At 39.3% G+C, this 1,153,433-nt stretch overlaps 6 protein-coding genes and 2 long non-coding RNA genes across 35 annotated transcripts; 1 reads left to right on the plus strand and 7 right to left on the minus strand.

The window, feature by feature from the left end:
• Positions 1 to 2,271: 2,271 nt before the first annotated feature.
• On the minus strand, positions 2,272 to 567,601 carry NKAIN2 (sodium/potassium transporting ATPase interacting 2). The gene is made up of 7 exons (XM_054197204.1): positions 567,545 to 567,601; positions 307,192 to 307,329; positions 263,295 to 263,375; positions 83,436 to 83,636; positions 26,498 to 26,558; positions 8,514 to 8,595; positions 2,272 to 3,032 (listed from the first exon to the last, which is right to left on the minus strand). Exons 1-7 carry the CDS (start codon positions 567,596 to 567,598, stop codon positions 3,023 to 3,025), a joined length of 627 nt encoding a protein of 208 aa, XP_054053179.1. The 5' UTR covers positions 567,599 to 567,601; the 3' UTR covers positions 2,272 to 3,022.
• Positions 567,602 to 623,115: 55,514 nt separating this feature from the next.
• On the plus strand, positions 623,116 to 860,018 carry TRDN (triadin). Of its 19 annotated transcripts, XM_054194851.1 has the most exons (40): positions 630,311 to 630,797; positions 661,484 to 661,693; positions 668,718 to 668,759; positions 675,306 to 675,443; positions 677,318 to 677,344; positions 692,231 to 692,281; positions 700,232 to 700,291; positions 702,905 to 702,964; positions 704,382 to 704,441; positions 706,991 to 707,050; positions 708,402 to 708,596; positions 713,399 to 713,458; positions 729,823 to 729,898; positions 741,242 to 741,300; positions 742,147 to 742,209; positions 761,087 to 761,122; positions 764,032 to 764,085; positions 777,597 to 777,629; positions 777,733 to 777,765; positions 778,988 to 779,014; positions 785,610 to 785,657; positions 788,665 to 788,688; positions 791,479 to 791,529; positions 792,037 to 792,087; positions 797,927 to 797,977; positions 799,778 to 799,828; positions 800,410 to 800,460; positions 810,011 to 810,040; positions 822,880 to 822,906; positions 824,360 to 824,407; positions 829,676 to 829,720; positions 831,783 to 831,800; positions 833,512 to 833,559; positions 834,442 to 834,462; positions 838,161 to 838,187; positions 839,258 to 839,293; positions 839,501 to 839,545; positions 840,479 to 840,526; positions 848,981 to 849,040; positions 857,343 to 857,479. In XM_054194851.1, exons 1-39 carry the CDS (start codon positions 630,776 to 630,778, stop codon positions 849,037 to 849,039), a joined length of 2,145 nt encoding a protein of 714 aa, XP_054050826.1. In that variant the 5' UTR covers positions 630,311 to 630,775; the 3' UTR covers position 849,040; positions 857,343 to 857,479. The 19 variants fall into 19 exon arrangements, with proteins under 19 accessions (XP_054050812.1, XP_054050820.1, XP_054050825.1 ...); XM_054194837.1 differs by lacking the exons at positions 630,311 to 630,797; positions 848,981 to 849,040 and adding an exon at positions 623,116 to 623,241 and having other exon boundaries at positions 857,343 to 860,018; XM_054194833.1 differs by lacking the exon at positions 848,981 to 849,040 and having other exon boundaries at positions 857,343 to 860,018.
• LOC128906851 (uncharacterized) lies at positions 712,986 to 737,194 on the minus strand. 4 transcript variants are annotated; one of them, XR_008465339.1, is made up of 5 exons: positions 737,067 to 737,194; positions 728,766 to 732,615; positions 725,912 to 725,988; positions 719,149 to 721,175; positions 712,986 to 718,453 (listed from the first exon to the last, which is right to left on the minus strand). It is a non-coding gene; the product is annotated as an uncharacterized LOC128906851 (long non-coding RNA). The 4 variants fall into 4 exon arrangements; XR_008465341.1 differs by having other exon boundaries at positions 712,986 to 719,326; XR_008465337.1 differs by having other exon boundaries at positions 712,986 to 721,175.
• A 67,298-nt stretch (positions 860,019 to 927,316) lies between the features above and the next one.
• Positions 927,317 to 979,332, minus strand: CLVS2 (clavesin 2). The gene is made up of 5 exons (XM_054196426.1): positions 978,944 to 979,332; positions 968,530 to 968,704; positions 936,282 to 936,392; positions 933,229 to 933,449; positions 927,317 to 927,404 (listed from the first exon to the last, which is right to left on the minus strand). Exons 1-5 carry the CDS (start codon positions 979,330 to 979,332, stop codon positions 927,317 to 927,319), a joined length of 984 nt encoding a protein of 327 aa, XP_054052401.1.
• A 24,414-nt stretch (positions 979,333 to 1,003,746) lies between these two features.
• LOC128907924 (uncharacterized) lies at positions 1,003,747 to 1,040,234 on the minus strand. Of its 3 annotated transcripts, XR_008465797.1 has the most exons (5): positions 1,039,861 to 1,040,234; positions 1,039,665 to 1,039,699; positions 1,038,643 to 1,038,688; positions 1,033,435 to 1,035,419; positions 1,030,808 to 1,031,842 (listed from the first exon to the last, which is right to left on the minus strand). It is a non-coding gene; the product is annotated as an uncharacterized LOC128907924 (long non-coding RNA). The 3 variants fall into 3 exon arrangements; XR_008465796.1 differs by adding an exon at positions 1,003,747 to 1,004,034 and having other exon boundaries at positions 1,031,712 to 1,031,842; positions 1,038,643 to 1,040,234; XR_008465795.1 differs by having other exon boundaries at positions 1,038,643 to 1,040,234.
• Positions 1,040,235 to 1,041,122: 888 nt separating this feature from the next.
• Positions 1,041,123 to 1,056,364, minus strand: SMPDL3A (sphingomyelin phosphodiesterase acid like 3A). The gene is made up of 8 exons (XM_054196948.1): positions 1,056,112 to 1,056,364; positions 1,054,364 to 1,054,577; positions 1,052,682 to 1,052,826; positions 1,049,571 to 1,049,667; positions 1,048,114 to 1,048,292; positions 1,046,759 to 1,046,939; positions 1,044,698 to 1,044,822; positions 1,041,123 to 1,043,501 (listed from the first exon to the last, which is right to left on the minus strand). Exons 1-8 carry the CDS (start codon positions 1,056,215 to 1,056,217, stop codon positions 1,043,190 to 1,043,192), a joined length of 1,359 nt encoding a protein of 452 aa, XP_054052923.1. The 5' UTR covers positions 1,056,218 to 1,056,364; the 3' UTR covers positions 1,041,123 to 1,043,189.
• A 2,565-nt stretch (positions 1,056,365 to 1,058,929) lies between these two features.
• FABP7 (fatty acid binding protein 7) lies at positions 1,058,930 to 1,062,187 on the minus strand. Its single transcript, XM_054195406.1, has 4 exons — positions 1,062,011 to 1,062,187; positions 1,061,548 to 1,061,720; positions 1,060,798 to 1,060,899; positions 1,058,930 to 1,059,284 (listed from the first exon to the last, which is right to left on the minus strand). The coding sequence occupies exons 1-4, from the start codon at positions 1,062,153 to 1,062,155 to the stop codon at positions 1,059,234 to 1,059,236; spliced, it is 471 nt and encodes a 156-aa protein (XP_054051381.1). The 5' UTR covers positions 1,062,156 to 1,062,187; the 3' UTR covers positions 1,058,930 to 1,059,233.
• A 13,340-nt stretch (positions 1,062,188 to 1,075,527) lies between these two features.
• On the minus strand, positions 1,075,528 to 1,134,597 carry PKIB (cAMP-dependent protein kinase inhibitor beta). Of its 5 annotated transcripts, none has more exons than XM_054195720.1 (3): positions 1,134,493 to 1,134,597; positions 1,080,655 to 1,080,829; positions 1,075,528 to 1,076,391 (listed from the first exon to the last, which is right to left on the minus strand). In XM_054195720.1, the coding sequence occupies exons 2-3, from the start codon at positions 1,080,800 to 1,080,802 to the stop codon at positions 1,076,306 to 1,076,308; spliced, it is 234 nt and encodes a 77-aa protein (XP_054051695.1). In that variant the 5' UTR covers positions 1,080,803 to 1,080,829; positions 1,134,493 to 1,134,597; the 3' UTR covers positions 1,075,528 to 1,076,305. The 5 variants fall into 5 exon arrangements, with proteins under 5 accessions (XP_054051695.1, XP_054051698.1, XP_054051696.1 ...); XM_054195723.1 differs by lacking the exon at positions 1,134,493 to 1,134,597 and adding an exon at positions 1,134,309 to 1,134,362; XM_054195721.1 differs by lacking the exon at positions 1,134,493 to 1,134,597 and adding an exon at positions 1,133,906 to 1,134,013.
• Positions 1,134,598 to 1,153,433: the final 18,836 nt, after the last annotated feature.

Genomic DNA, 1,153,433 nt, shown 5'->3' on the forward strand with positions numbered 1-1,153,433 from the left:
AATACATTCAGAATTAACAAATGCCAAAAAGAAAAGAAAAAAAAGACACATTTGGATTGTATCTCTTGCCTTCTGAATATTTAAGTTTATAACAAAAGCCCAGCCTAGAAAAATAACATTCTTTACTGGATTTTGAGGAGGATACAGCTGTACAAATCAAAAATGTCATCCAGATATTCTCACATTACTGTGCTCTAAACTGCTTCCAGAAGAGATCTGTTCACTAATCATTTAGTTTAGTAGTCAACAGTCCTAATTTCTTTTTAATGGTGGTGCTTTAACTGCAACTTAAGCAGGGTTATGAATACCAACTTCATATAGGTATGTATGTGTATATATATATATGTATACTGTGTGTATGTGAGTGTGTGTATATCTGCTCTATATGTAATATATGAATACACATGTATACTGTAATACTTAATAGTTAGATGTGCTTCCTATTTCCTAAGCACTTTACAAACATTAACAATTCAGGCCTCACAAAAACCCCGTGAGGCCCACATTATTCCCGTTTTATAGATGGGAAGACTAAGACACAGAGAACTTAAGGCCACAATTTTCTAAATTAAAATCAGGCCTAAAAGCTACATGTAGACACTTCATTAAATTGTCTGACTTCTAAAATTGCTAACTACCAGCAGCTGCTGTTCTGTAGGAAATCACTGAAACGTACGGAAAATTATCTTCTGAAAACTGGGTCGCTGCTTAGGTGCCTAAACTGGTTTCTTTTCATGTTAAAAACCCCCATTTTTATAGAAATATAATTTTGATTAACTGTTATACAGGGAAAACTAAAATACCCTGTTACAACCATTTCGTTACAGTTAAGCCTCTACATTGTGTTTAATACTATACATCTGCTATACTTAATACTACCTAAAGAAGGAACTTTTGCAATTTTTTATGTTATGGGAAATTTCAGCCTGGCACTTGGAAGGTGCATGATTTCCCAGGGAGTGAAACGCGGCTTTACCCAGAACGAACTCAGAATTTCAGGTACCCAAGTCTGAAAATTTAAGTTTGAGATCCAAACCTGCAATGAATGCTTTATGGGATCAGGCCTAGGGCATGTGCCTAATTCCTGCAGGAAATCTAGTGGGGTCTGGGGCTGGAGCCCTTGGCCCCCTGCATCAGATGCTTCCTGGGTTATGCAGCCCCTGTCAATAGCTATTCCTGCGTATTTTATATACATAGACATATACACACACACACATTCTTACATATATATATATATATATATAAAAATCTCACTGAATAAATGCAAGTGAAGTTCCTGAACATGTCCCGTATCTTGTTTTCACTGGTGAATGCCTGTTCCTCTGTCATTGTCCAGAGTTGCTGCTTGTGACACTGTACATCCATGCAGAGACAGCAAAGGGCACTGGTTTGTACAGGGATGGATGAGTGGCGTGAGCGCACAGGCCGTGGGAGCTCGGGAGCCCTGCGTGCGTGAAGGTTCGGCCAGCAAGGACAAGCAAGAGGCTCAGGGGCAACTCAAGCCTTTCCCAAGCACCGACCTTCCCCCTTGCCCTCAAAAGCTACGTGGTCACCTCAGGTGTGGCAGGTGCGTGCGTTTGCCTATGCAAGGTCTGAGCAAAGAAACAATGACAATCCAAGTTTCTGAAAAGCCTGAGCAAAATATTGGGTTTTTTCCTAATGAAAGCCACCTAAGTGCTTGAAAATACAGATCAGATGTAGAACAAAACATATGTTCCTAGGAGTTCAGAGTATTTCATATACACATTGACCTACTAGCAAAATTCCCAAAGGCATCTTGTTGCCAACTACGTAACAGCACAGTTTTTTTTCAGCCACAATAATACAGGAAGATAAAATACACGTTCTAACACACAACAGATCCCCCAAATATACCACAAAAAGGTCTCCAATATTTCTTCAACTCAACTAGTCCCTCCCCGCCCACCCTAGCTGAAACCAAAAAATAAAATATATGGATCCCTTATGGCGCAATTAGAAAAAAAAAAGCTCACTTACAGAGAATTTTCAGTTGAAATTAGATATAAAAGAGTAAACGTAGCTAGTACATATTCAGTTGGCCTTTGTTGATAGAAATCTGCAGATGTCTCTGTAGTTAGTAAAAGACATTTAGAGATAGCTATAAAAGCACCTACAGTGCGATAAATAAAAACAGCGGGATTAAGAAGCACTGTTTCTGCTGCTTATTTCCAGTAGATTCAATTATTAGTTTATGTTACCCCTTTCCCCACCCCAACCCCCAAAAGGTCTTTTTTCTTTTTTTTTTTTCTTTTTTTTCTTAACCATTATAAACTGTGTCTTGACCACTGTGGAGCCTCAAAAGTAAAGCACTTCTCAGACAGCTGGCAGTTTTCTACTTGGTCGCTCTGGAGCCATGGAGCAACAGAGCCTTATTCCCTGACATAAAAACAAAACAAAACCAAACAGAAGAAAACCACTGACTTAGAAATCGTTCAGAATTAACAGCAGCAAGTTGAGCCTAAAGGACGTTACTTCAGAAAGCTTGCACGGAGTTTCTCTGATGTGCAACGCAGTTGGGTTAAGGCAAGTATGAACTGTACAGCCTTCAGGGCAAACAACGCGCTGTCTGTTGACTTCTGCTGCAAGGTCATCCTGGTATTTTTAGTGTTGTCTTGACTAAGGAGACTCGACGCGGCCAGGAGTGCAGAGTGGGCTCCGAAAGCACCGAATGGGCTGGGTTCATGTCCTAATCCAGACGGGCCACACTGGGGGTGGCCTGGGTAGGGAAGAGCCAGAAGATGGCACCAATGCCTCTGCTCTGTCCCTCTGGTGCTGGGAGGCAGGATGTCCAAGGTGGGGGCCTGGGGCATCTCCCTTTAGTACCTCTTAGAAAGAGGGGCTGAAGTTTCCGTTGTTTTTTGTCTCACTGTTCAATCAGCTTCTTTTTTTCTTTTTTTTTAGCACAAAAAATGGATTTTTTTTGCTCTTTGAAGAAGCAGGGGGCCATCCTGAAACAGTTTCTTTGACAGGTCCTCCAGCCCACGTTGAGTAGCCTCTTTGTTTACTTTGACCTAGAGGAAAGACAGAAAAAGAAAGATACTTATAATCCACCATATACCTATGCAATCCCAGCCCTGTTGATCTGGTGCCCTTTTGCAAGCAAGTGTAAGCCACCAACCAGTAATGGTTAAGGTACCCATGAGAGGAAGAAGACAGAAAGGCAAGGTGATTAATCAGGTGATCTCTCTCTGGAGAAGTCAGCACAGGTTTTCTAAACCTTTCTGGGCAGAAGCGATATTTAATTAGAAACTTAACTATATATCCACGTGTCAACTGGAAGATGACCTGAACTGTAATAATTCATCAGAAATATAGCTGTCTTTATAAAGGCAAGAAGTGAGGCAGTTATGCAGGACAGAAGGGCTGAATCTCAGGTGCCTGGGAAAGTCACCCGAGGCTCACTGGCAAAGCAGAGAGCATGTGTGAGTGCCACAGCCCTGTACACCTGAAGAGTCCTGTCCCAAACCCGTGTTTTGTAACTCCAGCTTTCAGCCTAAAACAGACAAGATGATGGTTGCTAGGCAAGGCTTAGCTGGCAGTTTGTTTAAATGGAATGTTGCCCATAATGTCTGAATCCCACAAACACGAATCTTAAGGAGACAATAGCACGGCAGGTTTATACTGCAGGAATTTGCTGAGTGTCGCGGTGGTTATAGTCTAGGTGCTGTTTCTTGTGTCTTGCTTATATTTCATTTATACTTCAAGTGAATGGTAGAGTAGGCAGTACCTTCAGCATAGAATCATAGAATCATAGAATGGTTTGGGTTAGAAGGGACCTTAAAGATCAGCTAGTTCCAACCCACATGTGCAATTTAGATGAACACCTACAGCCTTAGACTGTGAGACCATGATAGCAGGGCAAAGACATTAACCCCTCCTACACCTCTCTGTCCCTGAGTTATTGACTTGAAATCCCTCTCATGTTTGGTGAAAGGTAGGACCCCATCAGCCAGAAACTGTCGTTAAATGCCTTCTATTTGAAAGCAATGCCTACCAATTCTTGTCTTGAGTAGCAGAATGCACATAAGTGGACATATATATATACACACACACATATAAAGGGGTCTATGTGCATATAGGTGTGTGTGTTTCTATGCATATACAGTATATGTGTGTGTATATATTTCTTTAATGCAGATTCTCAGACTTCACAGAATATGAGGAAAGCAAGCTCCACTTCAGGGCTGAACTGCTTTTGAGCAATTTCTCCAGTGCATTAGGCATCAGCATCAGACACGCATGCGTTTTTTTTGCTTCACTTCTTCTTTTCTTGAGCAGCAAACAAGTTTACTGTGAAAAACATAAAGAAAAATCTCTCTCCCCTCCCTCCTTCCTTCTATTTTTAGAGCAGTGATCATGCAGTGCAGTCTTGTTCCACAGCTATAACTGTATTTTCTCATGTGCAGCAGAATCAGTGCCATGGAGTGTTTAGTCACCTTCCTCGGTCACCTCCCAAGAGCAGAATTTTCTCTTGACAATTGATTTCCACCATCTTATTGTGTTCTTGTCCCATGGTCTGGAAATGAGCACCGGCATCTCCCGCACAGAATGCCAGGAAGCTGCTTTTTGGTACATCAGCTGTGGCCACACTGCAAGGAGGTACATGAGCACCGGTTCTGTCCTGTTCTGTTTAAAAAGCGTATTCGTTTTGAAGGGACTGTCTAGGCTTCTTGGCTTGTACAGCATAGAGCACGCTGTTGGCACTTAAATAATAAAAAAAAGCCATTTATAACAGGTAGATAAACATCATGATAAGAATTCTCCCCCAAAACATCAGTGTTTTATATAAAACATAATTCCAAATGGAATGTATTTTTCTCTTTAAAAAGGAAGCTGATTTAAATTAAACATGAAATTGGGAGAGATGATAAGGAGAGTTATGATTGGAATTCAAAGCCTAAAACATAGAGAAAAGAAACAAAGTGAGACTGAATCTAATAATTCTAGACTATTTAAGGAAATGGTAACCAGAGATAGTCACCTCAATTTACTATCTACAGATAATGTTTTTCTTTTTAATAAATCTTTTTCTTCTTTTTAATAAATCAAGAGTTTTTTTTTACTTAAGTATCCTGTTCATTTATGGTAGTTTTGCATAACTGATGAAATTCCACACAAATATACTGTGTGTTTAAACTGAATTGGAATGTTTTCATAAGTAGAGCTTGATTGATATCACAAATAAAAAGTAATAATCCTGTAGATAAAAAAGTCCTGCCACAATAGAAATGTAAACATGAAGAGCCTGAATAAATCAATATTTAATTGCACGTGTGAGTTTGTGTAGGTTCGGTATAACCCCCAAATTAACAAAATGAAGTGCTAACTTTAGCACACAGGAGGAAACTGGTTACAAAACAGTGTGTCCTAACAGATTGCAATTACTAAACACAGCATTCCTTCAGGATAATAATTAAACTGTGCATGTATAAAACAGTTAAAATTGATTTAAATCGCTTGGATGTAAATCTGTCTGGCTTGAATTGAAATAGAAGTTTGTGTTGATGGAATTCTGTCATTGCAACCCACTAAATCAATTCACATCAGCAAGCAGCACGTGGGGGATGACTGAGACCCACCACACAACTCTATATGTCTTTGAGAGTTGTACTATTTCTGTATATGAATTGATTTGGTAAATATAGGGGGGTTTCTCTGTGCTTATTACTGAAATACATGTTGAAATTTGCATTTCGACAGAACCTGTACAACCATTAGAAGCTGATCGTTTTGACAAGCTCTTCAAAGCCGAGGCCATGTGTTCTTCTTCACTTTTGTAGCATGCCTAGGACACCTGTAGGTACCACCACACCACAGACAACACAAAGAGCTGTTATTGTGCCTTTGGATATAGTCAGTAACCAGATGATTTAAAGGCAACTATCTTCTATTTCTCCCGTAAACCCAGAGCTCCACATGAGTTGCACCCAGTGCAAACCTCAATAGTAGAGGACGTAGAGTTGGCAACAAGCTATCTTCAGGTTTTCTTGAACTTTTGCAGGAATTAGGCAGGCTTAATGTATCCCCCACTGCCTACGGATTCAAAGACATTTTGTAGCAATTGATAAAGTTGTGGAAATAGTGATATGAATACAGCTATATGGATATGTATGGGTATAGTTGTATCCTGGATGGATATGATTATACCTTGGGCAGTGGTGAGAGTATGGCACTCCATAAAGCAGAAGTCTATTCTATTCTAGTCTAGTCTAGTCTAGTCTAGTCTAGTCTAGTCTAGTCTAGTCTAGTCTACTCTAATTCTGCCCTATCCTATCCTATCCTCTGCCTTTCTATGTTTAATGATTCTTAGTGTTTACTCATCCCCTAGAGATGCTGAGCATTGTAGAGTGCAGGTGACATTGGCCAGAGACTAACGTAAAGTCCTGTATTATTTTTTTATTCCTCCTTGAATACTATGGAGGCTATCACTGATGTTCTTTGGGGAACAAGATCCCTGGGGAACCAAACCCTTCCTCCCAACAAATAAAGCTTTAAAACACCAAGTATGGCCTGCTGTTATCATATCAGTATGTTTTGATTTTCAGTATGTAATATTGTTGTAAATAGTGCTACAAGCAGATCAAACCACAGCTTGATTAATTTGACATTCGAATTTGTCACTCCACTAGCTAATGGTCTGCCTACATTTACAGAGCAACTGCAGTGTGAATACATATGCATGTGCTCCTGGTGCGCCTCAGCTGTAAATAACCAAAAGGTATTACTAAATGCCGTAAAAGCCTCTCAAAGACAGACTGTAGCAATTCTAGAGAACCTTGTCAAATACTATACACTCAGAGAGAAACATGAAGTGTCTTTGTTTGACTGTGGCTGGGACATGGCGGTACTTTTGTGGGTTGATTGGACAAAACGTCAGCTCACATACTGATTTCTGTCTCTCAGTTAAGACAGCGAAGTCACCTACGCTCAAGTGAGCGTGCAGCATTGAAATAAGGCAGAACACAGTTTACATGAGTTAATCATATATCTCTTCGTCTCAGCTACAAGCGCAAAAATATTGCCGCCTTTTTTTTTTTTTCCACAGGCCTAGATTTCTTTCCAGTCAGTATGAAGATGCTCACTAAATGCAATCTGTTGTTCTGGAAGAAACACTGAGAGTATAAAGAGAATGGGATAATATCTCAGCTAGAGGGCCCCATATGTTGATGACAAGGTATGGTATACTGAGAAAGAAATAGGATTAGAATTGTTCTAAGTACCTACGAGCCACACATAATACTAGGCAGGAAATAACATTTTCTAAATGCGCAGCACTGTGCCAAAAGTGCAGGTGAAAAATCTTTACTTGAGCACAGACAGATGGGAAGCTGAAGTTAAGATGGCACTGGAGATATGCACTATTGTAATTTGAGATTATTAAAAAGCTCCTAGCAAAGCTCCCAAAGGGCCCAATCCTAAGCACTACCGCAGAATTGATTGTACCACTGATAAAGGAGTAAACGCTAGTTCCAAGCAAAAATCCACTAATCCATTAGCAGACTTGCTTCCACTAATCAGAAGAAATGAATTTACATTCAAAGGTGAATGGAAGTGTATGTTGGGATGAATATCGTTTGCCTGTATTTAGTTCTTTTCCTCAAAAGATGTGTTCAGAAGAGAAACAAAGGAACAAAGTAAATGTTGCCCTTTTGTGAGCTGTTCTGTGCCGTGCTTTTACCGTGTAGGTGATGGCAAATAGTGATGGTGAATAACATTTCAAAAGGCTGCAGCAGCGAGGTAAGATTTATCTGGGCAGTCAGGACTGTTCTGAATTGCAGTTGGCATCAGTACAGGAAATATTTGGAGATGATTATTCCTGGACAGGTCTATGGCTGGGTGTTAGCTCTAGTGTGAATGTACTCCAGTTGTGTGTATCTGCTGAGATTTGATTACCCATTTAATCCCCAAATATATCAGGCTGCACTTCTAGGCAGTGGATGGAGTTGTCACTCACTGGTTAGGTAAAATACTGTGTTCTATTCAAACTGGTTTTAAAAGCCATATGCTGTTACATTTGTTTTGTGTTTTTCTTTTTTAATGTGGAGACTGGAAATGAGGTACAGAGGTGCCTCAGTGAACAGATGCGTGGGTGAGACAAACGCTAAATGCATCCACTAAATTAGCAAATTGCTGAACTTTTGATAAGTCTTAATAAAAACCACTTCTTTGCAACCAAGATTTGTCAGACCTGACTAGTTTTTACTACACCAAATTCTCATTGCCTCTGAGTGGAACCTGCTTGAATGAAAATGGGGGAAAATCAGATGAGAGCTGGGTGTTATTTAAACAACTGTGACATATTATATCCCTCCCTAAGAAATCATTATAATTCAGTAGAAGAGTAATGTTGGCACTTAAGTGTAGCTTGAATTCGGTCTATCAAAAAGGGCTTCTGCCTATTCTGAATTTCTGAGTCACGTCATGTTTCAGTTTAATGATCCTTTAATATCAGCCTGCCACTTTGCAGAATATCTCAGAAGTTAAGTACTTACATATACATGGGCTGTAGCTGTAAATGAGATGTCTTCTGTGGACCTTGATAGCCGTAAGAGTCAAATCCACCTATGAAATCAACTGAAAGGGGGAAAATTGCTTTCATTAGCAACATCTTTTCAGAAGTGATAGGCACTATCATTCAAGAACTACCCAGCACACAGATTATATTTGACGGGCCCCCAAATAATCTGTTAAAATTAGACCAGCCAATTGTGGAGATGCAGAAAAAGGGTAAAAAAAATTAAAGGCAGGCAAAGTCTCTTTTTTAATTTTAAAATCAAATTAATTTTAAAATCACAGAAAGACAATGAGGAATTTATAACAGCCATCTGTCTGTCAGAAATAGCCACACATCCCTCTTTTTCAAGTAGGCCACCTCACTGGAGCACAAAACAACACACTATTCTGATACTACGAATGCTGAAAACCATTTACTTATCGGCATGAATGCATTGCTTCTGACTATGATTACTGTGCCTGGCTTGCTGTCATACTGTGGTTCAGAGATGTAGAGGAGAGAGGACATTGATCCGACTCTGTCTGAGAGACAGGAGTTTCTCTGATTCCCTGCTTTGACATTTGGGTTGAAATGCACGAACAGAGAGCTGGAACAATTTATCTGAGCTTCAGAGATGAGGCTTCACAGATCTAAGGAAAGCAGCATTTCTCTCAAGGCGCTGGAGGTCTGCAGGAAGGTTGTAGGGTGGGAGTTATTTATTAATTCGCACCACTGCCAGTTCCCGATGGTCTTCTCATGTTTATTTTAAACAATTTCCAGGGCAATTCAATCTCATCTGAGCCCGAGACCCCTATTTCTCTGCTATAACGCTTTCTTTACACAGGTAAAAGCACACCCTTTGCTTCCTTTGCACCAGGAGACCCAACTATTGGCTTTTGGGGGTTATTTGTGGGCAGCTCTCATCCCTGAAATATTGTTTCTTACATAGCAGATGTGAATTTGGCTTTATTTTGATAGAAAAGGGCCAAAGAGTTCAGGTATGGAAGTGCATTTTTCACAGGTCTGGGCACTGCTACTGACAGACGGGCTCTGTGTACATTAAAAGCAAAAAAAAAAGAAAAGAGAAAAGGCTCTTCGATAGAAGATAGCCTCTTGCGGATCTAAAATGCAGTAACATTCACATAAAAATCACAAAATGTAAATTCATAACCCTTGGTTTGAGAACTTTCACAGTGGTTGGGGTACTAAAACTTGCATTTATGAGGTTATTTTACACTAAGGTACCCCTCAACGTATGCCACGCTTATCAGTGCAGTCACATGCATTCCAGACATGTTATAAAATCAAATTCTTGTACCCCTCTGTCCACCGTTTACTTTGCAAGAAAAAAGACACCTAAACAGTAGACTGGACTGGTACAGTATGCCTCCATTGCAATCACAGACATATTGAACCTGTCATCCACCTTCTTCCCTGGCAAGAATGGTCCCTGCAGAAATAATTTAGCTGATTCTGTGCTCTGTGGCAGCATTACGTATACTCCTATCCCAGAATCATGTTTTACTAAATTAATCCCTGACATCTTTAGTGAAGGAGGTTCTATAGTCTCTCTGTGTTGCCTTTGCCTGTGCCTAACTTCCTAATGTCTAATTTAAATGTAATTTCCTGCAAATTACCTACTTTTCTACATTTTGGCCTTTTCTCCCTATGGATATGAAGACAAATGAGCCTTTTTTTTTCATTCATAACGACTTTTAAGGATTTTCAAAAAGTATTTTCATGCTATCCATCATTTCCAGATTTAAGCATACCTAGCTCTTTCAAATTTTTCTCACAGCCCATGTTTTCCAAGCCTCTAAATCTCCAAGCCTGAAGATCCTTCTTCAGCCTGCTTATGTTTTTCTTACAGAGTGGGGCACAAATCAGGACTAACTGGAACAACTGCCATGTATGTCTTCTGTACATTACCTGGAATAATGTGGAGGGTGGTGGTGGATGGGTTTGGTGTTTTTTTCTTCTTTTTTCAACAACATCATACAAACGCTTAATAACCAGATCTTTATTTTTATGTTTTGTCACTAACTGTAGTCTAGCCAAGTAGTCCATATTTTATCTGAAGACACTTGATTGATTCTTCCCCACAGGAGTTTTTTTTACACTTGTCTGTATTGAATTTCATCTTCTTGATTTCAAGCCACTTCTCACGATCATTCTGACTTCTAATCCTGTCTTCACAAGTGCTCGTACCCCTCCCAGGCTGGTTTCCTCTGAAATTTTTACCATTGTTCTCTCCTCTATCATCTTTGCTGTTAACAAAAATAATGAAGAAAATGATTTCCCTAGCTAAGGTCCCAGTGGGATCCCATCTGAAATGTCATCCCAGCTGGTTGATAACTTAATTTCAAATAGAGTTTTAAACAATACTGCACACAACCTATGATGACTGCATCTGGACAGTGCTTTCCTGGACTGCTTACAAACCTTTCACAAGGTTAAAATCTTGCTAAAATCAAGATAAATGCCATTTGTTGCTTCCTACTTACTCACTGTCTGTAACCACCAGAATAACTTTATTACAATGTGATCATGTCTTTGGAGGCATACTAAGTTTATATGCACAGAATAAAGAATTTGCTATAGGAATATTGTTGAATGAATTGCTAAATTCAGAGGAAATAAAAACTCTCTTATTCAAACACAAAGATTGCAGTAAAAAGACTGGACATGTCCTTGCTGTAGCTATGAGTTGTCGATATTTTGCCCAGTTTGTTTTTTTTTTTTCTCACTCGTGACCTCTGACAACACAAGTCAGAAAATACCTGTGTTGGACTGAGGGTCTCACTGGTGTCAACGCACGTCACTTTACAGTTAGTGCTTATATGCATTTGTACGGCTTTACATTTCTTGTGTACTTCCCAAGACCCTTCAAGCAACTGGTAAACCATTATTAGAGGGCTGCAGGCATAGATACTCTGTTTTGCAGTTGTGGGGCAAAAGGTCTTAAGGGTGATTTTAGGGTTGTTTTCAGAAAGCTAAATCAACGTGTTAAGAAAAAACATTCTTTGAGTAAAATGAGTTTGTGTGGGCATGAGAGAAAGATGCCTGCTGAATATCTCCACATGTGTTGTGTCTTTGGCCTGTTGCACAGAGCATACACAGTGTTAACAAGCCAGATTGTCAAGTGACAAACAAGGCAAGCTTGTAGAGGCATTTCTGCGTTCAACTGACAGTGGAAGTTCCCATGTGTGTAAGTAAACGATGGTAGGGCAGATAGTACTACTGTGACCTTGTTGTAGGCTTACAATGGCTTCTTACACACAACAACAAACCTTGCAAGGCAGGTAAAGGTAGGTAATAGAAAGTGAACTCCAGCACAAGAGGATTTCAGCAATTTTTTTTGTAGCAAGTTTTCTTGATGGCGGCAGTTTCTCAGCGCTGCCAAGCCTGGGGTGTCCAGGCAGTGCTAAAAGCTCTCTGAGGACACTGAGCTAGTTTCTTAAAGCATGCAAAATGCTGCCCTTTCTGCAGGCATTTCCTGGCTGTGCCTGAAAGGTCACTAAAAATGTCCTACAACTGATACATTCCTGGCAGCAGTAACATGCGATGAATAAAACAAGGCTCATTAGCTGAATTGCTACAGAGGCTTCCATCCTTAACCTCATCCATCATACACATTTTTGACCATTCTATTTTACATTCATCTTACATGTCACTGTTATCACAAGTGTCTCTTTTTGTCATATTTTGATTTAATAAAAGCATATGTCCATATACAAACAATCACAGAACACCATTCCTTTGAAATAGTGGGTGCTGAGATGCTTATTTTCCTGGCTGGACTTGAATAGGATAATAACAGTACTATTTATTTGTAAAATGCGTTACAAAAAATTCAGCCAGCATGTTTTCTTCCTTTGTTGGTGTTAAGGGGCTTGTCAGACATATGACTGTGGTTACAACTGTAACACAAACAGGACATATGGCTCAAAGCAGGGATGTATTTTCTATCGCTAAATACCCACAGGGATGTGAAGTTTCAGCCTTTGCTCACAGTCACAGTCCCCTTCGTCTCTGTTGTATATCAGGACAGAACGAGAGGCATAAATTTTTCATTTCTGGAAGCTTGTGGTGTACAGAGGGACCATTAAACTGGGATGCAAAAAAACCAGACCCCATTAACATGGAAGTACCTACGGGAGAAGGGACTCTAGAAAACTACCTGTGAGAAACAATGAAACTGATGAAATCAACAGATGGACAAAGAGAAAGGAAACAGTGTGCAGTAAAAGCATTAACATCTTCCTGTAGAAAGCAAAAGGAAAGATATTGAACAGAAATTTACATTAGCTTAGGTTCTGACCCAAAAAGTCATTTAGGGCATATGTGTATGGAAATGTGACAGATGCTATGGCTTTCCTTGCATTTAAGTAGGCTTGCAAAAATCAATGCAGACTAGATATGAAAGGATATAGAGATTCAGAATGTGGAAGCAGCTTTATCTGCAAAGAAAAGGCAAGGGAAAGGTTGGGAAACAGCCATGTACCTGGCCAACATGTGACGTGCAGTATGGATGACTTCTTGACTGCTTTCAAACCCTCTCCTTACTGTGTTCCTTTGCCACTATTGTTTGTTTTGCTGATTATCTCACCCCTACCCTAGATGCATGAGGCCCTACCTCTCACAGCAGTGAGCGTACTGCCAGCACTCAACCCTGCCTTCACCACAGCATCCGCTTCCTGCCCATGCCTCTGTCTTTAAAAGTGAAACTGTCTTTGACAGTAATTCTCTAACGAGGGTGACTTCTGTACTTATTCCTCCTTTCCTCCTTCACTTTGTCCATCTCCCTGCTGAAGCAGCTTGGTTCCTCCAGCTTTATCAGTTCCACCCCAGACTCCCTCATCACCTTCCTGTTTGCATCCCTCCTCCCATCTCCACATGTTCTCTGCACACCATCTCTCCCATTTCTTGTATGAGCAAACTGATGAAGTAGTCCTCCATTCTTCAGTTTGACAGCCTTTTTCACTCCTCCTTTTACAGTTCATTTCCCCTTCTCTCTTACTACAGTCACAGGAATTTTGTCCTCTGAAACTTCTGCTTGCCCCAGTGACAGACTCTTTCTCTTGATCTCTTTTTTGTTTTTTGCACTTCCCTCACAGTACAAATACACGTAAATTCCTCTCATAAAAAAATCAACCCCACCCTTATCCCTGCTTGTCCTATTTTCTCTCCTGATGGTTTCAAACATTGTCGAATGCTTTCTTCCATTTTTGTAGAAGATTTTCTCCCATATTGTGTCCTGTCCTTTGCATGCAGCTGGAACCACAGTCAAATCACCTCTTCCTATCCAAATTTGGGTACTGGCAACCCAGTGCACACAGTTGTCTCCGTAGTCATCCAGCCACCTTTCGCACAGCTGTTGCTCACTTCTTCCAGAAACCTTTGCCTCACTGGCCTCTGCTCTCTCCTCTGGAGGTGCTCACCTCCTTCCTTTCATCATTCCCCTCTTCTCTTGGTGGTTCTCCCTCCAACATGCTGCTGGACTCCCATGAGCAGTAACCTCTGCCTTTTACTTTTCTCCACCTCCTGTAAATGGGGTAGTCGCGCTTGGAAACACAAATTCGGCTGTCGTCAGCTCTCTGAGGTGTCACAGGGTACCTGGCTTGTGCTCGCTCTGCTCCTTCTATACAAACTAAAATCTCGGCTTCACTCTGTGATATTTACCCATGGATAATTAAACATCAATTCCAGTTCAGCATGGCTAAAACCAGAACTCTTAGCTGCTCCTCCCTAACCTTCTCTGTTGCCTCTCATAGTGAAAGATGGCACTTGTATCCTCAAGTTTGCCTGTCACTTGAGGATATAAGTTAGATGTCAACTTTGGTTTGGGCTGTGCACGATTTAATTTCTGAAGATTATTTTTGCATATTGAAGAGGAAGACTCTTCTGTCTATTGAAACAGCTATAACATTTACTCAGGGCTCTCAGCGTCAAACACCACAATTGTTCCTTTTTTTTTGAACTCACCAAATGTGTATTTGAGACAAAGGCTGCAAGACTCATCTCTTTGGCTAGATTACTCCTCTCTGCATCCTGCTACTGATTTCATCTTCCATATCATCAAGTAGAAGCTAAACCTTTTTACATTTAAAGCCTTTTGTAGAAACTTCATATCAGTCTGTCCTCCTTCCAGTTCTATAAGCTAAACTCTAACCCCATGCTGCCAGCCTGGCCTGCACACCTGCAAAATTTCCAAACGCTTTTTCTTTTTGCAAGAATGTCTTCACAAACAGTTCTGTCATTATTTTACCTAAAACTCTTCTTTGCTCCATTGGCGATAATTTGGTTGCCAATGTCCTTGTACTCCTGTCTACCACAGTGAATAATATTTGCTCATAGTTTCTTTGTGCTCACTTTCTGCCTGTATCCACCAGTTGCCTGTTGTCTAGTACAGAGATTTCAAGCTCCAAGAAACATGACATTCATATTTGTACACTGCTTGGCATCATGGTAGTCCTTAAATATATTCAGGGTTCTAAAGCACTAAAATAGTATTAAAAATTTACAGTTACCCAGGATAAAGATGGTACCATTTAAAAAGTGCTAATGACCAGAGAAGCATATGTGCACGTGCCTGTGGATGCTTCGTGCACATGCATGTCATGACTGAACATATTTCCCGCGTGATATACCAGAGAGAGAATACGTGGTGTACAAGTGCTACAGCTGACATGTGAGGTCTTACACTTATGTACTTTGTCACCGCAGGACAAAGACTTGTCCCCCTGGACTCAGGCCTGAGAGGTGCAGTGACTAAGCTTCACTGCCAACAGCAAGCTACTCCACTACATGTGTAGCTGGGAGAGAGGAGAGATGGCAAAAAAACTACAGCTAATAACGTCACGGGAGGCACTGTTGGTGCAGAAGGCAGTATGTGAGGCAAGAGAGAGCTGTGCACAAATGCTGGTAGCTAAAAACTGGCCAAACTCGGAAAAAAATGGAGGGGAGTAAAATTAGGCTTAGTTTTAATAACTTTGGAAAGGACATACAGGAAAAAACATAAAAGAACATATGGCAACACCCTTGCTTCTGCAGCTTTGCCAGTTTCCTGCTACCCGCCTTGCTGTTTGGTGAAGACACTTCCAAGCACTTTAGTGCTGCTGCCTTTTTATGCTGTGAGCGTGGCCTGGTGGCCGATCCACATTATAGGCCACAGGAGGAGGTTTGCTTGAATACAATCTCAATAAAGTTTGCTTACAATGGTAATCAAACGTTATTGGTCTTTGTGCTGAGCGCACAGCGATTTAGACTCGCAAAAGGGGATAGAGCCAAGCCGCGGCAAAGCAGGGGGAAGGAGGGCATCTGCCAGGACGTGAGGCTGTGCCCTTCCTGATGGCGCGGGAGGGTTCAGAAACGGTGTCAGGACTTGGACACTCGGTCCGGTTCTTGTGGTGCAATGAACCGCGCCTCTGCCAAACAGCCAGTAACTGCCTGTGAGTGCTCCCAGCTCACCCATTTGCAAGGTGAAACTAAAACCTCAGATTTTTAAACTGTAACCTCATGGCATTTCTGTGCCCTACGACGTCCGCAGGAGCAGCAAAGGGAAACTCCTACACAAATTTCCGTGGAGTTTCTCAGCTGAGATTCTCCCCCACTGCCACTATTTCCATGCTGTTTACTTTTGTAATAGTCAAAATTATTTCATAATTTTTTGCTTCATGGGGGCTCTTCCTCCAGATTTGTCTCCTCTTACCATGTTTCTTGTTGGATAAGGGCTTGCAGCATCTTCTTCTGTCTGTTGCTGCTGATCCCCTGTCTAATTCTTTGATCAGCCCTTCTGAGATAAGATGTAGGACTGGGGAGGTAACGTAGGTTTGTGAAAGCTGATAAGCATCACCTGGTGTCACCACTCTTACAGAGGTACTGACAGGGATCTCAGCCTGATACTCCCTATAATTAGGACCAAGCAGGGATGCAGATATTGCATTCAAAGTTGTACCCAGCAGAAAACACCAGTATGAATGATGCCGAGCGTCTAGAAATTAGAGAAGGTAAAATGCATCTCTGACTCACAGGTGGAGAAGGGATCTGGTCAGCGGCAGAGCCTCAGGGCAGGAGGTGAGGAAGACTACGCTCTGGAGCAATGCCTCAGCGAGGCAGGGCTGGCCGTCAGCAGGAACCGTGTCAGGGAGGTGGGAACCAGGGTCACGGCTGAGCAGAAAGGAACCAAGATGAGAGCAGCCAGGCGTGACCAAGCAAGGGCTGGGAGGCACGAGCGAGGCTTCCGCAGCTGAAGGCAGAAACAGGGACGAGGCATAGGGCAGGCAAGAACAAGAACCGGGAGAAAATGGCTGGAGCATAGCTGCAGCCACGAGAAATCCTGGCCTGAAATGGTCAGCGCTGCCTTTTGTATCTGATAAATGCAGCAAGCCACCTGTCAAGCCTAAAGACCTGGAAATAGGGCTGCAGTCAGGTAGGCTGCCGCTTGACCCCGAGAGGATTTGCCAGGCTTGTCCAAGCTCTCAGTGGGGCTTGTCCAGTGCTCACTGAAGAGTCTGTAAAAGGCCTCCACTCAGCTACGAGAACATTAATATTCTGAAAATATATTAGTTTTCTAAACTGGACACTGCTGGATGATAGCCATTTGCTTTCAGTTTCATGCTTGAGTACTGAGCAAAAAAATAATAGCCCTGAAATAATTTTTGACTGACAAATCATTCTAAGAATTAAAGAAAATGTGGGGTAGTCAGAATTAACATAGAAGTTATCAAACGAATCGTTAGGAAAAAACGTTCTTAGACAGATCATTGCTAGGGGCAAGCAATAAAGAGAGGAAAAAAGAAAAAAGGAGGAAAAAGAAAATGCCTGGGGCAGTGTCCTCCAAGTGTGACCACCACACTAATAAATTAGAATAAGAATCATTAGTAGGTGCAACAAAGTGGAGAATTAAGGCCCAAATCCATGAAAGTTAACAGTCCAATGCTAATGAAGACCTATCTAGATATTTAAAAGGAAAAGTAATATGGAAAACTTTAACAGAAGGCATGCTGACAAAAATAATTTAGTACAAAGCTATGTTCCAGGCATGTAGGAAACCGCGAGGACCGTCTCAGTGGGGAAGACACTAAAGGGGCTGTGGGTAGGTGTCCTTTTCAGGGCCACTGGAACTGGTTAATGAGTCTAGTCTACTGGCAGCAGCCCATCACTGCTCCTCTCTGAGATGTTGCTGCCCTTCAGTCCAGATTGAGTTTGGCTGGCCGGGCCAAGCTGTTACACCCGCTCATTTTAGCTGAACGCCTGGGGAGGCAGCCAGCCCCCCGAGAGGCTGGGAAACTGGGGTGGGCAAGGCCACCTGCGGGCTGCTCCTCTGCCTGCACTCGCTCAGCGGGGCCCGAGCTGCCCTCCCTCCGTCAGGGGGAAGGAGGAGATGCTCCCCTGGGCATGGCACAGGAGCGTCTGCCTCCAAAGCTTGCTCTTCAGCGCAAAGAGCAGGAAATGACTCACATTGAAATGAAGTCTTACACCGGCATCAAAACAAAACGCGACAGTCTGCCTGAAAACATTTTCCATGCAACTTTCAGCTTGTGGAGAGTCTCAGATTTGGCTGATTTTTTCTGATTTTTCATATGAGTTTTGTTAATTTTTAAATGTCAAAACATTTCCATGGCCAGAAAGACCACATCCTATTCAGCTGCAGCAACAACCTGAGCATCTCTTCAAATCATTTGTGGCTTTTGTTGTCAGAGCCGTCACTAGTAACTACCTCGTTTCTGCTGCCAGTTTGACAGAACGTGTGGGGACATTGTTTCATCATCTGGACTTCTTTGTGTTCCTCTGCTGAAACAATTAACTCATGACAAGACAAGTAATATTTTCAAAATGTTTTGGTATGAAGTGTATCTTTCTTTGTAAAGGAGATGTTAACTCTTCATTCCCTTTTCACGCGTGCGCATCTTTTCCAATACTTCTGCAACTTGTCTCTCTTGAAAAGATAAAACATGGGTGGTGAATAGTTAAAAACAAATGATGCAAGGTAAGTATATCCCCCTGGCTGTTACAATGCATTGATTTTATTAAGCAGTATCCCATTGTGATGAGCTGCTGGAATGGAAATGTTGCTTCCTTCAAGCTCTCCATTATGTTATTTAGACATTTTTTAAACTTGAGGTTGACAATCCCCACAAGAGGCGGTGATGGATGCAAGGGGAGTGGCAGGGAAGACAGTGAGGGAGAAGAGAAATTATCACAGATGGAACCAGCAACACCACCATTTCCCCCCGTGTGATTTTATTTATATATTTGCCTCATACCACAGCCCTGTCTCCTAGGGATTCCTTGAACATCAACTTCATTAGTTACGAAGGCAGCAATCCATAACCAATTTTCTTTTCATGTCAAGCTTGTTCATGTATAAACCCAGCCCTTTTGTTGGAAACATTTGCAATTAATCCCACAAACAAAGAAAATGCAAATCGTACAGTCTACCCTAAGCAACCCTTCTGACTCAAGGCCCTGACCACCATCTATTATACACTAAAATGAATAGAAATTCCCACTTTGAGTCTAACCTAATTTTCTAGTGATAATAGGCATGGATTCCCAGAAGCATTCTATGCATCCAGATAGTAACATCCTAATTTCCTTTCCTGGTAAATGTTTTAAATAAGATTTTAGCACCAAAGGAAATTAACCTTTAAATTAATTGTAATTATAAAATGCCATCACTGATTTTGTCTTCAGACTAATTACTCGCTATTATTTAAACAAACTGCGCCTCCTCTGAGCTTTAAGTTTGTTTCTCTTTCTGCAGTGCGGTGCCAAATGATCACAGACCAGGCTGTGTAACATCTGCCAAGCCCTGTGACACCTTGGACCGCTCAGGTCCATTTGCATCTCAAATGCAGCCGGTTTCAGTTGTCATATCTTCCCGCCATAGGCTTTCCCCCCCGCCAACCCGCGCTTCAGCCTCGCGCTCTGCAGCTCAGACATTTTCAGCCTGCGCTTTCTCACCAGCGAGCACGCCTTGTGGGACGCAGAGTGCCTGTGCTCTGCGCCGGTGACAAGGAGATGCTCAACACCAGCCTTCTGCTCTGCGAAAGGTCCCCTCCAAGACAGGACATGACTGGAAATAATTACGCAGGAACCAGCTATTGATACGTGCGAAAGGTTGATGCTGTACAGGCATCTCAGGGAATTTCGTAAATGTTCCTGGCTCTCCAAGACAGCTCTCTTTAGGATGACAAGCATGAAGTAGTACCATGGGATTTCAAAAGCTTCCCTCACTCCATGCTTCCATCAGCATCCTGACAGCCGAAGGCATCCCATTTCCCTCCCTTTGGTTTACTTAGTTCACGTAGCAGTCACCACACTAAATGAAACAAGTAAATGGAAAAATCTTCTAATTTAGCCACAGGCTGTAAATTGGAGAGTGCAGCTGAGCAAAACCAAGCTGTAGCTTCAGCTTTTGTAGCCTGTTCATTGAGTTCTCGTTCATGAATGACCTGTTCAACAGCTGGAGAACAACTGTGTTTTAAATTTTGGCTTGTATTTGTTCCTACGCTTATTTGCTCCTATGTTGCCTCTGCAGACTGCCTAGGGTGTCCTTAGCATTAACCAAACAAGTCAGGCCAGTGATTCACCCTGTTGAGAGAGAGGTGTCTACCACAGACAGGGCAAATTGCTCTTTGGAGTTACATCTTGGAATTACATCCCTGCCTCCACTGACTGCAGTGAAAATCTTGATTGCAGGCCTAATTACATGTGGATGTAGTTATGTGATACGAATACCACCCTTGACTTCTTGTAGCATCAGTGAGGAACCAAAAACATGCAAATATGTTTCTCCTCATGATACCACTATTCCTTTGTCACAGATTCCGCTTCTATTATTTCAATGACAAAATGAAAAAACTATCCAAAGTACCAAAAATATAAAAGTTCTTTAATAATCCCACATAGGCTGAGGGAGGCCCTTGATGATGGTCTATAAAACCTGTGGCAGCATGGAAAAGGTGACATGGAATGACTCTTGTTTTCCAGAGAAAGACATGGGACACATTACACAAATGGTAGGTGCAAAACTAACAAAACGTATAGCTGAGGTGCTGAAACTCCTTTTCTCGGGTAGCTGTGTTTCATTAAAATGTTCTTAGTACAAACATGGGAGCACACTTTCAGGAACAAAAGATCATTGTGGGCAACAAAATACAACGAGACCACTCCTGCCTAAGGAAGTCCGTGAACTGCAAATTACTGTCAGGGTTTTTGGGGGACCACAAACTTGCTGGGTTCTTATATGCCTATATGGCAAATAGGCATGGAAGTAAGCATCAGATGTTCTTCATTGCTGGATGTCGGATATTGGGCTGGATAGACCTGGTACCTCCTATCTTGTGTCGTGTTACACAAGTGTACCAGATAACGCTGCGTCGGTAGGGCGGCAGCTTACACTGCTGCTGGGGTGTCACCCCTCAGCTAGGGGTGGGGGGAAGAGACCTGCCAAGGCTGCCCAGGACAACAACCTCCAGAGGTGGATTCAAGCCCAGCCTTGATGCAGAAAGATGGTTGCAGACATCTTCAGCCATCTCCCTCAGCCTTGGTTTCTGCTTCCTTCCTATCTTTCTCCTGTCCTGGCAGTCTCAGAATTTATAGCCATATTCATCAGAAAATGGGAAGGGAAATAAAGAAGCAGAATTAATACCAAAACGTTTGCTACCAGTTTCTCTTTGTTTTAGAGATTTTTAAGCAGGGATGGAAGCCGAGTTATTATTCCTCTGTAATGTCTCGCTAAGCAGATGGTGAAAAGCACTTGGCACAGAAATAAAGTGATACCTGAGCATATTCTGCACTTCAATAGTGCCTTTCATCCCAGAGGCTCAAAGTTATGAAGCAATACGCCTGTGAGTTTGTCCCTGTCATTATTTCCCATTTTAAATATAGGAAACAGAAGTATGTAGAGGTTAAATACCCTGCCCAGAGGTGGAAGGCAGCCTGTAAGAGGCTAAAAATAAAAGGTTTTTATACCTATACCATAGGTTTGTCAAAATTTCACATCTCTCACAACTAATGAATTTAATATTGTCTTTTAAAAGAAAATCTTTGCCATCACCTTTGTACTTCCCAGGTCAGGCCTAGGATTCCAGAGTGGATTGCTGTTTAGCACTGAGGTTATTGGCGCATGACTGCTATGCTGTATTGCTCACCAGTAGATATCCCCCTATCTGGGGTATTGTCTTCCTGAATGTTTTCAGTAATTCAAATAGAATCTTGAATTCAAGATTTTATGGGGGTTGTGAAATCATTTTAAAGGGTTATGTAGAGCTTTGCTGCTGCACCAGACATCCCCAAAAGCTGGGCTCAGGGGAAAATGCAGCAAAAAAATCTATTTAACCCAGTTGCAATTTCTTTTGCTTTGCGGTTTACCTAGAAACAATGCCAACAGAAAAGAAGATAGCATACGTACAAGTTGGATCCCTGCTAGTGGGAGATTGTGCAAAGGTTGTACCTCATGGGACTCAGGGAACAGTCAGACAGGCCATATTTATTCTCTCATTGCTTTGGCATTGTGTTGTGGTAGGTAAATGCTGTTTCTTCCCCTGTCTATGTCTGCAAGGGATCTTTCTGGATTAGGATTTCACTGTGGGACACAGACCGGATCGGTGGCTTTGTCTAGGCTGGGGTTCCTTCCTCTAATAACAAGCTGGTCCCCTTTCCCTCAACAGAACCTGCAAGGCGAGGGCAGAATTGCCACTTCAGTAACCCAGGTTTCTTTTATAATTGCTTACAGACAAAAAGGCCCTGGAGGATGCTGCTTTATTGCTTACATTCCAGGGTTTTCCACAAAGTATCTGTATATTTAATAGCATTTTTCAAAAATACATTGAATTTTCTTTTAGTAAGGCAGTAACAGCTTATAGCAGGGAGCCAAATTGCTAGCGTGGAAATGCACATTAAACGAACATTTCAATGTTATTAAAAATAATGTGCAGGCTTTGAAAAATGCAGGCCTAATACGATTTTGGAAAACAAATGAGGAGCTCCAATAAGTTTACAGCCATTGAATGCCTCCAAGTAATGATCGTTGCTGACATTTTCATGTTTTATTTTTAATTGCTGCAGCTAATAATGCTAATGATGTAAGAATGACAATGGCTTAGGCATACCAGTGGCAACAGTGTAGAGGAGAACGTCGATTCGGCAGCAGCCCTGCTGGGCACCATCCTGCCCCGTCTTTCCCAGATGGAGACCCCAGGTTCTCCAAGCCTCACAGTTCCTCCTCCCTGTGCAGCCCCAGGAAACGGGATGCAGAAGGGGCCTTTGGGAGTGACAGCCCACAGACAAGGGAAGCCACCCTTGTCTGAGCCTTGGGGATGGGTGCTGCGGTTTGGCTCTGGTGAGCCCAGCGTTGGAGTGCTGCTCGGGACTGTACCAGGAGGGAAAGCAGCTTCCTCTTTAATCTTTGATGCAGAATTAACCCAAAGCAGATTGTTCTCATGAAAGCTAGCGCGGACTTGTGCTTTGATTTAGGGGGCCTGCTGCTGGATTTACTTGGTGTGTAATTAAAACCTCTAGACTTGCTGATTCGGCCATAGTTATGACCCTGATTTGATCACTGTATTTTTCCATTCCTAATCCTTTAGTGAGGTCAGGGCAGGTTAATCTTAGTGAAATGTTTGCTTAATTCTACCCTCACTCATTTGTTCTCTTAATAAAATCTGCATAAAGAATGGAGAAATAGTAATTCTTTCAGCTTGTTCCAATTACTCTGAGAGCAAAGCTAATTCAGCTGAAGCAGCTTAAGAGCAACTTGACTGTGTTTCTACAGTTGAGGCTCTGTGCCAACAGATGATGAGGCACCTTCTCTGCTCCAGAGCAGTGTCGATATGTTCCTCTGCTTAAAACCTGGAACATACCAATGTCTGGCTTTTGGATGTTGCGTGACTTTTTCTCTAGTCTCATGCCTTGCTGCCCAGTCCTGCCAGGCTCAGTGTTTCTGCTTCTTTTGCTCCTCTTCTGGACTGCTGCTGCTCCCATAGCCTATGGCCCATTAGCAAAGACAGAAGAAACAGAACTGAGTGCATGGGTGTTCACCACATCCATCATGGGAAGAAAAAGGCTTTTCCGGTTGTCTCTGTCTCATCAGACAGGCGTTTTCTATTGACTCTGTCTCATCAGACAGGACTTGGGACTAAATGCCCCTTTGGTGTGACCCAATATGGTTATCCTTATGGTCCTTTGTGATTGGCAGTGAAGTATCCCATTTTTGCAGGCATGAGTTGTCCTGAAAACCAGAGATCTATATTTCTCCTGTCAATATAGATGTGAGTAAGAAGGTGGCAGTGTTCCTCTGTTGTTCTTCACAGACCACTTCAGAAGCTGGGAAAGCAGGGCAGTGGTGTGGGAGAGTTGATTTGTGGTGACTCTGGTTTTACCAGAGGATCTTTCACAGCTGACACATCTTTAGCACACAGAGGAAACACCAGCTGCCAAACTGCATGCCAGCACAAACCCAGCCTCACCCCTTGACAGGTATGGATGCTAGGTAGGGGTTGGCGGGCAGCAGAGTAAAGCTTTATTCTGCTGTGTTAGATGTCCAGTGAGTCTGGGGAAGGGAGTACACTGTGGGCAAAAGGGGTGTCTTCATCCCTCTGTGCCACAGAGATTGCTCCACAGTAGAATGCAGGGTTGAAGAATTGAAAAAGTGGAAAAGTCATCTTTTCCATCTATGGAAGAGAAACACAGCTAGTGGATCTGGAGTGACCTCAAGACCAAAGACTTGCATAGGCAGGAAGGTCTAGCAATGGCTCTGAGATATATTCCACTTTTTCTGAAAGCTTTTCTCCTTTGCACTCACTCGGTCTGCATGAGATGATTCCATCCATGAACGTACTGAGGAAGTTATGCTTAGGCATCTTCCTCTGGAGTATAAATACTAAATAACATAGCATCCATAAGGGATACATCACTTCTCAGAGGAGCACGACAGACGGATGTGTTGCCAAAATGGAGGGAAAAGGCAAAAAACCATATCTAAATGGAAATGAAAGAATCTAACATGAAACCTGAGCAGGGGGTATCTGTACATACTGCCGTCCCTGACTGTCACAGCAAGCACTTGACACACGTCAGAGTGGATGTCTGACCAGAGAGAGAAGTAGAAGCATTCTTACTCTCTGCTAGGCGCAGCCTCCTAGTAGAAATTAAAGCTGCTTTAATTTTATGATACCTTGAGGGACCAAATCTGATCTAAGCATTATTACAGTGTTGTGAAGACTCAGCCACAGAAGTACCCTTTTTCTCTTTTTTTCCAGCCACACTTCCAAACCCCACCAGAGGTGAGGCTGCGGCGCCTGAGCTTGTGCTGGCTTCGTTGCGCTGGGTGGGGATTTGCCCCAGTACCCCAGAGAGATGCTCACAGATGGATGTCTCCTTGGCTGGAAGAGGAAGCCTGGCAGAGGTGTACTAACAAAGTAATAAAAGCTTCAAAATAGGCAAGACGATGGCAAGAAAAGGTTCAAAGAAGCATGACAATCTGTGGCTTCTGAACAACAGGGAGCTCCCGCCACAGTGAGCAGAGAACAATACCATATTGGCCGCGGCGCTTTGCTGCCAGCAATGCCGCTTTACAGACCACAGGAGAAATCTTTCAGACATGCTCCAACTTCTGTACTGGTTTGGTGAGCCAAGTCACAAGGCCCTTCCTCGCTTCTTACTTATATCATGCCTTAAAGTATTACGGAAGGTTGAAAAAAAGATTTAAGCCCTGAGAAGAGAGGGCAGAATGATATTAAATGGGATTTCATTTGGGGGCCAAGGAATCATTCTTCTCCTGCTGGAGGGAGAATAGCAGGAATACTCTGCTATCTATTGGATAGAAAATGCACTTAATGTGAGAGTAGGAGAAAACACATATAACTGGGTCCTTCTTTAAAAAGACAAGACCTATTTGTGACATACCCCTGCTCTACACGCTGTCCCAAACTCTTTTTACTCTTATGACTTCCTCTCCTCCACAGAAACACAAAGACAACTGAAATGAGCATAGTTGGAAAGACCTCTGAAGTGTGGTTTGATTTTGGCACTAAATCTCCCCTTGATGGCTCACAGTGGCACTGTATTGCCAATAGATTATAGGGTTGCAGTTATTTTCTACGCAGGAGAACACACAAAGGAACCCCCACTAGCCCTAGCAGTGCTCTCAATCAAATAAAAACCCTTTAGCTTCCTGTTGCAGAGCTCTCTCTTGGTTTCATGTATATTTTATCAAAGTTACATGCAGTTCTGATACTTGTTTCTAAAGTGCTTTAGTATGAATCCCAAGATGTATTGAAATGTTACAGTGGCCCTTTTTAAAAAATCAAGCTTAGAGTAGAGAAAAAATGAAATGGCTTGACTCCATAGCATGTAATAAGAGCAAATTCTGCTCAACAGGCTTCTATTGATATAAATAAGGAGAAGAAACACAAACATACATCTATATGAAATCATTTCACTCCTTGTAATTGTACCCTGGGAGCAGCAGGAGCAAAGAGGAGCTCCACGGTTTCACCTCTCATAAATGAAGGTCCTGCAATGATCTAAAGCTATTTTTTTGCCAGAAGTGCTTTTACAAGCCAACACACAAGTCAACACAGAAGAGCTATACCCTCAGTGGTAACCAATTACTGCGAAGATAGTTAATAGCAATCTGAAATAAGGGGAAAAAAAAAAAAAGCTTGTATTTGCCAACTGGGTTTTTTGCCCTTTTTTTTTTTTTAATTTTATGTCTTAAGCTAAGCTGTGAGGGAAAAAAAATACAATGATCTTTTCAGAAGAAAGGAGCACGTATTTTTTTAGCTGTGTTTCACGACTCCTTTGTCTTTCAGGCATTTGCAAATTTTAGATCAAGAAGGATGGACAGAAAGCATGTTTGGGCTACAGTATAATAAGACTTTTAGGTTGAAGCCAGCAAGAGCCAGCATAGTGGAGGAGTGATTTAAAAAAAAAAAGAATTCATTTTGTACGTAATAAAGCTTTAGTACTTACAGCTGTCCTCTTCTTCAGTAATACATTTCACAACGTAACAGGCATAGATGAAGCCCGCCAGCTGAAACAGAATGTAATAGCATTAGATGTAAAGCAAATACAATAGAAAAACAAGAGTTGGTTTTAGAAATACAACAATAGAAACAGAAATAACAAAATTCACCAGACCATGTTTGATGAGGTAATGATAATTCTTCACAACAGTTTGTTAATTTTAACTGGAAATAGTCAGGGGAATTTTGCGTCTTTCTTGAAAAACACATCCTTCAATAAAAACTCCAAAAATTGATCAAAATTTTTCCAGTACCGAATTGGCTTCTTTTCAATTATTGAAAAACAGAAAACCAAATCGGTGGTTGGATGGTGGAGTTTTAGCCACTGAAAATGCAAATATTTCTGTCAAAATAAGATTTTTTTATCCAACAAAACCTGACATTCTAGCAGAACTCTCTTTTTAGCAGAACCTTGCCAGCTAAACCAAGGACAAATTCAGTGCACTTGTAAACTGGCTTTATGGTCGTATTTTATCACTTGAAATCAGGGCTGTGGATTAGTAGGACTTGTTTCTGTATCTGCAATAGCCTGCAAGCCTTCAAGACATGGATATCACTTTGGATAGGTCTGGATGTATTTACTTCAGCATCTCATGCTGCAGCTGAACACCCCTCTTATGAAGAAAGACTGAGGGACTCGCGTCTCTTCAGTCAGGAAAAAAGACGGCTGAGGGGGGATCTTATCAACACTTATAAATACTTAAAGGGTGGGTGTCAGGAGGATGGGGCCAGGCTCTTTTCAGTGGTGCCCAGCGACAGGCCAAGAGGTAACGGGCACAAACTTGAGCATAGGAAGTTCCATCTCAACGTGAGGAGGAAATTCTTTACCCTGAGGGTGGCAGAGCACTGGCACAGGCTGCCCAGAGAGGTGGTGGAGTCTCCGTCTCTGGAGACATTCAAAACCCACTTGGACGCGTTCCTGTGCAACCTAGACTAGACTAGATGATCTCCAAAGGTCCCTTCCAACCCCTACTATTCTGTGACTCTGTGTATCTTGTTCCCTTCATTCTTCTCCTTAGAGCATGCCCAGAAGTGAATTGTAAACAGAAGCAACAGGATTTAAAGATAATGAAAATCTGGAATGGTTCTCAAGTACCATGGCAGATTGCTTATCTGCCTTCACTAGCATCTGAAAAAATAAAAAAAAGGGAATAAACAGTCAATATCAGACATGCCATGGGCCAAGTAACATGTAAATTCTCTGCTAATCCCTTCACCAAGTTTTGTCATCACTGAGAAGTTACATCAGAAGCAACAGAACAAATACTGGAGCAGCAGCACGTGCCACGTGTTGCATGCTTTACACGGCTTCCCTTACATGGAAGTCTAGAGAATTTTCTCTACTGATTGCCAACAAACCGTTTTTCATCCTTCAGCTCATCACTGAAGTTTGCATGGTAGGATGTCAAAAGAATTCAGGTTGTTTGATGTCTTTGTAGTGAAAAGCAAGCCGTGCTGTTGAAATGTGTTATTCTGTACAGGTCACCTCACAGAGATCTTTTCATGAGCTATAAACCCAACTGTAGACTTTGGGAATTAGTTCTTTATACGGATAATAAAAATGCCTAAAGGCTTCAGCCAGGTCTGAGCTCCCTGTGTGCGTGGTGCAAAACGCATAATCTCCAGCTGAGGGAGATGATGATCTTAATTTCAGACAAGTTAATCACTGGGTCAGACAGTAAAAAGGGTAAAATCTCAAGGAAGACCATGTTTTATTATGAACACTGGTTAGTGCAAATGGATTATTTTTTTTTAATTAATCCAAGGCACACCTACAATCACTGAAATATCGTGAGTTCTCAGAGCCCTTAATATTACCCGTATACATAAAACGCAAGTAAATTCATTCTGTTTCCTAGCACCTTCATACCCGAGGCAGTGACCGTGCCTAATTTACTCCGGCTGTTACACAGATATTCCCTGTATTTCTCTCAGTTTTCTATGTAGAAAGCTCTCCATACGTGCAAATGCCAGCTTCTAACATCTATAAGGGTGAGAGATGGATACAGAAAGAAGAAAAAAGGCCAGCAGCCCCAAGACTTTTCTGAAGAGATCACGACTTGATTTGGAGATCACACTGCAGCCAGCATAGATGTTGTCTGCTAGCTGCTTAAGTCCCTGTTAGGAGCCCAGAAGCTGCATTACAACAGAACTAAATCATTAATTTTGTCATTTATTATAAATCTGCCTTATAGTGCTGCTGGGAAGATTTTACACCTGGGAAGGATGAAATATTCACCGCTGGACACAAAGAACACACTGTACCAAGAACAGTGGCATTCAGCTAATATCAGCATTTCATCTCTGTTTTATTGGATCACTCTTGCCTTTGGTTTCTTGGCTTCAAGACAAAGGGCTAATTTGCTCCACTCGCTTATGCCCCGTATAACCCCATTGACTTCAATGACATGGCATGAGGTTTAATTCAGCAACGAATTAGGCCCAGAAAGGTTGTTCATAAGTGATGCCATTCTTGGTTGCGAACCTTGGCTTAATAGTTTCTCTGTTCTCTTTTTACAGACCATCAGATCCAAGATAGCTGAATAGTTGCATCTCTAGTAGGAGACTGCAATGGTAAAGCTTTTCTTATAATACAGTTCAATACTTTCCTATCTGCTAAAACACCCCAAGTTCACGTGTTATTAACTAAACTTCTCTCACAAAGCACAGCAAACAAACTCTATCACAAAGTGTGCTTACAACTGATCTTTTAATTGTATTCAGTTGCATCCTTTAAATGTCTAGGGAACTTCTTTGATATATAAGTAAATCCTACAGCGTTTCATCAGATGAGCTTGCTGATTAAAAGAGTGCCTTAAAGCTAGAAATTGTTCTCTTCTAAAAACAAATGGAAGTTTGTTTCCCATGAGATAATCAGAGTTCATAAAATAAACCTCCCCTTCTCCCACATTTATCCAACCCTTTGCTTGCTACACATAATAATTTTGTTTTAATTTGAACATCACATTAGTTTTTTGGTTTTTCTCTTCTTTAATGAAGCAATTTATCAGTTCTGATCCAGTGATAGCTATTCAAGATTTATCTTCTAATTGCATCAGCAGCAGAGGGCACGCAGCAGCTGAGGTTGGGAACCGAAAGCGGCAGTTTTCACTTTGAGGACGCTCAATGGCCTGAGCCCATGGTGAATACAGAGAGCTCTGGGATGGAGATCAGGAACATTCTTCCTCCCCAGTGGACTCAGACTTCCTGTAGGAAGGGTGTAGCTCATCTACGCACACGGCAGAGGACCAGTCTTGGGGACCAGTCTGCTAATTAATGTTAGTTAATGAATGCCCACACGGATGAAGGGCTCTCACAAAATTTGCCACCTTTGTAATAGTGCAAGAGGCATTTCTTTGACCTTGTTTCTCTAAGAAAGAACACACTGCAATGTAGCTACGTACAGCACAAAATAAATACAATAAATTCCAAACAAAACACTCCATTGAACACACTCCTCTACCTGAAGAAGACGATGGGAGAAAAAAAAAGAAAAACAAACCCAAATGGTAGAGGTTAGTCATATCACTTGATATATGCCTGGGAAGCGCTCAAACACAGCAGTTCATGAGAATTACACAGGGCAGAGTCTTCCTGATTCAGTATCTCAGGAAGATTTTTGTCTCACGTGAGAAGGAAAGGAATGAGACCTCAGAGATAATGAAGAAAAGGAGCCAGACTGTCTCAGAAAACCAGTTTAAAACTAGGAAACCTGGCTTGAAAACTCTTGTTGTTTTGCATCTCTCCTTTTTTTTTTTTTTTCCTAAATTAATTGAGATTTCTTTTATAAACCATGCAGTGATAAAAATAAATAGGTGCAATGAACAGAAGATCAGTTCTGGATCCCAGACCCATCCAGATTAGGTGTCTACATCTGTCCCATTCACATTTTAATGCTGTAGTATGGGCCTCCAGAGGAGAAGGAACCATTAACAACACTCCTGCTCATTTATACATATAGTGATTAGTGAATGCATTTTTTTATGAACCTCATTTTCTGCAGCTTGAAAAAATCTGCTGTTTACAACTTTCCCTGATGTGTCCATATGACAGTATAAATGAACACTGCTCTTTCTAAAAGTGATACATTGCTTATCTCTGCACCAGCTCCCTGGGTATTACTTTGATGGCATCTGATGACTGTTTTTATACACAATGATCCAAACACTTTTTAAATTTTTTTAGGTTTTTTTTTTCCCAATAAACACCTTGATAAAACCATCACTCCTTCTGTCCAGGAAAAAATGAAGACAAGCAAAAGCCTAAAATAAATCAGCAATATAACAGCACTACTGAAAGTTGGGCGATGAGATTAATTACAGAATTAAGTTAATGCATCTGATTGCCTTATTATAGCCACATAAGGCAAACAAAAAAGTAGACAGAATAGTCCCTACCCAAGTCAGCGGTGTCCTGTTACACTGCTAGAGACTCTTAGCAGACCCTGAGTTTTCTGTGAGTGTACTTCCAGACTTGCTCAAAATGTCGAGTGCTGTGATCAAACTTAATCAGAATCAGTATTGATCAAAATCCTGTCTTGCTATTTTTTCTCACTTCTTTCACGGAGATGAATTTTTTCATACACTGCAAATAGCACCAGATTTGGGAAAAAGGCTATTATATGAAAACCCATCATTCCTGGTCAAGGCCCCCACCTTTCCCTCTTTTAAAGAAATATCTATATACATAATTATCAAGAGTTATCTTTATTAAGCCGGACACCTGAAATAAAAGAATGACAACAAGGAAGAAACAAAAATTAAAAGTGATTAGGATCTGAGTGGGAGAAGGTGATGAGGAGAAGGCTCAAGATGAAGATACATGAGTTAAGGGTTATGGAAATGCTACATGGTTTTGGCTTCACTAAATGGGCATGCTTTATTCTATATCTGGAATTTGTCAGGAGAAAAGGACTTTAGAGTTAAAAACCATAAACCCACTGTGTTTTCCTATGGAAAGATATTACCGTACCTTCTGAAACAGCTGAGGCTTATGTATTTACTTTTTATTACTAAGTTTTTGCAGGATTCTACAAATATTGTGGTTTTAAGACCTTAGCAAAAAATGGGCTAGTTCAAGCAATAATAATGAAGAATTATACGGAGGTTAATTTTGGCCCTGGGAACTTTATATTGCAAAGCTGTGATGTTACATGTCTACCCATGTGCAATTTAATCATATTTCTTAAGCTTACAGGAGGCTGCACATATAAAGCCTTTGCAATGTCTGCATTTAAGGAACAGTGTTTCTTTAAAATGGATTTTTGGAAGCTGGAGATATATGTATATAGATTATGAGCAACTGAAGAACTGGAGAATTACTATCTAGAAAGCGTCTCGTGTATTGATTCTCAGAAAAATCATACTCATTATTTAGCAGAAAAGGTGAGACAGAGACCTTTCTCTCACTATCTGTAGAATTAAGTCGGTGTCATGGGGCTTCTAAAGCTGCTCCCTGCAAAAACCCTTTCAAGTATTTCACTGCCTGCAGCACTGCCACATGGGTGAATGAATATCATTGCTAGAGTTTAATATAAAACTCAAGCTATGTTCCATGGGAACTACCCTGTTGAGGCAGGCTTTTATTTGTGCGTACATTTAATATTATGAGAACTCTGTCATTCCTCCAAGTTTAGCTATCTTTCATCGTAAAAGGAGCATTGGAAAACTATTGATATCAGGCCAGATTCCTGATGGGGAATGTAGACCGTGTGGTCTTGATCATTCTTCAACAGAATTAACTATCTATGCACTGTCTAGAAAGAACAATTCATTAGTATGGCCAAGTAGCTTTATTCAGTGCAATAAAATAATTATTAAAGAAAGACAATGTTAAATTGCCCTGCCCACAATAATATCTAGCGGGCAATCATAAAATTTAAAACCAAATCAAACCAAACCAAAACCATAATTTCTTAGTCTATGTAGTTGTCAAATTCTTTTTCTTTCCTTTCTCAAGCTGAAAGCTGCCCCAGAGGTTATGTGGTTTTTTTTTTTCATCAGGCACAGTAAAAACTTGAATCATAAATACAGATAAATCTAGACACATTGGAAAATAGAAGTGTGATAAAAATTGCATTTATTTCAACTAGTGCATCATAATCTTTTTTTATATCAGCTGTCTAGAAGGTGCTTAGCATAAAGTCTTTCTTTATTTCTCAGTGGACTATCCAATTTTCTGTAGATTTCCTTTTTGTATAAGTATTTGAAGATCACCATGAAGACCTGCTAGAATGCTTTTGTTTGAAATGCTGCTGGGCACTTGAGAGCATTTCTGTCTTGTTCAGGGCAGCCGTTCCCTTAGCGTCTTCCCTGGCAAGCTTTTTCACCTGATGAATTGAAGAGACCACAGGGGCACTGAAAATCACAGCACTGTGGCTTGTCAGATAAGAGCTGTGCAAACCTTTAACAACGGTAGAAAGCAAGAGATACTTACCTGTTTTGAAGCTGTATTACAGACACTCGGCTTGACCCAAATTTCCTGAAAGTTTAGTGAGACTTTTCTGCAAATCTGACCTAAAACTTTCTACGAAGCTTCCCTCTTCCTAGGTATTTCAGCGTGATTTATGCTTTTGATAACCACATGATATTTGGCGCTTTTCCATGATTTCATCTCACAGCTGAAGAGTAGGATGTCCTTTTTCCTGCTTCAGAGATCAAAGACAACCCAAAATACAGGGGCTACCAGCTTGCACGAGGTGGAACTAGAGATTGCTTGTTGCCGACCTCTGTGTTAACTGAACTGCAGAGCGTCTTGTAGAGTCAGTCTCGGTGCTGAGCTTTACAATCCTGGGGTGAAATGCTCCAGCGGGAACTCTGCTGGATCCCCTCAGGAAGCTGAAGCAGGCAGGTCTCAAGGGGCAGAGGGGAGGGCACAGCAGGCTGACCTGGGCTGGTCCCCAGCTCGCAGCTTAGAGCAATGATAGGGCTGGGAAGCCAGGGGGAAATTCACCATCAGCTGCATTCAGTAGGTACTGGGCACAGCTCAAGTGCGCATTGCTCAGTGCAGGCTGAAGGCATTCGTGCTGCAAAAAGAACCCTCTTAAAAACCAGAGAACTTTTAGTTTTCCCTTTTCTGCTTTTGTAGAATTGTCTCCGCTTTACATTTTCTCACTTGATTTGGGTTAAAGGATGTATTTGGTTACATATTTTTGTTAATTCCATACAAACTGAGTCTTTGGGAAGCCCTGAAAATGGAAAAGTCTGTGGCTCTGTTTACTCTCATGGCATAGCTCTGAAAACCAACTTGCCACTGTTAGAACAGAGCTCTGATTGCACAGGGGTCAACAGTGTGCAGTGACTGCTGTTCACATCAAAGGGATTTAGCCATTAGAGCTGTGTAGATTGGGAAAAATCATCCCATTTATTTTCAAAACAAGGGCAGCTGGCTCTATCCATTCAGCAACAGCAAAACAACAAAACACAGAATGAAGCTGAAATAAGAAAACTAAAGTAAAAGGCTTTAAAATACGCATCACCCTGCTCATTCTGTTAATAACAGGAATGGATTATTAAAGCAGAAGTGTATGTGTGTCTGTATGTGGGCTTTGCTGTGAAGGTTTTATAGCAAGAAAACTTTTATGGAAAAAAACTTTGGACCTTTTTCCCCTCTTGTCTTCTGGGAATGCTTTGGAATAGTTTAATCATCTGGCTTTGGTATCTGACTGCCTTTGGCAGCAGTAGCTTTTCTTATCACTATGTCTAACTGTGTGTCACCTTTTCCAGACAGCCATAGGATTAGGATAAGAAAAATTGGTTCTTTATGCTGCAGATCTAACAAAGCCACAGACTGCTCACAGCCCACCAAATGAATGCCTGGCATTTTAAATTGAACTACATTAGAAGAAACAGTTGATTATCAATGCTACTCACTCTTTTGAGGGGCAGTAGGAAAAAAAAATATGCATATTTGAAGTTCGTGCAGATTGTACAGGGGGAAATATTTTGATGGTACAACAGAACTCTGAATTCCCGATAAATAAACACATATGAGTGCTTCCATTCAGTGAAAAGCCATCCCTCTATGTTGAGGCACCCATATGGCAAGTGAACCTTGATGACGTGAGTGTGAACACCAGGCCCTTGGATCTGGGAAAGAGAAGCATTCAGAGGAGAGTGAACAGAGGATGAGAAAGAGAGTAATATGTTGTTGTGTCTGCCAGACTCTCAGGATTGTGGCCAACCATGAAAACTGTGCAGAATAAAAGTTCAGAAAGAAAGCACAGGTAATTTGCCCTTCTCCATCATTACATGTTAGATTAAGTTAGAGCAATGCTGTCATATAAATGGCAAGAGCCAGAACATTTCAACAGAGGTGAGAGAGGCTTTCCAGTAACAACTGACTTTTTCCCTGTGATGCTATTTATTTTCCCTGTGATGAATTGCTGTTTATTTGAAGGCTCTGATGGCGGTTGAAGGGTCAGGAAGCTTCATGGTACATGACAGCTTTGGCACTACGCTGGCTTCATGGTGGTGGTCATGGTGTAACGGCCTAATAATGCGCTGATCAAAGTGCTGCTACGACGACTGGTGATGGCGGTGTTGACCAGGCAGATTGATGTACGGTACGCAAAGTGCACAGCTCTGCTGAAGCAGCTCTTCAGCAACCTGAACAGTCGAGTTCATTACTTTAACTTACAAAAAAAAAACCAAATAAGGCACTCATGGGAAAAGTTCTAGATGCTGTAATCTAGAAGAATAGGGCTTGAAATGATAAACCTGAATATTGATTGATTATTAAAACACAGTAATAGTCATTCAGAAGCCCAGTGGCAGTTATGGACTAACAGCAGAGCAATAGACAGATCTCTTTGACAGTGACATGAGCAACGGAGCTGCCAGGAAGGTGACCAAGTCAAGGGGAGGCTTTGCCTGTGCTTTCTGGCTGTCTGTGCCCGTGCACAAGATGGGAAGGTGGGATATCCGACAAGATAGCCCCTCTCTCTGGCAATGCATGTAAGGAATATGAGGAAGAATGAACTTATCTTAATCAAATAGCTTCCTCAAGCCTCATGCTCAGGAGTAAGGAAAGAGAGATATCTCAGTGAAAATACAAAGCAGTCTGCATGGGGTGCTCCACATCATTACATCTCCCTAGGATCCATACATCTAGCAAATGCATTGCTTAGCACAAACATTTTGCTCTGGATGCACAATATAACAGCATCAAGTGTCAGGGGGGTTTCAAGGTCAATAAAACCTCTTCCTGTGGCATCTAATGTTAAAGTAACTGAACTCAGCTCATGTTTCAATGCTATTTTTCCTCTCAGCATTAGCCTACTGCAGGCTTTTTCCACCTTTGTAATCTATAATAAAAGATATGTTTCAGTGCTACCTTTTCCATTCAGCAAAAATCAGCTAAGCAGGTTTTGAAAAAGCAAATGCCAAAGCACTTTGTGAAACCTTTCCTGCAAAAGGAGAACAACTGGAGATTTTAAAGGAATATCACACCATGCAGCCTTGACTGGTACGAAGAGATTACCCTCTAGAGCCTCCGAGAGGAAGGACAGTATGGATTCCATGGCCAAAGGTACTTTTCTCCTTACGGCCCTTCTGCTGAAGGGCAGGGGACCACTCCCTTGTTATTCAGCATGAAAAATAGGGATCTCCTTGGCCTGAATGGAAATAGCTTGATGGCAGAGGTCCCAGTCACCACCTGCAGTGGCAGATGATGTATGAATAAAGTCTGCATATGTGTGACCAAAACCACTTGATCCTTTTAGCTGAAGATTCCAGTAACATCATATCACATGAGGCATTTGGGGGGAATGACGAATTACAAAGAGAGAACATTCTCGGAAAGGCCGTGTCCTCAGAGTCTATGCCTTGATGCAGGGAGTTAAGTGGATGAGTTATATCTGACAGTTTATGAACCTTGTTAATATAATGCAGTACCTGGGAGTGTGCCAGCCACGGTGATCAAGGAAGTCTAAATTAGACCTCTGCCATTGGCAGACATCAGATGCCCATTTAAAACTAAATGTTTCATCTGAACCGGGCACATCTCTCGTTATCCTCTAAAGCATTGATTGTCAGCTTGAAGCTCTGATGCTCTGTGTGTCTCCCAGTAGCCAGCACACATCTCTTCCCTAGGTCTCAGTAAAAGGCTATTTAACAAGCTGATGCAGAAGCTGCTCTGGTAGGAAGAGCACAAGTGACAGCAGTACTTTGACATGATAGTCTTCATGAAAAATGTGAGGTATGTGGGTTTTTTAACCCACATGTGGTAAAGGCTGGAGCTCTGTCACCTGTTCCAGGCACAGGTCACTCAGGGCAACCCATCCAGTGGCAGATTGGGATGCCTTGGCCCCTGCAGGAGAGGTAGGGGGAAGCTTCTGCACCAGCAGAGAAGGACAATCTCCATCCAGCCTCCATACTGGCAATGGACTGCATGAAGGGAGAGAAAAGGCCATAGCCCTTTTCCTTCTGTTTTGGCAGCAGCACACACAATGGCCACCATGCTGGTACAGCAGCTGTGTTCCTTCTTTGTCCCTGAAAATGCTCTGCCTTTCTTCTTACCTCCAGAAGCTCCCACTTCTGTGATGCAGAGCCACAGTGCTCCCTAACACGAGCTCCAAACAGCACAATCATGTTTTTTTGTTGTTTTTTTTTTTTCCTTACAAAATCTTTAAAATGGAGATAATAGTGCCTGTTTCACCAGGGCACCGTAAGGTTCCAGTCATCATTATGACTTTTGGTTTGAGATTTTGGATGGAGAGCATGAAAAGTGCTATAGCTATGTATTCTGTTCTACATTGTTTTTAATCCATTATATTGAAGTATTATGCGAAGAACACTGAAGAACAACAATGTGCTAATGCTTTATTTTTAATATTGTTTATATTATTTTTTTTATTCCAACTGTTTATAGTGTCTTATTTATTGTAATTCTCAGACGCAGCTCTGACAGAGAATCTTTGGTAGATAGAGATTTGGTGTTATTGACTTGAACAGATGCACCAAGTCTTTGAAAAATGAAAGACAATGTTATATCCTACTGAGGGTGACAGAAGAAATGATTCTTAGATGTTCGGTTCTCCTACATCACCATTTAGTGCCAAAATTGAGAAGTATGACCTTATTTCATCTGGTTCTATTGCCTTGGCAGAATACAGGACAGGGAGGATAATTTAATTGGCGAGACATAAGAGAATGCAATATGACGCTGTGCAATGAGGTCCAACTCGCACAGCCATTTTTGAAGGCAGCTGAGTTGTGCAGCTGCATAGCAACAAGAAACATAATGTAAAGCCAAAATACATCATATTTAATGCAAATGTTTCCCCTGGTTTCTTATATATCCACAGTAAGTGGACAAATTTCTATTGATATCTTTAAAAGTTTATGAAAGAGGTATAAGAGTTTTAGGGAAAGTGTGCATAGTGTTGAGTTAGACCTTTCAGAAGAAGGAACAAAAAATTCTGTTGTTACAGGTCAGTTCTAATCATGTTTATAATTCAAGATCTTTCATCTGGAACGTTTTCTATGATTTAGCCTATTTTCAAATATCCAGATACATAATGCTAGTCAGCAGCAAACAAAGTTATATCTACTAGGAAGCATCAGGAGAATGTTCCAAAAGAAGATGAAAAACATTAACTGCAGTATAAAGCACTGGAGAACTGCTTGGAGAAAAATGATACAGTACCTGAAGCCATGAAGTGTGTTGTCAAAGGGGAAGGAATAATTGCCAGCGCACATGGAAAAAGAGACCAGGTGCTTGGGTGCACACAGGCATGTCGATTTGCCCTTCATTTTTTCACTGGTGCCCTAAAACTAGAGTAAACTATCTAACGTGAATAAGAGAATACTGGGAATCAGGAGATATATCCATACTGTCTAACAGCTGTCGTTTACATCTCCTTTAATCATGGACACCTTAAATCATCTACTGACACACTACCATTTGGCCTCACCTCTAGGTATGTAAGCTGGTAGAGCATGAAGACCTTCAATTTCATCAAAACTCATGGGTTAGGAAATTAAGTTAGTTATTTGGAATGATTACGTGATTTTCAGGTCAATAGCTAGGGAATTACAACATTCTTGAGCTAGGATATTTATTTCTGAAGTTATCCTGCTTTATAGAATAGACAAAACTAGGTGTTTTCACCAACTGTTTACTCTCAGCATCCTCATCTTTCCTTGTGCCATCGTGCATGTTGCATCTGGAACACCATAGATCATGGCTTTTTGCATAATTTGTGAAGTTAATGAATAAATAGTAAAAAAACTCAACACAAGCATTACCTTAATCATCTGAAATATAACATGTTCAACAAATATCATTCTTAAATACCTTGGCATTGCCAGGTAAATATGGAAGTTGCTCTCTGTTAGGAGGAGTGAAGACAGAATCTGAGAAATAGTTGATGATGCTGCATGGAAAACTTTGCTTTGAGCTAGCGAACAGCCCTTACCAGCTACTTTGGACTTCTGCCTTCCACAGTGGCAAGGTGCCAGTGATGATAATTGAAGCAAAAATATGTATGTCCTGCTGTTACGAACCATTGTGAAAAGTGATTATTTCTATAGGCCATGTATTTGCAGGAAACTAGCAATTCATTTTACCAAATTCTGCTCTGTGATTTGGACAGGCAGTTAGCAAGTTCTTCCACACTTATGCTTACATAAGGGAAAAAAATCGGGCAGAGTGGACAAATGTTTTGTATAAAGTAAACCTGACATGGAAGCCCCATTTTTAAATTGACCAAGGTGGAGAAGTGTGTGAATGAGTTTTGAAAGTGGGATTTGAAAGCTTTTGATGAAATTTTATCTTTTATAAACATCATACCAATTTAGGCATCTATTTTATTCTATTTGATAGGAGCAAATGCAAAGGGATAGCTCTATTTCATCCACACAAACTCAAGAAAATTTCAATTAAATCATAAAATTTCTTGATAATCCTAGCTGATCAGGTGAATAGATCCTGGAACACTTCACTGTGGAGGAAAACAACTGTTTTTTAATAACTCCATCCCTATTACGCTTTATTACTTTGTTAAATGCTGGACACGTCACTGAAGATATGCATTAACATATTGCTTGATCTAAGATTTAAGATAAACCACCTTATCTTTGTGAAGGTTTTTCTTGTTACAGATGAGCTACACTTGCATAAACTCATAGATTTGTTTGGTTTTTCACTCTGTTTAGCACAGTAAAACACTAATGCTATCTTTTGAATGCTCGAGAATATACACAATTCTTGGAAAATGTATAACAGTATTAGCACGCAATAAATCATCAATCTGCAACGACATAAGTCTGCAGCATAAACATGGAAAGGTACAATGTATAACCTATTAGGTATGCAAGCCCAGTGGAAGGCCAGGCCAGAGACATCACAGAATAAATTTAGAGTTATAGAAGATGGGGGAAAAACACAGAGAGTCTGAAAACCCCCAATATTTTATGCCAAGACAAATGAAACAGCATCCAAACATTCAGTGAACAGGGACTGGAGCGGTAGCAGGCCTTATTAGAGATAAAAGGTACAATTTGTAAGGTTTGACATATGAATGTGCTACCCAAATAAAACAGATCTTTTGCTTAGATGTCTACAAACCAGAGCTGACACAAGTCCAATAAGCAGGTCTCCGTTTCCCAAAGAACTGAAGCAGATCAGATACGTTAAAAATACTGAAGAAATAGGTTAAAATTAAAGCTGAAAATGCCAACAGACTTCACACTCAAAATTTGTTAGGGCAGAAACATCCCATTTTCAAAAGATGCCCCAGATTGTGTCTAAATGACCAGTTTGGCTAAGCTGCTGTAATCTTGTGGTCTTCGTCCCTTCACTTGAATGACGGGGGACCTGGTTGGCAAAGCTACTGCTTAGAACTTGTGCCCAGATTTTTTTTCAGTGGAAACCAGGGCATCAGAAAGAAGACGACGAGTGTGTGCTCAGCTCTGAGATCAGTTTGGGCATGTGACAGTGATCTTTTCTCTTGCAGCCTTCACGGTCCTTTGTTCACATTTTCAGAGGCCTGCTGTTCCTCTGCAATGAAAGCAACAAATTTGCAGAGGCAGGTGGCTGTTTATGTGCCCAGAAAGCCTGGGTGCTTGCAAGTTCCTCATGAAAAGCCTGCAAAATTGCCACCAAAGGCATAATACCACAACAAGGTGCTAGACTTCATGCTTAATAGGTGCCTGATTAGCAGGTGCTTGCCTCTGAATTTCATTCTGATCTTCAGCATGCAACAATCCAGTCATGAAGGAAGGCTTTATACAACTGGGCAGCAAACAGATGGGAAGTCCTACTGGTATTCAGAGTGATGTTAATTGCATGATTCATGAAGCTATCTATTTTATCTGGAGGATGGCATCCAGCACAAAAGCCTGCTTTGGGATCGTTTTGTTCCTCATTTTGATTATTTGGTCAAGCTATCTCATTCAACTTCAACACACAATATGGATCATGATTTCCCCATCCATCTGATCTGACTCTCACAGAGTCATCCTAACACTCCGCTGTGTTCTTTTGGAGACATCCTTCCAAACTGCTTTTAGCCTTCTTTTTAGGTCATTACATTTATGTACCAAATATGAAGGTCCTGATGATGGCATATTTTATGTTATCGTGGGGACGTTCTATATTCTAATATAGTATCTTTTGTCTTCGCACAACAACTACTCTGTTTCCTGCTATCAAGCAGCAAAAATCTTGGTAATATATTTTCTATTAACCATCTATCTGTTGAATTCCTGTGCTATTTCCAACAATTTCATTTTCCCCCCAGTCAACCACTATATCACACCTGGAAATATGTGATCTAGTCACACATGTACCGTAATGTTGAAGTAGCAGCAGCGTTTACAGCTAACCTTAACATAATGTGTTGTTTGAATGTAATGACTGTGGTACATATACTAACTTTGAAATACTTTCCAGTTACACCATCTTTGTCATGAATTCTACACTTTTCCAAAAACAGCAAGGTAATATCAAAGCAGCTCTGTGCTTAGTGAGGGATTAATGGAATACCAATGCAATGAAGTTTCTTTTAACAGCCAAATATTCTTGCTTGTTTATTCATTCTTTGTGACGCAGGGGAATGGCCATGATAGATATGTCAGACCACAGTTTTTGCCCTCAGGTTTCACTTGCTCAGCATTGTTCTAGCAGCTTCTGAAATTTTCACCTTCCGAATCATGAACATAATTGATGACAATTATAACTATCTTCCTTTTTCCCCATAATGCTAAAATAAATGCTGTCTAGCTTTCCTTTGTAGTGCCTGAGAGACAGACACCTATAGAGCTAAAAAATCTTCCCACCTATTTCAGGCGTCTAAATTATCTAAATTAGGTTGGATGAACCTCTCTAGAAGTGTCTGGTTTTTTCCCATGGCTGGGAAAGAAGCCCCATTACTATCTAGCTTAGGCTAGATATTAACTTTTAGATGACCGAAGCCTGATGATTTGAGGTTAATGCTACTCTAGCAGAACAAAGTAGGAGATTTAGAGTTTATATATATTTACAACAGTGTTAAAAATTAACTGAATTTAGACTATGGAAAGGCTAGAAGACTGACACTCCTTCAGAGGAATCTGGACTTCTTGTTATTTCAAGTACAAGAAAATAAAGTGTTTGAACACAGAGAGGGAAGAAAGCCTGCCTCACAGATGGGGTGCCATTGGAGTAGTGATGCAGACCTGTGGTTCATAGTGCATAATTAGCTCAATGTGGATTCCCAGTTCAACACTGAGGTTAAACAGATAGTGTGCTTTGTGGTTATTTAAATGGGAACACTGAGGATAAATGACAATGTTACATTTTGTATTTGACAGTGGTGCCACTCATACTAGTTTTCAAAATATTTTTCTATGTATGTCCACACACCAAAAACAATTTGGAAAAAATGGAGAAGGTTCAGGGAATAATCGTGAGAACAATTAGAAAACTAGAAATATAGAGTAGCTTGCAAAGTAGGGAGGAGATTAAGCAGGTTACCTAAGTGAAGATTAAATTTTATCACAAATCATAAAAACGGGAAGCAAAATGTTGCTAATGACAGGATGCTGCAGGTATGTTTTTATCTGGGGAACTACAGGCCTGTCAGTCTGACCTCCACGGTGGGGAAGGTTATGGAGCAGATCATCGTGAGTGCCATCATGTGGCATGTACAGGACAACCAGGTGATCAGGCCCAGTCAGCATGGATTTATGAAAGGCAGGTCCGGCTTGACTAACCTGATCTCCTTCTATGACAAGGTGACCCCCTTAGCGGACAAGGGAAAGGCTGTGGATGTTGTCTACCTAGACTTCAGTAAAGCCTTTGACACCGTTTCCTACAGCACTCTCCTGGAGAAACTGGCTGCTCATGGCTTGGACTGGTGTACTCTTTGCTGGGTATAAAACTGTCTGTCTGGCTGGGCCCAAAGAGTTGTGGTGAATGGAGTTAAATCCAGTTGGTGGCCAGTCATGAGTGGTGTTACCCAGGGATTAATATTGGTGCCAGTTGTCTTTAATATCTTTACCAACAAACTGGACGAGAGGATCAACTGCATCCTCAGTAACTATGCAGACGACACCAAGTTGTGTGGGAGTATCAATCTGCTTGAGGGTAGGAAGGGTCTTACAGAGGGATCTGAACAGACTGGATCAATGGACTCAGGCCAATGGTACTAGGTTCAAGAAGGCCAAGTGCCGAGTCCTGCACTTGGGTCACAACAACCCCATGCAGCCCTACAGACTTGGGAAAGCTGCCTGGCAGAAAAGAATCTGCTGGTATTGGTTGACAGCCAGCTGAATATGAGCCGGCTGTGTGCCCAGATGGCCAAGGCGGCCAATAGCATCCTGGCTTGTATCAGAAATAGTGTGGCCCGCAGGACTGGGGAAGTGATTGTCCCCCTGTACTCGGCACTGGTGAGGCCCCACCTCCAATACTGTGTTCAGTTTTGAGCCCCTCACTACAAGAAAGACACTGAGGTGCTGGAGCATGTTCAGAGAAGGGCAACGAAGCTGGTGAAGGGTCTTGAGCACAAGTCCTATGAGGAGCGTCTGAGGGAGCTGGGGTTATTCAGCCTGGAGAAAAGGAGGCTGAGAGGAGACCTTATCACTCTCTACAACTACCTGAAAGGAGGTTGTAGCAAGGTGGGGGTCGGTGTCTTCTCCCAAGTAACAAGTGATAGGACAAAAGGAAATGTCCTCAAGCTGCACCAGGGGAGGTTTAGATTGGGTATCAGGAAAATTTTCTTCACTGAAAGGGTTGTCAAGCATTGGAACAGGCTGCCTAAGGAAGTGGAGGTAGATGTGGCACTTAGCGACACTGTTAATGGAGGACCTGGCAGTGTTACGTTAACAGTTAGAGTTGATGATCTTAAGGGTCTTTTCCAACCTAAACAATTCTATGATTCTATGATTCAGGTAATTGTATTGCAAGCTGGACCAAAAACTAGAAATTTAGACAAGGAAGAAAGTTGAAGGTAAAATCTAAGAACAATTGTGGTGAGCTTTCCATCATGGGACATTTTAAGATCAAGATTAAATGTATTTTTAACCGTAGTTCAGGCAGGAATTAATGCAGGGAATCTCTATGCCCTGTGGTATGTAGGAGGTCAAACTAGATAACAGTAGCATTTTCTTCTGGCTTCATGATTTGCTACTCTAACATGGTACATGCAATATTAGTATGCAACAATTTTAGTATATAGTACTATTTGTGAAAGAAATTAATTCTACAAATGGGGAAAAATGAGCACTTTGCTTTAGTGGAAGAATAGCAGAGAAACTTGTAGTGATAGTAAAGTATTTGCAATTAGTATCTAGCTCATTCAGGTACAGCAGAGTACAATTACCTTCAACTGTATTATGATTTCTTTTACTATTTTCTTCCTGAGTAAATTAACTTCAATTTGCACATTCAGTAATAAGTAGCACAGTGCATATTACACCATTATTACTACACCTAATTCACTAGATATGTAATTTGCATTGCTATTTATATAAGTGCTGAATTAAATCCAAAGAATCCCAGGAAAGGAGTAGCCAGTTTACTCCGGACCTTAGTTTAATATTAAATATGGAAATATGGGGAAAGAAGGCACATCTCAAAAGCTTCAACCCTTACGTCAGGAATTGCATTGAAATCTCGAAAAAAGGAAGAAAATAATATCTTAAAATATAGCCCTGCAACAAAACGCAGAGGCTTTAAAGAAGGTAAAGAACACTTGGGAGTAGGGCAAAGAGAAGAGAGCGAGGGAACGTGTCAGCTTGACTCCTCCTTTCACTTCTTCCTTTTCTTTTAATTTTTCATTTTTTATGGGGCATAATATTCTTGGCTTCTCTATTCTACAGAGGAATATGGATTAGTATGAAATGTGCAGAGAGGCAAAATTTTAAAATAAGCATTGTACCGCTGGCAGGAGGTTGCCTGAGGCAAACACAGGTCCTCTGCACCGATCACCATATAACCACAGGGCCAGACATCTGCTCTCATGAAAAGATCAGGTGCAGAGACTGAAGACTACGAGAACACTGGGGCAGCACACCGCTGGTGGAGCCCTCCATTGTCAGCAAGTAGCCTTCATGAAAGTTTATTAAAAGAGCCAGCAATGGCAGGAAGCTGTACAGTGACATAAATCAAGCGTCTCATGGAATAGGGCCACACTAATGAGGCGGAGGCACCGCGCTGCCTAGGGAACTGGAAATATTTTGTCTTCATAAAATAGGGTACATTCTTGGGAGCTGGGTAATTAACGATGCAGGGAAAGATACTCTGGCTATGGCTATGTTGCTAAATAGGAAAGGGCCAAGGGCCAATCTCTGGATTCAAGGCCAAATTGTGTAGACTGGCTGTTGTCTGCACCGCTTTGGTGCAGCTCCAGCTAGAGCACAGGGGCTGTGTGCAGGCTGCAAAGCACTTACTTAACTGAGACTCCTACGAGTCCTACATGGTGGGGACTTACAGCTCTGAGGCAATGCCATCTTCTCTGTTTTGTTCTTTTTCAGTTCAAAGTGTCTGAAACAATGAGAGCTGTGTCACAGCCCAACAGAGCGAGGTTTTGCCTTCCAGTATACTGTTGCTGGACCGTAAAATGCCTGTGCCTCATCATACCCATCCAAGTTTTTCTTTTAGGAAGGTGGCAAGGCAGAGGAGAGAGAGCAGAAAACGTTCTTCTTTGATATTGATGTCTGCATTGAGATGGTCCCTTGATTTTGTCTCGTCTTTAACTCTGCGAACTACTCCTGGATGTAAAACTGAGGATTGTGTCATGTCTTTTGTATGTAGCGGGAGGATATGAAGGGGTGCCTGAAGGTTTGAAACATCTGGGGATAACACTGGGGAACGTGTAAACTTGAGGGAGCTGAACATGGTGCTGTCTTAACCATCCTGCCTTTTGGGAGAGGTCTCTGAAAGGAGCTATCTCCAGAAATTGTGTGCATATACTGTCATAGAAAATGCTTGTGGGAGTACTCAAAACAGAGGCAGGGCATAAGATGAAAAATAACATAATTTATCAGGAGTCTAGTGCCTGAGCTCTCTCTCTGGCCCTGTCTTATTATGAACACAAATATACCCTTTGAGGACACTCACTTTTTAAGCCTTTTAACTGCTATGATCTAAAGGGTTGCCAACATACTCGAAACACATACTGTTAGTGTGATTATTATTTTTATTATCCTCCAAATCTCTGTACTTACACTAGTATTTACTTTCCCCAGACAGCCTCGCTGAGATTAATGGTCTCCTGATTATAAATACAAACTAGCGCAAGTACTTGCTGCACAACTGGGACCAGTCAGACCTTCCCTTCACATTTTTCCACTGACCACATTTAAGATCTCCCTTGCATCAATGAGGGGATGTACCCCTTCTCTGGGTTAGAAGTTAGGTCTCCACCATTCACGTTTACCTTCCTCTGTGAGGTGTTCACTCATGTGTACAGTACATAACATAGATGGTGCTCCTTATAAATAGCAGTGCTTCCTTCACTTCTTTTTTCCCGGGATGCTAAGAATTCCTTTCAGACATCCCTTCCCTTCCTCTCCCTGCCACCTTTCAATAGAGGATGGGAAGATGGCAAGAGTACTTCTAGATTTTTGCTGTTTTAAAATATTTCTTCATAAAGGGCATGTGCGTGTGTGTGCACATACATATGTACACATATGTAAGAGAGAGGGAGAGAGATTTTGGTGCAAAGAGATGGGCCATACTTGTTCCGTTCTCCCTGCTTATTACAGTTTATGAATTTCTACATACAGGCAATGTATTTTCCTCCTCAGACTAACTGTAGTGAAAAAGATGTTATGGGAAACACTGTCTGACAGCATCTAGTCAGCACTCTTTAGAGGCTCTCATGCCATGGCATACCAACACTGAGCATTAACGTCATCTAGGTTTTACGTCCAGCTTTAGTTTAGTAAGTAGTTAAGTAAACATTAAAACACAGGGTCAAGGAAACTCAGTGTAGATACTAGCATCAAAAAGAATGTTTCCTGCTGTGTCTGCTTAACCTTTCTGTCCTCACTATGAGAAAAATGTAAATGGATGCGACACAGACACTTTATGGCAGTGAAAAAGTGCACTAGCAGAAATCAGAACACACAAAATAATGTAGCAATTTCTTGAACCATTTTTGAGATCTAGATTAAATACATCAAACCCGTCCCGTAGAAGTTGGTCTGCACGTAGCACCACTTGTCCAGCTCTTCATCAGAATTGATGAATCTGAACTGTCTTTCCCACACATATGTTCAAGCCAACAAAAATAAGTAATTCCAACGAATTTCTTTTTTTTCCCCTCCACATAAGCCAAAGAATTTACACCAAGGTTATAGCAGAGTAGCAGGTAACTTATTACCTCCCTTTTTAAGCGGGGAATGGGAGATACAGTGAGATGAAGTTGTTTACCAGGAGGTCACTGTGTCCTCATACTCTGAGCAGAATTTAAGAACACAGGCTCTAATCCTGTCTCAGAGACTGAATTTCTGTGTAATTTCAGGTACAAATTAAACTTCTCTATCAGCAAAATTGGAACTCATTAGTACCTGGCTCTCAGCCAATATTTAATTCATCAGACCTGAAGGAAAAGAAGGTCTTCTTAGGGGAAATTTGGAATATTTTAGAAATACTTTGGCAGCTGAGCCCATTATTTGGCTCAGAGTTTTCCACCACACGCGCGCACACCTGAGTTTGCAGCAGCTCTTTCTCATTCAGGTTGGAGCTTCGTGCGCTCACCATTACCTGTGGTTTTACCAGTTAACACACAGTTCTGCTGATAGCACCATATTGCTAAGGCCTCTGTCATCGCACCCCCTACACACACTGTGTTCGCCGTGTTCTGTAATAGGCATTTCCAGAAGAAAAGAGAAACAAAAAAGCAAGTCACTCTTCTGGCCTGTTAACAACTGCCTTTTTACAGTCCCCATTCTTTCCACATTCTGATAGTATTGCCTGATAGATCTTTTATCTCACGGGCATCTCTTCCTCATTTCTACTCTTCCTTTTAAAGGCTGTATATTAGGTCTACGCACTAAAAGGAAAGCATTTTAAAAACACTTGACTTCTTATGTTTAAAACACCTACACAGCAGTCTGCTCACAGGAATTTTACTTTCACCTTGCCTCAAAGCATCACAAGTTTTTTTCCTAGCAGTCTTGCATGTTTTGGTTTCTTCCTTATTTTGTGCTAAGCTGTTCTTTGTTAAGGTTCAGCTGGGGAAATTCATTTCTCTCAGGACCCAATCAGGTTTTTACATCAATTAGGCTAATTGCCAGAAGGTTTAACACATTTCTTAATTATGACGGAAAATACGTTCTTGGAAGAAACCCCAAAGCACAGGAGGATTAAAAAAAAAAAAAAAAAAGACAAACCTCTTTTCTAGTAAAATAATTTTGGAAACATTTTAAAGGTAAAATACCAGGAAGTAAGTTTAGTAATGGACAGCTGTCTCACCATGGCTGAAAGTGCTCTCAGCCAGAAACTCCGTGCCACACCAAAACGATCACCCTATGCCTGATTGTGAAAATGTAAATAATCATAGAGTAGGGGAGAGTATAGACACATATAAAGGACATATGCAAAGACAGAAAGCACATAACTAGCCACCAAACTAGCAGAAAAACCCCAAGCAAAACAAAATTTCCAATTCTGGAAAGACCTACTGGATTTTTTCCAGATTTTCTAACAGGACATCTGAAATAATTTGTGCATATTTACATGAGCTGTCTTAATCTTTTTTTAACTTAGGCTAAACCTCATTAAGCTAAACCTCATAACTCAGTTAAGCATTGAGCTTGAGACAATGTACATTATAATACGATACTGTATATAAAGAATTATATACTGTACTTCTTTATTTTCTGTTTTGGGTTCTAGTATTTTATATTAATAGAAATGATAGGGTGCTTGTGAAATGTAAAGAACAGCCCTTTCTTGATCTTTCCGTTTCCGTGTTTGTCATTCTGCCTCTGCTTCCCTGTGCTCTGTGTGATGCCGCGGGAAGGCAACAGAAAAAGGCAGTTCAATACTCTTCAGAATAACCCACAGTCATAAAATATTTTCAGAAAAGGAACCCCTGAGGGAGATATTTAACCTCTGTCTTTTCTGGTGCTCCTGAACATCTGGCCACCCTACTTGATAAACATGCTAGCAGTGTTGGGGTTTTTTGAATGTCTGTGCTGCACAAAACCCAAACAAACAGTTTAGTGAATAGGAGCCCTTAGGGACGAAGTGTTTAAAGCAGTACAGAGGACTTATATACATGAATCCCTTGGACATATTTTCTGTGTAGTACATTTAAAACCAACACTCTATTCCTTAATATTGCTCCACTGGAGTTGGAATCAGTGTTAAACTGCAGCAGTGCTTTAAAATAAATGGGCCATGATGCAGTTTGTGTGTGTATGTGTGAATACCAAGGAAGAAGGCCATGACATCTTTAAGTGCATATGATACACATTGCCAAAATACCATTTCCTTTTCTAGCTACACTGCATCATCATCATCTCTTCCCTTTAGCATAGGATGCGTGTCCCACACCTGTACTCTTGAAAGCTTTTTCCTAGACCTCCCTCAAAGGCATCACGGAAAGCACTTTTTTCCTTTCAAACCCCTCATTTTGAATACTGAGGAAGATGAAATTTTTTTCCTTGAGAAATTAGCCCCAACACAGTAATGACTAATTTAAGGCAGAATATAACCTTACAGTTGTTCTCCATGTGTCCTCTACTCAGGTGGGAGTTTACTAGCCATGAGGAGGGAAAGGATTAGAAAGATGGCAAGGTGCCTTTCTCCCCATTAGCTGGTGGTGCTTTGGGGGTTGTCAGGACTGAGGCTGGTGGCTGTAGCGTGCACCAAGACCCTGGGACCCTAGGCATTGCACCACAGGCATGAGTTCATGCAGGATTTGCTCTAGATTCATTCAGTACAATTGCAGTTGTAGGGAGCTTCAGCCCTGCTCTGACTATACATGAGGGCTACCCCTTCCCTGTCATGATGGGCAGGCTTCTCTGGGTAGATCATGGTGACAACGTATTCCTTTGAAAAGTGAGAACTCCTCTTCCCTCCATTAATTTCAGCCCAGATGCTTGTCTCATTTTCCCTTAGCAGCTCTAAACATTTCTGCTCCATACTTCACATTGTCTTCATCAGAAAGGCAATATTTTCTTTTAGACCAGGTGTGTCAACTAGTGAGGTTTGACAACATGAAAGTATGGAGAGGTGGTAGTAGCAGGTCTGTCTGTCCCTTTTGTGACTGACAATGCTTGTCTTTACATTTTCTTTAATTCAAGGCAGCACTGCAGGTCAAAGGCGAGTACGGGAAGGAAGAGGCAGTGCTGCAAATTGGATTATGCTCCATTCATCTTCATCGCTTGCCCTGATCTTCCCTAGCCCTTCAGCGCTACTTCTGTCTCTTCAACTCAAGTAAGATTGTGTTCAAAGAATAAGTACAGCCATGGTGTACAATCTGTCTTGCAGGTGGCCTCTCCCCACATCCACCCTATGGATCCCCTCAGTTGTCTTTGTCCCTCTTGGTCTGTAATCCCCCACCCCAGCCCCCCATTAATGGTGAGTTAATGAGAGGCAGGAGCCAGGCACAGAAAGGCTCAGACTGATTACACTCCATGTGTCTTCACCTATCCATTGTCCAGGTCCCAATGGTGACTGTCCTGAAGGTAACACACTGTGTCCAAAAATGGTGTGGAAGGGGAAGGAACAGTAGAAGCCTGGAGAAAGCTCCTAGTGAAGCAATAGTAGGAACTTGGGCCAGTCTAAGAAAAACTCTGGCAACCACTGTACTAAACTCTGCTCTGTTCCCTCTCATAGGATGATGTAAGATTTTTTTTCTCTGATAATCACATACATTTTCTTCTTTTTCACATGTGTGTATACATGCAGAATTGCTTCCTGGATCCCACCTCTCAGGCTTATAATCCATTTTTAAAGAACACATGGAATTATATGAAGAAGAGTGGGAAGCACATCTACTGCCTCTTCCAACCTCAAGACAGAGTCAGCTCTATCTATATTGCTCCTGACAAAGGTTTTGCTGGAGGAGTGAAAAGTGCCTTAGAAACCTCCCCTGGTAGCAATTCTTTGATTAGCCTAGTTGATCCATGCCAATAAACTCCCTACTTCTATGTTCAACACAGAAGTAATATGCTGCTTCTGTATCTTCCTCATTGCAATTTAAATCCAAGATTTGCTGCCCTAGTAAAATTAGACATTGAAAAGTTTATTCTCATGTTCCTTCCTAGTGTTCACTTCTGAAACATGAATTTTCTAAGCAGGTGGGAGAGGGAAGAGTCCTGGGTTCTGGTCCTTGATCGGAAAGCAGCTGCTGTGCTCGGTGCAGGGTTCGGTCCTGGAATCCAGCTGGGTCTGGGCTCACACCTTGTGATTCTAGCATGGCTGCCATCAGCCTCGTTGCAGCCTTCTTGCTTCCACCTTTAGTAATTATGAAGTCAGAAACAAACACACCACCATTTTCCCTTTGCAGGGTCAGTTTTCAGCCCTTGTCTCCTTTCAGCAGTTCCTCAGCTGCACGGCTCTTGAGTGCCTGGGATGGGCAGTGTGGGGTCAGCAGATGATCAAAACCATGTTTCACAGCCACACATTACCTTCAGTTAACTGCAAAATGAGAGCAACTGTAAAATCAGAGGCCAGGGGGGCACAGACTAAATACAGTTACCTAATTGCCCAATGACAGCAAGACTGATTCTTATGAGCAAAACCAAAATATTAGATGTTAAGGGAAGTCTACTGGTGAAAGCTCAGGCAAATGCAGACTCCACGCACTCACAGGGTGAGACATCAGCAGAGCAAAGGCAGCAAATAGTTCATCATGCTGTCTGACAGCGGGCATCTGACTGATGCTCTGAATCACCTCTGAGCCTTCTCTACAGTGTCTGTAAAGGGATTTTACATTTTGTTTGACATAGTCTGAATCTCACTAATCAAACGTGAATAGCCCTCCTCTGCCAAAGCCCTCCTTTAGATGATTAATCTCTTTGTAGATGTAACTGCCGGCGCTAGTCCTATGAAAATTGCAGTAATAGTGAAAGCAGCAATAACAGAAATTGATGTTTCCTTTTTTTTTGTTTGTTTGTTGAATGCAGAAATCATATTTGTACTTCAAAATGGTTCCATGGAATAAATTGCATAATAATTCATTGAGTCACTGATTGTTGTAGTTTATTGGACGCGCTGATGGCAACTACAAGTCTACTCTGTGAGGCAAAAAGAAAACCAATTGTTTTAGAGGTTTTTATAGACTTATTGAAATGTTCCATCTCTAATGTATACTGTTCCCCAGCACAGCAACATATGGACAGCAATACGTTTACAGCACTGCACTGTCCAGGATTTGAGCCTGGTACAGATAGAATATCAGTATTTGAATCTGTTTACTGAAAAACAATATTCTGTGAAATGTGGCTAGAGAACATGCAATTCTTCCTTTTTTTGCTTGCCACCAGCGCTAGAGAACTGGTGCCAATTAAACTGTAGATGAGTGACCCTGCAATCACCCTGATACGCTTCAGCAGTTGTAAATTGGTTAAGGCTCAAATCAATGTTCTGGTCCTCAACATTTCTTGAAAGTGTTGAAAATCTAGTTTAATTGCGAGAGACAGTTGTCCTTTACTGGGAAGTAAGCAAAAGACTTCTTTTAGCCTTGAATAGTACTGGATCCAATTGAACTTTATATCTTTTGGATGGTTAATAGAAAATTCTTCAACTTCATGCTTTATGTTCTAAGATTAAACACACAGCACGAGCCTGACTGTTGTTTGAATGTTCTCCCATCCCCTTGACTGTGCTCCCACGTAACTTGTGCAAACCTAGGAGAGAACAGCGATGCTTCAGCTTTACGCTAGGTTTTTTATATCTGTGAAATGATTTCAGGTACTTCAGCACTAAAATGATCTTGTGACCTTCCATCAACAGATTGTGTAGTTGTTCTAGTAGCACGAGCAAAATTGGTTAGCTATGTTGGGATGAATGGTAGAGCTCAGCAGCATTTTCATTTTCAGGTTTTATTTGCTGAAGAATACAGATTCAAACTGGTTGAAACTATCGGCCAATTTGTGTGAAGCTCACTGAATTTGTTTCAGTTAATTATTTTCTAAAAAAAAATCATGCTATTTTCTAAAGACAGTATTTTGATTTTAGCAATAAATAGAACTATGAATGAAACAAAATATTTCCTTTCCTTTCCTTTCTCTTGGCTTTGAAGGGAATGTGAAAATCAAACATCTATGCAATTCTGAATGTGCTGCAGCAAACATAATCTTCACCTATCCCCTGATAAATGTCTTTTTGTACACTGAGTATCCTGGAGCAAATCTTTGTTTTATTGGAAGTTCTACAGCACCCTGCATTTACTTCCAAAACAAATACAATGAATACTAACAAAGAATACCAGTGATTACAAATGTATTTGAAAATAAAGCAATATTTTTATACTTACGCTGGATTTGGCAAAATAATTATTTAAGATGTGATAACACAGTTTATATGAAGTTGTTTTTCAGCACGGTGATAGTTTGAATTTTTATATGATATTTCTTATTCTGGCACAGGTAATTTGTCTGCAGACAGCAACACTGTTCTTCCCTAATTTATTTCCATATCAGAGAGAAATTCAAATCCTATTGCTTTTGCAAAAAACTCCAACAAAACATATTCTTCTGATTTCCACTCGTATATCTTTTTCTTACATTTTTTGCAAATAATCCTCCAATTTTTTTATTACATCAGCAGTTACACAGTGCTTATGCCCTTTTACTGTTTTCAGCTATACCCAATAAACAGATAAAAATGAAAATGTTAAACAACTGAGTATGATGGTACAAATTAAGTTCAGAGGGAAGAAACTGAAAGGGTATAGCAAAATGTAGCAGGTATTGATACCATCCTACAGTATTGTCTAAGATGATGAATTACATTTCAAGAGTACTTACTTAAGTACCCTTTTGAACGCATGATTTTATGAAGGCAATCTATGTCTTTCTGTCCCTGGTATTTGGAATGTCTTCTCCTGTTTTCCTCCATTATAAAACAGCTATTACTGGTTTAAGTGCTGATACGATTACATGATTTATTTCTTTATTCCACAGCTGTTCACAATCTGTTACCACAGATTATTTCCTCTCTAAACTTCTATTGAGAGGGAGTCTAGAGTACCTCAGACCTTTTTGCTTGGAATGATAAAAATAATAATTTATCAGCATGATTCATATTCATTTATCTCTGAGGCTGCACCATTCTAACACATTGAAAAAAGAGGAGTGAAATCTGACAGTGATTTTTCTGAGTGTTGTATTAGCAGGCTGTAAATGAAAAGTTGTGGTAGACACCACAACTGAAAGCCTATTTGAAAAAGTGAGAGAAGGAATATTTTTAGCTATGATAAACATACTGTAGTTAAAAGAACAAGAACTAGGGTATAATCAGCAATACCAGTCAAACTGCAATTATTTTTCAGTTTGTAGGTAAATTTCCTTATGAGTTAATGAAAATCAAATGCAAATTCCAGATGATAGAAGAACAATAAAGAATATCTCACAAAGCTGTTGGACTTCTATGCTAAACAATTTAACCATGTTAGAAAAGACTTCCTTAGAGGAAAACAAATGAAAAATCTAAACTGTGATGTCATGAGGCCAGATGTTGGACCAGATAAATATTCCTTGTGCTTTTCAGTCATCACAAGAAGTGACTACATGCACATTCAAGATAAAACTTGAGTAGAAAAAATTCTCTTACCTTTATGCCACTAACTCTGCTTCACTTTTTTTTTTTTGACTTATGCTAGAGGACACCTAACCTGGGAATAAGTGCGATTGATGTACATCCTGATTCTACTTGATAGTCTAGAAACAGAAAAATACAGCTATTCAAGGAGGATAGTTTGTTCAAAGATGAGAAGAACTACTTCTTTAACCTGAGCCCAGATATAGAAGTAGAGAGAAACACAACCTATGGGGTATATGTGCTCCTAAAAACCTTTTCTTATACCAGAAAATAAGATTTCAGTTTTCTACTTAGTAAACTAAGAGTAAATGAAAGAAAAAAAAATCTCTTTTTGAAGATGAGAAGGAATTACAAGACCTTCAACTGAAGGCTCTTAAAGAGTGTCTGGATGATTTAGTAGCTCATTGAGTTGGTGAGAAAGGTGAGAAACCCTCTGATGTGACATAGAAATTTCTCTTTCTTTTTTTTTTTTACATTGTGGGTGAAATGGAAGAAACTAACAACGCTTTACTAGCAACTGGAAAGTAGATATAACTGTATTTGTCTTTAAAATCACTGAAAGCTGGCATATTTACAGAGCTCATTAGCCACCAGTTGTTTTCTTGAAATGAGGGCAGGCATTGGCAATAGGGAAATTTCCCATATTACCTATCTGTGCTCCAAAAGACAGTCCTCCTAAAATAGTATAATTTTCTGAGACTCGATTTCCCATGGTTAGAAAGGTGTTTTCAAACCCGTGAGGGAAAAGCACAAACGGCAGTTTCTGCACCCTGCTCTGCCAATGGCCCTGGTTTATCAGCACATGAACAAAAGTGTCTGTAGCTTCTTTGATGATTCAAATATCCAGGTCATGTGACTGGATGTGCAGGTATCAACGACCCCCACCAGACATCAGGTGGATCACGCATCTCCATGCGTGGGCTGGACTAAGTCGTCAAAGAATGAACGACTTTAACTTGAAATAAATGAATAGGAACTTTCCACAAATTGCATAAACTCATATTAAAATTAGCTTGGGAACTGTTTCCTCCCACCAGATGTGTGCCTGGCGTCCTTTGGACTCATACTTACTTCATTATAATTTTTAGGACTCTCTCTCTTTTCCTTCCTAGCGTTCAGAAAAGCAACAACTCACAAGGATGGCAATTGTTTTCTGGTCTTGCAAGTGCCTTTCAGAATAGATGCAATCCAGGAAGAACCCCCTGTACTGCTGAATGTGACAAGTCCTAATATTCCAGTCATCCCCGTGGAGAATTAGCGAACAGTGGCAATACAAAAGCAAGGCGGGGAGAATCAAACTAGGATTATTTTTTTAAAAAAGCTGAATAAAACCTGAAAAACAAAGCCAGCTCACAGTTTACCACTGTGTGGTATATGTCTCATTAAATAGGAAACACAGAAATGAGACACATTAAAATACCTCTGGTAAATTGAAAATGGGCATCACACAGAAATCACACCAGTGTGAATTCAAATATTAAAAGAACAAAACAAATTGGCTTATTTGGAACTTGTAATTTCATGTATATCTCAGTACATGAAAGGACCTGTGAACGAGATCAAGAATGCAAGTAGATGCGATATTATTGGAGCATTGCATTTAGGGTTTATTATAGTGCTCCCAGCATCCCCTGATGCACTTCTGTTCTTGTAATTCAAATTATTTACCTATCATTTAAGACTCTCCATAATTTGTACTGTCATGTGTTGTTGCCTATTATGTCACTACGATACCACGGGGATTTGATCAGTGGCTGAGCTGCTTTAACTCAATTAAGTATACTTGACAAACTGTGTGATACTCTAAGTTTCACAGAATTATTTTTAACTGTGACAAGATGACACATCATTGTCTCTTGACTGCTAACCTAGATTGGATGATACCAGCTGATAGCAGAGGCTATCTCAGCTGATATGTGTACATAGCAGTAACTGAGAATGCATCATCCTATTAAGCTCCAACAATTGCTTTACTGCTGTTATAAATGTCAGCTCCAACCTACGATAAAAAAATTTTCACAGCAGGGCTCCTACTCACACTTCTTTGGACATTAAGACTCATTTTTCTAGCAGCCTGGATATTCTGAAACGTGTACAGAGCTGAGACAGTCTCAGTTCCTTCTCAGCAGCTCTTACCAAGCCAGCTATACAGACCATTTAGGCAGCAGCTGAGGTCCATCTCAGTCCTGAAAAGTGGGCATTTACAATGCTTCTATAGAAATTGCATTTAGCTGTTCCCTGTACAACTCAATGAACAGAAATACTCGGGTTTTTTTGAGATTAGTATGTAAGCATCTTGTAACTCAAGTTTCAGTTATGGCTCTTCAGTGGACGAGACCAGTTTTCTGGCTCTTCACCTCACACCCGTATTTGCGGTGATGCTTATGGTTTTTTGCATATGCAGGTGTTTATTTATTCAAAAAGCAAACCAGGTTGCATATTTTATAACTAGAAGGACTTGTAAATGGCATGGCTGAAAGAGCCCCACAGTCCCTCAGTATGGAGGCAAATCCTGTAAACAACGACACTCACTGAGGTGAGCCTAAAAATCTTTACCCTAAACTCAAGACGTGCAGCCATTGACTCTCAGGTGGTATCAATGAGGACAGCCAGTGTACGGTACTAAGAGGCAGCTTGTAACTCAGATGATTTAGGGTAAACAAATCTAAGGGAATATTTGATAGGAGAATAATCTACATCTTTGACAACTCTCCATAGTACTTGGGTTATTTTATTTTGATAAAGTTTAGATTTTCAGATATCTTTCCCACCACCAGAACTATGTTTGTTAACGGTAGAGAGGAATGGAAGATGAAACATCTTTGTTTGATTTTCAAGAATGTCTAATTTTCTTCACATATATTATCATATCAATACTATATTTTGATCTTGGTTTGGTTTTTGGCTTTTTTTTTCTCTCAGCTTTCTTCATTCTTCCCTTTCCTATCTTTTCATTCTTCAGAGGAAAATGGGATAAAAGGAGTCGTCCCCTGTCCCCCCCTCCAGCAGGCTGTGAAAAAGCCTGTGAAAAGTGGTTATCTCGGAAAAAAAAGTGTCTTGGGAATAAGCATAACTCTTTCTATCATCTTTCCATATTTCCAGTGTATTTAATTATAAAGCCTGTCTTTTCAACAGCAGGACGGTCTGGGAGAAAGGATGCTGCCTTTCAGCTACCTTTCTTTCAGACTGTGAGACTGTACAAGTAAAAGTAACGTCACGGCCTTAAGACCCGGAAGAACATTGGAAGGATGAGTATAAAACCAGAGAAAGGGGTAGGCACTGGAAAGTTTTTGCATAACAATTTTAACTGCATTGTTAATCAGATTTTCCTCTAATAATTGGATAATCTAGACTATGACTATTAGTATCGTTGTAACTGGACTAACAATAACTGCTGTGTTTTGATAAGACTGTTAAAACTTTAGTTCATCTCAATAAATTCTTAGCTGCGTATATCAAGCATGTAAGACGACTTTGCGTGTAACAACTGTGCAATTTAAAATGCACTGTGGCCATCAAACCCTGTCAGCCCATCCCAGAAGGCTGCTTCCTTTGTCTGTGGGATGGCCAGTTGTCCCTGTGCTCGGCTGCCACAGCAGCCCTGAGAGTTGTTGAGAGCTACATTGGTGGCCAAGCTCTCCAGCCTGCTCTCAGTTGTGGGATGGGATACTGTACTCTCAACTGCATTTAATCAGTCAGTTTTCCTTTCTGTATCTGATGAACTTTTTCTTCCCCAGAAGAAATTCTGAGAAGGAAACAAGTATGAAATGTGTCTCTACAGGATTTACTAATGGATTTATTAATACCAGCTCAAATCTATTGTTGATATCTGCTCCAGCCACAAAGACACCAGCTATTTCCAAGAGGAGTTGCAGCAGTAATGGCTTGTGGTGGAGACTGGTGGAAGTTTGGCCGGAGCTGATAGTTATAAAGTTTGTTTTTTTTGGGCACGTTTGCTCATCTGTGAGGGTATGGGAACAACCCGCGATATGCGACATGTCACTGTCCTTGCAAGAATACCATTCTGCACAATAAAAATAAATGAAACTCTAATCCCTGGAGTGGCCGTGTAATCTTCTTAGCCCTGGGACTTCCTCCACTTCCATCCTAACTCATGTAAAACTACGCATGTCGTTAGTCAGATGGCTGAAAGACCCATTTCCAACCCAGTTCTAACACTTGTCTCTCGAACTTCCTGCCTTGACATGGCACAAAGTGAGCATATCTAGACTAAAACAAAAGGGATGCAGTCGGCATAGCTGGCGCTGATGGTGCGAGCCCATGGCTCAGTAAGCAGTGCCGGTGCAATGTGAAAGTCTGTCACAAAGAGGCTTATGCTATTTCAAAGCTACAAATGAAAAGAAATTGAGTTCACACGCTGCAGTGAAGCAAATCAAACCCCATAACGTTTGTATTAATTGCCGAAAGCAGATAGTGCCTGGGAAGCAGAATAGAGGGTGGAAATGCAATAAATCTTCAAGTTTAAATTTGGAAATGAGCCCAGGTTTTGGGGAGTTAAGAGTCTGGTAGGACTTACTTTTAAAAGTATAATTCTATCAGGAAAAAAAATCAGTCTGAGAAGAATATTCCAGATCTTTGTTAATTTTTCTCTGGCCTTTAGCCAAATGTTGTTAATTGAAGCTCTAAGTACTATTTCACTTACTTTGATACCCACAGAGAATTAAATGGTCTTTTTTATAACAACCAGTGCTCTCGAACTTTTTTCATCTTGCTATTTAAAGATAAAATTAGTACAATATTTCTAGGATCTTTATTGAAAATCCTAAGTGAGGACTGAAAATAAGCTAGAAAAATGTAAAACTGGTTTGCCTCTTTCTGTTATGGGCTACACAGAAGCAATAGTGCCAGGAGCACTAGTTACTCTGAAAGACTTTAAAATAGCTACAAAATAAAAAAAAGGGGGATTTAAATGTAATTTTCCCCCATTTTAATTACTTAATGGAAAAAAGAGCAACAAGGAATCACAATACTCGTCTTTATATCTAATATAATTGTATATTCTACTTAGAATAAAAACATACAGAAACATTAAAATTAATAACACAGTGGTTTGGAACCATTCTGGGGGTTTTCCAAACTAATGAAATGTTGAAATGTGGTGAAACGTCACTGTGCAACGACGCTCTACTAATTTGCTTTTCCGCTGAAGAAGCAGCAGCAGAGCTCCTGAGTTCACAACAATGCTGAATGAGGTGAGGCAGCCAACGAACTTAGCTGCGTGCACGGAGGAGAGGATCTCGACCAGCAATTGTTTAGCAATACAATTACTGTTGCTGCATCCCAGTATCAAACGTACATCAAAGTCCCGAAAGAGGTTCATGCTCCGAGAGGTAGGGAGTCTTACAGCTCTGAAGCTGATGAAAGGTTGAACGTTTTCTCACATGAATGGGGTGAAGATTCGACTGCACAAGTGTTAGGCAGCTGTTGTGTCGTTGTTTTGTTCTGTTAAATTGGCAATAGGAGGAAAGGGAAGAGGAAGTGGCAGGAAAAGATTTGGGTGATGATAACAGCAAAGAAAAAAAAAAAAAAGAAAGAAAAGTAAGAGCAGTGGAAAGACACATCTCTCATTTCAATGCCAGCACTTGGCCACCCCTTTTCCAGTTTCTTTTTTCCTGCTCGCTGCCGGTTGTCACCAGTGAAGCCATGCTACCTACATGTTATTAGCTGGGGTGGCTTTACAGGCTGCCCAGAAAAGCTGTTAAGAAAGGAATTCGGGGAGTTAATGATAAATATGTTGTGAAGCCACAACGTGCCGTTTGCAAGGCTTTCTGGTGCTGCTAAAAGTTATATATTTTATGCTCTACAGATGATGTTTATTCTGTTGAGAGGAAGGGCAAAGGATTATGTTGATTGCATTGAATCATTTGCTCAACATTTTTGCCCACAAGCCAACAAAGGAAGGAAAAAGCAGAAGGATAATATTAAAACGAAAGCATATATCTGCATTGAGAATCAATACAGCCACATGAGCAAAGGTTACTAAAAGGGATGTAGAATATATTGACAGAATCAGTTTTCTGCTGCTATAGCTTAAGCCATTTTCATGAGCAGATTTCAGATTTCTTATTTTTAAATATAATGTCATGAACATCTATGCTTTTGCTGGCAAAGTTATACCAGCTGACAAAGTTATAGCCAGGGGCAGGAAAATGAACTGGTTCTAAAGACATTCATAACATTACATGAATTTTCAAATCCTTATTTTCCATTTATATTTCCAAGAAGATCCAACATTTTCTTTTCTCCTACTCCAGACACATGCACATCCTCAGAATCATGTAACATATATATATGTGTTATCTGTTTGCCAGACTTTTCAAATCACGTCTGACACAAATCCATGCAAATCTGACAGAAGCAACAGGTCAAACATATCAGGGCTTAAAACAAGCCAACTTTCTGATATATTGACTCATTCTGACAGAAGACGCATGTGGGTCCAGCCTAATTTACTTGAGTTACTTTCTGGTAGCTTAATTTGAGTGGCTTTTTTAGGCCTAGAGAGAGAGATAATGGGGAAAAAAAAGATTGCGTGACGGCACACGTAAACAGAGACGCTAACTTGTCAAATGCTAGACCAGGCAAGGTGTCCCTGGTGAGTCCACAGCACTGTGGTAAGAAAGTGAAGTAGTTGCTCTGGTGTTTTCACAGAGCTACTGTTGGGATTTTCCTTTCCTGCCTCTTCCTGTGAAGGCATTTGACATATGGTTCTAGTGCTGCCCAATTACACGTCTCTCTTCCACCTCACTTAGCATTTTTCATTTATTTGTTGTTTCCCATTTTTAACTAGAATTATACTTTAGTCATCCTTCCGCATAGCCTTATGTTATTAATTTTTATCAGGGAACGGAAAAAGTCTAGTCTATTATTTGTGAGGAGAGAAAGTTTAATCAGTACAAATCCTGGCTGAGAAAGAGATATAAGAGTTTCCCATTTTAAATGGGCTGATTGGACACCGACATAGTTTTTCCCGAGTGCTGAAAATGTGTTTAAAACTATGCCATTTGATTAACTTGTAAAGTCTGAGAGTAGCTAGCAAATTCAATTATGGATTCAAATTATGTTACTAAATTGGTCTAATTTTTAAAAGTGATGAATGAAGTGCATTAAAAGAAAGGGATAATAAAGGTCTAAAGAGGAATTGGCAAGCACTCTATTAATTAAAACTTGATGAACATAGGCACATCTCTGTTACATGAATGAGTGTGCAGCTACAAATACATTGGTGCGCTTCAAAACCCCAACTTTACATGTTTATGTTACACCAGATTTAGTTTCTGACATATTTGAAATTCATTGAAAAACATGTTTATGATGGCAAAAGATATTAGAAACCTGTTCCTAATATCGCAACAAGCAATTGCTCTATTAAACATGTTAGAATGTAGTGCTTTTCTTCGAAGACAGAAAGCTGCTTAAAAACTTATTGAATGCCTGTGCAAGATGTAATGATGTATGGCCATAATAATGGCGGCTTTTAGCTGAGTCAAAGACCAAGGTAAGGAAGGGATTCCCAGGAATAGTTCTGCAAGGTGCAGTGAAAAAGTAATTTTCTAAGAATGCCCTTGCTGTAAATGAGAGCATGGGGCAGAACTGCAAGTGCTGTACCCATAGACCAGCTCTCAGAGGCACCCATAGAATCAGCAGTGATTCAACAGGGGTCACATGAGACCCTGCCACAGCCCAGGGGCAGGAAGACAGAAGGTGACTTAAAGCTGTGGAGTCACTGCATGGACTCAGGACTCAATCTTCTGCTATAACTTTCACCACTTGGGTTCAGGCTGTATATAGATTCCTGCCTCCTGTGTCAGTGAGGTTTTATTGCCACCTCCCCTTTTTCCAATGGTGGGAAGCACCCGCTGCAAATCAAGTTTTTGAAATGAGCACTGTTTCTTATGTGGATTTTCACACACCCCTTGTATATGAGACCTTAGTCTCTGTTCACAGGTCCTTTCCTGCACTGAGAAAGAGCCCGTACACATTGCCTTGCACACAAACCATGGACCAAACCTATATCTGCATTTGCAGTACATCTCTGTTTCTAGAAAGAAGCATCTTTCTTCTCCTTTTAGAAGTAGAAAGAGCATCTAAGAGCTGAACACCCTTCTGGAGTATTTATCTTTCTATCTTTCTCCAGTAACTACAAACGTAGCACCTTTGTTTGGCAGACTAGATCAGGACCTATATATTGGCTCTTTTCATCCAGCCTTCTTTTTTCTGCAGAAGCTTATTCTCATCATTTGCTAAAAAGCTAGCACACCTTCTTGCAGTTGGTAAAGAAGGTACCTGCCTGCATGCATGTCAAACACAAAGCTACCTCCTTGGGGACGGCCCTTTTCCGACGAGACGTAGTCTGCAGCTTCTGCAAACACTCAATTACATTTCCAAGATGAAAGATTAGAATTTCAAAGGTTGTCATGAGCAGACCTCTAACTGTTTAAATTTCAAGTATTTTCAGAAAATAATTTCTTTTTAGTTTTAAAGGATTTATATGAAATAAGTAAAAGTGGGCTGCTTTGAGTCCCTTGTGGGTGAAACGGGGTGAAGAGATACGGTGTTATCTGTGAGATGGGTCTCTTACATGACGGAGGCTGGAGATTAAGGGAGGGGCACAAATTAATAAAGCAAAACAAATAGTCCTCATCAAAAACAAGTAGAGACAGCTTGTGTTGTACAGGTCAAACATTACTCTAGTCAAATATTTCACAATTCTTAATACAACCTTTGACTGATAAGACTGTCGCATAACAAACAGGACAGTTGGTAGCCTGTGAAAGGATGCTGCATTCTGTCAAGACAGTCCTTGATTCACCCAGTTTAAAAGCAGGAGCTCTCCCCATAGTCGTTCAGGCATCCCAGCTTCCTGCTTCAGAGACTCCATCTCCTGGAAATAGCCTGTCAGGTCCCATCTGTTTTTTCACAAAGCTGCCAGCCCCCTGAGAGAGGGTCCTCCATTCCCATCTCCTGTCTGATGCTGGAAAACCAAAGGGGAATAACCTCTGCAATCTGCCAGAAATTGGTTTTCTGAAAGCAAGGACTCTGCTTCAGGGAGCTGCAATCTACCATACTTAGAGGAAAATTAGTTTTCTAAGTACAGTGCTTTCTTCTGGCTGCTTCAGTCCTCCATCTTTGCCTGTGCTCCTTCTCCTCACAACACGGCTTGCGGGAGCTTAAGCTTAAATAACTCGCTAACCAGCAAAATCCAGAACATAAAATTCCTTACTATAGCAGGTGTTGTGAAGGGAAGGAAACAATAGCAAAGTAACTTTCAGAGACTCCTTGCCATTGCAATGATAGTAAAACTTTGCCTGAGCACTAAGCAGGCTACGGCTGGTATAATTAACAACTGTTATATTTGTCAGTACCTCAAAAACACTTAGCAGGAGTCCTAGTTGATATGACAGATTCATTAATCATTGGAAGCTTTCCTTCAAATTGATTTATCCATCAAATAATTGTGCCCTCACTATTGATTTACAGAGGGCAATAATTTTAGACTGTGTATTATAAACATAGATAAAGTGACATCCTGTGCCCCAAAGGTTTGTGTCTAAATAACACAAGACAAACATACACAGTAAGCACACCATGGGGTAAAAACTGAGAAGAAGAAGGGTTTGCAATGAGGACAAGGCAACAGAGAGTTTGGAACAGAGAAAAGTTGCTAATTGGGAAGGAGCTGTTAGAAAACAAAGTACAAGCTGCTTGAGTAAGTAAAGGGTTAGGGTGGTCGTAGTCAGAGTAATTTACATAAATTCAAATGTTTGAAAAGCTTTAAGGCAAAACAGAAGGCTTCAGGGTGATTCAGAAAACATAAAAAAAGTGGGTGCAAGAAAACCAGCACCATTTGGCAGGAAGAACAAGGAAGAGAAGAGAAAGGCTATAGAAATAAAGTTGTAAGTATAAACAAATTTCAGAAGTGCAAAACTGGGCTCTTGGGAAATGAGAAAAAGAGAAAGAGGCCATGCAATTTAATGAGCTAGACCATCCACAGTGAGCAGAGGAAGAAAGAAAAGTGACCTAGAGTGTTGCATGGAACAGTTTCAGACGTGAGAAGGAGGGAACGTTCAAGAGATTAAATGACACAGCATAGATGGGTTTTCTTGCGGTTTTTGTTTGGTTGTCTTTTGGTTTGGTTGGTTTTTGGGTTTTGTTTTTTGTTTTTTTGTTTAACTCCTGGAAAATTAAGCAATTTGGTATTTTCTTAAAGGATGACCCATCCTCAAGCAAAAATGATTTCTCTCATGTGTCATCATTCGGACCAGAGTACAGTATTATCCAGTTAATTCATTATGGGAACTGAATTACCTTATGGCTTCTTCTGAAACATTGTTCATTGTCAGCCTCAGAGATAGAGTTTTGATGTTGGTAGACTACTGAGGTATGATGATATCTATATAATGTCTACATAACAATGTCTTTGCTGAATTTCTACAACTTAGCATCCAGACAGCACAGGCTGGGTCTGAAGCTGGATACGGTCCAATGAATGACAAAAACCACAAATCTTAACCATTTCTTTACATGTCATATTTACGTTCTACAGCACATCATCGCATCCTGGGCTGCATCTAAAGAAGTGTGGCTAGCAGGTTGAGAGAGGTGATTCTGCCCCTCTACTCTGCTCTGGTGAGACCCCACCTGGAGTACTGCGTCCAGCTCTGGAGTCCTCAACACAAGAAGGACATGGACCTGTTGGAGCGAGTCCAGAGGAGGGCCACAAAGATGATCAGAGGGCTGAAGCACCTCTTCTATGAGGACAGGCTGAGAGAGTTTGGGTTGTTCAGCCTGGAGAAGAGAAGGCTCCAGGGAGACCTTATAGCAGCCTTCCAGTACCTAAAGGGGGCCAACAGGAAAGATGGGGAGGGACTCTTTTATCAGCAAGTGTAATGATAGGATGAGGGGTAACAGTTTTAAACTGGAAGAGGGTAGATTTATATTAGCTATTAAAATGAAATTTTTTACTCTGAGGGTGGTGAGGCACTGGAACAGGTTGCCCAGAGAAGCTGTGGATGCCCCATTCCTAGAGGTGTTCAAGGCCAGGCTGGATGGGGCTTTGAGCAGCCTGGTCTAGTGGGAGGTGTCCCAGCCCATGGCAGGGTGGTTGGAACTAGATGATCTTTAAGGTCCCTTCCAACCCAAACTGCTCTATGATTCTATGATCTGAAGATCTCTTCTATATAGATTGCACTGAGTTCTGCTTTATGCATTTCTAAGAAATACTGTCACTGTGAGGCAGTCAGCCAAATTAAACTTTATGAAATCATTATATACATATACGCACACACATATCCATGTAAGTATCTTGTATATACGTATACTCTTGCTTCCTTCTAAATTTGCTTTTCTCTGCACTATGTGTCTAGCCTGATACAAGAGAGGATCATTCTGTAGGGATATTGAATACTAGATCACAAGTAGGAACAGATGTCAGCATGAAGAATCTTAGCTGACCTCAAACCACTTCCAAGCAAAGCTAAAGGTTCTGTCATGTCCTCTTTCTGTCTAAGGAGTAGAGATGCAAGTGAAACTTGCTAGTAAATTTTAGAGCAGAAGTACCGAAGGACTGGTCTAAAACTATGTCAGCTTCTGTCAGAAATTCCTAGTGCTTAACGTCTATTTGTACTTTAAATCTTGAGTACTCTTGCAATATTGAAACTCTCTAATGTCTCCATGGAAACTTGATCGTTCTCAGAAATGGAGGGAAAATGTTAGTATTGCTGGCAGTATTTTTACTCAAGTTGTCTGGGCAGAAGAGGGGGTTTTTTGCCTATCCTGAGTGTCTTTTGAAAATCTCCATTACATCAAAATGATGCAAAATTTTGTCAAAAAATCTACACCCAAGACAGGCAATGTTACTAAAAAGCAAAACAAACTCTGAAACATTAGGATAATTAGTACACAGTTATTCAAAGGTATCAACAAGCAGACGCTGGAAAAGCAATTACTACAGGAAAAATGTGAGTCTGTTAATGTAGCACTTATCGCTTTCCTATGCTTTTTATGTAATCGGTATCATTATGCTACCTAATGACACCAATTATTTAAAAATTAAGCACACAATACTACATACTTCATATTTATTATATTCAGATGGAGTTGCTATCTGCAGCACTTCAGGGCCAGAGATCCTTTAATAAATTCCACATGTGCCTTCAGTATTTTCTCTAGGGTTGTATTTTTTTAATGCTTACTCTTTTAGTGGGGAATCTCAGACATAAAAAATTAAAAAGGTCAATTTTATGATGAAACACATGAGCCTGGATATTCTAAATGGCACCCTAGACTGCAGAAGCTAATTGCTTTTCGACAGAAGAACTCTCTTAAGTGCTCACTCTGGAAACAGGTTCATGTGAAAAGCAGGATGCATCTCTACTCTGCTTCCAAGGCTGCTGGGATTTGTCGAGATGAGTGACGCTGTGAAAAATAGAAATCACCTGGAGCCTGTTAATATTATAATCAAGTGAAAGCACAATTGCTACTGTCTTAATCCATCTGTCTGTATGCATCCGCTCCACTTCCAATCACCTGCTTTAGTCACAGGTGTATTATTATGGAGACGGCATTGAAAAAAACCCAGCCCCACGCATGTTCCAAATTGCTGTATGCTCTGCCACGGCAGTCTGTCTGTCTCTGTAGCTTCAGTGCGGTCATTTGTCAGGAAGGAGAGCAAACAAAGGCCCCATATTGCATGAAGTATAGCCAAAGTGCTTTTGTGTGTGGAGGCTGGCTGAACGATGCCCAAGTTTATGTTAACAGGTTGCAATTTTGACAAGTGCTGTAAAAAAACCCAAACATATGTATTGTATTTGGATAACTCGTGTAAAGCTCAGTAATGTTCAATAGATGCTATGTCACATATCTGGAACACTAAAGTAGCTTGGGTAAACCAACATAAATTTATAGTATAGGATGGCAGTTCTACAAAAATAATCTGGCAGCCTGTGATACTCAGTTTCTGATTTCACCCTGAATGACATTCGATATTCTAAGTGATCAAATCGAGAGACAATAATTATATACGATAAAATCAAATTACCACAACAACAGCATCAACGATGAAGCAATAACAACTGCAACAAACAACATGAGTAGTAACTTTTGGTTTAGAATAAGAAAATGCTAACTGAACTAAGGTAATGTTTTCATATTTCAGTAGGCAAGCCTTAGAGAGGAATGTTGAATGGTTTAACAATTCAGAAAACTTACCATTTCCACCTGATACGTCTTTTTCAGGGGAAACTTAAGTCTCTCAGACATTGTTTGATAAAACTTTGAATACAAATTTCACCATTCGAGGCTTTGTTTTGTTAACTGTTGTGTACGGCAAAATACTAGATTCTAGGATTTGTATAAATAATTCTGCATATGTAATTACAGAGAGTCTTAAAACCCGTTTTGAAAAGTATCTGAAGAATGGATTTTTGAAATGAATTGTAGATAGTGGAAAACAATGATAGGTTTCTTGTACACTTCCCTAAGATATTAAAAATAAAATTTAAAAAAGAGTTAGCTTTTCAGACATGATGATAAATTAACCCCTGTGTTCATGTGCACTAACCAGGAGTTAAGATTTTGTAATTTTACAGCACTTTGTCTTTTGAGCCAGTATTTAGAAAACACAAAACATTAAGCTAGTGTGTATTAGGTGCTAAAGGTTCTGACACGGAAACTACATCCTTCTAGATCCTCCCATATTTTTAGGGGCTTGAAACAATGCTTGTACTTTTCCAGCTGGCAGTCGGTTTGGGACAGAAAAAAAATTTAACAGTCTTTTGGAAAAGTGCTGCTTTTTACTTTCAGTGCAGTTTTGTTTAAACACCTGAAGTTAGAGGAAGAATTATAAAGCTCCTGAATGATCCGTGCAGCTGCATAAGCTAACTCAAAAATGCCACTGAATCACTCTATGAGGCGGCTAATGGTCTAATCGCTTTTAATACCCTCTTCGAAATTCCCCCGGAGACTTGTTCAAAGCTTCCTGCGCTGAGTCGAGCTCTCTAAGGAGCTGTGATCAAACGGAGCCTGTTGCTCGTAAGTGTGCTAGTGCTGAAGAAGGCGCCTTTACAAAGTTCAGCCCAAAGTTCAGAGGTGGTCTGAGATCAAACTCCCCAGATTAAACATCGCTCAAGTGCAGGGCACTAGTTCAGTCCCCTGATGGCAGCTGTCACCTGTGGCTGTCCCTTGTCTGGTAATAAGACGGATTAATTTTGTTATTCTGGAAGCACATCATCTCCTGTTAGTATCCAAATTGATATTATGCATCTCCCGCAATCCGAGGTGATTCCCAGTAAGTGTGCAAAAGGATAATATTTTTGTATGACTTTGTAAACAAATATGTTGATTTTTTTTTTTTTTTTAGTTTACGGACATTATACAACAAGGAAACAAAAACCTCATTCCTTCTTCTTGCTCATGTTCTTCTACATTGTTTTAATGAAAATGAATCTGAAAGTTTAAGGAAGCTGAGCAGCTACACAAAAGGAGCATTTCAGGATAGGGTATACAACATACTGTGGTGGGATTTTGTTCATCCCTGATATTTAAAAATCATAAATTAAATGACTGCTACTTCTGGTCTTTTTCAGGTGTTTATAATCACAGTGAACCTCCCATCGGCAGTACTATTTCCAGGATCAAAAAGAGACTGATCTTGTCCCTGCAAGGGCAAGTGTAGGGTGCTGCACCTGGGGAGGAACAACCCCATGCACCAGTACAGGTTGGGGGCTGACCTGCTGGAGAGCAGCTCGGTGGAAAGAGACCTGGGAGTCCTGGTGGACAACAGGATGACCACAGGCCAGCGATGTGCCCTTGTGGCCAAGAAGGCCAATGGCATCCTGGGGTGTATCAAGAAGAGTGTGGCCAGCAGGTCGAGGGAGGTCATCCTCCCCCTCTACTCTGCCTTGGTGAGGCCGCACCTGGAGTACTGTGTCCAGTTCTGGGCTCCCCGGTTCAAGAAGGACAGGGAACTGCTGGAGAGGGTGCAGCAAAGGGCTACCAAGATGATTAGGGGACTCAAACACCTCTCTCATGAAGAAAGGCTGAGGGACTTGGGGCTCTTCAGTCTGGAAAAAAGACGGTTGAGGGGGGACCTTATCAATGCTTATAAATACTTAAAGGGTGGGTGTCAGGAGGATGGGGCCAGGTTCTTTTCAGTGGTGCCTGGGGACAGGACAAGAGGTAATGGGCACAATCTTGAGCATAGGAAGTTCCACCTAAACATGAGGAGGAACTTCTTTACTTTGAGGGTGGCAGAGCACTGGCACAGGCTGCCCAGAGAGGTGGTGGAGTCTCCTTCTCTGGAGACATTCAAAACCCGCCTGGACACGTTCCTGTGCAACCTGCTCTGGATGACCCTGCTCTGGCAGGGGGGTTGGACTAGATGATCTCCAGAGGTCCCTTCCAACCCTATGATTCTACGATTCTATGAAAATGCAGGACATATTGCTTACCTATGTTTTACATATAACTAGTATCACCATTTTTAAAGACACTGACTTTCAGTCAGTCAGAGCTTCCCAACTCATAAAGGTGTAAATGTGCAGACGGCATTTGGAAAGGACCCGATACTTTAGAAAATGACAATTTGTTTAGTTCATACAGTTTACATTCCTGTAAAATTTGCTGCATCGTTATATTCTGATTGTTGCAGCAGGAAGCAATAATCACGGCAAGAAAGAGCTAACAGCCAGGGAAAAATCCTTTTCTTGTGACACACAGTGATTTTAGAAACATCTTTACAAAACACAAAGCCACTGAAACCTAAAATGCAGGTTCAGGCAGAGCACAAAACAATGATTTAGGAGATTAATGCGTTTGAAGACGAGATCAATTCATGCAGTTTGTAACAGAAAATGTTTGCAAGAGTCCACTGTAATCTTTGAAACGTATCTGGGTTATGCATTTTGTACAGTTGGTACCTAGCCACAGTGAAATTTCTGCCGACATTTCGAAGGGAGAATCAGGAGGCTGCCATCTGCAAATGAGACAAGCACCACCAGCTGACACAGCAAATGCCAAGTGGCTATTTAGCAGTGCCAGCTCATGCTAGACTCACACAGAAAAGATACCTCCCCCCGCTTCTCCCACTTGTATCTAAATCTTCAGGAAACTAAATCACTTCCTAAAAGCAGGGATGGAGAAAGCAGTCTATTATTCCCTGACAGGCCACAAAGTATTGTCCATATTGACAATCTGTTTTGTATAGGCAGGCTGCAGAAGCAGTAAATCCTATTAACCTGTTCAAAGTCAAATGAAGACATTTAGAAAACAGAACAGCTATTACATGCAGTGGTGAAAGAAGAACATATCAAAGAAAGGTTAAATGGATGCACCAGCTATTAGATTATGCACAGTTACAACTGGAAAATCCCCCCCAACCTTTCTATCACCTGCTCTTGCCCTTCAGGATATTAATTATATCCCCCCCAGTCTAACTAGCTGACCATTCAAATGCTATCCTCTGTTCTGTCAATGCTAATTTTCGAGATAAAAAATCAATTTCGTGCTAACAGGACTACTATGAAAAATGCTTATGTTATACTATGGTTTTACTAATGCACACTTCCTCTACTGAAAACATATGGCATTTTGTGTGTAAAGACCACTCTGGAGATTTACTGTAATTATGTCATGATGTGCTTATTGTTATGGATTCAGCAGCCTTTCTGCACCTCTACTAGCTTTGTTCAAGAGCAGCTGCTAGCTTCAAGCTGTTGCCTGCTTCCAGCAGCAGAAGCTGAATGAAGGAGTGCTTTCTAGGGAAGACATGTTTTGAGGCAGACATACTGACAATAAACCAATTCACTAGGGAGGCATAACATTGACTGGATAAAAGTCGAGTAATCATTCTGTGATAATTTACCGAAACTGGGTGCAATTTACTTTAAAATAAAAATTCCCTCTGCTGCTGATGTTGGACTTGGAGGCCTTTAGCTGATAAAAGTGTGGCATTTGCTTTTATGAAATAGCTGATCTTTGGAGATTCATTAGACCTCATTATTTCTTCTTACGCATAAGTGACTATTAATACGTACTCACTGAATGAGGGGAATGGGAAGAACGGGGCTGTCTGAAGCCAGGCTCAATAGTCCTTCTCTTCCACCTACCCTCCCTGCTTGTCATGACGGAATGCACTGGATTCAATCACTAAGGCAAGCCTTGGTAATCTCTTGGTAAAATGGTGAGTGCTTCAGATGACGCTGCCCAGCACAGTCTTGATTTCTGTGCCTGTTTTCATTGGGAATCAGCTGTGTGTGGTCAGCCCACGCTCCTCCCAGCTTCGGTGGGAGCCAGGAGGACCAGAGGATCCAGACCCTTGCCAGTAGCCGCTTCCCAACAGAGAGCTCACAGAAAACAGGGCTATTTGAACGGCAGTTTACCTACATTGGAGACAGGGAATTGTGTCTCAGTCCCAGATTTATTTTCCCTAATCTTTAGGAGAAGAGTGTGTGGAAGGGGAAAGGGTTAACTAATTAGGAAGAACAATAGCTGCAAAAATGTCAGAGATTCCTCTGCTGTGCTCCTGTTACACCCTCCTCGTTGGAAATGGCAGCTATTAATATTTTATTGACTTGAACCTCTGGGGTAGATTCCAGATGTCACTACTTGATCATTGTCTACATATAAGGAAAAATAAATTCTGTCGTGTCAACGTTGAATTCCCATCTATGGCAGCAATCATTACCAGCAGACAAATGCTCCTGTGGTTTTGCAGATATTTTTTTCCTCAGGTTGTGACTATGCACACATGACTGAACTGTTCTTAGAAAACCTGGACATCCAAAAATAAAATAAAGCAGAGGAAAAGTCCCAACTTTTCATTATTAATTTATATACATTAAGAAATAGCTGTTTACTTTGGTGTTCGGAAAGAACGGAGGTTAAATTGGCAGAGCTCAAGTTAAAAGAATGCTGCCTGCTAGGAAAAAAAATGTTTGAAAACATGAACCACTTTATGCCAATCAATCAGTTTTGAGCAGTCGGGTACTGAAAAACTGGTAACTCAATAACGCTGCAGTTTAGGTGAATGGTGCTACTAAGGAGCACATCTTGAAAGCCCCCCAAACACATGAGCAGTGCAAGAATGTGCTCTCTACCTGCCCAACCAGTGCTGAAGATAACATCTATTAAAGAAGTGGTGAGAATTGGCTGACGTCTACTGAGAATATGTGCAAAGAACTGATTACCCCTGATTTCAAGGGAGAGTAATTTTCTTCAGCTGGATGGAAGAATGACATTTTTCACTAATGAATATTACCTGCCATTTAAAAGGTGAAAGCTTCAGGAAATTGACAACTAAAAGTTGTCTCAGACCCTACTCCCCTTAGAATTGCAGCACTGCAGAAGTCAGAGAGCAAGAATGATGAGCACGGTGATACCGAGGTACATCTGTGCTGTGAATGTTTTTTTGTATTTATATTAAAAATATGAAATATATAAATAAACACATGAATATTTATATTCATGTGTTTGTTTGTACCTCCAGAATCATCTCCGGAATGGAGTTGGTGAACCTGTCACTTGACTATGAGTTTTCAATATGAAGAGGGATTCCTTTTTCTTTAATTACATGTTTTGATGGAATATTTATGATAATTATGATTATGATTTATGATTACAATAAATAGCTTGTGCTATTTATTGTTATTGCTATTCTTCTTAATATTATTCTTACATCTAAAGCATATGCAATTTGGTTTCTCTACCATATTGATTCACTTGTAGAGAAAGAAAATCGAACGGACTAGGCTCTTTGTCCAGAACCTCTTCAAACCATAAAAAACCCATAGAGGCTCACCAAAACTAGGTAAGAAGACCCCAAACAAAGGCTTTTGACCTGCATACAGCTGGAAAGTGTTCACATGCAGCTCTTATGCTATGACAGTGTCATAAAAATGGTAGCAGGACTGCCCTAGTACTGGAATTGAGGAATAATTTAAATTGCAGCTCTGGGAGGAAGCAAGTCAGCGAGTCAGCAAGCCAGCATCACCGGTCAGCACAGCACCACCAGCATCACATAGCCCCAGGACAGCCATGAGGCACTGAGCCTGGGGAGCCGTAACTTCTTTGCTGTATCGAATAACTATCTACCCTACAGGGTCAGCCAGAATCAGAGTCCCCTGCGTGAAGGAATACATATGAGATGGTCAAAACAAATTCTCAGGAAAACTTCCCTCAGGCCTCAAAGTAATGAGTCTAATGTTCAGCTCTTGGTTATCACAATTCCGATCTTCCCCCCCCAAAATCCCATTCACTATTTTCTTTGCTAGTGCAAAAGGATCTGTGAGAGGTAGAACTGCTTCTTCCAGCCTCAGCTCTTGCTGTTGCTGTGGCTTTTCATTCTGCCAGGGAAATAAACCTCTCAGAGGCAATCCTGTGTGCGTTGGTCAGGTAACTCTATTTAAAGCTGACTTCTCTCCACTGAGTCGGAGCAAACTTGTTTTCAGACAATTATCATATAACTTGGCTTTCTATGAGCCCAGTTCATTAAGATGTGAAGCTTTTAGGGAAATGAATGAGTACAATTCTACTGACAAAGCTCCCTGCTCATTAAAAAACCGTTTATGCTTTGATGTGTACGATTCAGTTTTCTGCAAGGAGTGGTGAAGAAATGCAGGTAAAATTTGATAGAAGCAACAACAGATAACACTTGTAGGCAAAAAGAAATCTCTTATAGTAATCCCTCAAAACACTAATGACACATGCTCTAACGCTATTGTCAAACAGAGAAACAGAAATATACTGTGCTCTGAGGCCATGTCAAAGATGCCTGAACCTGATGTTGCCCCTCTGCTAACGCGGCACGACAGTGTTATTAAATTAGCACTTTACAATGATTCATACCCTCTTCCCATTGTGCTGATTTTGCCCAGTCCTGCACCGAGAAAAACCAGTCTTTCTAAAGTACCGATCTATATCATTAAGAATCAATTTTCTTTCAATCTTTGTGTTGCCCTAGAAAGGAACTCCACCTTAATTAAATAATGTTATTTTTCCCCATTAGGTTCAAAGAGTCAAAACTTGATTACGGGAGCTCTTGTCTCCTTTCTCACGTATAAATATTCTCCCCACTCTACAAGCACAGGAGGAGGCAGCCGATCTGCCAGGTATGTGTGTGAGCACATGTGTGAGGAAGAGGTGGAGGCTGTTGTCCAAAGGGAGGTGGGGAAACAAAATTAGCAAGGGTAAATCTGAGCGAGGGCTTTTATGTGCAAGATGCGCCTCCTGCACAACTGAAGACCTTTGTGTGGGCTGGAAAGGAAAATGGCATCAGGCTTATTACTGTAAGGTCAGCACAAAGGAACTAAGAACTGGAAAATTAAGAATCCATTGTTAGTTTACTGCTGCGTTTGTGAGAGCTTTGGATTTTTGCATTAGCAGCAAGTAGACAAGTAGATCTGATCTTTAGCTTTTTTTTTTTTTTTTTTTTTTTAGCATATCACATTATACTTATTTTGAGTGCAGGAATGGGATATGGTGGGTTATTAGCAGAACCCAAAGCCTACATCAAACTGTGACACTTCCTAAAAGATGAGTATCTTCCATCTGAACTCAGTGAAGACCTTTAATACGGTACATTTTCTTAGAGTCCTGAGTCTTTGTAGCTCTGACAAAAGGACCTGCCTGTTAACTTTTCAGCAGTTCAGCCTGAACAATCCAGGGCCAACTTATGTTTTGTTTGATTCCACTCATGCGCATTTTGGGACCCACAGAAACAGCCTTTTGCTGTTTGCCTCCTTCCTAATGACATCCATAATCAGGCAGGTTTTATTTTTCATGCATTCCTATGACTCTCTCCCTCACCTCCCCTGCCTCTGCTCTGTTGCCCCTCCTCCTATCATGAAGTCTGTCGTGCCGATGCACCCACAAGCTTTACACCCACTGCTCTCTTCTTTTAGTCCTTCTGTGTCATTTGTTGGTGTCTCTGGAGGACCTGCTAGTCTTTTTCTCTGCTCAGGTCTTGTCACTGTCTTCCCACATTAAAAAAAAAAAAACAAAAACAAACTTAAAAGGAAAAAGAAAAAAGAGATAGAATGTACTTTTCCTTTACAGAAGGTTCATTTCCCTTTCCTGCTCTAAATGCAGAAGTTTTACAAGCTCTCTGTTTCTTTAACCTCTGCTGTCCTGCTGATGCCCTCCTGATCTCCCACTTGGTGAGTCACAGCTTCAGAGGAGCATCCTGCCTCTACATGTGCCATGTCCTCTCCTTGCTCCTGACCAACGCCTCCGTCTAGACTGAGCCCATCTGGAAGGCTACTGCAGAGATGATTTTCCACAGCTTGCTTTAACCTTCCATTTCTTCTGCTTAGTTTCTTCCAGTGAAATTCAACTACTCCATTCACCTGCAAGGCCCTCTGTGGCTTGTCCCACCTGGCTTGTCCCCTCCTGTTAGTATGAGAGTGCACAGCTGATGAGCCACCAAGTAGTTGTCAGCCGCTTAATACATTTCAAACTTTCACACACTTTCCTCTTTTGCTGCCTTTTAGGAGAATTTTCCAGCAGATAGTGCAAAGTTTGCTCATTATTCTGGTTTATAACCCTTTTTAGGGCTTTTCAATCATGCCTACAAAAAAGCTGACAATGGTCAAACAGGAGGTGCAAACTGAAACTGCAAACTAGTATTCCCTCTCTGTTTTCCTGCCTTTCCCCTCTTTTCTGTCTGTATGGGTTGGCTGGCTTGTTTTGTACTTTGCAGGTTAGCTCTTTTGGACACGAACTGCTGCTTTGCTTTGCAATCATACTGTCCTCAGCACTGTTGGGGCCTTTGAAGTGATACACTGTTAGAAACATATTTGAGTACGTGGGTCTAAAGCACAAACAGACATTCCAGTAAAGAAATTCTGATGAGAGTACGTGGTTACTCACTACCCCCATCTCTCCACAAGGGCACGAGGCTATTTGATGTCACCTGTGCTACGCCAACATTAAGGATTCTAAGAGTACCCTATTCTAATTATTATTAATCCTTAAGAGAAGCAGGGAACATTAATGCTATTCTACTGTTCTAAGTGCTTAAATACACACATGGACCACATTTCTGTAATATTTGATTACCTTGCAATGTTTAATGGAATTACCCTGGCAACATCTTTCTGAAATATTTAAGAACCGTTGTTTGTATAGTACAGACAATAACTGGCATGAATTAAGCATCCTGCCAAAGGTCATGCTGTAAGTCTGCAACAGAGCAGAGATTTTGATGCTGGCGTCCTAACTGCATAGCTGTATTATTGCATCTTAATAACACAGTTATGCTTCGTGATGTTTTAAATCAATCTGACAGCATCAGAGCTTGAAAGGTATTATGCATGACGCAGACTTTGCAGAATCCCAAATAGTATACATTTACTGTAACTGGTATGGATGGATAATTACATATTACAAATTTTAAAGCATGAAATAATAATTTTAATGATAGCATGAAGCATATACTCAAGTATAAATGCAGGAAGGAACAAAAAGGACTTGTGACTAATATACAGCACATAAAAGTCAGTGGACAGGATCACTATGAAAATGGTCAATACTTTTATGTAACAGTTTACTTATGGTTTTATTTATTTGGTATGTAAGTTACCATCAATAATGTAGATACAGTACATAAGAAATGCTTTCCCCCCACTCATTTTACTGGAATAATATTACACAGTTCATCTTTTCGAGGGCTTTATAACTAAAAACCAAATTGGCTAAGGTGATGCCTTCACATTAGTCTTATTCCCATAACGCAGGCACTTAGTTCCACTAAAATCAATAGACTTGTGAGTGTGTAAGTGAGGAGTAAAAGACAAGCATAATAAATACTTTTAATCCAGCGTTGGCAAATAGATATGTAATTCTGTCACACTTATCTCCAAGGCTGATCTTTTATTTGCATATTTTCAGAGTTTTGATCTACAAATGGATTTTAATTTGTCGACTTTTGCAAGAAGAGCCTTGTGGGAGTGGGGGCAGGTCATGCATAATCAAAGAGTAAAACACAGGCAGAAGGAAGATGTAGAGAATCTGAGCTCCATTTCTGTATGAAATGCAATTACCATTATTATAATTTCCTTGTACCACACAAAAGCCTTAATGTAGTGAGTGCCACACATGTTTAGGGCTTTTTGAGAGATGCGAGAGATCCCTATCTATGCAAATGGTACAGTGTCTTATCACGGAATCACGGAATCACGGAATCTTCAGAGTTGGAAGGGACCTCTAGAGATCATCTAGTCCAACTCCCCTGCTAGAGCAGGATTGCCTAGAGCACATCCCTCAGGGCTGCATCCAGGCGGGTCTTGAAAATCTCCAGAGAAGGGGACTCCACAACCTCCCTGGGCAGCCTGTTCCAGTGCTCTGTCACCCTCACCGTAAAGAAGTTTTTCCGTGTATTTGAACGGAACTTCCTATGTTCTAGCTTGTGCCCATTGCCCCTTGTCCTGTCACTGGGAACCATTGAAAAGAGCCTGGCTAAACCGAACATGAAAAATTTAGGCATGCTTTCCTCCCTGCAGCACTTGGGAAGAGGCACAGGGAGGTGAAATGACTTTCCCAAGGACACTGTGGTAGACCTGGAAGCAGAATCCACTGACCTGAACCACAGCTCAGGGCCTGAACTGAAAAGATTCCCACCTTCTGTTATAAGACAAGAGTTCCATTAGAAGTGCAAATGAAAAAAAATTGCACTTAGGATCTGTAGCTAGAATTAGACATTGATGGCTGTGGGTGCCTGTGAAACTGCGAGCTTGTGACGCTTTTTTATCTGTGTGACCAAAAGGCTGGGATGCATATACTACTTATACACAGAGCCAACGACCACCTTAAGCACTGATATTACATGCCAAGGTTAGCAGGGGTGTATACCCTGCACTGCCCTCCCAGGCACTGCCCTCCCCACGGTGAAGTGGCAGCTGTACCTCCTATCACTTAGGGGTGGGTGGGAGCTTTCATTCATCTTCCACTCTGTAAATATTATAGAGAATGCAACTCTAATTTTGCAAACCAGTAGCAAACCAAATCTCCATTAGCACCACTGACCTCATTCTTTACCTGGAAAAATTCTCTCCAGAGATCAGTAATTTAAGTATATCTATCCTTGATAACCCAGTAGTCCTGAAAATGAAATAGCTTCTCTGATGTAAGCAGCAAGAATCAATAACCATTAAGCACATGAGGACACTTTAATGTATGAAGCATACGGGTATCCAAGTCATGCCATCGGCAGCCCAGTTCATTTTGGTAATATGTAGGCACCAAGGACAGGAAGAGTTGTGGTTCTTGCAGAGCACATTGGATGGTCCAGGTGCTCAAGATGTCATAGCTCTGTAAATGGGACTTCCCAGGGAGAGAAGAGTCAAGTGGAGAATTTCACCCAGTATGTGAGCATAGGCTGCACTGAGGCTTAGCTTTGTGCAACAAAACAAATGAACTAGCTGTGGCTGAAACCATACATTTTTTTCTCCATGTATCAGCACAGCTTTAAATAAGTTACCGGCACTGCCAAAGTGCAATGAAGCTAAGATCTCACCTTTACAGATTCAGCTATGATATTCACCAAGAATCGGGGAGGGCAGGAAAGGAGGGAGTTGTTCCCTAGAAATACCTTCCCCACATGTTTTCCCGGACCCCAGGGTTTCACACAAAGCAGAACAAATCACACCCTTAGCCGTTCTGTTCAGTTCCATACAGCTGCATGCTGCAGGTGGTGCCCTAAAAATATGTTTGTTTAGTTTGCAGCACTGCAGGCTGCAAAGCTGCACTTATGAGTGAAATAGATTCCCCTCCCTCGCATTCTTCTTTCTTCACTCTGAACCCTCTCTCTTTTCAACCTGCTGGAAGAAGATGGTAAGATGTAGAGATAAGGTAGTGGCAATGTGGCTTAGTCTCAAAAGAACCAAACGGGAGGTATTGGTATGGAGCACAGAGTAAAAACTGACAAGCATGATGTGTGGCACTGAGATTTTGGTGGTGTACCACTTCAGAGAGGCAACTGCCACAATAATTGAGTGAAAAATCAGTGTAAGTGTTTAAAAATACATTTCCATAAACATGAAAAAAATCAGACAGCAGCTGAGCAAGAAGTAATGTGCTGACATGGGAATGGCTACAAGACAGGCATAAATGTGCATTATATGGTCATTTTTTATACCTGTGATACAAGGATCGGTTTACGGGTAGGCTCTGCAGAGGCTGTGTCTTCTACCAGCATCACGCAATACCGTAAGTGCTCTGTGTCATGGGAAAAGGAGCGGTTGTGGCTGCTTTGCAGCCCCTATTATCACTGTGGGTTATTCCAGACATGCTTTGCATACATAAGTACTAAATACCCAAATTGGGACAATCCATTTTTTATCAGAGCATTTTCTTGCACACATTAGTTCTCAATTCTTCCCCATTTTGAAGATTTTCTAAACCATGAGCATTCAGCTGGTCAAAGTATAGAGACCACCAAACTGATTTTTCTGTTATTTCTTCTGTGTGAGGTAAACTAGCAATTTTGCCCAGTTGTTTGTTTATCCTGAGCACAATTCCCTCCTCAGGAGAAGCTGGCAAAATACCTGTGCGTCATCACATCTGTCTCTCTTTAGTCTCTAAGGCTGGTATCACACAACGAACACCACCATTCTGCACACTGAGGCATCTCCTAACCTTTGGGATCATTTAACCTTCCAGTTGCTTTAATTACTACTTTGTTTAAGCAGTAGAAGAAATGAAAATTCTCCAAAATTTCACTCTTAAAAACCTAAAATCTGTGTTGACTCGCACAAAATTAGCAGCAGCATTCGTATGGTTCACAATCTGGTGCTGTTTGCTTCTAGGACATGTTGCTCTGGGGAGAGAAGGTGTCTTGGAGACTATGAGTATTCTGCACCTCCTCAGCAGAGTATCTGTCTGTAATCCTTGAAATATTCCACAGCCCACCTTCAGACTTGCTTTTTAGATAGTATAAACCATAGGAGGTTTTATAGCTTTTATCTTAGCTGTAATATTCTTTCCACTACATAATCCGCAGCAAATATCACATCTACGTGAAGCCTAACCTTCTATAGCTGGATTCCTTGTGAACTTACTGGCAAGCTGTACAAAATACACTCAGTGTAATGTTTCCAAAGACTGACATAAGTGGTCCTCAATGAAGCTGAATGTCTTTAACTTTTTATATGTAGGCAGTAGAGAACATCCTTAAAAACATGCTGCAGTGCCACCAGTCCATGAAAAACCCAAGACCAACATTAGCTTGATCATTGTCATGAACATACAGAAATACAAATAGAAAGCAAGTAACCAATTTGTAAGTTGCAATTTATAGTTTTACAGTTAAAGTGCAAGATCCACTTAAGTGCCCATAAAAGAAAATTGAAAGGAAAGATTAACTTCTTTCTACTAACTGGAGATAAATGTGATCTAAGGCTTGGGTTTGTTAAAAGCTAGTTTGCTGAAAATCAAGTTATCTGCTCTTCTAACTTGTATTATATGTCACTGAGCAGTGTCAGGCAATTCCTCTGTTTCTCACCACATTTAATATGATAGTGAATTTATGCTAGCATTTCTACTTGAAAAAGAACCCCATGCCCAGAACTGGAAACGCGAAAATGATGCAAACAGTAGAGTTGCAAGAATCAGGTTTGGAAAATTGACCCATACTTATACTGTGTAGCTCTTTACCTTTCATAATCACATTCACAGTAACATGAATGGAAATATAAACCCAGCTGTAGTCGGTTACAGCTAGCAGATTACCAGTGGTTTGTTATTCTGAACCACTTCCCTGGCTTGCAAAGAATGACCTTATCTAGAAACATGGCTCTGTTTAAGCACAGACACACAAAAAATCTTGTTGCATCATGAACAGAATTGAGCTTGAATTGTATATTCCTTAAGTTTCTTGTTCATCATTCATTACGTACAAAAAAATAAGTCAGAAAAAGAAGCCTGGATATCTCCTTTAGAGGGCTTTAGGGTATGAAAATTCTACAGAGGGATGTGGACAGGCTGGATCAATGGGCCAAGGCCAATGGTATGAGGTTCCACAAGGTCAAGTGCCGGGTCCTGCACCTGGGTCACAACAACCCCATGCAGCGCTACAGGCTTGGGGAAGAGTGGCTGGAGAGCTGCCCAGAGGAAAAGGACCTGGGTGTGTTGGGCAACTGCCGGGTGAAGATAAGCCAGCAGTGTGCCCAGGTGGCCAACAGCATCCTGGACTGTATCAGAAATAGTGTGGCCAACAGGACTAGGGAAGTGATCATCCCCCTGTATTTGGCACTAGTGAGGCTGCACCTCAAACACTGTCTTCAGTTTCCAGCCCCTCACTACAAGACATTGAGGTGCTGCAGCATGTCCAGAGAAGGGCAATGAAGGGTGAGGGGTCTGGAGAACAAGTCCTGTGAGGAGCAGCTGAGGTTGTTTAGCCTGGAGAAAAGGAGACTGAGGGGAGACTTTATCACTCTCTACAACTACCTGAAAGGAGGTTGTAGCAAGGCGGGTGTCACCTGAAAGGAGGCTGTAGCGAGGAGCATGGAGAAGATCTGGGATGGCTCCACTGAAGGGAGGTACCAGGGCTTTCAGGTGAATCAGTCACCAATCTTTTACACGCAGAGCCCACGCAGAGATGTACTGACAAAGAGATATATTGTTCCAAACTCACCTGATACTTGGCCATTTACACCCAGGCTAGGGAATGGACAGATGGAAAAACTGCTCACTTTTTGGGTAGCCGAGGGCCACGTTATATATTACGGACTGTCCAACTGCCTTACACTAACTCCTGGATCTGGCTAACCAGATTTCCTCTCACTTTTACCAGTATGGTCCCTCTTCAGGCAAAGCATTGGAATCTCTTGACCAAAAAATTTATACAGAGGGCACCCTGGCACTGGTCCAAATTTAGATCTATAGTAACGGTTTTATTTGCAGTCATATATATCTCCATCTGGGCATAAACATGTTTATATCACTAGAGCAATTAATAATAAATAGAAATGCAGATTGCCATTCAATGTGATTAATTCAGTGTTATGTCATCTTTTCACCTCGGTCAGAGACAACACAAGGCAAAATTATTAGTACAGGTAAATACATTGAAAAGCCTATCAATTTTCCCCAAAAGAAGACGTTTCCATTCCTTATAAATTTTCTGCAGTGCAACAGTAGATTCTTTTCCTCCTAAAAAGACTTAAGATTTCTGGTTTTGATTTTCATACAACAAACACATTTTTTTCTTTTGGGAAGAATCGTTCCCATTCACCTCAAATGCATATTGACTAATATGGTCAAAACCAAATTGATCAGTTTTGAGTCCTGTGAACTGACCAGTGAATCTATTTTTACTGTTGAAAATTTCTCCTTCATTTTGGCTTTGGCTTTCACAGCAACAGCTGTAACTTCTTATTATGTCACAACTTACATCCTATAGTGTAATTTGAATATAACCTGCTATAAAGGATTTGTGGCATGGTCAAAAGGGAGGTCAGGAAACCAGAGTGCGTCATGTCAAGCAATAAACATACATGTTGGAGCTTCTCGTGTACAGGTGCCTTGAACTAGCTGCAAGACAACACTAACACATAGAGCCAGGGTTTGTAAAGGAATGCCACAGTACTCCACTGTTCTGGTAATGACATTCTGCAAGAAGAAATCTAGAAATGGTGGTGGGAGTGAAGCTATCCGTAAACACTTACTGCAAGGAAGATCTGAAGAGAACTGTGAGCCACTTCTATGTACTGATATTCAAGCAAACACCCCGAGACAGTGATATAACGATGATCCTCTGGTGCCCAGTCTGGGGCTGGGGTTACTGAGGTCACGGTGCAGCCCGGCCCATTCTCCATCCACCAAGAACGATGCATGGAGATATTAAAGGTCAGAATGAGATCTGTTTCCTGCAAAAGAACAAGTGAAGAATTAATGCGCTGGGATGGTACTCTGGTATCAAATGCCTCAGCAAGAGATTTCACAAGATGCATAAAGAAGCAAAGAGCAGCGATAAAACTGCACTGTCACATGAAAGTTGGTGGAGCTTGCCTGCAGCAAGCACAAGTACCTGTATCTTGGCAGGCAGAACTGCTTTGGAGCAGAAGAATAATCCTGCAAGCCAGGATCTGTTCCTAGACATTATGGTATCCTAGACTGTAGCAGTCATTTCTGTTACATTGCCCATTCTCCTGTGGAAACCATAAGAACTGATGGACGTGCACATTTATACAGCAACAGCCCTCTGCTCAGTTCCTGGAAATACGGCCCATATTTTGGTGGTCTGATGTACCAAAATATACAAGAGTCCTTGGGAAGCAAGACTTCATAGACTTTAATATGCATGGGTCATCTGCAAGGAGTTTTGTCTCATGGACTCTGTGAAGCAGACCTGTGGTAGTTCTGCTGAAATATTGGAGAAGTTGTAAAAAAGGATTCTGTACATTTGCTTACAAGAATAGTCTCTTTGTAACACCTCTTTCAGATTTTTAACTTCCTAGGAGTCTGTACGGAAAAAGTTAGTGATGTTGCCTTCTCTAAACACTGCTTCGCTTGTTAAAAAAGAGGGGCAAAGAGGCCTGCAACCTTTAACTGCCATGCAACTAGTGCAATGGAGTAACCAGTCAGCCATGCCTTCCATTAAGATTGCATTTATAAATAGTTCATAAAGGATTAATAAATGATTAATATACATCATAAACAATACAACGGATATGACTTTCATAAATTATACTTGGTTGCACATTACTTGAGGGTGTTATACATAGTTATAACAAAACTATGGACTTGGTGGATTCTGTAAGAGCCTACAGTGTTTACCAACCCTTTATAAATTATTTATAGGTGTAACCTCATTGTAAATTGTGACTATCTAGTCTGTGTGCACATGTGCTCAGTCATGCAAAAAAAATTGCTTTTAAGTAATGTCTTTGCAGAGCCAAACTCTCCACACACCTGACCTACATTTTTTTCAGCCTGTTGATGACATTAATAATTAAGATTCTCATCAAGATTTTAAAATGTAACTATTTAATAAGGTTTACCATGCCAAAAGGAATAAATAGAATGCCATTCAGTAGCAGATATGTTGTGTCCACATTTCCCTCCCTTCAAAAATGGTCGTTTTTTTAATGCCACTTATTTTCCTTTTTTGCAGTAACTCATGTAAAGGTAACTCCATCCAGAGAGGTTTTGGATAATGTCATGACTGATGCATCAATCGATCCGTGATTACACTTAACACTGTAGTGTAGCCGAATGTTTTTTCTTTAAGTTTCAGTTCTTGTCTAAAAGGGCAGATATTTTGTACATTTAAAAAAAAAATCATTTATTACCCTGTACAAGCGGGAAGATTGCGGGAAGGACCATAATATTTTTGTGATGAATAATTACCCTACATTCTCACAACAGCCCAACCCAGTAAATAATAAGCTCTATGAGAAAATGAAAATGAATTTAGTCATGCAACTAACTTCAAGCATTTAAAGGTGATTAAAGGAACCTGTGTATAAACTACGCAAAATTCCCCAAAATAGATATATTTACCTATGGCTATAAGTCTTCACCCCCAACAAACCTCTTCTTTCTTTAGACCCCTCCCCACCAAAGCTGTAGGCACTGGAAAGTGTCTGACAGATGTTTCTTGGAAATGGGCATTTTTACCTTACATCCAAGTCAGAAAACTATTTTTCTTTCTGAAGTCAGGGTTGTTGCCCCTGAGTATAACACCGGCCTCCTCACCTGGTGAAGAATGGGTGTATTTGGAGTAACTCTGCATAAAGTAATAGATTTATTCCTGAATGACTAAAATTGGAATCCATTATGTTATTGTCAGAAGACCTTTAAGCCATTCTAGTTACCATGGAAAATTCTTAACCTCTAGTCTCTTATCAGAGATGCAGCATGAATGAATAGGACTCATTGTCTGGCCCTATTTTATCTATTTTATCATTTGCAATACCTACCTTCACAAGAATCATGATGGACTAAAAATATTTTACAAAGTGCAGACAAGGGATGAAAAATGTATTCCTTGAAAAAGAAAGGGATAAACTGGCTTGCAGGAACTGAGTATTTGTTATGCATCTGCCAGATGCAGTTAAAATGGATCAGGAGGAGCTAAACACAAAGATCAAAACTGGGCTCGCTGGTTGGAACATCATCGCTCTAGAGATGGTTATGTTTGCTCACAAAGGGTGCAGTAATCCAAAACTTCACAGGCTAAAAACACAAGTAAATTTCCAAGTTACACAGGAAATACCACACATTAAAATATTTATAATACATATGTAAATAAAACTTCACAAAGTCCAGCTTTCTTCCATCCCTGAATTTATCCCCAGATGATTTTCTGGAATAATTTTTTATATTTAGAAAATTCCCTTGCCCTCAAATCATCTTTTGGCAGATAAATTGAATGTTGTGATTAGGACAAAATAATCTTGGTTTGTTCGGGAATAGTCTTTCAGTGCTTACTAGTAAAAAATTACAGATCTTTATCAGATCTACAGCCTATTCCTATCTCCAGGTAACCAGTAAAATGCTGTTTTGTTTCCTCTTCTCATACAATAGTCCTGATACCTGTCACAGAAATGCTATATTCCTCTTCATATTAGTAAAAACAAATAAATCCTACTGAAAGCCCTGATTTCAAATCTTAAAGATCTTTGAATAATATGGTTGAGAAGGCTTTCAAGGAGTCTAGCTATTATGTATTGAATCAGTTAAGAAAGAAAGCAAAAGAATAAGTGGAGGTGAAATCTGGTTCTGGTAAGATGAGACATCATCCACGGCTCAGGTCAAACTTGGCTGGAATGAGAATGATAATGAAGCCAGATTGTCACGAGCAAACACCTAAGTTAAAACCTGTAAATTCCTATCTCCAAAATATATGGGATAAGAATAAACGCAGAAGGAGCCTAATCACTACAAAGTCAGCTGCTGCACAGTTAGCTCATCTCAGGTATAAATTGCTTTGAACTTGCCTATAACCTTCAAACCACGTCCCACTGTATGCGACCATATAAGCAGAGCAGTTCCTTAGTAGTGAAGGTCACCCAGCTTACGAAAAAGTTTTACTTCAAAGTGAGAAACTGATAAGGGCCTGAATCTCCTTGAAGAACTGTGTAAGCCAAGGGGGGGATGATGTATCTATCATTAACATCTCCCATACTGAAAACATTTAGAGCTATTTTTGGACAAACTCCACTTGCTATTTACTTTATTCTCTGTTTGAATACAGTTTTAGCGGACATAGACAAAGTCTACACTGGAAGCTGGGGATTTGTTGTACTCTCCAGTGTATTTGCGGTCTGTTTTCTTTCCAACATCTGTGGCTCAAACATTATTCTGGGAAATGCAGAGAAATGGTCTGATAAGCCTTGAAGCTATGAAACCTAACAAGAACTGTTGATACACATTGGGCATGCCGATATGGTGTTGTTCGCAGTCTGTATGTCAAGGAAGATTTCATTATTCTAAATTCAACAAACAGCTGCTTCCTTCATGGACAGAGAAATACATCTGTATGAGCTTTATTGATGATCACTGTGCCGCTTTTGTAAATCCTGCTGGTATTTGTAAAGCCTGTTAATGAAAATTGGTGCGTTAAACTAGATTTCGCTATTCATCAAGGAGGGAAAGAAAACAGAGAAAAATATTTAGTAGGACATCTTTGCTGACATTCTTAAGATGTGCTGGTATTTGTAGTAGTCAGGAGAAGTACGGCTGGATTAGGCAAAGGCTAGAGTTTGGAGGTCTCAGAGACTCAGATCTCAGAGATTAGAAGCTGCGACATCTTCAAATTAAGTTTGTAATTTTATTTCAGCTTAGTCTGTAAAAAATGTTGAGCTCTGATGGTTTTGTGCCTGTGTTTAATATGGTAGATAACAACTTTTGCTGGGGTTAAAAGCATAGTACATAACATTTTTTGGCTGAGGACAGCTGATGACAGAACGCAGCAGCAGCAAGCTTTGTAAGAGTTGCCAGAAATTAATACAACCTTCTTTGCATTAAGAAGCAGCTGGCAGACAGCAGTGCTCAAAATGAAGATAGCTCTGTGTGTATTGTATTTCTACTAGTACATATTAGTAAGTATACTATCTTTATGTGGTAATTACAATATATTACTGTTTCAATGATATTTGTTAGGTGCAGCTTAGAGAAGCTGGTCCCATACACAGTGCCAAGAGAAAAATGAGGCAGCAGTGATTCAGGCTGATTCTCTTTGAAAGTCCAGGAGATCTTGCAGACTCAGGGAAATTAAATTGTACTGACTTCAATGGTTGTGGCTTGCTGTGTCACGGGAAATAAGTTTCTCATATTCTTCTAATTAGGAATTGCTGAAATCTGTGTAACCTGCCAAGCTTCTGTACAAGTTTTGTCAAATACAACCACGTAACCACTTGTTTCATTTTTCAAACTCAAGCTAGCAAGAACAGGCTGCTTGGAGAATGAGCGATCACACAAGCTTTCAGTGATAAAAGATCAGGGTCTGAAAGCATTTGTAGTTCTGGATGCCTTGGATGCACAGAGGCCTCTACAGGCATTATTTTTCTTCTGTTATCGCACTTTTCCACTAAAACTAGCTCCCATCAGGCAGTACCATTTTCTCATGCAAGCAGATCTTTTCCCGTCTAAAGAAAAAACTGCCCTCAGTGAAGGGTCAAAATAGAGCTTAGCAGCTGGGTTTCTCTTTTTTTTTTTCTTTTTATTCTTTTGCTTTTTAATCTACAGTTGAGATACAAGAAATAATTATTGAATAATTGTGCAGGGATCATGGTTATTTAACGTTCCTGATCTTCCTTATCCTGTTGCATCTGAAGTGATTTTTAGCATCTCTGCTTTTTTGTATGTGTGACTCTCATTCATTTGAATATTTTTTTTTAGCAACCTAGAATCCTGGTCTTTAATTTCCTCATACAAAACAACTTTCTACTAGTATAATTCCAAATTTGATTTACAGATGTGTCATTAATCAGTTAAGATTTAACCAGTCTGAATCCACCCAACAGATTTACTTCTGATTTTCACCCATGAAAACCAGCAAAGTCTCACTGTTAGCTTTTCTTAGTGTTCTGTTAAAAATGTCGCAACTGTATCTTAAGTGATTTCCAATGTACTTCCAAAGATTTCAATGGTTTCCTCATAAAGATACTAGCATGAAAGAGATGACTCAGGTGTCCTGATTTTCTTTCCTAAAATGAAGCTAGGGTGTTATATTAATAAAATACTACAAAATAGTCCCCAAAAAGCATAGGTACTACTATACAGTGATTAACATTGTCACTTACTATTCTATGATACACTTTCTATCAATAATCTTATGAAATTGTTAGAGCTGCAATCAATATTATCTTAATTAAGATCTTCATATTTTTCTAGTATTGGAATATGTACATTGACATACCTAACATTTTTTTCTGCTCTGTTTCAACTCATTAAAAAAAAAGATACCTGCTAAACTCCAGAATATTAATTTCATCAGTTCAGCGACATTAACATTTTTCATTAATGTCTTTGTTTAAAAGTTTTCTATCTATACAGTTCTTCCGTTAAAAATATCACAAAAAAAAAATAGAAACTTTTGGTTTGCATGGCAAGGTTTAAATGATTATTGCTATCCCATGAATATTTTTCATATTTAAAAAGAATATTTTTAGACTAAGAATGCTCTGGGCTAAGACCCTTAGAATTTTTGGGGGGCGGAAGAAGAGAACTAAGCCCATCCCAGTAGCCCAACGTCACTTATCATGGGGACTGAGAAGTTGCTATCACAAAAATTTTAATCTGGCTCTTGTACATATTTAGTGAAGATCCTGAGCACTAGAATTTTTGTAATTTCTAGGATTTAACCTTGTGCAATGACAAAGTACACTGAAACAGGCAGCTGACCAGAGGCACTCACATCCCTGAGTAGTAGCTAGCTCTGTGGAATCTTATTTATTTCTCACTGTAGAATAATCAGGGATGCCATTCTGGATTTAAGAAAATTTGTTGAAGGAAATTGAGTTAAATGTAACACCTTGTTTTGAAAAGTTTCTGTTATGACAAATTGCCATTCTCTGAGGAAAACAGCTTGCCTCCAAACTCTGTTAATGTGGGTGCGCAGTGGGAAGTTTTCCAGTCTCAGGTGATCTACGTTGTTCTGTCTCTACCGATGGGCATGGGACGATTACCAGATCTTATTAAAGGCAATAAAAAGTAGCTTCTTTCATTCCAAAAGACAAAGCTATTCTGAAGTTTGGATTAAATCTGAAGGTACAAAGATGCAATTTAAATATTTACTGGTGTACCAGAAGATGATGATCCCACAGATATCTTAGAGGGTAAAGTGTCTGCTTTGGAGTGGAACTGTGCAGCCTGATTTAGGGCAGGGGTACAGAGCTGGAAACAGAGTGGTGGCACGTGGTCTCTTTTCAAACCACACCAAATCTGTGTTCCATGAAACAAACTAGCAAAGAGTACTGTGTCCAGTTCTGGGGTCCCCGGTTCGAGGACGACAGGGAGCTGCTGGAGAGGGTGCAGCAAAGGGCTACCAAGATGATTAGGGGACTCGAACACCTCTCTCATGAAGAAAGACTGAGGGATTTGGGTCTCTTCAGTCTGGAAAAAAGACAGCTGAGGGGGGACCTTATCAACACTTATAAATACATAAAGGGTGGGTGTCAGGAGGATGGGGCCAGGTTCTTTTCAGTGGTGCCTGGGGACAGGACAAGAGGTAATGGGCACAAACTTGAGCATAGGAAGTTCCATCTCAACATGAGGAGGAACTTCTTTACTTTGAGGGTGTCAGAGCTCTGGAACAGGCTGCCCAGAGAGGTGGTGGAGTCTCTGTCTCTGGAGACACTCAAAACCCGCCTGGACGTGTTCCTGTGCAACCTGCTCTAGATGACCCTGCTCTGGCAGGGGGGTAGGACTGGATGATCTCCAGAGGTCTCTTCCAACCCCTACCATCCTGTGATTCTGTTATGACTGTACTAAACTCAGTGTGGCACTGGATCTCTTTCCGAGGTGAAGAGAATGTTCTGAATGGTTCCCACGCCCTGGTTATTTGAGTTTAAAACACATGATCTCACTACTTTCACAATATATCAGTACTAGTTTTTTATGAGTAAGGCATAATGCTTTTAAAGAAGTTTAAGTTCTTTAGCCTCTCAGGACTAATTTATTTTCCCTTCGTTTTAAACAGTAAAGGAGGTATATCTCTTGTCTTGGTTTACTTAGACAAATACACAGATCAATAGAGCTTACAATTTGCAGACACAAATATATATAACCTCTTAATTCTACATAAAACCCTTCTAAGCACAAGGACATCTTATATTTGGATAACATCCAGAAGACTATGCAGAGCTTCCAGTGAGCTGGGAACACAGTTCTGCAGGCTGCAAACAGATAGGTCTAGGCCTTGGGTAAAATAACAGGATGAAATGAATATCCTTAAAATGCTTCCCTTTTCTAGAAGAAATGGTTTAGTGAGTTGCTGAACAACCTCAAGAATACTTTCCTTGATCATCTCTGTCCAAGGCAAAATTTTAGCATGGTCTAACATTTAGTAAGGAAGGATGCAGAAGCATATGGTGTAAACATAAACATCAGTAGGTTTATAGAGTGTATATAGGTGTATCAGTTGTGTATCAGTAGGTATATAGAGTGTTCTTTCAGAAAGAAATTCCAGCTGATGTGATTTGTTCAGTGTCCCTTGGTGTTGGTTACTACCTAGAGTTAGGTGCTGTAAAACAAAGTGCGTGTGTACAGTGACAAACCTTTGTTTTCTGTTTCCTATGACTTTTTATTCTCTTTTAAAAAGTAAATAATTATCTTGTCTATCTTTTTTTGCTTTAAATTACCAAATTCATTCACGACCCTAGGGGGGAGCTCATGTCTACAGTGAAGAAATTTTTTTCTGTTTGAATCAGCCTCTGCTGTCAAATCTAGGAAAATCTACTACCTGCAGCATGTGCAGGAAACAGTAAGTAGACTTGAACAGAGTTCTCAGACCACAGAAACAACGTTTTTATCCCAGAAGTGGTGTTAGGAAACATAACATCATTGTCATGCAGAAGGACTTCATGAAACACCAGGCTGAGGATAAATGCGTGTTGTACATAGTGCTCTATAGTCTAAGCACTTTTAGCCAGCAGTGATTTTATATGCATTAAGGTTACAAAATAATTAAAAAGAAGCCTGGATCAGTCAAGATATTACTAAAAAGCATGTGGAGTCATCTTACTTTGATTCAAATCTAGCCCAGGTGAATATTTTCCGAAGGGTTCACTTCTGTTGGGAGGTTGCAATGAGCTAAAGCATCGATTTAAAATGCATAGCTAGTCCTCACAACCCACTTGCATTCTCAGTGTGAAATAAAATAGCCACATTTAAATGGTTTGAATTCCTCTGCAAGTCAATAGAAAGGACCCAGCTGAAAGAGAGTGCTAAGTGCTCCTGAAGGTCTCTGAAAAGCTGCTTATAGAGCCTAGATAAGATGTTGAGCACGAAGCCAGCCACAGAGTGATGGTGGGGAAGCACAGAGGCAGAAGTGGAAGTGTGGCCCAGCTCCATATAGCCCTTATGCCTTGTTCAAGAAATGGTGCGGAATAACTATCTCTGCATCGACTATTTCAGGCTCTTTCAGTACAACTTACACCGCTATTGATCAGGCTGATAGATGTCATCATCCACAGAATTAGATTCAGATCTGAAGCTGTGCAGCATTCATGTAGCTTGTAAATTTGGGACAGTAAAACAAAAGTCACATCAGCGAAGCCGCACCAATACTCAGCATGATGTGCACAAAGCTCGCATGTAGCAGTCTCGATTGCAATACTGCTGAATGTTTATAGCAAGGGTGCTTCTCGCCATTAGTTTGATACATTTTACTCCTAAATGTGCCTTTTACCAGTTTCAAGGGATTGCATAGCTGCAACGCCACCAGATGACACAGGAAAAACTGTGTCACAGGTTTCAGTGTTCAAGTGTGGCAAGAGCTATACTTACCCCACGGTCTTTGAAAACCACCTTTAGTTCCTGTCTGAAAGGTTGTATGTATTTTTTTAAATGAAAAAGACATTTATCACAGGACCACGTTATATGACTGCACTAAACTTTAGTTCATAAAGAGTTCATTCATGTCCTTGCAGTTGATGACGGTTATTAGAATACCTAAGGCTATATTCAGATTTGATAAATCAAATTCTTTTCACTTTACATGCAGTAATTAATTTAACAGTAGGTGAAATTGCTCTCTCTTTTTGTGGTGTGATATTATGTCACTCAGCATGGACCACAGATTAGTTTTATTAAAACTAATTTGATTATGCATTACTGTCATCTAAGTACAGAAATAATACGATCTAACTTAGCTTGAACACAGAGTGAATTACAGATATTTTGTAAATTGGCTGCTTCCTGCTTTTGAGAATTATTTGAATTATTTGTAAGTACCAAGATGCACATTTTCTCCTGTTCTAGAGCTGATATTTCTTTTTTTCCCTACACTTTGCCTCAGAAATAATTTTGAATAATGAGACTACTCTGGAATTTCAGTTTTAGGTAATTTTAGATTTCAAAATGAAAGAAAAGAATGTGAACAATACTGTTAAAAATGTGTTTCAACATTTTCAGGAGAAAATATTACACTTTTCCAAACTTGACTTACTAGGGCATTTAGGCAGCATTTGCAAATTGGAATGGAAAATGTTAGCACCCCACATAACCACTGTAGGTGATACAGCTTCAAATCTCCTTGATTAAGAAATGCAAAAGCAGCTATTCGCAAATTTATATTCTGACAGTACAAGCCTCATGGAAACAGACTAAAAAGAAACTTTGTCCCCTGCATTAATAAAGAAACTACAATATCAAACAAGCTGATGTTAGCAAACGCTTCAAGCGCGTGTCCTTCCCTCTTGTGAGCTGTTGGAAGACGTGACAATGCCCACCACTTCAGTAAACTGCAGCCTCCTAAGAACAATTCAAAGCCATTTAAAAAGATTCAGTGCATAACTTTGGGTAAATGTATGGTTTTTATTAAGTTTTCAGAAGCACACCCTGAGGAATAATATTATGATGCCACGCTAGGTATTTTTAGCTAGTACGCAGGAAACTAAGTGCCTCATGTACAGCAAAGGAACTGTAGCAATTTAAACCAATTAAGATACTAATCCATAGATGAATAGCCTGTCACTCTTTTACATGTTGACTATGCAGCATGCAATGCTGCTAAAACATAGGGGACTACCTGCATATATAAGAATATATGTGTTCTTATACATAATACAAGAACACCTAATTTATGATGGCGAGATCACCTCAATAAAATGATCCGTTATTTTGCTAGTCTTACACTTAGCACCAGTTCGTACAACATATATATCAGCCTGTATAATATACATAAGAAGTACACAAAGTATTATGCAGAGTCAGTGTGCAGCTTTACAGTTTTGAACTGATGGTACTATTAAGTGGTAACAAGTAATTCTCCACATAGCACATTATTTCTTCCTAAAACTCTTTACATCAGCTTTTGTTTCCTGTGATTTAATTCTCTTCCCTCCTAGATACAAATATTTTCATCTGGTATTTTGTGGAAGATACAGTGGTTAACAAATAAACCATGTTATTTAATGATGTAACAAATGCTGTTTGGTATTGTATTTTCCACTGCAGTCTTGTAAAAGCTTTATTCTCTTTTTAACAGTTAAATAAAATTAATATAAGGAAAAATAATACAGACGGATTCGAATATTTCCTTTTTTAAACAGTCTTTGCCCCTGCTTTTTACTTCAGCTATTAAAGTGCAAATACAGAAGAGATGTTTCATAAAAGACAACACAGAAAACCCTATTAATTGAAGAGTAGGATCTAGTATCTGGCAGGCACTCTTAAAAATTAATTTCTAGATCAGTTATGTATTAATGATAGTTCAGTGACAGTTCACGTTAGGTGCCAACTCCACTGTCACTGAAGGCTTATGTTTGGATGCATTGCTCCATCTTGCAGGGTGCAAAAGGGAGGATTACCTTTCTGTTCAAATTTACAGTGGTTGGTCCCAAGACAGTTTGAATGTGTGGGCTTCCCTGGAGCTCTCCCTGGGACTGAGCACTGACTGGCAGGGGAGCAGCTCTGCAGGAAAGGACCTGGGGTCCTGGTGGCCAAAAACCTTCTGGTGTGCATTAGGAGGAGTGTCACCAGCAGGCCAAGGAAGGTGATCCTTCAGCTCTGCTCAGCACTGGCGAGAGCAACCCTGGAGTCCTGAGTCCAGTTCTGGGGTCCCCAGTACAAAAGAGACGTGGACATACTGGAGCCAGTCCAGCGAAGGCCACCAAGCTCGTTATGGACTGGAGCACAGGGTGTCTGAGGAGAGGCTGAGGGAGCAGGGCCAGTTCAGTGCTAATAGCAGAAGGCCTGAGGGGATCCTACTGCTGCCCGTAACTACCTAATGGGAGGGTCTAGGGAAGGCAGAGCCAGGCTGCTCTCAGAGGTCCACAGGAGAAGGACGAGAGGCAACAAACACAAGCTGGAATACAGTAAACTGACCAGATGTAAGGATTTTTTTTAATTATTTTTTTTTAGCCATGAGAATGGCCAAACACTAGAACAAGTGCCCAGAGGCAAGGTAAAAACTCCATTCCTGGAGATGTTCAAAATTTGACCAAAAAACCCCTTGAACAATGTAATTTAATTGGCCCTCCTTTGAGAAGGCAGTTGCTCAACGTCACCTTCCAACCTAAATCATTTTGTGATTCAATGTGTCTTTCCTTGAAGACTTAGAAAGATTGTTCAGTTGTTCAAAAAACAAAAAAAATCCCAGCCAACCAAGTAAACAAAAAATCCCAATTACAGAATAGATTGTCTTCCTGCAGCATGAATATCAAAATCCTACTATAACATACCGGGGACCACGACAGTAGTAAAAGCAGAGCAACTCAAATCTGACTTGTACAATACTCTGCAGGGAAAACGTGCTTCCAGGAACCAAGAGTAGATACCTAACTTAGGTGCTTTCTGCCTCGATACAACCCAGATGTGTCTCCTTCAGTGAGCTGGAGAAGGAAAAGGTTGCATTGGAGTGGCATAGATATTGGCCCCAAAGATTTTGTAGAGATTTTTAATGGTGCAACGACATTTAGGGTTCTTCTCTATCTTGCTAATGAAATACCACAAATAACCAGGAATAAAACAATGAAAGTGCTCAAAAATGTAGGAAATTTCTTTCAAATTGTTTTCTGTCCCTTGCATTCATTCCATCTGAGTCATATAATGACAGTACTTAGGTTTGCATATTTTATTTGCAAGCATTTCATGCTGGCTAGATAAAATTTCACTTAAGAAAATCTCTTCAGTATCCATCTCTGTATCCAAAGACTCTGCAGTTTCCAGCCAGGATTAAGATGAAACACTAGGAGCAATGATCTCTAATGAGCGTAGCTTGAGAGGAGTAACTAGAACAGAGCTCTATCTCTGTAGACTGAATCAGTGATTGAAAACTTTATTTAAGAAACTGACGGGGAGTAGATTTACCATTCTAACTGTAGTGTCTGTGTCAGTTTCTTAAATTAAGTTTTCAGGAGCTGATTTAGCCCAGGGAAATGCAGAAATCTGGTTGAAGGCTCTCTTGGGGCTGCTTATACTAAATTTTTTGTTTGTGTTTAGCGCTAATGCAGAATTAGAGGAACTCCACTGTCAAGATGTTAGAAGATCGATGCTCTTATTACTTTGAATTGGAAAGCTGGTATACACAATAGAACAGTCACAGGGGGAAGAATGATACAAAGAGCTCTTCTTTGATTTCTTGGTGCTTAAGAATATTACAAGACACTGTCAATTCAAAGAAGTAGAGGCTTGGGGTTTTTTTGGTCAAGGAATAAACATAGTATATCTGGCTTATTAAATATAGAATGGGTAAAAATATTTTCAAGGAAATGTATATCTGCCCAATGGAAAAATATATAAACTTCAATAAATAATCCATTTTTTCAGTATCTATATAAACATTTCACTATGAAGTGCCAGCAATATACCACATGTGCTCTATCTCTCTCTTTGGAGTAAAACTCTCATAAAATACTTGTTAGAGGGATCTTTTATTTACAAGACACATAGCTTTTACATCAAAATCACTGATTTTTTTTTTCTTTCTTGAACAAAAGCATTGGAATTATTAAAATTTCTCTGAATTCCTAGTACTAGAGCAGTTTTCTATAATGTGTGTTAGTGCAATTCTGACTTCAATGGGAGATGAAGTTGCCCAGAACAGGTAGCAGTGGAGCCCAATAAGCTTCCAACTGAAAATAAATGCTTTAATTTAATCTGAAAGAATGATCTATAAAGTATTATTAAATTAAGGCATACATCTCTCAAAAAAAAAAGTAATCAGTCTTAGAAACGAATGACAGAGTTAGGCCTGAAAATATAGATTGCGTAGTTTGGGACTCAAAAGTTAGGAAATGACAAACTTCTTGGTTTTGCCCCAGCGCACCTCAGCACTAAAATATAGTATTAATTACACACTATTTTATCACCTGAACCGAATGCACAGCATCCTGTAAAAGTTCATCATTGAGTTACCCTTACAGATTTTTCAGTCCTATAACATGTGGAGACTTACAGCTTAATCCTAGATAACTTCAGAATTTATTTCATTTTTTGCACTGCCAATAATTTCATTAAATTAATGGGAGTCTCACAGTATGTGATACTGTTTGTTATACTGAACCCAGACATTCAGATAAACACTTTCCAAGATGTACACTGAACCCATTAATCCATACTTCCATATTGATGGTGACATGGGTATCTTTTTCATTCTGAGTATGGTTTTCCTGCTGATATTGGTAAATATACTGTGATTCCTTAGCATATTGACATAAACTTGGTCATATGAGACAAAGTTTAATGTTGTCAAAACCAAGACGTTACATCTCTTTTCTGACCTACCCATAATGCATTCTGCAAAAGCGAAAACAATATCCAGAGAAAAATTTCAATAGTTCATGATCATAATGGGAAGAAGTATCACGTGATGCTATGCTGTGATGTGTTGTGGGTCCAATAGTACTGTATTTTGATTAATTACATGAATGATTGAATAGAGAAAAGACTTATTAAGTGTATACTGAGAGGTTGCAAGTATGTTTGAAGATAGGAGTAGCATTCAAAATAATCTTGAGAAACTTGAGATTTGTCCTGCAAAGTGCTATTCAGCAGGGACTAGGGGAAAGTACGACACTTATGTTGAAATAACTAAATGCACAGACACAGCACGGGTAACAACAGCCTGGGCATTGCTCTCTCACAAGGGACTGGAATGTTATCACAGTTCACAACATGAATAGAAGTCAACACTGTCGTGTGGCTGCAGAAAAACAGTGAACTTTCTGGGTTGTATAAACAGGAGGGCAGTCTGCAGCACTGATACAATTCATGTTGGCTGAGTATTGGCAAGGCTTCTGCTCAAAAGAGTTCAAGAAAAAGAGAGGACTGACTAGAGAGGAGCCAAATGGGAGCAATTAGAATGAGCAGATGTCTGAAAACAAGACCTGTGAAGAAAAATAGAAGCAACTGGGGTTCCTGGCTCAGAACAGAGAGGACAGAGAGTATAACTCGCTTTTCAAAAGAACTGAGTAACCTGTGTCCCTGTCTATAATGGAGAAACATCCTTCAGTGGCCCAGGAACTAGCCTACATTGCAAAGAGATCTTTTTGCAAATTAGATCTTGGGGAAAGAAGTTTCTGAAGCCAAGGGACAGAAAATCACTGGAGGGAATGCCTGGATAGTCTGTGGGATCTATTGTTGCTGGCATTTAAAAACAAGATAGAAAAACTTCTGTCACGTTTTCGTACATTTTTAGGCTGGGGACATGGACTAATTGACCTACTGAGTCATTCAGCAATGTGAATCTATGATTCTAACGACTCAAAGCACAGTTCTGGGAATACATATTTATAAATATGTAACACTTATCACTAGTTATTCCACTGAGATTTGATGTATTTAATATAATAATTGGAAGTATCCAACATGTAAAGCATAAACATAATTGAATTTAAATATAAGACTTTTCCCTGGAGTTTTCTAACAGATATGAGCAATTTTAATGCAAGAAAAGGGAGCTTTCATTTATAGAAGTAATTTTAGGTGAATGACCCTCTATAAAAATTTTCTTCTTTCTTAGGTTCCCAACTTTTGATAGGATGATTCCTAGAGGACTGCACAGTCCATTCTGAGGAACTCTTGAAACAGAGTATGACCTGTAATGGCTAGGATGCAGTTCGCTAGCTTTGGTTGTCTACTTCTGAGCTAGTCACTTATATATTTGGTAGAGCTGAAAAGGCACTTTCAGGATATGAGTCACCTCACCAGGTATAGAAGTCTTTTTCAGTATGATGTGAATCACACCTTAAAATGTCCTTTGTTTGCAAGTCCTTTGGCTTTAGAGCAGATCTAGATACTAATCCAAAGGTAGATATTGGCATTAAATTCAACTCCATATACTTAAGAAATAAAATCAGAAGTATAGATATCCTGGAATACACATAAATCAAATGGAAAATAAGTAATAGTATATATATACATAACTTGTGACCCAACATCATGGTTTCTGCAGTTAGATGTGCTAAGAAGGCACTTAGAATCATAGAATCATAGAATTGCCTATGGGACCTTTCAGATCATCTAGTCCAACCATCAACCTAACTGACAAAAACCATCAGTGATCTAAACTATATCTCTAAGCACTATGTCTACCTGCCTTTTAAATACCTCCAGGGATGGTGCCTCAACTGCCCTGGGCAGCCCGTTCCAATGCTTAATAACCCTTTCAGTGTAAAAATTTTTCCTAATATCCAGTCTAAACCTCCCCTGGCTCAACTTGAAGTCATTTCCTCTTGTCCTATCGCCTGTTACTTGGGAGAAGAGACTGACCCCCACCTCTCTACAACCTCCTTTCAGGTAGTTGTAGAGAGCAATAAGGTCTCCCCTCAGCCTCCTTTTCTCCAGGCTGAACAACCCCAGCTCCCTCCACTGCTCCTTATAGGACTTACTCTCCCGATCCCTCATCAGCTTCAACCAGAAATAGCTAGTATTAGGATAAGTATTGGATAAGTTTGAAATTCCCTCATGCATTAAAAAATTGTTTTAGTTAAATATATAATGTGGAATTTCCTTTGGAAGAATACTGAAATTCTGCTTGAAAATTAAGAAGATTATTTGCTTTGAAACATATGCTTGCAAACAAAGCGCCCCTTGATATCTTCTGTATTTTGCAAAGGTGAGCAAATGTGTAACCAATTTAGTCTATGGTTAGTGTGACAGGTAACCATGTGTGTAAGTTTTGCTTTCTTTGTGTGAACCTGAAAGTAATTTTCCTAGTTTCCATTTTAGGATGATGATTTTCATATCTGTTCAGTCCTAATTTCCTACTGAGTATTATTCCACTCCTTAGCTGCCGTCATACCTGTTGTGATCTTTATCTTCAATAATTCTGGTCTCTACTTAAGGTCCTTTGCTACCAGCTGTAATTATCAGCCAATACTCATGTAACATGCCTATGGATGGATTAGATCCAGTGGTTCTTGATTCTTGCACAGAGTTCATATGCTTTTGAAATATCAGCAGGTAAAGCTCCTTTTTCTAGCTTCAAACTAGATACTAATCATTGGGCTAAAATATAATATGTCCTTCTGATGAAGAGCAGATCAAAGTTTATGATTCCTGTTCTATGTGCAAGAGCCATGTTCTGTTCAATATTGCAACTCTCTAAATCAGTCATTAGTGGCAGTGTTTGCTCAGTAGTCATAAACACTTTTACTGGATCTCTGGATATAATTTTGTGAAATGGAGTTTCTGATATTACCACCGAATGATGAATCAGAGTGAACAATCATACTTGATATTTCCTATTAAAATCAAGTTATTAGAGTTATATTATTCCTCTGATACAGAGCAGACAGTTTTACTAAACATGGAAATAATCTATAACAAGATAGAACTAAATCTTTGATAAAACCCAAATGGAAGATTATAAACTCCTTGATCAGACGAGATGGAAAATCTTATCATTGAGGGGATACTTATTGGATTTATTTTACAGAGTTAGAGCCTCATTTATTTATCAAGCCCTGCACATTGTTTAACCATTCACCCCAAAACTACGGATTGCAGAAATAGGATATAAAAAGGCCTCTGCCTTTTTCTCTGCCCATTGGCAGAAAATGGCAACAAGTGCGTTAAATTGATCCCTTTAAATTGCATAATATAAATGAAAATACTCTTGGTTCTGTCTCAACACCGTTAAGAATAAACATCTTTAGAAGAAACTCTCAGAAATGAACAGATGCAAAGATACGTGCATATAGATATGCATCACTGCCTATATACATGTTTGTGAGTATGTATAGACACACTTACTTCCTCTCTATATGTAAGGAAGGGCAATAAGTGAAATCAGTGCCAAAGGTGCCAGGTGCCAAAGATACTTGTGATGAAGTGTTTTGTAAGGAAACAACTATTTTCCACTGGCCCAGATGACTACCATAATTTAAATGTCTGAATTTCAGATAATTTGTGTTATTTATGTTTTTCTTAGTATTCCTGAAGCTGGAAGAGAGCCTTATCCAAGGTCTACTGATATGAAGGGAAAGTTCGAATTAATGTCAATGTACTTGAATTAAGCTCCATGCATTGCAATATTAAAATCTCCTCCTTGTCCTCCTAAAGGCATACTTTTTGCTGATTTCTTGAAATGAAACCAAAATAAATGACATGTATCCTAACAGATATGTATATGATTATATGTGTCTGAGTACCTGGCTACATATACACCCTCTGTTAATTTAAGGATATTTTGTATATCTCTGTGTGTACGTTGTGTGCTCGTGCTCAATATTCATCTTATAATGCATCATTGATGCTATTCACCAGTGAACACCAACCCTAAAGTCTCTATGACTAGTCTTAATGTGCCCATAGAAGGAAAAGATGAGTACATATTCATTTGCCTTAAATAAAAAATGAACAAAATTTCCTTTGATCAAGAGGATATCTGAAACAATTTCATTCATTGTATCAAGGTTTTTAAAAAATGGATTGAAAAGGATGAACAGTATGTAATCTGTGAAAAGTTTAATCTCTTAATGTGTTACTTACTGTATTATTGTCAGCAAATCATAGTCAAAGCTATCTTTTTTTATCTGATGTCTGAGTTAGAAATCTATTTCAAATTAATCTATCAAGATAATGAATTTTTCCTTAGTTTAGTATGCAGAAAGAGTATAAAGCTTATTGAAAACACTTATTAGCAAACTCCCTGATGTTAATATGTTGTTCAAATCATCACAATTGGATTAGTAAAAAGAAATATGTCTAATTTAATGGGAAATCTCTTTAAAATAGGACTTCTGTTTCTGCTTCGTTCATTTTAGTAACATTTTGAGTATAGGAATACACATCGGCCTGGAAAACTACAGGTCTGGTAAAATAACATTGCAATCTGACCAAGAAGAGGAAGGTAACAGATCCTACTGATACATATCTTGTACATGCAATATGTACACTGAAAACAAAGAGTAGAAGGACGAGTCACCTCTATATAAAAGAACTACAGACAAGAAAATATAACATTGGTGTATAATGTTTGCTTCAACAAATCTGATAAATTCAGAGCAGAATCTTTACCATTCAACCCTCCTTTCAACACCCTTAGCACCATACTGCATAAGCAGTATATATTTTCAGAAGTCTTAGGTACATCTTGTAGATTTCTCTGTAATCAGGAAATTGTATATTAAAAAATAAGTGCATTCTAATTCTATTTGAACTGATCCAGACCCTGAGTTTTCTTGGATAATCATGCTGCAATTGGTCTAATGAATCTTTTAGTTTTATAATCTCTACTGGAATCCCATCTGTCTTCCAGTCATTACGATAATTATGTTACAAACTGACATATGAGTTATTTCAGTGCGGGCTTTGTATGAGGGCTCACACTAACTGAACCACCCAAGGAGTAAAAATTTGTCTTCTGACACTGAAATTCAGTGTGAGTTTGCAGCTTAGATATATGTGCCTTGGTTAGCTTTAATTTAACTAATTTTACATAACAATATTAATGAAGAAGGTGAACAAAATAATTCAGCCACTTGCTTAGAGGCCCTGGATGGGCTTGTGCAGTAAGATGCACATTGCTGGGACTATATGGCTATCAGTATTTAACCTAAATCAAATAAATCTCTCATGGTTCTGACTATATAAAATGCCCTCTCACATCTTCCTTGCACTTAAATTAATAATTCATTTTCTATTTCCTTTCCTCTGGCACGTAGTATAATACTACCCTTTTCCTGGGAGAAAGGATGGCTGAAACAACTTGAATACGTATTTAAGCCCATATGCTTGGTAAGGAGGAAACAAAAAGCCTAACGTCTTGCCATTTCTCTTTCACTCTCCTCCCTTTTTGATCACCGTCCACCAAGGCAGAAGTAGCGGATTTTGAATGGCATAAAATAACTACATCGCAAGACACCTAGTGAACAAAGAGGGGACAAAAAAAACCCAAACAGGTGAGATTTAAGTTAACACTCTGTAGCTTGTGTGAATAGAGGTCTGAGACATATCTTTGCAGGAAATAGTAGGATGCAAACACTACGTGGGAATCCATTATAATGCTTATGTACAATCAGGAATGAATTGCAGCTTCGTAACAAACTTAATTCTGCGGTTTCCAAAAATGAGACACTTCAACTTCCCAAGGATTTTTCCAATGGATGTAGGTTGTGAATAGTCTTACATGCTTACCATATAAATTTCTGCAAACATTTGCTGGACTTTCTTGGTTGTTCGTCAACTATAGGGATAGAAGCTAAACTACAGATATTGTTGCAGAAAAGTACTTGCACATTTTCACATAGGCCAGCTTTTTTTTTTTTTTTTATTTGTTTAAGGGTACTGATTCCAAACTTGCCTCCTCTGGTACATGAAGACCGTAAAGTGCATTGCTATTGTGGCTACTATTTTTAAACATTGTTTGATCCCTCCGGCAGGTTGTTTCTAGTGTTCTTTTATGGGATTTAAACTAGATGTTTCTGGCTTCGAGAGGCTGTGCTCATTTATTTTTTACTCACTAGAAAACGCTCCAAGCTTTTGAGACAGTTTTTTTCATTAGAAACTAATAAATTTGACTTGAATATACACAATGCTAAAAGGCTTCGTTTGCTGTGACTTGACCTAGCTTACGCTGTCATTTAAACCCCTAAGCTTTATTTGTAAAGGCTGTTAATGCCACATCAGTATTCAGTTCAGAACTTCATGTAATAGTTCTTTCTTCAGGCACAATTCTATGAAACACATGAAATTAATCTGAGATAATGTAACTCACAACAGAGATAGTGAAGAATATTCCCTTATTATTGAGCAGTATCCAGAAAACCAGGAGGTGACTAATAAATGGGACAAAATGAATTCTTTTATTTCTGCCCATCCTTTTGCATTTCACAGAGTGTGCACATTCTAGACAGGGTGACACAGCGCAAGAGGGCTGAGCTGGCACGGGTTACTATGACTTCTTTATGCTTTTAGTCAGTACATTTGATCATTCATTCATACAGCAGTAGCGTTTCTTGATGTCATTGTGCTTCTTGAAGCTGCAATGCACTTTGTCCTAATGCTCTTCAGGGGTTGCCTTTCAAGAGGGAAGCTTAATAAAGGATTTTATTTATACTTGCCTTAAAACTTTGATTTTTTTGTGGTTTTGGTTTGTTTTGGTTTTTTACAAATGAAAATTAAAAATGCTCATCTGCATGCACCTGAAAACCTTCAAAAATATCTTAGAACTCAGTCAATTGAATTCAGTCCATTATGTCAAGTCTAATAAAATAAACAGCAAGTAAGGTAGGCATCAGATACACTTGTTTTTTTCCCACTGGATCTGGGCTGGCTGAAGACCTCCTCACTTCCACAATATATCAGAGGTTACTAACTTCTTGGATCTGTCATGCAGTCAAAACCAATTCTGCCAATACCAGTCTTACCAAAGACTGACTAGTTACATTCTTCAAACTTATCTGTCTCTCTTAAACTGAAATAGGTGAAGTACTTCATCAGGATACAATAAACTTTGGCAGATGGTTGGATGATGGAGTATATTTGGGCAGCTAAGACCCATGTGGTATAGTCATGGCCAATGAAGGATGTTTAAGCAAAGCCAGTCAACCTCATACAGTCCTTAAGCTAAATAATAAAAGGATGTGGCCTTGACCAGTATGTGTCTTCTAATTTGTAAAGAAAATAAGTATTTATTGAGTGCTCTGACCAGTTATCAGACAAATACCAGCATCTGTCAATCAGCAGTGACAGCACTTGCCTAGGGGCCTGGCTTGGCTCCTAGGAGATAGCACAATCACCAAATTTATTGGTTGCCTTTTACAGGTAATTACAAGGGTTTTTTGGTGGCTTCTAATGGTCTTTCCTCTTCTAATAGCTCTCCTTTCACCTGTGCTACCTCACTCATGACTGTATGACTTCCCCAAGATATATCTCCGATTACAACTCTTCACCTGCCTGGCATCCTGCTCTGCAACCTGGATGCTAGACCAGCATTGTCACTCTTAGCCCTGCTCTGTTCTTACTTTTGGTTGTCTGCCTTGGATAGTGCATTGAGATTCCCCCCATCGCCTTGAGCTGTCTCTGCCTAATCACTTCACTGGTGTGCTCACTGGTTCTCACTACCCAGGCTGGGACCATCTGATGTCTACATGGTATGATTCAACACTCTAAAAACAAGCGAGGGAACTCACCTTTATGTCTCTTCCACTCCACTAGTCTCTAGAGTAACTGGCAAAACACTCAAAATTGAGACTTCGGATCACAGTTATTCATCTAAGAGTTCTTATTAAATCAGCTGCTTTTCTGATTAAAAAGTACTAATATTTCTTGTTTGTTTCTTGGGATTTATAGGTAATTGCTCATTTGTGCTAACACCTAAATATTCTGTAAATCTTTCCTGAGATTCCCTGGGTTGTTTAACTAAATGATCAAACGCACTTTCATTAGAGCATCTCAGAGAAAGTCTTTAGAGTATTTACATCACTTGTGAAAATGAGACTTTTGTCAGCAGGTCACACAAGTGTTTTTGTGAAATTACCCCATTTTTTTATGGGCCTTCACCTGGTTATACCTATGATGGGCAACTAAGATAGATTTTAATATTTTATTTTAAGAAATGACACCACGTGTTGTTCCGTACAGTATTTTTATCTTGTGTTGGGAATCAGGTCTATTCACCAAATAATTTCTTCCTTTTCAATATTTTTGAAGCTACCCTATCTGAAAATATGGTGTAGAGATGTTCTTGTTGCATTGCTTCCACTCACCACTGTACCCAAAGGAAGAAACCTTTTTTCTGTTGTTTGTCCTTACATGCTTAATGATGACACAACAATCTGGAAAAGCTTCTAAAAGAGAAAACGCATTGGGAATTGAATGCCTCCTCCACATTCCTAATTTTTGGTGAGAAGTCAGCAGACTGGTGCCTGTATAAAGCAGCTCATTTGAATTTCCTGCAGCCTGACTCTATATGCAAACTATGTCGTATTTGCATCTCTCTATTGACATCGCGGCTCCCTGACACGCCTGTTGTTCGGGACAGCACAGAACTATTGGTATTTTCACATTTGCTGTGGAGAAGAGCATGTGACTCTGCAACTTCACCGATTTTAGGTAGTGGTGCTGTGGCTGAATAAATCAAGATATTGTATTTACGTTCACAGTTTCCTGTCGCTGTAGAAGCATATTCTTGTCACATTTTTCTCTGTGGGGAAGTGAGAATTGCAAAGAGAATTGCCCAGGATTTTCATGGCATTTAAATGCCTACATCCGTTTTGATGGGCATTTAAATCCATTGAAAAATCTGGATCTAAGAGACTTTGACTGGTGAAGTTTGTGGCAAGTCATGGATCTGGACCAGAATCCCAGACCCCAGCTTGCTGATTTAAACATTTGATGGGTTTTACTCTCAAACTGGACTTCCTAGGATAATCGCTGATTCTGTAAATATATTTGTTATACTTTACTGCTACCTTCAATAGGATAATTCAAAGATGTCACCACATCCATGAAGAAAATCGCACCCATTGTTTATCAAAAGATAATTAGTCTTTTCGTTTTAAGGGAATAATAAGTGAGACAGTTGCTGGGCTTTCTTTCAGAGTTGCAGGTCATATCTTCTTTTTTTTTTTCCTGCTTCTGTCAATGAAACCATTGAAATGACATGTTGTTTAACAGTCTACCTGCCTACTTATAAACTGTAAAAGCACATATTTCTAAACTAAATGTCATATTCTGCCCAGAGATGCCAGATACAATTCCCAATGACTTCCATTGAGATCTGAACGCACGTAGCTAAAGGGAATATTTGGTTTTAAGAACACACAGATTAAGGATATGTTACAGATCTGGTACTACCAGTATATTCTAGCTAGCTATGACTGACACCGATGAAATTGCTGGAGGTTTCCCTTTCATTGATACTTTCAGGAAGGAGTTTCTGCTTGATCATGTAGAACTGAAGCTGAACAACAAAATTCATTTGTAAATAGAAGGGGAAATGATTTTCAGAGTCTTAAATCTGATCATTTAATATGTATTTAATAATGTATTTAGAAGTCATTTAGGTGCATTTTAATGAATTGAAACTTACATAAGTTTTCGCTGTTGCTTATTTCTTCTGTATTCAGATGGGTTCTGCATTCTCCTAGTTTTGCTCTCATCATCACACTGCACAGATAATAGCATCCTGTTTAATTGCTAATTATTCTTTGTAATTCTGTTTAGACAGTTTAATTATTTTGTTTAGTGATTTAATAACAACATTTGACTCCTTATATTTTCAAAGCACTTTAGAATTAATGAATAGCATGAGGTATATAGTGGTAGTAGCAAAATCATTACAGGTGGAGAAACTGAGACAGGAAAGTGTCTTGATTTTGCCAAATTAGGACCGAAGAGGTATTCTTTTCCAGCTTTGTTTTTGGACCATTAGACGAAATTGTCTCTCTTCCTTATTTTGCTTAATGAAGTTACAAGATTAGAATTTGATTTAGTTAACAGAAGTCTAGAAGTTCCCCTCAGAAGACAAAGACGAGAACAATTCATCTATTTCATATATTAACAATTAATACAAGTGAACAAGGAGTAGATCCAAAATGTATTTTAGGCAATTAGAAGCCTTTTTTTTTCATCAGCCTGATTGGGTTGGGAATTAAACTCCTAATGCAATTTCTATCACCTTTATGGTACTATAAATGAAATGCTTTTAGAAAAGCACATTCTGCACAGGAAATCTTGACTTATTTTTAAATCCTCACCTCTGAGAATGTTGGCGAATACATAAGTACTTAATATTGTACATTTCTAGATTATTGTCACTAATGGCTAGATAGCCATAAGAGTAATTAAATTGCCTTTTGCAGTATTTCTGCTAATGCTAGAGGAATAAACTTTGCTCCAAAGGGGAATATACTGTGAATTTATTCCAACATTTCCAACAAAATATTTTTCTAGGGAAAAGCCCTCCTTAAAAAAAAAAACCCCAAACCACAACCTACTGTACTATCTTTCGTATGTTTGTGAGTTACCCCATTTAAATCTGTCAGACAACATCGCTGCACTTTAAGCTGTCAAATGACTTGAAAAATATATACCATTGCAATATAGATAATTGTTGTAAACTCTTCTGTACTGTATACAGTAGGCTGTTTCTTCAATAGCACTTCACTTATAGTCCAGCAAAAGGAAACTTTGCTACATCAAGACTATTTTATACTCCATGTTGCTTATAAAGTAACAGATGACATCTCAATTTAATATATTATCAATCTGTGGCTACGAGTGTCAGTTGTCAGCCCACAGGCTTCTAGCCCCCAAATTCATCTTCCTCTGAGTAAACCACAGCAACGAATACTTCAAAGGGACACATACTCAGAGCTTATAAAAACTTCCTTCTCTGGTGGTAACATCACAACCATAAGCAACTCCCACCCCTCCTTCCTTCTCCATTGATGGTGCTGAATACCAAATGAGATGTATTTGTGCCTTGTTCTGAGTGTATGAAAACCCTCACTATGGAGGAAATGAGAACAATAATCAATGTTTTACCATTCCAGATCAATTACTAGCTATATTTACAAGACAAATTTAACAATCCTATCAAGATGTAAACTATTAATGTAACCTCCACGGGGCTCACAGTTTTCTCAATTGCATACCACCACAGCAGCCTAAAAATGATTTAGATAACACCAGTGAAAACTTCATGTGAAGCTGTGAAAAAACTCCATAAATAATGCTAAAAAGGAATTCCAAGTTTGAGGGTTTTTGGTTTTTAATCTATCTTGTGTTATTAGATCATTCCTTACAAAGACATGGAGTTTTTTTGATGGAAATACACCTCACAGTGCTTGTTTTGGCATGCATAGATATTGCCAGACATCTGCTGCTGAGTCTGCTAAAAAATCCTTCTGCATTTTTTCATAATTACATGAATTTTCGTGACAAATGTAAAGGAGATGATTAAAAAAAAAAAATCCAGGAAGCTGTTCCTCACCTAGGCACAGTGTTTGCTTACTTCATGCTACTAGCATGCATGCTGATCACCTTGCTGGTTCTAACTCAGCCTATAACGTCACTGTGGAGTCTAGATTTTTGCTGTATGGCAGCTAGGTGTGTCATCAGTTGTATTACACAGGTGAAGCATACGATCTCGGTGTTGCAAGCTTTAGAACTATATTTGCTAAGAGTTGATTGTTTAGCTCTTTTTCAATGTTTCTTTACATTGTATACCTTCCTACCTACCAAAGAAAAACATCTGGCAACCGTGCCCTAAGAATAAAAATTATGATTAGAAATGGAGTCATGCTCTTCACCTCTATATGAAAGGGAATATAAGATCCATTTTTCATAGGTCTTAGACCCTTTTGAGAAGTGATTGAAGCTCTTTAAGGGACAGATTTAAAGAAGTGTTTACAAGGGCTGCACGTAGCCAGGATATGGACAGGAACAAAGGCTTTTCAGTTGATTGATGGAAATATGCATGAGGTCAGCTGGAGCTAACGACATTCCCTCCTGTTTAGTAAAAGTGCCACTGCTTAGGCACCCACAAATGTCAACAGGCCCCTATAAAATAAGGTGAGTAAGGCCATTTGGAAAGCCCACAGTAAGACTGATATTTTAAAGGTTTATAATTGTGTGTTATAATTGCGTGTTGGTCAGTTTGGAACTTTTGATCTGTTGGGGCCAGAAGCCTTGTGCTGGAGTCACCCCACTAATGAGAAATTCTCCCTTTCTCAGACCAAACCTAAGATGAAAAGGCAGATCATCTTTGTGAGAGGAGGGTTTAGCACTAGCAGCAGGCAGAGACCAGATGCAGGTGCTCCGACTACTGTGATCATTTGGGGAACGTTAACGTGCTACTCCTAAGATTAATGCTGCTGCATTCTGTAAGGTGACAGCGTTAGCAAATTACTGACACAAAAGCACGCTTGCATGACAAAACCTGCTGGAATGGTACTTTCTGCACAAACCTCACAGGCAGAACTAGGATGCGAGGTGCAATAAAAAGCTTCATGGCACATTTGTAGACAGAGTGTGATGTAGCAATTATGTTTATGTGATCCAGTGTTCCCTTAGTTCTCATTTTTTTAAATTTTGCTCTTGCCTTGCTCATTTTTTTCCTCAATGCAGTTGAGTGCATTCAGAGAATAAAATGAGCCTTTCTGGTCTATTTGGTAAGAGGTTCAACTTCCCAAACTCTCCTTCTAAATTGAGGGTCCTCTGTACCCAGTTTCCACCAGGGATCATAGTAAAACCGACCTTATCCTCCTCGCTATGAGGTTGAAAGGTATATTGGCACAAGCACGCTAAAAACAGAGATAAATTATTGTGCTCATTAACATACTTTTTGGCTTATTCTTCATAGAACTGAAATTTATTGCTTTTCTATCATACCATTCCTCGAAAAACAAAACAACAGTTACTGAGTCATATTTTTAGCTTTTTTACTGGAGGAGTCTCTGTAATATTCCAGCTACATAACTCATTCAATGACAATACTTTAATAAGGAACAAAACTTTCCTATTATATCAAGCTTAATTATATGCCTATGATAGGGATAAAAGCAAAAAAGCCTGTAGTAATGAAATAATTTAAAAAACCCCATATCATCCATCTGTGAAAAAGGAAATCACACTACCATATAGATTAAGAAGCATCTCTCCTTACTTAGGAGAGATTTGCAGAGATTTAATAGTAGCAATAGAATAAGAACAAAGTTAAGACCATGAGTACTACATAAAATTTTCCAAAGCTTATCTATTGTTACTTAATACTAGGGAGAAAGTATACATGAATGTGTTCAGGGGAAGTTCCGTATTTTCTTGTATAGTTTTACAATCCGCAATGAAGAGACTTTTGCTAGAAGATGTTCATTGTTACTTGGTGAAAGAACACAAAGATGGGTCAAAGTTCATGTTTTCACGCCAAGGGTCCTCCCACAGGCCATTCTGATATACTGTATTTACTGCAGGCTCTGAGCAATTGGAACAAAATTTAAATTTCTGAGTCGTTTAAAGGACAAGCATTCAAACACTTGCTTCACCTTCTGCAGCTACTGCATGCTGTGGGACTGGGGAGTATCTACCCCTGCTTCAAATGGAAATTCCCTGTGAATGGCCCTGGGCTGGGTTGGACATGCTGTTCAACGGTCTCTGTGGCTCCAGACATTCGATGCTGCCATTGCTGTAGAGAACATGCAGTGGATGCCCACTAGTTTGGCAATGAGAAGTGCTTAAGAACATTGAGTGCAAGTTTTGTTGCATATCCAAGGGGCATGGGAAGGCAGGGTCAGTTGCCTGGGACATGTCCTGGGACATCCTCAGGTCAGCCCCATCTCCTGAACAGTCCCAGCCCCGCACAGACCTCCTGTTTGGAGTCGGTCACATGCTGAAAAGCTTTGAGGGTTCATAGCGAAAGTTATGTTAAGAGACAAGATAGGCTACAGACATTGCATAAAGTGAAAACAACTTCAGAAGTTCCTCAAATCATCATATTGGGCTTCTATGTGAAATGATCCCATCCTCAGAGACAACTCTTATGACGTTAATGAGAGTCACAAGAGTAAAAATTTATGAAAGATTTGGAAATAATGGGGAAAAGATCATGACCAGTGATTACTGTCTTTTATGTTTTTAAATGAATTAGCAAGACAACCATTGTTTAGCACAGAGCACGCCAATGTCAATTTACTTGTTCCTTTGTAGAACTCATACTGTACATACTTTCATATTTCCATGGGCAGCTATGTACTCTCTTATACCCTGAACATAAGAATTTAAATCTATGCAGAGAGAACAAAACTCTGCCAGCAAGGAAACAGTCAATGCTCTAATGTAGCGTGCTTTAAGTACGTGGAATTACATCATATGTTTTTCATCAGCCAAAATATACATGATTTTTGCTGCATTTTGGCTGTTGATCTGCCTCGTAGGGCCAAATAAACAAAAATTGTCCCGCAAGATTCGTAACTTGAAAACGTGTTGCACACTGTTGATTGCATCCAAGGAAATGGCTAGAGTTTGATCTTATTTACTTGGTAGACAAAGCATTTAGAAAACAATTATTTTCAAATCAATTTAATAAACTTTTTGAGTTAAGCAAAAAGTAACAAAGAATCCAAAATTTTTGTGGGTTTTTTTTTATATCTCAAAACGGAGTATTATTTTCTATATCCCAGATACCATGGATCTACATGAAGTACACCAACATATGAATAAGAGACACTAATAGAGAGCCTACACCAAAACGAGTGGCAGTTATTCATAACATCAGAACTGCCTGAAACAATGTTGCACCACAAAATTATAAAACACTTTTTACAGCTTCAGCTTTTCAAAATTATTTAGGCTGAATTTTGTGAATATAATCGGCTGCTAAATTAATCTGAATGCAATGTTAACATTTTTCATTATAGGGATAAAATTCCTTGAAATAACTAAAATATCATCTGATACTTAAAAATTTTCAGAATTAAAATTCATTCTGTATCTGTGTTTGTTTTTCTATTTCTGGGGCTCCTTTATTCCACCCAGGAACAAAAATAAACCACACCATTTTATCATTTGACCTCAGAGAAATCCAGAAGTGATGTTATTAGGTAGGCTTCAGTGACACTAAAAATAATGAATTGGACTTGATCTTCTCAGCAACTCATTAGAGCATTTGCTCCATATTTCATTTGTATGTTTCTTCAAATATAATAGTCATATTCTATACCCCAGATGACTTTGCCCCATGCAGAACTTAAAGAATGAACCACATAAATTTCAATGGCACCGCGTGCTCAGCTTAGTGAATAATATGGATTTTTCAGAAAGGTCTTAATACTACCCTGCACAGAATTGATTTGAAGCCCAGTAGGAATATATATTCTAGACACATGGTTTGGTATTGTCTTTTTATCATTTTGGAGGTGCTTGTTTCTGCATGAGTCTGGGAAATATGTGCCAATCTGCAAAGCCTAGATATCTGCAAAGGCAACTCTCTGATGCAAACGGTTTACCAAAGACCACTTTAATTTCTTAGAAAAGTAAAGGATTAGAGAATAATAACATGCTGCAAAGGGAATTCAAAGAGTTAACCATTATATGCAAATTCAGACATTCACTGTGAATGAAAATCTACAAAGCACTATAAAGGCAGCAAATCATTTCATACTAGCCCCAGAGACTTGGTGAGAATGTCCTGGTGTTTTAACAGCTTTTTTCTTCTCTCTGTAACATGTTCTATAACATTATGAAATCTGTGTCTTGCATTTCAGCACAAAGACTAAAAAGATGTTTTTATTTTCTAAAATTGGGAGCTTTGCTTTTCTGTGTTTCTGCTAAGTCCTCCGTTTACAGGTTTCATCCAGCTTCATGAAGTTTTTAAGACTCATGATATAGACAGACTCTGTGTTTGACCTAAAACAAAGCAAAACCACTTGCCTCTGATACCAGCTATGGAGCTGAAACACGGCTGTGGGTGCTTTTATGACCATTTTGTTCCACCTTTCTCTGTGCTCAGTATAAGTCTCTCGAATTGCTGTCACAAATTCAGCCTCTCCGCTGTCGCTAAGCAATACCATTTCATTCAACATAGAGCCTTATACTGATCTCATCACGGTAATCTCTGGCTGTTCTCCAGCAGTGACTGAAACAACATGACTCATATCTGTGATATGCAGTTTGTTTCCTTTCCTATTCTTTTGAGGGAAAAAGGCTGGCTGCAAAGTAAGTTTTTGTTCTCTATTTATGCATATAAATCATTTTAATTGCATATTCTGTGACGTGCTGTGTATTTACTGGTTTTAGGATGCCTGACTGCAGTGTAATACTGCTTTGAATCTGGCATTTACAATAAGCTGTGTGCCTTTTTCCAAGGGAAAACATTCATGCTTTTACACATTTTGAGATGATGTGCAATCTTTTTTCCTAGCTGCTGCTCTATGCATTGATGAAAATCCTGCTCCACTAATTACTTAGAGTAACTCTGTTAAAACCAGCCCTTAAAAAATGTTACGGCCAAATAGGACAAAGCAGAAGGCTTTGCCTAGTTTTATAGCAGATGCAGAAACCTGCCTCCCTGCTCTGACTCACTGTCAGCAGTTCCAAAATTGCAGGCGGATACTTTTTAAAGCACATTTGAACTTATACACGCTATCTATGATATTCTAGTGGTTTCCCTGGGACTGATGGTTTTGCTCAAAACTTGGGAAGTTTTGCAATAATTTAGGCCAGTACTGAACACATTCAAAATGGAGTATGTTACTGAGCTGTTTAGAAGAGTTCATTATGCTTTGTGAAGATGTTGTAATATTGCCTCTGCCCACATACAGTACGCTTTTCAAAGAAAAAACCTTTTGGAAAATTACAGGGAGATGGTGTGAACTTGTTTCAAGAAGCAAGTTCAAGTCTCTGCTTTGAGGACTGAGTCTCCTGGGGCCTTTTGCATCTCAAAATATGTGTTTATTGCAATGAAATAGAGGGAGAAACCTCAGAAATGGAGATGTCCCACTGCTTCCAAATATAAGTCTCTAGTCACTACATGTCTCTTCTGTTACCTGCGCAAAGACGGCCACAAACTCAATTGAGGGCTGATTTCATATTTCAAAAACACTTTTTTTTTTTTTTTTGGAGTATTGAATTGGTATGAGGAGTAGAGTGCCTCATTCTACCTTGGGTGTGAAGTTGGCCACAGATCAGAAATAACTCAACTAAAGCCAAGTATGTCTTTCCATATACTGCAATACTTTGTCAAGTCCCCAAAGGCAAGATCTTGAGGGATTTAAAGTGTGAAGGTGAGCAGGATTTTTAAGAGAGCTCTTTGCCTTCCTATTCTAGGACTGTAGCTGTTGTGCTTAAGCTGTGAACAAAACAATTGTATAATTTTAGTTCAATTTGCACAATCACTGTGCTCACTCATTTTAGTTATCATGGGGTCCTGAGACAAAGCTTATGCCAATGCTGTTCTGGCGTAGAGAGTTTTGGGCTTTTGAAAGTGATTCAGGGGTCAGCAACATTGCTGAGCATCTGAGTCAAGAGACAAATGATCTTGGGCTTGGGCTTTTTGTTTCTTATTTTGTTTTCCTAGTATCTTCTCCTCAGAGGACAACAGAACAAAGCCCAGGATTCAGCCATGAAGAACATTTTGGTCCCTTTTGTCATACGACTTTGTAAGTCTTCACAAAACTATATCAATTTCTTAAGTGTCACCAGAGTTGTTAGTATAACTGCATAGTCTGTGTGAAAAATAGCTCTATGCCTAATTTTTGTTGTTGGTATTTTTTGGTTAGAGAAAAGAAAGGCTAGGGTCAGAGGCACTGGAAAATGGCTGCAGGGCAACAAAAGAACATCCAGAACTGAATATCTCCTATTCCTCTCGATCTACGGAAAGAAACTTCAGCCGTTTGGTACTCTCTGCCCCTGAAGGAGCGCTGTGGGCACTCCCTCCAACATCCCAACCTGGAACCAACCCCAGCAGGGCACACATCTGGATGCTCTCAACTTTTTGTGACAGTCAAAAGAAACTTATATAAGGACTTTTTGTTAATCTTTACCTAGCCATTTGATCTTCAAAAAGAAACGCACTCTCAGTTAAGAATTAGCAGGTTTATTACTTGAAAGGACCTTCTTGAAAGGGCTCCCTTTTTCTTCCCTGGCTAAGTAGAGAAAATTTGCCAAGGGATAATGGAGTGACAGCCTCAGATCTTCCACAGGAGAGTTTGTACAATTTCTTGGTTTTTTTTTTTTTTCGTAAGACACAGAAGCAGTGTTCGCTGTCTGACTACAAAATAGTAGTCGACAGGAGCTCCTATAAAAACGTGAAGAGAGTTGGAGGTATAGATCTGTAATCTATTATTCCTGGAAAAGCTAGACTAGCATGCAAACAGGAATTCTGACTCGCAACTCTCTGTTGCCCCGGGCCACAAGGAAGGGATCTGCTGATCCTAAGCCTCTATGCTTCTGGGACATGTGCCCGGGAGGGCTGTGGTGGACTCAGTGCAGTTGGCACACTGTAAGACCAGAGCAGGAGCAAGGTGCCTGGATCACCCACAGGGGATCTGCGGCAAATCCTGGCAGCACCCACTGAACAAGTGGACCAGGAAATTTTAAGATTCCACTAATTTGGCCAAATCTGACTTTTCAATGGAGAAGAGATGCCTATCTTCAACACCAGTCCTCACTTCTCTTGCCAAAATGCTGTTCTAAAGTATGAATAGTCCACAATGCATCAGACAAATACCTGGGAATTCGTTTTGGTTAAACTACCATCTGCTCTCATTCTTTGAAGTACCTGAACCTCTGCTGAAATTTGACACTTATCTCCCCAAAAGAAAAAGAAAAGCCTAAAGCTGAGAGCAAATATGGAAAATTTCAGCATGAAAAGTTAACCTAAGGCAAAGTAATAAGCTGCTGAAAAATGGGATTTCTTAGTGGAATGTATTAGGCGGCTTCATATAGAAATTTCTAACACTATCCAGTGCCAGAGAAAGTCACTTTCATTTACTTTCAGTAGCTTATTAATGATACAGATTTTATGTTAGAATTTCCTGCTGAGGTGGCAGTATGGAAAGACAACACTTTAATTACACAACCTGTGCTACAACTAAAGAATACAACTTTTAATCAAATGTTGACAGTTTGATAACAAAATACCATAGCGCACTAATTCTTGACAGGTGGTAACCAATGGGCCAAAATATTAGCTGTTTCACACAGTTCCCCACTGAACTACTGTTTATAGAAGTTGCTGTGACCTCAGTGCAGAAATACCAGTTATCCGAGCTTCTCATCAGAAATGTGAATTGGAGCATGTTTCAGGATCTGTTTTTGAGTAAGGGTTTATAAAAAGGCTTTTAAATTAAAAAGTGGGATTTTTCTGCATATCTTTCTGAAACTTTTGTTTGGGAAGAAGGCTAGGAAGCTTGAAGTTAGGTGTTTTGCAACAGAGAAGGAATGACTGCTTGACAGGTTTAAAAAGTCACGCTTGACAGAGTAGTTATAGCTGTTTGATAGTAAGACTTAAATGTTCTGCTTTATTGGATGACAGGAAGAACTGAAAGACTATCAAAATAAAACTTTTTTATATATACTCTTTTTCTTTTTTTTTCCTACTTAATAATCCAAGGTCAAACATCCATTTTAATCAAAAAACCTCTGAACTTTTCTGCTGGGTCAGGGAAAACAGAACAAATTTGGTATGCTTTTCAATGCATTTGTCAGTCTACATACAGAAAGTACATTACACAGTTGTGCTAGCAAAGGCAAAGCTTTTCCTTGATTATCTAGGGAAATTGCCTTTGGACAGAAGCCATGCTTTTGAATGGGAATTTTAGACTGTAAAATAACCAGGGACATGTATTTCAATAATATCTCAAAGCTTGCTCTCACATTTGCATTTATTAAAGCATTTGGGGACAATATAAAGTTATCTCAAATTCTGGTTTTTTTTTTGGTTTGATATTTCTACACATTCAATAAACTCGTAAAGCAGATTTCCACCCACTTTTGTCAACGTGTCCAATTCTTTGTAGGAGCTCTTTTTTTTTCTTCATATGTTAATGGAGAGCTCAGTCTTGATCAGCCTGACAAATGGACAAAATGACTTTAATTTCTTTCAAAAGGAAGCATTGTTCAGGATGAAGTAAGGACATTAAACTCAGTTTATTGACAATTACATGTTACTCCTCAAGAAAGTTTTCATACTTTAAAGCTTTTGCTGCAGTCCTCCCATATCAATCAATAAATACGGCATGTTGGCATGTTTCTTGAATTGCAGTTTAAGGCTTCAAAAGAAGAGTTAATTTTAGCATATTTTAGTATCTTTCATATTGTATTGATATTACTTTTAGTATAGTTATTGTACCTATATATCTCAAATCTAATTTTTGTTTGTCCTTCAGTACCAATCACTAATTCACACTGAGGGGAAGAAAATTTACCATGAGGCTATATTTAGAAATATAAATTTCATCTCCACTTTTTGTCAGCTATATGGGGAGGTTTTTGTCAATGATAATATTTCTACCTTAGTGCTTATTCCTATATATTGATTATAAAGCTACATTTACATATTCAGGGACTATTGATTGTACATAAAAAGGTTGTTCATTTGATTTTAAAATTATCTTTAAAATGAACAGAGAAAATAGATTATTTTTTAAATTTGAAAAATAACTTTAAAAGCACAGTCTTTCAAGCCCACCCCCGATGTTGTTTCTGAGGTTTATTATCAAAACCTCTGTGGTTCCATTTTTTTCTCCTTTTATTTTCCCAGTCACTTTGCAGTAGGGGAGAAATATTCCCCTTTGCAGCTCCCATTATTCTTTATCTATGCGACAAATAAAGCCCTAATCCAGGAAATCCTTTTTTCCTATTGGGTTCAAAATATCAGCATGTCCTCCCTTGAATCTAGGGCAAATTTTGTATACCTTTATATACTGAAATGTACATAACCATTAGAATACATTTTATTGCAAAACTGCATCCTTAAGTGTCTGGTACAATTAAATAATTAAAATAAAATCTCTCATGAGGAGTAACTTGATCTATACAGAAAAAAAAATTAAGATTAAATCCTAGGTAACAGTATTAAGGATTTATTTCAATGGTTTAAGCACGGTGCCTGAAGTCCCAGCAGATTCTACTTTCACCATCCTTTTAGAATAAAACCAATGAATTCTAGGTGTAATTATGTACTGATTCCATAAGTCTTCCCTTCAGCAAGATTTATAAGTAGCTTGTTAGTCCTCCTACAGCTTAAGAGAAATGACCTTTTAAAAGTCAAGGTATCCTTTCTCATGACAGGATCAGATTCATCATAGAATCATAGAATCATAGGGTTGGAAGGGACCTCTGGAGATCATCTAGTCCAACCCCCCTGCCAGAGCAGGGTCACCTAGAGCAGGTTGCACAGGAAGGCATCCAGGCGGGTTTTGAACGTCTCCAGAGTTGGAGACTCCACCACCTCTCTGGGCAGCCCGTTCCAGCGCTCTGACACCCTCAAAGTAAAGAAGTTCCTCCTCATGTTTAGGTGGAACTTCCTATGCTCACGTTTGTGCCCATTACCTCTTGTCCTGTCCCCAGGCACCACTGAAAAGAGCCTGGCCCCATCCTCCTGACACCCACCCTTTAAGTATTTATAAGTGTTGATAAGGTCCCCCCTCAACCGTCTTTTTTCCAGACTGAAGAGACCCAAATCCCTCAGCCTTTCTTCATAAGAGAGGTGTTCCAGTCCCCTAATCATCTTGGTAGCCCTTTGCTGCACCCTCTTCAGCAGTTCCCTGTCCTTCTTGAGCCGGGGAGCCCAGAGCTGGACACAGCACTCCAGGTGCGGCCTCACCAAGGCAGAGGAGAGGGGATGACCTCCCTCGACCTGCTGGCCACTCTTTTTGATGCACCCCAGGATGCCATTGGCCTTCTTGGCCACAAGGGCACATTGCTGGCTCATGGTCATCCTGTTGTCCACCAGGACTCCCAGGTCTCTTTCCACCGAGCTGCTCTCCAGCAGGTCAGCCCCCAACCTGTACTGGTGCATGGGGTTATTCCTCCCCAGGTGCAGCACCCTACGCTTGCCCTTATTGAATTTCATAAGGTTCCTCTTTGCCCAACTCTCCAACCTGTCCAGGTCTCTCTGTATGGCGGCACAGCCTTCTGGTGTGTCAGCCACCCCTCCCAGCTTTGTGTCATCAGTGAACTTGCTGAGGCTGCACTCTATCCCTTCATCCAGGTCATTGATGAATATATTGGACAGGACTGGACCCAGTACTGACCTGTGGGGAACACCACTCATCACTGACCTCCAACTAGACTCTGTGCCCCTAATCACTACCCTCTGAGCTCTGTCTTTCAACCAGTTATCTACTGACCTTACTGTCCATTCATCAAGCCCACTCTTCCTAAGCTTCCCTATGAGGATGCTGTGGGAGACCATGTCGAATGACTTGCTTAAGTCAAGGTAGACCACATCTACCGCCCTCCCCTCATCTATCCATCTAGTCATGCCGTCATAGAAGGCTATCAGATTAGTCAGACATGATTTCCCCTTGGTGAATCCATGTTGAGTACTTCTGATAGCTTTCTTTTCCTCCACATGCCTTGAGATGACGCCCAGAACGAGCTGTTCCATCATCTTTCCAGGGATGGAGGTGAGGCTGACGGGCCTGTAGTTCCCCGGCTCCTCCTTCTTGCCCTTTTTGAAGACTGGAGTGACACTGGCTTCCTCCAGTCCTCAGGCACCTCGCCTGTTCTCCAGGACCTTTCAAAGATGATGGAGAGCGGCCCAGCAATGACTTCCACCAGCTCCCTCAGCACTCTCGGGTGCATCCCATCGGGGCCCATGGACTTGTGAATATCTAATTGATCCCTCGCTCGATCCTCCTCAACCCAAGGGAAGTCGTCTTCTTTCCCCGTTACTTCCCTCAATGCCTGGGACTCCTGAGGGCTGGGCAGAGCCGTAAAGACTGAAGAAAAGAAGGCATTCAGTGACTCCGCCTTCTCCGCATCCTCCGTCACCATGGCTCCTGTTTCATTCAACAGTGGGCCCACAACTTCTCTGGTCTTCCTTTTGCTTCCAATATACTTGTAGAAGCCCCTCCTGTTGAGCTTGACATCCCTGGCCAGGTTTAATTTCAGGGTGGCCTTGGCTTTCCTTGTTTCATCCCTGCACGCTCTGGCAGCATTCTTGCAATCCTCCCAAGGGGTCAGTCCCTTCTTCCACTTATTGTAGACTTCCTTCTTCCGCTTGTGCTTTTTCAGAAGCTCCCTGCTCAACCATGCAGGTCTCCTGCGTCCCTTGGCCGATTTCTTTCTCTTAGGGATGCACCGATCCTGGGCTTGGAAGAAGTGGTCTTTGACTATCAACCAGCTTTCTTGAGCTCCTTTGCCTTCCAGACATTTATGACAGTAAAAAAATTACTACATTACTTTGTTTATTGGTCTTGTGGTCAATTACAATTTTGCTTGTTAATATGATAGGATTACTTTTTAGAGTCAAATTATTAAAGAGTTTGAGAATATGTTTATGAGAATAATATAATCTATGAAAGAAAGTATAGTGCATATCACATCTGCTATCCCAAGCAGACATTCACGCCACTAGATTTTTGTTTACAAATGTGTAAATGTTTCACCTAAAGATCAAAAGGAACTGTATCGCAGGAGAAAAGAGGATTAGCTGCATCAGAAAAACAATACTAATTTGTTAGCGATTTTGCTAAAATGTCAAACTCAAGGAAACCTCTGGCAACGTTCTCCACCATCTTTAACTACTGCAGATGACCGGTGGTGACTCCCACAGAAATGGCGAAGATCAAGACCATAAATGAGGACCTGACATTCCTTAAGCTTGAATTCTGTTATAAAAACTATTATGTTATATAAAAAAGGTTCTATTCAGAGGCTCAGATAAGCAAGGTAGTTAGGACTCCAACAAACCTCAGCCTCAGCTGTACTCTAATGCTTTTCAACGGCAAAAGTTAGGAATAAGCCTAAACATCCTGCTGAATTAGTGTCCAAAAAATGAGAAGAATGACATTTCCCCATTTTTTTGGGTTTTGGTGCTTTTTTCCAAAACACATTGATATCTCCTTTCCCGTGTGATATTAATGTTTCTGAAATTGCAGAAAAAACCCAAAGCAACAAGTTGGAAGAAGAGGAAATAAAGGCTGCATGGGGACTACATAATTTTCACATTTTAAATTTTCCTTGTACTTACAGAGTTTGTTGATAAGGTTTTCTTAAAGGATTTACATATATCAGAAGTCAATCCATCTGAAATTCTCTCCTTTTCTTCTTTTTTTTCTAAACTTAAGTGATCAAACTCTGTTCAATATGCTTGAAATGAATCAGTTTTTTACAAATCCTCACATCATGTTGTATCCAATGTACAGAAAAAGTAGGTACAATTAATATGCTTTTGTAAGAAAAAAAATAGAAGCCAAGAGGCACACAGAACATTACTTAACATAATGGCAAAGTATTTAATAAGAATTCTATCTACTGGTGCAAAATAAAATATTTCTCTTAGCTTCACAAGACCTGTTGGATGGTGAACAGTGCTTTTGTCAAGAAAGGAAATGTTTTTCCAGTGGTTGCACAAACAGAATAAACCAGAAAAAGAACATTATTTTATATAAATGATCAATCTCTTCATGGTCCTTGAGGCTCATTTCAGAACAGATTCCTGCAGGGCTACACCAGGGAGTCTGTGATGCATGTAATAGAATCAAAGAGCTCCGATACAATTCCAGACTGGTAGGATCTCTGTTTATCTCCAAACTCACTTTTTCTAAAATCAGGTCTAGATTTAATGACCTCGGTAATTTACAAAAGACCATCAAGCTGATCTTTGAAAACAGATTTTACCAATAGCTCTATCTGGTAGATAATATAGGTGGTATTTTTCTTTAGGAAACTACTGGAAATGACAAAACTATATTACATATTAAGTTTCTTAACATATAAGCAGATTTGACTATTCCTACTCGAATATTTTTCCACAACTTTAAAGTGCAGGAGGCAGTTGCAAAACACTCTGAAAGAAAACACCCTGAATTGCATTAAATTACCTTGAGCTGTAATAAAAAAGCTTTTTCTGGATATCTCAGTGGAAGCTAAGTAGTGCTATGTAGCTCCACAGTTGAATGTAGAAACACCTAATAGGTTTCCCTAAGGAGACAGTTCAGCTCCACTCCACTGCTCGTTCTTATCCTTTCCCACACAGACACCTTCCGTATTCACAGAAACTTTGCAGTACATGAGTACACGCAGATGCTCACAACCATAAAAGACAAAATCCTTTATAAAGGGAGACCCATACTACCTTATCTCATTTTCTTCTAGCTGCTGCCCAATATCCCAACAAAAATTAATACTTTCTGGAAATTAATAACAATGCCTCTCTTTGTTCTAAAATTAACTCGTTTTAACCTTAGCCTTGGAGTGATAGCACAGCAAATATTGAAACATTTGAATTGTGCAAGCTATATGATACTGTAAAAAATAAAAGGCACTGTTCTTCTGACCCACGTACATGCAGACATGGCAGACTTTCAAGTATGTGGAGAAGAAATCACATGAACAGGTTCTTGGTGAAGAACAGACAGAAAAATATATCAACTACCAATAGAAAAAAGAACATCATCCCATGCTGCTAATAGCATACCTACCCCTTCATCTGTAATTTTCACCATCACCAATTCTTACCATTTGGCTGATTTATTAAAGCAGCAAGAAGTCAGTAATAATAATAAAAAAGGAATTTCATAATGAAAAATAACCTTTTTATCCTCAGTTATTTTTCATTTCATTCAAACATGCCATTTTTCTGCACTTGCTTAGAAACAAATTTGGACTTTCAGAGCAAATTACAGGAAGGATTGTATAATGTGCTTCATGTTCTCACTCCCTTTTTGCCCCTGGAAAGCAGGTGAGGAAAAGGAGTGCAATGAAGAAGACTGAAAACCTTTGGGGATTTGATTTCACATGTGCATCCAAAACCAACATTTTTTTTTCCCCAGACATCATTTGAGAAAAGTCTGTTTGAAATTTAAAACTATCCACTAACCTAGGATATTTATAGCAGTTCATGTATTCACCTGCACTTCCAAGACAAATGATACAAACAGAATTTAGTCTTATCAACACACTGTAATTAATGACAGAGCTTGACTTTTTCCTACAGATGTTGCCAGATGATGCAGGCTGTGCAGCAGGACAAACAGCAGGATAAAGGCTCACTTAATTATTCCGATAGTTGCCCAACAGGGTGTGGGACATGTCTGAGGGAAAATTCCAGAGCAATGCAGTAAGGCAGAGTTGGTGTCAGAGGTTGACAACAGATAAAAAAATAACCTAGCACATATCATTGTTATTATTTTGTTTCATTGCTGGGAGGAGATTATCTACAAAGTTGAGCAGAGAAATTACTATTATATATCCCCATTTTAAGATCATTGGTCAAAAGAAATAAAATATACACACTTAAAAAAATTTGTCTGGACTCCCTCTCTCAGTCTGCCCAAGGATTTCCCTCAAAACCAGGCAAAGAGAAGCAGCTTGTTAGAAAAGTTGTGGCTGAGAGACTAATTTATAAGTTTTTTAAGGATGATCACTGATCACCCCATTTAAAGACTGTAAAAATGATCAGCTAACAAGACCCTGAGCTTTTCTTGCTGGCCTTCAGCAGCAAAATTTCAAACCCACAGGAAATTCATGTCTGCAAATTAGAATAGAATAGAATAGAATAGAATAGAATAGAATAGAATAGAATAGTTCAGTTGGAAGGGACCTAAAATTATCATCTAGTCCAACTGCCTGTCCAATTCAGGGCTGACCAAAAGCTAAAGCATGCTATTAAGGGCATTTTGCAAATGCCTCTTAAACACTGACAAGCTTGGGGAATCGACCAGCTCTCTAGGAAGCCTGTTCCAATGTTTGACCACTCTCTCAGTAAAGAAATGCTTCCTAATGTCCAGTCTAAATGCGCCCCCCTCTTCCCCCCCGGGGGAACCACTCTTGCTTTGAAATATTCTTGCACCTACTGCAGTGAAATGTACCGGCTTGCATCTATCATCTTGAGGCACTCCGTGACTAAGGATAGCTTCATACTAGATACGAGTAATTTTATGTGCAGAGGTTAAGATTCATCTCACCTATCTCTGGCTGACTGATTGCTAAATTTCTAGACTAAGCTAGCTGTTTAGGCTCGTTTGGCAGGACTGAGGAGTGACTGCCACCTCCGGTGGATGAATCATCCCACCTACCCAGATGATTACCTCTAGCTGATTAGCTTAGACAACTCACTGTCAGACAGCTGCAGCTGGTGACTCCTACTCAAAGTAATGCCAGACTTTCATAGCATTAGACTGCAACAAAAGCGGAGATGATACGGATTTTAGGCAATATTTACCCGTTTTGAAAAGCCCAGAGGCGGATGTTACAAGGAAACAGGAGGTTTATCTCTTTGCCACCTGTATAAGCAGGCAAATCATTTCCATGTTCCTGTGCCACAAGTGATCAGGTTCAGTTTGGGGATCCCACCACCAGTGCTGCGGCCAGCTCTCCTGCCTCTGCTGCCTCATCCTCAGCTCTCCAGCATCCTCAGAAACCATAAACAGTGAAAAGGTGACTTAAGAGCAGCCTCTTGAGACTGTGAACAAAACACAGCTGGGAAGTGTAACAATACCAACTATCAAACGGTCAATGAAGCTTCCTCAGTACATGCTGCTGGTTCACCAGTTTCACTATCTAGATGCCTTACCTTACTCTCCAGGCGCCTAATGCCTTATTGTCTTGTTTAAATACAGTCCAAATATATTAAATGATTAGACCTTACTTGCTCCCAATAAAGTTTAGTTTTATTGGTAGCAAATATTTTGTTTCACTTCATAGTTTTAAATATGATGGATTCACTAAGGACTAAAACTCACACAATATTTGTTACTCTTACACATTTCACTCTCACATTAAATTATATGTCCTTCCTATTAAATATCTGAGTCTGTCCTGCAATTTCAGACAAAAAGGAAAGATTTTTCTTTAAATCGGTGCAGACGCATGGAATAAAGGGACATACTGAACCAGGTTACTTGACTATAAGTACACCAGGTAACCATCAGCAACTTTGAAACAGAGAAGAGTGACATTTTTGAGAGCAGCTCTTTTGATTCATAGAATTTGAAGTTTCCTTTAGAGGTTTCCTTCCTTCCCACAGCTTTCAGGCTCATCCTTCTGTGGAAGGGACCCCTGTACAGGTTATTCTCTGAGAGGATGGGCTTTGTATTCTCTGGGTCATAACTTCTAGGGCCAGCAGGTTTGCCCAGAAGCTTTTACTAAAAGAGAGAAAGATACAATGGAAATGAAGGCATTATGCCAAATGCAAAAGTAGTATTGACTTTTTCCTTTTTCACTCTCTGGATGCTTATTATCTATCAGACTGTAGACTATGTTAGTGAGGGATTGTGTGCTCCTCCCTGATTATATTGTATCCAGCACTATCTGTCTCTAAACATGCCTATATTGATAAAATGCATAGTGCTTTTGTGTTCATAAGACCTATCACACCCCTGAATAAACAACACTTGCTTTGTGACCAGGCAGGCATAAAGATGCCCGCTGATGGAGAACTAAACCAACTTTGTTCCCCAAGGTGAGAGCTAGACAACTCTTTCTTTTCCTTTCTTTGGCAGCAGCAGACCTTGATGACTAAATGCATCTTTCTACAATAACCAAGAAATGAACCATGCTGCAGGTTTCTTCAAGGAGATGAGTCATCATATCTTATATGAGGATCTGTCTTGGATGCTGGAATGACCTCAGTTGAAGCTGAATTGATGGTATTGACCTTTCCTTCATTTTCTGAGTACTACAGACATCAACACTAATTTTGATAAGATTCAGTGAGATGTGAGAGATTTACAGCTCAAAATGTCTGAAATAAAAGCCAGGTTACACAGATTCAGAAGCTGTCACAAGTTGAAGCTGTGCTCTGGATGAACAATCTCAGAGAAAGCTTAGTCTACAGTAAAATCTGAACCAGTAGCAGTTTCTATAATTTCCCCTGTCAGGTGTATGAAAGGAGGGGAGAAACAAGTTCCAAAACATAATTATTAAGCTTTCTTTGAAAGTAAAAAGGCAATGAAAGAAATTCTGAGTTATTTTTATGGCTAAAACTGACCACCAAAGGCTTATTAAAAGCTGTACAGTGTCTCACTCTTCCTAGCACAGGCCACAAGAAGAGAAATACAAAGTCAGAAAGTCAAATAGTGGATTCATTCTCCTCTTTGTTTAAACACTGTTAGAAAAGATCTCTGGACCTTTCCATCCCACAAAAGCAAATACGAAGGTGCAGACATGCCTATCCTTACTGTTAAATAACTGGAATTATCTCATCAATTAAATACCATATATTGCATTGAAACAAATTTGTAAAATTCACTTGTAACTTCCTATATGTTCTCTATGTTGAACAGCTTTGAATGGCATTAGTTGGTATTACATGACAGAAAATTATATGTTAAAATATAGGCTATGCCACAATAACAGCTATGATAATGACTCCGTTCTTTTCAGCATGAGAACTCTTCAGCCATTGCTTGTGGCTGGATTTCTCCTGTCTGTTTGGGGAATTGGACCACATCCAGCAGCAAAATAAAATTGTATGACAGAGGAGTCCCTACCAAAACTCTTGGTTTGGCAACACGAGAAGTAAGGATCCACTAAGATTTTAGAATATCTTTTAATAGTACATTAGGCTTGTACTGATCTATTTAAGGATAAAGATTTCTAAACCCATCATATTATTGATCTGTGCAACATGCTGTCACTGGCTCTCTTTTCCTCTGAAAATCCCTGCATATAGAATGCGGATGGAGCACTATAAACTCTAATCAATTCTTGCCCAGATGAGCTGAACTGCATGCAGAAATCTACACGGGTCTGGGAGGAACAAAAGTACAACTACGTGGTGCTTTAGGGCTGCCCATATTGCTCTCCTGCTGTCTCAAAATCAGAAGTCTGCTGTGCCTCTTTGAGGGTCTGGAAGGATGGAAAACAAACAGCCTCCCCTCCCCAGTATGCCCCCTCCCCCTCCTCCCAAATACAAGTCTTTAAAAAAAACCCCAAATACTTTGGATATGTGTGCAACAGCTAAAATTCATGTTTGTAACTACTGCACCAGTTCATTCCAATGCCCTGTGGTGAAGGGAATCAGGCAGCAATAGGCCTGGGAGGCTGGAACTAGATGATTTTTAGAGGTTCCTTCCAACTCTAACCATTCTATGATTCTATAGTGGTGGAGATTCTCATTGCCCAGCACTAGGGAATCTGGATAAAGTGTCTAATTTAGAAGTCTGGTCTCCCTGCACTTCTACAGTCACTGCAGCGTGGCTGAAACCTCCAAAGGGACACTCAGAGCAGGAGATTAACTCAGGTGATACAACTACGAAGCCTATGGAGATGTGTACAGGGCCGCCAAGCCAGCTGGTTTGAGTGCTTCAAGTCCTGGGCACCCTCAAGACCTGACAGCTTGTACCTACGTTGTTTGTGCACGCAGCCTTGGAGCAGCTTGTGTTTCAGCAACAAGCAGCACAGGGCTTCCCTAGGACAAATCCTAGCACCTTAAGACCATCTGACGTCAGTTGCATAAAAGCCCTAATAACAGCAGATGAGATGGATGAGGTCTAGAGCTTACCCACATGGCAGGTAAATACAGCCTGAGGTGTACTGGAAGGCATGTAGCATTACCTCAATTTTCCCCAGACCTGTCAAGGCATTTCCAGGATTGGTTCTGCAATTGCTGAATCTGGCCACGAACTTGGCTTTGGAGCTGTTTCTGTGCAGCAGAATAGCTTCAGCCTTTCTTTTCCATTTCTTAAGTCCATTGGATGCCTAAGTAAATACAGCTCCTAACTCTTCACACACTAATTTTGTTGCCTAAAGATACATGAGGTGACTGACCACCCACTATGATGCGTTTTAGCCTTTTATCAATGAATGATTTTCATTCATTGGTCTGACTTTATAGCTGCTGGCTGGTCATTTAAGTGAAATATCCACTCATACTACTGCACTGCTAATGGGAGCATTCATAGTCAGCACCATGTCTTGATGCATTAGCACAATAAATCCAGTTCATTGGGTCATTCTGGTTCTGGGAATCTGAGTCTGAACTGATCTGCTTTGGTGTTAGTCAGCCTAATGATTCATCTTCACTGAGATAATAAGAACAGGCTAGAGCCTTTCAAACCGAGCATTTACATTCTGCTCCCAGATGCTTTTCCTTTTCTTCAGGCATGAGTCATTGCGGAGTATCTCTTTGATGTGGCTTACCGTGCTTTTTCCTGACATCTCCCCTAAATGACACAAACCCATGAGAGGTCACTTGTCAAGATTTAAGAAAAACCCATAGAAATGCTTCTTTATTTACAGGTACATTTAGAGGTAATTCATCAGCTATGAGCACCATTATACCGACATGCCGGGCATAATACATTTTGGTAGAGAAACCTGCACTTTACAGGGATGTACCTGAATTTGAAACAAACAAACGAGCAAAATACACATACTGGTATAAAAACACTCTGGACCAGACTTTGGACATGTTAAAACACATTAGGAGGAATTCTAGTGACAGGTGCACCAAAGCCAGTGAGAATTGTTAATTAGAACTTTTCAGGGGAGACAAAAGAATAGGCAAGATATTACATGAAAATCATAAACCAAATATAAATTTAAAAGTAAAATATGTGGAAAAAAAAGACCAAAAGAGTCAATCTTTTCTTTTACTACATTATGTTAACTACTGCTTGCAATTGTTATAAATGTCACTTGCAGGCTTCCAGCTGCTCTGGAATGGGTTTGTTTTTAAAGCACTGACTGAATAGAATAATTGTTTTGTAATGTTGAACAGTATGGTATGTTGGGTTTGCTTCTGCTTTTTAATGTATTTAACTGAATAATCAAATTGTGTGCATGCCTCAGATACCTACAACATGGTAGGAAATACTCACTTTAGGTATCTAAAGGCTTCACGTTCACTTAAGTGATTTGTCTAAGCTGTATGTTTCCATAGCGCAGCATACATATGCCTATGCCTCTGATTAAGTTAAACCACTCATGATTCAAGACCCATGTGGGTTTCAGCTGTTGTTCAACAGTTGGATTTCTAGTAAAAGAAAAATTCGCTCTTTATGGTTTTGTACTGTGTGGATATCTACATTACAATCTCCAACTTCTGCAATCCACTTTCTTAATTAGTATAGCTATTTCAAGTTCTAAGTTTGGTTTTATGACCCTCTTTGCTGATATCATCCATAAATTTCCCTTCTCCCTTTTACTGTTGTATAAACTGAGTGGCCTGAGGCCCTGACTCTCTTCTCATGTTGGTTTTATTCTGTGAAATAAATCTAATGTCTTCAGGGATGTTACTTGTGATTTAAACCCACAGCAGAGGAAAGCCAAATCTTCAGGTTATAGCAGTACGATCAAACACAATTGAATTGTGGTGACTTAACAAGCTGCCTCCTGTCAGCTGAGCAGCTACAAGGGTCTGTGAGCATGCTTTTAGCCCAATTAATTATGAGACAGTATAACTTAGCTTAAATGAATCAGTGAGGGTGAAGACAACAGAAGACATCAGAATAAATAACTTTGCTCACTTATTTAATGCTTGGCCATAGGGTGTAGCTTTGGTCCATAACCAAAAGCTGTGGACTGTATTCTGGGAACCAGGTATTTACAAGCCTGGTGCTCTCACCTTGATGCTAGGCTCCTCATTCACTGCTACGTTATAGACTCCCATTTTACAGCCCATAGAGGCAAACATTCACTCATAAGCTGTAATTTATATGACCTGTATTAGATGATTACTCATAGATGAGGTGAATTGTATCCTAGAGCCCATTAACTCTATTAAATATAATTCCAGTAACTGTCAATGGAGAGAAACCTGACTGACCTAAACATAGAGTTATGCATTGACACCAGCTGAATCCCACCTGCGTGTCATACAGGCGGGCTTTATTTACTCAACGCAGTTACTGGGACTCAAGGCGCAGGTTTGCTTTGATCTAACTCTTTTCTAGGCACTCAGGGTGGGATTTTTCTCGCCTATTTTTATATGTCTAAAGTGTAATAATTTTTGGACTCTCAAAGGCAAACTAAGCAAGATGTCTGGAATCCCTTTACAATCAAAGCAATCAGTCCCTTGTAGAGGTAAATACATTTTGTTCCTTTATATACGTATAGGTATCTACCCTATATAACACAGGGTAGAGAAATCATACTCCAAAGGTACCTTGACTTAAAATGGTAATCTGGATAATCAGGTCAGTTGGAGACACTGGGGAAGATGAATCTCTCAGCGTGCAGTAACTGAGAAGCAACATGCTCTGCTTTCTCTTTATTTGCCCTTTCTCTGCCTTTCCTCCTCTCATGCAGATTTTTCTCTCTCTACAGGTGGAGTGGAGGTACATAAGTTTTTCTCATACAATGCAAAAATGAGAAAATACATGCAGCTGGAAAAGATTTTTTTCAGGTCAGGAAAATGGTAATTGTAGTGATCAGAATATGGCACATAACAACTACCTGGGATGCCTTGCTAAATCCTGTGACCTACTAGCCCTGGTTAACAAACCTTTGTCCTACATCCAGCTAGAACTTAGAGCAAAAGTAATAGCAAACTGTCAACAGGCAAACTCAACTGAATACCTGACTAGGCAGGGGTAAAAGACATTGCAAGCAGCAAAAGTCCAAAATCAACAGAAAAAAATAGTGCACAACGCTGCATCCTTTACATCAGCAGTTTGCAAAGAAATCCAAGACCAACATTTGATTTCAAATTAATGACAAGTCTTTAAATTTAAGCTTTATAGACTCATTAAATCAGTAAACACGGACTGTGTATTGTGAACAAGGAATTTGAACTGTTACTTGAATTTTTAGTTTGCTCCATCACAAATAGCTTTAGATACAGCAGTAAAACATATCATAATTTAATCTTTCTCCATCTTAGTTGTCTGCTTTCAGTAATCTAGAAAAATTGTTTTTGTAGACTAATACAGGGTAAAAACACAAATTTCCATTCCCCAGTCTTACTTTGTGCTCAGATTCAGGAGGAAATACAGACTATGGAACAAAACCTTAACTAAAATACACTGTTCAGCTGTTTACCTGCCAGTGCAGAAATGATATTCAAGGGTTTTGTCCTGTTATGACTTGACTTTATGACTTGAAAACATTTGAATAAAGTCTAAAGAAAAGCATGGGAAGCTCATAGTGACAAAAACTACAATTGAAAATAAAACAATTGTTTCAGTGTTTGTTTTGTTTTAAACAAAGAGATAAAGTCATGTTGTATTTGTGTGTACTTGCATTTTTTATGGGTTTGTAAAGCACATAAGAAAAAATCAGCCTTCATGTTGATAGAGATTGATAGGTTATTACTACACCACTCGGGATATGAATAGTAGTAAAGGATTATCAGCAAACAACAGCCTAGCAGAAGTGGTCTTGAATTAAATGGCATGCAAAGCTCTGATGGAGCTATGAATATAGACTATGAATATAGAAGGCAATCATTAACGATGAGAAACTCTTTAATGGAGATGCTCATAGGAGAAGTTTCCTCATATATTTTCTAACTTTCTGGTTTTAAATGTTCATCTGTGGTAAATAAAGCTTTCTCTCTCCTTCATAAAATGTCATTGTTGCATTGTTCTCTTATTGGTAATAGTTAAGAAAGAAAACACTGTGAAAGAGATCATAAACACTTGTGAAGAACTATGGTTCCCGCAGCATAACTGACTGCGCATAATTCATTTTAGAAACACCTTTCAGAGTTTAAACTTCTTCTTATGCAATTATAATTTCACTTGAATTTTATATTTGCAATGACTTTTACATTTTTAGGATGCTTCCTTCAGATAATAGCCACTCTGTGCCTTGACTCAGGGATTTCACAGTCGCACACACCAACGTCCTGCACCTTCAGGTTTGTAGCTTAGCTCAGATACGCATTTCTTTCTGCCTTGCTGAATATTGCACTGGGTTATAGGCTTGAAATGCAGTTGCCTAGAGTTAGACTAGGTCAAAGAGTTTTTTTGGGACTGCTAGGACTGAATATGTTTCTTAAGCAGCTCTTTAGCCATGCGGGAGTGCCTATTCTGGCAGATGTTATGATGCTCTTCAACTCCAGGAACATCCCAGGAAAGAGATTATACTAATATTCTCCTCTTTCTCTGCAGAAAGCTAGCAACTTACTGCTGGCCTACATTCACAGAAGTTTACTGTTCCCACTGTTCCTGTCACCTAGTTAACAGGTGTAGGCAAAACTCCAAAAATAGCTATTCCATTCCTCCTTCTACATGATGGCTAGACAGAGAGAAAATTCTGCCTAGAGAAGATGTAAGGTATGAATAACCTGCACAAAATATCTTACTTGAAACACAGTCTGCCTTTGCATTTTTTTTACTAGACTTTTTTCTTATTTAAGAGTAGTAAAGGAAAATCTTGTGTGCTCTAAATTATTGCTACTGCTTGGGTTCATTTATTGCAGTGTACGAGTCTTATAAGTATATGTTGTCATGGTTAATTTCCAGCTATGTTGGCAGAAGCTAGACACCTTGCCCACAAAGAGGTAAAATATTCCAAAGTGCCCATGAAATCTGGAAAGTTATGGTGAACTTTTTGTGGTGTTTTGCACCCTAACCTTTCTGCTCAATGGTGTGCAATGGTAGATATGCCAAGTTATTCCTCTCTGCTTTCCTTCGTACTCACATAAATAATACATGTGAGGAGAGGGAAAAGGCTCAACTCTGTCAAGAACTACAGAGGAGAAGGTGTGCCTGTTTCAGAGAAGGATTCGGGAGTGCGGTATTTGAAAAGTAATTACAGGCTCCTCAAAAGAAAAAATAAATAATAAAAAGGACCCTGATATTACTTTTGACTAAGGCTATAGGACTTCGAAGAACTCCTAAACAGATGAAGGTAGAGGAAAGAGAAGCAGGCATTTCTGTTTATTTTGCTGCTGTAACCCTGACAGCATCTTTTCCATTTCATATGATAAAGGCCCAAATTCTCTGGAAACCTTGCTCTGCTATCTTCAGTAAAAGTACAAAGGTAGAATCTCCCAATTAATTTCTCTTAGGTAAAGCTTTTCTCATAAAGGAGAAAACATGACGCTAAATGGAAACAAATATGTTCAAGAAATAATAATTTTAAACTCAAATTTTAATTTTCACTAAAAGAAAAATTCAAGACTAAAGTAGTAGGTAACAGCACTAACCAGAGACAAGCATTGCAGGTTAAGATATCTTACTGTAAGACGCACTCCCTCCCTTGTAGTTTTCAGTTTCTTATTTAAAACACACACTCACCCCCACACGCAGAGACACAACCACACAGCTACACCCAGCTGCAGCCGACTGAGTCTAACATCTTCAAGGAAAGTATGTCAAGCCCATGAGCCCAATTCACATCCAGAAAACAGCTGACAGTTTTAACTTTGGAACTGAAATCACAATTTAAACCCCACCAGATTCAAAGCAGGTTCAAAATCCAGATTTTTTCCCCTGGTCATGGAAAGTGTTTGAAAGACTTGAACAGAGATTTAATATTTTACTGAGTAGAAACAATCTGCCTCCCAAAGATCAGAATTTTCTAAGGCCTATGATTTTCATTTACGCTAATTTCTAGTTGCAGGTCATCCGAGGCCTTTAAATTTTTGGCTGAGAATTTCCCTCCACTTTTCTTCAGAGTTTTTAATCACTGGATTCCTGAATCCTACAGCTTTTCTCACTTTCAGGTCTCATGTGCTTTTTATCTTTTATATACCAATAAAAAGACACTCTGCTGGTGAATCTCACTGCTCAGCAACTCTCTTTCATGTCTTCTTTCTTACTTTATGTTGAAATCTTTTGCCACAAATTGCCCAAAAGGTAGTTTTTAATTTCTTCTTGCCTACATTTAATGAACAAACAGAAAAGAGATGAAAGAGTAAGTCATATAATCCTCTTCATGTTAAGAAAATACTATGAAGGTTTTGAATCATAACTGTATGTTCTGGTCAGAGCTTTGCCAATGTATGCCAGCCAGTGAAGCAATGCTTGATTTTCACCAGAATCCACAGCAGAATACCTCAAAAGTGGTCTTAGGGAGCATAATTGGGATATTATTCACTGCACTGCCTAAGGTACTACTCAAACCTGCACACCAATTATGCTTGATTTATTTCTTGTGGTGGGAAGGTTGCAACTTTACCCCTCTTTGCAGAAGTATATTTGAGACTGTTTAGGCTGCATATTAAACCCTAGGTTTGTTTTCTTAAGCATGTGTTACCCTTAGGGGTAGCACAAGTTGATGAGTTGGAGTTTACCAATTTACTTAATTTGAATATGTTAGGCCCTGAGTTTAACGGGTACTCTTCATTGAACAATTCTCACTTTTCTTTAAACTATCCAACTTAAACAAACGCTGGGAAATCCCTCCGGATGTCAAACTACACATACAAAAAATTTGCTAAAAAAAATAAATCAGAGTTCAAAACCAATTAGGATATTATTCCACAAATATTATGTAAGCAGGTAAACCAAAACAATAGATTGTATTAGGCTCACAATGAAGAAAAATTTCAGCCTATTACCATGAAGTGGTAGGAATACTGAATACAGTTAGTAGCAATCCTCCCCAAAAGTTCCCATCTGACAAAGTAGCACCCAGTTGCAAGTTAAACAGCTAAGCCTTCACCTTGAACTTCTCTTTTTCTTTTGAAACACAAAGCTCCCTTCTCGCAACAGCTGTGCCTGCACTCTGGAAAATCCTTGTGAGCGACTGAACCCAATCACTGCCCCTTAATAGCAACCGGTTGCTGAGTGGAATTGGGCCTGAATTGCGCTGCTTGAACAGAGAGACCAAGCTGGGAATGAAGCCACAGACATAAATTGGCCATGACAGCTGACTTGGCAGGTGAGAGCCTGGGGCTCTGACCCTGGGTCGCATATGCAATGTTAACATAGCTTTAGCAATCTTGAGAAGAGAAAGGCAAGGTTTTCATATTTTGCAGTGGGTGCTTATTATTAGATGTTTCAAATCTAGATAAAACACATAGTTTGCTCGTTGTTTTCAGAAACATAGATTTCAGCTAAGTCTAATCACTGGCATGTTTGAATCCTCTGAAAAAGTCTCCAAACTGTCCCCTGTGAGACTATATTTTGTAAAGACATCCTTCTCCCAGAGTTCTAGGTACCCATAGTTCACCCCAAAATCCAGCATTAGGAAGTAAAGAAATTCAAATCCCTTCAAATATGGACCTTTGCAATGCACTAAATGACTGAGAACAACCCAAGCAATGCTTTGTTTCATCTATTGTCTGATATGCAGTTCTTATAGACAGGCTCAGAAAAAGCAAAATAAAACAGAAAAAGAAAGGAGAGATTACAAAGGTTTCTATGTCAACAGAGGTATTTTAATACTATTCCATGTAGCTGCTTACAAGATCAAGTATTTGTCGTTAAAGAACAGGATTCAATTTTAGTGCACTGAGAAATATATTCTTCTTTAAGGCATGGTAATGCTGAATATGATTAGCAAAAACACAAAATTGAATTTCAGTCCTGATTTTATGTAACTTTTACTGACATTGCTGTCCGTTATTGCTTTGGCAGTATCTCTTTATACACTGTTGTCATTTGGAACTTCTTCCACAAGCAGTAGTATTTGTGTCACCTAGCTGAATTGTTTAAAAGGCACGCAAGTGCTTGAGCAAACCCCAAACATAACTTAGATGGAGACTCCCTTTTGTGATGACCACATAGTTATGTTTTGAGCAAATTCATCAAAAGAGAGAATTTATTTTTTTAATTAAATACTGAAGACAGTGGGAAACTCATAAGGTCTTTTGAATCTTAGGTAAACGTTGTGTCAAGATGGAGATTCAGCAATACAAAAATCAAAATGTTTCAACACAAGGTTTTATAGCCTTCACCTAATTTTAAAATATAAATTTGTCTTTAAGGCATTGGACACTGAATGGAATTTACCAAGTTCTGTTCATGGGTACGGGCAATGAAATAATAAGAAATCAAGTTTCTTTATTGTAACCTCAATCTTTATATGAGTACAAAGTTGAAAGCAGGTGATGTCAAAAAAAGTAATTTTGTTATTTGGCTTGAAGCCATGAAGATCATCTGAGTAGCAAGGATAGGAAATTCATTACCAGATATGACCCCCTTGTCTTGTAGCTTTGCACTGGACACTTTGCCTTGAAATATTTGCTGAAAAAAGCTAGTTAAAGTTTCAGACATAAACTGTTGTAACACAAACTGTAATTCAGCTGCAGAACTCATTGCTGTGGGATATTGACCTCTGGGACAAGTTTATGGAGGCTTAAAAGGCAAATGTAGAAATTAATGGAAAAATGCAAAGGCATGGAAAGTACCTGAGGACTTCCGTAAGCAGCAGGCAGTGAGGGACTAGGAGGGACTTCTGAAGAAAGTCAAAAGACATGTGCCTTATCCCTATTGCAAATTCGGGGTATTTAGTACTGGCTGTTGTCACTATTGCTTGCCTCCATTAAAATTATCCTGTCATTACCAAAAACCCCAGAGCCTTCTTCAAGGTCTTTCTAAAGGGAAAAAAGAAGAAAAGAACATAAATGACCCAAATGGTTACAGAAGACCATCTAATCATTTACAGGTGTTACCAGAAGGCCCTCAGATGTGGAGGGTCTGTTTTAAAAAGGTGAAGGGAGAAGTGCAGAAGAGATTGACGTGAAGCTGGATGAGAGGCTGTAACCTTGCACACTGAATACATGGGCTCGCTCTCAACCCAAAAATGGTACAAGCCAGATGATGATGAACTACACCATGGACATGCACCTTGTTTTATGAAGGAGCGATGTCCTCAGGGCTAACTCAGCAGGTGGTCTGGCCCATGGGGCACTCGGTCTCCCTCTGGCTGGCAAGAGGTCTCCTTGTGCAAGGGAACATGTTCTTTCATAGATGGTTGAGGTTGGAAGGGACCGTTGGAGGTCATCTGCTACAAAGGGAGCCAGATGAGTGTCTGAAATGGCATGATCCATGTTCACTAAAGTGGATACGCTCTATCTCCTTTCTCGTTTTCAAATTTCAGTGTTTCTGCATGAAAGATTTCAATTTTCTAAAAGCAAAGACAGCTATTGCTTCTCTTCCCCTCTTCTTGTATGCTTCCTAGGTACATTTTTTGTATGCTTTTCCTCTTAAATCAAATGCAAGCATCATTTTTTGACTTATAAATCTTTTGTGAAATAAAATCACTAAACCTTGATCCTAAATTTTTTACTTGTAGTGGCTTAGTTTAGTACATGACTAAATAATTCCCTTGAACATTTACACAAGAGAGGGGAGTTTATAGATGTCTATGAAGCTCTTATCATCCAGGCAACCATGGTGTTGCTCTCGACTTGTTTACAAGTTTCTCATGACTTGTAAGATCATTGGCCAGTGAGAGATTTTCCCTCTTTCACATATTTGTGACCCATTCAATTACCCTCAGCTATAAGTAGACAGGGGAAAAAAAACAATCTTAATTTTAGTCTGATAGGAGGCCATGGGGGCGATGTTTCCTCAGGAGCAAGAAGTGCACCAGTCATACTCTATCTCTGGAAAGCAGGTGTTGCTGAGCTGTTGCAAAGATGCAGTCTGGCTCCTACCAAAAGCTCAGAATTCCTGTCAGCATCCACTGCTTTAGACATGAATTACTATTTTTTTTTTTTAATATAAGAATACAGACAACTCCACCAAGTGTTATGCATTTAATAAATATTTCAAAAGTTAACTATGTGGAGGTTGTGACAAACATTCAGGGATTTCAATGTTTTATTAATACAGATGTTGGCTTGCTTATTGGCATAGTGTATTCGGTGTTGCAGTTTAAGTATTTCTCGGTAGGGACCTGTCAAACAGGAGGATTGGGATAGTTCAAGACAGTCACCTGTCAGTGAAAACTTGCAATTCCTTTATGCACAGGACAGGACACAACTAGTAACTCTGATCTGATCACTTTGGTCTGATCACTGCTGAGATCAGGAGAGTACTTTGATGAGAAGGACTAAAGGTCTCCAGAGCTGTTAAGAAACACCCCTGCCAGATTTCCAAGGAACTTTTCAGGTGGAGAAGGCAGAAATTAGCCTCATTTGAGTCTTGGACACAAGATCCTTTCCCTTTGGACCTTTGGAGGCACTTAGATATGTTGAAACTGTCATCAGGTGGCAGTACTGCAAGTAGTATATCTGTCTCTCTTAAAAAAAGAAAAAAAAAAGAAAATAAAAAAAGAAAATATATATTTCCCTGTAAAAGTTTCCTTCACTGGCTGATTCAGGTGGTTGTGATCACTGTTTCCTTGGCTCTCAGCACCAGAAGGAGAGAAACTCAGGTAGCTGCTAAGGCCAAACAAGTTACAATAGTAAATTGTACAGGTTATACACATAAACTGGGGGATGAGAGGATGGAGAGCAGCCCAGTGGAAAGAGATCTGGGGGTTTGGGATGATGGCAAGCTGAATATGAGTCAACAATGCGTTGCATCAGCCAAAAGGGCCAACCGTGTCCTGGGGTGCACCAAGCACAGCACAGCTAGCCGGTCGAGGGAGGTGATTGTCCCACTCTACACTGCACTGGTGCGGCCCCACCTGGAGTACTGTGTGCAGTTTTGGGCACCTCAAGATAAGAAGGACATCAAACTATTAGAGTATATCCAGAGGAGGGCCACCAAGATGGTGAACGGCCTGGAGGGCAAGACTTAAGAGGAACGGCTGAGGTCACTTGGTTTGTTCAGCTTGGAGAAGAGAAGGCTGAGGGTCACCTTATTGCAGTCTACAACTTCCTCAAGGCCGGCTGTGGAGGGGGAGGTGCTGATCTCCTCTCTCTGGTGACCAGCAGTAGGACATGATGAAATGGAATGAAGCTGTGTTAGGGGAAGTTCAGACTGGACATTAGGAAAAGGTTCTTCACTGGGAGTGTGGTTGGTCCCTGGAACAGGCTCCCCAGGGAAGTAGTCATGGCCCCAAGCCTGTCAGAGTTCAAGAAGCATCTGGATGATGCTCTTAGTCATATGGTTTAGGTTTAGGTAGTCCTGTGAGGAGCAGGGAATTGGACTTGATGATCCTTATGAGTCCCTTCTGACTTGAGATACTTTATGATTCTATGGTTCTAGGTGAGTGCCAGGAGGCTTCAGGTAGGAAATGCAGACAGACACGAGGAAAGAGAGAAAGGGAGGTGCACTGGTGCACTCCCTTGTCAAAATACAGCAAAGGTGAAAAAGACAAATTTCAACCTGGGCGTTTAGTACTGATCTTGCTAAAAGCGTGTCAACCCTGAATTGCTAAGTAGTTAATGCTCCTATGAAATATTAGCTTATTTTGCTGTGGTAATAAAGTTACAATAATTCACTGGGGTAAAACTAGGGACTTAGTACTGAACTTTGGTTTAAGCCTCTGGTTTTAAATCAAACACTCACCTTCCCCTTAAGTCAGCTGTACCTGAGCTGACTGAAAACCAAATGTGTCCCCTGCAAAGCCAACCACGTTACACCGTGGTATGCTGATGTGTACAGGAATGGACTTGCCTTAAGAGTGGCAGCCCAACCAGCCATCTGACCTCAGGACAGACCATTGAGTATTTTCATTGTTATGTAATATTTATCTAAACTTTGGATTTGAAAGGATGCTTTTAACAGATACGGCATCTTGGCTAAAAAGTCTTAAGAATGTTTTAAATGGCCATATTTACTCAGATAATCAATAGAACAACTTATACTTCCCCTTGTAGAGCGTCTGGCATTGTAATGCCATGTACATAATTCCTCCAAGAATACCACATAAAGTTATTTTAAATAAAAATAAAACATAGTTTAAAAAGTAATTTTAATTATTTATCGATATAATTAAGCTGTATTAATGCCCTTTATTACCCGTATTAAAAATTCACTAGGATTTTCATCCCTTTCATCTTTATTAGATGTGTCATAACTTGTTATGTATTTTCATGAACTATTGATGAATATGAAATGCTCAAAAGCAATTTTTTCCTTTTAGTTATAATGACTATATGGGGAGTATATTAATATTTGAACATGCAGTTATATTTGCTAGTTAGTACCATTTCTACTACTTTTCCTTAGTATGCAATACAAAGGCAACATCCTTAACACATAAAACCCGCAACTTCTTGTAGATTTTACCATACTTTTAAGTAGTACATACCATAATTACCTATGCCTCCTTATCTCATAAAAGTAATAGTATTTTGATAACATAAAGCATGCAAAAGACATTGAACACATTGGTAAACATTATGGTGAAATAGACAGCAGGTTCAGTGTTAAAGACAAGTTCACAGAGAAGTTGAGTTTTTTATGAAAAAAATTAGAAGCCTTCTCTCTAAATTTCAATATTTACTCTTTTAACTTAAACTAATTTTTTGAGACTTAGTTACTTACTTTCAATAGAAAGATGACAGCATAAAAATACAGTAGAATACACCCATACTTAAGAAAGACTGGTGGGAGAAATTTTGAATATAGGCCAACCTGGGTAAAGTTAGTAATTTTAATTTCTATTATTTTATGGGTTTTTATTTCTAGTTCTTTATCTCTTCTTATTTTATAACCTGGATATTGACAAAGTGGTTTTAGGCCATAGAAATCTTCTGATATATTTGACTTCCAGTGTATCAAGAGCTCTAGAACATTTATGCCACCTTCTGCTGACCAAGGCTTTTCATTTAAAACAAGTGGACTTGTATTCCTAAATCACTTAACTGCTTTAGGAAAACCCATCCTTTAACTGCCTAAATGAAGAGTGTGAATGTAGACTATTCTTAAGAGTTAGTATTTCTACCTAGAAACTAAAAAAAATAATTAGTCAGCATTTAGAAAGTGGAAGTAATCATGCCTCATTAACACCAAGGCAATTTGGTTTTTAAGTTACACGGATGTTGAACAACTAAGAGAAAAGAATACAATAAAACTAGAATTGGAGGCCTCAGACAACAATATTCATCACTACTCAACCCAAATTTATTTGCAAATCAGTCGACTTGTTTAGGGGCAGATCCTGATTTGTGTTACGCATTTGCATAAATGAAACATAGGAGTAGTCACTGCTCATGTGCAGAAGAGCTAAGGAGTTACCTAACCACCTGCAGTACCAAACCTCTCTTTTAAGGGGCCATTTTATTTCTTTGCCTCTAGATGTGTTGCAAAATTCAAAAGCATTTATATCATTAAAATCTGCATTCATAATTTATTCATTAAATACGGTAATGAAAAGCAGCAATGCACAAGGTTATGAAGTTAGTTTTATAAAAGCTCATTCTGATTGGAATTTAAATAAATAATTTAAGCAATGAATTAAGTCTTGTTGGCCTGAACTATTCCATACTGGTGTAGGGAAAGCTAGGCAAAAATAAGGCAGGAAGAAACTGGAAAATTGCATCAGTGAGAAATTGGGAATGTATTCTATAATTGTTTAGCATTGATCTTGTACAATAAAGTAGTTCTGTAACTCAATTTAAAGGCCATCATGCTTTGTCTAGCTAGTACTCTTCCAACATAGCTTAAAGCAGTCAGAACTAGCTGCTGATTTTAATTATAGGATTACTAAAATAATAAAAAGATAAATTTGACCTTCCATCCCTTAAAGTTTTATGGTAGTATTCAGCGTGTTTTTCTCTTAGAAAAATATCTCAGTGCAAATGAAAAAGAATACGCTTACTAGGCACTAGAAAGTGGACAGTAGCACCACTCAGAAACTCAAGCAGTAAAGACAGGAGTAGAACCTAGTCCTCCAGGGCAGCAATATCTGTCTTAGCTTTTCCATCTCACAGGCTCCTGCCTTACTATTACAACTTCAGCAAAGGAGGTCCTACAGACAATAGTCTCTTTCATTGCTTAGATGTGATTTATCAGCAGATCCGTTCCACTGTGCAGTGAACAAGGCAGAGATCTTGAGGAAAAATACTAAATCATAAAATAATTAAAGATGGTATCATAAGCCACAGGCAGCAGAGCCAAATGAAGGCTGCACAGAAAACATTACTATTTAGATATTTTGGAAAAATGAGAACATTTACTTTACCAACTGACAGATTTCACTGCCTATTTAATCAGCTGTACATTATTAGTAACGGACTGAGAATTATTGGCTAACTCTCAGGTCAGAGAAAAACAGTAACTAAATATGCTCTTTAGTCTACAGACTATTCCACAATACAATAAGCATTGTTCAAAATAAAATTCACTCTTGGGAAAAATATGACACATTATAGTCTGCTCTTTGGATTCAAAAAGAAGAGATGCTGCTGTAAGTATTTTATTCAAAATATAAAACAGAGTGGGTACAGCTCCCAGAAGACAATATTTAGAAGCAGAAAATACTTAAAGTATCAAAATCAAAAGTACAGCAAAAAGCAAGCAGCAAACTATTTGTCGTGGCAGCCCATCAGTAACCTAATTGCATGACAGATTCATCCAGAGGAAACCTGAAGGATGCTAACAGAAATGTCTGATGGGAGTCTTTTGGGAGACAGATGCCACTTTTGGAAAAACAGATTTTATGGCTAGAAATTGGACTCACTGTGATTGTTGTCCAGAGATAAGATGGCTGAAAATATGGTTAAGTGTTGTACAAACAGAGCCCAATTTCTTCAGCAGTGGCAGCAATTTAACAATATGTTGACTGGGAGGATATGATGGCAATATAAAGCCTCCCAGACTCTTTTTGAGGAAGAATTATAAAAGAACTTTGCTGAGTCATCTAATTTTTAAAAGTACCATCTAGAACTTCTTTGTTTATTTTTATGAACACAGTGAAGATAATGCATGCAGTCTGTAAAGGGCTTTAGAATTCTCTAACCTAAAGACATAAATGCATTATTACTAAGAAATTATTCTTGTTCAATAAAGTTATCCTACCTTAGACATTTGGTTACCTTCAAAATTATTTTGTTTTGGTTTACATTACACATACAGCTATTTGAGATGCTTTTTAATTAAATGCTGGCAGTTCCTCTGTGGCCTCATCTTTATGATAAACATTTTTTCCCAACAGCATTCTCAGTTAGATGATGAATCAGTGTTTGGAATGTTCTTAGTGTATTTTTTTGAAGCACAGTAAATACCATAAAAATCTATATGTGAAGATATGTCCCAGGCTGTTCATTAGAGCACTGGAAAGGAGCAGAAAGTTGGTGTTTGAAAACTTCATTTGCATTGTAGTTTACTAATCACACCTTAAGACAAAAACTACAAGGCACTGGATAGGCAGGGTTTGCCCTACTCTTTTTCACAGCATAGGGATTCAGGAAAACCATACAATGAGGTAGACTGACTGGAATACATTAGTTTTGAAGATGCACATTCTGGTCCCTTATGCAGCCTTCAAAGGGCCAAAAAGCCATTTATGCTTGGCTGTGAACTGAAATGAGAAAGGAAACTAGGATAACATGGGGTCACTGACTGGGCTGGCTGCATTTGCACAGAAGAAAGCTAGGGATGAGCGCGTTGGTCTGCAAGCTACATACATTAATGTTAATTGAGCAATCCCTGATGTGTACGTGGCAAGATGCAGCCGGTTGCTGCCAAGTACTGGAGGCTGTCTCACTGCATTACATTTTTTGTGCCTTCTACGTAGGATCTCCCACTCCAACTCTTTCAACTCATGGTTGAAACTCTTTGCATGGAATGTAAAAGTATAGCCCTTAATCTGTGATCAGAAAAAGAGGAAATATTCCACGCCTACATGAGATAAGGTTAAGGAATCTAAGCTTGCCACTGAGAATTTATCTGAAATCCAATTCACCCAACTTTTAAGCACTAGCATAAATTGTTTAAATTGGTTTCCACAGAGCCCACTGTATCCTGCTACAGTGTGCTTTCTGACAGCAGGTTTAATTTGCTTGGAAATCGAAAGTACAATCCGCATCCTTTCTGCAATGGAAAACATTGTGCATATTTAATGAGCTGATGTTTTATACCTTTACTGCGTAAACAGCACCTTTAAGATTGATTGAAATATGATTTAAATGTAAATCTTCCCACCACTGCCACTGTTTTTATCTTTTAAAATAGCATTAAATACACTTCATAGCTCTTCAGCCTAGTACATTCCCTAGTAGAGGTGAGATAATTAAATATATTCTTCCTGTAAAATTTCATAAGACTACCTCATTTTGTGAGCAGATGCAGCAGTATATATTAAAATACATCACAATTTTTTCCCTTTGTTGCAACATATGATGAAACCCTGATGTGACGTTTGATAGCAAGACTTGGTTGGGGTTGGTTTCCATGTATCCCGCTCTATGTTTGGAGTGCAAAACAATTGAAAAGAAACAACAACCCCAAAGAAAAAACAACGCCAAAGTCAAGAGGCTTTGGCATGTGTTTGCTCAGCAATGGGTACAGTTCAGCACAGTTGTTATTCTGAAAGTGGTCTTCCTGGGAGGTAGGGTACCATGTTTGTTTTCTTCCTGTGAAGTTTGTGCCTCGTATATAACCTTTCCAAAAGACTTCCTTGGAGCTTTGGGAAGACAGACAATTACATATAAAAAAACCCAAAAAACTGACTGGCTGACCAAGCGGAAAGAGTTGTGGTGAACTCCATTCACCACAACTCTCCAGTTGGTGGCCACTCACGAGTGGTGTTCCCCAGAGCTCAGTATTGGGGACAGTTCTGTTTAATATCTTTATCAGTGATCTTGATGAGGGGATCGAATGTACTCTCAGTAAGTTTGCAGATGACACCAAGTTGGGTGGGAGTGTTGATCTGCTTGAGGGTAGGAAGGCTCTACAGAGGGATCTGGCCAGGGTGGATCCATGGGTTGAGGCCAATGGTAGGAGGTTCAACAAGGCCAAGTGCCAGGTCCTGCACATGGGTCACAATAACCCCATGCAGTGCTACAGGCTTGGGGAAGAGTGGCTGGAGAGCTGGCCAGAGGAAAAGGACCTGGGGGTATGAGTTGACAGCTGGCTGAAGATGAGCTGGCAGTGTGCCCAGGTGGCCAAGAAGGCCAGCAGCATCCTGGCTTGTATCAGAAACAGTGTGGCCAGCAGGACTGGGGAAGTGATTGTCCCCCTGTACTTGGCACAGGTGAGGCTGCACCTCGAACACTGTGTTCAGTTTTGAGCCCCTCACTACGAGAAAGACACCGAGGTGCTGGAGTGTGTCCAGAGAAGGGCAACGAAGCTGGTGAAGGGTCTTGAGCACAAGGCTTATGAGGCGTGGCTGAGGGAACTGGGATTGTTCATCCTGGAGAAAAGGAGGCTGAGGGCAGACCTTATCGCTCTCTACAACTACCTGAAAGGAGGTTGTAGCAAGGTGGGGTCTGTTCTCCCAAGTAACAAGTGATAGGACAACAGGAAATGGCGTCAAGTTGCACCAAGGGAGGTTTAGGATGGATATCAGGAAAAATTTCTTCACTGAAATGTTTATTAAACATTGGAACAAGCTGCCTAGGGAAGTGGTTGAATCGCCATCCCTGGAGGTATTTAAAAGATGGATAGACGTGGTGCTGAGGGACATGGTATAGTGGTGGACTCGGCAGTGTTAGGTTGATGATCGAACTCGATGATCTTAAAGGTCCCTTCCAACCTAGACAATCCAATGACTCTATTCTGTGATTAAATAAATGAAAAAAATTGCTCCCTGCATGTTATTTAGCATATCAGTAACAACCCATACTTGGGACCTTAAGGTAGACTTGAATGTAGTAAGTGACTTTTGTTTACAGACTGCCTAAAGCAGTGAATTTCATCCATTCCGAAACTAACAAATCAGCCCTGTCATGAGTGAACCCCTGGAAATCCAACATCTGAAACGCGGAACCTTATTTTTGTCCTGCTACACTTTTACAGATTGGTCTTACAGGAGAAGACACACCACTTCTTCAGAAGTAGTGGACAATCTTCCCATTGTGAAATAAAACAGAGACCTTACAGGTAGTCTTGAAAACCCTTTGCTACTTCATATATGGATATTTGCAGTTTCGGTATTTTTCTTCTGCTTAGATACTTCATGTTAGAGTTGGCCTTGAAAATTTCCTTAGAGAGAAATGAACATTGCAAAATAATTGATAGTATACTTTACTGCTATCAAAGCTTTTAATAAAATAGATTATAAAATAAATTGTGCCCTAAATCCTAGTGGAATAAACATAATTAATAATAGTATCAGTATTTTTTCTGATTCTGTCAGCTTCTGTGAAAATTTTCTTTTTGCAAGGTAAACAGAAGGTATGTGTGGCTATAAAGTAGTTTCTCATTATTTTTGGGTGTGGAGGAGCGTTAAATATCAGCCACAGACTTCACTAATGATTGCACACTGTATATAAGAATGAGGAGTACAGAAACAGATGCATTGCTGACTTTGGAACAGGTTGAAGCATTTAAGAGAACGAACAGATATCAAAACACACATCAGTGGCATGGACTTGCAATAAAATAATCATAAATAAATAACCCTCTTCAAAGAATATTTTTTAAAGATCCTTCCTGGTGGTTATAAGAGACAAACATAAAGAGCATCAACTGGCTTTCCCCTTCTGCTTGTTCCTTTTCAGCTCAGTCCTTTCAGGCTTCCCAGATGATGTTCAGTGTGCCTATAAGCCTTCCCAGAATATTTTGTGCTGAACATAGTGCCTACAGGCTTCTTTTGCTCACCTCTACCAGCAGTCAGCCAGAGGTTTTGGGTATCAGTACGTTTCCCCCCGCCCTCAGCAAAGAGTTATTTTCAACACTTGTTTGATTAATATCTCCAAGTTATCATACTTGGAGATTCCAGATATTAGACTTAGAGAGTGACAAAATTGTTCTGCTCATACTAAATTGAATAAATATCATTTGAAAACATAACACAAGATATTCAATTAACAAATGTAGCAGAAATAGGATTCAAAAGTCCCTTGAAATAATTCTGCAAATCTCTAGCTAAACATGTGCAAGAGTACTGGAGAGACCTTATCTAGGTGAGCGGAAAGTAACAGGTAGTTTTTCTCTAGGCAAAAAAAACTACACAGCAACATAGGTATTAATGCCCACCCGAGCAGGTACATCTGCACAGCAGGGAGCCCTGTGGCATGGTGCATTGCCTGCGACAGTGAGCTCCACCTCTCACCGAGATCTTTAGTCAGTGCTGAGCACCTCAATGGCAGGACCTGCTGCTCATGCTTCCTGCTCTGGTGCCCAGTATAGACCTGACATCGACCACTGAGAAACACAACGTGCTGAGGAGTGCATCTCTAGACCTCCCCATAGCAATTGACCATCAAACATAAGTTTTTTACTGTTTACAGTCTAAAAGGCAAAATGCAATCAGCGCAGGAGACAAGCATGAGACACTAAGACAAGGGTGAGCTGGGCATGAGTCTCTCTGCATGGAAATCAGCTGGAGATTTGCTACCGGATGCAGTGTTATTAGATGGACTTCTAGGCCCTCCGAGGGCATGTCGGAGGTGCAGCTGCAGTGCATGCACAGATTTGTGCCAGTCTCAGCTAGCTTGGTTAACCATTGAGTTGCAGCACCATAGCACTCAGTGTGGGTAACTTAGCCACACGCAGGCTGTGGGAGAGGCATACACCGTCCCAGTACAGCTACATTGCTATGGGTGCATTCATCTTTTTCTGTAAGCACAAACATTCGCTAAATTAAGTCATGATAAGGTTGATGAAGATCCAGGCGCTCCTTCCAATTTTGAGTTCAGGTCCACAACTTACAAATGGCAAACCAATTTTTTGTAGGATATTCAGACAAAATAATGAATGTTCTTCCCCCTCCCCTCCCATGTTCTGAAAACACATCCCTCCTCCAGGCTTAAGCAGGTAGGATTCTGATCTAATACAAAGGAAAACTTATACAGAAACTTAATCAAATGTTAGCATTTGATCATAAGAGCCACTCTACTGACTATTTGGGCAGAGCACTGTGAATACTCATAAGCAATTACAAAACCCCACACAGCTACTTAAGCTGTTGGGTGCAGAATTCATAGTTTTTTAAAGAAATATATCTACAAATTCTTCAGTACCTCTTCTGCATGAATTCATTCCTGTTTGATAAAAATGAATTAACTCATCTCAATAAATGTTACAGATGATTTGGGCAGAAAAAAAAAGAGACTTCAGATGCCAGATTTGCTCTAGCTTTCTGAAAGATAACCAAAAGTCTTATTTTTCACTCTATTAAAAATCCCTTAAAAAATCTTGCTGCATAATTTGAAAATGTATATGATAATTGCATGCAGAATACCATCCTCCTCTTACTTACTGAAAGGATGGACCATGGTAGTACATTATTTGATGTCCAGATGCTTTCTAAATGAAGAAACATTTTTTCCTGTTGAAAAAATGGGGATTTTTGCAGATAGATATCAATGCCGTTAATAGAATCACCTGCATAAATCCTTTTATTTGAACAGGACTCCACAATTTATATAGATTTAATGTAATTTTTGGTTTGGTATCCTATTTACCATATAAAGATTGTTTTTAAAAAAAATCTTTAGTCAGCTAGGAGAATTTACTACATTCTGTTTGCTACATAAATCTGATATATCTATTTAAATAACTTTTCTAGTCTCCTCTCCTATTCACGCTATTCCACAGTAGGCTCAGGAACCACGTTTGAGCAAAAAGGGGTATTTAAAGAGCTTGCTGTTGAGTAACTGCTAACACAATAGATCCCACCCCAGTGAGAAAGCCTGTGTTTCATCTTGGGTGCTGCTCAGCTCCCCACTGCAGGGCCAAAGCTCTTGGAGGTCTGATTTTTCAACATAGCTGGAAATCATGAATAGGATCTCACCATAGCAGCTTAAAAAGGTGCTACATAGATCGTGTCCTTCTAGTGTCACAGAAAGAAAAGGAAGATGCACTGCTTTCTTTTGGCTGAGGCCATTGATTCATGTCCTGGGGAAGCAAAAGGAGGTAGGCAGAGCGGAGGAGGGAGTCCTGTGTCCTGTGATCTATTTTTTTTCACCTGCTCCTTCTTTTAATACAAGTTAAAAAAAAAAAAAATAAGGAGGAAAAAAGGCTGCTGTCCATGCAATAGTAAGAGGCAGCTATCTTCAATAAAATGAACTTTCATCCAACACATACTTAAATGACAATTATTTCAAATTGCTGATGGTATCACTGGTTTTCCCTGTAGACAGACAAATGCAAGTGACAGGGGGATTGATTAAATTATCTGTCTTGTGTGCAGTAAGTGCAAAGACCATATACTTTTTTCTTTTCCCTGAGAAATCTATAAGTCCAAATAATACTGCAGTTTTTAATTAAATGAAAAACTTAAAAACACCAAAATCTGCTAAGTGCCAGTATCAGTCACAAATGAAAGATTTCTGCCTTTTTATATGAAATGCAGACTTGATCTAACAGCAGTGAGTCAATCCCTTCTTTTTATTTTCATTTTCTCTGTTCCTCTTGCTTTGTTCCTTCTGATAGTCAGGGCTATTCACACAAGACCTGAGCACTAAAACAGGTTTTTCATGGATCTTGAATCAAGACCAAAGAGACGTGTGTACGAATTTTCATGTGGACAGTCTGCAAACGGTTTTTACCATTGCTGTTTTCCAAAAGAAATCATTTTATAATACTGCCTAAAGCCTAGGCTCTGGCTTTGAAGTGTATCATGCAATGTCATGTCCATTGGACAGGGTTTTGATAGTTGGACAGCACACGACTGAATAAAAATCCAAAAAAACCTACTGAGTTTCCGTAATGTTCTAATGTAATTGTGCTTCTTGCTTTGGAAGATTTAGGGAGATCCAATTTAATATGGTCTTCTCACCCTGAACTATTATCAAAACACAGTTGTTCTTATACCTCATGTGTGAAAGGGATTTGATCTTTTATTGGCACCCAAAAGAAAAATAAAAATTAACACAAGATACCACTCCCATCATTCAATATTCAACTTCACAGAAAATGGGTTTTTAGCCTTAGTGTATAAAACATCTGCCCGATACGCTCAAATCCTGTCACTGGCATAGCTGCTCACAAAGGAAGCATGGCATCCACTCCCACTCTCTTGCACAGCATTCAACCGCATAAAGAGCTGCAGAATGCAGAGCAGGGAGCAAATGTATCATCAGAAAGTAAGGAACATGTAACTAAATAACATCTCTTTTGTGTCTCTGTATCTGGCACAACCACGACATCAATTTTATTTGTTGTTAGTACTGTGGTTTGTTTCCATTTTGTATTTTCTTTTACCAGAGTCATGGCTCTGCCTGTTTTAAACTATCTACACATGCCTGCAGAAAGCAAGGAAAAATATATTCCTGCATCACCTAATCCAGCTCTGGTCCTACTAGAAAGGCAAAAAATTGCTTCCCCATCACTGTTCACCTCCCACTTTTCCCTGGAGAGCAGGGAAAACCGCTTTGCAGAGCTGCTATTTTGCTCTTGTCTGTGCATCCACGACAAGAAGGGACATGAAGAGGCTGGGACGAGGAAGACTCTTATTTCTGCCTTCTCTTCCTTGTGTCTCTTTGCACCATGCTGCCCTGCAAAAGGAGTTGTGCTGCTTTGCAAAGGGCCCAAACCCAGCTCGCTTTTCCCAGAGGCCATGGGAATAAGGGAGGAGCATCCGGAGTGCCAGGGCACGACTACACCCTGCAACGGGACGGTCTGCAGGGGCTCCCGGGGCAAAGCCAAGTGAGGGGCAGGTGCATGGAGGACCTGGATGTCAGCAGCATGCTACCCCAGGACATGCCCTGCCCAGTGGAGAAGAGAGGGTGCTTTGCCCCTTGTGACTTCGGGGCTGACATCAACGTGGGACTTTGGCCACCTGAGCCAGGTGCCATTTGGTGTAAATACAACACGGAGCCAATGCAGGCATTGATGACAGTAAACAAGGAAACTGTGTGTAGCAGAGGCAGGAGTTTCAAAACAAGACCACCCTAAGCCAAACCCGAAAATGTGCTGTAGCCACACAAGGTGTGGCTAAACTAATTTGGGACTTGTATCAGACGATCACATCTCTTCTGAGTGGGGATGCTTTGAGCAGCACAGGTAAATGTGTGCATGCTCTATGCCACCAGCCCCCTCCAGGCTGTTCCACGGGGAGCGCACCAACGCTTCACTGTCCATCAGAAAGGAAGGGCACCCCGTCCAGCCCTCTATTAGACTTTTTCCCTTTGAAAGCGCTGATAAAGAAATATTTTCTTTCACTTGCCTAAGGCCCAATTAAAATAGCTACAGAATGGCAGTACCTTACTTTGTACAGATAAAGATTGAGTACGCTAGTCTACATATCATATTAAATCATCTTTCCTTCTATCATACAGTGCAAGATAAAATGCCTATTTCTGGCACAGGGCACCTCAAAATGCTAAATGTTATATTATAGTGGTGCAAAAATATACTGGAAACTATACAGAGAAGAAAGAAGAGAGTATTTGTCCCAAGGAACTTAAAAAGAAGTGCAATCATGATCATGGAATACATCCCTTTTTTTTTGACTGAATGAGTGCAATGTAAAAGCCCTTATACACAATTTATGCCCGAGATATTTTTTTTAAAAGATTCATCTGTCAAAACTTGTGAGATCATAAAACCTGAAACCTGTACTTCTGTCACTATCCACAGATAACTTTTTATCCAGTTTGAAATTCACATTCTAAAACCCCACATACAAAGTCACGCATGCAGAAAAAGCTACAATTTTTAATTGGTTAAAATTTTCTTCATCTATTCCTATCACATATAATTTGATTATTTTATTTCTATTACATGCATTCAACATTTCTACACTTTGGGGATATTTGTGAAAAAAATGCATCTGAATCATTCTGGAAAGAATTACAAAAAAAAGAGCACAAAACCCAGCAGCGGCAGCTGTATCGCCTTGTGAGTCAGGCCGAGGTATTGGACCCGCATCTATTTGCTGCTCCTCCCTCGCTCTAAGGAGGTGCAGCGGTGGGAGCCAAATGGATGGTGCAATGCTGTTCATTAGCGAAACTCCCACAGCCACATTTAGCAGTCGGAGAAGGTCAGGAGAGGTGCGTGGCAGCCCCGAGAGCGCAGCAAGAAGCACTTTAGCACGACTTGTCTCAGGGCCGCTTAACACTGAGCAGGGCTCGGAGTAAGGATGTACCTGATGTCTGCAAACTGGAGCGGCACAGAGAAAATAATGTTTTCCTGGCATTTCTCAAAGGTCATGTGGTGCTTTTTTGGCCGAAAACAACATGAAAGAAAGGAGTAATGATCAAAGAGAGAAAAGGAGGTGGGAGAAGCCTGCTTTGCACAGCTTGTCCTTATCCCTTACAGAAAAGTGCCGTATCGACTATCTATCGGGCTACTTTGTAAATACAAGAAGTAGGACTGATCTAGCTGTTTGTCCTAATCACAGTAAAATACAGAGAACATAACAAATGACATGGGGTGTAGCGCTTGTTTATAGACTGGGTTCTGCTGCTATAAATAAGTATTGCAGAGCTGTAACCCGTGTATTCAATTGACAAGATCTGCTTTTCAGGGAATTTTAAAGAAATTTTCACAGGGTTCTGAAGGATGCCATCTCATCAGACAAAAGAAGGCTTGCTTTAATTCTTCTGGCAGTGTATTCCATTTACTAAACTAGCTTTTTCCAATACAATTTTGGATGTGTCTTTATTTAGTGTCTTGTATAACATCCAAAATGTTGTTTGCATTGGCATACAGTCTCTCTCTTTGATGGGCTCTGTAGTATTCAGTCATTAGAAAAGAGTTTTCCCACTGTTTTATATTTTCTTAAAGTATATTCACCTTTAGTGGAGCACAAGGAGGTAAGAAGAGCTAAGCAATGTGATGCTACCTGGATTTTGGGTCCAGACATAGTTTATAGGAGCACCGGGCCAAGATGTAAAAGATCTGGGCAGATTTCTAAGATTTGGTAAAAATACATTAATAACTGGGGACAGAAACCCCCACTTCTATTTACTTCACTTGTCAGTTCCTAAACAGGAGATAGAACTTTCTTATCTCACAGCAACACAGGAAAGATAAAGTCTGTTTGTAAGGATGCAGTGTTCCAGAGAGGAGGCTGCAGGTAGATATCAGGAATCACTTCATGACCTCTCCTCCCCTGCAGGGAGTAGTGGGAAATGGATGAATAAGCACAGGGAATGGAGAAGACATTTATTTTGTGCTGATGTAGACTATCTGTAAATCTTCTTTCTAAAGGAAGCAGAATTCTCTAGGAGGTAGATGCTATCTTCTGGAAAGTTTGTGCTTGTTTTTGTTGTTTGTTTTTTTTTAAGGTAAGAATATTGGTCAGGGTGAGCTGGGAAGGTTGTGACTTGCCATATCTCATCATCAGCATCTGCCATTTATACCACTACACCTTAAAATAAAGATTTTCGAGGCCTCAGATTCACCTGTTTCACTTCTTAATCTGTGCATGAACATGATGTTTAGTTACAAATTTGGAACACCTCAAAGTACTATTTAAAAACAGGACACCATACACTTTTCTGCAGTAGAGAACAGCATTTCTCAAAGTGTCCTTATGTTTTCTTATTATGCTGCTGCACTCCTTACTTACATTTGTTACAACGCGTAAAAGAAGACAATTATTTTTTTCTTTAGCCCATGATGGATGTTTCCCACGAGTACCCAAAGACTTATTTTATGGAGTCTATGAGAGAAAAAAGGAAGGAAGAAATATTTTGTGAAAGTTACTTCTAACATTTAATGCAAGGCCAGGGACTGGATCAGTACAGAAAATGAATTACTTCCCTGTTCTCCAGAATCTCTACCTTCATAAAACCTGGAGGAAGAGATTTGTAGACTGGAGAGTAGATACTACCTGCATTATTCTGTAGATTAGAAACATGGAACATTTTCTGAGTGCTACACTCACTTAATTCAAAAAGAATGATATAATAAGCAAACCTAAAAAAAATTACAAAGTGGCATTGCTTCCACTAAAAGCTCCGAACATTCAATTATTTTCAAGCAAAATACTGTGTAACAAGGTCTTATCTTTTTAAGGCAAAAACTAGAGCTAATGTAGTGTTAAATTTCTGAAATTAAAGACCCAAAAATCATCTATCGGAAGGTAAGGCTTGGCAGTATTGTCAGCCATATTGCATATTTTACAGCATACTTAAGCGCCACAAACTAATACATTAAGATTAATGCTAATAAGGGGAGAAATCCTGCAGTTATGTAATGAAAACCACCTAAAGAAAGAGAAAACATTTTGTGGTGTATATACACTGTGATGATGTTTTTGTGAACGTGGTGTTATGAGCACTCTTGGGTGGTAACTTAACCACTGCAGTAGGCTTGCTTTTGCTCAGAATGAATGCTGTCCTTAGGCCCTCTGATAATGCAGCTCCCCTGGCTCGTCCTTGGATCATTACTGAGCCCAAAGGTTCTCCTAGTCCCTCAAGCTCATCTCTGTTACTTCAAAGGGTGTCTGCAAATGTCTGTTGAAGGCAACAATACATCTAGTGCTTCATAAACTCTCTCTGAGCGCTGGTACACGACAATTCTCTAACTGAAAGAAAAAAAAAAAAGTGTGTAACTGAACCTGCCTATCAGGTCACTGGGTTCTGAGAGAAAATAAGTGAATGCTTTTTTGGAAATGAGAAGAAAACTTCTCCCACGTCACCGAAAAGTGATTAGCATAACAGTAGCAACAAGCCATAAAGTGGGAGAGCATATATTAAAGGTGTGCTGGGGAACCTTTGCTGCTGGACGCAGAATAAGTCCTCTTTTCTTCCCAGTTTTTCTACCAGGAGTGCAGGAGCCAGCAGGATAGCTATGCACACATCCGGCTAGACATGAACAAGCTGAAAAGGGGAACTAAAAGTCTAGTGCATCTTTCAAGGCTAGAAGTTTGTCTTATTCACTCAAGAAGGTCAACAGCACGCTGGCTCTGACAAAGCTCTTCTACTCCCAGATGTGGAAAGGGTGGGAGAACAGGAGGAAGGCAAGGTTTCCAGATCAGATTTTTATCATGCTTTTTAATTGGTGGGACTTGTAATTTTAGGGGTCAGCTGCACGCACTGTGAAGGAATGGAAATAAAAGGGTCTTTCAGCACACTACAGCACTTGTGGTCCATCTGCTCCACTTACTGAAAGGACTGGTCAATGCTGGACACGCTGCCAGCACTGTACTCCTCTTCTTGACACAGGATAAAGGGGCTTGAGCCATGTGGGCTGACAGGATAGGCACTGTCCTTCCCTGTACCTCCTTTTTTACCTCAACTCCTTTCTGTACCACAGACACATAATTTTACTCTTAAAGCTGTATTATCATAAGATTTGGAATAGGTTAGCCAAATATTTTCAGCCCCTTTTTTCTTAAACTTTGTGGTCATTTATTAATTAATTCTCTGCCCTGGTATTTCCTTGTAACTATGCTAAGGCAGTTGATATGCCCTGTTCAGGTTGAGTATTCAGCTCATCATTCAGTGAGAATCTGAGACAGGCCTAAGCAGCAATGATTTGTATTGATTTGGCTTCTGAACTTTTACAATGTAGATATTGAATTTTTAGACAGTTTTGCATTAAAAATAACCTCTTGAAAATAACAGCATATGGATTATTTTGTCCTTAAAGCCTTTTTCCTAACATCTCTCTCCTTTGTACCACCCTGTCAGCTCCTGTACTTTCTCCACTTTCCAGAAACCCATCCTCACCCCTCTGTCTCTATCCACTTACTATTAATTCTGTCACCTGTTCACATGTGATTATCTGTGAGCTGGCATTTGCAGAGTACCGAGTAAGACAAACGCATGTACACAGGCAGCCAGATGCTTTTGATTATTGCTATTTACGAAGGAGACCAGAGTGGTGCATGTCACAGTTTGGAAACCTCTTTCTGTATACTGAATTCTATGTATTTCTCCATCATAACCTCTTTCTACTTTGTTTAAGGATGAGCAGCTGTATTTTCAGACCTTGTCATTCCTCAATCAACACAATGTGCGAGGTGTGCTTGGAAAGGGCAAATTCCCCTATAGGGAATCTGTGGCTACCTTGCTGTATTTTTATTGTTGCAGACCCAAAGGCTTGAATCTCTATCAGTGTCTGGTGCTTTGTGACAATTTTGCTCTGCACCAACTACTTTCTCTCTGTGGGATTTATGCTGCTTTTTTTCATTCTTTAACACAAAAGATCTTCACAGCAGATTGTGAGATCTTCCAGAGAAACAAAGCAAAGCAGAACAAAGCAAAGCAAAACAACAAACTACAGAGCAATACCAATACCAAAGTCTGCTTTCAACATGGAGTTAAGCTGTCACTTCTTCATTTCAAAATGCATATGATGTACAAATGCAAATGGCAGAACCGCCTGTAGCACAAACCACAATAGGAGACAGTATGTTTGCTATACCTGAACACAAGGACCAACTGGAGCAAGAGGAAAACAGATATTACTTTTTTTCTTAATAAGAAGGGCTTCCAAGTCAGTCACGTTGAAACAAAAGAAAGAGAAGTGACTTGCTTGTACACATACAGGCACATAATTTTTATGTTGGGTTGTATAATGTAAAATAGATTCTTAATTTAAAAGAGAGGGCTTAGACAAAGAGCTCTCCAAAAGAAACCACTTTATCATGATGTCTGATCAATAAATGATATTTATAACATCAGAAAAGGTCTCTCTGTGTTTGCAAATGAACAATATGCCATGACATGTATACAATTTTTTCTACCCATCACGTGAAATAACGGTTATTTGCAAGCAGGATAGTTCCTAATTTATTTTTCTAATAATCTAGTCACTGAGTAGCTATAATACTTATCGATTGTGATTCTTCCAGATCGATAGCGTATTGTCAAAACAATCCTTCAGTTGTTCCATAAAACAAAACAAAAATTGACAAAGTAGTATTGGCTGTACGGGAACAACACCAAATGCTTCTTAATATGCAATCATTACGTAATGCTACCAACAAAGACTGGGCTGTAGCCCACCTAATTTTAGTCATCCAAAGGACAGATTTCAGTCTATCATTTAAGCTCCCTTCTTAGCCAGCCAGCCTACAGAGGGTTATGGAAAGGCTTCCAAGGCAGATGGAATGAATAGCCTTCTGAAGATGCCAATCTCTCTTCAATGACTAGAGAAGTCTTAAGTGTTTTGATGGCTCCTAGCAGGTCATAGTAACCCAGAGAGCCCCAAAAGACCCTGACAGAACTATTAACCTGTGTATGACTAAGTAGTTTGGGGAGAAAGTTGGAAAGACTTATTAGGGAGCCAAGAAAAATTGTTTCCTGACAAGTTCCTGTAGCAGGATGATCATCTTTCTCAGCTTGCTCTTTCCTTCCACTGATGCACTCTAAATGTTCTCAGGAAGAAACGTGTATTGGCTTAAGAAAGACAGTAAAATTGTTAGAGAAAGAGTCCAACCCAATTTTTTCCCCATACATCTAGGTTGGCTTTCAACCCAGCTTTCAGAATTCTGAGATTAAGTTTCAAAACATCAGGACTTTTTAAAAATAAGAATTTTCCCATTTATTGATTTCTGAACCTTTTTGGGTACAGGTATGTCACATCTCCAAGCGTTTCTTAACAAATTTGAGGGGTTTAATTAAAAAATTTTAAATTAATATTTTTGAGATCCTTCATTAGGATATTCATATAATAGAAGCGTATCTGCATGGTGAATACTGACTCCAGAAACAAGAATTCAAGCAAAACACCAAATATTACAGAGGTAATTGCAAAACCAACAACATATTGCAGTTTTTAGGAATTTGAGCCACCCTACAGTGATAGCTGAAAGAGGCTGAAGCTGTTGCTATGAAGCAGCACAGTTTGCTTGTTTCGGTGGGTTCTGGGTGCTGAACTCCCTTACGCGCACCCAGGGAATCTTTCCACTCACTGCCCTAGGTTTTTGGCTAGGACTCTGACAGAAAAGCCAGTCCACCCAGACTAATGTCCTAAACTTCTCTCATCTTCTTATGCAGGCTAACAGAGAACAACTTTAAAAGGAATATACCTTCCTCACATTGAATTAACAACAGAAACACATTTTAATCAATAATAATATTTCATTCTGAGAAAGACAACAGTGTCTGTTCGCGATTCAGGAAAATCTTGTGTGCTGTCAGGAAAATATTCCAGGTAAGCAGGTTAGCAATAGGGTTTCTTGCACTATCTAAAATTTTCATTTTCTTAAGACTCAGAATAATTGCACACTTTTATTCTCTGAGGTTTTGTGAGCAATAGCAAATAAAGCAAACTCAAATGTTTTCTGTCACCTAGACAGGTGCTACTGCAAGCTAACAAAAGAAATACCAAAAAACCCATCCAGAGAATAAACGCAAGCCTTGCTCACTAAATAGTCATTTGACATCCCTTTTCACAGAGTTTGCCCCTTGGGCAAGGGTCTCTGTGATAAAGATAAGCTCACATTGTAAATGCTTACTTTACAGCCAACTACAGTGAACTGTGCTAAAGGCAATATTTGTAGTTAACATTACTGTGCAAATTTCTTGCCATTTTTGAGATAGCTAGAAAGACTACACTGCTGATGTTTCTATCAGAGTAACATTTCTCTCCAATGTGCTGCCCATATTTTTCAAAGCTACTAGAACTGGAAAAATTTGTTACTAATACCATAGGGAGAATAAAAAGGCAAAAACTGAAATAAGAACTTGAATGCAAAGCTAAAAGTATTTTTTCCTCTTTTCTAGAAAAATAATAACTCTTAGAGAGACCTGTGTTTTAATAGATTGTAAGTTTTATAATTAAATACATGTACAATGTATACTGTCAACAGGTTACATAACTTGATGTAAAAATAATCCTGATCTATATGTATAGTCCACTTACATCTTAGATCCATGTTTGTACCGGGTTTGGCTGGGATGGAGTTAATTTTTTTCATATTTTGCTTATTTTGCTTTGCTTGAGAGCTCAGCTTTACTTATTAAATTTTCTTTATCCCAACCCATGAGTTTTCTCACTTTTACTCTTCCAGTTCTCTCCCCCATCCGCCTGGGGGAAAGTGAGGAGGTAGTTGGGTAGGGGTGAGATGCCCACCAGGGTTAAACCACAGCATTACTTGTTTTAGGGTCAGCTAGGTTGTGGTATAATGCCTTAAAGTCATTCTAGCTTTGTATATGACTTAAAATGTAAATTTATACGTAGGAAGTGAAGTTCATTATCAGATTCAGCCTGTCCCCCGTTTTCTGACTTTAGAATGCATGAATGTGCACGAAGATAGAACAACATTAATTTGTGTTGTCATTTGCACAAACCAAGGATGTTCTTACAACTGGTCTTACTGAGATTGTCCAATAAAAAATCGTAAGTCACAGGCATGTTCAATCTTTATGATAACTACAGATAGAAAATATGAAGGAACCTTCACTTTTGTGGCTGGGATAGTCCAACTTGTAAAGAGAAAAAAAAAAAAGTCCAACTTTTCTTTCTGCAGAGCACTGACAGCTTTTCTGTGCCATCGTACAATTACTGACATGTGAAGAGGATGTTGTTTAAGTGATAGTAGGTCAAGGTTCAGTACAATTCTTGATCACTACCCTCCTTCCACCTTTGTAAATTGCATTTTAAGTTTCTGTTTAGCTTTTCTTGAGACATTTTTCTTCAAGAAATACTTATGCCAATATGGTCAAATTTGCAAGGGAGGAACGTAGAGCCTACTACCAGATCTGTGCTGTCCACATTTTCAGAGATGCTCCCATATTTATACTCACTTGTGAGCACAAACTGTTTAGGCATCTCATAATCCAATTTTGACTTACGAACGCACAGCTTGCTTTCAGAAATATGCTTGCATGTGTAATTAAAAGATATGGGGTAATGCTTACAGCTTCTGCCAAGGCATTCAGCAGAGAGCACCCTGGAGAAGGAGATGAAAGCAACCAGAGCAGGAGCCAGACAAATTGGAATATGGGGCAGCAACAGCAGGAGCCAGGAACAGATAAAAGGTTAATGCAATATTCGTGAGAGCAAGATGGGGACTGAAAACCAGGCAGGGCTTAAAACAGGTCCCGAGACTCACATGAAACAAACTGGTAAGTGTGAATTACCAAAATACTGTTCTATCTTGGGACTTGTGGCAACTTCATAAATCATGTTTGCTTTTCTCTTGTGGTTTATGATATCATTGGAAACCCTTGATGGAAATATAACCTTATAAGCAAGATACCCGCTATTTATTCTCTACCTTGTGTATATAACCAACAAATGTTTGTTTACAGCAAGCATGACTTACATCTAGTCACATTTGAACTCAAGGACCTCCAGAGATGAAAAGCGTAACGATAACCTACTGTGTGCCAAGCCCATCAGAATACTTCATCACAGGGATGGAGGGTGGGAGGAGGGAGGGAGGGAGTGAGTGCATTTCTGTTTGTGCGTGTATGCAAGGAAAGGAAGGTGGTCAGGTGCAGGGTCGGGTTAGGCATGTGGGAAGCAATGCAAATCCATTTTCAAAGACTTGCAGTCACACAACTCCTTAAAACCAGCGGGAGATGTTTGGCTAAATTCCATGCAATGCTGAAATTTGAGGGGAAAGTCTTTAGCCATTAACTGTGATATAATTTAGTTTGAAAGCTTAACGAGAGAGGGAAAATAGCATTTGGGGGGCAAGACATTTGCATAGCCCACTTCTTCTGCAGGTGTCTAATTGGTGGTGATACAGGTTTCATTAGAACACGCAGCAGGTTGTGCAGCTATCTAAAACGCCACTGAAGATAAATGCATTTTGTTATCAGCAAATGTAACTGCTTGCACTGGGAACCAACGCTGGAATATACATCCTTCCTTTCATCCAGCTCTCTGGAAAAATTGGAACATGCAAAGAATTATTACGACCTTGTACATTGGAAGAAAGTAGTTTAAAAGCCAAAAGTATGGAAATCTAAAACTGGGGTGGATAAAAACAATCTACCACCTTTATTAGTGCTGTGTTTACTGTAGTTCTTGCAGGAGCAAAGGAGGCAGGTGGTGTAACAGAAGTCACACTCTGAAGCTAATGGGCTTCTGTACTTTCAAGACACAGTGTGAGAAGGTAGAGGGTTTATACTAAATCCTGTTGCAGGAAATTAATTCCTAGATATCCTTTTTTTTTGCAAGTGTGCAGTGTTTTTACATGGAAGATATTAAGGATTGCTGCCTGAGGAGAAAATGGTCCTTGGCTAGGACTGGATAAGAATTACAAGGCACAAACCACAAGGTAATACTATTTTTGGACAGCCTCCATCTCCAACTCTTTGTTAAAATTGAGTATGATTGTAAATACATATCTGTAAAACAAATGGAAACAAATATGAGAATACTACAGTCTTAAACCCACAAATATCAGAGGAACTAGAGAAAAGCAACCAGCTAACCAAAGCCAAAGTGAAATATGGGAAAAACAGGAAAGCATGGAGTTGCAGAGTTAAATTATCCTAAATAAAGTTAACTCTACCTACCACTAATATTTATGTTATCTTACGTTCCTTAGCCTCTGGGGTTTTTTTGGTCTTTAAACAGTGAACACTTTTGCATGGGACTATCTTTTTGTCCTGTGTTTGTACAGTACTTGGCAGAGAAAGTCTTGGTTGATGGCTTATACACCTAGGTAATGTGCTTACACAAAGAAGAGGTGTCATTAACAAAAAAAGCAACTAGTGTGATTAATAAAAAAGCACTTGGATAACTTATTATTCATAAAGAGGTGGAATTCTTGGGTACTTTGGGGGGAACAGAAGAGGAGCTTATTCTTTTTTGTATTTTTATTCTTTTAACAGCAAGAAACTTGAAAAATATCACAGATGTAAAAACCTCTCTCTGTTCTCTGCATTCTATATGTGAACACTGGTAGGCATTTCCATCAGTCAGAAGGTGATTTATTATAAGAAGCATAAAAGTCTACTTACACTTCCCGTAATAGAATATATTGGGTGGTTTTTTTTTCTTTGGGTGGGTTTCTTTTCCTTAAGGAAATGCCCAGACATTTATAACGGAGAGACAAGCAGGCACCTCACTGACTGCGTCAAAGGATGCCTTAGCACGGAGATGGAGAACCTGACAGATCTATTGTGTCCACATTTGCCCTCAATAACCAGGGCTGCTCATGTCTCTCCTGGGTTTCCTGGCTGCCAAGCAGTGAAAAACCACCAAAGCTAAATGTGCCATCCACTTTGAGTTCCCACCAGTCCGAAGATTAAATGACAGTTTCCTAGTCGACTACTACTAACATTTCTGCAGGCTTTTCATACTTCATACTAACCACCTGCCTGCTGAGACCTGCCACCGATCCTACACAACAACATCTGTCTTTGAAAACTGTTATTTTCAATTACAGCTAGTGTTTCGCATAAACTGTGCGTGTGTCCCGAGTCCCATATCTTCTGTATTAATTAGCCAGTAAATAAATATGTCAAGCTCTGTACTTAAGCATGTATTAGAGGAACTTCTTTAGATTAGTTTTCTAAGGAAAAAAATAAAAAGCTTCCAGCATCCTACTGTCTGTCTGTTATTTTTCTCTCTTTCTGTATAACTCCTTTTTTCCTTCTCCTATGCAATTTTTGAGCCTGCTGGCTCAAATCTAAAAGAGACATCTAGATATTAAAACCGTATAAATTTCATGAAGAGAGGAAACAGGGAAGAGGAGAGACAACCTATTACTATATCCACCGAGGGCAAGCTTAAAATGTATCTACAGCTTTTTTCTGCAGGCTGACTTGGTGGCTCTGTGGGCAGCACGTGTACCTGGGCCAGGAAACCAGCAAAATCAGCATTTCTTGCCCAACCAGGTAGGTAGCAAACAGGGTGACAGGGTGCTATGCATTGTGTAGGTGCATTTGTTTGGGTTTTTTTTGGTAAACTGAGGTATCATCACAGATGAGAAGTGAGGGTAGGGATGATTTGGGGAAGACCTGAGGGTTATTTGTGGAGGCCATTGAAGGGGAAAAAGAGAGTATTGTGAAAAAATAAGTTGGGTGAGCAGAGGGCAGCCACAGCAATAACGACTGTAAAGGATGCAAAATCACAGGAAATCAGGTCTCATGAGTTCCTCTGCACATGCAACAACTTGTTTTGTATTTGGTTGTTCATAGTCCATCCTTTCTGGGTTCTGCACTTTGCACGGTTTTTTTTCCGATGTCTAAGATTATGTTCTAAATAGTGGAACTACCTAACCCCCTTTTTTAACTATGAATATAAAACAAAAATTTCCCAACTTCATGGAAGGCTGAGTATATCAACATATTTTGCTTGTCCAAGCACTGCAATAGAACATTAAAAAGTGAATATTTATTGCTTTAACTAACTATGGAGAACAACTTTTTTGATGAATACAGTCATTTTGCAAATGATCCCTGAGCAGGCTGTTAATTAAATCTTTGTATTTGTTTATTTGTAGTAGTTTGTATGCACAGTTTTTAACCTCCTGTAGAATTTATTCATAACTGGTCAGTATGATTATTTCCTATTTACTCTGTGCACTTTGATTAATCACCAAAATCAGATAGTATTATTTCTGCTCCAAGAAAGGATGACCTACACATTATGAACAGGAAAAATGCCTTGTTTGTTAATGAATTACACATGAATATTCACAGTTTTTGATGCCTTTTGTGATAACGGCAAAAAAGAGGCTTTAATAAAGGGCCATGAAGCCCTCTACTAGCTGTGCATACTCTATAAATCTATTCTGTCTACTATTCATGACTCATTCCCTTTCCTCGACTGTTCTGATGAATAAAGTCTTCCTTGTACAAATGTTTATGAATAAAACCACTGTGAGTGTGACTGAAATAAATCAGCGGATATACTCATAGAACACAGGCAAATATCTTGTTACTTTGTGCACCTCAAATTCAAATAGAGCGGGAGTTTAATTCTGGTGGCTATTTCAGACTAACTCAGGTTCCTAAAATTAGGAAGACAGAAGCCATATACAGTCCACAAAGAGAGAAAATCAGAATTTTTCACAGCCTAAGTTACACAGGAAACCCAGACCTGCATCGTTCATAACACACATCTTATAGTGGATATCTTATAGTATCTTATAGTGGATATCTTATAGTACACAGTGCATTTGAAAAATGTTCAGTATGTATGATACTAATTTTCACAGAATAACAGATATTTCTGTTCCTATTGTATAAATAGATAATAGATTAATAGATAAACAAGAGCTTGAGGGATATTTTTCCCCCCAAATTTACCTATATTAAATTCTGACAAATAACACTGGATGCAACAGAGTGTACACAAAGGAGTCGCTTCGAAAAATCTATTAATTATACTTGTCATGAAATATATGCTCTATGAGACTCAAGAGCAATACTCCTTGGAAGAAGAGCAATAAATTAGAGTAAAAATGCTTTAAAATGCATAATTATAATGCATTAAGCTGAAAAAACAAGGGATAGAAATATCTATGCTCTTCAAAATGTCAAGTTGAACACCTTGCTGTGAGCCAGACTGCTTAATGTATGGGTGGCTTTCAGTTCTGAAATTCTAATGCATAAAGGACAGCATGACAGGATGTTATAACTTTATAAAGATAACATGAAAACTGTAACATTTCATTAACATTAAATCATTTACTAACATTTCTGAAGAAATACATTTTTGAAGTCTGATTCTTTTATCAAATGAACACAAGATAAAATGTCACATGCCCGAGACCACTGCTGTGCTCAATGTCTTAGTTAAGGATGCAAAGTCAAGGGTCTCTGTGCTCAAGAATATCAAAGAAAGACTGATTATTTTTTTATTAATAAAAATAAATAAACAAATCTTGCTAATCTGCAAAGTATTTTAAAACCGAGTTTCTTTTGTTCTTTTTCTTGCTGCTCCTGAATTCATGATAAAATCTGGCAAAAACCCCAAAACTTTTATGATCCAAATTCTTGCTTCAAATTCATTTTTTTGTCAATAAGGTTATCTAAAAAATACAAAGTTTTATCCACGGTGGGCTTTGGGTAATTCTCCTTGCTGAGTCTGCTGTTGAAAGGTTTAATTGTGGCACTATTGCTTGTGATGAGTGATGCCTCACTTCATGGAAATCATCCCCAAAGACAGTAGAAGCAATTAGAATCAGACTCCACAACTAACCACGTAAAACACACTCAAACTTTGTGATCCCTGCTTCTAAATACAGCACTGATTGAAGGGTTAAGGAAGCCTGGATAAGTCTGCTCTCTTTCTCTTTTTTTTTTATTTTTTTTTCTCCTAAGGATAGTTTGATAAAAGTAATCAGTTTAATACAATGACCTTGCTTCCAAGACCTAGGTTACTGGAGATGATTTTGTTTGCATATGTAAATGTAATTATTTTCTGTCTGAATGCAGATAGCTGCAGACCAGACCTCAGTATGCAGAATGAACAATGATTCAGGGGTTTAGGTAAGATTTCAAAACAAGCTGTATATCCTAATCTGTCATACACATCTATACAAAAATCTCCCTATAAATGTACATGCAATCAAGACTTCTCCTGTGGAATTTGGTCACACTAGCCAAAAGAATCTAAGAGGAAGCAGGAGATGCTAAATGCCACCAGGATTTCGGGAAGTTCCAGTGTAGAGCTCCTTGGAGAAAAAGCTCATGATTACCAGAAATGTAGTTTTTAAAGTCAGAATGTAATGTTGCATTTTCTGTGGGACAGGGCAGAGAATTTCAGACAGTTTCACCAAGTTCAAAGATACTGTCCAGTGAGGTTTTGTACAGGATTCAAAATAGTATACAATCTTGGCTAAAATACTTCGAGGGCTCCTCCAGTTCTTTAGGGAAGGTTAATTACTACTTTTTTATAAAGAAACATTTTGAATTTATTTACCTAGATTTTTCAATCATTACGTTTTACTGCAACTTTGTTTTCTCCTAGATTAAAGAAAAATCTGCTAGAAATTCTCTGCTCATTACCCAGATTGCTTTTATTTTCTGTGAACAAATTGAATAGATTGAGATTCCTATATCTCTTGCTATGTTTTATTAATCACACTTTTCCCACTCCTCTCTTGTTCATTATTCTTTTAAAATTGTTGACAGAAAAACTGCATTCAGGAGACTAAAAAACCACAGTTTCCAAATGCAATACCCTATATCTATAGGTCATGTTTATCCTCAGAGCTACAGTGTCTAACAGAGACTTTCCCTAATCTCTTGTGCCTCCAAATTATTTCCAGCACCAATGCAATCCAAGATACTCTAACATCTCACAGGAATAACCTACATCTTTTTTTCCTAGACACATGACCTTGGATTTGGTGGTGTTTGCAGTTTTCAAACAAGCCTGATTCACCAAGCAATCCAGATTAATCCATAAAGCTGACTTGACCCTGTCGTTATTTATCAGTTGAGCTAGCCAAAACCAATTTTTTTCAGTTGCTGGGAATTTTATTTGTTTGCTTATAATTTAGTTTCAGTCCTAATCAGATCCCAACTCGTGTCCAAATTAGACATGGAACTGGCAAGTCTGCTCCAGGGCACTGACCCAAAAATGACCCCTTATGGCTTCTAAATAAAACTGACATTTTTGTCATACCACTGTTTGCAGTAAAACTGTCAGGAACATCATTTTCCTGAGCATCCACCTATTTTTATCCTTACAATTGTAAAAAAACCCACCACGTACCCGCTTTATTAATATCAGGGAGGGGCACACACAATTATCTTTCTGTGAAATCATGTCTAAATTCCAAAGTCAAAATTTGTACAACCTTTCAGCATCTAATATAGGAAGCATTGTCCAAACCCAAAGAGAAGAAAGCTTGCACAAATACTTGCCCTTGACTTTCTGTATTGCTTCTTCTCTGGAATAGGTGAATTTTCTTGCATGCAAATTCATGGGTAGCAATGGGCACTAACTCTGTCCAGACCCCACTGACAGAACTACACGATGGAGTTAAAAAATGAAAAGCTAATCTTGAGAGGTTCTTAGGAAACTGCCTTGGGGGATGAGGTGTTTGCAAGGGCTTGCAGGAGTGGTTGGGCACAGCCTGGGATGTCCAGACTCTGTGTTAGGGACGGAAGGGAGGGAAGGGTCCATGAATGCTGCCTGCTGCTGGACCAGAGCAGGACAGTGGTTTGCCCGGGGTCTGTCCAGAAAGGCAGTCTCCTCCCAACTGCCCACACAGAAAATTAAGTTTCCCAAACGATAAGATATATGTATATGCACCTCTCTGACAGACAGGCACACACCATAAGGGGGTTTGATTCACCCCGTGGCTTGGTAGCCTCCGCTGCTCATGTTTTCTAGGTCTTCTGTGTGAGAAACTGGCCTATGTGTGCTGAAATTTGCCAACAATATTAAGCAGTAGCAAGGTCTTATGGTCATGCATATAGATTTTTTTCTGTTTTCTAAATTAGTGATTTCAAATCAGTAATTTCAGATGTTATTGTCAGTGCAAAAATAATGATATGGCTGACTGGAATAAATACTGTATATTAACCTTTAATTTACTCCTGGCATAATAGCTTTATCTAAGACACATAAAAGCAATCCAGCCCTGACCGCTACTATGAGGAAAATGCTTTCTCCAATCTTACTAGCTCAAATGAATATTCAGAGAAACAAATGGGTGACTTTGGTTTCACCTTGACAATGACAAAATTATTTTCCTGTTGTCTTGGAAATGTTTTCTCTTTCCAGAGTTAGAGCTAAAGCAAAATCTTTCCAAGCATAGAGACTTAAGAATAGTATACATGTATTCTATATGCACTTATGTGCATATACTGGTCTGTATTTGGGATGTGGCACTGCACAGTATTTTAAATCATGTTGTGAATTACATGGTTTATAAGATTACCACAAAAATTATCTGAGGGGGGGTTGACTTTAAAGGTGTCTTTTATTTTTTTTTCTATCTAGCAGTTGAGAGAATCTTGTTAACTTAAAAGGAGATACTGCATCTCACTGAATCCAGCTTTATAAATATTTTAACAACATCATAGATGTTTTCCCTAGTGCTGCAGCACACGTCGGTTTCTGCTTCTAAGCACATAAGTATAATTCTTATTTCAGCTGGGAAGGGAGGTAAGAGAAAGTGAGGGAACACGTCTAGTGGCGAGGCTCAGTCAGACAAGAAAGCAAATGATTCTTTAACAAGTGACCAGCTTGGCACTTCAGCTGATTTTGTATTCCTTTGTTTAAGTCCTGCTGGGGAGCTTTTTGGGATTCAATGCTAAGGCACTTTAGTGGTCTAATAATAACTAGTTATTAGTAGTATCGGCAAGTATGCTTCATCCAGAGTCATTTGTACAATCAATGGTAATTCCTATTGGAAAGAATTTAGTCCAGAGAATCTTGCTTTCTAAGTAAGAAATTGCTGCTAGGTGGTATTAATTTCCAACAAGGTGTTTAATCCAGCCTTCACGTACAATACAGTGTGCTTTACAAACAAGAGAGAGAAAATTTCTTAAGATATTATCAACTTCTGTGTAAACTGTGGTAAGGAAGCATGCTGATCCCGCACACAGCATGAGAAAAATGCTTATTTTGAGACTGAATATTTTTATAGCCAAATGTAAAGGGTCACTTGCAGGGCTGCTATACAAGGAGACAAAAATAAATTTTTATGTGATAAATGTGGAGCTTTACAGAGGCAAATCCTTGCATCCATCTTTGTGCAATACACAGTTTCCCATTCACTTGTTCCAGGAATAGTAACCGTACCACCCCATGCCACAGTCCTTCCTTCTTCTGGGAAAGTCAGAGGCTTCCACTGACTCAACACAAGCTCCACAAACCCCCAAGAGGTCTCTTTGGCTGCGTTTTCTGCCTATACAAATGAATGTGTTTCTGAAGCAGAACCTCTCTGATTTTCACTTCACTAATCTGTACCAACCATAAAACTATGCAAAACTATAAAATCTGTGCCTTTTCACAGTTTTCAAAGGATTTAAGGTCACTTGGTTGTATTAAAATCTCATAGAACCAAACCCCATGGTTTTAACATTGCAAACTACAGAATGCATTGAGGACTCTTACCCTATATGACTGATATTGTTACGCTTTATCAATAGGAACCTGGTCTTACCAGTTACAGAAAAGTTCTTAAATATTAATAAAACACACTTTTCTCCTACTTTAGCCCTGGGAAAGCAAAGCTTTCACTGATGCACTATTGCAGCGTTCGTCTTTTAATACCATATGACTTGTGATAAATTATTGACTACATTTTTCTAAATAATGTATCCTCATCAGTTCAAAAAATTCAGTAAAGCATGGTAGGACCGTCTGCCACTAGTTGGTATCCTAAATGTGTGGTCTTGTACGTTTAGAAAACAGAGCAGTGCTAGCACTGCATTACATATTTCTGGAGTAATGAACACAGTCCCATTGCAAAATACCATAAGTTGCAAGAGACTGAATCCTCACCAGGAGCAGGACAGCCCACATCTAAGCCTTGGGCTTGCTGGATTATGAACTGGATAGCCTCATCACCAGCCCTAACTCTAGCCACGTCCGGCTGTTCACCTGGATGGACCCTGGACCGGCCCCTTTACCTCTTCTTGCCTAAGACTGTCAACAAGCCCTGTCACATCCATCATTGTGGAACCTGCTTGGATCTGTGGGACTGCGCCCAGGTCCTTGAGGGCACTGCCTGTGCTGTAGTCACCCTCAGTCCCTCAGCTCATCGCCCCATACCAGAGTAGCTCTGCTCTTGCTACTACCTCATCCAGCCTATACCAGATGACAGTTTGGACAGGTACAGCTTGTCTATGGGAAAACAAGGGGTTGACAGAACACCTGAACGCTCTCATGTTTTGAAGGTATTCAGCTTTGTCTTGCTGTCTGTTGCTTGCATTTTACAAGAATGTGTAAGACTGAAGTACAAGTTTCATACAACAAAACCTGTTTACGGGGACACTGCAATTACCTACCACTACGGCTGTTTACAAAATGTAGACTGTTCTCCAGGCATCTCCTTCAACCTTTTTTTCCAACTCTCTGCTTCTCTTCACTCCTGAAAATGTTTTCTGCTCTGAAATTTTTTGACTAACTTGCTTGGACCAGATATGCAAGTATACAGCTAATTTACCAAAATGGTCTTCACTCTCAAGTTTTGCCTTTAATAAACAAGATCTTTCTTCAGCTATGCTGATCAAAACAATATCCCTTTTCTTGTCTGCTGTGTTACTGCCACTGAAAAGGGACTGCTCCTAATCTAGGACAGTTTTTCCTATTTTCATCCTTTAATGTGTGGTGTTGTCGCATAAGCAGAAGCCCTTGAGGCTCAGTCTCATGCCTTTCACTTGTTTTATCTGAGGTGTGGCTGAACCAAACAGGATTCTTCAGTCTCAGATCAGCAGTTCCTTTGCTATTAAAGGGTGCCTGCTTAGCCTGACATTATTTTAATAGCTTCTTTGTACTGTCTGTAATTCCTCTGATGGACATCGCACAATACTCTTTGGCATGAGGAAACATTTTCCCTTTTGGTCATTCCTGATAGGCTTAATTGAGCTTTTCCACTCTCCCTTCTTTTGTGTTTATAGGGCATTCTCCTCCCTCTCGGAGCACCCTACCTACATGGCTAACCTTGTTTGTTCACATACAGAAAACACTTTTCCCTGGATGGACTCGCAGGTGTGAACACGATCACTGGACTCATGATGACACCTACACGTTCTGAGAAACTGTTTAGGTGCAGTGCAGAACCCCACTTTATGTGAGCTTCTCACTGTTTTCTAGAAAGTTGTGCAAGTTTCAGCATGGCCAGTGTTGCCTTTTCTTTACAGATTTACCATTTTCTTCCTTCTGAGCTTCAACAAAACCAAGAAAGTGCTGCATATTGTAGTCTCATGTGCTGCACTTCAGGATCTATTTCACATTTTTCTTACTGTCATAGTGGTTATTTCCTAGCACTATGCCTTTGCTATCTATTAGGAAGCTGTACAAGCCCCTTATAATTCTTTTAGTTCAGTTTGAGAATATTCTGATGCTGCATTGAACTGAAATATATGGATTTCTCTGTCCAGCACCCTAGCGTTCAGTGCCACTGATGTTTGCAAACATCTATAAACCTTCTTTTTCTCAGGAATTTCTTATCAAATTACTGCACTTGGCCACTGGCCTCAGAATGTTTTCTTTTTCTAAAACACTAGCACTTGGTCATACTCCTTCACTATAATACTTCTGCTTTTCAGAGTGGCAGGGGTTACGTTGCAGCTGCCTCCACAAATCATCTGGAATCAAATTTTTCACTGATCTAACAGCATAGTTGCAAAATGCAGCAGTGGAATGGATGTCACCTTTTCTGACAGTTGAGATGTTTTGGAATCATGTAATAATGAATATTCTATTGACATATAACAACAGATGCTATGGGTACATGAAATATTCAAAACCTATTGCATGGATGTGCTACAAGTGTTATACGTGTTTCTGTGCATATATGTGTGTTACAGTACCGGGGTGTTATCTGTTTCTATAATTTATCCATAACTCTGATAGAGATTAACATGATACATATTTGGTAGGATAGGGAGCACCAAACCAGAACAAAAAAATCCCAAACTAAAGACAATTAGTTCCTACAGATGCAATAGGCAGAGTTAGGAAAGCAAGGCGTGACTGTAAGCTGCTTATTGCTCTGTGATATATTTCCTCTAGTCTTTTATTCTCAACAAACTCTACTGTGGTCTAAAAGCCTGGCCATCCCTGGGCAACCTTGACACTGCCTGAGAAGGAGCACAGCTGTTGATGCTGGACTCACACAGGCCTGCTGGGATAATCAGAATACAAGACGCCTTGAAGGGATGGCTCGTATAATTCCTCACCCTCTTTTCACCACTGGATAGGGAGTGAATATTTTCCTTCTAATCACACTGATCTTAATGATATCGGTACTGGACCTTGCGTGCCTAAACACTTAGTGTTTCTGTCCTGCTGTTTGAGCTCTTGAAGCTTAGCCAGGCGCTCTGGTTCTCCAGCAGGGATTGTCACCTTTTAACTTTTACCCTTGGTAGCTCGGTCACTCTCATTTTGGAGTCACTTGTTGTGGTTAAATTTGTTTCTTTGAAATAATCCCTCCTGGAAATTGGTGTTACAGATCTCACAATTGATCTTGACTCTGGTACGTCTCGAAAGCTAACTTTGTATTCTTCCAAAGTGACTGGTGCTGTATGGCCTTACTAAGAAGAGAAAAGTAAGGAGCAACATTAGAAAGATGGAATGGCTGTAATGGGTCAGACCAAAAATGCATCCTGCTTTGTGACCTGTCTCTGTCAATGTCCAGAAGCAGGTGCCTAGGGAGGCAGATAAGAAGGGGCAAATATACTGCCTTAAATTCCTGAAATAATCTTGCAGCACAGTGGATTATATGAGTTCAATAATCCTTACAGAATTTCTTTTCCACGATAACAGTCTTTTCGTGTTAAAAGTAATGAAAATTGGAAGAAATTATCTAGGGCTGTGGTGGTGCTTGAGAAACTAACTAACAGATTTGACAAACCCTGAAAAACTCTCAACAGATTTGACAAACATGTTAGAAATTTCCTAGGTACAGTCTTGTGGCAGCTGTAGGGATAAATAATTTGTTGACATCCATTTGTGGTTCCAAAGTAAACAAAAAAAAAAATTGAAATCATATCACTCGAGCCTTTACTGATGAAATCTATTTCACCCAACCTTTTAGTTTCACAGTTAAATCAGAACTAACTGAAGATTTCTATAAGAAGTAGAGATAAATAATCTTTGACTTTTTTTTAGGATGAGATGAACTGCTCTGGAGAGAAGTTTTGTTTTTCTCTACTCACTACAGAGGGATCTGGAGTGATTTATGGTTAGACTGGGCACCTGATGTCAGATGCAGATCAATTTTCCCTAAAAGACAGGTCTTATCCAATCTATTGTCTCCTGTGTGGTAGTACTCAAGTTTTTGACAGCCATTTGATATTTAGAAAGTTATGTGTAGCCACATTGTCTCACTGACTTCCTAATCTGTCCTTTAAAAGGGGTAGTAATGAATTTTATCTTCATATTCTTATTTTTATACCCTCATCCCCCAAACACAGATTTAATTCTTGTTACCACCACTTTCCTGTTTATGCAAGGTTGCTCTGTTTTCCTGGAAATAAGAATTATAGGTGGTCTGAGTCTTTCCATGCTTCCTGCTGCTCTGTTCCAATATGTTGCTTTCTTTTCCTATTAATCTCCCCCTCTTCCTTGCTGTGAGTGCTAGTAGACAGATCCCTTCCACTTTGTTTCATGCATTGTGCACTACCTAATTACATTAGAGGACTTGTGCTTTATAAGTCTGAATTGTTTCTTTACTTACAAGAGCTAATAACAAAAGTGTAGAATTACCAGAAGAATCCTAGCCCTGCGCACACAGACTGGTGTCCTGCCTCTTCCTCCAAACCTCTTTCCTGCAATTGGTGTTTCTTCACCCAAATTTCAAGCATGCTGCTCATGTCCAACATTAACAAGATGCTTGTGCATACAGTTTGGATGCTGGCTTAGATGTTGGGTGTAACAAGATGCGGAATCTTACATCTGTTTTTGAAATATATTTATTGACGCTCATAAAACTAGACTGATGTCAAGATGAGGTTCATTAAGCCACCATAGCTGACTTGCACTAGAATATGAAATAGGGTGACAGTACTACTTAGGTACAAACTATTCAGCAGGGGCAGGGGAGCCTTTCTGCTTCAATGACTACTCTGCTTGTCATCATTACAAGAAATTGAGTTTGATCCTTGATTTTCACGGCTACAGACAAGTCAATTTATTTATTGCATTTGATAAAACAGACAGTTAAATCAAAAAAAGAAGCAGATATTCTCTGATTATGTGATTTCTAAATCAGTGAACAGGAGACACCCATAACACTATACTGTACTTGAAAAGCTCAAAACTTTTCAGTGGTTCTATTTTGAGACAACTGAGACCTGAATAAGAAAATAAACATCAGTTATTACTTTGCAGCATAGGTTTACTGCTACCTGAGGACTTGTTATGTTGGACACTTGGAAAGTTGAAATCACATAAGTTCTGTAATTTGAGTATAATCATATTTGGTTCATATGGTTAAGAAAAGGGGTGAACACAAATCCGATGAAGCTCAGCAAGGGGAAAGGAAATGTCCTGAATCTGGGAAGGAACAACTCCATCATTACCCTGACCTTTTCATGGTTCAACGAAGTCCTACACCTGGGGAAGGGTAACTCCAGGCACCAGTATATATGCTGGACACTGAGCATCTGGAAGGCATCTTTGCAGAAAAGGGCCTGGCATCCTGGCTTGAGCCAGCAATGTGCTCTTATGGCAAAGAAGGCCAATAGTATCCTGGGCTGCATTAGACAGAGTGCTACCAGCAGGCTGAGGCAGGTGATCCTTCCTCTCTGCTCTGCACTGGTGGGGCCACACCTGGAGTGCTGGGTCCAGTTCTCTGCTTCCCTGTACAACGCAAACATGGACCTAGTGGAGAGAGTCCAGCAAAGGACCACAAAGATGATTAAGGGACTGGAGCATCTCTCATACGAGAAGAGGCTGAGTGAGCTGTGACTGGTCAGCCTGAGGAAGAGACGGTTCAGAGGGATCTCATCAACGCATATAAATAAATACCTGAAGGGAGGATATAAAGAGGACAGAGCCAGGCTCTTCTCAGTGGTGCCCAGTGACAGCACCAGAGGTGATCCGCACAAACTGAAATGGAGGAGTTTCCCTCTGAACTCCAGGAAACACTTTTTCATTGTGAGGGTGATGAAGCACGGGCACGCGTTTCCCAGAGAGGTTGTGGAGTCTTCATTGCTAGAGACATTCAAAACAGACATCTAGACATAGTCCCAGGAAACCTGTTACTCTTGATCCTGCTTTGAGCAGGTGGGGTGGACTAGGTGACTTGCAGAGGTCCCTTCCAAACTGTGATCAATCAGTTCTGTGATTTGGTCATTCAAACTGTTTCCACTTATGTACCGTTTAGATAAACCCCAAAGTCTGCTTATCCAAAGGATAACTGTCTTTGAAATACAGTATGAGTGGATACCGATGCAACATCAACTTGGACGCCATGTCATCCTACAATACCAATCTAATGAACAGTCAAGTATTATCCCTTCCCTAAAAAAAAAATTAAAAAAATCACTGAAAATAAAGATTTTTTACTTCAAAGTAGCTTCTTTATCCTGCATTGATTTATGTACCTTATTTTTGTTTTTCATGCAATAATTCACTAGTGACTAATACATAAACCAGCCTGGGGACAAGGACTTGAACTGGCTCTTCCCCCCTCAAGAGGAGTAAGCTAACCTTTTGACTAAGGAGTTAGATGCTTTTGTGTTCTCTTTTTGGCCTCATAAATCTTGTATACTTCGCTGCACTGTGGCCCAGCTTTGGTTTTCCCAGTTTTTCCTAGCTGTTCTATGCCCGACTTACTAGAGAAATTTTCCATGGAAGCAGCAGATCAGGAAATCTGATGTAGAGACCTATAAGTCAGACTTTACATCAACTGGGAAAATGCTTTAATAATTACACTATTTGTAAAAGATAAGGACTATCATCATTACCCAAATATCCTTTTCCAGCAGCTGAATTTTTAAAATGAATGAGCATGGTCCATTGGGCATTTACTTAAATTCTGTACACTTCAGCTTGAATAAACTGTAATGTTTAACATTTAGCTCTGAATGAGAAACCTACATTCCCACAGAATTATTTTTTTTACTTGCTACTATGTTGTTTTTTAGAATATTTTTCGTGCCCAGGTTAGGAGAAACACATTACTTTGGATTATAAAAATAAATATCCAGGCTTTTTATGTTGTTTGTTTAATTTTTACTTTTAGAATTGAAGGGTATAATTTTACTTTTGAAAGTATAAAACTGGCCACTGTAAAATGTTCAGTTTTGTTCTTTTTAAACTGACACATTTTTGTAAGCAAAGTGATATATGAAACAGAGTAGTGTTGTAAATTTTGTCTTTTGCTCAAAAAGAAAAAAAGTGTTGGGATGAAAAGATTTACTCACTTTCAGTCATCTTTTCTTTTTTCTTTTATTCATTTCAGTAATAAAATATATCCCAAAATAAGAATTAAAAGGGGACAAAAAGTATAAGCAAAACTTTGGTCTTCCGAAGTACTGAGAAAGCGTCATTTAAAAAAATGCAGACACCAAAAATAGCAAGACTTCAGTGGAAAAATAAGGAAATTTAGGAAGCCCTACATGCTAAAATTTCTATCAAAATACCTTTCAATTGCTGCCCACAGTTTTTTTCTGATGTGCTGGTATTTGCCGCGTATGCAGCAATATTTCATCGGCAGTTGTGGAGTGAGGGACACGTAGTGAATAGGAGTCAGTCCCTCTCAAATATCTCCTCAGCAGAGGCTTTCCTAAATCACAGGAGTCTCTAATTGAAATATCTCTGTTGATCACAATTACATATGACAACAATGGACATCATCTCCTGGGGTCTAAAAGCACTCATTCTTAATTTTATGCACAGGATGGTCTCATGAAAGTGAATGGGTCTGCTCATGTTTGTTACATTAAGCACATAACTCCACAGAATGGGTCCCTAGTCAGCAGGTCTCTATACAGGGTTTTTTAGATCAAATAGAGCATTTTAAAGCAGAAAACAGTTGGTGAATGTAAAACCTGCTTCTTTCAATATGTGACTACCAGGTTTTCACCATTTCCAGTCCGTGACTTGGAAGAGCAGTTGCATTCAATCATTGTCGCTGCATACAAGGTGGTGGTAGTACAAAGATATCGCATGTTTCAGAATTTTCTTGGACTCCATGTGATACAGCTCCTGCCTCGCAGTAAAAGCGTGTTAGCACTTTTAGCCTTTAGGCAGATGAGAAGTTTCCTTCGAGCTGTCTTGAAAAATAGTGCAAAAAATCTTGAAAGGGCAAGTGCTGTTAGATCAGTTCCACCAACATTTCCACTGACCTTATATGCTTAGCACAGCCAAGTATTCTTTTAACTCTCCATCTCTACCTTTTTCCCTCTCAGTTATTGAATTCCAGAAAGAAGTGCAAGACATTAATATCTCAGCTGGAACAACCAAGACTGAATATTATTGAGTTTTCTTATTAAACGTGGCATTTTCATTAAAATCCCTTTCTTCTCCCTGAAAAACCATGATGCTGTATTATCTGTTCTGATACAAGAGTGTTGCAGCATGTGCCTAGGAGGTAATACAGTTTAGGAAAGCAATTAAATACGATGGCTGGCCAAAGGCAATTTATACATTTGTTTCCTTCTTGGCAGGTTATATTTTTAGCAATGAGTTCTGCACCTGAAGCATCAGTGCATTGCTTTTGTAGTGACATAAGAGAGAGAAAGGCTGTTTTGCGTAATCCCGTCTACAAGGACGGGTGAGTCTGTCAAGTATAACTGGAGTTAGTTTGTGTGCAATTCAATGGACTGTCAGGTGAAAGTATAAACCACTTCAGCAATAAGAACACGGAATAATCAAAGTAAAGTGAATGACAAACTGCAAATTTGGTTTATGCTTTAGTGCAGAATTACAGATACTATCTCTCTACAAATTCCTTGCCCATGTGAAAACTGTGTGCTCTGTGCAGACACAAGGGGTTTTTTTTAACCATAGATGCTTACCTTTAGCTTCCCTTCCTCTTTGGAATGTCTGTATATTGCAGAAAAAATAGATTTTCAATAAAATTAGTTTCATTTCCTTGTTTTCCCCTGGCCACCATCACTATTTCTCCTTTTCATGAGAAAGCCTTGTTTTCCCCTGGTCCCTGATGGGAGTAGTTTATGAGGAATCCCTTATCGGGGAAATCCTGTCCATTGTGAGAGCTGGGGAGCTGTTTCCAACGCCCTGCCTCCGACAGCTCTACTGTGAACTGTGCAATTGTGAATCATGCTTTTAGCCACTCTAATTTCTTCATAGACTGTGACTGAGATGTAGTCATATAATGTGGATGCATGGACAACTCTGTTGCCAGCGCCTCTTCTCCCCCTAAATCCCAGAACAGAACCCGTGATACGCATCACTGTTGTGCAATGGTGTACGATGGCCCGAAGTAGCAGACACAGCGGCTGCTCAAGAAATAATCTAACAATATCCTCCCAGACTTAACACAACAGTCACAGGACTTAAGCTAGTATGTATGCAGCCAGTTGCATTGTGGACAAGGCTAGCTTGCAGTTATCTGCAGTTAACTACACAGACAGACGTTAAGCTTCAGATTCTTCCAATATTCAGATGTGTGCTTAATTTTGACCTTTTATTTGTGTGAGCTGCCCTGCTGGAATCAATGAGATTACTCTTGTACCATGGGATGTTAATGCTGGCAGGGTTAGTGCCTAAGATTGGCCGTATTCAGCAAAGCACTCAAGCCTGTGTCTGCCTTTCCCCATTCAACAGGTCCCATTAATGGAACTCAAGTGTGCGCCTAAGTGCTTTCTTAAGCCTGAGCTTGTATAATTGGGGTCAATGAACAGAAACTGTGTTAGCGCCATGTAATGAATGACATTTTCTCTGTGTCAAGTACAGATGAAGTGTTTGAAAGCAAGGAATAGTATTAGTCATTCCTATTATATATGCAAAGTGCAAAAATGATACCTTGAAGTAATTGCACTCTGAAAAAGAAACATTTTTCTTTAGTGAAACCATTCTATTATTCGGTCACAGAAATAATAAAAATTAAGAGATGTATTTTATATATGGATTTCAGTTACAAAAATAAATTGAAAATTAATTCTTCAATCAGTGGCCAAACAATAACAACAACAAAGTGTGCAAATATGGTTCACATTGCACAAAAGTAATTTACTCAATTTTTCTTACCAAAAATCAAAGTAACAATCAAACCCTAATTATTACTATACTTTTTCATATGATTTATATCAAGAGCATATGTTTCATATTGAAAGATTGATTAAAACTTCTGAAAAGATACTCTAAAATTGCTTAAAGAAATAAACTCTAAAAATAAATAAACTCTAAATAAATAAAGTCAAAACAACTACCTAAACAATGGTACTACAAACTGACATTTTCCCATTTCTTGATGAAAACCATTTGCTAATTTTGACCCAACTCTTTGAATATGTCTGGACCATGAAACTGCAGTTTTTAATAAATTCATAAGAATTAATGAGAAAAACCAAATTGCTCGGCTATAATCTCAATACTAAAGTTATTTTAATTTAGTTCTGAAAATAATTTTAACATAAAGTTATCCAAAATAAATACTTCTAGTTCTTAATTTGTTAGAAATCAAAGTCTGGATCACTAGGAATAGAAAACAGCGAAGGCCCCTTCTCTCTAAATCCTGTGCAGTGATCTGCCGTAGGTTATGGTTTGCATAATATATAAAAAACAGCAGAGAAAAAAATAACGAGTGCACTTTTCAATAACAACACTACTCTTTGTGTTAAAAAGGAAAACACTCTGATGGGACTGAAATGAGTGCTTTACATTCTAGCAATACAGATTTTCCATAAAAATTATGAGTGATTTCTGAGTATCTGGCGACAGTACTATATCAAGGCTTGAGGGCAATCAAAGCTTTTGAAAGACATTCAGCCTTTCTTCAAGTGTAAAATGTATCCTTCATAGTTTATTATTTCCTGGTTTAGGGCTTTTAATTACTAAAAGCTTTTTATTTTTCAGTATAAAGGACAAACTTGGAGAAGAAAGAAAGGTTACTTTTAGCCATATAAAAAAATCTCAAATACAGGCACACACACACACACAAAACCACATTCTCTGCCTTCTCACCTCTCCCATGAGGGCCCACCCTTTATAAATGTTACTGCCAGGGAGTTACTGATGCATTTTTCTTGAAAAAAGATGTAAGGGTGTTGCAGATTTGATTTTCTCCTTTTCAGATACCAGCACCTATATTTTGGCTTGTCTACCTCCTTTCCAAAAAACTTTCACCATTTTTCCCTCTTTATCACTTTCACCTCCTCCAAAGCATTTCCTTTTTCTTTTTCTGAAACAGTTTTTCTTTTCAAATGCTACACTTCTGTATCAGCTACATTTTAAGAAACACCTTCATTCTGCAGTTTGCCTTCCAATAATATCACATTGAAGTTCGGTTCTCCCATAGTTAAACTTGTTCTTAAAACACAGACGTCCCTGATCACCAACTTCCAGCCTTTCCTCCCCTTTCCCATCTATAACTCTAAAATATTTTTTTTGCCTCTTACAGAGGGACTCTTGCCTCTGTAAAGCAGGGAGATCTTGTTCTCTGCTTCCCAGGATGAGTGATGTAGAAGGAGGAAGTAAAAGGAAGCAGAGAGAGTAAAACAAGAGCTGTAAAGCTAAAAGCAGTGATTTAAGTATAGCGACATGACCCCAGCCCCTCAGCTGTGAGGCACTGTCTGTGTCTGTTGCATGTGAAGAAGAACAATCCGTCCCTCACCACATGGAGAAATGAGTTACTGCTCTTCTGCAAGAGAGGAATGAATAACAGCAGCCAAACAGAGGGAGAATTTTTCATTGGCTGCAAGATTTCCCTGCAAATTTCTAAAAATTACTATCTTACTGAAATCCTGCAGAATTGAAAATCCTAAATTTACTCCATAATCATATTTATTCCAAAACCAAAAATAAATTCATGTTGTAAATTAAAAATTCACCACACTGCAAATAACACAGCACTAAATAATCTAGTTTCACTGTGAAGGGAGAGCAGCTTTTTGAGTCTATTTTGAGACACTGACATTCTCTTGTTGAAGTTATTTGCCCTTTCAAAATCTACTCCTTCATAAAGGCTCAACATTTATAAAGGTTCATATTGATCTGAATAATCCTAATGCGAACGATTTGAACAAGAATACTCGCTGATGCTTATAAAGATCTTTGGGAACTTCAACATGGCCAAGTCCTGATCTCAAGAAACAAATCCAGTGCAAGATTAAGACACCTAACTTCATGTCTCGCATAGGTGTCTGCTCCTGTGGTAAGTATCTACATTCCCGTTACATGGGCCTATAATGCTCTGCTGCAGTCAATGGAGATGCAGTCAATGTAGCCTAAGAAGTGATTCAGATGGCCAGATGACAGGTACCTACTTTCGGATGAAAAGATTTGCTCCAACTCCATTGTGTGCTCCACTGCATTGTGTGTCTGTTCACAATACTGACAACATAGTTGCATAGCATGGCACACAAGACACCCATGTATAAAAGATGCCTACATTCTGGTGCCTAAATATTGAACTAGAGGCCTTGCCAAGGAGATGGTAGGGTTTCCCTAACATAGGTGCTGGTCCAGCCTGCGTTGTGCTGCCTGGTGTGCAACTGCTGCTACAGAGATGGGGATGCTCCTCTCACAGGTCCATGTCAGAGCTGCCTGGCCTGCAGGGGTAACCAGAGACCCCAGAGCATTTCTAAGGCCCCATGGTCTCATGTAGCCAGCTCAAGATCCAAGAATTCTTTCAGACGTTCATTTGAAGTCCCTCAATTTTCCAGGTTTTTTACAACACAAGGGTGAGACTAATTTAGTGGTTCCATTTCAGACAGGACTGCAGATCATCTCACTTGCTGTGCCTCGGTTCACACTGCAGAGCAGTCCCAGAAATTCTGCACAGGAGCACTTTAGGGCAAAATAAACTAGACGTACTCTAAGAACCTCCCAATGAGTTACCATTGCTGCATGCATTACATCTATGGATCTGACTCTGAACGCCCCATCACGTGCAAGTTCTTAGCACCAACAGCTTTGCTCTGAAAATCTCTCCTACTGGGCTGCACTTGTAGCTAATGGAGTGGTAGTGCCAAATTAGCAGTGAACTTGTTTTGCAGTCCCTGGGCTTACAAACTGGATCCTTAGCAACCTGGACACAGAATTCTGCATGAGGTATTTTAATATTGAGAACATTTAACTGCATGGATGACAGTATGGATTTTTAGACCAGACATCATGCCTGATTAACCATCTGGCATTACTATAGTTGTTGACTTATGTAGTGATAGCTCTAATGAACAACTTAGGTGACTACAAGTCGGCTGTTGGAGCATTTAAATTTTAAGCATGTTGATCCACAAAGAATTTTGGGCTTTCTGGGCTAAGTATTTGACCAGTAACCTAAAAATCTCACACAGTGAACAAGCTAACAGGAAATGTTAGGCCCTATAAAAAAAGGCTTTAAATAAAAACCATCTCGTATCAATCTTACATTCACTTCTATGTTAAATAATTTCTTTCTGTTTGGTGTCCAACCCCCTCTGTCAGGTCTTGGATGTACAAGTGGGAGGGAGTCCAATCTAAATTTTGTGTTTCCAAAAAAAGCACCAGGTGTTATGCTATTCAGGCTAGAGATACTTTCATAGTATCTTTCTGAAGTTGTATTACTGCAGGGAAGAATTCAGATCTACAAGTCTTTAGGAAGTACAGATGCTCATCAGGAGAGAAGAGATCTGGGTTTGGATCTGTTCTCTAAGAGTTGTTATTCAATATTTTAGCCAGTGACTTTGAAACACAAAATGCACTAACAGAACAGAACTAATATATTTTTCTTCGCCCATTACAAGGCTCTAGACTCATGCTCCCTCTCTTGAGGTCTCCCTCCCTCTACACACTCCCTCTCTTGAGGTCTTCACTTCAGAGTCTCTGCTTCAAAATGGTGGAGAGATTTTTACTCTGAAGTATTTCTGCATAGCTTTTTGACTATAGCATCTTTCTAGGAGTTGGGAGACTTTTTCCTGGTTTTGAATGCTGTTATGGGAAGGAAAGAACTGAATCCAGATGACCTGCTTTCTATACAAGAAATCTAGCCACTAGAATGCCACAAAAATTCAGTCTATATTAGGTTAGAAATTAAGCTCTTTAGAGAATGCAGGCATACAAATCATAGATTTTTAGGTAGAAAACAGGATTCTCAAATGATCTCAGTTCTGGACATGTGCAGGGTCACCGGGCACTAAAGAATTTTTAAGTTGGTGATGTGTCTAATTATGCCTTCATGGTCAGATGAATCTGAATAGTTTTTACTTATTTTAAGTCACAGTTTGTACGTCTGTTCCTTAATACATTTTTTAGATGGTCACAACCATCACAAGACCTAAGCCTTAGTTCTTCCTTTATCACTAACTGTATTCTTTTTGCTTGCCAAATTCGTTAGCAAATCTGTGAATGTAAGCCTTCTATTCACTATTTTTAATGATGATTTTGTTCAATTGAAGGCAATTTTATTAATATAAAAGGAAACTTTAACTTTTCGATCAAGTTGAAGATTTTGCCTTTCAGTTGTTTTTATGTCATACAGCACAGATTGATCTCCGCAGTGTTTTGGATGCCGGAAATGAATAAAAGCTACTCCTGAATATAGCAGATGTTAAAATGTTGCTGAAAGCTCTGGAGAAGAAATATCAATTAACATTGTGACTATGTTTTGATGAAGACGATGAAATAAAAATGTCTTTTTTGCAGGATCATCAGACTCATCAATTTTCTGCCCATGACCAGACAAAACTTCAGTCAGTGACAGATTTGATTTTGAAGAATCCATGGAAACCAATTTTCTGGGCTTTTTGAGTTCAACAAATATTCTTTCAGTCTCATAAAGGACCAGCGTTTCTTAGTTCACACCTCTTCAAAAGAAGAATCCCTTGATTCTTTCTTCTGCTTTCAAACTCAGTCATGCAGAATTGGCCAAATTCAAAAATTCATTTTGATGATAATCAGTGACCAATAATTACATTTACAATATTGATTATTGCTTTTACATTTAGAACAGTTTCACTCCTACACAATAAAATTTGAATAATACCTTAGCCTACATCTTGTACAGACAGGTAAACTGCTTACCTTTCATAAGGACTTTACTGATTTTACCAGATTTAATCCCCCACTATTTCACAAGTCTCCCCTCTCATCTTGTCAGATTGTTCTCTTATAGTCAGGATATCTACATTAATTTTCTTAATAAAATCTCAGTTCTGCAATTGCTTTCATAACAATAAAAATGCTGATCTCATTACTTTCATAGTTTTAATTTCTGAGAGGTTTTTTATATAGATTAAAATCCCTCTATATCTTATATTCACCTGTTCTGGGATGCCTGATGACTGGGATACTTCTCCCCTACCACTCTGTTTCAGATTAATGTAGTTGGCTATATAAATAGTTTTTCTATAAGGAGCTATTCCTGACCAAAACATATGCTTAATGCCAGCACATACTAAAAGAAAACAAACAACAACAAAAAAAAACAAACAGAAAGAAGCTTGTGCTTTGAGTTCCACAGAGGCATTTCCAAAGTCCCTAGGAAAATCAGTTTGATAAGTGAGTGAATACTTTTGACTGAAGTTTAGAGAAATATTTTTTCCTCTGAAATGATAGTTAAAACTAAAAAATTATAATCACCAGCACGCTTGGAACCCATATTCAATATCCTGAATGTTTATGATTTCAGATACTGACTGTGAGGAATCTGGTAAATAGTCTGAAACCCATAAGGTATGTTTTCCTTTCTCTTTGACTTGTTATTTTAAACTTATATCATTATTATTTTTACAGCAGGAAACAGAAATAAATTGTTTTACTGAAGAGCATCAGACATCATTTTTTGATGCTATTTCTATGAACTCAACAATGCTAAAGTGGCCTGCACAGTGCAAGTGATAGCTGTCATACTCCCACTGCCAAAAGCAAATCTGCCTCAGTGATCATAAAACTAGGAGGGTATGAATGTCAGCAAAGCATCCTAATGTTATTTTAAAGCGGGGTTTTATTTTTATGTATACTTACAACCCCCTAGAAAAAATTCTGATAACAGGGGAAAGAAGGAAATAGCAGGTAAGATAATTATGCTGCCATGGTTACTCTGAGAAGAGAAAGCTCACAGAAAATTTTAATACAATTCAAAAAGGATAAAGCCAATAGCATTCAACAGAGACACAGAATGTTTCTATAGATTTTGTTACAAAAAAATTTACGAAGTCAGATTATCACCTTGACTGTGTCTGCCTAAAGTTGAGGGTAACAGGAATGAATCTGAGTAAAGCTGTGGCCGGGTGGGAAATGTCCCTAGAGTAAGAAGTGAGGTATATCAGTGTCTGCACTGCCTTCGTATAGTTCATCCTTGAATAGAAACCTTTTCTAAATTCTGTGTAAGGGTGGTGCTGACACAGGGCAGCATCTAAGATACCCCATCGTCTAGGTGAGGTTCCTGCCCCTGGGGTTGTCTAAATGATCTTGGTCATTACTGTATTTCAGAGTGGGGAAGGCATAAGAACATTTTTGAAGTTGCCTCTGTTTTAGCTGCAGGTGAAAGACTGCATAGGTGAAGTGACAGCACCAAACACCACACAAAGATAGCCTAGTCTTCAGGACTAAGTCAAAGAGAAACAGAATTAAGGTTCTCTTTCCTAAAGGACAAAGCCAAAGAATAACTCTGTCCCTCTCCCTCTTTCTGCTTACATGGTGTTAGATTTGCAGAATTATTTTATTAGAGACAGACTAAGGCAAGACAGGTTGGGTCCCTTAGTTCTTTCACTGATACTTATGGTTTGAACACGTGTGTGTTTCTGGTAATGAAATGATCCCATAAATTCTCAGGGAAATCTATATTATGGAGTTAAATTAAGGTACATTTATACACTCTAACAAAACGGAATACACTAAAATATTTCTAAGAGACAGGTGAACCTGTCCACCATTGTAAACCAAAAATAAAGGCATTTTAGGGTAAGTAGCTCCTTAAGTACCATAGCTTTTGACTCATGCATCATTTCCATAGATGAGATGCCTACATTACTCTTTGCTAAACTCAAGTAAGTTTCCTAGCAACCAAATTGTTATCTCTGTAGGGGATAAAAACACACCAGCATTATATAGAAATTGAGAGTCTTTTACAGCATCATGGTTTTTGACCACCTCAATTAATTACCAAACATGCTGGCATCACTTCGAAGTCCTCTTCTTCAATAAGATAAGTATCAACAAAGTACTTTGCTTAATGGTAATGCATTTCATTTTCTGCTACATGATAAAATCAGATTCTGTGCATCTAGTATACTGTGCAAAGTGCAGAGCATCCTAAACAAAAATCTTCAAATTAACCTCTTGGTTTTGTATGTTCAATGTCAAGGATAGAAAACACCATGGTACGAAGGTGACTTTTAAAGATTTATTTTAGGAGGTAATTAAAGGCTGAAATAGAAAACCTTTTTAGAAAAAACCTCTTCCTCCTTTTTCCTGTGGGTTGTTTGTTTTGCTTAGCTTGTTGTTTGTTTTTAAAGCAATTTGTCCAATTCTGCAGTGTTAGATAATATCCAACAATGTCTACTAACTCAGGATTAGCAGCTAGCTCCAGGATTGAAGCAGAAAGAATATAATTTGCAATTGAAGTATTAGGATAATTAATTTATGTTGCCCTGCCTGTATGGTTAAGCTATTAACCGATGAAACAGATCTCAGAAAAACAAAAAGTGAACAAACAGGGACAACTGAAAAAAGATTCCCCACCATTATTTCAAATCCTGTGCTGAATATCTCTATATTTCTATGGCAAGAGACTATCTCTTGAACAATCCTCCATGGTGCTCTGTAGCCTGACAGTCCTCGAGTTTATGGAATGTGTAAAAGAATGATGACATTAACATTTAGAGAGCCTTTTCTTTTATAGTGTATTATTTGTGGTTCGGCAAGCATGTTCTTGAATAAACCTAGATCTCCTCTCCATATAAAATTTCAGTAATAGTTCAACATAGCAGGATTTTGCAGTATTTGCTTTTCCTGCACATTAGAGAGAGGTACAAACCAACCTGAAAGAACATGTCACTGCAGCTTATAGTAAGAAACTACACTCATTTCTTGTCAGTCCACCACTTTTATTTTGTACCGTTTTGGAAAAGAAAAAAAAAAAAGAAAAAAAGAGAGGAGTTTTTTTCAGATATGTACAGGGGATATGAGAAGCAACTAATTAAAAACTCCCTTTCTTTGAAAGCTATACTACTCCAGAAGGAAAAGGAAAAAAAACCAACACCCTGAACACCCAAAAGACAAGAGTTATATTTGTAACCTGCTCTTTTGCTTAAGTTACTAGAACCTGTATTCCCTTTTCCAGGAGTAGCTCAGCAACTGGAGCAGACTGTCGTTTGAGAGGAATCCATGACAGTAGTTTGTGTGGTGTTTTACCCATCATTACTCCTCTTCCAAGCAGAAGGAAGAAGCAATGCACTTTTGCCGACCCCTAACCTTTTAAAAAGGTGACTCTCCTACCTGTTTGTATTTGAGTATCTGGGCTTCACCATCTTTGAAACAGTTTTATTTTTTTCTTAGGTTGCCTCTATCACCTACAGTGATACAGTAAGGATTACTCACCTATAAGGCAATCTATATTAGAGATGTTTATTCTCACCATAATGATTCCTATAATATGCAGGCAATGTGATTACAAAACAAAACAGCAGACACCTCATATTACCTTGTTAAGGCTATGGACTAATATTATGGTAATTTATAGCTCCATTGCACATGGTTGTTTAAAAGAATTTAAAAGAAAGAAAGAAAGAAAGAAAAAGAACCAAGCACATATAACAGTGGCCTGTAGCTTGACACAAACTGTGAATACACTGTTTAACTAAATGACCTCATTAAATTTTGGGAGTCTGTTATTTCTTGTCTGATTTTTATTCTAAATATAATGCTACAGCTTCTGTGACTCATGCATAGTACCTCGGGATAGTTTTCTTTTTGATGTACACTGCATTAGTCATACTTATCTATTAACACAGATGATATGTGGTGCAACCTCTACACTTACTGCTGTTTTCTAGAAAGTATTAGTATATTACTTGGTTCTGTAATTAACACTGGTACATAAACCAATGCAAGTCCAAAATAGCTTTTAGGATTCAGGATTGTATGACAAAACAAACATTCTTCTCCTCCAAGCTGTTTCATTGATACTATCTTTTCTGCAAGACATGAAATTAGCAGACATAGAGAAAGTTAACAGTCCTTACATGGTAAAAATCAAAAGACCTTCAGATATCAGCTTTCCCTGACAAAGCTAAAAATCAGACCGAACGTACTGATTCCTGACCAGCCCACAGATCTTGAGTGGTCTTGTCCAGTCCAAAATGGCAGGTTCAATGGAAACATTTGAATGATTATATGTAAGCAGGCCAATTGTGAAAAGAAAACTTCCTTGTTAACGGTGCAGGATCAAACAAAATGCAAATTGAGAAGAGGATGTCTGTAAAAAGGAATGATAGGAAAAAAGTATATCTTTTGTTTAAAAATGGAGTATTGTTAGCCTGACCTTTTCATGGTTCAAGAAAGTAAGTGTGAAGTCCTGCACCTGAGGAAGGATAACTCCAGGCACTAGTATAAATGCTGAAGGATGGCCATATGGAAGGCTTCTTTGCAGAGAAGGACCTGGGGATCATGGTGGACAGCAAGTTGAATATGAGCCAGGCGTATGCCCTTACAGCAAAGGCATCTAATGGTATTCTGGGCTGCATTAGAAAGACCACTGCCAGTAGGTTGAGGGAGGTGATCCTTCCCCTCTGCTCTGCACTGGTTGGGGCCACACCTGGAGTGCTGGGTCCATCTCTCTGCTTCCCTGTACAAGGCAAACATGGGCATACTGGAGAGAGTCCAGTGAAGGACTACAAAGATGATTAAGGGACTGAAGCATCTCTCATACGAGGAGACTCTGAGTGAGCTGTGACCAGTCAGCCTGAGGAAGAGAAGGCTCAGAGGGATCTCATCAATGCATATAAATAAATACCTGAAGGGAGGATATAAAGAGGACAGAGCCAGGCTCTTTTCAGTGGTGCCCAGTGACAGCACCAGAGGTGATCCGCACAAACTGAAATGTAGGAGTTTCCCTCTGAACACCAGGAAACACTTTTTCATTGTGAGGGTGATGAAGCACGGGCACGCGTTTCCCAGAGAGGTTGTGGAGTCTCCATAGTTGGAAATATTCTAAAGCTGTCTAGACATGGTCCTGGGCAACTGGCTGTAGGTGGACCTGCTTAAGCAGATGGCGTGGACCAGATGACCTTCAGAGATCCCTTTCAACCTAAGCCACTCTCTGATTCTTCAGTTGTGTTCCATGTCCTCTTACAGAAACATCCTATACCGTTTCCTCACCTCCTAAGAAGTGCATCTCATGAAAGGGCTGAAACGGATCTACGTTTTTTGAACATTACCAACCCATCAGGGTGTTCTAATAGGGAAATAAGGTTACAAAATGTCAGAGCAGGGGAAACAGTCACTGCTTGTCTTTCTAACTGCACACTGCAAAAGTAAGAGCATGCTGGATCTTCTAAAAAGAGGAGAGCAACTTCCCAGGATTCAAAGTTCCCCTCTCTTTCTTGTCTCACTGGTATTCTTGTGAGGCATTTGGCAGCAGGCTTTCACGAACCTTAGTGCTGTGAATGCTTTAGGTCATCCAGTTTTGTAGGTAGAAGGATGTTTGTGACTTAGAAGGGAATGGCAGCATTTTTGCCTACGACTGGCAGTTGGCAGTCATATTATTATTTTTTTGTTGTTTGGAAGCTGAACTGACAAAGTGAAAAAAAATATTTCTGATCAAATTGAAAAAAATAGTATGTGTAAAACAGAAAATAAGACAATGCTGGGGATGAATGAAACATTTTAGTTCTCTAGGCTCCTTTTACGCAATCTCAGAATATCCAGGTGATATGACCAGAATAACCAATATCAGAATACTCACCAGGTTTTGGAAGTTACCCTCCCTTGTCTGCTCAGGGAAACTTGACACATATTGTCTGACTTTGAGAAGACTGCCAGGGTTGTCATGCTACAGAGTCACTCTCAGTGCCTTTCTGCAGTTCATGCAGAAGAATTTTCTAGGAAGCGGGATAGCTTGACTAGCTGAAAATAGGAATAATACACCTCAAAATCTTCATAGTTTTTACTGTGTTTCTAAGTTTCTATGTCCTGTGCAAATAGGAATAATACACCTCAAAATCTTCATAGTTTTACTACGTTTACTATGTTTTACACAGTTTCATACATGGCTTTCCTCTAGGAGATAATAGACATAGTGTCAAATAGCTATAAATAAAGGAGAGGACGGAACCAGGGACTGAGATTTCTGAGTACTGTAACTAGGCTGCTAGACAAAGTATTTCCTTCTTCCCAGTTTTCTGATTCAAACTAAAGCACTGAAGATGAAAGTTGTGAACGATTTATGTCAAAATTTGTAAACATCTGTGTCTAGACTGATTTTGCTTACTAATACTCTTTCCTTACCTGACACAAAAGGTGTCATAAGGTGTTAAGTACTGGCTGCAGAGCGCTTTCAGATACGCATACAAAAGCAACTCGTAACTATTACTGATTCAAAGAAGAGTGGTTTCTTAAAGCATCTTGATCGTGTGTTTGTTTCAGTCAAGTTGCAGCACTGCTTTAAGCACCCCTAGGAAACTGTTCTTCTCGCACGCAGTTTTACTTTAAGAAAAATATGGCTATAAAGAAAAATATGCCTAAATCCTTCCCTTACTTTCTTCCATTCAGTCACTCCTGGTTACTTCTGTCTGAACCACCCTGCTCGATTCCTCTCTCATTTACCCTCTTAAAACACTTACAGATATTTAGCGCATCATTCATGAATCATTATTTAGACAGGCACTCCATATTTAGCTCTTCTCCTTTTCCTCATAAATCAGTCCCTTCCAGACCCTCAATCATTTTTATTGCTCTTTCATAACTGCTGATAGTACTCATAAATGAAATGTCTGTAATGGCACTAAGCAAGAAAAAGGGAACAAGAGACCAAGGCTGGAGTTAATAAAATAAAAATAAAACATAACCTAACTTGGGCATCCTCTTTATTTTGGCAATCAAGTAGACATAAATAACAGCACAACAAGGCAAATGAATTACCAGAAGCTAAAGTGAGGCCCAGGCATACTTGATGACATATTTATAAGCCTTGTAGAGGAGGAAGTAAAAAAACAGCTAATGTGAACATCTATTTCTGTTTTTCAAATCAGTATTCTAATATTCTGTGCACATGAGTGGTTGCTAGCATTCAAAACTTAAACATGTCAGAGCAGGACTCTCATAAGCACAACATGTAAGAACAATATCTGTTGCCATAGGACAATTTTCTGAGCCCATTTATCTTAACTCTGCTTAGAGATGGTTTCATGGGATCCTTTGCAGTATTTAAGATATATCAAGCTTCAGAAACAGCTATCATTTTTATCAAGATCAGTTAAAGGCTTAGGAGGGAAAGAATCACATTTTTGACAGTCTGATATTTACAATATTGCGTCCTAATAGTTTTAGTTTAAAAGAAGGGCACCTCCCATTCCCCTGTGAGGATAATGAATGCTGGGACCCTGGAATCTGAAGTTTAAAAGGCGAGATGTTAAGTTTTAGTTAAGTTTTTACTTTAAGCCTTTTTATGAAGAGGCAGCTTTTTAACAAAGAGCATTCTGAATGATTTGTCATGGAAGAGGCAGAAAACTTTATGGGCGTTCAAATAAACCGCCTTCAGCCAGTGAGGCCAATAGCTGCTCTGTCTCTCTGTGTGCAGTGTGTTTGACAATGCACATATGACAAATTTCTAAATGTATGGAAAACAGGAGGCATGAAGATGAATCCAGCAACATCTATTTTTAGATTCTATTTCTGTGCATTTGAAAAATAAAGAAAATTAGACAAGTAAAATTTATAAAAGCAATTGTTTTCTACAGGAAACTCAGGAAAAACATTGAAAATAGAAAATCTCAATATATATTAAGTTGTGGCAGCTAGCGCTCAAAGGTTCTATAGCCTTTCTTATGGATCCTTTATGAAGCTCATCTTAAAATCTATTTTTAATTGCTTATAATTTGACTGGTTTAGATTTGTTTTGCTCTTAAACAACCCTTAAGATTAATTTAAAATTTTAAAAAATATTTAATGTATTCAAATCTTCTGGTTTTGCACTGCAGGTATGTAAAAACATCAAACGCTTACAGTTCTAAATGCAATACTGATAATAAAAAACCCCAGATACAAATAAATCAACATGAAACAACGGGCATTCCTACCTTAAAGAAAAGGTATTTGCTAGAGCCTGGATATCAAACCAGATCACTGCTTGTCAGCAACTGAAGATTTAAACACATGTATTTTTTCAAGCAATGACATGTCACATGAAGAAAAGGAAGATTAAAGCACTGTATTTTTTTCACAATAACAAAATATCTACTCACTTATATTTGGAAGATATAGGAGAACATTAGTGCTCCTAGTTATTAGGATACCAATTCATAGATGAGTTGCTTATTTTACAAAGAACTCATTCCTCCTATATGCACACAGTCTCCCCTCTGCTTTACGTCAATGATTCAGTCGAAAGAAAATATCTAGAAGCCTTCCAGACTAAAATTTTATTTTTATTTAGCTGAAAAATAAAATAATAAAATATTACAATGCCCCAAATAAGGCATTGAGATGCAAAAGGAACATAAAACAGACCACAGCACTTCAACCAAACTTTTAGCTATCATCTGACCTAACAGAATACTTTGCCAGTTTGAACACTAAACTTGTCTGATGAAACATTTATGACTGTAGTGTTTAAAGTTAAAATAGTAAAAGAAATGAGTCCATAATCTAGAGCAAGTATTAAAAGCTGAGGTTTTAATCATTACCTCTGATTAAGAAACTCCATTCATCAATCATTCTCTTTCAAAGTCCATGAATAAAGAAGGCATACCTATACACTGTAATTAAATACAGGTATCTGATTAAGATATTCCAGATTGCTTAAAATAAATGGTAGTCTTGGCACCAAGAAATCTTGGAGATGATTGGTAGGAATCAGCTGTAGCGCAAACATAAGAAATACAGTGGATAAAAGTGTTTTGCCTCTGCACATCTTCTGAAGGGCTTTTGCAATGGAATATCCCTGAAGAAAAATGGTTTCAGGTTAGGAAAAGTACATCAATTTCCTAAGTACCATTGGTACAATCTCTTTTATATGGGGGAGGGGAGGGCTGGGTGGGCTTCCTGTCAGTCCTGTGCATTTACTTGACTTCATATAGGTTACATTTATTCTCTCTATATTATGTTTTACAGATGGCTATACCAAGATTAACAAGTGGGGACCTGAAAAACTGATGATTTAATTCACATCACAGGCTGCGTTTTCTGAGATTTTGGTCTATCCTTACTTGCTAGGAAAGAATAAGAAGAGAAGACACGCACGGTGAGGAGCAAGTGAAATGTGGAGATGAATACCTAATTGTGCAATGATGCTGACAAGAATACTTTGGCTGCTCTGATGCTGGGATGCAGTTCAATGAACTGGTAAGGAGGGAGAGAGGTCATGTCATGAAAAAGAGGAGGAATATAGTATCTTCACCTTGAGAATATCACACCACCTTGCAGCTTTTAATGAAAACCGGTAGTGGTGTCAGCAACAAAAGCCTACAGATAAGTATAAACACTGGCTCTTGTTCAGAAGGCTAAAGTCATGGTGGTGGTCGTTGGTGGTGGTGAGATTACGTTATACTTCACAGACTTGGATAGCGAGGAATTCACTGATGGATGCCTCTACGGTCAGGTCAGATGTAGAGGAAACATGCAAGTGAAATGGAATTCCTATTATATGGTCAAATAACTGAGAATCATCAGGACACTGACTGAAGCCAACAGTTATAGCTCACTCAGGAAGGACAGGTAGAGATAACTAGAAGAAGCATTGACTTGTGCGTTAATTATGTCTAGCATCTGTTTTGACATCCAGGATTTAGCAAGATGCTTCTCTTTAAAATGGATGGGCAGTTTAAAGGAAACAAAGAAAACAGATGTTACTTTTTCTGGAGGTCTCAGAACCACGAGGCCAATAGAAAGAAGGTTTTTTTCTCACACAGCTGTAGAAGTAGCAAAAGAGCATTATCTTCTGTAAGACAAGCGAGGCAATCTTTTTCTCATCTCAACACTGGCAATGACTCAACTGGAACATTTCAAGCAGCTCTTTCTGGACCCCAGCAAAGTTGTGAGCTGGCAGAGATGCCCATGGCAAAGCAGAGATGAAGAGCTGCAGGCATGACAATCTGAGGAAACAGTACAAGATTTTCTGCAACATAAAGGCAAATCTTAGGGTGAACATGGTAACAACTGCTGCTGGGCAACCGATCTATTACTTCTATAAGAGAATAGGACAAAAGTAGCACGTTTAAGTAGAAGATTTTCCTTCAATGTCATAAAAACTTTTTTAATTGTAAATCTAAGCTATGCAGCCATGATTTGGAAACTCCATTCAAATGACTGTAAAAACATTGGACATTTAAAACTAGGCTACACAAGTATCTGACAGGAGTTTCCTGAGTAAAATTCATATTGATCTTCTGGGTCTCGTCTAGTCCTGTTTGCTATGACAATGTGTATGGTAGTAAATATAAAAGATCAGGGCCTGCTCTCTGGCCCAGAGGACAGCTGAAATTGTGTAGCTTGTACAAACATTGCTAAATTTGCTTACTACATATTTCCTATCCTATAACTGCATTTAAAAAGCCTCTCGATAGCCCTCTTTTCCAAACAGTGCTTGACAATTGTCTAGGCAATGACTAGTTGGCACGGGACAAAAACTATATCAGGGTCCTGGCTAAAACAATGTAAGGATACGGACTTGAGCCAGCGATCCAGTCCCTGCCTGAATCCTTTTAGGTCTAGTAATATAGGTGTAGCTTGCATACCAGGACCAGGACTAGTTAACTCTCTGCATAAATAATATGTGAATGAAATTCAATGCCAACTACCACAAAGTAAAGCACACAAGGAAAAAAAAAATCTCTAATCCTACAAATTCATAGGTGGATTCTGAATTAGATATTACCAGTCAGAAAAGAGATTTTGGAATGATTACAGATCTGAAAACATTAATAACAATAAAAAGACAAATAGAAAATTTGAATTATTTTCTAATAAACCAAATAGGAAACTAAACAAAAGCAGACAAAATGGAAAACATAATTATGCCACAATACAAAATCATAATGCAGGGAAATCTCGAATACTGTGTACACACTTCTGGCCACATATCTCAGACACGAGGTTATGATACTATTCACAGTACACATTAAGTGGCAAAGATGGCTGGTAGTATGGAACAGCTTTCTGCGATTCAGTAAGTCTCTAATACACTAATTCACAAAGGAAGGAGGAGATATCAAGGAAAGACGACTCTCTTCTTGTCATCTTTCTTACTTTTTTCTTTAGTCAACTGAACAAGTTGAACTCTTTTAGTCAGTTCTTGCAAGCTCTCTAAACCTCTGACCATCCCAATAGCTTCTGTTTACATCTGTTACTTTTGAATACTTGCTTTTTTGATGAAAACACTGGGACTATACCCTCTATTTCGTACGAAGATTCAGCCATGCCTTCTGAAATAGCTTCATTACCTGCCTGTTTCTACTCAAAATACCTTACCTGACATATGGGGTCCACTTGTCAGAGAAGGGGAAGAGCATCTTTGGTCAGAGGCTTGCCAAGCTCTTGAAGAGGACTTTAAACAAGAGTTGCCAGGGGAGGGGAACCTCAATCCATTCCACTCTTACCAGTTTGATGACAATGCCAGTAATAGATGCCTAGAACCTGAAGAAGGGTCACAGGTCAACAGGAGAGCACCTGGAGTGAAGCACAAAGGAATACTAGCCACTCCAGCCCGTAAGTCAGCTTCATTAAGGGCCCAACTTAAATGCCTCTATGCAAATGCACATAGCATGGGGAATAAACCAGAGAAGTTAGAGATGTGCTCACACCTGCAGGGCTACAATCTTATTGGCATCACGGAGACATGGTGGGATGGGTCGTATGACTGGAGTGTTGGACTGGAAGGATACAGGCTTTTCAGGAAGGGCAGGCAGGGGAGACAAGGAAGGGGTGTCTCTCTCTATGTCAATGACCAGCTGGAGTGCATGGAGCTCTGGCTGGACTGGATGAGGAGCTGACCAAAAGCTTACGGGTCAGGGTTAAAGAGACAGCAGGGACAGGTGATGTTACAGTGGGGGTCTGCTACAGATCACCTGACCAGGAAGACCAAGTGGATGAGGCACTTTATAGACAGATAGAAGCAGCCTCACGTTCACAAGCCCTGGTCCTCATAGGGGACTTCAACCACCCTGATATCTGTTGGAGGGACAACACAGCAGGGCATAAGCAATCCAGGAGGTTCCTGGAATGCACTGATGATAACTGCCTTCTCCAAGTGATAGAGGAGCCAACAAGGAGAGGTGCCTTGCTGGACCTTGTTCTCACCAACAAGGAGGGGATGGTGTGAAATGTGAAGCTCAAGGGCAGCCTTGGCTGCAGTGACCACGAAATGGTGGAGTTAAGATCCTTGGGGCAGCAAGGAGGGCACAAAGCAAGCTCACTACCCTGGATTTCAGGAGAGCAGACTTTGGTCTCTTCAGAAACCTGCTTGGCAGAGGGCCCTGGAGGGAAAAGGGGCCCAAGAAATCTGGTTCATATTCAAGGATCACCTCCTCCAAGCTCAGGAGTGATGCAACCCAACAAAGAGGAAGTCAGGCAAAAACACCAGGAGGCCTGCATAGATGAACAAAGAGTTCCTGGAGAAACTCAAACTCAGAAAGGAAGCCTACAGAGAGTGGAAGCAAGGACAGGTAGCCTGGGAGGAATACAGAGAATTGTCTGAGCAGTCAGGGATCAAGTTAGGAAAGCTAAATCCCAGATACAGTTAAGTCTGGCCAGGGATGTCAAGGGCAACAAGAAAAGTTTCTATAGGTATGTTGCTGACAAAAAGACCAGAGAAAATGTGGGCCCTCTCCGGAAGGAAACAGGAGACCTGGTCACCCAGGACACGGGAAACGCTCAGGTACTCAACAACTCTTTTGCCTTGGTCTTCGCCAGCAAGGACTGTAGCCACACCACCCAAGTTGCAGAAGGCAAAGGCAGGGACTGGGAGAATGAGGAACCCCCCACTGTAGGAGAAGATGAGGTTCGAGACCATTTGAGGAATCTGAAGGTGCACAAGTCCATGGGACCTGATGAGTTGCATCTGCAGGTCCTAAGGGAACTGGCAGATGAAGTTGCCAAGCCACTATCCATCATATTTGAGACGTCATGGCAGTCTGATGAAGTTCCTGGTGACTGGAAAAGGGGAAACGTAACCCCCATTTTTAAAAAGGGAAAAAAGGAAGACCTGAGGAACTACAGGTGGGTCAGTCTCACCTCTGTGCCTGGCAAGATCATGGAGCAAATTCTGCTGGAAGCTATGCTAAGGCACATGGAAATTAAGGAGGTGATCAATGACAGCTTACATGGCTTCACTAAAGGCAAATTGTGTCTGACAAAATTGGTGGCCTTCTACGACAGCATTACAACATTGGTGGATAAGGGAAGAGCAACTGACGTCATCTACCTGGACTTGTGCAAAGCATTTGGCACTGTCCTACATGACATCCTTGTCTCTAGATATGAGAGGCGTGGATTTGACAGATGGACACTGAGTGGATAAGGAATTGGCTGAATGGTCGCACTCAAAGAACTGTGGTCAACAGCTGGATGTCCAAGTGGAAACCAGTGACGAGTGGCATTCCTCAGGGGTCGGTCCTGGGACAGGTGCTGTTTAACATCTTTGTTGCTGACATGGACAGCGGGATGGAGTGCACCCTCAGTAAGTTTGCAGATGACACCAAGCTGTGTGGTGTGGTTGACATGCTTGAGGGTAGGGATGCCATCCAGGGGGACCTGGACAGGCTTGAGAGGTGGACCTGTGAAAACCTCATGAAGTTCAACAAGGCCAAGCGCAAGGTCCTGCAGGTGGGTTGAGGCAATCCCAAGCACCAATACAGGCTGGGCAGAGAACGGACGGACAGCAGCCCTGAGGAGAAGGACTTGGGGGTGCTGGTGGATGAGAAGCTCAACAATAGCTGGTAATGTGCACTTGCAGCCCAGAAAGCCAACCTCATCCTGGGCTTCATCAAAAGCAGCAGGTCAAGAAGGCCAGCAGGTCAAGGAGGACAGCAGGTCAAGAGAGGTGTTTCTGCCTCTCTACTCTGCTCTGGTGAGACCCCACCTGGAGCACTGCATCCAGCTCTGGGGCTCCCAACGTAAGAAGGACATGGACCTGTTGGAGCAAGTCCAGAGGAGGGCCACAAAGATGATCAGAAGGCTGGAGAACTTCTTCTACAAGGACAGGCTGAGAGAGTTGGGGTTGTTCAGCCTGGAGAAGAGAAGGCTCCAGGGAGACCTTATAGCAGCCTTCCAGTACCTAAAGGGGGCCAACAGGAAAGATGGGGAGGGACTCTTTTATCAGCAAGTGTAATGATAGGATGAGGGGTAACAGTTTTAAACTGTAAGAGGGTAGATTTAGATTAGCTATTAGAATGAAATTTTTTACTCTGAGAGTGGTGAGACACTGGAAGAGGTTTCATAGAGAAGTTGTGGATATTCCATCCCTGGAGGTGTCCAAGGACAGGCTGGATGAGCCTTTGAGCACCCTGGTCTAGTGGAAGATGTCCCTGCCCATGGCAGGGGGGTTGGAACTAGATGATCTTTAAGGTCCTTTACAACTCTAACCATTTTATGATTCTATGATTATATCATTCTATGATAAGCCAAGTCTGCATCTGTCTTTTTTATGATTCCATTACATTCACCTTAGTAGCCATACCATGGTCAAATGATGAAAGCGACTGAATGAAGGAGAGCAGAAGATGCTTCATGACTTTGAAAATGAAGCTATGTTCATTTAGGTACATGTTAGAGTCTAACAGTCAGCCATCAATTAAACAAAAAAAACCCCAACAAACAAGCAAAACCAAGAACACTGAAAACAAAGCAGAACAAATACGAAATGTGAATAATTGGAAAAAGATGAAAACAACAATGGCCCAAAAGCTTGAAGTATATTTTCTCTTTGTGTTCTTTATTCCTCCCATGACTAGTGATTCCATCCATTCTATTTGTTTTTTAACATAAAATATCACTAACATACTGATACACTAGAGTCCACATTCTAATTTTAATTAAAATCAAATATATCTGGTGGTGTATTTTTTGCTTCAGAGGAATAATTGCACATTTATGCTGTTTTAAATGAGAACAGAATTTAGCTCACTACATTTTTTACACACTTCACTGGCTGGGTACTGAGAATGTCTTACTGGATTGGTTGGATTTTTTCCTCATAAGAAACAGACGTGATAATTTGTATTTGGCAGTTAAACACCTGGTCACTAAATATTTAAAATTCTGAAATGAAATGCCTCTCAATAAGCTATGGAGCAATAACATGCAAATACTTACTTATAGTCAATCGGCATATAACAAGGTATGAACAATGTGTGTGCATTGTAATGAAGTGATGCAAATGACCTCAGAAGCTGGAAGACACTGCCAGAAGTTTGAATTGTATCCAAAATAAGAATGTCTGTTTTCCCTACAATCTGCTGAATGCAGAATGCATTAGTATCTCAGCACTGCACAGCTGTGTTTTTCTATCGAAGGAGGATAATGCCTGCTTTCAGATTTGGAAAAAAAAAAATCCTTCCTAATTGAGTTGGGTACCTTTATCTGCATTCAAGCTGCTGCTTATTTATTTTTAAATAACTGAATTCTGGCAACGTTTTATCCTGAACGAAACACACAGTTTAAAAAGAGTTAGACATTCCATGTCAGCCTTCTGCTATGGCAACACAGTGCCTGCTTAAGAGGATCTTGACCTTTTTTCTTTTTCCTCATGACTAATCAACCAACATTTTTTTGTGATCCTACCTATGGCCTCAGACTTGTTCCTCCCTATTGTCTGATACAGTCTTATAGGACAATCAAAACATACAGCCACAGTTCTCCCTTTAATTGTCCTGGTGCAATATCCAGATCCATGCCTCTTCAAGGGCAATTTCCTCTCTTAAAGGGTGAGAAGGCATCCATCACTTTCTCCTCCATACTTTGCTTGTCCAGAAGATCTGGAGCTCAGCAAGACAATATCAAGGGAAGGGCTGCTCAAGTGGAGGATTCAAGATAAATCTAAGTCATGAATAAACCGTGCATGAACCACTCCATGGCTTCAGACATGAAGTGTTTGTGTTTTTTTGTTAAGAGTCTCTTGTTCCTTTTTCATTTTCTGCTGTCACAGTGAGGACATCCACCTTGCTACACTTAGCACATGTAAAAGTGCTGTTAAGCAGCCCAGCACAAATGTTGCTGCTCTTTGTTGGGGAAGAGTTCAGTGAAATCAGATCTAAAAGAAGTATCAAAATCTGATGAAAGCGATCTTGAATACAATTTCCCTATAGGTATGATCCATGGTATCCATACAAAGTAGAATGTGCTCTTCTTTTGCAGCAGAATTATACTACTCCAGACCCCTCTCGTCCACTGAGAGGCCTCAGGCTGCTATAATAAAAATATTTCCGAGGTACTCTGTTATTCTGAAGTCAAAAGCAATTTCTCTTCTCAGTTATACTCCACTGTAACACAGAGAACCTGTATTTACATAGCTAGAGGTAATAATGGTGCAGAGTTCCAGTTGGAAGAAGTCCATAAGTATATGTTTAAGTCTCTTTTCACTCATGAGTTCGACAGAACTGAAGCACATGCTTGAAGATTAATAACTGTTTGTCTTAAATGTTTTGGGTTTTTTCTTAAACTTTATTGGCCTGTATTCAGGCTTGTGTATGAAAGAAATCACATTTCAGTAGCATATTAGGAGAAGGCAAGTCATTAGATAATATAAATAAATCATTGCAGTTCCACTGTCTTCATTACAGTGACGAATCCAGCCCCTGAACCAAGATATTTTATTTATTTTGTTCTTACTACTCCTTAATGATACAAGCATTTGCTTTTCAGAAAGCTGTGATTCATCTATATTGTAACACACATTTTTTTAGTGTTTACACTTACTGTTGCATTCTAACCAAGCTAAATTTTTATTTCATACCTTTACTTTCTACCTGAGCATATTTCAGCAAAGTAGGGATGCCATCTGATTACCATGTGTCAAATACGACTCCTTTTACACTTTTCTATTAAGGCGAGGAAACCTTGTTTAACAGTCATTTATCAGTTTTGTACAGGAAGAAAAAAGTTCTGTTCACACAAGAGATTTGTGGTTTATTAACTTAAGCTTTTTTGTAAAGTGAATTAGTTAAACTCCATTGTGGATGTATAACTCAGTTTAAAAGCAGTTTATTTCAGTTTAGCTTAAAGAGATTCCAATTTATGCTAAATTGAAAAATGCCTCATTTAAACTGCAATAAAAGTAGCTGCACAACTTCATTTACTGGTTTAGTTAAATTAGTTAGATTTATTACATTTGGTTGAACCAATATAACAGTATCACAGATCCAAGGCTGAAATTTTAAGCTAAGATGTAGCCTGGCAAGTTTATAAATTTTAGCGGCAGATTATCTGCTGATATTGCTAATTATCTTGCTACTTTGGGCAGTAACTAACAAAGCCCATGTCTGAAAAGGGTTACTGTGCAGAGCAACTGCAATGCGCATGTGAGTGAGACTTAACAGCATGTTACAAGGATCTACCAAACACTTCATACGATGATCAATCCAATACTGGATTGGAACAATCCTCAAATGCACGAAGGTGTTTTAAAGGAAAACTAAGCCTTATGTAGACCCTCTTTATGACAGGCAATTGGTTTGGGAGAAATGTCTGTGTTTTCTGAATCATTTTCCAGTGGTCTCAGTGAGCTTACACTGAGAAGGACAGACATTACTATGACTCCTCTAAGGACTCTCTAAAGTCATGGCTATGTATAACCCTAGTCCAGGTGAAGAGAAGTCCCTACTGATGTGACCTATTCTTGCTTAAACTGCATTTTAAAACAGATTGTAAGCTTGCTGCAAGTATAGGTAAGGGTTCAACTGGGCAAAATAGTTAGGAAAGTCACTTGATGTACAAACAGAAGAAAGGAGGAGCACATAGCTGTAGCCTCAGCCTTGGGCTGCCAGGAATCTGCTACCAGCTCTCCCTCAGGACAGGAATAGTTCCCTGATGACAAAAATGAATTCAAACACATACTCAGGCAGCACCACATTATTCCTCTAATGTATTTGCAATGATATAAACTTTTGCAGAGGGACTGCAGATGTCAGAATCAAAGTATATCAAATTTTAGCCTCAGCAGGCAGGATAAACAAAAATCCCCAGAAGCTGTAATTATTCAGACCCAATGAGTGGTACATGCTTAATTTACACTGGTTTTTATACTCTTCTTTTTTTCTTTTTTTTAATACTCCCAAGCAAACCAAGTCTTTTGAAATGATCAAGTACCTGTAGCTACCATTTTTTTTTCAACTAGCACAGCCTGGTAACTCAGATGTCATTCAAAATAAATCTGTGGCTGGACTCAATGCATTTTTTTTGTTTTATTTGTATCTTCAGTTTCATATGTTTGAAAACAGACTTTGCTTTTCATAAAATGAAACTTTTCATCACAAACAGATGACAGAAAGTGCAAGTTCTCTATTTAACATTTCATTAATATGAATCTTCATTCAGCTGAATAGGGCTGTTATGGGTATTAACCCTTTCACAAGTCATTTCTTCCCCCACTTAAGTTATAAACTATAGCCTAAGCACTATTTTACTTTACTTTCCCACTACATCCAGTTAAACAACTATAGAAAGTTTGAACATATGCAGTCATTTGCACATATCTGCATACATTCATATGCATAAATACCCACAGCACAGAAGGTGAAACTCAAAGAATGTGAATTAAGAAACTGAACTTCTCTTCAAGGGCTGGGCTGGCTTTGAAGGTAACTCACTGAGCTGTGAGGTAAACCAAGTACCACATAAATGTATACACTTATTTCCTTCTTAAAAAGAAAAAACACTACCTTGCAATCAGTTTGCAATTAATACACTACCTTGTTAGCTTTCAAGGTCTAAAGTAAGCACAGAATTCTTTTTTGTTCTTCATCTAGTTTGTGATTCTTTTTTCAGAGGGGGGGAATCTGCTATTTGGAAATTCCACTTACAAGCATTTTCATATCAAAATAGGTATCTTCACATGAAAGTCAGAGGAATCTTTTTTTGAAATATGTCCTTTTTAAGTTTTTCAAAGAATTCTTTTCAGAAAAGGCAAGCACCTCATCATTTCTCACACACACAAATCTTCAAATGCTGTTTTTGAAGAACTGCATTTAAAAGTATGTTCAGTCATATACCAAGCATGAGAAGCTGGAAAAAAAGTCTTTGAATCTGAACGACAGCTCATCATAATCTGGTTAAAATTATCTCCAACACCACCTGTCATTATTAATGCAGGAAGAGAGGTGGAAAAATACCTTCAGCCCAGCTACATTATTGCAAATAAGGTCCATCTGCTTTTCACTGTTCTGTCATATAATAATAGCAGCTATATTTATGATGAATTTAGCATTCTGCCTGTAGTAGATGAATGTGTAAATGCTTTTACTAAAAATGCATTTCTTTGAGGGTGTTCTATTATTTTAGCAGACTTTATACCTAATTTTCAATGTGGAATCCTCAGTCTTTGATATATTCCATTGCTAGATAAATTATTTTTTCCAATTATTTATATTCGTATTTTATATATATATTAATATATATATATAAATTACTCCATTTAGCATTTTGTGTGAAATGGTACAGCTGCGCAGAGTCTGATTTAAGGCATAATGGCTATAAGAGCCATTTTATAACAGTCATAGTAAAATATTCATTACCTGTACCCTTTAAGGAAACATGTTTGAAAAATAAAATCCACAGAACAATACTTAATTTCTAAAAGAGTAAGCACGGATGTTTGTTAAAAACAAATGAAAAGGAAAAGCTTAAAAGATAAAATGCTTGCTGTTATCATGGGTAATGTTCAAAACACAGTGAGGAGATTCAGAATAAACAATGGCTGTGTCTACATTAGCTAGCAATCAGCCCAGGGGCTGTGGTGTGACTTATTCTTGGCTTGCTGTCTGTTGTCCAAGTCTACATAAATTCTAGTGTCTTTATGTGCCCAAAAAAGAATATGGTGGTCAGAACAACAAACATTCATCAGTTATTCATCAGCAATATTTTAAGCAGACCAAAAAAAGTAAAAGAAGCTATTAGCAATAAGAGATATCCTTCAGAAATTGTAATTTGTGTCCAGACTAGAAGAACAAAAAGAAGTTAAATGCAAAAGCATGACAACACAGGCGAAAAAGAGAGTGTGAGGAAGTACTTTGTAAATGCATTAAACTCAGAAAATAACCTTTTTCTTACAGACTCATTAGAAGAGTTCAATCAGTAAAAAAGTCTTCAGTGCCTATAGATGATCAGTGTGTTGTAAGAGCACTCAAAGAATCACAGAATCGTTTAGGTTGGAAAACACCTTTAAGAACATCCAAGTCCAACTGTTAACCCAGCACTGCCAAGTCCACCACTAAACTATGTCCGTAAGCACCACCTCTACACATCTTTTAAATACCTCCAGGGATGGTGACTCAACCACTTCCCTAGGCAGCCTGTTCTAATGCTTGACAATGCTTCTGGTAAAGACATTTTTCCTAATATCCAATCTAAACCTCCCCTGGCGCAAATCGAAGATGTTTCCCCTCATCCTATCACTTGTTACTTGGGAGAAGAGACCAACACCCACCTTGCTACAACCTCCTTTCAGGTAGCTCTAGAGAGGAACAAGGTCTCCCCTCAGCCTCCTTTTCTCCAGGCTAAACAACCGCAGTTCCCTAGACCCCTCACCAGCTTCATTGCACTTCTCTGGGCAATCTCCAGCACCTCAACGTCACTCTTCTAGTGAGGGGCCCAAAACTGAACACAGTGTTTGAGGTGCAGCCTCACCTGTGCCAAGTACAGGGGGACAATCACTTCCCCAGTCCTGCTGGCCACACTATTTCTGATACAAGCCAGGACGCTATCTGCCTTCTTGGCCACCTGGGCACACTGCCAGCTCATCTTCAATGGGCTGCCAACCTGTCAAAAGGACCCCCTGTCCTTTTCTGCCAGGCAGCTCTCCAGCCACTCTTCCGCAAGCCTATAGCGCTGCATGGGGTTGTTGTGACCCCAGTGCAGGACCTGGCACTTGGCCTTGTTGAACCTCCTTCCACTGGCCTCGGCCCACAGATCCAGCCTGCCCAGATCCCTCTGTAGAGCTTTCCTATTCTCAAACAGATCAACGCTCCCACCCAGCTTGGTGTCATCTGCAAAGTAACTGAGGGTGCATTCGATCCCCTCATCAAGATCACTGATAAAGATATTAAACAGAACTGTCCCCAATACTGAGCTCTGGGGAACACCACTCGTGACTGGCCACCAACTGGATTTAACTCCATTCACCATAACTCTTTGGGCGCAGAAGCCAGCCAGTTTTCTACCCAGCAAAGAACACGCCCGTCCAGGCCATGAGCAGCCAGTTTCTCCAGAAAAATCCTCATCCACTAAAGACAAGATCACAGCAGAAAAACTAAACTAATTCTTTCTTACTCATTGTGTTCACTACAAGGATTTTTTTCTTTTTCTTTTATTTTTTTTTCCTTTTGGGCGTGATTCTAATATGTCATAGGATGGAAAGCCAGTAGAATAGGTTTTAGAATAAATTGATAAAGTATATCAATACATGATAAAATGAACACAAACAAATCACCTGAACTGAATTGCATTCACTGAAGAACGAATACAGGCAGTATGTGCAAATGTCTGACACTTCAAAACTTTTCTTAATTTCTACAATAAAAAAAAAATCAAGATAGTCAGAACTGGAACAGAGATGTGTAACAGATTTGCAAGATATTGTAATGGTGAATAACCGAGCAACAAAATAACAGATGAAATTTAGTGCTGATAAAACCTGAAGGTAGCTTCTAATCTGGGTATTTATAGTCCTTCTAGTCTAGAAAGAACACTTGGGGGATAGTTTTGAAGATCTCATCTCAATACTCAGAGGTACCTAAAAGGCAAATACACCAGCAGAAAGTATTAAAAGGAAATAGAGAACAAACCAAAATTGCCCTATGCCACTTTAAAGCCATGGTGTAGCTTTACTATGGATAATTTGCACTGTTCTATTTACCTGATCTTCAAATATATGAAGCTGAAAGAAGAACTTGAAAAGCTGCAGAAAATGGGATAACACTGATCAAAAAGTGGAATGGCTTCCATAAGAAAAGAAGCTATAACTGCGGAGGGGAGAAGTTGACAGCCTATGACTCTACAGATTGGAGAAGACAGGGTTATAAACTTATATGTAATGACAGATATGATGAAAGAGTGAATAGGAAATTATTTTTTTCATTATTTCTCCTCCTGAGGATGCCAAATGAAATATAGAACTGAAAAAATGGAAGGACTTTCTTTATGCTGCACACATTTCAGTTGTGGAGTTCACTGCTATGAGGCTCTTTGAATGCCAGAATTTTAAATGGACTAGAAAATTTACCACAGAAGTATATGGAAGAAAGGATCATTATACGCTACTGAACAAAATCAACTGGATGCAAATTCTTATTCAGAAAGTCCTAAAAATACTGATTAACAGAAGATGGGAGGATACACATAAAGAAATAAGTCTACTTGTTCTGTTGTAACATTCATTGCCTAACCACAGAGTACCAGTGAAAACGAACATTTGCTGAGATTTTTGTTCATTTCTATATCTTGTACAAGGTAAACAAAAGTAAAGAAGTAAAAAATAATATTGTCACCAAATTAATTATAGGTGATAAGAAGCTCATATTTGGAAGACATAGAATGCTCTTGTCTCTCAATTCTCTCCCACGTGAGCTATTGCAAGGTATCACAAATACTAGTATGAGTATTATAACAGTGGTTGGGATGGGCTTACTAATAATAAACATTTCTTTCAAAGTCCGGTAATAACTGCTTCAGATCATATCAAATATTCACATTTCTGTGAAAGAAACTTCCATTTTTTACCACTACCTGTATAGTGACTGACTCATTCTTTCTCCTTGCTTAGCATGTACAGAGAATTTTCCTCCCAAACTTATACAGCAGCACAGATCCTAATGAAGTTTCATTGTAATTATTAAGATGCACATCTGTAAAACTCCCATTCCATGATTTGGGATCCTTTTAGGATTTAAACATGAACAAAATTACAAGGGACTTTTTTCTCTATGATAGGGAATAGTTCACTGTGTGATACCTTGCAGCAAGTGAACTAACTCCCTGGAAGGATCAAATAATTGCAAAAGAAAATGTCGGGAATCTAAATGGCAAGGGATGCAAAGTAGAAAACTTGAACATAATTCACAGCTTATGTCGTGTTCTAAAATAAATCACACTTACTCTTGTCCAGAAAGGATCAATTCCAGAAACACGAGCCCAGCACTACAAATAGCATGTGACTTCTAACCTCACTACCCATGGGATGGGTAACTAAATATAGGAAACATGGCTATGCAGAGACTGAAAAGTTGTCTTGCAGGAAATGGGATGTTAAACAGTTAGGGTTACATACCAACACCTTGAACTTCACCTTAAGGTTAATTGGTAGTTGTAGAAAAACACACAGCACCACCGAAATAGATGCTTGACATTCTAGCTGACTGAGAGGGCTAGCAATATAGTTTATGTTATCTGTTGCTACCATTGCAGTACTGAGTTTCTTAAATTGACAAAGCAAGGTCAGCTTATGCAGAAGAAATGAAGAGGACCTGAGTGCCTGATCAGGCTTTCCTTTTGGCCATTTTTCATCTTGAAGATCTTGCAAAAACCTGCAAAAATTAGTGACTAGGGAAACTACTTTGAAGGGATATTCTTTCACCAGTATTTTGTTTTAACTAACAATCTGCATTTAATTACATTCAGGTGCACCACATTTAAACTAGGAATATGCAACAGCCAGTTTTTGCTTTGGCTCTATGCCTGATATATGAATTTACCTTAGTAGGATTGACTTTTTTCTGCTACTTAAAAAGATTTATGCAAGGATGGAATGATACAAAAAATTTTAAATAGTAAAAGAGAAAAATTTCTCAACAACCTACAAAATCCTAGAGATCCTTTTTAAACTACAACTTAATAAATTCTAAATTATCATATTTAATTAAATAAACTTACATCAGAATGTTGAGTTGCTCACAATTTTATTCTATGAAGAGTGCGAGCTTACTGAAATCATGTGGTACTCTTAACTGATGTCATTTGAAACAAAAACTTGTTCCACCTGAACAATTATTGATTTTGTGACTTCACATTGCAAACTCAAAACACGGTCTTCATATTCTAACAGTTCAACAAATGTCTCCTGAAAGTTTCAGGTCTTTTCTGCAGTGATGCCAAAAAAAAATACTGAGATGATGAAGCATATAGAAAAAGCTGAGTTTTCAACTGCTAAAAGGAGGTTATCTTGTAAAATCACTAGGGAATTCTCCACTGATTTTTGAAAGCTTTTCAGTAGAAGCAAGACAGCAACATAGCAGATTATTTCGGTTTTGTCGATTTTTTCAGGCTGAGGATGCTTTGTCAAATACTACTATTGTAAGTCATATTTCAAAGCCGTTTCACAGAAATTAGAAGGTTTTTTGGTTGACTTTCATAGTTTTTTGAGGCATCAGGAACAAAATTTATATTCTGTTTTATAACTGACTGAGAGATGAAAAGAATTCTGAATTAATTTAACTTCATGGATTTAAAATAATGCCAACTTAATTTAAAAACTGTTGGAAGAAATAATTATTTTACCCTTAAACTCCAGGGAATGCTCTTTATCTGATTTCTGCTACTATGCATATATGAGTGACAGAGCAGAGGTTTGCTCTGCTGTGTTCCTGAAGGTATAGCCAAGTCATTCTTTGTGGTATGCTCTAAACTACAGAACTTATTCCATGTAAGGCAGTAGAAAGGTTTATTATAGCATTTTGCTGGATCTCAAACTGATGTCAACTCCTGACAAGCCTCCAGTATTGGATAACTCTTTTGGGCTTCTTGGGCATTTTCCACATGCCTCATGTTTACAGGTTCTGGCCTGTCATGAATAATATATCTGATAATGGTATTGAAACTAGATTCTTTATGGGAAGAAGACTATCTTCATAGAAATGAAGGCAGATCAGGTCAAATGTAACTTATAACTTCCCTGAATTATCTATTCAAAATGTAGCGGTTCCTACACAAGTTGCTGGGAAGACCTACTCATAGCACCAAGCAACTGTATATGTAGGAGGTGTGACTGAAATGTGGGAGACCTGGCTTAGGTACCCTGGCAGTCACCTGGGCCACAGGAGTATCATGGAGGTGATGTCTCTGACTTTGATCAGTTAACCTGTCCTCAAGCTGTGAAATGCTAAAAAGATGAAGGTTTAATAAAAATTGCCGTCTTCTCGCAAAAAAACACTCTTCAGTTTCAACTACTGAACAAATTTTGAAATCTTTTCTGTCAAGAAAAAAGTGTAACTGTTTTCTATCGCAATTGCCATGAAATATCAATATAAATTTGGATCAGGAGAGAGTAGAGCACGTTGAACCCTGTGGTGTCTGCAAGGTTCAGATTCATCTTCAAATGAGACCAAGTGTGATGCGTTGTTCTATGTAAACTGGATGAACTCTAAGCTATAACCTACAGCGATAAGGTAGCGCTATATTTGGAAAGTTTAGCATTGTAGATCTTACCTAATCTGATTGCTAACATGTACTATAAACCAAGGTATTTATGGCAAGAAACGTACGCAATGTATATTTCTTTCCATGAGCCATCTAATATAACTCAGTTGAAGCAAAAAAAGAAGAAATCAGTTCCTTATTTCAGAGTCCTACCGAGTTACAAATGACAAACAACTTTTCATTGTTCTCATCTCCACCATGGCTTCAGTGAAGGTTTCAATTCACCTGAACAGTAACAGTCTTTAATCAATGCAGTGAAGATAGTGGATTCAATGCTGCCGTCTGTGGATTCATATCACCACTCCACTAGCTGTTTTTCTTTTCTGACAGGCTTCAGTCACTTCATTTTCTCACATTTCTGGCTCAACAGTTCACAATGAAGCTGGGCTGATGTTGCCGTAGGAATTGTTCAAGGTTTTCTCTATAAATTTCTTTTGCTTATACTCTGCAGGCTTCATATTTATAAGCACCAATGGTTATTTTTCTCCCTGCTTTCTGAAGTCATAGTATTAATACACAGGATTTTGCTTTTGAAGCTTCAAGGCAAGCATATTAAAGTGACTGCTACACAGTAAATATAACATCAATTTACACTGGATTTTCAGGTGTTTACAATTTAAACTAGCAGGAAGGTCCCTCTCAGAAAACAGAAAATTCTATATTGTAATTCAAATTCCTACTGTTCCCCTTTAATAGGTCATTTTTCAATATCATATCAAAGTCCTGAAGGCCATATTTTATTTGCCATAGCAAGAACATACATAGATATCTCAAGAATTCCTCATTCTTTTAGGATTACACTGCAGATCTCTATCAAATGGCAAAATCAGAATGCTCTACCTGTCAGAAATCGGTGTTTGGCCTAGCTATGGAAATGAAGCATAAGATATTTAATTAGGGTGCTATAATGATTGCTACTATTAATAGGTTTTGTTGTCTTGTCATATTTTATTACAGGTTAAGTAATTATTGTACATTTCAACAGAATGAGCTATCCAAAATGAAGCACTGATGTGACAAATCTCTCATTGAGGAATAAACACGATATTCGGCAAAGATGCATTTTTTTCTGGCACTATGCAAGTTATCTCCAGCTAAAACCTCACAACATCCTGGACATATTTTACACTAAACACTTCTGGTTCTGTGTGCAGGAATTAACATGCATTTAGCATGTGTTTTTAGAAGGAAAATAAGATTAAATTATACAGATGTATCTATACATACTGGTGATATTCAGGTGACAAATAGCAGAGATATGTGATAAATTCCATCTGTCTTCAAGTCTATGTATTGATTTTTTTATAGCACCCACCACACTAACTGTGAATTATACATGCAGCTTTGAGCGCTCCACCTGCACTCTGCCCACTACTCCATTTCTTCCAAGATTACTTGTAACATATCACACCTCTACACAGTGTGAAATGTTTGCCGTTTTTATTTCTAAAACCTGTCTTCTAAGGATGTGTTTCTTTCTTCACCGAAAAGTTACAGTCGTTTATGAGGCAACACAGGCTACATAGAAAGCGAGAACAGGGAGGAGTTTTAGCTTTGACGCCTTGTGACACTATATCTAGAAAGAGAAGCTACACAAATTTCTGTAAGGAGAATGAACTTGCTTCCAGTAGACAACCACCATTTCTGTTTGAGGTGCCTAAGGATACTGTAATTTTGTTTTTCTCAAATAGCTGCCTCTGCAGTGACATTTGAATTGCCTAACAGCTAGTAGGCACTGTTTGGCATGTGTTGTCCAGTAATTCCCAGTAAATAGCACACTAGCTTCAAGGACTCCCATGGAAACTGTACCTACATTACAATATAACTTTCCGAATGTTATAATTTGCACTATTCATCCATGCAAAATAGGTTATTGATAATATAAAGACATACTACAATTTTTTAAGTACAATGACTTGAACAAGTCATGTGCTGCTTCACTGCCTGTATGTTGCAAGGAGCTCTCAGCCATTTAGATCAACCATCCTTGTACATTCCATATACTGACACCTGCAGAGCTCTGTTTTACCATCTGCTCAGTATGCCAAGCATTACAGTTCCATACACATTGCATGCTCAAATTTAGCATTGAGGAAACACAGCTTTCACTCTGTAGACGGTACTTACCAGGTCTACACTGTAATGTTTGAAAAAGCAGATCACTTCAGTGCATTTATGCTCACTACATATTAGGGCAGGGGATAGTCTGATATTATGATCTGTTTTACTTAGGCATAGGAAGATTTGGAAGTCTTACCCAAATCTGAATAGAATTCCTGCAGTCAACATGAAACGGAAATGCATTGCTTAACTTTCAGGACCAAAGACTGACCCATGCTGTCCTCTTAGCCTTGGAAAATACATGGTATTCTCATTAAATACAATGGCCAACTTACTGCTGAATATAATGCTATAACTTACATCACCACTATGCACCATGCATATCACAGGAGTTTATTTGTAAAGTGTGAACATTTATTTCAATGCCTTATTTATGCCCACTTAAATTGTTCATCAATAAACTCTGTTTTAATACTAACTAAGCTCATTCTTATGCAGAGATGAGAACTTGAATTTTGCTGTTTTAGGGACCCAAACTAGACTCTCCAGTTCTGTCTAAATGTCTCCATTCCAGAGAATGGCATTTGGCAGCTAGTCACTTATTCATATGTGATGCTACTGGGAAAGAATTGATGCCATAAGTATGCAGGGGATCATTGCATCTACCTCCTGTCAACATCTTTCCCAAATGGCAAGGACACTTTGCTTTTATAGTTCCTGGCTGCAAAGATGAGGCAGTTGGCAGAAATGCAGCCGTTATAAAAGGGAAGTAGTTCAGACAGGGCAGGGAAGCATAAAAGAAGATGCTGTCTCCATCTTTTACTGGAAGAGATTTAATTCCCCATTAATACTCTAGCTATTTGCAATGGCAATTTGGGATCTCACAGTGGCATCTGTGGCCAAATGTCAGTGCTTAAACCGTGTGTACTGTGAAGTTCTTCTAATAGTCTGTCCTTCAATATAACCTGACACAAGTTAAGTCATGCCAATATGACATGGAGGCTGTGCTACTGCAAAGCCTTCTACCTTAAAAAAGCCTTGAATAGCATTTTTGTGGCCGAATATGCAGTATTGCTTTGAGCTTTCAACTCCCAGAGAGTGAAAACAAACCCTCTCTATCCATACAACACTCAACCGTAAGAGAATCCGGCGTCTTTTTTTATGACGTAGACCAGTTTTGGAAGATTCAGAGGAGAACGTGTGCAGGCACGTACCCAGTCATTACTTGCTGGTGCATTCTTTCAGCTTTCAGCAGTTAGCAGCTTATAGACTGATCTGCTCTCATTGACTAGCCTCTGACACGCTGCTGTGAAACTTGGAAACTGTAGAAGAATGCCAGGTCAGGCAACGGCTCTCCCATGGGGTGGCGCCAACAAGAAAACTGTCAGTGACTTGACAGTCTCTCATCCTTTGTATTCCCCAATTCACTGGGCTAGATGCTCCTTTCATTTAGGCACTGATCCTGCATCCTGCTCTTCCCCACCCTTTCCCCATGCAAATGCAGTCCAACATCAGAGTGCAAGGAGAAAGTCCCACTGAAGTTACAAGGGTTTTCTTTTCTTCTTATCAGGGATTTATGGCACAGAGGCTTGAGATGTGATTTTATAAAAATCCTCCAAATACCATAGAATTACACTGCTATGAAAGCTGGTATGAGGGAAGAAAAGAGTCCATTTTTATACCTATGTTTTAAAGCATTCTCATCTAAAAAATTACTATTTACTGCTTTACTTGGCTTAAATCCTCTCTCTTATTCTGACTTAACCTTTTCATTTCTCATCTTAAAATGTACATACTTTCCAGTTAAAATGCCATAAAACAACTAATTTCAATTTATTTCCTATAGATAACTACACTGCAGTTAACATCGAGATGAAACAGCTGAAAGAACTTTCCAAACTATTTTCAGCAGCGAAACGGTTCCTGCAAACATTCCTTAACAGGAAAAAGCTACTTGGCCAATTTTGACAGCCAAACAGCTGCTCTAGAAAGATATATCAAGTCTTCTAATGAGAGGAAAAAGATACTTGTTAATTACAATTATCTAATTATTTTGCATCAGAATTGTCACAGACATGTAAATATGGCAAGTTTTTGCTTCTGAAATTAAATGAGAGAATACAGACTGGCAACCAAAAGAGGTCTGTTTTTCACTTAGACTACTTGCTGAAATGTCTAGCTGTGTCACATTTTAATTTACAAACCAGCACACCTACTTATATATTCACATATAGTATTTAAAATGAAAAATAACTTGGCAAGCCCATCTAATTTTATAAAGGCATAATTTAAATTTTATGGATCCTTGAATTAATATTTTTAAACTTCAGTGGTTGTGGCTATGACAAATTTTGAAAACAGTGAATGAATAAAGAAGCAAACTTAATTATTTTGCCTGCTAGAGAAAAGTAATATTAGTCTGGAGGCAAATTATCATAAAATGCTTTTCTTAATTCGTGGGACCTCAAACACTGATTTTCTTAGAAAATATTTTTTTCTTTTATGTTACTTTAGCATTATTTAATAGCCTCTGAATCTATTTCCACTGCCAAAATTCAACAATTCACATAGAAAGTATATTTCTTCAGGATAAAATGTCGTTGAAGAATTGTCGACTTTTTTTATCATTTAGAGTATTTTGGTTGATTTTTTCCCTCTTTCCACAAGGAGTAGTCCTGGAAAAAAAGGTTTAGCTAAATTTGGCTCAGCTAATTGGAATTTCACCTGAAATCTGATGCAGCTGAAAATCAGTTCATTCGGGTAGTTAATCTATGAGGTGTTGTTCAAATCAACACTTCAAAATAATGTTTATATATGATAACATATACGCTAGAAACCACATTGAGGTTGTTTCATAATTGTGGTTTTAAAGATGTCATCATCAGCATATAGGAAAGCACTGCGGATTTAATTACGTCTTTGTTACTTTCTGTGGAGAATATTCCCCTTTCCATAGCCTGTTACAAAAATTTCAGTCTAATTCATATTACTGTGGTACCTTGGTTGGCAATTGAGGATAGCAGACATCTATTGGGAAAGTTAAACTACGCATAAGGAGAAATATAGGTCTGAAAAGATGGAACATAATCTTTCGTTAAAAATAATATCTAAAGAGGAACAAAGAAATACATCACAAGTTTTTGTTTATAGAATGCATTTGCCCATTTGGAAAACAGCAATTACACCTAGCAAACATCACTGTTATGTTATAAGAAAGATCAATATACTAAAATTAATGGAATTAATTTTTCTATCAGGAAAATGGAGGAGACGTATCACTGTCTAGATATCTATAAAAATATATATTATTAGAGCTGAATAATACTGAAACCTGGATGAGTTTTATTTATCCATCTGAAGCAGCTCAGGCAAACAATGCCAGATGTTCTTGTTGTTTCACTCACAAATTGCATCCTAGATTTGAATCAAATATATACCTATTGCATAGTTTACTTTTGAAGCATAGACTGTTGTCTAGGAGACCTAAACAACATTCATTTTTCCTTTCACCATGCTAGAAATTAGTCAGAGCTAGTATGCTTGACATGCTGAAAGATCACAGATAGGCCCCTTGTGACTCCTTTAGGGAAGACGCTATATAAGTGTATTGTGTTGTTACTGCACTGAAGAGACTGTTTAAATTCTTCATTGCTCATAGGTCAAAACCAGCACATTTCAAGACTCGTCTTACATGTCAAGTGAAAGAGTAAAATATTGATTCTTCATTATATAAATTTCTTCAGATACTGTACTACTTGGCATTTATATGCTTTGAGACAGATTATTCCTTTCTCATTCCCCCAGTTTACAAAACAATAAATTTTGGCGTATAATATTTTATTCTTATCAAAATATGTGGCTATATTCCCCACATCTGCATCTATTTTTACTTTTCTTAAGGATCAAGAGTATGTTTCTGATGCTGAAAAAGTGTTCTTAGAGAGGTTGAAAGAGGTGATGCTGGTGTAATGGAAACGGATTATTAGGGAGAGCACTTCATCTGGAAGTGAATACTGTGCTTAAACCCTAAGAAAAAATTGTAACTTCTCAACGTTTCATTTAAGAACAAAATGTCCCACAACCACAAACACTTCAGTTCTGTTTTGGTCACTCATTGTATTTGAAAGAAAATAAAAAAATCTTATCATTTGAACACAAAACTTATCCTGAGACGTAAGACTGCTCTTGCTTAAGCATTCACTATTAGTAAAGTGTGGCAGATTTTATTGTTCCTCTTATCTTGTTATCACTATCCATAAGTACCTTTGATACCAAATTCAGTAAGAAAGTCCTGTGTACCATGAAGTCACTTCACGTTAATTTTCCCCAAAGACAGTAATTACTACATTTCAAATAATACAAAGGTAATTATTTGTCTATATCTATTGTCATACTCTCGGGAATATGACTGTCCTTTAGATTAGTCCAATCTGAACATATCATAGGTTAGGCCAGTAGTTTACTTTTTTTTTTTTAATTTCTGAAATAGAACCATGCTTTCATGCTTCACCCTAACACTGATCTAGAACAACAACATTTGGCAGGATTTTGAAACATGGGAATTACATACATAAAAGGAATAAAAACTAGATTTGTTCATTTTCCCACATTTTCCCTGGTTCCCATGAAGCAACTGCACGAATGACAGGCAGACGTGTGCCAGAGATTTTTACAGGGAAGTATTGTAAAGCAAATGTTTTCAATTTCTGTGTATCTAATGTTATATATTTTGAGATATTTCTGACTGAAGTGTCCTGTCTGCTAACTGAATTGCCTAGAATGCCTAACTTGGGGAAGAATGAAGTGTGTGATAGCTACTGACGAAGAATTCATAATTTTGATTTTTTAAAATGAGATCCTCATATTGTTTATCTCTGAGCTTGTATATGACCGGAGGAAAATCACCTTTGGGGATGCAAGGAATAAAGTGATTGTCTGTCTCAGTCTTGATATTCTGCTGAACACAGACTGAGAATTGCCAATTAAGCCTAATTGTGATAAATTCTGTTTTCTTTATTAAAGATAATGGGGGACTACTGTCTAACAGGTAATAACCCTAAAACACTCTTCTAATTGTGGTTAAAACCTCACGTTAGATTTAAATGACCGTAGATGTGACATGCCAGTGCTTCGTTTACTATACCATTATTACAGTATTCACATTTACATACACGATTAATTTCGGCACAGTGTAAAGCATTAGTTGCATAAGTATGGTTAACTAGACTTTCTACTGTATTGTTAGTTTTCATCAGATTATAGCTGTTCTGAATCTGTGTTAAGGAAGACAGAGAGGCAGGGAATGTTTTTGTATTTTTGCATTATGTGCACCTTTTCTTGCCTTCAACCAGCCCCTGTAGCAGACAGCATTCTGAAATATGCAAGAATTTTGAAATCATCCAAGTATGAAGTGCACAGCCATAATGGTGATACTATTTGTATACTCCCGTACACAGGAGAGAAAAACACAGTCGAGAGAGAGCAGTCATTACTGTTGGACTGATCAAAGCACAGGCATGGTAAAAAATCCCTGAAACCCTTCTAATTGGAAAAGTAATTTCCATTAGGCAAACATATTCATTAACTGTATCCATAAATGTATTCTTTGGAAAACTCACCAAATTTTAAACCAAAACCAGTGTTTCTAAAAGTCATATTTCCAGTCCTTCACTGGGAAGACAAAACACTCCTCTGTGAATTTTAGTAAACAGATTGTTTATGTCAAAATTTTCCATAGAGATAAAAACAATAACACAACAACCACCTGTACCCAATAGCTCCAAAAACATGTCACCAGCATTGAAATATGTAGGAGCCAAACTTTAGAGATCCTTTCTTAAAAAGTTTAATCCAAATATTAAATGACTTTCCCAAAGTAAAGCAGAAGCAATGTGGTAAAAAAAATAAAGAGCTTTGTTTCTCAACATCTTTAGATTGCATATGCATTAATGAAAAGGAAATATCAGTATAACGGAAGGTATACATCATAATTTGTGGAAAACTCTAAACATAAGGGTTCCACTTTTGAACATAACTGGATCTTATTTCAATGAATATACACACGTAGAGGGAACTTGCAAAATCCCAATAAAACTACTACACAGAGTAACTGAGGTTACATTACGAGATATCGTGATTTTAACTGAGTTTTTTATTTCCAGTTTTGCTGACATGTATTTCAGCTGTCTCCTATATTGCTTCACAGCTGGGCTACACCTATTTTTCATGCCTCACTACAAACTCATACATTGTGCTCCTAAGCAGCAGAGTTCCAATTCTTAAGCAACTTGAAAGATATACACCTTAAGTTCTCAAACACCATAAGGGCATTTAAGAAGCACTGTGATTTTGATAAAAAGTGCAGGTAGACTAAATTAATTTTTTTTTTCTGCAAATATGTTTATTTTACACTAAAAGCTGACCAAAGCTCTGGGAAAGAGCAAATCACCAAATAAATAGCATAAATATTCTATTTTCTCTAACAATCTGTCCTGTAAAAATAACTTTTAACATCTTTGAATGATTACGTCTTCATCCCTCTCTGCTTTCGCCATTGCCTTTTATTTCTGCTAACAAACCCCCAATGTTTTCTTCAAAGGATTTTACATCACAAAACCCATGTATCTATCAGTAATAATATTTCTCTCAGTTGATTTACCCACCTAGATGGATATTTTCAGGTAGTATGTTTTATCCTAAATATACACCAGAATATTCAGCATCTGAACTCTTGGACTCAATGACTTGAAATAAATTGATATATCTACGCAGCCTCTGGAATGCCTACTCCCTTGACATTTGTGCAGAAGTCCTAGAAGCCTATGTGTGCATTGAGCACAGAATGTGATAGGGATTGAGAGATGAGTTTACCAAAGATTCATATATTTGTGCTGACTGTCGTTTTCTGATTTACTCCAAATTCAAAGACATTTTCAGTTAACAAAAATTCAGCTTCACATTTCAGCTCTTAAAAGTTTGAAACAGTGCATAATAAGATTGTGATTTTCCTCTTCTGTTATGGATAGCATCATTTAATGATTCAGATCCCTTTTTCTGTCACCTAATTTTAAGAGAAATTCCTCTCTCTTAAGCTCAGGGCATGTTTTTGAGTTTGCAATTTGAAACCAAATTTAAAGAACAGGAACTTACTACAGGTGGTTTAGAATGAGTTAAGTACAAGCAGACACTATTGTGGATTCTTTAAATCTACTTTCTATTAATGTTTATCATTTCTGAGTTACAGAGCAATGACACACTAAGAATATTTACAACCTGCTCAAATTCAGATAAAAGCATTCATGTGTTACTTTTTTCCTTCCAGTATCCTTTTTTTTTGTTTCCCAAAAGGCACTGCCTACGTTATGAGACTGGTGCTTCTTAGTTACCCACAATGCACTAACCATTGCCTAAAGTCTGATTCACAGTGCCAGATGAGCTTAGGCATTTATGCAGACCCATCTTCCCCACTGCAGTCCCAAGAAATGACAGGGGAAGGAGAGACTCCCCATCAACCAAGCAAGGAAAGGAATTTACCTGACGGAAAGGAATGAAGATAAGAGAGCCAGGCTCTTTTTCTGTAGGGCCCAGTGAGAGAACAAGAGGCAATGGACACGAATTAAAATGCATAGAATTCCATCTGAACACAAGGAACGCTTTTTACTGTGAGGAGGGCAGTCAAATACTGCTTCAGGTTTCCCGGAGAGGCTTAAGAATCTCCATTCTTGGAGATACTCAAAACTCAACTGGATGTGGTCCTGGACATCCTACTATATGTGACCCTGCCTGAGCAGGGGGAGTGGACTAGATGATTTCCAGATGTCCCTTCCAATCTCAGTCATTCTGTGATTCTGTGATTCTATGAGTTGAGGTCCCCCATCTCTAAAAACCAGAATGGTCCAGATTCTGATTTCAAGGGCACTGAAGTAAATATTGGAAATTCGCTGCCTTTGCCTGAAGTCAGACCAAAATAGGGCAATTTGCAGCCCCATACAAGCTTAGGCATTCATGAAGGCTTAATTTACAATGAGGAAAACAAAACAATTTTCTCACTTAAAGAACTGAACAAAATGTTTCCATCCCACTTGGAAGAAAGTAACATGAATTATGGAAAGAAAAAAGGACAAGCTTTATTTGAGCTTCTGTTTGATTCCTTCATGGAAAAAATTACTCCCTGGGCTCCTCTGAGCAGACATGCCCATTTTATACCACTTCTGAAATAGTCTCATAGTACTGGGATAAAAATTCATATCATTTCATTCAATCAGCTGCTATGTGAGTCAGAGAATAGTATGTTGAGCAACTAGGCCAGCTACTATTATAGCTTAAATGACACGAAGAGGAAAAATCCCAAATGCTCAAGCTTTAACATAGTACAATAACATGCACTTCATTGTTTTTTTCCTTATATAAGAGACAGGGCAAGACACAGGTCATAAAAAAAGAAGTAAAATCTGACATTACACTGAAAATTTAAAACTCATTTTTTCCCGCTGCCAATGTAATCAGAAAAATAAAATTCCAACTAGTACAAGCCAAGAATATTAAACAAGCACAGTGTATCTCCCAAAAAGCACTGCATTAATTGCCCTGTCAAGTATTAGTAGTCAAGCTTTATCTTTTTATGAGGGAAGTGTCATGAATTAAGAAAAGTGAAATGCCTAGAATAATAATCATAAAGTAAAAAAAAAGGAATGAATGACTTAGAGTGAGAGATATGTACAATTTTTTGAATGTGTGATAATACAAGATAGAAAAGCAAAGCTAAAGAAGAAGAAAGCAGTAAAGGTAGCAAAGCACAGTAAAGCCAATATGAAAATGCAAATAGAAAAGCAAAAGACACATAATAAAGAAACTACATAGGTTTAGTATGAAGACCCTGATCATCAGCCGCAAAGACAGATGGAAAATATCAGTAGAAATTGCACAGAATTAACCCAGTGGAAATAAGAGTGTTATTCTACCTTACTCACTTCTTCATAGTGTAGGATAACAAAGTCTAAACGGAACGTGAAGGGATCATCAAAAGCTCAGAGTAAGTTGGAGGAATTTCACAAAATGTCATAACACAGCCAGAAATGCACAAAGGCATTTAAAAACATACCAAGATTGTTGAAACATTTTCTGTTGTGAAGTGCTCATTTACTACGATCAAAATGGTCCATGAGAACACTGGCAGGTTCAAGAAAGCTTGCTTTATACACAAATAAAAATATTGTAATTTTTATTTGTTTTGAAATGCAGTTGAAGATTTGTATTGTAAATCATTCACATAAAATTAAAAAGCTCAAACAGGAAGCAAAACGTTGAGCTGAAAGAGAAAGATTTTTAAATGTTCTTATTCTATTTCCAGTGAAACAAAATATTAATCATGAAGTATTTATGAAAGCACTGAAATTCCAGGTCCTTCACAGCTCTGGTAGTATACACTATGCATACCAAGCTTTCTAAGAAAGAACAGAAAAAACTTCTAAAGAACCCGTGACTCCATTGTCAAAGATCAAAACCTTTATTTAAATAGTTGAGCTACAAGCAAGAACAGTTATAAGTGTTTCAGGTAGACTTGATAATATATATTTATATGGCCAAGCATGTGAAGAGGCACTATACTATTGTTGAAATAAATTTGGTTAAGACAGCCTAAAAATGATTCTCAAAAGAATAGTTTGATTAGGGTTAAAGAATTATTTCTAGATGCAAGCAGGAAGGAAATAAGTAAAGCCAGCAAGCCATGAAGAACCAGAACATGTGGTGACTGTCATTTTGTGGAAAAAGAGAAACCTTCAATCACTATTTTTAAATGCATATTTTAGATGAAACAAAATAATGGAATTTGGCGTGCATCAATGCTTTCTGTATATATCAGTATGTTTATAGAGATGAAGTGTTCCATGTTAGTAATTTTTCCAGCTTGTTGGAACTGGATTATTGCAAATTCTATGTGACAATCAAACCATTAGTCCTCGTTGCCAACAGAACTGACAGATTTCCATTTACAACATAAATTTGACATGAATTTGGTCTCTTGTCAGATTTTTCTCAACATCTTGCAGAGAAGGAGACCTGGTTGCAAATTCACCAAATGAAATGTTTTCCACTGGCAAACATCAATTTGAAGAATTCAAGATATTTCATATAAACCTGGCAATTTCCACTGAGGCTTTTGAAGATAAGGAGGGAGACAATGCTCCTCAGATACCCTGATCTTCCTGTGGGCATCTGAGACTCTTGGCTCCCACATTCTGAATTACTGGGCCATACCTCCACTCTCTCAAATCTAAATAGTATTGAATTCCATGGTCTATAACAGGTTGTGCTTGAATGATCAAGAGTATTACTACCTCTAAAGAGAATATTGCTGCCAAATCACTTTCTAGTATGGTTGGAGGTTTAGGGTTGACTTTCACAGGATCGAAAGAAAACTTGAAATCTTCCCCATGGCAGGTGATTGCCATGTCACCCACGTGCTACTGTGCAAAAAGTCAATGTTTCTGTGGGCTGGCTCTCTCCCTGACCCTGTGAGAACGGCCCAGGGTAGCACACGCTTCACATCACCAGATGACAATAAGGCTGTAGTGACATATGGCCTCCCCTTTAGCCCATCACTGATATTACAGCAGTTACCCTCCTTGCTTCTCCCCTTGATGGTGTCTAAATCATGCTCTGAGGAGCCTACTGCCAGGCATTGTATAGAACTGCTGGACATTCCACATTTTTTATATGAGCTGTCTATCGATGTGCATTGAGTCAGCCCAAATGTCTGAATAAACAGAAGTTCTTGCAGACAGGACAGCAGGAGACATGATGGAGCCATGCAATGGGGAGGATGGGCCAGCTCCAGCAGCTACCTGGAAGGCATCAGCAGAGCTAACAGACATGAGAAATGTAGAAGGGAGTTAGCCCTGCGGCAGCTGCAATGTATGACCAACAAGCAACTTTATTAACACTTAAGTCTTTCATCACTATTGATTCTATCCTCATTCTTGAACAGGACCAGAAAATTCATAATATCAAGGCTCAAAGAAATAAAGCAACATCATGCCTAGTGTGGTTCTCATTTATCTGGACCATGGATTAGGTCCATCTTTGTTCTTTACACACTATCCATTACGATTTTACTTCAAGAAATGGAAAAGTTGATATGTCTTACACCTTGAATGGCTACAGAGAAACAGCATTCTATTACTGGAAAATGGAGAATATAATAAAGAAATCTGAGGGGTGATTCAACTATTAGAAAGTAAATTATTTGTTTCTTGAGCAAGATATATACTTTCTCATCCTGTAAAAAAACTAGCATCCATGTTAGCCTATGTGAGAAAAATAGAGTGATGCAATTAGGCGAATAGCCAGATTTGCCTATCACTAGCTATATAACTGCATACAGGTTGAAAATGGCTCAGCAGCTGCCTTCTTACAAGCCCGGTTTTACAGAGGAATTTATATAATTCATCCATGAATAACTGTGACAGCAATTAATACCTTCTAGTGAGTTCTTATCTTTTTTCCACAGGCTCTCTACATTTAACAGCTCTTATAGTTTTACTAGAAAATAAAATGGAGATAATGTCATGTAATCATGCACATATTCACCTGCAAAACTGTAAATGAGGGACTCACAAGACACTTTCTTCTTCCTGAAGATAACTTTAATGTGCAATATTTATATAGAAGGACTGCTGCAAGTACAGAAGACCAGGTATTGTTGCACTGACTCCAAATCCTTTGATTCTCCACAGACTTTGGTAAAAACCTCACATATTTGGTTGTTTTGTCCACGGGAGAGCAAACTCAGAGGGAGAGAATAAGACTCTCATGCAACAAGATGTTTGAAGAAATACAAATCCAGTGCCAGAAATTGTGGGAAGGCAGACAGGCAGGCAATGTGGCAACTGCCCATGTGATACCCTTCAGCTATACATTCATCATGCTTGATTATCACAGTTCTGTTTTTCTTCTGCCATTACTCTTGCCAGCTTTCATAGTCGTTCTGTGATGCAAATAGATTTCAAATGTGAACTATGGACTAAAACCGAAAATTAAATTCATTTGCTCTTGCATTGCAGGTCTTTGTTTGAAACCAGAAGCCCAGAAAGGAAATATGACAAATTGAAGGTGTACCAGGTGTCATCAGGGATTTTTGAAGAATTGTTTCAGCAAGGATAGGTATCTCTAACTTCTGATTTGTTCGACAGTCAGTTATAGTTAGGCAAGATGGGATGGGAAACTGAGAAAAATACTTTCCTGGCACTCTCAGGTGTGCACCTCTTTAGCGAAGTGGAAAACAGGATAAAATTAGAAAAGATCTTGACTCAAATGAGAAATTTAAGCCACCTCAAATTTTGGAAAACTTCATAAATTGATGATTTGTGGCTCATGCTTCCTAGCTGATGCTACAAGAAACAAAAGTCAAAGTAAAATTTGAGTGAAATTCAAAGAGAACTCACTCCTGACCAATAACCCCAACTCAAGTTAGAGTTAAAATTTCAGAAAATGCAAGATTTTTCCAAGTCTGTCTGCTAATCGAGAAACCTTCTGCCATGTATGGTTTTCCCTTTCCATTTCTGTTTCCATTTCCCCTTTTCCCCCTTTTCCCCTTCCCTCTTGCTTTATCCATTTTCCCCTTTCCTCATTCCGTTCTCTATTTTCTTTCCATTCTTTGCCTTGTCTTTCTGCCATAATACTCACAGAGATACAGGATGCTCCAGGTTGTGAAAAATCATCTAATATTCTGAAAAAATGCAGTTCTTCCAGTTCATACTCACGGCTTCAGTCACTGCAGAGCGTGGGGAACTGTTGCAGTGATAAGGATCATGGAGCCCTGGTATCCCAGTTTACTATCCCTTTTTGTGGTCAGTTATGTGAACATAAAGAAGACAAAAACTGAAGTGATGCAGGGATTCCTATGACTTCCTGCTCCCTACATAAAGAATTTTGAAGCTCTGATATAACATCACTATCTCCTGCATTTAGATAAATCAAGGAAAAAAGGACTGGAAAAGCTTGTGGCAATAGATGTTAAGATTTCTCAGACTAGATTAGTCTGTATTTTGCTATGTACTCTGAGAGTTTAACATGACAGATGACAAATACGACAACATGAGGACTCTGACTGCAGTCATCCTGCACCCCTTACTCTGTCTACACAGTCTGATCCATTTATGACACACTTTTGATTTTCATCAGTCTGCATCTCTAGCTCCGGGAAAGAGAAATACGAATCAGAAAATACTTCTTTGTATTTATTATTCCTAGATGAAAAATGGTCCACGAAATGACAAACCCGTTAATCTGATCTGACTTTGAATTTTTTTTTTCTATTTTAGAAAGTGTATTTACTGAGATTCTCAAAGCTTAGGAGAAAAAGATTAAAGATAGAGCTCGTACACAGCTTTCAATCATTAAAGCAAATGAAAGCAGAACAGTATGTGAAAAAAGAAATGGTACCTATTAGCAATAATGGGAAAGGCTCAAGCACGTAGGAAAAAACACACAAACAATATTTTGGAAACATATTTGGTTTCTTGGCAAAACAAAGCAAAACTGTTAGCACTAGTTTAAAATTTCAGGTAAGAAACCATCATTTTAACGTTAGCAATATATGTGTTAGCTATACTTTTCCATGATTGTGTAAAGGTTTAAGGTTATTCTAAATCTTCATTGCAAGACAAAAACCATCTGTGTCAAATCAAATCTGACATCATCCCCACTTTTGGGGCTAGGTTAGTCATAGCTGCAATGCCTGTATATCCTTGCCATGGCCTTCTCAGATTCTAAAATGAAAATAATAAATTAAGTTTCCTGTGGAAACTCAGGAACACAATCACAAATGAAGACAGTTCATGGTTGTTCTGGGGATATAATGCTTTTATTTATGTAGTTATTTATTTATTATCTAGGTAAAGAACTGCAGATCTGGGAGGAATGATTTACAGACCAGAATAGATAACATTCTCTTGAATAAATACCCTAGAGGATTTTGCAGAACCACATAAATGATATTTCATGTTGGGGATTTTTGTTTGGTTGGAGTTCTTTGTTTGGTTTTGGTTTTCCTTTTTTTAATGGAAGCCATATTTAATAATAATTTGAATTCTTTTTTTGTGAATTCTTCATCTCTTTTTTTCTGAGTGGGTGATGGAAGGTTTTTCTGTAACTCAACAGGTATTTTAAAAATATTTTGTTTAAGCTACAGACACAAGCAAAGGGTTGGAGAATATCTCATTTCTGTAGGTAATTATGGGATAGAGAGATAGTTCTGATGACTGATTCAGGTATAGTGGTGTTTGACTCACAACTTAGACTTGCACATAGAATTAGGTATATCAGTGTGAGTGAGAACATCACAGCCTTGTTTCTAACTGCCATATTAAATTCTCCTTTGGAAGTATGTATCTCTGTCTTCAAAAGCAAACAGGCAATAACACCTGCAGGTATTATCCCACCCTTGTAGCACAGCAATCCAGACTAAGAGAACGTTTAATCCTGACATCTAGGGACCAAATCCATTACTGATCATTAAGATTAAAAAAAGCTAAATGTTTTAGCATCTGAGTATCAGTGAGGCAAATCTGAATTTCTGTTAAGAAATCCTCCTGTGCAAACATCCTCAAACAATGCAGGTAGCATACATAGCAGCTCTTTGAACAGATGCCAACAATTGCCAGGAAAGTTTTGTGCAACAGAAAGCTGGGATAATATAGAAGTCATTTATGTTGATCTATTTTAACATGAATATACACAGAGTAAGTTTTCATCTTTGACCTGAATCTTCTTCTGCCTGGAAGTGGAACATACGTATCTCTAACGATTTGTAATTTTGGCAGATCAAAGGCCTTTTTCCTCTGGCCATGCACAGGTGGCTCTGAGGCTGTGTTTGTATTGCCATTTTGTGAGACAGAGACGGACAAATGCATTGTATATGAAACCCCAGCAGATTGAGCATTCTTTTGTTTCATTCTACGAGGGCTATAAATAAGCCATGTGGCACAAAACAGACTGCTGAATGAAAGAAATGCACACACACAAAATAAATCAGAGAAACCTTAGCGGTTTACAAACGGACATTTTCAACAGGATCCAAATAGAGAGACAGAGAGCTTTTTTTACACAAATGAAAGAACAGTTTTACTGCTTTCTACAGGCACTTCTGGGAAGAAGCTTCTATCAAATATTCATGGTAGCCTCTTGTCTACACAAGTCTGGTTGATGGAGTAATAGTGTCGACTCACCTGGCACCAAAACTCAGCCATTTTCCCTTTCCCCATCCAGTAAATCTGTGGTTGTCAGTGATAGGAGTTGATGGGAAATGATAGCCTTATTGAGCTGCCTCATGAACTGTAACTCATTTGTTCTGAAGACCCAGAGTGACAGCCTCTGCATTTCTCCCTTCCAGTGAAATTGAGTATAAATCACTTTATCATTTTTCCCCATGACAGTTTATCAGAATTCTGGAATTTTATATGAAGCCATAGAGCCTGGTGGTAGAAATAAGACTCACAGTCGATCTTGTTGTTGGAGAGCACTGCATCTTGCAAGGCTTAATATTCCCATAAAAAATAGCAATTTGACTTCCACTAACCAGACACGTGCATACACATATACAAACACACACATCTGACATGGTGACAGAGAGGGAAAGCCAATCAAGCTCACTTCTACTGGGCAAATAATCTAAGTTTATGACTCCTGTGAACTTACAATTTACATTTACCTTAAGTTGTTGGTAAGTTAATCTCTTATATTGACTTTTAAGACTCCTAATACATCCCCTGACCAAAAAGTAATAAAATCCTTCACTACACAATACTACTTCAGTGGAGAAGAAACCCTCTGCTCTCCTTTGTTTCCATTCTTAACAAAGTGCAAAATAGAAAAATAGGGTGGGTATACTAAAAGTATTTATGTAGATATCTGCTCTAATCTTGAAACTGTTTTATGAATTTGTTATTTAAAAAAATGAAAATCACCAACAATCAGATTTATATAATGTCGAAGCTATTTAGTGACTACAGGACAGCCAGTTAAGTTACTGATTCATCTTCTTTCAGAATCCTCTATGAGTTGATATGCACTATGTAAATACTACTCATTAATTCCAGCACTGAAGAACTTAGTTGTCCTTAAGCAAATAGCCATATCTATTAAAAATGTAAAAAATATCAAGCTAGGCCCACAAAGTCTCTACACGAAGGAACAAAGGACAGAGACACTTAGAAACATATGTAAGACTGTAAAATAAAATGACTTACACTTCTGACTTTACTCATTATAACTTCAAGGACACTTAGGGATTTGATGACCACTGTCTAGGAATACAAATCACAATTAGGAGTCAGGTTTTTTTGTTTGATTACATTGAACTGAAACGTCTCCTTGGGCCCCTGGAAGAGAAGCACAGAAGATGACCTAAGCTGAAATGATTGGATTTTAGTTTCTTTTGTGCTCTAGGATGAATGAATTTCTCCAACTTATTATTTTTAGGTTTTGAAGTTATTACATAAAATTTGATTTTCTTATCCCTGTGGGTAGGCAATCAAGCCTGTAAGCCCCTCTGTATAGGTGACAGGACAGGAGGCAATAAATTCTGCAGTTTGGTGACATTACAAAGCAGTGTGATCTAACATGTTCCCTGTTCCCTGCATTTATTTTGGCAAGGTGCAGCTGTATGGAGGTGGACCACACAGATCTCCTTAGTTACCAGCCACACTGACCATGGCAAAATTCACAGTAGAAAACATGCCATAACAAATAATAAACTAAAGCCAGCACAGTACATAACATGGCTCAAAACTGAAACCATGTAGTCGTTAACACAATATAATGCATACCTAAGTCTAATTTAAAAGTGGTTCTCCAAGAGAAAACACTTCATGTGACAAGCCACCAACCTGTTCCCCTTAGAAGGCATGTTAATACCAGTAAGTTGCAAGCGAAAAGGTGTTCAAATCTGATACTTGTAACACAGCAGGTAACGAGCGTGTCTTTCTTAATTATTTTAAATGTCTGAGTACTGACATCAGCTGCCCATTTTCTACTCCTTTAGCACTGACTACTGTCATTCTTAACACTGACCCGGGCAGCAGAAAACTCCCTCACCTTTCCTTAGTAAACTCTATTAAATGTTATTTCATCTGCTTTTGTATCAGGGTGCATGTATCATTAGACAATGGACACTTGCTTGCCCCATTAACTCTACTAATGACATAGAATTTCGCATAGCTGATGGATCAGTAAACTAGAAGAATGTGCACACAGTATGCAGAAAAAAAATCTGAGAAAAATATGAATTAAATGTAAACAAAAAATAAAATACAAAGAACCCTGGGAGATCAAGATTAGGGCCATAAGTATCACTTCATGAACTGTTTCAAAAATTTCTTATTAAATCCAACGCAAAAGGCATTAAGAAGGAGATCTACATCCATGACGTGAACCCAAATTAAAAGTGGATTAAATTTGAATGCATTTGGATCCTTAATGGTGGTATTTGTAGGAGAAGAAGAGAAGTATGTCTAAAAGGTGTCTGGGGTTTTTTCTGTTGTTGTTTATTGCTTGTTTGTTTGTTTGTTTTACATTGTAAAAGTTAAAACTTGTGGTCAAATGCTTTGATTTCAGATCTTATTGTTGAAACACAAATTGTTAAAATAATCCTTATGCAACTTCTCCTCTTAGATAAATTAATGTATAAAGTTCACAGCCTCATGCAGACTCAAGCACTGTAGGAAGAAACAAATTCAGAAAGGCAGCTGAACAAATATGTGTAAGAAATAACATTGTGAGGCACAAAAAAGGATGTGCATACTGAAATGGATTTTCTTTTCTGTTCATAAAAATCCAGGCTATCCACAGAAAATACTACATATATGCAAATTTAGTGCATCTACATAACTGTATTTTTTTAAAGTATTGTAAGACTCTTTCTTATGAAAAAATACTACAGTTTTGAAGTCTGTTTCTGTCTCTAACTTTTTGCAAATATGCTGACATCGCACATTACCCTTAGGTTAAAAAAAAGTCAAGTTAGCAAAAGTCCAGAAAACACACTGCCCTGCAACTGTCATAAGGTTATTGCTGTTTTCATGTGGAGAGTTTTAAGGGCTGTTGAGATGAAAAGAAATTAGAGCCAAGTCACTTAAGTGTCATGAATTTTCCACTGTGCTTCAGGCATGCTCTTTGGGAGATTGTGCGTGTCTTCCTAATAGCTTGACCTTCATGGATTATTAAGACAGAATTTTATACAATGAAAATGCTGATAAATTTGAGCTAAACAGCATACTTTGAAAGGACTATATTTAAAGATGCTAATTGCAGCAGTTTTGTAAAGCAAAATGGTATCATAATTGCAGAGAAGACTGAGATGATAGCTATCACACAATGGTATGTAGGCAAGTCTCTCTTAGCATTTTATGGGAGGGTTTTCTTCCTTTGGGTAGCTGATATTCTTCCCTGTATTTATTTATGGATTGGAGAACACACAAGAGAAACAAAAAGTGCCTTTCTTCAGGCGCTTGTCTGCTCCCACCCTAAAGTGAGTCAGAAGAATAACATTTCTTAGCATATTAATCAGACTGATTTTCCTTTCATCTACGTTCCAGATAGAAATATGTATATTAGAGGCACAGTTTCACTGCTGGTGAAGTGATAGCCCTGAAGGACAAGAAAGCTCCCAGAAACAGGAGACAGGTAAATGATATCAAGGCAGACTCATCTTTATTGCTGTAGATGAACTGTAGGTGCTCCATAAGGGTCACAAGTTGTGATCATTGAAAAGGACTGTAAAACTTCTGAGCCAAAGCACTGCAATTCAACTATATGAGAAAGGCAGTTTGATACAGAGGGAGAGAAGAATTGCAAAATGACTTCTGTGAAAGAAAAAATAGATCTTTTTAAAAAAGATCTAAGGAAAATCCAGAGAGATTTTGGAAAGATTAATAGGCTGCAAAGCAACAACTGTCAGAAAAGATGGGATTCAAAAATATCTGCAGTTCAAAACCAGATGCTGTGATGGTACAAATCCTTGACTTCATGTACACGTAAACTGGACTGTTACATTTCACTTGATGTGTATTTTATTTCTTCAGTCCTGTTAATTCCTTTCATTTGTTGCATTTTGTCTTTGCTCAGAATCCATCTTTGCAGACCACCAAATGAGAAGTTTAAATGTTTAAACAACTGATTCCAGCATTTCCTAACAAAATGTTCTCTTATGATACATCACCAGTAAAATTGAAGAGATTCTTTTTTTGCCTCTTCTTCTGTATTTGACAGTATAGTGATTAGACAATTTAAAATTAATGTGAGAGGTTTAAATCCCCTTGGCCTGATTTAGACTTTCCCATCACTCAGATAAATACCATCTTTTGTCAGCTAGAAAGTGTTTTGAAACAGAACTCGCTCAGCCTCACCTGCTGAAATTCTGGGTAGATCTAGTAGCAGTGCTTCCTTGAAAGTACACACTTGGAAGCTCTTCCAATTTGTAAAATTTTAAGGCGTTCACTGAGTCAGAAATGAAAGTAGGAATGACTTCAATGACCCTGTGATTAGACTTCCCACATTACCATACGGTGTCTCTGTTCTCATGTCTCCCCTGCCTTCTGAGTGGAACCACTCCTGTGGGCTCCACTGTTAACGTCAGCTATCTCAGAGGGGAGACGGGGAGATTTGGGTTAAAGTTTTTTTTTCCTGACAGTGATACCTGTATCTCTCCCATGACTCTTTCATGTCTGTAGCATTTGAATTCATACATATATATATATATAGAGAGAGAGAGAGAGAGACAAAGAAAAAGAAGGGAAAGAGAAAGAGGCCTCTTTCAAGGTTCTCTGAAAGGTACTGAATTTCTGCTGCCCCACCCCCACCCCCAGCACGCAAAGTCTTTTTTTTTTTTCCTTTGGTAGGACTGTTTAGTTTTGGTTTTTTTTATACATCCCTTTGCTGTATACACATAGTTTAGATATTAGGACTGTCATATATCCATAACTGAGATATATTGTCTATGCACTGCAAATATAATTCCATATCTAGTCCTGGATTCAGCCTCATTTAACATAATTATATCCATCAAATATTAGGTCTTCTTGGAAGCAGATCTGAACAGCAAATAATTCATTTGCCTGTGGATGCTGGTGATGATGGGAATACCTTACCATCTGTGTCTCTTCAGGTTGTGATCTTGTCAGATCTCATAAGGTAAGCAGATTCTGGCCCGCATAATAATTGGTTGGAAACATTCCGAAGAAAATCCCAGGTGCTAAGGAAAGTAGCACTGGTGATTCAGTATTTGGCACTCTTCCCTCTGTTCAGTAGCAGACCAATGTCTCAGCATAATATTGAGAAACCATTTGGTAACTCAGTGTGCCAGCTTCCAGGGGAGACACAATCAGGGCAGACAAGACTTGCAGTTATGAAATATCTGGGGAACTTCTTGCAATGTGAGAAGGCAAAACAGCATTTTGGGATATAAACTCAAGATTTTGCTTGTGCGGTAAACTGCTGAGCTGCCTGAGAGGATTTGGTACTATTTTAGACTATTTTAGGGCACTGAAGGGACGACACAAGCACACAAGCTTATGTGAAGTGTTTTGGGACAATTCTCGAAAACTGCTCTGGACTATTGTTAATACTATTGGCATTCTTCCTAGAAAGATAGGCTAGAGTTTTTAGATGCAGTGTAATTGGATTATTAGGCACCCTTAAAATATGTAATTTAGATAAAAGGAACAGCTCCCATCAGATTAAGGAACAGCCAGGGAGTTGAAATGCCTGATTTTTCTTCCTGTTCTGTTAATACTATGCCTGTGTCAAGCCACTTGCAAAGAAAACTGGACTGCAGTTATCAGGATGCAGTTTGCACAACTATTTCTAATCTATTCATGTGATGTTTCAGCAGAGTACCTTAGCATACATTAGTTTCTGATATATAATGAGTTTTAATTCATAATTGCTGTATTGGTTGCAATGAAAGTTCATCAGGGAACAAAAAATTGCCCTTATTAAGGCTAAGCAATATACATAAACTTTTTTTATCGAAGGGGTGACTGTTCTGAAGGAAAAGTTTTACTTATAAAGGCAGCCTTCAAGAGAACACTGCTCTTACTCTACACAGAGACTCGATAATGTGTACCAAATAAGTTTGTCACAAACAGAAATACTGTGCTGCTTTTGTAGACCATAACTAGCACTCTGTGCACTTAATGTGGCAGTGGTCCTGATGTAAAATTTGTGTATGACCATCTATTCACATTTTGTGTAATACTACCTTCCCAAAATAAAAAAAAAATAAAAAATTGGGACTTCCCTTTCCAAATGCCTGAATGCTAATCTTTAAAATTCACCAGCATCCCTTCAAATATGGTAGAGTTGGCCATGTTTGTTTCTGGAGATGTATGTAAATCTATATGGAACTGAAAATTTTTAATATGAACGTTGATTATAACGTAGCTTCTATTTAACATTTAGTAGACCATTTATTTGATACCAACACAGTGAGCACAAATCTTAAAGACAGACTGAAAGGGAAGCATAGAGAATACGTGTTTTTTCTATGGACATGTACTAGAAGAAGCTATCTGTATGAAAAGGTGACACAGATAAAGACAGGTATTTAAGACATGAACTATCATTAGCCTTATGAATCCATCATTTCTCTAGATTTCGTTTTCTGAAGAGAAAATTACATGTACATATTACAAAAATAATTCTTCAGGGAGGAGCAAATTAAACATAATTTTAACCTTTCGATACTTTTTGATTCTTATGTTGAGTATATTCTAAGCAACGTAACTAACAGCTACCCTATGTAACATTGAGGTCTACTACTAGGGATTCACAAGAGCCTCTGGCCACAAATAAGCACTACTAATTGCAGACTATTTCTCTATGGCAGGGAAACTTAACCTATAGACAGAGTAACTGGCAAGTAGGTCTCAGGTAAAAGTGTGAATTACTTAGAATCTCTCTAATGACTGACCGGTATGATACATTTATTTTAAAAAGTTGAAATTCAAGAACTTGTAGATATTTTATAATTTAGAAATTTAATTTCTCCACCACATGCATTATGGTGTTTTATAATGAATAAACTAAAGAAAAATTGTGTATCAGATTCAGAAAGCTGAAATGGGTTTTTATCTGATAATCACAAATTTCCATAGCCTGGGAGGGGAATCGTTATGCTTCAAACTTATCAAATTCAATTCAAGTTATTTCGACCCAGATCACAGATAATACATATGCTGTTCACAGATAATAATAAAATACACAGATAATACATATGCTGTTTACAGATCACAGATAAATAAATGCTGTTTGAGACCAGAAGACTACTCATACCAAAAAATATATCAGATAAATAGAAAAATTACTAAATTAGTATTTACTGGGTTCACTTAAAAAGAAAACACCTTAAACCTATTTCAAGGAATTTGCAAACCAATTACAACAACATTTTGGAAAGCACAACATTTTATCCTTTCCCAGGATGCGAAATCAAACATAAATATTGTCTCCAGAATAGATAGGAGTTTTTATAATTTTTTTCCTTCTTGATTTTATCAAACTTTCAGAAACAACTGACAAAGGTGACCCGTTAAATTCCTAATAGCAATAAGCATTAGAAATTTCCTAAGAAAACATCTCCTTAGGAGAATTCTGAACCAGAGACGACTATTCACAGATTCCTTGCAATGCAATGTAAACTATAAAAATACAGGCTATTCCATGTTATTTCATGTAATTATAACAAAGAAATTTAATTGGCACTATTTTTATCTTTAAAAATAACTTGATTAAGCTTTGTATGTGTACATGTGCATGAACATGGTCCAGCAGTTGCTCAAGGTGACATCTGCTACGAATCCTCAATTGTGGCATAATAGGCAGATCACTTTTTACCTTATCCCAAATTTATTATACCTCTTATACATTTCAATACACTTATTATAAATCTGGATAATCAAATAGATTTTGTTTACACTTTTCTTCTTCCACACAGAAACCAGGGTTATTGTACTTTACTTTCAATCCCTGCACATAAAGACTTTTGTTGATTTTCAGTGGATTGCAGTGCAACTTCAAAATAAAAGGACTTCCAATTTTTGCTGGCACATTTCAAGAACACTTTGTCCTCCAATTATTTTCTAAGCTCAAGATGGCAAGAAAATGTATATCTGATTAGCTGGGAAAATAACATTACAAATCAGAGTTACTCCCTTTGTATATGCCAACCTAATTTATTGCACAAGAGAAGGCTGTGTTTGTAAAGTCAAGAAATTAAGCTTTGTTTCCTAAAAGCGCACCACCAAAGGGGCGAGAGCAGGCATTAAAATATTAGATATTTTTTCTGAAGTGTTTTTTTCTGATTGTGCCACTTTCCTGTTCTTCTGTTCTCCAGTATGACTACAGGGGCTCTCGATGTATTAATCCAAAAAAAATTGTAAACGCTCCAAATACATAAGAAATACTTAAATTTAAAGACATCAGAAAAGTTTTTGGTAATGCCATGCAACTCTTGTAGCTGTTCTGCTGGAGTGGAAGAAAACACTGTGTTAATGCCATTTCAGAATGAAGATAACTGCTCAGCTGCTGCAGAAATCATTGTGGCATCACGGCATTCAACAGAGCATTGCCTGTTGACACTGCTTTACCCTGGTTGAGGATCTGGCCCTGAGATTATAACTGCATAAGGATCAGGAGATTGAGAATTAAAGATCCAGAATCCGTAAATATTCTATGGTGCCTATTCTAAATACATTTAAGTTCATCTGATCCTTCGTCATTAAGAGCCATGCATTCTATGTAGTGATTTTCATCCATCTTCATGATCTCTCTGGAGCATATACTCTGTGATGCGCTGCCATAACAGACAGGACCAGGATAACAATACTGAACTGTGACAGAGGCTTTAAAAACATACCAGTGAAAGAGATTATCTGAGATATGGGGTGACTTAATGGAGCAGAGAAGAATTTAAGGAGGCTGTAACCTTTCCAGCAGCAGCATCAATATGCACTCCATCATGTGAAAAGTAAGCAATATTCAGCCTCTCCGTGTGTATTGCAGGTACTCAGTCCTGTGTGGGACAGTCTGTTCTGTGGCCTGCAAATCTGAGTCCTTTTCAAGGACATATTACACAAAACTGTACTTTCCATTCTGCTTGGAGATCTAAGGCTACGTTTATAAAACACAATGTAAAGGAAAAAATCCTGTAATTATCTGTTGTAGCGTATTTTGTAAAGGGTAGACCTGATGACCTAAATAATTACAGTCTGGTTAGCTGAACTTCCGTTGTGGGCAAAGTCACAGAAAAGCTGATGCAACATAAAAGTACTAATGAATTAAAGGATAGTAGCATAATTAGTGCCAATCATCACAGTTTTATGGAAAACAGACCTTGTCAAAACTTCTGATAAGGTGACAAGTTCAGTTCACAGAGGAAAGTGTGTTGACATAATACAACTTTGTAAGGGCATTTGTCTGCACAACATTCATATTAAAAATTAGCACTATACAAAATTCCTTGTAGCACATACTAATCCTTTGAAAAACTAGTTCACTGGCAAATGTCAGAAAATAGCTGTTTATTGGGAACAATTGCATGAAGAGGAATTTTTAGTGGGCTAGTGCAAATTTTTTCAGCAATTACTATCCAATATTCATTTATCCAGAGGAAATTGTACATTCATGTCAGCAAAAACATGCAGTTGATCCAAAATGGTGTAATGATGAACAGTAAAAAGAGCAGACAGTGCTACATGTATACCAGATTACAGAGTAAGGCTTTTCGACTTTTAAAACAAATACATTTTAATAACTTACAATGAGGAAATAGGAACACAGCTCACAGATTTTCTGATGAATGCCTGTAATTTGGAAAATCATTCTCAGACAGGATTTTGAGATCTATAGCAGTTAATGAACTAGAATTCCCAGAGTAAAATGAGGGAGAAGAGAACAGATGCAATCCCTGAACATATACGTAGGAAGTGCGTGTTTGGACTAGACTTTTTATTTACTCTGTTCTTTACACTGTTGAGATCATTACTGGAAAACAGCTCTCATGTCTGACCTTCTGACTGAAAAAGTGAAAAGTGTTCCAGGAAGAGTTCAAATAATTATTCTGGATTTGGGAAGCCTGAATTACAGTGAGAGATTTAAAAGTCACAATCTTTTTAATTTATCCTAGCAGTCTAATAGTAGTAATCTTTATAGTGTAAACTTGGTAAAGACGATACAGTATGGGTGGTGTAAGAAGGAAGACAATATAAATATGAACATAAAATTTCTGATGATGGAAGACATTAAATTAACCAGACAAAGGTATAAGGAGATGTAGAGGCTGGAAGTAGAAGCTACATAAATTCAGATGAGATAGGAGCAATCTTTTAACACTAGAGATACCTACTTAGTAGAACAACATATCTAGAACAGTGGATTTTCCATCACTTTAAATCTTTTAGACTGGAATGAGTTTCTTTCTATAAGATAAGAAGAAACTCCATCAGAATTTGAAAAATTACTCAGTGAAATTCAAAGGACCGTGTTATTCAAAAGATCAAACTAGATGATCATAATGGGCTCTCACAGTCTTAAAACGGATTACTTACATCTCAGATCACAAGTATGTAATTTTCAACAGAAGAGTACATAGCAAGTATAAAGGAGAAATTGCAATAACATTTCAAGAAATACCTTTGACCTTTTTACTATCCCCCAACAAAACACGGGTCTATTGTCTCCCTCAGCAGGAGTTACCATTTTAATGACTTTTTGCAGGAGAGAACATATCTGATGATGCAAAATTGGACTGAACGAAAAGATTTTCCCATTAAAAAGCACCAGAAACTCAAGAATATCATAATTCTGGTAAAACAAGTCACATTATTTTTAAACTGGGTTACTTAAATATGTTATCTTTACAGAAACAATAAAAAACTACATCCTCCTCATTTAAAAATATATTCTAGCTCATATTGTACAGCATCCAACCCCTCTTCTAACACTTACAACTCCCTTTTTTCCTCACCTTCCTTCCTTTTCACATGCTAAAATTTTCAGTCAGGTGAATGCTCACAGTACTGTATTGTATTACACTTTTTAAATATAGTAAAAGACACTACAACGTCCCTTATTAGCATCATTGTATTATAATTGCTGTGACTATTCTCAATTTAAATTCACTCCTGCAAACTTTGAAACGTACTGGCAAAAAAAATGGTATTATTTAATGACCATATTTAATAATCATACTTCTCATGCCCAGAAGCAAAAACTGTACCTCACATCCTGGTGAAAAATACATTGCTTTCTATGATTCTTAAGGTAAGAGGAAGATGCTAAAGTATTTCAGCAAAATGGTTCGCTACAACAGATATGTACACATCTACCACAACCACAACTCTTAAGATGTGATCCTAGAATTACAAAAGACTTTAGATACATGGCTCCAATTTTATTTTTTTAAAATGGTTTCTCGATGAAAGAACAAAGACACACAAAATTAAGTATAGGATCTGAATGCAAACAGTGTCATCTTTTATCATGCCACTACATGGACAAAGATTTGGTGAGATAATTTATGTACTCTGTAGCTCCCAATTGCCAGTAAATATGTCTCAAGAATGATGCCAAATAACCTTGAGTGGGGTTTAAAAGTGTAACTCACTAAATAATGCCAATGATTAGATGAGGGAAAGACTTTAAAACCTGTCTACATGTTCATATATGTACCAACACTGTAATGAGGCAATAAAAAGGAACAAACTGATCTTGACAATATAACCGGAATGCCCCAAAATATCAGATCTGTCGAGGAAAAATATTTTTTATATGCATGCTTTTCTGCACAGAATCATTTTTAGACCATTCTTTACTATCTTGAGCCTGACGCCTACATAATGCTCGTGCTGGTGTGTGTACTGCACCAAAGTCACCCCATACACAAGCCCTCAGCATTTTCACACACGGATACAGTCCTTCTGCAACCTCCAGAGAATTTTATACAGTCAGCTCTGAAAAACAAAACAAAAAACCACCTCCAAAATCCTATATCCATTATTTGAACTACTTAGAAATGTGTCTTAAGCAAAAAGATGCAACACGTAAACCTCTTTATTAGATTTGTTTAAGAAAATTTTGACTAATTCCCCAGCTTTTGAGGTTGGTGATTAAGGTGTAACTTTGTCTATGAGATATCATCCCATGTTAAAAAAATTTATTGCACTTTTAGGAGCACAAATATGAAGATTAAAAGTCACATAATATTTCATCTACATGGAAATTTATTCAATGGACTTTCCAATACTGTGCATTTTTATTGTCACAAGTATTACTTTTGTTTAAAGTGATAAAAAATTATATTCCATGAAAAGGAAAAATTTTGGTGTTAACCATCAAATCAGTTCTCTGACAATATTTAGATATTTTTAGTGTTGCAGCATTAGCGTAGAAATATTTTATTCTTCTATTTTGCATGTGTTGAGAAGATTTCTAGCAGTCCAACAAATTACTAACAATTACCAGTAAGATGCAGACAGTTTTTCCAGATACTGCGGCATTTAAATGTTATAGCCTAAATCAGCAGAGGAGGCATCGTTTTATCTTCTGCCATCATAAGTGCATTTCATATTGGAAAGCCGGAACAAAGCCGTGAAATAACCTGTTCTAAGCCAAGCACTGTAAATGTAGTTTTTGATGGCTTTTTATATATGATGGCTTAAAAAAAATTACAATATTTAAGCATTAAACTCAAGGTCTAATTAGTCATAACTGGTACCTTTTCTCAAATAGAAAAAAATGCATTTTCTTCAGAAACATACAGTACTGTGGTATATTAGGATTTTCCTCTCCTAGCTTAATATTTATTTTAAATACATTGCCTACCATTTAAGCTGTGCAATTCATGTCAAGGCATTGAAGACAAGAAACACTCTTACATTCAGTGTTTTCTGAATTCTTCCTTCACTAGTTCTTTTTTTAACATTTCAATGAAATTATATATTGAAAAAAAAAAGAGAGAGATTTCTCCTAAAACAGCCTACGGTATGTATAGTCTGAGCACTCTGTAAGTCATTAGATAGAAAACCTGCAAAAGGGACTGGTGAAGGGAAGGTAACTCAATACTCAAGGGAAGGTATATCAATATTCCCATCAATCAATTCACATCCAGGCTGAATGCCCTCGATCCCTCTGGCCTATCATTTCTTCATCTTCTCCACTACATCACATATCAACACGTTCATGCAATGTGACTACGTTTCCTTAGTTTGTAATCCCATGTTGTTGAAGGAAGAGCTGCATAAACTGCACTTTAAAATGGAAATAAAATATAATTATGCAAATTCCCTCTCCCCCCAACACTTTCAATACTGAGATCAGGTATGGCAATAACCTGTATAATGACTACAAAGACAAATAATCTTCAAGGGGGAGCAAACACGCCTCTATCTGCTGGCATCAATTCAATGTACATTATCTTGCAATAGTGCTTCAATGTAAAGATAATTATGTTCAAAGCATGTTTTTTTTTAAAAATGATGCATTCAATCTCTATCAGGCAAATGGATGAAAAGCAGTATTTCCATCTTGGGTAGCTAGAAGTCTGTCACGGATGGAGCACGCAGCTCTAGCATAAAGCTCAAAATTTAAAATAATCTGGTAGTAGAAATATATAGTATTAGGTGGGCTAGTGGGTTCTTTTTCCTGGTGTTCCACTGCAGCCTTCTGCCTGGGCATTAGGACATGACTAGGCATAGCACATGACAGAATAGGAAAAATGAAGTAAAATATAAAACGTCCATAAATTAGCATTTTCCGTAAGACTTTTGATTACATTCTATGTTTAAGAATCATGAAATCAGAAAACAATTTCACTTTGCTCTTTCCATACGGTCCTTTAAATCTCATATCATTTGGATTCAATGTCAGGATAGGTTATTTGCCTTGTTATTCTATGTAGACTGAAGAAATTTCAAGCAATAACATTTTTAAAACCATAAATTTGACATATCTGGAAGAATGAAGTTAAAACAGCTTGTAATCGTCAAACTGATTTCTCATTTTAAGCATGCTGTACTTACTACATTATTTTCACTAAGGTAAGAAACAAATCTGAATGGTCTCAGAAGTATTTTTAAATGCTTATAGATCTGGGGAGGAAATGCAAAATGCTCTTTCAGTTGTCTTTCTTGAAAATTCAGCATGTCTTTTCAAGGACTGGTTTTAAAGAAATTGAAATGCTTAAAGAAATTATAGGAATCCACTAAAAGCAGAAATGTTTCACTTGCAATATTATACCCTTTGCATTTATTAGGATATATATTTATTAAGATTTTATGGTGGTTGTAGTGCTGATCATTACAAATGTTTCATTTGGGTGAGAACATTTAGTTGCCTACAATTTCCTTCCTTTGCCAAGAAGACACAATATATGTTACAAACTCAGTTCAGATTTAACTGAAGTTCACAAATTAGTGTAAAGTAGTGAAAAAAACCCACGCAACCCACAACAATTAAATGTGTTCACAGCACGGTAGCTGCAGTAGAATAATATAATTTATTCAAAAAATGCTTTCTCATTAACTTCATGTGACTGTTGCTCCTGCATTAGCTTTTCCCACAGAAAAAGTATGGAAATTACCATTGATCCAAGGAGGCTCTGAATTGTTTAGAGTGCATGCAGAAACTCTCACTCCTTTAGTGACGTTTCACTGTGCTAATCCCCTTGGAATGCAGCATTTATCACCTACCAAACAAGTGTAAAATATTTCAGTCCAAGAGGATTATCACCGCTGTCTTCCTCTCTGCTCTACTGGAGCAGAAGAGGAGAGGGAGGGAAGGTAGGTAGGGTGATTCACCAGCTACAAAAGCAAAACCAAGTAATTACAAGAAAATTCCTAAACAATTTTTGCCAGTTGTCTTTGTCCCTCAGTTTTTTATTGCGGATTTTTTTCTCCATTGCAACAAATCAAAATGTGTCATATTTCCTAAAAACAAAAAACCAGGGGAACCGTAGCCTAAGCTGGAAATACAGACCTTGACACGCTAAGTGTAAAACTGATACTGGAGGAAAATACTCTATATTCCAAGAAGCTGTGACAGTAATTCACCCCTCATACAACCACTCTGACATCCCTGATCCTTCTTCTTGAACAATTTTATTAATTATTTCTGATACAAATGAAGAGAATTTAACACAGTAGTTCACCATGTTTTTTCACAGTAGTGTGATATTCCTTGCCTGGTGATCTGCTCCTTTTCTAGCAGGTCTTAACATTGTTTTTTCAGTATTGAGCTGATGTTTTCAAAGAACTTGTCACATGGCAGATCTTTTTCCTAGGTGGTACAGCTAATTTAGAGCTTATTACTGAATATTTATCATCAGGGTCAAATTGTCCTATCAGCGCTACTTCGTAAAATACAAAGATTGCAAGATCAGTCTGCAATTCTACCCAGCCTCTTAACTTTCGAAGCACTCGCTATACTCAGCTATTTCTGTAATCTCACTTTATTGATCATTTTTGCTAGACCAGTGCTGAATATTCTGCTGGAGCAAATGTTCTAGCACAAATTCTTCTAGGATCCATCGGCCAGTTCTTCCCCTGTGAAAATTATCTGTTTGTTTTCTATCTTTGTTTCCTATATGCTTATTGATTATCAAGTAATATTTTAATATTAAAAAAAAAAGAAGAAGAAAAAAGGAAATTACCAGCATTTTACTGACAGAACATTATAGCTAAATCCCTGGCTTTCTATCTGATTACATTTGCACCACTGGAAATGACATTGCTCTTAGAATGTTGTTCTCTCCCACAGAAAGCCCTCAGGTCTCCTGGAGGGGTAGCCGTAGGTCAAGGCCACACTGGGCTGAAAAATAATAATTTTTCTTATAGACTTCCCTTTACTGATAGCTCTGATGAATAGTCTAATGCTTACGTGTTTGTGATTGCTAAAGGTCCCATCATATTTTTGTTAAAGTAGAGAGGTCACCTTTGTGTTAAGGTAGATGACCAGGAGGATTTAATCACATTCTGGTTAACTAAATTCTTCTTTTTTTGGGTAGGATATCCCTCTTCTCTTCTTCTCTGATCTAAAATCAGTTGCTCGTAGCTCTGCCTCAGTTACTGCTATGGTTCAGCTATGGATGATGTGATTCCTATACCTAGTGTTTACAATTTTATTTCAGATACTTCAAAATGTAAAGTGATGCCTAAACATAGATTAGACTTTTTTTTTCCTGTGAGATTAAAAAAAAAAGTCAGCTGTACTTAATGTCATGCCATAGGAATGACTGTTAAAATTTCTTTACTCATCCCATAGTTTTTCTCAGAGACAATCACCTTTTCTATAGCAAAATATGAAACCTTAAATTATGACAAACAGAAACTTTCAGTGCATCAGTATTCATTTAAATGCATTGTAGTTAATCTCCATGATTTAAGACAGAATATTTGTTTAGGGCACCTAGAATATTGTAGAAATGTTTAGCCTGCATAATCCCCAAAGTAAATATATTTTAAGAGATATATGAATAACCTTTAAGCAAAAGTCACTGAAATTCTAAAAGAAACTTGTTCAGTTTATCATCCTCCTTTTCCCCATTTCCTCCATGCCACAAAATATGATACATAGATGTAAGGATTCATCCAAAGTGGCAGACTGCATTGTGACCAGGTTTTATCTTTAATTAAGTGTGTGAGTATACTATTTCCAGAAAAATACTGTTCATATGGCTTCTATAACATCAAGGATAACTAGAAAAGGAAGGCACACTTACAACTACATTTAGCTAATGCAGAATAGATTGAATTGTTGATTTGTGCTCCGGGACTGTTTTCCAGATCTGTTCATCCAAAATCCAGACAAAATAATTCATTACAAGGATTCTGCAACACATTTCCTACCAATGTTTTTTCACTGACTGTTGTGAAGTAGTAAGCAAAACCCAAGAAAATATCATTTTAAAAAACATAGATATGCAACTTTCAGGAACCCTGAAATTCTGTATTTTTTTATCAGTGATTTTTCAGGATAGCACTTTTTTTTTTCAAATGATACAGAAAGAAGAAGTAAAAGTGCCTAATCTTGCTTTTGATTTTCTTTATCTTTTATATTACTTTCACCAGCTTCTTAAAGAAAGCAAATTCCCCATAGCTTGGAAACTTAATATGACAAATAGACCCCTCTAATCCAATTATACTCATCAAATCAGTAAAGACAATAATACCTTTGGACCAAACTGACTGTCATTCATCAGGTGGTGAAGTGAATAGTTTCTAATACGAGAATTGTTCTTTCCCATAAAATTCTACAATTAATTTGAATATAAAAATATATCGTATGACTATAGCCATAGCAAAAGTTAGCAGAAGAAAGGTTAAATGTATTGATGAATATTTGTCATGGTAGCAGTAGGCTGTAATTTCACTGAGGAAGGGAACTATTTCTATGAGCAAGGCTTCAAATAATTACCCAATGTGAACAGGACATGGTGAACCATCAGAGTTAGGTGTCTCCACTAGTACTGTGAATCACTTGAGGAACACTGAGTTTAACCTCACTGTGTTGCTGTTCTTTTCATAGAGGCAGCTGCAATCATCTTTGTTTTACACTGGCAAGAACTGGGAGCAGAAGTTGAGGCAGAAGCTTTGATTTACAGGAAATCTGTGCCAGAGCTGAAAAATGGACTCAAATCTCCCAAGGTTCAGTGAAGTGATTTGAACTACAGTCATGTTCCTGCAGTTAAATAACTGGCTCATTCAGCGAGCAGATGATATTTAATAGATTAATAAATGTTTACTTCTTCATGTACAGATTCAGATCCCCTAACATTCACACATCTTTTATATTCCAAGTTCACTGAAATATGAAAGCCAACAAACAAAACAGAACTCATACCATTACTCATATGTTTATCTGTGTTTTATGATGATAAATACCAGTACGTCTTTTTTACTAAATCTAATTTGACAACATTTTGGCAAGGATGGAAATTATCTATGCATGCCTTACACGGTGTTGGTTTAGACACTGAATGTTTGCACGATGCATACTCCATAACATGATTTCCATATCAATGAAACTAAAATCTTCTCTTCTATTATGAAATTGTTTTTGATGTGCAGAATTCGCAAGACATCGTCGTGCTTTTAAGGATAAGACTTGACACTTTGAGAAGCCCTTGAAGAGTCTATGTCAGCTTCTGGCCTCATTTTAGTCAATGGAGTAAAAAAAAAAAAACCAAACACACATGCATTGACTTCAACAGGGACACGATTTCAGCTGAGGTTTCTGCCTAAAAAAAAAGCAGAACTAATTAAAAAGCTGAAGGAGCAACCACACAGAATCAGAAAGACAGATTTTTTTTACAGTTTTAGAAGAGTGAGTCTGTATTCGACCCTGAGATTCTGTAACAAAATTGCTAATCCATCAATATCTGTGTTCTTATGAAATTGTAAGATGAAAAAGATACTTCTATGAGCTTTCCAGAGCAATTCATACTAAAATAACTTTCCTTCGTCAGCTATGACAGGTGAGTTGGCTGTGGCAGTTTTGGGGAGGCAGGGCAGTAGACAGGATGTACTTGACTTTATTCTGGCTTCTGACTCCGGGCTGCGTGGTGTCACTTACGTGCCACCTAAGAAAGTGCATAATGGATGGAAATCACCATGCACTAGTTGCACAGCTGGTTTAAAACCTGTTCACAAAAGTATTTATCTGTGTTTGGCTTTTAGGCTAAGAAAGGGTTTGAAGTGGAAGGTGGGCATCCACTCCAGATTCAACTCTATTAATATTTTCATGAATGATTTGGGTAATAGAATTGAAAACTTTATATCATGCAGAAGAAGGATAGCAAACACTGCAGAGGGCAGGACTGCAATTCAAATGATCTCCACAAATTGAAGAGATGACCCAAGAACAACGAGGTGAATTAAATAAAGAAAAGAGCAAAGCATTTCCTGTAGGCAGGAGAAATCAGACAGATTGAAAGTATGTAACACTTGGCAAGGTAGCAAAATATGGCAGAGAACTGCAGGAGATTGTAATAGTGACTCAGAAATAAGAATCAACACTGTAGCTCTGTGCAAAACCCAGAAAATCTGGTTCAGTAAAGCCTTAATGGCAGCTTTATAGATAAAATATTAAAGGTCCTATAGGTCTGCTGTACTTGGTGCTGGTGAGGTCTCAACTGGAATATCTTTTTTTTTTTTTTTTGATAATTCATGGGAAGAACCTAGAGAAGAACATAAGAATAAGGGACCTAGAAAAAATGAGCAATAAGGAAACATGAAAGAAATGTATTTACTTTGTCTAGAGAAGAGAAAAAAAATTAAGGATCAGCATGATAAATGTCTTTCAACATGCAGATGGTATAATAAAGAGAATGTTTGTCCTGCCTGTTCATAAAAGGTCAAAGGTATTCAGTAAAATCGTTTTGGTTTGATGCTAGGAGATCTAGTCCATCTTTATGTTTCCATAATTCTACTATAGGTAATTTAGCATCACCTAAGTAGAGGAGCAAAAGAGGCAAGATATTCTGGACATATGGGTATATCTTTCTCAATACATCAGTAACACATGAATATGTAATCTGCTTTTTTTTTTTTTTTTTCCTTTTTCATCCTAATGATAAAGCAAATCATCATCCCAAAGGGCTTTATACTTAACATAGTGACATGTGACTTTCTATGTATAAAATAGAGGAGTTCCATATTTTTAGTTTAATACTTAATTCTAAAAAAGTAAAATAAAATATTTGTTTGCACAAGGACTTAAATATTCAACGGTTTGCCTTTTTCCCCTTTTTACCTTATCTAACATGTACCATGAAGCCTATCACAAAGACAATACTACAGATAAGAAACACCCATTAATAAATATATACCCTTAAATTTTTAAGTAGGCTGAATATATATCCCTTGCTCAGTATTGGAAATCTTCAGATCAGATCTTTTGCTTTGAATTTTTCATGCAGTCTTTCCATTTTTCTTCTTAGGAGTGTCTTCTATAGTACCAATCAATATAGAGGCACAAAATCTTGACATTGCTCTTTTCTTTGAAGTGTACACTTACTTCACTTGCCTTTTAAGGATCTCAGTTTTTTAAATTCAACTATTCATGCTCTGAACTGAAAACCCAAATGCTTATTATTCATTTGCATGTTGATATGACTTTTTGCATAAGGTTTTCAAAACTGACTCCCGTTGTTTCATGGACATGGTAGGCAGGTTTTCAATTTATTTCATGTGCAGCATCGCTGGCTTACTCTGAAATAAAATGATAATCAATGAAGGAGAAGAATCAAATAAACTATACAACTCCAACTGAAAACATGAAGTAGTTTTTCAGTATGTTTATAAATGAAAACTCTACCATTGCTATTCTTTCTCCTTTTCTTGAATGCAAATCAATAAATGCAGGATTTTTAAAAAAGCATAAGGAATTTTTTGCTAGAACTCAAACCCCATTTTCAGAAATTACTAACAGACTAAACACTCAAATTCCAATTTAAATGCAATCTAGGCTCCATGGCACCAGATTTTTAAATATATTAGGAGCTTGATGGTAAAGGAAGGCATCCCGTTGTGCTTAACTACCATGAATTCAATGGCTGATAAGCACTTAGGGTTGGATTCAGCTCATTTAACTTTAGCTGCCTAGAAGTCAGGTATCTGCTCTGAGCTACGTTGGCAGTCTAGGCAGGGAAGCAGGGATCTCCAAAGAGTGTTTCAGCCTATCACCAGCCGCATCAGGCAGGTGTCTAGGAAAACAGGGGAACTGTGACAAGAAGATGTAAGAGAGACTGAAGAACTACACATGGGAAGGGGCATGTCATGTGGGCATGGGACGATGGTAGCACATAGTGGCATGTTCTGCTGAAAAGGAGCCAAAGACGCTGGAGTCACAACGGCTTACTGGTTGGTTTCCATGAGTCCATGTTTTCATGCCTATAAGCCACCATCTTAAAGAAAGAGCATATTACTTGAATATTATTTGAAAATAATTTTTTACAGTTTGGGTTATCGAAGACATAAGTTATATGTGAAAAAAACACTCTACTTATATGTAATTTGCCACTTGTGCTTGTAATATTTTGCACTGCCTCTGTATGAGACATGGAAGGGATGATACTTGATACTATCAGTGTAAAAAAAAAAATATTACTTTTTATACGTTCTTTTTAATGGACACATTTTTTGCTTGTGAAATACAACTGAAAACATTGCCTAAAGCTAAACAGAATGGGTACAGGAATCAAACAAACTTCCCATGTGAACTCTTTCAGTAAACTTTAGTCTTCAGTGACTTTTCATTTAGAGAAAACTCTCTTCTGCAGAATCATTAATGCTACATACTGTGACACAGACAAACATCTTTTAATGATAAGTTAAAGATTACTACACTCAATTTCTTTTTGAGACCTGAATCAGGATAAGTACTATTATCTCCTGGAGATGCTTTGCCAGAAATGTAACATCAAAATTAAGTCTCCATAGTTTGTTACAAGCTCCTGCTTTCACTACACGGAGAGAGACATTTCTTGAAAGAATCCCAATTACTTTGGATTTGTACTTTACACTATTTCCAAGTGTGAAAACCCAAGAGTCTGGCAATTATCATTATATTCTCATTCCTGTAGCAGGTTGTATATGCTAATGAAGAGAAAAAAACCTAATTACATAGTATCATAGTCTGTTGTTACTAAGCACTCCTGTAACCTCTTCTTCCAAACAGCTGTCTGAGTTCATAACTTTTTCCTTTATTAAAAATTAAAAGCACAGAATTCAGTAAGGCAAACACAACAGACAGAAGCTGTAGTTTTAGGAAACACCTCATGCTTTGAACCCCATCATTGTTTGTCAATCATGAGAAATGCACGGTTAGAAGCTCAAAAGTTTTCTGATTCTACAGAAATTATGCTATATTGTATATCCTTGTGCTAAGCTGAAACTACTTATGCGACTGAAATTCATTAAACCATTCACAAAGGCACTGACAGTATTTGGCAAGTAGGATAGGAACTATTCAAGACAGAATAACTAAAAGAAGATGGGATATTTTTGCAAAATGTAAACCCAAGCACACATAACACACAAACATCTGATGAAACCAAAAAAAGTAAAATAAACAAGAGCTAAGAACAGAATTCGATTTTTTTTTTGTAGAATTCATGCCTGTAGGAATAAAGAAATAAAAAAAATATTAAAGAAAAAGAATCAAGATACAGAATGGCATATATGTGCTGTCAAATGAAATGGAAAACACTGATCAAATAAGTGTGTGTGTATACATATCTCTCTCGATAGATAGATAGATAGATAGATAGATAGATAGATAGATAGATAGATAGATCGATCGATATGTGCATGTTTGTTTCTCAGTAAAAGCAAATGGTTAGTTCCCTAGGCTTAAATAAAAGCTTTTCCAATGGAGGAATCTCTTTCAGTATTGCCCTTAGCAGTATTTCTTACATGGCCACTTGAACACCTAGGATTAACTGCCGTTGGGTAGATGCTAATGATCACAGATAACCTTTGCATAACCCATGGTATCCATTTTTATATTATTCTTATGTGACTACTTATGCAAATAGTTTTTATACTGTATATTAACAAGATTATATCTGCAATATATTTAACAATGTTCCATTAAAATTTATATTATGCTGTCATATGCAACATATGAAGGAACGCACACCCCTACATAAACATGATATCGACTATTCTCATAAGGAAAAAATGTTTACAGAATTTCCTTAAGTTGAACTTCAAGATAAACATGTATATTCCAACTGCTTAACTTCTCCACATAAAGCAAATCAATCCCCATCATTGCTGCTGCAGGACAGTTGTCTTGTACTTGGGTTTTAGGAACATTTGTGGGTTGTGGGAACACTACAAATCAGGTGCATGTGGGCAGTGAAGTACAGAATTACAACATTTAGTGTATTCTGTAAGTGGCAGTTAAAGACAAATACTTAAATGAAACTACACTACAATGCAGTGTTTCCCCATATTTCCAAAGCAAAATAAAACTTTCCAGTTTAGCCAAAACAGCTAGAATACACTTGGATGTGCTAAGCCTCAGAGGAATGGGCCAGCGGTGAGCAAAGCCACAGTAACAAAATATTCAGCTTCAATAAGCTGAGGGAGGAAAAGAGAGGAGTAACAAATACAAAATTGCCAAGAAAAGAGAGAAAGAGGAAGACAGAGATTGCTTTGCACATCTCATTGGACGTCATAGGCAGGACCCTTACATAGATAGAGCAAGCCTTTCACTTTTAAGTCAAAAGCCTGACAAATCCAACATGGTTTTTTTTTTTCATCTGAGTAGTGAAGTATATCTCAATTATCTGTAGAGGAGGAAGTATTTTTTTTTTCACATAGTTTTTAGCACTCTGATCTTACTCTCCCTCTACATTGCAAACAGCAGTTTTTCTATAAAAGGGTTCATTGGCAGTTTAAAGATACCGGTGAGATACTCAGACACAGCATGTTACTGATCGCCTCATTATTGTTGAATTAGCCAACTATTGTAGGGTGGAAGAAAAATAGCCTGAGTTACACTGTGGCCTGCTGAAGAACAGGCTTTTAGAATGAAACCCACAATAAACCACACTTTTGTTCAATTCGTGAGGTTATTTCATCAATCAAATCCTACCCTCAAAACACAGAATCCAATTTCTACCCAAATAGGTGTTTGTGGTAGCCTGATTAAGTGGGACATAATGCCGTAGTACAGCAGTCTAGTCCTGAATAGATAGGATGCCCCTTAAAATGAATGTCATTGAAACAGCATCAGCAAGTTTTGAAAACATCAACACTAGAGTGAACTTATACTCTGGGGATAAATTCACAAAGGTAATCATCGAGTTTAGTGAGTTATTAGAAAAGGAGACCAAATATTTTTCATAGCTAGTCCTTCATTCTGAGCATACGGAATCAACATAACCAAACAAGCTGAGAGTGTGCTGTCAGCTGCAGTGTGACAGCACTGAAGTCAATGAGGTTTAGCCAGAGAATAATTTTTCTGGTTTGTTATGGACAATTAATAAAAATTCATCGTCAAATCCTACAGAGTTATCAAAGTTGACATTAGTTAATTCACTTATCCATATAGTACAGATTGCTGCCATTCAGTAGCAGTTTTGGGCAACTGCAAATCCGGAGCATTATAAGATGACGAACCGCTGTAAGAGATGATCAGCCACTGCAGCCATTTTCAGTGCATGACCTTATGAACGGTCCGTGAGCTTGCTGCTGCCACTGCAGTGGTGAGAAAGGAGTATGGTAAAAATGACACTGCACTGCTTGCTGGCAGCACTCACACTGTTCTATCACTCTTGGACAATATTAAAGAGGATCAAAAAAGAAGAGTGCTTCACAGATCATGTTGCTTTCCCAGGTCAATAAATGCTTATTCATATGTGAAAAGATGCTGAAGGCAAGACAGAATTTTTATTTCCTACTAGATTAACACTGGCATAATTTTCAGTGACATAAGGATCAGAATTCTTTCCTTCAGAAATTCCAGGTAATACTGAACTCCTCAGAAAATGTATCTTTTTAGTGTTGCCTTGAAACTTCTGGTAGACCCCTGGTTCAGAAGATGGAGCTTATCTGATAGATTATAATTAGGAGGTCAATTATTTATTTCTATTTCAAGGAAAAGCAGATGTGGAGAAAGTACATTCTAGCCATTGCATCTACATTTAGAACAACAAATTGTTAAGGACTATCTTAAAGTATTGCGTAAGTACTCAAAAAGAATAAATAATGAAACAAAAAGCTGACACCACGAGACAGTGAAATTTAACTCATTTTTAAAAAGCAGAACATATTTTTGTATGTTTTCATACTTTTACAAAAGATGAGTAAGTGCTCTGGCAGACTCCCCAGCTCTCAACTATGGTAAATAACACTTCAGCGCTTGTCCATAGCCCATTCCAGAGCCTGATATACATATATATATATATATATATATATATATATACACCCATGGGAAAGGTCCTGTCTATGAGGCACAGACAACTCCCAAGAAGAGCTATCACAGCAAACATGCCTTCTGTAGCTGTGATCTTCTGAGCATGTGCTTCACTGGAAAGAAATTTATCTTTTTTTTCATTTTAAGCAAAGCCAGAAGGTCTTCCCCCACTGCTTTACACAACTGGTGAAATGCTAACAATGCTGCACTACACCATTCAAAAGTGATTTCCTTACAGATTGCTGCCCAATCAAAAGTAGGGCTTTGTGTCACTTGCCTATCCCTCCTCACATTGATGAGAAACATGGGGAAAACTTGATGAGAAAGTTGAGAAAATCCAGACTTCATGAGGAATTTCAAAGATTTCAATCTCCCTCTAGTGTCTTATTTGTTGGTTCACACTTATTCTCTTTCATCACATGCTAAGACTATGCACCATTTAGGACAGGCTCTATTTATATTACATGTGTCTGGGGCTCACAGGATAATGGCACCCTGATATCAAATTGGGGCCACTAGATGGTACTGCAATATAATTAATAAATATTAAAAAGTAATCTCATAAATATATGTTTGGGTTTTTTCTGCAATGCTTTGGCTGTAGCATTTGAAAGACTTGCAGAAATATCCATGGTACTGCCTTTAGATATATACTAAAACCTCATGTAACTATAATATATGCAGTTGTGAGGCATAAAGTAACTAAAGTAACTGCTTACTGATCTTAACAGTACAACTAAGGTACTTAATACTTAGGTACACACATATATGATATTTATACAATATCTACGCACATATGTAAATTATCATATAGAATTACCACCTGATCAGTCACTACACTTACTCATTTTCATGTGTTCCTTTACTCAGTGCATAACTATTAGATTATGGGAAAAAGTGTGCATATATAAATCAACATGCAGATGTATGTTTATTCATGAACTCAACAAAAAATATGTCCTAGAATTATAAAAGATAAACTTTGCATAATAAATCTATACAACCATATTTCATATTTTTCTATACTTTGAATGATTGCCTATCAATTTACTTCACCATTAAAGAGATGAAAAATTCCACTTTTATCTAAATGTTTTCCACCATATGCTATGTCTACAGTAATAAACAGTTTAAATTTTATAATCAGTTATCTTCTAGCTGGTAAAGATCTTGAGATTTACAAAAAATTGCTGCAAAACTAAATTATCTGAAACCATAAGCATGCTTAATAGTATCTACCCATGAAACTACCCTCAGAATAACCTAACACTGCTGGTTGCCAGCACTATTTTCAATTTTCATCTGTTAGATATATGATCAAGCATGTCAAATCTGCCCTAAGTAATAGAAGTGAAAAAATAAAGTCATTGACTTAAAACATTCTGATAGCTATTTATCTGAAAACCCTGGTCAGATTTACCGCTCAAAGGCATTTACCTACAAAGTTAACCAGATGCTTTGAGTTGAAAACTAATTTAATTTCTCTGTTATCTTAACAGGACATCTGTTAAAACAACATCCAAGGAAGGTAATATGTTCAAAATTAAACATCCTGCAGGTTGTTTTATTAGAGCATGTGCAATATTGATATTTAACTGTTAAGAACCACCACCTTACAAAAATAATTAGTAGATGTATAACGTATAACGATTATAACGTGTAGCCGTATAACGATTATACTAATGGACAAGAAGTAATGTAGAATGAATGTGTAACTGGTGTAAAATCCGTCTTGTTGCCAAGTTCATTGCTTTGTTACTACTGAGTTACACTGAAGATGAATGAACCATTTCTTTTGTTTCCTTCTTTCATCAGCTTCATCTAGGCACCAAACTGTCCCTTTAAAATCAGAGTATATTAGCTGCATAACTTGTTCAGCACTCATAGCCAGCATGTTTTTTAAGCATCATGAGTGACAAGATATGCAAATCATATCCTAAAGTAATTTACATTATTGCAGCTAATTTGCATACGGATATAAACTGCACTTCAGAGCAACAAGGTACCAATCCAGGCAGTGGCATGTGAAAATCAGACACATAGGTGGATGTGTGCTTGCCAATATTGGGATATTCAAGAGGAAAAATACTAGGAGGTGCCTGTTTCTGGTTGTTCCTTACAACTTTGCTGGATAAGGTGGTGGGGACAAATGGAATGGTAGGAGGAAACATGGGCTCTGTATTTTCTCCCACCCCTTCCATTTATCCCAACCATCAATGCAGGGCTGACGTTAATTCTTCTGCTGGCAGGAAGTGCTACGACCATTGCTGTCTCTTACTCCTCCCATTAGCGTCATACAATGGAAAAGTAAAAGAGAAAGGATGGGCTGCATTACATATCTGTCTAATCCTGGACTAAGATCTCAGGTCACCAAGGTAGAATTGGATTTATCAGTGGTGAAAAGTTGCCAATGCATGAACATCAGCTGTGTGTGGATTTCTAAACTGCTTGTTTCCTCCTCAAGATCTTTTGTGTCTAATGGTCTCCCATAGTCCTGGTTGGTTCCTGAGCCTGGCTGGAGGCAGGAGAATGGACTACCCATATCTTGAAGTCCCTTCTGGCCTTACTTTACTATGAACCATGACTAGGAGTATGAAAATGCTGATTTTAATCACAGTGTACATTGTCAGTTGGGGAATTCCACCTAAATGATTTCTTACATTTGTCTTTATTACTCTGCTTTCATGATGTGGAAAACAGTCAAACTTGCAGTTCAGCTACAGAGTGGGTAATACTTGCAGATAACAAACCAGCAGCAAACTCTCTCCCTAAACCTTCATTTCTCCAGTAGTTTCTCTGGACTCCCAGAGCAGTCTCTCTCCCCAGGGGTATTCCCCAGCAATGCCATTCTATTGCCTTCCTCCTGCTCCCTATCAGATACTGGGGAGCCTTCACCAAGTTTTGGTTAACCTACCTGATTCATACACTACCTCACCAGGAAAGGGGAAGAGTTATACATTTTCAGCATTTTATTTGACCGCAAGGTTTATATGCAATGTTTTCAGTATTTCCTTAAATACAGTATCAAACAACTTAAACGTTGACATACACTGAATTGTCTTTGAACTAAAGGATTCTAATTCTTTTTGAATGTGTTGTTACTTCTTCCAGATAACAAGAACAACCTTCATCTTTCTGCATTTTACTTAAGACACTTTATAGCTTTAAACATATGTGAAGACCCTTCAATTATCTTCCATAGGAAAGCATGTAAAATTGTGAAAAGTGAACCGGTTATTTATTATATGACAATTAGCTTTTTTCTTGTGAGGTGCGACAAACTGCGTGTGGCTGGAAATAGGTATTCAACTACAGAAAGGACAAAAAGAAAGCTGAAGTACTCAACTTCAGTTAAAAGCCTAAAGAGGGTGTTAGAAAAGATGGAGCATGACTCTTCTCAGAGGTACACTATGAGACAACAAGAAGCAATGTCACAGATTTCAGCAACGGAAACTGCATATCAGGAGAAAAATTTTCACAGTGAGAATGGTTAAGAACTAGAGGTTGTGAAATTTCCATCCTTGGAGACTTTTAAAACTTGACTGGCTAAAACTCTGAGCAACCTGATCTAACTTTGAAGTTGGTGCTGCTCTGAGTAGGAGACTGGATTAAATGACCTTGAGACGTCTCTTCCAACATGAATTAGTCTATGATTTTGTGGGTATAAGTTATCTTATATTTGCAGATATTTGGGGCGGGTAGGAGACAATGTGTTCAGAAACATTTTATTTCCCTTAGAACTTCTGGCAGAAAACAACCTGATTATATATTTTTCTTTAGTTTACATTTTAACAACTACAAGACATTCAGTTCTTTGTCTCATATTTAACAACTTAAGTTTTAAATAAGTCTTTTTTTTGATCTTTCCTATTCTTTCATGTTCCCCCTGTTGCAGCTCAGGACAATATAGGAAAGGAATTAACCTCATTTGAATGAAAATAGCAACTTTTTTGTCTAGTGGGAACCAAAACTGAAGGCAGTATTCCAGGTGTGGCCTGACATGTGCTGAGTAGAGTGGGATAATGACTTCTTTATCTGTGCTGGTGACGCCCTTGTAGATGCAACCCAGCACCCTGTTGGCTTTCATTGCCGCAGCAGCACACTGTTCACTCATATTGAGCTTGTTGTCCACCAGGACCCCCAGGTCCCTTTCCACAGCCAGGTAGATCCCAACCTGTGCTGCATTACTGGGTTATGTTTTCCCAGGTGCAAGACCTTACACTTGTCCTTGTTGAACTTCATAAAGTTCTTGTTAGCCCACTTTTCCAGACTTACCCAGGTCTTCCTGCAGGGTGGCTCTCCCTTCCAAAGTGTCCACTTCTCCCCACAGTTTGGGGTCATCAGCAAACTTCCTCAGCACACACTTGATCCCACCATCCAAATCACTTATGAAGACATTAAACAGCATTGGGCTCAATATTGATCACTGGGGACCCCACCTGTGACAGGTTGCCAGTTTGAAAAGGAGCTATTTACCACCACCCTCTGGATGTGGCCTGTCAGCCAGTTCCCCACCCATCACACAGACCACTTGTCTGGACCGTAACACATCAGTTTCTGCAGCAGGAGGCTGTGGGGAACTGTTCAGACAATGTCCACTGGTCGCCCCACATAAACTGAGCGGGTTACTTTGTCATAGAAGGCGATCAGGTTTGTCAAGCACAATTTGCCATTGGTGAATCCATGCTGGCTTGTCCTAGTCACATGATTCATTTGACTTGTGAATGGTCCCCAGGAGGATTCGTTCCATAACTTTTCCACGGACTGACGTGAGACTGATGGGCCTGTAATTTCCTGGATCCTCCTTTAAGCCCTTCTTGTAGATGGGGGTGACATTAGCCTTCTTCCAGTCTTCTGGCATGTCCCCTGATCTCCCTGACTTCTGAAAGATTATGGAGAGCGGCCTTGCAACATCAGACAGCGCTCTTAACGCTCTCGGGTGGGTATTGTCAGGGCCCATCGATTTGTAGGGGTCAAGCTTCACATAGTTCACATACCAACTCTTCCGTCACTGACGGTGGGTCTGTGTTTGCATCAACCTGGATTGCTGTTCCCAAGGCCTGGGCCCCAGCAGGGCTGGTAAAGACAGAGGTGAAGAAAGTGTTGAGAACCTCTGCCCTTCCAGCATTGTTGGTGACTAATTCACTCTCCTGTTTAACAGTGGGCCACTATTTTCCTTCTGTTTCTGATTGGTTTTTATGTACCTGAAGAACCCTTTCTTGTAGTTTTTGACTTCTCTGGCCAGTTTCAATTTGAGCTGAGCTTTTGATTTCCTAACTGCATCTCTGCATGCCCTGGCAATGCCCCTGTAGTTCTCAATGGGTATTCAGCCACTTTTCCATCTCTGGTATGCTTCTCTCTTGGTTTTGAGCAGACTCAGACGCTTGCAGTTAAACCAAGTGTGGAATAATTACTAAACTGGCCAAGAATACAAAAATACAGCATTGTTCACACATTAAGGAAAGTCATAAAATCAAGAGGCTTCTGAGGTAGAATACAGCCGCAGCTAGCACGCGAAGAATGCCACATCTGTGATTCCCTGTACAAGGTTGTTTGCAAAACTATACGAGGGATGGAACAGAACGCGCTTGTTCCGTGGCCTTCTCTTGTGATGAATAGCAGATATGGGGACAAGATGGTACTACGGAACAGATAAGCGGCCTACACACCACCCAAGCCAGCATTTCGTCAAATGTTGATGAAATGCTGTCCTTTGTGCGAACTTTGCTCACCACAATGTACCAAAACACACCTCCATCCCGGAGGCTATCCGCCCCCAAGGTGTGAACACTGCTCCTTGAATACATTAATTATAATAAAAGTACATATGACTAAAGTCACTCAAACTCCACTTTGAAGATAAAAAATAGTATAAAATAGCCCAAGAGAGAGGGGATGTCAGGGAAGACACCATCACGAAGAATTCCATCGCTGATTTCCGGGATCAGTCGACGGGCTGAGCCTTTCTTTCCCCCCATAGGGACGCCTTTGGGTAAGACTTCGATTACACCGAGTGCTTTCTTGGGGACTTAGAAATTTCTCTAGAGAATCTCTACCCTACATTTATAGCCAGGCTGTATCATTTATAATTTTGTCGCGCATTTGTATACTTAACAATATCTTTATTTGCACGTGCTTTGCAGACAGTGTATTTATCACCGGCAATCCTAAAGAACCTGTATATCTGCTGTTTAAATAAACTGCACTGTTTAAGTAGCTAGTCTTTTCGCTTTCTCACTGAACGCGACCAAAGACTCGAGAGAGGCCGTGCTAGTTCAGGAGCATGACTAGACTGATGGTGCAGTCCACTATTAGTGTATCCAAATCGTGATAGTTTAATACATATTAAACGCGATTGGACTGATACTGCTGAATTGGGCATCACTCAGAATTTAAACCTAGCCACGCCTAGCCTCCCACCTCGGTGAGGAGTGTTAGAACGCAAGGGGGTTTATCTTCTGCCAAAACCGCTTGGCCCCTTTGCACGCAACACCAAGTTATTGCCACTGTGCTTAGGGTTCCTAGGTGCTACAATTCTGTACATAAGCTTTCATAGTACTATTCTACATGTTTTCAGAGCAGAGTTAAGTACAGGATTTACTTGTATGAAGTATGAAAATTAATTGCATAACGGCCAATGAGGAGAAAACAAAATATGTAATGGCCACACATGATAAGAAAAGCACATTTTTTTTTTCCTTGCCCCTTTATTAAGCCTTTTCTGACTGCTGCAATACACGGAGTAAGATCCAGTATGGCAGCCTCACTCAATTGACAAACCTGATTCATCTCTAAAATAGGCCATGCTGTACAGAGATTGAGGAAAGGATTGTGAAAAAGAAAAAATACAGTTGTGTGTGACTGCAGAATTAAAAGCTGTATAAAAATGAATGCGAAGAGGGAGCTAAATTATGCTTATACAAGCAACCTTAATTCTGGCATTTCTTGATACTGGAGTGTTTGACTTTCAAACACCTTATTTTTTGTGTCAAAAGACATATAAGTACAACCTTATGATTTAATATATTAAATGTAACCTTTGTATGTTATTAGGTATAAATAAGGAAGATATCAAGAATGCCATACAAATAGAAACTAAGTCAGTTTTCACAGATAAAATGAGTTTGCAAAAAGTGTATTCTCGGTCACATTCACATTGTACTGTAGGGACTAGAGCAAAGCAATACTGGAGCTCAGCTAGGCGGCAGTGAGAGGGGAGCTACTGTATCTGGTCACACAAGCAGGATTGCATACAAGGAGAACCAAAAGTACTAGCACAAGGCTGGGATCATGTGCAGCAAGGGCTGCTTTGAACCTGAACCCCAGCTGGTGCCCCTTGTTCAGCACCCCAAGTCCAGCCTCCGCCTGACTCCCAGTAACAGACAGCAACAGCATCTCTACACTCCCACACTTGTGATGGGAGCAGTGCAACCTCAGCCATGCAAATTTTGCAGTGAAAAAATGTCTACTCATTTTGAAACTAAAAATGGGAGTTTGATGGTTCTAATTCTGCTTCTATTCTGCTTGTGGGATCCTTAGACATCATTGGGGGAAGCCTTGAAGCAAGAGTGCTGTTTCTTCATTACGTGAACATTTGCAGCGCTCTTTCTACTGAGGGTCTTTATTCAGAGGTTGCAGCCGAATCCCGTAGAAGTAAATGGGAGTTTTGTCTGAAGAAGAAAGTAAAAAATGCTACACAGACTGTTTACTTTTTGTTGTGGTTTTGGGCTTTGTTGTTATTGTTGTTCCAAGATAGTTGAACCTAGTCCCTTGTGTCCTTTCTTGATATATTTAAACAAATCATTGAAATGCTACATATTCTCAGAGATGCTTTCTGTTATGTTTTCCTTTTTGTTTCACTAGCGTACTTCAGATGTGCCTCATTCAAGACAAGAGGTTATGCTTTTTGTATGCTACAGTTGCTTAGCCACAGGCCAAAATAAATATTACCACTCTTGAAACCTTGAAGTCCTACTTATACTGAGTATGGCACTCACCAGCAAGCAAACAACACACAGACTAATTAAATATTATTGAAGAGTAATACTGAAAAGTAAGTCCGAGAAGTGGGTTCTCTAGGCATTCATTCACAGATCCACATAACAATCAATGTTAACAAGTGATTGCCCTTCCTCTTTGTTACAAACCTTTATTACAAAACCATTAATATTCCAGCTTGCTATGGAAGAGTTTCAGCAAAGACTACCATGACTCAAGGACAGAAAATACTTAGTGTGATGCCATTTTCCCCAAGACACATATGATTGCAATGATGTATAACGCAAACAGATTTGCATGGCTGTTCCCCAATAATCCTTGAGCATCCTCAGTCTCTTCAGAGATGATTACCTCATTGTTCTAAAAACTTCTGAGTATTTGCAGGCCTGATCAAGTGTAATAAGGAGATGCTGTAAAAATGTTGTGACCTACCGCTCCACAACTAAAATAAAAAAGGATGAAGCTAGCAAGCCTTTTGTAATAAGGTACATAACAATTGAAATACATCCTGTCCATTGTATCAGCAGATGATGATGGAAAAATTGATGTACATACACATAGAATAAAAGCTGTTCTCAAAACTTTTTTAAAAAAGCCTTTCTTTTATTCTATTTTGTAGAAAGCTATAAATTATACATATAAAAATAAACTATACCCAGCTGAACTATTATTTGACTGTAATTTTAACTTATCAATTCCTAAAGCCATGCTGTGCAGGATCCTCTCTCATAGTTTACAACCTCAGAGGCATCCCTCTAGTACTTACCTAAAGGTTATTTTTTATTCTCTATTTAGAACCGATTCAGACGCAAAGATTTTTTCAAGGTTCTACGTGCCATTTCAAACACAAAAAAAATACACAGGAGTATCACTACAGATTTGAAGTTGCAATTATTCTCAGATGAAAATATAAATAATAAAGAAGATTCAGTGCAAGACGTATGAATGTGACTGAGAGACATAAAACTTAAAATGATCCATTTTGTAAGATTCCTACATCTGTAAAACAGTTGGAGCCTCTGAAGGATCTAGAACAGGAACATAAGTTTTATCCACCCAAATATATGGGTATCTTTCTATTAGACATATATTCCTGGGCCCTGGATCTTGCAGAAGATTTGATCAAGTTCTGATGTACCACGTGCAGTTAAACAGAAGAGGAGAGTGACGTCCCATGTGTGAATTATACGTTTTGTAGATAATGAGTTGATCTGCACATATTTCTTAAATTTATTTTCTAGGAACTTTTCTCCCTCTCTTTACAAATGCTGCTGCTCTGAAAACCAGCTGAAGTGGAAGGAATATACTATACTGAGTATTTCAAGGGAGATCATATCACTGGAACAAATAATACCTCTAAAGACCAAATAACAATTTTAACCGCATCCAAATATAAGCCTGAACCATACGGTTGGTTGGGAAACACTCTAGATGACGCAGACCTAGACTACAGAAAAAATCATTTCCAGATTTAGATACTGGTTTGGGCCCATCTTTATTACAAGTAGCACTTAACTAGTGCTCTTAAGCTGGTTTTGTACCCATTAAAACACAGTGCTCAAACAGCTGTTTCTCCTTTCTCCCTTCCTTCCCGCTCCCTTCACTTCCCCAGACACAAGAAGAATCCCAACATTTGCAAGTTTAGGAATACAGGTGGCTGAAAGAAGTAGGTGGAAGGAGGGTGGATTGGGTTGAGTATAATTGTACAACAGGTGCCGGGTTTGTTATATACATTAGTTCACTTAGCAATACGGAAAGCATTATAACCAAATAAAAGATAATATATGCAAGTTATTTTATTTACTATGTTTTTGCCAAGCTTTTAATGTGATTGGGCCTGTCTGAAGGTATAAAACCCAGAAATTGTATCATTTTACCTGCAGAAAATTACTTTATGCCCTCAGGAAATGAAATTCTGATCCTTTTGAAGTCTGCATCTTTTGAAAAAACACAATACATGGGGATGAAATATCCCAGTCTCTACTTTGGGGGTGATTTGAGAGAAAATACAGGTAAGGAAGTATTTTTGCCTCATTTATTCTTCCTATAATTGTGTTTAACTTTCTGCATCATAACATATCAGTAACTCACAAAGGATCAGAGAATTACATCTTTAATTTACAGTTGGACTAAGCTCCCTTTAATAAGGAACAGCAATTAAATATCTGAGTCAAAGAGAGAATGTGATCTTTTTCACACGTGGGATTTTCCTTGATGGTCAGTTCACACTACTGCAAACATAACTCAGCATGGACAGCAATATTTAGACTCAGTTGAAGCTTATTAGTTTAATAACATAATTTGTTACCACTGCTAATCTTTTATCCCACAGATTGCCAGCCTTCTGGGAATACCTTAGAAAGTAGGAGTTTTGGTTTGAGATGTTGATTTGAGCCCATTACCGACTGTCACTTTATGTGTTATCACTTACAATGTCAATAAAACCCTACAAGCATGGAATTCTTAGGTAAATATATTTTTCCTATGGATTTCAACAGTGTATAAGTGTTCATTCCTACCAGAAGAAACAAAGTTAAAAACTGCTGTAGCCAAATGGCAATCTATTCTGGTACCTCAGTCTACATTTCAATTTAACGAGACACCTTGTTTTATAATTATTATGCCGTAGTATAAGACCCCTGAAAGGAATCCAGCTAAGTAACAGCAAGCTAAATGGTACAAAAAATACTAGTTGAACGTTGAGATGGTAACTTTTTGTATTCATGAAATCACTAATTAATATCTCTCACAGAGTTGAAATTTGCATTGCAGAGTTACTGAGGGGGCAAAAAGAGGCAATTCTCTTTTAAAAAATATATACCATTGTTGTTGTGGGCATCAGAAGGTATATGCTCATTATTATTAGTCTAAATTAAAAGTTTCTAATGTTTCCAGAATACTCCAAATTTCCATCTTACTATCCTCATTCTAACAACACCTAGAGGATGAGTAAAACAAAACACAGCTTTTCAACTGGGGCATGTTAACACAGTGCTGATGGCTTAAATGTATCCAGTGGTAAATTACCTTTGAAAGGTCGCCAGCCTCCAAATAGAAGCAGATAACAAACACGTTCCAGGTAACCCAAAGGACCAGCCAGACAGCATACTGCAGGGAGGAAGAGAGAAACAGTGCATTAATAATTTCAGGATCAACTGAGTTAAACTTAGTTTATTAGACCATTAGTTCAATCCAAGACAAAAACAGACTATAAATCTGGTGCATATGAATAAAAATGTTACATAGAGAATCAAGAATAAATTTTTCCCTTTCACAGACAAAATCTAGAGTGACCTAGTGAGTACTCTGACACATCAGAAAATCTGTATCTGAGAAAACAGTTGAGCGATCTGACATTTGAATAGAGACTAATCCGATCTCTTATTATTGTTCAAATGGGGAATACTGCAATATCAAGAGGGGCATGTAATATCAATTTTATGCGAGAAGTGCAAAGCTGTTTATTCAAATGTTTATTCAAATATAACTTACTAAATAACAAAGTCTAATTGAAGTAGGCACTGGCTTCTGCCACACTTTGGATTTAGTCTCAAAAAACTAAACCTATATATAGGTTATTTTGCACTATTTCTACAAAATAGGGAGGGATTTGGTCATGACAGCTGCCTCTATCAATATATTCTGTGATATTCCAAAGCATCGTTCATAATTTTTCAACACCCTCAGGGGCAGACCGTACTTTAAATTGCCAGTTTCTCTGGGTTTTTTTGTTGTTTGTTTTTACTTTGTTTTATTTTACAGTGTATAGGACAAGTATTCATGCTTAAGCAATATCTGTTTATTGGTGGTTGCCAAACTTCTTATTCACACTTCTGATGTGAGTAATGGAGTATATGTTTTCTCTCTTTCTGTCTATTCCTTGACTTCTTTTTTGTATTCATAAGACCTTACGTGCTAGGACTGGAAACTACATTTCCCTGCCGTAATGCTGGAGGATCTTGTATAATAAAGTTTGACCTGCTGTTGCTACTGTTATCTAATATTTGTGCTTGAGAACTTCCCTTGGAAAATTATTCCATCATCTAATAAACCTTAGGATCTACAAGTGTTTTTCTAATGGCTGTTGTAGCTATCCTCTAGTTGTACACAATTCAGTTCTGCACATTTGCCAATTTCATTCCACAGACCTGTGGCACTGCATATGTGTGGCACTGTTCCCTACCTGTTATAGTTGAGGGCTTTTTCCTCCTTATATATCACCATCTCATTTCTCTCAAGTATTTACAGACTTACTTTTCTTGTGTTGTTGTCTTTTCTCCTAACTGTACTGATTAAATTTTGCTAAACTACTTTTTCAAATTGGGAAACACTGTTTTCTGCACACTTCTGTATTATATCACCTTCTGAATAAGCAGACAAAATTTTAGACTGTACATTATCCATCCCTTATAAAAAATATATGACAAACCATTTTTTCTCATGAATGACAATCTCATTCTCTAAATTCAGTAACTGTATGTAGGATTCTTGCATTTCTCTTGGAAGAGCGGCTTTGCATCAGATTGTTTATTATTCAATATGCCATTTTCTACTCAATCTTCTAGATACTGTGAAAATAATACAATTCTGTCCTTTCTCAGGAGATCTAAAATGAGACTATTACCAAACACGAGTAAAATTTAGGCCCGATCTCATGGCCACTCTAATGCACATCTACCTTTTCAACACAGGCTGTTCATAAAATTTTCGAACATAGGAACTTAATTCAGATGCATGGTCTTAATACATTCACAGTTTTTTTAAAACTGAACTCTGAGACATTAAGTATATTGAGCATTTCATTTTCCTGTAGCTTCCTCATGGTACACCTGGCTTTGCATGTAACATGGAGCATTTTAACTACCAGAACAAGAGAAGGAAAAATTAATTTAGATTCAATAACTTTAATTTTGCATTTTTTTCTAACTTTGCAGCATTTTAACTTGCTGCGTTTTGCCAATTATTTTAATACTTTAGTGTTATATACAAGTATACAAATAGTCTGATGGAGTTAATACAACTATTCCTTCTGACACACAAAGGTAATTGGATTTCTTATAGCGAAAATTCTAAATACTGCATTTAGCCTGGTTTCCCAAAGAAATGAGACTTAAGCAGTAACATCCATGTGCGATGTCTGTTCCCTTGAAATAACTCCTACGCTCCTGAACAATTTTAAGCAAACTGGAAAAAAGGCTAGAAGATTCAAAGATATTTTTTCACAAAAGTTTCAGGAAAACAAGCCTAAAAATGGGAAGAGAAACTCTATAATGTCCTCATACACAGGAAGATGTACAAGATTATCTTTTATCAGCCAACACAAATAGGAAAAATGTGGGACAGAGCCACCGGAAACTAGGTTTCCTTAGATCGGCTGTTCATGGTACAACTTGTCACATTGCCTGTAAGCAACAGCTGATTAAAAAGCTCCCTGTGCACAGCACATCCAGCAGAACACTCCAAGGCACTTTGGAGCTGCTTGTCCTGGCATCGAGCCTTACATGAAGAAGTGAAACTTTTCTTTTCCACTGTCTAGTCTATCACCAAAAAAAAAAAGAAAAAATTATCTGACTTTTAGATACACTCTTTTAACAAGCATCTGCTCTTATTGGACTACAGATAAGGCTTAAAAACGTCTCTTAAAAGTTTGTTTTAAACTGCTTCCTTTTGAAATGTTGCGTTAAGTGCTTGCTGCCTGAATTCTGCGGATAAACACCGAGTATAATTATCTTGAAATACAAGGATGCTTCTGCTTCCCACTGCTTCATATTTCAGATGCTTCAGATCTAGCACACCTCTTCTCACTGGATCACATGCAGTCATAAATACCTCTTGTTGTCTATGTGCTTCAGAAAATTGCTGCAGAGATTCAGCTCTGAAGGTCTGTGACAATGAACAAATCCCTCTGATACTCTCTATTATATGTATCTAATTAGAAACACATTTTATAAGAGTTCTTCAAAGAGATATAGCTGTATTTTTTTCTTATACGTGGGAGTTCAAGACAGCTGCATTATCTGACAGAAGCCACCACAATGTTACAGTAGTCACCTATCGACAAGACAAGAACCTTGATGAACACACACTTGACCAAGCAGGAGATACTGACAGGTGGCATAGCAGTGACAACACAGCTTATTATTTTTATGGAAATCCAAACTGGAAAGAGGTATAACTGGAAGGCTATGACTGAAGATTTAAATACTTACTATTTTTGCGAAGTTGTATCCAGTCACTAAAAGTTACCTCTTTTTTTGTAAAATATATAAATACAGCTCTTATGTGGTAGAATACATTTGTCATTCTTCAAGTAAACATGAATTTATAACCCTTTACAAAGAATTATGAGCATTACCTAGTTTATGATTTATTGATACTGTGTACTTACAGGTCTGAAAATTTGCTATCAACCATCAGAAATTACTATATGATGTCTTTTTTCATAGTGAAAGGGAAATTGAAATACTAAAATACTTGTAATACTAAGAATCCGTACACCCCTCTTCGCACTTCTCTCAAAGGTCACCAAGTCGCATTATCTCCATTTTACTATCAGGGAAACTGAAGATCAAAGAAATTAAATGACAGGACTTAATTCCACAGCCCAATAGAAAAATGATGACAGGACACAAGAACCAAAGGTCCAAGTAGCCCACTACTGCCTTTCATATAAACCTGGTCACAAGAACTCGCACATAATACTCTTGTCACTTTGCCTGAAGGAGAAAGACGTCACACAACTTTTGTGTATAAATGGTGAGCAACTCTGATAGCTATGAGCATTTTAAACGTAAGCATTTTTTTCACAGAACTTTACATGGCATTTCTCTCTTGCTCCAAAATTCTTTTTTGATATGTGAGTTGATAACAGTCACATTTGACTGAGGGATACAAGGGCTCCAGACCTACAAGATATTACCTTGTGCAACTCAAAGCAATTTAATTGTTGTTGTGATTTGGTGATTTGCTAATTATTTTCTTTTTAGAAAGGTACAAAATTTTTTTCAGGCTCTTCCAAATCTGAAAATATTATGCCCCAAGACCCTTCCGCGCTCCAGTCATGAAAAAGAAACTAAATGCATTTCTAAAATGATAACTACTACATTTACCATAGTAACTAAAAGTGTGATTTTTTTATGCTACCTGGGCAACAGTACTTGAGTTGTTCAAAGATAACCTTGAGCCCAGCATGTCTGGAATGGAGCACCTCTTTCCAATAACACAGTAACAACTGTCCACAATTATGATTAACTTTGCTTCTAAAGTTATTTTCTCCTAATCTCCTCTGTCTCTGAAGATACATTACTTAGAAATAAAATTTTCAAACTTATATTTTCCCCATCAAATCTCATAATAAGTCAAATTCTGAACGCTTGGCACCAACATACTATCATCTAAACTACTGATAACATTCAGCTAATCTTTGAGATGCCTACAGCTCCGCTTACCTTTGAAAAGCCCCTCTGAAATACAAACAATTATTTGGTGGAGTCAGCTGTTCCTGAACAGTGAAGTCCATGGTTTAGTTGCCATAACTTTGGTGGTCTTGCCTGTTCAAACCTCTTAAGCACCAAACAGCAGAAGTTCTGCCTCTTGTTTCCATCTTCCTGGAACTAGTAAAAGACCTCACCTGGACTCCCCTGGAAGAAGTCCACTTGAAGTGTCACCTACAGAAGTCTACGGGGTGACTTCATGTGGCCACTTAGTAGGCACCATTCTCTAATTTAATCTGCTCTGCACATTTTGCCATTTTCTTCCCATTCCCATTGCCTGAGGCTTTCCCCTGAGAGCTGATGAGGGTCTGGGCAGCACAGCGTGGTAGGGAGTCCAGCTCTAGAAGCCAGCAGAAGGCCAGCCCAAGTTCAGTGTGAAGCCACCGGTGCAGAGCAGGATCAGAAACCATAGCCTGACTCCAAAGTGGAATCAGGAGCCAAATTCACGCCCAGGAGAGATTCAGTTATTGAATGTATGAGGACCAGCTGTTTTAAGCAGAACTACTGCTCTCAGCAGTCTAACACAAATAGCAACCACACTCTGCTTTTAATGATCCAGATGAAAGTCTTCCCTGCCCAGCAGTCACCTACAGGCCTCAATGGGAGAGAGCTCAGGGCCAAAACCAGTAGCCTGGACAACAAATAATAATGTTCCTGGCAGCAGAGGGCTTTGTGCAACCAGTTCAACTTCAATAAACGTTCATTCACTTTCTTGAATGTACTGGGAAGCTCTTACAGAATGATATAATCCTCTGGATTTTTTTTATTGCATGTTGCTTGTCACAGCATGCAGCTTGCACTAGTTTTGTTTGTCCGAATTCTTCATATTGTTAGGACTTAGACCTTTTCTTGATGGTATTTTTTTATTTTTAATCAATCATGGCTATAGTGTCACAGCACTGTTCATCTTTGTGGGTTTCTGTTTCTAAGTGAACATGAATTGATTTTGTACAATCCATTGCTGAGTTGTTGGACTTTTCTGTCTCAAATTGCAATGACAGTCTAGTTTGTCTGCTTGCGTTTATCAGGAAATTTTTTAACCCTTTGGCGTTGTGAGACCTTGGCTCCTCAGCCTTTCATCAGTCACAAATGTGCATATATTTTCTCCTTCCCTTTGCTCCCTCAGGTACAAAAAGTCTCTGATATTTTACTTCCTTTACATTACATTTTAATAATTAGTGTTGTCTGCTAAAACTGACTGAAAGCAACTGAACTTTCTTTTTGAAGACATAGCTCCAACTCCTGCATAAGAGAAGCTGGATTTCTACAGAGCACATTACTGCCGAAGTAGTATCCATCTGTCCACATTTAGATGTCTGCAATGCAGACACTTTGAGCAGTGTCTAGATTCCCATTACAGTCAATTGAAAGAAAAAGACACTTCCAGGGCTCAGCTCATTTCTCAGTGTCTGACACAGATCACTCCATCGTTGCTGTTTGGAACGCTAAACTCCTCCAAGGCAAAATTCCCAATGTCACAGAGCCCATTAAAAATCTTGTACCAGTGACATCAAAAATGAGACAGTAACAGTACACTATGCAGATATGCACTCCCTTTTTTCCACATAAACAAAAAGAACAAAGCAATTTAAACACATCACCAGTGTAAAATATCCCCAAAGGACTGCTGAAGAGACATCTGAAAACTATTGTGTCTTGTTTCCCCCACACACTGACGGTCTATTAATGCTTAAGCTTGAATCATTCATTTGTTCATTTTCTGTTTCTTGGATTCACAGCTCTTTAGGTTTTAGTGGAAAAGATTGGGAGAAGTGATAACATAGAAGCTACTTTTGGGTACTGCATTACTTTTGTTTGTTTTTCAGTGTCTGTTTCAGTGTCCTGCTGTACCATCTTAAAATATTACCTTAAACACTAAATGAAAAACCTCCATTCCAAGAACCCATAAACAACTCAAGAGACATATCGGCCCATTCATACAGCCTTCATAAGAAAGATACACAACATTTTCTCAGTGTAGTCACTCTGTTCTTAATAAATAATGGTTTCTTTTCATATGATGCTATAAGGGTGAATGGCTAAAATGTAAAAGTAGGCACATATAAATAAATAACTTCCATTTTAGCATTGTACAGTCAATCTACTATGTATACTAGGGTCTTACAAATATTCTAGATCCCCACATGAAACTATTCTGTAACTAAAGAGTTACTTTAAACAGAGGGGTTTTTTAAAAAAGACTATACGTCTGCTATTCTTCTTACAAATGGGGAGCAGAGAAATTTTCTTCTTGTGATCTCAAATTCTTTTCTTCTTGTTTCTTTTTTTGTTTTGTTTTGTTCTGGATTTTTTTTAGGTTTCTTCTGCATCCATATGTTAATGCTTATGACATTTTTAACAAAAGTACATTTTATGTACTAAAGAAAGTAAGGTAAGGCAGAAATTTTAACAGGATATGCTTATTTTATCTTTTTGCCTTAGCAGTAGAGATTTTGTTGGTTTGGTTTCACTCATCATTCAATTCCTATATTTCTTTTGATCACATCTTTGTTGTGAAATATTTACCAGCAGGAAGCAACTTCAAATATCTGAATACTCAATTTACTGCAACACAGTACATATCCACTCAGCTGCAGACACATACATATACATGCATATATTTGCAGATGGATGGATATTTTTCCTCTTATGTTACTTTCCTAGTTTTTTCAGCATTCTTTCTTTTGTTTGTGGAAGAGATTATAAAGTCTCTCATAATAGAAATGACTAATTAAATGTAAGTAACATGATATACAGATATATTTCTCCTGTATCATGTAATTCTCACTTAAGTAGAGAGAATCACTCTAGATGACACTTCAGTAGAGAGAATCTCACTCAAAAATGCTTTAATTATATTGGAATTCTAGTAATATCTCTATTTTTCGAGACATAACTTGAGAACCTTAAATAGTGCTGTTTCAATCCTTTTCTACCCGTTTGCTTCCATTCCAATATGAATCTACCAGCATCTACCTCAAGAGCTAATGGCACTAGAAATCAATGTTGTACAAGATCTAAAAGTTTGAATAATGGCTTTGAAATGGCATTATTAAATTCATATTATAGTTGGCATTAAAAACAAAAAGAAAGAGAAATCAAAATGATGTGATTTTGGAGGTCATTTGGTTCTTCAATGCATGGGCTAGAAATATTTTGAAATAATTTTTCCAAACCCTGCCTTCTAGACCATTCTTAAGACACTAAGGGCATTTCAGGCCCTGGATTTCCTCAGAGTTCGTACATAGTGATCAGTGTAGAAATTGCATTCACAAGAACTCAAGCTGTCTTCTGTGGATATATTATTAAATTTTAGGGCAAAACTGCAGGAACTGTTGCTCTAAATTTCACTTTTACTTGTAGCACCACCAAACATTTTACCAGTGAATTACCAATGAAAAAGAAAAATGAATAAGATTACTGGCTACTATGATCTGCTACTGCTTTATCCAAGGCATCACCTGAGAGTGGCTCTTACTATGGAATAAACCTGCTGCAAAAAAATCCCACACATTTAGCACAAAAGCAATAGGTGGAAGAACATTTTTATATATACAAGTCTGCCTCGATTGTTAAGAAATATTTTGGAAAATGCTCAAGAATAGATTGTGCAATTGTTTTTCTGCAGAATATGTAATAGCGCCTTAGCAAGAAGTGGCGTTGCTCCCTCCCTGCCATTGCCCAGTCTATGGACCATCACCCTACTAAGAGGCTGCGCTGATGGTACTAGTTCTTGAGGGTAGTCCAACAAGCCTCACTGACTGCTCAAACCCTCTGCGGGGCAGCAGCGCTTCTCCACATAGACTCTGTGATGTGCTCACCCTGCCATATGCTTGCATTTCACCCAGAGTAAACCAGCCTCACCAGCTGAGGACCACTTCACATAATCACAGAATGGTAGGGGTTGGAATTGGAAGGGACCTTTGGAGACACCTGCCAAAGCAGGTTCACCTAGAGTAGGTTGGACAGGAACGCATCCAGGTAGGTTTTGAATATCTCCAGAGAAGGAGACTTCTCTAGGTCCTTTTCAATCTCAGGCAGCCATAGTAGCTGCCTATTCTGCCGAGTGACCAGACCTGCGTGGAAACATTGTCTCTCCCTCCTGCTTGAACTGGACAGTGTGCAGCCAGGAAGGCAAGATGGTTTTGTCCAGATAAAATAAACTTAAATATATTCTTGCTGTAATCTAATGAGAAGTGCTTCTCACTGGAAAGGTAGTAAGCCATAAATTTGCTTCAGACATCAGCATATTGGTGGAGCTAGACATGTATTGGCTGTTCCCTTGGTGTCTCTGGCCTTTTCAGAAACACCCAAAAAGAAAAATCTTGATTATAATTCAGTCATTGAACAGTTTATTTTAATGGAGTTTTTAGCAGCTGTACCCATTTAAATTCCCTATTAAAAATACAAATCAGGACACTCAGAATTCTTTCAGTGTTCACTTTTAACAGAATGCAAAAAACGAAATCAATAGATACTGTTGCTAGGAACAGAACTCTACTGACATTTATCTAGATTCTTTTATTGATGCCTCAGTATCTGGATGCCAACTGCAACTATTCATAAAGGGAATCCATCTCCCTCAGTGAATGCATCAAAATTCTTGCTAAAACTGAACAATTTACAATAACATCTTTTTGATAAATTGAGAGGTTTGTATTCGGCTTCCCAGGTATTGTTTTCTTCTTTTCACTTTCTCTGGCTTAACTCCTTAACAGTTGAAGCCATGAGGAAGCTGGCCATTGAGTTCACAGGGCTTTGAGTTCAGTCCTTCATATTCTAAAAGAGATTTAATTGAAGCTAAAAATACATTTGTCACAGGAAATATAAGTGAGGACCATCAGGTGCTTTCTTACATCTGTACGAACTGTTTTGTAAGGCACAAATTTCAAAAATTCCTAAAAACACTCCAAAATTTTGGAAGAAAATTGGGAGGTGGCTAAGCTACTAGGAGAGTTTGTGTTTCAGGGTTGGGGAACAGAGCACAGAGACTTTCAAAGTCACTGGCTGGCAACTCAGTTTTTGGGAGGCTAGTGGCTGTTTTGAAAGCACCGGTCAACTGCAAAGGTCACTCCCCATTCTTTGGAGATAACAAACATACATCAAATGGATTTGCAGAGTGTTCGTATTTAAAGGGACACCAACTAGCACAGCTGTCTAGAGCCAACCGTAGTATGGGGCCAGACTTAATTTTGTTTAGGAGGCTAAGACAGCTGGAGTGGATGGAGCCAGATTCTAGAGGCACAAAAACTAGCTTCATGAAACTGTATGGTGAGTACAGGGTTAGATACAACGTTCTAGTGTTGGGGGCGCATACCTATGAGATTGTCGCCATGCCCACATGAGTGTGACTGACTCACTGAGTGACGCTAATGAGCCACAGGGAGGGGAGAGAGGAAGACAACGAACACACTTCCCCTTCCCTTATTCCCTTATGGTACATCTGATTGGCAAGACTGCTTGATTTGGCAAGATCAGTATGTTTTAATACAACATGGCTTTTTTCAGTCTTTTTCAATCTTGAATATATTCAATGAGATAAAAAAGAAATTTGAAGCTATAACAATAAAATAAAAGTAGGTACTCAAACATCAGTCTTTCTAAAAGACCATAAAATGCAAAATGGACTTCATTTTCAAGTGACTTCATTTAAGACTATGTGTGTCTAAAAAACCATTCATTTCACAGTGAAACCAGACTGTATATATTCAAAGGAAGTCTGATTATAAAATTGTCTCCCTTATTTATCAATCAATCAATCAATCAATCAATCAATATCTGACTTTACTCAAATCACCAGAACACATCATACATTTTTTGTTTGTTGGATGAATTATGGCCTTCCTCGGGAAGGTTTATACCTGGCTCTGTGTGCATGTTTGGCTCTGTATTATCCAGAAAACAAAGAAAAAACCTTCTCTTAGCATATCTTTTCCTTCACTTTCAACTTGCATCAAAAAACATTAGCTAAAATTATTGCATGCAATAGGTTCTTTCAGTTCTGAGAATAAACTGGTGATGTAATCAGGTAGTTTTGTTGTCCAGCACTCTTAATGCACATAGACTGGCCAAATTCTATTTCCCTAAATGTGATACAATGGAAGAATAGCATAATGTTCCTTATTCACGCCTTTGAGTTTCTTTCATTCATGATGCAACCTCCAAATCCTTCTTTTTTGGTAAAATCATGGTAATTGCGTTTCTCTGATTGTACCTTTGATCCTTGAGGTCCCTTCCAACCTGGTATTCTATGATTCTATGATCTGTTTTTCTTTCTCTGAGTATACTTGTTGCTTCTCTCCACTGCTTCTCTCGAATACCCTAAATAATGTTTTTGCCATCCTTCCTCTGGAATTCCAGTTTGTGTCTCAGTTTTGGGTGAGGGCATGTGCCTATTTTGGACTCAGAAAGGTTATCATTACTATTTCCTTTACTGTTTTGTTGTTACTATTTCCTTTGCTGTTAATCTTCTTGTCTCAAGACCTTCTAGATCAAGCATTCTCAAAACGTTCTTTATAACATCTTAAAAATAAAACAGGAGAGACTTTCAAAGACCATCCAGGAGTAAGGCTGGCATCTCTGTAACTACAGATGCAAAAAACTCCGGACATTTAATCGTTAAGACATCATTGACTGGGAAGCCTGCCACCAACATCCACACTTGATGCACATACATTGTCTTTTGGCTCTCTACAGCTATGCCCATCTGCTTCAGTGGCATGGTGCCTGCTTATCAGCTAGTTGGACAGTTTCAGTGCGCAGAGGTGCCAAATAAAGGTTTTACATGGGTAGCCTGTATAACCCTGAAAGTGCCATTTCTTTCAGAGGAAGAAATGTTAGTGCTGAGATACTAATAGACTATGTCTTTGAGCACTTTTTTTTGCACTCACTGATGATGAGTTTTGCCAAAACCATTTTTACATCTCTTTTCCACAGAAAGATATGGTAATGGTAGTCAAAGGGAAAGCAAGCAGTATCTACAGATAAGATACTGATAAACAAAGCCATTATGAGATAAAATTCAGAGAGTATGGTAGGTTAGGGGTATAGTTTAAGTATTGTGCACTAAATGCTGCTAATTCAAAGGACAAAAAACCATGCAAAAATACCACCTCACCTCATTTTACACATTTTGAAACAAAGAGAGCTTTGCAAATGCAGGAACTGGATCACACTAAAAAGGAATTCAAATGGATTATTATATGGCAACATATACCTGAGATGTTCTAAATAGCCTTTAGTTTGTCCTACAGAGATGACACACCATTCCCACAGAAATGTAACGAACTTTTTTTTTTCAGTTTGTATCCATAGTTTAGTCAATCTTTTAATTAAGAAATATATTATTTTAAAAATGTTTTTCTCCTCATTGCATAAATCAAGGTCACAAAATTCCATGGAGAACATAACTGCATCAAAACTAACAACTACAATAGAATAAAGCTGGATCTACATATAAAAGTAAAAGAAGAAACTGCAGCTATTTGGATGTGAACCTTTAATCACAGAATAGTTCCTAGTAAAAACATCACATTATTTCTTTAGGCATAAAGAAGTCTGTCATTTTCACATTCTCAAGAGGAATTTAATGAAAAATAGTTCACGGAAACCTTACTTATTTCCTATGATGAAAAAAAAAAATAAATTGTACAAAGTACTGATTATGAGGTGAAAGCAGTTAGTTAAAATAGTTCTGTCAAGAAACGTTTACAACATCAAAAGATTATTTTCTACAACAAACTGGTGATTAATGAGATATCCAAAGGCTGGAGACTTGTTGGAAAATATTTATGAAAAAAAAAAACCACCTCTGGAGTACAGTGTTCTAGAGTTCTTGTAAATCCATCATTAATATATGGGGATAGTGTAGAAAATCAAATTAAAATACAGTTACAGTTCTCTTTGGATGTATCACCTGAAAACAAACATTGTTCAGCATAGATGTTATTTCAAGCCAAGGCTAGACTACATATTCTTTTTACAGCGGTCCTAACTCAGCAAATTGGAATCTAAGGAGATTATTTAACCTTTAAATTAAAAAAGTCTTTAAAAAAAATTCTTGAGGACTACACGATGAGGGAATTAAACTGACTTGCAAGGTACCAGTACGAATTTGTCATGTATCATTAATACCATCAATTACAGCATGATTTCTGATATAACAACTTTAGGAGATATAGCAAATACAATCAAGAAACCCAACGGTATGACTACAGGGTCCAAAAGCTGCCTTGAAACATAAGATTATACAACTTTGCTTTGCTTTGCGAGGGGTGTTGGGCAAGATGATTTTCAGGGGTTCCTCCTAACCCAGTTTTTCCTCCATTCTTTGATTCTTACAGATCTTTCTTTGTATTAGAACCTATGCACAGCTCAGATGGAAAAGCATATCCATTATTTTGATAAACACTCAGTGTTACACAGACCCTTTCCCAGCACTTTTCAGAAAAAAAAAAAGAAAAAAAAAGAGCAGGTTGTTGAAAGGATGATAGCTCAACAAATTATAAGGAGGTAAGAAAGGTCAACAGTGAGGAAATAAACAGCTGATACTTCAAATGGGGTGGGAATATATCCAGATGTCAAGGTGGTATTTGATGACATTAGTAATGAAAGGCATGGTAGCTCCCACATTGTGGCAGAAGAGCCATGTGACTTCCATTGCAGCAACCTAGTTTGCCATGCAAAATCTGAGCACCACCAAGCCAAGAAGCTTTGCCAGTGCCCCCAGCATTGCCACATCAGAGAGACTGTGATGACAGCTTTATGACAGGAGACAACAGCATGACAGACTGATAACTTTGCTTGGAAAAGCAATGGGTTTTTGAAGAGACCAGACTTAATTATTCCATATTCTGTAACGTATAATGAAAATTGAACAGGTTTCTCCCAGTCTCCAATTCCATTTCAGAGTGCCAGACCAAGTGCATACTCCTCCTGGTATGTGGAAATAAGTACTGAAACACCCAGTAGGAAAATACTGTCATTTTTTAATTGCTGTTGCCTTAAGATCAACAGGATAACTTTGTGACCATTGAAAAAACTTGCAACTATGCAAGCTAAAGTTCATGCTTATATTTCATGCTTGATTTAAATTAGAATATGCTGCTGGCCTCATTGCTTGTATGTTTCAAAAATAATTTCCCGTGCAAGCACAATAATGTATTTCATGCACAGAAAAAAAATATGCTTCCAAGCATTCAAAGAAAACGTAAGTAAAATACTGAAAAATTAAGAAAAGTAAGAATGAGAAGTTACCCATGTTAATTTACATCAACATCCAATTCTTTCTCATGTATCACAGCAAAGGTTCACTGGATGCTGCTGTTCAATATTTCTTTTTATCTTTGTCACCCAGTCCAGCCTTGTGCTTTATTTACTGACATTCATCCACACATCATCCACATTCAGTTGATTGTTGGATTTTCTTAGGCTAGCTGACTTACTGCAGCTTCTGAGTACATCTTAAGCATGGATTACCTTCCTAAGACCCTGGCTGGGCAGGGTAATAGTTATTAGTCCCATGTTAGACATGAGAAATTTCTGCCACGAATGAGTCTGGGACGCGGAAGGCAAGCACATTATTCATCACCCATGTTGTGCACTAATAAGGAGATGGTCACTTTGATCACGCAATTAAAGACTATAGCATAATTCAAAAACACAGGTGGCTAAATAAAGGTCACAGAGGCAGCTTCAATTCTGAAACTTTCTCAGTCTTGGGTGCTGCATTTGTAGCTTTATTAGACTCTTGTTCCAGTGCGTGTAAAAGCATGCATGTAGGTATTTTCACATCTGCACTTATATAGTGGGTGTTATGCAGTCAGGTAGCCACATGTGATGAGCAGTGTCCTCCACATGAACTGATGATAGCCAGAGGATAATGCTCTTTTAGCTCCAAGATAAGTTTTCTGTTAATACATAGGTATAAGTACTTCTATCTTATTTAAAGGAAACATTGAACACAAAAAGAAACCCTAAAACACTATTACAAGAAGATGTTGATCTACACATGAGACATTAGAGACCCTTAGCCTCTTAGAACAGTTCTGTGACAATCAAGGCAACAAAATCACAGGAGGCAACACCCCACCACCCACAATTATATGGGCTAGAGGGTTCTGTGCTCTGCCCTTCCCCCTCTCCCTGCAGTGAATGATGGCTTCCTTCCTCTCCTCCACATGGTCTAAAGAAAGGATGGTCTCTTTTGTTCTCCATCCCGCACAGGTGCCAGTTGCCCAAGCCAGGAGTGGCACAGGCAGAGTGAGGGCCTGCGCAGCCCCCAGGGTTTGTCCGTCTGTTCAGTACGAGCCGCGCCTGCTCCCTCAGCACCACGGCTCAGTTGTGAGACGGACGGCTGCACGCTGGCTCTCTTGCCTAGAATTTGCTGCCATCCCCTAATTTGAAATCACTGCCCATTCAAACAAAGCTAGATGAATTTGCAACGGGAACAAACGACAGCCTGAAACGATGCCCTGTGGCATCTCTTCCCTCTTTTTTTTCCATGTCAAATGTCACATTGACATTGCAAAAAAGAATTATTAGAACTCATTAGTGTAATGGCTATAAAAAAACATAATCCATTGATTTTTTTGTTAATTCCATTGATCTAGATGATCAGAAAGGCTGAGTTGCTTTAAATGTAAAATAATAAATTGACTTAGGCAAAAATTTAGTTTGAAGGGCTTAACCATAGCTCACTCATAAACGTGGTTTAATATCAAGGTCCTGTAATGGAAAATGCTAGACAACTTTATGTGTAAACACTTATTGCCAAACCTGACTATCATTATGCAGATCATTACATAGATCCAGTTATTTCTTTTTCCCTATCCCCCTTAAGAACTTCAGATGTTGAGTAAACGCACTGCTGGGACCTCAGTAACATTTAGCAGAGATGTCCCCATTCTTTGATGATACTTCAAAAGAAACAGAGTCCCACAGAAAGGCTCTGCTGTCCTTTCGTCTACAAGAAATTTCAGTGGATTATTCAAATCTTGCTGGTTTTTGCTGGTCAACTCTCCTCATTTTTAGAAATACTTTTGCCCTCATTTCTTCATTACAGACATCCCATAGCAAGAGTAATATAGAGAACAAACGGGTGAATTTCCAAAGCAAGAAGGGTAAGGGAAATAAGAATATTAATACTGCAAAGAGAGTTAGAGAAAAAGTCTCAAAAGAGAAAGGACTGAGTGAAAGTTTAAGTAAACAAGATAATGTCCAAATACATAAACACAAGAGATCATTGCAGAATATGGTCCCATCTTTAAGGCATAAAAAGAGTAATTTCACTGACAGAAGAAAAAGGTAATTCTAAAATGTAGACAGGATCTGTGCCTCACATAAGCACTTGGGAACAAAAGCCAGAAAGATAGCTATAAAACTCCAAGGAAAAAAAGAAAAAAAAGAAAAATGTCAGAGTATCATTATCAGGTCAGTAGTGGTCAGCAAGAAATTAGAGTTGGAGGATTAAGAAAATTTCCATGGCAGTTGGATTCTGTCCCAGAACACTAATGAAATGCCAAGAAAGATAAAAGAACAATTAGCTTATGTTTGCAATCTCTTAGCTGCAGGACCAAACTTCCATTGAAAAGCAATGGAAGTAACTGCAAAGCGGTTTGACATTAAAATGAGAAGACGGAAATCTGAAACACCCATAGACTTGTCACACAGACCTAGCTATAGAAGTAGAAAATGAACTCTCCCCCACCGGGCAGAATTGGTCTGAAGGAATCTGAAAGCATCGGCTTAGCAGTGTCAACATGGATTCATCTCAGGGTTTATGCAAATGCTCATTGTGTTAACTGGGCTGAGTAGCAGAAGGCAGACCTACTAAGAGGGGATCTTTAGAAATCTCTGTCCTTTCCCATTACTGAGCACTTGCTTGTATCACCCAACTTGAGTCCACATTTGCTTGGGGGTGAAAGGATGGGGAAAAAAGGATAGTGCACGCTGGTCCTCTGCCCAGCTCCAACATTTGCAGTGTATTTGGCTGACTTAATTCTGTGGCAACCTTGTCTGCTCCTGGTTTAAGTGAGAACCTATTGTCAAGATGAAATTCCCATGGCACTCATTTTGGAACAAAATGCTGCAGAAAGCAGATGAAGCATCATAAGAGGCTGCTGTGTGGCTGGGATATCTAACTCACATTCCCTATTTACCCCAGAGCTGTTCTTCTAAGTGTGCAGATGCTTTTGCCTGCTGAAGGTGTATTAGGAAGCAATGAAGTGGATCTTTTTTTAGTTATCCCATGGGATATTCGTGCAGAACATTCAAACTAATAAATGGCAAGTCTTATAGAAGGTCTCAAGTGCAGACTGCAGATGTGATCTCTCAACTCTCACTGGAAAGAAGCCAAAGGCTGGTCTGTACAATTGTTTTGAGTCACCAGGGATTTCTGTCTTAATACCTTATTTTGTTGTGGAAACTGAAAGATCACTATATACAAACCTACAGAAATTAAGCCTTAAAAAGCCTACAGTACAACATTTTTATTGATAAAAGAAAGATATGGGAACAACTACCCAGCTACAGGAAAGTCCTAAATCTTTGTCTTAAGAAACATGTTAGTCCTCTAAATTCTTGACTTTGGCATGAATTGCACTGTTCAGAATCCTTCCCCAAAATCATCTGTAGCCAGTATGTATAAATCACTGCTATGACAGATTGGGTGAGAATATCTGTTCGGTGTGGCAAGTCTACAGCTCCTTCCCATATGCCTTTTGATACCCAACCTACTCCAAACCTTGGGGATTTGGCATAGCAATAAAGAAATCACAGGAAGTCAGGGGAAAGAAATAATGCGCTGTCCAGCAAATTCATAACCTTTTGTATGATTAGTTTGCTTCCGTCACTCTCTATATGTTAGAAAGCAAGTAAGAAATGGACCCTACGCTGGACATGTAAAGCATAGCTTGTCTGGACACACAGATGTAATTAACAGAATGCCGTAAGAGTTGGTATTATGGCTAATTTTCCCATTTTATGTTAATTCTTAGGAATTAGAAAGCAGAAAAGAAGGCTTGGGTTCATTTATTTTCACAACTAGAAGATACCAAGACTATTATCCAGAGAGCTGTATTTTTTGAAGATATATCACAAGGGTTGTGGCGCTTCCACAGACAAACATTTCTTGAACATTTCTGTGAAAACCAGTCCTGATTTGGAAATAGCTATGACATCCATTGTACTTCTAAATGGTAGTTTATCAAGAAAAAGATTGTTCAGGGTAAAACTTTCCCAAACAATGCAGAGTACACCTGCTCTAACCCTTTCAGTAATGGATACCTAACAGGAACCTATTATGTGATATAAATAACACTTCTTTCTGATTCTTGAACTGAAGATCAGTTGTGAAAAATGTATGTAAAAGTTGTCTAACTGTTTAAAATGCACTTGTTTAAAGCTAACTACCTTCTAGCTGGATAAGATCATTTTTATTCCAGGTCAAATGCTAAGGAAGGCAATTTATAGATGGACAAGAGTCTTACGCAGTAGCCCCTGTAATTCTGAAGACTTTAAATCAGGGCTTAAAAATCTGAGGTAAAACAAAGAAAAAAATGTGTTGCAGATAGAAAAGTAATGAATAACACAAAAGAACATGTGGGAGACTTGATCCCAGTGTAAAAAAGTACATTTTTATTCCTGTTTGTTACATATTATCCTCAAGTGGGAGAGCTGCACAGCCAATTTAGATGCCTCTGGAGAAAAAGGGATGCTGTTTTACTCAAAGAACCCTCCTATGATGACATTTTAAGCTGTGTTCAGCATTTTCTAGCCAAAAGAACAAACTTCAAAATGTTAATAAATTCTAAATGTGCATACAGCACTGCAAGAATAAAAGGAGAAAAACAGAGTTATGTCTTTCTAATAATAACAAAGAAGGATTTTAGCTCCAGTGTTCAAATAAGAATTCATTTTTGTTCTTAATGGAAATGTTTGAGACCTGGAAGGGGAAAATATATCTAATTACATTTACATGATTGCTGTTAGATCATCAGTATAAATGCTATTTCATTACTATGTTATCCTCCTTTTCAGTTAATGTGATTAAAAAAAAAAAGAATTATAGATACCACTACAAAGTTCCTATTCCAATGTTATTTACAAGGATACTTTTGTTTTAGATCAGATTAATTTTGAATAACGCAATAAAAACTGTGCAAATATACCTAGCAAGTAATCCAAACATCACCTGAGCAGCCAGTAAAATTCAAATATCAGCCTAATGCCATTTCTGTCCAAGGTTGACTTTACAACTGAACTCATGTCTTTAATTTTTTCATTCTGTTGTCAGACATACTGTTGAAATATTTTTTTAGCTTGTTTGTAGCTTTGCTGTACTCCAAGAATAGCGTTACGCTTGTCAGTTGCTTCTGGCATATTTAGAGATTTCCCAGTAGTATGAGATTTCCTGCCTTGTGTTGCTGTCTTAGGAAAGATCAGGTAAGCAGTCTTCAATGTTTTGCCTGGCATAGTAACTACTTTTTTTTCTTTATTCCCCCCACCCCGCTTCCATAAATGATATCTCCTTATTTTCTTGTAATTTCCTTACTAAAAAATCTATAGTCTTATCTTTAAACTCCTATTGCTTTGTGGCCAAGTGTCTGAGAAGCTTTGATGGCTTTATTGATGCATTTGCAAGCACAAGAATCAGAAAAAACGTTACCATATTTTCCAACAAATTCAACAAATTACAAAAAAACTAACAACAACCTCATCATCATCTTATCATACTTCCTGGCAGAAATTTTTAAAACCTTTTCTAAAGCCAGCAGAGGTTATTAATCTGAAAGAATTTTTTAATACTATTAAAATGTTTGCAGTTATTTCAACTGCAACACTTGTTGCTCTACTGTTAACTCAGGACCCAAGAACTTCAGTTCATGGTGTCTATTCTGTTGCTAGAGTACACAGCTCTAACCAAAATCATGAGTTCATGAATTCTTGTCAATCAGAGATGCAATAATTCTGCTATATTTACGCTTGAGAGTAAAACTGGATAGCTGTAGACTGTGAACTTCACCATACTGGGGTTTTTTTCCCCCACATTTATCCTTTTCCTTTCACTTTTAGCAATATTATCAAATATTGGCTGACTTTCCACGGACATTTTAACTGGCTCCGGAATCATCTCCCTCTGTATCTATGACGACTGTTTCTACCTTCATAACAGAAACATTGCTGTTTCTTGCCACCCACAGAAGCAGTCACTTGTTTTGTTTAATTTCTTATCCCTCAGTATTTTCCCCTTTGCCACCCAAATGTGTTAATAATTAAAACTGACTCAGAGTTGACTGGTTTCAAGGGCTAAAAATTAGAGACACAATGGTACAATTTAGCATGACTTCCCTTCAAAGTTCTCATTTCTTAATGACCTGCACTAGAGTTGCTGCAGAACCTGTTTACTGATGTTTACGCTCTCTCTGTGTGCATGCCATACGCTACTCCCGCATGTCCATTTGTGTTTCCCCTTTAGCAAGCTCCACACAGTGCAAAATTTGACAGTACATTTGCTATGTGATAAGTAAAGTGGAAAAACATTAAGCTGGCGCTGAAAACATTTACCCAGCACACTCAGGAATTTCACACTGGATTCTAAAACCAGGTCCAAACCTATGAAGATTTCAGGAGGACAAATCAAACTTTTCTGAAGCTTTTCTCTTCTGTGACAGAACCAATCAACTAACAGCAATAAATGAAGGAATCCTGGGGTCATCATCAGGTAATAGCTATTGCACGGGCAGAAATCTTACATAGTTCTTAGAGATCTAATGCTCTAATCTAGCATGATTAATTTAATCCCTGTTCAAAAATATGTGTAAATATATATGATTAACTTTCAGCAAAGTCCATCGCAGTCACTAGAACTTAAGTACTCGCTAAGCATAAGAAACCTGGCTGAATAAAATGCAATGTTAAATATAATCCTATTGAAGAATGAAATTTGGGTTTTGGTTTTGTTAAATGTAGTGGGTATCTAACCGACAGTACACATCAGAACTGAATTCCCTTACCAATGACAATACAAAATCTCCTCTATAAAAACAATGGACTAAGAAGAAGAAAAAAGAAAAAAAAATGAAATAAAGAGGTTAAAAAACTTCCTAAAGCAACAGATTATGCTGGAAGAAGATGTTATCTTTGTATCTATATGTTTCTTCATAGAAATATGACTAATTTTCTCAGTTTTAAAATGCTAAAAATGTAAAATATTTGAAGGCACTCAGAAGCCACAGTAGTGAATGTTGTAAAAATACCTATTTTGATTAGATTATATGAGGCAGATAGGCCAAAGATTGCAATATTTGGTCATGGAAAATTTACATATATTAATATTGGAACTAAACTACTATTTCACCTATTGGCCTAGGATTAGGTGCATGGCAGGTTATAATGCAGATGCTAACAGAGATGTCGACTACAGTATGCTTGTGTCTGTTTGGTGGATAAAAAACATGGCTTAGTTTTCTAATGCTATCAAGTTGCCTCTTTCCATGAGAATTCCATGTAATAAAAACAAAAAGCAAGACCTCAACTAAGTTCTGCATCTGCAATATCATGACATTTTTGAAAGGGGGGAAGGTGTTGACAAAACAGGTATTGTTCTCAGGCTCTAATAAAATTACTCTTAAAGTTATGCTGCTGATTTGTTGTTGTGGTGGTGGTGGTGGTTATTTCTTTTCATTTACCACAGGGGAAAAAAGCATTCTGTCTACTATTCTAAAAAGCTACTTTCAGCCCTTAACATCAAATTCTTAGATGGTACATTCAGTAAAGTTCCACTGAAAGCAATAGCTTCCCACGTATTTACACCAGGGCTATAATCCAGACAAGGATTTTAAATCCTCACATCTGCTGGCCTGTGATAACTGTGTGATCTTTTTGTGACATCCTGTATCTGATAGCGGCTAGACATTTAATAACTTGTATGGCATCTAATGTGTCATCTTGTTAGAAAAGGAGACAAAGCTGAAAAGACACTTATCTGTAAGCTCCTATTTTAAGATAATCAATAAACTCTTCCATAATAATTGTATCCTGGCAGCATTCGAACAGCAGACACCAGGCTATGGACAAACAGAGCCACAGTGATCCTTCTCTGTTCCCCAGGCAAATGAGGTAAAACTTCAGAGGGACTCTCCTGCCTTAACAATCACAGAAAGAAGCCAGACGGAGCATCAGCCTCTGAGACCTTTCTGCAGTTATGACGGGACTTCCCTGTGCTGAGCCTCTGCAAGGCCATGCTTTTCTCTTCTGTCCCAGCAGCGTCTTTCAGCATGCTGAGGGTGTGCATGGGGTGATGCTCCCATTCCCAGCCCCTCCAAGGAGTTTGACACCCCCAGGAGACCATAACAGAAGTCCTGTCTGACTTAGTGTGTGGTCATTAGGTGCTAGGATCTAAAACGGGGGATCCCTTTCAAAATGGGAGCCTGGTGTATGCCCTTGCCATAAAACACAAGAAATGTCTCCTCAGTTCAGTGTTACTCTTGCCTTTGTCACTGTGATTGCTACATTTTCTTCTTGGAAAGAGAAGATGGTGGAAGTCATTGCTGGGCCGCTCTCCATCATCTTTGAAAGGTCCTGGAGAACAGGCGAGGTGCCTGAGGACTGGAGAAAAGCCAACGTCACTCCAGTCTTCAAAAAGGGCAAGAAGGAGGAGCCGGGGAACTACAGGCCGGTCAGCCTCACCTCCATCCCTCAAAGATGATGGAACACCTCGTTCTGGGCGTCATCTCAAGGCATGTGGAGGAAAAGAAAGCTATCAGAAGTACTCAACATGCATGGATTCACCAAGGGGAAATCATGTCTGACTAATCTGATAGCCTTCTATGATGGAATGGATAGACAGATGAGGGAAGGGTGGTAGATGTGGTCTACCTTGACTTAAGCAAGGCATTTGACACGGTCTCCCACAGCATCCTCATAGGGAAGCTTAGGATAAGCGGGCTAGATGAATGGACAGTAAGGTGTATAGATAACTGGTTGAAAGACAGAGCTCAGAGGGTCGTGATTAGGGGCACAGAGTCTAGTTGGAGGTCAGTGATGAGTGGTGTTCCCCAGGGGTCAGTACTGGGTCCAGTCCTGTTCAATATATTCATCAATGACCTGGATGAAGGGATAGAGTGCACCCTCAGCCGATGACACAAAGCTGGGAGGGGTGGCTGACACACCAGAAGGCTGTGCCGCCATACAGAGAGACCTGGACAGGTTGGAGATTAGGGCAGAGAGTAACCTTATGAAGTTCAACAAGGGCAAGTGTAGGGTGCTGCACCTGGGGAGGAATAACCCCATGCACCAGTACAGGTTGGGGGCTGACCTGCTGGAGAGCAGCTTGGTGGAAAGAGAGCTGGGAGTCCTGGTGGACAACAGGATGACCATGAGCCAGCAATGTGCCCTTGTGGCCAAGAAGGCCAATGGCATCCTGGGGTGCATCAAGAAGAGTGTGGCCAGCAGGTCGAGGGAGGTCATCCTCCCCCTCTCCTCTGCCTTGGTGAGGCCGCACCTGGAGTACTGTGTCCAGTTCTGGGGTCCCCGGTTCAAGAAGGACAGGGAACTGCTGGAGAGGGTGCAGCAAAGGGCTACCAAGATGATTAAGGGACTGGAACACCTCTCTTATGAAGAAAGGCTGAGGGATTTGGGTCTCTTCAGTCTGGAAAAAAGACAGCTGAGGGCGGACCTTATCAACACTTATAAATACTTAAAGGGTGGGTGTCAGGAGGATGGGGCCAGGCTCTTTTCAGTCATGCCCAGTGACAGGCCAAGAGGTAACGGGCACAAACTTGAGCATAGGAGGTTCCACCTAAACATGAGGAGGAACTTCTTTACTCTTTGTCAGAGCACCGGAACAGGCTGCCCAGAGAGGTGGTGGAGTCTCCGTCTCTGGAGACATTCAAAACCCACCCGAAGCATTCCTGTGCAACCTGCTCTAGGTGACCCTGCTCTGGCAGGGGGGTTGGACTGGATGATCTCCAGAGGTCCCTTCCAACCCTATGATTCTATGATTCTCCTTACTTTTCAACTTTTCTCTCCAAGTTACTATCTTATCCCACCATTACTGTATTTGTACATTGGTTAGCACAACAAAGCACATTCTTAGTTGGCTCTTAGAAATTACTGGAACAAAAGTGATTAATAATGATATTAACAGAGCAACCTTTCAGACCATGCATTTTACTGGGTGATAATTCAAATCCCAGCATTCTGCCAGGGAAGCTTAGTAAACTAAAAGGTGTGAAATTAGTCTGCAATTTTCCAGAGAACGTATAATTTATTACTTGCATGAGAAGGTGATAATGCTTATAAATGCATTTTCAAAACTGCAAATGCATAGAAATAAAATTTTATAAACTGGACCTTTTTACTTCACAGTTAATCAAAAGATATTAATATAAATACATTATCACTCAAAAGTTTGACTCAAACACCATACAAGACAACTTCTTGATGCATTGGCTACTAGATACCAAGCTTAAAATTAACACTTTGATCTTCTGTTTAATTTTATTAAAAATAGTACATATTTCTGTTGCTTAGACTGTTTCATAAATCATCTGAAATTATATGTATGCATTGCTGCTTTACTTACCTGAACAATCAATACAGTGAACTAAGAATATTATACATGAATGTAGGATTTGCTTTCAACTTCAACAAATATTCAAATGTACATGATTATAATCATGGGGCTTTTTTGTCTCTCAGCCTTGAAGTTTCATGCTTCTGAATGTCATTTATGAGAATACTGCCAGGAAGAGAAGACATGGGGAGCAATGTAAATTAATTTGATACATTGTATATGTATTTTCCAAAGTGTTTTTGCGAGGTTGATCAGATATATTTATTTGGTAAGATGTCTTCAAAATGCTTGTTGCAAATGCACATTCTCCATAGATCTGAAATGCAAAGTCATCATTCTGTTTATGATGGGTAGAAAGCTCAGTAGGCAAAAATCCTTTCACGTTGTAGATTTGCAGTTAAATTTGATTTAATTTAAAAAGAGAAGTTGTTTTTGCTGTCATGTTTTAGGTCTGTGTCAAATTCCAGTGGAAGTCCTCTTTTCAGTCAATCATACTGTGGATCAGAATTTGTAGCCACAATTCCCCAAATGTGTTAATACTTCTCTTTATGCCTAAGTAGTCCTGCTGAATTCAGTGTTCTACTGATATGTGAGAAGTTAAAACATGCATATAGGGGTATGTAGGACTGATTCCTTAGTTGTCTGAATACCTTTGTTCACTTCAGCAAGCTTCTCATGGCTCCACACAGCTGCCTATTCATAGAAAATCAAAGGATAGTTCAACTACCTTAATGAATGAGTGAAATGAAAAACTTCTAATTAGATCTTGTGTTAGCATCAACATTAACCTTTTTTTTACCCTTAACATTCTTATTACCTTTTCACAATATTTGCAATACTTTAACTAAAGAATGTACAAAGTAATGAAATCATGATACTCTGTACTCATTTTTGCTTTCGAAAGGATCTTTAAACTTCTGAAGAAAAAGCACTGAATATTCAGTTATACCTTGCATTATGTGGGCTGCAATTTTTATTAGAATCAAATTGAGGTCATATATAATTTAGTTATAGCAAAACTCTCCTCATTTGCTAAAAACCGAGGCAAATTTTTGGACAAGTGTTTATTGCGGAAGGACATATAGAATTACATAAATGGCAAAAGAAAACTTACAATTGGAGAAACATTTTAAAATAAGTAGCTAGCTAAAATGCAGCTATTTATTGTTTAAGATACAGTTTATTCCCTGGATTAGTGAAAGAAAAGAATTTCAACTACAACTGTTATCTGTTATGTATATTAAAAGCTTTCCATTTTCACTGGTGACAACCACAGCATGCACACAACTATTGACTAGAAGCCTTTCATGAGGAATGGATTAATAGCATTTCTCCCTCTGGTAGATATAAATATTTAATCTATAGCTCAGGAAAACTTCAAATAGTTAAACTGTTAACAATATCATTCTCCATTCTCCTACCATGCTACTCCTCACAGAAGTTTTATAGCAGGAAAGCCTTACAAGGGTGGAAATCAGTTTTCACTGCAGTATAGCACATTCATTATTTTAAATGAGATGGGAAGCATCAAATGTTATAGTTACCTAATCTAAGACCTCACTGAAAAAAAAACAAAACCCAAAAGAGCAAAAAATCCCCCACAGAATACTTAACAAAGTGCCCAGAAAAAACTTTCCCATTACGCAAAATGAGATTTGACATTTCAGATTTGTTTTCAAAGTGTATTGGAGAAAAAACCAAAACAAAACACTTAAAAAGTTAACAACTAAACAGAAGTTGTTGAGAACAGACAATGGCCTTATAATACGTCACCAGAACAGGATGGGTAGGAGCACTTCCGAGCCTACAGAATTTTAAAACTTATTCTCTCACATATCAGATAAGCAGTCACTAATGTATTGAGTTATTCTACTTTCACCTACCACCCTCGCTACATAGCAACACTTGAAAAATCTTGGTAGAAATAAATTAATTGTCAAAACAAATATATTTCCATGTCAAATTTAAATTGTAATAAAATTAGGCTTCTAGCAATAGCAATAAAACAGTTGAAAAATGCTAGTGTATATGAGCTACTTTGGTTTTATCATGAAGTAAACTCATGGTTGACTTCGTAAAGCCAACCACAGCTTGAAGCATTCGTATCTCTACTTGGATTTCACAAAGAGGCTAATATAAGCAAATGCTAATCACTGAAATTAATAAATGACAGTTTCTCTGAAAATTTACATTGCTGGTTGTGAAAGGAAATTGCCAAATTCATCAGGCTAAACCTGGATAGTTGCTAAATATGAAAGTTGATATAGGACACCTGAGTTAATGTTGTGCAAGCACAGAAACATACTGAAATATTTTGTCATTCAAATAATGGGAAAATACTTAGGTACTATTAGGCAACTCATTCAAAAACAGTGTCAGTCCAACATACTGTTCTTTAATGTTCTCTTAACTCCCTAGGAGTCTGTGACTGGAGCACTCCAGATCACTTGTCACTAAGCCAATATTTTGCAGCTCTTCTCATCAGCATAGTTTTAATGGTCTGAGGAATATGTATATGTGAGTCTAGTGGTTTTTCTGGAATATATATAAGACTATATTCAGATGTGGAACTGGAATCAGTCAAGTTCACCACCGTATCTAAACAAGGCTCAAAGCAAATTAGCAGGGAATAACCTAGCCTTAGGAAGCAGTAATTATTCCAAGGAGACAGCCAAGCTAAAACAAAAATAAATAAAAACAAAATTCGCTATCCTTTTTTTTTTTTTTTTGTAGTAATAGGAATAAAAATATGAATTTCAAAAATATAGAAGAAAATAGAGAAGATGGGGAAAGATGTTGAAAAACTGCTTTCCTTTATGCCAGGGACTTGTTTTGCGTCATAGATCCAGAAAGACAGACAGAGATATAAAGGCTGATAAGAGGATTAAAAAGAACTTAGAAAAACTGAAAAGACACAAAAAGCTCCCAGAGAGTTGGACCTTGGGGGGACAGTTTTTACAGACAGGTTAACTAGAGCATGAGACCACAGGCAGCAGAACTCTGCAGACTCCATTTTTGAGAAGGGCAGATGAGTAGACAATTTGCACCACAGATAAGCCCAGGAGCCCAGAGATGGCAGAATATCTAATTATCACCCAGACACAGCATATGTTAAGGAATACAAGTTCTAATATAGGGACCTAAGTTATATAAACGGCGAGGAAAGCGCATTCACCAAGGTTTGTAACTACTTAACAATAGTTAATGAAGGTTTTCTATAAAGAAGAAAGGCCAAGAATAATACAGTGTGATTAAGTCCATATTCTCTTTTGTTTGCTTTGAAGACAAGAAAATTTTACTCTAACATTTCAGTAAGTCTCCCTTTCTTTTAGGAACGGTACCTATTTTGAAATGATGAGGCACAAGTTTGGATAGACTTCCTACAGAGAAAGAAATAACTGCTGATAGCACTAAACAATTTCAGAAAATATTCATATACTTTACAGAAAATAATATATACAACTTGCTGAGCTTGTAATTGTTCATCTCTACCAAGATTCTTTTAATTTGCTCTTTATGATTTTATTCTTTTCTATCCTTCTTGATAAGGTACTGCTTAAATGTAAAATCTGTTGCAAAATCAATGTTAGCCCTTACCAATATTTTTACCATTTTTATTTGCCTACAGTGTAAGTATCTTACATGACTTTAGCTTCTTTTTCTGAAAGATCATTCGAATACTTTTTAAGAACTTATGAACTGTTCACTGATCCCACAACCATTTTTCAGTTGGTTAGTTTGTGATTTGCATTACTGCAACATTTTACCTATCCCTTTTTATAGATGATAAAATCAGGTATGGAATAGCCATCTCTTTCTATCCAGATGAAGAGGGAATAGTGGAAAAACCCATTCTACTGAGTATTTTAAACAATTGATCTCTTTGACAAGAGCCGTAGGCACTCAGTGTAAATAAATTAAGTAGGATAAGAATTACTTTTTAAAATACATAGGTAAATATTTTTCCAATGGGTAATTTTTGAAAACGAATAATTTTGAAGACCGCACATTTCTAGTGTTTCACACTACCCTTGTCAGGTTGGTCCACTTACCTATACAAGTTCATTCAACAGTTCAGAGAACTGAAATAATATCCTGTCCATATGACATTTTTACAATGCATACTAGTGCAACTGCAAATTTTCAGAAACATCCGGGTTCTCCTTGAGTAACTCCACAGCAAGTTTGTATTGTTTTTAAGCATGCTTCTTGCCTGAACGCCTATGTGCTTCACAAAAGGATTTTTCTTCTTTTGAAAGGTGAGATTCTGGGTACCCTTGTCTGAGTGTACAGAGCAGCAACTGGACTGCCAGGAGGCCTACACAGCCTCTGAGCAATGGCCAGGAGAACGTGGATACCTGGCACCAGCAGAGTATGGGTGTTAGTGCCAGCTGGAGCTCAGGATTACTCTGGTGACACACAGAGAGAAATCCAACTTCTCTGAAGACAATAAAAAAATTCTCATTGATTTCAATGTTGCCAGCTCGCACTTGGCACCTCTGTTTCCCAGATGGCAGAAAGAGATAAACACAACTGTCCCATCTTCTCTCCCACCAGTGGAATGAGGACTAGTCTTATGGGGATGGCAACATTGTATTTAAAATCTCTAGTCATTGTCATGCATGAACATACGCAATACTACCCTGATTTAGTCAGATCTCTGTAGTTCCTACAGACTCTCAGTGATATGGTTTGTACAGGAATCTCCTGCTATGCAGACACATCTTTTAAAGTGCAATGGAGCCCAAATAACAGCATGTAAGGATTAAGACTTCTTTAGCTCATTTCGTGACTATTTTGCTAGTTTTCATGTCATCTAACATACAGACTTTATGTTCAACTCCAAAAAAGATGTCAGCGGCTGTGCATTAGACATTGCAGTCATATTATTTAACTTACTATAACCTCCAGCTTACATTAATTATTACTTTTCACACCAGGCTTAAGACACAAAAAATAAAAATATGCATTTCATGTTCATATATTGACAATTTTTCTTAATCAGTAGAGTGCCTACTGCATTTTTATGGGTAAATTCTCTGGAGTGGAATTGTTTATATACAGTTGTATATACATATACATGCCTTTTCTTAGGTCAGTCCTTTTGAGGCTTTTTAGTCAACATGTGGATTCTTTTTTTTATCCTGTGACTTTCTGTAAGTTCAGAGTGGACTGGATTTTGTTTCCATTTTGCATTTTGTTTGTAATTATACATTTTTGCACTTTGATTAGGGATTGCACCTACTAAACTAAAATATTGATTCCTGAATTTCTGTGGTAAATGTAACTCCTGTGCAGTACCTTGAATAAACCTAAATATCAATTTTAGGGCTCTAAAAAATATATGCAGTTCTGTTTATTTGTGGTCTTATCTGTATCTGAGCTGAAATGTAAACTGTTGACCAATGCCCATTTTCAGACTTTTTGTGGCCATAAATTAAACTGTATATCTTTTAGAATCGGTTACGCTAAAATTCAGTTATTGAATGGTAAAAAGTCGGTGTCAATTTGAGTGTCATCTCAAAGAGACTTCTGACACAGAAAGAGCAACGTATCTTAGAAACAGACATGTATCACAAAAGGCTGCTTATTCACACTGTGTCTATACTTATGTGAATTTAACAATAACATCTTTATGAGGGCAAAGCACTGTCAATCAATTTAAGACATGCAGGCAAAACCACTAATATTGCTAGTAATTAAAATTACTACATTGGTAAGTCTCTCAAGACAGAAATCGAATCTAATTTTTTTACAGAATACAGCACATCAAGACAAAATCCAAAATTGGCTTAACTAGTACAGTAAGTGAAAGACTAGTACAGTAAGAACCCAGAAGCTTTGTACCCTTTATATCACAAAAAAAATGTCACCAACACCAGTGCGCTATCAAAAGTATTTCTCATTCCAAATCCAAAACATAGCACCACACAAGTTACTTGTAAAAAAGTTAACTCATTAAATTTCAAACAGGAGCTTGTTCTTCAGGCAGATGCATAATTAAGGTGAAATATGCAGAGTGCCCAGTGCCACAGGCTATGAGTAACTTTTTTGGTTTTATACATGATAGAAAAGTTTTGAAGAAGATTACTTTAGATCTAGACTAGAAATGCCAAACTGCTTAACAGCAAACCGTTAAAATAAATGATGCCACCTTAAAATGAATGATTTTATTTTCATATTTATCACTGATTCATAACATTTAATAAAGGAAACATGGCTGAAACAATTGTGCTTGTTTATGCATTAGTTACAGAATGCTGTCCTTTAAGAAAAAAATTTTATCCAAGGACCAATACCTAGGCTATTCCCAAAGCTGGTGATTTAACTCACTTGGAAACCTCTGTATCTATTTCTAATAAGTGCTGCATTTTTTCTGGTTGGACAGTCAACCCACCACAGCTAAATGTAATTTTTTTTTGACCCATAAAGAAAAGCAAACAAAACACCCATTGGTCTCAGAGCAGAAGCACCACAGAATCTTTAAGTGGTTTATTGGCTGAATAAAGCAGCATGAAAACCAAAATTGTTATGTCTGCACTCACCCAAAATTGATACTGAAATCAACGAAAACAGCTGTAGCGCTTCACAAAATAAATAAATAAATCTAAGGAACAGTATGATTGGAAACAGCAAGGAAACTGCAGATAGGAAACAAACCGAGCAGCAGCACCATTGGTAGCTCAGACCGGTATAGAGAGAATCATAGTGTTTACTTGTGAAACTACAATGTTGCTGTACTAGACTTGTTTAGAAGTAAAATTTATATTGATACACAAAATTCCGTCCTTACAGGCATTTATAATTCAAATCATATCTGCTGAGATCACAGCACATAAAACACTTATTAATTATGATCTTTATTATTTTAAATGTATTTATTATTTATACTTAAGTTTATCCAACATGAATGTATGGGGGATTAACATCTATGCCCAAATATACACAATGACCCATAAAAAAACCCCTGCAAATAAATAGTGCCTTTGACAGCTAAATTATAGAAACAGGGAGCAATGGAACTTTTAGAACATGTTTAATAGTGCATTTTATAGCTCTACTCATCGTTTATCTTGCCTTTCAGTGCCATTCAGAAAATGTATCTTCACTGGTAGTGGTACTTACAGCAACAGGTAAAGTTTGAAAAAAAGGAAGTGTGTCCTTTTTCATGCGGAGCTTCAGGAGTTGAAAATCATAACGAAAACATCAAAAATTGAAAAAGACAAGTACAGACGGAAAGTAAGAAACATCTCTGAAGGAGAACTCTAACAAGGAGATTTACAGAAAGATTTTTATGTACGTTCTTGTTTGGAAGGCAAAAAAAGTCACATTTGGAATATGACTAAAGAAAATCATCTCCATCTTCTCTCAAAATTGGAAATGGTGATTTGTAAATGCATGGGATAGTATAGCTCTGTGTGATTCTCAATGCACCTTTCCTGAAGCACAACATCAGGATGACAACGAAACTCACAAAAAAAGAGAACCAGTCACATTGCCTAGAAAACACTTCTGGAAGAAAAGATAAGGATGGACTTCAGGTACTGGCAGGTCATGCTGTGTAGAGATATAAAACAACTATGACTAAAGTCGTCTTCACCTGAATGCCCAAGACTGCCCAAATGTTAATCAGTTGTCCAAAGCAAGAACTGGATTTCAGTGCAACGTATTGGTAAGTACTGTTGTTCAGATTTCACTTCATTTAAAATGCTTCGTTTTAGCTACATGCTAAATGACATTTTAACTACACTTGTAGAGATAAGTGGCTGAATCAAAATGACGAGAATAGAGGAAGACATACACAGGAGTAGAGAAGGAGCTGGAAGAGAAAGAGGAGCGGCAGCACAGCTGTTGTTATGCGACTGTATTCCAGAACAAGCTCTGAACCTGCAGCCTGTTGCGAGGAGAGGCAGCAGAGCAGAGCAATGTGAGACTCGGATAGGTAGTTTGGACCAGAGGCGATGTTTCCTGTTCTCTTCTAATGCTTATCTCATTGTGGTATAATCTGTTAATTAAAACATATTAATCTCTTCCTGGAAGGAGTGGAACTACGGGTCCCAGCCGCCTTCGTAACAGCCGCTGACTCTGACAAAAGAGTTATCACAAAGACAGCTTGAGGCATCAGCAGACTTTTCCCTTGGTGAGAGAGATACTGTCCAAAGACTGTTCTATGATTCTTTTTTCTTGGAGAAGCATTCCATACTGTTAAGTACCTGCGGTCCCGGTCTTTATTCCTAGATTTCACAGAGAGTTGGTAGTTTGCAGGATGCAGTGGATAAAGCACTGGCTTGTAACTTGAGAAAAATGGATTCACATGTTCATCTGTCACAGCCTTTCCTCTGGTACTGAGAAAATGTCTCAGTCTTTTAGTGTTCCCACTTTGTAAAGCAGTGGGGGAAGTACTTCCCTACTTCAGTAGTGTGACACAAGGACAGAGACATTAAAAGCTCTGAGGTGGACAGATACTCCATGAATGTATGCCATAAACACGTACAAGATAAAAAGACGGAGCTATAACCTCTTAGATAAGCGAATGTCAGCAGTAATTAATATATGTTAGCCAGAAAAAATACTAAATAAACAATGTGGAAATCCATAGTAACATCTATAGAAGGAACTGTAGGAAATACAAAGAAATCTATTTACACTAGATAAAGAGAAATATTTGGCACTGAACTACAGAGGTCATCTCAAAGCAGTGGAAACATTACCTTAGCCTTGCTTGGTTTTTAATTATCTCTAGCTGGCCAGAGCTATTGGGTATTTGAGAGAATTTTAATGTTTTCAACTGCAGTTTAGGTAGCGGTAGCAAAATCCATGGATTTTCTCTCTAATCTCTTCCTTTGAGTATATGTTAAAGACATCATCAGCTAAGTCATTGATTCTCCATGCTTTTTAGAGTATTTCAAACTACAAAGTGCCAATTAGACATTATTTTAACAGAAAGGTTGCTTGTTCTTAAAAAAAAACACAAAACAAAACAAAAACCAAACAAAAAACACAAAAAAACCTGCAAAACAAAACCCACTCATCATTATAGTGACAAACCAGAGGATCTATTCTAAAGAAAGAGAAAACGAAATGTAGAGGAACTTCATGTTTTGGCATCTTTCCAGGGATTTTGTTAGGGAGTGCTCTAGTTTGAATGAAAATAAAATACCATACTCGTTATATGTTATTAGTAGTTCTACACATAAGTGTAACCCTCACTGGAGCCTCCCTGGAAAACCATCTTCTTTTTCTGTGGAATGGATGAGGGAGAGACATTTTGAATGGCTACTTTTTAAATGTGAATACGATTCATTGAAAGAGGATGAAAGCATTAGGGAAGAATGAATGTAGCTTAATTCTACACCAGTTAAACCTGCTATGAAACTAATAATTAAGGATTTAAATTAAAAATATCAGTCAGCTTCATGCACTGAACAGGTTCTGCATAAAATTTCCTGGAAATCCATGCTGTACTTCATTATATGATGCAAATTAAAATCTTTCATCTTCTAATACTCAACATATATATCACTTTAAAAAACAGTATTAGCTAAGTATCTTTAAAAGGATTTGTTATAATGGAAAACTTAAAAAACCTTCTGAAAATTAAAGAAAATCCATCTCAATCTAAAAGAAAACAAAACTTCAAGCAGAACTGCTGTTGAATAAACTCTGTCCTGGAGTCTTGCCCAGGGTGTCTTTCACCATATTTTCTGAAAACATCCCAAATTAATTTTCAAGATTCAGTGGCTCTAAGAACCTAATAGATTTCATGCTCAAATAAGTGAGAAGAGTTTATTGTGTTTTCAAAATGTTTACTATTTAAAAGGCCTCTTGGAGTCTGACAGCTTCTCATTCAACTATGTACAATGAAAATCCAGAGGGCTGGTACACTTTTTCTCTTTAGAACTCTGTTTTCAGGCAGTAGGGGACTTCTGAAAAAGTAATGTCCAATACAAAACTTAGAGGAATCAGATACTTAGAGTCTCTTAACTGAGATCATTTCCTTTTTATGTCTTGTCTACTTCTCTGACCAATAGGGTGGGTTTTTTTTTTCCATTGCCCTCCCCTAGAGCTGGCCGACTAACTGGGTACTGTATAAACTTGAAAGAATATTTTACACTTTCTTAAGAAGAAGTTGGGTCAGATTTTCTGAAAACAGAAAATTCCTTTTCATAATTTCCTTTAGATTAATCCTTTTGTACATCAATGCCTCACACCTAAGTATATTCCAGTGAAGAGCGCAGATGAAAGTAGTCAAACTTCACTTAGACAATTTCTATGAAAAAAACCAAACACTTTGTGTTGTCCTTTTTCTAAATATTATGAAAATTTTGAAGTCAAGAGCCAAAAAAGGCAGCAAATGCCACAGAAACTTACTGTAGGCAACCTTATTTCATCTTCTTCCATACAGTCAAGACAGATACACTCTATAATATTAAACTGGAAGTGATTCTCCGACGTTATTTGCTGAAGACTTAGCTGAATCTCAAGGGCTGGAGAATTTGGGATCTGTTGAGATCTCTTGCAAGTCATCAAAATATTTCTAAAAGGAGAAGTCAAAATCAAAAGTCCAGTGTAATCGAAGCCTAGACTAGCTTTCTGGACTTATTATCAGGTAAAAAAGCAGACCACCTCTTTTAAACTGATATTTAATACTCCATCGATAAACTAACCAATAAGCGTAAGGAAAGAACGACTTTTTGACCATTGGAATACTTAAGCTTTTTTTTGTTCAAGTTCTGTATGTGTGCAAGGCATCAGAATTAAATTTTAGATTAGTCAAACCCCTACAGCTATGACTCTGACCAGTTAGCTATTCACTAACTTCTACTCCCTTCACATTCCCACCCCTACCATGAAGTAGGCTAGATTCAGTTTCAAAAATAAACTGCTGAGCTTGTTCTCTTAAATATAAATGAAAGCACGTTTAAATCCACAACATACTAAAATCTAATCTTTTAGCACAACAGCAGCAAAAGGACTCTATTAAACAGCATACCTCCCCGTGAACTGAAATCCCTTTCAGCAAATGTTGTTTAAAATCCAAAGGGCAGTCTTCTACTTACATCCCTACTAATTTTTCACAGCATCTGCCAGAAGTGAGCAAAACTCTCCAATAAAATAGCAGTTGGCAAAGTTTACAAAGGTCATTCTTATGGAGGTAGCACCCAGTAGGGAAAGGACAGACTATAAAAAGAATCCCAAACACTACTCTTCTGTGACATCCAAACTGTCATCAGTAATCTTTTATAAGAATTTTTAAGACAAAAAGTTGAAATAACATGCTCTTGCTCCAGGTACTTCCGAACATGGAGATATTTCAGAAAACACTGATGAGATCTGACCGAGGATTACTGAAAGGGTGACCAGGACCGAGGATCTTTTTAGGAATGTGCGCTTTGACAAACAGCAAGCATCCCTCAACCAAACGATTTAGTATAAATTCTGTAATGAAGAGAATGTTAATGATATCAAATACTTATGGAAAGTTCTAAGGAGAATTCATGTTGCTATTCATGGCACAGAAAGCATTTCATGAAAGCGCCCCTATGCAGTAATTAGTATACCATAAAATACCAGTGCTTCATTTAGCATCGATTTATCTGGCATAATGAAAATGAAACCATGAATGAAACCTGGGGTTAATTCAGGGTCGAGGTAGATTGTCCAGCACTGTAATAGTCTTAATTCATGCTATGATTTGGAGTTTTACCGAAGTATCCCAAAAATGGTTCTGCAATACTCATTTTGAAGGTTTACTAGTACTCTTTACAGTTTTCTATTTTTATTCTATACTTTTTTGTTTGTCCTCATATTCTTGGTCATCCACTTTGCTCTTCAAAGGTTTTTCTTACTTCTATACAATCCTATGCTGTATTATAATTTTAGTAATTTTCTTTTTTAATTTACTTCATCAGACACAAACTCTCACAGAGAAGTTTATTTTAGTTAACTGTCTCTACTAAGTAGCCATATGAATGTGCTGTTTCTCTTTTGCTTCGTCTCCTTTTTAATTTGGGAGTCTCTGGGAATCCTAAACTATGATCAAGATTTTATTCCCCAATATTCACCAAGATGAGAATTAGTAATAAATGTTTGCTTCGTGATATTTCCTGAGGCACAGTCACCACTAATATTGTAGTCACTATTACTTGATGATCAAACTCATCTGATTTACTTTCAACTCAAGGCAAACTTTCTATGTGACTAATTTTTAATCAACAGCCCCAAGAATAAATGACTAAGCATAAAGGAACTATTTTGTTTGGCCTGACTGGGCATTCGTTCTATTTAAGTTTGGACAGAGATTTCCACAATAACCACTTTGTGGGATGCTATCATCTTCATTTTGTGTAGTTTGTATTTAATTTAATCTTTTTTATCTTTCTGATTGAAAATATAATGGTAGTGTCCTTATATTACTGTGACTTGAAACTACCGGACGAGTAATTCCACTTATTCTTATCCCAAGGGTAAGAAGTTCTTTATACACATGCACTTCCCAAATAAATTAGCTATTCTGTCCTCCCTGTTTAAGGCACACACTCATTATATAGTGCTTAATTTCTGGAATTCCACTATTTGGGGAAATTACTATTCTGACAACATTCTCTTTTATTGCTTGTCATTGAGACACCTCTCTTTTGTTCTGTTTTAACTTTGCCAGTGGGTATATATACATTTGGATTACCTCTGACTTTTTAGCCATTACTTAAGTTTTTACTGACAAAGATTTTTCTACTAACGTGGAAATACAACCTCTGCAGTCACACGCTTCCTGGTTTTGATCTGGCCTGTAAGCACTGAAATACAAATCAACTTACATCATGATATTTTCAACATGATTGAAACCAATAAATCCTGGAAATTTTCCACTGAGAACATCATGGATAGTGAAAAAATGTTTCATACAAGTACCATTTCCAATTTTAAGTGGATTTACTTCAGTCTTGCTCAGCCAGCTTTCTAGTTCACATTCAGCAAAGATTTTAGTAAATATAGTGACAGAATAACCTAAAAAAAATAATAATTCTAATAATTCTGTTCCTGGTATGAGTGATATTTGCAGAAAATAAATTCTGTCTTTTCAGAAACATTTGTGCCAGAAATGCAAGTTTAAGAGGCTAGCCTTCTTCAAAACATAAGTAGATATAGTATCTATTTATTTATATAGCTATTTTGTTCATTAATTTACAATTAAAATTACCAGTAATCTGTGTTGAGTATTAGCAATGTTGTATTCAGTAACTGAATACATTGAAAGAGCATAGATACAGACTACAGAATAAACATTCACATTCGTTATTATCCATGGCAAACTACTGAATCAAGGAACAAACTGAGGAATATCATTATGTGTGCTTGAACGACATGTTAGCAAACAAAACATCTTGCCAATGGCACATTTTGAAACAGAATCAGTATCCTGATTCACAGTCTCCTGTGATGGCCAACAGACAAAGCTGCTACTAATATGTTCAAGGTCTTTATTTACTTAATTGTACTTATAGCATTATTGGGCATTAGCTCAAAATGATTATGCAGAAGATTACTGCTTATGTCTTCAAATTATCATTTGCTCTGAGAAGTTGTGTAAGTAGTTTTTGTGACTACGTGCGTCCTTCTATAAATGTCTACATTTTAGTTGCAACACAGTAAATCATCACATAAATGTAATTAAGGTGAACAACTGAATGATTTGTTTCAGAATGGAGACAAAAGTACTTTTTGAGAAACCGCTTTATAGAGAGCAGTCTCAGGTTGGAGTCTGACTTCATAGACTTAAAGAAGTCTTGCAGGCTGACCTGAATGTACAATGATCATTCCATTTAATTTCATCCTCCTCTTCATTAAATGGGTTTATATACATTTTTTTTCCCAACAGTTATAAAGAAAGCAGAAGTAAAATACATTTTGTAATAACTCCTGTACTGAGCTTGAGTACACATATTTTCTTATTTTAAACAAAACAAGTATCTGGAAAATAAATCGGATTAGGTCAATAAGGTAAATTAATCTCAGAAGAACTCAGTTATTAAAAAATGTTAAGCATAAGAATTTTTTTTTTTTTACTATAAATAACTGTTTCATCAGGAAAAAGAACTGAAAACTGGTTCTCTTACAAGATTTAGTAAAACCGTCTCCTGAAATGTTTTTTCGTCAAAAATTCTGGCCAAATCATTAACTACATGGAGCCTGTCTTTAAAATTAAAAAAAAAAGTAGCTCAGCAAGCATGTCTCTAGAAATGCAGATACCCTGCTGTCCTTGGCTTTACAGTTTTCTATGGCATGGTTAATGATGTTTGATAGTATGTACATATGAGAGACGAACTGCTGTACATGGAAGATACTAAATTGCAATATACAACTGAAATATTCCAAAACAGATCCGGTAGACTTAGGGCCAGTTGTCATATAAGGCATTAAGTAGATCCCACTAGGGGTGTTGAAGCCATTGACAATGTCTAGTCTTTAAAAAGACATAGATTAACTCACTTATACTCTCTAGGGCCTAATGGTTTGGCAGACTGATGATGCTGCAAGAAGCTCAGACATAAGGTAATTGCCTCTTTCTCTTTTTTAATATATATCAGCAATTACGTGTTAAGTAATGTACCGGTAATAATCTATCCTTTCCTCCCAGACTTAATGTGACCAGGTATTACCCTGTACAAGATTCTTTTTGCTCTTAAAGGTTGCAAATTTGCTTTGTGTCAAACTGAGATCCTTGTTCTCTTCTGCTAGTCTATTGTGGTCTGTACAAGTCCCTGTTATGCTCACTATTATTAGGGGTGTTACTATAATGTTTAAGAGGAGGAAATTCTAGAACAGAATAAATTAATCCTTGGGAAAATGTTAATAACATTGTTGTCCACTGCATAATTTTTCTTCACACACAACCAAAGTCCACTTGAACTGTGCAATGAACAGGTCATTATGAAAAACCAATTTGTACAATCTCCTACTATCACAGGTCTGAAACAAGGTAATTCCTTCTGGATTAAAATTTTTCTCTCTTATTGGTATTCGATCTTCACTTTATGCTCAAGGCAGGAGAATTTATTCTTCAGTGCAAATGCCTTTATACTTTCTTATCACTCTTGCTTTGTCTATAAGACTGCTCAATAAAACCTACAAAATTGTACAAAAATTCTCTCTTTGTTGGAACTAATTCTAGAAGAAGTAAATATAACAGGTCTAGAAGATACAAATAAGCAGTGGATATTACAGTGGAGTCTACCTCCTAGACATGATTTTCCTCAAATTCTTACACTTCAGTATTCACTTCAAAGTTTTTCTCTATTTGTTCATGTCACTGTCAAGCACCAATAGACATTCCTTTATTTTCTTCCCATGGCAGTGAAGAAACAAATACTTAATTTTACAGTGCTACCTCTGTAGCACTGTAGCCATAAGGTGGGCTTCACCTGTCAGGTGGATTCCTCTGTCTGGAGAAGAGAATGACATTCAGTACAAATGGAACTTCTTGTCCTTCTTATATATTCTGAGAATGCTTTCTAGAAATGTTAAAAGAACAGTAGAATGACATTGACAAGATTTCCCATATGCAGGAACCGGAAAACATCAGTTCGTTCAATAGCATTTCCTTGCTCTTTTTCACCATAGAATCATAATATCACAGAACGGTTTGGCCAGAAGGGACTTTTAAAGATCATCTACTCCAGCCACCCTGTCATGGGCAGGGATATCTTTCACTAGATTAGGATTCTCAAAGACCTTTCCAACCTGACCTTGAACACTTCCAAGGATGCAGCATCCACAACTTCTCTGGCAACCTGTTCCACTGTCTCGCCATCCTCATTGTAAAAATTTTCTTCCTTGTGTTCAATCTAACCTACCCTCTTTCAATTTAAACCCATTGCCCCTTGTCCTGTCGCTACAGCCTTTAGTAAAAAGTTTTTCTCCACCTTTCTTACAAGTCCCCTTTAACTACTGGAAGGACACAATAAGCTCCTCCTGGAACCTTCACATCTCCAGGCTGAACAACCCCAACTCTCTCAGCCCATTTTCACAGGACAGGTGTTCCAGCGCTCCAATTGTTTTTGTGGCCCTCCTCTGGACCTTCTCTAAACAATCCATGTCTGTCTTGTGCTGTGGGCCCCAGAGCTGGACACAGTACTCCGAGTGGGGTCTCAGCAGAGTAGAGTAGGGGGGCAGAATCATCTCCCTCGACCTGCTGGCCACGCTTCTTTTGATGCAACCCAGGATATGGTTGGCCTTCTGGGATATGAGCTCACATTGCTGGCTTATGTCCAATTTTTCATCCACCAGTACCCCAAGTTCTTCTCAGCAGGGCTGGTCTCAATCCCTTCATCCCCCAGACTGTATTGACTTTGGGGATTGCCCCAACCGAGGTGCAGGACATTGGCTCTTTGAACTTCATGATGTTCACATGGGCTCAGTCCTCAAAGCTGTCAAGGTTCCACTGGATGGCATCCCTTCCCTCCAGCGAATCAACCGTGCCGCTCAGCTTGGCGTTGTCGGCAAACTTGCTGAGGTTGCACTCAATCCCATTGTCTATGTTCTTGATGAAGATATTAAATAATACTGGCCCCAGTATGTACCCTTGAGGGATACCACTTGTTATTGGTTGCCACTTGGACATTGAGCCACTGAGTATAGCTCTTTGTATGCAGCCATCCAGCTGCTTCTTATTCATCTAACAGTCCATCTGTCAAACTCATATCTCTCCAATTTAGGGGCCAGAATGCTGTGGGGGACCATACCAAAGGCCTTATGGAAGTCTAGACAGATTACATCCATAGCTCTTCTCTTGTCTACTGATGTAGTTACTCCATTGTAGAATGTCACTAGATTAGTCAGGTGGCTAATTATCCATAGTAGAGTGAGGAACATGCGCTGAGCATATCAGCACAGCTGGAATTCCTCCATAGACCGAACAGGGAGAAACCAAGCCTCCAGGCAGAGCCCTACCCAGGTGAAGAGCATTGCTTCTCTCCAGAACCCTTAGTAATTTGCATTGCTATTACCTCTCAGGCATTTGCATTGATGGAACCTATGATAGCACTGCTAAAAACCACATTTACATCTTAGTCATTATGCTGGCTAACCTTTGTTCCTACTGAAATCCTTATTCTCTGTTTCAACATTGTGCTGTTCAGCAGTCTTTTATCATTATTGTTTTCACAAAAAATGGCTTAATTATTATCTTTCGAAAAGATATCTTTGAACTGACACTCATTCCCACCCTGAGAACAGATGTTTCACCTCCTGCATCAATTGCTCATTTATTGGTTAATGGCTTAGGTTTACAAGCGAAAATGAATGTGTTCTTACTGAACTTGTATTACAATTAACCACTCTGGTGATATTAAACTTCAATTTCCTGTCCTCGTTGTCCACCACAACTCCTGCATCCCATGTAATCTGAACTATTTTCCAAGGCTTGAAACCATGCAGTCACCTATTCCCCTCACCCACTTCTAAACTTCCCTGTGATTCTTGCAAGTTCAAGGACACTCTCACCTGTGGTGTCCCATCTTTCTAAAACTTATTTCCTCTTCTCCCTAAGCCACTGAATCATTTCTTTAGATCTCACCTTAAAACCTCCCTGTTCTCTTTAACCTATGATTCAAAACCTCTGGAAAACATTTTTGTGATATCCTTTATGAAGCATGCACTGTAAAAAGAAAATTTATCATAGTCTTGTTGAAGCAAGCTATACTTGAGGCACTAAAGTGACTGTGGATTAAGGATCCTATAGGGTCCACTCAAGATAGATTGACCCTTGTAGAATCTTTTGAAATCTGAGTTTTTACATCCACTCACCTGAAAACCTCATAGCTACACACTTGCAAGTTTATAGGCTGTTGTCTTTCTTCTCGCCCTTGAACTCATAACTTTACTCCTGGTGTCAGACAACACCACTGAGATTTGCCTAGTTTCAACAAGGTGCCTACTCTGGGCTCAGCAGAACTGAAGAAAAGGATGCAGTTCCCTTATCTCTAGCTCCAGTGACGAGTACCATTTCCTCTGTCCTGACTTTAGCTACTCTCCAAAAAGAGCATCAGCAGAAATTAAAAAAATCACAGCGCTCCTCAGTTGGTCCAACTAAATGAAGGATGAAAGTTTCGTCATTGTTTCCTCACCTAAGCAGCCTGTGAGAGATGGCAGATTCAGGTGTCTATTATAAAATCTGAGCAAGACAAACAATTTGACCTTAGATTGGTTCTATCCAATTCACTGAGAGGATGCAGGGGGGCAAACTCACAAAGCCAGATGGGCTACACAGTGAGGGTGAGGGGGAGATCTAAGAAAAGATATGTGTGAAAATTAGTAGGATGGTGTGGCACAAACAGTATCATCCAGAAACTCAAGTGAATGGTACCTATTTATAAGGCTGGTATTCCTCCCCATTCACAATGCACTCATCGTTGTAGCAGGTAATTTTCTGTACTCCTATTGAAAAGCCTATTTAAATCTAGCTTTTTTTGTTTACCTCAGATAAGCATTTTATGCTTATGCTCGTTTTTCTTACTTGGAATAGTCTTGAGATGGAACTTTTTACTCTTTTTATTTAAATGACACTTGCTTGAATTTTATTTTATTTTTATTTGTTTTATTATTTTCAAGCCTTTTTCACTGTTCAAAGCACTAGAAATGGAAGAAGAAAATCCCAGTTCACAGTCACGTGAATCCCAGAGTTGTGACTTGAAGGAAATACTCTAAATATTTAAGGCTTGCATTATAGTTTTCCATGTCAATAGCATATGTTTTGGAATATATTCAATTGTGTGCATGCGTAAAGACATTATGCATGTGGACACACATTTTCTGCATATAGGAAATCACAGAGACAGAAACACAGACACAAATCTTAATATAATACCCTTAGCATCACGCTAGTGCAATATGACTGGCAGCACAGGGGTATAAGCAAAGTATTTCTATCTCCTAAGCGATCACTGGTATATGAAACAACAGTATAAGAAGAAAGAAACTTTGCAGAAGCAGGTACAGATTCAGTGAAGTTACTTTCATTTGACATGAAAATATGGTTGTGTACGGGCAAATCTTTTTGACTGCTCTCTGTCTTTGAAAAGTATACAAGCTTTAACTGAATTAGCAGTCAATTTTGATAGAAATATCGTTATGCAAATCTATTTCTAACAAAAGGTGTTCTGAACGATGGCTTTCCGATTTGTCATTCTGCTTTTATAGACCTACAAATGGGGAAAAAATGAACGTAGCATATGAAATGAGGATTTCATTAATACTGTATTGTAGCAGAGAGTACAGCAATATTGAGTCTGTGTATGAGACGCAGCTGAATAAGGAAAAGAAATGGATTAAAAATATAAAGATCCAAATCCTTACTTTTATTCTGGAGCCCTCAGTCAATAACTATCAAACCCGCATTTCTTACCGTATTCTCATTCTTCATTTTCAACTTGGACTGTAATTTCTAACAGCAATATATGTAACAGGCACTTCAGCAACAATGGTTAATAACAATAATAAGTAACTATAATAAATCATGGATCTGTTGGGGAGGTCCAGCGTATCTAGGAAAGTTATGGCTAGCGTTTATTCTAGCTCTAAATCCCTGTAATTCTGAGGATGCTGTAATTCTTTAAACTGACTTTACTTCTTGAAAGTTCATATTGTCATGTAGTTTGTCATCATACTGACTTTCAACTTTTGTAGGTTGTTGCCACTTAACTACTGCAGGTGTCTCAAAAGCATAATAAGTACATACACAATATTACAGAAGAAAGTTAAACCAAGATAAGATTTCGATTTAATTAATAGAGTTTGGAATACCTTTTTTTTTTTTTTACATGCACATCAGAATAAGTAAATAAAATTAAATACTTACTCCTGTTATGTAGCGAGGTCTATACTGGATGGTTCCAAATAAGCCAAGTATGACTATAATAATATGTATAAAATTAGCCAGGATGGGTGCCCACTGATAACCAAGGAAGTCAAATATCTGCCTCTCGAGCACAGAAACCTAAGATTAAAAAGCAAAAGCATAAATAGATTAGAACAGACCAGAAAACATCTCTTAGGGCATTTACCCTTCCCATACCCAAGATAATTGCCCTGAATTCAAGAAATACTTCAGTCAGCAGTAACATGAAATGAGTTTGAAATGTTTCACCTTCTTGTTTTAATGAAAGCTGCATTTCTCACTGACAATTTACTGAGTTACATTCAGCTAGCTAAAATATTCACGTGGGCAATTCTACCGAGATACTAAACTGTCCACTAGGATGGTATGTTTGCAGGAGGAGAAACACAAATCATTTTGTTACATATACTAGTAAATGGTATAATGCTCCAGGGTATTGGTGCTGAAAATAAGTGGCAGACTTATGACATCATCTCAGCTACTTTGCTTCCATTCCAAACCCCATTCTTCAGCCTAGTCCTGTATCTTTACTTCCACTGTTTCCCTGCCTGTTGATCTTTTCTCTTCCCTATGTCCCCAGCTATCCTGTCAGAGGGCTTTAACCTGTAACCAAACGCATGCAACTTTTTGACTTGGTTCTACTAATAATGACTTTAGTTTACCTCCTCCCACTGTCACAAACATCAGGTGAAGTATAAGCTGTTACTCAAGACTCTAGATACTTAATTTTAAAAAGTGAATTAAGGGACAATCTTGGGCTGTTGATGACTGTTTTCAGGCAACACCATTCCAAGCAGATAAATTAAAAAGTAGAATTTCTAACAGTATCAGTAGATCTCATTGCAGAATCCAAATAGTAGGTGTCCTTTAACTAGTGTTCAGACATTATATCAAAACACAGCACTGCAACCCAACCCATAAGCAGAATGGCATGTTTTGATAAAAATAATATTGATATGAATATTAGAAGGCAACATGATGGTGCATTAAATTTAGACAGAAAGGGTAAGGAGTTTCTTAGACACCATTCCAACGATTTCACTAACTGGAATGGTGAATAGATGATTTTCATGAAAATGTGAATAATTAAAATTAAAAAAAATAAAATAAAAATAAAAACAAAAATGACAACAACAACAATGCCAACACCACACACACAAAAGAAAGAAAGAAAAAGCAGACTGTTTCTTTATAAAGTTTCATTAAATTACAGCTGACTATTTACTCAGTTTATATTACGCTGTGGATTAATTGAATTAAGTGTATCTGCCACACGCTCCATTCATTTAAAGAATAACACCTTTTGAGATCAAATACTAAATGAATAATTAACTACTGTTCACTACTGTTCTTGCATGATATAGCTATGGGAGACTTTTTCAGCTTTCACATTGCAGTCCACTGCCACAACAATTTTGAAATTAAGTAGGAAAACTTGCCAGTAAAAAGACAGCCTACACTTACACCAGCATCGCAAATGCAAAAGAGTGTTAATTATATAGTACTTACTGACATATGTTGAACTTTAAGATAGGGTGCATTGGGTTTGTGTGGCAAGGTTTTGGTAGCAGGGGGAAGGGGAGGGCTACAGGGCTGGCTTCTGTAAGAAGCTGCTAGAAGCTTCCCCTGTGTCCAAAAAAGCCAATGCCACCTGGCTCCAAGACAGACCCACAACTGGCCAAGGACGAGCCCATCAGTCATGGTGGTAGCACCTCTGGGATAACATAGTTAAGAAGGGGAAAAAGTGCTGCACAACAGCAACTGCAGATAGAGAGAGAATACGTGAGAGGAACAACTCTGCAGACACCAAGAACAGTGAAGAAAGAGGAGGAGGTGCTCCAGGTGCCAAAGCAGAGATTCCCCTGCCTGCAGCCCATGGAGGTTAACGGTGGAGCAGATATCCACCTGCAGCCTGTAGAGGACCCCACTCAGGAGCAGATGTGTGCCCAAAGGAGGCTATGACCCCATGGGACGATTGTGCTGGAGCAGGCTCCTGGCAGGACCTGTGGCCCTGTGGAGAGAGGAGTCCATGCTGGAGCAGGTTTGCTGGCAGGACCTGTGACCCTGTGGGGGACCCACGCTGGAGCAGCCTGTTCCTGAAGGACTGCACCCCATGGAAGGGACCCACACTGGAGCAGTTGATGAAGAACTGCAGCCCATGGGAAGGAACTCACGTTGGAGAAGTTCGTGGAGGACTGTCTCCTGTGGAAGGGACACCATGTTGGAGCAGGGGAAGAGTGTGAGGAGTCCTCCCCTTAAGGGGGAAGGAGCAGCAGACACGTGTGATGAACTGACCCCATTCCCATCCCCCTGCACTGCTCATGGGGAGGAGGTAGAGAATTTGGGAGTAAAGTTAAGCCTGGGAAGAAGGGAGGTATGAGGGGAAGGTGTTTTTAAGATTTAGTTTTTATTTCTCATTACCCTACTCTGATTTGATTGGTAATAAACTAATTTCCCCAAGTCTCTTTTGCCTGTGACAGTAATTGCTGAATGATCTCTCCCTATCCTTATGCTGACCCATGAGCCTTTTTTTATATTTTCTCTCCTGTCCAGCTAAGGAGGAGGAGTGACAGAGCACCTTTGGTGAGCACCTGGCATCCAGCCATAGGGATTCTCAAAATAAACCTGGGCAAGTTTGTCTCCCATATCATTTTGAATGTGAAAGTTCAGGGTTTCATGACAACCCCTGAATTCCTCTCTACAACAAAGATTTCCTTTCACACAATGCATCCACCTTATAGCCAGTCAGAGTATTTTTGTCCTACATCATCCAAGATCTTAATGAACTGATTTGTGCTATCCTACAACTCTCCCTAGCAGCAACATCATAGAGGAGTTCCCAGAAGCCCAAGATGTAATATTCTAATGGTGACAACGTGATGAAGAAAGAAAAAGAAGGCCAAGCTGTATTAGGAACTTCATCAAATCTCAGACTCCCTGTACTTCTAAGTTTATCATTAAGAAATATTTCCTTTACTACTGACACAGTAATTTATATAAAAAAGACCAACACATGACATAAAGCAGTGTTATGTAGGTCTGTGTGAAGTCCATTAGGGGTATCAGCAAAAGATCTGCTACACCTTAAGTGCTGTTAAACAGGTAACAAAGGGAAAATGCTCACTCTGAGCACGCAGCCCTTATTTTCATCAGCTGAACATAGACTAAATGACAATAGCAAAGCAGTAGCAAAAAGAGTCTAGACTGTACAAGCTTCTAGTATAGTAACAGCAGGCATTCAGCAAGCAAAAAACACAAGGGATGATGCAAATCATTCAATCAGTAGGAAATCATACAGTTAAGTATGCCAATTATAGAGAAAAACTGCAACACAGTAGTTAATTATATAAGAAAGCAGAAAACCCAATACTCCTGCTGCAACTTTAGGTTAAAAGGAAACAGCACTATCATGCATCAAATATATTTTGTTTTATTTTTTTTCTTTTGGTGAAAGACGCCATAGTTCCACCAAAAGATTTTTATGGGGCTGTGTTGGATAAATGGCTCTTCTATGCGAATCGTCACTTCCCACGTGCCTATGTACCGCAATTTCTTCAGCACCAAGCATCCACGCCCTCAGATGTTGTGGCCATGTTGAAACTTCGGGGGGGGCACCTACCCCCAAACATGGCACACAAGGCAGTGAGTAAACATTGGCAGTGCGGAACAAGGAGACAGGTGCGCACCACCTCTGTCCCTATGTATCTACCTCATGTTTGCCATAGGCAGACTTGCTATTAGACTTTCTCCTGTCACTCCAAAGAATCAGTTGTGTGTGGGTACTGCTGGATGTGTGAAATAGGAGCGTTCTGGTCCACTGTGCAGATATAAAATGCTGCAGAAATGCAGCTGCTGTTCCTTAGAAGACCAGACTACCGCAGCAAGGTGCCTTGCAGATTTATCAAATGGAAAATATAGGATAGAACTAGACCTTTATTCCCACTTCCTGAAGGGATGAAGGTGGAGAGAAAATAGAAACAACCCACAAACAAACAGAAAAACAATATGGACTTACTACATGCAGTTACTAAAAAAAAATTAAAATCTCATTCGGTCTGTGTTTCTAAAAGGGGAAAAGTGAAAAGCAGGACAAAGTACTGACAAAATCTATTAAAAACAGTATTATGTAGCTTCCTCCTCTTCCACAGATGCCAGAATCATAAGGGATTTCCTTACATAGCAAGAGAAAATTTAGACCTGATTTTGAATGATTTTTTTCCCCTTTACTTTAAAAACTTAAATTTTTTGGTTAAGCAACTGCACTTCTTTCTCCAAATCAAATCCACCAGCTTCAAATGTTTAATGATGTTTCAAGGATATTACAGAGAACAAAGAAAAGGTGCGATAAAGAAATAATAATCTTTAAACTCTAGGAATAGATAAGGAATTGTCCATTTTCTTTCTTCTTCTGGAAAAAAACAGTTTAAAATGAGAACAGGCATGAGGAAATATGGATCCTTTGGGTGAAAATGTACACTATGGTAAGAAAAGAAAAATAAGTTCTAATTCAACTACATTTTAATAATTCAGTAAACCCAAAATGTAGGGTTATGGAGAGTCAGTTTGTAATGTTAGAAAATGAACATCCACCACGTTGTCTTCTAAGGCTTTCAAAGAAATAAAATATCATAGACAGATTATCTTATGTAATCACTGATAAAATTATAGAAGAGTTAAGTGTAATTACAGTGAACCATTTTTACTAATACATTATTTTTTTCCAGACTTCTGCTAACTGTTTTAAAAATAAATACAAAATAAAATCAGCCTGTATACTGTCAAGTTGGAATAGCTCAAGCTATTTCCAGATTCTTGTCAGAGGCTAGTTGTTAATAGGTTAACAGTGTTACTGACCTTGAGGGATCTAAGAATTGAATTTCCAGAGGATAAAGAAAACCATTTTGAGATGATTTTTAAAGTATATGATTGGACTAAAATTTCAGACAGGAACCACAAAGGAGAAACCAGTCAAAAGATGATTTATAACACAAACTCCAAAATGGAAAATGACAAAGTGCCTTTCCTCAGCAAGCTCCTTGAGAAGAAACTCAACCACGACTACTTCACAATAATACAGAATCAAAACTTTGCATTGCTATAAATTAAAGCGCACACAGGCACAAGCTGGTATGCACGGCCCCCGCCAGCCATGGCCCTTGGACAGCACACCCAGCACAGAGGAACCCAGTACGCTGGGGCCTGGGACAGTATCAGACTCAACGGATGGACTCATCAGCTGAGTCATGGTAACAGGCTCTCAGCTCACTCCAAAGGAAGAAGAGAGTATTAGCTTAAATCACAGTGAAGGAGAATTAAGCAGCCGTGGTTTATATCATGACTGGTGCAGGCTAAGAATGAGCTACAGAAATTAAGCTCTAATCAGTAACTCATTAAGTCCCTTCAGCTCAATTGTGTGGCATCAGATGCCCACAGCTTCTAATCATTTGCTTGTGTTTTTAAGTTAGACATACAGTTTTTTAACGACTTTCAGTTCTTGGTTCTATGGCATAGAAAGTTAAAAAGACCCCAATGAATGTAAGTATTTTGGACCTGTGGCTTATGAAAGAATTCTAATGCTAAATCCTACCTGCATCATGTACAACATCCTCAGCTAACCCTTCCCCAGAACTTCCATCATTTTGAGGCAGAATGCATACATTTGTCCCATTCCTTAGAGAGGTTCATTTAATTTTTCATTGAAATTTCAGATAGTATCCTGAGATAGAGGGCCCAGTTACCCAATGAATTCTCCACAGTTAGCCAGCAGAAAACCAGAATATTTTGAAAGTCAAATCCATACAAAATACACCTATACATCTGCAAGTGTATATGTGCATATGAGTCAAGTCCTTTACCGCAAGACAGCAGGGAAAGAAAAAAGATCTGAATTTTTCTGTAAGAAGAAAGAGAAAAATAAAATTAAGTTCTGTGAAGAGCTGTCGACACAATGGTGTTCTCAGCACATCTAATAAAAACCATCACAAGCACAGGTAATTCAAGTTAAAATCAAGGAATTAGTTTCCACTTGTCCATTGGTTCCTTAAAGGAATCACGTATATACTAAGCCCCTGTCCTTAATCCGCTTGATGCTGCTGAGAGAAGGAATAGGCCTTCACCACACTTGATAAGAAGGTAATCATAGTTTTTAAAAATCCTGTGTAAGACCACATCCCTGCATCGTATTGTCTACAAGTGGATTTCTGCTGTGACTTGCTGAGGACAACAGGGCTCTCCATGGGTACAGAGTGTATTCTAAGTCTCAGCTGCTGCCTTCTCTAACTGAACACAGTAATAATAAAAACCTGGTAAATACAAGCTTTCTACAGTAGGTTTTCTGTTATGTAATAATGAGAAGCAGAACCGTTATCTAAATAACACTTCAGTTATTATTACTTATGACATGAAAATAAGAAAGATTCTAGCTAAAGCTGAGCTGGTGAAGCTGACGGTTTAAATAAAAATGATTTACTGTGCACTGAACATATCTTCAGGGTATTATATTCACAATTTATAAATATTTAGACTTCACCATACTTAAATAGAGACCCAGCGACTCAAACAATAACAAAATCAAAACCCTGTCTTCCAAGTACTTCCCTGAAAGAATCGCCTCCTGTGTGGGCGGGCAGAAAAAAAAAAGAGGAAATTGATGGCAAAATGCTTGATCAACAAGTTCTATTCTTGCAAAATACTTTCTCTGCAAAAGTTATGAAATACCAATATCCATGCAAGAGATAAATGATGGGGGGGGGGGGAAGGGGAAGTCCCTAATTTTACACTCAATGATTTGGTATTTTTAATACTGCTTCCTCAAATTATTTTAAAAATAACCTTATAGGAACCAGATTCCTAGAATTACAATAAAAGCCTAATAAAATAAGTGTTGCACTTAAGGTATGTTAAATTTTGAAACCTGGAGCAAATACTTGAATTCATGGCAATATTTTATAGAGCTGCACAGAGCTATAGAGATAATTGTGTCTCAGATGTCTATAGTTTTGGTTTTGTTTTTTTACCATACAAGACCAAATTCACCTTTGTTAATAACTTAAAACAAAAATTCAGAATTTGTGAGGTATAGTAGATTCCAATACTGTTGAAACCAGAAGAGTATTCCAGTGTATCCATTTGTCTTCAGAGCAAAGTTTTAAATACAGCTGCACACTTGATCCCAATGACTAGCTTAAATGGGTTGGGGTCTTATGTTCATGCTGCAATTTAGATCACAAATCTTAACATCATGTTACAGCAAATTTTGTGTGTGTGTGCATGTGCGTATGTTTTAAGACTAGAGAGTTACTTATTTCTGGCTGGCCAACAGCAAAAAGATTTAGATTTGTATCAGAACCACATCCTGGTTCTGAAAGAAACTGAAAGAAAGAAAAAACTTTCTGAAAGAAAAAAAAGCCTGAAAGAAAATTTGAAAAATCTCTCATGTACACTGTTCTACCCATGAGGCTAAATATCATTGTTAGTATTTCAGCCCCAGGATTTTAGTGGCTTAGAGGTGCTAAGAGTTTTAATCCCTATAAAGTAATTTATTTCCTGTTCATGATCATTTGTAATAAGAATTTGTGCCTTATTTTAATAAGACGTATTTGCACTCCACCAAAACCAGGAAGATAAGGACTGAATGTGCACAAAAGTAGTTCAGACTCAAACTAATAAATTGTGTCAAGTTATGAGGTTCATGTTTACCTTAAAGCCAAGATAATGTTGTAACAGGCTAGCTGTGACTGTGGCCAAGGGAAGGACCACGATAGATGGCTTAGTGACCACTGGAAAGAACAGGTTTAAACACTGCCAACATGCTCAACCCCATCTTCTCCTGCTCTGCCACTGACAATGGGAAGACCAAGACTGATCTCTCAGGGGTTCCCTTCCACCTCTCTGCTCTAGCCCTATTCCTCTCTCTCCTTTGCTCCCTTCTTCTAGCAAGAGCATCAAAGCCCTGGCTCCCACACCTTATCTTTAAGGTGGCAAAATCCAATTTTACTGATGCTGCTGAGAAGCCTTGAGCCAGTTCTGAACATAAAAATTCTTTTGAATTAAGCTTTAATAATATTTTATAATTGCACAATCTGAGTTTGCCTGCAGTAAAGCCTGAAGGCAAAATCAAGCATTCAGAGAGCGTTCAGAAAGATTAGCTTTATCTGATACTTTCAAATTGTTTCTGTCTTTATGGAAATATTTGACAATAAAACAGGTCTCACTTTCATTCACAACAACACAACTAGTTTTTACACAGTGATCCAAATCACAGTATATTACACTTGTAAACTCAACAAAGATGTGATAATGCTGTTTTGGATTTGACAAGAGGATGTATCTAGGGTATATTAACTTGAGGTAGTGAAACTATCTTCTGTGTATGTTTTTTCAGCTAAAAATAGAAAAAAGTTCCCTTTTAAAAACAACAAAAAATTAGTTTCCTCTCCTTTTCAGCAGGAAAAGCACACCTGTAAGAAACGTCATTAGACAAATAATTTTGAGTGGTATTGGCAGGGACCACTCACTATCTCATCAGGGCTGAACGATGTGATAATAAGAACCGGGCATCTGGTATCAGAGGACTGTATCTGGTGAAAATAGCCAATCTAGAGTCACTATGGTGGTTTTACTTGTATTCGGGCATATAAGAGTGTCCACAAAGCAAGTGAGAGAATGACAACTAATCCATGTCAGACCCATAAGGCACTGAGTCTCTATGAAGCACTCCTTGCTTCATAGTCACTCATTCCACAACTAAACCTGGCTAAGCAGGATGCTGACTTTGTCTGACCTTACAGAAATCTCTCTTAAAATGCTCCTGTTGGAATATTCATTGTTCTTATATAGAACATATGAAGCACCTGCTACATTTTCATGCCTTGGCACAACCTGAAAACTGACATTTAAACTATACAGACCGCTTTATGGAAGTGAGATAATTGACATCAGTCACAGTCAGAAAAGTTTCTAGCTGCTGAACTTTGCCTATTACCTGTGTATAAAGCCATTAGTCCTTAGGGAACTCCAAGTAGCGCTGAAGGCAGCGATGCATCTTCTCCGCAACATGGCTACCTTAAGAGTCAGACTTGTTATCTGCTCTCTGCACCAGAGTCCCAGGGACAAGTACAAGGTTTCAGATCTCATCTTCCAGATGCACAGTGACCCAGGTCCAGCACCTTTAAATTCAACCACAGCTGGGGAACACCCCTTGTTCTCTACAACCCAGTTCCACAAACAGAATTTTCTATCGTAAGGGTGAAGCTTTTTTTTTTTTTTGGTAAAGAAAATGGAGGATTCTCATAGGCTTGTTCAAGATTGTTAAGTCAACTCAAGAATCATTGATTAGAGCCAGGCAATTTGCAGCAATTTTCAATATTTCACCCTTTGTATTCAATCTGCTTTGGAACATGATTATAAAAAAAAAAAAAAAATCAGCATATGTAACACCATATTCTGTCATAGCAATTACAGGAAAACCCTAGGTCATTTGGCAATTGGTGTTGGGGTCACCATTCCAAGCCCTGTGGACAGATAGAGTAAGTCAGTCAAGACACTGCCCTCAAAAAGATCACATTAAACATTTCAAGGAAAACAAGAAAATGTTTCTGTTGGTTTTATGAAACCATATGTTTAAATGAATTGGACCCTAAGCTTTCTGTTTTAAAGAAACACAAACCCCATGCCCTGCCCCTGGAAAGCACAGCCTCTGTAATGTAAGTACGCAGTACAGATTACAGTCTCATTCCCTTGCCTCTTCCAACATTAAAGCTATAATAAAATTAAAAGGCAGACTGGCAATTCCTTTTGCCTAGCCCTGATGACAAATGTAATGAATAAAAAGCTAGTCTGTAATGACTAATGTACTAATACGGTATGCTGACCTCTTTTTAGTATGCCAATTCACACATGCATACACATATATCCTTCTCTTAAGTACACTGTTTCTGAAATATTATCTGTTTGCAGCCAAGCCTTATCAATTTACAAGGTAGCAAATAGTGAAAAATGGAGTACGATAATAAAGTTTCAGCTTAAGAGATAGTGAAACACAAAGCTCTATTCCCAGTCTGTTAAGACTGAAAAGACAGCCCTGACAAAAGACTTTGTGCCAATGCATGAAACACATGATGAATAGCAATTCACGATGAATGCTCGCTATATTCCATAGTGAACTGCTAATAGGTGCCACTATACCCCAGTGATGAGAATGGTGTCAAAATATTACACTTCCATGTGAGTAGACTGTCCAGAAAATAAAAAGTAGTTGGATCAAAACTAAAATGTTTAAACAAAAGGGAGAAAGAGGAAAAAAAACAGAGATACTAAAAAGGGATATAATGGGTCTTCTTATTTGCATAAATGTTTATTGCAGTCAATAACACTTCTCTGATTTACACAGAGATAATTCACATCAACTAACTTGAGGCTAAACTCTGATTTTTACTGGGTGCTTATTTTGTGTAAAGGTTAGTGTCAAGTGTCCTGGATTAAACTCATTTGGTTATCCAAAATATGCACTCAAGCACAGTAGCAATCTCTCAGCAAGTATTTTTGATGATGACTATAAGATTATTTTTTTACTTTGCTTCTGTACTTCCTATGGTAAAATACTGATAAGTAGTAGTATACTTCTCTGTATTGGAACAAGAATGATATCAATTTGCTGACACCGGTTGGTACCTTAATTATGTGAGGAAGGCTAGAGAGGGCTGCCTAACAAACCTGCATAACTGACATTAGGGTGTTTGTGGAAGTTTTTTGCTTCATAAAAGAGCCAATCACATATTGTAAAACAAAAATTGCTCCATTGTCACAAATCATCATTTCCACTTCTACATTTGCCTTCAAAATCTTCATTTTCCTCACCTTCCAATTTACTTTCTTTAATTCAGTGCCCACAGCAATTCTCCTTGGAAGCAGCAAAAGCTATAATCTAGAACTGCTGCAAGCTCTCCTCCAGCCGAGCCCTACCCCTGCCAATAGCTGCTATCATTCAAGTGGCACTTGCTGGCATGATAGCACAAAGTCGCAGCAATTTCTTTCTACTTTTCCATACCTCATATCCCCAGCTGTTCCAAGGGGGTGATCACCTTGCTGGTTTGATGAGGTCTAGAAAACTCAGCAATAATTATTGTGCTGGCAGCGCTGAAGGCAGCCAGCATCGCTAAGGCAGGAATTGGAATGCAGCCCAACCAACATAGCAGAATCTACTAATTTGTTGCACTGAATTTTTTGCTGTAAGAAATAATCATGAGCCTTGTGATAGACTATGAAAGGCAAATTAAATTGCTTGAGCCAGACTCTTCTACAGTGCCTAGCAAAAAAAATAAAAAAATAAAAAAAGAGAAGAGCTGACAACGTTAGGTTAGCTGCTTAAATCTAGCCATTTTACATGCTCTGTGTTGGTAGTAAATGACCTCCTCAAATTATACAAGAAACAATCATTTACCCAATCATGACATCTCAAAAAAGAGGTACTTATAATTGTTTTTGACCGATTTAGTGTGGATTAGACTAGGAGAGGAAGGATAACACTGTTCAATTTAATTTCATAACGTATGCTATATTACACAAGATTGTAAAAAATCACACAGTAGAGCTTTTTTCCTACAATCATATTAGCCAGTGTTTTAAATGATGCACGCCTACTGACTTTCTAACCCTTGCTAGACAGTAGCTTTTAATACGATTATTTGAAGGTAACTACAATGTCTTTTTCAAAGTGGACTCCTATTATTAATGAAATAATAGGAAAAAATAACATCTACATAACACCAAATTTCTTCACATTTCTTAACGCTATAGGTGACCTCTAGAGAGGGTATTTTTAACTCAAGAAAAGATAATCTGATAATATTGTGTGTGTTGCTTCTGTGCTAAAGCAAGAGCATACCTTTGTGCAATGAACACTGCACCTGCCGCTTCCTGTTCTGCGTTGCATGGCACTGTTTTGACTGGGGTAATGGTTTATCCTGTGGTTTATCCCTAGCCTGATGACATACTGATTAGAACTCCATTTAAAATGAAGATGCAGGCAACTGACCTCCTCGGCAAGTAGTACAGTTAGGTGGAAAAGGAGCTTACGTTGCTGCCTTCTTTCTGAGCAGTAAAAAACAACCGATGCAGAGCCAACCTCATTCACCCCTGCTGCTCTGTTACTGCAGCCAAGGAAAGAAAGAACCAATGTCCATTCTAAATGCCCTGCTATTGACAGGTAGTTCAACATTGGAGAGAAGGAATAGATAACGCTTGTGCACATCTGGGAAAATATGAATTAAAAACAGGAGTCATGAAGTTTTCTTTTATCGCACTATACAAAGAAAATCATGCCAGAAAGTAAAACTCCAGGACAAAGACCTTTGTATTGTGGGCAACTAACCAAGGTGCCAGCAGATTTCTGCCCGAAGCTGACAAATTTGCCAATGCCAATGATATTTTTGAAGTGAAGTTCATCTTCACACTTTGCGATAAGCTCAGATAGGAAATACTGCTTCCTGCATAGCTGCCCTCCTCTAGGTGAAACTGCCTTCCCTGCTGGGCTGAATGTTGCTAAACTGCGATCAAGTCTCTTTCTGCATCCCCTGCCCAGAAGTAGGTTTCACCACATACGTGGATGTAAAACCCTTACAGCTGAGCAAATAAACCTTCCCCATGTAATGACACTACTTTCCTAGGAAAGAAGACACTTGCCCATCACAGTCATAACTTCTATTTAAAAAACAGAGGTGAGGTCCAATCTACCTAATTTAGAACCCTAACTTCTGTCTGTGTTTTAGGTATTGAACTTCCACCAAATTTCTGATATACTCAATGAAAGTATGTGTCTCTGAAGGCCTCCAGAGGGACATCTGGTCTGACTAAGTGCAGGCACCCAAGTGAGAAAAACTGAATCTGATCCATCCATTTAATCTGAAAAAGTTATAATTATTACTAAATTAATTGATACAACTGATAGTCCATGAATAAACTGTCATGCCGTCTGCTGTTACAAGGACTGCCACAGATTCCCCATGGGATTCAGACAAAATCTTTTAATCTCAGGGTAATACACCCAGGCAGTATTTAAATCCTGATTTCAAGACAAAGTCCCTTGGAACTGTAGACTTCATTGACTTTCTCTAATTATTAAGTTTCTATCTTATTTAAATGTTTCTGAATATTTTATTCTGTGTACCAGTTTAATCTGTAAGGTGAAAAGGTACATATTAGTTTTCAGCATTATTATACACTGGACTTTCTCTTCCACCCTCCTAAAAGGAGATCAGGAACCAGTGGTGACACCAGCTAATGTCCTATCAACAGTCAGTGTGATGGAGTATAACTTTGGTCAAATGCTATTCAACCAGCTTCTTCTCTTCCTGTATTGCAGACTACAATTACGTTAGATTGGGAAAACATTTTGATGAATATAATTTGTTGCGGCAGAATCAACACTACTTTTGCTGAAGGATGTTAAGAATCAGTGACTGAACCTTCTCAGCATACCTGTTCCTTCATAAAACTTTGGCAATACTGAACACTTGAAGAAAACATGTTGTAAGAAGAGGTTATGTATGGAAGTGCTGAATTCTTCTGACTATCCAAATTTGCAAGGTAGACAATATTAAAATCGACAGCAAATTGTTGCAAAGGATATCACAGCACTGAATGACTAGGCATCAAAATGACAGAACAAATAAACTCCTGATAAATGCAAAATTATGTACCTCCCTGGGAAAGAATATTTAACATACACAGTGAATGCTTCTAAATTAATTATTACTACTGAGGAAATTATAAAATTATTCCAGATAGTTAGCATAAAATGTCAGCTTGATGATAAACAAAACCGAAATTTTAGAAATCATTAGGAAAGAGTGGGCAATGAAACAGAACTGCACTATCGGAGAGAGCAGCATGCTTGCAGCAGTAGACACAGTAAAACTGCAAAAGTACAAAGAAACATAACAGGGATGATCACAATGGTGGAGGATTTCTACTGAAGACAGACTAAGCCAACTAGGACTCTTGAAGTCAGTAAAGAGAGAGCTGTAGGGGGATATGAAAAAGTCTTTAAAATCAGGGATGATACAAGGTAAATAAGTAGGGAACAAGTTTTATTATTTCTCCTAGTACTAGCAATAGAGATGGCCAACTGCAATGATGTGAGAGTAACTGAAAGCAATAAAAAAAAAAAAGGAAATATTGTTTCACAAGCTGAATAATGAAACCTGGAAAAATATTACCACAGACTTTTGCGCTTTAGACAGAAAAAAAAATAGAGAATTTCATGGAAAATTAGTCCATTGATAACAGTTAGAAACGATGGTCTGGTCACAGCATTTGGTTTAAGTCTCATAATTACTGATTGCTGAAACCTGAGAGGGTAAATTGATGGAATGGCTAGGCTCTGCAGGGTCCTGCACTGTTCTCTAGGCAACTGCTACTGGCTGCCACCCGAGGCAAGTTTCTGTGGTTAGGGGATCTTTTGTTCTCATCTAATATGTTTTTTTTTTATCTTCTATTTGAAGTAGCTTACAGCTTTTTTTTCTTTTCAATTTAAATTGCAATGAAATTACTGCAAAATCACAAATTGTATTAAAATTATGCCCACTGCCAGCATACAAGAATATGTATACTTATGCTTAAATCACAGAATATTATGCCTTCAGACTTTTGAAAGTGTTTACATTTAAATTGGGTCAGGAACCAAAGCAACATGATCTAAAATCATATTGCCTAAACTTATTTATAAAATGACTTTTAAACACGATCATTTCAGAGACAACCCCCCTTTAAATTTCAGTAACGCCACAGGACCATAATCTCTTCTCAGGTCCTGTAAAAAGCTGTTTTCTAGTGGCTAATGGGAAAGGCAAAAAATAGGAGAACACAAAACAAAATTACTTCCATTATTTACAACTCCTTATCCTCTTGTTTTCATTTTAATCTTATTGCACATATTACATAAGCTTAATGTTGAACAACACTAGTTCAAAAATTCAGAAAAATCCTGTAAAAGGCCCCACTTACTTACATGTAAAGATAAAGGGGGGAAAGAGGGTGTGCAAAACTAAGGCACAAGTCAAGTATTTGTGGATAAAATGAGACTACAGGAAAACTTGGGCCCAGTTTGGATTTATCCATCCTTTGGGATGGGTAACTTTTGTCTATCCTGGGATAAGTATTGATGTGATGAAAGAGGGGAGATTTAGATTAGATAGTAGAAAGAAATTCTTTACTGTGAGGGTGGTGAGGCACTGGAACAGGTTGCCCAGAGAAGTTGTGGATGCCCCATCCCTGGAAGTGTTCAAGGCCAGGCTGGATGGGGCTTTGAGCAACCTGGTCCAGTGGGAGGTGTCCCTGCCCATGGCAGGGGAACTACATGATCTTTAAGGTCCCTTCTAACCTGAACCATTCTATGATTCCTCTTGTTCTGCTTCTCTGTGGTGATTAGCAACCCTGCCTAAATAAATAAATAAATTTGGAAGTCTGTTACTGTGCCTTTTATACAAAAATTCTCACAAAAGGACATGAAATACCACTATCTCAATTTAAAAAAAAGGGCCTGAAGAATGAGAACGATTGAGACCTACCAAAATTCACCCAAACAACAGCTGAATACCCCAGCATGGAGAATAGCTGACACGTCCTCAGTCCTGCTGAGAGCCCTAACCAGTGAAGTATATAGCCTTTGCTTGCACTGAAGACAACTGTTAGGTGGCACTTTCCTTTCATTATCAAAAACCAGAAGAGAGCCATCTATCTGTTTCTAATAAGCATCTGTTACCTGTATTACAACCTGGCTCTAATAATGTATACTATGAAAAAATGTAAGACTGTGAGGTACGTTAATAATAAGGTGATGGTGTTCCTGACGCTTTAAAAGCATCCAAAATATGAAAACTTCCTTATTTTAATTGGCCCTTTATTGGATGAATACTAGCTGGCACGGCATCAAGAGGTGACACATCTGGTAACTGCTACAGGATACACCCCCACCCAAAACTTTCACTGCAACAAGAACAAATCACTTGTATCACGTGTATGTTCAAAAGAAAAAAATATCACATAGATATAGCAGGCTAGTGCAACACCATGCAAGCTGGAGCACAAGACAGAAAAAGTTCTTTGCAACCTTAAAGTGTAACGTTTGAAGAGAAAATACATGCCCTACGAAGCCTGGACAGGAAGAATGTAACCGCAGACTCCACTGAGTGCTTCATCAGCCACGTGCCAGCCACTGAATGGTGGCCAATAAAAAGCTACACCATATTAAGTTATAAAATGGAAGGTGAAGTTGGCACTAGTAGTAAAGTGCAGCAATTTCAGGTAACAATGTATAGCTTACGCTGAGCATGAGAAATTTGAGTTCTGCTTTGAAAAGAGCAGAGGTAACTGAAATCATGAGTGATGGGCAAGGCACACAAGACTTTGTTGCTAACTAGCCTTCTAACTCTTCCTATATGCCTAATCTCCGCTTTGAAACTTTCCATACCTAAACTAGTAATCTATTTGCTGTGGGCCACAGAATGCGAATGAGCCATTTATTTTTATGCCAATGATGATAGCAAACAGGTTGGATAAGGGAGTTTCCTCTCTTTATCATCTAGCTAGGACTTTGCAGCTTCCTTGAGATGAGGTAGCTATGAGTTCTAGGCTCCTTTATCTTCTACAATTACATTATGTTACACAAGACAGATCTTCTTAAAAAAAAATAAAACATAAAAATAAAAAAGATTCTTTTTAAGAGAACTCCAAACCACAATTACAGCACTTTCTTCTTCTTGTGAATCTACAAAGGGAAATGAATAGAGATAACAGAAGATGCAAGCAGTATGCAGCCAGTTGGTATCAGAATCCTATAGATAAACTGCATTTTTGTAGCTATGATACGACAACTTCATTGCCTTGGAAAGCAACAGGGATACCAATGGAAAACAGGCAATGATTAAAAAAGACAGAGATCTGGACACAGAAAGTAATAAGGTAGGGAATCACCTTTCTTTTCCTCTTATTTAAAGCCAGTAAATGTGGATGTTAGCAGAACTAGGTAGACACTTGGTATTTGCAAAAAAGGTTACTTAGAAATCTGAGCTTCTTATCTCTGTGTTTTTTAACCATTTTTGTCATTAACATAGGCAACATGAAAAATAATTCTACTTGTATGTAAATATCATGACCACTGCAGCAGGAAACCCAGTAATATTGTCTGAGCGATATCATCAGCTATCTCAACATAGTCAAAATAATACGAACCAATATACACATGCTGTAGAAAAATACTACATTCTTTGCACAAACATTTGTGATAGTGTTAAGAAATTGTTAAAAAGAGCGAGCTTTGGTGTTATCATGTCCGTTAGTGTGATATTGTTCATTGTCATTCCGTTTCTTAACTTGGATCATTTCTCCACATCACTGTGCTCCTCGCTCTGTCCTCCCTGGTGGCAGTATGTACAGCTGAGGAACCCCATGTTGTCCTTCCAGAGCCTGTTTTATGGGCTATTGCCCAACACAAGTTTGTGTGATTGTGCAATGCTTGCTACAGCAGCATTTGATTACTAAATTCAATTAAATTATTGTAATTCTGTACATGTATATAGCAGAGACTGTCTCAAATAATAGAGAGAAGTCATATCAACCTGTACTATTCACTTTCCTTGGCATTTTTCTCAGAAGGATTTTTATGAGAAATCACCTCAGATTTTTTGTGATTACCTTTTTATTTATTTAATTCAGCTCTATAAATTAAGAAATTTATCATTAGTGAACAAAAGTATAAAACTCCTCCTTATTAGAAATATGAAAGCCAGACATGAGCAAAGCTCGGATGAAAGAAAGCACCTCTTAAGTCATATCATTTCCATTCCAGTACTGTTAATTAACTCACATCTTATTTGTAAACCTGTGCTGCTGCCGGTGCCGAGGCGCTGGCAGCTGAGGGGCTGCAGGGCGGCCCCTGCGAGGAGTGGCCGGGGCTGCCCCGAGCCGGATACAGCCGGTTCCAGCTGGCTCCAACTGGCTCCAACCCACCCACTGCAGGGCGCGCCTCAGCAATGCCCATTCCAGTATTGTTAATTAACTCGTATTTTACTTGTAAACCTGTGCTGGTGCGGGTGCCCAGGCGCTGGCAGCTGAGGGGCTGCAGGGCGGACCCTGTGAGGAGCGGCCGGGGCTGCCCCAAGCCAGACACAGCCGGTTCCAGCCGGTTCCAACCCCCCCAACCACAGGGCCCGGCTCAGCCCCTCAGACAAGATGGTGGCGCTTCAGGGAAAGCCTGTGTGTGGAGGGGCAAAACACTGCCCGGGAGTGATGAGTGAGGGAGAAATGTGTGAAAAACAGCCCTTCGAGCCCCAGGGTGATACCAGAAGGAGGGGAGGAGGAGGAGGTCCGTGTGCCTGAGCAAAGATTCCCTTGCAGTCCCTGGAGAGGCCAGGATGGACCAGGGCAACAGCAGGAGGAGGAAGGAGTAGAGGAGAGGAGAGGAGCCGTCACGGACTGACCCTAAGCCCCCATTCCTCATCCCTCTGTGCCACTCAAGGTGGAGAGGCTGGCAATGAAGGAGTGAAGGAAAAAGGAGTGAAGGAGTGAGGGAAAAAGGCGGGCGGAGGGGGAATGCTTAGTTTTTGTGTCTCACCATCCAAATCCATTTTAATTGGCAATAAAGTAAGTTTATTTTTCCCCAAGCCGAGTCTTTTTTCTCCATGACAGTAATCGGTGAGTGATCTGCCTGCCTTTGTCGTGACCCCTGGGCTTTTCTAATCTTATTTTCTGCCCCTGTCCTGTTGATGAAGGCTAGTGAGAACAGCGGGGTGAGCGTCTGGCAGCCGGCCAAGGTCAACCCACCACAAAACCAAGAGAAACACAATCGCATTAGACCTGAGTTACTACTACAAAAGCTATTTATTGGACCAAAAATATTGCTCTTAATGATTCTGATTCTGATTAAAGATAACTTTCTTAGGATTTTTATAATTATTGATCACTTCTGCAGAAGTTCATAAAAATTGCAGGTGGTGGTTCACCACCTCTGAGGCCTTCAATTTTTAAATAACATTTGTTCAGAATTGGTTTATACGAGTTACATGTATACTTAGCACAACAGCCTGTATCAGTATAAAGTAATTTCATTGATTTAAATTTCTTTGAAAAAATGAAATATAAGGTCTCTGGCTTTTCAAAACTTGAGCTGTTTTACTAATCTACATGAAAGACACTTTGTTTTATCAGGAACTATACTGCTACTGGAGCTGTAGTGAATCTACTTTCCCCTGACTTACCTGACTTATTCTACGAAGCCTTCAATTATTTTGGTTGAGCTTGCCTTGTCTTGCTGGCCTTTATAGAAAGCAGAAGGCACAAAAGATAACTGATGTTTCCCCATCTGTTTCCTTAATAAATGCCCTCTGCTACAAAGGACTGGTGTGCGGACAAGAAAATAGGACTCACTTATCAAACCATACACCCAGTGCCGCCAGAGATCCAAGCTGTGTTTTGATAAGGATTTCCTGGATGATGTGACAAAATTCTGCCTGAGTCTCAGAGGTATCTTAGGCATCTGGCAAAAACACTTCATCCAGATCATGAAAACAAATCACTTTTAATTAGTCAAGTCCTAAGCCCATCTCTCCCTGTCCCAGAAAAAAAATCTCCAGCTAAAAAAAATACCTCTGGCTCTGACATTTGAAAACATGATGCCCTGTTATCTACTAAAGGCCCCAAATGACAAGATTAAATAACAGAAAAAAAGCCAAAATCAAAATCTGACTTGTATGTAAACATAAAACAACTTTCAGTTTGCAATCAGAAAAAAACTATTATGTGATTACTGTGTGCAATGCTCACGAATTATTAGTCTGGTTTTTGATATCTTTTTAAGTGCAGCTGTATGAAATAATGAAATGTTTTCAAATACAGACATGCTAACAGCTAACAGCATTTTTGTTCTGGTCAGATTTTTTAGTACAGATAAAGTCTTGTATCTTTAAACATATCCCAAAGAAAGAGGGATCTGGACGCACCCTTCCGTTAATCTCTCCTCCCTGTGATGAATTTCAACATGATACTAGGCACTGGTGATCTTTCCAATATAATTGGCAAAAAGCGCTTTTCATAACAATGCTGTGATCACAAAGGACTTTGACAAGGATGCTCCATTTCCTGTGCCTTGTATGGAGGATGGGCTCTGTTTGAATCTCACCCTGTATCTCATATCTGTCTTTCTCTGGAATACCCTATATCACCACATCTGGCCATCTCTTCATCTTTTCTATTTCAAAGGAACTCCAGCCAAGGGACTCTCAGGCATGCTGCAGTCATAGACACACTAGTTAAGAAAATAATTGAGAAAAATATTCACATTCAAGTTGAAAGAATCAATTCATCCTACTTCACTCAGAATAACCCAGTTGTTCAAGTGCCATATGTATGATCTCCTTTTTGGCATCGTGTGTAATAAGCCACTGCCAGAGGCAGAACATTGAATGAGATAAATCGATGATCATTCCCACATGCCAAAGCAAGAAACTGTCAATAGGGTGAAGCACATTCCAGTTTAAATGCCTGCAGCACCTTCCATATGTCTTACTAAGGTGTGGGGGTCCCTGACTGGATTACTCCTGATAGCCTGGGAAGGAAGCAATACATTTCCCAGAGAGCTATCACTCTGGAGAAAGTAGGAGGGAGAGAAAAGGGTTTATAGACTACAAAGCTCTTTGGCAAAAGGTCAAACTGTGGATGAGTATTACTCTTCAAGGAGAAAAGACTAGAAGAGATTGAAAATGGTACTGTTACAAAACAAACCAAGCAAACTCACAAACCGATGAAAGAGCTGAGATAAAAAGAAATCTGTGGCATAACAATTAGATAACTTTGTGGTGCTTTGCTTTAAAGACTGAAGTTTCTGGATTTGAAATAGCTCCTTTTAGAAAAAGATTTTCTGAATAGGTTTTATAGTTTATTTCTCTGGATACAGATCACTCTAACAACTTACAGAACTGCAAGAATGAGGATAAATTTAATTCTCATACTGTGCATGTTATTGTCTCTGCTCTTCCTGAAAATGGAGCAACAAAATTAACTTAACACCTGAAAAGGGAACAGAAGAAAGCCTGTTGGCTTTTAATTTTTTTTTTCCCTTCACTGATGAAGAAAATACCTCACAGTGAAAAAAAAGGATTAATGGTTTGGAATGACACACGATGAAAACATTTTTTAATTCTGAATTCTTTCTGTGATCAACAGATATAGGACTCAGGAAAAAAAAAAAAGGAAGACTTACTTTTTTTCCTCTGGTATACACTTTGCATAAAATAAAAATTTTAACTTTTTAATAATCTTTGTTGAAATAAGGTCATTGTGTAATCATACTTTGGTGTCAATGAACCATTTGTAAGCCCTCAGTCAAGCATTTCAAAAATAGTCTCCTAATCCATAAAATGTACTTTGTTTTACTGCATATTGCATAGGTTTGAAAAAGGGTAATCAAAACATCCCTATCTTGGAGTTTTCTAAAGCAGGCTTAACTCACTGCTTTAGCAAGCACAGAAGATGAATTGATACATCCTTGAGCCCATTGCTGCATTGACACTTACAGCCCGGGTTTCTTTGTGACACACTACTGCCCCGGTGAAACCCAGGCATTTCAATATGACTTCTCCGACCTGGAGCAAAAGGATTGATACATAGACATTAAATCTGACCAACTGTAGTGATGGGCAGGTCACCTAAAGCATCATCCTTAACCCACCACTGCCATAACAGCCTTGCTCCTTGTCCTGTCCTTTATGACCTTCTGATTGTCCAGCAATATGTCCAGATACTAATGAAATCATAACCCTCAATCTTCATATAGACTCTGTACGTCCCCTCTCCCAGGACTCCCACCAACGACCTAAGGAAAAGACAAGATTCAGCTGTGGCAGTTCTGATTCACATATGCACTAAGCAGTGCATGCATACTCTGGCTATTAAGGAGATAAGAAAAAAAATGATAGTTATTAAATTCCCTTGCAGTCTTGAAGACTTGCTCTCAATGATGCCATTAATTCAGTGTCTTTCCTCTTTGCCTAGCCATCATTTACAATGTATCACTTACAACAAAACTTACAATATTATTTTAGGGAAAACAGTGTGTTAGGAAAAATAATGTAAGCTGGACCTTGTTCTCACCAACAAGGAGGGGCTGGTGGGGAATGTGAAGCTCAAGGGCCGCTTTGTCTGCAGTGACCGTGTGTTGTGGTTTTGGCCAAATTGGCCAATGGCCGGCAACAGATGCTCCCCACCCAGCCTCTCGTGCATGGAAAGAAGGAGGAGAGATAAAGAGATTTACAAGTTTAGAAGAAACTAAACTACTTTAATGAACTATTAATAATAAAATAAAAAGGGAAATAATGAAATAGATACAGTATATACAAAACCATATTAAGCTCCCAGGATGATGTCACTGGCAGGCACTGGGGAAGTCCCAGGCTGGACTCAGTGACGGGTGGGAACTGGATTCCACAGATGGAGTCAGGAACACATGGAAAGGGATCAAAGGCAGATGAACAGACAGGGTCCTCCTCAGACGTCAGCCATTGAAGGAAGAGCGTTGACCCTTTGATCCCTCAGCTTTTATACTCAGCATGGGGCAGATGGGATGGAATATCCCTGTTGGTTAATTTTGGGTCACCTGCCCTGTCCGCTCCTCCCTGCAGGTGGGACTCCCTCTACGCTTTTCTGCTTCCGACCCTCTAACGGGGCAAATAACGAAATTAGCTGACCTTGGGTGTTATAGCAATAAGTATAAGCAAGAGCCTTTCTGTGTACCATTCCTTGGCACAAACTGTCTTATCACTCTGAACGAAGCGTTTTAGATGCAACATGCTGTTAATTTCAGAGAGTTAGAAGAGACCTAGCTAAGAAATAAAATTACTGAACAGAAAGTTGGTTCTGTTTTACCTCAAACCAGGACACCACGAAATGGTCAAGTTCAAGATCCTTAGGGCATCGAGGAGGGCACACAGCAAGCTCACTACCCTGGATTTCAGGAGAGCAGACTGGCCTCTTCAGGAACCTGCTTGGCAGAGGGCCATAGGATAAAGCCCTGGAGGGAAGAGGGGCCCAGCTTTCTTAGCTGGTTAATTCCTTTTACAAGCTCAGGAGCGATGCATCCCAACAAAGAGGAAGTCAGGCAAGAACACCAGGAGGCCTGCATAGATGAACAAGGAGCTGCTGGACAAGCTCAAACATAAAAAAGAAGCCAACAGAGATTGGAAGCAAAAAGCTTCCAATGGTAGCCTGGGAAGAATACAGAGAAATTGTCCGAGCAGCCAGGGATCAGGTTAGAAAAGCTAAAGCCCAGATAGAGTTAAATCTGGCCAGGGATGTCAAGGGCAACAAGAAAACCTTCCACAGGTACGTCAGGGATAAAAGGAAGACCAGGAAAAATGTGGGCCCACTCCAGAATAAAAATAAAGACCTGGTCACCCAGGACACGGGAAAGGCTCAGGTACTCAACAACTCTTTTGCCTCAATGTTCACCAGCAAGGGCTCTAGCCACAACACCTAAGTTGCAGAAGGCAAAGGCAGGGACTGGGAGAATGAGGAACCCCCCACTGTAGGCGAAGATGAGGTTTGAGTCCATTTGAGGAATCTGAAGGTGCACAAGTCCATGGGACCTGATGATTTGCATCTGTGGGTCCTGAGGGAACTGGCAGATGAAGTTTCCAAGCCACTATCCATCACATTTGAGAAGTCATGGCAGTCTGATGAAGTTCCTGGTGACTGGAAAAGGGGAAACGTAACCCCCATTTTTAAAAAGGGAAAAAAGGAAGACCTGAGGAACTACAGGTAGGTCAGTCTCACCTCTGTGCCCAGGAAGATCATGGAGCAAATCCTCCTGGAAGCTATGCTAAGGCACATGGAAAATAAGGAGGTGATCAATGACAGCTTACATGGCTTCACTAAAGGCAAATTGTGTCTGACAAAATTGGTGGCCTTCTACGATGGCGTTACAGTGTTGGTAGATTAGGGAAGAGCAACTGACGTCATCTACCTGGACTTGTGCAAAGCATTTGGCACTGTTCTACATGACATCCTTGTCTCTAAATATAAGACATGGATTTAACAGATGGACCACTCAGCGGATAAGGAATTGGCTGGATGGCCGCACTCAAAGAGTTGTGGTCAATGGCTCAATGTCCAAGTGGCGAGCAGTGACAAGTGGTGTTGTTCAGGAGTCTGTATTGGGTCCGATGCAGTTTAACATCTTTGTCAAAGACATGGATGTTGGGATGGAGCGCATGCTCAGCAAGCTTGCGGATGACACCAAGCTGTGTGGTGTCGTTGACATGCTTGAGGGTAGGGATGCCATCCAGGGGGACCTGGACAGGCTTGAGAGGTGGGCCTGTGTAAACTTCATGAAGTTCAACAAGGCCAAAGGCAAGGTCCTGCACATGGGTCAGGGCAATCGTAAGCACAAACAGAGGCTGGGTGGAGAATGGATTGAGAGCAGCCCTGAGTAGAAGGACTTGGGGGTGTTGGTGGATGAGAAGCTCTACACGAGTCGGCAGTGTGTACTTGCAGCCCAGAAAGCCATCCATATCCTGGGCTGCATCAAAAGAAGTGTGGCCAGCAGGTCGAGGGAGGTGATTCTACCACTCCAGGTGAAGCCACCTGGAGTGCTGCGTCCAGCATTGGAGCCCCCAACATAAGAAGGACATGGACCTGTTGGAGCAAGTCCAGAGGAGGGCCATGAAGATGATCAAGAAGGCTGGAGCCCCTCTCCTATGAAGGGGCCTACAGGAAAGATGGGGATGGACTCTTTATCAGTGAGTGGAACAACAGGACGAGGGGTAACAGTTTTAAACTGTTAAAATATCTAAATTAGATATTAGGAAGAAATTCTTTACTGTCAGGGTAGTGAGACATTGGAACAGGCTGCCCAGGGAAGCTGTGGATGCCCCATCCCTGGAAGTGTTCAAGGTCACATTAGAAGGGGCTTTGAATACCCTGGTTTAGTGGAAGGTGTCCCTAGCCGTGGCAGGGGGGTTAGAACTAAATGATCTTTAAGGTCCCTTCCAACCTAAACCATTCTATGATTCTATAAAGCAATTAAGAAATACAGGAAATGCATGTATGAAGTAAATGTGAGTTTTATGTAGCATTGACCAAATCAAATACATCATATTACATTGTATAAATATAAGCTATTGATAGAAGTTCCATCAGAGAACTGAAAGCACCTTATGTGCAAGTTTTCTTCTGTTTTTGAGACGGTAACTGTTGTGCAAGGGAGGATGATAATGCTTTAAAAAATATTATTGAGTGTCAGCAGGCTTTTTGAACCTGTCATCTAGAAGCAAATACCTCTTGTTCAGAGTCCTGGAGGGACAGGCTCTTGCCAAGCTATATCACTCCAATTTCATTCCTCCTCCCCTTGCCACTCTATATAAACTACCCCTATGCCAAACCAGTTTCTGTTCATCAGCCTTAGTTTCATTGATTAGTTCTTTGTTTTCTTTCTTCTTTTTTTTTTTTCCCCCCTGTACGTTCTGTTGTTAAGATGGTAAATTTTTCTGAGTGACTTTTCAAGGATGCTTTATGGAGACAGCTTTATGCTTCAGAAAGCTATAGTTAGTAGATCAAGACAATGTTTGCACCTCAGACAGAATTCAAAACTTTATATATGTTGTTAATTTATATCCCTTAAAAGATGCTCTGTCAATTGAATGAGCTTGTACTAAGCCATTGGGATTATTAAATCGGGTTTGGATTGCTTGTCTTGCAGTTTCCCTCTTCTTCCTCCACAACGATACATTCTGAATACAGTTCTGATTCTGTAAAAGTTCATTATTAAAGTTCATTTTTACATCTACCCCAACGTGAAACCTGAATCACACCAGGCTTTCCTGAGGAAAATGGCAGCGTATGCTGACTGGCTAATACTTAGTGGCGGACAGTTTTCGAATAAAATATTCAGTCAAACATAACCAAAACAGCAAAAAGTATACCAATTTTAAAAAGTCCTACTGGATGAAATTTATTCTAGAACAGATGGCTGGAATAATGCCAGTGCCCTTAGTGAAAAACACTTATGCCTATAGACCATTCTGACAGCCTGATCCCTGCTGCTTAAAAAAGTGTACAAGAATGTCACACACAAGGCAAAATTTCCATTTGCTGTACAAGATGTGTTGCAAATGACTTTTTAAAACAGAATAGATCAGAGCAGCCTTAACATCAGGCTGAGGATTTTGCCCAAATTTTCTAGATTTTTGAAACATTTGTCATAGTACAGCTTCACACAATTGTAAATAATTTTCTTTTTTCTGAATTAAGAAGACCTTGCTTTGTAGTCTAAGGATTTCGGAACAATAAAATTGTTACTCTTTCACTGTGTTTATAGTCAGTTGTCTGAAGACTGTAGGAGCCAATGGAGCTTTCTCAAAACTGTGGGATGGGCCCTTGCACTGTTCTTTTATTCTGTCAGTGTGTAGTGGGAGAAAGTAAAATCTGTGGATTCACAGATGTTTAAGGAATTTCCAGGAAAAATACTTAGGATGCTACTTTGCTGCCTTGGCAGCAAAGGTTGGAATTTTTTTTGCCTAAAACCAAATGTGGTCCCCAAACTGAGCTCCAACAAATCTGCTTTCCAGCAGAATAATTCTGAAGGTGGTTAAGATAACCAGGTTGTCTTACCCTGTTTACTCATCTGTGCATGCTCTAAATTCCCTCAAAAGGCAGGGGAGATGTCACTTCCTACCAAAGGCTCCATTGTGATCCAGAATCAGGCAGACAGATATGAAGTCTGTTTAAACTCCATTTAAAAAGTTGGATCTGGAGCTTATTACTTGTTTAACAGCTTAGTGGTTAAACACTGATTCGGAAAGCAGGCAACATTCATTCTAAGCTGCGTACAGGCTTTGGTGTTCTCTCCAGAAGCACACTATGTGGAGCAGGGACATTCGGTGGTATCCTGAACAGAAGAACTCTCTGTCTCCTGCTGAAACTGTATGGCAAAGAAAAGGTGGCAATGCAAGGAGGGTAGCCAGGAGGTGACTGGTATTTCTTACTGGCTTTGTAAACACCATTCATTAGAGGCAGACAATTAGCTTAAGGAACCAATGCTGCCTTCTGCAGTTGGCTAAGTCAGATGTATGACCAGAACAGAGAAAACACATTGGGCAGGCTAAAGCATCCATACCAACACTGCAGGTCTTCAGAGGCATCAGCCTGCTGCCGTCTACTTTGTAAGGAATTTAGTCATTCTGGCAGCTAGAGATACTACTCAACTTTTGACTATACTGACACCTGAGAAAGACACCTAAAGTTTTGATGTGTGGTGGAAGTTAATATTAAGCATCTAAAAGACTAGATTAGGTTTTGCCCTAAGTCTAAAAGCATAATACAAAAAAAGTGAGTCTGAAAGGCTGAAAGTGCCTACACCGTCTTGAATAAAATTACCAAGACAGCTGAATTTCTACTATGGTATGCATTAAGTGCCGTAATAATCTTTGCAGAGGTGAGCGAATCCATGCCTCTCTCTTGGCCCAGTCCATTTCAGACTTGCAAACTAGGACCCTAAATCTCATGAAGTGCCCGGTTCTGTGGCAGTGTTCAGGGCATAAACAACCAAGAGTTCAGCACAAACTACAGCAGTTCAGCCATTTCCAGTAAAAAACATGGCAGGAAGGATAAAGTAACCATGGATTTGGTGGCAGCCCTCACCTTATTATATAACAGCCTAATGATTATTAGTCACTAATCCAGGAAATGGGATACCTAAGGACAAGAAACAGAAAATGGGAGGAGAACTTGTCTCTATCCCAGGCATGCAGAGGATCTTGTTTCTGTTGCAGAGCAGGTACGTAATCATATCACTGCCATAAAAAGCATAAATATTTAGCTCCTCACTGACAGAGGGTGTGTCTTCATAACTATAACTCTGCATGTATTTTTCCTCGTTCACTCTTTTTTTCATAAATCTTGTATTCTTAGCTCTTCAGTGTAAGGAGGACATAGAAAAACATGAGAAAATATGAAGAGGAGCAGAAAAAAAAATGTTATTGAGTGAGAAGAATAAAAAAATGAGTCAATGGTGAAAACCTTAAATTTATAGTCCACAAAAAAAAATAAATCATGATTGCAGTCTATAAATACATTCAAGCCAACAGTACAAGAAAAAGAAAAAGGATGTAAGAACAGAGGAAGGAGGAGTAAAAACCTGTGGGTACAAAAGGGAAAATTTAAGCAGAATATTAAAGAATGTATTCCCAATAACAATACTACTTTGGAAAAGAAATGGATTCCTCAAGCAAAACAAGCATGAAAAAACACTGTACATGTTCAACAACTGTTAGTGAAACTATTCACTAGTGAACTATTAGCAAAAAGATCAAAGCAAATAAAAGTGGTCCTTGAAGACTGACCATAATTAATTATCTATTTCTGTGATAAAAGAACTAATAATCATATGGTGCTAAGGTTGAGAATTTAAGCACTCATTCGTCAAAATAATAACACCACTAAGGATTTCAGCACCTTAAATTTAGCCGTACTATATGTCCCAAAAATGCATGTGGAGAAAAAAAAAGATTATTAAGATATTCTAAAAGGGAATAGAGCAGTTTTAAATATAAAACAAAACATGAAATGTAAAAAAATAAATATATATCTCATAATAATTAAATTCATAACAAAATCCAATTTCTGAAGACCAACGTTAAACAATAAGGACCTAGTGAAATCAATAAATAATCCACAATTATTATTATCTATTTTTTCCAAAACTTGCATTATCACAATTAATGGCAGCAAATGAATCTTAAGTTAGTTATCTCTATAAAAATGAAAAACATGAACATAGATAGATAGACAGGCAGATAGACAAGACAGAGTTACAAATGCAGAAAAATTATTTATTATTTATTATTAGGTTATGCATTAGTAAAACAGAAAATCAGAAGCCATGATACACATATGATTATTCTGAACCTCAGTTATGGATATGTTTTCTGATAGTCTTAATTGTGCAAGTCTAAACTGGGAACCAAACTGAAGCACTCAGCAGCACGATTCTATTTTGATTTACAAATCACTCGTACTCTATTCCACTTGAAAAAAATAAATTTCAGAGGTAAAATGGTATTTCAGACATACTCTATGAGAACTAGTTCCATGTTCTGTACGATTTATCTTTTAAGCCCTAAAATGATAATTACATTTAAATTACTCTCCAATTCTATTGCATTAACATAATTGTGTGTCAACTAACAAGATGTACTTATTAAATGGAGTATTTCTAGGCCATTTACACATGTAATAATATGTTATTGTTAAATTTATAGTACACCTAACAGTACTTTGCCTAGCAACTCGGTCTTACTGCAAATGGTGCCATTAAATAACAGCAACTCTACTATTTCCCGTTGACCTCAATGAACTCTTCGGTGCTCTATAAAGAATGTAAAAAATAGCATTGTGATATTACATATCTCGAAAGAAAAACATAGACTTTAAAAACAAGACTAGAGCAAGTGCTTTCTTAAAATTATAACACTTCTTCAAGATAGGAAGGAATAAACCCTTCGTAACAGGTGCAGTAAAAACAAGAGATAAGTTTTGCTTTTGTTTTATGCCGGATTAGTAATTCACAGACATCTGGAGAATTAAACTGGGCAATTTCAGTGGTTCAGTGCTGGACCCAGAAGCCAAATTTTCTTCTTCCTCCCACCAGTGTTAACGAAAGTTCACAATTTTTATTTTGTCTTTCAAAATTGGACCTTCAAAGTGAGAATTCAATCATCCTAGTGTAAATTGTTAACTTGGTTAATCTATTCAAGCATAAAAAAGATGTATTGTAAAATCTTGAGCCAATGGGATAAAAGATGAATTTGGCAAAAGGGGCTGGTGATAAGAAATACTGTTAGATTACAGTTTGCTTCTCTTTCCATCCCAGTGCAGAATTGCTTCCCACAGTATAAATGTTTCTGAAAGCTAAAATGTACGTATGGATTGCTTGGCTTCCAGTGAAACACCGTTAAGTCTAAAAGACTCTGTGAATGTTGAATGGTCTGCTTGCGGGTTGTAACTTGTTTAGCTTTGCCTAAAAGACAATGACTCCAGAAGTCTACAGTCGTGGCGTATTTTGACGTTTAAACACTGTTTTCTCTGTGAGAGTAAAAGCAGATATTTCTGATGTGACAGTCCTGGGATTTTTCTGCTTTACTCCCAAAGCAACACTGATTAGATTCAGAAAAGTTTTAGGAAATGCTTTGCTTTTACTTGCAAGTGAAATTTCTCACAGAAAACTGAATGTACTTATTTTTCCTGGACAAGTTTGTCCATTTTTTGGTTTTATAGTAAAAAAAAAAAAAGAAAGAAAATATAAGACTTCCATAATTCTATATTTTTCTCAATAGTTCTTGGATATATGCTGTTAGTTTCCAGAAACTGCTATTTTCTTTGAGTCAAATATTCAATCAGAATGAATATTCAACAGAATATTCAACCAGAAAATTAAATCTCCCATTAACAATCAAAGGGTATGCACAATTTACGGGCGAGTGGTTGTTGTAATTAAAAGAAAAAAAAAGTGAAATAGAAAATTACTTAAATCTGAAAATAGCTCCTGAACATTTGCGCTAGCTACTTCGCTAATCTCTGCATTCAGAAGGGCAGCAGCGCTGTGCGCAGACCTGGAGATGCCACACCAGAGCAAAGAACAGCAGAAGGGCTGGCACTCCAGGATGCAGGGAGGGGAAAAGCTGCTTCTTAAGCCTCTGCATTTCACTGTCAGTTTGTTCTCTACTGTATTTTTCTTCAGTAGCTTGTTGAATCTGGTTTTAAGTGTCCCAGGAGATGAACCTACCATCGCTTTTCTTAAAGAGCTATTTCACAGCCAAAAGGAACAGAGGAATTTTATCCTTTTTGGTATTATATTCCAGTACTCTTACAGTAATGTTACCACTGTGCACTGCACCAAAAACAATAATGGGAAGGAAAAATGAAATATCTTTCAGATACTTGTATCATGTTTCCCTTTGGTTATGAAAGGAACATTGGGTTGAAAAAGAATTTATGGCTCACTGACTTTAACATAGTGCTACTCCGTGTGATTTATTTTGTGAAGTAAATATGTATCTTAAAAGCAGTTAGTTTCTTATTTTTCTACTTCTGATGGAAAGCTTTAAACACAAAGCTGTCATGGTTAAAATCTTCTACCTTCTAGCTTAAAATAATTAACTGACAGTTTATAATGAATTAATTCTCTTGGTATAAGTACTTTCTAACTTTGTAATTATCTTCCTTTCTGTATTTATCCTTCTGGTGGACTTACAGGAAACAATCATATCTGCTCTCAGCTTTAGTTTTTTTCAGCTTCTTGGTATCGTTTACTTACTTAAGTTTTTCCCCTGCTTGATCCTTTTGGAATGCTCTCATTCACCAGTTACATTGTGAATTCATTTTTTCTTAGACTTAGTAACCTCAATTTTACAAAGATTTTCAGAGGAGGCTTTAATACTTCCTTACACAACAACATTAGCATTTTTTCATTTTCAGAGCCAACCCCTCAACTGAGTTTGCTTTCTTCACGTCTGAATGATTTTGAAGATTCAGTCACCTAATATACCCAATTCTTTTTCCTGTTCCCCTACTGAATGTCTCCCAGTTTATTGTGCAAATTCATAGCAGTCCCTAAATCTATGACTATCTGCTGCACTAATGAATTTAATTCCATGTTCCCGTTCTTAGTCCTCATTTTTTTTTTTTTCTAATTTTTTCCTTTTCCTGTGGTAGTTCTTCTTTGAATTGACAAAATCCTTCTAAGTATGTATCATAGACAAATACCAATGACATCCTCCTACCTTTTGGACTAAGGTCATTACGGAAAATATTAAATGAGAACCCTTATAAACTAATGCTAAAAATCTCAGGCAATAACGCCTTTCCCCTGCAGCGTATCTTATCCGTTTCAATATCACACATGGTTTTCTCCCCTTTAGTCATTTCCTCGCAGCACATTAAAATTCTTGTAGTAATCCTACTTTTAATTTACTCTTTGGCACTGTATCAAATATTTAACTAAAGTCCAAATAGATGAGCTTTACTGCATGTAATTTGCCTAGAAAATTATTTATCAAAGAAAAATTAGAGTTAAAAACATGTTGTGTTTTGTCCCATTTCTAATTGCCTTCATACATTTCATTGTAATTTCAACTGAAATTTGTTCTAAAGCTTTACATGCTATTAAGGCCAGATCAACCCACTATCTCAAATCACTTAACATCTCCCTCTAAATTTTAAGTGCAGGCTTTACCATTGTTCTCTGGGTATACGGTATCAGCTGGGAAAGGCTGATGAGGGATAGATTGATCAAATAGACCTGTGCCTTTAAATATGTTTCTTTCAAAATTATGGAATGAAGAATATCTAATCTCCCCCATCTGGATCACACAGAAATTTTTAAGCTGGTTTTTTTTTTCCTGTGAAGCAGTAAATCACATTTTCATGTCCTCATTTTCATCATTTATTCCATATTCCATACCATTGGCTTTACTGAAAGTTTTGACAAGATTTTCATTTAGAATTGGGGGCAAATAAGCCATTTTTAACATCTGCCTGTTCCTAGAATAAAGAGCCCTTTTCTTCATTTTTTTATTCTTAATTTTGCATGGTTAAAGACCTCTTGTTTTGATTACTTTTTGTATGATGTAGCTTGGCTTAATATTTGGCAATTCTCACACTCCTAGTGCGTGCTGAATTCTAATATGTAGCTTTCATATTGACTAGTCAAAAAAAGAAAAAGTTATCTGCTGACACTCAATTCCTTTTAAAAAAAAAGACCAATTTATTTATCTGTTGTGAACTTGAGCTGCTCCTTATGAAATATCTTCCCTTAGCTCAAGTATCTTTTGCATTCGTGATTTTTAAATTCTGGAACTGTTCAGTCCACTTAGTTTCACTGGACAGTCTACATAATTATTTTATTCACATTTTCTTTTCTAAAATTAAGAACCTTATATAGATTTTATGTATTCTTTATGTAATCCATCACATTGATCCATTTTAGGAACACACACACGCAGGGTTGTTTTTAAACAACAGGTCGTATACAACGACTTGCCACTGTACAGTATCAAATACTCTTTTGTTGCTAGACTGATTAAGTGGTGTAAAAATATGTAAAACCTATTATAATTTACAGCAGTTGTTCTTTAATCAGGCAACTTCAAATGTCCCAAAGGACATTTATTCCTGTAATACTAACATTACACCAAACTTTGTATAACCTAACACTGGCAATCTATAACAAAGTCTCAAATAACACCTTTGAATCTTTTCCACACTTCTGTCACAGATCTTGACCTAAAGATATTAAGTTTTTAACGATCACAGGCTTTTTTTTTCTAATACCCCAACACTTTGTAAACAATCCTGCTTTACTGCATTTACATTTATTTATTTTCTCAAGTAACCAGTTCTTTCAGTCTTTGGATACCTTCTCTCTCCTAAATATGTTTGCATCTCCTGTCAACTTTCGTTATCTATGAATTTCATTAACATGTCATTTAGTTCTTTGAAATCATTAACTAAGATATTAAATCAGAGAATATCCTGCAAATACCCAAGTACTTACTTAGCTTTAACCTCTCAGATTCTGACTGCATAACATCCTAGGTATTTTTTGCCTTTTCACCTGCACATCTATATAAGAATTATAAAGGTTTCTGTCATCTGAAGTCTTAATGACACTGCCATTGTTTTTTCTGACCTGGATGCACGTGATCTTGCTCTCTTATCCCTGTTCATAACACTGTTCCAAGGATCTTTGTTTCCAGTGCGCTGCGCAGGGGCATCCATTTCACTCCAACCCACTTGTCGCCTTTCCTTCACCGTTGACTCAAATACCAGCCTCAAATAACAAGACTATTTCTCTCTCATCAGCCGCAAAAACCGACTCTGCCACTGATTAGCTCATGATCCAAGCCTCCATCCATTTACTACATTTGAAAACACCTGTTTCTTTTCTCCTATTTTGCTTTTCAGATTTTGGAAGATTTCCTTGTAAGCACATGCAGAAGTACTTTATTATTCTCCTTCATGTCCTTCCATAAAATTTTTCTTTGTTCTGAAGCCATGACAAAATTTGGTAACAGTTAGAATGTTAACATACTGCCTGTCATACTCATCAGTCCTGCCTCTTCTTTCATCTCTGATGGGGCAGTCTCCCGACACGCAGCCAGACTTTAGGGCAGGAACCATCATTTTGTTTGCTATTCACACAGAGAGTCCTAAGCCATGACTGAGTCTTCTACAAATATTAAAAACAATAAGTGTATAAAACCAGCAAAACTAGACAACAAAATAAAAATCCTAAGAGTTCCATTCATCCCAATTTAATATTAGGCACCTGCACAGTAATTCTCTATTGTACTACAGATAAAAGCACAGAGGAGCCTTTCCCAAATTAGTTTATTGCCATTATATTTTTTCAGTGATACAGCTAGTAGTTAATCAACTTAATTTTATTCCTATCCAAGCAATAAGAAGCATTGATATATATATTTTTCTAGGGAAGAGACACTGTGTCCAAGCTTTTGCTTTTATATAAATTTAAATCACAGAAAATTATCATATGACTTAGCATGCTAATCATAGACTGAAAATAGCAAATACTGGAGGCACTCCTCACAGGAGAAGACCTTGTAAGTGATCTGCAGGCTGATATTCTGTAGCACATAACAAGTGTCAGAATGATTGGCAGCAAAATATAACTCCAGAACAGACGAGTTGAATTTGGAATCCCTCACAAACTGATAAACAGTGAAATCTTCTGTAGATAATTTGCCAGCAAGAATAACTTTATCCTTGCCATGTGAACCTTCTCACTGACAATGTTTTTTCATGCATTTCTGTGAACAGCACTGTCTTCCTTTAGAGCGTACAAGTTTGAAGTGAAACAATGGAAAAACTCTGTGCCCTGCTGAAACATGATGAATTTTAAGTTTGATAGCATTGACTGCTATGATCCAAGATCTACAGGCCAAATCTCACTAGAAAATTGTTGTAAAAACTGATGATACAGCTACGACATTAAACATGAAGTAATTAAAAACTTAAGGTTGCCATGGCACATTTAGCTAACTCAATGTTTTATTAAAGTTGATGTTTCAAAATTCGGTATCTTGAAAACATACATACTTACGCAACTCCCAGAAGAATAACTGGCAAGACTGGGTCCAGAAGATGGGTACTTACCCCAGATAACCTGTTCAGATTACGCTTAGTTCAAATTCAAAGAAATTAATGGACTTAAACTAACACTGACCATTTTCAGGGACAGAGATAATGTTCTAGGACTAATGAAACAACGGGAAGATTTTCTGAGTCATTCAGTCAACTTATCTGCCTTTGGGTCATTTCTGCCCCTTCCATTATGGGGATGCTGCAGCTTAGTCAATAAGCTATTATAAGAAGACAGACTTTTTACCTGTTATTGGGTGTAGAGGGCTGATGAGAATAACATAAGCATCCCTGTCCGCATGGGTGTACAATGAACTCTAGTAATCTAACAACCACCGTTTCTGACATTTCTTCTTCTCTTGTTATCTTTACCTTCCTATTCACCCAATACAGAGTTTCAACGTAAAATCAGTTGCAAACTCTGGGAAAAGAAGAAAACAGTACCCCTAGTAACCTTTTTTGACCTGTCAAAAAAGGACTTAAAAACCCGCTACATATGAACAGTCTCCTAATCACTACTAATCTTTTTCATAGCTGATATATGTAGATACACCCCATTCAACTTTTTCTAGCTATAACTCTGAGTTTTTAGAAGAAATATAGAACTATATACAAAATGAGGGAATTTTAAAAAATCTAATAATAAAATGGGTAACCTTCTCGATTTTAAAACTTTTTCCTTCTAATTTCCTCATTTATATATTTTTCTTCAGTGCATAAAAATAAGAAATTGAAATAAAGAAACAAAAGATCAGTTATTGCTTTTCTGAATAAGTCACCTGATTCTTGAGTTACACTGCTACATAGCAATACATTGACGTGTGTCACCTGAAATACAGAGATACAGTTATAGGATTAAAGATTGAAAAGCTATTTACTCTATAGTGTTTGACTTTTTTGTTTCAAGCTGTCCTTTCACATCATTTTACCAAAGATTTTGGTATTTAAACAGGCATATTTTTTTCTCCCTCTATGCACACAGGGATTGTCGCTGATTCAGGTTGGATTATATCTTGTATTTTTGCAGTCGATAGAATTTTACAGCTGTCAAAATTGTTCTAGAAAGGTAGAAAAGCTGGTACTTCTGCATGCACTTCAAGACACGAAAAGACTTCGTAAGCCAAGAAACCTCCATAATACGTAGAAGGACATATGCTGCAGAGGCCGATTGATGGGTGAGTATGTGGTAGAGAGTTCTGATGAAAACACAAGGAGGTAGGAGGATTTTGACAGTTGGGAGAAAGGGAAAGGATGCCAGCTCCTCTCTCCTACTCCTGCTGCAGCCACACAGCACAGCTAGGAGCACCCAAGAAGCTGTTTGACAATAAATGCTGTTTCTCTCAACCCTGCAGTATCGGTGGAGCTTTTCTGAAGGACCCAAATACTTTTCCTTATGTGTGTCCTTGCACTCCCTGACTTTAAGACACCAGACTAGATGTGTCTAGGGGTTAAATATGAACAAAATTATTGCCCTTTGTGAAATCAAGAGACATACCTGTAGAGATTCAAATACTATGAAGGTCTTACAGTGACCTAGAGAGCATTCACCTCAGCCTCCTTATCTCATGCCTGGAATGCATTCTGAACCCCCAAAAAATAAGTATATAAAAAAAAGATGCTCCTGTAAGTGTATCTCCATTAAAATTGAATAAACATTGAGTATCCTTTTAGCCTGAAGAGATGGATTTAAAATTCCTCCCTCTCAGTACCCAGACAATTGATGCTGCCAATTATAGGACTATTTTTTTAACATCAAGTGATGGAAGTACATCCCTACTAGCAAAGCAGAATGAATCAGAGCTTACAGTAGCTACTAGAGAGCTGTCAGAACTACTGAGCCCCCAAACCTCTATCCTGGCCCACAGCCCTGCTATCACAAAACCCAGAGTCAAAACATAATTCCTCTCAAAGTTTGCTTTAATTAAGAGATGGCTAATCCATTTTTTCTGTATCCTCGAAGACATTATTTCAAACAATAGTGTTTGGAATGCACAGGAACATATTCACATTGTTTTGTTCTGTTTTCAAACAGGAGAAAATTGCTTTAAATACTTTAAAATATTCTGAGTGACAGAGATGCATGCAAATTTGAATAATCTTGTTGTTTGCTTGGCATATCTGAGGTGAGATTCTCTAAAGCTGATGCCTGCATGTTTTTCTCTTATATTCCTGTTCTATTCTTTATTAGCTGCTACTATCTTCCAAATCTCTTTGGTTTATATCTACTGTACAAATTTCCCTAGCATTGTTATCCTTCTTGCAAAGGACACATATTTGACCACAGAAGCAAGCAAGCTGACTACAGTTTAAATACCATCCTGAATAGATCTTACATATAGTGTGTTTTTTAGTAACATTTAATTGCTTTTATAAATTATTAAGATTTTTGTGTCACAGTGAGATTAATCCACATCTCAGAGACTCCCCAAACAAGGGCTGGCAGAATGGAATTGAGTACATGCAGGAAAGGGATCTGGCTGCAGCTGAGGACTGTAAGTCATACCAAGGTAATATATTTTAATTGAATATAAAACAGCATTCTTTATTTTTAAAAGAATATATACCATTCTTTATTTGGGGTTGCTGTGGGAAAAAAGGTATATATCAGCAGGCGTAAATCTCCCATGACCTTACTGAAATCAAGGCATTTAGCCTCATCTTCTTTTTAGTTATCTATTTTTCATGACACCTTTCACCTTTCTGAAGTGAAGAGCTGAACTACATGGATAGTCTATTTATTAGTGTATCTATTAAGGTACAAATTGAACAAGCACAAGCTATAAAATGGTCCATAAGACAATATGCGTCGTCGGAAGAGAACAGGCCCATTTGCTGGAGTTCTGCACAGACCATTTGCTGAGTTCAGCAGTGGAGAAGGAGCACATGGGTTGATCAGTCCTTGCCACGCAAGCAACTATAACAGCAAAGCATGGCAAGTGCTCTGGATGGAATGCAAGGTGCTTAATTCTTTCAGGTGGCATGCATAAGAACATTTTAAAACAAAGTAATTGTATTCAAGACAATATATTCCATGGCATTTCTTTATTATTTGGAAAGTAGTTTTGTCCAAATGATTTCAATAAATTGTCCATGCAGCTACAAGCAGTATGGAAAGGTCCTGGGTCAAGAAGAAAGTATTGTCGCTCTCAGATAAATAAGGCTGGGGTTTAAATGGTATCTGCTTGTGGTTTCTTGTGCCACTATTCAACCAATGTTTATTAGAGTAAATAGTCGCTCAGCTAAATAGCACTAAAAAGGAAAGTTTTACTGCAAATGTTTAGTATCAAAAAAGAGTTCTTTTAAGAATGCTAATTTTTTTTTGAAAGATGGGCATCACCTTATTCCACAAAGTTTTTGCAATATTTTTGAAGGACAGAGATTTTGAGAAACTTCTTGTGGTAACAACTTTCCCGTACTTGGCTTACATTGTAATTTTACTGGCTGTTTGTTTCTGGCAGCTTTTCCTTTAGCAAAAAAATAAAAAAAACCCAGTTGACCTCTTCTGTTGGTTTGGCAATTACATACATGCTTTGAAGCATAAAGACCATAAGCTGCCCTGACTAATCTGCAACAGCTCAGCTTCTTCCCCTGCCTTATCAACACCATGGCACCAAAATGGCATGTCCTATTAGGGACCTATTCGAGCTTGAAGTAAACAGGACCTTCCAGGACCTAATGGCTTTTGGATGATGTCCCAAAGCTCCTGTTCTCAAATACATAGGTGCTTAGGTGTTTTGGTAAAGAACCATCAGATCTAGCCAGTGACTGAAGAACTGATGCAGAAGTGATACAGTCAAATATTGCTTGACCTACTGTAATCCATACCATAAATCCAGGGGCACATTTTAAGTGCACATGCAAAGAGAAGGTTACAAAAGCTATGATCATTCAGGTTGTGACGGGATGTTATACGCTGCCTAGAGCTCAACTGGGTTAAAGGAATACAGGCCCCATTGGATCTGGGGAAGTACGCGCGTAAGTTGTCGTTCTTAAATAGGCCAGCATGGCCTAGTTCAAGGCAGCCTTAAGTGTTAATGCTGTCTCATTTTTTGATAGAAATCTATGTTGTTATGCTGGCAGATCTAAAAGCGTGCAAACCTCTGGGAAGCGTCAAGGAGAAGGGTCAAGAATTACGCTGCACCCAGTTATAGCCGCTAAAATCAGGAAAAACAGGACTGACTTTCTGACTTAACACCTTTCAATGAGGATGACACTATGACTTGTGATAGGGTGATAAAGAATTCCAGAGTAGTTTTGACCTTCCACAGATCTGGGAATTTAATGGATCCCATCTGTCATGACTTTAACAGCAGTTGTACAGAGATATGACAAACTCGGAAAGACAAGATAGAATCAAGTAGATAAAAATCCACCCTGTAATATTTGTTATATTTGTAAACTTTGAGATGCACTAGGGAAAGAACATTGAATAATTGAATACAATCAAATTAGAAAGGAAAAAAAGTAAACATTGCCACTGCCTAGGAAGACAAAAGAAATAGATGTGAGGTCCTCCCATTTGTGATCCTTATTTCCTGTCCAAAATGGAAATGTTTAGCAGGATACTACATCAAACACAGATGAAGACTAAAATCTCAAAGGCTTAATTGTGCTTAACGCAACATGGGTGCTTAATGATTAGGAAGAAAATCTGGGCCCCTCACTACAAGAAGGACACTGAGGTGTTGGAGTGTGTCCAGAGAAGGGCTACAAAGCCGGTGAGGGGTCTGGAGGACAAACCTTATGAGGAACGACTGAGGGAGCTGGGGTTGTTTAGCCTGGAGAAGAGGAGGCTGAGGGGAGACCTTATCACCCTCTACAGCTACCTGAAAGGAGGTTGTAGAGAGATGGGGGCTGACCTCTTCTCCCTGGTGACAAGTGATAGGACAAGAGGAAACGGGTTCAAGTTATGCCAGGGGAGGTTTAGGTTGAATATTAGGAAATATTTTTTCACTGAAAGGGTTATTAAACATTGGAATAGGCTGCTCAGGGAGGTGGTGGATTCACCATCCCTGGAGGTGTTTAAAAAAAGGGTAGATGTGGTACTTAGGGACATGGTTTAGAAGTGGTTTTTGTCAGGGTAGGTTAATGGTTGGACTTGATGATCTTAAAGGTCCCTTCCAAACTCAGCAATTCTATGATTCTATGATTCTATAAAAGGTACATCAAGACTTTCACAATTTGGAAGTATCAGGTCCTTCAATCAAATCCCACTGTCTGTTGTCTGGCTCGTGACGATAAAATTAGTGTCCTTCAGCTACATGTTTCCAAGAAATAAATTCCCTGTAGCCTAGGGGAAGCACACTGAGCTGTGAGCCAGAAGAATGCGTTCTCTTATCTTTCCTGGCAGCTGTTTATACTTCTGTGCAAAGGTTTATTGAGGATAAGCTGGGGTTAAAAGGATGATCACCATTGCCCCACATTAGTACCAGGTAGTTGTGTCGCATGAGCAAATGCCCAATCTGAACTGAGAATTTAAAGATCTGTTCTCCACTCTGCTGAATGTGAACTCAAACATCCAGTAGTCTCATGCAGTGCCTCATACAGCAAGTGTGTGAAGTGTATGGGGTTTCTAGTCGGACCATTTGGTTAACACTTCTTATGTAGCTAGGAGTTACACGATTATTACGAGACTACAGTAGCCCTTAGTTTGACTGACAGTCATTTGCAATTCTAGCATTTAAATTATGGATATAGAACTTTCTTCAGATTATACATAAAATAGTTCCTATTTATAGACTTTTTTTTTTTACAGCCTTCATTATTTTTCAAGCTAAGGAAATAGTCTAAATAAAATATAGTTAGAAACTGTAAAAAAAAATTATTTGTGGCCCTACACAAGCTATGACAGTAACTTTGGTCATTCTTACAAGAAACATTTCAATTTAGGGAGCAAGGGGGAAAGACTCACCTGGGGAGGGCAGCTAGTAATAGCTGAATGAGACTTTTGGGATTGTTGAATGTACCCAAAGCTTTACCCAAGGTAATTTTAAATAATTACTTAGGCATGGTAATGAGAAACAAGTGTAGATTTTCCCTGCTTTCTTCCATGTTGTGGCTTAAGGTACAGACTGACAGCAGAAACATCACCTGTTTGGGTGCCCAAACAGGGATTTAGTCTCAAGGTGTTTGAAAAGGGAAACATTCACTTCTAGAAAAGGGGGTGAAAAGGGAGCTACAGCACATGGGCGAAGTAGAAATGATGCCAAGTCCCACAGTATTTCCAGAATACCTTAGTTGCCATAAACATATCTTGGCTTAAAACTCCTAAATGCCCTCAGCCCTCTTTTTAAAATTAGTCTGATAAAATAACCAATATCCTGAAAAGATGTGGCAAACTTGATACAACTGGTATTAGACCCATGATACTCGTTTAGTATCATCTATTCATCTTCAGGTTTTGATACTGATGTGGCACATCTGTGACCCTTATTAGAGAAAATAGTTGAGGTTTATTATGCTTTTTTAATAAGGACATAGTCAATGTTATACTTCCTTCTAGGAAAAACTAGCAGGTACGTATTTTTCAAAAGACTGCCTAGAGTTTGTAAATACATATTACAATTGAAAAGTTACAGTATATATATGATATAATAGTTATGAGAGGCACTTCATGTAGCATGTCAATGTCACACAAGGTCTTCTATTATGGTTTCACATTTGTGCATCTTCTATCTTTATGAAAAATATTCCTTACTTGCTTAAGTGTTTTAGAGTGAAACAGAGTAATATGGGATTTTTGTGCACTCTGTAAGTCAAAAACCGAAATCTCTTTCTTTATTAAGACCTGCAATTTGAAAAAAACCCCACCACACTATGTCATCCAGCCACCTCCAACAAAAATTAATATCACGTGTGGGAGTATATTAAGGTGTATTATACAGAGTGCATACTACAATTTAGGCAGAATGAATAACATGGCTTAGATTATTTGTGAAACTTTTTAAACTCTAAACTTTTGAATACATCACGTAATAAACCTCTATGTTCACTTCAAAAAGAACAAATAGTGCATACTTAGGAAGTGCAATTTGGCATCTCTAAAAGTTCAGCAGTTTATTCATGGCAATGAAAGTTCTTTGGCATGATAATGATTCCTACTATTGAGGCTTAGTGAACAGGGTTTTGCTTTTTCGTCCCACAGTACAAAGTGCTGATTAACTTGAAATAAAAAGCACGGAGATTTAATCCACTGAAAGTAACAGCGTGAATGTTCTTAATCCATTCATTCTGTTCAGTAATTTTATGAGCAGCTCTTTGTACAGCAGTGCATCTTGCAGGAGCTGTAAGCCATTTTTACACTTCATTTACGTAACAGAGGAGATGCGATTTGAGGATATGACAATTAAGGGAATCTCTCTATATGCAAGTAGAATTCTAATGAGGGTATGCAGTTGCTGCATCATTTAATGTCTTAGAGTATATGGTATCAAAGCCACGCCATGGATCTCCTCAACCAGGAATAATAAAAACTTGATAGCTCCCATTTGAATGGCACCATTTTAGGAAAACAGACTGCTGAAGACTAGGGAAAACTTTTCAAGCACGTCAGGGCAGGAATGGAGCTTGGAGCAATAGATTCTCATCAGAAGAAAAACACACCACTAAGTTATTATTATACAGCATTCCTCTAGAAACTAATCTACAATACTACAAAAACTATTTTTTCCCTGGAAGAACCATATTCATTTCCCTTTGAATATATACTCCTAACCACTAATGACCTCCCCCAAATCAGATAATGGCTTGATTTAGTAAAGAGTATATAAATGATACGTACTAAGGATGTGAATGAGTCAGAAGTACTTGTACAGTTCTAAATGAATAGCAATTTAGCAGGTATTTTCAAAATAAAGTTTTGAACTAGTTTGCTTTCATTATAGTCATAATTTACAGCAGATTAGTCCACAGCGTGGACAGACGCACTGATGTCAGCTTGACTAGTTGCCAATGCCAATAATGGAGTATCCTGCTCCAACCTGACAATCAGCTGCCCATTTATACTTTACTTAGTAAAAGTTCATCTCCAGAAATACTTTTGTGTGGTCAGTTATAAAGGAGAGACATAAGGTAATACCTTTTAACGAAAATTTCCAATAGGTCAAAAATTTGAGACGTCCATGATACACCTCCCTGAAATGCAGTGTCAGCTCTGCAGCTGACACTGAGCAGTGTCAAAATACAAGATTGCCAACTACAGCCAAATATTAGGCCAGCAAAACATCTGTTATGTATAGTTACTATACCCTGGGCAGAGTATCATTAGCTTACAATAGCTAAACACTTCAGGCAAGGAGTACTAAAATGTACAGTCATAAAAATGCTGGGGTGTTTCAGCTTTTGTGAAGCAGGTTTTCCAACGACTGCTTTGTAGCATGTCAAAAATACAGAGGCACACAGACTAAAGTCTGCACCCCTGACTTGAATGATGTATGGAATTCTTTTATGTATGGAGTTGCAGCTTCCAATCACAATTGATAAACTTTAAAAAAACCCCAAACCTCTTTTTTCTTTTTTTTTTTTTTAGGTAGAAAGACAGAATCATAGAAACATAGGATAAAGTAATTTGTAAGGGATCTCTGAAGGCCATCTGGTCCAAATTCCTGCTAAAGGCAGGGCTAGCTTCAAAGTTAGATGAGGTTGCACAGAGGAGTTTCCAGCTGCGTTCTGAAAATCTCTGAGGGTGGAGATTCCACAGCTTCTCTGAACACTTGCTCCACTGTCAAACCACTCTCAGTAAGACCCATTTTTTCTTATAACTCATCCTAATTTCTATTGGTGCAATCTGCAACTGTTCATTTGCAGAGACAAAGAGTCTGTTCCTGTCTGTAATCTGCGTTTGGGAGTACAGATTGGAGTTATATTCCCCATCCCCATCTCTTCTCCTCTTCAGGCTAAACAAGCTCAGCTCCTTTAGCCTCTTCTGTCCTTCTCTGGAATCTCTCAAGTTTGTCAATGCTTTTATTGTACTGAGAGTCCCAAACCTACAGCCAGTACTCTAGATGGAATTGCATCATTCCTTTGTTGAAAAAGAAGAATAATCCCTTTCCTTGAGCTGTTGGCTCCACTCTAGCTAATGTAGACGATTGTTAGGCAGAGCTACTAATGTAGTATTACCTTTCATTACCACAAAGTCACACTGCTGAACCACAGTCAATTTGCTGTCTACCAGGAATCCCACCTCATTTTCTGCAGAGCTGCTCCTATCCAATCAGTCCTCAGACTGTGCTGCTCCAGTGAGTTATTCCACCTTGGAAGCAAGTCTTTCCATTTGTTTCTGTTGAACTTGAATGAGATTTGTCAATCTATTTCTCCAATTTGTTGAGGTCCCTCTGTATGGCAGCCCTTTCCTCCATCAGCCACTATTCTCCCCAACATAGCATTCATGCCATCCAGTCACTCCTGTTGTTGCTGATTATTTTTTTTACCTTATGCTTGATGCCTTCTTCTGTCTTCCTGATCTGTATTTGTAGCTTCTGACACCAGTCCTCTTCATGATGAGTTCATATTTCCCCACTCTATCTAATGTCTCCTTTCCTATATACCTTGTCCACAACTACAAAAAACAGTGCTGCCATAAAACCTACTATTCCCATTTATCTCACCTGAATTGGTTTCTGATAGTTACCTTACTGATAACACATCACAGCTTTTGAGTGGGTATTGGCACCTGAAAACTGGGAGGAAGTGAGGATGGTGGGTCAATCCAAACACATAGCAGCAAAGACAGCACCCTGAGGAGACACTAGTAGCTTTTCCCAACAGGAAGTACTCTTCCAGACTTTGAGAAAAAGTGATAATTGGTTATCATTCATGAAACTAATTCTGGTAAAACTTGGTATAGAAGATTATCCAAGTGCATTTTGTTTCAGGTGCAATATTGCCAGCACCAAGACATATTCCAGCTAAGAGCAGCACTAAAAATAAATTCTTTGAATATAATTTATAGAACATATGTTTTTCCTCTCTAGTTGTAGAAAAATCTATATTTTCAGTAGTTTATGAAGCTTCTGGTTGTTGTTGTTTCAAACGATGTGTTTGTATGAAACCAGACTCACTGTTGAAACACAGTAATGTAAAAGCTTTCTTCTAGAGAAAGGTTATACGAGACAGAGAGGCTTTATCATGATAGAGAAAAGGAGGTCAATTTGACTTTAAATTAGAAAAAAATCACTTTAAATTAACAATGCACCCAAAAAGGAAATAAGAATAGCATAAAAATAGACTAAGATGGTTTAAAAACAAAACAAGACAAAACCCCAAATCTGAAACTCCAGGTATTTTTGTGAAAAGGACAATGGAGATATATTTTTTCCTTTTTAAGTTGTTCCATGTAAGCTTCTACTTTCATGCAAAATTAATTTTCCCTCATCAAAAATCAGAGATTCAAAAGTTAAATTTGAACTTTTGAAGTCTTATCTCTTGTGCATATGAATTTTTTATGTACCTTTTAATTACATAATGATATACTACCCTTTGACTCAGGTCCCTCTTTATTAAGGGAGTGTTATTTTTAAACCAGTTCAATATTTTGAGCTGTCTCAAGATTATAATTACCATAGAAGAAAGCCTTTTCCCTAAAAGGAACATAATAAAACAGCAATTCAAAGAAGAATCCAAGAAGAGCTAGAACTTGGCAGAATGGCTGATGTGCACCTGCAGGAGAAATTCTGCTGATATTTTTCTCTCACAGTCATGCGATTTTAAAAGATATTTATTGACAAAATGTCATATACAAGACTGAACTACACTTCAAAGATCATTTGTAAGGAGATCCCAAATGAAACTGTGTTGGAGAAACTGCTAAATTTTGAACAGTAGAAATATGGGTAGAAGATATTCTTAGTTCTCCTAGCTTCAGGCTGATGGATTTGCACTAATTGCATCACTTTGTTTTCTTCCATTATGACTCTTTCATAAAATCTAGATGTATTTTATAGAAACCGATCTTCCTGAGTTTATATCATATATTCACTCTTGATAGAAAGAAAGATGCTTCAAAGCACATAAATTCTATAAAAAGACAGCTTGCCTTTTGGGTGATTCTTCAAATGGATAGACTTCAACATAGAAACTATTTAATCTATTGCTACATTGAAATTTTGATTGATATTGAAAACTCTCCATTTCATTTGTGATATTCTAAGTTAATGGCGGTTTCTGAAACTGCCATCAATTACTGATGTGGACGTGACAAATAGTGATATGAAGTTCACCCTTTTTTTAACTCAGCTCATTCAAAAGCTTTTTTCATTAAATTTGCAAATATTAGGATTAAGGGGTGTGTATATGCTGTCTGAACCCACCTGCGAACTTCAGATACTGAAACAGGCTGGTATTTCACAACAGTAGAAGAGAGATCTTGCAAAGAATGTCAGAGAAAGGAACAGCATAAGAAGAGACTGTAATTTGTCTTTCCCTCAAGAATTAACAGTAAATGTCATCCTTGCCTTGGAAGTATGAGGAATAAATAAAAACGTCTTCACTTGAACAAGGCAATTACTATAATTGAAAGGTATATGGAGAATATATGTTTTGTTCAGCAAGCACTGAGAGCCAAAACATTTGACAGAAGTAATTTTCTTTCAGTATCTGGGCCTTAATTCTTAGAAATCTGCACTTGGTCAATCTCTGCACAAAGACACCACAGGTTCTAATCGGCTCGTGCAGGAATCCCCTTGAGTTACAGTTTCCCACAAAACGGTCCTTTACTTCCAAATCAAAACCTTCGTAATCCTCAGAGGTCATGGAAACATAAAACAAAGCCAAAAGCTCAACTTCATGGGACTCCTGTTCTCTCCTAGGGGCTAATTAGCTATTTTATTTAAATCCCAAAGTAGGAAGGTTGCTAATCCTTGACTTCAAAGTTCTCCAGTTCTAAAATGTAATTAAAGAGAGCGACTCTTTCTTCCAATCTGGGAAGAGTTGACTCAACATTTCTGTTTCCTTTCTTTTCCTGTTTCCAAAAGAGTTTTGATTTGCAGGAATCCCTCCCTCCCATTCAGCTCCTTCAAGAGCGCTTGGGGAGGCAGGGCTACTCTGAATGCTAGCTTTTAGTTTTTACACTTTATATCAAAATATAAAAATGTCTTTACTTGAACAAGGCAACTGTTGTATGTAGATTTTAGGTACTTGTGCAAAACAACTGTTCAAAGTGGAACTACAACAAGAGCATGGAAGGATACGGCACTGTCAATGGTGGAAGGAGAACATGCAAGCACATACAGCTAGAATTTTCATTAGAGTGCTATTAGAAGTGCCCTATGCAACGATTTCCTAGATACTCACTAGGAGGGACCAAGACCTATATAGTCCAACTTAACTTCATAGGTAGTATCATCATGATAAAATCTCTTGACACAATTGAAAACAAAAATTTATTAAAATATTACCAAGAAAACACATTATTTTCCCAAAATACAGCTTTAGTGAATTTCAACACTAAGTAGAAGCACAATACTTTTTTGTATGGCTTCTTTATTAGAGATCCCATTATATTTTGTCAAGTAAGAAGTAAATCAGTATTAGATTTTTTAAATTACAACAAATTATAGCAAGTCGGCTTTCTAGTTACCATGGTTACAGGTCCCAACAGACCATTCTTTAAGAATTTTCTTCCCCGCCCAGGATAGCAACAGTCTTTTAAAAATGTTATCTAGACTACAGCAAAAGACGATTTATAGTACATTTATGATGATATGCAAATTAGCAGAGCTTTTGTTAATGAGACTGCCACTTAGGCACAAGCACTGGCATCCTTATACTGAGAACGACAGCTGCTGGAAATTATAGGTCTTAATTCTAAATAAACCATGAATACTCTAAAAATAAACTCCACAGCATTTTAGTTTGACAAATATGAAAAATATTTACTGTAACTATCTGACTAACCTGTGAATAAGAATCCAAGACAATGGCTTTTTTCTCATGCTGTCATTTCTGAGTACAGTGTTCATTCCTGTCAGGTGCCTCTGTTCTATTTTGCGCTAATCTCTATAGTTCTTCTGTAATCATTTTCACCTAATTAGTAAGCACCTTTACTCACAGCTGTGTACTAAGCAGTTTGACCTATGTGCGACATCAGGTTGCTCTGTACATTTTGCTTATCTTCTGGAGCTCTCATATTGGCTTAAAGTAAAGGAATTTAAGACAATTTGCAAACAACCACCCCACCTCAATTTAAAGGGAAGGTTGCTCATATGTATTTCTTTTCAAGATAACCACACGGGATAATGCAACAAATGGATCTCCAACCAATTTCATTCAACAGGCATGAAACTTCACCTACAATACACAAATATACTCATTGGGGGTCAGTTGTCAGTTCCCCCAAATTTTCTTTTCAGTTGTAATCATCAGACATACACTGAAGGGACACAATTTTCAGACTTCTAGAAACAATGGTTCGGAATGACTACAATAATAAAGATTAATACCTATGCAAAAACTGATGTTTGCTGCCCTTTTTCAATAAAATAATGGAAGTCTGCTGCCAATTTTATCACATGCAACTTTATTGATGCCAAAGAAACTGTGCTGGTTTAAGCTTCAGTGTGGGCTTTGTCTGGCCCACACTGAAAGCAAAGAGTATCTAAATACCCTTAAAAACCTGGTCCTTTGGGTTTTTTTTTTACTTCACTGGTATTACTAGTGGAGTCACATGTTTGATTTCCTAGTACGCTATTCTTGCCTCTGTGTAAGAAAATAAGAAACAAAAACTTTCCCAACAGTTATCTGGAATGCATTAATGTGGAGGAACATACATGAAAGTTTATGCGGGATTTACAAGATTTGCTGTGTGTGTTTCATTACATGAAGGCTGTTTCATATATACAGATAATTTAAAAATTATGTAAAATATTTCCCTGCATTAAAGTATCCCCTAACTATTGCGTTTTCTATTTTCCTTAATATCAACATTATTTTCTTTTTCCCTTAGTGTCCTACACTAAAACTGTTTATCATGTCATACAGCTACTATAAATTCCTGGTTATTTTTCTAAGCCAGTCCTTTCACTAATAATAGATTATACTAACCTAATCTTAACCTGCCAACATGTTTATTTTGTTGCTAATACAGGACATTATACAAAACTTTGGTGAAGTTAGAAAAGCAAATTAAATATTCAGTTAAATATTCAGCAATCCATCAAGGTATTACACCATCTGCTAAGAACTCAAGAGGTTCTTATCATTGACAAAGAAGGGAGAGAGTGTGGGCAGCAGCTGTAATCCCGTTCAGGTAGATGCATTTCCAGGTGTGGGAGAGAAGTCATCATTCCATGCTTATTTAATAAACCAGATCTGCCTATCTAAATTGCTGTTTAAATACCTGAGATTCACCTAGGTCCACACCAATACACTCTGCTTTCTAACTCAGGGTCAATGTGTTTTCCACCTTCCCCCTTTCAGCTAGACTGTGGGTAGCCAGTCACGAGCCAGAAGGCCACAAGGAGCATGAGGAAACATAGTTGTAGCAAAGTGTTTGGCACTGGGCTGGCTCCTGGCTGCTGCTGTGGTGCTATTTCTTTGTCTGAAGCAGTCCTAAGTAGAATATGTTTCTGTTCGTGGGACTGACCTGGAACCCCAGTAATGCCTGTTCTAAGTTCCCCAGACACAAAGAGAGCCTTGCCCCCCTCCAACGAGCTATCCATCATGACTTCCGTGCTTCTAACTCACAGTGGCCTAAGTCGAACGTGGAGGGAGGAGCATGTGCTCACTCAGAAGAGGGACTAGGACATGAGATGGTGAGTTTGATCTTTCCTGAAACGAATAGAGCCAAGAGCCCAGGTTGCCATTCCTTGCATGTGGAGCTTCTCTCTGCCAGACAGTGAAGGAGAAGTAGCAGCAGCAAAGTAGTAAGTGTGGGTACAACCCATGCTTAGGTACACATCCACAATAGAAAGTTATACAAACTAAAGGTCAAGGAGACATGCACCAAACACTGACTATTGTCTCTCTATACTTGTAGTGGTGAGCTAGATATCTGACATAAAAAGGACTGGACTGCCTCTTCTTGCTACCTGAACAGCGTGTCTTCAGGAGCGGCAGCCTTTCTTCATTCAACTCATAGGGCTCTTATGTGGTAATTTTTCTCCTTTCTTCTCTTGGCTGTTTCTCAGGAGTTAGACGATATTTATACGACATGTAACCTGCACCTGCAACACTCTGTGATTGCCATTTTATAGTTTAGCTATCTAGAAATCATGTAATATTTATAAACTTTAGTCAAAGATAATAGTGAAGTGATCATGCTTCCACTGTAAATATTGCTGGAGATTTTTGATTACTAATTACCATTAACTGTTATGACCATTCTATCACTCTTTTTTTTTTTTTTTTTTTTTTTTTTTGAGGAGAGCAAGTACTTTAAAAGGTAATGAATAATAAAAACAGCAGAGTTAAGCCAAAATTCTCCAAGGCTCTATCCAGACTAAGATGCAACTGTACGGTTTGGTCCTGGCCCCCTTGTTGTAGGAACTGTGGATCTACATAGATTACATTGAGGCTCGTTTATGGCTCATGAACCCAAGTCTTCTGTCTTTGGAAATCCATGATTTATACTCATGTTGATCCCACCTTGTTCAGAAGTCAAGATACAGGAAGGACACATATATAGACCCTTTGGCTGGGACACAGAGCTTTACTAACCTCTTATACCAGCTGTACAAAGCCAGGGAGGGTAAAACAGAGGAATAGCTCAGGCATAAATACCAATAAAAGAAGCACTAAAATCCATTGTAAACAATAATGAATGTGATATTTAATAGTGACAGCAGAGGGAGAGAGTCCTTAGGAAGACTGTATGCCTCTCCCTAATACTGCAGGCAGGGTTAGTGAGTAATTTTCCTACTGCCAAAAATTCTCCCCATACTGCTACACAAATAAAAATAACTAGCATCTTGGGCCAAAAGACATTTATCCTCTCCCTGTTAAGTCCACAATATTACACATTTACTAAAGACTCTTTTTAAGCATTCATTGAAAACCATGCACAAATTCTGTGGAATAAAACCCACCAGGCTGGAAAGAGTTTCCTGGCAATACATTTCTGTTGTCAGTGGATATCTTCCCTGACATGAGCAGAGCTTCATGTGGTATAACTGCTCTGTAAGGTGCTGTGAGCTTCTGAACGGGTGGCCCAGGCATTACACTGTCAATAACTGAATTACATTCATGGGCTAAAAAGACTTGGTTTGTCCCTCATGAAAAAAAAGAGAAATGAAAGTATATACACTTCTTTGCTTGATGGATCCATACTCCTTGGAAGAAAAAAACCCCACAGTTACTAGGAATTATCACTACAATCTGCATCTTCACAGGATTAAAATATTATCCTTTCTAATACTTTGTGATGTTCAAAACAGAATAATTATTTATATTTCCCACAAGTAGAAACGTATTGTATTATTTTGTTTTCAATTACTTAGTCTTATCAGCTGGCTGGGATAGAAGCAGTGGGAAATACAGTTATATGTACTGAGAGTCATAATACAGAGAACTGCAGCACTGCCAAATTACTGCCACCAACAATAGATAGCTAATTTCCTTTAACTGCTGTGATTCCTATTAAAAGTTATTATAATAGCTCACTTCTTAAAATCTAAAGCTTGCTTCACAGTACACTTCCCATATCAGTTATCTTAGTGCGACACTTGAAAAGCATGAGATCAGCAGCTTCAATTATTTATTAAAAACAGGTGTTCACACCCAAATGTGTTGTTAGACCCAGTAAGGAAAATGAGACTGGCTGGGAAAACTGTATTACATTCGTGTGATTTTCAGCTAAGGCTGTTGTAATAAAATAAAACAGAATTATCACAACTGATCATAAAACATTCATTTTCTAACAAATCCCTAACTTATTTTCATTGTTGCATATAAATGTATGCATTTTAAGAGAAGAGACAGGCAAAAGTTATTGCAAGTGTTGAAAACATTAAATAAGATGTTGGAAGAATAGCAGAAAATTGATTATATAGAATAAAACTAATGGACCTTGGCAGTACTGTCTGCTTAAGCTCTTCCTTTCTGCTTCACTTTTTCATTGTCCATTCAGTTTAGGGCTACTAGTAAAAAAACCTGTAAGTCTAGTAATGTTATAGGGCCCAAACTCTTGATAAACAATGAAAAAGTGTCTTTGGCACCTAATAGTCTTCCATGAGCTGCTTTCCTTTTGTTCCAGCGGCATCCACCCTGCTTCTGTATCCATCTTTTGGTCTGAGCAGCAAAATCATTTGCTTCCTAGTTGTATTGGAGGTGACTATTGTCTCATGACAAGGCTATCTGCAATGCTGGTTAATTAGTAAGCACATGGTAGCAGGGCCGTCCATCTTGCCCTTTACCACACAAACCAGGCATTTACATGCAGCACACGCTGCAGACTTAATATTAGGACAAGTCTTGCAGTGGTAATCAAGTTCTTACACTTGATTATATTTTTCTTTAATGGTAATAATTTATTTCTGAAGTTCCACCTATCTGTCCATTAAGTGATGAAGTGTCAGGGCACGGAGGGGAGTAATCTATTATGTTGTCTATGCATAATTTAACTCTTAATTCAGAAGGGGGGCGAATATATCTACTATTAAATAAAGCCAATTATTCTCATGTGCATTAGTGTTTTCTTTACGTCCTCTACAATCTATGCTTTTAGGTATGTGTAATAGAAAACTAGCAGCTTCCCAATTTATTCTCCTTACACAGCAAAATTTGTGACTGAGAAGTCTACAACATCAGCCTTTGCACAGAGGAGTCCTAGAACACAGAAAGTGTGAAAACACTGCAAGAAGCTATAAAAAAGCAGAGGTCTCAGTCTCTAGTCTAAAATGATTCTAGGACATGAGTCACCACACTTGCTATTGCTTTTACGTAAACTCTCTGCAAATCCTGGCATTGTATATGTCAATCAAAATCCTGTTTGTTGGTCAATAAACGGTAATAAAAACATCCAAGACACTGCTTAAAAAAATATTCAAATACTGTGCTATTCCTGCTGGGAAAGTGAGCTTCATAAATTTACTTACAGGATTAATATGGTGAAGACTGCAGACTAAATAGTATACAAGGGATCCTACACATGTTTGTGAATGTACTGAATACAGATTATTTTCCTTTTCTCCATTATAGAAATAAATATTACGACATTTTATCAAATAAGTTTCAGATATTTCAGATATATATTTAAAGGTAGACTTCTAAGAAATAGGTTTAATTTTAAAATGTCTCAAGACAGAAGGTTTACGCTATCTCCTTGTCTTTCCCTGACATCTCCCAAATAACTTGAGCCAGTGGGCCAATTTCAGGTAGATTGGGCAAAGGGGTAGAAGGCTCAAAGAAAATTTGATTTCCTAAAAGCTGTGATAAAACTGGGGACTAGGAAAAGGGGAGGTAAACAGATAACGGTGGGCACAGCTACATCCTGAGACACAATTTCCTGTGAGGGAAGCTAGGCAGAATAACAGCTACACACCCCATCTGAAGGCAGCTGGGCCAGGCACTCTGCACATGTCTAGCTGCAGACTAATGACAAAATGCTTTATCTGCAGGGGTGTCATAGACAGACCCAGGAAGGAACAGATGTTATTGCTATGGAAGACAGATCTGAGAGATTAAAGGACAAAAGTCTGTAGGAAACCAGGCACTCTCATTAGCTCTACAGCTGACAGAACAACTAGTACTATACTTACAAATACTCACTAGCCTGCTTAAGACATACTGCCTTCCTAGGTGGCTGAGTAGAAACCTTTCAATGGCCTGTTGCATAGGTGATGTGGATATATTGACGGATAACCTTGATTAACAAGACACCATTTCTTGTTGTGTGGCTAGCAGAGAAGAAGGGCAAATGGTATTCCCATGAACTGAGGGGTGCTCCTACAGTTCTCATTTAAACACCACACTGGGCAAAAGAAAGACTGAGGGAGGCACCAGGGGCTATGTTGTCCCTTGCAAGATTTACTGAACAAAAATACCCATATTCCTGTTACCTATAACTATAGGACTCCACCATGCAGATCTTACTAAAGGAATGTCCCACAGATGACTGGTCACTAAATTTCTTTTCTCTTCAAGGCACAGACATGAAGACCTCCAGCTCTTACAGTTTCATAAAATACTGAGGCCTGGCTTCATTGAAGACTGTCTGACAAGGATAAATCCTGCTTCCCATTTATATGTACTGAGAGTCACACTACAGAGAACTGCTCTGCTCGCAAATCACTGCAACCAACAACAGACAGCTAATTTCCTTTAGCATATCATAAGAATATGCCTGCCACAGGACAGGCAGGCAGCCCCTTTCAAGAAATTCTTCTTGCCCCTAAGAGAGAAAGAATACTTGCATAATGATAGGTAAATTAAACTTTTTATCTTTGAATTGAAGATACTTAGAATTGCTTTCTTGGTGACCACAAGCCCAATTACGTTTGCTTATGTTTATATTTGCAAGGCTTTCCTAGGCACCAAGATTTCCTTTTACAAAGGATAGCAAAGTTAATAGCATTACTAGGCAGACAGAAACTGAAATACCATAGCACCTAAGTGCTCAACAGCAATAGAATCAGTGAAAGTATGTGAACTATGGACATATGTTCCCTTTCCAGTATAATTCTGATATAAGTTGTTGAAAAAGACATGTATGTAATTGTGTGTGTGTATATATATATATATTTATATGGTACTTTTCAATACACCTGCTTTAGGAAATATTGAATTGATTGGTATACAATATTACTGTATTTAACAATGTCCTGACATCCTAACAGCTGATGTCCTCTCCTGTTCTTGGTGGGGAATTTTAGTTTTTCAATGTACAGCTGTACTACATTAGTATCATGAAAGACAATTCCCAGCTTGCAGAAAAGGTTCTAGATCTTCTGACAGATACCCTGCGCAAGAACTAAAGCATTTTTCACTCAAACCTTTCCATGACAAGATTGTAGTCCCTTGCAGACTCTGGACTGAATTGACTGCTGACATTGAAGAATAAGTTTTGTTGATTGTGATAAGAAAAGTGCCTTATTTTATATGAGGCCTTAATTTGTTTCTTCATCACTTGCTAAAAAATTTCCAGAAGTTTCCTAGCATTGGGGAAGATTGGCCAGATTTTATAATTAGAGTTGCATGAAAAAGACCGAGGCAAGCATTGGTTGGAATTTTCTTAATCTTACATTAATTATTGTCCACTTAAGAGACAAGCAGTAGTTGCCAGTTTAATCGTTTTATGAGACTCCATTTATCATTCATGCTAAAATGGCCCTGGGTAGGTTCTTTTTATCCATTATAAATCAAAATAAATAATGAATAATGATAAGTAATTGCAACTAATGAATCAGACATGGCATTCCTTATTCCCACTACATCAGCTCTACACATGTGCGCTGCTTAGAAGACGCACAACCATCTTCACAGATAGCAAAAAATAGCAAAGAGGGTGACGTTGCTATTCCAAAAAGCTTTTACAGCAATTCGGCACAAGAGAATCATTTGGAACTAATGTGGATGCTTTAACAACAAAGAAAGAGAGCGGTGCTTATTTTCTTGTTGCAGAGCCGGGAGGTGGACTTGCATCGTGAGTGAAACATTTTTTGCATCGTTATTAGTAGTGTGTGGGCTACACACGAGAAATAGTACTCAAGCCTACACTGCTTCAATTTTTCCATACCATTTACAAAATCCCTTAGTTCTATAAAAATAGATTTTTTGGATCCTTGCCAGATTTTCTTAAATACATTTCATGCTTACAAAAGTAGTCCTGTAATAAATTTACACTTTTTCGATTGACAGTTTTGGCTAATACATATGCCATATGGTGGTGAATTAAAGATTTAAAACTATGAAGCACTCCTATTGTTGAGGGCAGCATAAGAGTTCTCCTGACAGACAGACAAGAAGAAAAAAATAAATAGTTGGTATACAAGTGCTTTTCATTGCTTTATACAGCTTCTAGGTCACCCAAAATCCAGTATGTACATAAAGCTTAAGCTAAAGGAGCAAATGGAAATTTGAGAACTGTTACACTCATCTTCCCTAATGTGTACCATCCAAAGATATTTGATACAGCAGGAATCTAGACAATATACGTAGCAATTATGCATGCAATGTAAATTTGAGCCACCATCACACACAATGTTTGACAGATTAATACTCTATTTTATAATAAATTTGGAAAATAAGAAAAGACCTCACTGTTAGCCAAGCTAGGCCAAAAAATTGCTAGAATTAAAAAAAAAAAAAACCCACCAACATTCAGAAAAGGTGCTTCAGGTCAAGAAAATATTCCATTTGGTTTAATCTGAAACTCACTTTTTTGTTAAATGCTTGAGAAATTAAGACTAACTTCAGAAAAAAAGTATTTTTAGATGAGAAGTGGGTATACTTTGTTCTAGAGATCTGGAAAGGGGTTTTATTTTGATTTCACTTTTACAAATCCTTTTAGTCAAAACAATCAGATAAATTAAATACAAATTGTTTACCTCAATCAGAGAGTCGTGCCTCAATGGAAAGTGCTATGCCAGAAAACTACTTCTCCTATAATGTGGAAAATAGCTCTATGAAGGTATTCATGCTCATCTTGTAGGAATAGCTGAATGATAAGAAAGTCTCTGTTATAGCCTGAGTCATAATGGAGTAAAAATATGAGGGAAAAACCAAAATACACTAATTTGGTCTTTTTAAGTAACACAGAAAAATAAATGACATTTGATTTGAAAGAAAATAGAAATAACAAAAATTTGAACTGCACTTGAACAACAACAAAAAAAAAGGTATGCAGATTTTTTCCTACATTTCACACATGGTTTATCAGAGACTGTTTTCACGACAGAGAGGTCTCCAGCAAGGCACTAAAGTCTTGCTTTAACAAAGCCAATTGCCTCCATCAAATATCTACTGGCTTTGCAAGGACCACTTTCTCAGGGCACTGTGTTGACCATATCATCGCAATGCAGCCCATTGAAGCATAAACTTTAATTGACTTGTCTTCACACAAATTTCACAACATTATACAGACTATTAATTTCCTATATTTTTTTTCATTTGTCACAGTTTCTGTCCCTGACCAAATTATGACACTTGCATTGCTAGTAGCTGTATTTTGAAATATACAAAGTCTTCAAAGTTGCCTCGAATGCCTAATAGGAGTTCCCTGTAAGCATCCACAGAGACTCCTCTTTAACCTCCTTTAAATTCCTCCTTGAAGCTTTCCACTGCCTGACAGTGATTAAGTTGCTGGTACGCTGCTAACGCTGCCTCTTCAGCTGAGCAGCTCCGTCTCCTTGTTTCAACCCACTTCCCCATCTGTCTGTTGCAACCTGCCATCTCTTGTCTTACGACCTCTTTGAGCAAGGGCAATATTTTCATGCCATGTTTATAGACTACCTAGTACAATAGCATGCTCATGCATGACCGAGAACGTAAGTTTTGATCAAATACTGACAAAACATACATAAAACCATACATAAGTGAGAGTGTTTTGCTGTTTTGAGTTTAGCTTCTGTTCCTTAATTAGAGGAAAATGTTCAGCACCCCAAAGGAAATGAACGCAAGTCTGCCTGTAAAATATCACTGGCCTTGGGAGTGGGGGCTTGGCATAAACCTGTGGTTAAACTGTGTATAAACCTACGTAGAAGAATTTTTTTTTTCAGGTAGGGCTTACACTACTTACTATCAGTAGGCCCACAAAACCTGCAGAGGACTTAATCGTTATAGCTCCAGCCCTATTAACGCTCTTTCCTTTCCTTGCGCCATGCTAACCAGGACCTGCGAGAGTCCTCTAGCAGGGAACTGAATGTGTTTGAAGAACCTAATGAGGTTCAACAAAAGCAAGTGTAAGGTCCTGCACCTGGGAAGGAAGAATGCCAAACACCAGTATAGGTTAGGGGCGGACATGCTGGGAAGCAGCTCTGAGGAGAAGGACCTGGGGGTCCTGGTAGACAGCAAATTATCCATGAGCCAGCAGTGTGCCCTTGTCGCCAAGAAGGCCAATGGCATCCTGGGCTGCATAGGGAAGACTGTGGCCAGTAGGTCGAGGGAGGTCATTCTCCCCCTCTACTCTGCACTGGTGAGGCCACAACTGGAGTATTGTGTCCAGTTTTGGGCTCCCCAGTTCAAGAGGGACAGGGAACTACTGGAGCGAGTCCAGCGAAGGGCAACCAAGATGATTATGGGGCTGGAGCATCTCCCTTATGAGGAAAGGCTGAAAGAGCTGGGACTCTTTAGCCTGGAGAAGAGAAGGTTGAGGGGGGACCTGATTAATGTTTACAAGTATCTAAAGGGTGGGTTTAAGGAGGACGGAGCCAGGCTCTTTTCAATGGTTCCCAGTGACAGGACAAGGGGCAACGGGCACAAGTTAGAACATAGGAAGTTCCGTTCAAATACACGGAAAAACTTCTTTACGGTGAGGGTGACAGAGCACTGGAACAGGCTGCCCAGAGAGGTTGTGGAGTCCCCTTCTCTGGAGATTTTCAAGACCCGCCTGGATGCAGCCCTCAGGCAATCCTGCTCTAGCAGGGGAGTTGGACTAGATGATCTCTAGAGGTCCCTTCCAACTCTGAAGATTCCGTGATTCCGTGTTCTCTCCATTGCTCCTGTGGTGAGGATATTCCTTAGTATGGGGGGAAACAGTACCAGGCCATCCTGTATCTCACAAAGCCATTGAGTAACGCTGAATATGCATGAGGATCTGTCCTTTAATATCCAAAAAGAAACAAAATATTTGTCAATCCCGCTTTATCAAAAGAAGTGATTTAGAAGGGAACGTGTAAATCCCTTTGTCACAGGTGGCAAAGACAGGGAGGCTGCAAATGTCCCAGCCTTTACTCTCATAACTCAGCATTAATAAGCACAACTGACAGAATCAAAAGAAGATGCTCAAAATAGTTCATTTATACTGGATAGAAAACTAGACAGAAGCACCGAGTCTTTTTTGCTGTCCCAGGATGAAGAAATATTTTGCAACAGGAATGCAATCATTGAAGCATAACAAACAAAAGGCATGCATCTGAAAAGACATCTGTATTTGCAGGACTGAAGCCAGCATTTCCAACTCATGGATTATATATATGAATTACTAATCATTATATTTACAGAGATTTAGCTGAGCATATTTTCTTTTTCGGCCCGTAATGGGAAACAGCAGAGGTGCTTTCGTAAACCAGACGTGAACTATTAAACCAGGGAACTCCACACGCAACATTTTTTTGCAATGCAAACCAGAGGAGTCGAGAGGATTTTAACTAATTAAAAACCATCCTGACTATGTAAGAAAGCCTGAGGAGAAGCAGGACTAGGAAACTGATTTAAGGCAGGGAGCATATTTAGGGATGACTGAGAATGCTGAATACTAGAACAGGGTATATCCTTGTCTGTATGGAAGAAGGTGACCAGGGAATTCTAGGTCCATAACTAAACAGTAATAGAGACATTCCTACCTATACACAGGGCAAAGGATACATTTCAACTTCTGTAATCTCTAACTTAGTAATTATAGTCTAATAAGGGGCTAGGAGCTGAAGGATATTTGAAGAATCCACAAAAGCTAATGGAGATGATAGATATTTCAGGGAGGGATTTCAAGAATGTCTCCTGTTTAGAGGCACTCACCTGTAAAACTACTTTATGCCAAAGATTATGATGACCTCTGTAGAGCATTAAGAGGAGAAGGTGTCATTTTCTTATTCCCCAACGACCTTTCCGATAATTTCCCTGAGATTTTCTTCAGGCCCACATTAAATAAGGCATAACTAGACACAGTTATACTATACCCAGACCAAGGTCTGCCTGTCTTGTTATCCCTGTTTGGACAGTGGCCTGTGGCTGATGCTGAGAGAACAGTCTAAGAACAGGAGCAGTGTGAAGTGACCCTTCCTCTCATATACCTTTCCAGAACACTATAGGTCAGGTCCATTAGTGATTCTATTTTTTTTTTTTGTTGTTTTCAACATGATAAATTGCAATTGCTTTTTGAAACCAAAAATAAAAAAAATCCGCTAACAAAAAAAGCCCTGTTACGGTCTGCTCTGGATTATCACTTAACCAAAGGAAGACTTTATGTAACAAACAATTTTTTGGTGTACTATAAAAAAATATGTAAAAAGCGGTAATTTTCCACACCTAACAGATAAAGCAGTTATTGATCAGAACCTAATGAATGCCTTAAATGCCAGTGGCGTGTTATATGGAGGTACTTAAATAGGTACATTCACTGTTTCAGTTGTCACCAACTACAGCTATTAATTCTAGCCCAGTGGTTGCTTTTGGTTTGCAAAGTGACTTGTATTTATATGTAACACTTTAAAAAAAATATCTTGGGAACAACCTAAAGTAATTATTTAACCATTACAAAAAATCATCAATTACTGACATTTATTTTTCCCTTTCAGCACGCTGGTCCACCAAAAAAACACTTATTAGGACTACTGGCCATGCACTGAGTTGCAATGATTCAAAAAAAAAACCAACTATTTAAGTAAAAATCAAAACTTTCAGTAGCTATTGATTATTGATGAGTCTACATCATTGCTGTTGCTGACAACTTAGATATGTTTGTGACAGCTTAGGTATTCTTACTGAAATTACAAAGCTATTCAATAATCCTGCATTAATCCATCAAAACATGCACATACAAAACAGGTATATCTGCTTTCCCATCTTTTTTACTCGTAGTCTGGAAAGAAGAATCCAACAATTCGATAGCCTTAAATTATTTAAAGTAATAATAATATTTCTTCAGGAGGTCATTATCAGTCTTAATAAAGCCCTTACTATACGAATGAATCTTCTTTATGGAGCATCTGTGTACGTAAATAAATGTCACTGCTGTAATGATAAAACACCACCTATATACAAAAAACCAGCTATGCAAGATAGAGGCAGCTCAGTCCCTCTCTTTTAATGCTTAAATTGCCCCTTGTAGTAAAATTGCTGAAGAGGAAACAGCATATCAAGTGTCAAATTGACTTGGGACAGATAATATTACTAGATTGTAGCTATCAAATATTTCCTTTTTTCGTAATTGGCTATTAGTCTCTATGAAAACAAAATGCTCAGGAGAAAAAAGCTTTTATCTTTGTTTTGCTTTTGCAGATTTGGTCATGCAGAGTGTACAAAGCCGAGCAAACCCTCACACACCGTACATCAGGTTCTTTGTAGAGTACAAGACTTTGAGGATTTATTCTTCTTCTGAATACGAAGCATCAGAATACAAAGAAAGGCACGGCTAGCTAAAACAATTGCTTGTGCTACCCATGTGAGCTGTATATTTTCACTTCCAAGTCATTATCTTTTATAACTCACAGAGAGCACATGTGAAGAAGCTCAACCCAAATGATTGTTATAGTGTCTAATCTGATGCCCAAATGGTTAGTAAACAATATAAAACAGGACCTAACAATAAACATGTTAATTCCAAGCTTTTTGTAAGATAACCCTCAAAAATTGACACTACCATAGGTTAGTTACCTATGGAAAGTTAAAGTCAACAGAAATTTTTGCTTCAACCTGAATAAACGATGGATGAACCCGTCTTTACTCAGCATCTATTTCTTAGAAACTTATTTATGAGGAAGACTTGCATCACTGCTGTGTTCTTCAAGTTTTATCCTGCTGTCACTGTATAAAATTACACTGTTGTAAAACTAGAAACTATTAAGCTTCTAGCATTTGCATTTCTGTAACAAACACTATAACACTGTGCATTTTAGGGCAGCTTCAGAGCTGCTCTAATACAGGATCAGGTATGAGCACAACCCGAGCATGCAAATACACCAGGATGCCCTGACAGATAGAAAAAGAGATGGAATAGAAATTGTTGACTTCTGCTAGCTGAAGGCTTCCCAGCTGTGATGAAATGTCTAAAACCTCTGGCCAGTAAGAGCTGAACAGGGTTAAGAGAAAGACCTCTTGTCCCAACATTTAAAATCAACTAGTGTAAGTATTTCCAATTTAAAAAATTCTTTATGAAAACAAACAGAATAACAGAATCACCCTTACTGTCTTAAATTTAGTTGCTACTAGTTGGCTGATACCTTTAAATCTACGTAAGACCAGCAAAATCAAAAGAATAACCTTTAATTTTTAACAGTTATAAATTACTCTATCATATTAACTGGTACTTTTCATTTGAAGCCATAAAGAGCTCATTTCTTCCCTTTCATTTTTAAATAATAGTTTTGCATGTGAAAGAATGAATTACAACTGCAAATGTGCCTGTTTGAATAATTACAGATACTGTATTCCATTGTTTAGTTACAACAGAAACAAATTCAGGCAGCATAAAAACAGGCACTAAACAACACTCTATCCCCCCATGCTAAATTTTTACAAAGCATATCTTTTCTGACATTTCTTACAAATTAAAACCAACCTGACATAAAACATTTACCTTTTTGGGTTAGTAAGGACTGGGTTCTGTATCATTCCTAAGTGTTTTTGTTTTGAAGCATGCTTCCTTTTTGACCTTTGATGGCATATTTAATTCTGTCAAAATAATATTAACCATTTCACAATAAATTTGAGTACTAGAAGCCAGAGTTTTAAAGAAGATTTTCATGAATGGAAATGAAGAAATCAAATGCAGCATGTTTAGCAAAAAATTTAATGAAACTAAAGTCTGCTACTTTCATATTGCAATTTCCATTAGATTTTATGGTCTTCACATCTTAGTTAGTCCTAACAGACAGCCTATCATTCAATATAGTCTCAATTCACTGAGGTACTTAGACATACCAGGTCCCTCCGAAGTCAATTACTCATGTGCCTGAAAACTAGGCCTGTTCTTAGCCACGTTGCTGAAGAGCAGCCTCATTTAATTTGCATTAGAGTCAGTGGAAGGACTCCCATTGAATTTTGAGAGGTAATATTCAAGTCCTAAAACCCACGTCATCCTGTGAATTCGGCGTGGGTGGATATCTGTATCCAGTTCATATCGGTCTGCCATAATATTATGGCATGGCACCTTTAGCTATTTCTCACATATTGGAGAACTTGCACTGCAATTTTGTCTCAAGCCTGTTCTTTCCCTTCTCCAGTGTCCTGCCAGCCTCTCCCATGGTCCCACAGCTGATTATCTGCTTATGCTAATGCAAGGTATCAACTGAATACAACCACCTTGATATTAAAGGTGGTGATCTAAGGTGTTTCAAAACTTAAATTCATTCTCTTGGTCACCCACGTGAAATGTTACAGACAGCACTAACTGCCTTTCTGGCCTTTGTAAAACTTAAGGAAAATAAGGGGCCTCCAGGTAAGCAATCAGCAAGAACCGGTACGTTGACAGAGGAGCTACCACAGCAAACCAGTAACAAATGCCAAGGGTCTGGGTGCAGCAGAACTCCTGCCCATGCTGAATGCAATTCAATAAATGTACTTTCCATCTTATCATTCCTCCCTAAAGATAAGCTCTGCATTAGAATTAAAACAAGTCCTTTGGAGGCTTTAAGGCCTTTTCCTTTTTAATAAAAAGAATTTACAGGGTCCTGTGATATCACCAATAATAGGCAAAATTCTCTATTGCAGTGACAATTCAGCTTAAAACTCAGTGGGACGACTTGTATCTTTCCTTTTGGAACTACACGTTGGTCTGTCCCTATCAGGGAAAAGCAAGAGAGATGTTTAATTTGGTTTATGTTGTACTATAGTAGAAAGCGTTATGTCATTCCCCATCTTTTCAAATTCAAGAACTATGGGGTATCGAAATCTAGGAGGTAGGAAGCCAAGGGAGATGTTGATGCAATGTGTGGTTGAGCTGTGGAAATACTTCTTTAGGAGTATGAGGATGATAAAAATTTAGACGAAAATAAGGGGAGATTGGACAAGTTAAAGGAGTAGGGACTATCAGAGCTAGTAAATATGAAGTAAACACCTTAAACTAAGTGGCTGATAATATTCTGGAGAACTGTTATGACAGGCTTATTCTGACTTTATATCAGTTTACAGTTGGTTATCACTAGAGACAGGTTAGAGTACCTGCAACTTATTCCCACTGAAGTGACCAACAAAACTGTCGCTGATTTCAGGAAGGCAAGATTTCATTCCAAATTTTATTTGTTAAATCTAGTATTGAAGCATGAACAAGGTAGAGACCTCATTTTCCTGAGTACAGACACGTAACAGAGAGGGCCCTGGACCACAGCAGTTTATGCCCTCTTGTAGCAGTCCACATGAGCAACCGTAGAACTCAATGTGCAAATGTAACGAGCTTGTAAATCTTTGATGTCACACTCTGAAATGGCAACCAACACTGAAAAAACAAGGGATCATAAAACCTATTAATTAAGCACACTTCAAATATCTCTGACTGCTCCTCAAGTCTCTCATTAATAGATTGCCTAATTAATCATAAGTATCTTAAATGCTTCATGATGTTTTTGAATGTTTTGGTTGCCTTGACGTTTCAGATGAACAATACTTTTACTTTTCCAGCCAAATTTTAAAGAAAAAGAAGTGCTAAAACAACAAACCTTAAAAAAAGACCTTTTCATTTAGGAAACACTTAAGAGCCTTTGTTAGAGTTGAACTTAATATTGGGTTGGAGAAGATTTGTAAACGGGAAGGACTACAAAGTCAAGCCAGTCATCGTACTGTATATTGAGTTATATTTCCTTTGTCTGATAAACCTTTTTCTTGTTTTCTGTATTGCTTCTTGTCTGTATTCCCTGTTATCTGTATCACTGATATACAGAGAATGAGCTAGAGCAGAAAGTCATCTTTGATAGGAGGCATGGCAAGAATTTATAGTATGTTTCTTGAAGCTTAAGTCACAATGTCTGAAAAGTGCTTAAATATAGCCAGGCCTAATGTCATTAAAAATATTGCATTCAAAATGCCACACAGTGTACTTTTACGAACAAGTTGTAACACTGGTTTATTCCAGTAGCCTGTCGCAAACAGAGAGCATGACGAGATGCCTTGGGGAAAGTAATGAACAGTTATGGAATAATCTGCCTATTGGGGATGTCTCTTCTTAAGAGTTAAGCCTGAAAGGCATATTGCTTACAAAATCTTTATTTGATATAATACAAAGTCAAAAGAAGCATGCAAGTGTCTAATTCATTTACAAACTGTATTAAGATCTTGGCCTGAATTCTATCCGGCCTGTGAAAATGAGATTCACATGTAGTCTGTGCTTACAAAATTTGTATTTTACAAAAGTACATTTTTGTTCTTTATTTTCTATCCATTTTTTCTTATACAATAACAAAAGGTAAGTATGAGAACGTGCTTTATCTTCCCCATATATATCTACTTACACATTTCCATCATTTCTTCTCTTTAATTCTTTCTAAATTAAAATAATATGCGGAATCTTTATATGGAAGTCTTTCTACTCAGCCTCTCTTCATATGCCTACTCTATTTTCTGAATTATCTTTTTTGACCGGAACTGAATGTCACATTCCAGCTGAGTGGTTATAATTGACTTATGTGTCACATAGCGCTATTTTCTGTCTCTCTGCTTAAACACCCCAACACCCTGTTTGCTTTTCCAGTTCCTGCTGCAGTCATTGAACAATCCTTGACCACATCAGGTCTTTACTGCTCAGTTAGAACCTGGCAATGTGTATGGTTAGCTCAAATTATGCCTCCCAATGAACCCTAACTTTCACTTGTCAACTATGACGTCTGTCAGTCACTGAGCTAACTCCTCATCCAGCACTGCCAGGCCTCTGTCGGTCCTTTCCCGTCACCATTGGTTTTCAGTATTATGCATTCTGAAAATGGTCCTGTTTTTTCTAGTCAGCCACATCTGACAAAGACAAGGAGATAAAGTTGGAGCACTGAGACTTTTGGCTAGTTGTAGTTCTGCTGTAAAAAAAGGGCTTCAGCAGACAGCTCTGTCAAAACAGCTGTGCCACGGAAGAAAGATATCACTGGAGGTTCTATGATGTATGTTCTTCTGGAGGAGAATACTGGTTCACTGAAAGTGTTTCACGGATATTATTCAATTTCTGTCAATTTACAGGAGAACCCATGTTTTCCAAGTCTATCCGCCAGCTTCAAGTATTCATCTGAATATCTTGAGCTTCCAGGCCTTACACTGTAGTAGGCAGAAAAGAAGACAAGAGCTGAAATGCCAAGAGTCATCTCAAAAGCTCTCAATTATCCTATAGTCTAGCTAAAAAGCTAAGGAAGAGATTTGGGGAATGCAGAAGCCCCAGTGTACATGCTTTCAAAAAAACTCAAGACTTCAAGGCAGGGTGGACTCCACCACTCTCAGATTCTCCCTATCTTGTGAATCTGAAATGGGCAACGATGCTTCTGCTCTCAGGCATCCAGGATTTATATGTCTCTTTTTTTTTGTTTTCTTTGTAGCTTTCATTCCAAATCAGAATGAACTCTAACTTAAAAAAACCTCCTTTATGTATATTTCTACTTCATTATAGTCCATTCATTTTACAAGAAAATTGAACATTTGTCACTAAAACAGGACTTCACATATATTTTTATCTTATAATCTTGCCACACAATTTGATAGAACTGAGAAAGCTGTCTTCAAGTACATCAACATGCACAACTGCTAAACTCGCCTAACTTTTAATGAAAGCATTATAAGCTCAGAAAGAGACTTCCTATTCCTAGTTAGACATGAATTTCCATATCAAAGAAATACATTTATTCTTATGGCTTAGATAAAAGGGTGGTACAACTTGAACAGATTAGAAAATTTTTGACAGAACAATTTTCCATCGGAAAGTATCTTCAATTTCAGAAAAACTACACAGAAAGGCACGTTGTCAATATTGAAACTTATTACAGCAGTGTACGCTTTTTGATCAAATTTCATTTTGGGAATGGAACACATTTTTGATTTCAGAATAAGCTTCTTGTTCCAGAAGCATATTTCTATGTTACAGCAAAATGTCATTTTTTAAGGTTAATTATGTTTTTTAAATTTTAATTTCAATATTCTGACTTTGAAGCTTGCCAATTTAAACTTTGCAGAATACTCTGCAAAACAGAAATTTCACTTTGTTACAATTCTAGAGAGTAGCTTTCCAGGTTCTTCAGAATCTGTGTCAAGAGGAGATTGCAGTCACTGGAAAGGATTTTGTCAGTTTCTAAAAATCAAAACATTGTACTGCTATTATGCCTTTTTATAAGATGTATTGGTTGGGAGTCCTCTTACAATGGGAATAAAAATGTATGGAAATACCGATTGCTAATCCATCACTGACTTAGATGGAGAGCCTACATGCATTTCTGGCAGGCTGTGCAATAACTGGCGGTTATGACTAGTTGTTAAAAGATGGGATTGCGATGTTTTCAAAATAAGGACAGGATGCTCTTTTCTCTGGCTAAGTCCTCCTCCAGCAGCAGCAATGTAAAGATTTCTTTTTTCCAGTTCTAAATTACTTTCTGTAACAGCGGTGCCCACACTTTCCTCTGCATCACCTGCACAAATCAAGCTCTTCCTATCTCTACTGCACTTAGAAAAGTAAAAGACAGACTAACACCCCTGAGACGCACACACGGGAGAACGACTTTCCGTTTCCTTTGTTTGACGCTATTTCAAACTGAAGGCAGCTGCTGTTCTGCTGCAAGCCAATCTATATTCAAATCCTTTGTGAGCTTTTAGCGTGGCTTTTAGAATCATCCTGTACTTCACGGGAATCACTTTTTTTGGCAGAAACCACAGACAAATGTGGTAATAGTACTGAATATAGGGTTACCTTGACATCTCACAGCTCATTTTTTTAAAACATACAAGTTGAGGGCAGGCCGGGGATAATAATAACCTGTAGACTAGAGACTTCAAAATGTCCAGGAAAAGTCATCTGGTATAGACAATGTTACCTCCAGTTGCAGGACAAGACCTTAACAGTCAGAACACTAAGAAAACCGAATTATTTAATTAAGAAACTTAGCACAAAAGATATTAAGCGGTAACCCCAAATAATTTATAACAGTAATAACACTTGTGGTGGAAAGACTGTTATAATCATGCTTGAATAGTAAAATTCAATCCTGGATTAAGCCTCTAGGGTCTACTAAAACTAAAGCTTGAATAGGAAAAATCTAGTTTGTTACAGAAACAGAATGCAATCATCCAATTAGGAACTATGAAATAAACATTTGTGCAGAAATATACACAGATTTATGAGCACACAAGTTTTTATGAAACAAAATTCTAATCAAAGAACGTTAAAATGGTTGCAAGGTTGAGTACTCAAATGTAAGGCAATTCCAGAGGCTGACTGTGCAACTTTTACATAGCCCCTTTTGCGTATACATTAAGATTATGTCTTTGACTGCATGCTGGTTTTTTCTGCATAATATCCGCCTTATTCGGGGCTCCTGATGGACAGTACCCACTTAATTAGGGAATAATTCAATATTTTGTTTTCTCTTTGTTGTTCCACATGCAGCTCTATGCATTTCCTACAGCTTACTATTCACATCCTGCTCTAAAGACAGAGTAATTAATTTCTTCCCAGACTTATTAATTTTCTCAGAGCTACTTTGATGGTGCTTCTTTCCATGCTTCATATGATTTTGCAAAAAGTTCACTAATTTATTTCCACAACAGCCTTTACACTACTGGCTACTACAACTGTAGCACAGAGAGATGAAGGTCAAGGCATCCATTATTTCCTGAGGATCAGGATGAGACACTTAAGACCTGTTTTTCAAGGCTCTGAGCATATGCAGTAATTCACACTTTGAAGCCCATTTTCCAAGAAAGAGGACAAGCTTCACATCTGCAAGTCTGCATCTTAGGTTAGGAATCTTAAAAATGAAGAACATAAAATCACATCTAGGAAAAGCCAGCTTTAATCACCTGTCAGGCATAAAATAGGACCTTGATGTCAGTGGCAGGCTTAGAACACAACTTCTCAGAGCAAGCAGCAACTACTTCTATCCTGAAATGCTCCCTTTTCTCCTGCAGACCTTTGCCTACTTTAAGGGTATGCTTTCCAACTTTTGCAACAAGTGCGGCAGAAGTCAGATTAGAAAAAATACTTTCATTACTCAGTATTGATGAATTCCCAGAGTAGGCCCATCCTGCTCTTTGTTTGAAGTGTAAACAAGAAAACTCCTTGCAAGTATGTTAGAAGGGAAAGGAGCTGAAATTGCAGAAGAATGTCATTTCCAAATGTTAAGCTCTGCTTTCATCACTTCAGTTGTGCCCTTTTAAGCTATTTCTGCAAATTATTTCCTAGTTGTCTAGCTTGATTTTAAAAGCAGAGCAAAAAACCAAACCCCCTTATTTGATGTTTTACTCACATCAGTGTTCCAACATCCAGCAATTTGGGGAGCTTTTAAATCCACCACCTAATTTTTCTACTTGAGGAAGCAGAGTAAGTAGCAGCAGCAGCGGGCAAGCGACTGTTGAAGCACCACCAATGTAAACATCAGTCTAGAACCTGGTGGAGGGTTTTAGAAACATTTACAGCTAGCAGAAGAAGGAAGTGTTTGGGAAGCCTGGAGGCCATCCCAAGGCACTGACCGTGTGGGGAGCCGGTCTGCCTGATCTTCACAGGCCTGACCTTTCCTCTCTTCTTCTTCCAACCTGTTCCTCTCCCACTTTTATTTCTTTCTAATTTTTGCTCATTTTCTCAGTCCTATTTGACTAAACTGGACCTGTACTGAGCCTATCAACTCAGTTTCAAGTTTCTTTACTCAACCAACCTTAGCGTGCTCCTTGAGACATTGAGCTCTAGGCTGTCTATACCACAGAATGTACTGAGGAACAGAGTGAGTTGAAGCGTCCAACCTAACAGAGGAAGCATACTGAGTGCTCTGCAGAGGATATTTTTTCCTACCGAGAAGGCTTTTACCACAGAAATGTTACTTTTAATATCTAAACTAACTCGTTTAAGTTCGCCTTATTTTCTTTGACCCATGTTGAATATTTCCCACTTTACCCATCCTTGTTTTCTCCATTTTTCCCTCCTGATCCCAAATACCATTCAGTCACTGTCCTTACTAATTCATCATCCAAAACACTCAAACCCATCCCTTGCCAGAACTAGCCCTGCCCTGACAGCTCTGTGCTCCCCATTTCCTCTCTGTCTTCCTTCTAGAAATCTCTTAGTCCCCTTCTTCATTTCCATTTTTACCATTTGTCCCAGTTTCCTCCTTCCCATCTGCAGAGTCCCCTGTGTTCTCTCTCTCCATTCACTTGGTAGATACTGGGTTTTATACAATTAAATTCTGAAGATATTTTCTTTTAGGGAGGCCCTAATATGTAAAATTTAAACCTAAATAGGATATGTTTGCCAAATAACTAGTCATCAGATCTTCTAATGCTAAATGATAGGCATCTAATGGTAAATGATTACTGGTCATGCATATAATACAGTAAAAAACGATCGTGTAAAAATGGTTCAGAGTTGTACATTTGAATTTGAGCACACCTGGCAAGTATTACAATCTGGAAGCTCAAGCCAAATTTTGCAACTGAATCTAAAATTTAGTGATATGATGCATTGTATGGGCCTGATGCTGTTCAAGAACTTGTTACAATATTAAGGATATCCTCAGAAGAGCTGAAATATTTCTTGTCAATAGCAAAGATGCACAGGTAATTCTGTTGTGAAAATCATTCATAAATGGAGAGAAGCCATACACATATTTAGGGAATAAAGCACATCACAATAAATGTCTTTCTACAGTACATTTATTAATTTATACTGATGAGATCAAAACCCTTATGCTTCAGTTCCATTGTATTACACCTTACATCAATAAAATAATAAAACTCTACTTTAGCCACAAGACACTATACTGGAAAAAAAATTTCTGCTGCCTGCAAGGAGCATATCACCTCATCATTAGAAAAGAAATAGGACGTGAGCTTCTCATGACCTCTAACAAAACATGCCAGTAAGAGTCATTCCCCTAAACAAGGTTACAACTGAGTTTATCATAATTCTAAATTAATTCTTCTTAAAAGCGTTATTCTTTCAGTGGTAAATTATAACTATGACCAAAGTAAATTTTTCTACAAAATTGGAAGTGAGTTGAAAGAGAGGTTTCTGAAAAAGTATCACTTCAGAGTAGTAAGTAGGTAGAGAATAAGAGTAAATAAAGTAAGTCAAAAGGCAGGTTAACTGTATTTGTCTATACAAAATCTAATGCACAGAACAGACTATATCAGAGAGCATGAATTATTAAATTAAGTATACTAAAAAGGATTGCCACTTCTAGAATGTGTTAAACGCTAGAGATCTGAACGTGTATCTGGTAACAATTAGTCCTTTCATCTCCAAAGATAAAATATTAAGTTCACAAACTCAAACAGTCAATACGAGGTACAGGTCATCAAAGTGGTTAGATAGTACAGATCCATGACAGAATGTCCTGCTGGAACCAAATAAACCAAGAGGTTGCCATCTTATGTCATTCTCTCTGAGAAAGATGCACATTTTGTCAATGTTTCACAACTATTTGCTAGCATAAAGGGTCTGAGATAGCATGTACTTTGCCTAGCCATTCCTGATCTCCTTCTCCCTTTTAATCCCAGCATCCTTCTCTGGAACCTTCACTTCCAAATTTCGGTCAGGAAATTTCAAATTTCACTTGCAAATTTCACCACTGCCATTCCCTCTCCTGCAGGCGCAGATGCAGTCGTAGTCTCCTTAATCCAAATTCATTATTTCAAAGAAGTTCTTATAACCTCAACCTAGTATATCCATTAATACCTTACTAAAGCTGTTTCCTGAGGCACGCTGTCTGGAAGCTTGCAGAGAACGTTTTGGGATGTGAATCCCAGTGTTTCAGGTTCTGTGTCCCTAGCACTCCTACTAGTGGTGAGAGCTGCAATTGTAGGGAGTGCACAGCTGTTGCAGACCTTGGTGAAGGTGCTCTTAGCACCTATGAAAATGCTAAACAATTTACCATATACAAATTCAAATTTCTGAGGACTTGACTGCTTGTCTTCTTAGTCTTGGCCCATAAACTGAATACCTGCTTCTCAGTCTTCCTTCCTCCTCTCATGGCCTCTCTCTTCACACAGCCAGTTGGCATCAATCTCTTTCTCCCTGCCGCTTTTTCCCCTTGTCTCCAAACCTACTTCCATCAGATGATGGAGGAGTTATTCAGAGTAGATCACCATGGGAAGTAAGAAAACATAAAGTAGAGAGGGTTCCTGAGCTTTCCACCCTTGTCAGCCTGCCAGGCTTTGCTTAGTGTCTGCTTTCTAAATCTTTGAAGTTTGTGTCTACACTGTTAGTCCATTGTGATGAAGGTATTTTGGGAAGAAATACATTTTACATCTGTGTTTCTGAATGTACGTTACATATACATGGGTAGACACACTATATACTCCTACTCATACATTCATACATACGGAGAAATTTTTTCCATTTCTTACTCAGCATTTGAACTGATGGTTTTTTGTACTACCTCAACTTTTAGGGAGAGGGAAGTCAGAATCACAAGGCTGAAAAGTAATCCTAAACAAACCAGATTATTCATTATAAAATGCGTATCCTTATGTGGTCTGACCACTTGTTTATCTTAGATCAAAAATCTCCATGCGATATTGAACACTGATCCTCCACATATATACCAGGATGAGCAAAACCAGCAGCTTCAGCTGTTTTATTCTAATGTGAGAACTGGATCTCATTAATAAAATCCCTTGAAGCTTCTCAAGACATTCCTGCCTTGGCACTTCCAATGGCAAAGAGAGCAATAATTCCCAATCTACATTTCTTAAAAGCAGTTAAAGGTCATGAATAAATTACTGAGAACTTCAGTATGGAAAGAAAATGGACTGGTGCTATAATGAAAACATAAAGATTTATTATAATTAAAATCCTCCTCTCACAGAAACATTTCTTTACAATATTTAACATTTTGATACCAAGGAGGCCAAGGTTATAATGCCATTAGCAAAAGATGACCTTTACTTGTCTCTGTGAACAATAAATAAGCAGGCAAAATGCAAAACAACGCTTCCTGTGTTTATCTGTATTAGGCATTTCATTAGTGTAGCTTTTTCTTAGGTCTTCAAATTCTTTGTATTCCCACATATCTGTACAGAATGCACTTATTAAAGTTTCTGAAGCCAAGCTATCTTCATTAGGCAGGAAGTAAAAAGGCAAAAAGATAATATTTAGTAATTTTTTAAAAAAATCTCCCAAATGACTTTACGCTGATTCTCAAAGGTATTTAAAAGATGGCTTCAGGTAGTCATTTTTATTTGCATTACCATAATTTATTTCGTTCCAGAAATAGACTATAGCTTTCATCATGGAACCTCCCTGAAGTCCCCCGATTATCATTCAGGTTCTTTGTTTCTACTCTTTGCCTCTGCAAACATCAATCATAGGTAATTTCAGCAACAAAAAAGATCGAGCACGAAGGCTCCAGAATTTGTGAGGCTTTATCTCACAGCTTTGTGACAAGGTACATCTTAGAATCATAGAATAGTTTGAGTTGGAAGGGACCTTTAAAGGACATCTAGTTCAACCTTCCTGCAATGAACAGAGACATCTTCAACTAGAGCAGGTTACTCAGAGCCCTCTCCAACCTGACCTTGAATGTCTGCAGGGATGGGGCATCTACCACCTCTCTGGGCAACCTGTTCCAGTGTTTCATGACCCTCATTGCAAAAAATTTCTTTCTTAGATCTAGTCTAAATCTTCCCTCTTTTAGTTTAAAACAATTACCACAACAGGCCATGCTAAAAGTTTGTCCCCATCTTTCTTATAAGCCCCCTTTAAGTACTGAAACGCCACAATAAGGTCTCCCCAGAGCCTTCTCTTCTCCAGGCTGAACAACCTCAACTCTCTCAGCCTTTCTTCATAAAAGCGGTGTTCTGATAATTTTTGTGGCCTTCCTCTAGACCTTCTCCAACAGGTCCATGTCTTTCCTGTGCTGAGGACTCCAGAGATGGACACAGTACTCCAGGTGGGGTCCCATCAGAGCAGAGTAGAGGGGCAGAATCACCTCCCTCGACTTGCTGGCCACACTTCTTTTGATGCAGCCCAGGATACGGTTGCAGCCCTGGGCTGCGGGCACACATTGTTGGCTCATGTCCAGGTTTTCATCCACCAGTACCCCAAAGCCCTTCTCGGCAGGACTGCTCTCAACCCCTTCATCCACCAGCCTGTATTGATACTGGGGACTGCCCTGACCCAGTTGCAGGACCTTGCACTTGGCCTTGTTGAATGTCGTGAAGTTCACATGGGTCCACTTCTCGAGCTTGTCCAGGTCCCTCTGGATGGCATCCCGTCCTCGAGGCATGTCAGCTGCACCATTCAGCTTGGTGTTGTCTGTAAACTTGCTGAGGGTACGCTCAATCCCACTATGTCATCGATGAAGATATTAAAGAATACTGGTCTCGATACAAAACCCTGAGGGACACCACTTGTCGCCAGTCTCCATCTGGAAATCGAGCCATTGACCACTACTCTCTGAATGCAATCATCCAACCAGTTCCTCATCCACCAAACAGTCCACCCATCAAATCCATATATCTCCAATTTGTGGACATGGTGGAGGACTGTGTCAAAGGCCTTACAGAAGTCCAGACAGACAACATCCATAGCTCTTTCTTTGTCCACTGATGTAGTCACTCCATCGTAGAAGGTCACTAGGATGGTCAGGCAGGACTTGCCCTTGGTGAAGCCATGCTGGCTGTCTCGAATCACCTCCCTGTCCTCCATGTGCCCTAGCATAGCTTTTAGGAGGACTTCAAATATCATGGAGAATAGCTTGGCAACTACATCAGCCACTTCCCTTAGGACTCTGGAACGCATCTCATCTCACAGACTGTGAGGTGCATCTCACAGACTTATGTATGTTCACAAACCTGATCTTCTTTCACAGTGGAAAGGACTTAGCTCCCCCAGTCCCTGCCTCGTGGTCTATCCACTTGAGGGGTGTGTGAAAAAAGATTGCCAGTGAAGACTGAGGGAAAAAAATTGCTGACTACCAAGTATCTTCTTTATAAAACAAAAAAAATATATCTGGCGTAATAACACTACATCCTGTTTTGTGTTTCTAACACAATATTTGTAAAAATTTCTCTCTTGCAACTTAACTTAGGCCTGTGAAAATCTCAAACCATCTGGAGACTGACGTCTCCTAATTTCAGTCAGACATTACAATTCTAAAGGAAGACAAAAGCTATTTAGCTGCTATAATTATACAAAAGAAAAAAAAAGAAAAAAAAAGTATAATAGCAGAGGATGAACTGAGTAGAGGAAAGACGAGATTCTCACCAGAACAGGAAACCCAATCTGACTCCTTGGGTTTCAACACTGAACATCTCCTGGAAAAGACCCTGTGTAAGCTGTACAGGTGCTGTGACAGGCTGCCCTCACACCCAAATGTTTCCCGAGGCAGGTAATCAAAGCCATGATTAAGTCTGAGCTAATCAAACAAACCAGATTAAAATTACCCTAGTTCAGGCTTTTTTTCCTAACTCTGAAGTCGTCTTGGGTGTGTCTAAGAAAGCCAAGAATCTGACTCACTTTGCTGTGGAGAAGCAACTAATAAGACGCAGACGAGACAGTAGTTTTCTTCTTCATTCAAAGTGAGTGCTATGCAAAGTGTACACCTATCCTCAGGAACTGGTCTAAGATCCCACTGATGATAGACCCATTGCAGAATGCTGAAGCCAGGCTCCCTGATGCTCCTCTCTTCCTTACCGTCTGCTTCCTACAATCCTAGCAGCACCGTGCCTGATTCCAGCCACAGGTGGACCACGCTCACCCCCTGCCCACAACTGCACCGCCACAGGGAGACCTGGGGCAATTGGGTACACTACAGATTTAAGCCTATGAGAGCTGAAGAAAGACCAGAGCTGAGGTCTTTCATCTGAGACTCCATTTTCCACCGGATGTGTCTGTGGCTCCCATTCTTCTCTACCACTTCTTTGGGAGGCCATTGCCAAGCAAGAAAGTATTTCTTGACTATGACTTGTAGGTAGTTCTGAATTCATGCTAAATTCTCTCTAGAGCTTAGGTCTCAGGAGTTTAAATCTCACGCATACAGTCCTGAAAGGGGAATGGACCTTATTCTCAAAGTTTTTTAACATATAAAGTATATCTACAGGTCTAAAATGAGTAACAAGCACTAACACCCTGCCACGCTGTCAATAACAGTAAAAATCCAGTGAAGGTAGAATGTATTTTCATACTTGATATTTTCGTGTTCCCTTTTCTCAGTATTATATTGTTAATAGAAATGCTTTATATGTGAACAAATATTCTTTGAGAAGCATTTAAAAATGGCAAATAAGATTCTGTCTTAGGTCTTATTTCGAAATCTAAAGCAAATGTATTAACAAAGGCCAGCTCCAGACATGCCCAGGCACTATAAAGATACGTATTCAAGCAGCATCACATAATATCTGCTGCTTAACCAAAATCACAATATATAGAAGGTCAGCAGTGTTGACACCACCCAGCACCTACACTGCAGTAAACCACTGTGCTGTGCCACTGCTAAAAGCACTTTCTATTGATTGTTTCTTCTAAGAAAAGGACATGAGAGTAGTAAGACAAATTTAGGCAACGGAAAGCTGAAGGAAATAGTCTGACAAAAAAAAAAAGTAATTCACGATGGAACACCAACAAAGATAAAACACAAGGTGTGTAATACATCACTAGCCTAGAAACAAACAAGGAGGCTTTCTGCCATTTTTCCAAGTTTTCAGGCGACCACAACTAATTGCCAAAAAAGAAGTCATAAATCTTCTATGAAGCAAATATAGTAATAGACAGAAACGACGCGCTCTCCTATGCTGACTTTATCAGTAAGAAACTTGGGAGTCCTATTCTGCCCTTGCTTGTATGCTTACTGCTCATGCTGATTTCTGTGAGTGATGACTGTATGTACATGAGCATGTTTGGTCCATAGTGCTCATAAGAGAAGGCAGGGCGACAGAAGCACTGAACTGAGACCTAGTACGGCCTATTAATGTGATTCGAAATCTGGTGTGAATAAAGCACTTGAATTGCTGAAGCTTCACTTTCTTAGACACATCAACCTTTGGCCTTTCAACCAGCAAGGATGTGGACGTTGCTATACGTGTAATATTGGAGGGTCCTATAGCATTAAAAAGCTAATTTTGTGTTAGCAAGTGGTGCTGGATTTATGAATCTGGAGGATAAAATGCTTTAAAATGGGTAAATAACTTGACGTTTATACAGTGCCTTGCGTCCTGAAGATTTGCTACAACGTGCTTATCAAACTGTACACATTTGGCAGCACTGAAATACAGCCAATTTGGTGTGCAGCCCAGTGCAAGCAAGATGAGAAAGAAGGTATTTAACTAGGTACGCTGGGGAAAACTTACTCTTGAAACCTTTCTTGGGAAAGGTAGTGTCCATATTGACCAAAGGGAACTGTGCATTTCAAAGCTTCAACCCCAAGGCTGTCAAAAAGACTACCACTGCAAAAGAGGTTCACATCTTTCCTCTCTCATTCATACAGATATAACTGTGTGAATACAAAGATTCTGTTTTCTAAGTTTAGGTCTGGACCACTAAGCCCTCAATTTATAGTAAGATGGTTCTAAACTGCAGAACACCCTTTACACGCTCTGTTGCTGCCAGTCATCTCACATTTGTCCACTGATACAAAATATCTCTAATTCTAAATTAATATCTCCAGTGGGCACAGGTGATTCCCATTCTGTAGCCCACTCAATACCCAATTTCTCAGCTGAGACTACAAGCAAAAAAGACTAGGAAAAGAGAGCAAGCTTTGTGACTCTGGGCCTAAACTAGTAAAACTCCAAAGATCAAATACCTTAATATCATACTAATACAACAGATTTAACGTAGTTTGACTTAGTTTGAACCTGCTGTGATCCTTCCCAAGTTCCCAGTTTTCTGTATTTGCACTGAAATGTGAATGTACACGCATGCACATATATATACACATGCGCATATATTTAATATGCTTAGTTATATTTTCAAGAAAGTATGAGCATACATATAATCAGAAGTAGATATAAATCACAGACTGACATAAACACAATAAGAAAAATGCATAATCTAAACAGGAACAGACTGCAGTATGTCAGACTGATCGAAGATACAGAATATAGAAACTAGGAGTGAAATTAGTTAATTGGTTGTTTAAAATGTGTAGGACCTAAGATCGAATGATTCCTGCTCCTGGCCAGCTTTCACACTGGCTTTTTTTTGTCATTATTTTGGACAAATGAATCAACTTCTTGGAGTTAAACACATGCCTTCAAAATGGAAAACTATAACTACAGTTGATTGCGTTAACATTTACCTAGTTTTTTTGCTGGAAAACCAAACTATAGTCCTGATCTATTTTAAAGAAGAAGAAAAGAGTTTGTAGCTGACGTAGAGGGACCAATAGCAATTCTCAGCAACATTCAGTTGCAGAAAGAAGTCTCCCAGTCCGTGTACTTTTGATTCACTTTTGCATTGTCCCACCTTTTGTTGCATTCCCTATGAAATATCTGTGTATGTTGTATGAAAGATTTTCTGGTTTTGCTGTATGGACTGTGTGGAGCAGCACAAATGAGCTGAGCAAAGGCGCACACTTTTTTCCCTAAGCCTTCCTTCCGTGACCAATACCTGAGCGTGAACATGAATGCCAGTCTACACCAGTTTAAATAAGATGAGTTTTCATTGCCAAACGTACACAAAACAAAGATTTGGCATACTACACACTACTTACACCCTCTACTGAAAGATATTTGTTGTGGGGGGAGGATTTACATTCAGAACCATTTGGAATAGCTGACAGCAAACCTCTGCAGGTGTCAGTTCTTCAACATCTTGGATGATGATGAGAGAAATCATCTAGGGGTAGGGGTTTACACTATCAAAAGTTATTTTTAGCAATTTGATTAGCCAGTGAGGCTTCAGAGACATCACTTTACCTCCCTCCAATAAACCTCCCAGTCATTCATTAAAATTAATACACATTAAAATATCCATTTAAGATGTTAAGAATGAATCCAATCACATATTTTACATGTAAAAGATATTAATGCAGCTTTCAGGAGCTCAAGCAAGATAGTATTTATCTAATATTACCAACGAAATTCTGGGTTTACTTGCAAACTTATTTATGTGTTACAAGCTTGAGGAATGTCAGAAGTGTCATTACTTGGCAGCTGACTATTTGACATTCACATAGAATACACTCAGCTTGAAAATTCTCTTAGCTACTTGTGAACAGAGAGGTCCAGCCGTATTCCTCTCGAAGTATGTTGTTCTGATGGGAAAGCACACTCAAACAGGATATCAAGTCTACTCAGCACTAATGTAGCTGTTGATGAAACCGTCTGTGAACACAACACACTCTAGAAATCTTTCGACGCAGCCTAGTTATAAAGCTGTACAAGCAAAAATCCCTCAAACTGAATTCTGCTTGGAAGCTTCAGCGGCTGCGTACTGTGGGGAGTGCACCATCACCAGCATTTTCCAGCTCCCACAGTCAAGAGAGGATTTTCAAGGGAAAATCAGCATGTCAGCTGCTGACCTCTGAAAAATCTGGTCATCAGTGTCACCATGGGAAATGCTTTTGATAAACTGAAAAGAGGAGTTTAACTTTTTCAAGCTCTGTGACCCCAAATGCATACTGAGACCTTAGAAATCTGACCCTGAACTGGTTTGAATGCATCATTTCAGATGTCAATGAAAATATTTTTCTTTTGGCCAGAGCCGAGTCAAGAACAGAAAAAAATTTCCACAAATATTTTTTTGAATGTGGAAGTGCATTGAGCTTCACTGTGTCCTTTTGCTTCTCCCAAATACTTAACAGTACCAGCATGAGCAGGAATGATCCTCATAATCTGGGTTTTTTTTGTTTCAATCCATAGACTGTGTAATTGGCTAGTTGCATCAAACACTCCAGAAACTGTCAGTCAAACAAATATACAAAATAAAGAGCACACAATTTCAGCTCTCACAGTTATCTTGTCAACGTATAGATCATATGACTAGGGTGGTTTTGATCTCCAGATTTGAGGACAGGATGCAGTTTCAGCCTCAGTCATGTCAGGGACTGTCTCTTAGGTCCAACTTCCAATGGCACAGTGAGAAGAGTCCTCTTGCAGGCACACCTGGAGGCAGTTAGGACACTAGCAATGCCTTTGATCTCTTTGCTCTCTCTCTGGCACATTACTTTTATTTTTAATTTTGATGTTCAGTCCTTTAGCTGTTGGAATTGACATAAAATAGTAGAAAATGCTTTGTGGCCTGTTCTGTATGGGGCAGGTGTTTTGTGGACCACCATCAGTTGTGTAATTGCTTGATGTCTGTCTGCTGTTCTAGAGCACTGAACGTAAAGACCTCTTTAATGGTCTCCTACAGCCTTCTGTTCCTATCAGTTTTTATATTAATTTTATTATTACTGATGAAATGTATTCTTAAATGTGAACATTTCGTCCAACATCCTTAGCCTTTGAAATACTATTCTATTCTAGTGATATTGGTTTCATTAGTAGGCTTAAGAAGAGGAGGGATTTTTTTATTTTTTTTTTACATCAACTTGAAAAGGGTTGTGCTTGTTCAAGCAACCAATTCATATCAAACAAAACATGATTACTTAGAAATTGAACACTTCATTTAGTTTAGGCGTACATTTTTGTGAATGATGTCGACCATTTTTTAAAAGTGCATTTTGAAATTAAGTCTTTTGAGCTGAAAAGTTGAAATTTTTCCTTCATTAAATGTAAGCTATCCACTTTCTTAATGAATTGTTTTGAATGAAAAATTCATTACAAGTTTGTAAATAGTTTCAGTCAAGTTGTGTTCATTCTTCAATAGAAACAAAGTTTTCAATAGAAACAAAGTGCTCCAATATAGCACTCTTTTCATGTTTTCACATATGATAATTGCAACAACACTTTATTAATAGCTTTCATGAAACCTATTTCAAGTAATTAGCTCTCTAGCTATTCTGTCAGTCAGTCTGTCAGTGATGGAGTTTATGACACCAGCATAGATGGTAATAATAAGCAAAATTGACAAAGATGTACTTTGATCTTCTGCATTGTTATTAAAAAATGTAAATGTTCAATTTGCACAAAGAATATAAGCAGCAATAGATGATAATTAGATTTTGCCTCAAACTGTTCACCTTTTATTCAAATGTAATGACAACTAATTTGGCATCAAAGCAGCATAAGCACTTTCCTTTTTGGAGAGCACCATATGGATTTTGTATTCTCATAAGACAAGGGAATGGCTGGAAGTATATCTCCAAGGTCACATGTACTTCCATAAACATTACATTGTAGTGTTTCAGGGGAATGAGTACAAGAGCCCAGCTAATCAAATAAAACAAATGAATCCATAAATGAAGCATTAAGTGCATACAAGTGGATCGACTTTGCCAGATGCTGAATGATTTTCATCATCAACAACATGATCAGTTTCAAATATCATATCAGTTTGCAACTAAGATTTTAAAATTAGAATCCAGAACACTAAAACCAGAACTTTCTCTGCATTCTTAATTTGCTTTTGCCTTATGGCAATAAAAATATATTACTTTAAGAAACTACACCGTATTAGATTATGCACCATCAAAAGAGCTCCATGGATGGCAGAAGGTGGCTACCTTCTCTAGCACCCTTTTCACCAAAATATAGACAACAACTTGGAGAAGAAAGGACTGAGAATATCTGGAGTCGCTTATTTTCTTATTTTGTACTCCTCCTATTTAAGAATAGAAGATGATAAAAAAATTGATGGATTAGTAACGTATAGGTGACCAATGTAATGTGGGCATAAAAAATGGAAATTAAACCCTGCTCTAGCTGTAGTAAAGGAAGTATTGAAGACAGTCTACAGGGCAGCGTCAGGACTCAACCCTGAGCATAGTACACAGTTTTAGTCAATCATGTTCACAGAAGTCAAAATACAAAGTGACTCTTACTTTTGTTATGTATGTAATAAATCCCTCCAATGCTTTTGACAGACTTGTATATAGCTAAAATTTTGGGACATTATATTGTTTTTATTCCTCCCATGAATTGCCTCAGCCCATCGTAGTTTTATATATTTTCAGGAGCTGTATGATCCACTATACCAAAATAAAAGAGACTGCCCTATCCAGAAAATTTGTTCTAATGGAAATTGGTGGACAGAACAAGAAGATAGGACTTGTATACTTACACCAGACTAATTGGGTAAGTCCAAGCACAGCTGCACAGCAGTGTAAAAAAAGCTTCCTGAATTAGAGCCTCACTCAGCACTCATATACAGTTCAAGTGCTTTGTCACAGGTAGAATCAGATGCACAAGGAAGCATCCACCTGCACACCTGTAGATGAGCGCTTTCCAGTACTAGCTCAGAATATTAAATATAACTCCCACAATTTAAAAGTTTTCTTTAAGTTAGAAGAGGGATTTCTATTCTTTACAGCTTTAAAGGACTCACACTATGATAAAGAGAAGAACATTAAGAATATTTCCGCTAGGATATTTATTGTCTTGAGTCAAAGGAGCCCAGCTTGCCATATAAACTTATCTGGTGTTTAGAGGTTAAGGAAAGAAACCTAGGTTCTCCATGAGTTCTTTGCTGAATCAATTAAAAAAAAAAAAAAAAAAAAAAAAGAAAAAAAGGACAAAACCCCCAATGATTCCCAATCAGGGCATCTGTGAAACTCACAAAATCATCCCCTGCACATGTACAGCCTCTCAAGTAAAGATAAAGAATACCATGCCCATCGTTAAAGATTTATTTACAGAAACATTATACCCGCTTCTTGCAACTACAGCTATTTTCAACCTCTTATTCTACTTATTTGAAGAAAGACCACTAACATCTTCCAAACCCAGTAGAATTTGAAGATAATGGCTCTGGGAAGATGATCAACAGTATCAACCTGCATAGATGTCAGTGTAAGCATCTCTTCCTGTCAAAGACATCTCCTTGATGTGGATACTACTTAATTGTGACTAATCAAAGACACTGCCTTCATAGCCTTCATCAGTGACTGACTGGAATCCTTCAATGAAACGAATCATCTTTTGATGCTGCGTGCTGCCAAACATAGGAACCAGCAACAGGAAATATCCCGGGCAGCGTTATCCTGTACTCTTCAAGAAAAATATTGCGAAGGCCTACATACAAAAAAGAGAAGCTCCACTAAAAAAAAGGTGAAAGATTAGATCAAGAATAAATTCTAAACAATCCACACAGCAAAGCAAAGCAAAACCTCTGACAGGAAGGACACATGAATTAAACATAATCCATACAGAGTAATTGCAACCAGCATATACTATCTTTTGTCTTAAGGAAGGTTACTGTGTGTTGAGGACAAAGTCGTCAAACTTCTAATGTGTACGCAGGAGAAGCAGAACTCCCTTTAAAATTTACATTCAGGAAAAACACACATGACTGAAAAGAAGACTGAAAACCTTGGCCCAACTATCTTATTCAGAATTACACTGAGATTTCCAGTGGTAGCTAATGACATTAAAATATTTAAGAACTTTAATCCTGTGAGATTTGAAGCAATAGCTAAAATGCATTCATTAAACAAATCACTGATGGTGGATAGACACCCTGGGGAAAAATAAACCTGACAGAAATGAACTTGCTCCCCAGATTAAATATGTGTATGCCTACGAGATTCTCCCTCTGCCCAATGCTACTTTCAAAATGTGAATTATACCCTGGAAAAGGTATATGTGGAACAGACACCGTAAACACACATACTTTAAAAGACTTCATCCACAAAATGAATGAGTACAGTTACATACAAAGATATTTGGTAATGTGCTGGGGTTTTTTTAAACTCTGTCATGCCATAGATGGAAGCGATCACAGATACGACACTTAGATGCTCAAGTTGCCATTCATAGCTATACCAATCTAAATATTGTATATGCCAAAGAGAACCAACCCCTTATCCACATATCTCTGTGGATACCATCTGGTTTAGCATACCAAGAACAAATCTGTCCTTCATCTTGTGTTGACATTTCATTGAATAGACTTTTACGGTAAAACGTAGAAAAAACAGTATACAGCATATTACAGATAAACCATGTAAAATTTAGAATTGCCCTGCCAGAAGAATAAGAAAACTTCCATTCTGTAGGCAATCATAACATTTTCTTAGGCCAGAAATCAACTAGAGGGAGTCCAAATTATCTATCTGGCAAGACATCTACATAGGGCGCATCTACATAATCCACTTAGTGCACTGGAACCATCTTTTTCCCTTGTAAAGTGATAGAAATGCATTGCATTGCATCTGTATTTGAGTCATGCGGTATGAACTCAACTACACCTTGAAATACACTTGAAATGCTTTCTCCTCTGGTGGAACCAAGGCTGAAGTAATATGCCAGGGTAAAGTGCTCCTCACATATTCCTCAGGAGGAAAACACATCCTCTCGGAGATCACCCACCAGTGTACTCACCACATATGCATGAGTTTCTATTAGTAACAGCACATGCAATGGGGATGGTCATCTGGGATGACTGTACAGAAATATACTTTGTGTCATCTGTTGGATACAGATTCATGGTATGTAGACTAGCAACTAGCATCAAATTCATTGCCAGAAAACACAAAATACAGATATATACTCCTAGAATAGTAACAGAACATGACAAATCAACATGCTGTCCTTCTTTCTGCATGCTGCACCAGTCACTACTGTAGACACAACTTACAGACATTGGCATGGTGGGATAGAGGGTGTGCAGGGCTCCATCAGCTAGCAACAGAGATGGGAAATAATTTATGTCACTGATTTCCTGAAGGTAAACATTACTTCTGTTAACCATTATTTTCATCACTAACCATAACTGCTCTGAGATTTGGTGCTGTGATAAATCAGATCCTGCCACAGTGGTTTAATTATCACTAATCTTTCTGAGTGATGGGTGATCAATTTCATTCACTCCTCTTCATTTGCACTTGTACTCTTCTTTGTCCAGGCATCCTTGAATGATTGTCTCTCTCATCTCATCACAAATCCCAATTTGCTGACTCGATTACTAGTTGATAAGATTTTCTGTCACACAATTCTCCTTATGAAACTAACCCAACCATTAGACTTCTTCACTGGCCATACAACTCTAAACAATTCTCTGTGAGACGTAGGTTCAAGGGCCTTTTTAAAAAATAAAATAAAATTTAAAGAAATCTGGTGGTGTTGCAGTCTGCCTCCAAAAGATAGATTTTTATATTAAAGTTGAACTTCCCTTGATAAACTTGCCAGGGCTTTCTTTGCTGTCTTGGGTAATAACTGAGCCTATGTACCAGACATTCAACCTAAAGGGTTGGATGGAGAGGGAGAGCCTCCCCATCAGAACATTCTCGCTGCTTTTTGTTTTACCTCCTTTGTCTTGGATATTAACTGCAAATTTATAATATTTTTCCTATAATATCCATCCCTTTCATTAACTATAATCTTTCATCCATCGTCTTCTGAAATAATGAATTTTTTATCATCCATGTACCTCAAATTACTGGAAAATCTACCGTTCATCTTGAAAGTTTCTCTAAATCCTTCCACCACCTTTCTCATTCCTATCTCTGTGTTGAATAATGAGATGGTACTGTGCACCCTCACTTTACCCTTTCACTGACAACAACCCTTTGGATAACGTTGCTTCCACTTTTTAAATGACTTAAACTAAGGTTTATCTGATTCTTGAAGGATTCATTTTAAGCCCTAAGTACTTTTATTAATCTGTACGGAAAGAAATCTCCTGAATAAACCATGGCGCTTTTTTTAAGAAAAATGCTGCATTTTCCTCACAACTATGGATTTGTCTTAAAATTTTAAACACATTGTTATTTTTGCTGTAAAAAAAAAAAAAAGAAAATCACTTAGTCAAAGAAGGACTGAGTGGAAGGAGAATGAGTATTTAGAACACTAGAAAGAAAATGATTTGATTATTATGGATGAAGGACTCCAGACAAAAGGACATGTAGGTGATGTAGCAAAAAATGTTGACTGTGCAACTGGTTATAACTCTAAAGGATGCTGAGAGTTATAAACAATCAGAAAACCTTGTATGGTCACTCTGAAGGGCGTGATCCTACCATCATATATATGGGTGACCATCCCTGACTTTACAAAATCAACCAAAGATACTGAGCTTTCAAATGCCATCTTTTATTCAGGAGATCTCCTGCCCTGCAGACTGAATATCTGTGGATGATATTCAATTCATTCAGCTTTGTTAAAGATAATTATAATAATAATAGTAATATATTAAAAAAAAAAAAAAAAGTTGCTCCCTTTCTGAAGAGCGGGTGGAACTATCAATACTGGAAAAGGTTTTAAAATATCTTTAAAACTGTCAACATAGACAGATTCAGGTACCTTACAGATTGCACTTGCAACGGTGTAGGAGAAAAAGGATCTCGTTAGTTAAGTACGTGGAAAAGATTCTGAGGTCACTGAAGATGTTTATGAAAACAGACAGAAACAGCAATTCACATGAGTAAACCAATGCTGAACCCTTAGAGAGGAATTTTCCTCTACTCTGAAACCTCTGACATCTGATTACATTTACTTTCTATTTCCTGCTCAGCTGTAAATTTTAAATGGGCCTTCCTGTGCCATTCCACCCAACTCTGCACGATACCACCCCTTCCAAGAAAAACCTTTAAAAACAAACCCAACAACAGGGTTGGCATCACCATAAATCCAGTTTAAGGTAACTTTTTTCCTCCTATATTTGAACAGCATATTCCTCTCAGGACATTTTTCTTTTCCCAGTATTAAATGTAGAAAATATATAAGGGATTGAAGATACCAGCCACCCCCATGAGAAAGGCAACCTGTAGACAGCGGAATGTAACATTTGATCTGGGAGGTGACACCAGATGAAGTTAACTGTAGTCTGATTTGCTTGACTGCTTAGCGATTTCATCCTTGGAGGGAAAGCATGTGGTGGTTTTTGGCTGGGTTATACGCTGTCCTGCATGGAAGAGATATACCAAAACCAGAATTTATTCTTAGCTTTAGTTTCTGACTATGTAACGTAACGTGGCTCTGAGATAACCAGAGGAAACTATTGCCTTGCATCATAATGGGCCATCTCTGGTCAAACACCGATGTTTGCGTGCAAATAAAATAAGTTATATTAAAGATAAGAACCCTGTGAAGCTAATGTCATCACTTCTCTACTGGGAAGCTGACCTGAAAGATCACATACTTCAGCACCCTTTTGTCAGAGTACCTACACTGATGCAACCAGACAGCTGGTGTCAGGAAAGGGAAAAGATCATCATCAACACATTTAATTTTTCATAACCCTACTTAAGTCTCCCACAGGAATCAGTATATCTGAGGAGAAGGGGGCCTGCTTTTTTAAATGTTTTGCTCTGTCCAGTATTTTGTCCCCCTGCTTTTGCTTTGGGTCCTCTCTGAGTAGAATGCAAATAAAGCAACATTCAAGTTTAGGCATGGTAGCGCTTTTCAATACAGAGTAGCTGAGATGGTTTTAAACTAGACAAAATTCAGCAAGAATAAAAAGTGCTAACAGCATTTTCCCAGGGACTTTTCATGGCACAATTATTTTGGTCTTTTTATTTAAGTGTGAAATATCCTTTATTTTGCTAGCTACCTAACGCTCTACATCCTCTTTAGAAAGTTTAATTCCTGCCAAAACACATATACCATTTCCCAGCTTGAAGAGTCTCTGAATTGCTGCAGGAAGATACAGTTCCCAAAGGTGACAGAATGTCTTTGCTAGCAGAACTATAGCTCTCTTTCCTTTGTGGCATTATTCAGCTCTCTCAATGGTTTGCAGTTGGAGAGAGCCCAAGAGAACCGTATGACCCTGTGCATGTCTGCAGGTTTGGACCGGGACACGCTGCCGCTCTTAGAGCTCAGTGTGTGGGAGGTGAAGTTTTCTGTTTGCAAGTGAAATGTAGGGTTCTTTCCGGCTTTCCCTTCTGAAGCTCGCATTGAAGCTACATTTCCCCGGTTTTAACTCAATTGCCATTCAGCGAGTGCAACCTTACTAGTTTTGCAGCATGTGGGAGTCAGCATGTGTACCTTATCTTGTCTTTCTGTCGCATACAAGGAGAATATTTTTAGCCTTCAGCACCTAATTAAAAAAGGTGAGGCTGACATCTTCTTCCATGCCTGGGCTAGTGACACAGAGCATTGCAAATGACTCTCTGCTGGGCAGAGGGAAGGTGAGCTTTGTCTAGCTTTGTGCTTCAATTACAGTCCCATGCTGGCAGCCAATTTATTCCAGCCGCCAAAGCGCTTGTTTTCCTACATCCAGTCCCTGGTTACAGAAACCATAAGCTCTGCTGATCTGTGGCAATGAGCAGCATGAAGGAGAATCTTAGTCCTCGCTGGAAAGGAAGGGGAATTAATGGTCAGACCTTGGGGGAACGGAAGGGGACTTTAATTACCACCCCAATCCCCACGGAGTTTAAGAGATGGTTTGAACTCTAACACTGCTGCATAATTCTGACATTCGGCCACATCAAAGTTTTGAGATTAACCAACATTGCTTTTATTCCATACACATAGCTGAAGATTTTAAATAAGAAGCATGGGTTTACATGTATTTCCACTCCAAAATGCACAAGAAGATAGCTTTTGCTCAATAATTTCTAGAAGCTGCGCTCTGCAGCTTGACTTATCTTGGTCCCTATTTTTAATTAAGTCTATTTTTTATTTTGTTTTATCTCTCACTTTCTTAATATGCCCAAAGATGGATTTTAACTAATGAAAATAATAGATCATTAATAATCACGCTTATTACAATATTTTGGAAATTATTTGAAATGTTTTAGATCTAAATTTGGGTAGAGAAAATTGTACTACATTGACTTTAATGATGGGATTAGATTTGCATTGTTAACAGCAGCATATGAATACCATACTAAAAAATGTAGATATTATTAGTTCAGTATATTGTAATTTGAAAGTGCTTTCTACAGAACTCCTTTAAAGGAGTTGCTCATCAGCACCATGTTGCTACACAACCTGAAGTATATAATTTGCTGGCTTTAGAAAAAGTGCCCTTGTTCTTCTAGGTCAAGGAGATATAATACCAATTAAAGTACTAAGAGAAGGCAACATAGTCTATTCGACAGCTGCATTTAGCTTTAAAAAGCAAGAAGAAAATAATACCTTAAAAGAACCACAGAATCAAGTGGAAAAATAAGCTTAAACAAGAGAAGGAAGATATTCTATTTTTTTTTTTTTTTACTTTTCTGCGTAAGACCCTTTAATATTACTAAGAATTATAACTAAATGTACAAAAAAATCCCAACCAACCAAACCAAAACAACAAAAAAAAAACCACAAAGAAAAGAAGAAACACTGCGAAAATGTTTTAAAAGAGACAGAAGCAAACAGGAAATGGAAAAAGCAAATTGTGATGAGGAGAGCCTCTTTTCACAAATAAGAGAGATAAGTCATTAACAGCTAAATGTTAAAAAGAAACCTGAGTGATGCGATAGCAGTAGTGATACTTAGGGACCATGGCTAAAAGAACAATTAGATGTCTTCTATTAACAATAAAAATACAGGTAAGTGTGAAAGACACAGTCTGCGAGGGAGGATGGGGTGCTGGAGATCTCTCCCTGAAGTTCCTGCGGTCACTGAGCTGGTACTGACACCAGTCTGTGCCACCCTACGCAACTTTTCTAGCTTTGTCAAACAAGACATCTCTCTTATTAAGAGAGATCAAATACAGAAGAGGAGCCTGATTCCTAAAAACATCTCCATTAATAAAATAAACTGCCCTTACCCCTATGTCAGTCTTTTAAGTTAAAAGTCCGATTCATCGTTAAAGAGAGAAAACTGAAGAAAAACAGCGGATTGATCTCATATTCAGCTCTCCGACAGAGGCATCTGTTCTCACCTGGCCCTCTGGGCTCCCTCTGTGGCCAAGAGAAAACAATAGAGACCTCTACGGGGACATTCATTCAATCCGAAAACCTGACATCTAAAATATGTGAATTGAATTACCCTCCTCATTCGGAAGCTCCGGTCTTCTTGACTATAAGTTGCTGCCTAGAGGACTGGGTTGGAGTACTCAGTAAAAGTCAGACGGACAAATCCTGCCCGTAAGGTTCTCAGGCAAGACCTAAGGCAATGACTGTGGTTCAACATAGGCCTGTTTGCTGAATCACCTTGAAGTAACCAAGTTCCAAGACTCAAACATTACCAAAATAAAACCAGGTATAAAAGCTAAAAAGCAGTGTTTTTCATATTAGTTCCCAAATTTGTATTGTGTCTTCCTTCCCACATAAAACTAAGGTAGATTATATTAAAATTCAAAATTCTTGCATGAATATGAATGGCTGTATGGAAAAAAAAAATAAAAAAGGAGGTACTTCTTTTACAATCATCTAGAAAAGTGGACAGTGGAAAGAAGGCTGAATCAGTTGAGTCAGTTGATGTTTTATTATCAAATGAGAGACAATAGGGCAGGGATAGTGTGTAAAAGGCATTGCAAACTATCATAATCCCAGAGCTAACTTAACAGAAGAGACAAAAGAAATTGATAGGATGCAGAAAGCAGCAATATGGCAGAAAATACGAACTAAGAAACTGATCCTTTTATTGACATCAGAAGTTCAGTGATCACTTCTTTTGTTGCGTAACAATTTCTCATAAAACCTTCCTGAAACTTGTATAGAAAAATATTCTCTCTCAAAGGTGATTTCTCTCCGATATTAACAAACAAGTTCGTTTGCTACTTTGAGGATGAAAAAATTTCTGCTTCTAAAAATTACTGTACTAGTTCCTCATTTTCTGATTGTTGTATTTGGCAAAAGTGTTTAAGTTGATACTTAATTCCCTTAAGCTAACAGTAAAGAAGATTCAAGCAGATTTCATACTAGGCAATAGCACAAAAACATTTTGGACATATCTGGCTAGTAGTATTAACGATTTTCCAAAAACTAACTCATCAAATTTATTTTTATACTTATCTATGGCTTTTGCTCAGGCTGTCCGCTGAGCACTCTGAACTGGTAGTTGCCAATCACTGCAAAGCGATATCAAGGCTGGTATTTCAGGCTCCTGTAATTAGTATGCTGTTCACTCATTTTCCCCATCCTAATTATGTGTAATCCATGCTGAGTCTTACTGCACTGTCCCTGGTGTGTCTTATTCATCTATATGCACTCTAACCCATAGCATCACTTGGGCACATTTAAACTGTAGTGTTTCATTTGCAATGCCGTGGTCTGGAGCAACCCAGCTGTTAGCACATGTGCACAATAGGCTAGAGTGTGGCTTTGCCACACCAGGGATACTGGAGAGACTGCCTCGGAGATGGTGTCTGCTTGATCCCCACAGAGCGCTGGGTCAAACAAGACAGAGATGGGAGGACTCCTAGCCTAGAATGTCCTACAAGCACCCTAACATCCCAAGCTGAGAAGGGAGCACTCTGCTTCCCAGAGCAAAAGGGATATTGGAAGGGTGAAGGGGGCACCTCTGGGATTGCCCCACCGTCAGCACGTCCCTAAGAACAGCACAGCCAGGAGCTGTCAAGGTGGCTCTTCAGTGGGTACCTGCCCCCAGCCTGTCTAATTTCCTCTTTGCAGTTGGCAGCACCTTCAAGAGAAAGGTGCAATGGATTCCTAAGGAGTACTACAGCACAAACTCAGTACAAATAACAGTAAAGTTCCTCCTCCTCAATAAACCATTTTGGAGGGTGAGAATTCAGCCATGGGCATCCCTGATGTTAATCTCATTCACAAGATATAATGGACATGAAACAAAACAGACCCCCCTGCTCCCCAAACATCCCAAGCCCTCCACAGGTGGTGTAGCTGTGTCATTTTGCACTCATTACAGCAAAAAGGATCATAACTCTGTTTAATTCACTGGAAGCAAAAATTGAACCACAAGTTTTTCCAAACACCTCTCTTCAGGACCAAGAAGGAGAGAAATTTTATCTTTTAAGTGTGGTGTGCATGGTTATCACTGAAAGGATTATAAAAATAACTTGCAGTTCCCATTAGTTCAAGTTTGTTTGATCTGAAAGCATTTATAGGAACTATATCTAAGTTGAATTTGCAGTGCACTACCAGAACCCTAAGCAGTTAGAACACCCACAAGAACATAATTGCTTTCCTCAGCTTTTCCAGATCCATTTTTTTTTTAAGTTTTGAGAAATATTTTACAAACTGACTCTTTAAATTGTTCCTAAATGGCTTTCTATACTCCTTTAGAATGGGAGAACCATGCATTTAGTTTCTTTTAATTTTATTTGTGACTACACTTTGAAACATTCATCTGCTTTCAATTTATGCTTCCAGGGATCATGTCCCACTAGGTCTTGAATATTTGCATTTAGGGCATATTAAGGTAAGCAAAATTCATGCAACTCTTCTTTACGATATAAACTGTGATACATCTTGAAGTACAATACAGATCACAGTGACTACAGACTTTAAAAAAAACCCTGACATATTCAGTACTTTCTAGGGAATATCTGTGTTTTTTCTATTTATGTGATTCGAGACTACTTTTCTATATCAGCTTTTTAATTAGACAAGTCATATTCACCTCCATGTGATGTATTACTTTATTCCTTTTCTATTCAGAAAATAAGAGATATGTGGAAAAAATAAAGTTGCTTTATTCCGAGTTTTATCTTTTGCTAAAAGTGCCTGCTTCACTGCTCTTTGGATAACACTGATAGGCATTATAGTTCCACTGCAGTTCATTTGCTTGTTCGAATATTTATTTATGGGAACCGTACTACTTTCAGAATAATCAGATATAAGACATATTAAATGTCATGAATATTCATAAGTTTTCAACCCCACTATAAATAGCAATCCAGCAACCTGCCTTCATGAAGTAAAGGAGATCTTAAATAGAGATTATAAAGAAGAACGTATGCATGCTTCATTACTTATTTGGATTTACATATACACCCATTTAGCACAAGCCGTACAGATACTAACTTAAAACCCTAGTATCATCAAAACAGGAATCTGTCTACCTGAGCACTTAACCAGTGCAACAGGCCACATTACAAAAAGAAGATCTACAGAACTGGGATCCTGTATCATATACTAACCATAGTCCTATATGATACATTGAGCATAAAAATAATTTAATATATCCTGGTTAAATACAGTACCGGTGGGAAAAATTTCTTGCATTCCTTTGCTTAAATGAGTTCATTCTTTGTATTATTTACTAAACATTAGTAAAATTACAAAACAACGCTACACATCTTTGTCAGAGAGTACTACAAATAATACCAAAACACAATGAGCTTGAGGAGAGAGAAGTTTTATTCCAGTGAATTTCACCCTACCCATCCATGCTCAGACTCACCACTACAGCAATCTTGAGACTAATTTGCTCTACTGGTTTGTCTGTGACCTCTTTGTCCTCAGACTTTGTCATAAACAAGCAAAACAAATTAGGCATTACCAGTCCTCTGAAATACTTCAGCTATAAGAAAATTATTGCTTATTTCCCCACTTTTTTATTTTTCTGTAGAACGGCCTAGAAGTGGAAACAGCTCTACTAATGATATACCGTGAATTTGGTGACTTATCCTTGATTCCATTTAGTATGGATTTGAGCAGCATAGAAGCTCAGGGTCAGGGAAAATTTTAAATCTCATAATAAGAGAGTTATCTCAAATAATAGCGGTCTTGGCAACGTATTTTTCATTCTTTGCTATATAGGAAACCATGCTCTGCAGAACATCTATTTCGCTTGTCATCTTCTAAAACACAACATCTGTCTTAAAAATCAGGCAGAAAATATCCTTTGTATTAAAACAGAAATACCGTTGATATGGTATTGCTTAGAAACGCTTTAACTTTTTCTTCACGTGTTTTAAGCTGTCTTTGGTAAGGCCATGCAGAACACACCTTGGTATTAGCTCCACCTCTTTCCAAAAATTCTTCTATTGATTAGATGAAATCTCAGCAAGTTCCTCATCACATTCAGGGTCTGTGATGCAACATACTGATTTACACATTTCAATAATTCTAAGCCTGCAGAACCTGCTTTATGTTTAGAGGCTGATCTCCAAATAATTTAGATGTTTGCTCTATGTAATCCCATCAATATTAGTGAAAATGATCACACATTTTATGTAAACCCCAAAACACCAGGCAGGCTATTTCTGTGTTTCTATGAAAATGGTAACAGGAACGCTCTAGAACAGTGTCTAGGAATTCAGTGATTCTCCTAAGAGAATGCTGCAAATAGCTATAATGTTAGTTGCTATTTTTGCAAAACAGGAACAATGGTTTTGAAAATGCATACACAATTCAACATTTTGTACACTGTTCTTAACTGTGAAATATGCTCTAGTTACTTCTGCAAAACAACTTAATGCCCGCCCTTGAAATGTCATGGCAACAAAGCAGCAAAGAGCATTTTAGGACATGGTGGTCTTGGGAAACAAGCAGCAGAACCTGTTTAAAATCTGAATTAGATGAAGGGCAAATTCAGGATTCCACCAGAAGAAAAATTACAAACCTGCATTTAAGTTAATATTTGACTACACCAAAAATTGTAAATGCTTTTTAAAAGATGTAAATTGGAGAAAAATGGATACCGCTTGCTTTTTTAATTGATCTCTTGTGGTAGATTCATCATTCAAATTCTTCCCTCTCATTGCACAATCTACAGTGAATAAGTTACGAGGTTGTTACTGAACTGAAGTTCAAAGCTGTAACTGCACCAATTCACTAAGAATTCAGATTCAATTAAAAGTGAATGTGGAGCAGTTTTTTTGTAGGTGGCATGTGTACTGCAGAAGGCCATGATAATCTTTAGCTCAACTAGAAGAAGAAAACTTTTTTGGTGATGACAGGAGGCAAAAATAGATGCTTTGTTTTAATTTCATTTTCTTGTAAGTGTCTTTCTTTAATATTTAGTAATCATATGGTGAATGAACCAGTTTTTGAGTAAAATTTCTGAGTAGGGAGAAAAATAATTTTACAATTGATAAATTTCAGCAAGTATAGGTAATTCAGCTACCTCAGATAGTTCCATACCTCAAAGGCACTTCCATGCAAGTGACAATAAGCAATGGGCATAGCTGCAAAGAGATTTGTCCCCTTTCACTCACATGATCACTAACAAAACTGTGTGAGGAGATAACTAACTGGGAGCAATGTTTCTCTGGCCATACGCAGGCCTGAGTGGGATTATGGCACTGGACATAGATACAGAGAAAAGAAAATAGTTGAAAGAATTGAGGGCAATCACAAGGACCTGTGGAAAAAAAAGCGCACTTCTTATTGTTGCTCTTCGGTTGGGGCATCTGGACATGTCCCCTCATAATGGGTAGTGATGGAGGGAGTCTTATTCAAGGAATAAAAAAAGATTTAGTCTGGAAGGTAGACTCCACTGAAGTCTCTGAAATGTTCTTTCTAATAACCTATGAAAATGTAGTGGAGAAGGGGGGGGGGGGAGGGGAAGGAGAGTGTGGCCTGTATGAAGCACAAAGGGCTATATCCCAAGATGTTTGAATTCAGTGTTTGTTTGGTATTTTGTGCCCAGATGGATATAGTAAAAAGAGATGACCCAATCCTTGACAAAATAATTAGAATTTGTTGAAGACGTCATATTTATATTTGGCATTTGTACAAAAAAAGATTTCAAGTTTAGGTAGCAAGGATGTGCAAAAAACCAACAGCAAGTAGAGGTCCCATATGGAAACCACAGCGTAAGAATTTCCTGAACAGCAAGAGTTTTAATTCTGATATTCTTTTATTGTCTTCTCTATTATAGGAATCCCAGTAATAAATTGAGATGTAGATAGTCCTTGAGATGCCAAACATTCAGAACAGTTGGCATCAAAATCAAGACTGATTTAACTTCAACTTTCTTGAATGAAAATGTCAACAAAATCTCTGACATGTGAAATAGCTAAATCTTCTATTCATTGATTGTTTTTTACAGAATGAACGAGAACTAGCCCTAAATGAACATATATGTTCACAGTAAATTCTCTCTGTAAATGTTCTAGTGAACAGCAGCGCTAAATACTTCAATCATCTCATGCTTGGTTAATATCAATAATACTCTTTGTAGCGCTGAACAAACACAAACTAATTAAACTTGACAATACCCTAGATGCAGTAGTTAAGAATTTCCCCACTGCACAGGACAAAAAGACAAAAAAAAAAATACAGAATTCTAATTGCCCAATGTCTTTATTTATAATAACGGAAGTGTGAACGAACTAGGTACATTTATGTCACCTATCAGTTAGCCAATAATCTTTCACTATTTATTCTAATTTTGTACCTATCAAGCTACTTGGGAGTCACTAGGGTAGTGATTTCACTGGGACTAAGATGCTATCTGGAAAGGTCAGACTTATATCTGATTTACAGTGATGCAAACGAGACTGAAAACCAGGAGGTCTCCTAGTCCTGTTCTAGTGCATGTTGATCGTTATTACTGTTCAAACATACAAGAAGGTGCCAGCTAGAAGATCTCCAGAAAAACACTCAAGAAACACCACCACCACTGTAATAGGAGCTCCAGAATAATTAAACAAGTGGGGTTTTTTTTATTTTTTTTTTTTTTTAGCAGTATTAGTCATTTGGATAAGGCAAATTATAAAATAAATTCATGTAAGACTGAAAAGGTCTTTTATATACTTTGAACTTCTTCAAAACTTAAAATATGTTTGTATAACTTAGTGAAATTAATTTGGAAGACATAAACTATAAACACTTCGGCAAAGATGTATAGCATATTTTGTAGTTTCTGAGCTGCACTCCTGAATGACAGAACAAACATATGCAGGAAAAAGGGTTTCTGTGTCAGGAATCTTGTCTACATCCCTCTTCCAACCCTATCAGTTGCTCTAATGAAATGTATATTCCTTACAGACATTTCCCCACTTATATCCTTAAATAATTACAGCTATACAGTCGTTAATTACTCCACAAAAAATATACACACACACACAATTCACGTTTTCCTTTTAAATGTTTGTTAGATGTCTAATTATCACTTTCCTTATTAACAATAACATTGCTTAGAAAGAAAATACTTATTTTTTGACTTCTCAAGATAAAATATAAAAAAAAAAATAATCCCACAACAAGAAAATTTTTAGGGCTAGATCTAGAGTAAGCAGAGTTCATATAGCTTGGTTTTAACTAACTTCCTACATTTGAAAACCAGTCCTTCTTTTCTTTTTGGCTTCAGCTTTGACAAAATGACTGCTTTATATTTGTTAGCAGTTTCAGTATTTATGACTTATCATACTGCTGGATGCACAACCATAATGTACTAGCAATGCAACTTAAGGATTATGAAACTTCAGGAAGCATCTAGATTATCCACAAAAATATGTAATAAAAACTCCACACACAATTACACATAGTTGCCTCAAAGCAAAATACGTCCTGCTATGTTAGTACTGGTACAGAGATAGGAGTGGGAGCTCTGACTGTGCAAGGAAAGCAGTCTTGGGCACGCGCTAAGGAAATGCCCTTCCACTGCACCAGCAACTGAGAAATTAAATGATTACATCTGTATCAATCAAGCAGTGTCACAGAAATAAAATCATGGTAATGGGACTGTTATCACAGGATCGATGCCGCCTGTTTTGAAATGTCTTCTGCTTCACCTTGTGGCCTCAGCATTTATGTGGCAGCAAAAAGCCATTATCTGTTCTATTTCAGTGACATTTACTCTTTCTCCTCATCTGTTCCGATGTCCATTCTTTGATGGCTCTAGTATATCATGCTTTTCATACTCTGGCAGTTATGTACGCTACCATTTTAGGCCACTTGGATGCTTCGGGCGAGAGAGGCTTTTTCTCCCTTTTCTCAAAATATCATCACAACTGAAATGCTGTTGCTGTAATTACATGATGCCATTTATGGAGACTGGCTCCACGAAATCATATCAGTGCACTGCCGTCTCTGGATGAGGTGCAAAAGCTTTTTCAGTGCTAAAACACTGAAGTTCTCCAAAGTAAGCTATGAAACATAATTTAAATAGGTGACAAAAGCAGTAGTCTAGTTGTAAAAGTAGTTGCTGAAAGGTACAAAGGATCTCAGAATTGCCACTTGTTCACAGATTTCACTGCATCTCAGTTACTTCACTAGGATTGTAGGTTTGTGCTATGAAAAAAAAAACCAAAACCAAAGTGCAATTAGCACAGGCAGGGGGCAACTCTACATAGAAATCAGGGAGCGTACACGCAGTACTTCGGAAGGATGTAGGACATCTGAGAAAAATTGTGTAGGCCAGCTGAAAATTAGCCTCTTAGTGCAATCTTCAAGGATAACGTAAAGATTAAGTATAGGTTTGCCGTTCCTTAGATTGTTGTGGGTTTTTTTCCTTGTCAAAACAGAAGTAAAGAGCATGGATTTTTCATTGAAGCTTGTTAAAGTACAGTAATGCTTTCTTCCGACCTAACCTGTGAAGCCCCAGAGAAGCCAGATATAAATCTATAATTATCACTTATAGATACTGCTCCTCAAAGATAGATTAATATTATAGCATTAATATCTGCCCAAGAGTTAACTTGAAAGACAACACAACCCTCAAATATTCGGAATAGTAATTTAACTATAGTAAAATTACTGTTTTACTAGAGTAACTACTAGTGGTAATGCTCATTTTAATTTATGCAATCACAGGTGGTTTATAGTGGATGTAGATATTTTGTAGACTCTACAATTTTTTTCTGACACTGGCAAATTGGTTCTATGATTTTTATTATTTAAATTCAAAAGACTAAGCCTTTGGGGGAAAAAGAAAGGGGGGGGGGGGGGAAAGCATAGCGAGAAAAGGTTGCAATTTACTCAGTGGAAATCTAAAACACCAGGTGCAGAAGAGAGACAAACAGCTTTCAGAATTTTAGTGCTTTTCCTTTGCAAAAACAGGCCTTCAATCAGCGCAAAAACCTGCCCCCTCACAGGGGATGACAGCAGCAGCGCAGTTGCCGCTCCAGGGAAAGAAGTGAGCAAGGCAGGCCGTCGGGGGCTGTTAACAGCCTTCTCAACTGCCAGAAACACCTTAAAGACAACCCTGCTTCCAGCAAAGAAAGAGTCCCCTAAATGATACGGTGTTTATCATTTCAAGTTCAACTCGCTCATTATACTAATCAGACAGTTGCCACACCAATGAAACATGAGAGAGATGGAGATGCGCGGCACGGAATACGCACGCTCGAACTGGAGTTATCAGCAGAGACTTGGTTTACCCACCGCCCAAAGGCCTCGCGATACAGCCCTGGCTAGTGCAACCCCAGTATGATGCAAGATAGCGCCAAATCAGCACAAGGGAGGGGATGGATTATGAAATGATAACATGCCGCATCTGTGGCTTGTACAGGTTGCTGAAGACGAGAAGCCCCGTGTTTAATTTCTTTTTAAGAAATACGCTAATTTTCTTTTGCAGTCGTAGACATTTTGAATTATAACTAGAAAAAACGAGCATGAAAACCTCACATACTCTGAAGAATGAATCAACTACAGGTTAATCTTTCAGGTAATGATTACAATAAGATAATGACGTGTTCATAAAATATCCAAAGGTAAACCAGTTCAACTGCGGATGGAAAAACTAAAATGACAAATTAGGCGGCACATTAAATATTAAATGGTCATTAAACAGGAAATAAGGCCAAAACCACTGACTGTTTCCAGAAACCCTGCACCACATAATGATTGTGATGGTGTCTTCGAACACACTGGGCAATATATTTGAAGAAGATATGCATGACATAGAAAAAGGCAACAAGATCATGTTGCCACTGTAAAATATCCTGTGTGCTATCCTGGCACACCAGAGGCCAAGGAAGGCATCGTTAGTTTTTGAACGGCACCACCAAGAGCAGCAGATGCGTGATAAAGATGGCCAGATACAAAGTCTATAGCTCCAGGCTGGAAACAAGAACATGTTTGCTGCATCTAACAAAAATCTGGCATAATGTAGAGTTCAAGTAGATTTCTAGTTCACAATTCATAAGTGCTTGATAAGCTACATATTGTATTAAAAAATGCAGTAAGGCAGTGGCAGACATCTTTTTACTTTATTCCCATCTCTCTTGGTTAGGCAGGCATTCCTGATGGGTGAGAAAAACTACCTCTTTTCTGAGGGCAACTGAGCACGTCCAGCTGGGAGAAGCTTCTGGAGAGCAGATGGGGCTGTCAAGGAGAAGGGAAAACAGGCAGGTAACTTGCTGTGTCAGGGTGGCTGGGACACTGCTCCGAGGAGCAAGAGGTTCCCTGCAGCAGCGAGCCAGCCCTGAGAACGAGCAGAATGCGAGGGGGCCTGGATTAACTGGAAAATTAGATGGAAGCAGGAGGGATGTGGAAGGCTTTGTTTTCAACAGGTCTCAATCAGAAGATGGGAAGCTGCTGTTGAATGACTTATGGTCGAACTACAAGTTCGTTTCTCTGTTATGGAACAGTTTTGAAGTTTTTGGAGCCTTTTAGTACGTTTTGGCTTGCTCTCTGTAAAGCTAAGCCAAGTACTTCCATTCCCAGGCTGTGGCCAGCTCAAGACTCCTTTGCAAAATGCAAAAGAATTCTTTATACCTAGGCAAAGGTGTCTTGACACAACATGTGATAAAGTTGTCTAGGAACAGCTTTGTCTTTCTAAACATTCATACTTAGACACTCATCTTGCAGATGTAAATGGATTGATGCCCTTTCATTTTATACTAAACAAGTATAGAAATTCGTGTTTAGTTGTGATACAAGCCTTACAATACACTTTTACATAACTACAAAAAAATACATATGCAGTGGAAATTGGGAAGGAAAACTGTCCTTTGCCCAGGCCAATGGAGCTATGGTTTACACCTGTACTTTCTTCTCAATTATCTCCATTTTTCCAGGAAACATCTGAAGGTAAACGTTTAATCTCTGTCAATGCCAGAAAGTATCCACATATCCTGCTTAGGAAAAATGTTTGTGTGATCTTAAGTACAGGCCATTTTGGCTACAGTTTAAAGTCTCAGAAAAAACGCTGAGCAAAAAGTACCAGTGGTTGGACATTCTTCTTGATTCAGTGGTCCAATTATGAATGACAAACAAAACATACATGTAAATTCATAGAACAAGATACAACATGTTCTACAGTAAAACAGAAAACTGGTTTGGCCTCTGTTACACCATGACAGTGAGCATAAAAGAAGTTTTCACTAAAAAAAAAAATGGCTGTGAATGTAGGCTATCATGAGCTGTTTGCCTGGTCATCAGGATTTGTTTTAAAAGTGAATAAACACGCCAGTGGGGCTACACAGTTGTTTATCACTTTCTGTATGCTAATTTGTCTAATTAAGTCATGACAACAACTTGAGCAACTTTGCAAAGAGCGCAGAGTTTGCAAGGACTACACTACAAGCCATCATGATCCAATGCAAGGCAGAATGCTGCAAGACATCAGAGGCAGGGGGAAGGCTGCAACTGTAGCGTATCACTTTAATTTCCTCTGTCAATCAGTTTAACAAACAGACAGAGCAATGACTTATTCATGCAAACATCATTGTTTACTTCATTAGATAAATGCTTACTTGTTTCAGGTTGGGTTTGGGTGGTTTGTTGTTTGGGTTTTTTTCCTGGGGGTAGAGGGGGTGCGCATGCCTTCTTTTTCTTCAATGTTTTCCAAACTTAAGTCTTCACAGCTCACATGAATGACCTTGTCTGGTTCATAAATACCCACAAAAGTAGTATGATCAAAGAATGAACAGAGACTGGAAAAATATTCACACATGGGTACGGATGTGCACAAGCTCACACAAACAGGAACATTCATATTATTACATACACACTGTAGCTTCACCAACTGCTATTTCAAATAGTATAGCAGCCATTATGATAGTACATCTAATAGCACCCATGGGAACTACCGAATTTGATGTTTAATACAAAGCAGCTTGCTGAAAATATGATCACTTCCTACTCTTTTTTCCAAAAGGAAAAAATAAAATTGGAGTCCTTAGGAGCTGTTTCCTGTATATTGACAGACTGAATGCTTATTAATGCCCATACTACTCTTATAAAAGAGGGAATTTTCAGTAAAATATGTAGATATTCTCACATAATATAGTGCCAATTCACAAGAAAAGGTACTAACGAGGTAGTAGATGCTTGAGGATATGGGTACATTTAGAACAAATTAACCACATCTGTACCATTTTTGTCTTCTACCTGCCTGATCAAATCATCCGCTTATTCATCCATTCCCATGAGAGGTATTTTAACATTGCAAATCACTAAACAGCTTCATAGCACCTTTTGCATCCAGAGGAGTTTCCACACGTTAAACGTTTTCTTCAAGAGAATACATAAAATAAAAAACACATACCCTTTCTCCTGGGAACACAGCAAGGTTTTTTTTAATATTAATAAAACAAACAAAAAAAAAAACAGAACCCAAACACTATTTAAGTGGTGTGATCATACAGTCTTGTAGAATTAGATTACTTTGAATGAAGTATAAAAATCCAAAGGAACCAGAACTTTCTAGTTTGTAATCAATATAGAAATTATGTTTTTTAGCTCTGCAGAAGCACAAGTTCCCCGACTTTAAAGTAACTTTTCTTATTTTATTTGTTACGCAGTGATTAATCTTACTAACTATTGGAGAGTGATATGTATATTTTTGTGTTTCATACTGCTCAGATCAAAAACAACTAAGGCACATATTTTTTGAGTCATTAAGATATGAAATACAGTTCAAATTGGATTAAAAAAGCAGTAACCCTCATAGTAATCAACATTAAGCCCTAAAACTTTTGAAGTTGTGAAGAGCTTTTGATACTTTAAAAAAAAAAAAAAAAACAAAGTAGAAAACCAAACCCAACACAAACTGAGGATTAAGCATGTTTTGAAGTTCTAATACGACAAACTGATGATATTGGTACAAGGAAAAAGTTCATTATTTTATTTTTACTGGGAACTTTTACCCTGGGAACCACGACCAAACCAGTACTAGATCAAAGATTATCTCAGTCACCCTTAATTCTTAACAATCCTCATTCCTAAAATTTCTGAAGCTTTATCCCTTGCAAGAGCCTTTGTTTATGGTCATATTAGTGCATCTTTCTGTGTTTACAGGTATTTCATTATAAAAATATAGCAAACGTGAACGTTTTTTTCAGAGAAGGGGTGGTTACTACTGAGTTTTCATTGTTTTCTTATCCAAACTCAAGAATCCAAGGAAGCCCCACTGTAACTCATTTCCTAAAAAATTCCTTATTTTCTGGGAGTACACCTTGAGTCTCTTTCCATGTTCTCTGCAGACATGGGTGCACCTAATGTGTGAAGGTTAAATACAGTCCCAGCATGCTGCTATGTCACTGCCTCCCCTTCATGCATGATGCAATATTGTTCTAGAATTACTATTTACATTAACATTCATTATGAGATTTCCACAAGTTCCACTATCCTTTAAGAGATGACAGTTTGGATGTGCATCCTTCTCTTTTGGCTTTTATAAATTCTGCTAATGACCATACGAATGGGTGTGTATCTTTCTTCATTTCAGTCTATATTAAGCATGATGGCAGTTGTAATTCCACCTTTCAAAAGGATAATCTGTCCTGAACACTTCAATGTCCCCATATATTAATGATATAATCATACAGGAATATTTTCTAAAAGTTGATGGGCACAGAGAAAACTACATTTAAAAAAAAAAAATGGACCAAATCATTCTGATAAATTACTCAGAATTATCAGACCTTTGATTTAGAAAAAAAAACATTTATAACAAATCAGTATCGCATCATTTATCAGTAACAAATCAGTCTTGAACAAGATGCTTGGCAATACAAAGGAAGAACTACAAATGTCAAATATGTCAAAACACAAATACAATTCCATCATCTGCTATCCTCAAAAGCTCTAAAACGCTGATAGCTAGGTGTTCCTATATTCAAATGTCAGAAGTGTGGTGGTTCTTTATTCAGTAGTCAGAAGACCTCCGCTTGCCCTACAATAATTCCTGTTTTGCAAGCTTCTCCTGTGAGCTACCTCACAGGACATTGCTCTTTCATTTCACAGAGGCAGATGAAATACTTCTACCTTTCAACTCACAGTTCCTCTGCAACAATATTTTAGTTGCCAGAATGACTATCGCTGGAATCTCTTCTGTGTTCTGGATTGCTCTTGTTATTAATTTCCTCTGGTTTTGGGGTGCCTTTTTTTTTTTTTTCTAATTTCTTTTTGTCTTTGTCTATGGAAGATGGTTCTATTTCAAGGAGGAGAAAAAAAAAAAAAGACTGAAGCAAAGTATACTTCATATTTCAGAAAAGCAGGTTATTGGGGTTATTAAAATGGAAGTGAGAGAAACAAGAACTTTTTTTTTTCCACTTGAATACTGTATGAGTGTTATTTGTCCCTAAAAAGTATTCATCTATTCATACTTCCAAGTTTTTAAGAGTTCTTAATGAATAAGACAGAAACAGTTGTCAAGCAAATACATTGCAAACATATCCCTTCTAGTTGCTTTGTAAAGCTGACTGTTTCACTTTATGTGTCCAAACCTCTGGTCTCTTCTTTACGGCTGAGATATCACAACCAGGTCCATGATGATTATTTAATTAGGCACCCAACTTATTTTCAAGGACTTGATTCCATTTGCACCTTTTAGTCAGTTGATTTCATTACCTCATGTCACAGAAAAGTAGACAGTCTTCTCCCAAACACAGTTCTTCCCATTCCTGTGTCATGAGGAGTTTTTACCAGACTCATGTGTTATCTTGATTATCTAGAGAAGTATCTACAGTTACCTGTTGTGATCTGTGATTTACAGTGAAACGTTTTTACAACAGGTTGATTTTCTTTTTGGTATTATTCAGCTATCTTCTTGTGTAATAGGCTTGATGGCAGCTTTAATGTCCATGGAGAAGCTTTTTACTGCTGATGGTTGGTAGCAATAGCTATTAGCCAAGATATCTTGGCACTTTATGGTATGCCCAAGGATGTTACGCAACATTAAAAGATCCGTTATTCATTTCTCTGTCATATATAATTTCCCTCATATCAAGAGAAGAATAATGAATAAAGCACAGTATTAGATTTCCCTTTGCTCTCAAAGTTGCAGTCAGGTAATTCTCCTACCCACCAGTGTGCTGTAACATTCAGTGTGCTGTAACATTCAGCCTTGCAGAAGTGAAAACATAGGCTAGCAGGTTGTTATGGCTATAAAGCGTGAAGAATTGTGGAGGTAAGGGTGACATTTGTCACTTACAGCCTAACTCCAAGGCAGAAACTTCAGCCTTCCTAAATGAAGTTAATAATACTTTTTAGCTGTAGTTAGCATTCTGACACGTAGTCAGATATTCTGGGTTTACCTTCTTAAAGGTAACAGAAAGGAGGCACAGAAGACAAACCACAACAGGGGAAGACTGTAACAGTTACTAGTACCAAGTGAGCAGTTGGTTTTGCTCTTGTTCAGACGGCAGCAGGCTCTGTAGATGGCATAGAAAACAACACAATGGAGACGTGAATATGGGGAACACAAAGCAGATTTAGAAGACGAGTCTTCCCAGAGGTTCACTTCCAACTTCCCTGTCCTTAAGGCAACTTTGAATACCTGACCATCTACCTTTCTTTCATGCGTACGCTGCACCACAGAAATGGTCACACTGTCATTGTTTCTAAGTGAAAAAGGACTTCAGTCCATCGTTTATGAAGAATATGTGCTCTAACAAGAATTCTCAAAAAATCCTCAGGAAATCATCATTTTGCCAATCATTTGAGACCTTGATTATCTTTAATTTACTTCTTATTCAACAGCCAAGCACATATTACTCCTTGTAAGTTAAGTGCATTCTCAGGTTTGTCCCTCTACCTAGCAATTTTCCTTGCAAGGCACTGAACCTGACTTTCAGATCCTGAGGCACTGGCATTCCCCTTCAGAGCAGTTGTTTGGAGGTCCTCTTTCCACAGCACCTGATGACCGCATCTTTTTTCCCCCACTTTGAAAGGGTTTCATAAGCATCTCCATAAAATGTGTATACCATGATCCTTGGCCAGACTCTTCTTCCCAGATGCGCTCCTCTTACGTGTTTGGACTATTAACTTTGGTATGTTAATTTCTGCATTTATGGTCTAATTTCATCAGCCATGGCCATTAGTTCATTTACCTTGTTCAGAGAAGAAATTACATTTTGAGACACTTTTACCCTTGAGAAAGACTCCTGCTGCCTCAGTTACTGGTGTGACTTCAGCACACAGAGGTTTCAAAGGACACCACTTTCCTGCCTCCACTTTGTTCTCCGTCTTCTGCTATTATTCTGCTTTGTATCTTTCAAATGTGTTAACAGCAAGTTGTTAAAATTATTTTTCATCTATGAATTAATGCTATATTTTCGTAATCCCAACAGCATGAAACAAAACACAGTTGATGGAAATAGAGGAACACACATGAGGTGAGAATATACTTCCAAAACAAATTACACTTACTGTTCCCATTCAGGACTTTTAACTAATAAATCCTGAGGTGGCTCTTTTGGCTCTTCTTCTGTTCTTGATAGCTGCCTGTAAAGTTCATTATCAGGAAAAAGATGCAAATGAGACCTCAAGATATGCATTACTTTTGGCAGACAAAGCTCAGTTTTCTCTTCCAAGTTACTCCCAAGACTCAGTTCTGGGCAAAATGCTGTGATTGAAGCTTCCATGATCTCTTCCTCAGTGTACCTTTTTCAAATCCTGTATTTGATTTGATGAGCTGAACTGATAATGTTTGCTCTGTCCTCCTGATGTGTAATGCCAATCTGTGCAGCAGTTTGTTTATTTATTTATTTTTATAAATTAATCCCACTTTCCACATGATAATTACACGTTTTTAGAGGGGCTGGGCTGCCTCCTTTGTTTCAGAAGCTGCATTAAAAGCAGGTTTAAATGTTTTTGATTTACCATTTCTAAGTAGCTCCAACCTGTTATGATGATTCCTCCTGCCTACTCCCCTTCACACTAGTGAAACTAACACACAATTTGGTGTTTTAACCCCAGAAAGGCATGCAATTCCTGATCTTCCAACTTTTACCAGTGTTCATTATTTAAGTGGCTCACTTGCATATTTAATCAAAGCCAACTGTGTTTGCTACAATCTGTTCTCAAAACACGCAGACTCACTGGCATGTCTTGAGCACTCATTGCTTAGCCTGAGCAAAAGTCCTCCAGCTTCCACATGAAATACTTCTGGTCTGCCTCCCTTGCAGTAACTGTACTGGTACAACAGCCTTCCCTGGCTTGTCCAGGATGCAATAGCTGGTAGAGAGAGATACGATCTCCAAAACCTATTCTTTCCCCTGAGTAATTTCCAATTATTTTAACGCCAGGGTCAAAAGGGAATCAAAACACTGCACAGAGCTTGCATAGGCGCAGCACACACTAACCTTCTTACAAGGGGTACCACAAAGTTTCTGCTTAACAGTTGTCACCCTTTTCCTCTAGTGAAGGTCCTTAAAAATATGAAATAAAAAAAGTCAAAAGGATGCTCGTACACATTGCTTGAAAGGCATAGGGTGGGTGGAGGGAAAGCAGCACTAAGCATCGTAAGTTAGGATGCCTGCCTCACATGGAAGTGGAAAGATATTTTATGAGCTGCTGGAGTCATCTAAATTCTACCTTGAAGGATCTCCTGCTTCTTTCCTGTACACACAGGAGCAATTGCTTCTCATATTCCCTCCCATATGATCTTTATATTCTCGCCTCTGTGTGAAAAGATGGCTCTGGGCTTCCACTGATACTCCTTCAAGACAGGCAGAGGCTCCCACAATGGGAACAAGCTTCCACAGGGCAAGAGACCAGCCTTTGCCCCGTGAGAAGGCTCTGCGTGAAGCCTCAAGTCCTATCCTTTCAAGAAACAGGAGCTGTTGCCTTCAGAGACAAGACAACACTAATCAGATAATCAATAACACAACAAACAGTGACTCCTATCCCCTGCTGTGCACTGGTTCCTGTTAAGTTAAAGTTATCAGGAGGCAGGAGTCATTGATCACACAGGAGCAGAGTAACTTAAACAGCTGCCTGGCACACTCTTGCCTTCGTGCCAGATGATGGTTCTTGAGCCAGCCTGTCCCCCAGACACCATATGTCACTGCTCATAGAATAGAAAAAGCAGCAGCACAGCATCTTCCCCAGTCTGGACGCTGGGTAGGTACCGCCCAGTGCTCAATAACAAGTATTACGTACACAGTTTAGTCTCAGCAGTTTCTGGATGAAAAGCCAAACTCCACTGGAGCCCAGGAAATACTTGTGTTCCAGAAGAATAGCGGCTAAGAGAGAATTTGGATGAATATATTTGAAAGTGCCAAACCAGCCTTACAAACACAAAATGACAGCACAGACTTAAAGAAAATATTTTGCACCGGACAGGACGAAGCCACTCTCTGCTTTTAGCCTTAGCACCGTTTGGTGAGGAAACTAAGGGCACAGCAATGCAATTTGTGGTCTGAGGAAGACAGTGATACAGAAGAGAAGATGCATAAAGAGCTTAATTTTAAAAGTTTAAGATACAAAGTATACAAATATCCCTCCTCAAGAAAACTGTCTGCAATAATTGTATGTGGAACACATCCAGCCTTGAAACTCATCATTACAAAGTCTCTGGTATTTCAGACAGGGAAACAGAAAATCTATATTTTTTTTTTTTAATTATTTTTAGAAAATGATTACGGCTTCTGTGCATACAGTCAAAATTTTACCTCATTCCTTGCATTTCATATTGGTATTGGTTGATTTAGGTCTTCATAGAAGTGAAAGGAAATTCGCGGCTGTGTCGATATGGCAAAAGTATCCAGCCTTTTTCCTCAAGGAGAAAGTGGGAAAAATATGAAATAATTAACGGATTACCCATGTTAAAGAAAAACGCAGCAAAGAGTTAATTCTGAAGGAAGCAGGGACTGCATTGCTACCCCAGTGAGTTTACCTAAATCATGTTTGCTTATTACCAACGTGAGATGTGTCCCAGAGCCTCTAGCCTCTCCTTAGGTTGGCAGACATGCCAGTGCACAGACAGCAGCAGTGAATGGGGATAAATGGGAATACCATGCTTTTTCCTAAGCAAGGCAGCAATGGGGCACACAGGCAATTCTAACTCCACTAAAATATTAATGCCAACCCAGTTAAGAAGGTCACCATTACAATGCCATTGTTACCACTAAAATTGAAGGAAGATCTCAGTGGAAAAAAGAACTAACCGGATCTAGCACTGCTATATTTATAAACACAGAAACTCCTTTGTTCCTATTCCTATCTGTTAAGCTTTCTTTAAAGGTTTTCATTACAAAAAAAAAAAAAAAGTCCTTTAAAAGCTCAGAAGATAACGTCCCAGTGGGAAAATTAATACAGTACCCAAGAATTCAGTAGCAATTCTTTCTAGACCTCACCGAGATTAAGGTACACAAGGTGCAATAGACAATGGGAGTTTGTAAGACCTCTAAAGTCAAACACATAAAAGCGAAGCTTCTCCTAAAGTGGTTAAGGTACACTATTTACCATTATAGCAAGACAACTTTAACCGATAGTGTTAAAAATAACTGTGTTTTGAAAACAGCAAACATTCACAGCTAGTTCTGTATGGAAATAAATCTCTGTGGTCGTCTTTGAGTTAGGATAGCAGCACTTGGTCCATAATATACTGAAGCCATTAAAAAGCACCAGACAGATTATTTTTGCTGTTGTATGCATGTGTCACCATCAGCAGGATGTTGACAGCCCACTACAACATACAGGCATTTTCCATCGTTACCTTCTGCATGTCAGCTGAGATCTATCCAGTAACACCGACAGTCATTCACATACATTTCCACAGAAAATTCAAATTGTGAACCAACGCATCTGTATGTATTTTTTCAAAAAAATTTCTATACAATTTCTGTATGATGCAGAAATAATCACAACTGGGACATAACTAAATTTACACCTATTTAAAGCGCAGACAGAACAGTGTGTCCAACTGAGCACTTGCATGCATGTGCATTTCTTGTTGATGGACGTTTGTGAAGAGGTAGCTTTGTTACTTCTTGCAGTATTTTTACCCTGCCATTGTACACGGATCTTATTGTCTCAGTATATTGCTTTGCCTATTTAATCTGTGTACTTCAACCTTCTTAATTCATACATTTATAAAATTATTTCATGGTTGCTAAGATATCCATATCCAGAAGCCGTTTGTTTTACAAGAGATGTATTTCTTTTATAAAAACCCCGAAAAATTAATTCCCCAGCAATGCACAGCATTACAAATTTAAATCCAAGTCATCTACTGCAGTAGATATACTGTACAATTTGTCCTTCAGCATATTTTAAACATAAAAATTCTAGGTTTATTTCCTTTCAGCATTCCACAAATTATAGTTCTGAAACCAAAAAAAAAAAAAAGAAACGAGAAAGCAAGCTTCCTTAGAAGTGACTCATGGACACAAAACGTATAGATTTTCAATTCAAAGCCAGCATAAAAAAATTCCCCGTGGTAATGCGATTGCGAATGCTAATTGCATTCCAGTAAATTGCTTTACATTCATCAAACAACAATCAATGGGAGACACTGCTATCTTCTTTTATTGTAGTGATGCTGTTCTCAGCTATATAGATAAGGTAGTGTCAGACAGTTATAATCTTCCCCCTTGCTATTTTTGGGGGCTTATAACTTCAGAATAAAAATTTATACTGAAATTTAGCAACTCAGCCCAAGAGTCTCTCTTTTTAATTGAAAAATGTGCTGAAGTATATATCTTGAAGAGATAAAGGAAGACTAAGACAAATATTCTAATTCAAATACCTAAACTAATTCAATCTATCATTAGACAAGAACAAGTTATTCCAGTCTCTAAATTTCAGAGGTGCTGCTCATCCAGAGCTCCTGTGAAAACAGTTGCCTTCCATTCTAAATGTGCTTTTCTTTGTTTTAGTTGAAGAACAAGATAACAAAGTAAGGAATAGCGATCTGGAGGTTATGTTTAGAGCTGCTGACCATGTCAGGTTATTAAGGTGTGTTATAATTTAGCAGACGTGTAAATGTATGGCATTCATGTGTGTATTTTCAAAGATTTGTCTCTCTCTATATATGCACGCATACATGTGCGCATAAACATATATATGCACACATATAAATAAAATAAAATTGCAAACTCATTTTTGTTTCTGAACATCATCTCAATTTCAAGGGGCTCTGTTGCCAATATTTCAATCCCCGAATTTCAAAAGATCTTGTGTCACATTGTCTCGCAAGATGGAACAATAGACGTGATTCACCAGAATTGTCACTCTTTCAAGTAAGAAATAAAATAACAATGGGACAGCACAATCCATATAAAACTTGGCTGCATGAGTGAGCTTAAAACAATAGATAGTCATCATAATTTTTAAAAAGAGGAGAAAAAGAGTTAAAAGGGATGGAAAACGAGCACAAAAATAGTCCCAGTTTTTCCCGCACACTTTTACCAAAATAAGTCCTCATAGCCACTGCAATATTCAGAGAAGATAGTAGTCCAAGGGAATGCTTTTTTTACTGCTTGAGGTACAAGATCTACACAGATAGCATTATAAAGACGGGACAAGTGAGGCATGAACAAGGAGACTGGAGAGTCTGAGTATCTGCAGACACTGACAAAAAAAAATATTCTGAATGCCTCAGAGCAGTAAATATGCAGGGAAGATTTAACTTGCAGGATATATATTTTTTTTTGCTATTTATTGGATCTTCAAGCCTCTCCTTGCCTCCTGAATAGTGAGCACACTACCTAGCGAAGTGCTGCTTTGGAGATGCAAGAGCACTGGACCATCTCTTCAGCTGTAGCGTCTCCTGCAGTTGAGCTAATGGCTCTATACCACGAAAAGCCACTGTGCCTGATTCCCACCTGCCTTTTTGTCCCCACTCCCCTCCCTATACCCCAACAAGTTTTGTGGTTTACTGGGACTTTTTTTTTTTTTTTAAACACGATTTTTTAATAAAGTGCTTGAACTCTATGTATCCATCCATGCTCAAAATTTGCCACGCTTCCTTGGGTAAATATCTGCTGCTTTCCCTTTAGGACCAGCACAGGCCACGGGGTAGGCCAGCTCAGCCAGGAGCGGGAAGAAAGAATTCTTCCTTCTGGTGGCAGCCAGTCATTCAATCAGCTGAGCAACATGTAAGCTACTGCCAGATCAGTGTCTCATGAAACCCTTCCATGAGAAGGGGTATTACGCAGAGCTTATGTTCCTCAAGAATGAGTCTCAAAACTCAGAGATACTCTTCCAAATGCTATTTAGACTCAACAGATTAAAACACAGCAGCTCGAGGAACAAAACAGCAATAGTAGCTCAAAAAAGCCTATGGAGGGAATATAGGTTGGTACCTCAAATTCAAGGATGCTTCAGAACAGCAATGAGTTGTACTGCAGACAGCAACATTTACAGTTATACACTTATAAAGTAGTAGCAGAGAAAGGGTAGAAGAATAAAAAAAATGCTGGAGGGAAGAAAAAAGAAAAAAAAAAAACAACATAAAAACCCCAACCTCCCCCTCCCCAAAACCAGCTTCTAAAATTTCTGCATTTCATAGAATCGCAGAATGGTTTGGGTTGGAAGAGAACTTTAAAGATCATCTAAGTGCAATCCCCCTGCCATGGGCAGGGACACCTCCCACTAGGATCAGGTTGCTCAAAGTCCCATCCAACCGGACCTTGAACACTTCCAATGATGGGGCATCCACAGCCTCTCTGGGAAACCTGTTCCTGCATCTCATCAACCTTATTGTAAAAAATTTCTTCTTTATGTCCAATCTCAACCTATCCTCTTTCAGTTTAAAACCATTGTCCTGTCAATATCGACCTTGGTAAAACATCTCTCTCCATCATTCTTATGAGGCCTCTGTTAGATATTGAAATCCTATTTATATATTGGTTTACATATTCTTTAACTAGCTTCTAAAATGAAAAAGAAAACTGCAAATATCTAAAGACTATATCATGCAGTTTGAGCACTCATTCTGCTCAAGATGACATTACACATACTATTTTGAGCCACCAGGAGCTTCTGAAAGGAAGTGCTCCTGTTCATACCATTTTTAGACTTCCATTTCTCATCACTCTGTCCCACTTTGTGTTCCAGTCTGATTCATGCTGCTAAATTAAAAGCAATAATAGTGATCTGGAAAAATCAACTGCATGATTTTCTACAAAGTTAGTGAGCTAATTGGACCCACCAAAGGCAATGGTAAGTTCCAGAGCAAACAAGGGGGAAGGACCACCAGGTGTAGGATTGAGGCAGTGGGACAGAGAAGCATCACATACCCTTGAAGTAGTTTTGAATTGTCAGACTAAATCAAGTCTTAATGGGTAACATCCACTCTAGTGTAGATCCATTGGGTTTAACTGCTCACCTAAGCAAAATGATAAGTTAAAGTCCTGATTTAGCAAAACTTCTAAGAACATGCATTTAATTCACTTGCATATGTGATTAAAAATACAGCCTTTAAAAATGCAGTTTCTTCCTAATAATTTTTTTTAAAGCCTCAATAGTTTTGGACTGTGAAAATTTACTATTTGCACTTATTTATGGTTAGTTTGTATAAGTTGAATTTAAAACTGATAAGAAATTAGCATTCATGGGCAACACTTGTAAGGCACGCTCTCTGTATTACTCCCTATAGCAAGAAATTTGATTTCTGTATATACAATTATTTTCTTCAGAATTTATGGTCCAATATTTTAAAACTGAAGCTTCCACTGTTGGCTGTCAATTAGCTTTTTGCTCTGAATGTAATGACTTAAAATTTTATAATATGCATTTTATTAGCACAGACAATTAAGGATTCCCATCATTACACTTCTGGACAACTGACATTTTCAGTAAAATTAGTTATAAAACCTAATCTCCATATGTACATTTGTCACCTTCTCAGATTTTGAAATATTATATGACATCGTAGAGAGTCCATCACTTTACAATGTAAAGGAGTGTTCCAGCTTTGCTCCTGAGGTTTCTGACAGTGAGCATCACTCCATACTTCTAAGACCAATTGTGTGTTGGCATAAATGACTTCCAGATCTAGATGAACTAGCTAAAATGAAAAGCAGTACAGTAACTTTTTCAGGCCCTTGTATGCATGAAAAGACTAACCTCCCCCTTTTCCATTATCTCTGGTGGGACTACAACTGATATTTAGTTTTGTTCAAAAATCACCATCTAACAGAAAGGAAACAGTAATAATAATAGTACTACACCACCAATTCTCTAGCAGCATTTATAAGATGACCAGCAACAGCAATTTAGTTCAAATTTACAAAATAAGATGCTGCAATAGTACAGTCAAATACACCCTCTAATGCACATTTCTCTATGGAAATTCTAATCCTGTCAGCTGAGAATTAGCTGTTTTCTAACTACACACTTGCACCATAAACTCTCACTTTAATTAAGAAAATAAAATACTCTGACTCCCCCATCATTTATTTACTCATTTCCAAATGAGTCCTTTCGCACCTCAGCATTCACATTATTAAAACAAATGCACAATTCCCAAAACACAGGTCTGAAATGACTTCCTGTGCATATCCCCACAATGAAATAGCCTGGAACTCAAAATACTCAAACCAAACCAAAGGATTTATATAGCACTAATCCAATATTTGAAATTACTAGATGCTGAGCATACTACCCCTTTACTCCAGCAAAATATTTAAGAGTATGCTGCACTTAAAGCATGCAAGGAGGTTAACAGCATTCTAAAAATACTGCTAGTTACAGGCTGCAGTACTTAAACCTCATGCAAAACCCCTGCTGTCCACTGCAGGTCATTCATTTCCTACTATAACACCACAGGGACCCATTTACAGAAGTGTGGTACACGGTTTAAGCTGCAAAGCTCCCTTTCTGCATCAGATATCTGGGCTTAAAACCCTCACAGAGTCTACTGCTCCACGTTACACAGCATTATTTACAAGTTTTTGCTCTTGTTGACAGGAAGAGAGGGGAAGAGTTATTGAAGTACAGCTGCAAAGGAGGGTCTTGTAATGATTGTACTACAGAAATTCGTTTTCATAGAACTGACTCAGTGAGAACGGTACCAGTAAGTCTCAGCGTCACTTGTTTGCGATCCCCACTTTATGCTGCTTCTCCCAAGGGCTTCGACAGGCATTCTAGGCAGTACAAAAAGGACCAGTTTCAGAACAGTATGGCACAAACGCATATCATCTCTCCGTTTTGCAAGAAGGAGAATTCCCTGCTTATAGGATGACACATCTGAGTGCGAGATGAAAAGCGCACGTGGATGAAGCTGGAGAAAGCGTTCGTGCAAGTTTATTTTCTTCTGTTTAGAGGTCCTTTATGCAGCTCAGAACTCTGCAGGGAGAAATCTCCCCAGCGCACCTCATTTACTTCATCAGCAGACACAGACGAACCAGCTCAGCTAATTTTAAACTGTAGAGCTCTAAGGGAGGTAAGAGTTAGGCATTCAGCATCAACTGGCAGTTGGGTAGTATTGTCTGCAGTGAACCCAGCTGAATTTGGAAGACCACACCTGTCCCTGCTTTAGTTTCAAAGGCTTTTTAGAGGTAAAACATGGCAAATGCAGGTAATTTAAAAGTTAGCTCTCACTGCTACAGAGCACAGCCCTGGCCATCCCTCACCATCACCCATGTGAAAGGCTGGGGCAGAAAAGACTCATTTAAAATAAGGATGAATTTAAAGAAGAAATTAGCAATCTCCTTTCACAACTGGGTAGATAGTGGCAGTCTAGATTCAGGCACTGTGTCATTTAAGATACTGCCCCAAAGCAAATACAATAGTTTAAACTTTTTTCGGCATGGACCTAGAGATGGGAAGGAGGAGTAAGAGTGTCACAGTGATCCCCCAGCACAAGTAATGCCAGAGCTGCTGTCAGGCATTTCGTGTTTCAAGGTTCTGATCTGACTGCACAGAGCGTGCTGGATGGTCCTAGCATGTTCCTGTGCTCACGCAGGGATGTGGGGCTGGCAGACAACTCCCTGCCACCAGCTGCTGCCAGAACCGGCATCCAATCTGAGAGCTGCTGACAGGGTGCAGCCCTTTACGGGGTATCACAACACCCAGTTCCCAGCATTTTCTCTGTATGTGTCATACAAATCATCGATATTTTGCAGAAGCCCACATAAGTACCTAGATATAAGCATACTGCATATGCCAAGACTGATGAACATTTATGATATATTTTCACTGACATCTTTTGGGGCTTGTGTGAAGCCCAGCTGGACAACAGCTATCCACCTCAACACACCCTACAGTCCTTACCCAGGGGATACTCAGCTATATACTCTTAATTTTCTTCTCTAAGTTACAGGACTGTGGTGGTTTGACCCTGGCTGGATGGCAGATGCCCACCAAAGCTGCTCTATCTCTGCCCTCCTCAGCTGGACAGGGGAGAGAAAATATAACAAAAGGCTCATGGGTCGAGATAAGGACGGGGAGGTCACTCAGCAATCACTGTCATGGGCAGAACAGACTCAACTTGGGGAAAATTAATTTGTTACCAATCCAATTAGAGTTGGGTAACGAGAACTAAAAACTAAATCTTAAAACGCTTTTCCCCCACACCTCTCTTCTTCCCAGGCACAACTGCACTCCCAAATTCTCCACCTCCTTCCCTCAAGCAGCGCAAGGGGAACGGGAATGGGGGTTGTGCTCAGTTCATCACTCGTTGTCTCTGCTGCTCCTTCCTTCTCAGGGGGAAGAACTCCTCACACTCTTCCCCTGCTCCAGCATGGGGTCCCTCCCACAGCAGACAGTCCTCCACGAACTTCTCCCATGTGAGTCCTTCCCACAGGCTGCAGTTCTTCACGAACTGCTCCAGTGTGGGTCCCTTCCACGGGGTGCAGCCCTTCAGGAACAGGCTGCTCCAGTGTGGGTCCCCCATGGGGTCACAAGTCCCGCCAGCAAACTTGCTTCAGCGTGGGCTCCTCTCTCCACAGGGCCACAGGTCCTGCCAGGAGCCTGCTCCAGCACAGGCTTCCTATGGGGTCACAGCCTCCTCCTGGGCATCCACCTGCTCCAGCATGGGGTCCTCCACAGGCTGCAGGTGGATATCTGCTCCACCATTAACCTCCATGGATTGCAGGGGGACAGCCTGCCTCACCAGGGTCTTCACCAGGGGCTGCAGGGGAAACTGCTCCAGCTCCTGGAGCACCTCCTCCCCCTCCTTCTTCACTGACCTTGGTGGCTGCAGAGTTGCTTCTCTCACATATTCTCACTCCTCGCTCCATCTGCAGTTGCTGTTGTGCAGCAGTTTTTCCCCCTTCTTAACTATGTTATCCCAGAGGTGCTACCACCATGACTGATGGGCTTGGTCTTCAACAGTGGCAGGTCCATCTTGGAGCCGGCTGGCATTGGCTCTGTCAGTCACAGGGGAAGCTTCTAGCAGCTTCTCACAGAAGCCACCCCTGCAGCCACTCCACCCCCCCAAAAAACCTGTCCACACAAGCCCAATACAAGGATATTTGCCTGCTTTTAACTCTAAAGCATTTCTTTCAGCTATCATTAACAAATATTTTTTGTTAGCCATTGCTACCACTGTGCTGCTTGGTTCATAACTTGAGAAGAGCCTTGGTAGTACTCACATATTCTTCCTTCCACACATGTTCTTTACACGTTGCTTGTCTCAGAAAATTACTCATCCAGTCTTCTGTAATTCAATGGCATACAGTCTAAGAACATGTGCTGAGATAATTTCTTTTTTTTTTACTCCCCCCCTCCCCACAGTTCCAACTGAACGACCTCCAGCAACCTTAATATCCTGTACGGAATAGTCCAACGTCTGTCTCCTGGCCACCATTCCCCAGACTAACACTCTGAAAGCAATGCTGAAGCAGTTCTCCAATCTAGGCAAAACAAGTCAACAGTCACAACCCAGTCCCATCACAGTGAAAAAGTCTCAGCCTTAGAACTAGAAGGGATATTGACTTTTCCAGCAGCAAAGCCACAAACTGTGCAGGGTCAGGGAAAGGCAGACCTCTCATCTTTCAGGTGGTCCCTATAGAATAAGGCTGCTGTAGGAGACAGGAATAGTTGGCACTACTTCTGACTAAACAGGTCTGTTGTTGTTTTCTGGCTGAGATGAGTGGATGGAGGCCAGAGCTCTCCATACACCACCTTTTATGAATAGTAAATTTAAAATGATTTATAAATTAATGCGCTCCCTCCCTCCTCCTCACGCACTGTAAATAATTGCAGCTTTTGACTTATCTGTGTGAGAGATGAATTAAAGCTAGAGAGAGTTTGATGCTACAGAAAAATAAGCCAAGTGGATGATGATAAAAGCAAAAAGGGGAGAATATAACATCAGCTCTGTTGATTAGCAGACGAAAGGCAAGCCTCTGAAGAATAATTCTTCATGCAGTGAAAGGATGTCATCTGGGGGGAGGTGGGTGCTGAGGTGTATGAACACAGCAGTGATGTTTGTGTACTCGGTTCCTCCACCTCACAGTCGTGGCTCCCCAGCACCACCAATACCCCGTCTCTCTGCCCAGGGCTGTCGGCTCCTATCCCTGTGTGCATTCCAGGAGGAGCAGGGGTCTGACAAGGAAACAGGGTGCAGCAAATGCTCTCAGAAACCTCGCATCCAGAAAGTGCCTGGTGCCTCGTCTGCCGCACCAGCTCAAGGCGCTGCTGGGAGGAGGTGCCTGCATTTAACGTTACGACCAACTTTCAGAGAAAGGAGCAAATCAGTTATGCTTCTCTCACTTCAAATGCACTAAGCGTCCAACTCGATACGAAAATGAAGCAATATACACCATATTGTATGTATATGTGTATCTATAAATAAATGCCATGAAACACATAATCTGTGGTAAAATTCTAAGTTTTACAAATATAATTGCAATAGCCAAGTCAAATAGAATGTCTTTAAACAAACCCAAACACAACAGCTTTGATCAGATTAACCTCTATATCATTACTTCTAAAGGCAAATTTTACAATTAGCTTGTCAATGTTTTATACAAAATTATTATAACGTAGCACTGCTTTTAGAGAAACAGTGCTAAAATAATTCAGAATGTGAAGATGTATCTGCGATTACGTAATCAACACCTAATCACCTTGTTTCCTAGCACAGCCGTGGTACTGCAGAAAAATTAAAACACAAGCCTCCATTTTGATGTCTGTCCATAAAAGCACAATGCATGTGGGCTTCCACCCTCGACGAGGCAGTAGTTAATTAAAAATAGTCCCCAAAGCTGCACAGAGTAATGCTGGTAAGAGAAACAAAATGCAGACAAAAAGAGATGAGGAAAAAAAGCAGCACTCTCTGGGGAACTGATGTGCATTTTTTTGTAAAAAGACAAAATAATAAAAAAAACCCAACAACATAGAATTTGAAACCTAGAACTCTGCTATACTCCGGTGCTTCTACCTTTGTAGATACAAAGATACAAAGAAGAGGGGCTAGTCAGTTCCTAAGATGTCAATTGGAGATATAAAAACAGATTAAAACATGTAAAAGGCTGCTGGAAGCAAGAGAATTACTTGTTCTCCGAGTCCACTGCGGACAGGACAAGTAGCAAGGGGGTCATTAATTTCTGTGAGGGGAGTTTCAAGTTGCCTGGATGTATGATCATACACATATATATACACACACACAGCTGCGTGTCCTACTGACAAACACACTGAAGTTCTGTAACAGATTGCCTGCAAACGTTATATAGTCTTCATCATCAGAGGCCTTTAAGATCTTGCGAGTAAGATGGATGAAGGTAAGACGCTTTCCAGCGACAGAATGATTGACTAGATGAGCTTTACTCCCCTTTTTCTATGACTTTACACAACTAAAAAACTTTTTCCATTTGGAATGGTACAGCTTTCCCATTTGCAGTGACGCAACAGGTGACAAAGGGAAAAACGCAATGGAGAATCAAGACCTAGCACAAAGCATAAAGGGATGCAGATATCCCAAGCAGTTTGCAATTCTCTGCTCACTGCATGTATCAGTGAGCAGAAGCAGTTAGTGACATAAAACTTCATCTTAGATGACAAGGGAAGCCCCAGCTTTTCTGGAGCAGCACAAAGAGTGTTAGGAGGCAGGCTCTCAGCTAACCTCGATGCATAGAGAAAGGAAGGACCAGGGGAAGGAAAAAAAGGAGGTGGGGGAGAATCAACACAACAGCCATTCATAAAACTACTGTAAGCAAATGGAAAACTTAATATGGAAATTACTTAATATCACTTGGATAATACATGATCAAGTGAGAGGCTGCTGCTTCCAAGCAAGCACATGAATGATTAAAGCCCTAGAAGCACATTCAGACAAAAGCTTTTACGCAATTAACATGAAGAAGTAGTATATGGGGAAAAATTCTTTGGAAGACCTTTAATTCCCATTTCCAAATTGACAGCACTACTTTAAGTAGGAATATGGGTTTTGATAGTTTGAGTATCACATAATCAACAGGAAAGAAAACACCATAAAGAATTACAATGACTTTATCACTAGAGTGTGACTAGTGATTAACTGAAAAGGGTTCCCATAAGCTTAGCACTAAAATCTGAGATATCTCAGGCAATGCCAAGAGCTTGTCCATGATTTGTTTTTATAAGACTGCTACGTTCCTCACTTGCCTAATAAAAACAGCTTCTTCAATGTACTGGCAGCAAAGCCTGAGAGTCTTCACGATGAAAAAAATTGCCAGAGTATTTTCTTTTTTCCCTTTAGTAGGGTTTGGAACTGATATAAAAACCACAAACTTTTAAATGAGTAAAACCACACTGTGCTGGAGAATTGGAAAGCAATAAACTTTAGCTCCTATTGCAATTACTACTGCAGACTATGCACATAAAAACTGTCTGTTCCATGAAACAAAGAACCAAAATGCATCTTGGAACATTATTGCTAAATAGAACCTTAATATGAATTTTGTCCAAAGACTTTTTGATTCGAACAGAATCTCTACAACTTTTACCATATATCACAGATTTAGTCCGCTCTGTTATAACAAAGAGACTCAGTTTATAACTCCGCAATTCTCTAACAGAGTAAAGCCCATTAATCAAAATGGTATTTTGATGGGCTGTGCAAATAAATAGAAGTACAGCTATGCTTAGTATGGCTATGGTGCATGAAAACCTGCTCCCAGAACAGCTGGAACGAAGCATTATTCATTTGCAGTTTCTAATCACATTCAGCATCTAGAATGAAAATCTGATGTTTGTTAATTGCTTTGAGTATCTTATTTCATTTTTCAAAACCCTGTAACACAACAGTGAAATTATTGGCACCATTTCACATCTATAACATTCTTTCAAAGTGAAATTTTTATTACCACTTGCTTTGTACAGGAAAAATATACCTCAAAAAAAGGATACAAGGATGAATTTAAAATATGCTCTGTAACAAGTTTTCATCTAATTTCATCATAAGGCAACCCCTATGGGTAAAATTCGCCCTATTTCTCATGCGTAAAGCCTGACAGGCAAGAGAAGCAGTATGGTTCCTCTACGCAGGAAGGGAGGATTAATCTCCCAGGGCTCCCGCGGATCGACACGTACAATGATTTGGGGGTAAGCTCAGGTCTGGATCACCAGATCTCAACAGGGATGTTGCAAGGATAAATTCATTTATGTGTCTGAGGTCTCAGATGTAAACATGAGAAACCCTAATCACCTTAAGAGGCAAATAGCAGGAGCCCCAGTCCTGGTGGGAATAGCTGGGGCATTGGCTTCTGTTAACCAAGCAGGCAAGCTTAACACCTCCAAAGGAAGAATTTGATTTCTAAATTCTTTCAAGAATGCAAATATTATACATGTAAACCAAGCACTATTTATTTTAACATCTGCAGAAACTAGACCCGATCTCCCTCACAGGAAGTTATGCTTTTGTGTTTGTAACTAAGTACAGAACTCTTTTCCTCCTGCTCTCCTTGCCAGAAACTATTGTAGTATTGATCATACTCACTTCATAATTTTTTTTAGTGCAACTCAGAAGAATATACTTGCCTTAAATTAATCTGACAGGATCAACAGTGTAAGTTTTATGTGTCATAGTTCCATTGGTAAAAAACTTAACCCTCCTCCTATTAAAATCATGCTTGGGCGATTATTTTTCCACCCCTAATACTTTCAGAAATACTGAAGTAAGGTTTAAAATAGTCTAACTCCTAGAGTAACTGTTAATATCTTTCTTTTTTAAAAAAAAAAGTAAATCGTTAAACGAAGGCTGTCATCAGGGGCTGATTTTTACAACATCTTACCTACTTCATTCCTTGTGACCAATTCCTCTGAAACACTCCTAACAGTCATACTTTCTCCAGATCTACACCTTCTTACAACATGCTGAAAACTTTTCCACTGACCAAAACTTTACAACTGATTATTTTGGTTTTTTGCCGATTTCCTCAGTTTTCTGCCAATATGCTGTGGGCCATGGCTGTCCAGTGTGTCCCTTCACAGTCCCCACTTCAAGTGGAACTTTGCAATTAGCATCAGTGAAGAGGAGATCAGAATCAGATTCTGTTTTCATAGAACAATCTTTTTTTTTTCCTCCAACAGATTATTATTTGCTATTTCTAAGAAACAAACTTGAAAAGAAAGAAAAAGTAACTCAAGATGGCTGTACTTCTATTTTTTTCTTACTATACCGTGATATTATCTGAAGCAGATATGAATATTCTTCATAACAAGTTATGCTCTTTTTCACATTTTTAGTATTCAAAGGCTCCCTCTCAACAATTCACAGTCCATCACACAGTGGGCACCACATCTAATCTTCTAGTTTAGAAATTTATTATTCATGCAGCAGTGGATAGATACTGCTTAAGGATCATTCATGCTACATTTTTAAGGTATCCTTTAGAACAATTAATTAAAATCATACAAAGATCAAACTAAAATAAGAAAGAACAGCAGATGCATCCATTATTTAACTTTTGATTGTTTTTTCCTACAGAACTTCTTGCTGCAGAATCTGCAGGAAGTTTCTACTTCATTCTAGAGACAAAGTGATCCAAGACGTGGTCACATCTCCCTCCCACAGAGCAGAACTCTCTCCACAAAGAAAGCACTTTTTTTGGGCTGAGTTCCTTAAACCTACCCTAACCAGCAAACAACTTCAGCATGTTAATAAACTCAAGTACCCAAGTAGTCTCCCAGATGCAAGCGATTTGAGACCTAAAAAGGGAGATGATGGGACTGCTGGGTGTTTAAAGCTGCATATATACGTAAGTGCTTTAGTGGACTGAGGCCAGGCAGCAGAGCTTGAAGGGTCTGTGTTCTGCTTGGAAACCTGCCTTTTACACATTTACTTTCAGAAGTTTATCAGTCATATTATTCAATTATGAAATATTTGAAGCACCTGGAAAAAAACCCAAACCGCTGCATAATATTACAGGACCTGGAGACACTAAGCTGTTCCAGTCTATCATAGTAAGCCTTCTTTTGGAAAGTATGTGATGCATATTACAAATCTCTGCAAAGCCTTTACCGTAATAATCTTGCAGAAACTAGCCTACGTTACTCAGACTAATGCATTTCTCCCCTCAGACAGCCCTTACACAAATACGGTGCTTTTCGCATACTGTCTCTAGGCAGTGGTGCAGCACTTCTGCCCTATTTAGCACTATTTCTTTAAATTATCTTGAATTTAAAGAAAAAAAAACAAACAACGCACTAAATGCTGTTTTCTTTGTGACAACATGCATCTAGTGTTATCAAGCTTGCATCTCGACAGTAGATGCATGCAAGTTTCATCAGTCTCTTGATTAGTGGATATAAAATGTCATAAGTAACATTTTCATTAAGTGCCAGAAAACTTTTAATACCTTGGCAACCAAAGTCAGTTCAGAGTAACTCAAGAAAAACTGCTTGTCGTTACTTGATGGTCTATGGTCTGAAGTGAACTATAAGTAGTGAATCAGACTGCCAAACACTTTGGCTTTAAGGAGTCTGACCATACAAAGCAGATCGATCTTGTAGAAATATCTCAAGCCAAATTCTTCTCATTTCACCATGTCATATTCTAAGCCTTTATAAAATATAGGCCGTACTCTGGGAAAGTATGAATTTATGTATCTTCTGTAGACTTCACTAAAGCTCTTCAGAGTAATTTCAGCTGACCATCAGGCCTTAAAATCATTTTGTTTTGAACAAGATTTTCAATAGGTTTTACCCAATTCATCTGTAGTCCCCTATATAGGCAAAAGAATCTCATCAACATTCACTTTCTAGTGTTCGTTTCATGAGAACTCACACTTTAAATAAAACTTGATACTGAAACTTTAGGACTCGAGTACTTGGAGCCTCCAACCCTATTGCTTGAAAACACACCCTTCCACCACAGCCTTGTTGAGCACAATAGCCTTCTGCCAATCTAAAGTAACTGTGTACTTTCTGTTATTTGTCTCTTTATCCAGGGAGATATTACTAAAAAAATAATGATGAACGTCAAAATCCCCTGTGGTACAGGTGCATTGCAATGTATGTGAAATATCAAAGTGTGTATGTCAACATTACGAAAAAAATTCCAGCCCTACTGAAATAAGTATCATCCTAGTGGAAATCACTTTGCGTGGATGGTTTTTAAAGGAACTGTGTTGAAATTCAGACTAAATGAACTACACTGGGGTCTAGTACTGTGTAGCAACTTTATATAAATAGTTGTTGCTGCTTCAGAGAAAAAGGCAGAGTAGTAGCAACGAACAATGCATAAGTGATAAAGGATAGAAGTTAAAACCATAGTCGTACAACCAGATGGGAGGACAAAAGCCAAAAATGCAGGGAAGTGCAGGAGAACTTTTCATAATTTCAGATGTTTAATAAGAAATTCATGACTAATAAGTGTGCTGTGTTGTGGTTTTTTTTAATGCAGATCATTAGCTAAGCATTAAATTGAATGGAGTTGTGCCAATTCATACTGGCTGAGAATTTGTCCGCCCAATACCAAGACAGAAATACAAGAGAGCACCAGATCAGACAGTTCCTTCCTTTAAGACTTACCAATTCCTATGGCTGAGGCCAGGACCAATCAAACACATGATCTGTTAGTGAGCCTGGGCTTATTTCCGAATTATCATCGGGCTGATGATGGCTTGCGGCACAAAGAATAACCCTGATCAGCGTAGCCAGTGCTGAACACATCCATTTTTAAGAAAGATGAATCTGGAAATCTTCCCAGGTTATACATCTGCCTCTCTAATTCACACTTACTCAGAACGTACAGACTTCTCTCTATGACATATTTGTGGGTGAGCTCAAAGCAGCTTGCTAAAAAATACTAGTTAAAATGCTGACTGCGTGTTGGATATTGCATATACAGCTATAATTGGGAACACGTTGATTCATCTGCATAAAATGTCATCTACCAATTGTTTAACTTAGGGCAGCTAGAAATTGATTTGATTTAGAGAGAAATACATAGGAAGACATTTTCTTCTTGGCTTTATCTCTTTCTCATCTTGTTTTCCTTTCGTCACACTTCAGTTGTAAAGTCTTTTAACCTTTTCCTTCATAACAGAGATTCCTCTCCTTTTTAAAAAGCAAGCAAGCTCCTCCTCAGTGGAATTTTACTACATTTCAGAGGGGCTAATGGCAATGATACAGTGCTCGAGCCATTCATACAACATTATTCCTAGTTAGCCAGCCAGAATGCCAAGATCTAAAGCATCACTCCTTTTCTAGCACTAGGCATTTTTCCAGACATATTGTGAGAAGCCCAACTACACTGTTTTGAATCTTCTTCACTGTTCAAGCCTTTTATGCCCTAAAAGCTAATGAGATATTAGGAACAAGTTGATTCCTAGGAGCCAGTTTTCTCAGTTGTTGTGGGTTTTTTTGTGTGTGTGTGTGTGTTTGTGTGTATGGTGGTACAGACCCAGATTTTTAATGTTTCTATCTAGTTGGCTTCTTAGGGTTTTTATCATACACCATCTGTGTCCTGAAAAATTGAACTCGTATGCTTTACACATGGAAATAGCACACAAACCTGTTCAAGTGGATGAATAATACCTGGTATCAAGTGCTTCTTAATTATGCAAATGGCAAGACTCTAGACACAAAAGCAAAACCCTGTAACAGACCAGCGTTCTGTAAACAAAAAAACAAAACAAAACAAAAAACAAACATGACAACTAAGCTCTGATATTACCATATCAATAGCAAAAAGGACTATATAGCCTGGTCAGCATCTGGTATGGCCATTCCCACATCCTTTGAAAATCCCTGTGCAAGAACAGTGGCAAACCACCTAAGAGAGGGAAGAACAGCTAGAACAAAGAAGTGAATTATCATAACATGGTGAGAAGCCACTCCAGCTACAAGTACCAGCTCAATGCATTTTCTGAGGGATCTCTATATTTAACATAGACATACTACATCCTGAAATGACTCATTACTGAAGATTTGGGGGCAGACTGAAATGCATTTTTGTTCCATGAAATGAGTATTTTTATGGACTGTCAGTTATTAACATAACAGAGGGTACAGACTTAAGATTGGACAGTACGATTTTACAGCACGCTCTATGTTTTTAGGTTCTGGCACTTCAAAAGGATTGATTTTTTCCCAAGTCTCCTGTTTAGCTGCAGGGCATGCAGATATATTTTGCTGGCAAAAGGGTTAATAGATTCAACCTTTTGAAAAATGTACTACTTTACATGCATATAATATGATGGATAGTTAACCGCGTGCACATTGGTAAACAGAGGTGAAAAACAAATTAATTGGAAGGTATAGAGTTTATTGTTTGTTCTCTGTTTGATAGATGGATCTCATTATTTTCCTTGGGCAGACAAAGCCATAACAGTTTCCAGAGAAAGGAGAAGTGGCAGCTCCAGGAAACTGCTTACAGATGGACACCCAGCAGGCTAAAAATATTACTTCTGTCCACCTCATCAATAAACTGGCTCCATGCAGAATGGCAATTATTCTTTTCCTGCTCGTATTGCCCTTTGTGAGGCCTGAGGACTGTTATTGATAACAGGGTATGGAGTGCAGAATATATACAGTAACTCAAACTCATTTACTATGGTAAATCCATACTGGGTAGCAATGATGCCTTTTATGCCATTATTTAAAGTGGCAGCATGCACTCGTCAATGTCCAAAAGGATTAAGCTGATCCTGTGTTTTGCTACTAGCCTATTAATGATTAACGACACATGGTTATTATTTGCCTATTTTAGACATAGCACATTCTGAGCAGAAAGAAAAAGGGGGAAACCACCCCTGCACTCTGTGCTTTGTCTTTAATGGATTAAAACGTCGCAAGCAGTGGGATCTTTCTGATCCTTCTCTCACCCCGACACACACAGGGACAGATCCTGGCTGTAATGGTACGATACCTGGAGACGGCAGGTTGTGAAGGGAAGGGGACTACACACATTCTTTGCCAGGGTGTCAGCAGCCCCACTGCCCAGCCCTGACCACGGGGTAGAACAAGCCTCACGCAATGCAATAAGCCACGGGACGCTGGGAGCAAAAGCTGTCTGAGAAAGGGACCAGAAACGTTTTCTGTATGAATTGCTAACACGTACAAATGGCTTATTAGACATTTACAGTCCCTCTGCTTTTTCAGCCCAGTACCCTTTCTGAATACACAGCAAACTGAACTTACTCTGTATAAAGAAGTACTATCAGTGTTCTGCGTAAGAATCCATACGGATACGCTGAATACACAGTTGAACTTCAAACGAGACAGGCTATGTAAGGCTTCCAATATTTAAATGTAAATTTCTAGGTGACAGCTACATCTGTAAACTGAGAAATACTAAAGCCGCTTTGCTTTAATATGCCATACTCACACAGAGGAAACAATTAAGGTTCAGAAATGTTGTAAGAGCTGCATGTGCCTGAGGACAGGTGATTTCTGCCCATAAAGTAGGTTAGATAGACACTTGATCTTATTAATCTTAAAAGATCTTTTTGTCTTTCAGCAAGCAAGCTATGTGACAAGAAATGTTAATTTGATTCGTAACAAAACCATTAATTCATGAGGTCCAAGGTGATCTGCCTTTTCAAAATGAAGTAAAGATAATTAGAAAAATTGGAAGTTATTCCAACGCAGAGTTTAAGGCAGCTGGAGATGGCTACATTCAGAAATCACTGTAGCCAGTGGAAACATTGCCATTGACTAAAGTACAGTCAAGTGTTCGCTCACTGTTTCAGAGAGGTTTTCCCTCCAGGCACAGAGTTACACCTGTGTTGCTGCATTTGCTATTAATGTCTCGGAATTCATTGCTATATTTCCATTTAGTCCAGTAGATTCCGTGTATTAGCAAAACAATAAGAAGTTAAGCCTGTAGGCCCACTACATATACATGTGGAAATAAAATCTCTATGTTTTAGAGCTTCCATACATCTAACCCGCATCATCCCTTCTGAACATGATTCAAACATGAGAAAAAAACCAAACATTTTCAATGCCTTTGACAGAAATAGCTTCCTTTGTTTATTTTCTCTTTCTGATGAATTAATAAATATTTAAGGATTCCTTCTTAAAACTAATCCCATATACTTAGAAGAGGTACCTCCCATAAAGAACCACTTTATATTCTTTTCCTAGACCCAAACAGATTTACAGTTACACAAAGCATATTAATCACTGCCATTATCCCAGTTTCCAAAGAATTGGTAAATTCACAAATACTTACCCAGTACTGCATAATCATTAAACATCTATTAATAAAACACTCAACCCCCACCAAAACACCTTGAAGTGTGTGTGTTTCCCAGCTATTTGTCAGAACTTGTTTCGGACTCAGAGCCCTGCAGGACCTGGAAAGTAAGGCCAACAGTTCACTTATTACAATTTTATAGTTGGTCTTACTTCATTCCAAAAGTATATTTAAATGCCCAGCATGATATTAAATCTACAGTGAAGTCTAATTTGTACAGGAGAATCATAAGATAATAATTTTTAGTAAAAAATGAAACCTATTATTTTTAGGGGACTTTATGATTGATTGTTTATGGTTTTGGTGTGGTAGGGTTTTTTTGGGGTGATGGGAATTTTTTGGTTTTGTTTGTTTTGGGTTTTTTTTTCTTTTTTAAAGACACACAGGCTGCCTAATAGCTATCATCTATTTTCCTTTACTATTGACTGGGCTATCATCAAACAAATAAGCAAAACGGGCATAAGATCAGTAAAATCTAAAGTTATTGGAAAATTTACTAGCTTTATATGATATATATGCATAGAAATATATATATATATAAAAGTATATCTATTTATATAAATATCTAAATAGATATAAAAGATAAATTAGTCTCTATCTTGTAGAACTACTGTTACATCACTAGGCCCATCTTGAGTAATTCACATTACCATGGTTCAGTGTTGGATTATTTCGCCAAAATAACGTTTCATCAAGATTTCACAGTCTTGCTCTAGCAGGAGAATAGGGCAAGTTGATTCTTAAGGGTTTGTACTCTCCATAAATGAAACGTCACACTGCTTTAAACGGAATACTTCTAGTGTCCATGCACTTATGCTCTGCTAGGTTTTATGACACTACTTGTCTCACAAGTAAAATCAGGTTACTGGTCTTAGGATTCTTACTGCTCTCCACATATGCTTATCCTCTTTATGACCTACAGTAGATTAATTACTTTTGCTCCCTATCTTCAGTGCTTTAGTGAATGTCTTTGTTTAATTTTATTCACTCTCACAGTAGCTTCTGTTATTCATTCAAGCCTAAAAAAGCAAGTTATTTACCTATGAGCAGAGACTTTTCCCAGCAAGTTTATAAGCACACATATAAATTAGAATTATTATTTTGACCGTGCTATAAAGCTTCCTTGGAATTCTCTAACTGCTTTTAGAGTTATACTGTAATGAAAATCTATTAATCTTATAGTGCTTTCCACACTGCAAAAGTAACATTTCTAACGTAACTAACGCATCGGGGCAGAGGGGAGAGGAGAGGTAACCTTTCAACGTTTCTAAATAAGATAGATAATGCATAAGTGGCCAAAATGTGCCTTAAAGAAAAAAATCTTTTCTTAAATGTATGAAGCGACTCTTTCATGATCTCCACTTGTAGATCTTCACTTATTAATAAAACAGGCACTAACTCCAACGTAAAAATAGGAAGTTGCTGTATCTTAACAGATTAATTCTTCTATTTATACCATTAATTCATCATTAGATGATGTTCAATCACTCAGTAATGTAAATAAAACATTTAATCTTTAAAAAGAAAAACTGATATCTAACAAGCAATAGGCAAAGTGAGGAAAAAACACTAAACTCAAGTATTCAAATGAGTTTTTCTATTCTCATGCTCCCTTCATGTCTCTGAGCAGCTCTTCCAACATGACACAACAAAATGGGTAGGTGTAGGTGACTGTTGGAAGATTTTAATCTTTTTCCCTTGAAACAGATGTTTTCTCAGAAAAGCATAAGATGCCTTTTTTTTTTTCTAATTATGTTTTGTAAAAGCGTTGCCTTACTGTAGGACTCCATCTTTGGCAGAACATTTTTGGTAGGCAAGGAACAGCTAGAATTTGTAGATTAAGCTTTTGTATTGAAAGTTTTGCTAGCAATAAAAGCTGGATGATGCTTCCAAAGTGTAATACTGATGAAAGATTGCATAGCTATTGAAATCCATTAAAGTCATCCTGTTGTCTTGAATGAGATTTGGCTAAGAGTCTAAGCTCTGCAAAAGAGTTCTAAGAAAACCATAAATTACTTGTACAAGAAAAAGGATTAAATATCTGAGGAAGCAGCAACAATATTATTTCAAGTTCTCCACCTGTATCTAGATATCTATAGAAATGAGAGAACTCATTGGCTGGATTTTGTCATCTATCGCATTTGCAATGAGATGGACAGACGAAACAGGCACACACTGTTATTTTCATGACAACGCTAACATGATAATTTTATATACTGCTTACATACTGGGGGGCTGGGGGGAGCAGGCACGAAGGGCAAGGATTTAGCTGTAGTGACCCTGATCTTGGTTTAGCCCTTTGGAAGACTGCGTTATATCAATTCTGATTTTTTAAAAGTGAGTTAAATGTAATTTAAAAAGAATAAGCTGAAACACTATAATCACTACCACCATGAAAGAACCACTTAGCCTCATTTTTAAGCCTCTGAACAAGACAAAGGTTACTAGGTTACCATCCCTGTTTCTATCAGTAAAGAATTAAGCTCTTGTGCCTGAGGTTTGCAGCGATTGTTCAGACAAGGGCAAACATGTATGAGAAGAAAAAGTGAAAATTGATTCATTTCATAAGTGTTCAAACAGACACAACCCAAATAATGAATTTTGTTGCCAATATTATTTAATCTTCTGACAAGCTTGCAGTAAACCATTAGCACAGTAGTATATTTCCCATGAGTCTGTATCTCACCGCTACCAGCCACCACCACGAACCAACCCTGGCTTCCTGTTGCACAGAGAAAGCCCATAGGCCACTGGCTTGCCAATTAACATGTGCGGCCATGAAATCTGGCCCTAAGCTCTAAAAGAGTATTCTCATTTTGTATGGCATGGGAAAACAAGTATGTTACTTTTTCACTCCGCTTGGTCATTATTTAGCTAGTTACAGATATAAAAAGCTTCCTGAAGGGACATCTATAGAGGAAAAGGCAGACATGGAAGAATACCATATCCTACAGAGGTGGTCTCAGATATCCTGAGGCTGTCCCTCTCAAATGCTAAAGAGGTTGGCTATATGCACTGGGGCCAAATTGAAGGCAAACAGGAGCTTTTCTAAAGATGTTAGAATGTAAATATGAGTGTCATACCCTAGGGGATAAAAAACCCAAGCTATTGGAATTTAAAAGCAAACACAGCTGCTCAGTAGGATATATCCTTGGTTTCTGAAGGTTGCTAAGCTCTCTCAGAACTTGAAAGAGAAAACTAAAAAAATGAAGCACCAGAAAACAAGTCACTTAAGTCAAAAGTAGAAATCCTTTTTGTCACTGCAAGTCAAAAAGCTTTCTCAAAAGCTTTAACAAATATACGCTATAGCATTTTCTACGCAAGAAAGTAAGAAAACCCCCAACCAAAGCAGCAAAAAAGCCAACAAATTAAATAAGAGGCCACAGTCCAAAAATTTCCTACTAGTGGCCTAAACGAACATTGCAGCTAAGGAACTCTAGTAGATAAAGAAAGACTTCCAAAGTTTGATAGAAGGAAGGACCAAGTCACTCTCATAGGGCTTTGTATTGAAAACCATCAGAGCACAATTTTATTCGCTTATTTATCCTTGAACATAGTAAAACAAATGATGGCAGAGATCCTGATTTCTTCAACCCTCCAAATTAGTTCCAGTAAGAACAGCATTCAGCGAGTGCCAAGGATCAAGTGGAATATGGACTGCAAACTGGGATACCTACTAAATGCACAGAAAGAGCTGCAAAAACACCAGTGTAACGTTATTAATATAATGCAATATGTAATTTGAAAGCATTATATAAAATGAACAAACAGCCTCCTCAGCTACACATATTAATGATAAATGACCATTTTACCATAATGCCACTTCCCTGCATAAAACTGAAATAAGTGAATATTGTCGCTTTGCTAATTAGTCATAAGAAAAAGATGTTAAACATGTCAAGTGTGAATATTTTACAATGCTAGGAAGACAAAATTAATTACTGTAGATGATATAAATACCTAATTATTGAGTATAATCTATAAATATGGAAATTGTAACTCATAAAACTGGTAGAACTCCTATTTCTCTATTTTGCCTCAGCAGTATGAAATAAAAGTACTTTCAGCAGCTTTACATGCACAAAAAAAAGCTCTTGGGAGTCTTTTCTGCAGTAAGCACACACAGATCAAGGCACCAATGGCTCCTCTAATCCAAATATTTGCCAGACGCCATTGCTTTCGTTAGAAATATTCCAGCTCTTGATGACTTGGCTTTTGAGCTGTGAACTAATAGCACCATTCCCTTTTTCAGGATTGGAAAAGTGATACTGCCCACTGTAAGAAAGTTTGGTGGATTGTAAGCACTTGTAATTATTTATTAAATGCTGGAACAGAAAACGTTCCTTTCTGTTGTTATCCTCTTCATCTGTGCAAACTTGATCTTTTTTACCCAAAATTCAGACTTAGTATTTGATCTTTATGCTTCATGCAAAGCATCCTTGTACTAATCACACCTCGGGCTTTTCACGTTGACCTTGCAAGACCTCCAACCATGAACTTGTACTTCATGGTCTCTTTTCTTTGTTTTGCAGCAAGTGTCTGGACAGAAAGGAAGGTGAAAATTCTTCCAGAAACATCACCTAGCAAGGTCTAATAATTCATATAAAAATATTTTTAAATTATTATTTAAAGATTTTCTTTATTATAATTTTTTTTTCTATTATCAGTTACCTTGAGTAGCTAGTATCGCTTTACACAACAATAGCCTTTTTACTAAGGAATACGAACCACCATCAATGGACAGTAAGAAACTTTGTCAAAAAGAGGTAGAAAATGTCATTGGTTTTGGGCCCACGTCCCAACCAAATACGACCACCAAGAGGTTCAGAGAGATGCGTTCAGAGACATTAGCAATTGACACAAGAGCACTAATACTTGACTGCTTTACAAGTGACTATATCAATGGCATTAAGTTGCCTAGATATCTCAGAAGTTCCCGGTCCTTGGTAGGTGCTTATCTGCTTTTGAAAAATACTAACTCTTATTAGGTATTAGGTACTGACTGAGCTCTGTGTTTTGCTCTTTTTAATGATCTGCCTTCTTTAGAACAGAGATTGAGTATTAGAAACAAAATATGAAGGACACTGAAGTCGCACGAGTCGTTAATTTACATAGAACAACAGCATTTTACCGTTCAGACACTACTGGAGACAAGCTGAAGTATCACACCGTATTGTGGGGGTATTACAATAGCAAGGAGTAATACAGTAGTTGCTGAGAAATACCTTTGCAGAGCATGGAAAACTTGAGGGGGTAAACGATCACAAAGATCTTAGAACACCATCAAAAGTTGATGACCTCGTTGTTCTCACGTACACATATATAGTCTAGCTCCTCTCCTCTTTAATCCAGACTTTGTTGCAGAGGTTGCCAGAGTTACAGACTGGTATGAACGGCATGTACTATATTTCTGTGATAGTAAAACTTAGAAAAAAATATTTTAAATCTCATTTGATAATCTGATCTTCATTTACCATAAGAGTTCTCATTAAAATTCACTAATAAATATATTTGCGTTCTTCTTTGAGTCCCTGTTGTATGCAAGGCTTTTGTGGCTTTCTCTAACTGGATCTGATATTAAAGCAGCTCTTCAGCTGTGAAAGCTTCAGCGCCCCCAGTTTAAGTGATCACTATAGAGAATAAAAAATTGAGGCTTTTGACTAGATGGTAAGAGGGAAAACAATCAACCTACAGGGAAATAATACTTTAATACATGGTAGGAGGGGAAAACAGATAATGACCTACAAGCAGAAACTATGAGTAATTTCATGTGCAGTTTCTTAGCTCGATATTTTCAAGCTATCCGTGAAATGCCAGCAGATCAGTGTTCTCACTTCAATACCATATTCTAGGGCAAGAATGAGACTTTGATAATTTGAATGCACTTTGATAGTGCATCAAATGAATTTAGTCCTGAAGAGCAAAATGGTTGTGTTTCTGAGCCGTAACCGGATGGCAGACAGAATATGAGAAGCAAAAAAATGAAAGCTTTTTTTTCCCCCTTCAGAAGCCAATCTTTATAATGCTTTCATTAGCAGTTTAAAAAACACTACTTTGAAATAGAGAAGAAATGGATTTGATGATGCTGAATACTATGGAGTATAGTTTTGCTTCCCCATTTTACTGACAGGTAATGTAAAGAGTTTATTTTACTGTTGTTATACTTGTAAAAGGTTTGCCTGTAAAAGAACCAAACAAAAATATAAGCAAGAGCAGCTGAAGAATTTTATTATCTTCCTAGCCCAGGTAAAAGGAAAGTTGTTCCTACATTTAAGCAAGAAAAGAGACAAAGTACATATTTTTCTAGAAGAGAAAATTCTGGTAGTCTGGGCAAGAAAGTGACATTTTCTCTTGTGAATGTGCGCAGTATAACTTTGTTTGTAGCATAAAAAAACCCAGCTGGAACTAGATCCAGTAATGTACATATGACAATACATACCAACGGAAATTTCTGTCATGCAAAATACTAGACTGCTACCTGGGATATAATTTTTATTCAAGCCTCCTAACCAGCAAGAAAATGCTTTAGGATCTGAGAAAGTCTGACTGAGAAATGGTTTCTTTTCATATCCAAGTACTAGCTATAATTTTACCTACCCTTTGACAGTTGGGTGCATTTCATCTGCCTGGATACAGATTTAAATGCTTCAGATATCTGAGCTGATTGTCCAGACTCCACTTCTTGTAAACAGAAGGAGATGTGCCTTGCCATGAAGTCAGTGGACTCACACCAAAAGCAGGTATTTACGTTGTTGGACAGAGCGAACTGCTTCCTCGAAGTGCTTGCTTCTCTCTACTAAGTATAAAGTGGGTCTAGACAACTAGGTGAGTTAAATGAGATGAGTTGTTCTCCGTTGTTAAGTCAGCATTCAGATCTAGGAATACAGCAGAAGTACGCTGATGGCAAGTTATGCCTATTCAGCCACTGTAAAGGGATGGGAGCCTGCAAAGGGGTGAGAAAAGAGAAGCGGTGACTTGGAATAGTCAAAACGGTAACATGCTCTGCTCTCATGAGACCCCACCTGGAGTGCTGTGTCCAGCTCTGGAGCCCTCAGCACAAGAAGGACACGCACCTGTTGGAGCGGGTCCAGAGGAGGGCCAAGAAGATGATCAGAGGGCTGGAGCACCTCTCCTATGAGGACAGGCTGAGAGAGCTGGGGTTGTTCAGCCTGGAGAAGAGAAGACTCCAGGAAGACGTTCCAGTGGCCTTCCAGTACCTGAAGGGGGCCTACAAGAAAGCTGGGGAGGGGCTGTTTGCAAGGGCATGTAGCGATAGGACGAGGGGCAATGGTTTTAAACTAGAGCAGGGTAGGTTTAGATTAGACATTAGGAAGAAGTTCTTTACTCTGAGGGTGGTGAGACACTGGCACAGGTTGCCCAGAGAGGTGGTGGAGGCCCCATCCCTGCAGACATTCAAGGCCAGGCTTGATGAGGCTCTGAGCAACCTGATCTAGTTAAAGATGTCCCTGCTTACTGCAAGGGGGTTGGACTAGATGAGCTTTAAAGGTCCCTTCCAACCCAACGCATTCTATGATTCTATGATATAACTTTCTCTATTGCACATTTGAATGGTAAAGATCAGACATATTTTAATCTGTCCAACCTGAGAATATCAGACTGGTACAACACTTCATAAAAGAATAAGAATTTGGTAGTTATTCTAACTCCAATGATGACAATTCAGGAAAACCTGACTTCAGATACCATAGGACTTCTGCATAACTGAAACAGTTTAATCTAAAATTCTTAAAGACAGCTAATACTTTAAAGCCTCAATCTTTGACATTTTGCTGGTCAAAGATTATTGCATGCCTTTTGATTCCAGGTTTCCCATCAGCTGTTATTCTTGCAGATTGTCCCAGGAAATCCAGACCGGTCAGACTTGAGAATTATATTTGTCTTCTCAGTAAATGTTCATGGGCATGATTACTCATGATTGCTCCTATTTAGCACAAAAACTTCACGAAATCAGTTGCTGAATAATAGATCATTTAATATTTGGCGAATACTGACTGTCGTCACTGATGGTTATATACTGTCTACTCTCTAAGTGTCTCATCAGGGGTCAAATGAATGATGCTACCTACAGTAACCAGGTACCCTTCTGTGATTCAGTGACTGAAAACTCTTTGCTTATTTTTGCTGACCAGTGCTAGCATACATACTAAGAACCAGGAAACAAAACAGATGAAGAGGGACCAATTCTTTTAGCAAACAAAGTTTTGGAATAAAGAGATTCTTCTTGTAACAGTTGTTTTCCTCCCCTCCCAACAGGATGCTTTCCAGATGAGCAAATGCTCAGGAGAACAGGCAAGCCCTATAGATTACCAATCAATTCTTATGAGCTTCTCAGAGAATTTTGAGAGTTTTAGAGCCATAGACTCCATTTCACTACTTACTACAGCCTAACTGCAGGCAGGAAAGTCCTCCTGCCAACCAGAACAGTCCCTCATCTCTCCAAATCATAGATTGAATCTTTAACTCCCAGTCAAACACAGCTATTTTTCTGCCTATGATTTTCAACTTGCCTTTCCAGGTGGTTGTTTTATCATCCAAAATGAAGGGAAACTGCCTCAGCCACTGCACGTAGCCACTCCTGCTCCTGAAGTGCGTATGGTTGACAAAGGAGCCAGACTCAAAATGTTAAGCAGAAGCAATGGCACCCGAACCACTTGGAATTTCGGTTCATCATATTCGGGAGGCTAATCTAAAGTGAGCTTCAGAGCACTATTTAATTGCTTGCAAATTGCCAAGATATCAAGAAATCTTCGTACAAGGTATTAATGAATGGTTAGAGCAGGGAAAAGGTGAGGAAGGGCAACAATGATGAAGACCCAAGCAGTTTCTCATGAATTAAAACAGAAACCCGTATATCAAGACTAAATTAAAACCTACATTGTCTCAGTTGTCTGTATTGAATCAAAAGAATTACTGTGTTTTCCATTTCAGCAATCATTTGCAAATCCAGCTCAGCTATTAGCCACCAAAAATATGTAAAAAGGTTTCATCTTTCAACAAACCTAAGCAGTTGGTTAAGTTATTCCCGTTTCCCTGGCAACCTGCCAGCATTCATGACCCTACGAAATTCCCAACTGAGTTGCTGATCAGGCAGTTAATAATTTAGATGTTTCTTTCTTTTGTGGGCTGGTGTTTGTCATTAATGACAGATGAAGAGCAGTTTGCTGGTGGCTCTATTTCCTAAGTGGGACAAGTGTGAGGTAACACCACATTCATTAAATTAGCCAAATCTCTTCAGATGTCTTTGCCTGGAACCATAGTAAAAACAAAGAACAAGAGCTCTGTTCTCATTGAGACTATGCCTTGATCACACCTAGAGTTATCATTAGTTGCTCTATCCTTTTTAAGTGCTGTTTTATTTCAAACTAGGTGTGAAAATACTTAGTACAGAGGTATCAGCTAATTGCCATCGTTACTGGGCTGTTTCCAACAAAGAAATGTCACTTCACTGACACAGAACTTATTAAAAGCAAAATAATGCTTCACTTTTTTGTGTAATCTCTATTGAGCAGAGAATGAAATAATACATAAGGGCAGACAGTGCTCTTAAAAGAAGCCTTGAACGAGGAAGACACTCTGCATCAGACTTTTCAAGGAATCTTTTCCTACCTATTTTCCTTGTATTCCTGAGCTACGTCAGGTTCTGCCCTTCCTTTTTCTAACCACTCTGGGGGAAGAGGAGAAATTTGCCCCAGTGATGCTTACTGCTGCATGCCCAAACCCAAATACCAGTGCAGCTGTGTGTGGGAGTCAAGGCTATGCAATAGCTGAAATAATGATGTCTTTGGCTCAGGAAAAAATTTATACCCAATAGGACCAAATGTGTTTCACCACAATATGAATAAGTGGCAATTTCCTGGGTGCTTTTTGAGTTCTGCAGCTTCCTCATAATTGAGTCCTTCATTAGCACTTTTTAAGCACCGCTTCTCATTTCCATTGCTTCACTGAAAGAAAATTGTACTTTAGCCTTACTTTATTTCCAACATTAATAGAAGTGGATATTCATTCCCCCAACCCTCCCTCTTCAAGATGAGGATCTTCTGCGAGGAGAAGAAAAAAAAAAAAAAAAGAGAGAGATTCTCCAAAAGCCTGGTTTCTACAAATAAATGCTTTCACAATTTTAAGAAAATTAAACCTGAAATTTTGAAGTGGCTATTTCTGGTACTATCAGGAAATTAAAATAGTCTAGCAGTACAAAGACCAGAAAATGAAATTCTCTATGAATGCCTTAGTGCTATTTTTTTTACTCAGACTGAAGGAAGTGTAAAGAGGTAAAAGTAAAAGTAAGGCTTAAAGTGTACGTGTGTGTGCTTTGGTAACCATTTTTTCCCCCCTCCAGTGCAGGACCACAGCATATTCAGAAACAATTACTGCCATTAAAAGATTTTCTTTCATGTTTGCTAGAAGAAGCAGAATCTTCGCAGACACCCTGTGCCTTAACTTCTTCCTATTTGCCATATTTATTCAAATATTTCTTGTGATTTTCAGAAGACCTGACCATGTACAGATACATATTTTGGCAACTTTATGCATTGCAATTAGAAAAGGCTTTGCAACTATGATGGTTAAAACCACTAAATAAAAAAAAAATATAAATCAAGTGCATATTTTGGACTGAGTACTTTTTTTTTTTTTAACTGCAACAATTTCTTTCAGAGCAGCAATTCTGGGTAGTGATTTGGAAGCCTAAAACTAGGCATCTAAGTACTTTAAAGTATCCTGTATGTTCTCCAGCTGCTACTCCAGAAGTGTCTCCCATTAATCCCACATCCTAGGTGCCTGCCCAGCCCTTGCTGAGGTCTTAGATACCATGTTGTGTATTCTCCCAATGCTCCTGTCTCTTTAGGCACCTGGGTAGTTCTCTTTGAGTCCAGTTTGCCTGTATAAAAATAGATAGGCAGCAAAGTCTGCTGCTCTGTAAAGCTAAGGAGAGGTTTCAAGAGTGCCTGATCAGTCTAAGAAATGTGAAGAGGCGGCCAATGTTGGTTTCAGTAATTTGGTCCATTAGGAAAGTAGGGGATTTATTCAGGAAGGCATAATACTGTGCTAGTGATGAATGGAAATCAACCTGCATCACTGAACCAGAATACACAGCCCAAGTAGAAGTGAAGTGCTGAAGCACCTCAGGTGGTGTGGTACCATTAGGAGAGGAGGTAATGAGAAAAATCATGATACAGAGAAACATTAGGAAAAATTAAGTTGAAAAAATTATAAGAAATGAGGTCTGGCTACGGTCTATCAGAACTGACTTTGAGCCTAAGGAAATGTACTTTATCTCCTAGGCAGGTAGCTCAGGCTGAGCTCTAGAAAAAAACCTCTTAAGTGCAGATAGACTATTTTAAGTGCATGTGAAAAGACAGAATAACCCTGGGAACAGCTTTAAGTTTTCTGTATTGACAGTGAACTATGAGATGCAGTTTAATGAATCAGGATAGCACCATAAAAGCCTATTTTTTTTTAATGTTCAATTTATTAATAAAATCAGATGAATTAGAGCAGGAGTAGCACACTATATAATAAAAATAGGACAAAGGATCAATTCTTGGGGGGGATTTTTTGTTTGTTTACTAAACTAAATGTGTGCTAAAGCCTGCTTAATACTGAATTAAAAGAAAAGCCACAGAAAAAAAACTGAGAGCACCTTAAACAAGAAAATTAATTTAGAAATACATAGAAAAAGCTTTTTTAATTTTTTTTTTTTCCTTTTTAAAAAAGCAGAAAGATGTGTTTGACTTCTTTTAGAGATCTTTTTCCAAATTTATCCACTGTGAGCCTGATCCTGCATACACTGAAGCCACTGGGAATTGCATAAGACACTTGCAGACTATGAAGAGCTGCCATGAGAAGACATTTCATACTCTGTCACAAAATCTACATATTTCAATACAGACCACTTAAAAATAAACAAGAAAACAAAATCTCTGGTTCTACCTACATTTTTGAATATGCCAATCAGTGGCAGTACTGTTTCCGGATACTTCTAAATCATATTTTTATGTCTAATCTGAAAACATCACATTCATCATATGTAACAGTAGGAAAAAACAAAAAATAGTCCACTATTTTATTTTTCTCCTATGATGTCTGTTCATAACACTGTAAACATTGGCAAAAAATAAGGCTGAAGTTACCCTTCAGCTAATATGACAACTCTTCTATTGCAACCTACCTGTTTCAGTGCCTCATCCCTACCCTTTACATCCAGCCATTTAGGAGATGGGCTTCAACTCCTACCTTAAGCCACTGGGTCCAGCAGAGGGCCACGAAGACGGTCAGAGGACTGGAACACCTAGGCTGTGGAGGACAAGCTGAGAGAGTTGGGGTTGTTGAGCCTGGAGAAGAGAAGGCTCCAGGAAGACCTCATAGCAGCCTTCCAGTACCTGAAGGGGGCCTACAGGAAGGATGGGGAGGGACTCTTTATCGGGGGTGTAATGATAGGACAAGGGGTAATGGCTTCAAACTGAAAGAGGGGAGAATTAGACTGGCAATTAGGAAGAAATTCTTTCCTGTGAGGGTGGTGAGACACTGGAGCAGGTTGCCCAGGGAAGCTGTGGATGCCCTATCCCTGGAGACATTCAAGGCCAGGCTGGATGGGGCTTTGAGCAACCTGGTCTAGTGGGAGGTGTCCCTGCCCACAGCAGGGGGGCTGGAACTAGATGATCTTTAAGGTCCCTTCCAACCCAAACCATTCTATGATTCTATTCTATGATTCTATTTTGGTTGTCATCGTATTTTCCCCAGAAAATCTACTACGCTATTCAGAGATTAACCTGCTGTATAGCATATTGTCAAATGTTTCCCTAAAAAGAAGATAAATTACTGTGATAAGTGGTATCTGCTGTCCTTATTTCCATCTTTTTAAATGGTCTCAATTTCAAAACCCAGTATTCAGAAATAGTCAGCGCTGCTGTGTCAGTCTCACCTTTTCATCCCTATGAAAGTTTGCAGAGTAGCAATTATTAAACAAACCAATGCTAAGGGAGCAAGCAAAGAGATCGAGTAGCTTCTTTTAGCTCCTAATCATTACTGCTGCCCATGCCCCTACAGATATGACTCAGTGACAAGCAAAGCACTTACTGTACATGGTCCTAAAAACCACCCAGTCCCCATTTGCGCCAAATCTACCTACTTGCCACATCAGCGGGAAAACTCACTTGTACGGCAGTCACATAAACATTGGAAGGACTGGCAGAGGACAGAGTCATGATGGTTTGTGCGTATATTTATAATACAGACATGTTTTTTTATACACTCTCTCAAAAAAAGAAAAAAAAAAAACAAAACCAACAGACTTCAGATGTGACCACTTCTTTCTTTTGCGCCTTTTAAAGCTCATAACAAACATTTGACTTGCCCTAACTTCCATCTGCTGTTGAGTAGTTTTTTGTTCGATTAGCAGGTTGGTTGTGTTTGAGTTGTTTTTTTTTTCCCTTTTTGGGGGGGAGCGGAGGGGAGAAGGGCAGGGGGATTGCTGCTCCTTTTTCTGTTGATGTTATGTTGCAATTCACAGGCACCATTTTCTTCAGTTCCTGCTTATCCACTTCTACGAAGCTTTCGTTTGTTTAGTGTGAAAAGGAGAACTTTAGAAAGGATGGTAACCCTAGGACAAAACAAACTTCTTCCCCAAGAGTGTATAAAATAAAACCCAAACCTCGTTGGGCTCAGAGCAATATTACAGCTTGCATACTCAGCACAACCTCCAAGGACAGTCAAAGGCTTGTTCTTGAAAATGGACACAGAGACGGTTCACATTTGCGGAAGAAGTTTTCAAAACTGTTATTGAGTTTTAGACTTAACACTGCAACAGCATGGTCCCTGGCAAACACTGTAACCGTGCTCTCAGTTAATCTTTTATAAGCGCTATATGGAGAAGTGGAATTGACAAAAACAAGGGGAAAAAAAAATCCTCTGCTATTTAGTGCTATAATTTTACAGAAATTTTTTATAATCCTTGGAAGCCATTTTAGAAGACTTTTTTTGCTAGGAAGGAAACAAAAAATAAAACCAAATCTCCTTATTCTTACTCAAAAACAAAAGCTAAAGGCTTCAGATTGTTATTTGTATTTTCTTTTTTTTTTTTTTTTTGCATTGACTGCTTTTTGTTAACATCACGAAGCCAACGTTTTGCCTATACCATTCGAGTTTGCCCCTAAACACTTCCAGAGAAAAGGAGGAAAGGATATTCACCTCATAAGAATCACACCACTTAACTGAAAATGTTATTTTAAAGGGGTTTGCCAAGGAAGCGCTGAGAAAAAAAAATAGAAATAAACATAGCATTAACACTATATCACTTCATTAAGTTAGTTATTATCAAAGTCTATTTAAAATGAATTCTTATTGTACCTGCAAAAATTAAGTATCATTTGAAGTCTGAACAGCGTTGATGGAATACAGTAGGAAATTCTAAGGTATCTAAGTCTATTTCGAGCTAAAAATACTAGCAACACTTTTTGAAATGTGTGGTTAATTGCTATGTTAATCAAGGTAAATCAAGCCGTGCATAAGAATGCCTTTTGGAAATAAGTGAATAATTCAGTTTTATTTTCTGTCTAAATTTTGAGGACATAATTGTTTGAAGACACAGCACCAGAGCTTTTTATAAGGAGATGAATTAGATCCATTCCCTTCTCTTTTTTAGGGAATAATTTTAAATAGCGTTAAATAATATGCATAAGAAAAAGCAGCTGAAGTCAAGGAACACGGATATGAAATGAATGAGACGTTATTAATAACAGTGCTGGCACAGTTAATGATTTTACCGCTTACTAGAGGCATGGCCAGTTAGGCTAGAATTACTTAGTAGCACAGTCTCTGCAACCCACTGGTATTTCCATTTGCCACTCAGCTGCTGGAGGAAAATGCAAGTGTTTTAATGAACTATGAAATCAACCAGTAACGCGCTTCAGCTTATGAGACAGGCTGACTAGCATCAAGGTGATATATCATATGTGCAAGATGCTGTTCAGCCTACTATGGTACAGTGAACTCAGCCTGCAAAGCTACAGCATCAGCCAGCAGATACTTACCAATAAAAGCTTTGCGAGGCAAATGAGGGTGTCTGAGGACAGCTTTAAAGTGTTTTATTGCTCTTAACTTCACAGAGAGCACAGTGGGGGGTGGAGAGAGGGAAGGGTTTTGCATTACTCTTCTTTAGTGACTCCACACAAAATTTGGTTCCCAACATAAATCAGATCCTCCTTCTACCTACCAGCCTTTTCTGGCTGAGACATGTAGGGGAGTCCAGCTGGGCTCTTTCTGGCAGCAGCATCCATATTTCTGGGCTAATTGCAACGACACATAGGTTGAGAGAGTGACCCAGGCCCCGAGTTCTGGACTTTAACCCAGTAAGTACCCTGATTTAGCGCTTATGCCCAAATCAGTCCACAGGCAGGCATATTTCTCAAGTCTGTGGCAGAGTGCGAAGGAGATTAATGCTGTACGGGCCACTTCACAAATGAGACGGGAGCACAGACTGTCTTCTGGAAATGAAGACTCAATAGCAACTACCAAGAGGGCAGATGAAAATCTGTTTTAGAGGCTTTTTGCCATACGTCTACTCAGGATTTCTTAGGTTTAGTAGTAAGTACTTCAGACACCTCAGACTGAGCTGCTTACATGCCATCCCCTTAGGCCAAAATCTCCATTTTGCTAAAATTGACAAATGGCTTTCAGAATACTTCAGTCATTTTGAAGTAAAACATGCCCCACGTTCTACCCACACAAAACGTGGTGATCCAGCTCATAAATTTTACAGATGAGCTCCCTAGACCACCAAGTTTATCTTCCAAGGACCAGTGTGGAATAGTTATAAAGTTGTGTAGCTAGATACTTTCCAGATATCCATACCATTCCTCATTTTTCCTTTGTGTGCCTATTGCTAAAAATATAAAGAATAATCCTGAACACATCCTTAATGCCTTCATCAGGCATTCCTGTTATAGTCTCAGAAAACTCCATAGTTATAATATACAAGCATTATAGGTTAAAAATATCAAAATTGGTTTTGAATAAGTACAGTCAGTTTAATTGCACATTAATACAACAGGCAATAAAATTATCCTCTGATAGTAGAGCATAAGCAAGAGCTAGTGAACTGATTGGACTACCCAACTTTTTCCTCACGCATGAATCCTATCAGATAACTTCCCTTGCTCACTTTGTATTTTCACTCCTTCAGTCTTTACAAACTCATAAACCATGTAAAAGAGATCAGGGAAGACATACCTTCTATGGCCAGTCATAGTAACGATAGGAATTGCAAGAAGTTATGAGGCAAAGGCAGAGAAGAGATGTGAAAATTAACAAGGAACAGTACAAAGTGGACAAGTTACAGAAATAGCCTTCATGAAAGGAAATCTCACTGTAAGCAACTTACACTTTTCAAGATAAGCATGCTCATGAATAGATAAGCATATGAGAACTTAAGAGTTGCTATCATCAAGTATTTCAGGAGCGCTTCAGCTTCCTGCTGAAGCTGTTACACTTTGCCCAGGCCAAAGAATAGACTAAACAACATTCTGGAGGGAATGTTTGGGTCACTGACTAGAGATACCTAGGGACAAAATAACAGATTAAAGTGCCTGTATCAAAGGGTTTTGATGATACTAGACCACCCAATGGATAACAACTTAGTCAAATCATGCAACGTTACCATGCAAAATTCAGTGCAGTGTAACTACATTTTTTTCCTTGTTGGCTGACAGCTTAACTTTTCTCTGCATCTCAGCTCACGGTCTTTAAAAGAGGGAAAACAAGACAGAGAAGGATCTATGACCTAAGAGTAAAATGCATATAAGCCTTGCATATTTCACTTACTTGGGTGGGAGCTGGACTGGGTGGAGAATTTCTCTTGTGAGCAGAGGGGAAAAATAAAGAACAAAAGTTTCTTCAAAGATATGTCTTTCTGTTTTAAATAGAGATATTTTGAGAATTAACACTAGTGGAATAAAACTCAGTGTAGTACCTACCTAAGAAATATGCATATATATACATGCATAAGACAAATAATATATGCTAGATGCTAAGTAAAGTCACAGGATCTATAATCCAGCCTTAAAAGTAAGTTTATTTCTTATGTAGCATCTTAAAATAAATTACTCCATGAATACAGTTTTGGGTTGCGGGGTGGTGGTGGGGTGTTTTTTGTTGTTGTTTTACAGACTCCTTCCTGAAGTTTCTCTACACATTTGATGAGAGATTGTTTGTTAGAAAAGGCAAACAACAGTGGTAGACTGAGCTGAGTCAACTGTTGTTTTCATTTGTACAAGCAAAGAGGAAACGCATGCAGGGGGGGAGAAAGTTATGGGAAATGCAAAATATTGTTCATAAGCCACACACTGAGCAGAGAAATACTACAAGTAGTCAGAGCAATTGGATTGCACCATCCAGTATTTGGATGATACAGAAATTGTCGAAGGTTCATGAATATGAGCCCCAAGATCATAGTAAGAAGTCTCACTACCAGAATTGTTAATTCTCCATCCCACCCTGGACATCTGCGTCTTTCAAATGTCTTGCTGTGCATGCTACCAAATAAGAGTCCCCACAACAGCAGAATTTTCTCCCTAGGAAGAGGAGAGGTTTTCTAAAGCTAAGCAAACGTATTTTGACAGAGAAAATATCGATCATCATTACATGTATTGCAATGTAGATATATGGACTTGGTTGGAGCAACAGCTGAGAGCTCCTTGCAAACTGCACAACAGGAACTCTTTGATGCCCATTGCAATTAATTATTGCAAAAGCTGAATATTAAAAAAAAAAATATTAAAGCTTCAGTCCTCCTACAGAATTGTTATTTTTGTTCAATGGAATAAGATTCTTAGGTCTTTGATTAAAAAACTTTGCACGTGACATTATGGAAGCTCATTCAGCAGCAAACATCTATTTCCAGCATTAGAACAAAGGGGTCAAAAAGATGAAGTGTACTTGTACTTTGAAATGTGGCTATAGAAGTGCTATCATTATGCTCTATGCTCATTGTATCTCAATGACCAAATGTACTCAATTTACATATAAAAAAATATTTTTTTGTCTGACTTCCAACAAAGTAAACTCAACAAGGGAGGCCGTTATTTAAATGTGCGCTACACTCAGTAGTGGCACAATGGCATTAGAACAGTCACACTGGAAAAATAAGTATGTAAAAGAAAACGGTTATTTATTTTGGAGAATAATCACAAGAAGCATGCTCTCAAGATAATATGAACTTGTGCACAGACTGACAGAATATTTTGCAACAACAGTATGTTTTTGTTCTCAGCTTTTTCCAATAAGAAAACTGAACACAATATTCTTGCTTTAGCATGAGAGAGTTGATATTGCCCCAAAACATTTCATCAACTACAATGACTGCAGTTGCCTAAAAAAATTCACAGCACTGGTATCTGTTATGAATGAGATAGGCAGCGAGACAAGCACTGAACAGAGACTGATGAACACCCAAAGAGAACGGAGATCCGACTTCTTGAAAGAAAATGGTGCCTGGAAGCTTGATAAACAGTAAGAAAAATGCTCAGAACGCAGCAAGAGGTGAAAGAACAGAGATGATTATTGCTTGATTTCGTTCAGTATTAGATTTGTAGTGTTTCACGTTGGCTTGCTTCTAACAAGTCTAATAATTGGATTCATATAGTGATGTGAGATTTTATGACCCAGAGAACTGCAAATTTTGCAGTTTTGGACAAACAAAAAAGAATCTATGAACACCAAGTAAGTTATAATAGTGCCAAAAGCAATCCAATACTTAAAAACTCCTTTCCAATTACAATGCTAGTTTTATTTATTTGATTGCTATCACATCTTTCAGACACTTGCCACAAAAGTCCCTATGAACAAAAACAAAAATAATCTGTTGGATGTAGATCAAACTATGGGACCAACCCAAACATTTCTGCTGGAATGGCAGCCATGTACTTAATGACAGTTCCTTGATTAGTGACACATAACAGGGATCATAAGAATTCTTTCTGCCCTGCTAAATCCTGGCTCCGGCCTCAATGGCACTGTCCAGACTGGACAGTGCCAAGTGACCTAACTTGTCTCATAACTTGTAACAATCCATCACGTGCAGCACTGGCTTTTGAAGGGCCTGGTTCCCTTTCTAGCAATAAAACACACATATCCAACTCAAGAGAAGAGAGAGGGCAGTAACCTGCCATGGAAATTACAGGCCATCCAAAGACTGACAGGCTCAGTCCTAGAATGTCTTAGCAAGCAGGGGTGCAAGTTAAAGCCACCAAGATAAGCTCGTCGTTGGGCTCTTAGGAACTGGGAATAATAAAAGCACCTCTAAACCCAAAAGCTAACACAAATGCAGCATGATGGTTGAGAATTCCATCAAAAAGTACTGAGATAACTGTAAAATTTAAGGTTTGTGCAGCAAATTAAATAGCTTATCCAGTTATTTTACGATGGAAACCCAGTAGCAGCACAGAACCAATAATAAAGGATCTTACCAAGGGGTCAATAGTTCTCCTGGCCTCAGTTACACAGTATGTAAATTCTTAGGAGAACCAGCACTAGTCTCTTCTTTTTACAGATTTTAGATATGCCTGGTTTTACTTCATGCCTAAATGACTACATCAGCATTGCAGAAAGTCCACAAGAACCAGCGTTTGTCAGGCAGTGTCAACTTAGGGATACAGCAGCTCTCCTACTGCCTACAAGTCCTACAGAGTAGCTGAAGGACCTCAGCTGGTCACCAGATTTGCACAAACTAATCCTTTCTGGGTTCTGTTGGAAAACTATCGGCAATATTAAACTGTATATTGTGTTCATTTTATCTCTTATCTGTGCAAAGACAAATCCCAAAGTGTGCAAGCACTCACATACAGCTGGTGAGAAAACCCACCATAGATTCTGTGTAGAAAATACATTGTGCAAAGGGAGATGATGAAGACCTCACCCTTATGTCCCCTCTAAGGATAGTTTATGGTTAGATAGAATCCAAAACTGGTGACAGTTAAGAGACCAACATGTTCCTGATGCAAGCTGAAGATTCTCAGCTCTCTGCTGGTTTATTACTGCCATCTGTCTCCTGATGCAACATCAAATTACTTTGAGAATCTACAGAGTTATGCTCTGACTTTGTTTAGCAGCAAAACACACATCACCCTTTCTCATGTTTTGTGATGGGACAGAGATTGCCTGTTTCAGTCACATTCTAAAAAGCCAAAAACGACCATCTGAATGCAAAACTTCCCATATGTTTGAGATGTACATTAGAAGAACACACTGTCCATTCAGTCACCAAAATAAATACTTAAAATGAGGCTGAAGAAGTGTAGTTCTGCCTCAGGTGGTAACCAGGGAAGATTTACAAAGAATTATTCCTTAATATGCACAGAGTAACGTGTTTGCTGCTATATACCTTTTTGGATGGTACACTGCTGCTGCTCCACCTAGGACAGGTCTACACCGTGCAATAGTCTACTCCACAGACACTCTAGTCAAATAGTGACCCTGCTAGGCCATGGACCTAGCCATTCTAGTCACCCTACACAAGACAAAGTTTATTAATTCATGCTGGGCAACGCGCAGCTCTGCCTTTACTGCTAGTATCACAAAAAGCACTGTGCTGAACAGTGTGTTCAGGTGAGGACCAGCTTGTGGATCTATACCTCATGCTCTGCTGGCAAAAGCAAAAGCATAGGTCTTGTCTTCCCACCTCCATTAGAAGCAAGAAGCACCTGGCTTCTTCCAGAGTACACATGGGATTACTGCATCCGAGCATAAGAAAGGACAGGGTGAAGAAAAGGGTTCAAGAACCATATACCTTTCCAGTCACAGAGCACATTTGTCTCAGAACAAGAACAGATCCTGAGAACAGAAAGTTTTTTTATCTACTCCTTCACTGTTTGTAGAAAAAAAAAAAAAATCAGCCACAACAATGTATGGATTTCTTTTTCTTCCACAGCTGTCAGAAGACTCCAAATAAAACCCCTGTCATTTTCTCTTTATTACCAACTTTAGAGCTCTCACTGGAGCTGCATATCTGTAGGACTTTGCTGGAAGCTCAGAATAAAATGGATGCATTTCAAAGCTAACTACAGTCTATTTATAATCCAACTGAATGCACCTTCTCATCTGCAGTGGGCTTGTGAATTCATGTTCAGTATAAATCTGCAGGGGCTGTCAACTCTTTCCAACAGAGATCCTTAACGTTATTCCTCTGTTCCCTCACAACTACTGTGCTTCTTGCAAAAACAAACCCCAAAGTAATAACAAAAGTTTCAACACTAGATGCCCAACTCATCATATCCCAATACAATTTATACTGTAGAAGTCTCCACAGCTAGTCACGTCTCCAAAATGGAAGACCCTATTTGGAACAGGAACACCAAGCAGAGACTCTTTACTGATTTGAGCATGATGTTGCTTTGCAAAGATGGTACACAATTACATATATGTCATAGTTACTTTGAGAGCACAAAAGGCAGGAAAGTAAGTGACTTTCCACCTAAAATCCTTTTAACAGAACCTGAATAAAACATCTAGATATTTTTAGAGCTCTCATGATGTTGAAACTCATGATTCATTAATATTTTAACCTTCCAGCCTGGAATATTTTACGTTCTCCTTTTCATTTAGCACTTCAGTAACCAGTCGAGTCATTTGAGTGAACATACAGGTATCCACATATGTCTAGGTTTCATTGATTCCACATTTTTAAATCAGCATTTGATATCCTGGAAGAGAAAGCTGTTATTGGAATAGATGAAAAGCAATTTTATATTTTGTCTTTCAGGCAACTTTGATTTCTCCTTCTTCTTTTCATTCTAGCAAATAAAAGCATCAAAATAAACAAACACTCACCCTCCCTCTGCTTTTCTAAAAGCCCAAGTTGAAGACCTAAAGCAAAAAAAAAAAAATCCCAGTTTCTTATGAAACATTTAAGAGATTCCCTTTGACTTCATCAGGGTGGGATTTCATGTCTCTTGCCTTTATAAAAATAAGAATATTAAACTGCTATACATAGAAAATGTTCTCACTTGTGAGGAGTCTTTCAGCATTCTTAAGATTAACTTCACTCGAAAAAAGATTAGTCAAGTGAAAACTTTTACTTGGGCAGCACGGCTATTTTTGGTTCTTACTGAATGTTCATTTCTTTAATTTCAAAGACCATTCATCTCACTTGGTAGTTTTCCCACCTATACAATTCACAAGACAGTTTGCAATTCAAACCCAGGCCAAGATTCTCAGATACTTTCAGCTCCATTTCAACACCAAATATTAACATGATTATCACTATCACACTGGGGTTTGATCCCTTTTGAAAACCTGACCGGACAGCTTAAGTGAAATCCTTGGCAGCACTTGTTAGCTTCTATAAAAGAGATCATCACATATCAGCTGCTCTAGGGAACTCTTCTTTCCTAGATATAATTAAACAAAGACTTTTGAGGCAGCAAGCAATTACTAATCTATACTGGGAGAGCACTGTGCGAACATACTGTAAGTACTGATAATTAAAAGTCAAATCCTGATACTACTGTAATCTTTATAAATTTCTATTTACTTCAGCAGGGTTGGGATTTTGTCATACTATTATGAATATATTCAGAGACTGCTATTTCTCATTTCTAAATACGTTCAGAGATGGTAAAGAGAGGGTTACGCTTCTTCCCCTCCTGCCCCACCATTGCAAAGTATACTCAGATAACATCATGTCAATGACAAAGGCATTCAGCAAAAATACACATAATGTACACACACAGCTGCAAACTGAGTCATGAAAGATTTTATTTTTTTTCCAAGGCAAGGCTCATGCAGAGTTATCTGCATACTTTTTGAAGTTCACACTTTGGACTCCTTCCATTACCTGCAACCTCTTTAAAAGGCCCAAATGATCTTGATCTATTCAGAGGCTTCTCTCCAAGCAGAAATGATGTTCTTAAACAAAATTCCATAATAGCTTCATAAACTATTTTCACAGAGGCAGAAACACTGGCCAGGATGTGAATGATCCAAATGAGGCATATTAAAAATGCATGTGTTTGTCCTTTCAGCTAATGCCTTGCTAGAGTTTGGACATACTAGCTGGCCCTCAAAAGCTGTCGCAGTTACTGTGTTCAGAGGACACTTATGTTCTCATCTCAATTAGGCCTTTTTTGTGGGTGTGTCCTTAATGCCTCTTAGAAACTGTTTATTCTGCTTCCCCCCCCCCCCCCCCCCCCGATATACATTCCTACTTGATTTCTCAGGGTGTGTATTATTGAACTTCCTGACATTTGGAGAGAAAACAAATGCCAGCATCAATTCTATTGTTTTCTAGGAAGCCTTTGTTCTTGATTTTGCAGAGAAGTATAGCTATATACGATTGTTTTGCTTTTTTAAGCATATTGAATTACATTTCGAGTTCTACACAGCCATAGATAAAAGGATAAAAAACAAACTAGCAAGCTGATACCTCCTAAATAAGCATGAAGAAAATGTAGATGTAGTATTTTGCTAATGAATTACACTACCATTAAGAAGAGGTTACTGTTTAGGTTTTCATGCCTTCAAACATTGTGCCTGCTCCAAATTTTTTCATGCATTTCAAACTGGATTGCTATATGATGCAGATTTTAGATCTGGTTAACTGTTAATGTCTCAGACTAACAGCTCGCAATTGCTATGAACGTTCCAGCCTCATGTTAATTAAATGTTGGTTTTCCACTTTTTTTGAAGTCTTGCTTCATTTGTGATGTTACCAAAAAAAAGAGAAATAGAAGTAAGACCCATCCCCATCTTCACCTCTCTCCTTTGGTTTATGTTAATGTAACTCCTGTGAGGCCCTGCACTAACTCCAGTGATGAGAGAATCTAGTTTAACATATGAAAAACCTCAAAACCCATGTTTTCTTTCTTGAGGGAACCAAAATCTGTACAGACTTCCCTGGAGATACAGAATCAGATGATAGATAAAAGCTAATTTGCGAGAACTGAAAATAAAAATCTCATTTTATGTGAAGTCTCAATATTAAATGCCATAGTAGCTGCAGTTTTGATAGTGTGGTTGTTAAACCTATTTAAATAATGGGTGTGAAACCACTAATATTATTTACATCTCAAAAACTGAAATGCTTTCAAGTCTTAAAAGTGACTAAACTCTCAATCCTCAGCAGTAAAACACATAGAAGAAACCCATCTTACTATGCAGATTTTATTTTAAGATGTGATGTAAATATATAACACCAAATTAAGTCTTTTTTGCCTTTAAAGGAAAAAGATCAAGATCAATACCATTAAGCCATTACATTTTTTTTTATAATAGTTTGTGGAAACCACTCATGAATACAGAGTTCTCTCTACTTGTCTATCTCTACTTCATCGTACTCAGAACACACATTGTGAGCAAAGCTATAAAAGTAATAATAAAAAAATCTGTTCAGAGAAATATTTAAAATTATTTTAAACTTATAATGCAGTCAAGTGCCATACTATATAAATTGGCACAGAAATAACAGCCACTCTAGGTTTTATATAAAGGGTCAAGAGAAATTTCCATAGGGCTGGCCATATCATTTCATAGTTTCCTTGAAATATTTTAGATAATTAGTTTTCTTCTCAGGAAATTCTTCGACTATCAATATATGCATTAATTCACATTCATTACAGCTACGTGTTCTTTATACATCGGAGATTTTGTTTCTGTACCCTGCCTACTGGATATGAAGCAAGTAGGACCTTCATCACTCTAAGTCAGGCTATTCAGGGTGTATTATAACAATTCCTTTCTTTTTGACTTGACCGGGCTTCTTGCCCATTTCCCTTCAAAGCTGCTACTTTGCCATGTCAATGTACAATGTTAGTGCTGGCAAGGTAAGAAAGGTAGCTGCAGGGCATCAAGACGAAATGAGTGTCTCCAAAGGAAAGGTGTTTGTTACCCATTGTCTGCCAGAGTCCCTGCTGAAAATCCTTTATGAGTTTTGATGACCAAGTAGTAGTATGGAGGCTGACCATGTTAATGCAGTTTACCAGTCATCTCCTTTCTTAGTTTCAGTGTGCTACCTGTTAGAGACTTCCAGAGGAGAAGGAGGAAAACATTAATCACAGAAGGCTAACTTTTGCCAACTGAAACAAATCTTTCTAAACTTTATTTTTCCCCCATTTGCATCATTCAAAAGACAGTCTAGGGAGATTCCACTCAGTAGGCTAAACTTACTCTTTGTTATCATCCCTCAGAGTCTCCAGCATGATCCTTCCTGATCGTTGGGTTGCAACGCACCACCTTCCCCTAGTTTATAATCAAGATAACAGTCATATGCATCCTGTCAGGCTCACTTTCACTAGATCTAATGCTTTCCCATGTTTCCTCAGAAGAAACAGTACAATTGTTATCCTTGCAAGTGCAAACTCTGTTAGCACTTTGCATGGTAGGATGAAGCAATGAGATTTGACAGTTGAGCAGTTTGACCTTTCCCATAAACCATTGCTTGATTCTGAGCAGTCTCTCACTTACCCAATTCACGGAATCACGGAATCTTCAGAGTTGGAAGGGACCTCTAGAGATCATCTAGTCCAACTCCCCTGCTAGAGCAGGATTGCCTAAAGCACATCCCTCAGGGCTGCATCCAGGCAGGTCTTGAAAATCTCCAGAGAAGGGGACTCCACAACCTCCCTGGGCAGCCTGTTCCAGTACTCTGTCACCCTCACTGTAAAGAAGTTTTTCCGTGTATTTGAACGGAACTTCCTATGTTCTAGCTTGTGCCCATTGCCCCTTGTCCTGTCGCTGGGAACCATTGAAAAGAGCCTGGCTCCGTCCTCCTTAAACCCACCCTTTAGATACTTGTAAACATTAATCAGGTCCCCCCTCAACCTTCTCTTCTCCAGGCTAAAGAGTCCCAGCTCTTTCAGCCTTTCCTCATAAGGGAGGTGCTCCAGTCCCATAATCATCTTGGTTGCCCTATGCTGGACTCGCTCCAGTAGTTCCCTGTCCCTCTTGAACTGGGGAGCCCAAAACTGGACACAGTACTCCAGTTGTGGCCTCACCAGTGCAGAGTAGAGGGGAAGAATGACCTCCCTCGACCTACTGGCCACAGTCTTCCCTATGCAGCCCAGGATGCCATTGGCCTTCTTGGCGACAAGGGCACACTGCTGGCTCATGGATAATTTGCTGTCTACCAGGACCCCCAGGTCCTTCTCCTCAGAGCTGCTTCCCAGCATGTCCGCCCCTAACCTATACTGGTGTTTGGCATTCTTCCTTCCCAGGTGCAGGACCCTACACTTGCTTTTGTTGAACCTCATTAGGTTCTTCTCTGCCCAGCTCTCCAGCCTGTCCAGGTCACGCTGGATGGCAGCACGGCCCTCTGGAGTGTCAGCCACCCCTCCCAGTTTGGTATCATCAGCAAACTTGCTGAGGATACACTTTGTCCCCTCATCTAGGTCATTAATGAATATATTGAACAAAATTGGTCCAAGTATTGACCCCTGAGGGACACCACTCGTTACAGGCCTCCAACTGGACTCTGTGCCGCTGATCACAACCCTCTGGGTTCTGTCACTCAGCCAGCTCTCGATCCACCTCACTGTCACCTCCTCTAGCCCATACTTCCTCAGCTTCCTAATGAGGATGTTATGGGAGACAGTGTCAAAAGCCTTGCTAAGGTCAAGGTAGATGACATCTACGGCTCTCCCCTCATCCAGCCAACCCGTTATAACATCATAGAAAGCTATCAGATTGGTCAGGCATGATTTGCCCTTGGTAAATCCATGCTGACCACTTCCAATAACTTCCTGTTCCTCTATGTGTTTGGAGACGACATCCAGAATGAGTCGCTCCATTACCTTGCCAGGGACAGAGGTGAGACTAACCAGCCTGTAGTTCCCTGGGTCCTCCTTCTTGCCTTTTTTGAAGATTGGAGTGATGGTAGCCTTCCTCCAGTCCTCAGGCACCTCTCCTGTTCCCCATGACTTTTCAAAGACGATGGAGAGTGGTCTAGCGATAACATCTGCCAGCTCTCTCAGCACTTGCGAGTGCATCCCGTCAGGGCCCATGGATTTATGAATGTCCGGCTTGGCCAAGTGGTCTCTGACCCAGTCCTCCTCAACTAAGGGAAAATCTTCCTCTCTCCAGACCTTCCCCCTTGCCTCCAGGGTATGGGATGTGTGAGGGACGGCTTTATCAGTGAAGACTGAAGAAAAGAAGGCATTCAGTAACTCTGCCTTCTCTGTGTCTTCCACCACTAGGGCACCCATCTCATTCATCAGTGGACCTATATTTTCCCTAGTTTTCCTTTTTCTGTTGATATACTGGAAAAATCTCTTCTTGTTATCTTTAACTGCAGTGGCCAAGCTGAGTTCTGATTGAGCTTTGGCCCTTCTAATCTTCCCCCTGCATAGCTTTGTTATATCTTGATAATCCTCATAAGTTGCTAAGCCCCTTTTCCAGAGAATGTAAGCCTTCCTTTTTTTCCTGAGGTCCAGCCAAAGCTCTCTATTTAGCCAGGCTGGCCTTCTTCCCCGTCGGCTCGTCTTTCGGGACATGGGGATGGCCTTCACCTGTGCTTCTAAGAGCACCTGCTTGAAGTATGACCAGCTTTCCTGGGCACCTTTGCTCTTCAAAACTGCCTCCCAAGGGACACTCTCAACCATGCTCCTAAACAGGCTAAAGTCTGCCCTTCGGAAATCCAAGGTGGCAGTTTTGCTGGCTCCCCGCCTCCCTTCACCAAGAATTGAAAACTCTATCATTTCATGGTCACTCTGCCCAAGACGACCTCCAACCTTTACATCCCCCACAAGACCTTCTCTGTTAACAAACAGTAGGTCCAGTAGGGCACTTCCCCTAGTAGATTCCTTCACCAGCTGTGTTAGGAAGTTGTCTTCCACACACTCCAGGAACCTCCGGGACTGTTCCCTCTCTGCTGTGTGGTATTCCCAGTGGACATCTGGGAAGTTGAAATCCCCCACAAGAACATGGGCAGATGATCGCGAGACCTCTGCCAGCCGCTTATAGAATACTTCATCGGTTTCTACATCCTGATTCCCTCCACCCAAGGCTCTCCTTTGAAAGGGCATCATCAGTTTCTGGAATCCTGTGCACATTTTTATGGCTCAGGTATCTATTGTAGGCAGACTCTTGGTTAGTCTCAGTATACCTTCACCTTTCTCTTGTCATTATTATTTGAGCTCCTGTTGCTGTCTGAATGGAATTGATTTGCTATAAACAGACATACATACCCTAGGATCACATGATTCTCTTCATACGTCTACTACTGAAATTAAACAGGTCAATTCATAAGAAGAAAGAATCTAACATATCGACATTTGTACCATTAAAAAGCCCACACAAGCTATACATGAATACAAATGAATCACATGCTAACTCCAAAGCCCATGGTAAAGCATATTTATATACAACATTTTATGGAAACTATTTGCTTGAAGCTAGTACAGCATAACCCCTAACCTGATTTACACTTTCTATTATTAGTAAATATACGCTTTCCCATAAACCCGCCTATTACAAAGAAGTCCCTGTACCAGGAGCTTTGAAAACAGACTTAAAACTACTTGCAGATCTAGCCCTGACTGACAAATGACTAAATGAATGAAAGTTCTCATTGGAACTCTCAAGAACTCTCTCAATTGAGTTTGAAAAACTCAATTGGAACTCTCAAGAACTGAGCAATATCAGTCCCCTGTCTATTAAGAAACCTTCATAAGTTTCTTCTTATGGAGCCCCTCCTTTTAACAGGAGGGGTTCATCCGTTACCTTTGGCTCCAACTTTCTTTCAGCTTAGTTAAAGGGAGGGACAATAAAGCTTTCCAAGAGGCATCTCATTTTAACTAAGCTGGAAAAAGTGCTAACTGTCATATTCTTCAGATAATAGGAGTAGCAAAAAAGTCATTATAAATCATTCTAGTTGGAACCTCAGTTCCTACATACCAATCTCTTTGCCCTTCTCAGTATTAAGTCTTACTCAGCATCAAGCCTCATGCAACAAAAGGCAAGCTATCTCAAAAATGGGGACGTATCAGAGTCCTATATTGTTCAGGCAAAATAGCTTCAAGATATGCAATACCATGAAGTATATTTCTGCACTTATCTTTTTGTTCTTTTCAAAGACTAATTTAACAGTATAGCATGTAAAATTAATTTTTATTTATGAATCAAGCATACAACAGCCTTGGAAAACAGAACAAAAAAATGCAAATTCATTGAGTTTTCATATTAGTTTCCCAAATTACTGGTAAAGCTGGGTTTAGGGGAATGCTTGATTTCACAGGTAAACATCACCTGCTATTCAGAAAGAGAGGTGATCTGACAAAAACAAAGGACAAAAAAAGCAAGCGTTGAGCACAGCTTTAACCCGTATCTTTACTAGGAACTATTCAGGCTTTACAATGGATAAACATTAAATCCTCATCATTACAAAAAGGTATCTAGTTCACTTTTACAAAGCAATCAGAAAGTTTATCTGAAGGACCTACCGCTTTATAGCCTCATGGTAACACAGAAGCTGACAGATGACTGAAGATGTCAAGGTTCAGGAGGGTCCCGTAGCCTGCTGCTGGTGACTAATAAAGGTGCAACAATCCTTCGATAGGTAAACTTAGATAGTCTGCTGTCACATCTCATCCTTGTTACAAATAATCAAGAGACTTTGAGCAGACTTAAAAAGAAAGCAGACATTTTGTTATTCAGGTATTAAAAGGGGTCCCTAGGTAGCACACTAGCTACCTGACACTAACTGAAATTTTGGAATTGATATTAAGACTTGTGTTTCAAGGGCATAAATGAAAATACATCAGCTACAAGAGAGCTGTTTCTCTTCTGCTCTTTCCCCTATTATTTCCTGAAGAAAATATGTGTATTTCTTCTGAAATGACATGGAAATACTGCTCCCTTCTCCAATGCAGACAGGGGAATCAAACACACCTCAAAAAGCTGGACCTTCTTCATTGAGCCTCTACAAGACCACCAAGTTTTGGTTTCATCATTACCAATCTCAAACCAGTGAGTTACTAATGAATATCACAGAAAATATAAGTAGATTCTTATTAGCTGTATCCATATTAGTAAATGCAACATGCCACTCATTCCTGGACACCGAGGCCTACTGGCACAGAGCAACCTACCCAACTCCTGGCTGTTCGGGACAGGGTGACTGCATGCAGACCACACATCGGGAACATTCACCGAAGCATCCCAACTCCTGAATTGTGCACACGCAAACACAAATACTTGAACATGCTAGCTGTTACAGGCAAAAGCAGCACCTGAAAATATGTAAACATTTTAATGAGCTACATGTTCTCATTCCAAAGGCTGGGAAATTATTTTGAATGTAGACGCAATCATAGCATCCATCCTACAAAAACATTAACTTCAGTGGCCACAACCAAGCTTGGTACAGCTTTGAGGTTCTTACCAAATTAGCGTTTTCTGTCACTGGAGCATGAACGACTCATACTAAGTCACAAATTCACCAGCATTTCAGTCCACTACTGTATTTTAGCAGGGTGGTTCCAGTGGGCAGAAGAGAAGGGCTGCGCAAGAGTACAACATACGGGTCTTCTATGATAGGTATAAATTCCCGAATACAGCACAGGGACACTCACCTGCACTTCCAGTCTTGTTCACGGGTTATGGGTTTCCTGCTCTGTATGTACTCTACCCTTCACTTGTGCTTTCAGCAGACATCTAATAAAGCTAGATTAATGAATTTATTTCAGTATGCAAGTGTTTGATGGCTGTTTTAGCAGATTTGATGTTTTGTAATTAACTAGTACAAAAGCATCCACTTCTTTTCACTTTATGCTAATGCTTGGTAAACGTAGATCATTTTATAGTGTCAGCATGAATGAAATGGTTCTTAATGATACTCTATCAACTTAAAAGCTCAAAGCTGAAAATGCCGGCATGTCCATTATAATGTCTAAAATTACTATATCAGAAGAAAATATAATAAATTTTTATTGCAAGAATGGTTTGAAAAGCCCCAAACATCTGATCACATGCTTAATTGTAAAAGTATAAGAACTTGCAGAGAAACAATAGCTGAAAATATCTTGAAAGTGACCATTTTGTTTGAGAAATACTTATATGAAAAGAGGTCCTTACAAGTATGGATTACACATGTACAGACCACCATCTGTCCTAGTCAGAGAAGGAAGCTGGACAAACTTGATGCAGTTGATTCCACGGGGAAGTTTGGTTAATCTTACTGAACTTTAAAAAAAAAAAAAAAGAGACTTCAGACTTGCACAGTGAACATCACATCTCATAAAGGAGTAATTGAAGGGTAACAATAGTCAACAGTATATGTAGCAGCAGCAAAAGGTATCTAGTGCCAAAGAGCAATGAAAGGAAGGCATTATTCTACAGCTGACTTTCCCGCAGAAGAGCGATGAACGATATTCAGCTGTATGATCACAATCTGAATTGGCATTTTGATCATTGCTCTAGAAAACAGGGTGTAACCATCTCACTGCAGACAAAGTTTTAAGTGTGGGTGGCAGAAGATAGTTTTAGCTATCAAACACACCAAAACACAATTTAGAGAAAAAGGATACTATGTTAAGGCAAATCAAAAAATGTTTATTTCTTTTGTGACTAAGCTAGGGGAATCTTCTGAGATGCAAGTAAATTAGCGTTTCATTATGTCTTTAATTTAAAAAACAGCTAACAAATTGTAATTAACATTATTCTACAGAAACCACTGAAGTGAAAATGTCAATAAAAATCTGTCAGTTATATGAAATTAAAGTCTTCCAGCAACATCTGAACGAGACGATGTTCATCTCACTTTCAATTGCAACTTTCAGCCTCTAATGGGTTGAGCATTCCTGTAAACAGAGTAACTTACTTTATTTGGAAGAACAGCTTTCCCACTTGCAGCCAAAGCATTCTCTTGGACACCTGCAAGACCAGGAAGCTCTTTGCATTTGTACTGTATCCTTTACCTTATAGATTCCAATTTCAAACACAAGGTAGAACAAGGATGTTCTGCTAACAAAACTTCTTGGGTTTGTGCCCTCATTGACTAAACGCACCCACAATTAGGGGTGCCAGCAGTGTAATCCAACGGGCATCCCCAGCCATTAAAATGCCACTAGAGGGCAAGCAAAGCACTAAGACCTCCTTATGCTCAGGTCTCCAGCGGCAACCTTGGTATCACATTTGTACCAAGGCTGCCCTGGACAAGTCTGAGGGTAGAAGGAGTAACAGAAGGGACGCAAATATAATTTAGCAAGATTTAACACTCTATGAGTGGGAAAATAGGTTAATAGGGCTTTTGCTTACAGAATTTTCACTATGATTACTTTACTGAAATAAAGTACTGGTCGCACAGTGTAGACATAAGAGGAAATATAAAAAACGTAACTAGCTAAGCTTTGAAAAAAAGGGATCGTAGTCCACCAGAATAAGCACCTATATATTATTGATGAAAGCTACACTGAAGACAGAGGACATGAGGGGACAATTACATTTTAAATATCACATTCCTAATCACTTCTGTTACACAGGTACAAGATTGAGTGGGTGTTAGCACGAGTATCTGGTTCAAGGTTTTGATTTCTGGGACCAGTCTAATCTGACCTATAGCACCTCAGGTACCCTGAGGGAAGTTCTCAGGCAACTTGCAAAATGTTGCTTTTGCTCCTCTCCATCTCACCATAACATGGGGCTACAGAAATTTAACAGTGTCATTTCGGCACCTCTTTTGCAAAGGTGAGAAATAGACTAAGTTTGAAATGCTACTGAATAGCATGCCCTGGTTTAATCATTAGACATAAAATACAGGACAAGTAAAGACAAAAGGAAAAAAAAAGAAGAAAGGTTGTACTATTTCTAATCTTCAATCTTTTCCTTCATTAAGCATTTAATCCAGGCCACTCTTGCATAAGACATCACGAGGAAGAGGTTTATGATTTCCTCTTTTTTCTTCATGATCTAGAGGATTTATACTGGGAAGCTTCAAGTTTTCACTCTGGCAGAGTGCAACTTAAAGTTCCACTTTCCAAAATTAACCTATAACCATGCTCGCTGGTATGGCTTTTCTTGTTCTCTTCTTCAGAATCAAAAATCAGTTAGGGAAGGATAGACTTGGGTAGTTTTAAGGTAGATGTTTCCTAGCTTTCCTTTGGTGAAGAGCTTTGTCACAAACAGGAACGAGCTGACAGATACTAAAACACTGCTGGCGTTTCAATGTAATCAGAGTTGTCACATCCTATGCGTACAGCTCCTGCATTGAGCAAGTAGTACATTCAAAGATGGTGTTGCCTCTTGACCGTGCAAAAAGGAATATTGTCTTTGACACGGTTATGACAATTTTTGCTGGCCCTGCTTTTTGGTTGTTGCTGCTGCTGTTCTCAGTTGGCGTGTACTTCCTGATATTGTCAGCTTCTTTATCTGCTTTGGCTTGAAAAAGTAGCGCTGAGCTTCCTTTTTTTAATCGAGAAGTCTATTTTAATCACTCTGTAATTAGCGGCTGCACAGGTACTTGCCCATTCCTCTTGGAGAAGATGAAAATAGATGAAAAATAGTTTGTGCAGAGGATATACATCTCCCTTGGAGCTGCAGACTGCTTGGATAAAAGGAGGGAAAGTATCTTGGCTGTGTATCCAAACACATTTCAGAATGCCTTTAAATGGGAGCGGAAGACACAGATCACACCAGGAAAAGTGCACTGATCTTCCTGTATTATATCATGGCTTTTGAAGGGAAAGATGGTGTACTCCAGGACAGCCCACACTTACCTTGCTGAGCACAGTCTTACGTTTGACAAGTATTCTCCGCAGCCTTTGCACAGGCAGAAGGTATGGCAAGAAGTGCTGACCAATGCTTTTCTATTTAAAACGGAATGCTGAATGCAAGTTCACGAATTTTTAGTTGCACAGCTCACTTAGGCACAATAGCTCCCACAGGTAAAGGCCATACCAATTTGTATGATTTCTAATAAGCACTTGGTGTGCACACATACAGTCCTCTTATGCAGTTGCACTGACTCTGTTCTAAACTTGATTTTTTTCAGGTACCTAGACATTCATCTCATTTCCTGTACCACCAAACTGGATTCTTTAACCTGAGTTTCAAGAATTTAGTTAAAATATCCAACTTTTACTGTGCTTGAAGAAAGGGCTTAGATAGCAGAGCAGAATAAACCTTAAGATTAAAATAAATAAAAAAAAAGTCAGAGGAAGCCTCCAGTGAATCAGAGCGGAGAAAATACAACCAAAGTACACAATCTTTCCCAGGCAATGAGAAGAATCAACATGCAAGTTTGCCATGCAATTTCTGAAAGCAATCATTTCCTACATTAGCCTTTATCAGCCACAGAACAGAATCTTGACCTCAGTCCAGTAAAAAGGCTCGTAGTAGTAATAACGAGCTAAATATATTTTTGCCTCATTTTTCTGCCCCTGTTTTCCCTCCCAGTGAACTCTACGTGTCTGTTATATCTATATACAGATAGATGGATGTGGAGAACGCAGAGTTACTGAATGCCTTCTTTGCTTCGGTCTTTACTGCTCGGCCCAGCCCTCAGGAGTCCCAGGCATTGAATAAAGTAACAGGGAAAGAAGAAGACTTCCCTTGGGTTGAGGAGGAGCGAGTGAGGGACCAATTAGATCATCTAGATATTCACAAGTCCATGGGCCCTGATGGGATGCACCCGAGAGTGCTGAGGGAGCTGGCAGAAGTCATTGCTGGGCCGCTCTCCATCATCTTTGAAAAGTCCTGGAGAACAGGCGAGGTGCCTGGGGACTGGAGGAAAGCCAGTGTCACTCCAGTCTTCAAGAAAGGGAAAAAGGAAGAGCCGGGGAACTACAGGCCGGTCAGCCTCACCTCCATCCCTGGAAAGATGATGGAACAGCTCGTTCTGGGTGTCATCTCAAGGCATGTGGAGGAAAGGAAAGCTATCAGAAGTACTCAGCATGGATTCACCAAGGGGAAAATCATGTCTGACTAATCTGATAGCCTTCTATGATGGCATGACTGGATGGATAGATGAGGGGAGGGCGGTAGATGTGGTCTACCTTGACTTAAGCAAGGCATTTGACATGGTCTCCCACAGCATCCTCATAGGGAAGCTTAGGAAGTGTGGGTTAGATGAATGGACAGTGGGGTGGATAGAAAACTGGTTGAAAGATAGAGCTCAGAGGGTCGTGATTAGGGGCACAGAGTCTAGCTGGAGACCAGTGATGAGTGGTGTTCCCCAGGGGTCAGTACTGGGTCCAGTCCTGTCCAATATATTCATCAATGACCTGGATGAGGGGATAGAGTGCACCCTCAGCAAGTTTGCTGATGACACCAAGCTGGGTGGGGTGGCTGACACAGCAGAAGGCTGTGCCGCCATACAGAGAGACCTGGACAGGCTGCAGAGCTGGACAAAGAGAAACCTTATGAAACTCAATAAGGGCAAGTGTAGGGTGCTGCACCTGGGGAGGAACAACCCCATGCACCAGTACAGGTTGGGGGCTGACCTGCTGGAGAGCAGCTCGGTGGAAAGAGACCTAGGAGTCCTGGTGGACAACAGGATGACCATGAGTCAGCAATGTGCCCTTGTGGCCAAGAAGGCCAATGGCATCCTGGGGTGCATCAAGAAGAGTGTGGCCAGCAGGTCGAGGGAGGTCATCCTCCCCCTCTACTCTGCCTTGGTGAGGCCGCACCTGGAGTACTGTGTCCAGTTCTGGGCTCCCCGGTTCAGGAGGGACAGGGAACTGCTGGAAAGGGTGCAGCAAAGGGCTACCAAGATGATTAGGGGACTGGAACACCTCTCTCATGAGGAAAGGCTGAGGGATTTGGGTCTCTTCAGTCTGGAAAAAAGACGTCTGAGGGGTGACCTTATCAACACTTATAAATACTTAAAGGGTGGGTGTCAGGAGGATGGGGCCAGGCTCTTTTCAGTGGTGCCCAGCAATAGGACAAGAGGCAATGGGCACAAACTTGAACATAGGAAGTTCCACCTAAACATGAGGAGGAACTTCTTTACCCTGAAGGTGGCTGAGCACTGGCACAGGCTGCCCAGAGAGGTGGTGGAGTCTCCAACTCTGGAGACATTCAAAACCCACCTGGACGTGTTTCTGTGTAACCTGCTCTAGGTGACCCTGCTCTGGCAGGGGGGTTAGACTAGATGATCTCCAGAGGTCCCTTCCAACCCTATGATTCTATGATATACAAGATGACTATCCTTCCTTTCCACTCAAGCTGCAATAAAGGAATTTCTATACAGTCTAGCACCACTGCAGGTCAACAGCAGCACTACTCTTTCTGCTAGGACAGGAGTCCTGTGGAACCTCACACATTCCGTGTTGCTGTCTGGCCAGCACAGGTGAAACACTCATCAGGACACATTTCCCCAAATGCTTCCAGGTTTGATGAATGGTGGAGGGTTCCCCCCCTTCACTTCCCCCCCTCCCCCCACCATTTCTGTATTTGGGGACAAAACCAGTTTTGTCAGCTCCTAATGGATGAACATTTTTTTTTGCATACACATGTATAATAAAATCATGATCATAGGAAAAAAAACTCCCAAGTATGACAAAAAAATATAGATATTATCTTGGATTATCCTGTATACAGCTTTCTGTTATTTGGAGATCCTATTTTGAAATAATGTTTAGAAAGCGTTTCCAATTTGAACATTTCCTTGATAGGACTATTTTCCCACAGTCACTAGTAAAGAACAAAAATAACTTGACGCTTCTCTCAGCAATACTGTGGCTGGTCAGGATGCTTGGGAGTCAAGAAAAAACATGACAGAGACCAGAACTGAGAGAAACTTATCTCCTGTTGCAGAAAAGCCCTTCAGGTTGGCTAAGAAATCACAGGTTGGAGCAGCAACCACCCCAATCAGGGGAATACAATCCTAGTGCATGACTTAAATTACAAATATAAGACTGACCAGATAGGAAAAAAAGTAACAAACCTGAACCGTTTGCTGACACCCAGGAGGGTGGAATTCATCCAGATAACCACTATCTTGTGAAAAGGAAAACTTGCTCAACAAGTCCTCAGTCAGCACTCCACTGAAAACTGTAAGCTTGTTTGATGCACATTAGATCATACACTGTAAAAGTGCGTCAAGAAGGCTTAATGTATTTGGGGAAACTGGTGGTTTATACCAAATAAAGGTAGACCTTAAAGTATTTGCCTATATTTGCACCAATTTTTTTAATGCAGTAACTAATAGTTGCTAGCCACAATACAGCTTACACATCCACAAAAGCAAGGAACACAATGGCGGGGGAGGGAAGAACAGAGTTTGTATTTACACTGTCTTTGGGACACTGCCTCCAAACACATTCTTCTCTAACCCCCTTAAATCACTGAGTAAGTAAAAAACCTCTAGGAGGGCCTGACCACCTGCAGAGAATTGTTATCTACAGATAATTCCTAAATCAATTGAGTCCCAGCCTAATTGAGCCATAACCCTTCCATTTTCTTTCCAGGATATCTAGGAAAGATGACTACATCACTTGAGTCCTGGGTATGATGAAGGTGCTCTTAGCATTCAAACCCAAGCTGGAACTAGCTGTGCTTGGCTGGTCCCTGAGCTATTTTCTGTGCCATAAGTTTAACACTTGCATGACTCTAGGGGCTTCAGTGACACATATAAGCTGGTTGTATTTAAGCAGTATTTAACCGCAATGCCAATAAATCAAAAGTGAAATTTCAGCAGAGCTGAATGCAGGAGCATCCACAGCCCCAGACATGCGTCTTAACTATTAGTAATGTTCACTGAAATCTTAATTCCCCCAGACTGAGGTAGAGTCAAGCTAACACAGAAAACAATAATGCTATCTGACACGCATGACCTTTCTGATTAAAGTAACTTGTCTGTCTTATAGAAGGCAGCCACTACAGCTCATTAACAGCTTTGCACTCTATTCTTCAAAATACTGTACCAACCAATCCATATTCTTTATTTCTGGTGGCATTTGGAAATGTCTCAATTTCGTCTTGAAGTTAATAAGAGACAATGGGTATTCAATTGTAGGTGAGCAATGATGGATGTTGCCTTATAAGTAACACACCCATCTAATTCTACAGAACATCTTGGGCCAGTTCCACTCCCATTCCCTGTACCTCTTCCCACCCTTAGTGGGAGGAAAAAAGAGAAAGAAAAAAGCTTGTTATCAAAAGAGCTGGGTTATATATAAAAAGGTATTTCACCATTTGATTTATTTTTTTTTTTAAATTGAACACAGATATTAGTGTGATACATAGAAAGATATTGCATTCAAAAAAAAGTTACTGTCGCAGCTGCTATCAGAAATCCAAGGACAGAAACTGAAGCCCAGGACAGAGAAGTTTCTTGCCCTAATTCAGTTCTCATGTCTCCACTTCAAAAACACCAAAACAGACCATTGATCACAGACCAGGAATCCCAGACACAGTATATTAACTGTGCCTGTACAAGACTGGTTTTGAACATTTAACTTTTTTCACAACATGTATTTTTAAGTATATAAATATCTTTTATCATTGCACTGCACGAAATTAAAAACACCAGGTTTCAGAACATCGGCGCGTATCTTCTAATATCACTATATTTGTTCCGACAATTGACTAGCATTTCCACAACAATTCCCTTCATACTGAAGAGCTAAAAGTTTAAGATCATTATCATAGGGATTGAATTCATGTCAGTAACATAAAGTGAATTTCTACAACCTTGTTGCCATCAGTTTTAGATACCATTCAGGAAGATTTAGAGATACCGTACAACCAATAAAAGGCTGCTATACTTTTCCAGTGGAAAAGCTAACAAAAAGTTGCATTTGAAACCTAGAAAAATTAAATACAGCTTGTTTTCTAGCTCAGGAAGAGCTACGTACATGCAAACTCACATGAAAATTAGATATGAGGTAAGGCATATTAGTTTTCCCTTTTGGACAAAGTTTAGTTGCCCGATTGCATTCGGGGTTAGTGTGGAACAGCTACATAGTAAAAACATAGTGATCTATTTGACACTGATAAATTAAGAACTATAGAAATGCTGTAAGCAAACAGCTATTGCTCAGTATTTCAGTGTGCTATTTGGGACATAAAACTGACAGCTTTTCCATTGCAAAGTATTTGGTTAATATCCACAGTTATTTGAGCATATTTTGTGATAAGAATCACATTAAACTGGTTATTTAAAGTACAGAAAAACCGCATGTGTGTATTTTTGCAGTTTCCTTCTCATTTGCTCAAACTAAAACCAGTTTTCACCATAAACACTGAAATCTGCTTTTCCACAGTAGGGGCTATTTCAGCTTTCTACCTCCAGCCTTGTTGGCTAGTGGGGTGCTTTAAACACAGATCCAAAGAGTCCCTGAAGGCAAAAGGTTTTTTCCCTAGCTTTCATACACTTAAAAATGGCAGAACGGTTATTGCTGCTAAAAGTCCACAATAAAACACCACCAGGACCACCTTCAGGTAGGAAAGATGACTGGAAAAAGCCAGTATGAAGAGTAAAATGTTGCCAAAATTTGTGAGCAACAAACCAGAGGTTTGGAATGAAAACATAGTTCACACAATCTTAACTACAACTAGTAAGCATAGAGGCTATTTTAATTGCTGTAGCACTTCACTAAGCTTTCACAAATACTTTTAGGAAGAATTATAAATGATGCAATCATTTTGTTTCCTAGAACTTTTAGGATGTAGAATGTATTGAACAGATCAACATCAGGCATTGGCCCTGACCCAAAGACTGCAAGTGCCAAGTAATGCGGTATTGTTGTTGATGAGGATTTAATATGTTGAAACAGTATTTCAGTAGCTTTGTGAATGTTGACTCGTTTCCTGCTACAGTAACACACTTGTACCTGATACGCTGTGAAGAAGTGATTTGATAATCAATCTAAATAAGTAAGTCCAGCATGCAGACACCTGCTTAAGAAACACATGGCCATGATATCAAGAGCCCAGCAAATGCGCTGTTACTGTATGTTTCTCAGAAACAGGCTCAGAAAATACAACAGTACGTTCTGTAAACGGAAACATAACATTTATGGAGATTCAGCTCAAATAACTTGGGAAAGTAAGCTCTTAAGAGACATTTTGCTGACCAAACAGAGTAAAACATCTATTTAATACCAACAACATAAAATATCAAGCAGGGCATGCATTTGTAGGACTGCTGTCTTAACATTGCAAGTACTTTGGGGCACAGATTTTGAATTCCACCCATGGTGGACCTTGAATGCCTGTCCTTGTTGTGTTCAAATTGGAAGTTTATAGTTTATATCCCTGAAACAAACTCTGGAGCAGTACTTTTACTCTCCATCACTAAGGAACATAACTGACTTCAACCTCAGAAACACATCAATTTAAGAAACCTATTTTGTAGGTGATTGTAGCTGACTACATTTACGCTGTTTACCCTAGTTTTGGGGTTGGTGGGTTGTTTTTTTTGTTTTGAAGTCAGGGAGAGAAACAGCTACGACTAGGGAACAATTCATTTCATCCTAGAGTAGGCATCTAAAATAGATCAAATTGTATCACAATGAATTAATTTATTTTCGCTGCCCAAACTTTCAATAAATCAGCTATACTATACTTGTAGATGTCTAGAATTAGTTGAAATTAATCCTATTTTGAATCTTCTAGGCACCAACATGGGTGCCTCTGTGCAATATCTAGAAATTTCACTGCCAGATCTGATTTGAGAGATGCTGTCGTAAGAGCAAGTGGTAGTAAAAGTCTCGTTGGAGTCTAGGTGAATTGTTTCAGTTCAGAGTTTTCCAAGGGTCGGAGCCCCGAATTCTGATGTCAGCACTGGCATCATTTACTACAACTATGTTAGCAAATATTGCGGTCCACTAAGAGCAGAGTTACACACCGAAACAAAGGATGTTACACAGGCTTTTTATTTCAAAGTAGCTACAGCGTGGTCCCATGGACGAGGTGCTCACTAGCAGCTGTGGTACGTTAGTTATTGTGATAGTGCACATCGAGGTCTGCTTCGTCCAACAAGAAACCAGTCTGTAACACGTATACCAAAGAATGTAAGTGGATATAATCACAAAATTAACTTCAGATGAACAGAGCACTTTTTAAACTAAAACACTACTGTAAATATACCTACTGACCAGCCTCAGAAATAACGACAGTTGTTTCCTAAATAAAGCTTGTCTTGAACTATCACTCAAGCCCCAAAATTTATATAACTAAGGTCTCCCACAGTCCAAAAGCCTTGCTTTTCATTTAGGTGTAGTCATACCAAACCAATTTAGACAGAGAACGAGAAAAAGGTCACGGGTAGTAAGCAGGCACCTTGCTTTTATAGATCCCATTTACAGGCATTTACCCTTGTTCATAAGTTGCACAGAAGCCCTGTGACAATTCAGGGGTTTGATGCACTGCACAATGACCTGTTCTTTATCTGAATCTTTGTCTGAACTCTCAGCAGAAGCAATAACCAAAGAGGAGGACATCCGTGCTCTTAGACAGTTAATACAAAGGCAGTGCCACTACATCTTGAGAGCTTCACAAGGTTTTCAATGCATAACTACATTTCAGGCCAATGTGTGAAACGTTGATCTTGAGCAGCATATGATGAAAATATAATAACAATATTTGTCATTTTGTAACTTCAGATATATAAGTTTTATTACTCCTCAAAGCCAGGCTGTCTGCAAGCATTCGTCCAGCTTCTGAAAGAAGACAGGCATAACAGGAAAGCATTCCTCAGTGCGTATTTGTGCTTGCTGAGGTGAGGTAGGAGAATTCTATTTCTCCCTAAACAAGCATCACTTACTCGGAGTTTGCACCACATCAAAACAACAGGAATAAAGCTGTGTCATTGCATAACTACCTCTTAATCTGGTGTCTAATCATCATACACTTAAATTTGCAGCTCAGTGCCAAAATCTAATCTCAAACTCAATTCCTCTAACAGAGTCTCTCTCATTCTTCATCTCTCTCCTGTTCCACCATGGTCAAACAGTTATTATAAAAAGGCAAATTGGCAAGAGCCTCATGAACTTGTAACTAAAGCAAGATAGATATATTGCATTTATCAAACTGTATGAGGCAATAATCAAGAGATTCAAACTACAAGCTTCTGTGAATAGAAGAGTGCATATTATACATCAAGTACAGCAGTCTTTTGGGTTTCAACAGAAAATAATTCTAAAACTAAAGGAAAAGAAAACCCCAAACTTACGTAGAGAAGATGAAAACATGAATGATATGGCAAAACCATAAAAAAAACATCCTGTTATTACATATTGAGTGTTCCCCCACAGTAGGAATTTTTCACTTGAGAATTGTTATGGGTTCTGTGCAGTTCAGATGGATCCAGAAGTAGTAAATGACTGCATACATAAAAATCTCAGATAGCAGAAAAAAAAATAAAAAATGGGTGAGTAGAGGGTCTTAATATTTAAAACCTCATAATCCAAAATTTTGGGCATCTACATTGCTTGCTATTAAAGCATGCAAGTTTCTTAACTAGGACATCTGTGTTAGCCTTGAGGAAGGCTAAGGAAAGAAGTAGCGTCATGCCCTCTTGCTGTCACCATGACCATATAACTTAGTGCAACATCACCACAACTCAACCATAAACAACTAGGGGCAAACACCCAAGGAGACAAAGGAGGTTATTTTAGCTTAGGTTAAGGAAAATCCTGCTCATAATAATTGCCCTGGGTGGCCCCAATATTTCTTTCCAACAGTATGAATAGAAAAACCATAGTTGCAACAAATCTTCAAAGGATATCAGCTTTGAGAAAAGTTGTAGCAGTGAATAACCTAGCTTCTTAAATTATCCATGACACTGGGGCCACTAAGGAAGGTTTTATCAGTGAATGCAAAAAAAAAAAACCAACAAAACAAACACCCAAGAAAGTCTTTTGTTACGTTAATAAACCTGTTAAATAAAATCACCTAAGCAGGCCAATTTTATGCCTAAATTTTTTCCAGTGATACAGTTGTTTGAGTAGTCTGGCAAGCAGGAAAACATTGCATGCAGTGATACCTGACAATGAGGAGTGCAGACGCACAAGACCACCACCCCCATGTAACTCAGTTTCACAGAATGTCCTCCTCTGAGCTGCAGGCACTACCCAAAAACTGGTAATGCAAAGTCCATACCACCTTGCATTAGCTGGTAAACTCCACAGGATGCATCTGGACAGCAGGTACAATGTATGAACTAGAGTCCTGAATAGTGTATGTTACCAGAATTAAACAATGCGAGGGCAGGTCTCCTAGAAAAACGAAGGAATGACTGAGAGTCCCCAAAAAAAACTCTGATGAAGGGTTTGGAAGATAAGGGAGGAAAAAGTGGATAGTGCTCATATACCTAGCTTGGCCCAAGTACCAACTAAATGCCAGTTATATGTACATACACCAGTTTGGTAACAGTCTCTGAAACACTGATCCCCTTTAGCCCTCTTCTCACCAGGCTAACTCTTTGCCTCATCTCTCCAACCTCTTTTTTTTAACCCCTGTTGAAGGCCTATGGAAGAGAATTAAGTTTTCCAGCATGCTTTCAATATTCAACACGGTATTAAATTTCAGAAACATTTGTCAGAACTGTTTCCATATCTGCTACGTTCAGAAGATAAGTCAGCCGATTATGGATTGCCACAGCGGGTCTGCCTGCACTAGTGCATTGGTCCCAAATGAGCTCTTGAACACTGTAAGATCCCAAAGCTGCATTAAGATCCATGTTTGGACTGAGACCAGAATAGCAGTTGTGTCCCAGAAAACCTCCTGAAGCTTATTATCAGTGTTTTCCTGGCCTTAGTATTGCCTCTTAGTTAAATAAAATCACACGTTCCAGAAATACACAGGTAGCCCTAAGGTTTTGAAAGGCATGAGGGAAAACACCGATCCCACTGAAGGCAGTCACTTCACTGATAGAAGTCTCCTTTGCATGTCTTCAAGTTATAAGATAGCTCCTTAATTGCTACATAGACCATCTCATCCCACTTCGGGCATGTTTTCCTTCTGCTGAATGCAAAGGATGCTCCACATTGACTTAAAGCAGGACAGTTTCTCCTCCTGGGGAGCGTCTCTGTAAAACAGAAAGTTGGGAGGGGGATGGGGGGTGACTGAATTTCCCTGTCTCTGTCCCTTTGTGGTTTACGTCTGCCTGGTATATGGGTAATCATTCCTTGTATGGTTGGGCTGAAAGAAATAAGAGATCATGGTTTAGATATTCTTGCATTGCTATATTAAACTTTTTGTTTTCCCCTTAACAGATCTATTTTCCAATTGACCTTAACTTTCTAGAGCTACAGAACTGCACCACTGAGGGAAGGGTTAATACTGCACTGCCAAGGACACTGATGATGTCTTACTTCCAGAAGAACATCAAGTGTGGAGTTACTGTTAGGAAGACATCTAATATAGTGTCAATTAATCCCTTTTTTTTTTTTTCCCTATTTATTTACTTTTTAATACATTACACCAGAAGAGCAATGCTGTAGTGAAATCAGTAGATGGTTGGGTGTTGGGGTTTTGTTTTGGTTTTTTTTTTTTTAATACCACATTGTTGATATTTCAGAGTTTTCCTTCAAGAACCTCTGAATTTATCTACAAGTCTTGTCCTAAGGGGAAAGAATCAGACTGCCTTTTACTATTAGTATTTCTCCTTTTGCATTTTACTTTTTCTTTTCCCATTGCCAGCTGCAGCTCTGAAGTTTTTATGACTATTTGACCACAGTATCAAATAAATCCTTTGGGAACAATCTGTCCTGAGTTTCTTCTTTCGAGTCCTGTGGGTCAAGTGCCAGTGCCTCAGCCTCCAACAAAGGAAGAAGCCTTTGAGGAGGGAAATGAGTATGAGTTCTTAATCTTTAGTGTGTTTCTTAATATTTTTTTTTCTTCCTTTCCTTTCCCTATGACTTCAATTTCTTCTGTGTTCCTAGTTCTGGAGAGGAAAGACTATCCTCTTGCATTAATCACTTTTTCAGGGTCACTATGTGAAGTCTTAGCCAGATTCTGCATTGCTCGAGTGTTAAGGCTTTTCTGAGCAGAAAGAGCTAAGTGAAGCTGTACTAGAAAGGAACCCTATGTCTTTTGCAAGGTCTCAATGACGTGCCTCAACATTTTTGGTGGAAACAATTCAAAAACCCTCTGCGTGTTTGCTAACTCTAAGGCATATGCTGAGTAAGGAAGGACAAAGCTTCTTGTGTATCAGTCTTCTAATTTTCACATTCTCTATCCAGTTCTAAGAACTAGGGAGGAGGTTTAAAAGTCTTGACCCACATTTTGTGCTCTCACTCATCACAGACGATTTCCTTTCAGTCTCAGTCCTGTACCCTTTTCTTTGTACCAGCCTCATTTGCAGAGAGCACAAAGCTGACAATCTAGAGACAGACCCAAACTGTGCTCTACAAACTAAGGGCTCCCTTTGTGTCATTTTGGCCTCCTGTGTACTGTCCATCTGCTCAACTGCAAATTTTGCAAAAGCTCAAAATTCTCCTGTTGAGTCAAAGGGCTGGCAAACAGTCCTGCTGTTGATGAGAGACAATACCCTCTTTTTCTCAGCCAGCAAGAGGCTTACAGGCAGCAAACATGAGAAATTAAAGCGGATGTTATGCCTGTTGAGGAAACTTCAAAGTTTTTCCACAGTTCTTTCAAACTGTTTTATCTGCTGCAGTTGGTGCCCACTACTGGCAATAACTGCCTTCAAACCGCGACAGAGAATTCCTGTATAGCCAAGCAATGGGATAACTATAGCATAACACCAGCAAAAGACACAAAGGGAGCTTTGTGTTTTTAACTACCAAGTAGGAACCAGGACAAAAATTTTCTAAAGATCCTGTAATGCATTTAAATACATGAGAGATCAATGTATGACAAGGACAACCTTCATAGACTGGAAGTCATACAATAAGCTTGGCTGGATCAAGACAAAGCACAACCAATCTTTTGTTGGCTTCTCAGTTACTGTCCCACTACTGAATTTCCTTTTGTCTCAGTGGTAGTGCTATCGTCTAGGTCAAGATTGACAGAACTAGAAGATGGTCAGTTATTCTTGATTTTATTCAAATAGTTTACTTAAAGCCCTTCATCCAATAGATGATTTAACTACCAGCATGCATCTGACAATTGGCATCCAAATGCAAGGTGTGGTTTTGTTGTTTCAGAGTGAGGGTCACATTCCTAGCAGCTGCAACCTTTTGAATCACAGTACCCAAAAAACACTTTCAGGACCACGTGTCTCAAATCAGGGTCAAGATCCTACCTGGTTTTGTGGTGCACTGACACTATTCTACACACCCTTCCTACAGCACTTCAGAACTCCCTCAAGCTCTTGGCTGCCTTCACAATTAGCAGACATACTGTCACACAGTCCAGCTAATTTGAGTCTACGAAGATAATGATCGAGTCAGACCTCTGGATTTTTCAATGGCTAATCTAGGCTCCTCCTGTAGACAATGTTGTCCTGATTACAAAGAGTCAGAGTTCGGCATACTTGGATTGCAGGAGATGTCATTCAAGCATCTTTCCAAGAAGAAACAGCAAGAACGCCACAAAATTAATTGTTCGTTAAATAGAAATAGTCCAAGTAAATGTAAACACTATGGCTGAAAACAATTCTAGCTCGCCAAAACCTTAATCATACAAACACTGATGTTCTTATTTATCTTCTTGATTGCCTGTTCTTCTCAGCTCTCTCTGAAAAAGGCAGGTAAGGTAGGAAGTCCAGAGACAGAATGGAGCTTTAGATAATTTGTGAAATACAGCAGCACTGAAAGCTTTAGAATTTCCTGGGGGTTTTTGCACTTTCATTGATTTGAATGAAACAATCTCCACTGGTGTAAATTTTCCATCCTGAGAGCTAATTTGCTTTTGGGACCGTCTTCCTCAGCGATTAACTGAAGGGGGCAGTTGGAGCAAGACAACACAGAGAATTCCAGCTGATGTAGTTTACATCAAGTGTTAGAGTGCAGCTTTGCTTTCCTGCTCTCTTCTCCTACTGGCTGCCACCTCCCTAATCCATCTGTTGAAGGATGGCCCCTTCAATTCACCATGTTGTTTTCAGAGAGACTCCCATTCTGCCAATTCCCCTATCCATCTGTCATGGTTTCAGCTGGGATAGAGTTGACTTTCTTACTAGCAGCTGGTATAGTGCTATGTTTTGGATTTGGGATGAGAGTGGTGTTGATAGCACACCGGGGGTTTTGACTGTTGTCAGTCAAGGCCTTTTCTGCTCCTCATACTGCCCCACCAGTGAGTAGGCTGGGAGGGCACAAGAAGTTGAGAGGCAACACAGCTGGGACAGCTGACCCCAACTGACCTAAGGGATATTCCATGCCATGTGACATCACGTTCAGTATATAAAGCTGGGCGAAGAAGAAGAGGGGGGGAAATGTTTAGGGGTATGGCATTTGTCTTCCCAAGTAACCATTATGTGTGATGGAGTCCTGCTTTCCTGGAGATAGCTGAACACCTGCCTGCCTATGGGAATTAGTGAAGGATTCCCTTGTTTTGCTTTGCATGTGTGGCTTTTGCTTTACTTCTAAACTGTCTTTATCTCAACCCATAAGTTTTCTCACTTTTTTCTTCTGATTCTCTTCCCCATCCCACCAGAGGAGGAATGAGAAAGCAGCTGTGTGGTGTTTAGTTGCTGGCTGGGGTTAAACCACAACACCATTTCAAGGAGGATGTTTTATCCTCCCCTTCCATCACACATGCACATTGTTTATGAGAGGAGAAAGAATATGACTCAAACCACAAAGCTGCTGAGATTTTCAGAAGGGGCTTAAGCATTTGTAATTATATCAACTAGGATTTGGCTTCCTAAATACATTTGAGTATCATTTCTTTGGTATTTATAGCACCTTCATTCCACCCTAAAAAGCACAAGGGTTTTCTTGTTTCTGCCACCAGAAAGTATACCAGCACAGCCCACATCAAAGCACTGACAACAGCCAAACCTTCAGCTGGGCCTACTCAGGAAGCAAAGGGATAACAAAAAAAAAATAGTAAGAATATGTTACCTGTTTTCCTCTTTATATGTGTAATCATTTAATCCAATTATTGTACTCTTCCATAATGATGAAGAACATGATCAAGCAATCAGATGGAAAACAGAAAGCCGCAACACCCACAGCATTAGGGAAACCACCCACAGTGCTATCAAGCTCAGTCCAGTAGATGCTGGGGTAGATGCTTTTCCCTTTATTTGAATGGAGTCATGACTAAGATGAACGGTTCTCAGTTGCAGCTAGACTTTCATTATTGTCACATTATAAATACTAGTGTATATGATTATGAGCTGAATAATACTGTAAAGTGTACGTATCCTAAGGCTGATTAAAGACTATACACACACAAAGAAGTGTAGGTCTGTTAATCTTCCTCATTTTCCAAGCACTTTACTCTTCCTGTCTCTTACAGTTCTTTAGCTCCAGTATTAATTTGGAGAGTTAGGCATCTCCCACTTTGGGAATTTAGCTATAAAAATACAGTTTTCTCTCAGAACATGTATTGCTATAAAGCCTTCTGAAGCTTTGGTCTCCAGTAGTACAAAAAACCCCAAAGATCTTTCTTTTATATTGTAAACACTGTTGCAGATTTAAGTGGCACTGTATAGTCATTTAGTTCCCCAAAATATAGCCTTTTAATCTTAAACGCTTCTTAGGTGTAATACATCTTTTAAATTGAACATTGACTCCAGAGTCATGCAAGATGTTATACAGCTGTAACCAGAACATTCTCAAAAAAACCTGCAACATCTCAATTATACATAAAGCAAACAAAAAAAAGCCATCATCTCCCAATCTGACAAGTAAACACAGGAGACTGATTTACACTGGTTGATTTCAGCTGAGCTACATTAGAGTGACTGACTAGCAAATGAGCCACCTTATATTGAAGGCTTTTAGCATTTTAATTTTGTGTTCTAGCATACACAAATAAGCTCTCAAAGTATGGCACTCTCCATTTTAACATAGATCACACTGTAAATTTCTGTTTTGCAGAGCTGCTTTTATTTCACAATGCTAAGCAAGATAAAAAGAGCAAAGTTCTTAACCAAGACCATCTTTCCAACCATGCTTGCCCATGTTCCCTTTATTCCACAGCTTCTACTCAGTGTCTGACAGCTCTTTTTTCTAACACTATCTTGCACTTCAGAGACCTCATTTATCAGTGAGCTAATTTAGCAAAAAAAAAAAATAACAGAAGTTACCCACTATTCTTGATGGAGAGCATTAACGCTAGGACTATGTATACAGGATCACCAATTTCCAATCGATCTTTTCTGCTGTCAAAGAAATTCCATTGTTTTGAAAACTCTGATCAAAAGCATTTCTCCCCCCCGCCCCTTTCTAGTTCTGTCATAAAACTAGAAATTTTTACTTAATCTACCAAGTTTTCCACCTGAAGACTTCTTTAGATCATCATATAGACCACCAGTAATGCAGCTATTAGGTCAATAGAATTCAATAATGCAAAATTAAGTGCTTCCCATTTCTCTGCTCGATGTAAAAACTACCATAAATCTGCACACAAGTGCTCACTTTCTAAATCCTCAGCGAGACTATTTTTACTAACTTGAGCCCAAGGAAGAAAGAACATATTTGGCTTTGCAGGCTTTAAGTGTGATTATCTAGAGTTACCCACTGCAGAACACTGGCCAAGGAATTCCATCCTTATTAGAAGTAGAGCTTTTATTGCAATAGCCTTTGGGCAATTTCTTAAAAAAATGAAAAATCTTATCACCTTACATGAAGTAACTGACATCATGGTCACATCTTTCAAGGACTAGAATTCCCTAGCTGGAATTCTATATTGATCTCTTCTTGCTCCCAAGTGAAATCTTAGGTCCAACTATATATGTTTCTCCTCTTCCCTGCCACTTAAACCTGATCCATGATTCACTGAGCCTTGAAGACATAACCAACTAATAACCTACAATAAAATTGCTTCTGATGAAACTAGGGTCTTGTGCCCTTGCTCAGTTCACTTGCAGAAAGCAAAGATCATGAAAAAGGATATTTAGAAATTCACAAGGAAAGCAAGAAAGGTTTTAGAGTAGAAGCATCAACAAAACATACCTTATTGTTAAAGCACACCCAAACTAACAGATGTTAAAACAGGTGAAATATTTGTTAAGTATTTTTCTACATGCAGAAATTGTTTGCGTCACCAAACATGTCTGGCCTACGCTTATCCAAAGCCTGACTTCTCACAATGGGTAAACTCTGACCATAATAGTCATGGCTGCTTGCAAAGTCAAGTCGACTATTTAATTCACCAATGCGTTATTATTTTAACTATGCAACAAATTATTTGAAAGCAAACCTTTACCTCAGAATACATCAGGTTTATGTTATAAATCACATAGAAACTTTAATGCAAAAGTGGTTGTCTTCAAAGACCACACAGCATGACAAAGTTTTAACTCTACTAGCCAGAGAAACACGTTTCAAGCCTATAGAAGCAGACAAACCACCCTTACGCTACAGATACGTACATACATAGAGACACATACATAAGCACTGCATTTCAAGAGGAACAGATTTTAATTTTGGATATTTGCATAGATCATTTTCTTTATTGTCTTATGGCATAGAGACTTAGCAGTGAACATAAGGACATAATACTTCATTGACACCTCTTGCCATGTATTCATCTGTTTCCTACCACTACGCTGAGGATCAAAGTTCTTGCAATTGAAAATCTGACAACCATTACATTATCTATTTCAGGATTTCCCAATACAAGAGAGGCTGTAGGGCACTACATCTCCACGCCTCAAGACATCAGAGTACTAGTCCAACTGCAGTCGTTGTCGGTAAGGAGAGATACAAGTGAAACAGTAGCTTCCAAGACAAGCTAAAACTTCAGTAACAGTTATTATTCAAGATCTTCACTCACATCCTGGTTTCCCCACCCCGGGATAGAATTTATTTTAACAAAAATCTCCCTTTGGCAAATCAGCCCTATAGGATTATAGGGAAGAGGGCACTGGAAAATAACACCTAATGAAGTTCTTAATTCTCTGTTTACCTTAAGATTCAACAAGCTTCTATTTGTTCCCATGCATCAACTTTTTACCACAGAAAAGACTCATAAAATAACCATATCCAGTGGTAAACCTCCCACTGGATAGATAGAAAAAGCAATCTTACTTCAGCCATCTTCCCACACACTCTGAGTAACAGACCTGAGACGATAAGAAAAAGCTGCAGGAGGGGGATACAAGAACAACTCATAATGGAATTTAATTTAATCCACCCACCTATACAAACCACTCACCCTTAACAGAGGTGAAGAAATACCTGCAACTTTTTTAAACCTTCAGCCACTGAGACATCCTTCACAATGTGATGACATTATCACCATTTCAAAGCCAGCCAAACATACACACAGAAATCCCACCACTCTCACATAAAAACTCGCTAACCTGAGTTTGCTGGAGCTTTTAGTCACACCCATCTGGAAGCACAGCATAGCCTTTAGGTCCAGTTCGTATTTAGACTGGTAACAAGTCTGATTTCTGCGAGGACGAAACTGAGTCACTGAAGGGTTGAGAGCATTTAAATACCTCTCCACAGTACTTTTTTCTCCAAGCTCAGGAGAGCCAACCAGCTCTTCTATCAGGAGACACTCAAAACACCTGTGCTAACAGCTGTACAAAATACCACAAGCAACAGCCCCCCCCCCGCCCCCCCCCCAAGCAGTTCACCTACCACACAGCAGCAACACAGCAACTCTGTCATAACCTCTGCTGGTGCTGAACAAAGGTAAATCAACACCTTCACCCTCAACCACAAATTACTTAGGCTAATATGGAGTGAAGACACACCAAAACTAATCAAGGAAAATTAATCCTAAATCAAAGCAGGAGAAAAGCTCTTTAATCTCTTGCTTTCTTCACCTGTTGTAATCAGATGTCCTTCCTGTTATACAGACAAAGTGAAGAGCCATAAGGTTACATTTTATATTTATGGACTTACTGACTCAAAGAATAATGTCTCTCTCCAGACCCTTAATCTCCTGATACCACAGCAACCGTTGCACAAATAACTTTTGCAAAAAAAAAAAAGGATTTGTGCTTCTGACCAATCCTCTGTTGCTTCTTGTTCCTGCTCCTGATTAATGTCGTTCAGCCGTGTCTCCTTCTCAAGCGCAGGGGAAGCCCTAGCACGCACGGAACAGGTGTTTACTCAACAGTACTATTTAGCCGAGTTGTTTCCGTACTTTCACCAAACTTATGGTCTTCAATTTTCAAAGTGAAACTTTCCAAGCTATGTAGGGCAGAAGCGCTTAAAATGTTTGACTTCATCCCTTTGCTTTTCATGAGAATTTGAGCTATGATTCTGCCAGCTCCTGGTCTAGGAGGCTTCCTATTCCTCTGCCTCTGCTGGGGCTTCAAGTGTAACTAGCTTAGGGGCTCCTAAGCTTGGTATTACAGAGGCCTGGCAACGCCCTGGGGGTTCTGGTCCAGAATAGTGTTGTTGCTAGGCTACCAGAAATTCTGGCCTTTTGCCCCATTACAGCACGGATATCTTCTGGGTGACCATCCAAGTACGCATACCCGTTTGTTTGCACAATGTGGGGTTTGTTCCAGCAAATATTGAACATGCTTTTGCACTAAACTGAGGCCCAGCCGAAATACCTGTCTACATACAATTACTGCCTTTTTTTTTTTTATTATTTTTCTGGTTTGTCTCGTTGCTATCCTGTCTGTGATACTTTACATAGACGAAGTACTGCTTATGAACATGTAAGATATACTATGGAAACATCATACTACTGTACAAGTCCCACAGTGCTGATTAATAGCAATAATAATGCACAAGCAATTGTGCTTTTATTTTTCCACATTTGTTCTATGGCCATTTTCCCACAAGTTTGATTATAGCAAGAAAGTGTTTAATGAATGAGGAATAATAGCAATATACGGCAGGAGAGCTTTATGTACAGTTTTAAGACTTATTTCCTTTTGTTGCTGAAAATGGGACACTGGAGGCAAGTCAGTGCATTTATGGCACTATGTTTTTACAGCTTTGTCTTTCCTTACTAGAATGTCACACACGGATTTACAATTGCCAACACGCATTTTCAATCGCTGAAAGCGATAGCTGCAATCTAAGGCAAGAGAACTGTGAAAGCCGAGATGTGCATACATCTGGCTTTACATTTCTTAAGACATCAGACCCATGCCTTTAACACAACTGCATTGTTCAAAAAAAGCTTTTCAACAAGGTTACAGCCCTCCACACAGCCTTTTTTCCCCTCTTCTTTTTGAAATATGAACCTCTCTTGAAAGCTGATACATTTCTGACTCTGTTCCAAACGATCTTGTCTTACATCCCTGTAGAAGCAGGTATTTTATCCCACTTCTCTTGGACGGTCAGTTCCAGAATAACAGCTGCTCAATGTGATACTGAGCTGCACTGTCCTTCCCTCCTAAGGAAAATCTTGGCACAAGCTGTCCTGCTCTCAGGGGCGGGAGTTCCTGATCAGATGTGTCCATCCACGCTCAGAAGTTTTCAGCGACCCTCTGGTTTGCCTTTTCTGGTATGCCTATCTACAGGCTCTGAAATGCATCAGAATAAGACAGGAAAATGATGAAATGAACCAGTAACATGATGATTTATGGAGGCATAACTTTTCATTAATTTTTTTAAAGTGCCTGAATGTTTTTCCACTGTGATACTTCATTTGCATACAGTAAATCACCTATCAGTTGAAAATGAGTAATAGCTTTTACTCTGTTTATTACATGGTATTTTATGCTGAAATGTAATACAAAGGTTTAATTTCTTAAAAATCCTGGCTAACGTACTGACACATAGGCTAAAATTCCTTATACCTTGACAATGACTGCTATAATCACCAGGCTCATCTTCTAAAACCTTTTGTGATGAAGAACACTCCTGAAATGGCCATTTATTTAGAAAGATGCTTTATTAAGAAATGTTTTTTAGGAGGTTCAGATATTGGATATATTGGATTTGATCTATCGGATCAAATACTCCCTTGCAACCTTACTACTTTTTGTCAGTTCGGTGGGGTGAAGATACTGGACACTACCTGAATATCACCCGTGGAGCACCTCTGTCATATAAATGAACCACCAGCAGAAAGGTATCATCTCCTACATGTAGCACTTGCCTTGCCCGTCAAGCAGAGTAGAAATAGCCAGTTGCTCCTCTTAGTGAAGGTTCAATACCCTCAGTTATAGGCACAACCCGCTTGGCTGCTCTAACCTCAGCTGGTGTTGGTGCTCGTCAGGAGGAGCAGCCTACCTTCTCTGCCACACTGTGACGACACTTGGCGCGGTTGTTCCACGCATTCTCATTTTGATACTTCCATTGTCATAAATGATAGCGGGAAAGCTGTTAAGGTAGCTCTGTCTGGATGCAAAGAAACCAGATCCTGCTTTGCTACGAGGCTGAAGGCAGCCTTGGTGAACCCAGCCCCGAAGAACTGACATCGTGACGTGTGGCACTGGCTGCTGGAAATGGCTTAGCAAGTTAGCTCCACGGATCAACAGGCTTTAAGGAGACATTCAAATTTTGCTGTTAATGACGGGAAAGTAATTTTAAAAACAGGATTTAGCCAGTCACAGCCACACATTTGCACAGGGGTACTTTAGAGCCATACTTCATACAGATGTTCTATATAGCCTATTTAAAAAAGAAAAGCTGTAAAGATTTTCTAAAAAACTGTAGATGGTGCAGTTTTGGATTTCTCCTAATGTGGTAGCTAGTATTTTGCTCACCTGTTCAGGCAGTACAATATATTACATTCAGAGGGCTAGAATTCTCCAAATATGCATACATTAACCAATCAAAACTCCGTTTTCTTTGCAAGGTCTTTGGCAGCCACTGATTGATAAGCCATAAAATGTTCATTCCTTGCCCAGAGCTTCTGATGAGTACTGAAGATTATACCATTTAACTTTCCCAACTAGTGCAGCAGAGCACTAAGCAGAATTAGAATACTCAGAATTATATTTCATCTAAAGATGGTTTCTTTCGGGTAAAACAAGCAGTTAATTTACATATTGTCAGTTATGCTTACTCCTCTATATGTGAAATTATAAATGATTCCCAGGGCTGAGAAAACAATAATGCTTTTCTCAAAGTCGAGCAAAGTGTAAACACATTCAAAAGAATAACAAAAGTAACTGAGCTGGTAAGGCACCACACAAATGCTCAGAGCTGAGAGCAAAACAGACTTTAGTGGTTAATAGAAAAGCTGAATACAGTTTCTTGACACGTCTGCTCTTCATCCCAGGGATGGTGTACCTCCATGGCATATCCTCAGGCTTCAAAATGTCGGTTAGGGAATATGCTGCAGTATCTGGCAGAGGTTGCAGTGTGAGCTCTGTGTCAGCAAGAGAAGAGATGAAGATACATTCAGGTCTTTCTCCATTGCAGAATACAATCTTCATCATGTCTTGTAATATAGGGAAAGGAGAGCCAGCTGCAGAACAGTATGCACTATTATAAAGCTATGGACAACAAATGCCTAAGAACTTCTGGTGTTGTATAAGCAAGTAGCTTATTCAGAGTTTCTAATGCTTGTTTAACTTAAATGCAGTGACTCGATCTAAGCACTGCGGCGATTTGGAGCTACCCTAAAAATAGACTGCAAAATACTACTCTTACAAAATGAGTACATATCGTGGAAGTAACTAATAGTCCGTGCAACTTTAAATGTGCCAGTGAGTGGGATGCTTCTCAAAGAGGTAGTAAAACCTGTCTATGTCTAGTTTGATGGAACTACATATCACCCAGAGATTCTAGTCCAGTTACCTTAATAACATAGCTTGATTATCTCTGAAAACTGTTTAGATAATCTTTAGACAAAAACAGGTCTTTCTTTGGATAAATAACAAGTAAGTCTGATGGAAACTCTAGAAGGGTTTAATTTGTTTTACACAAAAAGACTGGAACATCTAAACACTGAGATTAGGTCCTCCATAATCAGATGACAACCAGTGAAATTATGCAGACAAATGAGATCTATAGGGAAGCTTGATAGCGTTTTTAGCAAGAGCTCAAGGCATGGTTAAGAAAACCAGGAATGACAGAAGTTTCAGGAAATATAGGAAAGTTTGCATTAGTTCAATAATTCGATTTAGGTATATTAACTATAAAGATGCCATCTCTGACTACTAACTCCTGGATCACTACATGGTTGATCTGTAACTGTATTATTCCCAAGATACGTGCTGGGAAGGTATTGGTTACTTGGAGTCTAAGTCCGTCCTTATACGGCCAACAAATTCTTATATAAATTATATAAAGAGGAGACGTCATGAGGCCTTATATCTCCTAAACCATATAGCTGATCATGGTCTTAGTCAAAAATAACTTTTTCTTTTTGTTTACTTTGCCAGGATCTTTATATCAGAAGTCAATAAGGACAGAATTGTTAGATACATGTCCGAGTTGTGCCTGTGTGATGTTTTCAGGTGATATTGTTATCTAGCATAGACAAAGTTAGGAGCACTGCTAGACAAAAAAAATGCAAGAGGTTGATCTGTAGGTGCTGTCAAATTCTGACTGTCATCTGAGAATGTAACAAAGTGTTGGAAATCTTTCTGGATGTTAACAGGGCAATGAAGGTAGGGAGGACTCTCAAGCTCTCCTTTGTGGGGAAAAACCATGAAATAGTGTGAATAGAAATTCTTGCTTCTTATTCATGAAGGTTTTCCCCTGTTGCAAAATACAGAGAAGATTCACTTCCACTGGCCACAGATTCTGGCAAAATGATTCTAAGGGGAAGATAAAACAGCTGGGGACAGGTATCAGGCAACCTGCAGCATTCTCTGACCTTGCAGTCCATGTTGTTCAGTATCTCAACACCAAGAATGAGAAAAGGTAGTTTACAATGCAAGGAAAAGTGACTAAAATGGTAACTCAAAACAGTCTTAGAATCACAGAATCATTTAGGTTAGAAAAGGCCTTTAAGATCACCGAGTCCAACCGTTAACCTAGCACTGCCAAGACCACTACTAAACCATGTCCCTAAGCACATCTGCATGTCTTTTAAAGACCTCCGGGGATGGTGACTCAACAGCTTCCCTGGGCAGCCAGTTCCAATGCTTGACAACCCTTTTGGTGAAGAAATTTTTCCTAATCATAGAATTGTTAGGGTTGGAAGCGACCTTAAAGATCATCTAGTTCCAACACCCTGCCATGGGCAGGGACATCTCCCACTAGATCAGGTTGCTCAATATCCAATCTAAACCTCCCCTGGCGTAACGCATCTTATCAGAAGGACTGTTACTTGATAAAATCAATAAGAAACAGAGACCTTGAGCAGTCCAATTTTTCCGTGTTGTCCTACTCTGCCCATGGACCAACCATCAGAAAATTCTGTTTTGTTTTTCTGCAGTCATGTACACATTGAAAGAAAAAAATGCCGCAAAGGAATCCTTCAAAGTGTGAAGGGCATTGCCCTTTTTCATGCAGAACTAATTCCCACCATCCAAACAGAAGATCCTCCTCTGATGTCTACACCGCTCCTGGGATCTCAGAACTCCAGAGCCAAGAAAAGAGCGGCTCATTACCGCACATATTTCCACTGACTGTAACGTGGTCACTGCAGCATCTAGAGCTGTCTGTAAAGGTGCTCTTGCTGCTAACTGTCCCTCAGCAATTAGGGATTTAAATTCTTTTCTATGCTCCTGTGGTGACCTCATCAACAAAATCTGTAAACTTATTATAATTAAGAAAATCATAACATGCCAGAAGGACCTAATAATTTGACATTCTAAACGGCAAGCTTGCCAGTGAATAACTTTTATGACCAAGCAGATCTGATCATCTTGGCTCCCTCTCAGCAGGAGTTTGCATCAGTCTGTTCTGTCCTCACAAATGGCACACAGTATATGTATATTTTGTCTGCTGCCTTTGAATCTGCAATGACAATTCAAGGTCCTTGCCAAATATTTTTGCAGGTTCCAGTGAGGCCTCATTAATGGAAGTGTTTTTCTCCGCAGCACAGAAGTACGCAGCATGTCCAACAATTTACAGGTTCTGCGCATATTTTTATGCTGAATTTGGAGCGGTTTGGCTCTCTTTCTCACAGATTTCTGGAAACTTTAAGAATTATCTGATGCAATGGTTCCAGAAGGATCAGCTTGTGCTCTAAGACAAGGATTGAATGTTTCTTTTTCCTAACTCTGAAGGACAGCCCTAAAAAAATTCTTCAAAGCTATTTGTTTCAACTCTGTGGAGTCCTGTAGCTAAGTGTTTACAAAGGTCCCAGTGATGACCTTGCAGGTCACCTTTACATGAATATGAGGTAGGAATGAAGTAAAAGATTACTAAAACTATTCTGAGTCATTTTTAGTTTTTTATATCTTTTTTATAAAAGTACTAGGCTGGAATAGAATAAATCCTTTAACTTTAATCAGAATGAACACTGAATATATCCTAACAGGAATGCTTGATTTGGGAAAAAAAGGTCAATGTTTAAAACTAAAAGACATGAATCGCACATTCCTTGGACTTGGGACACCTAGTGGAGAAAGTTTTTACAGAAGAAGAAAATACCAAAAAAATTGCCAGAGCCCTCTGCGTAACCTACCGCAGAAAGGTTTCCCATGAAGTGTATCTGCTTCTCTCTGATGCATCACTCACTACTTTAGAGGGACTATTAGTTTTGCCACTACTACTGAAACCAAGAAAAGAGTAAACAACTGGATAAAAATATCATATTTGGAAGTGTTGTTATTACAGTTTATTATTTGTATTATCTAGAAGCCCAAGTTATAGACCAGAAATCACTGTGATAAAAGTCTGAAATTTGGGAGCAGATTCAGGTTTGTTTTCCTGAAAAGGTCATAAGCTGCTCATCTGAAATACATCACCCCTCCTGTATTGTGCATTATTTACTAACTCCGAACTTTCATTAGCTTGAGCAGAACACTGGCTCGTGTTTCTTTTAAAAAAAGGTAGAAGGCAGTAATTAATTTTTCTCCAATAAAAACTGGCTGATCAGTTTGCAATTTTGCATTTTAAAGAAGTTGTGCATTCTAAAATCATCACAATGTGTAAGTGTGTTACCACAGATTGTTTCTCAGTCTAGCGCCTACATGTTAGAAGTGCTCTTATTGGTAAGACACCGGCAGAAACGATCATTTCCTCACAATAAGAAACACAGCCATTGTCATAGTGATTCAGGCCAATTCATCTAGTCCAATATTCTCTTTCTGACAGTGACCAGCATCAGATGCTTCAGAGGAAAGGGCAAGAAACCATGAAATTGGCAATTATGGAATAACCTTTCAATAAGTAAAGTTGCTTCTCAAATTTGAATTTAGAAGTTAGTTTATGCCCTGAAGCCTGCGTGTTCATAGAAATTGTGCTAAACTTTAGACTCGTGGCATCTTATGACAGCAAGTTCTATACTGCTCAAAAGTATTAGTGTACTATTACTGTATATGCTTAATTTTAAAGGTATTTCCTTGTGGTTTTACTTTTGCTGGATTTTTGCTCTTGAAATGCAAAGGTTATAAGAATTTTTTGTAGCTGCCATTTAAGGAGCCCCTGCACTCATCCTCAAGGCAAACACAAACCATGTTTCTGCATCCCTCGAAGGAGAAGCAAAGAGAAGCACAAGACAAAGAAGCTTAAAACCACTTTACATCTAGCTGCATTCCTTTTCTACTCTATTAAAATTATGGTTTAAGCTTATATATATATACACACACACATGCACACGTGCAGTCATACGCGTGTGAATATCTATTTCTGGTAATCATGCAACACCAAAACCACACACAGACATAAGCATTAAAACCTCTCTATTGCTGAATACAATTTTAAACACTGAAAAGCAGTTTTATTAGCCTTTGAAGAGAATGGGGAAAGAGAAAATGGAAAAATATAAAATTAAATGTACATTCCCCAAACGGCCTAGGGAAATTAGCCATATATTCAGTCATTAAAACTAACTGAAGAAATGTGTACCCTACTACTTTGAAAATACCAGCTCCATTGTTCGGAGGATCATTAATAGAGGAACAAATGGTTGCAAAGCAAAACAGATAGAAAACCTCAAAGATGATGGAAAAGTCATACATGCAGTGCAAGTGTCTTAAAGACCTCTTCGAAAATCAAAACCTACCCAACTAACAAAGGAAAACAATGAGAAACTCTGAAAAGGAATAATCCCTCTATATGGTACAGTACTGAATGGATCTTCTACAAAGCTTATTGCACTGGTTGAAAGTGTCTTAATGTATATGCATACCTAGCTACCCTTGTTGCATACACATTGTAACTACTACTAAAGTCAGTGCACCTGAGTTATAAGAAAACTGATATAAATCATATGGACACAACTTCTATAATGCTTATATATATATATGCTTATAAAACAGAACAATGTGTAGTAAATACTATATATTACAAGAAGGGGGGGGAAGTAGTTAGAACAGCTACTGATACCCATTAACAATTTAGTAACGGAACCTTACTCAATTATTACATAAATTTGTAATTTTAGCACCAAGAGTTCAGCTGGTCTTACCAGACACTTTCAAACAAAAACAAATGTTTCTGAGGGCCTGATCAAACCCTGGTTAAAATTCCAGGAAAGACTTGCATTGACTTGAGTGGCTTTTGGATGGAGCCCAGAAATTGTTAGATCTGCTTGCTTTGAAGAGGCTGCCCAACTTCATACACGTGGCTAGTCCTATGAAGCACCAGTATTTAAGAAACCAGTCCTCCTTAATGACAAATCACACCTCCAAATTGCTTTCACAGTGGTGATACCTTGGAGCTATGCAAGACCCTGAGCTGTCCTTCAGTTTTTTGCCACCAAAAATATTGCCAGTAAGTACTGTTCTGTTTCCACCTGCAGCATACTCTAAATGAAGGTAAATAAGGCATTCATGCAAGAAATTAACACATGGCGTAAAATAATACTGAGCTTCAGGGTGAGAGATAGCGTCATGTCAGAGGGAAAATCAAAGAGTGTAATAGTGTGTGTGCAGTCCCAAGCAGGGGCTCAGTAAGACAGCTCAAACCCCTAATAGATGGATTGACAGAACAAGCACACAAACCACAACTAACACTTGTCACTTGTGCTATGGTCTGAAAAAACACACAGTTGGGGTTTTTTTTAACTTTCCTTGATTTTTGTAATATTCCTGTGTTCTTCCATATCATATATTTTGCTAAATTGTTTGCAAAACTCACATTCAAGCTACTTAACAAAACTAGCTTAATATATACTTTGCAATCTTTGCAGTTTTATAAGCAATGTAATGCAATTCTTATTCTTAGTACCATTCTGTGTGGTTTCTATTATTTTTGGGGTGGGGGGAGAACCAATGTCAATCAAAAAGTCTATGGAAGTCTCTCTTACAAGTGGGGCACGAGAAACTAGCTAAAGGGTCACAGCCATGTAAAATTCTGTGCCCGACATCCTGACGGTGTAGCTAAAGGGTCACAATCCAAGTGAACCTTCTCAGTTTCAGGCTCCATCAGATGCCTAAGTATCCTCTAACACCCCTTTATGTTTTGGTTGAATCCATAAATTTCCATGGTCCATTTCAGACAGATGAGCTGGGATCCCATCACTGGAATGCCTGAGGTATTTCCTACTTCATTCCATTTCCTCTTTCCAGATTCCATGCTGGTATATCATCAGCGCTGGTACCTCAACCTCTTACATGGCAACTAAAGTGATTTCAAACAGTGCCCGTGCCAGTGGCACTGCAGCCTGGTCACCCATGGGTACCCATAGTAGCCACACATTGCCAAGGGAGTATCCAGGGATGGTAACAGATGCAAGAATCATTTATTAGGAATTTTTAAACTTCCACCAATGTACATGCATAAACTAGTCCTTAGCTAGATTACAGCACGGGAGTCACATGGAAGTCAAGACGAGTTTGTGTAGCGACATTCACACAAATCCCTGCGAAACAATTTGAGAAATAATTCAGAGTTTAACTACGAAAAACATGTCCCTATGAACAGATTCCAGCCATGAACATAGATGGGAAAAGACGCACTGTAAGAGCAGTAACTTCTCTAGATATGTTGTAAAGTACTTGCCAGTTCACAGAGGTGAAAATTTCAGGAGAAAGGCCTAGGAATGGAAGAAAACGAGCTGCAGTAAACAGGACTGAATTTGCTATTCTTGCCACAAGAGGAGGATGCAAAGGCCAGGGTGAATGGAGGGTCACTTAGCCAAGCCAAAAGAAAGCGCAGAGTAGGTGTTTTGGATGATGCAACACTGTGAACCAGCCACCAGCCAAGGAAGGGGACACAAACAACCTTGTGTTTGTCAATACTGATGTGCAAGGGCCAAAAGCAACAGAAAGCAATAGAAAGAATATTTCTTCTCAGCAGGTGGCTCAAACTGCAGAGAAGATGCATAGGGGCTGGGGTGAGGGGAAGGGGGACACCGCATCCGCAGCCAACTGAGCTCTCCAGTACACTGCATAAGGGAGCTTGGGAGAAAGAAAGTTTGGGGCTAGGCCAGAGCATCATTGCACAAAACAGTTTCACTGTGCCAAAACTCTCCATGGAACAGCTGGTCGGATTTGCTGCATCCTCCTACTGTGAAGCAGAAAAGCAAGTCTGTGCCTGCTGTCTTCTAAGGAAAGCTCTCTGTAGGCTGTTGACACTGTATTTGGGCTTCGCTCTATCAATTTGCTTAGGTTTTCAGCAGGATAAAAAGGGGTAAAGCAAAGTAAGACAAAGGTCCTGAAAAGTAAAAGGAAGACGTGTGTTTCAAATGAAGAGAAAGCTGGGGGAGGAGGAGGATGGAAAGGGGGAAGAGGCAAAAGAGAAACCTTTCACTGAATCTGATTCATCAGGCCACTTTGCAGTTAAGATTATTATAATCTCCGTTGTTTTAATATATTCAGCTGGGTAAGGAAATTACTTTATTTCAATCAGAATTGTCTCAGGCTGAAACAACCACTGGCTAATGGCAGTCTAAAAAACATTCTCTCTGACTCATTATATATATTTCCAGGGGAAGGGAGAAAATCACCTAGCGACCAGAAGTCATTGCCGTCTCGTGGCCTGGCAGACGCTCACCAGAAAGCAACACGGAAACATCCTCCAGCTCTGCTTGTCCTCCAGGAGCATCAGCTTCTCTGGTCTGAGCGAGGAATTGCTCTGTGGGCCCAATCTGCCAATTCTCTGGTTTCAGTTGACAAGTCATGGCCTTTGCACTCTGCTACCACGCTCCTTTAGCATTTGCCTTCAAGGAATATTCTCATAAATTAGTTTATTGGTGAGATTTTCTCAAGAGGAGCAGAGGAAATGCAGTATTTTTCAAGGAAGAGAAAACCTTGTGTTTTGGGAAATGTCTGATAATAAGGACTAGGAAGATAATTTTCCATCTGCCAAGCTGACACTGTTTCTATGAATATGGTCCATTCTGGGACAGAATAGTGGACTGGACTACACATGGCTGTTCCCATCCTCCCAAGAAAGCAATTCTGAACAAACTAATATAAATTTTTCCTAGAGGATATGAACAAAATGCTCACCTAATACACATTACTTCTTTCCTCTTGTACCCTACCTTTTTCTTCATCTTAGCACTTTTTTTTTTTAAAGCAACACTATGAATATTTCAAAGCCGCTCACTGCAGGAAAAATGCTGTAAGACCAGTGTTGTACCTAAAACCAGCCAAACACAGTACAGTGTTTGACCGCGGTAAATACAAACGAAAATAATTACATATAAACTATTTTGCTGTCACTCTGTGCCGAAGTAGAGGTTCTCTACACATAAAACTTAAGGTCGATACTGAATCTTCCATTTGAATGTTTTTTAAGATAAGGAGGCTTTATTTGAGTCATTAGTCTTTCAAATTATCTTTAAAAGACACTGTAATTTTAAAGCCTGGTTGCTACAATTTTTTTGAGGTTTTCAAATGGTCTTGTGGCTGCAAATGCTACAACACACTAGATAACATTACGCGATTTGTGTTCTTCCTAATGCCACTCACTATTGGCTCTCAAAGCAACAGAGAGATAGTTCCTTACAAAAGACAATTTCTGTAGAGGTCCAAGAGACCAGAAAAGGCAAATAAATAGTTTAAGTTGAAAATGAAGTTAACATGTTGACTACGTGTTTGTGCCTCATACTGTTAGGTCACAGTAAGCCATAATTTCACAACATCAAAAATTCCTCCTTTAGACAGGTTGTTAGATGCAGCATTTAAATCCAACACGAACTTACATAGCTGGCACACAGTCCTGTCTTTTGCTATTTATAACTCCCTACAGTCACCAATGTTTATGAATATAATTTTAATTCAAGATGATCCTGATAACATTTCTCAAAACTTTCAGCGTCCTTTGATTTGTTTTACATTATTTTATTAACTAACCATACTAGTGTTGCAGTTTGAGTCATTTATAAATCCGTTATCTTCCTCCAGTGCACCTTTTATCACGCATTTTACATTTTAAATGTAGCAACCGTTTGGCATTTTGTTTGTTGTTTCTTCCCCTTGTCTCCCTTTGGCTTACTACCCAAGATGTGTGGGTTGTTGGGGTTTTTTTCCCTTTCATCTCATTATATAAATGCAATAATGGAAGTAATTAATGTTTAGCTGTTTAACTTCCATTTTATGCAGAGTAGACATCTGATGATCAAATCCACCCAATGTCTGCAATTAGACCAACTTGTGCAGCTGCGCTTCCTCTTGCTAGCTGGAATGCACTTCCCTTTTGCTCCGAACCGCTTTGTGATGCACTTGATGTACAATGCTCCACGCACAGCTTTGAAATAAATGTGGGATATTATTCTATCTTCAAGGCCAAAATAGAGAAGGGCTGTATTAAGCATTTGGGTGGGAGAAGGAGGGAGGGAGGGAGAGGCAAATAAAATGAAAAGGCAATGACTGCAGATGCCCGGGCTGTACATGGCACTGGAAAATCATTGTCGGCTTTGCTGTCACTGTCACACTAAACTTCCCAGATGTTCATATCTGGAAATGTCACAAAATGTCATGGCATAAGTTGCTGCATTTTGTTTTCTGCAGAAAGGGTGAACAATAATAAAACAGCCTCAGGAGTGTACGGATAGCCAACAGCAGCTTGTAAAGGTCTCAGTAAAACAGCATGTGTGCACGTTATGAAAAAGAAGCAAACATCAGCTTCCTTTTTTTTCTTCCCCCCCCCTTTTTTTTTTTAATTAATAACATAGTGCTTGAGCTGATAGAAATTTAACATTCGAATTAAAACACAAAGAAAAGGCCCTTTTGTCATCTTCTCTGGATCTCAAAGCTCCCTTTGTCCAAGAGCTAAATGCTGATGTCAGATTAGTTATTGACAGAGCCAGTACAAATTTGTTCCATGTTCATTTATCTTCTGGAATTTGATGTAGTGCCCTACAATTAAAAGCAGAACCCTCTGCGAAATAAGCTCTTCATTGGTGACACCAATGTGGGAGAAAGCTTTGCATTTTAAAGTAAGATCTTTCAAAGCACAGATTTTATCTTCTCCACAAGGTTTGTGTTTCTGAGGGACGTCCAGGTCAGGTTCTCTCTGCGACATCTTCTTTCTCTCAAATTATTTCCATTTGCTTTCCAGAAAGCAGTGTAGCAGCAAAACCAACTATACAGGCACTACTCAACAAGACACCCTCCACTTACCGTTAAGACGAAGCATTATAAAATTATATCTGCAGTCCATACATCCAAATAAAAAGGGCTTCAGATAAAACGATTTTGGCTCCTTTACAAAAGAAAGCAAGAAGGGAAATCAATCATCTGCTTTCCTCTGCTTATAGAACTCAATGCAGATCCAGAAGCTACAGTTAAAATCCTCTCCTTACAAGCTTGCTGTTGCATATAATTAAGTTCACTGTAATACGTTAATATTCCAATGTCGTGACCTACTTACAAAGCCAGAACTGTCAAATGGCTAAAAGTGACCCATTCACTTTCATATTGGTTTTGACTAAGTCACTAAGTCCCTTTGCCGTTTAGTGAATCATGTGCTGCCTCCGCTTAATCTGCGCAGCCTGCGTGGGGCACATATGCTCGTGCCTTTTTAAAGTGTGTGGCTACACAACTGGTGCTGCAAGTACGGAACAGAGGTGGGGAGAAGGAACTGATCAAGAATAAATGCTGAGCCAGGATCATTTGCTTTCAAAGAGATCTTTGCTCTGGGACAGTGATTTATTTCAATGTCCATTTCATATATGCCAAATGACTCAGATGTCATCATTTAGTCTTGTAGTCCTTGGTACATTAGTCTAATGTAACATCATTGAGCAGCTGCATTCTCATTTATTTGAAGGACAGATGGCAGCTATGCTTTGGTCAATTGTAAATTTGTTCACTCAAAATTTCTTTTTTATCATGCTATACTTTATACTATGACAATTGGCTCTACTCTTTTTCAGGGTTGGTTTTTTTTTTTTCCCTCGCAAGCTTTTGTCAATGTGAATGAGCTAGATAATCAGCAATCAAGCTGAGAAACACTTTATTTTTATTCTTTTCAGTTTTTTATTATATGTTACATTTTAAAAGATAGGTCAACTATTCTGTTTAATAAAATCGTATCACCAAGTGACAGACTCTACACATCATTCTGGTCCTTTCTGTTGTCATCTGAGGGAGGAAGAATTTACCTGGAAGCAGTCATTCATCATTCACCATTACTTGGAACAGGAGGCTTGGCCTCCCACACTCAATAAATCTGCAGGGAATGACAGCCAAAACCCTTTAACACAAACAATTGATACTATATTAATATATTATGAAAGGAAACAGACCTTCAGATCTGTCTCCTTAATTACTTGTTGTTCTTATCTCTTTCTCTCCACCTCTTCCTAAATGTTGGGCACAACAGCAGGCTATAACTCCATTTACAGTTCTTCTCCTTGTAACCACTCTGACTCTGGGTACCACCAGGCTCCTCAAATTCACAGCACAGCTACCTCTCCTGCGGTGTTGTCATGTTAACCCATCACTCAGGTGGCCAATGGGAGGCTGATGAAAGGCATCCATCCTGGTTTGTGCATTTGCCAGTTGCAGCACGTATGCCGCATGTGCACTTGCTGAGAACGGGTGTGGAGCCTCCTGGATGGGAGTGAATGCTTGTCTTGGAGTGGATGTGTTTGATTACAGGATGGAGCAGACAGAATGACTGAGAAACACAGCAAGCTAGGAGCCTCCAGCAAAAGCAGAGAATAAGAGACTCCTAAGACAAGCAGGGAACAAGCTCAAAGCCAAGCCTCAGAGCTCATGATTAAAAAGATATATTCGTAGAGGTTCAGAAGAGAAAATGCAGAATTTGTTGCAGCTCAGAAAGCTGATGAAAGTTGCTGGATTGACAGCAGGACAGGACCCACTCAACAAACACAGTGGGTCGGGAGGGGTAAGAGAGATCTGCTCTCAAACCATTTATTTTAAGCCATCTCAACCAATCAATCTTGAGTTTTCTTTGTTTCAAGACCTACTTGCTTTTAGTGGTTTTGGGTTGCTCACTTGAAGGAACAGATGTGGCCACATCTCTATGAAAGTTCTGGCCACCTCTGCTCTCCCACAGTACGTGTATCAGAATCAATTGAGACTAAGTTGTCAGACAATCCAGGAAACGCCTGTATCACTTTCATAGTGTTCATTATAAAGTTCTTCCTCTTCTTGAGCTCAGCTACTTTTCCCATTTTGCAACTTTCAGAAACACATTTGTTGCAGAAAATTTGGTAGGAGCTATACAGCCACTGCCAAATCTATACAATGGGGTGGCATAATTCTACTCTGCTCTTTCCACACAGGCACCTTTCTCGAGTGTTTGCATTTGCCTATTTTATAGAGACTATTTTAAGGATCTAAAGAGCTAATTTGCAGGAGGGGGATTAGCATACATCTTCCACATGTAAACACTACACAACGAGATTCCATGAAAACACGTATACTTCCCACTCATAAGAACTTCCAGCACCAGCAGATAATGTCAAGAGGAAAGCGATACGGCTTTACAAGAGTACTTCACACCACTGGAAGAAAAAAACAAACTGATGACAGAAAAGGGGAAAATAAAGCAAGCAGAAACACTGCTAAGAAATAGTTTTGTGTTAATCTACCCCACGTGGCAATAAGCATTGACACTAGCATGAGACTAAGTCAACCTCCCATTTTGTTTCAGCTTCTACTATGCTGTTTAGTCCTTATCCTGTGTACCAATTAAGCTGTTATTTCTATTTTTTGTTTTAATGGATGTGTAGGCAATAACTTATTTCATGAAATGAATAATGGGAGTCCAGTGCCTGGAGTCTCCTCAACATTTTAAGGTATTTCAAAAACTACATTTTTTTTCTCCTTTCTTGTCAATATCTTATTTGGGGAGGAGAGGGCAATGACTTTCAGGCTTTTGACATACTGGAATACAATTGTCTCCATTTATTAATATCACTACTATTGAAGCTGTATCTGTCTATATTTATTAAACTGAAAAAGCCCAGAGATATAAAATTTCTAGTACAAGAAGTCTTATCTCTCTAATTCGTTTTCTGGACTTGTTTCTTGGTGTACAGTATTTACTCCTCTGCATCTCAGATTCTCTACTTGAGTTGTTACGTGTTCTCTTAATCTTTCTGACAAATGAAAATATTGTACCAATACCTGAGGCAGAGTTTTCTGATAAAGTCAGTCTAATGTGTCATTTAAGATGAACATAGGACAGATTCATTCCAGAGCAATGAAGTTTGCAAATCTAGCAAGAGTGCTACACAGTATCTTTATAAAGAAAAGGACAATTTTTTAAAGCCAGCTTTTGATGCTCAAAACTCCAGAAAAAAACCCTAGAATTTTGTTTCTGATTTTTCTGATTGAAAAATCCAGTCTTTGATTTAAAATAACATTTGGGGGATGGTGAGGGAATTAATCTATCTATAATAATGCAAAAGTACACCAAACTGAAATGATAATATAGAATTATTTCATTTTATTTAAAACCAAGAACAGTTTAATTTATTGAAAAGAGTAAAAATTTTGACTTTTTATCATGATTGGGACACCATTATTTTTAATGTACTTTTGTTTTATAGAAAGCCAAGTAATTGTTTTTCACTAAGATCCTTCTGTAACTTCAGAATCCCTGAAGGGGTCCCCACACCACTTCCTGAATCCTTTTGCATACTACATCTTTGGAGGACAGACCATGACCAGCCCTCAAAATTACCCATGGCTCCACCTTATCAAACTCCTCTGTTCTCAGAAGACAGTAAAGGCAAGACAGTCTCCTTTAGTTTCATGCTTTATTGTTTTCAATACTTAATAATATATCTTTCTTTCCTATCATGATTACATGTCCCTAATATCTACTTCAACCCATAGTGGAATATACATGCTGGGAAAAATAAAAGAAAAAGAAAAAAAAAAGATTTAAAAAAAAAAAACAAACAAAAGCAAACAAAAATGAACATCAACCTCAAGGAAGTTTACAGAAAATTCTCAAAATAACCCTAGAAAGAAAGTGGGTTTAGATACAAGGCTTGAATGTGGTCAGAGAGCAGGGCAGTAAGTAGATATGTCAGCACTGGCTTTCAAGAAGCTTAGTATGCATGTGATAGAGATTGGACAAGTTGTTTATTGTTTGAGTGCTTGTCTTTGTGTTCAGTCCTAAGAAAACATCCCTGGCAACACGACAGTCCAACATGAACTACTAGTACTATCATTTTAGAGGTATCAGTTACTGCCATTTCAATGAACTTCTAGGTATCACACTGGAATTTCAATATCCTTTTGTGTTTGTGCACGCATGTAGGGTAGGTATAATTATACGATAGGAATGGACCAACTGTAACGCAGCCTGCGGTCAGGAAATCCCCCCCAGAAAAAAAATTCAAGGATCTCTGACAGACACTTCTTTCTTTTGGTCACAGCTTACTTGAAAGAGGTTACAAACTGAGGATAGCCTGCACTATTTTTTCCTCCTTGAAAAGGCTAAAGCTGAATATATTCTTGTACAACTTTGTATCAAAAACACACTTTCAAAAAAGGTACCTAAATGAAAGGGATTCCTTTCCATCAAGGAGGACTATGGCTATGTAGGATCCGGTGATCTAAAAATTTCTCAATAAAATGAGAGCATGATCCTAGAGTCTGGATTCTTTTTTCTTCTTTAATTGTAAGGCTATTTATTTTTCTATACAGACTGTAAGAGCCACCAAACCAGATGTCAGCCTCACACGTAGATGTATATATCTGTACTCTTGGGGTCACCGCAACATATCATGTGCTTAGCTCAGTTATTCCGCAGAACCCATCTGCTTCTGCCTTGACCTGTTCTAGACTAAAAGTGACCAGAGCCTGGGATGCAAGACCCATGTGGACAGCACACGCTGGAAGGCTCCATTACCTTAGGAATGAGATTCATTTATGGATTCCTCGCTTTTCAGATGACAAGGCCCTGTAGTTAGTCCTGGTGACACCAATCTTTTTGTCTTCAATGCACAGCAGAAGGACAGTTACTTTCCCAACCAAAGGATTTCTAATAAAACTTACAGTTTTTCTCCCCACTAAATAAGATTTTTTATTTAGTGATCACTAGGAAACTGCTGAGAATCCAGGCACGTGATCTTCGTAATCTAAAGCACGAAGTGAATATGGGTTTGCCAGTTTTCTACACTTCATAGTCACTGTTTTAAGCTGTGACTTAAAACAGTGCTACCTATGTTTTTCCCCCTAAAAATTATAATTAAGGAGATCCCATAGTTCACTTTATCCCCTCAGATAGCTGCAACAAGGCTCTTGTACCAGAAGCAGTACGTTTACTCTTTTGTTTACAGCATTTTCTTTTCAGAACGAGGCCTAAAGCCCAGCTTTATATATATAATAAACGCATAAAGTGGTGGAAAAAAGTATGTAGGTCACCGAGAATATGCAAGATCTCCACAAAATCATGTTAGGAATTTCCACACACACCCTTTTCTGTTTTGTTTTGTTTTTTTAAACAGGCCGTTCATCTAAGTAAGACTACTTGAACAGAGGCTGTGGAAGCAGCAAAACTGGTCTCAAGAATCCATCAATTTAGCTGGAGTGCACAGTCTCTTCCTAATGAATCAAAGAGAAAAAAAAAATCTTTAAGTGATCCACATTTTCTTAACTTTGAATATTGTAACACTGCATTTGTTCGAGCTACGCTTGAGGCAAGGGCAAGGATATTCTTTGCAACACCCTGATCGGGATCAGCTCCTAAGAGCTGTCAAAGATCACGTTAGGTGTTTACTTCTCCTTTCTCTGAGAGATCTCATTGATCGCATTTTCACCAGACACTATAACAGCCATAGGATGTGTTGCAGGCTGATGAGTTCCTGCCACGTGCCTCTTCACGTTTCTCTGGCACTGTTCTGATAGAGTGAAATAAAATCTGGCTCTGCTGGTCCCACATCCACATCGTAAAATTCATCCAATTTCTGATTTCTTTGCCCTGGCAGATGTACTCAAACACAGAAGAGACCATGACCTTTCCATTTCATTCTTCCGCGCTGCCATGTAGTAGCCAAGCTGTCCTATCCATTAGAGCATTTAAGTGTGTACTTAAAGTTATATACATGCTTTGCTGAGTCCTAGGCTGTATAATTATGGAAAGAATCAACAATTGCTTAGAGTACGGCTGTATTTTCGATAAATGTCAAAGGCATTTCCAACCCTGGATGGGTGCTTTTTAATGTGTCAAATAAATTTAAAATAAATACACACTGTTAGGATCTACTAAAAATCAAATACATTTGTCTTCAACTAGAGGAGTTACTCCCATAAAATCAACATTCCAGTCCTTTCACTTGTCCTCAGAAAGTGAAGTTCTTCATCTGTGTAAACTTAAAAAATTAGAATAGGAACAGTTCTTATGTAAATCATATCTTAATTTCTATCTTCTCTCCTCACATTCTTAGTCCATGGAGGTAACACAAAATACATCATTAAATGGGCACTAAGTGCCATAGAAGACAGTGAAGGAGCTCTGCTTCACAAAGTAATTAGTAACCTTTTTCACCTATTAACTATTGCTACAGGGGAAAAAAACCCAAGCCCCAAAACTCCGCCCTGAAACAAACCCAAAAAACCTCCAAAACGAATAAAACATGTAACACCTAAATGAATTAGTGACGGGATTTTATTTCCACTTCAAAAGAAAAAAAAATGCAGTATGATTTGGTTCTTTTAAGCCCTTAAATGCACTCTATATGTAGCCACTATGGTCAATTTTGCACTGCAGATTTGCTGACCTAGTGGAAATTTATGCTTTTAGACTCAAATATCTTCCATTTCCATATTTTCATTTTTCCAGCCAAGGATGCTGCATTACACAGAACATGCAAAGTGTCTCATTGCTTTCAACAACAGTTCAAAACTCAGAGGAACGAAACTGTCAGTTACACTCATCCATTGGTGTTAAGATGTCATATTGTGGCTATCCGTTTCTTGCCTTTTAGGAGACAGAAGCACTTAGCAACATAATCCTCATTAGATTCATAATCAGAATTTTTTCTAGCATAAACACTGTGTTATTTCTGCAGTTCAAAAAATTATTCCAGTAAACAAACACTTTCAAATTTTTTTAATTATATCTGACTTCCAGAGGATGTCAAATGAATCAATACATTTAAGAAGTATGCAAAAGTGCTGAAAGTCCTATAGGCAAAAATCATTAATAATGAGAGAAGCTAGCTTATATAAATTATGGGTATTTTTCAAATATTTAATAGAAATAGCCTTCAGGCAAAAATAATCTCATGTTATTCCATAGAGAGTACTTAAACTAGAGGTAGGGCTCATTAGGTGACAACTAAAAATAATTTTTTTCTTAAAGTGATATTTCATTATGCTTAGTCACAGTAATATATTATGCCTGTAACTCTACTTTCAAAGAAACTTCTTGAAAAGGAAAAATGTGCAATATTAGCACATTAATAAAGGTCATTCACTTCACCATAAATTTAGGGAACCAAGAGAAGTCTTACCTTCCTTTACATGTACACCGCAACTGGAATTAATGACAACTATGGAGAAATACATAGACTAAACTGTCTTTAGTTTATTCAAGAGAACAATATTACATCATTTTAAAAGTACCAGAAACCAGGGGCTTAAGAAATCTTAGCAGGTGCTGGGAAAGTGAAATAGATTTAACTCTGCTGGGAAAGCTCATTGATGAAAAAAGTCTCAAGAGTTTCCCAGTAAAACTTTCAAACCTTCTTGCAGTAGAGAGTCAAATGCTGCAGAGCAACTAAACTAAGATTAAGCACTTATCAAGGGGTATTTCCCCCTGATGAGAGCAGAGAAGTGGCCTGCAGCTGAGGTAGGCTCAGTAACTGAGCAGACTTTCAAGTACACAAAAGAGCGAGACAACACTACGTATGCAGAGGAGTTACTTCAAGGGCTGGGCTGCCCCTGAAGCACACCGAACAACAAGGAGGGTACCTCAATCCGGTATAAAAGCCACGAGGTAACCAGAAGTCAAGCTCCTGTATCAGCCCAAAATGTATCAGGCTCTTACCTACCAGGGCAATCAGCTGCAGGCTGGTGCTGGTTCATTAGAAACTGACGGGAGCTGGGGAACCAGCTGTAAAACCAGGCATAATCTTTACATGCACTGAGAAGAACTGAGTGTCTGATTTTTACTCATTTCTGGTCATTTTGTGGAGCCATCTCATTAGCGACTCATACCTCAATCACAGTAAAAGAAAAACTCCAAAAGAAACAATTTTCTTCAACCCTTCAGTAAGAGCTTGGGAGGAGCCTACCTCCTGCTGAAAACCGGTGAATGACAGTTTTGCCTTCGTGCTTCGATATAACTCCCATTAGACAAACTGACTCAGGTGAAAAAAAAAAAAGGAACAAGGGTAATAATAGTCATCCAACAATCTAAATCCAGGTGCACCAGCTTGGAAATTAAAAGCTGTTGCTTATCATGTCATCAGCAATGACAAGGCTATTTGCACCACAAACAGGAAGGTGGTGTGTTGGTGGGTAAACAGAAGGAAGCTAATCAGAGGCAGTCACTCTTGACTTACCTCAGTGCTCTTCTCAGTTGTAGCTTTTGGTCTTTCAACTTTATTTCTATTGCTATATGTTAGAAAGTGCTTGTTTTCCCTCCTGAACGTAGCAACACATGCAGCAAATGGATCTGGATGATCCAGAGGAAACAACCACTGTAGGGCTGCACAGTGACTGAGGGCATGGACATCATATGGCTGAGGATGCTTAAAACCAGCCCGTAATCCAATGTAGAAAGAATAACCTGTGCAATCAATTTGAGATAATTAGCAGTATCAGAAGCAGAGAAGTTCCGTTAAGACTTTCCCTTTTACCAGAGAATGCTCCAGAATCACTTAGAAATGGTATGTGGTACACTAATGGACTGATTACCACTTGTGGTTTTGGGTTTTTAGTGAGTAGTTGTAATATATCCTTCCTGTAGCAACTTGATCACAAGTTGCTACAAACTTTGAAAAACAAATAGAAGTCTATCTTCAAATCATGGTAACTGTACATTTAAGAAAATGTGAAAGAAGTTATTTCAGTTCTGCAGAGCACTCTGACTGGCAAAAGATAAAAACATGGTGTACAAATGTTTTCAGAAGAGTGTCTATATGCTAGGGCATGCCACAGTTATTTCTTTCCCTTTAAAACGAGCATCCATTGCCTCCCCCACCAAAGTTTTTGTATCAATTTCAGAAAGACCATATAAATTTTCAGAATTCAGATTTGAAGAGATTCTAAAACCTGGCGGTTTCATACGTCTCCAAAAAAAATTTGTTCATTATGACAGAAGAAAGTTATTTCCAGGAAGGTTTGGAGACTGTTTTCTGGAAGGCACATTGAATTGCTAACTAATTGCATTCACACTATTTGCTATATCATCAATGGGAAGCATTTTATGGCTGGATGCAGCTAGATTAAAATCAATTAAAAAGATGAGTTTGTTTTATCATGTATTTTTATTTAGTCTGACAGCTGCTTCCTGAATGGCACAGAAGAGTGCCTATGAGCCAGTTAGATCCCCTCTGAATAAACCAATTGTTATATTCTTTAGCTCTTTTATAGGTGATGCATTTCATAAAAGAGGTAAAGAGAGAGTTCAAATTCTGCCTGTTGTCATGCGTGAAGTCCTCGGCCAAAGCTGAGCAATCTGTACTGTCTGTACTGCCACACAGCACATTAAATGCAAAGATCTAGGGCTAAAGCAAAGGAATAAGTAAACATTGGTAAAAATTACATAGGTACGAGTATGAAGGTATCACTGGAAAGCTGAAAAGAGGTTGAAAAAAGAAAGCAATAGATAACTGTAAGGAAGAGTAGGAAATACTGGAGGAAAGCTGACATTGTCTTTAGCCTTTTTCCTCTAACATTCTCCTTTTGCTCATTTTCCTGCAACTGCTGTACCTTTTGAGCCCTTTGAGATAAATGATACTTTACAGTATCATAATGATACTTACACAGATTCCTTGTGTGTCCTGTAAAGTAAATAAACATTTAATCGACTTCAAATTTGTCACAAAGCATTAACATTGCTTTTATGATTAGGGTTGCACTTCAAAACTCTTTTAGTAACTGAGACGATGAAACACAGCAGCACCGACACTGATTCTCCTCACCAAACAAGAAATACTTCAGCATGGCATGAAGCTTCACCCCAACCCATGTCATGCAGAGCTTGCCAATATGCTTATGCTGGATTTCTTTGCTATGAAGAAATTCTTAGGTTTTTGTTCCCCAGTTTTTCTGTTGAACTCTCAGTTCTGGTTGAGCTTGCTACTGACACCAACATTACAATGTTGGCAAGACAGGGAAGATGAATTGCAAAGTGTTCCTACAGTAGATAAACAACAAGGGAATTGCAGAATTCCCTAAGCTTGCACAGAGATCTTCTATATCAACTCCTTTTAAATACAAATGAAGTTGACAAGATTGGTTCTGTGGTTGTCAATTAAATTTTTGGTTCTGGTGGCTGCCTACTGAAATCCCCTGTAGAACATGCCAGTCTCTTGACAAGCAATCCAGAGGTTAAAGTATGAAAATCTTGTAAAACTCTGTGGCTTTCTATGTTTTTGCTCAGTTATTGCTTTGGGGGTTTGGGGTTTCTTTTGTGTTTTTTTTTTGTTTGTTTGTTTTTTTCCTTTTTTTGGGTGGGAGGGTGACACTAGTGAGATTCTTACTTTTTTGGAGTTGCAGGTAAGGGCATTCTTCTAGTTGGTTTCTGGCAGTATTAAAAGTATATTCTGCATGGGAAAAGGCGAAGAACTAACTCCAGTATGAAAGAAGTGGGAAAACTTCCGTTGGTTAATGCTAGAAGGGCAATCATCTTCCAGTACACGTGGAACAGCAAACACAATGATGACTTCTCAAAACATAAAGAAACAAAAGTTTCATTGTCTATATAACTAAGCAATGTGGTATAGAATTACCGCAAGAAAAGAGATATGGAATGCTGAAAAATTTGTCATTGTAAAACTTTGGTGCTGCTATTACTGTATTTTAATGCTTCTTTGCTTATTTATTTATAGAAAGCAGCTGTGAAAATGCACTATCCATTTATCAATACGCAAATTGTTTTATGAGTTCCGAGTAAAAGAACATTTTAACAGGGCCTGTTGCGATAGGACAAGGGCTTCAAACTAAAAGATGGAAGTTTTAGACTAGATAGAAGGAAGAAATTTTTTAACAATGAGGGTGGTGAAACACTGGAACAGGTTGCCCAGAATAGTGGTAGATGGACCATTCTGTGAAACATTCCAGGTCAGGTTGGATGGGGCTCTGAGCAACCTGCTCTAGTTGAAGATGTCCCTGCTCATTGCAGGGGGGTTGGGCTAGATGACCTTTAAAGGTCCCTTCCAACCCAAACTATTCTATGACTCTATAATTCTGTGATCTTATCATTCTAACATTCTAACATCTTAAGGTTAATCACTGAAGAAAACAGCAAGCCCCGATTTCTTAGGGTCTAGCAATTTTAACTGTCGGAATACCTCAGGAAAGGAAAGGTACTGTGACTTTCATACTTTTCATACCTCTAACCTTTTAAAAAATATGTACAAGTGTACATCAAGCTGCTTAATTTCTTCCTCAATATAGACTTCGTCTTTATAAAGCAGCTTTAGTACCTCTATCCATAGCTGATAAATTGTAACCTTCTCTTTATTAATTAAAAAATATTCCTTTTAAAACTGGAGGTCATCACATGAACAAAACTTCTTTTGAGTGCAAAACCATTTCATAAAGCTTTGTCAGTTAACACTCTAAACTGAAAGAATAAAAGAACTACAGACAAACTCTCTTCCAGAATCTTTTATTAAAGGGTCATTAATAAGTGAGATATGCCATTGTGACTGCACTGACTGTTTTTGTCTTTCCTTTTTATTGTGTGGGTTTCCAGCCTATGAAGGCTCCCTACATCTCTTTTGAATCTAACCAACTGACCCAACAGCTAATGCACATTAAGTTTTGAGGTCTTCCTTTACCCTTTCCTTTCAGTTCTCTCACCTCAGGAACATGTTCTTACAGTAATATGTGCAGCTCTTACGAGTCAAGAACATAATTTGTTAAAGACTGCTTCCAGAGCCCAGAGCTTAATCTTACATTTTTAAGGACGAGTTCAAATGGGGGACGTGCCTAACCTCCAGCTAAGAAAGTGCTTTTCAATTCCTGGTTGAATGGTTTTTAGTATTTTTTTAACAAACGTTCCTGCAGTTTGGTTGCATGCGTCAGCTCTTCTGAGAAGCTTCAGCGACAAATTATGAACTTGGAAGTAAGGATCAAGAGTACAGTCATTCTGCCTAAATTAGGCATTGACGGGTTAGCTAAGACTACCTATGCTCTAGACTAGGATTTGCAATAATCAATGGAGAGAAATAGGCACCTCTGAAGTGTGCTTCATTTCACTGTGAGGATGTGAGATACCTGCCTTCACTTGATGTAGCTGTTTCTCTCCGTTGGGTAAAAGGAGGGAGTGGGTCACTTAGGGTGAGATGACTAGCTTTTAGCATTTACTGGGCGAAAAGAATCTCAGCTTAGATGTCTGAAAAGGAGGCAAATGTGACACCAGCTGATAGGAGTATGTTCCAGGAAAACTGGAATCTAAAATACGAGCTTCTTTCTCAATGCAGTTTCACGCTACTAGGGGTGAGAGCTTGAAACAAAAAATATGTTGATTACAGAAATGAATTTATATCTTGTAACTGTGCAGATCAAGTTGACCTTTTTAAACATCAAAGAACTACTGAACAAAAATCCCTAACGCCATTTGTTCCATTGGCACGTCTAAGTCTGCTATGCATGAGCTCCACATTGAACAATCCTTCCTAAGCCGTAATTCAGTGGTTTCTCTTGCCAGTTAGCTCTCTTGCCAGCTAGCTCTCTTCCATGAATTTGCCATTAGCTCTACTCCAAAAGTGCTATGGCATGGTACAAATGTATTACTAAGTCTTCTAAAAGACAGTAATAAATAAAATAACAGCAATTAATTGAAATTTGGGATCCAAACACTGAAAAAGGCAATGATTACTTTTGGCATGATCCCATAGTGTGCTGCAAATCTAACATTTGGTAAAGACACCGATCTACTGAAAAATAGGCAAGAGCTAGAATATTTCTCCAGCAGATTTTGAACGTCAGAGAAAATAAAAACAATGTGAAACAAATAGGGACACAGTATATCACAATTGAGAAGACAAGTCAAAATCATGAATGCTCATTTTCAAGTAGAATTAATCTCTCTTCTTTGTATTTGCAGGAAACTGCATAATCCAAGAGGAAGAGCTTTTCAGAAGAAAAGTTTCATAAAGGTGTAATTTCATGGATGTCATTAGAGCCACAAAAATCTACAGCTGTTAAGAACAAACCTATTACTTTAAGGTCCACAATTGAGATTTTGTTCTTCTTGTAATCCTTTTGAACTTCCTTTCAATCAATGTTCAGTAACCTGTACTGAAATACTAGTAATTTAACAATGCTGAAAGGCTTTCAGACTTGCACCTGGTCAGACATCTCCCCTCCTTCCCTTTAGAAATCCACAAATTATGCAAAATCACCTTGTTAGTATAAAGCAACGCACATTCAGCTGAAGTTCTGGCACAATATAGGGGTACAGCTCAGCTACAGTTTTAGCATAAGAAATCCTTCCAAAATTATAAAAGGTAAAATTTTGACAGGAACTGACAGAAATTGGTACTTAAGGTTGTAGGATGATTTGAACTGCCTGCACCGTGTTCCATATTCATTAGTTTATTTGACACAAGATAGCAGACTCAGTCCAAAACCCAATTAAGAAAATGCCACAAGAAAAATCCCACCCCTTCAACTCTGTACCATCACAACAGGCCCAGCGAAAATGCCCAAGATGAAACAGATCTCTGAAAAGAACTGTTCTTCATGATTAAGGAGTGCTCCTTGAGACAGAAGGCGAGCATGCTGACAGAGTAATGCTAGGGCAAGAAAGTAGATGCTCAAGTCGTATCTCTTCTGCAACAGGGACACGCAGCCTGAAAGGCTATTCTTCTATGAGAGCTAAATTCAGTAACAGCAATAATATAAGAATACAGAGAGAGTCTGCTTCAGAGTACTAAATCAAGCTAAAAAATAAAATAACAACACACTCCCTCACTTTAGTTGGAAAGTCTTTCAGGGAAAGAAATGGTAAAATAATATTTTCAAAGCCAGATCTAATGTGAAACAGAATCCGACAGATCTGATATGATACATCAAGGCAAAGTAGAAATTGAATGCAGTTTCTTTGAAAAGTGATGAAAATCTACAGTAGTTTTTAGTACTGGTGGTGTGATCCTCAAAGGTATCACCACCAGCTACTGAGCAATTCTGATCTTATTCCACTCCCTTGTCCCAGCTCTCAGATATGCAATTTTTGCAACAGAGCAAAGAGCTGAGACGAGATGAGCGTTGAATCACCAACACTTTGTACTCCAGCACTCTGACACAGGCTGAGACTCAGCAGCAAAAGTCAAAGGGGGTTCGGGCTGCTCTGCCTGAAGCTGTGCTTCCTGCGGTCCTCCTCGACAACCGACCTCTCCTTGTCAGAGTCTGCAAAAATGGTGCGCAGTACAGCTCTAGATTTGTTCTCTCTTTAATTGCCTCCCCTTCCACAAGTTCAGTCTTTGATGGATCTCACCCTTTAGAGGCTGTAAGCAGACTCACACAGTCCTGCGGTCTCTGCTCTGGCTGTAGGCTACTCCTTGCACACTGGGGTTGTTTCTGTGACCGCCAGGTTACTTCATGCTAGTTGGGCAACCTAAAGAGACCTTAACGTAACTGAGTCAGGCTTCTTGCTACTGGCCTTCAGCAGAAGTAGATTTACTCAGTCCTTTGTCCCTCAGCTCCCCAAAGCAGCACATTAGCCATCGTACATGTTCCCACCGAACTTTTTGTGAATTGTCATGGAAACTGGGACAGTCTGTACTGTGATGGCCTTCAGCTGGCAGGACATGAATGAGAGATCACAGGACCTAAATGGGAGGAAACCTCTATCTTGCATGACGCAGACTGATCAGATTAACTCTGAGAAGTTTGCTACCCCATTTGATACTTTCGAATGTCACAGAGGATCATTTGAGAGGGTAATTCTAGCAGCCTCATCTATAGTCTTGACATGCCTTTCTGTTATGGCTTTTCCTATTCCTGCTCACATCCTTTGAGGATGTGGGACACAGCATCTACCAAAGGTAAAACGGATAAAGTTAGGACATTTTCAAAAAGCAACAACAAGGACTGTCCTTACAGGCCTGGTAATTGCAGGGAACTATAACGTGGAAGATCTGAATTTAGATCTTGGGAAAGGGCATCTTGCCTCTACCTGAGATAATGTCTCTTAATCTTTGAAAAGAACAACATGAATACTATTCTACTTTACAACAAAAATAAAGGCACAGCACTGCTCTTTTTAAAAAAAACTATCCATCAGCAGTACTGCGAATAATATGAATGCAGTTGGTTAATAATTTATTGAGCTTTCAGAAAGAAATCTGAAAACCTCCTACTAATAACCTTCTGATCTCAAGTTTTTGGTAAGAGAGACGTTGTACCAACTACCCTGCTGCTTGCCACCGTTAATTCAAAGAGATTTAGTACCTGTGCTCACCTGGGGGAAACTCTAGTTTCAATCTGAAACTCGCAGCAAATCAATATAATCTGCATTACAATACATGGTCTGATTCAAGTGACAGGATACTTTTTAATGATCTCCCACTGTGTATCACTTTTATGTTTTATTGTTGAAATGTTATTTCAGTACCAGTAATTTCACCTGGAAAAAAAGACTGCTTTTGTTTCTGCCAGTGTCAGATGCTTTATTTTAGCGTTGCCTAAGTTATGTAACATTTTCATTCCGCTCCGCCTTCACCACAGAGATAAAGGCAAGGATTTATGTTAAATTATGCCAATAACTTCAGAAAATATGCATTAAAAAAAAAACAAAACAAAACAAAACACAAAAAAAAAAACAACCCACAGGAAATACTCACAGAGATGACAATGTTTCTACCACGTTTCTACCTTTTCTACCTACATACTTCTCTCTGCCCTTTGGAGGTAACAGAGAAAAGGAAAGCCTACTGACCAAGAAGCATCCTCTTCTATTTCTTTCAGCAAAGTAGCAATCCTCTTCCAGACAACTTTATTGTATGGTACTAATGTCTGATATTATTCTTTGAAACCTTCTCAAAACTGCTCCCTGACTACATAATATTTCTAATCCATCCTCACAGGAGAGGAAAAAAATAAAAATTAGAGTGAGGTAAACACAACAATGTAGTAAGTTGCCTGCATTTCCTGATTTTTGTTTTATAGTCTGTATTTGCTCAGGTTACTATAAAACATCATCTTCTTGCATTTGAAGAGAAGAATATATTCAACAAGGTGGCTGAAAGTCACTAGTAATTAGGACATCAAGGTTTTGCGTGCACTTTAATTTATTCATCTCAAACTTTAAGAAATTTGGGCAAAAATTATTTCTTTCTCTCAGAGAATGAGAAACAGCCATACAGGGCAGTAAATGATACGGCCAAGGTGATCCACAAGGTCCGTGGTACAGCCTGACTTAGAATGCAAGATTCTTGAGTCTCGGTTCTAGCCTACAGTAGAAATGTTAAGGATATTAATAAAAGACAAATGAGAAAAAAGTTTATAATGTCTTAAAGGAGGGGAAAGCAATAGTGCCTATAGTTCCTTGACAATATTGTGATAGAGCCCTGCAATCTTTCTCCTTACAAATAATGCGTCTATAATAACGATGGGGAATTATAACATACACAGAAAAAGAAAACAGTAGTAAGAATCCAGAGAAGAAACTGAAAATACTTATGAGATTGACAAATAAACTAAAAGAATATTTTATATGTGTCCAAGCGGGATATTCAGAAATCCAGACACAACTATCAGAGGTGTAATCTCTAAGAACAAATCCTTCTGCATAAGACTCCATTAAGTGTAGTGTGACTGGAACCAGGACTAAATGCCTCCGTCTATAGCAGCATCTAGTGAAGACTAATAGCAGCGCATTTCCTGAGCAAAACAATTAGCGCTGAGGACCTGACGCCTACACATTTGAGAGGGTTGTACTTTCAACGAGCCCTAATCGTGTCCCAAGGCCTGAGTTTGCTTTCGTAAGAAAAGCATGTGAAGTTTGTTCCTGGCAGTCCTGGTTTAGATTGATCCAAATGGGATCCAGTTAAAATCCTCATTATGAACCACAGCCCTAAAGCTGGGAATGAACAAGAGATTAATTTCAAAGCACCCTCTTGATGCAAACCTAAACACTATTAAAAATGCATTCAATATACCTTGAAGAAAAAAATGAGTACACGGGCTAAGTACACTAACTAGTTCTGACAAAGGATGCTTAATAAGGAATAAGAACATGAAATGAGGCAAAGGAAAAGGCTAGATATCAGGATATAGTAGAACTTAGAAGGGAAAATCATTAGGCCACAGTGTACCTGAAGGTAGATATTTTCCATCCATTGTCTGTGAACTCCTTGATATTGGAGCATTTTACATAACATGACAAAAAAAATTGAAGCAATGTCTGAGAATGAAAAGGAAAAAAATTCCAAACCCTTTGAAAGACTGGTAAATCCCTGTCTCAAATGAAATTCTTGATTCATCTGCAACAATCATAACTCACTTGGTGATTGACCGTGACAGAATAACTGTGTTGCTAGAGAGTTAAACTAGAGTGGCTGACTTGTTACCAAATAACATATTTCATGAATATCTATGATTCTAAAAGAAATCATTTCGGAATCAAAGAATGAAACCTTTACAGAGTCCTGGGGGAAGACAGCATGAGTGGCTGGTGATCCTGATTTTTTTCAATGACCATGCTTATTTCAGTCCTATTTTCTGCTGGCTGATCAGAAAGATATATAGATCAGGAAAGCGCTCGTCTCTGAATTTCTCCTTTTCTGCCTTTCATAAGCAAATCATTTTTCCATTTTAGTTTCCACAAGGGTGCTAATGGAAACCCATTTGGGGCTAAACAAATGATTAAGTCTAATGGTTTGCTAATGCATATTACGAGCAAAATTTTACGAAAGTCAAACTCTCAAATTCACATATCCACAAACAGGTGGAAGTAGATGTGGAAAGAACATTAACAGTAGAGGCTGATTTCTGTGCATGAATCTAAGTGAAGTTACTGCACTTATATATGGGGAAGAAAAGGAAGAGGTACTGACAGCTGGAAAAACAGTCAAACAGGGCATGGCAAAAACGTAGCTTTGTTACACACTTATAATGCTGTACTGCTGTGGAGTGGCTTCCATTTCTAAATCTGCATTTATCTACTTGCAGTGTAATGCTGACCAAAAAATTAGTTACACCCTGTTGTAAGTATTAGAAAACTGTGAGACAATCTCAGGTGTCTGCATGGAGCTAGAGATATTCTGCTGATTTGTCTTGGAAGCCAGAATATATGGTTCCTATTTGCTTCACTTCAGTAGGATGAAAGCTAAAGAATCTGTAGGGATTCAAGTGCAGTATTTTGCAGAGAAAACATGAACGCACAGGCAGCTCTGGGAGGTTTCAGTTTAACCAGCTCTGCTTGGTAGCCGAAGTTCTGTTTAAATCACTGCTGAAAAAGATTGCCAAAAATTAAAAGAAGGGACATTTATGGAAAGGCCATAAGACAGTATTTTTCACAGTAGCTTTTAAAAGATACCTATTGCTTTGTCACTGAAAAACTATATTTATTGCAAAATAATCTCTCTGGATTAAGCACAAAGATGTTTAATTCTCATCGCTTGCCCATTTTGAAGCAGTAATTAACCAAGAAACATAATTGAGACCCTGTGTTGATATCATTGACAGAATAATTGAACAAAAAAACTAAGCTACTTTAAAAACAAGCTTTACTCCAAAACTGGAAAAAATAATGAGCATTTCTGCACCATTTTTTCCTGATTTCCTGATGGGAAGTTAGCAGGCACAGTTACTGAATACACAGAAGCCCTTTAACACTTTGGGTTTATGCTTAATACGTTATGCCCATTTAGTCAGTTCCTACTGAAATACCAACTGGAAACCATTTTTTTCTTAAACATTAACAAAATTCCCAGTGAAAAGTCCACACAGTAAAGTTTTCAATCCGGCAAAGGTGTGTTGCAACTTTTTCATCTGTTTCAACAATATGTCTTAAAATATATACATCACAAAACTGTGAAGAATATGTGTTCTTTGGCACATGCATGCAATATCCTTTGAACCATTCTGTGTTAGCACATCTTAACTTTATCTCTGTTATCTCTTTCTTCACTGCTGTGTTTAGAGAACATGATGAGAGACGTTAAAAAGATGAGATTTCTATTATTCCTTCCTGCATGACATCCTTGTCTCTAAATTGGAGAGACATGGATTTGATGGATGGACCTCTCAGTGAATAAGGAATTGGCTGGATGGCTGGACTCAAAGAATTGTGGTCAACAGCTGGATGTCCAAGTGGCGATCAGTGATGAGTAGCGTTCCTCAGGGGTTGGTACTGGGATCAATACTATTTAACATTTTTGACAGTGACATGGACCGCAGGAGGAGTGCACCCGCAGCAAGTTTGCCAACAACACCAAGCTGTGTGGAGTGGTCGACACGCTGGAGGGTAGGGATGCCATCCAGAGAGACCTGGACAAGCTTGAGAAGTGAGCCTGTGCAAACCTCATGAAATTCAACAAGGTTAAGTGCAAGGTCCTGCACGTGTATTGGGGCAATTGTAAGCACAAATACAGGCTGGGCAGAGAATGGCTTGAGAGGAGCTCTGAGGAGAAGGACTTGGGGGTGCTGGTGGATGAGAAGCTCAACATGAGCCAGCAATGTGCACTTGCAGCCCAGAAAGCCAACAGCATCCTGAGATGCATCAAAAGCAGCAGGTTGAGGAGGCCAGCAGGTCGAGGGAGGTGATTCTACGCCTCTACTCCACTCTTGTGACACCCCACCTGGAGTACTGCGTCCAGCTCTGGGGCCCCCAACATCAAAAGGACATGGATCTGTTGACCAGGAAGGAGTCCAGGGAGCGATAGCACAAAGGGTAACAGATTTAAATTATGAAAGAGGGGAGTTTCAGATTAGATATTAGGATGAAATTCTTTACTCCGTATATGGTGAAACACTGGAACGGGTTGCCCAGAGAAGTTGTGGATGCCCCATCCCTGCAAGTGTTCAAGGCCAGGCTGGACGGGGCTTTGAGTAACCTGGGCTAGTGGGAGATGTCCCTACCCATGGCAGGAGGGTTGGAACAAGATGATCTTTAAAGTCATAAAAAACATAAAATAGGTTTTATGTTATTAAGGTTTAGGAGGGTTATATTTAATTTATTGAGCTCTCAAAAATAAAATCTATTCTAAGCAATTACTTCAAATATGTGAAGAGAAAAGGAAATGCAGTCTTAATCAATAACATTGCTGGTTTAGTGTTCTTTGTGTGGATCACAGATTTGCCCCTTTTTTAAACCCTTGGGAGTATAAAAGCACTCTGCAAATGCAGTAGGGTACTATCTCTTAACAGAAGGACCACTCTTTTTTGGGAACAAGAAGCAACTCACTATATTTGTCAAATCCACTTTTCTTGTCTTCATAAGGTGAGAAGTTTCACTGTCTTGTTTTCCTACTGCAAATGCCTTCATAGCTTGTTTATTATTTAATGTCTCATTCTGGTTGTAGTATTTCCCAAAAAAACAACATTTATTCCCTCTCATGCTTAGAGCAATGCACAAATGCTAGCTAGGGTTTATCCAGAATAAACAAAAATCCCTACATCGTGAGCTAGAAAGGCAAGCCTTCGTTTACTTAGGTACAACTGTTCTAAGTATACGCCATATAACCTCTTCACTGCAATAGTCTATTAAGATATGTTGCACAGTTCCTGAACATATCCTGCATTTATTTTAAAGGGTTTTTTTTAAATAACTATTAGAGTATAATCTTTCCTTCCATTCAGGAAAAATTCTCTTTCCGAGTTACACAAATTGTTATGAGATTTTTATTAAACTCCTTGCATAATATATATGATACCTCATTAGCTCATTTTAGCTTTGAGTAATAGAGCAGTTTAAAGTGTTTGCTCCTAGTTTGCTTTTAACAGAGCAGCATTTTCTTATAGAATATTCAATATCAGTAATAAGGTACAGACTTCGTCCCAGCTGTGTCTTCTATAATAGTTGTCAGCTGTTTGGACATATAATCCTATGCTTTCTTCAGAAGTCCATATTTGTTCCAGAGAGATTGTTTTCTTACAGATCCCTTCGCCTTCTGACCCAGAGTCTGCTGCAGTAGTGCCCATCTGACCTTCTTGGTGAGGTCGGTGCCATAATGCCCACAGCAGCATTAAGCTCAGCAATCACCAAATGTGATCTTATATGGCTCAAGAATTTCACCCGACTCACCATTCAAGTAGTCTAACCAGCACTTTGTTCTCTGTCTACTGGTTTTGAGACAATGTTTCTTGGCAGGATAAAATTATTTTACCTTATTCCTCCTGTGATTTGACACAAATGCCAAAGCCAATCATTTATTTTTCAAACCCAGGCCTAATTACAGAGATGGAGAGTTGAGGAAGAGGGCGAAACACTTCTATGACTACTGGCAGCTTGTTTATACTAAAGGATTTTAAAATATAATACTTTACTTTGAACAGAAAATACCTAATGACTGGTACAATAACCTTCCTAAAGCAGAAGATGGTGTTTCCAGACACTAGGCACACTAACATCTTTTGGATACAATGGATAAACTGCAGCTTATTAAAGAAGAGCTTGGGTCAGGTTAATTGAACCTTTCTGTTATGTTTTATGTCACGTAAGGAGCTGAAGTCTTGGAGTTGGGTTTTTTCCTTTCCCTGTAGGTAAATGTTTTTATTGTCAAATTCTGAAACATTTGAAAGGATCAGAGATCTATGAAGTGACGGGAATATAAACTTTAAAACTGAAGAACAGAATGGAAATCTTCATCTTCCACGGGAATCATACCATGCCTTGTTTTCATTTTAGTTAGATTCCTGAGATTCGTGATTTCTGTGACAGAAATACAAGAAAAGGAACAAAAAAAAAATACAAAAAGAGAAAGCTGTTGATTTCTTCATAGATTCTATTGTAGATATTTTGGAGCGAAGATAGGGAAAACAGAAAAGATGAAACTGAATAAAGGGTCTTAAAGAAATACATTCTGGCATGATCGACCACCTGTTTCTCACAGGAGCCGCCCAGTTCCTTCCCTAGCTGTCGTGTGCATATGATAATCTGCACCTCTGCCAACCTCGAGACTAAGAACCCAACTTAAAACTTACAGAATAGTGTTTCCATCTGCTCCTGTTTAGATCATCTAGCTATCTAACTTACGCTGGATTCTCTGCCGGAGGTGAAATCAAGTCATGCATAGAATCACTACAAAGTCTATGAGTCACGCAAGTCCTACCTGAAATAGAGTAAGGACCAACGTAATTTCAGCTTAATGAGAGGAATTTTGGTAAGAAAATGCAGATCAGAATGCACATTAGTGGTAAACCTATGTGACTAATTATAATGGTTCCACTTCTATGCATTGCTAGTGAAAGATCAAGTCCATACCATTTAATATCTCTCCTGTTTTCACAAAGCACTTAAAAAAATAGATTTAAAAAAAAATGAACAAAAAAACACTGACGCTGCATCAGAATGTTTACAAATTTTTCAGGTGCTAAAACCTGAAGGTAGGGTTTTGTGTGCTGCTCAGCAACATTGCACAGGTTTTTATGTCTAAAGTTCACTCTTCTGCAACCCCTTCCCACTCCAAGCTTGGGAGTTCCCTGACAAGCTTGTGAAAATATACCAATAAATAAAGCAGCCTTGTCAAATGTTCCCATGCCCCAATACTCCTTATGTAGAACTGAACCGACACCTTCCTGAGCCAGGATGTGACAACCATTCTAGATACATTGCTCAAAACCAAATTGCTGTTCCCCTGTCAAATTGAGTGATGATACCATCACTTTTTCTTCTTCTTTTTTTAATCGTTTTCTTTCCTTCGGTACGGTTTACAACTCCTTCCAGCCTCATACAATCTCAAAACATAGTTAACAAATGTATGCCCCTTCAAGAGCATAACAACAGCGTTGGTGGAGATCCTGTGCTGTCCTCACGTTCCAGGTGGCACAGGAGAAGGGAAGGACTGATGAAATCTCTACAGCCTCTTCAACTGGCGAGTTTCATGTACAGCTTTGGGACCACTCTGCCATACACCAGCTGGCAAATACAGACTGGGGAGAGAAGCAGAGCTTTACTCCCACAAAAATATCAGGGTTTCAAAATCTTTTCACGTTCAGCACTGGAACTAAAACAAAATCTTAAAACAAGCTAAGGCAACAATACTGAACGGCAAATAGCCTTCAGATCTGAACACCTTCTTGAGACCTGGGAGACCAAGTTTTAAATTAAGCATAGCAGAGACACTAACCTGAGTTTTATCTCTACGGAGGTGTTTCAACACCAGCTATCCCAGGAAGACGTATTTGGGTAAGACAGCGTGGGTGCTCATATGTTTCACTTTCCAAATTTCAACCAAACTGGAATTCTGATAAAGCACTGTCTTTCTGAAAAAACATTCTGACAGAAAATGTCTGTGCAAATTTATTGCTGGTAGTCCCAAACCACAACTTACTGCCTAGTCAGTGCTGCTGGGCACATTGCAGGAAATTCACAACTGACTTGGGTGATACTGTATCCTAGATCTTTCTGCCATCAGAGCTAAAATGTCCCAGAGGATCTGGACCACTAAATTAAACTCAGAGCGAAAAAGCACTGTAAGAACCCACTGGCAACCAATCTACTTTTAAATAAACTGAGACACATAACTGCCGGTCTGGATGGTGTTCATTCAGATAGGCTGGTTTCTAAAAGAAACACCAAACATTTTGCAAATCTCTATTTTTCATTCCTAGCATAATACTCAGACAAGGGAATAACTCTTTCTACAGTGTCTTCATCACTATTTTTTTCCCCAAGTGCAGCAAACTGCATTGTTAGTTTTGCAGCTGATCATGAGACCCATTAATACTATTAATGGTAGTTCCAAAATGCCTTCCAAATGTGATGGGAAGCCCAATTCTTTCTCTTTTTGAGCCAATCCATACTGTATGTCCTTCCCCTCAAGACTCTTATGGTACCTGAAGAGGCCGTTTAACATTTTTTGTTATTTACTGGGGACTGGGTTTAATGCTACTATTCTGTGAACAGGTTCAGATTACTTTGTCTTGGGTTTTTAGTAAGTTCATAAAAATGCCAGTATGCGCTGATGAAAATTATACCCCAGAGGAAATGATGGCTTGATATAATTAGCTTCTTGGCAACCGTGGGCAAGTCACAGGCTTGTAAGTCATGAACAGAGAAAAACATATCTGATGTATGGCTGGAGATCAGTAGTGTGCTGCCGTTTTCAAAATCAGTAGGCCTGGAAAGGCAAGAATGCTTCAGAGAAAGGATAAAGTAGTGCTCAGTAGTGCTTAAGGTAAAATAAGAATAAACACAAACAACTTTGTATAAGGAAGTCCACAAGTTTGGGCATAAGGCAGAAATGGACACAATCGCCACAGTGAATCTCTGTGCATTCGCACAGGGAAGAAAAGCTCTCCAGATTTCATCTGAATAAAATGTACTGACTGCATGAGTTGAGTTGAGATGATGAATCTCAACTCTCTGTGAACTGATGGACCTTCCCCAACTACTTCCTCCAATCCATCCTCCACTCGTCTCCAGCAGGAGGGGAGGGAATGAAGGAGAACAGGGTGGAGGAAGGAGGGAGTACGAACCGGAAGAGGGAATCTCAATACATGCGCCCAGCATACACGACACTGACCATTTGGCATGCTTAATGACAGCCTTTCTCCCCACCACATCAGTCTGTCTGACTGAATCACTCTCAAAAAGTGCAGCTCTACCAACATACCTTCAGCGTTTCCCTGTGGTCCCCTGTGGCCTAAGATGACCACCCCTCCTGAGGAGAGCTCCAGCCATGGCTCTCCTTCAGGTGCTTCCCAATGTCTTGGCACTTTCCAGGCCACCAGCATTTCCTGATGGCTATACCTGCCCCATGACACTGACTACTTTATTACGAAGTGCACTGCAGAGGTTGCTTCACCTGTCTACACCTGGAGGTTGAGATATTAAAGATTTTACATCTAAGAGAATTCTTCTCCCTCTGTGAAAAATACCCCTTAGTAAAATCATAGAATCATACAATTATTTAGGTTGGAAAAGACCTTTAAGACCATTGAGTCCAACCGTTAACCTAACACCATCAAACCCACCACTAAACCATATCCCTAAATGCCGCATCTACATGTCTTTAAATACCTCCAGCAATGGTGACTCAATCCCTTCCCTGGGCAGCCTGTTCCAATGCTTGACAATCTTTTGGTGAAGAAATTTTTCCTGTTATCCAATTTAAACCTCCCCTAGTGCAACTTGACACCATTTCCTCTTGTCCTATCACTTGTTACTTGGAAGAAGAGACCAATTCCCACCTCGCTGCAGCCTCCTTTCAGGTAGTTGTAGAGAGCGATAAGGTCTCCCCTCAGCCTCCTTTTCTCCAGGCTGAACAACCCCAGCTCCCTCAGCCAGTCCTCAGATGACTTTTTCTCTAGACCCTGCACAAGCACAAAACTTCATAGCTGAAGAATTCAGAGATCGTTTAGGTGTTTATTTATACTGCAAACAAGAGTATGTTGAAACTAGGCACAGCCTGAGGACTTTGAATTTGATCTTCCTGTACATATTATTTTTTGTTATATTTTTAATAGGGAATCCCCAAACAGCAGTTCTCAACACTGATTGATTTAAGTGATATTGGAAATACAACTCTACCTCTTTTATTGGAGCTGCTTACAAAACAAAAGGGGATTAACAGAGTTGGGAGATGGGGAACAGAGTATGATTTTATCCATGCAGCTGAAAGAAGAATCAGTGTGGGAATAAACAACAGATTAGCAAAATGTTAGTTGCTAGGATGAAAGGCTTTCCATACACTTTCTACTGATGTGCGTTCTAGTGAGAGGCATTTTGAAATGTTGCTTACATTGACATGGTAGGCTTTATACTGAACACACAATGATTTTCTTTGTTTGCCTTAGAAACAGCAACAGTATTAACTTCCAAAAGTTGCTGTACACAAGATTATGGAGATTTCTGAGCAATACGTTCAATAAACAATGCACTGAAATCAACGCACAAGGGCTGTCATAGGTAACACAGTCATGGTGAAATGTGTATCACCCAACTTCAAACTTCTATAAAAAAATTAGTTATATCTAAATTAGAAACTCTATGCTGCCTTTGTGGAAACAAATAGGCTTATCCTGTGGACAATCCATCTCAACCTAAGACAGATGCCTGAACTGGACAGACACTTCCAGAGGACAACACTCTTTTTTCCTCCTCTACTGCAGTTGTAAGTAGTTTTATGTTGATGGGTCATCTTTAAATTCATTGCCCCATTTCACATACCACTTCCTAGGGAAAGGGAGATTTTGGGCTATCTCAGTCCTATCCAGAAGATCTTTGTAACAGGGCTCTGCAGAATGAGGACATCATCTTGAAGGGCATGAAATTGTCTACCCACCTGTCCCTATTAATATAGACTTAGAAGGCTGATGATTAAAATGTCGTTGTTTTTAACTTTCACTTTCAATCCTAGCAATTTTCAGCTCAAGGGGAGAAAAACAAGCTGAGTAACAGAGGAGTTGCCTTCATTTATCTCTTTTCTTTACATTTTACTTGCATATACGATTGTAATACATATTTTAAAAGAGTGCAATTCTGAAAAGCTCTAGACTGCAAGGGCCTCTCTTATCAGCGCAATAGTTTCAATACAAGGTAAAAGCAGTGCAACCTGTACGTTGATTTGATGTTTATGGAAAAGCCAATTGAAGGGCCATGAAGACAGAGAACGTTATTCATCTTTACCAAGTTAAAGCCAATTAGTGCCACTAGTAACAAACTACAAAATGGATTAGCAACCAATCAGATATTCACAATGTTGCCCTTTAATAAACTCTTCTGTGAATGACTGATAGGAAATGTTTTTATGTTGGTACATCTAATGGCCCTTTTGTATACAGTAGAACATCAACAAATTAGTCAGCTAACAAAACATCATTACACTACATCATAAAAACAAAATGAAAGACATACATAAAATCTGACAGTGTTGCTATTCCTAATTTATGGTGCTGTGTCTAACTTTGACATGCACGTTGGCATTACAGCAAACTCTCCATTCACAATACACTCATCTCAAATATCTTAACAGATTGCTGCAATTTAAGAACTCTTATCTTAATTAAATTCTCTAACTTGAATGATAGTATTCATATTTAGGAACAGTTATTCTTCAAACTCATCTATTCCTCATTTGTGAGCAACTTTATGAAATTAAGGTATTTACAATGCAGTTATTGAAATGACCCGTTTCTTTTCCCTTGCAAAAAGATTTGTTTTGAGATGGAGTTTGTTTTGCTTTGAGGCAATTCGTAGTCACAAGCTCTTATGAAAGAAGAAAAGAACAATACCCTCTTCTCAGTCATCAGAATACGCGCTGCTTTTTAGCTCATTACTCTTGTCAAACTCAGAATTCGTGTCACTTTTACTCTTCAGACATAATTTCTCGGGCATCTGGATGTAGCTAATTATATATCAGAGAAGTTAAATGAAATTATGAAAATGGAAGCTTTGATCTTCTGTTCCCACATTGCTCAGGAACACTACTGAGGTCTTCACAACACTGTGCATTTTCTCCCCCTTTTGCTGCAGGAATAGCTTCTTTAAACTAACATATATTTGCTGCCAGCTCTTAGAACACAGAAACAACCACACTGTGATTTCTGAGGAACTAACAAGGCGTTTCATTCCTCCTACCCTTGTCTCCATACCACCTGCGGGATGCTCTTCTTCCCTGCCACAGACTGACAGCTAGATTCACCCTTCAGTTTGGCAAGCGCTTCAAACTTGGTCCTTCTCCCTAACACCCTGCTTCTTCTGTCTATCTCCACAGCACTTCTCGCCCCCATTAATGCAGAAAATTGTTCCTGCCTTCTCCCTGTTCACCTCTGGCCTGGAGAAAAACTTATTTAGGTTCATTATGGGCACGGCCCCAAAAGCTCAGTGGTCTGAATGTCAGGCACCTCAGTGACCAGCTCCAGGACTGAAATTGTGAAGATGAACAGGAGGAAAACACTGTTGACTAATACCAGAAACAACAGGCAAAAGAGATACACTCTCAATACCATTCCAGGCCTTCCTGATCCCCAGCTTGGCAAATTTCCCATACCAGCACTTGACAGCCGAACAGCATCAGATTCCTAAAGATTAAAATTGGTTTGTTCGTGTCCCAAACGTTAAATCATGTCAACATTTTATTTTATGAAGTTCTATATTCAGTCAGCCACTATTTAGCTGAAAAAATGTCGATCTGGGTCACAGAGCCTAAAAATAAAAGTCACAAGATACCTAACAAAATCCTAAGCCCCATCTCCCTAAATCAGGACGGGTTTCTGTTCTTCAAAACAACATTTGAAGTCTCCCATAGCGTGGAACAACTGCTTTTTCTATTAGGAGAAGATCATTTTACTATTCTGTCTTTAAAATGGGATGTGGGCATGTGGACTCCACACAGCACCCACATTAAAATAGTGCATGTTGGTTTCAAAGGAGCTATTATGCAGTCTATAAGTTCAATGATCTGCAAAGCAATAAAGAGCTCCTTCTGTAGCCCTCACGGCCTATTGAGTAAATAGTAAGCATTTAAGAAAACTCCATAATTACATGTTTACACACTGGAGCCATTATGGGCAATCTAAAAAAAAAAAGTATACATGTATTTTTCTAAAAAATATTCTTTAATTACATTTTTTACATGATTACAGCGCCTTTATAGCCACTAAGGACTACCAGCTACAGAATATATAGGCTGAAAAGCTCACAGTTACAGACTGTATTTACATGCACTGATGACAGAATATGATGTCAGATTAATATTTTAGGTATTTAGGTATTTAAGCCTAGTACTTTAAATTAAATACATTTAAATTACAAAAAAAAAAAATAGAATAAGGTCATTCTGAAATTCTCTGCCATAAGCAATCAAGAAAGGTAAGACGAATACCTGCATCTACCATTCCGGAATTCAGGTATGTGTGAAATATTGAGGCTTCAGGCCGAAGTTTGGTAAAGAACTAAATAGTTGATGCTTTTAGGTAAGTCAACAGGGAACTCCAATGGTTGTATACTTAGAGATCTGTGTCTTGGACTCACTTCCCTATCTGTGAAGTACATTCCCCTGCCCAGAGCTACAGCTGCTCCACTCTGGTCACACAACAATCACAAACTTTGGCTGCAAAAATAGTCTGTTTAATCCCTTCTTCATGTTGAAGTTTAAATCTGAATTTTTAAGAGACTGTATCATATAGATGGAACATGCCCTGAAACTGAATTTGTATTAGCTTGACAGAGTGGTGCACAGATAAAACATGCAGTAAAAAAAGAACAGCACCCATTAAGGATGCTTTTCATATGTGAAAGCAATATAGAGCAGATCATCAATTTAATTTGATTGCCATCACTTATGTGTCTTCAGAGAACCATTTGTAAAGAATTTGCATCAAACAAAATGCTTCTTCTACACGCTTGTACACTGCATGCTGTAAAAAAAATATTCAGAGTTAAGAATAAAGTAGTATTTCAGTACCCTTCTTCGTATTTTGTATTCTAATTAAAACATATCGTTGTTCATATTCTTAAAATAACAACGAAAGCCTGTTGACTCGCTGAAGTGAACACATCATGTTTTCTAGGAACTCAGAAAAATCCTTAAGAAAACATCAGGCAAATGCTACTAGAAGAACAACTGTGGTTTGAGATCAAAGATTTCCTTTTAACGTGCAAGTACCACCACAGAGAGTGAGGAGAATGCATTTTATTGAAGAATTCAGCTTAATCTTCATGGGAATAAAATAGGAGATTTCCCCCCTTTTTTCCTCACCAAAACTAACTGTCAATTATGGGTCGTTTGGCTTTACAATAATTCAGGTACTTTGAGGGATCACAGTACACTTCTACCTAAACTCTGAGAACTACGTCTTTTGTAATTGCTTAGGAATTAATTTACAGTCACAGGTTACAAGCAGTGTGTTCAACCTACTGCTCCTCTGCAACTTTACAATGGCCTTAATAATTCTGCCATAAGTCTATGCAGACCAATTAATGTAATGACATTCAAATGAACACCTACTTAGGATAGCTTCACGTTAATTTAAGACATTGATCAGTAACATTTGTATGCCAGATGCTGACACAGCTCAACTGTCAGGCAGTAGTGATGTTTAATGCACTACGCAAATGCACGTGTCTACCGTCACATCAGATATTGTGTCATATCTACCGCATGCCATTAAGTAACAGAAACACTGTAACAACCACGGATAATCTGTAATAACCTGACAGCAAAGACTGATGGAAAACGTAGAATTCTAGCTAGGACACCGATGCCTAACAACAAAATTATCTGCCATTGAGTAGCACTGTCAGTTGTACATCGCTGCTTGATAAATATACAGGAGAAGGAGGAATAAAATGACATTGGTATTGAAATGCAATTTAACCAGGATTTCTGTTTAAATTGGTGTCTAGCATGGGTGTAGTAGGTCATATTACCTTGACAGCAATTTTTTTAATACATCATGTATTTTCCAAAGGTCATTTTTATAATGAATGAGGATATTCTCTTTCAGTGTATCTTTATTTGCACAGCACTTCCTACCATTTAGATGCCTATGCAGATAATAGCAGCACACAAGACAGCAAAGACGTCAATGTGTGTCAGATGTGTTATTTAAGCATTTTAACAGTTAGAGAAATCAGCATTAGGTTGGCACCTAAACACCTTTAAAAACTCTGGCTGCCTGTGGGAAAGTCCATATTCAACAGGTCCATTCTGTTTAAGTATTCAGCGTCGTGACTTCTCTCTCTAGCAACAAACTGCACCCTGCACCACAGTTCAGCCCCATGAATCCTAGAGGGACATCTGTCTTTACCCTGTCTTTTGCCTCATCCTACCATTTTCTGTAGTCTCTTTACTATACTCCTCCAGCACACTCATTCTACCAGTAGCTTCACGCCATTCGGTGACTTTGGCAGGTAGAAATCAGCTGCAACCAGCCCACCCCAGTTCCGGGCAGCTAACTGGCCACAAGGCAGGCCACAGCTTTCCACGGGGAAATGTTAAAGAAATACCACTGCAGAACTAGGGTGCAGCTTGGTATTAGATTTCACGCACAGCAGAGCAATATGTAATCAACCGAGATGAAAATGAAAACTGCACTTTGGTCCTACGAAACCTCCCGAGCTAACGCAGACAGCACAAACTGGAACTTTTCATTCCTGAGTCAACAGAACTTACTACTTATTCTGATCTGTTATAAACATGCAAATATGAAGGTACTGAACTCATGATTCATCTTGAAGACCTTTTAGCATTATTAAAAGTCCATGGTAAGAATCTCGGTCCCCAGTCCCAGGTATGCTGGTAGCTGGTGAAAAAAAAAAAAAGTAAAAAGATAATACTGCTTTACTTGTAAATTGTGCACTTATGAGAGGCAGAAAGATGATATAAAATGAAACCTTGTTATGTTCTTTTCAGAGAATTGCTTTTCAAATCAGAACCACACAAATTTCAACAATTCCAGCACAAGAAGGCTAGAAGTAACACATAGGAGAGGTTTTATACTTCAATTTATTACAGTTATTTCAGAAGGTGGTTTGACTGTCAAGGTGGCGGTCTTGATCAATTCATGTTATTAAACAATGAGTTTTATGGTGCCTCTTCCACCATCAGTTACATCGTATGTCTAGATGTTTCACATGAAATTAACACAGTGAACACATTTACACACCCATTAGCTGAGGAATCACGCTTGTAGACGGCCAACACAGCCTGTTTCCATCACCATGTCCTCCATCCAGAGTCCAGTGAAGACTCAAACATACTGTTTGACACACACCCACACACAGACCGTTGCTCTGGTTCGGCTTCAATACTCTGCATACTCTTCATACACGCTCTTCATACTAAATTGAACTAGAATTCCTGTGGGCTGCTTGCAAGAGACTGTGGTCTTTTCAGAATATTGGCTTTTCGCTGTTATCCACCTTAGCAGAGTTGCTTTCCTCTCGAAAAGAAAATTATTCCTCTCAGGTAAAGATTTTATGTTTCCTTTCCCTCTCTGGAACACCAAGCCAAAGGAAACACAGACACAGATTATTTATATAAACTGTAAATACACGAATAGAGAAAGTGACAAAGCAAAACTGAGAGTAAGTAATTTCGGGTAATCAAGCCAACCTACTCTGTATACCTTTGTCCTTGCTTTCTTATTCTGCATAATATATGATGATTATTGCGTATTCACAATTAGTCCCAAAAAGCAAGCTGACATTAAAATAGCCTAGAGTGAAATTATTTTCACAGATGTTAGGAGCAGCTAGTAACTACATTAGTTAAATTAGGTTTAGCTGTATTTTAGATAAACTCATTTGCTTTTCATGCATATCCTATAGGTGATCCTACAGAGAAGCAAGAAAACATCATCCATTCATCTGAGTTTAATTGAAGAATAATATTCTTAGCAGATTATCCTCACACATTATCATACAAAGGATGAATTATAAATGGCCACAATTAAAAGTTGAAAGCAAAACATAACAGACCCTCACCAAACTTAAAGCATACGAGTTTGATATAGAATTCCCCGTGATGACCATTTACTTTGGAATCAGTATGGAAACCAGCATAAGAACACACTTGATGTTAGAATTACACTTTATAGTTACTTTCTAAAACACAATGCCTCAAATGGAAAATCTAACAGTGAGAAAGCCCTGAACTTCGCATTTCCCCATTCCAACTTTATTATGGGTCAAAACATATAAATGTATATATTTTAACTAATATATCAACCACATTATATTGAGAAGCTACCATTCATAGTTAGTCACTTTTCTCCTAGACCTTGATCTTAATATGTCAGTGACAAAATCCACACTTGCCTCTTTTCCTCTCTCATCCTATCTGCTCCTAAACTTCATCTTAACCTCTTTCTTACCTCCATTAGGGAGAAAAAAACCACACCAAAACCAACACATGCACATACACACAATCAGTCCTCCATCTTACTCTAAGCATGATCATCTTGGTAATTAACTTTTCTGGCTCATTTATTCTTAATGCTCTAAATCACTCAAGGTTCGGGGATTTTATTTTAATTAAGGATAGATAACTAAGGTGCTAAGCTGGTCCGTTTCTGGCAATTGGTTGGTCTGATGGAAAAGCCATGCCTTTTGAGAAGATGCAGTCATGGGAATGTGATGGGATTGCATGGTGCTAGCTATGATAGATGCTTGAGAAGGGCCAACCAAGCCACCTGCCTTCAAGACTCATACCAAAATAGTAATCCAGGCAAGACAGAAGACTCAGACCTTACACCTCAGGAAGCCAAAGGAAATAGTTTATAAGACGGGGATAACCCTTATTTTCCCTGCCACATCTCTGCTCCTTCGTGAGGTACGAATGGCACCTTCGGGCAAGCCAGCTTCTTTGTGCAGCTACGCATTTGGGTGACCAAGTCACACAGAGGGGCCCAGACCAGGGGACGGCGTCTGAGCAGCTCACAAGCCCCTGAAGATCCCAAGTCATGGGAGTCACGCTCTACTGTGCCATGGCACTGAAGGGATGTATAGTCAAGCTAAAAGTGAAACACTCAATCAGTGAAACACTGAGTTACAGAGCAACTTCCTAAACGACGAGGTTCACGTTAGAAGAAAATTCCTTAGTCTTTGGTAGCTGTACTTCATGACAAAGCTCTCAAAAAACTGAACAGTCCCCTAACAATACCAGTCACCGCAGTTTGCTGTTCTGCTCAGCTGCCTCTCTCCATTTTATGTTCTTTCCCAGTGACGATGGGTATGACACAGTCATTAGCAGGAGTAGGTAGACTGGCCTCCCCCCACCCTTCCCCTTAATCTTGTTACAAAACAACCAGGAAATTGATATTACCCTGAACATAATCCTTTGTTCCAGTGTCTCTTTGCATGTTACTAATAAAAAGAGCAAATCATAATATCTGCTCTTGTCTGTAATATGTGAGGACAGAGGAAAACAAAAATGCTTCTGTTGTAAGCCTGCTTAAAGATTTGATTTTAGGCTTCATTTTAGTCCAGTGCTAGGAGTATCACCACGAACGGTGGTAAGAGCACAAGAGCCAACAATCAGATTTGCCTCAGAGAAAAAAAAACAAACCATGCTATCTGGCTTCAGGTAAGAAAAGATGAACTTCTACTAGAGAAGTGTATTTTAGTAACTACCCAGAAAAGACAATTTGGAAGAACAGTTTTAAAATAATTTGAAAGGACAAGCACAGAAGATGTGAGCTGGAAAAATACATGAAAATCCAACATCAGCACACAAAAACCAGGAAACAAAGGAAAAAAGTATTAAAGAGTAAGACAGGATGAAAATCAGAAACCTTTGCAGTTAATTTACCAGAAGTAAATAAACCAGGTGACATTCTACACTGCTAAAAGTTTCCAGGGAGGAAAAATAAAATAAAATAAAATACAACATAACCAAACAAAAAAAGAACAGATCAGCAAGTACTGCTCAGACTGCATCAGCTTCTCCGTCTAGAAATTTCACAAAATGTCCCTGAAATTGTAAACACCTGAGTAGAACAGGTATTTTTATGGAAGGGTACGGGCCAGCCCAAAGGCTACGAGTGTATTAATAAAGAGATCACCAACTTTCTAAGGAAGCCATCTGATCCTTGTTTAAGTTTCCATTCTAAGAAAAACAGTAAACAAATCTGCAAAAGGTTGATGCCCAGGAGGATAATACGATGGTTTCCAAGGATTGTGCATTGAACAGATTTCTGAAATCATCAGAACCCACAGGGCTAGAGATTTTAATATAAGTACTATTTGCCTCAGTCATTCAGAGACAACAGAGAATTAACTTAAAAGGGCAATGAAGAACAGGATTATTTTTTTTTTCCAGCAAGCCTGTCTGTCCCACAAACGATTTGGAAGGGCTGGGGGGCGGGCAGGGCAGGGCAGGGCAGGGCAGGGCAGGGCAGGGCAGGGCAGGGCAGGGCAGGGCAGGGCAGGGAAGGGAAGGGAAGGGAAGGGAAGGGAAGGGAAGGGAAGGGAAGGGAGAAAAAGTCTGTGGAAGTAAATCTTTTATAAAACAGAAAGCTTGACCTTGGTGTAATGTTAATCCAGTTTGTACAGAGAAGTTCTGTATAATTTTGATTGCTTCTTTCTTGGCAGATAAGGAACCAATCTGCTAGGAACAAGCTGGCAAGGCTAGTCACGTGAAGTAATTAAAAATGCAAAAAGCGGGCACAAACATCCATTCTTGTAGCACAAAACCAAACTGTCACTGTGAAAATACTCAAATGTCAAATTTAAAAGAAAATATTACAGCCTCACTGATATCCAGAAGGGTAAGGATGGGTGAGGAGGAGGAAAATATCATCACAAGCTGATCAAAGAGCTTGGGCCGAAGGCCTGACGTAGGCAATCCGGCAATGAAGTATCAGTAACCGGTCAAATCAGAAATCATGAGCTAAATTCTTCTTAACCAATGAAAGAAGTATGCAAAGGATTCACGTCAAAGTTTATTCTGTGCCTTTTGGTTTGTCTTTAATATTGGGACTCCCAGTTCCATATGTGGCCACAGGTATATATGTGTTTCTACAATCTGTACATCTATATACGTGTATTACACTATTGATTACATTCTTTCCTTACAAAGCAAATTCTGATTCACTCTATACCATTCACATATATATTCTATACCAATATACATGTCACATCTACCACTAGTGGTCACCTGCACTTACAGTAACACCCTTATCCTGCTATTAATTATGAGTGCTTTCAATAGTACTGATGAACACGTGGGCCTCATTATGTTTCTTAATTATGAGCTTTCTGGAGGCAGGTGAAGAATTCTGGAAAATGAGACAGAGCGAAAAATTACATTAAAAGAATACTCAGATTGCACACATTATGAAGCTAGGGGATGCAGGTGTAAAGAAACTCAACATCTTGTTCTTCACTCATCATATTCCTTTTAGTTAATTAATTGCATTATAATCCTTCTAGGGGGCCTCTGGAGTGCTCAAGATAAACCGCGCCTACTACTCAAAGCAGGTCAGTAGAAAATAGTGTGCTAGAGCACTCGTGTGTCTTTGAACATAATCATATTTTTTTTGGAAAAAACATGTGTGCCTTCAGAAGGCTGTGGGTCCCACTGAGATCCTGAGAGCACCAGACGGTAGGTGGGGGGCAAAGTAGGCCCCAATTTCTACATCATCAAGGCATTCTGACTGGTAATATCTCACTTTTGTGAAAAGTGTGGGCTCCTGCTGGATTTTGTGCCATATCTGAATTTCTGAAGGATCTAAGAATTGCTGTTGTGCTTAGAAACCAACGGAAGTGGTAAGGTAGGAGAATCCATATCCAACCAAAGATACCTGGAATATTTCCCTCCCCATTTTTATCGCTAGCAGTGCTTCAGGATTAGTGAGTGTATGAGGTAGGATCTGAGGTAGGATCTGGTGGTTGGCACATTCCAATTAGCCTAATTTCAAAGCATTAAATATTACAGTGTTGCTTTGGAAATGAAGCCTTAAACAGAGACAATTACAACAGCTCCCGTATATGGAAGAGTATAGTAACAGTGGTACTCTTGTAGTGTGTAAAATCCAAGTCAGATCTCAGGACTTGGCATCATGCAAACACAGAATATGACAGTAAACGATCTGAAGAGCATATGGCATGTATGGAAGACAGCAGAAGGGTACAGACAGTCAAGACACCTCAGTGAATCAGAGAGCTATAACCCTGGTCAGCACAGCAGACTGCAGCCTCCACCTACCTGCTGGTAAACCAGCAACGGCCTCCATAGCTTTATGGAAAGATATGAGGGAGGCCAACTTAAATCAAAATTGCCCCAGTGAAATAATTCCTCCCCGGTGCGTGTGGGCACAGAGGTGGGGCAAGAGCAGAAACCTGTTTGCAGCAGGGCAGGCCCGTGAGAGGTCAGCACACAGCCACCGACCATTAACTTGCCACACTTTATGGCCTGAGAAGCGGGCAATAGATAGATAAAGCATACGCCTTTCTAGGTCACTTGGCTGAAGTCTGCTGTGCCATGTATCTGAAAGCCCCTGCTGAGAACAGCCGACAGCCTAATAACAATGTTTCTCCAGCTACTGATTCACTGATTTTTATCTTTTTTTTTTTCCCCCCCATGGACTCACTGTATATGTCTACTTTATCCTACGCATCTAATGAATACATACAGCATCGGAAACAAATCATACAACGTTCGGCTGATGCTGGGTCACAGCACTGAAACTAAGGTAACTAAGTAGGAAAAGCAAGAGCCAGCACAGGGCCCCTCTGACCCCTGCTCGGGACCAGGCACGGGGATGGATACGCCGGAGCTGTGGCGCTGCTGGGCTTGGGGACCCCCAGACCTTCATCTGCAGCTCCCCACGGAGATTGTGCTCCGCAAGTTTCCAGGTCAAAAGCAGCAACGTTTTGCTCTGTGGCCCTCCCGCCCTCAGCAGCAGCAGCAGTCAGCCCCAATTTAGCTCCCAGCACTTACGCTCGCAGCAAAAATCAGGTACTGTGAACAGATATATGAAGGCTGACAACAGCAAAGCTGCAGAAAATGCAAGTTACCATAAAATTATTAACAAATCCTTGGCATGTGAAGCCATTAATATTTAGTGTAATTGATGAGAGGTAGTATTTGGAGAACAGCAGCAATACAGACCCCCAAAGGAATGGCAATCCCCCTGGGCTAGAAACACAGCTAGTTTAAATCCATGAGCTCCATGATTTGATCCCTTATCTCATCTATCTGTCTACAAAGTACCTACATTTTAGATAGAAACTCATCAACAGACTTGTTCTTTGAACGCTTTCTGATTGTTACCCTAAGGCCCGTTCTACATTCACTTCAGTATTTTTAACTTTTTAATTCAATACATCCTGTGCCACCCATCGCCTTCCTTTTTATCCCTGCTGAGAGAGAAAAAAGCCAGAATTAGTCACAGGCCTTCAGTTAAGAGTAAATTTCTACCCTCTTTATCATCAATGATTCTTGATGAAAACTGCAAAGCTGTAGTTCTTAACTTACTTCACAAGCTACAAAATGCTTTTTAACTTCTATAAACTACAGTCCCATTATCTGAACCTGTAAACTCCACTGCACAATTTCTGATGTTGCAAATTAGCATCATATGCTCTTCTTGCAGCATAATATTTCTTTTACTTTCTTTCACAGTTGAATAAAATGGCAGATTGCACCCAAAATCTAGTCGTTTTTTCTTGATGTCATCATATGGGAACTAGAAAATCACTTTGGGACAGTATTTTTGCAGTGGAACAACATTTTCATGGATCCCATCCAAAGTACACTTGTGGTTTACATTCCAAAAATGTTGTATCCAAAATTCAACATACAGTGAACAGGAGCTGTGCTTACAAACCCCTGTGAAATTATGTCCTAATGTATTTCAGGTTATACATTTGAAATTGAGCTATCTGAAAGCAGTGGCCACTCACAAAAACATGGTCCCTCACCTTCTAAAACATTTTCCCAGTGCTTATAAATATATCTACCAAAAAAAGGTACCGGAAAGCTGAAGGGATAAGTGTTTTTAAATATGCGAGTATGTTAAAGCTAACAACACAACTCGGTTGTGTTTCTGAACCACTTGAGATCCTTGGCTGCTCTCAGATACAAGTGAAGGACCTGTGTTGACCACCTCTACCTGCCCCAAATGCTGTCCCTATCCCATCCCTGCTTCCCCCTTTCCCCCACGCTAAGGTCCCTCCCTCTGCTCTATTTCCCCTCCATCCTCCCTGCTCCCACTGTTCTCTTTTCTTTCCTTGCTACCTGCGAAGTCCTTCAAAGGATAAATGATATTTAATTATGCTGGGAACACTGAGAGGGAGAGCACTGCCCTGAGGGGCTGTCAGAAAACCAGCGTCAAACTTAATGCCAGGCCTTGTTTTATTCAGCTATTTAACTTACCAATTAATTATACAGTAAATAAAGACTATTTCCATGGGGAGTCAAAGTGCAATCCTGACAATCTTGCTGGCAACCACACATCCTCAGATCAGGGGCAATCACGTTACGACAAACTCTGTGATTAATGAATTAATGATATTCAGATAGTGTGACAGATGCGGTATTGCCTGTGGCCACTGCTCTGTAATGCCATCGCTGCTTAAACCCCTGCGTGACTCATGGAGAGGACTGTGACTACAGACCTTGTGCCTGTTGATGGAATTTTGGAATCAAGACCTTCTACACCCAGAATCCAGACTTCCAACAATGGACTCAACTACTTTTGTGTGGCTGCTACGTTGCCAGGTGGGTACGCCACGCTATGTCAGGGCTCCTCCGAAAACAGCATCCCCAGGGACTAGGTAACTGCTTCATCATCCAACCTTAATCCCATCTATATCAGTGAAGAGCCAGGCAGATGGGGACCCCACAGCACGTGCCTCACAACCTCCACGGACACATCCACTGTGACTTCCCTTGGCCTCAGCAGCATTAAATCACTTTCCTGCTCTAACTCAGAAACTGCCAGGGAGAATAACAAAAACTTGCCATGTCTGTCACTCCGGTCCATTAAGAGTGCGTGTTGGCCTGACTGCCAGTGTTTTACAAAATCCAGTGTTCTTCCCATTTCTTTAGTGCAACCAGTGGCTTTTGCAGTCAAGAATGGATAGAAGAAACTGTATGAAATTCTCTGATAAGGTGTACAATAAGTCACACAGAGGTATTTTCAATTTGAGTAGGAATGAAGCTTTCTTTCAAAAGTTGTTATCCAAGACCGTATGATGTAAAATCACATAGTGATTTTATTAATCACACTGTCAGGATAATCAGCAGAGGAACTACCAGAATACATTACAAGCTTTTTCCAATTTTACATTTGACTTATTTGGAAAGTGGCAAAGGAATCTTAATTCCAAAATGTGGGACTGGAAGGTTGCCTAACAGTTTTTAAAGCCAGATAAAAATACATGCCAGCAATTACCTTTTTGTCCACACATTAATTATGCAATTCTAAATTTCACAGCTTAAGTTCACATGCTTGTTTTGTATTTTAAAGAAACACACCATCATATACTGAAGAAAATCACATGCCAGAGACTGCAAGTACACATCAGAATCACTCCTCTTGCTTCCAAATCACCATTTCTCTCACCAATCAAATCTTCTTCATATGCTACAACATTATCAGGTTAGAAATTACACATTTTCCATTCTAAGAGCATTGATTTATGATGAAGAGTTGGACTCCTGACATGGTTTCTGCTACACTAGCCACATCTGTCTTCCATTCATTAGCTGGTGACCTGGTGAGGATGTCAGACCTCCCTTGAAACAGTACCAGGATCTTTACAACATACAGCCCACCTGATGTGCCTACATATTCTGAAGTTCACAAACTGCTTCAAATATGTCTCTGAGGTAGAAAAGCAATATCCAGAAGAGGGTGACAGATAAGACCACCACCTGACTTCAATCCACTTGGGTTTTTTTCTGTGTCAATGCCATAAAATGTTGCTTTCACTTGTTTTCAGTCATGTCAAATGATACCAAATGAAGGAAGAGGCAGCCTGACTCCCACAAAGCAGACCAAGGAGCAGGGAAGGAAACAGGTTGCAAGATGGAAAATGAGGGAGGACTGAAGTAAAGGAGGAGGCCTGGGGGAATGGGAAGAATCATGGTGGGAGGGAAAGGGAAAAGTAAGAAGAGCAGAACAGGTACATAGGGGCATGAAACAGGGCTCAGATTATGTGGTTTAGGTAGAGTAATCTGATGCTGGCAGAGCAAGACATCATAGTTTATCACTTCTAATATTGAACCATATACTGGAGTAGAGCTCTTTGCCTTTTTTATTTTAAGAGGGCCAAATTAGGAAAGTAAGTGAGTATAGAGTAGGTGGGTTGCAAGGATACAACAGATGGGATGTGGACAAACCTAGTACAGAAGTGGGAAGGGAAAAATGACACTCTGTGCAGCACAGAGAGATGAAGGAGGGAGACATGTGGTGCAGTATAAGGCAGGATTCATGGTCTGGATACTGTAGGTCTCATGATGTCACAGGAGATGCTGGTGTTGAAGTTCACTTGTCCTCCAGAGTGTTGGCAATACACTAAACATCACTCTGCACCCTGAAGATGCTGAAGACTCATGAAACTGGAATCATAAATAATAAGACAGCCTTCCCAGAAGATGGAACCTTTCTTTCCCATACCAAGTTTTCACTCAACCCCTAGGTTCATAAGAGACATTACAAGGTCACTAACAGCAGATCATATGACATCCAGAAGAACGAATATAGCATGTAATCGATGGAAGATCTTGCTATTTTGAGCAACTGTTTCTGGAGATGAGACATTTTGACAAAAGGTTTCTTAACTGCTTGCTGAGAGCAGATAATGGTAAAGACTTACAACTCTAGAGTCAAGTTGGGGAACCATCCTTCCTCTTTGGACAGACACCTCTGCGTGACCCAGAGTCAAAGGAACTGCACAACTTTTCATGTCTCAGTGCTCCTCTGCGGTCAGCACACAGCTGTGAAACCCATCTACTGAGCATCCTGCAGACGCTAGGCACTACTAAATGACTGACATAAGGGAGGACAAGCAGCCTACAATAGCTACCAGTGACTCTGCAGACTCAACTAGCAGCTAATAGGGTTTGAAATGGAGGAATTCAGTGTCTTTTCTTTGTGCGTATATGTGTAGCATGCGCTTCTTAATAAGAAAAATTGCAAAAATTTTATAATAAAGTTTGGAGAAAAGGCACATGCAAATTTTAGAAAAAAGTCAAGAGGCAGCCTCTGCAGATTTAATCTTCTGACCTTATGATACACCATTAAGAAACGCATTATGATATTATCTTTAATCATATGATCAGACAGGTCTCTCAGCACATATTTCAAAAATGATAAAGACTAAAGGTAGGTGGAAAAAATTGTGTTTAAAAAAAAAAAGTCTAAGAGCAGAAATAATCAAAGAGAATTCTGGATTGTTGCTTCAGAATTCTGTTATTCTTGTATCCTTGTGTATCAAAAGCTCTGGCTACTTTTTCAAGTCAGAATCTTGTTAGGAGGGGGGAAAAAAAAAAAATTTAAAAAATCTTTTCATCTTTAGAGGAATTAAACCGAGACAGTGGAACCCTGCATTGGCCTTTACAGCAAGCCAACAGCACTCCGAGTCCTCACTGACACACACAGCAGTGAAGTGCAAGGACCTGCCCTGCATAAGGAGCCACAAAAGAAGGAAGTAGAGCTAAACTAGACACTTGTCAAGGCGGGGAAATCTGTGTAGGAACCAGGCCTGAAATCCTTTCTCCTTTCCAGGGATAAAGAACTACAATTCTCTATAGCATAGGCAGGAGGATAAAAAAAAACAAAAAAACCCAAACATTTATTGGGACATGACTATTTTCACACAATATAAATAATCAGAATCTATCCAAAACAACTGTAAAAAAAAATAAAAATATCACCATTTTCCATGTTTACAAAATTCTACAGTGATTCTATTTTCAAAAAAATCCTTAGCTTGTAGAATAAACATCCACTTTTCAGTTCCAAAGTCTAAATTTTTTTTTGCGAAGTTGAGCGCTCGCCAATGACAAATCTCAAAACCACCTTTGATAGAAGACCAAACCTGGGGAATCAATTTTTTCCTCTTTTTGTCCTGTTTGTTTTGCCTTTTTTCTAGCCAGAGATGTAATTTATATGTAATTTTTTCCAGAATACTACTTCAACCATTGAAAAAAGTAAATACTTTAAGAACAGTATATAATCATTTGGTAAGAATATCTAAGTAGTATTTTAAGTATAGTGGTAATTGAAAATAATACAATATTAATCAATTATAAATTTTACAGTATGTGCTACATTTTCTACGACAAAGTCAAGGAATAAATGAAAAACTGAAAATACGTGAAGCTAAACATACATAGTATTAGGTGAAGCAAAATGAACTACATAATAAAATTAATTCTACCAATTGCAATTTCTGTTCAATTAAAATCTGAACACTATCCTTGAAGACATTCCTTGAAGAAGATGGACTGAATACAGCCCAAAATAAAGCTGTTAACCCGGACCGAGTTTTGCTACCAGTATAGCTACTGGTTTGATTGCTGTTGCTCTTGATTAAACGTGCTTGTATAAAATATTTTTCAAAAGTTAATATTCTAGACCAAATGCACACATAGCTTAACGATGAGCATTCCCAAATATTTGCCTGAATTGGGAAACATGGGTGAATCACTTTGATCATTCTAACAATATTTATTTCTCAAGCTGCCTAGAAAATAAAATTATATTAACACTGAAAGAAAAACTCAGAGAAAAGTTTTGCATTTTGAAATCAGTTGAGCTGAATACGAAGCTGACACCATACTTCAGTACAATTATTTATTACTGCTTAATCAATAGCAATGCTGCAACCTCAGCTTTTCTGTTCCTGTGAAATGCAGGGAGACTGTCGTCCTCAAATTATTGCTATGACTTAGCGGAGCATTGTAAAACAGACTGAAGATCCAATGCGCTGTAAGAGTATACATATATAACAAGAACCAGAGTGTTTGTGAACAACAGAAATCTATACTTTTCTGGACTGGCCCCGAGAGCTTAAACTCTGTAAGTCAGTAAAAATGTTACATAGATGGTAGTAAAACAAAGCCATTTTACACTATCATAGAGCCTAGCGATAACAAGCTGGGACCCTTCAACAGATATCTAAAATGAACAGGCGCGATGACTTGTTCACAGGACCTTTACTTAAGGATCACCACTTTTTCAGTCACTTCTTCAGCTCTGTTTTCAATACTCCTAACTTCCATCTTAGCAGGCATTATCACTGGCAGAAAACTATGCTCCTTAAAAAAATTTTCAAATACATAAAAGCAGACCTTTAATAGCTTATTGTTTGCCATAAATCTTTAATATTCTAGGCTAAAAAAGATGAGGCAACATAAATGGCAAGATGACAGGATCCTTTTCCTTTCCAATTAGTTCTTGGAAGAGCTTTCAGAATTAAGGAGATTCTCAATGGCCGCTTGAGGAGACAGCACAAGTGATAACCATTTCCAGCTTATATTTGTATTCTTCTGGGTGACTAGAAACACTAGTTTGTAACTTTTGATAATTTACCCAAACTTGCATACTATAATAACCACTCTGACAGCTTTGTCATACAGGGATCTATGTTATCTGATATTTTTACATGGTGACTAGGAGAACGCACCTGTAGTCTAACTTCAGTACTGCCATACAAATTAACAGGACAGATGTCGCCAAATATTGAAGATATTCCATTCTTTTTTCACTATAACTATTTTTGTGTTCTTTAGACCCACTGATAATCACTGTCTACATTTTTTGTCATAACACGAAATGTAGTTGTTCACAAACTCAGTTTAACTGGTCTTACGCCTGTGCCAGATAGACAGAAGGAAATTATGCTTTGAATAGAACAGAAATTAGGCTTTAAGATTTTCTTAAATTAATCTTTCCTCACATACAAATTCTAGCTACTAGTATGCATTAGGCTTGTGTGGCCAGGTTTTTTTGGGGGGTGGGGTGGCTACAGGGATGGCTTCTGTGGGAAGCTGCTAGAAGCTTCCCCCATGTCTGACAGAGCCAATGCCACCCGGCTCCAAGATGGACCCACCACTGGCCAAGGCCGAGCCCATCAGTGGTGGTGCTAGCACCTCTGGGATAACATAGTTAAGAAGGGGAAAAAAAACATGCACAACAGCAACAGCAGCCAGAGAGAGGAGTGAGAATATGTGAGAGAAGCAACTCTGCAGACACCAAGGTCAGTGAAGAAGGAGGGGGAGGAGGTGCTCCAGGTACTGGAGCAGAGATTCCCCTGCAGCCCCTGGTGAAGACCCTGGTGAGGCAAGCTGTCCCCCTGCAACCCATGAGCTACATGGTGGAGCAGATATCCACCTGCAGCCCATGGAGGGTCCTACGCTGGATCAAGTGGATGCCCAAAGCCCACATTGCAGTAGGCTCCCGTCAGAACCTGTGGCCCTGTGGAGAGAGAAGCCCACACTGGAGCAGGTTTGCTGGCAGGACTTGTGACCCCGTGGGGGACCCACGCTGGAGCGGCCTGTTCCTGAAGGGCTGCACCCCATGGAAGGGACCCACACTGGAGCAGTTCGTGAAGCCTGTGGGAAGGATTGTGGGAAGGCTGTGGGAAGGACTCACGTTGGAGAAATTAGTGGATGACTGTCTCCTGTCGGAGGGACCCCATGTTGGAGCAGGACACAATGAGGAGCCCTCCCCCTGAGGGGGAAGGAGCAGCAGAGACAAAGTGTGATGAACTGACCACAAACCCCATTCTTGTCCCCCTGCACTGCTCAAGGGGAGGAGGTAGAGAATTCAGGAGTAAAGCTGAGCCTAGGAAGAAGGGAGGGGTGGGGAGAAGGTGTTTTCAGATTTAGTTTTTGTTTCTCATTACCCTACTCTGTTTGGATTGGTAATAAATTAAATTCGTTTTCCCCAAGTGGAGTCCATTTTGCCCATGACAGTAATTGCTGAGTGATCTCCCTGTCCTTATCTCGACCCACACACCTTTCGTTATATTTTCTCTCTCTTGTCCAGCTGAGGAGAGGAGTGATAGAGTGGCTTTGGTGGGCACCTGGCATCTAGCCAGGGTCAACCTACCACATAGTATTACTTATCAGAGTTCTTTAAAGAGAGAATAACTTGTACGTGAGTAAACATTCATATAAGGATATATTTTAAAGATACTGAGATAGCATCTGATATTGTGCATATAATTGCCCATCTGTTTCTATAAATTACATTTAACATAACATTTAATTACTTCCTATAGAAAAGGAAGTCAGTTGGATACATATGCTTTAAAACTTCATTGGGAGATGGGATGGTATGGAAGCAAAAACGGAGAAATGAAAAGTAGTCATGAAACTGATTTCTACTATATTTCTTCTTTTTTGACAGTATTTACAATTGCAGATATAGGTGAGTAACGGGAAGCTAAAAGCCAGAAGGCATTACGTTCAAAAGTAATCAAAACTGGAAAAGATGCCTGATTGAGCTTTGTATTGCCAAATATAAGGAGCAGACTAAGCTTTACAAATGCCAAACATCATCTGATTATTTTTATGCATATAATAAGAGAAATAAAAATAAGACAGAGAAAAGAAAATACAACAGAGAAGACTCCAGGAATTATAGCAAGCAGCACATTTCCAATGAAGTAATCATGCTTTTTATTACTGGCAGTCTGGATGAAAAACTGAGGCAAGACAGCAAAGCTACTACATTAATGTTTTTGCCAATGAAAACAAAACCATGATGGTGGCTACCAATAATTTAGTTGAATCACTTGGCTGATACACAGGTTTCATGGACTGTTACTCTGGCAGTTGCTACTGAGCTCCCATAAGCTAAGACTTTCAAAGCTACCAGAAAGGCATTTGGATGTCCATTTTATATTTAAATTTTAACAGATGTGGGTGACTGAAGACAGGGGCAACTTTTAAAAACTTCACTCTTGCACAAACTCAGAATCGGTCTGTTGAAAGCACACTTGCTTGAACTGAAAGACACTGGAAACATGAAGAAACATCACTGACCTTTGATAAGCCCAGAAAGCACATCATGCATCTGATAGTACCAGAACTGTACTTACAAAGACTGTAGGCCATAAAGAAGTACATTTTAACTGGAAGGGGGACGTTTTGGGTGGTGGTGCGTTTTTTTTTCTTGTCTGACAGATGGCAGCAAGTTCATGGCAACAGTAATCGGATGGATATGCAACAAATAAACCCCAATGCGCTTTTTTTCACCCACATTCAAAGGACAACACAGCCAAAGAGAAGAATCAATTAGTAAAAGAATAGCTCAGTTCTGCCTGTGGAATACCAGGGATATAAAACATGGGACAGACAGCAGAACCTCCATTCTGTGCCAAACATGGTCCAGGCATATTGAAAAGAGCACCCAGGAAAGATGAGTCCAAAAAAAAAGAATCTCGATTCAAACATTAGAGTATCTTCAGCTGTTCTGGAAATTGCTGTAGGGGGCTATTCGGAGAAATAAAAGAGCCATAGAGGGATACTCAAAGGCAAAAGACCACAATCCAGTGAAGAGTTCCAGTGCCCTGTGCGCTGCCCTTGGCCCCTCACATGTGGCATCCCGCGCCTGCAGGGGACTCTCAAACTCAGCCTGGGGCAGGCTACGCACACACGACGCTGCTCTACAGAGAGGGCAACAGCGCTGAGAGAATGAAAAGAGCAATGCTACAACAATTATCAGGCTGCCCACATTTAGACTTACTCAGTATTTCTCCTAGGCCCCACAGAACTCAAAGTATACTCATTTTTTTTGTTATTGTTGAAACCAGCTTTAAAGTCTCACTGAATAAAATCAGACCATGACCAGTAACTTAGCAGAAGAAAGCAAGCTTAAGAAATTTCCTTTTGATAACTACTGATGATGACAGAATCAACCATATCTTAGAGTGCAAGTTAAAAAAAAGAAAGAAAGAAAAGTTACGTTTGATCCTTCTACCTTAATCCTGCTTTTCCTGACAAAGCAACTTGATATTGTAATAAAAGTAGTGTTTATGAGGAATCTTCTTAGGAATTTCGTTAGTGTTTTTAAGAAGACTTTTTGTTTCATAAAGAGACATTTGTCCTGAGGCCTGAATCTAGTTTTTTGGTAACAGCAATGATTAGTGTAACTAATCTTTGAACCACTTTACTAAAAAAGAAATTAAATAAGATCACTCCTGAAAGGGAAAGCATCAAGGATTAAGGCTTCAGATCCAATTCCCACTGATTGATGTCATGACTCTGGGCACGTGACTGAGATTATCTCTACCCAACTCAATAAACAAATTCCCAGTATAGATCTGGTCTCATACTGCTTATGCATCTTATAACTCTATCACGGAAAACAAGTAGAGCGGTCCAAGGAACTGAGTCCAGGTACATTTCTTTAGGGAACTCTTCAGTTTCACATATATGAAGCTCAAGCCTCTTTTTCCTTTCTCTGTCCTATTCTATTTCTTTCTATGGGAAAGATCCCTTCCAACCTAGACAATTCTATGATTCTTGGCCCAAACTGAATAAGAGACGGATAGATGTTCCCATTGCTCCTGGGCTGCTGGTGAGGGTATTCTCTCTTAAGATGGCTGAGAAACAAAGGCTTCAGTCTCAGTCTGCGCAAGAGGGCAACAAATGGGTGCTCTTTTCTTGTGTGCGCAAACCAAGTCACTTACTATGTGAAAAATGGGCAGCACTACAGCTACCACCACTCCTTCTCCAGACACATCGTGACAGAAAGGACCGAGCCTCTCCTCAGTACCAAAAGAGTGACCTCAGCGTCTGACTCCAGCACAGGTTGCAGGTGTGGATCCTGACCCCACAGAGGTGTCTAACATGGGCAGTGGGTGGGCACCTAAACCCAGCCAGGAAGGGGAACAAGATACCTTCCCACCCTCAGCACAGCCCCAGGAGTACTTTAGCCTGCCCTGCCCACCGTGTTCACTGCAGAGAAACCAAGCAACTAGCCTATGTTAGGACCTAAGGTAAGTCCATGGAATTAATTTAAACAGCTTTCACTATATTGACTATTTCTTAGCTTACCAAGTAACTAAAGCGGCACAAGTATGTAGTCTTCAGGCCTGACTAGCAGCTAAGGTAAGCTGGATGAGTAAGTACAGAAGAGCAAACTAAGGGAAAATGATTTAGCCTAGACTTATCAATGTCATACCAATAAAGCTTTAGGGGAATTTTATAAATACTTAAATTTTGAACAGAATTTTTTTTGTGGTGATTGATGAACTTCAGGAAACAAACAGAGATGTTTTTAAAGGACTACTAAAATGAAGTTAGAAACAACCACTTAAAAGCTCACATCAGCAAGAATTAACCCCCTACAAAATCAAAATAACACAATTTTTTATACATTCAGCAACTACAAAGCATGTACAACTCAATAAAATAATGAAAAGAAAAATGGAAAAGGAAAATTATTTTATGTTTTTGTAAGCTAAGTGAGTGAAAAAGTAAAGAAGAACATGTTTCAGAAGTAGGAAAAACCTGCAAACTACCACTTTGTCTTAGCCAAAAGTTCTCTCCCTGTGGGTAGTCTTAAAAATACTATGGTTGCCCAATCGTAATGCATTCTTGCCTTTATCATTTCTCTTGCTAGTGTGGGCTTAGTTTTGCTTTAAAAATCAACATTTATACAACTTATGAATAAAAGGTTGTCTTACTGACATTATGCAGGGTCCTCAATTTATGTTGACTCCTTTATAGTAAACTCTGAGCCAAAGCTTGACTATAGTAGACTTTCTAAATATATTAAACTACAGACTATGTTACAACTTTTATATTACTGGGTTAAGTGTACTTTTAAGGGTTTTTATAAAGTGAACTTTAAGTGTGCGTGCTTGCTGCTACGGCACATAAGCTAAAAGTTTTTTTTTTTTCCCACCCACACCACTCAAATGGATCAACTGATTTCTCTCTCAGGTGAGCAAGCTATGGGTGACTGGAATAAACAGAAAGGCAGGGTATTTCTCCACCAACGAAACGTCCGTTCTGATGGTCAGCAATACTGGTTGCTGGCAGAACAAAGACATCTCTGTCTGTGTGTGACAGTTTGTCCATCCCTGTTGTCTCTAAAGACCTCTCCCTTCCACGGGGCGTCATCCTAATGCCTCTAAAGAATGGCCAGAACCAACGAGATCCCTGGTCGGCAAGATCCATCAGCAGATGTTCTCTGTTTGTTTTCGCTTCTGGAGATTATACCATCTCAGAAAAGGAGTTCTGTATTTCTTTGTACCCAGCAGGGTCCTGGGTCTTGCCACCTCCACTCATTATTCAAGTTACTTTTTCTTTTCTTCTGCTCTCCTTCCTTTTCCTCACAAATTAGCAGTCTAGCATTGATAATAATAGTAGGAAGTGGCAGAATGAATGACCTTTCCCATTTAATTCAATGACATAAATATGAAACATTTATCATTTACTCAGCTTGTAGGTCTGCTAAAGACAAATTCACCTGTGACACATGCATCAAGATAAATTCATATCTCTTTCTCATATACTTCCATTAGCATGAGATTTATCATCCATTCTCCTAAAGTCTTGAGTACCACCCATGCAGCGTAGGAGAAGATGACTCTATTCAATTCAACAGGATTCTATTTTAAAAACTCACAGCACACACATTCAGAGTTATGACTCCATTCAGGCATATTTGCTTAAGCTGCTCTCTCCTTTTTTGCAACACAGCTGAAAATGGACATGTAATCCATTGCTTATACATACCCTTTATTCAACATATTGTTTAAGACTTTGCATGTGCCTAAGTTACATCTGCTAATCTTTTCCCCAAGACGACCAGTTTTCCACCTCAAGCTGTAGAGGTATATTAGTTTTTCTTTGAAAGTCCCCAACTCTGATATATTGAGTGTTATCACGGATGCACTGCAGTACACCTGCAGTACCTGACACATCTCTGCTTTAAATACGAATTTGATGTTAAATATGACATCTTTACACATCACTGAGACATACTTATTTTTCTTCCTGTTAGATAAACACACATACATTTCCTGTATATCTATACATATATTGAATAAATATTTCAAACTGGCATGCTTTCTTCAACTTTATGAATCCCTGAAAAACTGTTATTCATTTCAACCTTTTAGATTTCAGAGCAGTATAAAAAGACGTTCATCTAGGGGAAAGACATCTCTGTGAAATTAAATTCCCAAAATTCAAAATCAGTCCCATCTGTGATGTATTTTCTTTCCTTTCTCTTCCCTCCATCTCTTCTCCCTATTCCTTCATCCCCACATCTTGTGGTGTTCTGTTACTACCTCAGAGACCAGTTCTTATTCTCCTAACTGCACTTATTTAACTCAATAAGCCTTACTGTCATTCCATTCACTTAGTGTCAATGGATTTTCTTTCACTAAAGATGCATTTCCCAAGATGTGTTGGGGAACCTCTATGCCTCTCTTTCCCTTGTTTTTCTCCAACAGAAGTGATATTCCTGTGCGTTTTTAACCACAGTTACCTATGGGAATAAAGATGATAGTCCAGGGAACTGTAGCTGGATTTGTTTAGCTAGACATTGCCTCGTCACCAAGCAGATCACTGACTAACTGCAACCAAGAAGATTCATGAAGCCTCAATGACATACAAAAGAACCAGAAAGAGTGAGTGCGTCCAGAAATATTTCATGTCATTCATCCCAGTGGCCAGTGCGGCCCAAACTATGACAACTAGTAGCTACTTAGTAGGCAATTCTTGCTGCTTATATAGCCTAGTTAATAGCTATATAAGCAATATTCCTCATAGCAGCAGCAGAAGGCAAGCTAATACAACAAATATCAACTAAGCAGTGGCTCTATCTACCTTTTCTTACTACCAAGACATTTCAAGGAAGTAATATAAGCAGGATCTGCGTAGTTAAAAGATATGAACAGTGACAAAAAGAGGGTATGAAAGCAAACTGCGCTCTCATACTCCATTAGTGCCTGTCAGCTCTTAAAAAGCAGAGGCTCAGTCATATTATGAAGTTAAATAGTCCTTATAAGGATGAATTTTATTAACTCTATTTTACAGATTTCCTGTTTACAATTATATCCATCTTATTACATATGCAAGCCTGAAGAAAGAGCCTCTTTTTTGTTTGTTTTTTTCTTGATGTATTGTGCAGATCCATAAGTAAATGCTCTAATTTAACAAATCTGGTTATGGCAGGGTGTGCGTGTGCATACGCACGTGTGTGTGGCAGGAGAGAACGGTGCAAGCATCTACCTTTCAACTCTGCTTTAGACCTGGCCTGCTTCAGAAGCAGCACACCCCATCACACAGCGTGTCTGTCAGGATAAGCGATAACAGCCCCTGCAAAGGAGTCTTTTATCCTCCAGATCCTCTGTCAGCACGCCACCAAAAGAGACTAGGGCCCTACAGCTGGTCCAGGCAAACCACAGGCTACCTAATGAGGAGAGCTTGCCTGTGCTGTTGCACAACAGATGAAGGCGCTGAAAAAAATATAGAGGGGTGGAAAAGAAGGAGGGGGAGAAAGAAACAAAAAAAAGTAAAAAAAAAAAAGTTTTGGCAATATTTTAACCAACCCTACACTTAGCACAAAGAAGTATACACCAGATGTGCTTGGGGACAGAAAGAACATAGGTGTTCTGTGTACTCTAGGCCCCTAATTTAGGACCCGATATTCTGTATCAAGTTGGCAGAGATACTGATTCTTCCAGAGGATTTAGAGCACCTAAGTGAAGTTTGCTAAATGCTAACAAAAAGCAGTGAATTCCCCATGTAGGGGCACCTGCCTGCCTCCATCATCTTGATAGGCAGCCTAGGCGCTGAGGAACCTGGTGGGAATTCCTCCCAGGCACTTGCATGAATGGGGAAGCATGGCAGCAAATAAAGAAAGAGGTACAGAAAATGACACAGATCTCCAATAACAAGCACTACAAAAATCTAATTTAAAATTATGCTAGCTGGCTAGTGAAAGAGCTTGTATTACTTCTGTATTCATAGGAAAACTGTGAAGGAGACACAACAAGGAAACAACCATATAATCTTTTGCAAATATAAGTACTCTTGTTAGAAGAACTTCATACACACATATCTTCCCTAAGTGATCATTAAATGCCTATGGAATGTGCTTTCCCTTTCCAAGGCCAGCTTCCTTGTGGTAGCACTATTCACGGTGTGGCGTATCCAGTAAAAGCACTGTGGTGTAAAACATTCTTCTTCATGAAATTAGTAAGCTAATAATGTCAAAGCAAATATTTATCTTCTTACATTGTAGGAACATTAACTGAAATATGGGATTTTCTAACCCATTTTTAATCAAAAATGAGATGGTGTAACATTTCTGAAACATTAATGTGCAGGCAAAGCGTGGGATGAAAATCTAGGCAGAGCAATGTAACAAAAAGTAGTGCCAATCAGAAACATTCATGTAAATTTGTAAAACTACTTTTCAGCTCACCATCAGCTCCTGCTGAGGCAATTATTGATCAATATTCTGTCAAGGATAACATAATTCTAGAGATTTATTTTCTTTGTCCCTCACCTTAACCTAAGACCTGCTGAATTTCAATTGAAGTAAATAAATCATCTTTACTTTTTGACCTTTTAAAAAATATTCACTAAGCACATTTTATCTCTATCAAATTTGATGTTCTAAAGGGATTCAGGTGGCCGCGTTGGCATACTGACCTTATACATATTCTAGGATGGCTATGATGTAGTGCACAATACTTTTAGTAGAACTGCACAGTTACTCACCATCGCACACTGAACATTTGGGTCTAGGCTGAACCTTATGCAAGAGGCAGCACAAACCTGCACCACCCTAGGAAGGATCTGCACAATTAGGAAGACTGAATTGGCAGGGACCACAACATTCATCAAGACGGGTTCCTCACAAATGCAAGTTGACACTTAAATGCAAATGCTCCTGGAAGATTACCCATCCTTTGTCTCAGCAAGCACGCTTCAGCACTCTCCTCTCAACAAATATCACACCTTCAACATAAATGGTGTAAAGCTCTAAGCTACAAGGCTCCACTAAAGAAGATCAGAGACAAGCCGGTGCCAGTCTCAGGTCTCTGCATGAGCACAAGCCTTCTCCTCCACCTTCCTGCTGGATTACATGGGTGAGAAATTGACGCAATTCACTGTGAAAGCATTTAACACTGAAAGAATGTGGCCAACTCAGTGGCCATCACTGCACTGGAGTAAGAATGGTGCCACCATGGCTCGGCCTCCTGGATGCCACCATTCACAGCTTACATGGAGGATATTGAGTATGCGCTCCTCAGGATCCCTCAGGGAGAGATCTATAAGATCCACACAGGGACTCATCTATAAGAGCAGACAAAATCTTGTCCTAAATTATGCAGGTGGGCCTAGGGTGCAGAGATTAGTTCCCCTGAAATCTAGAGAGGTTAAAATACAAGGTTTGCAACTCCCATAGATTCCAGTTATGACAGACATGCCTTCTAAACTGCCTCAGAGTGCTGTTCTAAAGTTCTGTTCTGCCTCTTCTGGCACTTGCTGGTATCACCGGTTTCCACTTTTACAGAGATTTAAAATATCTCAGACAATTGGCCTTCCAGTACCTGAAGGGGGCCTACAAGAAAGCTGGGGGAGGGGCTGTTTGCAAGGGCATGTTGCGACAGGACAAGGGGCAATGGTTTTAAACTAGAGCAGGGTAGGTTTAGATTAGACATTAGGAAGAAGTTCTTTACAATGAGGGTGGTGAGACACTGGAACATGTTGCCCAGAGAGGTGGTGGAGGCCCCACCCCTGGAGACATTCAAGGCCAGGCTTGATGAGGCTCTGAGCAGCCTGATCTAGTTAAAGATGTCCCTGCTTACTGCAGGGGGGTTGGACTAGATGACCTTTAAAGGTCCCTTCCAACCCAACACATTCTGTCATTCTGTGAATTAAAAACTTTTTTTTTTTTAAAGTTTAGCACTGACCGTGATGCTATTCTGCATTTCTCTATTACCTAACCAGTCCAGCTGGGAGGGCAAATAAATGCCCCCACCTCCTCAAGCCATTTTTATTGAATGTGTCCATACTTATGCCAAACATCAGAGCAGCTAGGACCTTCAGTGCAGTCATTCTCCAGAGATCTCAAACTGAAAGGTAACAGGGAACTTACTATCAATCTAGGTTTTCTAATTAATATAAAAACATACTAGCAGTGTCAAAAGACAGCTATTTTTAAATGGTATAATCATAAAATGAAATGTCAAATATTAACTGTTCAATCCATTCATCACTGTAGCTTTGTATAACTGTCTTGTCTTAAATTAGTAAGGAAACTGTCTGGAATAGATGCTGCAGTTTTAAGACTAATAGTCTTCGCCTTCCAAAAAAAGTCAGGGCTTGTGCTCACCCAGAAATCCAATTAGTCACCACAAATACCGCAGACCTTCTAATTTGCTCAAATTTTGAAAAGCAAACAAAAAACAGCAACAAAAGAGAAACCTACATGAACACAAAGACGTGGGTTTACATCCCCTAAACCAGTCTGAGCTGCCCACTATGGAGATCTGAGCAGACAGAAGCAAGTGCTAAAGGATGTACACATGCAACTCATTACAATAGCTAAAATGCCAAGAGGTGGTTCTTGAGAATACATTCTTGGGTTTGGCACGGCCAACAAGCCTTGTTGTTCATTGCAAACATGTTTCTCCGGCTGAGTTTAGATTAGCTCCTAACGGCATTATGATGGCACCGTGCCACTTCTAAATTCTTCTTTGTTACAAATTGGTCCAGTTCTCAGCAAAAGTGACAGCAGGCAAAGCACCACTACCGCACCTGAGGAGCTTTGGAGAGGTCACACCTTTTTTAATCCTGTGGAATTAGAGAGAGACTGAGGAGCTACCATAAAACGCTTACAACGTGGAAACACCCCCTTGCGCACCAGTCTTCCTTGTGGCTGCTCTTGGTTGATGGGGACCTGAATAGTTGGCCTTCCAGTGAAGGCACTCAGCATGGTCTGAGAGACTCAGATGTTGTGCACTCAGACAGGGCCTTTCTTACTCACCTGTTAGAAGGGCCAAGTAATAACTGCTGGAAGTTCAAAGCCTCCTTACAGGCACTGCACTCTGAACAAGCATGTGAATAGTCCCAGCTTCATCACTGCTTCATTCCTGGTTTTACACCTGCGTTAATGAACTGAAACCATGAAAGATCCAGCATCCCCCATCGGTGTAATGCAGAGGAGGGTTACACTCATAACTTCTATTATTGTCAGTGATAGTTACGTATATGTGCTGGGCAGAGAGGAACAGCTGTCCTCTAATAAGGCACCAGTCATGACAAATACAATACTGACACGGGACCCACATAATTGTCTTCAGAAGCACACTGCAAAGCAAAGAAATGCCAGGAACCAGGAAAAACCCACAACGTTCTCTCCCCAATTTTTTTTTTATTTCAATTCGCAAGAACAGCACATTTCTGCAGTAAATAGAGCTTAGTAAACCAGATGCCTTTTGTTATTGTCCTTATGCCTATCTGTGACATTATACAACAGATACCACTTTATCGGTGTCCATAAATAACTCTTATTATGCATCTGAAAAAGCACAGTTTAGCACGACGCAGAACAGACACCATCTCTTCCAGCGGTTGAGGCCAAAAACTTTCTTCTGTACCTACCATTACGATCCTACCCCGGGTGACTGCTTTCATTTTAAAAAATAAAGAACAAAAAAAAAAACCAACCCAAACCCAAAATATTGTACCAGACAGCAGCTCCTCTAAATATTTTGTGAGGTTGCCAGCACCAGAAAGAGGCATTACTAGGTATATTGCTGAATGCTGCATCCAGCTTATTGTGGTATTCCCTCTGCAAGGACCAAATTTACTGCCAGCTCCACACTCAGGAAAGCCAGTCTGATAAAATCCAAGACAATGAACTCTGTTTTCAGGATATGCTGAAGCCCATGCCTTATGTTAACACTACCAGTGCCATCATCTGGCTTGTCACCAGCTGCTGCCTGTGACTGCTGCTACTGTCAAAGCAAATAAAAGCTAACTGGCCCCAAGGGGACAGATGGGTGTGGCCAAGAACTTACAAATAAATAAAAAAGGGTTAATCAACTAGTGGCAAAAATAACAACCATATTTTCCATTCTTTTTTTTTTTTTCAGAGAAGCCTCTTATTCTTTTGCATTCCTTTAGCATAGAAAACAAATGTTTTCATTTGTTTTACTGTCATTTGCTCTGCCAATTTGAACAGTGATGTAATGACACATGACTGCCTGATATTCAGTGGTACTCACAGCACCTTTGTCACTGGTGGCTCAAGTGCACAATGAACAGTATCTTGAGTTTAATGTATTTTTTGCTTTGTGAAGGCAGCAATGACACACAACGGGCCTTTTTCTCCTTTTGTTTCTGTGCTCTGTAATAGAACAGCCTGCCACAGAGACTGTGACCAGAGCATAATGAAAAATGCCAGGCCATTGTTGGCCATGGCAAAAATTTGCAAACTTCACATTTTGTTTAATTATTGAAGAATGGCTTTTCAAAGATCCATGCATTGTTCTAAAGAGACATCGTAGCATCTATCTTCCTTTCCTCACAAAAGCTTTTTATCTTCAAACGAGAAGAATATACTTGTTGAGGGACAATTAGTAGTCCATCTACGAAGGAGTTTAAAGGAATTTTTAATTAGTAAATTGACCCATGGTGTGAGTCATCTGGAAAGGGATTACATCGTTTTCTAAGACAGTTAAGCTTTCTTACAGAAATATTAGTCAGTGCCTTAGATTCAAGACCCTCTATTTCTTAGTACTATCTTGTTCATGTAGACCAATTTCATTCCCTACTCGAGGATCACTCAGAGACAGTACATCTTATTCAAGGTGAACAGGGGCAGCCCTCTGACCCTTGTTCTAGGCCTCTAGCACGACTTCCATTCATCCAAGAGAAATGTTATGCTTCGCTTGTGTTTACCCTGCCTAAATTCTATAAAATAAGGATTCTATAAAATCACCTTTAGTATAAAGATAATACCAAAGATGAGCAGGCTTAACTATATAATGAAGTAAATAAAGTTGCATGCAGAATAGAGGCTGGGGTTTCGTTGCCAACTGGGCAGCTACTCAAAGACCCCTACATAGTCAACGGAAAGAGGCAGCCACCTCCAGAAGGTGGTTCTGGGTCTACTCATTACATGCTTGAATGGGATAGCATGAATCTCTTTCCCGTCATCTCCAAATGGTCCTGCATTTTTTCCTTCTGAAAGGTGACATGACGTATAAACATGACAGGCATCACAATTTCGACATGCCTCTCAAAAATTATAGAATTAACCTCATACGCTGCCTTCTGTGCAAAACTCTACTAATGAGAATTCCTTCACAAGAAAAGAAGGGTGAGGAAACCAAACCTTAATCTGTTATGGTATGAATATAGGATATGACAGACTTTTTCTATTCCCATTCAAGTAACTGGTAACTTGCCACTAGAGATACAGCCTAACATCCCAACTGAGAAAAAAATCAGAAAGAAAACCCCAAGCCCCAACGTTAGAAAGCTACTACTTCAAACAGGATAGGAAAATCTGAGATTCATTTATGTCATATAAGTGGTACTTTTACTGATTTTAGCAATCAGTACAATAATGAGCATTTCTTATATACATTACATCATTATGTAGGCAGCAGAGAAGCAAGTTTGTGTATAAAAGGTAAATCTGAACCTCAAATGAAAGACATTTCAAGGTATCCGGATATATGTAAACATTTAAGTAGGAATCAGCAGAGCCCTAAACTTATAAACATTTCTCATAAGTTATGTATGAATTAAAATCAAGTTTTTTATTAAAAATGCATAAGTATGATCTGTGGTGAATAGAACTATTAGCTATGCATGTTTACTTTTTAGTGAACACAGAAATCGGTAATTTTTCTTCTAAATGTCATTTCTATCAGAGGGTTATAGAATGATAAAATGCTGAAAAAATTCTCAGATGCATCCAGCTGCTACATATACATCTAGGGAGAGGGGATAAAATAACAAACTGTCAAATGTTTATTTGCCACAGGGGCAAGAAAATGTCACTTCACCTATTGTGACCATTCTACTTTACCAGTCACATAGCATTCAACAGCCCTTCTCTTTCACTCACCATAATAAAAAAATAAGGATTAATCTGGATGACAATAAACTATGTGATGCTTTAAAATTACTGTGTTTTCAGCATACTCTTTATGGTCAGACATTAATTACAGTGGTCCATGTCATTCTCGCTCCTGTTGGAAGCCACGGAAAATCACCTAAAAACCAAAGAATTGGTTTTATCCATTTGATTTTAGCATATTTTTTTAGGGGATCTTAAAGGACGTCTGGACAAAAGCTGACATTGCTCCGGTGAAACCAGGCTCCTGCAGTCAATGAAAAGACAAACACCTTTCCAAAACAGCATGTCTCAATCATTAAAATCAAGAAGGCGTCAGTAAAATGACTAGTGAAAATGCAAGAGGGAGGAAAATGTAAATAACAAGTACTGTAAGCGGCAAAACTGCATACAATGGGTCTGTGATCTCTTCTCTTTCTGCCCCTCCCAAAAAGCCTACTTAAACTGAAGGACCACTTTATTTAAGACACAACTCTAAAGGGCAGTTTAGGGCAAGAAACAACCTTAGGCCGCCTAAAGGAGTCCCTCTTCTGGCCACAGAGGAGCCTACAGAGATTATTCCAATTTTGTCAGACCATTAATACCCATGCCCCAACCAAATATGAAAATATTCACTATTGTGGTTCTCCACTAAATGTCACTTAAATTCAGAATCATAAGTAAATCTCATAGAAATTCAAGATTTCTGACACATCTTTTCTCATTGGGCATAGCTGTCTCTTTTGGCATTGTACATCCAGGACAATCTCTTGAGTGGAAGCAGTGTGGAGTGTATGGGGATACCTAGGTAGTTCACTGGGCACTGACACCAACCTCCAGAGCAGGCACTGGCTGAACCTCACCAGGCCTTAAGCCCAGGGAAGTTTCTCAAAACTTCATGCTAACTGAAACTAGATGTTGAGACCCATGTGATTAGATGCACCAGGACATTGAGAAGACCTCCAATGGATTTAGATTCTTTGCTGGAACGAGTTACCAAGTACTTGTTTACAAACCTCGTCTGCTGCACTTGCATTGTATACATTCCCACAGCTCAGTCTGGGACAGTAAAATCACTACCAACTTTAAAACATTATGTTTCTGCTTTGAACCGTTCTGCAATGGAGCCTGTTCCTTTCTGTTGACTACAGAATGAGAGATTTCCCTCCACTGACTACAGAGTTTTTAGTGTCTTTTAGAAATGCTACTTAGTGCTTTTTGTAAAGAAACAGAAAAAGAAAAAGAAAAAAAAACAAAACCCACCCTGCTGCTCATCATTCAAGGTGCTAGCTCATATCTCTGTCAATACAGAATTAATTCCTACTGCCAAAGATTTGCCTCATGGCTGTACAAGAAGAATAACTTTGCTAGATATTCTAGGTCCCTATATTCAGGTAGTTTATTCAACTCCTCTTCTCTCAATCTATCTAAACCTTTCCCTCCTACCCATCATCACTGTGTCTGAATGTTGAGTCTGCTCATTGAACGCTAAAGAAGTTCAGCTTCAAAAAGCATTAAACTTGCTATTCAGCTGGTCTGAAATCTTCTACCCCTGTAACTTGAAACAACATACTCTGCTTTTCTTGAAGTGCATGATTGGTTATTCACAATTATTATTCATTCACACTTCTATGACAAATAATACTGTACCATTCATAGTGCACGTCAAGTCACTAAAATTAAATGACATAATGGGTCATTACCTCTAACATCCATTCTTTGTATGCATCACTATTTTTGACCTCAAGTTATCAGAAAAAAAAAAAACAGTTTGGTTATGAATCTTCAGCATTTTACTTCAAAAACAGAATAGAAAGAGTGTTTACTTTTCTATCAAGGTCTTACTTAAACCTAAAAAGGTTGCTACATATTTCTTTCATAGCAACAAAAGATGTTAGCTCTCTGAATTCATGATCAAGTCCTTGTTTTATATATTCCCAGCAACACCTCAAAATCTATTCCTTAGTATTATACAATAGCTTTCAAACAAAGATCTGCTGAAAGTCTGCCATTCACAGGACTGTTTCCTTTGCATTGCTAGTAGGATCACGATGGGTTTTGGATACAATGAAACTAAGACATTCACTTTCCTACCAAAATTGAAACAAAGCAAGAAGGAGAACTTTAAGGAAGGCACAGACACAAGCTGTTGACATAGTCACAATTTCAAAAGCAGTACTTAAACATAAGTACTGTCCAAAACACAGAAACCAATTCTTTCTACTCTCTTCCTAGACTGATAAACCGACTGATCCACAGCCTGAGAGCAGTAACAACATCACTTTCCATTCCACATGGAAAGCCCGCTTCTTTAATTCCCCTTTAGCTAGCAGAAAATGTAGGAACATGTACATGTCATCAGAATTTTCCATTGCAGACACTTTCTCCTAAAGCTGCTATTGAAAACCATTGGCAACAGCGCCAATGAAACACAATTAAAATACACACGCAAAAAGAAAAAACAACCCTCCCCCGCAAAAAAAAAATAATTGGGGGTTTAAAAGAACCTAAAAATGTCACTACCACTTCCTATAGCAAAAATGAAAAAAATAAACGTTATGCACACTAATTATGTAACTTGGTGTGCTATTGGAAAGTACCCTGATGGTACTTTCATGGTGTAAGAGTCTATATTAACAAAAATATGTTCTTTATTACATAAAGCTGCTGAGTAGCTAATCCGAGGGAGTATCTGGTGTGAATGCCTCCCCTTTGCTCTGGGGGACTGCAGCTCTAAAATCTGGCAAACCTCACTCCCTGAAGGTCCAGAGACAATTCAACCCACAACCTGTTAAAACATGAGGTTTTCCCCAAGCAAAGATATTCATGTGCTAAAAACCTTGTAGGTAGATTTGTGATGTAGACTATAACTTGCCATGATCACCATTCCTGAAGTGTTTGAAGGAGCATAAGAATGTTTGCTGTTCATGCTTAAAAATGGCAAACCAAAACTTCACAGGACTGATCACTAAGGCAGACTTTTTCACTAAGAACCAAGCTCTGTTACATGTACTGATGTTTTATAATGCACGAGAGACTTGGAAGAGAAGAGGACACTCTTCAGTCTTATATCATGCGTGCAATATAGACATCAGAAGAAGTCACAGAAGACATAACGGTAGGTACTACTTCCCAGTTTGTATGTAATTCATCTCCTGTGTTTGAGTGGTTCCACCACTTTACGGGCCTTCATGTGCAACAAGGTAACTCAATATGTGTTTATGGACATCGGTATCACAGGTAAGTATAGAAATTACCTCAGCTGATAGCGTTTTTTAATGAGATATTTGAATTTTCTCTTAATTCACATTATTCATTTGTGGAAAAACACAAAACAAGGACATTTCCGTACAAGCTTTTTGTTAGCATTTTGACCATTTTTTCCATTAGCTCAAAGCAAAGATAAAGACTGGGCCTATGTTAGCAAAAGCAACCAGCTCTGTGTGCCTTTGTTGTTCTGCTTGGCCGCAACAACACACTTGGACAGCGGCTTCAGCCAGAATCGTAACTGGAAGAGGTCACAGAGAGATACAACCAAGTTGTGGGTCATGGGGCTTACGCCCCAAACAGTGAGGCGTTAGTGAGGAAAAGGGAAGACTGCAAATGTCATACATTGATGTCTGTGAAAGACACTGATTTTCAGAAACTGCGGAGCCTTTACCCGCTGTAGCACACGCTTCTTTAGAGCATCAGACTGAATACCACAGAATTGCTAGCTGAGCCTTGATATATATGCAGCCTGTTTACAAATTTTACACAGTTTTTAATACTTACCTAAAATATCTGAACTGTATTACAATCTACTTTAAAAAAAAAAGAGAGAGAGAAGAGAACAGGCAAAATGTACAAAAAGAATCATATAAATAAATTCGGATGGAAACTGAGAGAAGGCAGGACAAAAGCTGCATTATCTGTCATCTAAGTAGCCTTGGGACTATGGCGATCTTTGCCTGATGGATAGAAACAATAAGGCAATGATTTCTGGAGACTCCAAGCTTCCTTACGAAATGTTGTCCGTTCTCATCACCGCACTTGGGAAGAGAGATTCTAAGCTGCAAACATGTATTACTTTTTACTGTTTTGCCACCGCTCCGAGTCTTCCCAAGTAGCAATAGAGGACACATAAAAAGTTTCAAACTGGTTTCCATGGGGCTCCTGAAGCCTTCCCAAAAGCGCAGAACCAACAATAATCTTGGCAGTTTCACCTTTGCAGCTCTTGCTATTAAAAAGTCCAAGCAACAAGATATTAGTGTTACTGATGTAAGCTATTAATAGAAAAGGAGACACCCAAAAATAAAGAGGTTTAAAGGACAAAATGCAATAGCAGAGAATTCTTTCAATGCAGCCGGGATGGTTGACATTCAACAAAAAACACCAGAGCCCCTAATGCCCGGGGTTCTCTTCAGAAGGACAAAGGGCAAGAAAGACCAAAATTATTATCTGAAAAAAATGAAAAGATATTTTGAGATCATTAGCTTGGCATACAGAAGGCAATGCCTTGTTCCTAACATCAGCAAAATTAGCTTTTACTTGCTGTTAATTCTTCTCATTGGCTACAAATGCAGAGGAAAATGAGCTGTCAAAGGTTGTTTTCCATAGTACAAATGAGAGCACAAACAGGAAGGTATATGTATGTTAATAAGCAGGGGAGCAATGATCAGTATGCCCTTGAGATCAGAAACATTCCTTGAGCTTTCTGATAATCTGATGGTACAGTATGTTGCCTTAGCTCTAAGCATTTGAAACGCGTTTATGAAAATGATTCTGCTTGCGCAGGGTCTCTCAAGTTGATGTAGCTCTACTCCTGCACCAGTATTTGAAACAACCACCTTTTTTTTGCCTATTCGCAGACACTTACATCATCTATATACGTACAACATGCAACAACTTCTCTATTGAACTGCAGTGTTCTTCAATATTATTTATTGTACAGTGCCTGCAAAGACCAATTATATCACCACACCTTAGCTCTGCAGAGCTGGAAGAAAATATTTTCATTAAAAAAAAAATGGAAGAAAGCCTTCTTTTCACTTTTTTCCTCAACTTTTTTCCTCAAAGAAAAGTATATTTTATACTTCAAACATGACCATTTTACAACTGAAACCCAGGTATCAGGAATAAAAGTTCTTCATGTGAAAAGCTTTATGCAATTTTTTTAAAGTATGGTTACCATTGTAGAAATGCTTCCCATGCCCATCTCCTCGTGCCAGATAACTTCTTCATCCTTTGTTTTTCATTTACATCTGCATTAACGTGGCTGCTAATTTGGGGATGAATCTCGACATCATTTGCTCCCTTAAGTAGCCTTTACCTAAAATGTAGTGACAACTGATCAATCACCCATAGGCCTACTCAGGAGAGTTAAATCTCCTTGACTGAAAACTCATGACCTGTTCCCATCTGATGGTATATGGCACAGGAAGAAATATGACAAGTCATTTTAATAAAGTGCGAAGAGATCATTTTTTCCATTCCCAACTACTTATTCTCATGTAAACAATTATTCCTGCTTTGAACGTATCTAAATGTCATTACATAGGCTAAGTGTGATTCAGAGATTTGTGTTACTGCTAGCCTGTCCCTTTCTTGCTCAGTAAAAATATCCAAGTTTGCTTTCAGTATATGAAAATATGTTAAAAGTTCACTTAAGCTACTCCAGAATACAATATTTACTTTTTGAAATATATATATTTGACGCTGACGTTTACAACCACTTTGAAGTAGCTTACAGTAATGCTACAATTCTACACCAGCTTACCTGCTCATCCAACTGCTGATACATTCCTATGGGGCATTTCTGTTGATGTTTTTGCTATGAGTTTTGTATGTATTTTTGTCACCATGAGTTGGCAAATATGTTTCTTTTCACAGACTTTCAGAACAATAATAATTTAAGCACATTCCATAGTCGTCATAGTTTGTTGAATGCATTAAAAAAAAAATAAATCAACTTTTATCAGTAAAAGGTACAATTCAAACCATTTTCGTCCCCCTTGCTGAAACTTAAACAGGTCTGAGGAACTTCAGTGATTAATTTTATGTTTCCAAATTGCTGGAAAAGGTTACATTCCTACCATTCCACTCAAGATTCACTACTCCTATTCAAGACTCTTTTTTTAGACAGTGTGCATGAATAAATCACATCTGATAAAACACATCCAGCTACAAAGAATCAGATAACTTACGTGGAGAACAGCATATACAAATAAAATATTTTCCAGCATACAAAAGAATTAAGGGTTGATTACACCCGATAGAAAGACCACAGGCATTTTGAATTTCTGATCTGCTAACACATCTTCCTTTTTCTGTGTACTGTTTTACTGATTTTGGTCCCTGAAATCTACTGGGGTTTTTGTCTGCTGTAGTTCTCCTAGTACCTGTCTGCAGGAGAGGAACTGGCGACAATGATGGTTGCTATTGATACTGACTAACACTTTCTCAGCAAAACTATTCAGTAAGACATCGAGGGATGGAGTAATATGAATTATTTCCTGCCTGCTGTAAGGTTAACTGCTTAACAAAGGTGCTTCCAGCACCTGTTCTGCCAGCACCCAAACACTTGATCTAATGAAAATAAGAAATGGGGCATATTCCATTGATGGATCTTTATCTGTGTGTCACTGCATCCAAATCCATAGGAAGTCTATACATCATGTACCCGATTTGATAACAATAAAATAATCCATGTATATATTACAGAAAGGGACATTTTCTTTAGTTTCTTAACTTTAAACCCAGTCACTTTTAAGGTGCTACAATACAATTATACAGTCTAACCTTCTTGCTAAGCAGATCTATTTTTAGGCAGTCTCTTTGTTATTGTATCTCAGTGCCTACTTTTTAAACTCAGTCTAGTTTTGCCGGCAGCTGAGCTTACAAGTGCTGCCACATGTCTCTCCTCTATAGATAAGTATAAATATATAATTGTTGCAGTTTCTGTACCAACATAATGATACAACGTTAACATAAACTGCTCAGTAAGTCTGAAAGACAAAAAAAAAAAAAAAAAAAAAGGAAAAGGGATATGCACATATACACCTGCAGAAAATCTCAGGCATAACAACTTCACACACACACCTGTATGGCAAACTGTTTGCGAGCCATGCATCGCCCCTGCCACGGCTTTACACGAGGCCAGAGGAAACCAGGTACCAAGTTGAGACAACGCTTGGGAAAAACTGCCCGAGTTTACGATGAACTCCGCCGTGCGCCCACCGCAGCCTCCCCAGCAAAGCTGCCGCCAAACTACCTGTAACGCTGCCTGTATTTCCCACCCCGCTCCCTCACCCCTTTCCCCATCCCGGCCCCCGCGCCCCTTTTCCTCTCCCAAACCCTCGGCGCTTCCCGCTCCACCACCGCCCCCCCCCCTCCCGCCGGGCTCCCCCTCCGGGCCAGCGGGGGAGCCGCCCCGCCGCCCCTTCCCCCCCCCCGCCCCCGCCACCTCCGCGGGCCGCCCCCGCCGCCACTCACCAGCTGCGCGCCGCACACCGCCACCAGCGTGCACCGGCCGCTGCAATAGCCCATGGCTCCCGGGCACCCCGCGCCGCCGTCCCGCTCCGCGCCGCGCCGCGCCCACTCAGGCGGCGGGAGAGCACCGCCCGGCCGCCGCCCGGCTCCCGCCTGCCGCCGCCGGCGCGCCCCAGCCCGGGACCCGCATGGGGGCGCGCCCGCCGCCCGCCCGCCCGCCCGCCCTAACCGCGGCCGCAGCGCCCGCCGCCTCGGCGGCCGCCGGCAGCGGGGCCGGCCGCCCCCGCGGAGGGCGGCAGCGCCGGGGGAGGGGGGAGGGCGGCGGCGGCGGCAGGTGCCTGCAGGAGGAGCAGCAGCCGCGCTCTGTCGCGCAGCCCCGCAGGCATCTGGGCTTCAAAGTTTGCCCCCTCAACTCCGCTCGCAAACCATCCGGGCTCGCAGCCGGCTGCGGCGCGGGGGGGTGGAGGCGGGAGGAGGGAGGGACGGGGAGGCGAGGCGAGGCGAGGCGAGGCGAGGCAGGCGGCGGTGCTGAGCTCTATTCACGCTCAGAAAGCGGCTTCCCTCCTGCCCACGGCACAGCCGCTCCCTCCCCCCCACCCCGTCCTTCCTCCTCTTCCTCCTCCTCCTCCTCCTCCTCCTCCCCGTAGGGCTCAGGCAGCCCCAGCAGCGGAAAGCCCTCGCCCGGGGGCTACCCCGCGGAGGGGCGGGGACGGGCGGCTGCCGCTTTGTCTGCGAGGGCGGCTTCACCCTCCCGGGCGCCTTTGTCTCGGCGGGACACCTCTCCGCGCCCAACCCTCCCGAGGATCCCCCGCACGGCACAGGACCGCGGCCGCCCAGGCACAGCCGCCCCACGCCGGGGGAAGGGAGGGCGGCGGCAGGGGCGCGGAGCACGGCGCGGCCGGCAGCGGGGCAGAGCGCGGCCCGCCGGTGCGGAACGGCGCGGAGCCGGCGCGGCCACAGCCCCGCGGTGGGGTGCGCTGCTGCCGCCTGCCGGGCCGCGGCTGGCGCTGCAAGGGGGAAGCCGTCCCCCAGCCCGCTCTTCCTCCGCGGCTGCCGCCGCCGCTTCGGCCGGCAGCGCGGAGAGCTCCCGGAGACCTCCACGGACACGACGGCCCCCCCGCCCGACCCTGCCCTCCGCATCGGCCTCCCTCCCACCCCAAGCAGAGGATGGAGGGGGAGGTAGATCAGACGAGGCCGACTGGGAGGGATCCGGAGCAGAGGCCCCAAGCTGCTGGGTTAGGGCAAGAAAAGAAGGACAAGACCCGGCAAATTTAGGAAGAATATTGATTGGTTGCAGGGAATTGGTCCTGCTCACCATCACCACGGGGAACATCCATACTTACTGGCATGGTCCAGCCTTTCTCTGCTGTCAAAAGCATCCAGAATACGTAAAATTGGTGGGAAATGATATGTCAAATTCTGGTCTGTCAATCAGCCTCCAAAGGCTTTTACTTGCTGTGTCATCAGCAGCAGTCTTGACATTGCATTCGGACCGGGTTACTGTTTTGCTGAGCTGCCCATTAGCAGAGGTAGTTTTAACAGTGGCATCAACAATTATGAACTGGAGGAACACCACTAGGTTTTCTGCGCACATGTGGATGTTTGCAGCACAAATAATCCGTGAAACTGGAAGATCTCTGGAAGTTTAGAACCCCAGACAGTTTGTCTCTCGCTTTCCGAGAGGGTTTGTCAAAATAGGTGGCAGCCTGTCAAATGAACAGTTATGACTCCTAAAATGCCCTATAACGTAATGAGCACTCCACAGGGGAGCAAATCTCACACAAAGGTGACACTGGTTGTCCTTTACTCCATAAGGACATCCTTCGGATTGTCAGCTTCTGTGCTATCAGAAACAGTATTGACCTGTCAAATCGCTGGTCATGTAGAGTACCAAGCACAGGGAACACATTCCCTTTAGGACCTAAGGAGACAACAGCTTGGGAGAGCTGTGTCTGAGAACAAATAAAGCTGTGGAGCTGCTGAGGCTCAGAGAGCAGAGACATCAAGCAAGTGGCAGACAATAGCTCAGGTACCTCTGGACGGAGTCTTTCTTGACTTCTTCAGCATGCCATTCATGCATTTTACAGAAGTGTCATTGGTGTGCAGACATTAGTTGGCATTATGGTTGGTTGAACTTTAGATTTGAACTAGACAAGATGTAGCAGTAGACTCTGCAGTTGCTGTATAAGTACTTCTGTCTCCTCCCAGGCATGTTAGTTTTTGTGTAATGATCTCTTCTAGTAGAGTGAATCCTGCTCGACTGAGGAGTTGGGGTGGTCAAAAACCAATGGAGAACGCTTTTTATTTACTCACAGCGATTGTCTCCTGGTAAAACTAACAAAGTGGCAAGAGCAGTGTATCTGATCATCTGAGACTGGGAGCTGGGAAGCTAACAGCAGAAAGGGTAACTTGTACTCTTTTAGACTCTTGAGAGGAAGCTAGTGTTCTCTGTGTGTCCATAACTAACCCGGTTGTTTATTACAGTGGGAGGTTTCCTAAGGAAAATGTGGGCAGTAGTGACAGAGTCCAAAAGGACGATCCCCAGGGACTCCTACAGCTTCCTTGACCTCCCTAATTCTTTTCTTTTCTCAGCACCTTCTCCTATAGTGTTGCTTTTTTAGTAAGAATATCTACTTCTTTGCACCTCCTGCACTTCAAAGTAGTTGTGTCTTTGCCACTGTTCCCCATTTTCCCCTGGTCTATGGCTTACCTTTTCACACAAACAGTCTATGTCACTTTTATCCATTCAACCTCTCCTTCCTTTGGGCTTCTCTGGGTTGTCTCTGCCCCATTTTCCAGCGGGAGCTGAGTAGCCTTTTTCACTCTGTCCTACAATATCAGATGTATGAGTATGGACTACATTTTGTCCCGTCTCTGCTTTTGACCAGAGCTGCTTCGTAAAGTCCCTCTTAGGAGCAGAATAAGTCCTCAGCAGAGGCAGATGAAGTCAAAGCAGTCAGTTGTGTGAACTGCTCTGTTCCCCGACCTTTCTCTGAGCTCTGGTGCTGTTTCCCTCTGCTGCTGTTCCAGTCTTTCCACCTTTCCAAGCATGAACCTTCCAAAAATCTGAGATGTAAAGAGAAAAGTATCCCTCCATCTCTGTTAAATCTTGTTGACAACAGTGACGTTTAGATTCTCTGAGAGAGTCTCCAGCTGTAACCTGCCGTTGAGATGTCAAAGAGGATTCCTCCTCCTTGTAGCCAACAGACTCACCACCATTAGGCTTGCTGTGGGCTTGCCTTTGCTTGCTCTGTGCAATTAGAGAAGCTACAAATTATATATTGGGAGGGGAAAAAAAAAGGTTATGGTATGATTATGTAGAGCAGAGGCGGGGGGGAAGGATGACTAAAGCACTACCCCTGAATCCTTATTAGACTGCTCCCTGCTCCTTGAGCACTTGAGGAGAGCCACAGGAGAGCTACGTTCAGCTCTTGTTAGGTCAAATGCTCAGGGCTTTTCCCAGGCCAGTCTAAGCCTGTTCTTGGGGCCCCGCAGCTTCAGCATGCTGCAAGATCAGCTGTGTACATACAGTAATATTGTTTTGTAGGTTCCCAGTTAGACTCAACAAAAGGCCTGTTGTGTGTGCTCAGTGAGTAATTTCCAAATGTTCTTAACTTTGTCAAAACAAAACCAATTTTCTGTGCAGCCAGGCTGTGCAGTGCTCTTCACCGAAGGTTATTCCATGCAAAATATTAACTTGCAGGTTTCAGTGGTTTCACCAGTTGGTTTGTGACCATAAAGAAGCCACAAGGAGAAAAAAAGAAAACAAGAAGATAAAAATAGGTTTTCTCTGTTTCCTTTCACTCTTCTCATAATCAAGTGTAATTTTATTCTTATTTCTATAATTAATCTCTAGGAAAGAGATCGGTTCCAAAATTTGTGACAATCACTGATGAATGGAAACAGAAGGCTACAGATTCATTTTACGGTCCCAGTTATAAGAGCTCATTGCTAGTGCCCGTATACCCATGGTGTCTGCTCTTTTGAGGGGAACGGGGAACACACCTTTCAGTGGCATAATGGCAAAACCCTGTCCCCCCCACGGTGCCTTCCCTGTGATTTCACAGGACTTACTAATCGGTTGTTAGCCTGTCCCTAGCCCGTTCCTTCCCCAAGCCTGGGGGAGCGCCTGGGGGTGAGAGAAGCCCAGAGAGGGCTGCAGCTACCAGCCCCCTGCATCAAACCTGCAGCCACCAGGGAGAACAAGGACTTCCGAGAACAAGCCACAGGCCAAACGAACCAACATGAAGGGCCACAAGCGCCTCATGAACCGTAGCTTATATATCCCTTTCCCTTAATAAAACTTTTATGTGAACTCCGTCAAAGCCAGCACAGCGCGGATTCGGCAGTGTTTCATCCCAAGCATTCCAGCCATGTAGGAGCTTGCCCTCCCCCGTCACCAGCACCCTGGCTGCCCCGGCTGTCGCAGGCACTGGTAAATCAGCGTGGGCTTCTACCTACTGTATCCGTTCTAATACCAAACCAGGCTGAGAGTGCTTGGTAATTGATAATGTTGTCATCAATAGCAAAGGGAAAATACTGTTTCAATTTAACTAACACCTTGTTAACAGAGCAGACCTTGCTGTGTGACGTGCATGTACATTATCTGGGGAAAAAATCAATTAGGGGGGAAAATACATGATTAAAACATAATACAAAATTATTGCAGGCTTAAGCACACTGCAGTAAGAATTCTATTCAAACCTGTAAGACTGTAGTGGTATTAAATTATTTTTTGAACCCCATACCTACCATGAAGACTGAGTGTCAGGTACTTTTTTCTCCTCCTGCAGGATTTCAAGACTTGATTGCCCAAATGACAGTTTACTTATTTTACTGTCACATACTTTTGTGAAATGCCATAACAAGTTGATTACAGGTTTCACATTTTGCATAGTGACAAAATCATCTGTCATATAATAGTCTGATGCCTGAAAGCCATTTAACTAAGAAGCAGTTTCTACTGAAAATAATGATATTTGGAACATTAAGGTAGGTTTAAATACGTACATCTTCTAAGCAAATCTTTGTTTTAACTGAATGAGAACACCAGTATTAATCCCTTTCAGGCATGAATTTAAGACTTGTAAAAGTCACCAGACAACAACTAGCCAGAGGGTGAGACAAATTAGGAGGGGCATGGCTTCATGGATGAAATGAAGGGCAGAAATGGGAAGCTGTGATACATCCCAGCTACTGCAAAGACAAAAAAGTACTTGGCTCCTATTTGGAAGACCCATTATTCCTACCTACGCTGGAGATCTGAGGCCGTGTCATGCACACTGGCTACCGGAGAGAAAAACAGGCTCCCTTTCCCCTCTGCACAGAAATACTCGGTCACTGGAACTGGTGTGAAGAGAAGAATAAGATTTGCCTTCCTTGTTCAACATTATCCATACCTTAGATGAGGTATAAGTAATAGAAGTAATAAGGATAATCCATTAATTTAATGTATTCAGTTTCTCGAGTGATTCTGAGTGACTGGATTTTGTGAATAATGTGATGTATCATTTCCACCTAGCAATGCTTACCAGGTTTCTGAGTGTCTGGATTTTGTAAATAATGTGATGTATCATTTCTACCTAGCAATGCTTACCAGTAAGGGAATTTTCTGGGCATTTTGTTATTGCTAAGGAGTGGATGGAGTAGCAGTAGTAGCATTCTAACTTCTTGTGTGCGGGCAAAGTATAAGCTAGTTTTCAAAACATGAAGGGAATAGGACGGGGAAGCTCAGCAAGCTGTTAGATTGAAGAGAATGATGTGTCCCTGGCACTCTGTCATAGACTGACTTTGTAGACAATGTATCCATCACATACCTGCCTTTATCAAAGCTAGTAGAAAATAATAGTAAATTATACATGAGGCTGAATGCCAAACCTATCTTGAGGGGTGCTGCAGCCAGGTGCTCAGCTGACCTCCTGCAGTGGGATGCAGCACAGGGCTCCCATTAGGTATGAGCAGAGCTCAGCAGAGCAGTGCCCAAGGATGTCTTTGACCTTCCCTGGCCGCCAACTGCAGCACACCACAAGAGGCAAAAACCTGCTCTGGGGGCACAGAATAGTGGCAAGCCAAGTGCTGTCACTGAATCTTCATTGCTGAGCTTGTTCTCTGCCCAGACTGGAGAGACAGCAAGGATGCAATGGCTCTGGCATTTCTCAGACAGCTCCACCATCTGTGGGTGAATGGGAAAAAGGAAGAATCGGAGGGGAGGAGGGACTCCTTGCCATGTTGTCTTGCTTCACACAGAGGCAGGGTTAAGAAAATTGTCAACCTGGAGGCTTACTACTGCTCTCTGTGGACATAATTTGTACAATGTTTTTTCTTAACTAATACCATTATTTTCTGTGCTTTTATTAGCCTTTCTGTGGAAAAAAAAAAAAGTCTAATAATGCTAACACTACTTTATTTTTAGTCAATGCTTTATCACCTGTGGATGTTAAAGCATTGTGTAGGTAAATGAATATTATTGATCCTATGTTTCAGCAGATCTGAGCACAGAGGTTTGAAACACTTCTTATGTTAGGTACTTTGGACATTGACATGGTAGATTTTTGTTATCTGTTTTCTATAAACTTGTGTAACCTTTAGCAAGTCGCTTAAACATTCTGCTTCCTATATAACTCATCTGGAAAATAAATGTGTTCTCATTTTGCCTAGGGCAAGGTAACACAAGGGAGAAATAATTTTCCTAGCTTTGGAATTTCCTTTCACTTTTAAAATTTGCCAATGTGGAGGTCAAATTATTCTTTGTGACTGTTGTTTTTTTTATTTGCTTCATTGTCACAGAATCATGGATGCATTTACACTACCAATATATTTTTAAGGATTCTACTATTAATATGCTTGAAAGTTGCCTTTTCTATAGTCCACTGTCAAATCTGATTTCAATTTATTAATTTTTTATTTATTAGAATCTATTTAACACAATATTTTAATGTATTTTAATTCTGAAATAAACGGGCTCTGTTTTCAACAAATATTTTGATTACCAGTGAAACTAAAATCTTGGCATTTGAATAACACAGGGATATTTTCTTCTGTGGGGAAGCTGTGACAGAAGTGTGATTGCAGCCTTAGAAATGGAGAGGAAAAAAAAAGTCCTATGGGAAAAGAGGAAAAAAAAAAGGCTCATCTTCAAAGAAGAGACTTGATGGGCAAATAAAAAAATAGAAGGAACCCTCCTATTGCCTTTGTGGTGAGAACTCTTCACCATCTAAGCATCTGGAAGAGCTCTAGCAGTTCTCAATCGCAGCCGAACCTTCACGCTCTGTATAAAACTGCAACCCGTCAAAAGAGGGCACTGTGCTCATGTATAGACACAACACCTGAACTCGGAAGCGGCCGTTCTTGTGGATGCCTGTGGATGCACCGATTTCCAGCCGGCGATCGCCGTTGCCCGCCCCGCCCGCTGCCCGCTGCCCGCAGCGCCGCCGCCTTCCCCCGCCCGCCGGGGAACGGAGGAAGCTGGTGCAGAGATACCAAGCTACGGAAGGCAGCTCGTCCCACTGAGTAACGCCAGCAGGTGAATGGACTCCATGTAGAGTGAAGTGTAAGGAGGAAATGTAAAAGAAATGCAGCAGATCTCATCGTCTCTTCTGGACTCCGGTCATGGAGGACCCTCCTGTTTTCCTGAGAGCATGGGTGGGCTGCAACTCACACAACTGATCAGAGAAAAGACGACCCCTAATTGTGTTTGTTTATAACATTTTGATGGCTTTCTAGGTGAAGTGGAGTCCCTGTGTTGATCCAGATTGGCCTCCTGTAAGAGGTCTCAAGTCTTCCTTGGACTGATTTCTGATAGAACTAAACTTTGGGGAAATACTGATCCAGACATGATTTAAAGTCTTCTAAAAATAAGGAATGCACAAAGCTTTTTAAACTGAAAGAGGGTAGATTTCAATTAGATATTAGGAAGAAAGGAAGAAACGGGGCTTTGAGCAACCTGCTCTAGTGGAAGGTGTCCCTGCCCATGGCAGGGGGCTTGGAACTACATTACCTTTAAGGTCCCTTCCAACTCTAACCATTCTATGATTCTATGTAATATAGCCTAGGGATTCAGTAGAAGCTATAATATTAAAAATTTGCATTTTAGTTCTTGTCTAAAGCTCATTTTTCAAAAACTGGTTCTTGCTCAACTTCTGCCTGCAACACTGAAGAGTTCCCTTCAGAAATTAAAAAAGTTAAAAGTTTTCTTCTCTCTATAAGCTTATCTAGACTGTTACCAGTTCAATACGTAGTCTTCCTACTGATAAGCTAAAGAGCTTGGTCTCCCTGTGTCTTATACTACCAGGTAGGTTTTATAATCCTTTAATCATTCTCACAGCGTTTCTTGAAATCCTCACTAGTTGTTCAACATTTTCTAGAAATGTAGACAGTGGAAGAGAATAGAGTAGTGAATGTGACATTATCAAACGCAAAAAGTCTTGTAGCATTTTTGCTTATGTCATCGTGATGAGAGGTCATGTCCATCTTGTGCATCACCCATGACCTCTAAAACCCCTTCTCTGGTTCTGTTTCCTGGGACAGGCTCCTCCATGAGTTCCCTCTGAACCTCCTTGTCTGTTCTTGGCTATGGGACTTGGTATTCTGCACTGCTCAGACAGATATGTTTCTTTGTGTTTAGCTTGCTAAATTGCCCAAATTACAGAGAAAGTAGCCAGTTCTCTTCATGGCATGCCACTGAAGCTATTTTTTGTCTTCAAGATAAATTCATAGCAATTTATTTTTTACTTTTATGTAGAAATAATTAAAATTGCAGATAGTACAAGGTGCTGTTGACATATTCAGTGGTGGTTTTCCATTTAAAATTACAATTTGAGACGTATCAGTTAGCTACCTTTTTGACTAACTTAATATGTTCTATGTTGACTTTTCATCATTCTAGTTTTCTTAATCGAATTGTCATCAAATTGAGCTCACCAAAATCTAAACTTTTTAAACCGACACAATTACCATCATCATCCAAACTTGTAATCTCATCAATAAAAGCCATCAAGTTAGCTTGACAAGATCTGTTTTCCATGAACTTATGTTGATCAGCATTAATTATATTATCCTCCTTTAATTCTTTATTAATTGAGTCTTATATCACTGTTTCATCATTTTGCTTCGGATCGATGCTAGACTGACAGGTATATAATTGTCCAGGTCATCTCATTTACCCCTTTAAAATATTAGCACAACATTAGCTTTCCTCCTTTTCTCTGGGGCTTTTCTGGTGCTCCAACTCTTATTGAAAATCAACATTAATGGTCCAGAGAATTTCTTTGCCAGGTTTTTCTAAACTCCTCAATGAAAATCATCTGGACCTTTTTATTTGGAAATGTGTGCTGTTAGTAACTGCCTTTTAATTCTCTGGAGTGACCGCTTGAATGGAAAGTACTTCAGTGTTACCTTATGATAAAATTTCTACTTTTTCCCCCCCTAAACACAGAATAGAGCTGTGCACTGAGCACACGAGGCTTGCCTGCATTATTATTCTTTATTCCGTAATTCCCATCTGCTAGTACAAAGCCAATATTGTTCTTCTCATTTTATTTGCTTTTAATATCCTTTTAAAAATCCCAAATAGTCTCTCTTCCTATTGACCTTAACAGCCATGGCAGGTCTTATTGCCTTTTCACTTTTGTAATTGATTCATCTTGATTTACTTGGATCTGGCAAGGTCCATTATAAAATGATTGTGTATTCTTTTAGTTTTCTTCCCTTTATTTTCACCAGTCCTTCTTCAATGTATGCTCATTTTATTGTGGTACTCTCTCCCCCCCCCCCCCCATTTAATTTGGTTCTTAATTGCTATCAACCCTCTGAAATCAACCCATTTAAAGCAATACATAAACAGTGCTGGCTGGGCTTTGTTCTCTGTGCAAACAGCAAATCTAGGAATTTGCATAAATGCATAACCATGATTTCTTACCTAGTAATATGTTAGAAATTTTCACCTGGAACTTTTTTAAATTCTTGAAAAGTTTTAACACTGGTATCAGAAATTCCTCTGCATATGTCACTCAGGCTGAAGTCCCTCTGATAACGCAGCCACTTATTCCTGCTGCATTATAGACAGGTACTCAGCTGAGCACCTGGCTTCCCGCTGCAAATTTTCTTTGCAAACTTTCCTTGCAGCAAATCCCAGCTGGTACTTTGCACTTTGCCAGTTAAATATTCACCCATAAACCTTCAATATTGATCGCTTCTACACTGTCAGCACTTGGGAAGAGGTATTGCCATTTTTGACATGAGGTGTCATTTTCCACTCTTTCTCCCTGCTTCATTGTTCCTAAATAGATTACAACCAGTGATTTCAACATTCCAGTCATGCAGATCACCCGATCAAGTCTCAGTAATGCTCATGAGGACAAATTCATGTTCATAAATGAGCCATCCCAATTCTCGTTTACTAGCCAGGCTCCTAGCCTTCAAGTATAGGCAATTAAAGATTTTTTTTCTTCTTCGCATCCCTTGGAGCTTTGATTAATCTTATTCTTTGTGTCTTGATTTTGTGCTAAATGACTGCTCTGTTCCTTTTCCCCCTCTGTCCTCCCTTTTTGTTATTAGTTTATCATCCTCAGGCAATATTTGCAAAAGGACCCTCGTGCCCTGCTGCCTGGTAAAATGTGCAGTGGAAGTTAGATGTTCCCAATGCAATGCATGTCAAGAGGCTGAAAGTGAATTCCCAATGGGAAGAGCAGAGTGCTGACAAAGATAGGCAGTAGGAATTTCTCCAGATTCAGGCATCTTCTTCCTCCGTGATTCACATCCATTAAACATCTCTGAGCACAGGAACAGCTTCCAGTTCATAGGGAGTAGGGGAAGGGCTTTAATGCATCAGGTTTTTCTCACTGGGTTAAAAAGTTTATCAAATACCAGTGTCACATTTTGTGTCTCAGCATTTGGATAACAGCAAACTATGCTGTGGTTTATATGGGATACTTGAAGAAGATCCTTTCCATTTGTCTTTCATGAATGGTGATTTTCTTCAACTATATAACTGACACAGAGATTTGAGGTAGATTTAATATGTGGAGATGATAGTAGCAAGATGTTATTGTGCCAAAAGAAGATACATATTGGAAAAATATTAACCTTTCAGACCACTAAATGTATATTAGTTTAGTTATAATGATAACCCCAAAACAGTATTTATTTTTTCAGATTTATTTTCTTTTCTGTCGGAGTGATGTAAGAAAAGTTTAGGTCAAACAATTCCTCAGGACAGGAATTAGATCTTTTGGTGGAAGGTAGCTATGGCAAAGCTGTAAAAAAACTATCAACTCATCATAAGAACTGTGAAGTAAACCTCTTCCCTGCTATCACCAACCTACCAGAGAGCCATGAAGGTAGATTAAGCTTTGATCTTTAATTATGATCTATTTACTTTATAGTAATGGGCTCCTGAAGTTTTCAGCCAAGCGTATTATTTAGAAGTAACAGTCTCTGATTATTTTTAGAAATTTAGGGTCTATTTTGTTTGCTCTCACTCATCCCATAAGCTTCTCCTTCTTTAAACCTTTCTTTACAATTAATCTCTGACATGCTTTTTCTAACATGAAACATGGATTTCATAAACCACTGAGACACACATAAGCTTAACAAGCAACCACCTGAACAGTGTAGCCTGATATAACCAATTCCAGTTCTTTTTATGAAATACTTTTGTTCTAAGCTGTGCTTTAAATCTAAATTGAATTCTTCAGGACAGAGTTTGGGCCTTTAACTGTATCATAAAATGTGTAATACATTTGGGCATTTAAAAAATGAACATTAAAAAGGCTAGAACATTAAAGAACTGTGTTCTTTAAGTTCCTGTTTTGTGTATCCTGTGAAGATTTATTGCAGATTTTTTCAGTTGCTCTAAAATTCACTGAGTATTTCAAAGGGATTTAATTTCTTTTTTTTCTTTAGCTGTGGCAGCTGTCAGCTCTCTCTTAGTTTTCTTGTAATTAATGCTCTTTCCAATTTTTCATGTTCTGCCTTAAGTTTAGATTTGGATGAGAAAGGTTTGTCAATTCCTGCAGCCACCAGATCTGGGGCTTTATTGTATTTGTTCCTACATTTTGTACTTTTTCTTTAAGATTTGTTGTTGCTCCCTTCTCCCTGTGCCTTTTACTGCTGGTCCAGGGTATTTCTTTACATTCCTCTCTGGAGAGAGCCATCCTCCTTGAGTGACCTTTTTCATTCCCTTTGCGGATGCAAATCACCTGTTTCTATTTTTGTGTTTAGGAAATTGTGTGTGTTGTTTCTTGTTCAGTATTTAAGTTCTTGAGGTACATTTCAGTTCCTCATGCCCTCACCTAACAATACATATGTACCTCCCGTGTGCTACCCATCCATCCCTCCAGCCAGCTATTGAGTATTGCTATCCCATGCACCTGTGGCTAGAAGCACCACAAACCAAGGCAGACTAACTTTGACTTGAAGCCTTCCCAGCAAACATGGATTTTATCAGCATTTTGCTACCGTTCCCTGGAAATAGTAAAAAAAAACTTTCTCTTTTTGACTGACGGTCAAAAAGAAACGGCTTGGTAGATGATAGTGAAAAAGATGGCAAATAATGTAAAAGAAAAGACCATTTATTTCTGAGGCTAAGAGTTCAGTACTGTTTCTACCATTATATTCAGTAAAAGTCCAAAACGAATCTCCCCTTCAGTCTGTTTTTCAGGATTGTTTTGTCAAAGAAGGTTTAACCAGCATGGAGTAATCTTTCTCTACTCGTTAGGAGGATTTCACATAAATAAATCATCCATAGTAAAACTGTATTCTCCAATCACATTTTATTCCTGTTCCTCCTCTTCTTTCTTTCTTTACCACTTTTTCTTCAGCTGTTTTACTCCCTGACACTGTGCTTTTCACACATATTGACTCACTTTCTTTTTGCTCTCACTGCCTGTAGGTGTTGCTTCTATCACTGAGTTTTCTTCACATCACTGAAGTTCTTTCTTCACTTGCTAAAATCCCTCCCATACCCCAAACTTTCTTAAAACCTCTGTGGTTCATTTGCAGATAATTCCTGCAGAAAACTCTCAAGGTGATCTTTTTGTTAGTCCTGGGGCTTTCTTTCCCTCTCAAAACATTGGTAGGAACATTCTGATCATTGCTTGAACGGCACTGGGAGAAAAAAATAAATTCAGCTGTACATTCAACACGTGGCTACAGGGTAAACCAGAAGAAGACTCAGAAATACTGGAAAATCTTCCCACTTCTGCTATTTTCTCATTGTATCAGTTTGATCAGAAAATATTGAAGATTACGATCAAGAAATGAAGATACTTAAGTCATGCAGGTTTTGACCTTGCCAAGGTTCCCTGTTATAAGTGAGTCTCCACTTGATTCTATTTGTAGCTTTCTTTTTAATTATCTAAAAATGAGATGGGAAATGAAATGTAAGTAAAAAAAAACAAATACCAGAAATGAATACCCAAGCTATAAACCTTTTTTCTCCTCATAGTAAGCAACTTCGCTTGCAAATATGCAGAGTAATAAAGTTATAACATAAGAATAAACAATCTCGTTCTCCATGCCCTCTGCAAACTATCTTACTAAAGCGACTTTCATTTCATCAAACAAGATTCTAGGAGTGGATAGAGCTGACTGGGATAATGCAAATCATTGTGAATAAAGGAATATGATCCGTGTAACTTTTTTTTTTTTTTTTAACATCGTCTTGTATGTGTTGAATTCATTTCTCTCCAAATTTGCCTGCTTTATCTCTCCTTGATGCGCTTAGTTTGGATGATTCGCTCAAGGTGATCTTTTTACACCATACGTATGGCAGCCGCCATCTCAGTCAACATAGTGGGACTGTTTTAAGAACCGTTACCTAACCAGAAGCATATTGAGTCCATAAGACGATAGGATTCTCTTCTCTCCCTCGTATCTCTCCACATCCACCCCACACACCATGCAATCGGCTTACGGCTACATCAATTGCACAGCAATAATCCGCTCCCCCGTGGGCTGTGGCTTTCGCAAAGGAGTAAGGCCTTCTTTTTACATTTTACAGATGTAAATGGAGCTCAGCCTCCCACCCCTCTTCCGTCTTGATTATTCATTTCATGCAGGCCCACACACTTTTTAACGATGTTGCTGCCAACTGAAACTTCTGATTAGCAGTTCCGCCTTCACGTGCCGGGAAGCAGAGAGCGGCTCTGCGCTTGCGGTGGTGGCCACGACTTTGGCTTCTGAGCTGACCTGCCCGCGCCTGCACAGAGGTGGCGGTTACCACCTGCTTCTCCTTGGTTCACGGGCTTTTCAATTAGCTCAGACGAACAACCAGCAGAAGGGGAAAAGCGACTTCTTGGTGGTATAGGCTAATATTTGCCACATGGATTCTAAGCCTGCACAGAGGAATGAGTAAAAAACCGGGCCTCAGAGAAGCACACTGTCTTCAGGGAAAATTTGTGGGATGTCTGGGCTTAAAAGGGGGTACCTCAGCTGTTGTCTGTATTGGCAATACTAATCCTGCCTGTAATAACAACCTGTACGTGTTTCTTTTTTTTCCTTCATGTTCACACAAATGAGAGTAAATAGACACAGGCAAGGAAGTAGAAACACAGAGGGATTGGGGTGTGTAATTACTAAAAAGCTACCTGGATTTCTTCACTTTGCAGAGCTGAGATGCGTAGACTTTTGAGATCGACCGCATTCATTGTCCTATACCCAGCTGATATATTTTAAATATGGATGGCCAACAGAGCATAAATATGTTGTGCATGTGCATTCTGACAGCACATGTATCAGAAGAAAGTTTCACTAAAAAGCGCATAAAACAATTGTCACAAAAACATTTTTTGATATCACACAGCCAGTCATCTGCCAGCAAGATGCCAGAAAAAGTGTTAAAACTACTGTATATATTCAGCTCAAAGTGTGTTTACATTTGCAATATGTTCTTTTATGTGAAAGAACAGAGACAGAATGAAAGGAGAATCCTCCCCTTGGTAATGACTATTTTAATGTCTGCCCAAAGCTTTGTAAATAATGCAGCACTATAAAATTTAGTCATAAGAAGTAATCATTATCTCTCAATAAAAGACAATAATTTTTCCATTTGACCTGCCATATAAATGTCTATAAACATTTTATTTATCTTTAAGACTGTTCCTTCTATTCATGTCCTAATACAAGCAATGTGAAGATTTATAGCATCTAGAAAATCACCCTATAATATACCAGGTTCCCTGTTTTTTTCTAAAACCTGCAGTTCTCAACAGGGATTTTTAATCTTCCAACAGACTGGGTCAAAGTCACAGAACAAATAGGCCATGAAAACTTCTTTTGGTTACTTCTGTAAACTTTCTTCATCGGTGGGATGCCGAGAGATATATTAGTGAAAAATACTCCTGTCCAAGAGGAAAAAGAGGCCAAAACCTCTTTTCACAAGATTCTCAGATGTTTCCTTGAGGAAAAGGCATGATGAGAAAATAGTGGAGGAGTACGTTTTATCTTAAATTAGAAGACTTTTCAGTGTGGCTTATTCATTAAAAGAAAAAAAAAAAGCAGCAGGTGATTGTTAAGCAATTTTACATTACACTGTCTTGAGAGAGAGGTGGTAACTGATGACTGATATATTGTCAAGGAATTTTATCTTCTTGTTTATATGTAGTGTGCTGCTGTTATTTGGTCACAAGATATGACACATGCTCTGTGTGACAAACTGGGAAATATTTGCATTCTGTTTGTTGGCATAGTGCATAACAGTGCATTTTTTGTGATAAATTACTTACAGTTTGGTGAGATCAAAAGATTTAATGTAGGAAAGGAAAAAAGTAGCAAACCTAGCATGATACAATACAGAATACCAACATAACAAAGGATTCCTCTGGGGCTTCCTCCAGGATTTTAATTTTCAGGTCAATCTTAAAATGAAATATATATTAAAAAGCTTAAAAGTTTCCATTTGCAGAAAGCAAAGAATGATGAGGTGGAAGTCGTGAGTGCTGCATTATGATTCAGGCTTGGCATCTTGATTTACAGAAAGCAAAGCCCAAGTATAGATGCATCAGGTTATCCTGGTGGGGAAAGAGAAGGGCATGCACCAGCTCTTCTGCAAGATCTTGTTCTCCTCCCCACACTTCCACACAGGTTCCAGTTTCCCTGCGAAAGAAATCTGAGTGCACTTTCCAGATGGGATCACTCTGAGCAGTACCAGCCAGCACGTTGCAGGCCTCAGGGCTCAGCATGCTGTGCAGCAGAAGGCAGCAGAGATGCACCCTAGAGAAGTCATTAAGTCATGCCTGTGTAGGGGGTTTTAGGGAGTTACAACTGTAGGTGAGACAGCGTACTGAAACGTCTTGCTTTACTGTTACTGTCTGAAGATTTTATGGGTCAGTTTTTTGTTAATGTTGATAATCGGGGGGAACAACCTGGGCTACTAATCGAGAGTTTTGATTTGCAGCGCCCTACCTCCAAGAGTACTAAGAGCACTGATAGCTTCAAAAAGAGCCCCAGTAAAAGGTCTAAGAGAGGTGGTCTGTGTACAGATCATGTAATATAGTTATAACCAATAGTTTCTTAGATCTTTTATGTGAATAAAAATCAACAGGAAATACTACAAAGAGTATTTTTGTAGTATTAGATTATCTGATATCTTGATAATAGCCACTTTCCCACAGTCTTCAGTTGGCATATATATGAAGATGGAAACAGAGAATCAGAAAATATTCTTCTGCAATTAGGCATGTATGAATTTCATTTAGAAAGGTACAATGGGTCGTTGTTGTCTTTTAAAGTGTGAGACAATGAGGATAATGTGATTGAACATATCTTTTATATAGTACGGATAAATAACTTTTCCCCCACTGTTAATCATATAGTTGGTACTGTAGCTTGTAGCTACTAGATCTTGTGTGACTAATCTGGAGAAACAGCTACGTGCTACTCTGTTGTCAAGGAAACTGTCCTAATCACTAGTTATACCATAACAGTAAGATGTTTCTCATCTTCATGGTAAAAATGGGCCATTCTGTAAAGATGTGAAAACCATCTGTAACAAACAATTGACAAGAGTCTTTATCTGGGAGGAAAGATATTGCCAGCTTCTGGTTCCTGCTCCAAATACTGTTGGTGTATTTTATCCTATTATTATTAAATACACAGTCTTGGGTGTAGTCTTAGTCAGGGATGTCTAAATCTCCAACTCTATCCTGAGGACTGCACTGGATTTCAACTACAGTGTTACATTAGGGACCGCAAACCCTTCCTAAATAATTTGAAAATAGCTTGAATATAATCACAGTGGGATTTTTTCTTAATAGATATGATATAATTACTTCTAAAACAAAGAAAGAGAAATAAAATCATGTAATGATTTTATAAGAGAAAAATCATATAACCGTGAATTGAAAAGGTTATCCACATTGTCAACAGCTAAAGTTATTAAGATGATTCCTACTGAATCAGTGGTAAGTCAGTCTTTTTTTTCTTTCTGAAGCAAAAGCTCAGAAGAAGTAGAATAAATGGCATATTCATGATACAGGAGACAATACATTACATTTTGCAGATACCACTGAGGACATACACAGTTTCATTTGGGGAACAGTATAAAACAATATAATCCATAGAAGGTAATAGCCTGATTTTCATTATTCTTCAAAGGAAGGAGGAAGGGTGTCCATAGGCAGCAGAGCAGATATGCAATTTTAATATTGCGTCTATGAAGGGAAACAAATACTCCTTGGTAAAGAACATGCATTAACAGGGACATAATTACTCTTGTCCTGACTACACTTGAAATACTGTGACCAGTTCTGGGCATCTCTATATTAGGAACATATTGAAAAAAATTGAAGGCAGCTCTGAGAAGAACCTTAAAAAGTTTTTAGACAGTTTTGAAAGAAGAGTTGCCAAGAGAAAGTCAAAGATCATATGCAGTGTACACGTAGAAATAAGGACATCCAGATCATTCAGCAGCACTGAAAATCCAACCAGTATGAATACCAAACTTAACTCAGAATTCATCTTTTCCCCCAAAATTCTTACAGAATCTAAATATCTGGATCATAATCCAGTGTGGACATCTGTGCAAATCCTTCAACAGACTGCAGCAGACTCTGCGTAAAACTCCAAAATCGAATTGAATGTTTTAGATGCTTGTAGAGAAAAGAAAAACATTAAATTAGACCTGAGTCTAATATTCCAGCTGTTATTATCTCTGAGTTTCATGGGTAAGAACTTTGACTCTTCACTTGTGTGTGCTCTGATTTTGTAAATGAAGATCAAAATTAATTCAGAAATTCACTTTGATATGCGAGAATGAAAGAACTGATGCTTTAAAGAAACAGCCCTTCAGACAAAAGCCAAAGGAACAAGGTAATGTTTTCAACGTTTTTTTCCAGCTGTAGCTACACTGAGCAATGGGTTGTTATTATTAGGCAAATTGAGGTAATTCTGGGAGTCGTCTAGCAAAAAAAGGATCTCTGAAAAATCATCATGCACTATCACTGTAGTCAACAGAGACCTGGTAATTACAATGAAAAGAAGCTATAGATGCATTTCCTCCTTAAACAGGCTCCATGTTGACTACACAGACTGGCTTTCCATAAAGCCAGTATGTTTACAGTGGCTATTTCACAAATAGACATCTACATTGCGGCAGTTAAAGTTTGGGTCAGGGAAGGATGCTGAATCTGAGAAAACAGCATTACTGAGTTAGGGTTATGTGTATGGCATAAAGAAGGCAACTTTTTTCCTGCTCTTTGCTTTAAAACCAGGAAAATAAAATGTCAGGAGAGAAATCACAGGGAAATTATTGTGAATATAAATGCCTTTTGGTCAGTAGAGCATCAATGGAACTAATATAGGAGCTCGGATGTTTTCCTTTCAGGTCAATTGGCTGCAATCTGGCTTCACTCAACTTCTCCCTGTGTGCTGAGATCAGATATTCTCTCTGAATAGACTCAGGTCAGTCTTGTTGCATTACTGTGTGCAAGGGTATACTACGACAAGGGAGTCTTTGCATTACACTATTCTTGTAATAGGGGTGGTAAGTACAGGGAAAAAATGCCTACACAGGTCACATTTACTCAGATGTCGTGCCAAGACCTGTAGTGTTCACGCTTCTGTAATACAGGCCAGAAGAAAATGTCTGCTTCTTGAGAAAGGAGTAGGCTTTGCAGAAGCCAAATCGTAAAAGCCCTGTGGGGTTTCTGGGTCCAAAATCTGGAGAAATTGAATTTAAGCTGGAACAGATAACTAAATAAGTAAATAAGTTATGCCATAATGGCCCATTACAGTATAACAATATGTTGCCTTTTAGATAACTTTCAGTTTGCTAATTTGAAAATTGCAACCATATGAAAGCTTTCAGAGTGACAGCACATTTGTTTGTAGTTCGGTATTTGAATATGCCAAATATTGGTTCTATTAAGCTATTATAAAGCTAAACATCTACATCAGACACATTTTCTTTCTGCATGAACACAAAGGCATAATGTTCCATGTTTTGCTGATATCTGCATGATTAACTACATTTGTTTTCTATTTACCACAGAAAGCTGTGCTCTGGAAAACCTATTTGAAACATTCAAACTTTCACTCAGGGACATTTCTCCCCATATAATGACCAAAGAGCAATAGATGTCAGTAATCAGAAGTCTCTAAGGACCCTGATTTTTGCAGCCTCATTAGTAGTGTCTTAATTAGTTGTCACCAGGTTAGCATTGACTTGTTAAGCTCACACGGAATGCACTGAAGGGCAACTGATGTGCTCTCAAAATGTCACGTCCTGTATCCAGGCTCCATTATATGATACTTTTGTTTAAAAAGGTTCGTCTAAGTAAAAGACAAGTGGTTTTATCTTCTGACCTCTTAGCTCTCTTAGTAGCCTCTGGGGTTTTGCCTTTATTTTGGGAGGAAAAGAATATTATTTTAGAATGTTTCACGTAAGCATACTTCAATTTACAAATGCAATTTCTGCTATATATTTGTACATCCTTTCATATGTCTTTCCAGCTTATGTGTTTGTATCTTTATATGTGGTGTGCATAAATATATATATATATGCATGTAAAGAGACGTGCATATGTTAGAATGGTAACTGAAAAAGGGTGTTGCTTAATGTACAAAATTGCAAGGTACTAGATTATTTTATCACTAAAGTATCTTTTTTTGGTAGCTGTCCTGATGCTAATATAAATAAATAATTTGCTGTTTCTAGCCTAATGAATGAATGTATGTCTACCTTGAGCAGGGGACCTGGGCAAGATGACCCCCAGAGGTCTCTTCCGATCAAAATTACTCTGTGACCCTGTTTACACACACAAAAATGTGCACACATGCATGCACACATTTCCCAAGAGAAAATGGCTTTAAAAAAATGCCTTGAAGATAACTAGTTGCATATTTACATGTCCCGGGTGTCTTGATAAGGTGATTAAAAACCACACTCACGTAAAGGGAAGGTATATACAAGTGGTCTATGTACCACATGAATAGAGTCAAAGTTTCTGGTGATTGGAGAGATGGTGCCTTTTCTGACTCCGAACCTTGGCTTCCATGGTTTGGAAGAACAAACTTTTTTACAGAGAGTAAGGTATTCCAAAAATCTGCACAACAGTTGGAACAAACTGTTTTTCTTCATATTAATGTTATACACAAGTTCAATTATGATTATAATTATAGTATTATTGTTGTTGTTGTTGTTGTTGTTATTACTATATCCTGTTAGACTTTTGAATGGTATCAAGTCCTGATTTGCCTATGTTAGCAGGAATCTCTACATCTCTATGGATGGATGATGAATTTGTCGAAAAAGAAAGGCAGAATTTATAATACGTTTGTTTAAATGATGAGGATTCTTATAAAAGAGTTACAGGTGGTTTGACATCAAATATGCTAATTCTTCTCTTATAAATGTAATCTACAACAACTAAAATGATGAAATCTCAAAAATTTCTCTCAAAGATGTTACAGATTTGGTCCTTATAAGTTACGAGCTATAGAGATACAATACAAAAGCTACATTCAAGATCATAGGGCTGTGATGAAAGGCTTTTTTTTTTGCTTGCTTCTTCTAAATGATATTTGAACCTCACTGATCTAAAATTTCCCCAATGTATTTTCTGAATGTGTGTCAGCTGCCCCTGAGATAGACCAGTGATACATTCCTTTAAACCTTTAACCAGTAGTGGTAAAACTACCTATGAGATGAAAGAGCTACACTACTTCAGACAGTAAAATAGCTCAGACCATTACCAGCATATGACTCACACAAAAATATGTTATCCTGTCTCTTCTTCACTGGTTTGGCAGACACGTTGAATGAAGTAGGTTACTGAGGCAAGGGAGAGAAGTCCTCAGTGAAAGAAAAGGTGAAGAATAAATTAAAACTCACTTGAAAGAAATGAATAGAAGAGCCCTCCACCTGCCCCATCATCATCTGCTGGAGTGACACACTGGGCAATAACACTCAGGGATCAAAAGTAGTCTCCTGGGTTGCTGATCTTTTAGGTGGAATAGTAGCTGGCACTAAAACGTGTATTTTCTAGGAAAGAAGATTTTTTTTTTCTTTCCCGGGAAATCCAGTGATGTGTTGCCAATATCTTAAAGGGATTCCACTTAAAAAAATATGCTCCTTACCCTGTGATAAATTTTTTCAGTAAGGATTTTTGTTACAGAGAGTAAGGCAAGGTAGTGGGAGGTATGTTAGTTTATTTGCTTGCTTAGTCAGAAATACTTTATTAGAAAAAATAGAAAAGAAAGAAGGAAAACACTACTTGATAAACACCTAAGCAACATTAAGTTGAAATCGTTTGTCATATGGCTTGTTCCTGAAAACACCTCTCATACATTTATCTTGTACAACAATTGTCAGCTAGTACGGTTTAAAAGGTCAGATATGTTAGGACAATTGTTAGTACAATAAAACAAGATTATCTATTTGGACATAAGAGCCAAAACAAAAGTAGTCAGTTGTTCCACGGTAGTGCTCCGAGCCTGGGGGTACAACAGGTTTCTCCCTTCCTGCATGATGGCGCTATCAAGTAATTTTATATAGTGTGCTCTGCAAGTGAAAACACCCCCTTATTGCTATCCCATCAATCAAACATTTCTCTGAGTAACGGTTTGGCCCTTCTTTGAGAGCAGTGCTGGCTGAGCTGCCGTTTTGGGCACCCAGCTGACAAATCCTGAGGTAAACCCCTTCTTGTCCTTTCATATCGTGGTAGGGCCACCAGCTACCGGAAGAGCGGCTGCAGCCTTGCACACACAAACTTGTTTCCGCTGTTGAACAACCGTCTGCTGCACATGCTGTTGCCACTGATTTTCACCAACTATTCCAACAGATTTTCTAAATCTAGTTGACTTCTGGAGCAGGATGAACTCCTGCACTCACTCCCGCATCTAGTCCTTTTAGCCTTCCTTTACAATCATAAATTCAGCTGAGCAGGAAACTGTAGTGAGATACTTACTGAGAGTTATTGCTATTTTATAGCTTAATTAGTACAGTTAATTATATTTTGTAATTATACTATGTTTTGTTTCTATAAACATGGAGGTCACATTATGTGTAGTCAGATCTACTGTAGAATTTAAACTAATGCTTATTTAATTATGAGGACAATTTATTTTTGCAGTTTTAAGGCAGTATACTGTCAAAAAAAAATTGGGGATAAGGACCCAGTTTTTCATCCATTTTTTTTATACAGGCTCTGTCCTTTAAGATTCATTCTGGTATTCCTCTTTTACTGAAGATGACTGTGTTCCATTTTTAAGTTTTCTTCATGGTCACTTAAATTCCATATGGGAATCCAAAGTTATGAAATAATTACGCAGTATGAGGAATTTTATTTACTCACCTGCTTAAAAATGAAGAAATAAATGCAAGAACTGTTGAGCAGATGACTGGGGGTTTTACCTGTGTTAATGTCCTATTAAAGCAGTCTTTTTGTACATAACATAGAGAGGCTTTTTTATGCTCAAATGTTCAAGTTAATATGATACTTAGCATGGTACTTCTTTGACAAAAGATGTTGCAAAAACTAATCAACTTTTAAAGTTGTCTTTTATTTTATTAGTAGAAAAAATCATGGTTTTGCATCTAAATGCACACTGATAAATACACCAGCATAAAAACATGCCTTCCTGAAAGAATGTCAGCATATGAATGTGAATTTGATTTAGTTTGGGAAGTAAGATTTTAATTATGCAGTTCTACAAATTCAGCTGACATTTTTGATTGCTATTTCAGTTCTAGTCTCTTGATGATTTTGATCACGATAAAGTTTTTAATTTCATGACTATATAGCATTGGTGAATATGACACCTTATTCTTTAATTAGAATAATTTAGTAAAAAATAAATGTACCTTCTCTGAAATCTCATAACACTGAATTCATCATATATATTATGTAATCTTGTAAGAGATGTTGTGATAATGTACTTTGATATTATCACATGAATGGATGAATCATGCAGAGAAACGCTATCAGCATAATAGCTATAAGAATTGACAAAAAAATTGTAAGCAAATTTACAGTCAGAATGGCTTCACACCACAGTTCAGTACACAGGTTTGCTCTAATTGCTTGCTTGTCTAATGCCACAGCATCTCACATCACTCATAATATTTCAGCATTTTACAGTTTCATTCCTCTCAAGACATTAAACTTCACATGTAAAAGCAAAAACAAAACAACAAAAAAAGAAACCTCTGTCATAAAAGATAAGCAATTAAACAATTGCAAACTTCTAATTCTTTCTTGAAACGCTTTTGGTGTTCTTATGGCAGCACAGCCCATCAAATGTTCCATAGCCAGCTACAGAGGAGAGTAACTACTACAGAGAAAGTTCTAGTAAATATAGTAGATAATACCCTTGCTTCTTTTCAGCCACTATGGGATAATTTTAAACTGTTTTTCAAAGAAAATATTAACTTATATTCTTTATTTTATACAATTAATGTTTGCATGTAATATATCCCGTGTTAATGACTATTTTTTGCGTATTTTTGTTAATGTACAATGCAAAGAACTTTATTTTCCAGTCACGCATTTTGGCTTCAGTCCACGAAAAATACCGTGATTCAAGCTTATGACTCATGAGTGAACAACAGTGACCTCCTGTGGCTGTTGCTTCAGGGATACATGTACCAGGCAGTACGAAAGGAACACATCTGTCTTCATGGCAGGAATATAAAAACGGTAAGCAATGCCCGTTGTGGTTCTTTGTGGTTCACTCTAATTCATTTTTTTGGTCTTAAGACAATGTTAACTACGATAAGTTCACTACAATACTGGTTGAGAAAGGAGCTTGATGAACGCAGCCATGAAATTGGCCAACAAGCTCTGTTATACATAGATAAGGTTTACCTAACGCCATGCTCAAGAGTTTCTGACTACTTCCCTGATAACCCTGTATCGGTTAGAGATCAAGTTTTTAACTTGGTATCTAGAAGTTTGGAGGTTTTTCTTCCTCTCCTCTCCTCTCCTCTCCTCTCCTCTCCTCTCCTCTCCTCTCCTCTCCTCTCCTCTCCTCTCCTCTCCTCTCCTCTCCTCTCCTCTCCTCTCCTCTCCTCTCCTCTCCTCTCCTCTCCTCTCCTCTCCTCTCCTCTCCTCTCCTCTCCTCTCCTCTCCTCCCCTCCCCTCCCCTCCCCTCCTCTCCATCTTCTTTTTATAATACCTTTATTCATGATGTAGGAGTATGTGCGTTTAACTCATTTTTTTTCAGTAAGGATATTCCATTAAAACGTATTGACTCTTTCCGCAATCGATCTCAGAAATAGTTATCAGTTAGGGAAGCTTTTAGAGAACACTGACTGAGATTTTTAGAATAAGAGGTCTGCGTCGTTCGACACCTTGTGTCTATGCAGAATTAATATTTTAGCATGAAAAGCATGACAAAGTAGATGCCAAGGTCCTCCTTGCATCAGCTGGTACAGAGGTGATGTTTAATTTACACCAAATGTCCTGCTTATTTCACTATTAATGGCCATGAAGGAGTAATTCAGTGTTTTGGGGTTTATTTTTTTTTTCCTCTAGACTAACTGTAATTCTGTAAACCGTGGGATAGATACATGAGTAGATATGCAGAGATGTGAATCCACATGCCATTGCTGCGAAAAACCATATTGAGTAATTGGATTGAATTCATCTGAGGACCACTGATGTGATTAAAGGCTGGAACACATGAGGTATGAAAGAAGATTGAGAAAACTGTGTTTGTTTAGGCTTGAGAAGACTGAGGGGAATCTTACTGCTGTCTTCAACCAACTAATGAGGGTGTGTAGAAAAAAAAGGAGCCAGATGATTCTTGGAAGTCAGCACTGAAAGCACAAGAGACAACAGGCATAAGTTACAATAGGAGAAATTCTGAGTATATATTAGAAAGAACAACACCAGAGTGAGTGTAATCAAAGACTGGAGCAGGTTTCACAGAAAGGCTGTGAAATCTTGCCCTGAACAACCTGTGCTGTGCTGCCTGTACTTTGAGCAAAGATGACCTCCAGAGGTGGAGAACCAAATTCAGAAATGTTTAAACTGTATGTAACAAATGACAGTTCCATCAAATTATCCTGATTTGAAGGAGATCCCTATCAGCACTATAAAAATATTGCATTGGATAGAACATTATTGAAACTAGTGAGTTTAATGGGTTTGTTTTATCAGGAATATTAGTGTGAGTGCTTTCATAGGAGACAGCTGAGTAAATAGCAGTCTCCAAATCCCCAATACAAAGCATCCATTTTCACCCAGGTCTAAAATAGGAGGAGATTGCTAACTATTTTCTTGAATGGGTACATGTCTGCATGTGTTTGTGTGTGTGTAGAGAGAGAAAGAGGGGGAAAAAACAAACAGCTGGAAAAGCAAGTCGCAAAATTAAAAAGGGAGTGAAAAGTATCACCCCAGCAGTGTAAGTGTACTTGAAAAGAAAACTGTACAGTCACAACACTAGCTGAAAAAGCCTTTGGACTGTGAGCACTGGTGGTTTAATTCTTCCTGTGTTCAACATAACATGATGATTGCATTCAGATTAATAGGATATCATGAAATATGCTTGGTTCTGTCAATACAGCATCCTCTGAGTTAGAACTACCAGCTAGATCTTTATTTTATGGGTAGTTAGGGAGGAAATAATGACATGTATTTATTAGAACTGAGAAAAAATATCTCCATACCTAAATTGTCCAACCATCTGGATCCTCTGATCCAACTTGGACAAGTGAATCTTGTAATTTTTATTCAAATTCTCTAATTTTAAGATTCTCACAGTATTTATTTAGAAAGTGTTTCCTTTAGCAACACTCACAAAAGGAGTTGTGAGGCAATGGCCTAGATTATGCATCTGCTTTGGCAGACAGCTATGAGCTGTTGAATTCCAGCTGCAGAGGGAAAAATGTAAGTTGCCAAAAATATTAACCTGTCTTTATGACCAAAAAAAATCATTAGATTTGTCTTAGGTGGATGCTTGCTTTCCTTTTCTCTCCCTGCTTCTTGAGCTAATGCTCTTAAGCTGGGAAGAAAAGATAGCATGAGAGTGACTGAAAAAAAAAGGAATAATATTGCCTTTTTTTTGTTGTTCTTTCTGACTCACAGTACAAATCTGGCAATTATTTTTCTACTATTCTCCTAAATCATTAGATTTTGGTCTAACAAGGATTTCTGTAAAGTGGTGGAATTTGGCCTAAATTAATCATTTGTTTAATTTCAAGTATGTGAGAAATCTCACAAGCAAAAACCCTTTTCTAGATGAGGGTTTTCTGCAAATTTTTGTAGGTTTTCTCCCTCATCTCAAAACCATTCCTATATTTAGCACAACCTTTGCAACAAGGGAGCGATCTGAATTCTAAGATGACTGATATCAGTATACCTTGTTCTTTTAAGTGGTGAAATCTTCTGCCCTCCAAGTTTCCCATTTTAAAGCAGAATTAGTAGTCAGGTCCTTTACTCCTGAAGGATTCTACCTGATGATTAAGGGAAGCAGGTTTTCACCCCCCTGTCATACAAAAGAGCTCCTACATACTTTTACTGGCTGCTATATTGCAGTTCAAATGTAAGAAATAAGTCTCAGCAGTACATGTTCATAAAAGACATTTCTCTGAGAGAACATTAGCCTTATGTCCATAACCATCCATCCTCTGCAAGACTACGGGTCTCTTCTAGATGTTGTGACACTTTCAATTTTAAAATAAAATAAAATAAAATAAAAATAAAATAAAATAAAATAAAATAAAATAAAAATATAGACAATGAGTCATATCTAAGCAGGCTAATAGGAGAATGGAATAGTTCTCATCTAGGTTCCCTCTCCCTTTCCTGTGTAAGTTTGCACCAGATGGTCTTTCAAGGTCCCTTCCAACCTGGGCTATTCTGTTATTCTGTGATTCAGTGACCTTCAGTTATCCCTTAAAAACCACAGGGATGCTCTTTTCAAACTGAATTCAATTGCAAAATTTCCTATTGACTTCAAAATGAATAGGACAAGGTCTGCAAGTTATAAAATTACATTTCCGGACAGAATAGAATGTAAATTTAGGTAATGATTTGGAACTTCTCCAGTTGTAGCTTAAGCCTTGAAAACAACTGATTCCCTCTGAAAGTGGTTGTAGCTGAACATGAAATTTCTTGTTACAGTATAGCAAGTTGACATCACACAAGCATAAGTAATGACTTGTACACCAAAGAAACAAAACACCTTCCGGTTTTTAGTTCTAAAAACAGGGGAAAAAAAGAGGACAATCAGCTATGTCTAAGTGAATTATGAATTACAGTTTGTTTTGATATGCTTACTTCATTTTTTTGTTTGCAATTCATTCTTTGACACATAAAATTACCTAACGAAAAATCATCCACACTGTTTTAGAACAGTATGCAAAAGTTACTCAAAAGACAGGTTGATGCTAGCAATTATTAATTTGTTTCAAAATTAGGAATTAGTAATCCTGACTACAGATAATCCCTCACTTTCCTTATTTCTTTCCAGTTTCATGGTAAAAAAAAAGAAACAGTTGAGAGGAATAGATATGAATGAATTATCCTACCTCTCCTCACAAGCGAAAGCAAATGTAATAGCATCAACCTGAATTTATCAGAAGTAGGAGCATAGAATTTACAATACTGAAAGAGACAGTTTGTCCATCAAGTCCTATAAGTATGTCTGGCTGAGGCCAGTAACTGAAACATTGCAGAAAAAGGAATGTAGAGACATGGAATATTCAAACAGATAATGCTTTCCTTAATGCTGTCTATGCAGGCTTTATTTTAATATTTTTATTTTTATTTTTAATTCTGGTGCTTGGAGATTGCCACTTAATACATTACAATAATCAGATGCTGAAGAAGCCAGCTGCTTTCACAAGCAGCAGCCATAGCAACCAATCTCTTCCTGGGTTGGGAGCCAATTCCACAATTTATAAGTAATTCCATGGGTTTTTTTCCTGTATTATGAAGCCAGTAGAGCCATTCAGCAAAATCTTAACTTCAGGAATATACATTTGGCTATGTTAAGGCAGTCAATACAGAAAGGAAGTTCTGTATCTTCAGCATGACTAAAGCTGCAATAGCTGTGTATGAGGAAGCTGTATTATTACTATTTTTCTTCTCATTACAAGGATATCACCTGATAGTATAATTGAGCAGTCGTCACCTGGTGTGTTTCTAGATCCATTCTCACAAAAGTCTGAAGGTGGGATCTGGTTAAGATTATTATCAAGGCTGCATAGAAGACATCAGTAAAGCTCATACATGACAAGTTTGGCTCAGGAATCCATGTGATTAATGTCCGTTTCAGTGAAAATGAAAAGCGTTCAATCAAAGGCTGACTTTGATTCCTAAGCATTGTACATAGTAGACATCTTGAGGTGATGTTCAAGACAATAGTATCATTACTTTGTTAAACAGCACACGCCACGACACTAATATTACATTACCAAGTTAATACCTGTTGGGGAAAGCCTCTACATGTGGTGAAAATCACTTGTTTTACCTCAAGTTTTTGGTGTAATTAAACAGTTTTTTCACTAATCTTCAGACAGCTCAGATATGCCTTGGGGAGAGTGGAATAAAAAAAAAAAAAAAAAAAGGAAGGGGAGACTGTCCACGTCATTGTTTTGGAAAGTCTCCTGCTAGTAGGAAATGTGCAACAGGTAAATCTATCTCAGAGAAAATGGTACTGAAAATCTCAAAGCTATTGATGAATTTGAGTCAAGTGACACTGTGAAGACACAGGTTCATGATTCCAGAGTAGAAGCTCCCTCTGACCATCTATTATGCCGTATTCTGAAGCAGGGGGTCAGTGCTTTTACTCATTTACTTACATTTGATCTGTATGAATTGAAACTTTGCCTAGGTATTTGAGCCTGGAAACAGGATCACCAGAACACACAGTTGCAGAATATTTCTTTAAATCTTCCTTTCATAATTTTAGCAAGTTTTGTAAGCCTAGTAAAGAATTTGTGTAATAATTTAGCCCAATTTCTAGTAAGTTATTATGACAGAGGGCCAGCCAAATCCAGACTTTTACTCTAGTAAGTCATTAGCAAAGATGTCTGAATCATATCGAGATGAGTGGAATGTTTATATCTGTGATATCCCTGCTTTACGCAAACAATTATTTTAATAAGTGCCTGAGATACAGCATACATTAATTTAATTAAGAGATAATATGAATTGAACAGAACATTGTCACAGGATAATAGTCTCTTGCTTTTACATGAATGCTAAGGTATTTGAAGTAATAGTAAAGGCACACTGAAACATTTATTTTCAAAGAAGACATAATTCTCGTTAGGTGGTTCTTGTTACTTGGCTATAATAATTTCTACTGCACCAACATTTTTATGTAAATCTGAAGCTTGAGCTACATCTAGGATAATTTGGTGCTTGCAAAGTAAGGAGTTTAACCCTACTATTGTGCTTAGAGAGAAAACACAGAAAGTTTGCCTTGAGTGAACTTGAAGTTCTCATTTTTCTGAAAAGCTATTTCCTTTTTTTTCTTTGATTTTCCCCACTCACAGAAATTACTCACTTGGGTCATTTCTGTCTAATAAATGTGTTCATAGCCTCATCTCACTGATTCTGAACTTACCTCACTCGGGCATATTTATTGAAATTTTCTGTGGAAGATATTATCATAATTTAATCTTTTCCCTAAAAAGCTCTCTTTAAATCTCAATGTTACTTTGTTATTATTTCTACCATGTTAGCTGTATTTTATTCAGATTCTCCTTTGCTGTGTCCAAATATATAGTGAGAAGATAATTGCTGCTTAAAGTTTAAGTATGTAATGATATAAAGCAGGCCAAATGAACAGTTGACAGGAGGGGTTTGGGATGGGTTTTTTGGGTGGTTTTGTTTTTGTTTTTGTTTTTGTTTTGTTTGGTTGGTTGGGTTTGGTTTTGGTTTTTTGGTTTTTTTACTTTCTAATCACTTCCCAGGATATGAAACTATTATGCTACTGCCCTCATAAATTTCTCTGTTCCAGCATAAAATGGATTATTTTTCTGGGCCACATGCTGAGTCTTTTGGAACCCTGCTCTTGAGATTGTTAGATAGCTTCTAATTTCCAGCCTGAATTCATTCCTCACCAATCTACACTGATTTGTTTTATGCCAGTTCTGTCCTTCATTGTAAATCGCTCTTATGTCTTTCTGGTATTTACCCTATGAGAGAACAATCAACTCTCTTCTCAGGCTCATGATTTTAATGGCATTTATTCTAATTTATATCTGGAAAATAAAGATCTCCCATAAACTGTTTCAGGAATTTTGCCATTATTTTAATAGCAGTACAGGGTTCTCTAGCGTGAAGGTAGATCATACCTGTAAAACCTTTTAAAACACCTTCCTCAAAAGAGTTTGACTCATATTGCTTCTTTTGTCTCTTTTTGTCCCACTTACGTCTCTGCAGTCTCTCATGGCTTTAACATTTCCTGTAATCCCCTCTTACCTGCCTTTATTTCTCCCTTTTCAGGTCAGTCCGTACCCTGCAGCACCTGTGCTCCACAACATTCATATAATATTCATCCTCATGTCAAGAAGTGGTACAGGATGTTACAATGAAAGAAGCACTGTTAGTTCAGTAAATAGCCTAACTCTCATTACAGAGAGGTTTTTTAAGTATTAAAAAACCCAATGCAAACAGTTGACTCTGAGTGTTCTCCCTCTAGATGGAGTATACACAGGGGAAAGCACACTGGTGAATGAGGACAACCAGATTAATAAGTAAAGAAGGTGACATTATGGGTCTAAATTCTTTGCAGAATTAGAGTTGCTGTACAGATGGTGTTATTCTGCATCTGCTCAGCTTACAGGTACACACTAGCTCCTAATTACTGCTTGCACAAAATTCCTTCCAGACTGTTCTCCTAGGGAGGACTTTCAAAGGGACTTCCAGTGGGACTTTAACATCTAAATCTCTTGACTGTTTTTGAAAACTCAAAACAGAGTATCTGGCAAGAAGTTTTGGAGTAGAAATCTTCCCGAAGAGAGAGCTTCTTACAGTTCCCTCTTTTACTTGTCATTGTTCTTCCATACTCTAGCAGATTTGTGTAACTACTTGATATCGTTATGTGAAATGTATAATTTACTTTTATTTTATTTTATTCTTCAAGTTTTCTTTATTCTTGTTCTTTGAAAAGGATCTTATTCTTTATGGTATTATGTCACCTTAAAATTCAGAATTTTCCAAGAGTCATTTAATGGAACTTTCATATTATTTGAGTAAAAAGGGCCAAACAAATGACAAATCAATGCCTGAAATACTTAAGATCTGATATGCAAAAATTGGCATGTAGAATGCAAATAACTCAAGAATAATCTTGGTAGGGTTACTGTTCTGATAAATAATATTATATGTGAAAGAGATACATTTTAGAAATTGAGATAAGCAAAGATTCTTCACCACTTAAAATCTAGAGCAACACAGTAATTAAAAGAGTAGTTTCCTACTCTAATTACAGAAAGCAGCTCCTGACCCAGCATCAATCCTGACACAGCATCAATTTTCCATTCTTGCTTCTTATCAGCCAGCTGCTGAATTGATTCTTTATGCTTTGGGTGATGCCCAGCCAGGGAATAGAGAAATGCTGCAATACAGTTGCAAGAATCTCATTCTGCCTTCTCATCTGTTCCCTTGTTTCCTGTCAAATATCCTGGGGAGCAAATTTACCATGCATTTTGGGGTACGTCAACACACCCGCAAAGGAACATAGATCCAGACAGGTTCATTGCAGGTATTCAGAAGTAACCCCAAGGAGACTTCTGAAAAATATGGATTACCTTCTCATCTTAGTTTCACTGTAAAATGTGAGAGCAACTCAGTTATCATCATCAGATTTAAGCTAGTCTACATCACTGACATAGTTACTCTACTCTGTATTCTTTATGTCCAAGAATGCTCTATTACCTTTTGTTATCACCAAATTTGGCCCCAAAGTATTGTCAGAAAGGCATTGGTTATAACTTAAGTCTCCCTGTGCGTAAAGAAATGTGAAGTAAATAATGTAGGCAAAATGAAGTTAAGAATAAAATAAGAAACGTTATTTTCTTCCTTCCTCCACGCACACAGTGGATTAAAAAAACCCAAAGATTTCTGATTTAATGTTAGCTCCTTCAAGCATTTGTGTTATTCAATTAAAATGCATTGAGCAATAAAAAATGCATGGCATACACATGGCATATACAATAAAAGTAGTTAAACAGGCTAATTGGAAACTTAGCTGTTGTAATGACAAATGGCTGCATCTCTTGCTTTTAATTCATATATCATTATATATCAATAGGGACTAATTTGTAAAATGCCTCACAGGCTTTGATTGACGCTAACTGACTGGCTAGCTGAAGCTGCCTTAATGATAGACATTTGCAACAGTCTCAAGGGTAAAAAGATCAGTACTATGCAACTTGTGATATAGCTCACTTGCATGTTTGAGTCTATGAAGAATAATAAGTTACAGCAATGGAATTTAATGTGGATTACCGTTCTCTTCCCAACTCAAATGTCATCGGAAGGATTCGCCTTTGTCAGAAATATTTAACCTCATTATAATTAAAGGCATTATCTTCAAACACAGGTTCTTCAATTAACGGTTTTGGTTTGTCAACGTAATTATTTCAATTGGTTTACTATGCAAATTCGGTGACTTTCTGAATTCATCTCATACAGAGATTGTTAAGCCAGTATTATACTGACTGTGCCAAGCTGTTCTTTTCTTCCAAAATAAGAAAAAAGGAATTATCACAAAATTATCCACAGAGGACTGAGCTAAGATCACGTCTGACAGACAAGAGTGTGGGTCCAAAAATTACTGCACTTGGTGGATAAAAAAAGCTAAAAGGATAGGATAATCACCTTTTCTTTGCTGAAAGAACTGAGATCCACCCCCCAGGGTCCTGCACACAAGATCTTTGGTATTCTGTCGTAACACCCAAAACTTTTACAGCCAGTTGTGAGAAACACCCCGAACATACTAGACCAGATGGAGACAACTAAGTGCAAATGCCAGCTTCACAGTATGAGCTAAAGCCCTAATACCACCACTCTTTCCCTCGCATGTCTTTTTTTCTCCTTTCTCTTTTCCTGATTTTTTTTCTCTTTTGGTCTTCTGTGTAAATAAGAACCAAGTTTTGCCAGCCACAGCTTCATCTCATAGAGGTTACTAAAGTAATGTTCTGAAATAATCTGCTGCTAGTAGAGGTTTTCCCAACCCCACACAGAGACTATCTATCTGCTGTGAAATACTTCATCCTCTTCTGGCTGACAAAAATAACCTCTTCAGGCAGTACAGCCATGAGCAGAAAAGGATGTGTGTCTCTGGTGGAGTGACTGGACATCCTGGATTAGCTAGGGCAGCCTCTCAGTTCTTCCCATATCCAAGTATGCTAATGAATTTCAGGGAAGTTCGTACTTTAGAAGGTTCACATCATCTTTCTGAAGGGCAGGTTAGAACAGCATGACCTCTGTTCAGACCACAGGATCCTCTTCTCATTATGGGCGGAGAAACTTACCCATTCTCAAACACCTTGCAAAAAAAAAAAAAAACCACAAAAAAAACCAATTCGGGAAGGGAAGCCCCAACCCCGCCATTAAGTCTTGTACTGGGTCATGCATGCCCAAAGGAGGAATGTGCCCTCTTCAAGTTAGCCAAAAGGAGAGCATGGCCTTCATCAGAGTTAAAACATTGTTAAACTCTAGTCCATAATTCAAAAGTGAAGCTCAGAAGCAGAAGCTGCATTTTTTTTTTTTTTTGCTGCTGTTTTTATCTTCTTTTTGTCTGTGTTTATCCTCTTTTGTTCTGAAGGACACAGACTGCAATAACAGCATCTATCTAAACCGCTTTTAGTTTTTTTTCTGTATCCCAAATGGACAGCTATTACCATCTAAAAGCTGTGATATAAGAAGTCTATTTCTAAAAGCTTTAGAGCAAAAGCAGACAGTAATAGAAAAAAATGCTGTTTAAAATTAGCCTTGTTTGGTTCCTTATACGTCATAAAGTTTAACTGTTTTCTCTTTTCATTTCGGTATCTTTAATAAAAGTTAAAAAGATTTTGAATGGTGTTTATTATCATGGTACTCAAATTCTGGACTTAGCAGCTGTTGGCGGCTTTATAAAGTAACAAGGTTATGAGAACAACTTTGTAAAGCCCAGCCAGCCTATTCCATGTGAATGAATGCGGCCCTACTATTTTTTTCTAGGTTTTCTATTAGCACCTGCCGTTGTACTGTCCAAGGTCCTAAACGGGCTCTTTAGAAAGAGAATGCCATTAAATGACTTTAATAACATGCTGGGTATAAACTAACCTTATAAAATGGGTATTTTAAGGTTTTCAAATTGTAGTGCCCTCTCTGCTTTCAGAATCCTACTAATACATGTTTTCCCTTATCTCTTCCTTGTAAGATTTAAAATTAATTCCCCTTTTTAAAAAATACATTGATTTCAATCCCTCTACCTGCATCTCTTTGTCCACCATAGGAGAGGTTTAGCTGGCTAGATGCACGCGTATCTTGTTCACACATCAACTTTTTATCTCCAGAACTGATTTTCAGAAAGTAAAATGCTGATGTTAGAAAAGCTTCATTATTTGAAGGCATGTACCTAACATTAAAGCAAACTCAGTTATGCTCAGAAAGATTAACCCCCATGAGAATGCATACAGAAGGATATACTCTGGAAAGCATGGAGCCACTTCCTTTCATAAACATTATTTGTGGTTCAGTTAACTGTTCACTGGGGGTTTTTTTTGATGGTGTATTTTGTCTCAAAAAGTTAAATTCTAATGAGAAACATTCCTCAGTGAAGATGACGTCCAGCAGTGCTCCCAGCAGGACAACAGTGGCTCCAACTTGCCCAGCTGGTCTTGAGGGGAACAAAATCCCAAGATGGGGAATGATGTGACCTGAATATTTGTGATGGCTTTTTAAATAAGAAAGACAAGGTTTGGTGATTTTGTCTGCAGTTAGATTAAAATTAAAGTACTTGGTGCAAAATGGGGTGTTACGTATGGCATGAAAGCTGAAAAATTCCCATATTATCCCTGAACTGGGATATCCCAGTCTGCACTTCATTGTTTAAATCACTGAAGACTGGGATTTAAAGTAAATCCTTACCTCATACATCCTGTCAGAGTCTTTCAAGCATTGCGCTTCTGGGAAAGAGATGGCAACGACAACCACTTTTTACAAAACAGCCCTTTTTTTTCCTTGTCTTCTATATAAATTAACAAAGCGCTATCTGTGACTCTGGTGTTAACAATGAACATAATTAATAATAAATATTTATTATTATTTTACCTGAGGTTAATTTCTTTTGTTTTGCTTTTTGATTTAATGAAATCTAATTTTAATTTCTTGCATTCATTTTTGGCACAGCTGAAGTAGAAAAAAACCTCTTATTTTCCAACCCCCACTTTGCCATCCCAGCCTCCCCTTTGACATCCTAACAGAGCAACCTGGTAACCATGTAGAAAGGAAGATATTGACAGGAATGTAATCATTGAGAGAGCAATCGGATTTAAAATAGGTGTGCTCTAATTTAACACCATCAATCTTTCTGGAGTTCCATTTGTGGGAATGGATTTTAGAGAATAAGAATGCAAAGCATGAACTTAAAAAATGCTCATTTTGTGATGTAACTAGCAGTAAACATGCATTCATTCATCATGTAAGTATTTACAGGAGTAAAGTGGCTCTTTTGAAGGCAATAAGAAGGCTTGGGGAGAATGCTTTGGCAAGAGCTATCAACACTCTCTGAACTCTCCTAAGTGCTAGAATAACATAAAACTTCAAAGTTTGCCAAACATTTGCATGAAAGAAAGAACACTACTCAGAGATAGGAAGGATTAATAAAATGAATGGATACATTAGTCATCTGAAGACTGGTTATTCGTAAGGTTCTCAGGAGATGTAGCAGAAGAAGCCTTATGTATTCAAACTTTAGCTCTCAGATATATCAAGACTTGAAACTCGAAGGAGTGCTAGAACAAAATATAAAGGTTTTTGCAATGCCAGATAAATTAGTATGCAGGGCCATTATATTTAATAAGAACGTTCCTGAAACTTGGAAGGTTTTAAAGTCAGTGTAATAGATACGTGAAACACTAATTTAACATAGCAGCAACATCAGTAGGTAAAACAACCCATGACTGAACATGAACTTGCATCAATTTCCATTGTAGAAAAAGAGAGAATTAAATATGGACTGTAAATAACCTGATAATATTGAGACTCCTTGTGACAAGCAGTTTGTGTAGTAAAGATAGGAGCACATACTCAGCAGCTTATGAGAGTGAAATACGGAAGGCGACATGGAGGGTATATGGACTGAGTGCCAAAGGCTAAGTCCAAACCAAGAGCTAAAGAATAGAAAGAGTAAAGATATGTTTTCACATGCTTCCACATTATCATTGTAGATGATCCAAAAAAGCTTGCACTAGACACTGAAACATATGCATTACTTCTCTGTGCTTCCCACTGTCAGGAGAGGTTGAACCCAGAAACCTGTTTTGACACAAAGAAAAACCAAACCAATGGCTGTGTTGCATGTTGCCTGTCAACATGTGAGATCAAATCTTAGCCCTGTGGAGATGTCTGCTAGAACTCCCAGGTCCTTCTCTGCAGAGGTGCTTTCCAGCAGGTCAGCCCCCAACCTGTCCTGGTGCATGGGGTTATTCCTCCCCAGGTGCAGCACCCTACACTTGCCCTTGTTGAACTTCATTAGGTTTCTTTCTGCCCAACTCTCCAGCCTGTCCAGGTCTCACTGTATGGTGGCACAACCTTCTGGTGTGTCAGCCACTCCTCTCAGTTTTGTATCATCAGCAAACTTGCTGAGGGTACGCTCTGTCCCCTAATCCAGGTCACTGACAAATATGTTGAACAAGACTGGACGGAGTTCTTACCCCTGGGGAGCACCATTAGCTACAGGCCTCCAACTGGACTCTGCACCATTGATCACAACCCTCTGAGTTCTGCCATTCAGCCAGTTCTCAATCCACCCCACTGTCCACGCATCTAACCTACACTTCCTAAGCTTACCTGTGAGGATATTATGGGAGACAGTGTCAAAAGCCTTGCTGAAGTCGAGGTAGGCAAGGTCCACTGCTTTCTCCCACCTACCCAGCTGTCAAGCCATCATGGAAGGCTATCTCATTGGTCAAGCATGATTTCCCTGTGGTGAATCCATGTTGACCACTTGTGATAACTTTCTTTTCTTCCACATGCTTAGAGATGACTTCCAGAATGAACTGTTCCATCACCTTTCCAGGGATGGAGGTGGGACTGACTGGCCTGTAGTTTCCTGGTTTCTCCTTCTTGCCTTTTTTGAAGACTACAGGGACATTGGCTTTCCTCTAGTCCTCAGGCACCTCTTCTGATCTCCATGACCTTTCAAAGGTGATGGAAAGTGGCTTCACAATAGCATCCACCAGCTACCTCAGCACTCGTGGGTGCATCCCGTCAGGGCCCATGGACTTATGGGTGTTGAGTTTGACTAAACAATCTCTAACCTGATCCTCCTCAACCAAGGGAAAGTCTTCCTTTCTCCAGGCTCTCTCTCTTACCTCCAGCACCTGGGATTGCTGAGGGCCAGCCTTAGTAGTAAAGACTGATGCAAAGAAGGCATTCAGTAAATCTGCTTTCTCTGCATCCTCTCTCACCAGAGCACCTCATTCAGCAGTGAGCCCACATTTTCCCTAGTCTTCCTTCTTGCACTTGGAGAAGCCCTTCTTGTTCTTGACATCCCTTGCCAGATTTAATTCCAGGTGGGCCTTAGCCTTCCTCATTGCACCTCTGCATACTCAGGACACACTGAGGACAGAGAAACAAGAGTTGCCCTCTTTGAGGCAAATCAGCTGATTACAGAAATGGAGAAGCTTTCCTTTTCTTTCTGATGCTGATATTGGCTGGTTTCTGCTCTGTTTAAAGAGACTGCAATAGTTGACAGTGCTCATTTTATCAGCTTAAATCATATTTGAAGAAGCAGAAGGTGGATTTCTTCAAATTAAAATGATTGAAAAACCTTTAAATAACCAATTTTAATAATGATGTAAATCAACAAACAGGAAACCTGTTTCAAAGATGAGGGAGAGTGGCTTCACAATAACATCCGCCAGCTCCCTCAGCACTCATGGTTGCATCCGATCAGGGCCCATAGATTTGTGGGTGTTTAGTTTGCCTAAATGATCTCTAACCAGCTCTCTTCAACCCCCCTACCTTCTAGAGCCCTAACCCATGGGATTCCTCCAAGTAGGTCTTTGAAGAGGCCAAAGTTAGATCTCCTGAAATCCGGGGCTGCAATCCTACTTATTGCCTTGCTTCTTTCATGCAGAATCCTGAACTCCACCACCTCATGGTCACTGCAGCTAAGGCTGCCCCCAGCCTCCACATCCCCAACCAGTCCTTCTTAGTTTGTTAGTACAAGGTGCAGGTGCACACCTCTCTTCATTGGCTCCTCCACCACCTGTGTCAAAAAGTTATCTTCAATGCTCTGTAGAAACCTCCTGGACTGTGTGTGCTTGTCTGTGTTGCCTTTTCAGCAAATATCAGGGCCTGTCTTTCCTAAAAAGTACATAGTCATCCATGACAGCATTCCAGTCATGTGAGCTCTCCCACCATGTCTCTGTAATTGCAATGAGATCATGGTCCTGCAACCGCACACAGATCTCTAGTTCTTCCTCTTTATTCCCCGTGCTGCATGCATTGGTGTGCAGGCATTTCAGAGAGGTAATTGAGCATTCAGGTTTCCCTGGAGGGGTGCAAGAGGATCCACCATAGCCATATAGACCCTTGAGGTGGTTGGCCTTCTGGTTCTTGTCTTGGGAGGCAGCTAAGGAACATTTGTGACAGCTCTGGTTGGCCTGGCTTATTCACCAGTTCGTTGCAATGGTGCCATTTTTGATGCTGTCCCCCAAGTCCTTCAGTTTAAAGTGCACCACAATAGGTTGGCCAGCTTGCTACCAAAGATTCCCTTACCTCTTCTGAACAGGTGTATTCCATCCCTCCTTAACAGGTCATAGTTACCAAAGAATGTCCCATTGTCATAAAAGCCAAAACCCTTGTGACAGCACCAGCCGCATAGACAGAAGTTGATTTGCATTATGCATCTATTTCTGGCTGCCCCCTTTCCTCCAACTGGTAAAATGGAGCAAAAGATAACTTGGGCACCAATGTTTTTCACTTGCACCCCCAGGGCTTTATAGTCTTCCTTAATTTTGCACAGGTTCTGGCTTGCAGTGTAATTCATGCCCATGTGAAAGAGTAACAGTGGATAGTAGTCCATGCAACCTCTCCGCAATGTCTCAGACCTTAGCTCCTGGAAGGCAGCATACCTCTCGTGACTTGCTGCCAGGTTGGCAGATGGGCACCTCAGTGCCCTTTAACAGAGATTCACTCACTACGATAACTCATGATTTCTTTTTACAGTATCCACTGTGTGCTGCTGGTACAGTTTCCCCTTGCAGATCTTGCCTGTGGGTGCCTATAGCTGTTAAATCTTCATATGTGTTTATGGTTGTGATGCTGGTGGGTGGGGACTGAAGGAGAGTCTTGCCTTTGTGGGTCACCAGCGTCCAAGGTGCCTCATTCTCAGTGGTGTCAACTACAGCACCATGGTTATGGAACCACCTATCTATCTCTGTCTCAACTCCTCAAATACTGCACAGCCTTTTAACTCTTTCCTGCAACTTGGTTATTTGACATGGCAGACCATCAACTTGTGCACACCTTATGCAGACACTTGCCTTTTCACAAGGAGAAGGGGCTGGGCACTCGCTGCAACCTACCATCTCTACTGAAATCTCCTTCCTTGCCAGTACCGTCTGAGCGGATGCTTCAGACATCTCAGGGGCTTTCTCTGTAAGAGCACTGGTTTTAGCACATAATACTTGTTTCTGGGTATTCAGGTATTAATGTCGCAAATGGTAGAAGTGGCTTGACGAAGCAATCTTACAGGGGCAGAAGTCCCACCAGAGCACAAAAAATGCTTGCAAAGACAGGCTTCTCAGAAAAATATATTTTCTCTAGGGTTACTGCCAAAATTGCCATGGCGTACTGTCACAAACACAGAAGAATAGTACAATTGCTTAAATAAGAAATTATGCAGTCTTAAGCCTAGAATGTTTTCCATGTCTGGAATGTTTCCAATTAGGAGCCAATGAATATAGGTTTCCATGGTGATTAGCTAAAATGTGGAATGAACTTCATTTCATGATAATTGCTACATATTTGCAGCCGAAGTGCATCTTTCAGTTTCAGCCTAAGATTTTCAGGCCCTAACCACAGCTCTGGATCTGAATCTAATGATGAAACCTATAATAAAATGCAGGGCTATCCTGCATTTGTTTTGGACGCAGGAGGGTTTACAGGAGACTGAATGTGATTTTGTTAATGTATTTCATTCTTTCATCTTTTGTTTGGTTGTTTGTGTAATCTTTAAAGTAGCAGCACATATTCTACTTTTTTTTTTTTTGAAAAAAACCTTTAATAGAAAATCCCCTTCTTACAACACTTGTGAAAAGCAGCCAGTACTTTGATTATCTGTCAGTAACACAGAGCTGCATGCTCCTGTTACATTTTCCTCAAAGCTTATATGTATGCTACAGTAATTGAATTTCACTATAGTTCTTTCATACCCTATACTTCTGCACATTTTACATCACAATACACTTGCCAGCAAAAAGTAACAGCATACCCTTTCACAATTTTATGGCATTGTGAATGTGTGCAGCAATTAGACTGTAATAATAGGATGTCAAATGCTTCTTTAATAGCGATTCTGAAAGCCATCTTTTCTTGGTGGAATGAATGACTATTTACAAATCCGTTTATCTTACAAATTCTGGTTGAAATTGAGGAGAAAGATTGACCTGCTCAATTAGGCCCTCCTGCTGGTTCAAAATTAAAAGGCCTGCTTCTCTGTTGAAGGAAGTTGACATACTCCTTAGATTAGATCATATCCCATTTTGGACAAAAATCTCTGCTACTTTTTCCACTGGTCTCTAAGCTGCGTAGCTGATCGTAGCGATTTCTTTTAATTGCTAAAAATTCTTCCCTGAACACAGCTTTTAAGGATTAATATCACAGAATTCTTCAGTGACCCATTCATTGTCATGCTGAATCTGACTTCTGCAAAGGCGGTGGAAGAGTTGCAGATCCACCCTGGGGAAGTGAGAGACACTGGCTGTGTGGTGACCCTTGAGAAGGACATCAGAGTCAGCTGCGGGGCTGCTGAGCCCCAAACTCTTGCTCAGTATGCTCCAAAATCGCAAAATCATGACCGTATACGGATACCTAAATGGTTTTTGTCATTATATGCGGAATTCTGGTGGTATAGTATGAAGCTGAAGATGTCTGGGAAGACAGGATGAATTTCACAGACTTCTGAATTTTTAAAATCTGAGGTATATATCATTCACTAAAGGATTAAGTTTTGTATAATTTGTCTTTGTGTCATCTGTGTGGAAACTTCTGAAATTTTTCATGCATAGCTCAAAAAATGGATGGCTGGTAATACCAACCAATACTTTAGTTCTGACCATTAACAGCATTGCTTTAATCCCTATAAACTTTTGGTTGCACTGTGGAGTTCGTTTCTTACTATGCTCCATTACAGAAAATACTCAACTCCTCATATCCATTCCCTTGAATCGTTTGCATACACGGGCCAGGAAACTGTAGCATAGTGCTTTTTTAAGAAGTTAGGTCAATTTTACCACAAGCGATGGAAGAGGTAGATATCTGACTGATTATTATTAACAAGTCTTTCCCTCGTGTCAAGAAGCCTTTGAAAATAGCAAATTAAAACTCATCTGGTTTGCTTTATCCTTTCTTTCTTATTTTTTTTATTTAATATTAAAAAAAGACTAATAGAATAGTTATTGCTCTAGAATGAAAGGCCCTTTATATGGAGATGGAAGAGCTGCTAGACTGGATTGTTTAGAACAGTGACACTTTGCAGGTCGAAAGGCAAGAAAAGTGGTGTTGCAGTTGAAACCACAATGCGCAATTTTTGAAGCAAGCCGCTGGTACCCATTTTATCTACCACTAATGTGTCACAATGATCAGTAAAAGGATGCACTAATGAAATAACAGCTCTCTTAATCACTTGATTAAAGTTGCAATAGGGCTGTATGCAAGGGGTTGTGAGCCAAATTAACATCTGGCATGTTATAAGAATAGGAAAAGAATAACTGAAGGTAAGTGGATGTCTTTGCAACAGGAAATTATGTTCCTCCTGTGATTATTTAAATTTATTTTCTGAATGTTTTTGAATTGTTTTTTCTTTAAAACTTGCAAAGGAAAGTAAGCATGTGTTTTGAGGAAAAACAGAAATGAAAATAATTTATGCGTGGATTTGATACGACGACAAGATTAGCACTGCAATGAAATATCAAATGCATCCAGTTCTTACTTGATAATCTGAACCATAGACAATAAAACAATGCTCTTAAATGTTTATTGAAGAGTACAGAGGTGATCAGAGAAATACATAGAAACAGTGTCATGGTATAAGACCCAAGAAATCTGGTTTGTTTTCCAAATTCTGTTTTTAGTAATTGATGATCTTGATAATTATATATTCCTCTTTGTGGTTTTTTCTCGTGCCTGAAAGTGGCAGTCAATAATGTTGTCTCATGCTACACAGCTTTGAGAACCACTGATGAAAAGCAACCTGTAAGAGACGTAAAAATTATGGCCAGTGTTTGCCACAATATTTTCCACACTTTATTTTTTTGTTAATCATGAATTTTCAGTGTTACGTCTGGGCTGAGAATACAAAAAGTGTCTTCCTAAGTTATACACACTTCTGTTCTGGCGCAAAATTATAATTTTAGAATAGGAAGAAGTAGTCTCTTCTGGCATCTTTGCTGAAAGAATAAACTCCAAGCAAGTAAGTGGGTCTACCTTTCATATATTCATGCGTGAGATGCAAGTTGAAACATGGTAACAGGACCACTGGACCCTGTCAAACGTTGTCTCTGAAAGCTACTGAGACTGTATATTAATTGGGATATGTCAAGTTTGATCACACATGGTAAACTGTGCCTCTAAGGAGTTCCAGTTTGTCATGAAGCCTTCCCAGCATGTATTTATGGCTGCCTTACCTTGTTATTTAAATTGAGAGCACTGAATTTGAGGATGGAAATATACACTAGTGAAAAGTACTAAAACATATTTTGTATATAAAACCCTCTCTGATATCTGCTTCTCTAATGGCAAATGTTTCCTTTCCCTTCCAGGTATTAAAAAACTTTACCTCCTCCTATCAGTTTTTGTAAATTGGTTGAAACCTCACTAATTTTTCTGGATTCAAGAATTCTCATAGCTTATAGACAGCCCGGTGAGTTACTGTTCAACATGCTTTTAATCTATATTCTTTGCAGCTGCCATACAATGTTCTTTTGTAATCTGTGTACAAAATATAAACACCAGTGGAAATATGCTGATGATTATTATTAGAGTTCTGGTATTCACAAAAATATGATTCAGAGGTGGAATACACTTTGCATATGAAAGGAGGTGCGAGATTTTCCATAACAGCAGCTCCTTCTATTTCAAAATTTGTTTTAAAAAAATGGGAATATTTTTCTCTCTAAAACATATTGTTCACATCCCCATCTGAAATTCTGCTCATTTTCCAAAAGGACATGATGGACATTGTCAGGCATGCATCCCTGAAGATCTGCACGGTGATAACATGGAAAACGAATGTGAAACTCAGCCGTTAGCATTTACTGTGATGCTATTTATATCTTGGATTGAAAACTGCTGGGAAGGCCTGGGGGAACTATTATCACGGGATAATCAAACTCCCTCTTGTGTGTCATAGATTAATTATTTTTATTTTTTTGATATTTAAATTTAAGGAAGTTTCCTAAAAGTTATTTTTTATTTTCTTCTCTTGCCTTCTTATTTAGACATTTACGCATACTTTTTGATATTTACCTATTTTACCAGATGTAGATATTTATCTATTTTACCTTGTATTTTACTTGGTTTGATTTAATGTTAATTGATCATGAGAACAGTTAATACATGAATATATAGGAAATAACATGAGACTGCTAATCTAACATAATTAATGATGATAAAAAAGGCATGTTCCAGTCTGTGAATATTATTTCCTTTGTGTATTAAATGAAAAAAAAAACATAATCAAGGAAAACAATAGAGAAGAAAAGTAAATCTTGGTTATTTACCTTGAGCTTATCCCCACTTTGGTTCCATGATTTTGAGGTCAAGGCTGAGGTTAGTCATGTATAAGGGCTATGAAAGCACCCTTCCCTGCCTGAGAAAAATTCCTGTGACTCAGAAACTAAGGAAAACAGAAGCAGGCAAGATTTTACAAACTTTACAGCAGTCCTGCGGTATGTTGGGGACAGAGGCAGACAGAGCATGGCAGGCATGTGATTGATTTGGGACATCCTACTACCTGTGGTAGGATTCACTGGAGATGGGCAGGCATCACTTTAGGCTATCTTCTAGGAGTGCCAAAGGTATTCAGGGGCTTATTATTAGCTGTTACAAATCCCTAGATTAGTATGAAACTGGAAATAGAGTTGCCATGCATCTCTATAAAGATTTTTAGTCTTCTTCAGAATTTGGCATTCAGTCATTAATTCCATACCATTTCTAATAGTCCTTGGAAAGACTTTCAGAACAAATGTGCTCGTGCTGGGTTTTTGCAGTGCATAATACAGTTGCTGAGGAGAGCAAATCTTCCCTTCTCAGGCTCCTGTAGCGTTTCTCGGATCCTGATCCTTATTCCCATCGGGAGGTCAGGGGACACCTTTTTCTAAATTAAGTCAGCTCTTTCTGTTATGTGGCTGACAGGAACCACTCGGTATCAAGCTACCTGCCATGGTTCCATAGTACTGACCCTCCTACTTGAGACTTACCGCTCTAAGTTACTCTTTGTCCTACCCTTGGCTCAAACCAGAGAAATAAAGTGGCCTATGCCTGTTTTTTTCCTAGATTTTCCATTCACTGAGGATCTTTTAACATGTCTAATATAGGCTGATCTTTTGCAAAGGGCTCAGACACAAGCTATACTGCATATCTATGACGGGGAGTTGGAAATCCCTCCCCCGTTTTCTCTAGCCTATGTGCAGGACAGTGAGCAGACACTGATGGCCAGTAATGGCCACTTTTGCAAAACTCGATCTCCGTCAACAAACTCTTTGTACCAGCGCACTGTGAAATGAGTTGGCAGGGAGAAGCAATAGTGAGTGATACAATCGGTTACCCAGGGTGAGTGAATAAACACAGTCGCTTGCTCAAGGCTAACATATCTTCAATATTCTAGTCTTGATCAGCTAATGGAAAATGCGGACAACTTTGATCTAACATGGAAGAAGTACTGAAATATTCTCAGAGTGTGGAGCACTGAAAAGACCTAGTAGAGATATTTACCTCATTCATAGTGAAATATTCATCCTCACTTTTTCATGTTTTACCTTTTCTTTAGACTGATTCTCTTCCTTTGGGATGTAAGGACAAGGTTCTTATAGACTTGAAGCTATAGTTATTAAAGAAAAATGATAGATCAGTCGTTATCTGTGCAAGAAATAGAAAAAGAATGCAGTTCTGATATGGTTATTTAATATTTTGGGGGGGAAGATAACAAAAATACTCTATTTTGTATCCGTTGTGCTTGCATGCTCAAAAAGCAATCACTCTTTCAAAGTTGCCAGACTCAAATACATATCTAATATATTTTAGTAAATGTGACATAAGGTTTTTCCTATCCTTTGCTGCCTAAGTGATATATCATAGAAGTATCTACATGGAATAGTGACAGTCTTGCAGAACAAGAGAAATCAAGGTCCTTGAATATCTAAGGAAATGTTTTTTTTTTCATGTCTGCCATTGCTTTTCTTTCTTCTAGCTGCCTAGAACTGAACATCTGGTTGTCACTAACACATGAGAAATGAATTTCTTATTACTCAAGCTGTTATCTTCTGTTAGTAGAAAAACTAAAAATATCGTAAGAAATGCCCAATGGGAAAAAAATTGCAGTCTAATTCAGGGTGTAAAATGGTTGACTTTAGAAATGACATTCAGACACTCCTACTGTATTTCAGGCACTGTAAACCCTTCACCTTTTACCTGCCCTAACAGGTTCTAACCCAGCTTTCCTAGCCAGTGTTCACTGAACCTCTGGACATGGGGTGCCTGTAGTAAACAACTTTAAGATGGTTTTCTCTAATGGAGAATATGGAGATGCAGGATACAGCAGCTTACCTCCAAAATGAATTCCCATTGCTCCCTGTTAGCACATTTTCTGTTGATATCTCCTACTGTTTTCTAAAACTGCACTTTATTACAACCTGACTTTAATAACTGTTAAGAAATTGTATTTATTTAGCTCTTTCTTGGGGCCTTTCCCAACAATAAATGCCACGAAATGTGTGTGATGGTACTACTGCTTTACTTTCTCCAATGATTAGAAAGTGTGATGCCGGTCCTGATACATTGAAATAAATGGTTTCTAACCTCTTTGAAGTCTTTCCTTAAACACACGGAAGTCAAGTTGTGGAGTAGAGGTTGATGATGTGCTCTGCAACGCTAAACTTTAATGAGGTCAGGGAAAGTTCATTCCTCTTGATCTCTGACTAAATCCTGTTAGGGTAAAGGGAAAACTGGTGTGTGCCATTTAAAATTAACTGATCAACCAGCAGTCAGAGAGCCATATCATCTTTTGCTTGGGAGAAACAGTTGGTATTCACAATTTCTTGCGTGTCATTTAAATAAGGATACAAATGTGTTTTCTTTCACTAGTGGGTGATCACGAAAGAGAGACTCCAAATAGAAGAATACCAGACTCTCTAAGAAAAGGTGAACATGTGTAAGGAGGACAGTGTTTTAGCACCGTCCTTGCAACGCCTCCTTGCGCAGATCTCAGTTTACTTCTCTTACACTGTCCTTGTCCATAGACAAGTTTAGGAATTCCACTCTAAAATAGCCCTGGAGGAAATTAAAGTTACTTTTTTTTTTTTTTTTCATGAGGAAATATTACAGGTGTATGTTATTTTCTCTATTTGCTTCTTTGCTGGGGATGAGAGCTTTCACTGTCTGTTCCCTCTGTACTTCTCTCATATTCTTAGAGAAGTCAGGGACAAAAATGGGGGTCTCTGTTGCAGGGTGGTGAAATCTGCCTTTACCGAAACACTAAACACTGTCCTTCTGGGTTTAGGTTTGGAGCAATACAAAGATAGCAAAGAAATCTCTTCAGGGTCTTTAGGTTTGAGCTGCTCTACAGTGACCTGACAGGAGGCTGCTAAAAACTAACCCTTTGCCTTCAAACTTTCCTTTTCATTTCATGTAACTTTTTAGTTCCTTTTTAGTTGCACTAAGAGTTACAATAAAAGAATAAAATAATGATACATTATCTATAAATTCAGTCAGCTTCTAACCACCAAAGACTAATGTGGATAGCGGGTAGGAGGAGAACCCTATGATTTAGGCCTTAGTCAGTGAAAATTAATAGAATTATTTATATTCAGTTCTCTGGTATTCCAAGATGTTTTCAGCCAAGTGGTCTGTGCATATTTAAAGCATAGAGCGAGAAACACAACTTACATATAGTTTTATTTTAGGAAGAAATACAGCAGAATTAAATCAATTGATGAATTTGTTCTATCTTGATACAAAGAAACGCATGTCAAGTTGAAATCTTTGGTGATTTCAGCAATAGGTAAGCTAACAAAATAATTAATAGAACTTAAAAAAGGAATCTTGTTAATATCAGAGGTGTCATCAGTATGCTCTGAGTCGTAAGGATAATTTGAGTCAGGGGTAAACTCCACGTAAGAATCTGGGATCCTGAGAGAAGATTTAAATGAAGGACAAAGCCACAGGACTGTTTTTGAACAGAATATTTCTATTTATCACAATTCTCATGAAAGCTTTTTTCCCTCTTTCCAAATGAGTGTTAGACTGCAATGAAGTGTGACATGGGAACATTAATAGCACTACTCATCCACATTAAAGTTAAAAAATGGTATATTTCAGCTCCTTACTGTGAGAGCAGGAAGCGGTTCATAGGCCCCGGTGGTCCTGATACGCAGTGTTATATGTTTTGTTACCAGACTGTATTTAAGCATTTGCAATAAAAGATCAGTATAGCTTTATACAGCTGACTACTGGTCTTACAGCAAAACTTTTCCATGGAATTTTTTGCCCATCACTGCCCCGACACTTGGTTCAGAATGACAAATCTTTCTGTCTTACGTAATTTTTAATTTGCTTTTTGACCTCTTTTACTTAGCTTTTAGTCTCCTCTTTAGGCTCAAATTTGAAATATAGAGATGTCCACATCTTGCATTCTGAGTTTTGTTCCTTAAGGAGATTTGACAGAGAGCACTGAGGTGAGTGTGCTGAATGGCTAAAATGGAAAGAGTAGAAATGCTGGTGCAACTGTCTCATCAATTAGGCAAGCTATCAAATCGGCTGGAAGCAGGTAGGTGTGAGAAGATAGTGAAGGTCTCCAAGGATGGATGGGATTACTACTACCATAATTTTTTCTTTCAAAAAGAGACAAACCTGGAAATTGGGGGAACTGATATTTTGTGGCCTCTGATTTTGGCTGCTGCTTATATTCAACCTTATATCTCCAACTGTTACTGGAGTCACTAGTCTCTCTATGAGAACATTCATGATAAAGACCCTGCAGTGAAGCTGCCAGATCCCTACCTGGTGCTGTGGTCATCCAGAAAGAAGCTGCTTGTTGGCAATTGGCTCTATGTTCCCCAATACTGTGATATTGTCCAAGTAACAAAAAAACACTATGCCTCAGGTGACAGGTGGAAGCTCAATGTGGTGAGAAAAAGTACCTGGAGGCTCACAAGGGGAGGAAAGAGTTGCCTGTATCTGGTGGTTGTCTGTAGTGGGAGTTTTGCTGACAGAGACTGAATGAACTGCATGAAATTAATTAGTTTCTTTTGCCACCAAAAAAAAGTTAGCTTAGTTGAACTATTGACATACTTGGAGATGTTTTGTGTTGTGCTGATCATCTTCTGTCTAAGCAACCACACCAAGGGTAATTGTACAGCTTATTTCTGATGACCCTTGCAAGACAAAGCAAGCCATTGTTATTCATCAGCCTGCCTATATGGGAATCCACCTCATTTCCATACAGTTAGGGAATAGATTTGTCTGGGTAGTGGAGGGCTTTTACTGGACCAACGGGGATGAAAATGGTAGCAGTCTGATAGTCTTCACAGGGATCAAGTGCCACTGGTGCTGGTGCTCCCAAATGACTGAGGGCAAACCCTGATGGGACCAGATGAAGCAGGTCTGTAGAATTAGGCAGAATGGCTTGCCAGTCTCTTCTCACCTACATGTCCCTGCAGCATACTCAAACTGCCAGAGGAAGACAGGGGTAGCTGTTTGAGAAATACCAGGGGAATATTTTGTTCCAGTATTTCTTTTGTGCCAGATGACTTCTAAAGCTAAAGGAATAAATTGTGAGTGCAGGGGATTTTTAATAAAGACTTTAGAGAGAATAGTGAAATAAGGATATCAAGAAGAGACTAACTTCATCTCAAATTCCATGACAGAATCAATCTGACATTGTAAAGATTCAGGAGATGTTTGAAAATCTGGAAGACAAAAGATCAAATTTGTGAATGCTAGGTTTTCCGGAGGGAAATGAGAGAGAAAAGAGGCTGTCATTTTATAAATAACTTTTAAAGGAAATCTTTGCGATCAAGTACACGTGTGCCTCTTTTTGCAATAAAAAGGCAAATCCTTCTGCTGACAAGCCATCAAGTGTAGTGATAGTAGACTTTCTGATCCTCCAAAATATGGTGAAGGTTTTAAAATTTGCCAGGAAAGGAATGTAGATTAGATATTGATCTGTGAAGTAGCTGAGGTTTATCGATACACACTGACCAATTAACTGGCATTTTGGCTACAGAATGATTTTTCTAGCAGCAGTAGAAAAACACTGGTCTGTTCACACCAAGTATCCTTTTTTTCTGCTTTTACTTTGGTTTTTCCTTGGTGGATATAGCCAGACAATTTGTTTCTACACTGTGATGAATTTATGTGGTAGATCTGCTCACCTTTTTGTTAGGGTATTCTTGAGAATGTTGTCTCTGCAAAATTAGTGTGTGAGCTTCACAGCCGCCAAAGATTCACTAAGCAAAGGAGGTGCATTTTTTCCTGTTACCAGCTTGTCTTGGTGCATTGGGATCACAAGAGCTCTAATGCTAGATTATCTTAAAAAGGGAGGGTGAAAACAGAGAAAATTTCAAATTCTGCATTTTCTTTGTCTTTTTTCCAAGTCGGAAAGGAAAGGAGAAAACTAAGTGTGCCCCCCTCATCTTGCAGATACTGGTATATCCCGTCTTTTTGGTTTTGCACTTTTGCGTTCACACTTTCTACACATACTTTCTCATACAACCAGGTTTTGTTCTTTTGTTTTGAGCTGAACAAATACAAAATGCTGGACTTTCTCTCAGCAGTGATCAGGTGTGAGCAGCAGTCATCTACTGTAACAACCAGTAAAATGGCAATTGCCACTGGAATTCCTCCACCTTAATGACACTATATTGTGTAGCTGTCAGAAGGCTCAGGCACAGCATTTCCATCCCCAGCGGCTCCTTCTGAACAGCCTCAAAATACGCTCTCTTATTCTCTGTGTAACATAACTGTGGACAGTACAAAGAGCAAGGCATATATATTTAATTATGCCCCACTGGTTGTGAATGCAAAAATAGCAGCTTGATTTGAAAGGAGAACCTTTAAAAACTCTTTCAAGACTAAAGTGTTCATACAAATCACTGTGTTAATTATATATCCTAAAAATTATGCAAATAATCTTTTTAGTGGTGAATTAATCAATGTTAATCACTTGAAAAATAGCTTTTAAGTGTTTTTTTTTTCTTATAAAAATGTGTCAAAGTATTTAAAATTCTCATGGTGAGCTTACATTTAATAGTTCTGTTTTATTTCTTTTTAACAGTGACAGACGAATACTCCCTGTGTTATTTTGGTGTTGAGCAACAGACACAGTAGGTGATCACAGGTGTAAACTTCTCACACTGGGTTTCAGATTCTTGCAATGGTTTGTAAAATAATCAGTTAGATTTCACATCTTAATGTTTCCTTTTAGACACCTTTGGCACAACAGAAATCACCCTAATGGAAATGTAAAAAGGATATCAACTAAGTGAGATGCAGTCAAACGAGGCACTTGACCTCTTCAGAGTTGTGGACATAAATTGCTGTCTAAAATCTGAAAATATGGCAGAAAACAGTTCTCGAGACCAGGGTGTGCGAATGCACTTGAATCAGAACTCTTAATTCATAAATTATTTTATATACCCATATCTGTTTGCTGTCCCAGAGCTGTATTTATTTCAGATACTTCCTCTGGTGAAGGTTAGCACAAGTCCAGAAAGTGAGATGACCAGCTCTTGATCCTCACTGTGTCTCCCCCAGCTCTGCTATAGCAGTAGGTCTGAACTTTCACACACGCCTAGCCACAGACCCAGGAACCACAACGCTGCTACTGTTCAACCTGGGGCTATATATACTTCTACATCTGGGCCCCTGCTTGAACTCTTGGGTCCCAAAACTTTCCAGTATTTTGACTTGAGATTTGAATAATCAGAATCCCACAAAGCTAGCCAGACATCACAAGGCAGCCTCTCCAAGAACACATTCAGAAAGTGCCAGCAGAATTTTTTTAGGCATCCTCTCAGCCTGATCAAAAGCTCTGACTAGATGTTTAGGCAAATTTGGGGCAATGTAATGGTTCCCATCCCCACAAGTAACACAAAGCTTATGCATTGGCTACATGCAACATGTCGGGATCTAGCCAAGACACAAATGAAAATTATTAGTGTAATATTACCGTGAAAACTGAATCCTTAAAAATTATCTGAAAATTTATTTTGGTGTGTGGGGGGGTGCATTTTGCTCACTGATGTTCATTTTCTTCCTATCAGTGACTGTGATGGGGTAAGCTGCTGCCACTGTGTGAGACTACTTGCTAACAATCTACCGATGAACTACAGGATTTTATGTAGTATATCTGTAATGGTCCAAGGAAGTGCAAAACAAACTACTTACAAAGTTTACAAAATTAAATTGAAATCTGAAATCCAATGTCTTGATACTCCCAGTTATGAAAATAAAGTTTCAATTCTATTGAGTGTACTACAAGATTATTTTAGAAGTAAATAAAAGAGGGCAGCAAGGTTTGCACAAAGAAATGTAACAGATATTACATGTCCTTTTATACCGTGAATACCAAATAATAAAGGACTAGACCTTTAAAACATGTGGCTACTATTCATTCATTCATTCATTTATTCATTCATTCATTCATTCATTCATTTACACATTCCTTCCATAACCTGACGCAAATTCTCTGCTGTTGTCCATTTAATGAAAGACAATTGGTGAATTGACTGCAAAACTTTGAATAGCTTAATAAAATGATTGTCTTTCAGTATGATCATACACACTTTCAATTAAATTCTTACGTTTACAATTACTGATTGCATATGCAATGCAAGTATACATGCAATACAAGTACATAGCCTGCATTCTGTTTTCAAAATTTCCAGCAGTTCTCACTTGCTTTAACTACGTCTTTGACAGTCTGAAAACTGGGCTCTAACTGATAGAGTTGAGTGAGCAAGAGGAAAAGGTTCTTTAGTGCCAGGCCTCTACTGTAATGCATGAGCAACAGGTGATAAAAAAGCTTCTTCCATCCATGCTGGAGCAGGAAAGGAACTTTCCTTGAAATATTCTTGTACTTCATGCCTGACTTCTGTCTGATGAACCACTGAGATAGTTACACTTTAAAAGGGGTGCATGATTTGCTGTGCTGGTGCCATTCCATTTGGAAGCAGCAGAATGCAGAAACAATATCCTTCGTTAATGCCTTCAAACAGAAACAGATAATTATCATAAATAACTTTCATAGCCAAATATTCTTCATCTGGCATCACACACATATCATGGGAGACAAGTAGTCTGTGCAATAAATGAACTAAAATTTGGTTATCATACTTTTTAATGCCCTTTCATTTTTCCTCCCAGTGATGATTCATTGCCGGTGTGCAAGTGAAGACTGTTTTATGTGAACCTGGCCACATTACCACTACTGCAGGAGGGATTCATTAGCATAAACTGTGAAAACTCTTTTTTTTTTTTTGTTAGTAGATTGTATTCCATTCAGTTCCTTGAGATATTGCATTAGATATTATTGCTTTTCGTCAGGATTCTGACAAAAATTTTGTAGGATCAATTTCTGACTTCTTGAAAGAAGACTTATATCACGCCAGACTGTCTAACTTATTGACGCCACAGTCTTCGGTGGTTAAATAAATAGTTTAGCAGGAGTCTTTCTGAAATATTTTTGATCTTTTTATACGAGATTCTGGTCAGGAAGGAGACTCCACACCTTTGTCTGATTCATCCCTGATCAAAAGAAACAATGTGAAGGAGTCTGTAAGTTGGATTTTACACCTGAGGGTGAAGGAGAGCTGGTAACCTGGCAGAATCCTTTACACTCAGGACTCAGAAATACTGATAAATGTTAGTGATGAAATCCTAATCGCTCAGCAATGACTGACACGGACGTTATTTTTGCAGATAACACTCTTATGGCACATGAAGCATTAGTCATATCTTTTAAAGAATTCAAGAGAATATTAGTATCCTCCAACTGTCTGGTACTTAAGAGTGACAGGTGTCTTTAAATGAACCTCTCAAAAAACACCTGGACTTTTCAAGACATGAATTTGCTTCAGGACCACGGGCTTTAAGTGCCTGATCCCCCACTCCTTTTGACTCCAGTGAAAGGGTTGATGGACCTTGAATGGCCAGGCAAGGCAAAAGAGCTTTTGTTCTCTTCCTGGTATGCATTGATGGCAGTCTGTCAGGAAAAAAAGAGCAGCGGCAAATTTATTTCCCATCCCACTTGTAGAATGGAGTGGAATAACTGGTAATGTTACTCTGAGTGATTTAAAAAGACTGTTAGGATTTAGTCTGCCAGTAGCATTTGCTGTTCACTGTCAGGGCACTACCATGACAAGTGAAGAGTTGTTTTTTAACTAAGAAAATAAATGTATTGATTGGGAAAGTGGGATAAGAAGGACTCACTTGACAAACGCTGTAAAAGAAGTGGGATGGTGTCATTTTCAGAGCAGGTCTGTCAAGTCAGATAGCAAAGGAGGGGGACTGGGACCGTAATCCTGCTACTGGCATGCACCTCTCACTGCTTGTGGTCTTCTGCCTCTGTGCATAACCTCCCCCAGGACCGCACAGCACACAGATTTCTGTGAGGACCTCTTTGCAGTATATGGGACATAAACCTGATCATGAACATTAACTCGAATTTGGTGATGTGTGAAAAGTACATGTTCTGGTTGGTTGTACTTCCAGCCCTACATATGTGTAGTTTCGATGCTGTCTCGTTTTTGTTATTACTGCAGCAGAACCAAAGGGTTGCTTTCCCCAGCTGTCATGCTCTGTTTCTTATTTGCAAAACAGATAACATTTTTTGTTGTTACTCTGAGATGTGGGGAATAGGAGTATTGCTATATCTGCCTTCTGCAGAGATTAAGTAAAACCGTGGGTACCTGACCTCTCTCAAGCAAAAATAAAACCCTCCCCTCTCAATTGTCTGTTACCTAAGTAACAAGAAACATGTTTTTTTCTTGTTCGTCATAAGGTAGCATTGTTAGTTGCAGTGGAATTCAAATATCCAGGTTACATTTGCTTCACAAAACCTTTTTCCCCGGCCTGAATTTGAGCACAAGTCTAAACTGCCCGGGTAGCTCAGGAAAGGGGAAGACCCACAAGTGATCAGAGAGGAAGACCTTTAAGGCATCAGGGATGTAAAATGGGATTTTATAGCCAACTACTCACTTCAAAAAGTGTCTATGAATTTAAAATGTACAAGTACAGATATAATTATTTCCAAGACCCACAAAATGATCTCAAGCAGAAACCTTTACGCTGGAGGCCAAGTCCCCCTGATGCAGAAAACAATTTGTGTCCCAGTCTGGATTGTTTTATGGTGGCACAACGGCTCGACGTGCTGCACTGCTGACTCTGGCAGGCGAGCCCCTTCACCCCACAGGGAACACCTGCCAACAGCTCCTTGGCAGCTGCGGTTCGTGCCAGTTGTACCGGAGCTGCACGGTTTCCTCAGGCCCTGGGAATGCAGCCGGGAACTTCCAAAAGTCCCCAATGTCCTTGCCTTGCCTTCCGAGCTCTGGGGACGCAGCTGAGGATCTTCTACACTGTGTCTCCAGGGTAATACTTTTATTTTCATTTAAGCTCTGAATTTGGAAAAAAGAAATGGTTTAACTGTCTCTTTAGGATCATTGTATTCCTCTGCATTTGGTCTATCTCTGTTCTGCTCTTTCAGGGAGAGAGGCAGAGGAGTAAGGAAGACTTAGGAAGTCTTTTCAGTAACTGCTTTGCAAACAAGTATTCTTTATAGTTTGCACTAGGAAGTTGACTTTGGACATATGTTGGAGCTTGGACAGGAATCTAATGTGATTGACAGTGACAAATGGTGACATGCTATTCAAGGAAAATCAGTATATATCTGCTATGATGAGGGGTAAAGATATTAATGCTCAAACTTATTTTTCCTTTTAAAAGACCTGTTATTTTTTAGACATAATTTTTTCAGTGCAGTTACAGCTGTCAGCACTGACAAGGTTGAATTTACTAATTCATATGTTCCGCTTGTGCTCTGTAAAGAGGCTAAATCGCCTAATGATAAAGCTTCCCATTTAGATTTTTAAAAAAATAGTGGCAGTAGTAGTAATAATAACAAAATGGGCTCTTCATCTGCAATTCTGACTTTGATCTGTCCAAGACTGTGGCTAGAATGAGAGAGAAAGAAAAAGGAAATGCAAAGAAAAATTATAGCTACCGTTGAAATGGACATATTTTTTATAAATCTGGTTGCTGTCATGTAATTTCTTTCTTCTAGCTGATAATTGCTGAAATATTTTGCCTGCTTTATATTTTTTCTCCTTTCTTCTGTATCTGTCTCTCTATATATTTGTGACAAATAACAGATGCCAGTTTTTCTTGAATATTTCACATCATAGGTTTGTGTATTGCTGGGTGGGTGACTGACAGAAAGGGTTAATTCCAGCTGCAGACTTTTGTATTTTAGAAGTCAAAGAATGATTTATCCACTGCCAGGAGCTGATATCTATCCCATCTGTGGGAATACATAAGTCAAGCATGTCCCAATGTCCCAGGGCAAACAGGGACCAAGGAGTAACAGAAAAACCTGCTGTTAAAAAAAAAAAACAAAAACAAAACCACAGGAGACACACACAGTCTACAGGACCCCTCTTAGAGATGCAACTGTATTACACACACACGGACATCCGGGAAAAAAAAAGGCCTGCTTAAACTTGCAAGAAAGGACTAGGATGTATAACCTTCTATTGTCTAAGCCTATTTCCACACTATTGTTGCATTTACAAAAAAACAGTGCTTAGCTTGGAGGTGGCTTTGAATTCACTGTGCCTAGATCCTGAGTATCTGCTCTCAGAAAGGCTAGGAAAGAGCCAAAATCCAGATGGGCCTCCTGAGGTTTTGACTGGAGTTACTTATGAGACAAATTCCTTGCTAATGTCACTATGGGAAGTCCAGTCAAAGCTGAATGTCTAAGATGGTACATAATGTAATTTATCAAGCAGAAGAATAAGCCATTAAATAGAAAAGAAGGTGAGATTTCCCCTTAGTTGTGAAAGTCAGACTGAACAGCTAGTTTCGAGTGTCCCCGAAGGGGTTCGCATTAGTGAAGATACTTGCCGGTTGGTTTTACCCCATATTTTTTCCAAAGTACTTGGTACGAGAACATATATTTGTCTGCCTTTTCACATTAGACTTTTGTCGAAATTTGTCTTTCTTTTAATCTGTTTTTGGCAGTGTATTCAACTGTGATCATATCCAAAAAAAAAAAAATGCTGATTTCTATCAAAACTGTTTTTAAGAGTAAGGTGTGAGGACAAACTTGAAATGTATCAGTGGAAATTTGGAGTTGGGTCTGAAATTTGAAGTTCAGGAACAATTTAGTTCTTTTGATACATATATTTGTGTGATATATTTCTGAGTCTTGTTCTTTCAGCACAGAAAGCTCGTTTAAAATAAAATTTTGAAAAAGCAGTCATCTTTTGAAAAAAAGATCTGTTCTCAAGCAAAAATTCGTCAGGATTGAAGTCATCTTGCTTTGAAAGAACATTTTTGACCAGCTAGCATGCCAAGCTCATCAGGATATTAAAACAGTTCTTGATCAGTATTTCTGACAGTGGTAATTCATGTTAGGTCAGAACCAAACCCCATCTCTACGAAACAGTTGGCTACCTGTTATGTTTGGTACACCATCGACCTTGGATGTAGCTTGTCCTGAAGAAAAGGACAATTAAAGTGGACTTTTTGTCTTTGCATCAGTTCCAGATATCCCTTCTTCGCTATCATGGACATTGTGTTATCTGTGAGACAGCTTCTGAGACATTTCCCAGATGTGAAAGTAATGCCACAAGGATGCTAATAAAAAAATACTCATTAAGAATAGCAAGAATAAAGTAGATTAAAGGAAAAGAAAAAGCGTGTAATATGGAACTGCTAAATCTCATCCAATTGCAGTCCACCTTGACACGCTGCAATAGATTCCCTCCCTGATCGTAGCTGATAGTCATACAGTCATACATAGAACAGTTAGAGCAAAGAACACTGAAAAAACTTGCTCTCTTCAACAAGGGGGCTGCTTTAGCCTGGTTTCCCTCCGCTGACTGTCTACTCAGTCAGCTTGCAAGAAGGCCAAGTAGGATATCTCGTAACATTCTCGTTCCCTGGAAGTAGTTTTATAATCAGTGGGCCTTTTTGTATGCTGGAAAATGTTCATTATTCAGTCACGCACCCAGACTGAGGCTACATCAGCAGTTTTGCAGCGTGATGTCTAATTGGGAGTATCGCCCATGGTGAAGAGGAATACTCAGTATCATAGATATTTATTTTGTATCTGCTGAGTTTCTCATGTGTAGCTTTGGAGTAATTTCTTTTTGTGAAACCTAACCTACCAAATGCCCCTTAATGAGCTCGGAGTGCCAAGGTGATGTGACCACCGTGTGCCTGTCATCTGCCCCCAGGCAGAGGCTGATTTGCATTCAGACCAGTCTGCCTACAGAGACAGGGCTTCTTAACTGTCTGTCAGTTGTTCACATTAAATGTAGAACAGATCTACTACAGAGTTCAACTAACATATTAAAGAAGAAATTGTTTAAAGGTACTGTGCATGCAACTCTATTTGAAAAACGATGCAGGCAGATTTATGAGAATGTTTAAACATATACCAAACTTTAACCTAGATCAGATATGACACCTAGGTCTTGTTTAGTTCTGTATTTTGGGTGTACTTTAATATATCCAAAATAAGTCTATACTTTGGTCATGCTGATATCAAAAATGTTGCAACTGTTACCCATGAAATATCAATTACAAATGGAAAACAATTACTTTAGAGTTGTTCAATGGTCTGTAGAAGGTCACAACTACATCTCTGATTGATCAGGACTTCAAGGGCATCAGAATATGAATGTGTGCTCCTATTCATACTGAAAAACATAGGGTTTTACCACTGGGACTGAATGAAAAGCTCATCTATAAGTAACAATATTCCTAAGCACAAATCAAACCAAAAAAAGAGTGGAAATGCCTGTTTCAGTGGAAACCAGCTGATGCCTCAAACAAATACTAGTATTTTTCTTCATATGCACATCAAAGCTCAGTGACAGACATCACTCTAATCCTATATTTGCTTCTGCATCTGTCTTTACAATTCATTGGATTCAATACCATCCACCCTTTCCCTAGCATTACACCTCCATCCTATATTTAGTTCTTATCAGTTGATTACTGGCTGTTTCTGATAACAAGGTACTCCCAGGATTCATCAGATATATTGTAGGTAAGGTTAAGTTTCCTTTCCTTGACCCTGCTGTGCTGCTGAGCCTGCACTGAGATGCAAAGCCCTTTTCTTTTGTTTAGTTTGATTTTGTAGGACTGAACTCTGAGAATTCCTTGGTAATGCGTTAGCAGGCAAGCTCAAATACTGTTCTGCATTTTCTTGTTGACTGAGGGTTTTACTCAATTCCTCAAATGCGTCTTTGTATCAGTATGGAAGTCTCTGCTCTCATTACCTAGTAATTCAATGTGATCTATTGTCTTTCCCTATTCCCTTTTTACTGATATCTTCAAGGCAACCCAGAAATCAACTCATAACGTATTTGTATACTCCTACTTTGATTATATGAACAACACAACTTTTCATATAAAAGCAAGAGTTTGTGTTATATTCTGTCAAATAGTCAACCTCTGACATTTTCCTAAAATAAAGTGTTCCAATAATTGCTTTTCTTTGATTTATGAGTTAGAACTTTCACTGAAATACACGTTATCTGAGATCAAGGCACACGGTTACATGCAGACATCTGTAGCATCATACAGTACTTTCTCCCATCTTCATAAGATTGTTACTTTTTCCCTATCCAGCCAACTACGGAGCAAAGAGAAGCTTCATTTTTCATTTTCTTTAACACAGACTTGTATATCTCAGGCATCTGGTGTGAGGAGGGACACTTACCTTGCTGCTATAACTCCCTCCATCCCCACTGAATGTGAGATCTGATCCCAGGACACTTAATTTAGCATGCAGCCCCTGGGAGTGGGAAGGGAGTATCTGCTGCTAACTTGAACCAACAGCATTTTCACATTGTGCCTGAGACCTGATGAGAAGAAAACAAGGAGAAATTGTGTGTGTCCAGGTTTGGATATCACTTGCAAGAACCAAAGTAACTTTAATTTTTTTTTTCATTTGAAATATGAACAAGGAGAGAGAAAGGACATTTTACAAAAGAAGATTTCCTATCAGGTTAGAAGGCTCCCACCAAAATGCATTCTGGGTCAGGTTCAATATATAAGCTCAGTAAGGGGATTAATGTTTACGTTCTCAGATAAAAAGCTGTATAGCGTTTGTGCTGGCCTTCTGCATAATGTGAATTTCACAAATTAGTGTAGAAGAAACTCCTAAACTTCAGCCAGGTGCTAAAGTTCTGTTTTTAACAAAACTTCTAAGCAGTCCTATAAAATATTGAGAATTTCCCTTGCTTAGACTCATAAAGAAGAAATATGTTATTCTGTATAAAATTCAGGTGGTAATGTTCATTTTTCAAAATACATGTACATGTACAGAAGCAGAACTTGGTTTACCTGAGTTCCCTGTATTTTTGCAAAGGCTGTGATTATCTCCAGTAAATATGACATCCAGCACCCTTAACTTTACCCCGCTTAAAGGGAGCAACTTTGTAACTTCCAATGCAGTTGCCTAGAGCTGTACTTCTTGTAAGATATTTGTGTGTATGACAGCTTTAGACTGCTTCCCAGAATGAATGTTTTGATTCTACAAGGCGTGCAGAGACTACCAAGCAGTTCTCTTTCTGGCCACTGGGCTGATGTTGTGGAAAATTGATTTCCAGCTGGATTCTCTCACTTCCTCTGCTCTTATATTTTGGTTTAGGAATATCAGCCCATGATTGAGGGTGAGCATAAATAGCAGCAAGGAAGTAAGGCATGGGGGCGAGAGGGCAGGTGGTAGGAGCTGAAATGGAAACAGTGAGGGACAATCAACCATAGAGATACAGTTATACAAGCAGATATGCCTGAGTATAGTCCACATTCTCAGGATCTTGCTACATAAAACAAGAACAAAATTCAGACATGAATATTTTACCCAGTTCTCTCTTCTTATGTACCCATACTGAGCCTTTATTATTTTATTTCACTTCAAATGATAATACAAGTGAAAGCAATCCTGACTTTGCAATATTGATTAGTTCTGTGCTTGGCGTAGTCATCTGAGATGATGCCTCTCACATCTCAAGTGAGACAGCAAGTAGCATAGCTGTCAAAATACAGATGACCCAAAATATTTAACTGTTCATGTGAAATGGCACTGCTCCAGCACAAGAGAAAGAAGTAATTAAGAAGGACACGGGCTTTGCCTTAGTGTCACACATCCTAGAACACTTTACTAACCACTGAGCTATTGTAGGCAGCTGTTGATGGGAATGTGATTCCACAGAACATTTCAGTGTTCATGAAAGGGTATTTTTTGAAGGAATAATATTCTGTATAAAATCTTTTCTTCAGGCTTGGTGAGGAGGATCTTCTGAAGGTCAGGGTAAAGGTGCAAACGAAGGGTTAAGAGGATGATCAGAAAAGCACTGACTACTGAGCACCGATTACTCAAAGCTTGTCAGGGCAAAAGATTTGGTCAGTAGAGCTGAAGAAAAAAGGGGATGGAGCACCGATTGTAAGCTTTGGCTAGAAAAGGCTAACATTTTCAGATATGTGGCAGGTTTGAATTGTGTTAGAGTAGAAGGAAGAGAAAAATCCTGGTGGTGACTGTAAGCAGTCCAGTAAGCCTTCACTTCTGCATCTTGTGCACTGGATAAACAGATTCCTTTCCTTATACTTTGCCACAGAGCCAGGTGCTTATATCTCCTGGGGGGAAGATGAGAAGTGCAAATGCCAGCCCATGTAGCGGAGACGAGCTGACTATAGGTTCCCTAGTAAGAACTGTTTAAGATGGTTTCTGATTTCATGTGACTGTGACATTTATGTAGAGGTATGCTGGCTTGAGGGTACTTTTTTGCTAATTTAATTTTCAAGCTCTTGCCCACATACGTCATTCCACAGCTGTGAAACTGCAAGCAATGCAATGAAAAGATTGCTCAGGTTTTAAAATCATTATTCTTATTTAAATTGTTAATATTTTTGCTCCTCTAAATTTGTTTAAAAGTTTATTTTTGATACAGTTTGATAAAACCTGGTTTAAAATCAGAGAATTTTTTGAACTGCTTAATTGTTTCCATAAATCAGACCTAGAAAAAAATCTGATCTGCTTAATATTTTGCATATTACCTTCATGAATTTAGGGTATATCAACTATTACTATTTACGTTTTTAACAGTGTTCTGTAATACTTAGATGAACTTCACAGGTATGTGTTGTAATTGCAGCAAAACAGAAGAGTACCAAAAAAATCCAAACTGAAGAAGACGACTTTCATAGGTTTAAAGTGGTGTCTTAATTGGCTCTGAACTGCCGCTAAGAATCAAAGTGGAGAAAACCACCTAAATTTACCCTCCCCCTTAGTCAGCGGTAAGCTTCATAGGACCCTCCCCAAACCAAATAAGGCCAGGAAGAATGTGCTAAGCACTGAGTGTGCTAAGAATAAAGTTGAGCCGGGATGGATAAGGTTACTTTGAACTCTATATTTCATGTTTCCTGACATACCCTCCAAAGAACTGCAATTATGCTAGCGAGGCTGCAGGAGTGTTAGACAGTTCTTTCCCAGTTCTTTTGCTTTTCGCTGCCTTTCCATGTGCTCCTGTCTTGTTTAGAGCTGGGCCTTTTAACTTTTATTTGTGGTGTGCATGGTTCTTAGGATATTGGAAAAAAACATGCTGAGGATTCACTGTGAGGCATGGCTATTTTTGTTAGAAGCTGATACTTCAGACTGAGCTTTAAGTGTTGCCTCTGGAAGGCCCTAGGTTGCTCTGGGAGGGCAGGAGTCTGCAGAGGAAAGAGAAAGTTCAGAGGGGCGCAAAAGAAGAAGGAACAGAATTAGAAAAAGCAGAGGACCTCCCTCTTCTCATTCTGCAGCTCCTGCAAGAGCCAGCAACCCAGAAGTATTATCTAAGCTGCCACAGTAGATCTTGACCTTTTTAACAGAGTATCTCTTACCATCTTCATCATGGCCGAGATTACAGCAGAAGGTACGGTAACTATTTTCAAATATAATTAACCAAAAATGATATGTACTTTGACAGTGTAATTGAGCCAGCGTGTCAATATGGTTTGTTGCTCTTAGCAAATAATGCTTTCACTCCAGGATCATTTCATTTTGTTTGTTGAATTGCTTTCTACTTTTCTTTCTTTTTTCTTTTTTTCTTTTTTACTCTTATAGCCTGAGTTTCTCCTAGTTACCGAAGCTAGATCTCTGTACACCTCTAAAAATAGCGTTAGAGTCATTTGCAGAACAACACTGCTTAGGCAGCTCCATTAGAGTGATACAAGAAAGGGAACATCTGAATGTCAGGTGGTTCCACCCTCAAGCCTTTGCTCAGGTAAAGCTTTGGTAGTCCCTTATAATTGGAGATTTGCTGGAGTCAGAATAGCTTAGTTTGTGGCCCTGATTTTTCCATAAGGAGCATAGAGTATTTGTGAACTGTGCATGAAGTTACTGAAGGGTAAAGGCTATCAACTCTGCAATCCTTCTTCAGGTAAACTTCTAAAGGAGTCAGTGAAAGTTGTCCTGAAATAAGCGTGCCAGAGCTAGGTCTGCAAGTATGAAAGGCAATTGTATTAACCGATAAATACATATTCTAAAATATGAATATTTCATGTGCTTTAATATTTCCTGACCATTCATATTTAAATAACATTTTAGATGCATAACAATATTTTATCAGCCGCAGTCAGACAGGGGATATATTTAAAACGCAACCTTCTTTAAATTTAATATTGAATATTTTAGATGAATTTCATTCCAATCTTCTTTTTTTCCAGTGTGGATTACTCCACTGTTTATCAGAATTTAATAATGGCACCACAAAAAAAAAGAAAAGCTTTTAAACAGTCTTCTGAAAGTTATTTTTATTCTACTTGTCAAGGTTATGTGGCATTTCAGCGTATGAAAGTTGTACTTTTCATCTTCCATTTTTCATTGTTAATATTTGTAAGAGGATCTGCATTAAGCACTATTAGAGAGAGAGAGCCCATTGTCTTCTAAAGGATTCATGTTAGGACTATGTCAAATTGTACGCTCCTTGCCTGATGTCTGGTTAGCCACAGCAAGGAGACGATGCGCGTATGATTTTTTAATCAGCAGTTGGAGGGATCTGTAATTTGCTTCTGGCAGCAAATACTGTCAAAACAGGTGGTTCAGTCTGACAGCCCTAACCCAAAAGCTAGCGCTAGTTTATTTGCGTATTCTTAAACTAGGTTTGTTGGAAATATTCATTACATTGTAGCTGCTATCAGGGAAAGCTCTGACATTATTTTGTGTTCCAAAGTGCGTGCATTAATAACATCAGTGTCAGAGGAGCATTATGGAAGTACCTCCAAGCAAAAAACCCAAAAGATTAGCAATATTTTTTAGTGCAAAATCAATAGCAAAAATAGAAGATTTTTCAATCAGTCTGCAAGTGACTTTTCAATCATTTATCTTATTAAAGAAAGAAAATAAAACACCCTACAATAAAATAAAAATAAAACAAAGAGTCTGAAAATGGTTTTGTAGTGCTTTTATAGTGTTGCTACAGGTGTTCCTTTGCTGTCATATTCCCTGTCTGCCTTCTGTGTTTTTTCTGTGCAAAGCAATAGACTTCAGGTGATAAGGGGCATCAGCTCCACAGTAACCTGACCTTCAGCATGACAGGTAAATAAGCAATATAATTAGTTTAGTTTAGTTTAGCGTAGTTTAGTTTAGTTTTGTTTTGTTTTGTTTTCTTATATTTGGAATGGAGTTATGTTAATTGGCTGATTTTTAAACTGGAAATTTTACTCATGGCAGAAAATTATGAATTCAGCCCAGGGCTAATGTTTCACAGCAGTTTATTTTCCTCTGGGGCTACTACAGGCACTCATGAAGCAATCTGAAAGTTCAAATCTAAACTTCAGCAGCATATAGTTTGGAGAAATAAAAAAACAATTAAAATACCTCTTGCTTCACACAATTCCTTTTTGATTTTATTTTATTTGATGCTACATACCAGCCCATGATTTGCTGGAGTCTTTGTGGCTTTATTAGGATTAAACTACTTTCTCTTTATGGGACGTATTCTTAACTCTATTTTACACCGTCAGCCACACATCAGCTAGCCTGTCGGGCTCCTGCCTTTTGGGGTACCATGCTGACACGTCAGAGAGCACGGCACAACAGCGATGCAGTGCTTCAACACTGCCATGGCCAGCATGGCTGCTGCTTTAGAGAGATGGTCCAGCCCTGGCAGAGTGGTGCTGTTGGTGCACATCTCAAGGTACCTTTTTCTGACAGCCCCTGCCAATACCATAGTCTATTCAGGGACAGATCCACTGGGCTGATGGGGGGCTCTTTCAGGTCGACATCATGGTAACGACAATGAGAGTAAGTAGCTTAAAAATGTAGCCAGCAAGCAATGATGCTGGCATGTCTATTGCATCTCAAGCCACATGTGCTGCCTATTCATTTCCACAGCTACAGATTATTAGTTGTGGAAATACTGGTGAAGCGTACCCAGTGAAAGACAAAAGGATATCTCTGAAGACAGCAATTTATAAATGTCCTTAGAAAGTTGGCAGGACCTAGGTCTCCTGCTGGTAAATATTTAGGAGAAGATTCCAAAGGATTATCTTCAGCATCCTCATATTACAAGCACAGAAATGTACTATTAAAATATGGAAGTCCTTAAAACGGTATACAAAAAAAAAAATCTCAGTACAGATACTAGGTAGTCTGTCTTTGCAACATTCTCAGGATGGTATATTATTATTATTATTATCATTATCATTATCATTATTTATTACTACTACAATGTTTTGACTCTTATTGAGTACTCTGTAACCATCAGGGACTTTACTGTGATCCACTTAAGAGCTTGCCTAGAAAGCCACGGGTATCTATGCTCCTCTGCTGTGTTCATGAACACGGGGATTGGACTGGACTCAATGGCGGATGTAGTTAGAGCTGCCACCAATGAAACAGGAATACAAAAAGCCTGCCCCCTCTTCTACCAATGTACAGCTTAATCTCTGTGTACACAATAGCTCCAGCAGCCGCCCTATAGTTGGTCTTTTCTAGTCCAATCTACTGCAGGTCACAGTGCAAGGTTGACGGCTGTCCCCTGGCGCTTTATCCTCCCAGGCAGGGAAGAATGAACAGAGACTTAGCTCTGCCTGATGCAATGCACCACAGACTGTACACTGATCTAATCCGGAGAGGTGAGGAGAGGAGAAAGATGAGGTTTCTATGCCAGCTGTTTGTCTGACACAACTTATTTCCCCAGTGGAGCAATAGAGAAGCGGGAGTCAAACAGAAATGTGACAATGAGCCACAATTTGGTCCTTATTTTGCTGCTGAGAGCTGTGCAGCTACACATTTCCTCTGTCTCAGAGCAGGCTGCAAGGAGACAGGCTAGCCCTGGGGCCACACACAGCTTGTTAGTGACAAAATCAAAATTAGCTACTGGATTTCAGTCCTTTTGTCAGGCTATTTGATAACTACGAAAGGTTTTAAGATGTAAAACCTTTTCAAAAGGTGGATTTAACGTGGTTTGTATGCCTGAAGTTTACTATACACGGAACTGATAACGTATGAGAAATAACACACAAGAGCCAGAGGTTAAAATCATAATGACCTCACGAGCGTGATGGCCAGAAGCTATCAGCAGTCTCCAGTTGGCAAAAAGTTTAGCGGAGTCACACTGCGGGCAAGAGGGAGATAGCTACTTCTCATGGTAATTCATGAGTCGCTGCTAGAGGTGCTAGTTGTGCCAACTGCTAAAGGAGCTGAGATGAATAGATTAGATTAGATGATTCATTTTGATGGCCAAAGGCGTGTGAAGTGTTTCCTAGTCTTCAGTCGGACTGCTGTTTATGGGTTGAGTTAGGGGGTTTCTATAGAATTGATCAGCAACAAGTGAATTTGCAAAATGAAAAGGTGTCATCTTTTTCTGGCTTTCAGTGTTGATGAGGAAGCAGATACTATACCTTTTGCATCAGGGTAAGGAAAATACAACAATTTTGGCAACAGTTATTTGAAGGAATCAGTCTGCTCTTGTTCACAAGTACCAGGTAAAGTCAACAGCCTAATTACCCAGAGAGACAAAAACTCAGAAACACCAGGACTGCCTTTAAAAAACTCAGTCTTTGGAGGGAACAGAAGCTCCAAATTCTCACTTAAATTCCACAAAACATGTATTCCCCCATACCTGTGAGCCTGGACACCCCAGGTCGACTTCAGCCTGGGTACTTTCTCATAGCCTGTTGAGGCAAGTAAGTGCAAAGCCGAATTATTTAGTTTAAGTTTTAGGTGTAAGAATTTGTGGGTATTGCTATTCACAGCTGGTACAGTATCTATGCATGTTCAGTTGGTACAGAGAAACTCTAACATATCATCTTAGGTAGACCGTTAGAAAGTCAACTAACTATGGACAGCATCCCTTAACACCTATAAATGAGAGGTTTAAGTTGATGAGCCGTGATGCTAGTTCATGATGGGCTAACTGCGTGTGCAGTTAACCCGTGTTTACTTGTGTGCAAACAGGTGGGCTGTAGGTCTGATCATTTATTCACTTTCTTTAAAAGAACCTTGTGCTCTTAAGTATTTGGAACATATTTTAAGTTTACTTATGTAAAGAGAAATATATTTAAATCCTGGCAGCATTTTCAAGTGTGAAAGGGTTCCTACCCTTGGTAGTGAGGGTGATCAATTCCTACTGATTTCAAAATTAAGTCTGTGCAACTACTTATATTCTCAAAAGTCCCAGTCTACAATGTCAAGTACGTACTCCTTGAAAAAAAATCTACTCTATAAATATTTTGTGTACTTCTACCCATTGTCTACAATGTAAGCACTGAGTAAGAAGTGTATTCATGTTGCTTTTACAGCTCTGCTCTAGAAAGCAGACACTGGTTTAGTTTAAAACATGTTTCATAATGCAGGTCTGGCTTCAGTCCAGGACACACCGAGGACAGAGAAACCAGAGTTGCCCTCTTTGAGGCAAATCGTCTGATTACAGAAATGGAGAAGCTTTCCTTTTCTCCCTGATGCTAATACTGTCTGGTTTCTGCTCTGTTTAAGGAGACTGAACCAGTTGACAGTGCTCATTTTACCAGCTTAAACCATATTTAAAGAAGTAGAAGGTGGATTTCTTTAAATCAAAATGATTGAATGAAAAACCTTTAAATAACCAATTTTAATAATGATGTAAATCAACAAACAAGAAACCTAGATTTCAAAACAGCAATTTTAATCTTTTTTGCATGAGTCTATCATTCTTTTTCCCCAAAAGAATGGAAAAGAGACACTGATTCCTGTTGGCTGATAACTAATATGGTGACTGAATACACTAAATTTGTGCCTTTTACTCTTAGAGAGAAAGATAACCTAAATCTCTATCTATTAAACAATTCTATAGTTCAGGAGCCATTTATTCAGATTCTTAGCCTTTACGTGGGTTTTTTTAATGATAGAGAATGGTAAATGGTGCATTTCTTTTTTACTAGATAATGGTTTCATTTTCACTTGTGATTTCTGTCAAGGTTCATTAGGATGGAAATTGGAATTCAATTAAAATGGTACAAACCCAGCATTTTAAAATTATATATTTGTGTACTGTAATTTTACTGGATATATAGGAAAAGAAATAGAACCTGTTTTGATATGCTAAGGGATTTATTAAACAAATATAATAGTATTTGTAATTTAGTTTCTGGCCATTGCATCCTACGGGAATGTAGAACTGATAGAGATAATTTTCTTTTGTGTAATGTTTGTTCAAAAGTTAGAGGAAGAAAACATATTTTCTTCTTTAAAAAAAAATCCTTATTACTTCTTGACATAGAATAAGATAATAATTGAGTTCAAATAGTAAAATAAATTGAAATCGAAAACATATTCTTTGCTTTGCAAACAGGTTATGCTCTCAAAAAAAAAGTCTAGCTTAATTTGACTCCATCGGCTCAGCCTGTGATTTCTAGCAGCTCGGTGATTTTTTTTACTTTCTTCACAACTACAATGACTTGATCATAGCTATTTGTTTACATAAAAGTGATTTCAATAGATAGTAGTATAAAAGTGTCATCCTTAGCACTGTTTTTCTTAATTTCATATTTAACTTTTAAAAGCATTTAAAGAAAACTTCAGCTTGTGATTCAAAAAACACCAACTATTATATTCCCTGCCTTCCCCCACCACAGCATCATTTGAGTGGGGCTTAAAAAGGACAAGTATTGAAGATTAATAATGAAATGTCTTCAGTAGTTGTAGCTGTATAGGTAGGTGTAAAATAGCAGCGATATTTCTTTCTACAGTGCTTTTGCAATAATTTCAAAGCAATTCAAACGTATGGTCAAATAGAACTTTACAGTTATGGGCTTAATATCCTTACTCCTTTACGTTGCCATATCAGACTGGTAACAGGGAACATGAAGCAGATAAGCTGTAGACTCACTGCATCTACAGACTTAAAGCTGTGGACAACTAGCTATACTTCTTATCCATATTATCCCACTGCCATGTTCTCTTGTCAGCTTTAAACAATTTTATCAGAAATTATGATTATTTCATATTTTAGACTTAGCCCTGTGTCTTTATATAAATCTTGCTTTGGTGCAGTGAGACATGACCATTCAGACTTTAGATCCCCATGTAGGAATGTGTTTAAGCAGTATCTGGTCAAAAGGGACCAGCAAGATTTAGCTTCTAGTTTTATTCCTAATACCTGCCTGCAGCACAGTTGATTTCTGTAAGTAAGTCTATTTTAGGAATTATGAAGCAAGTACATGGCTACCAAATATTTGGCTGATAGTAGAGAGAGCAATGCTAGTAGGTAGCCGCAGAGACACCAGATGACACTGTCAACGCATCTTGTCCTGTCCCACGTTCTGTCCTTTTCTTCATAGCCTCTGATACTCTTTCTGCTCTGTAATAGTTTTCCTTTTCCTCTTTGTCTTCTCCTCCCTCTTCCAAGATCTGATAAGTAATACTGCAGGTAATATGCAGGAGATTAAACTCCATTCCCTTCTCTAAATGTAAAACATAATCAGAAAAACATGGTAAAGCACACATTAAAGAGCTATATTATTCTTCAGACTGATCAGAAAGAGCTGAGATAACAAAACAGATCATGTAATGGGCAGAAGGCGAAACAGAAAACCTGTAGAAGATGATAAGGATTTTGTGTTTTCTCATCCCGAACTCTCTCATATGCTAAAACCTACCTATGTTACAATTTCAGTCAAATCAGTTCATGTCCTCAAAATCATGGTCGGTGCTGGGTTTTGCCCTTAGAAATCAGAATGCAAAACCTGTGGCTTTAAGTCCTGAATAAGCCTCACTTGAGTCCTGTGGCTGATTTGGGCTTTTTTTAGAATCAGTCCTACAGCACAGTGTGAACTTGTCTCTGGCCTAAAAGTTCTGCTTGGTGCCATGCGAAGGCATTTACCATAAGAAAGGAAAATATAAAATTCCAGGCACAGAAAAGCTTTCTCACTGGAGAAGTCTCCTCTTCCTATCTTCAAAGATAGTTTTAAAAAATCCTCTACAAATATGTAATGAGTGAAGACCTGCTACTCCCTGTACATGCTTATGTTCTCACAACTTCAAAAGTATCTCTGTACCTTTGCCTTTGTCAAAGGCACAATGAATCTAAGCCTTTGTAGCCTTCTTTGGTATGTAAATCAACTCAATTTTTTCCTATATTCCATTACGTAGATTTAAGTTGTGGTTCTCTATGCATGTCAGGAAGGCTAAATCTTGTTTCAGTCTTTGCTAGGAGGTTATTCACAATTGACACAATTACCATAAATATAGTTTTCTGGTAACTATTTTACTGTTTTTAGAGACATAATTTAATGCATCTATTGAAATGTTAAGATCCTCATTTTGCTTTCACCTTTTCCTCTTATAACAGGTAGGACCTTCATTTTGGCTTCAGATCTATCTATGTAACTCCTGCTGAAGTCAGCTGAATTGATACATGAGCATATAAGGTGCAGGATACAACTTAACATCCCAAAGAGGCAATATCATACGTATACATCATTCAGTTCTGGCTATGTATGTTTCATAGTTTTATAACACATTTTATTCACAGTTTTATAAACTGTAATCATAACATGAATTTAGTATCATTTCAATTGCTCTTCTTTTTTTAAGGGAAAACTTCAAATCCCCTTATTCCTAGAGATTTTGTTGCATCGTCATTCAGGATAGGATTAAAAAATATGAGCATTTAACAAGCAGATACCCAAAGTTAGACTCACTTGTTTTGGTTTGGTGTGGTGGTTTTCGTTTCATTTTGTTTTGTTTTGTTTTGTTTTGTTTTGTTTTTTACCAGGACTAGTATTTTAACAGTATTTATAGCAAAAGATCCATGATAGAGGTTGAATGTGACCCCTGTCTGCCTGGGACAGACACATGACTAGATGGCTGACAACATCCTATCACTTGGAGCACAACCACTGCATACTCTGCTCTTAATTTGAGTCACAACCTGTAAAGCTAATGAAGATGTTCTTTTGATAGTAGAGAGTAAATTCTGACAACACAAGATTTTCTCCTCCTTCAAAAAAAAAAGGAAGGGCTCAAAAAGCTTTCTTTTCTTTTCTTTTTTTTTCTTTTTTTTTAATATATAAATAAATCTGATAAAGTTACCACTTCAGTAAGATGCATTTCAACTCAGATCTAAATACAAGCATTTTTGTTCACAGCAAGAGTAGCCCTGTTATCAGACGCCCAAGCAGAATTAATCCACGTGATACACATTTATCCTAAAATACATCTCTTGTTCTAAACATTGTAATTTTCTATTGGTTACATAAAAGCCATCTGAAGCGCTCCGGAGAATGTAATGCTCTATTCTCCAGTTAGTAAACCAAATGAAGTGATGAATTTCCGGATCAGTAATAGCCAAAATTCTTCTTTCCCAACCTTCTCTCTCTCTTCCTTCCCCTTCCAAACCCAAGTGCTGTTGGGCCCTCTGCCCAGAGACACACCTCCGTTACTCCCTGCATTCAGCACAAGTGACGAATCCATAGATTCTGTAATACAACTTTATTATATTTTGCCTGCAAGTTCCTATCAAACCAGAGGTTTCCAGTGATTTTTTGTTGTTTTCTTTTAGTGATTTATATAAAGGTCATGTAAGAAGGATCACAGGGGAAACTTCATTAGGTGGCTGTTATTCTGGAAAGAAGGAAATTTAGTAACTTCGGAAATTATGGAGAAAACAGCTGCAAATATGTGAGCATGCAATTTCAGGAAAGCCTTTTTGCTTTGCAAGGTTAGCTACTAATATTGATGAGGTTACAGCACACACTTAAAATTAAAACTAAATGTGAATTAAATATGCATATGCAGATATTAGCGTATCGGGGGCGGGGGGGGCAATGTGCAATTTTGCCTGAGTTAATGAATTAAGATAATTTCAACTATACAGGCAAAGCAATGATGAGGGCCAGGTTTTTGTCTTAAAAACTAATTAGCAGGAAGTTTCTTTTAAGAATATATTTGCCGTTGTTTCATTTGTTGCCCAGTGTAGGCTAATGCATTTCACACTGTGCAGTGCTAAAGGCAGTATCACAGAAGAGATACAAATGACTAGATTCGTTTTACATGGCTGCCACCCTCTTTTCAGCGTGTCATGCTAAACATAGAAAACCAGAAATAATGCCGCATCTGCAGAGGCTGACAGAACTATAAGGTGGCATTGGATCTATTTTTATTTATTTCTTTATTTATTGTGGTAGTGCCTAGAAGTCAGGACTGCATTGAACTAACCACTTAATGTGTCAAGAAAGAGTCTCTACACTAGAAACTTACGGTAACTTTAACTTGTAGAGATTGTTTGATTTCCTTAATGTTTTAGAGAATAAAGTCCTCTTGGTAATAATGTTAAGCTTTAATGTTCTAGTAAAGTAAATATTAAACTGTACAACTCTCCAAAAGTTAATGCTGAAATTCTTGAGAAAATTTTTAGTGCTTACCTCTTCCATTTTGGTATATAAATCATGCGTTACATTTTCTGCTTGCTGACTGTTTTTTTTATATGAATAACCCAAAGAAGAATAAAAGAGACTACTCCACTCTACACTCTGCCGGAGATGACCAGATCTGGTGGGCTTCAGGACCTCCAAGCTTCCTCAGTGCCCCGCGCCCGAGCCGTTTGCAGTGGGACGCCTCTCCTCCAAGTGCTAGATGGCTTTGGTGGCCCCACACCCCCAGGTGCAGGGAGGAGGGCAGCTGAGCCCACGCTCCCCATAGGCACACACTTCTTCAACCCACCATCACTGCTCCTTTTCCTTACCTTTTGTTCCCCCCCTAATCATCTTGTCTATTAAATTCTTAGTTTTGCTGTCTCGAATCACCAGTACTCCAAGCGGGACAGAGGGCAATAGTGCTTCCCGGTTCTTGTACTTACAGTGATTTTGAGCCTGTTCTCGAGTCTCAGAAATCTTCATGTTCTAAAAGAAATTTTCACCATAGCAGAAATTGCTCTTAAAATAAATGTTCATCTTCAATGAGTTTTAAAACTAAGGCTTCAGACCCTGGAATATAGGTGCCTAAATTTAAAACTAGACAAGTATCTTTTCAGGCCTAAGGGCCAAGATTTCTTTCATGATGTGACCTTCCTTTAGATATTGCAAACATTATGCAAAATTTCAACTAACCCACACCCATTCTTCTCTCTGTGGCCCTGAGCTGCTCTAAGGGATGTTGAATGAAATGTAATGTTTATTTACAAACATCATCAAGCTGTAACCATTGATTCTCTGTATCTGCAGATTCAGCCACTTTCTCCTGTATTCTTTCATTAAGCTCCTTACATTTTCTTGGCATTTCTCAAATGTGCACAATTTTAACTTCCAGATGTTCCTTCTTTCCCTGAAAATGCCCATGTAGACAGATATGGATTGCATATTGTCTTGAAAATAGATATACGTGGTTTGTATTGGAGGAATTCCAGTGTCAACTGTATCCTACTGGAGGACACAGCTGTTTTCCAGGTGAAATTATTTAACTAGCAACAAAAAAACACTTTCTAATGCTATTATGTGTCTGTTTTCTAGCCCAGCAATCTCATTTTCAGCCAATTCCACCTCTCCCTGTTTTTCAATGTTTGTGTGAACAAGCTGGGAGACCTTTCCTCTTGTCCTGTAGGGTGTCTGCAAAAAACTGTGCAGAAGTCTGAATTCCTGGTGATGTAAGCACACAGGATATTAAAAAATAGTTATGATTAATATTAGGTCCTTGCGTTAAGAGTTAGAAAGGAAAGAAAGTGAAATAAAGCTTGTATCGGTAAGCATCTAGAGAATTCCCTAGATCTTCTTCAGCACTACTCATTTTCTCAGATACCTGGTGAACAGCCTGTAGTTCACTACGTAATATGGAGATCAGTCTCTAAACCCCAATCGACCAATCAAAAAAACACCAATATTTTTCTTTTTTGCACAAGAACAGGTATTAAAGCAAACAAAATGTGTAAAGTGGGCTAAAAAATTGGATTGTTTACAAAAGCATATGAAGTCCTGGTTTTACACTGTCTTCCTCTTTCTCCTCTCAGTTCTCATCTTTGAATGTAAACGATACCAAAGGTATGTACATTCCCTTTTAGTGTGTGCTTTATTAAATAAATGTAAATTAAACATGAGATACAACATTAATGCACTTTAAAATATTCTGCAGATAGAGAAATGGAGGTGTTAAAACCTTCAGGCTTAGTGGACTTCATGAAGAACTGCGCCTTGTCTTAGAGTCTGTGATTTTGCAGAATCATACTGTAAACTTCAGAAACTCCAGTGTACTTTTGAAAGTATATTTTATTATAATAGTTGTCTCAATAGTTTCCGGACTAAAGCAACTTTTGTCAGCTGTCCCTAAGGAATATAGAAGTGAAAACAACCTTCCCACAGACTCACTGGTTCAAGTTAGAGTGAATGAAAACTCATAGAATCATAGAATCACAAAATGGTTTGGGTTGGAAGGGACCTTAAAGATCATCTAGTTCCAATCCCCCTGCCACGGGCAGGGACACCTCCCACTAGATCAGGCTGCTCAAAGCCCCATCCAGCCTGGCCTTAAAAACTTGGGATGGGGGATGGGGCTTCCACCACCTCTCTGGGCAACCTGTTCCAGTGTCTCACCACCCTCATGGTGAAGAACTTCTTCCTAACGACCAGTCTGAATTGTCCCATCTCTATTTTTAATCCATTCCCTCTGGTCCTACCATTACCCGACATCCTAAAAAGTCCCTCACCAGCTTTCTTGTAGGCCCCCTTAGGATACTGGTAGGCCACTATAAGGTCTCCTCGGAGCCTTCTTGAACTCAGCTAACAAAAAATGTTTTTACAGGATACATTCTCTACGCTCATCTTCTTGAAGATATCATTCCACTTTTTTCTCTATCATCTCAGTCCTCTTTTTATTCCACTTTTTACATTTACTCTAAACACTTTTACGTTTGTGGACTCATTGAATAAGTTAATACCTTTGAAATCACTATTGTTCCTATTACTGCTAACACAATCCTTGTTATCTTTGAGTTTTTGTTGAAAATTATTTCATGTTGTCTAATTGAATAATTCTAAGTCTTCAAAAAGTAGATGCACTTACTCAGATCTTTAATGCAAGTTGCCTACATGAAGTTTGCTAAATCTGAATTTGGTTTTGGAAACAATTCTCTTGTTTTCAGCTACAGTCAGGACTTCATATCTATGTTTTCTTTAAATCTTTCCTCTTCTGCTATGCCTTTCATTTTTTTAATTGGAAGAATCAAACTTTTCTGCTACATTAAATGTAGAAATATTACCTTTTGTTGTCACAGTGATTGGAAAGAATATTTTCAATGGTAGTGAATAAAACTAGAACTACAGTAGTGTCTCACCAGCTGAAAAAGAAGAGCACATGTTCTGTGTGAAAAAGCATATATTTTTAGTCTATTATCAGTTAGTAAGTTGCCGATTGAATTTTGGTTGTAGAAATATTTCTTTTGTTTTGTGTTTCCAACTTGCTTAGATGCTAGGGCAATGAAGTGGGAAGATAAGGAAGTCATAAATTATTTTATTGTTCATTGATTTTATAACCAGCATTTCATGAACACTTTTTTTTGGACATAGATATGAATAATGTGAACTTTCCAATGCATGGACTATTAATTTTCCGTGGATCTCTTGTACTAATACCATTTTCATGGCTTGTGCCCTTCTGAAGGTATCACCTGAATTTATTCTGTATAAAAGTTACATGCCCCTAACTTCCACTATATGAATCTGCAAGTGTTTCAGCACTCTACCTCTTTTTAATCTCAACTTCTTTCTGCAGAAAAGTAGCTCCTGACTAAAGGTAATACTAATTTCAGGACCCTGTGAATTGGTATCAGCTGGGACAGAACTATGTTGTACATAACACAAATCCTGACAATTTTTTTCCATGACAAGTAGGTCTTACACTTTCTTAGGCTTGCAGACCTAATAAGGTTTTCAGCACTTGACCGCTGGAATGGTGACTTCAACAAGCCCCTGATGTTTAAGGGTCTTCCAAGTCCATTTGTGCAGTGGTTTGCAAGGGAATAGTACCCTCTGAGGAATGAATGCCCAAGGGACTCTGTCAGGTTGTAGTCCACCACATCTGAGCACTTCTAGAAATGGAAGGAAGAAAATCTAGCCTGCACCTGCCCATTTGGTGACAAGGAAAACATTCCAGCTCTCTCCCCCAACAGATGCCTTATAAATACCCCTTAAAAGCTAACAATACCATTCCTGCCCTGATCAGCAAGATGAGCAGGAGGGACATGTTGATCTGGACTTGGAAACAGGCTCAGCTGTAAATAAGACTGGTGTCTTTTATTTAAGTCTTATTTGCCTGGTTAGGTGGTGTGAAGCTTTTGTCACAGTTCCCAATGGTAGAAGAACCTTAAAAGCACTCTAGCTTTTCTCCACTTATCTGCCAAAAGCAGCCTGCCTGTGCAGGTCCTGGGGAGCACATGGGATGTTGTGCAGTATGTGGGTAGAGTTCTTTAAGAATATCATCCTATAGAGTTCCTTTCACACTTCCTATGTGGTACCTGGCCTAAGTTTTAAATAAAGCACTACGTTAAATAAATGGCAAGAAAAGTTATAGCAAGTATAGTACAATGTCTTATGTCCTACTTCTATTTCGTATTATTCGTTATTAGTCATTCAATTACTTTAGATACACTTTGTGTCTATTCTTGTCTTCCACCATAATACTTCAATAGCATTCTGAATGCATTGTACTTTTTGGGGGATGAATTGCGTTAGTGAGTGAAAGATTATCAGTTACGTGACCATAAGGATATATGTAAGCTGTAAGGCTGAAATATCGACTGTAATGTAAATGTTCATCTTCAATAAATGTGAAAGTATGCATTTTTTATTTATTAGCACTTATCTAATTACAGCTGAAGCTGCACTCTATTGATATAATGGAAAAGGAAATTAATAAAGAAAGGTTAGATGATGAATAGGCCTTTGACCAGAATATAACGGCTGGCAAAATCTTGCAAAGATGTATACAGAATAACTAAGTAGCTCTCAAAAGCTTTCTTAAAAATTTAGAAAGGACTATCAACTTCTACATCTGCAGAGGACATCTCTATCTCTTTTCATTATGCTGACAAAGTTATGAGTTGAGACTGCTGTATTAATATTAAAGAAACATCAGAGAATTGCTTGAAAGTTTCCTGAAATGAGAAAGTAGCAGTAGCTTTGGTATTCTTAAAATCCAAGATGGAAATACTTCAAGAAACTTTATAGGCATGCTGAATGTGTATAAATGGCTTTAAAATACGAGCAAAGACAAAAAACTACACTCAGAGGAAGCCTGTGAAAAATTTAGGTTAAATTTTACACGACATAGAGGAGCAGTGAGCCAGAAGTTAGAACAGGAGACCCAGGTTCAGCTCTGCCTCCTCCCAGACTTCCAGTGTGGCCTTCGCTCTTCACTTAATCACTCCGTCACTTCCTTTCTTTCAAATGAAAATAGTTTGGCCTTAACATCAGCGTGTGAACTGGAGGGAACAAAAATATTAGACAAATAAATCCAGATTTGGAAATCTATAAAAATACCCAGAATCGCACATTTTGAATATGACCTGAGACTATGTGAAGGTTTAGTAAATAGGAAAACATTGTGTTTATATGAATGTGTTTGAGTTCACTAGATTTGTGAATACAGCATAGGGAGTTTTGAAAGAAATACCAGGCCGAAAAATGTCCTTTCAGCTGCTGTCTCTATTTCATTGATAAGGAACAAAAGGGTTTTTCTGTTGGATGAAAGACAGCGGGATAAAATCAGGACAAATATGCATAAGTATCCTTTTCAGGCATGCTGGTTGAACTTCAGGCATAGGTATGCAACTTTGTTCTTCTCTTTTCCTGTCACCATGAGCGTCAAGAAGTGAAGCACAAAAGAACTAAGGTTGGGGCGAGATGCCAGGAACATCATAGAGGTCCTGCAAGCATCTGATGTGTATGCAAGACGTTCAGGCTGGGTGGAAACTTTGCAGCACCTGCTGTTACTGTGGGCTAGGAATACTGGGGCTCCTGCTGTATGGATCTGCTATTACAGAGAACGTGGGGAGGCGTTACAGCTAGTGAACAAGAGCGGAATGGTTTTGCGATGACTTTGTGCATGTTTACAGCAGATGCTAAAGATTATATGATTTAGAATCCATGGGAGGAAATAAGGAAACTATCATTCCAACCAGGTCAAAATCTTTCCCTGGTGTAGCTCATTTTCTGTACCAGTTAGCAACAACAACATGGAGGGGGCATCTTGAGATGGAGGCTCTTTTTAACTCAGAATAAAATGTTCTAAACTGCACAGAGGTGAGACTTTAACATTATGAATGCTTTTTGGTCTGATTATGCTGTTAAAAAAGTGGGAAGTTTCTCATTGGTTTGAAGATGTATCACTGAGATTTGAAGACTCTTCTTCTGAAGTCCACTTAGATGTTAATTAGTCTTCCATGACCAAATAAGTGGAAGTCTGCTTTGTCTTAGTGTCTAGCGTTTTAATTCAGACCCAGGAATTCAGAGGTGCTATGAACTTCAGAAAGATTCACATTCCAAAACTGTAGGTAAATGGATGCCCCACCCATGCGTAAGGCAGAGAGGTGCCCAGAAAGGGCAACTCAGGGGTGTTTCAACACTTTTGTTCCATTTCTATGCTAGTGCTGAAAAATGCAATGAGAGTAAATTAAAATTAATTATCATTTTGCAACATTCTATGCTCTGCACAAGCATGTATATTTTGAATTTTTTTCTATAATTTTGAATAATATATTGTTAAAATAATTTCACAAATATGTCTCTCAGTAGAAATTATTTTTATTTCGTGCATATTACAAACACACAGGGTTATCATTAATGCGTTCTCCCTGTTTTGGGTTATATGCTTAGAAGCTTACTGTAAGTAGGATAAAAAGATATTTTAGACATATTCTATACAAATAGATATTAAAAATAAATAATCTCCTGGTTTAGATATTTTTGAATTCAGGGAAGTTTTTTATCTTGTCTGTCACTGAATAAGTTTAAAGGATTGTTACCCTACAAGTAAATCTTTCATATGAATCATTTTCAAGATTAAGATGTCACTTCTCTGAGTTACTTAACAATTGTACCATGTACAATTTTTCCTTTCTAAGGCTGGAATCCTATACCAAAAACATCCTTCTCAGGTATTACAGCTTTTATATGCATAAATATTTGTATTTTCAAGGGTGTAGGGGAAAAGCCATTTTTACTTTTATGATTCATCAGATTAGTACTGAAAAAATAGATATATTCATAACATAAGGAACATGTTCTGTATTAGCATTGGTGATTTTGTGCTTGGTGAAAAAGATGCTGCTTTAAAATGATGTCATTTTTGCTTTATGTGGAAACCATTAATACTGACTATTGTGTCATATATACTTGAAAAAAGCATTCATTTGGGATTTGGATTTACTTTGTCTTGTGGGAAAATAACTTAGCATTTTTTGTAGGAAACAGGAAAATCTTGACATTCATGAGTTGATAATTCTTCCAGTTCTCTCTCTGTAAGTCACAGAAGTTGTATAATGCCATTATTATACACCAGAAAAGACTAAGCAAAGAAAATATCCTGGCAATATAATAACACTAATATAAGACACACAGAAAAAAACAGACTTTAATAACTTGTACTTCTTGGTATCTTCCATGCATATTTCCATGGCTATCATGCAACTTACATGACATTTCAAGTTAGAGTTGATGTAGAAATTGGAACTTCACTTACAGTTTGGAGATGAAACAAGTAGCCTTTTTAAGTACACACATCAAAATGTTGCTTTTCAGGCACTCATTTTTGCAAGAAAAAGTCATAGCTGACCCACAAAAGCTGAACTTGGATTCCATAGTTCCTTCAGACAAGTAGTAGTGGAAAGGCATGGAACTGTACTTGCCTGTGAATACATCTTAATCCAGATTTGCCCATAATTTCAAGTTTAATTTTATATGCCACATGGATATCTCAACGCCTGGTGATGGATATTTCTAGGAATTATTATAGAGAATGGCTCAATTTCTGGAACTAAATAATGTAGCCAGTTAACCACTTCTTGGCATTTATCACTGGGATAAATTAGAGACCACTCAATGTCATATCTGGTCAGTTGAGGTCTTTATTATTTTATCTCATTTATTCTGCAGAAGTCTGAAGAGGTGTGATAGGAAAAATTATACCGCAGGTCAATCTCTGATCCCTTGTAATGTATAAAATTAGATGAGGAGGGCTTGGGGCCTGATTTCCAGCTCACAAAAGCAAGAGTCCCTGAACCGATCTGTAGGCTATTCATCGTGCTCTTGAACAACTCTTCTGGGTTTGCCTGTTCAGAATGCAGTAGTGTGAAAAAAATGGCTTAGTTATGGGTACAAGACAGACTTATTAATAGTCTCATTTATTGTCAATTTACTTGTGGGTAAAAGTCAGGTATCGCTACCAATTTCTCAAATGTGGTGATGACCTTGTTCCACTGACAGGTGTTAATCAGTTTGGGCTGACATGGGTACAATCACTGAAGCAATTTTTTTTTTCCTCAGGTAACCTTCAAGAAATCATAATCTTCTTGGGTTGTCTTCTTTTCAGTGTGTAGGTGGGGTGCCAAAAATATCTGCACAGGGAGAAAAGATAGCTAAGACTCCATACCTGTACATGAATGCTATGTAATGGCCTTTTCTTCTCAATCTCGAATTGACAAGTTTTTCAGACATTCCAAAACTTGGTCAGGATATAATCCTGAATCAAATGGATTAAGACATGGCTAATTCATGGTAGCTGGTTCAGAAATGGCTGTGAGTAAGGGAGGGCACAGTGACGTTTTCCTACTTGGTCAAAGATTTTTCTACTTAGAATGGGTCTCAATAGTCTCACATATCAGGGAACTACTGGAGCGAGTCCAGCGAAGGGCAACCAAGATGATTATGGGACTGGAACACCTCCCTTATGAGGAAAGGCTGAAAGAGCTGGGACTCTTTAGCCTGGAGAAGAGAAGGTTGAGGGGGGGACCTGATTAATGTTTACAAGTATCTAAAGGGTGGGTTTAAGGAGGACGGAGCCAGGCTCTTTTCAATGGTTCCCAGCGACAGGACAAGGGGCAATGGGCACAAGCTAGAACATAGGAAGTTCCGTTCAAATACACGGAAAAACTTCTTTACAGTGAGGGTGACAGAGCACTGGAACAGGCTGCCCAGGGAGGTTGTGGAGTCCCCTTCTCCGGAGATTTTCAAGACCCGCCTGGATGCAGCCCTGAGGGATGTGCTTTAGGCAATCCTGCTCTAGCAGGGGAGTTGGACTAGATGATCTCTAGAGGTCCCTTCCAACTCTGAAGATTCCGTGATTCCGTGATATCCCATTTTATCTAGGTTACTTAATACACACTCGAAGCAAAGTTTTCTTCTAAGATACGAGTATCTGTCATTAGCTGCTATTAAAGAAACCTTTGTCAGATAGTGTAAATATTTCCAAGCTCTTGAGAATCTCAGAACACATTTTAGATGACAGATGTATTATTAATATGTATCCTCAACAAAGATCAACTGTTCTCACTGTGACAGGGTGTCCTACATGTCTCAGCTGCCCATAGACATCACGCCTATTTCCAGATAAAGACCAGAGATGAATGAAAATATTAATTTAGTCTATCAAGGTCTATCTTCAACTTCAGGTTACGATTTTTGGAATCAGTATTGCAAAAAGAAAATGAGAAAACACACCATCAACTTTTACCTAAACACTGAATGTTATTCCTCGGTGTCAGTTCAAGAGCCCTCTCATGCCCTAAAACTGAAGGGATATTTTCCAAAGGATGCTTTCAGACCAAAAAAGAAGAAAACAATAAACAAACCAAAACCTTCAGAGGAGCCATTCCTATCATGACTACCACTGCTTCCTAGAATTCTTTTCTTGTGGGAATACAGACTGAATACAGATATTATATCAGAAAGCATTTTGGGGGTATATTTTGACAGCCTCATAAGTTTCAAAGCAAGTTTTAGAAAACTTTGTTTCCCTAGTATTTTAGGTGCCTACGTAGTGGACTTGCCTTCAGCTGTTCAGATGAAGTACTGAAGTACAGATGGAGTACTCTCATAAAGTAACTCCTTGACAGAAGATGGACCTTGATTCATCTGTTCTTGTTTATTCCAAGCTATAGCTAACTACTGTCTCTCATGAAATTGGTTACACTGTTTTGCAAGCCACATAACAGTTTTCTTCAGTAGATCACTCTCGATTTTCTGTCTCCCAGACAGCACAACCTGTAATAGATTCATAGTAAGTTGTCATTTACAGCTGAGATATGTCAGTGACATAGATGACTGATTTTCCACAAGTACTTACTGTAGTTTTCCCCTTTTGTCAGATGAGGAATTTTGTTTCTCCACTTTTTAGCAAAGTCTTTTCAACATATATATGTATATATTTTACAACATAGTTCTTTGCATAGCAATTCCTGGATTCTTGTTGGCCGAAAATGTCTTTTTCTTCTGTCTCTGGTCAGACAGCTGGGGTCAGGTCTCTTCAATATGAGTTATGCGTGTATATATTCAAACTGTTTGCATGTGGTAATCTCCATATTTGAGTGCTGTAATGGCTGGGTAGCTCCATATGGAAGACTTGGCAATGTGAGACGCTGCTTTCACTTTAAGTTGTGGAGACCATTGAACTACTTTCATTTTCAGAGTCTGTAGATAGCAGTCCATTAAGACATACACAGTTGGTTCTACGTCCAGTGTCAGGTTAGCTTGGAATAAATGAAATCAAGCAAATGATCTTATTAATCATTCCTAGACACACTTATTTAGGAGATAATGGTAGTTCCACCAGAAGAAGCAAAGATCTTGAATTTTCTTTACAGAGTTTCTTTATACTGGTACACTTGTCTGGAGTGAAGACAGTGGTATTTGTAACCTACTATTTATCCTAGCGACTTTCAATATTTATTATGATTATCATTATTTTACAGATGGGAACAGATATTTTTTTCTTTTTTTTCCATAACAACAAAAAAGAAAGTCAGTGTTTTTCTCTAATCCCCTCTGAAGGCTGCAGGGCTGTGTAGAGTTGAGTTTCCAAAACAAATAACAAAGGGAATGCATACAGCGCTCTTGCTGCAGAAGGTTTCATGCTATTTAAAGATAAATGGCAACCATTTTCCTCCAACCTTCATTTTGACATTTTAAAAGATAAAAAGTACCTCTCAGCTTATATCAACTCACAAGTACACCTTGACACCCCTTTGGCATCTCTTTCAGAAATGTCAGATTTCTAAGAGGAACAGGAAGGTAAAACTTTTTACTGTTTTAGAGCACAAATCTGTTTCCAAAAAAAGGAAGGTATTACTAGTGATTGATAAAAAAAATTCAGGTGTGCAACCAAACAAACAATGGATTTCTCAGGATGCTGATAGTTTAGTATTCAGAATTCATAATGTTTAGTGTTCAGAATTCAGCTACACTCTTACCTCATCTACATACCAAGAAGCTGGAAATGAAACATTTGATTTCTGAACAAATCTCAGCATTTCCAAAAGAAAACGTAAAAACATATCAAACTGAATAGTTATTTAAAGAAAAAAAAATAAATTTCAACTTCCAGATCATGAAAAGGCAAAGCCTTTTGAAAACAGAGCAGCTCAGTGTCCCTTTACCATACTTGGTTGCTGGTTTAAAGTGCAGTAAATGGCATTTTTCTTGTTCTTATCAACTGTACCTCCTGTAGTTTAGATTTTATAGAAGTAATTTATTCTTTGTTAATTATTTTTAACCCCTGTAGTCTTCTAAGTTCTCAAGAAATTACTACACAAAGTGATATAGCTGTAAGTAAAATGATCTATAAAATTTCCCAATAAAACCTGCTATCTTTTAAACCTGGTCCTTAGGGCTTCCCTTACTTTTCTTTCCAAAGTCATTTCAGGTATGAATTATTGCAGAGAGGCCCACAGTACGGTCATATAGGACTATTTCAGCAGGCTCAACAACACAGAAGATCTTTTAACTACTAACTAACCAGTAATCCCTTCTGTGTCTGTTGTACTTGAATAAGCAGAATAATGTAAAAGCTCTTTGACATACATATGAACACAAGAAACAGCTACGCAGAGACAGAAGGTTAAAGGTTGTATTGGCATAATGTTCTTTATAAGCAATTTTGGAATGAAGTGAAGGCGGTTTTTACATTTCCTTGAAAAGGTATAGGAGACAAATTTTCCTCCACTTAATTTGAAGAATCAACTAATGCTCTACTAGACTATGAAATTCAAACACATAAGGAAAGATGGAAATTCGGCTCCAAATCACTGAAGTTCAACTTTTCAAGTGGTTTAGGACTCTTCTTGTATAAATTTTCAATGGGATGTGGTCTCCTAAATCCTGCAGACATCATCTGACCTAACTGGGCTCTCTGAAGTCCAAGGTTAGAAGTATGTCAGCTGAGAGGAAGTTAACTTATTTTACTGATGATCGTATTTTAAAACACAATGTAATTGGAGGCTAACTGAAACTGGCTTTTACTTCCCCTCCTTGAAGTTCTCAGATCACTTCAAGATGTCTGTACAAATAGGTAGAATTCCTCTTCTTCACAGGTAATTTATCCAATACTACAGTTCATACTTTGGCCTATTCCAGAACAAGTAATAGCTAGTATTAGTATATCTTCAACAGGATCCAATGATGCATTCCCCAAAAATGCATATGGTGCCTATTAGTTTTGCAAGCATCTACACTTTTTTTGTTTGTGTGTGGGTTAAGTGTTTGGTAAGATTTTTTGTTCCCACTCTTCTCTGTAGGGGAAATCTGTCTGAAGCAAAGATAGCTTTTCTTAGTTGTATATCCTTATTCCTTTTCAAAATCTTCTCAGTTACGCTTGTTGCTAGAGCAGAATGAATTTCCCAACTGTGGAAGATTGACTTCCCTGCTATCCCATTCCATGCTCTGAACTTTTCTAGACAAACCATCCTTAATTGCTGCTACTGAGATTTGTCCCCTTGATCGGGAGGGCTCCCGTGGGGGTGAAGACCAGGTTGCCCTCAGGGGATTCTGACTCCTTGTGTACAGTAATGGTCCAAATCCAACATTTGAATCTGCGTAGCAAGGAGTTAACCACGTATGCCAACTTTTTCCATGAGATACAACCAATCTTTTGTATATACACAAAAGTATTTTTAAAGTAATCTTTGTAGCTGTCCTCCGAAAAAAGCAAAATCAGATACATGCATTCAAATAATTGTAGCTAGGTGGAAAATGTGGGGTTTGGAAGCATTTTGATTTGGTATTCTTGGAGTGTGATGAAGAACTGCTGTGCTTCAGCTGATTAATTATTTCAAAAAGTGATTTATACCAGGTATATGATGCATTATATAAGAAAGAGCAAAATAGAGTAAGGAACTTATTTAAAAACATTGGAGCTTAGTTTCTGAGTTTTCCATATTTCTTCTATTGAGAATCAGTAGCACTTCACAGCGGGTCTTGAAAAATTGTTCCATGTGGGAAAACAAATCCTCCCATACATTTTCTATTTCTCCTTTTTATTATAAAGGACATTTGCATAAAAATAGTAGATTTGCTTCTTCAAAGTTCATTTTCTCTCACTGCTTCCTCCCATTTAGAATCGTCGTAATCCTCACAATAGATTGACATGGAAATGGTTGTAATATCACAATGGAAGAATTATGACTGCAAGCAGCAGGTCTTAAAGAAAGATCTTAAAGATCCTGTTTCCATACAAGTATCATTGCAAATAAAGAGCAGTGGAGAAGTAATAACAGAAATAAAATACTGTTTAAAATGGACATTTATTTGACTTTGCTATTTATTTGGTATTTATTTAGTGCAAATGAGATCAGCAAAAGCATGAGAAACAACCAACATGTCAGAGGATTAGGCCAGCTGGTGGGTTATCTTGTCTTCATCAGCAGCCACTGACTGAGGAAAAAGTGTAAGTTCAGACATTAAGTGCTTAACCCCTGCCCTGCCAGAATACTTGCTTAGCATTTAGGGATATGAACTAAAGAAAATTCCTGACTCAGAGATTATGTCTTTGTAGTCAAAAGTCCTGGTTTCTTTCATGCAGTTGCATGGTCCATATTGTAATCTGTCCATACATCACTGGAAAGTAATCTTCTGTTCCTATCATAGAGTTATGGAGTTTTTCTAATTAGTCTTAATTAAATTATTTTTTCAATCTGGTTTGTTGGTTTTGGTTTGGTTTTGGTTTGGTTTTTTTTTTTTTCCCCCACATAGCACATGGCACTGTTCTGTATCCTAAGAAACAGTCATTATTACAATCCCAAAATATATATCACACCTCTGAATACAGAATTAAAAACTTCTAGTTTTTAATGCTGTATGTATTAGAAGTAGTACTGCTATTAGTATTATTTACTGATACTGCATGAAGTACACACTTTCTTTGAACTAGATAATGAAACGGCTTGATAGGATGTATCTTTTATTCTACAAACTTCTTATTGGAATTGATGAGATCAAAAGATTGGTGTACGTAATTTCTTGGAGAATGAATAGGAAAGATTAATACAATTTACTTCTTTAAATTATCAGATGCTTTCTATTGATCAAAAATAAACCTATAGAGATATAATAACAGAAAAGGAAATTAAAAAAGTACACAGCACCGCATGTAATTATAAGTGCCTCTTCTGAATTCAATTGTTCAGTTAATTTTCGTGCACCATCCTCTCCATATTCCATAATCTCTATTCTATTTCTTCTGTCATGTAGAATTGGTTGCTGCATAATCCCCAACCCTATTTTCCACATTTCATAAAGAATATTACATTTTTATAACTATCAGTCACCAATACATCTGCAAATGTTCCCCGCACAGGCAGTCCCAGTCACAGGTTTCTAGCCTTTAGTCTGCAGAAAGACTACCTTTTAATTTTGAGAATTTTGCCAGTATACACATCATAGGCATTGAGAGGTTTTTCCCTTTGCGCTTTAATTACATAAACTGTAGAGCAACACTTCAGTACTCTGTGTGATGAATTCTGAAGTCTGTAAATTCTGGTATCACTTGTGAAACTCCTTTTATATATTATTCACTTTTAGCTATACCAGTTGCGTTAATTCATTCGTATGTACAGGGAAGTAATATGATACAAAAGAAAAGAAATAGCTGAATGTCAGCCATCTCAAGAGAAGATTTATGCTGCAGCTCTAAATAAATTAGCTTTTCTTAAGATCATCACATTTCTGCTCAACAGCTTGCAGAAACCTGTTCGTACTCAGACCACCTACACTAGGTGCCCACCACCCATTTCGGGGCTGAACTGCAGATCGCTGCCCTACTCACAGAGCCCGGTGCAGATAATGGTGAGAGAGAGGAGATTTCAAAGATAAACTGAATTTGCCTATTTAAGCCTATTTAAGCTTTCTTTCCCTGTTTCCACGTGCCCCTCTATCACTGCTAGAAAGAGTCTTGCCCTTGTGTTACCATGTATGTCCAATAGAAAACATGATCCACATTAGTGGATCTAACTCGGTTCCTAACCAACTGAAGGCTACCAGGACTACAGATGCTCCGTAGTAAGTGGTTTTAAATCCACTGTAATCACATACTTTATCAGCATTTGGAGGAGAGAAAAAGGGTTTGCCCATCTGGACTCCTCTTGCTTTTCTTTCTCTGATCTGTCCTGCACTCTGTTACTCACCGTCCAGTATCTGCGTCTCTTGGCCTCTGGTGCTGGCTGGATAAGACAGTGGAGGCTTTCTGTTCAGGTGTGTACGGCGGGTTCTGAGGTTCTCTCTTCTCTCTGCTCAGCATTTTGTTCTCACACAAGTGTATAAAGGAGGCAAAAGGCATGAGTCCAGTGAAGAGTTTCCAGCTCCCTGTGCCTATGGAAGTACTGGGAATTGGCTACATACCTACAATGAAGAAAAAGCTTTCTGGACAAAATTCATTAGCCCTCCTCAGGAAAGAATATTGCTACTGTTATTCTATTGCAAGCTTTTGGTTATTAACTGCAGCAGAAATTCTGCCTTTTCCTTTCCATTTGTATAAACCAAGGGTGCAGAAACCACAGCAGAAAAATTAAAAGAGAACAACTCCACAGTCAGGCATCAGTATCACCTGAACAACAGGCATAGGCGTAGTCCTTTCTCGTGTTAAAAAGCATTTTACCCGCATGGGAAAAAAATGATTACTGTAGAGGTCTGTGGACTCACTAAAGGTGATACGCTGGTCCTGAAAAAATGCAGCAGATGATTATTGCATATCCATTGCCCAGTCCTTCACTGAAGGGTTCTAATCCCTTGTCCTCGTCTCCCGGAGGTACCCTCCTTACCATAAGCTGAGACTCCTGCCTGCCTGATCGCAACAGTGGTGGATTGATAAGGTCACCAGGTTAAAGCACAAGGCTCAAGCCGGTGCTTAATATACAATGCCAATTTATACAGTCATTCTTTCTCTTTTCTGCTCCCTTAATTAGTATTTAAATATTCCAAGTGAAGTGGAATAGGTCGAACAGGAGACATTAATGACCTGAATCCAGAATACTCTATAGCCTGTTTGTTGGAGTGTTCATCTGGGGAGTGGAACAGACAAGACAAGTCAAAATCTACCAGCTCTTTCATTTAGAGCAGACTGCACTGAGGCTTCTCGCATCCCAACCGATTTGCCCTAGCAACAATATTATTATTTAGAAGGGAACAACCTCTTTTAAAAGCCCTCTGCTTTTAATATACACAGCCTTAAAAAGGCATTTCACATTAAATATTTACTTGACTTTTTTTTTGGTGCTATTGGCAAATACTGTAATACCTAAAATAAGTATGAAATACCATAAATACCGAAAAGTACTATTTTACATTTGCATAAGTCTGAATGAAGTAGGGGTATTTTTTGTTGTGTTTTGCCTTTTTTTTTTTTTCTTTTTTTTTTGCCTCTAGGGTAGTGGGAGGTATAGCTGCTGAACTGCAAAATCGAGTGCCCACCCTTAGCCATGGACTCTTATGTTTTTTATGCCTTAAGGAGAGGTCAGCTCACAACTACAAAGGGTATTTTATCTAAGCTGCCAGGACTACAAGCTCACCCTGGACTCAGAAAGTCGCACACTGTTCTCCTCAAAGTTGTCAGCAATTGTCAAGGTTTATTTATACCTATGAGACGCTATGGGTCTTCAGATTGTATCCTAAGTGAAACGCTGAAACCAGAGGAGTAGTAAGAATCTCAGAATTTGAGCTGTTTGGAATTTAGCAAATCAATCTGTTGACATAAAGGTGACATTTGTGACCTGATGGGGCAGTCCTGTGAGCATGAGAAATTGTGATGTGAAGTCAGAGGTATACATCCCCACAGTAATCTTTTTATAGAAATGTATATATAACTTTTTGAAGTTCCCATCCTCATTGAAAATCAATAGCAATCACAACCCAAAGTGCCAGGAGGCTCTAGTAGACATGTGGTTGTGGATTAAAATTGGATGGCTGAAATTGTAACAGCCTTCAGCTGCACCCTCCACTCCTGTGACGGATGTTTCCTCCCCCAAAATAGGGACAACTGATCTGCTCATGAATCTCCTGATCCACTGCAGTGTCCACTGCAGTGTTCATCTAAGTATCCTAAAGTAAACTTACTTGGATTCTGGTTGACTTAATGCAAACAGTGAAATTTGTCTTGGGAGAGAAAATGTGTATTATATGGGCAGCAAGAATGTCTGGAGAAGTTCAGGGATCTGATTTTAACCTGTTGCTGAAGGATCCCTGTCAATTTTACAAGTAAAAATTGATAGGCTTCATCAGGTGATTTCAAAGCACCAAAAGTACCTGTCTTTCTCATTCCCCTGCTGGTCAGCTGAGGCCTCACTGACCTCTCGGGCAGGAGCTTTGCTAACTCTGGCGTTTTTCTGAGAGAGAGGAGAATTGCTGCTGGTTGAATTGATTGAAACACTGCCCATGCGTAGGTCCCTTCTTATTCTACTGGTCTAGATGTGTGAATAGCATCACTGTAGGTTTGGAGAGGAGGTTAACACTGGTAGGAGATGGACAAAAAAGTACACAACAACTGGGGACTGCAAAGCAGGTACCAGGCACAGAAAAGCGTCAGGATAGGACCATGGGTACTGCAATAACAGAGTGGCTGTAGGGGGGAGGGCAATCATCTTGGTGTTATTGCCTCTTCTTTTTGAAGTCATGAAATTACAATGGTATCAATATACAATCCTCCTCACATGAGATTATGTATCAGCACACACTCTTCCTCGGGAGTCATCAAATAAACTCCTCCAGACAATTTTGTTTGTATTAGTAGCTAGGGACATAAAAATCTAATTTCTATTTTCAGTGGTTTAGGGCATCCTGTCTGGACTCCTCCAGGCAGTTCAGAAGTTACTGTCCTGTAGGCGATGCCTGCCAGTCCTGTGTGGATGCCTCTAATACCATAAAGCACCTATAACAACACTGGAGACCTTTCTTAGGCACCTGAATCGTACTGCAAGCAATCTGCCTCGGCAAAATCTAGCAGTATAGAAACATTTTTCTTAGCTTGACTTCCAGGAAAATTTGCATCAATAGCTGTATTTTACTGTATGACGTCCTGAGTTTTTAAAGGGAAATCTGACTTGGCTACATCAGCAGCCAAAAGCATGCAATAGATAACCTTCTAGCATACTTGATCTTTGTCTCTGCAGCATTGCTCGGATTGATAAATTGTGGGAAACCATTTTCTTCAGCAAAGACGACACATAGCAGTCTGAATTTGAAAAGTTAGGTATACTAAACAGGAAGGAACTATTTTTACTTTGAAGGGTAATTATATGTATATGTCTATATCCAGATACATACATAGAGTTTTAATTGCTTGTATTATAACTGTGCAAATATCTGCCATTAGTATGTCCTTGGAGGTATGCTGTGATACTAATCAGATTTGTCGAGATGAAACAGTACTTTCTATTCTCTCTTACACATCATAAACTCTGACTGATATCCCCAAGGGAAAAAAATGCATAATGTGTCATTTATGACCTGTTGCATGCGCAAATCACTTGCATTTTGTATGCAGTAGGGTAACAAAATGCTATTGATTCTGAATTTGACTTTAGGAAACTGATCTTTATTGCTAGCTGTCACTTGGCAGATTTTTTCTCCTGCTGTGAAATGTTTGATTCAAAATTTATGTTTGGAGAAATGGAAGCAGTGATGGTTTTATAATATATAAAAAAAAGAACATAAATTCTATCTTACTAGATAGACATTATTCATAAGCAGAATAAACATTCTATAAACAAGACTAAATTTCAAATAAGTACCAAAAAACATGTAATATGCCAATCTTGTTCTTATACAACACTGCTGTTGAGCAGAGCAGCTTTGTGGGGCTTGAAGCAAGGCACTGATCTGCAGAAGCAAGCTTAAAAGGTAGAGCTAAGGGAAGTACACACAAATGCAATGCACTACATAATAATTCAGGGTATGAATTTGAACACTCTACGGATATGGAAGATTAAGAGTTAGGGAACGTCTGATACCAGAATTGTCCTTCCCTGTTCTACAGATGTATGTGAGGTACATAAAGGTCATTTCAGTATCACTTTACAGTATTGTTCTCACTTTCTACAGAAAAAGAAACAAAATAAATATTGATTAGCATGAGGATTGGAAGACTTGTTATACCATCTTTTTTTTTAGGGAGAAATATATGTAAGTATGGGTAATATGAAGGATCTAATTCTTTGTTTATTTCTTTAAGAATATCAATATAGTGATTCTCAAATAGAGGCCACATACATGTTGTGATGGTAAATATCTGAAAGTCTTCAACAGCCTGATAACTTAGCTCTACCAATAAGTTTGCATGGCATATTTACCATTTTCTATGTGAAAAGTGAAACTAAATCTGTTTACCTTCTATAGAGCCGCTCTGTCACTTTCCTTATCTCCATCATCCTAGAAAATTGTCAGCTTTGTAGGTTGTACCAGCTGTGACAGAAGACAGGTGATCTCAGGGTGAAAAGCAAAGGTATGAGCAAACCAGGCATCACCTGATTTCTTGAAATTTCAAATCTCTGTGGGCAAGGGTCCCTGAAATCACTGACATTAATTTATGAGAGTTGGTATCATCAACCCTACCAGGAACATATGCAACATATCTTTTAATATTTTAAAAGTAACTTACAAGCAGATATTGTAAACTAAGGTAAGTGGAGGTACTGTGCTCTTCTACTGTTGTTGATTGTGGAGTTATGAATATTTTTGCTATTTTTATTGCATATACTGGAAAACAAATACCAACCAATATTGTTCAGGTTATCACTTTCTTTTGTGAGGAGGGCTAATATGAGAACTTTCAAATGTTGTCAGGTATCAGTCACCATAGTTTTGGTTTGTGTCCTGGATTAACATTTCTTAATGCTCCACAGAGAAGTAGATTAAGTCACTCCTGTTAACTGTCCATTAAACAGTCAATGTGTGTCAACTGTTTATTTAGCAAACATAGGTACTCACCTTCCTACCACCTTTTTAGTACCAAAGCTATGCTTTCTGGAATAAAGTCTGCTTTGGCACTGCAACTCTTGTTTTTTTAGGAGATTATTGCATTAAATAAAAAATGCCACAAAGGTAGGTATTTAAAAATCAGCTACAACACGCTTTGCAACTTATAAAGATACTGGACATGGAAATAATTTGTGTTTCTGTTAGACGAAATGGAGTATACACATTCCTATTGCCATTGAAATGTGTCCTTGACAGCGTAAGTCCAGCCAAACCTTGAGTGGCATAGACACATTAGCACCATTACAGTCAATGGAAGTACGCTTAATCATATCACCTGAGAATCTGGCCTACAGCCCGTAACAAGACAGTCCTTTGGAGAGTAATAATGTGTTATGCTTTCATCAATCACTCTTCTAGGTCTGTAAGCTATTCATGGCAGACTAAAAAATGTCTTATTACAATTAAAAAGGCCAGTAATGGCTATTTCACCATGTTTGCTCCCAAATCAACTTTACTAAAAGTCACCCCAGCTCAGGAAAAACTCCTTCCAGAAAGCAAAAGAGCCTCTCTTTCATAATGCAATATTTACATTTATTTGCAATATTCTGAGTACAGAAGGATTTCAAAACAACATTCATATTCTTGCTTTTTAAGCTCCAAATGTTACATTCTATTTCCTCTGCTTTGACTATTTGCCTAGGACGTATGTCTACAACCACGACGATAATAGATGGTAAGAACGGATCCATTCCCTCATCATCCATGAAAGTGGGCAAGAAATCAGTTACAGAAGACCTCGTGACAACGTTCAGCTCACCAGCGGCATGGCTTCTTGTTGTTGCTCTGATTGTTACCTGGTCGGCAGTAGCTATTGTAATGTTTGACTTGGTGGATTACAAAGCCTTTGCAGGTAAAATTCAGCTTATTCTGTTTGACGTCTTGTGTATTAAAATTTAAAAATTTATTAAGGAGTGTGTATTACGTAAATTTGCATGTCTCTCACCTTCTTGGAGCCAGCACAGTGTCTCTGATGAGTTTACCAAGAGAGGAGATACTGTGAGAAATGTCAGAACATATTAGTTTACACTTCATACATCTTTATAATTTAAATCTCTCCATTCTGCAGCCCATCCTCATCCTGGAAAATGTGTATGTTGACAGTAATATAATATGTATATAGGCATGTGTGGTCAGACTTTTTTTTTGTAACTTCTATATAAAAGTATTTCAAGAAAAATAACGTTAATTATTAATTCATATTTTCTGAAATATATTATAAAATCTTTAATAGTTGCCTTGAATCTTCTGACATCTGCTTACATAGTTCAATGACAAGAAAGAGGGTTTCTAAACATGCTAATCCTAAATTCATCTTCAAAAACCATAAGCACAGAAGACCAGTTTCTTAACATCAGCTAATTCACACCTTTGTCTTCAATAAGGCAATAATTCTAGCCTAGTTTAAGACTTGTCGAACTGACTGAACAAGATCAAGTTTTGGGGTACACATTTGTTACTGAGGGCAAAGATCAAAATGAAGTGTGTGGTACAAGGGCTGTGATCATGGTTGAGGAATGGGAAGAAAGAAATGGGGAATAAAAATTACCTCATTGCTACTTGATTTTTATGTCTTGTATCTGGCAATGATATACAATGGAAAATAAAATCAATTACCTATGTTTGTAAAGGGTGTGTAGCGTTCAGCAAGCCACTTCAGCAGCAAAACTTCTGTGAGGTAATCAGCCGTAATGACTGGGAAACATGTAAGTGAAGCAGAAAACAAATGAGTAGGGTCCTTTTCTTTCTTAAATAAGAATTCTAGATCTAAACTTATCACGTCTGTCACGATAATTAACTAGGAATTTACATTCAGGCTTCAGCCTTTTAATTCAAAACAAATTGAGTTGATGTTTCAAAGTTAATTTCCTGGACTTTATTAGTTTACTGATAAATCCATAGTTTTTTGTCCTGCTATATATCAATATTGATCTCAAGATTTACTTAAAAAGCTTTTGAGACATAGACAGAGCTTGAAAGAAACTGACCAATCCTGGATCAATGGATGACATAGAAACTGGAATTGTGGAGAAAATGTAACACAAACCTCACTAAAATGTTTTGCTTCTCATTTGTCTTTGTTTTCAAAAGGAATTCACTTAAGTCACAGCAACACGTAAAGTTCCTTTTGAGTGATCCTCCCAAAACAGGCATCAGATTTTAATTTGTACACAACACACTTAATGTTACAACACAGATGTAAACCAAGAGAGAGAAACCATATTCTGCTTTTGATTTTCCATATTAAATATAAATGAACCAGTCAATCAATCAAGTTCTTAATGTGTTTTTAATAAGCAGTCACAAACAAGGGCATAACTCGGGCAAAACTTCTAAAGTGATTCCTGAACTGACTTTCAGCTCACACATGCTTGATATACCTGTCAGGGTAATGTTAAGCAATGAGAATCTGTATTGGTACTGCAGACTGCAGGAAACTAAGCAGATGGAAATCTCATGTTCATGTTGTATTGGTTAAATGAGCTTAAATCCCAAAGGTGTTGACGGAAACCGGTATTTTCAGACCAGGTTGTAGAAATAAAAAAATGTGAAATTTAATCTGCAGGGTGAGTTCGTATTTTCTGGGGATCTCTGAGAGATGATACTTTAGTATTTCGAGTTCATGAATTCATTTATTTTCCTTACCAAAGTTATTTCTGTTCCTAAGTGATTAATTAAGCGAGCATTTAAATCAGGTCTCAGTGGTGAAATATTAGGAGAAGGAACGGCTTTGCTCCTTCAGACCAGGATGTATTAGTCTATTTTCTGTATTTACATAAATATAACAATGGCTACATTGCTCTTACCATGACCCCTGGGTTTCAACTCCTGAGCTCCTGCTCAGTGTGATTTTTCCAGGTGAAACCCACTGATTTATAAAAAATTCCATGGAAATAGCTGAAGATTTCACATAGGACCACCTGGCTGGTGTTCTTGATACCAGAATGATTTTCACCCTTCAACAGTTTAGCCCTTTGCCGCCAGCGGAGGTAATGCTGTCTTTATGTATAGAAAGAAGGATTTGGAGCATATTTTTAAGTGACTCTTTAAATCTAAAACCTAGTGATACTTCTCTTGGATTTGACACTGCTCTTTGAACAAGCTGAACCACATAAAAAAAGTGAATAGTTATTTTCGGGACTGTAAGTTTAGTTTTGCAAGCATGATTAAAATTAATTTCCTAGTGTTTAAATGTAAATTAAAGATGCGAAAGAAATTATATTCAACTGTATATTTTTTAATCTATAAAACACAGAATATTCAGTGTGTTTTTTCCTTAAATAACACTTACCTTCATAAGTCAGTGCTTTCAATTTCTTTCCCATTTCTCCACCTGAAGTTCCACGAAGTTCAAGTTCATAAAGTATGCATAGCATACGAATGAGGCAAGCTGAGAGCGCTGAACTCGGCTAGTCTAGGGAAGAGGAAACTGAGGGGTGACCGAAGAGCTGCCTGCAGCTTTTTGAAGGGCAGTTACAAAGATGACAGAGGACAAACAGTTACCAAGACGAAGACCTTGTTTTATCAGGTGATATAATGAGGGGGATATGGCCAGAAGTTGCTGCCTGAGAAGTTCATGTTGAACACTGGAGGTGGGGGGAAGTCTTTACCAGGAGGGCATTGCAGCACTGAAACAGGTTGCCTAGAGGGGTTGCAGATTCTGCATCCTTGGTAGTGTTCAATACTTGGCTAGATGGCCACGGCTGACTGGATCCAGTGTTGGCAACAGTCCTTCACTGAGAGGGATTGCACTAGATGAACTTTAGAGGTGCCTATTGATCAACATCTGCGTGATTGCAAGATTTCATTGAAACATCTGTTAGATTCATATAAGGTATTTAGGAAGCATCTAGCCAGGGATCTCAGTGGAGACGCAAAGGCAACTAAGGGGCGGATGCTCCCATCCTCTCATGTGAGGAATGGATCTGTGGACCTTTGTAGTCAGGATTTCACTCACTCGTTCATACAGGCAGTCCTGGTGATTTTTTGCTCCATAGCAGAACCGCTAGTAGTGACTGTACTGCACAGGGCTGACTGCAGCAGAAAACAAGAGAGGGCTGACCTAATAAATCAGGCTGGGAACTGTGTGACTGAGGAATATACACAGATTTGTTCCTCCTGATTACACTACAGAGCTGCTATCCTCTAAAGGAAGGGAAACACCCTGTATTATGAGTTTGCACCCTGAGCTTACACAGAGATTCATGGAGCTAAGTAGAAACACAACAGAATTGACCTCAGCAGACTAGGAAGACTCAAGCATTTTTTTCTTATTTGAACAATTAACAATTTTGCTGTCATTATCTTAAAGGCAAATAATGAAAAAAAACATGTAGAGTATTAATACCTGTATTTTATCTTATATATTCTTTTAATTTGTCAGTATAAACTTCACGTTGCCTCTATGATTAGAGAGTACCAACCCATAGATTTTGCTTCATGGTTACTATGGTTTCATGTTCTTTTAGAAGTAAACTATCAAGTTTGGGAGTTTTGACAATTTATACAAGATGAAATTTGTCCCAGGAATAACTATATGAAAATTAAGCGGTTTATTTCATCCCTAAATAGATGCAGTAAATTACTTTTTGGGGGAGCCCTCTCTATTCACTGTCTGAAAAGGAGCCTTTAGAACTGAGGGAGGCTGAGGGAGGATAACGCTAAGGTTTTAGATAGCTGAAGTTAGATGACATGAATTCAAGCTCCACTCATAGAGAGATTTAAGATATATTTTGTGGAATTTTACACATCCAGAATATGATTACCGTAAATTCTATAGTACTCTGTAGTATTCAGGAGGTGCTGGTTATGATAGAAAATATTGCAAGAGGACCCTGTGTTATGGGGTGCATGTGTAAAGCTCTGCCTCCTTGGTGGTTATGGGTCAATTTGTTCAGAGGTTAGAACAGAGATGGGATCTGCAAGTCAGCTTTGGCAGTGGAATTTGAGGAAAGCATAAGCCAAGAATTAGATCAGTGCTGAAAGATTCGCCCCTGTTCTATCTACCCAGAAGAAGGAAATTAAATTTTGCAGTGTTTTGCTTTAGTGTGTTATGTTCATTCCTTTGAGGAAAGAAATGAAAGCTTGCATTCCTATCATGTCGTGTTGTACAACTATAAACATGACTGAAATATTTTTAATGTGGTATGAAGGTGACATGCATTACAAAAGCCTGTTATAAGAAGCTATGAATCCCATGCAGTATGTAGAGTGTACGAACATGCAATAAGTAAAAAAAATGCTTTGGAAGATCTCTTATACATTCTCAGAATTTTCAGAAATTAAAAAAAATAATTAATTTTGGTTTGATGAATGCTTTGCAGCAGTTTGTTATTACTACCATCCTTTGTGGTAGAAAATACACCTTGTTAATTGGCTTCATAATTCATGAATGTATTTCACGCATTTCTTGTACACGTAACTGGATTATATATTTTAATTGGTAAATGTAACTAAATAATTTAAGATTATTTTAGTCCTAAAGATTGATTGCCCACAATTGCTAATGGGCTAATAAAGTGTTCAGAATTCCCTGCCATCTCTGTGACCAATTACAGCTAATTAACACCACCTTAATTTCAGCTCCAGAGTGTTCAATATTCAGAATAAATTGATAGTGATTTAGCCAGTCACCTAAAGGCCAGACTAAATCAAACCTAACGAAACCTCACCAAATCTATGAGGCCCGAAACTATCCACAAAATAATCTAAGTGAAAATATAGCACAGCCACACAACACGGTGAGCTTGCCACCTTATTGTGACTGCTTTCATAAAAGAAAAAAAGAGCAGGCTCTTTGTTGAGGATAATTCAGTTTGCTCAACCATAAAGAGGCTTTTCAGAGACCTGCAGCAAAGGCAGATCTCTGAGGAGGTAATGCCTGTCAATGACAGGAACAGGGAGCAAATAGGATATGTAGGCACGGAGCTCCCAGCTCCACAACAAGCAGCAGGGATTCCAGTCAGATATTCTCTTTAATGCTTTTTTTTTTCTTTTTTTTTTTCTTCCTTTTTAAGTTAATGGCAAAACGTCTGGCCAAATTGTCGTGGAGTTTCTCTCATCAGCTTCTGACTAACACAGTCTGAAGTCACCATTTCCCTGCCTTAGCTTGTGGTCTCTTCTATTATTGTCTTGTAGCCACAGAAAGCTTTTGGCTGGCCCTGGGTAGTCAGGATGATATACCTATTAATATCCTCCAGCAAAGGAAAACAAACAAACAAAAAATTAGAATCCATATGTTCAGAAGACAAAAGACACAAGAAGGTAGACACTTCAAACAGCTTGTACTCTATAATTGACACACAGACATTTGTTTTCCCAGTCACCTGCATGATAAATCTGTAAGGTGCAAAATCTCTCAGGTGCAGAGTGTTTGTTTTGTCATTAAGAGAAGTGGAAGTCCGCAAAATATGGCTATGCTACTGGCTTTATTTCAGTGGGGGTTTTTTGCAAGTTAATCATTATTAGGAATATATACATTCATTTTTTCTCCAGGAATGATCATGCTATAGTCATTCTATGGCATGTTTACTGGCTCGTGTTTACTGGAAAATTTTAAGAACTGCGAAGAGTGCACCTATATTTACTCTTGCATTTTAGGCCAGTATATTTGCCAGTTTTAAAACTGATAATACTTTTACACTTATTCAGGATTAATTTCTGGCTTAGTTTAAAGCACCAGCAAACTTAACAGAATGAATCATGAAATACCTCTAGTGCAAGAGGTATTTCACAGTCTTACCAAATTGAAATAATTGGTAAAATCTTTTCCATACCTGCAAAACCCTAGATAAATCTCCCACAGAACAAAGGAGTGGGACGTAAAAAAGGTGTTGGCCCTTGCTGTGCTCACTATGGAACTCATCAAAACAGTGCTATAGTCTTTTGAAATACAATTTTTACTGTATTTACAGGTGTCATTCCAGAGCATGAATAAACAGCTTACGCATTTCAAAGTTCTTAATGAAATCCTTAATTGAATTATACGGGACTTTCACTAGTGTATCCAAAACCTACAAAACAAATTTTTTTTCACTGTCTTCCATAATGATAAAAACAATTAAAGAGATTTAAACACAATTCCAGTTTAAAGAAGGGCTGCCTAGATGACATCTTCCCGTGTTTCACTCTGCAACAAATCATACCGCTGAGTTATAAACCCCTAGAAAATGAGTTTATACTGGAAAGAATGACAGTCTATGAAGTACTGCGGTGCTGCGAGTATTGCGTTCATCCCAAATGGTCTAGCATATACAAGATGATAAATTGTGATAGATCAAGCTTCATGAGGTCATGAAGTTGAAAATATGAAATTTCAGAAACTGTATTAATAAGGAAGGATCTAAGAAAAGAAATAAGTCTTGCACGCTTAAGTGCGCTTCCTTCATGGGGTACAAAACACAAACCAACTTGCTGGCCCATAATGGTATCTGTGAAATTTCTAATTATAAATGAACAAACAAAACCAGTAATTCATTTCAGTAACAATTGCAGTGATGTAATTTTTTGGTTATTTCCTGTTGAAGAAATCAAAATAGTTCAACTAGAATAAACTGTATGTAATATATTCTTTTCAGCAATAGAATATGTTTGTAACTTGGGAAAATACCTGTGCCTTATTTAACCGTGTTTTTACATTGCTCTGATTCATACTGTATTACCTTCCACGTACAGAGTATTGTTTTTCTTTTTAATGAACTGCAATTTCTGCTTTGTAACAGCAGCCCCACAGAGATGAAATAACTCCTCACTTCACTCCGTAACTGCTTCCTTTAGTCAAGCGACAGCTGAGGATGTTCGTTATTGCTAACGGTGTTTCTTCCTCTTTTTCTATTGGCCTTTCTGGGGTTGGTTCATCCTGTTGCCATCCGCTATAGCCACCTATTCACAACATTGCGATGATCCCTGTTTACCACCTGGTAAAGACATTCTGCCTGCAGTGTTCTGAATACGCGTGGGGGTCTGCTGGCCGGTGATAACCAAGCATGGGCACGAGCAGAGTGCCAAGGACGCGGCAGCACTGCTTCTCTGCTAACCCCAACTCTGGCTGGCTGGGGCTGCAAAGCTCATTGCAATGGCCTCCTCCCGATTTTCACATCGTGCTTGAAATAGATCCGTCAGCTCAGACACCCTCACTCAGGAGATTCCCAGGAAATGGTGGCAAGCTGGGAGATACTTGTTTTACCCTCATAAATGCCCTTTAAAAATGCCACTGTACAATTATTTAACAGCACTGCCTTTTTAATCTGAAGTTAAGATCTGTGTTTTTCATCAGGTAATCAAATCCTTGGAATGAGAAAAAACAAAGCTTCAAATTGTTTTAGATGAAATAACTGGCTTTTTCAGAACACACCACCTAATTAGGATCTGATCCATCAAATCAGAAGCCTTTCAGCTGATATCAAATCAAATTATATAAATTACACATAAAGCCCATCCTAAACCTACATTCTTGTCCATGTGTATGGCTATATCAAAAGTACCTGAAATTATTTGATACTTTGTGAAATTCTTTCTAAATTTTGGCAAGTAGATTCTAGCTATAACTACTTTGTGCTCATTTTGGGTAAAATACCTTTGTCCACTTTCAGGTGAGGTTTTCTCTTTGGACTTGACTTCAATATAATTGTCTAAGGCTGATATTAGAAAGAGCCAGGGAAGATTTATACTACAGACTGTAGTCTTCATATCTACAGTTTAACTACCTATAAAATGGAAATTGCTGGGTAATGTTGAGTCTGAGTTTTCTTTGGCACTGTTTTTGTACTTATAACTCAATACACTTATAATTTAAAATTAAATTATTATGTTTATACTTATAATTCAATGATACCCACCAAAGTTTGTTCTGATGCTTAGTGCTGTACGCATGACAAAAATGTGAGTCTGTAAAACAGGGAGATAAGACCTAAGGACACCTATGCTGATAGACTAGAATATTAATAATGGAAGACTTTATGTGTGTATTGAGTTTTGTATGATGTTAGATCCTACTCTTCAGAAGACCGCAGAGTAGAAACAAACTACTATTTTATAATAATATCAAATCTTAAAAATACATAAAATTTCAAACAAAAATGCAGGTCTCTATATTTCTGACATAATATTCTACGAAAACTAGGATATGTTTTATTATCACAAATTAGTGGTAGGCTTTTGTATTTTATCAAACATGACAGAAATTCTCTATCTTCATCAGCTGCACCTTGTCAGTATCAATGAATTAGATTATATCTCGTAGATCAATCTTTACACCAGATAATTACCGTCATTTGTAATTTAATTGCATTCAATTCACTGGAGTCAAAATATGTAATTGATGAAAATCCAACAATTATTAAGTAATTCATTGCAATTCATTAAAAAAACCCAACCAACTTTAAAATAGGTTGAACTCTGAGTATATATTTAACTATTTGACAAGCAGAAAAGATTGATAAGAGACTACATTCCTGGCAGAATTATTAAGACTGGGATAATGACTGAAGTGATTTGCACAGATAAATCAATTAGTCACTTTTTGTTGTGCACTTCACAGGAATAAATGACACAGACCATGAAACATAACCAAATTTGCTTGAGGCACTACAACAAATCATACCATGTGATTAATCAATTCCTATTTCCAAAAGCCACTGTTAAAGGACCCATTATCAGTCCTGATGAAAAAAAGGTTTATTCTGTTCACAAAATACCACAAGTTCACTGAAGGTGAAGTGACTTTGTCACTTTAAGAAAATTATTTTCTGTTCCATGAACATACCTAATGGTGACTGAAGAATTCAGAAGTTTGTCATTGGTTGATTTCAAAGAATTGTGTTGAATGTGAGTTATTAATTACCGTTAAAGGTACAAATTCTATTTTCAAATCAATTGAAGTTAAAATTGTGAGTCAAGGACAGTTCAAAACTGAAGAAATTAGTTGGTCAGAATTCCTGTTCTCACATTTTGAACCAAATTACTGTTTCTGTATCAATAATGCTGGAGAGCTACAAAGAATTACAGCAGTTAAATTTTGATGTAATGATCATGAAAGCCAGTTTCAAAATACATAGGGAGTTTACAGAAGTGTTTAATACCTCTAACACACCTGAAATTATTTCTTAAAGAATTATTTTAACTAAATTTGATTATGTCTAGTAAAGAAAATCCCAAAAAGTTTCCCATTTTTCTTGCAGATATCTACAATAGATAACAAACATTTTCCAACCGAATTCAGCTGAGTTTTCCTACAATAAGATTTTGTTGAAAGGTAGTATACAAAGTCCTTCAATCTGACTGTGATTCTTTATCTGTCAGCTTTAAATCCTCCAAGTTTCATCATTTGCCAGAAAGTTCTGGAATTTGCTATAGCAAAGCATTGTTGCTGGTGCCAGTGCTGTTTTGGAATACAAGTAATCTGTCAAGTTGAATAGTCATATTGACCTGGAATTAATTATGAATGTAAAGTTACAAATCTAAGTGCTTAGCCAAAGTGTACAATCACAAGAAGGATTTAAATATGACACAGCGCCACTAATGTGCTCCATGTCATATACCTCAGTCACATGAAAATAAGGTGTCATGTCCATGCTAATTTTTCAGGCTTCCTTTCCTTCCTAGACAATGAAAAGAGATGGGCATCTTTGGAAATTAATTCATATAATAAATTCATAAAAGGTGTCAGAGGAAGGTGAGAGGCTTGCTTTCTGAAGGTCACAATATATCTTTTTGCATTGGCTTTTGAAGGAGTCCAGAAACCACCAGGAGTTCAACACCTGGCTTTCAGGTGCATTTGGCTAAATAGGATAATCCAAACTTAAGCTGTGATTAAATGAAATGCCATACTGTCAACAAAAGGTCTTCAATACTAATTGCATGTTTCATGCCTGAGCTTAACCTGCTGAGTAACCGTTCGCTTCCTTTCCCCTCCGTCCTACTTTGACAGACATTTAGTATCTTTCCTCTATATTATCTAAGAGGAACAATTGGCTTGGTCCCTATTTACAAGTTCAGCAAAAGGTAGAACTTCACAGCCTGTATCTATCTGATAAATACTCTGTATTCATAAAGGCTTTTTACATTTTAAATTCAAGATCCTGCCCCTGTTACTCCCAGCACAAGATGATATATGATATATCATCTATTAATTCTAGTTTATCGCTATAGGTTAGTTAAAAAATATATATTGCATACTATATAACATATGCTAGCAAGAGAAGTATATTGTGAGCTTAGTTTTAAAATAATTTGTGTTCTAAGGTCTGCCAAGAAATGAAAAGTCAGCTAATCCAGTCTGAATGTGTTGAATCCAAGACTATTCTAAAAGGATTCATCATACTGTTCCCTTGCTGGACTTCCGTAAATAAATATCATAATCTAAATTACATCAAAAGATAAAGATCAAACTTTGTGATGAAAATCTGCATTCTCTCAGCTTTACTCTTGAAGCAAGAGTATGCAAATCCTCTGGAAATGGTTATCTTTCTTTGCATGTGCGTGAGGCAAATGGCATCTTTCTCTCTACTTGTTACCCCGTGCATTGCTTTGTTTCCCTTGTTTCTTGTGTGTTTTGTTCTACTAGGGCAAGAACCCACGATTGTAAAAGAGAGCTAAAAGCACTGATTTAATCAAGTAGTAATTTTCACTTCAGCATTCTCTGGTGTGGTGTTCCTAAGCATTTTAGGATACATTTTTACTGTTAGCACTACTTTTTAAAAATGTAGGGAATACAACAAAAGTTAAACAGAAGATCTATGCACAAGGAGACAACTTTCCAGGCCTGTGTCACTTGCATCAGGCCGCAAGCGGACCTCGCAGTATCTGTTTGTATACAAAATTTAATTTTTCAACTACCACTAAAGTGTCCTCTACACAGCCCCAAACTGATTTCTCTAAACTTTTTATGTTAAACAGGATTTCCAACTTGGGCCTGTTAGTGTAGGCGTGACTGGAGAATTTCGCCTCTGGACACTTACAATATCTAATCCCTTTTCATAGTTTGCTATGAAGTTGTGATGAATTAAAGACCAGGATATGACGTTGAGAGCTCTGATTCATCAGCAAAGATGGCTTGCCTTGGGGTGGTTGGAATAATTTCCTCTGCTCTTGATCTTGTTCTTCTCTGAGCATATCCCTTGCCTGCCTGGGGGGACAGCTCTGCTACCTGCGAAGCAGTTCTTGAACTGCTAGTTGATAGACCAGTATACTAAAATAAATCTACACCAATTCTTGTTTAGCATACAGCTGTAGTCCCTGCGGTTGTAAAAGCCTGTGGCTGGAAAAGCAACTGAGCCACCCCTAAGCAACCAGTGGGTAAAGGGTGGGTGGGTAGCCAGAGTGGAAATCAAGGCAGCTGTCCGAAGTTAAACCATCCCTGCTTGTGAATCAAAACCTCAGTTCTGCTAAGATCCCTCTGGCCATATCCATTCTATTCGTCCACTTGGACTCCTCAGCATCTCTAGACTGGAATGAAATGCAAGTAACGTCAAGGGTCAGGTTGCAGATTTACTTTTTAATAGCCTAGATATAGGTATTCATTCTCCTGGTAAACACTGAGAAGAGTATTTGTGGCAAATCAGTTGAAAAAATAATGTAAACATCTCAGTGCATGAGGCCAATGCAAACAAATAAATGCCTTATAATAATAAAAGTAAATATTCCCTGTTATACTTCTCGGTCTTTCTGAACACAATAGTGCACACAATAGTACACTGAATGAGATCATGCATATTTATTAGAAATTATGTCATTTCATCATGGCACTCGATTAATTTATTTGCCTGTGCCTGTGCCTGTGCCTGATTGTTCAGTAACATATCTCTATATAATACAATCTTCAAAAAAATGTTAACCAAAATATTTCTTTGGTTTACATTATTTATAAGCAGATGCAAAACAATAGAAAATCAGCCTGTTCTTTTCTGTTTCAGGTTAATTAATTAGAAATAAAAGGAACTATTTAGTGATGCATTTAAATTTCAGATAAAGTTACCAGTATATTTCATTACAGCACTTTAAAAAATAACTGTTCATACTGCTGTCATAGAAGAAGTTGCTTCAAGCCTGCACTTTGCCTGTCCTTGTAACCTGGAAGTCCATGCAAGACTACTTCTGATTACTGCTAAGACTTGGCTTGTGAGTCAGAACACTGCAACCAGAAGTAGTTCTGAAGAGACTTGTGTTTAACTTCCTACTAAAATATTTGCATACAGAAAGACAGTGGTAAACAGAGATATGGTTCCCATTTTGATACTGTTAAATTCAGTGTATATATTTCTTTTGAAACTCCTAGGAACAAGACTAGGCCAACAACTGAAATCGTATTTGTGATCTGCCTCCAATTGTCTACATTTGTGGGAAAGCATCACACAGATAGGTCAACCATTCAGTCTGCCGTTTCAAGTACAGTGACCAGTAACACAGACTGAGGGAGAGCCGTCCCTCTTCCTAAGCAGTGTTTGCTACAGATTTCAAGAAAGTAGAAGTCTGCTGGACAGAAAGGTCAGAAGAAATACTCTGTCAGAGGCTAAAAAGTTCCACTGAAATACTATGTCAGCATAAACAGAGTACGGAGAAATCTGGTGAAATTACAATTGGAAAAGCCTTTAAGGGAATACTTGTATTACCCACTGATGGTTGCTCTCCCTGGGTGTGGATGCACTGGGGAGCAGGGGCCTTACTTCCATTAGAGGTCCCAGGAAAGTGGAAAACATTAAACTACACAGCTTCCTTGTCTGCCGGCTTACTTGCTTACAGGAGCAGTAAGACAAGAACTAGTTAAATATGCAGATAGATGTGCACAAGCATATGTGAAAGAAATGCTACCTGTTTGAAAGTAGCTGTCTCCGTGTCACAATTTGGACTTTACATTCCCCTTCATTCTGGACTCAGGTTTATTTTGGCCCAAGTTTACACAGCGGCCGCCTTCCCATCCTTTACATGTACTTCATGACCTGTCTGTGTGGTTAAGCCAGGGCTCAGCAATTCCCTCAGCTAGGACTTGTGTAAGGGATGGGGCACAAGGGAGACGTGACATGAGGAGCGGGACATGAAGAGCAGTGAATCCTAAGCAGCCATCAAGAGGCAGAGGACCTGGGCCAGAGAAAAAAAGTGGTCTGAAAGGAAGGGATTATCTAAAAAGGATGAATATTAGGTAGAATCAAATCTGTATTTTTCCTTTGCCCAACCAAGCCTCAGAAAAAGAGTTGGAACTTGGAGCCCAGTATCAGATCAAATTATCCACTGGGTCCTTAATCACTCTGCAAACAGCAAGTACAGTAGGATACAGTTTATACCAGTCTTGCACAGGAAGGAGAGCTGTCCTCAGACCCTTGAATAATAAATATTAACATTCACAATCTTTGTTTCTGTTAAAGGAGGTAGTATAATTAGCCCTGTGTAAAATGAAGATTAATTTTAATCACTGAAGGAGGTTTTTATTATTTTTTTTTTCAAACCGCTTTTGTTTTAAACTCTGCACTCAGGAAGATCTGTTAACAAGCTCAGCACAGAACCACTGAGAATCATTCATGAGACATTGGAAGAATCCACTGATTGGCTTTATGGCTTTATTTCTTTTCTGTCTGACATCGTATGGAGTGATGATGATGACAATGATGAAGGTATTTGTAATGTAAAGACTTCTGTAACTGCTCTAACTGCTGTTTTACATGCATTATGTTGGCTTCCTCAGCTTTTAACCTCACAGACAAGAAGGTCAAACAAAACGAAAAGTGAACGTTGTTGCTAATAAAGCATCTACTGGCTATTCCAATCAGTAAATTGGTCTCTTTGTTAGCTTTCATCTCGTGTTTAATGTAGCATTACAGAAAAGCTGTCAGAATTAAATATTACCATTAGTACATCTTGAAGTAAAGAGCGTTAATTTATACAAGACTTCAAAGTGGCAACCAAAATATGCGTCAGGATATTGCTTCAGAGAATGGCAATAGCTATTTTGTTTTAATCAGCAAGAATCTGAAGAACCTCAGTAAATACACAAGATGGAACAAGAAACTCAGAACTTTTTTATTTGATATATTGATGACAGGACAATCTATTGGGGAAAAAAAAAAAGGAAAGAAAAAATAGCATTTTGACAGAACTAAAGGACTTTTGGATAGCATATTGCAAATAATTCCGTTTACTATAAATTTTGGTTCTGCCATTATAGTAACATACTTCATCTGATGTCATCCAATAAATGAAAGTAAACTGCTAACATTTCAAGTTTGGAAATAACTGTCCTTCTGTTATAAAAAAAAGTATTTCCCTGTGATGAGCAGAGCAGTAGTGGATCATCATGTCACATCATATTGGTCATTGTGACAAGCAGTGAGTGTAGGAGTGACATCTTCATTTCACGGTAGTTTGTTTTATATTCTGTTTTGCTATACCAGAATATAATTAAAAAGCAACGTGTACTGAAACTGGCTTCTACCTGTTTGTTCATAAACTTGAGATATTATCAAATTTCTACCTTTTGAACGTGTGCATGAGCTTTTTATATCAGCACCATATATGAATACTAATAGATAGGCTGCTACATGTGAGTCTGTGAACTGGGCATCCTATTCTGAGATATGATTTGCAACCAGCAGAAAGCCAGTCTCTCATATGGTTGAAAAACAGAAAAGGTGAAATATGGAGAGCTTGCTAAAATTTGAAAAGTGTTCATTTTTACCGTTTCATAGCTCCCAAAACACCTGCAAGCTCTCAAATACTTGAGTGGGTAAGTGTTAATGCAAGTAGGACATACAAAAATTCAAGATCTGAATGCTCACTAAGAAATATTTGTAACCCTCAGCCCCACCAGCCTTTAGTCCAAGTGGAATTTCATCAATATCTACCAGGAGTGTGAAAAGGCAGTAGGCAACTTACTGCATTATGGCATAAAAAGTAAGTGCGTGTGAACTCCCTGCCCATCGTGCGCTGCAGTCAGCGCAGCTGAGGCTGCACGCTTGCCACACTCGTTCAGGCTGACTCCTTCAAATTCCATGTCCTACGTGGAGGTGGAATAACACCTTGCAGCACAATCAAGTGCTCATTGTTCCACTGAAATTGAGTATTTTTTGACTTGGACTTCAATGGAAGTGTTGCTAGATTTACAACATTGCTAGCCTGCATATACATTTTATTATTTGGAGCTAAAACGGAACCGCTGGGCCTTTTGTTGAAACATGGAAGCGTGCATAAAATCAAGCAAATTGTAAATTGTAGTCACAAGCTAACATTCAGAAGCACAAACACAGATTTGAACGTTTCCTTGGTTACTACTGCACATTGAATCTACCCCAGACCCAGGAAAAACTCTATGGTAAGACAGATATGCTATGAAAAATCCAAAATCTCAGAATAGAGTGCTTGCCATTTAGCATATAAAGAATAGAATTATTTTTTTTTTTTAATTAAAATGAGCCAAGACAAGAAAAAATGTGATTTTTTTTTTTATGATGATATCCCTTCTCTGACGTTTTGTTGTTTTCTCTTGGTTTAGGTGAAGTGGAACCTTCCCTGAAAAAAGGTTGGTCAGTTGCCTTACTATAGAGGGCAAATATTGTGCAACCGTTTTAAGAATTAACTAGCATATCTGTGACATAGATTCTGTAATTAGTTACTTGTCAGTCTACTAACCATGTTAGTTGTGTTTTAACAAACTCATTAAATAAGAAACTAGAGTAATAATACTTGCTGTTCTGTTTGCTGCTCTGTGAGAATTCTTGACTCTTTCGTTATCACCCAGAAAATCTGAAAAATGTTCATAAAAAAGCAATAGAATTACAGAAATATTATTTGTACCCCTGTCTTGTGTGTGGGACTCCTATTCATGCCAATATGAGTTCTACGTATGTCTGGGTATAGATAATATTAAGAAATAATAATATATAAAGAATATTTAATGAGAAATAATGGTGAGGTGTTATAAAAGCATTTTATCTTGTGCCAATGCAGAACCCTAAAATAAGGACTACTTCTGAATCTTCTGAAAAAATTACTTAGTTATCATTGAATTTTTAAAGCAGACAAGTGAAGCGAGTAGGGTTTATAATATAAATCTTTTCAGACATGAAAATTGTTATGCTGAAACATAAAACTTAAGTTCAACTTCTATTAAATCAGAATGAAAATGTATGAGAAGGCTTGAGATATTGGTGATAGGATGTAAAGCTTTTCAAAACTAGGATGTGGTTTTTTTCTCCAAATAGAGCACAGCTTGATAATAACAAGCCGTGCAACCAGCCCTCTGTGGTCTGAATTTGGTATCCATCAAATTCTTAATAGGTAAATGCCCATATTGAAGAATCTATCAACCCAGTTGGTGCTGAGATTACAATCCAGTTTTCTCTGAAGTTAATTGGAACTGGATCAGGTTTCTATTTAACGACACGTTTTGTCAGTCTCAATAGGGCATCCAAGGAATTAATAGGCTTGAAGACAAGAACCATTCATCTTCCTGTGGATGATCCTTCATGTGAGGATTGAAGAAAACTTATAGACAGCATAGGAAAACATTTAATCTCTTTACTCCACCAGTAAGAATCACAAAAGGTTCAGCATTGCCCTGTCTCCTCTCCCAAAGGGAGAAATGCGTCGTTAATTTTACAGTGGGTGCAGAGTCTGAAGCTGTAGCACATTGTAGGCAGGGATGCCACGTATATGGGTGGAAGGTGTCTACTCACCATGGACCAGTGTAGCTGACCAGGCTGGGAGTACTGTGAAGGTACTTCACTGCTGGGAAGTCTTCATCCATAAAAACATTATGAACAACACTATGCTCAGCATTGCAATCCCTGCTTCTTTGGAAATCGGTGACATGCTCATGCCTTGCACTTTGCATTGGGACACTAGGCTGTAGAAATAGAATTCAGAGAAGCCATCAAAAGAAGCCTGAAGCTGCTTAAATTAGTCAGTTGGAAGTGATGAGATGATTGTTCGGACCTGAAAGTCCTCCATCCAAGGAGCTGAGTATTTAACTGCCATCTTGAAATGTTTTCCTTAGTATTCAAAGTTCGCAGCCCTGCTCTGGAGATAAATGCCTGATAGTCTTCTATCTTTGGTGTGAAGGAAATGGACAAGGAGATGGTGATTCCTCTAGAGCTGGTATCTTACAGGGCAACTCAGCCACACAAATGTGAAAAGGCACAAATTCAAACATGCTTCATCTGCCTGAGCAGTAAAACAGATTTTGAGTGGGCTTTTCCACTTCCTGGATGTGTGCTCAAGATCTTTCTCTCTGTCTTTCAGAGGATAAGGAGTCCCATCCTTTCCTCCCTGCAGAAAGTTGTTTCTTGACTGGAAGAGTTAAAGAAAGTGGTCTAAGACCCTTTCTGGGTATAGCTGTAAGCTTTCACATAGCAACATCCTCAGATGACTTGTTACCATCTTCAGATGACTGGAGGTCTCCATTTCATCCTGGCAGCTACGATCTGGCCTTGATTATATTTAATTTTGTCACCTCTTTTTCTGGGCTACAGAAATGCAACACATGTGGCCTGAAGCCACCGACTGGTCCCTTAGAAATGCCAGAGCAGAGTATTGCGCGTGTCTACTCAGTGACAGGCAGCCGTGAGATCCTCAGAGCCGTTACTGTCCCTCTTTGCAGACTTCTCTTAAAATTGTGTAAACATCAAGGAGCTGAATTGCCTGGGTCTAAGCCTATATAGAAGTTTTCTGAGAGCTCTGTGATAAAGCCTAGCGTCAACAGCTTTTCTGCTTCGGCGCAGTGAGATTCACTCCCGGGGCTAAAGCTCATGAGCGCAGAAGGCAAAACCCTGGTAGGAGAGGAGAGGGCTCCAGACGAGCATATGTGGGTAGCACTCTCACAGACATCACAATCTGTTCCTCTGAGCACAAGGTGCACATCTCTTTGAGTAGCTTTTCCTAACTAATGTGTGCTGTCATGTCTATGGTCCAGAAATGAGAGTTCCAGAAGAAAAGCTTGCTAAAACAAAACAAGACATTGCACCCGTGATTTTTCCCGCATGGCTGCTGTTAGGGCTGGACCCAAAGGAGGACCATCTATACAAATTTGAAGGCTTTTTGGGTATCAAAATATTAGCAGTTAGATCCGCAAAATCAGAACCAAATTTTTAGGCTATGTAGCATTCCCTGCTTTCATTTAAAGGACCATTTCTGCATCAAAGTCCCTTCCACTCTGCGCAGCATTGTTATCTATAGCTTTGTGAAATTTCCTTCTTAAGGTGACTCTTCTTATGCTTGTGGCATTTGAACACCCTAAACAAAAAAAATGATCCAGTGAGATTGTGCAGTACACTACTGCCACCTCCAGAAGATGAATAGTTTGACTTTTTGCACATATTTAGAGGAAATCTCAATCTAATTGCACCCTGGAAATATGCATTGCGATTGCTGTGCCTAATTTTTAAGTATTTGTATTGGACCTAACCCACAGCTATTGTGGTATTCATTAATAGGCTGAGAGGCTTTGAAAAATCTCCATACCTATTTTTGGTGTATGGACAAACCTTCAATCTTTTGCTTTGTTGACTAGCAGATTTTATGACTGCTAAAATGTTAGCAAAAAATTTACTTTATAATGGAATATAGTAAAAGTAACTGAAAAAAAAAGAAGATTGCTAGTACCACAATACAGGTACATATTGGAAAAAAATCAAGGGGAGTGGTAAGGACACTGTGTAGTGAAGAAGGAAGCAGAGAAAAGTGTAATGATAATTACAAGCCCAAAGAAAGCAAAGATCACCTTTCTAGAGATGTAAATTGAAAGCAAAGATATTAAAAGTACAATAATGACAATGAGCTTGCACACACAACAAGACTAATATCAGTTTCAGAATCCTTTAGAAAGGATGAAAATGCCCCTCGAGTGCATTTTTTATTGCAATTATTTTTGCCGGTCCAAGTCTTACCACTAATATTTATCTTTAATAATTGGAAAAGAGTGAACATTTGATATTGTCTGGAAAAAAACGTGTTATTCAGTGACGAAGTAAAAGATTATTCTGTAGAGGACTTTACTGTCTTTAACAATGCATATTCTCAACATGCTAAAACTGCAGAGTATTTTCACAAAAGATATTGAGAAGCCTAATAACAGTTTCTTGCAGGCTTAATATATTTTTGGCTTCATTTCTTTACAGAACAATGGTTATGGCTGATAGTCTTGTTCATTTTTTCAGGGTTAGTTTAACCTTCAGAGACAAATCCAACTATTTGACAGCTGTATGTTTTCTCATATTTTGGTCCTTTTTACTAGAAATTATTGTTATAGACAAATAGAGAAATACTTTTTATTTTTTGGTGGACATTACTGACATCAGTTGTGAGTTTGGAGAAGAGCTGAGAAACCTGGTGCAAAAAATTGGAAGTAATGATCTGTAAAATACAGGCAACTTCACACACTTCAGCATTGTCAGCCATGGATAAAAATGTCATTATTAAACTGTTCTGTAACTTCTCTCCGGTTTACATATGGTAACTGAAAATTTAAAATCTGAACATGGATTCCTCATTTAGCTGGCCAGGATACACCTGAGAAACTGTGCATGTGTAGCAGTGTTTTTTGTATGTTCATAGAATCATAGAATCACAGAATGGTTTAGGTTGGAAGGGACCTTAAAAATCATCTAGTTCCAACCCCCTGCCATGGGCAGGGACACCTCCCACTAGACCAGGCTGCTCAGAGCCCCATCCAGCCTGGCCTGTTCAAGTGTTCCATGGAAACGTTAAAGTAGCATCTTAGTTCACTTCAAAACAGCTGATGCATTCTGTCTGGAAACATGAATCTGGTATGTCGTCTTAGGAGTCAGTTGTTGGAAACCTTTGAAAAAGATTCCAAGGTGAGAACTATTTGGTTTTTTACTTTATACTTTGAAGCTTAGGAAATTGGTTTTGTAAGATATGCTTCCTTGATTTTATATTTGGGCTTAGGTTAAATCCTCTCTTTTGCACACTCTCTTTCTCCCTCTCTCTTTCACACATACATACACAAGTAAGTCACTAAGTATGTAATTTTCATTTCAATGAATATAATGAACTTAGAAAGTCGACTAAGAAATAAAGCACCGTCATGACACTGTTAACCATCTCTGCATCACCACACAGGTTTTTATTGGCATAAGATTATTCTATACCAACAATCAAAAGAAACTTGATTTCCTTGAGGTAGAGATGGATCTCTAAATTTCTGTGAGTTAGCCTATGTATGAGATAGAAAGATGTATACAATAGTTATATGAAATTATTCTATTCTCCTTACTTGGCTATAAAACTTTTTTTTTTTTTTGAAAAATACAGTTAAAAAATCATAGATTAAAACAAGAAGCCACAAAAAACAGAATTTTCTGTTAAAGGTTGCGAGAAACTTTGTTAATTACAAATAAACTTTTTAGCAAAGCACCTTATCCTTCTTTCTTAAGTTCAAATCAGAATATTCTTGCCTGAGTATTAGGCTCGTTATTAATATGCTGAAGACAGGCACGTTATGTTCTTAAAAGGCATGGCAACTTCTAAGGATACAATCAGTTACACTGATTTACTCTCAACAGCTCTGGCCAAGGTGCAGTCCCCCCAGACCTGACTCCAGACACTCGCTCCCATTAACTCCCTCTCTGCCCCAAGGTTAAGACAGTCAGAATTTATTCAACACAAATTATTTGTTTGTTCAGATCTGGATATTAATCTGTGCTAACAACAACAAACAAAATGCTCCCAAAAGGAGAGGTTCTCAGATCAGATAATTTCCTACATCTCCTTTTAAACGTGATCAAGCAAACGTTTATGACGGCTTTGTTTGGGAAAGGGGAGAGGCAGGAACAACCTGCTTAAAGAAGACTGGTAGCAGATTTGCTGATTTGGATTTGAAAGTGGTTCTGACATTCTGGTATTCACACAGGGTAGCGGAAAATATACCGACAAATATTTCAGGTTTTAGTCCTGCAATTTCTAATGCCTGTCACATTTTTTTTTATCTATTAAGTACATAAGACCAGTTATATATGATCAGACCAAAAGTCCAACTTACCCAGTAGATGAGACAGCAGTCCTTTTTGCTGCCCAAGAGTGACCAATGCAAATGCTTCAGGAATGATATAAGAACTGTTAAAAATTCAATGATAATTTCCCAAAATAGTTCTCCATGCTCTAGAAATTTGCCCCAGTCAGGGAGTTCCTGAGCCATGGTGTCACTGAATTCAAGAAGGACACAGTTCTTGCGTGGCTGTAATCCACCTACCACTTTCTATGAACCCAAAGCTACAGACAGTATGAATATTACCGTTAGGGAGCAAAACAACCATGGCAGTAAGTTGCTGGACCAGTTAGGTTTCATAAAAAGATTTAGAAGAAGACATTTTTCTTTCCTAAATTCCCACGTGATTAGTTAAAAAGCAATTAGTCCCACTCATCTGTTATCTTAAAGAAGTCCTGTACACATTCGGAAGTTTTACTTTTAACTCCGTATCGTGAAGCAAAAACCTTGTCCCACAACAGAAACACACTGGGCAGGATTCAGGTGAATAAACATAGCAGACTAGAGCCATTTTAGATACCACACGGTATCTCAGATGCAGCGTGGGACTGGCAGAAATGACACAGGACCTATGGGAGAAGCACACCCTTATAGGGTAGCTGATGACTACAGAGTACCTTAGGATATTTAAGATGCTACCAGGTGCATTTAAACATAAGAATCTATTAAGATTCTTACACTTAAATTCTTTACTAAAAGGGTTTTCTAAAGTTCAAAATAACTATAAATTACATATGAATAATATTTTTATTATTATAGTTTATATCAGAAGAATAACTGGAAAAATTCACATTGGTAGCTGATATGGCAACTAACTATTTCTGGGCAGAATGCTGAAATTAGAACATAATCTTTTATCATTTTGAAGTCCTTTTTGTTATACAGTAACAAATCTGGAAGAATCAGGAAAACAAGTGGGTTTTCTGGAGGTAATATTCAAGTTCAGACAACTGTTTCCAACCAAAAAATGGGAAATGGACTAGAGAAAAGAAATTCAGAGTACCATAGATGCAACCTGAAAACTAGGTTGCTGGTGTGGTTGTTATGTGTGTGACTTAGAAATTAATTATGCAGCTCCATTCATCCCTAAAGTATATATCTATTTGTACTGGTAATGCCTTCTGAATTCAGTTTCTTTTGTGTTGCCATATGGTAATGTTCACTTTTTTGTGTATGAGTTGCTATTATAGATCTCTCTAAAAGGCTTTCACCGTCTCCCTAGGCTACACTTTACTACAAAGCATTTTGTGTACCTTTGTGTAAAGTACACCCTGTGTTAAAAGATGAAAATCATTGATTGATTCAATTCTCAGATGTTAAACTGCTTTTCCAGATATGCATTTTTTGCATTTTGCATTTTTGTGGCATCCGTTTCTGTTATTAACATTCTTTTAAAAATCTCATCTTGTTTTATTTACTCTGATCAATACCGTAATAGCATATCTACTATAAAATAGCATTTTATAATGTAAAGAAAACGTTTTCCGTATTATCTAGATGAAACAAAACTATATACCACTAGAGAATAGGAATGTTCAATTATAGTTCTTTTGCCTATTGAAGAATAGTGATTGAGTTTCAACTGGAGTTGAAACACGTTAATCCAAACTTGCCAGCTATCTTTTAAAGGATACAGAGAAAACTTTGAGAGAGAGTTTCTGAGGGAACTCAAAACCCCTCACAGCTACTGCTGTGCCAAGGAGAGGATATAGCAAGTGGAGCCCCATGCTCATGACCCACTGAAACAGTGTCTCTCTTCCACATGACAGGCCCCTAAAAAAAATCAGTTGGATCTAGAAGTGATTGAATTTATAGGAATGTATATTTGCAGATTAATACATTGAGGCAGCATCTGCAGAGCTGATGTTTTTAAAGCTCAGCAGAGGAGCCGTGGTTAGTTTTGTGATTTCCTTATTCCATTTTTTCCTGCTTTCTCAAAAAAACCGCTATCGAATAGTTTTATATGGGAAAAGATTTCTTTGATGCTGATAAAGATTAGAGATTTTATGTATTACCGTATATATAATTTTGCTCTGTTTAGAGGTCTACAGTTTTTGTCTGCATTTTTTCTGCATAAAATTACATTCAATTAAATGCAGACTCTGATAAAACTTATTATGAAAAAAATAATTTAAAACTGGTCCAATAACATCTTTGCAGGGTGGAATCCGTAAAGAGAAACATGTCAAGACAATTTTACTTTCCACAGAAAGAAAAGAAAAATCTGGTTTTGATCACATGGCTCTATCTCTGATTCATTTGGATTGGGGGCTTTGGTGGTTATTTTTTGTTGTTGTTTTTTAATCAAAGTGTAATCAGCATTCCTTTTACATTTCACAACCAAGCTACAGAACTGCAATCTGGTAATGAAAAAAAGTCTTAACGTATTTATATTCTTGGAATAAAAATTACTTTTATGTAAGAGTATTTAGGGTTGAAGATCTTTTAGTAAATTCTACTTTTAATTTTCAAAAGCCCAGTCATTAAAATTCCTCCATACAAAACAGTCCGCATACAGTCTTCCTGAAGGGTGCCATTGCTGCTTACAGGAAAGTTAGTTAATTAAATAATTAGTTAATTAATTGCAAGTACCCTCCTCCCCTTAAAAAACTTTCTGTTAAGATATTATTTTTCTGCTGTAAATGGAAACCTTAACAGAGGGAAAAGTAAACCCAAAACATGAAAGCAGTTAGGCTTTAGAAAGAAGAGAAAACAAGTGTTTGTGCACTGTGTCAAGTTCCATTTGCCTTGGTAAACTGCGGCTTTCAAGTTGGAATTACCCAGAACCATTTCCTTTTTCCTGGTGGAAGATGTAGTACAACTTTTGGATTTATCTCAAAGAAACAAATCTTAAGAGAGTATATAACAGCTCCCATGTTTACAGCTAATTCTTCAACCTTGGGACACTTGTCAAACTCCCTCTCATCTCAGCTTTTCAGGAAAAGCAAATATTTTCCTATTTTGCTGAAAGAAATTTTGTATTGAAAGACTTTGCAGGATTTAGTTTTTAAGCAGCCCTGGTAGATTTACAAAAAAGCCCAAACATATAAAAACAAAGGGGAAAGGTCAAATACACCAATCATGGATTTTCTGATAAAACCGTTTTAGTAAGTACCTAGTAATAAAATGATTTACTCATCATTAATTGCTAAAGCTATTTTATTCTATAGCAAAAGGAAAGCTATTTCAAACAGCAGTATGGAAAAATATATACATACTCAATTGTCTTGAACATAAAGAGAAAAGGAGCAGTGGAATAAGCTCAGGTTAGGAAGTTGGAGATTATGAAAGAGTGGTTTATAATGAAATCTTTACACGGGCTGGGTTGTTTTCCTGTTCCTACACACTGTTCTGAAAATGCCTTTCTGTATAGTCTTGTAAAAATAAAAGATAAAACGTCATCCTGGAATCACCCCTCAGCAAGATGATGAAGATATCAGCAGGTCACCTACAGTGAATGTCTATTATAGACCAGTGAAACTACAATAGCGTGGAAACAATTTAATATCTCTTGAACTGGAATCTAATCTATTTATTTTTGTCCTGTTCTGGCATTATAAATAAGGCTTAACATATATCTGGAAGGCCATGTTAAAGCCCTGAATTCTTGGGAGAATATATAAAGCCTACTTGTCTGCTGTGTGCTACTCAAGATAGGTAAATTGTTCAGAATTATCTGAGGGTCATGTTCTCTGTATTGCTGACAGCTGTCTAGTAATGCCAAAGTATCAAGTGGAGAGAATAAAGGCAACTAAGGTAAAGTAGCTGAGCTTCGCTGAATAGGTTTAGGACCAATCAACGTCACTTCACGGCAACGTTTACAGTTTAGAACAACGTGGGTTTTTTGGGTAAATATACACCAGAGCACAGAGTTTTCACCAAGAAGAATGAGAAATGGTCTTCTGTGACCTCTGTCAAAAGTAGTCTTAACAGCAAATGAAAGAGATGCTGTATAGTTCTGCAAAACACGAAAGAAAAATTGTATGCTCTAAATGCTACAAACTGTAGTTGTGATTTCCAAAGAGATGGATAAACAATTTTGAAACCATACTTAAGAGGCACTGTGGCCTGGTATCTCACACATTGGGTGAGCGCCAAACCATTCAGCATTCTCATCCGTAAAAGGCAATTCATCCCCTGTCACATTTTCAAGAAAGATCTTAGACACATGACTTCAGGAAAAGGTATTCTGTACCCCAACCTGAAGTTGCTATGAATCCTCAGAACAGGACAAGATCTAAGAAAACACTGAGGATTAGACTGTGCTACTAGCAGGCTAGAAGGGAAGTCACCTAAATTAGTCATATGTGTCATTCAGACTTTCCAGCACTGAACTTAAAGCCTTCTGTTACACTGTCTTTGGTTCCTGGATATAGAGATAATACACCAATTTAATTCCCCAATTAAATATTTTCTGTTCTTTTTTTTTCACTGTGTTTTTTTCGTGTTGCAAAATTTGTTTGTTGTTTCTTTTTTTTTCCTCTAGAGTACAGTTACATGATGTATTAGTAGTTAGCTAGAAGTTGCTCTAATGCACAAATTCCTTTATTCTCCTCCTAGCCCCACAAGGATAACTGTCACCCTCACCGGCTGGTACTATCTCGATTAAAAAATAGACATCAGTTGCACAATTGCAAATTTCTCCTGAGGATACCAGCAGCAAGAGAGTTGACTACAATTCTTCATACAGACAGCATCTAGAAACACATTAGAAATGACATCCCTCTCATCTTCTAAAGCTCTTAACACCACTCACTCTTGCCTTGCCCTCAGTATCTATTTCCACCAACTCTTCAGGATAATCAGCTGCCTGCTACTAATTAGTCTTGATAAACTAGCAAGGATATAGCTCCATTAAATTGCTGGCAATAGCTGTAAGGGTTTTGACTGCTCAAATGCAAATCATTAACCTCTTTTTCACTAGTACTCTGAATAGGACTCATTTTCCTCTTCACTCTTGGATATTTATAAAAGAAAGAATGTCATAGCACTGGAGGTGTATATCGCTGTTACCTGTAAGATTACGAAAAAGACAACCGACTGGTAAAATTTGCTTAGAAAGAACCATTCTACCATTTCAAGTGAAATTCCATCAGTTTAATTATACCTTTAAAAGAGTAGATACATTAAACCTATGTTGCATCCTCACTACTCACTGGCTTTAAGCATGAGGCGATAACATTGAATTTCAGGGATCAGAGTTAAGTTCCCAGTTCTTTTCCTGACTTTCTGGGTTACCTTGAGTAACACATTCTTGTCTTTCAGATGGGGACAGTAATCCCTTTTTTTCTCACTTTGCCTCTCATAACATTGACATTTTGTATTTGGTTTATTGGGTTTTTTTAAGCTATATTTCATCCGTAAGATGGAAACTCAGCAGAAGGTGAGGTCTAGGAGCTGTTTTAGCAATGCCATATTGCTGCTCACCGCTTCATCCTCTAATGAAGCAAGATGCAGGCCTGTGCTTTCCTGCTAAGAGAAGAAATGTTGCCCTCTTAAAGTTCGAACTCCTCTGTTACAGAGATGGGATATCATATGGTGTTATAACTCCATGTGGAACCTGAAGCAATTCATGTGGACTGAGGCCCATAGGTGTTACCGTGATATGATACAGTTAAAATAGCTAAGAATAATGCTATATATTTTACTATGTTAAAAAAGGAGATAACAAAAAATCAAAATCGGAAACACGAGAGCAGACGAAGAATGGAATTATGTTTGAGGACCCAGGAGAATGTCCCCATGCCCTACCATGAGGGGCTGCGCCTCTCGGCTCTCGCTGCTGTAACCCCGCACAGTGCTGCACCACGCAATCAGGGGACTGCAATGTTTTTCTCCTTCTCCTACCCGGATCTTCCCTGAGCTTGGACTTTGTAGTGTGCCCTCAATGCTGGGCTGTCATCAGACACGGTGAAGTGCTGTTAATGAAAATTAGCTGGGTGAGGTGGGGGAAGCCGGTGCCCAAACTGCATGTTCAGCAGGGATTTTCAGTACTGCGATACTGATCCTCTGCTGGCTGTGAGGGCCTGCTTTGGGTCAACAGTACATAAATATATCAGCCTGCTAACAGTATAGTTGAACATATCTCCTTTCAGCCTCTTGATACGGTCAGTAGGAGACTACTAGCTTCCCTTCTTGGAATTGTTTAAAATAATCACCCTGCATGTTCTGTATATCTGCACAAGACCTGAGGTCTAGAGAAACTGGCGTCAAGCAATATCCATATTTAAGGAAATGAAGTACTTATCTGTTCAAAACCCAAGAAATGCACGGGGAAAGATAATTTTTCATGTCTACTTGATAACTGAAGAAAATAAGCAATGAAATACAGCTTTTAAAATACGTACTCCCTTACAATAATTTAATAAACCATACTGTCATCTCGTAAAGAATCAGGATGGTTGCCGTGGTGACAAAGATTATCCTTGCTGCTCCTTGATTCTGTCATTTTTCTAAACATGAATTCATAATATTTAGGATTTATTAACAATGTGTCACATTGATAGAGATAAATTGCATGCTTTAAACTGGCCATGTAAGTCTTCTATGATATTATAGCCGCTCTGTCAACTCAGCAATAAGATATGATGTGATTACTAGAAAATTAAAGCTATTTGTCATAAAAGATGAAGCAGAGAGTATCAAAACTCTCTGCGCAGAAAAAAAATATCTCCAATAATCTAATGTGTTTCCTTATTTTAAATATTTTGGTGTTAGCAAAGAGTCGCTATTTTCTGTCTTGTAAATTGATCAAGATCAGCGTATATTGAGACTAGATTTATTTGTGCTGGGAAAATTTAGATCGTAATGTATCAGAATTGATGTGTTCCAGGCTGCAATTTTTTATGATGGTTCAAACTATAATGGGGAGCTTGTGAAGAGATCATAATGATGGCACCCTTTGCAATATATAAAAACATATATACACACACTTATGTATTATGAAGATGTATTTCACTTCAAGGAAATTGCGTAGGGTTTTCTGTGATGGACGGTATCCTAATTGTGGCTGCAAGTTAGATGAGATTCTTGGTGCAGCTGTCTAGAAAATATCTTTTTGTGTACCTTGCTGAAGTATTTGTGTCAAGTAAACTTCACCGCTGATGCAGTGTGAGGCTGGTTCAGACGGGCAGCTCTACTGTCATTGCTCCATATATATTTTGCAGTCAAACTGGCGATAAGAAATTCCCTAAAACCACTGTAATTTTAAAAGCCTTTTTTTAGAAATAACTGAGGTTTATACTTATTTTTTCAAGAAAAATAGGCTTATTTTCTGTAGTGGGACACATAATAGACGGTGGGAACCCAGCGCAGCTGAGGCATCTTAAGGCAAGCAAGGAATATATGTCTGTGTAGATGAGACTGCCCAAAGAATGTGATTTACCGCTTAGTGGGCCCTATTTGCATCTGTGTGCAGGATGACCTCTTCAGTTGGGTGAGGTATGTGTCCGCTGTATGCTGGAACGCAGAGGAAGCGACTCAGCTTTCTTTAAATGCACTAAGTCAGGGTTTGGAGGCAGTCTGGAGCAGCAGCGTGGAGAGCTGCTCAGGTGTGCTCAGACTCAGGGAGCAATCCTCCGGCTCGTCTCGTCTTGCACCATTCCTACCACTTATGCTACCTAAACTAGTTTATGCATCTTTTTAAGCAGTACAGGTGGGAAAAGTTTGAAAATCCATCAACTAGGTTCTCTCAGCTGATAGAAAAGAAATCCTCACATAGTTGTAGAAAGAAGAATAATCCAGGCTCAGCTGAAATACAATAAATCAATAGGGCATGATTTCTTCCTAATCACTACCTTTGAGGTTTATAGAACAATAAATGAACCACACACCCAGGCTGCAAAGAACAAGATTAAAACTGGAAAGAAAGTCCTTTTAGCTTAATGACATCTTATAATTACCTTAGTTATGCTGCCATACATAAGTGGCTAACAGTAATATGTATTTTGGCCTTTATTACCCTTTATCTCAGGGATATAATGTTCTCTCTATCTGAAGACAACATAGGCTGATGCCACAGAATAGTTACATGTCTTGCAAACCAGACATAATCATTATTTCAGATGGCAAATACTACCCAATAAAAACTTTCTCTATTTATTTTCAAGGACCTATGCAAAGATCAGAGTCTTGGGAAGGGAAAATACCATTTCCTACTGTATCTCTTCAGCAATGTGCATCCTGTTACAATCTGAGCAAATAACTAAGGGTATAAGTGGAATATTTCAGTTGTCTTCAATAGGCATTAAAGAAACTGCTTAGACTTGATATGTAATATGCACAACTTTTTCTCTGTTGGATTAATTTTGGGGTCAGTGTTCTTGTTATTTAGACCCTGCAGATCAAATCTAACCAAATCTAACCCTAAAATTCAAGGAGGCACCTCCCATAGAGTCTAGTGAGACTTGCATGTGCTTTTGTCAAAGCTGAATTTGATCCAGTAATTAATATCGGTTTCCTACTGTAGGAAATACGTGCCCAATACCGTAAAACAGACACTCTGTAGAGTCTTAATTACTTTATTGTGCATCTATACTAAATGCCCTTTAAATTTCTACCACTATATGCAAACAGTGCTATGCAAGCTTGATTTAGTTCTCCTTTGCATTTTCTCAAATTCAGCATTTTGCATTCTTTAAATTATCCTGGTTTTGGCACAATAAGGACAGTAGGAAAAAATTGGTTGCAGAGGTACATAGCAATAATTTAATATCAACATCACAGGTGAAGAATTTTGTTCGAAAGAGATGGCATAGCAAGGACAGGAAAATACTCTATCACTTTCCTCTTCTAACAAGGCAGTTCTCAGTGCGTTGGTATACAGCATGATTAAAATGAGTCATTCTCTGAGACAACGATCCCTAACCTGGCAACTTTTATCTCTGTAATTTGTATACAGCATTGAGTCTAACTTTTATTGTGTGTTGGAGCTACCAACTGAGCATTTGAGCTTTAAAAAAATTTAGAAAATGAAGTAAAAAGAACATTTTTTACCCTCCAAAGGTAATTTGGAAAACATAAAATACTAATCCTGGTAAACAACTCCAGATACATACAGGAAAAATGTTTAGTAAAAGCATGGGGGTTTTTGTATTATGACCAACAATTTACTGTATAGCTGTTACAGACCAGCTTGACTTTAAAACTAGCTGTATTGCTCAATTAAAAACAGAATCAATATTAAAGTCATTTAATGTTATGATTTTTGTCCATATATATTGTCTGCATATATATGTAAAATTGAACTTTATTGTATATCGTTCTGAATATGCAAATGATAAAACCACATCTCTGCTAAAATATTTGACGCACTTAGTTATTTTTTATTATGTGAATGCATCTGATATTTTCGTGTGTGAAAATTATTTTAATATTGATAATTCTACATTGCATTGTTTTCAGAAATTCATAAAGAGAAGCCGGAGAGACATGAAAAAAGAGCAGCACCAAAGGGTAACTGTATTTTTTTATCTGTTTACCTATATATATATATGTAATATACAGAGTATTTGTTAACTATATATGTTACCACTATTGTATTATATAAGCATTCAAAGATTAGTTAGCACAGACTGTAAATGATCAAAAAAATCTGTATACCTTATACCTTAAGAAATAGTGTAATTTTATGTTTGCATGGCTATATTGTAAATGCACATTCATAAGAAGTTTCCCCTGACCAAACTTATCCAGGAATCTTTTTTGTAGCAAAGGTGCAAGAAAGTAGAGTGCTGATGAACTTCCTCTGGTGCAAAAGGCATGAAGTGTGTTGGGCAAGGAGGAAAGCGAATTTATAGGCCAGTGGGTGCCGTCCAAGTTAGGAAGTCACGGCTAACAGTGAGCCAGGTGTGTATCAAAGATAAGAAAAGCCTCCATTTTGAGAAGCTGCTCTTTTTTAGACTGTGTAATCTCCTCTAACTGGCACTTTCCAAAAATCCACAGAGGAACTGGTTTGGACCAGTTTTCAGAGGTCATGTAAACAAAGAAGTTTCCTGGGATATGTGCAGATTTTTTGCCTAGGAAAGCCTTCTCTGTAAAGGTTAGGCCACATAAAATTTGACGAGCATCTCCCTGATGCACCAGTGCTGTGCTTAGTTGTGGCAGGAGGAAGCAAGAAGTCAGGAGGAAGCATTAAAAATGGTGTGTTTGTATATACATACACCCTCCCTCACACAATTATATTAATTTCTGTATATATTCTTTATGTGTTTTTATAGTATTTTATACCTCTAGTGCTTGCTTTCCAGTTCTGTGTTAATCAGGGTCATCTGGAGTGCCTAGAACTGCTTCCCAACTACTTAATAAATCATGTTGTATGAAAATGAATTTTTTAGGGTATCAGTGGGTTAGCCTGGCAATAATGAACTCAGATCCATTAGCAAGGCATCCCAGTTAAGGTCTTTTCAAGCACAGTGTTCTAAAAACACAAATGATTACTAAGAAGTTATAAGACGCCAGAAAAAAAGCATTCAGGTGTCATTAGTTAAGTCCCTTTATGCATATGCCTGATAATGCAGCCTTTTGTCATACAACCACTTACTGAAGCACATGACAAATATTTTTTTTCTGTTTTTCATTTTCATATTTAGTCCCAAAAATGCATCTTGTACATAGGAGAAACAATTATAAGAAAACATTCTGTCTGGCCTCAAGCTAGCACATAAAGGCATGAATCTTCAGGGAATTTTACTGTTACCTTCTAAAGTACCTCCAAGAAGCGTGTGCAAATACAATCTTTTATTTGTATGACAGGACCAGAGGAAATGGTCTGCAATTGCGGCAGGGGAGGTTTAGATTAAATATTAGGAAGAATTACTTTACTGAAAAAGTGGTCAGGCACTGGAACAGCCTGCCCAGGGAGGTGGTGAGTCACCGTCCCTAGAGGTGTTTAAGAAACATGTAGATTTGGCACTTCAGGGCATGCTCTAGTGGCAGAGATTGTAGGGGTTTTTTTGTGTGTCTGTTTGTTTGGACTCGATGATCTCAAAGGTCCTTTCCAACCATGAAGATTCTATGATTTTATGATTGTTTTTTAATAGGAAAAATCTAGAGGTAAAATGAATGTTTTTAATAGAAGCAAATACCCCAAACAGATTTCAGTCGTCCACCCAAAAATATGGGGACACTAGAGTTTTAAAAATAATTTTAAGTATATTTTTGAATAGTCTAACTCCCTGAATCCAAGACCCAGGATTTACAAGGGAGTTCCATCCGTAAGCTTCATTTTTAAAAGATTGTACTGAAATATGAGGAATAGAGACAATGAATGCAAATCCCAGATGGAAGTGGCTGAAATTATGAAAGATTCTTACAGTATTAAGAGCCAGGCAAACTTGTGCCCTAAAATTTGCTTTTAATTAAATATTTTGATAAACTACTAGCAATTAAGTCCATTTCAATTATTGTACTTAGTCAATTTAATCCCAAAAAGAAGAAATACCCTGAGAAATGATTCAACAGAGCATTTACTCATGCTTAAGAGCACTGAAATTAAATTATTTCATGATTACGTGTACACATAAGAACAAAGTCACTACAAAATAGGGTCTTTACAATTTATTTGATGTATTAGTACTTTCACAAGGGCCAGCAGCACCTGGGCTGTATAAGCAGGATCTCGACGAGTCAGTGGAGGCAAAGGATTAATTATCCTCCTGTACTCAGCTCTCATGAGACCATACCTAGATACTGCGTCCAGTTCTGGGCCTCCCAGTACAGGAGAGACATCAATAAACTGGGGCGAGTTCAGTGTGGGGCCACTGCAAGGGTCAGTCATGGCTGGAGAGTTGCCCGGAGGGGAGAGACTGAGGGATGGGACAGTCTGTCCTGTCCTCACTCCTGTGAGTCTGGCATTTTGTGACATACACAGAATTTGCAAGGCTCTGAGCTGCTGATGAAGACTGTTTAAGAAGTAGGTGTTATAACTATCACTATTGATATCAATGAAGAAGAGGTAACTACGCAATCCTTTGGCGACAAGGAAGAACAACAATAAAATATATTGAGATAAAAGTAGATAGAAGTATATACTTTCTGTCTAATAGAAGGTCCAATCTGATCCAACTATCTGATCAATCCAACAATCTGATAATTTCTGATTTTTATGAAAAAATGATGTTAGCAGTTAAATGAATTGACCTGCATTTCTGGAAAATATCTGTTATTACAGCAGGCATTGAGAAGGAATGGGAAAAGGTTGATCTACTGTGTGGCTTTTCCCAAATGCTTCGCTGATACGTTATTGTTGGAGTGAGGGATGGAAGAAGACAGTATGATGAGGAAATGCCACCTCAGACAGCCATAGATTAAATCACAGTAATATCAGGACAGATATTCCCATGCCTCTGAATTAGCACTAACCTCTGATTTTTTTCAGAAAGTATTTCTGAATTCAGCCTGATTTGACAAATTGATTCCAAGACCTTCAAAACTATTTCATTTATTATGCCTGGCACATATCAGTCCCTCCTACCTCTACCAACATGCTAATAGTGCCCAACTGATAATGCAAATATTAAACATCACAGAATAAATCTGTTTGTGTTTTAGCATTGTGAGATTATATATTTAGCAATTATGAGATTATAAAGACAAATACAATGTATCCCCATAATTTAATTTGCTGTAGCTGAAGGATAAGGTATTTGACACAGCTGAATAGATAAATAGAGCTGAACCATACAAATGCACAATATACTAGAAACCCAAATAAGTTGGCAAAATTAGCAAGTTAAATGGCATATTAACATTTGACACAGGGGCTGTCTACCCCGATTTCTAGAGGTATGGCTACAGATATACCTGAGTTAACTTTAAACTAAGTAACATGGTACAGATAGCGATGTAGCTGTAGCGGCTCAGGTACAGCCGTCAAGTATTTATTTAGCTGTGCGGGCTTACAGCAGCCAAGGGTGAAGCCAATGCTGTGGGCAGTTTGGCTACCACCAGTAGCTGTCAAACCTAAATCTCAATTCAGATGGATGTAACACTGTCTGACTGCTGCAATTAAATCTAATTTTAAATTGTACAAACGTATCTCTTGAGACATTGTTTCGCTCTAATGTAGGCATTTACATTTGGTGTTGAAGGCTAAATCCAGCACAGGGTTAGGCGCTGCTGTGAGCAATGTGTCATGTCTGTTGGCGGCCGGTGAAAATCTGGGCAAGCTCAGAGGCAAGCCCAGTCCCCCTCCACAGGTAACTGAGGTGGTTTGCAATGAGTTCAGGTGCCTCCACAGTTCATTAATTGCTGAAATTTCCTCAGCTTATTGTCCTGGACCTGGAAGCCTGTACTCCACCCCAGATCAAGCCCTTTCCTTTTTTTTTTAAAAAAATAATTTTTTTTGAGTGTTCCTTCAAGAAGAATTAAGTTATAGCCATCTAAGGTTACTTTACTTCTGAATAAAAGCATCTACACAGAGATTTAATGCTCTCTGACTAATGCACTCTAACTTCATTGTATTAGTTCATTTATCTTAACTTTCCTGAGTGTTGCTCTGTAGACAAGCACTTAGTCAGTTAGCTGGAGCAAGCAATCTCTGCTTCATGCTTATTGCACTCATCACCTAGCTTTATACTGAGCAGCAGACTTAAGACGTACTCAGACGGAAACTATTTTTACTTCCCTTAGGTATGGAATCAGTGCCTCCTTATTACATCTCTTCTATTTGCACTTGCTTTTTTGGGATGGGGAATGTCTCTCTCTCAAATGCTTTAATGAAGAAAAACTAAATTAAATTCCCCTTCACTATGTTTTCCATTTGATGAAAATCAAATATAGTATTAGATGACTGAAATTTGTAAAAATCTTTCATGTATATGTTATACTTCTTCTTTTTAATTTTATGGGAAGAAGGTAGAAATATACGATTAATTTTGGAATACATCGTTAAATTACCTTAAAATTTTCCATTATAAGCTCCTATTTCAGATTATTTATAAATTTACCACACTCCTGTCATTGAGGATGAAATTTTTCATGCTCATCTTTTTGCCTCAGGCTGAATTTTCATTCAAAGTCATATAAAAATGTTTCAGCAATTTTCAAAATCTAGGTTAGTGAAAATTAAGTTGGGGTGTTGTGTTTTTTCCAATGCTAATAACAGTTCATTCTGAGTTTATGCTTTTTTGGTATTTGCAAGGAAGTCCAAGAAAATTTCTATAAGTTGTGGGAAAAATTTAGCTTAGACAAGTGTCATAAAACTATTTTTAGTTATTCTTCTTATTTTTTCTGGATGAATCCAGCATCCTATTTAAAAAAAAAAAAAAAAAAAAAAAAAGGAGGTGATCTTTTAATTACAAAGTGTGTCATAAAGAAAATAAAATGGTTGAATAAGCAGCTTTAGTTCCAGCATTTTTCAGCTGAAGAGTGCTTGACTTTGCAGCCTTACAAACATTTTTATGTGCTTTCTCTTTATTTTTTATATGCAAAAAAGAAAATCTTATTAACTCTATTTTTTTTCACAGAAACATGGCAATATGGCCAGCCTAGTTTATTTCTAAAACCTCATGCTTGCACCTAAGCGCTGTGGGCTTTAAAAAGGGCATATATTAAGTTCTTTACAAAGAAATTGATATCCAAGTGACTAAATCTGGAAAAGATCTGAGGACAGTGAAGTATTTTCTGTGACAGGGCTTTTAGGACTACATATGAAGCTGAACATGAAAACATTTCAGAGGGAAAAAACAGTTAGTTAATATGCAAAAGAAAAACCATATTTAAGTTTGTCAGAGGAAATGTGGACTTTGGTCCCTTCTGTGGACTTGGGTGTCCCTGCTGCACTGTTACTGAAGAGTCAAAAATGGCCAGTCATCACAGCCCTGAAACATGAACCCTTTAATTTTTGGCAACACCTGCCCTCCCCGGATAAGTTTCTACCCAAAAGCCTTTAGCTCTGACAGTGTCCATAAGAGGTAATGGTAAATATTACAGCCTGAGATTAGCAAGCTCTGAGGGTATGGGGATATCAACACACAGGACAGGGCTTTTGGACTAGCCAGAGATCGTCTTCAGCCTATCATTGAGAAGAGAAAAATAGCTTATGCTTATGCCAGCCTTGTCTCTGCTTATCCGCATTCCAGGCTCCCTGCCCAGATACACGAAGTTACTTTTCTTTCTCAAGAAGGGGTGAACTGATACCTTCTCCATGTTTTTAGCTTGGAGTCCACACAAATATTATTGTTTCTTTGCATTTTAGCCCTTTATACCATTCTGATGATGTGAAGGAACCTTAAATTAGATTTTTGTGTCTGCTTTAAGGTCTGATGACAGTTCAGTTAGTGTTGTTCAAGGCTCGTTTTGTTTTTGTTTTTTTTTTTTTTTACCAATGCATGAAGTAGGGAAATGCTATGGAAAATCATAGAATCGTTTGGGTTGGAAGAGACCTTTAAAGGTCATCTACTCCAACCCCCCTGCAACGAGCAGGGACATCTTCAACCAGATGAGGTAGCTCAGAGGCCTGTCCAACATGACCTTGAAAGTTTCCAGGGATGGGGCATCTACCACCTTTCTGGGCAACCTGTTCCAGTGTTACACCACCTTCATTGTAAAAAAAAGTCTTCCTTATATCTAGTCTAAATCTTCCCTCTTTGAATTTAAAGCCATTACCCCTTGTCCTGTTGCAACAGGCACCACTAAGAAGTCGGTCCCCATCTTTCCTGTAGGCCTCCTCTAAGTACTGAAATACACAATAAGGCCACAATAAGGTCTCCCCAAAGCCTTCTCTTCTCCAGGCTTCTCTTCTCCATACAACCCCATCTCTCTGCCTGTCCTCATAGGAGAGGTGCTCCAGCCCTCTGATCATTTTTGTTGCCCTTCTCTGGACCCGCTCCAACAGGTCCATGTCTTGCCTGTGCTGAGGGCTCCAGAGCTGGATGCAGAATAGAATAAACTAACACAAGTAAGATATTCTGTGGCTAAAACCAAGATTTCTGTTTGCCAGTCTGTTCCACATAGTTCAGCTGTATATTTTGGCATAGAGACTACAAGGGCTTTTGTCCAATGTGCAGGAGCTCGTGTTTCACTGCCATTGACCATCACAGAGCTATTGTTTGCAAAACTGTGCTATTGCCCCATCCAAAACTGACAACAAGCTGGCTCAAAGTGTTTTGCACAGAGCTAGCACCTGCTAATACAAATATAAGATGTAAAAGCATGCTACAGTTTCTGCAAAAATATTCAATCATCTAAATTCTGCACAGTATAGGGCGAGAGGAGACTGCTTCCCCTTGGTGTGCTACTAGATGTCCTAAAGCAATTGAATGAGTTACAGTCTGTAATTCATTCAATAATACATTGCTGGTGCTGCTGCGTTCTTCACAGCCTGTTTTTTCAGTCTAAATTGGTTGTCCCCATTCCTTAAAGGCTTTGAAAAATCTCCCTTCAGTCTCTTTCCACTGTACTGCTAATTGTTATCAACAATAATTTACCTGTTATGACTGGAAACGTATTTGGATAATGCAAGCACATGCAAAACATAATGAAATTAATGAATGTTTGGACTGATTTTTCTTAAAGACATGGGCCTATTTTTTAATGAGGAAATATTTAACCAACCAAAAAAAAATGCTTGCACCTCTGTGAAATGACATTTGCTGCAAAGCTGGTGAAATGAACGTATGCAAAAACGTTACTGGGCTTGTGCATAAAACTCCCAGTTGTCTTCTAGTCTGAGTTGTTTTTTCTGTCATTTACTTGTTGACAGAAACTTGGGTACTGCAAAGAAAATATTTTTTCCCTGAAATTGCGGAACGCTAGTCTTTTAGTGGTAGAGGTTGACAAGGAATGTTTTTGCCTATCTGAACCTTGTGGAATACAACCGTGTCCGAAAACAGGGTCTGAAATTTGGGTGGGCAAGAGAGTCTGTAAGGATTCGTGTTTGCCTGCTTCTAGCGTGACGTGTACTTGGTTGTGTTTTGAACAGCTGCTCCTCCTGAAGTTGCGCTCTGATTAAAAGAGGTGTTTTCTTGTTAATCCATCCTGTGGCTGAAGTAACAGCTAAAAATAAAGAAAAAAAGAGCATGGAAAGCAATATGCTAGCTGTTTTTTGTTAAGAATAGAAAGCAATGCTGTCAAAGACCGAAAATAATTTCCTCTGTCAGAAATCTTAGAGTCAGGGTGCTTGTGTAATGGAACCAAAAGAGATCCCACAGATTAGATTAAGGTTGCTGACTAATCACTTATTTGGCAAAAAGGACTATACATCATCTAGTACCTATGACTCAGAGATAAAATCCATTATTTCATTTTGCAAATATTTTTCCTTGATCATTTTGGTGAAATAATAATAAGCGTACGCAATACCTCCAGATTACAGACTTACTGTGTTTTTTTGTTTTTTGTTTGTTTGTTTGTTTGGGTTTTTGTTTTGTTTGTTTTGTTTTGTTTTGTTTTTATTATTTCTAGTAATTCACAGAGACAAACCTGAAAAACAAGAAAAAATTGAGAGGAAGGAACCCCTAAAGGGTACGTATTCAGCATTTGATGTTCTTTGTCATTTTACCAGTGGTTCAAAACAGTATAATCTATTGACTCGCAAATCCTTCTTGTAAATCCCAATTATGTTTAAGGAAGCAAGAGGTGTTATGAAAGCCAGCTGGAAGGAGAATGAGGATTTTAAAAGTACTTCGAATTCATCACTCTGCAGAAAGGCTAAAATAATATTCCGAGATTAATGAATAAGTTTTTACTGTATTATTAACTTCTGTAAAAGATGCCCAGAGCATAAATTGGTGCCTTTTTTATTCTTCTTTAATAAATCCAAGCATAATATTTGTCTTTGGGAATACATCTGAGCAGAACATAATGAGTAAATTATAACATAGAGGGCACGGTCCCTGGAGGCATTCTGCTTCAGAGACCTGCCTTAGAAAAAAAATTTCCCCAGAATCATTTCAGAGACGCTGGAGAGAGGGTGTTAGAGAGGATTTACTAATTTGCTGTTGGTGTATGCCAACAACAAATTACAGATCCGCCTGTTGTAGGAGTCAGAATGAGGATAATGCTTCCTCTCCACCCACGATTCATGAGTTAGCTCTGGGCTCCAAAAGCCACCATCTAGTTTGCCTCTTGTGATGAATTTTTTGGCAAAATGGAATTTTGTTTGAACACACCTACTTGTCAAAACACTTAAAGCCTTCTGAGAACATGCCCTTTACATAAAAATGTGATTAATGAAGTCTCAGACTGGAGGAAGAAACCCATTCTGAAAGCGCAAGTAAGGCAATGGTCATAATAATCACCCAAACAAGGCGAAGACCCAATATCCAGCCACAGCTGATTTATTTCAGACCAAGAACGTGAGTCTCACAACCCAAGTGAATATGCACCTTCTTGAAATCTGTGCTTGACTAGGCCTTTCTAATGGTCTCTGATCGGAGCTTTTCCATTTTATATAAATTATTCAAAATACATTGAGTTAGCAAAACTGACTCTAGAGGTTAACGGCAGGCACATAAGTTCAGGTTTCTGTTTGAATATTTAGGACTAGAAAATGGAACAGTGGTAAGAACAGAATTTTTTTCTGAGATTTGGAAATGTGACAAAGCAGAGACTATGATGTCCCATATTAAAACATGAATGGATCATTAAGACTTCTGTTATTTTGTGGAAAACCTGGGAAACTTTTCAATTTGATTTAGTCGGAGAATATATTTAATGTTTTTAAAAGTTTCTTACAACAGGAAAAAATTATCCCAGCCAATCTCAGATAACCAATGAAGAAAAATAAGAATTATTATACTTACTTAACTTGTCATAACTCCTACTAATATTCTGTCTACCTATCTGTATTTTATCTTAAGGTGAATGTATTACTTAGTTTTGTTTAGTAAACTATTGCTACAAATGCTACTAAAACACTACTGCATGTAGAGATCCTCTGTATTCACCTTTTGAAAGTTTCACTGCATCCCTGTATTTTAACTGCTTATTTTCTCTTGTAAATACATTTCATTTTCAAGATTTAGATAACAGAGAGAGTAAATAACATCCTATTCTAATTTCTAATCAACTTCTGTGATGAAGTTTAGGAGAGTTATCTAATGACACAGAGAATAATTAGAAATGTCTCAGTCACTTAGAAGTGACTGAGTCAGCTATGTCAGGAACTCGCTCATGTATTTTTTCACTATGTTGCTAAAAAAAAGTGAAAGCCTGAAAATTCCTCGCCTAAATTCTTTTGCTTCCAGTTAGATATGGTATTCAAGGTACTGTAAAAGAACTTCCTTATTTTTTCATATTTGACAAAGGGAGTTTTGCTGAATGGGGATGAAATCCCTGCAGGATTTAGAGTTAAAGCTAGCTTGCTTTTTCACAGATGATTTTTCTGAAGTGCTCTAAAATCCAAATGCTTATTTCCCCTTGCCTGGAAAATTATTGTGTAAAAACCTAAGAAAAGTGAGTGGAAAATGTTATGTGGCAGAGTGGATAGCATAACACAGTTTCCACTGTCATAATGTTAGCTTTTACTTTGCACATACTGGGCATCTAATTATGTCTCTGAGATCATCCTTGCCAGGGACTGATCTCAGTTAGTGTCCATTACTAGCTATCCATGTCCATTACTAGCTATCCGTATCCATTACTGGTTATCCATTTCAAGCCAGCTGGCAAGTGACAGACGTGTCATTTGTGCATGTGATGCTCTTATGCTCCAGGATTGATTCCAGGGTTTTTACCAGCCTCTGCCTGACAGAGTATGGGGTGGCCCAGGTAATGTCCTCTTTTTAGTGCAGGCAGCAGCAGTTACTGTGAGCTCTGCTTAGTCCTTGACGGTTTCTGAAAAATCTCTCTTCAGGAATGGACAGACAATTGGAAGCAATGATGTTATTGTAGCAAACAGCTGAGGCTCGCTGCCATGGCTTGGGTGGTAAGCAGTACCTTAGCTAGAGCTGTCTGCTCACACCCATGTTACGTGGTATGTGCTGTGCAGATACACAACGGGTATCTCAGGAGTAACAGAGTTTGTCATTTTGTCTCCTAAGGCTTATCTTGGTAGAATTATTTTTGATTCTTAAGTTTTTCCATGTTTGTTTTTTTTTTTTTTTAATAAATATGAGCACATTTCTTCTTTCCTAGTGACACATAAAGACAAACTGGAAAGACAAGAAAAACCTGAAAAAAAGGAAAGGCACACAGGTAATAATTTAATGTCAGAACTTATTTTACATTTTGTGGTACCCCCATTGAGATCCTAATTGTCTACTCAATTTCCATTTATCTATCCCCTTGATTGGAAAAAAGTGTTATAGAACTTGACAAATGAAATTAATGAGATCATATTAATGTTTGCAGACATACAGAGTAGCATTTTGTATTCCTTCTGCATGTTTTTCGTGTTTTTTCCTGAGGAAGGGAGTTAATGTATTTTATTCTCTGGATTAGTATAATCTCCCAGTAATCTCTGAGACTTTCCAGCAGTCACAGTAAATACGGTTGCTTAGAGAATATGGTCATCCAGGAAAAACACCTGACAACCTGTAAACAAAGGTAAAGGGGCAGGCCATGTGAAAAAAAATCATTTTAAATACAATACTGAGCAGGGTTTTTGCATATTGCATAGGCATTGAATAGGACAGGACTAATTCGTTACGTAGCTACTTGCAATAAATAGGTATCCAGCACTGCTTTGTCTTCCACAATTCGAACTTTCTTTTGAAACACCGGCACAAGGCTGGAGAGTACATAGCAATGCTCATGCATGCATTTTTGTGTTCTTAGTATAAACTCAAATGCCGGAGTCAAATAGGCAGCCAAGTGTTTTCACACGCCTGGTCCCTGTAGGCTACCTCAGGGGATACCGACACATACAAATATCAGTTCTGCGCACCCGTGGACAACTTACTGTGTAAACATGCATCGCAAAAATTTAGCAAATCAGAGCCCACATAGGAGAATATTCCAGGCTACCCACCACTCAGTGACTATTGTACAATCCAGGTGTATTCTGAAACCTGAGCTAGAAATCTAGTCACTACAGTGTACTTTATTTCAATTTCTAAAGCGGAAATTAAAAGCAAACAAAAAGCCCCAAAGAGCATTAGTTATAATGCCATTGCAATTAGATTTGTAATTAATTATAGTGTTTAATCATTCATAGCTGGAAAAACCGTTAGTTGTTATGTGGAGTTCAGAAAATCCTTCAGAAATGAACCAAAGTAATAAACAAGAAAGCTCAAAAATAACAATAAACCAAAACAAACCAATGAATACCATTAAAGATATTCAAAACTAATAAACAAAACAAAATGAATGACTAAACAACTCAAATAAGCATGACTCTTCTTGACTTCTTTCATGGGATTACAGTTGTGCCAGAAAGGCCATTCCTCCCCCAGCTGATGGCAGAGACCTCAGGGTGGTAGATGAGTTTTTGAAAGTTCAAATCACGTGTTTTGGCATCAACAAGAGACAGCAGCAGCTGAATCAATCTTTCTTTCTATGGATAGCCACGGTGCCTGGTTGTGTTTCTTGATGTTTTTTCTCCTTTTTCTCACTTAAAATGCAACATTTCTCTTTTTTAATAACCATTAATGTTGTTATTATTTATTTCTAGCTACTCACAAAGAGAAACCTGAAAAGCCAGAAAAACATGAAAAGAAAGCACCTCCTAAAGGTAATTAGTATTAGATATTGTACAGTTTTAGGTTTTTAGTGCTTATATAGTTTGGAAGAGTGTGGAGATGAGTATTTAAAGTATAAAGCTCTTATAGTCCATGCTGTATATTTTTTGGGTGCTCTCACTTTTGCTTGAGCAGGTCTTGATCAGCCCCTGAGGGAAACCTTGCTCAGCGTATATTTCTTGCATAGTTCTCTTGTTTTGATGCACAGACCTAATTATAAATCATTCTTGTGCAGCTAAAGAAATAAGCCTATGATTGTTACATTTCCATTCCTTGATGTCTTTTCCTTCACAATGGGATTCAGTAATTTGCCTGTAAAGAAGGCTTTCTCTTGTGTATCCGTTTTCAATCTGGCGCAGACCTAATGCAAGAGTGTTTACTAACTCTCAGTCTGGATCTTCATGATAAGCAAAAATAGATTTTCATTTTCTTGCCATTATTTTTTTGCTATAACATTTTCATTTCAATACATGATTTGTACTGTCCTCCATGGCAGAAGTGGCTTAGGTTAAGATTAACATATCTACTAATTATCATATATATTCTGAAGCAGGTTCATGTATAAGAGATGATTTTCAGTATTCTTTTGACTGATAATTCCATCTTTAACCATGACTCGGACAGGGGGATTTAAAAATCCAATCAGCTTGCCTTGTTATGCTATTTTTTAAAGTCGAATATTTATTATTTCTTGGCATTTGAAGGCATTTGAAGGCATTTGAAGGCATTTGAAAACATTTGAATGTTTTGTCTGTGAAGTTAGATATTTCTATAATGAAGTTAGGTTTCAGTCTTTGTCCCTTCTTACGTTTACTCAGTTAACTCTTGACAAAAATCCCCTAAGCAATGTATCTTGACATCAGTCTATTATGGCTTTCAGATTAACCTGATGATGGTGGGACACATTAATTAATTAGGTTTAATTTGAATCATGCAGACAATACAGATTCAGACGTAGAAATCAGTCTTTATTGGACTCGACCTTACTCTAAATAGAAATGTAAAACAGAAAGTAGGGAGTGAAGAAAGAGAAAAAGTAGAATGAAGACTTAAAGCCTTGAAAGACTTTGAAAGGCAGCCATTGTCCAGTCTCTCTTGAAAAGGGATATTTTTTCATTTTTTCTACTTGAAAGTGTAGGATTTTTTTAATAAAGTGAAATCACACTGAAGTAATCCATATAAAATAAATGCCCACAGTGTCTTTGTAGATTTGAAAAGCAAATAACTTCCAAGAATCGCTGAGATATTCCTAACGAGCAGCCAGCCTGTTTACCCATTTATCTTCTGCTAGCTAACCAAATAATCGCTTAGAGCTTTATTGTGTTTAATAGCAGCCATGACTCTAGTCACTGCCTGGAAAATTTTATGAAGAATTTGGCCACTTTGCATCTGGGGAGATTTGCTGCTGCAAAGCGACGTGTTACCCTCTCTTGAATAGTTTCCATGCCGTGCGAGTCCCTGTGGGTGGACTCAGTGCATTGGGGCACTCGTCGCCTTCAGCGCTTCCTAAGGCACATTCCGTGCCGTCTGTGTGCTGAGCTATCCGTTGCCAGGCTCACCTCCCTTTTGTCTGGGGGCTGCTCTAAACTGGATCCGCTGCCAGCAGCGCTGAGGGGCCATTTCAGCCACTTGCAGGCCCTAGGACATGAGGATGCTCAGCTCCAGGCCAACTTCAGGGAACAGGCGTAATGAAAATCAGGTGGCTGCTTCCCCCACGGTCAGGAGGTTTTCTCTACACCCGATAAAAAGGCTTAGGGTACTTCTTCAGCCTCTGTTAAAGGGTTCAGAAAGCTTCGGTGATATGAACGCTATTTAAACACACCGTCTAAGAAACAGCTATCTTAAAAGTAAAACAAGCCTAAATATCAATCATGGCTCATATAGGCAGCAATTCCAGGCTGGAATTCAGTTAGAGAGGATGTTGCTATTATGCAGTTATCACTTGAAAGAAGTGTAATTAACTCTCAAGGCAGTTTTGTTCTGGCAATATGTCTGGATGTCAACCAAGATAGACGTCTCTGCGTAACTTTTCAACAGCCTTTCTGGGACACTGCACTGCGTGTGTTTACACAGTGTATCCTGAGCAGACATGAACTCACTCGAGCTAGGCTCTGGAGTGAGCACCAGGCTTGTGGCTGTGTTTGTATGACAGCGAGCCCAAGCTAAGAAAACCCACTTTCTCTAAGATAAATGTAGCTGCACAGCTTCCCGTTGGCTGTGTCTGCTTGGATCAAGCCTGTGTCTGCTTGGAGCTTGAGCAGAGCAGGTTTGGGGCATCTGGAATATGCCGTATAAGCCCTCCCTACAAAGCTTCAGATGTGTCTGATTGCCTTGTCTCCTGGTCAAGTGAGTCTCTACAGATATTTTTAAGCTTTTTACCCCAGTGTGTGTGAACCTGAGAAAAAGAAGTAAGATTTTTGCAAACCAAATAACAGGAAACATGAAAAAATGTGGAACTTCCAGGGACACTGTTGTGTTTTAGCAATATTTTCTCATTCTTTGTTGCGTTTTTTCCCTAATATACAATTGTACTCATTTCCAGTAATTCAAAAAGACAAACCTGAAAGACATGAAAAAGCTGAAAAGAAACCTCCTCCCAAAGGTATTTATTTATTTATTTATACTATATTTTTACCAGAATTTACGTTAAAATTCATAAACTTTAGTTTATTGGAGCAGAGAATATAATGCATATGAAAAGTCAGCTACATGACATTATAATGAAATTAAAATGAAATTCGAATTAAAATGTCTTTAGACAATCCAGGTGTTAGTTGTACGCATGATGTCTTTTAAAATATGTGGAAGTTTCAAAGATGAAAATTAAAGGTATGAACCACTGTTTCCCTATGAAGTAGAAGTAGGCCTAGAAGTAAGAGATTTGACATAACATATTTTCACAATAACTAGTTAAGGAAATTCTTTCTTCACTAGACAGTAATATATTTGGTCATGCCGTGGCTTTGTTTGAAAGTAGGAATTGACCCTTGTAAAAGTATCTGTATTCTGGTTTAGAATAGGTAGAACTATTCAGTTTACACATTGATAAAATCAGTCTAGTCATCTCAGCGTCTTAATAGAAATAGAAGTCCAGAGTCTTACAGAAGCCATGGGTTTTCTTGTATTCAAGTGTTGCCTCAAGGACGGAGACCTTCAGAACTATGAAGAAAACAGAAGTGTGAACACCACACGAAACAGATTAGTTTAAACCATATTCAGTGGCATTTTAAATTACTGTTGTATTTTCCACTGAAGTGAACTAGAAACACAGTTATTGTCAGCACCCATGTCTCAGATCAGAAAAAGCTGCTGATATATATGAGCAGAAGGAATACTCCTGATCTCGTCAACTTTTGTACAGCTTCAGCCACTGATATTTACAATTCAGTAATTCTACTTGGAAATCTCACTCTGCCGTGGGGCACATCATGAATTGGCCTGTCTCAGACTAGTCTTTCAGCCTGGGGAATTGGCATAGAGGGACACTCAAGAACTCAAGAATTCTTGGGCACAGACCTAGAATCAGTGCGTAACAGTGACCCTTACAAATAGCCACAATTTAAATCTGTGACACTTACAACAGAGTTTAGCTCTGATCTCTGAAGTCTAAAGTTACTCAGATTTAACCTGGAAGTACCTCCCGTGTCTGTTTGCTTCATGATCAACTTGTGTTTGACTAGTTTATGCCATAAAAGCTAACATATTGTCATTAAAAACATTGAATATTATTTGCCATAGCCAAATACTTGGTACAGGACTGAAGGGAAAACATGCTTGCATCTCATATTTCTGTTTAAGTCTGTCTGGTTTTGGGGGATTATATCTTTCATAAGATCTGAGCCATGTGTCAGTGGTGAAGAAATACTCATTAGTAATAGCACAAGATAAACGGTATTGTGTATTATTCTGGGGGGAAAGAATGACACTGAAAGCTTTTCCTTTATTACCTGCAGAGGAGAAGAAAGTAAAGAGCACTAAAGTGGAAGCAAAAGTTAAAAAGGAAGTGAAGGATGGAAAAGGAGAAGCAAAGACGACTGAGAAGGTCAAGCAGGCAGAGACTAAAACAACAGAAGTTGGGCTAATAAAGGCCAAACCGAAAGCTAAGGAGGAGAAAGCTCTTCAGACTGTAACTAAATCGGAAAAGAAAGGTAAACAAAACCAGGAGGAAACAGACGAAGATCTTAAAAAGGTAGTAGGGAAGAAGCAGAGAGAATGGAGTTAAAGCTGGCAAGGACCTAAGGCCACCCATGAAAAAGAAAAGTGCAGTACAAATAAATTCCAGGTGCATCCCAGACCGCTATAAGGAGTCTATCAAGAATAAAATAAGTTTAATCTAAATATCCAGAATATTCTAACTGTTTGTCATGGCTAAAGATTCATTTAAGTTTAAATTCCTCCTTACCAAGGACCAATATCTCTTCAGATAGGCCTGAGTCTTCATGGATTTGCTCAGTAGATACCATGTAGTGTATTGCTAGTAAAGTTATTTGGGAAAATACAGACTGTCCAATGACCTTTTGGGAATTACGTTTTGTTTCTACAAAACGTACTGTTAAATAAGGAAAGTAGCAGCAGATGAAAGGGAACATAATAATTTGTATTACATCAGATTGTATGAGGCATTGTCATGTTGTCAGGTATTCTATGACATAATGACATACCTGCCTGATGTAATTTGATGTGAACAGCTCCCAGATTTCTCCTAACAAGGAAAGAAATGCCATTACCCTGGTGAAAGGAAGAAATTAAGTGATAAAACAAAGAATCAATATGCATCACTTCCAAACAGAGATGTTAACTATATGCTCCTCTTTGTCAGAGCCAGCCTGGATTCTTCCACTCCCAAATTGCACTGACTCGTTCCCTGATTTCCCTGTGGCTATTCCATGGTGTTAGGTACAATTTTGTATGAATGAAGGTGGCAGGACCTGCCTCTCTCTACAAGTTGCCACACGACAGGCATAGGATTATTCTGACATTGATAGAGGCAGCTCAGCGTTGCGTGGCGCACCTATCTGATCCCTTCAGCTGATAACCACTGATAAATTGTTATGCCTGAGCATCAAAACAGCCATCCCTGCCGGGATATCTGAATCTGACTGGGCAGATTTTCTCAGAATTTCATAGCCCTCAGCTCTGAAACCCGTAGGAGTTGCCTGAATTATATGTTTCTAGGAGTCCGAGAGATTTTGAGACATAGCCTCCTTTCTGACACGCATAATGTGCTGAACCAGCATTTTTAAACATTTATTTGTATTCTATGTAATTTTGGGGTTTATTTGAAATACTGGAGCCTTTGAGGCATAAAATCAAGGCAGCATCTTCCATGCTGATTGCTGTGACCAAGGGGAAAGTTCAGCAAATTGTTGAGCTCCTCTTGTGAGGTGCAAATCTCTCTCGGTTTTTGTTTGCTCTGACAGGCTTTTCAGTGCGCAGTGAGATCCACTCCACACCGGTCGGGATAAGGGTCTCAAAAAGCAACGATGTGGAGATGAGGCACTTTGCTCCCTGACAGCAAAATATTTTAAGCAAGTAGGGGTGGCAAAGACTTCAGGGAGCAATGGAGGGCGATGGTGGGGTTATTTTGTTTGTTGGGGCAGGGGGGGGCGGGTTGTGGGTCGTGTCCCCCTTCCTCTTACCTGATAAATATTAGCAAAATGATCCATCTTAACGTTAAACATTAACAGATCGCTTTGTAAGTCTGCTTTAGGGTGTGACCCCAGTGACCGCGCGCTGAATCGTGGCAGGGGAAAGTGGGAATGAGCAGCTGGAGTGGAGGAAGGAAGGAGCCTCTTAAACTGCCCTTATCACTGGAGATAGGGCTGCGCACATTCAGTGAAAGATGCCTTTTCTGCTTTTGCCCTTCCTTTTTCCACCATAAGCTGCTGCTGCCCAGCTGGATGCTCTCAGAAAATTCAGTTCTATATTTCAGTCCCACTGTGACCCAAGATGAACATAATTTTGAAGTCGATACGGTTTTGCCAAGATTTCCTGATCCTGCAATCCTTATTTTGCCATGCTCAAGGGAGTAGTTCTGACAGTTTTTCGGCAACAATGTAAAAAATACAACAGTAATCCCACAAGGGCTGTTAGGGTGTCCCCGCTGTTGCATCATTCCGTGCTCAAATTAAAATTAAAAAAGATAGGTCATCTCCTAGGGTAAATCAGATGAGATCCAGTGATAGAAATACCTATGACAGTTTTTATCAATAAGAACCTAGTCCCAAACTGTGACATGATTTATTACTACTTGTATAAGTATCTTTGCCACTATTACAGAGTTACAAGGTGAAAACTTTAGTGTGAAATTTTCTTTTTGACAGGAGAGTTTAAATTAAAATGATTTTTTAGCCATGAAGAGACATTTGGAAAATCATATTAATTTAAAATTCCTTAGGTTTCAATCTTTGATGACTGGCAGAATTCCCATGAACTTCAATGGGAAGTTACTGTACACCTTATTATTTAATATACAGTAGAAATGCTACTTTGTTATTCAGAGTTTAACATTCTGCCTTCATTTTTTTTTATAAATCTCAGTTTTCGGGGGTGGAGTTACTGAAGAAATCATATGATACAAAATCCTTGTTCTCAGGTACAATCAAGATTAAAGTTTTTTTTTAAAAAAAAAGTTTATTCAAATTACATTTATACACACACACACACACAAAGGAAAAAAAGAAAAAAAAAAACAACAAACCCAAAACAAACGAACAAACCCCAAAACCAATCCAACAATCCAAACACACACAGTCTCTTTTAATCCTGGTCTATTGTACTACGTTTTAAAAATCGATAATTTTAATATCAATGAAATGGTGTGGGCTGATAGGTCCTCAGACTGATGATATACATAACCTAAAGAGAACCGACATAGGATTGTGCTCTGTCCTGTGATTGTCTGTACAGCTTGTGTCCCCTGACACAGTTTTGTCCCATGCCATGTAGCAGTCTTCCATGCAATGCCCTAAAACAGTCCAGGGGCTCTTCCCAATGGGCAGCATGGACGAAGGCAACTTGTTTTGGCAAGAGAGGGGTAAAGAAAACTCAGCTTTGTGGGCAAGAGCTGTGCCCTGCCGTCTGCTTTCTGGGCTAAAGAATTGGCATTGGCCCATTTTAGTTATGAATACAGACTGACTCACTGAGGCCCTATTTGCAATTGCACCGAAGTCAGTGCAAACACTTTGCTAACTTCAGTGGCTTTAGATGGGCTTACTGAGAGTATAGGTTTGTACATACTTGTTTTCTCACACATACGCTGCTGCTTTTTTCAGAAAATTAGCACTTAGACTTAGGGCAGATAGTGCAGCCAAATTCTTCAGATTCCTTAAGGATGGAATACAAGGCTGGAGTCAGGCAGAATGATAACTTTGAATTCCTAAGTACAAAAGTAGAAACTATTATGAATATTCATTAAAGGTTTTAAAAGCAGCGTTTATAGCCACAGCCATGTGTACATCCCGAAATGTTTCCCCCAGGTTCTACAATACCAACCAGAATTACCCTCGCCATCTCAGTATCAGGAAACAGCTGCACAGGCTCCTATCGACTAGTAGAAACAATGGGGCATTTGCTGAGCTTGTAAACCCTTTCCTCATTTCTGCAACTGCATAGGAAATCATGACTTAAAAGCTGCAGTTCTCCACCCAAGGACTTCTATGGCACGCAACCACATAAATGCCTCAGCATCAACTAATACTGATGCTCCAGTGAACTGTGTAAGAAAACAAATAATACAATGAGTGTTATACACTCGGGAATGTCATTTTGCATTTAAATATAACAGCTATGCCATTTTTAAAATTTTAAGTATTCCAAAGTCTGCATAAGTTTGGTTTTAAGTTGTCAAAGCAAAAGTAAGTGGCTTTGTAGGTGAGTAGGAGACAGATGCAACAGGAGGTGGAGAGAGGAAGAGATGTAACTTCTGTAGCCAAGGAACTGTGCTAGAACAGTCTAGGACAGATGGATGAATATGCTTAACTCAAGGACAGTTGGGAATTAACTTAGCTAACCAGAGTTGGCATTTAGTCATCAACATTAACTTTCAAAGCTAATGTCACTTACAGTCCAGTGGGGTAACGTGCTTTATTCTGGCCAACTAGAGAATCCAGCAATACTATTGCAATTCTTTTGGACTCAGTTACAACCGTTAACTTTTCTTCACCATTCTTAATGTTAGAAATTTTTATTAAGGTCTTCAACTCTGCTTATGTATAGGAGAAATCAATAGACAATCAACAATTTTGGAAATCTGAGTTTCATTTAGATTCAGAAGTTTTTAATTTCTGAACAGCATAGTTTAAATATATATATACACACACAGAGATTTAATATATACATATATATATTTGTAAAGATTAGTGTTTGGAATATAATTCTGTAGTGACACAATATAATTCCATGGAAAAACTCATTGCTACAGGAGTGTAAGTACACAGACTTCTCTTTATATTCCCATTCGCTAAATGTACATATTGATTATACTGCTAGAACAGTATTAACACAATATACTGTAATATAAAACTTTATTGAATTTTTCTACCACCTGGCTGCGACTATTTGAAATGGATCTTCAAGGATAAGAAAAAGCCTCTGGGACCTGTGGCCAGGCAGCAGCTTGCGCAGTACTTGTGCCAGAACGGAGGCTGCGCGCTGCTGAGCGGGGGCACACGCTGGCCCTGCCCGCCCAGAAGAAGACATGGTAGCTCAGGGGCACTGGTAGCTCTGAAGTTCTTGGCTGAGAGGCTTGAATTAGATCTGGACAATAAATTTTCTCTTTCTGAACATGCGAATTACTTGAAGGTCAGGAAAAAAAAACCCCAAACTTATAAGGAAGACTATCCCTGAAATGTGTCTTTGCACTGCCAAGTTTTATCTTCACTGTTAAATAGAAACAACCTTTTAAATTTACTTTCTTCATTACTCTTTTTTTTCCTTTTTGCTCTGTTAGATCAATATGCATTCTGTCGCTATGTGATTGACATGTTTGCGCAAGGGGATTTTTATCCAGGTACTTTCCTAATTGAACTCTGTTCTAATATTCTTCTGTTTCCCTGAGAGTTTCTGCTCCTTTTATGTATTAAAAGTGTGTTTTGTACTGTTGAAAGGTCTCACAAGTGCAACAAAGAGTGTGCAAATAGTTTTAATAAAGCATAAGAGCTAATGGCTGTATTATTAAAGCTTTTAATTTTCTGTTGACAATGCATGAATTAAAATTAAGGTTGTGTTAAAAGTAGAGTCAATGGAAGGCTAAAGAAGTTGCTAAAATTTTCCATGCTTTTTTGTCTGAGATGCAAGAGAAAGGAGCTTATTGTTAATAACTTGTTGGGGTTTTTTTCCCCACAAATAGCAAGCCTTAACCCCAGAATGCTTCAAAAATAGAACTGCCATTTTTGTTCTTAGTACATAAAATATCTTAGCTGATCCATCACTTCTGTGCTTTGTCTTCTCTCTTCCCACATCTCTGTGCTCATCTGTTCTAACAACTCATCTAGCCAAAAAAAGAAGCTAGACCTACTGATAATGTCTGAGCATCATCTCATAATATTAAGTCAATCTACCCTGACCTTATTTAGTGGACATTCTTCCTTCTGAAAACCAGTGTAAAAGGGCATACTACTAGGACGTAATCCTCGGAACAATAAGCAATTATATTTATGAAAAGAGTCAAGGATAGAATACTTAAGGACACACTAAGTCTTACAAGCTTTGTTTAGTCAGTTATTTGCTCAAGAAGCTCTCCACTGATCCTTCTCTGAATTGGTTGTGTCTTCTTATCTCTACCTTGTGGCTTGGGTCCTCTCTTGACATGCACAGGTCCAGTCAAAGCTGGGAAGTCCTAAGGATGTAGCTGAGAAACAGAGACTCCCAAAATGGGGAGAGGGAGGACACAGATTTTTGTGGAGGAAAAAAGAACAAGCTTGGGATTTTGGATGGAGAGGGTCTGTATTGCCTGTTCTCAAAGAGTGACATGGAGAGATAGGGGGTTCCATTAAAAGAGAGAAAAGTATTATATGGCCTCTTATATAGGACATCTAAAGGCAGCCAGCTATAAACAGAGGGACTGATTTAGGTTCAGAGTGCGAGAAAGGTTAGCAAAACCTTCCAGATAGCATCAGTTACACTTTGATTTAAAAAATAACCCCCTATACCAGATGTGATTCACCCAGTTTCTGGCTTTACACAGCTGTACCATTAATAAATCACAACACCAAGACTCACATAGAGATCTTCAAGATCTCTCTTGTAGTTCTGACATTTGCAAGCAGCTTTGACACGTCAGAGTCCTTTTTTCCAGATGGCTCCTTGGACTCTTTTACATTCTCCTAAGGCAGAGCAGACATGCTGTGGGAAGGGAGTTTTGGAGAAGACTGCTTTTAGGTTTTGACCTTTTGAGCTATGAGGAAACTGGGAAGACCACAAAGGGGAGCAGGGAGATAGAGACGGAAGTCTGTAGTGACTTGAATTTCAGAAGATAAGAGACATAACTGTCTGCCTCCCAGTTTTCTCCTTGTCATTTCAGTGTGCTGTGACAGAGTTGTGCAAAGAAACCACTGGTTACACAGCTGATAAATGTTCAACGGTCATTGGGCTGTCAGCTGGACTTGCAGGTGAACAACTAGGGTGACAGCCTGAGGCCCTAGAAAGTGGAAATAAGTCATAAAGCAGGGTCTTAACTTAGAGTCTCCAAAAGTCCACCTGGGGCTCCATCTGTAAAGTAACTGCTTTTTGACCTGCTAAGTCGTTTGTCAACATCTGAAGTTAAATGCTGTGAATGGTTGTTTTGATGGAGCCTGATACATTTTTGTAGGAGGCAAAAAAACCCCATTGGCTTCAAAACAAGCTTTAGTCAAGCCACAAGCTGTGAAAGGCAATGCTGAAATATCCAGACCGTGTCTCTGAGAGGCAAGGCAAAGGCCAGCTATGCCCAGCTCTGTGCTCTTTACAGAAGTCATTGAGGAGAGTGCCACCAAACACTGCTCAGTTCGTGTTTGTTACTGCCTGTCTCAGGCAACGTGCTCATTTCACACTGGCCTTTGGGAACTGAAACATTACTGTAGTTCATTTTCTTGAATAGATAAATGTGGGGGAAACACCAGCACACTAAGTCCCTTTAATAACCCTGATATCCAATTAGCTTTAAAATCTGCTATATTTTATCCTTTTATCGGTTTATATATTTTGTGGTAAATTACGTTGTCTAAACAAAGAGATCTGAGTGCAATTCAGCTAAAGAATTTAATTACAGTTGCCCTGACACCACAATACTTTCAATCTAGGGATCATTTCTGTCAATCCCAATACTGCCATTTGTGAAAGAGAAAAAGCACATTTTTTTTCATAGAAAATTCCTTCACAGAGTTATACTGGCTTTTTGTAGGATCGTTTACCCCAAATATGAATTTCTGTCTTCGTGAGTTTATAAGAGCTGTATCCCACTCATTAGATTCTTTAGGCGCAATATATGGATTTGTGATGTCAGTAATAACAATACCATTCAGTATTTATCCTTTGATAGTATTTTTGGAATATTTGTATTATTGAAAAATTCATATTCATTACTGGCAACATTAAATTATTTTAGGTTTATATACATTTTATGTAAGAATTTATAGCAAAGTAGGACATTGAAGGTGGCATTTTATAGTGATCAAATAATTAAAAGTAGAACTCAGATCCTTGTGTTTCATTAATTAGATACACTTTTCAAACTATATCAATTAATACATTTTGACAGTCTCCTAAACAATCTATTGGAGGTCAGTTAATGCTGCTGTGTTGATTTTAACAAGTGAGGCTGAAATTTTGTTCATTTACTCAAAGTTTTGTCGCGTTACTGCAGTCTTAACTTTAAAAAATGAACAAAATGTGTGTAAAGTGTATACAGCAAATTCATAGGAAGCCATAGGAGGGAGAATTCTTGCTAAGCTGCTTCATGAAGCATTAGCTGTTTTTTTTGTTTCTCTGGCAAGCATTTGTCCCTGATACTGACTAGTTTCGTGCATATCCTCCTCTAAATTGCAATAATTATGTCAGTATCATTTAACTTCCAAGACTTTTATTTTACTTTTTATAAAAGAAAAGTATCTGAGGTTCTCAGCCATCTACAGTAGATATCAGTGGAGTTTTATCTGTAAACTCTGACAGGTTTTGCTAAACCAGAAGTCCATCTCATGCATATCATGACTGCAACAGTGACCTGCCCTGGGTTCTACTGAGACATTTATAGATAGCCCTCTTGAGCTCTACTGTATACAGGATGAATAGTTGTTTTCTGATTTTATCTGAAGTATGGAGCTTGAGAATATTTTTTACTTTCTGTCTAACATGCATGTGGTAAGTGACAATTTCTCAGAGGGACTGCTGAACCACTTTTCCTCCAAAGGACAGATTTTCTGATCTTATTTATTCCTGGACTACAGTTTCTCAGCCAAGTATGGGCAGTACCGTCTCAGCATTAACAAATCACTCTGTCCAAATTGCTTTGTACTGCTTTTGGCTGCCTGTAAATGAAGAATTAATATGCATATTTTCCAGGGTTAATTTTCCAAGATTCACTTCTAAAAATTTTAAAACCTAAAGCAGAAAGCTTGTTTTTTAAGAGATGCTGAGATATATTGGTTCTGACTGGCACCTCTGTTCTTCTGCTGGCACTGGTATTTCTGAGGTCCAAGACAGCCTTTCTGATACAGAAGGCCCCTGACTTTCTTTTGTCTGGTTTCATGGGTATAGTTCATTCCATGCATTTGGTAATTTATTTGATATCTCTGAATTTTGTTCTGTGTTTTTGTTCATATTTCAAGTGTTCTTGTTCATATTTTTATATTTTGTTGATAGGAGAAAAAGTTCTATTTTAGTAAAAACCTTTAACTTGATTTTCATAACTATGTTTTTGGCCTTAGAGAGTTTGAACAGATTGGACAGATTTCAGGGAGACTAGTTGGTCACTCTTTTAGCATGTAGCACATGCTTCTCTAAGTTAACTGGATCTGCCCTATTTTATTCCCCCTGTTCCATACTGTTTTACCACTATTTCCCTGCTTTCCCTGCAATCTTTTTCAGCCTGCTATACATTTACATTTTCTGAACCACTCTGGCAGATCAAGAAGTTCTTCCAATGAAATGCCTTTTTTATTTCGCAGCTACCTAAAGTGTATTCTTGCGTGCCTGTCTTTTTGCATGCCCGCCTCAGCATGTGGATATGCATGCTGTGTGCTGCTGAATGAAGAGTGATAAGCATCTCTTGGGTATTTGGTCATAACGTGGCACCCTTGTTTCCCACAAGTGTACTGTATATTTATGGTCAGATTTTTGTTTTTGTTTTAATCACTTGTTGTTCTTATTGTGTTCTAGTTTTGGTTAAAGAACTTGCATTTCTCATTAGACTGGACTCAGTACTGGATGATCTTTACAGTTACCTAATTGACAACAAAGACAGTGGGAGCACAGACGTAATATTATTGTCAATTTAGCCTATCTAAAATCTTTGCACTGAAGCACCCAATTATGCTATGTACCTTATACCACTACGTGACTGTTTCCAGTAATAACTGGACTGCAAAGGTATGTGGCCATACCATTTCCTTTCATCAGTTTACCCTCATATGTTTAATGTGTATTTCCATGCCAGGATCCAAAAGGCACAGTGATGTAGACGATTTTGCTAATCTTACACTGTTGGAAAAATATTTGTCTTGGAGAAATTCAGCAGGATTTCTGGCACGTTTACATGACAAGAGTGCATCCTAAAGGGTAAACTAATCATCCCACCTTCTCATTAAAAAATCATCGAAGTCTCACCGAAGTACATATGCTTATGAAAAAAAAAAAAACCACCAACAATTATAAACAGAGAGAATTAAGAAATTCAGGCAAACTGTGGCAAGAGTCCATAGGGAACCTACAGCCTGCTTGGTCCCGAAAAGAAGTGACAGACTGCGTTTCCTTCATGCTTACAATGTTCGTCCAAGGCTTGTCTCTTCTCTTCCATTGTCAAGAAGTATTCCTTCAAAGAGGAGGGATTATTGTTATTACACAATGTGGTAAGGGAATTGTCAGTATGATACTCGCCATTTAATATCCAGAGAGATTTATGGAGATACTGGTATAAAAGTACATCAATATTACAGTATCATGGAGTACATTACTGGAAAAAACCTGAGATCATTAAGTGCCTAATTGTGAAAGTCAAACTGCCTGTACTTGCTGTGGGTGGCCTGCAGCCCTGGAGCTAAATACTTGCCCTCCGCTGTTCAGATAGCAAAACGCTTTAGGCTCTTGAACTATTTTTAAGTGTCACTCCTACTTGATTAAAGACTAGGATGTGTTGAGGATATATCAATGACAGGGTGTAACTTTTCACCTCATTACATTAAATTTACATGGGGACAACTTCGATACCAGTGTAGCTTCTCTGGGGATATATTTGACGCACTGCAATAAAAAAATCAGTCATAATAAATAAGAAAGTATCGTGTTATTTGCTTCTTGTTTGGAAAAATTCAGCATGAAAAACTGTGGAACGAATTATATGCTTTCTCATTTGAGAGAGAACGATAGAGTATATTATTTTTTTCTATGGAGAGGTGCTTTCTGATGCTACCTACTCAATAGCTTTCTCCCCTACAGTAGAAAACAAGCAAACCAGATTTTTTTTTTAATGAAATGGTGAAGAGAGAGTTTTGGAGATGTGAAACTTACTTTTTAAACAGGAAGGGTACTTAAGAAACAACATGTCTTCCCCCTCTGAGGGCAGTACTGTACCCCGACATTTGTAGAGATTCATCCGGATTCATTTACAGAGTTGACAGTTAATTGTCCATCAGTTTATAAAAGAGTTGTTCGTATGATGAAACACTTGTCAACACATTTGTTCCTGCTGATGACATAAATGGAGATGATTGAACGACAGAAGCATTTATTCCTCTAGTGATCTCCTGGGGAAATTCCGAATACTTTTCAAACAGTCTCAAAGGAAAGAAGCAATTTTAAGAATATGTATGAGAAACTGAAAATTAAGTTTTAATTATTGAAAAATTTCTATCTAATTTATTAATGTGCAATTCTTGCAATAGTTTTAGCTGTCATTTGGAGTCTAAATATTGCTTCTTTACATTTTTATTCATTTATGTAAAACTAGAAGACATCCACTGATGTCATTTTAACAAGGCTCTTGCCTATGACTCCCCTCTCACCCCAAAAGCTGTGTCTATTTGGTCAAACTCTGAAATGACATTGATCTCTTAATGGGGACGTTATCAGCACACAAACCTGACACCATCCCACAGAGGCAAAACAGCTACCCATTATTCCCTGTTTGTACCATCCCACCATGGATCAGAGCCAGATGCTGGCACACAAAGCTGCATCTGTCAACACTCTTGTGGCACTTTATTGTAACTTTGCCAAAAAAAATGCAAATGACTTTCACTCTCTCAGAAGTAGCTACCCAGGGAATGCGTGGTATTCTGCTTCTGTAGAGAGAAACAGATCTCTTTCTTTGATAGTTCACTGCAAGTCACTCTGAGGAATCAGACTTATGTGATACAAAAGAAAGCCAAAACCTTTGCTGGTGTAAATGAGACTAATTCCTCGATTTTAATGAAAATTAACCAATCTGTGAAGGCAGAGAGACTGGAATAGGAAAAGTATCCTCATACTTGTATTATATTGTATTACTACTATTTCATATTCTAACCATTTCACATAGTTCAGTAATCAAGTTTCAAAATCAAGGGTAATTCCAAAAGATTCATTAACAATGTCTGAAAAAAGCTAGTTGTATTGCAGAGGATCGTCAAGAGACTCAACCACTTTAGTTTCGAAAAGTAAAGTTTAATGTCCTTACACAATACCTGGGAAACCATATAGGCCATCATGGAGTTGCTTAAGCCAATCAAGCCAGCCAACTACATCTTAAATGGTGACCATTACAGGAAACTAGGAACCTTACATGGGTTGCAAGCGAACTTCTGTCTTTGCAAGACATGACAACCCACAACCTTCTCCTTCAGTTAGTTGTATAAGCCCAGGTTATATATCCCTAAAATATGTATATTTCTAAATTGTAAGTGAGCTAATGAATCCATTACCTTTAGAATATGCTACTGAAACTCTCTTAGGGAAGCTAACCACCATACAATGAGTCTCAACTTTAATAGAAAGGAAAATAGCTGAGATCTATGCAAATGTGCCTTTAAACACCTCCTGATGCTGAATACACTGAAACATCGTGAAAAAGGAAAAATGTATACTGAAGGTCTTTCAGTTTTCTTCTGAATTTTCCATTAACAAAGCAAAACCTATAGCTCCATTGTGGGACTGAGAGAAGTTACTCTTCTCATCCAAATATAGATTCTCTGTTGTCTCTGCTGGAAAATGGTGAAGCTCACTTTTAATAACAGAAATGGTACCTGGTCACCCTACCACACAGTTAGGAAGAGCGTAGGCAGGATCTACAAATGCTTTGACAAGATACATTCCATCATGAAACATTTCCAGCTTAGCTGTAATTCCTCACGTCTTCTGCTGTGAGAACATGCCATGCAGAGGACAGAAGAGCTTTCAGCTGTGGCCTGAGCAGCATGTGCCCTCCCTGCCTTGCTGATGGCCACTTCCTTCTGCATCTAGTCCCCAGCCACTGCGACAGTTAGCTGTGGCAGGTCCATTCCTTTCACCATTCTCTGTTCAGGCACTTCTTCCTTTTGCTGTCCACTTTCTGCATGTATCTGCTTTGTCAAAAAAGACATGCAACTTACTGACATATACCTAGAATGAGTCAAGACTAATTTACTTTTTCTTCGTCAGGAAATGCTGTTCTTCCCTCTGGTGCTTCACTTTCCTTCCTCTTGCTTCACTTTGTCCTTCAATACACTAGTACTATCTGACAGAGTAAACAGCACATAGAGTTCAAAAGGCATTCGATGCCCACACACATTAAACCTAAGCAATGCTTTTATCTTTTTTTTTTTAGTTAAGCTTGACAACAAAATCCTTTCACTCTATGTGATATTCATTCATATAATCGCTGGGGGTTTGGGGAGCACTGTGTTACTTGGCAGCAGTTTTATAGTGTGAAAAATCATGCAGAGCGGTTGATTTTAGTCCTGGAGTACTTTGGTAGCATGTAGTGTCATCTTTATGTAGAACTGCAAAATGAGATGCTTGCAATTCATTGTACCTCGCTTAGATACCCAAGAGTTAATTGCCAAACTTTAACCTTTAGCTGGCTTTATAGCCAATGATATGAAATAGAGGCCTCCAGAGGACAATTTCATCCTAAAAAAGATGCCTAAGATAGAAAAGATGAATCACGCTTTGAAGGTACCAATTTGTCTCCATTGACTATAAATGGATCCCGTGGGTGACTTATCTAGATTTGACTGTCTAAAAGTTAACTTTTAAATGTCTGGTTGAGAAAGAGACCACATACATTCAAGAAGTATGCTAAAAATGTGCAAGCAAGGGTTTTACACAAATGCAGACTTGAAATGACAAGTTTTCTACAAGATTTCAAATGGTATTATCTATCAGGAGCAGTTAGTGGCTCAACCAAGAAACCAGCAGTGCCACTCTGAAAAGTATGACTGGTGGTAATAGCATTGCTATGTCATTTTGGGAATGAGAGAAGGGGAAAAGGAAGAAACGTGGAGGAAAATATTTTCTTGAATACATATGGAGGGCATTTCCTGTCCAAATGAGACAAATAAAAAAGTCTAAGTAATTTTAGCATCAGAACAAAGCCCCAGTCTTTACAGCTTTCACTTTCATAGAAGTTAACCTTTGGAATTTTTATTTGCTGTATGCTTACAACATTCTGTTTACTTATATGTTTATTTTAGAATATTTCTGTTATATTTGTTTATAAGTGGGATAGAAAGGCATGGTAAGTTAGGTCAGTTTCCCCAAAATCATAGAGGAGGCTTTGAGCACATGGGTTGGAACTCATGACAGTGAATCACAGAACCCTTTGTCCTAAAAATAACCTTTTTATAAGAAAGAGGATCTTTCCTGGGAAAAGGAAAGGGAAGGAAGAAACAGAAGTTACCGAAATGTGGTTGTCTTAAAGTAATCAATATCTCCATTCTTACAGTTTTTTTGTTCCAGTATTTCTCATAATTCTTCCTACCCTGTACGCAAAACCAGCAGCTTTAGTTTAAATTGTTTCAGCCTGAAAGAGTTCAGGCCATGTATTCTGTCTTGCTGTAGAAACCACAGCTGCTGAGGAGTATTGCATCAAACCTATCACCGTATGTTTTACAGGGTGTGAATTTTAGCCTCAAATTTCATTACATTTTTACTATCATCATGTCATAATCTTGTCATTCCCCAAAATATTACAACCATGGCACTTTTAGAAGAAACAGAAAGCTCACTGAATTTCTGAATTACACAGAGCCTAACCTTCAAGGGTATTAGATACTTAATGCCTACCTAATACTTAAGTCTCATTGATTTCAGTGGGAGCAAGGAACAGGAGTTAGTAGCCACATCTCTGCACTTTTGGGCCCTACTCCTGATATTTGATCAAATAAAGTCTCATTTCTTTTCGCTGTGACTTCAAACTGCATTATTGAAATTTTTACTTCAGAAAAAAGGTTATAGATTCACTCCCTTAGGTGTTTGTCAAGTATAGACACGACAGGTAATGTAATCAATTAACTTCTTGTTTCTCTCATTCTGGCAAAAATATTCAGAGAGGTGAAAAACTTATTGGGTTGTTGTCACAGCTATTTGGATTCAGTTGGACTTCCCGTGACTTCTATGTTAAACATACTCATCATCTATAGATATCTCTAATTGTGAGAGACTATATTGTCTCTAATTTGATTTTTTCAATGCTAGGCTGTTTTTGTTTAGCAAGACCTGGCATATGCACTCTTTCTTGAAGACAACATAAAGTTTTAGCATTCTTGAAGTAATGTCTACGTAGCTTTTCTGACCTTAACATTGAAGGTTTCTGAGATGCAGTTGGACTAATGACAGTTGAAATGATGCTATGTACAGATAAACCCAACACAAATAACTCATAGATTACTGAACAGTGATCCCATGGCATAGTCGATGTCTGTTGCCTTTCATCAGAACAGTTTATCAGTCCCTTCCATTCTGTATAATTGTTAGCAGCAAGTATTTAATTGCATTGTTTTCTTTTCTCTATTTTAATTATTTTCCTGTGGATACTTCATATTGTGAAAAGTATGCATCCATACCAACTCCTGATATTCATGTTAATTATGCTAGGGATAACTGTATATTATGCCAATTTATTAAAGGTTATCTGGGGAGAGAGTGGAAGGCTGAATATGTCTTTTCATTTTATAATCTGCTTTTACAGTCTTTTTGCACTGCAGTATGTAGCAATAACTCTAATAACCCATCATTTCCACACAATAACCCATCATTTTCACTGTCCTAGGACTTAGTTCTTTGAGATCCGTCTTTCAATATTTCTAAACATAACATGTAGGATTATTTTTACCTGCTAAATGCACATGATAAATAATGGGAGGAAGTGGAGAAAATTCAATTTTCAATTTTTTCAATTCAATTTTCTTTTAATGTCAGGAAAGGCTGTGTGACTTCTTACTTAATGTGCAATGACAAAACTGTGAAAACTTAACTTTTAACTCTTTAATGACTTCGGTCTTCTGAACACAAAAATTACAACAGTTTTCACAGATATTAATTGAGATAAAGAGGGATTTTGGAGCCTTAATGTGGTAAAAATCTCTGAAAAAGAATCTAAACAGGTATATTTTTGTAAATGGATTTACCTGTGCAGCTCTGTCATGCAGCTAAGATTCATTGCATGAATTTCTAATTTGGACCAGTAGCATTGGCTGTAGGTTAAAACAGAAGAAACCCCACTCATAGCGCTACCCATGCCTCTCTTGCTTGCCTAATTTGTACACTCGTTATGCATATCTACATTGTGTAAGATACAAACCCACAGGAAAAAAAAAAAATCAAACAAATTCCCAGCTGTGACTTTAATTGGTTTTGGTGGCTGAGTGAAAACCTACCGACAAACTGATGTTCACACAACCTCCAGGAATCTGCGCCGATGGAATCTCACACCTGTTCAGTTACCAAATCAAATAGTGCTAGAAAAAGCATTTTCTGTTCAGAAACATCACTAAGTAAATATCTGTATGTATTTGTGTATGTATGTGCATGCCTGTATACATCCATGCTTGTGCATGCACATGGTACATATTATATAGGTATAAATGTATATAAATTGATATAAGAATGCATCATCAAAAAAGATGAGCTCAAATCTCTACATATTAAAAATATATGTTAGACATAGTTAGACACTTACACATAAGTTAGACACTATATAGAGCTCCAATATTATCTGTGATATTTTTAATACATTTTAGACCCAAGTAGAACATACAGACGGATTGGACATTGACCATGTTATCTCTCATTTTCTTCTTTTCTTATGCATCATAATAGTAACCAGATGACAGCCGGTGTAACAGAATATGAAAATGTAAAGGATTATATTGCTACTGGTAATTGTTGCATTTTCTGTAGCAGTGTTTTTCCTTAAGTAATATCATGCAAAATGGGAGTTTCACTGTACGTAATAAAGAGACAGATCCCAAGTGTAATTGAAAAACTGAAATATATGTTGGCCTCTAGGACAGACCTCCTTAAAAGCCTCCTTTTATTATCCCTTAATTCCATCTGCCACTGTCAAAAGCGGAATTCCTGTTTAAACTTTTTTTTTTCCATTTGACATAATTTTGTTATTGCGTTTAAGACTTGTGAGCTACATCTAGATTAGTAAATCAAACTCAACTCAACTGTTCTCTAAATGTGATTCCCTCTGTCATAGAGTCATCTGCATCCATTACAGTACCTTAAGGTCAAACCAGGCCGGCTGCATCCTGGCTGCCTGTTGGGAGTGGTCCCCAGCCCTTGCTAACTCCTGAACAGAGCCAATGAATTGTTCGAAACATTGCTACTTGGTACAGGTCAAAATTGTCAGAGGCTATTCCATAAAATGAGGCAGGATATGTATGTGTGAATTCCAGAGCCCAGTAATATTCCCAGGCACCATTTAATTTACTAGTGTACATAAAAGCATCATGTTATGATGTGTTTCTCAGAAAGATTGCCTATTTGGGGCAACTGTATTTCAATTCATGCCTTCTCCTCAATCAGCGTTTGCATTGTTCAAAACAGTTACACAACCTCATCTCTTGATCCTAATCTATTCTTTCTTCATAAGAAACAGTTTGCTCATAGTTTTTCATGCACACATATGAAGCGGAGGAACCCTTCCTCAGAATAGTGACAGTCTAATGTCTGAAGAATAACCAGTGATAACTGGGGAGAGGCTCCTCTTTAACTTCAAGCAACCTACACATCACAAGTGGAAAACTGGATAGAATGGTGAGACTCCATTAAGATTTCAGTTCTCTAACAGCATATTTGGTAGTCTTACCTCACTCTGCCAATCCATGTCTTGTTCCAAGCTTCATGAAACATTTGATTTGAATTTACTTTTCATAACAAATGACTCTGCAAAGAGCACATTGAAATAATATTTCAATTATTTCTATATCATTAGGGAAAGATGTCACATTTTGACAGAATGAGATTTATCTGAAGACATTTTGCTGCGCTATTTGAGAGACACTGTAACAAAGTGTTGGTGCTGCTGGATTGCAGGATTCCCACTGTCAGACAACCGATATATGGATGTGAGAAAGCGTACAGTCATAGGAATGGTGTTGCCACATATTGCTCTCTGTCATGGCATTATACCTCCCCATATCCAACTGGAATACTCAGCACACTACAATCCCTTTAGTTTATTATTATTATTGTTATTGTTATTATTATTGTTATTATTATTATTGTTGTTGTTTTGTTGTTGTTGCTATTATTATTATTGAAAAATTTTAGAAGCATTTTCTTTTATCCCATGATCTATTGATTTAGAAAGATAAATTTGGAGACTTTAGCTATGTCAATTAAGGTCACTGCAGACAAATTGAACTGGGCAGATGAGGGAAGAAAGAAAACCATCATGATTTGTTGTTATCACAAGAAATCAATTTATCCTCAATGCTTGGACATGACATTTTTGACACATGTAGAAAGACACTTCCTAGATTGAGAAAAGTAAGGTAATTAAAATTTGTCTTGTATTCCTTATCATGTAATATAAAATCTAAAATATTCATAAACCAAGTCAGAATGAATTTCTTCATGACATCTCGAGTGATTTAATAAACACGATTGACAGAAGTTTCACAGAGCTTGAGGACTGTATCTTATTTTCAATAAAGTATTCATGTTACCATCTAGTGTCTTAAACCTTCTACTCATCTTTGCAGCAGATTTCTTTCCTTTCAGGGAGTGGAGGAAGCTACTCATGTCTTAACGTGACGCTTTTTCTCCTGGCAAGCACATTCCCATGAGCTTAAAATCAAAACATTTCACTATTTCATTTTCCATCATCTGTAATTTGTTGTCAGATAGTTGTTTACAATATCATATATGAAGAAGGTATCTGTAGCACAACCGCATGGACAGATTATGCGTAGAAATGTATGCACATTTTTGTGTTTGCAATTATATCCTTTTGGAGCAATCAAATCCTAATAAAAAAAAATCAAGCCAAATGAACCTTTTAGGCTTATCTTAAGGTAGAAAAGTGAAGTCTATATTTGAAATGAGAAGCAAATAGCTATGCAGACACTAAATTTCTGTGCTCTTCTCTGGCTGCATTTTTAAAGCAGCAAGATAACTGTATGTGGAATAATAATAGTGGTAATCTGGATAATGACTTCTCATGATTCACGGACTAATCTGATTGTGCACTGGGATCATTAAAAACATCCTGCCTTCCTCTCATTTACATCATGGATATGTGTCCAACTGGCCACTACTGGAGTCAAGATAGCAGACACCGTTAATTCTAACGGTCTGATCTGCTGAGGCCAATTCCTCTTTTCTGTTTATGATTTCTCTGTACTGCAGAAAGCCACTTGTTCTTTATAACTTACAGAGGAGACAAAAAGGAAGAGAGAAGGAATTTGACTTAGGATATCCCCTTTAACATATTTCATCAAAAGAATGGATAAAATATTTAGCTAGCTACTGTCCTTTGCATTCCCATCAAAGTGAATAGAGAGACATTTAATAACACATGGAAACATTAAAGAAGCTTTTTATCAGAGTGGATGGGAACCTGCTCAGAACAAACACTCTGGCCTAAGGGAAAGTTTTTGATCTGTGAAGCTTAAGCTTTTGGTGCTTAAAACACTCTCATATTGGATCATGTGGTCAATTTGCATGAAATAAATGATTTGCTTAAAACTTGTAAAACTATAAAATAGAACTTGACAAGTCATTAGCAATAAGTGGTATTGCACTGGCATTATACTAACACCGGTGCAATCATTAGAAAACTGCTGCTACAGCAAAGAACAGGATTAGATAATGGGGCCAGCCCATACGTTGACCTAGAGGTGTTAGATCATTGCCCCACACAGTAGATACCACACTGCAGTCCAAATTATTGACTATCCTTCTTAATTACCGATCTACTCAACATTCTGAGCCACTGCCCTTCATCATCTTTCACACAAAACAGTTAGTCCAGGTTACAAAATCTATCATTTCTTCCATCCAGGGATAGGTTTAGGCAAAAAAGGACTAAACTTTAGCAGAAAAGGTAATATTATTCACCTGCTCTTCATTAATTTTTATACTGTTTTTGTTTTCATTCTGAACTAGGAATTCAATTAATTAAGTTTATGTTGTCGGAGGTTATGGATATAACTTTTCTGTTCTAGTTGGCAACAAGTGGTATTCAGCATCTCATTAGCTCAGTTTGCAACTTCAGCATGATTTTTTTAAAGACATAAAGTGTTTGGAAAATGATGGCTAGACATCTGGATTCCTAAAGTTTGCCTACCGTTCATTTTAAGGCTAGAGTGATTCTGTGATGAGATTGGTAAATATCCACTTGTGTTTATTGCCAAGACAGGAGATACATGTAAAACCTAAGATTTTTACCATTTGTTGCACAGCACCTTCAATGCATTGATTTTGTCAATGTGTTGACATCTTGTCAGTGATTCAGGCATGTGAGTCAAGTTTGAGTGGCTCCATGTGTGATATTTTATACAAATTACCAGATGAACTAAACTACATGCTTACAAATTGTTTCCCTGCAATCATACATATGCTGACGAGATGCAACAACATTAAGACCATGGTGCTCAAATCCCACTGCTGTCTTCAAGGTGATGTTTTGCTCATGCATTCCCCATGAGTATACATACCTTTGTAAAAGGAGACGGGTAAGTATGATACCGCAGTTTCCAAGGCTCACTAAGACCTTAATTTCTCTTCTGAGTCTATCACCAAGCATGAGGCATGGCTTTGAGCTTCTGATGTGGAGCTGGAGCTGAGATTTAACAGCTTGATGGCATGTGGGCTCTGGTGCAGTAGATGTATGCTGGTAAATATGACTGAATCGATATTATATTTAACTACTTAATTCTATTTCACAGGTAACAACAAATTGCGCTTTCCAAATGACAATGACATGATAGTGAGAGATAATGAGTATAAATGTCAGAGAAAGGAATTGAAAGGAAATAAGGAGACTGAAAACAGGCATTATAAACCAGAAAAGAAGCATAAGTAATATAAGAGTGCAATAGATCTGTTTGTGAACCTTTAGGGAAATGAAGTCAAAAATATTTTGGATAAGGCGTGGTATCTGCACACAGGCTGATGCAGTACAGAAAGTCCCAGTTCAATACTATGAGAGAGCACAGTTCAACTCTCCGCGAGAGTGGAGGTGTTTCAGTCAGCAGCTGGAATCAGAATTTCATCAGTGTTTTCAGTGCATGACCTGGTTGGTACTGGCTAATTAAGAATAATCCTTGAGGATGAGAAACATCATAATTTTTACTGGTGTTTCAAGAAGTTCATAATAAGTGGACTTGAGGGAACAACTGAAGATCATTTTTTTGACAGAAGAAAATAAGCTTTTACTGTAGAAGAGGCATCATGAATATGTAACCTTATTATCACAGCATTATTCTTCTGAGTTTTTTAGTCTAATGAAGAAAAATAGAACTGTAAGCATTTCAGCATATGCTTGAGTCACTTGGACTTCATTGATTTAAAATGTGTTTCTTAAAAATAAATTACTTTATTTGTTGAGAAATACATTTCCTTCCTATGGTGTCTGGCAGATAATAGCTTTTATGCACAGTGTAATATTTTAACCATGAACAATTCTGAAGGGAGCTCAGCCTCCCAGTGAATCTGTGCAGCATGTTAGCAAATACATTTTCTATGCTTCTTAACCTGTACACTTATGTGCAGAACATAAGGAAATGGTACCACCTCGTCTTCTTCTTGAACACAGTCCAAGAAAGAAACCGGCAGCTATTGAAGGCAAGTCTGAGTTTTTTCCTCTATTATTCGCTTCTCCTCGTTCTAATGGATTATGTTTATAAATATAACCTGTGTTACAAACCTGATCAAAGGATGAGACCTGGGACATGAATGGCACAATCGTATATGCATGACAAGACCTAAATATTCCTTATAGCACTTCCACAGATGGCTCGGGGGATTTCCTGAGTGAAATAGATTATGGGATCGAGGCCCAAACTGTGAAATTATTTGGATGGTGTGCAGCCATAAGTTGCCATTTAACTGTAAACATCATCATTATCCTCTTAATATACTTTGGATTACTCTTTCAGCTATTGTTATTCAGTAATGTTTCTGTGTATTATCTGTAGTAATGAACATAATATTTCTGGCTCTGCATTTATCAACCCTATTCCTATTGTTAAAACCACTGAAAGAAAAATGCAAAGTCAGATCTTACCTTCAGAAGATTAAAACATAACCCGTGCAATTGAATTATGTTGTTTACAGTCTAATCATATCAGTAAAATGGTTGAAATATTCATTTTAATTTTAAAACGGACTATGTTTGATGACTTAAAACTGCTACTGCAATATGCGTTCTTGGTGTCTGCACCATATGATGACAAAACACGTGAGTCTTTTAATGTAATTATGTATCAGTTTTCGTATAATACTTGGGCGTCATTCAGTCATGTCATGGCACTTGCTAATCTCTCTCATAGAGGTCTTAGTTCTGTGTTATCCAGAAAGCAATTGCAATCTAAGAGAAAAACAGATGGGATGGCAGCAGAATAAGTAACAAGAGCTACAAGATTTGCCTGCATTTGGAAACAGAAAATGAGAGTTAATGATTTTGGCAGAACCTATGACTAAAACAGTTAAATTAATTAGATATTTCTGTAATGTGATTATTGGGACTCAGAACATTTGGATAAAAATAGTTATGTCACTTACTATCTCTTTACCCAAAATCTCTTTTACCTCACATGAAAATTTCTTTATAAACACACTGTTTAAAGGAGTATAAAATTGTGGTTATTGTGACACAATAGAGTATATAAATAGATTTGCAGTCCTGCTTATTTTAGGGAAATGTTTGAACTCTGCTTATCAGCAAGAAGAAGTCCCTGCAATGTTAAACACTGTTATCCACCAATTAACCATCATGGAAAAAAGACATAATAGAAAATACTGCTGCATTTGCTGAGTGATAGACTTAATCTTTAAATATAACTGTTATACAACATGAACTAGCATCAAATTAGCATTAAGTTCTTGATTTTCAAAATCATGAGGAGCATGCAATTACTGCAATTGCACATGGAAATGACTATTTATGACCAGTTACACATTTGTGTTTCATTAGCTCATTTATGCATGCAATTGAGGTAATTGTGAATGTAAATTAGACACCCATTTGGCAAACAAATTGGGGGGGGAGATTATCTGCTCAGAATTGTACAACTAAATTCCCTTGAAGTCTCAAGGCCAGTCACTAGGATACAATACTGTTCATGCAAGAGTTTTGGAGGAAACGAAGAAGGAAGAATTATTTGCAAAATGCCCCTATGAAAAGCTGCTGAATTTCACTCTTGTGTCCCCTGTACAAGAAAATATGCCACATTGCCTTTAGGAACCCTAAACCCTGAAGCTTTATTTCAGCCCTGGAGAAAATAATTAACTCACTCATGGGAATATTTGGCACAATGTCAGAAAGGAAAAGGAGGAGAAATTTAAAACTCTGAAATAGTTGAAGAGATATCTGTCTGTGACTTCTAAATACGTGCTTTTATAACTGGTACGTCTCTAATCACTGATCAGGGGAAGGGACAGATTGAAACAGGAGATTCTTCTTATCATAAATATAGCTAAAGACAGCACAATAAGTTCTCACAATAGGGAACAAGTACAAGCATTTCTTAATTGAGAAATGTTTTTTATATAACATGGAAGGACTGGCCCAGCCCTTGACAGAAGCAACCAGCTCTGAAAAAAGGTAAAACCGTAGGAAGTAACAGAACGGTTGTCACACAGAAAATTTATGAAACTGATCTATTTAGACCCTAGGCTTTCCAACTCAGTGATATTCAGACACTAGATACAAAACCATGCAGCAGCTGGTAAAAGCTGAAAAGATTTTACCCTTTTTCTAGATTCAGTTGTTTTTACTATGTAATCTTGGACCATTCTTGGTTTCTGATAAGGTGAAAATAGCGGCAGTATATGTGCCAGATGTCTCTAACGTTTTTAGATTATTTGATACTTTCACATGGAAAGCTTTTCCTGGATAGTATCCAATGCCCAGTAGAAACTATGCTCTGCTGAATTTGTGAGGTCTTAGAAAAAGAATATTGTTATTATGTATTAAATCTCAGCCTTTCTCTCCTTGTTATTGCCATTTTCTCTTCCTTCACCTCCACAGTGAATCTTTTGGGTAAGGGGTGATTATGTAAGAAAATCCCAATTTGTAGACTATATTCTAGTAGTATGCAAGAAATGGCATTGAAGTGCATGCATGTGAATTGTACTTTTCAGATATCTCCTGGTCAGAAAGAAAAATGCTTTGTACTCATCTGGTCAGAAGGGAAAAGAACAGTTGATTGCTCTCCTATTTCATGGTGGTTTGGCTCTTTTCAAAAAGTACTGCTGTCTTGAGATCTTATGGTCAAAGATCAATGAAGAGTTTGAAGTTTCAGGTCACCAATAGAAGAGAACAACAAAACAAAACAAAAGACCCTGTAACAATAAAAAAGAGAAAGAGGGAAAGGGAATTTGTGAAGAGAAAGACATTGATACCTAACTTCTACTTGTGTTCCAAGCTTGGAAACCTTGTTTGGCAAAACACAAAGTAAAATAACTTATTTTAAATTCTTTATCTTATCTCTTTCTGGAGCTTTCACGAGGACTTGGAAGCAGCACTTTCAGCTTGGCTGACACTCTGATGCTGCCATCTAGGGAGGACGTTGATGCTGGCTGTGATTTGAACAGATCTGTTCTCCATGGCTATCTGAACTTTGACTTTAAAATGCTTCCTCCTTGACTGTACTCCTCTCCACCTCTTTTAACTCTAGCTCTTTGTATTTTGTTATCCGCTGACACCCTAAAATGGCTCTGCAGTGTACATTGATTCTCTGTGAATCTCTCTCTCGGGTCTTGACTTTTTTGCTCAGCTCACATAGCTTTTAGCTTCCTCCATTTCCCCATTCACCTGAGAAGGACTTTACTTTCTGATAGTCCTCCCATGTTATGCTCTCTGATATGGCAAGTTAATCTCTCAGGAAGATGCTGCAGTTAGACAAGACATGTTGAAACTAAGCTCAGAGGCTTACTTAGTTATTAAGGCTTCATATTAGTTGGTCCAGCATAGGATGTCTTTGCTTTCTGATAAGATCACAGCACCTTCGTGAGAAGTGTGTATCAAAATCCTTCTCTCAGCGGAAGACATCTTAATGTGTATTACTTATGATCTCAAACAGATAGTATGCTTTGTACCACTTTGAAGACCATTGTATCACAAAAAAACTTCGAACAGCATTGCATCTGAGTATGATTTTTCAGGTTATATTGTCCTAGAAATCTGTGCTTGTATCTTTGGGTAGGAGAGCATCTATCACGGAACAGTGGTCAGCCTAACTGTTCTGATCTGTTAAAGGATCATGATGAGCTCTCAAATATCCCCCTCCTTCGACAGGAGTATCCTGGCTGTTCTTTGCCATCTTCCTAGAATTTGTGATATTATATGAGGTAAAAAAGAAAAATCTAAAATCTTTGTGATGTCTTCGGAGGATCTCTGAGGAAAAAAAGATTATTTTTTCTCGATCACTGTTTGAATTCTCTAGTTACAGATTTTGCAGAATGCAGTAAAGTGAGTTGCTGTGAAATATGTTTAACTTCCTCCAAATTTCCTGCGGAGGCTAAATTGGCATTGAAAAAGACATCTGCATCTATCTTTGTTGCTGTATAGAATGTACCTATCTGACTATCTTAAGAAGAATTTCTAGTCTATACCTCAGTTCATGAATATAACATTAGGGGATATAACCAAGAGTATCTAAATTACTAAAGCCAATATAAATTTTGACAAAGCTCCCTTGATGTACAGAAGTGTATAAATCTTGTACAAATCAATCTGCCTCTGTACAGTCAGTCAGTGGCCGCCTTCTCTTCTGTACACAGATTGTTCTATAAAAAACAGAAGGTTTTTTGTACTATAAAATCAATTACCCTTAAAAAATCCTTCTAGTGAAAGACAGTGATTCAAGATAAAATAGAAAGCTTTCCAAAATGCAGAATTTTGAAGTTTTCTCCACATTTAGAACATTTTAAGTAATACTGACATAATTTGTGGATGCAAATCCATTTTCTGATAAATTTTAATCCAAGGGAGACTATAAAGAAACAAGAAAAATGTTTCTGTCAGAAATATCATCATAGAATGGACTAGGTTGTGGTCTAGTTTATTAGAAGAAGCAGTTTAGGCAGCTTTAACGGGATACTGTATACACAGCATAAAAAGAAAGGTATTTTTGAGAAATATGGGTCTTACATCTCCATAAGTCTATAGTGAAGACACTAAAACCTTTGAAATAATATGCACAAAAAGTGAGTTATTTAGTGATTTAGATTAGGCATTTAAGCAGTGAACTCTAATGATTTAGCTATGACAAAAAATCCTAAATCTTCACTGTTTCAGAAAGCCCTTGACATTTTACTAAATGACACGAGGGTCTTCAGTACTACTTTTATTCTAGCATAAGACAGAAAAAAAATTAAACAGACATTGGCAAAAAAGCTTACTAAAATGTAGAAAAAATATGTACAAAGATATGTATTTTGATTAAGCATATTACTGTGTTTTCTCATTATTATTAATAACAATAATCCAATTTACAGTATTAGGTTATGCATTTAAAAATAAATTACACCAAAATCTAACCAATAAAACAAAACCAAATCACTCTGAACATTATTTTAACTTTTTAAAATGTTTTTTAACTGTTATAGAAAAGCAATAATCTTTTATTTATGTTGCACCTGCAAAGGGAAAATACTTACTTGGATTAAGATTTTCTGGGCTTTCAAAGGCAGCAATTCCATGTTTCTTTTGAAAGAAAAGGGAAACCCTTGCAGAAAAGGTTCTGCATAGCCTGGTCATCCCGTTTTCCTAAACCTGAGACATTCTTGCTCAAAAGCGTGCCCTATAAAAAGCATCATCAAAACCCTTCCCACCACTGGTAACACAATTGGTGCTGCTGTCGATTCATGTTGCCTAGTAGGAATGTCAGCCACAAGGAAGGAGAAGGCTAACCCTGCTGCCTTAGCTGTCTTAGTTTGGCTCTAGCTAGGGAAGGCCATACCATAAGAAGTCAGTGCTCCCCTTGGAACTTAAGTCTTCGTCATAATCATATTTTCATCATATTTGCCATTGACTATTGTCCAATGGATTTTCTATTGCTGGTCTTGTCATGGAAGTTGGCATGCCCTCTCTTTTTCCCCTTGGCATGCATACCCTGGTTTCATTACACTGGTATTCGTACTCCTTCACTCCACACTGTGTTGTTTACTGAGGGTAACATATGGCCCCATGCTATTAATGAATAGTTTTGGTGCTTAATTCAACAGAGCCATGAAAAAGGAGCCTATAATCACTGCAGGAGGAAACGAGGAACACTTATGGGGGTCACATCAAAGCGCTAGGAATTTCGAGCATGATATTGCTATTACATACTTTCTGCAGACCTCAAAAATATATCCATAAGCAATCTTCAAAGCTGCCAAATGTTGTTTCATATTGGGATTTGAAAACAGCGAAGCAGTTTCAAAAAGCAAAATCGGGCTGGAGAGACTGCCTAGGACTTCAGGGTGTACTGTATCTCCAATCACCTTTGTGCCCCATTAGTCTTTCACTTGCTCAATATGAGAACAAATTGTATTGCATTACTCTGCTGAAATGAAATGGTGCAGTTTAAACACAGCTTTGCAAAAAAAATGCACTTAATTTTGGCCTAAGCACTCACCTGTAAGTTAAAGAGTGTACGTGGGTGTGTTTGCGTGTGTGCGAGTGTATATGTGTTTGTGTGCAAAAAGAAGCAATTCTAAGAACTTTAGATTGTCGTGGTTTGGACAAACTGTAACAGATTAATACAATTTAGGTTTCTTTGGTCTTTCTTGACTTTTCAGTAGTTTGGCTGAGACAAGATAGAATTATTTCTCATAGAGAAAATAACTAGACCAACAAGGACACTTTTACCCCAGAAAGGGATTTTTTTCAAAGAGAGAGCTGAGATAAATTTTTACTTGAAATTTAGATTTAATCTTAAAAGTATGATTCCTCATGGCATCCTAAACTAAGCAGAAGTATTTTCTTGATTTTTTTTTTAATTTCTCCAGAAAATTTGTAACACTAAAGGGTCCTTATTGTGTGAATGTGTATGAAAGTGTTTAGAATCAAAAGTGCGACTGACCAGTCATTGTCAGTCTCCACCCTAAGCAAGATCAAAGGGGAAATAAATGTCATCAAAAGCTGAAAGGTAATGAGTTATTTTAATATTTAAAAGGATCTCCAGCTCCCGCTGAAATCCACAGCAAAACTCATTGAGTTCAGCAGGGAAAGGATTTCAGTCACCAATTAAAAGAAAGGAAATACAACCATAATGTCTTCAAAATTAATAAGGAAATTCAATTTTTAAAATACAATTTGTATTTTCTTTTGAAATGGTATTTTAAAATCATGCTGGTGGCAGCCTAAGGTGTACAGAGATGCCTGCAGAAAAATGGAATGAAGTTTTACCTGGAATGAAGTTATTGCGTTCAGTTTGAATTATAGTTTCTCAGGAAAAGCTAAATTAATGTTTGTTTTGTTCTGTTTTGTATGTAAGTGAGTATACACATATCTCTGCTGCTCCTCATTTCTGCCAGGACCAGAATCAGTAGGCAAGAAAAGTTGTTGTAGTATTTCACAAAGCCAGGCAATATCCAAATCTCTCACAAGGGCTTTTCTCCTGAGATTTCCTGACAACAGGGTTTTAGATAAATGCAGATAAGCCTTGTATAAGTATCTGAACTTTAGAAGGCTTATCTGAACCAAAACATCTCCAAACTTCTGGCATTCAGTCCCACTAGTTAGTGTTATACGCATGCTTCTCCACAAGAAGGTACCGGTGGCTGTATTTTGCTGCCCTCCTTACCTCAGTTTCTCAGAGGGGATGGGATGAGCTGACAGTTCCTTCCAGAGTCAGTTTTTCCATAAGCACATGGAGCATCTGGAGCACTACGGAGAAGAAACTCTTAGAGCACCTTCCTTTTCCAGTTCCCGGGCAGCATTCCCAAGACACTATGCCCAGTAACTCACATGCATCCCTAAATTTAGATTCCACTCAACGCTGGCACAGTAGCACACTGGTCTTACCAAGCCTGTTTTCAAGTGCTGCATTGTTAGCATGTTTCTGTTATCTCCCCTCCCTCTGTTGTCCAAGACTTAGTTGACGTCCCATGAGAATGATACAATGACATTGCCAAAGCTGGTAAAGGCAATTTAGATTGAAACACCTCTTTCTTGGTCTTTGTCGAATCTTACGTGGATTTCCAGTGGTGTCCTCTGTCCCTCACCCCTTATTCAGCAGTAAATAATTCCATCTCAGCTGTTTCTTTGCTTTAGGGCTGTTCCTTTCTTCACTTCCCAAGAAAACTATTCTATGCTGCTCCTTTTTTTTTTTTCCCCCAGGAAAAAAAAATTACCTGAATTTCTCATTCAATAGCACATCACTGTTCAAATCCACACTTCTCATGCTCACTGGATTCCTCCTTAAACTACATAAAACTCCACTTTTGTGTAGATTCTACAGAAGAAACTTGACTAAATGCAAAGTCCATTGCTGTCTTGCTGACTGATTCTGTCACTTTTACTCTTCCATCTGCTTATAATCCTATTTCATTCTTATAAATGCATTGCAGGCTTTTGAAGGTGAGGTCTTTTTGTACACATATCACTTACACCCTGTACGTAAAATGGGGTTCAGGACTAGTGCTCCTGGTAAAACTATAGCATTAATTACATTATCAAGAAATAGTAACAATAGCAATAGTTTTTTTAATAGTCAATTGCACTTGAATTCCATATTGTAGTCAACCCTGAATCATCAAAAACACCTTGTGTTTCCTTTTGTAACCCACTGTTCACCCATATTATGATCCCTCTTTATGCAGCTGACCCATGGACATTTGTAGTCCTGTTCCTGTTTCTAGCTAAAAAAATATAAGTACTTTCAATCAACAGATGGGGTACATATTTTACAGTGCAAAAGACCTGTGTAAGTTCCTATTTAATTATTTGTTCTGCCTCTTAATTTAGCTGTGTACATATCTGGAGAAAACCCACTGCATTTACTGCTTCAGAAACGATAGGTTTTGCTGGTGTTAAATATACACTTAATATGCAACAATCTAAATGTGAGACACTCAAATTGAGAGGAAATAAATTTACTCAAGAAATGGGATTGCTTCCTTAAATCGGAAATAGCTCTTTCCATAATATCCATTTACCAAGTCCGTCCTTCTCATTTACATAAACTTTTGTCAGTAGTCGCTGTGAGGGACATCAGTGGGGCCAGATGCAGCTGAGACGTGAATGGAAGCCCTCTGATGTTTTTTCTCAGACTTGACCAAGGGTGCATACCTTGCATTAGTCAGTGCCAGTGGGAAATAGGGGCCACATTCCTTTAATACCTCTATGCAATCGTCCTCTAGAAAATTCATAACGAATCTAGATGTCTCTAGGCTCCCTGGACACTGAATATTGCAACTTGAGAGCTTGATGGAAGAAAATTATGTCAGTGGAATTAATTGGTGGAATGACTTAGCAATAACAACTCTGCAGCCAGGGATGTAGTCTCCTTGTGCTTTAGGTTATTTGCAGTAAAAAATCCTGCTACTAACTGTACATCCTCCATACAAAGCTCCAATTCTCAAAGCTCCATGTCTCAGCTCATGGCTCTCAAGACACATATGGCTCTGAACCTTGCTATGAAACTTGGAGCAGATTTCATACGGCTTCTCTGGGCCCCAGAAGCATGCAAAATGCTACAAATTCAAAGGCAGAAATGGCCTTCGATTAGAGAGAATCTTGTTGGTTGTAAGGACCTTGGGCATACAAATTATTCCTGTGCATCACCTAGCACCAGAAGTATAAGGAAGCAGAAAAATTAATCTAACTGGAAGAGCAGAGCTGTTAACAGCTCCAGCAGAATGCCTCTGTCTGTCTGAGTGCCTCAACTCAGACAAAAATGGAAATCATAGAAGTACCACTAGCACTTCAGTCTCTAGTTACTAGCAGTAAAGGCTACTGGAAGTAAGAATGTTAGAAAGAAGCTTTATTTCTGGCAGTAACTGATAGATTTGATATGTTCAACAGTTTTGGTTCAATCAGGCAGAATGAGCAAACAACTAAACGACATTTTAGAAATTAGAAGAGCTGTACATTGCATTTGGAAATGAAATACTGAAAAGTGATAGGCGGAAGAGGAAAATGGAGCTGTGGAACAGCTTGTGTGTAATCTGAGGCTAAGAGTTTTCTGTTTTGGGGAGGCAGCCATGGTCTGTAGCATGAGTCTCTGGAACACTACATCGAAGAGAGAGAGAGACAACAACAAAAATATTAACTTATACAAGACAATGAAGCTCCAAACAAGCTTGTGGAGGATCAGCACTACTCTGATGCTCTATACGTGCTTAAGAAACCTGAGTGTCATAAAGCACGCTCACGACACAAGGAATTTGTAGCTTGAAGTCCATTACGCTTAGGGTTTCATCAGGGAGAATTAAGCACAAAACACCGGGAGAAACATTCTGTAAAACATATACAAGGATTTTCTGCTTCATTTTGTCTAGACAGTAACAAGGGGAACGCAATGAACAAATCTGTTTAAACAAGAAAGAACTGGAACATGTCAAGAAGATGCTTAACGTTAAACACTATTGTCAGAAAATCAGCAGAAGTATGGTTTGGAGACCCTGAATATTGCCTCCACAACAGGCAAAATAACTTTATTTATGAAATCACCACGGACAGACTGTGGAATTCATGTACTCGATGAAAATAACAATTTTTCTATCAAACCTACGCATATTTTGTTTTGGTTTAGGAAACACGCTGTGCAGTATTTCAATTAATTTTTTTTCATTCCCTGTTTGTATATATTTTTTCATGCAGAAGAAAAGTCTATTGTGGTAGCTAGAGAAGTGAAAAGTAACTTTATTCAATTTTCCTTTATCTTCATGTTAATTTATGCAAGGGATAATAGTATACTTGCGTCTTGGATCTGCTGTCTTCAGAAAATATTCCTACACCTTAAATATTTTTCAAGTAAAGAAAAGACTCTCACTTAAAGGCTTATGGTCCTGTGGTTGTGCCATTTTGTATAGTAATAGAACTTATCCGCATTCATAACAGTAAAACATCACAAAAAGAAAACTATAGTTCTGCTAGCTACATCAACAGACAAAGCCATGCGGCACAAACAGAAGGTAACAAATTTGGCTTTTTGTCGATGAGCAGTTAAAAAAAGCATTTAGATTAGCTGTTCCTGTACTCTTGTATTCTTCCCCATCAAAATGGGGATTCATTTCCCAAAGGAAAAATAAGAATTATATCTTCCTCATTTCCTCTACTGAACTCTCAATTTTCTAATTAATAACATTCATGGAATAAGTAATTAAATTGTTGTAGCTTTTGTAAAATAAGAAAAAAATATCCTTATTCCTACTGTTGTCCAATTAATTGACAAAACAGAGGCAGATGCTTTTAAAAGAACAAGTCATGTTCATTTGTAGATGGTGCTTTAGCTGCAATTCTCCATGAATAACAGAAGTCCTGTAATGACAGTTTCAAAGGTTCAATTCATAAAAAGCGTTATAAAGATATATTATATATGCAGGCTTTTCATGGCATTCTTCACTTATTCCCAAGTACCACTTGCAAGTTTTGCTGCCATTCAGTCAGATTTTATAAAAGAAGCAGAACAGGTGCATGGCTACTGAATCACCACAATAAACTCTTAGTTACACCAGGTTAATGGGCATAATTTCTTGAATTAGTACTTATTTAAGTAATTATCTGGTGTACATACTGCTTCCAGTTCTATCCTTAGCGCCATATTCACTCTCTGAGTATTAAGCTGTATAACTGAGCTGCTGATAGTAAACTCCTGCCTGAGTGACCAGCTTATCAAATCTAGAACCTATTGCAGTCAGTCAAGGATTCCGATCCCAAATATATACATATACATGTGTGTGAGTGAGTGTGTGTGTATATATATATAGATATGTAAAAGCAGTCAGCTGAACTTCTCTTTCCTTTTTTAGAGAGAAAAGAAGAAAAGAAAAAGACTGATGTAAAGAGGGCTTTGACTGAAACAAAGAAGAAAGGTATGGTTTGGGAATGTTTCTTATTGGCCTCATTCAGCTTTTACTCCTGCTCCTGGCTCAGATGTCATTGGTTTTTGTTCGGTTAATCCTATGCTTCTGGCTCTGTATCGTCCTTCTCTTAGTTGCTTAGACGCCATTTGCATGTTACTGCTTCTTCAGTATCTGACGTCCGATGTGTTCAGTGTCTGATATTTTCTAAACCCTTTTTCTGACAAATAAAAAGTCCCGTTTGGTGGTCATCTATGGGCTTGTTAAACAATTTAATGGACTCACGATATATAGCAGGACATAGTGACACTGCCACACACAAAACTTATGGGAGATATCACGCAGTGCATGGTACACCACTTTCTGAACATGGGGTAGATTTATTTATTTATTTTATAGAATCACAACCAAAACTTGCAGTGACAAACCTGCAAAGCCTTGATATCCATATAAATAATATTTTGGATCATTCATTGCCAGGAAGCATCTAAAATCCACTAAGGTCTTGCTTTCATGGGAAAATATTTGTGTCATTCATTATTTTTTAATGATCTCATTGCTACTGGAGCTTTAGCTTAAAGGTACCACATTCATGCACTGATGATTTTTGCCCAGCCTTTGATGAATTATTAAGGGTCCAAATCATCCATAGTTGATGCATACTGATTAATTTTCATTTTCAGCTGATTGCTCTGTGGCTAGTTGGGTGCAAGTGCTATAAAGGAATAATCTGAACTAAACTCCCAAATAAGTCACAGTTTTTTCAGCACGTGCCCACCAGGACTTGGCTGACTGCATATTTGAGTATATGATTCAGAGTTCTAGCATATTAAATTACTTTCTCTAATTAAATCTTAGAAAAAGAAGGGAAAAAAGAGAAAGCTCATGAGAAGACAGCTGTCCCTGAAATTAAAAAAGCAGGTAAGAAATTGAAGTGTCTTTATCTGCAGTAGATATCTGACTATTTAGTGTAAGCATTTTCAGGTTTTAAGCATTTGAGATAGGGGTGTATGTAATTCATTATCACTTAAGAATCCAAGACAGAGTGAGAGACATCATAGTATACTTATATATATGTGTGTGTAAGGTTTTTTCATTATATTATGTATTTATAGTAATTTATGCACATTATATAAATGCATATATGTATTTTTACAAAAACATTAGAAACACTGCTTTCTCTTATACGCTAAATCAATAAAGTGCATAAGTAATTTCAAAGGGTGCATGGCATGGAAAGATTGAATGGAGTGCATAATTTTTTGCACAAATTATTTCACAAATTCAGCTCATTTTAAGTAATAGAAGATCAACATATCAAACCACTTAATGGGGTAGAAAATAGATATTTATCTTTCTGAGACTTTACGCACACACAGCAAATAATTATTTAAAAAGTTAAAAATAAAGTTAGTGAATGTCCTGAACCTAATCGATTGCATTTGATGCTATTTAGCATAAAAAGATAAATTTTTCAAAAAGATTAGAAATTAACATTTGTGTCTTGTCTACACTAAACTTGTTGTAACTTTTCTGTCCCGTTATTTCAGTAAATTTGCAAGTATGTTTAATGCACAAATGCAAACATGTCTCCAGTAAGTGACACAGCCTGTGAAAGTGTCTCATTAAAATCATGTCTCATTAAAATCAAGGAGAAACAAATTGGTCAGTCTAGTGGTTTTGTCATCATCTTAATTCCTAGGAACACTGGTTCTACTTTCTGATTTGTTAGACGCTTTCTATATAACATTCTACAAGCCATCAAGTATTCAGATGAACCTTTCTGTAGACTAGAGTGATGCCTAACACCATGGAGAAAGGTTTAAAATAGGATTGAAAGATTCAGAGCTATAGTTACTATGTCCTCCAGGCAAGCCTTGTGCTCAATTATCTAATCATTCAAATCTGTTGAATTTTATCAAAAGCAGAACGGATATATATCCCATTGTTTACTAACATTGTGGATTACATATGCAAATTTCAATACGCAACTGGCTTCTTTGCCATTGAGTCGTACGTGGTCTGCATAACATCTTTGCCATTGAGTTGTACATGGTCTATTCAAGTGTTTATGGATGGGGAGGAAAATGTTAATTTACGTTTGGTACAATACAAAAATGCACAGAATGACACAGAGTACCTTGGAGTACTATCCCGGTAGCCCCATATTTAAATATGTTCCAGTCTTTTATAGTAGGGAGTGGCACACTGGTGAAGGGATGGGAATGAAAGGGAATACTCTTCTCCAAGTTGAGTTGCATATTTAATTGTATGAACACAGATTTAAAAAGAAAATAAGCTGACAATTCAAATATCTTCTCTAATTTTATTCTGGTTCTAAGCTTGTATTTCACTTGAGAATACAGAATTGTAAAAGATTACATTTTATGGCAGAGCTGCAGCATAAAGTTATTAATATGTTCATCTTCACAAGCCGTTGCTAAATCCAGTGAGTCATCCTACCAATGCTAGAAAGACACAAATTAGACAAACCGAGACATCCGCACATTTCTGTCCCTTTTATTAGCTCCGTAGGTTGCTGCATTTTGAAGAGTTTACTAGCCTTTGTGTAAAACGATGGTAATCCATAATATATTCTAGCTACACATGTTGCTGTTATTCCTCATTCAGCTTGCTCTTTGAATGCATGTGTACTTTCTAGCTTTGATTGGCAGCACCTATTGTTATCCCTAAAAGGTTTTAAGCCTGAAATAATTGCCACATTTGATCAACAGAATAGTAGCGCATAGCCCGGTTTTGAAATGAGGTACCTCAACGTCTGATAGTATTTACATGCTTTGAGCAGACACAGCAAATGAACCTCAGAGCGCTTGAATCAGCAGCGTCGATAAGCATCCACAACCAAGAGTGTAGGAACAGCTTCCAATTTTCTTACCTTTTCCCATTAAAAGGCTAGGCAGAGGCCACTGCATTAAAAACAAATTCCTCGCCCCTGCTTTTCAAATCCTGGCGTTACCTCTGGATGCCTCTGATTTTGTGTCTCATTTTTCTTCCCCCAACCTTTGCAATCCCTGAAGCTGGGGCGTGTGCAGGGCACGCTGCCTCCTCACCACCACCCATGCCCATCCCTGTGCCAGCAGGCAGGTCCTTCTTGCCAGAAGCCAGCTGCCTGGCACCTCGGTCCCACCTCCGCTCCTCTCCCTCGCGTATCTCCTCCCAGAAGACTCACCTCTGGCAGAAGGCCCGTTAACTAGGCTTTCCCCATAGAGGAACGGTGGTGTGTGCAGGCTGTCAGGCACGAGAGAGAGAGAAAGAGAGAGGAGGAGATGCTCCGTAAGCACGAGGTGACAAAACTGCCTCTACAATAATGCTCTGAGAGCAGCGCTTCCCTCTATTCCTCTCCACCTCTCCTCCTCTAACAAGGAATGCTTGTGATTGCAAATAATGAATATTTTTGCTGATTAATATTTTAGATTAGCCCTTATGTCCAGGAGAAAATTTCATCTCTAGGGGTAACAGAATGGAGTTTTTTAATGTTCTCCATTAAGTGCATCCCTGTGATGTATTTATTTGCACGCCAGCTCACTCTTTCTCCATTCCTCTCTTCCTCCATTCCTCTCCCTTTCTCTCTCTCTTTCTGCTGCTGCAGAGGAGCAAGAGTCATCTAATGTGAAACGTTCTCAGTCTTTAGCACAGAGTGAACTGAATGATTCTTAATTAGCTTTTAAAAATGCATTGTAGATAAAACCACATTAATCCTCTGACCTTCAGCTCGTACAAAAACATTGTGTTAATTGTCCTGAAAAATAGATAATTCCATTGTTACAAACTCAGAGGTCTTGCTTAAACAAACATAATTGTCAGACACAAGGGTCTGGCATAGCCACACTTCGAAACATTTTACAAAAATCTATCCAGCGCTATTCTGGATGAAAAAGGAGCTGCATCTCCAAATCTCCAGCAGAGACAAGCCTTTGCCAGGCTCTCCCAAAGCTCCTGGACATTGGGATGCATCAGCTTGGAGGGCTCCAGCCTGCAATCGGACTGAGAAAGGGGTCCCTCTCTGTTAAAGATGTAGCACCCAGCCCTACATGAAAATGAATACGCAGAGATTGGTGTTCTCAGGTACTGATAGTTTACTTGCAGGGTGTTTCCTGATGGTCCCTTTCTCAGAATCTCAAGTCTGGAACTTCTTTGCTCCTTGTATCAGCTTTCCTAAAAACTCATGATGTTCACATGCAGCCTTTGCCTTTAAGTTTGATTGCTGCGAACTCCTTTCCCACTTTGTTTTGGTTCTCACAACAAATAGCATAGGTAATAAATGAGCTTATAAAGCAACGAAAATGTCAGCCTGGATCATCACACCATTTCGTAACTAAAGCTCTGCTCGGCTGTCATTGATGATCTTGCCTTCCCATTATTGCTGCATAATTTCAAATAATAACGGTAATAAAAATACCTAGGTCTTGTGCAGCATTTTTTGACGGTAAGTCTTAGAATCACTTTAGAGGGATAGTCAGTGCCTTTTCCTCCACTTTCCACAAAGGGCAATTCAGGTATAGACATGTCACCCAGGCCAGTTGTCCACTGTACTTCCTCCTTTCAGGTAGCTGTAGAGAGCAATAAGGTCTTCCCTCAGCCTCCTTTTCTCCAGACTAAACAACCCCAGCTCCCTCAGCCGATCCTCATAAGACTTGTTCTCCAGACCCCTCACCAGCTTCGTTGCCCTTCTCTGGACACGCTCCAGCACCTCAGTGTCTTTCTCGTAGTGAGGGGCCCAAAACTGAACACAGTGTTTGAGGTGCAGCCACAAGTGCCAAGTACAGGGGGACGATCACTTCCCTAAGTCCTGCTGACTACACTATTTCTGATACAGGCCAGGATGCTGTTGTCCCTCTTAGCCACCTGGACACACTGCCTGTTCATATTCAGCCAGCTGTCAACCCATACCCCCAGGTCCTTTTCTTCCAGGCAGCTTTTCAGCCACTCTTCCCCAAGCGTTTAGCATTGCATGGGGTTGTTGTGACCCAAGTGCAGGACCCAGCACTTGGCCTTGTTGAACCTCCTACCATTGGCCTCAACCCATCGATCCAGCCTGGCCAGATCCCTCTGTAGAGCCTTCCTACCCTCAATTAGATCAACACTCCCACCCAACTTGGTGTCATCTGCAAACTTGCTGAGGGTGCACTCGATCCCCATGTCGAGATCATTGATAAAGATCTGACTATGATAAAGATATATCTATGACGCATAATACCATGTCATATGTTTCACACCAGGCAGTGTTAGCAGATGAGGGGAGTGGTGATGTCTCTCTAGCTACCAAACTAAATCTTTGCCTCCTGAATAGGAAAAGTCTCTGGGAGTTTAAAATTACAAACACCGAGGTACATTTTAATGATGTCACTGTAACAATCAAGTGAACTCGCTCTGCAGTCATGAAAAAAAAAAAGTTAATCTTAGACGTAAAAATTGAAAACATTGTCTTATGATTGCTACAGAACCAAGTTAACCAGGTTATTCTTACTACCTTGTCACCCAGTGAGATCCCGTAGCTGGGGTGAAAGTCTATGTTTAATCACGCTTTGAAGGAGGGATGTTATAGTATTAGGTAGGCAGAGCCAGAGTGGAGATGATCAAGGAAGAGCAAATAAGACCTACCAGGTCCCAGTGACTTTTTACATTGGCTGACCACAGATACATTTTCATCAACTGTACTTACTTTGCTTTAAATACCAATCTTTGTAATTTGCAAAAAAAGGCAATGATTTAATAGGAAATGGAGGAAAAAGACCATTTTATACACCAACAGTGTGTTCTTTGTTCTTGTGCTCTATACAGATAGGAAGACAAAATCCTCTGATCATTTTTAAATTCCTTATCTGAGCAACAACAAAACAATCCATTTAATTTTGTGTCTTCCTTGGCTCAACCATTCCCCTTGCAGTCTTGATAGGATTCCTTCCGTTACAAGAGAACAACTACTGACACCTGGTGGCCAATTATCTTTTTTTTTTTCATTCTATATGCTTGGGTTTTTGGTTGTTTGTGTTCAAATGTGGCTATTTAAAGAGTTTGCTGGTGAAATGATGAACCTTTTACTTATTTCCCATGCTCCTTATCCTATTGCTGTCATGGTTAGAAAGATGTTAGAACGCCATCCAAATGTGACAATATTCCCAGAAGAAACATTTTGGAACGACAGTACTTTCAGCCCTGCCAGAAAAGTAAAAATAAATTAAAATATACCTTATGACATAAGCTTACACTTAGGAAAAAACGTTCTTGGCATACCCACTGATCTAGAGGAGTAGACGCACACCACACTGCTTGAAACGCTTTGGGTTGATCCATCTGCAATGGATTGAACGCTTCAGCTGGGATCCAAATGTTGACCCCAGATTTTTTCTGATGAGCAAATGGGTTGTGCTTGCACACATTTGTAGGAAGCCATCTCTGTTGCCTCTCAAGAGCAGGGTTTGAAACTCCTCGCTCTGCCCTGCCCACTCCCAGAAGTGTATTTCCAGCTAGGAAATAACTGAAGTGCTGACAGCTTTCAGCAGCCCAGCTTGGGCACTGCCATGTGTCTCATGTTCCCTAATGTGATAGATGTCACACGATAGATGTCAGCAGACGGCAGGGTGATGGGTGCTTTCAGAAGGACCTCAATGCCAGATCTGCAAGGGCCAGTGAGGTACAGAAGCTGGCTCAATTTAGGCTGCTTACAAGGGCAAAATGGAGTCGTGAAGCCAGACCAAGAGAGCCCAAGGTATTTTGAAAGTGGCTGGTCACATACAGAAAACAAAACATGCTTATTCATGAGTTCTCTTGTAGCTTATTGGACAGAATATAAGGAAAAGGCAAAAACTGCAGTGGTAAGCAACTGGGGTGCACGTATGTGGTACTGTGCGTTTTGGATTGTCCAGGCCTGTTTTCAGAGTGGCTGCTGCAACATGTGGAAAGTAGGAGTTTTGAGGGGTAGAACCCCGTCTGACTGTTTCTTTGCTTAATCTTTTTTTGTTAACGAAAAAAAAACACTGTAGTGGGTTGACCCTGGCCAGCAGCTAAACACCCACACAGCTGCTCGCTCACTCCCCACCCACCAACAGCATGGGGGAGAGAACAGGAAGAACAAAAGTGAGAAAACTCGTGGGTCGAGGCAAAGATAGATTAATAAGTGAAAGAAAGAGGAAAAAAACAAGTGATGCAGTGGCAATTGCTCACCACCTTCCACAAGCAGACCAGCGCCCAGACAGTCTAAACAGCGGCCACCCTTCCCCCTGTTCTTCCTCTACCCTCAGTTTTTATTGCTTAGCATGACATTATATGGTAGGGAATATATCTTTGGTGAGTTTGCATCAGCTCTCCCAGCTGTGTCCCTTCCCAACCAATTCACAGCTAGGTGGGGGCAGGCAGAGTGGAAAAAAAAGAAATAGCCAAAACACTGGCGTGTTAACAGTGTTTGAGCCACAAATCCAAAACACAGCTCAATAAAGGCTGCTATGAAGAAAATTAACTCCATCCCAGCCAGATCCAGTACAGGAACCTATAACTCGTATTTATTTGCAGCTAGGTTTAGAGAGATTAGGAGGAGAGTCCAATGTAAAAACTAAGTAACAGAAATAATAAGCAATGAGTTGCCTCATGCAGACAAATGACTGTATAAGAGCAATAATTAAGGGAGTGTGTTATGTGCTGAGAGCAAATTTAGGAACAAATCACATTAAAGTGCACACACAAAAAAAGGAAGATCAAGTTATGGACCTTAGAACTGTGTGATCCTTCTCTAGGATATTATGGGTATTCTTTTGACAGCTTTCTCTGCTAGACTGTTCATCCACATGTACTTTTCTGCAGGCACCATAGCTTGGCTTGCAGTGTGTTTGTACAACCCTTAGGAAAGACCCCTTCTCTGGTCTCATCTTAACTATGATTTTAATCCGTAATAGCATTTTATGAATCAAAACCCATACACCAAAACCTATAAAAAACACCTTGTTTTCCCAGCTGGCTGTCTGGAGCTTCAGGTTTCATCTCCTATACTACAGGCTGATTCATTCCTGACTAATAACTTGCTCATGACACTATTATGCATGTCAGGCCCATCCTGATTTTTTCTTTCCTACTCCTCTTCTCCTGGATCCTATTCATAACTCACCCGCTGTTTCCTGACATTTTTGCTTTAGTGGAGGCTTCTGCTTTCAGACAAAAACTATGCACCCAGCCTTCAGCACTGGTTTTATTTACTAACCCACAGAAATGCTGGATTAGGATTCCTGCACAGTTACCAGCATGTGATGTTATTCACTCTTCTTTCTCTGACACAGACAGGGTTTAGTGGCATCTCTTGACTTTGATAAAAATTTCCTGTTTGTGGGGCTTTGTACAACAAAATCACAGAAAGTGGAGATGGAAATGACCTACTAGGTCACCTAATCCTTCCCTCTGGCAATGCAGGATAATTCCTTACAGAATATCTTCAAATGCTTTATCCGGTTTAGTTTTAAATGTCTGAAGTAACTAGGCCTCCATCAGTTCCCACAGAAGATTATTCTACAACCTAATAGATCTCACAGTTAAAAAGTATTTCATTCTAGTCTGCCTAAATTTTCCCTTGCTTAATTTTATCCCATTACTCAGAGTTATACTCTCTTGTGACACCCAAATATAGTCTTTCTAACCTAAGGGCCCAATTCCCTACTGCCTCATGTGTTATACTGCCACTTACATTTACATCTGGAAAGTCGCTTTAAAACTGACAAGGTGAATGGCAAGTTGAGGTTGATACTTTTTCATACAGCCGTGAAATTATAGACCTTGCAATGGGGAACATGGACTATGGCCGCACATCACCTGTGTACAAGGCACTGGAAAGACTGGAACTCACATGTCGATATGGTGTCCAAATTGGAGAAAGAACAGAAAAGAGTCACTCTGGTTATTTACAAATTAAGGATATTCTTCACATAGAGGAATGAAGGGTTCTATTCATCTCTTTAGAAAAAAGTGACTTTATTATTGTGGGTACTAAGATTCTGGCTACTGTAGCTCCCTTTAATCTAGTAGGAAGAGTTTAACAAGAATGAATGACTGGGAGCTGAAGCTAATTGAATCCGGACTGAAAATGAGGTACATGTTCTTAACACTAAGAGTGATAAACTACCACAGTATAGGGTGGATATTGCTTTCCCTGATGTCTGCAGAAGATGATTGTTTACCTAATGGAAGATACACATCAGCTGAAAAGGTGCCTAGTTGAAATATAGGAGTGCCTGAAAAAAAACTGTCAGACTAGATAACCTGGTGGTGTGTTCTAGCCTTGAACATTATGGAGGTATATCCTCAGAGATACCCATGATAAGTTAAAATAGAATGCAGCGGGGAGAATACAGGAATGCAGCCGGAGACAACTGTCTTGCAGGTTCATTGGAAAAACAGAATGCCTTTCTGCATTATTTTTATAAGCCTTTGTAAACTGAACATGACTGGTAGTCATCCTTTAAGTATTCAGTCTTCCATAGAAAATGTGAAAGCCTGCTTTTCTAATTGGTATTTCCAGAAATCATCAAGAGTCAGATATGGCTGTTTAGTAAAAATCAAATTGTATCTCCTCAAACAACAGCAGAAGAGTAAAACTGGGGTCACAGTGAGGGACAAGCCAAAAAATCCAGCAGGGATGCAAACACAGCAGAAAAGCAATTCCCATGATCACCACGTGACTGGCTGTTAAGGGAGTCTGCTCCTGAAACAAGACAAAAGGCAGCTCAAATATGTCCTACACTGAAATTTTCAAAGCACTCAGTGGACTTTGAATTTATGCTCCATCAACAGCAGTGATCAACAACAAGATTTCAAAGATATTTAGATACCTAAAGATGTAGCACAGCACCTGGTGGGATTTACAAGCATGTCAGAGTAGGCCAGGCACATAATTCTCAGAAAAATTATTTTCTGAGAGAACTGAGCCTCAGTTCTGAGAACCTCTATGACTTTTGAAAAAAGTACACAGGTTGCAAGACTACTGTGGTGTTTCTGAAAATATTGTCCCTTATTGCCTGTTGAAAGAGTTCTTCAGATGGGAAGGGTAACATTATTTACACCAAGACCAAACCAAACACTTACACCCTTCCAGGACATGGTTAGCGTTCAGTGTTCAAGAGCTAGAAATGACATGAAATAAGAAGAGTTAAAGGGTTAGAAACAAGTTTTTCCTGCCTTCCCCTTGTCTCTCCGTCACCTCACAACCAGCTCAACATAAGACTGACTCTCCATTGCGATTGATGTGGCAACTCTGAGGTGGAAGACTGACCTTCTCTTTCCTTTAGTACACATTGGCTTTAGAGGAAACTCTTGTCTCCGTTCCCACCTTTGCCCACCATCATATGTTGTGCAAAGAAAGCTCTACAAGAGAAGAAAGTGAATATTCACTGGCTGAGGTGCCTGCTCTGTCCATGAAATGTTAGGAGCAGATGAATAAGCTTTAAGCACCTTTCAGTGACCCCTTTGCTACCTATTGTGAGTTGAGCACTTTCAAGGCTATGCTGAATATTGCTCAGCCCAGACCTCTTTCTTTGTGTTTGTTCTTTTCCATCTTTGATTGCACAAAGCAGGGAGTAATGTAAGAAAGGCAAATGGGGAATGATGGCGGTAAGATCTGGTTGGCAAAGAATTAGAAATGTCAACCCTTTAATAAATACAGAGAAAAGGGGGGAGGCTTGGGTTTGTACTACAAACTCACTTTTTGATGAGTTGGCAAGAGAATCTTCCTTGAGCAAAGCATAGGAGTCATTTTAGTGTTTGGCAGGCAATCTCTTCTGACAGTGCATTGTCAGTCTTGTAAAGAACTTTTTGGGGAAATGTGATACTAGAAATAATCAAGCTTGAAGGTGATACATATTCAATCTAAGTCCACAAAGGTAACCAAATAATCAGTTTGCCTTTGGACTTTCAGATACGTAGAATGAAGTACCTGTGCTGTGCAAGCAGCTGGGTGGCATAGCTTTAATTAAAGAATCTAATTTATTGCATCAACCCTGTTTATGTTGGTCTGGGGATTAATGCAATGTTTATTTTTCCAGTCACATCCAGAAATAACAGGATTAGAGTATGCCTATCCCTCAAACAACACAAAGTTAATCTTTTTAATGAAGAAAAACAGTTCTGTGCCTTCAAAATAAGATGTACATCTGAGTCAGCAGGTCTGATATTTAGGATAATTATTCTATGCAAAACACCCATGCACAGACACATCAGCCAGACCGCAATGACATACCTACACAGTGCTATCTATTTCCTGCTGTCACTCAATGGGCAAGTCAAAGGCTTGACCCACAGCTAAATAAAGTCATTAGGAATCTTCAGAGTTTGGGATTAGGCTGATTCTCTTTCTTTTCTTTTGCTTTACACTTAAAAAGAAAAAGTAAATTTTCCCTTGACCTTGAAATGAGGTTTTAAAAGCTTTTAATGAACACATATTTGATAAAGACTTTCATGTCACTTATTTGAAAGTATTCTTCAGTCTCTTGGATGCCTTTCCCCCAGGAAGGTTCATAGACCAGAGGTATTCCTGACTTACAATAGGGTATCCTTTACACTTCACTCTTAGTTACAATTGTTTAACCTTTCACTAAATGTTCCCAATGGCCATGCTTATTCTCTTGATCTGTTTTTCAAGAAGCAGAGCCAACTTTGTGGTTTTGCTATACGTAACTCTGAGAGACTAAGTCAGATGAAGTATTATTGAATGTTAGGATAATAAAATGGGAAGATCTTCTTCAGCGGAAGAGCCATACATAGCTGTGGTTATAATTGCATTGATTTTTAGCTTGATTGCAGTAGGTTCTGCATGAGGTTGCTTTCTCATAGATTTTGCTTCACTTACGGGAGTGTAATTAGAGTAGTGTGTCACCTATAAAGATGAATGGATGGACATTGCATTATTCAAAATCTCCCTTTTCTCAGAGTGAGAATGCTGACTGAATCTGTGATCAGAAGTACAAAAAATATCTTCATCCTAGTGATAATGTCTACAGATGCCATCTGTACATCCATCTATCCAACAGAAAGAAAGAAACTGAAATGTGTTGAGAAGTACAGAAAGAGATATTGCAAGGATTCATAGCAGACATACACTTAACAAAGCCTATTCTGACTGTAAGAAGAAATCCTCTTGTGAATCATTCAAAAGGTATTGGTGCTGAGCTTTCTCAAGAAAAACATAGAGAGTACATCCCCCATGCTGTTTCAAGAAAAGGTAAAATATGCTGAAGAAAATTTTCAGCTGTTACAATATTTACACTAATTCAAATGACAGTTTATTCCAGGAAAAGATCTGATTCTTAAATTTTAGGAATTAAGATTATTACCTGAATTTGCTACGCACAAAAAAACCCCATTACTTTTCCCCTAAATGACTGCAGCTTGTGCAATTAACTGCACTTACAGCTTCCTGTGTGTGGATGACTGTGATCTCGCATCATGCTCCAGAGTTTTGCTTTTTTAAACCACTCCTGATGAGTACAGAAGGCAGTGGAACATGTTTCCACCTGCTCTACAGTGGGGGAGACTGAATCCATTTCAGCAATTACAAAGGAGAAAGGAGAAATCACTAATTAGTGGAACCATGAATCACTGGTACAGTTGAAATTGGCCATTCCCAAAGTGCAGGCTGTTCCTTACTACCACTGTAGCTGAATCACTTGTTTGCTCATGTCCTTCTCTACTTGCTTTATTTTTTATTCTATTGAGTGAACTTTTTTAATGATCTTGGGAAATCTGAGGTAACATTTAGTATTTCAGCCATACGCATTACCCCACAACTTTCTGGAAAGCTTTAGGCTTTAGGCTACTACCTACCTGTGATGCTGTGCTGCTCAGGGCTAGCGGACACTCGGTGGCTGCGCAGAATATAGAGCTCCTTTGTAAATGGTGATGGGCATAATCCTGTGAGGAGACAGTGCTGGTGATCAGAAGGGACTTGGAGACACCAAAGAAACTAAGAAATGATCAAAAAGCTTGCTACTGTGAGTGGGGAGGAAACAGAGACAATGGTAAGGAGTGAGGGCACCCTTCACAAAGAGTGGAAGGAAGGGCTTGAATATTTTTCCTGCTTCAATGGAAAATGATCTGTCAAAATTTTAGAGTGCTATCAGTGATTTTCTACTGTAATCAACAGAAGCATGTTAGTTAGCTAGCTAGTTTTTTCATAGTCCTAAATTCCTCAAACCTCTTTACATCCCACGTTGGTTATCAGTACCTTTGGAGAATTGTTCCTTATAGTCCAGTCTCGTGTCGCCTGAGGAAACTTGATTTTAACTTACAGAAGCTCCACTTCCTCCCATTTTCACCTAGCAATAGTAACAGCATCTGCAGTTTCCCCTCACTTCATGTCCTACAGCCTGGAGAGATTTAAACGTAAAACCTGTAATGTAGGATTCAAGACTTAACTGGCCTCAGACAATAATTTTCCCTGTTATTCCCAAGTTATTCTCAAAGGAAGCTAGCTAAACTCTGGTCTGGGAGTTTACTGCTGTCACCAAATGGGTCAAGGAACAGCTCTGAAGCAGCAGTGGCACAGTACCTTGCCTTTCCTTGTGTACATCTTCACCCTCACGGGTGCAGTGAGATGCCTTTCTTATGCTCACCAAGAAATGATATTTTGGAAAGCCAAGAGGAGTTTTTGTCAGCAGTTGTCACAGAGCATATGGCAATATCATTCTCAGTGATTAAGTCAGGGAACAAAATCAAATGTTGGTCCAAACACAGAATTTTCCATGTGGGAGAAATGTTGGTATTTTTGAACAGCTCTTCTGTGCCAATGTCAAATTTTAGGAGTTTGGGAAAGTATGTTAAAAAGTGAATCTTACATTAGTATGAGCAGTTTTGATAGACCCTTCCTAGAGTTTAAGCCCACTGAAAAGAAACGATATTGTTTTAATTCCCTGTAATATGAAATTTTAAAAATCTTAATTGTAAAATGGAGACATTACAATAGAAAGCGTAGGCACTGTGATAAAATGCCCCTATACATGGGCATCTGCTGTTTCAGAAGTGACTGAAAGCAAAATAAAAAATACTCCCAAAAGCTTTGAGATGTGGTAAGATGACAATTGCTTCATTAATGCCATACAATTAGTGTAAAATTACCAAAAATAGCATAAATTAAAAAGCAACTGAGTAACAAATTCTTAAAGACAGTTCGGAATTGAACACTTCTCAGAACATTGGAATATTAGTTGAAATGAATACTATTTTGTGGAAATAAGTTTTAAGAACACCGAGTAAATGAAAAAAGAAACACTATACCACAATATATTTCAATAGGAGGTTTGAAAATGCTTGTTTAATTACTATATGTTCAATAGCAGTTCATTTTTCATAATGCTCAGCTATCTGGGGTGTCTTGCTTTTTTACCACTGTAAATCACATTAACTGCAAATCTTGCTACTTAATAAATTGGTTTTAAATTCTGGTACATCTGCCAGTTTGGGAGCAGACTGTACTGAGACTGGTCTCTAGGCGACTTTAATTATGTTTTTCATTCACATGATGGAAACTCTCAGGCATCAGATGCCACCTGCTATCGTTTTTATTTCCACTCTTGTGAACTCTTGCTCAGGGCAGCAAAGGGAACATTAACTGTCGTACTTGTAAGGTGCATTGTTTTAAAAGCTCTGCTGTTGTATTACATTTGCAAAGCCAGAACCAAGCTCCGAAAGCATGCTCTCAAATTGTGCCTTGGTCAGTGATAACAGCAAGCAGCTTTTTTTTTCTTCTGGAGAACCAGCACAGTTTTGACTTTACAACATGGAAAATATCATTTCAGTTTTCATCACAGTTCTCTCTCATTCTTGAAGTTTCTGTTCATTTTTCTGCCCTCTTCTCTTTTTCTTCTGCTACTTTTAATTACAATATTATTTGAATACCTAAGTCAAAATATATGGTAAGAGCCAAGCAATGATGCAAGATTTCTGTAAGTCATCTTAGAAACATTCTTCTTTGAGTCAGTTGGTAGACCTCTGGTCACGTTGTGTGAGGCATCTTCATCACACAACTTATTTTTTGTGGGTCTATGTAGATCATTAGCAAATCAGTGGGGTTTGATTAAGTCCATTCTAGTATGTGATCATCAGCTAAAAGATAGAGAAGGCAGATGGTCAGTGCTAGCTGAGGTTTAGGATGAGAATTCCTCCTTTAGTAACTGCTTAACATTTTAAATTTCTCTTTAGTTTTTGATTCAGTGAATCATGTCTTTCAGAGGCATCTAGTAATTCTGTAGGGTCTTGGTGCTTAGTGTAGATCAGCCAGTATGGAGGAATCCTTGCATTCTTAGGATTCTTAGCCTTAGCTATTGGGTTACACAATGTTTGATTTGGATATTAGCTACTGTTCAGCTCGGATACTGTGGTAGCCAACTAATGCTGAAATTAGTTTCTGTTTGTAAGTTTGATATTATTGTCACGTTCTTTGGTAAGCTTCCAAAGAGAAAGGTTGTTTCAGATAAAACATATAAAATACTGCTTCCAATAGTAAAAGTGGGTTTTGGCAGCTATTTTAAACCAGGCATCATTAACAGAGCTAACGATATATTGTCTCTGAAATATTCATTTATCTAAACAACAATTTTAATTTAAGATTTTTTTATACACCGATGTATATTTGAGTGGCAGATTTCTAGGAAGAAAAAGCACAGAGAAACCTTTCAAGAAAGTACAATTTGAGACCTATTTATTTCCCAGAACTTCTTTTTTTTGTATAAAAATTATAGGTTGTATGGAGCTGCTAAAGATCTGCTGTTCTCAAATGTACAATGTACACTGTATTATAAATCCATTGCTGAAACAAGTGTAAAAGTTTTGTGAACCCCAGAATTCTAGGTCTAGAACTCACCTCAGAGCAATGTTTGAAATATTCCATTTTGGAAGTTTGTTTAAACTCAAACAACCACACTCTCTACTAGAGCGCTGGGGCATCCTTGTCTAATGGCTTATTACCAACCTCCTAGGGACTCGCTGGCATGAAAGGCACTATATAAGCTTAGAGGGATTTTTTTTCCTTGCCCCATGTGTAGTTTAGATGTCATTTGCAGTTACTGTGTACTGCTAGTTTACTTCAAAAGAATGCTGATCGAGGCCTGAGGAAAAGATCGAGCTATGTGCTAAAAGGAGGCGAAAGAATAAAGCACCGCTTTGCTGTTTCACTAAGATACATCTGTGCTGGCTGCCAGATGCGCATTTCTAGTTTGAATTCAAAATTGATCCTTTTAGCCTGTACAGATAAGAACAAAGTCAGATCATGTTTGTTTAAATATTTAGTGTTTTTTAATAAAGTAATAAAAAAAAGTTTTACTGTACTTTAATCTTTTTCAAGAGTGAGTAAAAGAAAAACCTGTTCATTCACCTGGGACGATGGGAGCCTGTACAAAAAGCAATGCTTGCTTTTTGAGAGTACAGTCCAGAATACAATTGTCTACATATCTCCTTAGAATAGCTGTAAAAAGAAAAGGGTGCTTCACAGTCCTCCACAGCTGACGAATGATTTTGTTAGCTATGGTGCTTAGCCTGTTGAAGCCTGTTGCAGGTGCTTTCAAAAAAGCCCATGGCTTCTACACTTCTACCTTTAAGAAGACCTGAATATCAAATGTGTCCTCAGCAACTTCTGAAAAATAGACTGCTTCAGTTTGGGGAACAAATTACCAGAATCATCATATTTCGAAGTTTTATCTCCTATAGTAAGTCTGCTAAAGTTTTTTTAATTGCTTTATGTTGTTCTAAAAGTGGGGTTTTTCTTGAAAATAAAATGCATTCCCTGGATATCAACTAATTCCGTCACCAATAGCAAGGACAGTCACAGTGCTTTTGACCATGCTGCCGGTCAAGGCTGCTAGAGTACCCAGGCTGATGTTCATGTGTTATATGGGTCCTAATGAAGTAACATGGCTTCCAGGAAGTGTGGGTGTCATTCTCATGCCATCCACTTGCCTTTTCTGTCACCAGACTTCAGATGTAAAGTTTTAAAGAGAAAATAGCCTAAAGGTCTGGAGATGACACTTCCTAGGCTGATGTTTTTAGGATAATGTTCATATGTTGCCTAGCACAGGCGTTTGAAAAAATTTAATTTCTTCTGAAAATTCCTCTTCTTAACTAACCTGAAAAAACAGACCCACTGAGAGGCCAGAGAGCTTGTTGTTATTTTTAAGAAAAAAACATCATGGATATAAAAACCTGTTGTACTGTAAGTTGTGTTCGCCAACCACACTCCCATAGTATAAAAGTTAAACCCTAGAACTGAACAAAACAAAAAATGAATGAGGGAAAATGCTCAATGACTTTAATTACATTAATAGTAATTGTTCAATTCATTTTTGGTATTATAATCCTTTGAGTTGTTTAGTTATGTGCTATTTGTGCCTTACAGCAGGTAACTACATTTAAGGACTTCAGAAATCCTGATCAATTTTCCCACCTTCTGTAAGATCTACCGATTGTTCGATTCTTTGTACTTGGGTCATTTATTTCATTCAAGTGAGGTCATTTATTTCATTCAAGTGCGAGGTGCCTAGATGTAAATACTATATACCTTCCAAGGATCCTCCATGGTTCAAGATCCTAAAAAACCTCCTCTGGACAATTTTCTGTAAATCATTCCAGCCTAGTTGCATAAGTATGGCTTTAGAAATCAAACTTTAGGCACCTTGGCTTGAAAAGAATAGCCTAAGAGTACAAATATTTACATTTTCATATCATCGTGTGTTATTGGAATCAGCTATGGGTAATTCTTCTGCTCTAAAAAACCAAGCCAAAACAAAACTACACCAAACCCCTCAAATTATAAGATTTTCTTACTGGAAAAATTGTCCAGATATTTACTCAGACTTTACTACATGTTATGTGTTTCAGATTATGGAAAAACACTTTGGTTCTTTTAACATAAATTATGGCTTTAAAATATACTAAAGTATGTTGTCCTAATAAATGGTGACTTCTATTAAAAAAGGAAAGAAATAACTTGAGGGCTTTATTTAGATCCAGTCTGTTATTGTAAATGATGCTGCCAATTTATTTATTTTTTTATAACCTCCAGCAACAGAAGATTATTGTGATAAATGATTCATTTCCCTGCAATATACACTCTTTAAAATTTCCATATCTGGCAACTAATAGGCACTTCTTGAAGGCTTCAATAGGTGCCTTAGCCAGATAACGTGGCTGAAAGCTGCCTCATGATTAATTTCATCTAAATGTGGTAATTATCATACTTTGAAGTAATGCCTGCAAAAAAACATGCTTTCACAGAGAGTTAGTGGAAGCAGAGGATTAACCTAGAAACATTTCTGTTCAGAGCAGCATGTCACCCAAATAGAAATGTATTTTCCCCTGAATTTTTCAAGACTTGTTATTAGACTACTTGGCAGTCATTTGCATTACCTTATCTCATATCAACTTTTTTACAGCAATTTAGAGAGCAACAGAAACTCAAGTAACTTTGTATTATTATCAGTAATGGGATAGTCTTGGTTTTGCAAGCTACTTATTTTGGCAGCTTCTGCCCTGAAGTATTTCTTGCATTAGTGTTTAAGTGCACAATTAGTTTATCATTCATATATGTTGTGGACATAAGCGTTATCCTGCCAATATTCTAGACACACTATAGATTCTTAGAGAGGATGTTCATTTCCCCATGGGTACGCGGTGGAGTAACTTCCATCACTACTCTGTGCATCTCTCTGATTCCTGTCTCACAGGACCTCCATGAACCATTTATTACTTGCACAGCTGAGACTAGTGAAAAAGGTACATAAGGCCCCAAGTATGGTTATAAAAATGGCTGCTTTTTGTACCCAGATAAAAGCCCTAAGGTAGAATAACACCATAAATTATAATGGAGAGAGAAGCTATCACTGAGTATTTCTGCCCACTTACACCTGTTTAGTAAAGATTCCAAATCTTCTCTCAGCCATCAGAAAAAAGTCCTACAAAAAAGTGGCCTGAAAATGCCACCTTAACTGTGAGACTGAACAGTCTCATCTCTGGTAGGCTGCCTGGCCATGCTGTATTTTGGTATAGCTGAGTTATCGTAACTTTATTTAAATCAACCAGGGGTGGATTTTGCCTATGCTTATGTGTAGGACTGACTGAGTTTCTTCAGGTTCATAAGCTATTCCACATTGGCTCAATTTTAGTAAGAGTCATCCATATGCTCTTTTTCACATAAATGAGAGAAATTCATTAGCTTGAACTTTAATTGAACATTGGGAAAAGTTTGGAGAAGCAGGGATCTTTTCTTCAGGCTGGACTGGAGGGATGGCTCGGATTCACTCTCTCCTCTCTTTAGCTGTAAATCTTCCATTTGTTTTGGCATGTGGGAAATATGTGGCAGCTGGAGTTTTGGCAAGGTGTTACTTGGAGCCTTGCAAACTAGGCCTCAGTGGTATGATTGTCAACAATTGTAGGAAGACAATGCCTTTCATTACATGGCTCTATTCTTAGGCTCTTAGCACATCTTCTCGTGCACTTCTGCAACCCAGCAATGTGCACATGGTGAGCTACCATGGCTCAGCTAGTACATGTAAGCCATGTTAACTCAATCACATGTCAAATTTCACATATTACAATATTGAAATTTAACAAAAATGTTCACGTTCACACAGATTTTGTTGCATTTACACTTCAGGTTAAATTAATGCAACTCTGCCATGGATCAGAAGCCACTGCATCATTCAAATGAACTTTCCAGCAAATAAGTGTTTCACCACTAAAGCACACACTACAGTTTTCTATCTACCTATGTCCTTCCTAACTATGTTTTTACGCATATGTGGTTTTTTTTATCTTACAGAGAAAAAAGAAGCTGCTGTGTCCAAAGAACTCAAAAGTAAGAAACTACTGTACCATAGGTTATGATCTCTTTTATATGTCATGTAGTTTCAAATGGCATGTTTCAATAATCCAAAGTAATAGTTATTGAATTGTTGAAAATACAAAGAAAGTAGCTACACCATTTGTAATTGAAAAATAGTATGTTTAGACTTCATCTGCCTCCTACATTCTAAATCCATTCTTACCCTACTTCTAATTCCACACTTCTCTTGGTGACTGACAGTTTTGCCTTCCCCTCTTTTCTATCACAGTTTTCAAAACCAAAGGCTTCATGGGGAAGGAAATGTCAAATGAGGTCTCAGCTGAACATGTTCTCAGTGGCAGCAAGTTTGGTAAATGAACTGAGAAGACTGAGCGTCCAACATGCTGAGGACCATCAAGTTTATCTTCACAAAAGGGAATCAAGGGCCTTGTCTATCTAGCTACCTCAGATTCAGACAGAGAGACTTCAGAGGCTGAAGAGAGGCAGGGGCGGGGCTCTTCTGCATAAATAACCAAAAAATGCTCTGAGAACATGGTATCATTAACAAGGGAACTCTTACACCTTTGTTTTCTACAAATTTGCAAGCATCAGTACCTCAACACAATAAGGATAGCACGACAGTTTCACTGGTCAGACTTCATCTGCTCAGATCCCTGTTCTGAAAGTACAGTATGTAAGAAAAATTAGGAAAGCTCCAGAGTTTTGAAATCTCATTCAAATTCATAATTAAAGAATGCACTGACTCCTGTCTCCATATGTGATCTTTCCTGTATGGCAGAAGAATCCCCTGCCATCCTCAGTTTTGCATGAATTTATTAAAACACCACTTTTGGCAATCAAGAAAAGCTTATACATTGGTTTCCTACCCAAATTCTGCAGAAACATTGAACAAAAGGTTCAATGGACTTAGTCTGCAAGTAATGTCCTGTTAGCGAACTAACTGCCTGTTTGCAAGCAGGTCTTAAAGGATCTATTGATCTGGGACATGATCCCTCTCATGGGAGAACTCCCCAGCAGCTGTCACAGCAAAACTTCCCAGCTCCATCACAAGAGTGAAATTTTTAGGGTGAAATTTTCAGCAGAGTCATTAGCACTGAAATAATTTGTGAATTACAAACTAAAAAGAGCATGCTTCCAAAAAAATAAGTTTAAAACATTTGACACTTTTGTTTCAATGCTGCTTAAAAGATAAATAAATAAATAAATTTCAGAAGTTTTTACTCAAAACTTTTTTCCTCAATTAAAATTATTGTAGTTGCTCAGAAATGAAATATTTCAAATGAAAATAAAAATCTTGGTAGAACAAAAAGAATCCTAACTTAATTTGTTTTCACAGATGTTACCAAAAAAAGAATAAAAAAGAGAAAGTCTTGCTGGCATGTAAGCTCTAACTGAGAGCTCAGAAGGGAATAAATGCAGGAGTTACAGAGTTTTGTATTAAGTCCATCTTGTCACTTGTAGACTGTGTTGTAGCTCCTGCTTCTTTGCCAGGAACAGGCACTCAGGAAAGTAATACTAAGGAATCTCTTCAAGATCTTCTATATATTTCCCTGAAGGAGGGGTGAGCACCTCAAGTAATTACAGTGTTGTGATAATAACTAAGTTAGGATATAATTATCTGCTGCAGACTTTTAAATGGATGGAAACAAAACAATCCCACACATGCAAACTATATTTTGTTTTCATTCTGTTTCACATCTGATGCATCTTTTATGAACTTCTGAAAAGACTGGAGGGGAAGAACTCAAAATTACATTCCTGATTTAGCCATATTCTTTTTCTTTGTAATAACACAATGACAGATGTGAAGGATTAACTAACATTTTTTTGGCATTCTGTAATTCAGATTGTGATTAAAATGATTAATTATTTCCTCTCACAATATGGGAATGTGAATTTTAAGTTAGAGGATCTTCTAGTTGATATAAAAAAATCCATTATGAAAGTCAGTGGAGTTTAGCTTATGGATATTTGTTAAATTATTGTAGTTCAAGTACAGTCTGTTTTAGTAGATTCTGAGGATAAAAATGATTAACTGAACACTGGTAAAGAGTAAATACATCCAGTAAGCTAGTTGGGTTCTTCTGTCCAAGGTTGAGATTCTCCAAGTCTGCTTGGAGACACATATACATTTCTGTCATTTGGACCTTCATTCTGCAAGGAAATGTCCTACCTCAGCAAAGAGAGGATAGTGCAAATGTTTCATGGAAAGACCAAGAACAGAAGAACTACAGTTAAGCAGCCTGAGAGGGCCCGATTCTCTGCTAGGAGAACCCAGCAGTTGATCTTTCAAATGCAGGATCAAGCATGAAGTTGTTCTAATGCTCCTCCATTCCTCAGGATGGAGAGAGAGTCCTGGTGTAGCCGTGCCTGTGAATGTACTTTGCAGAAGTAGCCCACTTTCGCTTTTTCTCATCAGGGAGGTTCATATTAGGGGAAAGGATGCCACCCTGAATAACTGTGGGATCCCAAGAGGCACCACTGATGAATTCACAGATACTCACCAGCTGCTGTAGGCTGGCTCAGGACCTTCAGCTCTCATAGCTGCAAGATCTAATGCAGAGGCTCCCAGCCCATAGCTGCTGCCTGAGCGGTGAGCCCGTGCCTGAACCCCTAGATACCTGCTTTGCTCTGCTTTGCCAATAGATATTGGATTATTAGACACAAAAAAAAGCTAGAAGTAGTGGTTCAGTGCCTAACAGCAAGAGTTTACTAGCCCTTCAGCTGGCTATTTTGTTGATGCCTTTGAGTTTATTGAAGGCAACTCAGCTCTTTTCTCTTTGGATAATCTTTGTCTAACTGTTCAGTGAAAAAATTGCCACAGGCTGTACCTCATTGGAAGCCTTTCCTTAGATTTCTGTTTATTTTTAAGATAAAACACTTTGTAGTAATTGATTTAATTTTTTCTCTTTTTTTTTAAGAGCCAGCAAAAGCTCCTGCAGCCAACCCAGCTAACAAAAAAACAGCAGCGCCAGGTAAAGGAATAAAATGTTCACATTCAGTGTATTTCTTGTATTCTTGAACCAGTTCGTTGCATCATAGCACCATCTGCTGGATTATATAAAAGTCGGTGGTTTGCGGGTTTTTTTTGTCCGTTTGTTCTAAATTATTGTGATAATTTATATGTGCAATCTTTGTTAAGAAAAAAAGCATTTTGCATTGATCTCTAACATTATGGTTGCTTCTTGTCCTCTCATGGCAGGTATGAGGTGGCATAGTGGGCCATTCTGCAGGGTTTGAGACCAAAAAATGAATGTGAATCTAAACACTGATTTAAAAAGCAATATTTACAGAAATGAGTTTCCATGTGAAGCTGTATTCGAGCACTTCAAGAAGGGGATCTGATTTTTCAAAGTGCTAGTCTCACAGTATGTTCTACAAAGATGAAGCTCTTTCTTAGATAAGCATAAATATGCACCGAAAAGACAACTAAACCTTTTTAAAGCAAAATAATGGCACAAATTAATATTTGAATTCAGATTGTATTGTAAAAATCCACCACTTTTTATTGATTTCTGATCTCTTCTGCTTCACAGCCATCTTCAAAAACTCCACGTCACATTTCTGCTTAATTTAATAACCCCCAATATAATGAATAAGAATCTAAATATTCAAGATATTTGTAATTTTACTACATTTTAAACTAACCAACAAAAAGCCCCTGGGAATTTGTATGTGAAAATGTGATCAAAATAAAACTGTAATATTATTCTACTCTAAAATGGGGCGGACAATGTTGTGCCCGGCTCTGTGCTGCTGAGCTGTGCCTGGTGCTGGCATCACAGAAGTGGCCAGCGCACTCCCTCTTCAGCTGATCCCACTGTATGTTGCTATGTAGATCTGTGTGGATCTGGGATCTTTTATTTTTCCTTTTTTTTTTCTTTAAGATTGTTCTCTAGCTGTCTTTCTCTATTTAGACCTTTTCAGTGGTCTACCTCAGAGATCTCCTGCACTGAATAAGGGAATAATAACTTGGGTCAGCAGGGGAGACTAGGAGCTGGTCAAGGATCAGTGCAAGCCAGGAACATCTTCAGTTGCCTCTACCACAAAAGGACTTGCAGACTGGAATTGCAGTTGATATAGGCTATCGTAGGGCATATTGTACAGTTGTACCATGTACTGTGTGAATCTGGCCTAAGAAGCGCCATTTCCCCAGGCGTGCTCCCAGTCCCTGCCTGCTGGGTTTGGTTGACGCCATCTTCAAGTTGTTCTGACACAACTGGGAGAACAGCATAAACCACACCATTGCCATGGCTGAGAGCTAAAAACTCTCCTGGAAATGTGTGTGTGTGTGTGTGTCAGGGTGTTCAGTCTGGATCGTTTCAGTAAGTCTAGCTCCACAAACATTTATATGCATGTAACTGATAATTTCTTAAAGCAGCTTTGTTGCCAAAGTGTGTTGTATAGCTAGACCCTTAGATGTCTCGACAGTACACTGCAGAAATCGTTATGTTAGTACCATATGCTTATAATTAATTCATTCCACCTGCTTGCATCCAATATTTGTGTTCATTTTAGAAAAATATTCCAATGAGTCTGCTTGCTGGCAAGAATGGTGATGACAGTAATCTGCTTAAGATAAAGAAAAGGGGAAAAACTAGCATGGCTTATGATGGAAAAAAAATTAGTTTGTCTGTTCTGACACATTTCTAAATATCTAGTTTGCCTTAAAAGTGATAAAGAGCAGTAGGCTTTGACTTCTACATTTTTATTTCCCCTCCCCAAATGGTACTTTTCTCTGAAAATTAGTTTATCCCCAGAATAACTCACCGTAGCAGAATATCAAATATGCTTGTTTGGCAACATCATAACTAGACTGCTGCCTATTAGTACAGTAAATTAAATACATTATCCAATTTCATATTTCATTTTCTTCAACGTATCTTATTACATTGCAACCTGTACCCCAGAATGCCTAAAGCTGAAGGTTTAGTCCTGTCAACAGACTGACCAGACTGGGAGCACAGCTGGTCATCTTCCAGTGCTTCTACATCACATATGTTCCTGGTCTTAATGTCACTGGTGAAGAAAACCCTGCCTAATACACTGTGCACTATTTTTATCTCCATATATTTATATGGAGAAAGCAAAAAAATCAAATGTGGAATTTGGAAGTCTATGAGAGCTTCTGCATCTGGAAACTGATGGCTGCTCTAGGAAACCAGCCTCAAACAATATCTGTTACTTGATTTTCAAAGTGGATATTTTCAAATGTACTGTTTTCTCTAACTGGAGAAAATTACCTCTCGCACTCATCTGAAGATGGGCTGGAGAGCATAGTATTTGGCTTTAAAGCAGAACAGTTTCATACATATATGCAAGTAATCCTATTCTGAAGGGAGAAAAAAAAGTTGAAGATATTTCATTACACTAGTCTACTTCAGTTACACCGTCTCACGATGTCCCCATCTCAAACCCTGCCGTCACTTCCTCTTCTTTCACCACAGTGCATCACCTCCCCAGCTGTGCCAGCAGGACAGGTCCGAGAGTGACCGAGCCTTACAAAATATCTGTCTATCGTTTTTCCCTGAGGAGGGGTGCAGGGAAACCTCCTCCCTCGCCCCCATCTCCTCCGAGCCTCACCTGGGAAGATCTCCCACACCGTGCCATGTATCGCACCCTGCAGCTATTGCCAACTCTGCTGGGTGAGTGGTCCAGGTGTCAGCGGTGAGGCACGGGCACATCACAGCTCAGCTTGGAAAGTGTGCTGGGTCTGGTTTGGCAGGGTGAGGACAGCAAGCGCATGGTGGTGCGGGGCAAGGAAGGGAGCCCATAAGACAGGCTCAAACCACGCAGGGAGCACTTTCAACAAAATTAGCAGAACGGTGACTGGGTTCCCGAGCAGGCAGCAAGGATCCTCGGTGCCACTGAGCCCCACACGCTCCCATGGCTAGGGTCAGGTACGCGAACAGCTCGTCCGTGAGTCCTTCTCATGGGATAACCTCACATTATAGGCAACACTCCTGCACCTTCTTTAAGCAGCAGCGATAGTGCTTTCCCCTGATGATTTGCCTGATTTAAAAATCAGATCTAACGCTTTTCAACACTGTAAAAATTAAATCCTAATTGCAGCTCAGAATTTCCCTGGAATGGTCTTGCAAATTTTAATTTAATTTTACAGTATGTTTAACAGATTTTGTACTGTCACTTAACTGCCTAATTGTTGATTTTTAATGCCTATTTTTTCCCATCTTCTTCTCCACAGACATGAAAAAAAAAATCTTATTCATTGTTCCCTTTGGGTTCATAACAGAAACTCTTTTTCAGCACCATTTACCCCTTGAAAATCAGTGAAATTTAGTTTGGACCCAGCAAGAATAAAATAAGTAAGACAGACAAATAGCCAGTTTTAAGTGTTCAGATGTCAGCTGCGTCCAATCTCTCAAACTGACTCTGTCAGTTGTGTTAGAATTATTATTATTATGCCTCTGATTTTTCCACTGTTGGTAAGAAGCAGAAAGAAAAAAAAAAGACATTATATAGGAAATTATATAGGAAATGGTTCATGAGGTAGGTACAGAATATTAGAACACAGGCTATACTGAAAAAACTGGTCAGAGGATCGGTTGAAGAGGTTCAGATCACTCTGCCTAATGCAGGAAGAACTACTGGTTCTACTGGTACTGGGCAGCATTTACTTAACAGACAAATTATTTTAATTCTTGGTTCAAGGTGAACAACAGCAACTCAAATGGCAGCAGGGAAGAATCATTGTACTTGCCATATGGTAAAACCAGTGCTATTCTACTTAAAAAGGAAGAAATAACACAAAGTTTTTGGGATAGCAGGTACACTTTGAAATGGAGGAAAGGTTGACTAAGGAGCTGGGCTCGTTGGTTGCCTTTTAATGATCACACATAGGACATAAGTACATAGAGAGAATGCTAAAACCCTGTAAATATTATGAAAGATTAATGAAATTCGGCATCTCTATTGAATAATTTACCAACACAGTGGAACAGGCAAAACTATCATGTATTCTTTTTCAGGTTTCTCACAGTCAGATAGCTCTCTCGAGTCACACGTCAGAGATGTATTTTACTCTCAACACCACATCCCCCCGTTATCTATCCATCTTCCGATTCTCTACTTGTATAGATATATCACCCAAGAGAAGAGACATCAAAATCCAGTGTAAATTGCATGTTACACACCCCCATGCAAGTATTTTTGGAAAGACAAAAAGGAGAGAAACAGTGTTTCTTCCTCTTTCTCTCTCACCGTATGTGGACATGGCCCTAAGCAGAGATTGCTATCCTGCAATCTCTTCAGGATCTTATGTCTCAGTGCCTCTGTGTGCCCTGAAATTTGTCTTTATAAGCAACCACTGCCCCTGCTTAGCAGCTCTGTATGTATTTCTGAGGTACAGGTGTCACCAAGAAGATTCTTCTGGTAGGTGGAATAGTCTGTTCAGTTTTCTAACAGCTGTTCTCAGGGTTTATTTTCTGGGTTTACAATTTAACTCTTCAGGAACAAAAGATAGAGATAACTTATTTCATGCATATAGATGGGCTTTGCAGTTTATTTCTTCAGTCAGGTAACAAGTGAATATGCAATGGTAAACAAAATAATGAAACCCTACTTGTATTAATCCTGCTGCTCAGGGTCATTTGGCTTAGGTTCGGGATAATTCTGTAGACCTCTTGAATCACAGAGGCTTTCCTTCTGGTCCAGGTTAGTATAATTCTTCCTTTCTCCCACCTTAACTCTTTGTGTAGTTAAACACCACATTTTCCCTGACTTACTCAATTTTCTTCTGTTTTTAAAGAGAGAGTTGCAGGCTTGACTGTCTTTGCAGAGCAGGTGGATATTATCTGATCTCAGTCCCCAGTAACCTGCAGAAGGATAGGAGAAACTGGGTCTTGGTCTTTACCTGTTTGTCCCAGAGAACTTCCACCCGCGTTAGTGAAGCCTTGCAGCTGACTCTGCTCCTGATTTGCCAGGAATTCATTATACCCTCACTAGCTAAAACCTTCCTGCTATGGCAGTCCATCACTCAGCCATTTCTTAATATCTGTGGGAATCTATTATGTGAATGGAGACAAATTCCACAAGGCTGAATGGGAAACGAAACACGAATTCTTGACTTGTCATAATATATGCCCTCAAAGAGAAGAATTTTGCAATGTTAGAAGATTCTACTTTACAACCTCAAATTCTGTACATACAGGATTTATTTAAATGGAGCATGAAATAGCTTATTTCACACTAAGCTTTTGAATCTGAAATACACTTTTTATTCACCAATTTTTAAAATACTTTTGAGTAAATGGTGTAGAATTCAGGATATTTTTTGCGACTTTTACTAGAATGTTGAAATGCCTGGTCTCATAGTTGGCATACTACTGTTACATTTATACATTCCTTACAGTATCCTCTGTTTCAGATCATATACAGTTAAAATAATTTCCTGTACTTTCACACCATAGTGAACCGTGAAGACGCTTGTACTAAAAATACAGCCTCATTTCTTTTGTTACTACTAGATATTTTTAAAAGCCACAGTCCATTCTATGCAATGCAGCAAAGTACTGTTGTATTACTAACTCAAAAATGTCATTACTTAAAGAGTAAGGCAGGGGGAGCAAGTTAACTACAAAAAAGAAGTTATTTAATACGCGAAAGTAACAATAATGAGAATAAAAGGGGGGTCAAAATTATATGCTATTTAAATACAAATCAGAGCTAAAAAGATTATTTTAGTGCCCATTCTTTATGGAAAAGGTATTTTAAAGGGTTTTGTTCTGAGGCTGGCAATCTTTCATAGCCCTGAAGTTGTTTCATGATTTAAGCACACTTTTGGCAAGAATTGGGCCAAATTTCAGCAAAGGACTTAACATAGAAAAGCATTTAAGCACATGCTTAAGTTTTGTTGAATCGAGACTATCACATACAATGTGTATATATTACCTTCCCAGGCATTATTCTGTTGGAAGTGGTACCACCTTTGCTTTGCTAGAAAGGGAATAAATGGGCCCCATCTTGATCATTAACACCATTATGAAAATAGCACTTGATTTTCAGGGAAGCAGTAGTGTGGACTAAAGTTTCCTACACCATATATGATTATATTACATCTACAATTCATGATGCTCTTGGATATGGCAGTGCTGTGTTTTAGAGAGAGAGCAAATGGAAACACAATATGCTTCACACTGATGTTTCTTAAAAATGAATTTTCTCACATCATCATATGGGTCTACATCAACTATAGATTTGAAAGTTTCTGTATTAAGAAGTTGCAGGCTAGTATCATAAGTACAAAACAAGTCATTACCAATGCACAGTACCACTTTAGTCTGCACAGTGCCACAAATAATTTGATGAGCGTTTTCCTCTTCTATAACAGCTGCTTGGAGTGCCCAAGTTTGGAACTTTAGATATTTCAGAAATAGTTGTTGCTGGGTTTATTTCATACATCTAGTAGACTCCTCCCAGCATTTTATTGATTGAACTGCACGCTTCTAGCGCTTTCTGTCAATGCCCTCCTTCATGACACTGCCTCTGCAAATATCTTCTTCAGAAGTTGCTTGTCCCGATTAAGGCAGTCAAAGAAGACTTTTGAACTAATTAACCAGATGCATGTCCTTTGTCTTGTGCTTTAAGAGAACATATACCAAAGGTTTTGCTCACTGTCTCATTCTACCCTACTCCATTGGGCTAGCTGACACCAATACTCAGCTTTAAGTCAGCAGCTACAGTTAGAGCTAAGTTCATTAACTTCAAATTAAATTTATTCCTTTAGGATCTCACTGTATTAATTTTTAGGGTCTATTGTTTTTGTTACTGAATTACCTAATGTAATCTGCACATCGTGTTTGCCTAATGACAGGCAAAACCTATAACTGGTATTTGCTTCAAAGTTTTAATTCTCTTCTGAAATATGTGTTCCAGACTCATATTCTCAATGAGTCATGGAGCTTGAAGCAGAAGTCCTTCCCTTGTCAAAAGAAGGTGAAGTATGAATGAGTTAAAGCATGAGCAAGTAGTAATGGCTGAGCACCATCCAAGCTATGACTGACCTCACTGGGTAAATCAATTGCAAAGTAATATGACTCATTTTACCTCACAATGAGAGACTATTAAGAAAACTGAATTACCTTTACCTTTCTGTGGTCTATCAGCATGAGTACAACTGCTGCACCTGATCTCATCCTCAGTAATTTGCCAAGTTGCTTGTTGCCCTCCTTTGAGAAATTCCACCTGGAGTGATGTAGACATGCCTCCTTAGAAGTGCTCCTGCTTCAAACTGATGTGATTCAACACAGGATTTTTCTAAATCCAACAGAGTATCCTTCTACTAATTGGGGATTGACCAGAAATACTCTACATCTGAGCAGCTTAGCCATCTTAGTCCTCAAAAGGCTGGAAGTACTCCTCACATCCCTATATAAAAGGAAATACAGTTTAAGTTTTTTCACAGGTAAAGACCTACTAGCAGATGTTAGTTCTCTAGAAAGAAACATAACATTTTTTTAAATTACCGTTTTTGCCAGCTGAGCCTTAGCCTGAATAGCCATGCCAGAAATCCTGAGACAAGTGAGGTTAATTTGTTCTTAAAACAAACTAGCGCTCGCGATAGACATTAAGAATTGATCTTTTCACAAGGGCTCTGTTTGTACTGTGTAAGGATTTTGCAGAGTGCTGTTCACAGGTGGTACATCAGTTTTGAGCACAGGCAATTCTCTAGTCAGAATTGTAGGATTAACCTAATTTTCTTTTTAAGGATTCTAAATTGGAAAAGATTTTTATTTCAATGGGAAATTAGGCATCTGTGGTCTATGAATATATCTGCGCTGTGTATTGGTTCTGCTCCTTCTGATGGGAAACCATAAGACCCACATGTTCCCCTTCTCATATGGCAAAAGTGATGAAAGTGTGTTGTTGTCCTTGGAGTGATCAAATATACTCTACATTTACATCAGTACGTGCTTCAGGAGTGTTGACTTGAGCAACAGATTTGCCTGTGTTTTTCCTCCACCTGAGAGGAGCTTTGCCAGGCTAGCAGGACAGACATCAGAAATATGCATTCTTTCCATTTCCTCTTTATGATGGTTCATTTTCTCTTTATTATCGCAACTTTTGCAGAAACTAGCAGAGCATTTCAGAGTCTGGAGAGAAGAAAGTACCTATCTCTTTGCTGAGAGACAGCTTTGTCTTTAGGCTTCATTATAATTATACTGGAGCCTTGTGGAAAGAAGGTGTTTCTTTCCCTCTGTGTTAATGTAACCGATGTTCTAAAAAAAGACGGTAGACTTTCTGCCTACTCAAGTATGGGAAGATAGATCCCATCAGCTTCAAAGAAGGATCTAAAGTCTAAGAATGACCTGAGTTTCTAAGTCTCACATCCTAGGGACAGTGCTCAATGCACTTTGATCACCTTTTTTTCTTTTTTTTTTTTTTAATCTAGCTTTCTGATGGGTGAGAAAAGGTGTACTAGACTTGAATGAAGATTTCGAGCAATCTGTATTCAAGTATGTCCACATAACATGGAAGACAATGTACTGTTACCGTTATTCTAACTTCAGGATGGGTTTATTTGGTTGTGTATACCTTGTGAGGAAAAGGCAGAGCCTGTTGACTCCTGTGAAACATAAAGAGGGGTTTACCAAGGTATGATCAGTTCAGCCTCTTCCTCATAACAACTTCAATAGCAGAACAGATACACGGGGGTGTGGGAGGATTTTGAAAACACAACTGTCTAGCTCGCTTTGCTGAGGACTGACTTAATTCACCCAAAATTAGGGACCTTGGTCAATTTGGCGGTGTCTATCCTAATGCTAGCTTCCTCTCTGAGTTTTGGTCATTCATCCAGGATGATGCATGAGCTATATTAAACAAGAAATGAACTGTATTAAAATGAGGCTAAGGCAACTAGTGAAAACAAGTGTTTGGATATGAAGCAGTGTCTCCGTCTCCTGCCCCCCAGTTATTTATTTATTCATTTTGTTAAGCAAAATCAAAAAAGTATAACCCTCCAGTATCAAAAGCTTGACTAAAAGCATAATCCTCTGCAGATAAGTCTTTAAATCCTTTGGCCGCTAAGGGATCCTGAGACATTCTTCCTGAGTGGTAAAGACTTCCATCCTCAGTTGTGGTACCGTGGCTTTCCGCCCGTGAAGAAAAGCTACAGACACAACAGGTTAGACTGAAAGCATTTGTGTTTCATCCAGGCCTCTCTTCTTTCTTTGCACAGTTTTTCCTAAATATTATTATTCCCAAATATTATTCCAAACATAGTAGCAGATTTCTAATACAAAGATACTGATACAGAGAACTGTCTCCTGCTTTCCTTTTCTTCACTTTTCTTCACAGAAGAGAAGCAGGTATATGCATGGCACGATCTCACCAAGTAAGGGATTTTCTTGGTGTGTTCTTATTCCAGAAACAACTATATTTTTTCCAGTTCATAATCTTTATAAATCAAAGCGTATGGTGGCAGTGAGTTTTTCTACATTGATCCAGTAAGTAAAACAGCAGTCAAATACAGCAGAACAAGTACTTCTTGGGAGTAGAAGAACTGGAAAAACCTAGTTTAATGCAAAACTTTCTCATGTGAAACATCTCAGGTCTAATAAAGTGACTGAGCTCATATTGCAACCTTTCCCTTCAACAGGAGGGACTAAAGGGACCTTTTCTGTATCTAGCTTATGTTCAATATTCTTAATGAAAGGATATCTTGGTGAGCTTTACCACCTTGTCTCATTTGGTTTTAATTAACCAACATGATATGAAGGTCTGAGAAGGGAAATGACAGGCATATAGCCTATAAAACCAAGATTACAAGACTGTAAGACCAGGCTAACTTTCTGTTCTCTAAGGATTTAAGTATTCAAGACACTATATGGAATATAACAACAGTAGGCTTTAATGAATATAAACTAGATTCATTGAAATAGTTGTGGCAAAATTTAAACACCAGTACAGAAAACACCATTTTTCTGCAGATACTGAGTGCAAGCAGGAGGATGTTGGTTATTTAACATGAGGTGCATACCACAGAACAGCAAATCCACTGGAAATGCCATTTATTTGAACGTTTTCCCAGTCTGTGTGATTCCATATACAGTTTTTATTATTCTGAAGACTTTGTGGACATGAGTGCTTTATCTGAATTAGGACATAACGCACATGCACACACAAATACATATATATGTGCACACATAGCTACACAAATTCGGATGGGATATCAATTGTTCCCTCCGGGTGGATGGCAGAGGATCGTGCTTTGTGACTATCTACCCTGGCAGTAAAGATGAAAGTGCACCACAGGAAGTGTGCCAGCCTAGATGTTTTTCAGCACTGTGTGCATGTTAGAGAAAAGTGTGGCTTAGGAAAGAGCTGCAGAGACAGGTTCAGGTTCTCCTCCCATCTGCTCCAGGGGTATCTTGGAGTATGTCACTAGTCATGAAACAAAAAATACATTTATATGGTTTTATGGGCATGTTATACATAACTTTGCCAATTTTCACAGAAAAGAAAAGCCATTTTTTCAAAGCACCAGAGCTTATAAAGATGGTGAAATGTCAAACTAAATCAAACCTCAGTTCCATGCAAGGTAGAAAAATCATATATTACCAGCAAGTTTTCTAAATAAAATCATGGTGTATCGTCTCATATACATACAAAAATGGTTAAAGTTAAAAAGAATTACAAGTATCATGGAAAATGCCTAATGTGTCCACAGTTGGCAATATCCTTTCATGTGTCATACTTATTATTCATTAGTAACAAAACAAAACACCAAAAAAAGAAAAGAAAAAAAAAAAAAGACATTGAGATCAAGCAACGATAACTTGTAGCAAAAAGGAAAGTTCTAGGTCTGAACTCTCCTGAAGTTTACGGCTCATGTAATGAAAGGTTTCAGTTCATTCCATCGAAATACCAAAGCAGGAATCACCTGAAATTCCATATCATGTCAGATCTCCCCAGAAATTCGTGATAACAAATTCTATGTTATTAATTTTTTTTCTTTTCCCCATGGGGAAGGATCAATCTTATTTCATATGTTTCTGGAAGTAAAACTTTTATAAAAGAAGCTCTATAGAACTTTCTTAATGTTTGCAGTTTTGAAAAACAGAAACAAAGCTAAATAAATGGAAAATTTTATACTTTGCAAAAACACTTGCTGAGTGTTGTTACTGTCATACTGTTCCCTGATCTCATGAGAGCTGACAGATCTTGAAATGAGAGGGAAAAATAATTGCCTCAGAACCACTACAGTCATAATTACGTTTCCTTCAGTTTCCAGGAAGCAGTCCTGAGCAATAGCAAAACAGAAACCTTACAAAACCAATCAAAATTCTCATTTCACAGAATGGCTCCTAAAATATCTATATGAAATTGGATATTCTGAAGAGCACTTGGGCTACACAGAACCAAAGATGCAGCTGTTGTTATGATTAAGCTCATTGAGTCAGACAAGCTACTGAGTCCCAACTTCTGTCGCCTCACGTTTTTGCTATATTTCTCCTACTTGACCTATACCAAGGTTGCCACCCAAGGTAGGATGCAATCAAGAAAAGATAATATCTATTCAGGCAATAAACTATTTAATGCCAATTCACTCTCTAGGTCCATCATTTTTCCATATTGCCGGGAAAATCATATTCATGGTTTATTGAATTGCCCACATCAACCTGCTTCATGACCATTTCCACTGAATCTCACCTCTCATATACAATGTGACTATAAAGCACCTATCATATTTTAAACACATATATGTTATATAATAAATACATTAACATGTGCTTTCTATAACTGTATTAAAGCTGGTTTCAGTCAACTACTCCTGATACTTTAAAATACACATTTTGGCTGAAAGATATTGCTTATGAAATTGTGATGAAATTCCGTCAATATTTTTGGCAAAAACAGAAAAATAAAAATCCCAATTTTTTATTTTTTTAAAGAACTATATTTTTCTTTAAAATATATGAAAGTTGGCACCTCAGATAGATTTAAAAACTCAGGCAAAAATGAATATTTTATTTCAGATATAACTACCTGTGTTGCTTGATACAAACTTAAGGGAGTATGTAGCAATGACATATTTTGTTTAAAATTTAGAAATTGTGGGGTTTTTTTCATATTTCAGATCAGCCTGCCCTTTCTAATACCAATTGTTTTAATAGCTCTGCATGGAGTATACCTCTTTTAGATGTCCACTGTGCATTCAATATTAACATTGATTATGAATGAATATTTAATGTGAATATTACTTGTATTAATGTTATTTATCAACATATTTAGTTTTCTATTGTCATTTCTTCTTCCTTTTTGCTTATTCAGTTCAAGGATAGTTCAAATTTAAGGATAGGCTTGCTTTTAGTGAGGGTAGGACATTCAGAATCACTTTGAACACGGAACTTTATATCTTGAATAGTGGAAACTGTTTAAACATTAATATTCCGCAACTGTATACCATAACATTAATACAAATATATCCTATAATAAGCATGGAGAAAATGTAATCATCAGATACTGGTAAGCGATGAGCATGGGCAAATGTATGTATTTAATAGAAACAGCCTTTATCTTGTAATCAGCCAGCTCAGATAGATACTCTTGAATTGAAGTAACGTGCCTGTGTGGATCCAAACGCACACCAGAACCTTTACTTATGCTGTTTTAAGCATCTGCAGACATCATCTGCAGACAGCAAAAGCTTATCTGTATTTTTGCTACTGTGAACGTCAGCCCTGGCTGGTAGATCCCGCTCACTTTCTGAGAGACACTTCCAGTCTCTCCCTCCTTCCTCTGGCAGAGGCCTTCCTCTGGCCTGCTCCTGCTCTGAGGAGGTTTGGAAGCACTCCCTGGCGAGATGGAAAGAGCTGTTACAGAAACTACCAGTAAAAATTTGTAAATCCCACTCATAGTTTGCCAGAGGGCACGGGGTTTAGGTGGGTGAAGCTTTTCAGCTTCAGGTCCCGGATCGCCTTTTGGTGATTAGCTCCTGTGGGCCACGGCTCCCCCCACGCTGCCCATTCGTGTAAAAGAGGCCGTGCCCCGCTCCCTTTACCCCGTGGCTGTAGAGTGGCAGCGGCTGGTCTAGATGTTTTCCTTATTCTCCAGTCTCTCCAGTGAAGAAAGGCAAGGACCGTACCACAGGTGTCCTGAGGCACACATGCCTGCTTCACAGGCCTTCGTTTACACCACCCTGAAGTAAAACTGCAGGTATTTTAACCTACACTGTTTCTAGAGTTTCCTTTTAGGGCTTTATTACAAGAGTTAAATCCTTTGGTGTACATTATTAACAGCTAATCTGACCCTGTTTGCGCAGTGTGAGAACCACTGAAGAGACTGATGACAACTGTAAAGGTTTTATTTTGACACGCAGGAAAACAGGGAAGGGCTTGCCTGGACTGAGACTCCAAAAGATTGTGCCACATCCAACTGCTACTAGTAACATGAAAATGATTGTCCAAGGCAAATAAAAAAAACAATATAAGGAGAGAAAAGTATACTTGATTTTTTTCTTTTTCAGAACCACACAAGAAAGAAAAAATGATGGAAACTGGTGAATATGCTCCCCCTTTTATTTTACTTTTCGACTATCCTACTGTTTAAAATTAATTCATGTCAGAAATCAATATTTTCTATTTCTTTCTTTGTTTTTACAGCCAAAACAGCAAAGAAAGAAGTAAAAGCACATGGTAAGAACTGTGAAAGACAGTAAGTCTCATTTATCTGGTTCATTTTTAAATTAGGACAGGATTACGTAAAGGGACAAAAAAAAGTGAAGCCAGAGATAAAGATTTGCTGGTTTAATCAAAGTTACTTGAGCAAATGAATGGCTGCGGAGCATCCATGCAGCCATTTGGTTTTCTGGAACTGGGATCTGATCAAATCTTGCTGAGAATGGCGAGAGTGATAATTTTTTATTTCAGCCATGAAAAGGTTGATCTTTTCAAGCAGGAAGGGGGCCTGCTTAAAGGTTACAGTAAATGAATGGAGAACAAAACACAAAATAGGAGCTCCAGAGCATGAAGGGGAGGAAAAATATAGGTTGATTTATTTGGCTTTTATTCCAAGCACCCATGCCCATGTATTTTATTGTTGTAGCTAGGTGTTGTTTTCACTGACTGGAATCTACTTCTCCAGTTTATCCAAATTTGGAAGAGCATAAAGATTTTAACTTCTCTTACAGCCAAGGTTGATGACTCATTCATCAGATGACTCTATTTTCTGTGATATATATTCTGAGCAAAAAATACCTTTGGTAGACAGTCAATTTATAGAAAAATGAAACTATCCTTTTCTGTAGCATAAAAACCTGTCACAGTGCTTCTGAATGGAGGTGTGAATAATGGAGAAAGAGAAACGTGGTAGCTTGCTTAATTTGGATTTAGTTAATCTAATTAGGAAAAATAATAAACAAATTAATCTCAAAATAATATATGTTCAAGGAAAACTTTTGAAAGTGGATCTTCCCCTGTATCACTATTAGAAGATTTCTGTGCTTTGAATTTTCAGCAAAGTCAAAAAACCACATCCTTAACTTCTCCAAATTACTGAAACTATTAAAAGGAGATTTCTATTGCATACCCTCCACCTGTGTTTGATATGTGCCTGTTCTGAAACCTGTTTTTACTCCTTCTCTCATCCTCATTACTTGAAAATAGTGGACCTATTGAAGCTCCGTATTGACCTTGTTTCCCATTGCTTTTAATCTGCAGGTCAATTAGTCATCTGCCATGAGACTATCAAACAAGCAAAATGTGTGTGTTTCAGTTGTCCTCTGCATAGAAAAAAATGAATGCGTGCTCTGCATAGATAGGTCGCATATTGACCAAGGAGAGAGCTGTTAGGATCAATCTCAATTTATTTATGCATTTGCAAAACTTGTTTACTGGAATGTTTTCTTTTGTTTTACAGCATCCGTTGAGACTGTGAAGTCAAAGGGTGGGTAACTTTGTTTTTAAAATTGAAATAGAAAAATGCTGTTGTTGACTACTGCTAATGAAAAAGCTTCTTGTGACAAAACTGCTAACAAATGACTTACATAAAACAAAGCGGACCTTTTAAATTATAATGGCTCCTTCCTTGCAGCACCTCAAAGCACCTCAAAAAACAGGTGTCTTTTCCCTGAGCTGTCCATAGACTAATAAACTGTAAGTCTCCAACTATATCAAATTCAGTTTCTTACCCTAACTCAAACCGTAAGCTTTTTGTGAAAGGCAAAAAGGAGAAGTAACCAATCTTCTATAGAGACATGACACAAAGAGTAATATTTCTCTTTTTGCCAGCTGCAGCACAAATCCAGTGACCGAACAGTTGTTTACTTTACTGTGTCTAGGCAGTTTTACAGGGAGGCTCGGTGAAACAGTTTTTGCCTTCCTTTTGTACAAGAACTGCCCGTGTGAGAAGGTGGGAGGTGTGGGGTACCAGCGCTTGCTCCAAAGGTTGCTCCTTTCCTGAAGGCACAGGGAACTGGGACTAGTGAGAAACCTCAAGGGCTTAAGTTCAAGCTGAGAAAATACTTAAATTGTTCATGTCAGCATCTGGCTTTTTACATATATACAATGCAAGATACTAGCTCCGAATTGCCTTCAAGAACATTACAGATGCCAGTTTTATCCTAGACACAAATGGAATATGGGATAGCAAATTACAAACTGCACTTCACTCTCAGTCCATGTTTATTCATATAATGACCACCTTCCTTTACATTCCCTTTCAAACAGACAGGACTGCATGTATCAACTGCTCAGACTCATGGTCTCCGAGCTGTCCACCACAAGTCAAAGGCAGGGAAATAAGAATTTCCAGTTTTTAACACACAGCTATCATTCAAGCATCTTCTTTTACTTTAGAGTTCATCTCTGAAGCCTCATTCACCAGTAAATACTGACACAAGCAGTCAGGCTGAATTGCAAGGCAGTAAAGTGCTTTTCTGGAGCATGAGGAAGGCTTGCAGAATTGCAGCTGTGGAGATTAATGTAAGGAAATCAAAGCTGATACATTATTCCCTTTATTAGATGTTTCTAAGTTCCCTGCTTCATGGGCTAAATTCATAATGCTGTCATTGCTCTGCAGCTAATTGCATAGAGAAAAACAGAAACCAGAGTAATTTAGGCATTTGTTCTCTTTATACTCCCACCAGACAAAACAGAAAAACTAAAGGGAAAAAAAAGTACGTTGAGTTAAGCTTTTGCATTTTTAGCAAATTCTAGAGAGCCAAAGCTGAAAATAAAGGTAGTCTTGCTGCGCTGGGTGATTGAATAAAGGTTTCCCCTATTGCTTGAAGCCTTGGAGCAAATCTTTTTGATACATTCTTATTTCTTCTGTAACGCCACACTATGCATATGAAGTCAACATTTCAACATCTGTGAACCCATTTCTGACAAGCTTGTGCCCATCAGGGTCTGAAAAGAAGCAAAGCAGTTGTTTCTTGCAGGATTAAGTATCTTTCTGCAAACTCGAGGTTTTCTTTGGCCACTACTGGGAAATGTTGTCTTATACCTTTTGAAATTGTTATTCACACTGATAATATTTACCCTTTTATTTAAAGTTATTCTGTTTAGGTCAGTTGTAAAGTTTACAACAGGAATTATCAGGATTTTTTGAAAAAACAGAGCTTTTACTTCTATGCTTTATTGCTGTGAATAGCCTCAAATCTTTCTAGTGAATATCATATTTCATATTTATTTAGATAAGAAGCAAGTATTTGTATATATAATGTCTTCATCATGTCTCCAGCATTTTGCAGCATGTGAGAAAACCCCTCCTTACAAGTTATTGGATTAAGGCGTACTTGAAAAAATTTTATAGGGCGTTTACAGTTCATTAAGGATAAATAGAAATTCTAAGTTTCTGTTATATAAAACAAGAATCATTCTGTTATTTGTGTTGTCAAAAGAGCAGTCTCACAACTGAAAATGTTGGTCTCAGACATCTCAGTTTAGTTTTACCATAGAATTAGCCTAATGTTGAACATGAAATCATTCTCCAGTATTTAAGTAAATAACAGTTTTAATTAGTCGCCAACCCCCGTTAAACAGAAATAGGTAATATGAGCTCTGGAGTAATTGTTAATTTCTGAAAAATTACTTGTTAACAAGTGATCTAAATTTAACTTTATGTTGCTACTTTTGAAACTCAAATATAGTCTGTACTCCAGGGGAAAAATGATATTTATATTAAAGTGTTACAGTTGTTCCTTTTGCCTCTTAGTAAGAATCACAAAGGAATGCTGTTATTTTCTTCTAAATATATTTCTTACGATGACGAATTCCAGTAGACTTTAATAGCTATACCTTTCACTAAGTCTGAACAAAACCATTGCTTTTCAATCTGAATTTGTTTGTTCTTTATTTACTTACTTCCCATTTTTCTGACATTAATACATTTAGGCTTAGTAGCTCTCTGGGTGCAATGGTTTCCAATATTCAGCAGCTGCTGGCAAGTTTTAAAATTCTTAAGCATATTCATGGAAGGTAAACAGTCCTGTGAGGAAAAAGTGAGGGTTTTGATGAAATTCTCTTATTTCATATTAAAAAATATGAATCTGCTGGCATAGAAAGAGGTCTGTGCTCTTCCCACTAGCTTGTACTTCTGATGAACTATCAGGCTCGTATGAACTTTTGTTGCATTTTCTTAAAAAAGGTTCTGTAACGCCACCATGGCAGGGAATTTTTTCATTTCTCCATGTAACAGAAAAGTTCCTAAATCATAATAGACACTTCTTAGGTTCATGTTTTCTTGGTATTAGTAATGTCCTGCCTCTCTGACCTCAGGGTTCAGCAAGTGAAGTGTTTGTTGTCTCCAGTCAGAGTGATTTCGTTTAGCTTTCCTTCACACCGAGCAAACATTTCAAAATAGCTTTAAAATCAGTGACATTTTGGAATGCATATTTCTGGTGTGGATGCTAGTTATGCAACCTGACTCTTTTGGGATAAAAATATTCTGACAAATTTGATTGTAGCCTACAACTATTGAGACTGCAGAAATATTTGACTCATGAATTGCTCTCCTGGCTACTTGCAGCACAAAACAATGTCTGCTAGGTTGACTGTCATTTGATTCTGAAGGGCTATGATGGAACCAGAGAAACAATTATCATAGAAATCACTTATTTGATCTACATTATGCCAAGTGGTGAAGAATTTCACTGAGAAATAAAAAAATACACATTGGAGTCCAGACTCCATTTACTTAATCTATTTTTTTTAACTGTAATTTACTGAAAATACGGATCTCTGACAAATTTCTACTTTTTCCGTTATTTGCATTAATTTTAGTTTGTATTATTTCGGGCAAGGGATTTGGGTGGGTTTGGTTTGGTTTTCTGGAGGTTTTTGTTGGGTTTTCTTTTTTTAACATCTGATATTCTTCTGTGAGGAGAAAATTATAACAAGTTAAAATACATCCATGTTACTTAAGTCATATGGCTAAAGGATCAGCTTCTCAAATCAGGAACACCTGCAATGGAACCATTTTTTACAAAGAGATAATTTTTCAGGCTGCCACTCAGAAGTGGCAAGAACTTTGAAAATGCCCAGTGGAAGGCATGAAATCTTGAGCTACTCGGAAAACTTTTCCCTGTTCTAATAGAAGCAAAACAAACCTTCTTTAGAGTCTTGTTCCAAACAGACACTATGTGTGCAGGCTTTCTATTTATACAGACTGTTACCTTGATGATGAAAGACCTCTCAGCATTACCAAATTAGCTCACACGTCCCTTCTCAAAAAGCAAAAGGAATAATGTAATGTCCTGTTTGTTCTTCCAGATACTACTCTGCCATGTCCAGATGATGCCACTTGGCAGTTCCCAAAAGTTACTAGAGCTCTGGTCTGTGTCAGCAAGTTCTTCTTTACAAACACTCACTCACAGAAATGTCGTAGAATTACTGAATGCACTGATAGCCAGAATACTATTAATAGTACTAGTTGTTGTTTTTAAATAGCAAGCTCAACACTTCTCAAGGATGGCTGGTTCCTTCATCATAACTCTGCTCATGGTCTACCACCACCACATGAATTTGATAACTCTAAATACCCGACCTTAGAAAGCTGTTTTGCTCTTCTAGCCTGCAGTTCAGTATCCAGAAACTACTTTCAATTTTTCTTCCATCAGTATTCTGGTTTTCAGAAATTGAACAAACCAAAACTGCTTTAGCTATAGCTAAAAAGGATAACATGATTTGTAGAAAACAACAGTTCTCAAGAATTCATTTTACTCTTACCGTAGCTGCTTTTGCAGCTTTAGATGCTAAAAGTACATTTTGGAATGCATATGGGACTGGTTTCTGGTGCCCCTTTTTGTATCCTTTTTTCCATATTAAAATAAAATTATTCTTCAAGATGTTGACCTTTTCAGCAAGGTTTTTAGAAGCACTGTGATATTGGTTTGCTTGGTGGCAGGGCTCAATGCCCAGATTTATCTAGGCTTGTAGGTGTCTAGTTTATTGCTCATTCAAGTAGCCCTGCTGATCTGGGCCTAAGTAACATGGATGTTAGTAGCAGAGATCTACACTAAATATGAAGGGACTTTGCTCCTCTTTGACTTTCTCTATGTCCAGCAACACCAATACAAAGTTAGGTACATGGATAGAAATAGAGTACTTACTATTTTTTTTCCATGGATCCAGTCAGTCATCTGTTCAGCCTAGACTTGATTTACAGGCAAACTGAGGATTATCTTCAATAAAATAAGTTACCTGAGGTAACGGAGGTGCAGAGGTGCAATATTTCCCCATTTTCATGGAGCTTGCACACAAACACCCACTCACCCCACAGCATCCTGGGATAAACAAGAGCAACTGCCAAGGGAGTGATTGATGTGTGTGAGTTCGTCCATCTTTAAACTCAACGTGAAGCAGTTCATCTGTCCAGACCCGACATTTCACTGAGTCTCAGGAAAGGTTTCCTGCTGGAAACAGAAGATCCTGCTGTTGTCCTCCAGCCCACTTGCAGACATTGCAGACAGGCCATAGCTTACTAACGCTGCTGGTCTGCTTGGGCCATCATGCCCAGCAGCTTCAGTAGGTTTCCCCGCTGCCTGGGCTGCAAGCTCAGCCCCAGAGGGGGCCACCAGGACAGCCCTCCAAGAGCAGCGAGTGTACATGGAGGCACTTTGTAGGTCCTTTGAATTCCCTGAATTTCTCAGCATAAATAATGATAACAGAACTTGACCCTCAGTATTTACTTTGGTTCCAAAAGCCAAGGCCTTAATTTACAGCTGTGATTTGCTGTAATAAAACACTGTGTTGAAAATATTTATGTGCTTGACAGGTTGAAATAACAAGCTGAGGGGATGTTATGTGCTGATAACTCCATAGCTGCAAAGACATTTCTGTACTTATCAGTCATTTGATGTAAATTAATTTTCACCATCCGCTTTAAATCCTGCCTTTTATGCTGATTGTTTATTCTTTGCATTACTTTTAAAGTAGGCAATGACAGTGAAGCTTATTTTCTTAATGACACATTTTTTTGTCTCAAACACTGTAAGAGGATACCTTTTTAAATTAAAGCAATGTTTCTCATTCAGCATAACAGTTATAAATTATGGCTACAAAAGCTTGGCTTTACAAAAGTGAAGTGTTGGCAGTGCCACTTACACCTAAACAAATATGTTTACATATTTGCAAGACTTAATGCTGAATAATTCAATTAGATGACAAAATACATATATTGCCCTAAATATATTCAGTCATCCACAGGAAATCTCCTACATTCCCAAACCTGCCATGTAAATTGTCAGAAACTACAAAAGATGTCAGTTTCCTAAAAGAGCAGTGTCTGAAGGAATTCCATCCTGTATCTCCTCCTCTTAGATCATTGAAACCTTAGCGTGGAACCATGAATAAATAATTTCCGTCCCTTGTCTCTCAAGCTCTGCAAATCAATTTAGGAACTGTGCAAGATAAAGCTTGGGAATAATAATTGGATACGTCCAGCCATGCTGACCTGGGCTGTTACAACTGCTTTGTCCGGCATCAGTAAAGGGCTAGCAACCCTGCTGCACAAGTGCTCTGGTTCACTCCTCTCTTGCATGCAGGAACCACAGTATTCACAAGGACCAAGTTAGGCGTCTGTAACATACAGTCTGACCGTGACCCACTGTCCTCCGTGAGACTAACTTCACGCTTAAAATTAGGAAAGTGGAGGTTTCTGCTGGTGCAAACAGAAAACCACACTCGTGTGGGGAACTCTGACATGGCTGGGCAAAGTAGAAACCTTCTTGCTTTGCTGCCTCCTTTGTGATGTACGTGCTGCAGTTTAGCCTCTATTCCACCTGAGATCAAGAAGACAATGCTGCTATTTATTTTCCGAAAGAAAACAGTTCCCTGTTTGCTTTTCCTCTTTTCTTTTTAAGATAGGTAAAAAATACTTATTATGTAGTCATATATCGGAGGGGAAAGGGTTTCTCATGGTTGCAAATCTTTCAAATCATTTGCCTCAAAGTAATCTGTAAGCATTTAAGAAAAGCTCTGTCTGTTGGAGCAACACTTCTGACTAGAAATCTTGCTTAAACGTTATCTTTGTTTTGCAGCAGTACCTGAAAAGCAGGAAGAAAAAGCAAAGAAAGCAGCTGAGCAAGGTAAAAAGAAAACAAAGAACGCTGGCATTATCTCTCCTAAAAGACAATGGCACAGAAACAAAAAACTCAGACAGCTGGTTGACAGTAACCTTTAAATCCATTGCTCTGCTAGTATTTGCCAGGGTGTGTTTATCAGAGCAACAGGGAATTTTGGCCAGGAAACTGGCTTTGTCCCACTTCCACAAAACTGCAACTCCCACAAAAAGCTTCAGGTGAACAAGCTGCCTGCTTCAGCTTAAAGGTCCTGTGCTGGGACTTTGTGTCTCACAGATATTGCAAGAAGCAGCTTCCTGCTCTTGTAGCCTGGGCAGGGATCAGCCTTTACTGTTCAGTATTAGAGAGTGGCTTGCAATGAGGTAAAGGGGTAAAAAAAAAAAAAAAGGTAAATGAGGTAAAGGCCCCCTAAAGTCAGCTGAGCTGCCTTTCTTATCCCAAATGAAACATTAGCCCCATGAAGAGCCATGAAGGTCCACTGCAGAGAAACTCAAAAGGTTTTGAGAGCAGCACTTGTAGATGTTTTTAGCAAAAAGCTTAGGATTGGTACGGATGAGGCATGTATGGGAATGCCTGGGACTGGGAACACCAGAAGAAGAAAGGATAGAAGAACTGCATGTGTTGATAGCACGTAATTTGGTGGGTCACAAAGTCTACATACAGTTTCCCAAGCCAACCAGAGCAGGAACACCAAGGGACAGTCTACACCCAGGCTGAAACAAAATTCAAGCTACTGAGTGATTGATGATCGTGAACATAAAATGAAAAGGATTGGGGCCTCAAAGCATGTAGATAAAGATGTGCCTTTTCCCATTATATACACATATTTATTATTATTGTTACTTTTAGCATTATATCCTCCATACCTGCTTCTTGTACACTTGTTAAAGGCAATCCATACTTTTTTAGGTTAGTACGGTAAGGAGCAAAGTAGTAAAACACTGGCATAAAGATCCAAAGCTTATCAGCCCTGACTTCCTTTGTATGATATACATCCTCATCTATTGTATTTTGTTAGTAACTGTCTACCAAAGTGATTTTTGTATTTACTCGTGCTCAAATTGGCAATTAGAGCCCTGATGTTGAATTTGGCATTTTCAGTCTTATTATTTGGAGTTTTTCCAAACTTGCCAGTAACCTTTAGAATAAAGTTTAAGGCATATTTGCTAGTGTAGCCTTGGTCAGTTGAGCTATTACCCCTTTCTTTTCTCTGGTTTCTCAGCTGCAGCCTTACCCAGCATTACTCAAATCAGAGCAGGCGCCCTGCAGCAGCTGTCAGCTGCTTGTTAGTTGTCATGGAAAATGTTATAATTAGGTGGGCCTTGGCCTAGATTTCAGTCATTGTTAGTCTGGGTATCTTCACACCATTTCCCATTGCTATACAAGTGCTTCCCCAGCCATCTGCACTTGCTTCCCCTCTGTTTGGCTATCTCATGCAGCAATGAGGTGGTGTTTGCTGTAAGATTTGTCCCTTCTACAATGTGCCACCAGTAGATGGGACTTTATCTGCTGCAAAATGTTTTAACTGTGCCATAAAAAGCACAGACTGAGTGGTACAAACCATAGTTTCACACAGTTGGCATTGAGCAGGGATTTCTAAACCATCGTTTGTGATGATACCCAGGGAGCTCAAAAGGGGGACAAACTATTTCCCATGACAGCAGTCAGCACCGGCAGGACTGTCTTCCCATGCCAGCAGCCATCTCGTTTCTGCAAGTCAAAGGAATAAGAGCAATGAGTAATGTCTATCGCAACTATTTCTACAGCTACTTCCAAGGACTGGCAGCAGCTCAGTTCCTCTGCTGCACAGAAGCGAACATAAACACTTTCAGATAGCACTTGCCTCTGCTTCTTATTTCTGCACCTTACATGTATGAAACTACTGCCAAGACATTGATCACTCAAAGATAAACGAGCCAAAAAAACTTTCAGGAAGTTTTTGGAATATTAGTGTGCACTTATATTTCTCATGGAAGAGTGAAATATAAGGTGATGGAAATAGCTCTGAGTCATGTTTAAGTGAAGAGAAAACTGTACCTAATTCACTGGTTCCAGGTATATGGAAGATCTGAGGAAAAGAGACACTGCTCTTCTTAACCAGGAAAATACGAATACACCAGGAAATAGTTTTTAAACTTAAAGGGATTTTTGCCTTTTAGACTGAGAAATGAAATAATTTGCCCTGCTAGCTATTGTACACCAGGATACATGTGAAAAAGTACATGGATTCAGACCTGATCAGAATTGGGATTTGAAATGTAAGAAAAACACTAAATATAAGGGGACTTGCGGGAAAACCTGGAGTGTTGGCTGATCTATTTGTTTAGCAATCAGGACATACATTCCTTGTTTGAAACCTGAAGATTTTAGTGATAAAACTCGATGTTGCAGCTTTGACCTCAAATCCCTATGGTCTAGAAACAGGCTAAAAGGTTGTAGCAACATTTCAGTTGACTGATCTTTTATTAGTAGGAAAGCAAAGTTGCACAAAACATTTTTAACTGTTAAAAGGAGAGCAAGAAGGCAGAGAACTGCCAAAAGTGTCTAGAAAAAGACAATGCTTTAACTCTTTGCCCTCTTTGTTTGAAAAATGACATGAACAAGTGTCAGATGGTTGCCAGGGAGTTACTGCCTGTCACTAAGGCCACTGAGAATTAATACTTAAAAGAAATAAGGAAAAGGCGAAGATTTTTTTTCTTGTGATATCCAATAGTACTAAGAAAGGAGTTAATAAACATCAGTTAAAGCAGGTCATATGAGACTGGGGGTTTTTATGCTCTTGTTGGCAGTCTGCAAGGTACTAGTTGGGAAACATGAACCCTTTTCCCGTATGCTGTCAAGCAACAGTGGAGTGGAAATCATTTTTGAGATATATTTAAGCACTTAGGGGCAACATATATTTAAATACATTTTCATTAGCTGATTGTATTAAAAATAATTTCCTACGTTAACATGTATTCTAATATCTACTTTTTCTTTTCACTTTTTCTTCCCTTCTCTTCTTTTTCCTCAGATAAAGCAAAGATGAAACAAGGAAGTAAGCTATGGTTTTACATATTGCTTCTCCCTATAACTGATAAAGCAATGTCAGATTTATAAATGAAAAAAAATGTGTAAAAGCTCCTGCTGCTGATCAGAATTGCAGATTATGGTTGATTACACAGACTAGAACTGATAAAAAAAAGGTTGATAACAATAATAATAATGGGTATGTTGAGAAATTCTGTCTGTTTAAGCCAAAGTTTGAATAAAAAAAAAAATTTTACACACAAAATTCTTCTCTACGCAGCTGCTAGGCTCATTACAGGTCTCAGTTGTGTATTCTGATGTCAACATGGGCTTAACACTGCAAATCAATACGGAGCACGTAACACAAGTCTCTTGCGATGGGATTTGTGCTACAAGTTGTCATTTTGCCAAGTTATGGCAGACTGTCTAGCAGACCTCAGTAAGTTCAGTCCCACAGAATTTGGCCAGTGTTTATTTACAATTTAATTTCCCATTTCCAGGTCAGTCCTGGGTCATTTTCTAAATTCTTCAGCAGTGTCTGTGTTATATGCCACACTATCCTAAAACCCATTTTTTTCTCCTGGAGATGACAGCTGGCTCTGAAGCACCTTCCCAAAGTTTTCCTGGTTTGGGGATAAAACAAAGGAAGCTTGTTTGAAGTCCATTTTGTCAAGTAGTGACTTAAGCTTTCAGTTCCGAATTGTTTAATGTTCTTTTTTTTTTTTTCAAGCTGCATCATTGAGGTAACATCTTCTGCAACAGTTTGGGTAACTGTGTTCTTAATAATGGAGGTTCACAACAACTTTAAGTTCTTACAGGCAGGTTCCTGAAAATAAAGGGTTTATATTTTGCATTAAATATTTTATTTTGATAGAGTCATAATAGTGTAGTATTTAGCTTTGAATAGCTTAGTATTTAGATTTGAATCATAAATCACACAAACACACACACGCACACAAAGAAAAAGGACTTTGTGTGCCACTTTTTTTTTTTTTTTTCTTTTCACGGAGACCATTGCACTGAATATGGAATCTCTCTTGGGAATTTTTCATAACTTGCATAGATGGACAAGTTTTTCAGTCTTCTCAGTGTTATTTCTGTTAGTACAGATTTCTGTCATTAACTTAATATTTAAAAATTGGTGTTGACTTTTTATTAGGACTATTAGAGATACTTCGTTGCCCTGTATATGCTTCACAGACATCTGCAGTAAATAGTTTTGTCACTTTGAAAATTAGTGACTGAATCATAAACTGGTGAGTACAAAACCTGAAGGCAGAAGCAGGAGAGCAGGGGTAGATTCTAAAGCAGATGTCTGGGATGTAGTGAGGATGGAAAGAGACAGCTTTATTACAATAAAATTATACTTTTTACCTTGTTTAAGAAATCCCTTTCCCAAGTCTTCTTTAAAAATTATATTGTCTGCAAGTATTGTCTTTTTAGAAGCACAGTGTAGAAGGAGAAAAATAATGAAACATTTATCCCTTGAGGTCAGCCCCCACAGAATAGGAGTTTCAATGTCAACAGTAAATTAATTTTTTCTACTTGATGGTTAATTCTACCATAAATAAAATTGTAGTATTTCTGGATTCCTTCAATTCAGATTGCCCATGAACTCAGTTTGTCTTACACAGAGCCAAGGACCAAATCATGAACAAGAAGCTTTATTGATACCATGATAAGTTACTATTGGACACAAAAGCAACAATTTGTAAATTGTGTGTGCTTAAGGCAGTAAACAATTATCACTCCAACTAACTCACTGCAGCTACTGAAAGTTTCATATCTCTCTCCAAGCACAACCGCCTCCTTATTAGGAGTCTTAACTTCTTATCTTATGTGTAGAAACCAAGAGGGTCTTCTAACAGAGTTTTTTAAGATCTAGCACTGAATTGCTGTCAAGTTTCTCAATAGAAAGAATTTTTTGCTTCAGATTTGATGGAGAACATTGTATTTTACTGTTTTCCAGAAAACATCTGTTAACTAGTTTTTGTCAGATAACAAGAATAAACCAGTGTAACCAATAGTCATATGGTTAAAACACTCATTTAACATGCAAGAATTTAAAATCCAAGTCTCTGTTCTTTCTGACTAGCCTGTTTTGGGACAGTCTAATTTGCTTTTTTATTTTCGGTTGCAAAATCCTTGGAGACCTCGGTTTCATCAGCCCAGAATGATGATCTCACATTTTGTCTGAAACAGAATTCTTGTTTTCTGCATGATGCAAATCATTTCTCATGCCTTTTGCAGGGGACTGCCCTTCCTTGTACAGTGTCCATCAAGGATGGTGTGGCCTAGCCATCTTCACTACTTGTCTATAGGCAGAATAAAAAGAACTCTTCATCTTCCTATTTGCCATTATTGTGTTGCTCTCTCAATCTGATACACATCTGACCCTCAGAAATTAATAGTTTCAATACTGTTGGACTTGCTCAGCAAGAATGGACAATCCCAGATGAGGGAAGTAGGCCACAGCCGGCTTTGATGAGTCAAAATTGGCAAAGGCTCAGTTTTGTCCTTTCTTGTTAAGAAAGTTAAAAAACTATCCTCATCCCATATTAATTTGAAGCTTGCAAATTGTATAGGTTTCATAGTTAAATCAATAAAACATACTTTGTGGACTGAACTCTCTGAATGGAAACAGGTGAATTTCATACAACTCTTGCAATCACTCCTTTTTTCATTATTTCTTCTAATATACAGTTATAGTCTCTAATATGATCTACATGCTTCATTCTCTTTTATGATTACATCTCATAGTTTCGCTCAGTTATGGCTTCTGACTGCCACTTTACTGGTGTGAATACTTCTTTTACAGATCCTGGAAAAGAGAAAGCATTGAAATCTCCAGCTGCTACAAAAGATAAAGGTAACACAGCAGAACAAAATTGTATAAAGCCCTAAGATCTATGTGCATCAAGAAAAAAAGCCTTGCAATGCATTGGCCTTTTTGTTTTTATGGTATAGTTTAGTTAAGAATTTATGACCATACTATTTCAGTAAATTTATGATAAAACTTAATTGGCATTACCTTGATCAGAAGTGCAGTTAAAGTCTTTGTAATATGAAGCATCTGTATGTAAACTGAGAAGTCTAAACTCAGAATTTAGGAACACTTGCGAACATTTGCTATTACAAGCTGCAAAGTGAAACAAGTTTTGAGCGATCTTTGTTCTTTCATCACACTTAAGAAAAGTTCGTGGTTTCACTTTGTGAGCATGTGAAAACTGATGAAAAACAGTTTTGCATTAGACGTCTAATTGGTATCATGGCTCAGTTAGGAACCATCAATTACTTGATCAATCATTATTCCAGAGCTATTAGATGTTAACCTTTTATCACTCTGGCTTGAAGATTAATAGATTATTTTTTACAGAACATGCTAAAGAAAAGGCAGGAAAGAATCCTACATCTTTAAAAGATAAAGGTAAGAATACATAATGGAATATAAAACTTGCTGAAAACCACACAAAGTAGAATGAAGATATTAATTTTAAAATAATCATTATAAATCTTTCCCATTATAAATCTTAACCGATCAACATTTAATTGGTTAAAATTTCTACAGGACGCACAGCATGAAAAAAGGGGGGGAAAAGGACATAAATAGAATATGGTGAGCCAATTAACGTTCAGAAGTCTCAAAATTATTTCAATAAATATCACAAAGCCACTTTGAGTAATGGTTAAGAACTTTTTTAAGAACTTTCTCTTCTGTACAATGCATAGTGTTTCATAGGAGCCAGTTAACAAAGTCTGAACTGAATGCTTGCATAAATCTGTGAACATAATAGGAATAAAGTAAAATTTATGAGCATATGAGTGGATAAGGTGCTTTCTGGGCTCTGTAAAAGCTATAGTTAAAAAAAACTTCATCCAGTCAACAGCCTGCAACATAACAGTTGGTGTGAATCTTTCTTTTATTCCTTATTTTTTATCAGACACTTCCCATTTCTTTTGAATTTGGTCAGAGTAGGTGGTAGCTCAGCTGAATTTCCTTTCATCCTTTATTTTGCTGGGTGCTTTTTACCCATTTTATTGCTTCCCTCCTTTCTAGAGATAGCTGTATTTGAAAGGAAAAGTGATTTATGGGTAAGTCTGATTTGACATGTTCTTTAGGTTTTTCAGGATAACAAGATCTGCCATATGGATAGACATATTAATGCTTTTTCTAAATTATAGTCATTATATGCTATTTCAAAGAAAGAACTGAATGAAGAGTTTAGTTCAACACTATGGAAAGATGAAAAAAAATCTAAAACAAAAGGAGGAATAATTTTATTACTGGACGTATTTTCAAAATCCTGGAAGCTGTGTTCATTCACTCACTCATGTTTAATTGGGCAATCACTAATTAGTCGCTTCTTTATACACAAATTAAAAGTAAATTATAATAATCTGAAAATCCTGTGGTTCATGTATTGTTCTTCTATGTGTATTCTATTCCTAATGTACACACTTCCCATTTACATGAGCTTAGTTATCTGGAGCAGAACTGCATATCCAAACTCTCCTGGGATCCCATGGTCCTCTCCAAAGGCTGCTTATAATCTGTTGTTCCCTGATGAGCTTGTGCTGAAAAATTAGAGGAGGCACTTAAGTGACAGCTCTGTCCCCTCCTTCCCTGCATATGCTCAGCCGGATGCTCATTGCAAAGGATTAATGGGGGCAGGGGGGAGAAAAAAAAGAAAGAAAGAAGAGACCCAAAAAGGTTTTTCCTCTTTGGCAAAAGTTTCTTAAGAACCCATGGAAATGGATTTGCCAGCCCTGAACAGGCTTCTGTAGCATGTCCTTCACTGAGTGCTCCCATGGCGCCACTTTTAATCTCCTGGGCTCATGCTCAATAGACCAGCAACTTCAATCACTGAGTTATTAACAGGTCCTTCTAACATGACAGAGGAGGTTAGACCTTCTCCACCCAGCCTTCAGAAAGGGGCAGGCCAGAATTTATTTTAAACATCAAGTGCAGGCCATGTTAATATCAGATTTCCTACACTTTAGGAAAACAAGGCAAAACAATCTCTATAAAAGTTCCACATATTCCAACATAGTGTTACCAGCTAGAGCATCACACCACATTCCTTATCGCATGTAGTGCAGTCATGTATGCACAATGCATTACTGCTGCTAACAGCAAGATCTCGACCTACTACTCGATGCTGAATACAGCTGTAAGCCCACTGCAGGCTCCTGAGCCCCGGCAGGGATGTTGATGGCCAGCCCAGCTGAGCCCAGCCCCTCAGATCCTGAGAGCCCTTGCTGATGCAGCCATCGCTGTTTCCTGTAATAGGCATCAAACTTGCACAGTTCAGCGTCTGTGTCTAAAAATGCGGGTGCTGATTAGCAAGCTGAACAGCTCAGTTCAAAATATATAGGCAGTGAAGACTCTATAGGAAGCACGTATAAAGCTGTGTGGGAGAAACTCTTAAAAACTTTGGTGCCTTTCTGGGCTATGTGCTTTCCCTATTGCATTTTGGATTACTCTGCTACATAAACATATATTAGAGACAGATCTCAGAGATCTGCCAGCTCTGTTCTGCTCCCTTGTCCCTGAGGGCAGTTTCCCAGGGGGTCCTATTGACTAATTCCTTGAACAGATGTAAGTTTGCTTTCCTAAAATTCAGGGTCCTGACTTTACTCTTCACCTGGCCCATATCCCTCAGGACTGCAAAATCCACCAGCGCATGATCACTGCAGCCCACGCTGCTTCCAATCTTGACATCACCGATTAGCTCACTTGCATTGGTGACCAACAGGTCCAGTATCGCATGCCCTCTGGTAGGGCTGTCTATTATCTGGCTTAAGAAGATATCCTCCATGCATTCCGGGAGTCTTCTAGATTGCGTACAGCTCACTGTGCTACTTTTCCAGCAGACGTTGGGTTGGTTGAAGTCCTTCAGCAGGACAAGAGCATGAGAGCGTGATGCCTCCTACAGCTACAGCAAGAAGGCTTCGTCAATAGGCTCCCCTTGGTTGGGAAGCCTGTAGTAGACACCAGCTACAAGGCTTCCTTTGTTTCCTCAGTCTCTAATTCTTACCCATAAGTTTTCAACCTGCTTTGGCTATTCTTCAGAGACAGGTCATCACACTCTATCCATCTCCTGATGTAGAGGGCGATGCCTCTGTCCCTCCCTTCCTCACCTATCACCGCATTCCAGTCACGGGGTTCGTCCCACCAAGTTTCAGTAATTGCAACTACGTCTTAGCTTTCTAGCAGCACAGTGGCTTCCACCTCCTCATGTTTGTCACCCATGCTGCAGACATTGGTCTAGAGGAATTTTAGCTGGGCTGTCAGCCATGTCACCTTCTTAGAGGAGCACCCCTTAATTCCTTTCAGGTATTTCATTGGTGTTTCCCTCTTGGCTCCTGTAACCTCAGAAGCCCCTGGCTCATCTTGGTAAGACTCCAAGTGTGCTGCAGTGTAGTCAGCACGTCCCAGCGCAGCATAATCCTGTATCTTTGGAGTTTGTTACTATTCGTGTAAAACCAAATAAAGCAACATTTTTAGATGCGGTGTTAAACACATGTGATGATTAATGTTTGCCTGGCACCTTATGCAATAAAAGAGGCATCATCATACCTCATTCTGTTTGAAGAATGGACTAAGTTTGGATGAACAAGGATGATGTCCAGATCAAAAACCTTATCATAAAGCAGGCTATTTTTCATAAACTGATGCATAATGTTTTTATTTAAAGCAGAGATAAGAAAAAAAAATCCTTGAATTTGGAGTTATTGCTGGGATATTCTACAGATCACAACCTCACAATGTTACCTTATCTATTTTATGAGGTGAATAAACTGTCTCCAATCTTAGAGTCTAATTTTATTGGCAGTAATAAGGAGAACAGTGGAAGAATATACTTTCCATTGTCTTGTGATAAAGGACATCTCAGGACTCCTTCTGAATTTAAAACTACCTTTCATCTTTTTCCTGAAGTAAAGAAAAGTAAAGAAGGCCACTTACAATAATGAATATAAAAGCTGATTTTCTGTTGACATAAGCATATTCAAATAATGTGAAGCCAATGAAACTCTAAAGTATAATTTGCCATGTGATTTTTTTGGTAGATATCTTACCCAGCTAATCAGAGTAGAAGCTCCTTCATCCAGAGTCTCTAACAGTGGCACTAAAAGCTCATGATATGTCATATAGGACTCCTGACTGAATTTTTCTAAGAAATTAACTAGAATTGCACTATGCTGAGTTACTAAAGTGGCAGCATTTGTGCTGTATAGATAATGTAAATTTACTCTTACCCTGTGTTCCATGATTTGTTTTCTGAACAAATGCTTCTTTTCTCCCTCTTGTTTGCTTTTGATATCTTTTGGGATATCTTTGCATCTTTTCTTACATCAGTTATGTGTGGATAATAAGCCTATTTATTTTTATGCACAGGTTTGTAGGGGAAATATGCCAGTAGTGTATATTTATTTCTTGCCATATACTTAATAGTACATTGTCATTAAAGAAACAAATGTGCTGATTTGTGCTTGCTATGTAGTGCTTGTGCTTCCTTTAAAGTAAAAGTCAAATGAAACATCTTGCCTGTAGCATTTATCTTTACTTATAACACACATTTTTATTCTTTAAAACTAGAAAATTATGTTGTGAGACCCACCTACAGGAAAGCAGTGTCTGTTCAGTTTATATTTCCTCCTATTCCCATCTGCTTATTTGTTGTTGTCATTTGCGTGAGAACTAGATCTTTACCCTGAAGAGTTCACATGCTGCTACTGCTGCACTTTCTGTACCGTCTTCCTAACCTGACCCAGCCTCACCCTTGGAGTAGGATGTGGGAGGAAAGCAGCAAGGTGAATGTTGGCTTTAAGACAACTTTATGTTTTTCTCCTTCTGGGACCAGCAGAAAAGTGGTCAGTCAAGAGCAGAAGCTTGAAAAGTCTTCAGTGAGCCCCTGTTTAAACCCCTGAAGATGAAAACCTGCTCCCTGGAAGGGAAGGAGCACTCATGATCTCAGTAGCCTTGGCTCAGAGGTTGTGAAAGCCAGTGCACCATGGAAAGTGTCCTGCATTGATAGCTGCATCCAGAAGTTTTAAGAGTCAAAAACACTGAACCTGCTTTAGGAGATACAAATCATAAGAAATCTCAGGGAAACCTGCTACACAGATGACAAAAAGAAAAAACCTCATGGGCACATGCCACCAAACCCATAAGGCCAAAGGCAGTGATTTATGCCTGTGGCTGTACAGTGGCAGTGGCCACTGATCTCTGAGATCACAAAGGTGCACTCAGACTAAAATGATGAAGTTTGGGTGCTGTTGCCTCAAGGCTTCCTATGTAGTCAACACAGAGGGTCCTTCAAAGGGTTTCAGAGTCTTCACACTGGAAGCTGTCTGTCAGTCCCCTGAAGGAGCCCACTTGCTGCTGTGAAGACCAGGCTCCTAATTTAAATACCTAACCCTGAACAGTGTGATTTGTCCAAAGGCTTCAGCCACCTTGGAAGTGAAGTTTTTCTGTTACAACTCACACTTAAAGCCAGACGGATAAGTGGCATCATTTTCTGGTACCATGGCAGCCAAAAGGATGATCAGTCTATAACTTATTTTGGAAAGTATCTTCTTTTAGCTTTATCTGGTTTTGCTGAAGATTTGGTTAACTTCCATTTGGAATAAATGGTATGTTTTTTCTAGATCCTTAGGTGCTATATCCTGTCAGATGGAGTGTAATTTGGTCTACTCAGCACCCTGCAAGCTGTGATATTCTCTCACTTAAAGCACATACATTCATAAACTTATGAAATTACTTCCTCGCTTTGGAAAAAACAATTTCCTCCTAATAGTCCCTGATACATACACTTAAAAGGTCAAAAGGCTGTTGCTTTAAAAAAATAATTATATATTAGTTGTTTATACAACATAATGTATGCTTTTCCTGTGCTTGCTGACCCAAAACGCATGCTAAAATTAGGCTTCAGCCCACCAGAGAAAACAGAAGAATCCTTCCTGTCTTCATGAAGTCTTGGATAAGGCCCTAAGAATTTCTAATTCTGCACCTTTACTTGCATTTTTCCCTCCTCCTTTCCAGTTTCTCTCTTCTGTTAGGTCTCCACAGAGTGATCTATAGTAACTTCTACTGGTGCATTTGCTACTAACACTATTGCAACTTAAAAAATATAAGATGGTTACTAGAGAGGATGTAAAGACAGGTCAAGGTTGCATCCATTTGAATATTTTTGTGTTTCCTTTTAAACGTAGAAAGGTGGTCCTATCTTCTAAGTCTCAAAAGCTTAATTACCTCCCTACAGATTCTCTAAAAGGAAAAAATCCCAAGAATCCAGAGGTGGCAAAGGAAAAAGGTAATTAAAGTAGTTAAGAAATTCAGAACTGAATATCAGAACAGCTATTCAATGCTACAAACAGGTCTTGAATTGGAATATATGAGGATGAAAACCAAACCCATCCTGATTTGTGTCTAGATTACTTTATCCATGATACTATTTTAACATTTTTGCTGTACAGTTCCCCAGTAGGGTCCCTAGAAAGTACCTGGGCTTCTTTTAAATGCAGAGATTTGAATTTGCATCCAGGGGGAAGTAACTAAAATGTATTTTTGTACCATCTTTGGATGTTAGTCTGTCAAAAACAAGTTGTCTAACACCCTTGGTGGGGACATTCCTTCAGGGAACTAGACTAAATCTGGTCCACATGGCTATTGCTCAGTAATGTCGTTGACTGAGAGAGACTGGCTGAGGGCTACTGACAGATGCAGGTGTTTGAGGGGGACTGGTGCGTCAGGGGTTTTTCCTAATTTATTTGCAACATAGACACATACATCTCTGATATTTTCAATTGCAGGAGGCTGGCCTGCTAGCTGTGCACACAGAGGTCACCGATTGTTTGATAGTGACATTTGGAGAAAACCCTATTTGTTGCAATGTGATGTGTATTGAACACTAATGTGAAGAATTATAGGATTCACAAGGACTGATGACTCTCTGAAGAGTACTGAAATAGCTCAAAAATTTCAGGGAAATAGAATTTCAGGGCTAGCAGAACTGTGTATGGTTCCCAAGCTATAAAGGCATATCTGAGGTCCAAATTGTGGCAAAGTCACATTTTTTTGGAAGCTGGAGATATTCAATGCAGTCCAGATAATGACTGGCACAGTGCAGGGTACTGAATAGGCATACAATAAAGTGATGCACTTCTGGGAGGAACATATTATTCCTTGTGAAAGCTCCAGGGGAATGAAACCAGGGCACCACTTGGCGCTCAGGATTCTCCTCTTTGTGAGCATTGTCAGTCCATGTATCTCACCTGGGCACCACAACAAGGTCATAGTTTTCCTTTATTTGTGCTTAGCCAACTTCCAGATTTTCTTCTGTCCTGGGTCCTGTCTTGTCAGGTACAAGAAAAAGAGCACTAGAATATCAATAGTTTTTCCCATCTCCTTTAATATTTTGACATATACTGCAGAAAATTAAAGATAAAATTATGTTCTTGGACTATTCATTGTGACATAAAATATATAAATGTACATTAGAAGGTTGAACACTGCTCTTATTTTATACCCAGCTTGCCTGTGATTTTAAAAGGCTATATATATGCAGGAAGAAAAATCCTGTTCACAGGTAATACCCATATGGCCTCTTTGATATTAAAAGAATAATAGATTCCTAAATGAGTAACTGGTCCTTTTGTCAGTCCTGAATAAAGAAAACTCCCACTTACCTTTATCAGCAGCCTCTGGCTTTCAAGACTAGTATTCTTAATATTTTAATTGTATCAATGTGGATTAATTTTGTATTTGGGTTCAGCAAAAGAAAAATCCATTGATGCCAACTGCTCTATAGAATTGCTTTCCTCTTTGTAAGTTATTATTCTTCATTGCCTACTTGTGAGACAGCTTAAGAGTTTCCTCAAAATGCAAAACTAATGACATATTGAAGGCCTATTATTTTGCATATCCAAGTCTAAAAGGATGAATGAATGACCTCGTTGTTTTGTCCTGTTCTTTATTTCCATGCTGTTAAATCCATTTAATTATCGCATCTTTTCTGCTCTCTACATATCAAACTGTTTGACTTGCTTTCTTTTCAAGTGTCATTTTGTTTCTCTAACCTGACTTGCGATAAATGTTAAATGTTTCTTTCTAGATACTGGTAAAAGAAAAGATGTGAAGCCTCCAGCAGCCTTAAAGGAAAAGGGTAATGTCTTATCATTATGTGGTTGGGAAATAACCAGTCATCCTCATGAAAGGGTCTGCTGGTATCTCAGTGTAGTTTCAATCTATTTTGAATTACAGGTTTTTGGTGAAAAGGAACTAAACCTAGCTTCTTCTCAATTAATAGATCTGATATATTGAAAGGAGCAGAGTTTGACACGATTCAGAAATAATAAAATCATAACCCTTATTCTGAGGTTCTTTAACCGCTGTCTGACCTGCACAGCTCATATTGCATCTGGAATGCTGGTCTATTCTGAGTGAATCAGTAACAGAGCTGTTACTGAATTCACAAGACACACTGAAATGATAGGCTGCACAGGAATTATTTGACCTGCAGAAACGTTGCCAGATAATTTAGTGGGAATTATTTTTGGTTTGCTTTCAAATTTTAAGTTGAGCCTTTTATTGAAGTAAACAGAAATTCTAATTCTTAACACATACCTCTTTTGCACATTTTGCTTGGTCTGTTGTTATGCATGTTTGTTATAGTACTGATGGACACAATGTATATTTATATTACTAACTTTCTGCTTCCATTTTTGTGTTTGATATCTTTTCCAGACTCTTCAAAAGGAAAAGAAATGAAGACCTCAACTACAACTAAGGAAAAAGGTAACAATCCCAAGTTGAGCTGAGCCTTAGCATAAGATTTAGTTGAGAAAATAAATCCTTTGTGCAAGTATTCTCAAAAGAAATCCCAGTTTCTTCACTTAGCCATCCATAAATATCCTTGACTTGCATCCTCTGCGGCTCAACATTCTTTTTACCTGGGTGATAAATGAGAGATACATATGGGGCATCCAAGCAAGTTGTAGCAGTAGTACTTCATAGCCCCCAAAGTTACGAGGACTTGTTATCTTCTTTCTTAATTTTGTCTTATTCTTTCTATTTAAAATTGTCATTTCAGATTGCATTTTACTTTTTTCTCTAACACATTATTTGACTGTGCTTTGGTCTCTCTTCTTACTTTGAAACATCAGCACTAGCCATCAAATAAAGATCAATTATAATGTATAGTACATTACCTCTTAAATACTAAGCATTTTTAGGCAGTCATAAAACTGTAACTGTAATTAACCAAATACTTTCAGGTTTATTTATTCATATCAATGAAATTCAAATAAAACTTCGTTTTACTTTGACACTATTTGCATATTGATTAAATACCACTTGCTCATTAGAAAGCAGTCTCTCAGGTTAAGTATGTAAATAATTTAACATGGATAAGAATATGTAATAACTTCCTAACTAATAACAGTCATTTGAGCCATGGGAATATAGTAGTCAATCTTAAAACCTTCCAGTCATTTTTGAAAACTACTTCAGATAATTGAATAATATTACTTCCTATCTTTAGATTTTCCATAAGGATCACTAGAAATAATGAGGCAATATTTTCTCTGATGAAGTTATGAAAGATAACATTTGCAAGTTTTTAAGTGCAGCTATTTCACATAGTCTATGTAGATAGTAAATAGCAGAATTGTAAAAATCAGCTATTACTTTGCACAGTGGTATCATTGTGAAGCGAAGTGAAGGCTTAAGTGCTAGAAGAGGAACCAGGGCTTAATTAGTCTGAAACTCTTTGCAGTATTCAAAGCAGATGAACCTGCATTGATAGTCCAAGGTCAGGGACATTAGAAAAACAGGGATGCATTATTGTACCATTTCTTTTAGTTCACTTTATTCAACAGGGAGTACTGAAGTACTGGCGGTTGGAGGGGTGTCTAGTGATTATTGGTTTAATACAACTTGGCTTTTATATTTTGAGCTTCAGGCACGCAAGGCCTATGGACTTCCTGCTAGGTTCTTGCAAACATATCTGTGAAACATAGGTAGGTTAATGAAGAGTTAAACATTGATTAGATCCTTAAGTATTTGACTATTGAGCTTCCCACTGAATTTCTTGTATAAGTTTTTACTTCAGCTCTCCATAAATATTTCAGGTTTGAAGACTGATTTATTTAAATTTAAGTGATAATAAAAGTAAAATACTATTTATTACAAAAGATCAAATACTATAAAGGAATAATACATGTCTGTAAGAGTTCTTTAGCTGAACTGATAATGAATTAACTTCAGTGAAGTGTCAAACCCCCACCCAACTATACAGAAAAATAAGTATTTAAAAAGGACTTAATTAACTCAATTTGATCAGCCAGTGAAACAACTGGTGAATAACAGCTCCTTTCAAGTTCTAAAACTGAGTTCTTTCAAGAAAGGACATGTTTAATTAAACATTGTAGAGTTTCACTGACTGCACGTGAAATCATTTATGCTCAGTACATTTGAGAACAAAACTCAGTACACCAAAGAGATTTACCTCACTATCTCTTTTTTTTTTTTTAATAAAATGAAGTATTCTTCCCATTGTAGTTGATAGGACCAATGAAAGATTTTTCTTTATATTATAGCAGTAGAAAATATGAGCTATGTCCCCAGTGAACTTTCATATCACACAGAATTGTTCCACACAGGCTAACTTTTTTACCAATAGATTAAAACACTGTAAGATACATAAAAGATTCTGTGTTGTTGTATCATCTTACAGTCTTACAGTTTTCTACTTGTCAAGACACAAGAACCAAGATCTGAATGTTTAGTGCAGAGTATGCAGAGTTTAACTCCACTGCAGTACGAGGTCACATTAGAGACACCTGTGATTATTTTGAGAAAGAACAATGGCTTGGATGAAGTCTGAACTAGAACTGGTTGTCTTTACAGTAACAACAGGATATTTGTGAGACCAGTGCCATAATTTAGTGGGGACTAATAGTGTTGAGTCTGCACAGGTGAGATGAGCAGCTTCCCAAGTGAGTTGAGCACTACTGGCTTCGGTTTTTCCTAGTGGCTAGCATGGGTCCTTGCACATCACCTGTGGATGTACTTGATGTCTTGCACAGCTCACTGAGAGCAACTGATATCGCACAGCAGTGGGAACATTTCTCTTTGACTCTAGCTGGCTCTATAAGAACTTAAAAATATTTGAATTAGATGCTGTCAGACACATGATCAGGCCAACTGCCTCTCTTTAAGTCCTGAGTGTCTCAGTTAGGTCTGTAGAGTGATTGGTCTGTGCAGGACTACAGAACCCTCGAGGCCCCTGGAGCAAGACTGCAACAGGAAAGTGCAACTTGAGTGGGAATATCTCAAGTTGTATACATGTGTACAGTGACGCCACCTTAGTGTCTACAATAGGATTCAGTCATTTTCTAGTCACCGACGTTCATGACACAGCAAATTTTAGACAAGCTCACTTTGAAGGCAGTTCAGCTCAGTGGCTGCAGGTTTTTAAAAATTGTTTGTCTTTTCTGTTCCATGTGACAGATCTTCATAAGCCATTTCTTAGCTACTGGGATTCATAGGAATGCAGCACTTCCAAAAGCAAATACAACTAACTCAGTGACACTGAATATGTTTGACAAGACATTGACATTTTGTCAGAAGAGTGTAACCCCAATGCACAAAGTGGCTTTAAGCATCCATGTGAGATGCTGTGCTTCACTAAACCTCTCTTTCTTAACAATGATAAGTGACATGTCACATAGATCAGGCAGACAGTTTGAGAAAAGCCTCTGTAGGGAAAAGTGTTCCAGAAATTTTGTGGCCATTGCCCTGTAAAGAAGTGCAAACAGGAGGTCATCTTTATGAGCACCAGTACTTTTTTTAGCTAAGTGAGAGTACATAGGGAACTTCTTCAGTGGACATCTCAGTTTAAACTATCCAACCAAAAAACGCCTTGAGAAACAGCAGTAGTCAGATTAGCATTTGCCACTTTATAGAGATCTGTCAAATCTAGTGTAAATTGCATTTAAAGATATGGTCATAGCGTAACACCTTCGTTAAGATAAATACATTTTTGAAATGTGAAAGTTGAATTCACACAAGCTGGATATAGAATTGCAATAGAAAATCCTGAATAATAAAGAACCTAAGAGTAAGGTAGATATATTAGGTGTATAAAAATTGCAATATCAATTTTTCAAATGGTCCCTCCATTACAGAACCTCATTACTGAACATTGCTGATAAGAAATACTTCAAGAAAACATCAGAGCTTTAAAAGTCAGGCACTAAGATAATGACAGATATATAAATACCAAGACTGAGTCATAGTGGGAGGTATAAAATCCCCATTGTGAGTCAGCAATTCTCTGTAAAAAATCTTCAATAGACATAAAAAATAAGAGAAAAAGAACAGAAATAATATACATAATATGAATGAATACCATTTTATAAAAGGAAGGAGATAAAATTTTAATTCCAGAAAGCAGTTTATATAAATTAAAGATGAAGCATGTTTTATGGCAAGCTATGAAGTGTAACATTGTCCAAATGGCTTGATACATGATTTTTTTAGTAATTTTTGGAAAATAGTCAAGCTTAATAAGTAGCACCTGCATATATATGAAGAAATATACATTCAGTAGTCAAAACAGGTTTGTAAATGAAAGTACATCTACTGATACTTAGGTTATTTCCTGGAGGCAGAGACTGCTACATGATGGGAGTCCCGGATCTCCAGAATAGCACTCTGAAAAGTCCTCTGAATGCATACCTATAAGTTTTTATTTATACATGCTTATGCAATAAAACAAAATTCCTGTTGCATTATATTATTGTTTCACATAATATTTGAGACCAGAAACCAGGCTTCTCTCTGGGACAGTGTGATTCTCAACAGCTCCCTCTAATCACTTCCTGGGGCTTCCTCTGATTTATTGCTATTTTATGGCCCAATTGCACTCTGTTCTGCACAGATCCAGTGAAAAACTGTCCCTCTCCAAAACCATTTTGCAGTCCCTCTGAAAAGTGAGATTGGCAAAGAGAGATTTGCACCCTCTGATGGGGCAGAGAGGTCAGACCCCTGGGTAGCTCTGCCCTGCTCCTTTTGTGATATTTTCAAACAGAGATTTGTGCCTATCTTTAGGAGAGTGCTTGAATGAGTCCTCACGTGTTTTGGGTACCAGGTTTCATGGCCTCAGACAGGCGTGGGAGAAGTCAGTATTTCTGGTTGCTTAGTTGTCGATGAGAGGCTGGACCAGACTCCACACACAGTCAAAGGGGACTCAGGAGTGTGACCACTCTCTTACTGCCTCTACTCAGTGACTTTACAGGGGGCTGATAATCCATATAGTGTGAATCCTGATAATCTGAAGCAGAACTCACGCACTTGTGTTGCTTTCATTCTAGACAATGTGCTTGTGTATTCTCATTAAGGCATTTCTGGTAATAAAGAGTAAAACACTGTAAATTTTTTTGGGACTATCTATCTAGTGAATTAGATTTTTCTTAGTAGGTCTGACAGCTATGGTTTACAGATTAGAACAAAAGGGATAGTCAGGTTATGCAGGGAGTTCAACCACAACATCTTCTTTGCCCATTAATAATAAAATGCGTGAAGATAGTTGAATAAGAAGCTATTTCTCCAAACCTGTTAATTAAAACCTGGACCAGAGGAGGAAAAGGACAGAAAAGGTGTTTCCTGCTGAATGAGAATCATTCTAAACACAGACGCTCCAAACAATTCAAAGGCTAAATTCTCCTCTCTGTTTCTCACTATACTGGTTCTATCAAGTGTGGTTTCTTAACAAGATTAAAATTTCTCTTGATACGACTAAGACAAATTCTGAACTCAGAAAGACTGGAAGAGAGAGATAAAATACCTGTTCAGAAGACCTGAGAGAGAAAGACCACTTTATACAGTTCTTAAATATTTTAAAACAGTACCTACTTCTCAAGCTATGAACAGATGGGCAATTTATGGTGAGATGGGCAAAGATGGTATCAACTTAGTAAATGCCAGCTGCTTTGCTGTAGCTGCCTACATGAGGTGGTTTTCACTTCAGCATAACAGAATGCATATGAACAGTTATCAGAGAGTACCTGACAGAGGGATGAATCTGCGTTTGATCTTGTTTTACCATAACTTCCATGTCTATAACCAAAATAAGTGTAAGAACTTAGACAAAACTTCCACCAACTTCACCTAAATCAGTAACTGCCTGTCTCACAGTGTCAGGGCAAATACAATATTTTAAATTGTTCTAGGGTTCTTCGGAGATTTAAAAATCAGTCAGAAAATTGGTGACATCATAATTAAAGTCAGAACAAAACCAAATATCTGGGAAATCATGTGACAGAGATCTAAGCTGCATGGTTTCTGCAAAAGGAAATTATGCCTTTGTAATAAGTATTTTGAATATCTTAATAAAGTAATAATCACAGCCTTTATGGGGTGGTTTAAATAGGGCTTTGGAAAGTTCCAGTATAAGAATTACTGCAGAAAATAAATAGCTGCTGCCTAAGAGGCCCAGTATTGAAGAAAATAAATATCTGATTAGGAAGCAGAGAGCAATTGATTCATTTTCATCTTGCAGCCCGTTTACAGAATAATTGCTTATGATTCCATGTCTGGACTCATGTTATATTCCTTAATTAACAGGAAAAGATAGAAATAGTAATGTAATGAATTTTTCAGTAGACATAATATTAGTTAAAGAATTCAGGATCAGAAGGGGCTGCTATACACTGAATTTACAAGGTGAATGGACAGCATGATGGGAATGAAAATTTAGAGTCAATAAATGGAATGTAATATATACTGGAGGAAAAATATTAAAGAAGAATTTATCTCTAAATTAACTACGTAAATTCAGGAAAGGACTTAAGTATTACTGCAGACAAGTCAGTGCATGTAGTTTTCTAAGGTCATTGTGTAAATCAGACGCATCTTCTCTGGAGCGTTATGTACAGAATTCTTACCTGATAATATAGTACTGGAGCAGGCTAGGAAAGTGCAACAATAGTCTCATGGAAAGAGAAATGGGAAAGATTCAGATTACCTTTGAGATTAATTAGCACTATCATAAGATTGAAGATGACAAATTTAAGTCAAGGGCTCTTCAAAAACACCACAGAGAAACTGGATATCTTTATGTAAATGTAGTTTTCATAGCCCAAATTTTCATAATTAATTATTGTAAATTTAGAAAGGGAGTTAAATTTCTTGTATCAGGATGGAAACCAATTGCTTGTTATAAGCAAGGTGAATTTAACAGGTGAATTTAACAGGTGAATTTGTGGAAGAAATCACTTTGACAGTATTTACCTGTTCCTGGCTACTCCTGGGTAATAAAGCTACAGGGAATGGACTATTGTTGAGTAGAAAACAGCTTTTTCAAGATTTTTGTTGTTTTCAAGACTTTTTCAAGATTTCAGAAATGTTTCTGTTTGCTGAACAGCCAGAAACAAGTCCCTCAGAACCATCACTATCTATGGGATTAAAGGACTGCTGGTGACCTAGATTCAAGTTTCTGATACAAGTTAAAAACGATACAACGATCCTGAAGCTGATGTTTTTTTCCCCTTCCATGAAGTGTTTACTATATTGACACATTTTTGTGACCTTTCCACCACTGGAAATTTACCTTTGTTTCCCACCCCGCTGAAAAATTTTTGAATAAAGCGTGTCGTAGGTCTAGTTCATAAAGGTACTATTTTCCCCCATTCCCAAAACATAAAAGATGTTGGTGCTCAGTTCTGGCTTCTAGAGCAGTTGTCAATCTGCATTCACGATCCCTGGAAATGGGAATAAACATATGGGATAAACATATTTTGCTTCATATGATATCTATGTTAACTGGAAATGTATAATTGGATTTGAATAGGTCTAGGAAAGGAAGACAGGTGGCAAAATGGAGTCACTGTGGTTTTAAGGCTGTTAATACAGTCCTTTTTGAACAGGTCTGTAGGTATAAATTCCTAATTCAAGAGCTAGATGATACCTCTCATTAGTACAGTGCAAATAAAGTCGGCTTAAGAATTTGTTCTTTCTCCAAATAATCAAGGTAGAAAAGAACACAGCCAAGAGCATCTCTCATATCTGAGCATCACATTTTCTACTACATCAGTAATTGCCAAGCTACAATATATTACTCATGTTTGTTCTCAACAGGTAATCTGGCTTTTTATCAGTTGTAGACCAAATTCCTTGGCTAATCTATCCATCTTTTTGCTGCATATCAGATACAAACACATTTCTCAGCTTCTGAAAGAGCAATGCAAATTAAGGTGTTTGTGCTCTTTTTCATTTATTCCTTGTCATTTTAAGTTTGAATAGCAGGATTTGATCAGAGCAGTGCTATTGGCAACAGTAGTCAGAATGAGGTCTCTTCTGTCTCTTAAGATTTGTCGAGTATTTACAGTACATTCCCTCAGATAAACCGTGGCCAAGGTGAAAATTCAAATAGATGTCACAACAGGATATAATAGCATAATAACAGAAATATAGCTAGCCATAAATGCAGTGGCAGGCACAGACGGACCTTGCTCTGCCTGAGCTTGCCTTGGGACCAGAAGTATTGTCAGCCACGTCCCATAAACTGGCAGGACTGAAGTCAGGAGGAGCCCAGAGGTGCAGTGCACGTTAACTTACAAGCCCTACACAGAGTCTTGATATTTGGGGTTTCTGATGGTTTGGGAGTTCCTCCAACATGCTTCAAGTGGCAAGTATGCCTTTCGAAAGCCACTGAGGCTTCTATATCAGCTTCTGGGGGAAAAACACTAAATCGTCTGTAATGAAAGTTTTGTGAAAGGTGCACTTCACAGCTTTGATATCCACATCACCTATGAAAGCAAAGTGCTTGCAAAGAGGACCAGCTCCTGGAAACCTTGTGCTTAATTTTCACTAATTCTAGACATAAAGACTTTTTTCCACTGCTGGGTACATTCTTGAGATAGTAAAAACTTATTTCATTTTCAAAGGAGAATAAGTGGCAGAAACCTTGAAAAATCTTTGAAATCGGAATCCTCTTTCTGCCACAGGCCATTGATAGATAGCATTTCAGTAATTTCAGGTTTAACCTTTTCCTTTTTGAGATGTTTTATCCAAATGTACTAACAGTTTGAAATAAAAGGACTTTTCATTTTAAGAACACTGAAGAGGCAGAAATCAGCACCCAAACCCAAAATGCAAACACCTGAAACCATGCCCATTCCTGCCTTTGGCCTCATGACCCTTGATTTCTGTCCTGCACCAGGGCACATTCTCCAAAGGAAGGGCAAAACGCTGCTTCTGCTTGTTTCCTTTCCAGTTCCAGCGACACATCAGGTCTGTTCATACAGCCTGGTGACATTTGCTTTTTTCTGGGGTGGAAGAGCTCTGAATTTGAACTCCTCTGTCTTCTTTTGCCCACAAAAGCTAGCCTAAGGCAGAGGCTTACTACCACCACTTCTGGCAGACATGTTTCAGAATAAAGTGACATCTGTGATTTCATTTTAGAAGATTCAGACCTATAAATATAGGATGGGTGCATGGATTTCAAATGGACTTAGGTAAGACAGGACCTGTAGGAGCAGGGCCAGAGGAGGGCCACAAAAATTATCAGATACTGGAGCACCTCTCCTGTGAGGACAGGCTGAGAGAGTTGGGATTGTTGAGCCTGGAAAAGAGAAGGCTCTGGGGACATCTAATTGCCGCCTTCCAGTACTTAAAGAGGCCCTACAGTAAAGATGGGGAATATGCAGCAGTGTCCTTCCAGTTTCTATCCAATGTTCTTTCCCACAAAACTCATGCTGTAGGATTTGGAGGTGGGATTGATGCATTATCAAGTCTTGTAATTCCCTATGTTAGGCAGAGGCTTAGAAACCTGAGCATGACTTCAGGTGGTTTTTTGCTTCTTATTTTATGCATTTGTTTATCACTACAAGCTTTGAAATAAAAAAAAAAAAGCACAAATTTCTCTAAAATAGATGATGCTTCATAACCTTCTTCTAGCCTCTCCTTACCCTTTCATGCCTTCCCATTCCAATCTATCCTCCTTTTTCATTGTTGATTCTGAAATACCCACTCTGTACACGTATGTCCCAGTATTAGTGTCTGGGAGGAACGATGACTGTGACTAAAGTTAAGTGTGGGAATGTAGAAAGCTGGAACTTGCTCTCATCAATAGCAGAGCTGGGTGTCTGTGAAGAAACACTTTATCTTTCTGATTATTAACGTTTTCGTCTGGCAAACAAATCTATTCTTATATTACATAATATATGTATGGTTTGAGATATCAACACAGAAGTCTCATATATAGGAGTTTGAATTCTTTTTTTCTAATATAACATGTTATAACTTTGGATGTGAAAATACAGTATTTTTGTTTCCATTTCAGCTGCGCTGAAAAAGGAAGGGGAAAAGAAAGGTAAATCAATTATTTTCCCTTTGCTGAAGTGTCTTTCAGGCTGTGACCGCTGTGAGAAATATTTCTTTCATTCAGTGATACAATTGCGATGACATACACCAACTCATGTGCTACCATCAGCTGGCTTTATCTACTCCTACTGTGATAACACAGTTGTCATTTCCAGTATTGTTAGCTCCTTTTTACCACAGGCCAAAACAGCCCAGTATCAGACACTTCGTCGTTCTGATTGGGAAGAAAATGAAAGGCTTTTGTTACCATGATAGGATTTGTCAAGGAGAACAAAACTTGCAGTGCGCCGTGCATGCTGACCTGGCTGTTTGTTCTTTGCAGAAGGTGCTTTCCTAGGGACATTTAATTTCCTCTTTTCAGATTATATGTCGCATGAATGTAAGGTTTGCTGAAGTCATTCTTTGGTATTGTAACAGATTAGTAGAAAAATTTGCCCTGAATCAGAACCTAAAACATTACTTAAAATGTTAAAAGATAAATATATTGGATTTTTCAGATTTTAAACATCCATTTATAGTGTTGTCTTTCAGAATAAGATTCACTGAGTTGAAATATTCTTTTGTAATTTGACAATTTTATTTCAACTGCAAAAATAATGAAATATCAGCATTAAGGTAATACTTTTCTTTAATCTATTCAACCTTATTGTTTATTTGCTTTATAATCCATATCTTGCTTACTGAACTGGGAACACTTCCAGGACTCTTCCATAGATTTCAGAGGATTATTTGACATTTAGTATCATAAAAATCATAAAAAAATGGCTCTTTATTTCTGAAGTTTACTGATGGGACGGTTAATTTTGCGGGGGGTGGAGGGAGTGACTTCTGTCATTTCAAAAAAGTTTGGAAATTCTGCAATTCACATAGTTGAACGATGAAGCCAACCTTTGCTGTCTATACATGAAGATATTTTCAATCCTGTTAATTTATTATTTTTTCTGTTATCCCTATACAGAGTCATTAACTGAACTGGAAAAAAATAATAGTCTCAACTGTTTTAACAGCTCACGAGTGAAATCTTGGCTGTGCTGATGGTAGTGGCAAATCCACTGGAGCCAAAATTTCACCTCATGTGTTTAACAGTATAATAAAATTCATTTTGGTTATCAAAAACAACCATGCTTTATAGGTATCAAGAAGGATATTTTGTCCAAAGATTAATTTGCAACAGCTGAGGCATGAAAGGCAGCACATGAAGCAGGGGCAATCAGAAAATTGGCAGCTACACTTACAGCCATTGGTTTTCAGGCATCAAAATGCCTGCTGTGTTCACAGCCTTGAATTTATCACATGGACTGTTACATCCTTAATCGAAAGAAAGGAGTGAGGTAATTGCTAAGGGTGCTACTTCTGTCAGCCTTGCCACAGGTCCATTCATTTACGGAAGAACATCAAGGGAATTTGGTTGAAATACCTACTGCTTGCACTTGGTTCATTTTTCATAGGTTAGGATTTTTTTCCTCTTTAACCATAATCTTCTCCAACAAAATTGATTAAAAAATGCATTTTTAATTAACATTCTTTGAAGTTCGTTCAATTTTTCCATTTCATTTTCTTTTTTTTATATTTTCTGCTAAAAAATAATTTCCTCTGGTTTCTTAATTTATTGAAAGGATTTTGCCAACAAGTATAGGTAGGATACTTTCAAGCACTTGGCTCAGGGCAGGGTATACCTCATCCTGCCGATTACCACCAACCTACTTCACAGAAACATGGAGGTGCAAAATGAAAGTCAGCTTTGGTCATTCTTCTGATACAATAATTTTTTTTAATTTTGGACTAAACTTCCCTCTGGTTTTCTGAGACCATAACCAACATTGTCATCAAGGAAGGTAGTGATTGCAGTGAAAAACATGGTAGTCCAAAGAAATTTTCCAGTAACTAAGGAAAACTGGTTCAGTAATGTTACCGTCTTCAGTAGATATACACTAAAATGTCCAGCTGGAGAGAAGTAAAAAGGCCTCTTCCCAAACATGAACATACCATGCTTTTGCTTTCTCATCTGGCTTCACACTCTGTGCAGGCCCCACACAGAAAATACTGCATGTTAATAGCTAACTCCCCAAATCATCAGGTTTATTTATTTCTACTTATTTGGTTGTCGTCAAAAGTTGCTCCAGGCTACATGTGTATTCCTCTAACTTGTAGTAAAAAGGAGCAATGTTTGCTGGTTTTGCTTAAGGAGACAGTATTTTTTACCCAGCTGCCAAAACAATAGAAGTAGCCAGGCAGTGCTCTAAATTGACTGGCTCATTATCCAAAATATATTGTGGTAGTAGTATGCACAGTTCAGACACCACTTTATCGTCTCTCATGAGAATCATGCAGCACATACGCACTGTACTGTATACAAAGCTTTCTCCAATTATTCTGCTTATTCAAATACACATCCCTTTCCTAGAAAAACAAGAATAATGAGAATACAGAGTGGCAAGCCATCATGAAAAGGGAAGAGAAGAAGATGGAATGACACTTTCTATCGACAGTACATTCTGCGCCGAGCATAAATCAGACATGAAGGAGTTTGAAAGAGACAGAAAAGAAAAAAATTAAGATGGAGGAAGCTTACATATTTCACTGATTTCTCCAAATATGAGTGATACTAACAAGAACCTTAAAGCACAATTTATACATTAACCGTTTCTATTTGAAAGGTTAGCTCGCTAAGACTTTGTGACCGTAGTCCTAGAAAATAGTCAGCTTCAGCTTCCAGCATCATGTTATGCCTTCTTTCAACGTGTGTGGAGTAGAGAAGCTGTCATAGAAATGTGTTAAAAAGTTGTCAGTTCCTAAAGGGCAAGAGGTAGCAACCCTTTGCATGAGGAAGGCACTTCTTAAAATCCCCAAGAGCGAATCTGGCTGCCAGTACACTAAAATTTTTAGTGCTCAATCATAATTCAAAGCACTGCAAGCAGGGATTCAAATGAATTACAATAGACCCAGGTATTGGTGATGTGAGATAAAGCCCATTAGATTCAGGGCACCTCCAGAAAACAATGAAAAGAGCTGTAACACCAAAATATTTCATCATTTTTTCAGTTTTACGTGCCCTTTTTAAAGGAAAGAAATGTCAATATTTTTAAACCGAAACAGTATTTTTACATTTAAAAAATATTTCATAATCACAGAGAATTAAAAAGATACTTTGTGTGAAATGGAACCAGATTAAAGCCAATTTCAAGGTTTCCTACTTCTGTATAAAATGGAATTTCTTATTGATTCATTCTCATCTCCTTATTGATTTCTCACTAAAGAGGGTATGGACTGAGATGGGGATGTCAAGCAAGCAACCTTAACAAGCTTAGTAAGTTCTCCCTCCAGGTCAGCCTCAGGAAAGCTTGCCTGAAGATTCATTACTTCTGTGATTCTAGTGAATCCAAACAGGATTTAACCATCACATCATCCCTATGGGTTATGCATCCACAGGCACAGGTGTAAGAAGAACCATCTCATTGTTTAAAGTGAATCACAAACCTGAGTTGCCAGGAAGTTGGTTTCTCCAGGGTCCCTACGGCTGATGAATGAAACAGAGGGCTCTGTCTTGCTTCTGAGAGCAAGCTAGACTGCGCATCTAACTCAGGGTAGTGGTTTTCTGGGAATCTCATGTCCTATATGGACTGTGTACAATTAGATGTTATGAGTACTTGTAAGCTAGTGAGATGTGGAAGCTAGTTGCCTGTCAATCACATGACTCCTGTTCTGATTTTCGGCATTATTGCTCCAGCAGCTTGCTCTTAAATTCACTTATTAGTTTATAGAATGCCGAAAACTACATTCATCTGACAAATTTTGGCAATAATAAACTGACAGGAGAGCATGCAGGATCACATTTTGACCTTTTCCCAATAAACGCAAACTACATATTTTTGCCAGTCTGGTAAAGGAGCATTACCTAATGGTAATGGTATTCCACGCATCGCTTGGAAACTGCTGTTCTGCATACAGAGTGGGCTATGAACTGGCCAAGGCACAGCAGTGTCCCTTTTCAATGTATATAAAAATCAAGATGCTTTCCAAACTGAAAAAGAACTGGGCAACAGTGCATTTCAGAACTGCTTCATTTTGTATTTGACCGGAAAAACTGGAAGACAGCCTTCTTATTCATAAAGCAAATGGTCATAGCAGTGGGAGTTCTGCTCATCTGGAAATGCCACTGGTGAAAAATGAACAACACCTTCATTATGTAGTTTTCTGACATGCCTCAAAGGATAGGAAAGTGGTCTACCTAATTCTATAACTGCAAAGTGTATTACACAGCCCCCTAATAGAATGTGTATTCCTAAACAGAGAAAAAAAAAAGAGTAAAGATACTTTTAATAGCATTTCTTAAAATAGTGTAAAAAATTCAGTATTATGTATGAGAAAATATGTACGAAAGAGCATGCTACTATGCTCTTTCGACTAGCAGTGCTGTGGTTGAAGGTAGGCATCTCCCTCGAGAGGTAACAGTCACTGAATTAGCCACAAGATGGAGCCCAAAGGATCTCAAGCCGGTAGTTAACATCGCCTTCCTGAATCAGATTAAGAACTAAATAAGGCATTTTTACCAAACACTTTATGAGGGCTCTAAACTACAGACAAGGTATTCTTCAATGTAAATCCACTCCTGCCTAAACACATTTGTCATTTAATACATGACTGGCCATACATTGGTGAGCTTTGACTTCCCACGCTGAAGCATCAACCCCCCGGCATTTTCAAGGAATATTGACGAATGGAGAATTTGCATGAAATATGGAAAATGCTTTAAAAAGTCTACAGCAGTTAGCTGAAATTTGCTTGATCTCTGTTTACCTTGTCTCAACTATCTTGGGGGGTATAAATAATTTATGTCCATTTTGCAGCGTTATGAGACTTAGTGATCTGTACAACCTCTGTTAAGTGATGGCCAGATCTTGAGGGATCAGGTTCAAGTACTTTACATGTTGCAGATACTTCAGTTAAGATAAGACATGACCAGAAAACACCCTCCAGAGTACCCAGTCAATATAAGTAGAAAGTAGACAGATGAATCGTGAGTGCAGCAGGCTCAACAGTTTTCAATGAATTCATAAATTTAAAGAACTTTTTTAGATCCTCAGATGAACTTAATCATTAAGAAACTTTAACTCATACAAATTCAGATGTCTAAATTAGTCATCTACGTTGAAGCTATTCACCCTAGTCTCACTTCAGAGTGAGAGAAATAAGCATCTGCAGAAAGTGTTTCATCTGTAAATCTTATATATCTGTCAGAATGCAAAGAATTGTCCCCCTGGAGATAACCGTACTTCTGAGTTGCCTAATACAAAGAACATAGTTTAGGCTTAGTAACAAAAATAGAAAACAAACTGAAATGAACATCAGGATAGTTTGTTGTGAATTATTTTGAGAACTCTCCCTAAACCTTTAGTTAATTTTTCTCTTTTAAGAATCTGACATCGAAAGAGAAGAAAGGTGAAAAAAAGCAGGAAGTCATTTATGGATCTCAATAGCTGATTGAGTATACACTCTCATTGAACTTAGAGGGGGTAATGCAAATATTTAATCTGGAATTCTTAACATTAAGCTGCAAATTCCATGTTTAGCTTTCTAGCACCTTGTTTTCAGTGTATTCATAGTTGAGACATGTAAAACTAATGATGCAAACTTGCATCCATGTTTTTTAAAAAAATACCCAGAATTTTATTCTCAACAGGATCTAAGCTAAACCTTGTCATTGGTTACACCTTTGTACTCCATTCAAGGTAAAATTGAGATGATACTTTTCTGTATGTCTTAAGTAACAACAAACCTGCAAAACAATTCATATTGATAGATCTGTCATAGCATTTCAATTGCAGTAATGATTACAACTTGTGTTAATCATTCTTACTTGCCTTAAAGTACAACAGTGATTTATTCAGCCCCTGCTACCAATAAATGGAGACAGCTAAACTAGTATTTTAATGATTATGAAACAGCTGTGATTTCTGAAGAAAGAGTGATCTGTGTGATTGGTGGTCTGTGTTGTTACTATAAGTTAGGTGTAATACATGTGTATTTGCATCATGTCAGCAACACTCTCACCTGTCAATCAGCATAATATGCTTAAACACCTGGATAGCCATATAACACTTGGTTAATTGGCTAAAAATTTCCCCATGGGATAAACTATCACTTTATTCCTCTGCGCAAAGATGTCTGCAAATGAATGCTCAGAGGTATTCTATTCAGATGCAATTCCAGAATTAACAGTTCTTTTAGTGGCAATCTTCATTTCCTTTTTTATCTATGCAGACATCATTTTCAGAAATGTGCTGTTACAAAGTTGTAATTAAAGCAAAAACAGTGATCAGCGTTTCATGAGGAACGAAGATGGTTAAGGATGTTCTGCCTTAGAAGTTAGTCATTAGCCCTCTGCTTTAATCACCATATTAATTTGGGTAGCACACTGGGAAAAGTCCATCTTTTCAAAAGCTAATTATTTTTTTATTGTTCTCCACTCATAATATCAACTAATCACTGCTCCAAAATTCTTCTTTTCTAGAATGTATACATTCAGCTATGATTGTACTTTTACAGATCCAGTCATAGTTAAGAAGGAGCTCAACAAAGAAGTATTTGCATGGAATCTGGACCCAGGGTGTTAGTTTGGCACCTTTCACAAATAGCAGGCATTATGAAATAGACTGAAGATTCAAATATTAATGAATAATAGCATCGTCAAGAGGTGCTCCTTTTGGCTCCAATTGTTTATACATAAAGGTGAACAACACCACTTTTACATAAACTAAATTCAATATTCAGAAAAAAATGTCATCACTATAATGTTCTACAACCTCAGTCTGCCCGATTTCACTCAGTTACCCTTTATGAGTCAATCATTTCTGTTGCAATAAAGCATGGCCTGAGCTTGGCTGTGTTTTGCCTTAGCTATACGTAAATGTAAAACTGATATTGCTAAAAGTGAAAGCTTGTTAAGCATATTCTCCCTCATCTGTATGTTCCCATCCCATAATTCCAGGGAAGAGCACATGAAAACGTCAGAAGCTGAGGATGATATTGAGAGGAAGCTCTTCAGGTCTATCACCACTCGTGCCTAAAGATGAAATGCATTAATGCAGCACATGTACCTCATCTACATTTGACTGAAATTTTATTCTTTCCAGCTCCGTCGATGGAAGATTTGTCCTCCTGGGATTTTAGGACTTAGAGTGCTTTAAAGACATTAACTTTCAGTGCTATCATGCAAGATTGCTGTTTCAACAAGACTTACATTTCCCAGTGCATTTCTATTGTTTAACTGACAAACTGGGAAACAGAGAAAGACTGGGATCATTACTGATGCTCCCTATAGGCATGCATCTCAGATTCAAGTTGAAGCAATTACTCTCATTAAAAATCATTTAAAAATGTTGGAAATGTCTGTACTTCTTTGCTACATCTACTATATTTACCCCATGCTAAAGTTTCTCCCTTCCCTCCTCTTTCTGAACTATTTTTTGTTTTTCTCAGTTATACAAAGTACTCTTGAATTGCCAGTTAAAAATAAGTCTTCAAAAACAAGTTGATCTAGACAACAACAGCAAAATCCGCCAAAACCAAGAGTCAGCTCATTCTTCACTATGAAGCCCTGAGGTATAAGGCAAACCAAACAGCAAGGACACAAACGTGCTAACTGTATACAAGCAGATATCTTGGATCAGGCTGCTCGGGTAATGGAAATAAAGCAGAATGAACTGTGAGAGCAACGCCAGCTTTTTTGGTGGAAATTGGCAATAGAAAGATCAGTCTGTTGCAAGTGAATTTTACAGCCTGAATATTACAGGCTCTAATATCAGCAGTTAATCCTTAATTATTAATTATAACGGCAAACCATGGCATTTTAGGAGGGTTTGCCTTAACCATTTACCCTGTTGTCATCATTAGTCACAAGAGTGCTGCTGAAACAGTGGGCCAAGGTGGAGTGTGGTGTTGCACAGACAAGCACTCCCTGGTAATGAATAAGAGTGAGAGCACTAGCTGGAAGCTCAAGTTCTCTGCTTCCCTGCAAACATTCCAGATAGTCTTAGGTAAATCACTTAGTTTTTCATACCTGTCATGTTAATTTGGAATAATACTTCGTTAATGTGTAGAAACCTGGGAAAATATCTTGGAAAATGGTAGTTTTGAAGTAATCAGAAATGTAAAGTGGATGCTGTAGGGAATTAAGAGATCTGTAAGGACAAGGCTTGCACAGAATACACATTAAAATAATCATACACCAGCTGCCTCTATTTGCGCCACCAGCACCACCACACTCTTCTTGCTTTCTTTACTTTGACCCATCCATAGGATAACTATTGGCAATACACTGCCAAGGCAATTTCCAAACAAGCCATCTTTTTGCAGCTAATCTGTTTTGTGGGGAATCATTTTTTTAGACATATGCTCATTAGACTTCTTTCTACATGATCAGTCTGCCAGTTGCTCAGCCAGCCAGCAGGACTTGAAGAGGACACAGGCAGATTTGAGGGATCAGGTCTGCTGATCTAGAAAACTTGTGGGAATATTTGACTTCTCCTTTGAATGACAAAGAGTACAGACAATAACTTCACAAAGGCAGGGAGCTGGTCTTGGACAGATTGATAAATCCTAATAACATCTTTTCTTTCCAAAGTTGTTATGATCTGAGACATTCCGAACTGGCCCAATGTAAGGAATATGTTTTATTCTGGTTTACTTTTTGATAACAGAGTTGCTCCACAGTCTGAAAAACCTTGCACTGGATACAATAAAACTGTTTTATTCAACTTTAAATTAAAAGCACATTGATGATTAGGCAGAATGTTGTGGCATCTTAAGCTCTTGCAGACTACAGTATTCCCACTGAACTTTGAAGGAGGAATGTCCATTAGTTTGTCTAAGGGCCAAATTGTTAGTTTGTCTAGAGCTCATTTTCAGGGAGAATGGACTGACTTAGCTTGAATAAGGAAATCAAAGTTTATCCTTTTTCATGACATAAACTGGAAGGTTAAGGCGCAAATCTTGAGAATTCCAATAAAAGACTCCTGTTGATCTTGATTCCTCTTTTGGTCTGTAATGGTGTTAGAGATTAATGTCATGGGTGTGTTTGTCTAATGCCCAGTCCAAATCCCATTAAAGAGTCTTTGTTCTCTCTTTAATGAGAGATGAACCAGGCTCTTACTTAGCCAAATGGAAAGTAACTTTCTTATTTATAATACAGATGTGACTATCCAATTAGAAATAATTTTCTCAGCTACAATGTATTATTATTTTGTTATTCTTCACTAAAACAAGTAATTCTGGCATTGTTTTCATTTCTTGCATGACATATTCCTTTCTTACACAGTGTGCACACTCACAAATATATTTGCTGTCTGAACAGCAAATGATTGTTATCCAGATGGAAAATAGACATGTGATAATCAAAAAGCATGTTCTGCTTTTAGCCTCACCAATTTATGGTTCAATAAACCAGAGTATTTCTTTTCTGAACCCATATCAGAAGCTAATTTACAAAAATATGCCATATATAATTAATACCCTTATGGCATTCAGAATAACAGGCGAGAGTCAAAGAAAATTTGAAGTGAATGTGAAAAACAGCAGGATAACTACCAAGGCCAGTTACCAAATTTAATTCAGAATGACACAAAAGAAATTTCAGAAATGCTTTTGCTGAGGCTAGAACCAGGTAATTTCATTGATCTGGTTTAGATCTTATGTACCTTCAAGTATTTCATCAAAGATCCATCTGTTTTCATTAGATTTGAATCTGACCCTTTTCCCTCTCTTAATATAGTTTAATTGTTGAATAAATTAAGATGAAATACATACTTAGGACTCTTCTAACATTGTGAACAACAAGCAGTTATTTACCCAACATGTAGTCTTGTTAGTCAATAACGTCAGAACAGCTGTTTGAAGTGAGACCAAGAGTTCATCTAATCCAACGTCCTCTCTCCACCAATAGCCAAACCATCGAACGCCTAGGGAAGAGTACAGGAATAAAACAGCCACACAGAAATCGCCTTGTGACCTCTTGCAATCTCAGCTCAGAAACTTCCTGAGCCAGAAACTGTATCTTCATGTTTAAGAGCACTTGGTAGATTTTTCTCTAATTTGCCCAGTCACTTTTTGAAATTGTGAAAATTTTCAACATCTGCACATTTTGCAGCATGGAATTTCACGGCTTATCTGGGCATTATCTAGGCAAAATATTATTTAAACACAAAATTTAAATAGAGCTGCTTTACTTTCAGTGCAAGGTACTACATGAAATGAGTGAGAGCAGCAGAGTACAGCCTTTCATTTCTCACCCTTTAGGTTAAGTACCATATAATAGATCACTAAGTATTCCGGAAAGTCTGACTAGCTCATTGATATTTAGCTTTTATCTTCTTCCTATTTTCACTAAGTAGAACAAAAATCAGGGTATCTGTGTTATAGACAATGGTGATACTGTAAAAATGAAACTAAGGGTCTTGGGATTTCATTTTTCAATTTTCTGCTTATTGTCTGAGTCATTTGAATTACATCTTTGATGAGATAATATGACATGTAAGGAAGATAGGGTTAATATTGAATAGACTGAAATTATAGTTATCAGATTTGTCAAAACATAAAAGTTTATCTTTATGGCCCAAAGGCCATCTCAAAATTTCATTTTGGGTTTTTTTCCAACAAATATAGATATGTTCTAGAATAACCAACACATCCTGTAAAAATTTTTAACTTTAGATGATCTTCATTATTTCATCAAAATACGAGGTAGAAATATTTCTGAGTGTTATGCCAGAAAAAAAAAAGGCAGCTGAGATTTTAGGCAAAGCTCTGGTAGCAATAATCTCAGTGTTCAAACTCTGGCTGGATACTAACACTATATGAGTTTGAGTAATTAATACTGCCACAATGTGGACAACGGCAACACAGACACCTTCCTAGATTTGAGGGACCAGACCTGGACTGACTTCCTAGTGTTTTAAACATTCTCCATGACTCATTCACTAGCAAAAAAAAAAAAAGAAAATAACTGAACTGGCTTCACCAGAACGTTAAGGTGCAATGGTTTTGTTTGGATTTTAGTGTTTTAAAACAAATTGCAGATCTAAGTGTGCTATAACAAAAGCTTGTTTGTAGAATTTATTAAACAGTGTCAGTAAAGTCTTTAAATGAATACTATTCATATGTGGCCTAGGTGTGATCATTGTCGGTGGCTACTGAAAGTGTTATGTGACACAAAATTTTGTGATAGTTATGTAAGTCATTATACCAGCCCCTGAAGTACAGATTTTTTTTTAATATTTGCCATGAATTTCCTTTTTCAAATTGAAATTCATAGCTAGATGAGCTTATCTCGCTATGTCTTTTGACACAATACAAAATCTTTTTCCTCTTCAAGTGTCAGACATACTTCATGGATGCTCAATTACAAAAGAATTTACCTTAAGCTTTAGGTTTAGGAAACTATATTTTGTGGGTTTGGGTGTGTTTAGGCAAAACAATTGAATCTAAATTTACAAGAAGATTTTCTTATGCACATAAAGATAACAAATGTGGATTTGTCATAGGATCGCTGTTTTTCTGCTGTTTCTTTTTTCTGGTTCCTCACTTAGGAGAAAGTATATACCCTTAATTTGTATCTTTTGTCTCTATCACCCCAAAAATGTTCTGTTATTTTTGCTTTGCTCTGCACACCATCACCAGTTGCTGTCTCCTTAAATGCACACCAGTAACTTGGATTAAATAAGAGACTGGATAAAAAATAGGATCGATTTGGGAAAACAAGCAAAACAAAAACCCACTTGCACAGCAGTTACTTAACGTTTTTGCCCTGAGTGGGGGCTCGGGAGCTCAGCGAACCACAGCCCAGGAGCTCGCAGCAGCAGAATTATTGCTTGTGGTGCTGGGCCTGCAGAGGCAGCTCCTTCCCAGCACTGCTGCATCTCTCCGTGGGATTATACTCTTTTCACACACAGCGAACTGCTACATGCAGGTGGTAGGGCCTTTATTCTCTTAAAAACAACAGCTGTCTTGCAAAAGTCAAGAAGAAAAATCCATCTGGTGGGCTAGGCCTTGGCATTTCAGTTCCTTCTGTAGCACCAATAGTGACATTGGGTAAAGCTCCCTGAGCTCTGGCTGTACCTGAGAAAAGTTCTCTTAAGGTCCATGGAAAGTATTAGCTCAGTTTTCAGTTTTGCCTCATCTGTTTATTCTGGAAAAAAAGTGGAAAATTAAATAGCACAAAGTTTAGGAGCTGCAACACTGAAATGCCGAGTCCTTTATTTTAGATGTGTCCTGATTACGTTAATTACCTTTTCATATACATCCTTCTGCTCCGTGGAGTATCACTGAATCCATCTGAAATTCATTGACTTCACTAGAGCAGGTGCAATTGTTAGGGACTCTTACATTTAGGCTGCCCGAGCTGTCATTTCCTCACTCAACCTAAAATTATCTACCTGGCTTGGTCCAGTATCAGACACCTCGTGGTCTGAAGCTGTGCTGTCTCTCAGTGGGCACTGAACTGAGCACCTCACTTAGCAAGGTAGCTGCCCCAGGCTTGATATATGGTCACCATTTAGAGAGGGTGACTCAGCCCACCAAGGAGGTGCAGAGCCTGCCAGGGGTATTTGTATCAAACATTGGATAAACGAGGAATTTAGAGTGTCTGTGTTCCTTAACTAAGTGTCCCAGTTGGGGTGGGTAGTATAAGTAAAGCAATGCTAACTGTTGCACGTTTTAATATAGATTTCACTGAACATTTATTTTACCAGTCTACAAATGTCATGAATAAATGCATCAAATCCTGCACTACAGTCAAAAAATATTAAAATACACCTTTTTTTTGTTTACTTCTAGCTACCTCAGAGAAACCTCACGAAAACAGTAAGTATCAAGTTGATAATATTGTTACTTCAGCTTTTAGGGAGGAAGGTTTTCCTTTGTGTTGCCAAAGTGTTAGCAGCTAAAGATGAGATTCATCAACGCAAGCTCACAGGAAATTTTTACTTATCAAAATGGTTTTCCATGACTCTGTAATGCAGGACCAGATGTGTTTCACAGGTCCCAGTGCGCATGGAAACTGTTTTCCAATCCCGGCTGGGGTAAGATCCAGCTGTGCCCTCTGCCTCCATGGCAGCTTCTCACTGGAAGACATTAAGGGAGACACAGATGAGGAAGGGTCATTGCAATTCTCTGGGAAGGGCTTGATCCAGGCAATTTATCTCTCGGTATGCTGCAGCCCTCACCTGCTACATAATTTAAATTTAGCTGCTATAAATCAGAATGAAACATATTTTTGGCATTCCTCTGAAATTCCAGGGCTTTCTTTTTTCTGTCTCATAATGTTGGGTTTTGGATATCTCACTGTTTTTAAATAGCAAAAAATTGCATACAGCTTATATTTTAATGCAGTATAATATTTATTATTTTTAGAATCATAGAATGTTTTGGGTTGGAAGGGACCTTAAAGATCATCTAGTTCCAGCCCCCCTGCCATGGGCAGGGACACCTCCCACTAGACCAGGCTGCTCAAAGCCCCATCCAGCCTGGCCTTGAACACTTCCAGGGATGGGCCAGCCACCACCTCTCTGGGCAACCTGTTCCAGTGTCTCACCACCCTCAGAGTAAGGAATTTCTTCCTAATATCTAATCTAAATCTACCCTCTTCCAGTTTGAAGCCATTACCCCTCATCCTATCACTCCACTCCCTGATAAAGAGTCCCTCCCCATCTTTCCTGTAGGCCCCCTTCAGATACTGGAAGGCTGCTAGAAGGTCACCCTGGAGCCTTCTCTTCTTCAAGCTCAACAACCCCAACTCTCTCAGCCTGGAGAATTACTGCTTTACATTATATCTATGGGATCCAGGTTAACAGAGAAATGTGGAAAGCTGAGGTTTTTTTATGCACTATAATGAACTTTTATTTGGCATTCTATATGAGACAACCCTACTTACTGTTGTAATAAAATACTTCCATGATTTCTGTATTAAACATCAAGGAGAAATTTTCCATATAGAAGATAGGTGATAGCAATCAAAATTAGTCATGGAAGCATTTCACAATTTTAGAAATTCTATGATATTTCTAACAAACACAGAATGGAATTTTGTGATTACTTAAACCACATTAAAAAGTAAACATTTATTTTTCTTTGGTATTATTTTTATATTTTAGGAAAAAGAATAACGCCTTTTCTGAAGAAAGATATTTATAAAAAAATTCTTCTCAAGTCTAGTGTGAATATGTAATGCATCTTTTAAAATGATAAAGAGAATCTTTTATTTCTAAAATCTTCTAAAAATTAAAAAGCCCTCTAACGTAGGCGTTCTTATTTTCAGAGCATGCACGCGTTAAACATGAAAAAGCTATCTCTCAGACTAAGACAGGTAGGTTTGGTAATTTAATTTCCAGTAACTCCAGGCTCCATTTAATAAGAATTTGTGTGTTTTGCAAAACTGGGAGACTTTCTTGAGCTAGGCATTCTTTCATAGTTCCTGTGACTCTCCTTAGTGCAGTACAGCTTATAAAGTGTTAGCAAAACCCATTTTCCAGAGTTTGGGGAAGGAGTTCTCTACTGCCTTTCAGTACATCAAAGAGGATTATTGGGAGTTACACCATTTCAGCCTTTTCTCTAAACCGGTTGTTACATTAAGTGAGTCTGGTCCCCAAAAAGGAGGAGCTACAATCTCACTGGGTACATGACAGCCCGCACAGACGCAGCCTCCAGTTACTGAATCTCAGAAGAACAAAAGCTGAACAATTGAAAAAAATAATCTTGGGCTGACTATGCACTCAGATAAACTGTAAGTAATAACCAGCGACAACTGACTGCAATGAGCAGGACAGGGGTCCCCCCCCTTTCAGACCAGGGCTTTGTGCCTCATCACAAGGCTTTTTGAGGAGGAGGACGCTCAGGGATCCACAGTTGGGTTTGGTGTGAAGAAACAAGAGTAAAGATATCCTCATAGAAAACTCAGCCATTGGTGCTCTGCTTGCATCGCTCCTGAGATGTCTTATCAGATTCAGTGGGCACTGAAGAGCAAGTATCAGTGTCCCATCGACTTTTGCTGGCAGCGCTGCTGTTTAAACTTCACATAAAGATGAAGTCCTCATGAATAAGTGATTAGATAAACCACTTAAAACCTTATGTGTTCAATGATAAGCAGGCAGCCATTTTTTTATTGTTTCTTTTCCTGCTTTTTTTTCGAAAGAAAACAATTTTTCCTTTGCATTGACTATTTTTCTCACTTGTTTTTATAATACAATATTTTATTTGTAAGTTAAGTATTTTCGTAGACATTTTGAGTTTTCCTACAAGCCTTGAGTGAAGTTTAGTGAGAGTGATTTAGTGAAGTTTAGAGATTAGAGTAAATATAGAGATTTAGAGAAAATTTAGAGAAGAGTGATTTAGTGAAGTTGTAGTACTGGGGTTAAGTCAGCAGGGGAAAAAAGCAATGTTTCTCACTGCAGCCTTTGAAGACAGAGGCCTAGCTTTTCTTTTTGCCTCGTTGACTACTTTTTGTGTCTTAGTAGCTAGCAGAGAGCTTCAGGCAGCTGGTAGGTGCAGATGGGCTCAGCCAAGGCAGGAGCATCCTAGTGAGGAAGGCACCTCATCCAGCTCTGTGTGTCCTGAGAGGGTTCGGTGGTGGCCAAACAGTGGCCAAACGACCACTCATCTCTTCTGCAAAATGAAATCAGTCCTGCTGATCTCATCCAGATAGCAGCATAAAAATAAATTTCCCTTGTGAGGCATTTGCAAAGATCAGAGCGTCACGTCACAAACCAGTACATTGGAAAGATTAGGATCTTATTCCTGTATAGTGTAGCATATTCCAGACTAAAGCTCTCGGCATCTAAATGCTTGAAGGAAGAAAAAAGAAAAGAAAAAAACCAAACCAACCCCTAACTAAATTTCCTTTAGTATAAAAGATCTCTTCTCAGGAGATTAATGGTTGCTTTGGAGAGCATTGGCTGTTTTGAGTTTCAGTTGATGACTGGAAGTATTAATCTGCAAGCACTGGTGGTAGTAGTGCTTCTGCCTGCTGTGTGCCAGTGAGTGCTCTTGAGTTAGCAGACTGAATTATAAAAGCCTCATTCTGTACAAAGCGGTGCCCTCCTTTTTCACCTTGATTCCGAGCAGCTTCAAACTATTATTCCTATGCTTCCTGCCATCAGACTTAGAAGTATCACATGACTGAGAAACTAGAGAATTTCAGAAAATATATTGATCCTGTAGGGGAATGTTTAAATTAAAGAGTGTTTTGTGTATGTGTGTGAGAGCAAGAAAAGCAAGAGATTCATTCCTGATGTAATTCTTCTGAAACTGCCTGAAATACACAGAGAAATATTTACAGCTTTATATTTTTCCATTTAAATTAGATACGTCAGGGGAAAAAAATGAATATTTATGCTTGTAGTACTGCAAAACTAGAGTTCTGCAGAGGAAAGAAATTCTCTCCGATGAAAGATTTCAGAACTTTAAACTTTCAGCTTATTCAAAAGCTGAAGAAAAATCTGATTTTTCAGAAATATTCACAAAAAAAATATTTTGGATTTTTTCCAGCTTTATGAGGTCATCAATTTTTTTTTCTTTTCTTTTTTTTTTTTTTTTTTTTTGGTCAGGCTCCTATTGGTACAATAAACAAAAAGTACATGAGAAATTGGAAATATTTCTTTGGTTCTTGACAAAATACAATGTATTACCCTCACCAGAAATGGTTTTGTGAAACTTCCTGATGTCTTGAAGTGTGTTCCCTCGTGGAGAGTGCTGTCCTTAAGTTTTGATAATCTGCTCCTTCAGTTTTCCTTCTGGTCATGACCAATGGTTAGAAACTCAGAGAAAAAAACCATAGAGCCACCTCCTGGAGATCTGCCAGGAAACGGGTGAGGGTGTTCTCCAGTAGAATCAGCAGATAAATAGTTACTGTGTGGTTAGGTCGTGGAATAGGTAGGTGAATGAATACCAAAGAATGACCGTATTTCTTCCCAGATAAATGCAAGTCCACTGGCCTGTTCAAGACATTCTGCTTTCAGGAATGAATTCATTTTGAAAGGAAAATCCCTCCCTTACTTTTTAGTGGATCAGACGTGCCATCCACTCACAGACTTATCTGATTGACTCCTAGAGTTACAGAGCAAAAACTGCTGTAAATTCTCACCAGAATTAGAAAAAGCAAAAATATCTTATTTAGTGTTCAAAAGAGTGGGGATAATAGCCAAAGAAATTTGAGCTTTACTTGTCATTAATCTAGTGGATATTACAAGGCCTATGTTTGAATTCAGCATGCTGGTGCTATTTGTGTATTGGTACATGGAAAACTTAACACCCCAATTAAATTAGTGAAATTCATCGTTATATACTAAAGCTTATCTAAGAGCAGAAAGAGGATACTTTATCTCAACAACTTGCATCTTCAAGCTGCTGGTTGTGCTATAAAAACATTTCTAGCTTCACAGAGAGCAATGAAACGGAGACGAGAGTTTTTAATTCACAGCTTTCATAAGAAGCTGACAATAACAATAGCTGAGTAAGGGCAAAAAAAGCCCTAAACTTAATACAAGTGAAGAGAAATTAAATCGCCACCTACCAGACAACAACTGAAAAGCATAGCAATGCAGGGTTATGTTTTCTTTCCAAAGAATAGGAAAGATCAGTAACCATGGAGCTTTATCCCTCCCTGTGTTTTCCCCCATCAGTACTGATTTCCTTCCAGAAACAAACCCAAAAAACCCAAACAAAGCAAACAAACAAAACCCAAGCCACAATCGCTGTATGTTTCATGTCGATACTTGCACAATAGCTTTGCTGGATATTGCTGGGTTATCGACAAGAAACACGGACTGTACAGTAATGAGGCTTTCTCTCCATTTATTGACATATGATAAATGTCTTTTTAGGCCTCTCTCGCAAGTGTATACCTCTGGGAATCTCAGAGAGCTAAGTTAAAAAGAAATAAGCGCAGAGAAGAAGATAAACCTGCTCTCTGCCCTCAGAAAAAAAATCCTCTGGAAGTTACATGCCAAATTCGAAGGAAATATCGTGTGTTGAGACCACTCAGCAGTCTGCCCTTCTAAATACTGTGCTATCCTTATATTTAGTCGGAGTGCAGATTTAGGATTTAGTATCCGAACTTGGACATTTGGGTTCCAGAGGAATAGCCCCCGCCCGCCCCCCCCGCAAAAGCAGCAGTTCTTGAGGTTGTGTTTGAGGGTACATAGGTACAGTGATGGATAAACCAGGGATCAGATAATTCACAGGTGGTTCCAGCCACTCAGCGCCTTCCTAGTACCTCCCTCCATCATCTTGTTTAAGAACAAGCTTGACTGCCAGGCTGGAAACATTGCTCGTGTTCAGGAGACAAGCAGCTTTGTGCATGCACAGACAGACTACCCCGAGGGGTTTCTAGCCAGCTAGTACTCAGATGAGTTGAATGGCTTCAGGAGACAAGACATCCCTGCACGACCTGACCTCCACCCAGCCGTTGTCAGCTTGCATCTGATGCCTCACAGAGGTCTTGGGGAAAAGGAAGGGGCCAGAGGCATGTGACTGTAAACTGCTTCCATCAGGGAGAGGAAAGGGAAATACATTCTGAATGTGTCTTAAACATATTTAAAAAGAAAAGTCGTGATGTATGTGAATGTTGAAAGGCAGGGGTTAGGAGAGGGTTTTGAATTCAGGTACGGGAAAAGAGAGAAAATGGGAGCAGACCTATGACAGGATCAAGAAGGGGAAATTTCAAGTCAACCAAACTAGGCTGTGTAGAGATCCAAAAATAAATATCCCAATTCCCACCTGACTGGGCAATTGGGGAGTTAAAAGACAAACGCCACCTGATCAGAAAGTGTAGTCCTCCTGCACCTCTGTCTGAAGCTTCATCCCCCAGCCTGCTTGGAGGAGAGGCAGCTCAGGTCTGGTGGCTGATGTCAATATGGGTCCACCTCATCTGAGAACTGTGCAGAGCAAAGCCACAGGCAGCTCAAGAGCACGTGAACTTGGGCAGCTTTTCTCATGAGATTAGCAGAAGCTGAGGGCTGCTCTAAGGTTTTGTGACAGATATCCAGCTGGGTCTAGGTAAGCTTGGCCAGCAGCAGGTGGTAGGAACTGACGGTCAGACTGACACTGTCCTATGTGGATATGGCTCTGCAAGTTAGCATGTGCTTGGGGGTCTCCTAACTTTCTTATCTTCAGAGTGTAGACACACATGGATACGTCTGTACATAACTGTGGTCAGGCAATATCTGAGCAGGAGTTCTCAGCATTGTATAATACCAAACTGTTGAACTTAGACACTGGGCAAGGTGATGCCCACAAAGTTATAACAGTTGTGTTATTAGAATACAGTTTTCTGTACATTAACAGTAGAGTGCCTTCCCGAAAGACACTACCAGGTATGTGGCTGTTTTCTGGTGGCTGAGACATTAGACCCGGTAATTTATTTTTTCCGTGAAGTATGATCTCACCATGCAGTCAGAACTCATAATGCATACGTGCTGTTTTACAGTGCCACAATGGGATAGTGATGCTAAAGACATGCATTAATTTTGTCATTGTGAACCATATGTATAACATCACATACAAAGATATTTTTCCAGTTATATGTGCCATTGCTAAGACAGTGTGAATTTCTAATTTTAATGCTGCTTTCACAATACAGAGGAGAAAATTAAACAACAAAAGACAACTCCCACTGAGAAGTCAGGTAGGAACAAGTCATTCTCTCCAGAATTTTGGGGGGTAGTGGGGGGGGTTAAACACTATTCATGACTCTTCTAATGTGGTACATTTGCATTGCAATCATTTTGTTACAGTATTTGGAAAAATAAGACTGATAAAGTTCTCTTAGAACAGAGTGGCAACTGCAGGTATCATTCTAAGAACAGCTTTTCCAATGAGAAAGCCAGGTCAAGACATTTCAGCTCTTGGGCTCCTTGTTCCAGCCTCTCTGACAGAGCTGGGCTAATGAAATGGGGTGGAGCTGTAAATCAGATCTCTGAAATGATCCCAAATATCCTTGTAAGGCATTGCTGTTTGGTTGTTGGTTTTGGTGTTTTGGTTTTTTTTAATTCATATCTTTCAAGCAACTGAATTTACAGCATAGAGAACAGTCCCCAAGTAGAGAGTGATGCAGGAGGGTGAATTGCCAGTTGGATTAGGCACTTGGATGGGTCTTAAACTGGCTTTCTCATAGGGAAAATGTTTTTGGAACTAACCTCTAAGTTTTTGGGTCTTTTCTATGATTTATACCTTGTAGGTTTTGTAACAATAATACTCACAGAAAAGATTCAAGTATATTGACTGCTATGACCCTGAAGGGTGACCCAAGGAATGAGAACATTTTCATTATCACTGACAGTCTACACAAAGCTGTTTTGAAGGCTTTTTCTAGATATCAACCTCTTGATTTCTATTGGGGGTAGCCTTGATCTAAACATAAAATGAAAGACAGCCAAATCTTAGACAATGATGCCAACAATGGATTTTCATTTGATATGATGATGATGGTGATGATGATCATGATGAATATTTTCCATAACATGAAATACTGTTTTCTTTTAAGCTGAATGGTGCTGTTTAATATCTCATTTCTATTCTTATTTTGTATGTTTTTCTTCTCTTCAGTAGCAGAATAGATGTTGTATAGAATAGTATGATTCTGTCTCTAATTGTGAACATTCATATAATTTGTGAGTTTATATTGCTTTCTGTCAGAACTCTCATGATAATCTGTCATTTTACTATGAAGTGATGTTTTACAGCACTCTATTTATCCAATAAAAATATTGTTTTGATAGTTCTTATCTGATCATAAACTGCTGTAGCTTGTTCAAAACCATATGAATCATGATTCTGTTAATAGAATTGGAGAAATTATTGCAAAGTACTTAAATATATTGCTAACCTGAACTTTCAATGAGATAGCAATTACTGACAGACAAACAATTTAAAGCAGGAAGAAATTACATCTTTGAATTTACAATATTTTCACACCTAAATTCACAAAATTTTTTAGGGTCAGTGAAGCTCCACTCTTAGTTTGTGAGAAAAATCAGAAGGCTCAAGCTGTGGTTTAGCACCGGTTGGAAACAAAACTGCTAGAAATATCAACTTGACTACTTTTCCTAAGATTTGAGTCAGGTGCCAAATCTTTTTCCTGTTTGATGCAACCAAACTGCAAATGCAGTATTTCAGATTGGCTATCTTAACATAAAACAGTACAAAAATAACTTGTAAGTTTTCAGATCAATACTTGTTGAGCTTGAAACAGGCAACTTCAAAGAGTGGGTAAGTCATCCCATCTTTCTTTAAGAAACATTTTGTAATGATATGAATTATCCTTTGGAGATGGCTATCACTGTCATGACTAAAAGTATAGACAAATGTTTTCTTGATGTTGCAAATCAGTTGAATCCCATCCAAAATTTCCAATTGTCTGTCAACTGGTCTGGAGCTCCTTCTGATTTACACTGTTACACAGGGATAAATGGTCCTGGAACACATAAATGTATTACAGTGTTAAATGTCAGGATACTGTACTGTTTCAACAGGAGCTGATAGTGGGACTTGCAAAGGTCTAAACATGTTAGAGCTTACCTGCATTTTACGGGCCTGAATGCTGTGCATCTTTACATGAGCAGAGGAAACTAAGAACAAGTCAGAACTGACTGCCATAAAAATATTTGAATATTGAAAAGAAAAAAAAGCAGAATCTCTTTTCTCTTTATATTTAAATATCACAATTTACCTTCTTTTGTCTTCTGTAGTCCAGGCAAAGCCAGCAAGTACGTGGTACCTACCTTGATCAGAAAAATTCCTGTAATATAGCTGGATATGTGTGGCTTTTTTGACTTTAACCTATGGAAACTGTCCCTTAACAATTTCTAGTTTTGTGTAAAGCTATAGTGTCTTTATCACTATGTCTTCCATTACTTTCATTTAACATATTGTCTTGTCACTGCTATTTAAAAGTCCATTTGCCATAACCAATTTCATCAGTACAGGAGTCAACTTATTCTGTGCTTCCCATATCACAAGTCTCAACAAAAAAAATTACTACAGAAGCTTTTTAAAAATCACCATTAACAATTAGTCAGGTGGAATTAACACTCCTGATGAATTAAAGAGAAAAAAGAAAGACATCATCACTTTTTCTTCATAATAATTTATTATTTTAGTATAACTGCATCTAGAAGTGTTCTCAGTTAAAAAGAACCGGAGACCATCCATACCTTAACAAATCACTCAGCCTGTTTGTCAGCTTTCTATATCTTCATGCCTTCAGCATGCAAGGTAAACTGCAAAAGTAGAAAAAATATATATATTCCATTTAGTTCCCAAATACTGTCACGCTCCAAAAAAAGCCCAGATGTGGGAAAAATATCACTCTTTACTGATGTAACTTTTAATTCACACCTCATAAAATTGTTTCCCATTTGAAATTCCCTATTATGTCTTCATCTCAGCGTTTCCCAGCATATATCTTTACTTGAAATCACAGCTCCTTGGAGTTCAATTATTCATCTAAGTAGCAGAAGGGCTGAGGCATAATGCCCTTTTTTCAGGGGCTACTCACATTTTGAACATTTTCCACTTTATAGCCCAGTTTTATGTCTTTCTTCTTGCTCAAAGAGAACCTGATGTACAGTTTTTTAGCTGTGGGAAACATCACTTGGAAACAAGGCCACCATAGCTGTCTATTGATTCGTCCACTCTAGAATGTATCGTGGCCCCTACTTACATGAATTTGGCATAGCTGCTACTATGCTATAAGATTTTGTGGATTTTTTTTCAATTCCTTTTAAGCAGGTACAACTTTTTTTATAAATTATGTAGTGTAAGACCTGATTTTAAAACAAAGTTTCTTCATCTTTCTATTTTCAGCAACCTAACATAAATTCTCTTTTTTTTTTCTGTTAATTCTGAAAGGACAGCAGTAAGGGGAAAAAAAAAGAGTTGCATTGCTTACCAATAAGTGCTAGTTCTCTAATTTTCCACAGCTAGATATAACATAGTCATATGGAATAGGATGTGTTTGAGGCTTTGGGAATTCAGCTCAAGTACGTCTGACTCAACAACATAGAAGTCAACTGATGGTTGCTGAGTTTGCTCTGTTCTCTCCTTTCTAATAACACAAATGGAAAGCAGATAGAAATTACATTTTAGAAATTGAGGGGAGCCCCTATTAACTGGCTTCTTCCTCAAGATACATGCATAACTCTCAGTAACATTAACAGTAGCTGTATGTGTGGAGCCATGTGCAGTATTACTGAACTTCGCTATTTTGTGGCAGATCCTGCAGTGGATAATCTGTCAGTAACTATGCATTTGGCTTTTTTCCAAAATAACAGCATGAAGCGACAGAAAATGAGTGTTTATTCCTGAAAAATATACATGCAATCCTTCTTAGTTAAATTAAATTTAAAAAAAAAAAGACATACAAAACGTAACTTAGAAACATTATGGCAATTTTATTATGCTGTTTCTTTTATCCAGAGCATGAAGCAGTCAGACATGAAAAAGATGTTCCACCTACAAAACCGGGTAGGCACTCCTGCACTTTATGCATTCATTACTTTTACAACTGTTATTTCAAGAAATCTCAAAATACAATTGCATATGACAAACGTAAAAATCATGGCCCTTTCATCTATTTTCCTGTATAGAATGCCCTTGACCTGTCATACCATAGCTAAGGTAGCACAGTATGTATTTACAATGCCTGTTGTTGTTTTCTGGAAAAATACATATCAAAGGTCAAATTTCTGCTTCTGTAATTCCACCGATGTCAAAGAAGCTATGCCAGCAAAGACTTCAAACCATTTTCTGAAAGTGCTTGCTTTGAATAGCTTCATTTTGCTAATTATTTGTGGGTATCTGCCATTTACTTGGACTTCACAGCCTTCCTGTATGAGCCAGCTTCTCAGGACCAGCAACAGTTTAATTTTCCTCCATAGCAGGTATTATATGATATTCTATTCAAATCGTGACCTGGCACTATCCATCATCTGTGATAAATATCTCTGCATATCATAACTCCTATGCAGCCTCACTTGTACAAGATGGACCAAAATTCCTGCTGGTATAGGAAGCAGCACCGTTCAGTTGCACTGCGAAGCCATCAACATGGGTTTAAAAAATGTCTTCTCCATGCTTCTCAGTGCAAAGAAATAAGCAAAGAATTAAAATTCTTATTGTTAGTATTATTCATTCTTAACTCTAGCACAGCAACTATCATGTGTAGATGAGAACATTCCTACTATTATTATCCATCATTAGATTGCTGTTAATTACTGTGAGATTACTAAAAATTATGTTTTGATATGCAGTAAATACATAGAAGAAGTAAGGTCATTCTCCACCAAAACACTATTATGCTGCACCTGACTGTTCTCACCCTTTTTCTTTCCTCTTTTTACTTTCCAGTCAAACTGAAAAGCACTGCAAGTATGTGTCATGTCTTGTTTCCTACGGGATATAAACCTTCTTTTCAGATGCATGTTGTCTCAATTTCCATTTTTGCAATTATGTCATATTAGATGATGCTATTTTCCTGCTTATACTACAGATATTCTTGTACTCAGTCTGCTTAGTAACAGCTGAACACACCAAAACTAAGTACATTTATAATTTAATATTGTGAAGCTGTAACACTGAAACTCTGTTTGCAATTTTTACTTTTTATAAAAGTAAAGTAAATAATGCTAGTAACATAATTGATGTTCTGGTGATTTTAAATAAGTGTAGACACATAATTTATCTTTATGCAAATATATTGTTCATTAAAAATAACAAAATGGCATGTAGCATAACTGAATTAGACAACCTTTTCGTTACTTCTTTTACCATTTGGAAATGACTTATTTCATGAATTCACTGAGCATGTTCTTGGCCTTTTTTCAATACACTTTTCTTTTCTACTTTAATAAAAACTAAATTAAATTAAAGAAGACCAAGGAATATTCCCAATTTAGCTCAGCTTTCAGGAGGATTCAAGGGGAATCTCTTGCATAACAAAGACTTCCACTGAAGTAATTGAGTAATGTCCTTGTTAAGGTCAGTAAGACTACCGAATAGATAAAGACTGGGATTTATGCTTATTGTGGCAAGTCATTGCACGTCACATACTGCAAATCATGATCAAACAACAACCAGAAGGTCAGTGTTTACACTGTATGCCTTGAGTTGTGAAAATATTGAAGTATGGACCTTCACAATTATTTGTAGCCTCTCTAGAACAGGTTCGTTTTCTTTTTTCATACTGTGTCTGGCACATCAAGACCAGACCAGGTGTTATTCTGATGCAAAGTATCTATAAAGAGTACCCAAAACCAAGGCTAAGCTCCATAAGACACAGCCCTCTTCCTTCTCCAGGTCAGAAGCTGACAACAAAGAAAGGCAAGCTGATGCCATTAAGCTTCCTAAATTAGTCTCTTATGTTAGGTGCTTAAAGTTAGACAAGATGAATACTCACTCTTAAACGACTGTCAGAAGACACATTGGTATTCTGAACCCCAGCTACAAAGGGAAGGGGGAACAAGAAGCATCTGAAATGTGCCAACACTGAAGGATCTCCTGCAATTCTGAATTGCAGTGTTCAGTTTTCAAGTCATCATTGCAAAATTATTACTTCCTGTGAAGCTATTGGTGGGTTTATTTGCATTTTTGCCAGTACTTTAAGTAAAATTTCCTCTATTTGATTCCATTTTTCAGATTTGTTCAGTCTTATGTTCACTGAATCTGTTCACTGACATTTTATGTCTTCTGTACTGATTTATCTGAGAGACCCACTGATGGCACTGTCTTCTATTAGAGAACCATCAGAGATTTAAGTGACTAATTCCTCATGCTTTCTGCAATAAGGATCATTTTAACTCAAAATCACTGTCTACAGTGCTTTTTTTTTTTTTATCAAGAGCTATATTACCTGCCATATTGTGAATATAAGGAACAGCCAAGATATTTTCCCTTGACCTTTGCAGAGGGATATTTGTACCACATTCTTGAGCTTATGTCCTGCTGCTTGAAATCATTATAAAGGTTAACAGGGCCTGCAGAAAAAGAAAGGAAAAAAAAAAAAAAGAAAATCAAAAACACTAACAGGTAAATTTATGGTCATATACAAAAGTAATTCTGTTTACACTGCCTATTTTGAGCTAATAATCCTTGAATATATCTAGTACAAGATTTTAAGCACCAGAGATATCTATTTTAAATTACTTTTTTCCACTCAAAGAGGAACGCTTAGTTGGATCACTGCCTTCGTTATTTCTAGAGCTCTGTATAGCTTTGCTTCATGTATTTCTCAGCTAGGTATACAGTATGCTTGCCATAATATGAGCATAGCTATCATGTAATTTAGCATGAGATGTAGCCATGGACACAAAATACTTACTGATTTTGGAGTTCAGGTCTGGTAGGAATGTAAAATAAATCCATACACATTTCCTGGGCCAAATTTATTCACACATTATACCCTGTGAAGTCTTACTGTAAAAGTGAACGGGGTTTAAATCAGTAGAGAGATTGTATCATTAAATGAATGACAGGTTATAAACAGGAATACAAGGTTGAGTTTGAAAAGTCCCCAGATTAACAATAAATACATTTTCAGAGTCACCTGCTAAGTGAATTACCATGCAATCATAAAAGTAATTAGGAAACTACCTTATTTTTCACACTTTCTGGTTTAGCATGCAGGAAGGTCTTTGCCAGCAATTGATCCTATATCAAATTTGAATGTGTAATGAAATTCAGAATTTACTTCCTGCATACTAGCTAAAGACTCTCAAATTGTGAGAGGTTACCTCAAACAAGAACAAAACCAGTGGCTTTTTTTACTCATGCAAGAAGTAATACCAAACCTTGTTTTGCAATCAAGAGGAAGAACTCCTTTCCTAGATTGGGTGCCTCAGAAAAATATTTTTTTTCCTTGTGAAAATGAGAAGGGATGTTAATCCATGGGTCACGATGCAGTAATGTATCAGCTTTCAGCAACTATGAGCATAAGCATAAGCAGAAATGTAAATATTAAAGGACTTAAGCATGCTAACATTTACTAGCAACAAAACTGGCCTTTGCTGAATGCTTGTGGTGCCTAGATATTGAGCACTGACATTTATGAGTCTCCTTATGAACGAAAACCTGAATGAAAGTTTCCTGGGATGTGTTAGTGAAAACCATGCTTAATTGCTCAGTCTTCCTGTTGAAAAAGCATTGACTGAAATATTTTCACCTTGGTGTGAGGTGTAGAACCTCATGTTCATCTGAAGCCAAAACTCGGCATGAAGAAAACACGAGATAATTCAATCAAATGAGACCTTGAAATATTTTGTGAGCATATTCCTATTTTATCCAGCTCTAGGTTCAAAGAATAAAAGTTTTTCTTGGCTATTGAGGTTATTCTCTTTCCTTCAAATGGGCTTCTAAAATAAAACTGAGACCAATGAACTAGCGATGTATGAAAAATTCTTGGATTCCAAATCACAATTTAATTCATTCCTTTGATTTAAAAAGAGTAATAATTTTTCATATCCCATTGCATTGATCACTTTTCATTAATTATTATGGGTATTATAATAGCACAGGAATATATGCTTCTTTTGTGCTAGGTGCTGTGCAAAGATGTAGTCCAAATTTTTCCAGCTCTCAAGAGGTTTTACTCTTAAAAGGCAAGGCAAACTGATAACGCAGGAGAAAGAGTTATGCAGGGGTGAATGCCAGCTATTCAAGGTCAGTGTCAGTCTTTGGCTGGGATGGTGGATGAAAAGAAAAGAAAGGTAACAATTAAACTGTATACATTTTTTAGAAAATACCATAGTCAGCTATAACCTTGAATGCACATTTAAAAATAACTCTAAATATTTCGTGCCAGAAAGCTTTGATTGGCACGCTGTTTGCATTTGCAGGAACCATTGCATGCTGGATTACAGCCCTTCAAAGAGTGGGACTCGTAGCTTTCAGTGTGAAATTCTGTGTACACGCCCATTGTTAAGGCACATTTCTTTGAAAAATTAATACCCTGCAGAAAAGTTGCAGATGAAAGACATCTATTTAAATGGTTCCTTGCCTTGAAAAAACATGGTACTGAACCTCATATTCTTTTTCTTCCCCCTTCCCCTTCATTTCTGATTATTTTCTGGGAGAGCCAACAGGTGAAATCCCAACAGCAGGTAAATACTACGTTTGTCTGTTATGTCTTATTGTCTTATGGAAAGAATTAATGAGCGTATCAGTGTTGATGAATACATATTGTTCATCAACAATGAACAATGCTGATGTAAAGCAGCAACAGTGAACTGACAGCATTGCAGCTATGCAGTTCTCTACCAAAAACTGCTCTGATCATCTGATATGTGTTATTTTCACTGTTCATCTTCTGCAGCAGGTTTTGGTGAGCTAGGCACAGGTGATCAGCACTGAACAAGCCAGTGTTAATCAGATAACACATGCACCAGAAGGCATTGAACGAAGTGTTATCACAACTGGTTGGGCGATATGAAGTGAAAATGAACAATTCAAAGGCAGCCTGCCAGTTTTCTGCTGTAGTCAAGAGGGAATACTGAAATGGGCTCAGATGTCTGAAGCGATACACCTTACTTAATTTTAATCTGCTTTGTTGAATGCAGTCACAGACCAAACGTCTGTGTTTGCGGGTTGGGGAAAAGGATGCTGGAAAAAAAAAAGCACATGTTCTACGTGTATGTACAATTAGAGAAAATAAACTAAATAAAATAAATCAGAATCTTCTACTGCAGGACTTCTGGGTGCTCACGTTTGTTGGTTCTAAAAGTCCATTTAGCTCTATATACTGGGGTTGGGGTTTTTTTTGTTTGTTTATTTGTTTCATATGATTGAGATTGCTCCTGGGAAAGAGTGTAAAAACGAGGCAATAGGCAGAGGGATCCTTCCCTGATGCATTTTGGGAACCAATAATTAGAAATTCTGACAGTAGTTAGGGAATTACAGAATTCTAGTGCCTGAAGCCTTTAGCAGGAGTTTCCAAACTACTCTGCAATTTCCAATGACTCTTCAGACAGCTGAGACCTGCTACTGCCACTAACGGTACCAGCCACTGTTGTAATATTAGATGCATTGTATACATGCCATGAGACACATTTACTACAGTTATTATTCCAGGGAAATTACTAAGGCAATTCATTTTGTGCAACGTACTTAACGCCAAGAGCCCCATATTTCTGCTACCTGTCACTTAATATTGTTTCCTTGCAAATTTTTCTAGCCTTGAAAAAAACAAAGACAGCTAAAGAAAGAGAAGGTAGGAATTTACTCTGTGTGTGCCTATATATGTAGAAGATCAAAATAAAAATAGTATGAGATTACAATTTTGCATATATTGCTATTTGAAACAAACCCCTTAAAGATGTGTGTTAATTTTCAAAGGACTATATTTGAAAACTCTAGGTAATGATCTATTTACTATTCAATTTGCCAACCTTGAACTGTGTTATTTTTTCCTTGCTAGAAAAAACAATTGAGAAGAAACATCTGAAAGATGAAAAAAGCAAAGGTAATAAAGGGATGAAAATCTCTGCCAACAGCAATGAAAATGCAAACGTTATTTTTTTTCATGGGATTGGAAAATGGAGCTTTGTTAGTCTTTCTGTGTATGTGCAAGTAAGCCAGAGTGATGAAATTGTGCATAAATCCCCAGTAATACAACATCTGGTGGCCCCTTTGCACGTGAGTGTCAAGGATTAGATAGGCACATCCAATCTGGCCACAGCGGTGCCCTGCCTCTGACCCTCCCTGGCTGGGGCAGCATTAGCCTGGCTGCAGGGTCCTTCAGCACTGTATCCGCAGAAGAGGGGATTAGTAATCCCCATTTAGTCTGCTGCTAAACTCCCAACGAGGTATTGCAAAGCTCATCTCCATAGCCTGTGTGATGCTTTAGATCGCCAGCTTCCTATTGTAACATAACTACATTGATAACAAGAAGCACCTTTTACACGTAAGAGGTACTTCATGGTCACTTATATTCTGATTTACCTGTTGGACACAGCACTGCCTTGATTGTTTCCCTACAGTAATATGCAGACAGGGAAAAGTTTTCTGCTATACCTCTGAATGTAATTAATAGTAACATGTTACACTAATTTATTAAGTTAGGTGTCTAAGACATAAATGTCTTCTCTTCATTGGTTAAAGAGAGTGACTTGCACATAAACACTATATTGAAGTCCTGCAACCTCAAAGGATACCAGTTAGTTGGGCTGGTGAAAGTTTCCTAAACTAGTATCTAGAAGGAGTTTGCTTCTATGGTCTTACTACATAAAATTTATACGTTTAAATAGTTTACTAGAAAAGTCACGTTTAAAATAAATCTGGTTTATAGAGATTCCAATTTGTGAGTTAATTCCAAGAGACTAGCATGGTGCTTATTGAAATTTATTTAAATATTTTAGCCTGAAACTGAAGATTAATTTATCATTTTGTTCTTTAGGAGTCCCACCGGTAAAAGAAGCTCCACGACATCACAACCTGACAACAGGTACACAATTTCCTTTTACTGTAAAGGAACTTCCTTTTCCTTTCCAAAATTTTCCTTTTTGTTTTTCATGTTTTGGTTGGGGGTTTTGTTTGTTTGGATTTGGTTGGGGTTTTTTTGTAAAGGAGATCACACTTGCAATCTTTTCACACCTCTCATTCAAGTCTAGGGGACAAGATGTGAGGCAAGTCTAGGCAACAAGAAGTAAATCAAACCCATGAATATTGTTCCTGTGGAGAATGATTTGCTCAAATGGTATTGCTTTACCACCTTCCTAAACTTTTAAACATAAATTCAGCTAATTACTTTATAAACTAAGTGGGCTGTAATTAATTTGGCAGTGCACTGTTTATGCTCCTCATAGAAAATCTGTTCCATAACAAAACCACATAAGGAGAAACGTGTTCAATTTATTTTCTCTGACATTAATAAACATTGTCTCCCATAAAAGTGTGCCCACCACCCCAACCCACCCTGAAAAAAAGGTGAATAAGGTGGGGCATCTTAGGAGGAATTGTCCCTGCATTGTGTTATCAGTTAGCTCCATGTTTTTCATAGCTTACAGTAAAAATAAAAATATATTCCAGATTCTTGTCTAGTATAAGTTAATTCCCATGACTTAAGTGAAACTGCACTGATTCGTGACAGAAAAGGATCAAAAACTTTAATCTCACTTATGAGGTGCAACTGGTTTACACAGAAAACATGAACTAAATATTAATATGGATTGTCCAGTGCAATTTTTTTATCTTAAACTACTGAGGAAAAAATTTTACTGTTAATCATCCAGACTGTCTTGTTGTATATGATTTTTTTACCTTTTTTACTATAAGTAGAATGCTTTAGAGTCCTATATACATGATATAAAATGTGTAATATATGTGTAGTTATATAAATCTATGTATTTAGAAATATGTATTTTTCCATAGGTATAGGTATAAACTTACAATATTTGAAGAATAATAAAAAAGGTAGCTAAATATAAAAGTACAGAACAATCTGACACCAAGGAAGAAAAAATGCAAAATAAATGCTAAGATCAAGCATCCACATGTTAGCATGTTTATTCGTATGAAAATATTTGCACGTGGAGCTCACACAATCTTGTTGTATAAGGGCAACGACATTTACATATAAGAATAGCTTAGCTTTTTTTTTTAATCTCTTTTTTTTTAATCAGGAACACAAAGTTATAGAGTTAGTTATAGACTTTAATTCCTTTTAGTGATTTTGTTGTTAACTGAGAGATGCAGAAGGTAGAATCTATGCTAGCAAAAAGTTATTATTAGTTTATTAATATAGAATTCATATAGATCAAGTAGTGCTAATCATAATAATCATAATAAGTAACCAGTAAGTTAAAGCACATAGTTTGCCAGGAGAGAAAAGAATTTCCTTACAGAGCAAAATTCCAAATTCAGTGTAAAACAGGAATGCACTAAACTTGTTTGTCAGTGGACTTTCTCCTGCACATCACACTCTGGCAAAGTTTACATCATTCAAAAACTGTGTTACTGTGGCTTTCATTTACAGTAATTGTTATGATTCGTCAACTTAATTCTACATTGTAATTGTGCAATTATTCATGAGTGGATGTTTCCCAGATCATAAGCAGCTCTGTGCAAACAGTTCTTCATAACTGGCTTTGCAAACAGAGCTTACTATGTAAATAGTTTCAAACTATTCTTTGTCCACTAAAAAGAATAAGTTAGTTTTCAGGCAATGGATGAGAGGTTTACAGAAGAACATCAAAGTGATTTCTCTTTATGAATGTTGTTCTTTGGTATTTGCTCAAATTGAGAATTTAAAAGTTGAGACCAAATCCTAGGTGATGTACGCTTGAGTTGGAACTTGATAGCTTTTGCCTATTCTGTTTGCAGATGAAGCCAGTGCATTGTCACCAGTGCATTGAATACTAATACTTTTCGCTGATAAATGGAAGTATAGAAGGATTTATACATTCTGAGATAATCTAAAAATTTAAATAGTAAATCTTTCAGCTTTGAAAAACTGAATAGAGTAGATTCCCATGTTCTTAGATTTTGATCAGTTCTTCAGCCTTTCCCTGATATTAAAAAGCAATCAGATGACGAAAAATAAGCAATTTAAAAAGCTGTATAAATCTTCAATTTTAGAATGCTCCACATTTAAACAGAATTTTAAACAGTACTGTACCTTTCATAAACAATGGTGATATGTGCAGTAGACATTAAATGTCACTCCCCTGTATGCTGCAAGCAATTAGAATTCTTTCCCCTTCTTTCTCCTGTCCTAAATGTCAAAATTGACACTTGGACTCAGACTGAAACTTACCTACACAAAAAACCGGGAATTCTTGGAACTCCATTTTTTTCCTTCTACCTTATAACGAATGTATTTGCAAGCTCACAGAAGCAGAGTTTTTGACTCCTGGTGTAAAGTTTGAGGAGTGTACGAATTCAACTCCGTGGTGAGGACTAGCTACCATACCCTGAATGAACAGTTGGATGCTTTCATATAAGTCCTAGTTTGTTTCAAGGCTTGTACCAGAGTATGAAAATCTAGATTAATCAAAAGGTGATTATGTTTATTGCAATTACCTTGCAACTGTCCTCATGGCTGAAAACTCAGGAAGCAACATGTATTGCATTTGCCATACAGTGAGCTGAAGAGGTTGATGGTTTTAGTGTGCTGCTATCTAACGCCACAGATGTGCAAATGTGGCAGAAATAGAGAGAGGCTGTGATGGAAGAGAATGAAAAGGGAAAAATAATGAGATTGATACTAATCCTGCATAAATTTCCTTGTTAAATTAGAGAAACGTGTGGATTATTCTCACGGTTAAGAGAAATCAAACTAGTTATGCTATCTTCCATGTTAATAGATGTGTTGTAAATAGACTTATGTAATTCATGCATCTACCCTTGTACATTATGAGAGCTTTAAAGCTTTCTTGCACATGAGAGTTTCTATACTTACTGCCTATTCAAAGAAGTTGTAACTCTGGGAAAACTAAGATTATTATTAAGCAGAGTTGGAACACCGTTTATATGAACATATTATGCTAGCACTTTTATGAAACAAAGCATTTCTCAGCTAAATTTTTCCTCTGCTTCTGCAGTGATAGAGAGCAATACAGTTTCTCAGATGTTTTCTAGCATAAAGAGGAATCATTTCATCATATTATCAACAAAAGGTATTCAATGGAACATAGTGATCACCACATGAAGACCTCCATTACTCAAGTGGATGAATTCATTACATGTCTGTATTACCACGTGGTGATTGGTGTATTACTGTAAAGTTGTTTTATTGCTTTGCAATTTCTGTCTTCCTGTAACATATTTTCCAATGCAAAGGCGATTTCCAAATCTGCAAAAGCAGAAAGTTCTATTTAATGTGAGATTTGATAAGAGAGACATTTGAGACACTATCAAGGATGTTCCTCAGTGCTGGGGGAACATAAACTTGTTAGCAGTGCAATATGTAAGATTTTTTCCTTGCATCATTATTTTGAAAGAGAATGAGACCACTTTCCTTTATTTTTTCCTTGGTTCTGAAGCATTTGAAGACTTTGGAGGAAAATATGATCTTTTTTCTTTATTCTGAAATTATAGTTTTTGTCAATTTCATCAAGTACAAACATATTGGTCCTGTTCTATAAAACAGAAGCATTGAACTACTTTAAAAATAGTGCACAATATTCAAAAGAGAAGGTAAGAAAGAGCTTCATCAGTGCAGGACAGGTAGCTCTCATCTATAGATAGGTGATGAACTGCAGATACTCTATTTTCTATTCTCCTTGCTGCCCGGAGAGTCTGTGTATCCCAGATGGCTGACGGTTCTGGTATTCTGTCAGCAGTTTCTTCCAGAACTTCAGCTGCATAAACTCATACTCCTGAAGCTTGCTCTTTGAATGCAACTAGATCAAAGAAGCTGAAGAATAACGTTGCGGAGAAAAGATATTATGTCTTTTCACAAAAATAGAAATATAGATCAAGGAAGGGACCATTAACTGTAACAGTTGTGTCTCTGAAAGTAATAATGAAAACAGTAGTAGAGATTAATCTTTTTTTTTTTCTCACCAGAATTCAGCAATAAATCACTCATATTAATTTCGTATTTTCTGAACATAAAGAAGTGTGCCATTGGCTGGAAAATAATAGAAGGAGCTGGCACTCTGAGAAGTTCTGTGCTCATTCATTTACAAAACCTGTGTCTATGCGGGATATTCTCATTCAGTAAGATTTTCCAGGGTGCTCATCACTCTGCGGTAGAAGCGCTCAGCATGAGAGCAGGATGAGCTGCGCGTTATGGCTGTTTGCAAGAGGGTCCGTGTAGAACAGCCTCCATTCCGTGGGTACCCATGAATGTCTCAACATTTCATGTTTGTTACAATTGTGAGGACCAAGGTTGCATATGCAGGCTTTCCAACAACTAACTCGGTGTTAGTCATTCCACTATTCTGAAGTTGACTTTTAAAGAAATACTTGGAGACTAATTCTCAGCAGGCTTGTCTAAGTGGAGACATGGAGGAATACTGTGCATTAACAAGAGGTGTATGCTTAAAGAGCTCAGTTAAACAGTGCTAAATGCTTGAGTGTCACTTATTAAGAACTAAGGTGACCCTGATTTAATTAATTTTAACCTATTTTGAAATTGGATTGATGAAAATTTCACTAAGGCTGTTTTAATTCTAAATGAGTGCCCACGTAACAATTTTATATGACCTAATTAATCCATTTTTAAAGTTAACTTGAATTAATCTTCCTGATGGTTCCTAGATAGAAAAGCCATAGAAGGGAGAAAGATCAGCCATGTTGTGTAGCTAGGTAAAATGAAAGCTTTATGGTCTGGTCTGATCCTGAATAAATCTCTCTGGAAAAATTCTTACAGATTGCAATAAGTTTTGAAACTCAAAATCTGTAAATACACACCACAAATGAGAAAAATACATGAGGTTTTATGTCAATTACAAGCTTATAGAGGGCCTCTCAGCATAGTGACATTGTAATCTAAATTACGAATTACAGACATTCTATTTAAATCCCAAAGGGTAAGTTTTATCTTTTGAAACAAAGAACTTCATGGAGAGAATCTAGAAGCTCTTTGGGTTCCTGCTGTGTCTTCTACAGAGGGGCATCTATCCCTGGCTTTAAACTAATCTCCTTTTTTACCTTTGGCTGTATTTGGTAATTCCATTACCTTACCATGAGTTTATTTGTTGTCAAGATTTTTTTACACATAGGAATTACTGAGATTGATTCTCAATCAGCTTTGCATTATGACGAGAGTTACTTGGACTCAGTTTAAAGACCACCTCCCCAATAAGCAATCGTAAGTTTTCACAGTTACCAACAAAGTGACAAAAGTAGGGTTGATTCAGTTCAATTTTTACGTACCATCTAAACATTACCTACATGTTAAGAGCACTTGAATTTTACTAGCTCAGTCTTCAAGACTGAGAACATTTTCTTATTATTATGCAAACTTCAGCTGTGCCACAACCGTGAAAACACTTTACAGACCCCACTGATAGACTCTCATTTAAAAGGTGTAAGAGAGAAATCCTGAAGATTAACAAGCAGAGAGAGCCCTTGACAATCAACAGTGAAAACCACTCTTACGAATATAAGGTCAGACCCAAAACATTATTTTTGAAGATTTTAGTGTCCCAAACAGTCTGTTGAATATGTTCCATAAAGCTTAAAGTTTCTACATCCGTAAGGCACCTTCTCATGCAAGCACAGATTTTTTTGGCCCATATATTCCTGTTTTTGAAACAGGGAAAACTGCCGGCCTAGTGCACAGTTCCTACAAAAACTTCATTAGGATCCAGAAACTTGATTAACAATTCCTGTCTGACAGACATGCTTTGAGTACAACTAACCTGGCAGCAACATCAGGCCCTTGACAAAATGCACCTATAATTACTTTGCTTTCAAAATGGTGGTGACAGTGATATTTCCTCTATACCTGTGTAATCATTGTGCACTCTCCAAGGGATTTAGCTGACACTCTTTCAGAGCCTTCTTCACCTGGAGAGACTCAACTTTATACCTTCTGCTTCCCAGGAGGGCACTAGGGCTACTGAGTTACAGAATAATACGGGTGGAACACCAGCTGCCTGTTCCTCTTGAATTTGCATAATTCCAGACCCATTAATACAAGAGCCATTGGTACTGGAGATTAATAGACAAGATTTCTCGATTTGATACAAAGGTCTGTTTCTGCTTCAAAACCCCTTTACATAAAATACTTCAAAACGGCTACTGGGAAAAATTTAGAAATAATTCTTGACTAATTCTTATACTATCAGGCACCTCTGGTAGTGGAGGGATATTTCCTGTTGTCATCGGAGAGCTGGTTTGTGAACATGACCTCAAACGTAGGTGCTGTCATTCAACCTAAATCTCGTTCAAGGTGTCCAAAGTCCACTCTAAGTCTTGGCCCACAAACATTATTCAGTCTCTCACATTATACTTGATAATGTCCCCTCTGAGCTTGGAATGGTTGTTTACATCAAAAGGGAACAAGCAAAATTCTACCAGGGAATACACTAAGGGAAACCTCAGAGTCCAGAGAGAGATCCCAGAAATAGAAGGATCTTTGGCAAAAAAATGAGTTAGAGGATCAGCAAAAGTTGAAAACAGACAAGATAATCAAAATTTGGTGTTTTTTACAATTAATTAATGAATTAATTATTTCTCATGTTAAGTCTAAAAATGATTTTCCTAGCAAATTATTAGAGAAACACTTATTTTTCTGTAAACATAGGGATAAATTAGTCTAACTAAACAACATATAAGGGTCGCAGCCTATAGAAAAGAAGACTATGAAAAAAAATATGTTTAGCATGCTGGTTTAGATGCAGTAATAAGAGTCTGTTTTGCCTATCTTTGCAAAATGAATCCAATTAGTAATGGTATTTACTCCTGTTGGACAATGATTTCATTCCCTTTCTCTTAACTGGGTCAAAACATTTTGCTAAAATTAAACTAAGTGGCTCCCAGCATTTATAAATGTACACTAAATTTGTGCCAAGTCAAATGAAAAAAAAAGGAAAAAAAAATCTCAGTATAAGGCTATGAATGATTTTGCCACAAATGAAACATCAATATCTAGTATCTTAATGTTTCTCATTGTTAAGTTGGTTTTGCCCTTTAATTTGACTGTTGTATCTTCTTAAATCACACTGAAAAAAAAGAGAAGAAAAGTAAATATTATGTATTTCCATGACATATTTCGTGGAAGGAAAGGTCGGTACAAAATGTAATTCTTCAAGAGTTTTCCAAGTCAGAGATTATTTATCTCAGTTTCAGATAAATGGCCATTTTCTTCAAATCCCTCTTGAACTTTAGGAAAGTAATTCCTCTAATGCCATATTCCTTCTCTTCTAATGGGCACATTGCTTAGAGGACAGAACAACTGTCTTACTTGTTTATCGACATAGATTTCACTTTTAAACATTTATCAACAGAAAAACAGGCAGCCTGATGTTGGAGTGAGTTCATGTTTCCAGGTTGCCATCAGTATAGTCAAATCCAGTGGACATATGGTAATTATGTGATGCAATTCCTTATTAGTGAGACCAGAACTGGCAGCAGATGCTCTGAAATACTTTAAAGAAGCCAGCCTACTGAGCTCCTACAGTTTCTTTCTGTTTTAACTTGTTCCTACAACTGTGCAAATTCAGAGCGGGGAAGACATTCTAATTTAGCTTCATCTTTTATTGTAAGTAGCACACAGGCACGGATCCAATCCTCCTAATCATAGACGCTTAAATAAGGGCATCTTTGCACAAGTTCTATGGTCAGTGAGAGAGCAACTTCTCCAATGGGTTACTCATCCCTTGGAAATTTGAGTTGCCTCCTAGCATTACTTCATGCGGCAAGAGATAAATCCAGAAGGTTGCTCCTCCAGTGTCTGATGTTAAGCAGGATGAATTTAGGCATATCAGGGTTTGTCAGTAGCATAGTTCAAGTCTTTTCCTCGAGTTTTTATTGTCATAAAGAAGTGCTGCTGCTCCTAACATAAAAATTCTCACTAGGGAAGATAAATATGTACACATAATGCTACATGCATCCAAAAAAACCCACCCTTTATTTAATAAAGATTTCAGTTTGAATAACCAAAATGAAGAAAGCGCTTGTATCATTCAAACATCAGCTTCGCTTTGATTAGTTGTTTAACTGCCTTATCATTCACTGTTTCTCTCCTCTCCCTTTCCTTCCCCTTCCTTCCTTTTCCCTCCTATCTCCATCCCATGCCTTCACAGCTGAATAAATATTTGGTATTAACTTCCATTTATTTGGTATCCATCCTTGTTAACATAATAAGATCCCTGATTGTTTTTACCTTCTTCTTTGGTTTTATATGTTTTAAATGTGTTCGTATGTAAGTTTTAAACCAATCTTTTAATGACTGGTAGTTCATTAGAAACAATGATTTTAATGCAATATATTGTAATTACATTAGTTGAACATGCTGGCCATAAGAATGAGTCGACAGAGACCATGCCACGTCAACATGCCTAAGGTACATGATCAACACACAGTGCATCCTACCAAGATACTCTTATTGTTTATTGAGCAATAGCAATAAAATCCAATTCTATATTGCTGTCCACCAAATACCACTGTAGTCTCATGTAATTATCATTGCAGACTGTGAATAAATCCAACAGACTATAATAGTCTTTGGATCAGGTCTGCATTAATTTTTTGGTCCCTCTTAAATATCGTTCTTTCATTCATTCATTTGCTCCAGTGTTTCACTAAGAAAACATATCATGCCAGCTTCGAAAGCTCAATGCTAGCAAAATTGTAAAGCCTGTGTGCTCTGATCATTGCTATGCTTTGTTGGAAATGTCTGTATTACCACATATGTGTCGTACTGTTACATCTTGCATGGTTCTACTGTCTAACAAAAAGAAATTTTTAATGAATTTTGGGGGAATATCACACTTTGGAGATATTCACACATTTACGTGAGAGTTTCGTGGTTTGTGTGCGGTGACCATAACATGGAATATAACACTTTTTCTCTAAACATACAGCTTATTTATCCACTAAGCCTTCTTACTAGACAATGCAAGAGCCAGTTAGCAAAATACAGATTTTTTTGTTCCCTTAAATGATTGTTAGGTGTCATCTATCGCATTCAAGTGGAAAGACAGAAATATTAAATTTCACCTTTTATTGCGGAAATTGGTTTTGTTAGAATAAAGATCTCATTCATTGAGCTTTGTTGTTATGTTTCAAAAAGAGCACTGACTTTGATAAGTAATAAATCACAACCGGTTTTAACCAGTTCTCATCTTGGGATCTTATACGTGTTTTTACCCTGGTGATTTTTTCCCCCTTCTAATGACATTAAATATGACCAGAGTGACCTCCTGGCACTATTGATCCGATACATTTACAATACGTTTTATACCAAGAAAGCATTATTAAAGACATGTACTACTGACTTTGTACTGATACTATTTTTGTGACTCTGATTTAAACACTAATGAAGGCTAGTTTCTTTTGTGTATTTAGCAAATTTCCTGAGTTAGTTGGGACTACAGACACTCTTAAGAAATAGAGCAATCTTCTGGGTGTTATTTGCTCATTGTTGAGCATGATTTTTGAAAGGATGTGTATTTACTCTTTTAAAATATAACTATTTTACCTTCTCCAGACCTTGCAGTTCCACGGTGCTTGAAAAGGAGCTGTTAAGGAGAACGTGCAATCTGAGTTCTCATGGCTGTAGTAACAATGTTGTTGCTAGTATTTAACTCTGCTACTCAAACAGCTTTGGTACTTGTTTATTAAATAACTTATTATCTGACAGTTCCCCTGCTAAAATGGATGTGAAAACTTGGATGGTGTTTGCAAAGATGAGCAATTATTGCATTATATCACAGACACTTTGAAAGTAGCTTTAAGGGATGTTTTCTGACCATTCTTCTTTTTCTTTCCTTATTCAAGACAGGAAATAAGATGTGAAAGTAGTATCCTCATGGGACAATTTCTTTTTTCCCTTTACTGTCTACACATTGTCTATACAATGCTAGAAAAATGTCATTTTAAGGGGATGTTTTAGCTATATAGAATGGACTTAAAGTGGTACTGATATTACTTGCACGTGTGTAATGGACATTTCTCCTCTTCTTTTCCTCCCTCCTCTTTCCCATTAAGCATTTTACTTCCTGAGAATGGCAGTAGTGTGACTGTACAGCATGCTCAATAATAAGAAAGGAGCTGAAAAGATTTATCCAAAAAAGATAAATCTAATTAACCGTGTTGTTTTGAATAGCCAGTATCTAAACATGAACCATATCATGAATTTAAGAAAACACAGGCCCTCAGCATTCACCTTTGCTATTCAGTGAAATGGGACTTAATTAAATGTCAGTTACACAGTGCATCTAAGCACAAAGACTTAGATACTTGGATTTGAAAATGTGAAGGCAAAACGTGATATTTAGCAAGGGTTCCACGCTACAACTCTTCCCCATCCACCCCTGTGCTTTCTCCTGTCAGTTTGTCATAGTGTAAATTTACTGAATAGTGAAGGGAAAGAGCCCAAATTATTTGATAGGGAAAGAAGCAGAGCAAGGAAGAAAATACCTGCTTTTCTTCTTCACCCTTCTGTAAGCATAAAAAAGTTCAGCTCCCTAGTCATTGGAACAAGTTTTCTTTGTTCTTGCGTGGTTGAGTTTTGATTGCTGAACCAAAACACAGCATGTGCATTCCTGAGAAGCCATCAGAAAGAAATGAGAAAAATTGTTAATACTTTCCTCCTGCTTATAATTGGTTACCAATTAGTTGTTTCTAATGCTATGATTGCCTGAATTTTTGTGCTTTGTTGAATTGTTGAATTCTATTAGGAAAGCCTCTAAGTGAAGAAATTTTATTCAAACTAGAAAACATCGTTGATAAAAATTGTTTCCTCACATATTCTCTGTAATTTTTCCCTAATAACCAAACTTTTGTTGCTAAAAGCTCTTACTTTTTAATGAATATTTTATTTGGTGGCTTGCTTTAAAAACAGCTATCTGAGCTTTGTAGAAATGGGACTTTAACCAGTATGACAAGTAAACAGGAACACATTTACATTCTTAGAATTAGTAAATTTTATTCCTCTCTGAATTTTCTACCCCCTTTCCTTATAAGATTAATTTTAAAGAAGACTGTAGTGAAAAAATGCATTTATTTATTTATTTATTTATTTGTATGACCATAATTCCTTGCACAAAACTCCCATTGAGTAGGCACTTGAATGGTAGTTTGGCACTTTGAATTAGTCTTCTCCAAAATGATACTAAGTCATATTAACTCAGGAGAAGCTTTCATGAAAATTATCACAAGGTCCCTGGACATCCTTGGATTTAAACATGTTCCCAACTAGACTGCATGGAGCTAAAGGGGGAAATGAAAAGTGCTTTTCCTTTTTAGCCCCTGAATTACCAGTTCCCTAACCAGACATTGCTTAAGTGTAGCTAGAGCCTATCATCCTTTGGAAATTGTGGATCAAGGCATTGGAAGCCAAGCTCTTTTCCAGTGTCCCAGAACCTTGAATTTTAAGGTCCATCACGCCTGTAAGGATGGAGTGCCCTCATATTCATCAGTTTTCTTGAAGAACTAAATCAGCTAGATGAGCATAGAAACAATTCCAAAATAGACTGCTTAGAGTGTAGGGATCTATTAAGGCGTAAATATGCAGGATGAAAATGAACAAGTCAGTGCTTACCTAGCACTGAGTTTTATAGTCTCTTCCACTACAGGGTTCATTTAATTAGCTGACAGATGCTTAATAGTCTCTGTCCTGGTGACTGAGCTTCTCATGAAAATCTTTCTCTGTCCAGATTTGTCACAGACCCCTGGTAGAGGACCCCTTGATTCCCTTTGGAAAGGAAAGCATGGAAGGTTCTTCTGGTTATCTATTCAGATTTAAAACTCTTCTCTTCCCCAGCAATTCCTTAACCCTTCTCTCAGCTGCAAGAGATTTTGGATCTTATTATAACTTCATCAGTGTCTGCTTTCTCATGCTTTGGAAATGTAAATGGCTGAGTGTGAACCTCTCTGCTCAGACAGTAAATAAAGACTGTTAAACCAGTATAAGCCACCATAAGGCAAAAAACTGTAACCACCTGCTAAGCAATATTCAAACCTGAGGGTGAGGCTTTCTCGTACATTGATTCTAATGTTCTATACAGATTCACAGAAATTGATGATTTATGCTACATACAGATGGATTTAACTCCTCACTGCCTCTGTCAGGGACGAGACACAGAGTAATCAGTCTATTTGGGTTGATAAAGGACTTGTGGATGTCACCATAATAGTATCTGTAGGGGATATGACAGTTATGGATACTTTGAAAGTTAGATCTCATTCTGGGATGTGTTTGGACTTCAGTGTGCCTGTCTGCTGGTTCTCAGCCAAGTCAATTCTGCTGGTATGTTTGCCTTATATGAATATATGGAAATTGAACATCATCTAAAATCACTGTTTTACTGTTCCAGCAATCTTACGGCTTTGGGATTCTCTTTGCTCTCTAGTGTCTCGTCCCTTATTGGGACTTGTGTCATCTAGTTGCCTTTTACCTATTACCTGTTACCTTTTTCATTCAGTACTCTTAATGAGAACAATTAAGAACAAATAGTATGTCATTTGCATTCTAGCTCATTTTAAAAAATCATAAATCATTTAAAAGATTTCTCTCTTTTCGTGAGAGAAAAAAATGCCTATATCTTTCACAAAGTGAAAGACAAAGAAGCAAATACTCCCTCCTCCAGCCTTTCAGAAATGAACTTGTCTTAGATATCAGATGTCCTTATATAACAGCTTTGGTTATAATTTGTTCAAAAAATATTTCTGCAATTTTCCAGTATTGACTTTTATTTTGTTTCCTTAGTAGTACTTATAAGGGAAATTTAACTAATATACTAATTCTCATAAACTACATTCTAAACAGAAGCATGAGGCCAGGTATAACCCTTTTTTTTTGTCTCAGCTAAGCTGACAAAAGTGTTAAACCACATATTTTGCTCTTACTGTTCATCTTTTTTTGGTAACATTTGCCCTGAAGATATGAGACAATACATGCAAAGTGAGAACCCACTTCAGATTAAAAGACATGTTCTGTATTCACATTGAATGTGGGAATTGCGAAGGCACAATGGGATGCATTTATAGTCTTATTTGCATGCCAAAATTCCAATTGTTCTCCTGGCTATGGCTTGTATCGTAACACTGTTGCAGATTCTGATACAGACACAGTTCTAGGGGTTGGTGTTTTTTGAATGAAGTTTTTATCTGTGTATTTTGCAGATGAGGTTTGCATGATAAAGCAGCCTAAGAAGGGCAACATGAAAGGGAAATAGTGAAAAAACACATAGCAAAAAGTGTCATTCTGAAACCATTTCCTCCTGCATAGACTTACTAAATGGGCAGCTAACTTTGTTTTACTTAACAAGTTAGAATATGCTAAAGACAGACCATTCAGTTTACAGAAAGTGTAAATCTCATCGTCAATAAAGAAGACAGATAATAAATAAATAAATAATAAAACAGACATTTACAATATGTCTGTTTCAAAGCTCTGGTTGCTTGATTAGATAAAACATAAGAGCGAGTGCACATTCAAAAGGAGATCGAGTGCACTCTCAGCAAGTTTACAGATGAGACAAAGCTGTGTGGTGTGGTGGATATGCCTGAGCAATGGGATGCCATCCAGAAGGACCTGGACAAGCTCAAGAAGTGGGCCCATGTGAGCATCATGAGGTTCAACAACACCAAGCGCACGGTCCTGCACCTGAGTTGGGGCAACTCCTGGTGTCAATACAGGGGATGAAGGGATTGAGAGCAGCCCTGAGGAGAAGAACATGGGGGTACTGGTGGATGAAAACCTGGACATGAGCCGATAGTGCATGCTCACATCCAAGAAGACCAACCATGTCTTGGTCTGCATCAAAAGAAGCGTGGCCAGCAGGTCAAGGGAGGTGATTCTGCCCATCTACTCCACTCTCGTGAGACCCCACCTGGAGTACTGTGGCTGGCTCTGGACCCCTCAGCACAGGAAAGAAATGGACCTGTTGGAGCAGGTCCAGAGGAGGGCTGAAATACCTGTCCTATGAGGACAGGCTGAGAGTGTTGGGGTTGTCCAGCCTAGAGAAGAGAAGGCTCTGGAAGCACCTTATTGCGGCCTTCCAGTACTTAAAGGGGGCCTACAGGAAAGATGGGGATAGAATTTTTAGCAGGGCCTGTTGAGATAGGACAGGGGGTAATGCCTTTAAACTAAAAGAGGGAAGATTTAAGCTAGATATAATAAAGAAATATTTTACAACTAGGGTGGTGAAACACTGGAACAGCTTTCCCAGGGAGGTGGTAGATGCCCCATCCCTGGGAACATTCAAGGCCAGGTTGGACGGGGCTCTGAGCAACCTGATCTAGTTGAAGATGTCCCTGCTCATTGCAGGGGGGTTGGACTAGATGACCTTTAAAGGTCTCTTCCAAGCCAAACTATTCTATGATTCTATGATATTAGCCAAACAACAGAGCTCACTTCACAACACTACAGGTATCTCAGAAATAATACAATCAAGGGTAATCTTTAGCACTACACATTCCAAATACACATAAATTTTAGACAGGTTTTTTTTCAAACAATTATTTTCTGTGCCGGTTTTTCAAATTCAGTATTACAGTCCACCGTAATTAGTTTGTGGCTGTTGGCCAAGTTGCAAAAATCTGAAAGTTTGCCCTTTCCCTTTTCCCTCCATGAATTTTGTGGCTTTTAACAATAGACTGTAAGTTCCAAGTGAAATGTTTGCAGTGGTCAGTACTACTGGTGATTTTAGAATGATTATCAGATAACAACTCTGGAAAACGCTGTGGTGTCAGGCATGCTATAATTACATGACATAAGCATCTTTAAAAGGCTTGTAAGTATGTAGATATATAAGTTGGTATGTATCAGGACTTTGTGAATGTATGTAACAAAAAAGATATTTTCTTTGCATTCTGATTGCATGTAAAATACAGGGGAGTTTAATCGTTTTTATTATCCTTAGGTAAACTATTAATTGGTATTTATTGGGGGTAGCAAGTGCACAATGCCCTACTTGCCTTCTTCAAAAAGAAGAGGGTTATTGACATTTTATTTTAATTTTTATATCCATAAGAGGAATATGCAGAAATAATTTCCATTTAAACAGAGAAAGGTGAGTTTTTAATTGGCAGCTTTCTTCCTGTAAGGTAGTTCTCTTTATCAAACTGGCACCAACTGGGAGTAAATTTTAGGGGGCTGTGTGTTTGGTTGTTTTGTTGGTTTTTCTAAGATCTGATTGAGAAGTCTCTGACAGAGTACTTTACTTTGGTAGGAAAATATTGGTTTTAATCGTACCGGGTCTTGTGGCAATATACTACTTTTAGTTAGTTTTACTCACAAAAATTACCTTGGTTCAAGGATGAACTAAGTCTATTTGTTGAAACTATAACATATCCCAGAAACTTTCTGGTCTTGCCCAAGCACCACTGTAAAACAGCCAACAGTAGAGGACATAGCACATCCACACCATGCACCTAGTCTGTGGCTTGTCAGGCCTCACAGGGAAACATTGGTCTGTCACGTTCAGGCTGTGAGCTCTAGTCACGGAAGTCACTTTGTCTTTGTTTTCTGAAGAAGTCTCAGATTCATCTCGAAGAGAAACATCAGAAATACTGAAAATTTGGGGAAAAAAATCGCTTCCTTTCTTAGATTTAGTGGAAAAGCAGTAAGCCATTTGCAGAAGGATCTGTTTTCCAACTCCATTTTCGAGTGCGCTTTTTAAATAACAAAGACTTAACCTTTGCGCGAATCAGCCAAGAAGACCACAGAGGATAATATAACTGGATTGAATAATCAAGCATTTCTGACGCACCACTCTGTGTTCCACCATTCACTGTGACTTGGCGGTCAATAAATAAACGCTGCACCTCAGTTTATAACACAGGGAGCCCTGGAGTCCATCTCAGTTCAGAACTGTCACAGGGAACGGCTAATTTTTTTAATATGGAATGAACAGCAGAGGAAAGAAAAAGGCATCAGAAAATCAATTGCATGAAAACTAACTTGTTTCAGATGCCACCATGCCTCCAATCATTTTCCCAAACACATAACTGACTAATACTTATCTTTTAAAACCTTGTCAGCGTTAATCTCAGAGTGCAAAACTCAGTTTTGGAATAAATTATGTCAATTCCATCTGTGCTAAAGTATGTTTTCTTGAAAGCTTTTAAAACATAATGGAAAAAACCGTGACTACACAGCCTAGTGCTCAAAAATTAAAAGGGAGAAAACCTCCCTGATTGTGAAAGACTAGGAAAGAGGTACTGTCATTTATTCATTTATTCAGAATAAAAGATAATTCATTTGAAACCTAATAAAATATGTCATTATCACTATTAGATATGAGTCCTCCTGGAACTCCTCAATGTATCTGAAAGTGGCTGTGAAATACAAAATCAGAAAATATATGTGTGAAGTTTGAGGACTTCCATTCAGCTATCCCAAAATGCAAATATTCTGGGAGAAATAGGACTGTAACATTGATAGGAATAATGGGTTTAAATATGAAATTGTCAATAATTTCTAATCTTGTGCTACATATATGTCTCATTGAGCCTTTTAGCTAAAACCTTGTTGACATGTGGAACCTGGCTTGTGATCACACTAGAGATTTGTGCTGTTATAACTCACTTAACGGAAATGAAATTACACAGATGTTTTCTGAAAGAACACGGAATGGACTCATGGCCCCAGTTTGGAAGCCATAGACATTAACCATCTCTCTTCCTTGTTTTCCTAGCTCCTGTCCGCTACTTTCAATGTGTCTTCCTAAATGGACCTAATGGATTTGGACTGCAATTTCCCACTAATCCCGCTTCGAACAAGGAAGAAAAGACTCACTCAAAGACTTCCAAGAGAAAGACAAGGAAACCAGGGCAGTAGAGAGACTGAGTTGTATGATCACTCACATTTTGCACTTTATCTTTTCTGCTGAGGTCCACAGTAGTTACAGTGGTATTTGTCATTGCAAGCGTGTGATCCACTTGGACACAGGTACCTGGAAAAAGTTTCCATGGGGCAGAGGCAAAACAAGCAGTAATGAACTGTGTTTGACAAAGGCAGAAATGTAAAAAAGTGCCCCGTTCCTCATGGAAAGGCTGCAATGCTAAGAAAGCGTTGGCCTGATGGTGTGTGTGAGCATGTGTGTGTGTGTTTTCCTGCCTCTTTTGCTCTCCTTGTTTTTCTTTACCTACCTGCTCAGCATTGAAGTGAGTCTGTTTTCCATTTAATCTTATCTAGGGAGTGAAAGGTTGAATATAGCTCTTATATCAGCAAGATTGCAAGACTACCTGCAATCCTAAATCATTTCTTCTTAACGTTCAATCAAACTGCTGACAGGAAAAAGCCTCACTAAGTCATGAAAATGTGCTCTGTGACTGGTGCTATTTTTATGTCTCATTGACCAGTGCAGCCTGAAGCTCACATTTGCGCTGAGCAGCTCAATATACCACCACTACGTTAGCTCCGCAAGTCACGTTAATGATGAATATTTCTATTTAACTCGAAGCAGTAGCAGCATGGTCCGTTTGCCCTGCCTGTTGGTGAAATACAATCCCTTCAGTTTCTAAAGCCCAAAGCGAGCAGAAAAAATGAAACAACACAGCAAAGTTGAGGAAAACCAGTGTTTTACCAACATGAAGAAAAAAACGAAGTCATTTTAGTACTTCTTCTACTTTTCTTCTGTGGGTTAATCGGGTTGACTTCCAGTGAAGGCCATGTAAATGGAGAATATACCAGCCAGCCATTTGTTATTAACATAAGTCAGATGAAAAGCTATGATGTGCGATGCCCCTCATGAAACTAAAGCAACCCAAATTTCCAGTGGGTAAACACGCCAATTTGATGCAATCTCAGATCATCAAAAAAGCAAGCAAACCAACCCAAAAAATTCAAACCAACAAACAGGAGCATATGAAATAATCCAAGTACCTGATTTTACTAGATGAAATGAAAGGACTTCCTCACAGCACAGTACTGTTGATATCTTATAGAGGAGAAATGGAAGTAGATATGCCAATCCTCAACATTCTTTTGTGCATTTCTGTAGAAATAATGGATTTGTTGCCTTAAGAAAGAGATGGGATGGCATTTGACCCATGTGAAGGCACATGTCTGAAAACTGCCATCTCAATTGTCTATGTGTCTGGCAGTGTAAATAGTCATATGTTTTTGCAAGCTGCTATGTGTTTGTATCTCCTTATTATATTTTTGCATTTAATTCGTGAAATGTACAGTGGTGATCTTAGTTATATAGTTACCTGGTGAAGCAGCATGGTACTCTTTGTACAACCCGGCTACTTGTAGAGTCTGATCACACCAGTAATTATATACTGCTTTTCTATTTTTAGCTTAGTTCAAGATAACAACAGCCCCTTCCCCCACCCGTCTCGCTGCCAACCTACTCTTACCTTAATCAAATAATCGACTCATGTGAATTTTGGACAACTGAGTCTTTGACAGGTTTATGCAATTCAGAAAGTTTTGTTGTTGCACTGCTGGGTCAGGTAGGTACTCTCTGATTACTGGTCATGACCTCAGGCGAACTGGGTTCTTGGCCTTAAAGCGCTCTCATATTGCACAGATCCTGTGCTGCAAAAACTGTCATTGCAACGAGCGGTCTAGACAGTGGTTTCTGGAAAAAGGTAGGAACAGATCCTGCTCTAGGAGTAGATCTCCCCACACAGGAGCACACTGCAGATAAAAGTGTTCATGGCGAATGCCTCCACCGTCACTGTGAAATCTGCTCTGGAGACAGAGCTATCGACAGAATAACAGAGTTTCATGGCAAAGTGACAATCTTTCGTTTTCTTTCAGTGGGACTTTTTATATTTCCAGTGACTTTTTTTCCTTCCCAATATGTGATTTTGTACATATTATTATGGATGTTATTTCCCTAGGTTTTTACTGTGAAACCTGTCTTAAAATGAGATTGTAACTTTCTGAAATTCAGTTAATTTAATTCAAGACTATATCTAATTCCAATAATCTGGACAAAATTTTAAGATACTATAAACTGTTATTTTTTCAGCTTCTTGCGGCAAAATAAATTTTGTTCATTATAGTTAGCCTTAACTTCCTATTTGAGTTGGGACATGACAAGAATATGTTCCAGATCTCATTTCCATAATGTTTAAATTAGGTATCTGAAAGCTTTGGAAATATAAGCAATTAATATCATTGAAAAAATTATATAAAACCAGTCATTTATTGTTGTTTCCTAAGCTCAGTGACTGCCTCGAAGAACAGAAGAAACAGGTCCGCTCTCAAAGTGGCAAGCATTTTTCTCTTTAAAACCATCTGGTAACTTAAAAAAAACTGAATTGCATGGTTTTACTCAAATTAGCCTGAAATATTGCAAAATCATATGCTGATTGTTATCCATTTTGGAAAATAAAGAATATAAACCTTGCTCCAATGGCTGTGATATGTTTCCCTGTGAATCCAAAAGTGGAGGACAAGGGTTTACATATGTAAGTTTTCTATCCCGGGTAAGTACATGCAAATCTTCTGAATATAAACATGCGGCATTTCTTACAATTAGGTGGGAAAAATAAATCATTCAACATTGTATTTATTCCTAATGAGCCTTTTGCAATACTTATCCTGGTTAGTCTTTTTACACACTTTGTGGATTACACTCTGACATACGAAAAGCTAAATTGTTACTGCAGTCATTCAAGGTAGGCCTTCATCTGTAGCCAAGTCACATATGTTCACCTAAGTAGTTACTTAAAATACAACGGCACAACCAATGCAGACAAACCTGCAATCTCCAGTGACTAGTCTGTAGTCCAGACAACTGGGAAAACAACCACCAAGAAACTGAGAGAGTGAAAATGGTGATATTCCACCACCACACACACACACACGAAACTATGTCATGCCTACATCAGCCCGAGTCTGCTTTGTCCCTGACAGTAATCAGCCTACCTGTCTTTATCTGGACTCACAAGCTTTCTTGTTCCTATTCTTCTTTCTTATTTTCTCCCCCTGAGGGAAGCAGTGAGCGAGCGGCTGGGCGTGAGTTCGGCTGGTAGCCACAGGTAACCCGCCACAGCTGGATGTGACACAGACCCTGCACACCTCCTACTAAATGGCAGCAAACTGCTATTTGTCCTACCTTTACACTTAGACCACAAGACAGAACACACATAACTTGTACATCGCCGCAAACCTTTAGCCCATTGATCCCCAACTCCAGAGCTGCACTGCTAGCTTTTTTATACACAGCCATTTACTACTTAGTACAGTCTCGTTTAGATGCCACGTTCCCTGCAGAAAACCTCTATGACACTGCGCTTTAATCCAACATAATACGAGAAGTGCAATAAACACAGTTGCAGAGGGCTTGCTTTATCTGCCAGGACATAGGCACTCAGGAGAGAAGCTGAAAGACTCTTCCCTTTCCTATCTCACTTAATGCTTTACTTCCACTGCAGCATCCCACTGTATAATCCACTCAGTATAGTGAGAAATGAGTGAAAGACTTACTCCCTTAGGGAGAACACTGGTTGTTTAAGCTGCTCTGGACTTAAGACAGTCAGCTGCTGACTGCGCACAGTTACATACCAGCAGTAACACTTCTTTCCAAGGATTCGAGATTTTGGAAGCCAAGAAAAAAGGAAAAGGGTAACATGAATGGTACTGGGACAAGGAGAAAGGGAAGGTGCGAGGGGCTGGTAAAAGAAAAAATAAGAGGAAATATCAAATGCCTTATCAGGATTCCTAGGTAGGAACTATGCATAAAAGAAAAATAATTTGGTAAAGATTCGGCTTTGAGAAGGTTATATTTCTGCCAGCTTTTAGTTCTCCAGAAGGAAGAAACACAAAGGCAAATGAAAATATGAAGCATGTGTTATTTATACACCTGAAAAGGTCACTCTACATCTAGCTTTCATACCATCCCTTTATCCTGAGTGGAGTTCTCCCAAAATTCCTAATTAGCCAAATCGTTAAGTAGTCATACTATTCACCTGTAGGCAAAACCTCCTTATACAGAGTGTACCTCTCAATGCAGAAGTCTTAGCCTTTTTAATTAAACAATGAAATAACATAAGCTTTTATGTTTTTTTCTCTTGGTTTATGGATTTCTCTGTATGCTTACTGTTTGTGATACAACCTCCACACAACAATCTGTTCTGCAGTGCCTGCATCTCAAGAACTGTGTTAGTTATTGCTGTAAATATTTCTCAGGAGTTTTCTTCAATTTCCAGTCATGTCTTTTATTGTGATAGAAATGAGTAAAATTTTTGGAACACAATGTTATTTTGCCTGGTCCAAAAGCTCAGTAACTTAATTTACTCAGCGGTGTTTCCTTTTAAAAAAGTATTGCAAAAAATTCAGTTTCCAGATAACGCCTTTATTATGTATGGGGAAAAAGGAGGTTCTGTTTTCCCAGTACTCACTAGATAAAATTTGTTTACAACTTTGAGCCCATTTCTTTGAATGAGTTGCTTATTTTCAAAGGGAAAAATATGTCCTTACTCAAATGACCAATGTGACCCTCTGTTCCCTTTGGTTTGGTTCTCGTTCTGTGTCAGGAAAAACCTAAGTGGTGTAATTTTCTATAGATTAAAGGATGCTCTCCCCACAGGCAAACTTCTTTCCAGATTTGTTTTTACCTGAAACCTTCTCCTAATTTTCTCTCAGAATATCTAATGGTAATAAGCATGCTCATATCCTAAACGTTTGGGTTTTGTCTCAGTTACGAATAGGAAATTGTACTAGGTAATATTGTCTGGTGTCTGAACGAGCAAATCACTGAATATGGTTAGTAGCGGAGGTAGTAAGCAGTTTCTTCCTGATAAGTGTGATATTTCCTCTCATAATTTAAAGGTTTCTCATTTTTTGTGCTAAATTTTGCTCAGAAATACCTTTATTCTCCCATCTACCCCATGCTAAGCTCCAGCGAGTAGAAAAAGCAAACATTCTTTGAAAACAAATGACCAAACTGAAAAATTGTAATTATGGTAAAGGGTAAACAGAAACACTTTAATCAGCTGCTTTTTCATTCTGCAGAGGGGCATTACAAAATTAAGGTCTTCCTGGTTTTGAACCTGTCAAAGAAATGGGAAAATAAAGCTTCTGGCATCAATACTCCACACTTTGCAGCTGAATGACAAAGATATAAATGCACATTTAATGTGCAACCCACCTCCTGTGCTTTTTTCCTTTCAGAAGATGAACAATGCAAAGGAGGAGTCTTGAGTACCACGCTGTTAAATTAGAACTTAGCCGTAGCATTTCAATGAAGAAAAGGCAACATGAAGACAACTTGATGAGAATCTTCCATATGCCTCTCCAAGTATCGTATCTTCCTGTCAAAGTGATACGGGCACCCTTTCTCAAAACAACTGAGTCTCTTTGTTCTCTCCTTGACCTTGATGTGAGTGGGTGTAAGTGTGGCTTGAGAAAATCTGAATAAATCGCTACTGCTTGGTGAGTTTTTAGAGTGTGGAAGTCAATACAGTGTTCTGCTGTCATATATATATATATATGTAAGTGTATACATAGGTATAATATACTTGCATATCTACCACTGACATTTTAATTGGAATGACAACATGTTCTCTGATCGGTCAAATTAGTAAACTAGAACAAGGAAGCTGGAGTGGTGAGTCAAATAGCATTAACTGTTCTTTTCAAATCCACAAAAAAAAAAAAATTACAAAAGCAGAAGATAAGAACTAATTAAAATATCTGCTTTTCTAAGAAGATTTTAAGACCCTGACTGTTTAAATCAAGCAAATCTTCTTTCTTTTTAGTTAATTGTCAAGAGTGTTTTCCCATTAATGCCTTGCCACCTTATTTATCATCTCTGGGCACAAGTAATAGAAGTTAATAGAATTCTATACACTTTAAGGACCTTTGGATCCAATCCTGAATCCACTTTTTTTAACTGATTGATCATTTAGCTAATCATTTTGGAAGCTTCCCCAAGAAGTAGAAAAGAAAACTGAAGTACCAAAGCATTTTTTCGCATCTTCATTTTCAAAACAGAATCAGAAAAGACACTTGGAAAATTAGTACCGATGGCAGTGAGGTTATTAAATGCTAAATGTCACTGAAAATGAAACATCTGGGTGCTTCAGCTTCCAGGAAATAAAACCAACAGCACGCCTCTAATTTGCCTGAAACTTAACGACTTAAGTTTAGCATTAAATCTAGCATTTTCAGTTTATAGCAGTGCTGATGATGTCCTATCGTTTGTGTGTTACAATTAGCGAGAATGATAAGTCCGTGTAACCAAAGACAGATATATGATCAAATTAATCCAGGTACAGGAGACCAATTCACGTTTTTCATTTATTTGTGGGCATCTGTTTCATGGATGGTAGTGATTGGCACACTGCAATAAAAAGGGTTTCTGCAATTTAGTTGACATCATAAATTCTCTGAAAAAAATTGCAGCAATAGAGCAGTTAAGGTTTGAGTATGACCCCATTTGACAGCTTTCACCCTTCATAGTGAGACCCCTACTATGAACAGCTTCTATAGACTGTAACTATTGTCAGTCTTTTGCTTCCAAGTATGTACCATTCTCTGCTTTTGTTTAGATATATACATATTTTCAGTGTTAAAGCCATTCTCTAACGTTTGTTTTCTAATTTAATATGCTATAAAAATAAAACCATTGGCTAAGATGCAAAGACTTAGCTTTGGTATGGAGCTGAGTATTTTAGGCTTATTTTGTATTGTATTTAGGCTTTGTATTTTATTTTTAAATCATCTGCTTTGGTTCCTTTTTCCTCTTTTTTTATTATATAACTGTCTTAACCAAAACTTTTACGTGAAAGAAAAATATATAAATTAAAATGGGAGGCTGTTTGATACTTTTACTAAGATCCTAAGATCACTGAGTAAAAGCATGCAAGACCTTCCCCAATATTTTTGTACACTTTAAAGATTGTTTTTGAAAAATAGCAATGGGTAATTAAATCCAGAATCACATGACATAGATGCTGTCTTCTGAGATGACAGCAATGACTGCTTTTTACGCTGGCGACGGTATCTTACCTATTGATGGCTCAAATGCGAATTGCTTGAAAAGTAGATTTAGTGGAGCTACACCATACCAGCAATCTGCGGACATAGCTTTCACAGTCATTGCGAAAACACCTTTACTTTCAGTAGTTTCATAACATTAGGTGATACTTCTTCCCCCTTTTTCACATTTCGTCTTGCCTGTAGGTTGGCCCTAGCTTCGTACCTGGAGAACACTTGCAAGAGCCAGGGAAACTAATAGGTTTTACCTCTTATCTCTCTTGACTGACTGGGTCATCCTTACAGCATTACAACACTTGATTCTACTCATATGTAAATATTCATCATTTTAATGGTTAAGTGCTCTAATCTGGAAGTAATTTAGTGTTTTTACTGTCTGCATGTATGCTTTCAGTACTATCACAAAGCTGAACTGGAATTGCACAATAGATGTTAATTAACTCCTGAGAACAACTTTTGTAAAATAATACTTCTTATTCACTTATTAATAAAAAAACCCCACAACAGGATTGTGTATGGGAAATAAATTATCCAGAGTATGAAAAAAAAAAGATGGCACCAAAATATGATGTATTTGGTGCAAAGAATTCACTGGAGAGATCTGAAGAGGAATTCAGTGTGATCATAGTGGCAGATAAAGTGAATGAAATTTGTTTCAATATGTTGAATAACTAAGAGACCGAAGAAGTGAGAATGTAGGAAGTTAGAATGCACTAGTCAAAATTTGGAATGGTCATATAAAGCCTAGTTTATTTTGTTGTGGAATGGAGAAGAACCCATAAATTTTAACAATATGGAAATAAAGACACTTGACATCATAGATGCAGTATTGGAAGGAGAAATTACGGTGCTTGAAATGGTACTGTTGGCTAGATAGGCATTTTTTCCTCCATCACAGGAAAAGGAAGAAATGACTTTCAATTTAATTCTTTCTCTGTTACCCTTAGAGCAATTACGTATTTGAACATGTCATTTGAGTCACTGACTAGCTCTTTATTAAAACACACACAAGGACAAGAAACAAGGCAAAGCCAAATTTTAGAGACGGTATGATGATAAATTTAAGCCCTGAACTTCAGCCAACAATAGAAGAACTTGGGTGTGATGTCAGCCCTTCCAGTGGTGCAGTAATTGAGTGAACTGCAACACGGTTCACCATCAACCCTTCACATACATGCGCCTCTGAATACACTCCACATGTAATGCATGGAGAGCTTTAGTATGTCTATATGTTATCATCAAAATGAATAAGCATATTAAAGTCTACACATTAAAATTTTGCATAATAAAATCTTTCATTTATCATATGCTAAATGAAGTACACAGAGCGTTCAGAAATTATATGTCACCTGCCTGCTTTTTATTAATCAGCTGGTGTTTCATTGGAACGGTTCCTTATCTACAGCACAAAAATGCCAAATAAAAATGTCTTTTGATTTATTTAAGAAGTCTTATTAACTCGATTTCAGTTATAATTTCTCATTTAAGCAAACTTTTCATTAATTTTATCAACAAGATCAAGCATTAAAAATAATTAGTAATAGAAATACTTTAACAGTATTACACTATACCTTTATTATACCTTAGTCACTTGGAAAAGGTACCTGTAAGGGAAACATTAAAACCACAAATGCATAATATAATAACTGGAATTACATTGTTGTTATTCTGTATTTTCATTATGATTTTTTTTTTCTATGACAGCAATTGCCAACACATGGGATCTTAGTACAAATCCAAGTTTTTCTAAAAAGTGCGAAGGAAAAACTTACTGAAAAATAAGAGGAAAAATCTGCAAATGAGGAGATAGATAAAACTTTTCAATTTTATTTTCCCATTTTCTGTTTATAAGAGGGTTTTCAATCTTTTCTTTACAACTTTTTCTTCTGAAATGCTTATAAGGTTTTAATTCATACCAAAAATAATATTTGTGGTATCGAAACCTTTTAGAATGGAAAGGTCATTTGGTCTGATAGAAGATATATTTGGATAACTTGTAAATAAAGAATTCAGTAACATATTCCATATCAGTAACGTATTTAGTATTCCACGGGCAAAACTTTAGATATGGTCTCCATGAATTCATACTGGCACGGTACAATATTTTGGGGTGGGATGGTTATTCAATTCCTTAGACCCATTTAGAGTACACATACACTTATTACGTGACTTTGCATCTAAATCAGTTTCTTTAGGGAAACTGATTCCTTCAGACCTCCTTCAAACATACTTAAAAAACATTGAAAACAATGTCAACAGTAGACAGGAACTGAGAGGTATAATGGCTTATTCGGCACAATAATATAAAATTCAGGTGGTTTTTTGTGTGTGATTTATTATACATCTAGCATGTTCTGAGTATGTGTGTTGGGTTGAGTCCTGCGAGGACTGTCAGTGCTACTCTGTCTCACGGAGCTTGATTTGGCTGTGTCGAGCATGAGATGCCTCACACGGGTTTTGACAGTTTTACGCTTTGTCAGAAATGTACTTGTGGGTTTGTGAAGATATCAGATCAAACAGGAAGGTATTTAATGACTATTTAATTTACGGACCTAAATTTTTCTTAAACCCTTTTTCGTGTATCTAGGTGCTTCTTTCTGGTTCAACAGCCAGAATAATTATCTTCAAAGCACATGTATAGAGAAATATATTGTTTCTCTCTTTTGTACACACTTAACTGAAATACTTCTGTTTCATCAAGATACTGACAGACAGTCAAACAGTTGTCAATCCTTATAACAAAAAAGGATATGGGAATACTGGGATCCAGACTCCAGGCTTCCTTTTCTCTTACAACTTGTCCATGCCCTTGATCCCTCGCTGCCTACTTCAGACTGACATATGTATGAAAGAAGGTGCATTTTTCTGAAGTTCAAGAGAAGAATTGGGGATCTCTCCTCCAGTTGGCATGGGGTAGGTGAAAAAAATGGAATTTGACAAAAAAAATAAATTAAAAAGACAATGTTGGCACTAAGAGTGATAAAGATCAGAGAGGATGATATTTTTAAATCACTCTAGATGTTATGATATGCTAAGGCAGGAGTAAAATATGTGCACTTTCATTAAAGATGTAGGAATTATGACAGAGCCATGCACTCAGAGCTCTAAATTTGTCATGTTTGGTATATAGATGAAACAGCAGAATTATCTTGGATCATCTCTGGACCATTGATGAGTAAGTATAGCCTGGCCTGGGCTTGCTCTCCCTAGTGTTGCCACTGAGGAGCTCACCACCGAGGGACAGGAGGTTCAGGGACAAATATTCTCTGTCTACATGGTGGGAGGCACACTGCCTTTTGTATTGCACCTGATGGGCAGCTGTATTTTAAGGACCTGACCTTCCAGTGGTTTGAAGAGTGGAAATGTTCCAGTTGACTTCAACGGTGCAAATTCAGGCTTTCAAGTTGAGAGGAAAGCCTTTGCCAAAGTTTTATTCCTGAATAGGAATATTATTGGCTGCCATGGTTTCATCAGTATCTCTGCAGAGGAATGAATCACTTATTAGGAAATGAGTGGTTTACACCTCTCTGAATTTGATGCAACCGTAGTAAGTCAAAGGAAAAAAAACCACAAAACCCTGCACAAGCAGTATGAGTAAAAGAGTGAAATTTCCCCACGTTTTTATAATGTCCCAAACAATTCAAACAAACATTATGTTCTACATAGTTCAGGGAGGGTGGGGACTGACAGGGGATACTGTAAAAATATTGTTCATAATTTGAGCTGATTTATACTCATGTTCTTTGAATCCCACCTGGCAGAGAGCTATGTTCTTTCTTTTAGCCTGTTTCTTATGTTACTTCTTTTTGTTCCTGAAGAGAAAACAGGATGGAAATGGAAAGCAGCCTGTTGTTTATAGGATCAGGGACTTAGCAGGAGCATTGGTACTTAGGGATGGCTTTTCCTTGTTTGGATCTGCAGTTACTCTGCGATGGAAGTACATATTTTAAATATCAGTAAGCCCTTGTATTGTAACTCTCCCACCTCATTTACAACAAAAAGACAAAGTCTACAAATCCAAGTTATGCTTGTTCCATTTTCATTCGCTAGGTATACTTACGTAAATAGTGGTGGCCTCTGTGAAGTGTCACCTAATCACTTGGTGAGAAAAAAACTCACAATTTGAAAGTCTAGTGGAAACTTATTCCTGTGACACGGAATTAAGAGAGGAGAGGGAGTGGGAAGAGAGAAATCACACTAATGTACCAAACATAATGTGAATATTTTTACTTTTGGCAACTAAAACCTGACAGAAATACAGAAGAAAGCTGCATTGCACTTTTTCCAGTCATCACGATTAAGGTCGTATACTGAAAGCATGTCCATTTCTAGCTTTAGTTCTAGGCACATAGCATCATAGTATCATAGTTGAGTCTCATGCAGCTTTAGCCTTATGAAAGCTAGAGGGGTCTGCTCTTAGCTAGTTAAGAATACTGCAAATGAAGAAAGAGGTGTTCCTCTCGTGGCTGATTCATCCCACCTCTCAGATATGTATTGCAGAATAGGTGAACTGTCATCAGGAATTACTGGTCTCTCTTCAATGACTATAGACTTAACATTGACTGAGCAACTACTTGAGACCGGACACCTGACAAACCAGAGATAAAGTTAAAAGTGAGACAAATCACATTCAAAGTGTCCTTCGAGTGATACAGTTCCATATTCACTTTGAGTGTTAGCTGTTCTCCTTTTGTATAGCAGCTCATCTGCTCTCTGACCTATTGGGAAATCAGAAATATAGCCTCAGAGATTGTTCACAGTTTGTTTTACAGATTTATTCTCATAAAGTCTAAAGTAACAGAAATATGTAATACAGCTGGATTTTTTTTTCTCATTCCTCTATAGCTTGACAAATTAGGACAGCTGCAGGAATCTTAAATAACAGGATTTCATTTCTAGATGTTGGTACAACTCAATGTTTCTGGAACAGCAGTTGCGTCACTGAGATTCGCAAGGGTTTTACTACAGAAGTGAGGTCTGACTTATCAGAAATAAGTTTAATGTATCCCCAAATTTGCAAAGATATTTGAAAATATGCCATAGTATAGAATGTCACAATGCAATCATTTCAATGAAAGCAGCTCAAATGCTGTTTTGAAAGCTGGTTGACTTTTGAGGAGCATATACTTTGGAATTTCAGAATTTGTTGTTACACGAAGAAAAATATTAAGGATATACGCTGACACAATCATAGCACATAGGACTAGAATGTATATTGCAAGGTGATCATTTTGCCCCTAGGCAGGATCAGCTATAATGTTGTCACTCCTGACACATGTTTATAGAATCATAGAATCATAGAATCACAGGGTTGGAAGCGACCTCTGGAGATCATCTAGTCCAACCCCCCTGCCAGAGCAGGGTCACCTAGAGCTGGTTGCACAGGAAAGCGTCCAGGAGGGTTTTGAATGTCTCCAGAGACAGAGACTCCACCACCTCTCTGGGCAGCCTGTTCCAGTGCTCTGCCACCTTCAAAGTAAAGAGGTTCCTCCTCATGTTGAGATGGAACTTCCTCTGTTCAAGTTTGTGCCCATTACCTCTTGTCCTATTGCTGGGCACCACTGAAAAGAGCCTGGCCCCATCCTCCTGACACCCACCCTTTAAGTATTTATTTGTAAGTGTTGATAAGATCCCCCCTCAGCTGTCTTTTGTCCAGACTGAAGAGACCCAAATCCCTCAGTCTTTCTTCATAAGAGAGGTGTTCGAGTCCCCTAATCATCTTGGTAGCTCTCTGCTGGACACAGTACTCCAGGTGCGGCCTCACCAAGGAGTACTGTGTCCAGTTCTGGGCTCCCTGGTTCAAGAAGGACAGGGAACTGCTGGAGAGGGTGGAGAGGGACCTCCCTCAACCTGCTGGCCACACTCTTCTTGATGCACCCCAGGATGCCACAAGGGCACATTGCTGGCTCATGGTCATCCGGTTGTCCATCAGGACTCCCAGGTCTCTTTCCACAGAGCTGCTCTCCAGCAGGTCAGCCCCCAACCTGTACTGGTGCATGGGGTTATTCCTCCTCAGGTGTAGCACCCTACAATTGCCCTTATTGAATTTCGTAAGGTTCCTCTTTGCCTTTTATCTAACCTGTCTTTTAAAAGTTCTGAAAAGTCTTTGGAGCCTGCCAATTTTCCACTGATTAAGTGTCTTTACAACCAGAAAGTGTTTAACCAAACCCTTCAGTATTTCTGATAGTTGGAGTGTAAGCGGAGAACTAATCCTGGGAAAGTTTAGACTGGGTATTAGGAAAAATTTTGTCACTGAAAGGGTTGTCAAGCATTGGAACAGGCTGCCCAGGGAAGTGGTTGAGTCACCATCCCTGGAGGTATTTAAAAGCTGTGTAGGTATGGTGCTGAGGGACATGGTTTAGCGGTGGATTTGGCAGTGCTAGGTTAATGGCTGGACGTGATGATCTTAAAGGTCTTTTCCAACGCAAATGATTCTATGAGGCCATGATTCTATGAGCCTATAATCCTGTCTTTATTTCTGCAGTGAAAGGAGTATGTACATTTTCTTCTTCTTACCCTCACACACTGGAATTTTACTCAGCAACCAGAATCACATTTGTTGAAGTACTACACCATGTAGACCAGAAGAGACAGTGCCTACTATGGAGGAAAAAAAGACTTATTATATATGAATATTTGTTTTACATAGAGAATTCCTAGTATATGAGGTTATGCTTTTGTACAGCACAGGGGTATTAAGCCCAGGGCTGTGGCTTGAAAGAAAATTTAATGCTTAAAACCACTGTTAGCTGTTTTTCATTCGGTCATGAGAGACTGGCAGAAGCAGGCAATGGAAAAAATGTTTCATAGAATCTTCTGGAAAGCTGAGGCAGGAGCTGTGGGAAGGGAAAAAGTTTTACTGGGTGTGATACCAGGCTCTGTACATCTCTTCCTACAGCTTAGGTAGAAGGTACTTCATTGTCTCATGGGATATTAGTGATTTTTTTTTTTCTTTATTCAAAAAAGAACAAAAGCATTATCTAATATTTGTTCCAATGGAACAAAAATTAAACATCTGAAGATGCCTTTGGACATATTAAAGGAGCAGAAAAGAGCAAAATTAATTAACTTTGGGCTGAACAGTTGGTTTTCTGTCAGGCAGAGTGATGAGATCTGGGGCCTTCTGTTTTTCTTTTTTGTACCTGTGAGGATATAATATAAATTACTGCCCAATGAAATTGGACAAGGGGATAAAACTCATTACACTTTTTGTATAATCCTACATATGTTTAAGTTTTTAAATTAGATGAGCTTAACAGTGATTGTTTTGCTTTTGTCAATTTTAAGGTTAAGACAAGTATTAACACAGTAATATACATTGGACTCATGATAGTTAAAGATCAGATGACTTTTTAGCTAAATTGTCATTATAATAATATATAATTATTATATATACTATTATGATTTTAATGTTAAGATGTGAGCCAAGCCCTGTGCAAATACATAGCAAATGATGGCTACTAATGATGACAATTAACAGAGCAACCAGCCTAGAAGAGCTGAGGAGCACTCTGCCTGGGTGCCCTGTTTGGCATGAGCTGGGGGTAACTACCCTGGTTCTGACAAACTCATGAAGCAAATGACCCTCAGTCTTCACAACCGCAATGGGCCCCATCTCCATAAATACTTTTGAGACCATATCTGGTGTGGGAGGTAATTGCCTGCGAGGTGACAGCAGTTCAGTCCACAGGAAGAGTCAGGATTACCAACACCTCACAGAAGCAAGCCTTTGTTGTATAGTAATTATCCAGCACATGATCATCAGTTTTCCAAACAGCACTGGGTCACACTGTAGAGAGGCAATTTTTATTTCCCCAGAGGAAATAACAGTCAAAGCAGTTTGGGGTGATGTTTGTCCACCAGCAGAGGATTGTACGGACAGCTTGATGTATTTGGGTGCTTGCCAGACAGAGAGGGAAGGAAGAGAGAATGCTAATTTTTTGGAGGGTCAGCAGCTTCGGATGCATAGCTGCAGATTTGTGCTGGCTAGGCCAATTGATTTGATCAGGGACTGATACCCATCAAAGCTATTACCAAAAAATAATTAAACAAAAGCAGACACAGTCTGCCTGTGGCTTGCAAGGGGAATGGATTGAATTCCCTGTTCATAAAACAGAACATGAGCATCCAAAGAGAGCTCCTCAGAAATACTTGCAAAATTGAATGCTACGGTTCCAGGGAAGAATAGTGAATGCTTGAGAGTGCCAAAATTTAACTTTGTAGCAGTGACATTGTGGTTTCTTGAGTTCCATAACCTCCAAATAGCCCAGGACCTCGTGTCCCTTGAGCCTTGACTTTGCTTTCATCTGCTTTCACTGTCCTCCTGCTTCTCGCTCTCTACAATGACCTGAAAGGAGGTTGTAGAGAGGTGGGGGTCGGTCTCTCCTCCCAAGTAACAGGTGATATGACAAGAGGAAATGGCCTCAAGTTGCACCAGGGAAGTTTAGATTAGATATTAGGAAAAATTTCTTTACCGAAAAGGTTGTCAATTATTGGAACAGGCTGCCCAGGGAAGTGGTGCAATCACCAGCCCTGGACATATTTAGAAGACAGGTAGACATGGTGCTTACGGACATGGTTTAGTGGTGGTTTTGGCAGTGTTAGATTGATATTTGGTATTGATGATCTTAAAGGTCCCTTCCAACCTAGAAGATTCTATGATTCTATAAATACCGACAGCATGGGAAAAAGAGAGTGCTTAATATACAAACCGTTCTGTTATTTTGTGCAAGGTGAACTTTAAACAGTTGTGCTTTATTCCAGCTTGAGTTATTGGGTTTGATATAAAAGGCCATAGGGTGAATTATAAGGACCTATTTTGGCTTTAAATTCCATGAATTTACAAATGTGCACTGAAGGAGAGTGCTTAGCTCTCTGCATATGCGTGTCCATAGGAGTACAGGTGCCTTGCTGCATCCACACACACAGAGACATTTCGTCTCATCAGCCTTTGCATGCTGTTTTCGCAATGACTGTGAGGGTGGTGAGGCACTGGAACAGGTTGCCCAGGGAGGTTGTGGATGCCCCATCCCTGGAAGTGTTCAAGGCCAGGCTGGATGGGGCTTTGAGCAGCCTGGTCTAGTGGGAGGTGTCCCAGCCCATGGCAGGGGGGTTGGAAACAGATGATCTTTAAGGTCCCTTCCAACCCGAACCATTCTGTAATTCTGTGATTTTGCATACTTGTTAGGTTATAACCATATTGAAGTCTACGACACATCTAGGTGAGTTAATTAGGATCTTGGAAGCATATTTAGAAATAGCTTGGGTAAGTCTGCAGTACATTGTATTGCATTAGGTACGCCAGAAGGGTCCTGCTCACTGTGCACTTTCCCTAAAACAACTGGATAGAAAGATACAATCTTGAATTGTCAGAAGGATTTCAATTTTTCTGTCGCACTCCATGACCTCTTAACTACATAAATGAAATAAGTCACTCCGTACACACCACACCAAAGATAGGGCAAAGAAAGCACAGCCTCTTTGAGAGCAATAAAACAGCACACCATTTAACAAGACTAGACAAATTTTCCACCAGAAAAGAAAAATGGACATATTTTTGCTCTGTTTAGACCAATGTCTGTTGCTGGCAGAAGATGCCTAGGAAATAATACAAGAATAGGGCAGATGTACAATATTTTATTTGGAAATTCAACAACATTCAGAAATAAGTTTCCTGAACTAGGCTTGTCTTTCTAATTAGTAACCTTTAACAAATTATTCTTTTGTGAGTTTAACCATTTTTTAAACTCCGTAAAATGTTAGCACCCAAAATATTTTGGAGTGAATGGGCTCCACTGTTTAATAGCATGCTGAGTGAAGAATCATAGCCTTTAGTTTGTCTTCACCTGCCACTTGCTGGTTTCACTTGATTGACCTCCATTTTTGTACTAGAAGGGACTGTACAGTAATTTTCTATTTCTGTCCTTTATGATACTCCTGATTTCATGCTTTTCTTTTATATCTTCAGTCACACTTTTTTTTCAACCTGAAAAGCCCAGGTCTACATCGTCATTCATCAGTGAAGTAATGTTGAAAAGGGGATGTCTTGAAAAGGGGATTTGTGCTCTTTTATTGAGGTAAGAATTAAAGCAAAAGTGGTACTAAACATGCACATATTTTGCTGATGTAATTTTCTTAATCTACAAAAAATTGCCAAGAAATCCATGTGTTATTTTCCACTAATAATTATACAAATGATCAAAAACATGGATTTCCTGTGAGGGTTCTCTTGTTCAGGTTTTTGTTTGAGAACTGGTGCCTGAGTTCTGAAGATCTGCAGTTCTGAAGAAAAAGGAGGATCTCTTTGGCAGTGGCTTTTCAATAAACCTCTAGGACACTCTACAGTAGGGTTTTAGCATGCACGGTTAATGTACAGAGGACTGTGTAGATTGCAGTATAGTGAGCAATGCTGGATGTGCAATGTTGCTTGACCCTTCATTAAAAAACACCTACTTTGTTACTGTTGCTTATCCATAAACCCTAAGAACAGGCTGTGTGTAGGAGTAATTTGGAATGAAACACCTGGTTCCGTTATAGAAGTTCTTGCCATAGACACAGCATCTTCTTTGCAAAAAAATCCAGCTGTGCCCAAGAGGCTTAATTTTAATAAGGCCATTAGGCTGGAATACAGTAGCCTTGTTGCATATATCAGGCTTGGAAACATCAGGGAGGGCGGGAAGACTGACAACATACAGATTACCAACATACAGCTAGATCGCAATGCAGAGGTGCACCCCTCTATCAAAATGGAGGACCCCAGGAGCTATTGCATCTATCTAGCAGATTTGGCAAAATTACTCACAAGAAGTATTCATGTGCAATATGATAGAATGCAGTTGACACCTGTATTTCAACTTACCAAATTTATGTCTGTAAAAATAAACAGCGTAGGCTGGAGTGATAAGATGTGAGGCATAAGAGCGCAGCAGAACAGGACCACCCAATAAAACAATTCATCTCCAGCAAAAAATAACCTGTCATCAGACAACTCTTGAAAACTTAACTATTCATTTTTCACACCATGGTGCTCAGCAAACCTGTTGTTGGTAATTGACTAAATTGTATAGTCAAACAGCTGTAGAGGTCAGGAGAATAGCAATGGGACACCAAGACTCAGTACTGAAAGCTGGTTTCAAGCCAGACCTGGCTGCTCCTGCCTGAGCATTATTTCCACATGACAGTGCAGCCAGCTGTGAAATGCATTATTTTCCCAGTTCACTTCCTGAAGAAAAGAAGCCCACATCACAAAAGCCAGTACCATTGCTGGCCTTTCTTTGTCCATTCATCAGCAGTTTCTGCTGTTCCAATCTCCTTGTGCATTAAGTCCATCTCTACTCTTTCAGTGTATGAAATGAGGAATGAAGTCCCCTGGTGAGCCAATGGGAGAACTTTGCAGCATCAGCCAATGTCTGTTCTGCACCAGCTCTATGGTGTATGAAGACACATTCGACTTCCATGCACCACTGACAATGGCACCTTCGTACCCTGATGGGACACTTGGACAATTACAGATGTATTCCCCGTTACCCACTCTGTGTGCTGACCTTTGCTGTGGTTTTGTTGGCTGTGCTCCATTATATCATAAGCAATCATGACACAGAGCAAATGTGTCCATCTTTGGCACCATTTATTTGTCTTCATTAGGTACTCACAACAGAAGTGACACATGCAGTAACTACATAAATACCAAAGCAATGCTACCATAGTTTTTCTTCCTGGTACTAAAATATGCCAGAAAGAGACTAAAAACAAAATCCAGCACGGTCTGCAAGACAAATAACATTGTCATGCTACCAGGAAAAGGATGTTCATTTGTATATGGAAAGCACCTTCTGTAGCGGACTCCAAGGTGAAACGATTTTGCCTTGTGGTTCATCTTGATGTTCTCAGATAGAGTGAAGTGTCTTCAAATCTAGCCCCCTGGAGCAGTGCTAAGCCTGTCTACATTTGACCCTTCCGTTGGGAAACCCTCGTTCAAAGATCCCAAGCCAGCACTCAGCTGTACTTATTCATATCAAGAGCTTTTGTTGACACTTCCTTAGAATCTGATACAAATTTGTTAGTCTCAGGGAAAGCTGCTTAATGGTAAATGTATCATAGAACAACAGATTCACACGAAGCAGAAAAAGACTGATCACCTGAATATATAAATATGTAGGTAATGTTCCTGTATTGAGTCTTGCATAGTGGAAGAAATGAACTAATAACTCTCAACAAGATCTATACATTTCAATAAGCTTTGTTCATGGGATGCTACACAGCTGAGAAGCCCTGACAGAATCTGAAAAAGAAATGAGATCATGAGTTATCATTTCTTCTCATACTGCTCCAGCACAGGAAAGCTTTGGTTCCTTTTTAACCAGAATGCAACAGGCTCACCTTCTCTCCATGAGGATTCTGATATATTAAGAAGCGGTATGACCATTTTTTCCCTTGGTATCTTCTAGTGCACCAGCAAGGAAGGTAAAACACCACAGCAATTGCCTCATACCAAATATATACAAACTGGGGTATACCTACTCCATTCATGTATAAATATTTAATGCAGCCAGTTAAGATAGAAGCTGATTCTGATCGCTGTGAATCACCTTCTCAAAGTGTTTACCACTAGAGAGGTAGCCTAGGCAGACTACTTATCTAACTTAGCCTGCTACATTACGTTCCTGACTTGTTCCCAAAGAATAATCAACACAAGCTCTGCAAGGAAGTGACTGAAACACACGTGATTCCTTTTTAGACTGTATAATCTGTGTTTTGATTTACAGGCCAGATGTAGAGGAATGAAGGATCACAGTCAAAAAGTGCTAGGCAAACCTAAGCCAGTCCTTTCAAGAAGTAATACTACTGACTCCTCAATGTGGTTATTTGCATGCTTTTCGGAAATTTCTAAGTTTCACATTGACATTTGATGTCTGATACACCTCACACAACTTATTCACTCATTTCAGTACTGATTTTATTCTTCTGCATTCTTAAGCCTATCAGACTGCACATTATTTCTTCCAAGCATGAAAGGTTTACCTCTCTCCACCATTGCCAAGTTCCTTTCCAGAACACTTTTGTCATCAGACTTTCGTTTTCACTAGTCCAGCAACACATTAACTGAATTAGTTCTCTCCATATAAAATGTTCATGACACATCCTTGCCAAAATCGACTTTGTACTGTCCTATTATTTTAATTAGACTTACTGGACTGATGTTTCCCAGAAGATTAATAACAGAATCATTTTTTTTAAATGGTCTATGCATTTCCAAGATACAACAAGAAAAAGTATCATTGCACATATGAGAAACTAAGGAAGAGGAAGGTGAAGACATTTATTTGAGATCATAAAAGAGAGCGGCGTTATAAACGTTGTGATGAACAAATAAGTAAAAGATGCAAAAATTAGTGCTGTTCTGCAACACTCGAATTAATGAATCCCCCATGTCCCTCCATGATAGTAGTTTCCCTCCACACTCTCATAACTTTCCCTGTCTCAGGATGTCCTGTCTAACCCTTATGGCTTACTCCCACAATGCCATGAACTCTCCCATTGTCACGTAGCCACATGGCGCACACTCTTCATTTTTTCAGCAAAGTAGAGGCAGGTCAAGACACTGCCTGTTGAAGATGTACTGATGTGCACCACCACTTGGATGGCTTACCACTGTTTCCATTTACACATGCTTTTCCACCAAGAGAAGCACCAACATGGGCACCCCTTCTCTACCTAGGCGCCAGTTCACATGACGTTTTCTGGAACAAAATCAATTTAAGAACCAACTCCTCTGCCAAACTGGGATGAAATTTACCTACCAATTCACAACTGCACAAAGAAAAGAGACAGGAACAGACATAAAGTCTGATCAGCCCATTTCAAAATTGCAGACCTGTGGTTTGGTAATGATTCTGCAGCAAACTGGAAAGTTTTGCTGGCATAGTACGTTACTGTTACTGTTACCTCATTGCTTTCACATTGTCCATCTTCTGTGTATGGCTGTCTTTGCATTAGAATATTTTGTCAAAAAACTGTAATGTAGTATTGGGAAAAGTTCAGATATGCCTTGGCTTGAGTTATGACATGGGACATGTTTCCCATTGGAATGGTTTAAATTTTTAATTCTTTAAGGAGGCTGACCTCTATTTTCCTGTACATTATTGAAGTGGAAATGCCTTATCCATTGACATGCTGCCATTTTGGGCGTTTGGTAAGTTTCCAATTTCAATTGTGTTAATTCATATCACCTTTACATTCTCTTTCCTTAGTCAATTAATGGCAAATAAATTACAACTCTCCTCTAATTTAGGACAACGAAGACAACTCAATTTGTCAAAGGAGCTTTTCACCTCGGAAATTTTCCTGTTGACAGATGCTTTATAACAATATCTCATTTCCCTTCTTTCCTCACAGGATTCTCCTGCACCTTATTTAGCAGAGGGTAGCAAACTGATAGTTTGTAGAGATGTGCAGCCATTAGCTATATTGATATGGCTGTTGATCTGACCTGAAAAAGCAGATTGAGACAATTCTTAATTGAGGCCACCTTCATTTTCAGGAGCTTCATGAATCATGCTGAAAGAGCTGAGTAACAAGCTCTCATCCTGTTTAGACATGAGGCAGTCGTTATGCCCCATATAGTATCTTCTCAAATACAGCATAGAGCCTAGCGAGCATTTTTCTTTAATGAACTATTAGATTTTGAAAATCTGCCAGTCTAAGACTGTAACAGACAAAGTCAGTCATGGAGAAAGACATAATGTATCTACAGAGACACTGATGGTCCAAAATTCATTTAATGTGTTTCACTGATAAACACAGCAGTTCCCAGTTCCTTCTTGGTTAGAATACTAACAGCAGACTTGTCCCAGGCTTACTAAGTAACAAATGTGATGATGGTCTTTCCTAATTTACCTGAATGTTCTGAGTACTGGCAAGAACAGTTTCTAAGGAGAAGACTTTTTATTTTACTTTTTCTTCAATAAACTTTGATTTTGAAAATACTCCAAGGTCAAATTTAAATCCAGGTCAAAAAATGCTTATGAAGCCTGTCAACCAAATAAAAAAGTTAAACTGAAAACATATGAAGAGCTGTTAAGTTATTTAAGGAAATTATTCTAAAATAACAAAATTTCACATTTCAGCACAGGAAGCGCTGGACCCAGAGAAATACGTAACATCATCGTTCTGAGCTCAGATATCATACTAAAGATCAATGAATAGACAGTAAATAAAAGTCATACTATTTGATTGTTAACAAAATAGAGAAGTCTTCCTTCGTATAAGAACATATGAATACTAGACCTGAAAGTTTGTACCAAAATCATCTATTATTCTAATAAAGACAAATTTTAAATATGACTCCTGCAGACTAGCTCGATGGAGTTTTGCTAACATGGAAGTGGCCCAACCCCACTGAAATAACTGGAGAAACAAAGTCTCTTCATTCAAGGACCAATGTTTTCAAACTAAAACCATTTTTAGTCATTTTAGAAAAACTCCACTGACTTTAGTCAAATTACTAATTACTTTTACCACACCATATAAAGGTGAAATCAGATCCAACATCTACAAATGCTAAAATGTATTGGCACTGTGTAATCAGCATGAGAGGCATGGCACTTGCCTGAAAGAAGCAATTCTTTTTTATCTATGGAACGTCAGAGAAAGAATGCCAACGGAAGTGGCATTATTTGCAAGGTACATTTTTATATGACTAGAACAGAATCCTGTTCTCTTCTTAAGAATGAAGAAACTGATATCAGAAAAATTATTTTGATGCTATGCTTTGTGGTAGGCAATTGGAGAAAATCAGAAAAGCTAGCTGATCAGCCATCATGTGATGTTTAAAAGATTATTTTTATTCCATTTGGAATGAAAGCATTTGAACATGCTCACCAAGCAGTTTTATCCCACAATAACTTGAGAAAAATTGAAAATGTCGACATTTGGGAGGGTAATAGTTCTCTGCGATTCCTCTTCTTTCTAGCTTTTCCCTCTCACTCTTTCTGCCTTCCCTTTTTTTCTGCAGCCTCTGGAAATCACAAGATCTGTAAATAACAAGGTAGCCTCCCTCGAATTTAAAAAACAAACAAACAAACCAAAAAAAGAATGAAAAAACCCCAACCCATCAAGACCTTTGTCAAATTCAATAACTCTCATGAAATACAGAAACAAAATAATTCATTGAAAGGACAACTACTGTAACTGTGGTGGGTTGACCCTGGCTGGACAGCAGGTGCCCAGCAAAGCTGCTCTATCACTCCCCCTCCTCACCTGGACAGGGGAGAGAAAATATAACACAAGGCTCACAGGTTGAGATAAGGACGGGGAAATCACTCAGTAATTACTGAAAATTGGGGAATTTTCGCCATTACTGTCATGGAGAAAACAGACCCAACTTGGGGAGATTAGTTTAATTTATTACCTATCCAATCAGAGCAGGGTAGTTAGAAGTAAAAAATAAGTCTTAAAACACCTTCCCCCCACCCCTCTCTTCTTCCTGGACTCAACTTTACTCCCAAATGCTCTATCTCCTCCCTGAGTGGCACAGGGGGACAGCAATAGGGACTGTGGTCAGTTCATCACACATTGTCTCTGCCACTCCTTCCTTCCCAGGGGGAGGACTCCTCACACTCTTCCCCTGCTCCAGCATGGGGTCCCTCCCACGGCAGACAGTCCTCCACAAATTTCTCCAACATGAGTCCTTCCCACAGGCTTCAGTGTTTCACGAATCGCTCCAGCGTGGGTCCCCCATGGCGTTACAAGTCCTGCCAGCAAACCTGATCCAGTGTGGGCTCCTCTCTCCACAGATGAGAGTTCCTGCCAGGAGCCTGCTCCAGCGTGGGCTTCCTATGGGGTCACAGCCTTTTTTGGGCACCCCTGTAGCCCCCCCATGCTACCAAAACCTTGCCACGCAAACCAAATACAGTAACTAACATTAAAATAGTGGATAATTATCTAGACAGATTCTTCTAACGTATTAAAAGGGTATGATTGTCCTTTTTCATATCTTGGTTGGTTTGTCCCTCACAGTCAAATTCAGGTAAATATTCACAATTTCTTCTCATATTAATTTTCCAGCCATTCTACTTGGAATGGAAATAAATCCCTGCTATCTATAATCCCTGGAACCAAACAAACTTTTTTGCAATCCAAAAGGGATCCAATAGCATTGCGTAAGCATCCCCAGGATAATTCTGGAAAAGCAGGGCTAAAGCACAAAATCTGAGCAGTCATAAAGCTAATTTTCTTAAATTTTTTGGTAGTGAAATGACTCCCAGCTGCGCCATATCATTGTTACATTTTAGAAAGGTCCTGTATAGTATATAATATTTCATATATAATAGAGAAATTTTTGTGCAGCATGCTGCCTTCTAAGATTTCTTAAATGTTGTGCTGCCTGTAACTGTACCAAATTGGTTTCTTAAATGATGTCTCTGCTTATGAAATGTTAGAATAAATCACACTGTGAATTTAAAGTTCAAGTTCTAGATATGAGTGACTGAATGCTAACCATTTTCCTAAGATCATGCAATTTTTCCAACATGTGGTGTATTTAAATCTGTAGTCCATTTATCCAAATGGAAAAGAGATTTTATGTCTGATCTCTTCAGTGTTAAGGAGACTTAGAAATTTTCCTAGACTAATAGAAACAACTTTGGTGGAACCTAAAAAGAAACGATAATTGCCTTTCATGTGAGAAAAAGATCCCTTTTGTAACCCATCAGAAATCAGTCTGCCAGGCTGAGGAGTACATTTAGAGAAATGATGGTTCGGGAGAAAGTTCTTCAGCAAAATTAATTTAATTGCCAAAGAACTTCATCAAGGACAAAATAACTAGGACTGTAATAATGAAACTTTTATAAGACCTAATAAAGAACAACATTATCAATTCAGGGAGGGTAGGAAAAAGCTAGATGATCTTTGAGACTGCAATAACAGAGTGAGGTGAAACTGAGGACTACAGAGTAGAAGGTTGTTCACAGAGGAACAATGACCTGACAGTTAGTCATTTGGAAATGAAGAAGCATGGAAAGGAGGATTAATGATTGAGGGACTGCATATGATGTAGCTATGAGAACATACACAAAAAAAGGTACCTATGCAAAAATAGTGTTGCAGCTCCCTGTAGATGAAAGAGCAAGTTATAAAGCAAATATGATGGTTTGGGTTGGGTTTTGGTTTTGGTTTTTTTATAACACTCTATCCCTTAAAGGAAAGAAAAGGGTTCAGCTTCTGAATTCATGTTTTGACACCATTGTTTCTCCTAACATCAACATCTGTTGTTTATCTGAAATATTAAGTGACCGAACTGGAATACATCTTCGCTTCAGATTTAAAATTATGACAGTAAATAACATTTGTCCCAGAACATATTGCCTACTCTATTAAAACCTATCTGTTGTTTGCTGGAAAGTCACCCAAATTTGTTTGTGTGATTAGGATTTCGGGTCCTGGGGGCAGGGCAATTTGATCATTGAAATAAATTGCTAGAAAAGCGTTTCTTTCAGCCTGGTCACATCTTTCAAGTCAATTTCCCCTTAGTGGATTTTCAGAACATCTTTCCTAACACATATTATTCAGTTATTAGGTGTAACGAAATCCAAACCCAATCTGAGTTCTCTAAGATATGAACCTGTTCTTTTCCACTTCCTGAAACTAGAGAAAATATTTTCAAAATGAGGGAACACAGCACCTTATTGAGAGCAGAAAGAGACACTACATTTGTCACAGTCTGCCTTAAAAGTGCCTATTAAAATTGCTTAGCCTGCTGAGAAAAGAGGATGAAAGTTAACTTAAATAATTAAACATACCTAAGGCATCTCACCTATGTGCTGCTCTGGCTTTCAAAATAGTTATTTGTGAAGAGCTTTTCACACGTGAAACCTGGGGTCACTGTGTCTTTTTGTCCTCTGTTGAAAAATAAATAATTCAACAAGTAATGTCTTGGCTACATTGTAAAAAAACATACCCATTCAGTGCAGAAATAGGGAGACATCAGCTGTGTACAGTCTTTTTTCTTTTCTGATGAGAGAAGAAAAAAATCCAAGAAAATGTAGTCCGGTGAGATCCTCTCAGGATTTTGGCAAGGACCTCCCTCTGTTTTATTCTCTCCCAAAATGTGTTATACATATGACATTACCTGAAAAAAACTTTTCCTACTTGCCTCATGAGAACTCATAAATTCTCTATAAATGATTCAACATTCAAATAATTCAGTACTGCTTCCGGACATCAAACTATTAACTCTTAACCTCCATCTCCTTAGCTTCTTGTGGAGTCTTTTTTTGCAACCTTATTCACAGCAATAGGAAAAGCAGGTGAAATGACCCATTGCCTCTAGTGTCAAGGCTCAGGATAGCAGGTTTTTCTGTACTTTCTAGCTACTTCGTATTGTGGTGGGGAATGAGGTATCTTTAGCTCGAGAGAAGCATAGGTGTATGTCAGTAGCAGTACTCTGGAAGAAAAAAAAAGGCACAGTATAGGCAGGACTGCAAAAGAGAATGATGTCTGGTTCCTGCCAAGTGACCAGTTCACTCTCTCTATGCATCAGTGATTCTTTCTCCGTCCCAAAACATGAACGGGGATGGCGAGTGAAATGTTAGCGTTGGCAGTCTGGGCTATATGTGATGCACAAGGCTCTAAATGGGAACCTCCAGTTCTTGGTTCTGCTGGGTGAAAACTGTATGGAGAGCATAGTACTAAGGTCCTTTTGGAGAAAGGGTCTGGTAAAATCCTACTTGCTCACATTTGTCTAAAACTCCACATTTTCACTCCCTAATGCATCAGATCCAGGGCAAGAAACCAGGGGAGAGACAGACATCTCCCCACATCAAAGCACTTCCATGCTGAGAGAATTTCATTTGTTCATAACTGAGAAAAGAAGGCTTAGGGGAGACCTTATCACCATGTTTTAGTATTTAAAGAGTAGCTGCAAAGAAGATGGAGACTCCCTTTTCACATGGAGTGACATGGAAAAGACAAGGGGTAAGGGGTGCAAGTTACTCCTGGGGAGATTCTGATTGGACACAAGAGGGAAAATTTTCACAATGAGAACAATCAGCCATTGGAATAATCTCCCCAGGGAAGTAGTGGATTCCCCATCATTGGACACTTTTAAGATTCAGCTGGACAGGGTGCTGGGCCATCTTGTCTGGACCATGCTTTTGCCAAGAAAGGTTGGACCAGATGATCCTTGAGGTCCCTGCCAACCTGGTATTCTGTGATTCTGTGATTCATGCAGAGCATAAGGACAGTAGAGGAAAGTGTTTAGTGTATGTCTTTAAATGCATTGGTTGCTACATCTGATTTTGTTTCATAATTAATCACAGGGATAAAGAAATATTTTTTAGAGTTTAAGTTCAGATCCTGCTCCACACTGTTAACAAAAGGAAGAGATCACACAAGTTCATATAATTTCCTTCAGGCTTGCCAGTGATTTGGCAAGAGGAAACTGTATTGTCTCAAACGGTGCTATTTGTAATGTTTCTGACATTTTAATTACATTGTTACTCTCTTGTTTCTTCTCAGCTGAAATTCTACACAAAATTTGAGGGAAAGGAATTGTAAATCTTAAACCTGTCTTCTAGCACTGTTTTTTCTCTAGGACTTGTTTACATTCTATATTCTTTGAAGACTACGTAGTTAGTTCAGCACTGGATTTTCAGCATAAAACCAGTGTGTGTGACATTTTCTGGTGATAAAGTGTCATAAGAAAAGTTGCAGAGTGGAAAACTACTAGCAGATTTCATTAACTTTGTTCAATCTTATACCTAAATCTGTGAGGTCACAAAGGAGGCATGAACCTCTGATATTTAATAATCTTTTGGATCTAAAATTATAACTTCTCATGGAAATCCTATACTAGGCAACTCAAGTAGGAATCTTTTAGCTAAGCAAAATAAACCAGTTTGATTCAAACCATTTTATGTGGTGAAATGAGCCTTTTCTCAATGAAAAAGATTGGACTGTAAAAGATATAAAGAAGCAGCCATGCACAAAATTTCTTTCTGTATTAAACAGTCTAACTTCTGAAGACACTAAAATCTTGAGGAGGACAACTGCTTAGCAATTGTCCATAGGTAACTGAAATTGAAAGAAGGCAACATCAGTAACATTAACTGTCATTAGAATATGGATCTGAAGCAGCCCTTCCAGAGGTCATATTGTGAAAGAAAAAAAAAAATCCTAGCTAGTTTTAAGAAGGAGTTTGCGTCTCTCCTGCGCTGAAGGACTGTTATAACAAATGCAGTCCAGAGTCATGGACTAAATGAACTCAACGGACGTTTTAGAGGAATGTCTATATCTATATATCAAAAAACAGGAGCGATGATAGTGATTAATTGGGATGTATTGGAGAGTGTGGGACCTGGGCATGATGTAGATGGTATAGAATAAGCGGTAGATATTGTCTTGGTTTCAGATGGCATAGAGTTAATTTTCTTCCTAGTAGCTGATATAGTGCCGTGTTTTGGATTTAGGATGAGAATAATGTTGATAAAACACTGATGGTTTAGTTGTTGCTGAGCAGTGCTTTCACCAAGTCAAGGACTTTTCAGCTCCTCATTCTGCCCTGCCAGCAAGGACGCTGGGGATGCACGAGAAGATGGGAGAGGACAGAGCTGGGAGAACTGACCCTAACTGGACAAAGGGATATTCCATGCAATACGACATCATGCTGAACAATAAAACTGGAGGTAGTTGGCCCGGGGGTGGCGTCCACTGCTCAGGGACTGGCTGGGCATCAGTCAGAGGATGGTGAGCAATTGCATTGTGCATCACCTGTTTTGTATATTGTTTTATCATTATTATTATTTTCCCTTCCTTATCTGTCCTGTTAACCTGTCTTTATCTCAACCCACGGTTTTTACCTTTTTTCTGATTCTATCCCCCATCCCACTGGGGGACAGTAAGTGAACAGCTGCGTGGTGTTTAGCTGCCTGACAGGTTAAACCACAACAGCTATTTTTATGAAAAGGATTTTATGCTGTAGTTATCCCCATGATATTGGGACACCAGACTCAGTAATCACGACACTTTCTGGCACTCCCAATGCTCGGACAAGGTGTTTCTGCAACCTGTTTGTTTGTGCAGACATTATTTCAAAGCTTCTGGGGCTCTAACTGTCCTCCAGGAGTTTGGAGAGATGTGTGAAAGTGTCTGGGGTAGTGGTTCAGCATGGAAGAGAGGTTGTGCTTCATTTAACCTGTCCATCACCCCACTCGCCTCTGGAAGGCAGGACCCTGCCAGGCAGGCTGCTGACTGCAGTATCCTCTGTGGGCAATTGTGCTGTGCAGAGGCAAGGGGTGAAATGTGTCTCCTTCTGACCACAGCAGTAACAGATTGGCCTGAGGAGAGAGGAGATACTTTAGGAAAGCTGGTCCCAGGCCAACAAATTAAACAAAATCCTATTTAGATCCCACTGTGTAGATGGTACAAATACAGAAACATTAGCGTGTGCGCTGCAGAAAGATATGCTCTTAATGAGCAGAGACTCAAATTCTGTTACACTTTCAGTCTCCAGATGGTTGTAAAGTATAGCCCTTAGTAAAATTCATTGCAAAGTCTGAGCTGAAAGTAATAGCTACCAAATGCATGACTTAAAGAAATGAGCCCAGATGAGTAACTAAATGAGGGTGAAGGGCAAGGAGGGAAACCAGATCCCTTCCTCTATAGTAGCACTCTGATTTTTTAATATCAGCAGTGAACTAACTTCATTTCTATTTGCCTCTTCTGAGTCAAAACTAGCAATATTATCTTTGCCATCTGTTCCTGCTGTTTCCCAGACCCAGCACTTTGTTCCCTTTCAAATCAAACATCAGCCATCCAGCCTGTGGCCCCAAACCCATCTGCATCTCAATAATAGATGCAGTTGCTATGGCTGGGTTGGGTGTTTTGGATGGATACATCTGAAGGTCATGGGCTGGACCACTCTCACACCAGACCCATGTTCAGAGCAGACAAAGGGAACCCTGATATACTTCATCCACAGAAATGGAAAATGCACTGCGTTCTTGATTAAGTTCTTCTCAAGCAAAATAGGCAGAAACTAGATAAATTAAGATGTAGGCCTGGAAAAAAATAAGCACTACCTACATATAGTGACTGTACATGTAATATATATATTTGTTAGAGAAATTTACAATTATGTATCTGTATAATAGGCTAAGATGTTAGAAGAAAATACCTGGATTTTTAACTTTCTAATTTACCAAAACTAACTATTTTGATCTTTTCTAGCAAAAGATTTACACTTTCCTGCTTTGATATAACTTTGTGTTCCAATTAAGATAAGTATATTTAATTTAAGCACAATCAGTTTTTTTAGATCCCAGTGAAAAATAAAAAAAAAAAAAAAAGAAAATATATTTTATTTGAATCAAATGTATTTTGGATTTCCATTTTTGCCAAGCCTTAGATTTTGGTGTTTTGTTCTAATCGAAGATAGATAATTTTTCTTCAGTACATTCATTTTCAAGTAAAATAAGAGTAGATTTCTTCCTCATTTCCTCCTCAGGTTGTCCTTGCAGCTGTAATTCAGAAAGAAGCTGTGTATAAGAGAGTATAGTATCTCCATTTGTGTATTATTGAGGTTATGGCTACTGGGCCAACCTTGTTCCAGATTCCAAGTTACTGAGAGATGTATTATTTTATTACCCAGTCAGGGACTTTTACTGAGATGCATACTTCAATTTCTTTTTCAGTCTTTGAGAAAGGCTTCTACATTGTGTGCAAGCCTGGAAGAAAACAAACAGCATATTATCAAAATAAATCTCACTCAGCTGAAAAAGGCCAAATAGAGGTTAATCCAGTTACTTAATGGTTGTCTCCTTTTGCCTCTTCCTTCAGGCAGCTGTGCTTTTACATGTTCTGCTTCCCTTTCCTAACGTGATTCTTTAGAGTCCTTTCCTTCACAAAGGAAAAAATACTTCACTGTGCTCTCTAAACCAAATATTTCTCCATTATGGATGGATAGACATATGCCCAAAAAATTGTACACGTAGTGCTGAAATTACTCAGATACAGCAAATATTTAATTTTCGTTTAAACTCAACAGGTCATTGCTCTTAAATTTGTTTGACTTATTCTTGAGGTCAGACTTCTTACTGAATTAAATATATAGTAGGAATAGCACTGAAAATTTGATCAATAACATTAATTGATTTGATCGATAACATTAATGCTTGACTCCAGTAAATACATGAGTCCAGAGAACATAGGATAAATAGCAGTAGGAGTCAAATAAATATGCTTAATAGAACTCTAATTAGAACAAAATTTAATGAACTGCATGTATATGTTTCCAACTTTCCTGCTTCAGGGAAATTGAGTGCACTAACTCCTGCTAGCATCACCCCTCTGGCAGTTTAATGCACAACCATTAAGCTGCACAAAATGATAACTGACCTACAAGGAGGGAGGGCAGCAAGTCAACAGTGAACAAGATGGTTGGGACAGTTAATCTCTGGCATTCACTCATACCTTGTAGAATAATTATTCTGCTGCATTTAGGACTCGCCAAAGTGTTCATACCTAGAGTCCAGAGAACTAGACATCCTGTGCAGATTCTCAGCACTCCTCTGTCATCCTCTCAGCCAGAGCCGTCATAGTCCATCCTTGGTAGTGCCACCTGGCACCATTTATTCCCCAATCACCCTGACCCAGTATTCTCTCTCCCTGCAATAAAATTGCAATATTTGTGCTATAGACTTTGTCCATAATAGCTTCTGCTTGACAGCATGTACAAACACTAAAATCAATCCTTTTTATTGCTAAATGAAAAGGAAAAACTTCTTTCCCCTGTGTGTTTTTACTGTCATTTACTCAGTGAGCAAAATTTTAAGTTATAACAATGGGACTAGGAATACGGAAAACTTATTTTAAAAGAATCTCTGTAAGATTTGGGGAGATGAACTGGATGACTAAACTACAAGGTGGGTGAATCACTTGCTGGACCACAAACTAGCTTAAAGTTGTGGTCAATGATTCAAAGTTCAACAAAGATAAATCTGAGTGCCTCAGGGCAGAAAAAAAACCCATGCAACAGCACAGGCTAGTGATTAGCTGTGATTAGCTAGTGGTTGACTGCAGAAAAACCATGGGGATCATGGTAGGAAACAAGTTAAACATGAGGCAGCAGTGCATCCTTGCAGTGATGAAGGTGAAGAGCATGCTGGGCTGCATTAACAGGGGTACAGTAAGTGGGTTGGAGAAAATGATTATTCTGCTCTGCTTGGCACTTGTGAAGAGGAATGTGGGGCCCTGTCTCCAGTTTTGCCACTCCAGTACAAGAGACATGACCTGCAGGCAGGCCAGAGGAGGGCCAGTAGCGTGGTTAGGGGCTTGCAGTACACGGGGCAAGGCTGAGGGAACAGGGTTTTTTCAGCCTGGAGAAGGGAAAGCTAAGAATGAAAACCAGCTGCAATCTTCCACAACTTAAAGTGTGATTACAGAAAAGATAAAAACAGGTTTCTTCTTGGAGGTGCAATGGTCGCCAAGTTTCAGAAAAAGAAAAAAATTCACCATCAGAGCGGTAAGCAACAGAACCAGTGCACAGAGAGGCTGCGGAAGCTCCATCCTCAGAGATTTTCAGACTTTCACTAATCCAGCCTGTTCTGGAGCAAACGGATATAACTTTGATAACAGTTCAGCTCTGCACAGGAGGTAGGACCAGATCACCTGCAGAGCTTCCTTCCAACCAGAACAGCCCTGGGTTTTCCCCAGCCTAAATTCCATCTCTAGTCCTGCTCTGGGTAGCATTAAGTAATGCAGGGTCAGTTCCTGCCACAGTAAATCAGCAAGAAGGTCATACAAAGCTGGGCTACATGGCTTCCTACTCGTTGCACAGGGGTTGTGAAAGGCATAAAATGACAGATGTTCCTTCAAGGATTTAGGGAGGGTGATTTACCCAAGGTCATGCAAGTCTATGGGAGATCTGGAAACCGAACTAAACACAGGTTTCCAGCCAGCTCGATGATTAATCAGCTATCCATTAGCAGTATGGTAGCTGCAGCTTCTACAGAAACAGGCCTGTTGAAATGATGCCTTCCATCTGCACACCATTTTTTTTGTAAAGGACTAATGGTAATTAAAAATGTAAATCTTCAGTAAACTGAAAACTTTACAAAAGAAACCCTGACATTATGCCCAATTCTTTTATGACTTTGAGTATGTATTTATGTTCTTGACAATAGTTCAGCAGCATAACAATAATGCATTCATATCGCCTTCAGCAGATATCTGTTATTTTGATTCAGCAAACCACTATGATCTTACCTGGAGACAAAAGACCCTGACCACGTAACAATGAACCAGAGATAAAAATCATGGGTTGTTTTTGAAAGAAAGGAGCAATATGATAATAATTAAATTATTTTCTATTTCTGTCTTTCTCTGTATGAAAAAGCATCATGATTCCTGGTCTGCCCCATTCGTGCTTAATTAAAACTCTTGCAAATTCACATTGATTTGTAGATATTTTTTTAAGCCCCTTATATTGCATCAAGTATTATGGACTTATTTAAAAAAAAAAAAAGGTGAGTTGTATTACTATAGCAATGATGCATCTGAAGTAACAGATAAGAAAATCTTTGATACGGAAACATATCTTGGAAAAGAGATCAGAAAGAAATCTTGTCGACACCCAACTCGGATCCAGAGTACTGCATAATAGTCCAGGTGCATTATAGGATTTTTTCCCATTTTTTAAACCCTAAGATATTAGCTAGGGAAAGAGGCAGACTACAAGATATGACGAGACAGTGGTTTGATCTGATATAGCAATCCTATGTTATTGTGGTAAAAAAAAAAACGACAAAACATACACATACAAGGATCTTCTCTGTAATGAACCATGTTCCTCAAAACATTGACACACTTGTACAGCTCCTATATGATGTGTTAGATAGCTGGTTCCAAGTGCAGTCTGCAGTGGACCCACAGCCCATGGCCAAAAAACCAAAAACTCGCCCACTGACACACACAGAAGGGAGGGGGGCCAATAACGCAGAAGAATGGAAGCTTGCAATGGCAAGGACCAGCAGGAGGAAGAGACTTCCCCTGAAGCCTGAGGTGTCCTTGCAGAACCGCTTCACCGCTCTGCAGGGTGAAGAGGAAAGGCCAGTCACATCAGGAGAGATGCTGGAGCTGAGTAAGGCAGCCCGATCTGCTCCTCGTATAACAACCAAAACAACTAAGAAAAGGTGACGGGTGATAGTAGTAGATGACTGTTCTGAGAGGTAGGGAGGCACCTTTTTGCCAACCTGACACACTCTCTAGAGAGGTGTGCAGCTTACCGGAGACTCATATGAGGGATGTCACTGAGAGACTACCAAGTGTCGTCCAGTCCACTGACTGTTATCTGCTGCTGTTGTTTTAAGTGGGCATCAGTGATACCTCCGGGAGCAGTCTGAGGAGAAACAAGGATTACAGCGTGCTGAGAATGGCAGTAAAGGACTCTGGAGCACAGGTAGTTTTTTCATCAGTCCTCCTGGTCAAAGGCAAAGGGCTTGAAAGGGCCAGTTGAATCTGTCGACTCAAAAAATGGTTACAGGATGGGTGCTACAGCAAGGGGTTTGGCTACTTAGGTGCATGATTAAGCAGGTACCTGCTTAATCAGGTGGTTGCATGAGTTGTAGTCCATAGTGAAAAGTAAAAGCCATGGAAAGGCTTAGAGGCAAAAAGGTACCCTAATACACAAAGTAAAGACGTCCCTAACCTTTTCAGAATCAACTTTACTGTCCACTGAAAATGCCTATGTGCTGCTATCTTCATAGACATCCTCATAAAGGTACACCCACCTGAGTGAAATACTCAACGGTCAGTTTATTACCAGATAAATGTTTGGAGTTTCTTGATTTCTCAGATCTCAAATTAAAAACCCTGTGTGAATTTTTCCTCATACCAGTGACTATCTCTTTTGATGCAGAGAAACAGATCCCATCTGTCCTTCGATAAGAAAACCTTCGTTTCACCATTCCAGAAGGGACCGATATTTTACTATTCACACAGGGAGGATCATAAAAGAAGTTTCAATCACAGAACTATTGGATTTGTTGGCTCTACATGTTTCAGATTGATTTTTCCTTCCTAATATAGGCAATTCTGGCAGCAACAAATGCGGTCTTGTCCCTAAATTCATCTTTACCCAGAGGGGTGTGTTCTGAAATCAGTAAAAATATGGAAACACTACAGTAAGTGAAGGTAAAGAACACTAACATACCACAGGGTTGCAGGGTGACTTAGGCTGGACAGGAGCTCGGGTCCGTCCCTGCCGCAGCTGGCTCAGCACTGGAGTCAGCCAGGGCTGCTCAGGGTTGTGTCCCATGGGGGCTGGAAAACCCCCAGACAGAGCCAGCACAGCCTCCCTGGGCAGCCCGCCCTCTGCCCCGCTGGCCCTCAAGGAGAAAAATATGTTTTCAACTGCTGTAGAACTGAAAGGAGACAATACAAAGAAACAACTGACCTTGTCTTTCCACATCATCAAATTTCCTAGACCTACTGAGGTGCCTGTAGGTCTATATATATAAATATATAGGTCTATAAATATATAGGTCTATAAATAACAGCATTATTCCACCACAACATATGGCTGTGGTGGGAATAACTAAGTGTGACGAAAAGATAAAAACCATTAAGGAGAATGCTTGTTTGAATAAGCAGGTTATACAATACATATCCACATGCTTCTGTAGAAGAGAAATTTTTACTCTAAATGCAACGTCCAAAAACCAAAAAGAAGGACAACAGGTAGTCATCACTTTCAGGGGAAAGAGACATTTCTTTCTCACTGCTGGTTTCGAGACACATAGAGCAATGTTATATCACGCTTCAACTTGCCATACATCTATGAAATCCAAAGCTTCAGTATCATATACTTCATGTCAGGACTCACTCTACTTCTCCACTCCAAAAGGAGATGACAGAGGATGTGATGACAGTAAATCCCAGCTCCACTGTGAATAAGAATGTAAGCTTTTTTTCTGGCTTGAGGACAACCAAATCCTACTGAGAACAAAAAGTCACCATGAGATCAGGGATAAATGTACAGAAATCAAAGCCACTATCATTTACTGCTGTTTTAACTATAGAAAAAGCATGGTATTGAAGAAATGTTATTTTCTGTACGCTCAGTCTTCAAACGTGATTTGCGGGCTGGCCTTTGATGATAGGTTTGTTTCATGCCCATTTCCTACTTTATACCTGCAACCAGAAAAGAACAATATATCACCAGCAAATGTATAAAAATCCTCCCATTTTTAGTCTCAGAGCTATAATTTTCAGGCCTGGCCTTCTAACTGAATTAGGTTAGACGGTCATAGCAAAGTCAAAAACTCCTGCTGCTGTAGAGTCTTTGAGGTTTCTTTCCTGTCATATTAAATCATGGCAGGGAATTTTAAAAGTTATTTGAGTTAGTGTCCTTCAGCAATACTACCTTTGAGTAATTTTCTGAGTATTATTTCTGAGTCTTTAAAGTTATAATTTCATAATATTTATTTAGCTCATTCTACGAATGAATATTTTATGTATGTGCTTCAGGTTAATACAGTATTTCATCTGTTTAGTTATCAAAATGAAAATTCCACACACAGAATAATTTAAAAGTAACTACTTTTAATAAACTACTGTCAAGTTACCATATACCAAAGATGATCTTTGGGTTTATAATCACTATGTCCAAAGGAAAAAGAATCTAAACATATTTTTTAAGAAAATCCATAGCTGCTGACAAAACAAAGGAATACTAACAAGAATCAGTATCAGTTTGTTTTGTCCTTTCCTGAGAGCAGGTGGTGTAAAACCATATAAGCATATTTCCAAAATATCTCCTGATAATCAGAAAATGCAGCTCTCCAACAATTAAATTCTTAATCAGATCTGCAGGACGTCTTTTATCAGCTTTGAAACAATTTATTTTATATGACTTAGAGCCAGTTGTAGTTTTCTCAGTTCCAGAGAAAGATATATTAGTTTACCAGAACAATTCCACATCACTGGGGTTAAAACGAAAGAGTGGAGTTACATTCCTGGCAAAGAAAGAGGCTTATTTAAAGCAGCCAGTGACAGCGCTTTCAAGATACTAGATTGTAGAATTATTTATTATAAAACACTTTTTTTTCAGACCTGCCAATTTCAGCAGTTCAAGAACCATGAGCCAGTTTCCCAAAAACTTCATTATCTTTAAAACTGCAAGATTTATTTTATCTAATTTAATCAAGGCTTCAGTGATCATGCTGTCAGTCCACCAGTCTCTCAGAGTCACTTTGGGGCACTAAATAATATAAATCACATTTTTACAGAGGTACTGAAGTTCCACAAAGTTCCGGCAAGTACAACGAAACCACCAGTCAGGTGGAGCAGCAGTGGTGCACCTTGTGGTGGAAAGGCAGGGGCACATCAGTGCTTCTGTATCTTGCCCAACAGCAGCAGCAGCCAGCAGTCACCATCTCCACAGCTTTGAATCAATTGATGCCTGCCCGAGCAGCATTATAAAGAGATAAGCCAAGCAAATGAGGTTCTTGGGGAAGATTATTATCCTTTGCTGTGTGAGAAAAATGAATTTCCTATTCTGATCAATTGAAGAGGGCTTGTAGGAGAATGGGAGGTAGCACGGTGGGGGGCACGGAGTAGTTGCAGCGAGTCGGGATTATGATGGTGAAGAGGCAAGGAATGCTGTGCAAGACTCCAAAGGAAACTAGGCTTCCTCAATTCCGCTATTCACAGAAGGATTTGTTTTAAGAATGGGATTTTGTTGTTAAATCCTTCTTGTGTTGTGTCCTCAGGCTACCTTAGTGTCAATTATTTCAGCCCTTCTCTGCAGGTAGGAACAGACTTTAATTTTTTTCATTAGCTTAGGTTCTCACAGTATGGAGCTTAAAAAAAAAAAAGGTCCCCCAAAAAGAAACAAAAGAAACAATCAAACAAAACAAAACAACACAGTTTGAGATATGTGATAAAAATCAACAAATAACTGAAAATGGAACTGGGAGGGATCTTGAGTAGGCAAGATAAGCTGTGCCTAAACTACTACCAACAGATTTGTACCTGTCTTATTTTTCAAAACCCACCAAAAATAGAGATGCAAAAACTTTCCTGGGTGCCCTGTTCCAGTTCTTCTTTGTCTTCACATCAACCTTACCAACACTTCCCGCACCAGTAGCTGGCACTGTCATTGCTAATGCATTACTTGAGAATAGCAGGAAACCTGTTACCGACAAGGACTAGACGATCATTGTAGATCCTTTCCAATGGAATATTCTAACAATTTAGACAAAGAGAGGAGCTATGTTCCTTAGCCGTAATTCAAAGGACAATGACTTTTTCCAGTTATGCTAATTTTTTGTTATACTGGGAGGAAAGGACCTCACAAATCTATCCTATCACTGAAACTCTTTTACAGAAAATGTGAGTCCAGCAAAATCAATGCAGAAGAGAAACAGTCCTGTTCCCAGTTCTTACCAGCACTTCTACAGATACACAAGTAATACAAATTTGATGTACAAAAATTCTTATCAGCTTCTGATAAGTAAAATACTTCCTCAAGGGGATACCTGCTTACTTCACTTTGATCTTGGAAGAATCCTTATTGATTGAACCTTATTATTTTCTACTTATTCTGGACAGATGCCAGCTGACACTCTTCTGTAGAAAACAATGTAAAGACATTCTGAGATACCCTCAAGACGCCACCTACCTACAGCTTCCCAGCCTACTTCTTTTCATTGCCTATTATTAAGAAATTTTAGGGGTCTCACGCTGTACCATTTCTTCATTGACTGACGAGAAATATGACCCAGGATTTGGCCATGGACATATACATACATGAGAGACTGAGACACAGGAGTGAAAATTTAATTCATAGCAATAATATCTGAAAAAAAAAAATCCTTGTTAAAATATTAGAAGCAGCATCTGCATCTGGTTTTGTAAGACATAGAACAATTTTATTCTGTAGATCTTCTTTAAACAATCAAAATTGCTGCAAGTGTAACTGAAATGCATCTACTATGACCCCATTTCACTGCGAATGCTCTGAGGTCTCAGTATTTGTCCTTCTGCAGTAACCTGAAAGCAAACCCGTTATTTAAATGTAATTTAGCCCAGGGAAGATATGGACTCACAAGGAAAAATTCTCATAGCTGTAAACAGGTCTTACAGCTGCATTCACATACCAAATAAAATGATCTCTCTCATAGAAATTATGCAACTGAGTTTTCAGCATCAGTATGTTTTGTTTCATATTTTGAACAGAGCGCTTGTGTCAATGTATGCCTGGTTATTTCATAGTGTGGAGATCCTTAGAGTTTTAAAAAGCGGCTAGAATAATATGGCTACGACTTTGAGTCTGAATTTGCAAAGATCAGTGATCTTTATTATCAGTATAAATGGCAAATGTGTTTGTCCTCCCTTCCCCTCTCACAAAGGAAGTTGTAGCCCCAGCTGAGCTGCCAGCACAGGAACCCTCCAGAGACCAGGTGTCTCATTAAACCCTGCTTGATCTGACTGCACAAAAGCCTTCAGTAAGGCAAACCTCTGCATAGAGCCACTAGTTTTCATTGACTCATACCCCTCTCAAAGGTTGGTCTTCACAGCGTGTTTCATGCAGTGTGGTGGCTAGCAGGCCGTGGCTCTGGGAGCCCTGGTGAGATCCCAGGCTGACAGGTATTTACTGTTGCCTGATTCCTGCAGACAGAGCTCCTCCGTGACTTCTAGAGAAACCTCCTGCTGCCGACTCAAAGGCCGCTGACATAACCTTCCCCAATGCTCCCTGCCATGTCTGGCAGTCTGGTCCCCAGACGCCAGCCCCCCGCAAGCATGTCCCCAGGAGGTGGATGCCTCCAAGCTGCCAGCACACCCCAACACATGCTCTCTGACTGCCCCTGTCAGAGCAGACCCCCTCTCTTTGCTACTTTCGCTCAGATTCGTTTCACTCCCCGACACCACACAGGCTTCGCTGTAAGACAAAGCAGAGGCTTATTTACCAGAGTCAAAGATAATAAATTCAGAACTATACCTACAGGACTGCAAGTACAGGGGATATAAATTGCTGTTCTTAACAGTAAGGGGTGTTATGACTTTTCCTGGGTGTTTCACACAAAGCCCTTTTGTTGTATTTTGGCCTGAGAAGCTGTGGTTCCTCTTTCATGAAATAGTGGTGGAGCCAAGCGATCCCCACAAGCTCTGGAGGATTTCTCTCCTTTCTCCAGATGCAACAAGCTCAACTTCTAGCTTCAATTCAGAGTCATGCCAGTGCCTCACATTTCGTACTACTATTGTGGTTTAGATTTTCCTGCTTATGCCATCCCCATCTAAGCTAGCCAATTGCAGACACAGCACAGATCCAAGCAGTGCGACGGCGGAGCCCACCTAGCCCAGCCACTTCTGGTGTGGGAAGGGCGGGGAAAGATTGAGGAAGGTGTTAAAGGTCTCTTGATTCCCACTGTAAAGTTATGCTAGCTAATGTGGATTGCTAGATGTTTTCAGGTCTATAAAATTTGACCATGAATCTTCATTATTGTCTTTATTAAATCTTCATTAAAATAATCAAAATTATTAAAAATAATTAAACCAAGTAATCTTCATTAAAAATATATGTCATATCTATTTTATTAAAACTTTAGCTTTTGGTTTTGGGTATTGTTCCAGCTTTTTGCTTGAGACTACACATGGCTTTTGGGATACGACTTTCAGAAAAGATGGAAGACTCCACCTGTAGGGGCAGCCACGCATGTTCCCTTCCCAGTACCTGTTCTCAGCTTTCGGATCTCTGGATCAAAGATTCAAAAGGAGCTCCCCTCAGAAGGGCAGTGAATGAGTCCGGGGGTTTTGCACCATCTCCACAGTTACCTCCCAGAAACACTCAGAGCATGAAGTCAGGATAAGAGATGATGAAAAATAGACTGAAAGTCAGAGTCATTTTGTTCTTGACAGACTTGGAGAATTATCCAACCCTAACAACCCTGCCTGCTTGGATTAGCCAACTTTCAAAGGAATAAAGCCTTCATGATTGTTTCTCCTGTGGACATTGAAATTACCTCCAGCCTCTCCTCAGGGTCCCTCCAAAGGGACAAGTACACTAAGACACTATTTTTCTGGAAATGGACACTAAATAAAGAGGCCGGGGGAGAACAGGAACTGTAGGTAGCTGTGAAACTATACACTGCTGGGCTGTTAAAATTTTTCAATTCTGGTTTTCTAAAAGCCTATGCAATTCTTAAAAATACATAATTTTAAATACAACCATAAAATAACAGAATTATATAAACAACAGTTGGGAGTAACCCTGAGAATATCAGTTATCCCAGCTCTGACAGGATCAATTATCCCTGTGTCGTTCATGAAAGACATATGGCTAAACTGTTCTTAATATCTCTAGCAATTAACATTTTACAACCTCTGCAGGCATCTGCTCATACAACACAAAGCTATATTTTTGACTAGCACTGTCACTTTCCCTTAAAAATGGGAAGTGTTTCCTAATATCTTACTCGATCTTTTCTTGCTGAAAACAAAGCCAATTACTGTTTCTATATCTACCAGGGACTTGGAAAATAATTTATCATCTCATTCTTTGTAGCAGACTTTTATACACCTAGAGTCTGTTATCTTGTCCCAACCATTTCTTATTCTGTGTCTTACCCAGGTCGTTTTTCAATATTGCCCCAGAGGCCATCTTTTCTAGAGATTCTCCTGGACTCTTTCCAGTCGCTTCACACCTTTCTCAAAGTGTAATGACCACAGCAATCCAGCTTGGCAATACAGGTCTGAGAGGAGTAGAAATCCTGCATTTTTGATTGCACATCCCAGGCATGATGTTCCCAGCCATATGACCCTATTAACTTATGTTCAGCTTGTGGTCCACTGTAAATCCCACATTCTGTCTCAAAGATCTGGTCTTTGATCCTATTTCTGTTTTGTCAGTTATTTCTATCCATGTTGCCATTAAGCTTCATCTTGGTTTTTCAGACCAAATTGTCAAGATCTGTCAACATACCTGCAGTCTTTCTTCCCTATTCTCTTTAACTATTAACCAGAGACTTTTGGCATACAGTTTACACTTTCAACGACCAAGCAAGTGTGTTATCTTCCATATACAAGGTAATACTTTTTCCCTTCTGCCTTGTTGGTCCTCCTTGAGCTACTATATGATTTATGTTCATCTTCCAGTCACATGACTTACCTCATCTCTGTTATGCCAGTTACTTCACAACAGTGATGTGATTAGGTTTCTTGCATTAATATATAGGTGTCTATGGTATATAGTATAGAAAACTTTGATGGGCTGTCCAGCTATTCCCATTTTTATTCCTTTCAAATAAAATCTTAGTGCCTTAGTAGCTACTAAGAGTAAACTTTTGGTATCTAGATCCTTGTTGCTTACATTTAGCTAGGATCTTGTCATCTATCACTGCTGATCCAGGCTGGTATCCCTTCTTCCTTGGTCAGCAAAAGAACATTTTAGGGTAATCTAGGTTGGCAAGATAATTCCCTGGTTTTGTGAGGTGAACTCCATTTTGTCAGTGGATCGCTGAACTTCATTTCCTGTTGAAAGGACCAAAGCTCATGCCATTGATGAACCTAAGGTAGTCAAAATTTGAGTTTCAGTTACGAAGAAAGTAATTACACATGCAAATATGTCAATTACTTATGGAAATTACAGGTTACATGACTACCTGTTCATTTGCATGCACAATTACCCAAACTGAATAAGAAACCATGACAAATTTAATGTGTCAATTGGGTGCACAATCAGGCATTCAGCTAACTCACACCTAATTGGGCACACCTCATTTTGAAAATTATTTTCCTAGTCTTCTGCTTACCTTTAACATTTTGGATGGAGGCTCTATAATAATTCTTTCATAGTTATAAAATCAAACAAATAGAAATCACGTCTGTTCACAAAAAACATACACAGCAGCTCTGCCTATAAGCTTTTATTTTTTTTCCCAGCTCAGCCTTGTCAGAAAACTATAAATGGTCCCACCAGGCCACAATGTTGGTGTTGTCATTAATCACATTACACACTCCATTCAACAGCAATCTATTAAACTTTTGAGAAGAATTCGACACTGATAACACCAACATGCAGAGTTTATGACTGACTTCTCTTTCAGTCCTGGGACTCATAGATTGTATTACATACACATAGCACTTGTGCAGCATGAAGCTATGTTTTTAACTAGGACAGCATTTAACTCCCTGAGGAACAGATTTTTGGTGATGGGCAAACACAGATGTTTGAGGAAGTCTGATTTCTGTGCATAAATGCCAGCTGGGTAATCATGAATCAGGTATCTGCACACATATGTGCTTACATTCATAGAATCATAGAACAGTTTGGATTGGAAAGGACTTTTAAAGGTCATCTAGTCCAACGCCCCTGCAATGAGCAGGGACATCTTCAGCTAGATCAGGTTTCTCAGACCCCATCCAACCTGGCCTTCAATGTTTCCAGGGATGGGGCATCTACCACCTTCCTGGGAAACCTGTTCCAGTGTTTCACTACCCTCAGTGTAAAAAATTTCTTCCTTATAGCTAGTCTAAATTTACCCTCTTTTAGTTTAAAACCATTACACCTTGTCCTGTTGCAACAGACACCACTAAGAAGTTTGTCCCCACCTTTCTTATAAGCCCTCTATAAGTACTGGAAGCCGCTATAAGGTCTCCCCCAAGCCTTCTCTACTCCAGGCTGGACAACCCCAATATTCTCAGCCTGTCCTCATAGGAGAGGTGCTCCATCCCTCCGATCATTTTTGTGGCCCTCCTTTGGACCCGCTCCAACAGGTCCATGTCTTTCATGTGCTGAGGGCTCCGGAGCTGGCCACAGTACTCCAGGTGGGGATCTCAACAGAGCAAAGTAGAGGGACAGAATCACCTGCCTTGACCTGCTGGCCACGCTTCTTTTGATGCGGACCAAGACATGGTTGGTCTTCTTGGATGTGAGCACGCACTATTGGCTCACGTCCAGGTTTTCATCCACCAGTACCCCCAAGTTCTTCTCCTCAGGGCTGCTCTCAATCCCTTCATCCCCCAGCCTGTAGTGATACTGAGGATTGCCCCAACTCAGGTGCAGGACCTTGCACTTGGCCTTGTTGAATTTCATGATGTTCAAACACGACCACTTCTGAAGCTTGTCCAAGTCCCTCTGGATGGCATCCCATTGCTCAGGCGTATCCACCACACCACACAGCTTGGTGTCATCTGCAAACTTGCTGCAGGTGCACTCAGTCCTGACTGATGAAGCTACTGAACAGTACTGGTCCCCATACGGACTCCTGTGGGACACTGCTTTTTACCAATCTCTATCTCGACATTGAGCCATTGACCATTACTCTCTGGATATGATCAAACAGTCCACCCATCAAATCCATAAGTCTCCAACTTAAAGAGAAGGATGTTGTGGGGGACCGTGTCAAAGGCCTCACAAAGGCCTTACAAAGATCTTACATTCTGAGTGGTTGTGCACAGAGGTAAACAACTCATTGAAGTGTAGATCCACTTCTAAGTAAGAGATGGGCTTATACTTGAGGTTCAGCACTTGCTCCCACATTCAGGTTAGTCACAGCTAAACTGGCTGAAAATAGCTGAAGAAGGATCTCATGATAAAGCATGAAAAGATTTCAGGAGAAATTCAGAGTCAATAAATGCAAAATAAATCCTATGAACAGAAATAATTGTAATTCTATATGTACCGCAGCAGGCTTTCAATAAGATTTTACGACTCAGAAATTAGACTTTGTAGATACTGTAAACAGTTCTTTGAAAATGTTAGCCCAGTACTCAGCAGCAGTCACGAAATCAGTTACAATATCTAGCATTTTTAGGAAAGGGAAGAAAACTACATAAGGTCACTGAATAAAATTCTTGTGTGTGTATATCTCAAATGCTGTGTGCAATTCTGGCCACCCTGTATCAGAAATCATAGAGCAGATATCAGAAACTGGTAAAGTAGAATCAGAAGAGAATGAGAAATGTAACAAGGATTATCAAGGATTATCAGAAGTATGTGATGGCCTCTGAGGACAAATTACGTAGAGTAGGACCCTTCTTAAAATGTAGAAAGACATAATCAACATTTATTAAATGATTTTTTAAATTAAAAAACAAAAATCACACCATGGAAAACATAAATAGGGAACAATAATATTATTTTTCATAATATATAAGGTAAGGGGCATACGATGAAATTATAGGCAGCAGGTTTAACACAAACAAAAGGAAGCAAAGTTTTATACAGTACACAATTAAATTGTGGAACGTTTTGCCACAGGATGATTTGGATAGCACAAATATGAATAGGTCCAGAGACTTTTTAATAAATCATGGAAGATCCACTAAGGTATTCTAAAATAAGATGTTGGAGATCTGACTCTGCTTCAGCAATCTCTTTATCCAGAGTGCCAGAAGGTCAAAGAGTGCATCAGGAGAGATGGCACTCTGCCCTTCCTGTTTCTTGTAGTCTTTTCCTAAGCACGCAATGTTTTTCACATTTGTCAGAAACAGACACTAGTCTAGGTAGAACTTTGACCTTACCCCATAGGGCTATATTTATTTATAATACAACTCTTGATCTTTCCCTTGGGAACTTCTACTTAATTGCCTTTTTCCCTGTCTTGTGTGCTGCTTTTATTTTCATCTTAGTCTTTGTTCTCATTCTTATTGAACTGCAACCTAGTTTTTTCAGACCATTTCTCCAATTTGTCAAGATCATTATATTTAAATCCATTTCTTCCCGTCTTCTCTAGTAACAATGATTACCTGAAGGAATGGCTGATGACAGTAACTTTAAATCTTTCAACACCTGCACGGTTAAATTACCCTAAAGCTCATAAAACTGACTGATGCCCTATACAAGGGAATTATGGTATTTTAAAATTGTGATATAGATGTCTGGATAGATCTGGAAAGATAGAATATTATGGTTCCCAAAAGTCTACGTGATTTTCCTTGCGTGCTGTTATTTTGTGTAATATCACTATTAGTATTGAACATCCTAAGAGTTGTTTCTGATCTATTAATATTTATAAGATTGGTGCAGCTACTGTTCTCAGTTTCTAGGCACCTGTTGAAGTAAGATAAATTAAAAAAGAAAAAAAATGTTTAATGTGGTACTAGTTTGAATGATCTCATATTACACTTCTAAGGTAGATTTTCCTTCTATTAACAAATGCTAATACTTAGAGCTGCAAAAGCATTGATGTACTGAATGCCTGGCCTTCAGCTGAAGACCCTGGAGTTTATTATTTTCACTTCTAGCAGGAGGGCTGTGAAGGGAAAGGGCTCCAAAGTGCAATATAATGTTGCTCCCTCCAAAGAGGAAAAGTCTATTGACTCTAGCAGAGTACCGTGCTAAAATGGCAGCTTGACCAATGGAGACCTATGTTTACCAGGCTTAGATTGAGGCAGAGCACATACATATCAGTAGACAACAGCCTGTGTAGATGTCTTTTCAGGTACCTAAAAATGGGTTGCAGAAGGGCTGAATTGGGAGACATCTAAACTAATCACTGAGATAAAGAGATGGAAGGAAGTAGAGGAGGGAATAGTTTGGACACTTTATCCTGTGTTGCACCTCTTTCCTTTGGAAAAGCTAATTGTCTTCTCCTGAAGCTGTCATCTATCTTTCAAAAGATAAGGAAGAATCAGTGCTTGTTAAAAAAGCAGGTCTGGAGCAGAGGGCTTGCTCTGCTGACCAAGCTCCCGAACTCCCTTTGACCAATAGAACAGCATACCGAGTCCTCTCTCACAATCTATGATAAACAATTTGAGCAGTAAGGTATTCAGGGATGAAAATACCAGCAAGAAAGAAGCAAGAGGATGCATCTTCATTCCCTTCCACTGAAAACGCTACACTTGATTTTAATTCACTTTTCAGGAACTTACCTGCAAGCAGGCTGCACCTGAGTTACAGTTCAGGCTGATAGTTCTTTCTTCCTTCAATGCAATTAGACTTAAACAAATCTTTAGAAGATGTTTTGAATCAGATTCTCTAACTCAATCCCCAATATGACTATATCCGTGGCTTTCTTTGATGTGATTTCTAACTTCTTCAACAAAAGTAATTGGTAACTTTGGCCTTTTATAAGGTGTTTGATTTAGTACCACATGTGAGCCTTATTATAAAATTAGTCTCTTATAAACCAGTAGAGAGCACATTAAATGGATTAAAAGCTCACTAATTGGCAGATGCCCAAGTGCAGCTGTCAATGAAGAGTCATCTTGAAGTGAGGAATATTCTAACAGGATGATCCCCTTGCAGGGATTAATTCAATAACGTTTTATTAATGCTCTCGAATAATACACAATATGACTGCTGGTAAAATGTGTGGATGACACATAGATTGCCAGGACAGCAGATAATGATGATGAAGACATCCAACTTGTCAGTCTAGGCCCACTCAAACAAATGATCTTTTTAAGTGCCAACTATCTCTAGACCAAAGCATGTGTACCATGCCTGTGAAATCTAATACTGCATATGGAACAGGGACTCAGTGAGAACCACACAGGTTGAGCAACTGAACGTGAGCTTCCAGAGTGATAACGAGGCGAAAGGGGGCTAATGAAGTCACTGTAAATAAGTAAATAGTGGAGCTGAGGTTGGGGAGGAGTGTGTACTTCTGTATGTGACACTGGTAAGGCAAGCATCTGAATGCTAGTGGAGAAACTTTCAGGAATTGCCACTACCTTCACACACAAGCAGCAGCCTTTCTCACTGCCTGTTGCTCATCACGTCCATTTCTGTTCTGCCTTTGCGTAACACCCTTTGGGTAAAGCATATGGTTTGTTTCAGGAGCAGGGGAGTGCCGTAACCACTGGGCAGCACAGCATTTCCATGCCTGCAGCTCCCTTCCCTTTGCCCCTGCTCCTTCATGTTTGTAATCAGAGCTGCTCAGTGCCCCATCTCCGGGTCAGTGCGGCAGCAAGTGTCCCTGTGACCCTCACCCCATATCCTGACCTAGGGTACAAAACAGAGATGGGAAATGTGTATCGCCTCAGGTCAAACCCTAGTCTCCTCATTGTAAGCAGCAGTTGTTGCAAATACCTTGTTATACAAAGAGTGATCGGGGAAACCGGTTGTGGTTTTAGTGACTAAGACCTTCTTGTTTTTTTGAAAGAGAGGGTGCAGATCACTCCTGTGAGCAGATAGGCTGTGGATACTGGGTAGGTGGAGTGAAAAACACAATTTAACAGCTCTCCCTAGAGGATGTGTTCAGTCTCCTAATCCTTCCACGAGGCCAAAAACACGCTGCATTTTGTCAACAGAACTTGACTTGCCAATTACATGACAACTGGAAAAACATTGTTTATTCTAATCAAAATACATGCAAGCATTTACCTCACCAATGGGGCTTGATGTATGGCTGCATGTTTCAGGACTTTTGGATAGGCACAAATCAGTTAAATATATAATTTTTTCAGTAAGAAATCTTTTCAAACACACCATATTATTGATGTTCTTACGATAAATATTTATGTTTACATAGCAAAACAATAAGGTAAAAGTTCATTATACATCTTCAAATAAGCTTTCTAATGATGAGAAAGTTATAACCAGGTTTCTCTTCTTTGCTTACTACAAGCAAGATAAATGACACACTACAGATTTATGCTATAAAGAAAAATTCCCCTCCCTCAACATGTTTTTTTACTCAGATTACACAGTTGAAATAAGCATACATAAACTATTATTGATTATTAAGAATATAACAAGTTATTAAATATACAGCTACTGTTTAATGTCCTTGGAGTCACAGCCTTGCTGAAGATTAACCTTGCGAGCTTCTTCGAAAACACAGGACTCTCTTCTGTGGCTTTTTATGTTAAAACTTCCCAATTAACTAGTTTAAACTGCTTAGACTAATATTTCAGGCTCATGCATAAATACATCAAAAGATAAATTAATCTTGTTATTCTACTAGCAGGAAACATGGCTCTTTCTCCCACTGAATTAAAATATAAACTTAATTTTCCCATATGCCCAAGATCCAAAGCCTGTTTTGAAAACTTCTTTTAGGTACTCGCCCAGAAGTCTACCTGCTTTCTGCTTGCATACATGTTGATTAAAACAGTCTTAGTAAACATCTTCATAAACATTATAATATCAGATTTTGTCAATTATAATGACACAGTCAGTACTAATATCCTCCCCTACATGCTTCGATCTGTCAGGAAGATTTTTCCAGCTCATGCCCATATCAGAAAACAATCGGACTCCCGACCAGCCCATGCGCGAGAGCAGGCAGATATATGTCTTTGCTCTAAGCACACACTCGGGCTTGTTCTCCTCCTAAAGCCATCAGAAGAGAAGGACCTTCTCTGCCCAGATGGAAGGGTGCCCTGCCTTCATCCAAAGAGAAAGAGGAGTGCTTTCAGATTATGATCACAGTAAAAACTAAAGATATGTCAGGACACAAAATGTTTATTGTTCTATAAAACAAATATTCTGTGTTCTCTATAGCCTCCCAGTTCTTCAAGGAGCTCCATGCCATTCAAGCTGGAGACTCAAGCTATAGCCTGCACTTCTCCTGAATCCTTTTTGGAAAGACAAGAGGCTGTGGGCTGAAGTGAATGACTTTAATGTCATGGGTGATGGGGAACATAATGCAGCCCCTCTCAAAGGAGGGTCTGAAGCTGCAGTCTGAAGCCACAAAATCATACCAAATTGCACTGTTATTATAAATTCTTCCTTCCCTTATATTCATAGTTGCATTTTTATTTATGAATAATGTGCTCAGTCCTCTAGCATGAAACCAAGCTTGCTCCTAAACGTACCAAGTTTGTTCCCTGTAATCCCAGGGGAAAACTATGATTAATATACAATGTCTTTATGCAAGAATTTAAACACAGTAGGAGTACAGCTAATTAATTTCTTATAGAGATGCCAGCCATCCTAAATCATTGGTAAATACAAGTCCAGGAGATCAGACTGCTGCAAAACAGTGAGGTGCAATAGATTGCTATGATTAACAGTTTCTAACAGATTCCCATGGAAGGAATGATTGATTTCCAATAAAAAAATCCTTGGATTCGCAATAGGGAAGCTACCACCTGCTTCTATTTAAGGTGGTGGTCTGAAATTTATAAACTAGTTTGTGTACAGCATTTTCTTTTCCTGCTGTGAATTCTTTAAATTACCTTTTAACCACTACTGACACCATTTATTTCTTTGTTCATTAGCCTTAGGTGGCTCTACTACAGAATTTTCACAAAATCCCAAGAAAATATTGCTCAAACCTATATAGTAATCATTGTTATCATCCACCCCTCCACGGAAACGTGACAGGGGATAATGGTACAACATGTACTCAGAAGTATAGGCAATTGCATGGCTGGCGCCAGAAGAAGGTAGTACACTGATGTACAGGAGGGTAAGAGCTATTTGATGTGTTACAAGCTCAGGCAGTTAATGAAAAGACGGCGGGGGGGGTGGTTATTGCAAAGAGAAGCAAGCTGCCATTCTGAAATAAACTCGTACCTCAGAAAGTCCTGATTCCTAATGAAATAGATAGTCTGACCACGCTTGGTTTTCAGGCTCACAAGTCTTCTGATGCTACTCTCAGTCATTTTGAAAAATAGCCAAGAGCAATATGCAGACTTTGGCTCTGGATATGCAGCCTCTCTCTTTTGAAGGAGAGCCGTACACACCTTGGTCCATCTCCAGATTCCTGTGTCTGCCTGCACAGCTGGCAATGGCTCTGCAAAGGGTGGGTACGTGCTTACAGACCTGTTAAATGAGAGCAGCTTCCAGCATTAGATAGAATAAAGCTCCAACTCACACACCAAGACAAGTACCCTAACACTTTAAACACTTTGCTATCATCTCTTCTCTCACTTCCCTTTTGCTCTTTTGCCTCCTTTAAAGCCTGAATGTACAAGGATAGTTGTCCTTTTAAATTACAGAACAAGTGAGGACCAAAACAATTTCCTGCTGACCACTGCAAGCAGCAAATAATAATCGTTCCCTCGCAGTCTCATGAGCTAAGAATCAGAGCTGCATCTCTGGTCCCTGTCCACACGTGAGTCAATGCTCAGCCAGTGCTCAAACTCACGAAGTCATTGATACCACCCAACCAAATTACTGTAACCACAATCCCAAATGCGTAAGCGCTGCCCATTCAGAAGATTTCCTGCACTTCATGAAAAATAACAAGTAATTCAGAATTTTAATATGTGGTAAATTCCAACTGCACCACTTAAAACAGCTTTGGATCTCTGGGTTGTGATACCCCCATAGTAAAAGGGACTGTGAGAACTTAAGAGTAAAGCCTCCAGGAGGAAGGCTTCGAGCCTCCACTGCTGTTTGAATGGAGACTGGATTTTTCAAAGAAGAGAGATTTGGTTGACTGCAGAACTGTGCTCCAGATTTATAGGCAATGAGTCCTTAGATCCGGCACAGGACCCTATGATTTTGGGGGGGGGGGTATTTTTAAGGAAAGAAGAAAAACTTCAAACGGCAGTATGCATCCATTCCGAAAGGTAGTTCAATGTTCAGTGTTCGCTGCATGTGCTAAGAGGCCCTTTTTGTTAAGATCCACTGCAGTGTCTTCTATCGATCCATCACCATGCAGATCAGTTGTTCTGAAAACCCAAGCTTACACTCCTCACACTTCTGAGGACTTGAATATTCACCATAATAAAGATCAATTTGGAAAAGTTTTTGTGCTATAATGCAGTACGTTCCTTTGCCTTGCCTCTGGAAAGAGGAGCCTGAGAATGTTTCAGTACTCAGAGCACGAGTCAACACGTCTTCTGTGAAGGAGAGGGGCAGATGGGTGTGCAATGGTGCCTCTTCAAAGATGAAGGCCCTGATTAAGTGTATTTTATTAAGCAAACATTTTCCTTTGGAGACCTACCTTTTCATGACAAATAAAAGGTGTGAAAGGGCCTGTTTAATAATTTCTAAAGGAAACATTCTCTTCTCCTCTGTACTGCCTCTGTGCAGTGTGTATGCTGTTTCAGCTTCCCGTTATGCCTCCCTTGCCACTCATACCAACCGTTTCCCCTAGCTAAGATTTCTGCTTCAGGATGTGATGAAGTGACTCTTATTGACTAGGGTCTATAGATCTAGCTCATATGTAGCTGACATTTGGTCAAATGAATCACACCCATCTTGACTCAAATGATAATTTTAAGCTGTTTTTACTGTACATTCTCCTTCACATAAGTATCCCATAGCTGTACCTTTGCATCAGAAGATCACACCATGACAGCAAGTAGTTCCCTTCAGATTAAAAATGTAAAACATAACATTTGGAGTATAGATTATATGACAAAACCTATCTCAAGGTAGATGGAGTATCTTCAAAGCACTGTGGTACATTTAATTTGGCTGAAGAAGAAGTGGTGAGCAGTTTAAGTGTCATCATGAAGAAACAATGACCTATTTTAGATGCAGACAAAGAGGAAGTGAAGAGAATGATTTTCAGCTTGGAAAAAGTTATATAGATAGTTGAAAGGATAGATACAAGATAGACTTTGGGAAGTTGTTCTTCACCGGTGATAAGAAAAACATTAAGGTAACAAACAATCTTTCATACGGCAGAAGGCCAGATGATTTTATCTTGAAAAGAGAAACAATGCTGAAAATTATATAGGTCATATTCCTGGATACAATTCTACTGTGAATGGATTCAACCACCAGGAATGCAGTCCAGTTCCTCTGAACCTGAGTCATATCTGCCCACCGTTCCTAGTGCTGCCCTTCAGACACACTGCTATGTGTCCTCTCCTGTCTGACACCATTCTTAGGCACTTCCATTTCCATAACACAGTTTTTAAGAGCCAGGAAAGATTTAAATGCACTTTTCTCAGTCCTAGCCCTTCGAATTGTAGAACTGTGATTTTGGAGGAATTACATGACAATAAAGCAATTAATATATTATTTTCTGGTCATGTTTATCTTCTTCAGACATGTTACATTCTAGGTGAAAATAAAGGATCTTTCTGGATAACAAAGCCTTTCTTTAACACTTTTGTAGACCCCAAACCTGGTTAAAGTCTGTATTCCAGACAGTTTTTCCAGCTGGTTTGCCCTTGCACTATTGTTTTAGAAAACATACAAATCTCGCTTTGAAAAAAAAAAAGCCACGTTTCCTCCATTCTTATGCAATGGGAGGAAGCAGAACCAGGATACAGCTCTCTACTTACTTCCCTTCCTTACCAATTCTCCCTTCACATTGTCTTCCACATGGACACCAGTCAAGGGCAATGGCCCTGCTAATAGAAATCTGCTGATTTCAAAAACAGGAAAAAATGTTCATTTTTCCTAGTTACACCATCACCTAGTTCCAGACCTAGTGGGATTCACATATCTAAATTTTGACAAGTGCGGTGTAGGTGTCTACATGGGAATTAGTCACTTGGCTCCCCTTACAGAGTGATAGGCTCCATAGCACACAGCTCATCTCCTAGGTGAGATGGCCCTAACCATGGATTTTCTTCTTCACTGATCAGAGGAGGGATCTAGGTGATTGCCTCACATGTAGATTTCTAAAGCTGGGTGAGATGAATTCCCCACGTCTGCCTTAAATGATAGCAAGACCCTATAGCATAACAGCCTTTGAAGAATCACAAAAGATGACAGTTCTTATAACAAGTAAATCTTAGATCCTTTGCAATGTCAGACACTACATAGATCTGTAGCATGTGAATTATTTTTAGTGAAAGCAGGAAAAGCCATACTTGGCCAGACTAAAGGCCCACCTAGTCCTGTTTCTGACAGTGGGCAGCAGCCGATGCCCAGGAAGGATATGAGAACGCTGCAAGCAGGAACTGATGCTGCCCTGGTGAACTGTTGCGACCCTTGGAGCCCCATAGCCCCATGTCTCAAGATCTCCCTGAGCCAGTGGCCATATTCTTTTGCATTTAATGATCCTAGGTGAACAATTCTTTCATGAATATGTTTTTGGAAGTCGTATGCACTTTCAGCATCTACAGTGCCCTGTGGCAATGCTGTAAAGATTTTAATTAGAGGTTGCATGAAGACTCACCTTCTCTTGTGCATCCTGAATGTGCAGTCTGATCATTTTATGTGGTGACTCTGTTCTTGTATGAAGAAAAAAGCGGCTATTCAGTTTCTCCAAGCCACTTACGAGTTTGTAGGCTTTCATCATGTCTCAAATTGCACTGGCTGTTTTCGGGGCTGAACTGTCCTAGCACATTTACTCTCCATGTGCAGATACCATTACACCACCTTTGTTATCACTCTCTATTAATTTTTATTTTTATTATAGCCTCTCTGTGCAGACCTGTACTTTCTGGATTGACTGCTGATGGCACTCAACAACACTGCAAAGGGAATACATTTTTTTTTTTTAAATAACAAAATGACATGTGGTGTGCTCTCTGCTAAAGTAAGTTGATTTTCAGTTGATAGCTGATCATAACGGAATGGGAACCCTTACATGTTGGAATAACACTTTGAGCACATCAGTGTTTACCCTAATGTTTTACTTCTTTACCATCACTGTCAGGTCTGGACCTTCACTTTACTCTCTCTCTTACCCATTCCCTCTCTCTCTGGTGTGGTTAGTTTTGCTTCCTTGAGGTACATGAGTTCATTGCCTATCATGCTATAGAGAAACGCGTTTGTTTTCTCACATTGTTAATACATTAGAAAGTGCATCTGACATAGTATGTCTCATAATGGTAGGATTTTGAAAGGAAATATCTTTATTTAATATACACCTCAGAAGGAGATCTCTTTGGCTGTTCTCAGGTGAGAGAGGATGAGGCAGAAACTTTGGGATAGATGAAGAGGAAGGAAAAAAAGGAATCATAGAATCATTTAGGTTGGAAAAGACCCTTGGGGTCATCAAGTCCAACCATCAACTCCACTCTACAAAGTTCTCCCATACACCATATCCCTTAACACCACATCTAAATGAGTCTTAAACACATTCAGAGATGGTGACTCCACCACCTCCCTGGGCAGCCTATTCCAGTGTCTGACCACTCTTTCTGTGAAGAATTTTTTCCTAATGTCCAGCCTAAACCTACTCTGTTGCATCTTGAAGCCATTCCCTCTTGTTCTATCACTAATTACCTGTGAGAAGAGACCAGCACCAACCTCTCTACAATGGCCTTTCAAGTAGCTGTAGAGAGCGATGAGGTCTCCCCTCAGCCTCCTCTTCCTCAAACTAAACAGTCCCAGCTCCCTCAATCGCTCCTCATAAGATTTATTCTGCAGGCCCTTCACCAGCTTCGGTGCCCTCCTTTGCACTTGCTCCAGCACCTCAATATCTCTCTCATATTGAGATGCCCAAAACTGGACACAATACTCAAGGTGTGGCCTCACCAGTGTTGAGTACAGGGGGACAATCACCTCCCTAATTCTGCTGGTCACACTAATTTTTGAAATTTTGAATGCATGAATATGCTTCTGAAGAGCTGGAGGCATATACTAATTAAATTATGACCTTTCTAAAAGTCCTCTACAGCAAACTAGAGAAGCTGACCCAAGCAAAAAATAAAAAAAGAAATTTCGTTCCTCAAAACAATTTATGGATTCTGATATTATAGTTGTCTCAAACTATAACAAAATGTAAATATCCCAGAAGTTTTAACAAAATAAAATACCCAACTTGAAGCAGAAATATTTTTCATTGTTTTAACTAATATATCATGAAAAGAAAAATTGTATTAAAATAAATGCATTTAAACTTTTTTAAAAATTTACTTTGAAAACGTAGATGAGATTGAAACGTTTCAAAGTTTGAGCTTTGCTATATCCAAAATCTTCAGTAGGAAAGAGCTGCTTGGACAAATTCTCTCTCCCTGCCTCATCATGCAGCTGCAGGCAGGTTCCGACGATCTCTGATGCTGGGCTACAGTAAGGAAACCAAATAGGGTGACATTAATCATCTGCGCTCTGGAATCATGGACCTCACTAGTTGTGGATGTCAGGGAGGTAATAAAGCTGAGGGATGAGTTGCTTAAATTTATGGACCAGGTGCAAGCATTAACTAAACTTTTCAGAAGACTAGTCTTACATTTTAAGATGGGAGTTAATGATCTGATTATTTTTCTAGTTCAGTAAATCAGAAAGTGACTTATGGTGTCCTCTTAGTCTCTTTAATCTTATTTGAGTGAATCAGTGAAAGGAACCAATATATATTTGCTATCTATGACTTATTTTGACAGAAGTCAAGCATGACAGCGACTTCAATATAGGAATTTCTCTTCCATGAGAAATTGTGCTAGTTTGGCACTTGAGCTTATTCTGACACAGAGCCAAACATGACATGAGAACAAACATGACCTGAGACTTCCTTCAAAAAATGTAATGTTAATAATTCAGACACATAATATCACTTTAACATTAATATTCAGAACAGTAGTTTTGATTTTTTAAAAAAAGCAACTACTTTAACCATTTTAGTTACATGTTATATAAAAAAAAAAATTAAATGTTTTTAAAACCATATAAAATTAACCATTTTAGTTACATGTTACAAACTGCCATAAAATCAATTTTAAAATCAAAGCCATTTTGACAAGGAAAATCAAAGACAAATCATTTTAATCAAATGCTCTTGCAAATAAAGACTGCAAACCAGAACATGAAAATCGATACCAGTAATGCTACAAGCCTCTGGTAGTTTTCTTCACAAAATAAAAAGTCCCTTTGGGAAACTCTTTCAGCTCGGAAAAGCTGACAGTTTTATTCTCTGCCTTCCCAAAATTAGTTCTCTGACAGCACCGATACTTTTTCCCTAGGGTACAGTAGTTTCGTACAGCGAGGCTATGTGAAAAAAATCCCACAGAAACTAAAACCCATATAAAGTACCGTTTATAAAGAAGAGGTTTGTGTATCTCAAATCCAAACCAAGGAGCTTTGCCGTATCTGGCCTCTGTGGCCCCTCATTATTTATTGACTTCAGCCCGTAACACAAACTCACTTCTGCAATTCGAAAGCCACAAATGTCACTCAGCAAACAAGCAGTGGTGAAAGGCAGCAGGCAGGCGCCTCTTCATTATGTGGCACCCAACAAATACACAACTTTCCCTGATAGGCATTTGTAATAGACAAGTTCTTAACTGAGGTTAAAAAAAAAAAAAAAAAAAAATGAACAAAACAAAACAGCAGTCATCTTATTAGTGCATGGTTTTTTGCACAAGGGAAAATAACGAGAAGGTAAAACTAAGTATTTCCAGGAGAAAATACTCAAGCTAAACCACACTATTTGCATTTTATTGTCTCTGCAGAGGTGTAAATTGCTGTCATCTTGGGCTTTATATTGCACAGATAAGGTGTTTCTAGAAAAGGGAAACTAGGCAGAAAATTGGCATCATTATGCATTTCTAAGATGCTTATATTTAATCATTACCAACAGCCAATCTTTGAATAATAAAATGGGGGTATCAAGCAGTCAAAAACAAATGTCTGCAGCTGCAGGGTTATGATAACATCATTTGATGAATTACCTTGGAATGGAAAAAAGGAATCACCTCCCCACCTTCCCAAAAAAAATCTCTAACGCAAAACCCACCTCAGCATCAATAAAATTAGAAGACAGGGAACTGACTATAAATGAAGACTAAAGAAGTTCCTACATAGCAGATCCATCTGCTTCCTTCAATAATGCAGGGCCATTAGCAGAGAAATTTAAAGGCAATGAGCTTTAGAGAACTTAAAGAAGGGAAGAAGCAATGGCAGTAGGTCACATTCCCACTTTCCCTGAAAAACTCTGTAAAATCCTCCACAAAAACAAGTGATAGAGGATATTACTCATAGGAATTATGACTTGAGGTCAATCATAGTCAATGCCTGAATTTTAATTAATCCACACTGCACTGCAGTTGCCTCTGCATTTTACTAAAGCCATATAATGAGACAGTTTTCTCATAGTGAGAAATTAACAGTAGGCTAAGTCCACTCTTCCATAGCATGATCTCTTATTAATTCAGCTGATTAACATGTATTACTAGCAGATAGATTCATTTTCCCCTTTCTTTAATTCTGGAGCTTGAAGACCATCATACCCTAAAGTGACATCAAACCATACCTCTTGAAGAGACTACGTACCTGACAGGTATATTTGCAAGGGGTTTTCCAAACACTCTCTTCAGTGCTGCATCTCTATTTTATGATTGAGTTTAGCCTTTATTTTTTTCAAATACACTATAGGTCAAATCTTTTAAATGAAACTATAATAACGTAAGGAGCTATTACAGTTTAGCATGCTTCTACAGGGGTGCATTACCTTGCTGCACCACATGGGCTGAGATTCATGGCTACAGTTTTTTTGAAGAAGGAAAAAAAGTCACATATATGAGAAATTAAACCAAGAAAGATCAGTATAAGCTGTGGTATGCCGTACCTTGTTTCTTTTCTGTTTTGTTTTAGGGTTTTTTTGGTTTCTGCAAAGAAGATGCTTTATTTCTCCTTGAGGTCTTTGCTATATGAGCATTAAAAAGATCTAATAAGATTTAACTTTAAGATTTCAGGGTATTTTCTTGTTGGTTTTTGGTAGCTTGATATAAACTGTGGAAGTTTATATGCATTAAAAAAAGAGAAAGAATGGTAAAGCTTTTGAATATGTTGTCATTTTCCAACATTGTGTTAATTTAGAAACTAATTAAAAGCTTCATGTTTCATAATCAAATTTTATAAATGTTCAGTTTATGTATCAAAATAAAGAAAAAATTATTAGTTTCTTCTCATTAAGATGAGCATTTCAGCAGCTTCTTCATCAGGGTTAGCCTTTATGTGGCGATTCTAGGAACTGGATATGGTAAGATCAGCCTGATTCTTACTTCGTTGCTTCATGAGGAAGAAATTGCTTGTCTGTTAAAAAAAATGTATTTGTTTCCAGAAACTCAAATAAAAAATATCGCTATCAAATAATACATTAACTGTTTCCTCTAGCATTACCACTGCTGGAAATAAAATGTAAACAATGAGATTTCATTAATACTTTTTTCATTCATAATTTTTTTTCTGTAAATTTGGGAAGAGGCAAGGTGTTAAATTTTTCATAAAAGTTGAAAAGTTGTAGCTCTGAATAGAAGAGAACGATAGTGTAAAAAAAAAAAAAAAAAATTTCCATTTTGACCAGTATGACATATTTTTGCTACATATGCACTTTCTCAGCTGCTGATCTCCAGAGCTTTCAACAGGTAAATTGATGGATGAAGGGAGAAAGATTGCTTGACAGCCTGGTAATCTATCCAGAGGGGAAGGGACACTGTCAGTCAGGGTTCAGGCACCGGAAGGGCTTTTGATCAGCCAACCATCTGTCCGTGTCTAGAAGGCCAAGTGCTATTTTTCCCCACTACTCAGCTCTTGAGAATGAAACCAGCACTGTCAAGATGCATGCGGGCAACGAGACAAAATACTTTATTTTCTACTGTCATAGGGACCTTGAGGCTTTGTGAACATTTACCATGTTTATATTATGCTCAATAGACACTTACAGAGTTGTGTAAGCACCACCAGTAGTATTGAAAGTATATAGCACTACTCCCAATTTCACTACCCACTGCTGTATCCTACACCATTACAGTGCTACTGTAGGCTGCACCAAAGTTGTGGTAGCACAACAGGTAGTTAATTCCCCGGACAAGTCTCCCATACTCCTTGCACATGCATCTGACCATGCCTCCACAGCGGTGGGAGTTACATTGGCACTCTCCTTTTGGCTGGAAGTCGTGTATGACCTCCTGCCTCTACAGAAAGACCAGTGTCTGACAGCAAGGGCTCGTTCTGCTCACCATCATAGAACGAAATGCATTGCTCTCCTCTGCCCACATACATATTTTTATGGTACTACATGTCTAAACTGTGTAGCCCTAGCATCCCGGAACCCTCAGACCAAAGTCAAATCCGGTACTCCCTCCCCCATCCTCCAGCCCACAGCCTGGTCTCCTCTGGTAGGAACCGAAGGTGCTGGAGGCGCACCTGAGCTGCAGGATGCTCCAGCCAGCTCCCACAACAGGGCCGGGCAACCTGGGCATGTCACACCGTGCTGCCACATGTCCACGCAGATGAGAGCTTTGGGGCCTCTGTTGTTGTCTCAAAGATAACTGACATTGGTAAAAGGGCTCCAAAATGGGAGGTGGGGGGAGACAAGCAGACATACACAGACACACACACACACGCCCTGGGATCCCATTGTTTTCAGGGGAAAGCAGCCTAGCAACATACGAATGGATAGTGGTTGTAACTCAAAGCGCTGTAGTGAGGTATTGCAGCAAACCACACCGGCAAACAGGGGCTTTAATTCCGCTCAGTAAGAGGGATGCGAGTGAGGGATTTCAAAGGGAGCAGAGCGCCGTATGGACATCTATCTTGTTACAGCTGTAACGATGAAACGCACCCTTGAGCAGCAATGGCTTACACACTGTATGCAACGATGCAGTGCCCGGGAGCTGGCGGACTACATTCCCACGTAGAGGACAAACCGTCAATATTTTTTCAACACGGTAGTTGGGAAAATCTGTACTTCTTGGGAAGTTATACCTTGCAGAATTGGCATAAGGAATGCATCTATACCACTGAGCTTACATGTGAAACAGAAAGCTGCTGCAGCCTTTTTTTTTTTTAATCTGTGTAAAGCAAAGTTAAGATATAGAAAATGTACAGAAAATTTGAATGCGTTCTTCTGCCTAAAGTAAGGAATACTACAGAAAGAGTAGCATTGGAGAAGCACATAAACACAGGACTACCATTTACTGGCTCTCTCCCTTCCAAGGAAAATACAATCTCGAATGAAATATGGTCATTCTACAGGCACCGCTTCGACATCACATAGCCTGCTCTGTCCTACCCTGGTTACTCTCTCCGGAGAACAGCAACATTTCCCTGAAGAATGAGCCATCTCTGTGAGGAGCTAACATCACTTGTCCCTGATGTGGCATCAAAAGAAAAGTCAATGAACGTGAGACGATGCTAGGGAACACAGTACAGAAGAAGTTAAGAGGCAGGAGAGCAGGAAGTATCCTTGAGGAGAAAATGAGCTTTTCTTGTGCCGCATCTCTGCATGATCTTCATCTGCGCAGACATTCCCGACCTGCAGACTTCCAAGAAGTGACAGCTCACAACAGTATTGTAAACGTGGAATATGTTACCTCTCTGAAACTTACTGTTGGGAGGAAAGAGACGTTCAGTGTTACCAGAAAAAAGCTTACATGCTGATATACCACTCAGTTATTTCTCATTTTTCTTTCAAAACCTTGATAAAAATCAAGTACAGTTCATTCAATTAAAATATACGTATTTCAGCACAAGCAAGCCAGACAAACACTCCCAGGCACAAACACAAAAATAAATATGTATTTTAATTTTCATTTGGTCATATTTTATTTAACAGAATGTCATTCTTCCTCAGTAACCAACAATGATTTAAAGTAGTAGTACTCTCCAAAGCAGCCCATTGATCACAGAGAACTGATGATATTTAAATATACAATATAAAGAGTGACATGTTTCACAAAGTTGCTTAACCTTCAGATTTTAGGTTGGAACACAACAGACCAAAAGTAACCGTCTTACTAGGCCCAAGAATAAAATTCAAACTGACAACAAGTTGTGAAAAGAGAACAGTTATTGAAACTATACATAGAGAGAACATGATTGATAGACTTGCCCTGGCTTTACAAATCTCAGACCCCCTGAGTCCTAACAGTACTAAACTGAGAAACAAACAAATTTTATCCTGAGGATACAAGCACTGTTTGCAAATTACTCCTGTAATCTAATTTTTGAATTTTTGATAACGGTGCTATAGTATTTTCCGTAAGGCTCTAAAGTAGATCGGTGCATGCGGAAAAAATGCATTCAGCAGTTACTGCTACGCAAGTACTACAGATCACGAGAGCCTTAAGGCACAGATAGCCAATCTAGCAATTTTAGATGTCACCATGACCAGCTGTTAATCGTTATTCTCATAACAGAGTTGTATTAATAGACAACGTGAATGCTTTTACATTTGCGTGAGTGCAGAATCAACAGTTAGCACGAGTTGTGCACAACCTTCATTGGGAGAGGAGCACTTCCATAACCTACTGTTGCTTCAATGTTGGGGCAGTGGTCCCTAGCTGAAGAAGGATAATTAACAGTCAGGGGAAGGTAACATCTTAAATCACAAGAGCTGTCTCAGATGACTGTCTCCCTACACCTGTGGGGACTCCTAGCCAGAATCTTTCTTGTATTCCTCTATGACGAGGTCAGCTGTTGCTCTCAACTTCCATTTCACCCTGTTACCAGAGATTTGTATAGGGGAAATATTTAAAATAGTGATCCTCAAGCTCTTGTCTGCAGTTTGTCAGGGTGTTAGGGTTTTTTTTACAGTTTTCTCCAGTTATTCATAGAAAAAAAGTACGTACAGAAGACAAGATTTTGTTGAATGGAAGGGGCTAGGTGAAGAAAGGATGCAGAGCTGGGCAAGTTTTGTAGGACACATCTCACAGTCCTACAGGGTGAAAGAGCTAGAGAACCAAATTATTTAAAAGAGACATTATTGTCAAGTTGAACACTAATTAACTGCAAAACAATGTTTTTAAATAGTGCCAGGTATCCTATATGTGCCCCTTTGAATATATCCATAGTTTTAGAATCACGTGTTCTACCATTTAATTCCTTCTGCCACTGATGCGTGAAAGATGCACATGAACCTCAGGGAAAACCATATTTAAGGGAAAGTGATTCTACACTAAGTCCCATTGAGGATACAATGCAACCAAACCCTGAAACTCTTTATCATAATCTCAGGCATTACTTGTAACAATCACCAATTTAATATTTTTAGACTTTGCGTAATGCTTAAAGTTGTCAGTTTCCGTTAGACCATCTCCACTCCGTGTGACTAATGGCTACAATTAACATCACCAGCAGAACTGTTTAAAGACACAGGACACAGATCACCAGCTGCAGCTCAAAGGCTGCATAATTAGCACAAGACACGGAGGTGTGCAGGGGAGATTCCCGCTCCACTAACACTCACAGCCTTCTACACAGAGTCGGCGCCAATACTGATGTCAGGGCAAGACAGGTTCTAATCCAAGCAAGCACTGAATTCTCCCACGAAATTATCTTTGCAGCAGGGATTTGCAGCATACATCCCTTCCTTGCAGAATACATTTTCCTACGGACAGGGTGGTGAACATTGGCTTTCCAGCTCCTGTATGATACATGATACCCACATCCCAAGAGCCACTGTGGAAACAGCAGCAGCAGAGGCAACTCAGGCCTGGCATACACATTAGGTTTAAATATATCGAAACCAAGTTTGTGTTGGAAAGAGAGAAAGATGTTCTCGCTCCTTTCTGATGAGATTTGTGGTGGGGTCTGTAAGTCCTCTCTTATATTACAGACCAAGTGAAAGCCTCCCGCACCATTACATTAAAATGATTGATCAGTTCACTCCAACTCCCCATTGTTTTCTCCATAGGTCTCCCACCTTTCCTTACGGGCATGTGGCTCCTTTCCTTCTCTCCCTGAACAACTTCTTCAGTCAGGCAGGACACGGCATTTCACATATTCCTTCAGGTACCAGGTCCGAGTCGGCCCAGTGCCCATCTGCTGGCACGCACTGATCCATTAAACCATGTTCAGCTACTGCACCTACAATTTCACATGGTAACTTCAGTGTTTTCTAAAGATTTAGGAAACTCCACCATGGCCAAACAAGGTGGACCATGTGAAAAATGGGAACTTTGCTCATAACGTAGACGGGGGACACGAGATAGGCTACTGATTCACTTATCGGAAGTATTCACATGAGTTCACTCACATCATTTTTGCCACTTATGCAGCTTTCCACTGCAGGCTTGCTTCTGGTTTTTATTTTAATTATTGTGTTTTATCATCTTCTATTATCTTTTCCCTTGCTTTTTTCTCCCCTTAAATTTTTATTAAGCAAGGGACCTGATTTGAGATGCCTGCCTTTAGGCTCTGTTGTGTTGCCAATGATGTGACAGCCTCTTTAAGGAATCACAGCAGCATTTCCATATCAAATACAAATCCTAATTAACCCCCACCATTTGTCTGCCGCAAATCGACAGATATGCCAATTCTCTGGAAGTAAATTCTCTGCTAACAGCAAAAGGAAGCTTTGTCACACCTTTATTAGAGAGGAGTTGTTGTAAGTGACTGATGCAGAAGCAACAGAGCTGGCTGATCATGGTCCCCATAGACGAAACACTTTGGCCGTGTTTTAACAAATATTTGTGTCATAAGGAAGCATCAGCATCTTCCCTTGTAGGTCTCTCTATTCTGCCTGTATGCAGTGCTTTCCCTCCATTTCAATTCCACAGCGATACCATTGACTCAGATTTTGAACTCACCGCATAAACTTCCCTTTTTTCTTTTTAAACTCATATCATGCAAGTTATATGTGGCATGTCTGTTATGAATCAAAGCATCTTACACACACAAAACACTGGAGAACGAATGACAAAGTAGTGGGAGCTTGTGACCTATGTTTCAACTTCACCACTGCCCAGCATACCACAAGTTGTTTTTTTTTTTAACAACAAAATGACTTTGCAAATTGTGCAATCCAACAGGGGTCAACGCCATTTTGTGGCAACAGACCCATATGGAGGGAACAAAGTAAGATCCTGAAAGCTGATAGGAAAAAATTCCCACACAACTGAAAGCTGAAATGCAGACTGAAGGGTATGTCGCGGTCAACGTGCTAAATACGTGCTAAATCCCCTTGACACGGGATCATTCAAGGTTACAAGGCAATACAGGATGTGGGGTTCTATCTACCCGGCCTGTACTTTCATTTGTGGTCACTTAAGCATGCCTCTAAACAAAATACCAATGCTCCTTGTATAGTTAATGGGAAATAAGTATCTTTCAAGGAGATCCTCTCTGACCAAGTTGAGAATTCTTTACTGGGCAGCCAAGATTTCCTTTTGGGGGGGGCCTTCAGAGTAAACTACCTTTTTTCCCTTGATCATACAGGGAAGAATGGCATTTCATTTGGGTGGCATGCTCCCTTTTTACCGTTTCCTCATCAGAAATGGCAAAATGTACATTCAGATTCAGATTGCACAGGAAAACAGATGACCCCTGGTTTGTAAAGTTCTCATGGTAAAATGTTTAGGTAGGTTTCTAAAGAAACTAGGCATGACTGAATCAACAGCCAGACATTCTTCTCACTCAAAAAAGGGACACCTTATTTCCTCTCCTGCAGTTCAAACCAAACTGAGTGATCAAAGCATTGTTTTTGCTGTATATAAACACAATGTAAATGTCTTCCATTGAGATTTTAATGTCTCTAACTGGCCCTGTTTCTGTTTTGCTACCTGCAAAATCAGATAACTCTTTATTTTCTTGATTTCGTAGTGTGCTTTGAACTTCATGGACAAAAGTACTATTCTCAGCACCATAAATACATGCCTATAAACTACTTGCAAAATGCCTTTCTTTAGAAGGACATGATACAGCAAGCCACGGGATTAAGTGGTTTTTCAGTCTCTTCGAGACTTTTGCTCTTGCCTTTCGCATTGATATTTATCTTCCAAATTTGTCCTGGTACCCAATGCTGTCAATAGTTCAGCAGGACATTCCCCATAGGCAAACAAGGATTATCAAAATCAAACTCAGCGCCCCCCTCAAATCCTATTGTAATATTCTAAACAAAATCCTGAAGCCTAATTTTGAATTCTTCTCTCTTCCATTCTCTTTCAAACACGCCTTTTTCAAAAACCTTGACAAATACATACACTGATAATAACAGAAACAATATAATAACAGAGACATGACCAAAGCTTATTGCAAAGTGTTTGGCAGGTAATTCTGGATGGTAGTTCTGATGATGCTTGGTAAGCTTTTTAATTTCCCAAACAGAACAGGTAAATAATAAAATGCATAAACAAAATACTGTCAGGTTACAGTTTTGTCAGATAATGTGCTTAGGCTTTGCTGTGACTGTGATTAAATAATACAAAGAGCACTTCATGCAAGGTACCGAGCTAAAACAATTATTTAAGAGAGACATTAAAGCAAATCTGCTCCTCCACAAATCAATGACCTCTTGAGGTCCCTTCTACTCCTATTTTCTTTAATTCAGTGTTTAGTTTATGTATGTCTCTACAAATAATCTTTTGTGACCAGGCATAGCATGTCTGTAGAGTGCAAAACATCTTTTTAAATATGCTATACAGTGAATTTACATTTCTGTAAAGACATCTTGAAGCTATTTTACAACTAATAACTATTGGGAGCCCGTGTACTTGTTGGAGCTTAGTGGGACTGATTGCCTGTCATTATAAAGCCAAGAGACTATTGACATCTCTGATTACAGGAGGAAGGCTTTAGGCATGGAAGTTTCTGTAACTTTTCCATATATTTTTAAACATTTGTTTCATGGAAGAGCCATCATGTAATGGGACATTTTCAGATCTTGACAAAGGCCTGAAACTATCAATTTTACACTTTTTTTTACTCCCCCTTTTTTCACTTAGTTGCTTGGACAGGTGTATCCAGTTTTTCCACTAAGTTCCTCATATTTCACGATATTTTTTATATGCATATCGGCATGCATAATTACAACAAGGTTTATTCTACCTGATACACAAAAAAGGTAAGAAATTAAGAGAGTAGAATTCCTCCCAAGCATTTGAATTCTATTTTCAGCACTTCAGTTCTGCTATAAAAATTAGACATCAATTCCTATGACAATAAAGATTGGAAAAGCTTTCAGTCCAAATTTAATCTATTAAAAATTGACCTACCTATAAAGATTTTCTACAAGAAGCAAGGGAAAGGCAGAAACCCTTTATGTACCCTGATGTGTAAAAGTGAAATGCCTTTAAAGAATACTGAGAGCGCATAAGGTATAATTATTTTTCTTAACCGTTTTCATACTCTTACCCAATGTCACAACTGCAGTTACCACTGTCAGGATTTGCTTCAGCAAAATAAAAGCTGCAGCCAAGAAGATCTGTGGCCCAACTCTTTAACAGTGAGGATCTTACTGAAAAGGTAGTTTTCTTCTTGGTGAAAGACGAGGTCCCAGTTAAACTATAATATATCCTACTTTCACTCTCTGGAAAGAATATATTAATACTCATTAACTTGAAACTGAAATCAGGCATCAGAAAACATTACATAAATTACATAAATTTAGCACATAAATAAAAGATTTGCAAACAAAAAAATGTATGAGCTTCAAACCAAATTTTAAGCTTCTTACAGTTGAGTAGATACACTTTCCTACAAAGATGCTCTGTGGGGATATAAAAGGCATTTGCATTTTCTGACCAGACAGCCGATCTACTCTAAAATCAGCGTTGTGCTGGTTTACAGGGTTTGGCCCATGTATCCAAAAGCATCCGTGAAGATTTTGATCACCACTGTGTCACAGTTTGCATACATATGGAATACTGACTAAATCCTAAAGCCCTTACAAGCAGAAAATTTCTATTGATGTTAGAGTTTTATCTGATAAGGATTTAAAAATCAGATCCATGGCAATATACTATTCTACTGACCGTAAGTGTGGGCGTATAAAACATACATTCAAATATGGCACTTATGCAAACCCTAGAGACACATCTCACCTATCCAGCATGATGTTACAAGGTACGTGAAAAGTAGGAGTGAATAAAATTGTATTTAAGACTTTATCAATCTTCCAAGTCTCTCAAAGCACAGAAGTAGTATTACAACAGTTTCTACTACTGAAAACTTGTGGGACAGACTGAAAAGACAATCAGGCTCCACATCTTTTCTCTTTGCATTTCATAACACGTATCATGAAAATGGAATTAGGAGAGCAGAAAGGCGATGACTTGTTCAGACAAGTTCCTGCAATGCGATGGCATGTTGGGGCTTACACTATTTATCACTAGCATTGTTGCTAATGAACTGCGAAGTAGGAAAGCTTTATCTGTGTGCTGCCTGGGCTAATCAAGGGTGATGCTGGAAGAGACAGTGTTGCCTCAGCCCTGAGAGACGCCAAAGCTGCCACCACAGGAGTTACAGCTGAACACTGAGACGACACGCTTCCAAGATTTCACTCTCCGCTCTTTCTTAACTCATCCCAGCCTACTGAATCTTACAGCTGCAATTATGCTGGGCGAGGAGAGACGACCTACAACCGGTGACTTTGGAACTTCAGTGATCACTGAAGTGATGGAAGAAATCCTTTAAACTCTGGCGCTTGGGAGGCGGGGCTGCTGTGAGCCATCTCCACTGTGCTCAGTGTACTCTTAACTAACCCCTGCGTTGCCCGACATGCTCTTACAACACCTCTAACTATTCAGATGTCTTGGTGGGCGCTCTGTGTCTCCTCACTCTTGATTGCAGAGTGAAGTCCTCGTAAGAACTGACATTCCTGCCTCAGCATGCAACAGGCTGCACACATATCAGCCAGCACACGACGATGACACAGCCCCTGCGTTTCAGCTGATTGACCCAACCCCCAGCGAAACCTGTTGCCCTTTTGAGGTAAAATGTATTTTTCTATTATGGCACATGTTCAATATATACAGTTACATTACAACCAAAACAAAAGTGTCCTAAACACATAGGCTGAGATGTTTGACTACAACTTATTCATATTAATCGTTACTTGGAGTGGGATGCTGTTGTTCTATGGAAAGTTTTACTACGTTACTAATGACATTGTCTCAATATACAATCTATAATATATCTAAGTACATTGAATAGGTATGATTTCTTGTATAAACCTTCAATTAAATATACCTGTCTAACAATGTCACCTTGTATGCTTGTCTGAGATTGGTAAAAATATATATATGTATCCAGTCTCCCAGTGCACAGGATTCAGTGATTAATTTTTAACCTCTGCTGCCAGGCTTTGCTTTCAAATATCGGTTATTACACTGTATTTAGAGAACTATTTCCTCATTCCAAGGGAGAACAGAGTTCTGGAAAAATTCTTGATGCGCACACAAAATGCAAGAGAAGTAACTCCAATGTGGCCCACATTACAACACCCAGATTAGGGTAACAAGCCAGGTTACTTGCAAACTGTAAATGAAAAGTTAAGGAAGAAATCTCACAGATCCATACAGCCAAACAACAAAGCTGTCAAACAGCTGGTTCCAGCTCATCTGTTATCTTTTTCACAATGCTACATGGTTTATGCTAAATCACAATCCTAAGCCACAATGTTACTTGGGAAATCAATTGCTACAGTTAGGAAATATCTGACTGATTACAGCATCTCCAAGTTCTTATATTCCCTCTTTATCTTTGCAGGCTACATGAGCATTGCAGACAGAAAACAAAACAGCAGTCAATACACTAGCTGCAATATGGCTTCCTATGAGAAGGACAACGTTTAATTGGCTTTGATATTTGTCCTTGTCCAGTATGTGTTTCTCTGTGTGTAGGTGTGTGCATGTGTGAGCGCGCACGTTTTCTTCTCTTTTTTTTTTTTATGGTGCACTTCACTGACATATTTAATAGTCACTCATTACCATAGCATTTCTTTACCATAACTTACAAAGTCAAATTGGAGGATTATATTGTATTTACAAACAAGTTGGCACTTACAGAATAAATTACTGATTCCTCTTTATTTTTTATTTCATTTTATTTTCCTTTTTTTCTCCTCTTCTTTTTCACCCCAGGGCATCCAGAATTCAGGCAGAATAGTAAAACCTGCTGCCTGCTGCCATTATGCTACATTAACATGAGTAAATAGGATTCCAGCTGGTAGTCTCTTTCCCAATGGTTTGCTCGCTGCTGAGAGGCAGTGCCTTCCACCTTGGTTCACGTCCGATGCTCAGGAACTGTTAGTCAAGTGAAAGCAAAGGCTGCATGTTTTCTTCCTCATTCTTATCCATGCGTTTCAGCACCCCGGGATCCACAACCGACTGAGACCTGCAGAGGGATACCGTGTTTACTTGACATTTCTAGATCAAGAAAAATGAGGGTAAACCTCAGCTTTCTTCTGTTTACTTTAATTTCCGCCAGGGCTTAAAAATAATGGTATAGCATTACCCAAGCATCTGATCATGGCAGATGGGCAGAAAATACCCTTATGGAGTGATCACATGGCTCTAAAGGGCTCTAGTGCTGGTTTGTGGATATAGGAGCAAAAGGTGGAATAAGGTGGGTCTTCTTTTCTTCAGTGAAACAGGGTGCATCTCCAGCACACAACAGAGGGCCAACTAAGCTGTCTTTTGTACCGGCTTAAGCACTGATCCTCTCTACCAGAAGGTTATATGGTACCGGGCTGGTAGAGAACGTACAATGCAGCCACCCAGCTGGCTAATGGCACGCTGCAATTAGTGGCATGTGTTAGCTGGAAGCACAAGTTGCTCCTTTTCTGAATAGCTCTTAAATGCAACAGTGCAAGCTCCTAAGCCAACCCTAGGGAACCCTGCCATGGCCAGCAGGATTTCTGGAGCAGTGGACACATCTGTCAGACTCACTTATCAGCTCAACTGAACAGAGACGAGAAGGATGGTAAAGGCAAATTCAGTGATGATTGTAAAATTTCTCCAGATTTTCTGATTCAGCACAGAGGCATAACACTGATACTGGTACCCTGCAACAGCTATGTGTGAGGGTAAAAGAGGAAACCCCAGCCTCCAGCAAAATCAAAATGCTCTGTTAAAAACAAAGTCCCAAGCGTTAAGACGGGGTCTTAAACGACCTACGTCCCAGTTTGTCAAAAAGCAGACGCTTCAAGGGTACAGTAAAAGCAAACCTTGTTAGATGTTTCCCTTAGTGAGATGAATCTCATGCTAGAAATGCCCATTTCTCTTCCTTTCTGTAAAGATTTGAGCTGGCTAGAGCATATGTACATCTCTACAATGCCGGCACCTATTTTTGATCAGTAGAAGCCACTGCTGACTGCAGCACAGTGCTACAGATTTGCCCATTTGGAGGGCTACAGCACATAGAAAAACCTTTATGAATTCTGACCTCCCCTAAAACACAGTCAATCCCCCACTCTTATAAACTGCCATCATCCACTGAAAACAATGAATGAGGCTGGTAGCAGGAGACAATATGTGGCCTTTCTCAAAAAATCTAAAGAAAATCTTCAAAAACACAAGAAAAAAACCCATCTGAATTAAAGCCTAGGTCAAAACTTGAAACACAAGGATGTTTTCTAATAATACCACATTCTCTTACTAATGCTAAAATCAAGAAAATTAGCTTTAAAAATATGATGGTCTCTCTTGTGATAAACATAATTAAAGTTTTTTAATTAAAACTGTACAATAACCCTGATCTAGAATGCTGTCCAGTTCCTCAGACACAAAACTAAACCACTGAATTAAAAATGCTTCTTTTAAAATCCTCACAAGGCACCATTCCAAGGCAAAGCTGATTGAAAATTTGCTGGTGGGAAGCTGTACTCCTGGAAAATCCAGTTCATCAAGATAAAAAGTACTATGGAAGCATACTAATTTCAAAGTATTCCACCTGAATGTAAGCACTAATAGAAGACTGAGCCTCTTCCTCCACTGCCAATGTTTGAGAAGCCAAGGTTTCCAGTTCTCAACTGGGGAAGTGAAGGCGAGCCAGAAAGGCTGCAAACCTGGCCTCAAATTCCCAGTGAGGCAGTGTTGGACATAAATGCCCAGGGCCTCCAAACTCTCCAATGCCAAGGCAGATGCGAAAATGAAACTGCACAAAACCTGATCTACGGGTTGTAAGCTCAGGAGCCTAAATGCCTTGAAGAAGAGCGAGAAATAGTTTTCATTCAGTTTTAAACCAACATTTACTGTCATTTTTCATTTCATTCAGCAGCAATTCATGAATGAAGGTATGTAAAGCAAAAAAGGTCAGTGTAAGTCTATAGCGCCTTCTATCCACGTCTCACAAATAACTTTACAGACATTACTGAATTAATTCTCACAAAGCACAGCGGGACAGAGCTGTACTACAAAGCCCCATTGCAGAGGTAAAGAACCAAAGTCACACACGGATACTCTGAAAAGCTGATCAACACCGACATCTGCCCTGCAGGGTTAGGTGAGAAGAGGATGCAGGTCTCCAGCTGGGTGCCTCAGCCATGAAAGCCACAGGTGGACACAGCCACAGGCTAAACACGACTGCTGAGACAGCTGCAATGGCGCCACGTGATGTGAACATGTTCTCCCCAGATGTCTGTGGTACAGGGGGGATTAATTCCTCCTTATCTCCACCACCCTCCCCACGATCAGCCTTCCATTCAAGTAGAGGTCATCCAATTCACCAAAAGTTCGAGGAGAACTGGAGGAACATCAGTGGTTCATGTGGAGGCAAAAATGAGTAACAAAGAAGTGAATTCTCAGCAGAATTGGTTTAAGAAGGATATTCTTTCAGAGCAATAAACTAATTTTAAAATGGCATGCCAAATTAAACAAGATAATTGTTGGAGATCTGTTAGACACTTGTGAAATTTGTTCTCAGAAGTTAAGTCCTTTTCATTGATTTACTGTCATGGGTTTTTATACGTTAAAAACCTTCTTCTGCACTAACATACCACACTGAGTGTGGGTTTAAACTGAGAGAAACAATCCACCAGGAGCCAAATTCAGGTTAAGTTTATTTTTTAATGAAATAGAGTTTATCTGTTTTACCTTAACTTCTTATTTCTGTTTTAACACAGTCTGTGCACTTAATACATCGAAGCCTTGGGACTTTCTGTCCATCTTACTACTACTCCCTTCTACTTGGTACTAGCACAGTAAGTCTACTTAGTACTTTTTATCTCCAACAGCAGGGAAGGAGGATTCCAGCAGGTGCTGCAGGCATGCTAACTGAAAAAGAATGCGAAGAAGGTGAGGAAATTTCAGTTCAATATTACGTAGACACAAATTTCAACATGCTTATTTTCTGCAGTATGTCTCCCACTGTGTCAGCTAACCCAGACCGATGGAATGTCAATTTGAAGCTTACACTGAAGTGTAATTCTGCATGAAGGATTTTTCAAGCACAAGTTAAATGAGAATAAAAATTCTTCAAGAAAGAATGAAGAATCTGGTCAATCCGCTGTTTTTCCATTTAATAATGTGCCTGCCCAGAATAGTCTGGAAAAGTCTGCTCCAAAAGGTCTTGTCACAGCCCTCTCACACTTTATTTTTGCATCCTTGGATGAAGCTATTTACTCTCATGACTTCGTTTTGCAACAGTAAGACTTCTGCATTTCAGCCCCTAAATTCCACCCTTCTCTCCAAGACAGCTTCTCTATTGTCACATAAGTCTTGTATTACGGGCAAAACATATAAATGTATTGCTCACTCTTCCCCTTCCCCTGGCACTTTGCTGTCCCCTTTTCTCCATTACTTGTGTTAATTGCATCTTTGTCATATGGCTTCAGGACGTTTTTTAACTTCGCCTTATCCTAATTCATTCCTATCCAGTCTCTTGCCATTTCCCACTTCCAATGCACTGTAGGTTTTTTTCAAGACAAAATCACAGAATCACAGAATCGTAGGGGTTAGAAGGGCCCTTCAGAGGTCATCTAGTCCAACCCCTCTGTCAAAGCAGGGTCATCTAGAGCAGGTTGGACAGGAATGCATCCAGGCTGGTTTTGAATATCTCCAGAGAAGGAGACTCCACAATCTCTCTGGGCAGCCTGTTCCAGTGCTCTGTTACCTTTAAAGAAGTTTTTCCTCATGTTGAGATGGAATTTCCTATGTTCCAGTTTGTGCCCATTGCCCTTGTCCCGTTGCCAGGCACCACTGAAAAGAGTCTGGCCCCATCCTCCTGACACCCACCCTTTAGGTATTTATAAGCATTGATGAGATCCCCTCTCAGTCTTCTCTTCTCCAGGCTAAACAGAGCCAGGTCTCTCAGCCTTTCTTCATATAAGAGATGCTCCAGTCCGCTGATCATCTTTGTAGCCCTCTGCTGGACTCTCCAGCAGTTCCCTGTCCTTCTTGAACTGGGGAGCCCAGAACTGGACGCAGTACTCCAGATGTGGCCTCACCAGGACAGAGTAGAGGGGGAGGATGACCTCCCTCGACCTGCTGGCCATGGTCTTTTTAATGAACCCCAGAAGACCTTCTTGGCCACAAGGGCACATTGCTGGCTCATGGTCATCCTGTTGTCCATCAGGACTCCCAGGTCTCTTTCCACAGAGCTGCCCTCCAGCAGGTCAGCCCCCAACCTGTACTGGTGCATGGGGTTATTCCTCCCCAGGTGCAGCACCCTACACTTGCCCTTGTTGAACTTCATAAGGTTTCTCTCCACCCAACTCTCCAGCCTGTCCAGGTCTCTCTGTATGGCGGCACAACCTTCTGCTCTGTCAGCCACCCCTCCCAGTTTTGTGTAAACAGCAAACTTGCTGAGGGTACACCCTGTCCCCTCATCCAGGTCATTGATGACAATGTTGAACAAGACTGGACCCAGTACTGACCCCTGAGGAACACCGCTAGTTACAGGCCTCCAACTGGTCTCTGCGCCACTGATCGTAACCCTCTGAGCTCTGCCATTCAGCCAGTTCTCAATCCACCCCACTGTCCACGCATCTAACCCACACTTCCTAAGCTTACCTCTGAGGATATTATGGGAGACAGTGTCAAAAGCCTTGCTGAAGTCAAGGTAGACAACATCCACTGCTCTCCCCTCATCCACCCACCCAGACAATCCTTAAACTTCACTGCTTTTTTTCTTTTTTATTCCTATGGCAATCTCCTGTTGTTTCCTCTCTATTTTCCAAAAAAATATCTGCCTTTCAAACCGCGCTGTCCTCCCCAGTCTATACAAAATTTTCCAGCCAAAATCATCTTCCTAGCTGAGGACTCTGAAAAAATTTTATCCTATTTGATTTGCTTCCAGAGTCTCTCTCCCTTTTGCATCAAATGCCATCTCCTGAAAATGAATTCTCAGCTTAGCATATTCTGACTTAATTTTAATGACTTAATTTTAATATTGTTTTCTGTCCTGTCTATTCTTTTCTAATTCATTACTAGTGCTACCCTTTATGAGCTGCACTCTGACTTTTGCTGCACTGCTCAACTTTTTCTATCCCCCTGCTGTAAGCTTTACCCTTTCTCTTCTACTGCCCTGGCAAGGTTGGACCAGGTTTATCCCTCCCAAGTGAATCACCTCACTGCTTCCATAGTTACTGGAGAGGTAACTAACCCCTTCCTATACTTTACTTCTTTTTGAATAGCAAAATGCAGCAAGCAATTATCTTCTCAAAGAGAAGAATATCAGAACACCAGGATGTTTGCCAGAGTCGAGTATAACAAGTGGCACTGGTTTTTGTCCTGGTTCTCCTCACTACATTTGCTCATGTTGTGTGCAGTCACTGTGACTGACAGTTCAGACGCTGTCAATGTCCTGGCACCTACAGGCTGGTGGATACCAGGCACCGGCCTATGAGATGGAGGAAGGTAAGAGTCATCATCACCACTCGACTGCATAATTGGCCCCAGTTGACCCTCTGCACCGAGGCTGACTGCAGCTAGCACTGTCTCTCTAATACATACTGTAGGCTGGGGTGACATATCAGCTTATTCCAAAAACAGTACTGCACACACTACCCATAGAGCACTGTAAAAATAATCAGCTGTGATGAGATCACAACTCACGTGCGTAATAATCAACACTATGGTCTATAATGAAGAGTGATCTTCTTAAAGGAAAAAAAAAGATCCTTGTAATAAACTGAGGGAATTACCTGCAACTTCATAAAAGAGGAAGGCAAATGTTAACCTCATGGCAATACTAGAAGACCACAGTACCTTTAACCCACCTTTTCATGGATTTGGGAGAGAGATCCTTTTCTATGTCCTTTGCAGGAGCGTTGTAAGAGTCCGCATTGCATTCACTGTCATCATCGTATTCATGGTCAAGCAGTGTTCTTGCCCACGTTCCCATGTCGTAGGGAGGCAACATTCCTCCGAACTCTGAAGGCAGGATCTCAGGGTGTATTAGCTGATGCAGGCTGTTGAGGTTATTACCATGCAGGAATATCTGTATGTACACATGCAGGTAAAAACAAAGCAGTATCACAAAAATCATCAAAGCCCAAATTACATCATCATTATTAGAGGATATTGTACAGTTCCAATTATCTGGCTGTGTTGGGCTAACCGAGATGGCCACCAATGCACACACTGCCTCTGCCTTAAGCACGGCCAGAATATGCTCATAAACCTATAAAGTGACTTCAGCATAAATGACTTAAAATGTTTGCAGCACGAGGGGCCTAAGGAGGGTAAGAACCGATGCCAGGTAACTAGCCAGACTGAAGACTGGACAGACAGACTGCCTATCTTTTGTTATTTGCTTTCCCTAATCCTGTGAATTAAATTAAGTAAATAAATTAAGAACATAAATAATAAATGAAATTAATATTCACCATATACATTATGGAATATTTATTGACTTTCAGCATCCAGCCGTGAGTTCTATAAATAAGATAAATAGTGCAGTGTAATGAAAACTCCACTGGAAATGGAAATATTTTCTTATTTAATATGGTGATACTACTAACTACCATCAGTACTTCACAATATATGAAGTATGTAATAATAGTAAAATAATTTCTGTGACAAGAATGAGGGAATAGTTGGTGGACAACTTGATATTTTCCATCAATGTTTTGGTAGACTGATTTTCCTATATGCTTTACAGTTATATATATGTCTATTAATATGCCATATGAATACTTGTATTTATGTTTATCTTTAACCTTATTGTTTCTCCTCAGAGATCTGGAACATGTGACCAATGAGCACTAGAAACAGAGCACCTCTGGATTTGGACAGCCTTCTCCCACAGACCCAAGGGACCTGCAGACTTTCCACGGGAGGAAATACCTGCTCTTGGGTACGGCTACACAGCTCACAGCAGCTATGTCTAGACTAGTAAGTAAGATGGGCCAGGATACACCCTTTGGGACTAGGAGCAAGTGCCATGGCACACAAACATCCATATGGTTAAACTTCTTTCATCTCCAGAACAAGCTCACCTCATCCATGCTGCTCACTGGTCCATGCTGTCTCCAAATTGTTCCTGGGCAACGTCTTAAGAAAGCACCAGCTGGCACTGGCCAGTGCCCTGCCAGCAAGTGCCTGTACAATTAAACTGGAGGAATGGCAGTGCCCAACCCTGTGTAACTGACTAGCACAGAAGCAGCCAGGAAGGCAAGGTAGGATGTTGCCTCCTAGCAGCTGTAGGTTGCCTCCTAGCAGCTGTAGGCTGCCTCTCGGTCCCCACGGGGCAGGCAGGGGTGCGCGCACAGACAGACCTCAAGCGTTATCGATTCACATTCCACTTCCCCTTGCAGGGACTTCTCTGGACAGCTATACCCTTAGCATACTTATCAAGAGGTAAATTCAAAAGACAAAAAGACCAAATATATGCGTCTTGTACGGCTTATTTCTGCCCATCTTCCAGTCAGCTGTGGAGACGGGAAGCTTAATATGACATATATTAAAAAATAAAAAATAATCCATGATAAATGCAACAGACAAATAGCGAGCCTGCTAAAATTCTGAAGAGAATGCTGCTGGGTTTGGGGTTTTTTTCACAGTTATTTGTTCTGTCTCATGGTTTTTTTAAAGCTGATTTTAAATTTTATGTGCTGGGCATAATTTTCACATTTTGACATTAAGTTTTGGACTCTAAAACCAATATTTAACCACCTGACTACTACTTTTTGGTATTCAGTATTGACAAAAACAGTTGTAAAAAGTCAGCATTTCTAAAATATATGCCATTGATTCAGGTGTCTAAATAAAAAATTAGATGCTAACTGATAAGCACCCATGTTCAACTGCCTTGTCAATTATTTTTAATGTTGTAACACGCCCATGAGCTGTACTTACTCCTTGGTTATGCATACACAGTACTTGACTGAAAAAGGCCCCGTATCTGGCACTATAATGTTCTTTGTTGAAGCTGCAGTCAACGGAGTGCAACTGAATCCTGCAAAATGGGTCTTCATTTGCATATTTATAACAGATATTACATAAAAGGCTTTGTGATCTATAGTTCAAAATCTGTGAAAACCAGAGGCCTCTCAAGCATAATCTGTCAGTAAAAAACAGCTAAACGCCAAGGATCATTGTGGCCTTGTCGACTGTGTTTGAGGAGAGAAAATACAGAGCTGCTTACAAAGCTGATCCCATCAAAAAAAAAAAAAATCTTCACATTCTTTATATTGGCTCTGTACATGATGCTGATTGTGTTTTCCTGGATGACAAACTTCCTGTTACAGAAATAATATCATTCTATGTGCTATCACCACCAAGCTCTAATTTAATTGCACTGATGCAAATGCTGCAAATTCAGCAACATCTCAGAGGCTGCTCGTGCTTATGCACAGATGCATCCACACAAATTTCCTTTCATTGACTTTCATCCAAATCAGTATTTGCAAACTACGATACACCAGCTGTGTATTTTAGTTCATCCTAATGTCAAGGAAATCACACTAGGAAAGGACTTCATACTCACTACCTCTGCTCTTAAAAGACAGACACAAATAATTTTAATAGAAATTGAAATTAATTTAATAGAAACTTAATAGAAGCTGTAATGTTGACAATAATTTTTATAAAACCCAGGAGAAAGCATATGCTTACATTTTAAAATATACTTAAGTGCACTGTTTGACTGTCTTCTTGAAGGATAATGCTGTAAAAGTTCCTAAAACAGTTAAAGATGCATTTAATGCAGATGTATTTAAATACTTTCCACCAAGAGCAAGCTGATATATTCTGTATATCTACTTTATTAGAGTATGATACATCTGCTGACTGTAACTGCCAGGTAATGGACAATTAAACAAAAGAATACCCTTTTTCGTGTCTTCTCCTTTAAAAAGGGCCGTATAACTGTGTAGAGAGCATGGATATACCACGGCTGATTGACGAAATGTATTCCTCCAAACCGAGCCGGGAAGCTGTCCTGAATGTCACAAAACAAATACATACAATGTGAATTGACTCTTAGTAGAAGTTGCACATGCATCAAATCTTTTTTTTTTTTTTCTGAATGCTTTCATTTCAATAATAAACCTTAAACAAGAAGAAACATTCTTCAAAATTGTATCCTCTCAGTTGTGTCCATTCAACTTCAACACCAAGCAGCAACATGCCCTGGAGAGAGCAGGGAGGAAGCGTACTGAGACAGCTGTGGCATTCAAATAAAGGCACGTCATTTCTAAACTCCAGAAATGCTTTAAACATTAATGGTTTGACCATAATCCATCTATGCAATATATTTTTCTCTTTTCCACTTCTACGGATTTCATTCATTTTTAATAGTAACCATCTCAACTCTTCCAGCGTCATTGAAGAGCACTAGAAATGTCCTTCGTTTCCACCTTAAAAAGAAAGTGTAAATCTAAACTACTATTTAAAATGTCTCCAATATTATCCATATTTCATAAAACTGAAAATGCATTAAACATGCTGCATAAACTGTTATGCAATATCCATGACAGTAATTCTCGTCACATAGTCAGGGGCCTTTTGGGAGCTTAAATGTAAGGATAGCACATCTGTATTGAAGCAATGACTTTTCTTGCTGAAAAACACAAGGGGCAGACAACTCACCAGGAAAGATTCTGATTTGCATTTTCAATTTCTAAGTCAAGAATATGCCAGAGGGTTTGGCAGTCTGAAGAGGGCAGCCACTCTGCCCTGGAATACCTTTGCCAAATTCACTGTGTGTCCTCATTTTGTCTTTGCCTGGTTGATCATACGCTCAACCAATGCAAAAAGCTGCTGCTGTCTCCCAAGTTGCCTGGAGTTACAGCACTGAGCAAGGAAGCAGGAGGAGTAAACAGGTACGTAAATTGATGCATGTCCTCTTTTGTTTTCAGGGGTTATGTCAGAACCTTCTCGGTGTTCAGGCATACAGGCTTATTAAGTGAACGGCTTTCATCTGAACCCTTATTCAACAGGTGGCCCCCTCTAGGCAACCATGGTAGTCACCTAGATCAAAACCAGATTCCTCACAACAGCAGCAATTCCAATCTCTGGCTTTACAATACAGGTACAAACAAGGACATGTTCCCCAGCTACACCTCCTTCTCCTCCTGTGTGGATGCACTAAAGGCAGCTTCAGGTCTGTGTCAGTGGGATCAGAGGCTCGAAAGGAGGCAATCAAACGGTGAGATGGGGCACTTCGTGCAGAGAGATCTATTTTGTCTCCTCTGGAGACAAGATAGCAGGCCACGTAGAAGCATTCAACAGCCTAGATATAATCCACATTTGAAGCATACTGATTTAAGGCCATACAGCACACAGCAAAAAAACGGCCAAGAAAAAGTCATAAGCTATACCAACCCATCAAGAACTTAAGGAAGGCAGGAACTGTAGGAAGGAAATCATCAATGAAATGTTCCCAGATAGGAATATGCTTTGAAAAAGTGCATATGCCAAAAAACCTCCTTAGTTCTGTGTACAGAGTTGTGGGAATAACGAAGCCTCTGAAGGGGTCACTCGCTCCTCTCAAAAGTACCATTCAAATACTGGCAGGAACGCCTAACCCCAGGGTTTTGTACATGAGGGCGCCACCTGCCTCCAAATTGCAACAACTTGGTGGATTACCAGATGAAATATTTTCCATCAAGGAGGCAACGCCTTAACAATGATCTACAGGGAGGATGACAGCTACATCACACACCACTAACATCTGGCTGGCCACAGCACAACAGTCAGTGCAATTAACAGTCTGTTTTACAGATTTTCTCCAGAAACATTTGATTAACAGTGGCCTTGAAATAAAAAAATCCAGTTGAAAGACTGTGTTACAGAAGCCTCATCTTGCTAAATGCCTAGTTCCTGTCAGTGCCGACTAAACGTCAAACAGGATGGTTGATAATTTGACATGTAATTCACCCAGTTCAATATCGTAAATCCCCAAACACCATTTTGAGAACACAACCTCTGATGTACAGAAGGTAGTAAATTATGTCCCTATCACAGCAACCCCACGAATCCATTAGGAAGGATAAATCACTGGATGACACCTTAACCTTTAGTTGCAGGAGATACCAACCATTCATCTGCAGGAGGTTGTCTTGATTTGGTTTGTGATGGCTGCTGCTCCAGCAAAGAAGTCCGGTGCAGCATGCTATGTAGCACGCACAAAAGAGCACACACTAGAGCTGCAAAAGACATCTTTTGCTAGTTTCATCTAGATGTCTTTGAAGATATCTTAAGAGTTAACTCTGGAATGGTAACTGTGTTAAGCCTCATCGGGGTCAAACGCTTTTCATAATGTGAGCATTATGGAAGACAGCAAAGCAAACTGTCCGTTCCTGGCTGCGTGCCTTCCTGCGTGATTTTATAAGCTTTTAAATTAACGTAAGTGCCCCAAAACTTACACAAACCAAGTTATGAAATGTTTGCTCTATATTGCTCAAAAAATGTCTCCCACAGAAATTGAGGACAATTTGTGAATGAGAAGATCTCAACAGGCAAACAGCCACGCACACACACAGATTCAGAGCCGAGAGCCAAAGCTATTTGTATTCTACCGCGGGCTCAGAAGGGATGATTTGTCAATACTCAGTGTCTTTATAAAGATATTAAATTTCTAGCAGATATAAGGAGTAGCTTTAGAAAGTACCACTTTGACACCTCCACTATCTTTTCCTGCATCTTGGTAACAATGTACATGGAAGATCATGAATATATGTGGAATGATCCTCAAATAGAAGATGCCACTTGATATTAAAAGCCAGTTTGTCTCCGTGTTTTTCAGCAATTCTAAAGGCATTTTCCAGAACTGACTAAAGAAGTCAGGTATTTATCAATTTCTGTGAGTGAACTGAGGTGCCCAAATCCAGAACCACTTCCTAAGGTGCAATTAGGAACCCCCAATATTTGGGCCTGGAGAGAGAAAGGGTGATTTGGTCACAATGATCCTCCACTCTACACAGTGCTGGGACTAGAATTCAAAAGCTGCTGAACGCAGATCTAAAACCCAATCTCAACAGCACCTGGTGAGAAAATAAAAAAGTGGAATAAGCAACTACAGCTGCTGGAGAAACAGGTGTCAGAAGGTTGTCTGGCTCTTCTCAGACAGATCTGACTTCCACATGGGGATTTGCCAGACAGATGGCCAGCCTACACCAACAGCAGGTAGGAATTTCTTCCAAATCATTGATTCTTGTGGGTTTTTTGCATAGATTAAGTCACAAACGTGGTGGCAGCCACAACTGCCTCTGCAGACATATTGCACTTCAACAGAAAAGTCTGTAATCCATGAATCACACGAATGCTAAGTAAAAGGAATCACATGAATGCTAAGTAAAAGGAATCCCATGCCAGAAAACAGTAAGAAATGGAGATCAGCCATGAAGCGAGCTGTACATTTGACTGGAAAAGCAATAAACCTGATGGGGCATTACCAAGCCACTAAAAAGAACTAATTATATGTACACAGTGTGTGGATTTTTTTAGTGTTCACAATGACCTCTGTTTATGCAGCAGACCACAACCTAAGCGTGCCTCTGTTGAACACAATTTGGGATGTGGCCATGCCACAGACACAGGCAAGCAGGTAGTTACTATTAGGGACCACAGTCCTCGCCATACAAGGCTTACAAGTGACAAATAATAGCGGGCTGCCAAGGAAGAGGCAGACCCCTACACTTCTGTTTGCAGGACCAGGAGACTGCCCGTGCACGGCAGTAACTGACCTCTCCTCGATCATCTAGAAGCCACCATTGGAGAACGATCCCAAGCAAACCGCCTCACCGAGTTTCCATCTCTGATGTCATGGTTCCGCTCCCTCACGGCACAGCAGTTTTATCTCTCTGCCACACATCACTCATCCAACCTGTCTTCTCCACAAGCTTCCTCTCTCAGGACCCAGCCGCTGTTGCCTGCTGCCGCCCTTGGCACATGCTAAGAAGCCAGATTTCTGCTTGCTGAGCACCACATCCCACCCTGTGCTGGACTCAGCCATCACCTGAGCCAGCTCTCAGGCTTTCATAGAGGGTCCTGCTCTCCGCTGCGGCCCGCAGAAAATATTACAACAAAACCAGTATATGACAGTTTCAATAGTACCTAAGAGAGGAAAGTGACAAATTCCTAATGAAAATCAGCGTGAGTCTTAGTGGTGTCAGAACTGTTATCACAGAGATAATAAAAATGGCCCACCTTTTTCATCATTACCAAATGCAAAAAATTAAAGAACTTCTTAAAACCCACAGCATTCTCCACACCTTGGGTATTGTGTCTACCTATAAACCTGCCTTTAAAGCATTAGCCTCCCCCCCTAGCTGAAATCAGTACTGGAGTCAAATTTGTTTGTACAGCTCTTAGAAGTGTAGTCTTAGAAGCTGGTGAGACCGCTGTGTGCCCGAAGGTGCACTGGCAGCCCAGCCACACCAGGGTCTCACAAGCGTGCTGCGCATCACCTGCAAACAGCCCTTCTGGAAACACCTTGCCACATACTAACACCACAAGAGTGCTTGGGAACATGTGCTCTGGGGTCTGTTTGAGGGTTTGCTGTCCTTATGGGTAGTGAAAGTGTTTTGGCGGACGGTCCAGAGGCACTCTTCAAAGGACTGTCTAGACAAATATAATGAACGCCGTTTACTAAAGGCTGTGTTTGAGTGCTGTGATGAGTTCAGGCCATAGCATCTGCAGGCGACAAGAGGCTGCAGAGTCAAAACTGGGAAAACTGCATCTTCCTAACAAAAATCACAAACTGAAAGATAGCATATTAAATTAATATCTTAAATGTCACTTGAGAGTTATTCCTGAAGATAACAAATTCAGGTCTCCTCCAGCTATTTCAAAAAGTCAAGCACTTCAGGGAGACAAAAAAAAGTCATTACGATGAACCAAAAAAAGTACCTTCATAATGGAAGGCTCCACTAGAAAGACACTGAAACATTCTGTCTGATGCAAGATGCACCACGACTAAACTTAATTTTTAGCACGTTAAAGAGGAAATCATGGAAAATCACAGAAAGAAAAGGCTCTGATCAGAAAGAATATTTCACTTCCTTAATACTCCAAGAGTTGAATTACCAGAGGAACCAAGAGCCACAGCCATCCACATCAGGAAAGGAAACCCAAGTCTTACTCCCAAACTGTAAGTTTCACTGAAGGTATGAAAGAGTAAGGCGTTCCTAATACCAAACTTCCTGCGGGCATCCATCCATGACAAGGGTAATTGCAATGCCTCAAAACAAAATAACCCGTGTGTCCAGACTGATCACCTGTGCTCAAGGCATGACCTCAGACTGGGACCCTATCCAGTGGTATGGTAGGATGATGAAGAGACTGAAAAGTGAAAACGTGCAGTCTAAAAGAGTTTTGATTGTTTTGTTTATGAAAACAAATACTGGAAGGCAGATGCTATCTATAAACACACTAGGGAGAATAAAGAACACTGACACCCAAACAAATGAGAACAAGTTCATCATGAACACAGCTAGACTGGAAAGCGGTGGACAGCTTTGAATCATCAAATATCCAACAAGTCTGGGGGGGAATAAGCAACCTACCTCATTTTGAGACAAAGATTACTAAATTATGAGGAAGCTAAGCTTCAGGTTGTCTGTAACAACAGGAGACTTCACCTCTGTCCCTCTGTGTTAAAGCCCTTTAAGGTTCAGATCCAAAAAGAATTTCAGGTTTCAATGGTGACTATGACGTTTTTCTCTCCTAGCTTGAGCTTTTCATTTTTATTAAACAATGTTGAACCATTTCTAAGACAAACAAAAAGTGCCCAAATAAATTTTTGTTACTGTGTTCAACCAAAAGAGCCCTACCTAAAGGCAAATTAACATCATTCAGTGACATTCCTACCAAATAAGATTTAATTATCTAGAACTGGATGTTGTCATTTTACTAAGAAGCTTCCAGTGAAGCAATTTGACTTTTGGCAGTCCTCCTTTTCATTTCTATTAGTCATTTTATCTTACAGCTCATATAGAAATATGTTAAATTGAATGAGTTGAGAAGAGAGAGAGATGGTATCCATCCAGTGAGAATATTGCTCTTTTTATTGAAGTATCTGTTTTAATTTCAAATAATCTTCCATCTTTCACTTCAATATGCTACTCATAAAAATTATATATTGGTTAAATTAATTAGGTGGATAGGGATTTAAAAGCCATCTGACAACACGTGTCTGCATGTTTATATATAAATATAATAAAATTAAAAATCTACATAGATTTTGTGCTTCCACTATTTGGATAAAGGGCTCAGATCACTCTAATTTTTTTAATTAGAAGGGCTTGATAAAGACAATATTTTGTATAAACCCTCTAATTTTCATTTGGAATTACTTTATTTTTGCAAATTAACTTCAAGAGGTTTTGGCCTGATTTTTTTAAAAGTTTTAATTAGAAATTGTGTGAAATTCTTTTAGCAATTTTTGCTTGTTTTGACAGGGGCTTGGGGGTTTGGGTATTTTATTTCCCTTGTCTCATTTGTTTAGTTTGAACCTGGAAAAATGAAGGCCTTAATTTTAAAGAGGAAATAAAAAATGCTGTTTTGCGAGGGCAATTCTGTCTTCAACTACAAACGCTGTATCTTTTTTAATTCTAAGTAACACTTCATTTGGAACATGAGATATTAAAAAGGCAGGGGGGAATCAAAACGCAAACCTTTTCACAGCATGATGCTGTTTCCAAATTGGCAAAACCAGGAAAAAGTTAAGAAAGATGGTAGAAGCAGGTTCTTCTATACTGTTTTCTTTTCCTGTGATGAAAATCATTCTTTACAATAGGCAATTATCAGATAGTGATTTCTTCTGTGGAAATTCCCATAGGGGGAGAAAAATCCATTTTCCAGGCAGCTTGTGAATGTCTTATTAGATTAAGATTACAGATAAATGGAAAAAACACTATACTGCAAACCACTGTGCATAAATATAGTAACAATACCTTCATAATGCTGGTGGAATAAAAATAATGGGCAAAATTACTGTTCGTAAAAATGGCATACTCTCATTCCTGAAGGCAAAAATCTTTGGCCAGGGACTGTGGAGGAGGAAATGAAATGCCACACCAGCATCTCAGCTTGTACCGTCCTCATCCTGAAGTCACCCTCTGTTTGTCAGCGAGGCTACCCTGATGCCCTAACTGCCCTTGGCCTCTGCAGAGACCCCTGACCACAAGACTACTGTCATGATGCTTTTCATCATGTAGAAAGCCTCCACGGCCCTGAGGCCATTTCAGAGAGGAGCATCAGTAGTTATCAGATAGCCCCTGCCTTGTGCCCAACTGCGTCCAAACGTGAGTAGGCTAAACAGTACCTTACCTAGAATTGCCTTAGGGGAGCTACACTTATTTGGTCTGTTTTATTCAATCACAACGTGATCTCTTATACTCTCTCGCATTTGCTTCCTAGCAAAAGGAAGGAAGGGAAATCTTAGGATAATGTTAGGACAATGACTGAAAGAAACAATGACAAGGAAGAAACCACAGAAATAAGATAAAATTGAGGAGCAGAGGAAATGAGAAGAGAATAAATTAATTCAGGGAGGGATATAGAGAAATTACTATGATGCACAAGAGAAAAACAGATTCATCACGTTCCTCTTCTAGGCCCTCTTCAAAACTTGCACAGAAAGGCAGGGAAAGAGAAATGTAAAGTATTCCTACATGGAGGACCCAAGTTTTATAGTCACGTGTCAAAGACAGATTTTGCAGACTTAAACTTAAATAGGGTAAGTAAATACCAAATCTTATGCCTTCCATATAATTTCTGCATATCATCCCAACTGAAACTTTCCCAGAAGAACCAAGGCCAGTTTATGGACTTTTAATTCTGGATTGCCTTCAGCCAAGATTTGCAAGAAACTACATCTGAACTGACTATCCTCAGCAGTATATCAGTATAGCTGTCCAGGCAATGGGGCACACGGGTCTGCAGGTGGATAGGGTGAACAGAGATACTGCACAGAGGCAAAAATCCAAGTTTCCCTGTTGTGGAAGCTTTCAAACAGCATTGCGTAGCTTCGCAGTGCCAACAAGTTACGGAGTTAAAAGATACCGATTCTCCAACCAGAATATTCACTTTTTTCCCTGGAAACGGAGAACCTCTGAGCTGTTGTCTACAATTTTATTATCCCAAGCTCCCCCAAAAATGCGACTCTCAGTTTCACACAGGATGCATTAAAATTGGGTTACCACTTTATCAGTTTCAATTTACAATTATACAATAGACTGAAAACCGTAGTGATTCAAGAGTTATTTCATGAGCCATATGTTTCCTCATACTATGAGGAATCAATCTCCATCACTGCAGTAGGCACTAAGAGCAGTAATCGCTTTAGCCATCCAATTTTAATCTGTCACTCCATGCAAATGAGAGTCCTGAGAATTTAACTGAACTGTAAAATTAGAGGGATAGTGATTTAAGAAAAATCAGCTGAGGACAGCCACTGAGATCTAGAATGCAGCATAATTAAGCTTTAAATTACTGGGGAAATTGAATAACTGACTGGAGATCCAATAATAAGTATTATATTTTATTAAAAGAGAGGTATCATGAACTATGCAGCATACAAATTTTCAAGAGGTCAGTTCCCAGCAGCACAAAATTATTTCCAGTTCCAAAAAGTGTTCAAATAGCTTTGTCATAATACAGAATGGAGATTTATTTCAGCCTTTCAGCTTCAAGAAGGCCTCAGTCTGAACTGCTCAGCTACATTTTATTTTTACAAAGGTGTGTGAAAAGATACCGTTTCCTACAAGGTAACTCCACCTCAGCCTCCCTCTTCTGCTGCACTGCTGAACGACTGCTGGTGGTATACACACGAAAAATGCTCTTGGGAGCCCAGGGAATTTCAATATTGTTTGAGGGAGAACTGTCATTCCAGTTATTACTCTGGAGGATCGTAAATCACTGTTGCTGAATTCTAACTTCAGACATCAATCCCCTGTCTTTTTAAAGCCATACAAGCAAGGCTGCCTCCGTGTTAGCTGATATGAAGAAAACACTCCCAGTAAAAAAACAGAGATTCACAATATCTGGGCAAATAAATAATTATTTGTTTTTATCATACATGTCTAGGACAAAGCTAATATGTTTATTTTGCTATCAGTATGTGCCAGTAACGAATAAATGTGATGCTAGAATCTATCCTAAAAGCACACTTTCGGAACTCTTGAAAATTCATATCCAAGCAGTTGGAAGATCAAAATCAGAAATGCAGATCTCTTCTTGCTAAGACAAAAGTGGAACCTATGTGAATGTTTTCTCAGCAGTAGCCTCATTCCATGTTACATGGATATCCACAGAGAAAAAGAACTGAACTCTCAAACCACCCGGAGTGCCGGGTCCGGTGCTGGGCTCCCCAGTAGAAAGCAGACAGGGACATACTGGAGTGAGTCCAGCAAAGGGCCGTGAAGATGCCTAAGGGAATGGAGCATGTCTTATATGAGGAGAGGCTGAGAGTGCTGGGACTGCCCAGCATGGAGGAGAGAAAACTCAGGGGGTTCTTATCAATGTATATAAATACCTGAAGGAAAGGTATAAGTAGCTGGAGCCAGGCTTTTTTCAGCGGTGCTCAGTGACAGGACCCAAGGCAATGGGCGCAAATCAAAACACAGGAGGGTCCTTCTGAACATAAGGAAACCACGTAAGAGTGCACAGTTATGAACAAGTCAGACATTGATGAAAAATATAAAATCACTGAGGCTACATGAGGTCTTTTTAGCTGCTATTTTCCAAAAAACAATTCACTTCCCAAAGCTGTGCTATTTTTGAAGTTCATCACCAGCCAAAGCAACCAATGTGATGACAGACTTCTCAAACTAAATAAAAAACTGATTTGCAGGTAGATGCTAATAGTTACCCTATGCAATGCACTCAATGACTGACGAAAATGTGCATGGCTTACTCCACCCAAACGAAAGCTTACCTTCCTTGAAAACTCGGAAGCTTTGTGCATCACACTCTCTGAACCAGGATTTAGAAAATATAGCCGCTGCCAATCTGCCTGCACAACACTGAAGAGGCTCCGTTTCCAAAGGCTGGGAACGAGCCCCCGGTTCTGGCTCGACACCCACCTGCGAGCCCAGCTTGTCACACATGTCACAGAGGGCAACGCAGGCAGCTGACAGAGCAGGGAGAGCCTGCAACACTCTGATTAGCTCCGCTCATTAACAAAACCTCTAGGAAAGAAGTTCAATTTCCATTTTGAGGCTGACTGTTTGGTGCCACGCTCTTAGCTCTACCAACCTAATAAAGGGTAGCTGCATCTGAAAGTGTATCTTTTTCCAAATATAGCATTGTTTAGCAAAAGATACTGCTGTTGCATAAGTAGCATCTTTAAATATTTGTAACTATAGTTTGTAAAATGTTCATTGCTCTACTGTTCAAACGTCATTCAAATTGTATCACCTACTAAACCAGCGTAACCTATTTTTCACAGACAGCTTAAGAATGTGCACAAAAAGATCCTACTTCCCTCTCCTTCCTTTCTACTTTTCTGACTTGGCCACCTTCTGATATGCAGCCCTCTTCTACAGCATGGCTTAAATTTTCCGCTTTCTTCTATTACTGTCACTCCAATGTTAGTGGTTGATGCTAACAGGAGAATTAAACCTGCAGTACGGGGACGATGACATATGGTATGCCTGAATGGACTTAATGGAAGGCAGAGACACCCTGTTGGCTGTCGCTTGCTTCCCATCCATTAGCACCATGCCCTGCACCATGCCATGCCATCCGGCACATACATGCTATTAGTCACGCAACCGTGCAACCATCGTCCACTTGTCATTCATGCTACAGCTGCAAATGCCCCCTGCTGTGACCGCCCCGCGTACCTCAAAAGGAGCCTGAAAATACAGAGCTCCTCACTTCAGTGAGAATATCATTAACCGTTAAACCTTAAACAAGCTTCTACCCCCACTTAACTGAACAGTCAACAGTCATTCCTCAGCAACTAAGAAAAGTGACATGTGACAAGCCGAAGCAAAATCAGAGCCGATGTTAATGTAAGTAGACACGGCCTTTTCCAACCTGTCCATTCGAAAAGGGATGCAGTTGTTGAGGGTATCTGGAGAGCATGTCAAACAGCTCTCACACCTCTACAAAAAATTGTTTAAGCAAGCAAAACCTTCTGTTAGGTATTAACAGGTGTGGGTTCACAGCAAGAGACAAATGCAGACCCAAAGTGTACAACATTTGCTAGACATCAGGTATTTTCAACTGCCAATGAACAGAGTTGCATCGAAATCTAAAAAGAATGTGTCAAATAGAATGTGTGTGTGTCTGTGTCTTTGTATAAAAATCATTACGCCTCAAACATCAAATTGATCTCTTAAACAATTTATTACCATGGATAATTTGTCAGTTTCCAGTAGCCTATTCACTTTAATTTAAAATAGATTTAATAGCTCAGACTATCAGCGTAGGACAAAAAAAGGAAGGCATTTCCTATCTAGGAACCAGAATCAGTTCTTTGTGTCCTACTGGTAGATCAATTATGTATTAGAGCTGCTGCTGCTTGACTTTTAATCCACATTAGTTCACAGACCTTGAGCAAATTTGATGCTACCATATTAAAAAGGGAAAGCACTGGAATAAGCTATACAGGAAAAAAAAGGAAAACAGATCAAGCAAGGGGCCAATTACTCAGCCAAATGCTGGCAATGGAGAGACAGGCTGCCTACTGCCAGCACACAGGGAAATAAGGAATGCACAGATAATCCATTTAAATTCTCTTAAATGTAATAAATCCCACTTGGAATAACCGTAAGATCATTATTAACATGTTGCATTGTCACCCTTATTTTTGGCAATTCAGGCAAAGAAATCTGCTGATGTGTATATATATATGTACATTGTAGTACTATAGATCTATAATACCTGTTCTCTTCCTGAATGAACAACATTTCAAGCCACATTCTAGATCTCAGAATCCAGCTGTATGCTTAGCCATTTAAAGATCCTGGCTGTGTACTTACTGAAATAGACAATGTAAAGCTTTGCTCATTTTGGAGCCCGGCTGATAAATCTTCACACATAGCTGAAGCATTAAAAAGTCTTCCATTTTCTGAACCCAAATTCCTGCATCATCACATCCACTACAGCCTTTCAGCACTAAAATTAAAAGCAGCATGAATATTTAAGTGGTTTGTGATAAGAATGCAGTAGCTATATCCGCCAGTATACAAAAGGCAAAGGCAACCTTAGAATTTGAGTTCACTGAAATACAGGATGGAGGGGAGGAAGGAAGATGTAAAAAAAAAAGGGGGGGGGGGGGGAATTATCTCAAAGTGCTTGTTAGCTATAACCACTGCCCTAGGAGCTGTAGTTTGAGTGCTCTAAGCTTCCATTTCTTTACAAAGACAACGTTATTTGGCTGAAATATTTTTCCTACGGTGCACAGCAGTGTCTCCTGGAGACAGGAACAGATACAGCCTAGAGGTAAATGGGGACGTGAGGTGTCTGAATGCTCCTCTCAATACTGGCAGCCTTCCCAAACCGAAACGCTTCAGTTTTGACCCACTTGATATTTGTCTACAGAAAGAAAAAAATCTCTAGAAGGGAAACACATTACATAAACATTTTTGTTTAGTCTTGATGGAAAATTTGCGACTCTTCTTTAGAAAGGCTGTAGTGTCAAACGTCATAATGTTTCCGCTTAGATTTTTAAAAGAGCGACGGTGCCCTTGTTTTCCTGCATACGAATGCAGCACTTTGGAGCTATACTAACAAATTCCACTCCCTTACTTGCCGTGATCATACAAAATGCAAGCTTATGCCGGAACCAGCAACTGAATTTCATGCAGATCTGATGTGGAGAGTTACGTGATGAAATAAATTACAGACAAGCACCATCCATGAGTCCCAAGACACCCTCAGCATTCACACAGATTCCTTTGTTATTTTGAGCTGTTAACACTGCTGGAAACTTCATCACCCGCTTGTGTGACTGTGACAGACCTCACTGCGACGCGAGGCCATGCAGGTTAATCTCCAGGTGGCAGCCGCGGGGCTGCACAACGGTGGGTGGCACCTCACTAACTGGTTCCTCTGCTTTGGACTCAACTCTGCCCCAAAGCTCCAGCACAATTGAACAGGATTGGTGTGCTCACTGGAGCCGCCTGCTTTCAGCAGAAAAAAAGCAACTGAGGTCTCGACCAGTTCTGGGTGTAAAAAATCCCATGGTGCCACTGTAGAAGCAGAAGCATTAACCCCAGTGTCTTGGTCAAAGAACAACTCAAGTGATCCCATTCTGCCTATCTAAATTCCCTCCATACTTTCAGTTGACTCCAGCATTTTTACTGCAGCATTCAGCTGCTTCAAAGTGTCACCAAGCATTGAAAAACACCCGACATAACAATTTATTCAGTGCAAGATGTGATCGTGTCACCACTACAAACACTTAACACTGAAAAGATCCATAAAAGTTAATGGCAAGTGGGTCTGCTCAGCTCAGTTCTGTGACATTCCCGTCCTGCCTCACCAGCCTGCAAGGGTGAGTGCAAAGTTCTCCAAAGTGATGCTCTTCGTATACAGCTCATGCACTTGAGCTCACTGGGGACTTGCACTAGTTTGACTACTACTAGTTTTAAAACGTACCAGAGGAAATACTGAGATACACAAAATAATGTTTTGCAAAACCCAAGCAGCATCTATAATGGGCATCTAACAGTGCCCAGAAGCATACATGGAGGAGAAACTCAATTATCTGTACTGTGAAACTGTTTGAGTAAGTCAAAGCCACCCAGCATTCTCCCAAATAATTTGGAAGGTAGCACAAATCAGGCACATTCCCAAAATGCTCTTTGGATGCGGCTATCTCTTTAGGATAACAAAACTTTAATAGTCAGAATGTAGCCACTCCAGCAATAGGGAGCAGCCCTGGGCATGTCTAGTTTATTAGCACAGACATAGCTACACTCTCTTAGAGACTTTTCCCGTTGGCAGCTGCCCATTATAAAACAGCAAGAAACCCATGAAAATATGAAATAATTTAAAATTATTATGTCTCACACAAAGCAAACATATTTACTTTCAAATGTAAGCTATAGACCTTTTAAATTCTATTGATTACACAGATTAAACCTTTTAAATACCACTAATTAAACAGAGTAGCTACTCAAGCACTATGAGGTCTATTGTGTAAATATGTATTAAGGAGTCCTGGGAGCTGTTTCCATCCACTGTAGTGACCTCTACTGAACAGGGGTTTTTTAAGAAAATTAGCATCACACAAATGATTCTGTTCATTTTGTCTGTTGTTTAAACTTCTGTTGTCCACATTCTGTATAGTCTGAAATGCAGACTAGAAAGATATTAACAATTTTCCAAGCAAAATACTCTACAATTATTACTCTTATCCACCAGGCCTTCACATCCCAGTTCCTTTCCTACAGGACTGAGCAATATACCATATATTTAAGGTAAGTGTTCAGTAATTAAGTTCTGTCCACATTTCCATTAACTCAGTAGGTAACTCAAAGGTTTCAACCTTAAAAGACTTGGATCAGTAACGAAATTGGCACTTGGGGAAAGTGAGGGAGCAGAAAGCGACCAGCTCCGAACATTAGCCTCAAGCGAGGGACACCAGTGCCCACCGAGCAGCAGATCTGGTGAGAGCATGCAGGGGTTTTGGAGAACCTCAGCTGTAGCAACATAACTGCTTCTGAGGAGCTACACTCTGCATCAGACCAGAATCAAGCCCAGCCTGATTACACAATTAACAAATCCAAAGTAAATAATAATCCACATACAGGCTTGTAAACGTTGACGCAAATAGTCATTTCTGACTGTCTTAAAGAGGAACTCACCTGGGCTGTGAGATTCTCCTTTTTCAAAACAACATACCTGTCTGGAAACAGTTCTCCACTACTGAGTACCTACTGAATGCTTTTTCTGTGTAAGAGGCTTCATAAGCATAATAATAAAAATGAATTATCCCCTATCATCAGCAGGGTGAACAGCACAGCCCCCATGGGAATAAGAGCTAGGCTAACAGGGAAGCTGAGTTTACGGTAAATAAATAATGTGATCAAGACCTTTTCATGGTTTTGTATGTCACAGACGAAAAATCAATTTACAAGTATTTTATTTTTCGGAATAAAGCTCTCCCTCATTGTGTTTTTTGTCACAAAAGTAAATACAGTTGTAGATGCGTTCACAAAAAATTAAATTATCTTTTCTAAAGTGCTACTGTTAAACAAGTGGTGACAGATTAACATAACCCAGCATCAATGCAAAATGCTTGCAATGTGCATTCCACTACAGCATCAACTTTATAAAGTAAAAGCATTGTGGCATGATTAGCACATTGTATACAGTTGTGTATAGTCCACATAAAATATGATTCTTCCCTGATCCGTATCCATCATACTGGGGTGTGTTTTTCAGTACTACACAAAGCAGTAAAAATTACAGATGCTATTTACTATCAAAGCACGTGGACAAGTAAGTGCATCATCTACAGTTGCTGCAGATGAAAAGTATTCCCAGTGAAGATCCTGCTGCGTTGCCCAGGACATGGCTCCCAGCCAGGCAGAGAAGATATTTTTTCTTCAGATGCGGGAGCTGAAATAATGCCTGAAGCAAGAATCAAACCAGAAGTCAAAATTTTGAAATTCAGGCAAGTAACTCTCTGTCCAACCTGGCATGCCTAGCCTTGTTTAAATCCACATCAAATTGACACCAGCTCTGGTGATCTCCGTGGACAGGCGACCACCGCCAGCTCTCCGAAGCTGCAGGGCTTCAGGAGCGCAGGAGGTTCCACCGGAGCTCACGGGAGCCTGCAGATGGGCACAGGGGAAGAGAAAGCATAAAGACCGATGTCACACACAGAAAGACATCGGCATTACGGACAGGGAAGTTCGTACCTCCTGCACTGGAGCATTTCATCTAGCTCAAGAGGATGGGAAGTAGGGGCAGAGGTTTGGATCAGTTTTGGTGAAAGGCACCTGCACGGTCACTGCAGGTAACCTTTGAGCCTGTTCTGCAAGGATGGAGAGCAGCGTTCGTTACCTTAAACATGTTAACTAGAAATGGGATTGTTAAAACTAACAAAAGATGTTTAAAAGCTGGGTTTGACTCAGTGTTATGTAATACCAAGGGAAATGAGATCTATTTTGGGACTCTGAAAATGAGGGCAAAACAAATGGCACACACAAACATGAACCTCTATCCCCAAGTCCCACTCCACAGCCTGGACCTCACTTTCCCCTGACAGGCTCACCTGTTACCTGGGAAACGACCCGGAGATTTGACTTTTCAGCACCAACTAGCTCCTCTAATTGTATGCCTGATGACATTTTCTTGCAGTGACGGCTCCTATTTTCACCCCTTCTTCTCCTTTTCTTTAGCATATAAACACGTTACAGTACCTTTTGCTGTACAATAACTCACCTTTCATCCCGTCTCTGTTTTACTGTTCATGCTGAAGAAACGGGATGCCCTCAGTTGCTGCAGTACCCATTTTCTCTGCCTCCTCCCCAGTCTCCCTGTTCTATGCAGACTGTCCTCCCCACGTTTCAATGCTGTAGGTCATCTTTCACCATCCCAACGACTTCAGCCCTTATTACCGCCTCTCTTCCCTGGAGAACATCATCCTTGGAGAACTCCCTTTACCTACGTGCATTTCACTGTCATCCCTGTGCTGAAACGCACGTCCCTCCACTCATTCTGTCTTCCACAGCCAAGCCTCACTCGTCATCCTACTTGGCTGAAAGCTCACTAACAGCGCTGAGCTCAAATTCTCTGTTTTGATTTTCTGCACTCAGCTAGTAAACTCACATCCTTGGGATTATCTGTAAAGTCTTGTCCTCCTCTAACACTATGGTTTGCACTGCAAGACCAACACTTACCATGTCTTCCCCCAAACAATGCTGTGGGGAACCAGACCCCTTTATCTTTACTAGTCTACTACGACGCCTTTTGTTGCCTAAAAAATTATTCAATTTAAGGGTTGGGCTTTTTTGATCAATTTGGGTTTGACGAGTCCAGGGCTGTGAATTTCACTCCATGTTGAAAGGATCAAAGTCAGGAGAGAAAGGACACGAATGCATCTTCCACCAGTAAAAGCAGAGAAGGAAACCAGGCTGATGCTACTCAGGTGACCAGAATTGTGGTCTATGTGAATCCTGACTGAATCCTCTTTTTAGTTTTTATTGTGCATTCAAAAGAAAATCAAGCTTCTGAACAAGGAGGGGTGAGAAGCAAGCAACACCTAGCCCAATGTGATGCACTAATAGCAAAAACAATCATTTTGAAACCATCTGCTTTGCAGTAGAACATGTCTCCTGCAATACAATATGTGAATCAAAGCTGGTTATGCCCGGGGTTCACTGCAGAACATGGAAGAAAACAAGTTATCCTAAACCAACCTCCCCATCAGCCCGCGACTGCTGCAGGCTCAGGAATGCCAAATAAAAAGCTGAATGGCATGCCAGGGCTCCGCTCGCTCCATCCGGCCTTACCTCAGGAAGAGGGACAGATGGTGCCAGTGACTCAGAAGGACGCCAAAAGGCTCTCATCTCACAGCAATAACCTATGTCCCAGCCTTGTGACAGTCTGTCATCCATGCAAACGGTATTTTTCAAGGGCAAAAATGTGAACTTGGTGCTAGTAGGAAAACATGACAGAGTGTTCTCCGGGACAACTTCTCGTTTTGCGACCTGGGCAAAGATAATTCCATTCTGCACCGTTTTACCAGTGTGCTCCTACGTGTGAGAAGGCAGGGCCTTGGGAAATAATGCTTGGCAATATAAATTACAGCTTAGTGTACTACTTTTGACTAAGTTAAAATTGTCAAAAACCTTTCCAAGAAGGAAAAGCCTCAGGGACAGCATAAAAGCTTTGTGCACAAGACATCATGACTTTAAAAGAAATCAATCCCAACTTTAAAATCTGTAAAAAAAAAAACAACCCAAAACATCCAGATTATGCTTTTCTATTTTCTGCTTTTTTCAATTAATGTATTTGCAAAATAAAACAAAGCAGTTGTAGCTCTATTCCCTACTGCCACTTTAAAATCTTTTCCATTTCCAAAGTGTAAAATTATGGCTTTCTCATTTTCAGTGCAGCAAAACAAATATGAAATTGCAGTTGTACTTCTGACCTGTGCCAGTAACAGCTACAGTGATGGTATTCTTAGTGCCTTAATGCTGTAATGACTTAAGTGCGTTAAGGTGCATGGGGAAGAAGAATTTTCTCTTAGTAGACAAAATAGCACAGAATGAGACAGTTACATATTGACCCAAACTGCTATTTCAGGGGTTGTTCCAAACTGAAAGCTTTAGATGGCACCTTTATGTCCCTCAATAGCGACACAGATACTTCCACTCTTCCAACCTCATCTGAGTGCAACAAAACGCCCAGGGGCTGGTCAGGCACAACCCGGCTTCCATTTGCCCTCCCAACTCTGAGCTGTTTCTCAAAAGACCCTTCAAACCCACTCTCCTTCACACGGTCCCCGAAGCACTCTGCTCTCTGCCCCTTTCTTTTCTCTCCCCGTGCGTCAGCCTGGCCACCCGCCTCCACCAGCGCGAGTTCAAACATCATCTCTCTGCTGGTAGCTCACATTGCGGCTTCTCTTCTCCAGCCCCCTCCCATACAATAACTTAAAATCGCAGCCTGTTGCTCTGAAAAATGTCCACCTTTTAAGCCCAATGTAGCTAGAAGAAAAGCTGATAAACTTGGCACCCTCACCTCCGTTCTCAAAGACTGCGCATAACAGAGCTGAGCCATTCATCGCGTTCAGGCCCTAGCATCAGATTTGATTTTGACCTCTCTCAACCACCACACATCTCTCCTCTGTTTACATCTTGCAAATTCTGCTTTCATGGTGTTGCTTAGATGACATACATGGCTGAGAGAGTGTGCTTACCAGTGCAGCAATTTATCTTTTTTTCCAAAAACACAGAGGCTTGCCTTTTTTTTTTTTTCCAGAGAAGACATCAATGCTGCAAATGCATGTTTTTTTTCATCTGAGTCCTCATGTCTGCTTTCCTAGCCGGTGATTTAATGAAAGATTAAAGACTAGCTTTATGAAAGTTCACCACGGCAACTGCTGATGTCATTGGGAACCGGATTCCCAATTGGGGCTTAAAGAAAGATGAAGACCATATTGATAATTGACAAAATTTCCAACATTAGTCATCTAGCTAATTAAGCCACAACTCCATGCCACTATATATGCTCAAAACTGAATGAACAGAAAATGTAACACCATTAATATGCTTAGCTATTGGTGTTATATAAATTTAGCCCACAGAAATTAACTGTTCATGGAAGGTACAGATTATTTACTCCTTTCCCATTCAGCAGCAGAAAAACAGAATTATTCATGCAGCTACTTCATGATGCCATGCCTCTGATTATCCTACTGAAAAAAAATACGTGCATTCTTCCTCACAAAATTCAACTAAGTAAGTGCTGTATTCCACAAGCTGTAAAATGAGGGAAGGTTTTCATCCATTTAATTGCAAGCACTTTTAAGCATTGAAGAAAAGGAGACACACATTACTAGCTCGGACAGCTTTGCACGTAAGGCACAAGCAGTGATTCTCCCCCTTGCTGTGCTTGCCATCTTTTTTACAAGAGGTAAAAGTTTTGTGTACGTACAAACACAAGAACAAAAAGCACATTTGAAGTCACCAAAGTGTATGCGTGTTCCCCTTTTGGCTCTTTCTGAGACAAATTACTGCTAAAATGCCTTTATGGTAGTTTGTTGCTTGCTCCATCCTCCTCCAGCAACCCAAAAGCAGTGTACTGAATGGCAGCCAGCCCCATGGCACGCGCGTAATATCTGCCACAAAGGCAAAATTCTCAGGGATGGAGCACGGGGGGCTGTTTGGGACTTTAGCGGATATGATGAGGAAAAAAATGCAATTAGAGGAAGAAACAAAGATCCGTTACACAGCTTTAAGAAACACTAGCAATGAGTCCAAATAGTTATGCTTTGTTTATCTGCTATGACTGCAAGTATTTGGATGACAGGAATGAGAATGGAGGTAGACGGACCACCTACTCCCTGCGCTTAAGTGAAAGCCCTGAGACCTGGGACTGTGCCTGAGTCCTGGATGCACAGCCAAGAGGCCGCACGGTTCTGCTACACAGTGTGGCTGCCATCCTCGGGGAAGGACATCAGAGCACATTACGAAAAAGCATAAGGTTGTCAAGGGGAGCTCTTAAAAGAAGACATTTACAGTCGCCATATGAAAGTAAAACAATCCATCAAGAAGATTTAACGGGACAGAATACCAACAGGATGAAGAAGAAATTATATAGTAAGGCTCACCTTGCAAGTAAGATGCTGCTCAGTGTGATTTCATCTCTACAACTTCAAGTAAGAACACACATGGTCCAAGCTGTTCCCATGCATCGCCAAATGGATTCATTCTTAATTGGCTTTCCATGCAGCTCTCTTTAAAGGCTTGAGTGCTACTTTCATTTGATACTGCATTGATTTTCTCTGAAGTTTCCTCCTATCATGGCTACCCTGATCAATTAGTGTGCTATAAATAGAGCAGTCAGATTCCTTTCACTGGTCTCATTAAATTGCACCCCTGCTGATTTTCTGTGGAGAACAGAATTGGATCATACTGATAGCAATAGTATGAAGATGCCCTCAGGTTTTCCAGTGAAAATCAATTGCTCAATATTTCTAACAAAAAGCTTTGAAAAGCGGGACCCAATGGAGCTCAGGTAATGCCCAAAACATACGTCAAACCTTGCTTGCAATTCTGCATCTCTAAAACCCCCAAAGAAAAAGGGTGGGAAAACAAGTGGCTAGGGGGCTCAGCCAGTTCCTCACTAGTATATAATTCCTCATCAATCGTAACTATTTAACTGCATCCCCTCATATGTGTTGCTGGAGGTATGCAGCTAACTCGTTCTTCTGCAAAGTGGAGTAAGGCTTCAAGGAGGAACACAATTCTAAGGCAATCGGTCCGTCAAAGTCACCATGTAATGGTGGTACACTTACTGACTAAAACTAGAGGGGACAGACAATATTTGGTGGTATGATATAGGCTAATTATTGCAGGTGTATGTCAGCTATGACTTCAAAAATGCTAATCTTTATTTTGTAATGGTACGGCAGCATACCCTTTGAAAATCTGTTTTAGAAATGACATTTTACTCAATGACATTGGAAACAGCTATAAACTAGGAAATGGAATTGTCTGCTTTGAAACATTTCAAAATCTAATCTGAAGGGCAGCTTTAAGGTCTCCACTCTGCCCTACACCCTGCCCTATCCTTTCATAACAATCCTGTCTTCTAACATCCTTTCTGTCCTCTTTTCTCCTCTGCTAAGCACTACCTTTCAAAATCTTTTTCATCTTCCTCCCAAAACGAAGCTACATTTTCATCATAAACTCTCCTGCAGGTTGAAAATCCCAACTGCAAAGGCTGCGTTTTTAATTACTGCACTTGAATTACTGAATGTATCCACTGTTTCTGTATGCGCTCACTGGTGTCTGGAGTATCCTCTATGGGTTTTCTGTGTGAAGGTCTGAAGGATCCACTGCAGACCTCAGAGGACTGGCTGTACCTTGCAAAGAATTTGCGAGAAGAATGCTGGAGAACTACCAGTACTTGATGATTTATTCTGGATCCTTCATACTTAGCACGGTGGCTTTCAGCCAGAAGACACAGTGCTCTTAATGATACTTTCAGTCAAATGCCTTAGTGCAGGATGAAGACAGCTCCCAACAAACTCGGAAGATTTTGTGGTAATAAGGCACATTCAGTGCAATATCAGGTAAGAATTAATGATAACTGCAGTCTAAAGATACCTTTAGGGACACCCTCTCCTAGAATCACAGCAGAACCACTTTCTCCTTCCAGAAAATGTTTTCATCGGGGGAAGCGCAAAGGGTTGAAATACTGTTCTTCTCAGACAGAAAGCCCTCCCCAAAAGGATTCTAACAGATAGAAGAGATTCTTAAGAACCAACTTAAAAGAGCAAGAAATTAACAAATACATTTGCAAATAAAATCTTTACTCACTGAGTAAAGATTGCATTTTCCAATGTCACTGTGTGGTATTGGAGTTAGACCCATAAAATAAGGGAGCTGAATACACATTTTATAGACAGAACTCAAGGCTATACTGCGAGGGACAATATAAAATGTAACCCACGAGAACCAGCAAGCACCCCAGTGTAGCCAGAACTGTTCTGACATGAGACAGCGTCAGGCGCTGGAGTTATATTCAGTTTTTTGGATTGAAAGTAGACCCAGATTTCCACATCTGGGAATCCACAGATACGTGCAGCCACCTCAGGTTTCAGCCCATACCCATGTCTGGATATTCATTACGTATCAACAAAACATTAGCGCTCAATCCCTTTTATTACAGAAGACACTGGGAAAGATCACAAGCACTATTTTCCTATTCAACATAACAAAAAAAGTCAGTTTTTTTTTTTAAGAACTTATTCTGATCTTTGCAAAATATGCAGGGAATGACTGGAGAAATGCATTTTGCCTGGGGTTTTAGAGTGGGGTTTTTTGGAAAAAAAAAAAAAATTATCCAAGTAGGAGTATGATGTTTTAGAAAGAGTTCATACTTAATTTTTCCTTAAGAAATATAATTTCCTTTATGTGTTATAAATCTAAATGTTCAGCTCCTGAACTACTTTAAATCACCAGTAGCACTTATTTAAACATAGTTATGTCTATTAAAACATATGAGAATATAATTGTCTTAATTTTTTTATGATTATGAAACATGAGATGAGAGAAACCATCAACAGCCACATAATTTCACATTTTTATGGTGCCTTCCGCTAGAGAAGTTTCCTATGTTTGTGTTTCAACATCAGTGAAATATCACAGCAGTGTTTTTCCTGCATGGCAATCACTTGTAACCAAAATCAAATTTTTGCTTATAACCAAAGTCAAACTGGATTCATAAAAATAATCATCGTAGGAGATGAACACTTGCTAAGGAATATAAACAAAAATCACAAAAAATTACACTGTATTGTTTTGGGGAAGGGGCACTGATATCACAGGGACTATTGCAAAGGCAGTATGTCCTGAAGACAATAACATAAAGCCAACTATGCACACTAATAAGATCACAGAGGATTTATGAGCATCACAGAAAACAAAGGTTAGACTGATTTCAGAAAATAATTCCAAGGTAAACCTGAGAGATTAACTCCAGGTAAACCTGAGAGATGTGTATATAAAATGCATTGATAACACAGGCAATTAGGACAATATAAAAAAAAAAAGTAAATTTAAGATCCCCAAATAAAGAGGATCCCACTGATTTTCACATCTCACCATCTCCAGTGGCAAACAAGACAGGAAGGATGTCTCCAGGTCCTGATTCCAGATGATTGCTGTTGCAGATAGAAACTCCATCAAACAATGGGTTTTTTGGGTTACTGAAAGTCACACACCAATTCCTGCCTTGGACTCAACAGCACATGGTAAAATAGCAAAGAGTTTTATAGGAGGTGACATTTTGAAATAAAAAAATTAGAATTAATGCCGAGAGGAAATCTGAAGAGCAAGCAGTCATAGAAAGTTTCTGCCTTCGAGACTTTAAATTAAACTGTGAAGTACTAGAAAATATAATGCATGAGATAATCTTGCCTTAGCAGGAAGGTGAACTATGATCTTAAAACATGCCTTCCATCTCTGACGTTATGATTCAGAACAAATTAGTTTTATTTCTGAGTGACCTTACAAGGAGGAATATTATTTATTCCCTTCGTGGCCTTAAGATACTGAAGCAAAGGGAAATATTTAGACCTTGATTGAGAAAAATCACTTCCAAAAATAATTATATATTTTGAAGCTAAGGAATGGTCATAACCCTATAGTTGTTAAACTGTGGCCTACCAGAGACACCAGGAAGTCAATCACAGTGTCAAAAGTTAATTCCCTACTCTGAGTTTGTGCTACAAGCCCTTCTTTTCTCATGCTGGTGCCACTCATCTTAGCATAATATTAGTTTTTCAGCTTAATCGGGGACATTTAGTCACTATCTTTATTTAATACAGATAGATTCAGTTTCCCAATAAAAGAAATAAAAAAGAAAAGTGGTTAGCATTTAGCAAAAGCTCATGAAAGAGGCAGTCTGCACGTACAAGAAGAATCTCTTCTATTTTCTTTCTCTCAAGCCGCAATAATTTTAATTGGATGTTTTTCTCTGTTGACAGAACTGATGGAAAAATGTCAACTATGAGCATTTTTATTAGCTTCTACACTAACCATGGCTACGTATACCCTTATGGGTACTTAGATCTTATAGCAGCCTTCCGGTACTTCCAGTACTTAAAGGCGGCCTACAGGAATGATAGGGAGGGACTCTTTATCAGGGAGTGTAGCGATAGGATGAGGGGTAATGGTTTTAAACTGAAAGAGGAGAGATTTAGATTAGATATTAGGAAGAAATTCTTTACTGTGAGGGTGGTGAGGCACTGGAACAGGTTGCCCAGAGAAGCTGTGGATGCCCCATCCCTGGAAGTGTTCAAGGCCAGGCTGGATGGGGCTTTGAGCAGCCTGGTCTAGTGGGAGGTGTCCCTGCCCATGGCAGGGGGGTTCGAACAAGGTGATCTTTAAGGTCCCTTCCAACCCAAACCATTCCATGATTCTACAGTTTGTTGAATTAGAAAAAAACTTCAGATACAAAAAGTCGTCTTTTCCCAGATCATACTATGTCATTCCACTGCAGCCCCAGAAGCTCCCAACATCTCCTGCCCAGCCCCATGAGCACTGAGTCATATACACCAAGCAGACCAATTCCAGTCTGAGGAACTACAGGGACTGTTTCCTTAACAGCCTGGTGGCTAGAGCACTCACGTGATATGTGAACAGATTAGAAGTCACTCTCTAATACCGCTTTCCAGAGTAGTACGAAGAGCAATGGTTAAGAGGAGATTTGAAGTTGGGAGATTGGAAGCTGATTAGATGCCAGATGTGGAAAGCATTTGGACAGTGAGACCACAAAAGGCTGAGATCTCCTAAAGAGACTAAGATGAACTTAACATGCCATGAAATCACCCACAGTGACTGAGGTTTTGGAGCATGATATCAGTACACCGAGACGAAAAAACCCACATCAGTGAAGACTAGTACAAAGTAAGGCAATGTCAATGGGAGTGGGATGAGGAACTGGGGAAGTGGTAGGACTGGGGCAAAGGCTGCTCAGAGAGAAAAGGGCAGGAGGAACGGGCAGAAGAGTCTGTGCCAGTTAGATCAAAGCGCCTGAACGAAAGCCAAGATCCCCACAACTAATCACGCCTTGCTTACAGCAAATATCTGCAAAACACTGGCAAAGTGCCCACTCTCTTTCTCGTGCGGGTTCACATGGAGGATGACAACCTACTGCAGGCAGCTACTGCGCTAGCTCCAGTGGCAGTGTTAGGGTGGTGGATATTTAACTCCACCAAGCATCCCTGCAGTTTTCAGTAAGATGCCACTCAGTAGAGTTTCTGGGGGTGAAAGGGGAGTTCCGTTTATTGCTTCTTACCATTTGTTTCAAAGAGACAGCAGCCCGCATGGCGTTACGTGCATTCAAAGAGCATCTAACGAGGAGCTCTAAATTTAGGCCATGCTAGAATTCAGGCTTCTGGCTTGGGGGTTCAGGATCAAGACTTTAGAAGTCTTGAATCCTTCGAACTAAAAATAAGTGGCAGCTGGACTCCAAACATATAAAAGGTGACTGAAAATCACACCACGGCCTGGCACGGTGAGCAACCCAAATTAGCAGACACTTTTAACGGTAATCTTTCAGTGGAATACCTCTTGGCTGGACAAAAAAAAGAAGATATAATAGTACACCTTCATCTTAAAAGTGTGTTTGTGAGAATAAATAAATTACCATTTGAAAGGCATTCAACAATTTTTTATTGATGAGCATCATAAAAGAATCTAGCAAGGAAATTAATTATTCTGTCTTCAGATAACAGGTTAACAGCTGGGATGACACTGGGTAACGGCAATGTCTATACAGGCATGCCAGTAAGCAACTGAACTTGAGCTCCGGCCATCAAGTACCTTCTCACCTGGCAGGTTAAACCCATCCAGACAGCTGGTAAGAAGCTAGCACTAACAATCACTTCCAGTCCACCCTATTTCCATAGTAAGTTCCTGGCAAGCCTTTTTGATGGCCTTTTTGGAAGTAGAGAAGATCAAATATATGCCCACCCTTGTAAAATAACAAGCTCTTAGGAAAAATATCCCGTGCTGCTGCTGCTACAGAACATGAGTTGAATTGATAAGAAATTGTGCTGTTTACAAGCACATTCCTCCACTCTCTGGGCTGGTCCTGGGCTCAGGGGAATCTAGCATTTACAAACAGCTTAATTCTTTGATAAAAAACTGAATGAAAGCAGCTACATGATTTACTAGCCCCCCTGAAAGCAGATGATATTCCCATTAAAAGCTTGAGCCTGCTACTTTTTAATATCCTCCGAAACACTATGTGACGTGTCAGGACCCTATTCTCAAAAACCGATGGAAAACTCAAGCACCGAATGAGTGGGTTTTATGGTTTTAAGTTTGGATGCAAAGACATTTAAAGCTCTTTTCTTTTTTTTTTTTTGTGATTTGCTGCTCATTGATACATGCTAGTACTGAGTAACTGTTCCTTAAGCTCGTTATTAACAATCTTATGCACTGCATGGAGCATAATGATCGTGTAATTATATGAAGTCAAAATACTGTTTTCAGAGGCATCCTTAGTTCTGGAAGTTCCTGACTTACAAATTCTTGACGCTGGAACCTGCTGCTTGTATAGATGTAGTCCAGAACTAGGTGGCAAAATTTGAGCACTGAATGTGGCTATCTAAATAGAAAGGTGAACCAACTGTGATGTCCAGATAAGATTCCCTGTAAGATACTGATGAAGTTCATGCTTAAAGAAAATGGTAGGAAGAAGTCCTGTCCCTTTCATCACTAGACTGTACATGCTCTGGTCTCTGTTACTTCCACCTTACACTGCTGCAGCAAATCTAATTGGAGATATTGTCCTTACGATTCACAAGAACAGCTGTTTGAAAGATGCTTTGGATAGCAATAGTAACTGCAAGCATGCTGTCTTCATGTTCTTTCTGGTTCGCTTTCATGTTCACAGTAACGAGTTTGTTTTAGCTCATGAAGCTTTCCTTTGTTACGAAGAAAAGTAACAATCAGTTGAAAGACCTGCCTTGTCCCCCACAACACTATCACTCTCTCTTCCTGTAAACATCCTCAACCCGAAAGCAAGAGCCTTCTGTCTTCTGCAACAATGCTGACTGTCCGCATATGCTCAGCACCCAGTTTAAATGTGCATCATCTCTTTTTCCCCAGCTTTTTACCTGGAGGAAAACACATTAATATTCAGCCCACCAATATCTATGCAGTTTTACAAAGCATTTGGAAGTACAGCCTGCCTGAGTGACAACACGCAAAACAAATCTGTCATGTGTGCAACTACTATTATGAGCTAAATAGAAATCAAGTATTTAAGAAGGATTTAGTGTTCCAGGTTTTAAAATCCTAAACATCAGTTAATCACTTAAAGTGTCTTATGCATACCCACAACTTTCCATTTTGCAAGGCTCGCTTATAACTACCCCCAAAGCTGTCTGTTGGAGGTAATAATAAACCACAACTTTCAATATCATTTTCAAATTGAATTTTCGATCTTTGACACTGTTTTTACCTGCTTTGTGAGAACAATGCTCTCTTGATACTTAATAAAAAGCCCATATATGTAACTATAAAAGAGCTATCACAAAGAAAAGAATCATTCCCAGAACCTCCTCCCTCCTTCTGCTCTCGTGTTCCCAGCTCTGTGTCCGGGCAGAAGGGGCCACGGGAGTGTCAGGAGCAGTGAAAAAGAGGGAAGGGGGAGTGGAATATACACTTGACTTAATTACGTCCCACCAAAAGTCCATCTAACCCCATATCCTGTCCTTAACAAAGGTGAAAAAATGAGACCCTAGAGCAGACAAAATGCAGGCAGCACGTGTGATATTTCCACTCAGCATTCACCTCATCTCCAACTATGTTCAGCCTGAGGAATTCTGAACGTTGATGTGGTTTTTACATATTTAGAAATCATGAGTTAATTTCTCTTCCACAAACATACCCATCTTCCCTGACCGCAACTAACCTCATAAGGTCTCTTCCAACCTGATTTATCCTGTGATCCTATGGTTTTATAGATACCTGGAGTTTCCCTCCACAGCCTTTCTTCTTCCATCCAGAAGAATCACAGCCAACTTAGTTGTTCCTTATACAGAAACTAGCCCATACCTTTCAGGGTTTTTTGCCCTTCTCCAGCCCTACAGTAGTCTTTCTGAGACAGAATATCAGAAACATCCACAACATTCAAGATGGAAGTGATGGCACAGATTTTTGCAGTGGCTTCACCATGTTCCCTGCTCTCCATTCCTTTCCTTACAGTTTCTAACATTTGATCTGCTTTTTCAACCACCATTATGGTTGAGATGGTATTTCATAGAGCTATTTATCAGACCATAACACCAAGGTGTCATTCTTGTGCGGTAAGAGCTTGGAGTTCATCACTATCTGTGGAAAGTTAGGCCTGGTTTTCTTCTGAGCTCTCAAGAGTCCTCTTTAATATGGGAGAAGTTTCTGAAGCACACAGATTGTAACCCCTTGCTGGTGAAAGAGGCAAAATTTTGCAAAGTTTTTCAAAGTTTTTGAAAGGGATTTATTCAAGGCACTTGAGCGTTGCAGCACACAATGCTGTAACACTCCCTCCTTTCAGGAACCCAGCTGCTGAGTAATGTGAGCTCCTTCACAAGCCCAAAATCAGTGCTTGGCTACAGAAACCAATGAATGGAGAGAAGTGGGCACCTAAACACTAGGATTCACAGACATCCATGCATTGAATATACGGCGGAAAACCAAAACAAGGTGCTAAAGTCAGCTCATGGGTTTCAGTCTCACCTCTCAAAGAATGTTTTCCTTCTGCTCGGGTTTCACAGCTCTGAGCTCTTAGGTGCTCTTAGGTACTTCTAGGCACCTAATGCAGACAGACCATTTCTCAGAAAAAGAAGAATATTACATCTTACATTTGCTTATGTTCTTATTCTTCACTACAGAAGGTGTAGGGGCTCTAAACGCAAATCCTCCTTCTCACTGACGAGGAGCAACATAAATGCTGTAGCCACCAGCATCCACAGGGACGAGTGTTGCTCCTTTTTTCCAGAAGCACAAGGCCAGTGTATGAGCTAGGACTAGACTATCAAGAGTCCCAGCCAAGTGTCCCAACCTCCACAGGAGGTTTTTGCTTCTTGGCTATCAAAACCATTTGATCTAAAAATTAGCACTGACTTACACTGCACCAATTGGTTGGTACAGCACTGTTCGGATGGATATGCTAGAAATTCACATTAGTTTACAGGTAATCACTGTCCTTTAACGTTAAAAATTCCACCACCAAAAGGCTCTTTTCCTGAAAACTACTACCTAGGAGGTTTTTCTAATGTCTACGAGTTAGTTAGGGGTACAGTTCCTTTCATACTCCCATTTAAATAGGTATGCAGACAAAGTGTATAGCAGAATTTGTCTTCAGTAGGAAACTGTATATATTTACTTATCTTGCTTTCAAAAGCAATTTCCTAAAAAATAACCAGTTGCAAAGGGCCCAGAAATGCCATAGCTTGTAATCAACTCTCTTTGGTATGTACCATATTGAATATTCTGCTCATGGAATCTAAGCAAATACAATGCAAATTTAGTAGATTTCATTCAGGAGGCAAAGGGATTTGGTTAACATCAAATTCAGTGGTCACTAATCCCACTTTCCCTGGTCCCTTTCCACCCAAGTAACACAAATATTTAAATTCCCCAAATGGTAAAGTTCAGCATCTTGAGCCCTGTTAAATCTTATAAGCCAAAGTAAATTCCATTTCTCTGATTAAACAGAGAGTATTTACAAAGATCAAAAATAAACAGTGTGTGAGTTGTTCTTTTTCATACAACCTGACTAAGCACTTTTTACTTCGACATCATTCAGAATGATGTTTCCACTATGCATTTTTGTCCAAAATGAAAGAAAAGGCAGTCCCTGTTGAGGGTAGGGGAACGTAACATTTCAGGCATGAAATCTGTCAAGAAGATGCAAGCCCAAGTTCTCTCTGTACCACCTTTTCACCATGCTTTCCTCTTATTTCCTTCCTGATAGCAACTGGTTTTGAAGTGAGGTTCTCCCTTCAAGATGCTCAGTACAGTTGTCTTTAGTCCTTTCCATTGATTCTAATATGTCTTTACATAGAAACATGTCTAAGTAAAAGAAAAAGAAAAAAAAATTGAAATTAAATATAATTAAGCCCCCAAGTAGTATAACTACTGAGAAAATACCACTAGAGAGTCAGTCAGTTTTGCTAGTATAAGAACGTTAGTCCTCGTTCCCTCAGTGTTTCTCCAAAGAAAATTAGACGCTGTATTATGAGAGCCCAACTAAGTGATTTCTTCAAAAGACTTGTGGTAAAAGGCCTAATAAAAGTTGCTGCTTACAGATAACAATACCTGTCACAGATTAGGACAGATTCCTTGAGCATTAGGAGAGTTTTATCTCACATTTGCCATTTCAGCGCCTTCTCATTCCCTCTTCTGGAGCATTTCGTGCCCAGTTTTACATCTCTAGAGTCAACAGGACTGAAGACTGTGGGCAAAAAATGATGCCCTGGGTGCTGACCACCGTAAGAGTCAGGATATTCGAACATAAAAAGCTGGGGGCATGGTTAAAATAAGCCAATGGACTTCACCTCAACTTGGTTATGAACCAATCGGTGGCAGGAGAACACAGAGTCTCAGAGCCCACCTGAAGTTTGGTAGGTTATCCATCATATTTTCAGATGCAATTATCCAGTGCAGCTCTCCTCAAAATAACCATCTCTCATTAATGTCCAAGAAGAAACACCACCATTTAAAAATGATGACTACTAAAGTATTTATTCATGTTCTAAACAAGAAAACAACGTCTAACTGAAAAAAAGCATAAAAAAGAAAACAACTTTGGAAGGACTAAAAGAAAATGCAGCAGTATTAGAGCACAGATCTCACTGCTGACTTCTAATGTAGTTCTCAAGACCATGGAACCACACTGTTGCATAAGGAAACACAACAAAATGAAAACAGATCTTTGTCTCATGACTGTCACTACCCTTCTGGGCGCAACAGCAGGCTGAATACCAGTTAAGCCATTTCAAGATTTAGATCAAAACTCCATACTACTACTAAACAAGTTTCTTCAAAAATAGCAATATCAAAGTGAAGAAAGTTCAAAGACAAGGCTGTTATTTTGTTTTATGAGTAATAAAAACATATAAATGATAAAACCATCACGGAAAATTAATATATACCCTTGTAAAACCAAGGCACACTGCCACAGGAGTGAATTACTGGTATTTTTAACACAGCAACTCAAGCTTGCACAGAAAACAACTATTTTACAAATTCTAGTTTTTCATTTTAATAAGCAGTAAAGATCGTAGGAGACAGACAAGAGTTATGTAGTATCCTTTCCACCAATGTGCCTGTGCCGTGTAAAGAGCATTTACAATGAGCAGAAAGAAATGTAAATCACTGTACACTCAGTCCCAGAAGCTGCTGCTCAATTTAATCCTGACCCAGCAAAAGAGCCAAGCACATGCTGAACTTTGAGTACGTAAATAGTCCCAGCTAACCGTCTAATCACAGTGCCCGACACTTTTCAGGACAAATGATGTAGAGCCTGTCTCCAATGGCATCAACAAAAAAAAAAACAACCAGCGTGGCAGCAGCAACCCGTATTTCATCAGCCCTGTGCAAAATGACAAGATAAACTGATTACTTCTAACTTGCTGCCGCAGAAGCTACGGTCTGAATTTACAGGAAGCCAGCCAACTTCGCAATAAAGACAGAAAAGTTACCTCTTATTTATGGCAAAAAAGGAGCCTACACAGCAGGAGTTACTGCAGTTAGCCGACCGAGCTCACACGTTAGCCTGTGCCACTGTAGCTTGCCTCTTCACCCATACCTTAAGAAGCCTTGCTATTCAGAAGTTCTTGGATTTTTGTTTCCTTTGGGGTTTTTTTTTGAGCCACCTAGATTTGTAAGGAAGTGATAAACGAAGAATTAGCAAAAGAAAGAAAAGATGAATGTTACCTGAAGGCCCTCTATGGCTAATCTAAGCATGCTTGGTGTGAGCTTGGAGGCCTGCTTGAAGGTGAAGTTGCTCCAGTCTATAATCAAAACAAATCCATTCACTTGAAGCTCGGGGTCTTCTATCATGGCTTCTAACGAAAGAAGTATGGCGCGCAAAATATCCACCAGTGTGTACCTGTGAACGTTAAGGGGAGATCCAGTTAGGAAAGGAGCAACGACCACAGACGTGGAGAAGTTCTGAGCATTCTTCCTGTGTGCTGCTTATTAATAGGTTAAATCAAAGGAGTGCCAATGTATCCTCAGAAGTCTTGGGTATGTAAAGCTGGGAAAGTCTCAAACGCTCAATTGGTTGAACTCATCTGGAGCAGAATTCTGCACATCTAGACCATCAGTCAGCCAGAACAACCTACAAGAATATAACACACCAAAAGCAAATTCGAACTTTTCTGTAGTCTCCTAAGCTGCTTTATTATCTATGCATTTTATTAAATGTCTGTACAAATATACCTATGCAAGTTGTATTTTTCTAAAATCATAACGATACCAAAACCAGAGTTTAACACCAGACGCCTAGACCCAAAGTTTCCTCCTATGTTTTTGCAAGGGATTGAAATAAAAGCTTCTACAAAATTATCAGCTAAAAAAGGGATTTCCACATGCTCCTCTTGCCCCTCTCTCTGGGTGATGTTTTATCTTAAATCTACAAAGGGTGTTACAGAAGGCTGATTACTCAAGGATCTTGAAAGCAGAAAGTAACACTCACATTAAGGCTTCGAGGTGTTTCTGGTTAAGAGCAACAGCAACCATTTAAGGGTTACTTAACCGCCCTCTGAGTACTTTGTATATCCAAATTATGTCGTTTCAGGAGTAAGTCTGGAATGCAGTATTTGTCAATCCTAGAATTTTCTGTGTTAAATTTGGGGTTACAAAGATGCCACCTACAATATGTAATTATATGGTTTACATATATGCACATAATCTTTTCTTAGATTGATGATCTTGTAAAAGACGACATAATTCCATATTGCCAAGCCCTGTTGAGTATTATCTTTCTTTTTTGAAGCTAAAGCACCTAATACAGCAGCTCAATAGTTTAAATATATACAGCAATGTCATCTTTAGACTGCCATATAATAGAGTTATTAATCAACTTGCAGTTTAGCTTATTGAGTTTTTTTAAAAAAGGTGAAACAACTGAATTATCTGGGCTATTTTAAGAGATACGAAAGTAGTAGTTTAAGCTTTGATTTTTTTTCCAGGCTTAGCTATGTTTTATATTTAAAAATCTTCTTTAAAAGTAAGATAAATAGTTACTGAAACAGATGTAAATTTGCCAGTCCGCACCACAGTATCAGATGCAGCATTAGACAGCTAAACCAGAAAAACAGATAAGCAAATATTCCAGGACAGTGCAGATATTTTTAAATAAGGCCCTTTAAAAGTCTCCCATGATGGCCTCAAACACAGAAGTTCTCAAAATTCTGAGTCCCCAGAGCAATCTTCACCACACTGCATATGTAGCAAAGAGCCTGTGTGCCTATTTAGAAATTACATTAAATTATACTGACTTCTGCTTGCTTTAATATGAGTACACTGTTCCATTGTGTACGTAACTGTATTTTGAAAGTATCTGCAAAAGGAAATAACACAAATGAAATTAATCTGCTCTAGCTGACTCCTTGCATCTTTCCATCTTTTTCTTTTAACCAACTAAAATTCAGTGAACTTCCCAACTATGCCTTCCTAGGAAAGGGACTAAAAAAACACTGTCTTAATGTCAGCCTAACACGAGTGAACAACACAAAGTGTGTTTTCCCCAGAAAACAAAAGCATTTTTTTACATGATTCCTCTCTTTGTTTTGGAGACCCTTACTTTGTTTTGAATTTGGTTCGGTTCATTGGGATGAAAGTTTTCATATTCACTCCTTTTCACTTTTCTGAGATTTAACTTATTTCTGAGGCTTTACTTTTCAGAGATCTAAGTTTTACAGGAAGTTTGGCATGCTACCTCTTTTTTGTTCAGGTTTTTTCAGCTGGGGGAGGAAAGAGCACAAGAAAAATTCTTCTCTGTAATTTCCCTATGGAAATCTTCAAAACGCTAAAATTCTCTTATTTCTTTTTGTCAGAAAAAAAAAAAAACACAAAACAAAACAAAAGAACATTTCTGTAAATGGAATCTTGTCCAGGGGGAAAAAAAAGGACACGCCTTAAAACCTTTTTTGAAGGAAAACGTTCAAAACCTGGATCCTTAAAATTGTTAGCTGCAATTTGATCGTCAAAGAACTGTTAAGCCCTGTCTTTGCAGTTGGCACGGTGAAGCAAACCCGGGCCTGGAGCCAACCTGCCCAGGGGCAGAGGGGCTGGGGTGGCAGAGCCAATGCCTCGGGCACGGCGCGGCTGATGCTCCCCCCTCTTCCCAGGCACGGCAGCAGCTCCCCCAAGCCCCACTGACGGATGCGTGGGGAAAACGCCACCGTCGCTGCTGAGGCCTCTGAATAAGCAAACAAACGCGCACCCCCAGCGCCGCAGTGCGAGGAGCGACCTGAGGAAAAATGAAAATAATCATTCATCAGCTCTTTCCCAAATGAGTTTGTGCATGTATAATGGGACCTGTAGGGAGTGTTTGGCAGCATAAAGACTATAGACGGTTTTACTGGCACTAGAAAGGTCTTAGTTTGCCTAGCATCTCTGCAGACCAGTCTGCCTACCCACTACAACACTGGCGCATGGAGGACACCTAATTTACATGGGAACTAAAAATCCCCTGTACAACATGCATTTTGTACAACTGCGAGCATCGGGATTAAAACATATGCTTAGCCTGAGGGAAGGAGGCTTACAGAGTCATGCTCAGGGTCAGGGCTGGGCTCAGAGCATGGCCAACTGCCTTCAAACTCCTGGTTACCTCCATAAGGTGGTGGAGGTCTCAGAAACACTATTTTTTTAATGACTTCATTAAATTAGGTGGAAATACACCCTGTAAGAGGCCTTCCTAGGGGAAATATTGCATTGGGAAGGAAATTACATCAGGTGAGACATTGGGAGAGCAGCTAATGCTTCACTCTGAGGAAAATCATCTATCAGAGCCCATACAAAAAATAGACATTAGAAATACTCAAATCCTAAAATTAGCCTGAACTTCACTTGATGTTTATGCCACCCCATTCAGAGGATCTCATTGTCCAGGAGAAGAGCTCCACAAAACAGAAGGCTGCTGCAAGCACCCTACATGCAGTTCGAAAAGACGGGTCCAAAGTTCCTAATGTAGATCTCTAATGTCCTCCCTAGGGACCTCAAGAAGACATCACATGCCTTGGATTAATGGCTCCCTACTGGCACAAGGCTGCTAGAAATCTGGTGCATTAGACATAAAGATTCTTTGTTTATGAAGCCAATCATATCTCAAGGACTGGCCATAAAATGCTTTTATATATACCTAAGTGATAAATATATAGATGTATACATATAAACACAAATACACCTAATTATGTCTGAAACTCGTTCAAGTCAATGGGAAAACTGTCAGGTGTCAAGAAGACCAGGACTTCATCCACCACGGAGAGTAACCAATGGTTGCAGTGCTGGGCTTCCACAAATCTATGGCATATTCACCATCACCGTAACTCCTATTGCAGGTTTGCTTAGTGTAAGAAATACAGTCCACAACAACAAAGGCGATATTGTATGTTTACTCACTGAAAAAGACAAAAGGTTGTCCTCTCAGTGAAAACAAGTCCTGAAGAACACAGGCCTAGCTAAAAGCAAGCAAGAACACTTTCTGCCAGAGGAAGGTATCTGATGTACTCTTTAAGTCTGAAAAGCCACATGAGGAATATACAGGGACATGTCACTAACCACTAAGCTTCCCACCTCAAATACCCTTCAGGGCAATTAGCTGAAGATAGAAGCTGTCCTTCATTCTGTAATGAACCTCTTCTCTTGGTTTTGATACCTTACTTAAGTACAGTACAGAAAACCAGACAAGAAAGGCAAATCCATTAGTGGGTATTTAACGCAGCTTTTACTCTGGACGCATGCTGAGGCAAGCCAGAAATGCAAACCCGATGTGATAGATGAGATCTTAGGTGGCGCAAATGGCAAACTAACTGTTGAAAGTACCAGCTGAACAGCCCAAGCAAATGAAAAATGATTAAAGAAACTATACTGAAGCCTTCACACAGCACAGAGTTATTTGCATAAAGACTCATCTTTAATCCACTCCAGCCCCATGTTGCCCAACATTTCACCTCACTGCTACTACTCTGCATGTCAGCACCAGGATGCACAGGCTCTGCCATTAAATACGCTCCATCCTTGGCTGGACTTTAGGGAAATTAAAATCCTACATTAAAAGATGGTGGGAAAATTTACTCTGGATTGTGCTGCTGAAACGTTTATTCCACACTGAAATTAGTTTCCATATAGACACAGAGATATAACCAATCAAACGTGAAAAAAATGTGATAAGCTAGTGAGTGTGAAATAAACTTGGTCCAAGATGGCTTTGACTGCCTTTCAACTTTAAAAAAAAAAAAAAGAAAAAAATCAACATATTAGCCTTTAATTTTAAGAGACCATGGTGTTCAGTCTGAGGGGAAGATGGTATTGCTTTATTCTCACCAATCTGTGTTAAGTAACAGTGTGCATTTAGGGCACAGCAAGCCGCTCGTTTTGCCCTGGCCCCAGTTTCACAATGACTGCTCCAGCGCCGTCAGGTAGGCGGGGTGTGCTGGGCCTTGTTTGCTGCAGGAGCTCCGTAGTAGCCTGGAGTTAGTCTGTGCAGAAATAAATCTTTATTTATTTATGGCTAAATTCAGTTGCATTCACTTGTTTAAACAGACTCTTATGGGACATAGTGTAGCTAGCAAGGTATTACTAATTGCTAGGATAATCGAGAACTCACAGTTAATTTAAATGTATTTAACGCCCGCTATTTATAGAACCATGCTTAATTCAACGGAGAGCTTAGATAACTTTTTTAGCCGAGTTGTCAATGTGAATAACAAATGCTGGAAATATGCTATCACATATATAATGTGCTCTTAATGTTCCTTTTTCTATGTGAGTTGCAGCTGGAGTTCAAATGAGGTGGGAACCGGTGTGCAGACACACTCTGCTACCTCTTGAAATTTTTCATTCAGGTTGACTTTAAAGCAATGAGCCTGGGAAGGCTTGACAAGTTAATAGCCACACTGACAGCAATTCTTTCAAATGCTTCGGGATGGCTACCATTTCTACCACGACAGAGACGGAGCTTTCTAGGGTAATGCCTCACTGAGGTCTTGGGTTTGTCAAGAGCAGAACAGCTCAAACAATGAACCGAGCAGCCCGCTCTCGTGTAATTCAACAGTGGCAGCAATTTCCCCTTTACAAAAAAAATAAAAGTTCTTTGAGATTTTCTATGGGACATGAATAGATTCAAAGTATTTGCAAGGATTTCTGGGAAAAACAGTCTGGCAGACACTGCTATCAACTCTTGGTAGTACTTCACTATGATCTTTCACCTTCATCGCTTGGTTGTGTAGTCTATGCGTTCTCTTCACTCCCAGGGGCCACTGTAATTTCCACCAGGCCAACAGAAAGAGAAGAGACAGGGAGAATGCAGGGTACAGATGTCTCATGTCAAATCCAGCTGTGTCAGCTCTTTTCAGTATTTTATGGTCTTGATGATGGGTGGCATCCACCGTATCATCTGTTCAACCAGATTCTGATTCCAGTCAATTCACATTTGCACTGAATAACAGGTAAGCTGATTTGGCAGAGTTGCCCTACTATCTCTATTGCTGTTTGTCATCTGCCCCCCACCTCGATATCAAGAAATTTCAAGTTATTTTGAGAATTAAAACTGAGTGGCATAACTCTGCCTCTCAGGATGCAAACTGGTAGCTAGAAGAGAGAAATGGCAAGTCTTCTCTGCTTGAATTTAAGCCGCATGTCTCCTGAAGGTCCCAAACATATAAGGAACACACAATCTGTATTTTAAGCTCATCACCATTTGGACAAGTAAAGGTTTCTGTCAAATGAGCCCTTGTGCCACTGTGGTTTAAAAGAGAAAGCTGGTCAAGTCTCTGAGCCATCATCCCATTTCTAACCTACTGCTCTCTGGCTCAATATTTTTAGAATTTCAGTGAAACATGAGCCCTCAAGATACACAAAGGAGTACCTAGAAACGATGCCTCAGATCTCCTTGGTTTGGCAGTCTGGGTACAGATTTGAATGCTGAAAAGGTGGGGGATCGAAACTTCTCTTATAGCTATTCTGCTTAAATAGTGGCAGCATGCCACTAGGGACCTTTATTCTAAAGACAAAAAGCACCACTAGTGTTACAAAAATGCATAGAAAAATAGAAACTGCTTCAAGTATTTTACCAGATTAGCTTTTAGATTCAGATTTAATACTATTCGTTACTCCTTTATGTTAGCCCAGTGTCTAACAGTCACAGCCACAGATGAAGATTCAGCTGATCTAAATCTTACATTAGCATTGATCAAAAAGATCCCTCACCACAACTCTCACAATCTAAATACAAGTGATAATAGGCAGATATAGATACCTGGGGGAAAGCTAGGAAACAATAAGACAGCATCCATCAGCAGGAGAAACTGTAGAAAAAAAATGACAGTGTTTGCACTATTTAATAATTATTATTTGAAAGATATTATTTCCAAACAAAAATTGACTCTATTAGCCAGGTATTTTGTTATTGTTAATCTGTTATTATTGTTAGCATTGCTATTTATTTTGTCACACTGCCTCCATCAGAGCTTGAAAAACACCCTGCTAGCTCGCCTGTGGTTAATAGTGATTTAAGGTGCAGACCAGCCTCCTAATAGCTACCGAATTTAAATTTTCATTTAACGGGAGGAAAAGAAAAGCTTCTAGCACTTCTGCACACGAAAGCATAGTTTCAAAAGCAAATCAGGGGACTCTGTCTTTGCCTTGCTGTCACCCATCTGATGCAAGAGCAGAGCTATTGGAACGGAGTGCAGTGATTTCCGTATTCACCAAGGATGGTGCGAGCTGACTGGGTCACTGTGACACAGACAGGCACTAGGTATCACTGCACTTTTCTACTGCACTTTTCTACTGCACTTTTCTATTGTACTTTCTAGGAAGAGTTCTGAGGTAATTAATACAGGGAAAGATTTCAAATAAATAGCCTCAAAATGGACTGATTTTCCGAGGGAATCTGTGTGCAGGTGGCACGAAGCACACAGAACATGCGTGACAACAGATCCCTTGCCGCCGTGTTGAAGTTAATCGCACCATTAGCTGAAAAAACACTTCACCAGCTGGACACATTCAGAAAGACGGAGTCTTCAAATGCACGTACACACCTACAAGCCGAATGTAGTTACGAACCAACAATCTGGAAGCTAACAGGGAAGGCTGATCCCTTCCCAAGTGCTCTCCAGCCTCCTGTCAGGAATGGCACCCTCTTCACTTTCTCCATAGTAGAGACAGGGTGGGGAATTGAGCAGGGTCCCATTGAAAAGCTGTTGGGCTATTCAATGCATTATCCTTCACCTTTCCTTTTTTTTGTTTGTTTGTTTGTTTGTTTTAAATACATGTCTGATTTAGTTGTTCAGATGGTAGGACATCTGGTACACTTTTCAGGCCCTGCTTTAATTTAACGATTTAACATCTAGTACACAGGCTTGTTTTACCATAGGAATTTTTTGCCTCCCACACTTTTCTTTCTAATTGGAACAATGTAAATCATAGGCTGCCGGTGCTATATAAATCATCTATAGTATGTCTGCTATTCATTTAAATAACAAATTGGAACTTTTTATTTCTAATTGTTGCATGCTGGCCATAATAAGTCGTACACACATGATAAATTTGGAGGCTTGCTATGCTCTGTTAACGTAGTTTATGAAGCATATGAAGAGGCCCTAACAAGACAGACTTCAAGAAGTAATCCTCACAGTGCTGCTGCCAGAGGAGCACTAGTTTATGTACTGTAAGATCTCAAGCCAGTAAAGCTTGAGACATGTTGCGCAGCGGCTCCAGTGTAAGTTCCACAGGCAGTGTTCCCCCGGTTCAGTTGCTGAACACCGGATAACGCAAGACCCTAAATTAATTAGAAAAGAAAGCGACGTAGCTCCATTCCCAGATCTGTCACTGACTTGTCATGTGCCTTGGAGCAAGCCACTCCCCACAGCCGGGCTTCAGGTCTCTCCCCTTTGTCTGAGTGGTCTATCTGAAAACAAATCCCTGGCTCCGGAGGGGAGGCGAACTGTGGGCGGGCAGTGCTGACGCGCAATAGGTGCCCAACTGCAAACACAGCCATTAGCTACTCTGGTGTACCCCAGTCACTTAGCTATCGTAACATAAATAATAAGAATTGTACCAATAGGACTTCATTAAAATGACCACAATAAATTTAATGGTGTGTCAGCTGATCTCACGCGGTTTAAATATCAGCACATCCAAAATTAAGAAGAAAATATACCTATTATTTTCACACAGCAATTATTTTTTTAAATGCTACTTTGTCTCTGAATTTGAATTCTTAGTGTTCTTTTCACTAAGAACTAACAATCTGAGAAATGTCACATAAAGCTTTGGGTTTTTTTTCATTAATGAGAAATAATAGCATAGAGTAGGCCACACTATCTTTAACAAGGGAATTTCTTCATGGTAGACATGCGACTTAATAAAAGGTCTAAACATCCATTTCTTTGCTAATTCTTCATTTGGGGATTTTTATGAGTTTCTTGTTCTTAATGTTTCTTGTTCTTCTATATGTTCTTAAAATAAAAAGTTGACCTGGTCTTTATGTGGGAAATGAAGCACACTCAGAGAGTCCTTAGCCTCACCACTGCTGCTTCCTCACTCAGCTTCTTTGGCTCCATCTGCCAGAAAGCCGAAGCAGGCAAAGGACGCTGGCCCCAGCTCTGTGTATGTTCATCCACACTTTCTAGTTGTTAGCGTGGTCGTGGGCAGTTTTGATTCGTGCCAGACAGCTTTCTCCCAGTCCCTGGCCATGATTCTTGGGCCAGGAAACACACCCCGTAGGCAGTGTGGATGTGGCCACCCTGTCTGGAGATGAGGAAAGCCATGATGGGCCAGAGGCCCTCTGGGCAGAGAATCATCCCGAGCTGTAATACCGACTGCTGCAAGGAGCTGTGGCATCGCTCCCTGCAATGGCTATCGACACAGCGGGCAAGAGGACAGACACGCAAACACTTAAAGGGCGAGCTTAAGCACGCCAGTCCGCCGAATTTTGTCCTTTCTATCCACACTGCAGCTATTGAAACACTCCCCATGTTTCAAAATAGCTGAGCTTGGCATATCTGGGCTGAGCCCTCAGTGCTGCCTGTGCCCAGCCTGTGCTGACAGCACAGAAGACGGTTTGGGTTCATGTGAAGGCAACTAGCAAGATTTTAAGTTTTCTCACTAAGAAATGCTTCAGGTCCTAAACCTGCTCTCAGGCTGGGAGCCCGGGGAAGCCACACAGTGCTCACAGCAGTAGGCTTTAGAGTTCACTCTTAATGGATTCCTTCATTTACAAGTGCTGAAAATCAAGCAATTTTTGTGGATGCAATTTTAGACTGCAGGAGAAACTGGGCATGACACCCAACGAGGTATTTAGAATAACCAGATACTGTCACATAGTATCAAGCCGATTGATAAAAGAAAGGGCCTTGATGGGAGACAGCTCTTGGGTCAGCCTGCTAAGTCATCTTCAGGCTACAGTAGTCCCAAAAAGGATCAGAAATTGTCCTGGGGACTGCACTGGCCTCCTTCAATTTGCTGCCAAAGCTTTGTGTGCTTGGATCTTATTATGCAGGGAATTCACACTTGGAGCAGCACGAGTAGGGAAAAAGAAGTGGTCACTCTAAGTTCCATTCTGGCATTTCCAGGTGGCTCTGGAAGAGCCTTCTGTCACTGTGGGAAAGGATTTGGAGCCTCAGTTTCCTGCTCAGGCAAACTTTTCAGTTCAAAAGCCATGATGGATACTCCTGTTCTACACACAGCATCTCCCACTTTCTCCTATGGCACCTGAGCAGCTCTGTGCGGGCTGAAGCAGGAAGACCAGCACAGGGTTCACAACCAGCCTTTGTCAGGGGCATAAGCACATCATCTACCATTCCAGCTCACCTCGGCTAAGGGGAAGCAGAAGAGCGTAAACCTCATATCAGCCAGTTGAGAAGAGCACCTGAGCGGTTCCCGCTTCCTTCCCAAAATTCAGAGTCTAAAGGATGAGAAGGCTGAAAAGGCCCTAAGCCACAAAATACATTTCTTCTTTCTCTTCCCCCTCTGCCTTCCAGGCTGCTGCCCAGCCCCCTGTGGGCCGAGCCGGGTGTGTCCCCACTGCCCACCCATCCTCTGCTCTGGCACAGCTTTTCCCACGCGTTGCCCAGGGAAAGAAGGGGTTAAGGCAGGCGGGTGGCTCTGCATTTACCTGCTCTGGTCCCAGTTGGCAGCAAAAAGGACGAGGATCTTCCTGCCGTAGTGGTCCAGGTTGGCCAGCCCGCCAGGGAAGCCATCCTTCAGCGCCTGCTTGATGCCCGGGTCCGTGGCCTTGAAGCTCTTGAACATGTCCAGGTTCTGCTGGCGATATTCAAAGTACTGGGCCAGGAGGCGAAACGCCTCGAAGTGCTGAAACTTCCTGGCCCGCAGGAACCGCAGGATGAAGGCATCGTCGGTGCGCAGGAAGCCGATGTCCGGCCGGGTGATGACCATGTCCCGCACCTCCTGGATGTCCTGGTGCAAGGTGTCGGGGTTCTCGTTCAGCTCCAGCCGGGCTTTCTCCAGAGTCTCCGGGGAGAGACCTGCCTGCAAATGAGTCATGGCGCTGCCCTCCTCCTCCTCCTCCCCTCCTCTGCTGCCTGCTCTCCTCAGACTCCCGGCCGCTTGCCCCCCGGAGGCGGGGTGCCCCGGCACCGCCGGCCGCCGCTCCCCCGCCCCGCCGGGCCTCGCCCCGCCGCTCCCCGGCCCCGCCGCCGCTGCCAGTCCGGCCGCCGAGAAGTCGAGCGGCTCCCAGGCAGCCAGGTCCCGGGGAGGGGACGGGGGGGACGGGGAGGGGGTGGCGGGAAGGCTGCCACCGAGACTGGCCGCGGGCTGCTGGCGGAGGCGCGTTATCTCTCTGACATAGCGCCCGCCCCGCCGCGGGGTCCGACGCTCCGCATCATCCCCGCAGCCCGCTCCGCCGAGGCGCCCAAACCCGCCGGGGACGGGGCTGCCGGCTGCCGCCCGCCCCCGCCGCTGCCGGTGCCGGTGCCGGTGCCGGTGCGGATCTCAGGCCGGGCTGCAGCGGCAGCGAGGGGGGCCCGGGCGCTAGGCAGGGCGAGCGGCTGCCGGGGGCGCTCCCCCGACCCGGGTCTGGCAGGGGGGCTGCCCTCCCCCGAGCAGCACCATTTACGTAAGATCAGGGCTCGCCCCGCTTCAGAAGCGTCTCCCTGGATTTGAGGGAGGGTTAAAAAAGAGAGGGGAAAAAAAAAAAAAAAACAGGAAACACCACAAAAAAAACCCAAAACACCAGCAGCGAGGAGGAGGGAAGCCGATCCGCAGGTACTTCGCCGGTACCGGAGCCCGGAAAGACAAACGGGAGCCTCGGCCTTGAGGATGCTCGTCCCCCTCCCGCGCCCTCCTCCGCTCCACGCCCCGGCTCCCAGATGGCACCAGCCGGCGCGGGGCTGCCGGCGCCGCGGCCCCGCCTTGCACACACGGGCACCCGCCCAGGCGCGGGCACGCGCATAGGGGCGCGGGCACCCGCACAGGCGCGCACCCGGCAGCCGCACCTGCCCTCCGCCGCGGAGGACCCGCCGCCGACAGCGCCCGGGGGGAGCCGCCTCCGCGGGGGGAGGCGGTGGGGAGGGGACGGCGACGCGGGGCGCTGCGGCCCCACCGCGGGTCTCCGCGGCTTTTCGGCTGGGGCGGGGGGGGCGCGTTGAGCAGAGCCGCGCCGCGGCCGGGGCTGCGCGGAACAAGATGGTGGTTGCCCTGCGGAGGTGGGGGGGGAGGAAGGCGGGCGGTGGCCGAGGGGCTACCGGGGCCGTCGGTCTGCGGGACCCCGCGGAGCATCCCGCGGGAGTCGGACCGAGGGCCCCCGCGTAAATCTCGGGGTCCTGCAGGTGGGGAGACGTTGTTCCTCGGGCGATGGCTTTGCTCGCAACCCGCTCTTTTGACTGAATTTCTCAACGTGAAACGTTGTGAGCTTCAAAACCTGGGGGTGAAATGAAGCAGCCCTCTTTTTTGGCCTCACGTTGGGGGCAGCGTTGTCCTAAGTTGCATTTTATTACAAGGGGCAAAAATATCTTGCTTCTGTGTCTTGAATATTTCAGTGAGGAAAGATGATGCCTTTTTGCATGCAGGAAAGTTTGATGCTGCAGTCGGCTTCCCGGAAAAGTTCCCACTGAAGAACATTTGACCTTTGTCTGAGGGACCGGACCTTTCCAATGCAAATACGCCTGAAAATCAAGCTTATGCGAAAGATAACGGCAAACAGGGGAAAGCCTGTAACGTGTACCTCCTCCTGCTTCCTATAGGAAACGCAGCTCTTGGATGCTGCATTGGGCTCGTTTCCCAAGATGACATAGCCAGAGCACACAGGCTGAATTTTTGAAAAGGCACTGAGATCACTGATCCGTACAGAGAGTATATATGGGGAATACACCAGCGGGAAGCAAATAAAGGTACTCATAAAAACATTTAAATGATACCCTGCGTTTTCTGCAGGCCATCATCAGATGAAAGAGGTGACCTCCACAGCAGGGGGGAGCCCTCAGCAATGAGCATGTTCTGCGCAGCGAGCAGTAGTTTGGTGGCAAAATCATCATTTTCCGGGGACTAAAGGGAGTTTTTGTTTTTATAGGCCTTTTAAGTTTTTGCAGTTCTTCACCAGATCCCTTCTTTGTGCCAAATAGGGATCAAGTTTTACCGCTTTCTTCATAGCTGCCTGATCTCAAAATATCTGCGGGATGGATGGCTGGAAGGGCAGACAGAAGCACCAGAAGCTCCTTACTGCGCTGGGTACCAGACTGCCCGTGGCCTCGCTTAAGGCGGAAACTGTTGGAAGGACCAGTCTGATAGTGCCCAGTCATCGTGGCCCTGCTTTACCCCATCTGAATTTCACGATGTGCTTTGAGATGCCTCAGGCGAGAGAAAGATACACAGTCTACCTAAGGACTGAACTTCTCTCTAGAAATGCTTATTTCTCTTTGTCTGATAAAAGGCCTTTAAATTAGCCCCCTTGCGTAGCTGTGATTCATCAGGGTTGATAACTCTTCCTTAGAGCAGCAATTGCTCCAGAAATTGTTTGTGCTTTTTTTTTTTCCTGTTTTCTGTTATTCTTAAATCTTCATTTTCCTTTGCTCTTGCTATCTTCCTCAGTATTACTTGTATATCCCTCGGCAGAGATCCTTTGAGAATAGCTGTTTCCATCACCCCTAAGGAACCAAGGACCAAACTTTTCCTGCCATCGTTTTCCATTTCTGATGCTATTGCTCTACCTTTTCCACTGCAACTAAGCTAATAAAAGAGTAGGTCATGTGACAAGCGCCTTGAAGTCACTCGGTGCGAGGCGAGCTGCAGGCATTCAGTGTCTTGCAAAATCAAATCCGTAATATATCCTGTCCATGACCTCCAGTAACACATACCTTAATTTGCTTTAGTTTTCCTTTGCAAATGGAAACATTCATGTCTATTAGATTTTCTCATGTGTTCCAGTGCATAGATGCACTGAACAGAGAAAAGACGTGAGCTGGCCGAAATTAAAATATTCATAATTTCAAAACTGCAGAAATTCTAAATATTCTTAATAATAAAAAAAAATGCATGGAATTTTATCTGAAAACTTTCAGTATTGTTCCATTTTTTTTGTTGTCCCCATTTTTGAACATATTTGAGCCATTCCTCTTCTTACCCGTTTTAAAATAAAAAAGAAAAGGAAAACACAGGGAAAAATGTGGAGGAAGAGGATAAAAAAAATGCGGAAGGCAAATATATTAATTCATCTCATCAAAAGCAGTCCAATTTCTATATGCTTCCCTTTCAAAGCAAGGTTCAGTCTCCATAAAAATGTATTTAATAATTAAACAATTTCTAACCAATACTTTGCCACATCAAAATGAAATTCACCAAATATTAACAGTATTTCAAGGAAGTCATTTTGCAGGGAATTATTGAAACATAGATCAAAATGTCCTCATCATGAAGGAAACACTTTACACGGCTCTTTCCTGAACGGAGCGGATTTAGAAGGTTGGTGGCTACAAAACCACATGCAGCCAGGCAGCCTGAAGGTAGAGTAGGTCAAAGAACAAGATTTTGGTCATGTTCTACCCGAGCCCCAGATGGGCCTTATTATATATAACCTTTTTTCGGTATTTTGAGATCTTGCATGTAAACACGGGAAAGATTTGTATTAAATATAAATAACTTGGTAGGAGCAATAAAAAATGTTTCTGTCATCTCTAAGCAGATTTACCAAACCATTTAAATAGTATAATGAAGAAATATGTGTTTTCCAATATGTCATCCTACCTAAGTCACAAGGGGAAAAATGGAGCCACTAATGGAGTTAGCTGCAACATACCGATGGCACAGTGTAAGTTATTTATTGTGCACACGCACTTTTCCCTCTATAAAACAGTAGGGGTGTCTGACTAAATCCATTGTGTGAATCCCAGCATCCTTTCACTTGCACTTACAAACTATTATTTTTCTTTGATGCTTTTATAGTCTCTTTTGCCTGAACTTCATACAATTAAAATGCAAGCGCCCTGCAATCCTATGAGCACTACAATTGGGCACCTGATTTGAAATAAAACACAAATAAGACACAAAGGTGTTTGTGTAGGTGTTTGATATCGGAGACGCTAATTCACATTCAGAATGAAATTGTTTAAAAATAGAAATATAACAGGGCAGTCAGGAACAAAAATGGAATACAGGAACAAAATTAAGCAAATTAAATACTAGATGGTGGATAAGGAAATAACTGTATTAAGACTAATGTTGATACCTCACTTTCTCTGGAGTGGTTTAAAACTTCAGGCAGCTTTTGCTGCTGTCTTTGGCTTAGAGTTACTTTTCCTCAGCATCCTCTGGGTATTCCTTCAGGACAGCTGTGCATATAGGATCAAATTTCCAAGAGACTTTGTATTATTTATCTGTAATATAGCTAAAGAGATGAGAAATATGTCTGAAAGTACATTTAACCAGGAATATATGCTTGCACCCATTCCTCTTCAGCAGTGTTTATGTGGGTGCTTTTAGTTAAGCGTGTCCTTGAAGATTCTGAAAAGGGCTAAATATAACTTTGTCAAAAGCACCTAAACGAGACCTAAATCAAAAGCAGCTAAATTCAAAGTCTAGGACCCATCTAGATCCCATCAGAATCAATTTAGAAACTTCATTCAAACATTTTAAGAGCATAAGAACAACTGTAGGTGGTCAGAACAAGCATCTTTGTAGGTTCATAGTGTGCCCACAGAGTGGCTTAGCGTGGAAGTATCAGTTAGTGTTAGGCTCCTAAACTCCTGAAGTGTTGTCTTCAGCGTGAGTTAATCTTTGAAGTCATTCGTTGACCACAGTGCTGTGACTTCACACGTTCCCCATGTGACAGCTGAGACTTGTCAGCTGATGTCATGGCATGGTCTTCTCTCACTGCAAGTAGCTGGTAAAACTTCCCAGCTTAAACCTGAGTGGCAGCCACATGAGGTTGAGGATGCTCCTCAGATGTCATTCTGTAACTGGTTGAGTTACGGGAATGCAGTCGTGTGTGAGCATGACGGTGATCTTTACAAAGATGGCATCTTCGTAGAAAATGTCAGAGTGCTTCACCTAGAAAGTCTCCTTATACTTGAAACAAGGGAACTTCTAGAACTGAGCTCTGTTGGAAATCCATCTGCAATTTCAGATGCTGACTAGCTGAAAAATCGGCTTCCAAGAGCAAACTAGTCATCTGTCTTTTATTCATCATCATAGGTCTCTAACAACATAAGGATAAATAGCCCTACAGTAGACAAGGGATAGCATCAGACCCTAATCAGAGAAATATTTCAGTATGACAAGCCTACTCACAGAATCATAAAAAAATAAAACTGGAAGGGATTTTAAGAGATTGCCTAGTTTATCTAGTCCCCGTCCTGATGGATGTTTGTGTGAGTGGTATTTAAAAACCTCCAGCAGCAGATACTCCACGGCTTCTCTAGACAGTCTGTCCCAGAGCTTCAGTATCCATGTGGTACATTTTTCCCAATGTCTGGCCTATCTATCACTTGCTGCAATTTAGGCCATTGTTTTTTATCTTATCTACTGTAGACTGACAGAATAATTTATTTCTTTATTTGGAGACTGGTATAAGGTCTCAGGTAAAATCTCCTTTTTTTTTTGGCTGCACAAACTCTGTTTTTTGATCTCTGGCATTTAAAACACTTCAGATGTACAGTATGAAGGGTTGGGTGTGAGCAGGGCATTAGCATCGTGGGGACAGTATTTTGATGGGCTTTCCTCTTCTCTCTACAGGAGGTCTTTCCATGCCATTTTTACTGTTGGAACAGACAGTCTTCCAGAGGTAAAATTCTAGGTTGAAATAATTAACCTATGATTTAAAAAAGTCAGCATCTCACAAACAGATGATGCACAAAAGTTTCACCCAGCATTATGCCAACACAAAATATCTTATTATCTGTATTACTTTAGAAAAAAAAAAAAACAACCCTAAACTTAGGCAACTGCAGCACTCCATCAGGCAAGTTCAAACATTAATTTAGTGTAAGTAAAAAGGTATCTGGAAATGTAATGAGGTTCATTGTTATATTAATACTGCATTAACTGGGAGCAAAGCAGTCAGACATATTTCACTGCTATAAAAATTTGCGTATCAGAGATATGTAGGAAATAATTCATAACTGAGCCAATAGTTTCAGTAAGCTTAGTCAAACGATGAGTTAGGACATTAAACATTCCAAAATTTCAGCACAGAATTAATACAGAATGCTGAAGAATGCTAAGTTTGGAATAAATGCTGATTTTATTAAAAATGGATGAATGCAGTCATGGAACAAAATTATTCATTAAATCATTTTTAATGCAAGTATAAGAAAGACATGTAAGTCTGAAAAGCTCCCAGTGATGATCTGTGCCTCGGCTTTCTTGAAGTCATTATCCAAACTTGCATATCTAAGTAGAAGGTGATCAGTTTTGTCCTTGAACACGTACCACCACGTGCCGCAGGTGGATGGAAGCCGCATTTGGACACAATGTAGAATGACGAATCTCAGTTGGTTTATGGTACCAGCATTACCTCTGCTGGAATACCTGCTAACTTCACGGTGTTGGAAACCAGGTAGTGTTTGGTTTGGCTGCACAAAGTAAAGGTGCTGGTGCCTTCAGTAAGTCTCATTCAGTTTACAGCTCAGGAAGCTGAGCACCATCCAAGCTAATATCGGCTATTTTCTTCAAATCCTGGTGGGAGAGATGCTGTAGAATGTGTTCATTGCTGTGAAGGTACTTCTGAAAGTCCTTTGCCAAATCTGTGGACATGTTTTCATCTTTTTAAGAGTGATCTTTGGGAACCGCAGTATCTCCAGCTTTAAAATCACTTGGTGGGTTTGCTTTTAGAATAAGTTGCAGCTTTCATCTGACTGGAAAGACTGCAGGGCTTTGTTTCATAAAGAATGGTCTTCTGTTGCTGAAAATCCAGCCTTTGTGAAGTTTTCTGTGGCTTATTACTCTCCCTGACTTATCTTTCTGTCTGTCTATGTGTCTAACTATTTATCATGTTTAGAGCTCATTTTGTACCAAGCAAGTAAACATTTCCTATTTGAACTATTATATCCTGTCTCCAAGCTCTCATTTCCTGATATTTCTTTATAATATTTTTTAACTCTTATTTTGTCCGCATGATCAGGTAACTCTATACATCTACGCTGGAAGTCTGTTTTACTCATCGTGTGACATGGGTGCCTGCTGGTGCACACAGCATCACGCGTTTTATGCCTAAATGTGCCTTTAGGATACTTTTCCCATGATAATGTGGTTTCATAAACAGTTTCATAGGTAGTTTTTAGTACAGTATTATTCTCAGTGTTCTCTGGGCAAGCTCCATTCAAAACATGCCCCACACCAATAATGATATATGTGGCTCTGCCAGTTGCAAGCTGGATACAATGCCCGATATTAATCCTGGAATATCACCACACCATTTCTGGCAGTGTTCGATGCCCGCATCTAGGCAAAATAACAAATCTTTCATCGTTAACTTGGCTACAACCACTGATCACATTAACTGGTGCAACCTACAGGTGAACACTTCATCAACATTCACGTCACCTTCCACACACGTCAGCCACAGGACCACCTGCTCTGTAAAAATTAATTATTTTCCTCTGCCATAACTGTACAGTACTTTGCTGAAATTTTCCCAGAAGTATCCATTCTGATCTTAAAGGTCATCATTTATATCCTTTTGAATGACTGAGCTTGTGAATTTGACTTGATTCTGTCAGTCATTTTGAAATATCAGAAATCGCCTCAAAGCAAAGCAAAGCAGAGCTGAAGTCAGCCTGTTCTCTTGAGGCAGCATTTTCACCTTGTTCAGCAAAATGTACTTATACTCCATCACAGCACAAATACTTATGTGGCAAGATAATGTAACCCCCATGGGCTATGTTTGGTGATATAATTTCATTAGGACTTTCCAGTTTTCTCCTTTCTTTGAAAACTTGGCACATCATCCATATATTTTGTGATTTTCTTTTTGGAGAATATCATAAAGCATGAGGAAGCTTGCTGCCTCTTAAGTTTGTCTCTAGCCTTTTTTTTTTTCAGTTAAAGAATTCAGGCTGTTTGAGAGCTTCATCTATTTACTAAGTCAAAAACAGATTGCACCCAAAAGCTATCGAGTAGCAAAATTGCCTTATGCTGTAACTTGTTTCAAAATAAATGGAGCCATTGAAAGTCATTAAACCAGAATGGGCAGAAAGGTGGCCTTATTTTCTAAACTTGCGCACATGGAGAGCTTGTTGTCATAGCGTTTTACAGACAGTAATGGTAGCAGGCAACAGAAATGCAGTTTTCTTTGAAAGCAATGATGGAAACAGCTCGATGCTGACAAATGTAAGCACATTTGGTTTTGGAAATTAAGCGAATTCTGCCACTGCTGCAGGTGATTTAATTTTAGCACCTGAAAAATGCTATGTTTAAACTTCACTCAGTCACTTAGGATTCAGTTCAGTTGGGCAAAGCACAGGCATTTATAATCTTTTGAGGTGCCTTCAGTAATCACACCCGTTCTTCAGCTGCTGCTCTGGAAGGCATGGGTCACCCATAGCTCTTATGTTCCACCTGCCAGCCCTACACAGGTGCCTTTGGTATCTCAGGGAGTCTCACATGGTGCTGGACATCTGTCTTTTGAAATACAAATTAAACCCTATTAAATGGCAACAGTGGAGGATTACATGTTCATTCAGTCCGGCTTAAAAATTTAGTTGTCTTTTGGCTGTTACACTGTTTGTGGAGATCTGATATAGTAGGAGGCGAAAAGGACACCTACACTTGATCGATCAGTTAATTAGAGAGGCAAGCAACTGCTTTTAGTTTTGCCTGTCTAAGTCTTAGGTCCCTTTATCACCAAGAAATTCAAAGAATGAAAAGTGCAAAATAAAATAAGATGGCCGTTGAAAACTTTTCATAGACTTTCCTGAGATCTTTCCAGGCATTGTTTGATTCACACTAGATGCTAAACAGCCTCCGAAGAACCCTAGGTTGCACATCTAACCTTCTTCCTGTCTGCAATGACATCGCTCAGCAGACAGGAGCAAAGGAGAAGAGCTGAGGCATGCACTGAGACACACAGAAATGTTTCCAGCAACAAAGGGAACCCTGCTGGTTGAACCTACCCAACTCAGGGAGAAACCCCAACATCTGCTATGGTTGTTCTTGGTGACTGAGAGCCCACTGGGCAGAAGGGATGCGCTTCGAAACAGATGAGAATATCAAAGGACTGAGCATATTCTGGGCTGAAGAGAAGAAATTGTGAGTTCGTTTCCCTGTCATCAAGTTGGAAATGTAGGGGAAAAAAATGGAATCAAGGGGTAACACCCTGTTGTGGCCAGGGCTCAGCAGGGTTTGCTCTCATCAAGCCTTTTTACAGTAGCGGTAGTGGAGGGATACCTTACTACCTCCTCTTTCAGTCTCGCCAAGTTTACTAACAGAGCCTAGAAAGGACCTGAATCCTCACCTAGTAGGTCCCATAAATAAAATATGATCTGTGTTTGACCAGTCTCTCGTATAGCCAAAAAGTGCCCTAAAACCCTTTTCCACCACTGTTAAGTTCTTTTGAACACAAGCATTCTCTTCTGAAAAGCTCTCAGCCTGTTTCAGTGAATTATTTTACTGAGGTGATGGCACCAAAACTGGGATGAATTTACTTGTTTTTACACATCGGTTCACGGAAAATGTCACGCAGGCATGAAGTCTTGATCCACAAAGTCAGAGGGAGTTTTCATCCTGCCCTTGAGAAGTGCGGGAATTCTCTCGGTTCTCAAACTTCTGTAAGTAAGAATACTTCTTCCAACACAGGAGGTCAGCTTAGACTAACACAGCAGTCCCCCTGGCCTTAAAAAATATATGGATCTATAAAGCATAATCTTCATGAAAAGGTCAACTACCTTACTGTTAACAGTGAAATAAAAAGAATTTATGATATATCACAGTGCTGACTAAGAAACCTACCACCAAGGAATTGGTAAAATTCAGAGAAAGGCAGAACCTGAATCATCAGATGAAATAAATATGGTCCCAAACTCTGAAAATTTTGTCAGAAGTTCATAGAAAATGTAGCTGAATGTATAGAAAATGGTACCGATGAAGCAGTAAGTGTAGTTCCACAGGTTCTCTGACTTTCAAGAGAAACGCTGTTAAAAATGAGCCTTTTATCTTGTAAAAAGGCACTCTGCTTACTGGATAAAAGCTATTTGATATTCCAGCACCGTAACAGCACTAAGTAAATCTTTGAACATCTCGGGTCAGAATACTATCAGGTTTTAAACCATCAGGACCACGTGAAATGAGTCCAGGATGTGCCCGTGCCTGTTGCAAGAGAACTTTGCAAAAGGAGTTCTGAAAGCACATTTGGCATTAGCAGTTCCTCTGACTTTCATCATACGGCCTCATAGTCTGTGGCATAGAGGTAAATTTTAGTTCAGCAAAAAAGGATTCAGTTTCTTAACTGCCACAAATGTTAATGAGAATCTTTTGGCTAAGCCTCTTCCTGCAAATTTGAAAGTTTACGTTTGAAGGTCAGAGGGTTCCCATGGCATTTGAAGACAATGAAATATATTCTCAGGGCATTATTTATTCTGCCACCAAAAATCTAGTTGGTGAGACTCAAAAGTCCTCCCAGTTACCTTTATTATGATTAATAAAGAGCAGAAAACTACACTGGCTGTTAAAATAGCAAGAATCCAGCCATATTCTCCTGCACTTTACCCTGGAAATAACCACAAAAGCAAACTGAGACTGGATCAAAAAATGAGTGATTCAGAGGTATTTCCAACCTTCCAAGTTTGGGTGAGATACACATGTGGTTTTTGAACAAGTGTCTACCTGCCAAGTTTGTTTCTACCATGAAGCAATGGTGAAAACAACACAAAAAGCCAAGAAATCCATGAACGCCCTAATACTATTACATATATATAAGCAAAACAAATAAAAATAATGTGTGGACACCTCCAAAGTGGGTTTGAGATATTGGGGTATGTTTTTATGCAAAACCTTGATTTATCCTCCAAAACAGTCTGATATACACCGTCGTAGAGAAAAGGTGACACACAAATCTCCGTACTGTCAGGAGCTGAATGTCTCCTATAACTCAAAACTCCACGGCCATTTATCTGGTTCTGAAGGATTTTTAAAAATTGGCTTCAGAAGAGTTGTGAAAGGCATGTAATAGTTTACTCTTCAGAGAAACAATTCTTTTATGACAGGTAGCTCCCACTTGGTGTCATTCAATTCACAGCAACCCTCCTAAGATAAGCTGGCTGGTCCAAAAGGATTGGAACAAGAAATGCAAGAGCATATTTTCTGTGACTTTTTCACAACATTATCCTACAGAGTCTGTCCAGGCAGAGATTTAATGCTGTTTTCTTCAGATAGCTGCAGCAGCAAACTGGTTCCGTCTTTCACAACTGTTATGAAAGAGAGTTACAAAAACATAATTCTCTTTAAGAGACCCTACCAACATCTGCATTGTATGGCCAGATGCCATATTAAAAATGGAAACATTTCCTGAAGAAGCAAGAAAGAAACGTAGATAATTGGATTTTCTTCTGCTTGTCAGGAACATACCACTCCACACCAGGCACTGAATAGAAGAGATACCACTGCTTAGTAAGTCATGGTAATTTGACAGCTGACCTAGAAGGCCATTTGACTGTGAACAATAGGTATCTGTTAAGGATTTATCATTGCTCCTGATTATATTACCAAAGACTTGCTTAGAAAAAGTGACAAACACTTAACAGGAGGAAACACCTCCTTTGTTATCTGGATTTACATTCATGTGACTCCACTAACCTTAGAAGAATTATCCCTGATTTCTAGTAGTAAGAAATAATAACCAAGCCAAAGATTTCTTCTTTAAGTTAGGTACTTGCCCCATCTATTTCACAGGGCTATTTCAAACCAAATGAAAGAAAACCCAGTATGTTCTGTTTGAGAATAAATAGAGATTAAAGACAATCATCAAGCACGTGTCCTTGTTGAAAACTGACGCAAGGGAAGATGAGTTGCATTAACTGAAGGTCTAAGATAATAAATGGTGGACAGTGCTGAAAATTATTCCTTCATTAGCCAGACAAAGCACAAGTGAAAGAAATCTTCTTCTCTCCATTAGCATTCTTGTTGTAAAGGAGCAGATCCTTTTGTTAAATTCTGGATATCTAAACAAATTTCCTTGTCAAAAACCGGTGCCTATTCTCCAATAACCTTGTACAAAAGATGGAGATGAGGAACTTGAAAAAGAAATACTTTTTTTTCATTATTTGCATCTGCTGATTTAAAAATAGACAAATTTTGTATTTCTTTGTAATAGTCTCTTTTGCACTTCTCATCAGAGGATTGATTTTGAAATCTGCTGCTTTCTTGTTTCATATTTCCTCTTATTCTTTCACGTATTTTTATCCTGTACTTTTTTCTATTTTCCATCCCAGTCCTCACCCCAGTCATCCCCCTCTCCTTTTTTTTGGCCAGTTAGAGTGGCAGCTGGCACAGGAAAAGGTGGAATGAAAGTGAAGGAAAATAAAAAGAATGAGAAAGGGAATGTGGAAAAGAAAGAAAAAGCTAATGCATGAGACAACACTATAGTGTAAGTTGTTAGGAAAAAAAAAAGATCTTTTTAAATAAAATACCTATTATTCTGAAAAGATTGCACAGCTATATTTTCTGAGGTCATTTAACTCTGGTATCTTTCCTATGTATGTCACTATAAGTATGATAACTGTCAACTGTGAAGGGTTGTAGCAACTGTATGTGCAAGATTAGGAAAATGGGGAATTTGCTGGCAGCTGGCTAGGCTACAGGCCCCATTCCCTTCTTGGCAACATATCCCACAGCAAACCCACTACACCATGCAAGAGGACTGCCAGCTTGTGACAATCGTCATGACTGTGATGACTATACTGAAGACAAGCAGCTGCGAGGAACTCACCTATAGGTAACTGGAGTCAGCAGCTCCAAGGAAGTGTCCTGTCTCCCAGAGTTCCTGAGCATCAGCCTGAGTGAGTTGTGCCATTTGCATTCACGTTGCACAAAAGCCAAGTTCTCCAAAGTTCTCCTTTCTAAAGTGACAAATTACTTCATGAGAGCCACTGCCAGGACTTTTGCACGGAATCTGACTCACTGCACTCTCTCTTCCTTTGCGCAGTTTCCTGCAAGGCCATAAACTATTAAATTATTAAATATTATATAAATATTAAGTATTAAGCTATAGATTAACACTAGGCACATCACACTATTCTCACTGAAAATATATGCCTGCTGTTGATTACTTAGAAAAGCTCCCATTTAATAACCCTGTGTCCACTACAACCAGCTGCTTCTGACTGCCAGGCTCCGTTAGCGCTTCTTCCACAGTAGGGACTATGTTTTCCCCAGTTTTACTCTGAATTCATATCTTCAGTACTGCAAGTTATTTATATGACAAGTTTGTTCAAGTGAATTTTATTTGCCATTGAAGTGTTGAAAATAAACTTACAGATGTTTGGAAAATTAAACTTGACCTTTCAAACCTGTGGAACATCGTACTTCGTACGACAACTCCTTTCTGTGCAAGTTCCAGCTACTGATGATGTGTAAGCAGAGATAAGATCAACCAATTTAATAAAATGCTCGCATTAAAAAGTGAATATTTATCATCAGTTTGTTTATTAGCATCTACCATTATTTCACTTATTTTGTCTCTGTGACATATCTGTGTAGACAGCTGACATAGCCACATCAGCGTGTGTGGCAAATGGCAGTGAAGGCAAGTATCCATGACAGGAACGTCGATCTGAGTTGATCCATTTTGGGAATGGAGAGTGTCCGTTTGAAAACAAGAACCACTCAGAACGGCAAAAATTTAAAGGGATGTGTTAACTAAATGCTGCTGTTTGATTCAGTTTTTATCAAAGTCAGTGGGTTATCTTTGCATAGTTACCCTTTTTTCACAGTGTGCTTATCAATATTTCCTTTGAACATTACTGCTTGGACTTAATTGGCAATATAACTGAATGGTGAGTGTTAGTGACGCCAGCAAACATTTTTTTCAGAAGAACTATATAAAGCAGTATTGGATCAGTAACAGCAGAAATGACATCACAGCAGTAACTGTAAAAAGCTTCTTTTATTATTATATGACAGTACATATATGAGCTCTCATGCTTCTAAGCAGCTTAACTGAACTTGTCTTTCTAATACAAAACTTCAGGATGTCCCTCGTTGACTCATTTTTACACGCTAGTGGAACAGGATCTTTTTATATCGATCCTTTACAAAGGCGCTTCAGTAGATTGTTTTTATACAGAACTCTCACGATGGAAACCAGGGTCAACCTTCAGCCCACTGAAGTCAGTATAAAGAGGCTAACTGATTTCAGTGGACACTGCATCATCTCCTAAACGCAGATATCTCTCCAGCATAGCTATGAACACTTGGCAATTAATTAAACCCATCAAGACTTAAGGAGCTAACAGGTCACTTTCCCACGATTTCTATTTTCAGTTTATGTAGTAGTGGGAGGTCACGAGGTAGACTCGACACTTGGCATTTTCTTTTCCTTCTCGCTGTCTTTGCAGAATTATGCCTGACACCCTCAGGCTGCGGCTGAGGTGTGCGCAGAGGGCAGAGCAGGAGAAATGCACAAGGGGAAAATGAAAGGTGATTCCAGCAGACGACAGACTCCTGTTAGGCTGTCAAAAGAATTTGTGCTTTAGGTATTTTTGCCACCATTCTTGTCAGCTTCAGGTTGGCATCTTGGGAGTTTACAGAAGTCCTTGTCAGAATAATACAAGCAGAATTATAGAAAGAGAAATGAAGGAGACAACACAAAAAGAGAGACTTAAGTTTAATTGCAAAACTGCGCTTTTCCATTTAGATGTTTTTTCTGCTAGCCGGTCTCAAGCTGACACTTGAGTCTTGTAGGTGTCCTTTAGCACAGCTAGATTACAGAAGTAGATGGAAAACTGAGGGAGGAGAATTTCAAAGGCATGAGGAGTAGTTAGGCTCTTCCTCTGTGCAGAAAAACTACCTTTCCTCGGAAAATCTTCCCCAAAAGGATACAGCTAGTTAGGACTTTTTTTTTTTTTCCAGTTCTCTAAGTAAGTCTGGGAAAGATCCTTCCCCCCCCCCGCCAAGAATGTTTTGTTCATATGTTTAAAACTACAAATTACAGGCATGGGTTGGTCAGAGGTGGTAAGCATCTGAAGGAAGCTGAAGGGTGTAAGTACCCATGAGGAGGAAGGCATGAACAGGCCTTAAAAAAGGGCTGAAGAGATTTTTAGAACAGGAAAAGAAAAACGTAGGCTGAGAGACCGAGAAATGCTTCCTGACGCACAGTGAAATGGCAAGTTCCCTGAAAATTTACAGTCTTGGACAAGATGAAAAAAAAGCAGCAAAAGCAGATTTTTCAATGATACCAGTTTCTAGGGTGCATTTTAAAGGTGAGCTGTTCTGCTTTTTTTGTGGTGCTTATCTGTAAGTATTTGTCAGTCATTAATTCCTACACTCTCACATGTGAAAATATTGTCCTCCTCTCTTCTCTGTATTTACATAGCATTCACATACTAATTAGAAGAACGGGTTGTATGGAAAAATATTACTACAAAATTCATACTTATCAGTTTGGCCTACCTTGTCATGAAGCAGGTCATTTAGAAAAAAGGAAATCCAATAACCAGATAGCTCTTTGCAGACTATCAGCAATTATTCTGTTAATTATCAATAGTTCTTGGATTATCTTTTGAAGATCACCAAAATCTATGCTTCATTTGCCTTTTGTTTCTGTAGTTTTGGAGTAAAAACGTACCTATTCCCCTCTTGGCAGTGATATGATCTGAGTAGAAAGATTGCTAATGAGAGCAATTGACCCTCACAACTGCTAATTTTAAAGAATGTGTTTTCATATCTATTGACAAAATATTCATTTTATAGCAAACTTAAGCTTCAGTCACTTTTGCAAGTCTTACAAACAATAATTGATATTAACTGCATCAAACTGAGATTTCAGCTCGTCTGTTGAATAGGGAGAAAGTTAAAATGATATGAAGAAGAAAATCTTGTTAGGTTTCCACTTCCTCAAGTAGAAAGTGTTTACAAATTGGACTTCTAGTTTATCTATTTGGCTCACGTTGTCCTATAAGATGCATGAAATCTTTCTTCTCATATTAGCAGGGGTAATTGCTTTACAAGTCCCAGTAGGCAAACTGTGTAGGTTATCCCAAGCTCCAGAACATTTGGCAGAGAGCAACTGTAACATCCTCCATTTCTATAGGATCCTTGGGATTTTCTGAGCACGCACGATTTTAAAAGGCAGTACACGTTGCAAGGGCAAGGGGCTCACACAGTCCATAATCAAGATTCTTAACTCTGTACTCAAGGTAAATGGGTGTCATTGTTTAACCATAGCTGACAACCAAGACCACACAGCTGCTCACTCACTCCCCCCAGTTGGGATGGAGGAGAGAATCAAAGAGTAAAATTGAGAAAAACTCATGGATAAAGACAGTTTAATAGGTAAAGCAAAAGCCAAAGCAGAACAAGGAATTCATTCACGGCTTCCCATCAGCAGGCAGGTGTTCAGCCATCTCCAGGAAAGCAGGGCTCCATCACACACAGCGGTTACTTGGAAGACAAACACCATAACTCTCAACGTCCCTCACTTCCTTCTTCTTCCCTCAGCTAACATGACACCATATGGTATGGAATATCCCTTTGATCAGTTGGTGTCAGCTGTCCCGGCTGTGTCTCCTCCCAGCTTCTTGTGCACCCCCAGCCTACTCGCTGGTGGGGCAACGTTAGGAGCAGAAAAGGCCTTGATGCTTAGCAACAGCCAAAAACATAAGTGCGCTATGAACACTATTCTCATCCCAAATCCAAAACATAGCACTACACCAGATGCTAGCAAGAAAATCAACTCCATCCCAGTCAAAAGCATGACAATATGAGAAAATAAACTCTCATGTAACCAGAAGAGGATTAATGCACGGTATAAAAGTGATTGTAGCAACACTTCACCATGTTTTTCCAAAATTTTAATCTCAAACTAGTCAATGGAGCTTTAAATTGGGTTTACTTCAATCTTTTGCAGGCAATATTGGGAACACGCACTCTATGATTTTAGTCAATATCTAGGACATGTTTATCCATTTGTGGTTGTAACACCTGAGAATACGTACCATAATACCTCACATTTTATATGCTCAAAGGGACTCAAAGGTACCATACTAGACTGCATTGTGGTGCAGGAACACAGAGAAAATAAGCCATATGCAAGGACGTATAGTTATTTTTCTATCAGGGCATGTTAGTAGCATTTCATCTGGAATCAAATCCTTCTGCTGGTAGAGGCCTGAGGTCCCCTCTCGCTTACTTGTTGTCAATATCGGTCAGTTTGTCAACATCAGGATATTGACATCTCTGCAATATCACTATAGGGCAGGAAGAAGGAAATTTATTGAACTTTATTTACTAGAAACAAAATGGTAAACAACGTCTCCATCTACATTCCATTTTGAATGCCTGTGACTTGTTAGGAAGAGAGGTGCATACAGGCCATTAGATGTCTTTTCCTCCAGAAAGTGCAGGAAAGGTTACAGCATATAACACTGCAAGTAACTTCACATTAAAGCACTTGTCATTTCTAGGAAAAAAGAATTTCCGTTTGGGTGAGTTTTACTGTATCTGCCAGAACAGGAGCCTGGCACACATCAGAGGACTGCTACCAAGATGCCTTACTATATATAAAAAGAAATGGGGCAGTTCATTTCGTCTATGCAATATGGAAATAAATGGTAATATAGTCAAGAAGGATCAAGTGGAATGGGCACGTGTATAAAACTGATCTGACAAAGATAATGTTAAAAGCTGTTTGAGAGGGGTTGAGGCCTTCTCCTTTTGCAAGCAGTAGTATAGTACGGTGGTATAGCCATCAGTGGTACTCAACGAGACAAAGAATAATTCCCCAAAATCTCTTCATTAACACGAATAAACACGCTTATATGACTAGTGGCAACTAATCCAGAAATGTTTATGTAATTCTCCAGGACGAAAAACTGTCTGTATGGCATCAAACTCACATTAAGTTCAAGTTTACTCATTCTGCTCAGATGTCTATGAAACTAGATGCCTCATCCCCCTCTCATTTAAATAGCTGCATCTAGCTGGGACTATAACCTTAAATTTTTTCTCTAGCTAAGGTATTCGATAGGCATTTTTTGGCCATCTCCTTTATCAAAATGTACCTTAGTAGTAATACGTATTATTAACTCACTTCTAAAATTTGTGGGTAAGATGCTAAATTTATTTGTCCTGTTCACAGGTGGCCAAACTATAGTTTCAGTATGTTTCAGTTTTTCCAGCAGTCTAGTCTACAAGGGTGAACACAAAGATGGGTGTAATCTTCAACTTATGGCAGCCTGCAGGCTGAAGGTTAGAATGGCCTAATACGCACACTAGTGCAATAGGAGTCATTAATGTGTAAGAAAAGCAAATCCCTAATACAGCTGAACAGTGCTAGAATCAGACCTGTCTTCAAAGGATTGTGCTCAGTGGCATGAAGCCCAGCTGGTGGCACAGCATTTGACCCCAGGGTCAATACTAGGTCCTGTACTGTTTAACATCTTAATTAATGACCTGGATCATAGAATCATATAATGGTTAGAGATGGAAGAGACCTTAAAGATCATCTAGTTCCAACCCCCCTGCCATGGGCAGGGACACCTCCCACTAGACCAGGCTGCTCAGAGCCCCATCCAGCCTGGTCTTGAACACCTCCAAGGATGGGGCATCCACAGCTTCTCTGGGCAGCCTGTTCCAGTGTCTGATCATCGAGTTCAGCCCTTAACCCAACCCTGTGTCCTGGTTTGAGCTAAAACAGAAGCAATTTTCTTTTCAGTAATTTTATTTTTCAGTAATTTTACTTTTCAGTAATTTTACTTTTCAGTTAAGCCTCTTCTAATTCTCAGAAATTAATGGCATATTCTTCAGACAATGTCTGCTTCCAGCGTGATAAGGCCTGATGTTTATAGTTAATACGAAGGTATGCAGAGAACCTCTTGCTTATACTTATTGCTATAACAACCAAGGTCAGCTAACTTTGTTATGTACCAAGTTGGAGGGCTGGAAGCAGAAGAGCACAGAGGGGAGGAGCGGACAGGGCAGGTGACCTGAAACTGACCAACGGGGTATTCCATCCCATCTGCATCATACTCAGTATAAAGCTGACAGATCAAAGGGGTCAGCCTCTTTCTTCAACAGCCAGCATCTGAGGAGGACTCTGTCTATCTCTCTGCCTTTGATCCCTATCCTTGCCTTCCTGAATCCAGTTCCTGAGTTCAGCTCCCGTCCATTGCTGAGTCTAGTCTGGGACTTTGCCTCTGCCTGCTGATGATGTGATTGTCATCCTGGGAGCTCGATATTGGTTCTGTACATGTTGTATATATTTCATTATTTTCTTTTTTTTATATTATGTTTTCCTTTTATTATTACTATTTCATTAAAGTAGTTTTAGCTTTCTTTTCAGCCCATAAGTTTCTCTCTTATTTTCTCTCCCTTCTCTTCTGGGAAGGGAGAGAGAATGGTAAAGAGTGCATCTTTTGTTTGCTTAGTGGCCAGCCTAGCCCAAACTACGACACACTGCCAAGTCCACCACTAAACCATGTCCCTAAGCATCACATCTACACATCTTTTAAATACCTCTAGGGATGGTGACTCAACCACTTCCCTGGGTGGCCTGTTCCAATGCTTGACAACCGGTTAGGTGAAGAAATTTTTCATAATATCCATCCTAAACCTCCCCTGGCGCAACTTGAGGCCCTTTCCTCACAACTCGAGGGAGAAGAGACCGACCCCCACCTCTCTACAACCTCCTTTTAGGTAGTTGTAGAGAGCGATAAGGTCTCCCCTCAGCCTCCTTTTCCCCAGGCTGAACAACCCCAGCTCCCTCAGCTGCTCCTCACAGGACTTGTGCTCCAGACCCCTCACCAGCTTCATTGACCTTCTCTGGACCCGCTCCAGCACCTCAATGTCTTTCTTGTAGTGAGGGGCCCAAAACCAAAGACTGTATTCGAGGTGGGGCCTCACCAGTGCCGAGTACAGAGGCACGATCGCTTCCCTAGTCCTGCTGGCCACACCATTCCTGATACAGGCTAGGATGATATTGGCCTTCTTGGCCACCTGGGCACACTGCCAGCTCATATTCAGCCAGCAGTCGACCAACATCCCCAGGCGTTTTCGGCTGGGCAGCTCTCCAGCCATTCTTCCCCAAGCCTGTAGCTTTGCATGGGGTTGTTGTGACCCAAGTGCAGGACCCAGCACTTGGCCTTGATGAACCTCATACTGTTGGCCTCGGCCCATCGATCCAGCCTGTCCAGATACCTCTGTAGAGCCTTCCTACCCTCAAGCAGATCAACAGTCCTACCCAGATTGGTGTTGTCTGGATGATGGGACAGAGCGCACCCTCTGTCAGGGGGGGACAAGGGGAAATGGGCACAAGCTGAAATAGAGAAAATTCCATTTAAACATTAGAAAAAGGCTTTTTACACTGAAAGTAATCAAACACAGGAACAGGCTGTCCAGAGAGGTTGTGGAGTCTCCATCCTTGGAGGTAATCCAGACCTAGCTAGCTGGACATGGCCCTGAGCAATGTGGTCTGTCTGGCCCCGCTTTGAGCTGAAGCGCTTGTGTAGATGATATCCAGAGGTCCCTTCCAACATCAATTATTCTGTGATTCGGTGATCATTTGCCTTAGGATAATATTACTTACCATGAGTTCTCTTTCCTAAAGAGAAACACAGCATTCACTGTTCCAGTCTTGTGTTGAAAATTGAAGGGATAATTCTCAGGGGTTACTTCACCTGGGTAAACTTTTATTCAGTCTTTCAATGAAAGTGTATCTCATAGCTCTGTCAGAGAGACGTAGTCAAATATATTGTTTTAACTCTAATACAGAACCTCCACAAAACCAAATATGAATCAGGAAGAAAATCAGACAGTAATCAGCAGTTCTACAGGATTCAAGGAAATAAAGACATCCTCTAACCCAGTCCAAAATCTCATTATGTCAGGAAATCTCAGAAGATACTCAAATGTCATTAAGAGAAAGACAGCTTGCTGAGATCTACAGATCATGTTCTCTCAGACACAGTTTTTATTCTTGTTCATGTGATTCTAGGAGGGAAGTGTAATTTCTACCTATGATTATTCTCACATTGCCCAGGGACACTATTTTAGTGAGCATAATATTGGAGACATTCTTTACATACCACTGAGAGAGCAAACTTTCATTAGTTCAATCTTATTTCCCTCTAGGTTGCCCTTGGTCTGCATCCATCTCTCTACCCAGTGAGATTTAATATTCCAGCTATTGCAACAAGGTCTGGAATTAGATGACGATGACCCCACACTCTTACAGTAACCCGGTTCGTTCTTTTCTGTCTTCTCCTGCTCCTCCGAATTGATATTTGTCTCTAGAGGAAATGAAACTCAAACATTAACTTTCCTGAAGCCAAGTGCTTTTTTATACATTTTTTAACTGATCACGAGGGTTGTTTTATTACTTACACATTCCAAGAATGTAATCACTACCCCCCTCTGAGAGTCATAGCTACTGTTTCAAAGAGAAAATCAAATACTTGCAGAGATACCGGTGATGCCCCTTCTCTCCCTAGTCTTCCTGCTGTCAAGCAAAAGATACAGGCAGGTGCACTTTAAAGCCAATTGAACTCGGGTTCTTGGATCAGTTGGATGCTTATGAAAAGTCATGTCTGAGAGAGCTGAGCACAAGACTGGAGACAGTTGTGTGCTGTGGTCACAGCCCTCAACCTGGAAGTTCAAAAGCCCAGGACTCCACAGTTTTCTATGGAGCATAGATGCTCTCGGTTCAGATGTAGCTTCTACCTCGCCTCTTCTTTCTCCAAATCTGTAACATGCTTATGGCACTATTTAAGTCTTCAGAGACATTCTGTGAAGTACCAGTCACCAAATTAAGCTCAAGTTATAAAATACCTCATAAATTGTATGATGTGATATGACGTGGCACTTCAGGGCATGCTCTAGTGGCAGAGATTGTAGATTGTTTGGTTGGACTCGATGATCTCAAAGGTCCTTTCCAACCATGAAGATTCTATGATTCTATGATTCTATATGGTTGAGCACCAACTCTAGGCCACTTACCGCATGCCTGTAAAGATATCCAGATACACAGTCAGTCCAGGCCTCCACACCTTAGAGCAGACCAACCAGTGCTCCTGCCTTTGGGTGTCAGGACAGACACTTCCTCTGTGGCCTTTTCAGAGTTGGAAACCCCAGCCAAACTGCCAGTACTAGCTTGTTGGTCTCCGATCATAGCTTGTTCACTCCGCGAATACCCTCTCTGTGGAGAGTGCCTGCTTACAGCTTGACTTTTTAGAAGGCATAAAAACCACAGAAGTTTAAGTAGACCTTGCGCAGTCTCCACTGACCTTCGGGTTTTGATTGTTTCTTTGTTCATTTGCCATACCAGTTGCTCGAGATCATGCCAAATCCTGACCCCATCCATCAACCAGATTTATAATACACTTACTTCTCTCCCACTACTTAATCCAGATATGCATCACTTGCCTCTTTACCTGACTCAATGTGCCAGCACATGACAAGAGAAAGCAAATTTGATTGCACAGGGTTGCGCCTCACATTGGTCTGCCTGCAACAAGACACCGTTCTATGTATGGACTGCCTCTGCTGATTATCTAGAATTATGTCCTATTGTAGTTAATGGCAAAACCCACTCCAAGCGCAACACAGTCAGCCTAAGGGAGGATCACACCTATTTAAAAAAGAAACAGATAGGCTTTATTGAGAAAAGACCCAAAAAAACCCTGTGAATGCTATTGCTGTAATGCTTTGTACCCTTTATGTTGCTTGTAAAATGCCTGAAGACTGCCAGGGTCTTTGCAATTATTGAAGAAGACAGCAGGAAATAAAAATGTGTTGCTTAGAAAGAGCAACGTTTCCTTTACCTTTATAAATAAACCTTATGTATGTTTTGACACCTGCAAGCATAATTTTCTTGGTTCCACACATTGCAATATTTCACACTTCCCGTTAAGCTTTGATCTGCATGAAAACATACTACGCAAGCAAGCTAAGAAGATAAATACAGTTAACAATCAATATTATTATTTTATTCTCTATCATTTTAATTTGAAGAATTGACAAAGTGTAAGAACAGTTTTTAAATATTGTATAAGCAATAATATAACCAACATGTACAAGAAGTTATTATGCATGCATAACTAGGAAGCACAACAAAATACGTTCTGCTGCTTAGACAGATAGCACGGGGTTCAATTTACTTAACTTTAGCCAACGAGAAGTTAGACATCTTGCCTAGAATAGCAGTCTAATCACTGGGGAAAAAAGAGAAGCACCTCTGGGGCAATTCACCTGCTCCATCCTGAGATGGATGTCTGAGATATGTAGGATAGATCACCTTTTGGAAAATGTTCTTTCTCTCGCTGCCTTTCCTGATGATAAGAAGGAGCCCAGATAACAAGCTTAGGTCACACACTGACCTTTTAGGTTAGCTAGCATTAAGTGAAATTAATCCCCCCTCTGCAAGGTCTCACCTTTCCTGGGGTTTTTATATTGCTCCGTGTGATAGTCATTGTGCAGGTAAGAACAATATGAAGGCCAAATGGAAACATCTTTTTCTGTGGGATTCCTCCCAGAGATTGACTTGTATTTCCATCAAAGTCAGTGGAAAGAGGCCACTGACGGAAACCATACTGACTATAGTCCCATTAATTGTTCAGCTTCCCCAGGAGCAGCAGCCTGAGGCTCTGAACCTCACCACTGCGCATCCATCCAGGTTCACTTCGTGTCCCCTGTCTGCCACAACTATCAAAACAGCTGTCAGGATCCTTCACCCCAGGTTATGAATATTGCACACCACCTCAGGAGAGGTCAGAAAAAAACATTCTAAAATCCGAATCCTTATTGATTATTTTAGGTATTGTGAACAGTAATTACTTTTGTTCCTAGCAAGTGCTTCTTTGATTGCCTCAGAAAAAAATATGGTGCATGTAAACACGGACAAGTAATTTCCCTTTACTTGACAAAATCTGCTTCTCTCTATCTCAGAAAAGGGGAGCTGATTGAGATGCTTTTATGGCAGCAAAAATAATTACTCTTCCTGACGCTGCAGCCAAAATGACACACATTAAGCCAAAGTGGATCTGCCCGGCCTTGCTTGGAGTAAAGCTGGACCCTGAAAACAGTGCTCAGTTTTTCAGTGCTAGTCTTTAAGCATGAGAAGGTCCTAGAAAGAATAAGTGTCTTTTATTAAAGCCACATGCTTTTTGTCACAGCTAGTGCTTGTTAGTGCTACAAGTTATTAAATGAGACCCTCTGAGCTCAAGGGTGATTCGGCTCAGCCAGCCTGCAGGTCAGCATGCCAGCAGCATGTTCTGGTTTGAATTCCCCAGATTTCACTGAAAACTTAACACGTCCAACAGCCTGGCTTTAAAAGCAGTGCTCCGAGGTACTTCCCCTTGACTCTTTCAGTCTGATCCAATACATTCACCAACATTTGCTCTTACTGCAATCGTGTGTTTCATTCATAAAGAAGGAAAGTCACTTTGCTCTGACACTAATTTGTATTTGTCATCATCAGTCAGGCTGAAGCTCTGAGCTTCTCAAAGGTGTTCAACATTTCAATGCAAAGGTCAATGGGAAAAGCAGGGCCCTTAGACTGGCAGTGGCTTATCCATTTTTTGTAGGCTTTGGCAGTCACCATTTGCAAAGGAGAGCCTGAAAAAGAACAATGAAGGTGCTTTGCAGATGGATCTGGAAAAAAAAATTTTACAAAATCCCGATACATTCTAAATACCCCAAAATGGTATCATTCCAAGGGAAAGGGCAGCACAAGATATTTGCAGGTAAATTTAAAAAAACAAGTTATGGAGGCTGTAACTGTGGGGTTAGTCAATCAAAATGAGAGATGACAAATAGCTGTAAAGATGAGTACTGTAAACCTGATGCACAAGATAAGAAGTAGTACAGCACATCATTTTGTTTAGAGCAAAAATTAAATACACAAAATATTGTGGTGATATGGTGGAGAATTGATTCCTTCTACCTCATTTATTGGCTGGTATTCCATCATACAGAAAAGAATTAGCAAAAACTTAAGAAGTAACAGAAAAGTTAAAAAGTTAAGCCGTTCATAGATATTGCATACACAAATGTATCCCAATATCACTTGTATTTCATTGTTTCTTGTTGTTTCAGTAATGGGAAAGACAGTAATTAGAAGGCTGCTTCACTGTTCTTCCTTCTGAAACGCTGTATAAAAATGCAAGTGATTTTAAAATGCAAGTTACAAATTAATATTTAGCCTTTTTCTTTTATCGCAAAGACCACGGATCCTGAAAATGAGGAATGCCTAAAATAATATACTACAAAAGGAAAGAATTTGCATGCAGTATTTGAACTGTCTTTTTTCACAATGTTGTATATGTATGTGAACCAGGAGAGACTGGAATTGCTTCTATAGAGCAAAACAGAAAAATAGCTCATGAATCATTTCTTTAAGCTAGAAAATGTTTCACGTTCATCAGTGTCTTAATTCAGTGTTCCAAATCAAAATCATAATACTAAAGATATCCAGGTCTGTAGAGGTAAATTTCTGTCGGAACAACGAATAAATCTAGAAATGATGGAATTGATGCTACACTTGTCTTTTCCCCCACTAGGCCAGATAGTGGAAGAAAGCTCAGAATTTAAGAGCATATCAAATTACAGTGGATCTCTTTGTCTGAATCAAATGACATATTATGAAAAAAACATTGCCTCCATTTGTAATTTGATTACAGGAAAACAGACTTAGAGAAAGCAGTTTGTTAGAAGTGGTAGCTGATATTCTGCAACTAAATGCTTGGTAGGTTGATATTTTTTTATGTTACAAATGTCTCTTTTACACTGTTTTTTTTTTTTCCATTAAAAAATGAAAGCCAAAATATTTAGACAAAATCCATGTTTATAATGTGTTTCATGAATGTTAAGGTGCGCTTCTATTAGGAAAAGTAGTTTTTACAAAATTACCCAGAGTCGCTTGTCAGTAATTTTGAAAATGTTACACACAGTGTCCGCCGTAATGCTATCAATGTAAGTGCATTATTTTGTCTGTGTGAGTGCTTATATACATGTAGTGATTTTGTTTCTAATCATAATTTATATTTAGGATTTCGTTTGAAATGTGCTTTTCCTGAACAATTTCACATCACATATTATTACACTAGGCAGTGTTTTGTGTTTACTTAGGGAAACCTTTCTCACACAGCTGTGGTTTTGCAACTCACAAAGGTAACAATGGGAGATGTTCTTTTACATACATAACGATCAAAATACAGGTATTTGAGGTTTTTCTGGAAAGCCTCTGGAATATTATAAAGTGAAATGAGCACTGTGACATGTTCAAGTTGCATCCCCCTTTTGCATTTCCTAAAGAACAGTGAGTGCTTGACATTTTCTTATCTTTATTGTGTCTCAGCTGTAAAGCTTCAGTTAAATTATAGTTTGAGATGTTAGCATTAATATGTTAATTGCTTGAACATCAGTTTTTAAATATACTATGACAGCTACTGAATAGCACAAACTATGTATGTATACTAATGCACTTTTTCTCAGATTCCTGTATTCTTCTAATCTTGCCAATATCTTTGAACAAAAAAGGTTTATTTTTAGAGAGAACATGTTCTTCTACAGGTTCTGCTTGTTTAGGAAGGTATTGACATAAATGGAACTTGGAGTGCTTTCAGTTTCAAAGAGGCTTTATCAGACAGATTTTAGAAATCATATTTGCCACTCCGTAGGTTAAAGATATATTCATTACAAAAGAAAGGTCTGTGCACTTATTGACAAAGCTCTTAGTAAACTCAGGCAACTTGTACATGGGTTTAATTGAACTTTGCTTTTATATCTGTACTGAATAGCTTCTAACCCTATCAATGCTGCATGTGTTCTACACGGTCTAAAATAACCTATGAGTATTTTACCGAAAGCATTGCTCCAGTGAACTGTCTTGTCTTGTCCCCTTTGTCATCTTCCTCTGTGTAAATCTACTACTTTTCTCCCTCTCTTCCACCCCTGTAAATCCTCCACTCTTCCCTTCCTCTTTCTCCCATTACAACTGCTCCTGGATGCAGCAAGCTGTTTCACACAGAGAAGGAATATAGAAAATAGGAACTCTTGCCTGTCCAGCAGTCCCATGGCTTTCGCTCTTGGACAAAGGCAAGAATTACCCTTTTGAAACTCACCATGTCCATGTAACCTTAACTTTGGAGGAGGAAAGAAAAACCTTTTTCTTTGTACGTGGTAGGAGAGAAGTAGAAGAGTTATTTTTCCCTGCTGCACACGTGCAGATATTACTACACTGGGACAGTGGATAACCTATTTGCAACATCCAGTGCGCAACGTAAGAGACCTGGGACAAAATAACCACACCGATACAAACAGAATATGATTTACTACCATTATGTAGGAAAGACATCCCGGGTCACAGTATAGCACTAAGAACATGTCATCTCTTCCCAGCAGTAGTCAAAAAATCCGCAAACAAAAGGATCGCAGTTCATGACAGCCTCACATCTTGAATACTGAGTGCACCCTGGCTAAAATCTCTTGAAAATATATAGTTGACTTGAAAAAGGCAACAAAGATAACGAGAAGTGTGGAATGGATGTTTAGGGGGAGAGTCTAAGAGAAGAGACCACATAGACCACGACTATTCAGCTTGGAAAAGAGGCAAGTGAAATAAAGCCTAAATTCAAGGTCTGTACAACTGGAAAGACAACTATTAGATCTTTCAACACAACAGCCAAGAACACACAATCTACTGATTAGACAACAGTCGCACTTCACACATAACTAAACTGGGAAAGTTTCTCCCAATGTCAAAATCACTAATGGGCTTAAAAGTAGATGAATAATGGAGGGCTAATTTAATTTGTAGTTGTTAAATATAATGGTCTTAATAAAAGAAAACCCTGTGCCACAAAGTGCTTGGGAGAAGACCAAAGAAAGGAACACCGCACATTTGCTCAGCTCCACAGCATCTGCTTCCTGGTGTTGAAGGAGCCAGGATTAGCATCTGGATAGAGCTTTGATCTAAAGGAGCAGGGCAGATATTGCACTCTTATGATAACCCATAACTGACAAAGTGCTTCTGCTGAGACTTGTTTAAATTCAAAACAGTATGTAAAGCAGCCACCTGCTTCCCCTTTCACCATAACGATTCTGGTGACAATTGGAAGAGGCAAAACGAGCCAGATTATGTTTCATGCCTTTCCCCAGAGGCCCTTCCTTCTCAGTGCAACAGTACTCTGCAGCCTATTATAATGTTCCCATCTGTCTTAGTCATCATGCAGCCAAGCTATTTGTATTTAGCTCCTTAACCTTTCCTCATGAATCAATTTCTCTAACTCGGTAATCAAGACTGTCTGACAGGGAGGGAGAGTAAATCTTGGACTTGGTAACAGGGCTTCAGACAGCAACTCCTGCAACAAGAGATATAGAAATTCTCTAGGTTCCTTGTCCTACCTTTGTTTGGATAAATTTGCATGCTTATGGGGAAACAATGAGGCAAAAAGGATTGACCGTGTTTGGAAAAAAGTGGGCACTGGGTAGGAAAGACCAGTGAAAAGTCTAAGAGCAAATGGCAGGATTAAGATGTGTTTTGTTCTTTCCTGGTGGATTATGAAAAAGCATCCATCCATCCATCCATCCATCCATCCATCCATCCATCCTTCTGTCCCTCTTTTCTTCCTCTGTGCCTTTCTTCCTTCTTTCCTTCTCTCCCTCACCCCTTCTTGTTTGTGCTATGGCTAGTCCACGGCTTTGAAATCTTTCAGGAGCGCTTTGAACCTCTAGAGATTTATGCTCTAATAGGCAAATGTGGTGAGGCAGAGACAATGCAAACCTTTCGTTATTCAAAAGAAACTACCTATATTCCAGAATGTTTATTTAAAGACAGTCTTTTACAACTTTATTGACTATTCCCTTGAAGTTCTATTTTAGTACTGATTCCTAAAAGAAATCAGTTTATATATATACATATATATATATATATATATATATGTAGCTGTAGGGAATGTAAATCAACCTGTGCCCCATCTTTGGAAAAGTTTTTCTTTGTGGTCAGTGAAATGGATTTTTTGGTTGCTGACTCAAACTAGACTTTCACAGCTGCTGATACAGAGAATTTCCATGGAGCATAGCCCACATAAACTGCATTTTGTGATGAACAAGAACCTCTACATACTGCATTATCAGCATTTGAAATGCATTTACAAACGTCTTTGATAGCACTCATTTTCATGCTCTGTAGATTACTCACTGTTTAATGATAATGAATTAGAAACAGTATCAATAGTTTTGTTGAAGGTATGGAGGTGCTGATTCTTATACCATATTATATTTTGCTAGTTAATTTTGTCTTTTTAATTCGTTGATTAAATATGACTTACATTATCTAAGAAAGTTTTCAGTTGCAGAACACCACAAATCCTGATCTGAACCTATTTCACCTACATTTTGGGAGGTTAAATTGAAACAAAAACTTTTTGATTAGGAAGAACATGCTGTTACTAACTTTGATATTGACTTTGATCTAACTAAAAGTATACTCGGGATATTCCAATTAATGTTCACTCAGGGAATGTGTATGGTCTAGTCAGTTATAAAGGTTATCCTGTACAGGCTCTTGTTTAGCACCACGCGGGCTAAAAATACAAGTGGCAGCTTTCAAGAAAATTTTGGAATCAAGCTTAAACCCACAGGCTTCTCATGCAAATGAACTAACAAGTATCTGTCATTGCCCAGTAGTGATAGTACTCACTAATGAACCTAAATACCTGTTACAGTTGCTTCCAACTTTACTGAGTTTTAACACTCCGCATTCATTTGCTTAGTACTTGTCTGCTTGAGGGTTGGTTTTATAAATCTTAAGGTAAAAAACCACCACCCTATTCAGTTCCAAAAAAACCCCAAAATTTAAGGAAAAGATACAAAATTGCTGTGAGGCAAGACCTCCTTGTGACTGCCTCTCCATGGACTGTTTGCCAAGGTTATGTTCACGATTGCCTCAACAGTCTTGTTTCAAAAAAGTTACAGATGCCTCAGAGAATGGGGTAACTGAGCCCCCCTAGACCCAACAGCTAGGGCCAAAGTGGGACATTAATATGTAACAAGACTCAGGGTGAGGCCTTATAGAAGGAGAAATGATATTCTCTTACAGGTTGCACTTGCTCATCTTCTCAAACCAGCACAGTCACAGGCAGCAAGACACAAGTGTCCAAGCTGCCTCTCCAGGATTCCTTGTGTGCAGCCCAGAGGGCAAGGGGCAACAGCTACTGAGTCCTCACGGTGTCTTCTGGGTTCCTTTTGCTCAGCAATGACAGGTTGCTGTTTGTAGAGGCCTTTTAAGGCTCCCTTTAGGACCCAAACAATTTTTACGGTGGGATCTTTCAACTCACAGCATCTCTTACCTCATCCTCCATAGATCTCAGAGAAGGTTGCCAGGCACTGCCTTTGGTTGCTTGTTCAGGGTATCTTTTTGGCTACCATCTGCCTTTTGGTTTGAGAGAAGAGAGCATGTGCAACGGGACCTACAGCCTGTGGGAAAAACTTGTTCACTGAACAAGTTCAGCTGAAAATCATTACACAAACATCTCAGGAGAGCAAGGACTAAACAGCACAAGCCCGTGTAGGATCATCTTATCTTGTATAAATTGCTCATCACATTACCAGGACTGAGGGACTCCAAAGAAAAACTTACAAGGTGTGCTGCAAAGTTCATTATCCCCAAACAGAATGGATACGTGAGAGACTTCATGCCTTGTTTTACTGTCTCTCAGAAGCTCTCACTGTGAAAGAGACTATGAACTGATGACATTAAAGACAAAATAAAAAAAGTTTATCCCAACAGGGATCCATCTTTATTTATGGACTCTCTCAGTTCCCTTAAAATACAAACAATCCACAAATTGTAAATTAGTATTTAATCCCACCTCATATAGATTTCTTATCTTTTTGAAATAGGCAAAATTTCTGTCATTCTCAAACCTTTTATTCTCCAGAGAAATCAAAGGAGTGTCTTGAATGACCAAGACATAAAATCCCTTTTAATTATGGAATTGATTGGGATTTGGGCTGTGAAAACTGGCTTTTCTTTACAACATGCTATGCTGAAGAAAAAGTTGGTTATGTGCACATCAGTCAGTGCTGCTGCTTCTGGTCTGTACTGCCTCCCTCTCTTCTAATAGCATGATCACTGCCATAATCTTGGCAACTTTACCTGGATATTACTGGCATAATTAGTTCTTCTTTAATGCACAGAATGAATTTGTAAATGAGTAGCTATTAGTAGGAAGCATACTGTGGACAGGGGTGATTTAGCTTAATGCAGCCTTCCTAACTGTATTTTCTATCTATTTCAAGTGACATAAACTGTTCAATAGCTCAAAATCCCTTTATTTTAATATTAGGAAATTTTCCCATTAATACTGAGTCTGATGAGAAGAAAAGGTGGCTAATGAAGGCCTGAAGTGAAATAGAGTAATATTTTCTTGATAATAAAACAAAAATTTAAGTAGTAATAAACTTTGATGACATTTCGTGTATAACAAATGACGGGGAAAATGTGTAGCATAGCCGAATACACAAGGGGGTGAGGGGAATTATAATAAATATGGCTTTATAAAATAACATTTTAGTAATTCAACTTACGACAAATTACAGCTTTAAAAATCTCTTAATATTCTGCCACACTTGCATTATTTAAACTTTACCTTTGCCACTGAGCAAACAATACTGTACTAATGGACATATAAATCTTTTTTCAGAATTATTTCAAGACACAAGGATTGGAAAAATCATTAAATAATTTATGACAGTTGAAATATCTGCCTGATTTAGAAGCAGATCTATTCCCAGGAAAATACAGAGAGAATGATAAAAAGAAGATCAATAAAACTCTGCTTATACGTATCATATGAAGGAAATAAAATGAAGATACAGTAGATGCAATGGATTCATAAATTAAACTGCAGACGGAATATAGTTTGTTTCCCTCATATTTTTGTTTCCATTGAAAGAGCAAAACCAAAACAAATTCATTAAAAGCACCTGAGGTAAAAATTTTACCCCATTAAAATCGAAGGGCATTTTGTCACTACCTTCAGCTGGGATGGATCATCAGTTATGCTTAGCTCTTGCTACAAATGGATCTTTATCTCTGTGGATGTAAAAAAAATTGTTGACACGATGTAATTCATCTACTGATCTCTCAACACAGTTTTCAGTCACTTAGCCCATGTTCAGAATAGAAAGTACTGTAGCTTATTTCCCCTGCTTTGCGGTAGCATAGCTGCAGATAATGAAAGTTGTACTATAGATAGGATGAAGGCATATCTGTTGTTGTTTCATCTCATTCTACTGATGTAGCTAGGTGAGATTAAAATTACTTTAGTCAGAGATGCACGTGCTCAAATCTGGTAACATTAAGCTTTACACATTATTTATTCCAGTGCTACTGATAGTAAAACCTGGGGTAGGAAAGCAGAGTGCCACAGAGCTGGGAAAGACTCTGAAGTTGCCTTATGCTTCTATGGTAAACCCAAACTACTCAGTTCTTTCATACCACACGGCCCCGAGACACCACTTTCAGACAGGTGATGGTTTGTTGGGTTGGGTTTTAAGGAAACATGCTTGTAGTACATAGCTTGAAATGCTACACAATAATTGGCCTATGAAAGTTTCAACTGCTTATTTTCTTCCTCTCTGCTTCCGTTTCTCTTTATCTAACTGACCCTTCTTCACCATAATATCTGAGCATCTTATTATGAATAACCAGAACCACAAAATAAATTTGTTTCCTGCCTCTTAAAAATAGCAAGATTCTCTTCTTTCTTAAGTATACAAGCAATTTAATTTCTTTTTCAAGTTCAGAGCAATTTCATTTGGCTGCTTTGGTTGTCAGATAATTCATAATTGACTTGGAAAAAAATCAAACTCAGCTTGGATCTAATCCATATCACAAGAACCAAAATCACAGCTGACACTCTCGTTAGCACAGTCAGCAGAGAAACCCAGAGCCTGCTCCTATAAACATTACTAAAGCAGAACTCCTATTCTCAGGAATTCATTGTTAAGAATTTTGAAGGCATGAGGACACTAGATATTGAGACATCCCTCCCTTGAATCAGACCCTATCTGTTCCCAAATTGCACCAGTTTAACCAAAAGAGTGTTTTTATAACAATTTTTGTTCAGTGCTTATGTAGGATTTGGAGGTTTTTTTGGTTGAAGCATGACTCCTGGTACTTAGAAATAAACAGAAATTAAATATTCGAAATAATATGCTTTCACAGTGGTTCTTGGACTGATTTTAATTCAGTTGCAAATAAAAGCAAGCCACCTAGGTAAACTAAGACAGGACCGCTTCCTCGGTAGAAAGGTTAATTCTGCCAGGAAAAGGACGATGCTTGGCCTTCTATCTAATCAAGTCACTGGTGAGCTCTCATTAGTTTTGCGTAACCTGTAGGACAAACTGGAAAGCCAGAGTCTGTGGTGTGCCCAGCTGAGAAATGGATTGCTTTCCTTTTCCTTGCTGGTAGCTGGGTCTACTGTGCGGTTACACAAGCTTGGCTACATCAGATGCCACAGGAGCATATGCGCAGCACCAGTCGGTGCTAATGCAACGGGCTTAAGCTCCTTATCTCCCTTTGATCCCTAACCTTAAATCCATGCTAGATTTTTTTATCATTCGTGTTCACTCCTTTTAAAAAATAGAGTAAAAAGCAGGGGGGGTTTTAAGTAATATTTCTTCTTTCCTCCCCTCTTCGTTGGTTTTACTCCTGTGTCCCTTTAATTGCTGTCTTTCATTGAAGGTTTCCAGCCTTCATCATGCCAGTAAATAAATTATTTTTATTTATAGCTCCAGTTAGTCTGTTCATAGCTGTCAATAGCTAATGTATTCATTTGAATCCTGAAAGGGCCCCAGACTGCAAAACCTAATTAATATTTACTAAGGAGCAGAAAATTGCATGGAAGAAAGCATTTCTCTCTGGCATGTATAATGTATACTTGTTCATTCTGTCTTTCCTTTTTCTCTGTACCCGTATTTGAGTGGATTTGTCATGACTCCCTTTTCTATAGGCATGGCACATACAGACCCTCTATTCTCTTGCAGATGCCACTGAGTAGGCATCTTCCTGAGAGCCATGAGTATACAGGTGGCATAGGAAGGCTTCCCATGGGTCTCAAAAAGTTCAGTGTGAGCAGACATGAAGAGCTGTGGCCCAAACTGCGTTCCTGTACTGCTCCTGCTGGTCCCGCAGTCATTTGTGTGAGGAGCTCACTTAGTAGACCAAATTTAGTAGTTCAAATCAAGATCTCATTTAGCAGAAGAGGAAACCATTCTCTGGTGGTTCAGACCATTTGAAACTGCGTTAATTCCATTCTGAGGGGCACTTCTTTGGCTCGCTGCAACAGGTATTTTTTTCCTCCCCTGACAATGGACAGTAAACAACCTAACACCCTATCCTAAACATCACAGAGATACAGATTAAGTGGACTGCATCCCATGGTGTAAATGAATCCATCACAGTTCAACATGCCCCCTGCTATTCAGCCGAGACCTATCCCATCGGCACAGTTTCTCTGCTTGGGCCCTGGCAGCTGGAAACTTGTCCTCTCCCCACTCCCACCCTGCTAAAACTAATCCTAATAGGACAAATTCTCTTAGCACTCAATATGGGAATTATGCAGACGGGCCTTCAATAATTGGGCACTAATTTAATACCATCTCTCTTTGTTGGAGGCGCCTGGAATTTCTGTTGTGATAAAAGCTTTCCCTGATGATTGAACTTTGTTCTCCTGCCAGGTTTTTTGTTTGGTTTTCCTTTTTGAGTGTAGCGTAGCCAGAAGAATTGATGTGTACACAGACCTACTCTGCTCTTTCACAGGCAGAATCTACCCGCGCGAGCGTGAGAAAATTCAGTGATCTCTATTCGGTTTCCAGCACCAGTACTACCTTGTCTGAAAGTTGTGGAGGCACAGCCTACAGGAGAACCTGCTCACTGTCATCAGTTAAAAAAAAAAAAAAAAAAAAAAAGTCAAAATAAAGCATTTAAAACATGAAAGAGAGTCTTTCTTTATACAGCATGGTCTGGTAAAATGGTTTTGCAGAGATGTAATCCTCCAAGTGCAAAATGTAATTGCCTTCCTAGATCCAGGCCCTGGAGACCTAACTATTATTATCTACGGAGATTTGTCTGAGGCACTGATGGAAGGGCAGGTATTAAGATAGGAGTCTAGTAAGTTGAGGTAGGGAAGATACAAATACTTTATGAAGAAATTAAGCTCTTTCTGTGAGTTTCAAAGCTGAATTTGCTATGCATAAGAGAAAGCAAACATTTCTACTGAAGTGAGTTAATTCCTTTGTCCATTGGAATATGGTAATTATGATACATTTTTAATTCTGGAAAAAGAACCTATGTTAACAAAGGAATTAATTGATTGTTTTAGAATATAAAGATTTCCTCATCTTGCCTTACTTAAGCTGGAAGTTCAAAACCTGCTAGACAGCAAACCACAGCTGAAAAGTCCTTCCTTGCTTTTCAGTGAGACTGATCATTGAGTTGTCATAAATCTGTGAAGTATGGCTCTACTTTCTTTATGGACCTATAATTATGAATCTATAACATAGGACAAACATTCCTATGGCACAACTGTGATTTAGGTTTTTATTTGCACATAAAAAAAAAATAAAAAAAATGCTTGCAGATGAATTTGGTCTAATCCTACAGTGATTCTCTTTGTAAATATTTAGAAACTAACTGCTTGGCTATTTGTAAGATACGAGATTAAAGAACGAAACTACTATTTTTATCAATTTAGTTTGTCAGATGTTTTGTTCTAAAATAGTAGAAACCTAAATGTTATAGGCCATTTTTTGATTACTGATTTTACTGCTGTAATGTAGTGGAAGGGTTCTGTTCAGACAGGTAATTTAAAAAAAAAAAACACATTTCTGATGCTGCATCTAAATAACTTATAGCCACCTCAGGCCTGAATCATCAGTCTGTGTATCACGGGGCTGGCCATCAGGCACACCCCGTCTCAGTGGGGCTCTTGCAACAGGTGTAATTCAGGTTTATATTGTAAATTATGTTGGTTTATTTTGTAAGGTTGAACACCCTTGCCTTAATAATCCCTATGTGTAACATGAGCAGAAAGGCACTCTCTCAGAGAAAGAGGGCAATACCCTAGAAACAAATTTATTTTTTTAAGTGGGTCTTTACAATAAAAGTTTACATATTTTCTTGAAGACCTAAATTTTAATAGCACACTTAAGTAGAGAAAATAATATCAAAAGGATTCCAGGGAGGAGGGTAAGGTACAGAGAAAGAAGCCGCTGAAGCAGAAGGGAATACAGTACTTGGGAAAACTCTGGGCAAACTGATTAAAACTGGGATTCTTTTTACCTACTTTGTAAAGCATTAGCCAAACTAGTTGTCTAGACTCTCTGTGTATGGAAAGAATACCCAGAGGGAAATTCATCTCAATTAATTTAGATACCTATCTTAGTCTGGGATGAAATAAATGTGCTCTGAAGGTATCCTTTCTCTCCACTAACCACAGGGGAACTTAAGCACCTGGCTTAGACTAGACATTTAGCTCTTAGACAGCAAAGTTAGGTGAGATGTATGGCATGCAAAGTGAAAACGGGAGCAACGTAGCGTCAACAGTTGAGAAATAAAAGGGAGATGACCTGCAAAGGGCCTTTGGGGTAACAGGAAGGAATATGGAAGACAGGAAATAATATAATTAGGTAATCAAGTGGGGCAACACAAATGGATTTGAAGAGCAGGATAAAATGATTTTGCAGCAACCAGGTAAATCTGACTGAGCTGCCATATGGTATAGAAGAAAATAGAAAAGGTGGCTAGGGGAAAGGTTTACAGTAATCAGTGCAAAAGTCGCTCAATGCATGAATAAAAGAGTCCCCTGTAGGGATGCGAAAGAATCGCCAATCTTTGGGATATTGTGAAAATACAAAAGGTATTCAACCACAGTACCTTCAAAGGAAGAGAAAGGCACTAAAGGTGAAAATAGGTTGTATTTTTACTGTAGTGGAGATAAAAGATACAATATGCAAAACGTAGTGAGAAAAGATATTTTTTCTCTTTGAACTGGATCTGGACCTCCCAATGAGAAATAGTCTGTTGCACATTGGTATGGATTTTTTCTGGTTGCATTTTGTGGCAGAATTGCTGACTGAGATACTAGACACATTTAAGCCAGAAATCTTTAATAGTACACTGTCAAAGGGAATCTATTTCATTGAAGGAACAAATAAAATTGACGTGATCAAATAAAGAAATCTGATCCCTGATTATGCCTTATATCACCTAGTCTTAACAGTCTGACTACCCGCTTAATACTACCTGCTAAATATAATAAATCTGCTAAACACTAAATATTACATAATCCAGACTAAGAAAAAGCAGAAGATTTTGTTTCTACCAAATCTTAATTACGAACTGATAAATAACAAGTGACAGCAATGGCTTCCAAAGCTGCCTCATTTGGATGTTTTGTGCTAAAGTACTAAAAAGTCCTATAAAAGCCTGTGGTGATCATCAATACCCTATGTTATTTGAAACCAATTACAGGGTAACTGAAGGCACTATTAAAGCAAATTACTCATTTGTGACTCTTATTTAACTAAAACAGTTTTATATTTTCCTCACCCATCCTGCCAGCTCAAAATCTGAGCTGTGCTTCTTGTGTTTCTCTAGGAAATCATCTAGGATTCCTATTTTTTCTCTGTGATGTTTTGACTGTATTTTAAGCATAAATATTATGAATCCTTTCCTGTCGAGTTTTGATTTACCAAGCATTTGGCCAAGTCAATGAACAGATTAAGCTCACTACATAATACCAGATGGCTTTATGGTTTTGTGTCCTCTCCTGGGCAAGTCCTGCTGTCATCTCTGAGCATCTGCACGGACCCACGAGGGACGTGTGCACTTTTCATTCATTCAGCTGGGTCACTCGTCATTAATATTCGGAGGAGGAAAGGAGGTGTCAGACAAGAGAATTGGTTCTGGCTTCTGTTAGCACATTGACATGTCAATCATTCACCCTAGAGGCTGCCAGGCCCAATTTAGAACAAAAGTAACTGCTGGGCTGAGCACATCACAAAAGGAGATGAGATTTCTTTGTGTTAACCGGTCCCTTCACGGGGTGGAAACGTAATTAGTCTTCCTCACAACCAATAACACATGAAACCCAGTGATTAGCAGGACCTACTTTGAGATAAAATCGCTGACCTCAATCATGTTATGAATGATTCTGCTGCAATCGTAGGGTGTTCTCAAAATGAAATTGTATTTAAAGCACCTCTCCTAGGAAAGCGGTCCAACCCAGCACAGTGATAGCTTGAATATGTTAAGTTCCCTGCAATTTCTTACATGACAGCTTTGATCATTCATAAAAGGTACTGTTGTTTCCCAAATTAATATAGTCAACTTTAAAAGAAAAACCAGCAGAAACAAATTAATCCTTAAGTCGTTTGATCTCAGTGCAATTTCCCAGCAGCTGCATGTGTAATAGCCTCTTAGTGCACTCTACTGGACTCCCTAAAGAATGCCTCCTGCTTCCATGGAGCAGCTTTAATGGGAAAAAGGTGGGTACGGTGGCAAAGCCCACGTGGGCTGAGCTGCTCAGACTAGAAAACAGGAATTCCTGGTCCATAAACCCTTCAACCTTTTCTTGCAAAATTGTGATCCTTTTCGGCACATTGAGTTAATTGAAACAAATGTAAGCATCAGCAATAAGAGCATTTGCTATCACAGTTCATACCTGTTTCCCATTAAGGGGCAAAAGCTTCACTTTGCTCTGGTGGGCATCATCTCTTTCAGCAGACAGGCTAACATAGGACAGCTTTCAAGTGTCTGCCATTATAATAGCAGACGCAAACCTCTCAGACACCAGGATCTGAACCCTGAAGCTAGCTTTTTCTCTGGCATAAGTTGAACCAACATCCAGGCTGCAAATATTCTGAGGCAGGTTAAATATTTATTCTATTGATCAGCTCCATGTCTGTGTGTAAAATCTCCTACCACCCAGTGATAATCAAAGAAACATTTTCTCAGGACAAGCCACATGTAAACCAGTAAATCTTTATCAGAATCAATAGATAGACACCTCTCTACACCGGCTGAAGAACCGTCTATTTAGTTTTAATATAAGGTTGTCAAATACATGTTTTCTTACATTATGCTTGCAGTTATCTGCTGTATACTACATGACACAAGCAATCCACCCTGAACTTCTGTCCTGGTCAGAAGGCTGGAAACCTTTCACCTCCAGCTTTTCCTGTAACAGACAGTCATTGTTTCACACGCTTAATTTATTTCCTCAAGAAAAGGAAAAAAGTATTCCAGTGTCCTTAATTCATTTATCTCCTTTAGTCCCACTGTCTATAGCTAACTGCATCATGAAAGCTGTGTTCTTACTGTGGCCTGGTTTTGTAATGAAGTTTCATGGCGAGTTAAATTTAACCCAAAGCAGCAACCCCACATCTCTGTTGCAGATCCTGCAGAACAAACACCTAACGTCATCAGCCAAAGGCTGCAGCTAAACTGCAGGAGTAAGAAGCAATGACAGTGGGAAACAATAAACCACTTCTCTTTTAGCTCTCATAGGTATATATTACTAATGCTGCTTAGTAACAAATTTATTTGAACTGCTGCAACCCATGGGCAGGTGAGAGGAAAGCTGGATCTCCCTAGTCACATAGATGTGCTGGGTACAAGGAGGGAAATGCCATAAAATATTTGGCTTTGGCTGTTATATTTACTGCTACTTTATTCATACAGCTATTTCAGTATTCAAATACCTAAGGACTGATTGTATGGCTGACTGCACCAATTATTCTGCATCTCAAAAATCCGGCAACACGCCCACAAAATAGAAGACTACAAAGACAGCAGTTTGATGAACTTTTAAGCATGTTTTGATCACTAGCATAAGACCATTTCCTCTTTATACTCTAAGAGACTAAATAGACAACACAGTGGCACTTTTACATGCCTTAAAGAATGCTACTATTATGTGAATTATATATTCCTGTTAATAAAAACACCTCCAAATAACAGTTCTTGCCTATTTTATGTAGGGCTGTAAGTTTACTGAAAGGATACAGCACACAAACTCTCAAAGAAATATCTGGGAGCATCAGTGGAGCATATGTCCTGGCTAAAGAAAGAAAGGTTCAGAGGAGCTTTTGTGCTCTCTCACGAACGGCCAGAAGTCACTCTGTGTCAGTCCAGCATCCTCTCCGAAGCTGATTACTCTAAATTATGTGAGGGGCCAAGCAGCTGATGTTCACCCTTTTTTTAAAGGTCCTTCCTCAGCAAAATGCTGATCCTTCAATATTTCAGACAAAAATATTGTGCAAAAGAAACTACGTACAGCTTAAGTCATTCTTAAGGCCAATTTCCCCACCACACGTCACAACGTGAAAAAAACGGAGGCTAAGTACAGTACAATTCTGGGTAAGAGCCATCGCTGATAATGTAATCCACTTGCATGGTAAGTACCTCCAAGTGCAGTTATGTCAATATATGTCAAAACTATGCTACAAATACATGCATATGCAGACAGCGTATCAGAGAGGCATGGCAGATCGGTGGTAACCTGTCAGCAAAGACAGGTTCAATTGTTTGCTCAACAGAGATTTGCCATGTTCCCATTTGTGCTCTTCAGTTCCTCATCTCTAAAATTAAACTGACTGTATTTTTTTTACATCACAGAGATGTGCAAGGACCTTAGAAACAATATTAATATTATTGAAATATCTTCAATACGTTGATTTGGGGCGGGGGGGTTAATTGAAATTGTTTTTCCACAAGGAATGCTGCTGTTTAAGTATAAAGATGCACCAATTTTCAACATGCTTACAGTATTTTGATTAGTAGGATTGTGTTTTCTTGCCCTTGATTCCATCAGCATGATTTTTACATGACACAACTGTAATTTTTCTCCATACATTGCATTTCCGTAAGTAATTTTATGAAGTCAGAGACAAATAGTTTGAGAAGGCCGTCTGCTTTCATTTGCATCATTCTCCATGTGCTCTGTGCTCTGAAGTATATATTATGTTTAGCAGCTGCTTAAATACTAATCCCAGGACTGAATTATCTCTGTCACTATAAAGGAGGATAAGAACCCTTTTTATTATGAAACATTCTATCTGTTGCAATACAGGAGAGAGGCAGACATACATAAGGCAGGCGATGACCTTCCATTATTGTTCATTCAAAGGTTTAGGGAGTTATTTTCATATTTAAAGAAAATGCATGTGCAAAGTGACTGTATCAGAGTACTGAAATAAGCAAGATCTCTGAGGGACATTTTAAAGAATGGAGTATTACCTAAGAAAACTCAGACAAAAGCTTCAAAGAGACTATGCAGCACTTATCCATTGTTGAAAACGGGTTTAAGAAAATGCCGAGTGGAGCATTCTCAGCCACGAAACAGTACTTAGGTTGAAAAAGCTAGGAAATAAAGTTAATACATTGAAGAAAATTTATACAATATATTGATTTTCAGATTACAAGAAACTGACTATAACCCCTACATTACAACAATATTGAAAATAAATATAAAGCACTTACTGTTTCTAAAGTCAGTTAAAAGTCGTCTATGGGACTGGCAAAAATACAGTTTATTTCAGTGGGGTTTTAAAAGAAAACTTTCTCTGAGAAGGCTATGCCTCTTAATTTTTGATTAAAGACATAGTCACAGCAATCTACATCTTCTTAACATCCAGGGTGGATTAGTACTCCTCATTGTACTGCCTAATGCACATGCTGAGATTAAAAAGAGCTTCAGCTGATTTAAATCCCAGCAATCTCTTTTAATGGTACTAGCCCCCAAGAACATGACCCCCTAGCACTCTGCTCTCTAGCATGACTCCAAAGTGAACAAAGAAGCCAGCTGGCCTTCTGTGGTACAGGGCTGAGCTATCTGGTGAGCTTTCTCATCAGGTGGTCCGAGAGCTCCTTGTTGGAAGAAGTGTTCATCACACTGGCAGAACTAGAGGCTGTATTCACAAAAGGATTTAAGATCATAAATTCCTCTTCAGGTCCTTAAGTCATTGGACTTAAGCACCACCCACATTCAGAGCCGTGACTAACGCTAGGCCCAAGCTCCTCACAAACAGGTTTTCCTATAACGCTTTGGGTGGACTCCTTGGGGTGGTTGCTGTAAAACAAACCTCACCTCAACTGGTATCTCTAAAAGAAATGCGCCATATTAAGATTGTCCTTAGTATTGACTACGCTTACTACAGGATGGTCCTTACTATCCTAAATAACTTAACCCTGCTCTTTCCTTTTTAAACAAAGAGGAGGGGGAGGGTTGTAGCACTAGTAAAATGCTCTGGACCTTACAGCAGCAGGCCTGTGAAATGCCAACAGCACGGTACCACCTGTGGCACACACCCCTGAGCTGTACAGGAGTCCTAGCCCAGCTGTCCCGTCCCCGCAGCGAGTTGCATCCCATGGGCCTGGTGACCAGCTCAGACAGCACCGGCCTCCACACAAGATGGGGTGGAGGGCAGAGTGGGGTTCTCCCTCATGCCTACCACTGCAAGGGCGGCAGTGCTCCTCCGCGACGGGGATCTTCCCACCCACCCAACTAGGGCCTCAGCTCTGGGTGAGGCTCTCATGGACCTTCCCATGGAGGTTGCATCTGCAGGCCTCCAGAGTTTGGGATGTGGAGAGAAGGCAGGATAAGAAACTCAAACCCCAAGTGGAGAAAGAAAGGTGTCAGCTGCTGACAGAAAGCCTGGAGAGGTGGCATGAAGGGAAGGCGATGGCTGGATGGGGAGCGTCTTCTGGAGGCCAGGCCAAAAGAAATGATGTTGTGAGGGAAAAGATAGCAGACACAGGTGCAGGAGGAACAAACCAAGTGCAAGGGAAAACTTGAAAGATCAAAGCTCTAAGGTGAGTACAGGAAACATTTTCACGAAAAACAGCTGAGAGGGAAGCGGATCATGGAGAAGGATACTACAGACTTGAACCATAATCTGCTCAGACACAAGGTTTCATGGGCTTTTGAGAAAATGGAAGGAAAGGAAAAGGAAAAGGAAAAGGAAAAGGAAAAGGAAAAGGAAAAGGAAAAGGTATAAAAAGACCAAGTCCAGTATAAAAAGACAAGATACAGACACCCGAAATGAGTTAATCAGCAGGTCAGAGTTGATGAGCTTTAGCAAGAGACTTCTTGTGGAAAAACAGCTTCAGAGATCTCAAGAAATCCTTGATCAGCTGATGGATGAAAGAATTAGGGAATCAAAGGAAGAATAATGAAGTTTTATGGCCAAATTTAGAGCAAAAAAGAGAGAGGAAGAGAAAAAGACATAGAAGTATGTTGCTAAATATGGCTGAGAGGAAATTTCAGCAAGCCCCAGAAATGCTGGCCAAAACTATTCAACAGAAAGTAAAACACATCAAGGAAATTAACTGTTTGAAAGAGAGAAACCACCGCTCTCAAAGACAAAACTTGATGATGATGAAAAAGGTCGACTACAGGAAATAAAAGAAGCAATCAGAAGAAGAGATCAGAGAAGCGATTTAGTGTTAAGAGATAAGGAGTCTGTTGCAGAAAAGCCAGGAAAAATACCCAGAGCATCTTATGGTCTGACACAAAAAATGATAGAACTGATGAATAGCTTAGCAAATGACTAGATGGCTTCAGATGCCTCTTACGGTGCAGATATTTTTAAGACTTAAAGGTTTCAGCCATTTTTGCGCCCAAAAGATAGCATGCATTTTATTCTTCTTGTGATTTGGCAAGAGCTCTGGGTTGTATCGCGCTAAAATGGTTTAATTTTAACCTCGCTGTATCCAATGAATGTGCCAATCACCACCTGAGCCACTTCAGTTCTGGCAGCCCGCTCTACCTGCCTGTTGTTCTAATGTTCTTCAGTGGCACGACACTTGGGCATGTGAGCGTCTACATGCCATACCTTTACACCAATGTTCTCTACCTAGATAGCAACGTCTTGCCGCGGTGCAGCAGCACAGGTGAGTCTACTTCGGCACTGCCAGTTGATCCATTGCCATTGCTGTAGCCCCCTCCACAGGGCATTTGCCACCATCCAAGAGTCAGTAGAAAGAATAATGGCCACTTTTCTCATTCAGCAAACCCTAGGGCCAGATGGATGGCTTTCACTTCTACAGACTGACTTGATTCGCCTTTTCCTTCAGTGGCATTATTTTTTTCAATATGTTTAATTTTCATTCCGAAAAGTTGAATCACCGTATCATTCACAGCATGCTAGATATAAAATACAGCTTTTAGGTTTTGAGAATAAATAAATTCCTGTGGTATGGGACCTTAAATAATTAAGAATAAATACTTTGGAGATGGGGAATTCTGTGCATTTCACTGAGTAAAATGTACTCCAGTTCCCCAATTCAAAGGCTCCAACATAGATATATTTGCTTGAACTCTTTTTTTAATCTTTTTTTAATCTATATTTATGTTGTTGAATATACCATCAGTCAATAGCCTAGGACAAGCAGAAGCGTCATCTGAAAAAGTAAAGAAATTTCTTTCCTGGGAAAGGAAGGGTGAAACGAAGTTAGTGGTATTAGGCTCTACAGGTTTGTAAGGAAGAGCAGCTGAAGATCCCAAAGAGCTGGCAGTTTCAGCTGATGTCAACTACAAAAGTAAAAAGTGATGAACGGGAAATAGACCAAATTTGAGGGCAAGCATGGATCTGAATGTCATCAGAGATCTTTGGGGGCTTCTGCCTCGTGAAACCAAGACTGGGTTTTTCCAAGCACATGGTTCAAAAATAATGTTTCCTTTTTAGGGAAGCAAAAATCTCAGCAAAGCAGAGAAATTTAGCAACTGATAGAGCCTTGCCCTTTCACAGCCACTGCTGGAACATCATTAAATTAGACTTATTTAAGAGCCTGTATGAAATTTCCTAGCTTCAAGCTGCAATTCAACAAGTCAAAAGTACTTCATGCTGGAAAAGAAAGTAAAACTGTATTTTGCCGATATAAATCAACTACGATTTGAAAACTTGTTCCTGACAGAAATTCAAAGAGATTGTAGAAGTGAGATAACCTGTCTAAGAACCCTACGGCTGGAAACATGCCTGCTCCCAGCAGAAGTCAGGAATCTAATTTGTAAATCATAACAGCAGGATATTTGCACACTTAGAAATCAACAGTATTTTCTACACTTCTTTAGAATACACTGTAGTCATCTCCTGGGACTTTTTTTAATCTTTCCTACTTTCAGTTGGAATCAGAAAGGATAATAGTGATCATAGAATAATAGCATGGTTAAAGTTGGAAGGGACCTTAAAGACCAGATACTTCTAACTCCCCTGCCATGATGATTCTGATTGCTATGTGCCGAGTCTCTAGCGAGGCACGGGCAACGGACTTGTTTGCTGCTTGCCACCCACTTAGCCTGTGATACAGAAACTCTCTCCAGCTCAGTAAGGAACACTCTAATACTATCCAATTCATAGTATTTCATGATAAGTGCAGCATTATTACCAACCTCTCTATTCCAAAGAAAAGATGATGTTACCTCTTTTTGACCTCAGTAGGTAGCCAAGAATATGGGGTCTTGTAAGTTATTTCAAATGGAGGTAAACAGCCAGAGTCCACCATATCTTAGATACAAATTAGCTTATTATAAAGAGTGTTCAAAGTCACCTTTCCTGAATGCAAGAGAAATGAAACAGCAAGGGCAGGTTTCTCAGCACACAGGTCAACTCCCCTTTCTGAACAACACTTAGACCAAAAATTCTCGCTCCATTTTCACCCATGCCTGTTTCTAATTGCCTCTTGTAGACTTTTCTCTCAGCTATTTCAGTCTGAAAACCACCACATAGCAAAACCCATTCGTGCTGTGTCTTTATTTTAGATGGAAGCTGTTTTCATTTCATCTCTCTGAATACCTAGAGGCATAAACATTTCTTACCTTTATCCCTCACAAAGACCTATTGTTAAACCCAGAAGCTTTTTAATGACATTTAGCCAACTAGAACAACACCTTGGTTTTGAATTCTTAGCAACAGCTACAAACTTCTCATTGCTGCGAACAGCAGCCGTATACTGCCCTGTGTCCCAACATTTATCTTCAGCAAAAGGGCAGATAAATTATCCTGGTCTTTGGAGATAAAGAAACAGCAGCATAATAGTTCTCATATGTTTGAGTGCTTCAGCTTCACGGTGGTGTGGTGATAAAAAGGAATTGACTCAGAGCGGCCACAGGCAGACAGCACAACCGGACAAGGCGGGTGCAGGAGGAAGGCGAGCTCAGTGGCAGTGCTGTCTTTGGAAACCCTGTCAATGGGTAAATGTCATAAAATATACAACAGTATTGATTCATGCTTGGCCAAACCTTGGAACATGATATTACTTGTCTTTCATGCTGCATCGCTGGAATACTGTTTTCTTTGTTCTGTAATAAAAGCAAACAAACAACTAAAACCACCTTTCCTAACTAGGCTTATCTGAGAAGGGAACCCGCTGTTCCTTCTAGTTTTGAACTACTATGGGCAGACATCTGTCTAGATGTCTGTGAGTATGTCTGCAGGGTGTGTGACTATCTTGAACCCTTGATCTTGAAGTGAACTCTGCACAGATTCACCTGTAGAGATGGTCGTGATATACTCAATGCCAAAACATAAACTAGCTCCTGGTTGTTTTGGATGTTCTGACAAATGCTGCAAATCTTCAGTTCAGGCTTGGCACAGTCAATCCACATACTTGGAAACAGAACGTTTTCAAATCACCATTTGAAAACATTCACTTCCAATAGCCAACAAACAAGCTATGTATTTTTGTTGTATTTTTCTTTAACCAAGATATGGAGTATTTACAAAAATATTTTGAAATATAAAATAAAATCCATGAGGGATTTTGAAGCAATGTTTATAATTGATTTGGATAAGCTCAGCTTTTAGGATTACTTTCTGCTTCTTTTTAAAATAACTGGATTATCTGAAGGATGAAGAAATCTTTGACCTATATATTCTAGTTACTGTCTGTCTTTCTTCCATTTACTTGTCTTTAAAGCATATTAAGACAAGCTAACCCATATAAATGTCTTGCGGGATATAAGATCCAATTTTAGTCATGCAAAAAGTACCTGTGTACCAATGGAAGACAGATGGACAGATTCTTATTTTAGCACACATTGCATGTCAGAAGCAAACTAGTGGAAAGCAGGACTTAAATTTCTCTCTGTCTCAGATACTTACAATCACAGAATTATCCCAGAAAATTATAATGAAATAAGAAAGAGACAAAATAAAATAAACAAACAAACAAACAAAACCCTTCATGCTCCTTATACTGATACTTCTCATATCAGTGTTGGTTACAATGCTCATTAAAGTTATGAACTTAACGTATTATCAAGGAGAAAGGACAGACCAGAATGTGGCAGCTTAATTTATCAGTGAATTCCACTTCCTGTAGGGAGGATGTGACAGGCAGAGGAGAGAGTAACACATGGGGAAATTGTTCTTTACTAGGAAGGAAATCAGATGGATGTTGTGTAGGTCAATACTATTCAAGTACTGGTCCAAAGATGTGAAGTGATAATCCTTTTGCAACCAAGGACCACAGCTAGCTCGGACGACCTCTCCCAAAAGTCTAAGGAAATCTGAGTCTCTTGACTGTGCATCACACCGTCTTGCCCTTGCATGGGACTGACGCCCAGTGGCATGCAGGCACAGACCCTCAGCAGAGATGGTGCCCTGCCTGTCCACAGTGCTGGTGAAGCCATCTTAAAGTACTGGTGAGGTAGCCTCCTGCATCTGCAAACACAATAGATCTTTTTCTTCATTCTCCTGCATCTAGCTTCCATCACCTTTATGCTCCTTCTTTCTTTGATTAATGCATTGATTTAGATAGCATACCCATCCTCTCTCGCAGCCACGTGAAATGCCCAGCATGTTCAATGCTAAATGACCCAGATAGATGGAAGAATTTCTGACTGGCCTAGAGAGTGCTGACCTTTACCATTAACTCGAACTTTTTTTCCACTTGTCATCCTCTGACATATTTCACCAAGAAGCCACTATCGTTATGAGCACCGGAAAAAAATGTGCAAAATAGAAAGACAGCACGCGCGCACTCCTTTAATGCTCTTTGATTTCTCTTCCTCCAAATGAATTAAATACCCCTGTTTCCCACTTCTGAAACAAATATATTGAATTTGGAGAGAAAACAGACAACAGTAATATTCATTTTAGGAATAAAGTCTCAATACTATTTTCTTAACCATAGTTTCCCGAAGAGACACAGGCATTTCCAAACTGGAACAGGGGAGGGCACTAAAGAGTTACACATGGATCTGAAAGCTGAAGAAATTCTTTGTCCGACATGTAAATTGGCTCTAAAATTATTTCAGGCTCATCATGTATACTTCTTGGATGAAAAAGAAGCTTTGATACAGCCTATTTTAGCTGATTGAACCGCGTCCTTAATCTTTGGGAAAAGCTGCTGAAGCCAAGTCTTGCTTTTGTGTTTTATCATCTTTCAGCCAAGTAAGGAAAAATACATCCTTGTCAAGCGTTTTCTGAGAGCATCTTAGTCTCTGAGAGAAGTAGAGACATGGTGTGAATCAGACTAGTATGTTTAGGCATTAGTTTTATCTGTCTCTAGTTCAGTCAAACTAAGTTTTAGTGTAAAAAACACGATTCTAAGGTCCATGCTCTAACTGGGCTAATGCCACTAAAGAACTGACACATTTGGGTAATGGATTGCAACCCTCATTGCACTTCTAAGAAATCTGCTGCAAGGTTAGCTGCAAATTTACTACACTTGCTCAGACTTGACTCCTTATGGGAAGCAACGATTCATCTTTAAGTGCAACGGGAGTGTGTTTTGTCAACAGAAATGAACAACACACATCTCTTTACATAATTAATTACCATCAAGCTCACAGTAGCGTAAGAAGCTGAGACAATTCTTCCCATTTTCTGCCTGTCAGAGTGTACTATCACAACTGAGAAGATGCACTGAGGTCTTTCTTTGTAAAAGCACATCTGAATGAAGACTCTGTTTTAATTATAGCAACTTATTTTTCCTAAGCAGGGGATAATTCTGTAACCAGTGGTAACATTTGTAATGATGCAGGCTATAATCAGATCTCATGCATTAGTAGAAAAATTTATCGCTGCAGAGATCAGGAAGGCTTTATGAATAGATGTTCAATAAATGTACAAAGTTCTGTATTTCTCTGGAGACCTTTTACACTGTCTTTCATACCACAACATGTAATAGAGATGGAGTAAACCTACATGTGTTGGTCAGTCACAGGACAGTTATGAGGCAATGGTATGCAGTGCCTATTAGTTCTAGGACACATGAGAAAAAACAATTCAAACGGAGATGGAGAGGTCTGAATGTCCCTTTTTACAGGCCACTGATACAGTTCTGGCCCACCGTCCTGGTCAGCCCTGATCAAAAAGATGAGATGAAAATGGAGCAGGTCAAAGGAAGGCTATCAAGGAGCCTTGAAACACTTGAGCTGCTGAATGTCTTGTATGCAATGAACACATATATACTCCATCTGTGGGCCTGATCCTGATGTGCATCCAACTCTTCTCCACATTGTAGTTTTCTCTAAAAGGAAACCCATGTGCACAGGCTAGGCAAGAACCACATTAAATGGTGCTTCAGGCAGAGGCTGGCTTTTCGGATGTCTCCAAGAGAAGACCTCCTATAAATACAATAGTGGCTAAATACTAGAAGAGGGAAAGACTAATTTAACTTACGTGACAATGTTCTCACAAAAACATATGATAAAAGATGGATGATAAAGAAAATGGGGCTGCAAATTAGAAGACAGCTTCTGATAATTCTCAGAGGTGTGCAGCACGAGATCTCAATTCCCAAATAACTATTTACATTGTCACTGTCACTAGCGCAACTGCATGAAAGCAACAATGGATACTCAAGGGTAGACAGGGTTCCTCCTAGCCACCCAGATGACATCTTCCTTGTTGATATTTTAGAAGGAACATCACATGAAGCAAAAATGGAGGTAGGGAACAAAGTGAGGCATGGAGGAACATGCCTGCCTGGAGAGTCCTAGAAGACCCCAGCTCGTGCAAAGGTGTGGTGGAACAGAGTCCAGCAGCACAAGCCTTCCAACAGCTCACTGCCCCGTGGCCAAGCTCTGCTCTGGTTTCCAGAGGAGTACAAGGTTGCTCCCTGCCTTCATGACAGAGACAGACAAATCCCCTAATTGCTCACGAAATTTGTTTCTCTCCATGATCGCAGTTTCTCATGACAACCGTGTTTCTCCATAGGGACGCTACGCCTCGCTGACAAGAGATGGATGTTTGTGAGTGCAGAAATTTCACAGGAGCTGGACCTGCCCCCAGCAGATGGGAATGGTCCGGGTGCTCATGGTTGTCCAAAGTATATACAAAGACTTCGCTTTCCCCATTCCATTTTTTCGCTTTTGAAAGAAGCAACAACCAAGACCCATTGCAAAGAGAGAAATTAAACTTCTTTTGAATTTCAAAACAGAACAACCAACCTATCACTTTCTCTTGAGATAATATCAGGAGCCTGCAAAAACAAGGACGAGAGCTGTGCGTATGTACCCATCTGTGGGTGGAACACAAAAACTGGAATCACGAACGCAGACCGTGTGTCTTAACAATAATTTCGTTGGAAGGGATGCGGCTGCTGTGTTACTGTCTCGACATAGACTCCCTAAATCTTTTGTCAGGACATCGCCACGAAAAACAGGAAGGAGGGAAGGGCTCTGGATGCTTGGCCATCCCGGGAGCTGCAGCAGGGTGTGGGGGGACAGACACAGGGGCTGTGGGTTATTTCCCCACGGGGCTGTGCGGCCCTGGCCCACGCCTTCTGATTAAACACCCCAGCGTTTGTGCTCCCTGGCTTGCTGGGGGGGGAGGGAGAGATCCGCACACGTGCAGCGGGTTTGTTCCCTTCATTACCATGCAGACAATATTTGGCTGTTCTCAAGAAAAGCCTGGGATCCCGGCTCTTTTTCCCAGGCTTTCTTCTTCTCCATGAAAAGGGGGAAAAAAAAAAAAAAAACAACGAGGAGCCTGTTCGGCTCCGTCTGGCCGAGCCGTGGGCTGACGGTGATGTCATGTCGAGCCCAGCGGTGACTGGCTGTAGCCAAACTGGTCATGCCCCGTCCAGGCATGGCGCGGCCACCGGCCACCTCACACCTCAGCCCCCGCCGCCGCACAAAGGCTGCGAGGAAAAAAGCGGGCGGGGGGGGGGCATCCGAGGGTGAACAAAGCGCCAGCCAAGCACGAAGCTGAAGGGGGTCTCCCCCTGGGCGGCAGGGAGATGGCTCTCAGCCCTCCTCGCGCCAGTGCCGCTTCCTGGCTCAGGCAGGGGAGCCCGTCCGGGGCTGTGGAGAAGATGATGCTGATTATTATTAGCTGGTGGAACCAGGTTTTATGAAATTGGGGCTGGCGGGGAAAGTAGGCGCAGAAGAAAGAAAATTACGTTCGTTTTGTTTGGCGGGGTGCAAGGCCAGATCTCGGCTGATGTACATCAGCACAGCCTCATTGCCTCCAGTGATTTATTTATTTATTCAAATAAACATCAGCACAAAAGGTGGTCCACGATGTCAAATAACCAAAGGCAGTTTACCTCTACAGCTGTTGCACCGTTCCTTGTTTGACAATTAGTAAGCTACATGTCTACTAACGTGTATTTAAATGAAATGTTTAGGCAGTGGGTTTAAATCTAGTTTGCCCTTTTTTTGTCATCACACTTCATTTTGCCTATAAAGTATTCATTCTCAAAGTAAAAAAAAAAAATACTTAGTCAATCCTTTGGTGATTGCTTATGATTGACTTTTCAGTTTTAATTTTGAAAATGAGTTTCATTCTTATAACCAGAGATAAGTTACCACAGAAACACAGTAATTCTCAGGCTTGCTGTGTGATCTCACCGGATGCCTGACATAGAAAGGTCTTATTAAATATTTGAGGTTCCTTCACAGTACAAGGTAGTAAATACAGGATTTGTGTTTGTTAACTAATTTGTTAACTAGCTTTACATTTTCAGTCTTCCTTCTGCCTTCACTCAGCCCATCAAAGACTGACTCCTGGGGTGACACATCCAAACACTTTGTTGCTCACAAGAGTTACAGCCTCTTGACAGACCCAGGGGGGATGAAAAGCAATGGAAGCTTGCAGCTTGTTTTCAGAGGGGCAAGACACTGAAAGCACATAACCAGATTTTTCCAAGAAAATATTAAACCTTAAGTGAAAGGGGAGGAGGAAGAATGGCAAGGATTAAGCACTCCATGTTATCTGAAATATCTCTCACCTTAAAACTGGATCAGCTTCCGAACTACCAGTCAACTTACCTTTCAGATGCAACTTCCCAAGATGTGGTATCATTTAAACTGGCATAATGGGTGTCTGACAGCATGCAGTTTCATCCTTTTAAACACCTTCCAGAGTCTTGAGTTTGAAACATGCTGCATTTAAATTCAGCCTAATTAAAGTTTGGAAATTAATTCATTAGTTGTTAATTACAATAGAAATAAGTGCCCAGATACTTGATCTGCATGCCTTTATACTCGTTAAAACATAAAGTCAAAGTACAAATAAACAGTAAAGCCCTACTAAGTAAACCCGTGTTTATCACCCAGCAACAGAAATACTCATTAAAAAAGAGACTTCCCCTCAAGTTTTTCATCAGCCTTTTAAAGTGTTTCCAAGTACATTTGTAATCGTCTTTCTATTACAGGACACTTCCCAAGAGTATGCAGGTGCTGCCTACTTCTGCAGCTCAATGACACAAAGTGCATGCACATAAAGTGTAATGAACATTTTCATTCGGGAGATCAGAAGTTGCCTTCTGGGCAGTTCCGTCTCTCATTTCCAGGTATTGGCACCTGAAGATTGACACATAAAAAAAGAGGAAGCCAAAACTGAGATATTACAGCAAACCCATGCATGCACTAGTACATTCAGGGTCTGCCTCTCTTTACCTTGGTATATCTCATACCTGCACCCACACACATGTTTATGACAGCAGGAAATGTATCCAGTAGAGGGACTACAATTGTACTAGTAAAATCAGAAATTGGAAGTGCTTGGAAAATGGAAAGATTTTCCCCAATAAAAGGTAAAACTAAAAATAAAATAGCTGGAGAATTCCATGAGCCTGCCACTGTATGCTTTTACACAAAATGGAGCTGGAGAGAGGAATGTTTGTGGTTGATTTGTTATTGAAAGGAAATTTTAAAATCATAACCTAGAAAACTGGAAAGTCTTCCCCCAAGCCATTTACTTTTCTAATTAATTTGCCTTCATCATTAGACTTTTTTCTTTTCCTGTAACAACAAGCTATGTTATAAGGCCTCTCCCTTTTTGTTCATGGTACTTTTAATTTCAGGGCTTTGCTCTTCATTACTGCTAGCTTGCAAAGACTACAATTAGCACAAGGTGCTGCCTGTAGCCCTGTGCTGTTAGGATTCTCAAGAAGATTTAGCAACTCACAGTTCAACTTGATTTTACCTTACTGCCGGTAATTCTTTGCCAAAACCACCTTCCAGTCATGAAATCTGAAAACTTAACAGCAACTTCTCCAAGGCTTGAATCTCTAGTCCTGTTCTGGGGGTTATCCAAAGCAACGGTATCTCTTGTATTTCTTCCACCACCCACAGTTTTTCACTGGGTCCTCTATTTACAAAGTCAAGAATTGCTTGAGCTATAATTTTTAACATCTAAACACTCAAGCAACATACAGAAAATGTGTCCAGAGAGGAGGAAGATGAGGCCTGTGAGCTGCCACTTTATTACCGTGCTTACAATTGTCTCCTGTATTGTAACAATATTTCCTATGCAAAAACTACCCAGTTTTGATTCTGTTAGTGACTGAAGAGCAGCAGAACAAACAGATCTCAAGAACACATTACGTTCAAAGAAACCGCAAAAAACTTAAATAGGGCACTATGCCACTTGTGAATTCTGGTTTGCTCTGGTAAAATTTGTAAACAATGTTAAAAAAAAAAAAAAAGAGAAAAAAGTAAAACCTTCATAGGCCTCCAGAGAAAAAAGAAGGCATCTATCTGTACTTACATGAATATGTGTTCGGTTGTTTTTGACAACAATGTTTTCTGTTGCCAGGAAATAAACATTTCCAGTTCCAGAGAGGAAACCTTCACACTTCAGAAAGGCAGAAGGAAGAAGAGGCTTTTCATTCTGCTGCGAGATGCTGGGTTTTGTGCTTGTTTTGTGTGTGGGGACCCAAGCTTTCATGCTGATGGGGAAGTAAAATAGTTCTTTATGGAGTATTTTATAAAGGACTATCAATCATTCCAGTATGAGTCTCAAGCAGAAGGGGAGCAAAGGAGAGGTCATGCACAAAAAAGGTTGTGTTTCACGCCACGCAACGAAAGGAGATTTGACTGTGGGAAAGGAGATTCACATTCACGCAGACCCTGAACTTGGCCTTACAGAGCAGATAAGTGCTGATTGTGCCTGCAGTGTCCTCTCGCTGAGGTCCACCACCTATAAAATAAATCCTGTAATGAAAGCAGATCACCTCATAATGCAGTCCTGGAAGGGGTTGATTCATCTAATATCTCTTGCTTACAAATGTACTGCGGGGTTACCACAGTTCAGGCAGCCTCATTAAAAGCAGTGCAAAACACGCAGAGCCTGAATGGAGATGAAATAAAAGCCCTATAGATGGCTGTTACACATAATCCATTTGTTACTATGCTTCAGGCAAACAAAGGAGCACATTGTTTATAGAGCTGCTTTCTGCCAGCAGCAGGACAAATTCTTAGATGATTCTAGTGAATATTTTACAACATTCAACATAACGAAGAGTGTGCCTTCTTCATAACGCTAGTAATTCATAACCGGGAGAGGGACTGAAGGCAGAATAGAGCGAGCGAGAGTAAAAAAGTGAGATCAGGTAATTAGTAACAGCTGTACAGGGAAACTGAAATTCTTACTGATTCTGAGCACCCGGAGCCCTGCAATGGAAAAGAGAAGGAATTTTTTCATCATTTTACATGCGTTGCATATAGTATATATAAAGTTTAGAATCTATTCCCTAACCACTAAATTCAAGTCGTTTATAATTTTGCATACCAGTGGGTGACAAAGTCTCACTAAGTTTGGATAGACAAAAATTAGAGGACATTCTTGAAACAAAAGTTGGCCAGACGCTGAAAACCACTATGACAGGCACTGAATGAAGCAATGAATTTAACAAGTATAGGACCTGTCTAGTTACAGAAAGAAAAAGTTTAAAATACAATCGCTAGTTCTAGTTCTACATTTGGCATATAAGCGAAGGCTTTTTTTTCACCCTAACAAATGAATGGAAAACATAGTTTGCGGTCTATGTGTCATTTGCTTTCTCACACCCTGGGTTAAATGATGTAGGTGCAGACTTCACAGTGACCTCACTGGAGTTGCACCAAATTCTAAGCATGCCAACCTAGGTGTCAACCTAGCCAATTAGCGCCACTTAATTCACATTTTTCACCACACCTTGCTTTCTTTTCCAGGAACTATGTCTTCAAGAGTACACTCTCATCGCTCATACATGTGAACAAAACAAGATTCCTGAAGTTGGATTTCTAAAAAGACACTAAAAAATCCTCATGCTGGCATAAGTGGAGAGGCGGTTTTTATGCCTAAACAAAGACAATGCGTGGAGATTATTCTTCAAGCTGAACATGCAATACACTGCACGGAGATAAACCTTTGGCAATTTAAGGATAGGACACTGATCTGTCACCCTGCTTACAGTCATACAAAGTATTAGAAAAATTTATCACTTGAAAAAAAACTTAAGAAGAGGGGGTTCAGAGACATAGCCCAAAAAAAACTATCATGAGGTTTTGTTTAGCAGCGGTATAATAGCAGTCATCTAACTGCAGCTGAAGCAAGAGATTTTCACCTCCCCTGGTGATGATATGACTTACCCCAGCTCAGAGGCGAAGGGGCAGGGTCTCTCTCAAATAGCCTTAGCCCTCCTTTGGGAGGGAAAGGAAGGCAAAGAGACCCTGAATGTGGTGAGGGGCCTCAAAAGGGAATCAACATATCTGCAAAGGAAACGACACACTATGAGGCCCTGGCTGTTAATACCATCTTTGTCCCATGAAGAGAAGTGGCGGCAAAACACAGCCTGGTGTAAAGATGTGAAGACAGCACTGGGGCAGATATGCAAATGGCTGTGGGAAAACATCCCCTCGGAGGCATTGAGAAGCACTGACATGTTTTCACATAAATCATTAGGTAAGACAGGATCCTATTTTCCATCCAAACGGCACTCCAGAAGACAGGGGGAGCTGAGGGCCACCCCTCTTCCATGCACAACCACCCGCTTTTGCCTCTACCCAGCTGATCACACAGCAATTGCTCTTCTGTATAATTATCTGAAAATAGAAAATACAATTAGGGTTTAGAAATACTTTGTGTTCTAAGGTGTTTATTGTTTGTGTATCTCGGGTAAATACTGACAATCAGGACACAGGAAGAGCTACATTCGGATTTCCTAAATACTAATTTTTCCGGACTCTTAAGTTCCAAAAATTATTTGAGGCGCTGTTTGTGTCATAGGCAGCTAATAAATTCCAGAATACAGATGCTGGTGGGCTGGATTTCTGCTGCAGCTGGGAGGTCTTGCGGACTAAGTGAGTAAGAAAATGCAGTGAATGGGAACTTTTTGACTGTTTTGATGGGTCAAAGCTTAATTGCTGGCATATTCTGAATGATGGACTCCACTGCAAACTTGATTTGAACTGATGCTACGCAAAACCCACCAAGTAATAGCTGACATTTAGCAAATAAAGAAAAGAGGAAATATGATTTGGTGATGGGAAAAACATTGGGTCTTAGAGGGGTAACTTACAAATCCTGAGTAGAGAGAAGGGCTGAGGAGAGGTGTGGTGGCCACCCAGCGAGATGCTGAGAGCAGGGACCTTGCGTTACTGCAAAGAGCTGAGGTACCTACTGAGCAACCAGCAGGTCTCCAACACCAGCGCCCACACCCAATGGAAAACCACCTGGATGCGTGCCCTAATGAGCCCACTAAACCTGATCTGCTCTCCCCTGCTGCTCTGCCAGCCTCCAATCCACTCCACAGGCAAACTCCCAGCTCCCGCTCCTCCTTCCCAGGATGGGACCGAAGAGAAAACTCCCATCTCCTGGTTAATATGAATACCTTCATCCAGCTCTAGAGCCTCACGCGGCCACACACACTACGAATAACACACTCCGCTTCCTTCGTGGGTCACTCTCAGCAGAGTGCTTCACCCATACAAGAGTTTTAGCAAGAGTTTTCAGCAGAAAATTCCCAGAATCGCATTGGATGGGACTGGGGGCTGGGGGCAATATAAGTGATTAATGGGTTCGCTGCAGAACAAAACCTCCTCAGCTCTGTCACGAGATAGTTGCTATGGTTTTTTCACACTGCTTAGCAGAAATTTGCTTTGGGCGCAGGGGGATTGAAGGAGGGGAGAAACACAAAAAATACTATAGAAAAATCCTCCATTGTACACTGGCAATTATTCTGAGCGAAATCCTGTGCCTGTCTAGAATTTCAAGCTCTGTATAAATACTTTCAATTAGATTTAAAAAAACACAAACCCTAACCAAAAACCAAACGAGGAGACTTTGTTAAGAACGGACAGCTTGAAACATGTCTTGTTAGCTATCAACAAAGTCTGTTAGAAATGTTGGAAGGTTTCAGCTAGGTTGATGTAAAAACAACATCAAATATCCCCTCCTGTGAGACTAAGTTAAACGTTCGTTGCAGTGACTCAATTAAGGCTAGGTAAAATGCACGCTTCATTGCAATCAGCTGCAACAACACCAGAATCTTTTAGCGGGATATTTTACCAAAGTCTCAAGTTTCAACTGGTTTAAAAATGCTTTGTGGCAGATGGCAGTTTTCGTAGGTGTAAAATATTCTAATATATGGGCCAAGTTCCGCCTGAAACGTCCAACAAAATAGGAATGAGAAGTTGGCCAGGGAAGGCTTTTCCAAGTGGATAAAAAGGGATGCTTCCCCGTTTTATAAGGCATAAAAAAGCCAGAGCAGCATGCAAGAGTTATAAGGTACCCAACCCATCTGGAAGACTCTTTCTGCATGTTATTTTCAGCGACACAACTACAGGCTTTTATCACCACCCCCACTTGAAGGAGGATCCTGCTAGACTGAACACTGTAGATCTTGGGTTCTGTGCTTATATAAGAGCCTAGAGAAATCCTTCAGCATCCTTGAGCAGCCTCAGTCATTTTTAAATTGTCTTGTAAACTCCAAAATCTGCAAGATGTAGAGTGCCCCACCTCCCTAGAAACACCGTATAAGGGTTGCCCATCTATAGTCAACAAACATCAAACCAGAAGACCTGTGAGCACAATTCCTTTGGGTTTGTATGCTTAAGTCTGTCAGCATGCATTTTCGTGCCATAAATCAACTCTATACAGGCAAACATCCAGGGTAGCTTGGAAGGGGAAGCAGGATAGCTGCGTTATCACATCACTCTGGGCTGCAGGGGGAACTATTCCAGGAAAAGCAGTATACTGATACAGCTACTCTACTACTGTGACCTCAGTCTGCTTGTTCAGTTCCAGGTGGGACTGCATTTTGTCACGCAGAAATATCCGTTGGGTATTTTTGAAAACCCTTTCCTGAATCTCAAGTAGGATTATTCGTTACTTTATTAATTAATTCATCGCTTCACTAATTTCACTGCTCCAAAGTCAGTTTTTACCAGCTGATCATCTGGCCCACACGAACCGTCAAAAATCATTGATTATATACGACAATAAAAGCTGCTGCAGTGTATCCACTGACATGTACTGTGCTGGACAGGCAAGGCGTCAAACTTTATAGCATGTGGGAGAGGTTCTTGAGAATTGCTTAACAGTTTTCAGTGGAAAATGCTGTGTCAATACCAGATTTTTTTATATAAATGTAACAGTTCCAATGAAAATTTTAATTTAGAAAGTTGTTCAGTTCCAGGGTAGAAGGAGAAAGCATAGTCAGACAGACGCAGAGCAAGTGCTTGAGGGGGAAGGTGGCAGGCTCAGGTGCAAAGCCCCACTTTGCATATCTCCCTGCCTAAAACCTCAACAAGGTCTTGGTTTTATTCCAGTGGGAAATATTGAAATCTCAGGATGCTTTTCAGGATGGGAAAAAGTTTTTTTGCCCAGCTGCACATTTGAAACTTCTCCAGCTTAGTTATTGCTGATGCCCGAGTGGTTGCTTTAAAATCCAACAAAGAGTTTATACAAGAACAAAGCATCAAATTTTCTTACCCGGTGCAAGCTGGAAGACATGATGGAGGAACATTTCAGTCATCAGCTGTAACACATTTGACAGGTAGATTCAGATCACAACTGGATACAAATGCAGGTAATAGAGGCAATTTTACAGTCTTTCAATATAGCTCTACCACTGACAGCAACATAAGTTGCACTTGAAAAGCTCTAATTTGGCCACATCTGTAAGCACATCTGTGCTCTTTACACTGCTTCACTAAGTGTCCATGGCAGGGGTTTGCCTGGAAGTGTTTCCATTGGTTTTGCTTTCTACATTTTTGGTGTAGTGATTCCCTTGTTACGATTTCAGTCATCCATGTTCCATCTGCATATTCCATCCTACTTAAGACCATTCTCCTGATACCTTTCACAGGTATGGTGTTCAGAGGCACACTGGCCTTTGCCATTCCCACAACCTTCAGAAACTAATTAAGCGTAACCATTAAGATGGTTAACATTTTGATTATTTTTTATCTCAGTGTTTTCTTTGAATTTCTGCAGCTGTGATATTTCACACACTGTATGAAAACAACATTCATTTTACACTAGGTTCTTTGCAGACCAGCAAATAACAAAACTGGTAGAATTCCTAGGTAGGATGTTCCTCCAGCAGAACAAGAAAGCTGGGGCTGACAGATGACAGTGGTAAGCAGATAAAAGCTAGTCTTCAGCTTTTGGAAAATAAGGAAGGAAAGCAACTGATCTAGTTTAAACAGTTACAGCAGTCCCTTTCTTCATTGGTGTTGTCATAGGCCCTCTTGACTGGGCATGAGAGGAACTTCCAAAAGGTTTTATTGTTAGACCGATGTGACAACTCACCCTCTTGAGATTCCTGTTTCCACAGGGGGAACTTACAAGACAGTGTTAAACTAGATCCTTATCCTTGAAGAAGCTATGTGCTCATCATTTGTCCACACAGGAAATGGACCACAAGGGACTACATGTACTTGGTCACTTATTTCTGTCTTTAGACAACTTAAGTTCATCACTTCAATTTTACTAACAATATGTTCACTCACCACCCATCTCCTCCAGTCATTTCAATTTCTTCAGGCTGGCAAGTGAAAAACAATAGAAGTGATGAGATCACATCAAGACACTACTGAATGCCCCAATCTAAAGCAATTAACGGTGGCCTCTGGATGCACATTCGCTTTAGTTCGCATCAGGAGCACACCTTTGAACAAACAGAGTTTAATGATCATCCCCACTTACTGTGCTTCTGTTCATGTCGCAGAGTGCTCTTGAAGAGTGCTCTTTCAGATGCAAGGCAGTTGGGCAGCTGCACTTCAAGGGTACATCTAATGTCCTCCAACTGCTAATGAAATGTGTAGCAGTCACATCAACTCCTCAGCACCAACTCTCCTGTTAAAGAAGGCACTCCTATTAGGCTGCAATATCTGCACAGTACATAAGCTCAGACAGTTAACTCCAGGAGAGAATTAAAGCACAAAAACTAACTGGAAGGAGACACCAGCCTGCTTAGGGATAGATCTTTGGTGTCGCATCCCTTTCCTGCTGGCTAGCTGAGCTGGATTCTGAGGATCCCTTCCCCTAGGCTCCAGTTCTTCCCTGGACGTGGGCTGAGACCTCACCTACCACAGGGTTCAGGATCCATCAAGTGACATGGCTTCTAGAAGCCAGCAACCATTTAATACCCAAAGAAAATGTGCTACATGGCAGAACTGCTACAAAGAAGTAGCAGTACTTCCTTCAAAAACTACTTACCTTCGAAAACTAGAAGTTAAATCCTACACTATTTTGAGAAATGACACTTCATCTTTACATGCCTCAAGTTTAATTGTAGATAAATGCAAAGCTTTTTACTCCACTAGGTGGTGTAATTTGTCTTTCTGTCCAATGTGGCCTTACTAATATTCCCCCTAATCTTTCATTCAAGATGGGGCCACAAAATACCGTATGAAAAGCAAAACCGAAATCTTGTCTACAGGAGTCAGCAACTTTATCAGGTCATGCCTCTTTGGCTTTATCTACGATTCCTCAAAAAAGCTTCTGTCAGGAAAGAATAATTAACCTTTGTAACATTCCTAGATCCATGAAGGAATAAAGCAGAAATCTGAAAAAAAGTATCATGGTCATCTTCTATTTCCCCTTACACCCAGGTGCCATCTAAGCTGTTCATGTGATTTATCTCATGTTTTTTACAGCGTAACATTCCTAGAAGCTCTCTCCTCAGTTTATGTCTGAGTTACAATATGACGCAGTCAAACATATTCCTGGGTCTTTCTTGGCCAGTTATGCTCACGCTTGCACGAGTACAGTTACACACAGAAGGAGAGAATGCTAACTTATATAACAGGGTGTACCTTGGAGGATAGACCCTGGCTAAACATAACCCTGGTGGATATATCCCTCTGGCTGAGACAAAAACAACCTCCTTGGCTGATGTCATCCAACTCTTGACTTCAACTGAAGACCAGATTACAAAACAGTATGTCTGGATCATAGCTTGCTATTTAGACATTTGGAGGCATTTATTTGTTCATACTCACTAAATAACATCTACAGACACACACACACAAAGGAAATCTAGGAAGCAAGACGCCCAACAGCCCACCACAGCATGCCACTCTTTCTAGAGTTCTGTAGCTATTAATCCGCCACGTGGTTCAGCTCTCCCTGAAGTTCATCAATAAAGAAGTCCTTAATGGAAGAATACAACTAGGTAATTTTTATAGTGTTTCCAGCATGTCTTGTAGGTATTAAGCTTCAACAGAAGTCATAGGACTCACAGAAGCCAACCAGTAGGAGAAGAGAGACAATTGTTCAAAGTACACGACTGAATTGAACAAAACCCATCTGGCAAATTGGAGGAAGCTCAGCTGTCCTATCAGCTGCAGTTGCCCTTATGCTATCCACCCACAGCTTTGCTTGCTTGCCCTTGGAGAACAGATACTGTTAACAGAGGCATTTTTTCATGAACAAACCCACGTGAAATGCAACCAAGAAACACATCCAACACAGAGGGAATCATCAGCTTTCAACATTGAAACTTTCCAGTACTTCCTCACAGTCACAGTCTGTACAGAACCCGCGTTAATTCAGATACATTCGAGATCAGCCTGAGCAGATAGCTCTAAAGAGTTTACATGCCCACCATACCCTCTCCAAGCACAGCATTTAAAATACAGGACTGCCTACTGTGCATTATTAATGGCATTTCTAAACATTAGTGCCACTGGAGGATTTGTTTCTGAATGCAAATTTAACAAACCAACCATTTCCTCCATGGGTGATTGATGCATGACAAATCTGAGGTATCTGCGTCTACACTTGTGAATACGACACACTTAGAAAACTTGTCTGGAAATATTCTGCTTGGGTGCAAAAGCTTGGGTGCAAAAAAACCCAGAAAGTTCCTCAATAGCTACAGTAAAGGCTTTAATCTCATGAAAATAAACAGTTAGCAATTGGATGTGTGTCATAATCACTTCTACAGCTTCAGTTACTCTGGAATAATATTATCTAGAGTAGAGCCTGTATGGTATTATATTGACCAAAGGTTCCAAAAGTATAGCTGTTGATGCGACAGAAAAATGGGTAAAGGTCCTTCTTTGTTATACACACTGGATAAATGGCCTTCTTTATATTATCATCATCGTGTGCACACATTAAATCACAAGAAGTGGTCTGTGCAATTGTAAATTCATACATGTGATAATCTTCGCATTAAGTACTAGACTGCTCTATGAAAAAAGAAACCTAAGAAACACCAAGACAAGTGCACATTTACCTGTGATGCACAGAGAATGCATATGCTATGCCTAATTAGTGACGTTCATCAATTTAAACCTGATTCATAGTCTGCTGCAAAATCTCCTATGGGGAGACTTCTTGACAGCAGTACCAATGCACATAGCTCTATCATAAGAAAAAAGCTCTTTGTGCTGGGCAAACACACACATTCTGAAAAAAATGCATTAAATATTTACAGGATGGAGGTTTGTGTTCCATTAAGTCACTTTGATGCTGTGGTTAGAATATGCCCCTAAACAGAGGTGGATTTAAGGGGTTAAGAAGGAAAATAAAACTTGGCAGAGGGAGATACCCAATACTGGCATTGCATCAACAACATAACTGCACTCCAGCCTCAGCAAATGCCAGTTTTGCAGATTTCAGTTCGCAAATTGTGACAGCAGATGGTTGAAACCTGCCCCCATACAAATCCCATGCCTGAAATGGCATTGCCTACGTTTACACATCCTGAGAAAGAAGACTTGGATTTCCAAAGAACTGAGTGAGTAAATTCTATTCTCACATACTGGATGCCTGTTACAGAGGGTACAGGACACTTGAAACAACACCAAAGTATCCGGCCACTATTACATAGCCAATAAACTTTTATTTAGATGTGGAAGAAAAACATGCTTACAGGAAGAAAGATCTAGGGAGATTTATTGCTCCCCTGAAATTCAGAGAAGTCCCATAGGCTCCCTGTCAGCATGTCAGTGCTTGAGCGAAAGGATGAGCAGGTTCTTTAAATCACACGCTAAAGTCAGTATCAGCATAAATTGCATGGAGACTTATCTCCATGCTGCTTCCCGACTGATACAATCTGTGTATGAGGAGTAATCCAAATATTGGATTGCACATACTTGGCAGGTCTTGCACCCCTCTTCACAGACAATGGTTTTGTCATAACTCACAATGAAGTTACTGTAATACTGCTCAAACAGTGTGCTGTGTGGCACAGACAACTGCTTGGCCATTTCATATAGGCTTTCTGGCTTCAAGTCTTCAATGCCGTAAGCTTTAGTAAAGATGTATTCTAATTTCCAGTTCGATTCATTTTTCATGTTGGCATCTCTGAGGTCCAAGTAAAACTGCCAAAGATCCTACAGTTAAAAAAAAAAAAAAGAAAAGGAAAGAAAAGAAAAGAAAAAATAGGCACGGCTGTATTGCTTTCTTTCCTGCTTCATTAAGTCTCTAGAGTGATATATTGATTAGGAAGCTGTCACTCCTCATTATTCACAACTGAACAGAAGGTCACGTCCCACCCCAAGAGCTGGGCTTACACCCAAAGCTGGTACTTGCAGTGCAGTAATGGTGGGGGGATGGGGAGGAGAAGAAAAAGGAGCCACAAAAGGCAGCAGTGGCAGTGTTAAAGGTCTTTCCTGTCCAAATTCTAAACCAAACTCCACTATGCTCATGTCTGCTTTAGAAGTGAGGCTAAAGGGTGGGAATCAGAAGTTTCTTTTCTAAGGGCACTGCTTGAGGGGCAGAATGGACAGAAAAAGAACGGCCCAGGGAGAATTTAAGGGAAAGGGAGAGATGGAGATGCAGGACAATCTGCAGGAAATCTGCACAAGAAAGGACCAGCCTGTATTAGCACAGGGCTCCAGAGAGAAACCCCAGTCCCAGTCAAGCTGCAGGATGCATTGTCACTGAACTCAGCAGGGTCAAGATTTTACCCTGAATTACAGAGAGAATATCTGAGTCATTCGGAGTCAAAATAATTATACAGGATTCACTTTATCTTCAAAAAATCACATGAGACTACAGAATACAAGTGTTCTACTTTTTTCCTTCTAAATTTATCTATCATTTCATATTAAACATATAAAGTCTATACAGGAGGGTGCATGATTACAAAAGACATCACATGGTTACAAGTGCTTTTCTTTATCTGCTCTTCTACACCCTTTAGAAGCATTTCATGGACTGCATCCCAAAGCTCAGGCTATCACCAGCAAACAACATTGGTATGTAGACAAGCCCAGGATTTAGGTGAACCTTTTTCACTGTTGCAGAGCTCCCTGCAAACAGTTTTAGTATTCTGCCCAGAAAATTTCTGTCTTTGATTCTACATTGTAAGAATATTCCATAGAGAACAGGAAGTACTGGGTAGTCCTACAGGCACAGAAAGACTGACCAAGTTCTCTTTCAGATTTCCTTTCCTTTGCCCAGGAAGAAAAATAAGAGCAAGCACCAAAGTTCTACCAATACCCATAATAATACAAAGGCTGACATCTCACCTTTTTAATGACACTATATTTAAAGTCTTAAACAATGCTGTAAAATCTTTACTTACCAGCAAGCTATAATCAACAAGATCATATTGATACAATCTGACACTGGGGTTATTGGATTCCATTTGCCATACATTCTTCACTGGGGTTACAGCAGGTGCCACAAACAAGGAATTTACTGGGTTTTCTGCAGGAAACAGTGAGGAAAGTTTCCTTTCAATCATTTCTTTCTCAAACAAATGTTTTTGTAGAGAACCAACGAAGCAAGAACCAGAGTGACTGGCTTAGGTATGTTAGCATTGTTTTCCCTGGATTAACCGTAGCACTGTGAACCCTATTTTGGGTAAACCGAAATCTGTGTAAAATACCACAGTACGCATCTCAGTGTGTACCGGTTAAATTTGTCTATATCAGAGGCTTCACATCAATTCAACTGCCTGTGCAAAATGGTCTTGCCTATATGTAAGGTCTCTGTATTTTGCCTATTTCTACAGAAATATTTCTAAACTTTTCGTTGCTGTCTCCATGCTGTATTTTACATATTGCTTTATGCATTTTTTTGTTTTATGTATTTATGGTGTTACTCGAAACACTAGGGTATCATCACCTGATCCTGACTTTACTCATCTACACTAGCCCAGCACACAGTATGTGAACACCAATCTTTACAGCAACTGAAACACGAGGACGTACATGGGTTTTAATTATACAGAATAAGCAGATAAGTACATTGAGAGGTTTTCTGTGGAACAAAAAAAAAGCCCTAACTATTCCTTTCTCTGACAACATCACAGCAGTGAAATCACAAGGTCAGTCTCCACATATGAGCAGAAGCTTTGAAAGCTTGGAAATCAACAGATTCTTCTGGAGAAGATAAAACTGAGCTCTGTATCTCAGTACACTCATGTTGGCTACAGTATTACATTTATCTTGAATTCTCTGGAATTTTGTCAAGAGCAAAATGGCATAAATAGAAGACAGTCTAAAACTGTACAGAAAAACACAAACTGTATTTAGCTACATGCAATTTCACCGTTTAAATTTTGTCAAAAGATGCAAAATTATTAAAATAATTTGGAAGCAGTTACTTGCACATGCAAACTGTAACGATAAGGCACCAAGATCAGTCTGTCCTCCGTGAAATTTGCAGTAGAGGTGATGATTTCATGCACAAAAAGGATAAGGTATAAAACTATGTAGGTATAAGACTGCTTTGAAAACCATTTTAAAAAAATATAAAAAGCCAGTTCTTTCAATAGGGCTGGATTCCTTTTTACTGGAGATTAATTCCATGATAATGCCATGTAAAATAGTAAATGATTTAGAATACTGTTGCCCCAGTCAACATTTTGGGCATTGCTTTTACGAGTTCATATAGAACATAGATAAAGAGCCAATTAATATTTCAGTATTTTACATAAACCAAAGCAACGAACCTCTCACTGGTCTATGGTACAGACATAAATATTTAACGAGTTACTTGTTAGATATCTTCTGTTAGAGATGATAGAGTTCTCCATACAGCCATGCCCATGCTTAAAACTAAGGGATTTCAAAGCAATAAACAAAATTTTCAAACCTGGGTGCTTTTCTTGAAGGGAAATTAGCTGATCTAAGAGATGCAACAGGCAGAGACTTTCTTTCCCCTGCCTCCTGCTTACCCTTATCTTAATTAACTTTGAAGCAGCAGGGAACTCAGCAGAGAGGCACAGTAATGATGCAGGAAACACAAGAACACAGAGCATGTCTAGCTGGCCTGAGAACATTCCCTTTGACACATTACACAATAGCAACTGGCTAGTATAATTTGCCCGTGTCACTGAGAGAGCGGAGAGGAAAGACTAGAAATTCTTGTCTAGGCATAAGCATTCCTTAAAAAAAAATAGGAAGCTTGGGGAGTCTCTTCTGACTTCAACAACAAAAATACAGTCCACTTTGCGAGATTCTTTGGAAAAAAATTGGGAGTGCGTGAGGCTTGAACTCTTGTATATAAATAACAGTATTTCCCAATTTCCTTTTTCAATTATTTATTAACAGAGGTTGGCTAGTAAGAACATGCAAGAAAGTATTAATTTGCTTTTAATCAAGAAGAAAAAGATGAAGGATTCAACAAGCATCATTACCTTCTTCATCCAGGAGGACCATGATACTATCTCTATGTGTATGTCCAAAAAACTGCCCCGCAATAACACTACTGTATTTGCGGAATATCTTTACCAGTCTCTCATTGTAATGCTCCCTGATAGCTGTAGTATTCCTTGCATATGGCAAGTATCCTATTGGAACATGTCCTATTATATATACCTAAGGAATTAGATATAGAAAGCACAATTAGTACCTTCATTTGAAATTTATACTTTGAGCTGTAACTTAGAAATGGTTACCACAATTTCATAATAATGTTGTCTTAGAAATGGCATTCTGAAAGCTATAAATCGTGGCAGTTTGGTTATACAAAATGCTAACAGTAAGAACGTTTAAATTCATAGTGAAAGAAATTGATTTTTTTTTTTAGTGAATTCAGTATATTCTTGCGAAAAAAGTTCTAATAATTCTGTGTGTAATTTTAGGCCAAAGGAAAATTTCATCAATTATTTAAAATTAAAAAATAAAGTTACTAGGGCAAGACTTATGATTTGGCATCTCAAGGGGATAGTAAGAAAAACTTATGTCAGAATATTGCAGAGCCTGCATGGTCAGAAAGTAAACAAAAACATGGAAGAACAGGTTAAAACCCCTCAGTCTGAGGCTGAGACTCAGTTCCAACTGCACACACCAACTGATATGCTGCAGGGTTTTATGAGGAAGGGAACTCTCTCTTGTCTCCCGACTGTAATATAATATTTTTTAAATTACAATACCATGGCAAAATGTAAACGTTTCAAGTTAAACACTTTTTCTGGTCAAATGATGATCCAATCCCCACACCAATCAATCAAACACGAGACAACAATTTATAACCTCACTTCAAAACCTGAGTATTATAAGACAATTTATTATAACACTCAAATCATACCACTTGCTGCAGCTTAGCTAAGTTTTGTCATTGACAATCTCCTTTCAAATTTCTATTTTTGATACTTGTAATTACATAAAAATGTAAATGAAATATACTAGGTTTTGTCTCAGGCCAAGGGTGAACATTTTAAAATTAAAGGCTACGCGTAAAAAGAGTCAAACAAAAGTGAAAGCCTTAAGTATTCTCATCCTGGCTTCTACAGTATTTTATATAGTAGGAAAGAGAAGGTATTTTACTGTATAATTTGAGAAACTGCATTCAACTATTTTATTAATTGTTGTAGTATAACATGCATATTCAAGGAAGAATTATTTAAAAAAATGAAATTTTGATTCTGCAGTATATTTGGCAGCATTAATATTCTTTTAGAATCATGTTTATATTTTCATTATCTCTACTTCTTACTATTTAATTTTTCTTTTCAAAGTTTAAACAATGGGTTCTGTTCACAGCCCCTACCTTTTCCTTCTTTTGTGAAGAGGCTTCTAGTATTCCCTCCAGCCAGGCAAACTGGTTGGCTGGGTCAGTGATATTCACAGTTACACTGTTGGGGCTGTAATATAAATTTGTGTTCAGACTGATTATCCTGAGTGGTTGAGAGCTATCACTGGATTCAAACAGCTGTGTGTAGAAGCCACCTGTGAAAATAAGACCAACATCATCTGAAAAATGAAAGGCTTAAAAGCACAACTTTAGAATGAAAGTACAGCACTGACAAAATACCCAGCCTTATTCTTCCTAATAAAATAGAATATGGCATGTTTATTCAAGCCACGCATCACCTTATCACAACAGAACATCTTAAGAATCTGTTTTTAGCAACATTTTAGTAGGAGAAGTTGACACTGAATTTTTTATGAATTCTTGCCTGTAATTCTTTGTGTTTAGTTGACAGTTTTCAGGTGCAATTATCCAACTGACAAGCAAGAAGTGCCCTGTAACCTTTCTTCCACACTGAGAGATGCAGTAATTGTTAAAAAGTACACATTTCTTGAAATACTGCAAATACTCAGTTCCTCCAGGAAGAACTGTTTGAGTTTAGTAGCCTTGTACTTTGAAAGTCATTTAACTTCAGACTGGAATATGATGAAAAGTAAAGACTACGTTTTTCAATCCAAGCTCCTAAAACTCTCCATGGCCTACATACCTTCTTCAATGGGTGCAATTTCATTGTTCATGGACTTCAACGGAGCCACAGCAATAGAGTTATAACCATATATCTTAACTTAAGGTCTGCCCCTTTGAGTTTTATTTTTCCTATTAGAGTTTCTACTTCTACTCTTACACAGAGTTCTTTCTCATTCAGGACACGAAAACACAAATTCAAATTAAACTTTCGAATACCTAATGTGTGAGTGAATTGGAAATTGGGTTGAACTTTTTTCTGTTCTTCGCTAAAAGGAAAAAACATAATTAGGATATCAATATTCTCCCAGTTTAGTAAGCTGGACACAAATATGATGCAATTAACAGTATAATCACCAAGACTATGTTTTATTATAACTCAAATATGTGCCTATTCAATATGCTCTTAAATACATATAGTATCAAAACAGAAATAACATTTCACCAATTTTTTTACAACCATATTTAAGTCTTCTTGTGCATCATACGCCTTTATCTAAAAAGTATTATGAGGTCTTGAAGGCAATAAGATATTTCACATGCATTGGTACAAAGCCAATGTACTGTACATTTTACGAGAAGTGATAATTATTGCATCAGAAGTGAATAAATGTACCCTGAAGATAAGCAGTGCTATTCAAAAAGACAAGTAACTTCTTCCAGGAGAAGCATTATAGGTAATCTATTGTGCTGATCCATCCTATGAGACTTTGCTAAACAAACAGGACAAATCTATAGAAACATTAGTTCTCTAAGCCCTAACTTTATAATGCATTACTGGCATATTTTACCTTTTCTGAAGGTATTGATTGCTTCATCCGTTAGCCAGGGTTTCCAGAAATCTGCTACAGCATTGTAAACTTCACTGGTAGTTACAGGAAGCTGATCCTGTGAGAAAGCAGAACCTGCCTAAGTCTTGGCATTCAGACACACACACACAAAAAAAAAATCACTAAATTATCCCACCTAACCTCTCGCATAACACCTAAGTGTATCCAGTCACTACCAGGAGGAACTCAAGAAAAGTTAAAAAAAAACAGCTTCTGAACATCCAGTATTGCTGATCAGGAACAAATGTCTGAACTTAGTCAGAACTGACTGCAGGGCCTTGTTAATGCATGGATAAACTAATGCCAGAAATATGTCAAGCCTTAGGAGCACAGCAGAGTGGAAAACGGTACGTTCTGCAAAATTAATAAATACATAAACTGAAGATTGAAATAAAGTCTCTTGGAGGAAAGAATTGAAAAAAGCTTCTTTTATAGAAGGTGAATTTTTCAAGCAACTTGGGGTTCATAGCAGCTCTCCAAAAGTCCACTAGGGCCCTAAGAAACATTCTGGTGAAATTCACATATATTTCCATGTTATCCTGTAGTTCTAGAAATACAGAAAAGAAAAATGTTGTCAATGTGTTCTCCCACCGGCTCCAATTAGGACTGTAGCACTCTTCAGCCTGAGCCAGGCAATGCCCAAGTGCCACAGCCTGGTAAGAGCCACGCTCTCATCTAACCCTGACAGGAAGATCCCAGCCTGTCCTTGCCTTTCCTAAAATATCTGCTTGGATTCTTGGTGCTAGAAGAAAAAAAAAGAGGTCAAAAAATAGGAACAGTATTACAGTGCATGTTTTCTTAAACATAAAATCTGACCTTTCTAAGCTTTTTGAAACTAACCCCATGTTATTAGAGGCTTAGGCACTAAGTCTGTGTCTAGGAGTAGGGCAATCAGAAGTCTGTTCAGACATTTGCTGCTTGCAGTGCACAGATACTAGTTATTAAGAAAGCTTTGAGCCATACCAGTTCAGCCAGAGCTAACAGTCACTAACAGACACAGCAAAATCTGATCTCAGATAAGAGGTCATGTTATGGACTGAAGGTGGTTTGGACCCAGGCAAGTCAGTGCTCTGTGAACTTGTGGATTAGACAGCAGTCCGGGAATTTGCTTTAAGCAAGGGCAAGGATATGAAACAAATAAGACTATGCAGAAAGACCAAGGTCACAATATACGATCTGAAAGGTACCCCAATGCTCGATTAACCTGAGGAGTATTTTTAATAGGCTCTGCAAGAAAAATCATCCAAGGTCATTAAATTGTTAAGACGAACAAGTCAGAACACAATAAAGAGGAATAAAATTCCTCGGTGCATGGTGAGCGTGCAGCTTTCACACTTGCTCTCGAACAGCCTGCAGTGTGTGGCTTGCTTCACATCGCTTCCAGTCTACAGGATGTTTGCCAAGCATGTCCATACGAAAAACAGAAATGTCATCAACAGCCAAAAAAAAAAAAAAAAGTCCAGCAACCTGAAATGACCCCAAAGTAGGGCGTTTCTGATCCCATGGTCTTTTTCAAACAGTAACAGGAAAGTATGTCAAGTTCTGCCCATTGGTGAAGCCTGCCATTTCAAAGCAAAGTATCACAGAAACACTCCTGTGTGGTTTTGTGCAGAGAGAACTACAACAGTTATTCCAATCAGCAGCCTGCTTCAAAATACTGTTTGGTGCCCATCTGCCCCTCCTGACCATCTTTTTTCTACCTTCAGATTTAATTTCACAAACAAAACTCATATTTGTTGGAAAAGTCACTACATTCTTTGTCTACAAGATTATTGTACACAGTTTTTTCCTTCTATATCAAAGGAGACTGCTGAATGACAACAATTCTCTGTTAGGACTTTTTAAAAAACAAAACAAAATGAAAGCAAAACATCAAGTGAGACTTCAGTTAAGGTGTTATTTACCAAAGTACTTTACCAGTGGTTTCTGGCAAACCAACCTGGCCCCTGTCAGTGCATAAGACAAGCTGAAGCTATGCTACCAGAGTAAGAATGCAAGAGACTGAAGTCCCAGGTTTGTTTGCGCACTCACATTTCCAAGATGTGTTTAGCTCTTATTTTGCCTCTCACATTTCCCTTTCCCCTCTCTGAGCACCTCTGTTACTCCCTGATTTGGGAATCACTAACTCCAGCAATGATTCAGGCAATGATACAATCACCTGCTACACTAAGATATATCCTGATAGGCCTAATGAATAACACAGAATGCTGAAATAAAATTCTTTGGGGCGGGGTGAAGGGGTGTTACTGAATTCCCATCAGATATTTCAAACAAAATATTTCAGTTGACCTCCTCCACATCCCTTCCGATCCCCTCAGATCCAATGACAGAATTTGCTTCTCAGTGCTGTGTGCTGCCATATCAACCCACAATATGGTTTAAAGGACACATGAAGCAACTGTTTACTTTTGAACTATGCCAAGAACAATATTCGCAGAATGCTGAAAGTAAAAAAGAACTGTCCTCAGCTGCAATGGTGCACACATGCAGTAAATCATCAATGCGGATATTTCTAAGTGTCCAATAAGGAAAGAAAACAAAAAGGCATATTTTTAATAATAGTGGCAAAACTGCAGGAACATTACAAAAATTCTGCCGTTAGTCTCACAAAAAAAAAAATAATCCAGTGATGTCAGTAGACAGATTTCCTGTAGGCCTTTCAGTAGGCCTTGAATCTTACCACAGGCTCACAGATCCATTAAGGGTGTCATTTCTCTTGGATTACGGTATTGTGCACACAAGCATGACTTACACAGGAAGAAAAAAACTAAATGCGTATTAACTATGATGAGATCTGGTGATTCTAAGCCATGAAGAATGATTAGCAGTAAATTTGCATGACCTCAGATTTTACCTGGCATCACCATGTATTTGGGAAACTTAACACAGAGAGATGTACTTTCTGTTCTTGACTGGAAGTATTTATAATTTTAAATGCTAATTGGAGAATTGTAGAATACTGTTTCCAGTATAACAGTTACACAAATTTAACTCTTATTTTTCATGCCTCCTTTCTAAGGGGTTAGGAACACACTCAATACGATACATCAAGAAATTTCTAACTTGTTTTACCTGTGGCCAGTAGTCATGATTGCCCAAGGCTGGGAAAACCTGAAGATCTGGAAAGAAATTACGAATTGTAGAACTCATATTGCCAATGATGCTAATGACCAACTTTGTGGAGAGTTCTTTTACAGGAACATGAGGAGGGCTATCTCTGAAAAGGGAAAAGGCTTTATTAACAAAGGTTTATTAGCAACGTCAGAAATGGCAAAAAATTCTGCAAACTTATCTACGTTCTAGCATGTAATATTGCTATAGATTCTAATTAAAATCACAGAATTGCCTGAAAGGCTCTCTGCAAAGGATCTTTTTAAAAAAAAAACAAACAAGTAGACTAATGTTTATGCTATGATTTGCATTTATCATAACTAAGATTTCTTAGAAATTAAATTAATTCAACTCCATCATTTTGAGCTACTGTGCAGTTTGGCTTATATATCTTCCATCATATGCACAACTTCATAAGTTTATTTGTGCTCTTTTCACATCCTGCTGGAAATGAAATACAATAAGGTAATGAAATAAAGTAATCACTTGTTTTTACATATTTGTATTTATTAACACCCTTCCCCCAGCAAAATTAAGTGACATAACTTCTATAACCTTTCCAGCAAAAAAGACACCATCGTTGATAAACAAACTAGTTCTCACAAACACTCAAAGATACTAATCTCTTTAATAAATTATCCATTGATGTATAACGTAAAAAATTACGTGATGGTAGAATGGAAAATTTTGCTATGGCAAAATGGTAAATGAATGTTATCTTTTATGAATACCTAGAAAGTAACAGGACATGGTACTATCGGGCTACTCATATGCCTCCCTTTCACACTTCTTTCTCCAGTCACACTGCTAAGGCACACAAAGCCTCTCAGATAACACCTGTGTGAGAGAGAGAGTATTATTATGCCCATTTTCTAATACGGAAGATCGTATTAGATACAGAAAAGGTAAATATTTTACTCAACAGGGGACTACACACATCCAAAATGCTGCAATGAGGGACTGTGAAACAACCACGCCTTCTTCAGAAGCACACGCAGCTATGAGTGATAGTAACGAAGAGAGCAACAGCATCCACGACATTCTCCTCCTCCAGCTAGCCCCTGATCTAGAATTCATACAGGTACTGAACCTCAATGGTAACTTTATACACTTTTAAAAAAAATACATAAACTATAGTATTGCTTGATTGTAGTTACCGCTTACAGAACCAAATAAAATATAATTAAAGGATATCTTCTAAAAAGGGATGCGCTTTAAATTTAATGACCTTAAGACCTACAAAATCCAATACCTCCCATAATAATACATTCCAGTCCGTTATTCCTCTGACCTTTCCTTTTGTTTTTTCCACTTCCCACCCTCCCCGCACCATTTCTATTAACTTACACTAATACAGTCATGTGGTAAATGTCCCAATGAACAGTCCAGAAATTAATAGAGATCAAAATCTCTTCCTGAGACCGTAGATTCAGTCTTCCACTGAAGACTGAATCTTCCACTTCCACTTCTTAGACTCAGTCTTCCACTTATTAGCCATTCAGACAACTAAAGAGACTATTTAAAAGTAGCATTTGTGAGATACTAAACTCAGATCTGTTGGTGCAAATATAAATTTGTGAACTACTGCACTATATGGTTATCCAGCTGTTAAAAGCTTTAACTGCAGTGACTTGAACACTTACCCCGTCCAAATCATGAATGAAACCTGCTGTTTTGAATCCTTCATGAATGCAAATGCTGACAAAATAAGCTGATATGGAGAATCACACAAAAAGTCTCCAAAAGGGCCTGGGTTGGAGGCATTAGCTCCTTTGGAAGAAGAGCAAACTTTGGTGCGATCAGGGGTAACATGGTAAGTCGGATCTAAATGTAGGTCAGATACATGCCAGAACTGCCCTGTTTTCAGAAAATAAAGATTAAAGAAAATGGCGTTATTTGCATTTGAACTGGATACACATGGGTAATGCCAGGTTTGCTGCAGTTTGTCTACTGCTGTTCCTCTTTCAAGTTTTGAACAGGAGAATAAATTTAACAAATTGTTGATTAGCCCGTCTGGTAAGTGTGGGTGAGCTCTGCATTCCTGACAAGTCCTTCACATAGTCTGCTTAGAAAAACTGAAAACAGAAGCAGAGTCATAGGTTTAAGCTATTCAACAGGAAAAAAAAAAGTCTGGTAGGGACTGGAAAATCAGCTCCATTTCATTAATAACAATCTGGAAACTGGGGAGTAGAGGAGGCGACAGAAGGACTTCTCCACTCCACCTGAGAGGGAGCTGCATTTTAATTATTTTTCCCGACCTTCCCTGGCTGGAAGCTAGATCACAGACTAGAAAGAAAGGCCAGAAACAGCACGTGCAAAAATTTCAAAGCTCCTCTTCTCCCCAGCAGCCACAGTAGCAAAGAGACTGGGCTTCTCACCAGAGATGTGTGTCAGCCTCACCTACTTGCTACTTTCCAGGCTGACACATTCCCAGCCAGTGCTACTTTGCACGACGCGGAGAAAGGAACTGAGAACTATAGGAATACGGTGAACAAGACAAATTAAGCTTGTATGAGGCCACCAGACTTCAAGTTTCATGTAAAATACCAGTAGTTTATTTTCTGTCGGTTTCAGAGCACTTGGGAAAGGCACTCATGTATCTGGGGCAGTGGTTGTGAAACCGGGACAGATATAAATTGATCTTTCCCAAGGTCACATGCTCACTCTGTGGCAGAGCAGGCACCATGTGACAGGGCTTCGTGGAGATTTATTTCAGGAAGCAAAGATAAACAGTGATCTTCGGAATCTGCAGAACTGTGACCCCTACCACGAGGAGACAGAGAAACGCCGGTATGACGCTGCTTCGTGTTTGGTCTGAGGGACCTGTGACTCCCAGGGACCCAGAATCCTGTGGAAACCATTTTGGGAGCGCTCACCTGCGCGGGGTACCGCACGGCGGATCAGGCCAGGCGGAGTGTGCGTGTGTTTGCTGACAGTGCGGACACCAAATTTCATGTTTGCAGTGCGTGCCTGGGGACACCCCGCCAAGGCAGGGCCGAGCCCACCCCACCGGCCGCCCTCGGGCCGCCAGCCTGCCCTGCCGGACTACACACAAACCCCATGTAACTCCCCAGCACCGGAGGAGCCGTGTATTTGCTTATCGAAACGTCAGATGAAGTTGAGGCCGGTCGGGGCAGGGAACACCACGGCAGCAGCGACAAGGGGCGGGAACCAGAGCTACCCCCCGCCGTCGGGCCCCGCGCTGGCACCACGGAGGGGCGGCTGTCCCGCTCGGTGTCCCCCCCAGCCCCAGGCCGGGCCTCCCTCTGCCAGGGAGGCACCGCGGGCCGCGGCGGCCGCCCCTCACCCGCCTCCCACGGCCGGGCCCCCGCCCGCCCTCACCCTGCGCGGGGGCGGCCCCGCTCAGCCGCTGCCCTCCGTTCGGACTCACCCACAGCGGCGCGGGGCTGCGGGCCGGCCGGCGCCGCCTCCAGCGCCGAGCAGAGCAGCGCCAGGCCGAGGGCCAAGCGGCCGGCGCCTTCCCCCCGCAGCTCCATGTTGGCCCTACCGGGGAAGCGCCCTGCCGGCTGACCCGGCTGCTCGTGTGACCGCCCCGGCGCGGAGGAAACGGGCAAGCCCGGAGTGGCTTGTGCAAGCCACCGGCCCTTCGTTGCCTGCCCAGGCCTGCCGGAAGCCGCCAGCCTGCCCCGCCCGCACGACCGGGGGCCAAAAGCCGACTCGGGACGGGGTGCCCTGTGAGGGGGGTGGTTGCTGTCGCCTCAGCCGGCCGTGCCGGGGTGACCTTCATGAGGTGCCAGCCCCGGGACAGCACTGAGGACCTCGTCGGAGCCAGCCTGGCCCCGGGCAGGGCTTAAATTCAGGGCACCGGCAGGTTTGTAGGCGGCCTCGAAGGAAGGTGAGGCGGGAAGGCGGGAGTCCCTTCCCGGCTCGGCCGGTGGCCTGTGGCGCCCGGCCCTTGCAGCCCTGTGCCGAGCCGAGCCATGGCGACTGCCCTGGGCACGGCCTGGCTCTGTCAGACGCCTCAGGGGAGCCTCGAGCATCTTTTGGAAGGAAGGTTTCTCACAGTATACGGAAGGTTTCTCACAGTATACATGTAAAAAATGGATCCTGGTTACTTGACACGCTTTAAAATGAAAAAAAAAAACAAACAACCCCAACCTGTGCTGTCAAGCACACCTTTAGCATGGCTTAAGGAAAATGCTGAGGTGTGTTGTAAATACACCACACTCCATTGCTAAGGCTTCACGGTAGGGGAGCTGCTGTTTATTGCTGAAGTCGGAGTAGTTTCTGTTGAGGAAGAGTTCTCGGTGTCTGTTTTACAAGCAGACCAGAATAATGATGTCCTGGATCCCATGGCTGCCCCCAGATGCCCTGCTGCTGCCTGTGCTCTTCCATTCACATCTGCTTTCCAGGGCTTTGCAAAGCTGTTTTGACAGCAGCTGGAGGTCCCGCGTGCCGGTATTTCCCTCTAATTTTTCCACTTCTCTGAGCAGTGCCACAGGCACTTCGCAGGTACCACTTAATTTTTTCTCTCCCTTATTTAATTTGACATTAATGTTGTTCATCTTTAGAATAGCAAAATATTTCACCAATAAACTTCATGATGGTTTCACGTGACTTACAAAACAATGTGTGCAGGGAATTTTTTTAACTCATGACCCCACAAATCGCTTATCATGAAGATGAATGCCAGTACTGGGGACCCAAGTCTGTTTTCCCCAGCGACAAAGGAAAAGCAGCTGCTCCCACCTTTCTGGGAAGGGCTGGCTGGGAAGGACAGTCATGGGGCGAGTGCAGCCACAGGCAGGCAAACAGGCAGCAAGGGAGGGGAGACAGATGAAAGCTGTATTAGGTACTGAAGCTGATTAAATAAGCTAGTAAAACTGAAGGGCAGAAGATGCTGTTTAAAGATAACTTGCAGTGTAGCAGCTGAAGCAGCCCAAAACAGAGACTGTAGCTCCCCATACCTCTGGAACAAGTTCTATTTTTAATTTCTCTGGAACAAAGTTAGCTCCTCGATTTTGAAAGCGATCAATCTCCATCAAATAGTGGTTCATAATTAAGACTCCTAGTGTTCCACACGAGAAAACAGACTTGGATGTTCCTTTCAGGCAGCTGCTTTGTGAAAAAGTAAAGCTAACAACATTAAATTTTGTACTTGTGTTGGTTAGGTGCCACAGTTGTGTCTGAACTTTTATCAGATAAGTGAGATGATCTATGCACATTATCCTAGCTACACAGGGAAGCAGAAAGCTGCTTCCCGTGATACCACCTAGCAGATCTGAAGGATGGCAGTTTTAGGCCCTGGGGAGCTGGGCAGGACACCCCCTCCTGCACAGCCCTCTGCATCCACGCACCCCAGAGTACTGACCAGACAAATGCCACAGCTCAGCTCTGCCTTTCATTAGAAAGCTTTGTTGGTATCTACACCTCCCTGGGGTCCACTAAGTCAGTGTGTCAGAAAACATGGATGTTCCAAACAATCTCCTCCCTGCTGCCAGCAACCTGTTTCGATTTTCCTAATACTCTGAAGTGTAGGGCAGTTTTTCCCACCCTGGTCTTTTAGGGAATATTCTTCAGGAATAAGGTTTTAAGGGTTTAATTTCTCTCTTTTAAGCAGCATTTTATTTTAAATTGCTCACAGTGCAAATTGTGAATTATGCAAATCTCCTGTGCATATTAGCTGTGAAACTACAGCTCAGGGATGGGAATCTCAGGAGGTTTGTCTTGTACTGTTTTCCCTTTGTTTTCCTCCCACCCCTGTGCAGACTGATGAAAGATAAACTTTATTCTTTAGGTTCCCCCAGTCCTGCCATTTGTCATGTTGGTCCTTGTGAAACATTTCAATCTTTTGTGTATTAGCAAAAAAGCCCACTGAAACAAATGAAAAACTCCCATAACTATTAAAACCAAAACTACAGGATCCCCCTGACATCAAAGGCTGTCTATCTATGGGCCTTAGCATGCACTGGATAACAAGTTCCCAGTGAAGAGAGGAGCTGAAACTGGCTTGAGCCTCTCACTTCTCTGCCCACATATATAAAGACAGGGGCTTTAGATTTCTCCAGCAAGAAGCAGCGACTGAAGCAGAGTGAGGGCAATGTTTTGTTTCCCATGTAGTCTACATCACAGAGAAAGGCTGCTGTGTACCACATGCTTGTCTGCTGTTTAACTCAGAAAAGGGAACATCTGACCGCTCCCTTCAGAACACTGGAATATTAGCCGATTAAATGCAAAAGGAGCACAGGTTTAAAAAACTTTTTAATTTCTGTTTGATTTGCATTCCAAAACAATTCAAATGTGTTCCATTTACTGTAAAAAAAGAGAGGCAAGTGTTTCAGAAATTTAATGCCAAGTTTAACCTGATTCACTATACAGCACAAGCTTGCCAGTTTTATGGCATAAGTTTTTTTTAAAAAAAAAACACCCCGCCCCCCCCAAACTCTTTATTAACCTTTCATGCCAGAAATGTGCATTTTAGCTATGTTCGATTATGGACGGTACATTAATCCATCCAGCAGAAGTAACATCTGGACAGAGGTCAGGTAAACTCTACGCTTTCTCATAGTGGCGAACAGCAACCACATCACCAAAGGTGAGAGTCTGCAAGTCCAAGGAAAAGACAGACATGTTAGATGCTGGACCATTTTCTGTAATGACTTAACACATATTCAGAAGTCCATGCTAGACCAAGGTTGTTCTACATTATGTAATTTATAGAAAAAACAAGTTGGTCTCGATTTTTAAATGAACAAGCGGCAAAACCTCAAAGTTATGGATCCCATAATAAACACAACTTTCTCCTTGCTACTTTCAAACCCAAGAAGCACATAATGCACATGTACAAGGCAACTAAAGTGAGACTAGAAATGACTATTTAATTTTTCTAATTTTGTGAGTGCAATTTCTTAAATACAGCATTGTTTTAATACAGATTTAACACTTATTTTCCCAAAGCTGATCACATTGCAAAATGTGCAGTCTAAAAATCCAAGTCCTCTATACACATAATTCTATACTATTATGCATAGGCATGTACTTAAGGAGAACCTTGTATTAAAATAAATGCAATTCTGTGACTTATGTGGCTAGAGCTACCAAATATTTTCGTTTCTGCAGTCGTGCAGAACACTAACCACAGTATGTGAGCTTTGGAGGTATTTCCTGAAGTGGAACAGGGCATCTTGCCACATTCAAATTTCCAAAGGAAAAGGTTTTCTGCATAGATGTGTAGCTGTTTCCAAAAAGCAAAGCATGTATTTTCCCTCAAATTGCTCATTACATTGTGTTGTTCTGACAGTATGCTTTAAGGCTTTAATTATTTGGAAGTCTCCATCCATACAGATACTCTCCAAAGTATTTAGAAAACTAGCTAACTGGTTTTCTCCAACAGCCAAGTCACATAGATTAGTCAGCTGAAGAGGGGTTTTTTTTTGACATTTACATCTCTGGGCCAAAATTAAGCACGAGAAGTGCCACCCTGGACATAAGATATAGTAATTTACACCTTTTATTCACCCCACACTTCTGTGCCTGAAAAGTCAGGACAGGAATGTGAATTTAAAACAAGACTTTTCTTCACACAATTGTTTATCACATTTTTTCAACAAGATAGAAGGAATAAACCATTTATTATTAAATATGAAAATGCTATTACCTCCTGCAATATTGTAATTTTATTTTCCTAGGAAACCACTTGTTCTGTGTAATTAAATATTATTTATGCATGTGTATTTAAAACGAGTTTTTAAAGAAATCTAAATTAGCACTGGCAACAGATCATTGCCGATATAATCAAGAAGTTTGTATCTTTTCCAGTTCACTGGGACCTTTTTTTTTTTTTTTGCTTGGGCATTTCCACAAAGTCTAAAAAGAACATATACACTCTGGAAATCCACAGGTTGGGCCGCCTAAAACCACTAGCAATTTTTCAGTTGTCAGTAAAATAAGACATAAAATAAAACGAAATAAATATTTGAAAAATCTCCACTACCTTTCTCCACCAATTATTTTAAGGGTTTGTGTATAAATAACACTATCTGTTCATAAAGCTCGAGGAGATAAATGTGAGGAGTGTTAGCGGTGTATGTGAATGCTCAGTGAGCTTCATACTTACCATTACCATTTTGCCATCCTTGATTTCTCTCACAAAGTTTGTCTCTTTGCCGTCCCACTTCTGTACGTGCACTAGCTTGTCTCCATCCAGGGTCACAACTGACTGGGAGATACCAAGAAACACAAAGACAGTCATTTATTGGGGCTGTTTGGGATTCTGCTCACACATTCAGCATGCACTATTCTATTGAATTCTCTTCAATAGATGGATGTGGATGTAGAATGATAAAGTAGTCCCAGTCATTTTAAAGCCAAGCCCATGAATCATCCTCATTTTAAGCATGAACTCCATACAATTCTTGTTTGTGTCAAAGGATGAAAAAAGTTGTTTTCTGTGAGTTCCAGGCTCACAAGAACCGCTGTTTCAGATGTGCGCTGGGATAACGTTTATCATAAGCCCCCAAAGTGGCAGGGAAGAAGGCGTTTCCCCATTTCGACTGGAAAAGGTTATGCCAAATGATACTTGGATTGAAAGAAAAACGGGCAAACACAATTCTTGGGCACAGGAAGGCAGACAGACAGGGGGCTGGCGACATAACACACAGCTTCAGACAAGACATGGCGTAAGCGGGGGCAAGTAAGATGCAATCTTGTCTTTTTTTTTTTTTTCCTGTCCCTCACAGTGCTACAACTGGCAGTAGCAGAAGTTACTTTTTTTTTTTTTTTCCTTTGACCCCACCAAAGATACAGCGGCGGGGGCGGGCACGAAAAAGGGCAAAAAGTAGCCACTGCAGCCCGAGAGTTCACTTACTTTGCAGTTTCTGTCGTCGGGGGTAGTTTCATCAAATTCCTCTCCAAGTTTAAAGCTGATTTCTGTGTTTTTGAAAGTGCTTTGAGTCCTGATCACGACTTTGTCCCCCTCGCTGCTGATAATCACAGTGGGTTTAGTCACATTCCCCACCTGCCGTGTTGCAAACCCCACTCCTAGACCATCAAGGGGAAAAAACAGAGAAATTCATCAGGTTTTTTTTTACTTTCTTTTTTTTTTTTTTTGGCCACACATCGAGGTACAGAAATCTCTACAGCTTTAAGATATCACAGAGAAACGCTGCTTTTTGCTTCGCTTGTGCCCTTAGAGCTAAAGGATCCATAAGTACGCACACATATAAAGATTTTTTTTTTTAATTTGTTTTTTTTTTTTTTGAGGACGGTGCTAAATTCCACATCTCCCGAACATACCGCTGCCCCCGACCTCCACCCCGGGCCGTACCTACCCAGCGCCTTCATGTACTCGTCGAAGTTGTGGCTGTCCACCAGCTTCCAGGTGGCGCAAAAAGCCTCGACCATGGCGGCGGCCGCCCCTTTCCCGGGTACCGATTCCCTCTGGACCCGGGGGGGAGAGCCGCTGCCTTCCCGCATTTAAAGCCGGCGCCCGGCGGGGGGTCGGGAGGCGGTGGGGTTGCAGCGGCCCGCCCCCCCCGAGGACAGGGGCCTCCGGCGGCGGGGAGCGACCTCCCCCGAGGGGGAGGTCGCTCCCCGCCGCCCCCGCCGCCGGGGAAGGGACGCGGCGGGGGGATCCCCGGTCCAGGGAAAGGGATCAGCACGGCTCCTCCCTCACCTGAGGCTCGGCAGGGGCTCCCACCGACATCTCGTCTCTTAATTTTTTATGTTTTTTAAAATTTTTTTTCTTTTTTTTCAGAAAGCAGCCTGTCTCCGTGGGACGTGTCAGCTTTTCCACGGCTTGGGGTGGATTCAGGAGTCAGCACCGAGCTCTTCGAGCTCTCCCAGCGAAACGTTGGGGGACTAAGCCAAAGAGGCTTGCCGTGATGTAGGAACAAAACCTCAACAGCAGTCCAGCCATACGAAATAGAAATAATTATGGATATTTTGCTAATAATTTTAAATTTGACTGTCATTTGCATTTCTTTCAGGCTCTTGTAGTATGGCACGTTCTTTGGGTGAAGGGCAAGTGATGCTTCTGATGGGATTTTAATTTAATTTGCCACTTTTTCACTTGTCCTCAGAAAGAATTAACCCCTCTCTGAATTAACCCCAGGAATATAATCCTAATTCCTTTTATCACACAACACAATTTTCATTAGTCTTGATAACCTAAGGGTATGAACTAGCAAATCTGTTTCTCTTTAGCCTTCCGTCCGGTTGCTCTGAAGTACCAAGAGAGACACAAACTGCCCTCCTGTAGCTGCTCAGTTGACAGAATGTCTGAATTCCTCTTCTGATCTGCCCTTCTGAGACATTTCGGCAGTGCTCAGAGCACCAGGGAGAGCAAGAGCATCACTGGAAGTAACAGACCGGCAATTGTTGTTCATGAGGCTGAAAGGAATCAAGTCCCTTTTTTTTTGGTCAAAGCTGAGTAATGCTGTGTCTCCAAAGTTTGCACAGAACACCAGCCGTACTGGTGCGTCTCATATGCATGTCCATAACGTGATGTCTGCAGCTGGCCAAACCCTCTGTAATGAATGAGGAATATGCTTTAACTGGCACTGTCACAGCACGGGGCACACGGGGTTGATACTGTGCACGGGTATGGTCCCTGACTCCAGCTCAGTTTGGGAATTGTGTTTCCTCGATACAGTAACATTATCAAGTATTTAGTGGTGTTCACCACCCCTAGCCGAACTCTGCAGCCATGGCCTCGCAGAGCTTCATCACCGCTACCCAGCCAGCTGACATGCAAGGACACGCAAACTGACCTCGCCACTCACCTACTTCATCTGAGATGCATCAAATTAAATCCTAAATTATTTTACCAATATCCTCATGAACTGACAGTGTCTCCTCCCCCAGGAGAGATGGAATTATCTGCTCATATAGATTCTGTTCGCAGAAGTGCTGATCCTTGTGGTGCAGATGTGCGCACAGAGCTCTTTATGCTTGTTGTGTAGAACCAGCCTCACAGATTTGTGTGATATAAAACTCCTGAAAGTGATTCTGTGCCAGTGCCCGTAGCTGGACTCTTCAGGGACACTTCTGCCTTGCACTGTCTTCCACACAGCACTGCAACCTGGCCCTTGGGAGGTAGCCACTTCAGGATCCTTCATAATTCAAGCAATCATACCTACACTGATGGCTCAGTTCTACCAGGATTTCTCAACACACTTCACTAACACAAGTACTTAGGGTTAAGAAAAATATATTCTTTAACACTTTGCACCATGCTTCGGATGAAAACAGGGTCTGCTAAGATGTTGATATTCCTTCTGCTGCTTAGATAGATTGCCAAAGTCATCATACCAGGTTTTATGCTGGTGAGATTGCACATTTCTGTGTTGGTGATGATTTGGGAGAAGGAAAAATCAACAGCAGGAAATGTTACGTTGTTGACACCTTGTGGGGTGACCAGCCACAGCCAAAAATGTTTCCCATGGCATCTTATGCCCTTTATTTGCTTGTGGATCCTTATGTGAGAGTTGTCTTAATGTCAACAGCTAGTACAAGTCATCATGACCTATATAAATGCTTTGCTATGGCTGGAAGGGAGATCGCAGTGTGAAATGCGCTGACCTGGTGTGCATTCTAGGTTGCTGTACAAGAGGCCAGCTTGGAGTTTGTTTTACGTTGTCAGCAGGGTTTGAAGGTTTTAACAGACTGCGTACTCCCCCGTAAAAAGCCCACATGACGAAAGATGTCTCTGGAGATTCCTCTCTGAACAGTCAGGGACATGTTCTCATTTACACTAAACTCTTCACACCACCGGAGCAGTGTAACGAGGCACATCTGAATTCTCTTTGCAAGGCCTGCTTGGAAGATGAAAATGCTGTGGCAAGACATCCCTGTGTAATAAGTAATCCTTGCTTCCAAAGGCCATCTAGGGTGAATGTGGGATGGCCCTAACCTTCAGCCTTTGAATACAGGACACAAAAACTGCTTTTGGCTACCTTTCACCCCCTGTTATATCCCTGCTTCGCATGCCCTCAGGCATTGAGAGCATGAGGCTCTCAGCCTCCTTCAGCCTTCTTTCAGTCCTCGGGGAAAAAAAAAATCACTTTTCCAGAAAAAAAAAAGAAAGGCACCACAGGATGGCCACCAGCTCCTGTGGTAGAAAAGTCTGACCAAGACGTTCTCTCATGCGTGGATTCCTCATAATCAATGTCAGGAACTGCTGAGCATCTAATCACTGCAGCCAGTCATTAAGGGCTTAGTACTTTGGTTATGGAAAGGTAGTGAAATTGGTGCAGCTCATGTTTGAAGTCAGGTTTATCTATCCTTCTGCTGCATCCCTCTCTGGATCTAACACAGGATCTACACCAATTCAGTTAAACCTACCCTTTCACCATCCTTGCAGTGCAATAGCCAGGAATAACGTATTACTCTGTAGAGTTTGATCAGTAGTTAAGGGGATACTATGTTATCAGACCTTCAGATAATTTAGTGACAGCTTCATTATTCAAACATTCCTGTGTTCAAGGAGACAAAGGCCCTGGAACTGCAGAGCATTTTGTACCCATGAGTGCAACAAAGGGTAGCAGTGACATCAGGGTCTAACTCCCCCGGTATGAAAGAAGATATAGGTACTCAAAGGCCTTTTAGGTATTGAATCCCATCGGAAATCCAATATGATTCAGGCTCCTAACTCACTTAGGCACGTTGGTAATCTCTCAGCATCCTGAAACATATAGGGGGTTACTTCTGAATGAAGGAAATTGAAAATAATGTGTAGCTGAAAGTAGAAGAGATTTCCTTCATTTGTGGACAGCAGACTAGGGCATTCTCAGCACATTTTAACCTTGTTTGAAGCCCTGCTGTGAATCTCTGTGCAGCTTTGATCTCAGTGTAGTGCAGAAATGACCAGATTTTAGTAGCTACTGTGTCAGATGGGATGATGTTGCTTCAGGGATGAGTGTGATTTGATTTTTAGTGCTGCAGAAAAACCTAATGTCAAACAGGGCAGTAGAATGTCCTTAACTAAAATTATCTCATGTGTCCTCTAGCTGTCTAAGACATTTGCTGCCCCCTCCCCCCCCGGTAATAAAAATAAACTATCTCAGTGCTGGCGGTGAGTCACAGAAAATCACTAGGTTTACTCTATTGATGGACAGCTCTATAGAAATCCCAGTTTAAACAAAAGTGGTAAATGCCTTACAGAGAAGACGCCCAATTATGCAGCTGCAAAAGCAAGTGGTTGAAGAATGGCCTCAGGTACAAAGCAGCTGTGTGAATCCAGCCTCGCGCTGCATAAATGCCATGGGAAGGGCTTTGCTAGAACTGCGGATCAGATGATCGGCAGGGTGCAAGGTGATGCAGGCCAGAGCAGGGAAGAGGTGTTTATACCGTATCCCTTCTAAGCACATGGCACACCTTAGGCAAAGCTTAGGAGCACGTTCAGCAGGTTTCCTGCCACCGTAAAAGCTCAACCAAAATAATGCCAGGGCAGGCTAACATTAGAGCACAAGTCATGTTAAGCTCTAATTCTGGTGTCTCTTGCTAATCAGTGGAAACGAAGTGGTCTGTGATCATGCATTTCATTCTTGTGGACTCCCTCTTAGGTTACACATTGGTGTGACATGAGATTAGGAGAGTCCTGGAAAGTAAATACCCACTAATACCTCATTATGAACTGTTAGACATTTATTCGGATTGGTTTAAGCTGAGAGGACAGCTGGTCTACAATGGTTTAAAGAAGGAAGCAAATACTACTAAATATCTCTAGAGTCTTCTCTGCTTTCTTAAAGGCATTTGGGCGGTTGTTGTCTGTTATTGAATATTACTATATCTACCATTTAAAGGACTCAAGCCAGAGGCTCAAAGAATTAGCTTGCGCTAAAACCAGACACCTTCCTGTCTCCAGTTCTATTTATTGAAGATGCGTTTTTTTTAACTTTGTAGCATTAGGCCTTTGGTTATTTTAATATTTGTCTTTGCTTTCTTTTGTGTTTAAGAGTAGAAAAACTACTTAAAAGCCTCTAAAATGTAACAGAAATATCTGATACTGGGTGTCACTTACAATAGCTGTCTAGTTATTGTAAAATCAATACATGAAATCAGCTTTCCAGCCTTACAATTTCAGCATGACCAAATGTACGATCATACACTGAGGAAGAAGGAAATACAGTCTTATAAATAAGCAACTGACTATTTCGGGGGTAATAATGACTCGCAGAAATTTAGAAGGCATATGAATAAGCAGAACATGCTAAATTAAAATAATCCTTGTGTGCATAAATGGAAAAATACACATGGGTTTAAGGAGATTAGATGACTTGCATTTGACTTGCTGCAACTGATTCTGGAAGACTTGTGTAGATTTGGTGTTCAGAGCAGCCTGGTGAGAACATTAGTGGAGCAGAAACACTGTATTAAGGTCCAAGGATTCTGTATTATAACAAAGGTAGGGAATGATTTTTATCATGATCAATACAAATGTTACGGTATTAAAGGTACAGGTGGTCTCTAAATGTCATTCTCTTTCTGTAGCCCTAGTACACGCCATGGAGGCTGTCTAAAACTTAATAAGTGCAACTATTTGGAATTCAGTATAATCAGTCTCAAGCTAAATCCTTGTAGCATAACAAAAGACAACTTTGCAGTCTGCAGTGCTGGATTTAAGAAACTTTTGGAATAGCTCAATGTACTTTCAATGTCCATACTGAAGCACCTCATTGCTGTGATATCCTGAAATCACTCCCAATACCATTTGAGATTTAGACAAAAAGTAATGTCAGCTTTATTTGACTGAATTACAAATTTAAGAAAATGACTACTAAATTTGGAAAATGGATGCAAAGTTACAACTCAACTCATTGACTACCTGCATTTGGATATTCCCAGGCTTGTCCTCTGTTCCACTTGGCTATGGACTGACAGGGCAGAGTCACAGCCTGCTGGAGCCCGAAGTGATCCTTCAGATGCAGCTGGAGCCACACTCCTGTGGGTTTGTCTCCTCTAACTTGGAATCTCTCACCTGGAGCAAGCTGTTTCCTCTGAAGGTCTAAACTGGCAGTGGGTTACGGGGAGTGTTAATGCACCCCTGAGAAATGTTTGAATTCCACAGTCTTGATAAATAATTTAATTAGGTTATCAATTTATGGGCGTGTTGTTGATGAAAAAATGCTTGACACAGACCAGGCTAACTTGATTCATTCAAGAATATCCCTCCTTTACATATTGGTTTGTGACCAAGTGTTGAGTCATTTCTGAGTTTTCATGAGTCTAAATATGTAAACTTCCTGGAACACAAAATTCTAGAGCAACTTGAAGATAGCTCATTACTAGCTTTAAATAGGGACTAGTACCAAGACAAACTTGGTGAAAACTTTGGTTATCCCAGCTGTTTGGAGACAATCCCAGAGAAACAGAAATAAGAGTGGTCTCTTCAGTCTGGTACACAAAAATCCAGTCACTGGAAGTTAAGCCTAGAGAAATTTATATTAAAAATGCAGTACATAATAGCTGTGAGGAGGCTTAACCCCTTGACCAACTTTCAAACTGCCTTACTGGACTTTTCATCCCTGCAAGTTTGTAAACTATGCTAACAACCACAGCTATTAGACACAATGCAGGAAGTAATTCAGAGAAGTTCCATATCCTGGATTATGCAAGACATCACATGAGATGGTCACAATGAGCAAGTCTAAACCAGGAAACTTAAAAATATATCCCACTTGCTGAGTGTGGGTTCGTACTTTGCCAAATCCAGAGTCTACTATGGGAAAAGATGCAGAAATGCACAGAAAGGAAAACAGGCATGTAGTCCCTGCATGGATCATCATGGGACTCACGTTCTGTACTGTACTGCAGCAAGTGCCAGTGGGGAAGTACTGATACATCCACGCTTCCTTTAATTCTATATATCCACATGTACATGTTTCAAAAGATTTCCTCCTCAGTGAGGCGGTGGTAAACATAACCCAGACCCTCTATGTATCAAGAAATCCTTAACTAATCTTGTAATAGTTAAACAAGACTTCTAATAGCATCTTCCTTCAGACCTTTGACACTTTCTTGAGTGGCTGATCAGCACTGCAGCCAGAGCTCAGAACATCCAGAGTCCAGAGCCAGCGGAGGGTGCAGGAGCAGGCTGACTCGCTCGCACCATGACTGGCTCAGCTCTTCTCCTAAAAGAAGGGCAACAGAGAGGAAACATGGCACAACTTTCACGCCTTTAACTCCATGTCACTGTCCTTTGTCTCCCCTGCCTTTAAATGTATTCCTTCTTACATGTCAGCATTTCATTTGAACCTATATAAATTTACCTAGAAGTTTCCACTCATAACATCCCACGTTAAAAAAAAAGAAACCAACAAAGATGCAAAATCAAGAGTTCAAAGGCTGTCTGAAAGAACATGCCTGAAAGAAACTTATTTCAGCACTTTCTTACATTGCAACACCATCTCTGTTTGCATAATCACATGCTATTTTTTTTCTAGAGAAGCTTTCCCTCTCTTAGTGCTCAAGACAAAGACTATTCAGGCACTGGCTCAAGGCTCTTTAATGACTCTGTCTTGATATATAAGATCTCTGCCCAGTACTTGCTGGGAGGAATAGCAATGAGTTGTCCTTCTACCATCTAATTTTACTGAATATGGAGGCAATTAGAGAGATTAGTTTCTTATGTTGGGTGTTTAAAGCACTAACAGTTGATGTTGGGTATAAGCAAGGGACAAGCACTGAAGAAAGGAAGTGAGTAGATGGACGAGAGCTTTGGATGGAGTTAGATGAAATTCAGAGGGATGGCAGGTGGTGGCCAGGGCGGCTGCTGAGGAAAACGCGTCTCCGTGGGCAGCTGCCTGCAGGTGGCTGCTTGGCCGCGGAGGTGGCCATGAGGGTCATGGGGGCTGTGCAGGAGCGACAGCTATGCTGGAGAGCAAGAAGTAACGTTACTGTCAATAAACTGTGTATTGAGGTGGCCAGACGCTGGTGTGGTCCGTGTGGAGGGCGCCTCCGAGGGGAGGCAGGTGCTGCCCGAGGGGGTTTGCGGGCTGGGGGGAGATGGCACATTTCAAGCCCGCTGCCCCCCACGCTTTTGGAGGCGCGGGGAGCTCTGGCGCCTCCGAGCCCCTCCGCAGGAGGAGCCGCCACGGCCGCTTCACAGGACAGCCTCGGGGCGGGAGCGGTGTGATGCGGCCGCCGAGGCCGACGCCTGCCCAGGGCGGGCGGGGGTGCCGTCTGCCGGCACGGGCCGGCGCCCCGGGGAGCAACGGCCTTCCTCCCGCCGGCGCTGCCGCAGCTCGCCCTCTTTTTTCAGGTTACAGTTCACACCGAAAGAGGCCGAAAATCTGCCATCTGCGACGCGCTGCGAGCCGCGGGGCGGATGCGGGCCGCGGCTGTGAGGAAGGCCGTGGGCCTGGAGCAGGCTCGGGCGCCACCTTGTGCCCGCCGGGCGGGAAGCGGCAAGGCCCGGGGCGGGCCGGCCTGTCAGCGTGAGGGCCGCGGAGCCCGCGGGCAAAAGGTGCTCCTGTTCCTTTAGGAAACTGGGTACATTATTAGAAAAGTACTTCAGGAATACCGCAGGGCGTTAACAACAGTTTACGTGCGCCTTCTTTTTTCTTTACTTTGCTGATGTGTCATTTACAAACGTGCCCAAGGGATCTGGAAAACAATAAAATATATAGGGAGGTTAAACCAGTTTCTCACATGTTAGCTTTTCTGTACATTGTGTGATAAATCCTGGGTTTACAGCATCAGTCACTGCACAGCAGATTCCCAGGAATAAAGCACCGGTAAGGATCGTCTAAATCCTCACATCAGGTCCCTTTATATTGGAGATAACTGCTGAATATATGTTTAATCCAGAAAAGCTCACAGCACCCAGGCTTTGTATCACCAGCCAGAAAGCCATTTTCCATCAAACATAAGTGTTGCATTAAAATACGGAGTTAGGACGTGGCACAGGACGGAGAGGAGGAGCGGCCTTCAGGCCTCCTATTGGTCCCAGACATCGTGGGATATGAACTAGTCCCCACCGGGCTGAATATAGAAACAATGCAAAACGCTGAAACAAAATAACAGATATCAACATTTATTGCTAATCACTATCTGAGGTAGAATCATAGAATCATACAATGATTTGGGTTGGAAAGGACCTTTAAAGGTCATCTAGTCCAACCCCCCTGAAAGGAGCAGGGACATCTTCAACTAGATCAGGTTGCTCAGTGTCCCATCCAACCTGACCTGGAATGTTTCCAGGGATGGGGCATCTACCACCTCTTGGGCATCCTGTGCCAGTGTTTCACCACCCTCATTGTTAAAAAATTCTTCTGTATAGCTAGTCTAAATCTTCCCTCTTTTAGTTTAAAGCCTTTACCCCTTGTCCTATTGCAACAGGCCCTGTTAAAAGGTTTGTCCCCATCTTTCTGATAAGCACCCTTTAAGTACCGGAAGGCTGCAATAAGGTCTCCCCAGAGCCTTCTCCAGGCTGGACAACTCCATAATACGTAGAACAGCTTCAGGCAGGGAAGGTGAAACTTTTAGGAGTTCTCCCTAGGAAAGGTCACAAGCAGTCATCATGGCAGTATTGGCACCCTAGCCCAATCGCAGGGTGGCGATTTAAACCTGGGTAGGCTGCAAGCCAGGCTTAGATACCTGTTTAAGGACAGAGTTTACAAGTTGAAAATGTGTTTGGCTAGTTCACCCCTCAGTGCCCAAGCCCAGCATCTTTCCTTTGGCCAGGCTGTGTGAGTGAGTTTCCACCGAGGCCTGGGACTCTGCATGGGATGTGACACTGGCTCCTGCTGCTGGGCGAGGAAGGGGGCTACAAGGGGCAGCGGGAAGGAACATCACACATCTCCGAATGGCAGCCCTGCAGACTGGGGAAGCTTCAGCTGGCATTATTTTCACAAGCCTGTGTAAGCCATTGGAGCAGTGTTCTCAGCGATGCGAGACGTTGCCTGTTTGCGATCACCCAACTTTCTGAATACACAGAGACACCAAGGTATTGGACCCTTAGGGAGACCCTTGGAAGTGAAGGTCTCAGATGGAGACAGCCTTCCTTTCACCAGGCCAGCTCGCACCCTCTTCGCACTTCACTCCCAAGCAGCTACCTCCCAGCTGGTTTTGAGGTCTCTTAAAGCTGTTTCCCTCCACTTGTTTGCACAAAACACCAGGCAGGCTGAGGATCCCACTAGATGGCAGGACAGTTTAAGCCCTTGCTGTTTCTACCCGAACCACTTCTGAGCATGTGCCCTAGGACCCCAGTGGGCTCAGCTCCACTGATCTGTGCTCTGTGGACCCTGAGGATCCCACACGCACCACCGTGGGTCTGGCGTTTATGCTGGCTGAGCACAGCAAATATGGCCTGTGCCACACTGGTGGAGAAATTACGCAAAAATCTCTGCTCAATTCATTTTCATGGGTTTCATCATACATAGAGCACCAGAAGACAGAAGAGAGGAAGATGAAGCAGTCCCAAGTAATTTCCTAAATCTTGAAACATTTCTTTTTGTACATATGATACATAAAGGATATTTAGAATGCATGACGATAAAGTGTAAACCTCTTCTAGCCACTGCTCTGTTGTAATTTTTAACTAATGCAAGTGCAGTTATATTATTTTGTATGATCACCATCGTGTGAAAGCTACACAACAGAGAAGTGGCCACTGTGGGTCAGATCGCAGGTCCATATAACTAAATATGTTGTGTTGGATAGTGCAAATATATATGACGTTTCCACTGACCAGTCTCCTTGCCTCCAAGCATTTTTGCTCACGTTCCAAGTTGGGAGAAATTTTCTGTATGATTAGTAACTCATGACTTATAAACTAAAGTTAGATATAATTCACACTGTGGTTAGTATAAAACCAAACGGTGTTTTCAGTGATAACTAGATCTGGCCTGCACATTACTATACTATCAATGATTTGGAAATTTCTTTTAAAATATACCACCTTGCAAACTGCTTTGCCACTCATTTTATCCATCCGAGCTCAGCCTATGCAGTATTATATCAGAATGATGGTATATGGCACAGATGGAGACAGCTGAATGAGGAATCGTAGCAAATAAGCTTCATTTTAAAAAATGCTTAATTACTTCTCTTAATCTTTTTAAATGAGAACATTCTAATAATCAGTCCCCTACCTCAAAACCTATTTAGTCCTTTATTGCCTTACAGATAACAAATTGAACTTTGCTCATTTATAGTAACAAAAGATGCGCCTCAGCATGTTTATCCACCTCTTATTTGGGGCTTCTGATGAAGGGCGCTGACCCAAAGAAAATTACCTTCTTAATGACAACTGGAAAAGCTTGAGGCCAATTTTCTGTATATTCAAAGTACCTAAATTGTTTTATATTTGCACAATGAAGTTACTGAGGGGGGTAGGTGTCCTGCCTTTTCTTTTTTCTTTTTTTAATATGTAGAGTGGCTAAGGATGAATAATCGCTTCATTAAGTTCTAAAATTTGGAGACAATAAAGTTACCGTTTTTGCTTTGTACTAAATGAATTTCTTTGCTCTATAAAAGCCCAGGATAGTGCCGTATACTGATGAAAAAGATGCCATTACCTGTGCCACAATTGCAGGAATGGAAATTGGGATTAATGCATTATAATACCAGATTAGCCTTAATAGAAGTTTGCCGCCGTAATTTATCAAGGTAATTAAGTATGTACCTAATTTTAGGCACTAAGTAGTTCTATTGACTTCACTGAGACTAGTCTGCATTTAAAGTTAAGCATGTTTTAAAATACTCTGCTGATTCAGGGCCATAACTTTGTTACCCTGTGGATTAAGAGAATGCACTGTCATCAGTATCCATTATTGGAGCTAATGGGAGGGTGGTATAGCCTGGATAATTGTTGAAACTGGATAAACTGGCTCAGTGAGAAATGTATTCAGAAGCACTTTATTTTCTCTTTACAGGTTCAGCCAAAGTTTAGTAGGACTACTAAGTATCTTCAAGATACTAACAAGAAAATGGACCACAGCTTTCCCAATTTTAGCTGTGTTTAAGATAGTTTCCCTGCCTAAACCCTGGACTACTGGACAGCATGGCATAGAGACCCCCAGACAACTCCAAAGGGGCTCACTCCTGTCTGGCTGAGTCAAGCGTAATACACAACTAACAAATTCTTCTGGACCAAAGTCTATATGACACAATGTCTCCCACATCAACCAGTGTTTGTGGTTCCATGTATACTGGTCAAAAATACACAGCTCGTTCAGATCTGGAAAGGTTTATTTGACAAAATCCAGGGTATAACTAGATACTCATCTTCTATATCTGAGCTGACTACAGAAGAGCTCTCTTCTTGCAGCCTGGACTAACAATTGTTTAGACACAAACTGTACATGCATGTGGCAAAGATGTGTTTCTGCATCTGCAACTTGGTTAATCTGCAACTAGATAATACACAGGCAAATGAGGATTGTATATTTGACCCACATATTATAGAACAAATATGTTCATCTTGCTTTTAATCAAGTTGCATTTTAAATCTTTGTGTTAGTCTTTACTTCTTATGCAGTTTTTCTAATTCTCTGTTAAAATTCTTCTTTCTATGGAGTGTGTTCTCTGTGACAGGTTCATAGAGCTTAAGCACAAAGTAAGCACCAATTTTCCAGAGTGTTGAGGACTCTGACTAGTTCTAAGCTGTACATCTGTGAGCAGTTAACTCCATGTATGTCCATAGCTGTGTAATGGTTTCTATACAGAGTTAAGCACATGAATAATTTGCTAAATTCAGCTGATTCATAATTGGTGTTTTAATAGTAAAAAACTTCAAAGCATCTTAGGTAAGCAAAATACTTATTTTAAGTATCTATTCCTGTAACACAAATTTCAGTGTCTGTAATCTGTAAGAGAAGAATCTAAATATATCCAGTGCTGCAACTGTGAAAGAAGAGAATTCAATATAGGCCACGACCCAGAAGAGCACTTTAGCATATGCTTCACTTAGAGCATATAAGGAATTCTGTTTCAGTAATACTCAGCTACTTGATTTCCATGGGATCATTTTGACTTCTTAAAATTGAACAGTTTTATGTACCACGATGCTATAAAGGAGGCTGGTATATCAGAATGGGATCACAACCTAGAATAAGAGCTTGTTCTACAAATATAGTTAGTTACCCTCAAGTGCCTTTCCACTGCGGTTTTCAACTCTTCTCCTCCAGTGTCAGCTAGTTCAGTCTCTCAGACTTTCTTAAGCCACCTGTTTTGCCCCAGTGGAGAAAGTTATTTGACCTTTAAAAACACAAAAGTAATTCTGGAATGCTGCACTTGTTAAATGAACACAGGTAAGTGGAGGGAACTAAGCGTCAGTTCAGTTGGATGAAACTGAATCCTCTACTGAAGGGTCCCCAAATGACAGCGGGTGAGTAAATGCACACTAGGAATGGTGGGTGTGCAGAGAGGCCTCTTGCAAGCTCTCTGCCAGCTATAAAATACACAAGTATTTTATAGATGGAATACCAGTCAAATGTGGAATGTACCCATTAGAGATGCTTCCTCCATCTGATTACAGCCCAGCAGGGAGATTGTGTGGGCAAAAAAAAAAGCATTCGATTGTCGGTGTTGGTTTGGTTTCAAGAAGTACATAAAAGGCTGCTGCCCTAGGCTGCAGTAAAGGTGCACATCTATACGTGAATCTTAGGTCTCCTACAATAAGGGAATGAATGCGAAGTATTTTCAGGAGCATGACCTCTGTAATAAAACAATGCCTTTCAGTAGAGAAAAACCTTCACTTAAAAATCTTTGTAAAAATCATGATTGGAACATCTTCATTGTCAGCAAACAATATAGCAAAACCCAGACAAAATAAAAGAAATAAGTATTATGTGGTTTTAAGTCTTGTCATAGAGGAAAAGCATTAAGGAATCAACGGAAGGCAGAAAAGATGACAGCTATTTAATTTCCACAGTGAGATTAAACAATTTTAATCACTTACAAACATGGCTACTTTATTTTAGATACATGTGAACAGCTACAATCTTGAGCCTGAAAACAGAAATGACAGAAGTGGCAAGACTGCTAAGAGCGGGAGAACTGAGATGATCTGCCATAATCAAGCAGAGTTTAAAGAGAGTGTGAAAACAAACACTGGAGTTTAAGTAGTATACAAAATCTTTTGGAGACAGGAGAGAAAAAAATTGTTTCTTTTTTCTATTTCTCACACCCATCTACGTATGCCTAACGAGAAAAAAATCTCAGGAGACAAATTACAGATAATGGCTGTAATCTTATGTATACTTAATATCATCTTAAATTGGGCAAAGTGAATACACCTCTGTGTCAGAGAGAAAGAAGCTATTTTGGGAAATTAAGAAACAGAATTTTTATTTTGAAGCAATCATTAGTTGGTGGTACATCTGCTAGGTACATTAATTGAAACTGTCAAAGAATATTAGGATGAATACCATGAGAACCATGAGAAAACCCAAAACCAAGAGATACATTCTTTAGTTCTCTTCCCCTTTGGATGTGTAGAACATTGGTTTTGAAGGACAAAAGTAGAAAAAATAGTAGTTCCACATTAGTGTCATCTAGGTGCAAGCGTGTTGCAAAATCTTGTCTGTGCTGCTAAAGTTGCTACCACACTTCAGAAGGGGAGACACAGGCAAACTGGAAAGTCTGTCGATGGGTTTCATTAATCCAGCAGTCCTTACGTCTTAGGAATCATTGCTTTTTCCTTCCGCCTCTTGACTTTCCAGCAAGGCTTTGGATGATGGCACTTCTCCACCCTCTGCTCCTTCATCTAAAAAAAGACAGAATTAATTTATGACACACATTTATATGACACACATTCTTGCAGCTTTTTTAATGTAGCCAAATATTTGGGTTCACTGACCATCTCGGTTTGGATTGGCTCTTTATTACCACAGTCACGGGTGCTGTAGAAAGGGAGATTAACTTGAAAGATAAAGAACTTGCAGAGGCGTCTTCCAAAAGCAATTGCCTATTGGTGTGGACTTGCCTGCTCCTTGCACATGCTGATCAATGTGCATTTGGTTGTAAGAAACAGATTGGAGATAACTTTTTATTATTGTTATTCTTTTTTTCTGGGTCATTTCCAAAGTCAAGATAGAATATTGCATTCCTCTGAGCATTGCTTGGTTTCAGGTAGATAACATTACAGCTTATGAACACGCCAGTTATCTGGCTGACCTTCTTTGCCAAGAAATACCTAGGAGGATTCACCCTGTCTTCACAATATGAGGGGATTTTTTTGATACTCTGATTTGGAAGTTCACTCTTCCATAGGTTAGTGTTGAATGCTTACATGACTAGTATAAGTAAAAGCTCCCCAGTATGCACGGCCATAAGATGAACTGTTCCACCCTGTCACTTTTGATGCTCAAATTCTCTCACTGAGAAACAGGAACTCCTCTTGCCTTGATTTCTTTGCAAAGCATAATAATTTTCACACCACCTTCAAGTCCCACATGGCATTACTAGTGCTAATAGAACAGTTTGTATACCCAAATCTGAGACAGGCCATAACTTTTGGGGGCAAGGAGGGGTTTGCTCAGCATACTTGGCTGTACCGTCTTCCAAGTCCTATCCACTTTAACAGTCATAATCTAAGGGGTACATTTAACTCATAAGGCAGACAGGGTAGAGGTAAATGGTTTGTTAGAGGAAATCTAATCTTTTAGTTGGTAGCACTTATGTGTGTGACAGGTGCTAAGCTGCTGAGTGTATTAAGATAAACACAGTCACCTAGAAAAAAAATCAGCAAACAATAAAAGTTATTGTCAGAATAGTGCCCTAAAGCAGATTACCAAATATGAGAGGCCAGTATTGCCTCTTTGCTCTCAAATTTCTTGCAGACTCCTCCTCAACCTTTGGATCACCAGTTACACCAATCAATTGTTTAACATGGTTCCAGTATGGCCTCTCACCAGAACACCTGTGGGAGGTCTCAGCCCTCTAAAACTTACACACCATCAGAGGATGATGAGACAGGATACAGGTGGTCTTCATTTCAGCGTTAGGCTCTGAGATAAACAGCTGGTGCCAAAATCTCTCCTGTGCATCTCATCAGAACATTAATTTGGTGCGGCTTGCAGAGTACATGGAAATTTATATCACACAGCTGTGACACTTGTATATTCATAAGGAATATATGTGAAGTCTCTTTTCTCTTCTAAGCCAGACAAAAGGTATTAGCGCATCCTGTTCCCAACCACTATGACAGCAGCTGATGGCATTTTAGAAAGAGGAAATGTATGATCCAGTGAGCATTAGCTACATTTGAATCAAGATGGAGAGAGTCCTCCTCATCATTTCCCATAATCTTCATCGAATCTTTCGGAGTTGAAAAAAAAATGGGGCATGCTTTATATAGCCACATGTTCCATCTTCTCCACTTTTCTCATTTATCCAACCTCTTTGTTCTGAGCTGGAAGTGACTTTCTTGTTTTTTAACAACTTAGTGTTAAAAACAGAAACAGGCAAGAAGAGATGCCCGTTAGAGCCCCAAATGATTCACAAACTGTTTCCCTGTCACAGCATTTGAGCTTCCAAACTTTCTTTCCATTTTGATAAATTCTTCTCGTTTTGCTTGCTGTCATAACTTGCAACACAATGAGGCTGTAATTCCCATCTGATACTTGTGGAATTCCCAACCTCAAAAAGCATCCAAGCAGTCAGAGTGGACCTAACTGTATCCTGTGTTCATTTCCTATTACCACTACTGCAAACTGCTGATAACAGAAACTGCTCCTTCCAGGCACGCTCTGGCACAGCTATGTGCCAGTGACAAAAGCAAAGAATAATTCCATGCTCTTAATTGTTCTTCAAATCCTGGCAGTGCTGGTCCTTGTATTTGTAAGAAAGCATCAGTACATTTTGCTAAAACGAATGTAGCTGTGTTTCATTTCTTGTTCTTAATGCATGGGATGGGCACCAGGAGAGGAGGATTATTCTGTCTGGAGGGCTAAGTACGTATTTTATGCTGTGCTGTAACATTTCTTTTAACAAGACTTTCACTCCTTCATGTTTATTTTTATCCAGGTTAAGAAAAAAAAAAATTAAAGACAGAATTTTTGCATGCTTTAAAAACTATATTCTTTCCAACTCTTAAACCTTCCAGAGGCCAAAATGAAACACATGAGGAAGTTATCTACAGCTGTTTTATTCTTTTGTGCTTTGTTTAACCTGGTTTTGTGCATCTCCCTCAAGGTTCACTGCTCTGAACAATACAAAGGTTAGTTACACATAATGTAGCAATGAATATTTCAGTGGGTTGGACTAGTCACTTCACTTCCACAGCTCCTGACACGAATAACAATATAAATTCCCACCTACCTCCCCTTTGATAAGGGAAACAGTTCTCTCCTGCTGGTGCCTGACCCCTGATCATGGCACACGATTCATGCCAGGTGGAAGAGCTTTTTGGAATAAAAAAAACCATAATATTTGAAAACAAAGCATTAAATGTTAAGTGACTGTCTGTACTTTGGAATGGATTTCCAGTGCTCCAGTTGCACACACCTGGAGAAGATCTGTAGGGGCATACTTTTCATATTCCCAGGGAAAAATCTCTCCTTGAAACAAAGGAGTTTTAACTGAGGCTTATCTGCCACCATTGCGCCTGGACTCACAGGGCTCCCAGCATTACTTTGAACGTACTCTGACAGTGCCCAGTTGTCCTTCCCACTTTCCCTTCCAGATTCTCCCAGTTCCCCTCACTACTGCCCTGCAGCCTGAGGGTATCTGACCTTGTTGTCTTTCCCTTTTTTTCTTTATGTCCACCCTCCCTCCTTCATAAATCTTTGCCCTTTCCTTTTGCAAAAGTAATACCTCCTTCCAGCACCCATTCAGATTCTTGTTTTCCTCTCTTTCCGATGTTCAAGCCAGGATGTGGTCATTCGGTCCCTTCTCGCTCCTCCTGGAAGCAATGTTTCTACCTGCCCTCTTCTTCATCAGCAGTCCTTTGAGAGGCCCATGTTGGATTTGGATAACAGAACCCCAAATACGTTAATATAAACTAAATCATCAAAGAAAGAACAGCTTGTAATCAAAGGAATCCTTCCCCCCATGTCACTCCTAGCCTTTATGGTGGTTTAGGAGGCTGTGAATCTGTAAATTCTAACATCCTGCAATTCCTTCAGGCAACACAGAAGCAGGACATACATCCTCAGAGCCTGGGAATCCCTCCTATAACCTACTTCAGTTTCATGGGCCCTCCACTCCTCAGCACAGGTCTGCTTCCCTTGTGCTGCCCCCACACCACCAGTTGCAGTGGCATTTGTCACAGCAGCAACAGTGATGGGCCTGGGAAGAAAGCTACTTCCAAATCAGAACCTAAAAAAGTAGGGGCAACCCATGCTCAGGGCCAACCTATAATTCTCACCTCATAGGCATTAGAAACCAGATTTTCCCACATCCGAAAACCCCCCTGAAATCCCCCTGAAAGTACAAAAAACTCAAATGTGAAGACAGTGTTGATTAAACCTCTACTAATCAACTGAGCAACATATCAAACTAAAGCACAGGGCAAAATACAACACTGGTCTCAGATAGCAAAGTTGAAAGCCTAATAGCAGAAGTAAATCACTGTAAACCCTACTCTTTATGTATATGCCTGAGTTAGGATGATAGCAGTAATCAGATTAACAGTGCAGCTTGCTGTCTAAGCACAGCTTGTGCTAAATTATCTCAGTGCAGGTGCAGACTCTAATTTATAGCTGAGTGCTGGTTTTCCAAGCTCCTCAGCAATACAACTGTGTTTGCTCTTCCTCAGGGGAACTAGAATTCAGTTCCCAGCACCATTCCCCAAGCTGCTGAACACTGAGTCTGTGGGTGGATATGGCAGACTTAGTCTGGGTTAAAATTAATTTGTCTCATCAGGAAATACAAGTGCTAACTGCTTTGGAAGGTTGAACTTAATCATAAATGTAGAAATAAATATTAGTATTGATGTACAAACTGCATGCATGGTGGCAGAAGTCTTAAGGAGAAAGCAAAGGATGACTGTATAAAAACATCCATTTCTTGAACGTGCAGGCTTTACCTTCTGAAACGGAGAGCTCAGCCAGTTTGTGTGGCAGGTCTGAACTCCCAGCACCAGCAGGAGAGCCCAAAATGTCTGGTAAGGCGTTCCGGCGGCCTGCCCGTCCTGATGCTGCAAAATCTGTGACCACAGGCTCCACATCAGTCATTGCTGACTCCTTTCCTCATAGCAACATCTGCATATAGAACAAACATAAGAAGAAAACAGCTGTAGCCCAGATGGATGCTAATCACCTGTTCAGCAATACAATAGCCATAGGCTTTGCCCAGTGGGTCTTTTGTTATTAAAAGCCATATATTTCAATACTGAGTGCTTAAGCTTTATTTGTGCCCCAGAAGAAGATAAAAGAATCTCTGTGCATTTCCTTATGTTGCCATTTGCACATCAGACTAGCACAGTGAACAGCTCTGTACCTACCAGAAACCTGTGGATAGGTTCAGCAACAGCCCCTTCTGCCAACCACTTGTATGTCTTTTTGTGACCTGATCGCACTTCTTAAGCGGTTTTGCCATACAACCGCTTGGAAGGGAACTGAAACTCTATTTTGTCATAGTGTCTCTAAGAATCAAAGCATGTTTTCTTTATTATGAATCTTGTTAGAGCAAACTCTTCTCAGAGGAGCAAATTATACAAAAAGGATCTCTCAAAAAACAGACATAAAATTTCTTTATCTTGCAGACATCAAACCATCTGCTTTCCTGTGTTCCTTGTTAGCTTGGTTTAACCTCAGCTTGTACATGTGACTTTTATCTATTAAATAACTGAATCCTGGAAATAGTGCCCTCCATCCCTCTCTCAAAGCCCATTGAATTGAATGGAAAAACTCCTGCTGACCAAAATAGGCTTTGGATGAGGCATAGAGGAGTTTGCAGGATCACACCCCAGGGCACCAGCTTAAGTGAGAACGCCGGCCGCAGAAGGAGGTGATACTTAGCTGCAAGTGGCCCAGAGTGTGAAAACTGACATTAGCAACTGTATTATTAAGAATCACCATCATACCAGAATTGTACACAATCATTTCTGATAATTAACAGACTCATTTCTAATAATTAGACAGGAATTGTTCAATTAAAACCAATATTTTTTGTTCTGTGTGCAATGTGGGAACAGGAATGTTGTGTCTGTGTAAATACGGTCAGTGCTTTGTGTGGGAGGGGATACAGATGGGGCTGGAGACCAATCTGATGGAAGGCTGTTGGCTTTCGGTTGACAACTGGCTGTATTTAGCATAAGAATTGGATAAGGAAAATCTTAATCATTTTAGTGTTGTTCTTATATGAAGCAAGCATCATACTCCCCTTTCGAAAATCCCACTAAGGTTGGGAAAGATCAGTGCTCTCATTTCATGGACAGAAAAACCGAAGTAGGTAGAGATTAAACATGACTTGCTCTGATGTGCAGGGAGGGAGGGGCAGAAATTTGATTCCTGATGCTGACCTGGCGTTTCCAGCACAAAGAACATTTTCCTTTTCTCCCTCAATGTGCCTTTCAGCTGTGTCACTCCAAGAACAAGAATAAATATTCTTAATCTTCTTTGTGTCTCTAAATCCTTTGTAATAAAAGAAATGAATCCTTCTTGGCAAGAAATGAAGGCATGAGTAAAAACTGCAAGTCTGAAAGATGACTTGAACGTGCAAATAAACCACTGTATTTGACCAGTCAGTAACTGACAGTTCTGACCCGGAGATATAGCAGAAAGTTCCGGTCTTGCATGAAAACAGTCAGGTCAAGTCCAAATGAATCTTTTCCATAAGTAGCAAAAATATAAATACTATACATGGACATTCAAGAATGCAACTTTGAGAAAATATACAAAGTATGTCTATCAACATGCTCGGTTAGATACAGCATTATACTATGTATTCATTAAAATGGGTGAGGTTAGGGCTTGACGAGAAATATCAAAATAAGGAGAATGAATCCATATTTACAGAGTCTCATGGCTTTTTGTGGGTGTTCATATTTACTTAACTGTAGATATCCTAAATATATTTATCCACATGCTCACCAGAGCAAGTAAAGAGACTGTAAATTACACATCAGAATAGAAAATACTCAGGATCTCCTTTTGCTTCGTAAAGCTGTTAAAATTTGTTCCCAGTGCCAAAATACTGCAGTTGCTGCAGTTCCTGCCCATTTCAGTTCGGCCATTTAGTTGGTGAGACAATAACACTGCTGTGAGCTGACTGCTGTGCACATAAACATCTACAGAATGACATTAACGTCAAAACACACCACAGACTTTCTCAGACCTGTCTTGTGGATTTATTTGTCTTTTCTCTCCTGCGTGGATGTTTTGGTCCCTGAATGGCTTCTTTTTAAATGGAGAAAATCTGCTCTACAACTCATACTCTGTGAAACTACGCTCTTCTACAATGCAATTTCATCTTACCCACCTTCTGCACTTGTTTCAAATCCCTCCCTTTCCTTTCCAGCTCATCTCTTTCTCTCTTGATGTAATCTTCTTTCATTGCATAATACTAGGAAGATGATGAAGGACGTAGGCTAACACGCTTTCATGTATATGAATTTTGATTTATGCCTTTGATTAAAAGAGTGTGCAGAGACAAATCTAGAACATCTGTCAGAGAGAAAATCAGCTCATCATTATCCATCAGGCCGGTGGCCATAACTCAAACGTAGCTATCTGAAAATAATAAAAGTACACATCCTATATATGTAGCAGTTACCATTATGCTTTCAGCTTTTTTTTTTCTATACTACACTTAAGGTATTGGAGGCTGAGAAGACTGAGTTCAAAAGTTAAGGGCTACCCACTGCACTAGCACAGGATGACTGCTAAGTGTATCTAAAGACGAGGGACGACCCCAGCAGACTTAGAATTGACATTACAAATAAAAGCTTAAGTCCATTTAGGTCCATATAAATCAAAACTTAAGTCTACCTCAAAACATACGGCAGACCATATTCAAAATCGCTTGCTGCTGAACTTTAGATAACCAGCATTTCGTTCTTTAATGTTCTAAGGAGTTTCTTCATTTTCATTCTGATGTTCTCTTATAATACTAAGGCCTACACCTACACGTTCCTCATATGTTTCGATCTTTAATTTTTTTAACATATCCATCAGGAAATAACTATCTTTTGGCATCTTCTTGCATCTGTTATGTGTAGTATTTTTTATGCTTCCTCACAGGGTAAATAATAATCACAGTGTGCATAGCATCTATTTTCCCAATTCTGCTCCTCCTCCCGCTGGCAACATCTCCTTCAGCTTCACTGAACTCATTTTGCTGTAGCGTTATCCAAGTTAAAGATACTTACATCATAGCAATGCCTGCATGCAGTAGCTTCTCTCAGCTTCCAAATTACTGTTGTCATTTTTCTCCCATGTCACTGCTCACCAGCGTAATGGTGTGCAGCTCTAAAAGAATAGTGACAGATTTATGGGGCAAAAGGTTCCCAACTTCCCTGGCTCCCTTTTTTCCATAGTAAAAACCAGGCCACCCAAAAGCAGAAGCGGACTGGGTGGGAAACAGAGTTGAGCCAGGAAGCAGGCTGTTTGCAGAGGGTCAACAGTAGGAAGGCAGGTGGACCTCCCAGAAAAGCTCTCCTGCTAAAACTAGAGGCCAAAGGCTTTGACTGGCACGATAAATAATAAAAAAGTATCCCAACTAGTACTCCATCAGTACTCCATGGCACCAGACTAACTTTGCAGCTCATCAGCGGGCCTTGACACAGCACTAAGGGCTTTTCAGGAGTACTAGTTCATCTCCTCATACACACCTCTGAAACCCAGAGGCCACCCGCATTGCACAACAGACCACTATGGTGTGCAAGGGAGAAGGAAATGCGCTGCTCGGTCAAAACTGGCTACAACCAAAAGTAAAACTCAATTATTGTTGTCTATCAGATATTCAAGTAAGTGTCCTCAGACAAATCAATGGCAAGTAAACTATCAGTGGGTTTTTCTCTAAATGAGACAGCTAGTTCGTTAATCTTTCAATCTTCTTTTGTTGACAGCATAGCCAGCCCCCTGGGGGGAAATGAGTCACAGAAGCTGGTGAGAATTTATTTAAATAAATGACAAAGGAAAAGAACAAATAAGTCTCCTGAAACAACTTGTGTTGAGGATCAAGGGAAAAAATGCTTTACGGTGCTCATTCATAGCAGGTGCCATGGTCCACATTAAATGTCAGCGCTGTCTCTCCCTCACCCCATCTGTTAAGGAAGTAGATAAATCGCCACCATACATATTTGTGAAAGCTCTTTTTTCTTCTGATCTTTTTACTGTTTTACACAGAGACAAAATACTGGTTTTGTTCTGCGTGGAAGGACAAACTATTCCTCAGGAAATGTCAAAAGGTTCCTGACGTTGGTATTGTTGCAACTCCACGCAGAAGGCTGAAAGACCAAACACATCAGTCTCTGCCACTCAGGCACTTCTCTCCCCTCAAAAACTTTTCTCTTAGGTCTTAGGAATAGTCTCTGTCCGCACTATCAGTGAAGGCTACACTTCCCAAACGCTGTTCCTTTTGAATGCCCCTTAGTAGGAACAAACTGGAAAGCATGAAATCCTCTCACAAACACCTGAAAAATACAATAGCCAAGTAGGACTTTCAGAGCCAGAGTGACTGATTTTGTGTCTTGATGGTCTCTTACTGTAAGATGCATTTCAGCATCTTACTTTATTCAGAAAGAACTTTATTCCTGTGTGACTGAGACAAAAACCACATCTCTTTGTCATGCAGTTGCCATGCTTTCACATCCTCTTCTGCTGCATCTACAGCCTGATGGCTTTGCCTCCTCTCCCCAAAGATCTCAGAATAGGAACATTCTCATTATACATGCTCATGTAATCCTTATGCTTTATCCTGTACCATTACTGGACCATAAAAAAAGGAAAAAAAGCTAGGAACATTCATGCTTTTAAGGAAGACAGTCCAGAGATTATTATGATGACCAACAGTAGCCTGGGCACTCGCATAACAATTTTGTGAGAAAAATTTCTTTTATGTGTTTTTTCACATCAGTAACATTTGTAACACACTCATAAGCCTAGTGCTGGGAAGCACACAGAAAGATAAGCAAGTGGTCTTTACCATATCTATATCAAACACAAGAGTCTTGATTCTGTTTGGGGCTTAGGACACAAGAGACCACACATTTCTTAATACACAGAAGCAATAGAGCTAGCTATATGAAAGTTAGAGTGAATGGCTCAGGAAAAAAAGTAAATTTATTAGCTTTCAGGATTTTTAATACATCACTAAAGTTGAAACAAGAGTTCCTTTTATTATTTCGTGTTAGAAAGATAATTTGGGTTTCCTGTACCAATGGAGATGGCCTCTCTAGTGCATGTTCTCTGAAAAATTCATGAGTTGTTTTCCCATACAGGGAAACCAAATTATATCCCATCTAAGTAGATCTACAGTGCAGAAGCATGTCTGAGTCCTTCTACATCTACTGGCTCAGTCTGGATGTTACAGCCCAATTAACACACGCTATTTTGGGGATGATAGTTTAAAGTTTGGTATATTGTATAGCAGGTTTTCACTTTTGGTTCTTTTCAGTGTACACAGCTGGGCAGACATTTAACACAAATGTGTGTTTCTTCTGCTCTGGATACATGACCTACTCTACACTCTTGCACCAGGAGCAACATTCTTCCTGATAATGTGCAAAAATGGCTTCCATACATGATTTTTCTAGTCCCGAACTGGTCAGCCTGGGATACCAAGATTACACCATTCCTCCATTCCCTGCCTCAGTGCTCTCAGAAGCACTGAATGAAGGTCCAAGATCATGATCATGTCGTTCAGATGCTCCTCAGTTTGGGGCACTGAATCTGAAAACCTTGGCTAAAGCTGTAGGATAAAGACAGGAGCTGATGAATTTTCCCCCTTGGTGAGTCCAATTTCTAGATAAATCTTGTCTATGCTTTCAAGGGGAATGGTTGAATATGGGGAATTAATTTTATGAAGTATTAAGAACCACCTTACCAATCTTCAGCTCCAAATGCACCATGTATCTTAACTTTTGCTGTCTCCTGCATACAGTACCTAAAAAGTGCATGCATGCACTTGTATAGATACTGCAGCTGAAAGGACTGCTGTAAGCCAGTATGCCACGCCAGCATTATAGGTATGTATGGCATGAAACCACTTTCTATGCAAAAGAATGGGATTGACTTTTTTCTTGCTCAGACTGCTAGTTCAAAACTTTCAGTTGAATTTTCTGATCACTTCCATAAAGTCAATGTTATACTCATGGAAAAGACAAAAGAAAAAAAGCCACATAACTTATTAGTTATGCTGTTTTTACACTTTTGGATAACGCGCAGATACCATGGTGCGGTTCACCCTCTACAAACCCAAACAGAGCAGAACAGCTTACTGTGAGCTGGGTTTGACCCTGAGTACGCACAGTGCCCTGATGCACGGAAGAACACATTACAAAGCTAAGAGCAGTTCTAAGTAATGGTACCATTTTCCCATTGTGAAAGAAAATAAGGACAAGAGGGGAAGGGGTCATGATGCTGACAACTGAATCAGAAGTTATCTGCAGCAAGTAATAAACGAAGTGACATTAGCTGAAGGCAGTCAATACCAAGCAAGCCAGCAAGTCACTTTCCAAATGTCTCTGAGTGACCAAAAGCGATGACAGACATAAACTTTAGTTGACTTCACAGGAAACACAATTCAACAGGGAAGAAACTCTAATGTATCAGCTGTGCTGGAAAGAAATCAAACGCATCCCCTACTATGGAATAAGAAATGAAGCTCAATGGAAACAAACCAACCAACCAACCAACCTAATTCTTCCTCTTATATTTTGGCCATTCATCCTCACAGAGTTTTCATTCCTTATTGCAAAATGTATAAATATCGCCTGTCCCACATACCCATGAGTACACTTTCAGCCACAGAGCTCCACCCTTCCAAATCCTTTCTTAAGATTTGCATCTGGCCTGAAATCCAAGAGAAGTTTGACGACCCATGGGAACATACCCAAGGAGTAATTTAGGCGTTACTTAGAAATCATTTTTAAGGCTAATTTTGTAGAGGCCCTGCAACTACAACATCGCAGCTAACTTGTATTTATGATTTTTTTGTATTGCCAAAGGCATACAAGGAACTGAGTATTCTTACCGTACTACTTAGTCTTGTTACTAGTCATACACGCATCACACCTTTCCTCCAACCTCTCCCATCTCCTTGTTCCTCAGCCTTTGAACTTGAAATTCTTCAGGGAAGAATCAAGACTTTTTCCCTCTGCTTTGATACCTGCTGACCCAGCATCCCACGAATGCTTCCTACAACACAGACAAGTCGACAGCTACATAAGCCGGCATATGTGTATGTCTGTACTGTATTCTGTATTAGAAGCAGCAAGAGATTTGATTCTCTGCTTGCCAGCTCTGTGGAAGAAAACTAATCTGACAAAGCCACTGGGAAAGGCTGAGGCAGTAAACAGCTTGTGGCATACTGGAGTACACTTATACAATGCACTCTAGTAAAGCAATTAGCACACTGCAATATAAAATGCAATCGAGAGAAGATGAATTTACAATTTAGCAGATATATGAGAATGGGACAATCCTATGCACATAACCAACACACCTATGTACCCAAATTCTCTTATCAGAGAAGGCCCAGGTCTTCTTGAGATCTTACTGACATGAATGCGGAATGTTTCCATCTAGTTCAGAATGACTCAAAGGGTACTGCTATGGACAGGGAGTCCCCAGGAATGGAGATCCTTGTGGAAGTGCTTGCAGAAGAGAAGGAGTTGCAGAGAAAGAGGAGTTGCCCGGGAGCAACACGTGGGCACAAAGGGCTGCAAGTCCGGAGCACAAGGATGACAGAGAAGTAAGAGGCATGGGGAGCCTGTTATGGTGTTTTTGTACAGAGAGAAGGGAAGATTAACTGAGGGTCCATCTGAGATTAAGAAATGACACGTCAAGCTAAAGTAACATAGGAAGAAAGGAGCCTCTGGAACCTTAGTGAGGAAAAGGAATGAAATCAGTAATGAGGAGCTTCTTTGGAGGGCAAGCGGGATGGAGGCAGGGAGGAAGAGAGGCTTGGAAAAGTTTGGGGAGCATTTCAGGAGACCAGCTCTGCTGGAAGATGTGCACAAAGAGGGCCCTGCAGAGAAGTTATCAATTAGCAGCAAACTAGCTAGGCAGCAGTGAAACAGGCTTTTTTTTTTTTTTGCTTAAAGGATTATATGTGTAATTATCCCAGTATGCCCACAGGCAGAAAACCTAAAGAGTCTGCGCAAGAAATACAAGGGCAATTTACTACACCAAGGATTCTTTTTTTTTTTTTTTTGTGAGGGGATAAATTATTTTGTTAACATGACATGTGCCACAACGTCTAGTTAACTGAATACGGAGTACCTGTGATGACCTTTACAGACTGACGTTGTGCAGACCCCTCAAAAGAACAAGCAGTTGCAATACGAGCTTCAACACAGACATGCCTCTTTTTTGCCCTGCCAGCAGCTCCCTTCCAGGGAGAAAAGTCACTGTTTATTTCATATTCAGACCTCCAGAGGGTCTTCCGGAGGCAGAACTGGATTTGGGGAAAGGACACAACCCAGTGCATCTGTCCATCTGGCCGTTAGGTGGTGACCATCTGGCAGCGAGCGGGACCTGTGTGTGAACAGCAGCAGGCACCTTGCTTAGCCCCTAAGCCTTCGAAGCATGAGGCTATTTCCCTTAAAAAGCAAGGACAAGCTCTCAGAAGCACTTTAGTGTTTTAGCTATGCAAATGAAAGCTGATTTTTGATTTTATTATCTTTGTCATAGCCAGATAACATTCCATAATTATATAAAAAAACAGATTAATCATATCTTATTTGTATGAGTCTTCCTCTTTCAAACCTACGAGCTGTACTTTTTATGGCCTGGATCAGACCTGGAGAGCATCCCACCCTATGCATGGACTTCTACCCTGGTCAGCTTCAGTTGCACCTTACTGATGTGGAAATACTTGTGTTTAGCTGGTTTATAGTCACACCCCTTAGTGCTTCTTCACCTGAAGACAGGCAGAAGAGGATACTCTCTGTCTTGTAATAGTATGGTTCATGTCTGATGAGCACTTTGGAAGAGCTAAAGTGTAACCAAATCCAAGCACCATTCTTCTCCATAAGTTGTGGGTAAAACTTTCCTATTTTAAATTTTTTGGTTTTGCATTCTGGTCCTACAGTGCCAAACACACAAGGAGAAGTCACGATTTCCAGACCAAGAACTACTCATAGCAGTCTGTTCTAGTTAAAAACAAACAAACAAACAAAACCCCAAAACAAATAACCCCCCCCAAAAAACAACACACAAACCAAATTAAAGTGAAACTTAGTAAATAAATGCTACTTATTCAGAGAGGTCTTGATACAGCATTTAAATCAAAGTCAGCCTAATCCTCAATTCTATTGAGCAATCAAAGTACTAATGTACTAATAAAAGCTAATTTTATTTTCTTTAGGACAGCAAGCTGCAACAAAGCTTGCTTGTTTTTGTCATGAGTGATTTTGTAAATGGAAACACTCCCAAGTTTTTATTACTCAACTAGCTTCCTTAAGCACCAGCCTGAAAGGTAAAGCAGTTGAGAACTTCAGCTATTTCACTAACGTTTCTCGTTGATGAGAGAATCTCTTCCACCCTATTAACAAAAAGCAAATACCAGCCCAAGCGCTGCTAAGGTATCTTGTAGACATCACCCCAACACTATACTCAAACATGGTTCTTAGAGTCTTAGCAGTCTTTGCTTTCACCATGAAGCTCTACATAACTATTTCGCCCCATAATTATTTATTTTGTCTCTCACTTCTACTCCACGAATGATCTGGGTTTCTTGACCTATTCTTCTGGCTCATCCACAAAAGCTTCTGTAAATCCAATCCAAAATACTTCATTTAGCATTTTTCACTGGATAGGATGTTGGAAATAGAATCATGTTTGCACAACTCAATAAATGTTTAGTTAGTTAATAAAATATTAATATTATTTTATTAACTCAGTTCAAGGGTAGTAAAAGGTCTTTGATTTTCCAAATATAAGTGAACTATTGTAGAATAATTCTATAAAGCCATCTCAGCTTGAGGGAGAGCTGGTCTACCTGCAAGTTTTTCCAACTACAGTTTTCTAACTAATAGAAGACGCTTTCTCTCCCTAAAGACTTTGTCTTGATCATGTCCTTAGGCCACCACAGGTGCTGGAAAGTTCTACAAAATAATTTTGGGTCAGTTTGCCCTCAGGGGAAGATGAACCAACAGAGATCACTGTGCTTTTTACAGTAATTTGATGACTTTGAGTCAGCCCAGGCAGAAAACAGCCATTTGGGATGTGAAATCTAACCTAAACAAAATGGAGCTAACCCCCAACTGCAAGTCACCTTGGTGCACTGAAGCACCCTTTAACGAGTTACGGCAGTTTCCTACTGCTGTGCCCGACATATCAGTTAACATTGACAAAGATGAAAAGTCAATAGGACATATGGCTACATTTTGAGAAGTTATGTTATGCAACTTATCTGCACTGTCTTCTAAAATTGCATTTTAAATCTGGACCTTTAGTTCCCTGCTCTATATGTTCCATTTATATTTTATTTATGCCTAAGCACATATTTTTTGCTTCAGATACAATATTTCTTCAATATTAAATGAATCATTTTTCATTTTCATTTCATTCTCCAACACACATCATGCCTACTCTAATACAATTCCACTCAGGTCATATCCTCTGGAGTATACCTGTTCAATCTTGGCAGTAGTCCCGTTTACTGACTTTTATGAAATTACAGATAGAAAAATCGGCCCCATACCATGGTGACTCACCAAGACAATAGACTGAGATTCGAGAAATGTGTCTTCCCTTAGCCCTATAATTTAAGTTAAATAATGACCTTGATTCACAAGACTTGCCAATTATATTTACAATGGACTTTAACTTACAAATAAAAAAAATAAATTCATTCAATTACAATTCACTGAAAGATATCCTGATTGTATAGGTTTACATTTTGATCCTGCAGTTATGCATGTACATAACTATATCTAATTGCAAGGCTTCTGTTCCTTCCATTGAAATTTGATAATACAGACAGGAGACAGCACTAGAAATGCGCTCTTTAACGTTCAGGAGCAGATCACTGGCTCAGATTTGTCCCACTTGGATTTGGAGGTAAGAGTTGTCTCCAGCAGATCAGACACCTGCCAATGCAGTCCCTGGTTATTTGTCTGCACCAGGAAGTCTGTGGCTGCACCTTAACGGTCAGAGACCGCAGGGTATTTACATACACACACAGGCACAAACGATCAGAACAAGGCAAGTCTCAGATTTACTCCTTTGCCAGACAATTTTGAGACTGGGGGAAAAACTTACCAAAATTTTCCACAGAATAGGGAGTATGGGGGCACAAATATTTGAGAGCATCTGATCCTTAAATTTTCTGGGAGTGAGCCAGCTACCCCCTGCTCCACTGAATAGTACCGATGAAACAGATTTTCAAATAAATGAAAATAATAACCCCAAACCCACAATCTCTTGAGGAGTAATGGTGGAAACAAATAGGCTATATGATTAGCCACAATACACACTAAGAACTTTTTTCTTGCAACTTATTTTGGATTAATTTTACTCTTCAGGTGAAAGGTTTATCTGTGGTACTACACTTGCTCTGCCTTCCTATTTTTAGATGACTCCATTTGTTTCCTCTGCGTCTCTGCTGAAAGGATACGAGTGCAGAGGAGGGCAACGAAACTGGTGAAGGGCCTGGAGAATAAATCTTATAAGGAGCGATTGAAGGAGCTGGGACTGTTTAGTTTGAGGAAGAGGAGGCTGAGGGGAGACCTCATCGCTCTCTACAGCTACTTGAAAGGCCATTGTAGAGAGGTTGGTGCTGGTCTCTTCTCACAGGTAATTAGCGATAGAACAAGAGGGAATGGCTTCAAGCTGCAACAGGGTAGGTTTAGGCTGGACATTAGGAAAAAATTCTTCACAGAAAGAGTGGTTAAACACTGGAATAGGCTGCCCAGGGAGGTGGTGGAGTCACCATCCCTGAATGTGTTTAAGACTCATTTAGATGTGGTGTTAGGGGATATGGTGTAGGGGAGAACTTTGACTCGATGATCCCAAGGGTCTTTTTCAACCTAAATGATTCTATGATTCTATGATTGATCACAGCGATTTATAAACCTCCCGACTTTCGTGCTATTTCAGAATGTCTCTTTTTTCCTATGAGAATAGGCCTAATAGGTGAAATTCATACTAGTTATAAGCCTGAACAAGTCAGTGGAATTACACCTGGGATTCATTTGTTTAATTTCTTTAGCCTTTCAATATACTTCTCTTTTATGAAAGTATGAATCATCTCTATTACCCTCCGATGCCCTTAGCCTAGGACATTAAAACAACCTTCCTATCTTAGAGCTTCCTGGTTACAGACTAGTTCTGTAAAATAGGCATATTTCGATCAAAATTCTAGTAAAATATACGAAGGAAATTATTTTATGGTCTCCCTGAGCTTACTTGGCAATTGAGGAAAATTATTGTCTTTCAAAAAAGTAAGCCCTAAAAGCAAATCCCTACCTCTAAATATTATAGCCTATCTGTTGTTCAAGAACAAACATCAAACAGTCATTTCCAAGGAATGCACTGGGCTGGCAGTCAGATAATTGCCACACAGTTGAATTTAGTATTTTAAACTAATTCAATTAAAATGATCTCTCATTAAGGCAGATGGCTTTAAAAGAGTCTTTTCCATTTTGGTAAATGATCCTTCATTAAACATGCCCTGCTATCGAAACACCTGGGAAAAGTGCTTCAAATAAGGACCAAAAAAGTGCATTTATAACCCAAATGATGAGGCTGTGAAAACACCCTGAGATGACAGAGTAGAAAGTTAAAGTGTGCTTTTTATAAATGACTCCAATGAAGTACGGCTGGACCCTTAGGCTATTTTAGCTGAAAAGCCACCAGGCATAGAACTTTTACTTAACTTTCTTAATCTACATGGGCCATTGATGCTTAAGGAAAAGTGGAGGGATGGAAACCAAAATATAAGCAAGCCATGAAGTTTTGTTCCTATTTGTTATACAGACAACATTAGCTGGGAGGTCTGCGCACTGAATCTTTTGGTTTCAGAAGTTTAACAATCAACTTTCTTTTTCCTTGTCTTTATTATCTTTAATATATCATTTAGTCTGGTATATTCTGAGTGAGGGGTGGGTTTAATTTTGACATGTCAGACCAGAGCCGTTCTCCCACAAGGAGTAGCAAAAACAACAAGGAACATCTGTCAGAGCGAATGTTTTTACTTTGCTTTTCCCCTGGAGCAGAAATGGATAGGATTTTCCTACTGAAAACTGTTTTCCATTCCAAAGGAATCTGCACTTCCACTGTCTGTTGGAACCATGCCGTTCCTGAATCACAGCAATTTTAACAAAACTTTTCTACTAGGTCCAGGCAAGAGAGGGCCCGCTGACTGCTGCCGCAGAGTTGCCTGACTGTAGTCAGGGGCTGGCACAGGGAAGCAGGACAGTCAGCTCCAGTTACTGCAGATTAGGTGAGTGCTTTAATTACCAGGCTCTTCACTACCTCCTAAATTCTCATTTGCTGGTTTCATCCCTGCAAGCACACAAACACGACCTCACCGGGTTTCCTCGCCCTGGAAAGAGCCTGTGTGCAGCCCCGGTGGTACAGGACACTTCCTAAAATGCTAGGAGGCCGGGAAAGCCCAGACCTTGCTCGGCTTTATCACAGGAGGGTGGTTCCTTTGCATTCGCATCTGACAGTGAGGCCAAGATGGTCAAGCCCTGGCAGCCACACAGGCCATGTAGGAGATGGGGCACCCTCAACCTCAACTCTTCCCTCCCTTACCCTGAGAGATGCAGCACCAGCACCGCCTCCCCTCTTCCTACCCTCCCACGGCAGCAAACACCTTCCCTCCTCTTTCTCTGCCCTTCTACAGCAGCAAATTCACCCTCCACCGACATATACCCCCCCAGGACACTCTCACTCCATGCAGAAAGTGCCAGTGCCCCCCTCGCCATCCAGCCCCTCCCACCCTGCCCCACAGGAGGACCACAGCAAGAGCCTACCATGTTCCTGCAGAGGCTCTTCCCTGGGCAGCACGACCCGTGAACCTCCCCGTGGAAAGACTGAAGAATGAGCGATGCAACCCAGAGAGGGGAGATAATCACAGCTGCCATTTCACTCGCTCGCTGAAGGCACTCTGATGCTGAGGAACAAGGCACCTGAGAGAACCCGGTTGCTTAAAGATTACTGTTCAGCACTGACATTTTGTAGCCTTCAGATTTTATGTTTAATTGGAAATACCACCCTTGCAAGGTCCTCTTGGGATTTTGCAGCCTTCACGGCATTTGTCCAGTGTGTATACATAGCTGTGTAACACGTTGTCCGAGTTCAGGAACTGATGAATGCTCAGAAACAAATTTTTCCCATCTGCTAAGCTAATGACCTCTTCTAAAATGTCTATGAGCTGTGAACATTTCCTTTTTTAGCTTTGCCAGCATAATGATATTACAGCCTGGCACCCGGCAGTGTAAATTAATCTTTTTTTTTTCCACCCATTTTGTCTTTTTAAGCACAGGAAGGGAAAGAAAGAGAAAAACAGATAGGCATTATCACTGACTGAATCTTTTTGCAACCTGATATTTTTGTTTCTAGACAGATGAAACCAACACCAAGACCATTTTGGAGGACACACTCTACAAGGATGCATCTTTCCCAGAAACACACAGACCTAACTGCCTTGCTTAATGGAAACTCTGCAGGACTTTTGTTTGTGGAAGTACAGAGTTGAGCTTTTCAAAACAAAAACCTGGCAATGATACTGACTGACAAGTGCAGATCTTTGGGGGGTTGTGCTGATGTTGTTGCAGTACTCAAAACATTTACTCCTTGTTTTATGTACTGGCATTTACTTCTGCATTGAGACCTGTATCTTCAAAGGGTCAAAAATAAGAAGGATGCTTGCTGTGCTCTCCTGAAGAGTTCATAGCCTTAGAGACAGATGGTGGATTCCCTTTTCCTAAACTCCACTCAACACTGGAGATGAGTAGAGCCTACACCTCCTCCCTTGAGTCTTGCATGAATTTGGGTGGAGAACTGCAGATGGTGTGATTTCAGGGGACTCTTTTTTGGGGTTTTTTTTTTGCAGATGACCTCTTGTCCTTGAAGAGCTACGAAAGACTACAGGCACCATGGGAAACATTTTTCTCTGGCCTTCTCTGCTACATTTTTATGGCCCACTTTAAAACGAGTTGTTGAAAGTTTTGTTTTATTTTTATCTTGGGTTTTTCTCAAAAAAATGCAGAAATAGTTCTGAATTTTCTTGATTGCAGACAAAAAGACATGACCTTTCACTGAACAGACCCGTATGCTACACTCATTTTGAAACTACGGGTCACATTCTGTTCCTCATAACATCAATCAAATCACTGCAGACTTGTTCAATGAAACAGAGGTTTAGGAGAGAACTGGCCGAAAATGTATCTCTGCAGATACCCTCCACAAAAGCCCTGCTCATTTATTATTGGGGTGGGGGGAGAAGAAAAAGCAAGATTTGTTGCTGCCTTACAAGTTTTAGCACTCCTCCCTAAACTGCAAAGAGTTCCTCAAATTTGTGAGGACCATGTGAAGGCCGGGTCCAAGCCCAAGCAGCTATTTATGCTCAGTTCAGAGCTGTTCGTGGCCAGTGCTCCATCTCAGACTCCTCCTGGTCACAGAGAGCTGCAGAAACCTGGCTGTGATAGGGATGTCTCTACAGTACTGAACATGACAATCCATGTTTATAGGGCCAGATGAACGGTGGCTCTCCCTGGTTTCGCCTGATGAATCCCTCTTCCCCTCTGAAGAAGGAAGAGGCGCACTCACAGAGGAACTGAAGCCATTCCTGTACTTCTCATCAGGGAACTCCCTAAGGCACCGACAGTCAGAGCCAAAGAACAACATCTGAACATATGATCTAGAGCATTTTTTTAAAAAAACCTAACCACATTTATTATACCAAACAAGATTCTTACTCTAGTGCTTCAGGAGACAGCCTAGAAAGACAAAGATGACATCTGAGGTGCACAAAGCCCACTGAGCGGGAGAACACTGGCAAAGGTACAAACATTTAAATAATAGGGAACTTTTCTGTTTGCTTAGTTTGTTCAAAGCAGTATGGAGACAAGCACAGCTCTTTAACTAAAGTTCATTAGGAACGCTAGATGCTGATGAAACCTTGTTAAAATAGTTTTTAAAAGCCTCAAAGAGGTAGAGAACACAAATGGTAGAATGTAGCAAACAAAAGCATAAGAAAAAAAACTACTTACAGGACAGCAAAAAGGGGTTGATGAATACCAGAGACACCCAGAGACACTAGAATGTGATCTCAATGTCTGGCTTTCAGATGACTACAGCAAAACTCCAGGGGAAACTGAACTGTTGCCAAGAGGGAAATGAAACTTGAATACATTTAAAATAAATAAACAGGCTACAAATTCACATACAGGAGCACATGCCTTACAGGTAAGACTTCTGTACTTCAGCCTTTCCGTTCAGGGCATTTCTGGTACAAAAATAAATCCTTAACAACCGTGTCATAAAACGAATTCTCCATCCTCCTGTAAAGGAGGGCAAACGTACTGCTGCATTCACCCCAAAGGTGGCAACTGCTGCCTGGACACCATGTAAGAAAGAAAGTTGTGTCTGTTCAATGACATTCCACTATCCAAAGCAGTAACACATAACTATGGCATAAAAACTGCTTTCACACTGTAATGAGATAAATAATACTTTCGCCCTGCATTTTCAGCAAGTATCTACAACAGAGTTAATATTTCATCATCTAGACACGGATAGTTCCACAGCGGACAAGAAAGCTACCTGTAAATAACCATAATACTGTTTAATTTTGCATTAGCTGTCATCCAGTTTGCAAGGAGAACCGACCAGCCTGCAGGGAAGAGGGTCATCTGGTATGGTTTCTTGGCAATCTGCCCAATTCTGCCCCCCGTCAAAAAGCTAAGTACCTTCAAGTTCGCGGTTCAGGGATGCCTTCAGCCCCGCAGCGTGGTCTTTCTTGAAGAGGGGCTGGGCATGAGCTTCAGAAGAAAGCCACCGCTCGAGCTGGGGGCAATCACAGAGAAGATCCAGGAAGGTGCCAGCAGCTCTGGCTTCCACTGTCTCCTTGAAAACAACTTGCCGTCACACAACTACCAGAGAAGCAAATCAACACTGGAAAAGCTTCCCTGCTTTTAAAAATCAGAAAGGCTGAAACAATTTGAAGCTATACAAATAAAAAAAGCTCTTGTGTGCTGAGTACGTCAGCAGGGGAAAAAAAGGAAAGGAACACTGAAGAAAAATTAACTTCTCAGTTGAGGAAATGACTCAACGTTTTGTACAAAGTCAAGACAGTCTCCACCTGACATTTTTCAAGGGTCAGTCGCCCACAGGTGGGGGCAGGGGGGAAGGTGGGGTTTTATTTACCACTGGATAGGTTTCTTCCAACACAGAGGACCCAAACTGAGTAAAACTCAACTGCTGTAAATCCAGAGCAATCCCACGGGAGTATGTTCCTCTGGATGTACACCAGGGAAATTAAGATAGGGGTCTTACCACAAACTGTTCACATCAGCCAGTCACTTAGTTACTAAAGTGAAAATGGGACATTTCAGTGGATGTCAGTAGGATCATAAAGTCGGGTAGCGGAAATAGAAATTAATTTGCCTACATACATATTCCTTTTTTGTACTGTGTCATCTCTATTTCAAATGTTTAACCTAGACATAGAAAGAAGAGGAAAAAAAGGAAACTATTTGTTTAAATGGCTATATTAAGTTAGCCTTCAAATCACTTATGTATATATTTGGGTATAGTATGAAACGACACAAAAGTCTACATCAATCTATTCAACAATTCATCACTTGCCAGGTATAACCTTTTCTTCCCCATATTCTCTCTTGCATGAGCATTCTCTGGTAGAAACCCAGAGGACCCCTGCCTGTTCACAGGTACTAGTTATAAAAAATGCCGCTCCAGAAAGTTACAAGAATAGTAATACAAAGATCAGCATTTTGAAGTACATAGGGGTTCGTCATGGAGAGATTACTGGATTTTGGAATAGTGCAAAATAAATTGTACCACTTCCCAACCTCCGGTTCAAATTTCTGCAACAGTAACCGATACAATAAAGACAGCATAAATTTACAGGAAAAACTGCAATCTTCCCTGAATCTGGTACTTGTTGATTATGCCTATTTTATTGGTTTTGCTTAATTAATGCTATCCAGAAGAAACTTCAAGGACTGTCCTTAACCATTGGTTACAAGATATGCTTCATTTATTTTACAGGTACAGTTGGCAAGGCAAAGCAAGAATGGGTTTCTAATTAAGAACTAGGATCTGAAGAGATTAGTGTGAATAAAGGGAGAGAGAAAATGTTATCAGGGTCAAACCTACCTGTGCTGCAGTAGCGGAAAGGAAGTCTGTGGTTGCCACCACGCTGATGCACACACACAACCCAGCTGGGGTAATGCAACGGCTACAGACCCATTACCCTCTTTCCAACCTATTTTCTTTCCTTCTATTCCCCCTCCCTTTGATAAATCATGATTGGTATCAGCAGGGAAGCACAAAACTGTGAAGGTTATCTCAAGTTAAAATGCTCTCTTGTTCCAAATCTGTTGCTCACCTGAAGACCAAAACCCATGCTTTTACTTCAGTTGACATATTACTGGACAAACCGTTGGTACAGTCAGTGCTCTGAACCACATCCTTAGCCCGAAATGCTTTCTTTGCACACAAGCCCTTTCAAACTTGACATTTTCTGTGTTGATTTTAGCTGCTTTATAGTTACCCAAGTGCTGAGGAGAGGAAGAAAACAACATGCACGTACAAAAGGTCTGTTGATGGGCTCTTTTTTATTTTAAAGTTCAAAAGCATATATATTATACATCTTTGCAGCTCTCCAGGGTTTCTACCAGATGAAGGATAGATTTTTCTGAACTGTTACTGCAGCTTCCAAAGCTGTGACTCAGCAACCGCACTTTCACACTTACAAGTTTGGCAAGTGGCTTGGTGCCAGATAAACTAATGATCTAACAGCTTCCTAATGTGCAGCGGGATGCTTTAATGAAAGTATGCCTATTACATATGTAAGGACAGATTATTGCTGTAAACTCAGATAAACTTTGTTGTTCTTGCAGTGCTGAGAGCATTCAGAATCTCCCAAACAACGTAATGTTTGGGTTGTGGAAAGTCTATTCTGGCATGTCATCATTTATCAAGAAACAACTTTTGCGTTTCTTATTTCAAGAAATTTCTTTTCCATAACAATGTTGCTGACACCTTTACTTGCTGACTTTTTCTACAATAAGTAGTTCTATTTATTCATTTTTTAACAGATGAAGAAAGTCTTTTCAACTTGAGTTCAGTGCACTTGAGAAGCTCAGTTAAATCTGAACCATTCCTTTTATAGACCAACCAACTTATCTTGTATGAAGTTTTAAAATAAATGAAAATTAGACTATGCGATATATTATTGGCTCGATGTCCAGAATGCACTTAGGTTTATAAATAAAATGCTTACCTATGCACATAAAGGAATTTCAGGTTATTTGTAATTTGCGTTTATTTTGTATTATTAGGTATGGATACCTCCACATCTCCTACACTGAAGTCTAAGGACATTAGGAGCATGGTTGAGAGTGTCCCTTGCAGGACCGTCCTGAAGGGCAAAGGTGCCCAGGAAGGCTGGTCTTACTTCAAGGAGGAACTTCAAGGAGGAACTCTTAAAAGCTCAGGAGAAGGCCATCCCCGAGTCCCAAAAAACAAGCAGACAGGGAAGAAGATGAGCCTGGCTAAATAGAGAGCTTTGGCTGGACCTCAGGAAAAAAAAAGAAAGTTTATGATCTTTGGAAAAGGGGGTTGGCTACTTATGAAAAATACCAAGATGTAGTGAAGCTATGCAGGACAAAAATTAGAAGGGCCAAAGCTCAAGCAGAACTCGTCTTGGCCACCGTGGTTAAAGATAACAAAAAGAGGTTCTTTCAGTATATCAATAGAAAAAGGAAGAGTAGGGAAAATGTAGGCCCACTGACGAATGAGATGGGCGCCCTAGTGGTGGAAGACACAGAGAAGGCAGAGCTACTGAATGCCTTCTTTGCTTCAGTCTTCACTGCTAAAGCTGTCCCTCATGAATACCAGGCCCTGGAGGCAAGGGGGAAGGTCTGGAGAGAGGAGGAGTTTTCCCCAGTAGAGGAAGATCAGGTTAAAGACCACTTGGCCAATCTGGACATCCATAAGTCCATGGGCCCTGACGAGATGCACCCGCGAGTGCTGAGAGAGCTGGCAGATGTTGTTGCTTGGCCACTCTCCATCATCTTTGAAAGGTCATGGAGAACAGGAGAGATGCCTGAGGACTGGAGGAAGGCCAATATCACTCCAGTCTTCAAAAAGAGCGGGAAGGAGGACCCAGGGAACTACAGACCAGTTAGTCTCACCTCCGTCCCTGGGAAGGTAATGGAGCGACTCATTCTGGACGTCATATCCAAGCGCGTTCAAGAGCAGGAAGTTATTGAAAGTGGTCAACATGGATTTACCAAGGGTAAATCATGCTTGACCAATCTCATAGCCTTCTATGATGTTATAACTGGTTGGCTGGATGAGGGCAGAGCAGCAGATGTCATCTACCTTGACTTCAGCAAGGCTTCTGACACCATCTCTCATAACATCCTCCTTAGGAAACTGAGGAAGTGTGGACTAGATGAGGGGACAGTGAGGTGGATTGAGAGCTGGCTGTGTGACAGGACTCAGAGCGTTGTGATTAATGGAGCAGGGTCGAGTTGGAGGCCTGTAACCAGTGGCGTTCCCCAGGGGTCAATACTTGGTCCAGTATTGTTTAACGTATTCATCAATGACCTAGACGAGGGGACAGAGTGTATGCTCAGCAAGTTCGCTGATGATACCAAACTGGGTGGGCTGGCTGACACCCCAGAGGGCTGTGCTGCCATTCAGTGTGACCTAGACAGGCTGCAGAGCTGGGTAGAGAAGAACCTAATGAGGTTCAACAAGGACATGTGTAGGGTCCTGCACCTGGCGAGGAAGAATGTCAAACATCAGTATAGGTTAGGGGTGGACCTGCTGGAAAGCAACTCTGAAGAAAAGGGTCTGGGAGTCATGGTAGACAGTAAATTATCCATGAGCCAACAATGTGCCCTTGTTGCCAAAAAGGCCAATGGAATCCTGGGCTGCATAGGGAAGAGTGTGGCCAGCAGGTCAAGGGAGGTCATTCTCCCCCTCTACTCTGCACTGGTGAGGCCACAACTGGAATACTGTGTCCAGCTCTGGGCTCCCCAGTTCAAGAGGGACAGGGAACTACTGGAGAGAGTCCAGTGTAGGGCAACAAAGATGATCGAGGGACTAGAGCATCTCCCTTATGAGGAAAGGCTGAGAGAGCTGGGACTCTTTATCCTGCAGAAGAGAAGGCTGCAGGGAGACCTTATTAATGTTTACAAGTATCTAAAGGGAGGGTCGAAGGAGGATGGAGCCAGACTCTTTTCAGTAGTTCCCAGTGACAGGACGAGGAGCAACGGGCACAAGCTGGAACATAGGAAGTTCCGTTCAAATACACGGAAAAACTTCTTTACAGTGAGGGTGACAGAGCACTGGAACAGGCTGCCCAGGGGGGTTGTGGAGTCCCCTTCTCTGGAGATTTTCAAGACTCGCCTGGATGCAGTCCTGAGTAATGTGCTCTAGGCAACCTTGCTTTAGCAGGGGAGTTGGACTAGATGGTCTCTAGAGGTCCCTTCCAACTCTGAAAAATTCCATGATTCCATGACATATGTCATCCAGATTCTTTTTTCTCTAAATGCTGTTGCCACAGTCATTAAGGTGAGATGACTTCACTGGATATGGAACTGTTTAGGTTCACACCACAGCTGATGAAAAAAACCTGTCTCTCAAAAGTGAATAAACGTGGAGTCAAGCCTAACTGCAAGCAGCCGTATGCAAAGTCAAGCTTTATTTGGACTGTCATGATGAAGGCCCACTACTGTCCCTGGACCTCATCTTGCCTCTTTTCTTGTTCCCCACACCACAATTTTTCATAGCATATGGGAGTGGGTTTTTCTTCGTTCTTCAGCCAAGAGCATGCGTAGGTACAAGGCAGATGCCAGGACACTTTTGCTCAAGGTACCAGACCTACAAAGTAGAAAGAAGCCAGACGGCAAAACTAGATGCCAAAGTTTCCTCTACCAAGTTGGGTGCTTCAGAAAACTGCTTCAACCTACAAATCTCATACATGACAGGAGAGCCACCTGGAACTAACTGACAGGTAATAGCTGGGAGAAGGGCATGCCTAGGGATCCTACCCATCACAGACTTTGCCTTGCTCTGGGTTGCTGGGAAGCACCTGCATCTACTCACCGCTCGCTTCAGCTGATGAAGAAATCACCACCTCTGCAATGACTCCTTCAAATCACCAGGCAGAGTTTATTCCCTCTTTTGAAAACATGCCCAGAGGAGAATACCTAGTGATGGGAAGAAAAACTGCCTTGAGCTGTCTCCTAGGTGAACGCTTTGATCCCTGGGGAAGAGATTAAGTTGAGCAATAGCACTTTCCACTGTGCAGCAGTATTGTAACTGAAATTCTGCGGTTTTGATGTTAACGTAAGTTTTGCCCTAGCATTTGCACTGTAACCTCTAATACAATGCTTTCTTTGAGGGGGAAAGAAAAAAGTATGTCACAGAAGTTGGTGTTCAGGACTGTCATTCATCAGGCCACCACTTGAAACACAGACGAAAAATATTATGCTTGAAACCTAAAGACTGCTCCTGTAATTTATGCAGTGACTATTTCTTATACAAGAATAAAGAAGCCTTGGAGTCAGTCCAGCATTCACAACTTCCACATTTCCAGCTGAGTACCGAAATGACTGTGCTCATTTTGTCCCCACAAGCCATGAATTCTTACCTGTCCTCTCCTCTAATTAGCTCCCAACTGGCTGGATAAAAAACGTCCGCAGCACTGAGCTATTAGGAAGGGGTTAAACCAAACACAAGTAAAACCAAAACAAAATTAAACCAAAACACCGTATGTTTATTTAAGTAAGGCTTGACACTGAAAACATTGACCATGCTGCAAGGAACTCCTGAGTATTTCTCTGAAAGAATATTTTCCTTGCATTGCCAGCATTGCATTAGCAAATGACTGATAAAGAAAGCACTAAAGAGAACCCCAACAAGATGCCGTTCTCTTGGAGACAACAGTTGCAAAACATCTTAGGGCATTTACATGCTTCTTGTAACTGAAAGTAAATGAGATCAATCACAACACGGACCTGCTAATCTGATGATAGGACAGTTGTAATTGCCTCTGTTGCCACATGCTATGGCAACTCACTGCAACTAGTCATTTGACTCTTCTTATCTCCCCAGGGGAATGGTTACTAGGATTTGTCCCTGCAAGTGAGGCGTTACCACACCTACAAATAAAGGAACAAGACTAAGAGAAAGTTGAAGAGTCAGTTTTCAATTATATGTATTATTTGCATGTACCAAACACAAACAGTGATTATTTACTCTGGAAAGAGTTTTTAGACAGTTTTAATACAGCTAAACTCAGTAAAAACAAATTTGCCTCTTGCCAGACTTTGATGAAATTTAAATGCACTGCATAGATTAGTTTGTCAGGAATACTGGAGTTAGAGTCCTGAAAAAAGTAAAGGAGCTCAGTGTAAGCTGTTAGACACACACAGCTTGAGAAAAACTGACCACTAACGTGTCCAAAATAAATAGAAGAAAATTATGCAATTATTTTGGAAACTCTTAGCATCAATTTCTGTGTTTATCATTTCTACATCACCTGTGTGTCTCCTACTATCACCTCAGTCCCCAAACACTGACAAACATGTACTTCATCATACATTAGAAAATGCCCCTGTTTTGTTCCTCTCACCACAGAGAAAGCCTATTTACCCGAGCTCTGCAACGGCTTGTTCACGTTCCCTTTTTGGAGAGAAGTTCTCAGGCTCATCCCAAGTTAATCACTAAATTTGAAGTTGGTGAACTCTTAACAACTGCTAAGAAAAGAGTGAAGACCCGTTGTCAAGGCAGCATAAATGGATGAAATTAAATGACTTTTGACAGACAAACTAATGATCCTACCTCACTGTCAACTCAAGGCCCTGTGTTTTCTGGGAAAGACTCTTTGCTCTCCTTATTGTCAGCCAATCTAGCAAACATTCTGTATGGATTCTGACTGCCGCTGAAGAAAAGCAAGAGCTTTCTGAGTTTTTCTCAAAGTCAGCAGAGGACGGGAAGGGAACAATTAACATAATTAGGAAGAGTACAAACTAGTTCAACGTTATTCTGTTTTGTCTTCTAAAAAAGAGTTCTGCATATGAAAATTAATTAGGGTCATTGCTTCTGGGACAACTCAAAAACCTAATTAAATCAAAGCAAGGAATCCTACTTGACTTTGATGAATACTTTACAAACAGATGGGGTGAATGAGACATAGAATCATAGAGTTGTCTAGGTTGGACCTAGATGACCTTTCAGATCATCACATCCAACCATCAACCTAACACTGACAAAAAACATCACTAAACCATGTCGCTAAGCACCACGTCTACCTGTCTTTTAAATACCTCTAGGGACGAGGGAAGCAGACTCTGGTGGCTTCCTGGAGGCCATAGTCCACTGATGCTTCCTTCAGAATATCAAACACAAATAAATTTAGGGATATCCTAAAATGTCAGTATCCTGAAAAAAAAGGAGCGATGACCTCTTTCACAGTGAAAACAAGCTAACAAAACAAAGTTCTTCTGTTCAGATGGGAGTAAATGGCTGAGGCAGCCAGGTGGAAATCAATAATTTACTCTTCCAGCATTGGTCAGAACCGTCTTCCTCACTGAGCAGGTTTACAAGGCCACAGGGACAGACTGGCACAAAGGTCTGAACTCCCGTACAGGATCATTTAAGGTGATGACTAGGTGTGAAACACGTTGTACACCTCCCGGATGCAGGAAGCCGCTAAGCCTCTTGACAGTGACTACTATTTTGTTGTAAGGGGCCTTTCATCTGTCTTTTTGCCTAGATGAACATATATCCGCTGTCTTTGGATCATTTACCATTCCTGCTCCCAGAAATTGCTCCACTTTATTTTGGACCCTGAATACAAGTTCTTTGAACTTATTTGAGGCTAGAACACTAGACAGTATTATTTCTTCATTTGTTGAAGCAGAAATAAAACTTCATTTTTGTTTTATTAAACTACGTCAGCTAGGTGTTTGCTGGAATGCAGTTCAGCTTTCTTGGTAATTATTGCAATGGATTCTTGCCAGCCATCATTTTGAGAAGTTAAATACTAGCTTCTAGATGAGCAGCAAAGCTAAACACAACAGAACATCATTCTAAAGAAAACAGGCGGCAGCATGAAAGGAAAGCAAAGATTTTACTGTTTGGACGGTTGCCTACAAGTCCTGGCTAAGCAACTCCCTTATGAACACAAAGTAGGGCTTTGTCAAAATAGAAGTTTGTCAACATCTCAAAACCAGCGTACTTTTCATCATGTCAAGGCTGACTCGGTAGAGAACAGCAGTGTTATCCTGCATTACTCGTAGGCCTCTGAGGCCATTGCTGCAGGCCTCTGAGAGCAGGACAGAATATGCAGCCAGGAGGAGGTGTCTGGGACAGAGCCAGAAGTAGAGGATAAAGCAAGGCTGAAAACTTGGTGACATAAAATCACAGAATAAATTCAGGTTGGAAGTGACCTCAGGAGGTCATCTACACCAACCTTCTGCTCAAAGCAGTGTCAATGCTTAATTCAGACCACACTGCTCAGGGATTTGTCCAGTCAGCTTTCTAATATCTCCAAGGATGAAGACTCCACAACCTCTCTGGGCAACTTGTGCCAGGGCTTGTCTGTCCTCATGAAGAATAAGCTTTTCCTTACCTCAAGTCTGAATCTGCCCTGTTCTAGTTCATGACCATAGTCTCTTGTTCTCCTGCTGTGCAACTCTGTAAAGACCCTGGCTCCATCTTTTCAGTAACACCCTATAGGTATGGCAAAGCTGCTCTCAGGTACCCCCGAAGTCTTCTCCAAGCTGAACAAGCCCCAGTCCCTCAGCCTCTCCTCACAGGGCAAATGTTCCTTCCCCAACCAACTTGGTCGCCTCCTGCTCCAGTTTATCAACATCATTCTGGTAAAGCAGGGGCAAAACTGGGCACAGTCTTGTAGACATGGTCTAACGAGTGCACCTTACTTGGTAAGTAGTGTTTAGTTTGTTGCAGGCAATGCACAAAGCAGGATAAGATGGTCACAGATACCAAGAGTTTTCGAGTTGAGCATCTCACCTCGACAGGTGTGCAAAAGATTGGGAACTGTCAACTGATGCCACAGGATTTTGTATTCTAAGAGCCTCCATCTTTTGGAAACTGGGCACGGCGACAGATTTCCAGTTCGGCTGTGAGACGCATAGAGCAGAGCATGTGGTACTCCAAATCAGGCATCAAAAATCAGCTTTTTTATTCTGAATGGGGCTGGCACTGAGTCTGTTTTCCAGATGGTTTTCTGTTGTGTGTTTCTGTTGCTCAGAGGAACACAGCAAAATCAGAAGGGAAAGCCCTTCCCCACAGAGAAGCAAGAAATCAGGGCAACAGAAGTAAAAACGCAAAGAATAAGGCAATAATTAGTGAGTTAAGTCACTTCCTGTGTCACAGGTTTCTCAAGAAAGGAACCAGCTGTGGAAACTCTCACTTTTATGCCAAACAATTCAGGTTTTGAGTCTCCTGTCTGTAGTAGTTTTGGCTGGCATTTTCCAGTCTTATTTATGCAGTTAGATGCAAAGCAGCCAATTAACATGCTTGTTATTTCTTTATTAACAAACATGGTCTTTGAAAGGACAGATGCTTATGTTTACCATCCCCTCAGATTTCAATCCGTCTCCGTATTGGTGTTTGAGCTCTATGCTATACAAAGTCTGACTTCTTTTGCTCTTTATCTGCTTTTGATATTTAATTTTTCAAACTGCTCAATGCCTGTATTATGGTCTGGTTTCATTTTTTCCATATTTGGAAATGTTCCTTACAGCTCATTGATCTCAAATTCATTAATGAATATCATTAAAAGTCAATGGGAAAATTCAGTTTAAGAACTTGACCCCTGGAGTAACTCTGGCTTCTAAAGACTCCCAGCATAGTTGAAGGGCACATCCTTAATACAGTGGGGACATGACAAAGTTGACTTAAAGGGCTGCTAACTACACTCACCTTTAACTATTTGACTACGTTCCATTTATTTATTGTATTGGAGCCTAGTAAAGACAACTCAAATACAATAGGGGATAATGTCAAATCAATAAACTGAAGTGCAATATACAATCAAATGCCACTTTAACTCCAATTTGTAGCACTATAGACTATTGTACTGCATAGTTCCAGTACACAGGAGCACTCAGTCGAGTGTTTCATTTTCGTAGTTGCTTGCTTAAAAACACATACTTACGCACTCTGCATAACTGGGGCCATAATCATTTATTTTATCTTATTTTTTAATTTCATCTTTCAAAATAGCAGCTGTAGGCTTCAGAGGGACCACCAGGACACAACAGGTCCAAATACTGAACTTTCTAGTCTTAACTCTGAAGAGTACTGAGTATTGTTGACTTCTACAGGTATTGGGGAGAGCTGAAGTTATTTAGCAACTTAGAGGATCAAGCCCTATTAAAATTGCATGAATGTGCAAGACTTCATCAGAAAGGTTTCTTTCATCAGGGAAATTTTCTTTTCCAACAGTAAACCTTTCCCTGACATCTGATCTCCCGTAACAGTCTGATACACCAACACATGTTCTTGTAGGTCTATTCTGCTGCTGTGGCCTTAGGGTCCAGCCCTCTGAGGAGACCAAAAGAGCAAAAATGCAGCAAGTCACGGAAAACGGGATTCCCTTTGCAGCTCGTACCATCCTGTCTAAGGGCAACCACAGGAGCCTGAGCCCACAGCTCCGTGCTGCTGCTGAGAAGCGGTAGCTGGGATGGAGGAATGGGGGCAGGAAGGAATGTTACCCTCTAACTCTACTGCTCCTTCAGCCCTCGCCTCTTGACCTTGAACCCACGTCATAGTTTCCTCACTCCTTACCAACTCTTCCTTTCATCTTACTCATGCAGAATTCAAGCTAGTAGGCTTTGTGAGCTCATTACTTTTCACGTCAACTACAACTTCTTTGGCTTGAAGCAGAAACCCAGGAACCTACAGGCTGTGGTAGCCAAAAGGTCAAACTGCCTTTGTACAGACATAAGCAGTGAATGGACAGAGGGGCCAATTAACCTGTGCCCCTAACCCTGCAGAAGTTAATGAACATGGGTAGCATTACTACTGGCTGCACTGTAAAAGGGCAAATGTGTGGTTGCAGTGTTAGGACACTAATAAACGAGTGGGCAAGCAGCATTTTGAAGGATAATTTAATTTTAATCACTGGTCAGAGATTTGCGGAAGGCAGAGAAGGCATTTTGGGCTTGCCACCGTCTACAGTACAACCACAGAGGTGCCAGTATGGCAGTAAACCACCTTTTTTCACATGCCCTAGCACAAGGTGGACACAAGCGGAGCGACAGGGACATCAGCAGAGCAACAACCAGGCGTATCTGCTAGTCTGAGATGCAGAAAGAGCCACAGACTCAAAAGGGCTTGGGGAGGGGTGGTGGCTGAAAGGACCCTGTCCTTCCTCTTATATTGTAGAGCTGATCCTGCTTGTGTGTCGCACAGAAAGGGAGAAGGGAGAGAAATCTCCCTCAAATGTCAGCATGCAATCTTTGGTGGCTTGCAGTCACAAATCAGCAAATTCACACGGATAGACCTAGGTCTGAGTGAGTCTACGGCTTATTTCCGTGCAGGTTATCATACTGTGCACAGGATTTTACAAGTGCAATTATAGTCTCCGACATCTTATCTAAAAAGAGTGGTCACCATAGTAACGTCTGAATCACATGGCACTGCACACCTGATACCAATCAATCTTGAAAACATCTTTTTAAAGAAACAGGCTCCTGGAAAACTGCAGATGGAGGTTTCTTGTTGAGACTAAGATGCTCTCTTATAACAAAAATGGAAATTGTACCTTGTAATCTTCTCATTTGATCCTCCATACAATCCCATTCTCTTATCAGTTTACAAAAGTGATAGAAAATAAAAAAGGGCAACGGTTCTGTGCTGAAAAGAGTGACAAACAGCCAAGTACAGCTGGCATGTAAATGGTATGTTGCATTTTCCCCCCAGAGTATTAACTGTGACTTCTGAGAATACAGCCACGCTCTGGTTGCTGAAACACAACAGAAACATGCCTACCATAGTGCCTCTCCACCTTCCCCGGACACCACATTTCCCCTCAAATTTAAAAAAAAAAAACCACAGAAATTTCATCAGCTGCTTTCTCCCTTTTTGCTTTCCCAGTCTGCAATTTAGTTTAGTTGATTACAGTTGTGTTCTTCTGTGTGAGTAAAAGAAAAGGAGCATGTTTAAGGAAACAATGTTTGTATTTAGATTTGAACTATGGCTTTCTGAAGTGCATTCTGCCACCAGCCCTCCAGACGCATCAAGCAGCCAAAGAGCGGATGACGTTGATGATGTCTCTGGGGTTTTTGGTGAGTTGCTTTTTTTTATACAGCTTCACCCCAGCAGCCTTTGGGCTATCTGTGCTGTGCTGGCTCCTCTACCCGTTTCAACATCTGGTGCCTCTCATCATCCTAGCAAGGACATGGCTACCTGTTGATGAAAATAATCCCAGCAAATAATAAAGTTCAATCTACTTCATCAGTGTTTCCAAGATAGTCTTGATATTTCCTATTTGATTCTATCCCAAATTATCGCTACTTTCATTATTTGAAAGTCTACTACTACTTAAATTTCCTTTTAAAAGGACTGGTTTTGTTCAGATGCCTTCCATCTCTGTCATCTTCTGTTCCATCTATATTTTATTTTTCAAATAAGTCACAGCTATCATCATTTATTCTGGCAATGCCTCGTCTTTTTTCAATGTGATTTCAGAATAGGAGAGCCACTGCATTTGCAAATGCCATTGACTGACAAAAGTTGGGATATCCAACTGCCAGAGTGCTAGTAACAAATTTGCTTAGAAATTCTTCTAGCATCCTGGAGATGAGTGTGAAAATGACAGGAGTAGACACTGCATGAGTCTAAGGAGGTAAGGAGATGCCCTTTACTAAGCTTGCTGAAGTCACTAGAACCTGCTCACCCCCTCTTGCCATTCCGTCGCTGCTGACCCACCAGAACAGATTAGGTGCACACGAACTGCTACCACAAGTCGTACTGTCTGTAACACTAGTGATCATGGTGTCCTGTTATCCGTAAGGAAGTTGGGCTTTAAATCTACTTTCATAGAGCGTGGAAGTTAAATTTATTCAGCTGCACTTCGGATGTGTGTCTCACAGTAAATGGAATTACTTTGCGACAGGGCAACAGACCCCCCACAACGGAAAGGTAAAGGTCCAAAATCGAAATTAAGATGTCACGAACAGCTGACATCATTGAGTTTTAAGCTATGCCAGGGCCCAGACACGGTTTTCAAGCTGCATAGGAATCGATAGCAAAAGAGATCCATTGATTCTGGTGAGAATCAGAGACTATACTTTGATTACATCCAGTATCTTTTGCAAAAGTAAGTGGCAAGGGAATATCAGGAAAGCGCAAGTGAGTTGTTACAGAAATTGAGAAAGCTGCTGGTGGCCTCCTGGGCTTTATCCGCCTCAGACTATACCCTTCCCAAATCCTTAGTTTAAAGACAATAACATAATCCGTGCAGTGAAACACACAAAACCAGTCCACCCTCGCCCTTAAAGAGCTTTGTCGTAAATAACTAATTAACTATGCAGTTCAGCCTGGAAGGCATTCGGACACAGGCACCCAGGAAAAACCCAGTTAAGGAACAGAATATCACGTTATAATTGCCACTGCAAAACGATGATTCATTTGTTTTCCATGTCCATTTATAAATTAAGGGTCATCATCATAAAAAAAAAGCGGCGAGGGTCAAAAACGTCAACAGTATTTTCATTACCTTCTCTAGCAGGTCTTCATACGCTTTTGCTGACAGCAAGATCACAAATCTTTCACCCTGACGCAGCTGACTCAGCAATGCTGTACAAGCTGCCAGTCCTGCAAGTTCTGAAATGTGTGCTAAAGCGAAGCTTTCTGTTAAGCTTGCCTTCCTTTGAGATTGTCCTTACGTGTATGAGCTTCAAATACCAAATACTGGACTGTGGACGTGGCATGTTCCTTTCAGGCTGTGTTTGGGTTTTTTTAGTGCTCCGTTAGGAATACAATCTCTATGTATACACATCTACACTGTGACTCTCTTTTATCCCCTGATGCCATACATACAGTAGAAATAACTAATAAATAGCTTGCTAAACAGCTATTTATACAAGTACAAACACAAAACCACTAGATTTGATAATATATTTTCCTTTTATACGAGTGTAAAATTGTAGTGAAATAAAATCAGCATGCTTAAAGTTCGGGCCGTAAAAAGCAAACACAATCAGAACAGCAGAACAAAGAAACAAAAGAAGTCAAAAAGTCTGTCTTCTGAGTTCCCCTTTCAGACCCAGACTTCCATCCCTGGCACCTATGGTAAAGATTTTTTTTTCCCTAGTCCAGTTTTCATTTCTGTGTGTCAGTACTATTGCCTAGAAACGCTTGATAGCTTTTTTACCCTTCTCTTTCTGTGTCTCAAAGAAGAGCAAAAAGCAAAGATAAAGCCTGGATTCTCTGACTGGGTTTGTCTTCATACTGTGATTGATGAGGCTGATGCTTTACTAAATTTAAACTTGAAAATGTCAAAAACAACATCTCTCTGAAGCATAGGAAGAAGGGCACCCACTCAGCCCATTGCTGTACGTGGCGTAGCCTGAAGTTGCTCGAATAGGCGCAAAAACATTTGAAGACAGAGGCCTGTCTCCTAAGAGAGGATTTATAGTATTCATTTACCTGGAATTTAGACTGAACAACCGCTACTTTCTAGCTGTGAAATGTAAAAGGAATTACTACCTGCTGCAGCCCAGCGCTCCCTTTCTCCAACTGCACCAGGGAAGGGTTTCAGCCGCACGTCCCCGGCGAGAGCCACCTCCCCCAGCGAGCAGGAGAGGGACAAGTCACCGGAGAGGTCGCTGCTCCCTGCCAGCCCACACACAAAGCTCCCTTTGTCCCCCGAGACTCCAGCTAAGAGGATGTGTGCGCCTTACCCTGTCCCGTGGCTGTTCCCCACCCGTGAAACGCATGAACAGGAGCATTGTGCAGAAGCCTCTACTCCAGCTAGCCGGATGGTCAAACAAGGGGGATGCCCAGCGCACCTTGGGGTGGGGGTGTCCTCTCTTATACCCCATCCTCACTTCTGCTTGTGATCAAATAATTTGACCTATTCAGAGTAAAAGGACACTTCTGGGGGATTTCAATGTGATTTTTACTGAGAGCTATTAAATGACAAATACTTTTGAGCACAGCCTTAAGGTCCCTGATATTTGATTTATGCATCATGGAAAGTCACGGCAAATACCAGTGCATCCTCCAGACACTCACTTGCCACTGTTTTCTCAAGGTACCCATGCCTTTCCCAATCATTCTCAAGATAAAAACGTAAAAGGCAACTGGCATGTCAACAGATTAGAAAGAAATGGCATCTTACAGCTGCAGTCTTTCAATTTTTGTTCACTTTCTGTTTCCAGTGAAGGCATAACCACTCCTAGCTCCCACTTGTTTTGGAATGAGGGGTGAGGGCACCGCTAAACACCTATCATCCAAGTGCACCTGCTCCTCGTCTGTCCCATGGACTGCAGAAAGGTAACCTACAGGAGACACCTCTGTCCCATCACACACAGAAACAGGGGGCCTATAGACACTGGAGGCCCCCACAATTAGGCTCCTGACGTACTTACCAGTTGCATCATTCTGCCTTCAGGCGAGTTTGCATCTTTCTTAGGAGCAGCCTCCAAAGTGCTGACCTCTGCTGAAAGGCATTTTATGCCAACTATTGAAAAGCACAAGCTTACCAGCTGAGTACAGCTGTACTGCAGAGGAAGGACCAGAACTTCATCCTACAGACAAACCATTCTCCTTAGGCTTCCTGTCTATGACTGCAAGTACAGCATCGCTTTGGCTGTAAGAGGCCAACTTGCTCTTTCTTCTGAAATACATAAATATGGCATCGGTTTGGACCGTGCAGTGCTTTTATAGCACATATTTAACGTGCATGCAGAGCAGCTTTAGAGATTCCTCTGTCCTTTTTATGAGAGGTTTAGACATGGTCTCTCCAATGAAAAAATCCTTCATCACGATTCCTCCTGGGTCTAGTATAATTATATTGACCTCGGTGACAGTTCCCCACTTCAGTGTGGTGCCTATACAGTCCTTGGAAGCTTTGAAGGAAAAAAAAAGTGTCTATATTAAAGAAACAAAGATGTGAACTTAACATGGACGGAATATTTGGTCTGACTCATGCTGAAGTCAGGGGGAGCATTTCTAGGATCTTAGATGCAGAACAGGGCTCGAAGAGGAGGATTTTGTACAGGCTTGAACTAGCAGCGAGGAATTCTGCCTTCTGTGAAGCATCTTTGAACCCTGAGAGGATGCACAATGACTTAATCCTCCTCAAACAGCCGATGCTGAACATGAAGGATATTGGCAGGCATGATTTCCACATTGTAAACTCATATTTGAGGAGATTATCTTTCAAAAATGGATGGAGCTTATAAATTTGCACATTTTTACCATTCCCAGACACATAGAGATGTGGGCTCTACATCTGAACAGATAAAGGAGGTCAATTTAATTTCTGGTCCCATGTTGTAAACTATTAAGCTACACAACTTGTGTCATAAGCATTATCTGCAGTGAAATACGTAAAAAAATTACATTTCATTAGTTCTTTTATCAAGGTTTAAAAAATGTCTATAGTTGATTAGTCTTATGCTTAAGCCACATCTATTTACAGTTGTAGTTCTTTGCTCTACCAGTAACTTGAGTAAGCAAGGGCATTCTACTACTTTCAAAAGAAATTTCACAGATGCAGAGAGTAAAAATCCTTTCCCATACCCAGTGTTATTAATACTTATTGATAAGCATTTCAAACTCAAAATCTGTTCTAAACATTCAGGAATGAGCACCCCAAAGAAGCTTTTTTTCAGCAACAGAAAAACAATTTTTCAAAAACAAAAAAAACCCAAATCCATCTATATTAATGAGGCCGAATTAAGCGTCTTTCCCTTGACAGTCCTGGCTGTAAGTACCTGCTGAATTACTTACGGACTTGCGGAACTGCTGGTATCTGCACTTCTCATGTGGGACCTCGAGAAACTTAAGTTAAATGATACAGTGTAAAAATCATCTCATTAGGCGTTAGTTTTAATTATGTAAGTTTAGATGTTTTGCTAACATATATTTTCTTCATACGTTCAAATACAACATGAAGGAGTTCTGCTCTCCTTCTCAACAGGATCTTAAAAATCACCAGGACTGTTTCTGTTTCTTCCAGAGCTGTGACTAGTTCCTGCTTCATTCTCTTCTGGGACATCTCAGTGTACGCCTTCTGAAAGCAAGCGAGTAGGTAGATGATCTGATGGGTGTTCACGGCACATAACACCCTTTCTCACCTCAGTATTTCTTTGTGTGCTGAGAGGCACATGGGCAATACTTCTGCCTTCGAAACCGCCTACCCTGCCACTGGCAACATCCCTACGTACCTGAAGTGGACAAGAAAGCGATGGCTACAGCTGGGGTAAGGACAAGGAGACGACTACATCAACTGGCAGAGGGTAATGAGGAGGTAGCAGTGACATCCAAAACATTTATGTTTTGGCATGCAGTGAGGCTTGGCTTTGAGAAGACTGGGCCTATCATTGTGGATGTCTTGTCCCTCGGTCAGGATCTGTGTCAGAAACCAACGCTCTGCAAATTCACGCACCTCCACAGTTTTATGGTTTGCTTTCCATTACACACGATCTTAGCATTTCAAATGTCCACAGAATCAATAAGCAACAAATCTCAATTGTTTCCAAGACAGAACTTGATGTCATGCAGGTGGCTTCAGGGAGCAATTTCTGGATGTCTGTGGCAAATCTATCCTGGGTCTAAAAACTGGGTTCAATCTAAAGAGGTGATTGAGAGGTTCAGAAGGTAATTAATAATGTTGAGAAGGTAATTTAAAAAACTGAAGAAAGCAAAATCTATCAACAGCTATTAAACACAAAGACACTGCATCTGGCTCAAGTAACCCGTGAGCTGCTGAGCGCTGGACACATGGAGAATATAGAGGTGATGGTACTTTCATGTGTTCACAGTGTTTTTCCAGGCACTTATTTTTTATGTCTCTCAGCCAGTTCAACCGTTTTTATGATCTGGAAGAACATCTAAAAATAAAAATAAACCCCCCAACAAATGAAATGCCCATTCTGTCAGTTCAAAGCAAATGGAAAACTTCCCTCCCCTTCCATACCAAAGGGCAGTCCAGGTCATTTAGTCAACATCAATTTAAGAAAACCCATTCCTTTCTGGACACCCAAGCAGCGGAACAACACAGCACACCAAGGTTTCTACTCCGGTGTTTGCTGCCTGGTGCTGCGGTGAGGCAGAACATCAACTTTCTAACAGCGAAGACCACAAAAAAAAACATTTTCTGTTTTGATTTCCATCCCCAGAGGCTGGTGTATGTGACCACCTCCAAGTAGGCCCACAGCAATCCCCTGCAGAGGTGAAGGACTAGTTCCTCCTGTGGCAAGAAGTCAAATGTGGCTGCTGATTTTGGAGGCGTAGAAAGCAAAAATCTGAAAGTAGAAAATTACAAGGGTGTTTTGGGCTAATAAGACATTACAGCTTTCCAATGAAAATGGGAAAGGATCCTATTAACTGTTCATTCAGTTCAGTTTTTTGATTTCAAAGAAGCATTAAAGAATGAAAAAGTACTCTAAAGATTGAAAGAGCACAATCAGAAAAGAACATAAGATTATCAATTTTATCTTCCTATTGAAACTGTATGACCCATCCACTTGTGCTGAACTCTTGCTTGAATGGTAAAATGGGAAGTTTCACAGTGGACAAAGAGGTGAACACATAGGTTTTTCCATATTGATCATCTCCGAAGCCCAGCAACTCTCCGCTGGTGGCTGCAGAGGCAGCCCTGCAGTGCTGCAGGTTGCCCTTCTGAAAGGGCAGCAACAGGAGCAATCAATTCGTAAAGCGGTGCTCTTCAAAGCAAGGTGATGCTGAGGTGATGCTTGACTGATAAAAGTCAAATGCCCCAAAGAAACACCACCTGCTCTCCTGCCTGCAGAGACATCCCTTACATTGGGCAGTCAGGACACGACAATTTATGTGCTGTATCTGCCATAAATAAAGCTATCAGCATAGATGTGAGAGCTGAAGTCAGCAGTTCCAAAACTAAATCCCTCTTTAAAAAAACCTGTGATTAGAAAGAAAAGGATGTCAGAAACCCAGACCCACCCTACCAGCAGCTTGTGGTAACTTGCCAATGTTCAGCTGAAGCAATCTGCTGGCACACCAGGGCGTGCTAAAGGTTAAATGGCATTTGGAGGTGAGGGGAAGGTGGTCCCAGGGAAGCTAATAAATCATATCTGATCCCTAAAGAGGTGGAAAGGGACGGCAGAGGCAGAAAAAGGTTTTCCTCAGCCTTAGTTCTTGCACAATACAGGCCAGACACAGCTACAGCCCAAGGCGTTCCCTGAGGGTTAGGACTGCACCTCTTGGCTGTCAGTGGAACAACAGCATCTCTGCAAAGAGCAGGAGAGGGAAAGCAGGAATCATTAAAGGCGAGCTCTAATGTCTGTGTACTCCGTTACAGCTTCATCCCTCAAATGGGATTTTTACAAGTGCTTTGCAATCCCTCCCTGCAAGACTCCTTGGTGCTATCCGTAGGGGAATGCAATTTTACACATCATGAAACCACAGCATTTATATTTGCATGTAGCAAATAACAAAAACCAAAAAAAAGCATAACTGATGTCAATGGCTGAAGCCTGGATGATAGGCTGGAAGAGAAGCAAGTATGTTTGAAAACTACTGTCCTATGTCCAGAGTCACTCTCAAGTTCACCATTCATTTTCCCCTCCCCAATTTCATGTCACTTTATCATCACACTTTCTCCTTCCTTCCCTCCACCCAAACTGTTCTGCGCAAGAACCTATCGCATTTGTTATCACAAGGGTCTCTATCATGCAGCCTCTATAATCGCATTTGCTAACATTTCTTTTAACCTAACAGGCTGTGACTGACCGCATGTTTTTCCACATCTGATATCACTGAGATCAAACCTGATACAAAACAGCGTAAGGAAGCGGTGGCACACAGCGTGTCCAAGGATGTCACATTGACGATAACTGAAGGTAACCTCCAGACTCAGTGTGCTGTGAAACCAAACCTCAGGCAATCTGGTGGTGTTCTTGCTCTTCTCTGCTACATACACCACTTAAATGATAGGGGAGTACTTATGCAGCTTTCAGCAGCCTCTAAGTGAACACAATTCTGATGTAAATTCACCAGGTATTATTCCTGGTCCATCTCTCTCTCAGGAATGCACAGCAACAGCATTCCCTCTGTTCATTCCAGGAAGGAAATCTTCCCTTTACCCATGTTCAGAAAAAGGACGGATGCGCTGGCTTGTTCTGACCACAGTTCATATGTCAATGCTCAACACAAGGATATGTTCAGGCCACACATCAATCAAACACGCAGCTTTACAGCCACGAGCAGGCAGACCTCCAGAATTTTTGATTGCCCTTGGTATGGAGGACACCACCAAAGAAAAAGCAGAGCCAGTGTACCACTGTGCTGCAGAGATCCATCTGAGAGGCTAATGTAGCCGGGCACAGTTTATAACAAATATTCTGAATTATGTCAGAAGCCAAATTCACCCTCATTTACCCTCAAGCTCAACAAGGCAGACAGGCACCAATACAACACACTGCCCTTCAAGTCCTGCGTGGTCCATTCCTTAAGGCCTTGATGAGTTGTGGGTCTAAGCTGCCTAAAAGTACCTCTTGAGGCAGGAAACTCTTCCTGAAAGAGCTGTTAAAAAGTTCTTCTAAAGATGCTTTGCTTCCAAAAAAATGCATTAAAAGCCCAGTAGAAATAGTGCTGCATAGGGTAGGATACATCTCATGGAAACGAAGGAGCACATGGCACAGTCCTCAAGATTTCATGTTTTCAGCCAAGTTCCTTTCACGGTTTTGTTCAACATCAGAAAAAATATTCATGCACAGCAATTCAAGCATGCCCATTCCCACTAAAGGATGTCCAAGCTCTACAGCCAAATTCTCCTTCAACGTCCTGAGTTTTCTCTCACTGTTTGTCCTTAGTGATTTTTTGCTTCTCTGAAGAATTCTGAGGGCAGCATGAAGGAAAAGAGGCAGCAGGTATTTAGCAGTAGTATCATGTCTGTTAAAACCACAAAAGCTACCCTGCCACAAATACCATTGCTCAGGGGGTTGTGCCCAACGCTCAGGCTCTTCCCACCACACATTCTTCTTAGGATGCATCGGTCAGCCAGTCCTACACTGTCCTCTCAGTTTTTGTCCTCACTTTCACAAGCTAATATTTGGTTCTTCAGAGACATACGTTTTGAACACATCTGCAAGCTAACTGTCAAAATACTCAATAGATATATGAAAATTACATCTGGATGAAGAAAAAGGGATGAATACCTACAAATCAACTACTCTCTTGGAATTGTGGTCTTTCAACTACAGAATTGGAGGTTGAAAAATGGGTACCAGCTATCAAAAACTGACACAGACAAAATAACTTAGTCAAAGGAGAATGAGCTGCAAGTTCACGCTACATCCTTTACCAGTGCAAGTGGCAATTTCATCTGAAACTGTAAATGACTATAAAAAGAAAAATCCAAGTCAGGATATACCAGTAACCTTCCTGAGATTTCACGTGGCAAGAAAATAAGCGGAACCTACGTATCCAGGAAAGGTGTATTTAGTAGAGTGTGGTTTCAAGTCGCTTACTAAGTGACCCCAAATGGTTCAATGGACCTGGAGTAGTTCAGTGGCTGTAGAGAAAAACAAATCAAGTAAAACAACAGTGCCCAGTCAGTGCGATGGCAGAACACTTGCGTTCTGCCGCATGTTTTACATACCTGCCAATAAATGTTTCCAGGATCATAAACTTTTTCACAAACAATGAATTTCCATTATCATCCGCTTGGCACAACTGAATCCAGAGTACATCACTCATTTGCCTCATTAGAAGAACATAAACTCCTCAGTCTTTCCATAAACTTTGCTGGTGACACGGTTGTCTGTTCTGTGTTTTGAAAGCTTCATCTCACAACTCAGAAGGTAACTTTTTCCCATTTTAGCAAGAACAAGCTGGAGATCCATGAGAAAACCTGCCCCTGCCTCACAGATGACCAGCTGAAGGATGGCCTCCAGCCACAGGGCAACAATTCCAATGCAGGGTGCCCCATAACCAACTGGGAGGAGCATCACCACCAAACTACAGCATGGAGGGATCTGTGGGGTGCCACAACCTAGACCCTGGCACAGATCAGCTCTGACAGCCAGATGTGGCTCATCAGCAGGCTGGAGAAAAGGCTGAAGAACAGTGCAGTGACTGGGACCACAAATGGCTGCGAAACCACCAAGCTGAGGTGGGGGTGTGAGGCTGAAGCCAAAGGTGTGATGCTCAATAGATGCGATACCACAAGCAGCAGACAAATAGCTACAGGTCTTTCTCCCCTTCCTCATGTCCCACGCTCTTGGATGTGGAGAAGGAGGTACTTGCTACACTGCTGGGAGGTACTGCTATGCGGCGCATCAACATCTGGGATTTGTTGAAGCCCATTCTGGATTGAGTGGATAGCTGCACTCATTACTCCATGCCAGAGAAACAAACACAAATAAAAAAATCAGGGTTACATAGTAAAAATGCCTTTCCAAAATCAAGTTGTGAAAGATAAAAAGAAAAGTTTAAATGAATTTCTGAACCAGAAGTAATCAATTTGGTGGAGTAGTAGAAAAGCTCTTTTGATCTGTTTGGTTTTTTGTTTGGTTGGTTGTTCGCTTGCTTTAATCTGAACTGTCCATCAATCTAAAGCTCTGTACAATTCCTACATTATCTGAGGAGGCACTGCTGATTCAAAGCAAGGATTAGTTACAAATCTGTGCCACCCCAGATCCATTAAAACTGTGAGTTAGTGGATGGGAAAAGGGCAGATGCATCTGATCACTAAAATGAGCTTTCTTACAGATTTCCATGTTTGATTAGAAGTATCTTTCCTGGTTATACAGATCCACTGGTACACTGGAACACCAGAGCTCTTCCTGAATTGTGGAGATGAGAATAAGATAAGTCTTTACCACCAAAACAGAAGCAGCCTCACACAGTGCAATTCAGTACTGCATACACAGTGCAAAATAGCGCAAAACCACCAGTACAATTTCATTCTTCTGAATAGTAAAGATATTTTAATAAACTCTATTAAACCCAAGCGCCAGTACCAGTCCCAGCATTAAATCGTTGAATACGGAGCAGTCTTTCTACAGGAAATTTATGACCAGAGGAAATGTTCTAGCCTTGGTATTTTTATAGCATCCATTAATTTTTAAATGGAGGAGGGGGAGATCCAAGATTTCAAAGGCTATTCAAAGTGTCCTCTACCTTGAAGAAGGAAAGCAACCTGAATCGGGACACCTGCCACAGCTCCCGAAACATGAGATGACAACCGGGTACCACTGCTGTCGCCAAGGCACATTCATTTAGTCAGCCACCATTCTCCTCAACAAACCAGAAGTATCCACAAGGTCTCATTAGATCCATTCTGCCCATTTTGGTTATAAAACCAAACCACCCCGACCTTTTATCTCACTCCTCTGCCCCCTACCATCAAAGCCCATTGTCAAAGCCACCGTGCACAGCACCAAGGCCAAATGTCACACAGCAAAGGGTCCTCAATCCCCTTCCATGTGCCACAGACCTTATTCCTCCTTGACACACTTGTTTCAGGCTTGACAGACCTTGTTCAGCCTTGACAGGCTGAGAGAGTAGGGGTTTTGTTCAGCCTGGATAAGAGAAGGCTCTGGGGAGACCTTATGCAGCCTTCCAGTACCTGAAGGGGGCCTACAAGAAAGCTGGGGAGGGGCTGTTTGCAAGGGCATGTAGCGATAGGACGAGGGGCAATGGTTTTAAACTAGAGCAGGGTAGGTTTAGATTAGACATTAGGAAGAAGTTCTTTACTCTGAGGGTGGTGAGACACGGGAACAGGTTGCCCAGAGAGGTGGTGGAGGCCCCATCCCTGGAGACATTCAAGGCCAGGCTTGATGAGGCTCTGAGCAGCCTGATCTAGTTAAAGATGTCCCTGCTTACTGCAGGGGGGTTGGACTAGATGACCTTTAAAGGTCCCTTCCAACCCAGCACATTCTATGGTTCTATGATTCCATAATTCCTCGAGCCACCTGTGGGTCTGTCACCCCAGCTCTGCCCCTTCCCACAGGCGGCTGCCCTTCCCACGGCATTCAAGTGAACATCCCGCAAACTCAGCACCCCAGACGAGAAATACAGACAGTTTATGAGCTATTTTCTGGCGATTTATTACGAAAAGCAGCATGATCTGAGGGGGAAAAAAATTAAATATATAATTAACTGTTATTTTTGTTCCTCTAATTTAGAAAATGAGGGTGCAATTTCCTCCAGAAAGCAGATGCCACAGAATTAGTGGTGGGTTTTTCCTGGTATTTTGTTCACAGTTTAAACATTCAAATTGGAGTCTCAATAAGTGTTTGTTGAATGTTTAGCACAGTTAAGCTCTATTTTTATCTAGAGAAGTATTGTTTCAGATGTCACAGCTCACCAACAAAATGCTGAGCGCGACGTTCGTGCAGGGTGGCATTCCTCCTGGAAACTACAACTCCAGAGCTGTTACTGGAAACGCTGCCTTCTCTGGAGCAGCAGCTTTTCCCCCGAAACATAATTAACAATATAACACATCACTGCAGCTCTGCTGCAGCTTCCATTTGCAAACAAACTGTTAATCTCTGTCAGATCCCAACGTCGCTCTCTCCTCGGCTTTCCGTCTTCCTCACCCTCTCTCCCTAAATTCAGAGTTACAAATATACAGGAAAACACGTGAAGACACTTTCTGAAGAGATGTAAAATGCAGAACAGAGTGTCTGCTGTGTTCCTCACTCAAAATAAGCCTATGTGCCTTTTCTACAGTCCATATGCTTATTTTCTTAACAATTTTTGAAACTCCCATACTGATACCAGACATGACCATGCCGCAATATTCCTTCTTCAGCTTCAGGGTAGTTTTTCTTCCCCCGAGGATTCTCTCCTCTGAACAAACCCCGCACAGCTCCAGCCGCTCCCGAGGCCGGTACTGGCTGTGCTGGCACTTGTGCAAGCGCAGCTCCAACACCACCGAGCTGTTTTTAGCTCCTGTGCTGCCTGATGCTGAGCATCTTCCCCCTCCCTCATCACATCCCGATGTGCTGCGCCATCCACCCTCGTGCTTTTGGACGCAACACTCCCTCTTAGGAGATCGAGCCTTAAAAAGGTCTCCATCAAAAAGGCATGTCTCTATGTGTGCTCCTATCAAGGTCTTTGCCCCCAAACATAGGAGAGCTCAACACAGACACCAGAAAATCAGAACTAGATCTTATCCTGCACATATTTTGTTCAGCTGTCTAGATCGGCTCGTTGCCTGAGGAAGCAGTTCAGGCTGGCACGAGAGGAGTGGAGCCAAATCCCCCTGCCAGCTCCTGGTAAGACATCTGAACAGACATCCCTATTTTGGGAGAAGTTGAATTTCATATGGTAATCACATCCCACCTTCGACGGGCTCCTGCTTTTCTAAGCCTAAACTGCTGGTCCACCTCACTCACTCGTCACAGACACAACTAACCCATCCGCTGCCATCTATACATCAAATGTGACTCCCATCAGATGGCAGCTCGGGCTGTCAGCCCCGCTTTTCTTCCTCTGTGAAATACTGACATTGGAAAGTCTTAACAAGGAAACCGAGATTATAAGAAACATCCGTCGCTCCAGAGACGGCAGTGCCGGCTGTTATCTCTGCTCTCCAGTTCTCAACCAGGAATAGAGCAGGAACAAATGCACTCAATCCTACCCCGAACGGCAGCCCTTACAGAAAGGTCTGAGCTGGAAATCCCAGCTTTTTGGTGGCTTTAATCAAACGGAACAGCATCAGGAGGAGGCGGGGAGTGGCAGTGGGGAGAGGCTGCGCCATCCAAAATTTAAACTGACCTTTTTTTAATCTGCTTTGATTCACCTCTGATCTTACACACTTTTTCCTGAAAAGGTAAAGAAATGAGGCCAAGATAAATAAATAAATTACCATTTCCTTTCAAAATGTATGCTCAGAAAACATACATAGTTAAAATATTTATAGTAAGAGCTGATCAAGCGATTAAGTATATTCAAAAAGTTCCCTTTTGAAAAAAAGTATATCTCTGAATCTCATCTTTCAGTTCTTCCAGAGCATAAATCTGTATTTAATTTTAAGCAACAGAACTTCAGGTTTTAGGTTTTACACAAATCTAAGGAACAAGCAACTTTTAAGATCATTATGGTGTGAAGTTTTGATTTTTTTGGTAGCTATCACTCCACGTGGACTTGCAAAATAGGTCAGCTGTCTAAATTTGTTCAGCTTTCTTCTGTGCTCTTTAGATGCCTCACCAATTACTACTTCTTTCTAAAGTGGTGACCAAACTTGTTTGTTCTCTCTTTATATGACATAATTTAACTCTCTACAAAGGACAGCTTGTTAGCCAGTCACTTAATTAACACAGTGAATATACAGTTGAATGTCTGATTATATCCACTCAAGATAGCTAAGTTTCTGTAGTAACATTCAGTTTCCATGGTAAGATGCACGAATTGCTATAGTTCACCCAAAACAAGACATTGTCTCTACTTAAACGTGATTATTGCAAGTGGGTTTCCATTTGGAATTATTTTAATAAGCAGTAAAGGTAAATCAGTGAGTATCACGAATTAATATTTATTTCTTTTACTTTCAAAACTTGTTAGAACAGAAACAATACACTGATTCTACTGGGAAATATGTCTGAGAAACACATCATCCCATTTATTCTGTTTTACTTTGAAGTGCTACTTCCAGCTACCTGTAAGTAATGAGAATCTGGGAGGCAAGAAGGAACATAAAAATGCATTAGCCCGTTAACAAAAGGAACTGCGTGGACAGCATGTACACTCTCTTCCAACTGTAAGTGATAAAACTGCAAATTCTGAACAGAAAAAGCTAGCGTTGCCTTTTCAGTAAGTCTTCTTCCTAAAGGCATCGTGCTCTGGCTGTATGCTACATGCCTTCCACGTTCAAGTGGAGAGCTTCCAACCACATCAGTAACAGGATGTTTCCATTAGTAATCGGATGAGATTTATTTTTATTCAGTTCCTTCCACAATTCTAGCTTTTCCAGCAAACGAATGCAAGTTCAAGGGGAAAGAAAACAAATATTCCTCCAGCCCTCACACGCTCACCTTCTGAAGCTTTTTTAAGCACTCCGAGGTAAACAGCAAGCACTTCCAGCGACAGTTTCTGAGTAATGATGGGGAAGAGTGAGGAGGTGGTTGAAAGCACCACTGGCTTCTTAATGCAAACTCTCTTTTATACTACTCAGGGAACACATGTTCAATCACTGCTTATGAAACAGCTTTGACAACATGAGAGGAGTTTTTGCTTGATGTTTGTTTAAGTGAGATTATTACTTTGGCGGCAATTGCTTTTATTTTACCTCCCCCCCCTTTTTTTGTTAAACAAAAGCAACCCAGAATCTTAATAACAGGTAAGTGAGTGGCTGTCTTCTCTGGAGACTTCATTATCATGAGGTTTCACTGCACTCCAGCTCCTCTGAGAAGACATTTAAAGAGAACCTAAGAAGGTAGTGTAGAATTTCTAATACCTGAGCCATCCAAGAAGAAAAACAAGCCAGACATATTAGAAGAATCCCATCCCCACTGAGGGACTTTTCTTTAAAGTCTCAAAATCACGCCATTGCACGTGATGCCTACTGTCAAGAAAGCGATAGGATTAGTGTTTCATTTTTGAACACAGAACATATTAAGCAAAACATGTTTACAGAAATCCCTGCATATTTATGGTACTATATTGTGCCTTGGAGAAAGCTTTTCTTAGGTGAACAAAAGCAGCAGTAAACTGAATTCTTTACTGTGAGGGTGGTGAGGCACTGGAACAGGTTGCCCAGAGAAGTTGTGGATGCCCCATCCCTGGCAGTGTTCAAGGCCAGGCTGGATGGGGCTTTGAGCAGCCTGGTCTAGTGGGAGGTGTCCCTGTCCAGGGCAGGGGATTGGAACTAGATGATCTTTAAGGTCTCTTCCAACCCAAACCATTCTGTGATTCTATGAATTAGACTAGGAGCCTGATTACAAATGATTTTACATCACTGAATTTAACCATATTTAAGACAAATTATATTATCATGATATTTAAGGCAGGGACTGCAAACAGTTTTGCTGTTGTAAGCATCTGTTTGTTACTTCTTATTAAAGGTAGTGTCACTGGCCTTCTTTTACTCTGGGAAATAAGGGTCCCTCTTCCCTGTTATATTTTTTCATGCACAGATGGTAACAAGAACTTCACACCAACTTTTCAGAGGCTCAGCTTTGAAGCTGGGATGACAGGGTCGCAGGATGGCTCAGGCAGGACTGGAGCTCGGGAGGTCCCTGGTCGGTCCCTGCCGCAGCAGGCTCCGCGCCGGGGTCAGCCGGGGCTGCTCAGGGCTGTGTCCTCTGCGGGCTGGAACCCCCCGATGGAGCTGGCACAGCCTCCCTGGGCAGCCTGTGCCTCGGCCGTGCTGGCCCCGGGGAAAAGCCTTTTCCTCGGGTCCCATCTCAACCTCTCCTGCTTGGTCCAGCCGATGCCCCTTGCCTCTCTGGCTCCCTCGTCTCCACCACCTCCCCGCAGGAACCCCGGAGCCGTCTCTGCCCAGGCTGAGACGGCCCCATCCCTCAGCCGCTCCTCACAGGGCAACTGCCTCAGGTGTGATTGTTGTGCTCCTGGTACTCTAGAAAACAGCTTCTTCACCAGAGGAAAGCGCACCCTATTTTATATGGAAACAAATCAAGGTGAATCACATCGACAGCCCTTGTCAGCTCCACAGCATCAGCTGCGTCAGGGCTGGAGCTGTGCTCCTGTGTCCAAGCCCGGCGACAGGCAGGATTACAGCTAAACCAGTGTCTCACCTTCCAACTACAACTTGTCTCTGTAAGAACACCCCATTCACGCTCTGGAAGAAGCGGCAACAGAAACAGGGCAGTCCCAGGGTGGCTTCCCTTTTTTGCAGGACAGTTTATAAAGCAAATCCTCCGCATTTTTATTCATACAGCAGCAGAAAAAATGCAGCACTCACACTACACGCTGGATTTAAATTAAGACGAAGGGCCACATGGTTGTTTAACACCTTGTCATATCACCTGTCAAAGCTAACAATGCTATTCACAATTGGCTAAGGCCTGAGAAAAGTGTATACTTCAGGTATTAGGCATTCTACTTGGTACCAGGGGGGAAATTCTGGTTCTATTTCAAATACTATTTTCCGAACTGCTTGTCCACTCAGAGACAGGATTTCTAGACATCATCTTCTGGCCTTCTGATTACTTTAGTCCTCCTATCTAACCAAACCCTGTCCACAACAGATGGAACAGAGCTTCCAAGTTCTCTGTATAAATACTTACAGGACAAATCTTACCAATAGTGTTTAATGGAAACTGTTAATTAAGGACTATAAGATCCAACTGTGTAGATACAAATTGCTTATGAACAAAGCATACCACATATTGCCCAAGACTTAAAGTTATTTTTGATGAGGCAGAGGATGAGTGTAGACTCACCTTAATGATAATCTCTTTGGCATCACACATTGATACGTTGTGGAGCACTTTTATTAGTTAGTATGAAATACATAACAGCTGCCAACGCTTCTGCTTCTGTCTGAGCAAAAGCAAGATACCCTGTCACGAAGAAATTATAAATATCGATGGGTGAGATGCTCGGCTACAGGATACAAATGACACAAGATTCAAAACTAGGGAAAACAAGACTTAAAGCAAGCGTCAAGCCTGAGCAAAAGGAAATACTTTATCCAGGCAGAACACATAGTCGTGTGAATTTTATTAATGCCTCGCTGGTATCTCAGCCTCAGTCAATAGACATCATACAGAAATCATGAAACCCCCATCCAGGTGTTTTCTGTAGTGTACATGAATATACAAATAGACACAGAGCTTCCACATAAACATTCCCTAAGATACAGGATAACTCCAAGATGTTTCCTCATCAGAATATGTTATGTCATGGGGAAAATGTACGCACTTTAATGCAATATTGTCCTGAAAGTATGAAGAAGTAGCACTATTAAAAGCTCTGGGCTCACAAACTGAAAATTCCTTCCTTCCTGGTCCTCCTCATTTTCATTTTTGTTGGTTCTTTTTCTTTTAAGGCCTATCACACAGGTACTACTAACTGTTTTGTATTCGCAACTAACTCAAAATACTGTGAAGAGTATCGTAGTGCCATTCCCCTTCAACAAGTCAGCCTGCTCCACCAGGAATAATAATCACAAAGACCAAACCCAGAGATCTGAAGGCATGTGGGTTTGTCTTGTAAAAACGGCTTGCGTACTCCACTGATGTTCATTTTAATACTTGTTTTTATTGACCTGCTGTCTATTCTTTAGGCAAAGAGAGCTGCAGGATGTCGATCCGATCCAAGGCTGATTCCAAAGGCGGAATTTTCATTGCGGAGCAGGAAGCTGTCTCTGCCCAAGAGGTGTTGAATGCAGCACGTCTTCCAAGGGTATTTCAACAGCTCTGCAGCTGCATTACTCATCACAGTTACAGGATACTCAGGAGCCTATGGACAAACTTGTGGGTTCCCCACAGAATTTTGTAAACCGGTTTCAAAGGTAATTGAAAAAGGCTAAAATAAAAGGTTGCCCATTTGCCCGTGAAGGCTGGAAAGCGGCATAAATTGTTCCCCTGTTGTGCATCAGCAGGTGTTTAGATCTGCAAACACAAACAGTACTGTGTACTACAAACCCATTGCACCTTCCCTCTGTTGGACGGAGTATGTGGACAGGATGGGGAAAGCCAACAAAGAGGAAAATAATGCATTGCTATCATTACGTATGCAGCAAATACAGCTTAAGCTGGATTAAAGAAGAAAAAAGCAAGAAGCACTCCCTCATCTGCACTTGCATCTCTGGGATCTTCCTAAGGACACCACAGCAAAACGGAAGGGTTTTCATGAAGAGCTGCGTCCTTGCAGCCCGACCTCGGGGGTCACCACGGGAAGATGTGTGCTACCTACCAAAGCAGGGACACGCGGAGAAGCTTCTGCCACAGATATTCAGCGCTTGCCGTGCTCCGGTAAGCCAGCCCCCCAACACCCCCTGTCCCAAAGCCTCAGCCTGGTTGCACACCCCTGACGCAGCTTAAAGGCTACTCAAGGTCTGCCTCGTACTGCTAAGTATTTTATTTAAAAATTCAATTTAGTTATTTGTCCTTCTTAAGCAAGTGCCTACTTTTGGATATTAAAACACACTTGACCAATGAAATGGTTGTATTTTTCAGCGGAGAAGTATCTTCCCTTGTGCAGTGCGAACCTGACCCAGCTGGTAAAATCATCATCTCCCTGTCGCAGAGGTTCAAGTTCAACACTTCTACTGGCAGGGTTTTAACATCCCTTGGATGCACCTTAACCGAAACAGACTGGGTAGAACCTCCGTACGTTGCTACATCCCGCATATGGGAGCAACGCAACTGCTGGCGAGGGGCTGAGGGTGAGGAACCGCCGCGGGAGCTGCCTCTGGAACCATCTGGGAGGGAGGCAGCCGGCCCGGCGTGACTGGTGGCGGCTCCCCGGCGTGCGGGGGGAGCCCTGCCAGGAGGGGCCGGATCCCTGCAGCGGGGAAGGAAGGATGTTTTGGCACCGTCGAAGTGCAAGAAGATGAGGCAGGGCAAGATGTTACGTGAGCATATGTGCCTATTCCCAGAGAAAAAGAGGTTCTTGTGCGCCTCGTTCCTCCTCTAAAGTCAAATGTAATCACTATACAACACTATCCTGTCTCTTTAGTGCAGAATGCAGGCTTTAATAATCTATAAACAATTTCTAAAAGGTGTGAAAAACCTAGTGCAACTTGAATGCGAATGCATATTTAAAAAGAAATTAGCATTACCCACTAAGCCACTTTACTAAATTGGTTTCATTTATTTATGTACGTTCATGGCCAGGCAGCAAGTCCAGTTGATACGATTTCTACAGTAGGAAAAAACCTAGAAAATCAACTTACTATACTATTGAAGCATTCTAAAAAACAAAACAAAAGAAAACAAAACATACCCCCAAAGCAATTTTTTTTCACGGAAGTAATGAAAGAGAGAAGAAAGGAAGTTTTGTGATGGTATTAATGTTGGAAAGAGAAGGAAGGAGTAGATGGGTAATTACCCGTAAATACAGCTCTTAACTTTAGTTATGTAAGAGGACAAATAATCAGAACAATAACTACCCCTTAAAAGTCAGTAAAAGCATCATGTATTTATAAGGGTCTTGCTAGATAAACTCACAGTACCTTTCCACATTTCTCCTCCATTATCCTTCTCCTGTCATGACACGGGGAGAGTGCTAGAGCATCCCGCTACGCAGAGGGAGCAGGCAAGGACGTTCGGATGCAGCCGAACAGTTCAATGCAGAAGAAACAGCAGTGGCAGCAGGAAGCAAATTGAAGTCTAATCAAAAACTTGTAAGCAATTCAGAGAAACTGATTGTGGAAGAAAGTAGGGTTTATCGTGACCACAGTAAGCAAGTGTTTACACTGAGTCAAGATAACAAAAGAAAATTACTGCACCATTGGCTATCAACCCTGTATCTAGAAGTAGTAAATTACGGGCTAGGAAAGCAACAAGTCGGTTTATGAAGTTAAGGAACAACAGCATTTATCTATACCTCATTACCAGAAATATCTCAGACAAATAGAGCTTATTTTGAGCTGACTATGGAGGGGAAAAGGCATGATCAAAACTTCCAAGACTGTGCACTCCCAAGGAGCAGAGAAATTGAAAAATATAATCACTAACCCTTGAGAAGCAGAAGCTACGAAGCTCAGCATCCTATGGAGCACCCATACAAATTTTCTGATGTCTAATAAGCTGAACACTTGCTACAGCTCTTCCCTCAGTGGGGGCATCAACCTCATCTCTCTCATCTCCCCGGTCACCGTCAGTCTTGAGGTTTGTAAGAATTTCATCACTTTGAAATCTCTATTCTTCCACTTACATTGGTTGAAATTGATCCCCAGGGATAAAAAATTACTCTGGGGCAATGAGGGGAGCTATCAGTCAGACAGCAGCATTATTATTTTAGCTTCATCTCCTTCAGAAACCAAGTTGCAAAGAATATAGTCAGGACAGAAGGGAGGAAATAACAAACTGAAATCCCAAATGGAAAAACTTCTAAAGCCAGAGTTATTAAGTCAAGTACAGAAGACGTTATTTCATGTGAGGAAAGCCAGATTTGGGAGCTTTTCACAAACAGATCGCCATTCCTGACTTTCTAGGATTTCTGCTAAGCCATACTCTCAGGCTGCAACGAAAATCTGGATGATCCCCTTGTAAAAATGTAAATGCCAGAATCTTAATCCATCCTAACACAGCTGTTTGACTGTCCAAATACTTCTACCAGACCAGATCGCTTGGATTTACTTTTGTAATTCTCCCCTGCCAGTGCTGGTGGCAATCCCATGGGTCTGGGTGGCCAGTCTGGATCCCACAGAGTGGAACGAATCAAGCCATCAATCCTAAATCCTGCATTGTTTCACTCCCTGCAAAACTGTTTGAGAGAACAAGGAGCACTCTAGGGAGACGAAGACTTTTTGGCCATCAGGATATGGAGAGAGACCAGAAATTTCCCTCACTCTTCCCCCAAAGCCAGTCAAGAGGGAGCCGTGCCCAGAGAAGTGAGTAAGGTCCTGGAGCATCTTCACCAGCAAGCGAAATCAATGAAGTCCAGCAGAAAGCCTGGCAGGAGTTCAGGGAACGTACAATCTCCCACCAGAGTGATCTTTAGCTGATGGAGAAAACTACACATATGATTCCTCAAATTTTCATCCCAGGCTTTAGAAATCAAATGAAACAGGTACGCTCTGAATGAGTCATTAAAAACACTCATTGTTACACTAACAGAAAATATTATTTGAACAGGATAGATCAATAAATGGACACAAGGGAACAATTTTGCACTTCCAGACAGATTAACAACATGACCTGACTGAGTTTCTCTCTCTCTGCATTTCATTATTTGCATCAGTATTTTTTAAATTTGTCATGATTTTGAAGCTCATGTATATTTTTATAGCATATGGATGTCTGTTATGCTGTTTGGCTTAAATGTGTCATGACAAGTCTAAGACAAAATAAACCAGACTGGTCTCTATTCCAACAGGGTGCATTTGAAAACCTATCTGCAGAACTACACCTTCAGTTCTAATGGTACAGTGAGGTGACTGATTGCTTTTAGAAGTTATTTGGGTATTTCTAGTGAAGTTTCAGTTCATCTTACTTCCATGTTAGCAGTTTCTATCAACCACAATGTAACATTTCACAAACATGGTAACAGAAACATTCAAGTTCATAATTTCAAAGGGAATATTAACAATTCGAGGAAAAAACAACAAAACAAAACCCAGACCATTCTCATCCCCATGACTTCTTCAGTGAGGAAAGGCAGTGTCATGGTCTTGCCTTCAGCTGTTTTCAAGTTCTCTATTATGATCAAATATTTAATTCAAACTGGCTTTTGCTAGCTACCAGAGGTGATGAAGTTATACTGGGTAAGTCGATATGCCCTATATATTTTCATATTCATAATACCTAACCACAATGCCCCCAAAGGCGGATTGAATTTTCTTGGAATGACCAAAGTCTCATTACTCTTCAAAATTCACAGCTTTAAGAATTGTGTGTATCGGTACCAACCAGACAAACAGCATGCTGTATATCATTTTATCTATTGCTTCAGGAATATTTTGAATACTCTTTTACTTTTTCCTTCGCTAAAAGCACTTGCCAGCTCTTCAGAGTCCACAAATAACTTTTAACAAATGGAGAGGAGCATCATTCATAACTGAATTAAGAAAAAAAATCTCTTACTGCCAACATTTTGTTGCAATCAGAAAGAAAAATTCCTGCCTTGTGAGTGATCAAAGTACAAGGACACTTCTTGCAATCACGGAAAGATGAAAGTCAATGATGTATTTTAACTGATTTTCTAGGAACATCTTTTGCATCAACAAACTGCATCTTACTTGTTCATTTTCCTGTCCGTGCAACTTTTAATTACGGAGTTCATGCACAAAGGTTATTTTTCAGAAATGTATTTTAATACAACTAAGAAGTGTTATTATGTAAATAAAGCTGGTGGATTTACTCTCTACTTTTCCATGTTCTTACGACGGGCCGTACAAACATAATTTCAGAAAGGTGACGTAGGTAAAAATTGCACCTGGAGCACTTCTGATTGCTTTTCAGCCGGAGCAAAGTCGTTTTACTTTTCCTCCTAATGAGAGGCAGTCTATTTCCGACACTTATTACCAGTTTCCCAGAGCACTTCCTAAAGGTTAATGCCTAACGCTTAACAAACCTAAAGCTGCTCGGTCGAATCGTAGGGAAGCATCTAGGGCAGGGAGGCACGGACAGATTATCCGTGATTTATCCACGGACACGCAGATCGCCGTGGGGGGACACACACACGGCGGGACGCTGGACCTCACGTCCCCGGGAGCACCCTGAGCATCCCCTCCATCGCTCCCCGGCTCCAACTTCTCCCCATGCCTCTCGTCCCACGCCGGTCGGAGCGGTGCCCGCCGCCAAGGGCGGCTGCGGGGACGGGGTGGCCGATGCTCCGGAGCCGGCAGGGACGCGCACCCTGCCTGGACACCCCGCCTGGCCGGGGCTGGGCTCCGCCGGCACCGCTCCGCTCCCCTTCGCGGCCGCAGGGTCCCTCGCGCGCCCCCGCGGGGGTGTCCCCTACCGGCACCGGGCGACCGAGCCGCCACCCCAGCTGGCCACGGCCGGGACGGGGAGCGGGTCGCCGCCCTGCGCCGCTCTCCCTCCGACCGGCCCCCAGCTTGCCCCGCCGCCGCCCCCTCGACCCCCCTCCCGCCGCCGCCGCCGCCGCCGCCGCCGCACTCACCCGGCGCCGGAGGAGCCGCTCCCGCGGCCGGCGGGTCTCTGCCCTCGGCCGCCGCCGCGCCGGGAGCCGCCGCCGCGCCGGAGGAGGCGGCGGGTTGCCGTGCCCGCCCTGCGACCGCGCCGCCTCCCTCCACCACCTCCACCGCCGCCGGCCCGGGGCCGGGGCCTCCCCCCGGCCGGAGCGCAGGAGGTGGCCGCAGCGGGGCAGCCCCGAGGGGATGGAGGGGACGGACCGTCGGCGTAACCCGGCCCTCGGCCCCTCGGTGGGGCATCACTCCCCAAAATAAAGTTTGCCCCCCAAACCCCTCCCCCCCCGGCAAGATTTCCTCTGCGGCCGGGAGAGGCGACGTGGCCGGGACACCCCCCCACCCCACCCCCCCCATACACACCTGCCCCATACACACCTCCAACAAGGACGGCGACATCCTTTGGCATGTCCCTTGTTGGGACATGCCTCCCGAGGGTCCCTGTCCCCACCGTGGCCCTCCCGGAGGCACAGAGCTGTCCCTCTGCAAACCGATGGTGGCAAGGACGGCAGGTCCGGGTGCCTGGTCACCCCAAAATAGCGGTGAAAAATACAGCTCTTACCTGGAGCCTTGCTCGTTTTGGTCTCAGTTCTTCATGTTACACTTTTTTTTTTTTGGCTGCAATCCCTCAAACTGCACCAGCAAAATGACACAGGACATCCTCCCGCTCCTGCCCGATGCAAGCAGCCAGCATCTGACAAATTATGGTGTGAAAACAACGCAAAAAGTTGGCACCTGGATGAAGCCATATGTGACCCTTTTTGGCTACAAGCTTTATTATACCACACGGGGAGAGGCCGAGGTGCAGCTGCACGCATCTGTTTTAAGACTTCTGCCCTCTGGGACATGAATTTACGCAGGAGCTTCAAAAAAAAATCCAACCTGGGCCTGAAATCAACAGTCCTTGCATTTTTTCCTCTTGAAATGTTGCCTTGTGAATGATATTGCAAGTTCTGTGTCTTAATCACTGCGTTTTCATGGGAACACAAAAGCTAACATCTGGCATCTTCGAGTACATCAAGGCACAATCACATTCCCTACAGCTGGATGCGCAGGACTGTATTATACCAAACTGATTTTGAAAGCTTTTTAAAAGATCTAGAAATTTCAGGCATTGATTTTCAATATAGTTGGGTTGTTTTTTACATTGTACCAAAAGGACTCTAGACTATCTATTTTGAAATCCCTTTAAACTGTTTTGAAAATCTCACTACAGGCAATCCATATTTATCTGAGCCTTTAACCAGCCATTTCCCTAGATCCAGTCACAGCCACGTGACAAGGGAACTCGCACAGAGGTTTTCCATTAGTAACTGATATTCTGAGAACCCGGCAGACTCAGCTAAAGATGGGTAGCATCATACCTGGGTTTTTCAGTGCTTACACTACAAGTTATGTCAAGCTTTTTATCATACTTATTTATGATAACAAATAAAGGGAGTCAGAAGGCTTAAAATTTTATTCTATTTTGAATCTCAAGTTGGAATATTCCTGAATCTAAAATCCCTTGGTTTTACTTTTTATATTTTTCTGGTGTGACCTAGAATACTTAGGATCTATCGTTAAGTCTATTTAAGCCATATTACTACAGTAATCCAATTTACAATGGGAGCTTTAAATACCTAATAACTCAGGTGATGGCTTGAAATTGGTTGATTATCTTGCATTTTTATTGGATCTTTCCAAATGTCCTCTTAAAGTATAACAGCTGTATTTTGGAGCATGCCACTACTCCCTCCAAAATCTTTTTCTTAGAATATCATTCACTATATCTCTATATTGGGTTTGTGTGGCAAGGTTTGGATAGCAGGGGAGGCTACAAAGCTGGCTTCTGTGAGAAGCTGCCAAAAGCTTCCTCCATGTCTGACAGAGCCAATGCCAGCCGGCTCCAAGATGGACCCACCGCTGGCCAAGGCCAAGCCCATCAGCAACGGTGGTAGCACCTCTGGATTAACATAATTAAGAAGGGGGAAGAAAACCTGCATAGTTGCAGTAGGAGAAAGGAGCGAGACTCTGAGAGCAACTGGTCTGCAGACACCAAGGTGGGTGAAGGAGTGGGAGGAGGTGCTCCAGGCGCTGGAGCAGATTCCCCTGCAGCCCCTGGTGAAGACCCTGGTGAGGCAGGCTGTCCCCCTGCAGCCCATGGAGGTTAATGGTGGAGCAGATATCCACCTGCAGCCCATGGAGGAACCCATGCTAGAGAAAGTCAATGCACCTGAAGGAGGCTGTGACCCCGTGGGAAGCCTGTGCTGGAGCAGGCTCCTGGCAGAACCTGTGGACTCATGGAGAGAGGAGCCCATGCTGGAGCAAGTTTGCTGGCGGGACTTGTGACCCCGTGGGGGACCCACGCTGGAGCAGCCTGTTCCTGAAGGGTTGCACCCCATAGAAGGGATACGCACTGGAGCAGTTTGTGAAGAACTGCAGCCTGTTCTTCTCACAGGGGAGACTCACAATTGGGGAAGTTCGTGGAGGATTTTCTGCTGTGGGAGGGACCCCATGTTGGAGCAGGGGAAGAGTGTGAGAAGTTCTCCCCCTGAGGAGGAAGGAGTGGCAGAGACAATGTGTGATGAACTGATCACTACCCCCAGTCCCATCCCCCTGTGCCACTAGAGGGGAGGAGGCAGAGAATGCAGGAGTAAAAAGTTGAGCCCAGGAAGAAGGGAGATGTGAGGGGAAAGTGTTTTAAGATTTGGTTTTTACTTCTCATTACCCTACTCTGATTGGCTTTGTAATAAATTAAATTAATTTTCCCTAAATTGAGTCTGTTTTGCCCATGACAATAATTGCTGAGTGACCTCCCTGTCCTTATCTTGACCCATGAGCCTTTTGTTACATTTTCTCTCTCCTGTCCAGCTGAGGAAGGGGCTGACAGAGTAGCTTTGGTGGGCACCTGGCTTCCAGTTGGGGTCAAACCACCACAATCTCCTTCTTTAATGATTTGTCTCTTTGTCATTTATTTTATTATTCAGGCAGATGGTTTGATTTCTCAAAAAAAACCCCTTAGGACTACTCTTTTTAGCTTAATGACAAAAATAAATGGCAGATATCTTTCATTTTCTGGGTTATAAGGGTCTACTCAGAAGAATGAACCTGCAGTTATTCTCCCATGAAGCTAGTATTTATGCTATAGATTTACATTCAGCAGCTCATTTTTCCTGCAGAAACTGGAATTCAGCATGCTGATTGCCTACAGTGCTTCATTTGTGTAAGGACACACGAGGAAAGAAGATGACACCCAACCACCTTATATATAACCATTACAGATATTCGTGCCAAAAAGCAGTCCTGGACTTCGCTTGATAATGTTGTGCGAAGGCCTTGACATCTTTCTAGCCCGTCTGGATGTCTTCTGAGGGAAAACCCAACCTGCGTATTGCTTCAGATTGATGTTGCAGTAGTACTTCTTCTGAGGCAGTAGATGTTGCTCACCCTTCCTCACGCAGCCAGTGTCTGCCATGTACAGGTGGGATTTCACGTGTGGTGTTTGGCGAGGAGAACTTCAGACACCGGTTCTGAATTAGACCCAACACGAATGTCTGGAAGAACCGCAGATGGCAATAAGTGAGACGGTTACTATATGGCAAGAAGCTCTTCAGGGATGTGCATGTTTCCACTGTGGCACTGAGAGAAAAATCCTTTCTGCAAAGGAGCAAATCAGTTACCTCAGTGATGTTCAGTAGTGGAAACCTGTTTTGAAGTAGCTGGGATCAACTTATTTTCTGCTGTGGGCATGCCTTGACAGAAATATGGAGCATCAAGAGGATTTCTCTTCCCTTTCTTTATCATAAACTGCTGCTTCTTTGATTTATCTTCATTTTTCCCTCCTTATAGCAGAATCAATGTCACTTGAAAAACAGATATTATATCAATAAGGCTTGCTGAGAAACTTTTCATGCTGTAGCTCTGTGCAGTTTCCACATTTTTATACATCTGGAGGATTAGGAAAAGATCCAACTGTACTTTAATAATATTCATGCCAAGCCTTTCTTTCTTTATATTATATTGTACACGTTGTTGGATGTATCTGATAGAAACCAATGTAAGATTAAATCCCAAAGAAGCTTCTAATGAAATTGTTACCACAGGAAACAACGCAGTGAGGAAAATATTGTAGATGATTATTTTTGAATTCCGGTTGAGAAATCTATGAAGAAGATTGTGGTTTACTGTGCCTAGAAGCTGGTGAATGAATTCCGTGGCCCTTGCTAGTCCTGTGACCATGTTCCATGTTCTACCTGGCATCTAAAATTTTTAAGATAAACAGGATGTAAACAAAATAAAAAAACAAAATGCGGATTTTTGCGATTATTTTGCTCCATGTGCGGTGCCTGGGTGATACCAGCCAGGAGAGGAAGGGGACTGCACCTGGGGAGCAGCAGGGAGATGCAGGACCACCATCTTTCTCTGTTGGCCATCTCACTGGAGGGGTCACGTAGCCAAAGTCCTGCCAAAGGCCCTTCCCCGAGTTGGGGGTACAGAGAGGTTTTCATAGGATCTGAGCAGCCACGGAACTGGATGTAGCAATGTGTCAGAGGCTCAGGCTGCACTTGAAGCTGGAGGAAGAGTCTTACCTCAGTAAAGGCTTCTGAACTCTCTCCTTTCTTCTAGAACGCTGACATTTTCCCCTCCTTAAAAGCATCATCTTAAGAGATGTAGAATAAATGAATATTCCCTGTAAAAAAAAAACAAACCATATATTCTTAGAGGGCTATAAATAAGATGGCAGACCTAAATAGAAGAAAAGACATCTGAAGGTAAAAGGCATTTTTCAAATAGTGGAACTCTGTGCGCAAACAAGGGAGCTTACATAGATCATAACCCCAGACAAAGTAAGCTTAAAACTATAAACAAAGAATTTGAAGAACAACTTGCTAAAATGCAGTTATAAAATTTACTAATAAAACTTTAAACCATAAGAACTAGGAAGGTTTGCAGAGCTGAGAGATAACCAGAGTAGATGGATCACACAAAAAGGCCACAGAAGAGGTATGAATTCTACTCTTTGTTGCAGTGTTCACTACCAAAGAGCTTGGAGGTGTTCGTAGCCATACACTTTCTTTACAAAAATCAGGTCGGAAGAGTTATCTCGCATTGAATGGTTGGAAGAAAAAAGACAGCTCAAATAAGTTAAATGGATAATAGAATGAACTGGCTAAGTCCTATTCACCAGAAGTTCCCAGGGAGGTCAGATATTGAATCAACTAACTGAAGTGTAAGCGTACCAGTCAAACAGTTTTTGAAGTCAGCCAAACAGAAGGTACCAAATCTTGAAAAGGGCTCCAAGGGGTTTTTGTATTTGAGGCTATCCACTTAAAAATATCCTAAAAAATAGTATCAGTTGGCACCTGAATAACCCTGAACTAATGGGGAAGCATCAACCTACCTTTTGTGGAGGGAAGCCATGCCTCCTCCTTATCTGCTGAAGGCTTCATCAAGCTCCATCATACGTAAATGATCCAGTCCATACGGTGGCTTTTAAATACCATTAATGCTTCTGACAAGGTCTTTTAGGAAAGTCCTATGAAGACCTTTATAAAGAAACTCAGCTACCTTGAGATGAAAAGGATTGGTAACTACTTGAAGGTCCATCACAGGATATTAAAGAAAATGGTCCAGACGCAAATTCTGTCTCACAACACAAGAAAAGAGGCACTGAATGACATCCTCAGACAGTGGGTTTGAAACAAATAAAAGGAAGTACTGGTTCCACTCCAGACATTATTAAATGACACTTTGCCCATGTAATCAGAGCATGATGTAGAGATAAAAATCACAAATGGGTCAAAAAGTGCAAATTATGGAAGAAATACCCATCAGGTGCAATTAAACACAAAAATTCAGATTTCCAGTTCTTTATGTGTGTGAGGTCTCTGATAAATGACCAAAAGCACCAAGGCTTATAATAGGCTACAGAAACAGAAAAGCAAGTGCATCATCTGCGTCTCAGCTCCCTGCAGCTTTAATGCCTGCGGTCTTCATGCTTACTGGGGCAAAGCTCAGACTCTGGAGACATTCAGAAATCTTCTGGGGGAGAATGTTAGTCAGAAAAGATATTTCAGTAGGAAAATTAGATTTTTTATTTATTTATTTACCATTATTTTCATTAAAATACTGACAGCATGAGCCCTGCACGGAGCCCTTCCTAGTTTGCGAAGCACAATTACTCTAAATGGTAGCATCCTTTTCCTCTTACCACTGAACCTTCATATTGATCAAAGCCAGGAGAGGGCCTCCAACATATTGGCCTCCAGCAACTGTCCTCTAACGAGGACGAAGCAAGAGTTAACTCCACGTAAAAGCAGGTGTGAAGGAAAAACCAAGCTTCTGATTCATGAGGTTACACGTATGCATCCAAATACATGCAAACTTCCAATGCAAGTGTTCTGTCATCTGTGGTATGGCATCAGGCTTCACATCTCGCTGCGACCTAGAGCAGAACTGACAGCTATATATGTGCTTTGAATTAAAGCGCTCTAAGGAGAAGGGAGGAGACTACATTGCCTAGATTCAGAAATGTCTGCCCAGAGGATCCGCAGCTGAAATGTGAGTTCGTATCGGAATGACAAAGCCAGGGTTTGAACAGAGATGCTGCTTTTTCAGCCCAGAGTTGGCCCTGACAGGTTGCATGTGAGATGTGCCCTGCAGATATCCAGCTCCTGCCTCCTACCCTTCCTCATCTCCAGGCTCCCACACACATTCATAAAAGGATTAGAGCATTTAAATAGCCCGGTTACAAAGTTGTATTGAAACATAGATACTGATGCAAATTCTACAGCCTGTTGGCATTGTATGAATCATGCCAGACCTAGAATGAGTCTATATTAATTCCAAGTGTGCCGTATTTCCATTTCCAAACTAGTTCTCTTTTGATATTCCTATTGGGAGTTGCCTTCTTTTTGATTATTTTCTTTCTTTTTGCAATTTTCCTTTGCATCTATTAATGCTCTTGCCAAGTTACTGTATACATAGTTAATTTCCAAAGCTTCCCTCATCCTGTGTTTGATCTCCAGTTCTTCCCAAGAAATGTGAACAATGGCAATCAGAAATTGAGATAAAGAAAGAGGCATCTCTTGAGCTTTAAGAAACAAATCCTTATTAGAAACAGAACCAAAAAAATCAGGAAAGGGTCCATTCCCACTGTAAAGTTGCTTTTTTGCCTGCCAGATACACATACAGTTGACTTGTGTCCCACCATTGTGGTCACCCTCACTTCTTTCATATGAAAAGCATGTGCTGCCCTCTGAAGCCTGTTCCCGCTTTCTAAGGGAAAGGGAGCTGTTCCCATGTCACCTCCATGGAGAACACAGGCACACGCGCAGCCTCACCGACTGCACATACACCATGCCATCAACAGCAGTCTTTTCTCCAAGGAATGGAGCAGAAGGAAGACACGTCAAGCTGGTGATACTGCCACTGAGGAGGCTACTCGCTGTGATGTCTGGTGTGATGAATGGCCCTACTCAGAAGACACATTTGAGAGCGGCTATAAAACACCTGTCATTAGGAGTTTCCATTTATCAAGTCAGACGTAACCTTTGGTGAATTTGGCACCTGTGGGGATTAACAGGCAAAATATGTGCAACCCTACCACAAAGTGACTCCATTGTTGCTTGATCCTTGCTACCAAAAATTACAAAAACCCTTGTAACAAATACAGTTTTCATAAATCCCTGGCACAGCCTGCTGGGTGAAAAGTTCATTAAAAGTCACATTCAATTAACAAATGACTGTCATCGCCAGATGTGTATATCCTGAGGTACAGTTTAATACATGTCAGACACAGCCAAAATGACAGGCTAAATGGTGATTAATGCTTAGCTGACTATTTCTCAAAGCATCACACTAAGTAAAAGAATACCTCTGAAATAAACAGCCTAACCCACATAACTTAAGCTAACTGGGGTGAAAATATGAAATAAAGGAAAAAAGATGATGTCCAAAAAATACAGAGGATTACCACACGTTTGCAGTCGTTCCCCAGGCTATGTTTCCATGTTTGACCCAGCTGGGGAGGAAACGTCTCCTTTTCAGATCAATAAATAGACAAACATTTTGTTATGAAGCGGTAAACCACAGCAAGAGAGCTGTAAATCCATTCCCAAAAAGGGATAATGAAGGCAAGGTAGAGTCTCAAACATGACTTGCTGAACTTCTGAAGAGGAGCAGCATTGCGTAGAGGCTCAGAAGACCCAAAGTGGTGGTGTTCATGAGCTTTTTGGAACGTCATCCAAGCCTAACGCTTGGATGCAATGTTACAACTGAAATACAGGCAGCTAGCTGAGACTGTGTTTTCATCATATGAGTGCGCTGGCAGCAACATTGAGTTAAGGAGTTCTTCTGCATCCCACACCTGCTTTGCAGACAGTCAATTTTAGCTCCATGAAATGGCGCATCATCTCCTCAGTTGTCCTGTACAACCGTCAGCGGGGTCACGCTGTAAACTGGAGCAGCAAATGGGGCACAGGGTGGGCCATAGGCACTAATATTGCCAGAGTGATATCATGAAAGCATGGTTTTCACTCCAGCTCTGCTACGCTGCAACCATCTACCTGTGCCTAACTTAATTGTCGGGTGGGTCCTCGAGAACTGGGTTGGCTGTGCAGAGCTATGCATTACCAGAAGTGTGCTCAGACATGGGGTGAAATACCCAGTTTATGCATTAGCATTTAAAGAGAAGACACGGATTGCTTTCATCCTACAGCTCAAAGTTCCTAGTGCAACTGAAGCAGTGCAGAAGAGTTGCCAGACCATCACCTGTCTCCTAATAGTTGAGTTTTGCAGGAGGAGGCACAGGAAAGGTACAACACGGGCACCAGAAAATTGCCGCCTGCTTGCTTTAGAGCAGCAAGAAAAACAACGCAAATTGCTTTTGTGTTGTGAAATAGTTTCTTGACACTCTTTGGCGTGCATGATTTCCACTTGTCTACTCAGTCACCCCAGGCCCTCTGTTGATAGAAATTATTTAGCAAGGTAGCTCAGTTGGAAGATTTACATAGGTTCTGTTTTCTGGGATATGAGATTTTGGTCCAAGTACACCTTTAATGCACCAGTTCCTTTTAAATTTATCTTTTTATTCATTTTTCCTCATTCTGTTGGAAAGGTACAAGGAGGTTGGATGATATTTACTTGTATGGCTGTCTGCGAGGTGTTTCTTTATGACTGAAGTCGATTCAGCCTTCCAGAGCTGCTAGCACTAGCTGCTGCAGTAATGTCACATCCTGCATGAATTCCTGGGATGAACATTTTGACTTTTTCTTAGCTGGCTGTCCGCCGTACACCATAGCAGTTAGACAAAATGATCATATGGGATGAGGATCCAGTCCCAGCTGGAAATGTTGGGAAATTGTCCTACCAGGAGCAATCTTGTCACGTGTTCAGAATAAGCTGTAATTACTGAGTGAAGGTGCCAAAAAGGTAGAGAACTGAGAAAAAACAAAAAAGTTGAACACAAAGAATAATTTCCAGTTTTCTCGCTCCAAAAGGGACAGGTTCACAGCATCCCTCTTGTCCCCTTCCACGTTTCTCTCTTCCAAGGGTAGCTGACCTGTCCCTCAAACCTGTCCACAAAGCACGTGCCTGTCAGAAGCACAGGTTGCTCAAACCACAGCAAGGCCAGCAGCAGCGGGACATCCCTTCTGCCTGCAGGGGAAGCACAGACGTGATGCAGCACGTGATGCCGCATATGCAGTCTAACAGCAACCACAGCCAGACACTGCTCCTGGCATCAGATTGACTCCACCAGCAGTAAGGACCGCTCGTATAGCATCACGCGGCCAGTCAGTTGCAAGAAATAAGGCTAGAAGAGTTACAGCGCCTGATTCTCCCCTATAATTCCAAAATAACACAATTCTTCATTTCCTCATCAAACAACTGGACACTGTGTGTTGTTGTTCATTTATGTCACAACTCCACAGACGATGGTGACATCTCTGTCAGGTCTTACTTCTCATGCAGTTTATAATGTATTTCATGCTTCCGTAACTGCATCACAACATTATTCTGTTATCTTTTATTTTTTTTCCTTTTTTTTTTTTTTTTAAAGCAAAGCAAGTAATAACTTCTCTTTCAGCTATGAATTCCCAGGGCTTTGGAGCAGTGCTCCTTTCAGAGTGCCAGTCCCAGCTAAACCAACACCACGTTAAGGTACCCCAGCTTACCTTTGTCGTCTCCAAAAAGCCAGGTTCTTCCTCAGACTTCTGTGAACTAGGGAGCACTGCCTAAAGGAGCTGGAGCTTATAAAAGGATATAAACTGGTCTGTCAGCGGATGCAACAGGCAGAAGGGCAAACAAGCCCTGAGATGCATTAATGAGGAATGGAGCACAAATCACTAGAGAGACAAAAGACAAGAGAAACAGCATTGTGGAGAATTATCTGCATGTCGTCGCAAGGTGATCAGTGAACTAAAATTATTACAGGCATCCAAGCACATGACTATCTCTTAATTTGGCATTAGTTGTCATTTTAATTTGAGATCTGAGTAATCTGGACTAAAACGTTCCAAATAAAGAAGACACAAGGCAAGTAATTTGGAATTAAAAAAAAACCCCAGGGAACAGAATGGACTTGAATCTGAGTTCCCACTTCAGATGTAGAGATCATTAAGTCAGGGATGATGTCAGGAGTAATAAACTTGCACTGTATCTTTCTGGGGGGGCACTCATTTCATGGCTGGCTCAGAGAAGTCTCCGGGGAGAGAGCACATGGATACTGAAAAGCAGCAAAAACCACTTCTGAAGAAGGGTGAAAGGACATTTTGTCTTTAAAAAAAAAAAAAAAGCCGAGAAAAGATGCTTCATAAAAGAACCTCTCAGAATGAATCAGCTTTTTGGAGTATGTCAAGTTAGCTTTACAAAACAGACTGTTTCTATGTATCCACCGTTCAGAAACCTTCAGTGAATCAGTGAATTAATTTCTTTCGGGAAGTTTCTCAAAAGTGCCTCACCAACATTCCTGGAGAATTAATCTTTATAATTCAGCTGTCACACAGTGTGACTGATCACCTGTAGTCTTACTCTTGCTCCCTCATTAAATGGTCTCTGCTTTAAAAAAACTTTTTCCCCTGAAAAAAAATCCTCACCTAGTCACAAAATTAATCTCAAATTTAAGCAGCCTTGAAGATCAAAGTTCTTAACTTTGTGTTTATTAGCCTCAGTCAGAATTATAATTATCTGAAAATAGTAGGAAAGCAAAAGTTTTGTTCCTTAGAAAGCTCAGGGGGAGAACATAACTAGGGCATAGAGGATGGATTTGAAGATACAGGCTGACGCTCTTAAATAACCTTGTACAAGACTCTCTGTAAAATGGGAATATTAATAATTCAGAAAATCATTAAGAGAATGATCACTGTGGATTTGAAGGTCCAAAACATTATACAAGGTAATGAGACCGTAGGAGGAAAGATTAAAGATGGACATATCTGAGATTTGATCAATTCTGAGGCAGGCAGTTTTGACCAAGAATCTGGTCAACAGAAAGACCCTCAGTGAAGGGTTGAGAGAGAGATGAGCTTTTAGGAAGCAGGGCTGAAATATTTTCCCCCTGACAATAATTAAAATGTGGAATGTCCAACCGAAACTACCAAAACAGATGCAACAAAAATCACATTCCAGTAAAAGTTGGATGTAATCAGATGGTACCAATTAGAAATCACATCTTCATGCAGAACCAATGAATGGGTGTATCTCCCATTTATTCAAACGCTAATAGGATGCCACAGCAGCAACTGTGTTTGCAGACTTTCCGTGGTTGTGAGAACAGCTGTAATGATTCCCACAAAAGTTCGATGACTGCAGAAGTGGTGCATGCGGTCTTTCCATAATTCAAACCTACTATGAAGTTCCTGCCACGACAATTTAGTAACAGTGAAGAGGTCGGTTACTGTAGAATACAAAATTTTCAAATCATCACTATGTAGAAGCCTGAGGTTTTCCCGCTCTCATGATCCCTGAAGGATGTTTCCTGTAATTGTCCACTAGAAAACATTATTTCCTCTTCTAGACATACCATGGGACAGTTCACAATATTCAGAGATGGCTGGTCTTCTAAATTCATAAACCAAACGATTTGGGGGGTTGTCATTGGAAAGTTTGTTTGCTGTGTTGTTTCGAGTTTATGCAACGTTTACTCACGTGAATGTGCTTCTAAATGTAATAGAGCTGCTCCTACAAGTAGGTCTTCACCTAGAACACAGACAAAGTGGTCCTTGCTGTATGGGAAGTGTCAAATATTGACTTACATTGATCCTGTTTTCGTTTCATGCAACACAACAGAATGTGTTTCCTCTACTACATTACAGATGTGAAATATGGAAATATATAGCAAAAAGATGTTTGCCAATCAGAAAATCTGATTTTTTTCAATTATTATTTTACTTTATTTAAGTCAATTCAACTTGATCATGAGGCAGTAATATTTGGAACCAGTAGTTGAGAACAGCAAAAACCATGAGCCTGGTACTGTAATGCTGAAATATGGTTTTGGGTGTAAAGTAATGGTACTGCTTCATTCATAGAATTGCAGAACAGCCCAGGTTGGAAGGGACCTCAAAAGATGATCTGGTCCAACCTTTTGTAGGAAAGGGAATTCATCAATTACAACCAGTTACGTGATGAATCCTTCTCTAATTTTCTATGAATGTTGATTTAATGAGTCCCATGGAGTGTAAAAGTTAATACTGGCAATAATAAATAAATAAACAAAGCATACAAAAGCAAAGATTTCAATCATTGCATGTTATGCTGTTGCCTTTCAGTTTTTATAAGATAAATTATATGACATCCTTAGCCTATATTTCACTGAAAATTTTCTAATTTTGTTGAAAAATTGTAAATGATGCAAAAAATGTAAGTTTTGGAATATTTTGTTTGGTTGGTTGATTGGTTGGTTGGGTTTTTGTTTTTTGGTTTGCTTATTTTTTTTTTTAATAGAAGCCTAAAGGGAAAGAAAGTCTGGTAGAAAGAAAAAATAACTTTCATTGAAGCACTGAAACATAGGGACAAAATATTTTCAAAACCTTTTATTTTTAATTAGCACCTATTAGAGTACAGCCCATATCGAAAGCAAAAGTATGACAATATCTTATTCAGAAAAAAAAAATAATGCTGATGGCAAGAAATAACTTCCACGGGGTTTTCCTCCATTTTAAGGAACTTCTAAGGATGTTTAAGTGTGTATGAACCTTTTAATTATTTTGCTCTTAAGCATTAACTGGATAACAAGGTAATGCTACAAATATCAGGAGCTGAAAATAAAATATATAGTACCAAACATAAACAGTAAAAACTAGGGGAACCTAGCTTGGGCTCGGTTGTTTCGATACATGCTCTTATTGTAGGTGGTTCTCCTCCATATTCATTATATATTCTTATTTCGTCTAGGTTTTCTTTCCCTCCTATATGACACAGTGCAAATTAAGGAGGCAGTGATGCCCTAAGACTCCCTTCCACAAAATCCCCATGAGGTGGTCATTGATGTGCCAGCGTAGGAGTACAAAGGATCTATAGTTTGCTCCCTTCTTTTGATTCATCAGGGCATGAAAGTTTCTGGGACTGACCTTTTTCCTTTCCTGCTGTCAGCTTTAAAAATTCTTTTTCTGCTAATGGTGTATCAAGGGATGCCAGAATGGTCTATAAAATGGTTCCTAGTCTCCTAAGCTTGACCATCTGTGGCCCTTTTTTTATGCCCATCTATGGCATAAACACTTACATAAACATGAGCTTCAGCAAGAATCAGCATTTAAAGTGCCTGTATATGAAAACACCTCCTATTAAATGAAATGCTGAAGATGTTACCTGGGGTCTGGAATGGCATCTGTCACTAGCTAAGCCAATAAGGATAGAAACATAGCACTGTAAATTCAATTTATAAGCATGGTATAAAAGTATTCATCATGGGCTTAACGTATTTCTTTTGCACTAATTCTATGTTTTATATATAAAGATACGCCGCATATTGATATGCCCAAACCATGTCACGCATGCTGGTAGACCAGACTGCGCCTGCTTGGACGTGCAAGTCTGGATTCACCCTGCCTGACTGCACTCTGCAGCCTGCTCTCCACTTTCATTCTCCTTCATCTGGGTTAGGATATACATGCAGGAAGGAGATTGTCTACCTCCTGAAGCGTATCTCCAGACCTGAGGAGAGAGTCCACAAATGAGTCCATTTTATTCTTCTCCTTGGAGCATCAAAACTGAAATCTGTCTCTGTTGTTGAGTAGCCTGGAGCTGGCTCTTCTTACCTGGGTAGCAGGGGGGTAGGCAACAACAACATCTTTATCTCCAAGCTCTGATTCACTGCTCAGGGCTGGCAGAAAATCTCATTGCCTTTTTTACGAGATCTTGCGTGCCCACCTGAAATAGGTTTGCTACATGGAGACAGGCAAATGCCATCCGCAACTTGGTCAGCTTTCGCCAAAATACTTTGCCCAGAAACCAAGCTGGTCTGGGGGCATTCCAGCAATGGCGGGAGGCTGCTGAAAACCCTAGTGCCGATCCCCACCAAGAGATAGCACAACCCAGGCAATACTGTCCCAGCTTTAGACCTAGAGTCAAAATAGGAGATCATCTAGGTCAGCACTGAAAGGTTAATGTCAGGGTAGGTGTGTGAAACAGTCCAGGTGCTCAGCACAAGCTGTGGTAAAATGTAAATTGAGAGGGCAAAAAGGGTTCTGCTCTAGTCCCTCGACAGCATTTAAACACTTTGAAAGAAGTTGTGGCTCTGTTGATAGAAAGTGCCAAATAGAGAAAGAAAATTACTGAGATTCTTGTGGTTTTCGGGATAACAAACTTTCATATGCAGTGCACTGAACCAGATGTATGCAACAAAACCTTGCTGTGCTTGGGCAATTTCATATGCATAAAGAGGAAATCAGTGTTGAACATATTCCAAAGTCGTCATAGAAATACCAATGCTTCTGAATGCTTCCTCTAGCCCATTCCACTCTTCTGTCAGTATTACAAAGCGACTGCTCCAATACCATTACTCCAGTGCAGAATACTATGAATGATGAAACTCAGATTTAGCAGTGAAAAAAACACTGTTCAAACCAAATTTTCAAGCCAGTGGACAAAAAATGGCAGAAGGATGTTTTTGTTGTTTGGTGTGTTTTTTTCTTTTATGGTGTTAAATCAGTTTAGCTTTGGTTTCTGCAAAACAAGTTGCCCATCATCGCAAACAAGCAATTGTTAAAAATTAATTCTGGCTCTAAATTGTTTTTTTCTGTAAATGGCGACCAAAAATTAGGCATGATTTCTGGGTGGCCTGAATGGTCTGCTAGCTGAAGGTCCAGAGAATCAGCAAGTTCAGCTGAAGTTAATGAGACTGCAGAGGACTTATTTACATATTAATTTAGGCATTCATCTCTGGAAACATTGATTCTTTTTCTCTCCGTTTAAAAACTGGTTCCATATGAAGTCAAAGGATTCTGAACATAAACACTGGTTTACTTCCTTGAATGCATTGACCAGTATATCTATGGTGTCTTTTACTATTAGGCTATACTTGCACACAAGCAACTTGCTCCACTCCAAAAAACAGCAGCGAGCTGTTCTAGCTTGCCAAGAGATCATACCGACAGCTTAACAGACTGAGAGAGCAATTTGTCCGTTTAGTACCCAGACACAAATCTTTTCTCCTAACAGCTTTGCTGAAGAGACAGGACTGTTTGCTTCTAGACCTGAACTGGCCACTAACATCTACGTGGTCGCACTGGGAAAGAAGCTGTAGTGAGGAAGAATGTTTACATTTACAAACATTGAATAGTGTTGCTCTCTCTCACGTGAGTTTATACAGATGCAGAGCTCATGTTGTAGTCCGAACTTTCCTCGTGTTTAGTACTTCAGTGCTTGTGGCCGTGCGAGTTAGGAAAGCACGGCCACGTCAAGCCCACCTGTACATATTCCACCGTTGCTTTCCCTGCACCAGGGCAGCTCTTGGGTTCAAGGATTACGGCCAACATGTATGCCTGGCTGGTCTCCCAGGGCTCTGCTGAGGAGGTCTCTCGTCAGAGAATCACTGAATGGCAGGGGTTGGAAGGGACCCCTGGAGATCATCCAGTCCAACCCCCCTGCCAGAGCAGGGTCACCCAGAGCAGGTTGCACAGGAACGCGTCCAGGTGGGTTTTGAATGTCTCCAGAGACGGCGACTCCACCACCTCTCTGGGCAGCCTGTGCCAGTGCTCTGCCACCTTCAAAGGAAAGGAGTTCCTCCTCATGTTTAGGTGGAACTTCCTATGCTCAAGTTTGTGCCCATTACCTCTTGTCCTGTTGCTGGGCACCACTCAAAAGAGCCTGGCCCCATCCTCCTGACACCCATCCTTTAAGTATTTATAAGCATTGATAAGGTCCCCCCTCAGCCGTCTTTTTTCCAGACTAAAGAGACCCAAATCCCTCAGCCTTTCTTCATAAGAGAGGTGTTCCAGTCCCCTAATCATCTTGGTAGCCCTTTGCTGCACCCTCTCCAGCAGTTCCCTGTCCTTCTTGAACCGGGGAGCCCAGAACTAGACACAGTATTCCAGCTGCAGCCTCACAAGGCAGAGTAGAAGGGGAGGATGACCTCCCTTGACCTGCTGGCCACACTCTTCTTGATGCACCCCAGGGTGCCATTGGCCTTCTTGGCCACAAGGGCACATTGCTGGCTCATGGTCATCCTGTTGTCCACCAGGACTCCCAGGTCTCTTTCCACAGAGCTGCCCTCCAGCAGGTCAGCCCCCAACCTGTACTGGTGCATGGGGTTATTCCTCCTCAGGTGCAGCACCCTACACTTGCCCTTGTTGAATTTCATAAGGTTCCTCTTTGCCCAACTCTCCAGCCTGTCCAGGTCTCTGTATGGTGGCACAGCATTCTGCTGTGTCAGCCACCCCCCCCAGCTTTGTGTCATCGGCAAACTCATCAAACTGCAGGAACCACATTCCTTTCTCCAAAATCTTCTAAAAACAATAGGGATGATAGAATTCTGCACTGCCCAATGGCTCAAGTTTTCTAAGTTTAGTATCTTCCATAAAAGAAGCCATTGATGTGGAAATTGTTGGTCTATTTTTAAATAAAATTATTAAGTTACATAAGGAAGAGCCCTTTTATCATTAAAAAGAGGAAAACCTAGATACTTTTCATTACTCAGTGTATAATTTTACACTTAGCTAAGAATATCAGAAAGGCTGCACTAGGTCAGGGCAAAAGTCTTCTTGCCCAGCATTATGTCCCTGATGGAGGCCAATAGCAAGTGTTTCAGGAAAGAGCATAAGTGAAGGACAAGCAGGTGGTGATCTCTTTGCCATCCTGGTTCCAGCAATTACCATTTTAAGGATTTCCTGAATAGAGGTTGCAACTGGACAATTATGTTTAATAGCCCTTGATGGATCTTGCTAGTAGCTATTAATCGAAAAGGGAGCCTCTTTTGTCATTTCATGACTGATTAGTTGCTTCGAAAGCTCTTAGCGAGGAGGACCTTGTGTGAGGCTTTTTAGAAACCCAGGTACACTGTAGAAGCCAAATCACCCTTATTCATATGCTCACTAACTTTCTGAAAGAATGCTATTAGGTCTGCGAAGCGTGTGTGTTCCTGGGAGGCTGAGCTGTGCAGGTGCCCTCCGAGCCTTGGGAAAAATTGGCATCGCGTTTGTCGTGCCCTGTCTTCTGGGACAACTGCCAGAGCCTGTCAAATAACAGCTAGGGGGTACAGCGATTTCATATTTTAGTTTGTTTAAAATAGCCGGTGAACAGCATCTGATCCGACCAACGTTGTTAATTTGCTTTTAATTTGAAATTAGCCACAATGCCTGAAAAATCAGTCCTAAAGGCAAAATAATCCCTAGCTGTTGCTTGCTTTTGGCTGCAACAGGTTATGGAGCAAATACTAAAGGCTTACAGCTTTGCCTCCTCATGATTACATTTTAAGCAGATTAGAACCTCTGTATTGCCACTCCTGACTGGCAAACTTTATACTTAGCCGACACTCATAATTGAATTGCCTTTGAAAATGAAAGGAAGGTGATTAATATTACAGACCAGTAACAGCTGATGTGTATGAGCATAGCTCCAGTAACATGCCTGCAGATACAAAAAAAAAAATCATCAAAAATAAAAATTAAATTATCTTCCCTAAAACTATATCAACTTTCTGTAACAGTTTTGCTTTTTATATATGTATATATTTTAAGGGTTATTTAAAAAAACTTATTTCAATAATCAGCTGGCTCCAGATGCTGCTGTCCAGAAAAGAGATTAAGCAGACACTGTCCAGACCATTATCTTCTTCCAATCTGGGCCTTAACTGTGAGGTACAAAACTCTGAGGCCATTTAGAATTAAACTGTCTCATTTAAAAACTTGCCTATTAATCCTGAGCTAAAAATATCTACATTTCTTGGCCTATTTTTAGATGAGACAGTAGTTACGTGTAGTTGTCAAAAGAGACGCAATTAACAAAAATGTTAAGCTCATATAATTATATGTGCTGCCTACTATATATATATAAATATTATCATCTTTTTAGTTAATGTTGGGGCACATACAACTCCACCAAATTCAGTGGAGACAGGTGACGCTGTTAGGGTTCTGGCCCGAGGCAGATTTCACATAGAAGTGGAAGCATTTATAAAAACTCAGGAAAATTATTTGGCTCCAAATTAGCCATTACTAATAAACAGAAATAAGTAAAAACCAAATGGCTGTGTATCTACAGTGTTGAAATGAAGAGCGAAGTGCCAACAAATTCATTGGAAGTGCTGGTGCAGCGTAAAGATCCACGGCAGTTCATTTCAAGTAACATATTAATGCATACAGGTACGTATGTGGACGTGTTTGTGTACACGTATACATACATCAGTGTGCAACATGTAGGTATTTAACGACACATACATTTTTATCTATATGCACACATCTACATGAAAAATGAGAAAACCCCAAATATTCTGTGTGCCTGTACCTATGAGGATAACTTGCACATATATAATGAGATGGTGATAGCATGACTTACAGTTCTGAACTAGTTTTTGATAAAACTGCTCAGAGGAAAAGCCAAGGAAAGCCTGCCTGCTCACAAAAGAAAAGACGATAATCCAGTGAAGAGGTGCAGGTCACCATTTAACACTGAACATGCATGAAAGATGGGCAGGGGCAGCTTTCAAAGCACTTTTTCTCTCTGTTCTTAGAATCATAGAATTGTCTAGGTTGGAAGGGATCATTGAGTCCAACCATCAACCTAACACTGACAAAAACTATCACTAAACCACGTCGCTAAGCTCCATGTCTACCTGTCTTTTAAATACCTCCAGGGATGGTGAATCCACCACTTCCCTGGGCAGCCTGATCAGTGTTTATTTATGGGTAGGGGAAAAGGGCAACAGAGCAGCCACAGCTGCCAGCGTGCACCCTGGGAACCCTGAGCACAAGCTCCCCTCCAAGCATGTGCTGAGAGATGCCTTCAAGAAAGCCACTGCAACCAGGTCTCCGGTCACTGAGGCTTGAGACTGGAGGCAGCCTAATGCAATGCCAGTTACGTGTC

This window comes from Rissa tridactyla, chromosome 3, assembly GCF_028500815.1.
Source record: "Rissa tridactyla isolate bRisTri1 chromosome 3, bRisTri1.patW.cur.20221130, whole genome shotgun sequence".
NCBI lineage: Eukaryota > Metazoa > Chordata > Aves > Charadriiformes > Laridae > Rissa > Rissa tridactyla.

Bases quoted from the DNA above. Each gene is read 5' to 3' on its own strand.
- NKAIN2 (XM_054197204.1), bottom strand. From the start codon at position 567,598: ATGGGCTATTGCAGCGGCCGGTGCACGCTGGTGGCGGTGTGCGGCGCG. The intron at 263,376-307,191 runs GTAAGTATTTAA...TCCTCCCTGCAG, and splicing joins GACCTCGCTACATAACAGGA to TATGCTGTCTGGCTGGTCCT. The intron at 8,596-26,497 runs GTAAGTACTAAA...TCCCCCTTTCAG, and splicing joins TACTGAAGAAGAGGACAGCT to TTGATTTCATAGGTGGATTT.
- TRDN (XM_054194833.1), top strand. From the start codon at position 630,776: ATGGCCGAGATTACAGCAGAAG. The intron at 833,560-834,441 runs GTAGGCACTCCT...TTTACTTTCCAG, and splicing joins TGTTCCACCTACAAAACCGG to TCAAACTGAAAAGCACTGCA. The intron at 840,527-857,342 runs GTACACAATTTC...TTGTTTTCCTAG, and splicing joins ACATCACAACCTGACAACAG to CTCCTGTCCGCTACTTTCAA.
- CLVS2 (XM_054196426.1), bottom strand. From the start codon at position 979,332: ATGACTCATTTGCAGGCAGGTCTCTCCCCGGAGACTCTGGAGAAAGCC. The intron at 968,705-978,943 runs GTAAATGCAGAG...TAACGTTCACAG, and splicing joins GCCAACTGGGACCAGAGCAG to GTACACACTGGTGGATATTT. The intron at 933,450-936,281 runs GTATTCTTTTGT...GTGTACATACAG, and splicing joins AGGAGAAGACACGAAAAAGG to ATATTCCTGCATGGTAATAA.
- SMPDL3A (XM_054196948.1), bottom strand. From the start codon at position 1,056,217: ATGGAGCTGCGGGGGGAAGGCGCCGGCCGCTTGGCCCTCGGCCTGGCG. The intron at 1,052,827-1,054,363 runs GTAAGTGTTCAA...TTCCCTTTTCAG, and splicing joins TCATTCATGATTTGGACGGG to AGATAGCCCTCCTCATGTTC. The intron at 1,043,502-1,044,697 runs GTAAGTAAAGAT...TTTTAACTGTAG, and splicing joins TTGTTGATTATAGCTTGCTG to GATCTTTGGCAGTTTTACTT.
- FABP7 (XM_054195406.1), bottom strand. From the start codon at position 1,062,155: ATGCGGGAAGGCAGCGGCTCTCCCCCCCGGGTCCAGAGGGAATCGGTA. The intron at 1,060,900-1,061,547 runs GTAAGTGAACTC...GGTATCTCCCAG, and splicing joins CCGACGACAGAAACTGCAAA to TCAGTTGTGACCCTGGATGG. The intron at 1,059,285-1,060,797 runs GTAAGTATGAAG...TTGGACTTGCAG, and splicing joins AGGATGGCAAAATGGTAATG to ACTCTCACCTTTGGTGATGT.
- PKIB (XM_054195720.1), bottom strand. From the start codon at position 1,080,802: ATGACTGATGTGGAGCCTGTGGTCACAGATTTTGCAGCATCAGGACGG. The intron at 1,076,392-1,080,654 runs GTAAAGCCTGCA...GTCTTTTTTTAG, and splicing joins TGAGCTCTCCGTTTCAGAAG to ATGAAGGAGCAGAGGGTGGA.